The sequence below is a fragment of the Lissotriton vulgaris genome, chromosome 2_1, assembly GCF_964263255.1.
Source record: "Lissotriton vulgaris chromosome 2_1, aLisVul1.2, whole genome shotgun sequence".
Classification (NCBI taxonomy): Eukaryota; Metazoa; Chordata; class Amphibia; order Caudata; family Salamandridae; genus Lissotriton; species Lissotriton vulgaris.
In genome coordinates this window covers 525,002,097-525,873,684 of record NC_141687.1, presented here as the reverse complement: position 1 = coordinate 525,873,684, position 871,588 = coordinate 525,002,097, and the positions used below count along the sequence as shown (strand labels likewise).

General features: G+C 45.8%; 1 protein-coding gene and 1 pseudogene across 1 annotated transcript; one reads left to right on the top strand and one right to left on the bottom strand.

Annotated features, from left to right (window-relative positions):
- Positions 1-132,367: 132,367 nt before the first annotated feature.
- NCKAP1 (NCK associated protein 1) lies at positions 132,368-781,590 on the bottom strand. Its single transcript, XM_086955458.1, has 31 exons — positions 781,145-781,590; positions 698,415-698,525; positions 676,276-676,368; positions 671,867-671,923; positions 659,479-659,621; positions 641,902-641,992; positions 635,576-635,713; positions 631,213-631,261; positions 629,843-629,999; positions 626,442-626,498; positions 592,211-592,307; positions 564,446-564,552; positions 532,490-532,622; positions 521,450-521,531; positions 507,337-507,395; positions 468,610-468,755; positions 438,503-438,635; positions 402,185-402,304; positions 389,465-389,604; positions 382,111-382,242; positions 377,346-377,564; positions 376,994-377,124; positions 319,539-319,636; positions 299,772-299,865; positions 286,801-286,883; positions 270,615-270,695; positions 259,939-260,032; positions 197,209-197,325; positions 189,785-189,894; positions 177,626-177,715; positions 132,368-133,298 (listed from the first exon to the last, which is right to left on the bottom strand). The coding sequence occupies exons 1-31, from the start codon at positions 781,250-781,252 to the stop codon at positions 133,182-133,184; spliced, it is 3,387 nt and encodes a 1,128-aa protein (XP_086811584.1). The 5' UTR covers positions 781,253-781,590; the 3' UTR covers positions 132,368-133,181.
- A 44,199-nt stretch (positions 781,591-825,789) lies between these two features.
- Positions 825,790-829,272, top strand: LOC147730684 (protein YIPF3-like; annotated as a pseudogene).
- Positions 829,273-871,588: the final 42,316 nt, after the last annotated feature.

Sequence of the window (871,588 nt, the reverse complement as noted above, 5' to 3'; positions counted from 1 at the left end):
GGATGGATAAAAGGTTGCATGGATGAATGATGCATGGATGGATGTCTGAAAAGGTGGGGGGATGAATGGTGGATGGATGGATGAAAGGGTGGGTGGATGGATGTATGGATGAAAGGGTGGATGGATGAAGGATGTATGGATGGGAGGATGAAAGGGTGGATGGATGTATGGATGGATAAAAGGTTGCATGGATGAATGATGGATATGTGAAAAGGTGGGTGGATGAATTATGGGTGGATGATGGAAGGGTGGATGGGTAAAGGATGGATGTTTGGATGGAAAGATGAAAGGGTGGATGGATGAAGGATGGATGGATGGAAGGATGAAAGGATGGATGGATGTGTGAAAGTGTGGGTGGATGAATGATGGATGGATGTGATGAGGTCTAACAGGCGCATTTATGGTTGTCAAAAGATGATGATGAGGAGTACCAGTTTCTAGAAACGTTTGTCGGAAGGGGGTCCTTACCCCTAAAAGGGTTTTACAAGGGGGTCTCGGCATCAAAAAGTTTGAAGACCTCTGATCTAATAAGATGCATATCTCCTCCTAATATGGAACGTTGATCTAATAAAATTATAAAATTGAGCACCGCAAAACAAATTGCAGATGATCCCAGGTACTGCAAGAAAATTAACCCTTCCTTATTCTGTTTCACATTAGCCCTCTGCAATAGCGGCACCAAATAGCGGCGTCTTGGCTCTTGGTACAAATGACAGAACAAAAATAAATGGATGGTGTTTCGAGTCGAGATATTATCACACCCCCAAAACGGTGGATCGTGATTCCAGGACCTTGATAGGGGAGAGGCGACTTTAAAGTGCAAAGTGCACAATCTGAAAAGAGTAAACCAATGGAGATATGTAGGGTTTATGATCCACCCTTATAGGGCTCTTTGCTGTGAATTGTTGAAACATAGGCATACTGTATGATTGTTTGCTTAACCTGGGACAACTCTAAGCATTTATTCATGCACTGATCGAGATACAATTCTTTAACACGTAGTTTATGATTAAATCTGATTGTATGTGGAGACTTGTATATATCTAACAAGCTCAAGCTGTTAAAAGTGTCCTTTAAATACTTAACCATTTGATTTGCTCCACCCCATCTAAAGACAAGCAATCAGAAATACAAGTTCTGGTCAAACCTACCTCTGGGGATGGCCATAATTGTACCCACAATAATAGGGGGGCTAACCCAATCAAGTCTTCCAGATATAGCATCCCAAGTTCCTCGTGGCAAATAAAAGTAGCTATGCCTCCTGGAACTGACAGTAATCTGTGCATATAATGGTTTTCTACAAGTTGGTGGATTTCCCTTTATTGTACCCCTAGAGGCCAGCGCCATACATACCTGCTGAAATACACTTACTCTTAAAAATGTCGAGCATTTCTGGAATTGGTTTATTTTGTAGCTTGAGAGCAAATCTGAAAATGGCCTCAATATTCCTGCTAACAATATGACATCTAAGTGTTAAAAGCGGTTGCCAACTTAGTGACTGAATAAAAAGAATCCCAAGATAATTAAAAATGTTCACCTTTCATAAAATTGAATCCCCCATTTTAAAAGACTTTGACTTAGTGCTGGGGTGACCACGTCATAATATATGACTTCGAAAAATTTATTTTAATATCCAAGTCATCCTTATATGCTAAAAACAAATATAGGAGAGAATGAAGTCTATTACTATACGCACAGTCAAAACTGCGTTGTCGCATATAGTAATATGGGGATGGATTTTTATCCCATGCAAGGTACATCTTTACGATTGTCTATCAAATGGTGCTAATGCCATTTATATAAAGCAAGAAAAGAAAGAAAAGGAGCCAGGATGCTCCCCTGCCTGACACCCCTGGTCGACCTGATAGGAGGGGAACATTCGCCTAGGGGGCGGTAACAAACACTTACTGTAAGATCCTGGTGCAAACGCATGATAAGTGTCAGAAGATCAGGTTATACTCTCATCTTACCCATTTTTAAAAGGTCGAAGTCGCTTGATGAATCTATATTAGAGAGGTACAAAGAACCTTTTTTAGGTTTCACATACTTTCCCCAAATAAGATAACGATTTAGACATTGCTCCATCGTCCCTATACCCCCTGTCTAAATCCGAATTGAACTTCTGACAAGATGTTATTTGCAAGAGCCCAATCTTCAAGGCGGGCCAATAGTATTCAGCCTAGGATCTTGGCACTAGAGTCGATCAAAGAGATCGGTTGGTAACAGGTTGTTTGAGACCGCGCCGCCTATTTTTAAAAATAGTAACCACAATTGCAGTCTTCCAGGACTCTGGAATGGACCCCAATACTAAAGATCTAAACACATTGGTAAGTAGTGGGGCCCATAGAATTAAGTTTGATTTAAGAATATCTGCTGGTTCCCCATTTGGTCCTGGGGCTTTATCTGAACTGCACTTATTATAGCAGTACTAACCTCTTGAACTTCAAAAGAATGTTGTAAATCATGTGGGAAAACATGAAGTGACTTACTATCAGAGCCTCGTAGGGAAGACACATCTTCTGGAGCAAAGATTCTTGTAAAATGTGAGACCCTTGCCTCCATCGGTATAACTACATCAATACTGGGATTGTCATGCTCCTTAAAAAAGGATCTATTAATGACATCCAAAACGTTTAACTTTCTCTCAATTTGCCAGCCTCCTGGAAGTCATCACAGGCTTTGCTTCTGATCTCAGATTTTCTGTCTTCCAAAACTTGTTTCTAAAAGCCCCTACCTTCCTTAACCTCAGATGCTCCCCAAGGGTATTTTTTCAATGTAACCATCAGATTTCTATGTTCAGTTGAACAAACTTAGTTGAACCAGCGAGAAGGTAACTTCTCCCGGGCAGGGGTGGGGGATATGGGCTTCGTGGAAATTATTTTACAAATGTTAGCAAATTCAAGCTAAATCACAGCCAGACCCAGCTCGTCAGACAAACGTGCCACAATGGAAGCCCTTGCTTCTTCAATAATAAGATAATTAAAAGCAACTGGATCAATATTTGCCCATTTTAGTTTTAAACCTTTATTCCTATTTATCACCAAATTGTCCAATCGGTTCACTTTGGGGTTTTTAAAAAGGGGATCCACCTTAATGTAAAGAGGATTGTGATCGCTGTCACAATGACTGGCTGGCACAAACTCAGATAAATAAGGGTATAATTAATTTGACAAAAGAGTGTAATCTATAGTGCTGCCCATTTGGTGCCTGTAAACGTTGGAACACAAGTTAGTTTTTTAAAACCACAAACATCACTGGGAAAGACTAAGTACAATTTTAAAACCAGGTCATTTAACACCTCACCATAAACAGTATAAGAAAAGTGTGTAGGGTTAGCAGATTGGCCATCGCTAAGGTCAGAAACCCTGGCATCTGAGAACCTACTCAAGGTGATATTAAAATTGCAAACACAGATGATATAAACAGTACATTTAGCATTTTGGAAAAAATCCATCAAGAAATCATTTAGCTGATCAATAGTGTCTCTGGTTGACTCATTTAAAATGTTATAATAAAAATTAAAAATTAAATCACCCGAAAATAGGAAAACCCCCCAAGAAAATGAGGAAAAAAACAATATTTTATAATATTAATATCAGTGACTTTAGCATACAGAAAAATAGCCAGCCCCCCCTTGCTGTACCAGTCTTAGAAGGCAAAGTAGGTTGAAAAAGATCCTCATACCTGTTTATATTAAAATCTGTATGTAGCCAAGTCTCTTGGCAGCATGTAAAAAATTGATACTTGTATAGCGCACTACTCACCCGCAAGGGTCTCAAGGCGCTTCTACGAATACCGCTGTGGAACCCATCCTGGCTTTCCCTGTGAGGCGTCCACTCCTGGGCACCCCCAAGGTGGAGGCCCGGCATCCTTAGCGTTGTGGGGGCCGTTGTGGAGATTAAGCAAGCTATTGCCCAGAGTTGCAGAGTGGAACTCCATGATTGGAATAGGCACCGAGGCGAGAATTATCAGGTCCGTGGAATTTTGAGCCCAAGACCCGCCGAGGCGGGAAATTGAACCTTGGTCCCGGGCTAGACCTCTGCATCAGGGTCTGCCGCTCTAACCATTGAGCCACACTTGAGCATATACTATCAGTGTGCAAAAATGGAGGCAGTGGCCCAACTATCCAAGGGACAGGGTGCTAAATAGAAATTCCCTAAGAACCAGTACAACGCCAAATCACAATCAATCTTCAATAACAAACACTCCATACATACTTAGTACCAAAGAGGGGGAACCACATCGTTTTATGATTATATGTATATGTGAATAATTTTTATTGGAAATATTTTTTAATGTTTTGTTTTTAATCTCATATATTAATTGATAATACATTTATGCAATCTACAAACTGTTTGGGTCTATTGATGATGCTCATGTGCTTGTACTTATAACCTTGTGGTTCCCCCTCTTTGGTACTAAGTATGTATGGAGTGTTTGTTATTAAAGATTGATTGTGATTTGACGATGTACTGGTTCCAAGGGAATTTCTATTTTACGTTAACATATACTATCATGACTGTTCATAAAATGTATACAATCTGGTTTGTTGATTTTTGTGCAGGCTACAGCAATATTTCATGCGCCTATGCTAAAAACCTTCACAAATTAAAATCTTCCAGAAAAGTTTCTTCAGGCTGAGCAGGAACCAATTTCCCGGGGTCAGGAACAAGTTGATTCGGAGTACCAGTATTACTAAGTTGGTTCTGAGAGGTATAAACGAACAGAATTTTTTCTCAGCAGTACCCCTGCACATCGATAGGTGGCGTCGGTCAACTCCGCGTTCATCGTCAGTGTCGGTTGCCGGGGTGACGTCGTGGTATCTACTTAGACGCCGCCCCTGAGCTCTGACGTCAGTTCCTTTACATGACATTTCACGCCAAAAGCGCAGAGACATGCAAGACACTGACCACTGGTGCACAAAACTAGGGCCCTGAAAGGGAGTCCCTTACTCTAGAAGTCAGTTTTTCAGAACCGGGAGGATGGGTGGGGCGGTAAAGAACCTAAAACTAGTATATGTCTCTTACAGATATATTGTTACCGAAGGTAAGTAACTTATTCATCTGAAAGAGACTATTAGTTATAGATTCTTCACTTTAGAAAAGATACCCCAGTAAAACCAACCCCGGAGGCGGGACTGTGAAGTTCTCACCAGAAAGACCTGGAGAACTGAATGACCAAAGAAGCCATCTCTCTGAACTGGCAATAATGTTTAGTGAACGTGTGCAGCGTTGCCCAAGTGGCTGCCTGGCAGATGTCGCTGAGGGGAACTCCACGTCCCCAAGCAGTAGTAGCTGCAGTCGCCCTGGTGGATGGAGCACGCAGTCCTACCTGAGGCTCCTTTTTTTGCCAAGGAATAACAGATCTTAATGCAAAGGACGACCAATTGAGAGATGGTCCATTTTTGCATGGACCAACCTTTCTTGGCGCCCACATAGCCCACAAAGTGTTGATCGTCCACCGGGAATTGTTTTGTGCAATCCAGAAAAATAATAACACACGTTTTGGATCCGGACGGTGGAGTCTTTCCTCCTCCTCCTTAGAAAGATGCAGGGATGGGAAGAAGGTGGGCAAAGTGATGGTCTGTCCTATGTGGAAAGAGGTAACCACTTTGGGTAGAAAAGAAGGCCTAGTTCAAAGGACAACCTTGTTCGGATGGACAGCAAGGAAAGGAGGTTTACAAGATAGAGCCTGAAGGTCACTCACCCTGCGAGCAGAGGTCATGGCAACCAGAAAAGCAGTTTTTCAAGTCAAGAGTTTGAGAGGACATTTATGTAGTGGCTCAAAAGGAGCGCACATAAGATAAGTTAAGATCAGATTCAAACCCCACTGGGCCATTATGAAAGGAATAGGACAAAAGAGGTAAGTAATGCCCTTATGAAATCTTTTGAAAATAGGGGACTAGAAAAGAAAAGGCTGATCAGGAAGGCGAAGAAAGGCCGAAACGGCCAGAAGATATCCTTTAAGGGTGCCCAGAGCAGAGCCTTGCTGGGCCAAAGAAAGTATGAAGAGGAGAACCTCAGAAAGAGGGGCAGAAAGGGGATCCACATTACTCAATAACACACCTGATACACTGGAGAAAATTTGCTCCCGTTTTAAACTCATCCAACTGAAACAATTACACAGAGCCTACTACACTAGCTCAGTGCTTGTCAAAATGGGTGTACTGGGCTCCCCTACCTGTCCCAAAGGGTGTGGCACACTGGCACCTACCTCCACCAGTGGTGGAAGTGCCCAATCCTTCAGAAGTACTGGGGAAGGGTTACATCAGCGCTGTCTTTAAACTGTCATAAACCTATCAAAGTATCATCCCACCTTTGCCTTCTTAACATTTGGGAGGCTACCGACTTGTCCAGAACTGAGAGATTGTGGGATTCCCAGGGCTGTATGATTGCAAAGCGCAACATAGCTAGAACTTGGAAAGGAGTGATGTAGCTAAGGTTCAGGGAATGGGAATCTGACATGGATTGGTGCATGCAGGCAGAAAGAGTGATTTATGAAGGTAGAAGATGCCCACAAAAATGGACTCGAATCTGGGGCCATGACATTTAAGCAAAGGGATGATAAGTACTCCTTTCAATGATGCTTCCCTGTTGTCAGCTGACCACGATGTTGAGGAATGTCTCCAGATGATGTAATGCATATGATACACGATTGCATTATAGTTTTGTTGATTCCCTATGAAATATGTTGTACTACTGCATTGGGATTGTCGAAATTGATAAAGATGGCACTGCACTGCACTGCACTTTATTATTCTTTGCCTAAGCTGATTTTGTTTTGTTTATATAATAAAAAGATTTGGGGAAAAAAGGGGGATCCACAGCCTTTGCTGTGCACTATGCCATAAATTTGTTCCATCTACAGTCGTATACCGTTTTAGTGGAGGGACGCATGGTTGCAAAGATTACATTCAGACTTCAGGAGGAAGGTCGAAAGCTGTCAACTGTTGCCGCTCAAACTCCACGCAAATAGGTGAAAGCTGGACAGGTTTGGGTGGAGGACACAGAGTGGGTGTAAAGGCCAAAGAGACATGCAGTGTTCAACGACCGCAGTACTAAGCTGGGGGAAAAAACATCTTCCCAAGATGGTCCAGCTTCTTGGATTCTCTATCTGGGGTAGCAGTAGAGAAAGCGCCTTTGGATATTGAGGCTTGGACCAACAAGCTCTTGGGGGTAAGGTGTTGCGAAAGGAAAAGTTCATTGACGAGCTGTGGCATGGGGAAATCACCCTATCCACAGGAGCCCCTCTACTGGGATTGAACCAGGTTCCCAGAAGGATGTCCGTGTGGGCCTCATTAAAGGGCAGCAGGGGCTCCGAAGATGCCGCTGCCTGCTGAATCACCTCAGTCAGGTGGTTAGTCCTTATTGACACTGTAGGAAGCTCAAGGCCCAAGGCCTCAGCCGCCCTACGCAACACAACAGCGTAGGAGGGTCCATCACTACGGTAGGGAGAGAAAGCATACCAAGGTCTGAGGAAGTATCCAGACCACTGGCATCACCCAACTCCTCTCTTCTGTCCAGCTCTTCAAGCTGGTCTGCCAGAGGGCCAACAGACCCCTCCCAGTCCTCCTCACCCTCCTCAGGCTGCCACTCAGGGCGATAAGGAACGCCAGGGAAGAACAGTGGTACAAAAGTACCGGTTGGTGCCGGTACCGGCGTCTGTGGAGCTGGTCCGGCTCCGTGTCCAAGTTATGAAGAAGTCCGGGGTTGACACCACCCGGGGGCACAACCTGCATTAGAGGCGGCGGAGGTGTCGTCAGGATGATCGGCGCTGGGTAAGGTACCGTGAGGTCGACCGGCACCAATCCGGATCCAGGCCTGGATCCTTGAAGGCCCTGCGGAGCTGAGGCTGGAACCACCGGCATCCCAGTGGTCTCCGAGGGCGGAGCTGGGGAATGATAACCCTCCTTGTCCTGCGTCACATCTGCAGACGGACAGGGAGAAGGCAAAGAGCGGCGATGCTGCTTCACCTTCTTCTTGTGCTTCGACTTACCCAAAGATGAAGACTTCGATGATGAATGGTGGTGGTGGCTACTCGACCGGTCCTGCGACCTTCCCCTCCACCGTGACCTTGAAAGGCAGAGTCCGGCAGCTAGAGCACGATTTTGGGTCATGGTATCGCTCCAGGCACCAAAGGCACACGATGTGCACACGATGTGCGGATCGGAGACTAACCGACTTGACATCCCTCGTGAACCAGGAGTCAAAACAACTTAAAAAAAGAGGTAAACAAAGATGAAAAAGGTCAGTCAAAAAGTGACCAAGGGTACTGCTCTCTAGAACTGCGCTGGCTGGAGCGGAAAAAGAAATAATTGACGTCAGCGCTCAGGGGCGGCGTCTAAGTAGATACTGCGATGTCATCCAGATGATCATGACGATCGCAGAGTTGACAGACGCCACCTTGATAGGCAGGGGTACTGCTAAGAAAAAATGCTCCGTATCCAATCTGACACCTGGGGATAATTCCAAGGTAAGGAACATATAAATAATAGTCTTTTTCAGATGGCCCCTTTAGCTTGCTCATGATAAAATTCTGGCAGCAGAGACAAAACAGCAACCTTTTTTAATGGAGAGGATAAGGTCTTATACCGTCAGTTCATTTCCTCTAAAGAAGCCAAGGGTTCAAATGAATTTCCAGTAAGGATATTGTACTTTCAGCTGATTGATGTTGAACAATTTTTAACAACAGCTACATTTATTTTAGGATAAATAGATGGTCTGTAAAAATAACCTAAAGGTAACACCAGAATGTTGCTTAAAGGTTGGAGTTGGTTTCCCAGCATGGCTAAAAGAATCATTACCACCAACTGAGTTCTAAAGTTAACAATCACATAGTTCTCCGGTGACTCCTTTTTGCCTGGGCCTAACCAGGGAGTTCTTCGGGCCATCAGCATTTCAAAGGATAGATCCACTATCCAAACCGCTTATCTTTAAACTGCTAAATAATTTTATTCTTTAGTTCCAGAAAGTCCTCATGTGCTTGTGACGAAAGAGTAGGGACATTTTTTGACAGTTAAACATTGGAGCAATGATATCAAGGAGCATAAAGATCTCTAAAGTTCAATTGTAAAGTACAGTTAGAATTTTTCAATTCTTATAATTCCAAAAATATATGGGGATAGATGAATGGCAAGAGAACTGAAGCGCTGTTCTCAGCACATAAAAATGTTGTACGCTACGGGTATTCCCAGTGGTTATACTATAATTAAGAAGGATTGCTCCATTGATATTGAAACACCTAATATTCCAACTGGAGATTCTAGGCAATTATTCTAGGCAATAGGATGCTACGGCGGACTCCCAGCACTTATGATTGATACGCTCCATTAGGAGGTTCGCCCCATTGATATTGGAACTACTATAATCTCAACCCTGATAAAGTCCTTATCGGATGAAACGCATTGGCTGGGCTGATGCATGTATTCTTACATCTGACTGAAAATAAAACAAAATAACTGAATACAAAAACTTTCAAGACTCTCGTCTTCAAAGGTTTTTGAATTTAAAAGAATTGAAAGATTTTAACTGTACTTAATAATTGAACTTTAGAGATCTTTATGCTCCTTGATATCATCGCTTTTATTGGAAGAGGAACTAGTTTTCTCTTAAATGAGACTTCTTAGTAGTAGAGTCAAGTCAAGTTTGAGCATTTTTCAATATTCGATATCGTGAGGATACATTTACTGGTGCAGCCTATACTGCCTACACTACTGACCTATAATTTCACTAAAACATACGGAGCACATTCAGGTGGAAGTTGTGGAAAAATATAACTGACTCCTGTAGCTTTTAGGACTTCACTGACTAGGTGAACCAATTCTAACGGGGTTAACTAGACCCGGTTTCGATAAACACCCAGATGGCCAAACAGAGGATTTGATGTTAAAGAGGAAGGGCCAGAGCTCGTGGTTTGACTCCTGACGGTTTTTGGTATGGAAGGTCTCACCTACGAGCACGAAGAGGTCTGAGACGCCCCTGAGAGTCATAGAGAAGGGCCAGAAGGGATCAGTTAATTTACCTCAGATTCAATAGCTTCCAATCGTAAAGACAAGGAGTCAAATCTACGACAACTCTTATCCCAACAAAAATACATTGAGATCACTAACAAGACCCTCCAATGTCCCAGAAATTACATCTGAATCTGCCGTGACGTTATCAGGCACAGGGGGTGAAGTTGTAGTATGAGACTGTTTCCGTTTAGAGCCTGCTACCATTCTTTTCCTTTTACCTGCTTGACCCCCAGTTACGTCTCTTCCTACTCGTGTGGTTATATCTTCATCAGAAAGAACACCCACAACTATTCCCGGGCTTGGTAGCTCTGCTGAGGCAATAGATGTATTGTTTCCCAATTCCAACACCATTTTGAACAGGCGTAGTAGCCAGAGCTGGGTTTAAAGAGACTACCAGTGAAGAGAGTGACACGCACTCAATTTCTTTTGAGATCACAACTACTGCAGGTTGCAAGAAGCCATCCAAGGAGGTCCCAGTACTACCTGAAGGGGACGCTATAGCCTTGCGTTTCCCCATTTATTTAAGCAAGGTAAGTAACAAGGGAACAGAGGGATGCAGAGAAAAAGAGTGAAAAGAGGCAACGGAAGGCAAGGGAACACAGTTGAGCCGGGTTCATTTTATCAACCGCTTTGACAAATACAAATAGAAAACAACTGAAAAAGTAAATATGAAAAAATAAATGGGTTCTTACCCAGCTGACACAAGACACCTTGGTCTGCGTCAAATGGAGAGAGCAGGGATGTACCATATTTTAGTAAATATGGTACATTCCTGCTCTTTCTTTGTGTTTCTAACTAAATAGGGTTCGGCCCTAAATCAGTAAGGCTAGGCCGTAATATACTAAACATCAAAAAAAGTGCCAGTACTGATAAATATTCATCACACCACTTACATACCCAGATCACACACCTGAATTAATATGATCACTTGAGTTCAGCAGTCTAGAAGATATTCAAAATTGGATTAATCCACTGTGGATATTATATTGAGATAAATTAGGGTGTGGTTAGAATTGGACGAATGGAAGGTGTAAATGTGTTGATTAGCACTTTTTTTTGCTTACATGAGTATGTTTTTGTTGATTTTCAGCTCTTTCTTGTTCTGTGTCCAGAAAAGAACCCTTAAACAAACGTATCAAGGTTCGAAACGCGTCTACATCCTTTCTTTCAGCCGAATAAGTGTTCTGTACATGTATTAACACTGTTGCTCGTGTACAATTAATTTAGAATTTTTGAAAAAACTGTTTTAGAGCACAGTAGGGTCACAATTTGGCTACTGTTCCTGTTAAAAAAAGGATACATATCCTTGTGAAGGCAGTCTTAGGGGCGTTTTTGTAACATTGCACTTCTAGTCAGGGCCGGACTGACCATAGCGGGCACCGGGCAATCCCCCAGTGCGCTGCACGGGTGGGGCCGGTTTTGGACCCCTGGGGTCTGTTTTTGTTACAGGGCCGTTTTTGCAGCATATCTGCAAAATCTGCCCTGTACCAAAATCGCCGAAAACCGGCCCGGCAAACAGCTCAGTGGCATCCCCTCCGAGTGGGGAGGGGGCGGGGGGGGGGGGGAGGATGCCAAGCACTTTGCCAAGGCTGGTTGTGGTTCCCAGTGGTTCCCCTGCTTCTAGTAGTACATAACTAGAGCGCAAAAACAAGGTTTTGTACTATACTGTTATGTGTGTTATTCAATTTGTCTGTTTGATATACTTTATGTGGTGCATTTTTGTATTTGTGTGATTCCTGTGTATTACTATGTTTATGGTTTAAAAACAGTCCAAAAAACAAATCAAGTATTTTCACAAAATTGAAAAATTTTCATCAAAAAAACGTTTTTGGGAAAAATTATTTTTGAATCAATTCACGTGATCATATTAATTCAGGTATGTGATCTCGGTATGTAAGTGGTATGATGAATGTTTATCAGTAGTGGCACTTTTTTGATGTTTAGACTTCCCCTGTGCTGACACACTGAGTGCTATATAGCACCAACATAGGCATCCTTTCTCCATGGTGCAAGGTTGCCTGTGTTACAGGCAGGATTGTTTTTATGCAGGAAGATCACCTTCAAAAACACCCCTCAGAGGCATAGTCCTTTTACTATGTGTGCTGCAGAATGCAGAAAGATGAAATAATGAGGAAAAGAAATAAACATATTTCTCCTCATTACACCTCTGTTGGGATGGCGTACTATTTTGACACATTCGCAGGTTTATTACTCTCAGTAAATCCAGTAATGTGGAAAAATCCAGGGGGTAGGTGGGTGTGGGAACACCCAAATTCTACCCATGGAACGCTGTCTCAACGCAGAGTAACACAGGGCAGCGGCTTGTGCTGGCTTGCATTACTCTAGAGGCAAGATTTATCATAGTATTGTGTTGCCATTACATCACACATGGTGTTGCATAGGCAACGCAATACTAAAACTATATTTACTAAGCAAATCAAGGCCACCTTGCGTGACCCTGCGTTGCTGCTAAATCTTGTGTGATGCAAGGAAGCACAAGTTGGTGCTTTGCGTTACTCTGCTGTGTGTGTGTGTGTGTGTATATATGGATGTATGACATTACAACGCATGCTTTTTACCACGCATGCCTTTACAACGCGTTTTTTACAACGCATGGCTTTACAAAGCATAGTGCTTTGGGGCACTGGATAGTGAATAGTTTAATTTACTATTCCAACTCCAGTCCCCGTGGATAGTAGGGAAGGTGTTGGATAGTAAATTAAACCTATTCCCTATCCTAGAGCCCCCCTCAGCGCAATGTGTTGTAATGGTTTGCGTTGTAAAAGTTGCGTCGTAAAGGCACTCCGTGGTAAAAGTTGCGTTATAAAGGATGTTTCCCGTATATATGTATATATATATATATATATATATATATATCCAGCTCAAGTCCCTGCAAGTTTTCGTAGGCTGGTGGGAGGAGCAGGTACCCAGGTCGCTGGAGGTGGATGGTGAAAAGGGCTGTGTAATCAAGTGGTGTCGTTATATAGACGACTTGTTTATAATCTGGCAAGGATCGGAACACACCGCAAAGGCCTATATTGACGCCCTCAATATAAACGATATGAATCTGAAATTCAGTGGCTCCATAAGTAACACTTGCGTAGAATATTTGGATTTAAAAGTATTCATTGTAGATAACAGCATAGAGACAGCACTTTTCCGCAAAAGCACAGCGGGTAACTCAGTATTATACGCCACCAGCAATCATCCAACAGCGTTAATACAAAGTATACCCTATGGAGAGCTACTTAGGCTCAGGCGCAACAGCTCCAGAGATTCAGACTTTAAGATTGCAGCATCAGCATGCATCAGTAGATTTCTAAAAAGAGGATATGCAATGTCAACGTTACAGAGTGCGTTACAGAAGGTCAATGCATTACAGAGATCTAATCTACTGATCGATAAAGACCATTCTTCCGTGGATAAAAAGAATGAAAAAGGAAAATTTCGGCGGGTAACTCCTTATTCGGCGGAAGCAAATTATTTGAAACGCATGCTCAGAAAGAATTGGCATATTTTAAAAACTGACAGTTGTATCAAGGATGATATCCCAGAGTACCCCTTGGTAACTTTTAAGAAATCAAGATCTCTCAAAGACATGTTGGTTCAAAGTCACTTAAAGAAAATTGAAAGAAAATCTAACACATTGGCTAATCTGAAGGGCTTCCACCCATGCCATCGTTGCAAAGCCTGTGCGCACAGTAAAAGGGTCAAAACCTATGAGATACCGAACACTGGAATAGTGAAAACGATCAACAAATACCTCACATGCAATACTTCTTATGCAGTATACTGTCTTAAATGCCCGTGTGGACTAATGTATATGGGGAGCACGATTAAACCCTTGAAACTAAGGATTTTAGAACACTTAAGAGCAATTGACAAAAACGATCAGTCATATCCTGTTGCCCGACATTTCCAGCACAAACATTCAAGCAGTAGACATCAATTGCAATATTTCGGATTAGATCATATACCGGAAAACCCCAGGGGTGGTGACAGACTGCATAGTTTGAGGAGACTTGAGTCTCGATATATCATTGATTTAATGACCAAACATCCTAATGGTTTAAATGCAGGGGAGGAATTGGCTTCTCATATAGGTTACTAAATGATATAAGTCACTTGAAAATGTACAATCTACAATGACCCTGAGCTGCATTCTTGTATAAATGTCGTAGAATACCAAAGCAGATTAATTGTCATGTGATGTTTAAAGTGTACGAGGAACGAACATGATGAATATCAATCCAAGGCAGGCACCAGAAAGAAAGGATAAGTAGTGAGGATGTAAATAATTTGTGCAGTTACTGAGAGAAAATTTGAAGTCAACTCCAAAAGTTTATCTATTTTTTCGGTAAAAACTTTGTTATTTTGTAGTACTTCCAGAGTGTGTATTTTGAAATTATGAAATGAAAATGGTATTTATTGTTTAGAAATGGGACGGAACAAAAATGAGTCAAGGGTGACTTGCCGATCCACGGCGGTATTTCTTCTACTCGTCACTTGTTGTGTTACAGTGCAATGGTTTGTAATTTATTGACAAAATGATTTAATATGCATGAGTTGTGCCACTTTAACATGGCTGACAGATTGACAGGAAGGTTAGATCCTTACTCCGATACACGGCGAGATACCATGAAATGCGAGATAATTCTCGTGTAATTCATGATTTTGATTTATCTAAATCATTTTTGTCAGTAATATGTTCGAAATTATTGAGAGCATATATTGGGGCTGAATGAAGCAGGAAAGCCTTTTTTCATTGTGCATTGACTCAAAACGTGACGTATATTGTGAACAACTTCCAATATGGTGTACAGATTTCAGTCCCTTGTTTGTTTCGCCCTTTAATCACGAGTGTACGCTGTTAAAAACATGGCGCCCACCATCAATGTTTGTAACATTGAGGAAGGCGGAGCGCCGAAACGCGTCTGTTGCGACCCTGAAATAAAATAATCGAAAACGACCCCCGGAGTGCGTGGTTTCTTTGGCGAAAACTGGTGGAAACCGTGAGCTGTGTATATATGTGTATATATATATATATATATATATATATATATATATATATATATATATATATATATATTTATTTATTTATATATATATATACACACACACATATATATATATATATATATATATATATATATATATATATATATATATATATTGTTTTATGTACACATAAATATATATATTTAAAGGCTTTCTACTAACCTGCAAAATATTTACATTTTCCTGGTAAAGGTAATATCCGTTGTAAAATAAATTAGTGGTAAAAGCCATTTGTGGTAAAGGCATTTTCGTTGTAATGCCTTCGTTGTAAACGCATTGGTTGTTTATACGTCATTGTGAATCATATTTCCTAGGCGTGACTGTTAGTCCATTTCCCACATGCGATTCTCTCAGTTTTGCAGTGTGTTTGTTCTATGGTTAGTTTGAATGTAGTGGCCAATCACTTGTAGGAATTGGCTATACTACAGGAGATGAAATCTGATGGATTTTAAAATCAGAGGTTGATTTGAATGGTTTATCCTCTTGGGTTTTCCGGTCAACGTATTTCTACAGATCTTAGGCTTCTCAGATGAAGTGATCTGCTACAATATCGTGTAATTCTTGTGTGTTGTTATGTTATGTTAATGAGCTCTTATAGAGCGCTTGGCTCACCCGGGGGCATCTAAGCGCTACTAAGCTAGGAGACCAGATAAAGAGCAGGGCGTAAAATAGCTAACAAATTAAAATATAAATGCTTTGAGTTGTTTCCTAAAAATCAGATAGGAGGAACATTTACGTAGGGGCTCTGGTAGTGAGTTCCAATATTTAGGAGCAACATAAGAGAAGGCTCTGCCCCCAATCGGATACGTTGGATACGGGGGATCTTTAACAAAGCCATAGCATTTGATCTCAGATTGCGGCAAGATGACTGCATACTGAGTTTCTTTTGTAAGTAACCGGGACCAGCACCATTAATGGCTTTAAAAGTAAGGCAGCAGATATTAAAGAGTGCTCTCTTTTTTACTGGAAGCCAATGGAGCTCTTTGAGCAATGGAAGGGATGGAGTTCCTGGGGGATGGTTTAAGACCATCCTGGCCGCTGTAGTTTGGATAACCTGAAGTTTCGCTTCCAGAGTTTCTCCCACCTCTGCCAGTAAGGCATTGCCGTAGTCCAGACGGCTCACCACCATTGCCTGGACCACTGTCCTACGGTGATTCACTGGCAGGTATGGGATAATTCTGTGAAGGAGATGAAGGCTATAGTAACAGGAGCCAGTTATGTTTCTTACAATGTCCTTCATGGTTAGTTTATCGTCCAATTTTATTCCCAGACTCCTCACTGTAGGGGAGGGTGTGGGGGCCTTCGCCAGCAGTTCAGGCCACCAGTCGGCCATGTCGAGATTCTTTTTTATTCTACCCAGGATCATGACTTCCGTTTTTCCTGGGTTGAGCTGTAGACAGATTTCTGTCATCCAGCTTGATATTGCCAACATACCCGCCGAAAAACGTGCTCTTTCCTCGTTCAGGTTTGATCCGATAGGAAAGATCAACTGGGTGTCTTCGGCATATGTTATAATCTCGAATCCAAATGGTCGAACAATTTTGGCCAAAGGGGCAGTGAATACGTTAAAAAGAGTAGGGTTTAGACAGGAGCCCTGTGGTACACCCTTGTCTAACCGAGATTTTTTGGACCTATAATGGCCCATCATAACAGTTTGCCATCTATATGTCAAAAAGCTTTTTGGCCACTTCAGGGCAGTATTTTCCACACCGCTGTCCTGCAACCTCTCCAACAGCAGACGATGGGAGACCGTATCGAATGCTGCGGAAAGGTCCAGGAGGATGAGAATTGTGGATTTCCCTTCATCCAAAGTTTGTCTAATAGGCTCTGTGACAGCAGGCTCGGTGCTAAAGCCCGGCCTAAAGCCTGACTGCGATGGATCCAGGATGTTATTTATCTCCAGGTAATTACTCAGTTGTTTATTTATATTATTTATATGCGCCTTTAGCAGCTTCCCTAGTGAGGGTAGCAGGGATATAGGCCTATAATTGCTCAGGAGTTGTGGATCCGCTGTCAATTTTTTTTCGATTGGTTGGACATACCACATACGCTTCCTTCCAAGCTGTTGGAATACAGCCCTTTTCAATGGAAGAATTGAAAATTTCCCTGGATTGGCTGAGCACAGATGAGGGCGAGGAGAGCCATTGTGCTAGGAGGGCAGATGTCACTTGGAGATCCTGATTTAGATTTTTGAGGCCTTCTAATGAGATCGTGTGACTTTGGTGTGGTGATTTCTGGGCTCTGTAATTCGGTAATTATTTTGTGAAGTTTGATGCACACAGAGAGCTTCTAAGATGCAGCAGGCGTCCTTTTGCTTTTTTGGTAGCGCATTGATGAATTCTGCATGACACTGGAGTGCCAGTTGATCACTCGTATTGTACATTTACTTGCCGCCTCATACATGTGGTTTATTCATTAATGTTACCTTCAGCAGGACCAGAGACAAAGAGACTTTGAAGGCAGCTTGGAATGAATGGAGGGTGGAAGCCTGGAGAGCTGGAAGGGGGCGTCCCTGGGACTCCAGCACCTCGGGTAGTGACTTTTAAGCATTTGGAAGCAGTGGGCAGAAACATGGGGTGGAAGGAGTTAGTATGAGGGCTAACTGGAGGAGTGGCAGCTGGGGGAGGGAAGAGGGGGAGAGTAAATGGTTAAAGGTAGGAGGGAAAGGAGAGGATTGGTGTGTGTGCGGAAGCACAGGGGACGGGTGAGATCAAACAATGGATACAGCTGGGATGGAGTTGCAATTGCTTCAGCGTATATTCCATTCTCTGCGACACTAGGCTCCCTTCCAACTAATACAAATACTCGGCAAAAGCAAACACTATGATAAGTCTGTCTGCTCCTCACATGTAGAGGGAAGAGAGCTCCGTTTAAGTGGGCATTGTTATTCCACTGTAAAACTGCACAGCGTGATTCACAGGGCTCGGGCTGTGGTGAATTATTCTCAGACACTGATGGCGGACTTACTTCCTGTCAAACAAAAGGACAGCTTTGAGGTGACTGGAAGCACTGGGCGGTATGAATCATGGAAAACCACACGCCGCTTTGGGGTGTGCATACAAGCGAAAGAGGAATTAAAACAGCACCTTGCATGGAAAACAGCGATAGCAACAACAAACGGAACAATGGGCGAGAGGCATTTATTTATGACTGCTTAAACGAAGCTACCTTTAAGAACGCCATTCTCTGTTGAGGAGTCGATTGGTGACATTCATGAAGGTATGTAACTGTATCCTGCTACCAACAGAGTGCACAATAACTAAAAGTTTTTGAGCTCGCCCAACCAGTCGTAGCTTTCTCTCATTCCTGCAACGCATTTCTCATGCAGTTTGTATCAATTCTCCTTTAGTTATCATTGCCCAGTGAATAACGTTCAGTACCACATTTGCATGCAATGCAAACTGGTCCCACTACGATGGGCCACACTGGAGATATACAAGCATTCACCTCCCTCGTCAAATGGATAGACTGTTAGGTGTAAAGCACTCACTGTTTACTGACCCCGGTACAATGATCTTGCAGGTCATTCCCTAGTAATCCCCAGCTGAAACACTGAGTTTACTGGCACAATTGTTTCTAAACATCATCGTTGCTTGACATCTGTCCTTGTGAGGGTGGAGGAGATGTTATGACCTCTCTTGGTAAGTGTGTGGTCCATCATCCTTGAAGATTTATATGGTCTCACTTTTTCCTTTTTAGAATGTGCCACTTGGCGAGGTTTTAAAATATTTACATGAAGGAGAGTCACGCGCATAGCGACACAAGATGGCAGCCTAACGTCGGAGCTCGCATCGCGCCAGACTTCGCGGTTCCTTTTTGAGCAGTTCCAATGTTTCTCCTAACAATATGTGGGCATATTTTGGAATCGGAACGCTTGCCCTACAGGATGCTTCCTTCTACATCCCTCATTTTCATGGAGACATAACAGAAATTACAGGTGACTTCTTAGCTGCCTAGCGGCTGCCATTTTGTTTTTCTTCCTTCAGCTTTTTCTCTTCAAAATCTCCTCACATGGCGCTTTAGAAGGCAATTTTTCGATGTTTTGCTTAACCTTGTGCACATTTTCTTTGACTGACCATTTCTCAATATTGGAGGGGCAAATTCTACATCGGAATTGTTGTAATTTGTGAGGTAATTTTGCCCACTCTCATGTATGATGCCTATCTACATAGCCTCTTCATGATCTTTTCATACCACGTTTCATGGGTAGGAGCAAATACTTACTCCATAATACCAAAAGACAGAAGTCCATCGCTCCTGCAGCTTGTTGTACCAACTCTACTACTCCAAAGAATTCCTCACATCCACCTGAGATTTTGACGCAAGAGGTTCGTTCTAATAACCCAGCAGCTCTTACGACCATGGCATCTAAAACACAATTACCTTCAGCTACCATTAAGAGACTCAAACAGGGGAACACAGCCCCCTACCTCCTCACCGCTGGAGGACAGGCTCCTTGATGGCCACCTCCCTGAACATGCTACATCACTCACGTACAAAAAAATCATTAATCAGTCCCCTGACCTACTGCTCCCCCTCAAGGGTAAATGGGATGCTGATGGACTAGAGATAGATGAGGAAGAATGTAGAATTGCACTAGCCTCCCCTAAGGAGGTGGCTATTTCATCCAGACTTCGGCTCATTCAACTAAAAATCCTACATCGTGTCTACCTTTCAGGGACTAGACTGCAGCGAATGGGCCGAAGTGCAGCTGGACTTTGTAGACGGGGTTGTGGAGAGGTGGGGACCTTCTTCCACATACTTTGGGACTGCCCGCGGTTGAAACACTACTGGGCCCGAGTGACCCGCTGCATGCAGGAGGTGTGGGAGGTGGAGATCAGGCTTGAAGCCAAAAAATGCCTGCTAAACATCTGGGAACCTACGGACCTATCACTTAGTGGGAAATTGTGGGCCACTCTAGGATTTATGGTCGCTAAAAGGAACACTGCAAGGTTGTGGGGAGCGGTTCAACCTCCTAAGATTGGTCAATGGAAGTCCGATATGGACTGGTGCATGCTCCAGGAGAAGACGGTGTATGAGGCACGGGGATGCCCTCGGAAGTGGATACAGATATGGACCACCTGGAACGAATACAGCGGGAACATTTGTGAACCCCCCCAGACTGCTCTAAATGACGAGCCACTTGTACTGTGAACTCTGTTTGATGTACTTTTGTATGCCTTCATACTGTGATGACTGTTTATGTCCTGAGATTCCTTGCGCTTAAATGTAGCCAAATTAATGCCTTGAATGTGATGATTGCCACCTGTTTTTCCATTGTTAATAAAAATAATTTTAAAAAAAAGAGACTCAAACAGGATCCACCCTCCCCTCCTAAATCTATGTCTCCGGCTTCTTTGGATATTGTTTTGGAGGAAATCCGCATCCTCCGAGCCTTCATTGAGGAAACGAACTCTCGCATACAGACCTTGGATAACAAATGGTCATCTACGGAGTCCTGCTTCACTGTGGTGGAGCAGTATCTTAACGAGGTACAGGATTCATCTTCTAGAATTTTCCCTATGGAGAAAGAGGTCCTACAACTGAGAAGATCGACCGAAGTCCTGAAAAATAGAAATTATCGCAATAACTTATGCATTTATGGGCTTCCTGAAGGCTTTGAAGGGGATGACCCTGTTCCGTATCTTACTTCCTTTCTGCCACAGTTCTTGGGTCTCCCTTCTTCGACCAAATTGAATATAAAACGATCACATAGACTGGGTCCACATTTATCCTCCTTAGTCGCTCCATCTTAACCTCGTGGAATAATTATTTTATTTCTACAATTCACAGACCTTCTACAGATGCTGGGTGCCGTTAAATCCAAAAAGCAACTGACTTGGCATGGCACAAAAGTATTTATTTCTCAGGATGTTTCTTCGGCCTCTGCCAAGTGGCAAAAATAATTTCTTGATCTTCGTACCGCTCTTCGCTCCTTGGGTGCACAATATGGTTTATTTCACCCATGCCTGTTTAAGGTCACCTTCTTAAACACAACTTCCACTTTTGAAGATCCAGCTGATCTCGGAAGTTTTATTCAGTCTCATTCTGCTGCTTTGATGGAGATTGTTGCTCCTCCTTCTAGAACTAGACTTTATAGCTTCTTTTGTTGTGCTACTTCATTGATTCTGTTGTTATAGTTTTATGTTAGTTTGGTTCCAAGGTTCTTCTGGCTCTTACCTGCATAACTCTTTGTTTCCTTTTACAGGTACCTTGAATTTTTTTTACTGTGTTCATCTTCATGTTCCCGCTCCTATTCATGTTTAATTGATGTCCGTGTGTGGTGTGTGGCTCTTTGTTGGGTATGCTGTTTTCGTTGTCCGTTGCCGCCTCTCATCCTTCCCTTTGTTACCCGTAAGGTACGTACCACAGTCGTCATTTTTTACATGTACTGTCTTCTCTTCTTCTGTTTTTTTAAATTCTTTTTATTGAACAATCAAAGAAATGGTCATTACATACAAGAAATCATTACGAATATCTGTGTTACATTGTCGTCGTCAGGCAGAAGTGTCATACATTATAATAGAGGACAATACTAAGATGTTCACATTCTACTTACTGTGATATGTAGTAGGTCAGATGCACAGCAAGTTTTTGGAAAGCTTTCAGAAAGTTTGTTAGTCTTTTTAGGTGCTACACAAGTTACGTCAAGTGTCCCACGACGTTAATGTATAAACTTAGAAGTAGTGAGATCAGCGGACCACTGGTCTCATCCTTGTATGCACACAGTTATTCCTCTAATGCAACAGAGGTTTCAAACTTCTTTGACAATTGTTTGATGCGTTTTATTCAACAAAAATGGTTTCATAAATCAATTCCACATCATGTATGCAATATACGTTTGGCTCTTTTTTTTCAAAGCATGACACTGTCCTTTATATACATCCTCCAATGCATTTCGGGGCCATTATTTGCCCCTTCATCAGGGAAAGGATACTGTGATCAAAAGGGAAATAAACATACGGTAAGTAATGTACTGGTTACGGTGTAATAATCAAAATGCATGGGTGAAAAAAGGGGGAAGCTCTGTGCTAGGTTATGGGGTCACCTAAACAAGCCTGAGACCCGTGGGAAAACGAATTGGGTCGTATTCTTACGTGTGTTCATACTCTATGTTTGCATGGTTCTGTGAATAAAAAGTAAAGTACATGTGTTACCGCAATGAGGCGGTGAAAATGACGCGTGTAAAATGACAAACTTGTACCACATCGCTGATGCTAGTATGGTCGGTACACTAACCTGGTGGAAGGTAACTGACTTCGAAAAATGATCCGTTCGCCGACGCCTGTCAGGACGAAAGTGTCTACTGCCGCGTTTAGTCAACTTCAAAAAATCGCGATCACGTGATCATGAATAGTGAAAAAAGACTTGCAACCTTAGTTGCGGTACGGCGTAATAAGGTATTAGGTTCCACTAGGGTCTTAATATCAAGATAAATATATTCGTGCCAACTGAATGGAAAATAATGGTGATGAGAAATTATTGTGGTTGGAAAAAATTGTGGTTGAAAAAAATTAGGTGGTGTTAGTGGGGCGACACCGTCTAGGGAGGGGGTGAAGGGTATGAGCTATATGTTGTGGTATGTGGGAAGTGCAATATGATGTAAACCTCATATCGTGGAACTCCGGATAGTGAACAAAAAAGTAAACAAGAAAGTCACAGTGAATTCACACAGGAATTACTAGGTTGCTCCTAGTGCAATTATTATAAATAGCAAGAAAGTTCAATTCTGTCATTGAGACCGAGTGGCTTCTGTGTGGACAGTCTCTGAATCCAGGTTTTTTTCTCGTTGGAGTAAGACTTTGGTATTGTCTCTACCTTCGATTCTGGGGACAGTTTCCAGTATGATGAACTTAAGTTGAGAAATGTTATGTTTTTCATCTTGAAAGTGTACGGCTATTGAAGATTTGGTATTTTTTAGCCGGATATTGGACTTATGTTCTGTAAGTCTTATCTTGATTTTGCGTTCTGTCTTGCCAATTTACAGTTTGCCGCAGGGGCATTTTAGAGCGTAGATCACATTGTTAGAATCGCACGTGGCGTTGACCTTAAGTTTTATCGTGTGGCCTTTCATGGGATGATTGATTACGTTTCCTCTGATGATGCTATTGCAGTTCCCACAGTTCAAACATGGTTTAGTGCCTGTATATTTCAACGTAGTTGTAGGTTTGTGTTGAACCAGTTCTCCTAGGTTCTGTGCCCTGGTGAAAGCGAATAGTGGGGGTTCCATAAAAATTTGATTGAAATCCGGTTCCAAATTCAACAGTGACCAGTGTTGGTAGATGATCCGTTTGTATTTCGAACTAGCTGTGGAAAATTTACAGCCTGATTCATGTACATGCCGTTTTGCGTGTCCCTAATAGCGAATCATAGCGAATCGCTATTGAGGACACGCAAAACGGCATTCATGTAGGAATTGCTACTTAAATAGCGATTCCTACATGTTCTTTATTTGCGAGTAGCAATTTTCTACTCGCAAATACTCCCCAATCATTCCTATGGGCCAAGAGGCCCATTGGAATGAATGGGGATTTGCGAGTAGCAATTTGCTACTCGCAACTGAGATAGCGATTTTAAGGGTGCCAGGGCTCTCCAAAGGACGCCCTGTAGCACCCCTAAAATGCACTTTTGGACAGGTGTGGCGCACACACATGTCCAAAGGACATGTGTGTGTGCTACATGCAACTTTGAATGATGCTTTTAAAAGCATTTTTCTGAGTTTTTGCTATTTACCGACAGGTCTGACCTGTCGGTAAATAGCGGCCCCAAAAGTCCAAAATCGCAATTTTGTTGTGTGTCATGAATAGCATTTGAGGAATCTCTATTAGAGATTCCTTAAATGCCATTCCACGCAAATATGCGAATTCTTACATAGCGATTTTTGCATTTGGTATCATGAATACCAAATGCAAAAATCGCACTCGCTAAGGGCCAGATTCTGAGAATCTGGCCCTTTGCGAGTGCAATTTACCTACATGAATCAGGCTGTTAGAAACTACCACTATGCGGGTTTGTTGTTTTTTGAACTTGGTTGTAGCAGTTTTTGTCTGTTTGTGTTTGAAACTTTATGTTTGGATTCTTCAATAATGTTTTCTGGGTACCCTCTGTTGTGAAATTTAGTGGCAACTTCCTCTATTCGTTGTTTAGATTTTGTGGGATCTGATGTGATTCTTTTGACCCGTGCCATTTGGGAAAATGGTAAGTATTTTTTTAGGTTGGATTCATGGAAACTCGTGTAGTGAAGCATATTGTATTCTACTTACATCAGGGCGTTATTGGTTCGCCAAGGGAGGGTACAAGGGGGCTCACACACATTCCCACGATACTCATTCCATTTAGTCCAGAGAGCTATCCATTTTCGGGGACAGCCATGAGCTACATTCACTGTTTTCTCCTGTATCATACACCAATCCATGTTGTCTTTCCATGCAATGAATGTTGGTGGCATTGCCGCTCCCCAGGGGTGGGCGATGTTTCGCTTAGCTACCATCTGCCCCAGCGTTGCCCAGGTTTTGCCCTTTGCATTCAAGTCTGTGGGCTCCCAAATGTTCAGGAGGCATCTTTTAACCTCAAGTCGAATTTCCAGCCCCCATACTGTGCTCATACATCCATGGACTTTTGTCCAGTAATGGCTCTCCTGCCCATCAACACCAATCTGTGTCCAGAGAGGTACACCCGATGTAGAATCTTTAATTGGATCAGCCTTAGTTTCGCTGAAATGGCAACTTCCTTAGGGGGAGAGGGCTTCCTGCCATTCCTCGTCGTCTATTTCTAGACCGTCCCTCCCCCATTTGTCCCTCAGTGTCATTAGGGGATCAGGAGTGTGATGTCTAAGCTTTTAATATGTAAGGGATATGGATTTCTCTGGCAGGTATCCGTCTAGTAATCTATCTTCAAGGGGAGAGGACTCCGGAAGTACGGACCCTGCTGGTATGTTTGCCTGAAGGGAGTGCCGAACTTGTGCATATCGAAAGTACTCCGAATCAGCCATCTCATGTGTCTGCTGTAGTGAGGCAAATTTTGTTACGCTAAGGAGTTAGGGCCTGGGACGTGGAGTCAGCTGGACCCTAATACTATCTAAAAAAAATATACACAAATTGCCAACCCCACACTTCTCTCTTGTCTCCAAAACTAGGAGCAACAAACCAATACTAATCTTGTGTTTGTTGGGTATTTTTATTTCTACAAGTCAAATCGGAATCCCTGGGTACACACTCACTGTCCTTTCAAACCACTTTAGATTAACATTCAAACTTTATCAGGGAATACTGGTGCAGTACACTAAGTAAGCTAAATATTAATTTCCACAACAAAATTGGAACGTTCACAGTCTAATTTTAATAAGAAACATGTACATAAAAAAGTTTAGCGCTTTACAACACAGTTTAAAAAATTTTCAAAGAAGGTTTTCTTTGAAAAAAGTAAAATACAACATTTAATTATGACATTTCATTGCACATATTGTCAAAATCAAATTAAAAAACAAGGAGAGATACATAAATACCATTTCGTCAAATCAAAGATTACACATGAAAACAATTGTCAGAAAAAAACCTATTATTAAAAGAAACCCCTTCTATTAGCTGTGGCCTCTTGTTATCTTTGCCACTACTGGTAAATGGATCCAAAGGCCTATAGTTTTTGTACACATGTAACAACAGTAACAATAGTGCATGTATATCGGTTGTTCACTAGACCTAGTTGGATTCTCTGTGTTAAAGAATGCGTCGACGCGTTTCGGTGCAGAACAAAAGATGTTGTGGCACCTTCTTCCGGACTTCCGTTTTTGGGGTTATTCGCTTCAATGCGTGGTGACTTGCACCCTCTCCCTTATTGATATGGGAAAGTATCCGAATCGGTATGTTTGTAGTAATCGGGATACTTCTTCTGATTTCAATTCAGGAAAGTGGATGATCCTCTTTCACATGTCATGTGCCCCCAATATGGGGTGTCTTCTCTGTTTTTTAACTCCTTGTAGCACTTAGCTGCATATCTCTTTAAAATTTATAAAACTTTTCTTGGACGGGCATAGATCTATGTTTCTCCTTCCAGGAACTGGATGCGTTCTCGTTTTTTTCGGAGTCACGTCTCTGCCTCGTCTCGACACCTACATCAAATTTTTATTTCTACCCTTTAGTTTTCTACTTTTTGATTTTTGATTTTTCAATTTTCATGAATGAGAAAAACACTGCACATTTCACAGAAATGTGCACATATATACAAAACAATTTTACACAATACATATATACAGAATATATACAATCCACATGTATATTAAACCACTTTTTCACCACAAACAATTAATCTTTGCACGGTGTCTTTTAAGTAGTGGTAACTAAACATAAACACCAATGAAGGACAAAGTCATGCTCGAAGGAAGATTAAATGGAACTCAAGATAATGCTTTAGTCGAATTCACGATCAATGTTGTTATTTTATTCTTCCTCTATGCCGACGCGTTTCGAACCCGGTGTATACAATTGCCGGATTCTCATCAGGGCTCTGTCACTTTTGTTTGTATGTTGTCCAGCTTTTAGCAACTTCCACAGGTGCATTTTCTTTTGAATCAGCGCAAAATAATCCAATTCCGCTTTTTAATTCTCCTTTTAGTGTCTGAGCGTGTATGAAGGCTCTGTTTGTTGTCTGCAGTCTTTTAGTCTGCGCAATCTTCGGAAAATCACTCTTCTCGGTTATGGTGGGTGTTCTTTTATCGCCCGTTCTTTGTCGTCCCTTTCTAATCGGTATGCTTCGTCAGCGCGGCGTCATTCTGCCTCTGGCTCCCTGTGTTTTTCTCCCGCTCGGTGGATCAAAATTCAGTCCACAGACTGAATTTTGATCCACTTGCCGAATCCCTTAGTACAACCCAATGTACCCAGGCTCTCGGAATCCCAAAGTGGAGTCGCGAGTGTGAGTTTTTGGCCCACCAGAAGCTGAGGTTTACCGTGTGGCAAAGTTGGACCGAGTGTCTTGTAGGCCCTGTAAGGTGATATTTGTTTAGTTTGGAGTACAGCGCCCTCGTGAAATCACCGACCGGGAGAATCCACCTGTCCATGCAAAAGGCGGGATCATCACCACTGCGGTATGTACATTGGTTGATGGCTGAGAGGTGTGCCACCCAGTAGTATTTTTTTATGTCGGGAGGGCAATTCCCTCATCATACTAACCGAGTGTTAGTTTATGGAGCGATATACGTCTGAATTGTCTAAAACTACCCATAATGACTTTTATAGGGAGGTAAGATATAGGAGGATGTCGTCTGCGTATAAGGTGATCCGGTCTTCCCATCCTTCGGCCCATTTAAGTCCCCGGATAGAAGAATTCTTTCGTATCCAGGCCGCGATCAGCTCAAGGGATAGTGCTAAGAGCAGTGACGAGAGCGGACAGCCCTGCCTCGTCCCCCTACCGAGCGGGAGCACTTCTGAGGTTTTGTTGTTAACGACCACTTGGACCAATGGTTCCGTGTAGAGGAGTCGCACCCATCCAATAAAATTAGGGCCAAAGCCCTATTGTTAATCTCTTATTCCTATTCTTTCTCTCCTTCTATTCTTCCCTCTTTATTGTATCTTTCCCCTTTTCTTGTTGGTATTGCATCCTTTTTCGTATATGTTTCTTTCTTCATATGACTTTCTAACTTCTTTCTTCTCTACATTTTTTCATTTCTCCTTAACACCTCAACAGAGTTTATCTCTTCTTCTTTTTTCCTTTTTCTTTCGCTTACTTCATGATTTCATTGTTGCACGCATTGTCTTTAATTTATAATTGATGTTTTTACATTCAGACTTTTTTCATGGAATGTGAAAGTTTTATTAGTCCAATTAAAAGAAAGAGAATATTATCACATCTTGCATCTTATAACCCTGATTTAGTTTTCCTACATGAGACACCTTACAGAACCAGAGGTATTAAAATTGAAAAAAGGTTGGGTTGGCTCAGTTTTGGTCTCTCCTTCTCCTTCTAAAAAAATGGTGTTATAATTTTGAGTCACAAAAAATTGAATTGCAAAGTCATATCACAGGAGATGGATACAGAAGGACGATGGCTGTTAGCTAAATTGCTTATCAAAAATTATACTTTGACTGTATTTAATGTTTATGGCTTTACTCAACCAGACTGCTCTTCTTGGCCTCTGATTACACAAAAATGTATTCAATTTAGAGATGATCTCTTTATTCTAGGAGGTGATTGCAATCAAGTTGTTGACCCCTTTCTTGACCACAAATCTCAGGTACACTTCACTCCTCATAAATCACATAAACAATGTCTCAACTCTATTTCCCAATCACACCTGGTGGATGCTTGGAGGCTCCCTCACCCTGATACTATTGACTTTTCTTTTTTCTCTCCTCCTCACTACTCCCTCTCACGTTTAGACTATATCTTTCTTTCTCAATCTCTGTCTCAAAATCTTTTACCTTCCTCTATTGAATCCATTGTCATTTCAGACTATGCTCTGATTGTGGCTGGTTTTGATCTGCTCCCTCCACACCCCAGATCCTCCAGTTGGCGTTTTAATAATTCTCTTCTTCTAGACCCTCATTTTTCTTCTTCGTTCACCTCTTTTGCTAAATAATGTTTTGAACTGAACACTAATCATAATACTTTCCCCCACTTGTTATGGGACTCTTTTACGGATAGGGGCTTCATCATAGACTTCGTCTCACAAAAAAAGAAAGGTTTCCTCCAACAGCATAAAATTACTATAGCAAATATTAAGGCCCTAGAACAAAAATACTACACGTCAGACTCTATTTTACAGGATCTTGTTCATGCCAAATTGAACTTTAAGAAAGCTACAACTGATAATGTGTCTTCTATTCTTCTTCGTAGCAGTGCTTGATATTATGGAGGACGTAATAAAATTGGTAAACTTCTGGTGAATTATCTTAAATCTCGAAAAGACTGTACTCTAATTGACTCTATTTATTCCGAAGATGGTACTTTTATTCATAAGGATCAGGAGATTTTCAATGAATTTATGCTATTTTATAAAGATCTATACACCCCAGATTCTCCTCCTTCTAATCCCCTTATTCAGTCTTATCTTAATAATATTCAGAACCCTTCTAACAATCATCTTTGTCAGTCAGTCAGTAAAAAAACTTTATTCGGTTAATTAAAACCATAAAAGCAGTACATGATACAGAAAAAAAAATATATATATATATTTTTAAAAGACAATTAAATAAGTAGAGAGAAATGATTGCAATCCTACTTAAAACAAAGGAAAGGGGACGTTAATAAGAAGGGATTTGGTAGATACAGGGAACACCTAAGGATAACAGCATATAAATCTCACCAGAGTATATACTAACAATCAATTTTCATGAGTTAATAATGCGGCAGTTCTTACTTTTTTCTGTCTGGTGGCAGCTACTAAAAAACAGGCTACGCCATAAGCGACTGGCACTGAATTCAACATCTGTAAATATAGTAATGCTGGCCGTACCTGAACGAAATTTAAAGGTTTTAAAATGGGCACAAGAATTTTTTTTCGCGGGACCAGATAGTGCTCGCACAGCATAACCAAATGCAAAGTATCCTGTGTTGAGAAACAGTCGCATGTACAAGGGGGAAAATGTTCTGGGGTACCCCAATCTGTATGCGTACCAAGGATGAGATGGATCAAATTAAATCTAAACCTTATGAGCAGAAATCGATGGTAGGGCTTTGTGACATATTTTAAGTAGGGTTCCATCTCAGTAGTGGTGGAGAGTTGAAAAAGTAATCTGACTGTAGGTTTACTGATTTCAGCCGATTCTCTTTCGCATTCCAACAAAGATCGAAAATGTTGCTTCACCCACTTTGCATCCTCTTTTTTGAGATGTTGCGGAAGAGAGTACATTTCCGGACGCCCTAGCCTCGCACATGCCGCTCTAACATATGCCAGCCACGGGATAGTATGAGCTTTGTCAAGAGATATACAATCCTTCAGGATGCAGTGATTGAGGCTGATTTCTTCATTGGTCCAGGTTTTAATCCAGCAGAGTACTGGGGACATTTTTAGAAGATCAGTAACGTACCCCATACCTAGTTCATTATGCGTTGAATGTGTGGGGGATGATTTCGGGAGAGTCAACAGAGCCCGTATGAAGTTATTTTCGGCAATTTGTATGCCTGAGACTGGGACATAGCCCCAAATGTCTGCCCCATAGGAAGCAATTGCCAAGCATTTGGCTCTATAAATCCTGGTCATTGCTTCCATAGGTTTCGAGCCCAATTTTTTGGAGAAGCTCAGGAGTGCTGTTGTTGATCTAATTACTCCATTTTCCTTGAGTTTCATTTGTGGCTTCCAGGTTCCTCTCTCGTCAAAAGTGACACCCAGATAGCAAAAGGAGGGCACCCTTGAAATTGGTGAATTGTTGGAGCTGAATGATCTGATCTTCATATTTTTCTTTCGCGAGCCAACGACCATAACATGGGACTTGGCGGTATTAATTTTTAAATCAAGCGCTTCCATGAACTGGCCGAAATGGTCCAAAAGTTTTTGAAGCCCTATGCCAGTCCGCGCTATGAGAACAGCGTCATCCGCGTATAGGAGGACCGGAACAGGTAGGCCCCCCATACGCGGAATATCCAAGGTGGCTGAATTCAGAAATTTCCCCAAGGCGTTGATGTACAGTGTAAAGAGTAGAGGGGCGAGGATGCACCGTTGTCTGACCCCTCTGCCTGATCTAAACTTTGCTGTGCACCTACCGTCCCTTGATGCCCTAACCGTCGCAAACAAATTAGAGTGAAGGTCATGTAAAAAACTAACCAAAGTAGTGTCCAATCCTGAGTTGTGTAAGATGGTCCATAATTTTGCACGATTAACCAAATCAAACGCCGAGGATAGGTCCATAAATCCCAAATAAAGAAACCCCCCCTTCACCACAGTGTATTTACTAATGATTAAATGAAGGTTCAGGCATTGGTCAATTGTCCCTCTGTGTGCCCTGAACCCGTACTGCAGGTCTGAAAGGATCCCGCTCTCCTCCAGCCAATCCTCCATTCTGTGCAAAATGACTCTGCCTAAGATCTTAACGGCAGAGTCCAGCAAAGAGATTGGTCTGTAGCAGGCCGGGTCCGCCCTGTTCCCTTTCTTGAATATAGGCACAATTATGGAGGTAGACCAGGAGGATGGGAAGCCAGCTGTTGGGATAGCATTGAAAACGTTAGATAGAATTTTGGACCAGAATTGTGGGTACTGTATATAGAGGTCTGCTGGTACCCCATCAGGGCCCGGGGCCTTATGTTTGTTGGTCTCTCTAATCGCCCTTTCAACTTCCATAGTGTTAAAATCCATGACCAGATTGGTAAGGTCGTGGGTTTTGTCAATTGAGGCAGGGGCTGTAGACTCATAGATTTTGCCAAAATGGGCTAGCCATCTGTTATCTTCTATGACACAGTCTAAATCCGTTTGCCCGTTGTCGGAAAAAAAGGGCTGATTTACAATGGCCCAAAACTTTTTGCTGTCTCTCAGCACTTCCACAGATAGTAGGCTATTCCATGCTTCCTCCTTAATTTGACTTTTACGATTTTGGGTTATGGTTTTATATTCCCTCCTTAATTTGGCCACTAAGGACTTATCTCTGGGTTTTTGTTTGATGGCTTTCATCAGAGCACCATGAACCCTCGAACATTCCTTGTTGAACCATTTATGGGTCTTTATATTCCCTTGCCCAACCGACCTTCGTTCCAAGTTCTTACTAATCCTGGAGCAGATGTCTTCGAAGGCTATCAAGACCCTAGGGCCCTCTGCAGTTGAGTCCAAGCATACTGCCATGCTGTCCTCCGTCTCTTGGGCAATTGCATGAAAGAAATCCTCTGGGACGATCATCTCCCATTTCAGGCGCCTTCCCTGCTCTTTAGATTTCAAATCCTTTGTGGCTGCCATGCTTGGCGAACTGCCAATGCGAAAGCAATCTAAATCCAAGGACAGGAGAACAGGATGATGATCCGATGAGATAAGGTCAACTACGCTGTACTCATGTACCTTTGCCAAGACCCCATTTGAAACAAAAATATAATCTATAACTGTATTGGCATCTCTTCCAACAAAAGTTGGGGCTCTCGGCTCGCTAATGCCCTGATCGAATTCGAAGAGATTTAAGTTCGCTAGAAGGAACTCTAGGTACTCGCCCTCTGCAGTGTGTTCAAAATGGGGAATAGCTTCGGGTGATATCCCCCCGTATCTATCATTAAAACAACCTCCCTCACAAGGGTGTATGTTAAAATCCCCCAGAATAACCAATTCCGAGGGGGTGGTGCAATCACTCCTATAGGCTGACAAAAAATTTAACAAAGAAATTAAATGTTCATTTACAATGACGGACTCCTTTGAGTTATAAAAGTTAATCAACAGAACAATCTTAGAGTTAGGGAGAGTCCATTCTACCGCAAGGGCATTTGTTAAAGCGGTATCTATTTTTTTGAAAACCCCTACTAAATCCAGGGAGCACAAGATGAGTAGACCGCCCTTTGCTCTTCCTCTTGTGCCTGGGACTGCCGGAGTGGAAAAGCTGCAAAAACCATCCAGGGAAAAAGTTTGTGTTGTGTCCCACGTTTCTTGGAGCCCTATAATATGATGTTGTTCAATAAAACTTTGCCATATTGGGTCCAAAGCCTTCGCATTTAATCCTGCCACGTTCCAAGAAAGGACTTTACAAAGTGCTAAGTCTGTGTTAGGGGCATTCGGTGTACCCGCGCCCCGGCTCTCTCTCGTCGTCAGGCTAGTTCCGGGTATGGGGAATAAATTAGCTGTTATAGGTGCCACTATGGAGACATCCTTACAGGGACGTGTTAGATTTAGACAAGCACCATAATCCCCTGGCGAACCCTGAGTATGTCAATCCACCCAATCTGTGTTGGAAAGGCACTCAAAGCGGTTTGCGATAGGGAAGTACAGGGGATTGGAAGGGCCATTTTGAGGTTGTTGATAGAAAAAGGGGTGGATGAGTTGGGGGCCAAGCGGGGGACCACCTTGACGTGGTCTACCTCCCCTAGTCCCCACCAAATTCCACCCCCCATCCCAGCCCTCCTCCCTCACTGGGGGTTGAATATCCCAGGGGAAGTTAGGCCTTTGTCTTGAAATCCTATCGTGAGAGCCTTTGAACCAACTCCAGCGATTATCCGCTTGATTGTGGGGAAGATAAAAATACGAGAGAGGTCTGGCAGTAACCCTGCTCGCCTGATATCTTGGGGCCCTGCTGTTACAAATAAAATCTACTGCCTCTGGATTTTCAAAAGTTACCACCACACAGTCCCCCTGCAAATTTTTCTTATTTCGTCCTACCCAGGGAGCCCTCTCTATCATTAGAATATCAGCTGATATGTTTGTTGGGAGAGGATAATTGTTCGCTAGCCAGTGGCAGACTTTATTTTTAAGTGCCTGGTATGATTCTTCTTCTGGCGACCGGAGTTCTGTAACTCCGGTAAGGATAACCACATAAGGTGCGGCATCTGGGGGAAGGTGAATATTTCTACGATTCCTAACCTTACCCTTATCCTCTATATCGAGTTTAGGCGCCTGGGATAAACTGTCGCTGGGTGTGGACTGTGGGATGGTATTATTTTTAGATGAGATCAGATTAGTATCTGTTTTTTTAATCTGCTCTACAACAGGGGGTTTAGTTTTAGGTCCTACTTGGTTTGAAGCACTACTGGGTTTCTTAGTCGTCGTGTTATTGGTCTCCGGCGCTTTATTAGGAACCATTGTAGTCTTTGTGGGTTTAGGTAAATTAGTAGCCTGAATAGACTTTTTATTTAGGGTAAAGCTGGGAGCACTTATGTCCTTGTGTATATTTTTTAAAACCGTTTCCAGACAGCGTAGTCTTGCCTCTATAGGTTCTAGTAAAGCTTTTAACATATTCCAAATTATTGTATTATTTGAGGTAGAACCCGGCTCCTCCAATGGGGGTGTTATTATTGAATTACCTATGGGGCCGCTGAGTTGCAAAATTTCTTCCAGACTTTGGTCAATTACGGTATCATCTGGGAGACTCAGCAGTAGGCCAGGGTTATTAGGAGGTGGGCCTTCTGTGGGGATAGGTAGACTGTCTGAGGGTTTTTCAACAATACAAGGATTAGATAAAGTAATAGCCTTCTTCCCTTTCACAGCCGTTAAGTTGTTAGTTTTGCGTTTTTGTTTAGGGATTGCCCCTTCTACCCGCGCTCTTTCTATTAGATTGGCTGTAGGGTTACTAACATTTATTTCACTTCTTTGCGTTCCACTCTCAGTCAGTATGTCTAAGTTAGGTGAAGCCTCCAGATCCTGGGCGAGATTAAGGGCATCCAAGTCCTTATTAGGACCAGAATGATGTACTAACACCTGTGCTTCTCGCCGGGGATCCATTTTCGGTGTCTGAGCCACAGCAATGAGGCCAAGGGAAGAACGCTTGGCCATGGCCAGGTCTTGAGAAACTCTCCTGTCCATGAGAATTATCCCTTCGTCGATAAGTGCGTGTGTGCGGGTGATAAAATCATCCAGTGTCCCAGTGAGTTTTTTAGCTCCAGCGGCGGCCATGCTTCTTGTTTCACGGCAGGACATAACCCGGGAGTACCAAATGAAATGGCGGCAAGGAGTTCAGAACGCCTAGCCAAGATCTGTGGCCCAGCCCAGTCTCCTCGGGCCTCTGAGGGCCACAGAGGGCCCGCCCTTTGCCCGGGCTTAGCCCCGGGCGCTCCCGCGCAGCGTTGATCACAGCTTTATATGTGTTATTGTCAGGTGTTGGGTGGGCGGGGCGGTCAGGGAGAGCGGGCCAGGTGACTCGGCCTGAGGATTACCGGGACTCCTGGGAAAGCGAGTCCCGGTTCCTACGCTCGCAGCCCTGTCTCACGCTCACACACCCAGCAGCTACCTGTAGGTCCGGTGATGGCAGCGGCGAAGCGGGACCCGCGAAGCGGGTTCCGCGAGTGGTAGCGGTCCTTCCTTCCTCCTCGAACAGCAAACGGCAAAGTCAGGTGATTTGTGGCGTCCCCACACACTATGGGAGGCAGAGTCTTTTAAGGTGCTTCAGCTGGGCGGGGCGGTCAGGGAGAGCGGGCCAGGTGACTCGGCCTGAGGATTACCGGGACTCCTGGGAAAGCGAGTCCCGGTTCCTACGCTCGCAGCCCTGTCTCACGCTCACACACCCAGCAGCTACCTGTAGGTCCGGTGATGGCAGCGGCGAAGCGGGACCCGCGAAGCGGGTTCCGCGAGTGGTAGCGGTCCTTCCTTCCTCCTCGAACAGCAAACGGCAAAGTCAGGTGATTTGTGGCGTCCCCACACACTATGGGAGGCAGAGTCTTTTAAGGTGCTTCAGCTGGGCGGGGCGGTCAGGGAGAGCGGGCCAGGTGACTCGGCCTGAGGATTACCGGGACTCCTGGGAAAGCGAGTCCCGGTTCCTACGCTCGCAGCCCTGTCTCACGCTCACACACCCAGCAGCTACCTGTAGGTCCGGTGATGGCAGCGGCGAAGCGGGACCCGCGAAGCGGGTTCCGCGAGTGGTCGCGGTCCTTCCTTCCTCCTCGAACAGCAAACGGCAAAGTCAGGTGATTTGTGGCGTCCCCACACACTATGGGAGGCAGAGTCTTTTAAGGTGCTTCAGCTGGGCGGGGCGGTCAGGGAGAGCGGGCCAGGTGACTCGGCCTGAGGATTACCGGGACTCCTGGGAAAGCGAGTCCCGGTTCCTACGCTCGCAGCCCTGTCTCACGCTCACACACCCAGCAGCTACCTGTAGGTCCGGTGATGGCAGCGGCGAAGCGGGACCCGCGAAGCGGGTTCCGCGAGTGGTAGCGGTCCTTCCTTCCTCCTCGAACAGCAAACGGCAAAGTCAGGTGATTTGTGGCGTCCCCACACACTATGGGAGGCAGAGTCTTTTAAGGTGCTTCAGCTGGGCGGGGCGGTCAGGGAGAGCGGGCCAGGTGACTCGGCCTGAGGATTACCGGGACTCCTGGGAAAGCGAGTCCCGGTTCCTACGCTCGCAGCCCTGTCTCACGCTCACACACCCAGCAGCTACCTGTAGGTCCGGTGATGGCAGCGGCGAAGCGGGACCCGCGAAGCGGGTTCCGCGAGTGGTAGCGGTCCTTCCTTCCTCCTCGAACAGCAAACGGCAAAGTCAGGTGATTTGTGGCGTCCCCACACACTATGGGAGGCAGAGTCTTTTAAGGTGCTTCAGCTGGGCGGGGCGGTCAGGGAGAGCGGGCCAGGTGACTCGGCCTGAGGATTACCGGGAATCCTGGGAAAGCGAGTCCCGGTTCCTACGCTCGCAGCCCTGTCTCACGCTCACACACCCAGCAGCTACCTGTAGGTCCGGTGATGGCAGCGGCGAAGCGGGACCCGCGAAGCGGGTTCCGCGAGTGGTAGCGGTCCTTCCTTCCTCCTCGAACAGCAAACGGCAAAGTCAGGTGATTTGTGGCGTCCCCACACACTATGGGAGGCAGAGTCTTTTAAGGTGCTTCAGCTGGGCGGGGCGGTCAGGGAGAGCGGGCCAGGTGACTCGGCCTGAGGATTACCGGGACTCCTGGGAAAGCGAGTCCCGGTTCCTACGCTCGCAGCCCTGTCTCACGCTCACACACCCAGCAGCTACCTGTAGGTCCGGTGATGGCAGCGGCGAAGCGGGACCCGCAAAGCGGGTTCCGCGAGTGGTAGCGGTCCTTCCTTCCTCCTCGAACAGCAAACGGCAAAGTCAGGTGATTTGTGGCGTCCCCACACACTATGGGAGGCAGAGTCTTTTAAGGTGCTTCAGCTGGGCGGGGCGGTCAGGGAGAGCGGGCCAGGTGACTCGGCCTGAGGATTACCGGGACTCCTGGGAAAGCGAGTCCCGGTTCCTACGCTCGCAGCCCTGTCTCACGCTCACACACCCAGCAGCTACCTGTAGGTCCGGTGATGGCAGCGGCGAAGCGGGACCCGCGAAGCGGGTTCCGCGAGTGGTAGCGGTCTTTCCTTCCTCCTCGAACAGCAAACGGCAAAGTCAGGTGATTTGTGGCGTCCCCACACACTATGGGAGGCAGAGTCTTTTAAGGTGCTTCAGCTGGGCGGGGCGGTCAGGGAGAGCGGGCCAGGTGACTCGGCCTGAGGATTACCGGGACTCCTGGGAAAGCGAGTCCCGGTTCCTACGCTCGCAGCCCTGTCTCACGCTCACACACCCAGCAGCTACCTGTAGGTCCGGTGATGGCAGCGGCGAAGCGGGTTCCGCGAGTGGTAGCGGTCCTTCCTTCCTCCTCGAACAGCAAACGGCAAAGTCAGGTGATTTGTGGCGTTCTAAACTTGAAACAGACTTATCCCTTAACGAAATATCCAATGCTTTAATAGCTTTAAAGAAAGGGAAAACCGCAGGTCCGGATGGTTTTTGAGTGGAATTTTATTTACACTTTTCTAGTTTATTACTCCCTAAAATCTTAGAGCTTTTTCATTCATTTTTTCTCTCTGGCAAAACAGACAGCACTTATCAAGAAGCTACAATTTGTCTGATCCATAAAGAAGGTTGTGATCCCATGTTTTATAAAAATGAAGACATCCTACGCCACCTCAGGATGCAATTACTATTAGTGATCTACCAGGTGTCACTGGTTGAGGTGGTCAGGCCTGCTGTTTAAAGATACCATCAGGTGGTTCATGATCAGGGAGATGCCCTGACACTCCAGTCAATTCCAAGAGGGGTAGCTCCACTTACCATAGGATCCAGAACCCTGCTTGTTGCAATACCACAGTGAGCTGCTGCTTTTGATGAGAACCTGCACTAGGTTTCCAAGGAAGGAAGGAAGGAAGGAAGGAAGGAAGGAAGGAAGGAAGGAAGGAAGGAAGGAAGGAAGGAAGGAAGGAAGGAAGGAAGGAAGGAAGGAAGGAAGGAAGGAAGGAAGGCCATCGCCATTGTCGGCACGTGGATGGTATGCAACTCCAAAAGATGTATGTGTTATGTAATATGTGTCTATGTATAGTGAACAAATCACCTGGTAGTGTATCCTGGCACTGAAGAAGTAGCTGTACGGGCCAAGCCAGGGCTGGATGAAGGCACAGGTTTTCAGTTTCTTGATGAATTCAAGAACTGAGGAGTTGGCTCTGATGGGCAGGGACAGACAATTCCAGACTTTAGTTGTGAAGTAGGAGGAAGCACAACTGTCTGATCTGGTTCTGTATATGCAGAGACTGTGTTCTAGTAGGAGTCTGGCTCAGTGAACATGTCTGGTATGGTTGAGGAAGTTTATGCAGTTGTTGAGGTACAGTAGATCAATGCTGGGTAAGGTATTGTATATGTGTATGAGGAGTTTGAAAAGTGCTTGTTTGTGGATTGGGATCCAGTGATGATCTTTGAAATGCAGGGTGATGCGAGTATGGGGTGGGAGGTTGAGGTTAAGACTGGCTGCTGAGCTTTGTATGTTCTGAAGACTTCTGGTCAGTTTCGCATTGATTCCAGCATCAAATACATTGCCATAGTCCAGCTTGCTGGTAATGAGGGTCTGGGTGACAGTTCCGCGAGTGTTGGGGAGCCATTTGAAGATGTTCTTGAGCATCTTGAATATGTGGTTGTTGATAACTATTCTGAGGTTATTTGCATGGGTTGGGGGGATTCTGCCATAGACCAGAGTTCTGTGATCTACCCTTTTTCCAGATGACCTCTAAAGCCCAGTAGAAATGTATCCTTCACCACCATCAGCTTGGGAGGCGTCTGCCACTGGTCAGGCCGCAGTCTCGCTGCCATCATTACAGATCCTGTGGCATCTCCTCAAACATGGATGACATCCAACAGGTTTCCTTGGTGCTGGGCAATTGAGACTTCAGATCCCACTGCAAAGATCGTAATTGCCAACAGGCGCAGCGGCAAGCAGGCTGCATTAAGCCAGCAGGAAAAGAAGCCTCAGAGCTCCTCTCACTGAGATCCATGACCAAGGCTAAAACATCTGGATTATAGCCCAAATGTCCTGGACACACATAGTGAGGTGTGGTAAATTTAAATTACCTATACTTAATTTATGCGGTAAAGTTCAAAAAGAATAACTCAGTCAAAAATAAGAGGCAGAGTCCGTGGCATCTGAGTTTATATGGGTTTTATTCCTTAAAAAGGAATTGGTTCGAACCAGGTATCATGTTCCATCACCACGAGGGTTCAGGAGGGGAATAACAATGCTTTATTAACAGTACATCATATATATAGTCAATGCATTACAGTGGTGATAGATGCAGAAGGTGTAACAGCTGAGAGAAACGAGATAAGAACACACATGCGTAACAGAAGGCGTGCACGAGGGCGTACACGAAGGTGTGTGCTAGAAACGTGGGTGGATCCCTAGAAGAATCCTGCAGAGTCAGCAGAAATATGTGGCAGAGATGCGCGCGCAGCAGCATGACGTGTGATTGACGTGTAACTGGAGGGTGAAGGGGACTTGACATTTGCGCTATACAGGGAGACAGAAGTCTGGCGTGTCAGAACAACCTAATCCCAAATCATATCTGGTATCTGGTGTTTGGGGAACTATATTATCTAGAAGGAAAGGTCTCTCGGGCAGAGGCTATTCTATACTGACTGCGTGCGTGCATATGTGACTACGTGTCTACGTGTAAAACAAGGGGGCCATGGGCCTATCATGGTAACGGGAGCTATGAATTACTCGCATGGAGACAGAAAGGCCGGGCCCTTTGCTCTGCAGCTGGGAAGGATGTTTACCTAAACTACTAGACAGGAATGTATTTTCGAGGAGCGGAGCAGATAACTTGAAGGTAAAATACAGTCTTGGCAGGCAAGCAGGCCGAGCCAGGCACCACTAGCCGCGCAGGGAGTAAGTAAAAGGTCATGGATACAGATGCAGGTCCAAGCTGCAGCTTCCAGAGGCAGAAGGCAGAAAAAGCTCGATGGCAGGAATCAGGGCCTAACTCGCCAGAGCCAGAAAAACGTGAAAAGTACACCATGTAAAGACGGTGGCAAGGCATACTTAGGAACTGAATATTCGACCCATTCATGGTGGATCTGAAAGAGGACATGTTAACGTTGGACGCAAATGTATTTGCGTCTTCATAGCTGGTAGTGGAGGGAACTTACATGTACTTGAAGCACGTACATGGAGCCGTTGGGGTCTACGATAGGGGACACAATTGACCATAAAAATTCATATAACCTCATTCCCTCCTTGTCCCCTACGGACCCTTCATGATATATCAATCCTCATTAATCTATCAATTTGTTCATGTAACATCATTTGCTCTTCTTTCTTCCGACGTGATTTTGAATGTGGACTTGAATGAGGAATACATGATGTGGCGCACAGGCCGCAAATCGCTGGCCCACATTGCAGACATAGGCAACAACTGAATACTATAAGAAGGGCTATACCTAGGAAGGATAGGACTTTCCATCCCCAGGCTGACAACGTGGTCCAGAACCAACCGGACCAAGTCCAGGTGCCTGGATTCTGGTGTATCTGACTTGCAATTTTGTGAAGACGGGTAATGGCTCTATATACTGATGGCGCGTTTTCTGGAATGAAAACACAGCAGCTCGATCCGATGACTCTACAAGCTCCGCCCCTATTGGCCAGGATGACGTCAAGGACAAGACGATTTTGAAGAACGACAAGTCTCATAACAGACTGTTCCTCTGTTAAGTTGCCTAGGGCGGAAGTAGTTTCATTCACTACAGCTTCAAGGGTTCTAGTTAATTTACGTATCAACTTACTATTAAAGACAGCACCTAAGTAGGGAAAGAAACCTTTATTGAAGTCTGTGTATTGCTCCCATGCCGTTTCAGTGTAGTCGACAATCGGGAGATCTCTCTTGGATCTATTGTGTACCAGATGGGAATCCCTATGATAATCAGGAGGGGCTAGAAAAACAGGTGGCAGAAGGAATGCAATGTAACAGGTACCATCCCAGTCTAGAGGTAAACATAAATATGCGGTATGACCACAAATGAAATAGGAATGTCGGGAAGCCTTGAATGTAGACTTGCCTTTATCACTGAATTCGATCACAGTAGTACAGGTACTATGACCTAGGTGTACTGAACCATTCTTTCTGACACATAATTCACCTTTTACTGGTAATACTGACATAGCAGGCAGGACTGGTTCGGTTTCGGATTCAACATTCAGAATCATGAGGTTAAGTGTAAAGTTACCTAATCCATATACTTCATTTTCTAGATCAGTCCCTGTCCTTTGGGGAAGACCCTCCTTGTCAGGGAAACATACCTTGTGCAAAACAGTGTTCAGGTTTCCCCATACCCAGTTGCCCTGGTAAACTACAGAATCTCAATCTAAGGAATTAATCAAACTAAACCATGCACCACAGGAACCATTGTGTGTGAACGGGTACGGAAAGAGGGGCAGAACTCCCTTGTATTTCTGATAGGGAGGGAGTCGGCCACATATCCAACAATTAGTAGCATTGCTGGTCTGATGGGAATGGTGTAACATACTAATGAATGTATTGTTGCGCAGCGCAAGTCTGTAAGACAACTCATGCGGAGGTAATTCACTAAAAGTGTGTTCGACAGTGTCATTTGAAGAAGCATATGCACGTTTGAAAATAGGATAATATAAGTGTAACAGTATACTAGCAGCAATAATCAAAAGACTCAGAAAAAACATAATCAGTAAAGTCACAATACAGTGACTACGCAGGGATTTACAATATTCACGTTTCTTGAGCTGTTTCTGTCTATCTCTCTCTCTATTGGGGTCTAGGGGATACATGTCAGAAACTTGTCTAACCGATTCACCTAGGGGAGGACTTAAACAATTAAACTGTCTGACTTGCTAGACCTCAATTTCAGTTTATACTCTTGAGAAGAAGTTTTCTCTACCAGGGGGAGTTTTGAGTCAGTCTGTGGAGGAGGGCCGGGCTGGGAGTCTAAAACTGGCGGCAATCCATGGAATTTTTTGACATGACTCGAGTGAAGCCAGCCCTTGCGGCCCTCGACTTTAATAGCTGTCCTTGTTGTGAGTAGTACTAGCTTCGGCGCCTGCCAACGGGGCTCCAGCGGACTTCTTCTGTCAAAGTTCCTCACGAACACAAGATCCCCCGGAACGACCTCATGTGGCTTCACCTCGGTGTTGTCGGGAAAGGCTGCAGCAACCTGTGAACGACATGATTGTAGTGCAGACATCAAGGAGGCAAGGTAATCTGTCAGCATATTACAATCAACATCAGTTATTTTTCTCGGCAGAGGCGTCCCCCACATATTCGGTGGCCTACCAAAGACCACCTCGTACGGGGATAGCCCTGTTCTGGAGTGTGCGACCATTCTCATATAAAAGAGTGCAACTGGCAAAGCTACTATCCAGTCGACACCTTTCTCTCTACAGATCTTAGCAAGACGAATTTTCAGAGTCTGATTGTGTCTCTCTACGAGACCTGCTGCCTCTGGATGTCGGACACAGTGGAACTTCCACTGATAGCCTAGCAGGAGTGATACCTGCTTCATAAGCTCGGACGAGAATGGCTGACCGTTATCTGAGTATACGATACGGGGCAAACCATACCGTGGGAAGAATTCACGAACCAGCTGCTTGGCAGTGGTCGGAGCAGTGTAATCTGGGACTGGATATGCTTCTGTCCAACGGGAGAGTGCACATACAACTACGAGGACATATTTGAACCCTCAACAGCGTTCCATCTGGATGTAATCCATCTGGAGGACTTCAAAAGGGTGATCGGGAGGATGAAATCCACCTTGCTCTACGGGAATGCTTTTGCCTGGATTGAACTGGCAACAAATCATGCAAGTACGCACTTTCTGTTTGGCTGCTGCCCGTAAATGTTTATTGAACCAAAGATTTTGAATACTGTCTAACATGGCTTTTTCTCCTAAATGTGCTGGACTGTGTACTGTGTTAATGATAACTTGAACCATAGAGTCGGGGAGAAACCATGTAGATTTTCCCTTCGTCATCCATCCCTGTTCTGTCTGGATCCCTCCTAGTTCAGTCCATTTCTTTATTTCGTCTGGTGTAGCATGTGTCTGTATGTCAATTACATCTAGGGCGGGATCCTTAACTGTCATGCAATGTGTCGGTGTCGCGACTATTGTCTTTGTCAGGTCTGTGGTGTGAGTCCGATTCTGAGCTGTATGCTTGGCTGTTCGGTCTGCCAGGTCGTTACCCTGGGAAATGGTATCTGTGACTTTCGTATGTGCCTTGCACTTCATGATGGATATGGCTGTAGGCAAATGTATTGCTTCTAGCAGAGCTTGAATGAGGGGTCCGTGTTGGATCTTGGCACCGTGAGAAGTCAAAAAACCTCTCTCTCGCCAGAGTACTCCGAAGTCGTGTACAACTCCGAATGCATAGCGGGAATCTGTGTATATGTTAACTCTCTTGTTCTTGGCTTGAATACAGGCTTGTGTCAGAGCGATGAGCTCTGCTGCTTGAGCTGACAGGGTGTCAATACAATTCGTTTCTATGACTTCAGTTTCTGTCGTGACTGCATATGCGGCCACTAACTCTCCTGTACTTGTTCTCATGCATGAACCATCCACATAAAGTGTCAGGTCTGGATCTGGTAATGCGGTGTCTGTCAAGTCTTGTCTGGGTTTCGTTGTGATGGTAATGACTTCAATACAATCATGTGCCAAAGGGTTTGTCTCAATTAATGGCAAAAGTGTGGCAGGGTTCAATGTATTACAACGTCTAATTTCTATGTGTGGCTGAAACAATGTCAATTCATAACCTGTCAGTCGTGCTATAGTCAAGTGTTGAGTCTGTGTTCGGTTTAAAAGAACTTCCACGGAGTGTGGAACCTGTACTGTCAATTGATGTCCTAACACTATTGAATCACTTTGTCTGATTGCTAGAGCTGTTGCTGCAACTGATTTCAAGCACGCAGGCAAGGCCTGGGCTACTGGATCCAATGTCCTAGAAAAGTAAGCACACGGTTTGTGTGAACCTGCTTGATCCTGAGTGAGTACTGACAATGCAGTACCTTCACGTTCTGTGACAAAAAGTGTAAAAGGCTTGCTGTAACATGGTGTCGCTAAAACTGGTGCTTGACATAAGGCTTTCTTTAAGTCGTCAAAAGCTTGTGTATGTTCCTGAGTCCATGGGAGGGCAGTCGAAGACGCTGCCTCCTGTGTTGTCAACTGTATGAGTGGCTTTGCTAGAAATGCATACTGAGGGATCCATTGTCTACAGTAAGAAGTGAGGCCTATAAAAGCCTGTACTTCCTTTTGTGTCTTGGGTGGTGACATGTTTACAATTAACTGGATGCGTTCAGGTGTTAGCTGTCTCCCCCATTTGGACAGCAAGTGCCCAAGGTACACCACTTGCTGAACACAGAATTGCAGCTTCGAAGGGGACACCTTGTGCCCCTTGTCAGCCAGGAAATGCAAAACCGTCAGTGATGCTTGTTCACATTCAGGTTCACTTCGGGCGGTGATCAATAGATCATCGACATACTGAAGTAGGGCAGTGTTGTCAGGCATGTGAATACTGTCGAGTTGTCTTTTCAGAGCTTGGCTATAGATGCTGGGGCTTTCTGTGAATCCTTGAGGTGCGCGTGCAAATTTGAAGCTTCGTCCATTTAAACAGAATCCGAAGAGATATTGGCTTTCCGGATCAATTGGGACACTAAAGAAGGCGTTCTTCAGATCAATAACAGTAAAGAACGTTGCCTCAGAATCAATAGCTGTCAATAGAGATGAGATATCTGGGACCACAGGGTACTGCGGTACAATGCATTTATTCAATTCGCGCAAATCGATAACTAATCGATAAACTGGTGGTGCATTTGGATCAGTGCGTTTAAGAATTGGAATAATAGGAGAATTACATAAATTCGAGTCGGTTTCGACAACCACTCCTTGTGCAATGAGCTCGTCAATGATTTTCAGTAAAGCCACTACAGCATCTGGGGGTAACTTGTATTGTCGAATTCGTGGTAAAACAACTCCTGGTTTAAGTGTGACACGATATGGAGTAATGTGCATACAACCTACATCAGTGGGGCCTTGCGCCCATAAATGTGCAGGTACATTCTGTAATCTGGGATCGATATCTCTCAACACATAGTGACCCTTAAAGTCACGTAAAAACAGTCTTACTCCTTCCGGAGAACAGCAAATAACAGCTCCTAGAGCTTTCAATGTCTTGATACCCAACAAGTTTTCTGGACATGATTTCGTTAATAACAAATCTGTAGTGCGAGACAATGGACCAACTAAAAGAGGTACTGGTTTCGATACTTCATTTACAATAGGTTTGCCTGAAAATCCAAGGGAAACATTCTGGGAGCCTGAGAGGGGTGCCCCTGGAACCTCGTCGTGACTTATCGTTGTTCTGCTTGCCCCTGTGTCAATCAAAAACTTTCTATCTTTACCTAATACCTGACTATGTACGTAAGGACCCTCTTGATCTACAGGAACCTCAATAAGAGGCAAGCCAACTTCCCTCTCTAGGCTGTTTCATGTGTATCGCTGATAATCGGGATAATCAGTTTGGGCATACTGGTACATCTGTTGAGTTGCATGTTGTGTTGCGGCAATCGGTTGTGGCTGTGGTACCGCTACTGTCTGTACTGTCTGTTGTGAAGCCTGCATAGGCTGTGCATTCTGTGGTACTTGTTGTTGGACCTGATCTGGTCTAGGTTGACGCGGTCTCTCTTTAGTTTTACCTGTAGCTATATTGTGTTTCAAAACCGCACAATCGTTTATATAGTGACCTGGCTGTTTACAATAGTTGCATGTCCCTTTAACAGGAGCTGCTGAATTATTGGACTGTGTCATGCCCTTTTTCTGACCGTCAGCTGGAACTGACTGAGCAACTAACATTTTCATTTTCGTGTCTTTCATACGTCTTTGTTCGTGATCATGTTCTTCCCTAATTCTGTTCTGGTGGTACTGTAACATTTGTAACATTTGGGAAGGCGTGTTTGCTTGCCATGTGCTCTCAACTTTCAGTACACGATTCTTAACTTGGGGCAGGGAATTCTCGACTAACTTGGATACAAAAAGATGTGGATATGACTCGCTACTAGGTTTCAGGCCACTATTAATAACAAAACATTTTTCAAATCGGGAATAAAAATCACTAGTGTCTTCATCGGGTTTCTGTTTACAGGCTGAGATTGCATCCCAGTCCTCCTTTTTCGTTGCTAATAAACGTGGCAAAACTTGTACTAACAATCCTGGTAATGCTTTGGTTTTGTCCCCAAGCCCTAGGCCTGGGGTTCGAGTATTTTCTTCGTTCTCTAATGCAGCCCAATCAATCTTTTGCTCTCCCACCTCCCATTCTTTTTCTTTGAGTTTCTCGTAAATACCGGCAGGCAATAATACTTTCAATATTTTCATAATGTCGGGATAGGTATAATCACCCATGAGTAACATGTCTTTGATTTCACGGTGGAAACCTGCAGGGTCTTTATCGTGACTGGGCACTAATTTCTTCATTTCTAATAGTTCCATTTTAGTTATGGGCGTGTACACAAACACGCGTCTAAAGGTATTATCATCATTCTTGACTGGATGCACTTCTCGCAAGGGATTTTGTCCGTCCATGTAAAACATTTTTCTTTCTGGGGGTGGAGCTGGAACAAACAGTGGATTCAGGAAAGCACTATATCTGTGTCTATGTTCTAGAATAAGCTTAATTAAATCGGTACCCAGGCCCCTCCATCTATTCATGAGTAACTCTATTAATACATCAGGTAAGGGACCTGGATCAGAATGTTGGCTCTTATACAATATAAGGAGGTGTTGTATCATATACATACTAGCTAGTCGCTGTTCATCTGGTGAAAGATTCAAAAATGTTTGCGCTAATGCGTCATCACTATATTTATCTGAATTGTCAGCCCATTGTACTGCTGACCTGGCTAATTCTTGTTCATCCATGGAATCGAGTACATGGTACCCCATTCGTTCTTGAAGTATTTTATCGGTAGCCTGAAATAGATGTTCAGGGGTCTTTGGGTTTGACATAGCGGAGTGAAAAAGTCTCTTGCTTTCTGGACGTATCGGTTTATTAAAGGATCTACCCTTTCCTACATATGCTATCGTTCCTCTATCTCCTGGCTCTGTCTCTGGCTCATCCTCTGAGGAGTTATCCTCGTCTGATTTTCCTTCCCTTTCAGCTTTCTCTTTTTCTTTTGCATGGAATACTACTACTTCCTTACGAATTTTTCTGTACATGCTCTCTATACAATTTTGTTTATCATGTTTTCCGTCTGAAATATTCTGACCCCACGTAGTCAATACCTTCATCTCTTCTTCATTTACACCAGGCCGGTCTCGTTCTCTTATGAAACAATTTATGAGGAATCTCAATAGTAGGCTCTGAATGTCTACTTTCTGATGCGCCATGGCCTCGTGAACACATTCCGGACCCTCCCCCGTCTGAACAAAATGATATATCCTGTCTAGATTAGCTTTTATTCCTGGAAACAAGACTAAAAAGTCTGCAGCACGTCTTATACGTATTGAGGCTAATAACATGCAACCATCTTTGCCTGGTATGGGGTCATATCTACAGTATGTGATAAGTTCTTTCGCTTTTTCATTGGTAATCGGTTTGGGAGTACGTCGCATTGCTAGTTCTTTAGTATTTAATCGATGTACTGGTGGCGGGGTCTGGAAACCTTCTGATGCACCTCCTGAAGCGGAGGCTGGACCATGATCTGTCGGTAGGGCCGTATCAGGCCCAAAAGGATTAAGCGGATTGATAAGGTTAATGGGGGGTGCAGGAAGTGGTGGGGGAGTGACCTGTCGTTGGGGAAGTATAGGTGCAGCTGGAACATTGGTGTATGCGGGTGCTACATCGTCTAAATAAGAAGAGGAAAATCTCTGCTGCGGTCTTGTGACGTAATTTAGTCGGAACCAATGGAGGGGGCAGATCTTTCGGTACTTCCGGGGTCGCCTTGGGCAGGCCCTCGGCCAGGACTGGATACAATCCTGTCATAAGTGCACTTCTTTGTCTGTCGTGTTGTTCCATTTTGACTCGTTCTCCTTCCTCTAGTAGTTCATTTTCTCTAGCTTTTTCGGAATCCTCTCTACTCTTCTCTGCTTTTCTGAGTGCTATCTCTGTGCGTCTGTGCGATTCTTTCCGCCATAGTTCAATGGCATCTTTCTGTGACTGTCGGGCTTTCTTTTTCCACAACGCTTCTTCTACTCTCATGATGCACTCGGCATCCCATGTCCCTGTAGCGGGCCATCTTTGATTTTCTGCTAAATCTTTGGTGTAGTCCACCCACAAGTCGAGATATAATACGGCATCTAAGCCATGCTTGTGGTACATAAAGTGCCCTGGAGTGTCCCTAGGTGGAACAGGCACTGCCTCTTCTAGAATCCCTTTTCTAGTTCCTATCTGTCGTAACTTGGAGAATAGCGGCATTTTCAAAACTCAGTGCTTGATAACTCGACACTTACCTGAACACACGCAATACAATAAACACAGTAATGAAGATCAGACAATCACTCATACCACGACATAAAAACACATTTAAAACATTTCGAAGCGAACATTAACTAGATAACTTAATACTGGATGTACTGCTAAACAGTACAGATACACTGCTAAAACAGTGCAGACCGGGTCTGCGTACCCAAACCCGTCTTGACCGGACACAAATTAATGCACCCGTCTAGATGCGTCCCCAGCAACGGTACTCACCGGGAAGCACGGAATCAGAAGGCCTCGGAAACTCGACACTGGACTGGACCCTGGACTCGACTGAACTGGACTCGACTCAACTCGCGACGTAGGTACTTCGGAACTTCGGAACTGGTGGGCCTCTGAATACCTCGGACCTTGCTCTCTCGTCTGGGCTCTGGTCGGGATCCTCCGCACTCCTCACCGCCTCGTCTGGGTGTCGATCGCAGTCTCAGTCACCTCCGTTGGCCTGAGGGAGATACTGGAAATCCTGCAGGTACGCGTAGTTGTCCGTCAGCGCTGTGGCAGGGGAACGGGCCTGCAACGCACCGCCGGCGCGTAAGGTGGGGGAGGGGTCCCTGTTCGGGCGCCAATTATGTGGTCAATTTAAATTACCTATACTTAATTTATGCGGTAAAGTTCAATAAGAATAACTCAGTCAAAAATAAGAGGCAGAGTCCGTGGCATCTGAGTTTATATGGGTTTTATTCCTTAAAAAGGAATTGGTTGGAACCAGGTATCATGTTCCATCACCACGAGGGTTCAGGAAGGGAATTACAATGCTTTATTAACAGTACATCATATATATATAGTCAATGCATTACAGTGGTGATAGATGCAGAAGGCGTAACAGCTGAGAGAAACGAGATAAGAACACACATGCGTAACAGAAGGCGTGCACGAGGGCGTACACGAAGGTGTGTGCTAGAAACGTCACATAGAGGTGTCACAAGTGGGTGGATCCCTAGAAGAATCCTGCAGAGTCAGCAGAAATATGTGGCAGAGATGCGCGCGCAGCAGCATGACGTGTGATTGACGTGTAACTGGAGGGTGAAGGGGACTTGACATTTGAGCTATACAGGGAGACAGAAGTCTGGCGTGTCAGAACAACCTAATCCCAAATCATATCTGGTATCTGGTGTTTGGGGAACTATATTATCTAGAAGGAAATATCTCTCGGGCAGAGGCTATTCTATACTGACTGCGTGCGTGCATATGTGACTACGTGTCTACGTGTAAAACAAGGGGGCCATGGGCCTATCATGGTAACGGGAGCTATGAATTACTCGCATGGAGACAGAAAGGCCGGGCCCTTTGCTCTGCAGCTGGGAAGGATGTTTACCTAAACTACTAGACAGGAATGTATTTTCGAGGAGCGGAGCTGATAACTTGAAGGTAAAATACAGTCTTGGCAGGCAAGCAGGCCGAGCCAGGCACCGCTAGCCGCGCAGGGAGTAAGTAAAAGGTCATGGATACAGATGCAGGTCCAAGCTGCAGCTTCCAGAGGCAGAAGGCAGAAAAAGCTCGATGGCAGGAATCAGGGCCTAACTCGCCAGAGCCAGAAAAACGTGAAAAGTACACCATGTAAAGACGGTGGCAAGGCATACTTAGGAACTGAATATTCGACCCATTCATGGTGGATCTGAAAGGGGACATGTTAACGTTGGACGCAAATGTATTTGCGTCTTCATAGCTGGTAGTGGAGGGAACTTACATGTACTTGAAGCACGTACATGGAGCCGTTGGGGTCTACGATAGGGGACACAATTGACCATAAAAATTCATATTACCTCAGAGGGAGGGAAAGCCTGGAACTGCACAGTGTTTAGAAGACTTTTTTTTTCATTTTCTGGAGGTAGTCTACGATTTACTCGGCATGATTACCTTCAGCAGCCAGTCACTGAGGTTGTAAAAAAGTGGTATCCTAAACTCAAAAGATGGGCGGTGGCCACTGCCATCATTTTAGTGAACACCTGAGGGGGGCTGGCAAGGCTGAGGGGGTACGCAGCAAACAGAAAATACTCCTGGCTTTCCTTGAACCGCAAGTAACGTCTCTAGGACTGCAGAACGGACACATGGAAGCATGAGTCCTGCAGGTCTTAAGCAACCAACCAGTCGCCCGGATCGCAGGCAGACAGAACTTTAGCCAGTGTGAGCATTTTTAATTTGTCCATCCTAAGGTAGGGAGGATCTAAAATAAGACTAAGACATTCGTCCTTCTTCAGAACAAGGGAGTAACCACCCATGCCTATTTCTGAGGCTAGCACCCTCTGAATGACACATTTTTCCAATCGAGTCTCCACTTCTTGCAGCAAGATGGATAGGTGCCTCTCTGATAATATCTCTGATGTGGGAAATACTGTGGTGGGTTGGAAAGGAATGGAAGAGCATAGCAGTGTTTGACGATTTGGAGGCCCCATCATTCGGATGCTATGGCCTCCTACAATAGGATGGTTTTTTGCTGCTAGTGGTAAATTAGAAGGGCTTGGAGGCTGATGTCGCAGAGGTGGGGGCGGGGTGGAACAGTGTTCCTGGTGACCCGCATAATGTCTGCTAGATCCCCATCCCCGGCCATCAAAGGACTACGGTGACTGCAGCTGTGCTGGCAGGGGGTCTGGAGGCGTCTATACGCCAGCCCTCTGGATTAGCCACGGAAAAGGCAGATCAGCTGAGGAAACTGTTGTGCAAAAGTTGAAAGACTTGAGGATTGCGCTGTGGCTCCGCTTTCTTGTTTGAGGGCTAAACCAGCCTTGTCGCCAAATAGGCATGGCCCATTAAAAGACACATCTAATAGAGAGGCCTGCATGTCCACAGAAAAGCCAGCAGGTCACATCTATGCATGTCGGCGTAGCACCACACTAGTGCTCACTGTGCAGCCCAAGCAGGAAGTAGTATTCAGGCCAGCCTAATGAGCCATTTTACAATATCCTGCCCATATCGAATGGATTGAGGTAAAACGGACCAAAACTCCTCTGGACTGCTGACAAGATTCCCCTGTCCATAGTCCAAAAGGCATGTGTATAAAGTCCTTAAAGACATACCACACTGATCTCAATGCCAGGCTAGTGAAAGAGAGAATCCAGTTGCCGAACTCCTCAATCCAGGCAGTCCCAACAAATTCCTTTATAAATGACTGCCTGCTTTGTGGTCCTTTATAAATTAGTTGGGCGGCATCTCCACAGTGGGAACGGAAACAATGACTCCGTCCTCATGACCCACGTCCCATCCGCCTATATCTAAATCAAGCCCTCAGTTTCAAATCCATTGAAGTTGCCAAGGCCTGTTTGTGGTTGTTAAAAGTTTTGATAAATGTTTCTTTTAAAATCCATATCTCCGGAACAATATTTATTTGTTTATGTGTCCATAATTTCATAAAATACAGTTTATTTGAATAAGTTGGAGTCGGATTTGATGAGAGTCGTGCTTCTTTCTTCTTTAATTGTTTAAGTGCTATTTAAATGCTTTATGCTTATCCCTTTACGGAAGCCAGCCTGCTTTAAGTCACAGCTACCCAAGGTTGAGCTAAAGTTTGACAAATGAAGCCTGACTGGTCCTGAGGGTTGGAAGAGTATTACCAGGCGCAGCTGGTTCAGGTAAGAGAGGAGAGGCAAGGCGGGTTGTGACGACGAAATATGTAAAATAAAATTAAAAAAGAAATAAAAACATGTAGCTTGCACTTGCAGCATCGCCGAGGCGATGTGGCGAGTGCAAGGTAAGTGGTTTTACTTTTTTAAATTTGACCTATTCTGTTGTCTGTCAACTTCCCCCTCACCCCACCCACCACTCTTACCTAAACCAGCCGCCCCTGTGTATCACACAGTGAGATCTCACAACCACATCATATAATACACTTCAGTTCCTTACATTGGTGATTCGGAATCCAATCCAAAAAGGTGATGAAACCTGTCGTGAAGACCTCACAAAAGAGGCAGTGTTTTGTCTAAATCAGAGCGTACATGGACTGAGTGAGGTGAAGTCCGCACGACCTTGGTCAGGGTTAAGATGGATTCGGTTCAGTGTCATGCAAAAGGAGTCTGCAGGGGCTAGACCTCTAGCAGCAGCAAAAATTGGAACCACCATTGATGAAGAAGGAACCAGCGCAGATCTTGAGCTGGACTGGAAGTCATCACCGGAGTCAATGCCGAACCTAAGGCGGGTCTGAAGGACTCTGATGGCAGGCCTGTCGCCACTGACCTGACTGGAGGCCTATGCGGAGCCTTAGGGCCCAAAGGCCCCACCAGAGTGAGCCGGAAGAGTGCCAGAAATACACAGCATGACCTCCTTAAAAGCCTCAACCTTTTGCTGAGTTGCTGATGGCCCAAGAAGTTCTGAAAGCAGCAGGCCCTGTTGTGGGATCAGCCCCTTGAGCGGGGATTGATTGCCACCTTAACGCCCTCCTGACTTCTCTTTTGGGAGAGAGTGGCATGCTGGGGTCGAGTACTACTTCAACTTCTTATGATTTTTAGTAGATTTAGACTTACCAGATGACCTCAAGCACAAAGAGGACCAGTCACACCAGTGGCTTTGAGAATGGGAACAAGTCTATGTCATCAACTTGGAGTGGGAACAGGACTTACTCAAGATCCTCGCTTCACATTCTCGGATCACCTTCTGGTGCATGATGGCACATTCTTCGCATAAATTGGAGTTGATCCCTGAGCTCAGACATCAATAGAAGGATAAACAGCTGACAGGTCAATCAATTTGACTTTGGCACAGTGCCCATGAGTTTTCACCTCCTCTGAAAGCAGTTTGGATCCCACTCAACCCTGCTTGTTCAAATAAAGCTTGGTTGTAGTGTCCGTTAGGATTTTAATTTGGTTACCTCACGAGTTAAGAAAACTTTTAGGGTCAGTCTCATAGCTCCTAATTTCAGAAAGCGGATGCAACATTATCCTTATCGATGAGAGCAGAGGGCACTAAATGCAGATTCTCTACAGTGAGCTGTCCCGTCCTATAGGGATACATCCATCAGCTATGGCCAAGGTGGTCAGCAGAGCAAACCAGGCAGGAAGAAGGTCTTTGGAAATCCACAGTTGAAAAATACAGAATGTGGGCTGGCCTAGGATAGATCTGATTGTCCAGGAAGTAGTGCTTGGTGAAAATGTGCAGAGAAGCCCACGCCGCTGCCTGGCAGATGTCCTGGACTGAAACTACTTGTGCTAATGCAGCAGTCGCTGCCTTTGCTCTGGTGAAATGAGCACACAAACCCTCAAGAGGTTGCTTCTTGGCAAGTGCATAGCAGATTTTAATGCAGAGCACGATTCATCAGGAGATAGTCTGCTTCTGCACAGCCTTTTCCTTCTTCGCTCCGACATACCCCAATGAAGAGTTGGTTGGCCACCCGGAACTCTTTTTTTTCGTGGTCACGGTAGAGAGACAATGCTTTTTTGGGGTCCAGTTGGTGAAGTTGCTCCTCTACAGCAGAGTGTAAAATGTAGGCAGGGTGATGGACTGGCCTACATGAAAGGGAGTGACAACTTTTGTCAGCAAAGGAGCTCTAGTGCAAAGAAGCAGCTTGTCTAGGAAGATGTTTATGTATCTAGGCTTAGGTGACAGTCTGAAGTTCACGGACCCTCTGGGCAGATGTTATTTCCACTAGGAAAGTCGCTTTGATGAAAAGGAGCATGAGAGGACAGTTGTGCAGTGGGTCAATAGGAGAACACATCAGGAATGTCAGGATGAGATTAAGGTCCCACTGAGACATGATAAAGGGAAGAGGAGGAATCATATGTTTCAAACCTTTCAAGCACTTACGTACAATACAGAATTTGAAGAGGGATGGCCGGTCAGGCAATGGCAGAAAGGCTGAGATAGAAGAAAAATAACCCGTTATGGTGCCCAGACCATAGCCCTGCTGGGCAAGGGGAAGAATAAAAAGAAGAACCTGAGAAAGGGGGTCAATTTGCTTTTCTGCACACCATGTCACAAACTTTCCCCAACGGCAGAAGTATACAATTTGTGTGGAGGGACGCCCAGCTGCCAGAATAACATTGCAGACATCGGAAGGTCATTAGCTGTCAACTGTTGCCGCACAATCTTCACGCAAGTTGGCAGAATGTTAAAATAATAATAAAAAGCCTGGTATTTGTAAAGCATGAACTAATCACCTCTAAGAGTCTCAAGGTGCTGGGGACCATCTGGGAGATTAAGTGAGCTATTGCCTAGAGTCTCATGATGCTGGGCTGAGCTGCCTCCAGCACTGCAAATCAAACCGTGCACTTCTGAATCAGCCACCCTGGCCGCTGCACCGCACCTCTCCCTGAGTGTTGCCAGGTTTAGGTAGAGAACCCTCCCTGCTGCTGTGACAGAGATCATCCTAAAGAGGCCGCCTTATCGGACCCATCAACAGCTCGAATTACTGAACTATCTGCGCCCGGCCCGGAGTCACAAGGATGGCTTGGATCCAGTCATGTCTGATCTTCTTGAGAACTCTGGCCAGAAGTGGTATGGGCGGAAAGGCGTACTGGAGGCCTGAGCTCCACTCGAGATGAAAACATCTCGAAGTGAGAGCCACCTTAGAAACTCCAGCTTGCAGAACTGCTAGCATTGAGCGTCCTTGGTGGTGGTGAACCGATCTAACCAAGTCTCTTCCCACTGCTGATAGAGACCTTGCACCACCTACAGATGGAGACGCCACTTGTGATCCACTAGGCATCGTCAGCTGAGTTCGTCCGCCTGTGGTTATGAGAGCCCGCCAGGTGATGAACCTTCAGGAAAATGCCATCACTTTCCAGCCATGTCCAGCGAAGCAGGGCCTCTTGACAAAGGTTCCACAGCCCCACTCTGTACAGTTTATAGCAGTGCTATATGGCTGTGGTATTGCCTGTGAACACCTGCACTAGGCTTCACTTGATGGACGTTAGAAAGGTTTTTAATGCTAGCTGAATTGCCCAGACCTCCGGCAGGTTCATGTTGTGGCGAGTCCGGATTCCGCTGGAGACCAGAGGCCTCTGATCTCCACCTCTCCCAAATGGCCGCCCAATCCTAGGAGTGACTCATCTATCACCACTGTCAGATCTAGTTGGGGAAGGGAGAGGGGTCTGCCACCGACCCAATCACAGTTTAATAATCACCACTGCAGATCTTTTGCAGTTCCCTCCATGACCTAGACCATGTCGGAGAGACTCCCCTGAAGCTGTACCCGCTGGAACATTAGGTCCCACTGCAGTCTTCATATGCCATAGTCTGAAAATGGGAGATGACAGCCTGGGGTGAGGCCAGCTTCAACAGCAAGTTGTTGAGATAAGGGAAGACTGGCACCCCTAATCTCTGCAGATGAGCTGCACCTGAGGGATGCTGGTTAGGGAGCACAGAGAACTGATAGTGCCTGTGGCTCACACTGAACTACAGGTAACACCTGTGAGCAGGCAGGATCGATATGCAGAAATATGCCTCTTGCATGTCCTGCAGGCAGGACCAAATGTGGAAATGTGTGTCCTGCCAATCAAATGCCACTATACAGTCTCCTGGGTCAAGGGCAGACAAGACCTGACCGAGTGTGAGCATTTTGAACTTCTCCTTCTCGAGGAAGAAATTGAGAGAGCACAGGTCTCCGCCCTTCTTGGACATCAGAAAGTAGCGGGAATAGCAATCACTCCCTACTTCTGGCAGGTTTTGCGTCGTGGTCATGCATGAGGCACCAGAAGCAAACAAGATGTGGTCCAACACCCACATCTGTCGATGACAGGTGTCACAAGGCTTGAAATCGGCTTCCTTGCTGACATCCTGCACACTAGAAGATAATGTCTTAAAAACCTTCAACAAAAGGGTCGAAAAAAGATAAGCCGTGAAGTGACACAGAGTAACTCTCTCCGGATCTGCGCTGACTGGCGCAGAACAAAAAGAACTGATAGCGTGCTGAGGTAGTGCCTCTATAGGCACCACACATGTCACCCCCTCCGCGGCAGATGCCACGTGGAGTAGAACTATGCCATCTACTGGAACACACTGGTTCTGCTCATAAAAAAAGTTTGGATCCAGTCTGACACCTGGGGATAATTCTATGGTAATAAATATGCAGCTAGAAGTCGCAATCAGATAGGCTCTGACTTGGATCCGAGTCTTAAGAGCTTCCCAGGACAGAATTGTCTGGATCTTGGACTGGAGAGGTTATAAATGGTCTCCAGCTCACTCACATGCCTAGCAGAGGTGATGGCAACCAGGAAAGCAGTCTTCAGTTAATAAACGAAGAAGACAGTTATGAAGCTACTCAAAAGGAGTGCACATCAAAAAAGTAGGAACCAGATTCAAGTCCCACTGCGGCATCACAAACGGAATAGGAGCGAAAAGTTGAGTAATGCCTTTGAGAAATCTATTAACAGCAGGGGACTTGAAAAGAGAGGGCTGATCAGGAAGCCTGAGGAAGGCAGGGATTGCAGAAAGGTAGCCCTTGATAGTGCCCAGAGCAGAGCCCTTCCGGGCCAAAGAAAGAAGGAACAAAAGGACCTCTGAAAGAGGGACAGAAAGGGGATCCACAGCCTTTGCTGTGCACCATGCTACAAATTTGTTCCACCTGCAGGCGTATACCGATTTAGTGGAGGGACGCCTGGCTGCCAGAATGATATCACAGACTTCACAGACTTCAGGAGGCAAGTCAAATTGAATCAACTGTTGCCGCTCCATCTCCACCCATGTAGGTGGAGGCTGGACAGGTTGGGGTTGAGGACCATCCCTTGGTGCTGCGACAGAAGATCCTCCCGAAGAGGCAGTCAGATCGGGGGATCCATGCTCATACTGAGTAGCTCAGGATACCAAACTCTTCGAGCCCAGTCTGGTGTCACAAGAATGACTTGGGCCCGGTTGCGCCTGATCTTCTTCAGCACTCTGGTTAGAAGTGGTATAGGCGGGAAGGCGTACAATAGACCGCAGCTCCACTTGCGTCAAAAAGCGTCACTGAGCGAGCGCTGCCTAGAAATTCCAACATGCAGAACATCTGACATTGCGCGTTCTCTTCAGTGGCGAATAGATCTAACCAAGGCTCTCCCCATTGACAAAAGAGACCTTGCACCACCTCCGAGTGAAGACACCATTCGTGATTCATCAGGCACTGGCAGCTGAGTTTGTTCGCCCTGGCGTTCAAAGAACCTGCCAGGTGTTGAACAGTCAAAGAAATGCCTTGACGTTCCAGCCATGTCCAGAGGCAGAGAGCCTCCTGACATAGGGTCCACGACCCCACCCTGCCCTGTTTGTTGCAATACCACATGGCGGTGGTGTTGTCTGTGAACACCTGCACCACCTTCCCATTGACAGAGGGAAGGAATGCCTTCAGTGAGAGGATCACCCGAAGCTCCAGAAGGTTGATATGGAGCCGGGACTCTGCCATAGACCAGAGGCCTCTGATCTCTGCCTCTCTCATGTGGTCACCCCATCCCATGAGGGACGCATCCGACACCACTGTGTGCTCCAGTTGGGGAAGGGGGATGGGATCTGCCACTGACCCAATGTTGATTCATGAGCCACCACTGCAATTGTTGTGCAGTACCCTCGAGATCTAGATGTAGTCGGAGAGGTTCCTCTGATGCTGCGCCCACTGGAACATCAGGTCCCACTGCAGAGCCTGCATATGCCATCTGGCATGGTTGGTGAGCAGGATGCAGGAGGCCATGAGGCCCAGCAGCCTTAAGGTCATCCTGACCGAAACCCGGGACAAGAGCTGAAAGATAGGAATCATAGCCCGAATGTCTCAGACTCGCTGTTCAGGAGGATAGACCTGAAAATTTGCTGTGTCTAGAACCGCTCCAATGAAGAGGAACTACTGAGATCAGATCAGGTGTGACTTCGGCACGTTGATGGAGTACCTCAGCAAATGCATCAGGTCGGCTGTAGTCTGGAGGTGGGAGACGACTGCTTGGGGCGAGCCCATCTTCAACAGCCAGTCACCGAGATAGGAGAAGACTGAAACCCCTGATCTGCGCAGATGAGCTGTGACCACTGCCATCACTTTCGTGAACACCCGAGGGGTGCTTGTAAGGCCAAATGGGGGCATAGTGAACTGAAAATGCTCCTCGGCCGGCTGGACAGGGATATCAAAATAAACGTCCTGCATGTACAACGCTCCCAACCAGTCTTGCGGATCGAGGGCAGACAAGACCTGAGCAAGTGTGAGCATCTTGAACTTCTCTTTCCAGAGGAATCGATTGACATTCCGAAGGTGCAAGATAGGACGCAGGCCTTTGTCCGTCTTTGGAACCAAGAAATAGTGGGAGTAACAACCATGACCTACTTCTGACATCGGAACGCGCTCAATGGCCCCCTTGGCCAAGAGGGCCATAACTTCCTGCTGGAGAAGTGTCAAGTGATCCCCTGACATGCTGTGGTACTGTGGTGGCATGGCTGGAGGGGTAGTCTTCTCGAAAGGGAGGGAGTAGCCCCTACGGACCAGTTGCAGAACCCACCTGTCCGATGTGATGGTGCGCCAGTGGTGGAGGTGATGGTGAATCCTGCCACCCACTGGTGTCTGGTAGGCCTGAAAGAACAGACTAGGAAGGGTAGGAGGCAGTGGCTGCAGGGGGGTGGTGGACTGACCCGCACGCTGGGCCCGTGACCCACCTCTGCCAGCCCCACGTCAGAGGCTGAGCTGAGACTGTTGCTGCGCAGGCGTGTGGCTTTGAAACGAACGTGCTTGGGCTCCCCTTCCTTGGTCACGAAAGGAGCGAAAAGCAGAAGCGGAAGGAGTGCGTGTGACTGAAAGGCCTAAGGACTTAGCCATAGCCCGCAAGTCCTTAAAACGTTCCAATGCGCAGTCTGCTTTATCGCCGAACAGGCGAGTGCCATCAAAGGGCATGTCCATTAACATGTTCTGGACATCCCCAGAAAAGCCAGTCGTCCTCAACCAGGCATGACGGCGTAGCACCACTGTCGTTGAAATTGCCCTGCCCAGCGAGTCAGCAGTGTCAAGACCACAACAGATGGTGAACTTGGCTGCGCCTCTCCTCTCAGCAATCGCTTGGGAAAGAATTGTCCGATCCTCCACCGGTCATGGGGGCAGCACTTGTGCAACCGTATCACACACAGAATGGGAGTAACTGCCCAAGAGACATGCAGTGTTCACAGACCGCAGGCCTTAACTTGTGGAAGAGAAAATCTTCTTCCCAAATTGCTCCAGTTCCTTGGATTCCCTGTCTGGAGGTGCGGAAGGGAATGCGCTTGGGGACTTAGAGGCCTGGACAACCAAGCTCTCAGGGTGGGGTGTTGGGAGAGGAAAATGGGATTGCCCTGGGTCGGGCGATGGCGTCGGGTCACGTTCTTGTCCACAGGAGCCCCTGTGGTGGGCCTGGACCAGGTGCCCAAAAGAACGTCTGAGAGTGCGTCGTTAAAGGGCAGCAGCGGCTCCTTAGCAGCATAAGCCGGCCGAAGCGCCTCTGTCAGATTAGTCCTGACGGCCACAGTAGGGAGTTTGTAGGTGGAGCTCTTCGGCTGCCCTACGCAACACCATAGAATATGATCCACCCTCCTCCGTAGCCACGGTAGAAGGAGACAGTGCACCAGGTTCCAGAGCATAATCCTGGTCACCTGCATCCCCCGGATACTCTTCCCAGTCTGGGTCTAACTCGCATTGGGCTGCGAGAGGGTCCTCAGACCCCTCCCAGTCCTCCATAGCCTGTGGAACAGGTGGAACATACGGAGGTGGGGGGCCAAAATGAAAGAAATTCCCAAACAGCCGACACCCTTCCGGCACCTGTCCCACTCTGGAGAGGGAGGTGTCGGCTGGGTTTGCGGCCGGCGTCGGTGATGCCGGTGGAAGTCTCATAGGGCCAATCGGCATTGACAGGGATCCAGACCTGGATCCATGGGGGCCCCTCAGCGTCGATGCCGGAATAGTCGACGTCGTCAGGGCCGGAGCCAGCGGCATCGAACGAGTCGCAGGGGCGGCGCCACCTGCCCCCTTAGCCACGACCGGCTAGGGGAAGGCGAAGAGCGACAGTGCTTCTTCGACTTCTTATGATCCGCCTTACCTGATTCCGAGTGCGAAGACTTCGTGTGATGGTGATGGCTCTGTGCGCGGTCCCTCGACCTCCCTCTGGACCGGGGCCATCACGGCTTGGAACAGACTCCCGGGCCTCCAGCCACTTTCGGGACCGCTCCCGCAAAGCTTTCAGAGCCATGGCCCGGCAGTGGGGGCATGACTCGGAGTCATGGTTGATCCCCAGGCAGTAGAGACACTCACGGTGCAGGTCCGTCTACGACATCGTGCGGGGATAGGCCGCGCAAGACTTAAACCAGGGCATCCCTATGCACCTATAGATTGATATAAACTTTAAAACAGAGACAAAAGTCCCCAAAAACTCAGTCAAAAAATGACTGGGGGTACCGCTCTCTCCGGATCTGCTCTTGCAGGCACGAAAAAAGAAAGAACTGACAACAACGTGCGTGGGAGCGTCTAAGTCGCTTCAGCGACGTCATCTCGGCCACTACGACACCAGCAACGTATGCGGAGCCGTACAACGACGCCTACCGACTCGCAGGGGCACTGCTGACGAAAAAACTTTCCAGATCCAGTTTGACGCCTGGGGATATTCTAAGGTAAGGAATCTATCACTAACATGTCTCTTTCAGATGCTCATGACAACCCAGAACCCTCAGGGATCTTGGATCACCTGATGTGGGAGAGCGAAGGATCCCGTCTTGGTCTCGAGATGGACACCCCACAAGGGATGTCCGACAACTGCGTGCTGGAGTGCCTGAGTGCATGGACCACTAGAATGACAATAATCTAATTGGTAGAACCAGAGTTATGATTTTTAAAATGTTTTAGTGAATATTAGCGATCAAAGTATGGGGCATAACGGTCTCTGTCAAACAATGTGTTCTAAACATCTGGGAGAGGCAGGGTCGGCATGGCGCAGCGGAAATTGATGACATTGTGCCTGGAAATGACAAAGAGAAATGTTCCGTGGAGGCCCCGGGCTTTAGTACATAGAAGTGAGGCATAGACAGGTGCTTGTTACACGAAAAAGTGGTGTATGAGGATAGAGGATGCCCCCGGAAAGGGGGGGGGTGGATTTGAAATGGTTGGAACCCATTTAGGGGCCTAATCCAATGGGAATTGGCCCTCGCAGATGAGGATGCGGGTAAAATGAGGCAGAAACATAAAACTATCAAGGAAACAAAAGTGGGATCAGTGATGCTTGGACAATAAATTGAAATTACTCTGACAGTACTAATGTTATAGGTTGTTGTTATATGGCAAATTCTACTAAAAAGGTAAAAAAAAAATCAAAGCACCAACCACGGAAATCTAGTCTTGGAAGATTAGGGCAAAGTCAAAAGTTGTGGCCAACTGCAAAGGAGCCTGGTTCGGATACACTGAGTGGATTGGGCCCGGTCTTGGCTTACCATCGGAGTTTGAAGAAATTTAAGAAAGAGTTGCTGAGGAAGTAAAGGTCAGCAGGGCAAGGCAGCCTGCAGTGTCCAAGGAGGAGCCGTCCTAGTTGATGAGCCTCTAGACAAAGTCACAGAGATTTCTATGTTCGGACGTTGTCACTTTTTTGGAAGTCGAAAATCTCAAGCGGGACAAAGCTGCAGGCTGTAGCTGATGAGGTCTCCATGAGGCTGGAAACCCCTTCTGAGAAGAGTCGCTGAATACGATTTGCTGCTGCGGAGAAGAAAGTAGCAGAAGCTACTGTGAAGTCAGGCTGACTGGTTATTCAATTTGGGTGGATTGCTGAAGAGGTAGGTCCTGGTCTCCTGCCAGTTCTCAGGGCACATTTTGGTAGAATGTTTTTAAATGACAAGTTTAAGGTTTCGGCTGTTTGGGTACCTTTATTACCACCTCCAAAGGTTCAGGACTGGTTGGGTAACACCTGGAGGGCAACACTCACTTCAAGCAGGGTCCAGGTGCTGGTTCAAGGCTTTTGAAGCTTGTTGTGTTACTGTAGCTCAAAACAGTGTGAGCCAAGTAGCCCTTGGAGTTATTCCAATAGTCCTGGCTTCAACATCAGGGAAGTCCTCGGATAACATCAGGAGCGCCCTCTGGAATACAAGGCAGTCCTTCTGAGTGTCCTCCTCACGTCCAGGAGTGAACTGAAGAGCTGGTCTGGGGGTCCAATATCTATACCTGGTACCAGACCTTGAAGTGGTAGAAACTTCTAGGCCTTCCTACATTTGGTTCTGGAAATTTCCTCCCCTGCCCTCAACCCTTGCCCGAGCTCCTAGAGGTCTAGGTTGACAAAAGGATGGTGACAAGTTATTTGTGAGCAATCTGGAAGGAGGCTTTTGAAATGTAAGTGGTGTGGTGTAGGGAACTATAATGCCTCTCCCATCCTAGCAACTCCTAATCCCTCATTGTCTCCCTGTCTGGGAGAATTACACAAAGGCAAATTGCCAGTCTAATAACAGTTATGAGACCCAGGACACAGGCACCAAATAGTTAGGACAAGAAAAGGCGAACTTGAAAAAAAGTAAACATGCAGCAAGTGATAGAATGCAATCCAGTTCTTAAATTAAAGTTTCTTTTGACTCTCTCGTTATGGCGTGCGATCTGATGGTGGTCTGTCCCAAGACCACTTGTTATGAGATATAAAGAGAGATATAAAGAGAGTAATGAGGCCCTTAAACTCGTGCCACTCAGTCGCACTGCCTCGAAAATAATTTCCAAAGTTCATCCAAGTTCCTTATGTGAAACCAAATGTATTCAATCATGATTCCAAGCTTTTCTTTGAGTTCTTTTTCTAGGCAGTGCGACTGATTGGCACAAGTTTAAGTGCCTCATTACTCGCTTTATAACTTAAAAAAAGTGGCATTTTCAGAATTGTGACTTAAAATCAGATTTTACCATTTACAAGGATTTTAAATTACAATTAATTTGAATCCTACTGGTTCCTAATCAAAAGCACTTATTAAATGTATGCTAACTCAATGTCATACTATGCGAGAGGTAAGCTTTGCTGTAGTGAAAAATTAATTTAAGAGTGCTTTCAATACCAGGACCTGTAAACCTAAAAGTATACGTCCAACTTGTTAAATACACTGCACCCTGCCCTATGGGCTGTTTAGGACTTACCTTAATGGTGACTTTTATGTATTAAAAAGGAAGTTTTAGGCGTAGCAAAAGGTCTATTCAGATGAGTTGAATTGGCAGTTTAAAACTGCACACAGGAGGGGCGTGGCCAAGATGGCGGTGAGATAGGACATGCTTCCCTATCCCTCTGGCCCTGCATGCCATAAGCCATGTTATATCCTCCCTTCTGGTGCCCATCTGCGCTTATCATCGAGCATAGAAGTGCCCGCTGCTGCCCTAGCACCGGCAGTGAGCTTCTTTGTTGGTCTTTTGGTGGCTCTTGCGGTCTGCCCGGGCTGCCCGGCCCCGGCCTTGCTGTGGCACGGCGTGCCGGGCGGGGCTCTGCTGCCGCCATGGGGACTCAACTTCGCTGGACCTCGATCGCCTGGAGAGGCTTGTCTGGAGCCTGATCGGAGCAGCTGTGAGGCTGGACGAGAGGAGACACAGAACGCAGCGACTGCCGGCGAGAGACCGCCATTTTGTTGATCCGGAGGAGGCGGCCTGTCTGCGGCGGGCCGGGACCGTGGAGGCGGTGGGGTCCGGCGTTGAAGGCCCTGAGCGATCCTCTCTGCGGACGCAGCTGAGAGCGGACCTCCAGCGAGCACCTGCACCCTTCTATGCCTATGCTGCTTGGGGCCGAGGCGACTGGGGCCCAGGTGTACACAGGTGAGTAGAGGGGCGGCGGCCCAGCATCCGGCCTCTAGTTGTGTGGCTTGGTCCGCATATTGGCAGACGGCGCGGTCCTTTTTGCGGTCGCGGGAGGGTCCTGCTTCCTGCAGATGGTTGGCGATATTGGACTTTGCGGACCCCCCCTCCGCTGAATGAGGGGCCTTGTGCTCTGTGGTGTCAACCGACTGGCGCTTGAGCTGATGGGTTTGGCGGTGCCGGCGGTGAGGCCTGGGGTCTGAGGCGCAGCTTGTGACCTCGAGCTGGCTGGTGGGGGCTGGACCCGGCTGTAGGAGACGCATACCGCGATCTACCTGTGGTGGTAGTGCGTGTGAGGCGGCGACGGGCATGGGGAACCTCCCCCCCTGTGGGACCACTTCTAGGCCTTATCTTTAACTTGGAGGCCTCGTGGTCTTGCTTTGCTGTGCTTTGGAGAGCGGGAGGCCTGCCCTTGGCCCGTGGATCGGCGGGTGGCGTCCCCCGCGCCTGCCTTTGCAAACAATTTTGCGGCCCGGTGGGGCCACTGGCTCTTCGTAATCGACCTGGGGAGACCCTGATGCCCCGCTTTAGGCCTCACTGTGTGCTCTGCTGGAAGGTGAGCGTTGGCTATGTCGCTCACCCACATTGGCTATCTGTCTTCCCCTCCAGCACCCGGGAGGCGACAGTGAATAATATCAAAACAACAGCGATCAGGTCACAGACCCCTTAGTCTTGGTGTCTCCCCCCACAGTGGCCCACACCCCTAGTCCTGTGTTCTGGTCTTCAATTGCTGGGCGGACTGTTCGAGAGGGGCTGAAGACTTATAGACAACTGCCTGTGCTACGCAACTTTGACCTACCACACTAGGTCCTGAACCGCGCTGCCACACGGAATCTACCACCGCTCACCCTCTCTTGAGCTGCTGCCCGGCTTGCCCTGCGGGAGTTGGATTCTTAAGGCCCTTTGACAATATCTGCTGCTGTCACGCTCCGAGAGCGTACAACAGCTTACAGACCCCTGATTGCAGGGCCATGTTAACGGCCAGAGGTAGGAAGGACAAACCCCTGAAGGATCTCCTGCAAAAAAGATCGGGCCTATCTGCCTCCCAGTCTGAAACCAAGACGCCGCAAAGTGCACGATCACAATGCAAAGTAATTTCCACTGTGGCGGATATCAAAGGCAGGTTCTTAGCACTCCGAGTACAATGGGGGGACATACAAATGACAATAGGGTCCTTATATGCCCCGAATGAACGGCAAGAACTTTTCCTACGCCTAGCCCTCTCTGAAGTTCCTGTCTCTCCGTGTTAGACGGACCGGGAGGGTCGGCCGAGATTACGGGGAGAGGTCTCCGGGGAGAGCCGTCTCCAACGACTGTACAGACAAGTAACTTCCCCCCCACAGACGGACACCACACAAGATTGAAGGTTAACGAGACTTTATATGCAATTCTTAGGTTACGATGATATGATACAAGGAGGTCTGGACTCAGGGGTCCCCTCGGTTCTAGTCTCTGGCTGAGGAAAGGGGTAGCGGGACAGTCTTTGTTACCAATGAGTGGAAAATAGCTCTCAATCCTCGAGCTCGGCGTTCTAGATGATCGGGCCGCGGCGGAGCCAGGCAGGTCCCGAGATGGACGAAGGAAGGGCGACGGTCCGCGGCGGAGCCTGCAGGTCCCGGTGAAGATGACGGTTACAACGGTCCGCGGCCACGCCAGCAGGTCCCGACGACGATGATGGATTCGAAGGTTGCGAAGGTTGTGGCAGCGCCAACAGGCAGGACGATGGTGCACAGGACAGAGCTACGGCAGCGCCAGTAGTCCGTCAAGGATGAGTTCCTCTTTACGTCTCTCGACTCCAAGATACAACTGCCTTCCTGCTCTGGAGCTGCCCCAGTTATAGGGCTGGCGTGCTTTGATGTCCGGACCCTCGCACTTGGAGGTCGGGAGGTCCGGGATGAGGGAGTCCAGACACCCAGCAGGGGGGTGGAGCCAGCGCCCGGGGAGGCGATGGGCGAGCGGCACTTGGCGGGGGAGAGCCATCGGCACCTCTTTCTCCCATTGACTTGCCAAGTAGCCCGCTCACCTCCTGGGTGGAGGGTGGTGCCGGAATGTCTGAGGCCGGGCTAGGCCCAGGGTTGAGGTCGATCGGGGGCCAGGCGGCCTCGTGGTGAAGTGTCCAAGATGGCGGCCCAGGCTGGGCGCGTGGGCCGGCAGTGGATCGGACCCACGAGGTTAACGTGCTCGAGGGCAGGGGCCCTGAGAGGACGGAGGACGTGCAATGGTGGTGTGTGGTATTTGCGTGACGGGACTCAGGCCTGGTTGGGCCGGGGGAGAGCGGCCCTTCATGTGGCCTGTCCAACATGCGTCCCCCCCAGCTGAAGGCGGGGAGAGTTACCCATCCTCTTGGGGACTCTCCTCGTCGAGGCGGAAAAACCGGGACAGGCCATCCGCGTTGGCGTGGTCTGGCCCAGGCCGGTGTTCGACTGTGAAGTCCATACCTTGCAAGGAGATGGACCAGCGTAGCAACTTTGGGTTTTCCCCCCGCATATGCATCAGCCACTGCAGGGGTCGGTGGTCGGTCTGCACCCGAAAGTGGGTGCCAAAAAGGTAGGGCCGGAGCTTCTTGAGGGCCCATACCACAGCGAAGGCTTCCCTCTCTATGGTGCTCCAGCGTTGCTCCCGTGGTAGGAGTCTCCGGCTGATGAAGGCCACCGGTTGATCAAGGCCTTCAGTGTTCACTTGAGACAGGACCGCCCCAATGCCCTGGTCGGAGGCGTCCGTCTGGACGACGAACTCCCGGCTGTAGTCTGGGGCCTGGAGCACAGGAGCGGAACACATGGCGGCCTTCAATTGTTCGAATGCCGTTTGACACTCTGGGGTCCAGTTGACTTTCTTGGGCTGATTCTTGGACGTGAGTTCTGTGAGGGGCCCCACTATGGTACCATAGTCTTTCACGAACCTTCGGTAATAGCCCGTGAGGCCCAGGAAGGCTCGTACCTCGGTTTGGGTGATGGGGGGCTGCCAGTCTTGGATGGCGGCAATTTTCAGCTGTAGAGGGGCCACTAGGCCGCTTCCCACCTGGTGTCCGAGGTAGGTCACAGACCCTTGCCCAATTTGACACTTGCTGGCCTTGATCGTGAGGCCAGCTCGCTGAAGGGCCTGTAGCACTGCTCGGAGGTGGTGGAGGTGCTCTGTCCAATGGTGGCTGTATACAGCGATGTCGTCTAGGTAGGCGGCGCTGAATCCTTCGAGCCCCGCCAGGACCTGATTGACGAGCCGTTGGAATGTTGCTGGGGCATTCTTCATGCCGAAGGGCATGACCGTGAAATGGTAATGGCCATCGGGGGTAGAGAAGGCCGAACGTTCTTGCGCTCGGGGTGTGAGGCCGATCTGCCAATAGCCTGCTGTCAGGTCGAAGATGCTGAGGTAGCGGGCAGCTCCCATTCGGTCGACCAGTTCATCTGCCCGGGGGATGGGATGTGCGTCTGTTCTGGTGACCACATTCAAGCCCCGTAGTCGACGCAGAACCGGAGTTCTGGTGTGGTGCCGGGGGCAGCTGCTTTGGGGACCAGTACGACAGGGCTGGCCCAGGGACTGTCTGAGGGCTTGATGACCCCGAGCGTGAGCATCTTGGCTACTTCTGCCTGGATGCAGGCCCGTACCCGATCTGGCACGCGATAGGCCCGGTGGCGGATAGGGGGGCTGTCCCCGGTGTCCACATCGTGTACACACCAGGAAGTGACACCTGGGGTGAGGGAGAACAGGCTGGCGAACTGTGACAGGAGGGCTTGACACTCTTGGCGTTGTTCTCTGGTGAGGGTCTCCGAGAGTCGGACCCCATCCACGGAGCCGTCTTGCTCCTGAGTCCGTAGGAGGTCAGGGAGAGGCTCGGAGTCTTCTTCAACCCCATTGTCTGTGGCCATCAGGAGGCTGAGCTCTGTTCGTACAAAGTGGGGTTTTAGTCTGTTAGCGTGGAGGACCCGGAGTGGGTTCCGGGAGGATTCCATGTCGATGAGATAGGTGGCAGGACCCTTGCGCTCGATTACTTTGAAGGGCCCCGTCCATTTGTCTTGTAGGGCGCATGGCTCCGTGGGGGACATTACCCATACCTGTTGGCCAGGTTCGAATTCAATGGATGAGGCATTCTGGTCATACCATTTTTTCATGTCCTCTTGACTGGCCTCTAGGTTGGCTTTCGCTAGTTCTCTGAACCGCCGGGTCTGGTTGCGGAGGGTGAGGAGGTACCGGAAGACATCTGGAGGGTTCTTTAACGGAGGCATCTCCCAGCCCTCTTTGACTAGGCTGAGCGGCCCCCGCACTGGGTGTCCATATAGCAGTTCAAATGGGCTGAAGCCTAGGGATTTCTGAGGGACCTCTCGGTAGGCGAAGAGGAGGCACGGCAGTAGCACATCCCACTGGCGACGGAGGGGCTCTTCCAACCCCCCGATCATCCCCTTTAGCGTGCGGTTGAATCGCTCAACAAGTCCGTTCCCTTGGGGGTGATAGGGGGTCGTGAATCGGTAGGTGACCCCGCACTGCTGCCAGAGGGATTTCATGTATTTGGAGATAAAGTTCGTGCCTCTGTCGCTGACGACTTCTCGGGGGAAGCCCACACGGGAGAAGATCCCCATCAGAGCCCGGCCGACTACCGGGGCTGTCACAGTCCGCAGAGGAACAGCCTCAGGGTAGCGGGTGGCGTGGTCCACTAGTACCAAGATGAATCGATGGCCCTGTTTTGTGCGCGGGTCCAGGGGCCCCACAATGTCTATTCCGACCCTCTCAAATGGGGTAGCGACCACAGGGAAAGGTTGCAGGGGGGCCTTTAGTTTGCGGCCGCTCTTTCCACTGGCTTGGCACGTGGGGCAGGATCGGCAATGCTGGTGCACATCGTTCCTCATTTTGGGCCAGAAGAAGTGGGTCCCTAGGCGACTGTAAGTTTTATCTTGTCCCAGGTGCCCTGCCAGGGGGACATCGTGGGCCAGGTTTAGCAGAAAGTCTCTAAAGCGGAGGGGCACCACTAATACTCTGTTGGCCCCCAGCTCGGCGATTCTTTGCTCGCTGTACAGCAGATCATTGTCCCAGTAGACCCAATGAGTTCCGGAGGTATCCCCTGCGCTTTGGGCGAGCGCTTGCTGGCGGAGTCCCTCGAGGGAGGGACAGGTCTTCTGTTCTTGGCGAAATTGTTCTTGCGTGGGCCCCCCCTCTTGAGGCCACTGGTCGAGGTTAGCGAGGTCGGAGGGTTGAGCTGGTTCGGAGGGGATGTCCTGGTCGGTGGTTTCGGCTGGGGCGACCGGAGGCGGTGGTGCCGGCCATTCGGGCTCTTCTGGGCGGTGGTTGGCACGGGCGGCCATGGACCGGGTGGTGACGCACGCCCAGTCCGGGACGCCTAACATCCCCAGGTGTTCTTTTCGCTCCACGGCTGCCCACGGGGAGCTTTCCAGGTCATTTCCAAGGAGGCAGTCTACGGGGGCGTCGTCTCGGACTGTTACTTTCAACATGCCGGAGACCCCTCCCCATTCGAAAGGGACGCAGGCCATCCGACACAAACTTTCCGAGTTATCGGCTGATCGTACAGGGCAGAGAATGTTCGGTAAATACTGTTCTGGGGCCACCAGGTGACAGCGGACGGCTGTTACACTGGCCCCGGTGTCACGAAGGGCTTCGGCCCGGCGCCCATTGATGCTCACCCATTGGCTGTACTTCTGGGTGTTAGCGGGTAGGGGGACCCGCGGGACCATGTCTTTCCCCCCTAAGCATGCCAGAGCCATGGCGGCTGGCTCCCACTCTTGATGCTCTTGTTCGTATTCTTCCTGCTCCTCGGAGATCTGTTCTTCCCCTAGGGCCGCAGCGGCCACTTGGCGGGGTCTTGGGCTCTGGTACTGTGGGCAGTTTGGGTCGTTTGCGTAGTGGCCGACTCGTTGGCATCGGTGACACGTGACATTGGCTCTGTACCCCGGTCGCGCCGGGGTGCTACCCCGGTTGGCCGGGGGGGTGGTGCTGGTTGCGGGGGCGGCCGGAGCGTTGTCTCTTCCTCGTCCTTGGCCCCCTCCTCCTCCTCTGGGTCGGTGCTGACCATTGTTGTTCCGGTACTGTTCGTAGAACCCATTCCGGCCCACTCTGGTGATTTCCCACCGGTCAGCTTCCGCTGCGAGCTGCCGGGGATCTGTTAACTTGCTGTCGAGGAGGTGCTGGCGGAGTTCAATGAAACAATTGTTCGACAGATGCTCCCATACCATCAGATTGAACAGTTGTTCGTAGGTCGTGACACTGCTTCCTCTGATCCAGCCCTCGAAGGCTCGGCTAAAGTAGGTTACGTAGTCCACCCAAGTGGTACCCGGGATGCGGGTGCAGTCTCGGAACCTCTGACGGTACATCTCGGGTGTGAGGCCATAGCGGGTGAGGAGGGCCGCTTTCATATGGTCATAGGAGGTCATCTGGTGGTCCGGGAGTTGTAGCAGGGTATCGCGGCCCTCATTGAGGAATCTCCCCCATAGACCGGCTCCCCAATCGCTTCTATCGATCCGGTGTGCAGTCATCGCGATTTCATAGGCCTTAAACCATTGCTGGATGTCGTCTTCTCGGAAATATTCTCGGACAACATCCTTGGGGATGTGTACCTTTTTCTCGGTGGCCCCTGAGGTGTGGGGTCGCTCGGGCACCCCTGCTTCTTTATTTTGCTTGCGCAGGTTGATCTCGGCTAGGTTCCGTTCGTGTTCGTACGCCAGTTTCTTTTCCTCGAGCTCCCTTTGTCTCTGTTTCTCTTCTCTTTCTTCTCGGAGACGCAGGTGCTCTAAGTTGATTTTTTGTTCAGCCAGCTTGAGTTCAATGTCCATCTTGAGTCGGGCCATCTCCAGCTCGTGTAGTCGGGTTCTTTCTCTTTCCTGGATCTCGTCTTGCGAGAGACCCGTTCTTTGCCCTTCAGGGGCCGTGGTTGTTTTTTCTGCGGTGCTTTGATCGGGGGTTCCGGTAGCCCCGGTCTCTGCCCAAGATTCTAGGGCATGCTTGAAATCATCTTTGGTGCTTAGTCCGGTGGTAGCGATACCCAGTTCGATGCAGAATTGTTTTAGTTCACGATGGCTGTACTCCTCTAGTTTCTCCATTTGGAACTTCTCGGTTGATCCGCTTTCTTTAGTCGTCATTGCGATTTCGTCGTGGGGTGAGCTACTCTCTGTACGTTATGCGGTGATTCGAATCGCGCCGCTGGCCACCAATGTTAGACGGACCGGGAGGGTCGGCCGAGATTACGGGGAGAGGTCTCCGGGGAGAGCCGTCTCCAACGACTGTACAGACAAGTAACTTCCCCCCACAGACGGACACCACACAAGATTGAAGGTTAACGAGACTTTATATGCAATTCTTAGGTTACGATGATATGATACAAGGAGGTCTGGACTCAGGGGTCCCCTCGGTTCTAGTCTCTGGCTGAGGAAAGGGGTAGCGGGACAGTCTTTGTTACCAATGAGTGGAAAATAGCTCTCAATCCTCGAGCTCGGCGTTCTAGATGATCGGGCCGCGGCGGAGCCAGGCAGGTCCCGAGATGGACGAAGGAAGGGCGACGGTCCGCGGCGGAGCCTGCAGGTCCCGGTGAAGATGACGGTTACAACGGTCCGCGGCCACGCCAGCAGGTCCCGACGACGATGATGGATTCGAAGGTTGCGAAGGTTGTGGCAGCGCCAACAGGCAGGACGATGGTGCACAGGACAGAGCTACGGCAGCGCCAGTAGTCCGTCAAGGATGAGTTCCTCTTTACGTCTCTCGACTCCAAGATACAACTGCCTTCCTGCTCTGGAGCTGCCCCAGTTATAGGGCTGGCGTGCTTTGATGTCCGGACCCTCGCACTTGGAGGTCGGGAGGTCCGGGATGAGGGAGTCCAGACACCCAGCAGGGGGGTGGAGCCAGCGCCCGGGGAGGCGATGGGCGAGCGGCACTTGGCGGGGGAGAGCCATCGGCACCTCTTTCTCCCATTGACTTGCCAAGTAGCCCGCTCACCTCCTGGGTGGAGGGTGGTGCCGGAATGTCTGAGGCCGGGCTAGGCCCAGGGTTGAGGTCGATCGGGGGCCAGGCGGCCTCGTGGTGAAGTGTCCAAGATGGCGGCCCAGGCTGGGCGCGTGGGCCGGCAGTGGATCGGACCCACGAGGTTAACGTGCTCGAGGGCAGGGGCCCTGAGAGGACGGAGGACGTGCAATGGTGGTGTGTGGTATTTGCGTGACGGGACTCAGGCCTGGTTGGGCCGGGGGAGAGCGGCCCTTCATGTGGCCTGTCCAACACTCCGGATGCAGCACTTTTAGTGGGAGGAGACCTGAATGTGGTGATGGACCCAGGGATGGATAGATCGGAGCGAAGGTCTAACAGGGGCGCTGTCGCAAGGAGGGAAGCAATGGTTAGCTGACTGTGGACTGAGTGATGTGTGGCGTATCCAGCACCCTAATGAGTGCGACTACACTTACTACTCAGCAGCACACAGAACGTATGCACGTTTGGATCATCTTTTAGCCTACCCCTCTCTCCCCTCTAACTTGCACACAGTAGATATGAATGAATGAGGGACATTTGTAAAGCGCGTGGCTACCAAAGGCCTCCCAGCGCTACAAGATGCACCCAAACTAGAGATAATGACACAATCAAGAGAACAGAAAAGTTTTGAGAAATGTTCAGAAATGAAGATGGTTAGCCTCGAGACAGATAAAATCAGGTAGTTGATTCCACCTTTCAGCAGAAATGACAGAAAAGAGACGACCCCCACTCCTGGCTCGATTAAATCTCGGGACAATGGCAAGATATTTCGACTCGGAGCGAAGGGTTCTTCTAGGAGCATACAAAGAAACAATAGATTGGAGAATAGGAGGCAGATTAGCCGGTAGTGAGTTGTGGACGATGCACAGGGCCTTAAATTGAACTCTTTTATCCACTGGCAGCCAATGCATTGCTCTAATGTGCGGTTTGTCAATTTCTCTGTTGTGGGCAGGCCTCAAAAGTCGTGCCACACAATTTTTGACCGTTTGAAGTTTTTTATGGTCAAACAGGAGGAGCCCAGATAAAGCACGTAGGCGTAGTCAAGCTTTGATAAAATCCAGGCTTGAACCAGAAGTTTCCTGGCATTAAAAGGCAGGAGAGGCAAGATCCTCCTAATCATTTTAAGCATGCCATAGCATGAGCCAGCAACCCTGGACACCTGAGTCTTGAAACTCAGATTATGATCAAGCCAAACTCCCAAGCTTTTAACTTGGTCTTTGGGAGCAGGCAGATCTCCCATGCATTTCGGCCAGAGGGAGTCATTGTTCAAGCTGTTAGTCTTTCCCAAAAACATCAACTCAGTTTTAGCCGAATTTAGTTGAGTCCATCCAAGCCTAAACTTTCTCCAAACAATTAGACAGGGTAAACTTATTGTTTTCATCAGATTAAGGGACACAATAAGCCAAGTGTTATCAGCGTATGTGACAATCTTAACCTTAAACGGCTCAACAATCTCAGCTAAGGGGCGCATGTAGACATTAAAAAGTGTGGGGCTCAGTGAAGAACCCTGAGGAACGTCACACTGTAATGGCATCCAGTCGGAAGTGGCGTTGTTCTCGAAGACAAGAAATGAGCGATCCGCAAGGAAAGACTCAAGCCATTTATATAAAGTGCCCGTCACTCCAATCTCTCTAAGTCTTACCAGCAGGAGTTGATTATTGACCGTGTCGAAGGCCGCGCTGAGATCAAGTAAGATGATCGCAGCGGAGCCTCCGACATCAAGAATTTTCCTGGCCTCCTCAAAAACTGATAAAGTGGTTTCAGTACCCTGCTGGGGCCTAAAGCCTGTTTGAGAGGGGTGAAGGCAGTGATTCTCCTCCAGAAATGCCAAAAGCACAGAATTGACATGCCTTTCGCATATTTTGGCAATCCCCGGAAGTAACAATATTGGTCGGTAGTTCGAAAGGACTCTGGGGTCCAAAGAGGGCTTCTTCAGAAGGGCTTTGACCATAGCATGTTTCCAATGGGAGGGGACGATCCCAGAGGAGAAAGAACTGTTGACTAGATCTAAAATGACTGGGGCGACCAAATCAAATGCCTGATAGAGAATGCGGGGGGTGCTGCATCACTAGGGTAGCTAGATTATAGGCGCTCCAATTGTGATTTTAAAGTTTCCATGTCCATGCATGGGATGGAATCTATAGGAGGGTATGGAAGAGGGGAAATATCTCTGATCAAAGGGGACTGGTCCCATCTCCAGGAACAAGGAGTGGAGGAAAGACCAGGTATATATCCTGAATTTTCTTATGAAAAAAGAGCGCCAGATCCTTGCAATGGGCAACTGAGTTTTCAGGGGGTATGGAGGGCTCAGGAGATTGTGTGAGAGATTTAGTAATTTTAAACATTTCACAAGAAGAATTAGCTGCTAATAAAATTTTGTTAGTAAAAAGTCAGATTGGGCGGATCTGTCACTGCTTTGTAGGCCTTGACGGCATCTCTGTATTTGATTTTCTCCAGAGTTGAAAACTCCTTTCTCCAGGATCTTTCAAGGCGCTTACAACGCTGTTTCATCTCTCTGAGTTTCGGGGAGTACCAGGCAGGACCATGATCTGATTTTCTACTAAAAGACCACTCTTTGGGAATGTGGCTATCTAACAATGTCTCTAGCCATTGATTAATTTTAATATTATCTGACTCAGGGTCATTACTAAGCACAGGCCTCCCCCTGTCGAGAGAGGGCGTCCAAGCTTTAATGGAAAGTTTAGCCCAGTTCCGGTTCCAGGTTTTTCCCCTTTCCCTTAACTGTAGACCCTCCTGTGAGGACCAGGAAAAAGGGACCAGATAATGATCAGACCAGGCTAGAGGAATAGGTTTATCCACTTTGAGGTCATAAATGTTAGAGAAAAGAGGGTCCAAAAGATGACACTTCTGGTGGATAGACCCGAGCACTTTTTGCTTCATAGCTAGTGCATCCAGGATATCAGTTAACGCCTCAGATTCCAGATCGTGAGCCTGATCAAAGTGAATGCTAAGGTCCCCCTGAACTGAAAAATTGGAAGTAGAGCTAACTGATTTGGCTATGATGTCTGGAAGTTCCTTATTACAAGTGCCACTGAGGCCAGGAGGTCGGTAAATGAGCATACCCGAAAAAGTACAGGTGGGGGAGAAGCCAATCACTAAGAAACAACTATCACAATCAGGGATAAAACTGTCGGTGATTTGACAGTGAAAAATATCCCTATATAGGATAGCTACCCCCACCTCGTTTTACTGCTCGGTTTTGCCTCTGGATAAGGTAACCTGAGGGAAGAGTAGAAACTACAGCAGGATCTGAGGTACTGGTGAGCCAAGTTTCCATTGGGAACAATACATCAAATGTGTATTCCTCCAGGAGGAGCCTTAATTCGATAAAATGTTTGGGTAAGGAGCGGCAGTTCAACCTTGATATTTTAAAAGTCCTATTGGCTGGAGGGGCAATAACAGCACCAGGCACAGTAGAGGGCTGAAATCTAAAAGGACAGTACAAACATTTAGGCATCCTAGAATCAGGTGCCATAGAATGGCTGCATGTCCCAGAAACATTCTCCCTGAGCTGGAGTAGTTGAAGATGGGAGTACGCTTACCTCTAACCGGAGACCCAGGAGTCCTGGCCCCTGGGCCCGTTCGGGCGCGGCCTTTGGTGCGCCAGCTGCGCGCCCACTGCGCGGCCGCGTCTTTCGCCCCTTAACCCCTTCGATGCTCATGAGGAGCTCAGCTCGTCATGAGGCACGGTGTTCGTGTGGTCATGACGAGCTCAGCTCGTCATGACCACACCCAGTTCTATTACGGCCCAGCACAGGAGAAGAATATCTCAAGCATCGATGAGGTTAAGAGGAGTGGTGATTGCCGGTACCTGCCGCAGCTGGGAGGCAAACCTTGGTTGCTTTTCCCTTAAAGGTCCCCCCAGAGCATTGAACGCAGCTCCTTGTCCCAGAGTATAATCAAAACAGACTTTGTGCAATGGCGCGAATAAAGTGCAGGTAAGAGAATTACAAAAACAGTTATTACACAGCCTAAGAATGTTGTATTTAAAAAGTAAACAGAGAAAGACCGCGGTAGCAGCCTCTGTGCCTAATCTAGCCGCTAATGCAGGATTAGGTGAGTCCTGTGCTGCGCCGCTGCGTCATCCACCCCTTAAGAGGAGTGGTGCTCGCTAGTACCGTCGCAGCTGGGAGACAAACCTTGGTAGCATTTCCCTTAAAGGTCCCCCCCGGACCATTGAACGCAGCTCTTTGTCCCCGAGTACAATCAAAACAGACTTTGTGCAATGGCGGGAATTAAGTGCAAGTAAGAGAATTAAAACAAAGTTATTACACAGCCTTTCAGATTTGGCGATAACTTTGTCCGATGGGTCTGTTGCCTATACCCCTCCCCCAAGGCAGCAGTGCGGGTGAATGTTCACAAAATGTTTTGAAAACCTCTATACGGAAGAGACATCTATTACAAAAGAACAGATACAAAATGTTCTGGATAAAGTAACAACCCCCGGCACATCTCTTGAACAATGATTAGTCCTCAATCAGGAGATTTCAAGAGAAGAAGTCATAGAAGTCATAAAAAGCCTAAAAAAAGGAAAGGCGGCTTGTCCAGATGCTCTACCAAAGAAACTCTATGTAACCCTAAGAGAAGTACTGGCCACCCCATTGACGGAACTCTTGAATGATATCTTCTTGGGGAAAAAAGATCTCCCAGACTCCTGGAATGACGCAATAGTTAGCATTTTATTAAAACCAGGGAAGGATCCAGCCAAGTGTGAGTCTTACAGACCTATCTCACGTTTAAATACGCATTATAAAATATATACACAAATATTGGCCAAAAGAATAGGAAGAGTGGCAGGGTCCTTGATCCATCCAAACCAAAAAGGGTTCATTAAAGGTAGACAAATTTATGAATTAACACCTGAACTCATAAGTGCTATAGACATTGCCATTCACCAGCATGCACCGTTAGCAATTATAACGTTTGACGCTGCAAAAGCGTTCGACGGGATTAGCTGCCTTTTCTAAACGCAACCCTTGCCAAATTTAAACTTGGAACAATTTTCAAGGTGCAATAAATAAAAGATCTATAATAACCCCTCAGCCAAGGTCCTGGTAAATGATTGCCTTACAGATAAAATAAAGATAAAGAGAGGCACAAGACAAGGGTGCCCTCTTTTTCCATTATTTTTTAACTTTTATATAGAGCCCCTAGCGTGTCTTAAGAAAAGAAGAGGGAATACCACCATTTCAACACCAAAGCTGGGCAAAAAGTAGCATTATATGCGGATGATTTAATAGTATTTACTAGTGATTTAACTGTCTCTCACCCCAAAATAGAAGATATGATAGCTCAGTTTTGGAATGTTTCAGGATATCTGGTGAATCAATCCAAATCTGAAATCCTAGAGTGGAATATTAACTCTGGAAACCCATTGGTGAAAGAAAGAATAACATATCTAGGTATAGACCTTTTAAAGGATATAGAAGGAATAGCAGGATGAATTTTGATAAAGTTCATAAACAGGCAAGGAAGCTTCTTAAAGCTTGGGGAGGTCTACAGCTGTCTTTTTTGGGGAACTCAAACATAATTAAAATGATTATATTACCGAAGTTCATGTATTTGTTCAGCTCTATCCTGTTGGACTTCAAGACAGAGCAGATAAAAAAACTTCAAGGGGAGTTAACTAGTTTCATCTGGGCCGCTAAGGGGGTAAGAATTAGTTGAAAGAAACTAAGAAGGAATAAGGCACAGGGAGGAATTGAAACTCATGACATCCTTGAATATTGCAGAGCCTTCCAATTAAAAAATATTAGGAAGCTACTGGTTAGTTGGGAGTCACGGCCGGTATATATGAAAGCCTTAGTCGATTCAGCAGGAAATCACTTACTTTATAAATTTGGTATCCCAAATATTTCAAGAAAATTAAAGACTTTCACTGCAGTTGCAAAAACCTGGTATGGAGTAAGAACAATCTTAAAAATCCATAATTACCGCTAGTTTGCGCCAATCTGTGTCTCCCCAGGAACACCTGAATGTCTAAAGGACAAATTAGTGAGAGAAGGAAACATCAATAACTGGGGACAGCTAATAGAAAATAACAAGATCATAGACTGGGAGATCCTCAACGACCCAGGGTGCACTAGCAAGATTCAAATACTATCAACTCACTAGTTGGTTAGGGCACAAAAAGGAAGATCTAAATGGGGATGATAACATTGAGCAAAAGCTACTAAACATAAAGACTTTTAAAAAGGAAATATCATTCTGGTACTAGGCCCTTATACAAGCTGGTGAAATTGAATACAAAGCTCAGAGTTAGATCTGGGGAAGAGTCTTGCCAGAGCTAGATATTCTCCATCATTGGCAAATATCAATGGCAACTTGTTGGCGCGTAGTACAATCTGCACCCTTGAGGAAAAACCACTTGTTTACTGCACATAGATCATACTGGACTCCGAAAACCCTAAGATCAACAGTAATAAGGTAAAATGTGCCCCAAATGTGGGGAGGAAAGAGCAGATGAGCTGTACATGTTCCGGTAAAGCACACAGTTGGAGGAATTCTGGCGACAGAAGGGTAAGACTCTAACCAAGATGTTTGTACAACCTGTAGAGGTAAGCGTGGAAAGTTATCTTTGGGATTAATCAACACAACCCTAATTACCTTAAAATGAGTAAAGATCAGGAAAATATTCTCTTCATATTAATATTGCAAGCCAAAAGAGAGATATGTATCAAATGGGTGAAAGATGTACCACCAACACATAGTGAATGGTTGACTTCCATACAAAGGGTGTACAAGTTGGACAAAAAAGGGAAAAAGAGCAAAAGGTATAGATTCTAGGATATTTGGGAACGTTACAATCAAATGAACAACATCATGTCCAATGATTAAGGTCATGGCAATAAAGATTTCAAGCTGGGCCTTGAATAGAGTAGTCATAATGACTAGTTCCCCCACAAACCACAAATCTTGTGCATGGAAGCGGGCAAAAAGGGGCCCGACGGACAGGGCTAAGAACAATTCCAGGCATAAATGCAGGGATCCGCCTTATTAGGAACAGATGGGTTAAGGGGCCTGACTCCTCTAACTCCTAAAAACTTTGCTTGTTGAAGACAAAAAAACAATTATGATAACATCAATAGGACACCTACACCTTGCCCACTTTCAAAGTCACTCGAATTCGGACTTGACAAATTCATTACAGCATGTCCATATTTTGCTTTCCCGTACCCCACCTGGCAATATTGTGAGTATCGATATTCTGAAATATTTTTGTGCCACAATACGTAGTTCCCCAGGAAGGTGTGCCTGTTATTTTAAGATGGGAGTACGCTTACCTCTAACCGGAGACCCAGGAGTCCTGGCCCCTGGGCCCGTTCGGGTGCGGCCTTTGGTGCACCAGCTGCGCGCCCACTGCGCGGCCACGTCATCCGCCCCTTAACCCCTTCGATGCTCAGGACGAGCTCAGCTCGTCATGAGGCACGGTGCTCGTTTGCTCATGAGCTCGTCATGACCACACCCAGTTCTATTATGGCCCAGCACAGGAGAAGAATATCTCAAGCATCGATGAGGTTAAGAGGAGTGGTGATTGCCGGTACCTGCCGCAGCTGGGAGGCAAACCTTTGTTGCTTTTCCCTTAAAGGTCCCCCCAGAGCATTGAACGCAGCTCCTTGTCCCAGAGTATAATCAAAACAGACTTTGTGCAATGGCGCGAATAAAGTGCATGTAAGAGAATTAGAAAAACAGTTATTACACAGCCTAAGAATGTTGTATTTAAAAAGCAAACAGAGAAAGACAGCAGTAGCAGCCTCTGTGCCTAATTGAGCCGCTAATGCAGGATTAGGTGAGTCCTGTGCTGCACCGCTGCGTCATCCACCCCTTAAGAGGAGTAGTGCTCGCCAGTACCGCCGCAGCTGGGAGACAAACCTTGGTTGCATTTCCCTTAAAGGTCCCCCCCCCCGGACCATCGAACGCAGCTCTTTGTCCCCGAGTACAATCAAAACAGACTTTGTGCAATGGCTGGAATTAAGTGCAAGTAAGAGAATTAAAACAAAGTTATTACACAGCCTTTCAGATTTGGCGATAACTTTGTCCGATGGGTCCGTTGCCTATACCCCTCCCCCAAGGCAGCAGTGCGGGTGTAAATCGATCTCTTTCCCCATTGCCCAGGGAACGCATCAGGGTTGTCCCTTGTCCCCGCTGTTATTTGCGCTTTATACGGAGCCTTTTGCCCAACGCATTCGATCCAACCCTGACATTGTAGGTATCTAATTTGGCGCTCACACACACAAAATTAGTATGTATGCGGATGATGTCATCCTCTCACTCACACAACCCCAGTCCACACTACAGCATCTGTCGAGAGAGCTTTTTGCTTCTAGAGACGTCGCAGGGTTCAAAGTCAACTTTACGAAATCGAAAATTCTTAACATCTCTGTCACCGAAGTTGAGGTCCAGGACCTGCAACAGGATTTCGCCTTCCAATGGGTGCACACGGACATCACGTGTTTGGGCATTCGGCTGACCATGTCTATCGCTAAGACAACTGCCCTCAATTATAAATTATTGTTGGAACAAACGACCAAGGCGTTGTCTGCCTGGTCCCTTCTTGGCATGGTACGGGGGGTTAGCGGCAGTGAAAATGACAGTGCTCCCGCGCATCCTATACATCTTCCAAATGCTTGCTTTGAGTCCACCACCGGGCACCCTTCGGAAACTACAGGGGCTCTTCAACACGTTTTTGTTGGATAATAAGAAACTGCGGCTCGCATTACCACTAGTCACCTCTCCGAAAGGCTGTTGTGGGCTTGGCTTCCCGCACATGAGTGCTTACTACCAAGCATCTTGCCCCCGCTACATCACGGAACGGAACAGGCCCTTGTCCAATAAACACAGGAACTCTATGGACCAAACAGTGGCCGGATGTAATATCTGGTGCAAACTGAGGCTTCCGCTCAGACACAGAGCTTGGGGCCTATACTCCTCTCCGGTTACATCGCCAGCCTTTAAAGTGTGGGACTGGCTGGCGCGTCAGAAGGGATGGACCACGTTCCCCTCCCCTATGACCACTATTGTGGACAACCCCGATTTCCCGCCAGGCTGCGCGTCCCCAGTCTTCCACCGTTGGAGGGAGGAGGGTTGTAAAAGAGTAGCCTCTCTTTTTGATCTAGATGGCTTGATTCTCTTTCCCCAACTGCACAAGGATTATGATCTACCAGCGTCGGACGCTTTCCATTATTCGCAGCTCGCACATTTGGTGACACAGTCTCCAAACTTCGCTCTCATGTCCCGCTCCATGACAACTTTTGAAAAGTGGCTGGTCTGTAAAAAGGACAACCGTAAACTCATATCTGAACTTTACGCTATGACCATTGCATGCCCTAAGGAAAAACGCACAAAGGCACAGGTCCATTGGGAGACTGAATTGGGGAGGCCCTTAACGCAAAAAGAATGGGAACACATCTTTTATCGGGCACATCACCTTGCTTCCAACTCAGCGGGTGCGGAGTCACTTACTGGTATCATACACCAGAGTGCATCAAAAAGTGGGACAGAACTAAGTCAGACCTCTGCTGGTGGTGGTGTGGTCTTCCTGGCACTCTGGTACATTTACTGTGGCATTGTCCAAAACTGGGGCGTTATTGGACAGCAATCCTCGATAACATTGAAACTGCATTTCAGATTACATTACCACGAGAACCTGAGCACACATTACTGGGTCTTCCCATCCTGGGTCCCTCCCTTTGAAATCACTAAGGGGTAAGCAGATAGCTCTAGCACTGCTTGCGGCAAGACAGGTACTGCTAGTGCATTGGGGGTCCCCGTTAGTTCCAGACCCTCAAGATTGAGTTCAGAGGCTCTGGCACGTCTTAGCAGTGGTCGTTACAAAAAAAGGGTTGAACCCATGCAGTCGCGGGGACCTGGGCGTTGGATGGTACATATATAGGGGTGTCCCCGCAATGGAGGCGTATTGTAGAACTACATACACTTGAGAATTTATTTCAAGATTTACGAACAAATAACAAAGGTTATTTACGGTATTGTCATTTATTAATCAATACCAAAACAATATGCCAATTAACAATCACATAAAATTACCAGCCCCAAGGTGGGAAGGAAGGAAAGGGAGGGAGGGGGAGTGCTCGAGGGAGTGTAAGGTCAAGGAAAGTACACGAAGTTCCAAGTAAATACTAATTACAATGTTGCAAATAAAGTCGTAGCAATTATAATACAAACAGCCAAAATAAAGGTGTACATTGGAAATTAATAAACAATTGACATTCAACGGTCACATACAACATTCAGAATTATCGGGGGCATGTGCCGGAAGTCCAAAAGAAAGAAAACGACAGTCGACGTTTCGACCCCTATCTATAGGCTATGTTGAGTCCTTTGTCGGGGTCTTCATCAGGACATCTACAAGGGGAAGGGGGAGCAGTGGGGCAATTCTTTCTGAAACAATTAAAAGACAGGCATTGGCACTGTAGTTCATAATAGGGATTAAATTAATTGTTCTTAAATGGTAATATTAAATATCATTAATTACCATGGAGTAAAGGGCCAGCTAGGCTCTAAACCGGGAAACAGGGTCCGCCACGCAATTTGTCGTGGTCGATCTCAGGAGTACAAATTCATATCTACAGAGGAGACAACATAGAATCAGAACAAAGCAAAGGGGTGGGTTCACAGTGCTGTCAGACAGATGTACTGTTATTTATGACTGTCTACTTAGATAAAAACTTAAAGGGTTAAGACGAGTGGTAGGATATTAGTTAAACCACAGTCTCCCTTAATCAGGTCAGATTAAAGGCATGGGTTATAGGTGGGAAACATTTCTTGGATTCTCCAACGAAGAACATGTGAGATCCCCATTTACGGTCTCAGCATCAGGGACCTTGTTCTATTAAGGCAAACCTAAACCACTCACATGGTAAGGTGTAGAGGAACGACAACCATGAATTAAGTTGCGATCAGGTTGCGATATCCGTCACTGTGGAATATAATACAAGATTCAGTGTCGGTAGCGTACTATATCAGCACCATTTCAAAAGGGCACATTACAAACATACCTCCGTTAAAATAGTGGAATGTCACAGTTGTGGTGCAATGAGGATCACTGTGAAACATAATGTGAAAATCGGTTTCAATACAATTTGCTTTGTAATCAAACTAGTATAGTAACCACTATCCTAAGTCTAAAACATACCTCCGAGTTAGCTGCGGGAGGTTGAGAAAATTGTAGAAAGTTCGAATGTCGTAAGTGAAAGCTGTCCTAGGTCCGTAGCATAGAGCAGGCTCATACATAAGTTACATCAACCTTGATTGGTTTTGAAACCTGCAATCAACAGGAAGATAATCAGGTGAGAGCGGGACCGCTCTAAATTTATCGAAAAAATGACATGAATATCAGTTTACTTACGGATGCCCAGGCGGACGAGGCCGTCTACGCCAAGCTAGCAGAAACTCAATACGGAGTTTGGGGCGGAGTTAGCAGAAGTAGAGACAGCTGTCTTTGAGCCGTAGCTTAGGGCAGGTTTGCACAGTCGTTACGACAACCTAAATTAATTTTAATCCTGCAATAGACAGGAGAATAATCAATGGCGAGCGGGACCTCACGATGGTTTATCTAAATGATGAACAAAGCTGTGTGGTTACTTACAGATGCCTGAACGGACAAAGCCGTCTACGTCGATCAGGCAGAGACTCCGCAGGAACCGCTACGCGGAGTTGGGGGTGGAGTCGGTAGATGTTAAGGAAATGAAAAGTGAAGAGTTACTACTAGAAATTCACTAAATGGGAAGCACATTTCGGGAGAGTTGGGTGATATACGAGTGAAGTCCCCATTGATTGAATATGGTACATATTCAACTATGCCAGAGCGCAGTGAGATGGATGAATTTACAATAGATTGTAGTAAAGTCCCGCCAAATTGCTTATAAAGGTGGCCAATGGTAGACATATAGCAAGCGAAGAATTATTTAAGGTTACTGGTTTTAGCAACATATTGATAAATAAATAGCCAAATTACAGCAGCGGTCCAAAAAGAAATAGGTCACTACTGATGATAAATAGGGCACTTACGTTGGTTACATTCTGACATGTCATTTCAAGAAATACACTCGTGCAACTCACTCGCAGGAGGTTGTAAACGAGTGGTCAAAAAAAAAAAAAAAGAGAAATGTAGGCATGTACAATAGATGACGTTAGAGAAGTGAGGAAGTGTTTGAAACATATTATTTATGAAGACACTCGCGCAACTCTCCAGTTGTAGGCGAAAGACATGAAATGTACTTAAACAGTAGATAATTCTTGGAAAAAACAACCTCGTGCACTTCTCCAGCATGAGAGTGTAAACGGGTAGACATGTATCAAAATGAAAAGCATTCTTGGAAAGGTATAAAACAATTATGTTAGCCAAGTGATGCCAATTGTGCTAGACTGCTATCCTGCTCATTAAGACCATTCTTGATCGAGTCCAAAAGGGACATCCATTTGGATTCGCGTGTATTCAGTACTGTCGGGAGGTTACTCCCTCTTCTGCCCAGGGATACCTTTTCTATACTAGCCATCTCAAATCTGATACCACATGTCCTGCTGTCTGCCAATGTTCTACCAGTGGTGCGCCCGCTACCTTGCATCGTAATCTACTACAGTGGGAAGAAATTCGTGATTTAATTTTCTGTTGGGTGTGTCACGACTTTTTCGACACGCAGCAACGAAATCAAAAAAATTATCAATCAGAACTGGTCCCTGGTGGCAGATGTGATTAAGCAAACTGAACTCCCCCTTCACTCTTTCAAGAGAGCCAAAAATATACGGGACATGGTGGTTCATTCTTATTTGGAACCAGTGAGTCAACCGACTCATCAACCCTATGGAACCTGCCCCCTTTGGTAGGACATCACAGATGTGGTACATGCACCGCATGTGAGACCACTATTCAGACGAAAACTTTTGATTATGGTGGTCGAGTCTACACTCTAAAACACTATACGAACTGTAACTCGACTGGTGTGATCTATATCATCCAGTGTCCGTGTAGTCAGGTGTATGTGGGACAAACCCAACAGAAAATTAAATCACGAATTTCTTCCCACTGTAGTAGATTACGATGCAAGGTAGCGTTCAGACGTGCATACGTCTTTAGCAATGAACTAAAACCACAGATCCTAGACTATCTGAAAGTGTCTGAGTCAGGTATCAAAAAAGAACACTGGGAACACTTTGATGTCTCATACAGGGAAGCTTTCCTCAGTATACAGACTGGAATTTAATTCATCATTCCTCTGTGTTGCTATCGTATGCCAACGCGTTTCGAATCCGGGCATTAAGTACAGGGACTTACATCAGGGCTCTTGCATTTAGCAGCGGTGATATTTTTATGAAATTGATGTATAAAACAAAATTTACAATCTGTTGTTGTGGCTCCCTATCATTCTCATCCGCTTTTCACTTTAGTTATCTTATTAAATATACCTATGACAGGGGAACGGGCATGTGTTCAGGTCCTGTTGTACAGACTATATGCAAGGAATTAGTTACTTACCTGTACACTATAGTTCTCTAGTATTATCTTTCATAGATTCACATGCTTGTATCTTCCTCGTCGTCATGGTGGGAGTCTCACTGTAACAGAATGACCAAGCAGTATCATAGAGAAGAAAACTGCATAGAAAATCCCCATAGGGACTGTAGTATTTGGTAACCAGACCATCTCCTTGTTTGGTCCAAAAGTCAGCCAATCAGCATTGCTGCCCTGCCCTCACACTCCCCAGCAGAAGCTTCCTGCCTCAGATTTCCGTCCCCGAGTGAGAGACATGGATAAATACAGAGAAACAGGTTCTGCCTGAGAAACGGGGAGGCGGGCAGGCGCATGTGAATCTATGAAAGATAATACTGGAGAACTATAGTGTACAGGTAAGTAACTAATTCCTTCTCCAGTATTACATCTTTCATAGATTCACATGCTTGTATCAGAGTAGTAAGCAGTGCTCATAAAATTTGCAGCGTTTCCAGGACAGAACCCAGAAGGAAGCTCTGCAGCAAAGCAATGATAGAACAATACATATCAATATAATACCATATATATATATATATATATATATATATATATATATATATATATATATATATGTACAAACATAAATCAAAGTACTGCATAGAAAGATAATCAGACAATCAAATCATACCTTACTGAAAAAGGCGTTTCAGAACAGCTTGTCCCACTGCCGTGTCCTCTTTCCACGCAGTGTCTAGACAGTAGTGCCTTGTAAATGAATGCACGCTCTTCCACGTCGCTGCTCTGCAGATGTCGGGCAGCGACACTCCTGCGAACAAGGCCATTGAAGTCGCCATCTTCCTTGTGGAATGTGCATTCACTTTAGAACAGAGCGGCTTTCCCGCTTTCTCATGACATTTCAGGATAGCTGATGATATCCATCTGGCAATACTCAGTCTTGACAGAGGAAGGCCTCTCCTTTGGCCTTCAAATGCAATAAATAATTGTTTGGATTTGCGGAATGTCTTTGTCCGTTCAATGTAGAACTTCAAACATCTAGAGATGTCTAAAGAGTGCAATGCTCTTTCTGCTTCCGATGAGGGATTGCTGAAAAAGGTAGGCAAAACAATAGGCTCATTGAGGTGAAAAGACGTAGGAACTTTGGGTATAAAAGTTGGATTTATCCTTAATATAACCCTGTCCTGGCGAAATTGTAAAAAGGGCTCTTCCACTGAAAAGGCCTGAATTTCGCTAACCCTCCTTGCTGATGTTAGGGCAAGCAGTAGGGCTGTCTTCCATGATAGGAACTGTAAGTCTGTTTTGTGTATAGTCTCGAAAGGTGGCCTCATAAGTTGTGACAGGACTGTATTGAGGTGCCACAGCACTGGCGGGCGCCGAATGGGTGGAAAAACTCTACAAAGTCCTTTGATAAATTCCTGTATTATCCTGGAAGACCAGAGAGATGGCTCATTTGGCTTCCTCCTGAAGCGTGATATTGCTGCCAAGTGTACCTTCACCGAGGCATGCGACAGACCTGCCTTAGATAGCGACAGCAGGTAAGGTAGAATACCTTCAGGGTGTACTGTTAACGGATGTAAGTTTTGACTGTCGCACCAGTGGCAGAAACGAGTCCATTTTGCTGCATATGTCTTGTTTGTTGACATAGCTCTGGCTTGCGATAGAATATGCCTGCATTCCTGTGTAATGTTTAAGTCTTGGAATTCCCGCTCATGAGGTTCCATGCTGACAATTTTAGCGATTGTAGATCCGGATGCAAAATCTGACCGTCTTTCATGGAAATGAGGTTCTGGAATGTCGGAAGCTGGATCTTGCTGCCCTTCGACATCTGTAGTAGTTCTGAAAACCATGCCTGCCTCGGCCAGGCTGGTGCTATCAGTATGACATGACACGGTTCTAACCTCATTTTGCGAAGTACTCGCGGTATTAATGGAAACGGAGGGAACGCGTAGGCAAACCTTCCTGTCCAGTCCATGTGGAATGCATTTCCCTTGGATTCTTGCTGAGGGTACCTGGACGCAAACTGGACGCACTTTGAATTGTCTCTGGTTGCGAACAAGTCTAATGTGGGAGTGCCCCACCTTTGAAACAGGTTGTGAAGCTGAGTGTCGTGCAGTTCCCACTCGTGCGTCACGTTTGATGTGCGACTCAGGGCATCTGCCCGGATGTTGAGGATACCCTGTATATGTTGTACCTGAATTGAAATGCCCTGGTTTATCAGCCATTTCCAGATTCTTTGCACCAACGTCGACAGTTGTTTGGATCTTGTTCCACCCTGCTTCAGCAAGTAAAACATAGTTGTGGTGCTGTCCGTTTGAATAAGTACCGACGAGTGTCGTATCCTGGGGAGGAAGGCTTGAAGCCCCAGAAACACAGCTTTGAGCTCTAACATGTTTATGTGAAGCTGTGCTTCCCAGTCTGACCAGAGGCCCTGAATCTCCAGCTCTTGAAGATGCGCACCCCATCCTTTCAACGAGGCGTCCGTTGTCATCACGTAATCGTGATCTTGAGGAACAAAGTTCAAGCCCTGATCCAAGTTCTTCTGAACCTTCCACCATGACATGGCCACCTTCATACGGCTCATGATGGTAATTCGATCCTCGAAGGTTCCTTTGGACTGAACCCACTGCTCGTCCAGTTGTTCCTGCAAAGGTCTCATTCGAAGACGGCAATTTGGTACCAGTGGGATGCAGGATGATATCATCCCCAACATGGACTTGTACATTCTCACAGCAGTGGACCTTTTTGTCTGAAGTGTCGCCGCTAGACCCATTATCTTTCTCATTCGGTCTTCGGAAGGATAAGCTTTCACTGTCTTGGTGCATATCCATGCCCCTAAGAATTGGATGCCCTGGGCTGGAGTCAGCGAGGATTTCTCCAAGTTGGTCCTTAGTCCCAAGCGTTGAAATAGCCGAATGCAGCACTGAAGAGATCTTGTTGCTTCTCTGAATGATGGACCTGTCACCAGCCAGTCGTCCAGATATGGATAAATGTAATGCCCTTGCAATCTTAAATGGGCCGCCACCGGGGCCATGCATTTGGTGAACACTCTCGGGGCCGATTTGAGGCCGAATGGAAGGACCTTGAATTGAAAGTGGCGACTCTCCACGATGAATCTTAAATATTTCCTGTGCTTCAGATGAATGGGAATATGGAAGTACGCATCCATGAGATCCAAAGACGCCATGTAGTCTTTTTTCTTTAACATTTGTAGGATCTCTTGTAATGAGAGCATTCTGAAGGGAATCTTCTTTATGTATTGATTCAGATCCCTCAAATCCAATACCTGTCTCCATTTCAGGGTTTGTTTCTTTTTGATGAGGAAGAAATGCGAATAGAAGCCTTTCCCTCTGAGATGTTGCGGCACTTCTTCTATGGCTCCCTTTTGCAGAAGCGAGTGGACTTCCTTCTGCATTTCCTGACGATGTTGGTTGAGCCTGAGCACCGGGGGATGATCTGGTGGCATTTCTACAAATTCCAGGGTATGACCCCTGCTTATGACATCTAGAACCCATTTGTCCGATGTTATGGACATCCAGTTGTTGAAGTATTGAGACAGATAGTAGTCGTTTTCCGGGATCTGCTGTGTGGGGAGCGCCGGCCTGAAATCATTGACGTCTGTTAGACTGTTGATTCTTCCCTCTGGTGTTTGGTTTGCCCTTAGACTGCTGCTGGTAAGAGGAGTTGGAGGGCCTGTACTGGGTGTTAGCATTGTATTGTCGATATCCCTGTTGGTTATAAGGCTGATATCTGTTGGTCTGATAAGAGGATCTCTGATTGAATTGACCTCTTGCACCCCTTTTACGAAAGGACTGCAACCGTCCTTGTTGACGGGACCCCAGCGCTCTAGCAGTATCCGTGTCAGATTTGATGCCTTGTAGCGCTTCGTCTATATGTTTCCCAAATAAATTTTCGCCATCAAAAGGCATATCCACAATTTTTGCCTGCACCTCCGGACGAAACGATGTTGCTTTAAGCCAGCCTTGCCTGCGAAGCGAAACTGCCCCAGCCATCTGTATGAAGGCCATAGATGAAACATCCATGGCGATGTCAATTGATTCAGCAGCAGACTTTGCTCCGTCTTTGAGGATAGCCGCCGCTTCCTCCTTCCTATCTTCCGGTAGCGCAGACAGTATGGGTGCAAGATCTGACCACATTTGCCTGTTGAAACGGCTAATAAGAGCCATAGCATTGGCTGCCTTAATAGTAGAGGCTGCCATGACCGCAAACCTCTTACTGGCACCATCCATTCTCCGTCCTTCTTTGTCTGGTGGCACCAAGGAAGTAGCCACCAGGTTTTTTTAATTTCTCTGCGCCGCCTGCGTCACAACTGAGTCCGGTCTGGGGTGTCCTATAAGACAGGCTGCAGCAGACTCTGGCGCTCTATACTTCTTTTCAATCCTTGGAACAGAAACCGCTATGGAAGCCGGTGTCTTTAAAATTTTCAGGCCCTCTTCCCAGACGTGAGGGATAATTGGTATTGAACAAACCGATCTTTTGGCATCGTCCTTGAAATCATACAAGAAACATTCCGTTTCTTCAACTTCCATATCTAAATTGAACCTCTTAGCCGCCTTCTCCATGATGTCATGGAACCCTCCGATGTCTTGAGGAGGGGAGGTAGATGGTAGTGGGTTAGGTGACGGGGCCGATGGCAAGATGTATTCATTACATTCCTGCCCCGAAGCATCATGAACAAGTTCTCCTTCTTCAGGTTGTTCATCGACGATGTTGTCGTCGTCGACGGTCTCTTCGTCGACAGGGTAATCTTACTTGTCGACGTTGTTGTCGTCGACGTTGTCGACGTCGACGCAGCTTTAGATCCTATCGTCGACGAAGTCGTCGTCGACGGTGAAGTCGTCGACGGAGCTGAAGTCTTTACCACAGATTTTGAAGTAGTAGCTAGGGAACTGGTCGACGGAGCGGACCCTGACCCTTTTAGACTTGACAGCTTCTTCAGAGGAGTAATAGGAAGAGAGGACGCTGCTTTCTCTTTAGATTTACTCTTTTTAGGCTCCACTTTCTCTTCAGAAATAGAGGCCTTTCTCTTCTTCCCAGAATCTGAGTCTGATGTGGCCTTCTTCTTCTGAAGCCATAACAGCAAGCGAGCCTCTCTGTCTCTAAGAGTTTTGACAGAAAAGGTTCCACAGTATTTACAATCCTTTGCAACATGCTTAGGATGAAGACAGTATAGGCAGTCCTTGTGTGGATCTTCAGAGTAAAGCCTGGCTTTCCTACAGGATCTGCAAGGCCTGAACAGCCTCTTTTTAGAGCTTTCAGCCAAAATGAAGAAAATAGGTACACACAATACCTTAATCCAGTGGACAGGATATTAAGAAGCAAAAGGTCAATAGTTCACTCAGGAACAGTAAACTGAGCAGAGCTCAGGGAGACTCCTTTCTCACACTAAGGCGGTTGGAAATCTGAGGCAGGAAGCTTCTGCCGGGGAGTGTGAGGGCAGGGCAGCAATGCTGATTGGCTGACTTTTGGACCAAACAAGGAGATGGTCTGGTTACCAAATACTACAGTCCCTATGGGGATTTTCTATGCAGTTTTCTTCTCTATGATACTGCTTGGTCATTCTGTTACCGTGAGACTCCCACCATGACGACGGGGAAGATACAAGCATGTGAATCTATGAAAGATGTAATACTGGAGAAAGATACGTTTTATTCTAGACACTTGTATGAATATGTTTTCATTGTCGGTTTTGGTAATATGCGTGCAGATGTCAAAATTGCAGTATGAGAACAGGCCCAGCGTTCTGTGTCTATGACAATAGAATTTGAAATCATGACAATTCTTTTTGCAAATATTTCGGATTTACCTAATGCGAGGAATAGATACACTGATTTAGGAGAATTTTCATTAATTGAGAATTGAGTAAGTTAAAAGATTGGTACTTCAATTAGAGAGATATCTGACTCAAATAGCAGACCATTGACTGTTTTTCTCTCCACCCGTAGGAGCTATTTCAAGCCCATTACCTTCGACCACCCGGCGGAGCAGTCCCGCTATTTCATCGAGTAGGTATCTTACACCAGACAAACCAGTAGCATTTACATGATTCTTTATGTCCCTCCTCCCTCACACACCTTTTCAATTGTTCACAGGTGCTCTTCTAATTCAGTCCTGATGAAGACCCCACTGTGAGGACTCTAAAACAGCCTACATCAAAGGGGTCGAAACGTCGACAATATACAGACAACGAACAACATAAACTCTGGTGAAAAATTAAAAAAGCGGATGTTCACTAGAGTTATGTGCAAATCCAGGAACTTTTGACCTGTTCTAGGCCGGAAAGGTTCACATCATGTATAACTGATGTATATATGTCACAAGCACCTTTTCTCTGTCCTTTCACCCACACGTCACCACTTGACCCCATACCTTTTCCGTTTTCTACTTATATCAAGAGCACTGTATATAATATATTGCACTGTGATATAATTGAGCAACTGTGTTGCCACCATCTATTAATGCTTTGAGTGTAATCGCATTGGATGCTTTTGTTCCAATGTAACAAATTGGACTCATGCTTTATAAGAAAAACTGGTGAATGCTATTTTTTATTGTCAATCAAATGTGTTGCTACCGCGACCACCCTTCTATTTGTACTGCATTACTGACCCAGGTCGGGTAGTTTTTGGGGGTTGCCCCCTAATACTTAATAATAAGGGTGTTTGAGCACTGCATAGAAATGTTGGAGTGCCCCCCAGAACTGGTTTAGACCGGACCTAGGCCTGTGCCATGGGGAGAGAACAAAGACAAATATGGTATAAGTACTGTAGCTGTGAGCCCATGTATGGGTGCTTTTTGGGTGGTAACTTGTTTCTGCTTGGACTGATGGGCCCCAGGAGGAACCGCCACTAGGGATGGCTCCTCTGCTGGAGGGCCCTGTGAGCTGGCCTGCCTGGGCCCAGCTCTGCCCCTCTAGACCCAAGGGGGTGATCTGCAGCAAGCACATGGTGAGCACTTGGTCTTCCTTGTCTTGGGAGTTCTAGAAGTGGGCTGTTGCTTCCTGGCGCAGGGCAAGTGCTTCTGATCTAGTTTTGCCTGAGCCTCTTTTCCTTGGGGAGAACGCTGCACGGTCCTGGAGTCGTGGACTGGCAGGATACTGCTGGGGCCACCGGGGGCATTAGGAGCATCTCGTGGGCTTTGGCCCCTAAATTGCAGAGAATCCCAGCGGGGGATCCCCCTGTGGTGCCTGGAGGTGGAGCGACATTCGTGTGCACTGAAACGCCACCAACGCAACCTGGAAGTCAGGCGCCCGTTCCTGGTTGTTTGCGGGGCTAATGGGCACAGAAGTAGCCAACCACCAAGCAGAAAATGGAGGCCAACCGGCAGGAGAGACAGAGCCTTGTGTGTTCTAACTGCCTCCAGCGGAAGTCAGGCAGAGTTGTGGCCTGTTGGTGGGCAGAGCATCCCCGTGTGGAAGAGAAGCCCCGCATGCCTGCACTGAGGTAGACGGAGCCTTGTGACAGCTCCCCACATTTGTGTGCACTGCCGAAGAGGAGCCCCGAGAGGAGGGGCTCGACCGGAGCCTCGCAGGCTCCTAGCGCAGGTCGGCAGAGTTCTCCCTGCCATGAGAGAATTCCCGGTGAGTGGGGCTAAAGTTGAGCATTGTTGGTGCCTGAAAGTGGCACCTGAAGAGCCCCTGTGAGTAGAGCTCACAAGGCACTTTGGTGCCGGCCCTGATTCTTCACAGCTGCACCACCAGGGTGCAGGCAGCTGCTACAACTGGGGCATTTATTTGATGAAGAGGAAGGGGTGAGATGCATCACCCGCCCCCCAGTGCATCACATTGTCTTCGCTGCAGAGGCAGCTAGAGGAGCACTAGAGGTGCCTACGACTATTGGGTCACACAGCTGCACCGCCTGATTATGGGCAGCTGCAACATTGAGGGGGCATTATTTGGGGTCTCAAGAGAGACCAGGGTGAGTTACACCCTCGCGCCCCCATTTCTGACACCGGCCTGTTGGGCCTGCACCCTGCTGCAGTGGCAGTTTAGCGCCCTGAGTATTTTGGACATAGGGTATCTAAAGGGGGCGGGGGGTTACATCCATTGAGAGGGCCGATGGGACGTGAAATAGTTTTAGAGAATAAAAATACCTGGCCACCAGTTTTTCAAGGCTGCTATTTATTTCAGCAGGCTATGAAACAATGCTATTTGTTATTGTACCATGCTAAACATTTAGCAAAAGATTCACACATTCTTTTTGCACTTATTTAAATTTTCAATAAGGAATTCAAAGATACATAGCTCATTATAAATAAAATAACTGGTATATGAGAACTATACACATTAATGTGGAAAACACATGAAGGTTGTGGAACATAAATACAACACATTACAAACAATTACACCAGTGTGGAAATCGCAGATAATCTCTGTTAGCATATGCTGAAACCATCTTGTTTGTGGCATCCATTTTGTCAGCTATGAAATTCTTCTGTCCTCTGTTGCTCGTCTTTTCCCCTGCCAGTGCTGTCTATTTTAGTTAACTTCCTGACTCAGCTGAAAGCAATATGCATGCTATAGAAATTGTACCTGCCAGACCACCTGGTCTCAGACTCAACTGTCAATCTCTTAGGGCTGCCATACGCACTCCTGCTCCCCCTCCCACTTTGCTGATTAAGGATTTCCCATTGGCCCATGTTTGTCGGTAGTTATTCCTGTGTAGGTCTGTACCTTCTATTTGAGTCTACATGCTTACGCTGCAACAAACTCAGTATAAAAGCCCATGGTCTGTGTATTCAAGTCACTACCTCCTGGAAAACTTGAGGGTGTTGCATAGACGTGGTCTCACTCATGAGTGAATTTCAGCCTCAGTGTCGATTTCTATTTTGTTGGTCTGAACGACCTGTGGACAAAGATAAGGGTGAACCCTGCACTGATGTACATTTCCACAGTTTGGTGCCTGACTCGTGGGGCTCATCAGAGACGCAGCCGCCCGAAGGAGTGGTCTTGACTATTAAGTGTAATCTTGCTGGGTAGACATCCTGCATGAGGAGACACTTGTCTTTGCAGACCAAAGGGTTTTTCCGGTTTTCTTGATCTGACCCTACAGGTGGTAACTGCTCCCGACTTAGATTTACTTTGGCGCACGTTTTGAAGTGACCATTAGGTTGACCAAGAGATTGGCAGTTGGAAGATGGAGACTTTTGTTTGGTAAGGTCGCTGAAGCGGCACTCTTGATTTTGGATTTGATTGGTCAAGATTCTGGGTTTGTTTGTTTGTTTACCTATTGCAATAGTGAAAGGCAAGTAATGTGGAGATTTTTCTTTACTATGATATATCTGGGATAAGTAATATTTTACTATAATTTGGTAGCACACTTCGTAGGTTGTGTTGCTGTCTTGGAGGTACCAAAATGGATTTAGAAAGAAGTCAGCCAGCTCCACCAGAGGGGACACCTGATAGGTATATGTACATTAAATACGGTATTTCTTCCATAATGTATAGTACACTGATGAACAAATATACAAAAAAATCCCGATTTATGATGGCCTGTGAATGAGTCATTTGACTTTAAAAAGATTCAATATTTAGAGCAGTGTTTAGTTAAGAAGAAAACTCAGCAAGATATGTTTGATTGTGAACGAATGTAGGAGAAAGAAGTGCATGAAAGAGTGAGGAAAGAAGAGGCTATAGCAGAAAAAGAGCAGCATGAAACAATCTATCAAAAAGCATTGGAATTGATGTTTGAACTGGAAGCGGCTATTAAAGCATTACCAGCAGGAAAAGCTGCTGGACCTGACAAGCTTCCGCTTGAAATATATAAATCCTTTTTTCAAGTTCTTAAACAGGACATGTTAGCCACATTCCAAATGGCGCAGAAAGGGAAGCACCCTACTACATGGGGTGAAGCTAGTATAGCAGTGTTTAGAAAGAAGGAAAAACCGCCGGACCTACCAGGTTCATATCGGCCTATCTCATTACTAAATACAGATGGGAAAGTGTATTCAAAGATTTTAGCTACTAGACTTTCAGAAGTGATAACCTCTTTGGTTTCTATATATCAGCATGGGTTTATCCCAAAGTGCGGCACAACTGTTCACGTTAACCGGGTGATTACTTTATTTATTTATTTTATTTATTTTGAAAGTTTTATATAGCGCGAACAAGATCTTTGCAGATATCAGAGCGCTTTACAAGGGCACGGGGGTGATAGTCAAGGTACAGGTGCATAGTTACATAGTTGAGGTAGATAGGTACAAGGTGCATAGTTACATAGGTAGGTCAAAAAACAAACAGGAGGTAGGTCACAGGTGAGGTAGTGTCTGTACAAGGTGCATAGTATCTAATCTATTTAATCGATCATGCAAACGTGTCGGGGAATCCACTGAGTCTCATATTACTGGATGCAGAGAAGGCCTTCGACCAAGTGTCGTGGGCCTTCTTAGGGGACCTGATGAAACTCCAGGGATTTGGCCCAAACTTTATTAAATCAATTCAGGTGCTCTACCAACAACCTAGCGCACGGATTAAAGTAATGGGGCTCCAATCAGCAGTGGTGCCAATACAGCGAGGGACAAGGCAGGGATGCCCATGCTCCCCCCTGCTTTTTGCTTTGTACATAGATCCCTTTTTAAAAATGATAGAAAAGAGCAGTCGGGTGCCTCCAGTTAGGATACAATCTCAGCAGTACCGTGTATTGGCGTATGCTGACGACGTAGCCGTGCTTTCACCAAGGCCAACTATGGCTATGCCTGAAATTGAAAATCTAGCACGACTATATGGATCGGTATCGGGGTATAAATTAAACACTGCTAAGACTCAGATACTTTGTATGAGTATTAAGTCTTACGATGATCCACGAGTCTCAGCTGTGGTTACTTATTTGGGAGTGCAGATTAGCGCTGGAGCCTCGGCCACGGTAGAAGCTAACTGGCAGAAGCTGATACATGGGATCCATAAGCAGCTGGATCAGTTAGAATGTTTACATCTGACACTGGTAGGTAGATGCAACGTCTTGAAAATGATGGTATTACCTAAAGTGTTATATCTTTACCGATGTTTACATTAGAGATTTCCAGTGCACTCATTTCACAACTGCAAGCAATCTGTATGAGGTTCATGTGGTCTCAGGGGAAAGAGCGACGGGCTAAGAAATATATGGTGCTGCCCAGGGCAGTGGGTGGCTGGGCAGTCCCTGATTTCTTTTGTATTATTATGTATGTATGCTGCAGCGAATGAATATCTTATTAACTGGTCAGGGACCTGTGGAGCCAGCACTGCAACCTTCTATATATTCTTTACTTTTAGGGGCTGAAGCTAGGAATCGGCTCTTTATCGACATAGACTGGAATTATTACAAGCGCACAAGGTTTAAGGTGATTGCTGCTGCGTATAAGGCATGGAAGGCAATAAGGAAGCAATATAATATTGGAAGTGTGTCAATCTATACCCCATTAACTGCACCGATCCTGCACCCCAGTATTTGCTGGGATCGCATAGTGGTTAACTGGCGCTTAAGAGGCTTAATAACAGTTGGAGATTTCTATAATACAGATGGGTTAAAATCTTTCTCCCAATTGAAGGAACAATATCAGTTGTCTACTCCGCATTTTTTTAAGTATCTGCAGCTGCGTGAATATCTTACTAAATTGAACATAGTGAACGTGGCTAATCCTCTTATTGAGGCAAATAAAAAACGTGCACGCATCGGGGCATTGTATAAAATAATTATAGAGGCAATGCCCAATGATTTGGAATCACACCAAATAAAATGGGAAGAAAGATTAAGGAACCATGAAATACCGTTGGACCTTTCGATTGAACTGGCTGGCCGGTTATTTATGTCCGCCAACTTGAAGACACAACATTACAAGACTTTGTTTTATCTTTATCGTACGCCTGATAAAATTGCAAAGTGGGGGGGAGACCCAGATGGAAAGTGTTTTAGATGTAATACTTTACATGCTGATGTAGTGCATATCTTTGGTACTTGCATAAAATTATCAGAATTGTTTAGACACACAAACGCGTTTCTATCCGAGATTCTGGGTGTTCCTATACAACTTTCAACAAGTCAGATTTTGTTGGATATAGATACAGGTGGATTGCGTACAGATCACGGTAATGAAGTTCGTTATTTGATATTCATTGCATCAGCAGTGCTAAGGTTGTGCATTGCCTCAGCGTAGTTACAAACTAACACATTTGATGTGTGGAGAACTCGTTTTCTCTTTATGTATAATATGGAATACAATCTGTATATTTTGAAGGGGAGGCGGAAAAAGGCACTGGGGCAGGCAATATGGGGCGATGTTAGGGCATATATGGACATATAAGAGTGTGAGGTTAAGCTATCTAGTGTACCTACATGGTTTCTGTTCTTTTTTTTTGTTTTCTGTTTTTTGTTTTTCCTTTATTATCATCTAAGGACAATTTAATATAAACTGATCAGTCATATATCTGCTTGTGACTTGGTAGGATTTAATGTAGGTGACCTGATGCTGGTATTTTGACCTGATCTTGTCAATGCAAGCAATGAATGATATAAGGGAACGGTTTATTTTTCAGTAGCATAAGTTGTCCTCTAGTCTCAAACATCTTGTATATATCTGTAATCTCTATGATCCGATCCTGCATTGTATAACTCATTATAATCGAATGTATGGTTATTTTTGTACCTGTGGTCTCTATTTAATAAAGAAATTAAATTAAAATAAAAAAAGCATTGGAATTGAAAAATAAGGAAATAAAAGAAAAAGAAGATAGGAAACGCAGTTTAGAGGTAACTGGCCAGTACCCTATTAGGCGCCCTATTTATCCTATACTTAATAAACCTCAGATGATGCAAGGGGATATTTTATTTCTAATTGGGTCTATACCCCTTCGAGTAGAGCAGATGTTATGGCTCTTAAAGCTGCTTTTTCCTGATCCGGGGAAAAATCTGGTCGCTTTTTCTTAAGAAATGGATATTGCTATTAGCTCATTCACTATTACCCTGCCAGATATTGATATGTTTGTTTTTTGGGACTTATTTTGCCCCCTGATATGTGGGGAACAATTCGGAAGGTAGAGCAGATTGCAGCTTATGGTGATACCTGGGCGCATTTAGATGAAATAGATGTGGCTAGAGAGCCTGCCAAAAACCACAACAGGTGGCATTAGAACTTCCAAAGCTATTGGAGCTAGGGTAAACACTCTTATACCCCCTAAGAAAATAGATTGGACAATGTTAGCGTCTTGGAAACAGAAAGCGGAAAAGTTAGTTTATGATTTCTTTACCCGATTTGAACAGACATTCCATGACATGTTGCCAGAAATGGCTAGTCGCCTAAAGGCCAGCGAGAGTTCATGGACTACGTCTTCCACAGTCTCCCTTTTGTCAATTTTTCCGGTATTATGAGCGTCAGGAATTGGAAGCAAATTGCAGGGAGGATAAGAAGATTAAGGACAAAAGTTATATTGACTCAAGTAAATGGTCCACCAGTTAGAGGAGGTGGACGTGCAATGTATACACCTGGGGTAACCCCTCTCCTTGTGCAAATGTGTCCCCTGATCAGTGTGCTTATTGTGAAGAGACTGGGCATTGACGTTCTGAGGGCCCTCTTTTGCAAAGTCGGCAGTATCACCGGGGAAGGTGTAGTGTGAGAAGACGCCCAGAGAATTCTGGAGCTCGTACCAGATTTGAAGCAGTTGAACAAGGCCCAAATAATTGTAATACTTTTGATAGAGGGAGAAAATGGCGACCAGCTAAGAAGCTCGGTCGGGAGCTCCGAGCCCTACAACAAGAAGCAAGCAGTTTATACGCCGTAATTCATGCCAGATCGGTACGACGGAGGTGGTCTGGATTTGAAGCATAACAAAATAGAAGCATCGAAAAAAAGGGATAAGAAACATACATGGGTCTCGATTACTGGTCAATTGCTGGTAGGTGCCTGCCAAAGGATCCTCACTGAGTAACCGCGTGAACACCTGGAGGCTCGAACCAAGAGGGTAGAAAAAAGCGTGAAATTGAAAGGAGAAGGTGGAGCCCGAGGTAGCGTCACACCATCCGGCAGGAGTGTGGGCAGCAGTGTGGACAGAAGCACTCTAAGCGTGCCGCAGCAACAGGAGGGCCGCTGCAAGATTATCATTCCGGGGGAGAGCTACGGCAGCAACCACAACCGCAGAGAGAACGAGGAAGAGAGACACCGAAAGAAGTTCATGCTCGGAAGAAGCTGAGCGTGTTGTTCCAAGACAGCAAACGTCTCAAAGACAGTGCAAGCCGGTAAGTGACAGGGGCCTCGGGTCTTATAAAAGACAAGGGGCAGGGAGCTCTAGAAGCAGGGAAGATCAAGACTCTGGGAGGGACAGGATCAGGATCTGCTAGTAGTCAAGAGGCTGGGAATCTGGAAGGCGCCGCTGCTCCACACTCCAGCATCCAAGGTTTGGAGCAGGATATAAGTAAAGAAGGGGGTTACTGTCGTAGGAGCAGACACTTGTCGGCTAGAAAAATCCTAACTAATGTGAATCCCACCTCTAAGGAAGATAATTCGGATTCAGCTAAAACAACCCCCAATGTGGTAGAAGTGGTAAAAGGACTAAAAAAAATATATCTCAGGGCAACCACAAGCCCCGCTGTCCAGAGCAAGTCGGGCAAAGCTAAAAAAAAACCCCGGCATGAGCAATTTACAAAGAATTACTCCCTCCTTGAGATCTTATTTCAAAATACAGCATGACAGAACAAAGAAGGAGCAAACTAAAAAGCCTGGAGACAAACCTGAGTAATACAACTACAGGAGAGATTCGCCTGACGGCACATCAGACAGATACTACAACAGTAAAAGTCACAAGAATGAAATGTGGAATCAATGGAAAATAACAGGTTCCGGGCACTCTCGATACAGGAACCAGAACTTAGAGGGTCAACCCTAGAGAATGGGGCAAATACTGACTTAGACGTTTGACAAGACCAACCATTCCCCGTTAGTTCTAATACTGAGATATTCATGGAAGCGATGATGAATGAGATGAAAGCTAACTTTGCGACCTCAGAGAGAAATCAATCGAAGATACAGGAAGCCTGTGAGGCACATGACCCAAAAAATCAACTTGCTCATAGACAGAGTGACCCGGGTGGAGGGGGAAGTAGTGTCACTGAGCAAAAAGACAGAGGCTAATCAGGAGGAAATCAACAGGCTGAAAACTAAAGAAATTGAGGTTTGTGAATTAATGGAAACCCTGGAGAATCATGCCAGGAGGAATAATCTTAAAATCCTCAATGTACCTGAAGGTCTCGAAGGGGAGGATATAAAAAGATTAATAGTTCAACTGTTGGAGGAAATAATCCCCTAGTCCAAAACAATACCCTAGTCCAAAACAGTTAATCTTGCAGAGGACATCCAAAGAATATACTTAGACCCAAATGGGAAAGGAAAACCCAGGAAAAATCCCAGAAAGATTTTAATCAACTTTAAGACTTATATCTTGAAAGAAAGAATTTTAAGTGAAGGTCTCAAGGCGGGCTCATTCTCAAAGAATGACTGGTCATGCAGAATCCGGTCAGACATATCCAGAACAACCTAGGACAGACAATGGGAACTGGGTCAGCACATGCAGCAGCTAAGATCGCTCGGAGCAACAGTCCAAATGTGGTTCCCTGCCTCCCTGAAAATCATGTGGGATAACAAGATGCATAACATAAGAGATCCGAAAGAGGTTGAAGGCTTCATCGAACACATTAAAATACAACGGAAGGACCACTCCTAAGGTGTAAAAATGGGATACACGGATATAGACAGATATGAATTAAGTATGTTTTAAGGGTAAAGGAGCTCGAAATGGCAGAAATCTGCCCAGAAGAAAGAAGAAAAAGGAGGCTTCTCCAGGGAGTGGGGGGACTATTGTAATGAATCCACACTAGAAAACGTCAGATAAAAATCAAAAGAAAGCACAGGGTGGGAGCAAAATGGGGAACATTTTTTAAAAAAGTTCTAAAAGCAAAATTAGGAGGAGGAAGGACCCCTTGAAAGTTACCAAAGTGATCAAAGAATATTTTAAACACTGCTAAAAAAAAACAAAAGATGGCTCTTAATATTTTATCATGGAACACAAACAGGCTTAGGTTAAGAAAACGTCGACAAAAGATTCTGGAATATTTGAAAAATATTGACTGTGAAATAATAATATAACAGGAAACGCATTTACTAAAAGAAGAATAGGTTGCAATTCTTAAAAATCAGAAATGGGTGGACCACTGTATATGCAAAAACCAAGAATGCGGTGTAAAGGGTGTGGCAATTTTAGTTAAAAAATCGTGAAAGCAAGCATCGAAACAACAGAAGTGGATAGGTAAGGAAGATGGGTAATAGCAGAGGCAAGGATCTATAATAATCTGTACCCGATAGTGGGATATTATGGCCCTAAAGTGGACGACCCTGAGCCTCTCCAGAAAATATATTCTCATCTTCTAACAGCCCATGTCCACATAATAACGGGGGGGACTTTAATATAATGATAAATCCCAAAGAGGCTAGATACCCTATAATGAACTGCCCCAACCTGCCGAAAATGAGGGAATGGGTTGGTAGGTGCATTAAAGATTTGGGGATTGTGGACGTAAGGAAAGAAAAAGGAAACAAAAATCACAGATTCACCCTTCAAAATAAAAGGCTAGAACATTCTTCCAGGATTGATTAATAGATAGAAGCCTGGTTGATTGTACACGGAAGGTCGAACATATACCAGCACATAACTCTGATCATTAAGCAGTGCAATGAAGTCTAACTTTAAAAACCTCTCAATCCAGCCAGAGGTGGACAGTAGACAGTTATTTTCGCAGATACAACTCATATAGAAAAACTGGCGGAGAATACAGAACGTTTCTTCCAGTTAAACAAAGATGGAACAAAACAAATAGCCTGGGATGCATACAAGGCCTTTATCAGGGGGAAAATAATTAAAATCACAGGGTACAGAAACAAGGAGAAAAGGATCTATATCAAGCAAATAGAAAAAGATCTTGCAGCTCTGGATGTAGAGTCCACGATCGCAAATACTACGCTGGAAAATCTGGAAATAGAGGAATAGAGGAAAACAAAAAGGGAAGAACTGGCGGACTTTCTTGAAACAATAGTTAGGGACAGAAGGGAGGCTTGTAAACTAGCGCATTACGAGTATGGGGAAGGATGTGGGAGAATTTTGGCATAGGAGAAAAGAACAGAATCAACACGTAATAGGGTCACAAAAATACAAAAGGAATGGCAGCTTATCTGTTGTCTAGAAGGTACCGAAATCAGGCAAGAATTCACAAAATGTTTTGAAAACCTCTATTCGGAAGAGACATCTATTACAAAAGAACAGATACAAAATGTTCTGGATAAAGTAACAACCCCCGGCACATCTCTTGAACAATGATTAGTCCTCAATCAGGAGATTTCAAGAGAAGAAGTCATAGAAGTCATAAAAAGCCTAAAAAAAGGAAAGGCGGCTGGTCCAGATGCTCTACCAAACGAACTCTATGTAACCCTAAGAGAAGTACTGGCCACCCCATTGACGGAACTCCTGAATGATATCTTCTTGGGGAAAAAAAATCTCCCAGACTCCTGGAATGACGCAATAGTTAGCATTTTATTAAAACCAGGGAATGATCCAGCCAAGTGTGAGTCTTACAGACCTATCTCAGTTTTAAATACGGATTATAAAATATATACACAAATATTTGCCAAAAGATTAGGAGGAGTGGCAGGGTCCTTGATCCATCCAAACCAAAAAGGGTTCATTAAAGGTAGACAAATTTATGAATTAACACATGAACTCATAAGTGCTATAGACATTGCCATTCACCAGCCTGCACCTTTAGCAATTATAACGTTTGACGCCGCAAAAGCGTTCAACAGGATTAGCCGGCCTTTTCTTAACGCAACCCTTGCCAAATTTAAACTTGGGACAATTTTCAAGGTGCAATAAAAAAAGATCTATAATAACCCCTCAGCCAAGGTCCTGGTAAATGATTACCTTACAGATAAAATAAAGATAAAGAGAGGCACAAGACAAGGGTGCCCTCTTTTTCCATTACTTTTTAACTTTTATATAGAGCCTATAGCGTGTCTTTTAAGAAAAGAAGAGGGGATACCACCATTTCAACACCAAAGCTGGGAAAAAAAGTAGCATTATATGCGGATGATTTAATAGTATTTACTAGTGATTTAACTTTCACTCTCCCCAAAATAGAAGATATTATAGCTCAGTTGGGAATGTTTCAGGATATCTGGTGAATCAATCCAAATCTGAAATCCTAGAGTGGAATATTAACTCTGGAAACCCATTGATGAAAGAAAGAATAAAATATCTAGGTATAGACCTTATAAAGGATATAGAAGGAATAGCAGGATGAATTTTGATAAAGTTCATAAAGAGGCAAGGAAGCTTCTTAAAGCTTGGGGAGGTCTACAGCTGTCTTTTTTGGGGAACTCAAACATAATTAAAATGATTATATTACCGAAGTTCATGTATTTGTTCAGCTCTATCCCGTTGGACTTCAAGACAGAGCAGATAAAAAAACTTCAAGGGGAGTTAACTAGTTTCATCTGGGCCGCTAAGGGGGTAAGAATTGGTTGAAATAAACTAAGAAGGAATAAGGCACAGGGAGGAATTGCAACTCATGACATCCTTGAATATTGCAGAGCCTTCCAATTAAAAAATATTAGGAATCTACTGGTTATATGAAAGCCTTAGTCGATTCAGCAGGAAATCACTTACTTTATAAATTTGGTATCCCAAATATTTCAAGAAAATTAAAGACTTTGACGGCATCTTAAAAATCCATTATTACCGCTAATTTGCGCCAAACTGTGTCTCCCCAGGAACACCTGAATGTCAAAAGGACAAATTAGTGATCCCCTTGAGAGAAGGAAACATCAATAACTGGGGACAGCTAATAGAAAATAACAAGATCATAGACTGGGAGATCCTCAACGAAAAGACCCAGGGTGCACTAGCAAGATTCTAGTACTATCAACTCACTAGTTGGTTAGGGCACAAAAAGGAAGATCTAAATGGGGATGATAACATTGAGCAAAAGCTACTAAACATAAAGACTTTTAAAATGGAAATATCATTCTGGTACTAGGCCCTTATACAAGCTGGTGAAATTGAATACGAAGCTCAGAGTTAGATCTGGGGAAGAGTCTTGCCGGAGCTAGATATCCTCCATCATTGGCAAATATCAATGGCAACTTGTTGGCGCATAGTAAAGTCTGCACCCTTGAGGAAAAACCACTTGTTTACTGCACATAGATCATACTGGACTCCGAAAACCCTAAGATCAACAGTAATAAGGTAAAATGTGCCCCAAATGTGGGGAGGAAAGAGCAGATGACCTGCACATGTTCCAGTACTGCACACAGTTGGAGGAATTCTGGAGACAGAAGGGTAAGACTCTAACCAAGATGTTTGTACAACCTGTAGAGGTAAGCGTGGAAAGTTATCTTTGGGATTAATGAACACAACCCTAATTACCTTAAAATGAGTAAAGATCAGGAATATATTCTCTTCATATTAATATTGCAAGCCAAAAGAGAGATATGTATCAAATGGGTGAAAGATGTACCACCAACACATAGTGAATGGTTGACTTCCATTCAAAGGGTGTACAAGTTGGACAAAAAAGGGAAAAAGAGCAAAAGGTGTAGATGCTAGGATATTTGGGAACGTTACAATCAAATGAACAACATCATGTCCAATGATTAAGGTCATGGCAATAAAGATATCAAGCTGGGCCTTGAATAGAGTAGTTATAATGACTAGCTCCCCCAAACCACCAATCTTGTGCATGGAGGCGGACAAAAAGGGGCCAGACGGACAGGGCTAAGAACAAATCCAGGCATAAATGCAGGGATCCGCCTTATTAGGAACAGATGGGTTAAGGGGCCCGACTCCTCTAACTCCTAAAAACTTTGCTTGATGAGGACAAAAAAAAACATGATAACATCGATAGGACACCTACACCTTGCCCACTTTCAAGGTCACTTGAATTAGGACAAATTCATTACAGCATGTCCATATTTTGCTTTCCCGTACCCCACCTGACAATATTGTGAGTATTGATATTCTGAAATATTTTTGTGCCACAATACGTAGTTCCCCAGGAAGGTGTGCCTGTTATTTTAAATGATTCTGGTGTCCCTACCTAGTGTGAAAAAGGAACACAGTTATTGTTCCTATTTTCTTGTCTCCCATCATCACAAAGTCTCTAGAAAGAAATTAAAATTTTGTAGACAGCAGGTTACCTATTTAGGTCACCTCCTGTCTAAGGGGGGGAAGTGCACTCACACCAGGCCGCATTCAGATCATTTTATTTCAAAATGTTTTTATTAAAATTTTTCCTCAAAAAGAACAACAAAAGCATTACATGTGCAACAATTCTCAATATTACCCCCCGTTCAGGTACATAGTTTGTTCATAAAAGCTTCAGTTTTCCCTCTTGACCGAGCGGAAGAGTATTAAAATATACAACAGTTTCAACTTGACATGCAACATATCTAGCAATGTAAGCTAATAGCCTGCTACACTCTCTAGAGAGTAACATGAAAAGGAAACTTAATTAACCCTAAAAAAGAAAAGAAGATAAACCGAGATGTCATGGTGCAAATACAAAGTAAAGATAAATGGGCATGATTTTGAGGCCAACGCCCTGGTGGTCAGTGCAGTACCTATACCTCCTTACCATGTTGGGTAACTAGATTAAGAATAAGTGGAGGGCTTTAAGCCTTGGGTTGCAAGCTGTCCAAGGGAGCCCCTCTGAAAGGTAGCTGACCAGTGGTGACCAAATGTAAATCAAAACCCTTCCTGGAGTCCTCCACTATATTAGACAATCGTTCTAAAGCCAAAGCCTGCCACAATCTTGCGTGCCGTTGGGTTAGGGATGGTGCCTCCTGTTTCTTCCAGGCCGCAGCTACTGCCATTCAAGCTGCCCCCAAGCAAAGCCACAAAACGGATTTGTCACTCTGAGTCTATCTTTTCAGGAGTGGGTCCCGAACCCCCAGCAAAACCTGTTCCATAAAGGTGGGAATGGGGTAACCTAAGATCATTTTTATTTGGGAAAAAATCTCTTTCCAGAAAGGCTTGATTATAGGGCAGTCCCACCAAATATGCCGGAAATCACCTTGGAGTCGACATCCCTTCCAGCACCTATTAGAGGCTCCCGGAAAAATTGTGGTGGTTTCTGAGGGTACAGCTACCAGTCGTACATAATTTTGTAGTGTGCCTCCCTAAGATACATAGAACGGTTAAATTTCACTATATCCCTACTTAAATATTCCCATTTCTTATCATCTAATGGGGTCTCCAGCAGATTATTCCAAAAGTGTCTGTAGCGCGGCGTTACCCTGGGACTCAATGCTTGAATAAGAGCATATAGAAAAGAGATACTCCCCTTGGAAGAGGACCCTCACTGAGCGAACCTTTTCAAGAGGGAGCAATTCCCTGGTAGTGGCCTGCCGCACCAGAGGTTGCTGCACCCAATGTTTCAATTGCAAGTAATGGTATTCTTTTTTATTAGTTAATGCAAATTGTGTCTTGCAGTCCTTGAAGGAGAGAAATTCACCTCTATCAAAAAAGTGTGAGATCATGAGACAGCACTCCTCCTGCCAAGCATCAAAGGGTCCTTCCGTTAGGGCAGGGGGGAACTCAGCATTAAAGTGTATAGGCGTGTGTGGGGAGGGAAATGTCGTGAGCTGCAGACTGGCGGTGAGAGTGTCCCAAACCTTGAGGGTGGTGAAGGCATTGAGTGGTCTATCCAGTTTCGTTTTCCAAAGGAGATCCCAGATAGTGCGCCCAGTTATCTGTCTATCTATGTGGAGCCAATGCTTTTCAGAGACCCTCAATGACCACTCCGTGATCACTCGCATTTGCGCTGCTCTATAGTAAGACTGAAAGTCTGGTAGCGCTAGGCCGCACTCCTTACGTGGACTAAGGAGCAGTTTGTATGGAAGTCTTGCTCTCTTTCTCTGCCAAACAAATTTGGTCAAAATAATTTGCCGTTCCCTAAAAAGTTCTCTCTCCATTGGAATGGGAAGCCCTTGGAAAAGATAAAGTAAACGGGGAAGAACATTCATTTTAACTGCATTAATCCTGCCTAGCCATCTCACTTGCCCAAAATGCACTTTAGCTGCCGCAAGAAGGGCAAGAAGTTCGCCTGATATAGGTCCTGCAACCGAGGGGTAAGCTTGACTCCCAAATAGGTAATTTCTTTGGAGGTGCTTCGGAACGGTGACATCCCGTCGATCATCCGCATGTTTAAGGCGTGGGTTTGGCCAGGTAACCGCCAAATCCAAGGGAGCATGATCCGATAAACAGATTGGATGAAACTGAGTTTGTAGCACAGATGATATCAGTGATTGGCTCAGGAAGATGTAATCAATGCAATAGTACGTTCTATGGGAGAGCGAGAAGAACAAGTAGTCCCTCATCGTGAGATTGGCATCTCTACATAAATCTACCAACCTCAAGCGCTGAAGTTGTGAGCGCAACGCCTTACCAAATGCCCCCCCTGGAGCTCGGTGTGAGTGCGATGTGTCTTGGTCCAAATCCCAGAATAGGTTGAAATCCCCCAAGAGCAATATGCTCCCCTTGGCAAAATGTTCTAGAGGCAGAAGGAAGTAGAGGATGATGTCTTGTTGACCAGTGTCACGTGCATAGAGCGCTGTAAATGTACATGTACGTCCCAAAGCTCCCCCTGACCATGATGAACCTCCTGTTTTTGTCCGATTTGGTATCTCATGTCTGAAATGGAACCCCCACGTGGAACAACAATGCCACTCCATTTTGTTTCATGGAATGTGAGGACCTGAATATGTGAGGGTAAGCCTTATGTTGCAATCTCTGATCTTCGGATTTTTTGAGATGAGTTTCTTGAAGAGCTATTATTTGAACATTATGGTCAAGCATGTACTTCCAAAATCGTTTGTGCTTGCTGGGAGAATTCAACCTCCTAGCTTTCCAGGACACTACCCTAACCGCCATAAGTACGTAAGGAAGATTGCTGCACTAGCGATGACAGCCACCATCGACCCGACCTCCTAACGAGCCCCCCCTCCCCACCCAAAATTAGTAAAGATAAGAGCACCATGACATCTAACCAAAGGAAAAAAAAACGCAACAAGCAAGTAAAATGAGTGAGTGGAGTCCCTCTCCTGGAGGGGAGTTCTCAAACTAGAATACACTCTAGGAACATTATCAAATCCTGTCCCCCTGCCCTTGACACATTTGGAAAAAACAGTCATTCATTGCGTGCTGAAATCCGAGTATACATTAACGAAGATATGTAGAACCCTGCAGTGAGTAAGCTCAACAATGTCCCAGGAATAAACTTCAACTTTCAGTATCAAGCAGGTCCTGGACTACACAAATCAACCCCATGAGGCCTCACCTCTCCACGTGACAGTAAGGCACCCCCCAACCTGAGATCACAAAGACATATAGCTCACAAGTCTTCCAAGTCAGACACAGAAGTGAAGCCTCAAGTGACGTCGGGCAGCCAAATCACCCCCACGTGTGGAAGTTGCAAGTCCTCAGCTCCATCCTGATCCCCAAGGCTCCCATCTTGACCCTCTTGCGGGCTCAAGAGAGCGTTGATTGAGAAGTGCTATCACTTCGACCGCACCAGGTGCTGGAGATCTTGCTGCTCACTTAAGACCGAGGACTCATTCCGGAGCTCTGGTGGATTTCCTGCCCAATCTGAGCCAATGTCAGCGGTTGCGATGTTCCGGTTGGCTTTCTCCTTCCTGGTCCGATGAGGTTTTGGAAAGTTCCAAGCCCAGCAGGGCTGCTGCGTCCGAAAGCTATACACAGTGATTCTGCTTATTTTACCACAGAAAGGCAATCCCAAAAGGGGATGTCAAACGGTACCTGACGTTTCTCTCTCTTACAAATCCAGTGACTGGTTGGAACCGCTGTCAATGCATAAGAGTGGCTTGGGCTACGTCCTGGTACAGGGCACACGTGTTGTTTTGGAATGTAAGTGATTGGGAAGCCCTAGCTTTCTGTAGGACTAGTTCTTTTATTTTAAATGGACTAAATTTAGCCAAAACATCTCGTGGACAATGGTTCTCCTCTGGTAAGCGCGGGCCAACTCTATGCACTCTCTCCAGCCGAACCTCCAGGCCTTTTTCTTCGAAGGCAGAGGAAAAGAGGCCCACCATGAACACCTCCAGGTCTGGACCCTCGCAATCCTCCTCAAGGCCTCGGACTCTTACGTTGTCGCGACGCAAGCAATTTTCCAGATTTTGGCAATTGAGTAATGAATTGCGTAGTTGCTTGTGGAGGTCAGCGGGCTTTCTTTCAAAATGTTCACCGTACCCGCTGTCTCCTGCTGCTGAGCTTCCATATCAAGTGTACGTGTACCCACTGAGTCGACATCCGCCTGGATAGATACTAGTTTTTCGCGCACCTCCGCATGGAAGATTTCGAAGGAATCTTCCATGTCTGCCTTGATGTCCGCCCGAAGCTCGGTGCGTAGCTCTTGTTTGAATTCGCGCAGGGAGGACAAGAGATCCTCTCGGGTCAGTGCCATGGCCGCTCCCTCCTCCGTCATCAACCTCCCCGCCACAGTGAAGTAGTTAGAAACCCTGTTATTGAGGTTCTTCTTGGGTGGCATAGGGGGTCCTTCACTTGGTCAACACACGGCCTCCCCTCTTGCACGTGTAATCTATACCTTCCCGGTCACTGCCAACAGGGACTCCCAAGCTTGCTCTCCCAGTCCTGGAGTCACCTTACTCCATCTCTCCAAGCGCTGTGTCCAGACCACTTTCAGCCCATCCCTCACAGCCTTCAGGGGTCAGCCGGATCAAGGAACGGTATCTCCCAACTCTCGCCACAGCGCTCTATAGTAGCTCTCCCCACGGGCATTAAAGCTTGCTTTCAGATCCCTTGTAGTGCTCACATATTTGCCAAGAGAGTCCACGTGGCGGCCATGTTGGGGTAAACACACCTCTGGTAATCAGCCTAAGCTTGGGTCAAAGGGCCCCCTGTTATAGTTTTGGTGTCCCCCAGCAGCTCCACTGCAATTATACCCTTGTGGGAAGAGGGGCCCGCAACTCCTTTGCAAGCACCCCTGGGGTGCTGTCAGGACCCCAGGGGGATGCAAAAACGTCCTCGTCTGTTGGGGGAAGTTTCACCGGTTCCAGCACTAATTAGCAGTCCGTTAAGCTCACATTGAGGCCACGTGTAGATGGATCGGCTGCAGTTGGACCTGTGGTGAACGGGTGCAGTCCACTCAACGTCTGCCCGCCATCTTACAGCGCTCCGCAGCAGCTGGCCCAGAGCAGTCCCGCTCCGCGGGTAGTCACCGGGGGTTCCGGGACACCTGGATATGTGATTGTATACCCCCATGACCGCCCGCTGTAAGGGTTTCTGCGTGACAGTTCTATTGGGAGCCGCAGGGGCCCGCCAGCCCCGCGCCCTCACCTGCCGAACCCGGGAGTCTGCCATTGCTTCAGCGCCGCCGAGCCACTGTTGCTTCTCTGGGCTCAGCTAGGCACACCCCAGCTCCCCAGGGACAGCAAATCAACCCGCAATGGTCAGCGTTACTGCTCAGCCCGCAATAGTCAGCATTACTGCTGCATCGAAAATCCATGGTCGGCAGGCTAAAATGATGCCTTCTTGCGACTTAGATAGTAGGGGCTGGGACGGAGCCGCTTGGTCTCACGTCCAATCGGCCATGACGGTTGGCCATGCCCCGCCATGATGGCTGGCCACGCTCTTCAGATCATTTGACACTCCTGTACACCACACTCAGAAGGTTGTCCGTGCACTGATTGGCCTTACATTTTTTTTTTAGGCAGTGGATCCCTAGTTTTTCCCCATTATTAAACCTTTGTTGGCCTTTTTTGACTAAAGACACTCTGATGCCTTTCCCATAGACTGCTGAATGTCAGAATGCCTTCCAACAGTTATATCACACTCTTTGTTCTGCACCACTATTAGGAACTCCAGACTACACTCACTAACAAGAGCATTTGAGCTTAGTACAGACTTACTTGTCAATATTTGTACTGCCAGCCAGTACGCCTTCGGCGTGGATCATAACTTCAGGCAGCTATGGAAAGAAAGAGGCTTTCTCACTTCACATGGGACACAAAAAGGGCATGGGAAATTAGTACATAATCTCCTTACTGCCTTGACATATCCTAAGAAAGTGGCAGTTGTTAAGTGTAGTGCACACAAGAAAGTGACTGATTTGATTTATAATTTTATAGAGCGCGCGAATGCCCTATGGCGTCTTGGCGCTGGGTCAATTCAGGAGACTCTGGATCCAACCGGATTAGATCTAACTGGCCGTAAACAGCCATGTTTTCACTTCCTTCCTAAAGGAGAGCAGAGATTGACTGTTTTTGATGGAAATTGGGAGAAGGTTCCAGGCCTTGGCTGTTTGCAATATGAAGCTTCTTCCTCCCCATCTGGCCAATCTGTGTTTAGGCACCTGAAGCAGTTTGGCTTGACCAGATCTAAGAGTCCTGGGGGGCTCGTATAGTTTGAAATGGGTTCTCAAAAACTGCGAGCCAGATCCGTGAAGCGCCTTATAGGCCAGGCAGACCGATTTGAACTTCACTCTTTTGGTGATAGGAAGCCAGTGGAGGAACTTTAGTCTATGGGCGATTGGCTCATGCTTAGGGACGTCCAGCACCAGCCTTGCTGCTGCATTTTGCAGGCGTTGAAGTTTTGCTAGGATTTGGGCCTGGGCACCGGCATATAGAGCTTTCCCATAATCTAGCCTTGACAAGGCCAGAGCTGTTACCACAGTTTTCCGGGCTTCAAGCGGGATATAAGGCAAGAGCTTCCTTATCATTTTCAATATGTACCAGACTGCTGATGCCAGTTTGCTAGATTGAGCGTCAAAAGAAAGTTTGTTGTCCAGAGTCATACCCAGGTCTTTTACCTTGTTTACTGGGGATGGGCAGTTGCCCAGGCTGGCTGGCCACCACTCTGGTGACCAAATGTTTGAGTCTGACCCTAGCCACATTACTTCACTTTTGTCCCCATTCAATTTTAAGCAATTGCTCTGCATCCGATGCTTGACTTGTGTCATACAGAATCTGAATTTATCAGCTGTCTCTTTAGAATCATTGGCAATAGACACCACTAATTGGGTGTCGTCAGCATAGAAAACTGGAACAAAACCACTTTTCCTTATGATTGCCGCTAGCGGCGCTACGTACAAGTTAAAAAGAGTAGGGCTTAGAGAGGACCCCTGAGGCACACCACACGGTGAGCTAAAAGGTTTCGATCTTCTCTCTCCAAGCTCCACTGTAAACGTCCTGTTGCACAGATAGGATGCCAGTAGTGTACATGCTGAGCTCTGAACTTCAGCCAGACGAGTCAGGAGTGTCTCATGGTTGACCGTGTCGAAGGCCGCTGAAAGGTCCAAGAGAACCAAGGCGGTCTTCCCCCCGGCATCGAGAACACTCCTGAGTTCCTCCACTGCCATAAGCAATGCAGTTTCTGTTCCATGCCCCTCTCTGAAACCAAACTGTGAATGGTCTAAAGCGTTTCCATCCGAGAGGAATTGGGCTAGCTGCTTGTTCAGTAGTTTCTCCAATACCTTTGCAGCGAAGGGTATCCTTGCAATAGGTCTATAGTTGCCAGGTTCTTCGGGGTCTAGGTTAGATTTTTTTTAAAGTGGCATTACTGAGGTGGTTTGCCAGCCATCCGGAAAGATCCCAGACTTTAATATTTGTATGAACAGAAAAAGTTATGTAGGGGTTCTGCCCAAATAACCGTCCAAAACCTGGGCTAGATACATCACAGGGATGAAAAAGTAGAACAAAGGGGATGTAGAGGGATAAATTCAAAAACACTTTTTTTCTCTCACAAGATATATTTAATTATCTTGTGGTGTACAATTATTTGTCCAGCATATCATTTCACAAATTTACAAACACAAATATACGCATCACAGGACAAGGTGGCACACAACATAAGAAAAAATAAGAGATAAGCTATACATATTTATCTATATACATCATACAAGTGCATTATATACATTACATATAAACAAACCAGGTGTACCCTACTAAAAAGAAAAATAATATTAAATCAACTATATTCACAAAACCTACAAGTGATATAAAGCTGCAAAGGAAGTCCTCTCAGCGCCTAAGTTATGAATTCTTTGTACACAATAATATAAGAGCGAGAAGGCGCCAGAGATGAAACACAATAATCAATGTAAGCAGACTCCTTAGAATGGTGTCGACGCAGTCGCGGTCGCGTTTCTGCCAAATATTTCTTTAGGCTTCATCAGGACACGGGTACTGGAAAATATATTAGAAACCAACACAACAAACAATTAAACAACACCTACTATAAAACAGCCGTATCTACTCTCACCCGTTAGTGTCACTGCAGTGCCCAACACGCAAAGGAACAGGGACGAAGACCTTTACCAAAGTCACAAGAAAAGGCCACATGCCACAAAGCCATTTAAAATCAAAAAATGATAATAAATAATAAGGAAAGGATAGGCACAGACTCGATAAAAAAAAGAGGGAAACCAAACCACTTCCAAAGTCTGTTTATGGGTGCAGTCCCTGTGAACATAAAAGACTGAAGTTGTGCAAGCTCGAGGACACACATAGCCCCAAGTGTTACAGATAACCTAACCATATAGAAATATATGAACTACACAGAGGGAGAAAGGGCGGTCACCCCACGCTCACACATACATAACACTCTCTGCAATCTACCTTAACGGACCTGCCCACAGGACAGGAGATCCTAGATGGACTCGGCAACCTCCTAGATAGTTGTACACATCCTGTAAAAACACATAAATAGTGCTAAGATGTACCATACACGTGTACATGCAGGGCTCTATACTATACTATCTATGGCTTCCGGTGAAAACCAGTTCTCACACAGACTACACAGTGGTCACAAATCAATAACAAATGAGAGCGTCCACACACATACCAAAACAAATGAATGAGAATGTTCATATTTGTATGATCAGTTTTTCCAGTTGTTTACTTAGTAGTTTGGGAAAAAGCTGCATTGCCTTGGGTGGGGAAGGGTCCAACGGACAGCCTGATCTGGTGGTCTTAACCACCTGCAGAATCTGTTCCTCTGAGGGTGGCAGGAATTGAAACCATGGACCCTGCTGTATCAAAGGGGGTTCTTTCTTAGGTTCAGGGTTTAGCTGTGCGTGCATGGCTTTGTCAGTCTTTTTAAAGGAGTCATATACTGAGGATACTTTATTGACAAGAAAGTTCGCCCAGCGTATTGCAGAAATCGGAACTCATAGCTACCGAATCATTGCTGTCTATTTTTGTGAGTTTTTTTTACTGTGGCAAAGAGTTCCTTGCTGGAATGTTTTGCCTCGTTAATTTTGCGCGTGTAATAACTGCTTTTTTCTGTTACTATCAGTTTTTTGTACGCGGCAAAGGAGACTTTGTAGTCTTCCCTTGGCCCTAGGTCGTAGTTGATCCTACATCTTTTCTCAGCTTTCCTACCGTTTTGTTTTTGCGTCCTAAGGGCTTCGGAGAACCAAGGTTGAGATGGGGTTTTCTTTTTAAAAATAACTTTTCTTAGTGGGACTGCAACTCTAACTGAGTTTATCCAGTGGGGAATTTGCTCAGTGGCAGTGTTGCAGTCTGGGGTCAGTTCAGGGGTAAAAGACTGATGTGGTCCTAATAATATTCAGGTATTGGTCCTTGACCAGTCACGATATTGACGGTCTTAGGTTGTGGGTTGGGCCTGGTTACTACTTCTTTTACCTCCATGGAGAACATAATCACCTTGTGGTCTGACCACGGGACTTGTAAGGTTTCCACTATTTTTATGCCCCTACAGGAGGTAAAGATCCCATCGAGCGTCTGGCCTGCTCCGTGAGTGTCCTGCTTGACCATCTGTTCCATGGCAAGATTGGCCAGTGCATCCTTAAGTGTTGCTACCGCTGTGTCCAAACTTTTTTCTAAATGTAAATTGAAATCGCCCAAGATTGTAAAATCGGAGCCTTTCACACTAGATTCTAGAAATGGGCTGAGTAGATGGATGAGGGGTGTTTTGGTCTTGGGTGGTTTATAAATTAGGAGGCCATTAAAAGTGTAGTTGCTTGTAACCTTGATCTGAAAGGCTAGCGTCTCACAGTCCCGTTTGCTGCCCTTATCTGAGCTCTTAGCCTTAAGTTTGTTTCTAAATATGATGGCCACGCCACCCCCCGTTTCTCTTTTCTGTCCGCCCTGCATATAGAAAACCCCTCTGGTATAGCTGCGGCTAAGTCTATATCCCAGGTCTCGTCTGCCCAGGATTCTGTGATGAATAGGAGGTCGAGATTTTGAGTTTCAATTAGTTCCGCCATTTCAATGTTGTGCTTGACCAAGGACCTGGCGTTGATTAGACCAGCCTAGGTGATGTTTATTTTTGTCTCTGGCTTATTAAGATGTGTCTTGGGTATGTTCCACCCTTCGATCGGTGAGAAAATAAAAGCAAGGTGGCAGACAGGACATTGTTTGGTTTCCATGTGCATCTCAATTGTGGGACAGCAAGGGTTACATTTAAGTGAAAGTAGTGCATGACTGGAATAGCTGATCCTCACCGGGTCTGTTTCCTTTTGAGCAGGGGTTGTGGCCCTGGGCCCGGTCCAATCGCGGACGGGCGCAGAGTGGCTCGCCTTTGGCGGGCCTTCGACGCGCCCGCTGCGTGCGTCAGCTGCGCGTCCGGACCGGCATTGAGTTAAATAAGTTATGGGCGGCGGTCAACTAGAGCGCGGAGCGCCAGAAATCACCAGCCCTGAAGTGAGGAAACTGCTCTGTCCCCCTGGGCACCCTCCGTTCAATCGGCACTTTCCGTGACGGACCGGGGTGCCTGGGTCGAGCAAAGTGTGCAAATAAGCAGTAATGAGCACCTGAGCAATGTGCAAAAATTACAGTAATTGCCACAGTCCTTTTGTTAATAAAAGCTTTTTTGATTAAAATATCAGGTTAAAAACACAGCCTTCACCTGGCCGAGCCGAGTAGTCTCTATCGTAGGAGTAGGCAATACCTTTCCAGACTACACAGCTCGTGTGACTGCAATGCAATGAAGTACCACATCTATGTATGTCGTTAAATCACAGGCTGGACGTTGGCATGACGCCAGGTAAGAGTTCCTGGACATGCAACAGTCTGCCTCTATTGATGAATTAGACCTATGGTCCATGAAGGCTGTTGGAGGAATAAAGTGACAAAATGAAAGTTACCCGCAGCCTATTTACACCCTATGATTCACATGGCACATGGGCCGGCACATGTTGGAGCATCCTCAATAGTAAAGCAACTTATGCAAGTTTGGGATCATCCAGAGATGGTCGGTACAGCTAAGAAACTAGTCCAGTCCTGTCTGATTTGTCTCCAGTATAATCCTGGAAAGTGAACGCTAACAACAATAGGAGGGTATGCGACACTAACTGCAACTTTTGAGGTCCTGCAAGTGGACAACGGACCTCATTTCATTGGGCGGTTATAGAATATGTAATGAAAGGGTTGGGGATTAAGCAGAAATTTCAGGCCGCTTTATACCCACAGTCAGCAGGCCTGGTGGAGCGTTACAACTCCACCCGCTTCTCCTTTGCAACCTTGCGGTGCCCACGGGAGGAGGGAGGAGTGGGTCCCCCTGATATGCACTTGTACTATAAAGCCGCACAGCTGCGGGTGCTGGTGGAATGGTCGCAGCAAGAGTCTGAGAAACACTGGCTGCATATGGACAGGAGTGTGGCCGGGAGATCGATCTGGGATCTTGCCTGGAAACCCAAAGTGGACAGGCCTAAAAACGCCTACATCAGCACGCCCACTGGCACTGTTTTGAAGGTGTGGCACACGGTCGCGGGAGATGAGCGCTGGACATCGTTCCCTTCTCCCTTCACTCCTTTACATTTTAATCCGGCCTTTCCACCGGCGTTGCAGGAGGGACCATTCAGACTATGGAGAGAGGGAGGTTGTAGAGCCCTTACGCACTTATTCATTGGTACGGAACCCCTCTCATTTCATAATTGCATGCGTGACTATGGCCTTCCAACCTCGGAACACTTCCGATATGCTCAGCTGATCCACTGGGCAACCTCGACGGGACTGAGAGAGGCGGCTACTAGATCATTCTCGCTTTTCGAGGCCTTTCTTCTACGGACTTCCACGATGAAGGGGACGATTTCCTTTCTATATAAACTCTTGCTAACCACAGTAGTCTCTCCTCGTCCCCGCTACATGGACCACTGGGAGGTTCTCCTGGGTCGGGACATAGCCGAAGAGGAATGGAAGGGTCTCTGGCGCGATATTAGAACTCACAATCATTCGGTGGACCTGCGGGAAGCCCATCTTAAAACCATGCTAGATTGGTACCTCTACCCCTCAAAACTACATCGCATATTCCCGGCGTCTTCGGACCGATGTTGGAGGGGCTGTGGATTGTTGGGTGTCTTCCGCCACATTTGGTGGGACTGCCCGGTCATCCGGCCATTTTGGGCCGAAATTTTGTCTCATATCAAAGACATATTAGGATATCCAATCCCGGACTCCTTGTCCTTTGTCATCCTTGGCCTTCGGGACCCGTTGTTGGAACACCAAACGAAGGCGGATAAGCAGATTTAATGGCTATGCCTAGGAGCGGCTAAGCTTACGCTAGCCGCGGCCTGGAAGAAGTCGACGGCCCCAGCTATGTTATTATGGCACGCGAAACTGTGGAGGTTGATGAGCATGGAGAGAATGGCGGACATCTTCTTGGGCAACTTTAAGAATTTTATGTTTCGATGGGGACCATTGGTCCGATTTTTGTCACGAGGTTTGCCATCTGCGGTATGCCCATCTGCCCTAGGAGCCCTTCACCTTTTCCAGATTTAATCAGACTGTGTGATTGTGGGACTGAGATTGAGAACGTGTGTTGGCGTCACCACCTTGGGGGAGAGGGGGTAACGGGGGGGTTGGGTGGGGTAAGTTGGGGGGGTTGTTTATTACTTGTTGCGGCACCGCATAGCTGACGAAGGATATTGATTGCCCGGGGGCATTTGCGGCACCCTGATTATGCTGGACTGACTTTCCTTTGGAGAGGACTGCCTAGGCATCAGGAAGCGACTGGCTATGATTTCCTTGACTTTCGCTGGCATTCATTGCCTTCAGGACTGCCCAGATTGATGTAGGGTATCGCTGCAAGTGCCTCCGTCAGAGATTCTTACCAAAACCCTGCTTGAATAATGCTGCGGATCGGCCGCCTGTTTTTCTTCTGTCTTTATCTCTCTCTCCATTTCCTCCTTTTTGCTTGCTATACAATAAATAACAATTTTACAAAAAAAAATAATAATTCCCAAGCCCAAAAGTTGTTTGTAAAAGCCCATCACTGGTAATGCAAAATGTCTGGGTTACTGAATACTAAGGCTGCACCTCATGTCTATTTATTCAAAAACCATACAGTCCCTGAACTTTTGTCTCACACTTGCAGATACTCTCATTGCTGATCACATTGTCAATACTGTACTATCTTTCTGCACCTTGCATTATTCATTTTCTGCCTCGCTCTCCTTCTGGATCAAATGCTAACGAAGAAAAATAGGCTCAGGCCTCCCAAAATGAATGCTGGCGAACCCCATAAACAACCACATTAACAATTCAAAAACTAGATTAACTGAGAATTGCCACCATTCTCAGAGTAAACGTCTGACTGTTCATGTTTTGAGATAATAGTCTGGTCTGGATCTGGTGTTTTAATAAACATATTTGTAAAAGCCTCTGTATTATTTTCTCATGGTCTCTGTGTTTAGCGTAATTTATGAATACTACAGTGTAGTGTATTATTATTATTATACCTTACAGTTTTGAGCGTTTCATTGATGTTTTCTGTTCTGGGAAATGGGAATGAGTTTGAATGGAATGTTTATAGGCAGTTGAAAGGAGGCATTTTGGCACCCAGTTTGCTTTCGATAAATCACCTACTTAAAGCTATCTTGGTGCACATCTCGCTTAACCACAGACTTGGAGATGACTTGTTTTACAGAGACTTTGGAAATAGTAAGTAGTTCTATGCATGACAGTTTGGTTCAAAATGTTCCCTGTAAGGAAAATTAATATGTACTGAGAAAGGGAATGGTATTTGCCCCTATCAGCTATCGCAGTGTGCCCATCGGGTGCTGGAAGTTATTTTCCAGGAGCACGATCAACAGGCAGTGCAGCAATCAAACAGTTATTGATTTATTTATCTCAAGGTTATCTCAAATGTCTTCGGTGTGAATCATTTTAGGTTAGGCAGTTACAGATGGTGGCTCTTTTGCAATTACCATGCGCAGAAGCCTCCATGGTGGTGTGTGTCACTGCAGAATCAGTCAGTAGATCATAAATCAAGCAGCGCGTGCTGAAAGTATAGGCAAGGTCACTGAACATGAACAGATGTGGTGACCATGTTAAGTGTGGGTGTTATAAACAATGATGACAAAACACTGCAGTGCGATACAAAAGATGACCTGCCTGCAATACTAGTTATTCATATAAACAATAAAAGGCAGAATCACAATATGAAAGCAAAGAGGACGTGACAGGGCAGATTGGCTACTGAAGATTTTAATATATTTGCAAAGTAAAGTTACTTTGCAGCAAGCACGTTCTTTATTTATCTGTCAAGAAAAAAAAACGTTTCCAGGGTAACATAAAGAAGTATAGACTAAGGACTAGTCAATTGTTAATGGTGATGTTTGGAATGACAACTAATACATTCCCTTTAACATTTTTAAGCATGTGTGATCAAGACATCACAATTAATCCAAGGGAATTCCTGGTATCTGCAGCTCCGGTCATACCATGAAGTCTGAATAGACCTATGTCAGGGTAAGGAAAAATAGTGTATGAGTGCATCTGTTCCACTTACCACCATTCACGTTTGTTGTGTGCTATGTTTGAATGCTGTGACACCACATGATCACTATTTGTTGGGAATGCTTTCCATCACATAAGAGGAGAAATTACGCTCTTGTATGTAGACAGTAATTGTCACTGGTTCATTAATTTTCATTGTATTCCCTAGAATCTCAGCTTAATTCCATGGAGGGAGGAGATTTCACTTACCACTCTGAATGAGGATACTAGTGTTCTATTAGGGATCCTGTGCCAAGCCCTGACAAATGCTCTTGACCTGATCTCAGGCACTAGCAAGGGCAGAAACATGTTGGTTTATTAATAGATGAACAAAACATAGTACCCATGTTCATCCCACCCATTTTAAAAAAACTTATCTGGGGCACTAATGAATACAGGTATTTTCTGTAGGTTTACCCCATGGAATTCTTAGAAATCCAGATCATTGATGTATCCAGTTGAAAGCTTTATTGATAACTGCCTCATTCGCGAGTTAGAGTTCATCCTGGTAGCACTGTCTTACCATGGAGGGGTGAGATGGTCAATGATGAAGCATGCCACAAAGTGTGGGTGATGCCTCCTCATACTATAAGGTTGGATTGTTAGCCTACGGAATAAGAGAATTGACCAAAGTAGGTGTATCTGCTTGGTCCCAACAGCGTGCCTTACTATTTGTATATTTTGGAGTGGATGATGTGCGGTGGCTACAACTCATGCTTTTTATTTGTGTTAATATTGATCGAATTTGACCTGTTTGGGAACAATATACATTTTGAACAGGTTTTATAGATATTTTCTGCAAGAGGCCAAGTGTACTAGTAGCAGAAAGAGCTGACACCAACTCTGTTTCAGCCTTTTGTTGAAGTTTTTCAAAGTCAAATTTGCCGAGTGACAATGGTGGCCAGCTTACAGCCAGTAAAGCAAAGAAGTATATGAGAGATGTGGGCACTACACAAAATGAATGTTAACGAGACTTAACCTGTCTTTAAAGTGTGTCATTCACTGGCTGGCAAGTGTGGTTACCACCGGAAACAGGTGTTGAAAACAGCATGGACGTACAAAACTACCACCACAGAAGTCTCTAGTAATAGTCCCTTTGAGATAATGAAAGATAGACGTTCAAGATCCAAAAGTAGTCCAGGGTGTTTAGAAGAACCAAGAGTGGTTAACTAATTAGTGAAAGACTAAATACATTGGGCTCATAATAGGAAAACTATTTTTACCACAAGTTTGGTACAATGAGGTGCTGTGGTAAAAGCAGGACAATAGGTCAAATAAAAAAAACTCCAGGGAAAGCGTTCTACGATCAATGCGATGTGGCAGAAGTTACAAATAATTCTGTGTGTCTGAGTGACAGGAAATGTTCGTTAATAAGTTGGGTGGCGTCAAACTTGTAAGAGCACTCAGGTACATTTCTGATAATATTTGTTGATACAAAGTCAGCAAGAAGTATCTCCCGGGTGAAGTTAAGAAGTACCAGTGTGCTCTAAAAGAGTAATACAATCTCCAAAAGCTTTTCTGATTATATTTATGAATAGCAATGTGGATGGAGGTGAACAGCACAAGCCGATTTGTAATGGTTGGGAAGTTATTGATATTAGGGCTTGGATTCTATTCAATTAAGTGTTTCACTCAATTAGGTTTTAAATGTATATGCAGTTGTAATTTTTCTTTCACCTAATTATCTTTGAGGAAGTTGATCATTAAGTCTAAACCTTGTTTGGTCACATACCTTTGGTTATATGCGTTTGTTACATTAATATTTCATCTAAAGTTTGATTAACCATGGGAAGTTGTAGTGTATATTATGTTAAAGTATCAGACATACATTCTAGGGATTGAGATGCGTTGGTGTGGACAATGTTTATGGGCAGTTTGGGAAGGTTGTGGGGTAATTCGGGTGCGCGAGTCGATTTCAATAAACCGTTACTTACCTGATTTTAGTATACAACATCCCTTCACTACAAATATACCCCAACAGAAACATTCTGAAGTGAATTCTTCCTTGAATTTGCTTGTTTTGTTTAGGTTTCCTAAGTTTTGCTGACTTTTTTAACCGGCCAAGACATGAAAATCCAGGTCCGGCTAGTAAACTACTAGCTAGGCGGGAATCGTAAACATTCTGAAAGTACGAAAACAACCTGACAGCTCTCCCCAATTTATGTATCTTCCTTTATACATTTGTATCCAGCATATTTTCCCCAAAATTGAATGGATTTTTTAAACAAACCGTGAAAATGCAGTTCCGATAATCGTTATCACAAACGTAAACACTGAAAATGCAAGGGAAAGTACGCAGCATGGTCGATAAGCCTAACTCGTAGATCGGCTGCTTCTGTCTGTTTCGCCAGGGAACTTTACTTCAATAACAATCCACTGGATACGAAACGCTGCAAGGGACGGGGAGTGGCGAAACCCCCAACAGATGCTATCATGGAGGAAAATTACATAGATGAGGAATACAGCCTCGTATCGAACTGAGAAGCAACAAGGGGAAAGTGAAAGAGCAGGCGCGCGTTGTAGGAACGGCGTGAGCGTGCACATCGGCGTGGCCTGCGGCTCGTGACCAGTGGCAGAGCCTGAATAAGTGCTGCGCGGCTGGTGTGGCCCAGGGAGGGGGCTGCCAAAGCGCCTAGAGCAACAAAAAAAACCAACAAAAAACCAGGACGCGTACAACTCGGCAAAGCTGGCACTGCTCGAGTTCAGCAGGTGAGAGCGGGCCGAGTCGGAGAGTGTGGGCTGAAACGACGGAGGGAGGGAAAGCAAAAGCACGCCATGAACGCGTTGAGGGAGTCGAGTACGCGTGCACTGGCAGGGGGTGTCTGGTGCGTGTGTGTGTCTCTGTTGTTGAGGGAGACGAGTACGCGTGCACTGGCTGGGGGCGACTGGTGCATGTGTGTTTCTTGCCGCACTTACTGAATGCAGCTGGCTTGCGTGGACGGAAGGGGGGCAGGAGAAGTGCACAACATGTGTCTGTACGTGCGTGTTCACCAGCTCCAATCGCCCTTGCGCGTGCCCATCTCCTGTGCCACTTCCGAGGCAAGTCAGCAACAATAGATCTCACTGGCTGCGCAGGTGCGAGACCTAAAAATCAGATTGAGCTGGGGCACTGGTGTGCATTGATTTTGGGCTTCTTGGAATACTTCGCGTCTGGAAACAAACCAGAGAAAGGTACAACATTTTATCAGTTTCATTTAGTAAATCGGGTACGTTTGACTGTTCAATACTTAATGTGAGCATTCAATCATGTTTTCAGTAAACGTTTACTTGTTAAGAGGCTCCAACTACGGTCCGTGTATCACGGCAGACGTGCTGAGGCAGAACGCTGTAGGTGACAATTCAGTATTTTCTTTAGCAACACCGCGAACATATTTCCAGATTTTTCAGAGATTCGCGTCTGAAAATAAACCAGAGAAGGTTGCAACATTATATCACTTGTATTTCAAGTGTCGAGGGCGCGTTTGAGCTGTTCCACATTTGTTGCGCATTTGACTTACTTGCTTGTCTTCACAATATATGTTTATGTAATTCTGTTAATCCCGCTCAAGTTTGCCCAAAACTATTGTGACAAGCAATTGATCATCTTGTCTCTTTGGGTCAATACGATGTTCACTTTAGCCAGTGGCTCCCAAACTTGCTTTTCCTCTTCTTCGATCGCCTGCTGGTGCTGATGATGCGCTCTTCACTTTTAGATCTGCAATCACTTGTATTTTGAAAGTTTACAGACAGGAAGTGGCTCGTATCCGAAATCGGGTTTTGTCGGAAATGTAGTTTTGGCTGCTTTAAGCAAACTCGTTCTTGTTCATTTCTTTTTAAAAGAGGAAAAATTACGAGGTTTTTGCTAATTTCTTTTCGCAAAGGGTATTTTTAGGCTAAGTCGATGTGAGTATTAGTTGATAACTTGATTCAATTCTGACATTTCGTGAAGACCTTTCTGTAGGCAGTTAAATTTAAAAATCAAATACGCCTCTTTTTTCAGAACAAGATTCTCGACGTTGCCACAGCTCGGTGGTTGTTTAAGACCTACTAGCACTGTCCATTGAAACAATTTCTCAGAATGTTTTTTTTCAACGAAATGGGACACTATTGGTGCAGTCATCACTTGTTTTTTGATTCTTGACCGCTGTTGCACGATTCTCTGATTGATTAGCTGATTTGTTTTTCCAAGATGCATTTTGGGGAACGGGCATTGGATGGCATAGACTGTTTTCTTGGTTTTACAATTGGTAAATTCTTTGAGAGTCCACTTGATTGAGTCGTATGTGAATTCTTGGCCTTCAATAGTAGTACTGCAGGTTGAACAATTGCCATATTTATGGTGTCCTTCAATAGGCTGCAGATTCCATTGGGCCCTAAGGTGAGCCTTCTAAGTGGTGCTGGTCAAGTCGGCTCAGATGATTCTCTATTTTGGAAATAGGGCATGGCGGAGAAGTCCCAGATGGGTCCCCGAGGAAGGCCAGTGGGCCTGTGAGCACCTGAGGTGCTGATAGGGCGCAACGCCCTAATGTGATGAATAATGTGTTTATGCCTAATGTAATGATGGGGAGTACAGTATTTTACCATTATTTGCTGGTTGTTTTATATTTACTTCTTGTGCTTTCCAATGGTTCTGACAGTAGCCCGATTGGCCCCGTCATGTATATAAGTCCCCTGTAAAGTATTGCCCAGTGCAAGGTGGCACAGTATACATTTGTGATTATGTTCTAATGTGGTTATGATAACACAAAGGCTATTTTGTTTATATAACCTTGTTTGGAGTTTCTTTTGTGGTGTGACTAGTGTGTAGCTGTTGTACGAGTGTGATGCGCAAACGCTTTATACATTGCCTCTGGGATAAGCCTGACTGCTAGTGCCAAGCTACCATGGGGATTAGCAGGGGGTTATCTTCAGCGTGTAACTTCCTTGCCCTAACTAGAGTAGTGGTTTCTGCTTGCTTAGACGCATGCCCTAGCCAACCAGAAAATCCATTTCTAACAAGATGACATTGTCAGTTTTCATCCATTTTGGTCCAAGCCTTCGAGGTGAAAGGATGGAGTGATATCAATGGAGTAGCGCAATGCCAAAATATATAAATATTTAGGATCATACCGTCTTTCCCTATAACTAGGGACACTGGAATTATGCAGCATGGGAGCGCCAAATCAAGCGGCAGGGTTGACTAAATTATGTGGCAAGGAAAGGCAAATTATGTGACATAATGCAGCACATTTTATTTTACAGTATTACTTCATTAGTGACCAAGGTACTTACCTTCGGTAACAATATATCTGTAAGAAACATAGGTTAGTTATAGATTCCTTACCTTAGAATTACCCCCTGGCATCGGAATGGATTCGGAAAGTTTTTTTGTCAGCAGTACCCCTAAGCGTCGGAAGGTGGCGTTGGACAACTCCGAGTTCGTCGTCGGGATGACTTCGCTGTAGCTACATAGAAGACGCCTTCGCATTCTGACGTCAGTTCTGTACACAACTTATCACGCCAGAAGCGCAGAGCCATGCAAGACACTGACCACAGGTGCACAAAACGAGGGCCCTGAAAGGAAGTCCTTAACCCTAGAAGTCAGTTTGCAGAACAGGGAGGATGGGTGGGGTGGTAAGGAATCTATAACTAACCTATGTTTCTTACAGATATATAATTACCGAAGGTAAGTAACTTGTTCATCTGAAAGAAACCGTTATTTATCGATTCCTTATCTTAAAAAGGATACCCCAGCAATACCAACCCTGGAGGTGGGTCTGCAAACTAAGTTCACACCAGAAAGTCCTGGAGAACAGAACGGCCAAAGAAGTCATCTCTCCGGACTTGGCTGTGAAGGCAGTAGTTTTGGTAAACGTGTGCAGCGATGCCCATGTAGCTGCATGCCAGATGTCATTTAAAGCAGTGGTAGCTGCCGGCGCCCTGGTGGAATGGCTCGCAGTCGCACTGGAGGCTCCTTCTTTGCCAACGAATAGCAGGCTTTGATGCACATAACGATCCATCTGGAGCTGGTCCGTTTGTGAAAGGCCAGACCTTTCTTACCACTCACGTAACCAACAAAGAGCTGGTTGTCCACCCAGAATTGTTTGGTGTGATCCAAGTAGAAGGAAAGTGCAAGTTTTGGATCCAGACGGTGGAGCCTCTCTTCCACTTTCGAAGGATGCGGAGGCGGGAAGAAAGTGGGCAAAGTGATGTTTTGGCCAATGTGGAAAGAAGTAACCACCTTGGGAAGATAGGAAGGTCTAGTTCTAAGGACGACCTTGTCCGGATGGACAGCCAGAAAGGGAGGCTTTGAAGAAAGAGCATGTAGCTCACTCACCCTGCGTGCAGAGGTAATGGCCACCAGAAAGTCAGTTTTCAAAGTGAGAAGTCTGAGAGTACAGTTATGTAGCAGCTCAAAGGGAGCGCTCATAAGATATGTAAGAACCAAGTACAAGTCGAAGGAAACAGGAGGAAAAAGATGAGTAATGCCCTTAAGGAAAATTCCTTTGACAACAGGGTACTTGAAAAGAGAAGGCTGATCAGGAAGTCTAAGGATAGGCTGAAATGGCAGAGAGTGCCCTGCTGGGCCAAAGAAAGAAGGAACAAGAGCATCCCGGAAAGGGGGCGGAAAGGGGATCCACAGCCTTTGCTGTGAACCATGCCACAAATTTGTTCCATCTGCAGGCGTATAATGTCTTAGTAGAGGGACGCCTGGCTGCCAAGATAACACCACAGACTTGAAAAGGTGGTAGGTTAAAAGACGTCAACTGCCGCCGCTCAATCTCCACACAAGGAGGTTGAGGCTGGACAGTTTAGGGTGGAGGACTGTCCCCTGCTGCTGCGACAGAAGATCCTCCTGAAAAGGCAGTCAGATCGGAGGATCAATGGCCATGTTGAGAAGCTTGGGATACCAGACTCTACGTGCCCAAACCGGAGCCACAAAAATGACTTGGGCTCGGTCGTGCTTGATCTTCTTCAGCACTCTGGGCAGAAGTGGTATAGGTGGAAAGGCGTATAGAAGACTGCAACTCCACTTATGGCAAAAAGCGCTGCCTAGCTAGTGCCGCCTTGGTAATTCCAACGTGCAGAACTGCTGACATTGTGCATTCTCTTTGGTGGCGAATAGATCTAACCAAGGCTCTCCCCACTGCTGAAAGAGACCTTGCACCACCCCAGAGTGAAGATGCCATTCGTGATCCATCGTGATTCATCATGCACCTGCGGCTGAGTTAGTCCGCTCTGTGGTTCAGGGAACCTGCCAGGTGTTGAACCACCAGAAGCGGAGGGCCTCCTGACAGAGTCCACGACCCCACCCGCCTTGTTTGTTGCAGTACCACATGGTGGTGGTGTTGTCCGTGAACACCTCCACTACTCTTCCCCGGACAGAGGGAAGGAATGCTTTGAGTGCAAGACTAATCACTCAAAGCTCCAGAAGGTTGATATGCAGCCCGTACTGTGCCGGAGACCAGAGGCCTCTGATCTCTGCCTCCTCCATGTGACCACCCCATCCCAGAAGTGATGCATTGGTCACCACTGTGAACTCTGGCTGAGTAAGGGAGAGGGATCTGCCGTCACAATCCTGGTTCGTCAGTCACCACTGCAATTGATGTGCTGCGCCCTCGGAGATCTGGACGCAATCAGACAGGTTCCCCTAATGTTGGGCCCACTGGAACTTCAGGTCCCACTGCATAGCCCGCATATGCCATCTGGCATGGTCCACCAGCAGGATGCAGGAGGCCATCAGACCCAGTAGCCTGAGGGTCATCCTGACTGAAACCCGGGACAGAGGCTAAAGATCGTAATCTGTATCGTGTTCAGAACCGCTCTGATGCAGAGGAGCTTCTGAGAGGGAGTCAGGTGTGACTTCAGCATGTTGATGGTAAACCCCAGCAAATGCAGGAGATCGACCGTAATCTGGAGATGGGAGACGACAGCCTGGGGCGAGTCCGCCTTTAACAGCCAGTTGTCCAGATATGGGAAGACTGGAACCCGTGACCTGGGCAGATGAACTGCGACCACCGCCATCACTTTCGTGAACACCCAAGGGATGCTGGTAAGGCAACGGTAAACTGAAAATGCTTGTGGCCTACCATGAATCGCAGGTAATGCTGGTGGGCCGGCAGGACGGGGTTGTGAAAGTAAGCGTCCTGCAAGTCCAACGCTGCCATACAGTCTCCAGGGTCAAGGGCAGATAGGACCTGAGCAAGCATCAACAGTTTGAACTTCTCCTTACGGAGGAAGCTTCAGACGGTCCTGAGATACAAAATAGGACGCAGGTCTTTGCCCTTCTTGGGCACCAGAAATTAGTGGGAATAGCAACCACGACCTACTTCTGGGACAGCAACACGCTCGATGGCTCCCTTGGCCAAAAGTGTTGAATCTTCCTTTTGGAGAAGGGCCTGATGATCCTCCAACATGCGCTATTACTGAGGTGGTATGGATGGAGGGGTAGTCTCGAAGGGGAGGGAGTAGCCCCTTTGGACTATTTGCGAAACCCACCTGTTCGACGTGATGGTGCGCCAGTGGGGGAGGTGATGGCAAATCCTGCCGCCCACTGGCGTTTGGTGGCTCTGAAATCTCAGACTAGGAGGGTTTCGGAGGCTGCTGCAGAGAGGGCTGTGGTGGACTGGCCCGCTCGCTGGCCTCCAGAACCACAGGCACTGGTTCCCAGGTCCCCGGCAGCGTAGAGGCTGAACAGTTTGCGCCGGCCAGTGGCTCTGGGCGGGACGTGGCGGGGCACCCCTTCTGTAGCCACGAAAGGGGCAAAAGGCAGACTGCGCAGGGCAGGTGGTGGAGAGGCCCAAGGATCTGGCTGTTGCCAGAGTGATCTTAAAACACTCCAGCGCGTTGTCTGCCTTGTTGCCAAAAAGGCAACGGCCATCACAGAGCACGTCCATAAGAGTGGATTGGACATCCCCCGAAAAAATACAGTCAACCTCAACCAGGCGTAGCGTCGAAGGGCTACCGACGTGGAAATCGTCCTGCCTAGTGAGTCGGCGGTATCCAGCCCGCAGCGGATGGTAAACTTTGCTGCGTCTCTCCCTTCGGCAACTGCTGAGAGAGCATGGACTGGGCCTCATCCGGGCACTGAGGCAGCACTTGCGCAACTGTATCCAATACGGAGTGGGTATAACGGCCCATTAGACATGCGGTGTTTACCGACCGCAGTCCTAACCTGGAGGAAGAAAACATCTTCCCAAGCTAGTCCAGCCTTTTGGATTCCTTATCAGGTGGAGAGGTAGGGAATCCGCCCATGGAGGTGGAGGCTTGGACCACCAAGCTCTCAGGGGTGGGGTGTTGGGAGAGGAAAGTGGGGTTGCAAAGACTTGGGGGCTATGGTCTGGCAGTCGGAGCACCGTTTTGGGGTCATGGTCGCGCTCCAGGCAGTAGAGGCCTACGCGGTGCGGATCTGTCACCGACATCAGTCAGTTACAGGAACCGGAAGCCTTGAAGCCATACAGCCTTCGTGCACCAGGAGTCGATGGACTTAAAAAACGAAGTCGACAAAACTTGAGAAAAAGTTAGTCAAAAAGTGACTGGAGGTACCGCTCTCTCCAGATCTGCACTTGCTGGTGCGGAATAAAAAAAGAACAGACATCAGCTCGCAAGGGTGGCATCTACGCAGCTACCGCAACGTCATCTAAGCGACCACAACGCCGAACGCAGAGTCGGCTGAAACCACCTTCCGAAGCACAGGGGTACTGCTGACAAAAACATTTTCTGGATCCAGTCTGATGCCTGGGGGTAATTCTAAGGTAAGGAATCCGTAACTAACTGTTTCTTTCAGATTTGTCATTTTTACACATGCTAATATTGTCTGGGCAAAGCTTTCACTTCATTAGTACCAGTTTAATAAACAAATAAAGAAATAAGCAACTGAAAGATGAACAGTTAACCTTTGTAAAGGACCTTGCACTGCACACATTTACATTTGTCACGTTTTTAGTAACTTTTGATCCTTTTGAGCTACAAAAATTTTTTTTTGTTGCTACAATTAGCAAATTACACAACAGATATGGTAAATGCGGCAAATCCATAATTATGCGAAAAAGTTCCGGCAGCAGAATCGTGTGATTCCAGTGGCACTACCCATAACTGCCCATCAAAAGGATAGGTAGCCAGACGGGACAGTGAAGAATCTGCAGGTAGATAGGCAGAAAGGCACAACACAAGTAAATAACTTTTTCTTCTAGTGGATACTTCTACCTACAGACTTCTCGTCTGTAGAAAAGATTCTCTAGCCATATTCACCCAGGAGTAGGGTTGATGGATGGTCATACCAGGAATCCTGCAAGACTGTTCGTGAAAAATGGCCATCTCTTCACACCTCGGGATCTAGGCATTAAGGCTTGGCAAATATAAGCCTAGATGTCCACATGGCTGCCTTGCTTATCTGTACAATCTGAACTTGAAATTTCCGGATCCAGTCTGATGCCTGGGATGATTCTACAAGCTAAGAATCTGCAGGTAGAAGGACGTAACAGAAAACACTTTTTTTACAGAACTCCTGAGACCTGCCCAAGAAACAAGTGGCACTGTACCTAGAGTCTAACCAGTTGCTTCATGATTCTCAGTCCGGCTTCAGGTCCGGTTTTAGCACTGAGACCGCACTGCTTGAAGTCTCTGAAATCATCAGGGAATCAGTGGATAGGGGCGAGGAGGCCATGTTGGTCCTCCTCGACCTATCCGCAGCTTTCGATACTGTCTCCCATAAAATACTTACCACCCGTCTACAACAGCTAGGGGTTGGTGGGACAGTGCTGGCATGGATCACCTCTTTCTTGTCTAGTCGCTCTCAAAGGGTTATGATGCACCCTTTTGAATCCGAGGACAAACCTCTACTGTGCGGAGTCCCCCAGGGCTCTGCTTTGAGTCCACTACTGTTTAATGTTTATGTGGCTCCTTTGGCCAAAGTAGTGGAGTCCTGGGGGGTCAGGGTGGTCTCCTATGCTGATGATACTCAGCTTATTTTTTCATTTCGAGACCATTCTGACTCCCTCTTCTCCAATTTTAGAAACTGCCTTGGAAACATCTGTACCTGGATGTCAGCTAACCATCTTGCCCTGAACACCGATAAAACTGAGGTTCTTTTCTTTAGTAAGAAATCTCCCCCTCCTGCAATCCTTTGGTGGCCTCCAATCTTGAATCCCCCTCCCACTCCTGTGCAGGCAGCTCGCAATCTCGGCTTCAATTTTGACAATTCCTTGTCTGGAAGTGCTCAAGTCAACAAAGTAGTAGGGTCCTGTTTCTCCAAACTACGTATGCTCAGGAAAATCTTTCCCTTCCTCCCTCAATCTTCTCGTAAAACTGTGGTTCAGGCTCTTATCACTACCCATCTAGACTATGCCAACAGTCTATAAGCAGGTGCCCCCCTCTACCTTATTGATCGCCTGCAAATAGTCCAAAATGCGGCAGCCCGGCTTATCGGTAACATCCCTGCCCGTACTTCAGTCAGAGCCTATCGACAAGAGCTTCACTGGCTCCCCATCCTACGACGCATTGATTTCAAGATACTGATCCTGACATTTCGGGCTATACATGGAATTGGCCCGTTATACTTGAGAAAGCGTCTCAAAATTTCTGCCTCAGTCAGACATCTCAGATCCAACAATCTGCGTCTGCTGATAGTTCCTAGATTCAAGCTTTCTCGTACTGGCGGCAGATCCTTCACCGTCACTGCCGCCAAGCTCTGGAACGGTCTCCCCCTTGACCTCAGGTTTTGCGAATCTGAGCCTATCTTTCGTCGCAAACTCAAGACCTGGTTGTTCACTAAGCGGTAGGATCGGGCACGATCAATTTCCCTTTTCTTAGTCCCTCTGTATGATTTGATTCTGGTCTATCTTTATGGGGATAATCATGTAATCCTAGCGCCGGGACACCTCAGTCGGAGGTAGCTGTGCGCTCTATAAGCTTCAAATAAAAAAATAAAAACATACATCAGAGCTCTTTTGTATGAAAAACTGCTCTATGAAATGACTGAATACATCTTCGTATACTTGCCAAATAATATGTTCACATATATAGGAAAATAATTATATTTTCTTATGGAAAAGTTATTTGCAATAGATGGGAAACTCAGCATTAGTTTGGTACAGTCTGATGTTTATTGCAGATTATGAAAGGAATAATAGCATTTTAACTTTTTAAAACATCTAAAAAAGTTTTTAAGGATAACAATTTATCAACAACTTGTATATGTGTAAGAATGAATTCATACCATATAGGAGGATGCATCAGTAGTGTCTGTGCCAACCAAGGAATATGGAAGTTATTCTATAAAAGTATAATATGCTTTATACAAATAATTTCTTTAAGAATATTGAGAAGGGCCACAGTCCTTCCAATCAAGTCTATACAATCTTGCAACATTGTGAAATGTTACACAATCTTTTTAGTGTTTAGTTAGAAGAACCTTTTGGCATAAAGTAAAGTTAGAAATGGTGCAGGTACTCCCTAAAACACACACACCTTTCCAACTGAGATTTTCCCGTAAGAATATCAGGTATAGATTAAAACTCTGCCTACATGAAATAATTTACACACAGATGAAAGCTAGAACACGGTCTACAATAATTACTTTATACATTTCCTGTTGGAAATAAATGACTAGTACTTTTGCATGATTCATTATCAAAAAACAGAGCTGGAGTAATGTTTTTATCTTTCAAATGCAAATACAGCTGGGAAAAGAAAATATCTTTGTTAATGTGCAGTTCAAATCAACCATTATTTCATATAAAAGTAAAAAGAAACAGCTGATCAAATATACAATATTAGGAAGAAAATATTACTTTTCTTAATTCACAAAAAGAATTGTCAGGCCATAAAGTAAAATAGCTTTGTGTTTTTAGGGGAAGCTCAGCCACCATGAATTTCTGATGTCCGAGGTGTCTTGTGTGCTATGCAGAGGATGTGACACTTTGTTTGTAGACTGCATGATATGCATTCCTCAGTAAGACATAGGGGAAACATGACTCCAAAAGGTCCATCGTTAAGAAGGGAGACTCCTGAACAATCTACAAAAAACATAGAAAAATGTTTATAAGTTTCTACTAGCGTGAAGTCTCGTGCATGAATTGTACAAGTTCAAACTATTTGCAAAAATCTGCACCATTGTTGATGATAATTTACGTTTAAAAACTATTTTATTTTCATCTGCAATGAAAACCAAAGAGACCAACATCTTCACAGTTACGGAATGCAAGCTAAACAAAAAATAATTAAAGAGAGGCCTACAATGACATTTTATTTCATAGTTAAAATAAGTTCCCCACTGGAAGGACATTTATCTTTCTGCAGTAATAATGATAAAAATAACAATGCAGATGATAAATGATTTGCAAAAACAAACACATTTGTGATACTTCGGTAGAAATGCATTGCAAAATATTACATATAATGTATAACTAGAATCAGCAGTATCTGGTAGAATCGAATTCTATAGTGCACGTTAATGCTAACATACTCTTTATGAGAACCATTCATGTAATTTTTCAGCTACACACGGTTTGAATCTTCTTAAAGTATTGTTATTAAAGTATCTGCTTTGCTCGGATTCCTTTACGTTTGTTCCCAGATCTCAGCCAGATACGCATGCATTGATTTCCATTGAAAGACGTTAAAGCCATGTTTATTGTGAAAGTGTTAACAGATACTCAATGAAGATACCAGCACACTTTGCATTCTGGATGGGATTAAAACATTTTTTGCATTCAAAAATATGCAGTCCTATTTTGTGACAGATGGTTGACCGCAGTGCATTTTTCACCAATGTAAGTGCTTTTGTTCACACCTACAGAGGATGTTTTTCCATATGATTTCTAGAAAGGAAAATGTTACTTACTCTGTAGAACAAGTAACTTACCTTTAGAAACGCATTGTCTGATACAGACAATATCTAGCTGCATATTCCTTACCATAGAGTTTCCCAGGTGTCGGGCTGTATCCAGAAACTTTTGTGTGAGCAGTACCCCTTGCGCGCACCATCGGGTGGCTTCATTCAGTTCTGTGTGACGTTTACGTCAGTTATGAGGATGTGGTCACCTATGCAGGCACCACCCAAGCGTGCAGATGTCCATACTTTTCATTTTTACATGTCAGAAGTGCAGAGCCATGATTTGACTGACGTGTGTGGCAAAACTAGGGCCTTGAAAAAGGGAGTGGCCCTAACAAATAAGTCCGCAGAGTGGGGAGGTATGGGTGCTACTGTAAGGATTCTGTAGCAAGATATTGTCTCTACCAGATAATACGTTTCAGAGGGTAAGTAGCTTGTTCATCTGATAAAGACTTCTAACTGCAGATTCCTTACCTTTGAATAGATACCAAAGCCATACCCTCATGGCGGGGGGCTGCAGACCAATTTCCCACACTATAAAGTCTGGCAGGACCGTATGGGCAAAATGACAGTCCCTGCAGACTTTACTGTCCTGGCAGTAGTGCTTGGCAATTGTGTGCAAATAAGCTGCCTGGCAGATGTCCAGGTCTAGGACACCCTGAGGCAAGGCTGTGGTCACAGCCTTTCCACTAGTGGAATGGGCTCTTCATACCTCAGGGGACTGCTTCGTTGCTAAAGCGTAGCAGATATTTACACACAGAACGACCCATTGAGGAGAAATGGTCTTTTTCTTACCTGAAAGATCATTCCTAGCTCCCCCCTACCCACCAAAGAGTTGGCCATCCACTAGGACACTTTTGTGCAGTCAAGGTAGAACATTAACGCTATTTTTGTGTCCAGACGGTGGAGATACTCCTCTTCTTTAGAGGGATGCATAGGAGCAAAAAAGGTGGGCAACGTGATAGACTGACCCAGATGGAATGGGGTCACCAACTATGGAAGAAATGAAGCACAGGTGTGAAGCACCACTTTCTATACAAAAGTCATTATGTTGGGGAGCTTACATGATAACGCCAGCAACTCACTCACCCTCCGGGTAGATGTTATCGACACCGAAAGGCTGTCTTGATGTTTAACAGCCGGAGGGGACAGTTGTGCAAAGGTTTGAGTGGAGCACACATAAGAAAAGCGAGGACCAAATTAAGGTCCCATTGTGGCATGATAAAGGGTGTGGGTGGAAACAAGTGACACAGGCTTTTCAAGAATCTATTTACAATTGGAGATTTAAATTGAGAGGGTTGGTCTGGCAGGCATAAAAATGTGGACAGAGCAGAAACATAACCCTTCAGAGTTCCCAAAGCACAGCCCTGATGGGCAAGGGTAAGAATGAAAAGAACAGTAGAGAAAGAAGTAGGAAGGTCAATAGACCTTTCTGTACAAAATTATTACAAACGTTTGCCAATAGCGGGTGTATACCGTTTGAGTTGATGTGAGCAAGGAGGTGCACCAGGAGAACAAATCCAGTGCCGTATGTTGTATGAGGAGATTCTTTATTCCAAATGTATATCCAATAAATGCAATCCAGCCAACACGTTTTATTCCAAACAAACACTCATGGAACTTCGTCAGGGCTTTGTACTGGAGTAGGATAATAAGCCTTAAATATCCTTAATGATCCAGCAACAACCGTTAGTATAAATAGGCAATCCCAGGCCCGATATCTGCCACCATGATGAGCGTCCTTTCCCGTGTGGCTGCGGTTTGGTATGTGTACCGTCTTAGTGGAACGCCGCCTGGCCACCAAAATAACATTGCATACTTCGGGAGGAAGGTCAAAAGCTATCAACTGCCACTGCTCAATCTTCACACATAGAGGTGGAGAGTTCACAGGTTCGGGTGGAGAACCTTCCTCTGTTGCTGCGACAGAAGATCCTCCCGAAGGGTCAGCCCTATCAGAGGAATGATACTCATTTTCAGAAGCTCTGGATACCAGACTCCCCTTCAGCAGTCTGAAGCTAAAAAAGTGACTTCGGCCCTGTCGCTCCTGATCTTCACAACCCCTGGCAGAAGTGGTAGAGGCAAAAAGGTGTACTACAGGTCTGAGCTTCACTAGCGACGAAAAGCGTTGCCAATCGATAGCAGCCTTGGAATCTCAAGGCGCACTGATATTGCGTGATCTAACCACGGTTCTCCCCACTGCAGAACGAGACCTTGCGCCACCTGAAACTGGAGACGCAATTCGTGATCCAGAGGCTGAATTCCTCCGCCCTGGCGTTCAGAGAAACTACCAGGTGTTGAACCACAGGGTCATGCTCTGCTGTTGCAGCCATGTCCAGAGAGGCAAGGCTCTTGACAAAGGGTCCACGACCCACACCCCCCCCTGCTTCTTGCAGTACCACATGGCGGTGGTGTTGTCCGTGAACACATGCACTAACTTTCCATTGACAAAGGGAAGGAATGCTTTCATTGCCAACTGGATCGCTCGATGCTCCAAAAAATCCGCCGGAGACCAGGGTCCCCTGATCTCCACATCTCCCAGATGGCCTGCCACCCAGGAGTGATGCATCTGGATGCATCCATCACCACTGTATCATCTGGTTGGGAAAGGGAAAGGCAAAGGGACCAGCCGTTGACCCATTTGTGGTTCGTCAACCACCACGGCAGATCTCTTGCAGTTCATTCCGAGATCTGGACTATGTCAGTGAGATTTCCTCAATGCGGTGCCCACTGGAACTTCAGGGACCACTGCAGAGCCCGCATACTCCACCTGTTAGGAGGTCATAAGGCCTAACAGCATCGGAGTCAGTCTCACCGGAATCCAGGAAAAGGCTGAAACATTAGATTCATATATCCTGGACTCGCTGCTTGGGAGGATACGCCCAAAACTGCACTGTGTCCAGAACAGCTCTGATGAAGGGGAGCATCTGAGAAGGAGTCAGTTGTGACGTTGGCACGTTTATAGAGAACCCCAGCAAAAGCAGGAGGTTCACCGTAGTCTGAATGTAAGAGATGACAGCTGAGGCAAGAATGCCTTCAACAGTCATCGAGGTTGGGAGAAGACTGACAACTCTAACCTGCACAGATGAGTTGCAACCACCGCCATCACCTTGGTGAACACCCAAGGTGCACTGGTAAGGCCAAATGGAAGCAAGGTAAACTGAAAGTGTTCACGGCCTACCTTGAACAGCAGGTTCCGCCTGTGACCCGGCAGGATGGGGATGTGAAAATATGCATCCTGGAAGTCCAATACTAACACCAGTCTCCTTGGTCTAGGGCAGACAAGACCTGAGCTAAAGTATGCATCTTGCACTTCTTCTTGAGCAAGAGATTGCCGGTTGGAAGGTCTAAAATGGGCTGCAACCCTTTGTTATTCTTCGGAATCAGAAAGTAGGAGCAATAACAGCCTCTGCCTACTTCTGAAACCGGGACCCTCTCGGTAACCCCCATGGCCAAGAGAGCCTTAACTTCCGCTTGGATTAACTTTAAAAGATCCTCCACCAGCCGTTCTTGAAGTGGCAGAATAGGTAGAAGAAAAGAAAGGAAAGACACACAACAGACCTGATGAATGATCTGCAAGACCCACTTGTGCGATGTTATAGCCCTCCAGTTCGGGAGAGAATGATGGATTATCTCTCCCAATGGGGTAGCATGGTCTTGCAGAGTCAGACTAGGAGTGCTTGGAGGCTGAGGCTGCCAAGGGCAGGATGGCCGACTTCTTCAGGCTTCCATTGCTAGAATAGAATTAGCTGCGTCCATGCACAATTAAGGAAGTTTGTTCAGGATGGAGTCTGGAATAGGGCTGGAGTGTCTGAAACCCCCTTCTGTTGCCACAAGGGTTTGTTGAGAGGCCCAAGGACCTGGCCGTAGCACGAGATTCCTTGAACTGCCCAAGGGACGAGTCTGCCTTCTCCCCAAACAAACAGGATTCATCAAAGGGTGTGCCCACCAACTTAGCCTGGACATCACCCAAAAAGCCAGACATTCTGCCCAGCAAATCGATTGTGTAAAGTCCACACCGGATGGAGAATTTTGCTTAATCTGTCCCGTCCTTAAATGCCAGGGAGAGCACAACCCTGACCTCCTCTGAGACTTGTGGCAGCGCTTGCACAACTATCTCCCCGAGGGAATGGAAGAAATGGCCCAATAAGCATGAAGTATTCTCCGACTGCAATGCCAGGCTCAAAGGAGAAAATATCTTCTTCCCAAGTGCTTCCAAGCTATTGGATTCCCTGTCCAAGGGCAGATGGTAACACGACCTGTGAAGTCGAAGACTTGAATACCAAGCTTTCAGGGGTGCCTGTTGAACTTTGGGTTGCCTGGAGTCGGCAAACCACTGTCCTATTCACAGAAGCCTCCCTGTGCTAGACTTGGACCTTGTGCCTAGTAGGACATCCGTTGGTGCTTTTTTAAGGGGCAGAAGGGATTCAGAGGTGGAAACCCCAGGATGAAGTACTTCAGTAAGGAGATTAACCTGAGCTGCACTGAGGGCAACTCCTGCCCAGGGACCTCAGCTGCCTTCCTTACAACCATGGCATAAGATTCCCCCTCTTCCGTAGCCACAGTTGGTGGCGAAAGCATGCCAGTATCTGGGGAAGTTTCCAGTCTACTGGCTTCTCCATATTCCTCATACCAGTCCATTTGCTTTGCAGACACTTCCTGGTGTTCTAAAGAGTCCCTTGTCATACCTGAAATGTCATGGAAATGCACAGGCAGCAACATAGAACCCCTTGGCTCTACTAGCACAGGGGCTCCTTACTTCGCTCGTCGGACGACAGTCGAAGTGAAAATGAAACACACTTGGACTTCTTCGGGAGTGGTCTCGTGACCTCTTCTTCGATATGGACCAGAATCTCCATAGTATCTCGCTGACCGGTGTCGACTGCCAGGCCGCAAGGAGCTTCAAAGCTCGCGCCCATAAGGCTTTTGGAGTCATGGTCCAACAGTCCGAGCACGGCTGAGCCATGGCCACGCTTGAGACACCAAAGGCAGACGAGGTGGGAATCAGTAACCGATATGGCACAGTGACAAGAACCACAAAGTTTAAAGCCTGTCTTCCTTGAAGACCTCCCTTGGCACACGATAGAAACATTTACAAGGTGGACGAAAAGTCAAAAAAGGCCTGTCAAAAAGAGTCAGAAGGGTAGCCCTTTCCGGATCAGCAATTAACTGGCACGGAAAGAAAAGAACTGACGTCTGTGCGCCTGGGTGGTGCCTATATAGGTGACTGCGACATCATAACAAACGCCAACGAAGCAGACTATGTCCCGCAGAGCCGAATGGAGCCACCCAACAGTTTGCGCAGAGGGTACTACTCATGCAAAAGTTTCCGGATCCAGACTGATGCATGGAAAATTCTATGGTAAGGAATCTGCACCTAGAAGTCCCTATCTGATAGCATCTGTTTGTGGCCAGTGAGGCTGTAGATTCATATGCTGTGCATACCCATCTGCCATTTTGTGTTGAGCTTGGACATGTGTAACTTATGTTTCGTTGAATTAAATAATTTGAGTCATTGGATATAGTGGCTCTTCCTAACAGTGGGAATGCGAATGAGCATCTGCTCCACTGTTACAACTGTTTTCCCGCACAGTGAGTGAGGATGGTATGGGAACTTAGATGTGAAAGAAGACGGCCATGCACATAAATGTAGGAAAGAAAGGCAAAGTAAAGTAAAGCATCTGCAACAACCAAAGGCTTGAGGGCACAAGGGTGGGCGCAAGTGAATTTGCACCACTATACGTCACGGACAGAAGCTTACAGGCTAAGTAACATTTTGCTTGTGACATATGTAGCTGTAGATACACATGCAGTACACGAGACTGTAAAGCAGTTCTCCCATAAGCGGTGGTTACTAGAGGATGTTGCAGAGGAGAAAAAATGTGTTTGCAGTACAGCTTAGCCCTCTTGAGCTTGTTGGTGTGCTAGCACATTGTCATAGTAGTGTTTGGTGAACTTGTGTAGAGTGGACCAGGTAGCGGCCTTGCAGATGTCAGCTATTGGGAGGTTACCAAAAAGCATATGAAGGCTGTCCATTTGCTTGTAGAATGTGGTCTAGGTGGAGGCATGAGATGTCTTTCGGGCTTGTCATAGCAGGCCTGAACACACTTGACTAGCCAACGAGGTTTCCTCTAACGCCAATTGGGCACAACTGAGCTCATTCATAAACTAACATTGATAGGTACATTTCACCTAGTTTATTTTTTTGTAGAATACACTGACATTCTACATCCCATGTGAGTAAGGTGAGGATAACGTGCATATCCTTGTCCTGAAGAAGGAGTCGCTGTACTCCGAAACATGTTGACACTTTTAATGGTTGATATACCCTAATAATTATATTATCAACCTCACTTTTTAATAATACCAGCCGAGGACATAATAAATGATTTTTTCCTACGAGCCAGGTATTTTTTAATTAAACCTCACTTTTTTCACCTCACCTCACTAGCTCACATTTCTTCCCTAAACACACACCTTCACATAGTTCACTACCAAGTGCTCCTACGTAGCCGTAAGTGGCAGCACGCCGCATTCCGTAGAGGGGTGCCAAGGCCCCGATGATGAAGCATGACACCAAGGGGCCTGTTGGTGTGTGAGGGGCATTTAAACAACACTGTGTGCTCCCCATCACTTTAGGGATCACCACCACTTAGAGTGGATTCCATTTTGTTTAACCATATTGCCAAGGGAGACCGAATCCACTTGTCTCTCTCTCTCCCCCCTTTTTGTTGTATTTTAGCCAACGAGCTAGCCTGGTTTTTAAAATGGCACATCCTTTGCGTGGTTTAGAGAAGGCAACCAATAGTTGTTGCGTATTACGAAAGATTTTTGTCCTATCAACGTAGTACACAAGAACCCTTTTCATATCTAGTGAGTGAATGGCTCTCTCTCCTACGGAGACTGTGGGTAAAGGGAACACTGGGAGCTCAACTGTTTGGTTGAGATGGAAAGGGTTATTTGGGAAGAAATTTTGGGTTAATTCTAAGGAATACTCTGTCAGCGTGAACTTGGAAAAAGAGGTCTTCTAGCGTGAGAGCTTCCAGCTCATACACCGGAGGGGAGCGATAGCAACTAGAAATGCTACCTTCCAAGATAGGAATTGGAGAGGGCAAGAATGAAGGTAGAACAAGTGTGCCCCATGAGCCTAGTGAGGACTAAATTGAGATTCCAGGTAGGGGCTCTGGGTAACCAAGGAGGCATAACCCCCTTAAGACCTTCCTAAAGGCCTTGATGACAGGAACTTTGAAAGGTTAAAAGTGTTCCCTGTTCTGTAGGTATGCTGCAGCCACATGTAAGTGAATGGACGTATAAGCGAGCCTTGAGCGTTGCAAATGAACAGGTAGCAAACAATATCTTGCACTATGGGATTCAGTGAGTCAATCTGTTTGAGTAGGCAGTAGTGAACAAACCTTTTCCACTTTGCCGCATAGCAGGCTTGATTAGTGGGACGGCAAGTCTCTTAGAGGATCGACATACATTCAACAGGCAAACTGAGGTTATCACACTCTAGGACCCCGGAAGCCAAATCGCAAGGTTGAGCTGCTTGGGTGTGGGGCCGGGGGGTTCTCACTGTTCCCTGGTGTTGGTTAGAAGATTTGGCAGTTGGGGAGCTTCTCGTGAGGGACTACCGACAACTTGAGATGGGCTGTGAACCACAGGTTTCTGCCCCATGTGGAAGCTAACTAGGTGTTTGAGGGAGTTTGCCATAGCCCCAGGATCAGATACAGAAGTAGTGGGAGAGGCAGACAAGTGTAGGCTAATATTCCTGACCAGTTCATCCATAGTGCATTTCCTATGGACTGTAGGTGTAAAAATGTGGAATCAAACTATTGGTAATTTGGCGATTTCAGCTGTTGTAAATAGATCTACAATGGGTAACCCTCAATATTGGAAGTAAGGAAGCAGGACTTCTGGTGGATTTCCCACTAGTGGACTTGTTCCCGCATCCTGCTGAGCAGGTCTGAAAAGTTGTTGTACACTCCCGAAGGTACCCTGCTAAGAGATTAACTCTCTGGTGGATCGCCCAACAGCAAATGCTCTGCTTTAACACAGAGAGAAGGAGAGAATGCATGTCTCCCTGTTTCCGAAGGTAGTAAATGGCAGTCATGTTGTCGGTTTTGACCAGGACTGTTTTGTGATTATGTGGCAGAAATAAGCTTTGAGAGCTAACTGGACTGCCAGTAACTCTAGATAAATGATGTGGAAGCTCTCTTGAAGGGGTATCCAGAACAGTCAGGTCCTACAAATGCGCCCCAGCCCGTGAGCAAGGTGTCTCTGGTAATGTTCACTTGGGGAACTGGGTCTAAAAAATGCCTGTCCTGCAACAGGTTGCTGCTGTTCCACTACTGCAGAGAGCGATGGGTGCTAGCTCAAATCAACACTAGATCCTTCCAGACACCCTCTGCTTGTGTCACCAGGCACTCTAGAAGAGGATGCATATGTAAATCGAGCATGAGGATCCATGGAAATGCAGGAAGCCATCATGACTATGAGGCATAATACTGTTCTGTCTGTTAGGTGGCGATTTGTCTGAAAAATAGGTATTGAAAGCTGGAAGGCTTGACTCCGTGCAGGGCTGGGATAAACGTTCCTAATGACTGAATTGAGAATTACCCCTAAAAAAGGCTGAAGGGTTGGAGGTGGGACTTGCCCACATTGATAGTGAAACCGAGATTTTGTAAAAGATCTAAGAAGATTAGGGTGTTGGTCAAATGCTGCGGTCTACTCTCACTCTCTATCAGCAGAGGAATGAGAAGACGTGGGCCCAGCTCCTCGAGATGAGCGGCTATAACTGCATGGTATTTTGTAAATCTGGGGGCGGTGGTTACCTTAGGGCAGAACTTTGAAAGGGAACTGCTGCCCACGTACCACAAACCTGAGGTATTCACTGTCTGCAGGATGAATCAGGATGTGGAAATAGGCATTCTTTAGCTCGAGGGCACTCATGAAGTCGCCTTGCTGTAATGGACAAGTTACTTACCTTTGGTAATGCCTTATCCGGTAGAGACATTATCTAGCTGTAGATTCCTTACCTCTGAATTTTCCAGGAGTCAGACTGGATCTGGAAGATTTTTCTTTGAGCAAAACCTTTATGCACTGGTAGATGGCGTTGGTTGGCTCCATGTGATGTCATCCACGTTGTCTCCACCGTTGTGACGTCAGCATCACCTATATAGGCATTTTCTCAGCGCTCTGATATCAGATACCTTTCAAGACTTTCCACGCCAAGAGTGGGGAGCTATGAAGTGCACTGACATTGTAGAGTTTCTGAACAACTAGGACCCTGTGAGGGTACAGCCCTGACCCTAAGAACCTGTGCCAAGTGCGGGGAAGATGGATGGGTCGGTAAGGAATCTGCGGCTACATCATCTCTCTCTACCAAATAAGCGCTACCAAATGTAAGTAACTTGTGCATCTGATAGAGACATCGAGCTGCAGATTCCTTAACTTTAAATAGCAGCCATAGCTCTGGTAGAATTAGCCCTTAAGCCTTCAGGAGGCTGCTTTTGGACCAGAGCATAGCAGATTTTGATGCAAAGGACGACCTAGCGAAACATCGGCCTTTCTGTCACCACACAATTCTTCTTTGCTGCCACGTACCTCACGAAGAATTGGTCATCCACCCGGAATTCCTTTTGGGTCCAGACGGTGAAGTCGCCTCTCTTCCTTTGAGAGATGCAGAGGAGCATAGAAAGTGGCAGGCTAACAGATTGCCCAATATGGAATGGTGTAACCACTTTCAGTAAGAAAGAGGTCCTACTACTGCTAAGCCCCAATTTGTCAGGAAAGATGATCAGGTACGGAGGCTTGGATGACAGAGCCTGTAATTCAGTCACCCTCCTGGCAGTTGTTATTGCCACTAAAAAGGCTGTTTTGATAATAAGCAGCAGGAGGGGCAGGCAGTTGTGCAAGGTTTCGAACATAGCAAACATCATGAAGGTGATGACCAAATTAAGATCCCACTGAGGCATGATGAAAGTGGCAGGTGGAACCCTATGTACAAGCCCCTGAAAAATATTTTTACATAGAGAGGGTTGATCTAGAAGCCTCAAAAAAGGCAGAAGGGCCGAAAGGTACCCTGTGAGAGTGCCCAGAGCAGAGCTCTGCTGGGCAAGGGTCAGAATATAGAGAAAGCCCTGAGAGAGGGAAGCAAAAAGAGGATCAATAGATCTTGCTGTACAATACTTTACAAATTTGTTCAACCAGGAGACAGACACTATCTAGGTTGAGGGCCAGCTGACTGCGAAAATAACACTGCCAATTTCGGAGGGGGGGGGGGGGGGAAGAAGGTTGAATGCTCACAACTGCTGCTGGTCAATCTCCATGCAAGGAGGCGTAGAGTTGACAGATTTGGTTGGAGGACCCTCTCCTGTTCCAATGACAGAAGATCCTCTTGAAGAGGCAGCCTGATTGGAGGATCACTGCTCAATTGGAGAAGCTCGTTATACCAGACTCTCCCTGCCCAGTCCGGAGCCACAAGAATGACTTTGGCCCAGTCGCTCCTGATCTTCTTGAGAAATCTGGGCAGGAGTGGTACGGGCAAAAAGGAGGACGGAGCTCCACTTGAGATGAAGTGTCTTTGAGCGAGAGCCACCTTGGAAACTCCAATGCGTAAAACTGCGGACATCTCGACAGAGGCAAACAGATCTAATCAAAGCTCTCCCCACTGCTGAAAGAGACCATGCGTTACCTCCAGATAGAGATGCCATTCGTGATCCGCTAGCCATAGACGGCTGAGTTTGTCCGCCCTGGCATTCAAAGAACCTGACAAGGGTTGAACCACATGGTGGTAGTGTTGTCCATGAACACTTGAATCAGCTTTCCCCTTTTTATTAAAAGAATGAAAGGCTTTCAATGCCAAACAAATCGCTCGGAGCTCTAGCAAGTTGATGTGGAGTTTATTTCACCGGAGACCAGAGTCCTGTGATCTCCACCTCTCCCAGACGGCCGTCCCAGCACAGAAGTGATGCAGCTGTCACTACTGCATGATCTGGTTAGGGAAAGGAGAGGGGTCTGCTTCTGACCTAATTGTAGTTTTTTAATCAGCACTGCAGATCCTCTGCAGTTATCTGCGGGATCTGAACCATGTCAGAGAGACTCCCCATATGCTGTGCCCACAGGAACTTCAGGTCCAACTGGAGAGCCCGCATATGGCATGAGTCGCAAGCAGAATGCGGGAGGCCAGGAGGCCCAGCAGCCTTAGTCATTCTCACTGAAATCCAGGATACAGGCTGAAACATCGATATGATAGCCTGAATATCCTGGACTCGCCATTTGAGAGGATAATCCCCGAGACTGCACTGTGCCCAGAACAGCTTCGATGAAATGAGACATTTGAGAGGGAGTCAGGTGGGACTTTGCCTCGTTGATAGTGAACCCCAGCGAATGGAGGTGGTCCGCCGACGTCTGGAAGTGGGAGACGAAAGCCTAGGGCGAGCCCGATTACAACAGTTAGTCGTCGAGATAGGGAAAGACTGCCACCACTGCTATCCACTTGGTGAACACCCGAGGGGTGCTGGTAAGTCCAATGGGGAGCACAGGGCATTCGGGGCGTCGCGTCGGAGACGTAGGTCACATCGTGTTGTATTTTTCTGATTTCAGGATACTTTGGTCTACCATGACCAATTACGCCTGGGGATGAAATTGTAACCTATAATACAGTGTGCTTCGTTGCAACCAGATTTGAAGGATACCTGGTCCTTCTTGAACCTCTACTACAGATGACCATATTCTAGGTGTATTACGCTACATGTTAATACTTGCCTATAGAGATTGGTGCTTTTATGGGATACCAGAATTATAGGCTTAAAGGATAGTGTTGCTAATGCCCTGATGAATTCTGTGGCTAACCGCCTAACTGACGAAACACGTGTTGGCAACCTTGTGGCTTGGACAAATATACACTATGAAGACTGAATATTAAAGATACGTTGAACCTGGAATAAACAAGAAGAAGTCACGGAAACCTGTATTCTCATATATGCTTCTACTTTAGGCGTGTTTTGCTCAGGTTAACAATTGTTGAAGAGTACCTGTTGAATACATTAGGATTTTTTTTTTATATATGACAAAAGACACTATGACACACCACTGCACTGTACGATGTGCTACTCAATTGTATGCCACTCTACGACACTGTACTATACTAAACGCCACTCAGTGCAACTTACTCTGTCACTTTACTCCACTTTACTCTAAGACACACTACTTCACCCTACTCCACTCAAATGCGCTGTAGAACACGCTACTTAATGACACACCAATCCACTCTACAACATTGTACTGCACTCTATGCCCCTCCACTCTTCGCTAATCTACTCCATGACACTGCAAGACAGTGTATGACACGCCACTCGACGACAAGGCACTTCACTGGTAGACATGCAACTTGACTCTACGAAATGACACTAAGTACAACTCGCCCTCCCCTCCTTGACACTGTATGACACACCACTCTATGACACTCCACTCTACGAAACTGTACTTTAATCTACGCGACTACCTCTACGCCACTCCATGCCACTTTACTCTATTGTCATCAATGAAAGAGTACTCCACTCTACACCACTCCACTGTAACACACTACTCTAAGACATGTCACGGAAGACGCCACTTCACTCTACAACACTCTACCCCACGCTATGCCCCTTCAGTCTATGCCACTCCACTCCACGCAAACTCCAGGCCACTCCACGCAAACTCCAGGCCACTCCACGCAAACTCCAGGCCACTCCACGCAAACTCCAGGCCACTCCACCCAAACTCCAGGCCACTCCACCCAAACTCCAGGCCACTCCACCCAAACTCCAGGCCACTCCACCCAAACTCCAGGCCACTCCACCCAAACTCCAGGCCACTCCACCCAAACTCCAGGCCACTCCACCCAAACTCCAGGCCACTCCACCCAAACTCCAGGCCACTCCACCCAAACTCCAGGCCACTCCACCCAAACTCCAGGCCACTCCACCCAAACTCCAGGCCACTCCACCCAAACTCCAGGCCACTCCACCCAAACTCCAGGCCACTCCACCCAAACTCCAGGCCACTCCACCCAAACTCCAGGCCACTCCACCCAAACTCCAGGCCACTCCACCCAAACTCCAGGCCACTCCACCCAAACTCCAGGCCACTCCACCCAAACTCCAGGCCACTCCACGCAAACTCCAGGCCACTCCACGCAAACTCCAGGCCACTCCACGCAAACTCCAGGCCACTCCACGCAAACTCCAGGCCACTCCACGCAAACTCCAGGCCACTCCACGCAAACTCCAGGCCACTCCACGCAAACTCCAGGCCACTCCACGCAAACTCCAGGCCACTCCACGCAAACTCCAGGCCACTCCACGCAAACTCCAGGCCACTCCACGCAAACTCCAGGCCACTCCACGCAAACTCCAGGCCACTCCACGCAAACTCCAGGCCACTCCACGCAAACTCCAGGCCACTCCACGCAAACTCCAGGCCACTCCACGCAAACTCCAGGCCACTCCACGCAAACTCCAGGCCACTCCACGCAAACTCCAGGCCACTCCACGCAAACTCCAGGCCACTCCACGCAAACTCCAGGCCACTCCACGCAAACTCCAGGCCACTCCACGCAAACTCCAGGCCACTCCACGCAAACTCCAGGCCACTCCACGCAAACTCCAGGCCACTCCACGCAAACTCCAGGCCACGCCACTCCACAACAGGCCACGCCACTCCACAACAGGCCACGCCACTCCACAACAGGCCACGCCACTCCACAACAGGCCACGCCACTCCACAACACGCCATTCTACAACAGATCACTCCACGCTACGCCACTGACCTCTACAACACTATACTTTACGCCCATTCACAGTACAGAACTCCACTCTACGACAAGCCACCACACTGTACGCCACCCCTTGCCCCTCCACTGTAAGACAAGTCACTCTATGACACGCCACTCCACTCTACTCTATGACACACCACTACACCAATAAACTCGGCTCTATGCCACTCTAAAACAATGTACTCCATTCTAGACACTACGCAACTCTCTCTAGGCCACTTTACTCCACCGTATTGAATGACTCACTATTCCATCGACACCACTCTAACACACTGTACAACACGTGACTCCATGCCAATCTACTCCACTGTACGACACGCCACTCCACTCTATTCTATTCTACAACACTCCACGCCCCTATATTCAATAACACTGTATGACACACCACTTCACTCTATGACACAGCAGTCCACTCCATTACACGTCACTCCACTCTGCAACACACTACTATATTGCTTGCCACTACACTAAGCTCCGCTCTACATTACTCCACTGTAAGACACTAACCGACATGGCATTCCAGTCTATGCCACTCTAGTATAGAACACTCCAGTTGATGTCCATCCACTCTATGACATGCCATTCCACTTTACTCCAGGACATGCCACTCCCCAGTATGCTACTCCACTCTACTCTAAGCCATGCTACTATATAACAGGAGACTCCATTCTAAAACACTTAACGTAACGCCCTCTAAGTTACTCTACGTAACTCCCTCTACTTCATTCCACACAACTTTACTTTCTGGTACTCTATGAAACTCTACTCTAACACACTGTACAACATGCCACTCCACTCTACAAGACACCACTGCACTCTATGCTAACCTACTCCACTGTACGGTACGCCACTCCCCCCTATTCTATAACACACCACTCCACAACACTCTACAGCCCTACACAGTACTCATTTGGTAACACAGCATTGAGGAACTACCTGTAGGCAATGTATTCAACCTGGTTAGCGTGTGCGGGAAGAAGATGTCAGAGGGAGCTGGAAGAGGATGAAGCACCTTCAACAACTTCTTCTTTGTCAGCATCTGCTCCACCACCCACTGTATCTGTCCCTCTAGAAGCACATTCGCCGACTTATGCTACACCTGCCACTTCACCACCACACCCTGCATCTGTCATTCCTTCAGTGTTGCTCCTGGTACTACAGGGCCAACTGATCGGTTGAGGAAGAATAGAGAAATAATAGGGCAGTATGGCAGTGCTGCGACATACTGTCTCCTCTACTATAATGTCACTGTTGTCAGACAGAGGGATATGACCATATACCGGAAGCTGGTCATGGCTCACCAGTGTCCTCTCCAACAACCTTAGTTTTAGTTTATTTTTAAAAAAAATGTCTACTCCTGTGGAGTCTATTGCTTTGTTTGGTCATGTTGAGCTTCTGAAGAACAAAATAAAAACACTTCCAAAGTGTTAAAAAAAAGACGAAAAAAAAGAACTGTTGTGCCAGAGGGTCCTCAGACACCTCCCAGTCCTCCCCTTCATCCGTGTCCTAATAGACAGGCATAAAGGACGAAGCAGGGTCGTATGGGAAGGCCTAACCCGATGGCGCAGAGCGGCGCCGATCTGGCGTCGGACCCGGACCAGGGCTGAAACCAGGGTTGGTGTCGTCCGAGGACGACGCTGGGGGTGGCACCGTTGGGGTCGGTGCCAGTGGAGCAGTCATGAGGTCTTGGGGGGTCCTGCTGCTCCGGGACCGGAGTCGCCGCCGAAGCTTCAGACGCACTAGGAACCCCAGTCGGAGCCCGAAGGCGCAACGGCAGGCCTCGATGGCCAGAAGAGAGTCCTCATGGCTACGGGGAAATCTCGAATCTCGCCCGGAGTCGCATTAAGCCCAGGGACCGGAGGGTGTGGGGCCGAATGAGACTCCAGCGGAGCCGCGCGGGTGATGCCACCCGAATCCTCGGCTACATCGCGCGACCAGCGAGGGAAATCAGAAGAGCGACGTTGCTTCTTCGAGTGACTCGACTTACCGGAGGACTTGGAGCCCGACGAGTGGTGATGGCTCGATGAGTGGCGAGGGCTGCGGCTCCGCGACCGGTCCCTCGACTTCCTCCTTGACCGGGACCTCGAGCGGCACAGAGCCGACTGCCGGAGCTCGAGAAAGTTACGGGACCGCTCCCGCCTAGCTTTCGAAGTCAAGGCCCGGCAGTCGTGGCACGACTTGTCGTCGTGGTCGGCCCCTAGACAGTAGAGACACCGACAGGGGGGGGTCGGTCACCGACATACGGCGGTGACAGGCGTCGCACGTTTTAAAACCAGGCATCCATACCGGCACCAGGAGTCGAAATCAACCCTAAAAGATAGTCAAAATGGACCAAAAAGTTAGTCAAAAAGTGACTAAGGGTACTAGCTCTTCCAAGATCTGCGATTGCTGGCCGGAAAAAAGAAGAACTGACGTCAGCGCACGAGGACAGTGTCTAAGTACTCCGACGTCGTCATCCCGGCGATCACGACGCCGGACGCATACGACGCCTACTGACACGCAGGGGTACTGCAGACAAAAACTTTCCGGATCCAGTCTGAGGCCTGCGGATATTCTAAGTTAACGAATCTAACTAATGTGTTTTCAGATAGACCACTTACTTGTTAATGAGACATTGTTGTATTTCACCTCTTCTTAGCGCCCCTGCATCTCCACTCTGACTGTGGATGGAATCCCCCCGCCCCCAGAGAGCAGAGTGTCTCAGAGTCTGCACTGCTGCGGCAGTGTTCGCTGACACTCTTTAAAAAAAAGAAAAAACACAGGTACAATGTCTGAAAGGTCTGCGGGCCGCCAAGAAAGACTTGCTGGGCCACTGGCGGCCCGCGGACCGTACTATGAGTACCCGTGCTCTAGAGCATGCCAGTCCACTCTGAAACACACCACTGAACAACAATACATTGAACGACTCTCCTCCAATGAACAACACTTTTCCACTGCACTCTACGACACCGCACTTAATTCAAAGAAAAAAAAAAGCTAAGGATAAGTTAGTTAGGAAAACTGTGTTTGTATACACAACCAAATTTAACTAGACAAACCTTAGAAATGTTAAAGTTATTGTTATAACTTATAATTATAATTGTCGCCCTCTGTAAACATACTATATCTCACACAACCCTGTACACAGTATTGTCAACTCGCTAGCCACACTAACTACAACTCGCGCCTTCCCGATACACTGCTTATACGGTTTTATATTACGTTACTAACAGCATGGTAAATTATGCAATATATAACAACACTGATGCCATCTTAAGTGACAATTTTATAAGAAAAGTGTGCATGGTAGAGGGCTGAGATAGCTGTTTTTAGTAACGCAGCACTTTGAAGATAGGTCGAAGTTCATTATGATGGCAGCATCATCTCCTTGAGCATTTTTCATTCAATAACAATACTTTGATAGTACCAAAGTACCTCCGTAAAATTCAAAACTTATATTTACACCAGGGAATTCTTTTTTATTAAAAATATGGATTGAAGGGTTGATGGCTAGCTTTGTTTTTTCTTATTGGTAGACGTGTTAGTATTGCAAATATAGGTTGTGTTTGTGAACTATATAGGTTATGAGGTAGTATCAATACTACTGCAGTACTTTTGCTTTTGTAAAACAGCATTTAATTGGCTAAGATCTCTGTCAATTAAGGGAAACAGGAAGTGTATAACCCTTATCTCAGTCAATTTGATTTCTTCCAAAGGAAATGTTGTGGTGCTTGGAAGAGTGGATATCTATTCTTCAGATGCCACCTTGCAACTTTTCAACACCTACAGTAGCTGGAGATGACGATTCTGGGTTTTGCAGCAGGAAGAAGAAGTGGTGTAGTTACAATAATAATAAGAGGTTCAGCAGAGAAAAAAGCGGAAGGAGAGGATAGTGTAGGAATTTTCTCACTGTCTACTGCAGGACAAAATGTTAACTCCAAAATGGTAACATGCAACCTTTGGAAGAAAGTCATTGCCCGTGGGATTGTGAAACAGTACTTGTAGGAGGTTGGCTCTCTAAACAGTGCACCAAACTGAGGTACACTCTGCACAGAGTCCAGGCAACCCTTACTGGTTTAAAGAAGCACGCTAAACAAACCTAAATGTTCTATTTTTTCCAGGTCCAGGAGCTCTCAACAGGGGCCTTGGTATGTGAGGGCCATGTGAGCAAGGATGCAACATCGGTTCTTGGATACCAGAGCTGGGGCACTTTGCTACAGAGTGGTTTGGTCAGCTGGGCTTGTGTATTACGGTTGACAGTCTCGCTGATGGAGGGGACAAAAAACAGGACAGCTGGGACACACTTGAAGTGGGTCTCTCCAAAGCTGACGTCCCTCAATGGCTGCTCGGTCTTGGAGTCCGGGTGGGACTTCCGCAGGCTTTGGTTGCTGCAGAGGGCGGTACCCCGGGTATTGATGCTGTGTGGCTCCGGTTGGTTCTGGCATCTTCTCACTTGGTGGGGAGAAGGATCTGACTTTTTAGAGCAGAAAAGACCTATTCCTGGGTGGCTGCTGCATCAGTGGAACTTGGGGTTAGCTGTGTGCAGCAGAATGGTAGACTGGGCCTTGATGTTTGGTGCCTGTAGGCTGCAGGGGAGAAGCTCCTCTACTTCAAGGGAGATTGCTGGCAATTTGCAAAGGAATAGCATTCCACCAGGGTTCTTAACAGATACATAGCGACAGGACGAGTTGGTTTGTTGCGAATATCAGGACAGGTGCAGGAAGGCAGGGTTTGGCACCAAAAGGTCCTCAGCTGGTCCTTATTTCTTCGCTCTTCTTTTGTCTTCTCTTCTTGTGTCCATCAAATGCTCAATTTAGGGGCATTAATGAAAGTTTAAGTTAGTAGCCAATGGACTACTTATCTTTGGAGTGCCTACACCTCCTATATGACCACTTCCTATGGGAAGAGGGAATAGCTCTGACCCAGTGTATCTAATTTTACCAAAAACCAAGATGGTGGAATTCTACTTTTCAGTTCACTTCAGATAGCCCATCTTAGGAGTGTAACTAGCCTGAAGGTGAACACGCCTCCTGACTAGCGAATTTTCCCGCTTGTTCTGGTGCCAAATAAGCACGGGTGGCATTTCCCCTGTCTGGGGGAAGCAGGGGTTGCATATCAAAGGCGGCAGAGGCCTTCAAAGCGTCCTGCCCTAATATGCTGATTACTAGTTATCCTGCTAGGAGGAGGTGACAACCTAACGTGCCACCTGGGAGCATGTTTTATTAAATCTACTACTGGCATCAGTATGGATTTATTAAGACAAGGTGTTTGAGATCAAACATCATATGCTTCAGTGAACCCATCATGTAGCTAGGGAACTCGTAATGACTAGTGCCCAGTACATATACTCAAGATGGATTACCTGTTCACTTACCAGTATTCATCTGTTCTTGGCATGTTGAGCTGCAGAGTTACACACTGTTGCATAGATCGCCATCTAGTGTTGGGCCCGGATGTTTGCATTTGTTTTTGTCCTGAAAAATTCTTTGGAAGTCACGAGATAGGGGGCTCCTCCACTGGATCACATTGCGCATGGGCATAGGCTCCATCCTCAGATTGTTTTTTGCCAGTAGAGAAATGTTGGAGCTTTGTAAGAAAAAAGGAAGGATGTCCATGTAAGCTGTATCTAATTAAGATAATACTGGAACAGATAAAGGTAGCCGGGGAGGCGGTGGGCGTGTGTAACTCTGCAGGTCTACATGCCAAGAACAGATGCATACTGGCAAGTAGCATTTTCCGTTCGAGGCATATGAGCTGCAAATTAAACACTGTTGCATAGATTATATAGCAGTACCCTCCGTTAGCAGCGACCACCAGTATCTGCAGCAGTAGTTTGAAATAGTGTTTTGAGTACTGCCTCGCCCACAGTAGCTTGTTGTTTAGTTTGCACATATACACAATAGTGTTTTGTGAATGTGTGTGGTGTAGACCATGTAGCTGCTTTGCTGATGTTATCAAAGGGAAAGTTCCCTTAAAATGCCATTGAAGCCCCTATCTTTCTTGTCGAGTGGGCTTTAGGAGGAACAGATAACGTACGTTTAGCTTTGTGGTAGCAAATTTGTATACATTTGACAATCCACCTAGCTATCCCAGATTGCCTTTGTGTGGTGGTGAGAAAGACACAAAAAGTTGTTTGGTCTTACAAAAGGGTTGTGTTCTCTCAATGTAGTATAGCAATGCTCTTTTGACATCTAAGGTATGAAGAGCTTTTTCGGCGACTACGGGCATTTCCACAGATTGATTGAGGTGGAAGGGAGAAACGACTTTAGGAAGGAATTTAGGATTAGTTCAGAGAACAACCTTATAATGATGCACTTGCAGGAAAGGTTCCTGAATGGTTAGTGCTTGTAGTTCACTAACTCTTCGTAGAGAAGTAATAGCTACTAGGAAAGCAACTTTCCATGTTAAGAATTGTAGCTCACATTTATGTTAAGGATCAAAGTGAGGTCCCATTAGCCGTGTGAGAATGTTTAAATTGCACACAGGTGAAGGTGGTGCTTTGGGAGAAATTATTCTTTTAAGGTCTTCCATAAAGGCTTTTATGGCAGGTACTCTGAAAAGTGATAGATGCTGTCTTTTTTGTAGATATGCTGCAATGGCAGCAGGATGCAGTCTAATAGACGTGTAGGCTAAGTTACATCTTTGGAGGTGTAGTAAGTAGCCCATGATGTGTTGAATAGACACATCTAGGGGATTGATATTGTTGTTGTGACAATATATTACAAAGCGTTTCCACTTGGCTGCATAGCATTACCTACTGGTTGGACGTCTAGCTTCTTTAATGACGTTCATGCAGTCAGGAGGAAGGTTAAGGTAACTGAATTCTAGGACCTCAGGAGCCAGATCGCAGGTTGAGCTGAGCTGGGTCCGGATGTCTGATATCCCCATGGTTCTGGGTTGAGAGGCGTGGAGATAGGCATAGCTTTTGGTGCGGTACTACGGAAAGTTCCAGCAATGTGGTGTACCAAGATTGTCTGGCCCAAGATGGAGCAACTAGAATGAGGGTTAGGGAATATTGCTGTAGTTTGCACCCTACTAGTGGAATGAGTGGGAGGTGGAAAAGCGTACGCAAATCTGCCTGACCAGTTCATCCATATCGCATTGCCTTTGGACAGTGGGTGTGGATATCTGGCAGCGAAGCTTGGGCATTTGGCGTTTTCCTGGGTGGCAAAGAGGTCTATCTGAGGTTGTCCCCACATCTGAAAGAACGGTGGAAGAACTTGTTGAAGTTCCCACTTGTGGATCTGCTGTGTCTGACGGCTTAACAGATCTGCCATGGTGTTTTGTACCCCTGGAACATGTTGGGCTAAGAGAAAAATGTTCTGAGGTATCGCCCACCGCCATATGTTCTGTGCTAGCTGAGAGAGTTAAAGAGAGTGTGTCCCACCTTGTTTTTGTATGTAGTACATGGCTGTCGTGTTGTCCATGCGGACTAATACAGTCTTGCCTGATATTTTCTTTTGGAATGCTTTTAAGACCAGGAATATGGCTAGTAACTCCAGGTGGTTGATGTGGAGTAACTTTTGTTGTGGTGTCCACCTTCCCTGCTTGGTGTGTTGCAGTAGGTGAGTTCCCCAGTCGGAGAGCGATGCATCCGCTGTCAAGACTATCTGAGGAACTGGCTCTAGGAACAGTCGCCCTTTGGAAAGGTTTATGGTGTTCCACCAGTGCGGCGAGTACAACCGTCCATCAACACTAGATATGTTAATTGACCTCGAGCCTGGTTCCATTGGCGTGCTAGGCACTCTTGAAGGGGACTCATCTGGAGTCATGCATGAGGCACTATGTATATGCAAGAGCCCATCATCCCTATGAGTTGCATGAACACTCGAGCTGGAAGGGAGAGTTCTGGTTGAAATTTTGTGAGAAGAGCTTGCATGTTTGCTATTCTGACAGGAGAGGGATAAGCTAGTGCTTTTGAGATGTTTATTGTGGCACCGAGGTATTGTTGTATGTTGGACGGTTGCAGATGGGACTTGGTGTGGTTTACTGTGAACCCCAGGTCGTGAAGTAGTTTGATAGTGGCATGAGTGTGTTGTACACTCTGGCTATATGAGCTTTTCTTTATGAGCCAGTTGTTGAGATATGGAAAGACGTGAATGTGCTGTCTTCTTAAGTGTGCCGCCACTACTGCTATGCACTTGGTAAACACTTGTGGTGCTGTTGTGACTCTGAATGGGAGTACTTTGAATTGATAGTGCTGACCGTCTATTACAAACCTTAGATACTTCCTGTGAGCGGTGTGAATGGGAATGTGGAAGTAGGCATCCTTGAGATCTAGGGTAGCAAGAAAGTTGTTTTGTGAAAGAAGAGGAAGGACCTGTTGGAGTGTGACCATGTGGAAATGGTCTGACTGTATGTATAAGTTTAGGGGTCTGAGGTCTAGAATAGGCCTTAGAGAGCCATCCCTCTTTGGGACAAGAAGGTACATGGAGTAAACTCCCTTGTTTTGTTGGTGCAGGGGAACTGGTTCTATTGCATTTTTTTGTAAGAGGGATATTACCTCTTGCTTTAGCAGTAACATATGCTCTTGTGACATTGGATGCTGTTTGGGTGATATGTTTGGGGGGGTAGATGTTAGTTCTAGACAGTAACCTGATTGGATTATTTGTCGCACCCACCTGTCTGATGTGATGTTGGTCCAGACAGGAAGGAATTGTTGCAGTCTTCCCCCAACTGGAGTGGAGGGAAGTCATTGGGTAGGGGTGGAGGCAGAGCGAGAGTTGTTAGTTTTGCCTCTGCCTTTGTTATTGTTACCCCTGTAACCACCTCTTTGTTAGCCCCTAGTGAAGGTGGATTGGCTAGGGGTTTTCTTAGAAGTGGAGGGGCTATCTGAGGAGTAGCCTCTGGTGGTGCTTCTGTAGGATGAGCGACGAAGTGAGCGTCTGGGAGCTTGCGACTGCAAGGCTCCTGTAGATTTAGCTGTGTCGGTATCCTTTTTCATTTTCTCAAGGGATACGTCAACATTAGGGCCAAATAGGTGTTGCTCATCGAATGGTTGATTGAGGATGGAACTCTGAACTTCAAGGTTTAAAATCTGAAATACTTAGCCAGGCATGCCTATCCAAAAGGACACTGGTGTTAATTATCCAGAAGCAGTATCTGCCGCATCTAGGGCACAATGGATGGAGGTATTGGTGATAGTTTCACCTTCCTGTAGGAGTTCATTGGCCCTATTTTTATATTTGTCTGGGTGATGCTGCCTTATGGATTCCAGCTCATCATAATGTGCCTTGTCATACCTTGCTAACAGCGCTTGAGTATTGGCAATGCACCATAAAGTTTTCTACCTGTGATGCCGTTCGTTTTCCAGAGGCATCAAGGAGTTTAGACTCCTTATCTGGAGGGAGGGGGGGGGGGTTGTGGGGAGGAGAGGGGGGGTTCACCTGATGTTTGAGAATTGGCCCTTTTTCATGCATTGGAGACTACAAGGGGGTCTAGTGGTGCTGGGCATCTAATGTAGACTGGATCAGTAGGGGCAGCCTTATACTTTTTCTCGATCCGGGGATTGAGGACTCGAGCCCTGACTGGATCTTTAAATACTTCAGGTACATGCTTAATGACCCCCTTAAGCATGGGTAGAATTGAAGTGGACCTTTGTGTGCTATCATAAGTGTCCATGAGAACATCTTCCTCCACTGGGTCTGTGTGTAGGTCAACCCCATGGTATTGGGCAGCCCTATGGACAAGTTGGTTAAAGCCCATAGTGTCTTCGGGGGGGGAGAGGGCTGGAGGGGTATATATCATCCTGAGGAACATTAGGGATGTCTGGGGTGATATAATCATCCCAGGGGTTAGGGAAGTCAGGAGTACTAGGGTTCCCTGGTGGTTCATCAGCACCTCCCCCTGTATCATCAGAGGTGTTATCTACATCATCATCATCATCATCATCATCATCATCTACTGGAGTAGGGGATGGTGTAGGAGAGTGATGTGGTGGGGAGGAGGTGGAGGAGGAGGAGGAGGAGGGATCCTTAATGGAGAGGTTGCAATGTCTTTTTAGGATGAGGAGCCGCTGCAGGCGAATCTAGTGGTCGTTTTTTGGAGCTAAGAGCCAATTGACCAGTTGTCGGATCTTTCACAAGAGACTTTTGGGTAGGATCTGATCGAAATAGTTCTTCTGTATAAGTCAGATCCTTCGGTGTCTAGGTCTTTGGTACTGGAGGTTTTTTCAGGTTCTTTTGTCTTCGAACCGTGACCTTTTTCAGTGTCTTTGGCTGGCAGAACGTGTTTTTTCGTTTGAGGCCTTTTTCGGCTCCGATGTATGGGAGTCGGGACCCTTTGGTGGCAGTTTTTTGCTCAGCTACGAGTGTGTTTTCAGTGACGAGGAGACAGTGCCAGTCTTCAGCGCCGGGTGCTTGGATGTCAAAGCAGCGGTCGGCGTGGATGAGGAAGAGGATGGCTTCTTTTTCAGTGCTGGTAGGTGTGTGTCGGCACCTGGGGTAGGCTGACTCCAGCCCGAGTTGCCTGAAGGCTTAGTAGGCTTCTTTACCGAGCCCGAAGGTGGGGCATGGGAAGCAGTCTCTCGGTGGGCACCCGAGCCTGAAGTCGAAGGTGTGACCGAAGCCTTTTTCGAGGGTGTCGAGTACTTACGACCTGCTAAGCCGGAGTGATGTCCTCGACGTCCAAGTCCTCGGCTTCGGAGTCACTGACGCCTTATTCGGCCAGCTCCTATTCTGGCACTTTGACGCCCTCTTGAAAGAAGTCGTCGGGATCGAAGATGACGAGCGAGCCATGGTCCTTCCAGCTCGTCGGTCCCAAATTGTCTTTTTGGAGCAGAAGGAGGCGCAAGCTGAACAGTCCCTGGCCTCGTGCTCCGGTGACAGGCAAAGTTTGCACACCTCATGGAGATTGGAGTGGGGAAACTTTGACCAACATTGAGGACACTTCTTGAATGGCGCCCTTTCCATGAGCCAGAAGATAAGGCCTAGGTAGGCCCGAAGGCCTTCGTCGATACCCGGAATCGAAGACTTCGCTGTGTCGCTAGGGAAACGTGTTCGAGACAATACTATTGAAACGGTTGAAGGATTGCATGCCGAAAGTAGAATCGGTTCCAAAACCGGACTGCAGGAAACACATCCGAGCCCAATAGCGGAAAAAACAATCTGAGGATGGAGTCGATGCCTATGCGCAATGTGATCCAAGGGAGGAGTCACCTATCTTGTGACTTCCAAAGAACTTTTCAGGACAAAAACAAGTGCAAACATCCGGGCCTGACACTAGATGGCGATCTATACAACAGTGTGTAATCTGCAGCTCATATGCCTCGAACATATATTTCATGTAGTGTCTGGGGACATGGCACACAGGGTGTGCGCCACGTTGTGTTTTCCCTTTTGTATGTACCATTTCACCCAGCCTGCAATGGTAGTTTGCATGAGGTGGGTCCCTTAGGGTTTCACAATACAAGTGCAGCCCTTAGGGACCCTCTTTACTACCCATGCCCTAGGTACCAGGGATACCATTTACTAGGGACTTACAGGGGTGCTAAAGGTCTTGCTAATTGGGGAACAATTGAACAGTTATCTTGCTTTTGGGAACGAGCACCGTCACTGAGGACCTGGTTAAGAGGAACACAGTGCACAGTGCACTTTAGTCAAAGTTGTATCAAATACTAGACAAACTAAATGGGGTTGACCATATGAAAAAGGGGCATTTTCCCACAACCCCCTCACCCCCAATCAAAGACGATGAGACTAACTTCCCCAAGAGAGTTTTCATTGTCCAAGTGGAAAATCCTGGAAAAGGGCATCTGCATTCGCATGGTCAGTCCCAGGTATGTGCTGTACCTTTAAGTCCATTCCCTGTTGGGAGATGGACCACCTTAACAGTTTGGGGTTTTCGCCTTTCATTTGCATCAGGCATCTGAGAGGCTTGTGGTCAGTTTGTACAAGGAAATGAGTACCAAACAGGTATGGTCTCATCTTCTTCAGGGACCAAACCACAGCACAGGCTTCCCTTCCAATGGCACTCTAACACTTTTCCCTGGGGAGTAACCTCCTGCTAATGAAAGCAACAGGCTGGTCATGGCCATCATCACTGGTGTGGAATAGGACCACTCCTATCCCATGTTCAGAGACATCAGTCTGCACTATGAAATTCTTGGAGTAATGCACAAGTTACTATTTGTGTAACGATATATCTGTAAGAGACATTAGTTAGTGATAGATTACTTACTTTAGAATATTCCCAGGCGTCAGACTGGATCCGGAAAGTTTTGCTTAGCAGTACCCCTGGGCGTCAGTAGGTGGCGGCCTAAGGCTCCGCGGCTGTCGCTGGTGTCTTATGTGCCGAGATGACGTCACAGAGACTATTTAGACGCCACCCATGCACGTTGAAGTTAGTTCTGTGCATGACTTTGCCATGAAACTAGGGACCTTAACGGGATGTCCTTAACCCTACTAATCAGTTCGCAGAACGGGTAGGATGGGTGGGGCGGTAAGGAATCTATCACTAACTAATGCCTCTTACAGATATATCGTTACAAAAGTAGTAACTTGTACATCCGATAGAGACACGTTAGTGATAGATTCCTTACCTTAGAATAGATACCCCCGCACAATACCAACCCCGGTGGTGGGTCGGTGAACCAAAATCACACCAGAAAGTCACGGAGAACAGAATGGCCAAAGAAGCCATCTCTCAGGACTTGACTGTCATGGCAGTAATGCTTGGTAAACATGTGCAGCGAGGCCCACGTAGCTGCCTGGCAATTGTCCTGCAAGGGAACGCCGCGTCCCAAGGCAGTAGTGTCTGCCGTTGCTAATGTGGAATGGGCATGTAGCCCCACAGGAGGCTCCTTCTTAGCCAACAAGTAACATGCTTTGATGCATAAAATGACCCACCAAGAGATGGTACGTTTGAGCACGGCTCAACCATTTTTGGCACCCACGTAGCCAACAAAGAGCTGGTCATCCACCCAGAACTGCTGTGTGCGTTTCAGATAAAACAAGAGCACACGTTTTGGGACCAGACGGTGGAGCCTCTTTCGAAGGATGCGGCAGTGGGAAGAAGTTGGGCAAAGAGATGGTCTGCCCGATGTGGAAGTGCGTAACAACCTTTGGCAAGAAGGAAGGACGGGTCCTTAAAACTACCTTGTCCGGATGGCAGTGGGAATGGCCGCCTAACCGGGAGCTCCGCACTTCAGGAGAGCGACACCAATCCCTTTCTCGGCGATACCGCGACGCACTGCAGCGGTTATTCACGGACATTACTGCTAAAGCCATAGGGCACCTTCCGGTGTCTTGATCGGGAAGTACCGACCCTTATTTGCGACGAAAAGCTGGCTTTTTCACCCCGCCACGCGCCGACAGCGGTGTGAGCTAAAATGGCGCCTTGATGTCCGGACGGCGTCGCCTGACGGAAGGTAGTGTCTTCGCGCCCTACCATCGCAGACCAGAACCGAAGCACCTGAGGGGACATGAGCCGCTCCAAAGCCACACAGATCTCCTTTATTAAGGTGAGGATTGCCACCTATCCGCCCGCATCACCTATTTGATCAGCGCGCCTTGCCTGACCCTAAATTGGCGGCTCTTCAGTAACGCGAGCGCCTTAAACGAGTGACTAAGAGGCAAGCACCCGCAGGACACTGTATGATGTGAGCTCACCAGCGCTACCAACCACGCTTCTGCACAGCTAACTGCAGGGAGAGAGAACACCTCACTGGCCCTGATATCCCTTACAAGTCAGTAACGTCGTCCAACATAGCCCCCAGACCAACAATGTACTTTCACCAATGCAACATGAGGAATGAACGCTGAGGAGTGGCTATTACTACCACGTGGAGGCGGAAAACTGGGGAATGTGGGCTGGAGTGTCGCTATTGTTATTACTTCCACACGGAGGTGATCCTCTATAAGTGAGTCCCATTAGCTCTTCCTTATTTGATACCGCCCTTGGAACCGTCTGGCTTTAGGCTCCTGCCCACCATCTCTTGCCCACGCATTGGACACTGCCCACAAGACCAGCGAGGTTTAATAGTGCCAGCCGTCCCTAGCATAATGGCATTCAGAGAAGACAGGAACATCATAAAAAAAGTGAAACCAGAACCTTTGATTTCCGAATCACCCATCAAAAGCAAAGCAGACATGGCGACTACAATGGAGATGATATTGAAGAAACTGTCAGACCTTACGGATATCTCCAAATCAACCAAAGCTAACACAGACTCAATGCAACTCGAAATGACCGCAATTAGGGCCGACATGAGCTCTTTAACCTCAGGCCTGGGAGCCGCAGAACAACGGATTAGCGATGTGGAGGATCTGTCGCGACAATCAGCGTCCAGGATCCAACGCCTGGAAGACACCACCGACGCCCTCAGACGCCATAATGCGGATTTGGAGGACCGCAACAGACGGGGGAACGTTATAATTTTCGGCATACCAGAAAACGCAGAAAATGATGCTGACTCTTGCGTGGCCTTTCTAGAATCATGGATCCCCATGATTACCAAGATTGAGTTCCCACATGGCCTCGAACTGGACAGGGCACATAGGATCCCTACCTTCACGAGCAGGAATGCTAAAGGGCCCAGGCCAATGATTTGCAAACCACTCAGATATCAACACGCTGAACTGATTCTCCAATATGCGAGGAAAAATCACTCCATTACATGGGAAGGCCACAAGATCATCTTCACGCAGGACTTCTCCAAAGACACGGTGGATGTACGCAAGGGCTTCCTGGACCTCCGACCTAAACTTAGATCCAAGAACATCCCCTTCTCTTTCGCAGGACCAGCCAAGTTCAGAATTATGATAAATGGCCGTCCAAGATTCTTCACGGACCCGAAAGACCTGGCGCATCATCTCGAAGAATGCCCAACGCAAGAAATGGACCAATCAACCGGCCTCTCCAACAAAAGAAAGACCACGTGTCCGAATCAACAAGACGGGGCCAGTTAGTTCCATGTCACTCGTCATTCCTCCAGTGGTCCGGCAACGGTTGCCTCGATAGGATCCCCCACCGTAGAACTTTACTCGGCTTTTGACACGGGTTCCTAAGCTCTGCCTACCAGGCTCATCGATTCCTCAGTACCGTGAGTTTGTAAGCGTGGCCTCCTCTGGCCAGCACAGTGACTTCATGTAGCATGTGACTATTTACGATTCTGAATGCTTTTGCCTCACGCAGGTTGTTACATTTGGACCAATGGGTAGTATTGTACACTTTGCTCATCTCAAGGTAGCGCCTCCAAACTTGGTCTTAACACTCCACAAACTTAACACTTGATGGGGGTAGCGCATCCCAACTGGTATACCATGGTCGTATCTACTAGATACTCTCATAATCTTAAAACAGTTCTTTACCTATTTGCTTCATATTAGATCAAAACTTTTTATGACCTGCTATACGTATTTTTGCTAAAAATCTGTTCTATGTTGCTTTCTTGTTGGTTATACTAACCGTCTACATTCATCTGGGATTGATAATATGCACTCATTATTGTTATTGTTATTCCTGTTTTGCGTAGCATGGTACTGTCGTCGTACTCCCTACGTACGTATTTGGGGGGGGAGGGAGGGTGGGGGGAGAGGGAGGGGTCATCTAGAGGAAGGGGAAAAGAGAGAGGATGTAGGAGCAAACACTTGGCAGAGTCTCAGTAGGTTCCTCCTCATTTTGTATTACATCCTGTTTTTTATGCTAATGTTTATGTTTCACAGAGATACCACAACTCACCACACCAAGTCCACTTTACCCCTTATTGTTTCCACCGCCCAGGCTGCAGGCACGCATCTCAATACTCTTACTTATACGCCTTATCAATAAAGGTTGCATCGAAACTTATCCGATTTTGTCAGAATAGGGCGCTCGAACTGGTCACAACACCTCGTTTGTCGCACATCACACTGACAGCTTTCCACCGAGCGATAAAACATTTCACCGATGGTTAACTCCAACTCAATCAAAGACGATCTTAAAGTAATATCACTAAATGTCAAAGGACTTAACCACCCGGTGAAAAGGCGGAAAGTGTTCGACTATCTAGCAAAAACAAAAGGAGACATCGTTCTTCTGCAGGAAACCAAGCTTTCTGAGGAGGACTTACGATTCCTTAACATACATTGGTCGTCCCACGTCCTGTCCTCTCCAGCGCCAAAAAAGAAAGGTGGAGTAATCACATTGTTGTCTAAAAATGCCAACCTGACACTGCTATCACACACTCACGATACAGAAGGTAGGTTACTAGTGACTCACTTACGCAGAGAGGATGATCCCATTCACGTAGTGAATATATATGGCCCTAATTCCGATGATCCCACATTCTGGGACTCAGTCTCTCGATCCATCGAACATATCTCCCAAGATGAACTACTAATAGTGGGGGGCGATTTTAACCTACCCCTAGACCCCTTACTAGACAGACAATCCAAGTGCTCATTCCACCCCTCACGGTCACATGGGGCCCTATTCCGTCTCTGTGAGCGCTACTGTCTCAAAGATTCTTGGGGACTACAGAACCCCGATGGGAGAGACTACACCTTCTACTCTGCCCCACATAACTCCTATTCACGTATTGATTTCATCCTGTTATCCACCTCATTCGCACACCTGATTGAAGAAACTGGTATTGCCCACAAACTGGTGTCCGATCATGCATGTATTCACACCAAACTTGCAGGCTCCCGCTCGATTCGCCAACCTAGAAGATGGCGTTTTAATGACGAAATTCTTACCAACCCAGAGGACAAACTCAAGATAGCGGACGCCATCGAGGAATACTTACTCCTAAACAATACCGCTAATACCAAACCTAACACTCTATGGGACGCTCTTAAGGCCACAATCCGTGGAGTCATTATAAATATTCGAGCTAAAACCAATAAAAAATTAAACAAAGACCTGGAACAATTGGAACGAGATATCAGAACCCGAGAAGACCAGCACAAGGCCAACCCTCAAGACCACAAACCCCTCGACCTTCTCACTAAAAAGAAGTATGAATACAATGCCATAACTAGTAAAAGAGCGGGCGTTTGGATTAACCGTTTCAAAGCCCTAAAACTTTGCGAAGGAAATAAAGCAGGTAAACTGCTAGCTTCGTATCTCAAACATAAACAAAAGCTGTCAACCATTTCATCAATAAAAGACGCCACAAATACTACCCACACCAATCAAACTAAAATCCTGGATACATTTAAATCCTTCTATGAAGAGCTTTATAAGAACGACAAATCGCTGGACATAGCAGCTTGCACCGATTATCTTGATTCTCTCGATCTTCCTAAACTATCAGAAGATGACAAAACCCGATTAGGTTCCGCCATCAGTAAAACAGAGATCACAGAGGCCATCAAATCTTTAAAAAATAACAAAGCCCCCGGCCCAGATGGCTTCACTGCATCTTTTTATAAAGCCTTTGAAAACCAACTTAGCCCTACGCTCCATACTGTTCTCAACTCTACGGCATCCAGTGGATGTATCTCACCTTCTATGAGTGAAGCTAACATAGTCGTGATCCCTAAAGAGGGAAAAGACCCTCTCCACACCAAAAACTACCACCCCATCTCTTTGATAAATCTTGATTGCAAGATATATGCCAAAATCCTAGCAAACCGACTAAACGCTGTTCTTCCCAAATTAATAAGCCCGTCGCAAGTTGGCTTCCTGAAACACAGGATGTCAAATGACAACACCAGACTTCTGTGCCATATATTAGAGAAAGCTAACAACTCCCAATCCCCGATGGTCGCGATCACCCTGGACGCTGAAAAGGCCTTCGATAAGGTATCATGGCCTTTTCTTCAATACTGTATGCGTTCATTCAACCTCGGACAATCGTTCATCACAATGGTAATGGCCCTGTACGCCTCCCCTTCGGCTCGGATAGCAATTAATGGCACCCTCTCTAACCCGTTTCGCCTCTACCAAGGCACCAGACAGGGCTGCCCACTTTCACCGGCACTCTTCCTTTTGGCCCTTGAACCCCTTCTAACTGACATCAAAAGGAATGAAGACATTCAGGGAGTCTCCTTTGGAGATACTCAGATAAAATTAGCAGCATATGCTGACGATCTATTGATTGCGACAGAAAACCCGGCCAAATCGATCGAGGGTCTCATGACCTCAATCAGTAAGTACTCGTACCTATCGGGATACAAGCTAAACAAAGACAAGTCCGAGGTTAAACCACTAAACATCTTCACCACCAAAGAAGTTCTTGGTAACTCAGGTCTAGCTTGGCAAACAGGAGTTATAAAATATTTAGGAATAGAGTTTACAGACAAATTATTGAGCACCATCATACACAACGAAATGCTGACATTGACAAAAGTTAAAAGAATCCTTGACGGTTGGTCCCCACGATGTATTACTTGGTAGGGAAGGATTGAGGCTATAAAATGATGATATTGCCACTAATCAATTACCTGAGCACTATGCTACCCCTCACCTTCTCCATAGAATTCCTCTCCAAACTTGACAAATTAATTTTCTCTTTCCTTTGGCAAGGGAAAAAAGCCAGAATTAGCATGAAAAAACTAAGGCTTGATAAATCCCTAGGAGGCGTCAATCTAGCTGACTTTAAGCTCTATCAAACCGCATTCTTAGCCAGACAAGGGGCTTTTTGGCTCACTTCACACTCAGACTACACCCCGGTGTGGCTGTCGGTGGAAAAATCCATTCTGCGTGGCCTTCCCCCTTCCACCCTCCTCACTACCAAGCCACAACCCACTGTATCCTCAGGTACCATCCTCAGAAACACGAAGGCTGCCCTCCTTCATGTAAGCAAATTTTTACCGCACCAATTTTGTAAATCACGGTGGGAGTCGCTGTGGAACAATACAAAACTGCTATACAAAGGGAAACCAATGAATAATCCTACTTGGATAGAGAAGGGTATACACTTCCCTCATCAGCTGTTTGATGGTCCGTTGCCACTCACTTTCCACGAACTACAAAACAAGTTTCAACTCCAGAGCATAGACTTCTATTACTTCTTACACCTCAAAGTGGCCCTCTCCAAAACAGATTTATCCAACATCACCCCCTCCCTTCCTGGCTACATTCACACGCTTAATAGACAGGGTCATCAGGTGTCCAGAATGTACAAACTGATCCGCCCACAGAGCACCAAGCTGACAACATCCACACAGTCCTTCTGGGACTCATACTCTTCCACACCAACTTCGGAAGTGGAGTGGGCCAGAATATGGGAGTCTACCTCACGACACAAAATTAGCCCTACACTATCCCAAACTAAATTCTGGCTTCTCCACAAAGCTTTCTGGACTCCTAGGAGACTCTTCCTGCACAACATCAAAGAGGATGACTCCTGCTGGAACTGCATGGCAGAGGGTGGGGACCTTGAACATCTAATATTCAAATGCCCCTGTGTATCCGACTACTGGGATAGAATCTTCGAATTCATTACCAAAGTGCTGCATGTTCCGCTCCCGAGGGAATTTGCAACCTCAGTCATGGGTTTTACCAAAGCTGTTACCCTCAATGAAAATGACAAAACCCTACTTGACCTACTCTTGACAGCAGCGGTCAAAATCATGCTGAATAACTGGAAGGACACTGGCAAAGCTTCTTTCCCCCACTGGCTCAACTGGGTTTCGAACCTCAGAGGAGCCGACAATATTGCGCTGGCCGCTACACCTTGGCGCCCCCCCTATAGGAATCTATGGTCCTCGCTTGACGCTCACTTCGACCTATTCAAACCACCATGATTACCTGATGCACATATGCACCCTGTCCATAGATCGGATTGCCTACTTGGCCAAGCAACTGACCTCATTGAATTATATGGTGATCTTGCTCCACCTATGACTGTAACCTTGATAATGTACTGATGCAATGCCTGTGTTTTCTTTTTTCCTTACTATTTGTTTATTGATTTATCTTAATTTAATTTACCCCTCCTCTGTTCCCGTTATACATACTTACATACTTGCTTTTGTCGATACCGGAACCGTGCATGGTATATGCTCATGTCTGTAATGCTTGCTCATCCCTCTCAATAAAAAATTTTGTGAAATAAGAAAAAAAACTACCTTGTCCGGATGAACAGAAAGGAAAGGAGGTTTAGAAGAAAGAGCCTGGAACTCACTCACTCTTCTGGAACCAGGAAAGCAGTCTTGAGAGTGAGAAGACACAAAGGACAGTTATGAAGGGGCTCGAAGGGAGCACACGTCAGATATGTTAAGACAAGGTTTAAGTGCCATTGAGGCATAATGAACGGCACGAGAGGAAACGTGACGAATGCCTTTCAGGAAACGGTTAATAACCGGAGACTTAAAAAGAGAAGGCTGATCTGGAAGCCGTAGAAAGGCGGAGATGGCCGAAAGATAACCTTTGATAGTTCCCAGAGCAGAGCCCTGCTGCTGGGCCAAATAAATAAGGAACAAAAGGACTTCAGAAAGAGGGGCAGAAAAGGGATCCACAGACTTAGCTGTGCACCATGCCACTAACTTGTTCCACCTGCAGGCATATACAGTCTTTTTGGAGGGACGCCAATATGACATCACAGACCTCAGGAGGAAGATCGAAAGCGGTCAACTGTCGCCGCTCAATCTCCACGCATAGAGGTGGAGGCTGGGCAGGTTTGGGTGGAGGACCGTCCTCTGCGACAGAAGATCCTCCCGAAGAATGACTTGGGCCCGGGCCTGATCTTCAGCACTCTGGGCAGAAGTGGTATAGGCGGAAAGGTGTACAAAAGACCGCAACTCCACTCGCGATGAAAAGCGTCACAGAGCAAGTGCCGCCTTGGAAATTCCAACGTGCAGAATTGATGACATTGCGTGTTCTCTTCGGTGGCTAATACATCTAACCGAGGCTCTCCTTACTGCATAAAGAGACCTTGCGCCACGTCCGAGTTCACACGCCATTCGTGATCCATCAAGCACCGGCGGCTGAGTTTGTCCGCCCTGGCGTTCAGAGAACCGGCCAGGTGTTGAACCACCAAGGTAATGCCTTGATGTTCCAGCCAGGTCCAGAGGCACAAAGCCTCCTGACATAGGGTCCACAACCCCACCCTGCCCTGTTTGTTGCAATACCACATGGCGTGGTGTTGTCTGTGAACACCTGCACTACACTTCCCCGGACAGAGGGAAGGAATGCTTCAGTGCCAGTCGGATCGCCCGAAGCTCCAAGAGATTGATGTGGAGCCAGGACTCCGCCGGAGACCAGAGGCCTCTGATCTCCGCCTCTCACAAGTGACCTCCCCATCCCAGGACGGACGCATCCATCACTACTGTGAGCTCCAGTTGGGGAAGGGAGAGTGATCTGCCATTGACCCAATTGCGATTTGTGAGCCACCACTGCAAGTGTCATGCAGTGCCCTCCGAGATCCGAACAAGATCGGACAGGTTTCTCTGATGCTGTGCCCACTGGAACTTCAGGTCCCACTGCAGAGCACGCATATGCCACCTGGTATGTTGCACTAGCAGGATGCAGGAGGCCATCAGGCCCAGGATCCAGAGGGCCATCCTGACTGAAACCTGGGATAGAGGCCGAAAGATCGGAATCATAGCCTGAATATCCCGGACTCGCTGCTCGGGAGGATAAACCTGAAACCGCCTCGAATCCAGAACCGCTCCGATGAAAGGGAGCATCTGAGAGAGAGTCAGGTGTGACTTCGGCACGTTGATGGAGAACCCCAGCAAATGCAGGAGGTTGGCTGTAGTCTGAAGGTGGGTGACGACTGCCTGGGGTGAGCCCGCCTTCAACAACCAGTCGTCGAGGTAGGGGAAGACTGACACCTCTGTCCTGCGCAAATGAGCTGCGACCACCACCATCACTTTCGTGAACACCTGAGGGGCACTGATAAGGCCGAAGGGGAGCACAGCAAACTGAAAATGCTCCTGCCTACCGTGAACCGCAGGTAATGCCGGTTGGCCGGCAGGACGGGGATGTGAAAATATGAGTCCTGCAAGTCCAACGCTACCATCCAGTCTCCAGGGTAGAGGGCAGCCAGGACCTGAGCCAGAGTCAGCATTCTGAATTTCTCCTTCCTGAGGAAGCGATTGCCGTTCCGGAGGTCCAAGGTGGGGCCCAGGTCCCCCTTGTCCTTCTTGGGGACCAGAAAGTAGTGGGAATAACAACCACTCCCTACTTCCGGCCTGGGAAAGCACTTGATGGCCCCCTTGGCCAAGAGGACTGTGACTTACCACTGGAGAAGTACCAAGTGATCCCCCGACATGCGGTGGCATGACTGGAGGGGAGGACTGAAAGGGAAGGGAGTAAACCCTGCGGATGATCTGCAACTCCCACTTGTCCGACATGATAGCGCGTCAGTGGGGGAGGTGGTGGTGGATCCTGCCCCCACCGGCGTGGGGTGCTCTGCACAGCTCCGATTAGGAAGGTTTGGAGGTAGAAGCAGCGGGGGCGGACTGACCCCTGTGCTGATTCCCAGACACGCCGCTGAAGAAGCTGTGACCGCAGCCGCGCTGAGGCTGGTTCTGCACAGGCTTGTTGAAGGAACGAGCCTGGGTGCCTCTGCCTTGGCCACGAAAGGATCGAAAGCCAGGAGTGGCCGGGGTCTTTGCAAAAAGGCCTAAGTACTTGGCCGTCACCCTCGAGTCCTTAAAACGCTCCAGGGCACTGTTGGCCTTGTCACCAAACAGGCGAGTGCCATCAAATGGCATATCCAAGAGCGAGCTCTGGACATCGGGTGAGAACTTAGTAGAACGCAACCAGGCGTTGAGACGCAGCGCCATGGTTGTAGAAATCGTCCTGCCAAACGAGTCCGCGGTGTCCAAACTAAACGGAATGGTAAACGTAGCCGCATCCTTACCCTCAGCAATCGCCTGGGAGGGAACACCTGAGCCACGGTATCCCACACTGCATGGGAATAATGGCCCAATAAGCAGGCGGTTTTCACTGACCGCAGCCCTAGGCTGGCCGAAGAGAACAACCGCTTACCGAACTGTTCCAGCTTCTTAAGAGTCCTTATCCAGTGGAGCCGTGGGAAAGGCACTCTGCAACGTTGAGGCCTGGATGACCAGACTCAAGCATAGGATGAGTGGTCCGAAAGGCGGGATCACCAGGCGGTGACGCCTGGCAACATTCTTATCCACAGGGGCCCCCGTGGCCGGCCGCGACCAAGTGCCAAACAGGACTTCGGTGAGAGTGTCATTAAAGGGAAGCAGCGACTGCAACGAAGTGTATGCCGTTTGGAGCACCTCAGTGAGTAGGTTAGTTTTGAGGGCCACTGTAGGAAGATCGAGGTTGAGGACCTCAGCAGCCCGACAGAGCACCATTGTGTAGGAAGCGCACTCCATCGTAGGTGGAGGAGAAGCAAACCCCGGGTCAGAAGAGACATCGAGGTCACCTGCGTCCTCCAGATCGTCCACCAGTCCTGCTCTGAGTCACACTGGCGGGCAAGAGGGTCCTCGGACCCCTCCCAGTCATCCTCCACCTCCGCGGCAGGCAGAGCCGGTCGCGGAAGTAGAGCAGGAGAGGGGACAAATGGCATCGCAAACGGCGCCTTGAATGGTGCTGGCCGGGGCCTGACCAGCGCCGCGTCCCAATGCGGATCCCAGGCAGGAAGAAAATGGTCCTGGGGCAAGGGTGGAACGAACGGCACCCACTGCAGCGCCGGAGGTGGAGCCCAGGGCGGCGCTGAGGTCGGAGCCGACAGCGCTGGACCTCGTGGCGCCGGAGCCTACGGCGTAGGATCCTGTGGCGTGAAGCTGGATCCGCCGGCGGCGCCAACAGGACAACAGGACCGCGGGGCCCGAAGGCGCGCCGGCGGGAGCCCGAGACCTAAAAAGTAGGTCCATGGCAGCAAGAAACTCTTGCACCTGTTCGAGAGTTGCCAATGGACCCGGGTAGGGCGAGTCGGCCGCGGGACTCCCAGGGAGCCGCAGGGGCAGAACCCCTGTCCCCCTCGTCCGCATCCGAGGACCGATGGGGGAACGTCGGAGAGCGAACATGCTTCTTTGACTTCTTTTTATGTCGTCGCTTACAGGAATCAGAGGGCGAAGACTTGGAGCCCGAGGAGCGGTGACTACAGCCCCGCGAGCTGTTCCAGGAACGGTCCTTGGACCCGGAGCGGCGGTGGGACGAATGCCGGGCCTTCAACAGTTTCCGTCGCCGCTCCCTCAAGGACTCCGGGGCCACGGCTTGACAGTCCCGGCAGTCGTGATCGGTCTCCAGGCAGTAGAGGCAAACATCGTGGGCGTCCGGCACCGACATATTGCGACAGCAGGCCCCGCAGGACTTAAATCAAGGCATTTCTACATGCACCAGGAGAACAAGAGGGGGGGGGGGGGGGGGACGACGACAAAAAGTCTCAAAAGAGTAGTCAAAAAGTGACTAAGGTACGTGCTCTACCAGATCTGTGCTTGCTGGCGCGGAAAAAGAAAGAACTGACATCAGTGCGCATGGGCGGCGCCTAAGTAGTCTCTGTGACGTCATCTCGGCGCATACAACGCCAGCGATGGACGCGGAGCCGCAGGACGCCACCTACTGACGCGCAGGGGTACTGCTAAGCAAAACTTTACAAATCCAGTCTAACGCCTGGGGATATTCTAAGTTAAGGAAACTATCACTAAGGTGTATCTTTCAGATCTGGAGCTTTGAGAATGGGTGCGGAGCACATTGTCTCCTTCAGGGTGTCAAAAGCCTTTTGACAGCACACTGTCCAGTTTACCTTCTTTGGTTGCTTCTTGGAGGTTGGTTCTGCCACAATGGTACCATATCCCTTCACAAACCTACTGTAGTACCAGTCAAGCCAAAGAATGACCAAACTTGAATGAGTTGTTGGAGCTTCCTGGCCCAGGATGGTCTGGATCTTGGGCTGTAAAAGTTGAACTTGGCCTCCACCTACAAGGTGGTCCCTGCACTATCTGGCACTTACTTGGCTTGATAGTGAGGCCTTCAGTTTGCAGAGCCTCAAAGACCTTTCCAAGGTGGATCAGGTGATCCTGCAAAGTGGAACTAGACAGTAATATTGTCCAGATATGCTGCACTAAAATTCTCTAAACCAACAAGGACTTTATTCACCACCCTTTGGAAGGAGGCAGGGGCATTCTTTAACCCAAACAACATATCAGTGAACTAGAAATGTGAATCTGGGGTAGAGAATGCGGTCTTTCCTTTTGCTCCTGGTGCCATACCAATCAGCCAGTAACCTGATGACAAATCGTAGGTACTGAAACATTTGGTTACCCCCCCAATCAATCAACTCATCAGCTCTTGGTATAGGGTGTGCATCTGTCGTAGTGACAACACTGAGACCTCTATAGTACACATAACATTTCAGCTATGGTTTCCCACCCTTGGACTGAGGCTGGGGGACTAAGAACAATGGGCTAACAAAGGGACTATCAGAGGGCTGAATCACCCCTAAACTCCAGCATCTTGCGGCCTTTAGCCCTGAATTTTCCTTAAATTGGTCAGACTGTCTTCGGATTTTGTTTTTGACAGGAGTGCTGTCTCTAGTATCCATATCATGGCTACATCAGTGCATTTGACCAGGAGTTAGGCAAAAGAGCCGAGCAGATTGCTCCAGGACATGCCTCCAGACAGTTTGCTGTTGGGCAGTGAGGGTGTCTGAGAAGACAACTCCTTCCACTGACCCATCTTTTGGGCTGTAGGAGGGGAGGTCAGGGAGAGGTTCACTCTTTGCTTCCTGACAGTCATCAGTGACCATCGGCATGGCCACATCAGCCCGGTCATAGAAATGTTTCAGGCTGTTTACATGGATGACACTGCTAGGGCTCCTGCAAGTGCCTAGGTCAACCAAGTAGATAAAGTCACCTTTCCTTTCAAGGCTAGGATAAGGACCTCTCCCCATACCTTCTGCCCTGGTTGGAACTCCACCTGTACAGCCTTTTGGTCATACCAGATCTTCTAGAGCTCTTGGCTGGTTCAAGGGTTTTGGTTGCTTTACCCATGTACTCACCCATCTTTGATCATAGGCCCAGCACATAGTCCACAATGTCTTGCTTAGGCTCTTTTAGAGGTCTCTCCCCCCCACCATCCACCACTAAACGTAGTGGTACCCTCAATGGATGACCAAAAATAAGTTCAATGGGACTGAAGCCAATCTTTATCAATACCAAGAAAGGGATATTTTAGGAAAGAAGAAAACAGTCTGCAGAAATAGGGAGGGTCAATAAGGAACCTGCAGCTAGATCCTGTCTCTACCAGATAAGGTGTTACAGAAGGTAAGTAACTTGTTCACCTTATAGAGATTCCTTATCTTTTGAATTAAATACTAAAGCAAAACCAAGCTGGAGGAGGGTCTGCGATCTGATCTTACTAAAAATCCCTGAATTGGACTAGTCTGTCTATTATATGACAGGAGAGACCGGGGAATCTTAGGAATTGAGGGTAACAAGAGCATATGCTCCACTGTACGAACTGTGGTAAGGACCACAGGCAACTTAAGTCATAACATCATTGAAAAGCATGGAAGGAGCATTAGGTATGGCAGAGGAACCAAAAATGTATCTGAAGACAGTAGTTAAAATATACATAATACTAGTTCGCTCCTATGGGGGAACTAACCCATGTGCAACCGTTTGTTGGGGGAAAAAAGCAAACCGGCGATACCATTGAGCTAAAGCTACTTGCCTCAAAAAAACATTATTTAAGTGAAATGTGCTCCGCAGAGATGCAAAGAAAAGGAATCCAAGATTCCTTCCAAAATAGAAATAGCATTACGCAATGCTCTAACACAATATGTCAAGATAGGAAAACAACTATTGGTTGTCCGGAGCAATAAAAACTACCAGAGCTACCCAAGCAACGGACCATTCCGTTTACCATACAATAAAGCAGTGGGAGGGGTTGAAACAAGTCAAGGTGGATGTCTGCTGGAATAAAATACCATGTGCGGAGATACCAGATGGTGTGGCTCGCTGACACTTTTGGATGCAGAGGGAGTTTGTCTTTGAAGATATATATATATATACATTTATTAGATTTAAGTAATGTGGGGAAACGCACACACTCCCCCCTCAGCTCCGGGGACCACCACCTCCCCAGGGCAACTTCTAGCAAAGGAGGGTGTCCCCCTCCCCCTTCTGGAGCCACAATAGTCCTGTGGACCACCACTCCCCAAGCCGGCTTCTGCTATGTTCTAGGGTGCCCACTCCTGTGACACAGATGTTTGCAATGGCTTGGCGGGAGTAGTCAGAGCAAAATGTGCTCCGCTTTGAGCAAGTGAGAGCATTTTCCTCTCTTGGAAGCTGAGGAATCTTGGGGCCAAGAAGCCCTCCTATTAACACTAGTAAGTGTGAGCCCGAGGATACGTGAAAGCTGGTCAGAGGTTAAAATAACCAAAGAATTTCACTGAAAAAAACAAAGTTTACAGGAACGTTATAGTTAGGAAATAGTATTAATAAAAACCTTAGGAATTCACCCTTTCATTTGAGGCATTCTTGACACAGTGCGGCTCTGCACCAATGCTCCGGAGCAGCGAGCCCAGGATATTCAGGCTATAATTTTGACACCTCAGCCTTTATCCTGGATTTCGGTGGGACTAACTCTGAAGCTGCTGGATCTCATGGCCTCCTGCATCCTGCTGTTGAAGCATGCCCGATGGCACATGCAGGCTCTGCAGTGAGACCTGAAATCCCAGTGGGTGCAGCATCAGGGAAATCCCACCAACCTGATTCAGATTTTAGAGGGTACTTCACAAAATGTGCAGTAGCGGCTGACGAACTGCGATTGGCCTAGCAGCAGAGCCCTCTCCCTTCCCCACCCGGAGCGGAGAGTGGTGGCCGATATATCACTCCTGGGTGAAAAAGGAGTGTATGGGGGATCAGGTGTGACTTCGGCATGTTGATGTGCCATTTATGATCATCATTTTGCTTACCTATTTTACAAGAAAAAGTTTCAGAACTAGGCCCTGCTACCTTTTCAAGGAGACTAATCACCCTGGCATTTTTCCTTCTAAAGCAACCAGGAAATGCATATACTTGTGTAGAGCCTACAAATGTTACCTCAGTTCTGATAGCCTGGGTTCAGTGGTCACTAGACATGATTTATCTGACCCCTCTGCCCATGATTTTGAGTTAGTTTGTCCTGAAAATTCAAAGATTCAAGACAGGTGGTGTGATTATTGCATTTTTCAGAGCTGAAAATGTGTGTGCGCCACAATGCTTGAACTACAAGGTGCTGTCATTCTTGAGTATTTGCCACCCCATTCCCACACTTTCCAGGGACCTTCAGCTCCTCTGAATTCTATTCATGAGGCTGTGGCGGCTAGCAGGTGACCCACGGTTTACCCATTTCAGAGGGTACACCAGCAGTTGTCTATAATCATTATTACATCTAAAACTCTTTCTCTTCATATGATTATGCTGGGTCCATGTGCTGACGTTCCTGCTTTACCTCTTGATAATACGGATTTGGAACATTCGCTTTTATTCATCCCAGTTAAAATTACACTCCCAGAATGGAAATCTTTCATCTTTTATCATACCATACTTGGTGGGCTTGGGTGACATATCTTGTACAGCTCATACTCTTATTGAAAGAAAACATTATCCACCTCCAATCGCTAGCAATGTATGCCATTCTTTGGATAATTATATGGTTTTGTCTACTCAGGGCTTGGTAGCTCAACATCCTTTTGGGTCCCTCTCTTGATTTAACCATTATATGTGTGGCAAATGCCACATTGCACCCTCCTCCCCACTAATATCCTTTCCTCTTCCTCTCCTAATCTTTCTCTTTCCCTTCTCATTTCTTCCCCTTACTGATGTGTTCTATTTACCAAGCAATACACATTCTATCATGTATGACTTTCCTGTACCAAATGATGATCTTTCTTCTGTTACATCTTCCTTGGGATTATAATTACTACTTGAAATACCTGTTATCTGTCATGATATTTACATGATCATTTGTATGATAACTCTCTATCCTTTTCAACCTAGCTCAAATATTGCTTGTCATGTAATCCATTTTAACTCCTTACTTGTGTACATCACTTTCTGATTTGTATGTATCACTGACTTCGAAATACAATAAAATATTTGAATACGAGAAGGTACACCACAAGTTTTTGTGGGGGATGATTGAAATATGCCAAGTCTGTTTATGTAGTGGAACTTATTTTTCTCCGGAGATAGATTTATTGGGTGGTGAGTGATAAAAGCACCCACTACACCTTCGCAGTCTCTCACTATACTCCTGGTCTAAATCTAAGCAATACTGAGACAAAGCATTGACCACTTACTTACTTTCCTGGGACCTTCACTCATCTGGATGCTGTGCATGAGGGCGTAGCGGCTTGCGGATGACCCTCACATTCCCATTTCGAAAGGAAACACCACCAGTTTCTATAAAGGATGTCTGAGGTTTACTATGTCTTTGTGTGCGGAACCTTTTTCTTCCAAAGGTGGATCTTTTGGGGTTGGGCTCTCACTATACTTTCCTAGTCCCCAGAGCCTCACTCCTCCCCTGGTCCAAATCTATGCACTACTGAGACAAAGTCTATTGCTCCTAGAGTACCAGTGAAGGAGGCCGCAATGTGCAGTCCACCTATGTCTCTTAGTAAACACACTTTCATTGAGACAGGCCAATCACACATTGCTAGTGGGCAGATGTTTTTGCCAGGCCGCGCCCAAATCCCCTCCTATCAGGGATTACTATGAGGACACCCTCCTCAAACACCAACGGTCAAGAGGCCCAACTCGTTTGGAAACACATTTGTGTCAACAATGGATATAGGACTACAAATACAAACATAAGAAAGCGTAAAGAATAGCTGACAAGTTGATGCTTATTTCACAACACAGAAACAAACCTACCATGTCAAGAAGTAGATACACAGATTCTCGGTTCCTTGTAGTTGTTTTATCTGTTTCCTGGCCAATTTTCAGTAAACTTGAGGATGCAAGCTGGGAAAAAAACCATAAGTGTTTGTCCTCTCTATTTTCAAGTTGATCACCTGTAACTTTAAGCATGAATAATATTTATATTTAAATATTGCTTGACTGTAGCATTATTTTTAATAACTTCTATGGATCCCAATAGAAATATTAAAATGTGGTCTGATAGTGAAATTCGAGAGTCATCATCCAGATTTCTGCTTTCAGCGCAGATAGAATCTGAGCCAATGTGAACATTTTGAATTTGTCCTTCAGCAGAAAGTTTCAATGCCCTGAGTGGTAAGTCTTAGGCTATTCAAACTTCTAAGCAGAATGGAGTCCAGGAGTGTGGACTCCATGTTTATAACCTTTGTGTCATGTCATGTAGAAGATAACTTTGCATGATGTTTAAAAATGAAAAAAAACTCCTAATCCTTAGTGTCCTGCTCACTCTACTGAGAAGGTATGGTGAAGAGAAAACATTACTTACTTTTGGTAACGCCTTATGTGGTAGAGACTCTCTCTAGCCACAGATTCCTTACCTTAGAATATGCCCAGCCGCCAAAGTGGATCCGGAAAGATTTCTGAGCAGTACCACTACGTGCAGGTAGGTGGCGTTGTCCGGATCTGCATTGGCATAGTTTGCACCGGAAGTGACATGCGTGGTACCTATATAGGTACGACCCTGCACTCGGACGTATTTTCTTTCCTTTACGCGCCAGATAGCGCTGATCCCGTCGGTCATATTTGGACTGGATTTTTGAGACTTTCTATCAACTCTTTTTAAGAGTTTTTCTCTTGTGTGAAGGATGTCAGTCAAGAAACCCTGTGTAGCCTGTCACAAATCCCCACTTGTTTTTGGAGCATGAGTACAACTCCAAAACCTGTGAAGACTGCCCAGACATGAACCCAAAGGTGCTGAGCAGTGCTTACTTTGTGAAAAATTAAGTGTTGGGGCCTTTGTTAGGAAGCCACTGCATCTTGCACCACCCATTGCCACTGCCAGCGCTGCCAATGAGAGTACCAACACAGCTACTAAGCATCATACTTCTCCAAATGTGACACTTCAGATTATTCCTTGTGCCCAAAGCTCTAGGAATGGGGGTTTCCTCACTTAGGGTTTCCCGCCTGTCTTCCCGCCAGAGTGGGGGTCAGAACCGGTGGGGACCAGTTGCTGAGTACAGCAATTGGCCTGGAGAAGCTCACAAAAGGTGACATGCCTTTGAAGCTTCCCCTGCCCATTCTGGGGGAGAAGGCTTGGCACCGCGTCCCAGGATGTGCATTGTTTCAGGCCCCCGAGAGCGGTAGCTCTCGACCCAGGGGTCCAGAAACATGTCTGGTGGTGGCAGCCTCGGTAGCCACGCAGTCAGGACACTGGGAGTTGGTTAGGTTTCAGGGGGCATCTCTAAGATGCCCTCTGTAGTGCATTTTACATTAAATCCCACACTAGCATCAGTGTGAGTTTAATGTGCTGAGAAGTTTGATACCAGACTTCTCAGTCTTTAGTGTAGCCATCATGGTGCTGTGGAGTTCGTAATGATATACTCCCAGCACCATATACTTTTAATGGCATCACTGCATTTACAGTGCCCAGGAATGGCACTGGGAACTGTAGGGGCACAGGGCCCATGCACCTGAGCCCACACCGCTGGCATAGTGCACCCAGCTTCAGGGGTGACTGAGGTATGCCAGGGCAGTGTGTTTGTGGGCATGGCACACAGGGATGTGTGCCATGTCGACTCTCTGTTTAGTTCTGCACCAAGACACTCAGTCTGAAAAGGCAGTGTGTTTGTGTGTGTGTCAGGGTACAGGGCCCCTAAGGGTGGCACAATAAGTGCTGCAGTCTTTAGGGGTCTTCTCTGGCTACAGTGCCCTGGGTACCTAGGGTACCATTTACCAGGGACTGACATGTGGTCAGAGATGCCAATTGGGTTTAGGTTTCAACACAGTTTTAGGGAAGGAACACAGGCCTTGGGCACCTAATTGGCAGGAGCCCAGGGCACACTCAGTCAAAGTACATCAGCAATTCAGCAAAAAGTGAGGGCATACCATGCAAGAAATATGGCACTTTCTCACATTTGGACACAGTGCAGTTTTGAGTTTATCTTTCCGAGCAGCAAGTCCAGGATACTTAGGCTACGATACAGATGTTTCAGCCTCTATCCTGGATTTTAGTGAGAAACACTCTGAGGTTGTTGGGCCTCATGGCCTCCTGCATCCCACTTGCGACTCATGCCCGCTGGCATATGCAGTCTCTGCAGTGGGACCAGAAGTACTAGAGTGCACGGCATCAGGGCAATCTCTTCGACATGTTCCAGATTTCAGAGGGAACTGTAAAAGATATGCAGTGGTGGCTGACAAACCGCGATATGGTCAGTGGCAGACACCCGCTTCTATCTCTAACCGGGGCTGACTGTAGTGACATAACTAGATCTGACAGTGGTGACAGATGGGACACTCCTGGGCTCGGGCGCCCATCTGGGAGATGTGGAGATCAGAGGACTCTGGTCGACTCTGGGATCCACATTAATCTGCTGGAACTTTGTGCGTTTCGCTCAGCAGATTTTTGTTCCTTCGATCAAGGGAAGGATGGTACAGGTGCTCACGGACAGCACCATAGCCATATGGTAGTGTAACAAACAGGGCGGGGAGGGGTCATGGACCCTTTGTCAAGAGGCTCTACATCTCTGGATGAGACAGTAATGCCAAGGCATTTCCCTGATGATTCAATGCCTGGCCTGCTCTCTCTTTGCCAATGCGTACAAACTCAGGTGAAGATGCCTAGCGGATCATGAATGGAGTCTCCATACGCAGGTGGTACAAAGACTCTTTCAACAGTGGGTAAAGCCTTGTTTAGATCTTTTCGCCACTGCAGAGATTGCGAAATGTCAGCAGTTTTGCTCACAAGTTTCCAAGGCGACTCACGTTCAGAGCTGCTTTTCTCCTCGATTGGAGCCCCGGCCTCCTGTACTCCTTTCCTGCAATACCACTTCTACCTAGAGTTCTCAAGAAGATCAGGAATGACCAGTCCCAAGTTATTCTTGTGGCTACGGATTGGACACAGAGATCTGGTAACCCGAGCTGTTGAGCGTGACAAGCTGTCCTCTGATCAGGTTGCCCCTTCAAGAGGATCTTCTGTCGCAGCAGTAGGGCAGGGTTCTGCACTTTTGACCTTCCTCCCAAAGTCTGTGATGTTATTCTGGCAGCCAGGCATTCCTCAACCAACTCGGTATACACCTGCTGCTGGGATACGTTTGTGACATGGTGTGATTCCCAAAATATCGAGCCCCTTTTTGCACCTCTATCCCAGGTTCTTATATCTGCACTCTACTTAGCCCAGCAGGGCTCTACTCTGGGCACTTTTAAAGGTTATTGTTCAGCCATTTTGGCTTATTTTGCGGTTGACGGACCAACCTTCATTATTTAAGTCACCTGTTGTGGCTAGGTTTCTTAAACGCTTGCAGCATGTTTCCCCACAGGCGATTCATTATGCCCCAGTGGGATCTAAATCTGGTTCTCGCTTTCATGACGTGTACGTCTGAAACTCTACAAAATAGACATCCCAGGCTCTTGACCAAGAAAACGGTCTTTTTAGGGGGCATGGCTAGCAGCCAACGAAGATGGCCACAGACTTGGGGAGCTCCGTGCTCGACGAGTTTTCCGCCGCCAATCCTGTCATTCATCCGGCGGAAAAACTAACCCAGAACGAGAGCCGTAGCTCCGTAACGTCTGAGGCACAAATGCTGAAAGTTTGGACCCGGGGCAAGTGTCAGGTGTGTAGCCAGACCGTGGGGTGAAGCTGTTGCCCAGGAACAGATGCAAAACCGGGGCATTGCGCGAGTCAGGCGCCGACCGCAGCAGGGGCAGACATGGCCTGAACCCCCAGCGGCTGACGAAACACTCTGAGAGGTTCAGATATTCACTGTAGGGTACGCCTCCCAACACGAAAGTAGTAACGCCTGGGAACCGAGTGCAGAGGCCAGACCGAGGGTCGCAGACAGCGATTACGAGCTGCACTGGGACACGGGTCGGGAACACACGGCGCCCGCTGTACTGCTGAAAGAAGGGAGACGTAGGTGCAGACCGGGGAAGGCCTACACTACCTGTACACAGCCAGGGTGCTGCTAACGCGCCCTGTATCACCCGCAGCTCATATAACGACAAGACTCCTAAATATCTGGAGTGCTTGGTGGTGGCAGCGGAATGGGCCTGTGAAGAAGAGAGGCGGGCCTGTGAAGAAGAGAGGCATGCCTGTGCATGAGCAACAATGCACTGAACGGACGGGTTAGTTAATCCCCCGCAGAGACCCGGCCGCCCCATCTGTTAAAACTTTGCGCTGGGCCTTCTCTGGCGGTCCTAGGGTGTGACACAGTATACCCGGGCGTCAGGATGAGTGAACCTGCACCCAATCCCGGCTCCTGCTTGGAATAAAAGCAACCAACTGTGACTACACCAGAGGGAGAAACGTAGCGCCTCCATTCACCGGAGACAGGCCAAGGAGACAGTGCAAAAACGTGATTATTGATGCACTTCAAAGAAAAGTGCAGGTTCACCGGGACGTCCCAAATGGAACCGACGAAGCAATATATAACTACCATGGGCTTGCTACGAACCCTCAGGGACGAAGCCTGGCCTAAGGGAGGTATTCGCGGGAACAGGAAAACCGAAAGGCCGCACGTGGATGGTGTTCCCGCAACAGGCAGCAGCGACTACTGTTTCCCCCCTTCCTCCTCGGGGTGATCTACCGCGACACTAGCAACCCGGATAACATGGGAGGCCGGGGTCAGCGCACGGTGCCCAGCAACAAACTTTAAAAATATGCCTATCATAAGGACCAGATGGACGCACCAACTCAGACTGCAGCAAGCGGAGGTGACACACAGCCGGAAAAACCGAAGGAGGATACTTTTCAAGATGTAATGGCCGCCCTGCACCAGGTACAAACTTCAATAGGTACAATCTCTACAGGTATCGCACTGCTCCGTGCAGATGTCTCCAAAATGAGCACAACAACCACCACAGCGGCTCTTTCTACGGACACTGCGACAGGTGCAAGAACTGGAATGGGTGAAGAAACAAATGGAGGACAAACTCGATCAGGAAAGTTGATCGAGGCGGAACAATGTGCGCCTGGTCGGAGTGCCGGAGAGCGTGAAGGGACCGGCTCGGGATCTCTTCGTACAGGACATTATAAAAACTCAACTGCAGCCTAGTGGATTGTCCAGCTTCTTCTCGGTAGAGAGAGCACACAGAGTGCCCGGGGGAAGGCCCTGGCCAGCATCCCTACCCCCTCTCCCCCCACCCACAAGACTAATACTGGCACGCATATTCAACTTCAGAGATCGAGACACTATTCTGCAGGTGCAACAAAAGAACAATGTCCCAACAGGTAATAGTATTAAGTCAGTTAATTATGCATGCATACAGCATTACTGGCACGGAAATAAGGAGAACACTCTATGAATTGATTTGAGATTGTCAATCATCTTATATTGTAAAATACAAGTTCAAGGTCGGGTATATACAGTTTAAGGCAGCACTGCATAAAACAAATTTGTGACAACCATAATGTACTTGGTGCTCAAAAACGTGTCTGTGGTGAACTTGGCGACGCAAGTGAAGGTGTGAACAGCATGGACGGCGCACTGAGAAGATGGTGCAAGTAATGTACAGTGGGTGGCTCTTGTTCTCCTTATTTCCGTGCCAGTAATGCTGTATGCATGCATAATTAACTGACTTAATACTATTACCTGTTGGACCATTGTTCTTTTGTTGAACCTTCCTTACCCAGTCCAGATTTGGTATATGGGTCACACTCCTGTAATTTCCACTATTCTGCAGGTGGCACGCATAGCCCCCCCATAGAGGTAGACAACTGCACTGTGAACCTCTATCCGAACTACACAGTGGCGGTGACCTAGAAGCACTGTAACTTCCTGGAAGTTAAAAAAGAATTGGGGCAACCGTGAACTAAAATTGATAGTGGAGGCAGAAGGCAAAACCTGGTTCTTCGGGACACCTGAGGAAGCTCATGACTGGCTGGAGGGATGGCGCCCTGCCGGGGGACCCAGGAGGCAGGGACGAAGACAGAAACAACAACCCACGACAACACCGCCGCCAGACACGAGAGGACTCTAAGCATCGGGCGGTTCACAACAGAATACTGATGAACTCAGACTGTTGTTACAATTACTGAACCTATGAACAGACATGCCCTTCAATGAAGTCCCCACACGGTGTCAGTAGAGAAACTTGCTGATTGGGACGGGACGTTTTGAGGTGAAGTTTAACCTCTGTGGACTACAAGTTGATAGGGGAAACATACGGAGATCACTGAGCAACTCTCCCCCTTATGCAAGCACAAAGTTATGGGTAAAAAGCACTCTGCTAAGTTGGGGTGGCGGGTAGTTCTAAGTCCGCCGTGCAGGGAGGCAGGGAGGAGGATATAGTTTAATGGGTTATTGTTAGTTTTGGTATTGAAACATGGTGAAATATCTGATAACATCCATGGTGACAACACAATACGCATCTCACAGGCAGCTCCTCACTTCGCCATAGAGGTAATTGATGTTTCGGACACCCAAACACCAACCCCTCGAACTTCACATCTCCCTTTTACGGTGCCGTCATGGAATGTTAATGGTCTGGGTGACACATTAAACGCAAGGGTCCCGCTGTCAAGCTTATCCAGGAATCACACTTGGTGGGCTCAGCTAGTAAAGCCTTAGATAGATGGGGATTTAAAATGGTAGTGCACTCTAAGTTCACATCCGGCTCTCGGGGTGGGGATTCTGGTTAATAAACGTTTCCCCCGGATACTGACCGGGTCCTGGGCGGATGACCAATGACGATTTGCTGCGATAACATGACAATGGGAGGGACGCACCTATAACCTGGTGCCCATCTACATCCCACCAACACTACAGAAGACAACTTTAGGCAAATTCTTATTATCACTCCTGCAAGGCGAACTAATAATGGGGGGCAATTTCAACGCAACAATAGACGCATCCATAGATAGGAAACCCCCTAGAGATCCCAGTAGTGTAAACCTCAAATTTGTAAAATTTATTGGTGCTCTTGGTCTCATAGATGTCTGGCGGGCCAGATATCTGATGGAACGACAATACACGTTCCACTCGGGCATCCATAATAGTCTTTCAAGACTTGACTACATAGTCATATTGGCAACAGGGGCTGGAAGGGATTTTGGAGGTCTCCACTTACCCAGGGGCATATCAGACCACTCTACAGTACTTATTACATACACATTCTTCACCCCGAGATGACGCCGCCTAATTCCGCTTTACCCCAGATATCTTAAAAACCGTAAGATTGGTAAAGGTCTCCTCAAAGCAACAGAGCACTACTTGGCGGAAAACCAGCACTCGGTCCCATCTCCGACAACGCTGTGGGAGGCATATAAAAAGGTATTGCGTGGCCAGGCAATCTCCCTAGTTGCAGGTAATAACAGGTCAAACGGCAACCGATTGAATGTTTAGATCAAGGGGTGCCCCAGGCAGAGGCTGAAAATGTCACAGAGACTAGTGAGGATTCAGCACATAGGGTACAATTAGTACAACAGGAGTACAGCACCTATGCATGGGAAGAGGCAAAAACCAAACTCACCAGGACGCAACACACTATTTACGAACTAGGTGATAAAGCATGCAAGCTCTTAGCCTGACTAGACAAAAGGGAAAGGGCCAGTAGGTGGGTGGCACAGCTCCGGTTAGAGAATAGAACTATAACTACAGACCGCCAGGAAATAGTTGATGCATTAACAGCCCATTATGAAAATCTATACACACCCACGGCCCTAACCACAATAGTAGAAAATCTGGCCTTTCTCAGAGTTATAAAGATGCCCATACTGTCCCCTGCAGCAGCTAAAGCTCTGGAAGACGATTTGACTCCGGAAAAGCTTGCGCTAGCAATTGGTGCGTTACATACGGGGAAAGCTCTAGGACCCAATGGAATCCTGGAGGAATTCTACAAGAAAGCAGCAACTCAACTCATACCACACCTACTTAATATTTACACAGGTAGCCTAGGAAAGGGGGTCCTGCCCAGAGATCAGAGCCTTGCGACGATAGTTGCAATACACATGCCGGGCAAGCTGCCACGTGAATGCATTTCTTATACGCTGATTTCCCTTATAAACGTAGAAGCCAAAATACTTGCAAAGGGGCTGGCCATGAGGTTGCAGCCGTATCTCCCTAAATTGATCCACCCGGATCAATTTGGATTTATGTCGAACTGCAACACAGCACTTAACTTAACAAGGCTTCATAGTGCCACAGCGCGCAGGCCTTCTATAGAGGAGGACGCAGTCATGTTGTCTCTTGAGGCGCGTATGGCATTTGACCTCGTCAAATGGCCCTTTCTCTACGCGGTCCTCCGCCACCTGGGATTCGCTTACAAGTTCTGAGCGTGGGTGCAGTTACTGTACACAAAGCCACTGGCACAGGTTGTTTTGAACCGTCACATTTCGGCATACTTCCCAATCGGCAGACTTCCCAATCTGCAGATGGACAAGACCAGGCTGCCCCCTATCACTGCTCCTCTTTGCGCTGGTGTTGGAGCCACTGGCAGCATGGATACGTCAGGAGCCGGTTATCCGCGGGTTGAAATGGGCTATGGGATAGGAAGACCATATTTCGCTATGTGCGGATAATGTACTACTGTACTTGGCGTCCCCGGCACGTTCAATTAATTGCCTATTGGACATATGTGCATCATATGGGCGGGTCTCTTGATATACTATAAATTGGACAAAATCGCTCCTCTATGTACTTCACGGTCCCCCGCCATGGCTCCTACGAGACTGCGAAATCCAGATTACAGATAGAGGTTTTAAATACCTAGGGATATATATAACGCACAACAACAAACAGTTCATCGTTGAAAACCTCACGCAGCCCCTGGCACGAGTTTGCCGCAACATTAAACACTGGCGCTCACATTACTGGGAAGGGCAGCCCTCTTTAAAATGATGGCGCTCCCCAGATTCCTGTATGTCCTCCAGAACACACCAATCCCGGTTTCACCAACGTATTTTGCAGCAGTAAACGCCGAAGTGACCAATCAGCTGTGGGACGGAAAAACGGCCCATGTCGCCATGCATAAACTTATAAAGAGCTGGTACGACGGTGACATTTGCCCTCCGCAATATAAAGGTATATGACTGGGCATCACAGCTCATTGTAATAAATCAATGGCTTCACGCGCCTCAAGACGACCCAGAGTTCCGCATGGATAGACACCTCCTGGAGACCGAAGGGATTATGGGGCACTCTACAATAAGGTTAAAAGGACTGCTTTCACAGGTCCAATGGCACATACCATCCAAGTCTGGTTTGAGGCGCAGCGTGCACTGGGCTGGGAAGGGTAATAACAGGCCACGCCACTATGGGAAACAAAAGGTTTAGGTAAACTAAGCAATACCAAAGGCTTTCGACAGTGGGATTTGATAGGAATCTCATAGGTGGGAGATATGTGGAAGAAAGGCTAAATTATCACATTTGCCCAGCTACAGGTCACAAACGGACTGGCACAGATAGAATTGTTCCGTTATATGCAGATCAGACAAGCACTCATGGGAATAAATCCACCAGGAACACAATTCACAGAGGCATCACCGTTGGAAGATAGACTCCTGACGGATCACCTGAGCTAAAAAGCCATCTTCCAAACCAACTGGAAAATAATAAATAATCAGCCGGACCCCACAACAGCACTTAAGGCCAGATGGGAATCGGATGTGGGAGAATTAGATGACACAGATTGGCAGGAGGCACTCGCGTCCCCAAAGGAAGTTGCGATATCTTCTAAACTCAAGCGGATACAATTGAAACTTTTACACTGCACTTATTATACATGAAAACTTCTTTACAAAATAGGTAAGACGAACAAACCGATCTGCCTACGACAGTGTGGAGCATCAGGCAAAATTCTGCACACGCTATGGCAATGTCCAGTGACTGTACATTACTGGGGGGGCGGTTATGAGTACAATCTTGCAAGTTACTGACGTTACTGTTCCGCCGGAACCAAAGAGATGCCTTCTTAATATTTGGGAGCCCACAGATCTCAACCATGTGACTCAGGAATGGTTGACACTAATTATGACATTGGCAAAGCAGAATATAGCTCAAGACTGGGGATCGCAACAGACTCCTGCCCCTCACCAATGGTGTTGAGACATGAAAAATGCAATGATAGTGGAGAAATCAGTCTATGTCCACAGACAAGAAAATGGACGCAGGTGTGGGGCAAGTGGAATGCTTTCCGTGGGAATATATGTGAGCCCCCACACGAGGAATCATGGTCGAATTTCAGTGAATGACGATACTAAGACAGGGATAATATGCAGGATACCGTGAATCGTCGTTGCTTTTCAGTTAGAAAATGTGAAGAACATTTCCTGTTGAAGATGTCAGATGTACAACTCATGTATAATATTTTGGATCATTATGTGTGCACCATCAAATACTACTGTACTGTATCAATTTTTGTTACTTACAAAACGGCAATAAAAATGTTTTAAAAAAAATAACAAAAAACTGTCTTTCTAGTGGCCATAACATCAGCTAGGAAGGTCAGCGAATTACAGGCGCACTCTGCACAACCTTCATACACTATCTTCTATCTGGACAAGTTGGTTCTCCGGACATGTGCCTTCTTCCTTCCAAAGGTAGTGACTTCTTTCCATGCAGGTCAAAGCATCACCCTGCCTAACTTCTTTGCTCAGCCTTATCCCTCTAAAGAAGAGGAAAGACTCCACTGTCTAGATCCAAAAAAGAACATTATTGTTAAGACTTCTGTGTGGATGATCAACTCTTCATAGGGTACGTAGGCTGTGCAGAAACAGACCATTTCTAGATGGATAGTGCTTTGCCTAAAGATCGGCTACGCATGGCCAAGAAACAACCCCAAGAGGATTTGCATCCTCATTACACCAGAGCTAAGACTACAACCACTGTGTGAGCCCACAGAGTTCCTGTCTTGGATATCTGTCTGACAGTAATGTGGGCAATTCTTGCACACGTTTACCAAACACTACTGCCTGGACTTTCAAGTCTATCACGACTGGCACTAAGCCCATTCAGTCCTACACGACTTTTGCTTTTGAATTGGCTTTGCAGACCCACTGTGGGGAAGGCATTGCTTGGGCGTCTGTTCAAAGGTAAGGAACCTGCGGCTAGAAGTCTCTATCAGATGAACAAGTTACTTACCCTGGGTAATAACTTATCTGGTAGAGACTATGTAGCCGCAGATTCCTTACCAAGCCTCTTTCCATTGTAGTATCAGGGCCTTAGTTTTTTCCACACCATTGATCTGTTCCCATCGTGACTTTGTGCTCCTGCTGTGGAAAGTCGCCCAAGTAACTGACATCAGTATGCCGGTTGGCACCTGTATATGTACCGCGCACGCCACTTCCGGCATGGAAGACTCAAAAATCTTCCAGATCCAGGCTAACGCCCAGTGATAGTCAAAGGTAAGGAATCTGTGGCTGAAAGTTTCTATGAGATAGCTAACAACAATATCTTGACTGTGACCAAGAATATGTATTGACCCAGCATGCTGGGTCAGTGTGGGTCCATACACCTCTCTAGAACAGCTTAGACCTTGTTCATTCAGCCACATGGCCCTCGAAACCATTTTACCATCAGTCACCACAGTCCATTTTCAACCGGCGAGTCTCCAGCATGTTCCTGCACGACATACAGATATCAATGGGACCACAACCATGTAGCTTGGTTTACCGCGGACCCCATATAAATGCAAGTGCTACTTACCAAATAAGGCCCATTATTTAAACTCCAACTCTAATGAACCTTGATTGGTGTTGCCACAAAAAGACTATATTGAGGAAAATAGGAGAACTGGTATGATACACCGATCCAAGAACTATAAACAAATAAACTGTTAAGGCTGGCCTTTGAAATATCTTCAACCCACAATGCATTTACTTCTTTTTTTAGTCTACACACTGATCTTTCATGTCATAGCTTCAAGCTTTATCACAGAAGCACAGCATTTGTTCATTAGTTCAGGTTCAACTTCTAAAATAATGATACAAAAAATTATACACACAGCCAGGAATTCTTTAAGGCGGTCTTCAATGCTCCCTTTGTGAATAGTAAACAAGGCTGCAGCAATCTGGTTAATAGCTTTTGCCAGGCAATGTATGTTGTTGCAGTGTCCTAAATAAAAAAATAAAAAATCATATGCATTAGTAGGTGCCAGCTACAATTACTCGTGTAACAAAATCATTATTAACCAGACCCCAGACCGCCCTCCAACCCCTGCAGAGCCTGGAGCCAATGAATAATAACCCTATCGGGGCTGAACGAGGAAACATTGTGGCACACAACTGTACATTTAGGAGAAACTGTACGAAATTTTGAAAAGTTACACACCTTACAAAAGTTTAATAAAGTGGACTCACTGGGCATTCATAGTTGCTAACTTCTAAAGTGAGAGTTACTCCACCCAGATTAAGATACCGGCATGGATAATATTGTGATGTGTCTGCTCGATACTCCAAGGTTGACACTGATTTGATCCCTTTTGCTAATGAAAAGGCAGGTTTTAACAGTGTGCCCTTTTTAGTGGCATCTGTAATATTTTGGGGGAAAACACCTAATTTGGTATTTCCTTTTGTAGAGAAATATAGCCTGCTGTTTCTCTGCAGTAAAGAAACTGTGGATAAACGCTGTTACATGCAAAGGTCATGACATAAATGTAGTATGCTATTTATTTGCAACCAAAATGTAAGTAAATTGAAGAATCAAACATGGGGCCATGTTCTTTCGTTAAAAAAAAAGGCATAGATCAAAAATCTAAATACTTAAAAGTAGCTGCCAAGTTATAAAACTGTTGCAAGGGCTTGGGAGGGAAGTTAACAGTTAGCAGAAAGGAGACAGTGATAGCAGGGAACAGGTAAACACCAAGAGAAGACAGAATCAACAGTGGAACCTTCTTAAAGTTAGCACCTAATAAACAATAACCCCAAATGGTAATAAGTACCCCTGATATTTGTGTGAGGGTATGTGTGCACACTGGATAGCACCCACTGTAACAGTGCTTATTCCCTAGGGAACTTTGATTAACTAAACATAACAGCACAGGTGCACCACCACATTCAACATTGATGTTTTCAATGAGTCAAGCAGAATAGGGTTCTTCAGTTTAGTTCCTTTATTTTCAAAAAGATGAAGCACCGTACAGCCGACGCGTTTCGTCCAAAGCATGGGACTTCTTCAGGGCTTCTGCTATAGAAGAAAGATTTCAATCGAATTGTCTATATGAGGTATGGATGTGAGTCACCGCTGAGGATGGACACATTTATGTCCCATAGAATTTAAAATAAAGCTTGAGACAATTGTCTCAAATTTCCGCATTTTCACGAATTATTTATAGCTGTCACAATTGATCTTTGTATGGTTTATTAGTTTTCTTCTGCATTAGGAAATAGATTTTCCTTTTTCTTTTGTCCCTAAATTCTTTTGTATACTCTTGTGTTTCTATGTAGATATATGTTTTTTAAACAAAGATTGCATTGTGCTATAGACCACATGGTCTGAATACTATTGCCTAGCCTGGTTATTTAAATGTTATGTATTGTATGCACCATGCTCTATATGCTTTTTAACTATGAATACATTTGTACTTTTTTAGATTTGTTATCTTTTTTGTTTACATCCCTCGTGTCCACCTAATCTTATTTTTTAGGGGTGATTTGTGTATAAATGGTTTGACGAGTGTATATCAATACAAAGGGGTTTCTATTATGACTTTGGCCACCAGGGAAATGCCCCGATGTTTCAGCCATGTCCAGAGGTGCAGAGCTTCATGACATAGGGTCCACAACCCCATCCGCCCTGTTTGTTGCAGTACCACATGGCGGTGGTGTTGTCCATGAACACCTGCACAACTCTTCCCCGGACAGAGAGAAGGAATGCCTTCAGTGCAAGTCGGATCGCCCGAAGCTCCAGAAGGTTGATATGGAGCCGGGACTCCGCCGGATACCAGAGGCCTCTGATCTCCGCCTCACCCATGTAACCGCCCCACTGTGTGCTTTGTTTGGGGAAGGGAGAGGGATCTGCCATTGACCCAATTCCGGTTTGTGAGGCACCACTGTCTGGCAGTGCCCTCCGAGATCTGAACGGATTTGGACAGGTTCCCAAGGTGCTGCACCCACTGGAACTTCAGGTCCCACTGCATAGCCGGCATATGCCATCTGGCATGATCGACCAGCAGGATGCAGGAGTCCATGAGGCCCAGCAGCCTCAGGGTCAGCCTGACCGAAACCCAGGATAGAGGCCAAAAGATCTGAATCAGAGCCTGAATATCCTGGACTCGCCGTTTGGGAGGATAGACCCAAAAGAATGTCGTATCCAGAACCGCTCCGATGAAGAGGAGCTTCTGAGAGGGAATCAGGTGCTACTCCACATTGATGGAGAACCCCAGCAAATGCAGGAGGTCGGCCGTAGTCTGGAGGTGGGAGACTATTGCCTGGGGCGATCCTGCCTTCAACAGCCAGTCGTCGAGATAGGGTAAGACTGGAACCCCTGATCTGCGCAGATGAGCTGCGACCACCGCCATCAATTTTGTTAACACACGAGGGGTGCTGGTAAGGCCAAAGGGGAGCACGGTTAACTGAAAGTGCTTACGGCATACCGTAAACCGCAGCTAACGCCGGCGGGCCGGCAGGACTCGAAATGGAAATATACGTCCTGTAGATCGCTACCATCCAGTCTACAGGGTCGAGGGCAGACAAGGCCTGAGCCAGAGTTAACATCTTGAACTTCTCCTTCCGGAGGAAGAGATTTACGTCCTGGAGGTCTAAGATAGGGCGCAGACCCTTGCCCTTCTTGGGCACCAGAAAGTAGTGGGAATAACAACCACAACCTACTTCTGGCGCTGGAACGCGCTCGATGGCCCCCTTGGCCAAGAGGGACACAAAATCCTGTAGAAGAAGTGCCAAGTGATCCCGGACATGCAGTGGTACTGGGGTGGCATGGCTGGAGGGGTAGTCTTGAAGGGGAGGTAGTAGCCCCTTCGGACTATCTGTAAAAACCACCCGTCCATAGGGATGGTACGCCAGTGGGGAAGGTGATGGCGAATCCTGCCGCACACTGGCGTTTGATGGGCCTGAAAAAACGGACTAGGAAGGTTTGGAGGCAGTGGTGGCCGGGGTGGAGGTGGACTGACCCGCCCGCTGGCCCCTTGACCCGCCTCTGCGGGTCCCGCGCTGAGACTGTTACTACTGTGGCCTGTGGCTCTGAAGCGAACATGTTGGGGTGCCCCTTCCGTGGCCACAAAAGGAGTGAAAAGCAGGAGGACTTGGCCTTAGCCCGCGAGTCCTTAAAACGCTTCAACGCACTATCTGTCTTGTTGCCAAAAAGGCGAATGCCATCAAAGGGCATGTCTATCAGTGTGTTCTGAACATCCCCCGAGAAGCCAGTAGTCCTCAGCAAGGCGTGACAGCGGAGCGCCACTGTTGTGGAAATCGCCCTGCCCAGCCAGTCAGCGGTGTCAAGGCCACATCATATTGTGCACTTCGCCGCATCTCTCCTTCAGCTTTTGAGAGCATTGTCCGGGCCTCATCGGACACTGAGGCAGCACCTGTGCCACTGTATCCCACACAGAGTGGAAATAATGGCCCAAGAGGCATGCAGTGTTCACAGATCGCAGCCCTGAACTGGCATAAGAAAAAATTTCGGAGGCTGGTGGAAATAGGGTTAGAAAGGCCCCATCTGCGTCGGTATTGGCGTCTAACAACGCCGTTCCGGAGCCATGCCCACTTCAGGGCTGAAAACGGGGACGACGTCGTCCGGGGGCACAGGCAACGTCGGGAGTGGTGCCGGTGGGGTCGACTTCGGCGGAGGTGTCACAAGATTACCGGTGTCGACCGGGATCCAGGCTTGGATCCCTGGGGGCCCTGCGGCACCGGGGCTGAAGCAGTCATGGATGCTGGAGCCGGAGCGCAGTCAGTAAAGGGAGAGGACCCCCAGTTGGGCCCACGGGGCCCTAAGGCACGCCAACGGGGCCCGATGGTCCAAAGAGGAAGGCCATGGCTGCCAGAAATTCCTGCAGCTGGGCCGGAGTCGTCGACATACCCGGGATGGGGGCTAGGCTGACAGTGACACAGTAGGCTCCGCCGGAACTGTGGGGTAGGCACCACCCGCACTCTCAGCCATGATGGGAAGTCGGTGAGTGATGATGCTTCTTCAACTTCTTGTGATGCTTCGTCTTACCTTACCCAGAGTGTGAAGACTTCAATCCAGACGAATGATGATGATGGCTATGCGACAGGTCTCTCGACCTCCCGCAGGACCTTGAGCGGCGCTGCGCCGACTGCCAAACTTCAAGCAGCTTTCAGAATCACTCCCGCAAAGATTTCAGCGCCATGGCCCGGCAGTCGTGCACGACTTGGGGTTGTGGTTGAGCCCCACGCAGTAGAGACACATGCGGTGCGGGTCGGTCCCCAACATCATACAATGACAGTCCCCGCAAAACTTGAAACCGGGCATCCCTACGGCACCAGGAGTCGATCGACTCAAAAAGAAGAGACAAAACGGCCACGAATAACTCAGTCAAAAAGTGACTGGGGGTACCGCTCTCTCTGAATCTGCGCTTGCTGGTGCGGAACAAGAAAGAATTGACATCAGCGCGCGAGGTGGCGTCAAAGTAGCTGCCCCAACGTCATCTCAGCGATCACGACGTCAATGATGGATGCGGAGCCGCGTAACGCCACCTTCCGAAGCGCAGGGGTACTGTTGACGAAAACTTTCCGGATCCAGTCTGATGCCTGGGGGTAATTCTAGGGTAAGGAATCTATCACTACGTGTTTCTTTCAGATAATGGTTTTATTGAACATGTCATGAGTGATGTAATATGGGAGGCGATTAGCAGTGCATGGCTAGGGTGCAAGGTATAGTTACTTTAAGGCAGGAGTTATAGCTATTTGAAATGATTATAACTGGTGACTGTCAGTGATTTTGTTAGTTTAATACAGTATATTTTAACTGACATTTTCATCTAATTATAACTCCCTTTTTAACTTTGCTTTTTTTAAAACTAATTTCAGTTTTTTTTGCATAAAGTAAGATGTCTATCGCCATATGTGGCTTGGGGTAGGACAAAGGGCCTGACTTGTGGCCAAACCCCTCACCCAATGTCCCGCTGGTGCCCAACTCTCTCCTGTGCACAGCAGGGAGTTGGGGCCAGGACCAGGCCGAAGCTCTGCCCATGGCTTACCATGTGTAACAATATAAAGGGTGTCATTTTATGTTAGGGAGAATAAGAGAAAGTGCCACATTTGACATGGTTAGCTGCTCACTTTTTTTCTGGAAAATGATGTGATTTCGATTGACCAGGTCCCATGTACCAGTGCTTCTTCACTAAAACTGTTCCACAATTATCCATTCAGGCCCCTTGTAAGTCCCTAGTAAATGGTACATGGGTACCTAGGGCATTGGGACTGACGAGGGACTCCTCACATAGGCCAAGCAGACTGACACTGCAGAAGGACTGCCATGGTGTAGACAAAAGTGACAAAGTTGACATGGCACACTGCCTGTGCGCCATGTCAACCAGCACTGCCTAAGGTAGAGGTAAGTTACCCCTCTAGTAGGCCTTACAAGCCCTAAGGTAGGGTGCACTATATCCCAGGTGTGGGCCTATCTGTATGAGCGGATATTCCCCTACAATATTTAGGTCTATTTCTTTAATATTGTAACTGCAAGGGAAGCAATAGAGAGTACATGGGCTGGAAACTCGACAACTCGAGTTCCACAGCACCATGATAGCTACTGTGAACACAGGAGTGTTTGGTACCAAACCATTCCTCTCAATAAACCCACACTGATGCCAGTGTGGGATTTACTGAAACATGTACTTAGACGGTACCTCAGAGTTTCCCCCTGAAAACTACCAACCATGGTGTGGTTACAGACTGGATTTTATCACCCCGCCACCACCAGACATGTTTCTGGACCCCTGGACCGAGAGCCCCTGCACTCTGGTACCAGAAACAAAGCACATCCTGGGCGGAGGTGTCGGTCAGGTCGCAGGGCATTGCCTGTAGACCGAGCAGAGGCCTGTTTGCAGGCATTTTGGATGACTAGGGAGTTGGGCTGGACAATGGTTATTTATATCTTGAGGATTCTGTAACACTCATGAACCATATTCATCTAGGTACCGTTATGCCGAGGAGAGGGACGTGTTTAATGCTAGCTGCGAGTTATAAGGGATGTACCACACAAAGGTAGAACTCTGAAATGCACATGGCGGTAGCTATTTTGATTGAGACCATATATAAAAACTGGCCATTAGAGACTCATAGCTGCTAGGATACCTATTTCTGAAATCTCTCTTTGCCGGTTATGGTTGCCTTTTGGAAAGGTGAGAAAAGATCTTAGGTAAGGGGGGTAGGTGTTATTTAAATGTTACTAATTTCAAGAGTTTAAGAAATTTAGATCCGATTTCTTGTGTTATTTGCAGCAGTTTATAAGTCACTGTGAAAAATTATAAAGTTTGAGGCACTACTGTTAGAAAGTGTGGAACCTTAAAGACCCCATATGTAAGATATTCAAGATTTGGATTACAACAAGGATACTGAGAAGTTGGAGCATAATTTTTTTATCTAATAATTATTGGATTTAATGTAATTGATTATGAACCAGTCATGATCAGTTATTGATTTATATTATTAGATATTGTTATCTCATCAGTTTGAAGGTGCTAGAAGAACTCTTGCAACAGGGACTAGAATTGTGATAGATGTGAATATGTATTTACTGTATCAATATTTCTATAATATGGTTGGGTGTTTGCACACAAATATGGACTTATTGGAATGTTTTTGTTATACTTTAGTCAAAACTATTATAATATGGCTGCAAATGCATGCACTAACATGCACACATACAGTTATCTTTGAATGCCTTTTTTAAAGTATTACAAAATACATTTATGGAGGGACATCATTCTGTGTAGGCGTGTGCAACATTTTCATGATGTTAATTTAAATAGGAGTGCTGCCTGCAATGCCGGTATGGGATAAGGCACACTGTAAGTGCAATGAGGGCTCAAGGGCAGTGCCGAGAGAACTACTTGGCCATTGTGAAATATTTTTATTTTTTTATTTTTAAAGGACAAATCCGCCCATTGGTGCCTCGCTCTTAAGTGGACTATTTTCTTTGTGTATGACCACACTGAGGTTCGGAAGAATGCATTTGCTCATTTAAAAGGAAACAAATGGCTGAATGGAGAAAGCAAAATATGGATGACACTTCAAGTGATCAATGACTGAAAACCCCGGGGAAGAATGTATGTGCTTGCATTTTGATGTTTATTTAGGAAAAATGCCAGAGCTCGACAAAAAAGAAAAAAAAAAGGAGAAAACAACACAATAAATAATTACTAGAAATAAATGTTTCCATTCCGTTTTGCACATACAAGGCAAGTTATAAATCTCAACTGTAAGGAAAAGTTCAGGAACAAAATACCTTCAATAGCTGGACTGTATTGAGACATGACGTTGCTGGCTAATGTTGGCAAGGAAACTGCCACAAAGACCATAAGTAAACAGGCAATTTTATATTCTTCTTCTGGGCTGATGTTTTCTAAAAGTTAAGCAAACAAAATAACATTAATTCGCAACAACCTATTGTTTACAAAAATACAGTTGCTAGGTTTATGGCTGTTATGTCAAATCCATAGTAATTGTACTTCGTTATACAAATTGAGTGGAAAAAAAAGGTTGTAACACAGTGTTTTATGAGTTGATTCTCTTTACTCAGCTTCTTTATAGCTAATGACAAATGAAAGAACGCTGAATTCTCTTTAATCCTCATTTCGGTTAGCGATTCATATTCAGGCATGATTTTTTTCCACATTACTTCATCGACAGACATACCAGACACTGCTTTTCATTTTTTCATTTGGACATGTCTGAACAAGCATGGATTTGCTTTATTAAATTGTGCATGATTTCTCTATGATTAGAGGGTGAAGACAGATACCACATTCATGCTACAATGACGGACTTCAGTAAACACACAATAAAGACCCAGGCTGTCTGGCCAAAAGGATCTTTACTTATCCACTCCTTCGCTACAGTGATCAAAGTTTTCAGCATCATAGGATCACCTAATTCTTCATGCTTCCATATACCTCTCAACTGTAAAAGGTATCAGTGGAAAAGATCAACTTGTGTTTTTTGTCTTATTTATGGTATAAATTAGAATCCTGGCTAAAGCGCTTGGTTGGTTTATGAAATGCTTTCCTCTCTCATTTGGCTACAACCTTCCTGTAAGAAAACCTGCAATGTGTTTACATTCTTCCCACGTAGTAGACATAACGGATGTGAAGCACAATTTATGAGCATCTACACCATTAGTGAGGCAATAGTGTCAGATAGGGACTTGTACATATCTCAGTCCTCCGCCTTTACGTCCTCCCACCTATTAAGGGGTGTGCTTGGTCGGGCATGGTAGGGCTTCAAGACCACCCGAAAACACCTACCATAACACAATCAGCTACACAATTGAAACTCTGCAGACACACCTGAATAGAAGTGGGGCAGACTTCTACGTTGTTGCTAACTGGCCACATATGAGGGTAAATGAGTTGCACTCTGATCTTATAGCTAGAAATTGTGAAGCTGAAATCAGGCAAATTAAGACAATGGGTGGTAAAAAAGATTCCTACCATGAAGTTCAGTCGTGCAATGATGAATCGTGTTTCTAGGTGCAACATTTGTTTACTGTTTTTACGTAAAGTTTACACATCCTATTGGTGGTTTCAGAGGGCTTCACAAAAGAACGTTAACAGAAGATCTGGAAGTGAGATTGTCAGCTTAGACCATGATAAAGATGCAGTGGCCAGTCACACAAACAAGTCAGTCTATTATGCTAAAGCTCAAATGCCTGTTGGAAAAGGTGCAGTGTGAGGAAAACGTTACCATTGCTAAAAAGGGGTGAATGAATTGAAGCTCTGTAAACTTTGCACATGCAGTTTTCTATCTTCAAAATATTTTTATTTAACTGGGTGTATAGAAAGTATGTTTTGGTTGGTTAACCCTGGGCATTTTGTTAGAGGGTGTGGTATCCGATTGCGCTGGTAGGAGGGTGCTTGTCCATGAAGGGTTATGCATGAGATGAAGGAACAAGTTACTCACCTTTGGTAACACCTTTTCTGGCAGAGACTATAACAGATTCTTCACCTTGTGAATTTCCTGTATGCATTGGTAGGTGGTGTTGTGCAGCTCTGTGTCGAGACTATCCCACCTAGGATACGACATTGGTACCACTCTGCGTCATCTCTGCGTGCTGATGTCAGTTTCTTTCAGATCTATGTCTGTGCCAAAAGACGCATAGTTCGTAGAAGTCAGACTATGCCACTGTGCAAATCTCTAGATTCTAATCTATTAATTAGCCGTGTGAGTCCGTTCCACAGAAAAAGGAGGGTACTAAAGGAAAGTTCCTTGGTCCTTCTGACAGAGACTTCAAATCTCAGATTACTTTACCCTGTGAACGGATACCAAACCAGTATTTCCCCAGTGGACAGTGGAATGGCTCAAACTATGAAATCCTGCAGGACAGACTGGACAAAGTGCCCGTCCGGTTGCACCCGATTGTCTAGCCAGTAGTCCAGGATCGTACACCAGTGCGGTGGTAGTAGCCTTTGCTATGATGGAATCAGTGCACCAACCTTCCGGGGGCTGCTTTTTAGATAGCCCATAACATATCTCAATATAGAAAAACTTAATTTGGGGATAGTTCTTTTCTGCACCCCGTATCCCCACGGGAGTCCACAAAAGGCTGATTATCAAACTGATGCTCTCTGGTTTGATTTTAAAACTGATGGTCCCCTTAAGAGTCAAGATGGTGGAGCAGTTCCTCCTCCTTAGAGGAGAGAGTTGAAACTTAAAAAGCTGGCAAGGTGATGAGTTGCCCGATGCTGAAGGGTGCGACTACCTTCAGCAGGAATGCTGCCCTTATCAGGAGGACCAGCTTGCCCGGGAAATAGGATGTAGGGGAAAAAGGATGTATATGGTATTTACACAGACAAGGTCCGGAGTTTGCACTCTTGCCTGCCAGGTATTATGGCGATGAGAAACATTTCTTTTTAATGGTTAGCAGACGTAGAGTGTGCACATTAAGTAAAAACCAAATTAAAGGCCGGAGGGGCCACAATTTAACCCTTAAAAGTTGACACAGTAAGCCTATCATGGCTATTGGAAGACAAAACAAATGCACAACTATCTTGCATTAAGGGGTAGGTGGTTACAGGAGGAACACCAGACCAAACAATTCTCTCAGCGTCCTGCATATACAGTGTTGGGGGATGGACACCTGGCTGCCAAGAAGGCACCAACCACTTCGGGAGGGAGATCGAAAGCCATCAACTGTCGCTCTTCAATCTCCATGTATGAAGGTAGGTTATTCAGGTCTGGGTGCAAGACTCAGCCCTGCTGTTGCGCCTGGAGGACAAATGCCCAGGGCCAAAATATCTTTGGACCACTCTCACCTCGCTCAGTACAGAACCTCCAGGATGATTTGGGTTGGTCCTTTGTAATCTTTTTCAGAACTCTAGGTTGAAGATGTAAGGAAGGGAGGGCATACAGGAGTCTCTAGCACCAGTCTTGTCAAAAGGTATCTCAGAGGGAGACCTGCCTTGGGAACTCCAACACAAAAAAGCTTGGACACTACACATCCTCTGCAACGGCAAATAGATCGAACCCTGATGCAGAGCACAAGGAAATCCAAGTTATCAGTGTGCAGATGTCTACACTGGAATCTTTTCAGATATGAAAAAAAGGCGACTCCACAGATCATGAAGAAAGGAAGCGTTACTGAAGATAAATAACTTGTTCTTCTCATGTATACTTCTTATGACAGATTTCTTCAACTGTCAAATAACTACCAAAGCAGGACCTCCCCATGGAGCAGGGTCTGAGGAGTGGACTCAGACCAGAAAGTCCCGCAGGAGCATCTGGGCAAAACGCCCTTCTCGTCGGAACCTGGGTGCTAAGGCAGTAGTGCTTGGTGAACATATGCACTTATGCCCATGTCACGGCCAGAAAGAGATCAATTAAAAGCCACACAATACACCAACGTAGTGGCAGAAGCCTTGGCCCTGGTGGAAGGAGTCCTCAGACCTTTTGGAGGCTGCTTTTTGGCCAGTGCGTAGCAGGCCTTAATGCAGAGGCTTATCTACCATGACACAGTCCTTTTTTGCACTGATTTACCTTTCTTCGCCGCAAAGAACCAACAAAGAGCTGATCATTCACAAAACGGTCTTTTGCACAAGCAATGCAGGGCCGGATTACCATTAAGCAAAATAATCATGTGCTTAGGGCATCAAGGGAAAGGGGGCACCACAGAAAATTTCCATTCCTTGATTTACCATGGACCATACTGTTGTTTCCCTTCCAAACCATTACACCTGCAGTCATGAAATCCTTTCAAAACGGCATGAGAGCGGTGGCAGGTTGGATGGCCCAGAACTTCCTCCAATGCAATGTGACCAAAACAGAGGTCATGTTGTTTGGAGGGGCCACCATGCTCTGGTCACCAGATTGGTGGCCTCTTGAGCTAGGACCTGTCCCAGCGCCCAAACAGACTATTAAAAATCTGGGGGTGCGCCTAGACCAAACCCTGATTATGAAAGATCACGTCAGTCAGATTACGGGAACGTGTTTCCGTACAATTGGTCTTCTACGGCGTATATTCCCTTTCCTACCTAACATCTATAGGAAAACGCTGGTACAGGCACTAGTCCTTGGACGGGTAGACTATTGTAATAGTCTACTCATTTCCGCCAATCATGAACAACTTTGTAGACTGCAGGTGGTGCAGAATACTGCGGCAAGACTCATCCTGAATGCCCCTCCCCGCACCCACTCCCGTCCTCTCCTTTCCCACCTTCATTGGCTCCCAGTGCAACAGCGAATACATTTCAAACTCTGCTGTATTATGCATAAGTGCATCTATGGGTCTGGTCCCAAATATCTAAAAGAGATCTTTTTTCCCTACTCTCCTGGACGTGCTCTGCGTTCCAGCAACACTATGTTGCTGCATGTACCTAAAGTTACCAGAGCGAGACAGGGTGGCCGAGCACCCTCCCTTAAAGGCCCTTTGTTGTGGAACTCCCTTCCACCTCAGCTGAGACAAATCCCCAATCTCTTTTCATTTAGGAAGAAACTAAAAACTCACCTGTTCGCACAAGATTAACTTGGCCTTTTCTCTGTCACCCCCTCAATACAGTTTGTCCATCTCACACAGAAGCTACGCGCGGAGATACCCCTTTGGGGCTGATTCAGGCGCGATACAAGAATATAAATAAATAAATAAATATGGTGCGAAACTGCAAATGGTGCAGCTGAATAAATAATGAAAGTGGAAGTTTACAGAAATAAACATTAATTTCCATTTAGTGTATGTTTTGTTTCATTTAAAAATAATTTTATTTTACGGTTTATTATAATCTGTATTTTGAGATAAATATCTATGGGGACAAAAATATTTTAAGTGCAGAGGGCCGCTAAAGGTCTTAATCAGGCCTGGATTAATATAGCATGTTTTAGGGTCAAACCGCTCAAGTCTCTCCTCCTCTTTCGATAGATAAGGGGGGGCAAAGAATGTTGATGAATTGCCCGTGAAACAGCAGCACACCTTTCAGCAAAAAGGTCGCCCTTGCCCTCAACATCAGATTGTCTGAGAAAAATGTGGTGTATGGTGGCTGCACCAATAGAGCCTGGAGCTCACTCATGCGACGAGCTATCGCAATGAGAAGGAGTATGTTGCTTACCTTGTAAGCATCTATTAGTTGATTGTATTCCACAGATTCACATGCTATGCACACTAGTTGTTTGAAATAATGCACGTAAAACTGTTTGCCCTACCAGAGATTGTTGTCTGGCATGAACATTCATAAGAGTGTTTTGTAAATGTGTGCAGGTTTGTCCATGTAGCCACTTTGCAAATATCTATGAACGGATTGTTCCTTAAGAAAGCCATTGACGTACCTTGGTTCTTGTGGAATGAGCACTTAAAACTGCTGGTAGAACTCTTTTGGGCTTCATATTGAAAATGTGTATGTGCTTAACAATTCATCTTGCAATTCCTGCTTCTGAGATGGTATTACATTTTCTAGGGTTTGAGAAAGCTACAAATAGCTATTGTGTCTTTCTAAAATTCTTAGTTCTCTCTATGAAGAACACGAGTGTTCTTTTAATATCAAGAGAATGAAGAGTCCTTTCTGCCATGGTCTCTGTTGGAAAGTAGACTGGAAAATTCAGAGTTTGATTCAGGTGAAAGGGAGAGATGGTAGAAATTTAGGGTTTGTATGTAGCCGAACCTTATCCTGGAAAACTTGAAATAAGGCTCTTCAATGGTTAGTGCATTAATTTCACAAAGGAAGTTACGGCTACGAGAAAAGCTACCTTTCAAGTAAGGACCTGCAGAGGACATAAATGCAGTAATTCAAAAGGTGGACATTAGTCGTGTGAGCACATTTAAATTCCATGAGGGGACAGGAGGTGTATATGGTGGGATCATTCTCTTTAACTCTTCCATAAAACTTTGATAACTGGTATTCGAAACAGTAACTGAAATTTGCAATCTTGCAGATAAGCTGCAATTCCTCCAGGATGCAGTCTCATATAGCTCAATGTGACTTTTTTAGGTGTAGCCAGTAGCACTTCATAGTTATTGTATTGTAGGTGTGCAAGGGTTTATTATGTGAGTAATGCAATGGTGGACAAAATGTTTCCAATTAGCACCATAACATGCTCTTGTTGTTGGGCGCTTTGCCTAGCAACTCATCCTAGCAATTTGGCTTCTGAAATCGTAGAGTTTGGATAATTGCAATTTCGCTGTGGTATTCACATCACAATAATGGTAAGTCAAGTAAATCCCAGCTCAAAATCACACAAAAGCAGTAATCCCAGTTACGCCATGGTCACCAGCAGTAGTACTGCTTGACTTACCATTATTGTGGTGTGAATACCCGGCCAATATTATGACATAACATACGGACCTTATGTGAACACACTGCATTATTAATCAAGATTCCGAGCTGGGATTTACTGGACTTACCTTTAATGTGGTTTGAACACCCGGGCAATATTACAACATATCATAAGGACATCTTGTGAATATTCTACATTACTAATTAAGCCCCGATGAAGTTTCTTATGCACAAGGAAAGAAAAGCGTTGGCTGAGTGCCGTTTTTATCTAAAGTTTGAATAAAGAAGACTGATGAACTAAATTTGTTATCTTGACTGCTTTTTCTGGTGCATCTTCCATTTAAAAGTATCTTCTCGTCTCTGGATCACAGTGACGCTCAACGACGGCAAGTGCCTGAAGTAGATGCACAGGACTTTATTTCAAATACAACAGGGATTGAGGTGCTGAACCTTTGGTTAGCCATCGTGTGCCTTCGTGTATAATCATCTTCTGGTAGGATTAGACTTTGGCGCAATTTCTGCAAGATAAATATGGTAGCAAGATGGCAAACGGGTAGAACTCCTGTAATAAGGGTGCGCTTGCCACAATATACTTACATGTGCTGGAGCGCAGTTACACAGGTAAGAGTAACTATGGGGACTGTTATCAGGACTGGGACTATGTACCCGTCCACTGAATTTTGGCTTGCAGGGATGAATGCTGCGATTTTAAATGGTTCTGTATAGTGAATGAAAGGTAAATACAGATTGGGCAATTTCTGGATGGAAAATTGGCGAACAGATTACAGCTGTGACAACTGATTTGTATGGTACACTGCCCCGGTTAGAGGCATGAGCCTGTTTAAGCATTCCAGCACATATTATTTAAAGAGAAAATGGCTGGTATAACCTTTGCTTCATTAAGGTTTTGTTTCATTACAGCCCTGGAGGCTATGATGAAGGTATTTTAATATGTTACAGGATTTGGTGATTGGTACAACTATTTGATGATAGGCACAATTACCCTGCCCTAATTCCTAGAAATGTGCCTGGACCATTTAAGGTACTAATGCGTATTTTTGAGCAAGAGAGAGGCTTGCTCTGGGTTGTAGATTTATTATTGTACACTTTGGGGTGCTGTACAATATATTATATTTACTGTTAATTTCATTTGAATCCTTCTTTGATGAAGTGGCAATTCACAAAAGACACAGGTGCTGCATGTATACTACTGTGCCCATAATGTGGGATGTTGCTTATTACATATCCTATACCTTATACGCTTATATGATAAATGATGCATGGGTTTCCACCATGTGTAGAACTTAGGACCCTAAACAGGGCCTGGATATCTTTTGACACATGGTGACAATCTCCCAATATTAATTGTATATTTGGACTTATACTTTACACTATTTTTTTTTCCAGCCTTGAGGAAGTTGTGGGGTGAATTTCCAAGTGTCAAGCGGTCGTAGATCCAAGCTTGGTCTTAGCCCCTAATCTTTTCTAGGAATTAAAAAAGTATAGGGAGTACACCCCTCTGTTGGTGTTTGTGTGGTACAGACTTTCTTGCCCCGTTCTGAAGCTGAGATGTTACTTCTTCCTTCAGAAGGTACACATGCCGACGGCTTGTTTGCAAGGAGGAATGTTTGGTGGGTGGCTTTTTAGTTCTAGGCAATACCCCTCGTTGATAATGTCCAGCATCCACCAGTCTGAAGTTACTTCTGACCACAAATGGTGAAATTGTTGTAGCCATCACCCGACATGCGTTGTATATTGGAGGGAATGGAAGGAAACTCGGTGTTTAGAGCAGGTGTTCCCAACCTTTCTTGTAGTGAGAGCTACTTCTGATCAGTGAAAATCATTGTGCGAAACAGAAGGCTATGCAACTTGCGCACTGTTATCAGACAACCCCAAGTTCAGCTTCATTGACTAAGCCTAATGTCAACAGAGCCAAATACTATGGCTTGAACAAAACTATTTGGCTGGTGGCACTATGACAGGACTGCCATGTGTGTCCGTGAGATCACGGGAATTGTAGATGTATGAACATGTGTGCACATGAATGGAATATATATTACCTACTGGCAGTCACCAGTAGGTAGTAATAGTTAGGACCTCGTTTTATTCAAAAAACGTTTTTTCTTTTCCTAATAACTTTGGCGCCGGTTGACGAATCTTCGCAAAATTTTAAAAACTGGAGGGGCACTCCGGGGCTTACTGGAGATACCTGGTGGGCTGCTTGGCCCCCAGGGACCCTCAGGATTGAAGGGAAATTAATTCCCTAACTTAAAATGCGCACGTTTGCAGTGGTGCAGGGAGGGGGCTGGGCATTTTTATTTTTTGGGGGGGGGGTGGGGGGGGGGGGGGATGGGGCTGTGTGGCCCCCCTTCCCAGGGCCACTTTTGGCCCCGGGGACGGCTTTGCTGTTTAAAAAAATAATAATAATAATAATAAAGGGGAGGGGCGCCACTTTTAACCCCAGGGATCCCATCCCCTGGGGCCTGGCTGCTCCATTGGGGACCTTGGTGGGAGCCCAATGCCCCCACGGTCCCCCCGCCTCCTGCGGGAGCTGGCATTGCTTTTGAGCAAGGGGAGCTGCTGACATGCAGCTCCCCTTGCTTGTCCCGGGGATGGCCACCCCGGGACACTGCAGGAGTCGACCCCCCTCCCAATGTTTAAAGCCTCTGGGAGGTGGTTGTCCCTAGGGCCTGGGGGTCCGCAATGGACCCCGCATTTCATTACAAAGTGCCCTGGGGAGGTGGTGGTCCCCAGGGCAGCGTGGGAGGGGGGGGGGGCTGAAGCCCCCCCCCACCACACTAATTATTGATTTCAACCCCGGGCGGTGGTGGTCGCTGGAGCTTGGGGGCCTGTGAGGCCCCCCCTCCCTTATTTAATTTAGCCCAGTGGAGTTGGCGGTCTCCGGGGTAGCGGGGGGGGGGGGAAGGAGGGGGAAGATTGAACCCTCATGTCTATTTTAAATTTATTTATTTGTTTATTTATTTATTTATTATGAAGCTCATAGAGCGCGCAGCTACCTCCAGCGGGGGTGTCCCGGCACTAAGACTTCCTGTTTATCACAGAGAGGGTTGCCTAGTTCATGTCCATCTGCCAGAAGACCAGGGCTGCAGGGATCTTGCTAGTTAGTGCTTAGAAAACAGCCAAGTTTTCAGTTTGCGACGGAAGACTTGTTCAGATTCGGAGAACCTAAGGTCTACAGGTAGGCTATTCCAGAGCTTGGCGGCCGTAACGGTGAAAGTTCTGCCGCCAGTACGCGTGAGCCTGAATCTAGGGACGATCAGAAGGCGTAGACTGTTGGATCTCAGATACCTTACTGAAGAGGATATCTTAAGCCTTTTGCTCAAGTAGCCAGGGCCAGTGCCATTAATTGCCCTGTAGGCAAGGATCAGCACTTTGAAATCAATGCGACGGGCTATGGGGAGCCAATGTAGCTCATCTCGGTATGCTCTGACCGAGTTGCGGTGGGGGATGTTACCAATGAGCCTTGCTGCCGCGTTTTGGATAATTTGAAGTTGGTCAATGAGATATTGGGGGGCGCCGGCATAAAGGCTGTTGGCATAATCAAGGTGTGCCGTAATGAGTGCCTGGACCACCGTTTTACGGGAAGACTGGGGGAGATAGGGAAAGATCTTCCTGATCATACGCAGTTTATTAAAACAAGCCGCCGTAACTTTATTGACCTGGATTTTCCCGGACAAGGTGTTGTCAAATATGAAGCCAAGGTTGCGGGCAGATTGCACTGGTATGGGTGGTGGGTTGAGGACGGTGGGCCACAATAAAGTTGCAGGGGGAGTAGATTTCTGGCTGAAAAAGAGAACCTCTGTTTTATCAGTGTTGAGGGCAAGATGATTAGCAGCCATCCAGGTGCAAATGTTGCCAAGGCAGTTTCGAAAGTTGGAGAAGAGGGAGTCAGAATGGTCTCTAAATGAAAAAACAAGCTGGGTATCATCAGCGTAAGAGACCACCCTGACTCCCCAAGACTCAACTAGCTTGGCAAGAGGGGCCAGATAAACATTAAACAATAAAGGGCTCAAGGCTGAACCCTGAGGCACACCACACAAGAGGGGTTTGTCTTCGGATTGAAATGGGTGTAGCAATACCCTTTGGGTCCGTCCGGACAGAAAGGATTTGATCCATGCAAGGACTGTGCCATCAATCCCCAGCTGTTGTAGCCGAGCTGTAAGAATGACATGGGATACCGTGTCGAATGCAGCGGATAGGTCGAGGAGGACCAACATGGCCTCCTCACCCCTATCCACTGATTCCCTGATGGTCTCGGAAACTTCCAGCAGCGCAGTCTCGGTGCTGTAACCGGTTCGAAAACCGGATTGGGAGTCGTGAAGCAGTTTGTTTGTTTCCAAAAACTGGGCCAGTTGTTTCTGAACCACTTTCTTCAACACCTTGGCGGGTTTGGGCAGGAGCGAGATGGGTCGGTAGCTGCAGAATTGGGAGGGGTCAGCATTGGGTTTCTTCAGGATGGGAAGTAACCTGGCCTGTTTCCAAACTGAAGGAAATTGACCCTGGGTCAGGGAGGAATTCCAGATGGAAAGGAGGGGATTAATTAGGACAGGGGCAAGATTGCCCATCACTTTAGCAGGTACTGGGTCTAAAGGTGAGCCAGACTTGACTTTATGAAGTAGTGATAGGGCTGAGTCAAAGGTTAATTCACTAAAGGAATTAAAGGAGCAGTGTGTGGGGTGAGGAGCATCTGAAGGTGGGTTGGGAGAGACAGAGACAAAAGAGGAGGCGAGTTTAATGATTTTGTCCTGAAAAAAGTAAGAGAGTCCATTGCATAGGTCTTGGGTAGGAATGCATTGGGTTTTCATGGCCGTGGGGGTAACAAAATCCTTCACAATAGTGAAGAGGGTTTTGGAGGAGTTCTGCGCCTGTTGGATGAGGTTAGAGAAATAAGTTCTCATCGAGGAGCGTTTGAGTGTTTGAAATTTGTTTAGAGCAGATTTATATGCCAGTTTGGCCACTGGGTCATAATTCTGGCGCCATTTGCGTTCCATCCTTTTGCATTTACTCTTTTCCTCGCGTAGCAAAGGGGAGAACCAAGGGGCCGAAGGACGAGATCTGGCAGATGCCAGGGGAGTAAGAGGAGCAATGGAATCCAGAGCAGAGGTGAGGGCAGAATTGTATCTTGCCGTTTCCTTGTCCAGATCTTCCGACTGATTAAATTTGTACTGAAATCGGGAATCAATGGCCTCACAGGTAACCTTGGTCCATTTACGACCACTGTCTCTATTAAGGGAGGAGGGAGGGGGAAGGGGAGGCATGGTGATAAGAAAGGGGATGAGGAAATGGTCAGACCATGTTAGGGGAAGCGAAGGAAGGACAGAGATGCCAGGATGATTTGAAAAAATCAGATCAAGTGTGTGCCCTGCTTTGTGCGTGGGGCCTTTAACTAATTGGGACAAGGTAAGTCCTTGTAGGGTTTCCAGAAGTGAGGAGGCTTGAGCACAGGAAGAGTTGTCAATATGGAGGTTAAAATCTCCCAACACTGTAAAGTGAGAGTGTTTGAGAGAGAAGTCCGCAATGGAGTGCATCAGGGCATTGAGAGAGGATGCAGTAACAGGGGGGGGGGGTTATATACCAGGATGCCGGCAAAGATAGTACATGCGGAGTCCTTAATTGTGAGATACATGGCCTCGATAAGACCGAGGTTAGCAATTTTAGTAATACTCAGTGTAAGGTGGGACTTTGCAATTATCGCGAGACCACCACCAGGTTTGGTGTTATCTCGATTAATGCCTAGTAGTCGGAAACCAGGGGGGATGGCCAAATTAATGTCTGGCATGGACGAGTCTTTGAGCCAAGTTTCTGTGAGGAATAATATGTCCCACTTGTGCGTATCTAGCAACAGCCAAATGTCCGAGGCGTGTGCAGGAAGGGATCTGCAGTTAATTAAGGCTGCATGTAAGGTAGCCGGGAGAGAGCAATGATCGACAATGTTGGGGGGGCGGAAACCGTTTAATAAAAGCTGGAATGTGGAAGTTACAGCATAAGCACGAATAAGAGGTGGTTTCCAAACTATGGGGGTTACAACACTTTTGTGGATTGCAAGCACTATGGCGTAGGTGAACAAGTTGCTCAGAAGACCAGGTGATTGACGGGGTGCGAGAAGCAGGGGGACTGGCGCTGGGCGCGGGTCCGGCGCGGACGGGCGCAGACGGGCTTGCCTTAGGCGCGCCTTCGGCGCGCCCGCTGCGCCCGCCCGCTGCGCGGACGGGAGAGCCCCTTCCTTTTATCCATGTCCTGCTGGGGGTGGGAGGAGGGTGGGAGGCGTCCAGGAGCTGGAGCGCTACCCTGCCTCCCCCAAGATGGCGGTTCCGCGTTTCCCAGCCGGCGAGAGCGCTGTGCTCGGCTGCGCCAGTGGAGAGATGAAGATCCGGACCCCTGTGACGAAGGAATCTCGTCAGAACAGGCAGGCGGTCAGTGTCCGATTTTTAAAAAGCCACAATTAAAATATATACAGTTTTAAAAAGTGTCAGTCAGTGCGTCTGTACGCTAGTCTTAAATCACCACACATACAGTTTTCAAGTTTTCAATTCACACACACTCTCGTATATATTCCGCTTCAGAGATTAAAGATAAGGAAATGCCCCCGGCTTCCGCCTCAGGGGAGAAACAAGTAATCTGTTTTAGGTTTGGCCGAGACTCCTTAAGTAGTGAGGGAGGGCGGGAGGCGTCCAGGAGCTGGAGCGCTACCCTGCCTCCCCCCCAAGATGGCGGTTCCGCGTTTCCCAGCCGGCGAGAGCGCTGTGCTCGGCTACGCCGGTGGAGAGATGAAGATCGGGACCCCTGTGACGAAGGAATCTCGTCAGAACAGGCAGGCGGTCAGTGTCCGATTTTTAAAAAACCACAATTAAAATATATACAGTTTTAAAAAGTGTCAGTCAGTGCGTCTGTACGCTAGTCTTAAATCACCACACATACAGTTTTCAAGTTTTCAATTCACACACACTCTCGTATATATTCCGCTTCAGAGATTAAAGATAAGGAAATGCCCCCGGCTTCCGCCTCAGGGGAGAAACAAGTAATCCCAGGGAGGTGGTGGTCCCCAGGGCTGCGGGGGGCCGCGTACCCCCAGCATTTAATTACTATACCCTTTGGGAGGTGGTGGTCCCTGGAGCTGCGGGCCCCCCACAAATTTAAACCACATTGCCCCCGGGACCTGGCCCACCCGGGGGCCTCATTGAAATGAAGCACGAAAGCAAAAGCAACCCAGATGCGAATTCGCTGAAATATTTTTTTTTTAAATTGCTTTATTTAGCCCTAGGGGTCCTTGTGGGACCCCCTGAGCAGGTCTAGGGGGTCAGGGTGTTTCTACCCTGCCCCCTTTTCTTGTTTTTTATCTTGGTTTTACTGTTTTCTTGTGACTTGGTTCTACCGAGTCACAATATGGCTGCCAACACTTCCTGGTTTGGAGTGTTGACAGCCAATCAGAGTGAAGCTTGTGCCAGGGAGGGTTCGCGATATCGAAACTTATTCTTTTTCTAATTTCTAAGGAACTATTGAACAGATTTACACCCACTCCTACCCTTGAACATCCATTCCTCATCCATGGAATCAAATTTACTTCAAAGTAATATCACTCAGTTAAATTGTGTGTGTGCAAATAGCTTTATGATTGTAAATGTTGGTATTGTGAATACAAAACATGAATTTGCACTTGTAAATCAAGTAATTTGCACAAGATCAAAGAAGAGATCTTAACATATGTATAATAACCTGACTTAATGTAATACTATGTATATGTAATTTGCCTGCATTGATTTGTTGTACAATTATCTTGACTTAATGTAAAGCGCTCTGATACCAGCAAGGGTCTTGTTCGCGCTCTGTAAAACTCTCACAATAAATAATAAACAATAAATAATACATTTTAAAAAAAGGTCTCTTTCTGAACCAAGGGCTACCTTTTTGCCAAATTTGGTGTAATTCCGTTCAGCAGTTCGGGCTGTGGCTTTGTCTAAAGATTTCTATGGAAACGAACATGGGAAAAACATATTTTGGGACCCCCCCTTTTTTCTCAGTCCCCACTTGATGAAACACCCAGAAACTTTCAAGACAGGAGCTGACCGGAGCGCCCCACTAGTTTTGATTCGTCAACCGGCGCCAAAGTTATTGGGGAAAGAACAAAACGCTTTTTGAATAGATATGAGGTCGGAGGCCACGCCACTTTTTGCACCTCTCTGCAACACAACTCTGTGGTGATTACTGGAGGTACCTGGGAGTTGGTCCCCAAGGACCCTCAGGACTCAAGGGCAATTAATCCCCCAATTTACAACACACTAGGGGGTGTGTTTGCACAGTGGTGCAGGGCCTAAGAAAACAAGTGTGCAAAATGTGTCCCCTGGCGCATGGTAAATTGGGGGATTAAGTTGCCTCCAATCCTGAGGGTCCCTGAGGGTGAACTAGCCCACCAGGTACCTCCAGTAAGTGCCACAGAGCTGCGTTGCAGAGAGATGGTCCGAGGCCATGCCCCTTTTTACACCACTTTGCAAAAGCGTCTTCTGGTGCACTGCTGGTGGGTCGATGAGGTCCTCTTGTGTCCTGAGGACCTCAGGAAACAAGTGGACTTAATCCTCCGAGCATCAGTGCACCATTTGCAGCGTGGTGTAAAAAGGGGCAAGGCCTTGGAACACCTCTCTCCAATCCAGCTCTATGGCGCCTAGTGGAGGTACCTGGTGGGCTAGTTGGCCCCCAGGCACCCTCAGGATTCAAGGTGACTTAATCTCTCAACTTACAACGCACCAGTGGGCGCTTTCCCACTTGGTTGTGTAGGAAAAATCAAGTGCAGGCACCCAGTTTTTCGTTCAACCTTCTGCCCCGGGCTCATCCTCACTAGAATGATTATCACTGTGAAACATACCCAGTAGTTGGGCCTATTGCATTATAACCTCAGACGCCCCCTCATCCCTATGTGAAAGCTGCCTGTGTTGTACCTCTACCACCCCCCCATTCTAGGAGATCCCATAACCAATGTGTTAACATTGCGGCCCTCACTCCCATAAATTGAAGTCTTAACTTAATCATTGAGGTAACTTTTCATTTGAATTTTCTCCTAATTAAAAGCCTTTGGAAACACAATTTTGTTCTAATGCTTCAATATTGAGTTGACAAGGACTTTTATTTAAGAGTTAAATACCTCAATGTGTCAGTTCTTTACCTCTGTGCGCTAGCTAGGGTCATAAATCTGTCCGAGCAGTGCTTCCTATCAGGTCCTGCTATCTGCAGCCTGGTGATAATGTAAAATAAACACAGCCTTCCCTTAACTTTGAAAGGAAAATGTGACCCAGAGCTTATTTAAAAATAAACTCATGGCTTGGAGCTACTCTGAAGGTGTTTATGAGCTACTGGTAGCTCGTGATCGACTGGTTGGAGACACCTGGTTTTCAGGTTGAGGCTACCCTTGCTAGAGTTCTTCTGTCTTTCCCTCTTAGTTTAAACCGTCCCTTATAATAACTCTTGTCAGTTTGCTGATGGCATTGCTACTGCTGTTTTACGTAAGTTTGGGTGTCGGGATCTGTGTTTTTGGAAGCTCTTCTTCCCTGATACCTCAGAAAGTACTGTTGTCTTGGCGTAGCAGACTGCACAGCTTCACAGTCTTGGTGTCTTTCTTTATCGTCTCTAATTGGGAGTCTACCTCTGGTCCAAATAGGTGCACACCATTATATAGAATGTTAAGTAGATGCTGTTGCACATCTGGCTTAAAAACCAGAGATGCGTAACCATACATGCTTCAGTAGTAATTTATTCATCTTGTAGCCGTGTCAGCACTGTCTGGGTTTGTAACATGTGTTGCATTAGACACTTGTCTACCCTCCAACTAGGTCTTTGCCCCCTTTTCCTCTACTGTTCAGGAAGGAGTTGAATAAGATCTTTCATCTCATCCCATGTTGCACTGTTCTATCTGGATAGGAGTCCTACTAAATTTGATATACACCAGTGCTTGGGATAGCCAGTTGCTACCTCTTGCCTGTTTGCATGAATGTGCTTACTTTCCTTATCTGGAGTTGGCGCATCACCAATACTTTGGAAAGCTGCTCTTGGTGTTGTCCCTACCAAGTAATCAGCTGTTGGGTGTCCTCTAATTTAAAGAGGGAGACTGGGGGTAGGTTTGTAATTCCTCTCAATATGTGGCATAAGGACTCTGGTCTTGACTGGGTCAATAAATATCTCTGGGGAGACCTTGAGCATGGACCCTATCATTGGAAGATATTGAACGGCGCGCATTGTTTTACAGAGTGCCTCTATTAGGAAGAATGTTTCCTCCACAGAGCGCTGCACAAAGGAACGTACGTTGGCATGAGGTAAATGCATGAGTAAGGTACAAAAAGGAACAGAAGTACCTGAAAAATAACAGTAATCGGGTAGCACGGGAAAGACTAAATAATAAAGGTGAACCAAGGTATCGGCCCAACTAGTGGGAGCTGTAAATTTCCAGCAAAGCAGTACATCAACAGGGCAAGTCAAACAGGAGACAGAAGTAGATTGAAAATGGCTCGGGCTATTGCTGTTAATGGTCATTCAGGAGCAGCCAATTTACATGTTTTTTTAATGAGGAGGTCGATGGGTGGGATCTGATATCTGGAGGAAGAGCGTTCCAAATTCTTGGAGCAAGACCATAGAAGACACATTTGTATGTTCTTTTATTATTGAATTTAGGAGGTTTCAAGAATAGAATATTAGAGATTCTTTAATTCTGACTTGAGCCAGATAGCTCAAGTTTTTTTGCCCGGTAGATGGGGGTGTTGTAATGAATAGCTTTGTGCGTCATGCAGGCTTTTCTTGAAACAGATCCTTGCTTCAATGAATAGGCAGTTAAGTTGAATTAAGTCAGGTGTGATATGGTCAGGTTTTCTGGAGCCCGTGATGAATCTTGCAGAAGTGTTCAGAGTGGTTGGTCCACGTGGAGCCAATCTAGCTTTGGGTATGCCAGCTAGGGTCACCAAACCATTTTCCAATTGTGAGACAACTAGGGATTGGACTGCTGACTGGATGTCCTCGGGAGGTAAGAATGGCTTGATTTTCCTTAGAGTGTTGAGCTGATGATTGGCTCACCTAATAGTGGCACTGATGTGATCTTGCATATTTAGGTATTTGCACAGGGTAATACCTAAAGATCTAGCAGAGTCAACAACATGAGGGTTGTAGTGGAGTGCAGAAAGTTGTTTGATCCAGTTTAGAGTAGGTGCCCAGTGGTTACGGGGGGCAATAAGAAGGAATTCTGTTTTATGGGTATTTAACAATAGATGATTATGAGTTAGCCTTTGTTGAGTTTTTAGGCGCGCACCATTTAGATTTATGTCATCTGGAGAGGAGATCTTCAAATAGAGCTAAGTGTCATCAGCATACATACATATGGTATTGAATGCTAGAGCAGTTCAGAATATTGGGGAGAGGTTCCATGAAAAGGTTGAAGAGCGTGGGCGATTCATCGGTACTGTTATGTAAAAAAGAGGCAAATCAGCATAAGATAGGGCATAATAACCCCATCCTATATTGAAGAAGAGCAATCAAGTTATGATGGTGTCAAATGCTGAGGACAGGTAAGAAGGATCCGAAGAAAAGGAACATTTTGGTCAGGAGATCTCAAGACGTCATCAACAAAATGAGTTAGAGCGGTTTCTGTACTGTGCCCCGCTCTGAAACCTGACTGGTAGAGGTCAAGGAGCTGAAATTTCTCAATGTGGTTGCAGAGGTGGGTGTGAACACATTTCTCGAGCAATTTAGCAAAGGTCATAATGCTGGTGATCGGATGGAAAGTGTTGGGATCTCCTAGGTCAGCATTAGGCTTCTTGGGTATGGGAGTGCCTTGCCCTATCTTGAGGCAATTGGGAATACTCCCCTGCAAGAGAGATTCTTGAATGATCTGGGTCCAGAGTGGAAGAATGGCCGAATTGAGATCTTTGAAAATCTTAGCGGACAGAGTTTCCCTGAAGTGATTGGAGGGTTTTAGAGACGCCAAAGAATGCAGCAGCTCTGCATCATCTGGGAGCAGGAAGGAATTTCAAGAGGTGTTTTTTTAGGAGTAAAAACTGTGGGGTAGGAAGGTGCACTTGCTCCCGTAGGTACCGCAGATGCAAGGGAGCTCAGAGACCGCAAGTGAGGAGCGGCACGTTGTAGTTAAAGTTCAATTTTTCTAGACTTCTCTGAGAAGTGAGCTGAGAAGTCCTCCTCACTGGGGCAGGAGGTCCTGAGTGCTGAGATAAGATTAGTAGAGGGTTCGCTTGTGGTTTGATAATTTTCAAACAATTTCCCAGGTAGGTTTTTAGCACCGTCAAGCTGAGCCCTGAAATGATCTGTTTTGGCACTGTGAATATAGTAGTTGTAATCGCTTCTCATCCTCCTTAACTGATTGAGGCTTGTAATGGAGGGATAATTTCTCCATAGTCTCTGTGAAAGCCTAAGTTTGCGACGTTCCTCATTAAGGGAATAATTGAACCATGGTTTGGATTGTTTGATCAGAATCCTTTTGAGTTGCATCAGAGCAACAGAGTCGAAAATACTTGACAGAGTTAGTTGATGTACTGATCCGTACGGTCATCCAAGTTGGTCATGTTAGGGGGTAGCTCAAGAAGATTCTTGCTAATGGTAGTTGGATTACTGATATTGAGGTCGCTCAGATTGCGAACCAGCTGTTTTGTTTTACGCGGTTGTCCTTGTCAAAGCATGACCTTTTTTAAGATGTGAAAGGAGATTTGGTGATGATCTGACCAATCACAGGGTATACTGTCATCAAGTTGAATGGTGTGGTCTCTAGCTATGATAAGGTCCATTGCAGGCCTGGATGAAGTTGAGGTCAGAGAGGAAAGCCTTGAAGGAGCAAAGTAAGGGGTCATTTGGTCGTTCCAGTGAAGGTTAAAATCACTGAGGAAGATATTGTTAGGGTGATAGACCGAGCAGGAGGAAATAGACTCTATAATTTTTTCTATGAATAGCAGCTTATCACCAGGTGGATGATATATCATGTGGAGCACATAGACAATCTTGCCACTGTTGCATATTTCGGTGGTTAGGTGCTCACTGGAGGACATAAAAGCATTTTGAACCTGTTGCAACATGAGGCTTGAGCAATGAATGCAGGCAATGCCCCCGCCCCTCTTTTTAACAGGCCTGTCACATCTGATAATGTAAATCAGGAGAGATTAAGATGTTGAGCATTGGGGAGGAGTTGTCATTGAGCCAAATTTCAGTAAGGATCAGGAGGTCTTATTCTTGCGTGATGATGAGTTCAAAGATATCCGTTGCATGTTTCACTGCTGATCAGCAGTTGAGAGGTGTAGAAAAGAGGGGTCCCAGTAGAGCTCAATACATTTGGTTGAATTTATTGTAGAAAAATCAAATAAATATCAAACAATGTCACTTAATCACAATGAATGAACCATATCATTTGGTAAATAACAGTGCCCCAGAAAGGAATTGGGAGTGGAATAGCGTGATGCTGTGAAGGAAAAGGACAGTGAGGAAATAAAGTTGGTGACAAATTGTGTATTGCGAAATTAATTCAAATTACAATACAGTTTCATGGCTTCAGATCCCTGAGCCGAACAACAGGGGATCATAACATATCCCAAAGGTTAGAACAATTTCTGTTGACACAGAATTATTCGAATTAGTGCGGGAGTGTCAACTGAACAAGAGATGGAGGTAGCCGTCGACGTTTCGACCCCACGCTACACGTGTAGGCGTGTCTATTGCCTTGCGTCGGGGTCTTCATCAGGACAGGGTAAACAACAAAGGAGCACTACAGTATCTAGAAATATAAAAACAATACGGTATAAATTTGGGGGCCAACAATCAATGTAAAGTTACCGTAGTGAGCGGTAAACACGTTACTACTGATATTACCATGGCTATGTTGGGGCAAAAATTGTTTTGCGACTTGTTCGGAATAATACATTATATAAAATATAAAAAGGGACAAGATAAATCAAAAACTTGATACAATTGAACATTTCTAGTATTATATATGACCCGTAAATAGTATCTTGTTTAAACGTATATAGGTTGACGGACACAAACACCGGTGTCCTGACTAGGCCAGGGGAAACCAATTAGTCCAATGAGAGTATTTTATTTTGGTCCCTGAGGGTCAAGGGGCTTAACCTGTATGTGATGCTTGGCTCACGATGACAAAGAGGCATCAGTAGTATCGACTAGGATTGCATGAGATGGGTAAAACAATCTGAATTAGCTGTGGGAAAACTAGAGGGCTCCAATCACTGACAAAAGTAAAACAAAGAACGTACCTGCTCAAGTCGAGCAAGTGGCATGGCTATGTCCACATTAATCACGTTGGTTCCATACGTAGTATCTGTGGGCAGGGGGACGAGTATTAGTGGACCAACTACGATTACTAAGGTAAATGACCGATATCATGTGGGGATTAGGGCTTACCTTTAACAGCCCGTGAAGATAGGAAATATCTCATTGGTTGGTCATATATCTCCACATCGGCGGTGCGTCCAAACAGATCGCATCAAGTATGCCGCATGTGTAAAGTAGTAAAACAGGAGGGGGACGGGTGGTGAGATAAGGCCTCCTCGATAGTGTGTGGGGGGACGTCTAAGCAGAGGGGATAATCTCACCTTCTCTGTAAATTCACGGAGCTCAAAGTCGCAGCCTTCCCGCTGTTGCCGACTGCAAACTAATGGGCGTGGCCAATTGGATGGGTTATAAAGACAAAGAACGGACGCTGGGTCCGGAGTGTTGCTAGTAGCAACTTAATGCTTGAAAGGCTACTCCGGGATAGTCGTGAAGACAAAGAAAGGACACTGAGTCCAGAGCGTTGCTGGTAGCAACCGAATGCTCGGAGGGCTAAAAAGAGTAAACAACATCATTGGCCGCAATATGAGCATAAGAGTTACATATATGCCCGGGATAAAGTTCTGAGTACAGAATGACATAGGTGGACTGATGGCCAAAATATTAGAACTGATCACTGTGTGATACGCAAACATTCAGATATTCAGATACACCGGTATGGGCCACGATACAAGTTATACATATGGCCGAGACACGGCTCTGAGTACAGTCTGGGCACTGTATGATAAAAATTCAGATATCTATAAACTCAGTGCAAATTATGTGTTCGTAAAAAGATGCACCTCTCAGACATGAGGGTGAAGATCTCTTTTTACACATCTAGCACTGGAATACATTCTATGCAACAATGCCTGAGTTGTAAGATAGGGGTTATTAAGATATCGTCCATTTGTCAGGGGAGGTGGTCGACAGATGTATCTCTTTTGATATAGGTGAACTCATAGAAGTGGTCACTGTGTAATAAATAGACATTCAGATATCGATGAACTCAGTGCAAATTATATGTTCGTACAAAGATGCACCTCTCAGACACGAGGGTGAAGATCTCTTTTTCTACATATGGTACTGAAATACATTCTGTGCAACAATGTCTAAATTATAAGATGTTAAGAAATATCATATTTGCCAGTGAAGGTGGTCAACAGGTGTATCTCTCTGAGATATCAAGTACTACATTGAAAAACAATTATATAGTTTGGTGAAATTGTGCTCAGGACCTCTCACATAGGAGGGTCAAAAGCGAACAGTTATGGCAGTCTCCTGCAATATCATTTTGGGGGGTGACAGTCTCTATCTAAGGTCCAGATGTCGGACATATTACTAAATCAGCGACCAACTCTCTGACTCGTTTAGGCCATTTCGAATCGTATCCAAAATGGTCATCCATTTGGATTCTCTCAAAGTCAAAATTCGTGCCATGTCTCACGAATTTTGACTTTGAGAGAATCCAAATGGATGACCATTTTGGATACGATTCGAAATGGCCTAAACGAGTCAGAGAGTAGCCATGCCCAGTTAGCTAGTTTTGGTCGCTGATTTAGTAATATGTCCGACATCTGGACCTTAGATAGAGACTGTCACCCCCCAAAATGATATTGCAGGAGACTGCCATAACTGTTCGCTTTTGACCCTCCTATGTGAGAGGTCCTGAGCACAATTTCACCAAACTATGTAATTGTTTTTCAATGTAGTACTTGATATCTCAGAGAGATACACCTGTTGACCACCTTCACTGGCAAATATATGATATTTCTTAACATCTTATAATTTAGACATTGTTGCACAGAATGTATTTCAGTACCATATGTAGAAAAAGAGATCTTCACCCTCGTGTCTGAGAGGTGCATCTTTGTACGAACATATAATTTGCACTGAGTTCATCGATATCTGAATGTCTATTTATTACACAGTGACCACTTCTATGAGTTCACCTATATCAAAAGAGATACATCTGTCGACCACCTCCCATGACAAATGGACGATATCTTAATAACCCCTATCTTACAACTCAGACATTGTTGCATAGAATGTATTCCAGTGCTAGATGTGTAAAAAGAGATCTTCACCCTCATGTCTGAGAGGTGCATCTTTTTACGAACACATAATTTGCACTGAGTTTATAGATATCTGAATTTTTATCATACAGTGCCCAGACTGTACTCAGAGCCGTGTCTCAGCCATATGTATAACTTGTATTGTGGCCCATACCGGTGTATCTGAATATCTTAATGTTTGCGTATCACACAGTGATCAGTTCTAATATTTTGGCCGTCAGTCCACCTATGTCATTCTGTACTCAGAACTTTATCCCGGGCATATATATAACTCTTATGCTCATATTGCGGCCAATGATGTTGTTTACTCTTTTTAGCCCTCCGAGCATTCGGTTGCTACCAGCAACGCTCTGGACTCAGTGTCCTTTCTTTGTCTTCACGACTATCCCGGAGTAGCCTTTCAAGCATTAAGTTGCTACTAGCAACACTCCGGACCCAGCGTCCGTTCTTTGTCTTTATAACCCATCCAATTGGCCACGCCCACTAGTTTGCAGTCGGCAACAGCGGGAAGGCTGCGACTTTGAGCTCCGTGAATTTACAGAGAAGGTGAGATTATCCCCTCTGCTTAGACGTCCCCCCACACACTATCGAGGAGGCCTTATCTCACCACCCGTCCCCCTCCTGTTTTACTACTTTACAGATGCGGCATACTTGATGCGATCTGTTTGGACGCACCGCCGATGTGGAGATATATGACCAACCAATGAGATATTTCCTATCTTCACGGGCTGTTAAAGGTAAGCCCTAATCCCCACATGATATCGGTCATTTACCTTTGTAATCGTAGTTGGTCCACTAATACTCGTCCCCCTGCCCACAGATACTACGTATGGAACCAACGTGATTAATGTGGACATAGCCATGCCACTTGCTCGACTTGAGCAGGTACGTTCTTTTTGTTTTACTTTTGTCAGTGATTGGAGCCCTCTAGTTTTCCCACAGCTAATTCAGATTGTTTTACCCATCTCATGCAATCCTAGTCGATACTACTGATGCCTCTTTGTCATCGTGAGCCAAGCATGACATACAGGTTAAGCCCCTTGACCCTCAGGGACCAAAATAAAATACTCTCATTGGACTAATTGGTTTCCCCTGGCCTAGTCAGGACACCGGTGTTTGTGTCCGTCAACCTATATACGTTTAAACAAGATACCATTTACGGGTCATATATAATACTAGAAATGTTCAATTGTATCAAGTTTTTGATTTATCTTGTCCCTTTCTATATTTTATATAATGTATTATTCCGAACAAGTCGCAAAACAATTTTTGCCCCAACATAGCCATGGTAATATCAGTAGTAACGTGTTTACCGCTCACTACGGTAACTTTACATTGATTGTTGGCCCCCAAATTTATACCGTATTGTTTTTATATTTCTAGATACTGTAGTGCTCCTTTGTTGTTTACTCTGTCCTGATGAAGACCCCGACGTAAGGCAATAGACACGCCTACACGTGTAGCGTGGGGTCGAAACGTCGACGGCTACCTCCATCTCTTGTTCAGTTGACACTCCCGCACTAATTCGAATAATTCTGTGTCAACAGAAATTGTTCTAACCTTTGGGATATGTTATGATCCCCTGTTGTTCGGCTCAGGGATCTGAAGCCATGAAACTGTATTGTAATTTGAATTAATTTCGCAATACACAATTTGTCACCAACTTTATTTCCTCACTGTCCTTTTCCTTCAAAGCATCACGCTATTCCACTCCCAATTCCTTTCTGGGGCACTGTTATTTACCAAATGATATGGTTCATTCATTGTGATTAAGTGACATTGTTTGATATTTATTTGATTTTTCTACAATAAATTCAACCAAATGTATTGAGCTCTACTGGGACCCCTCTTTTCTACACCCTATAGCACCCAGGTCCCATGTGGATTGATTGGGTATAACCCCCCTTTTTAGATAACTGATCTGCAGTTGAGAAGCATCGATTTGATATGAGAGTTGACTGTGGCCGCTTCCACTGATGTGCACTGGGTCTCTGCCAATAAAGCCCCAGTGCTAGTACTCTTTCCCTAAAAAAAGGTAAGATGCTCTAATTGTGTTACAATTGGCCCACACATTAGCACCCCTCCTGTCATTCCCTAGTAAATGGTTCCTAGGGCACTGGTACTAAAGAGGGTTCCTAAGGGCTGTAACATGTATTATGCCACCCTAATGGAACCCCAAACAAATTGCATGCAGGTTTCCATTGCAGACTGAGTGACATGGTGCTAACCATATGTGAAAACATGACATGGAATACTTACTTTGTGTCATGCCAAAGTCAATGCATCAAATATATGCAACTCACTCCTACAGCAGGACTTATAGCCCTAGGCAGGCAGGGTGCATTATATTACATGTAAGGACATATCTGCATGGGCAGATATGCTGCAGTGCTGTCTAAGTTCAATCCCTAGATAGTACAATGGAACAGGGAAGCCATCTTAAGTACATGTACTGGGCACTGGTCATTGAGTTCCCAGCTACATGATGGCTTTACTGAAACCTATGGTATTTGGTATCAAACACCTTGTCTCAATAAATCTGTACTGTTGCCAGTACTAGATTTATTATGTGATGCACCCAGAGGGCACCTTAGAAGTGCCCCCTGAAAAACCTACCAGTGTCTAGTGTGCTGGCTGACTGATAATGAGACAGGTTTCTGACCCCCTGCAGGAGAGAGACCGCGCTCTCTGAGGTCAGAAACAATGCTAGCTCCGGCGGAAGGTGTACACACCTCCTCCAGCAGGATGGCTGGGGATTTAACACATCAAGGCCAGGGGCTTCAAAGGCTCTGCCGCCTTTGAGATGCAAGCCCGGCTTCCCCAGGACTTGGGAGATGCCACCTCCTGCTCCAAGGGCCAATTGGCACCAGAGACAGGTGGAAAATTTGCTATGCAAGAAGGCATGTTGCCCCAACAGGCTAGTCACCCCCTAAGGTGGGCTAACTGATGTACTCCATGAAAGTAGGGCTTCACCATCATGTTTTTGGTGGAATTAAGAACTATGGGACATAGTTGTGCCCACTCACCATTGGAAGATGTCATATAGGGCGTGCAGTGACCCCAGGGGTAAGCAGCCCAATGGCTACTCCCTTTCCTTCCCTTTAATGCCCAAACATTGAGAATTTAGTTGGCCTCCTGACACCAGAAACTCCGGTTTCATCTACCTAAAGAAGGAGGACAAAGGAGAGTCAAAGACATGAGACAATGGACCAGCATCTACTTAGGTGCAAACCCCTTCCCGACTGTTGCTCTCCTGACAATCAACGAACAACGCCTGGTCTAGAAGCAGAACAGCCTCCCCAAACTTTCGAAGGACTGCCCAGCACTTCCTCGACCCTAAAGCATCTCCCTTGGAGTGGCAGAGACACTTCCCTGCATCGGCAGGCACCGATTGCAGCTGCCCGGTACATCGTTCTGTCGACCCCCGCGCCCACAGGGAGAGAAGCATCCCAGGAAAAGGTTTTTGTGCTCCAGGAGGTCAGATCCATCTACCTGTCAAGCTTGGAGACACCGGGACCCCCCAGGAGCCGCCCTGCACCACCAGCTGCAAGCACCACAGCTTGTTTGCGTTTAGTCGGAACACCACCACAGCCAAAAAGTATCTGAACATCAAGGGTCTCCGAGAGAGGTCCTGCTATGTTTCTTTTCCTTCTTCTGCAGGAACACAGAGAAACGTGAGACCCTCTAACTCACTGACCCGCCGGTCAAAACACCTCTTCACCCGAACTTCGCAGCCCAAGTTCACAGAAACTGATGTCTCTGTGGTCCTGAGATCCTCAAGAGCGGAGCCCCTCTTGATCCCTGTGTCCCCTCTTGCAGCCTTTTCTTACAGGTACTTTTCCCCATTGCACCCGTACACCCCGGAGCCGGTAACCTGAACTCTGGGTGTTTTCTTTGATCTTGGCCCATACTTACTTTAAGTCCAGACGAACAGTCCTGAAAGTAGTCTATAAGTGTACCTATGCTGTGAATGTTTCTCCCAAAGGATAACATTACTGTGTTTGAGGCTCATGCCTCAAATCTGACAGCTGTCATTGTCTACCGTTTTTACTGGGAAATTGATCATTATTAAAGTACTTACCACATCACGATAATCTTGGTGTCTAAAATTATATATATTATTTTTCTAAATTAGTCTTGAGATTCTTCTCGAGTGTATGTCTCATTTATTATCTCTGTATATGTAAAACAAATGCTTAACACTACGCTCTGATAAGCCTAAACTGCTTGCCCACACAACCACAAAAGAGAGCATTTATGAAATGAAATAGAATGAAATGAAATGAAAAATGCAACTTATAAAGCGCACATACACCTACGGTGGGAGGGCTAGCCAGTACAGATCGAGTGGGCTAGTTGTAGGCTAATGAAAAAAGCCAGGTTTTCAAAGATTTTCTAAACTGAACATAGGATGGGAGGAGGCGGAGTGCAGGGGGAAGGGAGTTCCAAAATAGAGGAGCCCGAGAGGAAAATCGCAGACCACCGTGTTTTTTACGCTTGAAGAGACCGGGGGTGAGAAGATTGTGACAGGAAGAGCAAAGATCACGCTGGGGAACATAACGGTGCAAAAGGGAAGACATTAGAGAGGGACCCTGAGAGGAAAGAGCTTTGTGGATCAGGCAGCCGAGTTTGAAAAGGCTACGCTGGGCAACTGGGAGCCAATGAAGATTCTTTAAGAGTGGCTTGGTGTGGGTAGATTTTGGCAGACCAAAGACCAACCTGGCTGCCTGGTTCTGGATAAGCTGGAGGCGTTTAGATTGATATGCTAGTATGCCCACGTATAGGGCATTCGCATAATCAATACATGAAATCACGAGTCCCAGGATGGCCTGTAGAAGAGCCTCGTGAGAGAGGAGTCTGCTGATTTTGCGGATGCGACGTAAATGGTAAAAACAGGTGGATATAACTAAGTTAATTTGTGCCCTCATAGAGAGATCCTTACAGATGGTGATACCAAGGCTTTTAACAGAGTCAACAGGGGAAGGAAGGGAACCAAGTGAGGGTGGCCAAAAGGTAGAGTTCCAGGGGTTACCGTGGGGACCGGTGAGAACTAGCTCCGTTTTGTCAGTATTGAGTTTGAGATGATTCAAGTTCATCCAGGAGCTAATGAAGTTCATAACAAAAATGGATATTTTGTGCAGAGGAAGGGGAAGGGTCACTACTGAAAATAAGCTGAAGGTCGTCCGCGTAGTTAAAAATAGTGACAGATTTGTGTTTAAGCTCTGAAATGAGTGGGCGGATATAAAGATTTAAAAGGAGTGGTGAAAATGAGGAGCCCTGCGGGACTCCACAGGCGTGATGTTTTCCCGCAGAGGAAAAGGTAGGAAGAGACACTGCCTGAGTGCGATCCTGAAGAAAGGAGGTAATCCTCTTCAGTGGCAGCCCCCGGATGCCGGCGTTAGGATTGTTAATTTTACCCCTGTAAGCCAATAAGGTTCGTCTAGACTTTCTATATAGCGTACCTCATTTTGGCATACTACATGAGCTTCCTACATTGAATCCGATAAGGTGACGGTTGACACCGTGCATTTGTTCTGGTCCAATAGTTTTGTCAGTGCCGGAGTATTGTGAAGTGTAGGTGCCATCTTGTGTGCAAGAGTCAATGGCTTTTCGGCACTGAGTGCTGCTGTGTTTAGGCTTCATGCATGTCCCTATGAAAGTGGCCTGATCGGGATCGTGTATAGACTCATCCTGTCTCGGTCCTGGAAGGGAAATGGGTTTTGTGAAGTTGACCATAGAACTCTTGCGGTATCTGAAGAACTCGGATCCACTAGTCAACAATGAATCGTCAAAGTTGCGTTAAAAGAGTAGAAGCTGGTATGAGCAGTTAGGCGTCAACAAGGTGCGAAGGCGTCAAAGCTGCACGGTGCGCTGTCGCAATCTGTCCAACCCCAATGCAAGAACCTTTCTAACAAAGGAGCCATTGGCAATGCACATTCCCTTCAACAAGGTGGAAACTCACAGTCACACCAGCAGTAAAAAGACTTCCTTGAGAAAAACAACTTGTAGAGACCGAGCCCAAAACTAGATGGCAGGAGTGTGCATAGCAGACATATCTGTAGTCAAAACATCCTACGCATAGGCAGTTTTTTGAGTCAGAAGACTCAGCGAGCAGCTGTGCTTAGGCTTCAATGGAGTACACGAGGAAGGCGAGGACAAGAAATGGTTACTCTGTGGCATCATAAACTGTTTGGGAGGGAAAATGTGTGTTAGACCAATAATAAAATGCATCGCAATTGAAGATTTAAACAAGGACAGTCAGGTCCGGTAAACACAAATAGGCAGAAATGGCAGGCAGACACAATCTTTTCTAGGGACCTACGCGAAGCTTTGCTGGGCTACAAACAAAATGAAGTTATCGACTTGGGAACCGGACGTCCATGAATTCTTTCACTGCTCTGGGACGTACAGTTTCGTAACTATCCCGGATTGCCCTCAGGTGCATGAAGGAACATTCTTCACACATTCTAGAGCTGTGTACTGAGCTCAAGACCTAGGGGCAGACCTTGTGTGGGTCTGTCACTGACATCACCAGCATCTCCAACAATCATGCAATTGCTTAAACCCTGTAGTCTTAGCTGGGGACATTGTTCCCTTGCAAACTGGAAAATAATTCATCAACCGACTAACGGGAACTGAGTTACGGATTCATGAATGAAGGCGTGGAAAAAAGGAAACCGACATTGCTGCTTATATATACTCAGTCACCTATGGAATGGAACAAAGTCAATGAGTAGCCACACTGTGCCACCTATCAGGGCATGGGAGTACTGATGTGAAAATGTTTGGATCCAGTATGGTGCCTGGGGAATATTCTACAGGTGAGGAATCTGCTATTAATAGTATCCTTCAGAAATAAGTGCTTCAATTCAATACTCATTTGGTTGTGATCAAGGCAAGTGACATGTGGTGTGCACCTTTAAGCCTAGGACAAGGTAGAGTGTAAATGCTAGCAATAGAATGATCGTATGAGGCAGGATTCAATGAAGAACATGTAGGTAAAACACTTTAGTGACATTATTTGGCTGTGGCTACATATAGCATGTTTAAATCCAAAATAATTCACAAGCTTCTGAATTTCTCAAAGACAGACTGTCCTGGAACTATGGATGTGGGCCGGTCACACTGAACCTTACCAAGGCACTTTCCACAATCAGACTGTAATGATTGTTTTTGCCCTAATGGAAAGAGTATTTGGTCTTCTTGGTAGACACTTATTAGCCAACTGATAAAGGGTAATGCATGAAGATCTATTGTGGAAGAAATTCTGAGCACATAGGATGTTAATTGGCAAATAGTTACTCTGAATTTCTGAAGGCTTTGATCTATTCTAGATAAAACCATAGAACTCATCAGAAATGTAGAGTTCTACTGGACATAAAAAAAATAATCATCCCAGTTTTAAAAATATCCATATGCAGTATCACCTCCTCTCTATGAATGCCTAACAGAGTAGAGCCTGAGACTGAAAGAGTATGAAAATTCAGCTGAACGTCAGGCTACAGGTATGTAAGGCCCAGCTAAGATTATTGTCTAAGAGCAATGCAATAGCAGTACTGAGAAAGTACTGTAGAATATGTTAGATAACTGACCACCTGATTAGATAGCACCACAGGCATCGAAAAATCTACTTGCCCACTCGCAATTGCAAGACTAATTTTATAAGGTTGAGCTATTTTTAGCACCTACTGGTCTGTTCTGGCGAGTGAAAATAATCTGGAAAGCCATATGTGTTCTGTTCATCAAGAAAGAGAATATGCAATAAAGATACTTTAAATCTTGTTTTTATCTTGACACATTTGCTGTATTTTCGAGGAAAGAGGTCAAATGTCAATTTGTCTTTTTATTAATTGCTGCTTGGAAAATGGAGTTTATTTTTCTTTCGCTTACTCCAGTAAGGGTTTTTTTGTCAAGTGAGCTGTCTGACAATCATTGTGAAACAAAATGCTGTACAATGGCAGTTTTTTTTTCCAACACATTTAAATAGCAAGCAAACAAATAGTACAAATATTTCAAAAGATACCAAATTACAAAAGCACTTTTTTTTGTAATTGAGACGTGTAAGGCAAACAAAGATTTAAATAGGAGCAAAACAAATCAGAACACTTTACTTGGTGATGTGCAAATGAGAAATATTTACACAAACTTTATTTCCAAACATTATCCTTTGTACACTAAATAGTAAAAACACATGTCAATGGGAAATTTTGTGGCCATTTCAATGTAAAGTATGCTGATTGGAAATGATAGTGTGCTACCACTTCCTGCTTTAGTTATGAATTTATTACAATTGATAGGATTTATACATGATTTGAGAAACATGCCTGCTCGCGCCTGAATGACAATGCGGTTAATTAACTAAGAGGTATGTTGGGGTCAGTGTATCTTATGTGTGGCTAGATTTGTATTATATGAGAAGCAAATGTTTAGTCTCTTAAATCAAACGAAAGAGCTTTTTGTACAGCAGACATGATGAACTTGCATATTTGAAGGAGCTCTCATATGTGATAATGAAGAAAATTGCCTCTCAGTGAACTAAAATATTTGCCCAGGCTCACATTATTTGAAATCAGTTTATGGGTCAAGAGCATTACAACTAGGTTGCATGGATTCTTTGAGTCAATAGACCTGCAAGTCTAGTGAAATTTTTATGATTTTTCAAGGCCTGTACCACCTCAAAGAAGTCCTTCTTGCAGAACTTGGAAACACTATAAGCAAATTATTGTCTACTATGGGCATCAATCGTACCTCCGTAATAAAGTCTATTTAGTTGCCTGCTTTGAGGGCAGTGGTGGTTGTACCTTACATCATCTTTCTCACTGAATCAATTTTTTTAAATCTCAATATGCTGATATTTCTGTAGCTGATGCACGCCATGTTTGGGCAGCCAACACAACACAACATCTAGTGCTCATAATTAGGAACAGTGCTAAAAATTCTAAAGAACTTTGACTTTAGGAGGCTTAGGAGAGTGCTAGTTGTTTCACCCTCTTTATTATTTATGGATTTAAAATGGGTCTGTGTCTCCAAAGGCGAAGTGGAATAAGTCTAAAGTTTATGACTTAATAAATATCCAATGGTGCAGAGCCATGTTTACAAAGAAGAGGCCAGGGACAACTGACTCCTGAGGGACAGGTGGTAATGATGGTATGGAAAGGTAATTTGCAAGTTGTACATAATGAGACCCTTTACAGGAAATAGCTAAACCCCCTTTGACAATTCCTACAACACCACAGTAAGTTGCCAGCCAGTACAGAGTTATTCTGTGGTTGACAGTGTCACCATTGAGAAATCGAGAAAGATCAATGTGTATGCCTGACCCAAAGCAGTCAGCAAATACCCATGGGTGTTCATTAGCGATGCCCCATTCCTTTAGTGGGCGCGGAGGCAGACTAATACTCAAACAATTTGTAACTAGGACTAGTTAACAGAGACAGAGTAGACCAGGGGTCTCCAAACCAGTCCTGGAGGGCCGGATCCATGCCAGATTTTTTAAATTACTACATGTATCTCAATGGGGATATCCAAAAAATCTGGCATGGATCCGGCCCTCCAGGACCGGTTTGGAGACCCCTGGAGTAGACCATGTCTATTACGCTGCTACACTGGTCTTTTACTATACAAGAGGATGGTACAAACATTAGAGAAAAGATCTTGGAGCTGAATGCGACAATGAGTTCGTTGGAAAATGCTACGTACCAGTATACATCTGTTCTTGGCATGTAGAGCTGCAGAGTTACACACTGTGCATAGATCGCCACCTAGTGTTGGGCCCAGATGTTTGCAGTTTGTTGTTGTCCTGAAAAGTTCTTTGGAAGTCACGAGATAGGCGACTCCTCCTTTGGACCACATTGTGCATGGGCATCGGCTCCATCCTCAGATTGTTTTTCGCCATTAGGGAAATGATGGAGCTTTGCAAGAAAAGGAAGGATGTCCATGTAAGCTGTATCTAATTAAGATAATACTGGAACTGACAAGGGTAGCCGGGGAGGCGGGTGGGCGTGTGTAACTCTGTAGCTCTACATGCCAAGAACAGATGCATACCGGTAAGTAGCATTTTCCGTTCGAGGCATATGAGCTGCAGATTACACACTGTGCATAGATTGTATAGCAGTACCCACTTTTAGCGGGAACCACCCCTATCTGTTGCAGTAGTTTGAAATAATGTTTTGAGAACAGCCTGGCCCACATTAGCTTGTAGTTTGGTTTGCACATCTACACAATAGTGTTTTGTGAATGTTTGCGGTGTAGACCATGTAGCTGCTCTGCAGATGTCATCTAGGGGAATGTTCCTGTGGGGAGGAGGAGCGGCTGGAGCACTCCGAAGCAGACGAGGAGGAAAGAAACACTGCTTCCTGGTTGCCAAGAACACAGAACCAGGAAGTCAACAGCCGCGGTCTAGCAGTTGAACAGCGGAAGGGGGAGGAGTCTCGTCAGCCAGCGGAACCCGGAAGGATAAGAGGAAGAGGCGTGGAACGGACGGTGTGCGAGGTCGGAGAGGAGGCTGCGGAGCACCCGGAGGTAGAGGAGACCCGGAGAGCGTGAGAGCGGAGGCAGAGGAGACCCGAAGAGCGGAGAGTGTGAGAGCGGAGGCAGAGGAGACCCGAAGAGCGGAGAGCGGGAGAGCGGAGGCGGCTGAGGAACACCCGGAGAAGACTCGGAGAGGGGAGAGTGCACTGCGAGTGCTACTGAGCGACGTTCCCGACACTGCTTCCATACCCGGTGGGCTGAAGGGAGAAGACGCCACAGGTCCTGCTGCTGTGGTCCGAGATTCGGGCCACAGCCCAAGGCAAGTGCTGTTAAAAGGGGCATTCTGGTGGGGTGTTTGGGGAGGTGGGAGGTAACAAGGTCGGGGAGGCGGGAGGCCCCGCGGTGACCCTTGCACTAAACCACACCCCCTTTATTTTCTTAATTTGGTGAAGGTAGCACTACGCTTCAAACTGAGAGCAGATCAGTAAAACCCGTTTTGTTTTCTCTTTTCCCTGAGGCCACACGAACCGGGACATCGGACCAAACCCTGACGTTCCCTGCAACCAGAAACAACCCCAAGAAGGAAGGACTGTTACAAAACCCCTACTTAAGAGTAAAACTTAATAAAAAACTTTACTATAGACAACCAGTGCTCTGGTCTCATTCTCTGTCCACCACTAGCCCCTGACAAAATTGGTGTCAGAAGTGGGATAGACAGGTGACGCCATGACACAGCCCGTGCCTATAGCGGTGGAAAACATTATCACTCAGTTAGCGGAGGGACAGAGACACCTCCAACTGGTGTTCGAACAGCAGCTTCAAACTGCCAAGACAGAAAGGGATTCCCTGCAAGAGGCCTTAAAGGAACAAGCCACCCTTCTTACTACCAACCAACAGGTACAGGATACGGCTATCCTGCGCCTTACTGATGCTATAGCCACTGCCCGCATCCATCCCAATGTGCCCAGTTCTGTACTACAAAAATTCCAGGACGGGGAGGATCCGGACTATTTTTTTTACTAATTTTGAACATGTAGCAACGACTGCGTCTTGGCCAAAGGAGAGATGGAGCCAGTATGTAGCCCCTCTTCTTGCAGGCAAGTTACAGGCGGCGTACCAAGCAGCAAATCCAGCAGGCAGGACATCACATGAGGACGTGAAGAAAGCTATCCTCGAGAGACTTGGGTGCGACCAAGAGTACTATAGGGCCAAATTCAGGAAAGAAAGGTGGAACCCAGGAGATAATCCACGAGCCCTGTATAATAGGATTCAAGATTTAGGCATAAGGTGGCTGACTCCCCTTAACACAACCGTAGAAGATCTGATGGCAAAGGTCTTCCTAGAACAATTCCTGGATGCCTTACCCCCTTCCACTCGATCCTGGATTAGGCAACATCCCAACCTTACCCCAACTGTAGCGGTGGACTTAGCCTGTGCATATCACAGGTCGCCTGAATTCCGCACAAGCCCTAGTAAAGCACCCGTTCCCAGCCCTCGACCCCTGATTCCCAGACCCCAAAGCAGACCAGAACCCAGGGTTCCCCTCCTTCCCCGCGTTCCGTTTAGGCCGGCCAACCCCGGATCTAGGTCCAGTACACAGGGTCCCCAGTGTTATCACTTCTGAGTGGGGACATATAGCCCGAAACTGCCCCCATAGAGCCCAACAGGCCGAACCCATGGAGATAGGGTATTCCAGAGGGCGTGTGTACGTCATAGGCAAGGGACCTTGTCAGTATAAAAGAGAAGTATTCCTCAATGGGAAAAAACAACAAGCCCTGTTGAATACCGGTTGTCGTGTGTCTGTGGTTGACACCTCGCTGGTCCATCCCCAACAGCTACAAAAAGATGAGACTGTCTATGTGACCTGTGTTCATGGTAACACCAAAGGATATCCGGTGGCCGAGGTCTTGCTGGAGGTATCCAATGACCCCCAATTGCGCAGAGTGGGCGTTATACCCTCCCTGCCAGAGGCCTTTATAATAGGCACTGATCACCCCAAGTTCGATCAATATATTGAAGAAGCCAAGAAAGATTCCGTAAATTGGTGGAGGGAGGCCTTTTTTGGGAACAGCGATGTTGAAGGGATAGCAGGGAGAGACCGTAAGACTCGAAAGGAAAAAAGAAAAGATAAAGCCGAGTATTCCCAGTTGAAAGGGCGGTTATCTGTTTTTTCTATGACCCCTGCAGATATGGTGGGACCTGCTCATAGCTTCCGGTCAGCCCAGTTGGATGACAATACCTTGTTGCATGCCTGGGAACAAGTACAAGAACGGGACAACAACAAGGTAGGACCCTATTTTTATGTACAACGGGGTTTTTTGTATAGGGCCACCAGAAAGGGTGACACAGTAACAACCCAACTCCTTGTGCCGCTAGCATTCCGTAGACATGTGTTGGAGCTCGCCCACAATTATACTGGGGGAGGACATTACGGCAAAGAGCAAACTCTTTCATATCTTCTAACCAGATTCTATTGGCCTGGTGTTTATAGAGATGTGGCTAAACACTGTGCTGCATGCCCTCTGTGCCAGTTCTCCAATCCCGCTGCTATCAAAAAGGCTCCCTTACACCCTCTCCCCATTATTGAAGTACCATTCAAACGGGTGGGTTTGGATATTGTGGGACCCCTAACTCCCTCAGCAAGAGGCCATAAATATCTGCTGGTGATTGTTGATTATGCCAGTAGATACCCCAAAGCCTTTCCTTTGTCTTCAGTGTCTACTCCGGTAATATCCAGGGCTATGATCACTCTCTTCTACCGAGTGGGTTTCCCTGAGGAAATCCTCACGGACCAGGGGACCCCCTTCATGTCTCGCTTAATGACACACATATGCGAAATCCTGGGCATCAGGCAGAAACGGACTTCAGCCTACCATCCTCAGACAGATGGCCTTGTGGAGCGGTACAACAAGACCATAAAGAACATGCTCCGCAAGGTCATCTCAGACACAGGAAGGAATTGGGACCATCAATTGCCCCTTATACTGTTTGCCATAAGGACTCACGAACAAAAGTCTACGGGATTTTCCCCCTTTGAGGTTTTGTTCAGTCGGAGACCCCAAACCCTACTAGATATGGCCGCAGAACAGTGGGAGGAGGAAGAAGAGGAGGGCAAACCTCTACCCCAATATGCAGCTGACTTGAGAAGTTCTATTTCTCATATATGGGGGATGGTTCATGACCATTTGGAGGACGCCCAAGTGTCGCAGAAACGTCTATACGACCGCAATAGTCAGTTAAGGACCTTCCAACCAGGAGATAAAGTGTTACTACTCCTTCCCTCGTCCGACAATAAATTGTTGTCCAAATGGCAAGGACCCTTCACTATAGAGAAGCAGGTAACCCCTGTCACGTATAGCGTACTTCAACCCTTACATCCAGGTGGGAAGCAAATATACCATGTTAATCTGTTAAAAAGCTGGGTAGAACCCCCTGAAGAGGTAGCGACAGGACAGTCGTCTTTACTGGTAACCACACAGACACCCCTGGGCATTCCTATCATCCCCACAGCCATTTCCTCCCCGGAGAACGTCCCCATAGGAGAAGTTATAAGCCCAACCCAAAAGATCCAACTCGAGGCCACTCTCGCACAGTTCCCTGGTCTCTTTTCCTCCAAACCCGGATTAACTTCAATGGTACAACACGACATTGTCGTCCTTAACGACACCGTTGTTAAACAGAAGCCCTATAGAATACCCAAAGCTAGAAGGGAGGCCGTAGAAAAGGAAGTATCTGCCATGCTAGAGGCCAATATCATAGAACCCTCCACTAGGAACTGGTGCTCTCCCATCGTGATAGTACCGAAGCCCGATGGAAGTTTACGATTTTGTATCGACTTTAGGCAAGTGAATAGCGTCACCAAGTTCGATACATACCCGATGTCAAGGGTCGATGAGTTGCTAGAAAAACTAGAAGCTGCAACGTACATGACTACTCTTGATTTAACAAAGGGTTATTGGCAGATCCCTTTATCCCCACTAGCCAAAGAAAAAACTGCCTTTTCAACCCCCTCAGGACTCTACCATTTCCGTGTGTTGCCCTTCGGCCTCCATGGGGCCCCCGCTACATTTCAGAGGCTTATGGATCGCCTCCTCCAACCCCACCGAGAGTATGCGGCCGCATATCTCGATGACATTGTGATATTTAGCACATCCTGGGAGGAACACTTACGACATCTTTTTGAAGTATTCACAGCCATACAGAACGCCGGTCTGAAAATTAATCCAAAGAAATCCTTGTTGGCCACTGATTCTATCCATTACTTAAGATATACCATTCAAGGTGGCCATCTAAAACCCCAGATGAGTAAAGTGGAAGCCATTAAAGCGATACCTAGCCCCAAAACTAAAAAAGATGTCAGATCGTTCCTTGGGTTTATTGGCTATTACAGGCGGTTCATTCCACACTTTTCCACTCTCGCAGAACCCCTTACTGACCTGTTAGCCAACAATCGACCTACACACATCAGGACATGGGAACCAAAACACGAATCCAGCTTCCAGAAACTTAAATCTGTGATATGCTCTACGCCAATCCTCCGGTGTCCAAACTTTCAGAAACATTTTGTGTTGCAGACGGATGCCTCAGGAGTTGGCCTAGGGGCGGTTCTTCAACAACCCGATCAGACGGATGAACTGATACCGGTGTTGTTTATAAGCAGGAAGTTGTTCCCTAGAGAAGTACATTACTCCACTGTTGAAAAAGAGTGTCTGGCCATCAAATGGGCGTTGGAGGCCCTGCAGTATTATCTTTTGGGTCGTTCATTCACTTTGCTGACTGATCATGCTCCCCTCACTTGGCTTGCCCGGAATAAAGACACCAACCAACGTATACTCAGGTGGTTCCTGTCATTGCAACCCTTTTCGTTTCAGACCCTGCATGTTCCTGGATCCAAACAGATCTGTGCTGACTTTCTGTCCCGTCATCCGTACCCCGAATGGCCACCCCGTCCGTTCTTGAGGGGGAGGATGTGTGGGGAGGAGGAGCGGCTGGAGCACTCCGAAGCAGACGAGGAGGAAAGAAACACCGCTTCCTGGGTGCCAAGAACACAGAACCAGGAAGTCAACAGCCGCGGTCTAGCAGTTGAACAGCGGAAGGGGGAGGAGTCTCGTCAGCCGGCGGAACCCGGAAGGATAAGAGGAAGAGGCGTGGAACGGACGGTGTGCGAGGTCGGAGAGGAGGCTGCGGAGCACCCGGAGGTAGAGGAGACCCGAAGAGCGGAGAGCGTGAGAGCGGGGGCAGAGGAGACCCGGAGAGCGTGAGAGCGGAGGCAGAGGAGACCCGAAGAGCGGAGAGCGTGAGAGCGGAGGCAGAGGAGATCCGAAGAGTGGAGAGCGGGAGAGCGGAGGCGGCTGAGGAAGACTCGGAGAGGGGAGAGTGCACTGCGAGTGCTACTGAGCGACGTTCCCGACACTGCTTCCATACCCGGTGGGCTGAAGGGAGAAGACGCCACGGGTCCTGCTGCTGTGGTCCGAGATTCGGGCCACAGCCCAAGGCAAGTGCTGTTAAAAGGGGTATTCTGGTGGGGTGTTTGGGGAGGTGGGAGGTAACAAGGTCGGGGAGGCGGGAGGCCCCGCGGTGACCCTTGCACTAAACCACACCCCCTTTATTTTCTTAATTTGGTGAAGGTAGCACTACGCTTCAAACTGAGAGCAGATCAGTAAAACCCGTTTTGTTTTCTCTTTTCCCTGAGGCCACACGAACCGGGACATCGGACCAAACCCTGACGTTCCCTGCAACCAGAAACAACCCCAAGAAGGAAGGACTGTTACAAAACCCCTACTTAAGAGTAAAACTTAATAAAAAACTGAACTATAGACAACCAGTGCTCTGGTCTCATTCTCTGTCCACCACTAGCCCCTGACAGTTCCCTAAAAATGCCATTGAAGCCCCGATTGTCCTTGTAGAGTGGGCTTTAGGGGGAACAGATAACGTACGTTTAGCTTTGTTGTAACAAATCTGTATGCATTTGACAATTCATCTAGCTGTCCCAGATTTTGAAATGGGATTACCCTTAACTGGTGGTGAGAAAGACACAAAAAGTTACTTGGTCTTACGAAAGGGTTGTGTTCTCTCGATGTAGTATAGCAATGCTCTTTTGACATCTAGGGTATGAAGATCTCTTTCTGCTACTGTCTGTGGCTGCGAGAAGAAAACAGGCAGTTCCACAGATTGATTGAGGTGGAAGGGAGAAATGACCTTGGGCAGGAATTTTGGATTAGTTTGGAGAACAACCTTATTATGATGCATTTGCAAGAAGGGGTCTTGAATGGTTAGTGCTTGTAGTTCACTAACTCTCCGCAGAGAAGTAATAGCTACTAAGAACACAACCTTCCATGTTAAAAATTGTAGTTCACATGTATGTAAGGGTTCGAACGAAGGTCCCGTTAGCCGTGTGAGAACAATGTTTAAATTCCACACAAGTGAAGGTGGTACTCTGGGAGGAATTATTCTCTTAAGGCCTTCCATAAAGGCTTTAACCTCTTGGCTGCTATGGCTTTTCCCCTTCTGGCTGGCAATCTGTGAACTCTATTGTTCATGACGAGCTCAGCTCGTCATCAGCACAGCTCAACCTTGCCTCATGACGAGCTGAGCTCGTCATGAGCATGGAAAGGGTTAATAGCAGGCACTCTGAACAGAGATAGATGCTGTATGTTTTGCAAATTTGCTGCTATTGCAGCAAGATGCAGTCTAATAGACGTGTAGGCTAAGTTACATCTTTGGAGGTGCAGCAGGTATCCAATGATGTGTTGAATATACACATCTAGGGGATTAATATTGTTGGTGTTGCAATATATTACAAAGCGTTTCCACTTAGCTGCATAACATGCTCTAGTGGTTGGACGTCTAGCTTCTTTTATGACATTCATGCAGTCTGGAGGAAGGTTAAGATATCCAAATTCTAGGATTTCAGGAGCCAGATCGCAAGGTTGAGCTGAGCTGGGTCCGGGTGCCTGATCTCTCCCCGGTTCTGTGTTAAAAGGTGTGGAGACAGGTATCTTTTTTGGTGCGGTACTACAGACAGTTGTAGCAGTGTGGTGTACCACGGTTGTCTGGCCCACGTTGGTGCAACTAGGATGAGGATGCTGCTGTAGTTTGCGTACTAGTAGTGACTTGAGTGGTAGAGGTGGAAAAGCGTATGCAAATTTGTTTTACCAGTTCATCCATATTGCATTGCCTTTGGACAGTGGGTGTGGATATTTGGCGGCGAAGCTTGGGCATTTGGCGTTTTCGTGGGTGGCAAAGTGGTCTATATGAGGTTGTCCCCACATCTGAAAGAATGGTTGAAGAACATGCGGATGAAGTTCCCACACGTGGATCTGCTGTGTCTGCCGACTTAACAGATCTGCTATGGTGTTTTGTACCCCTGGGACATGCTGGGCTAAGAGGAATATGTTTTGAGGTATAGCCCACCGCCATATGTTTTGTGCTAGATGAGAGAGTTGCAGGTAGTGTGTTCCGCCCGGTTTCTGTATGTAATAAATGGCTGTCATGTTGTCCATGCAGACTAACACAGCTTTGTTTGATACTTGCTGTTGGAAAGCTTTCAGTGCTAGGAATATAGCTAGTAACTCCAGATGATTGATGTGGAGTAACTTTTGTTGCAGTGTCCACCTGCCATGGTGTGTTGCAGTAGGTGGGCCCCCTAGCCGGAGAGCGATGCATCCGTTGTCAAGATTATTTGAGGAACTGGCTCTAGGAATGGTCGCCATTTGGAAAGCTTTTTGGTGTTCCACTTCTGCATTAGCGATGAGTCCGACAGTCTACAAACACTAGGTCTGTTAATTGACCTTGAGCCTGGTTCCATTGACGTGATAGGCACTCTTATAGAGGACGCATTTGAAGTCTTGCATGGGGGACCATGAAAATGCAAGAGGCCATCATCCCTATGAGCTGCATGAACACTCGTGCTGGAAGGGAGTGTTGTGGCTGAAACTTTGTGAGAAGAGTTTGCATGCTGGCTATCCTTGCTGGAGTGGGATAAGCTAGCGCTGTTGAGGTGTTTATTGTGGCACCGAGGTACTGTTGTACTTTGGATGGTTGCAGATGAGACTGGGTGTGGTTTATTGTGAACCCCAAGTTGTGGAGCAGTTGGATCGTGGTTTGAGTGTGTTCCACACACTGGTTGTATGAGCTGGCTTTTATGAGCCATTCGTCGCGGTACGGAAAGACGTGGATGTGCTGTCTTCGTAAATATGCTGCCACTACTGCTAGGCACTTGGTGAATACTCTTGGTGCTGTTGTAACTCCGAATGGGAATACTTTGAATTGATAGTGCTGCCCGTCTATTACAAATCTAAGATACATCCTGTAGGCTTTGTGAATGGAATGTGGAAGTATGCGTCCTTGAGATCTAGAGTAGCAAGGAAGTCGTTTTGTAATAGGAGAGGAAGGACTTGTTGGGGTGTGACCATGTGAAAATGGCCTGACTGTATGCATATGCTTAGCGGTCTGAGGTCTAGAATAGGCCTTAGAGAGCCATCCTTCTTTGGGATAAGAAAGTATAGGGAGTAAACCCCCATGTTTTGTTGGTGCAGAGGAACTAGTTCTATTGCACTTTTTTCTAGCAAAGATATTACTTCTTGCTTTAACAGTGATGGATGTTCTTGTGACATTGGACACTGTTGGGTTGGTATGTTTGGGGGGGTAGATGTTAGTTCTAGACAGTAAACTGCCTGAATAATTTGTCGCACCCACCTGTCTGATGTGATGTTGGTCCAGGCAGAAAGGAATTGTTGTAGTCTTCCCCCCACAGGAGTGGAATGTTGGGGGGGGAAGGGGAGGAAAGTCTTTGGGTAGGGGTGGAGGCAGAGCGTGAGTTGTTGGTTTTGCCTCGGACTTTGTTTTTGTTACCCCTGTAGCCCCCTCTCTGGTAGCCCCTAGTGAATGTGAATTGGTTTTGGGGTCTTGTAGGAAGTGGAGGGGCTTTCGGAGGAGTAGCCTCTTGCGTTGCCTCTATATGATGAGCGACGAAAAGAACGTCTGGGAACTCTAGCTGCAGGGCTCCCATAGATTTTGCTGTGTCGGTGTCTTTTTTCATTTTCTCTTAAGATACATCGACATTAGGGCCAAAAAAATGAGTCATTAAATGGCTGATTGAGGATGGAATTTTGTACCTCAGGTTTAAAACCTGAAATACGTAGCCATGCAGGTCTACGCAAAAGGGTACTGCTATTGATTGCCCTTGAGGCAGCATCTGCAGCATCTAGGGCACAACAAATGAAAGTATTAGTAATATTTTTACCTTCTTGTATGAGTTCATTGGCCCTATTTTTATACTTTTCTGGTAGATGCTGCATTATGGACTCCAGTTCATCATAATGTGCCCGGTCATATCTTGCCAACAACACTTAAGTATTGGCAATGCGCCATATGTTAGCTGCCTGTGACGCCGTGCGCTTACCAGAAGCGTCAAGGAGTTTAGATTCCTTATCTGGTGGTGAGGCCTCACCTGATGTCTGTGAATTAGCACGTTTACGTGTATTGGATAATATTAAAGAATCTAATGGTGCTCTAATGTAAACTGGATCTGTAGGGGCAGCTTTGTATTTTTTCTCAATGCGAGGGTTGAGGACCCGAACCCTGACAGGATCTTTAAATACCTCTGTTGCGTGCTTAATGACACATTTAAGCATTGGCAAAATGGCAGTGGACGTTTGTGTATTATCAAAAGTGGCCAATAGGAAATCTTCCTCCACAGTATTGGTGTGCAAGTCAACCCCATGGTAGTGGGCAGCTCTCTGGACTAGTAGGTTAAAACCTATAGTGTCCTCTGGTGGGGAAGGCCTGGAAGGATATACATCGTCTTGGGGGATGTAAGGCACATCAGGGGTGTTATAATCATCCCATGGGTTAGGTGACTGAGGGGGACTATTGGTCCCTACTGGGTCATGTGCACCCCCACCTGTGTCATCAGAGTCTGTATCTACATCATCATCTGGATTAGTGGATGGTGTAGGAGAATGATGTTGTGGAGGAGGTGTAGGAGGAGGAACAGTATGGAGAGGTGGTGGAGAAGGGACCCTTAATGGAGAGGTTGCAATGTCTCTCTTCTTTGGAGGAGGAGGTGCAGGCGCCTCTAGTGGTCTCTTCTTGGAGCTAAGAGCTAGTTGGCAGGTCTTAGGATCCTTTACAAGAGTCTTTTGAGTAGGATCTGGTGTAAAAAGCTCTTCTGTGTAGGGCAGATCCTTCGGCGGCAAAGTTTTCGGCTCCGGAGGTTTTTTTCGGCACCAACTTGGTAGCTGGTCTAGTCTTTTGGCTTATAAGTATGACCTTTTGAAATGTCTTTTACCGGAACGTGTTTTTTCGGTTTCGGGTGTTTTTTCGACTCTGAAGCGTGTGAGTCGGGACCTTTAGGCGTTTTTTTTACTCGGCTCAGAGTGCGGTTGGCATCGATGAGCCGGTGCCAGTCTTTGGCGCCGAGTGCTTAGGTGTTGGAGCAGTGGTCGGGGTGGTTGAGGAAGATGGCTTCTTTTTCGGTGTCGGTATGGGATCGGCTCCGAGAATAGGCTGACTCGAGCCCGAGCCGCCTTAAGGCTTAATAGGCTTCTTTGCCAAGCCCGAAGGCAGGGTGTGGGAAGCAGTCTCTCAGTGTGCACCCGGGTTCGAAGGTGAGGGTGTGACCGAAGCCTTTTTTGAGGGTGTCGAGGAAGGGTTGGGGTCGACGGTCTTAGTTACGACCTGTTGAGCTGGAGTGATGTCCTCGATGTCTGAATCTTCGGCATCAGAGGAGCTGGCACTTTCTTTGGCCCGCTGGTGTTCTGGCATGTCGACACCTTCTTCAAAGATGTCGTCGGGAATCAACGCTGACGAGCGAGCCATTTTTCTTCGAGCTCGTCGTTCCCGAATCGTCTTTTTGGAGCGGAAAGAGGCACAAGCGGGACAATCATTGGCCTCGTGCTCCCGTGAGAGGCAAAGGTTGCCCACCTCATGTAGATCTGTGTGGGGAAACTTCGACCCACATTGAGGACACTTCTTGAATAGCGTCCTTTCCATGAGCCAGAAAGTAAGGCCTAGGTAGGACCGAAGGCCTTCGTCGACGACCGGAATCGAAGACTTCGAAGTGGTGAAGAACCGAGTCTATGTGGAGCGCGATCGAAACAACACCGTCGGACTGGGTGAGGATTGCGCGCCGAAGGAAATTCGGTTCCAAACCGGAGCGCAGGAAACCCATCCGAACCAGATGGCGGGAAAAAAACAATCTGTGGATGGAGCTGATGCCCATGCGCAATGTGGTCCAAAGGAGGAGTCACCTATCTAGTGGCTTCCAAAGAACTTTTCAGGACAACAACAAACTGCAAACATCCGGGCCCGACACTAGGTGGCGATCTATGCACAGTGTGTAATCTGCAGCTCATATACCTCGAACATTCATTTTCGTTGAAGATGTGAGGGATTTATTCAGCAGATGGTGGCAGCCTGCTTTACTGTTTAAATGACATTGAGGCATACCATTCTGGCGGTGAGAGCAGTAGCAGGAAGGGAGAAATAGCAGCTCTAATTCATAGCGGCAGTGAAGCAAAATAAATTACTGAAAACATTCCCAGGAGACAAAGTGGGTCATGGGTCTGTCTTACTTTAGCCTTGATGAGCAGGGATGATGCACTACACAGAAAGCAATTAATTGTTCAGCTGATAGGAGGGTAATGTGCTGAAAATGTCTTAGTGCACAGAGCTGATGGCCCACAAGTATGGTGAGAGGCTATGACATTGGCATTCAGAAGGTGAGTATGATTTGATGAGGCAAACGTATGTGTGTGGAGGGGGTTGTGTGTCCGGGAAAAGGCACTGTGCCAAACAGGGGCAACTGACAGAAGTTGGTAACTAAGATGTGGATGCAAACAGTATGAATAAGGGTCCCAAAGCAATCATATGCTATCCTTAATGAAGTACCACTGCTGTAAACATTTCTCAAAGACTCCTGCATAAAACGGTAGGGACTCTATCCTTCTCATGAAGGCTCCACAAAAGCCTAAAAACGAAGGGTCCAAGTAGCATCTCAATTCCATCAGCTTATGAAACCCAGAAGGTGCAATGAGACTTAGCCACTTCATATTAGGAGAATGTAGCACAAATTAATTAAATTTGGTGGACTTTCAACTACTCGCTTCCAAATGAGAAATTCAAAACGCCAAATGGACCTGCACCTGTCAGATGATTCATCCTACTTTAAAACCATCACAGGATGGAACGCAGACATTTTAAGACCACCATCGCTTGTGAGACTGTGGTGAAACCTACTGAGCCACTGCATAATGAACTTTTCATGCTTAGGGTTCCAGAAGGAACAAAGCAGTACAAATATTTTTTAATTCTTCCACGAGTAGGTCATGCCAAAATAGAGAGGCAATAAAACGCTCCTCTCGATCCTTTTTCTCACAAGGCTCTTCAAAACTCTCTTCTCCAATGAGTAGCTCGCAAGCTAATGGTAACTCTCTAGATACCCGTAAGGGGCTCTCCTATGTGCAAGCCCAGCCTACTAAACTAATTCGTTTTGCTTGGCAGAATTATTATACGTATACCAAATTTGAAAAGTATTTGCTAATAATAAATAATAATAATTCTGAGCTCATACAGCGCCTGGTTACACTAACCAGTGTGACCCCGCGCTATTCAGTGGCCTCAGCAACCCCCCAATACAGATCCCAACCTATTGCATCTAGCACCTTGGGAACAAGTATGTTTTAAATTCCCTGCGAAAGACAGCCTCCGTAGGCTCCGAACGCAGTCTAAGAGGGAGAGTGTTCCAACTACGGGCCGCCAGAAGGCGGAACGATTTGCCACCCATCCTGGCCCTACTGGTTTTTGGGATGCACATTAGGCCAGCACCCTGAGACCGCAGGAGCCGAGTGGGCTTGTACGGAGTGAGCAGGTTCCGCAGGAAGCTTGGACCATTCCCATGAGCGATCCGATGACTAATACAGAGGGTTTTAAACAGGATGCGCTCCCTGATCGGCAACCAGTGCAGCGTCTCCAAGGCCTTTTTGGAGGGAGATCTTCTAGGCAACATCAATACCAGGCGTGCAGCAGCATTTTGAATATGTTGCAGTCACAGGAGACATCTCGCTTTAGCTCCCATGTATAGGGCATTCCTGTAGTCCAGCCTGGAAGTAACCAGGGCATGGATCAGGGCCCTACTAGCTGACAACAGGAGCGGATCGAGCGTCTTCCTTAAACTGCAAAGAATGCCAAAGCAAGTTCCGGCCCTACGTCTAGTATGATACTCAAAAGATAATTTTGAGTCGATCCAAATGCCGAGGTTCTTGACCTGATCTTTCGGTGCAGGTAGAGGGCCCAAAGACTGAGGCCACCATGCAGATGTCCAAACAGACGGAGACTTGCCTACAATTAGCACCTCCGTCTTGTCCCCATTTAATCTGAGACAGTTATTCGACATCCAGCTGGCCAGGTCCTGAAGACAAGACGCAAACCGGCTGGCTGCCTGCTCAGCTGGCTGTGACAGAGCCACAACCAGCTGCGTGTTATCAGCGTATGTCACCACATCCACCCCATGTTTCTCGGTGATCCGTGCCACCGAAGCAACATAAAAGTTGAACAGGGTGGGGCTCAAACTAGAACCCTGCGGGACTCCCTGATTCAGGGCAATAGCCTTTGATCTATAAGGCCCCTGCTCAACACAAAAACTAAGTTTGTGGAGGAAGGATTCCAGCCATTGCCACGCCTTCCCAACGACTCCGCCCTTCCTCAGATAATGTAGTAGAGTGTGGTGTGCCACAGTGTCGAATGCGACACTGAGATCAAGAAGAATCAGTGCCGCTGTCCGACCCTCATCCACATGTTTCCGCAGCAACTCCATGGAGAAGAGTAACGCCGACTCCGCAGAATGGAGGGCACGGAAACCTGCCTGAGTAGGATGTAAAAGTCGGTGAGTTTCAATATGAGCCGAGAGTTGTAGATTAACCAATTTTTCCGCTATTTTAGAAAAATAGGGAAGGAGTGAGATAGGTCGTAGGTTGCTCAGTTGGGTTATGCTAATCTGAGGTTTCTTCTTAAGTGGAAGTACCACCGCTTGTTTCCAAACTGTCGGTATCCTACCGGAACCAAAAGACAGTGTGAGAAGGTGCTAGCGTATCCATGTTACCTCTTAACATTTTGTCTGAGGCTGGATCTCTAAGTGAGCCGGATATTACACCTCCAGCTACTTTGATCAGTTGGTCCTCATCCGGGACCATAAAAGCACACATACTGTCTATTTCCAGAGGTCCTTCCCCCAATGGCTCTTCACCACCAGAACGAGCCCTAGCCGCAGTGGGAAAAGTAGATCAAGACCAAATTGTATGTATTTTCTCATAAGCTGATGTTTTGAGAAAAATGGTTAAATTAAAAAATTATATTTAAAACTGATATTTGAGTGATCATCATGTGGTGCTAGGGAAACTTATTAGAAATATTACTACTTTTGAAGCAGTGGCTTTCAAGCGATGTCTTACCCATGTAAACAGAATAGACAGACAATATCCCAACTGGTATTACTGTAGAGACAATTAGACATGTATGCGAAAAGCATTACGTGGACAGAAACAAGGAGACTCGATACGTTTTGGAACATGCTCATGGCATCGTATAATTAGAGAAAAATAACGAACACAATTGTATCAGCACTGTACATAACTGAATAACAAAACAACCTGAATTGGACTTAGTGCTTGGTATGTGCAAGTGACACAAGGGTGGCGACGCAAGTGACAATTGTGATCAGCATGAAAGGTGCATGGTGTTAAAGTGTTTGAATATATACAGTGAATGAAGAAAGTTATTTGCTGCCAAATACCTTATTGCTGCCCAGAGGAGAACAAACACTTCTGGAAGCTGAGCCTTCGCCCGCCCGCCTCCCGCCGCCTGACCCTTGCTCTACCTGTGGGTCTGACCGCCGAGCGGAGCGCGGTGCTGGGGCCAGTTAAAAACTTCATTTCCCAGCATTCCCGGCGACGCAGTCCGCGTCAATCGAGCGCCAGGAGGCGCATAAATTTGCTGTCACCCCGATCGAGTGGGGGATCTGTCAGAAAGTTATATGCTGCCAAATACCTTATTGCTGCCCAGAGGAGAACAAACACTTCAGGAAGCTGAGCCTTCGCCCGCCCGCCTCCCGCCGCCTGACCCTTGCTCTACCTGTGGGTCTGACCGCCGAGCGGAGCGCGGTGCTGGGGCCAGTTAAAAACTTCATTTCCCAGCATTCCCGGCGACGCAGTCCGCGTCAATCGAGCGCCAGGAGGCGCATAAATTTGCTGTCACCCCGATCGAGTGGGGGATCTGTCAGAAAGTTATTTGCTGCCAAATACCTTATTGCTGCCCAGAGGAGAACAAACACTTCAGGAAGCTGAGCCTTCGCCCGCCCGCCTCCCGCCGCCTGACCCTTGCTCTACCTGTGGGTCTGACCGCCGAGCGGAGCGCGGTGCTGGGGCCAGTTAAAAACTTCATTTCCCAGCATTCCCGTCGACGCAGTCCGCGTCAATCGAGCGCCAGGAGGCGCATAAATTTGCTGTCACCCCCGTCTCGCGGGACGCCGGGCGAAGCCCGGGCCAAGGGCGGGCCCGTTTTAGCCCGTTCTAGACTGTGAAAGACTGGACTGGGCCACCCCTCTCTGCCCCAACATCCAAATCTACATGTGGTAAGGTGACATACTTCTACATTCCCTGCGGTCATTGTGTAATTGGTCTACTATTGCTATATTTACTACCAGGGCTCTGCTGCCCAGATTTGACGGATTGTTATGTCGAGGCAAAAAACACCTGTCACCCCGGCCAACACAATGGACAACTATTTGGTCCAGGTAGTGGCCAAAATCAATAATGATCGGAGGTCCTCTTTGGGACTCATGGACTCTCCACCTTGTGCCCAAATTAATCCATCAGGGGTATTCCATTCTGCCAGCGACGAAACAATCACCACCGACCCTATCGAGGACCCTAATGATTGCTCTACAACAAAGGAGTCCACGGCATCTATTGTCCAACAACCTGATTCTATTGCCGACTTACTCATTGCAGAAGAGTTAAATAAATCCGATACAATTGTAGAGCTAGACTCAGAGAGCATTTCCCCTCCTACGCCTGTCCCCGCACCAAGAGCTAAAAGAGGGATCACTAAGGCCCCGCCTAGAAGAGGTGGTCTACGTTCCTGTAAGAATAAACCTGCAACTCCACCTAGAAGAACAAATAAAAGGGCGGAAGAAGGGATAAGGGAGGAAGAGAACGAAAGTATAGCCTGGGAGGATATGCTCTCAAATAAGCTCATGGGTATACTGGAGTCCAAACTATCAGGGCTAATGAAACCCCTTATATCAAAAATAGACCAACTAGCGAATAAAGTCAACAAGTTAGAGACCCTCCTGAGAAAAACCAATGAGGGGGTGGGGGAAATACCAAATGTAATAATACACAAACTTGAAGACATAGAGGCTGCAGGGAAAACGCTTGGGGGGAACCCGAACGCAGGCCTACAAGTCCCACTTGACCAAACACAGCAAGCTAGCTCTAGACCCGGTGATATTCCTGACATTGCTCCAATCTTAGATCCAGTGCAAACAGTAGGCAACACTACCTCTGAGATTTTCAACCTAGAAACCGGCCCAGTTGAATTAATTGTTGAAGCTTCCCCCTTGATTCTAGTGCTTGCTAACACACCACCACTGAAAACAGGGCAGATTGAGTCTCCGGATTCTTTACGAAATAAGGCTCTGCAGTGGCTTAGTAACAACATGCATATATCTCCTTGGGGCAAGGAAAAGCTATCTGATGATCTGCTTACAGCAAGAAGGGTTAAGTGGATAGGCACTAAGACAAAGAAATTTCAAGGGGATTGTGTGGTTTTGAATTTCAAGGGCCCCGAAGTATTACCTGATGTCTTACGGAACATCTTTCCACCACAACATAGAACAGCAGAAATAATACCACTGACACTGGACTTCTTCTACAGTAGAAGAGGCCTAGTAGCTAAACCTAGCATACTGAGAACAAAGTGGACAGTTGTGGGAAATAGAAGGGCCAGGAATGGCCCATTAGGCGAGTGGGGGATAAATCTGGAAAACCACTACTCTGCGCTATCTGACTTAAACGAGTGTGACTGACTCGTGGGCTCTTCTCCTGCCCCTCCTAAAATCCAGTTGCACCAGGGGCGCGTTAGGACAGCTACCCCACATGAGCTCTTATCAAAAAAACTGACCTTGGTCCCCAAGGAATCCTACACTCCTGCCCCAGAGGAACTAAGCATAGTTTTAGAGGGACAAAATAGAGTACTAGAGGTGATTGAGAAGTTACCAACACTGAGTGGAGGTCCAACACCAAGCATAGAATCCGAAGAAGTAGCAAACACTCCTGATAATGACCAGATATATCATCAATTGGATATACTGCCATTATCTCTTGTCTCTTGGAATATAGCCAGCATTACAAACAAGCTAAACATTCCAGACTGGGTCGATTTTATCGACCACTATGATATTATTATGCTGCAAGAAACTTGGTCGCTCACCCCAATTTTCCGGCAAGGGTACCTGAACTTCTATGTTCCAGCTGTAAGAAATCGAGTAGGTCGACCCTCTGGGGGCCTGTTAATTTGGGTACGCCAAACATTGAACTGCACAGTTAAGCAAAGGTCTATACCTTCTAATGATATTCTAGCTCTTGATATTAGTTGGCAAAATGGCCAACAACTTGCCCTGTTCAATCTTTACTCCAGGGGAGTTGGTGGGGGTAAATTATCAGAGACCATAACGACTCTTGAGCATCACATTGAAATGCTATCAGTGCCACCTCATGTAATAATAGGCGGGGATTTCAACACCACCTTTGAACCTTTGGGTGAAGAGGATAGGATCCTGGCCGAAGAAGAGGATGCCAAGTTGAGAATTCCTCAATTAGACGTTCCAGTCATTAGAAAATGGAGCGCAGTAGCAATTCAACTAAAGAGTTTTTGTCTCTCAAGAGGGCTTAGAGCAGTCAATGGACGGGCACCCTCTGACTTAATGGGGAAAAATACATTTGACAATGGCCGAGCAGCCAGCAGAATAGATTACATACTACTGGATGTAAGGGCTTGGAACAAATTGGTAGATATGGAAGTGAAAGATAAAATAGAAAGTGACCACAATCCTTTATGCCTGACACTCCATCCCTACCAAGAAGTGTTCGAACATCCAAGAGGAAATGAAATGGTGACGCAAGATCTTGTGAGCTCAAATAACCTTCGCCACCTGAAGTGGAGTATGCTCCTAGAAGACGTTTCTAAATTAGAGACTCTCAAGGAATTAGTGGTGGACGAAGTCTCTAAGATTAAGTCCCATTATGGGTTGATTGACTTTATAGACTACATGATGGAGGCCCATGAGAAACTATTCTCTAAAATTCAAAGTTTCTTTGTCAAAACGGTAGTCTCAAACAAAAAGAAAAAGGTTCAAGAGAGTAAAGGGTGGTATGACAAGAGTTGCAGGATAGCACGGCAAAATCTTAGCATGGAACTGAGAATAGGAAATGCATCAACAGTTAGGCTGGCGAGAAACCAGTATAGACAGACCCAAAAACTGGCAAAGAAGCGTTGGGATGAGGATTGCTGGCGCGAACTCAAGGAGGCATGTGCCTCCAAGGATTCCAAGCGTTTCTGGGCCACAGTAAAATGGGAAAAGGGTGGCGTAGCCCTCCAGCCGATGAACCATGTCCCGAAAAGCAATTGGGTAGAATTCTTCCAACCACAGTATGCCCGTAACCCAACATTTACCCATGATTGTCCTCCTCCACATGTCTATTACAAATCTCCAATATTTGTTGAAAAGGATGTGAGTATTGTATTGGATTGTGTAGCAGGGGGCAAAGCTCCAGGTATGGACGGAATTCCGGCCGATATATTTTTATCGTATCGGAACTCCTGGTGTAGTTATTTTACAATGCTGGCTAATGCGGTGGCAATGGGAGGGAAAGTACCTGCCTCATGGAAGGGAGCCGAAATTATTCCCATATTCAAGAAAGGTGATAGAACTCTGGCTAAAAATTACAGACCCATTAGTCTGATCGATACAGCACAAAAACTAATGGGCCGCTTAGTCCAGAATAAACTGCAGCAATGGATTGATGAAAAGAATATTTTGTCATCTTACCAAGCTGGGTTTCGCCCTTTAACCAGTAGCGTTGATCAAGTCCTCCACTTTTTAACCATCTACTGGAGAAACGTTACTTTAAAGAAGGGGACATTGTACGCAGTCTTTGTGGACCTAAAAGCCGCTTTCGACTTGGTCCCCAGAGAAAAACTCTGGCAGACCCTGGCGACGTAGGCTTAAGCCAGGAATTGCTTACACTCCTTGTCCGTCTCCACGAAAATAATTTTGCAAGAATAAGATGGGGCAAGCAAGGAGAAGTAACTGATCCCTTTCCGGTAGAACGTGGGGTGAGACAAGGGTGTGTCCTAGCGCCGACTCTTCTCAATCTATATAAATGGCATTGTTGGACATCTAGAGAAGATTGCTAGTGACGCCCCAGTAATTGCAGGCTCTCGTGTCCCCGTCCTCATGTTCGCGGACGACACGCTCTTACTTTCCCGCACCCCCAGTGGTCTCCAAAAAGTGGTTGATGCCTTTGGTGAGTTTTGTGATGGTAGGGGCCTTGAACTGAATACCACCAAAACAAAATTCATGTGCCTTAACCAGCAGTCCACCTTTAAAGGTGTAATAAAATATAAAGGTACACCCCTAGAAAGGGTGGACTCTTTCTCTTACCTAGGCATCATCCTACAGGAAAACATGAGCTGGAAATCACATATAAATACAACTTTACTAAAGTTTAGGCAGTTAGCAGGTGCAATTACCCTAAAACATCGAACCTCGCTAACAAAGCCGATAAACTGTGCGTTGGAAATTTACTCTATGAAAGTCCTGGGGGCTTGTTTATATGGCTCTGAATTATGGGGGTTTTCTAATTTGAGAGAACTGGGCCGAGCAGAAAACAGATTTCTACGAGGGCTTGTGATGGTTCCCCAAAGCACACCCACAATCCCATTAAAATTGGATCTCGGAAGAAAAGGTATAGAGGACACAGCGAGGCTACGGCCCCTTCTATATTGGAGACGGATCATGGTGACTCCAGAACTAAGTCACTATGCGGCGGCCTTGATGGACGTCATTAAGTTCGACCGTTTCCATAGTATCCCATGGCTAAAGGAGCTCCGGGGACTCCTTATAAAACTGAAATTGGATTATCTATGGGACACCAAAGATGTGACCTGCTTCCCCACGAAAGCAAAGTTGAAAGAACTATATTGGGAAATGGTGTATTTTACAATGTACAGTGATGGTATAAGTTCAAGTCTAACATCTCGCTTCTTGGATATAAAAATGTACCCCTCATGCGAATCTTTTTGGGATGTCATTGAAAAACCTTATGATAGAAAACTTTATTTTCAATTTCGCATAGGTACACTCCCGGTGAATGCCTTCAAGAAGCATTGGTCCCCAGCTTGGGATGAACACTGTCACCATTGTAATGAACAAACTGAGCACATTTCCCATTTCTTGTTCTGTTGCCCACTGTACTCGACCCCCAGACGTAAATGGTTAAAACCAGTGTGCTTAAATATGGGAACCCGCAGTCAATCTGTAGCTCTTAGGATACTTGAAACAGATTGTTCCACTGTGCTCGTGGTTGGGGTAGCAAAATTTCTGGCTTGGGCATGGACAATTCGTACCCGATCACTAATGGCAATTACATCCCAATGAAATTATGTACATTATTAATTCTGCACTTTGCCATATGAATTATTGTATTTTAATTTTTAGAAAAATTTACTTTTTGAGAAGTGTGATAATTCAGTGTATTTTTATCATGTATTTATTCGACAATTCATGTTTAATATCTATTTTAGCAAGTATTTTATGTGTAGTATTTATTGTATTAGGGTTAGGTGAATGCTTTTATGACAAATGTCGAATAAAGCTTTATAAAAAAAAAAAAAAAGAAAACAATGTGGCTCAAAATAAATTACAATGCGAATGTTTGTCTGATTTGAAAGAATGATTCAGATGAGCCACACTGGGGGGTGCGCCATTTATTACGCTGAGCGGTCGACGATGTTTCGATCCTCGTTAGTTAGGATCATCTTCAGTACCGGGTTGCCTTTGGAAAGCGGTGCTGTACAGGGAATTAAGGAAGAAGGTAAGGCTTGGAAGGGGGGAAAAAAAGAGGGGGGAGGGGGAAGTACGAGCGCTGGCGCAAAGGGTCGGAGAACTGCTGGGGCAGACCAGTCGGTTAGGGCGCAGTAGGACCCCGGGGCAAAGGAGGGGGCAGGCAAGGCTGGCCTTGGGTGAGAGGGCGTGTGGGACAGGTACAAAGCAGTGGGGGTGGGAGGTGTATAGAGAGGGAAGGGTGTTAATAGAAGGAAACACATGAGGGATTATGTGATCCAGAGGGCGGAGTGGGGAGGTTGGGCTGGTTAGAATAAGTGAGAAAGAACCACGTGGTGGTTCTTTGCAAGAGAAAGAAAGATACTGAGGGTATCTGAATTGGAGTGATGAACAGGCGGGCAGAATTGTGAGGACGGGTGGGAGCAGCAAGAGGTGACAGTGTAGCGGGCGGGTGCCATGGGGAACGGGTCCATAGGCAGTGGCCTAGAAAGTGTAGTTGTGCACGCAAAAGTAGCCTGCAACGGTCACATGCGGTGAACGGAGAACGAACCGGAGAAAGTTGTGCTCCAAGAGTGGGCTGGTCCCGTGGGGAACAGGTTCATAGACAGTGGGCTCCAAAGTGTAGTCGTGCGCTCGAAAGTAGCCCTCGCCCCCCCCCCCCCTTTCTGAGCCTTACCTTCTTCCTTCCTTCCCCGTACATCACAGTTTTCCAAAGGGAACCCGGTCCTGAAGATGATCCTAACTAACGAGGATCTAAACGTCGTCGACCGCTCAGCGCAGTAAATGGCGCATTCCCCAGTGTGGCTTATCTGAATCATTCTTTCAAATCAGACAGATTTTTGCATTGTAATTTATTTTGAGCCACATTGTTTTCTTCATTCACTGTATATATTCAAACACTTTCACACCATGCGCCGTTCATGCTGATCACAATTGTCACTTGCGTCGCCACCCTTGTGTCACTTGCACATACCAAGCACCAAGTCCAATTCGGGTTGTGTTGTTATTCATTTATGTACAGTGCTGATACAACTGTGTTCCTTACTTTTCTCTAATTATACGATGCCATGAGCACGTTACAAAATGTATCGAGTCTCCTTGTTTCTGTCCACGTAATGCTTTTCGAATACATGTTTAATTGTCTCTACAGTCATACCAGCTGGGATATTGTCGGTCTATTCTGATTACCTACCCTGATCCCAGCGTGGTTTATGGGTCATACTCCGGTAGTATTTTACCCATGTAAAGGCATTCCAAATTGACAAACGCCTGCTTTTTTACAATACTGCTGGCAACCCTGCCTGATGCCCTGCGATACTCACTGCCGGTAAACTTGCATAGGGTGGCCATTGATTCAATCTTGTCTGACGTGGTCCCTGTTACAACAGAACAAGTTACTTACCTTCGATAACGCTTTATGTGGTAGAGACTATCGAGTTGCAAATTCCTTACCTCAGAATTTTCCCCAGGTGTAAAATTAGAACCGGAAATATTCAGTGAGCAGCGTCCCTGTGGCCAAAAGGTGGCGCCATTCAGTTCCACGTGGCGTCGTCAGTGCCAGAAGTGACGTGCCAGCGCCCATATAGGCTCCACCCCTGCACACTGATGTCAGCTTCTTTCCGCAACTTTCCACGCCAGGACGGCAGAGCCATGAAGAACACTGACCTCTAGTGTGGAAAACTTGTGCTTTGAAAAGGGAAAGCTCGGTCCCTGGGGTCGGTAGGTAAGGAATCCGCAGCTAGATAGGGTCTCTACCAGATAAGACATTACCAAAGGTTAGTAACTTGTTCTTCTGATGGACTTCTAGCTGCAGATTACTTACCATGCCCAAGTTCAGTCTGAAAAACCGTTTCACACTAAAAAGTCCTGCAGGACCGGACAACAGACCAGACTGTCCAGGCAGCAGTGCTTTGTGAACGTGTGTAGGGAAGCCCACGTTGCTGCCTGGCAGATGTCCAGGAATGGAACACCGCGTGCTAATGTTAGCAGCTGCAGCCTTTGCTCTGGTGGAATTAATATGCAAACCCCCCCATTGGGGTTGCATCTTGGCCAGTGCGCAGCAGATTTTAATGCAGCGAAAGATTCCTCTGCAGATGGTTTGTTTCTGCACAGCCTGCCCCTTCTTCGGTCCGACATACCCCACAAAGAGCTGGTTGTCCACCTGGAACTCTTTTGTGCGGTCAAGGTAGAACGAAAATGCTCTTTTTGGGTCCAGCTGGTGGTGCTGTTCCTCTTCCTTAGAAGGATGCAATTGAGCATAAAAAAGTAGGCAGAGTGATAGACTGGCCTACATGAAAGGGAGTGACAATTTCAGTAGGAAGGAAGTTTTAGTGCAAAGAATCAGCTTGTCTGGGAAGATGTTTAGGTACAGAGGTTTAGATGACAAAGCCTGGAGCTCACGGTCCCTTTTGCAGATGTTATTCCCACTAGAAAGGCAATGTTGATAGTAGCGAGCCTGTAAGAACAGTTGTGCAGGGGCTCAAAAGGAACGCACACTAGAAGTGCTAGATTGAGGTCCCACTGAGGCATGATGAAGGGTGAAGGTGGGAACAACATGTGTTGAAGACCTTTCCAAATCTATTTACAACAGGATTTGAACAGGGATGGCTGATCTGGCAACTGTAGGTGGCTGAGATGGCAGAAAGACAGCCCTTTACGGTGCCAAAAGCAGAGCCCTGCTGGGCAAGAGAAAGAATAAATAGAAGAACTTAAGAAAGTGGGGAAGGAAGCTTGAGCTCTATTAGAGACAAAAAGCACCTCCAAGCAAGACTACAGCATTAAAAACTGTGGACATTGCACATTCTTGGCAGTGCCGAATAGATCCAACCACGCTCTCCCCACTGCTGAAAGATACATTGCACCCCCTCTGCATGGAGAGGCATGATCTGCTGGGCATCTTCGAATGAGTGCGTCTGCCCTGATATTCCAGCCATGTCCAGAGGTGCAGGTTATCTTGACAACTGGTCCACAACCCCACGGCACCCTGTTTGTTGCAGTACCGCATGGCAGTGGTGTTGTCCGTGAACACCTGCACTAGCCTTCCCTCGAGGGCGAGTAGAAAGGCTTTCAATGTTAGCCAGATCATTTGGAGCTCCAGCAGGCTGATGTGGAGTCCAGTTTCCGATGGGAGACCAGTGGCCTCTGATCTCCACCTCTCCCAGACAACCGCCCCTGCTCAGGAGTGACGCCTCTGTCACTACTGTCAAATCTGGTTGGGGAAGGGAGAGGAGTCTGCTGCTGATCAAATCGTGGTTCGTTAACCACCACTCTAGATCGTTTACAGTTCCCTCCGAGATCTAGATCATGTCGGAAAGATTACCCTGATGCTGCACCCAATGGAACTTCAGGTCCCACTACATAGCCAAAACCTCAATGAGAGCACAGAGGGAAAATAGGACTGGGTCGCCCTGCACTCAAACTTAGACCAATCAACAAAAGACCCTGTCCACCGGACGACAACTTGTGTCAGTTACTCAAAGAATAGCACAGTCTATATGTACTGATACCTATTCTGGTACCCTACAATTATGAGGGGACACTTCACTGCACTGTGCCCAAATTCACATTAATAAAGGCCCATCTTACTTGACAGCTACACAGAACAACAAGTACAAGTTGTCTGACCCATCTAGGTCAATAACAAGGATCCACACCCTCAGCGTTGGACCAATCTTCTACTTAGAAAAAATGTGCGAAAAATAAGTGACACCTCACGGAAACACCACCAACGGGGTAACTGGTATGTAATTTCCAGACAAGCCCCTGTCTCATCATCGGTAGTCACTTGCTTCTCAAAGAAAGAAGAAGGAAAATGTCCAAAACAAACAACCAAAAAACGTGTAACAAACAGTGGAAAGCAGAAAACATCTGCTAGTGACAAACACACAACATAAAAAAGTGCATAAAACACAGCATCCAATTCCCTTAACCAACTTTATTCATAGGGAAATGAGTGTATGCTGTACATATAAAAAGGCTGGTAGCTATTCATGCATACCATTACCTATTGCCAATGCGGACATGTTTCACTGCCACATCAATTTAGGCAGTTTCATCAGGGCTGCACTATGGGCTGCCACTCCACTCTTGGACACTTGTTCTGTGTTAACTGCCAGGGAAACAGGTGCATAAAAACAATTAAAAGCATGTAAACCCATCTACGGAGACCGTATACATGGTGTCATATGTAAACGTTTTTTTACCCAGAGCAAGCCTGATTGTTCATACCGGCCGCCCAGGGGATTCAGGAGTACTCCCAACGTGAGTTCTCGCCTTCACGTAGCCTTTAGCATTCTGACGGTATAAACAAACAACATTTTCCAACTGTCAGAAACATTTTAAGCCTATCTCATTGTTAGGAGGCTGAAAGATCACTTTTTTGAGCCGTCACACGGGGACTCCCATACAAACTGAGGCTCACTGTTAAAAAGTTGTGCAACTGTAAATTCCTGCAACTGTAAATTCATGGTGTCAAAAAGTAACACGCATCCATACTAAGCATTCGGCACACACAGCCATGCTCACATATTAGCCTCTGATCGTCGCGTATTTATGCTCAAATGCGGGACGCTGATGTAAAACACCCTCTCGTATCAGGTAGTTAACCTTCACACACCATAATGCGATAGCCCACGTTCTGCCTCCTAACAATGAGATAGGCTTAAAATGTTTCTGACAGTTGGAAAATGTTGTTTGTTTATACCGTCAGAATGCTAAAGGCTACATGAGGGAGTACTCCTGAATCCCTTTCAATCCCTGGGCGGCCGGTATGAACAATCAGGCTAGCTCTGGGTAAAAAAACCTTTACATATGACACCATATATACGGCCTCCGTAGACAGGTTTACATGCTTTTAATTGTTTTTATGCACCTGTTTCCTTGGCAGTTAACACAGAACAAGTGTTCAAGAGTGGAGTGGCAGCCCATAGTGCAGCCCTGATGAAACTGTCTAAATTGATGTGGCAGTGAAACATGTCGGCATTGGCAATAGGTAATGGTATGCATGAATAGCTACCAGCCTTTTTATATGTACAGCATACACTCATTTCCCTATGAATAAAGTTGGTTAAGGGAATTGGATGCTGTGTTTTATGCACTTTTTTATGTTGTGTGTTTGTCACTAGCAGATGTTTTCTGCTTTCCACTGTTTGTTACATGTTTTTGGTTGTTTGTTTTGGACACTTTCCTTCTTCTTTCTTTGAGAAGCAAGTGACTACCGATGATGAGACAGGGGCTTGTCTGGAAATTACATACCAGTTACCCCGTTGGTGGTGTTTCCGTGAGGTGACACTTGTTTTTCGCACATTTTTTCTAAGTAGAAGATTGGTCCAACACTGAGGTTGTGGATCCTTGTTATTGACCTAGATGGGTCAGACAACTTGTACTTGTTGTTCTGTGTAGCTGTCCAGTAAGATGGGCCTTTTTTAACGTGAATTTGGGCGCAGTGAAGTGTCCCCTCATAATTGTAGGGTACCAGAATAGGTATCAGTACATATAGACTGTGCTATTCTTTGAGTAACTGACAAGTTGTCCACCGTTGGACAGGGTCTTTTGTTGATTGGCCCACTACATAGCCCACATAGGTCAGACGTGTCACTAGCAGGAAGCCCAACAGCCTCTGAGTCAGTCTCACTGAAACCGAGGTTAGAGGCTGAAACATCTGTATCATAGCCTAAATATCTTGGACTCGCCTGTCAGGACGATAAACCCGAAACTGCACACAGTCTAGAACAGCTCAGATAAAAGGTAGTGTCTGAGAGAGAGTCAGGTGTGATTTTGGCACATTGAAAGTGAACTCAGTGAGAGAAGGAGGTCCGCCATAGTCTGGAGATGGGAAAAAACTGCCTGGGGAGAGTCTGCCTTCAGCAGTCAGTCATCAATATAGGGGAAGACTGGTACCTCAGAACTCCACAGATGAGCTGCAACCGCGCCTTCATCTAGGGCACCCTTGGCCAAGAGAGCCGCCATTTCCTGGTTGAGTAAGGACAGACAGTCCTCCATCAGCCTGTCGTATGTGGATGGCATGAGTGGAGTAGGGGGTAGTCACAAGGACGATCTGGAGAACCTCAGGGTCTGATGTTATTGGCCTCCAGTGGTGTAGGTGATGGTGTATCCTGCCACCCACTGTGTGCTCGTGATGGTTGAAAGGCGGACTCAAGAGGTTTTGAGACTGCAACTACTGGGGGGAGGGAGTATTTGGTTACGGGGGTTGGTGGACTGAGCCTACCACCGGTGACCTGACCCGCGAGGTCTGTTGGTGCTGCCCCTCAGCTGCGCAGAGGCTGGGAGGGTAAGGGTGTAGCTGGAAGCCCCTTCTGTGGCCTCGAAAGGCAGACTGAGGTTGACCGGCGCCATTGAAAGACCCAAAGACCTGGTTGTAGCACTGCTGTCCTTGAAGTGCTCCACCGCAAAGTCTGCCTCAAATAGGAAGAAACAGGAGCCATCACAGGGCATTTCCATAAATGAAGCTTGGACATCCCCTCAAAATCCAGTCGTCCTCAGCCAGGCATGGCACTTAAGGCCACTGCTGAAGAAACCCCTCTGTCTAGCGAGTTGATTGTGTCCAATCCACATCAGATTGTGAACTTGGCTACATCTCTCCCATCCGCCACAGCTTGAGAGTGCATGGCCCAGGCCTTCTCTGGGACTATATGTAGCACCTGCGCAACCAATCCCACAGTGTATGGGAGTAATGGCCCAAAAGGCATGATGTGTTAACAAACCGCAATGCTAAGCTGACAGAGGAAAAAAAATTCTTGCCTAAGGTGTTCAGCCTCTCGGATTACCTAGCCGGTGGAGTGGTAGGGAATGTGCAAGGAATTACTCTGAAGTGGAGGTTTGGACCACCAAGCTCTCCAGGGTGGGGTGTTGGTTGAGGAAAGAGGAGTCGCCTTGGGAAGGGAAATGGCAACGGGCATTTGTCCTGTTCACAGGAGCCAGTGTGCAGGGCTTGGACCAGGCCCCCGAGCAGGACATACTTGAGAGAGCTTTGTTCGGTGGGAGAAGCGGTGCTAAAGGGGTGGCTCACAGCTGAAGCACCTAGTCAAGATGTTAGTCTTGACAGTCAGCAAGGGCTAGTGAAGGTCCAGGACCTCGGCTGCCTTCCTCACCACAATAGCAAATGTGGCACCCTCTTCAGTCGGCACTAGTAGGAGAGACCTAGCCAGTATCTGGAGAGCTGTCCAGTCCACTGGTAACCGCCAAGTCCTCACACCAGTCCATTTCAGGGTCTGGAGGCTGGTATTCTTCAAGGTTCAGTGGCCTCTCCCAATCTTCCCCAAGTCGTAGCCCATAGGAATACAGCTCAGGCTCTGGTATGGAGGGTATGGCTCCAGTCAGCACCAGAGTCTGCATCGGGCAATGACCATCCAGCCTAGTGTCATAGTCTGGGAGAAAGAATGGGGGGCTATGGTAAGCATCGATGCGCACATTATACAGCACTGTTAAACTGCGTTTTTAAGGAGGAACCATCTCATTTCCCTTCCCAGAGCCTACCACAGGACTGCGAAGATGGGGAAAGGAGGCACAACTAAGTGTGTGAAATGTGGGCTAGAGAAGGCAACTGACATCCACATGTTTGTGGAATGCCCTGGGACCCAGCAATTTAGAGAAAATGTGGGTAAGACGACCATGAGCATTTTGGGGCTAAACATTAAGGTAAGCCTGAGTTCAATCATCTTTGGGGCAGTTCAGAGGAGACAGGAATGAGTGGCGAGAAGAGCAAGTTGCTTTTTTTATATTGTTTTACTGGCCCGAAGGGAAATATGCTGGAGGTGGTCAGCTAATGTACCTCCGCTGTGTTCAGAGTGGCTTAATGCAGTCTTCTATATTTCCAAATTGCATACTGTAGGAGGAGATATCTGAGAGAAATACGTTCCTGCTACTTTTGATGTAGTTGGGTTGGAATGATGGGTCAAGCTGGCAGAAATGCAACGGGGTCCTAACTGTCCAATGACTGCACCTATTGCTGTTTTGTTTATGAAATGCGGCTCTTGGACTGGGGTAACGCGAAAGAAAATCATCTGCCTCCACTGCCATTCCCCACAAATACTGAATATTAAGGTTAGCCGCATGTGTGAACTGAAGTGTTTTTTTCTAAAATATTGCATCTATGTTTTTCTTTGAAGCGGGTACATCTAAAGTCAGGAACATATTTTTAAATAACAAAGGCTCACACCTTCAAATGCATACACACATTTTCAATCTCAATGACATAGGGTAAAAGGGCTTGGTGATAGAAAAGTCAGAAGTTCACACAATATTCTGCAAAAACTTACCTGACTTTTGAGAGGATAGTGCAACAACTAAGGCTGGATCAATCTCACATGGCAATCCAGCAGCAGATGACAGCTCATATACATTCATAGCTACCTAAAAGAAAGATGGAACAACTGACAATTTACAAAGCAATAGATTACCAGATAACCTTTCTTAAGTGGCACATTCTCAATATATTAAATAGGCACTGCAAGGTGGACTTAAGAATAGTTTTCAATACCATAGACTTAGTCCTTCCCCACTTCAGCAATGTACCAGAAGTGGGATGTTGTAGGCATAAGAGGTAAGTCTTGTGTATAAGAATCAAGAAGTACTTGATATCTTACCTTTCATTAAAGTGGCACAGAATATCGACAATAAATCTAGAAGACAAGAGAAGCTATCCCAGCTTTTCAGTGGCTACTACTGCCCAGCTGATTTGAAATTTTTTGAAAGATTCCTCTACATTCGCACTACAAATCTCTATGTCATTCACCAGAATATATGGCTGCTACACCAAACCAGGTTTTGCACCATCAATTGAGTTTTGACAATATTCCCAGGAAAACTGTGTAGACAAAGCTTCATTACAACCCTACAGATCTGCTGGATCAATACTCCTTGGGAAGTGTTATGGTGCTCACACACCCGTGCAAAGGTACCGGCACTGTCTAATTTATGTTTTGGCTTATTTACTTAACTGTAACACATGGAAAACATGGCATCATCCAATGTGACCGCATGTGAAGTTAGCCACTTCCTTTTCAATCGGCTTTAAGGTTCTTTTGCAGATTTCTTGGTGCTAGTCTCATTCAAGATCCCTGACTGCAGGCAAGTTAACGGTAAGGCTAATGAGGATTGTGTCGACATTTCTTAAGTCAACAGAGGTAAGCTCTAGGAAGCGAATGGAACTGCGGTGCTGTAAAAACACGTTATCAGCATGCAGCCACTTTTTGTTGGAGCCTTTCAAAACCTCATTCAGTTGCCCATCAAAAAACCATTATCAGTCAAATGGGCACTTTTCAAGCAGATTTGTTTCTAGAATATGCATTCATCCTTAATCAGCATGACAAGGAAGAGTTGGACCTGTCTAAAGAGGATTACCTATAGTTATATAGTTCCTATATCAAAAAGTAAAGATAAGACCGGATGATAAATTGAAAACCCAATAGAAATTTGTTTCAAGAACACGTTATCCACTTTCAGTAACAGCATTTTGGTGATATCCTCTATAACTGTAGATTCCTTACCTTTAGAATACCCCCAGACACCAGCCTGGGTCCGGCTGATTGCCATTAGGTGGTGTTGTGCTATTCTGCTCTGCCCTGGAAGTGACAACTGGAGCCGCATATATGTGCCACCCAAGCGCCCAGATATTGGTTTCTTTCTGAAAGTCCAATAGGCAGATGTGGACACGGTACTCCACTAGAGACCAGAGTCCGCGATCTACACCTCTCCTAGATGGCCTCTCTAACCTAAGAATGATGCATCTGTCACATACTTTAGCACTGGGTGTGGTAGAGAGAGGGATCTTCCACTCGTGGAACTGATGTCCAGCAACCACCACTACAGAACTTTTGCAGTCACCTCCAACACTTGGATGGAATCTGAAAAACTAGTTTGGAGAGGTGCTTCCTGAGTTGTCAGATTCCACTGCAGGGAACGCATCTGGCATTGTCCACTAGCACCGAAGCATCATGCTTGTACCAACTGACCTACTCAGACAGTAAATTGTGTATAGGACTGACCTAATTACATATTATGCTGACTTCGCCAACCTGAATGATTTGTTGAAGTTTGGCAAGAAGGTAATTTCGGACTATTTGCAAAATATCAGCCACCATGTCCCACAATGAATGTGAATAACACCCTAGATGGTAACTAGGTCACATACATCCCTTTGTTTTGACTTCATGCCAGGCGTAGGAGATTGGAACAAATTTGAGTTCATAAGACTGATTGAGGCCTGAACTACAAGACTCTCAGATGTTGGGTGCTGCAGGAGGAAAATGGGTCCCCATAGCTGGTCAGTGATTCCGGGCAACTTGGCAGGCAAGATCCTGGCTTCATCCAGGTGCCCATGAGAGTGTCCATAATTGACTCTTAGATGAGAAGGACTGGCTCTACCGATATCTGTCCTAGCTGCAAAACTTTGGTGAGGATGTTCACCTCTCCTGGGGTAGCTGTAAGTCAAGGACTTCTGCTTCCCTCCTGATAATTACGGCATACGAAGCAGATTCCTCTAGAGAAACCAGGAAGACAGTTGAGTCCAATATTAGGGGATGCCCAAAGGCCCCTAGTGTCCTGGAGGTCTAAAAATAGTTTATCGTCATTATAAAGTTGGAATTCTTCATCCCAGTCGTCGTAGGGATCAGGATCAGAAAAAAAGTTGTGGTAAATGAAGCGTTCTGTCTGAAACCAATTAAGGCTGGGGTGGCAGAGGGTGTAACTTCATCAGAGTTTGCTGTGTATTCGCTTCAGAGTCTGACAGAACTATTGGTTCTTCATCTTGTATTATCGATGCATGAGTAAGCATCTAAGGTCTCAGAGCTGTGTGATGAGTCAGAGCAGGCGTTTGCCCTGGAGTAGGATGGACCCTACAAGGTGTTCAGGAGGCACAGTCAGCTTCAGGAACAGAGCAGCGATTGCAAATCCACATGGAGGCCTCCAGAAGATCCATGGGGCCAAGAGGCGCACCATTGGGAACAGATAAGGTACTAAACATATTCATTGTTGTTTCTTTGGCAGACTGGATCTGCTGCAGCATAGCCGATTGACTCAGGAATTTGGGCTGCATCAGGACCAGCTCAGGAACTGGGTCCGGTGAGGGAAAGACAGACTGTGGAGCACCCTGCCGTTCGCCCAACTTCTTTTGATCACGTTACCACGTTGAGGAAGACCATCTTCAGAGTCAGAAGACATAGAACCACCTGTGCAACGGCTCAAAAGGAGTACACTTAAGGAATGTGAGGATGAAATTAAGGCCACGCTGTGGCAACATAAAAAGTTTAAAAGGAAATATGATAATCAATCTTTTGAGCAAATGCATCGCAACAGATGATTTGAACAAGGGCTGTGGGTCTGGTAAAAGAAAAAAAGCTTTACCTGTGCCCACTGGAAGTCCTTGCTAGGCCAAAAACAGAACAAATAGTAACAAACAAGACAGTTTATTTAGTAACAAGTCTATTTTACAAAGCACGCCAAGCCATACATTTTTCCCACTGCCCTGAGTAAAGATATTTAGTAGAAGGCCTCCTGGATGACATCCACTACTTTGAGAGGTAGATCGAACGCAGGCAACTGCTCAATCTCCATGCATTGAGGTGCAGATTATGCACATCCGGGTGGAACACCCTGCCGTGCTGCTGGGACAGAAGATCCTCCTGAAGTGGCGACCAGATCGGAGGACAGATGCTCGTGCCCAAACATTCTGGAGCCACACTCTCTAGGCCCAATCTGGGTACACTAGGATGACTTGAGACTGGTAGCTTTTGATCTTCTTTGGAACTCACGGCAGGAGAAGTGACGACAGGAAGGCATACAGGAGTCCCGTATTCCACTCTAAGTGGAATGCGTCTCAGAGAGAAAGCCTTCTTGGAAACTTCAACATGCAAAAGTATTGACATTGCACATTACCGGTGGTGGCTCAGAAGCGGTCGCTCCCCACGCTCCCAAGGCTTTTGGTACGCTTTCGAGCTGATTTTGATCATCGCTGCTGATAGTTGGTCTGCGCTCCGCTCGCTTTGCTGCCATTATCATTTGCGCTATTTCATTGTCATTGTTTGTGATTTCCTAGCACTATAGTGCCTCTGCATTGCTGCCATTGCCTGTATTGTCATATTGTCATTTGTACTGCCTGGTAGCGTGAACCTACATTATACTGCTCCCATTGCACTGCTCGCATTGATTTTTAAGTTATTTGTGCCCGATTGTGCCTCTGCCCATATCTAGGAGTCACCACAGATTGTGCCCCAGTCTTGCCCTGTTTCGCTTTCTTTTTTGCTGCCATTTTGTTGTTGTTGTGCCTCATAGCCCGTCTCTCCACCCCGCTCCCGCCTCCCAGCTGCTCCTCCCTCGCCCCACCCTCCTCCACTATCCACATATGACGAAGACATTTGCGCGCAGCGGTCGCGCCGAATGCGCGCCAAAGGTAAGCCCGTCTACGCCTGTCCGCGCCTGGACTGCGCCCAGCGCCAGACCCCCGCAAAATACACTCCACCCGCGTATCGTACGACGCCGCTACCCTCTCAGCACTTAACCCGGGCCGATTCCCAAAATGCTACCAAGCCGCCCCAGGACACACCCATGGATCCTTCACTTGCCACTCCTGCAAGCTCGACTGCCCCAGGACCCACACCAAATCCACGGACTCCAAACAGAGCTCCGACACTAACCACCTGAAGTGCATCCTACTCAACACCCGCTCGGTCTACAGACACGCCACTGAACTTTGGAACCTACTCGACACCACATCGCCGGACGTCGCCTTTCTTACAGAAACCTGGATGAATGCCTCATCAGCGCCCGACATCGTCATAGCCATCCTGGACGGCTACAAGATCATCCGACAGGACCGAACCAACCAAACAGGAGGAGGAATCGCCATTGTGCATAAGAACACCATCCGCATCACGACCAATTCCGATGACAACCTCACAACCGCCGAACACCTTCACTTCCAGATTCACACCGACCCTAAGACCACACTCAGAGGCACCCTCATCTATAGACCACCCGGACCCCGCACACAATTCACCAAAGACATCACTGACTTCATCAGCCCTCACGCCCTCCCCTCCGAGGAATACATTCTACTGGGAGACCTCAACTTCCACCTGGAAAAGAACAACAACAGCAACACCACCACCCTTCTGGACAACCTCGCCAATCTCGGACTCAAACAACTGGTTGACACCCCCACCCACTTTGCCGGGCACACGCTCGACCCAATCTTCACCTCCAGCAAGCACATCTCCTTTAATCACACCACAACTCTCCATTGGATGGACCACAGCTGCGTTCACTTCAACTACAAAAAGACTACGACCCACAACCACTCACAACCAATTCCCCGAAGAAACTGGAACAAAATTACCACAGACCAGCTCTTCACATCGCTTCACCAAAACCCTCCTGCCAAATCATCGGACCCAAACCAAGCAGCCACCAACCTCACACAATGGATCACCCACAGCACTGACGAATTAGCACCCTTGAAAAACCATCAAATCATGCAAGGCAGCAAAAAAGCCCCCTGGTTTAATGATGACCTTAAGAAATCCAAGAAGATCTGTCGCACCCTCGAGAAAGCCTGGCGAAAAAACCCAACCTCCGACAACCTGGCCACCTTAAAGAACGCAACCCACAAACACCACCAACTGATCCGATCCACCAAGAAATCAGCATTCAAGGATCGACTCGACAACAACGCCCACAACAGCAAAGAACTATTCGACATCGTCAAAGAGTTTACCAACCCCACCGCCGGCACCAATGACATCACTCCCTCCCAAGACCTCTGCGACTCTCTAGCCTCGTTCTTCCACAACAAAATCGCTGACATACATAACAGCTTTGGAGACCAGCCCACCCCACCTACCTCCGAACTAAAAGCCCCCTCCAACAACCTTTGTGCCTGGAACCCAATCACCACTGAAGACACCATCGCCCGATGAACACCATTCACTCATGATCGCCAACCGACCCATGTCCCCACCACATTTTCAACAAAGCAGACTCCATTATCGCACCCCATCTCCGCGACGTAATCAACTGCTCCCTCAACTCCGCCACCTTCCCGGAAACTTGGAAACATGCCGAACTCAGCGCCCTGAAGAAACCTACAGCAGACCCCACTGAACTTAAGAACTACCGCCCCATCTCGCTCCTCCCATTCCCTGCCAAAGTCATTGAGAAAGCCGTCAACAGTCAACTCGCCGCCTTCCTCGAATCCAACAAACCCCTTCACAGTCCGGATTCCGAGCCAAACATAGCACCGAGACTGCCCTCATCGCAGCAACAGACGACATTCGAACTCTACTGGACAACGGAGAAACTGCTGTCCTCATCCTACTTGACCTCTCCGCAGCCTTCGACACAGTCTGTCATAGCACCCTTATACAACGCCTCAGCAACGTCGGAATACAAGGAAAAGCCTTGGACTGGATAATCTCGTTCCTCCCCGGAAGAACCCAGAGAGTCCGCCTCCCCCCTTTTAGATCAGAGGCCACCGAAGTAATCTGCGGCGTACCCCAAGGATCTTCACTCAGTCCCACCCTCTTCAACGTAAGTGAGTCCCCTCGCATCCATTGCGCGCCAGCACACCTCAACATTATCTCATACGCAGACGACACACAGCTGATCCTATCCCTCACCAAAGACCCAAACACCGCCAAAACCAACCTACACAAAGGGATGAAAGAAGTAGCCGAGTGGATGAAGAACAGCCATTTAAAACTGAACTCGGACAAAACGGAAGTCCTCATCTTAGGATCATCCCCTCCGCCTGGGACGACTCATGGTGGCCACCGGCCCTGGGAACCGCACCCATACCAACGGACCACGCACGTAACCTGGGCTTCATCCTGGACTCCTCCCTCTCGATGACCAGACAAGTCAACGCCGTCTTATCATCATGCTTCAACATCCTACGTATGCTCAAAAAAATCTTCTGTTGGATCCCCACCGAAACAAGAAAGACTGTCACCCATGCACTGGTCACAAGCCGACTGGACTACGGAAACACCCTTTACGCCGGAACCACAGCCAAACTACAGAAGAAACTCCAACGCATCCAAAACGCCTCAGCCAGACTCATCCTAGACATCCCCCGCCAAGCTCACATTTCCGGTCACCTGAAAGACCTCCACTGGCTCCCCGTCAACAAGAGAATAACATTCCGCCTCCTCACCCACGCACACAAAGCCCTCTACGACCTAGGACCCGAATACCTCAACACGCGCCTGTCCTTTTACACCCCCACCCGCCAACTTCGATCGTCCAATCAAGCCCTCGCCGCAATTCCACGCATCCAAAGATCCACCATGGGAGGAAGATCCTTCTCCTACTTAGCGGCCAAGACCTGGAATTCTCTCCCACCCGCCTCCGCCTTACACAGAACCACCTCTCCTTCAGAAAACAACTAAAAACTTGGATATTTGATAAATAAAGCTCCCCCCCTCCCTCAAGCGCCTTGAGACCCTCTGGGTGAGTAGTGCGCTATACAAATTTAAACTTGACTTGCTCTCTCCAATGCTGGAAAAAGCCCTGAACCCCACCTTTGGGTGCAGCTGCCGTTCATGATCTGGTAGGCGTTTTGACAGCACTAGTGTTTAAAGATCCTGCCAGACGATGTATGACCAGGGAGATGCCTTGATAATTCAGCCAGGCCCTGAGGCACAGAGCCTCTTGGCACACAATCCCACCTTGCCCTACTTGTTGTAATACGAGAAGGTCCAGTCCTGTCCTTTATAAATTGCACGAAGGCTCTTAATGCCTAGCGAATGGACCACAACTTCATCATGTTCATATGGAGGTGGATCTCTGCTGGTGATCAGAGTTCTTTGACCTTCAAATCCTCCAAACAACATCCCCAGCCCAACAATCTTGGTCACCACTGTCAGCTCTGGGTTGAGCACGAAGAAGAATGGTTACTGGTCCAATTGTAGTTGAGCAGCCACTACTGCAGATCTTTTCCTGTCTCCTTCGAAACCTGGATGGAGTTCAATAGGTCACATTGCAGAGACAGCACATGGAACCTATCACGGTCGATGAGCTCAATACAGGTAGCCTGTAGGCCAAAACATGTCAGAGCCATCGTCATAAAGACCCAGACTGAAGCATTAGTATCATAGTCCAAATGTCCCAGACTCATCGTTTTGGGAGGAAGGACTGAAAGTGCACCATATCCAAGATGGCTCAGATAGAAGGGAACCTCTGCAAAAGAGTCAGGTGTGACATCAGTACGTTCATCATGAACCTTATTGATAAAAGGTGGTTTGCTGATGTTTGGAGGTTGTCCATAAGTGACTGTGGCGAGATTGCCTTCACCAGTCATCCTATATCCTTCACCAGTCGACTAGTATCACAAACCTCTGAAGGTACGCCACGTCCACCGCCATCACCTTTATGAACATCATAGGGGCACTGGTGAGGTCGAAAAGGAGCACTGCAATCTGAAAGTGCTTGTGGCCTATCTTGAACTGCATGCAGTGCCTGTGGATCTGTCGGATACAATCTGGAAATAGTCATTCTGCAGGTCCAGTGCCACCTTCCAGTCTTCTAGATCCAGGAGAAATAGAACCTTGGCCAGTGCAAACATCCTGACTTTGTCCTTTTGGAGACAACAATTAAGGGTTGAAGATCTAAAAAAGTGCAAAGGCCTTCAACCTTTTTCGACACTTGGAAATAAAAGAAAATACACTCAGTTCTCATCTCCAAGGCGGGGACCCTCTCTATGGTTCCTTTCTCCAAAAGATCCTGATCTTCCAACAGCAAAAGGAACAAGTGGCATGGCATAAGCCTGTTGTACAATCTGCAGGGCCCACATGTCAAATGTTATCGCTTGCCATCAGTGGGGAAAAGGAATGATCGTGTGTCACTAAAAAAACCTAAAAGGGCTTGGATGCTGCTGCCGGATATGCCCCTGCTGACCCCCCTACCCCGAAAGTACTAGAGTGCCTGTTGGGGGTGCCATGGGCCTTAACGCTGTCTTTAGGTCAAACACCTAGCGTGATGCCGCGAAAGGTGCACAAGTTTTGTGGATACTGCTTGCAGGTGTAGAGTAAAGCAAAATAAGCAAAATGACAGACTGAATGCTGAACAATGCAAACATACACCCCCCAGCCACAAAGATCTGGGTTTTATCCATCGTTTTTTTGTTTACCACCCCAGTTTGGACCCAGCGATATGCAAATCAGTGTTGACTCTGTTGCTCATCGGATCAATCCAGCCCGAACTGCGTAACCAGGCCCTCTCTATACATGAAACAAGCATCCTGATAGCGGTTTCGGGACATCACCCCCCCCTCAACCATGCTAGCTTGAATCTAGTGGCGCAGTGAGCACTATGCCTCTCCGTTAAATGAGCACAGTGAAAGAAGCAGACTTCTGTAGGGGAGGGGGGTGGGGGGGGGGGGGCTAGACCATTCTAGTGTTAGGGGAAGTGTTGAGCTCCCTGGCATCTTTTAGGTCCACTTAAAAAGTGTCATCATCATGTCACGGTGGAAATTTCTCTCCACCATCATCACCAAAAGCTGTCTGGCTCTGGTCAGAGTTTGATCGGAAAAGTTGTTAGAGCACTGGAAGGCAGCTCCTAGGCCAAGGCACTGTCTTATCGGAGTCCGAAAATATGGAGGCCAGCTGCATAAGGATTGAAATCAAGCGCAGTTTGCTGACATTGAGAGGCATTCAGTTTGGTGCAGGATAAAACTATGGGATTGAGTCTTTCTCTGGTGTTGGCAGCATCAAAAGAAGCATTGATACGACAAGAACTGTTACCGATCACGGTGCCAGACATGAAGTCTTCTCCAGAGGCGGAGCTGAATCCGAAGAGGACCCAGGATGCAGAGGAAGGACTCACCGGCAGTAAACTAAAGGAGGCCTCCATAGATCCATAGGGGTCCGAAGGAGAGCTAGAGAGAGCCGAAAAGGGAGCCAAAGATGCAGAGCGTGGCCTCCTTAAATTCTGCAATCTGTTGTGGCATTGAAGACGGACTCAAAAATTCGATCTGCAAAAGTGGCTCCTCAGTAGTGACCAAGAGCGAGACTGTGGGGCACCATGACACCCTTGCGTCTTCTCGGATGGAGAGTGGTGAGGCTGGGCACATCCTGTGCTACTTTTTGGATTTGGACTTACCCGAAAACTTGGGACTTCAAAAACTACCAGCCACAGGACTAGCCCCAAAAGAGGGAAAGAGTCTATGTCCTTGACTTCAAGCGACAGTGGTCCATACACAACTTTCTTTGATGCTCAGAATGTACAGCATGACCTCGCAGACACCGATCGCCTCTGGATGAATCAAGACACACAGCTTCCACAACTAAGACTCATGGCCTGAACCCAAACACCAGAGACACACATTGGGTGGATCAGACAGACGTTTATTTGCAACAGTCACAATAAGATTTAAACCCTGTTGGTTTCGGAGCGGACATATTCCCTTGCACACTGGAAACAAATGTTTAGCTAACTCTGAATCAGTGTACGAAGGCACAGAATGAAAGAAACTGATGTCAGAGCTTGGATGCTGCCTATATGAGGCTCCAGTAACTTTCAGGGTAGAGCAGAGTTGATGCAGAGTCACTACCTAATGGGATTTCTGCATCTAGTCTGGGACCTGGAGATAAAATATATTGAAGGAATTTGCAGTTAGAAGGCTCCATCAATAAACGGGATATGATAACTACCTAGCAAAACAAACAGGATTCCAAGACAGCCTTATTTTAAGCAAAGGTTTTAAAAATAACAAATAATCTCCAATCTCTGTTACCAAGTCTCAGAAAGAGAGAGAAATGGGGTACCATGTCTATCTCTGCTTCTCTCTATCGCCCATGTGTTAATAGTGAATACAATCAAACAGGGATATATACAAATGAAAATGGCAGATGCAACACCAAACCTTGTTTTATTACCAAACTCGGAGGGAAACAAAATCAGACTGAGCCTAACCACTTCCTGTACACAAATAACACATTACCTTCATATCAGTCTCTCTTGGAATGTGATCCTTGAAATCTTCAACTGAACTGACAAGGAAAGGAATGTGGCAGGATAAGACCTAGGAGGAAAATAAAAACAAAATCGTAAGTCCTAAAAAAAAAAAAAAAAAAAAATAAATAAAAAAAAAATTATATATATATATATATATATATATAAAATTTAAATTAATCAACTGTTTTACACGACAAGGGCCAAGTGTAGAAGCGGATAATCAGCTCACTGATGTGCAGACAAACACGGATCTGCACAATGTACAGCATGGGAGTAAAGTGTTCATAGAGAAAATACTGGTTCAGGAGCCTGAGGTCCAGGATGGTCCTGAGGGAGACGTACCTCGAGGACAAGTGAGTAAATCCCTTTGCTCTTATGATGAGGCCCACTGGTTACATGGCTACTTATTGAAGGAGTGTTTGAGATGTTCTCTACTCTATGGTTGTAGAATGGGATGTAGGGATGAGGTGTGAGAGGTCCTAGGCAGTAGCCCTGGTGACACACATTGCTAAAGCTCACTTGTCTGATGTGATCTCCTGCCAACGAGGAAGGAACTCTTGCAGCGTGATCATAGTAGTGGCGGAGGGTGGGTGGGGGGGGCGAGGGTTTACAAATGGAGACTTCTTTGCCAGAACGTCCCTTGCTCTCATTTTTGTTGCCCTTGTAGGGACTCCTGGGGTACCCTCTATGTGTCTGTTGGTGGTGGGACTGCTGCTGCCTCTGTTAGTAGTGGGTAGGGTTTTGAGAAGGTGGCATTAAAACCATATGTATACTGTGTCTCTTACAGGAGATACTTGGGAATTAGGTCTGAAGGGCACCCATGGCTTTTTCCGGTGTCAGTGCTCTTAAGCTTTTCTTGCATCTGGTCAATCTGTGGATTGAAGAGAGTTTCGCCATCGAAGAGCAGGTCTGATGAGGGTGCTGGTTTTGACTCTCGAGAAGCGGCATCCACAGCATCAAGGGCGCAACCGATAGGCACAGGAGATGGTCTTTGCTTTGGCCACTAACTCACCTGTCCTCTTGAATTCTGCAGGGAAATGCTTCACTAACTCTTGAATCTCTCCAATTTGCCCTGTAGTATCCGGAGAGGATGCCAACAGAGTTAGCGATCTTCCAGTGGGTGGTGGCTTCTACCGCTATCCTCTTCACAGCAGCATCCAGCTTTCCACTCTCCTTGTCGTGCAGGGGAGCATTGCCCGTGGCTGGAGCATTAGCGACCTTGCACGCAATATGTAACACAAATTAATCAGGAGGGTCCTAATCCCTGTGAAGACTGGGTCATTGGGGGAGGACTAATATTTTTTATCCACCTAGGGCGTTACCAACCTTGGCTTGATTGGCTCTTTAGATGGGTCTGTGTTGACTTCAACATACCCTTTCACATAGGGAGGAACTGTACTGTCCTCTCTGACCTGGACAATGTTACCACTAAACAACTGTCTACCTCAAGGGCAACATGAATATCCACTTTGTGGAAGGTGGCTGCACTTAGTATCACCTCTTAATACTCTGTGGCGGTTAGTGGATGATGCCCTTCCCAGATTGTGATTTAGGCCAGGATCTCCTGAGGGATCAAACTCACAGTTGTCCCATGGGTCATCAGTGGGCACCGGATCGAATGGTGCATCAAAGGGATCTTTGGGGTGGAAAGGCCTGCCTTCCAGTGAGAAGAGTTTGGGGAACGCTCTGATGAACATGGAGGAGGTGATGACGAAGATGGTGTTGGAGGAAGCAGTGGAAGAGGAGGGAGAGAGTTGTGGGATGGGCTTGTGCCCCTGTTCTTACATCTTTTATACTTGGAAGCTGTGGGAGGATCCAAAGCAAACTCTTCCTCAAAGTTTAGTTTCCTCTTGCACAGGCAAAGTTTCCATGAGCTTGGAAAGCAGTTTTGTGCAATGTTTCTCCACCTTGGGATCTATGAATAATAATTTCTGTCTTGCATCTAGTTTCTTCTGAAGCTGCTGAAGGGTGAGTTGCTCCAAGTCATAAGACCCAAAGGGGTTTTCAATACCTATGGCACCTTGACGTTGGGTCGGGTCTCAGTGCCAGCATGGAAAAGGCCTTCAATTTCGAAGGCCTGTGCAGTATTTTTTAACTCCTTGGGTGTGAGGGGTCAGCACCTGCGGATTGGTGCATTGCAGGCTCCAAGGCCTTTGGCCAATGCCATCCATAGACTCAAGGAGGCAGAGGTCCAGAAGGCTGTGTTTTAGTTCATGGCCCAATGCCCAACCACCTCAGGCAGTACTTTGTCCCCACTTGAGGCAAGGTATCTGCCATAATACATGCTATGAGCACAAGTTCAAGATTCTGACAATAGTCCCAACTAAAGGTGAAATATTTCCAGAACGTCAAAAATATTAATTGTACTGACTTATTGAAAATGTGACCCTCTACTATCAAAAATCAAGGCACACATATTATATGTTGAACTTATAAAAACATCCTGCAATACCATTGGTGGTTAATTCATACTATTCGTTCATCTCCTAATAAGAAATGTCCAGGCTATACTGCCACCTAAATAATAAAGGACGCTGGGGTCTATTTTAGAATTACAAATATTTAGAGCTGGGTTGACATCCATTAATATCAAAACGACAACTTCACATGATCGCATTTCTTCAAGCTTGATAATTGCTATGCATTGTTGTCCTTGAAGGCCTCTTCATATTCATCTTTCAGCTAGTGTTCATTCTTTGCAGTCAAATACTGGTTATTTTGTCAAGACACCTCATGGGTGCCAGTGTTTGTCTCTATAATTTCATGTCAGCAAGAATAAACTTGCTACTTGGTGTTAAAAGTACCAATCACACTGCTCAGTCCCTTGGTATTAACTTGTGTCCTTTCACAAGAATATACTCGTCTTTAACTGAGTTGCTCTGTTTGCCTCCCATTATTGCTTCCTACTTTACAAGCAAAGTGCACAAGAAGAGCTTTGCTTTAATTTTTAAATAGGTATGATAGAGAGCTACCCTGGCAAGTCTTTCTCATGGGAACTTGAATTCTATACTTGCTTCAATAGGAATTTATTTATGTTTGATATTCCCAGAAAAATTAGGCCTTTCACCACATTTCATTTTAGCTACAATAGATCAGTGTCTTCCACTATATGTCAAATCCTCACACCTGTGTTCCCAAATGTTATGGTCTCCCATTTGTCTGAGAATTAGCAGTTCCCTCCTCTAGGATTCATGTGGAGCTCCTGTATCTCCTTAGGATAGAAAGCTCACACTCTGCTTCTCCAGTATCAGCTGAATTGCCTAGCAACACTTTGCCTCTTGTCCGGATATCCATAGCCTCTTGTCCGAATATTCATACATCCTCCACATAGGCGCTGTACTTCTCACAAGCCTTATTGTAGAATTAAGCTAAGTTGGAAGGCATGCACAGTTATGTTTGAACACTACCGGGTTGCTCAAGAGCTGTGCCGCAATATGGGCACTAACCAAGGAGGATCCGGCAGCTGGAATGCCAATTCAGTATTGATCTCGTTATACCGCGGTGGCCGCCGACACCCAGGGATTGGGGCTGATCCTTGTGGTGCAGGGAGACCCAGGGAACCTGGTTGTTTCTTCGTGAGAACAGAGGATATACCCCGGCCGGCCCTGTAGCCTCTTGGTAGACGACTGTGAAGCATGGCCTCGGATGGCTGCAGCAAGGATGCCGATCGAGCAAGTGCCGCAAGGGTTGTCAGAAGCTAGAGGAGCGGAGATGCTGAAGGAGGTCTGTCATGCCTCCCCGAAGGTGACTGATCTGGCATGCTCGGAGGCCCATCTACCCCAGCACAAGGGGAGAAGTGAACCGAGTACCACGGTAATGGGAGCTGCAGTGGGCCTATGTGGTAGAGGTTGGGGACGAGGAACACTCTTCACCTGCGGGTGTGACTGTACTGTAGTAGCAGTGCAACTGAGCCGTATTGGGCCCTAGGGGAGCCACGGGAGCCCACAGGGGTAGTGGAGATGTGCCACCATAGTGGTCAAAGGCCCCCGTTGGTGCATTGAGGGGTCGGCGTCATTCGTGCTGCTGGTCTAGGCGGAGGCTACCCATAGCTACTTCTGCAGGGCTATATACCCGCAGTGAACAATACCTGCCAGACTGATCTTATAATGCTGGGAACTGTTGCATTACACCCCTAGGAATGATGACTGTGGCACTTCCCCAGCATTGACTATGTAATCCATCATCTGCACGTTACTTTATGCTTGAAGCTGATGGCCCTGGTCTCTTTGTGCCACCTGGATCTTCCAGGCTAGGTGGGACTAGCACCTGTGTGACCAGGCAGGAGGACCACTTGGAACTAAGCTGGTGGGTCACTTGAGCCTGCTGCCCAACATCTACTGTGCTCCCCACTTCCTCCCTGCCTGGAAGCCACACATTCTAGCCCATGTGCCTGGAGAGTCTTCGAGCCTTCTGCTCGACAGCACTGCCTTTTGGACTTCTATGCTTGGAAAAAACTGCATACTTTGTTCAGTAAGAGCGGGAGCCGTGGGAAAGCACAGTAGTAGTCAGACCAGACTCACCTTTGAGAAGTCTCTAGGCAGATGGATGCAGAGGTCAGAGGAGCTTACCTGGAAAAGGATCTCCCCAGGGCAGATCTAGACCCAGATATGAAAGCCTTGGTAGCTGAGGTGCGACAGACCACACACAATAGACACCCTCACTACTATATTAGATAGGATGAATGACAAGCTGGAAAAACATGAGAACCATCTAGATCAGCTGGAGCGGCATCTGTCTGATGCGGAGGATGCTGGTACAATACACAATGAACAAATGTTAAAGATGGGAGAGGACCCGGAGCTCATCAATGCAAAGAATAAGGATGTAGAGGCCTGCTCTCGAAAGAACAAAATAAAGGTCCTAGGATTACCTGAGTCCACTGCCATGGGAAAAACTGAACTCTACATTGAGGAGAGGCTTAAGTATCCATTTGGTGCACGATTGACTGACCACTTCTCAGTGGATTGCGCTCATCGCTCTTCAGGCCCGAGGCCCCCACTTGGGGCCCAGGCGCAACATTATTGCCGGTCTTTAGAATTACCGGGATAGAGATGCCATGCTATGTCTGTTGAGGAATTCCATGGAATTGCAGTATCAGGGGCATAGGATCTCCATCTACCGGACTTCACGCTGATTGTATAGAATGTTCACCAGGATTCCCTGACAGCTAAGAAACTTCTCCTAAAAGCAGGCTTGTCATGTGCCCTTCTGTATCTGGCCCAACTGAGGTTAACTACGCGAGGGAGGCCAACTTCTTCACCAACCTTAAAGCTGGCCCTAAAATTCAGCCGAAAGCAGGTAAAAAAAAAGCACAAACAGAGAGGAGTCCACGGCAGACAACCCTGGCAGATGGCTCAGCCACAATGACAGCTGGAATGCTGGCGCCATCCTCTAATGCCCTGTTCATCCAAATGTGACTGCAAAGAACCGCCTGCCCAATTAGCGCCCCAAGTCCCCCATCCTCTGAGACCCTGTGGGGCGCAGCCTTCCTGGGGATGGATCACTGTAACTGTGGATGATTCTATGACTGTGAAACTCGAGGCCAGGGCACGGCTGGCCCGCCGCGGGACGTGTATGGTTACACTGATGATTTGGACCAATGCCTGTATTCTTTGACTACCTTAGCCACACCCATCCCCCATTGAGACGGAAGACTGGGCTGGCCCTGAGAAGCCCACTGGGATGGATGCCGATAGTAACTTAAGATGTCCCTCTGGGGAATTACATTGTTTGATTGATTGATTTGCAGGGTGGGAGTGCTTCTTCAACGAAGTTGGGTTATTGAAGTGGGTGGGGGAGGGATGGGATGCTGCTGTGTTGTTGCTGTTTTTGTTCACTGCCTTACATGCTCACAGTTCAGGAGCTGCACCAGAGACATCTTAAAGATTTTGGGGACCCTGGGACAAATGGATTTTGGAAGCCCCATTTCTGAAGAGCCTTGAATCAGCTCTTTCATGCCCTCAGCCCTCAGTCACTGGCAGTGCACAGGCACACTGGTCCAAATTCTAAATTCATGTATATATTTATTTGCGGGTTTGTATCGTGCTTGAATTGACTCCTTCCGGAGTATCTCTGCGCCCAAAAAAACACCAAAAGCATGGTCAAGCAGTCAATGGATAGCGAATTAATTCTGAAACAGGAATGTTTTGAGCTTCTTCCTGAAACTCAAATGTTCAGGACATTGCCTCAAAGCAAGGGGAAGCTTGTTCCATAGAGTGGGACCGACTACCGATAAGGCCTTGCCACCCTGTCTGGCCTTTCTCACAGTTGGCACTCTCAGGAGAAGCTGGTTACTGGACCTAAGGAACCGAACCGGATTGTATGGAATGAATCTATTTCTCCAGTGCGATGGTCCTAATCCATTTAGGCTCTTGTGGATTAGACAACAGGTCTTGAATTTTACCCTGTTACGGACTGAGAGCCATTGCAATTTCTCCAAGAGTGGTTTAGACGGTGTCCTAGGGGGGGCATTTAGTACCAGCCTGGCAGCAGTATTTTGAATCATCTGGAGTTTGGCCAATACTCCATCATTGGCCGATAGCATGAGACCATTACAATAGTCAAAACGACTAAGTATAAGAGCTTGCACCAGGGTTTTCCTGGTGAAGTCAGGTAGCAAGGGAAAAACCTTGCACAGCAAGCCAATGACATGGAAACAGGAACCCACAGTGATGTTACAATGCTGTTTAATAGAGAGTTCCTGATCCAAGCGCACACCCAGATTTTTCACAACCATCTTAGGTTCTGGGACCGGGCCAAGATCTTGCGGCCACCAGTCCGGGGTCCACAGGATCTTTGCTTCCCCAAAGAGCATAACCTACTATTTGCCTACGTTACATTGGAGGCAATTAGATGTCATCCAATTTGCTACCGCCTTCATGCCATTTGAAAAAGATGTTTTCACCTAGTCGGTAAGAGTTTTAAAAGGAAACAGGAGCTGGGTATCATCTGCATAGGATACCGGGATGAAACCGAACTCTCTCAAGATTCTGGCCATTGGGCCACGTAGATGTTGAAAAGAGTTGGGCTCAAACAAGAGCCCTGTGGCACCGCCTTGGTAATCTCAGTCTCCACCGAACGAAATGTACCCATACTAAACGATTGAGTCCGGTTAGATAGGAAACTTCTTAACCAGGCCAGTGCTGTGCTCACAAGACTGATCTTAGCAAGCCGTTCGAGCAGAATATTATGGGATATAGTGTTGAACGCTGCCGACAAGTCTAACAGTACCAGGACTACCGACTGACCCCTGTCCTGGTACATATGTAGATCATCAGTCACTGACAGTAGCGCCGACTCAGTACTATCCTTCGGCCTAAAGCCAAATTGCGAGTGGTCTAGACTGCCGGTCTGTTCGATATAGCTCGAAAGGGGCCTGTTCACATGTCTTTCAGTGAGCTTTCCCATGAATGGAAGTAGGGATATCGGTCTGAGATTTGACAAATCCGTACAAGGGATTGTAGCATTCTTCCTAATAGGTCTTACCGATGCCTTTTTCCATGCCATGGGCACTCGGCCTTCGGTCAGTGATAGGTTCACAAGGCGCTGAATCCCTGTGCCCAGTGTCTTAGCCACCACCGGCATCATTCTAGCTGGAATAGAGTCCAAAGGACTGCCACTCTTGGTTTGACTCACCAGGCACTGCACCTCTTCTAAAGAGATAAGAGGGAATGCACTAAGAGTGGCCAAACATGTTTCTTCTTCAACCAGTGGCGATGGTAATCCTCCTATAAAAGACCGATTGGCATTGGTGATGGTATCGTAGATCTTATCTATCTTGCTTGTGAAGAATTGCGATATTTCATCGCATAACTGTTGTGAGGAAAGTTCAGCACTCTCACAGGCCACTGGTTTCACAAAGGATTGTAGAATTTTGGTACAGTGCCCTGGGAGCATTGCCTGCGGCAGAAAGAAGGGACGCAGTGTGATTCTTGCGTGTGATCGGGATGGCCTTGTGATAGAGTGTGAGAGCTAACCAGTAGTGGTTCCTGTCATCCTCTCTATGTGAATTTCTCCAGACCTTTTCCAGCTTTCTGGCAACCTGTTTTAAGGAGCGTATATGTTCCGAAAACCACACTTCCGGTTTGTGTGCAGGACGTGGATTGAACACTTTTATAGGGGAAATAATATCCACCGCTGTGCGAATAGCTTGATCATATTTGGCCAACACCGTTTCAACTCCCTCTGTATGACTAAAGGAGGGCTCAACAAACTTCTCCTGAAAAACTTCAGGGGTCACCTTATGCCATTGCCTCCGTCTATTTGGCAGTGCTACAAGTTGAGGGGGCGGTTTACCTAGATTCGATGTATTGAATTCCATGATAAAATGATCTGTCCATTTTACCTGAGTGGGAGGAAAGCACTTGATATTTGGAGTATTCGAAAGGATAAGGTCAAGGGTGTGCCCTGCCTGATGTGTGGGACCCATATTCCTCTGTGTAAGGTCAAATAACGCAAGATCGGTCAATAATGACTGTGCATCGCCACATTCCTTCAACTCGCTATGGACGTTAAAATCTCCAAGGAGTAGGAATTCACTTCCAGGATCGATATGTGCAGCCAATACCTCCAACAGTGAAATGGATAAGTTTGCGCAGGGGCCAGGGGGCGATAGACTAATGCCCCTTTATGACCAGCTTTATTAGGCATATTAATCTTAAAAATCATCAGTTCCAACTCAGAGGTACTACATTCTTCTAAAATTGAGATGGAAAGGTCGCTCCTATAGACAATGGCTATACCTCCCCCGGTTTTAACTGGGCGGTCTAATCTAAGTATCTTATAACCGTCCGGAATCCCTAGTGTAACTGCTGGGACTGAGTGGGGTTTTAACCAAGTTTCGGTTAGGAATCATAGGTCTGGCTTTCGCGAGGAGATTAGCTCCTAGACTTTGGGGTAATGTTTAGATAACGATTGAATGTTACATAGCAGGTTCTTACATCGTAGTCGCGTGTTTGGTCCCTGCCCTTTAGTGGGCACATACTGTGATTCCCCCGATTTCCTATCACATAATCTCTGGAAGTGGCATTTTCTACAAGAGAAGGGACCCTCCGGAGGAGTTTCTACCTCCCCAGAACATCCCGACTGAGAGGGCATCCGTAAGCCTAATAATTCTTGCGAAGTGTAGCTTACCCGAGTAGTAGCATAACAGCCAGGGACGACAGATGGAAATGCCATGGCCCCTAGCCCCTAGCCCCGTCCGGTCGCGGACGGGCGCAGACGGGCTTGTCTTAGGCGCGTCCTTAGGCGCACCCCTGCGCGCGAAAGCTGCGCGCTCAGAGCGACGAGAAGGCTGAGTAGCCCTTCCTTGGGGAAAACTAGACCGCTACCCGCTTCGTGCAAGCGGAAGTGGAGTGTGTGTGTCTGGCTCTTACCTGTCCGCCCTTCGCTCTACGGCGCTAATTGCCGAGTTGGACCGGGGCGGGCAGGCTGTACTATCGAGCACAGACATCCCTGTGTGCGAGTGGGTCTCTGTCACCCCCTGTGGCACCAAAGCAGCGTGAGGAATTTAAAAAAATCGCAAACAAATGTATGTATTAAAATTAAATCAAGTTGTGCAATTTTAAAAACATCAAAGGATTTCAGGCACCAAAATGCTTAGTCCAATTGTAACTGGGCTTGAGGTAGCTTGCTGGCGTCAAAGCGGGTCGGGAAGACTCTGCCACCGTCCTCCCTACCGCAGTCAGCCGGCAGCTCCTCGATGCTTAAGTAGCCCTTCCTTGGGGAAAACTAGACCGCTACCCGCTTCGTGCAAGCGGAAGTGGAGTGTGTGTGTCTGGCTCTTACCTGTCCGCCCTCCGCTCTACGGCGCTAATTGCCGAGTCGACCGGGGCAGGCAGGCTGTACTATCAAGCACAGACTGTGCGCGAGTGGGTCTCTGTCACCCCCTGTGGCACCAAAGCAGCGTGAGGAATTTAAAAAAACGGCGAACAAATGTATGTATTAAAATTAAATCAAGTTGTGCAATTTTAAAAACATCAAAGGATTTCAGGCACCAAAATGCTTAGTCCAATTGTAACTGGGCTTGATGTAGCTTGCTGGCGTCAAAGCGGGTCGGGGAGACTCTGCCACCGGCCTCCCTACCGCAGTCAGCCGGCAGCTCCTCGATGCTTAAGTAGCCCTTCCTTGGGGAAAACTAGACCGCTACCCGCTTCGTGCAAGCGGAAGTGGAGTGTGTGTGTCTGGCTCTTACCTGTTTGCCCTTCGCTCTACGGCGCTAATTGCCGAGTCGACCGGGGCAGGCAGGCTGTACTATCAAGCACAGACTGTGCGCGAGTGGGTCTCTGTCACCCCCTGTGGCACCAAAGCAGCGTGAGGAATTAAAAAAAACGGCGAACAAATGTATGTATTAAAATTAAATCAAGTTGTGCAATTTTAAAAACATCAAAGGATTTCAGGCACCAAAATGCTTAGTTCAATTGTAACTGGGCTTGATGTAGCTTGCTGGCGTCAAAGCGGGTCGGGGAGACTCTGCCACCGTCCTCCCTACCATGTTGGACATCTAATATTTTGGGATAGTGACCTTTGTTTTCAATATTGTAACACAGCAGCAGCTCACTAATAGTACTGCAAATAATCTCTGACATATGAATATGTGAGGTTCTGTTTTGGTCTAAAAAACGTTTTTATTGATGTTGCATGCAACATAAACACAACATTTATGTGGAAAATGTGTGATAGACTCAACATTAAAAATAAATGAAAGAAAAACGGTATTTGAAACAGTCTATTTATAAATTATAAAGGCGATGAGGCAAGACTCTCTGCAGAACAGAGCTGGCTCTATCAGGAGCCCCCTGAAATGGTGGGGCCCTTGGCTAAAGCCCACTTTGCCCATGCTTTAAAACGTCTCTGAACTGCACCTCTACTTGCTTATACTGATTCTGACAGCTATCTGGGGCGGTTTGTGGTTGGCATGCGGGCTTTGCTGTTTGGCCTGCAGCAACGAGAATTATGTACTACCCAAAGCTAACGCAACTTTGCTGTTGTGGAATATAAAAGGAATCGTCAGCCTTCGCAAGATTAGACAGCCATTTGCCTACCTTCGATGACATAAAATAGATATTGCTTCCCTGCAGGAGCTACATACCTGACTGACCAAGCCCACAATAGGCCATAGTGGGAATAGTGCTTTGAAATGGCGCAGAGGTGTGGGATGTTGAAGGCCATTATTTAATTTTGCATGGTATATTGGAAAGCAAGGCGGTCAGCCTGGTATGTGATTTTTGCCGAAATGTGGAGAGCCCAGTCTTCTTCTGGTCTTTGTGGCATCGGGTGCTGGGCTGCTCAATGACACTTTGGGCTAGCAATTTTAATATGATCCTCTGCCCCCACAGGGATATGTCCTGAGTTGGCCACCAACCCGACACACATGCGGATGTGTAGCTACACATAATAATCTCCGATCATAACCTGATCAATATATGGGGGGTGTGACACACTGAGTGGCCTGGACAGCAACTGCATCTCAACTTCACATAATTCTTAGTTGCAAACTGATTACGGTCTACTATCGAAAAATGTTGCGGGCCAAGCCCAGGGTGCGGTAAATGTGTCATGAACGCATTCTGAACACACGTCTATTGTGATATAGTTATATATGGCTGAGGATGGGGACCGGGCATTCTCATTGAGACTTCCCCCCAAATGCTCAGATCAGAGATGCAATTGTGGAATACTTCATGCACAATACTCACTCGAAGCAATCTCCAGGTGTGTTGTGGGAGGGATTTGAGGTCAATATCTGGGGGGATGAGGGATGCATCAGCATGACAAACAGATGGGGATGCTGCACGCCAGCAGAGCTTAACTAGCATGTCTCGATCATGAGATATGCATTCTAGAACATAGTTACTTTGCTACCAATGACCCACAACTCCTGGCACAGATACGTTCTAAACGTTCTGCCTACCAGAAGGAGGCTGAGAGAATAAGCCTGCTCCTTACATGAAGAAGCTGCAGCTCATAGATACAGAGATAGAAAACTCGAGCGTCTTTGCACCAGGCATGGCGTGGGACTCCCTATGTTTCGGATGCTGGTGGCGAACACTGCTATTCCACCTGAGAGTTGATGTGCATGGTCACAGAATACTATGCAAACTTCTATCCTAATGGCCTTAGAAGCTGTACGAGAATATCTTGGGGAGATAGAATTACTACGTCTTATTTGACACTTAGGTCATTATCGACATGCCCAGCGGTAAGACCCCGGGACTGGACAGCCTCAACTTTCAGTTCTTTAGAGTATACGCTGAGTTGCTAGCTCAGCATCTTCTGGCCCTGTATGGGGAAGTCAGAACAACTGGATCACTGCCCACCACGGTCCACTCCTAGTCACAATGAACAAGCCGGCCAAGGCCCCAAAATTGCGATTTATATCGACCGTTGTCTATGATCAACATCAACAACAAAATACTGGCCAAAATCCTTACCGACCACCTGCTACCGCTCCTTCCATATATTGTGTGCCCGGATAAGTCACGCTTTGTACCTAGTCGGTCTATCGGCCATTACCTGCGCATGCTGTTCGCGGTGCTGCACATGCTGAATCCCAATGTGCTTGCTGTGGCAGCCTTTACAGATGCAATAAAGGCTTTTGACTTGTTAGAGTGGCCTTACCTATTTTTCCTCTTACAGCACATCAGCATTAACCCAAGTTTCCTGCAGTGGGTCACTCAGCTCTACTCCTCTCCTCCAGCACAAGTTCAGGTAAATGGCATTATAGCACACGCTTTCGTGGTTGGCAGAGTCAAGCGCCAGGATTGCACTCTCTTTCCGGTGCTCTTCGCGATCCCCAAAGAGCCTCTGGCAGCTAGACTTTGACAACACCATGCAGGGTGTGAACTGACTTACATTTCGGAGGCTCATTGTCTCCATGTATACTGACAATGTCAAGGTTTATGTCCAAGACCCTGCCCACAACTTGACTGCAGTCTTGCATGGGTTTGTTTGTTTTGGTAGCCTAACTGGCATTACGGTCAAATAGGCCTAGTGTGTGATCTTTTCCTCGATTCCTGACACCCTCAGATTTGCTACGGATTTCCCATTGACAGTCTGGATCAGCAGAGATATCATGGAAATCATTCAATTCAGTAAGATACTCAAAAACACAATAAACAATGATAGTTATTTTTGTTAAAAAAAATTGGACAATTTATTCAATATAAAGCTAATGCATTCTATAACAGTTTTAGTGCCTTAAAATACAGTGTTAAAAAAATCACATGAAGAGCAGGTTAAAAAACTTTTTTTAAAAGTTGTTGACGCAGCGTTTCGGTTTTTATTATTGCACCTTCATCAGGACAAAGAGCTTTGTCCTCATGTGATTTTTTAACACTGTATTTTAAGGCACTAAAACTGTTATAGAATGTATTAGCTTTATATTGAATAAATTGTACCTTTTTTTTACAAGAATAACTATCATTGTTTATTGTGTTTTTGAGTATCTTACTGAATTGAATTTGTTTGATAATATTGTGGTTCAGATATTGGCAGGCTTGATTGTTCATTAAGGGTGGTATTATCACAATCATTTCCAAATTTATGGATAATAGGGACTCCCCCTCTTTGTTTTTCCTCAATTATGGTACAACATAAGCAAAACACGCTTTGACTGGAGCAGAAGGTAAAAAAGAGAAAATTGAGATCAGGCTTGCTACTCATGAAAGCCTAAAGACCTACCTAACAAAAGGCTGAGTACTAACAGCCTATGTGAAGGCATAGATAGAGTCAATAAATAAAAATCAGTCTATAATGTCAGGTGGGCCATTAATGTTAAGAGGGGGATAAGAGAGAGAGAGAGAGAGCTAGAGAAGGAGTAGGGTAGGAGTAAAAATGCTGAATTTGTTAATAGCAAATGTCAATTTTGATAACTAAAGGGGCCCAGTGTGGGTCAAAAATCTATATGTACACCTTCAGACTACATAAGCACCCCAAACCTATCAGTGGCTGTAATGGCAATCCTTCATGAAATGGATGGCAAATGGAAAATGGGAGGGTAGACCCTCTTTGAAAAATGATATATTTTGCTGAGGTGTTGATCTTTGGCGTTTGTTTGGAGACTCAGCATGTAAAGTTATTTTTTGCCATCTAACTATGCAGAGAGTGCCACATTAACAGGGAATGTTGAGGAATTCCAGACTGTTTGTTGAGAGAAAAAAATTGTGGTTTAGAAAGAGTTTGTTCAGTCAGGTGTGTCAGATTCTCATGAGAGTGTTCTGCTGCTTTTAGGAATTAAGCATCTACTAGGAAGGCACAGGCTTGCAAATGTTTTCAATTAATTTTAGGGGAATAACATTTGGTCTAGGATGACATCTTGACGGGATTGAATCTTTCAGTACAGTTCTTTCTCTTGTCCATTCACTTCTTTCTATTGGTTGTGTGCTCAGTTACAGATCCTTGAAAAAAGCATTGAAAATTGATTAAAAAAAGATAATTTGAGGGTGCAGTTACCAATAATCCAAGCTTGAACAACTTGAAAATAATCTCATGAAAAATATGCATAAAAGCAACTATTTCATAGAAAATGAATGTTGTGGTATACCATTTTACACATATAGAATTTTAGATGGGTACGGTGATTAAGGAGAATGTCAAATAGACAACGAAAGCAAAGCTTGAGTTGTATCAGATGTCACTTAGAACTCAGAGGTGAAAAGCATCTCCATGTTTCAGTGGGGGATTCACACCTAACACACACACACATATATATATATATATATATATATATATATATATATATATATATATATATATATATATATATATATATATATATATATATATATACACAGGGAATGCACACTAAGAAGGTTGGAAATATCTTATATCCTACGGTTTGATTCAAAACATCCGAATGGTCTTAATATTAGTGAAGACCTGCATACCTTCCTCTAATACATGTAAACATTTTAATACTCAGATTTTAATACTCAGAGGTTAACTGATGCAACACTATAATGAAATAAACTACTGAGAAGGGACCATTGATGAGGTATGTTTGACACGATTTTGGAGAAATGCAATCAGACATCTGTTCGTTTCATCAAATGAAAGCTTATGAATTTTAAAGTGGAAATGTATTTAAGGATAGTATAATTTTTGTAACCCATTTATTAGGATAAGTTTTTAGAATCATTATATAGAAAGTATATATATTTTTGATACTTCTGATATTTATAATTATTTTATCTATGGATTGCCCCTGGCAATTATATGCAAGATAGATTGACTGTCCTGAGTTCCCTTTGCACTTTATATTCCTGCAATTTTTGCACAAATGGTACGTCACTTTGCTGGCAAACTGAGTAATGAAATGACTATTTATTGCTTATTCACTGTATGGTATTGCACTATTATTATTATTTATTAGGCACTTGAATAAGTTCACTGTCAATTCATGGTGGTATACAATGGCACTAATAGCATTTATGCAATTAATTTTTCTTCTATTATGAATTCCATAATTGGAAGGTTCCATAAGGGATTGATGTAAAAAACTGATATTACATTTTTTATATTGTGTTTTTAAAAAAATGATAAAGCAATTGATGAGGAATTTAATTGGAAGATGTGCCCAAACAAAGTATTTCCACTATGTTCATTTAATGGCTGCACTTGCACTTTAAAAAGTGAATGGTGATGCCTTTGGGTTGTCATGTGATCATGGGAGGGATCTCCCGAAATGCGTTATGGCAGCGCTGGCTAAATAAAGAAATGCGCGAAATATATTGGGTCCACGCTCGTTTGTCCATGAGAGGATTTGGAGTGAAAGCGAGGTGAAAAGTGTATATATATATATATATATATATATATATATATATATATATATATATATATATATATATACATACACACAAAGTGATTCTGATTACCGACGCACACTGCCAGCGGGTGCTCTGCATATGGGCCTCCCAAAGCTGTACCAGCACTGTACTCAAGGAGCTCTGTGAAAGCACACTGGAATTTCTTTATAAGGTAACAATGGTGGGAGAGCAACTTTTGTTATCCACTGTTGCTACATGCTAGCATTTAATAACCAGGTTTAGGATCCGGTATTGACAATAATGGTGCTCACAGAGAGCCATCCATAACAAATATATTACATTCATATATTTATTCATACAAAATCACCAACAATCAAATTTCAAAATGAAAGCAAACATGTGTCTTACATCTCTAAGTGCTTCTTGTGCTAGTGAACGGAATGATAGTATAACGCCAATAATAGTCATTCTCTTCAACACACTGTCAACAGCTGAAAAAATGTCAACAAAAAACATTAGGGAACATTTTGGCAAAGAAAACAGTAATCATTTCCTGAAAAAAGCACACAACAAATGAGCGCGGTGAAGGCAATTTCTTTTAGAAAGTTACTCACTTACAACGCTAGATCTCCCATGGAATAGTTCTCACCACAAATTACCACCACCATATGAAAAATATCCTTAAGAGGGAGGATCTTGAAGCACTTTACAAAAAGATACAAATAAAAGTGGGTACTACGCTGGAAGAAAATGCTACTTACCTGTAACATTCAGGTTTTCTGTGCACACATCTGCCATCTAATGTTGGGCCATGGTGCACGTTGTTTTACTTTGACGAAGAGGTTTTGAGATGACTTGTGATACCTACCTTAAAACCAAATGCATCAGGTTACCTTAGATTGTATTTTTATCCCTGGGTATCAGTAGGTGCAGAGCTGGGAAGCTGTAAACTCTATGACCACTGGTGGATGAAGAATTTACTTAGCTTTGGTAGCGCTCAATTTTGGTGGATATGCTATTTAACTACAGATTTCTCTCTTAGAATACTACCCAGGTGCCAGACTGGAAGTAAAAACTATCTCATCAATGCTTCTGCATTGCTGCACTAGAAGGCGGCGTGCAGCTCCACACTGGCTCTATACAGCCCCAGAAGTGACATAGTGGAGCTGCATGTATGCACCAACCCTGCTAGCTAACATCAAATTCTTGTATGACTCTTTTGCTCTTTCAGACACGGACTGTGCAACAATTGTTGGTACCAGTGTGGTAAGTAATAACTAAGGACCTTTTCACATGTTAAAATAGGCCACTCCTCAGAACAGGGAAGTTGGAGGGCAGTGAGGAATCTGCTGTTAAACAGAATATCCACTAGAAAGAGTTACCAAAAGTAACCTGTTCTCCTGATGGATACTACTAACCCGCTGATTCCTTACCTTAGAATAGATGCATAAAACAGAACCAAGGGAACCAAATAATAACAATGTGCAATGGTCCTGCCCACTGTGGCTACGGATCTCGCACTTCTGCATGCATATCATCGAAAACTTGTTGACAGGGTGGACACAATGGAATACAATCTTGCTGGCCTGCAACCGCAAGTGCAAGTGCAACATACGCACTCTTTCATATAGGCCCTGTTTAAGCGTATTGATGTCTTGGAGTGGAGGGCTGAAGACACTGAGGGAAGATTGAGGATAAAACAATGTTCGGATTGTGGGTCTCCCTAAGGGGAAAGAGTGCTGAGGCGCTGTGCAATATCTGGAGCAGTGGCTGTGGAATACGCTTCCCCCACACACCTTCTCACAGTACTTCACTACTGAACGGCTGCAAAGAGTCCTGACAAGAAAGCCCCCGCCTGAATCCAATACTCCTCCAGGAGTACTCCGGTTACAGCATTTCTGTGACTCAATCCTGTGTGAAACCAGAAAACTTCAGAAGATAAAGCTGGCCAATGCACATGTAATGTTAAGAGCCCAATGCTGATGCAGCACCCATCTCGGGGTGAAACGCTGCTTCCACAAATTAGAGCTGAAATACTTGCTGCTGTTCCCGGCGCATCTCCCTGTGGTCCCGAGCAAAACCACACACTTTTTCATCTCGCCTGATGAGGCTTGTCACTCGCTGGAAACCTATGTCCCTCACAATGCTGGTGCAGAAGGTGCACACATTGGAGATTGCCACGGTCCATCTGGATGGCACCGATCTTCGGCCCCTAAGTTGGGGCCCGATTTGGAACAGATCATTAGAGAGTGGTGCACAGCGTTGCAACAGACTGCTGCTCTCACAGACAAAACAAGACAATAGGGCCCTGCAGAGGATCTGCCCTGGTCCTCCAGCGATAAGAGTTCTGTCAACTCCAGGCAAACTGCTTGCCCCCTACGGAGGTGACTCCACAAACAGCTGATGACATTTTTTGACCTGCTCTGTGCCTTGTCTATCATTCACCTATCTCACACACAGAGTGAAGAATGGTCACCTAGGACTCGCCTTAAAATCTTGCACCCCATGGACACATGGCGAGCTGAAACTCTATGCCCCTTTCTCTTCATGACTTACGTTAATCCTGATTATTTTCTTTCAACAGGAAATATTGACACAGTTGATCTACATCGAATTAGCCCATTACTCTGTATAGGCACTAACTGTTGATCACACAAAGGGTATTAACCGCCTCTTGTATCTGAGCTGCAGAGTTTTGATCAGTACCTAAATGTTTACTTCAGATTTGTTTGGGCGGGCGCTCATTTGGCATACTGCACATCTGATATTCATTAATTTTTGTAGTTTTTTTTTTTACCTTGTTATGCTTTCTTATTTCAGCTTTATGCTTGCTGCCTGGTCTCCCTGCTTTTGCCCTTCCTCCCGCTGAACATCACCGCTGCCCACTTACGATGGTTCATACCTATTGCTCGTCCTGTCCTTCCCCCACACACATCAACACATATGACATCCTCTAAAGTGCTAATTTGGAATGTACGCAGTATACATACCCCTGCACGTAGATATGCCATTTATTCATACCTCAAACGCCACTTTGTATATGCAGCTCTGCTGCAAAAGTTCCAGTTGATGAGCCCTGAAGTGGCTAGGTTACAGCGCCTTTGGAGTGGACAGATGTTCATCAATGATTTCACCTCCTACACCCACGGGCTTTTGATCTGGGTGCATCCGGGGAACGCATATAAGCAGGACAGGATGGCCATTCGCCCGGAGGGCAGATATGTCCTTGTGAATGGCAGAATAGATGGTTGTCATGTCTTGCTGGGCAGCATATACTCCCCCCAACACTGATTAGGTACAATTCCTGGATGTGCTTTCCGGAGTCCTGTCACGTTGGAGTGGAGTTCCATGGGTCGCGTTGGAGTGGAGTTCCATCGTTATTAGGTGTTGATTTTAATAGTGCACCAGATATCGCCCTAGACCATTTGTTCCCTCCATTGCCCTCTACGACTGCCTCCTCGAATGCCTAATCGCTGAAAAACTAGTTGCAGAATTGGGGACTAGTGGACATGTGGCACAGCTGCAACAAGACTACAAGGGTGCATTCCTTTTATGGTGCACCACGTTCTCTATACAAGAGGATTGATAGGCTGATTGGTACACTGAACCTGGCCCTCTCACGAAGTAGTGGGGAGGTGAGTTGGGATAGGTTGCTGCGGGTGGGTGACAGGGCTGCGTTTGGTGAGTTACAGATGGCATCAGATAGTGCGTGGTTGGAGAGAGGAGGTGAAATGTGCTGGCGGCCCAGTTGTGGCTTGTGGGCTTGTGGGTAGCAGTTTGGTGTTGAAGTGGTTTCGTTTTAAGTTGGTGTCCTGGATGCAGCAAGTTGGTGTTAACACTGGTACTTGGCAAAACAGTGTCAACAACTGTCATCAGCGCCTGTATAAACAGAGAGCTCAAGTCCGGGCCTTCCGGAGGCAGCCCAGCTAAGTCTGGGCATGGCTTGTGAGGTTGCCTGTGTGCTCCAACTAAGTCCTCCTTTCCCTTGTTGGCTTTCCAGGAGTCGGAGATTGAAAGTCAAATAGTGGCTATCTGCTAGGACTATTACAAGGCAAGTAATTGTTATTGCTAATTTACAGCAGTTATTGATAGCTCTGTTGAGCGATTAGTGCGTAGTTATTGGCAGACACAGTTGCGAGTGACTTTTTTACTCTGGTCTTGTCTTATATTAGTACAGCATATACTGCCACAAATAATTCATAGCTGATGCATGAAGACTAGGGCTGTTGGGAATTGCTCTCCCTCCTCCCCTAGTTTTAGTGTGGTGGTGTTCTCCATCTTCTCACCTGGCCTTGTTAAAATGATATTAAGGACGCCACACTCTGGTCGTTTGATTGCTGCAACGAATCCACCCAATAAATTCCTAATATATATATATTTTTTAAACTATTTGTCAGAAGAAGTCTCAGTTGTCTCACCTGAAGTCCCATCCTTCAATTTCAATCTTTTTTCTTCCGAGTAGGAGAGAGGAGGATAAAACAGAAGATGGCTGCAGGTATGGATCAAGTTGTTGATGTGCATTTGGACCCTTCACTCTCTAAATGTGCTCTTACATGTAAGGGAGGTCGAGTTGGCCAAAGTTCTCGCTCCTCATTAAAGATAAGTCTACTGCGTGGAATCCCTGACTTAGCAGAAGCAGGAGCTGTTGCCAGGGAACTCGACCCATGTAGTTATCCTGAGTTGAACTAGGTGGAGCTGGAGGCTTTTACATAGCTATACTAAATCGAACTCCGCAAGTGGCCCTCCTGGCAACCAGAGGTCCTGCTCAGGTAGATCCTATGGATTCGAACTTTGGACAAAATATCTTTGCAGCTTTAAAAAACAAACATCTCATAAGAAATTTATTTTGGCTCTCATAGTGAGGTGCTTGGCAAGCGGCTTGCTGGGTCGGAAAACTTCACTTTGCAAGACATAGGTGCTTTTAATCATCAGGATCGGCTTCGGGAGGCATGTTTGAAATCATCTGCAGCTTCGGGGGGGGGTGAGTTTGAGGGAGCAGTGGGGCGATTTTGGCAAGGCCTCGCAATGTTTGCTCAGCTGCCCATCTATGCATGCATTTTATAGTAGTACAACTTCACTAAGGGCCTGTTAGTCTTGCTGAATTTAATGAACTCAATGATTTGTGAATCATTTGTGCCCTCAAGAGCACAATGGAACGTGCAGACGTCCTACCTAGAAGGGGATGGTGAGGGAAATGCTTCATCCGAGTTATGTTTTGTATAGAGAAAGAAGTATCTTCTATTTTATCTTTGTTAGAAAAAGCGGTCTCCAATTCTGATCATATGTTAGATGTGCTGTCCCCAATTTTGTTGGGGTTCAACATCTTACTTCCTCTGGTTTAAGTCAAATGCAGGGGCAAAAAGTAAATGAGTTGAAATCACAGGTCACTCAAGTCAGTAATATGGTTAATGTTGGGTCAAAAGAAATTGGTATCAAAGTGGGTATGCCTTGAGGTAACTTAGGAGGACAATGTATATTCGTTGAAATATTTATTTCAGGGGTGTAACTGGGATGAACCAGAGGCACAGTTCACATAAAAAACCTTACCCATCTTTCCAATCTTCAATAAAGTGGTAAGTCGAAAGGGGGAGAGGCAAAAGAAACGTTCAATTATGAAATGTAAGTTAAAAAAAAGAAGGTCTGCAAGTATTTCTGTGGAGTCTATCTCCTGTCGAGTCTGAATCTCCTGATCCTTCTACAATGTAATGTAATGTAAAAGGCATTTCTATTGCACACTTTTACTCAGAGGAGTGTCCTGGCGCTCGGCACTACCAGTGAGGAGAAACTGAGAGAAGCAACATCCATCATGCAAAAAAAGCCATGTTTTAAACTTCTTCCGGAACTGGAGGGTAGATGAAATGCATCTTAAAACCAAAAGGAGTTTATTCCAAAAAGATAGTGCTAAAAATGAAAAGGACTTGCCTCCTGTTCTGGACCTACACATCATTGGGATTTTGGCCAGAAACAGGTTGGCTGAGCGCAGACACATGGAGGGAGCATACAAACACATTCTTGCTCTCAGGTACCCTGCTTCGGACTGATGAAGAGCTCTGTGGATCTATAGAAAGGTCTTGAAAAGAATCCTCTTCCTAATAGGAAGCCAATGCAGCTCTCTAAGATAGGGGGATACCGGAGCAAGCAAGAAGCGTTCAGGCTGCTGCATTTTGGATCAGCTGCAGCTTCCTGATTAAATATTCAGGTAGGCCCAGGTACATTACATTGCCATAGACAAGTCTAGATGTTATCAGAGCTTGTACTACCAGTTTCCTACCAGAGAGAGACAAAATGGAGGAACTTCCTGAGCACTTGTAGCAGACCAAAATAAGTCCATACTACTGCATTAACCTGAGGCCTCTTTATAGGCTACTTCTTATGCTCATTGTTCCAGCACTACTACTTGTCTGGTGATATTACATCCTCCTGGAATGGAAGCATCTCTGTACCCTTACATAATAAAGACCGACAACATCTTGCACCAGATATAGACAAATAGCCCTTCTAAGCAAATTATTTGCCAAAAGCATACTACTTCATCTTCAAGAATGTGCGTTTAGCAATACTCTCATACCTGCTTAGCAGACGGTTTTTCAGCAAAACTGTAGTACTTTTGTTTATGGCTCTGCAAACCTTAATAGAAAAGTATTCTCAGTCTAGGGGCATGCCCATGTATTCCACTTTTATTGATTTCTCCTCAGCATTAGACAGGGTTGACCAGGGAAGTTGTGAAGAAAACTGCCAGTGTTAGGGATTCCTGCTCACCTTTTAAAGCTAATAATTGCCATACATTCCTACACCTTGACTCAGGTTTTGATGGGAGGGAACTATGGTTTGTCAAGGAGAGTGGTGACGCATAATGGCTCAAACCAGAGGTTCGTGCTTGCGCCTCTTCTGTTCTCGTACACTCATGCTTTACCTCATCGAGTTGGTCTGGTAAAGAGGGACCTTCCTAAATTTGGTCTAATTAAGAAAATAAGTTACTTACCTGTAACTGTTGTTCTCCAGTATTGGACTCTTTCCTAGATTAACATGCTTGAATCATTCCCTGAGTCCCACGGTACCTTATAATAGCAATACTATGTTCAACATAGACTTAAAGGCCCTAGGCTCTTACATTTTTGTAACCTATCAGTCATTTTAAAAAAAAGACCAAACTTAGATTTCGACCAATCATATTTCTTTGCCCTCTACAGAACCCCTGTGAGAAGGTCCAGTATTTCAGATTTTCAAAGTGCAATTGTTGGAAATACACCCCAAAGAGAGACAGAGAAGGCAAGCTTTCTAGGGGAGGAGGGTGAGTCGCATGTGAATATATGAAAGATTGCAATACAGGAGAAATACCTTTCTTTTAAGACTCATGAGTGGTTTTTTTTAGGCTCATTAAGCTGCTCTAGAGAAGAGTGAAAATGAGATGATCTCTCCCTCGTCTGTGACTTGCTTAAGGAGGTTGGAGAGTCCACACTGTTGTCAGCAGCCACCCTTCACAATCCTACAGAGTTTTAGTACAATAGGTATGACATACCTTACATTATTTGGCCTAATGTGCTGGATAAAGGCAATATATGAAGTCCTGATGAGGGTCATCTGAATGAAGCCTTGTCTTTCCACAGGTATAACAGTCCTTGAAAAGACCCTTATTTTTTAAAATCGGAGATGAAGCCAGAATTGAAGTCAAGAAATACAGACAAGTTGATTTTGAGAATAATCTGTAGATCTCTGAGGAAAATCAGGAGGTTTGGAATTGTTTAGTATTGTTGAGAACAGGTTTAACCGAGCAGAGCTCAGTGGAGACCCCCCTATCAGGATATGCAGTAGAAAATCTGAGAGACAGGAGCTTCTCACAGGAGTGTTCAAGAGGGCAAGGCAATAGGATTAGATGAAACCAAAGTCTAGTCTCGTTTTTAAAAATTACTATGATGTGTAACAAAACTGAAGGGCCCAGGGCCTTTCTAGTTTATGTTTAACATTGTATTGCTATTACAAGGTACCGTGGGACTCGGGACTCCAATTTCGACAATGGGGAATGATTCAAGCAAGTGAATCTAAGAAAGTTCCAATACTGGAGTAATGTAGGTTGTCTTCGTTATGCAGACAATGGTATTTTGTTGGCTAACCCCCAATAGACCTTCAAAGACGTCTTTATACTTTGGAAAAATACGAGGAGGAACACATTTTAAAAATAAACATATCTAAGAGAAAAGTCATTATTTTTAGAACAAAGGGGGTGAACATTAGGCTAAACCTTAACTGGTTTCTGAGGAGTGCCAAGACGGAAGTAGTACAGTTTTATTCAAGCAACTGCCTAAATAAAGATCATATGAACCATTGTAAAAGTAAGGCATTGCCCCATGCCTCTACTATCCACAGATTATTTAAGTGTTGTGGGCAAAGGCATTTTGCACATGTTCTATTGGTTTACAAGACAATAATTTCACCCTCATTGAGTTAGTTCTGTTAAGTGATGGATGTTCATCAGCCAGGATAGCTTGAACCCATTGCAACAGTGAGCAAGGGACCCACGTCAGGGCATACCCAGCGCACTTAAAGCGAGAAAGTATGTGAGGGGTCAAACTCTGAAACCGGTCCTAGGATGCTTGTTTCCAGTCCAGGCAGGACCTGGCCTGGCAGTTCGGGCTCAACTGTTCCCATGGGGCGCAGGGTCAAGACTGATTTGCATATGGCTGGGATCAAACTAGAATGGCATGGGGATAAAAAAAAAACTATGGATTTAGGCCCAGATGTCTGGTGAATGTATGACATTGTTCTGCATTCTGTCCAATTGTTCTTTTTGCATAAGGTATAGGTAAGTCACCCCTTCAGCAGGCCTTACAAGCCCTAAGGCAGGTTAGACTACATCTCTGGTGTGGGCATATCTACATGAGCAGATATACCCTTACAAAATGTTAATCTATTCTTCATATTGTGAGTGAAAGGGAAGCCATAGAGAGTACACGGGCAGGAAGCTCAACAACTCGAGTTCCCCAGCACCATGGTGGCTTCACTGAACCCATGAGTGTTTGGTACCAAACAACTCCTCTTAATAAACCCACACTGATGTCTGTGTTGGATTTATTAGAACATGTACCCAGAGAGCACCTCAGAGGTGCCCCCTGAAAACCTGCCAACCCTGGTGTGGTCTCCGACTGGTTTTAGGCGGCCTGCCCCCACTAGACATGTTTCTGTACCCATTGGGTGGGAGCCTTTGCTCTTGGAGGCCAGAAACAAAGCCTGTCCTGGACGGAGGAGCCACAACTAGTCCTCCAGGAAGGCACAGTGTTCGAGAGAGAAGCTTCAATGGTATTGCTGCCTTTGTAATGAGACCCCAGCCTCTGCTGCTAGCAGCAGATGGCAGACCCGAGTTCAAACCTCCACTTTTGGCAGGGGGAGGGATAGGCGGGATAACTAGATGAGAATAGGAGGTGTGACTCCCTTCCCCAACTCCAACCCTCAGGTGCTTGAGGCGAAGTGAAGCACATTTTGGTCCCCACTGTCTTAAAGATCGTGGGGCTTATCCAAACAGGGCCAGGACTATGCCCCCCTCCCACACAAGGCTGGGATATTATAGGGTGAAGACACTCCAGGTAAGGGACCTATTGGTTCCTACCTGTCACTCCGCTGTAACGCCCCTAAATCTAGTATTTAGGTGGCACCCCCAGACCCTGTAAGGGAGATTTCTGATGACCTATGAAGGCAGGACACTGAAGAGCCGCAACAAAAAAGAAAGGAGAAGGGCCAGTGATTTAGTCGGCGTCAGCCCTGCCGGCCTGTCTGCTGCCTTTCGTCCCTGCTACAAAAGTTGACTCATCCTACAAGCCTAGCGACATCCAAAATCCTGGTAGAACGGTCTGCCTTCAATAAAGATCAAGAACTCCCATGGACAGCGGACCTGTCCAGAAGAAACCATCTTGAAAGAACAAGAGCTCTGCCCTGAGGAACCGCAAAACTGCCCACCATACCCACCTCTGCAGTGGACGCCCATGGCCAGAGTCCAAGTGGCCCACCAGTCCTGCTAAGATTCCCCAGCGATTCTGAATGAGAGTCCATCATTGACCCCTGCAAGACTCCATGTCGACGCCTGCAGCCTCTGTACAACAACCCCCCTAACTGTGACCAGCTCCGGTAAGCCTTTTCAGACGTCTACGAACACCCCTGCTCCCAAACCCCCTAGGAAGAGGGGAGCTTGACCAACGGTGTCGCTACTTCCCCAAACAACAGTACGTACCTGGGCAGCTGTTAAGTTTCCTTGGTCTTGCCTCCTGGCCAGAGACTGCAGCATGTTTCTGAAACTGATCCCTATTGGTTTGCATTGGGCACCTGACAGTGTGTTAGCATGCAAGTGCTTGCCTAAACACCAGGAAATTGAACCCCAACACCGCTTTTACCTACCAGTAACAGTACATCTCCAATCACCCCAACCTCCATTGGTTAACATTGTGTACCCAACTCTGATTTTCAGCTCTGCACCAGCCGTCTCTATGCCACTGGTAGTGCAGTCTTTGTGCTAACTTAAACCTTGCCATCTGTTGACCTGAAAACTGAAGACTGGATTTGTAAGTTGTGTACTTACCTATAAAACTGCATTCTTGTTTACCTCCCATAGGTTAATATTGCTGAACTGAAAATTGGTATGTGTGCACTTATTTATTTATTTAATATTTTTAATTTGGAGATAGCTCATCTATTCATAATACATAAGTAAGAGACAGAAAGAAATGTATTAATAACAAACTGCGTATTTACACAATTACAACTGATGGTTAAAAACCATACATGGTTCATGAACTTAAAAGGTCCATAATGTATGAAAATTCCCATAATTAATTATACAATATAATTTAACAATATTTTAAAAGCATATGCTTTTAAAAAGTGTCCACTTTTTAAAGTGAAAAGTATTTCTTATGAAAAACGTACTTACCTTTGAACACAGATCTATGTCTACAAATAAAGCAAGAAAGCAGCTTATTTTTCTAAAATTGGTGCGGATCTCCTTTTTGAGTCGTGTCTCATTTATTAATCACTGTGTGTACAACAAATGTGTTACAATCCTCTATGTTAGGCCTAAGGATACTTGACCACAATACCACACATATGCCAACGTCAAGGCGAAAATCGGTAAAGCAAAATTCATTCAGCTAAAAAAGATCTGGAGCTCCAAAGACCTAATGCGGCAAACCAAGATCAGGCTTCTTAACAGTGATGTAAAATTAGTCCCTCTATAAGGTGCAGAAACCTGGAGGACAATAGTGACCATGAGCAACAAAATCCAGATCATCAACGTCCGTTTGAGGAAAATTCTCCAAATCAGCTGGCAAAACACCATCAGCAGAAATGACCCATGGCAGCAGACTTCCCAGTTTCCTGGCCAAGAAGAAATCATGAAAGAGACTTGGGCTGGATAGGTCACACCCCCTCTGTATGCCCATATCAAACAACACCAGGCAAGCCCTGACTTGTAATCCTCAAGGGAAAAGGAAAAGAGGAAGGCCAAGAAACACTTGGCATCGAGGTCTAAAAGCTGACTGCAAAGAGAAAGGCTACGCCTGCAGTCAGGCTGAAAGAAAAGCCAAAGACCAAGACGGCTGAGCAGTCCTGGTTGATGGCCTATACCCCAGGAGGGGTAATAGGCATAAGTAAGTGAGTACTCCGTCTCTTACAGGTTGAAAGAGACAAACCTGGAGCGGCACTGCACCACCTAGAGGTGCATGGTACATTTCCGGATACAGACTGGCGCCTTCGGGGATATTCTAAACCCAAACAGGTTCTAAAGCATGAAGCAGTGGATCCACATCCCCTGTCTGGAAAATGTGTATAAAAGTGGGATCCAAACCACACAACTTTGCTACAATTCCAAGTTCTTCATGAGCAAGGATGTAAGTGCTCTTCACAGTACTCGATGGACTGCTGTTCAACCAGAGAGGATGTCTGCCTGAGAGCCAGTCTTCCAGAGATGACGGGACATCACCTTAAGTGTGCATCTTCTGCTGGATGAGTGGATATCCTGTTTGCCTACTGAGAAAGGGAAAAAGTCCACCTGGCCCTGCAGGAGGAGAGACTGTTGAGGGGATGTCCAGCATGTTTCTGGCATGAGGAACATCAAGGGAAAGTTGGCTACTAACGAAAGTGCAGTCAGGAGTGACTCATGCTGTGGGCGTGTTTCCTAATATTTCTCTGTGTGATTCCTGCAGATAACTGCAACCAAAAGATTGCACAAATCAAGCAGCCATCATGCCTGCCTGGGAGTGCTGCTGCCAATAGAGGAAGAAGCTGTCTCACTGTTGAAGTACAGACAGTCGAATGTGAATACTAACTACCACAGACACCTCTGTGCTCATCAATCAGCCCCAGGAGGGCCACAACTGCCTTGCCATAGGACCTGTCTGTATTCGGTCAGTGGACTGCCACAAATGGCAAAGATGCCGGGAGCATAACAGTACTAGTCTTGCTGCATTTGTCTACCAAATCCTGTTTTGAAGGGATGGTAGCTGTGCAGCTCCAAGACAGAGGCTGCATCTGACGCTCCCCTCACGAGTGCTGCTCAATCAACAAGCAGGTATTGCAGGTGTATGCCTGTAGTCAGGCCATAGCAATAGTATTACAAACCAAAGACTGGAGTACAAGGGCTAGAGACTTTTCTGTGCACCTTAATAATGGGGTAAAAATGAGTGAACCGATTCGCCATCTCAACCTGTGTGTGTTGTGGGGGGGTCCGCATAATGCAATCTGCATTATGCCCAATTCATACCTCTGCCCAAGAATACTGGGGACTACGTCTGAAAGGGTCACCTGAACAGGAGAAATTACGGAAGCGTGAAGTTAGAGCACCCGTTAAAGGTCATAACCAGGTATACCACCCAGTAATCGCTTATCAAATTACAATGTGTTGTATTTAGTTCTGATTAAAATATTTTATTTTCCATAAAGACCAGACTGGACATTCAGTTATTGTGTCGGTTGGTTCTCTGTTGAGTTTTGATCTCTTTTTTCCCATACTCTCTTCCGGAGAGGCTGGTGAATGCTCGCCCATGCTACCTTGATAGACAGGTGCACACAGGGCTGTATTTGGTCCCAGGTGCAGAGCCAAAGTAGAAAGGGCTCAAGGACACCATTGACACCAACCACAACCACCACAGTTAGGCGCAGTAGAACCTGTAAGCCAGACCCTGTAAGCCAGGTGGGTCCATGAATCGAGATGGACAGCAACACATACTTAATACTATAAAAGGGCAGTAGATTATACTAAAAGGTTGTGTCTATGATAAATCAGGTAACGATAAATGAGGAGAGTAACAAACATTTTAATCAGACATAAGGATTATGTTTGCTAACCTGAATTTAAAGAGCTAATGTCACTCATTCAAAATAAACACCAATATACTCACATGTTAATTTTTTAAAAAGTGCCACCATCTGCTCCGGTTTATCAAAGCTGGTCCTCATCTGCAAGAGCACCTCCACATTCTCCACCACAAGTTTCTAAAACAGAAGGACATTTCAAGTTAACAAGATTGTTGCACTTCTTCTAGCACTACAGGTTAACAAATGGACAAACAGCATATTTAGTGTATAATATTTTATGTAATGAAATGGAATATTGTTCATTAACAATACACCTAGACTCTGTTTGCACAAAATGACAGCAGGATCATGGACACAGCTAAGCTCCACAGCTGCTATACCAGGCCCATCAAAATATATACGCAGATTGAAGCTAAAAATTCTCTGCTCTAAAATCCAGATATTCAGCACCAATGTTGTTAGATTTTTTATTTTTTATATATTTTTTTTATTTCACCAAGCAGCATGTAAAGACAGACATTTTGCAGCAGTTATGTACATTATTTGTCACCCCACTTTCTCCTGTGTTCCTTTCACATCATGGTGGGCAGTACAGCACAGCACTAATACTTTGGATAAACAACAGCAGTTGACACAGTATCTACAGAAGGGTGGCGATTTACAATAATCTCTTAACATCGTAACAGGCATTGCTAAGCATACTCTGGTATGTCATTTATAAGTACGGTTATACAATAAAAACAACATTCAGGTATATTGTCTTTTCCTTTCTCTGCGCTTTCTCTCCCAGCTAGCAATCAAGAGTCGTCCTGTTGTTGTTGAAGATAGTCTAGTAGTGGCTGCCAGAAGTCTTTGGGTCTGGAGGCCTGTGGCAATTCCTCCTCATATGCACCTAGTGTTTCCTTGCAATACAGCATGTCAGTCAGCCAATCTTTGAATCTGGGTGGACGCCTGCTACCCCATTTAATGGCAATGCGTCTTTTCTCAAGCAAGAGCGCAACCACCAGTAGTTTGCGTCGTTTAGGCAGTTTACGTTTATAAATACCCAGTAGGCGCACTAATGGCGCGTTCGGTATATGCTCAGCTAATGTGGGTGAGGGCATCTGTCACCTCCTGCCAGTATGTGGGTTGGCCAGGGCATGACCACGCCATGTGTAGAAAGTCTGCCTGATTGGTGGAACATCGCTGGCATCTATCATCCGCTCTAAGGCCAAATCGGTGTAATTTGACTTGTGTATAATACATCTGATGGAGGAATTTAAAGTGTATAATTCGCAAATTACAATTTGATGTAAGTAAGTGCAGTTGCGCGCAACTGTATTGCCAATCTTCCTCTGAAATAGGCACCCCCGTCGATTCCTCCCACCGCCGCAATGATTTATCAGGCTCTGTATTCTGTTCGTTTTGGGATGTAGTGTATAATCTTGTGACTAATTTCGTACGCGTCGGCGCGGTTAATAATATCTGAAGGGCCTGCAGTGGTGCGGGTTCCGCCGGGAATGTGTCATATAGATCCTTAATTGCCGCCCTTTATCTAATGTACGCAAATCTTTTTAACAACGTTTGGTGTGCAGATAAAGATGGACTTTGGAAGAGTATTGTCGCAGGGATTCCGTTCCCATACAGAACTGTGCATAGAGACTTGGAACCTCAGTGAATTAGGGTGTGCCAAAACTCACCTTAGTACCCAAAATCCCCTACCTGACTAGCTACAGTGTCACATTGGATGTCACAAACTCCCAATGCTTAGACAAACCAGAACATGGACTTAGTACACCTCAGTTAACGTGGAACACATGAACACTCTTTCGTTATACAATCATTCCAATACAGAACAAGGAGTAAAAGAGGACACGTGCATATTTGAAATATTTATTCACTAATGCAGTGTTCTCAAACGCAGTATCCTAGCTAATACAAGCAAACATATTTTAAGAAACAAAGTAAGCAGCATAGTCACTAGTCCGTAGAACACAAAAGGTGAAAGCATGGTATTATGCTAAAACGAATAGGGTTCAGTAACACCTAATTCTCACCCTCCCTAGCTAGTATATTATACTATATCTAAGAAGGTCTCTTTGGTTTTTAGCAGGGTGGCCCCATACCTCAAGATCCTAGTGGTAAGGGATCACATCATCTTCCACCAGCTCTCTGCATGCGAAGCACCATCAAGTGTTTTTCTATGCTCTTGTGCAAAGCAATATAAAACGGGCCTAAAACCAGAACTTGGCCGCAGCTGCATGTATGTTATGTCTAGGAACGTGCGAAGATCAGACCTCACAACAACCACTGTGTTGAGATATCCTTGAAGGTTTCTGCACTCACTGTACAGACACAGCTCACCAAGCAAGGCTGATATCAGAGTAACAACATATTATTCTCGCATGAATCAAAACATTCTACCAGGCTCAAAGCTAAAGCAACAGCTATGTGTCGTGTGCAGAAGCAGCAGAAAGGTAAAAGGGCATTTAAACTCCTAATAAGCTCATGCTAACTTAACACAGCATATAGGCAATGTATATCTATATGACAGTATGAATTTGTTGTGTGGGAATACCATGCCCATTGTAGTAAGTCCCATTTCTCCCAACATTTTCCTCATATTTTGTTCCTGTGTGACCGATAATTTGGGATGGTCCGCCAGTGGAAGCGCCGGGGCGTAAATTGGTAGTTTACTTGCTCGACTAGTATGCCAGGCTTTTGAAGTGCATTTGACTGGGTGTATCGCATCATTGGGGTAGTAACTAATAGGGTCTGATATGTATTGTAGTAGTCGGTGTGGGTGAATACGGTCTGTCTCCACCGCTATATGTGGAATATGGTTGTGTACAATAATGTGCATGCTGAGCTTGTGCACAGTAGTAGTATAGCTGTAGGTCAGGGGCCGCAAACCCTCCCTGGTGATATGGTTTCGTGAGTACCTTCCAACTCACTCTGGGCTGCTTTCACGCCCACGTGAGTCGCTGTAGCGCCGTGCGCAACCTTGCAAAAAATGCTTGTGTAAGCCATATTGGGATATTCCAGAATAAATAGAGGAAACGGGGCAATACCACCATTTTCTGAAGGGCTATTCAATCCGCTATCGACAGGGGTAGCTTAATCCATTTCTCTTCTTGCTCTTCTAGTTTGGCCGTTGTCACTCCGTAATTTGCCTTAAGTACAGTCTCCGGATCACGATGTACCCAGATTCCCAGATATTTCACTGGTTCAGTTTCCCATTTTAGCGGGTAGTCTAAATTAGGTTGTGAGGTCACAGCTGTTAAGGGGATCACTACCGATTTATTCCAGTTTATACTGAGGCCTGAATATTGTTCAAATCTAATATATTCCCTAATCAGTGGATTTAGATTCTGATCCAGGTGCCTAGTGTACAGGACCATGTCGTCTGCATATAGGGAAATTCCTATCGGGCGAAGGCTAAATTGAAGTGCCGATTCTGGATGCTTTTGTCTAATTTTTCAGGCTAGCAGTTCCAGCGTGAGCGCAAACAGAATAGGGGATAGTGGGCATCCCTGCCTTGTTCCGCGGCTGATCTCAATTAGTTGCGAGGTATTTCCATTATTGCGTACTCTAGCCCTGGGTTCGTTATATAGTAGGGCAACCCATTTCAAGAAGGCGGGTGGGAATCCCATTCTAGATAGGACAGTAACCATAAAATCCCACTCTACAGAATCGAAGGCTTTTGCCGCGTCTAAAAGCGCAGCCGCTGCCGGCAAATCAGGATTCAAGCTATTATACATTGCAAATATAGTACGTATATTTTGTGTTGTGGACCTTGTAGGTATAAAACCCGCCTGGTCTGGCAAGACCAGGAGTCCTAGTAATGGTTGTATTCGGTTTGCTAATATCTTGGCCAGTATTTTTACGTCAATATTTATAAGGGAGAGAGGCCGGTACGACTCACATTGACTGGGGTCTTTGCCGGGTTTCGGAAGTGCGATCAGTAGCGCCTCGCGTAGTGTTAACGGAAGTGCCCCTTCCTCATACGCCTCTTTTAGCATCTGGGCCAAATATGGACTCAGCAGATCCTTAAATTCCTTATAGAATTCGCCTGGTAAGCCATCTAGGCCTGGGGCTTTATTATTAGGTAAGGAGTTGATCGCTTCTTTAAATTCATCTTCTGTTAAGTGGTGGCCTAGGTATTCCCTGTGTGTATCTGAAAGCCATGCTAGACCTACATCGTATAGGTATCGTGAATATCCTGCTGTGTGTGTGATAACTGTGTAGTATATATTTTAGAATAGTAGGCTCGGAAAGACTCCAGAATGGAAGGGGTGTCATAAATTGACTCATCTTGTTCAGTCACAATATGTGTGATAAGTGCGCTGCTCTGTGCTGGCTCAATCTTTTGTGATAGTGTCCTGCCTGGTCTGCGCCCCTTCCCATACGATCTGGCCTTATATTGCCTTGACATGTATTTTAGTTCTGTGTCCGCATATTCGTGGTATGTGTTCACCTTATTTCGTATATCTGCCAGTAGGGAGCCTTGTAACATATTTTCATAGTCGGCCTCTAGTTTCTTGATATCTTTTTCCACCATGGACAGTTGCTGCATGATGTCTCTAAGTATACCCGTATGTTTAATTATGGAGGGGCCTCCGATGGTGACTTTGAAAGCCTCCCATACCGTCCTATAGCGTTTTACCAAGCCCGTGTTGACCTGAAAGAAGTCCTCAATGGCCTGCCTTAATTCGCCACGGAAAACCTGATCCTTCAAAGCTTCCGGTCTAAGGCGCCATGTGAACTGTCACGGGGTGTGTGTGTGGGGACATCTAATACTAAACATACCGGGGAGTGGTCAGACAGTGTTTTAGGCAGGTGTTCTACTGTCGTTATCCAAGTACTGACCTCCTCTGTGGTCAACCAATAGTCTAATCTCGACCACGTGTTGTGAGTCAGTGAGGTGCATGTGCCTTCTCTTTGTCCCAGGTGCCTCAGCAGCCACACATCCACCATAGACCATTCATCCATACCATCCAAGACTGTTCTCGCCGCCTTTCTGCCATGTTTGTCAGTGCCGGATGATCTATCCAGTGTAGGATTTAAGCATGTGTTGAAGTCGCCCCCCCACACTATAGCTGTTGGTTGTATCTCTCTAAGCTTGGCCCAGATGGTTTCATAGAACTGTAGGTCATCCACATTTGGGCCATATGCCGTAACAATCGTGATATCTGTGCCCCCAAAATTCCCTCGTAGGATTATATACCTCCCCTGGTCGTCAGTGATCGTGGTAATGAGAGTAAAGGGGGTGTTATGTTTTATCAGTTTCAGTACCCCTCTAGCATAGTTTGAGAACGAGGACGCCACTCTGAGTTGTGCCCATCTATAACCCACTCTGCACTCTCGCTGGGGTGCGATATGTGTTTCTTGGATACATGCTACATCTACTTTGTGCTTGTCCATGTACGCTAGGACCTTTCTGATTTTTCGTGGATCTTGAAGACCCCTCACATTCCAAGACATGAGAGTCAGTGTCCGAACCTGTGTCATCTTAACTGCCATGGGTATCGCTGCAAAGACAGATCATTCTTACTATGCTGCATGAGTCTCTGAAAGGTACAGGTCGGTAAGTAGGTTGTGGTTCTATCTACAGCTGCCTAGTGGTTTTCTTGGCTGTCTCCCCCTTCCCTCCCCCTCCCACTTCGTTTTGAAACCATCCACGAAGACAATTTCCCAAACAATACCCCAGTCCTATCCCCTCCCTTTACATAGACTAAATTTAACACCCCCAAAAAAGAACAATTGTGATGTGCACAAGTGGGCGGGAGCCGCAGAGCTTTTTTCTCTCATCAGACCACACAAAGGGGTGCCACCCAGTAACATGCGAGTGTCCTGTAGGTATGTAACTCACAACTTCCCCCCATCCCTATGTAACAATGAATTCTAACAACAATATTGTCAACATGTCATACTCCATGGTGCTTGTCACAGCCAGTCAGTTTACATTTCGCTGTGTCTTAAGGGTGACTCATCTGATCAGCGGGCTCGCTTCTCATTCGCCGCAGGATGTTCGGTTCACTCTGCACCCAGGCTCGAGGTAGTTTCTGCAGCAGCATTGACTTATTTTCCAAGCGGTGGTGGTGCATACATCAGTGATCTCCACGGGACCTACCACCCCGGTCAGCGGAGCACCCCGTTAGAGCCCTAAGTTTCGTGCAGCTGAGATATATCATTCTACGTCCGACATGATCTCTTGTTCTGGGAGTCTATCCCGCGGCGATCTTCTACGCTCTCCTTTCCGTTTCGTGTCCTGCAAGTATTTCAGAATTTCATTAGGTTCATTGAAAATCTTTGTTGAGCCTTCGTCTGTGATTTTTAGCCTTGTAGGGTAGAGCATTGCATACTGAATTTGCAAGTCTCGAAGTTTTTTCTTCGCCTGCCCATACTTCTTTCTCGCTTCTTGCACAGATTGGGTAAAGTCCGGGTATAGAGCTATGTCCATGCCCTCGTGCCGTAGGGCGCCCATTTCTCTCGCCTTCTGCAATGCTGCATCCCTGTCGCGGTAGTTTAAGATTTTTGCTATAATGGGTCGTGGTCTTGTGCCCACCGGTGGTTTTGGAGCTAGGGATCTGTGGGCCCTTTCTATTAGAAACATGTTAGAGTAATTAGGAGTTGCTCCACGTATTTCTCCATTGGGCCTGTATTGGTAGTTTATGCAATTCCCAGGATGCGAATATTGCTTCTCTGAGACCTAGCTTCTAAATCTTCAGCCTTGGCAGTTAGCGTAGCTAGTATGGTCTTGCACTTTTTTGGCTTGTTCGAAATTTTTTTTTGACTGGTTCTTATCTGGTTTGCCCATGATGGCGCAGGAGTGGTTGTTTCCTGCACTTGGCTGTGGACCACGGGTTGCGTGTCACACGTTGTGGATGATGTGTGCAATGAGCTGGTCGTCGCTTGTGGTTGCAATCTATAATGTCCACTTGATAATCAGCCGCTACAGACCCCTCTAAGGCACCAGCTATGCCCAGCCGTGAGTTTACGTCTCCTTGCCTCAGCAGCTGATATTGGGGGTCCGCAATCCCTGCAGCAGCTATTTGGATCACGGAGTGCCACTCGCCCCTACACACCGGTCAGTATTAGTGTTCCGCATAGCCTGGCGCTGTATGTTAAATGTGTGGGTATCGTTCCGTAATTCCCCTGCCAAGACTGTGTGTTCCCCGATGATGGGCTACTTCCTGCGCACAATTCACGCGTGTGGGGGGAGCCCAGAACTAGCGAGGGGCAGCTCTCTACACCAGTGTGACAGTCTCGTGGTCTCAAAGGGGTAATGTGCATTGATGGAGTTGCGCGCACTCACCGCAGTGTGATTTGTCTTGGAGCACAGCACACTCTTCTGGAGCTCACCCAAGTGGGGGTCGTTTAGGACCCGCGGCATTCAGGTGATTTGCGCAGATTTGATTAGAGCCAGGGCCGATCCGGGCCTCGGTAATATCCCTCCGAGCCCAGTCTTCGCCTCGCCAGCCTCTTTGCTCTCAATTACAGTCTTACAGCGTTTTGGAGCAGGTGCCTCTCGTTAGAGCAGGCCTCCCGTTGTTGTCTCTGTACTACGTTTTTTAGTGCATATGCGGGGCCTAGTACGCTGTTCCGCAGTTATGCCGGCATTATTTGTGTTTTCTGGCGTAGCTTGTGACGGGCTCGGATGTTGCAGCCCCGTCCGGTCCCTGCATCCACTTCCCGCCGTGCTCGTTCGCTTCCGTCCAGTGCCACTGGTCCACGCCGATCCGGGCTGCATGCTGTGCGTCGCGGCCCGGCTAATCACTCGAGGTCGGTGCACCTCCTGCTTTGTCGCCGCGTAGGCCTCACCACTCTGCGTAGTCGCAAATCCGTTTCTGGTGACAGCAGCGCCACGAAACTTACACCGCTTGTAGTCGTCACATCAGTGTGTCGATGGTAACATGTTAGTGGGATGGGGCCCCTATTTTACAGGCAGGATGAGGATGAACTGGGTGGCCGCCTGGAGGAGCTCACTCAGTGTGCGGCCATTTCTTGCTTCGGCTAGCTCCCGTAATGTTGTTAGATGTTAAGTGTGTCTACAAAGAACAAGCTATTGAAAACACAACCGTGGCCATTATATATATATATATATATATATATATATATATATACATACATATACATACACACACACATATATATACACACACACACACACACACACACACACACACACACACACACACACACACACACACACACATATATATATATATATATACACACACACACACACACACACACACACACATATACATATATTAACACACGTACTCCCGACTCAACCGCCACCAGGACGACCAGGAATCAGGATACGGACCACACGGTAGGTAGGAATAAAGTGCTTCTTTATTATCTCAATACAGACATGACGCGTTTCGTCCGGTGCTCCCGGACTTGATCACGACATGTCATGACCCCATAGTGTTTAAATACTGTTCCACAACATAATACACTCCACCCCTGCTCATTCATGGGTATGGAAAACAGACTATATTAGAGACAATACATCAAATGAAAAAAATATATGGAAAAAACATATATATACTTTTTTATTAAAATATATATGCAAAACATCATATATGAGGACATAGGCCAGTGCCTATATATCCAAAATATATGTAAGAACCATAAAACATAGTAAACCAACGGGGGCCAGTGCCCCGTTTCTTCCAATTGTATTCTAATATCATTGAACAAGAAAGAATGTAATTGTCATGATTTCCCCTAGATTATATGTGTGGAACAGGTATAATGACATAATAGTGCAAAACCGCAGGAAAATAAATACTGATGCAAGAAATTCATACAATAATTCATCCGTCTATGAAGCCGATAATATACATTCATCCTGCCATTATCATACGCGCAAACCACAATACAGCTGACCCTCCACCCGCAGACACCAAATAAAAACCAGTAAAACTAAGAAGTAAAACTAGTTAAAATCCAGTAAAAACGGGTTGAAGAATCAACTGTCGCGGCGTCAACACGCATAAAAACAACAGGATAAAACATAAATACATATCAAATACCTCATAAAATCTCACGTGTGTAAAAATGAGAAAGTTCATAATACGACCACTGGTCCCAGTGGACGTTGCTGATCAAAATCAAATGTGTTGCAATTTAACAACAGGAACAACTCAGATGGCTATAAAAAGGTATATAAATCTTCCCCTGTATTCAGACCGTTAGGCATTTTGGTGTCAAACTGCATTATGTATCGACTTTCCAACGGTCGCAGCTTTTTGTCCCTGTTGCCACCCCTTATCTGTTTGGGCACCGCATCTAAAACAAAATAAGTTAGATCTTTAAGATTGTTATTATGTACAAGTTTAAAATGACGGGCCACAGGGTAGTTTGAGTCTGAATTGATGGCACGTAAATGTTGAAAAATACGTGTGGACACAGGTAACTTGGTGCTGCCAATATATTTTATTTTGCAGGTACATTCTAAAACGTAAACCGCAAATTCAGTTTTACAGTTGAAAAAACTGTTCAGTTGATATAAATCAGTTGAGAATGCATCCTGGACCTCCCTTGTATTAATGCCAAATTTACAAGCTCGACAAGAGCTACACTTCACAAATCCTTTTTTCTTTGTTAGCCAATCGCTTTTGGTTGTGGTTTTGGTTTCGGTCTCAGGCATGGCTCTATCCAGGGCATCCCTCATTGATGGAGCTCTTCTATAGGTTATACTAGGAGAGTCCTCTATTTCAGTTGTTAAAATAATGTCAGATTTCAAAATGGGCCAACGTATAGTTATGATTTGTCTAACATGTTTGTGTTGACAATTATATGTTGTTATTAACCTGACAGGAACCTTCCGTTGAAGGTCTGTCACATTGGGACCACTAGAGACATCTGACTGGACCTCATTAGTGTTTTCACCAAACTCAACGGTGTTGAGTTTGGATAGAGATTTCTTAAGGTCCTTTGTCTTATAGCCTCTGGCTGCAAATCTTTGCACAGATACATCTAAACATATTTTTAAGTCATTGCTGTTGCTACAGATACGTTTGATCCTTAAAAACTCCCCGTAGGGTATACTTTTGATTAGATGTCTAGGGTGGGTGCTGCTGGCATGGAGGATGGAACTTCCAGCCGGGGCTTTTCTATGGAGCTTAGTATTAATCGTGTTATCTTTAATGTATATCTCTACATCAAGAAATTCTACTTTCTCCCTATTAATGTTGGCCGTGAAACTGAGATTCATGTCATTGACATTGATCGTGTCCACAAATGCCTGTGCAGATTCAACAGAGCCCTGCCAAACTACACAAACATTGTCGATAAAACGCCACCAAGCAATAACCTTATCAGGAAAGAGCTCCAACAAGATGCGCCTCAGGACATGCTCCTCCCACCAGCCTACATGTAAGCAAGCAAAACTGGGGGAGAAGCATGCCACCATGGCCACACCTCGGAGTTGTTGATATACAGAAGTATTATACACATATATATATATATATATATATATATATATATATATATATATATATATATTCAATTGTGTCTTCTTTGTAGACACACATAACTTTTCACTGCATTGGAGATGAAAATCCGAATTTTAGAGATGTATAACATTCTATCCATCAGAGTGAAAAGATGTACTAAACCCCTCCCCAATTAAATTATCTGGATGAAGGGGCGTGGTGCAAGATAGTCGACACTATTCAGTAGAGCTCCTGCACCTGGGTGCCCAATATCTTTTAGCATCCTGTGTCCAGTGAGGTTTCAGTCCCTGAAAAAACACAGCGCTGAAGAGCAGGTGTTGCCTTGATTCTGGCAGAGCAGCCATCAGAGGAACAAGTGCTTGGAGGGGCAGAGGTCGCAGGTCAATTCTGAGTAGGACCAATTGCAAAAAGGGCTGCACCCTGGAGCTATACTTGGGCCTAAATGTGGCAGCTAAGGACTACTACTTCTGGGGAGTATACTGGCTTTCAGTGTGCATGAGGCAGACCAGACTGACTTTTGCAGAGGAAAGTGCAGCACTGGGGGAACCCACCACTTGCCATATATATTTTGAGTGGAGATGCAGCATGAGGCCTCCGACCGAGAAGATGGCTGGCAGCCCGGCACTAGGGTGTGAGCTGCAACAAGGGTTCGAGGTGGTTGTGTGACTATTTGGTGCAAGGAGAGGAATTCTCCCTCCCTTGTCTCTTGGTGCTTTGTGTTGCCTAGTGCATAAGCATGACCCCACCGGCCCAACTACAGCAAGGAGATGATTCATGCAAGGTTAGGAACTCTCCACGTCCCCTCCCAGGGATGCTGCAGACATCTGCGCCACCCACTTTTGTTTTTGTGTGGCCAGTTGGTTTGAGAAGTAGGAGCCTGGCTGTCATTGTTAGTGGGGGCTATTTACATCTGTACTTTGTGAAGGTCACACATGCAGATACGTTGGCCCTGCTTGGAACCACACCTTTCTCTCCTTTTTGAGGGCGGTTCAGAGCCACAGCAAGGAGACACTGAACCTGGAAGATGAGAGACTGCTTCTGCCGATCTCAAGTGCGAGACCGGGCAGGTTTGGTGAAAAGATTCTGCCTTCCACAGTTGCATCACCCCGCTGGGACATGGGATAACTCTACCCAAGCAGGGCAAGCTTGGCAGGTTCACCAAGCTCCTATAGTAAGGTGGAGGACCTCAACTGAATCAGGATCCATACCAGATGGGCGCTATGAGCCACTATGAGCTCTGAAGCAATACTGCAAGTGATCTATTGCGCCAGACATGCCCTAGCAACAACAATCAGGGGACTGATGTGTCACTTCTCCATCAGGACATTTGCAACAAGACCAGCCTTGCCAATGAGATCAATGAGGCAGAAAGCTGCATAATGACCCTGGAAAATATTCTTGCTATGCTTCAACAGATCGTTCTGAAGTTACGAAGTTCTGTGGGCCTAATTGCAGCCAGGATAGCAGACAGGGCAGATTGCACCAGAAAAACTGCAATTATTTGGGATTCTCAGAAGGTGTTAAGGTACCCCACTGGGAGAAGTTTCTGGAGTTCTAGATGCATGTTTTCCTCCTGTTGGAACAGACTTCTTGCTTCTTTCTGAATGAGCCAGCACACAGTGCACTCATGTAGGGCGGCCACCAGGGAGCTCCCCACTGATCCATCAGAGCTAGTTTTTTAAAATATTGAAGTAGAACGCTCATCTTGTGGACTGTGAGGGGACTGGTAGAAGTCAAGTATCAATCAATCAATCAATCAAGGGATTGTAAGCACGCTACTCACCCGTGAGGGACTCAAGGCGCAGGGGAGAGGGGGTAGGGGAGTGCAGTTTCTTTCAGCTGAAGAGCCAGGTCTTGAGCATCTTCCTGATGGTGTTCAGGGAGGGGGAAGAGTCTGATGTCTGCTGGTTGCTCGTTCCAGGTCTTGGCTTCAATGTGAGAGAACAATCTTCCACCTGCTCTGTGGATCCTGTGGGGGGGGGGGGGCAGTGTTCAGCCAGTGCGAGGTTGGATGATCGCAGGCTTCTTTTGGGTACGTGGAAGTTTATTCTGTCGTCGAGGTATTTGGGTCCGTTGTTGTGCAGGCATGAGTGAGGATTTTGAAGGAGACTCTTCTCCATGCAGAGCCAGTGGAGTCGCCACAGGTGTTGGCTGATGTGTTCGCGCCGTGGGATACCAAGGATGAGTCTGGCCGCGGTGTTCTGTATTGTTTGCAGAGTAGGGACTTGATGCCGGCATAGAGTGCGTTGCCATAGTCGAATTTGTTGGTGATGAGTGTGTGGATGGCTGTTTTCCTCAACTCGGGGAAATCCATTTGAATGTCTTTCGGAGGGTGTTGAAGCAGCTGGACGGGACTGCGTTGACCTGACGGTTCATGGTGAGTGAAGAATCGAGTATGATGTCTAGGTTCTTGGCGTGGTCTGCAGGGGTGGGGGGGGACCTCCGAGGGCGGTGGGCCACCAGGTGTTGTCCCATGCTGAAGGGGTTTTTCCAAGGAAGAGGATTTCAGTCTTCTGTTTTAGGAAGCTGTTGGTCATCCAGACTGCGACTTCTTGCATTCCTTTTTGGAAGTTGAGTTTTGCGGAGGTGGGGTCTTTGGTGAGGGAGGTTGAGCTTGGTGTCGTCGGCATAGGATACGATGTTAAGGCCGTATTGTCGGACGATGTCTGCGAGGGGGGCCAAGTAGATGTTTAAGAGGGTCGGGCTCAAAGATGACCCCTGTGGGACCCCACAGGTGATTTCCGTGGGGGCGGAGAGGAAGGGCAGTAGTCTGATCCTTTGGCTTCTTCCGGTGAGGAACGAGCGGATCCAGGCTAGGGCAGTTCCTTGTATGCGGCGTTGTATAGTCTAGCGGACAGTGTGCGGTGAGAGACGGCGTCGAAGGCTGCAGACAGGTAGAGGAGGATGAGGGCTGGGGAGTGGCCTTGGTCCAGGAGGATGCGGATGTCGAATGTGGTGGCAAATAGGGCGGCCTCGGTGCTGTGGTTGGCTCGGAATCTGGATTGGGACTGGTCGAGGACGGCGTGCTCTTCAATGAATCGTGTCAGTTCCCTGTTGACTATCTTCTCTGCCACTCTGGCTGCTAAGCGAGATGGGCCGGTAGCTTTTGAGGTCAGTGGGGTCGGCCGTGGGCTTCTTGAGCAGGGGCCTGACTTTGGGGCGCTTCCAGTCATCTGGGAAAATGCCTGTTTTGAAGGTGGTGTTGATGGTGTGTTGCAGTTGGGGCGCAATGGTGTCTGCGGTAGATGTGCGGGGGTCAGGGGCCCCCCCCACCCCCCGAGTCAATCCCTTTCATGGCTGTGGCTTTGTCCATGGTCGTGATAGGTGTCCAGTTGGAGATGGTGGGCTGGCTGGTGTCTTGAGGAGGCGGGGGGCTGGCTGAGGTGTCCTGTGGGTGGTCGATGAAGTTGTCATAGTGTGTTCTGATCTGGAGGTGGAAGTAGGTTCCGAGCTTGTCGCAGAGGTCTTGTGACGGGGTGATGTCTGTGGCTTTGCTGTGTGGGTTGGTGAATTCCTTAATGACATTGAAGAGTTCTTTGGAGTTGGTGAGTATTTTGCTGTTAAAGTTCCTTTTGGTTGTTCTGATTTGGTTGTGGTAGTCCGTCATGGCGTGCTTGTAGGTGGAGTAGTTGTCGGTTGACTTGGTGTTGCTCCAGTTCTTTTCCAGGCGTCTGCAGGCGTCTGCAGGTGCGCCTGGCTTCTTGGAGGTCGGCGGTGAACAAGGCAGCTTTTCTGGGGCGTTGTTTGCTGGGGTTGCGTAGAGGGGAGAGCGTGTCTGCGCAGTTGGAGATCCACATGTGTAGTTCTCTGGCTGCGGTATTCGCGTCGGATGCCCAGGTGTGGTTGTCTCGGGAGAGGGTGGAGTTCAGTTGCTAGTTGGTGACCTTGCTCCAGTTCCTTTGCGGCGGGCTGGTTTGGGTGCTTTGGATTTATCAACGGTGAAGTGGACGCAGTGGTGGTCGCTCCAGGGTGGCTGCGTTGTGTGGCGGAAGTGGACACGGTTTCTGCAGCGAAGATGTGAACGAGGGTGTGTCCTGCTCTGTGTGTCGGTGTGTTGACGAATTGGTTGAGTCCGATGCTGGCAAGGTTGTCACGGAGGCTGGTGGAGTTCGGCTCGCTGGCATTGTCGAGGTGGAAGTTGAGGTCTCCAATGAGTATGTAGTTCATTGATTCGATGGCTTGGGGTGTGATGAAGTTGGTGGTGGCGAAAGGTGTCCGGGGGGTCTGTAGATAAGTGTTCCATGGATGTGGTCTTAGAGGTGGTGTAGATGTGGAAATGCAGGTGTTCGCTGGAGGGGAAGGTTTCGCTGGAGGTGGTGAGCAGGAGGGTGCTTTTGTAGACTATGGCGAGGATTCCTCCCGGGTGGTTGGGGCGGTCCTTACTCCATCCAGGATGGCAGTGTTGATGTCGGGGGCGGAGGCGATGTTGGTCCAGGTCTCTGTGAAGAAGCCGATGTCGGGCGAGAGAGAGTCGAGTAGGTTCCAGGTTTTGATGGCGTGTTTGTGTACGGAGCGCATGTTGAGGAGGATGAAACGGAGGGCGTCGTCGGTGCTGGCGTTAGTGGTGTTGCGGGTCGGGGTGGTGGTGAAGGTCCCGTGGCAGCGGAGGCAGGAGAACTGGCCACGGGTCATGTGCGGTGGGGCCTGTTGGCAGATTATGGGTCTACCGGGGTTGAGAGAGAGGAGTGCGGTAGGGTTGTAGCGATGGACGGCAGTAGATCCAGGGTCCCTGGCGCTCGTAGTGGTCGGCTTGTGGACAAGCGCAGTTGGGCTTGCCTTAGGCGCGCCAGCGGCGCGACCACGCAGTGGCCACCATTAAGTAGGTAAGGGGGAGGGACAAGCAGCAGGGAGGCGGGAGCGGCTGAGTACAGGGGGTGGGGCCGCAGGGGCAGAAGCAGCAGGAGAAGGAAGCGGCGCAAATGGGCACAACAGTGGTATGCAAGTGAATAAAAGTCACAAAACGATACCAGAATTACAATTACAAGACAGTGGCAGAAATAAGACATGACAATACCAGGAATTACGAGAGAGCCCCAAGGGGGCGTGGGGGTGAGAGTCAGGCTGGCAGGGCACATGAAAGGAACACTGGCAGGCAAGGGGTCTCAAACGCTCCCAGGAGGGGGATCGAGGCTCAATGGCAGAGAAGAATGAGCGGAGCTGCTGGGGAGAAGTATGCCTTTGACCAAGGGTCAGAGGTTAAAATCGGGAATAAATCGAGAAAATCCTTATTTTTCTGGACTACATACGGTTAGCGCAGACCTGGAGGAAATCGTTTGAATAAATGAAGCAAAAGCTGAGGGCAATGCACCTTTACCCAGCCAAACTAAAAGTTCTACTTCAAGGGAAAGCCATAATTTGTAAACATCCTGCTCAAGCTTGGAAGTGGGTGAAGGATGCAACCCCCACTTGAGCGAGTAGGGAAGCCATGGGACTGACGCTGCGGGACAAACCAAAGAATACCAGTGATGGAACGTTCTTCCACATTTTGTGGGAATGCCAGATCATACGCAAATACTGGACAAGGGTGTTTGGGTGTATGGCGGAGGTGCTGGGCCACAAAAGTGATCTGGAGGGAAAACGGTGTTTACTTAATATATGGGGACCGATGGATCTCAACAGCAAGGAGAAACTGTGGGCGACATTGGGGCACATGATAGCTAAACATAATATTGCAAGATTGTGGGGAGCGAGAGAGGCCCCAACGCTGGCCTTGTGGAAGCAAGGTATCTACTGGTGTATGTTCTGAGAAAAAAACTGTTTATGTGTCCAGGGGGTGCTGAAATAAATGGTCACAAGTATGGGCGAAATGGAAAGCATATTGTGGTGCAATATGTACTCCCCCACTGCTCCCTAACTTCCCTGCCCTTGATGAAGAGATGCCACCTCATTAATGTACATTCCACAGTTGAGCGGCTCTACTGGCTTAATGTAACATTGCAATCTCCTGTCAGAGACCTGTAAGAACTATTTTTGTGACTAACATGCTATTGTATCTTTGAAATTCTGCCTTCAATAAAAAGAGTTATATATATATAAAAAAAAAAAAAAAGAAAAAGAATATCAGTTGATGAGTGGGGCCCCTGCACGACACCAGCGTTCCTTCTAATAGAGGAACTGAACCGGGTCCGGAGTGACATGGTGTCAATTCATCTAAGATTAATGAAGGGGCGATGGGGAAGCCCTCCAACTTCTCAAATCAGGAGCAGGTACTAACTCCACAGAAAGGACTGGAACCACAATGCTTATGTAACATGGTGCTTACGCAATTAGAGTTGTTTTATACTTCGTTTAATCAATGATTGGGAAGAAGGATGCTTCTGGGTGGGAAGAGTATATTTTGTCGGGTAGTTTGGGTCGAAGTAGTTTTCTATGTTTCATGTGTTCTTACAGCGCACAGCAACACTACGATTATTTTATTTTGAGAGTTTTATATAGCGCTGGCTAGACCCAGAAATATCATAGCGCTTTACATAAGGTTCCACAGAAATTACAAAATTACATCACTTACACGTTACATCAGTTACTAGAAAAACATTTCAATAGAGTAGAAGACAATATAAATAGAGCTTAGAAGGGTAAGAGTGCGGGGTAAAGGGGTAGGAGGCTGATAGGATGGAGAGATAAAGGAGAGTCTGCCCAAAGTCTGGCTGGGTAGATGATGGCCAAGGGGGAAGTCCACAGCCCATCTCCTCTTTAGCTATCGGGTAGCTTCACCAGGCATCAGCCAAACAGCTCGTCTCAACAGGAAAGCAAAGAGGAGGGATAAATGGAGCGTAAAGGAGAAAGGGGGTGGAGTAAAGGGGTAGGAGGGAGAATACAATGGAGAGACGAAGTAAGGGCTGTCCAAAGACCAGCTGGGTAGGTGATGGCTGAAGGGATTGTCCACAGCCCATCTCCTCTTCAGATATCAAGTAGCTTCACCACGCATCGGTCAAAAAGCTAGGTCTTCAGGGTCAGAGGTGGGTTCACAGATTCAGGAGACAGGAGTTAATACCGAACAAGAAAATCAAGACCCAAAAAAGACTAACCAGAGTTGGGAAACCACAGGAAGGATACAGCAGTGGAGAAACTGACAAAACATATGTCCAAAGTCCGGCTGGGTAGGTGACAGCCATAGTGGTCTCTCCTTTAGCTGTCGGAGCAGCTCCACCGGGAATCGGCCACGTGATTCGTGTTCAGCCGGCTTAGTGTGAAGATCAGGACGTGACCGACGCTCCTTGAGTCCAGAGACAGGCGAGTGTAGAAAACGAGGGTGGCAGGATAGGAAAGGGAATGAGGATAGGCTGCCATGTTATAGTCAGGCAAGTTGAGTCAGATTGATCTCATGGGGGCCAACATTGGGTCAGGCAAGAGATCCTGCCCCTGGTGTTCCATTCAGCCCGTCCACAGTCTCAGGTGGGCATCTGCATCTCCATGGCACTCATAGCTGCAATATTTTCGGTGTTTAATGTGTCAGGCATTAGGCCTCTGGCGGCCATCTTAGGATCAGGCAAGTTATAGTTTCAGGGGTTACCCCCCCCCCTGAGCTTGAGCTTAAGCCCCTCTTAGAGCAATTCCCGTCACATAGGGCCCACGTATCTACCTTGTGTAAAGGTGCCCATCCGATCGCTTGTGCAATGTTGTAAACACAACAAGATGAATCATGCAGAGACTTCTGTTGTAGAAGAGAAGGTTAATCACAGCACAGGAACAAACGTGCATCCCACCATCTGGCCAGGCTCCAACTGCCTCAGCTGGAATACTAGCCAGGTAACAAGCAAGAAAGAATATTCACAATATTCTAAAGAAGGAAACAACAAAAGACATGGAGAACAGACTAGACAATGCAAACAAAGTAAAATCATATTTACAACATGCAACCCTTTGTGGGTAAGAGCTTCACTTGGGTCGCCATTTTGAAGTCAGGTGTGCTGTGTCGAAGTTTGATTATAATCAAAAAGAGCCCCCCTAGTGATAAGGCAGTCAAGGAGCCCCCCGTGCCCCCTGGTCCCCGCTCACCGCACTTCACTCACCGGTTCAGGGCACGATCAGGAGCTTTCGGAGCCTCGAATGCAGGCCTACCGACTACGGCACTGAATGTGCCAGCCACCTCCATCAATCACCCACTGTGTCCCCCGGCACTCTCCTCTGCTGCATGAGGGCCAAACAGGAGTTTCCGTGGCTCACAAGTCTTCCACTATGCTCAGAGTCACTGCTGCCACTTGCGCGTAGTGTCACAGGGTGGAGGACCCTACCAGGCCCACCTTCAGCGCAGTCTTGGTTCCCCAGAGGGTCTCCAGTGCTCCACCGCACTCCAGATGCCGCAGCGGGTTCTCTGTGTCGCCCCCACAACGGGCCCTCCACCTAAGGCTTCACCGACGCCATCTTGATACCACAGTGGCCGCCGGTCAGTAGTCTGATCTACGGCAGTCCTCACCGCTGTGGCATATCAGCAGCGCCGACAGCTCTGCTGATTACCTCCATTGTTCCGGATCAAATCAAGTATTTTGGCGGTCCGTTTGGTAAGTCCTCAGGCACGTTTTGATGCTTTTAAGATGGTAGTCTAACAATGGTCAGTCGGAGTACAAGCTATAACGCAGTCCGCACTTCCTCAAAACGGACAACGCGGGGATGGTTGGCAAGGTACTGTGTTGCGACACACTGGGTCGTCAGCCAAGTCGGAGGATAGGAGCTTGAGCCCCGACATAAAGTCACGAAACGCCCAAACCACACGGAGCTCTACGGAGCTGCAGCCATTTTACGAGGCCACTCCCCCCCCCGAGAACAATAAATTACACAGATTACAGATTTTCAGATTACACACTTGCACCACACTCAATACAAGGCAGTCAACTATTAACACTCATACAAAAATGGAGTCACTAAATCTACGATACGAGCCTGAGGGAGAGATTATAAAAGGTAATTCAGTTGCTAAGGGAGGGAGTTCCTGGTGAGAAACCTCAGGAGCAGGGTGGCCAGGAATGGCCGGAGCTGTAAATATGCTGGATACCAATATAGGGTTCCAATCAGCCAGCAGTGGAAGCATGCGTGTGGTGGGTCTTAAGGTGGACTGCAAAATTTGTTCACTGGGCTCCAATCAGCTGAAAAATGGATATTCACAGGTAGAGCTGAATAGCAGCAGGACTCCATGGAGGAGGTAGCGCTGGCATGCAGTATGGACTGAAGGAGGGGGTCCCTGGTGACAAGCCTCAGGAGCAGGAGGCCAGTCAGTGCATCCAACGAATTTTATTTTATATATGCTGTAATAATCTTGTGTAATGTCTGGCATATCGTCTTACAAACTGAAAAAATTACTGAAATTAAGCAAAACTGAACAGGTTCAGGTACAAATCCTATTGCATGAGCATGGGAAGAACAAAGCACTCAACATCACAAAAACGGAAATTAATTTACCTTAAGTTCAGCCACCTGTGATGAAATATGCCACATCAGACTTTCACTGAGAAATTTCATACCGTATGGACCCAACAGTTCGGAAAGTGCCCTCATTTCTAGAAAAGTAAAAAAAATGTTCCACAATCTAAAATGTTGACTAAAAACAACATAATAAAGATACCTCAAATTTTATCTTGCTTGTACAGAGAGATTTCTAATTTTGAACGCTGAATAACCAAAATGCTTCCTGGCCCCAACTTTTCCTACTACGCATTTCATCCCTTCCAAAATTAACTCTCATAGCCAGTGCTTAATTGGAGCTGGTGGTTTCCAGGGCTCGGCACCAGCACTTCATTCCTAACACCAGCACTTATGATAGTCTGCCACATGGTGGCACTGGTTTGTTCTATTTAGAGATGAGCATAACAAAAGTTGTTAATTAATTCAATATATGTTCAAAATAACTAATACCTGCCACCCAAGTCATTCTTATAGCTTTGGGAGCCTCTAATAGTCTCAAGTGTCACACTTGTAGGTGTGTGATGGTTAGCAGGTGTTTTTGTACTGTGATCAGCAATACTGTTAGGGGCAGTGGGTGGTGCAAGCTGCAGTGGTCTCCTGAGGAGGGCCCTGGCATTTTTTCTTTTTACTTTCTTTTTATTGTTTTTTTAGGTTAAACACACAGCATCGGTGGCAACAGTACATATAATCTTCAGTGCATACTGTTTTCAACTGTTTCAGCAGGTTGATATAATTTATAGCATTACATGACAGTGATTACTTTCTCATTTCAAAGAGCAGGCAACTACCCGCAGCATATTTACTTATTATTATTATTATTTTTTTTTTATTAGGTTTCTGACATGTTGTGCCCCTTATTTTTGTTGAATAATTCTCCCATCCACCACATTCGCCGTTACCCTTTTTTTTGTTGTTACGCTTAAACGTTATACAACTGTGAGAACTCCCCAACCTCCAGCCCCCAACCTCGCCCCCCCCCCCCCCACACTCCCCCATCCCCCCCTGCTGCCGGGTCCATAAAAAGAGAAAAGAACAAAAATATAATGTCCGAGTCACGAATTCCCTATGTTGGGTTGCCGTGTGTCCCTTCGTCCTGAACTGGATCTCCCCCCGTCCTATGAGCTCAGACTCCGAACTGCCCTGTGTCGGTTGAGTGTCCTGTCCCACCAACTCTTGGAACATTGCCCCCCAAGCCAGCAAGACCTCAGGTAGTTTGCCATCCCTTTTCAGTTTTTTTTCAGTTTTCAGTTTTTTTCCAGTTTCGCATGTGCCCTTCCTCAGCCAATGCCCACTCCTGTAGGTCCGCCCTCCATTTCAGCAGCGTCGGCCCTGTGGGGACAACCAATGGATTGCATTACGACGCCGGGCTGTGACCAGGCCTAACATTAGGAACCGCCTGCTTACTTTCCGTTTGGGATCCTGGGGGATAAAGCCTAGGAGGCAAGCACTTGGGTCCATGTCCACTATCCACCCCGTCACCCTTGTCAGAACCTCCAAAACCCAGTAAGACTGGAGCACGGGGCACTCCCGAACCATGTGTATAAAATCCGCTTGTGCACTACGACATCTCGGGCAGTGGGAGTCTCTGGTACTATCAATGGCCTGAAGCCGTTTGGGCGAGAGGGAAGTCATGTGTATAATATTATACTGGATTTGCTTAAAGCGGTTGCTCACTGACACCTTCCTCACACCTTCATGTATTTTTTCCCACTCTCGGGGGGTAATTTCCTGCGGACACGCCTGCTGCCACTTATCCTCCACCGTCAGGGGTCGCAACTTTTTGTCCTCCCGTAATGCCCTGTATAAGTGAGTCACAAATTTATGGCCCCTGCCATCGCCAACATGATGACCAGAGTGCGGGTGTGCACCGGAGCCTCCGGAAACGATGGCCAGAGCTGCCGCTAGTTTAGCGTATTGTTGGAATTGCCCCGGTCCCAGCTCAAAGGAGGTCACTGCCTCCTGATAGGTAATAAATCTATCATCTGGATAGAGGTCAGCCAGCATCAGGCAGCCCCCCTCCTTCCACTTGCCCATGGACATGACCTGTTCAATCTGGGCAAAGGGTGGCATCAGCCAGAGATCCATGTCAGGGGCGAACGGTCTGACGCGGATCAGGCGCCGTACTACTCGGTCCTATATCGTGGTCACCAGCCGCGCTAGAGGGTGCCCTGGTCTCGTTCCCCCCCCTCCCCCCCTCTGCCAGAGCAGCACTCCCAAATGTCCACTCCCATAAGTACCAGCCATCAAGGACCTCCCCATCAAGGGTACGTATCCAGCCATGCAATAGCATGTTGTAATTGTGATGCAAAGAAATAAAGTTCCAGGTCCGGGACTTCTAAACCCCCAGCGCCCCATCTACGCTTCAGGACCTCTAGACTCACCCTAAATCGCTTCCTGTTCCACAATAGGAGGACTAATAAGAAATCCAGTTCTCAAAAGACCTGGTGTGGCAGCTCATAAAAGGACCCTTGCATTGTGTACAGACAGCGTGGGAGGAGCACCATTTTGATTAAGGTGATCTTCACCATCAAGGAGAGCTTAAGGGTATCTCAAAAGGTGATACCCCCCTTCAGACCCCGGATTATCCTACCCATATTGTGCTGGAAGAAGGTGGCCGAGTTCCGTCCGATCCAGATCCGCAGATAGCGAAGTGTATTGTCCACCCACGGGAGTCCTATCTCCGGGAATTGGACCCCCTCCCAGTCGGACCGTTCCCCAATCACGTAGAGCTGAAATTTTACTTTGTTCACCACAAGACCAGAAGCCACCGCAAACTGTGATGCGGTCATCAGGGTCGGCAACGACTGTGTCGGCTGATTTAGATATATCAGCGCGTCGTCTGCATATAGGGACACCAAGTGCTCCATATCCCCCACTCCCCACTCGAATGCCCTGACCCTCTAGTACCGTGCGGAGATGACATGCCAGCGGTTCGATTGCCAGAGCAAAGAGGAAGGGCGAGAGAGGGCACCCTTTGACGCGTCCCTCTCGTTATGGGGATTCCATTGGACACGTATCGCCCCGTGCGGACCCTGGCCACCGGTCGGGTGTAAAGCAGTTGTATCCACTTTACAAACCACCCCCCCAGTCCCAGTTTCAAAAGCACCTTCCAGAGGTATGTCCACTGGATCGAGTCGAACGCTTGTTCAATATCGAGAAATACAAGTGTGTTTTGCTTGGCCCGTCCCCCCAGGGCCTGCATGACATGGGCCAGGCGACTAATATTCCGCAACGTATTCCTGCCCGGAATAAACCCGATTGGTCCTCATGGACCAGTCGCCTAAGGTAGGGGAGGAGTCTGCTGGCCAGCACCTGACTGATAATTTTCAAGTCCACGTGCAGCATGGATATAGGCCTATACGATCCGGGAAGAAGAGGATCTTTGCCCAGCTTGGGGATCATGACTATCGTCGCTGCCCGCATAGAGTCTGGGAGCGAGCCTCAGTCAAGCCTCAGTCGCACTTTCAAGGAGCTTCGGGACCAAAACGCCCTCAAACTCTTTATATAGTTCAGCAGCTAAGCCGTCCATCCCTGGGGATTTCGCCGCCTGCAGGTGGTCTATTGTGGCTCGTAATTCCTCTTCCCGGAGGGCCCCCCCCAATTCCTCCTGTCTGCGTCCACACAGGGCAGCTGCACCCCTCAAGAAATGTTTCCACGCCCTCAGGGTCTGCTGAGGACTGAGACTCTAGGTAAATTTTACATAGATAGGACCGAAAGACATTATTTATCGCCTGTTCAGTATACACCAAATGGCCCATCTCATTCTTCAGTGCCAGAATTGGGTGAGGCTGGGTTTCCACCCGAATTAGACGTGCCAACAGCTTCCCAGCCTTATCGCCCTACGAATACCATCTCCGTTTACTGGCCGTTCTATTAAATTTGCTGAGCGAGGCCCATGTTTCCCCCAACTGTTGGCGTGTGGCCGTCCACTCCGGCTGACGTTCCTCGTCTGTGGGAAAGTCTTTTTTCCAGCACTGCCAGACGGTCCTCATATTTGCGGAGGTCCCGTTCTAGCACCCTTTTTACCCCTACTTCCGTAGACAAACAGATCCCCCGAAGAACCACTTTCATGGCATCCACTCATTCGCCCTGGTGCTAGCTGAGCCCCAATTCACCTCCAGATACCTCTCGAGCCCCTGCGAAATCGCTTCTTTATAGGTAGGGTCGCTCAAGGCTTCTGTGTGGAGTCTCCAGAGCGGGATCTTGGGCCGTGGTCTGCAGATCAAATACGTGAGCAGGAGCGGGATGTGGTCGGACAAGTAGCGACCCAAATATGGAATCTCCCCTATGTGATACATTGCCGTTCCCTGGAGGAAGAAGTAATCCAATCAACTATGGGTATTGGCAGCAGGCGTGTAACACGAATACACCCGTTGGGCCGGGTTGCGGTGCCTCCATACATCTAACAGGCCATAACTCTGGAGCATCTGGTTCATCACCTCCCTCATCTTAGGCTTGGCGTCTAATTTAGGGGGGAATCTATCTAGTTCTCCATCAAGGGCACCGTTAAAGTCCCCTGCGACAAGTAGCTCCGTGTCCAGATCCAACCTTGTCAGATCCAACCTTCCCAGCACCCGACCCAGAAACTCCCCGTCATAGATGTTCGGAGCATAAACATTCACCAAGCATACACTGCGACCATCTAACATCCCCACCACTATCGCAAACCTGCCCACCGTATCCAGTGTAGTGTGCAGAGCCTTAAAAGGGACTCCCGGTGCCCACCATATCAATGCACCCCTGGCGAACCCGGAGTAAGACGTGGTGAAAAATTGCCTCCGCCACCTACGCTGGACATACTTAAGACAGTCTCCCCAAAGGTGTGTCTCCTGTAGGAATGCAATGCTGACCCCATAGCGCCGGAGGTAGGTGGCCACCCTAATTCGCTTAATCATATTGAGCCCCCTAACATTCCATGTTACCAATTTGTACTTATCACCTGCCATGAGTCAGTAGTCCATGATATCGCAGTACCCAGCTCGCATACAGATGACCCCCCCACCACAGTGCAATGTGACCCTCCAAATAAAAATGGACAACCTATACATCCCCGAACAAGGTTACACTTAGGCCCGGCAGCATCCCCCCCACAACCAAAACATGGATCTCCAACACCCCCCACCCGCAGGCGGTTGTACTGCATCTCCTAATCCGATCCTGGTCAGAAGACTCTGAACCCCGCCCCAAAGCTCCACCCTCCCCTTTAAACCACCCCCCCTCAACTTGTACTCAATGAATAGAAAAAAGGAAAAACACAACAATGATATGTGTAGCTGTCCAGAAGGGTCTCCCTCCCCTTACTTGGATGTTCAGCCGACTGACTGGTGCCACGCAGCCCTGCCCGACCAATGGTCTAGCCGGCCGCCTCAGCACTCTACAGTCGGTCAGTTAATTCTATGCTCGGCACAATAGTGTAGCCACTGTAAAAGAAAACCCCCAGGTTTCCAGCACCCCTCCTCTTTTTGTCCCCCCAGTCCTCAGGAGAACAACCCCCTCCACAAGTCATTCGGGCCTGTACAGCTCCCCCCGGGTCGGAGAATAAAGGTACTCACATAGCCCAAGACCTCATGCATTTCGCTCTGGCCACCAGGTCCATCAGTCATTTGTCACTTGCAGGGTCAACAGCCGGGCTAGGGGCATACCCCGAATCCGACTTGTTTCTTGTACCAGACACAATGGGGAGAACTGGTTCTGGGTTGGGATCGTCTCAAGTTCCGTCCGGAGAGTACCATCCGGGCCCACTGGGATATGTCCGCTTTCTGCGATAGCACGTCCTCCCATGGGTTGACCTCCCCCTCCGCGCCGTTGTCCGCTTCGACGTCTCTGCTCCTGCCAGTCCTGTGTGAGGCCGTGGCCCGCCAGGCCCAGAGAGTCCATCCAGTCGTCCGCATCCGACCGAGGGTCGAAGAAATGCGTCTTGTCGCCGTGTTGCACTTGAAGCCTGGCCAGGAAGAGCAGGCTATATTTAATGTTCTGACTTTGCATCCGTCTCTTAACTCGTAGAAAGTCGTTCCGGAGATCCTGAACCTTCCTCGTATAATCGGGGAATAGATGGATGTCATGATTGTCAAATTTGGGCGGACCTGTTCTGCGAATGTGTTGAAGGATCAAGTCCCGGTCCCTGAAGTTAAAGAACCAGGCTATGATGGCCATAGGTGGGGAGCCCGGCTTCGGGACGGTCCAAGAGTTCTGTGAGCCCTCTCCACTGCAAACAATTTGGATAATTGCAGAGTCGGAAAAACCTTGCCAATCCAGTCCTCAAGAACAGGTCTGCCACCGGCCCTTCTGTCCGCTCTGGAAATCCTAGGAAACGAAGGTTGTTCCTCCGGGACCGCCCCTCTGCATCCTCCGCCCGATCCTCCAACCGGGCCGTATGATCCTGGAGAGCCACGACCGTCTCCCTCAGCTGACGGACCTCGGCTTGTAATACACTCAAGCACCCCTCCGTGGTGGTAACCCTGTCCGCCACCTTCCGGAGGTCTAGGCGCAGATGGTCAATGTCCATGGCCATCCCGTCCATTTTGGTTTCCAACGCCACCCTGGAGTCGCGAATTGCAGCTAAGATATAGGCTTTGTCCCGGGCTGCTGTATCCTGGTGGGCCTCCATCTCTCGGACTACTCTGGGGCGTTCCGCCGTCGTGGGGCCTGGGACCGTGTATTGCACAATCTTATTTGCCTGGGCTCCCCTTGTCTGCTGGTCCTTTCCCATAGTGGCGCGACTGCCCGAGGGCGTCTCAGAGGGCAGCTCGCGGGAGTCGCGAGTGTCCAGCGCAACCACAGCTGTGACCACCTCGCAAGTCTCGGCCAGACTCCGGAGGCAGCCACGCAGATTCCGTCGGTTTCGGCCACAAATCCGCATCCACGCCGTCCAGGCCTACTCTCACACCATCTCCAGGCCTCGTCGGCGGAAGTCGCATCGACACACGGCTGCAGCCCTATGGTATGATAGCGCTCGTCAGGAATATACTGTCCTCCATGGCGCTTCACTCCACACCCCGGCCCTGCGGATATCCCACTCCCAGGCTCCAAAGTCTCGCTCTCCTGGCAACCGTGGATACTCTCCCCGCTGGTCCATCCCGTCACTGAATCGGGGACCTCCGGGGCACCGAACTGCAAAGAGGGGCAGGGGGGTCTCTCCTCAATATGGGTAATCAAACTTGCAGGCTTCCACGTCTCCCTCAAGCAGCAGGAGCCGCGGCGTCGGCGGACCACACCTCACCAGCCGTGTGGGCCTATCTCTTCCAATCGCCCCCCTCCAAATGCCAGCAGTCCAGGATTATCTCACCCCTGAAGTTCCACTGGGTACAGCCGCCCCATAGGGGTCGAGGGGGGACAAACGACACCCAGGCAGTCCGGTCCCAGCGGGTACTGTTCTTACCGCGGGCCCTCCCGGCGTCCTCCAACAGGTGCAGCCAGGGCGCGAGTAGGCCGCTCCACACCAGCCTTACGTAGGTGCGGACGCCGAGGGACCGCGGAGATCCACCCGCCGGTCCCTCTTCGTCTCCGCCGGTCACCCACACTGCCCCGCCGGGGGCCAGCACTCTGCTCTGTCCTCTCACGCAGGGACTCCGCCAACCCTCAGGGCTTCAGCGATTGCTCAAGCCCCTCACTCGCTCCGCAACACGTCGGCCGCCATTTGCAGGCCGCAGGCTCTGGCGGTTCCGCCGCGGGCCACCTGGCGTAGCTCTATCAGGGGTGCGGATTACCACACTGCTGCGGCGCTGTGGAGGTCCAGGGGGGCTTCTCACCCCAGGAGCTGTGCTAAAAAGTTTTAAAGTGCCAGGATTTTGAAGGATTGTGGAAGCATTGGGCAGGAGCTGAACGAGAACACGTCTAGCCGGCCATTTTGCTAAGCCACGCCCCCGAGGGCCCTGGCATTTATGTTTTTTTTTTTAACAAATTAATCACTGAATAAACCATCCACTCACTCTCTCGCCCCCTCACTTCTTCACACGTGTTGCTGTATGTGAGAAAGTGGCTCTATATATACTGGACCAGAGTAAGGTACAGTGTGTATAGAGTCCACAAAACCCAGAGGTATAACAGAGGTTAAAGCCAGGTGTGACCTTACTCTCTAAAGTGGTAGCTTGGTCGAGCAGTAAGGCAGTACTAGAGGACAGTGTAAAGCATCTGTTGTACACACTCAGTCAGTAAAAGGATTCACACACTCAAAGACTGAACTCCAGGGCAATTGTTTTTTTATCAAAAGATATAGTTGTTTTATTTCTAGAACCAACAGGCATCAAAAATATGCTGCTCTCAATGAGAGGTCTCAGATGAGTACTTTGCAGAAAGTTAATAAACTTTGGAAAGACAATAGGTACAGGGGTTGCAGTAGGCAACACAATTGTACACACAATTTAGCATTGAGCTCAATGGATACCCCTATATAAACACATGGGATTACTTTGTAGATTACTTTGGTAATTCCAAAACTGCCTCCTAGGTTCAGTCCTGGGGTCTAAGCTGGAAATAGTTCAGCAAAAACGTTTTAGATATTGTGGTGATTTTTCAGGAATACAAAGCTATTTTAAAAGTTCACACTTGGAAACTTTTCAACAGAAATCTGGCAATGTTATCCAATGGGAGAAAATTCAGGTTGCAGGTAAAGTTTGATCTTGTTACTTTTGTAATCCAGTACTGGTCTACTGGGGCCAGCATTGGAGTCTCAACTCAAAACAGGCAAGTAATTACGTTTCAGTATTTCGTATGATTTTTAAAGAATATTTCTAGTTTTCAAAAGTAGACAGAAGAAATTTCATAGAAAAGCAGACAATGGATTCCGATGGAGAAAATACAAGTTACTAGTAAACCCGCTAGGGATTACTTTTGCGTTTCAGCACTGGGCTACAAGGTACAGTACTGGCTCATCTCCTGATTACAGGTGAGTATTTCAGAATTCGGATGATTTTATATGAATATTTCAAGTTTTCAAAAGTAGACACTTGGAAGATTTTTCGAGTCAAACCAGTCAATGTTATTCAATGGCAGGTAAGTGAGTTACCGGTTTCCTGGTGAGTACTCGACGGGTGAAGTTGTGGTTCTGGGCATAGACTCAGGGGTCCCCCAGGGTCAGGTAGGTACAGTTGGTTCACCCTCAGCGGTGCAGGGGCGGCTGGGTGCAGAGGTAGTTAGGCCCAATGTTATCCAATGGGGAACGAGGACTTGCAGGCCACGTGGCTGTGGGAGCTGGGCTCCTGGTCACTTGCTCAGGGCAAAGGGGGAAGCAGGATAGGACGAAGGTCGCATGGCCAGCGGTACTCGGGCGGCTGGGTGCAAGGTGCTTTTGAGCCGTCGGGGGCTTTATGTTATCCAATGGAAAAGGTCATAACGGAACAAAGGGGGCGGAGACTCTCCAGGGGCGACCAGCATGTCGAGAGATAAGTGGGATCTTGGAGCACAGGTAGGTACCCCAAAGGGAGGCACAGGGAGCTGTAGGGCGCCGGGGTGTCTTTGGGTGTCGGAAAAGCTTACCTTCAGCTGGTCTCGGTTGGGGGACCCCTGGTTCTGAGTTTGCAGGTGTCGTCTGGTTAGTTGAGGAGGGTCTTTGGGCACTGGACTTTGGGTCCCAGTCACCGGGGGGACGTCCTCGTGGTCTTGGATCACTCGGGCATGGGCCGGGCACGGCAGGTGCAGAGTGGGCTGGTCCGGAGCTTCCTGGCTGGCATCAGGGGGGTTGTTGCATCAGAGCCTCTGCTGATGGGAGTCCCAGTCTTTAAGAGGGTCAAGGCAGGCAGGTCCTCTGGGTGTCCCAAGGTTGCTGTCCGCAGGAGTTGCTGGGATTTAGGCAGGAGCAGGTTCCAGGATCGACAGGCCTATAGGGCTGGGGCTAAGTCAGTTGTTGTCGTCCTGTTAGCAGCTGCGCGGCGGTTCTTCTTCTTGATCTTCTTTCTTCTTTTGGTATCGGGATATGAGGAAGGAAGTTTCAGGGAGCCCGTAAATACTGAATTTAGGGGTGTTACAGGTAGGGCAAGGGCTGGGGTGGGTATACCCCCTAGCCTGCTACTCTCCTGTGGGAGGGGGACAGGAGCCTAGCTGGGATTGGGCAAGGTTCCCCATCTTCAAGATGGCCAGAGCCCAGGGTCGTGCTTCACCTCATCTCCCCCACCTGAGGGGTGAGGTTGGCACAGGTTGGCACACCCCCCTTCCTGATGTAGTGTTTCCCGCCGGTCTTTCCGCCAGAGTGGGGGCCAGTTGCTGGATACAGCAAATGGTCTGGAGAAGCTCGCAGAGGCTGCATGCCTTTGAAGCTTCCCCATGCCCATCCTGGGGGAGGAGACCTAACACCTCGACCAGGATGTGCATTGTCGCAGGCCCAGGAGAGCGGGGGGCTCTCCACCCAGGGGTCCAGCAACATGTCTGCTGTGTGGCAGCCTCTGCAGCCACTCAGCCCAGACGTGGATTGTAGGTTAGGTTTTCAGAGGCCATCCCTAAGATGCCCTCGGGTGCATTTTACATTATATCCCACACTGGCATCAGTGTGGGTTTAATGTGCTGAGAAGATTGGTACCAAACTTGTCAGTCTTCGGTGTAGCCATTATGGTGCTGTGGAGTTCTTAATGACAACCTCCCAGCACCATATACTCTTAATGGCATCACTGCACTTACAGTGCCCAGGGATGACCCTGGGTACTGTAGGGGCACAGGGCTCATGCACTTGTGCCCACACCTCTGGCATAGAGCAAGGGCACCCAGCTAGAGGGGTTACTGAAGTATGACAGGGCAGTGGGTTCTGTGGGCCTGGCACACAGGGTTGTGTGCCATGTCGACTCTTGGTTTAGCTCTGTACCTAGACACTCAGCCTGCAAAGGTAGTGTGTGGGTGTCAGGGTACAGGGTCCCTGAGGGTGGCACAATAAGTGCTGCAGTCCTCGGGGGTCTTCTCTGGTCACCATGTCCTGGGTACCTAGGGTACCATTTACTAGGGGCTGACAGGTGGCCAGAGATGCCAATTGGGTTTTAGTTTCAACATAGCTTTTAGGGAAGGAACACAGGCCCTGGGTACCTGGTTGGCAGGGACCCAGGGCACACTCAGTTAAAGCACATCAGCAGTTCAGAAAAAAGTGGGGGCATACCAGTGCAAGAAAGATGGTACTTTATGTTTCAAATGGACAGTCGCATGTGTTAAGGTATTTTGTGCAGGTGACCTACGAATGAGCCAGATGACATCACCAACCGTATTCAGCTATATCCTCTATTTTGACTGTAGTTTGTGCAGGGGTACTCCTCAAAGAAAAGTCTACCGGATCCAGTCTGACACCTAGGAAATTCAAAGGATTCATGTCTCTACCAGATAATCCATTACTGAAGGTGAATAACTTGTTCCTCTGAGTGTCAACTGCTGTAAGAGCAAATCTACTCAATATATCCAGGGCCACTGGAATTATGACAAACGGGAGGGTCAAATTATGTGGCAGTGTTGAATAAATGATGCAGCAAGTAAAGGCAAATTATGCAGCATTATGCAGCACATTTTGTGATAGTAGTACTTCATAATTTTGTCATTTTTAAACTCATATACACAGTCTGAGCATTAGTTGATCCTCATTAGTGCTAGTTAATAGAAAGCTAATGAAAGGTGACCAGTCAACCTTTGCAAAGGGTCTTCCACTGCGCGGCAACATGCGCCACTGCGCTCTTAGTAATTTTTTAACCATTTAAGCTAGAAGGAAAATGCTACTTACCAGTATGCATCTGTTCTTGGCATGTAGAGCTGCAGAGTCGTACACTTAGCATTAGATCGCCACCTGGTGTTGTGCTCGGATGATTGTAGGTTGTTGTCTTCTTGGAAGAAGTCTTTGTAGTCACGAGATAGGTGACTCCTCCCTTGGACAATACTGCGCATGGTCATCGACTCCATCCTCAGATTGTTTTTCGCCATGATGGGAAATGATGGAGTTAGTAGAAGTAAAGAGAAAGGATTTCCATGCGTGTGCATCTAAGTAAGATGAGAACTGGAATGGATACAAGTCCCGGGGAGGTGGGAGGGTGTGTACAACTCTGCAGCTCTACATGCCAAGAACAGATGCATACTGGTAAGTAGCATTTTCCGTTCGAGGCATATGAGCTGCAGAGTGTACACTTAGCATTGATTGCGCAGCAGTGTCTCCCCTAGCGGTGGTCGCTTGTATCCTTTGCAGTATTTTGAAACAGTGTTCTAAGAACAGCTTGGCCCACTGCAGCTTGCTGCTTGGCCTTCACATCAACACAATAGTGTTTAGTGAAGGTGTCTAGTGTGGACCATGTTGCTGGCTTGCATATGTCCTCTAGTGGTATATTTCCTAAGAAAGCCATAGAGGCTCCTAGTTTGCGAGTGGAGTGCGCTCTAGGAGGAACTGTCAGTGTACGTTTAGCTTTTTGATAGCATATTTGTATACACTTTACAATCCACCTGGCAATCCGCCCTTTAGAGATGGGTTGCCTTTGTGTGGGGGAGAGAAAGATACAAATAATTGTTTTGTCTTTCTAAAGGATTTAGTCCTATTTGTGTAGTATAACAGAGCTCTTCTAACATCTAAGGTGTATAAAGCCCTTTCTGCAACAGAGTCTGGGTTTTGGAAAAACACAGGTAGCTCTACCGATTGGTTAAGGTGAAAAGGAGTGATAACCTTTGGCAGAAATTTTGGATTAGGCCTAAGAACCACTTTATTAGGATGTATTTGAAAAAATGGTTCTTGTATTGTGAATGCTTGTATTTCACTAACTCTTCTGAGAGAGGTGATGGCAACAAGGAAAGCAGTTTTCCAGGTTAGGAATTGCAATTCACACTTGTGTAAAGGCTCGAAAGGGGGTCCCATGAGTCTTGTAAGGACAATGTTCAGGTTCCATACCAGGGCAGGTGGTAACCTAGGTGGGATTATTCGTTTTAATCCTTCCATGAATGCTTTGATTGAAGGTACTCTGAAGAGAGTTAAATGTTGCCTATTCTGTAAATAGGCTCCAATTGCTGCCAGATGCAGGCGTATGGAAGAATAAGCCAAATTGGACCTTTGTAGATGTGAAAGGTAACAAATAATATTTTGGATGGAAGCATCCAGTGGATCAATGTGATTATTGTTACAATATATTGCAAATCTTTTCCACTTAGCGGCATAACACACTCTGGTAGTGGGTTTCCTAGCTTCTTTAATTATTTTCATACAGTCTGGTGGCAGGTTTAAGTAACCAAACTAAGACTTCAGGAGCCAGATCGAAAAATTCAGTTGGCTTGGTTCTGGGTGTCTTATTTCTCCATGGTTCTATGTTAACAGGGAGGGTGTGAGCTATAACTTTTGATGTGGAACCAGTGAGAGATCTAGTAGTGTGTTGAACCACTGTTGACGTGCCCATGTGGGAGCTACAAGTATTAGTTTCGGAGACTGTTGTCTGAGTTTGCGCACTACTAGTGGAGTAAGTGGGAGAGGCGGAAAAGCGTACGCATATCTGCTGACCAGTTCATCCATATCGCATTCCCTTCCGACCGTGGGTGTGGAAACCTGGTGGCAAAGGTTGGGCATTTTGCATTTTCGTGGGTGGCAAAAAGATCTATCTGTGGATGCCCCCACATTTGGAAGAATGGTTGAAGAACTTGTGGATGTATTTCCCATTCGTGAAACTGTTGTGACTGTCGACTCAACAGATCTGCTATCTGATTATGAATTCCTGGAAGGTGTTCTACTGTCACGTATATGTTTTGAAGAATGGCCCATCTCCAAATGTTCTGCACGAGCTGGGACAGTTGTAGAGTGTCCCCCCCCCCTGTTTTTGTATATAGTACATGGCTGTCATATTGTCCGCCCGGATTAAGACAGCTTTGTTTTGTATTTGTAATTGAAACGTCTTGAGTGCTAGGAAAATTGCTAGCAGCTCTAGATGGTTGATATTGAACATTCTTTGTTGGTTGTTCCATTAGCCTTGTGTGGTATAGTGTAAGAGATGGGCTCCCCATCCTGTGAGGGATGCGTCCGTTGTGGAACAGGCTCTAGGAACGGCCGTCCTCTTGTCAAGTTTTTGGTGTTCCACCATTGCAGAGAGCGATATGTACGGCTGTCTACCAACACCAGGTCTGTGAGCTGACCTTGAGCCTGATTCCACTGTTGTGCTAGACATTCTTGTATTGGGCATATTTGCAGTCATGCATGTGGAACTATGATGATGCAAGATGCCATCATGCCTCTTAGTCTCATAAACACTCTGGCTTAGAGAGACTGCTGGTGTTGAAAAATTGAGACTAAGGCCTGAATGCTCTGTATCCTGGCTGGACTGGGATACGCTAGAGCTGTAGATGTGTTTATGGTAGGTCCTAGATACTGATTCACGTGCGAAGGCTCTAGGTGCGACTTTGTGTAGTTGATCGTAAACCCTAAGTCGTGCTACAGTTGAATTGTCTGCTGAGTGTGTTGTCCACATTGGTGGAATGATTTGGCTTTTATGAGCCAATCGTCGAGTTAAGGGAAGACATGTATCTGTTATCTTCTGAGATGTGCCGCTACTACTGCTAAGCACTTTGTGAACACTTGTGGTGCTGTTGTGACCCCGAATGGAAGGACTTTCAACTGATAGTGCTGTCCTTGTATGACAAACCTTAAATACTTCCTGTGAGCAGGATGTATAGGGATGTGAAAGTAGGCATCCTTTAGGTCTAGTGTTGAAAGAAAATCGCCTTGTTGTAGTAGTGGGAGTACTTGTTGTAGAGTGATCATGTGAAAATTATCTGATTGTATGTAATGGTTGAGGGGCCTGAGGTCGAGAATTGGCCGTAGTGTCCCGTCCTTCTTGGGGATTAGAAAGTACAGGGAGTAAGGAATATGCTACTTACCAGTATGCATCTGTTCTTGGCATGTAGGGCTGCTGACATTCATATCTTGTGCATAGATCGCCGCCTAGTGTTGGGTCCGGATGATTGCACTTGTTGTCTTGGAAGAGTCTTCGAAGTATCACGAGATAGGTGACTCCTTCCCTGGACTACAGTGCGCATGGGCATCCTCTCCATCCTCAGATTGTTTTTCGCCATTGTGGCAGAGATGGAGATAATAAAGTAAGAGATGGTAATGCCAGAGAGAATGCTGCAGCTCCTACAGGCACCGGGGAGGAGGGCTTGGCGATATGAATGTCAGCAGCCCTACATGCCAAGAACAGATGCATACTGGTAAGTAGCATATTCTGTTCGAGGCATGTGGGCTGCTGAATTCATATCTTGTGCATAGACTGTATAGCAGTATCTCCTCTAGCGGTGGCTAATTGTGCCAGCTGCAGCAGTTTGAAAGAGAGTTTTGAGGACAGCTTGGCCTACAGCAGCTTGCTGTTTTGTTTGCACATCTAAACAGTAGTGTTTTGTGAAAGTGTGTATGGCGGACCATGTGGCTGCCTTACAGATATCTTCAAGAGGAATATTACCTAGGAAAGCCATAGATGCCCCCATTTTCCTAGAGAAGTGTGCTCTTGGGGGGACGGTTACAACCTTAGGCATGAATCTAGGGTTTGTTCTAAGAACCACCTTGTTGGCATGCACCTGCATGAAAGGTTCTTGAATCGTAAGCGCTTGTAATTCACTCACTCTTCTGAGTGAGGTGATGGCCACCAAGAATGCAACTTTCCACGTTAGGAATTGCAGTTCGCATGAATGTAAGGGTTCGAAAGGAGGGCCCATGAGTCTGGTAAGCACTATATTGAGATTCCAGACTGGGGAAGGGGGGTGCCTAGGAGGAATCACCCTTTTTAAACCCTCCATGAAGGCTTTGATTGCTGGTATTCTAAACAGTGAAAGGTGTCGCCTGTTTTGAAAGTATGCTGCTATGGCAGCGAGGTGTAGCCGTATTGAAGAGTATGCTAAGTTACATCTTTGTAGGTGCAGCAGGTAACATATAATGTTTTGTATGGAAGCATCTAAGGGGTTGATTTGGTTATTGGTGCAGTAAATAACAAATCTTTTCCATTTAGCTGCATAGCACGCTCGTGTGGTTGGTTTTCTTGCCTCCTTAATGATATTCATGCAATCTGGGGGCAAGTTAAGGTATCCAAACTCTAAGACCTCAGGAGCCAGATCGCTAGGTTCATTTGATTGGGATCTGGGTGTTTGATTTCTCCATGGTTCTGAGTTAGAAGATGAGGCGCAAGGTGCAGTCTCTGATGGGGGAACTACTGAGAGTTCCAGAAACGTTGTGTACCATGGTTGTCTCTCCCATGTGGGAGCAACTAGGATTAGTCTGAGGGAGTGTTGCCGCAGTTTGCGTGCCACCAGCGGGATCAGTGGTGCTGGGGGAAAAGCGTACGCAAATCTGCCTGACCAGTTCATCCATATCGCATTGCCCTGTGACAATGGATGTGGGAACCTGGCGGCAAAGTATTGGCATTTTGAGTTTTCTTTTGTGGCGAACAGGTCTATTTCCTGGGTGACCCCACTGCTGGAAGAATGGCTGAAGGACCTGGGGGTGAATCTCCCATTTGTGTAATTGCTGGCTGTGCCTGCTGAGCAGGTCGGCAACTTGATTGTCCTTCCCTGGAAGGTGTTCTGCTAGGAGAAAAATGTTTTTGGGAATCGCCCACTTCCAGATGCTTTGTGCCAGATGGGACAGCTGTGGAGAGTGCGTTCCTCCCGGTTTCTGGATATAGTACATGGCGGTCATGTTGTCTGACCGGATCAACACCGTCTTGCTGTACAAGTATGTCTGAAATGCTTTTAGGGCTAGGAATATCACTAGCAACTCTAGCTGGTTGATATGCAGCCTTTTCTGTTTGTTTGTCCAGAGCCCCTGTACTGTGTATTGAAGGAGATTGGCTCCCCAGCCTGTTAGTGATGCGTTCGCTGTTATTACTAATTGTGGAACTGGCTCTTGGAACAGTCGCCCCTTGGAAAGGTTTTGTGGGTTCCACCACTGCAGAGAGTTGTGAGTGCGACTGTCTACCAACACTAGGTCTTTTAGTTGTCCTTGAGCCTGGTTCCATTGCCGTGAAAGGCATTCCGGCAATGGGCGCATCTGGATTCTGGCATGGGGGACAATGAATATGCAGGAGGCCATCATGCCTATGAGTTGCATGAAGATTTGAGCTGGCAAAAAGTGATTTGGCAGGAATTTGCAAATGAGTGTCTGCATACTGGCTATCCTTGCTGAGTTTGGATACGCCTATGCCACTGAGGTGTTTATAGTGGCTGCCAGGTACTGTTGCATGTGGGACGGTTGCTGATGTGATTTTGTGTAGTTGATTGAGAATCCTAAGCTGTGTAGCAGCTGGATCGTCTGAGACGTGTGTGCTGCACATTATTGGTACGATTTTGCCTGTATTAGCCAATCGTCCAGGTAAGGGTACGCATGGATGTGCTGCCTCCTTAGATGTGCTGCCACTGTCGCTAAGCATTTTGTAAACACTCTTGGAGCCTTGGTAACCCCGAAGGGCAAAACCTTGAATTGGTAGTGTTGCCCTTCTATTGTGAACCTGAGGTATTTTCTGTGGGCTGGATGGATGGGTATGTGGAAATACGCATCTTTGAGGTCCAGTGTTGCTAGGAAATCCCCCTGTTGTAGCAACAGGAGTACTTGTTGTAATGTTATCATATGAAAGTGCTCCGACAGTATATATTGATTTAGGGGTCTGAGGTCCAATATTGGTCTGAGAGAGCTGTCCTTCTTGGGAATAAGAAATATAGATACTCCTGTTCCTTGCTGTTGGAAAGGGACTTGCTCTATGGCCCCCTTTTGTAGCATGCAGTTCACCTCTTGTTGTAACAGGGTGATGTGTTCTCTGGACAATGGACGATGTCTGGGTGGTAGGTTTGGTGATGTAGAAGTCCGTTCTAGGCAGTAGCCAGACTGGATAATTTCTCTCACCCATCTGTCTGTGGTAATTGCGTTCCAGACAGGTAGGAACTGTTGTAGTCTGCCTCCGACCGGTGTTAAGTGGTCTAGAGGTAGTATGATAGAGTCACTGTTTTGAGGCAGTGGAGGCTCTGGTGTTATTGCCTCCACGTCCCCTTCCCTTGGTATTGTTACCTCTGTAGCCTCCTCTGGTCGTGTTTTTGGTAAAGGAACTTTGTGTGTTACCTTTATATGAGGTTGTTGTTTGTGAGGCATGTCCTCGTGTATTCGCCCTGTACGAGGAGCGACAAAAGGAGCCCCTATGTTGCTGAAATGGCAATGCCCCAATTGATTTTGCCGTCGGTGTCCTTTTTCATTTTATCTAAAATGGTGTCGACAGCAGGGCCAAATAGAAAATCCTGATTAACAGGTTGATTAAGGATAGTGGACTGCACCTCATTTTTAAAGCCAGAAATACGCAGCCATGCATGTCTGCGAAGTAGAACGCTAGTGTTGATTGACCTAGCCGCAGTGTCTGCTGCGTCAAGCGCGCATTTGATGGAGGCGTTGGTTATGAATTTCCCTTCCTGTATGAGATCTTGGGCTTGTGCTTTGAAAGGCTCAGGTAGGTGTTGCATTAGGGTCTCTAGCTGGTCATAATGCGCCCTGTCGTAACGAGCCACTAGGGCTTGTGTATTAGCGATCCTCCATGAGTTGGAGGCTTGTGTTGCTATTCTTTTCCCTGATGCCTCTAGTATTTTTGACTCTTTGTCTGGGGGAGGTGCCTCCCTAGTTGTTTGGGAGTTGGCTCTTTTACGTGCATTGGCCACTACCAGGGAATCAAGTGGTAACTGTCATTTGATGTAAGCAGGATCTGTAGGAGCTGCCCTATACTTTTTTTCTATTCTGGGGTTGATTACCCGTGCCCTGGCTGTATCCTTAAATATGTCAGGTGTATGTTTCAGGACTCCCTTTAACATGGGAAGTGTTTTGACACTTTTTTCTGATGTAGGGAAGGTGTCAAACAAGAAGACTTCCTCAACAGGGTCGTTATGCATATCCACGTTGTGGAACTGTGCAGCCCTATCTATGAGTTGATTAAAAACTACGGTGTCATCAGTAGGTGATGGCTTAGTAGGATAAGAGGATACATCAGGGATGGGATGGGTGTTGTAAGGGTCAGTTGGCTCTTCCCATGGTTCCTCTTGTGGGTCAGGGTCCTGTGGGAAGTCATTTTGGGGCTGTGGCTCATCCCCTGTGTTACCTTCGTCGTCCCCGTGATGAGAAGGAGAATAAGGAGTGTATGGATTAAAAGGAGTAGTAGGCATGATAGGTTGAAAAGGAATGAAGGGTCTAGAAGGAGAAGTCCCAAAGTCCTTTTTCTTCAGTGGAATAGGGGACTGAGGTTCAAAGTCCAAAGGCCTCTTTTTCCTATGCAGGATGGTAACTTTACCAGTCTCTGGGTCGATATAAATTTTTGCTTGGTCGTCAGAGGGATCTGGGTGGAAGAGTTCTTCCTCAACAGTCCTGGGTGGAGTCTTAGACTTTGGTTTGTCGACGACTTTTGGTTTAACAGCCGATTTTTTCGGGTTGGGGCCTTTTTTCGGGTCGACCGTGACTTTCGGGTCGACGCGTTTTTTGTGTTCCGTAGGCTTCTTCGGAGAAGTGTCCACTCCAGAGTCGACGTTCCTGTTTGGATCGACCGGAGTTGGCTTTTTTGGACGAGTGTCCTTTCCTGAGTCGATTGTCTTTTTTCGCATCGACTGGTGTCTTCGGAGCCAGTGTTTTCGGGCCGATAGGTCGTTCTGGCTTAGACGCGGGCTTAGGTACGGCGCCTTTTGCCGGGTCGACGGATTTTGGTGCCGAAGGCTTGTTTGTGTCGGCAACCTTCTTCTGTTCAGCGCCCTTTGGTTGTGTGGCCTTGTTCGGTTCGACCACCACTTTTGGCTCGACAAGTTTTGGCTGCACGGCCTTCTTGGGGTCGACAGTCTTTTTCGGCTCAACGCTCTTTGGCTGTGCGGCCGGTTTCGGATCGACGCCCTTCGGGTCGCCGACCTTCTTTGGCTCTGGAACCTTCTTTAGGACGATGTGACTGGGCCCTGGGGTTTCAGAAGATTTCGGTGCCGAGCCGGATGGCGGGGCAAGCAAAACTTTTTGATGATCTTGGCTAAGGCCCTTTGGCGATGCCTTGACCGGAGCCGTTGTTAATGGGGTAGATGTGTCGGGGGCAGGGTACTCATGATTTGCCCCAGCGGGATGTCGTCATCGCAGTCCGAGTAGTCCTCTACGGTGACGATCTCTAGGTCCGAGTCTGCTGCTTCTTGTAGATCTTGGTCATCATTGAAGATGTTGACCGGGTCTGGTGCCTGTCGCTACATTTCTTGCCTGGCGGCACGTCGGTTCCGAATAGTTTTCTTGGATCGAAACTGTGCGCAGACCGGACAGCTTTCCTCCTTATGGTCTGGGGAAAGGCACTTGTTGCATACTGAGTGTTTATCAGTATGTGGGAACTTGGAGTGGCATTGTGGGCACCTTTTAAACTGGCTTCTTTCCATCGACGGTCGGTTCACGTGGCGTCGAAAAGGCCCAACGGCCCGCCTCGACGACCGCTTGGAGATGGAAGGCTGGATCGAGTAGAGAGGTACCGAGCGTGAACAATACCGTCGAATCGAAGGCCTTTTGGCCTTTAGAAAAGTTTTGTTTTTGATTCCAAAGTTGGGGTATAGGAGTTTGCATCCGAACCCAATGGCGGAAAAAAACAATCTGAGGATGGAGAGGATGCCCATGCGCACTGTAGTCCAGGGGAGGAGTCACCTATCTCGTGATACTTCAAAGACTCTTCCAAGACAACAGGTGCAATCATCCGGACCCAACACTAGGCGGGGATCTATGCACAAGATATAAATTCAGCAGCCCACATGCCTCGAACACTCCTGTTCCCTGTTCTTCTAAAGGAACTAATTGAATAGCATCCTTTTGTAGAAGTGCTAGAACTTCCTGTTGAAGCAGAGTCAAATGGTCTGTAGACATTGGACGCTGCCTGGTTGGTATGTTGGGGGGGGGGTAGGGGGGTTGCTGTGAGTTCTAGGCAGTAGCCATGTTGGATAATCTGTCTAACCCACCTGTCTGTTGTGATGGAATTCCAGACAGGTAGGAACTGTGATAATCTGCCCCCCACAGGAGTGGAATGCTGTAGGCGAAGCAGAGGGACGTCACTGTTTGAGAGTGGAAGAGGAGCGGTTGTTGTTATTACCTCTACCTCTTCCCTTATTATTATTGCGTCTGTATCCTCCTCTAAAGTAGCCTTTGTTAGAGGAGGTCTGTGTGTGCGTTTTGAAAGATGATGTTGTATCTGCACCGGTTTGCTCGTAGCGACTCCTCTGTAAAAGGAGCGGCGAAAAGAACTTCTAGTCTGTGTGGATTGTAATGTGTAGTGTCTACTTCCGGCCCAAATAATTGGTTTTGATTAAAGGGCTGGTTCAGGATGGTAGTCTGCATTTCCGTCTTAAACCCTGAAATGCGTAACCACGCATGTCGTCTGAGTATAACACTAGTATTGACTGCTGCTTTGGATGCTGTGTCAGCTACATCTAGTGCACATTTAATTGAGGCATTACATATTAATTTGCCTTCTTGTATGAGCTCTGTTGCCTCATCTTTGTATTGATCTGGGAGGTGCTCTAACAGTTTTTCTAATTTATCGTAGTGAGCCCTGTCATAGCGTGAGAGCAGGGCTTGTGTATTTGCTATGCGCCATATATTTGTAGCCTGCGCAGCAATCCGTTTCCCTGACGCATCAATAACCTTGGATTCCTTGTCAGGAGGGGGCATGTCACCAGAAGTTTGGGAATTAGCTCTCTTCCATGCATTGGACACTACTAGTGAGAGTGAGTCTAGTGGCAGATGTCCCTTAATATAGACTGGATCAGACGGTGCTGGTCTAGATTTCTTTTCTATTCTTGGATTTAACACTCTACAAAGCACAGGGTCTTTAAATATTTCCGGAGCATGTTTAATGACTACTTTGATCATGGGTAGTATTTGTGTAAACCTTTGTGACTGCTCAAATGTGTCTAATAAAAAATCCTCCTCAATGGCATCAGAGTGCATTCTTACTACACATATCAGAGTGCATTTTAACCCCGTGGTAAAAGGCAGCTCTATTCAAGAGGTGATTAAACTCAATGCTATCTTCTGGAGTGGAAGGTTTCGTTGGGTAGAACTGAGGATCAGGAATGTCAGGCACATTATCTGCTGGGTACTCATATATATCTTCATCTGCAGGATATGTATCTGGGTTGATACCTTTGTCTACAGGGTATGTATGTATGTGAGTCTGGTGTATCACTCTCACCACCTATATCATACTCATCATCAGTGTGGTGTGATGATGCAGGAGATTGAACAGGAGAAACTCTTGGTGAAAAATAAGGAGGGATAGGTGAGGAAGAAGGTAAAGGAGAGGAAGGGTATACTGGCGAAGTTGCACAATCCTTCTTTTTGGCAGGAACCACAAGTAGAAGTGGTGTGTGTGCTGGTCTCTTTTTGTAAGGAATAGCTTCTACTTGTCCAGTTTTTGGGTTAATATGGACCTTCTTTTGTTTAGGATCTGGCCTAAACAGTTCTTCTTCCTCTACAACCTTCTTCGGCGTCGATTTTTTCAGTGCCGATAGGGGTTGTTTTGTGTTTTTTGCTGTAGGAGGCGTTAGAGTCCCGTGGCAAATTTTTCGGTGCTGAAGGTGGTTTTGGCTTGGCAGGCTTGTTAGAGGGTTTAGGTTTCTCTGAATCAGGCCTTGGAGTCTTTGGTACCGAGGTTGGAGTTTCTGGAATGGAAGCAGGTTTCGTAGGCTTTGAGGCATCATACGTTGGCTTTCCATCTTTATTTTTAGAACCGGAAGGTTTCGGAGACGGAGATTTTTGCAGATCCGGTACCGTTTTTGGCTTCGGCGCCGGTGCATCTTTAGGTTTCAGTGCCGAAGGATCTTTGTCTTTGGGCACCGAAGGGCGTTTTGGCTTCGGTGTTGGAGAATCCCTCGGTGTCGAAGGATGTGTGTGCTTCGGTGCCGATGGAAGAGGTGGAATTGGCACGTGTGGCTTGGTCGGTGCCGAGGCACTGGAAGGTGTCGTTTTCCTCGGAGCCGAGCCCAAAGGCGGGGCGTTTGAGGGGATATTTCGGTCCCGACTGGGCCCCATGGGCGGAGTGCTGACCATTGCCTTGGGCTGTGTCTGTTGTGCAGGGGCAAGAGTACTCACAGGTTGACGAGATGGAATCGAGTCATCTGAGTCCTCTGCCTCTCATATGATCTGGAGATCAGGCGAGTCTTCCTCGGCGATGAGTGGAGCCTCGTCCTCGGAGATGTCTTCGAGTGGATCCTCGCCTTCGGAGAGGTCTTCTTCGATGATCTCCTCCTCGAAGATGGCCTCCGGTGCTGGGGCTGATCTCCTCATCTCGTGTCGACGGGCCCTCCGATCCAGAATGGTCTTCTTCGATCAGCAGGATGCACAAGCTGTGCAGGTCGACTCGTCGTGGTCTGGCGATAGACAGAGGTTGCAGACCTCGTGGTGGTCTCTATGAGGGAATTTTGCTCGACATACCAGGCATCTCTTGAATGGAGTTCTGTCCATGAGTCGTAGGCCATACGGCGCCGATAGGCCCAACGGCCCGCGTCGACGCACCAAAATGTAGCTGATGATGTCGAAAGTAGTCTATTTGAGGTCGATATTGTTTGTATAAAGTTTTTACGCTTAGAAGTTGCTGGAAAAGTTTTTCTAGCCGGAGCGTAAAAGTTTCATCCGACCCAGTGGCGGAAAAAAACAATCTGAGGATGGAGTCGATGACCATGCGCAGTATTGTCCAAGGGAGGAGTCACCTATCTCGTGACTACAAAGACTTCTTCCAAGAAGACAACAACCTGCAATCATCCGAGCCCAACACCAGGTGGCGTTCTAATGCTAAGTGTACACTCATATGCCTCGAACAGGATGTTATTAACAACCTCGAACAACACAGTCAATTGGCATCGCTCAATCTCCAGAAATGGAGGTGGTAAGATGAGGAACTTTAGATGAAGGCCACTGCCCTGCTGCTGCAACAAAAGGTCCAGAACCAGTAGCTTGACTAGAAGACAGATTCTTATCCTCCGGAAGAGAGGAAGTAGTGGGAGGGCACATAAAAGTATCTAGTTGTATTTCATCTGAAATGCATCGCCTAATAAGTGTTCTTATGGAAACACCAATGTACAAAATGATTGACCCTGTGTGTTCTTGAAGGGAGGCCTTACCTTAGTGGCTGCCTGATTGGTGGACAGATACTCATACGGAGTTCTGAGTACCATACTGTCATCATCTTCAGAATTTGGGGCAGGAGAGAGCAGCAGAAAGGTGTACAAGATTTATTTTTTCCATTCAAGCCACAATACGTTTCCTAACAAGCATTCTTGAGGAAAGTCCTATTGAAGGGCATTGACACTGTGTGGTCTTGATGTTGGTGGTGAATAGATCTAGCCATGATTCGCCCACTGATCAAATACGCCCTGCCTTACTTCAGACACGGGAACCACTCACTCTGTCAGGAGACCTCTGCTGAATTAGTCTGCTCTGGCATTAAGGGACCCCGCCAGGTGGTTGGAGACTAGACAGGTGCCTGCTGCTCCAGCCACCTCCTGTGCCTAAAAGTCTTTTGTCACAGGCTCCTGGAGCCACACTACGCCCTGTTTGTTGCAGTATCACAGGGTGTTGCGGCTATCCATGAGACACTGCACCAGCCTCGGCTGGATGTACGCTGGAACCTTTTAAGGTCAAACAGATGTCTAACAATTCCAGAAGGTGCATATGGAACTGGCTCTCCGCTGGAGACCAGAGGCCTCTGATCATCACATTCTCCATATGACTCGATGCTCTCCCCCAACCCAGTAATGATGCACAAATTACCACTGCCCGCTATAGGTGGGGAATGGAAACTAGACTGCAGCAGGACAAATTGTGATTGGTCAGTAACTACTGGAGATCTTGGGTGGTCTTCCTCGAGATCTGGATGGAGCGGGAAAGGCGGCTCAGTTCACTGGAATTTCAGGTTCCACAGCAGGGCTTGCATAACTAACTAGGATATTGAAGGAAGCTAGCTCTTTATGTGATATATCAATAAGTTGATATACAGTGTAAAAAGTCTAGGGGTGCCCTTATGAATGGACAGGGGCTTGCTCTCCAATCTCAAAGTGCTCGATTGAGGGGTAGTGTGGTCAAGCATCCTTATGTTTAACATAGAAGAGTGCAAGACATTTGCAAATACACACAATGATTACTAAATTAGTTCATGACTCAAGAAGACCCACACCAATAAAAAAAAATAGCAGGTATCTTCATATATCTTTAGGCACCAGAGAAAAATTGTTTAGGTAAATATGAATTTTATGTCAAGACCCCGAGGCGAGGATTAGACTGTTCTTTCTTCATTTGTTTTGCATCAGCAGCCATTAAAACATATACCATACAAATAGAAAACGACATTTCCCATGGTTCAGAGGGAAATAACACAAACAGTTTGTCCAATCAGCAGGCAGCCTGTCCCTCAAGACCCCACGCCATCTCTATACCCTCCTCTTTCTTTGCTGCTCCAGCATCATGAGATAAGTGCCTCATAACGTGCTGATTTGTTGTCAGTTTCCTAGTTATTTAATTGACAAGGCTGCAGGAACGTTCTCTGCGCTCCTATGCGACCTCTCTCGCAGGCTTTGTAATATTGTGTGGCCTCTGGCCGCTAGAGATCCTGAGCTGTTGTCAATTTCATGCTCAGCATGCCTCTCACCCTCCACGATCGTGGGTCTATTTCACCGGTCACTGTAATTGCAGTGAAACGTGGCCGGTCGTGCTTGAGTAAGGGGGCTGTAGAAATTCATTTGGTTAATTACTGAGAGCCTTTTAGTCCATTCAAAGCTCGTGTGAGATTAAGAGCCACCGCCTGGAGGCTTGACACCCGCGAGGGTAAGGATAATTGGTTAGAACTTGTACCAGCAGAGATACAACCCCTTATTGAGAAAAGGAGTGTTGGAGTCCTTGAACCCCGTGTAGCTCGAAATAAAGAGTTCTCTGGAACTGGGTATTGTGTGGGCTGACCCACTTTTTAGACGGCCATCTTTAGTTGGCCTAGGTGCTGGTGGCTCTCAACAGGATGTATGACTCTGAGGTGTATTTAGAAGAGGAGGTTTCTTACCTCCAAATTTATGATAATTTCTGCCAAATGATGGATATTTCCATATTTAAAGCAGTGTCCCAGGTTATGGCACCCTTCGAGCAGAAAATCCTCCACATTGAAGCACTATGCCAAAAAACCATTAACCCAAGGAAAAACCCATCTGGGGCTCAAGGCCCCCTCTACCTCTAGGGCAGCCAATGGCTCAAGTAGCGGACACCAAACGCAAGACTGCGGACAACCAGGGGGGTCGATCACGACATGGTTAAAAAGCCCTTCATGGCGTCCCAGACTTCTTTGAGGGATGATGTCAACCCAGCACCTGTTACTTCATGGACCAATACTCAATCCCCCCTTATCCCAACACTTCGAGATGGAGATCATTCCCCACCTTCGTCGGACGGAAAACCACATCAATACAGCTCTTGGAAGTCTTCGGGTTCGCCTGGAGATGTGGTTGCGCTGCCCCACATCAAAACCCAGATTTAGATCTTCTAGATTCAGATGAATTGTTACATCCACTTTCAGCGGAATGGTTCTCGGCTCCAAAAGTGGCTTTTTATGTGACATCTCGTTTACGCAAGCCACTGGACAAGGAGGTGCGCAATCACATTCGGGCAGCATGTCCCGGACCTTCTCTTGCAGGCAAAGTTGGCCTTGCCCCAAAGATTGACTCAAAAATTAACATACTCTTAGCTAAATTTGTGAAGGATCTCAAGAAGGGGATAGCTAGATCCTGACGTTCATGTCAGGACAATTTGCTAAACGTGGTAGGCCCCTTGTCCAAAATATTCAACATGACTGAAGATGCAACGGCATCAGACACCCTGATCTTGCCTGAATTTCTTTCAGGTTGGGAACAATATGCGCTTATTTTCCTTGGAAATGCTAACTGTGCATTATCAACAGAGATAGACCCAAAGTTAGGGGAATTGGATAGTTCTGAAGCTGGGCCCATCGCAGAAGGGAATCTCTTCGGAAAGTACTTTAATGTGAGCCCTGGAAGTTTGGGAGTAACTTCAATTCGCTTGATAAGGCTCAATCATCAAAATTTCACCCCTTGTGATTTTGCCAGCACTGGTTGTGGTAGGGGGTGTTTGACCGGCCACCCGGCCCATTAAGCCTCCGGCGGGGGTACAGATGCCAGTCGCAGGAAATGGCAGGATTCCAGTCATTTCAGCTCCTACCTAACCAGGAGTTACCCCCGACTGCAGGTTGCCAGAGGAGCTTCCAGGTGTAACGGCTCCTACAACAAAAGGACAGGAGAGCGTAATGTTACCGGAGGGGGTCAAACTTGGAAGGAGGTTGTGCAGATTTTTTTCACGAGAGGGAGGCTCTCATGGCAGATGCGTGGGTTCTCCAAACCATGCGGGACTTCCCTATAGAGTTCCATGTTTCCCTCTCCCAACTCACCCAAGCCTGCACCCTAGGTTTTTTCCCACATGTCAAACAGTCTTAGTGAAGTGAAGATTGGCCACCTCTTGTCGAAAGGTGCAATTGTACCAACATCTTTACATCCCCAGCGGTTCCTCAGCAACGTTTTCTTAGTGGAGAAGGTAGATGGAGGGAAACGCCTATCATGAATCTTAAAGAATTCAACGAGTGGCTGGTTTACTGCCATTTCAAGATGGAGGGCATCCATCTTCTCAGGGTTATATTACAAACCAACAACTGGATGGTTTGTTTGGATCTGAAGGATGCCTGCCTCTTAAAAAATTTTTTTTTAAATATATGGAGGAGAATGCGGACCAATCAAATAACTTCCCTTCACCAGACTGCCCGCATAGTAAGGCTGCTGTCTTCATCAATGCAGGCCATTTTTCTGGGTCCTCTCTATTATCGGACGGTACAAAAACCTCAAGATTTCTTAGGTGAGGTCTCACCTATTTTTTTTTTTTTTTTTTTTTTTTTTTAAAACCTTTATTTACAAATGCACAATACACAGCGTCTGCCTACAACCCCGCAGGGCCGGCCGCTATGACAAAAACTGGCTGAGCAAAAAGTGCAATACGAGGCAGTACGTTGCTGAAGCAATCTTTCACATCAACATTATCGGCAAGAGCGTAATATCATACAAATAGGATAAGAAAGGTTTAATTTTATGTTTTTGTCGAAATGAACACAAACAAACAAACACATGGTATCATAGTGGCAAGGGTTGCTGGAGGTGGGAGGGGGGGAATGGATGTAGGAGAAAAAACGAGGGTGAGGGGGGGGTGGCGCGCATAAGAGAGCAAAGCATGTGGTAAGTAGAGGAGAGGAACGTAAATCACGGAGAGGAGGGGAGAGGGACTTCGTAGTCAAGTGGAGGAGAACAGATGTCTCCACGGTAAGTATTCCAGGGAGCCCAAACTCTGGACCACTTCCCTGGGCGCCCCCGGGCTTCATATACCGTCTTCTCTCGAAACATGGACCAGTCCATGTTCTCTTTCCAGGCACTGAGCACTGGCGGTCTCGGGGAGCCCCAGAGCTGTGCGATATCCCTCTTCGCAATCATATTGCCTAGGGTGACCCAAAGTGTCTGGGCAGCAGTGCAGTCAGTCGGTTCCCACACATTCAACAGACAATGACGCGCCTCAGGAAGCAATGGGACCCCCGTGACACGACTCATAACATCATGCACCCTCGACCAATACGCTACAATCACTGGACATTCCCACAAAACATGAAGAAAAGTACCATCCATCCCACACCCACGCTTACAGCGTCCGTCAGCAACCAGACCCATTCGCACCAGACGCGTTCCAGTAAGATACACGCGATGAAGGATTTTCAATTGGACAAAGCGAAGTCGTGCCGGAATAGCCACCTCCTTAGGGGAGGACACAGCGGACTGCCAGTCCTCGTCGTCCAATTCAAGTCCGTCAGCAGTCCAGGCAGCCCGGAGCTTCTCGAGCTGGTCAGCTTTGTTATGAATGAGCTTCTTATAAATTAAGGAGATGGTACTGTCTGGGACATGGCCATCTAGAACTCGATCCTCCAGAGGGGAGGACTGCGGAACGTCCGTACCGGAGGGGAAGACCGAAGACAAGGCATGTCTCACCTGCATATACCGGAAGTGCTCCCTATCATCGAGCCGGTATTCCAGCTTTAGTGATTCAAAGGACTTAACCGCGCCACGTGTCCAAAGGTCTCCCACAGTACTAATCCCGATCATGTCCCATTTCTCAAACCCTTTCGTCTTCCACAGGTTGCCCAGTCGCTCCGAGTCATACAGTGGCGTCATACGTGTCAGTCTACCACCCCAGCCCGTGGCCACCGTAGCATCTCGCCATGCCCGCACTGCACATTTCGTTGGGCCCGTAAGGAGTCGAAAGGGTGCCTTAGAGTATAGCGCCCTATTAAAGTTGCCGCCGGGCAACAACAGTTTATCTAAAGCAAAGGCAGGGGCTGGCTCCGGAGAATATGTCGCATGGTTGATGGCGCTCAGGTGCGAGGCCCAGTAGTACCGTCTAATATCCGGCAGCGCAATACCTCCGTCGTACCAGGAGAGCGTGAGCTTAGATAAGGCAATGCGGGCACGGCCATCCCAGATAAGTTGCCGCTGTAAACTTTCGACTTCATGGAAATAGCGGGCAGGAACGGGGTCAAAGAAATTTTGCAGGGCATAGAGGAAGCGGGGAAGCGACATCATCTTAAAGAGCGCCGCCCGGCCCAATGGAGATAAGGGCAGATCGCGCCATCGCCGAACATCCTGCTTCAGTCTGCGGAGCGGAGCATACAAGTTCCGCTCATAGCGGACCGAGGAGATCATGGATACATGGACCCCCAGATACTTAAAACTGTCAGTCGCTACCAGAATGGGAAATCTGCGGGGGAGAGGCGGCAGAGTACCAGCTATGGCGTAGACACAGGACTTGGTCCAGTTAATGACCAGTCCCGAGTTCTTACCGAAGGACGTGAGGACGTCGAAGAGGACATTGAGTGACTTCTGAGGGGAAGTAAGATAAAGGAGGATGTCATCCGCATACAAGGAGACACGATCCTCGAGGTCAGGGGACCATCGGATCCCTTTGATCGAGGGTTCCCACCGGAGCCACGCGGCAAGAGGTTCGAGTGCCAAAGCGAACAAAAGCGGAGAAAGGGGACATCCTTGTCGTGTGCCGCGGCCCAAAGGAAAGGGGTCTGAGCACCTCCCATTCACAGCAACCTGAGCTAGCGGCTGTTCATAAAGAAGCTTGACCCATGCGATGAAGTTGGGGCCAAAGCCAAATTTGGCGAGGGCTGCCCATAGGTAGGGCCATTCAATGGTGTCAAATGCCATCGTGGCGTCAAGGGAGGCGATCACTGCTGGCTCGGCGAGAATAGAAGCTCTCGCGAGGACACTGTGGAGCCTACGCAAATTAAGAGCAGTGTTCCTGTGAGGGATGAAACCGGATTGATCCGGATGGATCAAATCACAAATGACCGCAAGCATCCGATTGGCCAGCACCTTAGCAAGGATTTTGGGTTCCGCATTAAGGAGGGAGATGGGGCGGTACGAGGCACAACGGTCACAAGGTTTGCCATCCTTATAAATGACCACTATGGTAGCAAGGCGCTGCTCAAGGGGGAGGCATCCAGCCTCAACCGCCTCGAGAAACATGTGACGCAGGTGGGCGGCCATCTTGTCGGGACAAAGTTTGTAGAGTTCAATGGGGAGTCCGTTAGGGCCCATTGCCTTACCCGAGCAAAGGGAACGGATTGCGAGGGCAATCTCGTCGACAGTAAAGGGGGCTTCCAGAGCGAGGCAGTCCGCCTCAGACACAGTAGGCAGAGCAATGTCACGCAGGAGGAACCTGGAGTCGGCCTCATCTCGATCACTAACAGGCGTATAAACCATACGAAAGTGGTCAACAAAGCACTCAACAACCTCACCCGGATCCGAGACAGTCACACCAGAATCACGAACAATGGAGGGAACAACACGACTCGCACGCTCAGTCTTGTCCAGCCACGCAAGAAGCTTGCTAGCCTTGTCACCCACATCATACAGTCGACCAAGTTGATTTGACCGCATCAATTTAGCAGCATCCGTGACACAGGCCTTATAATCTGCTTGTTTCAATTCCAATTCATGCAACAGTGCAGGCGTGTCATTCCCACCCAACTCACTTTCAAGCGCAGTGATTTCAGTTTCAAGAGCCACAACAGCCTCCCTCTTGACCCTACGCTCAGTGGCAATGAGTGACAGGGCGGAACCCCGAATAACCGTCTTGAAGGCCTCCCAGAGAACAGTGGGGGAAGTGACAGAGCCTATATTCTCAGAAAAATAGCAATCTATTGCCTTAATCAGGTCTGAACGGAGCCGGGGGTTTTTAAGATGCCAGGGAGGAAGCGGGGGAACTCTGTTACCATGCAAACCACCCACAGAAATCGTGATCAGCAGGGGGGAGTGGTCCGAGATACCCCGGGGGAGATGTCGAATCTCACGAACAGTGGACAAAGTGGAGGCTAACATAAGAAAGTAATCAATACGGGAGAGGCTGCCGTGCGCGCCAGAGTGAAAAGTGTATTGTTGGAGCGCGGGATGTAGTGAGCGCCAGACATCTACTAAGCCAAAAGTGTCAGCCATTTCACTGAGCCACATCTGGGACTGTGGCAATACTCTAGGGGGTAGTCGGTCGCAGTCGCCGGACATGACAGAATTGAAGTCCCCGCCCAAGACCAACAAGCCGTCTGGCAGCCCAAGAAGAGTCCTGCCTAAATCAGCATAAGTGGTAGCCTGCAGTCCCGGGGGGATATAGACAACAACAAACACGACCTGTTTACCCTCCCACCTCCCCGAAACAGCAGCATACCGCCCACGCCCATCAAGGATAACATCATCAATAGCAAGAGCAAGGGAAGACTTTACCATAATACCCACACCCCGGGAACCCGAGGTGAAACCCGCATGTGCAACCAGTCGATAACCCCGGCGGTCTAGGGCCTTGCAAGCATTACCAATCAAGTGGGTCTCCTGAAGGAACACAACATCAGGGGCGTGGCGCCTCAAAAATTGCAGTACAATGCCCCGCTTAATCCTGTCACCCAAACCATTTACGTTCCAAGAAAGAATCCGCATTTCACCCCCCCCCATTACGGCAAAAACATTCCACACCCACCCCCCAGCAGAACCCACTATAAACAATCATTGCAAGATATGAAATACCATGAAACAAAGAACAGAACAAATTGAACGAGACACAAACCAGTCCCCAAACACCGACCCCAGAACCCAAACCCGTTACAACACCCCCCTCCCTGCACCCCTGCTGACTAAAAAGCCACCCCCAACTGCAGTGTGCCTGTCGCCCCATACTTCTACACAAAGAACCCCCCGAGGAGGAAGGGAGAAATCACCCGTTACCACACCGCCACGGGCAGAGTCATTAGGGAATAAGTCAATATGTACAGTACGTTGCATAGTCTCAATCGGAACCTCCAGGGCATCTGTTACTCCTGGGTCGCTGCACCACCTTCCGCACCACCAGGGCCTCCGCTCCCAAAGTCATCTGCCGGCAACGAGTCCAACCAGTCGGCTGCACGTTCAGGTTGATCAAAGAAATAGGCACGTTCCCGATATTCAATCCGGAGCCGGGCCGGAAACAGCATGGCATATTTCAGTCCCCGGTCCCTTAGGCGACGCTTCACTCCGAGGAAACCTGATCTTTGCCGCTGCACTTGAGGAGTGAAGTCGGGATATATGGAGACAGAGTTATTGTCATACTTCAGGGGACCATGTTTACGGGCGGCCTGGAGGATAGCATCCCTGTCCCGGTAATGAAAAAGCTTGGCGATGATAGGCCTCGGCGGGTTCCCCGGCTTCACTTGACCTCCGGGGAAACGATAGGCGCGCTCCACGGCAAAGAACTTACTAAGTCCTGCCGGAGCCAGTTGGGCGACTATTAGTTCCTCGACCAGAAGATCGGTCGCTACCGAACCATCGCCTTCCGGAACTCCGACAAGGCGTATGTTGTTCCGCCTGGCCCTGTTATCATAGTCCTCCATCCGCTTGAGCAGTAAGTCGTGCGATGCGCGCAGATTGCCAATTTCGGATTGCGCCTCAGCCATGTCGTTCACCAGGCTCGACGTTTTAAGATCCAGTGCCTTCACCCGCTCATTTGTTTTGGCCAGGTCGGCTCGAATCAGAGTTACATCCACCGCCACCGTGTCTATTTTGGTCACTACGGCCTCGAATTGTTGGCCCATGTCGGCCTTGAGTCCAGTGATGGCAGCCATTAGGTCTTGGAGCGACACTTCCGACGTAGACGATGTGTCCGTTTGAAGTCCTTCAGCACCCATGCATACGGCCCCGGGGGAGCCTCTCGGCTGGGTATAGCGTTCGATCATGTTCGTCTGGATCGATCCCCCCCGGGTCGCAGCCTTCCGGCGTCTTTCGGCCTCCACTTTCGTCGCCATCTCGCATTCAGAGTTGACCGGTTAGCCAGAGGAGGTGACGAGCAGGTAGAAAAGTCTCGAAACTCCGATGCGCCAGTGAGACAGAGGTGTAGCGGCCTCCTTGCCAGTCCAACGGAGGATCATGCAGATCGAGAGGGCAGCAGGCGAGGCAGAGTAGGAGGAGACAGGAACAAAGGGAAAGAAACCGAAAGTGAAAGCAATACACCTCCGGCGGGCCAGATGCCAGGCAGCCGTTGTTGTTCAATTACAGGTCGGCCACAGTGGGCAGCCAAGTCCCCGGTCGCGCCCGCGGGCAGGCCAGAAAGTTCCAAGTTGCAGAAAAATGGTCCCCAAGGTCCGATTTCGACCGGAAAAGGATCAGTAGCATCAGCGATGATAGCACTGCAAAAGCCCGTCAAAATGACCAGGATAGGTGAAGGATAGATAAAGGAGGACGGCGCGGGTCTCGGGAGCTCTCTGCTCACGCGACCATCTTGGATGCCCGCGTAGCTCCTCCGGTCTCACCTATTTTCAGTCTGTTCCCCTCTACGAAGATGTGAAAGAGGAGTTGCAATAGTTGATCGCACGCATGGAAGCGGGGAACAGTCAAGCTATATGTGGTTCTCAACCTGATCTCATAATAGAGTCAGATGTCAGCTCAGCAGGTTGGGGTGTGCGGTGCGGAGCTCCTCCACAGGAGGAAAATGGTCTCCCACAGAACAATCCCTCCATATCAATTGTTTGGAGTTACTGGCAGCTTCCTTTGCAGTGAAATGCTGGACAAAGGACAGGGTTCAGTGCTGCGTCCTTCTGAAAATGGATAATGTAGTAGCGGTCCGGTACATAAACTATTTAGGGGGAACAAGATGCAAAGCCCTCTCTGACATAGCAAGAACCATGTGGAACTACTGTATAGTGCAACAAAACTTGGTCTCAGCGGAACACCTTCCGGGTAAAGCCAGTTAAGTGGCAGATTAGCACTCGCTGCATTGAAAAGACGCCAGTCTCTGCAAGCTCAACCCCTGGGTGTTTCAAGCTCTTCAGGCTCGGTTGGGTTCTTTTATGATGGATCTCTGTGCTTCACGACTAGACCATCAAGTGGAGCGGTTATGCAGTCCCAAATGCAGTGGCGACTGACGCCTTTCTCCAGGATTGGAGCACGGAGAGCAGTTATGCATTTCTCCCATTCTTCATGATCATGAGACTGTCCTCCCAGATTCCGAGACAGCAGGTTGGACTTGTGGTGGTCTCTGCGATTTGGAGATCTCAAGTATGATTTCCAGTTCGGATGGAACTTTCTTGGGATATACCGATCCCTCTACCCCTTGTTTCGGATCAATGTCCACATTTTGAATTTCCTCGCCTCTTTAGCCTCTGAGGGTTTAGCTTACAGTTCCATTAATACCTGCAGATCATCTATTTCGGTGGGTCATGTGCCGATCGATGGCCGTTCAGTTGGTGAACATCCATTGGTATGTAAGTTCCTGTGGTTTATCTGGTTAGCCTTTCCTCCAGAGCCCTGGTATTTTACTTAAGGGACGTCAATAAGGTTTTACATCTGTTTAAATCATGGCCAGCAAACAAATATCTATTGCAGAACCAATTGTTAGTGAAACTGGCTACCTTACTCGGCTTGGCCTGGAAGTATTTATCCCAAATGGAGTGACTTTTTATGTTTTCAGGAGAAGAAATGTATTTCTAGTATTGTGTCATACCCTCTTTTTTCATAGGTTCCAAAGTTGTGTGTTTTGAATTGCAATTAAGGCGGACCTCCATCCACATGGGGAACAGCAATTGCGTATTGCTCTTACCAAGCTACATAAAGCGGTATCTTTTCCCACTATTGCCCGGGGGGTCTGATGGGCCATGTAGGAGGCTGCCACTGATGTTTCCAAGTTTGGAGCTCATTTGGCCTGAGGGGCCATGGCCTTCAAAGCATTTTCCCTTGAGTCACGTTTAAAAGATATCCTCAATGAAGCAGGTTGGTTCTCCGACTCTATGTTTAAGAGGCTTTACTTCAAACCTGTTCCAAATATGGTGGCCTGGGTGGTGGATAAGCTTCCAACTAGCCTAATCCTCACCTCAGGGTCCTTACATAGAATTAAATATTTCCTAGCTATCGTAACAGAAAGTTTCAATTCTTCCAAGGACACAGAGGTGAGGATTAGTACCATCCTACGTAGCATGCCAAGTTGACACACTACCCTCCCTTCACTAGGGCCAAGTTTCATTTCATATATTTTTCAAAAGTGTCAATGTTAGAGTATGCTCTGTGTTTTATGATAATAGTCCTGTTATTTTCGATTTTCGACCACGTTTTCTGACAAACCTTTTATGCTCATGTGGCATTCCTGTGTCTTAAGCATAGACTTGTGCTGTAACTTGTACTTCAGGGACAGATTAATAGAAGCAGGAGTATCTTTTGACTGATGGAGAGGTTTTCACAGGAAGAAAGAGGAGGTTATAGTGGTGCCTAGGGGTCTTGAGGGACAGGCTGCCTTCTGATTGGACAAACTGTTTGTGTTATTTTCCTCTGAACCGTGGAAAATGTAGTTTTATATTTGTATGGCATTTTTTAATGGCGGCTGATGCAAAATAAATGAAAGAACAGCCTCATTCTCGCCTCTGGGTCCGGACAAACAATTCATATTTAAAAAAGTACTTAACGGAACGATTTTTCTCTGGTGCCTAAACAAATATGAAGATAGCTGCTATTTTTATAAACTGGTGTGGATCTTCTTCTTGAGTTGTGAAGTAATTTAGTAATCACTGTGTATATTTGTATGATATATTATTTAATGGCAGCTGGTGCAAAATAAATGAAAAAGAACAGCCCAATCCTTGCCTCCTTGTTCTCAATAGAATTTAAAGTGTAACAATAGCTAGGAAACTCATCATTCTTTTTAGTTCAAAAAGTGGGCACTTAGTGCAATTTTTGAGTTTTGCAATGGTATCCAATGGAAGGAAGAACAATTTCTGCAAAGAGGTACAGTACATCAACCTACAGGACCAATCGCTAGTAGTTAAAGTGAGTGGTGGGCAAGGTTCAAGGCAGCACCAGTAATACACCCCCAATGTTATATGGGCAGCCAGGTGCAGAGTACAAATCAGCACTGGTAGCCCAATAGGTTTCAATGGGGATCAGTCACTGTAAAAGGAGGCTTCAGGCTCTGGCTAGGAAGCCAGTCGGGGTGAACCAACTGGGAGTTTCAAGGCTTGTGATGCTAGGGGACATAGATACACCTGGGGCCCTCTTTCCATGGTCTTTCCATGGTCTGGGAGGGAACGAATTCAGATGTATCTTTAGGATCGAGGGGTTGATGGGGGTGGGGGGGGGTACGACGACATACGAGCAGAGGCTGCAAGCGAAGTCGGGGAGTCCACGAGGGGTGAGGCGCTTGATGCTGAGAGTAAACTGCTTACAGGCTACTTATGAACACGCTGGTCCCCTGATGGGGTTCCTTTTCTTCTAAACACGCTACATCGAGCAATACTTACCTTACATTTCTCTCCTTTATTATCAGCATATTAGAATGTGACTTCAGGTCAAACCCCGACCGCCCCTTGATGAGTATAGTTTACCTGAGGCTACGGTAAGTTGCTGGTGTTTTTTGACAATATAACATGCACTCAGTGTTTTTTTATCTAAGTTTGGATGACACAGTGGAGAAGTGTGGCTCAATGGTTAGAGCGGCAGACCCTGATGCAGAGGTCTAGCCCGGGACCAGGGTTCAATTCCCCGCCTCGGCGGGTCTTGGGCTCAAAATTCCACAGATCTGATAATTCTCGCCTCGGTGCCTATTCCAATCATGGAGTCCCACTCTGCAACTCTGGGCAATAGCTTGCTTAATCTCCACAACGGCCCCCACAACGCTAAGGATGCCTGGCCTCCAACTTGGGGGTGCCCAGGAGTGGACGCCTCACAGGGAAAGCCAGGATGGGTGCCACAGCGGTATTCGTACAAGCGCCTTGAGACCCTTGCGGGTGAGTAGTGCGCTATACAACTATCAATTTACATTTTAATTTACATTTACAGTCATCTGGTCTTTTGTCAATTTGTTGGGTTTGACTTCACAGGAATTACTGTTTTTCACAATGATTTCACAGTACAACTAGCATTCCGGAGACCGAGATTAGTCTGAAATTCAGACATATGATAGCAGCACCGAATTGAGGTACTACTGTCACCAAATTAGCAACACACGCGCAGAACATTAAAAACTATGTTAATACAAAAAGAAGGCACCTGAAGTTTAGGAGCACAACAAATGCCTATGTGTGCAGGCTACAACAGCATTCAGATAAAAGGTTCTAAGGATGCCTACAAAGCCAATACACGCTATATGGATGTCTAAAAAAACCTGGTATTTCTTCTTTATTTTCAAAGGTATTTCCAAAACGGCAAGTACACCACTTTTTACCTGCATGCAAAAGCTTATTTGTAGATGCTATGTATTACCTGTAAAACCTTTACAGTGGTGCACCACTGGGGGAACCACATCACATTGTTCGCCCTCAGGAATGCCTAGGACCTATATTGTGTAGTGCTGAAACATGTTGGCGTTTTAACACTACGGTCATAGGACCACAACATCCTGTTTGGCCCGTTCATTTACAGTTTATTCTTCCCATCTCCCCAGCTAATAAAGGGATAACTTGGGGTGGATGAAGAACTTTATCTAATAGTATATAATACCCCAAAAAACAAAAAAATCTTCAAGGAGCTCCCTGGAATACAGTCGAGCCCACCCTGACCTTTATGAGTTGGGGTGAACCGGATGATGAAGCATGCCACGACTAGACTGAGTGAGGGTTGTATAAAAAAGGTTTTTATTTTTTCACCACCAGAGTGTGGTGGAGCAGAGGTGTAACTGTTTTTATTTCCTTTCGACCTTTAAGAGGAGGATACCACCCAGGTTATTAGATATCTAATAGGGAGTACCTTTGCCCTCCTTACCTTTCATATACAAAAGGAACTCTCTACCCTTCCGGGTCCAGGCATCCTACTCCTGCTCCATCTGTTTAAGGAACCTTGCTGGCACTAGTGGCCCACTTCAACTCTGGCCAGAGACGAAGGGCGCAGTGGTGGCTTTGGGTGTTGGGTTTTGGTGATACCGGAGGCCTCAGAGTCTTCTCTTTTGGAGTTTCTGCATTATGAAACAGGGAACAGGAAACAGTTCCGCTGTTCCGGGAGGTCTTGGACTTTATTGAAGGCAAGCAGCCCTCCCGGATTTATGGAGGCACTCTGCTGCAGGGCGGGCCAGGTCAGGTGCCTCTTTAGTTCGCTGCATTTGCGGCTCTTCATCTCCTCCTTCTCCGTAGGTTGTCAGGATCTGCTTCTCTGGTGCCAGGGACCCCCCTGAATACTGAATTTAGGGGAGTGTAGGGTAGTGCCCAATGGGCTACTGACTCTTGCGATCACTACGCCCAATATAGGACCACTTCCTGTAGGAAGTGTGCATAATGCTGTCCCAGAATTCGTGTTCAGCTCAAAGTAGGTCACCTTAGATGTGGTACTAGCCTGGTGGTGTCACACCTAGCTGATTTTTCTGCCTCTCCAGGTGCCAGGGGGGCTCTGCACAGGAAGGGTGGCTTCCTCCTCTTTGAGGTGGTGCCAGATTCGAATTCCAAAGGCAGCTAATTTTTTGAAGCTCAACGGCCCAAGGAGGCTAATCAGCAGGTCATCCTGTGGGAGGGGGTGTTACACCCTCTTCCCAGACAGGCTTTTGTTGTGGGTCACCTGAGAGCAAATATCTTTCACCCTAGGAGGTCAGAACTGTGCCTCAGGTGACAGATTGGCATAAAGCAGTCAGCAAAGACACCAGAGGCTGGTAGGTTTTCAGCAGGCACCTCTAAGGTGTCCCTGGGTGCATATATTGGTAACTCTAACACTGGCATCAGTGTGGGTTTACCAATACGAAATATTTTATATCAAACATCCCTATTTTCAGTTAAGCCATTGTGTAGCTAGGAACTCGTTTTCACCAGTGTCAAGTACATTTCCTAAAATAGCTTTCCATTTTACTTGCACTGGCAGTAATGGAACTGAACAACACTGGGGCATATCTGCTCATGCAGGTATGCCCACACATATAGTACTAATCACCCAGTCTTAGACCTGTCAAGCCTACTGCAGGGGTGACAGTATCACATGCAGTGGTAGGAGACCTGGCACACAGGGATGTGTGTCACGTAGTGTTTTCAATTTTGTCTGCACCAAAACACTCAGCCTGCAAAGGCAGCTTTGCATGTGCTTGGAGAGGGGTTCCTTAGGGTGGCACAATTTGGGTTGCTGTCCTTAGGGACCCTCTTTAATACACTTCAGTAAAAGTTGCATCAAAAACCAGGCAAAGGTGGGGTGGGGAGGGAGGGGGCGGGTGGGGTTAAGAGGGCGTGAGGGGGACCGCAACAAGACTTTTCCTACTGAGATGCATGATGCAGTTCAGCAAGTCTCAGAGCACCCTTGCCGGAATCCAGGAAGTAGCCTGAATATTTGGATCTTATCACAAATGTCCTGGACTCTCTAATGGATGAAAAGCTTGAACCACACATTATTAGGATTGGCTCAAAGAATGAAAGCCTCTGTAAGTTAACTGGGAGGGACTTGGACTCAATTATTGTGAAACCTAACAATGTTGAGAGTTTTGCTGTTACCTGGAGGTGGTCAATGACTAACTATAGTGAGTCCACTTTCAGGAGCTATTGACCAAGGTACAGGAATAGAGGACCTCAGAAGATGGGCAGCAACCACCACCATTACTCACGGGAATACTCACTGGGCAGAGGTCAAGCGAAAGGGAAGCATGGCAAACTGAAAATGTTCCTAGCCTACTTCGAATCGCAGGTAATGGTTGTGGGACTACAGAACGGGATATAAAAAGGAAAATGCTACTTACCAGTATGCATCTGTTCTTGGCACGTAGAGCTGCAGAGTTACACACTGTGCATAGGTCGCCACCTATGGTTGGGCCCGGATGTTTCACAGTTTGTTTTTGTCTTGAAAAGTTCTTTGGAAGTCACGAGATAGGTGACTCCTCCTTTGGACCACATTGTGCATGGGCATCGGCTCCATCCTCAGATTGTTTTTCGTCATTAGGGAAATGATGGAGCTTTGCAAGAAAAGGAAGGATGTCCATGTAAGCTGTATTTAATTAAGATAATACTGGAACAGACAAGGGTAGCTGGGGAGGTGGTTAGGCGTGTGTAACTCTGCAGCTCTACATGCCAAGAACAGATGCATACTGGTAAGTAGTATCTTCAGTTCGAGGCATATTCTACACAATAGTGTTTTGTGAATGTGTGCGGTGTAGACCATGTAGCTGCTCTGCATATGTCGTCTAGGGGAATGTTCCCTTAAAATGCCATTGAAGACACTATTTTCCTTGTAGAATGGGCTTTAGGAGGAACAGATAACGTACGTTTAGCTTTGTGGTAGCAAATCTGTATGCATTTGACAATCCATCTAGCTATACCAGATTTTGATATGGGATTACCCTTGTGTGGTGGTGAGAAAGACACAAAAAGTTGTTTGGTCTTACGAAAGGGTTGTGTTCTATCAATGTAGTATAGACATGCTCTTTTAACATCTAGGGTATGAAGAGCTCTTTCTGCTACTGTTTGTGGCTGAGAGAAGAAAACTGGCAGTTCCACAGATTGATTGAGGTGGAAGGGAGAAATGACCTGGATTAGTACGGAGAACTACCTTATTATGATGCATTTGCAAGAAAGGTTCTTGAATGGTTAGTGCTTGTAGTTCTCTAACTCTCCGTAGAGAAGTAATAGCTACTAGGAAAGCGACCTTCCATGTTAAAAATTGTAGTTCACATTTATGTAAAGGTTCGAAGGGAGGTCCCATTAGCCGTGTGAGAACAATGTTCAAATTCCACACTGGTGAAGGTGGCACTCAGGAAGGAATTATTCTCCTAAGGCCTTCCATAAAAGGCTTTAATAGCAGGCACTCTGAACAGAGATAGATGCTGTCTGTTTTGAAGATATGCTGCTATGGCCGCAAGATGTTGTCTAATAGACGTGTAGGCTAAGTTACATCTTTGGAGGTGTAGTAAGTATCCTATGATGTGTTGAATAGACACGTCTAGGGGATTGATATTGTTGTTGTGACAATATATTCCAAAGCGTTTCCACTTAGCTGCATAGCATGCTCTAGTTGTTGGACGTCTAGCTTCTTTTATGACATTCATGCAGTCTGGAGGAAGGTTAAGATATCCAAATTCAAGAATTTCAGGAGCCAGATCGCATGTTGAGCTGAGCTGGATCCGGGTGCCTGATCTCTCTTTACCGTTTCTGTGTTAAAAGGCGTGAATACGGGTATAGTTTTTGGTGCGGTACTACAGACAGTTGTAGCAGTGTGGTATACCACGGCTGTCTGGCCCACGTTGGAGCAACTAGGATGAGGGTCAGAGAATGCTGCTGTAGTTTGCGTACTACTAGTGGCATGAGTGGTAGAGGTGGAAAAGCGTACGCAAATTTGTTTGACCAGTTGGTCCATATCGCATTGCTTTTGGACAGTGGGTGTGGATATCTGGCGGCGAAGCTTGGGCATTTAGCATTTTCGTGGGTGGCAAAGAGGTCTATCTGAGGTTGTCCCCACATCTCAAAGCATGGTTGAAGAACTTGCGGATGAAGTTCACACTCGTGGATCTGTTGTGTTTGACGACTTAACAGATCTGCTATGATATTTTGTACTCCTGGGACATGCTGGGAATATGTTTTGAGGTATAGCCCACCACCATATGTTTTGTGCTAGCTGAGAGAGTTGCAGGGAGTGTGTTCCGACCTGTTTCTGTATGTAATACATGGCTGTCATGTTGTCCGTGCGGACTAACACAGCTTTGTTTGATACTTGCCCTTGGAAAGCTTTCAGTGCTAGGAATATAGCTAGTAACTCCAGGTGATTGATGTGGAGTAACTTTTGTTGCGGTATCCACCTGCCTTGCATGGTGTGTTGCAGTAGGTGGGCTCCCCAGCCGGAGAGCGATGCATCCGCTGTCAAGACTATTTGAGGAACTGGCTCTAGGAACGGTCGGCCTTTGGAAAGGTTTTTGGTGTTCCACCTCTGCAGAGAGCGATGAGTCCGACCGTCTACCAACACTAGCTCTGTTAATTGACCTTGAGCCTGGTTCCATTGACGTGATAAGCACTCTTGTAGAGGACGCATTTGAAGTCTTGCATGGGGCACTATGAAAATGCAAGAGAGGCCATCATCCTTATGAGCTGCATGAACACTCGTGCTGGAAGGGAGTGTTGTGGCTGAAACTTTGTGAGAAGAGTTTGCAAGCTGGCTATACTTACTGGAGTGGGATAAGCTAGCGCTGTTGAGGTGTTTATTATGGCACTGAGATACTGTTGTACTTTGGATGGTTGCAGATGAGACTTGGTGTGGTTTATTGTGAACCCCAAGTTGTGGAGCAGTTGGATCGTGGCATGAGAGTGTTCCACACACTGGTTGTATGAGCGGGCTTTTATGAGCCAGTCGTCAAGGTACGGGAAGACGTGGGTGTGCTGTCTCCATAAATGTGCTGCCACTACTGCTAGGCACTTGGTGAATACTCTTGGTGCTGTTGTGACTCCGAATGGGAGTACTTTGAATTGATAGTCCTGCCCGTCTATTACAAATCTGAGATACTTCCTGTGAGCTTTGTGAATGGGAATGTGAAAGTATGCGTCTTTGACATCTAGAGTAGCAAGGAAGTTGTTTTGTAATAGGAAAGGAAGGACTTGTTGGAGTGTGACCATGTGAAAATGGTCTGACTGTATGTATATGTTTAGCGGTCTGAGGTCTAAAATAGGCCTTAGAGAGCCGTCCTTCTTTGGGATAAGAAAGTATAGGGAGTAAACCCCCTTGTTTTGTTGGTGCAGAGGAACTGGTTCTATTGCACTTTTTTCCAGCAAAGATATTACTTCTTGCTTTCACAGTCATAGATATTCTTGTGACATTGGATGCTGTTTGGGTGGTATGTTTGGGGGGGGGGCGTAGATGTTCGTTCTAGACAGTAACCTGACTGAATCATTTGTCGCACCCACCTGTCTGATGTGATGTCGGTCCAGGCAAGAAGGAATTGTTGCAGTCTAACCCCCACATGAGTGGAATGTTGGGGGGGAAGGGGAGGAAAGTCTTTGGGTAGGGGTGGAGGCAGAGTGGGAGTTGTTGGTTTTGCCTCTGCCTTTGTTGTTGCTACCCCTATAACCCCCTCTTTGGTAGCCCCTAGTGAATGTAGATTGGCTAGGAGTCTTGTAGGAAGAGGAGGGGCTTTCGGAGGAGTAGCCTCCAGCGTTGCCTCTATATGATGAGCGACGAAAAGAACTTCTAAGAGCTGCAAGGCTCCCAAAGAGTTAGCTGTGTCGGTGTCTTTTTTCATTTTCTCTAAAGATACATCTACATTAAGGCCAAATAAGTGTTTCTCATCAAATGGCTGATTGAGGATGGAATTTTGTACCTCAGGTTTAAAACCTGAAATACGTAGCCAGGTATGCCTACGCAAAAGGACACTAGTATTGATTGCCCTTGAGGCAGTATCTGCAGCGTCTAGGGCACAACGGATTGAAGTATTAGTGATATTTTTACCTTCTTGTAGGAGTTCATTGGCCCTATTTTTATATTTGTCTGGTAGATGCTGCATTATGGACTCCAGTTCATCACAATGTGCCTGGTCATATCTTGCCAATAGCGCTTGGGTATTGGCAATGCGCCATATTTTAGCTGCCTGTGACGCTGTTCGTTTGCCGGAGGCATCAAGGAGTTTAGATTCCTTGTATGGTGGTGAGGCCTCACCTGATGTTTGTGAATTGGCACATTTACGTACATTAGAAACTACTAAGGAATCTAGGGGTGCTGGGCCTCTAATGTAAGCTGGATCTGTAGGGGCAGCTTTGTATTTTTTCTCAATGCGGGGGTTGAGGACTCGAGCCCTGACAGGATCTTTAAAGACCTCTGTTGCATGCTTAATGACCCCCTTTAAGCATTGGCAGAATGGCAGTGGACCTTTGTGTATTGTCAAACGTGTCTAATAAGAAATCTTCCTCCATAGTGTCTGTGTGTAAATCGACCCCATGGTATTGGGCAGCCCTCTGGACTAGTAGGTTAAAACCTATAGTGTCCTCTGGGGGGGAGGCCTGGAGGGATATACATCGTATTGAGGGACGTAAGGCACATCAGGGGTGTTATAATCATCCCATGGATTAGGTGACTGAGGGGGACTATTGTTCCCTACTGGTTCATAAGCACCCCCACCTGTGTCATCAGAGTCTGTTTCTACATCATCACCTGGGTTAGGGGATGGTGTAGGAGAATGAGAGGTTGCAATGTCTCTCTTCTTTGGAGAAGGAGGAGGTGCAGGCGCCTCTAGTGGTCTCTTCTTGGAGCTAAGAGACAGTTGTCCAATCTTAGGATTCTTTACAAGAGTCTTTTGAGTAGGATCTGGTAGAAAAGGCTCTTCTGTGGATGGCAAGTCTTTTGGTTCTGGAGGTTTTTTCTGCACCGATTCGGTAGGTGGTCTAGGGTCTTTGGGCTTAGAACTGTCACCTTTTGCAATGTCTTTAACTGGAACGTGTTTTTTCGGTTCCGTGGGGTTTTTCGGTTCTGTTTGGGGAAACTTCAACCGACATTGAGGAGACCTCTTGAATGGCGTCCTTTTCATGAGCCAGAGAGTAAGGCCTAGGTAGGCCCAAAAGCCTTCGTCGACGACCGGAATCGAAGACTTTGAAGTGGTGAAGAGTCGCTTCGATGGGGACCGCAATCGAAACAATACCGCTGAACTGGGTGAGGATTGCGCACCAACAGAAAATCAGTTCCAAACTGGAGCGATGGAAACACATCCGAGCCTGATGGCAGAAAAAATAATCTGAGGATGGAGCCGATGCACATGCGCGATATGGTCCAAAGGAGGAGTCACCTATCTTGTGACTTCCAAAGAAGGATTAGTTACTTACCTGTAATCCTAGTTCTCTTCCAGGGGTATCCTCATCAAAGTCATAAGCATTAGAATATTCCCGCCCATGCGCGGGACCCCGGAAACAATATATTATATGTGCCCCACATATACATATACATATATATATAAATATATATATATAAAATTAAGCAATTGCAGCCAAATAAAACAGTAGAGCTGGAATATGCTGTGAAGAATTTCCACCATACATGTGTATTAGCATTAGAAACATGAGAAACAACACCAATGCTTGTTTAGAAACTGTTTTAATGCTTAGAAAGCAGTAGAAATTCTTATAACACACTGTAAGCATATACAGCTCCCAGGCTGCATTGCAAATACTGAAAAGCTAACCTGTAGCTGCATGTACCAAAACTGACGCTGTGCCTTTAAGGCACCTCTGCCCCTAGCTTCCCATCATGCCTCAGGGGTTACAGTTAGGTTAGTTGTTCTTTTCGGAGACTGAAAACCAAACCATGGTAATAACAGGTTAAAACATCTCCTATTTAATAAACAAAGTCCTTTGCCCGGGGAGGCGGGAGGGTTGCTTATGACTTTGATGAGGATACCCCTGGAAGAGAACTAGGATTACAGGTAAGTAACTAATCCTTCTCTTCCAGGGGATCCTCATCAATAGTCATAAGCATTAGAATAGAGTAGCGAGCCTCACCTCATCCCTGCGGGCAAAGGAATCAACAGATAACATTCATAGTCGTAGGCCCAAAAGTAGGCCTTATTCTACCCAAATAGGTTTCTCAAGGAGGCTTGCCCTACTTGAGAATCCGCTCTGGAATCAGACTCTAGGCAATAATGCCTTGTAAAGGTATGGACTGATTTCCATGTCGCAGCCTTGCATATTTCTGACATAGGAATGTCATGTAAAAACGCTATTGTGGCTGCCTTCCCTCTAGTGGAATGAGCTTTGGGTGATTGTAACAAAGGTTTGCCAGCCAGCTGGTATGCTAGTTTGATACATGAGACAATCCATCTGGAGATGGACCTTTTGGCTGCTGCAAACCCGGTCCTCATTGAACCATAATTGACAAAGAGTTGGTCTGTCTTTCTGGTGCCCTTCGTTCTTTCTAGGTAAAACTTTAGCACCCGTTTAAGATCCAACGAGTGCAACGACCTCTCAGCTGGGGTCGATGGGTTAGGAAAGAACGAAGGAAGGGTAATCGTTTGGTTTATATGAAAATCCAATACCACTTTTGGAAGGAAAGATGGGTGAGCCCTCATTACCACTCTGTTGTGGTGAAACACAGTGTAAGGTTCCTTGGTGCAGAGTGCTTGTATCTCGCTAACCCTGCGCGCAGAGGTTATTGCCACCAAGAAGGCCGCCTTCCAAGTGAGATGCTGCAAGGAGGCCTTGTGTATAGGCTCAAACGGTGTAGACATCAGCCTGGAGAGAACCAGGTTCAACTCCCAGGGAGGAGAAGGATTTCTCACAGGGGGATAGACCTTCTTTAATCCCTGAAGGAAATCCTTAACCACTGGGACCTGAAAAAACGATGTTTGTGTAGGTGATTTTCTGTAAGCTACTATGGCAGATAGGTGAACCCTAATAGAAGCGTATTTCAACCCTGATGTCGCTAAGTAAAGGAGGTATGGAAGGACTACCTCTTCTTGTCCTTTGGTGGGATCAAAGCCATGGTCCTTACACCAAATGAAAAATCTTTTCCACTTGAACGCATAAGACGCCCTTGTGGAAGGTCTCTTTGCCTCTCTTAAAATATTCAAACATTCTGGAGGCAGATTTAAGTGTCCGTATTGCAAGACCTCAGGAGCCATGCAGTCAGGTTCAGCGATGGGAGGTTGGGATGCAGGATCTTCCCGTTCATTTTGCTCAACAGGTCTGGCCTGCACGGCAGGCGTCTGTGTGGACACAGCGACAGATGTAACAGGTCTGGATACCACCATTGTCGCGGCCAATCCGGAGCAATTAGGATCATGTCCATGCTCGATCTGATGAGCTTGGCCACCACCTTCGGAATCAGTGCCAGAGGAGGAAACGCATAGGCGAACATTCCTGTCCACTCCAGCAGGAGAGCGTTTCCTTGCGTCCCTGGCCAGTGGAACCTGGACGCGAAGGCGCGGCATTTGGCGTTTTCGTCGTCCGCGAATAAGTCTATGTCTGGACGACCCCAGCAACGGAAGAGTTCTTCGACTACTTCGTCGTTTAGCACCCAGTCTGGCTGATCTTCGAAGTGCCTGCTGAGTGCGTCCGCTTTTGTGTTTAGCTCGCCTGGAAGGTGTACTGCCACCACCGACAGTCCCCGAGCCAGAAGCCAGTGCCAGATTGTCTGGGCCTCCTGAGAGATCGAGTTCCTCCCTGCTTGTTCAGATTGAACATAGTTGTAGTGTTGTCCGTCTGAACCAGGATTTTGTCCGTTGTTATTGCTGGAAGGAACGCTTTGAGCGCCAGATGAACTGCTCGAAGTTCCAGCATGTTGATGTGGTATGTCTGAAGGTTGGTCGACCAGCGACCCTGAATCTGAAGATGACCCATGTGAGCACCCCAGCCTTCTAGAGATGCGTCCGTTACCACAGACAGCGAAGGAAGAGGTTGCTGAAAAGGGACTCCCTACAAGACATTCCGAGGGCGAGTCCACCACTGTATTGAGGTCAGTGCTGCTTGAGATAGGATGATTCGATCCTCCCAATCTCCAGTCGCTTGGTCCCACTGATCTTCCACAGACTCTTGTAGAGGTCGCATCCTCAACCTGGCGTTCGGTATTAGGAAGATGCAGGAGGCCATGGAGCCCAGTAGAGACGCTACTTCTCGCACCTTTGGACGAGGAAACTGAAGTAACTTTCTGCATTTCTGCCCCATGGAAGATAGTCTCTCCTGCGAAGGAAACGCTCTTCCTAAATTTGTGTCTAGAACTGCTCCCAGATAGTGGATAGTTTGCGTGGGATGCAGGACCGACTTTTCTGTGTTCACGTGGAGGCCAAGCCTGTGTAGTTGTTGAAGACACAGGTGACAGTCTTTGGTGGCTTGACGAGGGGACGGACTCTTCAGGAGCCAGTCGTCTAGATATGGGTACACAAAGAGACCTTTTTTGTGCAGACATGCCGCTACCACTGCCATGCACTTGGTGAATACCCTTGGTGCGGATTTTAGTCCGAAGGGAAGCACTTTGTACTGGTAATGCTTGTTCCCTACCAGAAATCAAGTACTTCCGATGACCTGGTGTTATAGGAATGTGGAAGTACGCGTCCTGTAAATCCACCGAACACATCCAATCTCCAATTTGTAGATGAGGACATATCTGATGAAGTGCCAGCATGCGAAACTTCTCTTTGACCACCACCTTGTTGAGGGTTCGAAGATCCAAAATCGGTCTGAACTTGTCCTCTTGGTCTCTTTCGGGGACTAGAAAATACCTTGAGTACACTCCTCTCCCCCTTTGGGATGGGGGTACCTCTTCGATTGCGTTTTTCTTTAAGAAGACGCTCACTTCCCTTTTGAGGAGGTTTAGATGGTACGAGCGAGTCTTTTTTGGAGGAATCGGTTGTGGTCTCTTCCGGAAACGTAGCGCATATCCATTGCGCAGTATATTCAGCACCCACTGATCTTTTGTGATGCTGACCCACTCTGCCAGGTGTTGCGAAGCACTTCCTCCCACTGGAGTGGGTAACGGCGCCAGAGGAAGCCACTGCTCAGGCCTTGCCTCCTCTAGGCGTGGTAGAGGACTGATGATGTCCGCCTCTGCCTCATTTTCCTCCTCTGTATTGCGCCTTCCCTTGTGGCTTGTTTTGAGACCATTGAGGGGTTTGAACCCTCTGTTGGCCTCCCCGGTTCTTGTTGGTCTTGAAGCGTCGCTTGAACGGCTCTTTCTTTTTCTCCAGACCAACCGCCTTCACTGTGTCCAATTCTGTTTTCATGCGGGTCATTTCCTGATCGGCATGTTCCCCGAAGAGTGAAGATCCTGAGAAGGGCAGATTGAGGATGCGTTGCTGGGCATCTGGTTTGAGACCAGTTAAACGCAACCAAGAAGATCTCCTCGCACATACCCCATGTGAGTAGGCATGTCCTGCTAGAAGGGCGTTATCTGCAGATAAACTAATCATTTGGTTCACCACCAAACAGCCCTCCGTCACTGTTTCCTCAAAGTCCTTCTGGTCCTCCTTGGGCAATTTCTCTTTGAATCGTTCCATGGAGTTCCATAGAGCTCTATCGTACCTGCCGAGCAGTGCTGATGCACTAGAGACTTTCAGGGATGAAGCTGCTGTGCTGCACACCCTGCGTCCCCAAGAATCTTGGGTCTTGCTGTCTTTGTCAGGAGGAACTGAAGAAGAAGGAGCGACTGTGTGATTCTTCTTAGCTGAGGCTACTATAACTGAGTCCGCCGCAGGCTCTCCTTTAACAAACATTGGATCTGAGTCGGCCGGCCTATACTTTTTCTGGATACGTGCCGGTACCGCCCTGATCGTTGCTGGCGTGAGGAAAACCTCTTTGATTGGGTCCATTATCCCTGGAACCAATGGGAGCAAAGGCCGTGAATATGATTTGTGACGAAGGGTCTCAAAAATCACAGTTGTAGAAACTTCTTGAACAGCCATTTCTATTTGAAGTTTGTGAGCCCCCCTTTGTAACACGTCCAGGTATGTGTTGACGTCGTCAAGCGGGGAAACTCTGGAGCGAGGGCTGTCCGCCAGCGTTGGGGAGTAATCCCCTTTAGAAGATCTCAAAGAAGATGAGGAGGAGGATGATGGCGTTCTCCTTCTCCTGTGGTGAGATTTCTCCTTCCTCGCTGGCGATCTTCTCGGTCGTTCTTCCCTTCGAGGAGAACGTGATTCTCTTTGATGCTCCCTTCGTGGAGACCTCGATCTCTCAGTCCGTACCTCCCTTCTCTGTGTTCGTGACCTGGGATGCTCCCTCCGTGGTGATCGGGAGACCCTGGGGGTATGCGACCTTTCCGCTCTCCTTTCCCGAGAGCGTGATCGGTGCCTGATTGGATTCTGTCTGTCTGCCTCTTCTATCAGTCTCTGAAGAGGTGACCTGTGGAGTGGGCTTACATATCTTCGCAGCCTCTCCGTCGCTCCAGAATCCTTCCACTTGCTCAACGGAGCATTCCATCTTGGCGAGAGTGTTGTCTTTCGCTGGGGCAACGGACTTCTACTCCTGGAAGAGGACCTCGATGAGCTAGAGGTACTTGAGGAGGAATGGTGAGAAGCCGATTCCGTCACCAGAATAGTTGAAGGCACTGAAGGAGACTTTCGTCTCACCGGTGTTGGAAGACGTCTCAAAAGTCTTTCCCTTGACGTTGAACGCCTCTGCGGCGTCGACGGAGTGATAACCTTCGACGTCGAACGCCTCGACGATGACCCGTGTTCTCTCGACGTCGACCGGCGATGTTGAGCCGATGACGGAGTCTTCTCCCTCGACGTCGAACGGCGTTGCCCTGCCTTCGACGGAGGTCTCGATGTCGAACGGCGTTGCCCTGCCGTCGACGGAGGTCTCGACGCCGAACGGCGTTGCCCTGCCGTCGACGGAGCTCTCGACGTCGACCGACGTTGGTCTGTCGGCGACGGAGATGGCAATCGACGGTGTCCTGTTGTCGACGATGCCCTTGATGTCGACCTGGCATGTGGCGACGGCGGAGGATCGGACATCCTCGACGTCGAGTGCCGACGCGCCTTCGACGATGATCCCTTCCTCGACGACGATCGTCCGAGGGGGCTCTTGTTCCTCGACGCCGAGCGCCTCCGTGGAGACGTCGGCGGAGGTGTCACACTCTTCGAAGCCTGTCGACATTGAGACGACGGCGAGTGTGTTCTGTCTCTCGACGCCGACCGTCGCCTGGTTGACGGCGGCGGAGTTGACTTACGTCGACGGCGATCTCGTGGCTTCTCTCGACGCCGATCGTCGCCTAGTTGACGACGGCGGAGCTTTCTTCGACGTCGGTGAACTTCTTTTCGACGACGATTTCCTCATCGACGCCGGTCCCGACGTCGATGGAGCTTTTTCTCTCGAACTGTCCATTAGATGTTGTTTTTTCAGCGCTGAGCCCGGTGCTGAGGTTGATGGACGTTCTGACTTGCCTTTGGAGGGAGTTCTGGGTCTCTTTGAACTCTTCCTCTCTGTAGATCTTCCCCTCATGGATCTCTGGGCCAGACCATAGAGCCTGTTCCTCTCTCTGTCTTTAAGAGTTGTCAGACAGATTTTTACAATGCGAACAGTCTTTAGGATCATGATCCTCTGGCAAGCATAAAATACAGACCTCATGAGAGTCCGTTTTTGCCTTCTTGTGGCCACAAGAAGGGTAATCATCAAATAATGAGGGCATCCTGACAGGAAAACCTCACAAAAAAATCGACTGCTAAGCAGTTATTTACTTGACCCTGATGTTAAAAGTCAAAGTAAATCAAAAAATTGTTCTTTTGAAGATTTTCTGACTGAAAAAGACAGAAAAATGTGGAGCTGTGTATCCAGGGTCCTTCCTGAAGGAGCCGGAAAAAACAACTAACCTAACTGTAACCCCTGAGGCACGATGGGAAGCTAGGGGCAGAGGTGCCTTAAAGGCACAGCGTCAGTTTTGGTACATGCAGCTACAGGTTAGCTTTTCAGTCTTTTTAGACTGGGTATTTGCAATGCAGCCTGGGAGCTGTATATGCTTACAGTGTGTTATAAGAATTTCTACTGCTTTCTAAGCATTAAAACAGTTTCTAAACAAGCATTGGTGTTGTTTCTCATGTTTCTAATGCTAATACACATGTATGGTGGGAATTCTTCACAGCATATTCCAGCTCTACTGTTTTATTTGGCTGCAATTGCTTAATTTTATATATATATATTTATATATATATATGTATATGTATATGTGGGGCACATATAATATATTGTTTCCGGGGTCCCGCGCATGGGCGGGAATATTCTAATGCTTATGACTATTGATGAGGATCCCCTGGAAGAGAACTTTTCAGGACAAAAACAAACTGCAAACATCCAGGACCAACACTAGGTGGCGATCTATGCAGTGTGTAATCTGCAGCTCATATGCCTAGAACATACACTTTCTACAAGTACAAAAATACCATCCACTCTCCCTGGTCCAGAGCAGATAAGATCAGAAAGGCATTGAGGGATTAAAGGTGCTGGATAAGCTTAAAGTCCCCTTCCTTTTTCCGGATGAGAAAGCAGCATGAACAAAAACCCTCGCTTTCGCTGGGACTGGAGCCCACTCAATAGCACCCTTGGTAGCTGAGTGGTGTATCTCCTGCAGGATAGGCAGATGCTACTCCAAAACGTTTTCTTGAGCAACAGAAAAGGGGTTGGGGGAGAAATGAAAGGCAGGGCATGGTCCCAGTGGACAATCATAAAGTCCCAGACATGATATGGCAGCAATTCAGTGCCAGTTGGGACAGGAGAATGCAAGCCAATTCATTGGAAAGAAGGATGTAAGCCACAGGACTGGAGGCCGTGAGAGTACAATGATGGACTCTCCCACATCTCTCCAACCTGCAACTTACTGGACTCTGACCAGCACAATCGGGCCCAGAGCAGGGACATGCTACAGTCCCTTCAAAATATAGTGTGTGGTAGGGGCGCATAGGGTCTCTGGCTAGGAGTCTGCAAGGGTCTGTGTGAGCAAGCGACCCAGCCTCCCCACTTCTATATGAATGTGTGCATCACCTACATATATTTAGGCTGACTGAGTGTGAGAGGGGGACGTGTATGCCTGCTGATATCCCTAGAGCAGAACAATGCTTGTGTCAATTGTAAATAAATAATTGTTGTGTCTTGTAAAGCGCACTGCTACCCGGAGGCCTCGTAGCGCTATAGACCGCTGGGGAACCCGTCCTGGCTTTCCCTGTGAGATAGTCCCTCCTGGGGGTCTCCAAGGTGAAACCAGGCATCCCCGGCGTTTGTGTGGGGCCGTTGTGGAGATGAGGCAAGCTAATGCCCAGAGTTGCCGAGTGTGCTCCCTGGTCAGAGTAGGCACCGATGCGAGAATTATCAGTCTGCTGATCCTGGTCCAAGACCCTGCCGCGTCGGGAATCGAACCCTGGTCCCGGGCCGTTCTCTGCACTCGGGTCTGCCGCCTCTAACCAGTGAGCCACACCTCTCCACTGCCAATGCACTGCCTACTGAGGTCAACACCATTGTGACTCTCACGGCAGACTGTGGAGGGCAAAATACACACACCACCAGTCCACCATATAACATAAGCATCAAGCAAGTGATTATGCTTCTCCCCTACCCAGTGCAGAAGCGAGCCTGTACCTCTGGCTTCCCCACCTCACAAGCTCACTGAAGTCTGGGCGGCATCCTGGAAGTCACTGGTGGAGGTGGTGGGTGGCTGGCTACTGTGGCTCTGCAGGCAAGGGCAAGGCAACACACAGCAAGGTCTGGATGATCTGCATGCAGAGCCAGAGGTTGGCATGAGCCTCCTCCTACTAGAGGCTCCAGCTGGCTTAGCTCTAAGGTCTCTGACTCTCTCTACTGACTCTTTGCTGGATCTGGAATCTGTCTGTCTGTCTGTCTGTCTGGGGCCAGGACAGGAACATCTGTCATTCTCTCTGTCGGTCAGAGGTTTTAGTCTGTCCAACTGGTGAAATGAGACAGATGAACATCACATTCAAAGTAAATCCAAGAGTGAGAAGGAGAGGAATTTTTAAAGCAGGGGAGTTGAGGAGGCAGGCCAATGCACTTCAAACAGGGCCATCATTGCTAGAGCTTCTCCTGCTAATAAAGAACGACTGCTTGCGAATGGTTACACCACTGGGTGGCAGGGGGTCAATGCTCAACAATGATAGAACATTAAAAGACAGAGGCACACATGAAAATGCCTCACATGTGAGTATGTGAGACACCTTGCTGCTGCCTGGTCTGTGGGAGGGGAGCACTTGAAGCACAGCACCGGGCCCCATCATCTAGATGTCTACTGTGCAACCGGCTGGTAAGTGCAGCGCAGCAGTGCCTGTTTTTGCTGGCTTGCAAATCCCAGTGGTAGGGCACAAGGGGGAGAGGGAAGGGACAATTCCATCTTGAGCAACTTCCCCACCTACTCTCCTAATGACACAGCTGGTGCTGATATGCCCATCCTTGAAGTGCGAAGTTCTTCATGGCTTGATCTGATGCCAGGATTGGCATAAGGGCTCACCCAGCAACAGGTTGTCCTCAGTGAAGGGTGGGGACACTTTCCTAACCCTTCTACCAGGAACTACTCCTCCCAGCAGCCTCCGCCACTGTGGGGAGAGCCCGAACTGGTTCTTCATGGTTTTGTTCCCGCCCCTTCAGTCTCATTACCGGACGCCGACTCCCGCATTGCGGGAGGCCCGAAGGCAATGCCCTAGTGAACATTGGTCAAGGGCCTGTCAGAGCCCGGAGGAGGCTGGGCCTCCCCTTTTGCTTGACCCCAGCTTAACCATTCCACCCACCCTGCTGCCCTCCCTGACCTGCTTGCAGCCGGTTTACCAGCCCCTCTCCCTGTGCTGCCGCTCCCCCTGCGCTTCTCCTCCCCACACCCACCCTAAAACATGAGTTTTACTGACAAACTTACCTTAGGCATCCAGGCATTTTAGTAGAAAAATACAGGTAAGGTCTCTGTGGGTTGGGCTAAGACCACTGCCGGAACTTTTGTTATGACTCTTGGGCCAACCATCAGTGTCTACTGTGTACTGGAACACTAAAGTAGGATGCAAGAGACCAACCATTTTTCTACAATCACAACCTGAAGATTCTTACACATGGTCACCTTATCAAACTAGATGAAGTTCCAAAACAGCATGCAGGTATACTCCTTTCATAAAGACTAGACAGTAAAGGCAGTAGCACATGTATATGTTCCATGGGAACAGTCTTCTTTTTCACTCCTTTCTAAAGCAGTTCCTGTACCTTTTGCAGCAAAATGCTCTCCGTTTGTAGGAGGCATCTTAAGTAGAATCATGATACCTTTGATAATAGTCGTTTTGATGCGATGCTTTTTCAGGCCACACATGAAAAATCTTATGAAAGTACATTTAGATGCAGACTTCCACTCTGAAGCCAGCTACCATGAAGCTGATCCAGCAGCTATTTCCAACATGAGATGTGACAGTACTGCCATATTATATAGCTATATATGTTGTCAGTGCCTTTTTGCCAGCAAGATGAACCTGTATTAATTACAGAGGATGGAGAAACATCAAACAGAATATGTGACAGCGGATAGGCTTTTTCGAGTGCACCTGCATGATAGCCTAACACCAGAAAGAAAACTGATGAATCTGCAAAAGGAATGGGGCATGATGTTAAAGATAAGAAACTGGTCTTTTTGCTGTACTGGTTCCTTCTACACATTCATCATCTTGTATAAGATGCCAAATGCACTGGCATTAAACTGGAGGTTATAAAAAGTGCTGGAGCAATGCATGTCCCAAGACGACTTCCAAAGAAGCACCAGTATGAGGCAGTAAGCACAATGTCCATGCAGCAGTCCAACCCATTTGCAAGCCTGATGCAGGTGCCTTGAAACCAGGTCTCAAACATGAGGGTGCCTTTTTAAAGCACATTTAAATAATTGAGTTTCTAACTAAATCATAAATAAGGAATCGAAGAAAGGGCATCTGAAGAATGCAGTCAAGGCAAAACGAGCACCCCTACCCCTCCCTCTTTCAACGACCTGACAAAGATCTGAATGTAGAGGATCAACATTTTGTGGATGCAGAGATAATTAGAGACATCATCTGACGGTATAGAGGTAAACTGATTAATAAGTATCCACACCACGGGGAATAAATTGGGTCATTATTGCAGACCTTGGAGGCCTCAAACTGAGAAATACAGTCAACTTGTGCAGCTGACAGGAAAAGTAAAAGAGTCTTCATTTTCCCCAACCTCAACCATATACCCTAAACTAAATATCTGCAACTACCTCTTAAGAAAAAAAATGTGTTGACTGTGCTGATTCTACAGCTTGGGAAGACCCATGTATTCTCTCAACTAGATGCCACCAGAACAACAAAAAAGCCAAAAGTGAGAGCAAAGCCACAGCAAATGGTGATACAGTTTTAATTTCCTTTCACCAGAAAGGGGACGTCGTCACTCACGGATTCTTGAACGTCGAATTCTTCGACCTCCGACTCGTCCCCTTCCGACCCCGACTGTTCTTCATGATCCTCTTCTTCTTCGAGGTTCTGGTCTTCGAACAGCTCCGGGATCGCCTCCGACTGCATTCTGGAAACCTTGTGTCTTCGAGCTCGACGGTTTCTAATAGTCGACTTGGAAGAAAATGCTGCGCAGGCTTCACAGTCCCTGGATTCGTGTTCAGGCGACAGGCAGAGGTTGCACTCCTCGTGTAGGTCCTTGTGTGGGAACTTAGCACCACACGTTGGACATTTCTTAAATGGAGTCCTTGACCACGTCGAGAAGGCCTCCTGTTCGTCGACGTAGATCAAAGTTTTTCTTTGATGTTGGAATCGAAACGCGTCGGTATGGAAATGAAATCGCGTTCGATAACAATACCGTCGAATTGGAAAGGGAATATGCGCCGAAAAGTCACTTCTTTCCGAAGTCGATCTGGAGCGCTTCAATCCTCATCCGAACCCGATGGCGGAAAAAAACAATCTAAGGATGGAGCCGATGCCCATGCGCACTAGCAACCAAAGGAGGAGTCACCAAGATACAAGACTCTCCAAGAGAAAAACAAGTGCAATCATCCGAGCCCAACACCAGATGGCGATCTATTCATAATGTACCATCTGCAGCCCATATGCCTTGAACAAAATATTTCGAACTATAGACATTCATGGCATTAGCAGTTGGGTTGCCTGACATAAATTAACATTTAGCTCTAGAAAATGTTTGCAGTATTAACTTCTGTGGCAAATTTGGAATGCTCCACAGAATATGCAAAAGAGTGTTATCTTTGAGAAATATGGAAGTTATGATGAAAGCAACGAAACGCCAATACTCTCAATCAGATTCATTGTATCTCCCATGTGTACTTAGTGTTAACCAAAGGTGTAATAATTATTAACGAAATGGCTGCATTTTGGGACAATTTATTAGATTCACCTGTAAATATATTAAGAGATTTAAATCTCTAATGGTCATGGTAGTGGCTGTGAAACAAATAACTACATGAATGCTACAATTGACATAATATTGATGTATTTCTAAATATCAGTTGCCCTCTACTGTAAAAGATCATAAATATGAGAGTGAAATAACACACTTGAAGTGTGTTGAAGTGCTTACCTGATATGTCAGAATACTCTTCTGCATTAAAAGTAAGTTCATTTTCTGTGGGCAAGTTAACAAACGCTTTCATTGCAGGAAAATATGCTATATGGCCATTGCTGACTTGCCTTAGCAACGTCTCTAGATACCTGAAAAAAAAAAATGTTTTTCGTGTAAAAATTTACTGGGAATGCCTTGCAGGCTGTTCTATTCATTATGATCCAAAGAATTTAGAATCACAATTATTCAGGTTTAAAAACATTTAACTATGCAATATAACCAAGATGTCATTATGGCACTTCATTTTAAGGTATAGCTTACCCTCAAAAACAGTATGCATGCACGTTTTCTGTAAAACTTGGGATCTTACCAATTAGTGTATAGACTGGTGATTGTTGGCTCCCCATGACTATCTAAATGTTGGGTTTGTTGCAGAAGAACATTATTAAACACCCTTGTGATGTCAATTTGAACATAATTTTCAATTGACTGGAGCACTGTCATGTACGCTCTTACACTTGTCAGTAACTCTGAAGGCTTCGCAATCTCTTGTGTGGTTTGGTTGTACATGGTCATGCCAACAATAGACCTGAAAAATAAGGTAAACAATACAACAAAAGTTAGGAAGGTAAACAACGATTTTTAAAGGCAGATATGCATAGAAATCAACTGCACTTCACTGCCAATAATATAGTGATAGTACAGATGCAAAAAGTCCAATAACTTAAACATGCCAACATTTTGTGGGGCTGGACTCTAGGAAAGGAAAATTCTCTTCCTAGTTTCTCAAAACAAGTTTCAATTTATCTGTCTACAAAAACATTTGATACACATAATATGATTAGAAAGTAAAATTTAAGCCATCACTCTTCAAACACCCACACTTTTTTGGCCCAGATACAAAGTTCTCATCAAATGCATTGAACAAAACAGTTGCTTCAAAAGTCGTACAAGGAATAACATTGATTAGCTATTGACATTGGTGATTGGTTTTTTTTTGTTAAATGTTTTTATTGGCACACACAGGTACGTACAACAAACACAGAAATTGTGCATAAGAATCTCGACCGCAACATAGATATCAATGAATGGTCACCAATCTCGGTGATGTGATGCAAGTGCATGAGGTTATTGGGGGTATTAGTAAATGTGTGCAGGTCCTGTCTCCCTCTGCTAACTATAAGGAATCGTCAGATGGTGGGGTGGCTGTCAGGGCAAGCCAAACCGCACACTGTGTCAACCATCTAGGGTGGAGCCATAAGCAGATAAAGCTCAGAGAGTTTCGAACTGGTGCCGTAAGAAACAACCTAAACATGAACTGAAAAGCCCGGACCTCGGGGAGAGTCAAGTAGGACTTCAACAGTGCAAGATACAAAAAAACAGAATAGGCGTGAGCGGAGGGGGGACAGAGGGGAGCCCACCAAAAGTGGGGTGGTAGGGAGGTGAGAACAGGCAAACAGCAGGGGAGGAGTAGCTTTGTCTATGTCGGTACCCAGTCACCCCGGTGTTTACGTAAGGAGTAGCGTTTACGTATGAGCGTCACATTTGTCCTGCAGTCTGAGCACATATGTGTTCCACAGCACAGAAGTGCCGCCACTGCACCCCCACCCTACAGTCTTGTGTCAAGGAATTAGTTTCAACAGGCGTCCAATGGAGCACAACCCAGAGCCAGCAGTCAATCGCTCGCGGCTGTCCCGCCATCCAGGACATGGCGATTAAGTGCTGTAGCTAGATCAGCAAACTTTAGCTGAGATTTAGTGAACGTGGTGATCCGTGGCAAACAAAACTTAGGATCTGGCAGAACAGGCATTTCCAGTATCTCTGAAATGTGCTCCATGAGCTGCACCCAACTCCGTTGGGGGGCAGTCCACACCATATGTAGGAAGGTTGCATCTTGGTGACCGCACCAGGGGCATGTCCCAGCCACTCCCTGCAACATCCTGTGTAAGCAATGTGGTGTAAGGTAGGTACAATGTAAATAACTAAATTGAGTAAACTTCAGTGTGTCATTACAGGAAACACGTTTGACCTGCTCCAATGCCATCCCCCATTGCTTGTCCGCAGAAAGTGAGACCACGTGTCCACCACTATACCCCCCCCTGGACCCTCCGCCTGCAGCAGAGCGGCCAGGAGCTCCATAGCTAGCACAAAACTACCTGAGGAGAGGGACAGCCCTGGTGTGTGCCCCTACCTATGTGGAATCGCTGAGATGTATGGCGGCCGGTCCATACTCTGGCCTGAGGTGCTGTGTACAAGAGTCCAACCCAGAATCTCAGGACCCATCCCAAAAGCATCCAAAACAGCCATCCGGTACGGCCAACCAAGGGTGTCAAAGGCCTTCTCGAAGTCCAGGGATACCATCACCAGAAACCCCTCAGACCGCCTCAACCCACCCCATGATCTGGCAGAGCCGCCGGATATTAAATGAAGTGGTCCTTTTGGGGATAAACCCACATTGGTCCAGATACACCATAGTCAGTAGCAGCGATAGCAGCCGGTTCGCAAGTGCCTGACTCAAGATTTAATAATCAAGGTTTAGCATCAATAATGGATGATAAGAACTCCTTCCAAGGGATCACGACTGGCTTTGGGCAGCACTGCTCTCAGAGCCTCCCACAGGGAGTTGGGTAGCCGGCCCTGCTGATGCACTTCCTGGTAAACAGCAAGCAATTTGGGGGAAACCTTCAGAAATCCTCCTAGCCCGCCGAACCGCGACACCTGTGAAAGTGAAGGATTGGTATATAAAAATACATGCTCAGCAAATCCAAGGGCACAATCTAGTCGCCGGGTCCAAAGAAGACAGGATCAGGGCCAATGTGAGCATTAACATTTTTCCATCCACAGGAAGGAGTTCAGAGGATGGAGGTTCAGTACAGACCTGAGGCCCTAGACCTTGTCAGGATGAAGAACTAGCAAGAGGAACAAACCCGCCTTCCTCAGAGTCTTGGTACCTCTCTATGGCCCCTGTGGAGAGGAACTGGAATACCGCCTAACGATACTGAAATATTCTGTGCATATGATCTGTGTATGTAATCAAGCCTCACATTCCTGCTGCGTCTCTAAAGAGGAAAAAAGCAAGCTTTCATCAGGGGAAATATTTCTCCATGGAATAGTTTAGTAAACTCGTGCATCACATGTCGGTTCTTTGAAGCACTTTTGTGTCAGAAGGCTCAGAGGACAGAAGTTAAAATATTAGTCGTAACTGCACGTTCTCTAATCACCGTCATCACATACTCTCGGGCACAGAGGGCAGGAGGAGAGGGCGTCGGTGTGGTGGAAAAGGATGGAGCGGGGGTGCTACGAAATTAATATGGACAGGGGCGCTTTATTGTAATCAATGCTCACGTTCCAGCTGCGTCTCCACGGGGGAAAACAAGCTATCCTTAATACAAAGGCACCTTACTGATTTCTGTGCATGTGGGATCCCAGGACCATGTTAATACACCTCGTCTGGGGTAACTGTAAGCACTATAAATGACATTTTCTCGCTGCAGTGTTTTTACCGAATGACTGCTATGGCATGAATTGATAAGTGTGAAGGGGGAAGAGACTAAGTAAAAGTACTACCAGCTTGGTCGAGTAATCGAGGGCTTCAAAGGGCTGCAGGGGCTGGGTGCAGTGCGCTCTGTCTCGGTGATTAAAGCTCGAATAGTAGGTTCAGCTCCCAAATATATCTACATTTGGCAATCAGGCTGCACGACAGACAACCATTTGCAATGCAATGGGTCTCGCATTTACTAAACTCTCAAAAATACGAAACCTATTGCATTGCAAATGGTTGTTTGCAAAAGCGCCCCATGCAGCGCTTTCTCTTTAATGGCGGCCGCGCCCCTTTTCTTAAACCCAGCTCATCTGAAGAAAGGGGTGTGGCCGCCATTAACGTGAAAGCACAGCTAGGGACGCTTTTACAATGAAAAGTTACAAAATATACGGAAAAAAACATACAGCCTCGTTCGGAGCCGAAGATAAACCAAAGGCGCGCAGCCACTGTGGCGTACTGTGCTATGGAAAAATAAATGAAGCCTTACAACAGAGCACATCCTGCCTGTTTCCAAGCAGGTGAAAAGCGTTTAACAAAATAGTGCTTGGAGGCTGTAATTAATGCCTACTGAGCAACAAAACATGGGGTTTCGCGATGGGAGGGTACAAATGAAGACAAGGCAGTACAAAGGAGGGCCTACCAAGCCTATTAACGAATCAGAAGCTAGCATTTACCAAGAACAATGACACAAGCCAATGAATAATATGGGCGGGGGAGTGGGCGGAGCTTCACTGCCATACTCCGAATACAACATGCCTTGCACAGCAGTGCATTTGCTGCAGAGGCTCAACCTAAAAAGCCAAATACCTGTATAGAGAGTGAGGTACATAAGCAAATTCTCAACTTAATTTTCCAGCTAATTCATTTGGCCACCTGCTAGATTAGGACGAATATATTACCTTACAAACATCACAGTAATATTTCACTCATTATTCCTGCTAAAGTAAATACCATAAGTGCAGACCTAATGCAGCTAGAGTAAAAAAAAAAAATTGTGCGCATAGATCATCTTGTCTGCAGGTCTTAGCATGAAATCAGAAACCACCAGGAATGCCAATTTATTATTGGCCAATATATTTTCTACGGAGGAATTGTAATCACTGTATTCTTAAATTTGTCATGCACAATATGTGCAAAATTATCACTCCTGCACACAGGAGAACAGGAGAAACAAAATTTCTCCTTGTCTAATTCGAAAGCTTCCTAAATATGCATCGCAAAACTTAAGAAATTTACCAATACTCCCCCCCCCCATCCCCAACGTAATCATAATCCATATATTTATATTTCATTATTGCAGGTCAGCCTCATTTCACTGTAACTCTAGCTTTATTATAATTTAAAGACAAACAATTTATAATCCTAAAACTTCTCAACATCTTTACAAATTAAGGAGTATTCACACATGAAGATATCACTGTAATGAACAAAAGTAACAACAGATCAGACAATAATGTAAAAGACTACCTAGAGCATAACATTTGTTTACTTTTACCAGTAAATACTATAGTATTTGTACTATTCCTTTTGCATGTGTATTAAAATATCCTGAAACACTTGCACTTACTAGGATAATATATTTATAAAATCTTACTTGGTAAATCGGATCTCGAGATGGGAAGTTAAATATTCCCTTGGCGTAAAAGTGTGCTCCCAAACCATCATATTTGGTACATAATTGATTGAAAAACAGAGCTCAGAAAGTGCTGTGTGCAGTTTGTCCAAGCTACAAACAAATGAAAAAACAACTGTTGAAGTGCTCAATCAACATGAGCAGAGCAATTCAATAACAGCCTACTGAAGCAAAATATTTGTTGAGTTTGCCTAATAAATCAGAATTTGCTAATTTGTAATCATTTGGAAACTATATATTCTGGAAAACAAATAACCAATTAGTTGTAGAGTAACAAATTCTTATAACATTGCTGTAAACTTTAACATAATAAAAATAGGGCTACAAGCTAATGTATCAGCCTGTAACTTGCACGGAATTGCTGACAGAGGAAGGGTCTTTTTCACACACACACTGTTCCTGCCTCAACCACAAGGAAAACCGGCAGGAGAAGCTGCAAGATAGCGTGAATTGGAATACATCTAGTGGAAGAAAGTATTCATACTTATCTCACATCGGACTTGTAGCTATTTACTAAAACTGATAGGAAGGCTCTAGTTATATGTGGCAAATTGATATTGCAAAATCCTTGTAATCCTGTCTAGAAGGAAGACTGTGAGAATTAGCTTTATAGAAGACTTGGATAATAGCCATGAATTAAGGGAGATTTTTTTTATTTGCTGGCACAACGGAGAGAAGGGACATCGATGCTGATATATACTTTTCAGAAGTCTTTCACTCCAACATCATGCAACATTTCTAAATTTGGGACAATACTGCTGCTCGTTTTAAAGGAAATTTAAAAAGAACTTTAAGCAATAGATATTAAATCACTTAAAAAGTAGTTCTTGTTTTGTTCCATTGGAAACCCCTTTGCACTGTCCACATCATTGGGGATTTACATATTTGAATCACTCGCTCACATTTCATATATTTATCACTGTATTACAGTTTTACATATGCCTACAATTTGTGACCCACCTTTATTAATCCAATTGAAATACCTCCACAGGGTTTATTGAATGCCTGAGAGGCTCTGGAAAATGAATAGCAGATCAGATCCAAAATGCATCAATTGCTTAGAAGTGACAGACACTTTTTCCACATGGTTTGGGAATGTCCAATTATTTAACAATTCTGGTCTCTGGTTGAATGCTTGTAAGAATGTGGCTCTATATATACTGGACCAAAGTAAGGTACAGTGTGTATAGAGTCCACAGTCTCCAGAGGTTTGGCAGAGGTTAAAGTTAAATATAACCTCACTCTCTAAAGTGGTAGCTTGGTCGAGCAGTAAGGCAGTATCAGAGGACAGTGTAAAGCATTTGATGTACACACTCAGTCAGCAAATGGTCTCACACACTAAAGAACTGAACTCTAGGCCAATTGTTTTATATCAAAAAGATATAGTTGTTTTATTTTCGAACCAACAGATATCAAAATATACTTTTCTCAATATGAGTGACTTTAGGTAATTACTTTGAAAAAAGGCAATAGACTTTGTAAACACAATAGCTACAGTGGTTGCAATAGGCAACACAATTTCAATCACAATTTAACATTGAGCTCAATGGGTTTTGCTAGATAAATGCAGTTGATTACTTTATGGATTACTTTTCTAACCCCAGGACTGGATCCTAGATTTAGTCCGGGACATGTACTGTTAACAGTTAGGCAAAAGCGTTTTGGTTACAGTAGTGATTTTTAAAGAATACAAACGTATTTTCAAAGTCGACACTTAAAAACTTTTCAGAGAAAACCAAGCAATGTTATCCTATGGGAGGCAATTCAAGTCACAGGTAAAAGTACGTTCTCGTTACTTTTGTAATTCAGTACTGGGCTCCCCAGTCCAGCAATGGGATCTCTACCTAAAACAGGTAAGTAATTTCGTTTTAGTAGTTGGTCCGATTTTTAAGGAATATTTGTAGTTTGCAAAAATCGGCACTTAGAAGAAATTTCACAGAAAAACAGTCAACGGTTTCCTATGGAAGAAAATTCAGGTTACTGGTAAGTACAGTTATAATTACTTTTGCGGTTCAGTACTGGGCTAAAAAGGTACAGTACTGGTTTCTCTCCTGATCACAGGTGAGTAATTCGGAATTCGTTAATTGCTGATTTTAGATGAATATTTCACATTTTCAAAACTCTACACTTAGAGGAAAGTTCAAGAGAAACTAGTCAATGTAAACCTATGGAAGGAAAATGAGTTATCTGCTCTTAGGTAAGTACTCGACTGGTGGAGTTAAGGTTCTGAGCATAGACTCAGGGGTCTCCCAGGGTCGGAAAGGTACAGCTGTTACACCCTCAGCGGCACAGGGGCAGCCGGGTGCAGAGAGAGTAGGCCCAATGCAATCCAATGGAGGGTAGGGGGCCTTTGGTTGGTGGCTGCAAGCAAGCAAGCAACGCGGCTGTGGGAGCTGAGCTCCTGGTCACTTACTCAGGGCAAGTGGGAAGTAAAGTAGAGTAGTAGTTGCACTTCCAGCGGCATTCGGGCAACTGGGTGCAGGGTGCTTTTGAGCCGTCGGGCGCTCAATGTTATCCAATGGGAAAGTTAAAAAGTGGACAAAGGCTGCAGACTCTGGGACGGAGATTCTTCAGGTGAGACCACCACTTCGAGAGGTAAGTTGGGATCTTGGAGAAGAGGTAGGTACCCCAGAGGAAGGCACAGGGAGCCGCAGGGCGCCAGGAGGTCTTTTGGTGTCAGGAAATATTTCACCCAGCTGGTCGCGGTTGGAGGGGTCCCTGGTTCTGAGGCTGCATGCGTCGTCTAGTTCGTCGAGGAGGGTCTTTGGGCACTGGAACTCGGGTCACAGTGTCCATGGGACATCCTCGTGGTCTTGGATCACTCAGGCACAGGCCGGGCTCGGCGGGTGCAGAGTGGGCTGGATTTGGGGTTCCTGGCTGGCACCAGGGGTATTGTTGTTTGAGCAGAACCACTGCTCGTGGGAGTCCCAGTCTTTTGGAAGATTCAAGGCAGGCTGGTCCTCCGGGGTTTTCGAGGTTGCTGTCCGCAGGAGACGCAGGAGTTTCGCAGGAGCAGGTTCAAGGATCAACAGGCCTGTAGGGTTCTGTGGCAAAGTCAGTGGGCTTTGTTCTTTTGTTAGCAGCTGCACGGCAGGTCTTCTTATTTCTTGTTCTTCTTGTTGCAATCGGGATCTGAGGAAGGAAGGTTCAGGGTGCCCCTAAATGCTAAATTTAGGGGCATTACAGGTAGGGTAAGGGCAGGGACCAATGGGCCCCTGTCCTGGGGTGGGTACACCCCCTTGCCTGCTCCTCTCCTCTGGGAGGGGGGCAGGAGCCTAGCTGTGATTGGGCAGGGCTCTCCATCTTCAAGATGGCTGGAGCCCGGAGATTTGCTTCACCTCGCCTCTCCCACCTGCGGGGTGGGGTTGGCACAGGCTGGCACACCCCCTTTCCTCATGTAGGGTTTCCCGCCGTTCTTCCTGCCAGAGTGGGGGTAAGAACCTGTGGGGGCCAGTTGCTGAGTACAGAAAGTGGCCTGGAGAAGCTCACAAAGTGGTCCAGAAACATGTCTGGTGGTGGCAGCCTCAGTAGCCACACAGTCTGGACACTGGGAGTTGGTTAGGTTTAAGGGAGCAACTCTAAGATGCCCTCTGTCGTGCATTTTACATTAAATCCTACACTGGCATCAGTACGGGTTTAATATGCTGAGAAGTTTGATATCAAACTTGACAGTCTTCAGTGAAGCCATCATGGTGCTGTAGAGTTCGTAATGACAACCTCCCAGCACAATATACTCTTAATGGCAGCACTGCACTTACAGTGCCCTGGGTACTGTAGGGGCACAGGGCTCATGCGCCTGTGCCCACACCACTGGCAAAAGAAACCCAGCTAGAGGGGTGACTGATGGATGCCAGGGCAGTGAGTTTGTGGGCATGGCACACAGTGTGCCATGTCAACTCTCTGTTTAGTTCTGTACTTAGACACTTAGCTTGCAAAGGCAGTGTGTGGGTGTCAGGGTACAGGGCCCCTAAGGGTGGCACAATAAGTGCTGCAGCCCTTAGGGGTCTTCTCTGGTCACCATGCCGTGGGTACCTAGGGTACCATTTACTAGGGGCTGACAGGTGGCCAGAGATGCCAATTGGGTTTTAGTTTCAACACAGTTTTAGGGAAGGAACACAGGCCCTGGGCACCTGGTTAGCAGGGGCCCAGGGCACACTCAGTCAAAGCACATCAGCAATTCAGTAACACGTGGGGGCATAGCATGCAAGAAAGATGGCACTTTCTCACAATGCTCCTTTGGTGACGGCTTTCCAGTTCACTCCCAGACTGGCCCCTCTGGGTTTGTTTGAAGAATGGGAGGAGGGGGTACTAGAAGCAGCTGGTACCTCCTCAGGATGGAAAGTGTGCTTGCTAAAAGAGACAACACACAGGTGGAGTTCTAGAGAGGCACAATTTGCTCAACAATAGAGGAGGGGGATGGATCACTGCGGATGGAAAGTAGACTGCATACTTAGAATCTTTGCACCAGGCAATGAGATATTTTTAAAAACACTATGGTGAACCCAAGGGGTCATTAACTGTGTGAGAGCATTCAAACTCTGTCCCATAATATAGCACTAACCATAGACTTAATGTTATTTGAAACCTTAGTATTCCAATGGCAAGCATCTGGTCTTGGAAAAAAAGAGGCATCTTCATGGTCATGTCATTGCCTATTATAACAGAAGTAAATCTCAGCAACCTAAAATGGATTCTCCGTTCCCGTTTTCAGGCTGGTGTGCTGATGCAACATCAGGAACTTCATCAGGATTGGCTTACAGATGCTGCAGTGTTACAATGGGCCTCTGAACTCTGCAATGTTCATTTGACAGGAGGCAGCGTGGGGTGGGCGGAAGCAGGCTCTCTCTCTCTCGTCCTGTCTTTTTCATGAGGCACACAACAAGTGTTGGTTGCAATTCTAAATCCTCCTGCGGAACGCATTTGACTGAACACCTGAGAGCTTCAGTTCAGTTTCCACTTTCCACAGGCAATTGTTATTAAATTAGCTGGTGACAAGTGAGTGTGACCTGCGTGGAAATTCTAGTTGCGTTAACACAGTCAGTAAACTTTTAATGTGCGAAGATCAGGAATGATCGAATGCTCCATTGACAAAGACTTCAGCTGTGTTAACTGCAGTGCTGGAGTGTATAATCATCTCTGAGGAGGCTGAGGCAAGCATGCACACTTTTTTGTGCTAATCTCTAGTAGTACCGCTGCGGTACCACATGCCTGGGCCTGGCTGCTGTGTTGACAGAGTGGCCGGAGCTGCCAAGACTTGTCTTCACAAACTGCAAATTGCAATGCATTGCAGACTGTGATTGCAGTATATTGGAGGAGACCGATGCTGGTAATATAACGTCACAGACTGGTATTGGGTATTCGCATCATAGCAGCATCAGGAACTTAGTTTTGTCAGCGGATATCACTGAGGGTGTGATTTTCATAGCAGTTTGCTTCATGCTTTTACTCTCCGTCAGAGGATTAAGTATCACTAAGTGTGTTTTTCCTCACAGCACGCCAGCGCCTCATGCTTTTACTCTCTGGTTAGGCCTCTCACTATTACTCTGCTCCTGATTCGCAACTTTCTCTTTCTCCATTTCTGAGAGGGCTTGAGTCAACTTTATGCTGACAATCGTCATGCCTAAAACGGTTTCCATTGGTCTCCCATGAGCCACACAATTTTAGCACGCTTCTCCAGGACCAGTCCTATCGGTAGCACTCTGCGTACGTTGTTAGCCATTGTATATCTCGTTCTGCCGGTGCACTCCACTCGGTTGTCAATCTGTCCCTCTCGCAGATAATCTTGAGGAGGCCAAGGCAGACATATGCCCAAAAAAGTCTGAGTAACCCCCGCGAGAGCCAAATACTGTTTGTCTTTCTACTCATTAGAAAAACAAAAACAGTATTTAATGCCCGGCGGAGGTTACTGACACTTTTTTTGTGCTACTCTCTAGTAGTACTGTGGCACCATGTGCCCTGGGGCTGGACCTTGCTGCTGTGTTGGCGTTTGCAAGACATCACATCGCACTTAATTGAATGCAGACTGAAACTGCAGTATGTTCAAGAAGGCCAAAGCTGGTGGTTTAATGTCATGGTATTTGTGACAAGGCAGCATCAGGCGCTTAGTTATGTCAGTGGATATAATATTACAGAGTGTTTTTCCTCACAGACGGCGCCTCAATCTTTTACTCTCTGGTCAGGCATCTGCTCCTGATTTTCATTGTGTCCAGTCCAGCAAATCCCAATAACTTGTATTTCCTCAGTATATTTAATTTGTAAAGGTATATTAATAAATAAGGAAATCTGTGAGGTACTCAGCATTGTTATCTCAAAGTCTGTTTTTAAGTTCTGTGGTTATACTGAATAAGCAGTTACCTACATCATTATCATATGAAATTTCCTTATTGATGTCATAACTACACTTACACTATTGCCTTATTAACCTTCTTGCTTTCTCAAATTTGCTTGAAAATGCACCATTTGCCCACTCTTTTTTCAAAAATGCTCTCCAGGGAGAACCTCCTCGAACTACCCTTATAACAGTCAGGCTGGTCCACTACGCTGACTCACCACAGGTCACTCATCCAGAACTTTTATGTCTCATCACTTTCAAAGATCACCAGCCGCCACTGATCAAGAGATGCTGCAGCAGCCACATCAAGTAGGAAAGAAGAGACTACAACTGGAGCTCAGAGAGAAGCAGCCATTGTGACTGACTATGCGACTTCTAGAAGTCTGTGTTGCTTGTCCAACACAAAATAAGCAAAACACAAACTGATCAGAGTGTCTCGGGTAAGTGATGGAGTCGGTTTGTCCAGTTGCTAAAATTTGAACGTTGCACTTGATTCATGAATTGAATCTGGCTGAAAATAACATGCAGCACTAAGGGAAACCTGTCGTGCCTTTTCATTTACTTCAGAGAAATATATACAGAAAAAGGAACTTTGTGCATGGAAAATGTCAACAATGACTAAATAATGAAAATGCAGAAATGATATCAATAATGAAAGCTTTTATTTCCACTGGAAGGACAAAATGTTACATGCTGGACGAATGGCAGGGTCAGAAGTGGAAACTCTGTGAACAGGGCCTAAGCTGCAGGGGTGGACGTGTAGAGTCACAAAACAGACCCCTTGAAAACAAATGGTACCTTTGCAAAAGCAGTTAGAGGGCCATGCACTGAGGAGCAGGGCTCCTACACAAGGTGGGGAGGCACGAAAAGTATGATGAAATACAGCACTGCAGTTCTTTATTTACTGATTTGTGTACAACTGTTTATTTTAAAAGAAAATCCACTAACAGACTTTTTTTTTTAATTTAAAACAAATGGTCTTACTTGGTCACAAGCAGTCTGTTTTTTCTCATACTTTCAACTCCTGGTTTCTCCCTTTCAGGTTCACCTTTCTTTCCTGTCTGTTTTTTGGACTTTTTATTCACTGCTTGGCTGATGGTCTTGGCACAATGTTTCGGCAACAACTGCAATAGGCAAAAAATATAAAGATCTCCAATTAGTCAATTATTATATAATTACATCAAATAAGCAATACAAACCAATGGAACTTATGGAGAAATTGTAATAAAGGTACAGATAAGTGTAGAATGGTTACAAAGTGTCTCACTATAGTGACATTTGTACTACTACCATGGCACATCCTTCTTCACACACATCGAAAGCACAAAGCACTTTTAAAAAACACTGCAAGAAAGAAAGCAATGTTGGGGGCAACCCCAAGGGCAAAACCCTGCTCTGACTTTGCTTTTACTATGGATTTCTGAGAACAGGGGTGGTTGATGGTTCACGTTCAACAACAAGTGGGGAGGGTCTAAGGGCAAGTTTACTGACCAACCAGATATAAGCCCCTTAACTCAATATATCACAACAAATAATACCTGGGGGTCAAAAGAAAAAGGAAAGTTTGACAGTAAGAGCCACTACACCCAATGCACACAGAACAGTGTCAGTGAGAAGTGATAGTTAGTAAATGGTCAAGTCGAGACTCAAGAGTACAAGGAGAAAAATATATTGTTCCCATCAGAAGCCACACTGTACCGCCCTTGTTGTCATCATATGGGATCTCCTTACCCAGGAGACAAGACGGCCGGTAAGCATTACCGTGACCGAAATGTAATAGGAGAGCAGAACAGCAGAATGTAGTGGTGGCTACTGAAAAAAGCAGTGTATGGTGTTTGGAGTGAAATGAATGTCTGCGGCAACTCAGTGATCGCAACTCCTACCTACCGCTGAGATCGGATCCTACTGAAGGTCTACAAACCAGAATCAATGCCTTAGTAGAAGAAGCCACGAGTGAGGGATGGATAACCTCTCAGGAAGGACAATACTTGGTCACAAAACACCCTACAATCCCATACTTTTACTGCTTGCCCAAAGTCCACAAGCCAACAAGGCCACCACCCGGCAGGCCTATCATTTCTGGCATTGGGTCAGTATTAGAACCCCTTTCAACTTTTGTGGACCACTTCCTTAACCCAATGGTCAAAGCAATGCCCACTTTTCTCCAAGACACCAAAGATGTCCTAAGACTCCTTCCCACGATACAATACAACACCGAAACTGACATCCTAGTATCGTTCGATGTTGAATCTCTATACACATCGATCCCACAAACTGAGACCCTAGAAGTAGTGGGGGCACTTTTGGAGCAGAGTAACCACCAATCGATCACACCAATACCTTCTTTTGACCCCCAGGTATTATTTGTTGTGTGGTTGATGGTTCACCCAGAAAAAGGGGTGGTTCTGGTAATATGTATATACAAATCAATACAATGACGAGTATGTTCATACTTCTACATCATAGATTCCTTTCATCAACCTTAATGCTCATGTATAGGATATTATTATAAGTAGGAAATTTTACAATACTTATCAATGAACATTAAGAGTACTGACCCCACTAACAGGAGCCAAGATCTTAATCTTACTGCAAAGGGAACATTTGAAACTGGGATCTTGAGTTAGAGTGAATTTTCTGTTCAGAATGGGAAATACATACCTGTGAACTCGTACCATTTACACCCTCCCCAAAATCCACTAGAGAATAGTGAATTTACCTGGAGACTTATCGTCTCCAGATGTGCCTCACTGCTGTAACCTTGTGTAAATACAAGGTTTATTTCATCCAGCCGTTTATCCTATGCACCCGGACCTTCATTAGGGACAGCATGAACCTAATGAACAGTATTGAGGATTTTGTATTTTACTCCTCCTTCCCCCCACCCCCTGAGTTCTTGGCAACGCTCAATATACACATCCCACAGAAGGAGGCGCTACCAGTTATCAGGCATCAAGAATCTAGATCAAGTCTCATCTAAGTCCCTACTGGATATTGCCTTTACAAACAATTATTTTAAATTTAGCATTGACTTTTATTTTCATGTTAAGAGGTAACCTATGTGGCAGATTTGCTCCAGACGGAGATAATCTATTTATGGACACTTTTGAACAACTGCACATTTGCAATAAGCACAAACCCTTTTTACCGAACATCACTTAATGGAAATGGTACAAAGACAATGTCTTCATGATTTGGATGGGTGATAGGAGTGCACATCATGCTCAATTACAAGTTCACTTATATTCAATTCACCATGTCACAAAGCTCCGCTGAGGTAGCCTCCTTGGACCTGATGATTAAAGCAGAGGATTATAAAATATACACCGCAATGTTCAGCAAAACTATGAAACTTAATACTCTACCAGTCATCACCCTCCTGGTTTTACGTCATACTCTACCCTTTGACCAATTCCTCAAAATTAGGAAGAAATGTACGATAAAGGTATATGTTTGGCACAAATGGATTTTCTATTGTTGTGTCTGAAGGAAAGAGGTTATGGATCAAGCCCTGATCTCTTGACTGGGTAAGAGTATTCTGCATCATTCAGAAACTCTGTCCATCACCACCCCCTTTTCCAAAATAGATTTTGTCCACACTATGTGTGGGAGGGTATACTCAGACATGAGTCCCTTGCTCATTGCACCATCAGGATTCAAGCAAGCCGGGCCGACGACGGCTGAAATGCCAGAAACCGGTCCCCGGAAGCTTGTTTCCTTCCCAGTATAAGAATTGGCTTGGTAGTTTGGTTTGCCCTGTTCCCATCATGCACTGGGACAGGAACAGACTAATTTGCATGTAGCCAGGTTCAGAGCTGGGATGGTGCAGTGAGCTAAAAAACGGTGATGGATCAAGCCCTGATCTCTTGACTGGGTAAGAGTATTCTGCATCATTCAGAAACTCTGTCCATCACCACCCCCTTTTCCAAAATCGATTTTGTCCACACTATGTGTGGGAGGGTATAATCAGACGTGAGTCCCTTGCTCATTGCACCATCAGGATTCAAGCAAGCCGGGCGGACGACGGCTGAAATGCCAGAAACTGGTCCCCGGAAGCTTGTTTCCTTCCCAGTATAAGAATTGGCTTGGTAGTTTGGTTTGCCCTGTTCCCATCATGCACTGGGACAGGAACAGACTAATTTGCATGTAGCCAGGTTCTGAGCTGGGATGGTGCAGTGAGCTAAAAAACGGTGATGGATCAAGCCCTGATCTCTTGACTGGGTAAGAGTATTCTGCATCATTCAGAAACTCTGTCCATCACCACCCCCTTTTCCAAAATCGATTTTGTCCACACTATGTGTGGGAGGGTATACTCAGACGTGAGTCCCTTGCTCATTGCACCATCAGGATTCAAGCAAGCCGGGCCGACGACGGCTGAAATGCCAGAAACCGTTCCCCGGAATCTTGTTTCCTTCCCAGTATAAGAATTGGCTTGGTAGTTTGGTTTGCCCTGTTCCCATCATGCACTGGGACAGGAACAGACTAATTTGCATGTAGCCAGGTTCTGAGCTGGGATGGTGCAGTGAGCTAAAAAACGGTGATGGATCAAGCCCTGATCTCTTGACTGGGTAAGAGTATTCTGCATCATTCAGAAACTCTGTCCATCACCACCCCCTTTTCCAAAATGGAAAGAGGTTATCCTACCAGATGTTTGAGACAAGCATGTAAGAGGAAGTACTGATTAGTGCCCAAAGTAAGGTAGGGGAACAATGAAGGCTTGGTCTTTGTGCGACCTTGTGTTGCACTCAAAGCAACCAAATCTGAAAAACTGAACATTTTACATCAACATGTAAGACCCTCATTGTAGAAATTTACCAACTGTAATTCTTGAAATGTGATTTATTCTACATAGGTCCCCTGTAAGTGTATATATGTGGGCCAAACATAAAGAGTCAAGATGTGCGTCCATCAATGAAGGATCAGTTGTGGTACAGCGGGAGCACCACTTGTTGAACATTAAAAGCCCCTTTGGGCTTAGAATTGGAGACATTTGATGTCAAGCTATTGAGCAAGTGGCACTGGATCAAAGTGAAGGAGATTTATGAAGCAGGTCAATGCAAATGGATGTACAGGGTTCAATCCACGGAGCACCTGTTGGTTTCATCAATACTGAACATAACAGAGTTTGCCCAACTGCTCACAATTTAAGGGGTAAAATGTATTGATCCTATATTTTTAGATTAATTTATATCAATTTAAATTTCAGGGTGGGATTTATTGATCCTCAAATTATCAAAGAATTTATAAACTAAATCATTAAGACTACTGCTTTTTTCTTACTATACAATCAGTAAGGTGTGGTTCACATGTCTACTTCACAAATCATATTCTGGAGAAGATGCTGTTGAATATCCTTACAATAATTGCATGCACACATACGCCACAAGCAAAAGGGTGCTCTCAAATGAGAAGTATTCAGGAACAAAGACAAACGACTCAGAGGTAATAAATCAGGGGGAGTCCTGTATGCCTGGGTCTAGTCCCATACAACACAAAAACCAGGTTTAGTTCTGAAAAATGGCTAAAGGGTACTGAGCAATTCCCATCTGTTCCCACAATAGAAAGTGTGGCAAATGTACTAATAAGAAGTGCAAAGGTAAAACGTTTTAAATGGTTGGGGGAAAAAGGGTGTAGGGAAATTGGAACTGCAGATTTCACATTAGCAAAAATGCATGTGTATGCTTGCTCAAGTAAAAGTAGAACTCAAAGAATTTGCCTGGAGTATGGTTTACAGGTCAACTTCTGTAAACTCGTCTGAAAAACTACCACTTTAGCAATCACATTTTCTTGGCCGAAAACCCCCCCAGAAACGCTACAACTATGCAACACTGCAATCATCCCTCCAGCCATCTCAGGCAAACTGTGAGGATCCATAAACCATTATAAGGCATAAGCTAGAAAAAAAAACAGATTCTTGATTTAAGAGTAGAGATTGGGGGAGTGGCATCGGAGGAAATGGAGTAGGATATGTTTCGCCTGCTCTCCAACTCCCTGTTGTCCATCGAACGCTATTGACTGACCTAGGGCAGCCAAATGGGTGCTCTATCGATGTAGGGGAACCTACTATCCTGCCCCACCGTGAAGAGGCTGCACCCCACCGATGACAACACTGGAAACTGAACGACAGGGGCTCCCAGCGGCAGCCGGGAGCACCCGCCACCACCTTGCCCGGCCTACCTTCACTTCATCGGGCCTACTGTGGATGAGGAGGCCTTATCCAGCGACCTGCCCCTGAACTATGCCATTAGCGGGGGTTGCACTGAGGCTGGTGGTGGTGAGACACTAGGAACCCACTGAAATCACAGCGCTGTGGCCTGGCAACAGAGGAGTGTGCAGCTGTGTTCACCCAGTGGGACTTATGTTCCTAGGCCCCTAGAACACCCGACAGTGCTTCCAGAGGAAGTGACATATCAGAGGGATCCCGAGCGCCGAGCCCTCTGGCCGGCAGTTGCTGTTATGCGGGTCAAGGGTTTCGGGTCCATGCTTGACTGTTTCGGCTTGGTGCCGGACTTTGGCCATCTCGGGCGAGGCGTCAGAAACATGTTCTCGGTACCGACTGTGGCCCGACGGCGGGGTGGAACCGAAGCCTTTTACTTGGTCTGAGTTGGATTTTGGAGCAAGGAGTGTTCGGTACTCACGGGACGCTGACCTTGCGGTATGTCGACTTCAATCTCCGAGTCCGATTCGGGAATGAAACAAGTTCTTCCTCGGCCCCTTGTGCATTTCAATCCTTCTTGCTTGGATCTATCATCGAAGATGTCCAGCGTGTATTCGATATTTTGGGTTTGCATTGAACGACATCGAGCCTGACAATCGCAGAGCGTTTTCTTCGATCTAAGTGATCTGTATGCGTTGCATTCCTGTTCGTTGTCCTCCGGAGATAAGCACATGTTGCACCCTTCGTGTGAGTCGGAGAGAGGATGCTTCGCAAGGCACAAAGGACAGAATTTGAATGGAGTCTGTTTCCCCAAAGGCCTTCCCGGAGTTTTGCAATCGTAATAGAGATTTTCCTCGACCGATACGATACGCGGAGAAGGGGATAAGAGTTTGAAAGAATACTGGTGCGGGTAGAGTGGACTGCGCACCGAGGGCAACCCCAAGAACGGTTTCTAAGAAGAGCACAGCAATACATGTCCGAACACGATAGCGGAAAATAAAAATCTAACAATGGAGTTGATGCCCATGCGCACTATCACCAAAAGGAGGTGTCACCTTACCTTGTGATTGAAAAGACTTATTTGAAGAAATACAACTTGCAAATATCTGGACCCCACACTAGATGGTAGGAGTATGCAGAGCATGCGATCTACAGCTCACATGCCTCAAAAATTAATGTTTCACTGGTTTCACACACAGGCCCGTCTCGCCACTATTCACCCAGGTACTTTCTCTCTTTGCTGGCGCTGTAAGGAGGGCACAGGTGGCTTCTGCTATTTCTGATGGTCCTGCAAAGTAATTACTACATATTGGAAAGAAACTGGGACAGATCAAAGACCTAGAGGGCTACCCACTCCCTGCCTCACATCTCACGATCATCTTGGGCCTTAACCGCGATGACGCATGCAGACTGGAATCTTATCAACTGCCTGCTCTAAGTGGTGCAGCAACTTATTGCACTCATGAGGAAACAGGCTGCTCCTCCCTCAATGGCACAATGGTTCGGTTGCGTTTGGTACATCTTAGCAATGGAACGGATATCACACAGACTACCTTCAACACGTGTGGGAGCCCCTAATTCACTATGTTATGAGTATCGAATTCACCTGCATCAGCCCCGTAAAACTCTGGATGCCCAGCTTTTTGACTAAAGCTAGCCTTTCCACTCCTTATCACTTTATCAGGCAATGCTAGATGGAGGAGAGTACCTTGCCCCTTTCTCTACAGAGGATGCAATTGATGGCAGGAGTTGTGTTGTGCTGGAGCCTGGGGATCAGCACCGCCTCAGGATGTTTAATTTTGGAATGAGAGGCTTCACTGATTCCTCTGAGTCATCACATTCCCAGGCCAATTAAAAAAAAAAAATAATAATGGGAGGGGGACCGCCACCTCCACAGGGCCGGCTCCTGCTATCTCCTGGGGTGCCCACTCCAGGTACATAGCTGTTTGCTGTGGCATGGCTGGAGCTTTACCGCTCCCGCCAAGTCACAACAAATGCTCCGGTTCCAGCAACTGAGAGCTCAGAAATGCTCCCACTTGCTGGAAGCGGAGCAGAATTGCTTTTCAGACACAGGGAGCTGCTTGTTTAGCAGCTGCCTGTGACTGAACGGGATGCCATTTGCATGTAACTGTGGTCAGTACCATTATACCACTATTTAAGCCTGGATACAGCATCAACCTATAGGCTTAAGAATTAGTAATGAATCCTTTACAGTCAATTCAAAATTCTGCAGCATAGTTGCTTGCTGGGCTAATAAAGTGGTCAATATGTCCAGCACTCTTGGGTCTTTACACTATTTACACGTGCATAAGAGTACGGTTAAGGTCCTTACTGTTGTACAAAAGACACTTTACCAACCAGTTAACAGCATTCAAGTTTAGCTAGCATTAACTGAGCAAAGACCATAGAAACCCAATATAGCCTTGGCCCAAATACTGATGCCCGGATCACTGTGAACAAGGCTATATCTGTCTCTGCAGCAACACTGTGTCTCTCCACCCGCACGTAGAACCTGAACAGCCTCAGTTCAGAAGTATCTTAAAACTTGGTGGTGTGTTGCATCCCAACTATTGGCTGTTTTAATCATAACTAGTGAAGGGCATTTTGTGTTTATTCTTTATTCTGCAGAACTATAAAAGCATGCATGGAAGTTGAACACTCTATAAATAATTACTTCCATCCAGACAGTGGAGGCTCTTCTCGAGATCCTAAGAAAAATTTGCTAAGAAGCCTGGAAGGAAGTATTTCCTGCATTGGGACAAAAGTCCAGAACCACAACTGCAGCTGATTTATATACTACCCTCGATCTTTCAATCTAGAGTTTTGCTTTTTGGAACAGCTAACAGGGCACTATCATGCCAAGGAAAACCTCAAACTACAGGCCTGGTGATAATCACAGACAACCTTCCAAATGCCAATTCACACTATTTTCTGCTATTTGAAAGTGATTATAATACATGCTGTTATGAAATGCTTTTATGTTTGCCGGTAAATTGCACATATAAATATTTTATCTAAAACCCACCCTTTGTCACATGTCTGTTGTGTGAAGAGGCTCAAGAAGTGACACATATGGATCGGTATGGTGCCAGTCACAATCACATGGTAACATGCTATATATAATGTTTTCTACTTCACTGTTCTGGACAGACTTTAAGGGCACCATTATAACCCTAATGAAAGCACAGGACTACTGTGGGCTCCTTTGAATGGATATGAAGTGTGTCTGTAACGGAACATTAATAGGGTGCACAAGCCTCCTGTTTAACTTTTTTATCAAATGTTAGTAAAGGAAGAATAATACCGTTGTCCACTTATAGCCAGATGTATTATCCTCTGCTTCCTAAATATGAATGAAATTGTGATCAGAAAGGGGACACTGGCTTAGAGATCCAATCATTAAAGAGGCAACTACAGACACAATATTGAAATCCATTCTCTCCTATTAAAAGCTTTGGGGCAGCCTAAGTAGACAGACGCTTCCTTCAGTACATGCCATGCAATGTGCACATACTCAGACACAATGTAAAACGGGCTTCTATAACATAAGGAAGTACTGGTTCATAATAATGAAGTCTGGAGGCTGCAGAATCATCTAAATGTGACAACACATCAAGGAATAACAAGATTGTGGAGATCTGTGTCTGCGTTTACATCAGCCATAACAAGCCGTGCCCAATATGTAAATGTTTAGCAGGACTGCAGTAAATAAAATCATCCAGCTAGACAAAAGTAAGGAAAACGAGAAATGTTCTGCGGGGTACGAGGATAAGAAAAGACACAGTGCTTTCTATTGCACGCCAACATGAGGATGTTCATACATTGTGGGATGTTCAAAATCAAAAGATAGGGCAGTATTCCAGTTGAAGGACTGACACAGAAACCAACTTTCAGGGCATTTGAAGCAGTGTCTTTTAAAAAAAAAAAATGTAGACATTCATTGGAGATTCTACATAGGTGTATGAGTACTGCTGTGTAGCCCAGGTGTTAATATTGAAGTTGTCTGAAAAAGGATTTCAGAATTGATCTACCAGCTACTGAGGGATGTGAAACAATAGCGCTCTTCTACCTTCCCAATTTCTAACCTCTCACATTTCTCTTGGAATTTATTAATGCTTCTTTGTTAATAAATGTTCATAAGGAGCTCAGTGTCATGCTTCCCGACTTGACTACTTAATGTACTGTATCAAACCACATTTACATATTAGAACTTGGTTACAGGTGGAATTATGTGCTATAGGTTTGTGTTAAAGTAATTGCTGATGCCATGCTGCCTGGCCATGTTAACTATAGTAGTACCAAGCTGTGCCACCTATGAAGTATTAAACCTTATTTTCATGTCTGGCAGCAATAAGCAAGGATTCTAAAATAGCTTGATCAGCGCCTAAATATTTTACATTTTGTATATTTTAAAAGGTATACTTGAGGCTTTCAGACAAGAACGCTGCACCCAGACTATGAATTAAGTGTCTCAGTTTTATTCATTTGTCTACTATTAGTTCATGTGTGTCTAAAAATCTATAAATTTCTCCTTATACTAGAGAGCAGCGGCGGGATTATTTGATGCTCAATCTGGTGGCTCACGGATTGTTTTATTTTTGCTTTTAATGAACGGGTGCTGACTTCTTGTATGAGTGAGAGGTGATATACTACAGTATAGGGAAAAATCCTTTTTAGATAAACAATTTTATTGATTTTTAGAAACGACAAAAAGAACAGAGTGTCACTGCGACGAATAAGACATTTAGGTACATTCACAGAACATTCCCCCCGTCACGCCCAGCGATGGAGAAGATCTATATATCCCCCTTGTCCGCCCAACCTTCAACCGAGGCAGATCAGTCCAGCAAGCCCAGCCATTTAGCTCATATACAACCGTGTTTGGCAAGACAGCCTCTTGTATCATACACAGTTTTTTCTTGGATGACACACCAGTCCACTCCCTCACGCCATTATGTAAAAGAGGGAGCTGCTGAGTCTTTCCACACCCGCAATGTCTCTTTTGGCCACCAGTATCGCCGCCCCCAGGAGCAACTTGTCAGTGTGGGAACAATCCAACCCACCCATCACCCCCAGGAGAAGAACAAGATTCCAGCCCAGTATGTCACTCAGTTCAGTTACAATCAACGCCCAATATTTGGAAAGAATGGCGCAGGACCAGACCATATGGTAAAAGTCAGCGGGTTCTGCCTACAACGTTGGCAGTTTGGGGACGGAAGGAAGCCCGCTTTGTGAAGCCTCACAGAAATAAGATATGCACAGTGAAGATAATAAATTTGAATGAGGCGGAGCCTGGCTCATATAGTTAGCCCCCTAGGGGCCATTAGTGTATCTCTCCAGTCTTCCTCCACTCAAGGACCAAACCATTGCTCCCAGCAGGTCCTAAAGGAGTCTACCGTGGACAGGATGTTGTTTATCATGGACCGGTAGATTTGGGACATTCCCCCTTTCCCCAGATTCCCCATGAGGAGCTTAGCTTCCATTGGACTAAACTCTGGGATTGCCGTGCGGTCAGGAATGTGAAGGGCCAGGGTATGCCGCAATTGGAGGTATTAGTAGAATTGAATGGAATGCAGGGAATATGTTGGCTGCAGCTCGTGGAAGGAGGACAAATGCTCACCCTTCCACACATCTCCCAGGTGGGTGATACCGATCAGGTTCCATTTCTGAAGCCCGCTAATGTACCAACCTCCCGCAGCCAAGTGCAGTGCCAGAGGGGTGTCTGTAGTGTAATTTTGGCATCCCATTGAGTGTGTATCGCAACGCGGACTGCCATGCGAGAAGGGCTGTTTGGGTGACTGCTGGTAAAGTGTGAGAAATTGGAGCCCCATATAACATGGCCTGGATCCGGGAGAATCTGAGGTTTTCTAGTTCTAGCTGGTAGGCCGGATCCAACCAACCGCCATTGAACCAGTCGTGGATCACCAATAGGTAGGTGGCCAGGTAGTACAGAAAGGGGTTTATCACCCCCTTACCTCCATCGCATGGGGGCCATTGGCAGTGCGTGAGGGCCAGCCGTGACCTCTAGCCATTCCAGAGGAAAGTCGTGGTCATCCCATCCAGCCCACGGAACCAACTGCGGGGAAGGTGAAGCAGGAGATTCTGAAGTACATATAGGAGAAGGGGTAGAACCATCATTTTGAACAGGGCGATCCTACCGAGGGGGTTGAGTGGAAGGGATTGCCAACGCAAAAGTTCGTCTTTTCTACTTTTGAACAGTGGGCTGACATTGAGGGATCAGGTTAGCTCCGGGAGAAGGGCCACCCAAATACTGAGGTACATGAAAGAAAGTCTCTGTAGGGGAACGGTTGTTTGCCAGACCACACGTTCTCACGAGGCATGAAGGGGCACTTGTTAGACGGACCGGGAGGGTCGGCCGAGGATAAGGGGAGAGGTCTCCGGGGAGAGCCGTCTCCAGCGATCGTACAGACAAGTAACTTCCCCCCCACAGACGGACACCACACCAGGTTAAGGTTTAACGATACTTTATAAGCAATTCTTTAAGTACGGTGAAATGATACAAGGAGGTCTGGACTCAGGGGTCCCCTCGATTCTGGTCTCTGGATTGGGAAAAGGGTAGCGGGACAGTCTTGTTACCAATAGATGGAATAGCTCTCAATCCTCGAGCTCGGCGTTCTAGATAGACGGGCCGCGGCGGAGCCAGCAGGTCCCGAGATGGATGAAGGAAGCGACGGTCCGCGGCGGAGCCAGCAGGTCCCGATGAAGATGGTGGTTACAAACGGTCCGCGGCCACGCCAGCAGGTCCCGACGACGATGAAGGTTTACGAAGGTTGCGGCAGCGCCAGCAGGCAGGGCGATAGTTCGCAAGGCAGAGCTACGGCAGTGCCAATAGCCCGTCAAGGATGAGTTCTTCTCTGCGTCTCTCGACTCCAGGATACAACTGCCTTCCTGCTCTGGAGCTGCCCCAGTTATAGGGCTGGTGCCCTTTGATGTCCGGACCCTCGCACTTGGAGGTCGGGGGGTCCGGGATGAAGGAGTCCAGACACCCAGCAGGGGGGTGGAGCCAGCGCCCGGGGAGGTTGTGGGCGAGCGGTACCTGGCGGGGGAGAGCCATCGACACCTCTTTCTCCCATTGACCTGCCAAGTAGTCCGCTCACCTCCTGGGTGGATGGTGGTGCCGGGATGTCTGAGGCCTGGCCAGGCCCAGGGTTGGGGTCGATCGGGGGCCACGCGGCCTCGTGGTGGAGGGTCCAAGATGGCGCCCAGGCTGGGTGCGCGTGTATTGGATTTAGTCTGGTTTAGACGTAGACACGATGCGTTCTCAAAGGATTGGAGGATCTGGAGGCATCTCGGTCATAGGCAATACATTTAAGGCAGGATTTTAGGCACATGAGGATAGCAAAAATCTACATAAATTGAATTATTTGCAAAACATGCTTTGTGATTTGAACAAGGTGACATTTTGGAAAACGATTGAGAGGTTTAATGCATTCAATACAGAGCGATATCAAAGTTCACAAACAAACTTAAAAATATCAAACCACCTATAGCAATAGTCTAGGTGGGGAATCTCTTAAAAAGCTTACCTGGTCACTCAGTGTGCACTGCTCTGTGCAAATATCGGTGATTAGATTTCTGGCTTGCTTTGCCATCTCATCTAGAAACATGTTGCATAGGGAAAGACTTCGATCACCAATGTGATGCCTCTGAAAGAGGGGAAAAAAGTCAGTGTAAAAGTGAAATGTTCTGGATCATATCTGATATCATGGCATCGACTTGAAAGACAGGACATGAATAGTGTATGAATGAGCAAATAAAGGCACATTATTATTGTGAGTTTTATATAGCGCCTGGTTACCAGCAGGCATCCCAGCGCTCACCAGAGAAAAAACGCTACCACACTGAAACAGGAGTTAAGCAGAGAACAAAAAAGTTTTTAAAAGTTTGCGGAACCGAAAAAGGCTGGCTTCCGAGCGTAAATGCAGAGGAAGAGAATTCCACAAGGTGGCCACATTTATAGAAAACCTTCTGCCACCAGTTCTTGCCTTCCTCACCCTCCCGACCTGCAACAGATGTTGATGATCGGAACGGAGAGAACGGGGGGCCTTATAGGGCTGAACCATATCCCCCAGAATGGGTGGACCTACCCCCTGCAGGACTTTATGGGCGATACAGAGTGACTTGAATTTCACCCTGTCCCTGACAGGGAGCCAATGCAGCGCCTTCAACGCAGGGCGAGCCGACTGACGCCTGGAAAGACCCGTCAGGAGCCTGGCGGCCGCGTTCTGCACTTTCTGCAGTTTATTCAGGGTAGATTCTGGTGCACCAAGGAACAACGCGTTGCTGAAGTCCAGCCGAGAGATGATAAGCCCCTGGACGAGAAGCCTCCTAGTAGCCGCTGGGAGCAGAGGTAGAATCTTCCGAGCTGATCGGAGCAGGCCAAAACACACGCCGGCTGTCTTTTTTGCATGAGTTTTAAACGAAAGGTCCTGCTCGAGCCACACCCCCAGGCTCTTGATCTCCTGCTTGGGGGTGGGTACTGGACCCAGGCAGTCGGGCCAGCTGCTGGGGGATAAAGATGGAGAAGAGTTCCCCAGCAGCATCAGTTCCGTCTTGGAGCCGTTGAGCTTTAGTGCTGAGCTGCACATCCACGTGTAGATCTTATCCAGACACGAGTGCAGCCGGTCGGGTTGGTGAGCCGACTGGGAAAGGCCTACCACCAGCTGAGTATCATCAGCATAGCTGATGATATTAATACCCAGCGGCAGTACCACACTCTCCAGGGGGGCCATATAAACGTTGAATAAAGTAGGGCTCAACGAAGAGCCCTGTGGCACACCACACTGGAGAGGGACTGAAGATGATTTTTCATGGCCTTCCCACACCTCAAATGTGCGGCCTTCCAAGAAGGAAGCGAACCACTTGAGGGCCAAACCGGTGACCCCCACCCCCGACAGCCGTTGGAGAAGCACCTGATGGTCCACGGTGTCAAAAGCAGCACTAAGGTCCAGGAGGATCACTGCCACTGATCCACCCGAATCCAGAATGCTCCTGGCATTCTCCACGACCGCCAGCAGGGCGGTGTCAGTCCCCTGACCAGGACGAAAACCCGTTTGGGAATCGCCCAGGAGGGAGTTAGCCTCCAAGAAGTCCGACAGGCGGCTGTTCACCAGCTTCTCAGCCACCTTACTGAGACCCGGCAGCAGGGAGATAGGCCTGAAGTTGGCAAGGTCGGCAGGGTCCAGGTTAGGCTTCTTCAAAAGAGCCTTAACGACCGCACCTTTCCAACTCGGGGGTACTACACCTTGAGTGAGGGATAGATTAATTAGGTCCGTCACTGGGCCACCAATGGTGGATGCCACCTGCTTTAGATATTTGATGGGTGCTGGGTCTTTCGGGGAGCCACTCTTCATGGTCCTCAAAACCGAAAGAACTTCCTCTACAGTAACAGGACCAAGAGAGACCAGCTCCGCTGATCGCATACTCAGCTGAGAGCTGGAATTGCTACCAGAGGAGGCTTCCTCACTTAGCCGGGGAAGGGATGCCAGAATTTTATCGATTTTCGTTTTAAAAAAGGAAGCCAAATCTGTGCATTTTTTGCGTGGGTCCTCGTGAATAACCTGAGGTTCGGGGGTTTTCAGTAGTTCCTTAATGACCCTGAATGACTCTTTCGAAGAATTGGCCGCAGAGCCTATTCTCTCTTCGAAGAATCCGGATTTTGCCACCCGAATAGCAAATTTGTAGCTACTCAGAGCCGCCCGATATTCTTTCCGGCTCGTTTCGCTCTAATCTTTCCTCCAGGACCGTTCTAGCCTCTTGCATCCCTTCCTCAAGGTTCTTAGCTCAGATGTATACCAGGGCGCCGAGCCCACTCTCTTTCCCCTCGAAAGTTGTTTCTTTTTGGGTAGGAGGGTATCCAACGAGTCCGTGAGCCAGGTGTGTAGATTCGCATCGGCGACTAACGGGTTAGATCCAGGGGGAGGCTGCGTTGTCTCCAGATGTACCGCCCAGGTGTCAACTGGGAGCCTCGACCAAGCTCTTTCCATGGTGTGAACCCTTGGGACCAACGCAGCTGGGCTGTCGAACTGCCACAATACGGACACCAAAAAGTGGTCTGTCCAGGGCAGGGCCAGCGCAGGAGATGAGTTAAAGTGGTCCAGATTTGAAAATATGGGGTCAAGCAGGTGGCCCTTCTCGTGAGTCCCACCCGAGTTAGCCAGATAGATCCCAAAAGCTTTGAGATCATCTAGCAGATCTACTCCCGGGGAATTAGAGGGGTCATCAAGATGAATGTTGAAGTCCCCAAGGGCAACAAAGTTGGCAGTTGAGGAGGCCAGAAGTGCGGTAGTTTCTAAGAAAGAGTTGGGGAAATTTCCCAGAGATCCGGGAGGACGATAAATCAGCAGGCCTGCCAGAGACACAGTAGATGTCAAACGAAGGGAGAACTGACAGCTCTCACAATCACTCACCCCTCCGTTCTGAACCTTGCAAGCAAGCGTATCTCTATAAAGGATGGCAATTCCTCCTCCCCTCCCCACAGGTCTGTCAAGATGGGATATGAGAAATCCTGGAGGGAGTGCTCTGACCATATCAGGGCCCGAGCTGGGGGAGAGCCAGGTCTCAGTGAGAAATAAGATATGACACATAAGAATGAGAAAAGGTCTAACTAATGAAAAACGCTTTAGGAACACAAAGGATACATCCTGAAGAAAGGTAGGGTCAACAGGGGGCAATGTGGATCTAAAATGAGTAGCTTCTTATAACCAAACAATAACAAATAGACTGCCTAGAGTTGATTTTACACTATTATGAAGACAGCTAGGAGACTAAACATTGGATACAGGTTTCTGAACATTTACGGTATTTATCTAAACAAACCTGCTAACTTTAGTCATGCTTAGTCCAAGAAAATAATTTAAGTACAAGCACTGACTGTAGGAAAGTGGCTATATATATACTGGACCAAAGTAAGGTACAGTGTGTATATAGAGTCCCCAGAGGTTCGGCAGAGGCTAAAGTTAGATATAACCTTACTCTCTAAAGTGGTAGCTTGGTCAAGCAGTAAGGCAGTATCAGAGAACAGTGTAAAGGATTTGTTGTACAGACTCAGTCAGCAAATGGTCTCACACACTTAGGAACTGAACCCTAGGCCAATTGTTTTGTATCAAAAGATATAGTTATTTTAGAACCAACAAGGTATCAAAATATATTTTCTCAGGATGAGTTACTTTGGTTAAATACTTTTCAAATAGGTAATAGACTTTTTGAATGCAATAGTTACAGTTTGTTGCAGTAGGCAACACAATTTCAAACAATGCAACATTGAGCTCAATGGGAATTTCTAGTTATATACAATTAGTTACTTTGTAGATTACTTTTCTAACCTCAAGACTGGGTCCTAGATTCGGTCTTGGGACATGTCCTGTAACCAGTTAAGTAAAAGTGCTTTGGTTACAGTAGTGATTTTTAAGGAATGTTATTGTACTTTAAAAGTGGACACTTAGAAACTTTTTCAGTTGAAATTACCAATGTTATCATATGGAAGGAAATTCAATGTGCAGGTAAAGTAGGTTCACGTTACTTTTGTAATCCAGCACTGGACTCCTAGGTTCAGCACTGGGATCTCTATCTAAAACAGGTGAGTAATTACGTTCTGGTAGTTGGTACGATTTTTAAAGAATATTTGTAGTTTGCAAAAATCGACACTTAGAAGAAATTTCACAGAAAAACAGCCAATGGTTTTCTATGGTAGAAATTTCAGGTTACTGGTAAATATGGTTAAAATTACTTTTCAGGGTTGGTGCTGGGCTAAAAGGTGCAGCACGGAGGTCTCTCCTGGTAACAGTTTGGCTGATTTTAGGTGAATATTTTAAAGTTTCAAAACTCCACACTTAAAAGAATTTCCAAGTGAAACCAGTCAATGTGGATTTCAATTTCCTCATCAAAAATTCTGTCCAGCTATGGGGCAACAATGTAAAGAATGTGGAAGATATAACATTTTTGCAAGTGTGTGTAAATTTAAGAAAGAAAAAATGGAAAACTGGACAGAAAAAGAAAGTAGAAATAAACAATTTAATTCAAATGAAAAAAAAGGAAATGAAAACGTGAAACATATAAGAGAAATGGAAGCAACTGAAAGAAGAAGAATCTGAAAAAGATTTTGAACATAGCGAAAGGTTATACATGATGCAAGAAAAAGATGAAGTTCAACAACTTAACATGATAAGAAAAGAAGACATTAAAAACACAACCTCAGTTGATTTATTGGAAGGTTCTTAAAAAGTACCTTTTATCCTGGATAGCGGAACAACTTGCAATATAATATGTGTGACTGAATATGTGAAAATGTTTGAACAACCTCCCCTCAAACCATGAAATGTAAGTGTTTTTCAATGGGGCGCAAAACATCCTGTTTCTTGTCTAAGAAAATTTGAGGAAATTCCAAAACATCAATAAATAAGCAGCAAAGAAAAAATAAATGTTTTAGAAAGAGTAGTTCCAGGACCATGTCTACTGAGTAATGTAACTGCTCAATTTATGGGACTACTAGCAGTCACCTGCACTTTAAAAACCAATCATCCTGTTCTTTGAAAATATCCCAAATTATTTGATGGTCTAGGAAAATTGAAAGACAAAACAATAACTACATATAAATGAAACAAAGCCTGTAGCTCAGTCCCACAGAAGAGTTCCTGTTCACACGTAAGCGAAAGTTGAAAAAGAAATCAAGGCATTATTAGAAGACATAATTGAAGAAGCAACCAACTAGCACAACGCTGTGGGTATTTCCCATTGTGATTGTTCTCAAGAAAGACACTGACGATATCAGCATTTGTGTGGGCATGAGGGTCCCAAACACTGCAATTGAACGAAAGAGATACCCATGTCCTCATTTAAACGATGTGATTAGTAGTATTAATGGTGCACTTGTTTTTTCGAAACTTGATTTATGTAAGGGATATCACCAGCTAGAAAATGATACTCAATCGAGATATATTACAACATTCCCAACACACCTGGGTCTTTTCAGATATATACGCTTGAATTTTGGTATATGCTCTGCTGCTGAAATTTTTCAAAAATTATAAAAAAAGATGCATAAGGCCTGTACAAAACAGCATGAACTATAGTGATGACATCGTGGTCTTTGGCAAAAGTCAAGAAGAACATGATCAAGTCTTAGATGGTGTATGTCAACAACTCCCCAAAGCTGGATTGACTCTAAATCTCAAAAAATGTGAATTGAATAAAACCGAACTAACGTTCTATGGCATATATTTTCACGTGATGGAATGAAGACCGATCCCAAGAAAATTACTGCGCTAAATGCAATACAAAGACCCCATGACAAACTTGAGATCATTTCTGGGAATGGCCAGTTATTGTGCGAGGTATGTTAATAATTTCGCAACTTAAGATCACCTCTTAGAGAATTAACAAAAAAGGGTCAAAGATTTGAATAGAATGAAAGTTGTGAGCAAGCATACAAAGAAATAAAATCACAAATAACTATGGCAGCAAACTTAAAATACTTTGATCCAAATTAATGTACGGACTTAGTAGTGGATGCCAGTCCTGTAGGGCTAGGTGCTATGCTCGTACAAGATAAGCCTGGAAGGAAAACTCCAAGATATGTAATATCTCATGCCAGCAAAAGTCTTTCAGAGATTGAACAAAAATACTCTCAGCCTGAAAAACAAAGTTTGGCGGTTGTATGGGCCTGCAAACATTTCCATGACTTTGTCTATGCAAAGCCTTTTGTAATAATAACAGATCAACAAGCTCTTATTTCCATTACAGTGAACCAGAAACCAAAGATGCCTCCAAGGACAGAAAGATGGAGGACGAGGTTAATGGACTATGATTATAGAATGATTCATAAGCCAAGAAAAGAATACAATCCAGCGGATTATTTATCTAGACATCCTTCTGATTCAAAGGCAAGACAACAATTGGAGGCAGAAGAGTACATCTGTTTTCTAATAAAGTCAGCAATACCTGAAATTACAAAAAGAAAGAATTGAAGAATTGAAGCCACATTTTTGGATGATACCATTCAAGAAGTAGTCAAAATCATAAATCATACATGAAAATAACTGGAAACTGTTAAATGCTGTAAGTCGTAAGTCAAATGTAAAAAAAAAAAATACATTTTGGCTTTTAAGAATATACAATCTGAATTATCTTTAGCCTCTTAAGGCACATAACTTAGAGGAAACAAAATAGTTGTCCCAGTTTGTTTACAAAGAAAAGTTATTGATCTGGCTCACGAAAGTCATAGAGGTATATCCGCCACTAAAAGTTTCTTGAGAGAAACTATGGTTTCCAAGATTGGATCAACAAGTGGAAGAAGTGGTTCAGTTACGTCAAACATCCCTGTCCACTTCATCCATAGGACATTGCCTTTGGAGAGCGAATGTGGGAATTGGCATTCTTGTCACTAAGGAACTTAAATTAAATGTTCACAGAGTTTGAGGGAGTTTCACTGTTTCCCCTTTTTCAGTATAATATTGTTCCCTTTGATCATATAAAAGATGATTATGAAAATGTAATGAATTACACATTATGGTCAGTGAAAGTGAAATGGTGTATTTTAATTAATAGTGGTTTATTGTGTTTTTGTTATCACTAGTCACTGTATGGTCCCATTCTGTGTAATGTCTAATGAGTATTTCTTACCATGTGAAGTCAGTTATTGATTGTTTGTTATGAATAATGTATGTAATTCTTTATTGATAAGATTACATGTCTTTCTCTTCATAAATTTCCAGTGAACAAATGAATATTTGAGAAAATAATATGGGTTAATAAATACCTAATTGAACAGAAGTTATGTTTGTTTTTCACTTCAGCGTTAAAAAATATGCTGGAAGTAATTTGTAGGTTCGGATACTTACCTATTTCTTGTTGAATTTACGGCTCTACCTGATCCTTGTCCCATTGGGCCTAACTCCTTCGTTGTTAGTCACTTCATCCATAGGGCATTGCCTTTGGAGAGGGGATGTGGGAATCTGGAGGCGAAGCATGGGCATTTTGCATTTTGAGCTGTGGCAAATAGGTCTATGTGAGAAACTCCCTATTCCTGAAAACAGGGGAGGTGAATTTGGGGATGAAGTTCACACTGGTGGATTTGCTGTGTCTGTCTGCCAAGAAGGTCTGCAATCTGACTGTTTACCCCTGGAAGATGTTCTGCCAGGAGATAAATCTTGGGGTGTATAGCTCATTTCCAAATGGCTTGTGCTAGGTGTGAGAGTTGTCGAGTGTCTCCCCCCCCACCCCCGTTTCTATATATAACATATAGCTTTCATGTTGTCTGTGTGGACTAGGATATCTTTGCTTTCAGAATGGTCATACAGTCTGGAAGCAAATTTAAATATCCAAACTCTATGCCTTCAGGAGCCAAATTACTACGTTGAGCTCCTTCTGATTTAGATGCTCCATTTCTCCATGCCTCTGAATGAGGAGACTGGAGGTGAGATGTAGCTTTTGATGTGGAACTACTGAGAGCTCTAACAGGGTGGTGTACCATGGTTGACGGGCCCATGTGGGAGTTATAAACAACAGAGAACTCACCCCAAATAAACTGAATCCTCACAGGAAAGACAATCAAAGGGTTTTCAATACTTCTCAATTCCCTTGAGTGTAATTCTTTATACTACTCTGATTTGTCACAGTGTATCACTAAATTATTTTCCATTAAAACAGCAACCACTACTATCCAGGCTAAATCCCACTTTCCATACATGAAAAAAATGTGAGAAAAGAGAGAGAGTACCTCACAGTAGAACCACAAAGGGGTTGCTGACTGATACTCACCAGTTTACCCACTTCTCATCATCGACTACTCTCTCTCTATGTTTGAAAGAAAGAGAAAACAGTGCTTGTTCTCCCTATAGAGAACCACAACTTAAATGTGGTGAAAAGAGTGCTAGTAAGACAGAATAACCGTGCTTACTATAAAGTGTAAGTGCCCTTTGAACCCCTGTGAGAATTAATGAACATCATTCTCACCGTTAAAAAACGGTAAGGCTTGCTAGCAAACCAAATTTTATACCAAGCTGCAAGCCTTCCCAATTAAAAATGGTTCCCATCAAACCATATTCAATTCAATATTCGCCAATATATTTTGTTGCTACACCATCTGGCAACTGTGAGGGATGTTTGCCTAAGTTTTCCGAACCACATACAGAATGAGTGGGAGAGGTGGAAAAGCATAGGCAAATATCCCTGACCAGTTCATCCAGGAGGCATTGGCCTTTGAGAGCAGGTGTGGGAACCTGGAGTCGAAGTTTGGGCATTTTGCGTTTGACTGTGGCGATCAGGTCTATTTGTAGAAAACACCATTGTTGAAAATAGGGAAGGAGAAATTGGATATGAAGTTCCCACTCGTGAATTTGCTGTCTCCTTCTGCTGAGGTGGTCGGCAATTTGATGGTTTACTCCTGGGAGATGTTCTGCCAGAAGTTAAATCTTGTGATGGGTTGCCCACTTCCAAATGAGTTGAGAAAGTGTTGACAGTTGCAGAATGTGTGTCCCCCTCCTGCTGTTTTACATAATACATTGCTGTACTGTTGTCTGTTTGGACTAGGAGGGTGTTTGTGATGAGGTAAGTTTGAAAAGCTTTGAGTGCCAGAAAAACTTCTAAAAGCTCTAGGTAATTGATGTGGAGATGTGAGAAAGTGGCTCTATATATACTGCACCAAAGTAAGGTACAGTGTGTATACAGACCACAAATCCCAGAGGTATAACAGAGGTTAAAGTTAGGGCTGACCTTACTCTCAAAAGTGGTAGCTTGGTCGAGCAGTAAGGCAGTACCAGAGGACAGTGTAAAGCATTTGTTGTACCCACTCAGTCAGCAAAAGGTTACACACACTGAAGGACTGAACTCCAGGCCAATCGTTTTTATATCCAAATATATATTTGTTTTATTTTAAGAACCAACAGGTATCAAAATATACTTTTCTCAATATGAACGATCTCAGGTAATTACTTTGCAGAAAGGTAAAAACTTTGTAAACACAATAGATACAGTGGTTGCAGTAGGCAACACAATTCTAAACACAATTTACCAGTGAGCTCAATGGGTTTATCTACATAAATGCAGTTGATTACTTTATAGATTACTTTTGTAATTCCAGGACTGGATCCTAGATTCAGTCCTGGGGTCTAAGCTGGAAACAGTTTAGTAAAATCGTTTTGGTTATTGTAATGATTTTTATAGAATATAAAGGTATTTTAAAAATTGACACTTGAAAACTTTTCAGTGAAAAACTAGCAATGTTATCCTATGGAAGGAAGTCAGGTCACAGGTAAAGTAGGTTCTCGTTACTTTTGTAATCCAGGACTGGACTCCTAGGTTCAGTACTGGGGTCTCTACCTAAGGCAAGTAAGTATTTACATTTCAGTAGTTGGTACGATTTTTAAGGAATATTTGTAATTTTCAAAAGTAGACCGAAGAAATTTCAGAGAAAAGAGTCAATGGTTTCCTATGGAAGAAAATTCAGGTTATGGGTAAGTATAGTTATAATCACTTTGGTGGATCAGTACTGGGCTGAAAGGTACAGTACTGGCTCCTCTCCTGATTCCAGGTGAGTAATATTTTAGGGTTTCAAAACTTCACACTTAGAAGATTTTTTGAGTCAAACCAGTCAATGTTATCCTATGGCAGGAAAGTGAGTTATCGGTTTCCAGGTGAGTACTCGACTGGTGGAGTTAAGGTTCTGGGCATAGACTAGGGAGTGTCCCAGGGTCAGGAAGGTACAGTAGTTACACCCTTAGCGGCACTGGGGCAGCCGGGTGCAGAGAGAGTAGGCCCAATACAATCCAATGGAGGGTAGGGTGCCTTCAGTTGGTGGCTTCAAGCAAGCAGGCCACGCGGCTCTGGGAGCGGAGCCCCTGTTCACTTACTCAGGGCAAGTGGGGAAGTAGAGTAGGGTAGTAGTTGCACTTCCAGCGGCACTCGGGCGGCTGGGTGCAGGGTGCTTTTGAGCCGTCGGACACTCAATGTTAGCCAATGGGAAAGTTACAAAATAAACAAAGGCTGCAGGCTCGGGGACGGAGATTCTTCAAGTGCGACCACCACTTCGAGAGGTATGTTGGGATCTTGGAGAAGAGGTAGGTAACCCACAGGAAGGCACAGGGGACCGTGGGGTGCCAGGGTGTCTTTTGGCTTCGGGAAAGCTTACCCTTAGCTTGTCGCGGTTGGAGGGGTCCCTGGTTCTGAGGCTGCAGGCGTCGTCTGGGTCGTCTAGGAGGGTCTTTGGGTCCCAGTCGCCGGGGGTCCGGCTTGGTGGATGCAGAGTGTGCTGGATTCGTGGTTCCTGGCTGTCACCAGGGGTATTGCTGTTGGAGCAGAGCCTCTGCTCAGGGGAGTCCCAGTCTTTTAGAGGGTCAAGGCAGGCAGGTCCTCCGGGTTGTCCAATGTTGCTGTCTGCAGGAGTCGCCGGGATTAAGCAGGAGCAGGTTCCAGGATCAACAGGCTGGTAGGGCTGGTGCAAAGTCAGTTGGTGTCTTCCTGTTGTAAGCAGCTGCACGGCGGGTCTTCTTCTTGATCTAATTTTCTTTTTTTTTTATTTCACAAAATTTTTATTGAGAGAGTTTGGTATTGATATGAACAGAACAAATAATAGTAGATAAAGTCCATGGTACAAGTACATAATAAATCGAGAAGCGGTGAAGTAACATAATATGGAGTAAACATAACATGCGGGGGGGGGGGGGGGAAAGTAAACAGGTAAATAAAGAAAATGACAATCAAGCATCAAGTCCGTACAACACGAAGGCATATGTCAGCAGGCAGATCGGTCATATAGCACAGCAGGGTGAATCACAACCATCAAATGACATATTGAGAAATTGCTTGCCACAACAGTGTTTTAGGTGTCTCACGGAGGTTTGAAGAGATCAAAGTGAGCGTCAAGTGAGACCCATATTTTCCTGTGTTGTGGGCGCCAGGAGTGAGAGGCAAGTGCAATGGTATCGGCACCCCTGAGGTTAGAAACCCAGTTGAGCCAATGGGGGAAGGAGGCTTTGGCTGTATTTTTCCAGTTGGACGTTATGACTTTAACCGCCGCCGTCAGTAAAAGATCAAGTAGGGCTTTGTCATTTTCATTTAAAGTGACAGCTTTGGAAGAACCCATAACTAGAGTAGCAAATTCTCTCGGGAGAGAAACGTGCAGGGCTTTGTTAACAAAGTCAAATATCCTGTCCCAGTATGTGGCAACCCGGGGGCATTTAAATATTAGATGTTCAAGGTCTCCTCCCGCTTCCAAACAGTTCCAGCAGGAGTCATTGTCTTTGATGTTGTGCAGAAAAAGTCTCCTGGGGGTCCAAAAGGCTTTGTGTAGGAGCCAGAATTTAGTTTGGGATAGAGTTGGGCTAATTTTGTGTCTTGTGGTCGATTCCCAAATTCTGGCCCACTCGTTATCAGATGTGGGAGTGGAGGAATATGATTCCCAATAGGATTGTAATGCAGAGACCAGGTTAGATGTCTGTGGTTTGATCATTTTGTACATTCTGGATACCTGGTGGCCAAGTCTATTAAGGGTGGATAAAAGGCCAGGGAGTGAGGGGGATGTGTTGCCCAAGTTTGCTTTGGTTAGGGCCACCTTAACTTGTAGAAAATAGTAGAAGTCAATGTTCTCGAGTTGAAATCTATCCTGTAATTCCTTGAATGTGAGTGGTGTTTGGCCCTCGTAGAGGTGGTGAGGGAAGTGTATTCCCTTCCTGATCCAAGAAGGATTATACAGCGGTTTACCTTTGTATGTTATAGTGTTATTCCGCCATAGAGATTCCCACTTTGAATTGCGAAATTGATGGGGTAGAGATTTACTTATATGGAGGAGGGAGTTCTTAGTGTTTTTAAATATGATATTAGAGTCGATATCGGGACGCACTTTGATGGTAAGGAGGGAGGAGGGGTCAAGGCCTTCCACTAGGGATTTTTCGATGTGTAACCACACAGGTGTGTAATCAGGCTGTGGTGTGAGCCAGATCGCACCTTGCCTGGCCAGGAAGGCGGTCTGGTAGAGTCTAAAGTCGGCCAGATTGACGCCACCCAAGGATTTATCTAGTCGTAGCTTTTTCATGCTGATCCTGGCTTTTTTCCCCTGCCAGAGGAAGGAGGTAATTACCTTATCCAGTTTTGAGTGGAAATCGTTAGAGAGCGTTAGGGGAAGCATCGAGCTCAGGTAATTGACCAATGGGGAGATCATCATTTTTATCGTCTCTATCCGACCCCACCATGTAATGAATCGCGGCGACCAACCATCCAAGATTCTTTTAATTTTCGCTAGTGTGGTCGATTCATTGTGCTTGAGTGTACTTAGTATGTTGTCGGTGAATTCTATTCCTAGGTACTTAATGACATCCGGTTGCCAGGCTAGACCTGAATTTCCAAGGACCTCTTTGGTAGTATGTACATTAAGGGGTTTAACTTCGGATTTGTCCTTGTTTAACTTATAGCCGGACAATGCCGAGTACTTACTGATGGAGGACATAAGCCCCTTAATTGATAGGGTTGGGTGTTCTGTGGCTATTAAGATGTCGTCGGCATATGCCGCTAGTTTTATCTGAGTGTTTCCGAATGTGACACCTGCGATGTCCTCATTTTTCTTGATGTCGGTGAGTAGTGGCTCAAGAGCCAGCAGAAATAGAGCCGGTGAAAGTGGGCAACCCTGTCTAGTTCCTTGGAATAGGCGGAACGGGTCAGAGAGTGTTCCATTAATAGATATACGGCCAGAGGGGGCGGAGTATAAGGCCATCACCATTTTAATGAAAGAGTTACCCAGATTGAATGCGCCCATACAATGCTGAAGAAATGGCCATGAGACTTTGTCGAATGCTTTCTCAGCATCTAGGGTTATTGCAACCATCGGCATTTTGCAGTTTTTCGCTTTTTCAAGTATGTGGCATAGGAGTCTGGTGTTGTCATTCGACATCCTGTGTTTCAAAAATCCTACTTGTGACGGACTTATCAATTTGGGCAGCACGGCGTTTAGTCTAGTTGCTAAGATCTTGGCATAGATCTTGCAGTCAATATTTATGAGTGAAATGGGGCGGTAGTTTTTTGTCTGGAGGGGATCTTTCCCTTCCTTGGGTATAACAATTATTGTGGCTTCACTCATCGAGGGAGAGATACTCCCACTGGTGGCGGTGGAGTTGAACACGGTTTGGAGTGTCGGGGAGAGTTGGCTGTCAAAGGCTTTGTAGAAAGAGGCAGAGAAGCCATCAGGGCCCGGGGCTTTGTTGCTTTTGAGTGTTTTTATGGCCGTCGAGATTTCTGTGATGCTGATGGGGGACCCTAGATTTAATTCGTCTATCTCTGAGAGTCTGGGGAGGTCTAGGGCCTTTAGGTAATCTATACATGACTGTGGGTCCAGGGGCTTATCATTCCTGTATAATTCTTCGTAAAATTGCTTAAAGGTATCAAGAATCTTGGACTGGTTGGTGTGCGTATTATTAGCGGGATCTTTTATAGAGGATATGGTTGTTAGTTTCTGCTTGTGTTTAAGGTAGGAGGCCAACAGCTTCCCGGCTCTGTTTCCCTCACACAGCTTCAAGGCTTTGAAGCGGTTGATCCACACGCCTGCTCTCTTGCTCACAATGGAATTATACTCGTATTTCTTTTTTATGAGTTGGTCAAGGGGTTTGGAGTCTTGAGGATTGGTTTTGTGTAAGGATTCTAGTGATCTGATCTCCTGCTCCAATTGCTCCAGTTCTTTGTTTATCGTTTTGTTGGCTCTTGCTCTTATATTAATAATAACTCCACGGATCGTGGCTTTGAGCGCGTCCCAGAGGATGTTTGGATCTGTGTCAGGGACATTATTTAAGAGTAAGTACTCTTCAATGGCTTTAGTAATCTGTAGTTTGTCGTCAGGGTTGGTTAACGTTTCATCGTTGAAACGCCATCTTCTGGGCGGTCTGATTGAGCGGGAGCCTGCAAGTTTGGTGTGGATACATGCATGATCGGAGATCAGTTTAGGGGCGATGTCGGTTTCCTCGATTAGGTGTGCAAATGTAGAAGATATTAGGATAAAGTCAATACGCGAGTAGGAGTTGTGGGGAGTGGAGTAAAAGGTGAAGTCTCTCCCATCAGGGTTTTGGAGACGCCATGAGTCTTTAAGGCAGTACCTTTCGCATAGCCGCAGGAGTGCCTCATGTGAGCGTGATGGGTGAAAAGATCTAATTTTCTTATCAGGATCTAAGGAAGGAAGGTTCAGGGTGCCCCTAAATACTAACTTTATGGTTTAAATCTTTTATTGAATTTTCCAAAGAAACAAAACAAGAAGGCATTGCGATGTCAGACATACGTGGCTTGCTTAGTGTCCATGCGTTATCAAAAAGCAAACCTAGTGCCAACAGGGCCGGTGTAATGACAAAGCTGTAGAAGTGCCTTGGAACTTAACACCCACTCCCCCCTCCCACCCCCCTCTGTCCACCAAAGAAAAAGTCAGCGTCATAACAATCTGTTTGAGGAGGCAAAAGAGCGTTTATTTGGGCCTGCGTGTACGTGTTTTCTTCGAGGGCTGTGGGTCCGGTATTGGTGTGTCTGCCAGTCGTAGGAGACGTGGTATCTGGGACAGCTCAACTCACGAAATTCACTTGTGAGCAATGTCAGGAAGGGGCGCCACAGCTCTGGAAATTCCTCCCCCCCTCCCGGCCAGTACCAGCGACAACTTTTCCATTCCAAGCACCATCCATAACCTGTGTAACCAACCTGTGTGCGGGGACTGTGTGGTGTTCTCCAGTGTGCCACAATGTTTTGGGTAGCTGCCCCTAGGGCAATGGCGATAAGACGGCCCCTGTGGGATCTCAGTGGATACATCAGGGCATTGGGCAGTCCCAGCAGGATGTAGGCGGGGAATCGGGGCAACTGAGTGTCTAGGTGGGAGTCCACTTCGTCTATGATTGTGTCCCAGTATTCCCGTATATGTTGACAGCTCCAGAGTAGGTGTTCCAATGTGCCTAATTCCCCACATCCCCTCCAACAGCGGTCGCTGATCTGGGGGTTCGCCTGGTGTAAGCGCACCGGAGTGTGGTACCAGTACGTTGCTATCTTGGTGTGGGTTTCGGTGAGACCAGAGTGGCATGCGGAGTGTCGTGCCCTGTGATAGATCCCGCTCCACTCGTTGTGTGTGAGGGCCCTACCTAGTTCCCGCTCCCACCGACATCTTCCTGCGTTGTATGTATGGGTTTTCGTAAGAAGGAGATGTGGATATAGATCAGAGATTAATTTCTTCTCAGAGGTTCAGGTAACTAGCCACTTCTCATATGGTGTGAGGTATCGGTGGGCTCCTGGTTTAATATCGGGTTGGAGGGCCCAATGTCTCAACTGCAGGTAGGCCAACCTATCTCCCTCTGTGATAGCGTAGGCTTCCTTCAGTTGTTGGAAAGAAAGGATGCCTTCCAGGTCGAAGAGATGCCCAGGTTCTTTGCAGGGGGTGCGTCGCCAGCTCACAAATTCTTTCGGGTCAAGACCGGGGGTGAAGTCGGGATTAGCGAATAGAGGTGTCAATGGGGAGTAAAAAGGTCGTCAGTTCATGTTTGGTAGCTACTCGGTACCACACCTCCATGACCGTGCTGGGGATCTGGGATGCGTAAAGGTTAGGCGGCCTGTGTCGCCGCGGAAGAAAGGGGATTCCTTGTAGTGGCATACCGGCCATCGCCTGGTCTTGAAACAGCCAGGGCTTGCTCGATTCTAGCTGGTACCATTCCACAAGACTCCGCAGTTGTGCTGCGTAGAAGTAGAGTTGGAGGTCTGGGATTCCTACCCCGCCATGTGCAGGCGGTAGGACCGCGATGTCATGTTTGAATCGCGGACGGCAGCCTTGCCAGATGTAGCGTGCCAGTTCGAATTGCATCTGCTAGATCCAACCTTGAGGTGGACGCAGGGGAAGGGTCTGGAATAGGTAGAAGATTTGCGGTAGTAGCGTCATTTTGGTGGCCGCTATCCTCCCAAGCCAAGAGAGCGGAAGGCGTTTCCACCTCCGCAGCTCCTCTCGCAGCTGTGTGCGGAGTTTAGTATAGTTTGCGTCTACTGTGGCAGGGATGGTGGGACCTAATAATAATCCTAGGTAGGGGACCGTGGTGTCTGACCACTGTACGTCATGTTCTTCCCGTACCGCAGCCACGGTTTCAGAGATGTTGAGGGTGATCGATTTCTCCTCATTTACTTTGAACCCCGAGGCGAGCGCAAAACTATGGAGTTCCACGAAGAGCGCACAAAGTGAGGGGACTGGATCGGTAATGGATAGCAAGATGTCATCGGCGTAGAGGCTGATCTTATGAGTGTCACCTCCGAATTTAATACCTTTAATGAGAGCATGCTGTCTAATTCTCTGTGTTAGTGGTTTCATATATAGGCCAAACCGGATTGGGGAAAGGGGACATCCTTGTCTAGTCCCTCTGCCAATCGGGAATCTGGGGGAGGTGTGACCATTAACGCGCACCGTGGCATTGGGTAGCCTATAGCAGTTAAGGATGCGGGCGCAGAGCGTGTCCCCGAGACCAAAAAGACTCAGAACTTGCTCTAGATAGGGCCAGTGCACCCTATTGAATGCTTTCTCCGTGTCGATGGTAGAAAGCATGCAGTCCGGCCTTGTTCGTGACCCGGCCTTAATGAGATGTAATACTCTCCTGGTGTTGTCGCTAGTTTGTCGCTGGGGTATGAACCCGGCCTGGTCGGATTCAACAAGCTGTAGCATGTACGGCACGAGCAGAGTTGCCAGGATGCCTGTATAGAGTTTAAAGTCAATATTCAAAAATGAGATCGGCCGATAGGAGCCGCATCTGGATTTGTATCCCTACCGGGTTTCGGTATGACCGAGATAGATGCCTCTAGGAGGTCTGCGGGGATTGCGCCTTGTTGGTCAAATGAATTAAAAAGATCCCGGAGGAGGGGGGCCACCTGATGGCAGAAGGTCCTGTAGAAGATCGCTGGGTACCCATCAGGTCCAGGTGATTTCCCGTGTTTTAGGCGGGAGATTGCGGACACTACCTCCTCCAGGGCTATTGGCCTATCCAGGTGGTCAGCTTGGGCTGTATTTAAGGACGGGAGCTGCGCTTCCTGCAAGTATGTCCGACCTGCTTGGATGTCGAGTTCATCACTCGCATAGAGGGACAGGTAAATTGCTCTAAAGGTCTCTGCTATGTCAGCGTCTTCCGTGACTAGTTCACCCCCTTCCGGTCGTAGGGCCTGCACTCCCTGTCTTATGCATTGTTCCCTCAGTTTGGTCGCCAACAACCGTCCACAACGGTCCCCTCCGGTGTAATATGCTTGCCGAAGACGAAGGGCAGCATATTCTGCCGCATCCTGGTCAAGGGCGGCCAGCATCTTCCTCTCGCTGCAGAGTTGGCGCCAGACCCTCATGGCTCCGGTGCGCTGGTGCATTTGCTCCAGTTCCGCCACTCGTTGCGTAAGCTCTGTATGCATCTTTTCCCTGTCTTTATTATTGGCTGTGGAAACGGAGATGAATTCACAGACCGCTTTAAGGGCTGACCATTGCGTCGCCCGTGTGGTGTCTGCGTTGTTGTGGCTCAGGAGTTGCGTGATGGTGCTTTTAATCCGCTCCACCGTCGCGGGGGTACGAAGAAGGGATTCCCGGAGGAGCCAGTGTCGCTGTGGGGCCGGTGTTGCCGGTAGGAAGAAGGTGGCTACCATTGGTGAGTGGTCCGATAGCGAGGCCGGTAGGATCTCTATGTCCTGGGTTCGCGCAACTAGGTGAGCCGCGCAAAGAAAGTAGTCTAGCCTCGCATAGGATCTATGAGCCCCTGAGTGATATGTATAGGCTGTGCTGCGTGGATGGAAATGCCACCAGAGGTCGGTGAGCCCGAGCTCCCGGAGGTGTGCGTGGCCCGATTCAGAGAGAGCTCCCACTTGCCCGGTTTGCTGGCATGAGCGGCCTGCTGTGTTGTGGAAGACTAGGTTGAGGTCCCCTCCTATCAGTTTGGTGTTGTTCTGTGTTAGCTGTAGCTGCGGCTAGCGCTGTTCGGAAGAATGTTTCCTGTTTCTCATTGGGCGAGTAGATGGAGCCTATCCAGAGTGTCATGCCGGCAATTAGGAAGCGGTACACCAATAATCGCCCCTTCAGTTCCGCTTCCCTCTGCAGTACCTTACCCTTAAATGCTTTGGATATCAAAATCGCCACCCCGGCTACCTTTTTAGAGGCAGATGAAAAGAGTTGTATAGGAAAGGCCCGGGATTTTAATCTATGGTGGTCTTTGGGCAGGAGGTGTGTCTCTTGGAGAAGGCAGATGTCAGCTGTGGAACGTTCCAGCTGTAACAGGACAGCTCGGCGCTTGATTCAATTATTAAGGCCCCGTACGTTAAGAGAGAGGATCTTGAGTCTAGTGTGTGTCAGCATTAATCAGGGCAGGGTCTAAAGCTCCAAGCAGTGCGCATAGTGACAAAAATGCAGGAAACAAGAGAGAAAAAAACCCTGGGTGGACAGAGGGATCCCTCCCAAAGAAAAGCTCCCCTCCCTGCCCCCAACTCCCACCCAGAACCCTCCCTAACCCCAACTGGAAACTCCCCAATGGTCATAAATGTCCTGGACCAGTCACGACCTTGTTCAGGCCCAAGGAAGAAGTCGGTAAAGGGAAATGTGGCACTGGCAACCCCAGTGGCCCCCTTCCCGGCCCCAGGCAGACCCGCTAGGAAGTAAGCTGTTATCAGAAACCCCCCCACCCTTTTTTTTTGTCACTCGGGGAAGAGTCTCATTCTGAAGTTGCAGTATCCTTGGAAACCTCTTGGATGGCTGCCGCCTGTTCTTGCGCTATCGTGGATGGGTCCGGCTTGTGGGCCGCCTTCGGCGATCGTCCGCGCCGTATGCGTTGCCAGCCCTCCCCTGTGGAGCGGGGGGGGGCCTCCTTTGTGAGGGCCCACTCATTTCAGTATCACTTACCGACTCATCGCCAAATCGATCCCCAACAGGGCACAAGTGTCCTTCAGTGAACGGAGCTGCTGCAGGACGCCGTTCCACTTGAAAACAAGGCAAAATGGATGACCCCCACGAGTACGGGATCCCTTTGTCCTGCAGGAAGGCAGTGGCAATTTTAAAATCCCTCCTTTTCTGTAAGGTGACCATGGAAAGATCCTGATACAACGCCACTGGATGTCCTTGATAGCGGAGCGGCTGTTTTTGACGTGCCTCCTTCATTATGCGCTCTTTTAGAGGGAAGTCGGGCAGGAATGCTAGGATGTCTGGTGGAGGGGCGGGGGCCTCGCGCGTGAGGCCCACCCTATGCACCCTATCGATTCGGATGATGAAGTTCTCGCTTTCCTCCAGTATTTCTCTGAAAAGGCCCTGTAGGTAGAGGGTAATATCGCCCCCTTCCGCTTTGGATGGCACTCCCAGGACCCTTATGTTGTTTCTTCGGGAGCGGTTCTCAAGGTCCTCTGCATGTGCCTGCAAGTCCAGCTACTGTTCCTGCAGGCGCAAGACTACCTGCTGTAGGTGTACCACCTCCTCACATCGTGACTGTTCCGCATCCTTGACAGCAGCCACTCGTTCCCCCAGACCTTCCACATCTCGCTGGAGCTCCCAAGGTTCGCCTGCCATGTCCTGCTTGAGGGTCTGGAAGTCCTCTCGCGGGGAGTTGAAGAGGGACTCCAGGAAGACTTTAGTGATCGGGGCTCCCTCATCTTCGCGGTCTGCCAGGTCCTTGGCCGCCCCTGACCCAGACGGGCTCTTCTCTCCCTTGACAGCCCCTTTCGACAGCAGTTACGGTATTGTGCGACCACCTCTACGTTGGTTTCCCGACATGGTTATGCACACAGCGGTGTCCCGGTGCCTCTAGCTGTGTACCAACGCCCCAGGAGGCCAATTAATCCGCGTCGACCGCCTCCGGCACTGGATTTGCTTACCCCGCTCCGCGCCACTCCGCGCCAGGGATCACCCCCTCTTGGTAGGCTGTGCCTCAGTTGGTCTAGGTCCCCTGGATGTCTGCAGTGCACAGGTCCCTTTACTTCTTGCTCCTCTACCCCCAAGGGGGCCGGCGTCCGCATCCTCCAGTACGTCGCTTCCGAACAGGGCGCCCCAGTCCGGTGCAGATACCCCCAGAAGTCAGCCGCAACCGATGTTGCCTCTGGCCCCTGCTGCCTGCTGAATCTCCGAGTAGAGGCCTCCTTGGGCGGATCCAGGGCCCCACCTGCGCAGCTGCACGATCCCTGAGTTGTGGCGGGTCTCCCAACCCCTTAACAGTGTAGGCCCCTAGGAATTGCCGCATTGTGGAGCTGACCCGGGGAGTCTCTCTAGATGGCTCTGGTGATCTCTAGGCAAGCGGGGCGACAACAGAGGAATAGGGCTGCATGTATTGGCCTCTGACTCCGGGCCTCGCATGGCGCCAAGCCTCCGTACGCTGGGACCGCCTCCTGCCTGCCGAGTGAGGGCTGCAGACCCGGGGCCTCGATTTTCGCGCCCTCTGTCAACCAACAGCGGGACTCTGTTTCCCAGCTCCGCAACTGCCGCCGTCCCCTACGACGTCCGCTAGTTTCCAGCCTGCGCTGCCCCTCGGCTCACCCCTCAGCCGGACTCAGCAGCTGTGTCCGTGCCGCTCCGCAGCACCCCGTCGGGGATAGGCCCCGAAGCCTGGGCCTCGATTTTCGCGCTCCCGGTATCCGCCGCAACTCTGATCGGGAGCGCACCCCGTTCATCTCATCTCCGCCAGCCGCGCTGTCAGTGCAGCCTCACCGCCTCCTCAGGTGCTCCGACTTCCATCTGACTGCACCTCTCGTACGGGAGGGCCACGAGTCCCGTGAGCCCGGGAGATCTCCTATAGGCGGCGCGGCGTGCAGCCGATGTCAGCGCCGCCGGGGGGAAGGTGCCGTTTTTGGGTAGCCCCCACTGTCTTTTCCGCACCGTCCGGCCAGCCGCTGCAGCCCCCGTGCCCAGGGCAGTGAAATCGATATCTGAGGGGGGAAATGTAGGCTATTAAGGGGTCGAAACTGGGGCCGGGACCCTCACTGACTTGCGTCCGCTGGGGTCGCCATCTTGGCCACGCCCCCATAAATACTAACTTTAGGGGCGTTACAGGTAGGGCAAGGGCAGGGACCAAAGTCCCTGTCCTGGGGTGGGTACACCCCCTAGCCTGCTCCTCTCCTGTGGGAGGGGGGCAGGAGCCTAGCTGTGATTTGGCAGGGCGCCCCATCTTCAAGATGGCCGGAGCCCGGGGCCTTGATTCACCTCGCCTCCTCCACCTCCTCCACCTGAGGGGTGGGTTTGGCCCAGGCTGGCACACCCCCCCCTTCCTGACGTAGAGTTTCCTGCCAGTCTTCCCGCCAGAGTGGGGGTCAGAACTGGTGGGGGCCAGTTGCTGAGTACAGCAAGTGGGCTGGGGAAGCTCACAAGGGAGGCAGGCCTTTGAAGCTTCCCCCTGCCCATCCTGGGGGAGGAGACCTAGCACCTCGCCCAGGATGTGCATTGTTGCAGGCCCAGGAAAGCGGGGGGCTTTCCACCCAGGGGTACAGCAACATGTCTGCTGTGTGGCACCCCAGGCAGCCACTCAGACCAGATGTAGATTGAAGGTTTGGATTCAAGGGGCATCTCTGAGATGCTCTCTGTGGTGCATTTTACATTAAAGCGAACTCTGCCATCAAAGTGGGTTTAATGTGGTGAGAAGTTTGATATCAAACTTGTCAGTCTTCAGTGGAGCCATTATGGTGCTTTGGAGTTCGTAATGACAACCTCCCAGCACCATATACTCTTAATGGCAACAGTGCCCGGGAATGGCCCTGGGTACTGTAGGGGCAAAGAGCTCATGCACCTGTGCCCACACCACCGGCATAGGGCACCTAGCTAGAAGGGTGACTGAGGTATGCCAGAGCAGTGGGTCTTGTGGGCATGGCACACAGACGTCTACCATGTCGACTCTTTGTTTAGTTCTGTACCTAGACACTCAGCCTTCAAAGGCAGTGTGTGGGTGTCAGGGTACAGGGCCCCTAAGGGTGGCACAATAAGTGATGGATTAACGGTGATGGATTAAACCCAGATCTTTTGACTGGGTGTGAGTGTTTGATTGATTCAGATGCTCCGTCCATCACCACCCCCTTTTGTACCGCTTTTGGCAGCCATAAGTGTGGCAGGGTATGCTCAGACGTGAGTCCCTTGCTCACTTTGCCACTGGATTCAAGCAAGCCGGGCTGAAGACGGCTGGAATGCCAGAAACCGGTCCTCGGAAGCTTGTGTCTGGTCCAGGGAAGACATGGCTTGGCAGTTCGGGCTGGACTGTTCCCATGAGGCACAGGGTCAGACTGATTTGCATATAGCCATGTCTGAACTGGGGTGGCAGAATGGGCTAAAGAACGGTGATGGATTAAACCCAGATCTTTTGACTGGGTGTGAGTGTTTAATGGATTCAGATGCTCCGTCCATCACCACCCCCTTTTGTACCGCTTTTGGCCGCCATAAGTGTGGCAGGGTATGCTCAGACGTGAGTCCCTTGATCACTTAGCCACTGGATTCAAGCAAGCCGGGCTGAAGACGGCTGGAATGCCAGAAACTGGTCCTCAGAAGCTTGTTTCCAGTCCTGGGAAGACATGGCTTGGCAGTTCGGGCTGGACTGGTCCCATGAGGCACAGGGTCAGACTGATTTGCATATAGCCATGTCTGAACTGGGGTGGTAGAGTGGGCTAAAGAACGGTGATGGATTAAACCCAGATCTTTTGACTGGGTGTGAGTGTTTGATTGATTCAGATGCTCCGTCCATCACCACCCCCTTTTGCACCACCCCCTTTTGTACCAAAATAAGTGCTGCAGCTTTTAGGGGCCTTCTCTGGTCACCATGCCCGGAGTACCTAGGGTACCATTTGCTAGAGGCTGATAGGTGGCCAGAGATGCCAATTGGGTTTTAGTTTCAACACAGTTTTAGGGAAGGAACACAGGCCATGGGCACCTGGTTGGCAGGAGCCCAGGGCACACTCAGTCAAAGAACATCAGCAATTTAGCAAAAAGTGGGGGCATATCAATGCAAGAAAGATGTCACTTTTTCACAGGATGGATTTAGGCACAGATCTCTGTACTGGGGAGAATGTATGACATTGTTTTGCATTCTGTCCACCAACTGTTGTTTTTTCATTTGTCGCCCCGAGTGGAACGGGTATGCTCAGACGTGAGTCCCGTGCTCTACACGCCACTGGAGTCAAGCTATCCTGGCTGAAGACGGCGAATAGCCAGAAACCGGTCCTATGATGCTTGATTCCGGTCCAGGGAAGACATGGCTCGGCAGTTCGTGCTGGACTGTTCCCATGAGGCACAGGATCAAGGCTGATTTGCATATGGCCATGTCTGAACTGGGGTGGTGTGGTGAGCAAAAAAACGATGGATTTAGGCCCAGATCTCTGTACTGGGGTGAATGTATGACATTGTTCTGCATTCTGTCCATCAACTGTTGTTTTTGTATTGCTCCACAGGCCTTGTATTGTGTAACCCTTGAGATGAGCGCCTCAACCAGTTAGAGGTGCGTCTGCCGTGAGCACGATTCGTGAAATAGGGTCGATGAAAGGCCGGCCTGCTGATAAGTTTTGTGGATTCCACCACTGCAGAGAGAGATGGGTACAGTCGTCTGCCAACACTAGATCAGTTAATTGACCATGTGACTGATTCCACTGACGTGCTAAGCACTCTCGTAGGGGGCGAATGTGAAGCCTTGCATGAGGTGCAATTGTGATGCAAGACGCTATCATTACCAGCAGTTACCTGAACACTCTGGCTGGTAAAGCTTGGTTGCGTTGAAACTGCAGAATCATAGCCTGAATATTGCGAATCCTGGCTACATTGGGAGAAGCTAGAGTTTTGACTGTCTAAAACAGGCTCCTAGGTAAGACTGCATCTGTTATGGATGCAGGTGACATTTTTGAGCATTGATTGTGAACCCCAGTTGAAGAAAGTAGATCTATTGTGATCCGTGTGTGTGATAGATAGTTCTGGTGAGAGCTGGCTTTGATAAGCCAGTCGTCTAGATAGGGGAAGACATGAATTTGTTGTCTTCTGAGGTGGGCAGCAACTACCACCAGACATTTGGTAAAAACTGTGAGAGCTGTAGTCACTCCGAAGGAAAGCACCTTGAATTGGTAATGCTTGCCCGCTGTTACAAATCTGAGGTATTTGCGATTAGCTGGATGAATTGGAATGTGAAAATACGCGTCCTTTAAATCCAGGTTAGACAAAGTCTGCTCTTTGTAAAAGTGGGAGTACCTGTTGAAGTGTCACCATGATGAAGTGCTCTGACAGTATATAACGGTTTAGCTCTTTAAGATCCAGAATAGGTCTCAGGGAACCGTCCTTTTTGTGGATGAGAAAGTACAGAGAGTAAACCCCTGAGCTCTGGTACTGTATTGGAACCGGTTCTATTGCCCCTTTCAGTAAGAGGGACTGGACCTCTTGTTTTAGCAAGTGTATGTGTTCTGAAGACAACTTGTGAGACCAAGGTGGAATGTTTGGGGGAGTGCTGGTAAGCTCCAGCCAATAACATTGTTGGATAATTCCAAGCACCCATTTTTCTAATGTTATAGACTGCCAAACGGGGAGAAATTGTTGAAGTCTTCTCCCGACATGTGTGGTGTAATCAGGGGGAATCGTGAGCAAGTCACTGTTTGTTGAGGGAAGGATGTGTTGCCCTTACGCCTACCTTTGAAGTTGTTGCCTCTATAACCGCCTCGAAAAAACCCTCTGGAGGGAGAGGACTGGTTGTTACCCTTTTAAGTGGAGGTATTTTGATATGGGGATGGTGTTTTTTACCCTCTTCTGTAAAAGGAGCGACGAAAGGAGCTTCTGCTGGAAGTAGTCTGGAGTGCTCCCATAGTTTTAACAACCTCGGTGTCCTTTATTTTCTCGAACGCCTGGTCGACGTTAGGGCCAAATAGGTGTTGCTTATCAAAGGGTGTGTTAAGGATTGATTGTTGGACTTCAGGTTTAAACCCTGAAATCCTTAACCAAGTGTGTCTCCTGATCAGAATGTTGGTGTTAACTTCTCTAGCTGCGTTGTCTGCAACATCTAGAGCGCAGCACAGAGGAATTAGAAATTAGCTTAACCTAATTTACTAAGTCATGTGCCTTAGCCTTATGCTCATCTAGGAGATATTGAAGTAGCTGCAACATTTTGTTCCAGTGTGTTCTGTCATACCTGGCTAAGAGGCACTGCATGTTTGCAATGAGCCATTGATTTGCAGCTTGAGCATATATATGCGCTTGCCAGAAGCATCAATTAATATGGACTGTACCTGGCGGAGGAGCATCTTCTGATGTTTGAGAATTTGCCCACTTACAAACATTAGATACTATTAGAGAATCTAACGGTAATTGTCCCTTTTTAAATATACGATCTGTAGGAGAGGCCTTATATTTTTTGTCGACCCTAGGAGACTAGATGCATGCTCTGACTGGGTCTTTAAAACTCTCATCAGCATGTCGCATCTTGCATTTGGGCATTGTAAGTGCCCGAGATGACCTGTGCGTAGAAGCTACAGTCTCAAACAAAAAATCTTCCTCTAGTTATTCTTTGTGCAGCTCAACCCCATGGTAATGTGCTGCCCTGACAATGAGTTCTTGGTGTGATGCATTGTAGTCTCGAAGAGATGGATTGGCTGGGTAAAGGTCTCGATCAGTATCACCAGGGGGATCAATTGTGTAATTTGTTCATGGATGTACTAGGATATTCAAGCCCCCCTCCCTCCCCCCATCACCTGCATCGCCATCGTCATGGTGCGATTGTGGGGAATCCTGAGGTGTAATATGCAAAGGATTCTGAGGTGGAGATGGAGGTGCTGGAAGAGGTGATGGAAGATGGAAAGGACTTGTAGCTACATATTTTTTCTTCAAGGGGAGCTTGTAAGAAATGTCCTCATCTTGAAGCTTGCGTTTTTGAGGTGGTTTTGTGTAAATATGACCAGTCTTGGGGTTAACGTGTAGCCTTTTCTGCTTTAGATCTGCTGTTAACTGAATAGCGTCCACTTTCGGATCCGAAGGGGGATGTTTGTGTTTCGGTGCCGAAGTGTTCGGTGCGGACGAAAGCTGGCCTTTCGGCGTGGAAGGTTTCGGTTGCAAAGGTTGCTTAGGTTTTGGCACCGAGGATTTTGGCTCCGAGTCTGGAAATACTTCTTCAAAGAACAACAACTTGCAAAGATCCGGACCCAACACTAGATGGCAGGAGTATGCAAAGCATGTATATCTACAGCACACATACCTCGAACAAAATGGTTCAGAACTGAAAGCCATTATGAGAAGTGAACACTCCTTTATGTGAAAGTTTTTGTGTGTGTGTGTGTTTTTTTAAAGAAAATAAATACATTCAATCAGCCAAATTAAGTTTGCTGTAGTGTGTTTGAATGAAACACCACTTTATTATGCTTTAAAAGAAAAAGAAAGTGGAAAACGTTCCTTTTTATCTACAGAAAAAATTGTGTAAAACTGATGTGTACCTTTAAGAACCTTAAAGACCATCCTATCCTGTCATGGAGAGCAGTGAGTCAGGCAGTTTATTGTTGAAGGGCAGACACAAGAAGGAATTAAATAGACCTGCATTCAGACTATTAACCAGCAGTGCTTTGAGATGGCTGCTAACTTCATCAATTCAAAAAGAACAGATATGATGGAGAACTAGATATCTAAGTAAGTACCTTTTTCTTCTCCATTATGGGATTCTCTCGGATATTTATAAACGGCAGAATGAGATAGCAAGCTAACTCAACCTGAAATACATGTACAAATGTGCCGTATAGACATTAAAATGACGAATTCTAAGCTCTACATAGAAAGGATTCTCCCTTCATTCGGAGAGATATTCTTAGAAAAACTATACATCAGTCTCCATGTAGTGGCCTTACAAATCTCTGGAATAGGAAAATTACTCATCCGAAGAGCCAAGGCTGCACTCCCTCTCATGAGTGTTGGCCTCAATACAAGAGACTATAATTCTAGAAATAGTCTACTCAGATTAAACTAATCCTGTAAGAACTGCTCCAGAGTTGTGAAAAAGCTGCTTGACCTTAGTATTCTCTAAATAATAGCGTAATAGCCTCTAGGTTGGGTTTTCTGGGAAAGGACTGTTGCCTGGTTATAAGAAGATTGTAAAACCCAATACTGTTGAATTTAAATGAACATAATAGGAGGTTAGGCCGCAATGCCATACTCACTGAAATGGGCTACTGAACCAACTACATACCCGGGTATCTGGCTAACCATCATCACTCGTCGGGCGTATAGCAATTGTGAAAATGGTTGCACTCCCGAAATTTCCATATCTATTCGTCAACAACCCGCTTCCCCTCAAAGGACTGTTCTTTAAGCAGCTGTCATCCAACATGATCACACTAGCGTGGGTGGGCTGACAGCCCAGGATATCATATAAACTCCTCACTTTGCCACTTGCATGCGGAGGACTGGGAGCACCAGACATGCAGCTAGATGCCCTCTGTGCCCAAGCTGCCTTATTACATTTCTGGCTCCACACCACCCTGTTTCAACCGTATTTAGCAGTGGAGCAGGTCCAGGCATCTACATGCCCGCTTGCGACAGCACTGTTCCAGCCATACAAAGCACCCAAGAATGAAAAACAGGGTGGAATGTGTGCGATGAGAATGGGATGCGTCTGCTGGTGCAATGGGCTTACAGAGCCCTACGCACCATCCGCTATGCTGGCGGACAAACCCATATGCCAGCAACTTCAAGTGGGGATGTTGAAGTACTGGCTGGCACACTTGGTATCAAAAAAAAAATTCGATTTATGCCTGGATGGCCAGTTTCTCCCCCCATTTACTGGCACTACTGAGCATGAGATCACTCCCATAGACACATTACTATATTACCAATTCAGAGCAACCTGTCGCACATAAAATTGCACATTCCCTCCCCCCACAATTCACTAATGCTGACTGCTTCCCTGTTGGATACCTCAAACGCCCAGGTGGCCTGGGAGAAGGATCTTTGTTTGGAAATTCCAGCAGAGCAATGGGACTACTGCTATAGTCAGACTACACGTCTATTCCCAAACAGGCTGAGAATAATAAATATCAAGTACTTACACAGAACATACCGCACACCCACGCAATTACACAAGATAGGATTGTTCGGCGACTCAAACTGCCTACGCTGCTTGGTCCTGGAGGCTGTAAGAAACTGCATCTATATATACTGCACCAAAGTGAGATACAGTGTGTATAGAGTCCAAGGGTTTCCAGAGGTTTGGCAGAGGCTAAAGTTAGATAGAACCTTACTCTCTAAAGTGGAAGCTTGGTCGAGCAGTAAGGCAGTATCAGAGAACAGTGTAAAGCATTTGATGTACACTCTACGCAAATAGTCTCACACACAAAACTGAACTCCAGGCCACCTGTTTTGTATAAAAAATATACTGTTGTTTTATTTCTAGAACCAAGCAAGCCTGGTGCACGTAAGCATAAAAATACTTTTCAGGAGTAAATTACTTGTATGAACACAGTTCAAAATAGCAGTGTCACTTGTACTGGTTTTGGTTACTGTTATAAGAAAGCAGTTTGCAACACATTGCAGGTATAGTACATTCAATTGAAAGGGCTTTTGAAGTAAAATGCAGTTAATTACTTTTCAGATTACTTTTGCTAATACAGGACTGGATCCTAGATTCAGCCCTGGGACATTTCCTGAAAACAGGTGAGTAAATGAGTTTTGGTTAAAAGGTACGATTTTTAAGGAATATTATTGCATTTCAAAATGTGACACTTCGAAACTTTTTCACATAGAATCACCAATGTTATCCTATGGGAGGAAATTCACTTAGCAGGTAAGTTAGGTTATCATTACTTTTTCTTACTCAGTGCTAGATCCTGGATTCAGCACTGGAACATTTCCTGAAAACAGTTGAGAAAATGTGTTTTGTTTATTCGGCCGATTTTTAAATAATTTTTTATAAAACTTTTTATTAAACAATCATAGACCTGACCAAAATATGACACATCACAATAAAGTAATTATTTTTCTTATTCAGGCACGTACAAAGTTAATATCATCATCACTTTACCTACACTGTGGGGTAATTCAGGGTGTGGGAATGTCATCCGGGTCTGCATGTGGTGGAGGGGTACAAATATTCCCTCTATCGATTCCACTGCCCCCATATCCGAGACCATTTTTTGGGACAACCCCAGGCCACATAGTCTTCTCACGGAACATGCACCAATCCATGTTAACCTTCCAGTCTTTAAGCACTGGAAGGGCCATCGCCCCCCAAGCCTGCGCAATGGTCCATTTGGCGATCATGAAGCCAAGAGTGGCCACTGAGTTTGGCATACATTGAAGTCAGTGGGTTCCTATATGTTAAGCAAACATCTGCGCACCTCTGGGAGCAAGGGGTTCCCCAAGACTTCTCCCACAACCTGATGAACTACACTCCAGTAGGTCTGGACGAGCGAACATTCCCAAATGATGTGTAGAAAGGTACCCAACTGACCATATCCCCTTCGGCATTCCCCGGTGTGTGCCCTCCCCATCAAACATATCTATTTCCCTAACCACAGTCTGCCAGGACCCCATCAATCACAACATGCTTCACCATTTCTCTGCTACTCCTAGTGCCGTGATCTCCCTACGGGATGAATATCGAGCTTTATAAATAAATACATTTTTTAAAAACACCAGTCTCGGTCACGTCATGTAAATTCCGTGTAGTACTTTTAGCTGCACCAGTCTCAATATGGCTGGGATAGACACCACCCTGAGGGAGGACATAGCCTCCTGCCAGTCCTAGCCATCCAGCTCAACACCCTCTGCCGTCCACTTCTGTTGAAGCTGTACGAGATGGTCCTACATGTTATTTATAAGCTTGCTATAAATGAGGGAAATGGATTTCTTGGGGAGATACTCGTCCAGTATCCTATCTTCCAGTGTTGAGGCCTCAGGGCGGGTAGAGCCTTTGGGGAAGATCGAAAGTGTTCTGAGCCTCCTAAATCGTGTTGGTCCTGTAGGGATGAAGATGTTTTTATGTCCCCTTTTTTATTCAAATGATTTTTAAGGAATATTTGTAGTTTTCAAAAGTTGACAAACTTTTTGGGAGAAAAAGTGTCAATGTTATCCGATGAGGAAAAATGAGTTATCGGTTTGAAGGTAAGTAATCGGTCTTTTGAGTTAGGGTTCTGGGGTTCTACTCATGTGTCTCCCGGGGTCAGTGATGCACTGTTGTTGCACCCTCAGCGGCACTCGGGCGGCCAGGTGCAGAGTGTTGAGGCTCAATGTTATCCTATGGGGATAGGAGGACTCCGGTTGGTGGCGGCTGACATGCAGGCCACAGCATTGTGGGAGCAAAGCTCCTAGGGTTAAGCTCAAGGCAAGTTGGGGACTAAGTTAGCACCAAAGGGGAACCTCAGCGGAGCTAGGGCTGGTTAGCCACTGCTGGGTTGGGCACACAAGGCCGTGGAGCGTCGGGTGAAGAGGTGCCTTTGGACGTTGGATTTTCTTACCCGCTCTGGTCGCGGTAGGGGGGCTGCAGGCGTCGTCTAGAGGCTTGAGGCAGGTCAGGGGTCACTGGATCTCAGGTCAAGATCGCCAAAGGGACCTCCTCATGGTGTTTGTTCACTCAAACATGGGCCGGGCTCGGCGGGTGCAGAGTGTGCTGTATTCTCGGTTTCTGGCTGGCACCAGAAGCTGCAGTTTAAACACGTTTGTTGTTCACGGGAGAAACAGCTTGGAAAGTGAATGCAGGCAGGTCCTCTGGGGTTTTTGAGGTTGCTGGCTGCTGGACACACCTGGGTTTCGCAGGAGCAGGTTTTTAGGGCCGGGGCCAAGTCATGCGGGCGTCGTCCTCTTTTTAGCTCTGCACGTCTTCTCGTCCATCTTCTTTTCTTGTTATTGCTGCTGGATCTAAGGAAGGAAGGTTCAGGGTGCCCCTAAATACTAAATGTAGGGGCGGTGCAGGTAGATAAAGGTCAGGGACTAATGGGTCCCTTCCCTGGGGTGGGTACACCCCCTATTCTGCCACTCTCCAGTGGGAGAGGGGCAGGAGCCTGTCCCTGGTTGGCTGGGTCCCCCATCCTCAAGATGGCGGGGACTTGAGGTTGTGCTTCACCTCGCCTCCCCCACCTTAGGGGTGAAGATGGCAGAGGTGGGCACAGAGGTGGGCACACCTCTCTTCCTCACTTTGTGTTTCCTGCTGAGTCTCCCGCCCATAGGGAGGACAGAACCAATGGGGATCAGTTGCTGAGTACAGCAAGTGTTCTGGAGAGGCTCACAAAGGTGTATGCCTTTGAAGCTTCTCCTTCGTGAACCCTGCCCATCCTGGGGGAGGAGGTTTGGCACCTCGTCCCAGGATGTGCATTGTTTCAGGCACCCGAGAGCAGCAAGCTCTCGACCCGGGGGTCCAGAAACATCTCTGGTGGTGGCAGCCTAGGCACATAAGAGGAGGTTGGAAATAACTTTCTATGTGCTAAGTGCATCCAGTGTTGCTTCATCTTTTCTCAGTCTGATATGGATTACACTACAGCTCACCACGGTACTGCAGAGTTCTACAGCCACATATTCCACTTCAACAAAGCAGGGAATCAAGAGTATCCCTAAGACATGTGACTACAATACTGTTACACTAGTTGCTTACTGGGATTCTATTAACTTGTCTCTCACTGTATCTTTGTAGATCTCCTTCCATCCCTGTTTTTCCTTATTCAATCCCTTTCAATACTAAAGCTTTGAAATACTTTCAAAAGTCAAAACGTATGCTTCATCAGGAATTTCCAGATGGTGTGATAAAAGGTAAATGGGACTGCCTTCCTTGCACAGTATGCTGGCTGAGCTGCAAACGAATACCATTGCATAAAGTCTTGACCAGCGTTAGTATATTTTGTGCAAATTCTGGAGCCTGAAGACCTTGAAACTGATCAGAATTGCTATTCAAGGGGCTGTGCTAGTGCTTAATCCCAGTCTTATTCCATGCTTCTGAGATCTCCAACCCATATGTCAGTCATTCCTTGAGTCTGCAGTAAATTATAGGTACAAAAAATGTTGAGTACATTTCCTTCCGTTATCTACACTTGATTTGATTCTGTACAGCTTGATTATCTTTTGGCATTCCTGATAATGTCTAACCGGTAGGTAGCAGAAATATTTAATCTAGGTTAGGTCAAATTCTGCCACCAATTCTGGAAGTCATCACTTTTACTTTCAAAATACTTATGAGGCAGCAATTCCTCAACCACTTTAACTTTGGTACACCAAAACCCCTCCTATCCATGGGACATCAATTTGCTGTTCCAACCAGTGATTTCACTGCAGCCACTGCTCAAGGTAGAAGTTTCCGTGGAATTCTACCATAAGAGTAGGCAGGTATGTACTTGTATCCATAGCCATCCTGGGCAGCCTCACCCAGAGCACATACCACTGTATGACCAATCATTTAGTACAATCTGATGAACTGACAAATAGTATTACTTCAGGTTTAGTAAAGCAATGTCCCCTTTGTACTTTGAGTGACATCATTTTGGCAGTGAAATGCAAGGTTTTTTTTTCAAACCCACAGTAAGATCCCTAGAGTGTGGTCTGGTTTGTGTTAGAATAACTAAGGAAATCAGAAATGTAAAGATTGCATGTTGTAAAAAAACAGGGATGCAGCACTGAGCAACGATGTAGGGAGTTACTCAAAGCACAGCAACAACTCTAAAGTCAGTAATAGCTTTGCCCAATGATTAGCACAATCTATCCTGATCTTGGTAATTTCAATAACAAGGTAACAAAAAGACTGACATTGTAGATTAATGTGCCGGTCACACAAGCTGCCTGGAGGGCACTACTGCCCAAGGAAATGGAAAGACTTTGCCCAAATAATGTAAAATAAAAGGTGGGCCTTTTTGAGCATTTTGGCGCTTCTGCAGAATCCTGTGCATCTGACAAAGCCGGAGCTGGAAGAAGATGTTAATAAAAAAAGGGACACTGGCGCAAACTGTAATGCATTCAACTCCATCATATTGATATTGCATTATTTCTGATTTGTTAAATAGACCATATGGGCTCGGAAGCCATTTTGAGACTATGTATAAGCCCACTTGTGGCTGACGAAAGGAAATTAGTTTTAATGGGTCCTTCTTTTGGAACCATCTTGTAAGTGACTGTAAAACCGGTCTTTTGGATTCAGTTTCACAATACCCAATCAGTGAGCCTTCAAGTATTGTTGATGATGTTGTAATCTGGCCTCTGATACCATGAAAATATGCAATGACCTAGAACCCAGGAGAGGAGTTTATAAGTCTATTGGGAGATACTTTTTTTGGAATTAAAGGTATTTCAGCTTAACTGTCAGAAACCTTTCTGGCGAATTAATTTTTTTTCATTCACTGTGTACCATTTGCTCATCATTGCTGTGAAAAGGCTGAGAAGCCAATTTGTCTAGGCATGTATAAACACACTGCCTCGTTTAGTTTTGTGTTGGCCAGTGACAAAAAGCCTAATCGACAGAGAAGCCTCCTACATTGGCCCATCTGCAGCTGGCCTTCCACCCATAAGAACAAGAGCAGCTAACTCCAGCATAGAAAACGGGAAGAGACAACCCTGAAAATTAGAGCCTGCATAATGTTTTTGGAGACCCTGCCCAAAGGGCGAGGAGAGCAAGGCCAGAGAACGAGAAAAGAGAATCCATACAATGAACACTGCCAACCAAAGAACAACTCTGAAGAATCTTATTTCATATGCACAGTGCACATGACAGACTGTGGGGAAGGTTGTGAAAGGCATTCTTAGCAAGGATATGGGGAAACGAGTCTATCTCTCATGCTCAGAAAAGGAGAAAGGGATCTAAATGGTTAAATTAAATGCATATCCACCCTAACCCATTATCAACTCTTCCCATTACTACACTGTGAAGAGCAGCTCTTTAGTGCTGCCACTGCACGGTCTCCTCAGCCTTAAAGACAGTGAACTCTGCCCTATAGCTTTCTATCACTGTAGCCAAGTTGCTTCCTTTCCCCTAAGCCTGCATCATTCTATCTCATCTGGACTACGGCTGTGTGGACTGCAAGAGGAAGACACATGAGGCTGGTTGCAACAAATGTAAATGCGGAGTTGACAGTTTAAGTGATAATGTGTGGAGTGTATGTGTGTCTCAGCTTCTTTGTTCATGTGCTACAATGCATCTGTGTGTCCTGACAGGTTAGGGAATATATGCATGTGTGTGTCTGAGCGTTTTGTGTCTGCGTGTGCAACACTGGATATGTGAATTAGTCTACACAGCAACCATTGCATATTAGTGGTATCCCTGACAAAATAATTATATGGCCAATTGTGCCATATTTTGGACACAATCAGATGTCGGCTTGATATTTGTGAACTAAATTTGCATTCGGTGCAAAAAATGTAAACTAGTTATTTGAGTCCAAAATGATGATTTTTTCTTTTTAATGACAAGTTACTCTTGAAGAACCTAAGTTTGCGTAATAGGGAATTCAGTGACAAAAAAGTAAATTTCCACAGAATAAGACACCGATGTCTGGTATCAAATACACACTGCTAATGCTGAAATTAGTTCAAGACTTGTTTTGAGTTTCAAGACATTATTTTTCTATATCATACGTGCGAACCAGTAAGATCAGGGTAACCTATCATGACTGCTGAATAATCCTGTAAAATCTTGATTCTTTAGATACAGTTCTATTTGAGCTAATTAGATATGTTTAAGGGAAGGGGCTGCTCTGCTGCAGAAGACTTGAGACACTGAGATCTATGTAATGTTATCCTTTCTAATAACCCTTCTAGCAGATTTATAATCATATATCACTGAGAGTATAACCGCAAGGGGCTAGGATGGGAAAATTTAAAAAGCAGTAAGTATACGTGAAAGAAGATACATTATAAATTTTAAGATGACCACCTCAAATTACGAACCCACATTATTTAAACTGATATACATTTCAAGTTCTACAGCCAACTTAGTAGGGAGGCTGTGCAAAAAGCAAATCACTAATTGGCTCTATGTTCTAGTGGGGAGTATAGAGCAACAACAATCTGTTGTGGAGTTTTGGTATCAGTCAGCATACCATGAAGTTTTACAATATTGTTTAAGAGTCCCTTTGAGAGCCTGTAACAAAATGTCGTGGAGAAAGTGACTGCTATATTGAGAGATACGATTCCAGATATACTAAGCACAATTCACACACTATTTTCACTGGGAGACATCCATCACAACGCGGTCTTTACACCGCAATGCGTTTACAACATGGTCATTACAACGCAAGCCGTTACAACGACATGCGCTGTATGGCGCTCCACACTAAGGAAAAGTATGATTTACTATTCCAGCACCTTACTAACTGTTGCACACACTGGAGTTGGAATAGTATATCATACTATTCCTTAGTCCAGCGCAAGTCATTGTAACGACTTACGTTGTAATGCCTGTGTTGTAAACGTATTGCAGTGTAAAGACCGCGTTGTAACGTCATACATTCTTGTTCCCTCCATGCTCTCATAGACAGAAGCTGATATGTAGCCTTACTCTACTTCCATCCATTGCTCCTAGAAGTGCACCCTTTGAGAATATATTCATGTAATGTATCTTTAGTTTATAAAAGGATCTTGCATATGTCCCTCTTCTATGATGAGATGAATTTCACTTCAACAATGGTTCATTTGTTTTCCTCAACTGTTGGTGTATAGATCTTTGAAATAAAGCTACCTATGGCCTTTTAGCCCAGGCTTTGAAAATTGTGGTGCAGAATTTATCATTTGGTTTCATTGTTTCTAAGTATTCTCTGAGGATTTAAGGGTGACGCAAAATCACAAATTTTTGTGGAAGGTGGTTGGGTAACATAGGGGTCACTAGCTTTATTTGCTCATTTTGTATATTTCTGGGCTGGGTTTATGCCCTACTCTTTCAAACTGAACTACCACCCTACAGGAACACACATATTTTTATATTGTTTTCTGAATTAAAATTTTAATTTCAGTGACTCATTGAAATATTTACCTCTTCAGGACACAGCTCATGTGTGCAGCTCATAAAGTGAGTACAGATCAGCGGAAAAGAGATTGAATACCTCGACTGAGATGGAAGCTCCAAACACTGTTGAAACATTTTCTCAAACGCACGACTATAAAAGCTAAAAGAAAAAAAAAAAAAGAAAACAACAACATTTTTAGGTATGTTGAAATTAACACATAAAACTAAAGAAATGTCTCCTTATGAACAACATTAAAGGTAGCCTTCTCCACCAAATATACACCATTGGGATTATTATTCAAATAAATGAAATAATTGCATTTTTATTTTCTGGGAGCAATGTGGTCCCTTACAAATCACTAACATGAGTGAGTACATATTTAAAACAGAGCAAAACCAATGTCCCAATGAAACTCCAACAAACAAACCAAATGTATTGTGCATTTGGAATAGTCGGCATGTTCTTTATCACTGTCAACAAAAGCCATGAAATTCCCCAAATGAACTCTAAAACTTGACCCGCTAGAGAACAAAATGTTCTCCCAAACTTACAAATTGCTCCAATGAGTATTACGTTTTCCATGTGATTTCTGGCATTGTCCCATTAGCCTGCAATTGTTTTATACATAATTTGAGTAAGAAATTGAATTTGAACCATTATACTGAAATTTCCTTTATTAGCACTGATACAGATCATCCAGCTAAAAGTCTTTAAAATTACAAAAAATTATTTCTCTGAGCTGTGCTGTGAATGTTTCCCTTTGTATGCCTTGATAGTCTCAATGATCCTTACAGTTGCCAAATTTGAACCAGTCAATTTGACATGTCAATTTTAATTGAAGGAGTAAATAAAAGTCTCCATGGGCCCAAAATCCACCATCCTCATTCTTACAATTCAAGCAATCACTCCGCTGCATGGTCGGCAACCCATAAGAATTTACAATTCCTCCACGAGCCTTGCATCTCTTGGCTCATGGACAATTATATGAAGTCAAGTAGACTAATTTTCACTACATGTGCCACAAATGTACTCTTGGGAGCAATTCAATTGTGGCTGAATTTTAAACTCAGAAGAGAGCCACATATATGATGTAACTGCCTGATGGCCACAAGCCTAAAATCATTCCATACACAACTCCAATCTGAATCCCATACATTCTGAAATGTATCTGCAGGAAGGTGGCTGATCTGTGTTGAAAGAAAAGAAAGCCTGGAGATCCCTTGAGAAAGGGCGAAAGCAAAGAAATCTGAAAAAGCTCTACCACGCATTACAATTACTCATTCCATCAGTTTTACATTTTATAACTTATATGCTGTTAATTTTCTTATGTTGAGCCAGATGCTAGGACTTTGTATAATTAATTATAATACTCCATATATGATCAACCATCTGCCAAGTCCCCCTCGTTGCCCCAGAAAGAGGACATGTGTTGTGTACTTTAAAGATGGAACTGAAACAAGTGAACTATGCTGACTGAGATATTTAGGGTTTTGGGCATCTTCCCCAACTGCTATGCCTGAGTGGGTTCATTAGTGCCTTTCTAAGTGGACTGGGTTTGTACTGTAAAATGTAATTTGTACTTGTAAAGCGCACTAATACCCCAACTGGCGCTGTATCGCATACTGCTGTGGAACCCTTCCTGGCTTTTCCCTGTGAAATGTCCACTCCTTGGCACCCCCAAGGTGAAGCCAGGCATCCGAGCGCTGTTGGGGCCGTTGTGGAGATTAAGCAAGCTATTGCCCAGAGTTGCAGAGTGGGATCCATGATTAGAATAGGCACCGAGGCAAGAATTATCAAGTCCGAGGAAGTTGAGCCCAAGACCTGCCGAGGCGGGAATTGAACCCTGATCCCGGGCCAGACCTCTGCATCAGGATCTGCCGCTCTAACCATTGAGCCACACTTCTCCACTGAGCCAAACTTCTCCACTTAGGTTTATGACATTGTATTGCAGCAAAGGGCACGTCATTTGTATTTCAAAGTAAAACTGATATGCTTGCACACAACACAGTCAGTGATATGTACAATGAATTTAAGGCACAGGGTCAGACTGATTTGCATATGGCCATGTCTGAACTGGGGTGGTGTGGAGTGCAAAAAAACGATGGATTTAGGCCCAGATCTCTGTACTGGGGTGAATGAATGACATTGTTCTGCATTCTGTCCATCAACTGTGGTTTTTGCACTTGTCACCCCGAGTGGGATGGGTATGCTCAGACGTGAGTCCCATGCACTCCAAACCACTGGATTCAAGCAAGCTGGGCTAAAGACGGCTGGAATGCCAGAAACCGGTCCTCGGAAGCTTGTTTCCGGTCCAGGGAAGGCATGGTTAGGCGGTTCGGGCTGGACTGTTCCCATGAGGCACAGGGTCAGACTGATTTGCGTATGGCCATGTCTGAACTGGGGTGGTGTGGAGTGCAAAAAAACAATGGATTTAGGCCCAGATCTCTGTACTGGGGTGAATGTATGACATTGTTCTGCATTCTGTCCATCAACTGTTGTTTTTGCCCATGCTTAGTTAAAACATATTACTTGGTATTCTGGATCGCATTATTATTTTTAGGTTAAGATGAAACCTCCACATAGGGTTTGACTGTGACAAAGAACCCTTGTTTATGTATATCTCCATAAACAGGATATATTAATGCAATAGTGAATGTTTAATAATATATATACACAGCTTTATGTATCTGAGACTGTATTACAAAATAACATTTGTAAATCACAAACTTGTTGAATAATAAGACTAAGATTTAAGCATTTTCCGTCATATCTCAAGTATTTTAGTCTGTCTAACCTTACTGCACAATTTTGGAGAGACCTGCTGTGAAGAACAGAAAAAAGAGCTTTGAAGTGTGCTACAGAGAGGACTATGCCTCCACTCTGTTGGTTCACCAAAGTACAGCTTTTGATGGCCCAAAAGCTGTCTGCTTCCACATAAAGCACACTTTGCTTCAAGCAGCTGTGACCATTTGTGTACCCAGCTTGGTGAGCATGCAGCAGTAAGGTTGGCTAGAGGAGGCTCATTAATGCTCAAAGTAGCACGTTAAGCTACCGTGTTACAATGGGATGGAGCTTGACCTTTAGGTTAAACATTCCACTGTGATGCTGTTTAACAATTATATAATTTGCTCTTCTCTGACAGTAGTACAGATAGAAGAAGGGCAGTCACAAGAAACCTATTGCTGTATTTTAGCTCCACCAACTTCCCTCTTCCCTTTCCCTTATTAACTTCAAAATGCAATTGCGTATATGATGTCTACCTAGGAGGCTTAGTGTTATGCTACGCTACACATGTTTTAACATAGTTTAACACAACATTACATGAGTGAATGTTTAGCTATTTAATTTTTGGAATGCCAACTTTTGTTTGCGGGTGCGAAATGTAACATGCTGCTTTGCCGGTAGCTGGAAGAGTAACATGCTCTCCTTTTTATTTATTTTTAATAAACATTATTTAGTTAGCTTGAATGTGGCAAAAAGAAACGTTTCTGTCTAGTATATTGGCTATGTTGCAGCAGACACAGGGCTCAACAAACTTCAGCAAACATTTTTGTGATTTGTCCACATGCCTAACCACCACAGCAATCCAACTACTACCATCTATTTACATTCATTACTGCTGCTTTACCATGACCGCGATAGCTACCTCAGCTACTCTAACAGCTCACGGCACCACCCCCACTACTACAGTTTCATTACTGCAATGCCCAATTTTTTTTATAATGCGCTACCTCCTCAGAAGACTACATGACCAGACCCACTACTGTAATAGTTACAGTTCTAGCACCACTAAACCTTTCCCTGGCAATGTACCTCAATTTCAACACCACAAAGCCACATACCAGCACTTCACTAATAGTTCCCAAAGACACACTACCACCACTTCAGTAAAATACCTTCAGGTGTCAGAAGCACACCACTGAGGCTCACCTTATCGACTTACCACCCTTACCACACTGCACAACTAAACTTCAACCCTGTTTAAACAACTCTGGCATCAGACCACCACTCCAGGACCAAACTATCATCCCACATCATGGCATTACAACCCTTACACTGAAAGACCACACCACGCTACCACTCCGCACTATTGCATTAGTAATCCTCGCCACACAGAAAACAATTTCAACCCGTCCATCCCTCCAGTCCATGTGCTACTGCCCAACAGGAAACATACCTCACAGTACAGTATCAATAAGATCAACTTTTTCTGTTGTTAACATCCCCACCTCTTGCTCCTTTGCACATCCATATCAATCCATCCATCCAACCATTCATCTGTTCAGTCACACATAAACCTTGCATTCATGTAAAAATCCATTCATTCACTTGCCCACATTAATCCACCTAGCTTTCTTCAATATACACATCTATTTCACTTTCTTCACATTCACCATTCATTCATCATCCCATCCACCCACCGATCAGCACATTTGCCTTTCATCAGCATATTTATTAAGCTTGTCAGTTATCCCTCCATCTATCAAAATATTGGTACAACCAATGTCTATCTATACCTCGCTTCACTAATCCATCTTCAATATATTTATCTACAACTGATATTTCATTGTTGCTCAGTGGGAGGAATGGGGTAAAGTACAGTAATAAGAAAGTAAACACCCTACACTGGTAAACATCAGCTGCCCTCCATTCAATCCAAATCTCACTCATCTTTCATGTTTCCGCACACCGCCAGAGATTTACAGAGCAGTACTGCAGAACTGCATTACCTCCGCCAATCTGTTTTATAAAAAACAAATAGAGAGATTTTCTGTCAAATAGTTTTTGTCATCTGCATGGCTTATAGCTGAGGCTAAAAGATTTCAATGTATGCATGTGCAGCCCCTGGGAGGTACTATACACATTTCTGTAACTGAAGGGCTTAGTATAAGGGAACAGTGGGACAGAGCGGATTCCGATCACCTGATGCCATCCAAGTGATTTTCCTGGTCGGACATTGTTTTTAACAGTTCTTGTTTTTATATATCATTTATGCACTGGCACTTCTTTTGAATATTGCTTTAGCGCAATCGCGCTTGTGTTCATTGTGTGTTACTGGCCACTCCACCATTATTTAGCTCAATTGTTTCTGTGTAGGGGTCTTAAACACTCTCACACCTCTCCTCCATCTGCGCACTGTCGCCGGTCCGCCGCGGCTTGTGCCCATTGTTGCGGAGGGACTTCGGCCATTCTTGGCTCCTCACTTCTGGTTTCACTGGCGTTCGTGAGACGGTCGGCGGTCTAGCTGCAATGCCCTCCCCTCAGCTACTTAAAGGAAACTAGGGGCGCAGACACGCAGCGGATTCCGCCCACCTGATGCCATCCATGTGATTTTCCTGGTCAGACATTGTTTTTAACAGTTCTTGCTTTTATACATCATCATTTATTCACTGGCACTTCTTTGGAATATTGCTTTAGCACGATCGCGCTTGTGTTCATTGTGTGTTACTGGCCACTCTGCCATTATTTCGCTCAACTGTTTATGTGTAGGGGTCTTAAACACTCTCTCACCTCGCCTCCATCTGCGTCCTGTCCCCGGTCCGCCGCAACTTGTGCTGGTTGTTTCGGAGGGACTTCAGGCATTCTTGGCTCCTCACTTCCGGTTTCACCGGCGCTCGTGAGACGGTCGGCGGTCTAGCTGCAACGCCCTCCCCTCCGCTACTTAAAGGAAGCTAGGGGCGTGCCGAAGGCAAGCCCGTCGCGCCAGACCGCCAGAACCCCTGCTTCTCGACTTTAAGGTAATAGTTGAGGAACATAAAGGCTAGTTTTTATTATGTCCCTCATACATTATTCCAGCACCGACTTAAGCTCTTTAAGCAAGCCCCCCCACATCTTGGAATCCATGAACCTACCATGCAATGAGGAGTCTCTTGTTTCTCCAGTGATGACATTACCTGTGGCATCTCCCTCCAGCCATAAAGGGAAAAGGGACCCATCCGTCACTCCACAATCAACTTCAGTCCATTTATCTTAATGCCCGGTCAATCCCTAAACAAGCTCTGGAACTATGGATCCTCTAAGATCAGGAGAAACCAGACGTTTGTTTCATAACCAAAACGTGGCTTAGGCATCCCCTGACATAGTGACTGCCTTTCCATCACCATATAAGCTTACTAGGTTGGATAGAGCAACCAGGAGAGGGGGGCGGGGGGACTAGCAGTGGCTACCAGCGGTAAATTAGAAGTTATTACTTTAGACTCCTGGAACTCAGATAAAGCAGAAATTTTAATCTTTAAAATCGCGACCCAGACATCCACAATATGGACAGGGGCCTTAGTGTACAGACCCCCAGGACACAAAGCCAATTTTGTAAATTTTTTAGTGGAACTTATTGCGCCCTATGTTATTGGCGCAATTAACTTCATTCTTGTTGGTGATTTTAACTATCATGTAGACCTATCACTGGACCCAGACACTGACCAACTGATAACATCTTTACAGACATTAGGGCTGGAGCAACTGGAAGAAGGTCCCACCCATCAGGCTGGTCACACGTTGGACCTTTTGTTTATAAATTCAACTAAGTTTGCAGTTGGACAACCTTTACAGCTTCTTTGGTCGGATCATTATTTGATACATTTTAAATTCCTCATGGATGATCCAATAGTCAGCCGAGATAAAAGTAGTGTTGTTATCAGACCCTGGCGTAAAGTCACCCTTGCATCCTTTTCTACTCAATTCAATATTGAAGCTCTATCTCATATGGATAATATAGATCAAGCTACTATGGCTTTTGAACAGGCTATAACATCTACCCTGAACATAGTAGCGCCTATATCAAGGGTTAAGACCAAATGAAAACCATCTCCTTGGTTTACAGCAGCACTAAAAGCAGAGAAACTGTCAAATAGAGCGGCTGAACGTCTCTGGATGAAAACTAAAACCGTTACTGATCGCACTAAATATAAAGAAAGTCATCGTTCATATTTAAATAATATTAAATAGGCCAAATGGCTGTATTTAACAGGGAGGATCAATAATGCTGCTAACTCCAGCAAAGAGCTATACAAAATGTTGAAAGAGTTTACAACTCCTGAAGCTAATCAACCTACTGTTGTCCCAACACAAGACTTGGTTAATAAAATATCACTCTTTTTTGATAAAGTGAAAGCTATTTATAGATCCTTCCCTCAAGAAAACAACATTGACATGTATCCAGTTATGAAGGGCCAAACATCGGTACCCTTGCAGACTAATTTTAATACTGTGAACTGTGAACAGGTAATAGAAGTCACTGTCAAGATCAAATCTGGTTCCCCAGCTGACACCCTTCCTCCCGGCAACTAGCATCTTGGCTGATAATGACATTAACACAGATCTTTAACATGTCTCTGGACCAAGCGGTGGTGCCAGAAAGCTGGAAGGCAGCGCAAGTTAGACCATTCTAAAGAAGCCTACTCTAGGTGCCAGTGAACAAGGCAATTACTGCCCTATTTCGCTGCTGCCATACTTTGGGAAAGCACTTGAAGCCCTGGTAAACAAACAACTTACCAGTCATCCAGAAAGCCATGGGCTCCTCGATACCTCTCAATCAGGGTTCCGAGCGGCGCACAACACCGAAAAGTCAGTAGTTGAAATGGTTGATAACATCAGGCTGGCGTTGGATAAAAGATAATTTAGCTATACTGGTTCTCGAAGACCTGTCAGCCGCTTTTGACACCATCTCCCATGATATTTTGTTACAGCGGCTCTGGGAGATGGAGGTCCGAGGGAAGGCCTTGGACTGGTTTAAAAACTATCTAAAGGACCGTTCCACCACTGTGCATCTAGGTTCTCTGGCAGCGTGCAGCAGACCAGTATGTATTGGAGTTCCCCAAGAGTCCATTCTGAGCCCTATGCTTTATAACCTTTATGCAACCCCATTAGCCAGGATAATCAGGTTTTATGGGTTCGAGGCAGTATCGTATGCAGACGATACCCAGCTGCTGATTACTAACTACAGCTAAATAACAGTAAAACCGAGATCATTCTGTTCGGCAAGGCAGAAGATCATTGGTCTAGCAGCTGGTGGCCTCCGGCACTGGGTCCATGCCAGTCTCCAAAACAAACAGGCTACAACCTTGGAATTACAATCGATAATAAACTTTCCATGAAAGCCCATGTCAATCGTATACTGGGTACCTGTTATGGCATCTTGAGGAATTTACGAAAAATCTTCAAGTGGCTAACAATTCAAATCCGGAAGCCACTGGTGCAGGGCATAATTGTAAGCCACATGGAATATGGAAATGCTTTATTGGTCTCCATAAATGAAGTCTTCCTCTCCAAACTGCAGATTCTGCAGAATACTGTGGCCAGACTGATTTTAGATCTACCTCCTAGGTCATCTTCATGCCCCAATCTAAAACTCCTTCATTGGCTTAGGAAAGGAGGACATTTCAAAATCTTGTGCCCAACACATAGAAGCATCTATGGCAATGGTCCTGGTTATTTAGAAAAAGAACTTAAAAGATATCAGCCCATCCGAATTTTGAGGTCCAGCTCTAAACTCCTCCTCATCCCTCTGCGAGTCCGCACGGTGAGAAATGGAGGTCACTCTTTTTCACATCTTGCTCCTCACCTTTGGAATAAGCTTCCGCTCTATCTTTCGTACATCTCAGATAACCTGCGCTTTCACAGAGAATTGAAGACATGGCTGTTCTAAATTAAATCTGGCCTAATCCCAGGTAGTGGAATCTTCCGCGAGGGCCATAAGACCGAACGGTGATTTGTGCGCTGTATAAGATTCTTTGACTTTGGCTCTTTGACTATGGCCTGTGACTTGGCTCAGTGAGTATGTTCTCAACAAAGATGTTGGTACTACTGAGACTTGTTGCTTACATTTCACTTTACTGTTGGTGTGAATGCTGTATGTGTGTGCGTCCAAGGAAAGAATGTTACAGACACAGCAGTTGTGAGTCACTTCTATGTCATCCCTGGAATGTTGGATGTTTGAACCTGACAGAAAAGATGTGAAGCGATTAGTGGTTGAGAATGGAAGAGCTGCAGATCAGTTTCTCCTTAAGAGATCAAACTTTAATTTACCTACCACTCAGACATTTCACTCTATTCTATTATTGGGGGTAAGATGTTTATGCACTGCTCTTGGTTATTACTGGTTTACCCACTTGCATGGCAATGCTTGAAGTTCTTTTAAATAAAGAAAATGTTAGTAAAGGGAAAAATAGATCTACACAAATATAGCCCCAGGGTAGGGTTTAAGTTAAAATAATCTATCTTGTTAGCAGGCCTTTGTCCTACCATTACGCTCTGTGCCAGTTATCATGGTTGGACAATGTCCGGATTGTGACTCTAGCGACCTATTACTTAGCTCTCTTTCTCCTTTTCTGTGCACTGTCTTGGATTCCCTTTTCTGACTCAATTTCTTACATTATGCTACTCTCTTTTCTACCTTGCACCCATTGAATCTCATGGTACATTTATTTTTTTCACCAAGCACAGTTTGGTGATTTAGAAGAGTATCGACTATTAGAGGTCTGGAAATGGATTAATATACATTTGTCTTTTATCTTAGCTGTAATATAGGGATTGTTTTTACTGTCATTAAGATGGACTAATACATTTTTCACCACAGAGTTGTTCATCTAATAACAATATGCTTAATGTCATATCTATTTGCATGAACACCGGATAATAACCTCTCTTACTGTCATGTGCTTGGTGGTCCCTCTCTTTTTTTGAACTTTTTTTAAATACCAATAAAGCATTTGGAGAAAAAAAATCCTACCAAGGATGTTTTGCATGTTAGATCATTGTAATCCTGGACTGGATCCAGATTTCAGCCACTTACTTCAGTGTGACGGACAGAGGGGTTTGTGTTTATCAAAGGATAGACAATATACCAATGGAAAGGTATAAGCGTTTCCATTTGAGGTCGCTTTCCTTGCAGACAGAACAGAATCACTGAAAGGTGTGAATGCTGTAGCGTGGCAGCATCTGATTGAAAACCTGTGAATCTCTTACTCCAGGGAAGGCATTTTCCAGAAGGGAGAATGACCGTTTGAGTACTAGTTTCCCCCAGAATACAGTGGTTCCACTGTAATTTGTCAAAGGGTTTAGGGATGCAAAAAAAACAGTGCTGACCCAGTAAAGCCAAGACCTAGAGTAGGAAGCTGGCTCTTTACACAATGTACCTATTTTAGTCCACTTTATACATACTACAGGAAAACCCCAAAGGATTTACAGAGGCACAAACACAAGAAATGCTCTCTTTTGTGGTAGTGTGAGCGAGCAATCTGCCATATCAGAGGGTAGTGTTAAGCATTTATTGCACACACAAAAGCAGTAAATGAGACACACTCAAAGAAATCCAATACCAATATAAGAAAATAGCACATACTTTTTTCATATACATTTTGATACCAAGATTATCGGAATCGGGTAAAAACTTTGAGTTATGAATTTTTACAGTTTTGGACACTTAGAGGATTTTCTGAACCGGCAATGTTATCCTATGGACGAAAAACATGTACTGCATTCAGTCACAGGTCAGCGACTTATGGGACTGTTCTTCTGGAGTTAAGGTGAGTATGGAGCAAGGTCCAAGGGCACATCTACTGATCACCTCGTAAAGCTTTGGGGTGTTCGAGTGCAGAGGTGAGTCACAGCGTCGGATATCCCATTCATTTCAATGGCAGAACAGTCCGGTTACAAAAAGGGTGCAAGCAGGGACTGAGGCACCAGTCCGACGGAACCCACAGGGGTGCTTACCCTTTGAGATCTTCGGGCACACACGACACCCTTGATCCACTACTCCTCGGGCTGAGGGGCTTGGGTGCAGTGGTGTCTTTTGGAGTTGTAGTGTAGTTCTTATTTCCCTTATAGGCTCTGCGCATTGGAATAATATACACTATAGTTTTTGCATAGGACTAAGGTTAGTATCCTCCTATCGAGTATATTAAACTTAATTACTTTGTGTGCCAGCTAACCCAGAGGTCACTAGAAACTTCTCGAATAAACAAGAAGGGATTAGTTTCTGACAACCGCATAAACATGACAATTTTGTTTCCCTTTCGAATCGGAACAGTTCTCAGAATTGTGGAAACAATAGATGGCAATTTCACTCAGTCAATCGTGCATGCTTAGTTTCTTCAGAGTTACACAGAAATAGATAGACGGGCGTTTTCAATAAAAGGATTTACTGAATAGTCTTTTTTCTCGTGCAAGAGATATGAGATGTTACGATCGCAAGACAGTATGCGAAATATATTAAGTACAGCATGAGCAGTAAGAAGAAATAATACTGCAATAGCATGGTCTTTTAGCTATGACATACATTCATATATACATACATAAAGAACACAGGCTAAAATGTGAATACTCATCTGATGCTTCTAAGTAGTTCTACCACAGTGTACCTCACCTAAGTGTAGTACAAGGTAAGAAGTAGGTGCTGTTTTCTATAGTATAGTTTAGCTATAGTTTGTATTTGCCAGAAGTCCCTCTAGGTTCTAGTCTGCTCCATACCTTAGAATGAGAGCGGTTGGAATCTCTTTCCTGGGTCTCAAACTCTAACACCCTGCAAAGGGAGTCAGAAACACTGGAGCTGGATTCTCTACGAGCAGGATGACAGAGTCTGGTCAGTGCGTCAGGCGGGGACTCGAATTCTTTCTGAACTTTGTCGTTGCGAGCCGTATCGAGCTGTGTAGCCGAGCTGTGGTTTGCCATGGTAAGCGAAGGTATGTTTATACCAGGAAGAAATAGTTATTCATGCATAATAAATGAGTTCTTGAGGAAATCAATAATCCAAGCAGGGAATGTCCCATGGCTTAAGGGTCTGGTTTCTAAGAACTCGTTGTGACGTGGGATGGACGGATGTAGGTGATCATGCCTGTATTTGGATAGCATAGCTGATGCCTAAATAACGAATGGGATTCTATGCCTAAATAAGGGCAATGTGAGTTGTGCCTATAAAAGGGCATGATTCGGAAAACCTATGTATGGGTATCTAAATCGAAACAACACCCTCTCCAGTTTCAAATGATCGACATTACTGCATGCGAAACATACTAAAATACAGCTTCACATGAGTTTCTAAAAACATGTCTAAAACATAATTTAAAATGCATTAAAACTGTTGTCATGCATGAAATGCAATGGTGCTCTGCATATTAAAGCACTGTTTCATTCTAAGCATATATTTACAGTGAATGCTAAATGAATGAACATTATATATAATATATATATATATATATATATATATATATATATGAACAGAACTCCTTCAGGTAAATGAAGAATAGAGGCCACAGCAGGGGAGAACAGTGGAGGCATCTTTATTCAGCAACAAAGCACCCCTTGCGAATGCATTTCGGCGTCTGTGTCGCCTTCTTCAGCGCCGGGGGTAAGTAACAAGATGTCCATCTGGGGATAAATGCCCTGCCCCATCCTGTTAAGTACTGCACAGGTCCGCCCCCTCGATAGGTAGTCCAAGCATGCACTTCCTGTTGGCAACCTATTGATCCGGTTACTACAAGTCCCAGAATGCTGTAGAAAGTGGGCCAGTGCTGCGGGGGGTGGATGTTGTGCTTGATGGTATTAGCCCCCAAAATGAGTGCAGTTGCCGAACATCACCGCCTCCTCAGCTCCCCTTCCCGCAGCCACCCCCTTGCCACGGGTCAAATTTCGGCGGGGGCAGGGTCAGAAGTCCGACTAGCCCAGCGTGTCCTCAATGAGCAACACAGCGCCTCTTCTCTTCCCAGGCACGGAGGCGGGCTTCAGTCATTCCGTTAACACGGATTACAACAAAGTTCCACCGAAGCAGAGACCAGCAGTTTGCTGAAGCCGACTTTGAGCTGCGGGGGCCTCCAAAGCGCGACTCTGGAACTCGCGCTGGAAAATGAACAGAACTCCTTCAGGTAAATGAAGAATAGAGGCCACAGCAGGGGAGAACAGTGGAGGCATCTTTATTCAGCAACAAAGCACCCCTTGCGAATGCATTTCGGCGTCTGTGTCGCCTTCTTCAGCGCCGGGGGTAAGTAACAAGATGTCCATCTGGGGATAAATGCCCTGCCCCATCCTGTTAAGTACTGCACAGGTCCGCCCCCTCGATAGGTAGTCCAAGCATGCACTTCCTGTTGGCAACCTATTGATCCGGTTACTACAAGTCCCAGAATGCTGTAGAAAGTGGGCCAGTGCTGCGGGGGGTGGATGTTGTGCTTGATGGTATTAGCCCCCAAAATGAGTGCAGTTGCCGAACATCACCGCCTCCTCAGCTCCCCTTCCCGCAGCCACCCCCTTGCCACGGGTCAAATTTCGGCGGGGGCAGGGTCAGAAGTCCGACTAGCCCAGCGTGTCCTCAATGAGCAACACAGCGCCTCTTCTCTTCCCAGGCACGGAGGCGGGCTTCAGTCATTCCGTTAACACGGATTACAACAAAGTTCCACCGAAGCAGAGACCAGCAGTTTGCTGAAGCCGACTTTGAGCTGCGGGGGCCTCCAAAGCGCGACTCTGGAACTCGCGCTGGAAAATGAATATGAATATATATATATACACACACACACCTGAGGAAATGGCTCGTGATTACAGAAGAAAAAGCTCGAAACCATTTCATGACAGGTTACATAAATGAAATTGTTCGACAAGGTGACAAATCGTCTCGGGAAGTGTTCAAAGAATTTTGTTCTCTATGAATAGCAGATTACTTTGCTAAAAAATAAAAAATACAAATTTGGAGAAAAAAATGTAATCATAGGAAAAAGTTCCAAGTTTAGTCTTTGTTTTGAAAAATGAAGGCCAAATTCAGAGTCTTCCCAGTACACTGTGTGCTCAATAAAAAGGCAGTGTATGGGAATGGAGAAAACATGAAATCCTCTATTCCAGTAAACAAAATATCGTCTACAGTTGTAGGTGATAGTTGGATTACTTCGTTTAGAAGATTAACCGCACATAGATGCGAAGCATCGCCTTCAGCATTGGAAGCATCAGCAATGTCTGTTTCCAATGTTACCTGCGTGCCTGTTGTTTCCTCTCGCACCTCAGCAGTAGCAATTTGTGTCAGGGAGATCTCAATGAATGCCGTCATCGGGATTGGTAGCCTCTGGGGACAACACAGAGCATGGGCTGGTGCTGGGTCCAGCACAGTATCAATATCAGTTGGCATGACTGATGGGAGTGTTAGACAAATGTCTAGCACGCATTCTTCACCGCAAAGCAGGCAGCGTAGAACAGGTAAAATACAATCTTGCCACATTGGTCTGAATGACAGAAACTATGTGGTATTTAATGCTCGTAGACAAGGTAAACCAAAAATCTGTACTATGCGCTCACGACACTTCCTTTCCAGGAGGGCATTCTCCACGATTCCGGGAGTGACGCCGGTGGATTGGCTTGCCATAGCGTAGCAGTAGGAATAAAAAAAGGATTCCTGCGACGAGCGCTAGAATTAGCGCCAGACCACCAAACAGTGCACAAAGTTTGGAATGATTTCGAGGACTGCTTGAAAAGGTGTTCAATAGTCCTGCACATAAGTTCTTAAATGCATGCACAATACCGCTCGTATCAGACATGTTTAAGATACGTCCCAACATTTCTTTGAAATGTGTACGGCAGTTTGTACTTAACAGAGCCTGTATCTCAGCTGAAGTCCTTGCAATTTGTAGATCATAGGTTTCTTTGGCCGAGGTCAAAGGCACTATCTGTTGCAAAAGAATGGCTTTCATTCTGCTCAAAGTATCAATTCGTATAGAAGAGATGTTCAGTGAAGGCCGTAAAGGCAACTCCCTGACTGTGTCTATTTGGGGGAACAAGGCTTGCATACAGCAAGTGACCCTGGAAGTAACTGCTACTAGATATAGGATTCCTGGCAACATGCCACAGCAGCTCAACATAATGTAACTTCCATTTGAAACTTGTCCAAAAATTGGATTACTCACTGCGGCTGGTGAACCTTGCAGGTGACAAGACAAATTTGCAGCGGAACCATTACAAGCCCGTGTAAATTAATACCCTGACATAGGAGAGAAGCGCTTAGTGCGTTTTCACAATATGTACCGCTAAGAAACACTTCACGCCCCCCACTCCAACATCTGTATGTGTAAGGTAACTTCTAGGATGTCTTAATGTGTTCTTTACCCAATCTTTCATATTTGCCTGATGGTATATTTTTGAGGCAATACTGAAAATGGAAAGTTGTAAATGGCCGAGTTATTTTGCCATGTATGAGCCATTCAGTAGCTGTTTTTTCTGTTAACGTAAATGGCAATTTTTCCAGTTTTTCAATGCTCAGCACTGTATACTTTGCTCCCCTTTGTGCCAGTTCGATCTGTTTATCAGTGAGATTACACCAAGGCACATAGCCTGCACACAAGTTTTGTAGCGTCTAGCCTAATAGCAAAATAGAACGTAAGTGAGACTGGCCTTGTCGAAGCATGACCAAATCTTGTTCCAGAATGTCTATGACAGAGGATACAATGTTGCCCAATGAATATATCCTGGATGACGGAGTCGTTAACCTATTGTCGACTACAGCAAGAGATTTCTCTAAATGAATATGATCAATTTCTCGTATTCTTTCTGCAGCGTCTGCTTGGGTAACCTTCCATATTTCATTATGAGCAGCATAGATACCGGCATATATGAAACGTTTTTGATGCAGTTTTCTTGGTCTTAGCAAGAAATCCCTATGGTCTACGCCTTCTTTAAGTAAAGATAAGTGTTGTTTCACATCCTCTAGTGTAGATTTCTGGAGCCAATCAAGGCACAATTTTCCTACACTGTATGTTGTTATTACCCCTGGATGCTGTCTTTGAACATAGCATGGGTCTGGCCTATTGAAAGTAAAACCGTGTATTTCATTCAGGAATCGTTTTTGACAGATGTTTGTGTCTGTGGGCCAGAGCAACCATTTTTCCCATTCAGGATCTGATCTGTTGCGATGTAACATAGTATGTACGTCGACCTCCCACTGTGTAGTGCTATTACTTGCAGGTGCAGGTATGGACGTGTTCATGTCTTTGATCATGGCTAACCCAAGGCAAGACGTTTGTTAGACAGTGTCATTCAAAAACATTATTTGCTGTGGGGTGATACAGGCTCTAAACAAAGCTTCTATTCCCTTCACTTTCCAATCTTTTGTACCCCAGACAGATTTTGTGTCAATTGCGTCTTTCCAAAAGTCAAAACCCTGTCTAGACAGTTGGGTAATGAAGGCTGCAGAATAAATCTGTTTTGTATTGGTTAACATACTTTTCATTCCTGTTTTGCTTACATTTTTAAAGTAAAACGTTTCTGGATTGGATATGTTGAACCCTGAAAAATATGGAAACTTCATTGCAAACGTTTTTGAGCTACCCTTTGATGGTGTAGGACAATGTTCCCATTGGTTATACATAAAAACATTTCTAGGTGATGCAGTTTTATGCAGGAAATGATGACCATAGTGGTTGTAACAATAAAGCTGTTCATAGTTTGATGAACCCTCTAAACATTCATGATTAGAGAATGCAGCTGATTTTTCTAGATCAGACATCATGTTATTAACAGTCTCTAACAGCTCCCCACCCAGATGCGTCTAATCCCTTCAGAAAACCTGTTTCGCAAGGCTCTCAAAACCTGGATTTTTAATGCATCTGACACCCACGTCCTAAAACTAATTTAACTTAACACAATTCAGTCAGCCCCCTCTCCCCCCTCCCCCTTCTAGTCGCCCGCACATTTCTTTTCTCCCCTCCTCTGTGACACTCTTACCACTAGCGCCAAGATGCTCCTTGGAGTGTAAGTCGCGCTCTATAAAAACCGTATCAAGTCCCAATCATCAGAAAAGGTACTGGAGGTAAAAAAAAAGTCACTTAATGAAATTTTAAATAAGTGTGGAATCTTCAAAAGTTCAGACGGGCCGAATATGTCATATTCAGTTTTGTCCCAAACGATACCATCTTGTAAAGGAATGGCTGTGATGTTCACTGATGACAAGTCTCTTGCTTCACGATGGGATGATTTGTGTTTTAAGAAGTAAGTTCACTCTTTTACTTGCTGTGTCCATTTGAATATATCTTCCATTTATCAGCATACTCATAGTCATTACTAAAGCTAGCCAAAGCAGAAAGAAAAATATTGCAGCAACAATTCATAGTTCAATCCACGGTGAAACCAGACACGTCTTTTTAAGGAGATGAAAAAGGTCTGTTGCTTGATCTTTGAAAGTTCTTTGTGCTGGCGTCGTTTCAGGTTCGCTGGGATCCTCAGAAAACGTATCAAAGTTAATGAAATAGTCAAGAGGCAGTTCTGTCAATGGTTGGAATTGCATCAGTATTCGTTAAAATCGCTGGAACCAGTTGATCACGTGTTACATTGGTGTATCAGGACGAACTGTTATTTGAGTTTGAAGAGGAATAAGTTCCATAGCATTGTTGCTTAGTGCTTCATTTCTCACTTCTGACTCCTCAAAGGTGATGAGTCTCTCAGTTTGAACCTCTTGGATAGTAGCTAGAGGAGTGTGTCTGCTACTTGGTCGGAGTCCACATGGCCTACTGCTTAGTATCGGCCACATAGTGTGGTTTGATGAGGTCGATGGGCACACATCTTTTCTTCTTTTTTCCAGCAAGGGGCGGCACTAGTACTGTTCTTGATCCGTGGATGGCTAACACAGGTACTAGTTGTCTGTAAGAAGGCCCAAGTTCCTTCTTGTCCGCGATCTTCTCTCTGACTAGATCCCCAAGCTTTGGGATCCAGACATGCCTTGCTGGGACGGCTGGATTTTCCCCAGTGGTGGTTGGCTTCAGGATGTTGCTTTGTTTGGATCTTAGTTCATTTAAGTCCTGTAAAACAGCCAAACGATATTTGATTTCAAAAGATTAATTTTCCACCTCTGTGCTTTTGTAATCAAGATCCGGTAGCAACATTCTTGACCCTAGCAGGACCTCATATGGAGTGAAACCACCTAGAGAACTTCTTGTCAAATTGTTTAATGAGCGTTGGACTCCATAAAGATGTTTGACCCACCCATCACCCGAACCTAATACTCTAGCTGTTCTAGACCGCTTTATGTCCCGGTTTTTCCTTTCCACAACCGAATTTCCCTCAGGATGGAACGCAGAGGAGTACCGCAATGCTACGCCCAAACTGGCCATGGCTTCTTTGTAAGATCGAGAGCTAAACGCAGGGCCCTAGTCAGAGTGTAGTGTGCCAATTGCGTATGTGCTGATAAAGACTCGCAAACCTTTTATAACAGTTCAAACGTCAGCAGAGCGCTGAGGTCACATCCAGAGGAACTTTGAATTAGTGTTTGTGGAACTGCATTTGTCCAAAAGGAAGCCTGCAGGTAGATAGAGTAATGCTGTCTAACAATGGTGTCTGTACTGGGCTGGCTACGTCGTAGTCAGGTGCCTGGTGGCGTTCTGTACTGCGATCTCTATTGCAGTCATTGATGAAGATGTGAATCAGTGTATTTATCCCTGGCCACCAGTACATCTCTTGTGAATGTGAATGTGTTTGTATTTATACAGCGCACTTCTACTCTGAGGTCTCGTAGCGCTGTATTCATACCGCTGTGGAACCCTTCCTGACTTTCCTGTGAAATGTCCACTCCTGGGCACCCCCAAGGTGAAGCCAGGTATCCAAACGCTGCTGGGGCCGTTGTGGAGATTAAGAAAGCTATTGCCCAGAGTCACAGAGTGGGACCCATGATTAGACTAGGCACGAGGCGAGAATTATCAGGTCCGGGGAGATTGAGTCCAAGAGCCGCCGAGGCGGGGATTGAACCCTGGTCCCGGGCCAGACCTCTGCATCAGGGTCTTCCACTCTAACCATTGAGGGAAAACAGAACAAGGTGGCTGGACAGGAAAATTAACAAAACATATTCCTGCCACGTAGTCAATATGTACCACTTGACCACAGGGTTTGAATCCCAAAGCAAATTTATTTTCTTTTTTGACTCAAGTTATCAAGGATTCAAAGACACAAGCACAAACAAAAAACTGTTACGGCAGTGGATTCATGGTTACAATATCTACAAATATACAAGTTTACAAATGTACAATACTTACAACAATGAATCAAGCAAAACGAGTAAGCATGACACACCAAAACAATACAAAATTCAGTGATCAACATAAATTGCGATTATGTACAGTGCAAAAATTAGTGCATGAAGCAAATGTGCGACCAGTCCATAGGACTATGAAACCAAGGGACAGGTGGAGGAGATGGAATAAAGTGCCTGCCTGTCAACCAAAGCCTGTGGTTAAATGTTTGTAGCGGGTTGCACAACTAGGATCCAAAGTAATCAGTTGAATTCTATCCTAGGGGCACCCTTAGAGATTGCCACAGGGTGGAAGTGTCGATGCGTTTCGAACCAAGGTGTTAAAGGTTCTCTTCAGGACAGGGACTGGGAACCGTGAGTCTGTAAAGAATATACAGAGTGGGTGTCAAAATTGTCTATCATAGTACTGTAACAATTAACTCTGGCTCCGGGAAAGGAGAAAAGAAATGATTACCTGCACAAGGGCATAGGAATTGCTGTGGTGTCGGTCAATCTCAACGGACAGTAATTTCTGAAACAACATATATAAGAATGGGCTTAGCGCGGTGGCAAACCGGGAAAATCTGGGATAATCAGAGCGGTAGTATGAGGCCATAGAAAATTGTGAATCCTACCTGTACTTCGCCCAGAGGTAAGCTGGAGATGTAATGCCCGCCAAGCGGTGCACAATCAAAGTTGGAAACAGCTCACATATTGCAGCGCATGTGTTAAAAGCTGGGGGAGACCATAAAAGAAGAATTCCCGGAGTTAGCAAAACTAAACAAGTGTGCGGGCCCACAAGTCACAACCACGGACCCGAGGGGGAGGAGTCCTACCTGGATTCACAACAGACAGTTTGAGGGAGCCTGATCCAAGAGCCAAATTCAAGCCGGCAGGCGATTTATTACTTTCACTGGGACCTGTTGCAAAGAGAGTGAAAGCTTTATTTAATAACGGACTCGGGCGCTAACTGCCGAACGCTAGCGGCACAGGAACACGCGCCCCGTGTGCGCGAGACACTTACTCGTGAGAGATGAGTCAATCCATCGTTTCGGGAGGCAGTTCAGTCTGTAGGTAAAGGGCGGCGCTCTATTGAGATACTAAAAAGCCGCCGGGTCAGGAGGCTAGTGGGTGTGTCTGGGGGAGGGCTCCTAGAGGATGCTGGTAGATGTAGTTGGAACAACCAGGCTCATAGTGGTACAAGAGGAGATAGTTGTGAAAGTTCGAAAGCATGTGGCATGTGGCAAAAATGCATAGAGATTAACACGACAGTGTTGGGAACAGCTCGACATCAATAAAACAGAACCGGAAATCTTCGGTCTCATTCATGATTACATGATCTGCACAAAGGCATTACTGTTATCATAGGTGGTTAGTCTAATAGACATTTGCAGGGCATATTAACAACATCAATCCTGGGCATTAAAAAGAAACCTATTCAAAGATTCTATAATCTTATCCCCGGTTGCCTCAACGCGCCAAAAAAGAAAGGTTGCGCAAACAAACAAAGATTTGAAATTTGGTGAAATAAAGAAAGGCAGTTCAGGATTGCAACACAGCCAAGCTCAGCCGGAAAGATCGAAATCAGTTCATAAGCTGGTAGTTTCAGACATTTCGTTCAAGCCGGAGTTGGATGTATCAAACTTCAATATGAGGTACGCCTCTTTTTGCGACAGGCGGACGTCGGGGTCACCATTGCCACCCCTGATGACCGCTAGCACCGTCCATCTCAAGTCGTGACTGGAGTGTTTTTGTTGTAAAAAATGAGAGACCAGGGGGGCTGTCATGTTTTTGTTGTTGATTCTTGAGCGGTGTTGAATAATTCTCTGACGGACCTCCTGTGTGGTTTTGCCGATGTATAGCAAGTTGCACGGACATTGTATGGCATACACTGTATATTTGGTCTTGCAGTTTGTATGTTCATTGTGACGCCAAAATTTATTCCCATCCGTGAAAAGAGAACTTTCTATTGTGAGGTCACATACGGAGCATGTCCCGCATTTGCGGTGCCCTGTGACTGGACTGGCTCCGAAGATTGTGCTATGAGAAACCTTTTTTGGAGGCGGTCTGGTAGATGTAATCATCTGGCCAATGCTCCTGTTCTTCTTAAGAGCAAAGAGGGGGGCACCTATATCTGGGAGGATTTCCTGCACCAAATGCCAACTTCTTTTGATGATTTTTTGGGGTTGGTGTGAGGGCCAAAGGTGGAAACACAAACCATCCTCTTAGTCGCCGGCCTGGATCTTTTTTCAAGGAGATGTTCCCTAGGTGTCCATCTCGCTCTCTTCATGGAGTGCTTCAAGAGTTTCTGGGGGTAACCACGTTCTTGTAGCTTCGAGGTGAGACCCTGACCATGCAACTCGAACTGCTCAATGGTAGTGCAGTTCCGTCTCACTCGGAGGTATTGGCCATAAGGGAGGTTGTCCCTTAGGCTCCGTGGATGGTAGCTCTTGTAATGAAGAGCATTGTTCTTGTCCGTCTTTTTCTGATACAAAGAGCACGACAGCACATTGTCTCTGACTGAGATTTCGACATCCAGAAATGGAAGAGATCTTTCATGATAGCTCAAACTGAACTTTATATCTGGACTCCTATTGTTCAGCCACACGTGGAATTCTTCCAGTTGTATAGATGTTCCGTTCCACACACACCACACGTCATCTATATATCGGAACCATTGTCCAATGCAACCTCTGTAGGGATTGTTATTCAGAACGTATTTTTTCTCGAATTGGCCCATGTACAAGAATGCCATTTCGGGGGCAAAAGGGCAACCCATTGCTGAGCCTTTGATTTGTAGAAACATTTCATCTTCGAAGGTAAAAAAGTTCTTTTTCAGAGCCACAGTTGCCAAGGAGATTATGAATTCGGTGGGAACTCTGTGGGGGCGTGGTCGACTATCCAGATAGAGTTCCATTACATCCAAACCGTCTTGCTGAGGTATTTGTGTGTATAAAGATGACACATCCATGGAAGCTAGTAGTTGACTGGAAGGATCGAACGGAAGGCCTTCGACTTTATTTATAAAGTCCATGGTATCCCTCAGAAAGGATGGCACCTGCACCACAAGGGGTTTCAAAAATACATCAACGAATTTAGAGATAGGCTCAAAAACAGAATCACACCCGGACACGATCGGGCGGCCGGGTGGTAATTTGGGGTCTTTATGCACTTTGGGGAGAAAGTACAAATGTGGGGTCCGTGGGTGTTGTTTGATGAGATATTACGATTCTTTTGGTCCAAGAATCCCTGCCTCCTTAGCGGCGTTGACAAGTCTTCTTACTTCATCCTGTATCTGGGCAGTTGGATCATGGGTGATCCTGCGGTACCACTCTTGATTGTACACATGATTCCGCCCCTCAGTACGGTATACATCTTTAGACCAAAGGACCATCGCGCCCCCTTTGTCAGCTTGCCTGATGACGGCCTCCTGCTGAGTCTTGAGTTCTTGGATGGCTTCTCTGTGTTTTTTCGTGATGTTTTTTGGGACAAAGGGACGTTTTTTCTCCAACGTATTCAGAGATGACATAACTGAACGCTCGAAAGCTAGGATGTTTTTAGAGACATTGTGGTTAGGTGGACAAAACGAGGATTTATTTCTCAATCCTGAGGCCTCGAAGGAGGCTTGTTCGGTCACATCCTTAAAAAATCATCTCAAACGAACCTTTCGGAGGAATTCCATAACTTCCATTTTGATTTTGGTAAAATCCATGGCGACCCCAGGTACAAAGGAAAGACCCATCTCCAGAACTTCTTGCTCAGCTCTTGACAAGATCTTCTCCGAAATGTTAATAATGGCAGATGGTTTCACGAGTTGTAGTGTTTCTTGCGTGTGGTCATCTCCCATTGGGGTTTGAATCTTGTCCGCTTGGGCTGTTGGCCCTGGCCTAAAAAAGGCCTCTTAGGGGTGTTCCTGTTCTGCTGATTTCTATTCGAGGTGCCCTCTCCTGCATCAGAGTCCTCCATGGATTCAGAAGAAGATGTTTCAGAGAATGTAGTAAATCTTCTCTTCGATCTCCCCTGATTGGAATTCAAGTACCTAATAGAATCAGATCTACTGTAGAATTCATCTTTTAGATAGGGATACACAGTGTCGATGTTAAAGTTTTTTTGGTCTTTTTCAAACTTAGACGTCTTGAAATTGATGGTGTTGTCTCGAAATGTGACCAGTTCCTTTTCGATCTTTTCCAGAAGGGCCTTTGCCTCAGATTCAGTGTGGTTATCTCTGATGGCTTGAAGTTGTTCTTCAATTTCCTCCTCTTCTTTTTTAAGGATACGCTGGGCAGTTTCCACTGTGTGTACCATCAAATCCCTACTGCATTTGGTACTAATGAAGCTGAACCCTTTACGGTAGACTGGGTCGTCGGTGAAGATGACAGGGACGTTCTTAATCTGGAGGCCCCAAGGGATTGTGCCAGCTCTAAGATTTGCAAGTAGAAAATGACCATGTAGCTCCGTTCGAACATGTTTTTTCCGGAGTCTAGTCAATTTTTCGGCATAATTGAGCTGTTTGGCTGTGCTACTGAGTTTAACAGAAGAGAAAAGAGTGGAGTCAGAGAGGAGTTTTTTAACATGATCCTCACTGAACGGTAACGTGTCTTGTTCGGCCATGCTAAATTTAGAGGAAGGAGAACCTTCCCTAACACAATTAATGTACAGGATCGACCACACTTTTTAAGTCGAAACAAAAAGGAGAAACCTTGCGAGCATGCGCTCGCTCAACCAGACTGTAGAACAGTAAAGGTTTTGGATCCAACGTCTGCCCAGCCCGGATCTCAACAACAGGGAAAACAGAACAAGGTGGCTGGACAGGAAAATTAACAAAACATATTCCTGCCACGTAGTCAATATGTACCACGTGACCACAGGGTTTGAATCCCAAAGCAAATTTATTTTCTTTTTTGACTCAAGTTATCAAGGATTCAAAGACACAAGCACAAACAAAAAACTGTTACGGCAGTGGATTCATGGTTACAATATCTACAAATATACAAGTTTACAAATGTACAATACTTACAACAATGAATAAAGCAAAACGAGTAAGCATGACACACCAAAACAATACAAAATTCAGTGATCAACATAAATTGCGATTATGTACAGTGCAAAAATTAGTGCATGAAGCAAATGTGCGACCAGTCCATAGGACTATGAAACCAAGGGACAGGTGGAGGAGATGGAATAAAGTGCCTGCCTGTCAACCAAAGCCTGTGGTTAAATGTTTGTAGCGGGTTGCACAACTAGGATCCAAAGTAATCAGTTGAATTCTATCCTAGGGGCACCCTTAGAGATTGCCACAGGGTGGAAGTGTCGATGCGTTTCGAACCAAGGTGTTAAAGGTTCTCTTCAGGACAGGGACTGGGAACCGTGAGTCTGTAAAGAATATACAGAGTGGGTGTCAAAATTGTCTATCATAGTACTGTAACAATTAACTCTGGCTCCGGGAAAGGAGAAAAGAAATGATTACCTGCACAAGGGCATAGGAATTGCTGTGGTGTCGGTCAATCTCAACGGACAGTAATTTCTGAAACAACATATATAAGAATGGGCTTAGCGCGGTGGCAAACCGGGAAAATCTGGGATAATCAGAGCGGTAGTATGAGGCCATAGAAAATTGTGAATCCTACCTGTACTTCGCCCAGAGGTAAGCTGGAGATGTAATGCCCGCCAAGCGGTGCACAATCAAAGTTGGAAACAGCTCACATATTGCAGCGCATGTGTTAAAAGCTGGGGGAGACCATAAAAGAAGAATTCCCGGAGTTAGCAAAACTAAACAAGTGTGCGGGCCCACAAGTCACAACCACGGACCCGAGGGGGAGGAGTCCTACCTGGATTCACAACAGACAGTTTGAGGGAGCCTGATCCAAGAGCCAAATTCAAGCCGGCAGGCGATTTATTACTTTCACTGGGACCTGTTGCAAAGAGAGTGAAAGCTTTATTTAATAACGGACTCGGGCGCTAACTGCCGAACGCTAGCGGCACAGGAACACGCGCCCCGTGTGCGCGAGACACTTACTCGTGAGAGATGAGTCAATCCATCGTTTCGGGAGGCAGTTCAGTCTGTAGGTAAAGCGCGGCGCTCTATTGAGATACTAAAAAGCCGCCGGGTCAGGAGGCTAGTGGGTGTGTCTGGGGGAGGGCTCCTAGAGGATGCTGGTAGATGTAGTTGGAACAACCAGGCTCATAGTGGTACAAGAGGAGATAGTTGTGAAAGTTCGAAAGCATGTGGCATGTGGCGAAAATGCATAGAGATTAACACGACAGTGTTGGGAACAGCTCGACATCAATAAAACAGAACCGGAAATCTTCGGTCTCATTCATGATTACATGATCTGCACAAAGGCATTACTGTTATCATAGGTGGTTCGTCTAATAGACATTTGCAGGGCATATTAACAACATCAATCCTGGGCATTAAAAAGAAACATATTCAAAGATTCTATAATCCCATCCCCGGTTGCCTCAACGCGCCAAAAAAGAAAGGTTGCGCAAACAAACAAAGATTTGAAATTTGGTGAAATAAAGAAAGGCAGTTCAGGATTGCAACACAGCCAAGCTCAGCCGGAAAGATCGAAATCAGTTCATAAGCTGGTAGTTTCAGACATTTCGTTCAAGCCGGGGTTGGATGTATCAAACTTCAATATGAGGTACGCCTCTTTTTGCGACAGGCGGACGTCAGGGGTCACCATTGCCACCCCTGATGACCGCTAGCACCGTCCATCTCAAGTCGTGACTGGAGTGTTTTTGTTGTAAAAAATGAGAGACCAGGGGGGCTGTCATGTTTTTGTTGTTGATTCTTGAGCGGTGTTGAATAATTCTCTGACTAACCATTGAGCCACGCTTCTCCACTTTTAATGTCAATATTGTTTTAGAGATCCCCTGATGTGTCAGACACAGATGTGCTTCATAAATCAAAGCTGCTCTACATTCCATGTTTGGAATTACCCTATCCCTCACTTCAGGGATTCGCGCCAATGGAACGTTGTTCGCATCAATTAAAAACAAGTGGAAACTTTTTAGGTAACCCTGCACCGCTGCCTTTGCCTGAAGCATTGACAGTCAATAATATTACACTGTCTATTTTCGTTTTTGAACGAGTGATCGCAGCTACAGAAGCAGTTTGCACAGCCCCCTTCGCTGCTTCGTCAGCCAATGAATTCCCTGCAACGTAAACGCCATCACGTTGATGACTCAGTGCGTGTATGACCTGAGTGTTTTGTACCTGTTCCCAAAGTGTTTTATGCTTGATTGTGCCACCTTTTGCATCTTTGAAACCATTTTGAAGCCAATTCTGTAAATATTCATTATATGATTGAACACAGTAAAAAGAATCGCGCACTAAGAGTGTGGGGAATTCGGGATCCGTATTTTCAAGTACCAATTTGAATGCTGGTAGTTCAGCTCGCTGAGCTGTACAATCTCCTAGAGATTGTGTTTTTGTGACTATTGGTCAGGAATTTGCCATCGCGCATACAACCTTCAACGATTACGCATGCTGCACTATAATCTTGTTTACTCCCCAAAGCAGGTTGTGTAGATCCGTCAGTATAAATTATACATTCGTACTGGTCAAGAGGGAGAATTTCAATAGGAAGAGGACATTCGTGTTCGTATTGCAAGAATGCTTGTGTTTTCAAATAAGGATCAAAAACATATTCAACATCTGTTGCAGCAAGAGAATTAACCCATTGTATCCATCTCAGATGTAAAGCTTTTGCATTTGGAATGCTCGCTTTTGTAACTGCCTCTAAGGCTGGTCCTGGAGTCATGACAAATATGCATTTCCCCTGAGCTAGAGCGCTTTCTTTTGCTGCAGCGGTTTGAACTGCTGTCAGAATTTTTTCTGTAGAAGCGAAGCACATTTCCGCTTGCGTATACAAATTTGATTTGTATGCAATTGGTACTTTTTCACCTTCATTAAAAGTTAAGTAGGTGAATCAGCATTAACCCGGAATGATTCGGATCACTAAATTGCGTACGTTTATGCATGTTTGTAAGTGATTTGTTGCTAACATGTCAGCTTGAAGTGAACGCAATATATCTATGCGTTCTTGTGTCCAATTTTTTATTTTAAAATCGGGTTTGATTAATTCATAGAGAGGTTTAACCCTTTCTGCGTAATTTAGAATGTAAGTTCTTCCAAAATTTAGGAAACCTAGAATCAACTAAGTTTTTCAGCCTTTTTGGAGGTTGAAACAGCGCACACTTTTCTAAAAAGTTGGCTGCCAGGCTTTTACCTTCACTAGAAAGCTCATATCCTAGGAAAAGGACATTGTGGTGGGCAAATCTTGATTTCTTGAAATTGAATTTGTAGCCCTCAGAGTACCATGTACTAGGGACTTACAGGGATGCTAAAGTCCCAACCTAATTGTACTAAATTAGACTTTAACTTGTTTTAGAGAAGGAGCACAGGCACTGAGGTCTGGTTAGCAGGCCGTAGTGCACTGTCAGAGTAAAAAATCAACATCTAGCAGCTAAAAAAGGGGCGAAAGTGTGTGTGTGTGTGTGTGTGTGTGTGTGTGTGTGTAATTGCAACAAAAACCCAGTTCCCTACAACTAGGTAAGGCATTATTGGATGATCCCAATTGAAAGATGACCATGAATACTGATGAAGTATATAGGAAGAAAGTGTTCTTATTATTTTTGAGTCCCTAATTTTGAATAACAGGTATGTTTTTCACCAACAGGTTTTGAGTGACATTAAATGAACGAAGAGAAAGACGCATGTGATATCTATAAGGTCACTCGGAAGGCAAAACACAGTTCTTGTCTTCATTACCAATCTACAATTTTATGTTGTATGTGGGTTTTAAAGTGTTCCACTATTGTGAGCAGGCTTTTAGAGTTGTAATATTCTAACCAAAGAAATAAAAATGGACTGAAAGAGGTAAACTCCGGCTCCAGAAGTATGAATATATGTAATAGCAATGGAAAATAAGGTTTGCATCTCACTGCAGTGACCATCAGCAAACTGAGGTTTTAAAAATGTTTACATCAATAATACCTGAGAACAGTGTGTTTCTTATTAAAGAAACATTTCTTTGGCAAAATTACTAGTCAAATAGGATTTGATGATTATCATCATAAATTCTCATCATTCCAATTACCCAAAAGAATATTATCTATTACTCAACAAATAATAGAAAAAGTGTACCAACACTATGGTTTCAGGGGTAGTGTTGAGTCATTGAAGTACTACAGGGGTGCTAATTCATAACTCAGACTTCCTTCTCAACCCGATAATAGTTCTACAGAGTGTGATTAGTGGTACCTTTAACCCACAAGTGAGCTATCAAGTAAGAGTTGGCTTCCTAAACAGGGATATATTGTGCTGCTCAATGTGCTGTGGAAAGGGTTTAGAAAAAGAAGTCCTCCTCTATAGACTCCTTATAGAGTGGTACCGGATACGTTACAGCCGTACCAATAAGCTCCTGATAAGAGGTGGTGTAATCACGAGGAGATGGCCTACTAGGGTATAAGTCGGGATCAGTGTCCCATGGAGGGTCAATGTTGTAGGCCAACCAAGGATCAGGGAGCAGTGGTGTGTGTTAAAGGTATCATCCCTTTCTCATGCCCACCCGGGAATGAATGCGGGGATCCCTGAGTAATATCTTATGGATCACCCTGAGAGTGAGAAGGAGGGCCAAAGGTGGAAGAATAAAGTGTTGGGAAGGTGGAGGAGAAAATGGTGTAGGAGGGTGCAATGGACTGGTGGAATTGTCAGTTTTCTTCTTCTTGGTTTGCACCAGCAGATCAATGGCCCCTCTGAAGGAGAGTTGGTGTTTGGCAAGGGGGTGCAGAAACCACAGTCCTGGCCAGAATGAGCCCAGTGTAGGGCTGCATTTGGATTTGCCTCTGGCGGGCACAGAGTTTGTCCTACATCTAGTGGAAAATCTGTTCCACTGGAGTAATAGGATCAGATCGCAGTGGCGGTCTTGAAATCTTCGGAGCCAGGATGGATTTGTGTTTCGGTGAAAAATTGGTTGTGCTGAAGATGGAGCTGGTCAGCTGAGCACCGTAGTGGTTGGCTTTGGCTGAAGTTTCGGTCCCGAGCCAGAAAGCGGGGCATCTTTCGGTGCAGACCACGGCCTGATAGCAGTGGTGGCCCAGAAGTCTTATGTTCAGCCGGAGCTGAATGTTTCTAGGTGGCAGGACGGCGACTTAAGTACTCACAGTACACTGACCCTGTGGGAGGTCAGGGCCTTCGATGGAAATAGCCTCATACTCGGCCGCAAAGGCCTTGTGGAGTTTCTCCTCTAAACCCTGGTGTCCAAAGATGTCGGGCATGTGGGTGACCTCTCTCCGTGGCACCTCCCTGTGACGTGCTCCCCAGTTTCGTAGAGTTTTCTTTTACCAAAATGATCTGCAGGCCTCACAGTCCTATTTCCTAGGGTCAGGGGCCAAACACAGGTTGTAGAGCTGGTGATGGTCAGCCCACGGGTACTAGGCATGGCACCTCTGACAGAAACTGAAAGGTATCCATTCCATTAGCATGCCTTAAAGCCGAAGGTGATAGACCGATATTCCCGGAAGGTCGAGGCCAGAAGGACTGCTGTTCAAGCAATAGGTTTTCTGATTTCGAAATGCAAAGGCGAGAACACGTTCATATACAATACCGGTAAGGATGAATCGCTAACTGAAAGGAGTCTGAAACAGTCTCACCATGGAGCGTAGGCACACACTTTCGAATCAGATGGCAAAAGAAAATAATCAAACTATGAATTCGATGCCCATGTGCATTATCGCCAAGAGAAGGAGTCACTTTAGGTCATGACTCAAAAGACTTCTTCTAACAAAAATAACTGACACCCATCCAGACCCAACAATAGATGGCAGGAGTATGCAAAGCATGTGTATCTACAGCCACACATGCCTCCAACACAAGGTTTCTCCACTGTCCCCTAGTTAGAAAGTAATGCATCATATAAGTGAAAGTTTTATTTACTCAAACACAAACAGAGGGTAATCCTAAGAAACAAAAAACCCAATCGCCCAAGCTTGCTAAATTTCCATCCCAGAGAATCAGGTCACATAACCTTTAGGTGCCATCAAAAAACACTAAATATGTGGCATTCATTTCAATATGTTGTTTACAGAGCAAATAAAAGTGGGTTCCGATAAGACAAAAACAAATGAAAAGCACAATGATCATTTTTTTAAAAATGTCTTACATACCAATATATAGAAAGATCGGATGTTTCAACTAACATCTCTACCAGAGAATCCACCATTTTAGTGTGAAATATTATGGTGTTCATCATCTTTCCAAGTTCTCGATGGTCAGCCAAACTGAGTGAAGCTTTTGACACGCTTGTGTAGGCCTGTAAAGACACACATTTCACAAAACGTGTTAAAGTATATAGATGCATACTCTTGTCCACCTCCATTTCAGTTGCCATTCCATGCACGATCTCTTAAACAGCGTTGTTCACTTGTTCCTACTTTCACAGTGCTATATGTCTGGGGCCATATTTTTTTCCAAACGGTTGGTCCTCCATTTCTCTGCCAAGTCATTAATATGACGAACACTGTCCATTCTTTGTGGTGCCTTCGCCTACCTACCTTGCACGTACTAATCATCTTTTTTCCAGTTTATTCCACACTGTCTAGTCAACAAAGATAGTAAAACTTCAGTACTACAGGCTTTCCCTTTCCCGTCGTACCAAACTAGGAAGGAAGTGACAGCACTGAAGGTCCAGCTCAGCAATTTCTCTACACACAATACACTATGGCAAATCAACCATATACACAAGATAGGAAACTATGACCATGTGCTTTAATATGGATATCATAAAACTGCACAAAGCCTTTAACCTTACAAATACTACAACTGATAGCATCTGACATGATCAACTTGAGCATTTCGTAGAATAAGCATTGTCAAAAACTAATGGTCTGGGTTCAATGTGCTAAAACCTGCAACATTAGAGCAAGACACACAATTGGTAGACGTCAGGGAGGGCTATGATTGTAAAGTAGTCACCCATACATTTCACTGCAAACACTCAAATGGAGACAGAAGAATACACCTAAACAGCCAATAAGTGTTGGATGAATGCTTCACCGGGATGAGCCAAATTATGATCGAAAATGCCTCAAACTAAGTGCTGAAAGAGGCAGGCTGAAGAAATACAATGCTTGAAAGGAAGTATCTAAAGTCCACTTTAAGTATATTGTTAGCAATAGGTCATTTTGACTGCTGTGCTGTCAAAATCTAGACCTAAAAAAAAGCACACCTAGATGTTATTTAGTGGGTTACTGTTTCAAAACTAGAGAAGAGTGAGTTATGGTATCAAATCTAAGGAAGATAAATTAGCGTAAATGCTAATGATTTAAAAGTATGCAGAAACAAAGCAGTCAAATGAATTACATGGGCCACAATAAGAATTGCAGTTACATTCTGAGTGAATCCCAATGTCACACAAGGCCCATTGTATTAGATCAAATAAAAGGAAAGGCTGGGATGGCACTGTCCTTTAAAGCTTCAGTGTGTTGCTATCCCTTCATTGCAAAGGTCTAGCAGACAAATATTTATACAAGGCTTTCATCTTGTCTAGATCTGCCAATTGTCTTTTCAAACCAGCCTTACTGTGTAAAGGTAGTCAATTCAGAATGGAAAGTGTAAGCATGGTTTTTCTCGCCCCAAGTTCAGCCAAAACTATTTTGGGGTCAGACAAAATTCTTAAGGTTTTCGTTTTTCTCATACTAGGGTTTTCGCACCAGCAGGATGATACTAATGGTTTAATATTATAAGAGTGCGACCTTCAGCAGAAAGTTACACAACATGTACTAACACGCCATGCCCACTGCTGCGCATCCGGCTACCAAAGATATAGGTGAAAATATGGCATTCCGATCCCATTTTATGGAAATTCATGCTTAATAATAAAAATCTACGCCCTCACTATTTTGTAGCATAAATTGACAAAAGGGCTGATTTATTATCCGAATCATTTTTAGCAACACAATAAAAATGTACAACTAAATTGTTTTTGAAAACAAATGATAAAATATACCCAAACTAACCTGAATTCTTACACCCCCTAAAACAATGTCAAATTCTAGATTATGTTGAAAACTTTTTTGAGAAATGTTGTGTTCCTTATTAGTTTTACTACCCAACGTATCAATGAAACAGCCTAAGCAAATGGTAGATCCTATCACGTAAATACCCGTTGGGGGTTATGATGTGAACATACTGGTTAATATGTCCAGACACTGTCGGAATTTAATGTACACAGCATTAGAAAGAATTTGTCACTGAACCACTGGCTTACCAGCACACAATGTATACAATTAATAAAAATGTGTGTTTAAAAAATAAATGTTGAAGTTTTTATATTTTTCTACCAGCAGTCAAGGAAAAAATAATTTACTTTTATGAAGTTATTTAATTCCAGCTCTCTCATGCCTCTCTCTCAAAACTCTTTTCTATTCTACTTCAGGCTTCCTATGCAAAGAGTCTTCAAACCTATTATCCATATGTGCACAACAGTGCATTGGTAAATCACGATTATGAGTGAAGAAATTGTGCTCCAGTGAGTCATGGCCCCCTACAATGAAGAGTGATGATGAACATACATTTACATTTGCTGCTGATGGACCGATTTAATGACTGTATCATCTGCCACCCTGCCAAGTAGTGTCTCACACAATATCTGTTTTTGTAATTTTTTTATTGAGCAGTGCAAATCACCATGATAAATGACTTGTATTAACAACATACATTACATCTGTCCTGTTTTCTGATTTTCAACCCTTGCCCTCCCCGATGCTCAGACCCGACCTAGATACAAGAGATCTACGATATATACAATACATTTCAGGTGAATATATAATCGGAGAGCAAAATATTAACATGGTCATTTAATAAATCAAAAACTCACAGCTTTTATATCCAAATATAGTTCTAGACCTAAATGTTCTGTATTTGTAACCACTGTAATATAGGATCCCATATTGCCATCCCCTTTTTGCGTTTACTAAAGCCTTTTCTTTTGTAGATGGCTACCTCCAAGCTGCAAGTGGCCAGCAATCTAGATCTCCATTGTTGAAAGGCTGGAGCATTTGCGTTGAGCCATGCTGACGCCACACATAATCTAAAAACCGCCATTGGAACAAATATCAGGCCACGCATACCTTGTGGTCGTGAGGGATTAGCTATTCCTAGCATAATCTCCTTCACGGAGATTATTACCCTTGTGTTAAGTAAATCTGACAAATAGTCTGAAATATCATCCACGACTTTCTTAAGAACCGGGCAAGAAGCAAACATATGTATACTATCTGCTTCAGTGGAAGCGCATCTCGGACATGTAGTTCCCTTCCCGGTCCCCCATTTAGCAATTTTATTTGGCGTATAATACAAAAGGAAAAAAGACTTAAAATATTAAGCCTGTAATTTGGTGGACATTAAACTAGATTTATATAAAGTAAAAGAATGGTTAACGGCTTCAGCCGGGACTCCAAGTTTAGTCCGCCATGTACTTATATAGTTATCCAGATCATCTGCGAGACAGCAAATCAGTTGTTCATATATCGTCCCAATTTTGATATTCTTCTTTGTAATAATGTTTTCCATTAACTCAACTGTTTGAAATATTTTCCATCCCCCTCCTTTCTTCAAAAGATAATCGTGGATTTGCAGGTATTTAAGAAAATCGTGTTGATCAAGATTATATTCCATTTGAATTTCCCCAAAAGATTTTATAGCCGTTTTGAAATAAAAACTGCCTAGTTGTGTTACCCCTTTGTGAATCCATTTCTTCATGCACAAATCGTTGAAGATCTCGGGGAGATTACTATTCTCATAAATTGGAGTGTAGCACGATAGTCGTCCTAAACGGGCTAATTTCCGTATATAGTTCCATGCCTTGTAGATGCCTAATAGTGACTTGAATCTAATTCTTTTGAAATAATTATCATTGATATGGAGCCATAACACGCCTCTCGATTCTTTACCTAAAATAAGCTCTTGTGGTGATGGGATCTCACGTACGTTATTTGCATCCCTATCAAGTAAGGTGGTACAGTATTTCAATATGGCTGCCCAATAATATATTTTAAGATTAGGTAATGCCAATCCACCCCTATCCTTAGGAAAGGTAATTGCTCGGAATGCTCTTCAGTGTTTCTTATATCCCCATAGAAAGCTAGAGAACATGTGGTCTATATCTTTGAACAGCTGCGATGGAAATTCTAAACAGATTGATCTGAAAAAATATAGTAATCTAGGTAGATAGAGCATTTTAATCAGATTAGACCTGCCCCAGATAGAAAGATGTAGATTATTAAGACGAGTCATATATTTTTTGGTTCGCTGCATTAAAGGGACAATATTATCAATGACAAGATTCTCTATTTTGGCGGTTATACTCACGCCGAGGTATATTGCTTTTTCTACCACCCGTGGATCTATCATCGATGTCTTGTTACTAAGAATGATCTGTGTTTTATTTTGATTTAATTTATACCCTGAGATCTGGCCAAACATATCGGCTTCTTCTTCAATCCGACCAATTGCATTCACTGGGTCACTGGTGACTAATGCAATATCATCAGCATATGCTAGCGTTTTTGTAGCCTGATTTCGGATTCAGATTGGTTGAATCTTTGAATTGTTTTCTAATCTTCGTATGTATATGTCGATATATATAGCAAATAAAAGGGGTGAACATGGACAGCCCTGTCTTGTCCCTCATTTAATTGGAAAAAAATCTGATATTAATCCATTCACCATAACAGCAGCTTAGGGATCCTGATATAGATTTTGAACTGCTCTAATAAATGGTGGCCCAATCCCTACTTTGGCCATTCCTGCCCAGACATAATTCCAGGAGACCCTATCAAAAGCCTTTTCGGCGTCTAACAGTATAAGGGCCATAGGGTCTCCTGAAACCTCTGTCCAGTCAAATAGTGCGATGACCCTCTGTATGTGATCAGTGGTGTCCCTTTCAGGGATAAACCTGTGCTGTCTAGTTGGTACTATTTTGTCAATATTAGGGGCTAATCGAATAGCTAATAGCTTAGAGTATATTTTTGAATCACATCTATTAAAGTTATCGGACGGTATGATCCCAGCTTGGTAGGGTCCTTATGTTTTTTAAGAAACACTATAATTTTAGCCTTAGCCCATGATCTAGGTGATCGACCCCATTGGAATATATGTATGAATAATGCTAGTAATATCTCTTACTTGGGTGGTGAATTTGATGTAGAATTCCGTTGGGATCCCGTCTAAACCTGCTGCTTTACCAGCTGCCAGGCTATTTAGTGCGAGAACAATTTCTTCCCAATTTGGGATAGCATCCATGAGATCTGCCTTGTCACTCTCTAATCTAGTGTAGTTATTTTGATTATTATACTCATTAATAGAGTCTTGGGAGATCTGAACAGCATCTGATAGTTTTTTTGGAATGATGTTTTGATTGCCTCTGAATCTGTTTTCAACCCTACTTCTGGATCCCGAATAGACTTTATACAGTTGGCGGTGCTATTCTCACGAGTCCGAACCGCCAGCTGATGTCCGACTTGTTCACTGAGTTCATTAACCTTTTCCTTATACGAAGTTGCCCTATCAATAGCTTTTTCTATTAGAATATGTATAATATAATTTTTTAGCAAGGTTATATTACTCAGGTCTTCTGCCGGTGCTCTACCTTCTGTGATAGATTTTATTAAACTTTCTTCTGCCTTGATTACATTGTTTTGAAGGACCTTAATCTCTTCTTTTGCTTTTTTACTAGCATTTAAAGGAAAACGCAGTGTCTGACCTCTAATACCTGCTTGTAGTGCGTCCCAAACTATCTCGATAGACGCGCTTCCTATGTTCTCTTCTAGGAATCTGGGAATCCATTGTCGCATGGAGTCACAATACTGCTCATTAGTTAATAGTGCCCTTTCAAATGTCCAAAATGTCATAATACCTGTGGAAGATTCGAGTTCAAGGGTTAACAGAAGAGGGTTATGGTCGGAGAGTACCCGGGGTAGTTTGTCAATACTACACTTAGCTTTTACCGTGTTGGATACCAAAAAGTAATCTTATCTTGCGTGACAGATATGTCTGTAATGCAAAGTCTCTCTGTCTCTATTTTTGTCATGCTCGGTTCTGTTTTTTTCCTTCACGGTCTCTCCTTTCTCCTGTGTCTAACTATACCTCATTCCTCTCAACTCTATCTCCTGTTTCACCATGTCGCTCTAGAGATATAGCCTTGTGTTTGCCCTCTCTATCAAGTACTGCCCTTCAGCCTTCCTCACCAATATTCTTCACCTATTCATCACTCTCCTGTTGGCCTCCCTGATCAATGCTGCACTGTATTGCCATTCTCACCTTTCCCCTCTCATTTTTCTAACACTAGTCTTCTCCTGCATGCTCACTTGCTCTCCTCTACCTCTCCAGCCACTCTCTTATATCAATACTACAACATATTCTCATCATTCCACTCAATTATGCAAACACACTACGACTAAATCTGCTTATTAACGCTCCCTCTCAAGCCATCTTTTTCACTCCAACTTTTCATCTCCTGGTCCAATAATTTACCTCCCTGTTTCCCTTTACATCTCTTGCTTGTCCATTCCTTTTTAGCGCAATCCTCTCTTCTAATTAGTAGGTACCCATCCCAAACACTCCAGTCTCACGCTTACCCTCTAATAGGGTGGTATATGCACTGTTAATTTCGAACCCTAATGAGTGATTCATAAAAGGGTGAGTTGTCATCACAGAGACATCATAAAGCTATCTAGACCTCTGGTCTGAGCAAGAAATACTCTAATGGAAAGTTCAAGTTAACATCTGAAATTTGGCAGAATGAAAGCTAATGCCCCTATTAACCCCACATTTTGCTACAGTATCTATGTTCTCGGCAAGGGCATTGCAATAGAAAAGCAAATATAACAATGTAGTAAATGTTTGGTTTGCACATGACTTTCTTTTATTATGTATTTGAATTGATTTCTCCTCAACTTATTGCCCAACCTAATTTAACTGCAATTTTAGAAGAATTTCTGGGCATGGGACGTTGATACAATACGGAACGCATTTCTGGCAACGTTTGGTGAGGATTAAACTGCAGAAATGTTCATAGCAAGCTTTAAATCATGCATATGTAAAACACCAGCAGGGTAATCCATTTTTGTTTTAGGTCTTGTCTGAGACAGCGCATGAGCGGTCGCTTGCAAATATCTTTTGTTACTTTATAAAAATATACGCGCTTTGTGCATGCCTAAGCCATACCATTGGTTGGCCTCACTGCCACACTTTTCTTATTCCCTTCCTTTCAATAGCAAGCGTGTGTGAGTGTGTATCGGGTTTCACTTTGTCTATGTGTGTTTGTTTTCTCCCTGGATCAAGGACTAAGTACTGATGGATTTCATGAATACGGTCCTTCCACCCTGCTTGCGCTCGGATTGTGCTCCTTTTTTTTTGTTTTGAATGCAAGACGTGATCATTTTGTTTTGTTTTGCTTGCAAGACAACTTGATTAGTGGTTGGTACCCTTACCTCCCTTTATCTACCACCCCCAACCCTAAATTTACCCATCCCTCCCTTTACCTCCCACTTGTGAGAAAGTGCCTCTTTTGATTGGCCCGCACTTTTTTGCCTGGTATTTGATGTGGTTTAGATTGGAGTGCATGGGGTACCTGCCAACCAACCAGTGCTGCTTCCTTAAAACTATTCCACAATTTGACCTACAATTACCCCCGTAAGTACCTAGGACACTGGGACTTAAGAGGGTCCCCTAGGGACCCATCACCTAGGCCATGCAGACTGCCACTGCAGCATGCATGGCCTGGTGAAGACAAAACGACAAAGTCGACTTGGCACACTGCATGTGTGCCATGCCAACTTGCACTGCATAAGGTGCAGGTAAGTCACCCCACAAGCTGGTCTTCCAGCCCTAGGGCAGGGTGCATTATCCCACAAGTATGGGCATATATGCAAGAGCAGATATACTCCTACAATATTTAAGTCCATTCTTAAAAGCTAAAGAGAGTACACAGGCTAGAAACCCTACAACTCAAGTTCTACAGTACCATGATGGCTTCTCTGAAACAAGGAGTGTTTAATACCAAGCTACTACTCTCAATAAACCCACACTTATGCCAGTGTGAGAACTGATGTACTCAGAGGTGCCCCTTGAAAACCTAACAACCCTGGTGTGGTCACAGACTAGCTAGGCAGCCTGTCAAAATCAGGCATGTTTCTGGACCCCTGGGTCAAGATCCTCTGCTCTCTGGGACCAGAAACAATGAACATCCTGGGCAGAGGTGTCCTCCCCCAGGATGGGCACAGTGCGCGAGAGGGAAGCTTTAAAGGATTGCCGCCTTTCTGATGTGACCCTCAGCCTCTGCTGCTAGCAGCAGATGGCAGCCACCGGTTTACAACCCCACTTGTGGTGGGAAAACCTAGGAGATTACCTTGTGCACACCTCTGCCAATCCACCCCTAAGGTGGGGGAGGGAAGGTGAAGCACATCTCTCAGTCCCCACAATCTTGAAGCTGGGGAGACTCCTCCAATCAGGGCTAGGACTACGCCCCCTCTCATAATAGGGTGGCCAGACTGAGGGTGTAGTCATCCCATGTAAGGTGCCCATTGGTCCTACCTGACACTTCCTAAAACATACCCCTAAAATTAGTATTTAGGTGGCTCCCTCCGGCCCTGAAACTAGTTCCTGCCGACCTAAGGAGGACGAAGAAAACGCTGTGCAGCGAAGCCTGAAGACAACTACCAGCCTGTCTCCAGCTTCAAAAACCCTGCAAAAGAAGACTACGCTTGCCCTGCAGCCAGTAACTTCTAGAACCCGAGGAAGACTGCCTGCCCTAAGACAAACACCAGAGACTCCAGAGGACAGCAGATCTGCCCCCTAGAAAATTACACAAAGGACTCTAGTCCCCTCTGGATCCGCAAGTCCTGCCCACTCTGCATCTGACGCCTCTGGCCCGCGTCCAGGTGCACTCTGATCTAGTACAGGTTCCACAGCGATCCAGACCCCAAGTCCAGCACTGGCTGACCCCTCCTGGACTCCAAGGCAAAGCCTGCAGACCGAATCCAGAGGCTACTCTGACCGCGATTGGACCTGGTACGAAGAATCCGACGTCAAATGACACCCCTGCATCCAAAGCCTCTGGGCCTTTGTGAGTTGAACTGACGTTGCCCCTACGATCTTCAACACCCCAACTTACCTCTGTTGTCGCTGGTCTTCCTCCTGCAGCCTCCGGTACAACGCCTGCAGCACATTTGTCCAACTGAATTTCTCCATTAAAAAGCATAGGGCGCCCTAACGCCGTATTTGTACCCTGCACCCAGCTGCCCCTGTGCCGCTGGTGGTGTATGTTTGGTGCTGCCTTGTAGCCCCCCTGTGCTTGTTCTAACCTCCACAGCTTGGCTCCTGCAACCAATCTACTTACCTGCCAGCAGTGTGGCTTCGAGCAGGCCCAGTCTCAATTGAAATGCCTAGGACCGATCTCCGAATTTTACCTCAGAACCCACCCACCCCTGTGCTGCTGGAGGTGCAGACTTTGTGCTTACCTGGCCCTTGCCCTCTTCTGATTTTAAAACCCCGAAGACTGGAACTGTAAGTCGGGTACTTACCCATGAAACCGTATTGTTGTTTTCCTCCATAGGATAACATTGAACAGCTTGAAAATTGTATAAAGTGTTGACTTTTGGAAGACCAAAGTATTTCCCCTGAAAAACATACTTACATGTTTGCCAAGATCTTGGTCTTAAAATAACACTTAAACAGCTTATTTTTATCAAATTGGTGTGGTTCTCCTTTTTAGTTGTGTGTCAGTTATTGGTCAGTGTGTGTGCAATAAATGTCTTACATTCCTCTGTGTTAGGCCTAAGGCTGCTCACCGACACTAACAGAACAATTTAGGTTTACATTGAGCACTGTACACTTCTGGGGAATGTCTGGACTCTGTGCACAGTATAATCACCTAGTGGTATACCATATACAGACCCAGCTTCCTACACCACTACTGAAAAATAAATCACCAGTACATCCCTTTACTTCTACCTTCCCCAAACCCTCAAATCGCCCTTACATCCTTTTACTGTTACCCACCCTTAAATCCTAAAATCACCCTTATCTCCTTTTCCTCTACCCACCACTGAACCCCAATATCACCATTACCTTCCTTTAACTTTACCCACCTCGGAACCCTAAAATTATCCTTATCTCCCTTAACCTCTAAACATCCCGAAACCCTGAAACCACTTTTTATAAATAGCACAAAAAGTAGGTTATTAAAAAAACACAATACCTGCATGGTAAAGGTACCAATACTTACCCACTTGGTAAAAGCAGTTTCCCTTCTGGCAGGACACACTGTGTGTTTTTTTATACCCTTCAGTGTGTTTGGGGGGTACCTTTGCTACAGCTTACCCCCCCTATCCCTCACCCACTCCTTATACTTTTAATTGGAGATAGTATATGCGCTGTCACTTGCAAGACATTTAGTTTACTTACAGGGGGCTTAAAACCTGCCCATTGCTTACTATCAGTTGGCGTCATTGTCATTCCTATTTCCTTGCTTCTCTTTGCTCAGCAAGTGAGGGCTTCACTTCCTCTTCATGTGTTTGTCCCTACACTAGAGCATGACCCCAAAGTACTGCTTCCCTTTCCCAGTGTTCTTAAACCGCTCGCTGCTTATAGAGACAGTTTTCTTTTTCCTTTTACTTCCACCTTCTGACCCACCTTCGGCCTCCTCCCACTTCTGCGTTATTGGGTGCCCGCCCCCCACCAGTCTTCTGTGTTTTTGGTTCTTCAGCCTGCACCTACCCTGTTGTTGCTTGCCACGTCCGCCCCACAGCCTTTCCTACCTCCCCCTTCATTGCTTGCCCCCTCCAGTCCAGCCAAAAATAAAAAGCACCTGAAAGGCACACCAACTGGCTTCAAAATGCTATGAAGAGTGGTGCACTCCCTGCTCTGTATGGCCTTTGTGGTGCAGTCTTCAAGGTAGGCCAACAAACAAAGCTCCTCCGGGTGGTGGGAGATAACTTAACAAGTGAGCTTTAAAGTATTTGTGAGTTTAAGAAATCATAGCAATGCCATGATCTTCACACTTTGAAAACATCAGACAGCTTTAAGTAGATTGTAGCCCAGGCCCGTTTATAGACGGCGGTAATCATTTAATTTTGTTATTAGTGCTCATTTGTCTTTTGCCCAGTGCATTCAGCCTGTGGCCCACATTTCTTGCTCTAATTTAAAAAAAAGATTGATGCGTAAATGTGTATTTTAATTTCTTGTTGGTTTACGTTTGCTTACAGATGTTGTCATTTGTTCCTGAATTTTTTTTTCTGGTGAAGACTGAAAAATCCCATAATGAGAAAATGGATCATTGCCCCTCGTGGTCAGTGCTGGCCACGTGATAGCACTATTGTTCCTTACCTTCAGCCATGCTCCAAGGCACTGACTTAGCAAATAGATCTCGCATGTGAAAGACCTTTTGACTCTGCTTGCCAATGCTTGTTACAATATCTGAATGCCCCCTTTCTCTATTAAACAACCATGTGTGTGCACGGACTGTCTCTCTACAAATAAATTATCCTGCATCTGAGGTAGACCATTTGGCCTAGGCGCGATCCCATTGTTATACAGTGTGTTTTGTATAGAGTTCAGAACTAACATCTGGACGTTAGAGTATTACTTATACAAGGCAATGGGATGACAAAAAGTTAAGGACCCTTCTAGTCTGTACTTCTGTTCTCTGCAACCCCACTAATCTTCATTTCCAGTTTATTTTGCACACTCTGATCACTAGGAGCAGTAACATTTCAGTATTACAGTCATTTCCTTAGCACCGAACTACGAAGGAAGTGACTGCACTGCATTTTCGGCCTATAACTATTATTGGAATGGAAAAGTAGGCTTTTAGGAGTTCCTATGACCTAAAGTAAAACCAGTTTCAAGTGTAGAACTCCAGAGTGTGGCGACTCAAAGTACAAGTACCTTCTCCTAAATGATTTCAGCTGACTGATGGCTAGTAAGAAATAAGAGGACAGCAAAGACATTTGCACTGTAGGCAAACAGGGTAGAGAATGAGGCCGCAGGCAGCATAGCAATCGGGATTTAGGTGAGCGAGATAAGAGTCAACAAGGTATAGTCAGTGAGCAAAGAATTAATACCTTAATGGACAGTCTCCATTTGTCTTTGCATCTCTACTGATGTACCCAGACATGGGTTCGGAATTAATTTCAGATTTCCTTGGACTTTTTCCCGTTATGCTGGTCTTCCCATAAATGACCAATGAAAGACTTCCACCAGTGTTGTATTCAACTTCTCAGCATTATTTTTAGAAAGAGATGTCTTAACTCCTTATTGGCATTAATACTTCTTGCTTCACATACACCACAATAGCATGCCAGCGGTGGACAAATCTTCAAGGCACCATTCCATCGGAAAAGGGGGCATGTTTTAGCAACTCGTGGAAACATGGAGCCTTCAGAGCAGGCACCACAAAACTGGATTCAGCAAGCATAGATAATACAGTAATAGCATGTAGATGGATGTATGGCTGTTTTAGAGACTAAGGAAAAGAATGGGCATGCTTAGTAACCACAAGGGCTTTTCTATGTGAATGATGAACAGAAAACTGCTAAACAGATGGTGAGCCCCAGCTATAAAGAGCAGGCAAGTGATCTGCTGCACTAAGTACGTTTCAAGAGGTTATGCACTGGGGGCATGGCTTTGAAGCTGATGGCCGCTTAGTGAGGAGACTCCGCGCTGATGCGGCTACTTGACTTTCAGGATACAGTTCCTAAGGACACTTTCTGTTGCCAAATGACACAGCAGCATTTCTGCACACCTGAGGAATGAAGCAAGGCCTTTTATCTTTCCGCTATGAGTTGCTTTTCGGTTATTGTTGCAATTCCGTACCCACTTCAGCTTTACCTAATCATGGCGGCGCCCAGTTTTCCTATCAAACTGCTCCTTCTCAGGACAACATGGAGCTACTTGGCAACCTCTGGCAAGGTATTTATACATCTTCTGAACTACACATGCAGACTACAAAGCCACAATTAATTGTTTTACCAATTTTCAAGACACTGCTTCTTTTTTTTAATACAGCATTTTTGTCAGCACCCAGAGTATTGATTAGACCTTTTGACCCACATAAACATGTCATTATCTTTCAATACTGACAATCTTGCTCTCACACTTATTAACTGTGCCTCTCATTCATTCTCTTCGGATTTCCTTTCTATGGATGCATGGGGAAAACAAGTAAATTTAAATTATTTTCTCAACCATCTAACAGTGTATGTTCTGTTGTCACTTTGAACGTTGATGGCTTACTGAAGGCCAATTTACCACTTCCATCTGATAATAGCTTTCTCCCAGAGTGGGCTGGTCCGGAGCTTCCAGGCTGGCACCAGGGGGGTTGTTGCAGTAGAACCTCTGTTGATGGGAGTCCAAGTCTTTAAGAGGGTCAAGGCAGGCAGGTCCTCTGGGTCTCCCAAGGTTGCTGTCTGCAGGAGTCGGCTGGATTTAGGCAGGCGCAGGTTCCAGGATCGACAGGCCGGTAGGGCTGGGTCCAAGTCAGTTGTTGTCGTCCTGTTGTTAGCAGCTGCGCAGCGGGTCTTTCTTCTTGATCTTCTTTCTTCTTTTAGTATCGGGATCTCGGGAAGGAAGGTTCAAGGAGCCCCTAAATACTGAATTTAGGGGCGTTACAGGTAGGGCAAGGGCAGGGACCAATAGGTCCCTGTCCTGGGGTGGGTACACCCCCTAGCCTGCTCCTCTCCTGTGGGAGGGGGGCAGGAGCCTAGATGGGTTTGGGCTCCCTATCTTCAAAATGGCCAGAGCCCGGGGTCGTGCTTCACCTCGTCTCCGCCACCGGAGGGGTGGGGTTGGCACAGGCTGGCAAACCCCCCCTTTCTGACGTAGTTTTTCCTGCCAGTCTTCTCGCCAGAGTAGGGGTCTGAACTGATGGGGGACAGCAAATGGTCTGGAGAAGCTCACAGAGGCGGCATATGCCTTTGAATCTTCCCCCTGCCCCTCCTGGGGGAGGAGACCTAGCACGTCGCCCAGGATGTGCATTGTTGCAGGCTCAGGAGAGCAGGGGGCTCTCCACCTAGGGGTCCAGCAACATGTCTGCTGTGTGGCAGCCTCTACAGCCACTCAGCCCACACGTGGATTGTAGGTTAGGTTTTCAGAGGGCATCCTTAAGATGCCCTTGGGTGCATTTTTCATTAAATCCCACACTGGCATCAGTGCGGGTTTAATGTGCTGAGAAGTTTGGTACCAAACTTGTCAGTCTTCAGTGTAGCCATTATGGTGCTGTGGAGTTCGTAATGACAACCTCCCAGCACCATATACTCTTAATGGCATCACTGTACTTACAGTGCACAGGAATGGCCCTGGGAACTGTAGGAGCACAGGGCTCATGCACCTGTGCCCACACCTCTGGCATAGGGCACCCAGCTAGAGGGGTGACTCTGAAGTATGCCAGGCAGGTGGTTCTGTGGGCCTGGCACACATAGTTGTGTGCCTTGTCGACTCTTGGTTTAGCTCTGTACCTAGACACTCAGCCTGCAAAGGCAGTGTGTGGGTGTCAGGGTACAGGGCCCCTGAGGGTGGCACAATAAGTGCTGCAGTCCTCAGGGGTCTTCTCTGGTCACCATGCCCTGGGTACCTAGGGTACCATTTACTAGGGGCTGACAGGTGGCCAGAGATGCCAATGGGGTTTTAGTTTCAACACAGCTTTTAGGGAAGGAACACAGGACCTGGGTACCTGGTTGGCAGGGACCCAGGGCACACTCAGTCAAAGCACATCAGCAGTTCAGAAAAAAAGTGGGGCCATACCAGTGCAAGAAAGATGGTACTTTCTCACACAAACCTTCTGGATATTCCACGTTTTCCAGGTCTTAACATCCAGAGTTCCCAGACTGGGGTGCAAATCTTGTTTGTGAGCATCCTCCTCTAAACCTAGAGGAGTTATTATATAATTCGTAGAATTTACTGATCTTTTAAAGGTCCTACAAGCTGTGAAATCAAAGAAACTTTATTTGGTCTAGTCCAAAAATCTTCTTCATGCAAGATGTTGCTAAATCTACAGCAGACAGACATAACTTTCTTGCACTTCAAGCATGTGAGGTAGTTTTGGTTTGCTGCACTCATGTTTCTACCCAAAAAATATTTCACTTCTAAAGACCCAATAGATCTTAGAAGTTCATTCAAGAACACTATAGCAGCTCCATGGACATTGCTGGACCCCTACTCATTAATTCTTTTATATCTTCTTGTATTTTATGTTACTATTTTTATCTTCTTGCTCTATCCTTCTTAAATGTATCATACTCTTTTATAACATGGTTGCCTCAATTTTTCTCTTATAGGATATAGTTCAAATGTCTTAGATGTCCAAATAGTTATGAATATGATTTATTATTTTTGTCTAACATATACCTTTCTCATGTCTGGTATCTCCTCTAGAAATCCACTAGAACTCGTGTTACTATCTCTCTTTTATTGTTCATGGTGGTTTAGCTAACCTGATCCTCCCAGATCTACCATCCTTGCGATCAGCATGTACTCTTTGTTGATCAGTATTTTTCTGTATTATATTCAGCTCTCATAATTCAGAGCTATTACATGGAATGTCAAAGGGCTAAATAATCCAATCAAACAACTGTAGGAAGCTGGCTCTTCATATATCAAGGTATATCATGAAAAGAGTCCAGATATTCCCTTACTTGTGGACATGGGCTCATTCTAGCAATCCCAAGGTGCTTTTCTTCAGGTAGTGTGGTCAGGCGGCCTTAGAATTATCAGAGAGGAGTGTTGGACATCTGCAAATACACACAATAGTCAATAAGTGATACCCATGACTCAAGAAGGAGAGTCACACCAATTTATAAAAATAACATGCATCTTTATATATGCTTAGGTACCAGAATGAATAGAATCACGTAAGTATGTTTTGTAAGAAAAATACTTTTAGCTGTAAAAAGTCGACCGTGCATATTTCAGACACTGCAATGTTATCCGACGGGAGGCGAAACAAGTACAGCAGTCGGGTAGAATACAGAAACTTACGAGACCAATCTCCTGGACTTAAGGTGACTATAGGGCAAGATCCAAGGCAGTACCAGCAGCTCACCTCTAGTGGCACTAGAGCGGTCATGTGCACTGGTGCAATACAGCGTCAGGTGCTCAATGTTAGCCAATTGTGATCGGTCTGTGGGAAAAGAGTCTGTAGGTTTGGACTTAGAGTCCAGTCAGGCTGAAACAACCAGAGGTTTCAAGTCCTGCGATGCTAGGGGACATCAGTGGTCCTCTTTTCCTCGGGTCGGGGTGGCCAGGTGTAGAACGTTTTTGACGTGTCGGGTTTCTTCGTCCGGGAGCACTCACTGTTGAGGAGGCCTGCAAACAGAGGCTGCAGGCGGGGAGTTCACAGGGGTAAAACCAAAGTTGACTGTCTCTTGAGGGCTTGGGGACCACGCGGACACAGTTGGCCCACTTTGACTCGTGATGGTGGTCTCAGTGCAGTGGTTCTTGACAGCATTGGGTTTTGGTGGTTCTACAGTCTTTGCAGTTCTTTTTTGGCTGCCTGCAGGATGCATGAGAACAGCTCCGCTACACCACAGGAGTCCCTGGGTCTTTGTTGAAGGCAGGTAGTCCAAAGCCTGGGTGGCATGACGGCTTGCAGGACAAAACAACTTTGGAGTAGTTCGACGGGGAACAGCACACAGGCCGGCAGGGCTGGTCCCCACTTAGCTACTCTTCTTCAGTCTTTACTTTTGCGGCTCTTCAGTGTCCTTTTTCTTCGTATGTCAGCAAATTAATTTTCTGGTTCCAGGGGGTTACCTAAAAATTGAATTTAGGGGTGTTGGGGGATAGTAGGGTCGTAGCCAATGGGCTACCTACCCCTGGGGTCACTGTGCTCCTTTATGACCACTTCTTACAGGAAGTGTACATAACTTTGTCCCAGAGTGCATAAGTTTGCCATCACCAAAATGGCTAATTTTGAAAAGCCTCCTCCACTTTCGATAGCCCACCTAAGGGATGGTACTAGCCTGAGGGTGGACAAGCCCATCCGCCTAGTTAGTTTTCCTGTCTGCCCAAGTGCCAAGGAGTTCTGGACAAAGGGAATCGGCATCCTCTCCTGTAAGAGAAGCTAGATTTGCATACCAATGGTGGTGGGCTCTTTGAAGCTCCCCTGTCTTTAAATGCTAAGCTGCAGGTCATCGCGTGGGAAGGGGTGTAAACACACTCTGCCTGAGCAAGCTTGGTTTCTGACCTCCTGAGAGCATAGGCCCTTACCCCTTGAGGGTCAAAAACTTGTCTCTGGTGGCAGGCTGGCGAAAACCAGTCAGCACACCTAAAGCCCTCTGGATACATGTGGTCCTCGCAACTGGAGGAATCGGACCGGTTGGTGGACATCGCCGTCTCATTTCGGATCACAACGTATCATGGTTGTGCTATCGGAAAGGCTTACAGTTTCCACGGACACATAGCGAACTTGCAGCTTCTCCTGGTTAATCATACCGAGATATTGAGACTCGGGCTATAGCGCACATTTCTCATACTTTAGAAACTACGCTGCAACTTTGTTTCAATCGCAAGTTACTATTTCCAACTTATGGCCGGCTGACAACCTTTTGGGGCTGGTTTCTTCATTATATTTTTAACGTGCGACGGTCTGTGTGACCTACAGCAGGCTCTCGTGGGGACTGGACTTGTGCCCTTTACCACCTACATCTAGGTGAGATTCCTTGTTGGGATCCCGTGAGGAATTCTTCAATTTGGTCCGGACGAGTTGACCAATCAGCGTCTGTTCTTCATCCAAGTTGATATTGGGATTCTCACCACCAGTACCTATGCCTTGAGAAAGTCTTAGTGCAAGACGAAACACGTGTTGGCAAATTACGTGCTGGGAGATTTTACACGAACACTTTTGAATATCAATAAAGAACTGATGAAATTACAAGAAGATTGACAGTGAATTTACTTTTGAATCGTCTGGATCTTCGCATCTGACTATTATGCATGTTACATTTTGTCCTATTGTCCATTAGAGGGTTTATTGATCCTGAACAAATCATTACCTAGCTAGAATTTGAAAGAGAAACTTATATGGTGTGCTTTGGGTAGCCTCAATTTTGTTTTTTGCGATTTGGTCTTCACTTCTGTGGGTACCGACTGCACTTTTGGGTAGTAGATCCCTGGGGCGGATTTAGCACCCAATTTTTATATATATGTTGTGCATTATACGAATTGTGTCACGCGTTACATGATGCAATTTGAAAAAAGGGTCAGCAGTGGGCAAGGGTGCTACTAGTACATATGTGCTACAAATATATCATAGATATCCAAGCAAAGACTATACTTCACACACATAATATACCAAAAATATATCTTTTTTATTTATTTTATTTTCTCACACAGATTACAATTGATATCAAAAATATATACTAAAATGACATACAAACATACAACAATAAAGTCACAAAAGATGAAAAATTCATTAATAAATCTCTTTTTCAAGTTGGGTATGACCACACAGGGAAATTTTGACAAGCACAACAGTATATTGGAGAATGCAAAAAGATGGTCAATACAGCAATAAGGCTAGATGTCAACATTCAATATTATATGGGAAACACTGGTTAAAGGACATGATTGTCACCAACGCGTTTCGGTGTTTAACCTTCCTCAGGGTGTTTCTACCAGTGGCATACAAAAATTTATATTAACTGCTTTCTGTTGGTAGATTGTCTATGATTCAATTCAACTGCGGTCTGATTGTCAATCTATTGACTTTCTGGGCATCTAATTATTATGTTAAATGAAGCTTTCAAACATCAGTGATTCTGGCACTTATGTTGTGTCCTTTTTGGCTCTTATCTAGGAGGTTCAACAATATAGTATCTCCTAGTTTTAAATATAATCATCCCACTATATTCTAAGATCTGGGGCAGTTCATGAGGAGCTGATGCTGAAAGGCGCTGACGCTTCTGATATAAGAAAATCAAGCCTCCTAACTGTGTCCAAAACAACGCAAATGATGCATGGCAAACTCTTTCACTGTGTCGTATGGTCACTGATGACTGGTTTACAACGAATGCCCCAGGACAGGGTGCTTTTATAATATAAATATAATCAAGACCACGGCACGATGGAGCCGGGTCTTTTGATCTGAGCGGAACGCGCCTGTCCCAGAGCACACTAAGGTGGCTACGCGTTACATGATGTACATAATACAATTGTAGTTGTTGAATTGTGCAGACGTTTCCTTGGGGAACACTACTACCTAAATCTTGCATTGCCCTCTGAATACATGTATTAATAAATCTAAGACTGGAAGTAGTGTGGGTTTATTAATACATGATGTTTGATACCAAATATCCTTATTTTCTGTGAAGCCATCATGTAGTTGGGGAACTCGTTTTCATCAGTGTACAGCACATGTACTTACAATGGCTTCACTGTTCACTTGTATTGACAGCAATGCAGCTGACCAGCACAGGGGCATATCTGCTCATGCAGCTATGTCCTTAGATGTAGTATAGTACATAGTATAATGTCCCTGTCATAGGGCAGTAAGGTCTGCTGTAGGGGTGACTTACCTATACTGCATGCAGTACCTGTGGTCATGGCACCGAGGCATGGGTGCCATGTCATGTTCTCACTTTTGTCCGCAACAAGACATGCAGCCTGCAATGACAGTCTGTATATGTTTAGCGAGGGGTCCTTTAGGGTTGCACAATCCTTCCTGCAGCCCTTAAGAAAACTCTTCAGTCAACTTGCCCTAGGTACCAGAGGTACCACTTACTAGGGACTTACAGGGAGTGTGAAAAGTATTTCCAAGTGAGGTATAATAGCACAGTTTTGGGGAAAGAGATCTTGCACTGAGGACCTGGTTAGCAGGAGCCCAGTGCACTTCCAGTCGAAATTACATCAAACACCAGTCAAAAAGTGGGGTTCACCATGTCTAAAAGGGGCATTTTCCACAGACAAAAAGATTCATTCACATCTGATATAAACCAAATTGAGTTTTACTTCAGGAGACTCACCTTACTGAGTTAGAAGTACACAAGCTTCAACATTCCTGGGTGGGTACATGACCCTACTTCAAACACGAAAGATGGTGCGGTTACATTAAGTTATAAAGATTTAGTTATATCTGATCATTCTCAGGATATGGATGGCGGAGGTCGATGGATTGTAGTCAAGTGTCTGGTCAATAACATTCCTCCTTTGATTGGCTTGACTAGAATGTCAAGCTTAAAGTCATACAATGGCATGGTTTTGGTCCCCTAATCATTTCCTTGATCTCTATTTCTATGACTTCCCGAAAGCTTCAGCGTCTGTGACTGGTAATATACTTTCACACTTCACATAGGTGTTTGACAAGGCACACACTAGTCGCCATTGTTATTTACACTGGAACCATTTCTCTCCAAAATCGGACAAAATATTTTAATTTCAAGTTTACAATTGCAACACACACACATGACATTCTTCTATTAATTTTTAAACCTGAACTTCTTTATCAACCCTCTCCCATGATATTTTTACTTTTTCAAATGTTTCCGGTAACAAAATTAATTTAGATCAGACTGAAATCTTACTGCTAAGTAAATACTGAAATAAGAACATATTTGCATCCTCCGGCTTCACTTGGAACCCTATGAAGATTAAATGTCTAGGAACCGGGTTCACTAGTCCAATTAATACCACTAACTTATCAATCTTAAAGATCTTATTTTTAAAGCTGAATCTTTGATTTCTAAATGGAAATCCTTTTTTTTATCCTGGTGAAATCATTTAGATTTATTCAAGACAATAATTTCCTCATTAATCTTTACACCTTATCCACCTAACCTGCTCACATTCCTCACACTGATTTTCAGAAAATTAGTTCACTTTTGTCTAAGTTTTTGGGGAAAGGAAATAAACCCTATGTCGTCCTGTTCAAACTCGAAAGACTTACAAGCCAACTTCACAGTTTCCACAATATAATAAGGCCTTTTGTCTCCAACAGGCTTCTTTTTTGGTTATAACAAAACTCTTCTCCATCTTTACTGCTCTGGTTCACTATAGAAAGAGCTCCTATTTCTTTTTGCTTTTTTTCCAATCCTCACATACTCCGCTACTTTCATCCGCTATTTTTAAACATGTTTGCATACTACCACCATGCTTTTCTACTTATTCTTTGTGTCGTACTTCTTTTCCTTGGATGCCCATTTGGTATAATTAACTTATGAAACTCAATAATAGGGCTCTCTTTGGGAAATCGTGAAGAAAAACGGGTATTGGTTATGTATTTGGGGATGAGTTTCCTATTTTCTTTCCCCATTTCCAACAGATAATTACTCCAAGTTTTTTCAATCTAATTTTTGCTATTTTGGACATCTTCCTTACTATACCAGACTTTTTACTGACACACTCATTAATATTCCTAGGCTTCAAATTTTAGCTTCCAATCCGAAGGCTTATATATATACATTTTTAAACTCTTCCGGACATCACAGAATTAACACTTCAATTCAATCTCTCTGGGAAGCCGACATGAGATGCTCCTGGTTGCTCTCTCTTAAGGATAAATTGTGGATAAAAAATCATCAAACATCCCTAACAGCCTCTCTTACTTAAGACTGCTCTCTTACTTAGACTTTATTATCTATTTACAACAGATTACACTACACTCCTCTCCCTCTTATCTATTCAGGACTAACGATACTCACTACTGGTCATGTGATAACATACACGGATCTTAACCCCATATGTTTTTGTGTCCCAATACTTTAAAATGTTGGTATTCGGTTTGAGGACAAATTTATCTTTTTTTCAAATAGCTACTCTCGTTTGTATTGCCTCTATCTTCTTAAGTAGTTTGGAGGAAAACTGGCATTCAACATTCTCCAATAATAGCTTAGTTGATCTCTTAATTCCCATGGTTTTCTAATAGAAGGTTACTAATTGGAAATGCTCTTCTAATGTTTCCTATCTATCCTGGTGGTATGTGGTATGCCATCCTCACAGGTTGGATAGTGCTTTCCCTAGCTCTGCCCTTCTAGCTATCAAAAGGGATTTATTATGGTTACATCTCACTACATTCATAACACATGCTAGTACCTCCTCTATGGGCTAACTACATTTTAAGAGCTGACACTTTTAAACCTCCCTGATGAGTCTGAATTTCTCTTCTATGTTTAAATATTTCTTTATTGCCATATTATTTTTTCAACATACTTATTTTCAGAAACTCATATATAAGTTGTATCCTAGTTTTTGCTGATCTCCAGTGCGTATTGTATTTAAAAATGCATTTATAACTCTTTCCCTCTTCCCATCCCCCAAACTTCCTTTGACAAATAGGCTTGTACTCGTTAGTCTTTCAAATGTAACATTTTGTATTCTGGTTCAATTCAGTATTATGACATTTGTTGTATTTACCAAACATTTAAATGTTTACCACTTTATGATGTTGGTTCTAGCTTTGTTGTTAACTTATCTATAAATTTTGCTTAAGGATGTTGGACTATATGGCGTTTCTTCCTTTATTTCAATAAAGCTTTCAACAGAGAAAAAGAGCTTATGCATTAGGTCCTTCATTTACTTTCACACCGAACCTTTCGGTATCAAAGCAAGGACTCTCCATGTTTTAGGTGATTTATAAGTAAGTGAATATTTACATATTAGCACCCCACCCACAAGCTAAAGGACATGTCATCACTTTCAGTTGTCCCTTCTATTCAAATAATCATACATGACAATAAACTAGACCTGATGATTCTGTGTACCTCTGTGGTATTCATTCCCCCTAGCTACATATAAGTACGCCACCACAAAACTGCCACTATTCACCTAAAGGAAGTTGAAAAGAGAACAGATCGTTATAACACCCTACACGACTATAATAAGTGCAATTGAAAGCTCACTCATATAGTTACATCATTATATACACTAATAAAACATTATCAATCTGTACATATTATAAGAGATTTATGATATACACAAGTCTTGTTCGTCACACATAAGCTGTTTGTTTTCAACATAATCTTTCAGGTGTACAGGTTTGTGCAATTCTTTTTTCAACTAAACTTTTCTTTTTTCCACCTACCTCCTTTGTCACTTTTCTAATTTGCAACATCTTCCCTTGGCACGACTTCATATGATTCTATGCCCTTCCGTCTTTCACCTTAGTAATGTCTCCTCTCTGAAAAATTCTACATCCAGCTTTATTCAGTTTCTACTGGGTTAAAAAACTTTGTTACCTTCACTATGACCTACAGTGAGATCTATCTTCCTATTTTTTGTGTGTGTTTACCTAACCCGGTCTGGCAAAAGTGTTGGTTTCCTAATCATTAATAATTAGAATGGTGATCTACTCATTGTGTGGGGTCTGCTTATGCACATTTGTCTTTTTCATTACTATAACTTACCATTTTCTGCCACTGCTGCTGACCAGTTGTATTTCTTCCTTTATTACTTTGTTAAATCGCTCAATTATGCCATTCGTGTCTGCATGATACAGCAAACATCTATTTTTGAGCAATCCCTCTTTCCCTCAGAAACATATTAATTTATCTGGAGAGCAACTATACTCCATTATCAGTAATACTGGCATTAGGGAACACCTCTCTGTTAAATGCTCCACTAAGAAGTTTAATGGCCATTGACAAAAGTAATCAAATGTTGTCCTTCCTTAACCCCCTGTGTGGGCACCACTCCATCAATGGACATTTCCTTCCACAGTTTATATGGTAATATTCTTTATTCCTCTTGCAAATTTGGCTACTAATGCTACATTCTATATACTCTCTCACTATCCTTTCAACATGGCATCTAACCCCCAACACCTGTAAACATGACACAGTCTCTCTTGTTTTACTAATTCCTAGGTGTCCTTCATAAGGTTTCTATTTAAATGCACATGAAGGTATTAGTCTTGGGCCTCAGCATATCATTCCTTTATTTTCTGGTAGATCTTTCTTTATACACCAACATTTCTTGCATTCATCACCAGACTTCTTGATCTCTTCCGACTTAACTAATATTTCTGTAACCTTTTGCAGCGCTGTATCAGCATCTATTCCTTTCTTCACTCCTCTTCTATTGTTCCTTTTCATCTTCTTTCATTTGTTCGGTACAAATTAACCTTGATACACAGTGTGCTAACTTATTCTTTGCGCCAGGATGTTTTTCATTTCAATTGCTCGTTTGCCGGTGTGGTTCAAAATGGAGTCTATCGCTTTCTTAGTGAACACTTCCTTCAACGGCTTGTGATCAGTTTTGATAAAGACAATTATTTCCCCAAAATATATTTTCATCTTTCTGACAGCATAAAAAAAACAATGCTTTTTTTATTGCTCACCATTTTGCCTCAGCTTGCCTCACCTAGAGATATAAGTAATAGTTTGTGATCCATCATGCACCGGCAACTGAGTTCGTCGGCCCTGGCGTTCAGGGAACCTGCCAGGTGTTGAACCACCAGGGTAACACCCTGGTGTTCCAGCCATATCCAGAGGTGCACAGCCTCCTGACAAAGGGTCCACGACCCCACCTGCCCTGTTTGTTGCAGTACCACTTGGCAGTGGTGATGTCCGCGAACACCTGCACTACACTTCCCCGGACAGAGGGAAGGAATGCCTTCAGTGCAAGCCGGATCGCCCGCAGCTCCAGAGGTTGATATGGAGTCGGGACTCCGCCGGAGACCAGAGGCCTCTGATCTCCGCCTCTCCCATGTGGCCCCTCCATCCCAGGAGGGACGCATCCATCACCACTTTGTGCTCTGGTTGGAAAAGGGAGAGGGATCTGCCGCTGACCCAATCGCGATCCGTGAGCCACCACTGCAACTGTCTTGCAGTGCCCTCCGAGATCAGGACGTGGTCGGACAGGTTGCCCTGATGCTGAGCCAACTGAAACTTCAGGTCCCACAGCAGAGCCCGCATCCGCCACCTGGCATGATGCACCAGTAGGATGCAGGAGGCCATCAGCCCCAGGAGCCGCAGCGTCAACCTCACCGAAACTCTGGATAAAGGCTGAAAGATTGGAATCAGAGCCTGAATATCCCGAACCCGCTGCTCGGGAGGATAAACCCGAAACTGCGCCGAGTCCAGAACCGCTCCGATGAAAAGGAGCTTCTGAGAGGGGCTTAGGTGTGACTTTGGCACATTGATGGAGAAACCCAGCGAGTGCAGGAGATCGGCCGTAGTCTGGAGGTGGGAGACGACTGTCTGGGGCGAGCCCGCCTTCAACAACCAGTCGTCGAGATAGGGGAAGACTGAAACCCCTTATCTGCGCAGATGAGCTGCGACTACCGCCATCACTTTCGTGAACACCCGAGGGGCACTGGTGAGGCCGAAGGGGAGCACGGTAAACTGAAAGTGCTCGTGGCCTACCATGAACTGCAGGTAGCTCCGGTGGGCCGGCAGGACGGGGATGTGGAAATATGCGTCCTGCAAGTCCAACGCTACCTTTTTTTTTTTAACTTATCTTTATTCAGATTTTAACAACAATTTATTTATAGCCCTTGGTTCCCACCCCCCAACCCCCCATGAGGACAGGTGATTCAATTCCTATTTACAAAGAAATTTACATTACATATATACAAATTCATAAACTGGGGATAAGGGAAAACAGAGAAAGGAAAAGAAACACATATTAAGGTCAATATTCAATGCATTCTTGGTCGAACACTTTTTTTTTTCTATACTGATTTAGTAAATCAACAATTGGTATTCTCAATAAGGTTGGGTTACATTGTTTGTAGGGTAACAAATTTTATCAATTAACCAAGGCATTTTCAGTTCATATCTTCAGTGCGCCTGTATCCAATCTAACAAAGGAGTCCAAATTTTCATTCCTCTCTGCCGAACATTACGTCCTTTTTGTTTATAAATGGCTATCTCGAGGCTACATGTCGCAAGTAATCTTGCTTTCCATTGGGGAAAAGATGGTGGAACGGGATCGAGCGAAGCGGATGCGACACATAGTCGAAAGATTGCCATTGCCACGAAGATCACCCCTTGCACCTGTCTAGGTCGTTCTTTATTAGTGATGCCCAGCATAATCTCTTCAGTTGATATGTTAATCCCCACCCCGGTAATCTCCGAGAGAAACCCAGACATTTCATTTATGTTTGACAGAGTATTACATGTGGCGAACATATGTACACTGTCCGCAGCAGTAAGTGCACATCGCGGGCAAGTAGTGCCCTTACCTGTCCCCCATTTAGAAATTTTATACGGTGTATAATATAACGAAAAATATGTTTTGTAGAATTGTGTCTGTAATTTTAGGGACATTAAGTAAGTTAAGGATAGATCATATGCCAAAAGTGGAATGTTAGGTGGAACTTCTAGCTTAATTTGCCATGCCGCCCCATGTTTGTCCATATCATCTGGGAGTAAGGTATTAAAGCTGTCATAAATCTCACCAATTCTTAGTGGCTTATTGTTACACATATTTTCTATGATTTGACAAGCTTGAAATTTAATAAGGCCACCCCCTTATTTTAGCAAAAAATATAAAATCCCTGTTGAGGATATTATAATCTTCTTTTAATTCATCGAATGATTTCATTCCCTGAGCAGAGAAAAAACAGCCAAGTTGCTCTATCCCTAGTGTACACCAGTTCCGTATATAGGAGTCATGAAATATTTCTGGGAGATCTGAGTTCTGAAGAACCGGTGTATAATGTGAAAATCGCCCTATACCCAGCAATTTTTTTACCTGTACCCACACTTTGACAACATTTTTGATGGTTTTAAATTTCACCTTTTTAAGGTGATCATCGTTAACATGACGCCAGAGACAGCCATTGCTCCCATTCCCTAGGATGAGTTCTTGTGGTGTAGGAATACTCAGATCATCTGGGTTAGATTTTAACAATCTTGTGCTATAATTCATAACTGAAGCCCAATAATAAAGCCTAAAATTAGGTAACGCCCACCCCCCACGCTCTCTAGGTAATGTGATCCATTTGAGTGCTCTCCGGGGTTTACTATAACCCCATAAAAATTGTGAAAACATTGAATCCATTTTCTTAAATACATGTGGTGGGAATTCCAAGCAGATTGCTCTAAAGAAATATAAGAACTTAGGGAAAAAAACCATCTTCACTACATTTGTTCTACCTCCGATAGATAAGTGCAGGTTATCTAAGCGTGACAATTCTCTCTTGGTGTGTAGCATTAATGGCTCTAGGTTGTTATTTACAATGTTCCCGACATTGGCACTAATACTAACACCCAAGTATGTTGCTTTATCAGCCACTCTTGGGTCTCTCATCCTAATCTTATTATTAAGCACGAGCTGTGTCTTACTGGAATTTAGCTTATAACCCGAAGCTCTACCGAAATTTTGTGCTTCATTTTCAATAAGCTTCATAGCAGTTATAGGATCCCCTGTTATAATTGCGATATCATCCGCATACGCTAAACATTTTGTTTCTAAACCACGCACATTTATAGGGGTGATTAGCGCGTTTTTTTCGAGCTTATGTATGAACACATCTATATAGATGGCAAAAAGTAGGGGCGAGCAAGGACACCCCTGTCGAGTCCCTCTATTAATTTTAAAATAATCCGTTAACTCCCCGTTGATCAATACCCTAGCACTGGGATCAACATATAGCTGTTGAATTGCTGAAATATATTTCTCACCAATGCCACAGTTTCGCATGGCGGCCCACAGGAACTTCCAGGAGACCCTATCAAACGCCTTCTCTGCATCAAGCAGTATAAGCGCCATAGGGTCTCCTGTCGTTCCCGTGTAGTAAAAGAGGGATATAGCTCTTTGCACATGGTCGGTTGTAGATCTGCCTGGTATAAACCCATGTTGTCTTTCAGAGACTATATTATGAATCCGGGGTGCAAGCCGCGATGCTAATAATTTTGAATACATTTTAGAATCCCCATTTATCAATGTAATTGGTCGATACGACCCCATTTCCTGGGGATCTTTATCTTTTTTGGGAAAAACTATTATGTTCGCATTTGACCAGGATTTTGGAGGATTCCCACCTTCAAAGATGTTTTGAAATATTTCAGTCATAATAGACTTGAGTTGAGGTATAAATTTTATATAAAACTCAGTAGGGATCCCGTCTAAGCCAGCGGCTTTTCCAGTTGCTAGAGAATTCATAGCCAATAGGATTTCCTCCCAGCATACTGCACTATCTAAGATTTCTTGATCTTCTACTCCAAAGCCCTCTGTAATAAATGGCACAATATAGCTCATGGGATCGTCGCATGTACTCTAATCCTCATAATACAGCTTCTGATAGAATATTTGAAAAGCTTTTCTAATATCTGCCGGATCGGTCTTCAAGCCAAGCGTAGGATCGTTAATTGCTTTAATTAGGTTTCCGGAAATCTCTTCCCGGGTTCTAACCGCTAAATAGTGACCCATTTTCTCCCCCAGTTCATAAATCGTCTCCCTACGGGTAGTTGATCTCACAGCTGCTTTCTCAATTTGAATTTCCGATATATAGTTTTTAGCTATTGCCACCTTATTCACTTCCCTGTCTGTCATCTCCCCCTCCTGTACTGCCTTGATCAAATTTTCTTCAGCAATCTGCAGGCTTTGTTCCAGGGCCAGTCCAACGCTACCACCCAGTCTCCAGGGTCTAGGGCAGCCAGGACCTGAGCTAAAGTCAGCATTTGAAGTTCTCCTTCCGGAGAAAGCCGTTGACGCTCCGGAGGTCCAAGATAGGGCGTAGGCTCCTTTGCCCTTCTTGGGTACCAGAAAGTAGTGGGAGTAGCAACCACGTCCTACTTCTGGCCCAGGAACGTACTCTATGGCCCCCTTGGCCAAAACTTCCTCCTGTAGAAGTTGCAAGGGTTCCTCCGACTTGCGGTGGTACTGCGGTGGCATGGCTTGAGGGGTCGCCTCGAAGGGGAAGGAGTAGCCCCTTCGGACGATTTGCAGCACCCACCTGTCCGAAGTGATGGTACGCCATTGGAGGAGGTGATGGCGGACCCTGCCCCCCACTGGCGTCGAATGGGCCTGAAAGCTCGGACTAGGAAGGCTTTGAGGCAGATGCTGCGGGAGTGGATGTGGACTGACCAGGCCTCTGTCCCCCTGCACTGCCACAGCGGTTTCCACGTCCGCGCTTAGGTTGGTTCCTTGGCAATGAAAAGGTGCGAAAAGCAGAAGTCTGCTGGCGCTGGCCCGACAGGCCCAAGGCCCAAGGTCAAGCGCACTGTCTGCTTGGTCGCCAAAAAGGCGACGGCCATCGAAGGTCATGTCCATGAGCGTGGACTGGACATCCCCCGAAAAATTGGCAGGCCTCGGGCCAGGCGTGGCGATGGATCGCCACCGTAGTGGAAATCGCTCTGCCCAGCGAGTCTGTGATATCAAGTCCATATCGGATTGAATAGCGTGCTGCATCCCGCCCCCCAGCAAGTGCCTGGGCGAGCCGTGCCTGGGCCTCCTCTGGACACTGGGGCAGCACAGCCGCAACCGTATCCCACAAGGAGTGGGTGTAACGGCCCAAAAGGCAAGCAGTGTTGATAGACCGCAACCCCAAACTCAGTGAGGAGAACCGATTCTTCCCAAACTGATCAAACCTTTTGGACTCCCGATTTGGAGGAGCAGTCGGGAACGCAGTCTAGGACGTGGAGGCCTGAATCACCAGGCTCTCAGGGGTGGGGTGAACAGACAGAAAGCAGGGGTCGCCCGGAGCTGGGCGGTGGCGACGGGCCACGTTTTGATCCACAGGGAGCACTGTGGAGGGCTTAGACCATGTGCCCATCAGAACGTCCGTGAGGGATTCATTGAACGGCAGCACACGCTCCGAAGAGCTTACTGGCAGTTGAAGCACCTCGGTGAGGAGATTAGTCCTAACGGCCGCAGCAGGGAGCTCAAGAGCCAAGGCCTTGGCTGCTCTGCGCAACACCACACCATAGGTAGCACCCTCCTCCGTAGCCACGGAGGGAGGAGAAATGAATCCAGTGTCAGGCGATGTATCCAGACCACTGGCCTCCCCCTGCTCATCTGCCCAGTCCTAAATTAACTGCCACTATCGTGCCAGAGGGTCTTCAGACCCCTCCCAGTACTCCCTTTCATCCCTGTCTTGGTAAACAGGCAGAAATGACAGAGCCGGGTCAGAGGTGAATTGCTCATCAACCGGAGACGGTTCAGAGCGGCGCCGCTCCGGCGCCGGACTGAAACCGGGGGCGGCGGTGTCCGAAGACTGCGCTGGAAGGACACCATTGGGGTCGGTGCCAGTGGAGTCGTCGTAAGGTCACTGGCATCGACCGGGATCCAGGCCTGGATCCCCGGGGCCCTGGAGCATCGGGACCGAAGTCGACAACGGCACCGGGGCCGAAGCCCCTGACGACGCTGGGGCCGAAGCCGCTGGCCCACTAGGGCCCAATGTCGGGACTGCGGGCCCGAAGGCGCGCCGGCAGGCCTCAACGGAGGGAAGTGAGTCCTCATGGCCACGAGGAAGTCACACTCCTACGGCGTCGCATGCAGTCCAGAGGGTATGGGACCTGATGAGACGCCCGCGTCCCGGGTGGTGTCACCCGAACCCTCAGCCGAGTCGCGTGACTGGCGAGGAGAGTCAGAAGAGCGATGACGTCTCTTCGACTTCTTCTTCCTCGACCTACAGGAGGACTTAGAGCCCGACGAGCAGTAGAGACACCGGCGGTGGGGGTCGGTCACCGACAGGCGTCGCACGGCTTAAACCCAGGCATCCCTAGCAGCACCAGGAGTCGATACAGACTCGAAAAGAATAGCCAAAATAGGCCAAAAAGTTAGTAAAATCGGATCTGCGCTTGCTGGGACGAAGAAAAAAAAACCTGACGTCAGCGCGCGAGGGTGGCATCTAAGTACTCCGACGACGTCATCCCGGCGATCATGACGGCCGGCGACGGATGCGGAGCCTCAGACGACGCCTACCGACGCGCAAGGGTACTGCTGACGAAGACTTTCTGGATCCAGTCTGACGCCTGGAGATATTCTAAGGTAAGGCATCTAACACTAACCTGTTTCTTTAAGATACCTGCAACAGTATTGCTCCCAATGCTTTGTTGCTGGAATCAGTGACCACTACGTAGCTTTCCTGTGAATCATAATTTTGCAGACTGGGAACTTCTTCTAATTTTACTGTTTTAAATCCCATTCATAGTTTGCATCCCAATCAATTCCACTCTTCCTTAATGGACCGCTTCTTCGCCATGCTGGTCTCAAGCGTAGAAATCCATTTTAACTAGAATTCCACAATACCCAGGAAATCTGCTAGTTGCTCTTTTGTCAGTGGTGCAGACAAGATTCTGATGGCTTAATCTAGCTCTCCTATGGGTTTTATTCTCTTTCGTCAATTTATGGCACAGTAAATGCTGCTGTAACTTCTTTAATACCCGTCTCATTCTATGTTCATTTTCTTGTTGATTACACCTGTAGGAAGCGGACTATTTATGTAGTGCACCTAAGGTGTACATTATGCAAATACCCAGACGACCTTTGATAGTTTACAGGGGCTTTCTTTAAAAATGCCAAATGCTCTATTTGTGGTAATGTGGTCGAGCAGTTTAGGCTTATCAAAGGATAGTGTTAGGCATTTTTTCAATCAATCAATCAGGTGTTTGTTAAGCGCGATTACTCACCCGTGAGGGTCTCATGTCGCTGGGGGAGTGTTATGTCCAAAGATCATGAAGAAGAGGAGTAAACTTATAATTTAGGTTTATTCTTGAATCACAAGTACAGCACTAGATCAGACAGAGTGTTCTTCCATCAAGCTTCAGTCTTCAACTGAAGATCAGAAGCTCAACATTCTATGATCTCCTAGCAACCCAAGCACTTGGATAAGGCAGTCTAATGGAGAACACACTACATACAAAATAACCATGAAAACATAGGATATAACACACCTCCCTTCCCACAAATACAAACAAAAGAAAATTAAAAACATTTCAAATAACATGCTCAACGTTTTAAAGTACATACTCCTAAGAATAGAACTTGTTAAGTAAAATATTCTTCTAAATATTTAGGTTTAGACATAATTCTATAACTGGATCTGGAACAAGAAACAGACATCAGATAATGACATATCACTTTTGTTAACTTCCATGTTTTCCACAGGAGGTTCAGAAATACTTAGACTACTACCATCCCCTTGTGAACTCTGCAAGTCACTCATGTATGGAGACAAACAGCCAATTCTCCCTCAACAAGATCCACATTTGGGTTTTTCACCTTGGCAACACTTCTTTTACTCCACCATTTTCCCCCCAAGTACCTTAACAGCATGTTGTCTGACTTGAACAACAGTTGTTTCAGGATAAAATTTTGACCCCTTTACTTTACAAGGTCTTCTAATTTTTACCTTGTCACCAACATCCAAACAAATTTCTTTCACATGTCTCTCTTGATCATATCTGATTTTAGACTTAATTTGAGCAGACTCCACATTCCTTTTAATTTGATCCAATCCAGATATACCCCCTTCGTGATAAGTCTTACTAACCACCCATCCAGGAGATAATTCATTAAAAGATTGCCTTTTTCTTAACAAATAGAACGGAGTCACTCCAGTGGTCGAATGCGGGGTGTTGTTGTATGACCATATTCTGTCGCTCACCACTTCTTGAACACTAACTCCAGAAGAAATAGCTAGCTGGACTGCATCCTTCAAGACACTGTTTACTCTTTCTACTAAGCCATTTCCCTGAGGGCTGTATAAAGCAGTGGTAAGGTGCTTAATGGCCAAATTATAAAAAAAAAAAAAATCATGTCATGCGACACAAACTGTACTCCATTATCGGACACCAGATAAGCTGGTATTCCCTCAGATTGGAAAAGCTGTTTAAGACATTTTATTACATTCTCTGTGTTAGGTTCCTTTAAAAACCTGAAGACAACCCAGTTAGAATGATAATCAACAATAGTAAGAATAAATCTATAACCTTGATTTAAACCTCCAATCGGTCCCAAAAAATCCATGCCCAATTTCTCCCATGGACTATCAGGAAAGGCAACAGGACACAATGGTTTATTCACTGTACGTAAATATTTCTCAGCATGTGAACATTCAACACAATCATTCAAAAAGGTGTCCACACAAACATCCATCCCTGGCCACCAATAATGAAGTCTCAATCTCTTCTTGGTACTTGTAATCCCTCCATGACCTTTGTGAGCAATGTTAATAATCTTACTTCTGATGGACACAGGAGGAATAAGAAAAGAACCTCTCAAAATAAAATCTCCCTCCATGCTTAACTCTTCTCTAATTTTGGAGAACGGAAGAAGATCCTTGTCAACCTGATTCTCTCTTGGCCAACCCTCAGCAATGTATTTTTTTAAAATACATAGAGAATTGTCTTGCAAAGACGCTTTAATCCAATCTGATTCAGAAACAGCATCCTTAGCTAATTCCAAACAATCCAATAAATTAACTACCACTTCTTTGTCATCAAGAATAAGTACAAAGTCGGAACAGCTTGATGGACATCTAGACAAAAAATCAGCTGTGAAGTTCTTTCTTCCTGGAATATGTCTCATCACAAAGATAAAATCATAAAGTTTAGAAAAAAGTCGAACTAATCTTGGACTTCCATTCCTCAAACCTTTGTCATTCCAGATGTAAATCAATGGCTTATGGTCTGAAACCAACACAAATTCAAGACCCCAAACATAAGTAGAAAAATGCCTAACTCCCCACACACAAGCTAAAGCTTCCTTTTCAATTGTACTGTAGTTTCTTTCTGACAGGGTAAGTTGGCGGGAAGCAAAAGCTATTATATTCTCATCACCTCCATTTACTTGACTCAGCACAGCTCCTAACCCAGAATTACTGGCATCCACAGTAATATAGGAAATAGAATTCTCATCAAAAGGTTTAAGAGCAGGAGCTCCAATTATAAAATCCTTTAAAGATTCAAATGCCAGTTTCTGTTCCTCACCCCACAAGAATGTGACTTTGTTCTTGGTGAGCATCCTCAATGGCTCACTTATATGTGCAAAGTTCTGGACAAATCTTGAGTAAAACTCACTTAACCCTAAAAATGACCTCAACTGGTCTTTATTACTGGTTTGAGCACAATCCCGAATTCCTTGCAACAGGTCGCATTTAGGAGTAATGCCCTTCTGAGAGATAGTATGACCAAGATACTCAACCTCATCTAATAGAAACTTACATTTTTGTTTTTTTACGGTCATACCATGATCATTTAAGATACCCAACACTTGATATAGTTTAATGAGATGTTCCTCAACAGTATTAGTAGATATCAGAATATCGTCTTGATATGCTAAAACATCAAGAACCTCGCCAAACAATTGAAACATCAATTTCTGAAAAACTGAGGCCGCCGAAGCTAGACCGAAAGGTAACCTCAAAAATCTGGATGATTCCAAGGTTGCGTGCGTGGTCCGTGGGGGTGGGTGGGCTTCCGAGGGCGGGGGGCCACCAGGTGTCATTCCCGGCGTTGGGGTTTGGGCCCAAAATTAGTACTTCTGTTTTGTCAGTGTTGAGTTGTAGGCAGCAGTTTTCCATCCATTTGGCGACAGTTTCCATGCCTTCTTGGAAGTTGTTTCTGCCGGTGTTGGGTTCGTTGGATAAGGAGAGGATGAGTTGGGTGTCGTCTGCGTACAACACAATGTTGAGTCCGTAGGTTCTGACAATGGGTGCAAGCGGAGCCATGTAGACGTTGAAGAGCGTGGGGCTTTGTTGCACACACTAAGTTAAAAAATGTGGCACACAATAAGGAAATCTGAGTCCAATCAAATAAAATAACTTCCATTTTTAGATTAATTCAGACACCAAGGTCTTGAAGATCAGGTAAGAACATTTTGAGTGAGCAATTTTCAGAAACACAGAAAATACAACTTTCAGATCTGAGGCAAGAGCCTCTTATGTGGTAATGTCATCCTATGAGAGAAACATACACTGCATAGGTATACTTGCAATACAGTTACAGGTGTTTCTTCTTGACTTAAGATAAGTAGGGGTCAAGGTCCGTAGAACAACAAGCAATTTTGGTTTACCTGCGTGGGTGCAGAGAGGCAGGTCGGAAGGGTAGCCTCGAACGCTACCGCTTAAATCAATGGGGAAGCATTTAACAAGAAAAGAGGCAGCAAGTAGTGATGGTGGGGGTGGAGCCAGAGAAAGGCTTTGCTCTTGAGCCTCTCTGGATCAGGGGGGACCGTCAGTAGGCTCAGAATCAGGCTGTGGGGCTTGGGTGCAGGTGTTTCGTCTGGCGTGTTGCTTGCGTTGGAGGCTCTCACTTTTTATGTTCAACTGGAGATGGGGCAGAACAGGACCACAGGACCACTCTAGACGATAGCCTCTCTAATGCCGACATCCCAAGTCGGTATGTCTGTCTTAGCGGTGGTGTTGTCCGGGCTGGACACAGAACAAGCCTTGCCTGCTGCAAGGTCTCCTATACCCCGGGTATGGTTCTAGAGGGCTTCTGGAGGGTCTAACATATTGAAACTCGCTGGAGAAACGGGGCTGACCACAGGGAGCTTATGGAACCTTCTCTTGGGCTGCTGCTGTGTCGGTGGACCCAGTGATCTGCAGATCGGTGAACCAACTTTGCAGTTACTGCCTGCAGAATCCAAGGAAGTAGCTCCACCACTTCTAGGGAGATGCTGGGTGGCTGGCAGCCCTTCAAGGCTCTTGGAGGATGCCCAGCTGTAAGATGAGTCGGTACTTTGAAACTGTAGGCAGAGGAGCAGGAAGGCCGGGTTTGGCACCAAAGTCCACAGCTAGTCCACTGTTTTCAAGTCTTAAGCTCTATTTTTGTCCTCCTTGTTCTTTCAAGCAGTCAAATCTGAGCTCCTGGTGCCACCTAATACGAAACGTAGAGGTGTTAAGGGGAGTGAAGGGCAGTAGCCAATGGGATATTGATCCCTAGGAGTCACTACACTCCTGATATGACCACTTCTTGTGGGGAGTGGGCATAGGCTTGTACCAGAGTTCCTAATTCCACCAAAAACAAGATGGTGGAGCCCTTCTTTTGTGGACCACATCAGATAGCCAACCTTGGGTTGTGACTAGCCTTGTGGAGCAACACGCCTACTTGCCTAGCTAATTTCCCACCTGTCCTGTTGCCAAATGGGTCTCAGGGCACAGGGTGGAATTTCCCATTTCTGGGGGAAGCCGGTGACACATATCAAAGGCAGTAGGGGCTATAACCCCTTCTGTGCGGCGCCGATTCCCCCCGGTGCTGAGCTCTAATAGAACCGGGCGTGGTCATGACGGAACGGTTCCGTCATAAGCACAGCTCGACCGATGCTCATGACGGAACCGTTCCGTCATGAGCATGGAAGGAGTTAAAGCCCATGCCCTTGATCTGGTAAATAACTGGCCATCCTGCTGGAGAAGGTGTGAACACTTTCCTCTGGAGCAGAGCTCAGAGAGCATGGGCTCTCACCTGCACGGGTTCAGAAACCCATCTGTGGTGGCAGGCTGGTTGATCCCAATCAGCCAGCACACTAGATAGTGGTAGGTTTTTCAGGGGGCACCCCTAAGGCAATCTCCGGGTGCATGTCTTAATAAATCAAGTACTGGCAGCAGTACAGATTTAAAAAGACAAGTTGTTTAATCACAAAATAGGTTTCAGTAAAGCCATCACGTAGCTGGGGAACTTGTAATGAACGCTGCTCAGACCATATACTTAAGATGGCTTCCCTGTTAATTTGTACTATCTAATAATTGAACTAGACAGCACAATGGCATATCTGCTCCTGCAGATATGCCTTCACATGTAATATAATGCACACTACTGCCTTAGGGCACAACGCCTGCTGTATATTACAATCAGTGACTTTGGCATAGCACACACTGACTGTGCAATGCCATGTAGAGACCGGGGGTGATAGGCGCTATACAAATAAGCAATAACATAACATAACATAACAGGTTTTCACTCCTGCTCTGCGCCATGACATGACATGCAGTCTGTAATGACAGCCTGCATGCAATTTGTAAGGAGTCCCTTAGGGTGTCATAATACATGCTGCAACCCTTATGGACCCTCTTTAGTACTCAAGCCCTAGGCACCAAGGGTACAATTTACTTGTAACTTACTGGGATGGTAAAGTGTGTGCCAATTGTATCACAATTAGACCATTTCAACTTGTCTTTAGGGTAGGAGCACTAGCAGGGACCATGTGCACATCAGTCGAAAACCATCAGAACCAGTGGCAAAAAAAGGGGGGGGGGGGGGGAAGAGACTGACAAAAATGTGCACCCACATACTAATGCCTTCTTCATATTGCTTTACATCTTGGAGGTCCTTATGCATATTCACCATTGTTCTTTGGGAAACAGATGTTGCCAAAATAAGACCAAATAGCATGTGTGTGAAAATGGCACGTACCATAAGTGATGATAAAAGTGGTTATGTTTTTAGTCCTTATGCAAGTTTATCTGGTGGTATGCACATGATAGGTCAAGCATCAAGAATAAATATGCTCCCGACCCATCATGGACATACATTCTTTTGCATTTGGAAGAGAGTCTCTGTCTACCACCACACTCTGAGTTCTCTCACTTCAATGCATAATCTAATGATGCTACCTGGCTTGCGTGCAACAACCACTAATGCGAATTGTTCAGTGGTCTTTATTTTTTCTATGACACCTGCCTTTATAAGTCCTTTTAGTTCTTTTGTCACAGATAGTGAAATGTATGCCCCCGATTCTGCACGTCCTTGGTTGAGATTGTTTCTTAAGCTTAAGTGTGTTAGAGTATTCTTTTAGACAACCAAATTGTTCTGCAAATACCTCTGGAAACTATCTGAAATGAGTTCCCCGTCTGTCACCTTATGTCAGTCAACCCTTTAATAATTATTGGCTTTTTGGTGTTTCAGTATTTTAAGCCAGTATCAATTTTAAATACCCCTAATAAAACCAACAAATGATACAATCCCTCCTAACTGATAGGTACACCTTCCTCACAATATACTCTCGTTTATACTCTATGTATCACATGAAATATCCATGCAATTTTATTAGTCGTTGGTGAAGCAGAAAGGTGACATATGTCTAAGGCCTGAACAGATAGCATGCATTGGTTTGTATCCCATCGTCATCACTAAAGTAGAAAAGAAAGGATTTCCAAAACTTTATAGTGAGTAACTGGATGTATTAGTTATTAGTATCCTATCCACTAAGCTACAGGACACGTCATCACTTACAGTTCTACCCTACATTTTTGAAACATAATAAACCCCAGATACTAAACACGATAAATCAGACTTGGAGATGTTCTTTATGGTTCTGTGGTAGTCTCTCTGCTTAGCTACATCTACATACATTACCACAATGTCCAGCTTCTATTGAAGCATACTCTGAAAGGAGCCAATCTCAACCTAAATGTTTTTAGTAGTAAATTGAAGGGAAGCATCATTAAATTACCAAACTATTTTAATGTTTTATTTAGAACAAAATACAATTTGTAGGAAAAACACTAGGGAAAAGAATTATAAGATGAACAAGCGAATGTGTAACAAGTTTCTGTCCACAAAATAAAAGCAACTGTATGGCACAGAAACGTGTGCAGGTACAACTGCAAACACAAAAAGGTCATGCATGCACATACTGACTGACTGCACACAAATATTGTCTAAACCAACAAAACTGTTACTGATCCTGCCACACGGTTGTTCTCCGTGCCTTAACAGAAACTATTGAAAATGAAGAGTGATCTCCGTATTAAAAACACACCTAATCATGGTAATCTGAAGCCTACATCAACAGGAATATTCAGCGAATGTTGAACGGAATACCTGCATATAACAAAATATATTACCCATTTTATAAACATCCTTCTTTTAAGTTCAAATGCACACAGCCACAAGACTTAAATGGAATGGCAACAAGCACTTTTTTAACTAAGGGTTGCAGTACTAAACTTGTTTAATGAAATTAAAACAATTTACATTTTAAACAGAGTGCGGCAGACATATAGAACTTTGTTTTACCTGTAATCGAAACCAGTCCAGCCTCATGCCTCTGAAATCAAACACTTCTCCATCTTCCACTGGAAAAGTAAAAACAATTATGGGAAAGTGTTTGAACAGATACTAACAAAACAAGTTAAGTACCACTGTGTCTCATTTGCTGCAACTAGTCCAATCTAGAAGTAAATCAATACAGAAATATTCTAGACCAATTTGATACAGAACACAAAGACACTTGTCCTTCAACCATCCACAAAACATGCCTCTTAATATTTTAATAATTCATTTTCTTGTTGTTATGCCTTGGCCTCATTATGAATATTTAAGCAGAGCACTGAGCGCCGGAAGGTGACCCGAAGGAAAGAGAGGAGAAATAATTTATACTTAGTCCAATGCCCCAACCCTCCTTTCCTCCACACTACGTTGAAGATGATAGGGCGTACAAAAATGAAAATAGTTCAGACAGCTAGCAACGGTACTCTAAAAGCGCAGCCCTTTCCCCCCTACGAATGGCATGGCCAAATTTGTCCTTTTATCTGGAGAAAAGCTTGCACGAACAATGAAAAGCCTCAAGCCCATTCCAACCCAAACCACAGATGCAACATTAACACAAATACTGGGAGCAGCGAGTGCCATGAACCAAAAGCTTTCCAGGATGCTAGAAACAGGCCATCGAGCATCAGACATCTTAGAATCCTGTTTGCCTGTAACTGTCGACTCCATTGTTAGATTGTTTTCCCGCAAGAAGGTGAGAATGGAGTAAGTAAGCATATTATAGAGATGTTCATGTGTATGTAATATGAATAATAAGAACTGCAACAACCACCGGTATCCAGGAAGGAGGGAGGGCGCATGTGAATCTACAGCTCTAAATGCAAAGAAGAGATGCTTACAGAGTAAGTGACAATCTGTTCGAAGCATGTGTGCGGCAGATATACATGCCTTGCATAGACTGTATAGCAGTATTCTCCTGAAGCGGTGGCTAACCAGTGGGTGTTGCAGTTGTTTGAAAACATGTTTTTAGCACTGCTTGTCCTAGATTAGCTTGTTGACGTGCTAATACATCCACGTAGTAATGTTTGGTGAATGTGTGTGGTGTAGACGATATAGCTGCAATACATATATCAGCTATGTTGCCTAAAAAGGCCATAGATGCTCCTATTTTGCGAACAGAATGTGCTCTAGGAGTTAAAGTAAAAGCTATTGTAGCTTTAACATAGCAAGTTTGAATACATTTAACAATCCATTTAGAAATAGTGGATGTTGAGATAGGATTCTCTTTATAAGGTGGAACAAAAGCAACAAAAAGTTGTTTTGTTTTCCAAAAATCTTTTCTTCTATCAATAGAATAGTGCTCTTTTGACATCAAGTGTATGTAGAGTCTTTCTGTTACTCAATCAGGTTGGGGGAAGAACAACTGTAACTCAAATGATTGGTTAATATGAAAAGCAAAAACCGCTTTTGGAAGGAATTTTGGGTTTGTACGAAGAACTACTCTAAAGTTGAAAGAAGGGTTCTTCTAAGGTTAATGCCTGCAGCTCACTAACACATCTTAGTGAAATGACAGCAATGAGAAATGCGACTCACATCAAAGAAAATGTAATGGACAGTTGTGTGCAGGTTCAAAAGTTGGACCCATAAGCCTTGTGATATCAATGTTAAGGTTCCAGATATGTGCAGGTGGTACACGAGCTGGTATTATTCTTTTAAGCCCTTCCATAAAGGCTTTAATTACTGGAACTTTGAATAGGGATAAATGTCTGTTTTAAAGATATGAAGCTACTGTTGCGAGGTATAATCAAAGGAATGTGTAGGCAAGGCCTGCCCACTGTAGAAGCAAAAGATACATAATATTCTGTATGGATGCATCTAGTGGATCAAATGTGTTATGACAATATATCACAAACTTCTTTCCACGTTGCTGCATAACACGCTCTAGTGGTGGATTTTCTTGCTTCTTCAAGAATTGTCATACAATCTGGTGGTAGATTTAAATATCCAAACTCTGACTTTAGGAGCCAAATTGCTAGGTTGAGCTCCGTGGGGTTTGTTGTCTGATTTCTCCATGTTTGTGTGAGAAAATTTGAAGTTATGTGAAGCTTCTGATGTGGAACTATTGAGATTGCTTATAGAATGGTGAACCATGGTCGACAAGCACATGTGGGACCCACCAGAATCAGTGTGAGAGAGGCCTGCCTGAGTTTCTGAACCAGAAATGGAAGGACAGGGAGAGGAGGAAAAGCTTGAGCAAATATCCCTGACCAATTGATCCACAGGGTTTTGCCTATGGATACAGGTGAGGGAAACTGGAGGCGAAGTATGGGCATTTTGAGTTCTCTGCCGAGGAAAAGAGGTTGATTTGTGGGAATCCCTATTATTGAAAAGAGAACTTGTGGGTGAAGCTCCCATTCATGTACTTGTTATTTTATTCTGCTGAGGAGATCAGCAAAGATGTTGTCTGTGTCTGGACGGTGTTTTGCCAGGAGCTGAATCTTGTGATGAATTGCCCAACGCCAAATGGCGCGACATCTGCAAAGTGTTTTTGTACATAGGACATCGTTGCAGTATGACCATATGGAAGTGTTCTGATAATATGTATAGGTTTAATGGCCTGAGAACTAAGATTAGCCTTAATGAACCATCCTTTTGGGGAATTAGGAAGTATGGTGAATAGACCCTTGATCCTTGTTGTAATGGGACGGGCTCTATAGCTTCTTTTGTTAGAAAAGCGTGTACCTCTTGTTTGAGCAGATGTTGGTATTCTAAAGACCGTTTGTGAATACGAGGTGGAATTTAAGGAGGGTTGCTTATGAGCTCCAGGCAATAATCATGTTGGATAATGTTTTTTAAACAACGTGGCATATTTCGCAATAGTTGAGGGTTTCTTTGAAAGTTCCGAAACAGAGTCAAAAGAGAATCTGGACTGGTCGGCCAAACGAGTCTGTAAATCAGGCATCGATAAATCAGCAGGATAGGTGTAGTTCAGCTCATCAATGTTAGTAACAGGAATAGTATTTAATAAAGGACTGGATATGGCAGGCATCTCGAGGGACACCTCCTGTTCTGCACCAGAAGTTATTGCTAGCACAGAGTACCTCACCATGGAAGGACAGGATACAGCCGGCGTCATGCTATGAAGAATCTTCCACCCTGTGTGTCTTGACATTGTCAATAGAAATAAATCTGTTTTCCTTACGACCTGGAAGTGGTGGTAAAATGACTGTTCTTGTGCCCTTCACTCCAAGAACTCGAACCGGTGCACGATATGAGGGACCAAACTCTTTCTTGTTATATATCTTCTCTCGAACCAGTTCTCCAACTTGGGGTAGCCAGCCAACTACCGGGATCTGCAACGCATCATCCGATGTGGAGGGCAAATGTTCCTTTGCTAGACTGTCTCTGGTCTTTTGTAGATCCTGTAAAACATTGCAATGTTCATCTACGTCAAAGGCCGTGGCCTGGGCCTTGCAGTCTAGCCCATCGAGGTCAGGGACATACATCTTGATACCAAAGAGCATTTCGTACGGGGTCCGCCCACCCAGAGACCTTCTAGGGAGATTATTAAGCGCACGCTGCACGCCATTGAGGTGGGCTAACCAGTTTCTGCCAGTGCCTATAACTCGGGCTGTCAAAGATTGTTTTAAGTCATGGTTCATTCGTTCCACTACACTGTTACCCTCGGGTCTGTACGGACTTGAAAACTTGACTTGGACCCCCAACGAAACCATAGCATCCTTATACGCCTTAGAGGCGAAAGCCGGAACCTGATCCGAATGGAAGGTACCACAGGTAAAAATCCCTATAAAGACTCGCAAATCCTTGATGACAGTCCGTGAATCAGCGCTCCGATGTGGCCATACCCACACAAAGCGTGTGCATGAATCAACTGCTACCAAGATGTACTTGTATGCAGTATCAGAAGAAAATGGACCGCAGTGATCCAAATAAACGCATCCAAGCGGTTTATTAGAGATGTACAACTGTGTCTGAGGCGGACGCGCAGCAGTTGAAGGTTTAATCTGCTGGCAAATGTCACATTGAAGGACATAATCGCGCGTCTGTTTGTACAGTCCCCGCCACCAGAACCTTTGTTGTAGCTGAGTTACAGTGGCTGAGACGCCCGCATGCGCAGACGCCACACCTTCATGAGCCGCTGTAATCAAAGCAGCCCTGCGATCCGAGTTGGGAACTAGACGTTCGCCAACATCAGGAATTTTCACATAAGGAACCTTATTGGGACTTAAGTGGTATGTGTATTTAGAAGGGAACCCCGCAGGATATTTACCTCCCTTCTCGGTGGCAGCAACAGCTGCCAAGATGTCATCATCTATTTTGCTTTTGGACCTTGTGACTGCTGCAACCAAGTATTTCGATACCGCTGACTTTGCTGCTTCATCAGCAAGCGAATTGCCAACAGCGTGGACCCCCACGCGCTGATGACCGAGAGTATGAATCACAAACACGAGTGGCAACTTTTCTTCAAGTTCTGCCACTCGGACCCAGATCATTTTATGTTTTATTGTGCTACCTTTGGAATCACGAAACTCATTCTGAATCCAAAAGAACAAGTTTTCATTGTAAGACTGGACACAGTAGTAAGAGTCACTTACTATCAAAGTCGTCACACTTGGATCCGCGTACTCCAATGCAAGCATCAGGGCACGAAGCTCTGCTAATTGTGCAGTGCAGTCTCCAAGCGTCTGCGTGTGCACGACACTGGACTTGAACTCATTGTTCACCATGGCACCGATCACAATGGCGCAAGCGGAAACGTAGGCATGTTTAGAGCCATGCGCAACCTGCGCCGAACCAGCAGTGTATATGATGCAATGGAAATCCTCCAACGGCCGCATTGCTAAAGGAGCAGGATGAACAAATTCATACTGTAAATACTCCTGCGACCGTAAAGTGGCGTCAAAAATAAACGTGACATCCTGGGATGTCAAGGATGCAGCCCACTGAATCCACCGAGGGTGCAAAGCTTTAGAATTAGGTACACTGGCTTTCGTAACTGCCTCCAAGGCAGGACACGGGGTAACAACCAGCATGCGTTTTTCCTGTGACAGGGCACGTTCTTTAAGAATCGCCATCTGCACAGCCGTTAAAACTTTCTCCACAGTGGAAAAACGCAATTCAGTCGAAGTGTACAAGTGTGACTTATAAGCAATAGGTACTGTATCTCCTTCATTAAAAGTCAGGTACGTGAAACCCACCGCCCCAGGGATAATTCTTATCACCAGGTTGGTTTGGTTATCACGAGTCTGTAAGTATTCAGAAGCGAGCAAATCAGCTTGCAATGACTGCAGAATAGCTGAATGCTCAGGCAGCCAGCACGATTTGGAAAAAGAAGGTTGTATCAAAGCATACAAAGGCTTGATACGCTGGGCATATTCCGGAATGTAAGTCCTCCCGAAATTCAAAAAACCCAGCAAAGATTGTAATTTTTTCAGTGTTGTCGGAGAGCGCAACTGTGCGCATTTCTCCAGGAAGTGAGGTGCCAAACCCTTTCCCTCGTTGTTTAGCTCGTAGCCGAGAAACAACACTGTGTACTCTGCAATGTGCGGCTTTGCAAAGTTAAACTTGTAACCAATGTCTGCAAAGTTACAAATTATGCTATTTACTCGACACAGATGCTCCCAAAGATCGTCGTCTGTCAGATAAATGTCATCCACATACGAACAAGCAACTGGGTCGATGCCCTCCAAAAGAGAGACAATGCGGGCGGAGAATACTCCAGGACTATTCTTATAGCCCATTGGGAGACGCCGAAACATTTTTTGCACACCGCCGCATGTAAAACTGGTCCACTGGGAACTTAGACCGTCTAATCTATGGGCATAAAAACCATTGGAAATGTCAAGCGTGGTTTTGAACCGTTTACGCTCAAGACTATTCACTAACGCAGAGCCATGAGTATTCTGTACTGCGCAGTTACGGCAATGCGAGTTCAAATGCCTATAATCCAAAACCAAACGATATGAGCCGTCCGGCTTGTTTACAGTAAAAAGGGGGTTATTCATCGGTGACACACACGTTTCAATTACACCTTGATATTCCAATTGTTCAAGGATAGCTGCGACTGAAGCTTTGGCTTCACGCCGTATGGGATATTGAGGTTGAGGCTGCGGCTGAGACCGTAAAGGAATCTCGTGGCTCGGAGACAATTTATCCCAGCCACACTGATTGCGGTACACAGCCGGCGCAAGCGCCAGAGCCCACTCTTCTGCAAAATGCAGCGCTTCCACTCTCGATACAGTGTGCGCAAAACTGGGGAGGATCACCTCCTCCCCTCGCGGAGCTGCGAGAACAAAAGGTGGGGGCCAGTCAGCCTCCGAAAGCAAAATGTCATACATAGACAAAAGATTTTCCCAAAATACCCCTTTTACAGTTCGCTGCATGTCACCTTCTATTAACAGGACAATTTAAAAAAGACGTTCAGGGGGAGCAACATGCGCATCAGCAGTTTCAATTACAACATAAGTGTCAGTCGCTGTCACCTTCAACAGTGGACGGAGGTCCTCTCTCACTATGGTAATCTCTGCCGCGCTGTCCAGCAAGGTCAGAGCCCACGTCAGATTCCGAAGCCGCGTTCTCACTATCTGGGGCATATCGATGCGCTGTCAGGGCGGCGACTTTCTTCGTGGCAAACTGTGGTCTCTTGGGCGTAGCGCCTTCCTGCTGCTCTCCACCGTTACGCGGGCGGGGCTGACCACGTCCTTGCTGGCCACCCCGGCCCCTGCCGCCCCCTCCACCACCGGTTGACGAAGCCGATGAGTCCTGAAAGGAACGAGGAGAGCGTTGGTCAGAAGCCTGAAACCTTTCAGGTGATTTAATCATCGCGCGATCGCGCAAATCATAAACTCGATCCGACTGCGCAGGCAACGGAGACGCAGGAGCAGAAACCTGTGTTTGTTGTTGTTGTTGCTTACCCTGATTCTGCTTTTTAGGCCAATTCTGTTTCTTGGACTTAGGTTGACCACTAGTATCCGAAGACTGACCCTGGGGCTGTTTTTTCTCTTTATCAGGAAAAGCCTTAAGCCCCTTCGCATTGCGGCCAACCGTTTTATAAGCAGCCACAATAATCCTTGCCAACCGACGGGGTCTCTCGGCCTCTGGAACTAACGCCAATGCGTTAGCAACCTGAAAGTTCACTGCATCCCCCTTGACATTCGCAAGGATCAGATCGCAAACTACATCAAAGGTGCCACACAGGCGCCTACCCAACTCAACCGCCGACTCCGGTCCGTGTTCATCTTGAACACGTTTAAGGACCGCACCCAGATTGGTCACAGACGGGGTGCCATAGCAACTCGAATAGACCGCTGCAAAACTCTTACCCCAGGTCTCACAGTCAACAAGTTCAGGTGCCAAATCTTTCGGTAAACTTAGTGTAAGAATCCTGTGCTTATCACCAGGACTCGTGTTGGGAAACATAGCTTCCAGCTGGCCGAATTTCTCAGCCAGCCAGAACGGAAAATCATCCTTGTCCTGGGGCTTTTTGCCCATCACGGAATTCACCATGACGGGATTGATTTTCAAACGAGCCTGTTCTGCACGAAGCTGCGCACCCCTAGGGGCCGCGTCCTGAACATTACGGCTAGTGTAATGAACAAGCGCTCTAATCACTGCCACTGCAACTTCATGAAGCCGCCGCAGATCAGCCACGTTACAAGTGGCGCGATTAGGGTGAGGAGTGAATCCAGCCAAAGCGGGCCAATTTTTGCCCGGAATGGACAAAGGACCTAACCTCGGAGCGGTTAAAGCGTGTGGTAGGGCGCCACCAAACCAAACTCCATGCTGCCAAGCATCAATAGGAACCTCCAGTGCCCTGTACGGAGCATACGCAACCGGTACAGCCGTAGCAGTGTATGAATGGAACACTCCAGAATTAGCGTCCACCGCCGGAAATGTCACCCACGAATAAAACAGTTCGTACGGGTAAGCATGTTCCGCACTCACCACCAGAACCACAGCCAAGCCTTCCACAGGGACATTATAAGCCCGCAAGTGGTCACGCACCGCAATGAGACTATGCTGCGGGATGTCCACGGCTTGTGCCATGTCAGCACAGGAAAGTGAAAAAACAAAGATTACTTTGTAGCACAACTGGGTAGTAATTCAAGGAAACCGTTTTTAGATAGATTCAAGCTTGAAAAGACCTATTTCAAAAATAGGTAGGTTTTTCCGACACCGCCGTTTACCGGAAACGGGAATGAAGGGGTTAAGGTCTGAATGATATACTACTCTCGAGTGTCATGATATAAGGCCAACAACGTATGGGCGCCATGTAGCAGGGTTTCCGTTCTCCCACAGAACTGTGCACAGAGATCTAGAACCTGGGTGAGTTAGGGTGACCCAAAACTCACCTTAGTTTCAGAAATCCCCTTACCAAGCTAGCTACAGTGTCTCATCGGTAGTAATAACTTCCCAATGACTTAGACAATCCAGAACATGAACTTAGGGTACCTCAGGTATCGTGGAACACATGAACACTCTTTCGTTATATAATCATTACAAACCGAAACTGGGAGGCAAAGAACACACGTGCAAGTTTGAAATGTTTATTTTTCAATGCAAAGTTCTCAAACTCAGTATCTTATATAATATCAACATACATATTATAAAAATCAGAGTTAGCAGCATAGTCACTAGTCCATAGTAAGCGAAGGGTGATAGCATATTATAATGCAAAATCTATAGAAATCTGTATCACCTATATTTCGCGCACCCTAATTAGCATATTATATTATATCTAAGAAGGTCTCATTTGGGTTTTTAGCTGGGCGGGCCCATACCTCTAATGGTCAGTAGGAGCAGATCACATCAACAGCTACCAGCTCTCTGCATGCGAAGCATCAAGTGTGTTGATTCATTCCCTGTAACTCTATCTTAAACCCGCGTAGAGCCCAATGTTGGCAGCAACATTATTTGTGTTATGTCTAATGTGGTGCGAGGATCAGGCCTTCAGCAACCTTGTGTTAGGTTATTCTTAGAGGGTGCAGTTCTCAGGGTGCAGACAGTTGTACCAAGTGTACGAAGCACGACTGATATCAGAGCAATAACATATTCTCAAATAAATCACATCTTTCGTCTAGGTTGAAAGCTACAATAACAATTAGGTGTCGTGTGCAAACTGAAGCCGAAGGAAAATGTGGTGTTTCAACATTTAATAAACTCATGCTAACTTAACACAATATATAGAAACGCAGTAACCATATGACAAGCCTTAATGAACCATCCTTTTTGGGAATTAGGAAGTATGGTGAATAGACCCTTGATCCTTGTTGTAATGGGACGGGCTCTATAGCTTCTTTTGTTAGAAAAGCGTGTACCTCTTGTTTGAGCAGATGTTGGTATTCTAAAGACAGTTTGTGAATACGAGGTGGAATTTAAGGAGGGTTGCTTATGAGCTCCAGGCAATAAATATGTTGGATAATGTTCAACACCCATTTGTCTGTTGTTTTTGAGTGCCAAAAGGGGAGAAACTGTTGTAATCTTCCCTTGACAAGTGATGAATGATAGGGGGAAGTTATATCAAGTCACTGTTTATTAGTGGATGGAGAGGTGAGTGTTGATATACCTCTACCTCTTCCTTTAAAGTTGTTACCTCTATATCCACCTTTATAGAATCCTCTAGAGGGGGAAGATTGTGTTTGTGTTTCATACAAAGATGCGCTGGCATCTGTGGTATTAGTCTTGGAGACCCCTCTGTAGAAATAGCAACAAAGGGAATCTCTATTAAGAGACCGAAGTGCTCACATTGATTTTGCCATTTATGTCCTTTTTCATTTTCTCCAACGATTGGTCTGAGGCCTAAAGAGGTGTTCCTTATCAAAGGGTTCATTACGAATAGTTTGTTGAACCTCTGGTTTGAAATCAGAAATTCTGTGCAATGCAGGTGTCCGAAGTAAAATGATGGTATTGCCTCCTCTAGCTGCAGTATCTGCAGCATCCAAAACACATCTGATAGATGACTAGGAGATCATCTTGCCTTCCTGCCCCTTATTCCTGTGTTCTTTTGGAATATTGTAATAGTTTGTCCATCTCATCCCAGTGTGCTCTATCATACCCAACTAAAAGACCTTATGTATTGGCTATGCACCAAAGATTGGCTGATTGAGCAGCTACTCTTTTCTCTGAGGCATCTATTCATTTTGAATCTTTATCAGGAGGTGGTGCCTACCCGGAGGTTTATGAATTTGCTCTTTTATGGGCATTGGAAACAACTAAAGAATCTAAAGGCAGTCTGCCCTGCTAATAAAAACGGGGTCACATTTAGGGGGTTTATATTTTTTGCACACCCTAACTGTTAGGATAGGTGCTCTTACTGGATCCTTAAAAATATTGTCAGCATGCCTCATCATACCTTTTAACATAGGTAAGGATTGTGATATTTTGTGTGTGTTTCTTAAGGTTTCAAATAGGAAATCCTCTTTTAGGACTTCTTTATTTAAAGTGGCCCCCATGGTAAATGGCTGCCCTAGCAATCAACTGCTGATATGCAGTATTATCATCAGGTGGGGAAGGGTTAGCTGGAAATAGAGCTGTGTCTGTGTATACAGGTGGGTCTATATTGTAGTCCTGCCACGGATCAGGTGGTGGCAGATTATAGGGGTCATCATCATCATCCACTATATCAGGATTTGTATTTGAAGAACCCGGTGGTGTGATGTGTAAAGGGTCTGAAGCTGGTATAATAGGTACTGGAGACGAAAACGGTGGTGTTAGAGGAATGTTAATAGGTCTAGTAGCCATGTCCTTTTTCTTCTTGAGGGAAATCTTATATTCAGTGTCTATTTTCCTCTTGGAAGATGGTACTGTTGGCTTAGCTTTAATGCTGCCAGTGTCAGGATTTAAATACATTTTCTTCTGCTTGGATGCAGCTTTTGTTTCAGTGTCTCTAAAATAGGCTTGGGTTGCTTTAAAGGAGCTTCTTTATGTTTTGGCGCCAACCTTTTCGGAGCCGAGCTTGGATACAGAATGTTTCAGAACCAAAGGCGTATCATCTCGACTCCAGCCAAAGCCAGAAGGCCTGACTTGCTGTTTCCGTGCCAAGCCGGGAGGCAGGCATTGGAATCAGAGCCTCAGTGCCTACCAAGGCCTATTGGCAGTGGTGGCCCAATAGCCTTTTGATCGGTTGGAGTGGGTTTGGTGGGCAAAGGGCCTTTGTTACTCATGGCACCAATATTTACTCATGCAGATATGTCCTCATATGTAATATACAGCACCCTGCTTCAGGGCTGTAAGTCCTGCTGTAAGGGTCACTCACAAATATTACATGCAAGTGTTAGGGAGCATTGCACACAGGAATGTGTGTCATGTTGTGCTTTCACTTTTCTCTGCACCAAAACACGCAGCGTGCAATGGCAGCCTTGCATGAGTTTGGTGAGGGTTCCCTTAGAGTGCCACAATTTATTCTGCAGCCCTTAGGGATCTTCTTTGGAACCTCAGGCCCTATGTACCAAGTGTATCATTCTCTAGAGACTTATAGAGAGCGGTAAAGGTATTGCCATTTGGGGGTACAATTGTACAGTTTTTGGTAAAGAGATCTGGCATTGGGGATCTGGTTAGCAGGAACACAGTGCACTACCAGTCGAAATCAAATCAATTACCAGGCAAAAAGTGGGGATGGCCATGTCAAAAAGGGGCTCTTTCCTACAGACACCAACCAACTCACTTACTCAAACACCCACTTCAACAGCCAGTCATTCACCCTTACACACCCACTCACTCATTCATATAGCCATTAAGACCCCAACCACACACCCAGTTACTCACACACCCACTCACTCACCCATGCAGCCAGTCGCTCGTCCATACAGCCACCGACACACCCACTCACTCACTCACTCTCTAATACACCCAGACGGCCACTCACACAACCATACAGTCACTCAGTGCCACTCACACACAGATACACGCAGCCACTCACATAATGTACGTTAGAAGTAGTATCACTCATTAGTAGTGTACCTAAAATATGAATTTAACTTTTGTAGTAGCTTAGCATATATGTTTAACAATCAAATACTGGATGATGTCATCAGTGATACCATTTGAGATGTCATGAGTGATGTAAAATGCGAGGTCATTAGCATTCAAGGAGTAGGTTTTAGTTAGCTCAAGTAACTATATCTGCTGATTTGAATTTCACTGGTGTTATAAGAGTGAAATCTGAGCCCAACTATAACGTCCCCGTAACCTTTTGGTTTTCCAGCGGGAGAGAGTGTGTGTGTGTGTGTATGTGAATATATATATATATATATATATATATATATATATATATATATATATATATATATATATATATATATATATATATTCCGCTCCGTGGGGTTGTCCAAGTAGCGGGTAGCACTCGAGCCTGCGTGCGCCTTCCCCAAGGCGTTAGTTGGTATGGGCAGTTGCGTGTTTGAAATAGGCCCGACGCGTTTCGGAAATTTATTTTCCTCATCAGGGGCCAGCAGTAAAGTGCACGACGTCTACCATCTCCCTGTATGAAAACACACATTGTGCTTATGGGAGATGTAGTCCATATATCCTGGATGGATGCACTTTCAAATTACTGCTCGTTCCAAAGGCTCTAACATGAGCCCCCAAACATCATTCCTGTCCTCATCCATCGCGCAGCTCCACATACGAGACTCCTTGGATAGAGGGTCTCGTGGCCCCCGTTTCTTCGGGGTGGTGCTACCCAGCAGCAGGACCGCCGCTAATATATTCCGCTCCGTGGGGTTGTCCAAGTAGCGGGTAGCACTCGAGCCTGCGTGCGCCTTCCCCAAGGCGTTAGTTGGTATGGGCAGTTGCGTGTTTGAAATAGGCCCGACGCGTTTCGGATATTTATTTTCCTCATCAGGGGCCAGCAGTAAAGTGCACGACGTCTACCATCTCCCTGTATGAAAACACACATTGTGCTTATGGGAGATGTAGTCCATATATCCTGGATGGATGCACTTTCAAATTACTGCTCGTTCCAAAGGCTCTAACATGAGCGCCCAAACATCACTCCTGTCCTCATCCATCGCGCAGCTCCACATACGAGACTCCTTGGATAGAGGGTCTCGTGGCCCCCGTTTCTTCGGGGTGGTGCTACCCAGCAGCAGGACCGCCGCTAATATATTCCGCTCCGTGGGGTTGTCCAAGTAGCGGGTAGCACTCGAGCCTGCGTGCGCCTTCCCCAAGGCGTTAGTTGGTATGGGCAGTTGCGTGTTTGAAATAGGCCCGACGCGTTTCGGATATTTATTTTCCTCATCAGGGGCCAGCAGTAAAGTGCACGACGTCTACCATCTCCCTGTATGAAAACACACATTGTGCTTATGGGAGATGTAGTCCATATATCCTGGATGGATGCACTTTCAAATTACTGCTCGTTCCAAAGGCTCTAACATGAGCCCCCAAACATCACTCCTGTCCTCATCCATCGCGCAGCTCCACATACGAGACTCCTTGGATAGAGGGTCTCGTGGCCCCCGTTTCTTCGGGGTGGTGCTACCCAGCAGCAGGACCGCCGCTAATATATTCCGCTCCGTGGGGTTGTCCAAGTAGCGGGTAGCACTCGAGCCTGCGTGCGCCTTCCCCAAGGCGTTAGTTGGTATGGGCAGTTGCGTGTTTGAAATAGGCCCGACGCGTTTCGGAAATTTATTTTCCTCATCAGGGGCCAGCAGTAAAGTGCACGACGTCTACCATCTCCCTGTATGAAAACACACATTGTGCTTATGGGAGATGTAAAAACAATACTAGACCATGACCATAGGATTACTAGGGTAAGGCTTAAACAAGAACCCACAAAGTATTTATCAGTTCTGCATTTCTCTCCTTTTACTCATGGTTCACACAGACGGCTCATGTACCAGCAGTCAAAAAGATCTACATGTAGACAGTTAATCAGATTATGGGGTTGCTTGATGTTTCATCCTATCTCATCGGTACAATTGCCAAGTTTTCAGTCTGTATTTTGAAATGTCCTGGCTTTCATTCTGATGGCATGTTATTGGAGAACAACAGGATCAGGGTTTAGAAACAATTTCTCATATTCACAAAACCCTAGCCACAGCGTAAAAAGAAATTTGGTATCCTGGACTAAAACAAATTGCCAAGCTATCTCATTTGAGGTATTTTCATAAATCTGGCTTACCTTGCTTTACACTTAAGGATGTCATTGTATTGACAAACGAGGACATAATGATAGATTCATCTTCAGGGCAAACTGATAGATTCTGAAAATATAAAAAGAAATGGTATTACTTTTTTTTTTTTAGCTACTCAGGTTTTTATGAAACTGCTAACAAGCAAAACCAAAGAAAATAGATAAACTTCAAAGTGGATGAATGGAGCAATTAAATAACACAGCTGAGTATGTGCAATGTCTGTACAGTAACAAATAAAGTTAAAGAGTATATACTTCACTAATCAATGTGAGACGACACCACTGCAGTGCTGATCTTGGAACTGTCCATTAAGCATAAGACACATTCAAATCCTTAGAATTTAAAGACCAAATTTTGATATGCCTTCATCAGCTTGTTTTTAAAGTCTGCACAATCTGTCATGGTATCATTTTTAAACAGGCAAGTTTGATTTGATTGGATATGGCAAATCACTGCACCTTGACAACCCGCCTCCACTAGGCCGGGATCCAAGGAAAGGCCCTGGAATGGATCACCTCCTTCCTCTCAGACAGAACCCAAAGAGTCCGTCTCCCGCCCTTCCTCGCAGAAGCCACCAAGATCATCTGCGGTGTACCTCAAGGCTCCTCGCTCAGCCCCAACCTCTTCAATGTCTACATGAGCCGCCTCGCAGCCATCGCACGCAAGCACAACCTCAACATCATCTCCTACGCCGACGACACCCAACTGATCCTCTCCCTCACCAATGACCCAGCCTCCGCCAAAGCCAACTTCCAGGACGGCATGAAAGACATCGCGGACTGGATGAAGCTCAGCCGCCTGAAGCTGAACTCGGACAAGACCGGATCGGATTGATCCTCGGCCCATCAATCTCCGCCTGGGACGACTCCTGGTGGCACTCTGCCCTGGGCCCTCCACCCAAGCCCACGGACCACGCACGCAACCTGGGCTTCATCCTGGACTCCTCCCTCACGATGGCCAGACAAGTCAACACTGTGACTTCCTCCTGCTTCAACACCCTCCGCATGCTCCGTAAGATCTTCCGCTGGATCCCCACTAGAACCAGGAAAACGGTCACCCAGGCCCTGGTCACCAGCCGTCTGGACTACGGGAACGCCCTCTACGCTGGGACCACTGCCAAACTACAGAAAAGACTCCAGCGCATCCAGAACGCATCAGCAGGACTCGTCCTGGACATCCCCCGACACAGCCACATCTCCACCCACCTGAGAGACCTGCACTGGCTCCCAGTCAGCAAGAGGATCACGTTCAGACTCCTCACCCACGGACACAAGGCTCTCCACGACTTAGGCCCCAAATACCTCAACAACTGCCTCTCGTTCTACACGCCAACCCGCCAGCTCCGCTCCGACAACCTCGTTTTTGCCACCGTCCCACGGACCCGCAGAGCCACCACCGGAGGAAGATCCTTCTGCTATCTGGCGGCAAAGACTCGGAACACCCTCTCCACCCACCTGCGACTCACCCAGGACCATCTGTCCTTCAGGAAGCACCTCAAGACCTGGCTTTTCGAGCAGTAGCGCCCCCCTGCCACCCTTCTCAGCGCCTTGAGACCCTGGCGGGTGAGTAGCGCGCTCTATAAATGTGATTGATTGATTGACTGATTCTCCCGAACCAATGTCCTATCCCCATGTTGTACTCTGGTATTTAGAGTCCGGCAAAATGCATGGGGGATATTGAATTAAGTCTCTCCAGCCTTCATGGCTCAAATATGTTAAAGTCCATCCATCCTCTTTATGGGCATGTTCCCCACATACATGATTCTTGCATCTTTTTGGTAAAAATGTACTGTCCTCTTTGTGCACAGCATATTTTGAAAGCCATACCCCATTTGCACCACGAGTCCCATCCACTCCTGAGACCCCTATTCCAACCATGGGACCTCCCTGCACTTGCCCCCATTTCCTGCATGTTTTTAGCTCCTCGACTCTTCGTTCATTTTTAGGTCTCGCCTAGCGAAAAGTGTTTCTTTTGTCAAAGTTAGTTAATCAATTTACCAACTTCAGAAGGAAGAAAGGCTCAGGTGGCCTTGTGGGGAATAAAACATGTGACCTTCATATCACTGCATGGTTCAGTGGCGATAGTTTAACTCACTACACTATCTGTAACCTGAAATAAATGCATAGTGCGAAGATGTAATGAGCCAAAAAATAACTAGCAGGAATTTTGCTTTCAAGAGACCCTGATGGTGCACATGTAGCATGCTCTTTCTAGCTGCAATTCATCCATTGCACGGAGCATTAAAAAAATACCACTCCGTTAAGTATGAATCATTTGACAAAGCCAATAGGTCCTCTCTATGTGAGAACTGTTGGCTTTGGCAAAGTTTCTTAGCCATGTTGCAACATGGCTAAAATTAAAGAAAACAAGCATTTGCAATGCAATAGGTCTCGTATTTGCTAGAGTTTGAGCTATTGGCATTATAAATGACAATGCCTTTTTTTGTGTTTTGAAAATCTGCAAATGGTGCGTAAGCACACACTTTCCACTTCTAGTCATTGCTTATGAGATGCAAGGCTGGCAGTAACCACTCCTCTTTTACTGCCAGGCTTGCTTCTCGCAAGCAAGGACTACAAGTACAAAATGCATGTTTACGCAACGCTTGCAGGTTTTCAAAATATAAATAAAAGGCATTGTCATTTATAATGACAATAGCCTAAACTCTTGTAAATGCGAGACCTATTGCATTGCAAATGCTTGTTTCTCTTACTTTTGGAAAGATGGCTCTGAGGAGGAAATTTCACTCTAGGAGATATGCTACGGTATGTCCATGAGTATTTTGCCCATAAAGAACAAGTTACTTACCTTCGGTAACGCTTTTTCTGGTAGATACAATATCTGCCTGTGGATTCCTCACCTTGTGAATATCCCCCTTGCGTCAGCAACGTTCGGAAAATTCTTCGTAGCACGCCGGCGTGGACGACGTCATAGGAGCACGGCTTCGCGCGCGACTCCGTCTGACGTCACCGACTCCACATAAGGCCCACGTCGGCGTGATGACGTCAGTTCCGCCCTTTTTTCCGTGCCTTCGAGGCACCCGGACGGACCAACAAGTACATATATATATATATATACACAATGTACACAGTACATGCAAAACAAATGCATTCAAAGTGCAAAACTATACAAAATCAGATAAAATCATAATTACATTTGCACATAACACCAGGTATAGCAGAGTGGACAACGGGGAGGCGGGTGGGTCAGTGAGGAATCCACAGGCAGATATTGTATCTACCAGAAAAAGCGTTACCGAAGGTAAGTAACTTGTTCTTCTGATAGATACATCTGCCGTGTGGATTCCTCACCTTGTGAATAGATTCCCACAGCAGTCCCCACTCCCGGAGGAGGGTGTCCACTCTGCTACACCAGGAAATCTTGGAGAACAGAGCGCGCGAAGTGGCCGTCCCTCCTCACCTCAGCATCCAAGCAGTAGTGCTTTGCAAAAGTGTGGAGGGAGGCCCAAGTCGCGGCCCTGCAAATGTCCTCAACAGGAACACCCCTAGACAATGCAGAAGTAGCAGACTTTGCTCTAGTTGAATGAGCTCTAATACCCTCAGGAGGGTCCTTACCCGCCAGAGAGTAGCAAATCTTGATGCACAGGATAATCCATCTGGAAAGTGTGCGCTTGTGCACCGCTCTGCCCTTCTTGCAGCCAGCAAAACCCACGAAGAGCTGATCGTCTATACGATAGTCTTTAGTCCTATCAAGATAGAAGCTAACCGCTCTCTTCGGGTCCAGGCGATGAAGCCTCTCCTCCTCCTTGGAAGGGTGTGGGGGAGGATAAAAGGTAGGAAGGGTAATGGATTGACCTAGGTGGAAGGGAGTAACCACCTTAGGCAGAAAAGCAGCCCTGGTCCTAAGAACCATTCTTTCAGCATGGATGGACAAAAACGGGGGCTTGGAACTAAGAGCCTGAAGCTCACTTACCCTCCTTGTCGAGGTAATTGCAACTAAGAAGACCGTCTTAAAAGAAAGAAGCCTCATTGGACACTTGTGTAAGGGTTCAAACGGCGAACCCATCAGATAGGTTAACACAAGATTCAAGTCCCAATGAGGAACAATAAAGGGAGAAGGAGGGAACTTATTAGTGAGCCCCTTCAAAAATCTTAAAACCACAGGTGATTTAAAAAGAGAGGGCTGATCCGGCAAGCAGAGGAATGCCGATAAAGCCGAAAGGTAACCCTTGACAGTGGCAACAGCAAACCCCTGCCGTGCCAGAGAAAGAGCAAACAACAAAATATCAGACAAATGAGCCTTTAACGGGTCAACATCCCTCTCCCTACACCAAGACACAAACTTATTCCACCTATACGAATAAATGGACTTGGTGGAGTCACGCCTGGCAGAAAGTATGACATCCACCACATCGTTAGGGAGAGAGAAAGAGTTCAGATTGCCCCGTTCAATCTCCATGCATGAAGGTGTAATGTCTGGAGGTGGGGGTGTAGAACCTGCCCCTCCATCTGAGAGAGGAGGTCTGCCCTGAGAGGGAGACGGAGCGGCGGGTGAGAGGAGAGGTGGAGAAGATCTGTGTACCACACCCTTCTTGGCCAATCCGGGGCGACCAAAATGACTTGGGCCCGGTCTTGGCGAATCTTCCTCAGAACCCGAGGAATCAAGGGTATGGGAGGAAACGCGTAAAGGAGCTGACCTCTCCAGCTCAACTGAAACGCGTCCCCCAATGCTCCTTGCATCGGATACTGGAGACTGCAGAATGACGGGCAGTGAGCATTCTCGCAAGTGGCAAACAGGTCCACCCGAGGAGTCCCCCACATCTGAAAGACGTAACGAACAACCTCCGGGTGAAGCCTCCACTCGTGGTCGGCAGAGAACTGACTGAGAATGTCTGCACGCACGTTCAGAACCCCGGCCAGATGATTTGCCATCAGACAAATCTGGTGGTCCTGAACCCAGGACCAGAGGCGCAGAGCCTCCCTGCAGAGACACTGCGACCCCACTCCTCCCTGCTTGTTGACATACATCGCGGTCGTGTTGTCCGTCAGGACTTGAACTGACCGACCGCGAAGGGAAGGGAGGAAGGCCTTGAGTGCCAGACGTATCGCCCGTAACTCTAGAAGGTTGATGTGAAGCAGCCTTTCCTCTGGAGACCAAAGACCCTTGACCTCCAGATCCCCCAGATGAGCACCCCACCCTAGAGTGGATGCATCCGTTATCACCGTGGCCACCGATGGTGGAAGCTGAAAAGGCTTTCCTTGAGACAGATTGCCTTCCACGCCCCACCAAGACAGATCCGCTGCAGTTTCTCTGGAGATCCTCACTGACTCCCCGAGATCTCCATTGTGTTGATACCACTGCCTGCGGAGGCACCACTGGAGTGCCCTCATGTGCCAGCGTGCATGGTTGACCAGGAGAATGCAAGAAGCCATCAGACCGAGCAGGCGAAGGACCTTCAGGACCGGAACAACCGCTCCATTGTGAAATAAAGGAATCATTTCCTGTATGTCGCGAATCCTTTGCGGAGGAGGGAATGCACGACATACAGTAGTGTCCAGTACCGCACCTATGAACAGGTTGCGCTGGGAGGGCACCAGGTGAGATTTGGGCACATTTATTGAAAAACCCAACCTGAACAACAGCTGCGATGTTTCTTGCAGGTGATGAAGCACCTTCTCGGGCGACTCCGCTTTGATCAGCCAGTCGTCCAGGTACGGGAATACAGGTATCCCCGACCTCCTGAGATGTGCAGCCACCACTGCCATCACCTTGGTGAAAACTCGAGGCGCAGTAGTAAGACCAAACGGAAGGACCGCAAACTGGTAGTGTTGCGATCCCACCGTAAAACGGAGATACTTCCTGTGCGACTTCAGGATCGGGATGTGAAAATACGCATCCTGCAAGTCGATCGACACCATCCAGTCTTCTTCCAACAGCGCTTGAAGAACCTGCGCAAGAGTGAGCATTTTGAATTTCTCCTGCTTGAGATAGAGATTCAAAATCCTGAGGTCCAGGATTGGACGTAACCTGCCATCCTTCTTGGGGATCAGGAAATACCGGGAGTAGCATCCCTGACCCTTTTCCTGCTCTGGAACCACCTCTATCGCACCTTTCTTGAACAAAGCCAGGACTTCTTCCTGCAAGCGAACAAGGTGGTCCTCCGAACAAAAACCCTGGCAAGGAGGGTAATTGGGAGGGAACTCCTGGAAAGGAAGTGCATACCCATTTTCTACGAGATTGAGAACCCAAAGATCCGATGTAACCGATTCCCAATCCCGAAGAAAATGAGTAAGCCGACTCCCCACAGGAGCCACATGATCCAGAATGGCAGATCTAGGGCTGCTTTGCTGCAGGGGGAGGGGGTTGGCTATTAGAGGAAGAGGAGGAGGAGGAGGAGACCTGGCGCCCACGACCACGGCCCCTTTGCTTTCCTCTGTAGGATTTATACAGAGGATTCTGGCGCTGCTGCTGCTGCTGCTGTCCTTGATTGTAGGGACGAAAATTGGATCTGCCAAAACCCCTATACTTTCTAGTCGCAGAGCCCCTCGTCTGAAGGCCCAAAGACTTCGCCGTAGCCCGACTGTCTTTGAATCTCTCCAGAGCTACGTCAGCCTTCTTGCCAAAGAGACCTGTCCCATCAAACGGTAAGTCCAACAGAGTAGACTGAACGTCAGTAGAAAAATCAGAGGACTTAAGCCATGCAGCCCTTCTTGTAGCCACAGTGGAGCCCATAATTCTGGCAACAGAGTCCGCCGTGTCCATACCACTCTGTATGACCATACGAGCTGCAGCCTGAGTATCAGCGACCACCTCGTTAAAGTTCTTCTTATCGTCCTCTGGAAGCTTAGCAGAAAGCTGTTTGACAGAGTCCATCAACGCGTGAACGTATCTCCCCAAGAGGCAAGTAGCATTGGTGGACTTCAAGGCCATGCTACCCGAGGAGAAAATCTTTTTAGCAGACTGGTCCAGTTTTTTTGAGTCCTTGTCTGCTGGCACCTGAGGGAAAGAACCCGCAGCCCTGCTGGAACAGGCGGCCTGCACTACCAGACTCTCCGGTGCAGGATGCGAGGAAAGAAATTCAGGGTCATCAGGAGCCACCCTGTAACGCCTTGCCACTGACCTGGAAACTGCAGGAGCAGATAAAGGCCTCTTCCAGACCTCCTTTATCGGTTCAGTCAGTGCATCCGTAAAAGGAAGCGTAGGCTCCACAATAGAAGAGGGCGAATGCAACACTTCCGTAAGGATGTTGGGCTTGTATTCAACTGTGGGCAAAGTCAAGCCTAGCAACTCTGCAGCCTTCTTTATGACAACATGATAGGGTGCCAAGTCCTTAGATGGTGTGTCAGAAACGGTTGGCAAACCCCATTCAGGAGAAAGTTCCAAGCCACTTGCATCCTGAAGGTCCTCAAAACAATCCCCCTCATGCAACTCTCCTTCCTCAACCTCGGAGTCCACAAACTCCTTCTCCTCCAAGAGGCGTTGTGCCCTGCGCCTCGACCACTCCATACGGACCGAAGTCGATGGATCCGGTAACGACTCCGACGGTGCCGGAGCCGACGTCGAGCGAGGAGCCGGAGGACGGGAAGTGCCACGATCCGAATCCACCCGAGGCCGATCCGGAGTCGGCGAAGCCGCATGCGAAGTCGACGACCTCGGCGGCGCCGTACCGAGCCAAGGAGTGCAAGGCGTCGGCATAAACGGCATAAATGGGGCCGGGGCATAAGCCTGGGGAACACCCAAATTGAAAGACAAAGGACCCATGGGACCCATAGGCGCACCAGCGGGGTACATCGCCCTCGAGTAAACACCAAACATGGCGTTTAAAAACTGCGAGGGATCCTGACCTGGACCTGGAAAGGGTGGGTACGAACCCAACGGCCGCTCCGAAGGAGGCTGATCCGGCAAAGGCGCACCCTGGCCCTCTTGTTCTTCAGGCTCCACAACCGGAGTCGGTGCTCGAGGAACCTCTTCTTCATGCACCGATGAATGGTGCGACTCCAGATCCGGTTCCGGCTCATGAACTGGGGAACCAACGTGAGATTGAGCTGGAGAAGGAGACACGAAGTCCTTATGATGTTTTCTCGACTTCTTCCTCGAATCCGAAGACTCCTTGCCAGAGTGGTGTCTGGAGTGATGTTTACTCCTCTTATGCTTCTTTCTCGAGGAGCCCGAAGCATGGCCCGAGGCCGACTTGGAACCGGACCTCGACCTCCCTCTGGACCTTGATCTCTCTCTCGACCTCGACTTGGCCTTCGAAGCCGACCTCGACTTCGCCCTCGAAGCCGACCTTGACTTCGACCGCGACCGTTGTCTCGACTTCGAGCGCCTGGACACTGACCTCGAAGACCTTCCGGCTTCCCTTTCCTTCACCTTAGCAAGCAGAAGCTTCGCCTCCCGCTCACGCAAGGCTTTGGGGTTCATCTTGTCACAGGAACGACAGTTCTTGACATCGTGTCCCGAACCAAGACACCACAGACAGACGGGATGCGGATCGGTGATCGACATCATCCGGGTGCAGGAACCACACTGTTTGAAGCCTGTCTTCCTCGACGACATCTCCGGCGATGAAGCGAAATCCGACAGTGAAACAATTACAGCTAAACAGCGAAAAGATACAAAAGTATCGCAGAAGATCCCAGAAACCGTTAGCGTCGACGACGCGGAAAAAAGGGAACTGACGTCATCACGCCGACGTGGGCCTTATGTGGAGTCGGTGACGTCAGACGGAGTCGCGCGCGAAGCCGTGCTCCTATGACGTCGTCCACGCCGGCGTGCTACGAAGAATTTTCCGAACGTTGCTGACGCAAGGGGGATATTCACAAGGTGAGGAATCCACACGGCAGATGTATCTATCAGAATAACTATCTACTGCTGCGGTTGAAGACAAAATACTACATGCTAATGTTGCGCGGATCCAACACACATCTATTTGCAGTACCTGTGAAATGGCTTTTGTAGGAGTCAGACATTTCACTGGTGAAGCACACTGAATACTCTAGACTGCGTCAATGTCAGAGTTGTGACCTTTTTCTTCAATCAATCAGAAAGTTTTAGAACGCGCTACTCACTTGCGAGGGTCTCGTGGGGGAGCTCGAGCAGCTCTGTGATCATCCGCACAGCCAGGTCTTGAGATCCTTTCTGAATAGCTATAGTGTCAGGCTTTGCCTGATATGGAGGGAGAGTTCACTCCAGGTCTTGGGGGTAATGTAGGAGAAGGATCTGCCACCCGCTCCTTGAAATTTAATGGCTGTGAAACAGTTTTATAAAGGTTGCACCAGCCAAGAAATAGTCTAAAAACTGCTTCCCCACTCAATCACAATGTGCCTACATAAGATCTTTAACATACTTTGTGGGCTGTCAGAGTACTATCATAACAGTGTGTAACCTTCTCTAGGCTATGGAGATAGTGATAACTGTGCACTGAAACAATACATCAATCCTCTACCAGGCAAGAATGCACCTGGTAGAGGAAATGCCCAACTGCGCTGTTAACTGGAACTGAATGAGCTGCAGTGGGTTCGACTTTCAAATAGTAGTAGATTTTAGCCAGCAACACATTGCTCCATTCGAGGACTTGCAGTTTCACTTTTTATGTCAGCTTTTTGGGCAATGTATGTCACAAATTTCAGGCTATGTAAAAATGATCCAAAACATTATTCTATTGCCAAGCTAAGGAAAAGTGTTTAGGGCTTACAGGGGGCAGCAGCAGATGCAGCACATTTTAATGAGATTTCGCTGTTGAGCTCCAAGGATCATTGATTATCCAAAATGGGACTGCCAACTACTGCTGCAAAATGCAGAGGACTTTAATTACAATAAATTCTGTGCAGCACACCTGTAGCTTGGACCAATTAGGGACTCGTCAGCAAAGACTGTCCCCATTCAGACACCTGAAAACCCGCAGCACGCATTCATCTCCAGACAGTGCACGTAGCACCCAAAGTTCCCATTAACTGGCCGACTGTCCCGTAGAAGCCTTGCCCTTTCCTTCCCAGAGCACTCAGCAGCAGGCTTTGGTCAACATATATGACAAACCTAAGCATCAGTCTTTAACGGTCATGCTGTCTTTGCAAAAGTCCCACATTGCTGCCAAAGGGAGAAAAGTCAGGTAAGTTCTGACGCTGAGCAACGTACACCATGCTGCCTGTCTCACTAGTGTGGCTGATGGATGGAGTCACTACAGGACTGTCGCAATGTGTGGGTCGCAGCAGAGTCTCTAGCTATAGTGTTGTAAGTGTCATGGTGTCTTGCCCAGCACAGATGATCAGACAAACACTGGCAGCACCATTGTTGGGTCTGTCTCTGGTCACAGTACTTGCTGAAGGTAGTTAAAACTCTGTGCAGACGACAGTCAGTACGGTTGGTTCCTGAATCCAAAGCCAGACATGAAGGTGAAGGAGTACCTAGTTTCAGGCTGGAGACAGGAAGGATGCAAACCTTGTAAGGCATGTGCTGTGCCTCAGAATGAAGACTACTGAAATGCCAGAAACCGGTCCTAGGAAGCTTGTTTCCCGTCCAGGGAAGGCATGTCTTGGCAGTTCGGGCTGGACTGTTCCCATGAGGCACAGGGTCAGACTGATTTGCATATGGCCATGTCTGAACTGGGGTGGCAGACTTGGCTAAAGAACGGTGATGGATTAAACCCAGATCTGTTGACTGGGTGTGAGTGGGTGTGAGTGTTTGATTGGCTCAGATGCTCCATCCATCACCACCCCCTTTTGTACCGCTCAGAATGAAGTTTTGACTGACCAACAGGAGGCAGTCATGGGAACTACAGCTTAGATTACGGTCCAGTCAGATATGGGGCATGCTGAACTCACGATCTTAGTATTAGTTTAAGGAGGGAAATAGAGGCATCCCGCAATGAAAAGTGAGAATACACCCATCTTTTAATTACTCAGCAAATTTGTCTATATGCACTCAGATGCTCCAATAAAGTGAGGAAAGTAACTAAATGTATTCTTGTTGATGTGTATATACAAATGAAAGCATACTGTCATAGTGCACCATTTATACTGCACAATTACTTTCGGGATTGTTCAACTTTCCAAACACAATAATATCTATACCTGCACAAGCTCATTTAGGACTACTGCATCGAAGCCAGACAGATACTGTACGTAATATCTTTGCATCACTGGTCCGTATTTTCGTACATGTGCTCGGAGTTCTTCCATATAGAAAATCAGTTCAGCTATGTGCCTAAGGAAGCAAAACCAGAAAGCTGTTACAATGTTAAAAAACATTTTTTTTAATGAAGCATTATTTTATTTATATTTTTTTTATGATCCAGCCGCTGTTACAGGAATCCACAACAATTGGTATAACACCTAGATAGGTGCCACAAACCACAAGCAGAAATAAATCACATATGATATAATGTGACCAATGCGTACATGTTTTCATTTAAATAATGGTCCGGTTTCATCCACTAGCATGTTACAAGTCAACAAATGTTTCCAACAATACAAGAACTGAGAAACAAAAAACTACATAAAAGAGCTTCTGTTAATTTTGTTTCAATGCCTGGACAGACACTTTCAATATTTTTATTGCAAAAAAACAGCATATGCCAGAACCGCTAGGCAAAAAAGGGAAAGATTCATATATAAATCATGGCACTGTGCATCTCAATATACATCCATGTCTGTTCAACGCAGCACAACCTATTGTAGAGGACAATTTTCTTTCAGTTATTGAATATGTTAATGTATTTTATTAATTTGGAGTCATGTATTATGTTTTGCTAAATCACAATATGTTCTTAACTCCTTGGATGCTCATGACGAGCTGAGCTCGTCATGAGCCACGTCGCTCCGGTGCTCATGACGAGCTCAGCTCGTCATGGCCCGTGGAACGCTCAGGTGCGGGGAGAATTCCCCCGCTGTGCTGAGCGTTCCACGGGAGGCAATACACCTGTGACGAGCTGAGCTCGTCATGAGCACAGGAGCGCCGTAACTCATGACGAGCTCAGCTCGTCATGAGCATGGGAGCGCTGTGCGCGCCCCCTCACCCCCAGCACAGGTGGGGATTAACCCCCGCAGCAAAGGGGTTAAAACCTGCTATGATGCCGAGGAGGAAAATAGATGAAATGTGACCAGGTAAAGTTCGGATATTTTGTTTTAGAAGACTTTCAGCGTTTTTACAACTGCAGGTGACAGACGCAGAACACTTGTTGGTATATTGTCGAGATTGGCAAGTCTCCAGTCTTGCCTTTAACTGAATACCTCCAGTACATAACTCCATGGATGGACTGGGTTGAGTCACGCAGTCCCGGCAACATTCAGTCATTACAGACAGGGTCCTGACATTGATGTAGACTATGACACAATATGCGCCAACATCAACACCATTACACTCCTTATGGTCACTCCATGGAGACTCACTCAGGCACTTCCTGTTACGTCCCCCCTCTGGTCTAATAACACATGCCTCCGCGAGGTATTGATCTAGAAGCAATTCGCGATCCTTTTAAGCATAATTGCCACTCCTAAGATGGCGCCCTCACTGAACCACCCGAGCATCTAGTTCCGCCCATCGGACCAGACCGGGTGCTGCGCATGCGCGTGACGCATTCTAGATGCGCCTTTACTTCCTTAAAACGGCGGACACCGGCAGAAACCTCCACCAGCTGCTCCGCACCCTGACCAGGTGCCGTGAGCGTGAAGGGTAGGTGTTCCGCCGTTCCAGTGTCTACGCCAAGGTAAGCTTGACTCGAGACCGTTAAAGCCCTAATGCCAGCATGGAGCATGGATGACGGACAATACCGGGCCGAGTTGTTCGATCACCGCTTGGGCCCGACGTAGATCACCTTGCTGATCGGAAGTCTTCCCGGAGGCCCCGCGATGCAGAATATAGTTTACTAAGCCTGACCACTCACCTGACCCGCCCCCAGCTCGCCGGGTCTCCCTTTATATAGAAACAGAGTACGCTATTGATTCACTTAAGCCTGGGGTCCCTCTGAGCGTTTCTCTTCTAAGCATAATATTTTAGAAGCATAAGATTATGGCCTATTTGCCCATGTACCCGCCCCCATCCCGCCTGATCTATTACTGAAGGGGCTGAGGGCTTGACTTCACCTACCTCCCTGTCCCCTATGATAATAGATAGGAGTGTTGTGATTGATACGTATCTAAAATCGCATGAATAATACTGTTACCCAGGGGGCCATAGTCTATGGGGATTACCCCGCTCAGCCTTTCTCCCTACCTAACCGGATTATTAACTGCTGCCGGGAGAGTGTCTTACGTGCCATCTGGGGCCGCTACCGCTAATACTAAGTGTACCACCATTCAGTTCTACCTAACCTGTCCAAGTTACCAGCCACCAATTTCTACATCCAATAGGTGTATCTAAACCGGATTACGCTGGCCTCACGGGAGCATGCTGCGGGGCCTAGTCTTAATCCCCTTAGGGTAAGAACCTGATTAATGCTGTATGCCTGCTGTTGTTGTCCTGAGGGACGGGTTGTTATCTTTTAGGCTTCGGGTATATACCAATGTTTTTAAACACACAATAGAAATTCCCAATTGTGACATTTGGGTGGTGTATGCCATAGAAGGGACGTTGCACCCGAATTCCTGGTTCAATTGGTTTTTCCCTTCTACACCACCCCCCCTCACCTCTCACAGTGTGGAGCCTGCGTCACAAGAGTCACGCTGCACGATTTGAGCATTGAGTCACTATGTTGCATTTGACTTGAACTGTTCTTTCTGTCTTTATACTTTGTTCCCCTACCTCTAGGTCGCCTAAATAGAGCAGGACCCCTTGGCCCTCTTGTCCTCCGACCCAGCGAGGTTGTATGTGCTTTCTTTATATAGATTTAGCATTGAGGCCACTTTTTTGTGTAGTACTTTAATTCTTTTGGTCCTGACGAATCGCCTTCCGGCGAGAAACATGTTGACCACACTAGGGGGTAGAGTTATTGTTCTGTACACCTTTACGGTCTCTAAACTCCCCTCCCACCCCTTTTAACTAAGGAATCAGCCACGTTATTAAAGTTGCAAGTGGACTGATTACCTTTTTTATCGCTTTCACTCACCACTGCACTGACTACACCTCTTCCATCCTCACCCACATCCACCTTCGGCAAGGAACTAAAAGAACCCCGTCAAAAGAGTACCTTTGGGGACTCCGTCGGACATTGCAGCGCCGGTCTGACGAGGGGCAGTGAGCCGATGATGACACCGGACACCCTCTAGTAAGGGTGTGTTCCACGCTTATTACTTTGGGTGTGTGAGGCTCTCTAAGTTCCGACTAGGGAACCCTTCCTTCGCAACCACAGTATTTATAATACCAACTCTTTGCTCCACACTGTTAAACGCCCCCTGGGGAACTTTGTACTTTGCTGTTAGCTCTATTTTTGGACATGTACACTGGACCCCATTAAATATCGTCCTCTCCTGTTCCCCCATTTGTTAAAAATCTTTGCGTGGGCCAACCCACGGAACTGTTTAGGCTACCTCCAGCGACAACTCGCTGTGAGGCCCATTGGTTACCTCGAATGACTTGTTGTATTTGAGTGTTTCCCACATACCTTTTGCCTTACCCTTCACTTCCACGACTCTTTCCCCCGGGTGCCCGTCCCACTATGGAGGACGTCCCGGGTCTCAGTTTCGATGAGGAAACTATAGCCGAAGCCCTGAGGGATACACCCTCACTCTTGGGATCATCAGAGGCTGCCGCCACTGGCTCCTCTACTGACGACTGGACAACACTCACCACCTTGAAAAAAGAGTGGTTACGTATTACCATGCATGGTCTTATGATGGCTGAATACCTGAGGGCCAACATCGCCCCCCAGGGACTCATAGTCAACCTTTTCCCCAGGATCTTCCTAGAAGACAACCAGTTCAAAGGGGACTGGTGCCAGGTCTCCTGGAAATGTACGAAAGATCTACTTTTCTTGATTGTCAAAACAGCCAAAAGATTGGCAGACGCTCTGCTGGACAAAATAACAGCTATAGAAACAGCGATGAAGACAGCTGTTAGTAAAAATGCTAAGACGGCCTTCTCAGCTAAACTCACAGAGATTAATCAGGAGATTGCCGATAATCAGGAATATCTCCTTAAACAGAAATTGTCCAAACTTGAAAAAGATGTAGCAAGGTTTGAGAAAGAAAAAGTTTACCCTTACCTTAAAGAAGGATACACCAATAAGAAAACTGGGTATTCCTCCGATGAGAATTCTGGCTTTGATAGTCGAAGAGGGTCCTCTAGCAGTGACTCTAGCACTGGTGCCACCCCTAATAACTACCGCCAGCAACGGCGCCCCAACTGGAACCGGGGCTTCCATCAAGGACCTATGTTCCATGGACCCCCACAAATGCTACCTCCATGGCAATACCCCTTTTACCCGCAAGGCCCCCCACAATTCTACCCCCAGAACCCTTTTCACGACAGAGGTTGGGGCAGAGGAAAAGGGCGCAAACGGAGCGGCACAAGAGGGGTACAGTGGCAAGACCAGCCATCGACATCAGCTCCGATGGAAACCAGGAGCACAGCGAGGGGGAGAAGAGCTTAGTGGTCAATCTCTCAAACAGAGTTCTCTCTCCTATAGAAACGACTACCCTTGAAAAGGGCTTAGGGTTTGTCCCCACGCCCATCCCGGACAGTTTCACAGAAATATGTGAGATTAAACAATTTTTCCGCAAAGTACGCCTTAGGGCCTACTTCCAGGACCAGCCTTCCAGTGAACAAACTGACACGGGCCTACATAACCCTTCCACTTTTACCCCAACGGACGGGATGGTCCCTCCTGAGGTATTGACCTTCGAGAAGGCTGTACTTAAATCCTTGGAGAATAAACCAAACTCCAATAGTTATAACAATCTAAGCAAAGCTGAAAGACAAGCAGTCTTATCCCTTGGCAATGACACCGCCATCGTGATAAAACAAGCTGACAAAGGGGGAGCAACTGTCATACAAGACGCCATCGATTATGACACAGAGTGTAAGCGCCAACTGGCCAACACTACCCACTACAGACCCCTCCCAACAGATCCAACTAACAGACTTAGTACAGACATCTCCAGTCTGATCATTGAAGGTGAAGCCAATAACTGGATCTCCAAAAAAGAGGCAGAGTTTCTCCTGACGAAGCACCCTGTGGTACCGTATTTCTATACTCTGCCCAAAATTCATAAAGGGACCAGTCCAGTCCCAGGGAGACCCATTGTCTCTGGGATTGGCTCATTATTGGAACCCTTATCTAAGTTTTGTGATGTGTTTCTTCAACCCATTGTAAAGGAAATACCCTCCTACCTCCAAGATACAAGAGATGTCTTACGTCTCATTGAGTCAATTGAAGGGCGAGAAGATGTAGACCTACTTCTCACGCTTGATGTAGAAGCGTTATATACGAACATTCCCCAAGCAGCCACACTAGAAGCCGTGGAATCCGCCCTGATGCAGCAGGAGTGGTCCTCGCCTACTCCTATATCTTTCATTATGGCATGTGCAAGTATTGCGTTAACGGAAAACTTCTTCCAATATGGTTCACAGCTGTACCACCAGATCAGAGGTACCTCGATGGGTTCGACCTTTGCCCCTAGCATTGCCTGCATTTACATGGCGGCTTTTGAGGACCAGATCATCTATCCCGACTCCAATCCCTTCCGACAACATCTCACACTATGGCGTCGGTACATCGACGACATTCTGATACTATGGAAGGGTGACCGAGAGAGCTGCAATCAATTCTGCACCTGGATTAACCTACAGAATCCCTACCTGAAATTCACTGGGACTATGTCAGAGACAGCTTTGCCCTTCCTTGACCTCACGATACGGCTGGGACCAGCCGGTCTGAGTACCACTCTGTTTCGTAAAGAGACGGACAGAAACAGCCTCCTTCTGTTTAACAGTCATCACCCCAGAGCACTACGCGAAAATCTGCCCTTTGGTCAATTCTTGAGGATACGTAGGAATTGCTCCTCAAGGGATGATTACAGACAGGAAGCTAATACCTTACAAAGTAAGCTGCTTGACAGAGGGTATCCCACCAAATTGATACGAGACTCTAGTAAGAGAGCCCTTAACAACCATAGAGAGGCCCTCCTGGAAGTACACCAAAAAGAACGCGACGATCTTATAACATGTGTCACTAGTTTCACCAGGAATTCAAATTTCATTAAGAAAACAGTGAATAAGCACTGGGGCATCCTCAATTCAGGGGGTACTGATCTACCCAAGCCTAGGTTTGCATTTAAACGGACAACGAACCTAAAAGACTCCCTGATACATACACGTCCCAAGAAATCACCTGTTGCTGGACAACGCACATTATGGGACCTCCCACCCGTGGTTGGACACTATCCCTGTGGGGGCTGTGCTGTCTGTCCCCAATCTAGACAGTGCAAAGAAATCACACTTACAGACTCTTTCACTTGGAAACTGAATAGACATACTAACTGTAATAGCTCCAAGTGTGTCTATCTCCTTATCTGCCCTTGTGGCAAATTCTACGTCGGGATGACCATGAGACAGGTCAAATTGAGAATAACGGAGCATAAAAGCAATATACGATGCTCCAAAACTCATACGAGACTGTATGAACATTACAAACAACACAATCACCCGGCCGACAGCATCCAATGGCTAGTGCTTGAGTCCCAACCCGCCATGACGAGACAAGCTTTGTTCAGGCTTGAACAGAGATGGGTGCATCGTCTCCAGCTAGACACAATGGGGCTGAATGACGCGATTCCCTGGGCGAGTGTCTCGAGGTAGATACCCTCTATTCAAATATCTATTTTACCCCTATTGCAATGGTATCTCATCCTAGACATTCCTCCCTTGCCATATACCCCTGACCAGCGGTGGGTTTTTTACCTTTAACTGAATACCTCCAGTACATAACTCCATGGATGGACTGGGTTGAGTCACGCAGTCCCGGCAACATTCAGTCATTACAGACAGGGTCCTGACATTGATGTAGACTATGACACAATATGCGCCAACATCAACACCATTACACTCCTTATGGTCACTCCATGGAGACTCACTCAGGCACTTCCTGTTACGTCCCCCCTCTGGTCTAATAACACATGCCTCCGCGAGGTATTGATCTAGAAGCAATTCGCGATCCTTTTAAGCATAATTGCCACTCCTAAGATGGCGCCCTCACTGAACCACCCGAGCATCTAGTTCCGCCCATCGGACCAGACCGGGTGCTGCGCATGCGCGTGACGCATTCTAGATGCGCCTTTACTTCCTTAAAACGGCGGACACCGGCAGAAACCTCCACCAGCTGCTCCGCACCCTGACCAGGTGCCGTGAGCGTGAAGGGTAGGTGTTCCGCCGTTCCAGTGTCTACGCCAAGGTAAGCTTGACTCGAGACCGTTAAAGCCCTAATGGCAGCATGGAGCATGGATGACGGACAATACCGGGCCGAGTTGTTCGATCACCGCTTGGGCCCGACGTAGATCACCTTGCTGATCGGAAGTCTTCCCGGAGGCCCCGCGATGCAGAATATAGTTTACTAAGCCTGACCACTCACCTGACCCGCCCCCAGCTCGCCGGGTCTCCCTTTATATAGAAACAGAGTACGCTATTGATTCACTTAAGCCTGGGGTCCCTCTGAGCGTTTCTCTTCTAAGCATAATATTTTAGAAGCATAAGATTATGGCCTATTTGCCCATGTACCCGCCCCCATCCCGCCTGATCTATTACTGAAGGGGCTGAGGGCTTGACTTCACCTACCTCCCTGTCCCCTATGATAATAGATAGGAGTGTTGTGATTGATACGTATCTAAAATCGCATGAATAATACTGTTACCCAGGGGGCCATAGTCTATGGGGATTACCCCGCTCAGCCTTTCTCCCTACCTAACCGGATTATTAACTGCTGCCGGGAGAGTGTCTTACGTGCCATCTGGGGCCGCTACCGCTAATACTAAGTGTACCACCATTCAGTTCTACCTAACCTGTCCAAGTTACCAGCCACCAATTTCTACATCCAATAGGTGTATCTAAACCTGATTACGCTGGCCTCACGGGAGCATGCTGCGGGGCCTAGTCTTAATCCCCTTAGGGTAAGAACCTGATTAATGCTGTATGCCTGCTGTTGTTGTCCTGAGGGACGGGTTGTTATCTTTTAGGCTTCGGGTATATACCAATGTTTTTAAACACACAATAGAAATTCCCAATTGTGACATTTGGGTGGTGTATGCCATAGAAGGGACGTTGCACCCGAATTCCTGGTTCAATTGGTTTTTCCCTTCTACACCACCCCCCCTCACCTCTCACAGTGTGGAGCCTGCGTCACAAGAGTCACGCTGCACGATTTGAGCATTGAGTCACTATGTTGCATTTGACTTGAACTGTTCTTTCTGTCTTTATATTTTGTTCCCCTACCTCTAGGTCGCCTAAATAGAGCAGGACCCCTTGGCCCTCTTGTCCTCCGACCCAGCGAGGTTGTATGTGCTTTCTTTATATAGATTTAGCATTGAGGCCACTTTTTTGTGTAGTACTTTAATTCTTTTGGTCCTGACGAATCGCCTTCCGGCGAGAAACATGTTGACCACACTAGGGGGTAGAGTTATTGTTCTGTACACCTTTACGGTCTCTAAACTCCCCTCCCACCCCTTTTAACTAAGGAATCAGCCACGTTATTAAAGTTGCAAGTGGACTGATTACCTTTTTTATCGCTTTCACTCACCACTGCACTGACTACACCTCTTCCATCCTCACCCACATCCACCTTCGGCAAGGAACTAAAAGAACCCCGTCAAAAGAGTACCTTTGGGGACTCCGTCGGACATTGCAGCGCCGGTCTGACGAGGGGCAGTGAGCCGATGATGACACCGGACACCCTCTAGTAAGGGTGTGTTCCACGCTTATTACTTTGGGTGTGTGAGGCTCTCTAAGTTCCGACTAGGGAACCCTTCCTTCGCAACCACAGTATTTATAATACCAACTCTTTGCTCCACACTGTTAAACGCCCCCTGGGGAACTTTGTACTTTGCTGTTAAGTCTCCAGTCTGAACACGGCATATTGTATTGTATTGTAATTGCATTTATATAGCGCTAACTACCCCTGACGAGGCGTCGAAGCGCTTTTTCGGCGAGTAGAACTCTACTCCGGGACCCATAGAGGATTAGCGTTGAATTAGTAAGGTGAAACATGCAAGTAGCTTTTAAGTGGTGGATAGGTTAGTCTGTTATTTGGATTTGGAATTATAGCAGAAGGATAGAAGAGGACAAAGGTTTGTATTTATATAGCGCTTGTTGACGCACGCTATTCAGGAAGCCTACAAAGGATTAGTGGTGAATTAATATGGTGAAATATGAAGTAATTTCAATGGTGAATATTAGTCAGTTACTTGGAGTGAGAAGGATAGCGGAGGGATAAAAGGGGAAGGAAGATTGCATTCATATAGCACTTGTTACCCCTGATGGGTGTTGAATCGCTTTTCTTGCGAGTAGCACGCCACTCCAGAACCCATAAAGGATTACTGTTGAAAATTAGTATAGTAAAAAAAAATATGAAGTAATTGGAGTAGTGGATATGTTATTTAGTTATTTGGGTAGTATAATAGTATCATTTAATATGGAATTTGAGAAGTGAACATGTTAGTCTGTTAATTTCGATTGAAAAGGACAATGGATGGATAAAAGAGTGAAAGTTTTTTATTTTTTTAAGTCTTAGCAATAGGAGGAGGCTTTTGGATAGGTAAAAAGGAGTTTTGGAGGGGAGGACTCAGAGGAAAGAGTTTAGAAAGTTTTGTTTTAGGGGATCGGTATAGTAAAAGAGGTGTCCGATGTTGCAAGGAGGGGTAGAGTAGGAGAGAGTCTAGAAAGTGTTATTTTGGCAATCATAGTAGTGGTATGGGGTTTGGGATAAATGAGAGAGTGGATGTAGAGGATATATTGATTGATGTATAGGATGAGAGATAGGGTAGTGCATTGGAAAGAGTAGTAGAAAAGTTTGAGATGAGTCATGAGGTTGGGCTAGAAGATGTATTGAGCAAAGTATAGGCTGAGAAATCGGGTAGTGCATTGGACATGCTAAATTTGAATAAAGTGATGAATATATAGATCAAAATATTGATAGAGGCACAGGATGAGAAATAGGGTAGTGGATTGGATATGCTTTTTCAGGAGAAAAGTAACAGACTCGCAGATCCAAGTACATGGAAGGTACATAGATGCACACTGGAAGTATTTACATGTAGACCAAAGATTTTTTTTTTTCTCTACATAATTATTTTAAATGTTTATACAAAGTAATACACAAATATAGGTACATATCTATAGTGAAAAAAAATGCTTGTATACAGAGGGATATGCTGTCAATTTCTGTTTCCGTATGGTGCTTATGTGGGGAAGAGTCAAATCTTGAGTAGTTTTCTGAAGATAAGGTGGTTGTCGGTGGACCCTTAAGTTGGGGGGGGGGGTAAAGAGTTCCATAGTTTGGCTGCTTGAACAGAGAAGGATGTGCCACCCATAGTTTTTTTCTTGTATGGTGGGATTTTGAGGCGAGATGCTCCTTTAGAGTGGAGATTTCCTTTGTTGAATGTGTTTGGTGATTTTATTCCTGATGAAGAGCGGTCCCATTCCATGCATTGCTTTGTGGGTGATACAAAGGAGTTTGAACGTGGATCTTCTGGCAACCTGTAACCAATGCAGGGCTTTCAAGGCAGGGGAGATGTGGTCTCGCGGTTTGATATGCAAGTGTAGTCTGGCAGCCGAATTCTGAATCTGTTGTAGTCTTTTCATGGTTGTTAAAGGTGATCTGTGGTAGAGGCTATTGGCATAATCGAGTTTGGACAGAACAAGGGAGATGGTAGCTTGGACCTTGTGTGGAAACTCGAATGAGGGAAAATTTGTCGCAGCGTCTTTATAGTAGCAAAGCTTGATCTTGCTAGTTTATCCACTTGGGCATTCATCGACAGCTTTCAGTCCATGGTCATTCCGAGGTTTCTTACTTCCTTCGATACTTTAGGCTGTGATCCCAGTTCATCAGGCCATGCGGCAAGCGGGTTGTAATGTTTCCAATCGCCACACGTGAGTATTTCAGTTTTTGAAGCATTCAATTTGAGATGGCTCTAGGTCAGTCAATGATCCACAGCTCTGAGACAGCTTAAAATTGGTGATTTTCCAATGTCTTTGGGGCATTCCAGTTGAAGGAGTATTTGCTTGTCATCTGCATAGTTTTAGCACGTGAGGTGAAATTTATTGATCAGTACTGGTAATGACTTCATGTAGATGTTGAAAAGCATGGGATAGATGATAGAACCTTGAGGGACCCCTGCTTTTGTGGAGTACAGTTTGGACGAGAAAGGTGGGGTATGGATGACATTAGTTCTGTTTCGAAGGTAGGACGCTATCAAGTCTAAAGCAGTTCCCTCTATACCGGCTTCATAGAGTCTTTCTTTCAGAGTGTCATGGTCAACTGTGTCAAAGGCAGCTGAGAGGTTCAAGAGGAGTAGCGCAGCAACCCCGTTTAGTCAACTGTATTCTTCAGGTCATCCCAGACGGCAAGGAGGGCAGATTCAGTGCCTCTTCCCGGACGGAATTCTGTTTGGAAGTCTGAAAGTATGTCATTCTCTACAATGAATTGTGACACCTGGGCGAACGCTGCTCTTTATCAGTTTGCCCAGGAACGGCCCATTTGTAATGGGTCTGTAGCTGTCAGGGTTCAGCAGGTCCAAGTTTGTTTTCTTCAGTAAAGGGTGTATGTATGACTTAATATTCATCCAGGGGGATACAGTAACATGCGGGGTCCATGTCAAATTCAGTTGCATAGTAAACATGACAGAAGAATTATCAAAATGAATAGTTGGTTCATGGCTGCGTGTGAAGTGCAGGTTAATCTTGTTAAAAACAAACGGCCAGATTCATCAAGGTAAGGAATTGCGAGTCCTTAATAGCGAATTTTAAGGATTCGCTATTAAGGACTCGCAAAACGGGATTCGTGTAGGAATCGCAATTGAATTTGCGATTCCCACTGATTCCTTATTTGCAATTAGCTAATTGCTAAATCGCAAATAAGGAATAACTCCCCATTCATTCCTATGGGCCTAGAGCGCCCATAGGAATGAATGGGGAGTCATTCCTTATTTGCGATTAGCAATTAGCTAATCGCAAATAAGGAAGCGATTTCTAGGGTGCCAGGGGTGTCCAAAGGACACCCTGTAGCACCCCTGAAATGTAATCTACATTGGGGTTGCGCACACACATGTCCAAAGAACATGTGTGTGTGTAACATGCAACTTAGAAAAATGCATTTAAATGCATTTTTCTCAGTTTTCGCTATTTACCACGAGGTTTGACCTTGCGGTAAATAGCGGCCCAAAATTGCGATTTCGCAATTTGAAAATGGTTCATGAATTGCATTTAAGGAATCTCAAATAGAGAGTCCTTAAATGCAATTCCTCGCAAATGTGCGAATTCTTTAATAGCAAATTTTTTATTTGGGATGATGAATCCCAAATGCAAAAATTGCACTCGCAAAGGTCCAGATTCTCAGAATCTGGCCCTTTGCGAGCGCAATTAAGCTTGATGAATCTGGCCGAAAGTGAGCAGACAGAAAACCGTATACAAAATTCTCTCTAAGGGTACCACCTTTATGTATTAGTTGAAAGTGCTTGCTGATCATACGTGTCCTACTAAAAGTAAGTTAGTCAAAAACCTCAAAAAATACCTGAAAATCTTAGTAAAACGTAACCCACTGGCTTGTATATCAAATAAAACTGTGAAATATGAAGTGACAACCAATGAAACACAACAGCAACCTCAAAAAAACAAGGGTTCAGTCAAAAGGCCACTCGTATGTACTCTCACCTGTATAATAAGAAATGCTGTTGTCAACATCACAGTCGACCAAAATAGCCTGCCTCCTGTAGCCACTCATATAGATTTTGAACAGAATTTATGCTTTCCAGATTTGTACTGGATGTTAGTTGCGTTTCCAAGTGTTCCAAATTGAGTTTGTTCCACGGCCGATAGGTGGATGGATGTAAGGTAGTTTTAGGTGAGTCGCCTAGCGTTGTTTTATGTTGGAAGGCAAGCAAGTGGTGATCTGACCATGTGACTGGAGTTATAGTTTGGGAGGTAACTAGTTCAGTATTAGCAAAAATAACATGTAGGATATGGCCAGCGATATGTGTCGGTTTGTGGACAATCTGATGCAGGTTCAAGACGTCTAAGCCGGTGATTATAGTTTTTGGCTGGGGCATATTGGGTTTATCAAACCAAATGTTAAGGTCACCCAGAACGCATAGGTTGGAGTGTATTGTTATCAGGTTTGAAACTGTGTCTAGAAGTGCGTCTGGGAATGTTGCCTTGCTAGGTGGAGGTCTGTAGAGGAGCAGGAAGTTACAGGAGGAAGACGGTGTAGGATTGCATCTTGTTAGAAGAGCCTCACAATTCTTTATGGAGATGTTGTCAATTTTAGTGATATGTATTGTTTGCATGAATACAACAGCTAGACCAATTCCTTTTTTGGCTATACGATTTTGGGTGATTATTTGATAGCCTAGAGGAATGGCTTCATGCAGTACTGGAGCCATATCTTCTCCCAACCATGATTCGGTTATGAATAGTATGTCTGGTTTTGCATCGTTAAGAAGGTCGTAGATGTGATGCTTGTTTTTAGAGAGGGATCGAGCATTTATTAGTAGACAGTTTAGTGAGTGGCCTTTGGTAATAGTGGGACTTTGTTTGGTAGAAGAGTGATCAGTATTGTGTGAGTTTGTAGCAGGTGTGTTTTTAGTGCTGGTATTAGCTGCATTAGGATAGCAATTGTGTAGCTGTTCTGTATCGTGTTCCTCATCCAGCATGCTAAGAAGGCATTTTGATGGGTCTTCATGTGCATGTGTTGGAGATGGTGTTTAAGAGTGAGTTGGAGTGCTGTGTTGTTTTTGTGGTGTAACATTGTTGTGAAGTAGACATGGGGAAAGAAAGTTGTGACGTGTGGCATGTTGCTTATATTTTTTGCGTGTGTTTAAGGCGGAAGGTATACGAGTCAGGGGAGGTGGTGCAGCATGTGGGTCATGTAGTAATGTTCTAAATTGTCCAATGTATGGGAGGCGGTTAGAAGAGAAGTGCTGTATTGCTTTATCTGTGTTAGGTGTGGTGAAAGAGTGATAGCTTGGCATTGGAGTTTGTTCCTTTGTGTGGTTTGAAAGGTGGGTATATGTTTGTATTTTGTGATGGTAAGTATTATGAGGTGTTGCACTTTGAAGATCTTGTTGTGCTGGTGTGTGTGATATGTTTTGCTTTTGAGGAATAGTGAAAAGGGTGCTGATGTATATGTTTCATGCAATGGATTTGGTTGTGTAGTATTGTTTGAGAAAGGAGGATGTGACGATCGCACTGGATCAAGTCCATCGCCATTTTACTGCCCCGACGCAGGCAGCTATGCCCTCTTCTTCCTCTTGATTCAGGTCAACTCACCCTATACCGTTATGATCTATGTGGAGCAATTTGGAATACACTCAATCGCGCCCTCAGTTAGTAAGTTTGACATGCCTCATTTTTCTCTGACTGGTGAACAGGCTTAACTTAACTTTTTTCTTCACCATTCGAGAAGACAAGACATTCATGTACGAATTCCAGTCAAGAAACAGGGACTTGCTTAGTCCCCTTTTTAGGTCTCTCCTGAGCTAGCGCATGCGCTGCTCGGAGAGACATTTAGTAGGGGCTTTAAAATTTGCAACCACGGCTTTCCTAGTGCTTGCGTTCACAAGCGTGTGCACGTGTGCCCAGGTTTCAGTGCCCGATTAGGCGCCATCTGTCTTTCCTCCTTGCTTTCTCAACGCTCCTCCGCCCCTCCCCTCCCCGGCCGCTTTGCACACTGCTTTCACTTTTGCTCACATCTTTGAAACTTGAGCGCAACGCTGCTTCACGGACAGCGCGCTCGGTTTATTTATATATTTCTTAACTTTAGCACTGAGGACTTCAGGACACCGCACTCAGTGCTGAAGTTAAGAAATATATAAAGAAACCGAGCGCGGTGCCCGTGAAACGGCCCCCTTTCAGTTTTAAACTTATGCATATGCTTGTTTTGTTCTGTCAGCTTGAACTGCAATTCCCCCTCAAGGGCTCATTTTTTCGTGGTTCTTCGAAATGCGCCTGCCCGATGACTGTAAAAGTACATTAACATTCTGTGAATCAACGCACTGTGTAAAATTTAACATTATGCAGATTTACTTCGCTTTACAAAAAGTGTTATTCATTTTCCACTGAAGTGAAAGCTCTGCCATACGAGACACTATTTCTTGGTAGCTACTGCTCGGGTTTCAAAGTGTTATTTTGAAACATGAAGGAGAACGGAATTGCGCTTTGCGTTATGCAGAAATATGTGGCTAATTCCCTTTAAGTGTCTGAACAGGCCGCATTAACGGGTACGAAGAGACACTTCTCAGCAGAAGACAAGCCACCTGAAAGCAATAGCTGCTGACATTTTTTATCCCTTTTCATACATTAACAGGCCCTTGGTGGGAAATTATGTTGTTCTCTGTTGGTATTTCAAGCCATAACACATTTAATATTTCTGTGCGCACTGCAGTAAGCCCAACGTAATTAGAAATGCATAAATGGAGGCTAGTTGAAGAAAGCGCTTTCTCCATGTTAATTGTGCTGTAACTGCTGCTTAGTAAAGAAGAACAGCTCAGGAGGGAGAAGATTTTATTTGCACAGCTGCAGGTGCAATTAGCATAATCCCCGGGGTGCCCTTAAAAGATGCTGTTTTATAGCAAGATATAAACTGAAGCATCAGGGGAAACAGTATGGAAAACCGATCCGAATGGCGGTTCGTGTTGATGTAATATATCGGAGCTAACATTCCTGGGCTTTTGCGCCAAATGTGTTTTACTTTCCTTAACATTTTAGCCTGTCCTGTTGAGCTGTTAGTAGTTGTAACATCTGTTTTGTGGGAAATACATGTTCGACGTTTGTAAGGGAGTTGTGTTAACTAAATCCCTGTTTTCTCTGCCTCCACTCCCAATGGTAGTCCAGCCTGTAAAGTTTGTTGTTTTTTTAGGTCTCGCCTAGGCAGCGGAGAGCAAAAAAACACAAGCATTGGCATAGCTAATAGGTCTTGCCTTTGGGACCTTATAAGTGTTTAGCCATGCAACAGTTGATGTTGTTGCACCAAGGATATTGTGCTGCATAATTAAATACTTATAAGATCCAAAAAGCAAGCCCTATTGGCTATGCCAATGCTTGTTGTTCTTGGTATGGCAGTTCTTTGGGGAAGCAAAGGACAAGTTACTTAGCTTTGCTAATGTTCTTTCTGAAGGAATTACTTCTTTCCACAAAGTCCTTATGTGACTGTCAACATACCAACCCAATTCAGTACCAGGTTATTCTGGATGAATACAATTGCAGGCTGAAAAACTCAAACATTGGTGGCATTACACATCCAATATATGGCGTACCGAGGCTAGTGATCTCAGATCTGCTTAAATATTTTTTTGTTCTACGTGGATATTAGCGGAAACTAAAAACAAAGAATATACAAAACCACTCCCCTTACTTACTCCAGGAGGGGAGGTGAAAAGTGCATAACAATTTCCAAAGTTGTTCTGATAATGGATAGGTGGCTTGCTTAGATAATCACTCAAACAGTTATCAAGGGAAGATGGGTTGATAGAAGACAACAAGAAACTTACACAAGAAAGCTATGAAGCACAGATATCAAACTGAACTCCATTCTCATGTGAGCATTTAAACAGTAATGACTTGTAAAGGACAGCAAAGACGAGTTAAGAGGTAACAGCTTCACATATTGCCTCAACTGAAACCCCTTTCTAAACGGCCTAAGTAATAGCCTTAAACTAGCTGACTGAGTTCTAAAACCCACTTGCGGATAACCTGCTTGTTCATAACAGATTTGAAGCACCATGAAAATCCACCTGCAACTGGTTTATTTTTTGACATTTTTTTTTGTCAAAGTTCTTTTTATTGAGAATCATAGATCAAAAATAATCACATTTGTACCGTAGAGTGTGCAGGACCCGGTGTTAAAAGCATACACCTAATCAAAGCTCAGACTCGTATGTCCCAGGGTTCATAAAAGGCCCCACATACAATGTAAAAGATGCCTGTTTTGAAATGACATGTTTCTAGAGGAAGTTCTCAAACAAGAATGTGAAAATATAACCCCCCTCCCAACTCCACCTTCCCCTTCCCTGGTGGTGGTGGTGTCGCATGGTGTAGTATTGGGCAGCATAGGTCTCTCTATAGAATTGGGTAGTAAGAGCGGGGTCACAACCCATCAGTGTGTGTGGAATATATCATCCAGTTTCACTGTAAAGCAGGTTAGGGTTGGAAAAGGTGCATAACCCTTATGGAAGGCGGACATATCGTGGAAGGTAGACCTCGGGAGAGATAGGTGACCACGGAGACCCATTTAAGTTCAAAAGTCTTGTAATCATCTCTGAAGAGGTCTGTGAGGCGTTCCAACAAGAGGATTCTTCACAAAAGGGCATGCCACAACTACGTCGCTGGTGTGTCTGACTTTTTCCAGGCGGCCGTAATCTTAAGTTTCGCCGCCCCCTCACAAGGCCATATAATAGCCTTATTGGCTTTCGTTTGGTGTTCCAAAGCCGGGTCCCTAATACCCAATAGTGCCCTCTCAATGGGGGTCGAAATGGGGTACCCAAACATATCTTTGATATGTGAAAGGATTTCCTCCCAGAAAGGCCGAATACCTGGACTGTCCCACCAGATGTGTCGGAAGTCTCCCCGCAACCCACACCACAGCCAGCAGAGATCTGAGCTGTCAGGGAAAATCCGCCTTAGCTAGGTGGGGTAAAGATACCAATCTAGCTGTGTCTTGTAGTGTGCCTCCCTGAAAGCCACAGACTTGTGTTTAGTGTAGTCGCCCCAAACGTGTTTTAACTCCTCCTCAGTGATATCACGCCAAAGAACCTGTTCCCGAAAGGAGATGTAGCGTGCCCGGGGTTTATGTGCTGTAGTCAATAACAGAGTATATAACGAGGAAATTGCACCTTACATCGAGCCTGCCTTATGAACTACCAGTCTTTCCATAGCCGTAACCTTTCTAGTAGCAGCCTCTCTTATGTGCGGCAAGGAAACCCAGTGTTTGAGCTCGAGGTAGCAATAGTACTTGGTGTGGGGGACCAAAAACTCTTTTACAGCTTTCAAAGGTCAGGACGTCAAAGTTATGGAACAGGTCGGAAAGTTTCAGGCAGCCTCACTCCTTCCAATAATCAAAGGGCCCTTCACGCTTCGCCGGTGGGAATGCCGGATTGAAATGGATCGGGTGTATGGGGAAGGAAATGTGGTCCAACCCTCCCTCCTCGTGATTTGATCCCAGACTGTCAAGGTGGCGCGTGTGGGGGTTCTTATATAGGCTTTCGCCATTCGATCTTTCTTTGGCTTCCACAGGACATCCCAAATGAATCGACCCACAATTGACCTGTCCATGTGGAGCCAGTGCTGGTCAGACCCCCTCGCTGACCATTCGGTCACCACCCGTGATTGTGCCGCTTAGTGGTATAGTGCGAAGTCTGGTAATCCCACTCCCCCCCCCCTCATTCCTAGGTCGCCTCAGCACGTGAAAATGGAAGTGAGCCCAACCCCCCTGCCATATGAATTTGGTAACCAGTGTACACAGGCACGGCAAGAGATTGCGGTCCAGTTCGATAGGTAAAGCTTGGAACAGACACAAGAGTTTGGGAAGAACTGTCATTTTAATAGCGTTGATCCATCGGAGCCATGAGATGTAAAGTGTCTTCCATCCCTTAAAGTCCTGCTGAGCTGAGCCACGAGCGGGGGGTAATTGGCCTTGTAAAGATCCCCAATCTTATGGAGTGAGGTGGACACCCAAGTATAAGGTGGAGTGTTTAGCCCATTGCAAGAACGTCTGGCCTTTCAAAATGGTCGCCTCGTCGGTGGGGAGAGTGAGGTTAAGTATGGAGGACTTGGATAGGTTGACCTTGAACGCTGCCACTAATTCAAAGCGCCTCAGTTCCTCCTGTACTGCCTGGAGTGAGGAGGCCTGTTACATGAGCACAAGCAGGATATCATCTGCGAAGAGGGACGCTTTATGGTCAGTGCAGCTAAAACGTATTCCCAGGATCACTTTGTTGTCCCGGAAACTTACTGCGAGGCGTTCCATGCTGAGAGCGATTAAGAGGGGGGAAAGTGGGCACCCCTTTAGTGTGCCTCTGCTAAGGACAAAGGGGGATGATGCACTGCCATTGAGCAATACTCGGGATTGCGGGCATTAGTAGTTGGCCCTGACCATGTTGAGGAATCCTTCTCCAAAGCCAAATTTCTGCATGACGAGGAAGAGGAGTGATCAGTCCATCCTGTCAAAGGCTTTTTCGGCATCTAAACCCACCAGTATAGTGGGGAGATTACATTTGGACACTTTCTCAATGAGGTGTATGGTGCGTCGGATGTGGTCATGTGAGTGCCATCCCTTTATGAAGCCTGATTGATCACAGTGGACTAGTGTGGGCATGAGTTCCTCCAGCCTGGTGGTTAAATCGTGGAATAAATATTCGCGTCAAGGTTAGGAAAGGCTATGGGCCTGTACGAGGCGCAGAGGTGGTGGTCTTTCCCCGGTTTGGGAATGACAGATATCACCGCCTCAGACATGGACGTAGAAACACTGCCATCTACTGTGATCGCCCGGAATAGCTCAGTGAGGTGGGGAATGAGTTCGGAGGCAAAGCATCTAAAAAACTGTGCTGTAAGGTCATCTGATCCAGAGGCTTTGTGAAGTTTGAGGCTCGAGATGAATTGTCTGACCTCCTCTGAGGTAATAGGCTCATCTAAGGATTCCGCAGTTGCTGGGGAAATGTGGGGGAGGTCCACTGAATCTAAATAGAGTTGTTGTATATCCTTGTCTGGAGGTGTACCATGGTAGTTGCCCATAGAAGTCGCCAAAGATGTGAGCCTTAATATCATCAGAGTGGGTGAGCTGGCCCTCCCTATCAAAGATACCTCCAAAGAATTTCGCATTCCCTCTTCGCTCTGAGTTGGCGCGCTAAGGGGGAGCCTACCTTGTCACCTTGGGCATATGATGTCTGGCGCAGCTTCAGCAGTGCCTACTCACCCTATTATTGTAAATGGTGCATAGTTTGCCCTTTACCGCTGTGAGTTGTCGCTGCAGTGCCCGAGTGGGTGTCTCCTTATGTGCCTTTTCAACGACTTAAGAGTTTTCTTTCGAGGGCGATGCGTTCCCTTGCCCTTTGGTGGTTTAGGATCGAATTAAGTTGGATACATTTGCACCTCATCACCGCTTTAAAAAAAGTATTAGACGATGGAGGCCCTCAGTTCCTCGCAAAAGGTTTTGTCTTGTGTAATCTCTGCCGGGAAGTACCATCTTGAGGCACCAGATTTAGGTCTAGGCCAGGTCAGACCAATCAATACAAGGTCTGAAACGGAAATTAGCAATATTTGCGCGGGCTGCAGGGGCCCCACTAGTGCCTGGCTAATGAAGATATAGTCAATCCTGGAGTAGGTCTGGTGAACATGCGAGAAGTATGTGCAGTCTTTGGTGGTGGGATGTACTTTCCGCCAGGCATCGCATAAGCCCAGGGTATGTATTTTCCTTTTTACCCATTTGTAGAAGCTGTTGGCAGTCGCTCTCTGGGAATGTGAACTGTCCAAGGAGTCATGCCAAGTCAGATTGAAGTCTCCTAGTAGAACCGCCGGCCCTTCTGCAAAGCCACTTATCAAGTCTAGTGCATTAGATAGGAATGTCGTCTGGCCCGCTGTCTCCCCCTGAACATTATAATTCTACCCTCCCGATCTGTCATGGTGGTTTCTGATTGAAACTTGGAGGAGCTATGAAAGAACAAGGCCACTCTGTTGTGTTTAGTACCAGCGGAGGACGTATAGATTAAGGGGTATGTTCTGTGGCGAAGCCTAGTGACCTTGGACTTTTTGAGGTGAGTGTCCTGGAGAGCTACCACCTCAAGTCCGCAAGATACTTCCAGATTCTCTGGCGTTTTTTAGGTGAATTCTTACCCTTGACGTTCCAGGACACTATGGAGACCATCGGAATACTGTACCTCCCTCCCTCCCCTTTTGCATCACAGTCTCCCTGTGGGTGTAGTAGCCGCTATGTCTGTCAAACAAGCCCAGTACCCCTCCCTGAAACCTGCGTGTCACACTGTTCCCCCACCTTTCATGTAGCATGTCACAGTAGAAGCTTAAAACCCGTGAAGGCCCAACACCACCACAGCAACCCTCCCCTCCCCCCCAAACAAAACCCCCAATAATTCCCCAAAAATGTGAGCCGTGCTGCCAACGGGCTTTCGGCTTGAGAGTCTTCTAAAAAAGATAGAAGAATTCTGGGTGATAGAGACAAGGCCCGTACCCCCCCCCCCCCCCCCCCGACTGCCATGCGTCGAGAAGCTAGAACGCAGTTCAAAAGGAAGAACAAAAACCTCAGTGTCACTGATAAGCGTATGCGGCGGCTTGTAACCCACTCAAAAGGGCATGCGCACCTCGACTCCCCAGGGTTCCAGTGGGTCACAGACCAATGGGCGGTCTCTTAGTCCCGAGACCGCTAGGGCCGAATTAAACATCAAGAGTGTCCAATCAAGTATGATAATCTGGTAGCGGCTTTGTAACCGTGCGCCAGGTCCTGGAGGCTCCCAGAGGCTGTTCTGGATCGGTTAGGGATCCTGTGGCGCCTTCATTTTCTGGACGTGGAAGGCCCAAGAGGCGGAGACCCTCAGTCAGATGGGACACATGGTGCGCCTTGTTTTTATAGTCAAAAGCAAGCCCAAAAGGGAATGTCCAACAATAGAGTATGTTTTCTTCTCGTAGCTGGTAACGGGTCTCAGAAGCTGTCGACGCGCCAAGGAGGTGGGTGCTAGATCTTGGAAAAGGGAGCACTTGTTGCATTGGAAGGATGCTACTTCTTTCTTCCTCGCTGCATTCAGGATGGCCTTCGTTTTAAAAGAGTGCAGCTTGACCAAGATGTCCCGTGTCCGTTTGCGATCTCCATATTGTGGGGTCCCCACCAGGTGGACTCGGTCCATTTTAATCTTAAGCTGGTGAGGGGCTTGGAGCTCCGCGAAGAGGCCCAACACGAACGCTTCCAGGTCCGGTCCCTCCGCACCTTCTTCCCGGGTCCGGATGCGAATGTTCTCCCTTCGGGATCTCTTCTCCAAGTCGTCTGCTTTGAGGATCGCCTGCTGCAGCTAGGCCTGGAGGTCTTGCTAGGATTCCTGTAGCTTGATGGAGCATGCCTCCAGTTCTTGCGTCTGCTCCTCCAACTCTAACAGTCTGGTGCCAACAGCGTCCACGTCTTGCCGAAGAGATGCCATTTTCTCAGTGAGGTCGACCTTAAGTTGTTCCATGGAGGTCCGCAGGTCTTGTTTTATTTCCAGGCACAGCTCAGCTTTAAAGTCTCTGAGGGTGGCCACCAGCTCCTCCCGGTTAAGTGCCATGCTTTTCGCTTGATCAGTTCCGTGGGTAGGGAGCCCTTTTCTGGTACAGTAAATAGCAGCAGACTTTGTTTGTGGTTTTCTTAGGTGGCATAGGGACAGCGCCAGGCGCAGCGCAGGGACAGGCACCGAGAACCAACCCCAGGGTGCGACCTGAGGAGAACATGTCTTGCACATGTGGGATTTTCTGCGTTGAGATCAGGCCTCTGAGCAGCAAGGACAGTAAGCCATCTTGAGGTCAGGCACCACTTGGCAAATGATAGTGAGCAGTTGGGATCCACTCCCAGGCAGGTCAGTTCATGTAAAGAGAGGGGGTTTCACTCACTGCCCTCCAGCCAGTGTTCACAGCTGTGGCAAGAGCGCTCCCCCCTTGTGGGCATCAGTGAGTCAGCACCGGCGCCATCTTGAAGTCAGGCAAGGCCTCCCAAGTTAGGCTCTCCCCAGCCCTTAGAGGTGCTGCAGACGCCAAAATGGAAGGAGGGGGGCGTGGCCAAGATGGCGGCGTGATCGGACGCGTTTGTCCGGAGCTCCAGCCGGCAGCACTACACAGCAAAGGCCCGGGGGCCCACTCTACAGCAGTCGTCGGCCGGCAGGATCGGTGGGTCGCGCTGCACACTCGCCAGTGGATCCCGCGGTGAGTGATCGTGACGTTTCGGCCGCCGCCAGCGGCTGGGAGCCTGGAGTGACGGCCCGCGGGGGGCAGCAGCGGTAGCACAGGGCGGCCCAATTTAACAAGGAGTGTGCCGGGGGGTGTTGCGGTTTCCGTGCGCAGATGCTCCTCACAGGACCGGAGACAGCGAGCAACGGCCCCAACAGCGAAAATACCCGGCGGGGACCTGCTGGACTGTGACTCTCGGTCGGAGCCGCCATCTCGTGGAGGTGCAGCAGCGGCGATTTCATCGGCGCTGGGCGGCCCGGCCTCAACGGGCGACAACGGGGCTGAGTGCAGCAGAGCCACGGCGCAGACAGGCGGCCCGCCTTTGAAGACACGGGCAGCCGTGGGCACTGCGGAAAACCGACAGGTGAGGAGGACACACACGAGAGACAGGGGACACACGCTGCCATTTTGATACCGGGCCTACAGGCATAGAGAGAGCCCGGGGAGCCTATTACATACTATCGGCAGAAGGGGCTATCTTACCGCGCCTCATCGGAGGAAGCGGTGAGTGGCAGGCATAGAGTGCAGACACTGTCTTTCCGGGCAAGTTGATGAGAGCCCGCAAACCCCTGACCCCTGATGGAGGAGGAGAGGTCCTGGGGGAACTGAAGGAGTGAGCGCACTGCTGACCCGGCACGGCCACCTTTGGGGGAGTGACTGGGGCGCCACCTTGGTGATAAGGGGATTCGGGCAGTGACCCGCGCAAGGCCCGAGACTGAAGGTCCTGGTTAGCACCCGTCGCAGCCTGAGCCGTTATGTCCTCGTTGAGAAACCGGAAGGTCAAGACGGTCAAGGAGCTCTTTGCGAAGGCACAAGCGAATCAACAGACCGCAGATATGGCGGCGAACACGACACGGACTGCTGGGGAGCAGACAGGGGGGTCGGAGCCTATCACCAAGGCTTTCCTAGAATCACTCTTTACCACTTTGCAGGATGACTTCCACACCCCGCAGAAAGACTTTGTGGAGGAGATGAAAGAGATGCGACGAGACGTGGATGGCATAGGGGAACGAGTGGCGGACCTCGAGACCAAGGGCGACAGTCGGGACACCGAGATGGAAGCGTTGCGACAAGAAGAAGTGCGAATCCATGACCAACAGGTCGACTTACAAGCACACGTGGAGGGCCTGGAGAACCGTTCACGCCGCCATAATGTTCGCATTCGAGGAGTCACATCCACGGAAGACACCAGGGACCTGCTCAGCTTCAACTGGGATTTCTTTAAACATATCTTAGGGGCGTCCGGCGGGTTCGGAGCTCAGAATCAATAGGGTGCACAGAGTGGGCACCCCGAGATCGGCTTCAGCTTCACCCCCGGACATCTTGGCCTGCGTGCAGGACTTTCATACGAAGGAAGACATCTTTAAAAGGCCAATCCCCAGTGCTTTATCAGGACCTGTCCACACTTACGCTAGAGAAGCGCAGGACCTTCTGACCAGTTACGACCCATCTTCAACAAAAAGGCATCCCTTACAGCTGGGGCCATCCATTTCGTCTAATATTCAAAAAGGATAATAAGCTATACCAACTTCGGTCACTGAAGGAAGCTGATCAACTACTGGGATTCGAGGTCCCGGCAGATAGCCCAGACGAGGACGTGCCCTCTGCTGAGACGGAGGATGGCGACAAACCAGGCGCCGAAGAATCCAGAAGCCCCCAGCGGACATGATTCGAGATGGGCAACGGGCCGCGGTGGAAGCAGTCTCCACGGGGCCTGAAGTATCTCTGCCCAGCTGAACTTGTGGCGATCCGGTGGGCCGTCTGGGCTCTGATGTAGGTTTTGATCCCTGCTGTCGGTGGGAGGGACGGCTTCTAAGCTGTGAGTTATCTTCCCCAATACTGTACTTCTCCAATCACCTTCGGATGATGGACATTAAGTATGTTTTGAATTGTTGGGTATTCTTCGTTTTTCTTTCAGGGGGTCTTGTTGGGGTGGGGGGGAGGGGGTTCGGGGTGGGACAGGTTCAGGTCCAGAGGCTCCTCTGGAGCCGAGTAAGGTTGTATCCTTATATGCAGGCAGGGAGCAGGGTCTGGAGTACTTACTGGAAGGGAGTCTCTTTCTTGGGAGGGGGTCTCGGCTAGCGCTGGACATTGCCCGGGGGGGGCGGAGTCCACTGCCCCGTACGGAGACTTATGCCCGCTACTGAGTTACGGGTCCTCACTCTAAATGTGCGGGGACTTAACAATCCAGTGGAACAGAAAGCTGTTCTTTCCCTTTTGAAGGCCTCTAAGGCAGACATCTGCCTCCTGCAGGAAACCCACCTATTACAGAAAGACTGCACAAGGATGCGATCCCATGTTGCTTCCCGCACCAATTTTTCTCTTCTGCACCCATGAAAACGGCAGGGGTAGCGATCTTGGTGGCCCAACGGTTCAGAGGGAAAGTTCTACAGAGGGGGGTAGAGGTGAAGGGGAAGGTTGTTATACCATAGATTCTCCCTGGGGGGGGGGGGGACGTTTTTTTCCATTTGCTCTGTATATGCCCCTAATGAAGGACAAGAGAAGTTCTTTCACTCAGCCCTCACAGAGGTTGCGACGTCGACTGACCGACATCTTCTGGTAGGAGGGGATCTGAACAAGGTAATGGACACTCTTCAGGACAGGTCGGGCCAACGCTCCTCTCAAGCCGGAGCTCTCTCTGCCGAGGGATTGGCGAGAATGGGGGACATGGGTATGGTGGATTTGTGGTGTAGTCTCCATCCAGGTGCGAGGGAATTCACATGCTACTCTAATGCCCACAAAACCTATGCACGCCTTGATTATTTCTTAGCCTCCTCCTCCATGCATGCACACACCACCGAAGTTGAAATAGGCGCTGCAGCCCTGTCTGACCATTCTCCCATGATGGCGGTATTCTCCCTCCCTCCAATGTCACAAGCAAAACGCTACTGGAAGCTGCGCGACACGCTACTACACCACGCTGACGTCGTGGAGAAGGTCCGGGGGGTTATTAAGGATTACGTAGCACACAACAGCCTTGAAGATACATCCCTGGCCACACACTGGGCGGCACTTAAAGCAGGACTGCGCGGCGAGTTTATCACGGTCTCAGCAGCCAAGAAACGCAGAACGCACATGTAAGCGAGAGGAACTCTCGCAAAAAACACGGGAACTTGAGCATATGCACAAACGAACTGGGACACCGAGGATATGGAGGCAACTGCGACAAGTGAGGCAGCAACTAGCGGCGCTTGACCAGGACCGGACTGAGTACGCTGGCGTTGAGGGTGCAACACTTATATTACACAGGGTGGGATCGCTGTGGGAGATTGCTGGGACGTGCGCTTCGTGAAGCGCGGCGAAAACAGATGGTGCAAGAGATTGTCACACAAGATGGAAGGGTGGTCACTGAAGACGCGAACATCGCGGGTCTTCGCTGGACCTGGCGGAGGGAGAAAGGTTCTTGTTGTTTATCCCCCTCCCGTCCTTGACCCCCGAACAGACGGACCGGTTAGACCGGCCTATTCGGCCAGAGGAGGTGATTGCGGCCATCTCGCTCCTCAAACTAGCAAAAGATCCAGGTCCCGACGGCTTCACAGCCATTTTTTATAAGACATTCTGCCCACAGGTGACACCACTTTTGACCTCCCTCTTTAATTCCTTCGCAGAACCCGGCATGATTCCAAGTGATCTCTAAGACGCCACCATCTCAGTCATTGTATTGTATTGTATTGTATATTGGATTTATATAGCGCTTATCACCCAGGGGTCTCTAAGCGCTTGCCTTGGGAACCCGTCCTGGCTTTTCACTGTGGGATAGCCCCTACAGGGCATCCCCAAGGTGAAAGCCAGGCATCCCGCCGCGGGGGGCCGTTGTGGAGATTAAGCAAGCTTAATGCCCAGAGTTGCAGAGTGTGAACCCATGATTAGGTCAGGCATCGAAGCGAGAATTATCGAGTCCATGGACATTTGAGCTCAAGACCCTGCAGCGTCGGGAATTGAACCCTGGTCCCGGGTCTGACCTCTGCTTCAGGGTCTGCCTGCTCTAACCAGTGAGCCACACTTCTCCACTCATCCCCAAACCAGGGAAGGACCACTCGCGCTGTGAGGCCTACCGCCCAATATCTCTACTTAATGTAGACCTCAAGCTTTACACTAGCATTCTGGCGGCACGGCTTGCACCGTTTATGTCCGGTCTGATCGACCCGTACCAGCCGGGATTTATCCCTGAGCGCCAGACGGTAGATTATACAAAGAGAGCATTACACCTCAGAGAAGGCCACGCGGACGACCGACGAGTACATGATGCTTGCAATTGATGCCGAGAAGGCATTTGACCGAGTCCACTGGCCTTATCTGGAGCAGGTGTTGGTGAACGCTGGACTGGGCAGTAAATTTCGCACTTGGGTACTCAACTGTTATTCCTACCCTACTGCTACGGTCAGGGTCAATGGCTGTGCTTCGCCCCGGTTTCCTATCGAGCGAGGCACGAGACAGGGGTGCCCACTGTCGCCCCTGCTTTTTGCCCTGTATATGGTGCCGCTAGCATAGTCAATGCGACTCAACCCGGAGGTACATGGAATTAAGTTTGGGGCCTATATACACACCATCATCCTTTTTGCTGATGATGTCCTCCTGTCTTTATCCTCCCCTAGCACCTCTTTGCCGGCCTCCGTCGCAGCTCTAGACGCCTTCTCCAGAGTGTCGGGGTTCAAGGTTAATATGACCAAATCGGAGGCCTTGGACCTCTCCTTGAATCCGATCCCACCTACAAGAACGTTTTCCATTTCGGTGGGCGCAGGAGACGGTCCCCTATCGGGGAATCCATTAGGCACCCACACTGCAGGACATGGTCCGGATCAACTATGCACGACTGCTCCATCTCATCCACAATGAGTTGAGTAGGTGGAGACATCTTCCGGGTAAGGTAGCAGCCATAAAAATGACAGTTTTGCCGCAAATTCTTTATTAATTCCGGGCCATTCCGCTTCGCCAGCCAGACGGTTGGATTTGCCAGACGCACGCTGAACTGGCTCAATTCATCTGGAATGGCAGGAAACCACGAATGAAGCTCAGACTGGCGACGTTGCCTCCTGAGAAAGGGGGGTTAGGATTACAAGATCTGCTATATTGGAGCAGGTGGGAGTCTGAAAAACAATGGCTCTTTCAAGACCAGGCCGTCGCGGGCCGTCCACTACAGGAGGTGCCCTTTCTTCGCAGGCAGCACCGACCTCCTAATCTTTATGCCTCTCACATCACGAGAGTGCCGCTGGAGGTGTGGGACGGCACCAACCTTAAGCATGAGCTACCACCATTTCGTCCCCGCTCACTCCTTTGCTTGAGAACCCAGATTTTACCCCTGGACAAGATGTGGTGGCATACGAGAAGTGGCGTCCTGTGGGATGCAGAGCTCTGTTTCATTTATACACTAAGGATAGGATCATCCCGTTCGAGACCTTTCGGCGAGAATACAACCTACCGGAAACAGAACGGATTCGGTACCTACAGGCTCGACACTGGGCACTCAATAGTCAGGTGCGAGAGGAAGCTGATAGACAACTGCGGCCATATGAGTATTGGCTGATTACAAGGACTGCAGATAAACGCCTCATTTCTGACCTATATCGCATGCTATTGGACCGATACTCCCAGGTTTACAATGCTGGTAGGGCTCGCTGGGAGAGAGATCTAGGGCGCACACTCAGAACTAAAGAATGGGACGGTATTTATTACCGCGCGCGACACTCCGCCTACCACATGGGCCTGACTGACACGCTCACCAAAATTGTATCATATTGGTATTACACCCCAGAGAGACTCCAAGAGATAGACCATAAAAAGGAGGCGACCTGTTGGCGTGGGTGTGGGGAGAAGGGGTCATTGGTCCATCTTCTCTGGGATTGTGTCCACCTCCAGGGGTACTGGAAATCAGTCTTGGATGAAGTTGATTCACATTTCGGCATCAAGATCCCTCGATTTCCTTCCTATGTCCTTCTGGGTCTGCCCAACCCCATCACATATCTATTGAGGTCACGCAGGGGCAGATTGATCGCCATTGCCATCGCCATTCGGTCCGCATTACAGAACATATTGTCTCACTGGCGCACCACGCACATTCCCACGTTCCAGGGGTGGCTCCACCGCCTGTGGGCGGTTCTTGGCATGGAAAAACTGTCTCTGATCAAAGCTGGGGAGAGTGCCAAATATGCTGAATTGTGGCAGCCATTTCTATCCCTCTTAGCGATGGAATTTAGAGAGGTCACGTGTCCCAAGTACTTGCGCTTACTGCGCCTATCCCAGCCTGAGGGTTAAAGCGCTACGAGAGAGTCTATTTTTTGATAAAAGGGGGGCTGGACCTGGACCTGGGGGGGGAGGGGTGCGGGAGGGGCGTTGGGTTTGGGGGTAGGGCGAGCGGGGGGCTTTCAATTTCAGTTTCTGGTATTTCAAGTTGTATGACGATGTGGCCTATACAGGGGCATTGCTTGTTCTCATGAATCTGGCCGGGAGAACGGTCAGGGCAGCACATGGGTCGCGTGCTCCCCGTTGGGGCTGGCGGCTCAGTCTAGTAACATGGAGACTAATAAGCTTGTGCAAGCCCCATTCTACGAGACACAGTTCCGCAATCTGAGATGTTGGGGGTTGGCTGTCGCATCTGATCCATTACCTCCCACGAGGACGAATAAGTTGCGCCCCAGGTGCACAATTTCCCCCCCCTTCTCTTTGTTTTAAGACGCGGCTGGCCCGATTGGGTTGCAGGTGGCTTGCTGTGTTTAATATTTGAAGTACTGCCATTTTCAATGAGTTTCTTGCGCAAATGTACACTCTCTAGCCGGCCCATCGGGTTGTAGGCGACTTTTGTTAATGATTATTGTTGCTGAATACTGTCAATAAACAGATTTAATACTAAAATGGAAGGAAATTGACCCGGCCAGGGAGATCCCACAGAGATGGTAGCGGACCGCGTGTCACTGCCGCTCATGTTGCCCTCAGGGCACCGTCCAGACCCACACCGCATCACAGCAGCATTCCCCGATTTGGCACAACAAAAGGCTCCAGCAGCTCCGGTCTGGTGTGGGATAAGTGCCGCCATTGTGCCCCCAAGTAGGTAGGATGTATTGGGCGCTGTTTATGGTCCGTGCCCGTCCCATCATAGGTTCGCAGGCCACTCCGTTGGTCCCTCGAGCCCGCACTGTAAGTGACCCTACGCCATTTTCAGAGGGTCCTCGGCACTCCAGAACGGCGGACCTGTGGTCCGTGAAAGCAGCTGTCAATAGTCTACAGAGCATGGTGTGAGGCTCCGGCACCACACAAGACGCCGATGAGTACGGGCATTCGATCTGCTGCTCTCTGCAAGCGGTATAAACAGCGTGAGGCAGTCGTAGGGGGTCTGGAGCATGAGGTAGCTCACATCTGCTCAGCCATCTTACTTGTCAACCACTTTTTAAAATGCTTGCTTCATTTTGGACTTTCAAATCTTACCAAAAAAGTATTCTCAAATCTTTTATTCTAAAGGTATGACTACATTGCAGCGGAACTTACGTTGTGTGTTTCTGCAGCCATATAATAAATTCAGGACATCACATCACAGTGTTGTCTGGGAGGAGTGTCAAGAGGTCTATGAGCGCAGAGCAAAATTACAGCTCCATTGTAACTAATGGGAAGCTTCCCTTATGGAATCAGTGGAAGGAGTATTGCTTGCAGGCAATTTATAAAATCAGAAGTATTTATTCACATGTTTTTCAATGCAACCCAATAATGTTCCCATTAATATTGCTCTCCACTAGTGCACAAATATCCTTTGGAGGACAGTATTTTCAGAGTCCTTTTCTAGGGTATGTTTAGGCAGAAACACCTACTTAATGCAATACACACAGTTTTCAATTGATGCTTTAATAGAAAAAGTTAGCAGAAAGAGAATAGGAGATTTACAGCGACGATCAGATTTTGTTTATCTCAAACACCGCTTAGTATTTCTCCTTAGACATTATGCAGAAACTCAGAAAAGTTCAGTTTGCTTGCCACCGTATTAAATTCCATCTGCAACAAGCAATTGTGCAGCCAACTGGATACTTTGGCTTTGACAATATTTGAGCAGTGTAAACAATGGTGAAGGCCATATTATCAGGTGACCGCTCTGGAATGCGGCAATTCTGTTGTTTACACTCTTAATAGAGTTATACTATTTCACTATGGCCACTATGCTACATCACAAGGCAACATGGTAGCCATCCTGGACCAGTAATTACAAATATAGAATTGCAAGATGGCTGTTTCTACTGATATTGGCTTTATAAAAGTCAATGCCTTTATATAGCCAATAACTGGCAGTCGCAACCAGTGGGTGGAAGAACAAGGTGACTGCCAGCAGGTGTATATGCTTATTGTGTCCAAGCTCCAAGAAGGATGCTGGACACAGAGGGGAAAATAATCTTCCCTCACGTCAGCAGTGAAAGAACACATCCAAATGTTCATTCAGGTCTGATAAACACAAGTACAAGCCATCAGGAATTACAATGAATAAGCAGAAAAGTGAGATAACAACAAAGCCATTCAATAACATTGAAGGGTACACCTAAAGACCGCTCGAAGTACATGTCAAGTAAGAATTACAATGCGGTCTGTGAAAGACACCGAAAGCAAGACCACTAGAATGGCTCTATTACTAGATCTAGACTTCTATTTTAAAACAGCTATAAAAAAACAAATAGGGTTAGAATTTAAAATAGCTGAAAAGGGACATTAAAAAGAGCTTGTCTTGTAGATGGATTCTTATCCTTGCATATAAACACCTTTTAAATATTAAGCCTGCAATTTGCCAGTTCATGCAAGTTTGTGAATTTTCTTCCGCATTATCCTGCACATCAAACCTTCAATATTATGTATATCAAACTTTGATTTTTAAAACTTAGTGTAAATTTCTCCTGAACACCACTTATGAGTTATTTGAAAATTCTGCTAAAGCCCTGTGAATAAAAATACCTTTAAAGATATCTAAACCAAACAAACTCATTTTGAAACATTTGTTCAACAGTCATACTTACTTATCCATAAAGTCATCAGCAACCTTTTTAGGTATATTATCAGCATGTCGAAGAAGCCATATTATTTCATCACGGGCAAAGGATAAAGCCATAAACACAAAAAGTGCCTGAAATAAAAATAAATTTGAAGTCTATAAATGCACTTGAAAGTTCTAATTTTCAGTATGCAGTGCAAGTGGAAACAAAATACTTTAGAATTAGATGAGGAATACTGAGTGAAGAATCAAGTACAAAACTTAGATTAAAATCAGAGACAGACAACGTCAACTGAACTGGTGGGAAAAATATTCAATAAGAAGGACTAATTAAATTTAAGGAAATGGGGAAAATACAGGCAGACATTCAAGTTGAAAGGAAATTAGACAAAATCGTTTTAAAGTCTGATTAAAATTCAAACTTGAATATAACAGCAGATAAGAAAACAGTATGCATGAAGAGAAAAGTAAAGATAAAGAACAGATTAGCGAGGAAAAGCAAAGTGGACAGAAGGAGGTGCAGGTAAAAACCCTATCTAGATACAAAAAAAGTGCGATCAGAAAAATAAATATTGTGTAGCACCAATGATTCTCAGTGGAAAAAAATGTCAGAAGAGTAACGTGAGCCACTGTGCCATGAGTTTTAATAGGTACAGTTCTCTAGTATGGCTACTAGTACCAGGGTGAACGACTGTGACAGTGCTAGCCACGGCGAGGGTGAAGGAATAGTGATTTACCTGTGAATTCTTGTTCAAGTAATCTTTACTATAGACATACACAGTGGATTGTCCCACCCACATGCAGATCCCAGAGCTCTTTAAAAAAAAATTTAAAAAAAAAAAAAATATATATATATATATATATATATATATATATATATATATATATATATATATATATATATATATGCTTTTCGCTTGAAAGTTTTTTTTAATTTTTTTAAATAAAGTAGTTTTATCTGCCTATGAAAGGGTATCTGGGACTATGTTAAACCTATTTGCTTGAGAAAAATAATGCAAAATGCAGACAATTGTTCTCTATAAATAACATAGCGACAAGAAAACAATTTCACTATCTTTTTTAAGGGAAGGGTAAGAAGAAATGGTGACAATGTAGCCTGGAAGGTTGGGAAAACGAATGCTGCTCCTTTAAGGAAGAGCATAGGACAAGTACCCCATAAAGTCTCATCAGTGGCTATTGAGCCAGTTCTTTTTCACTGGGATCAACGTTTGTGGTACAACCACGTTTAATTCCTCTGTCATTTCTCTAGGTAGCAGGGCAGTTTTCTTAGGACTATGATGAAGGATTCCCTGGCATTCTTGTTGATATTTAAAATAATAAAATAATCAGTCTCAAGCAATACAAAATGCTCAGAGCACGCGACATAACTGGCCTTTTCTTGCATCATAATTTAGTCAACAGTTCTGCATAATATAGTCCTTTCCTGCTGCATAATTCCAGTGGCCCTATTATTCCTTCCATCCAGGGGATCTTCATCATTAGTCAGAACTCTGAGTAGAATAGCAAGTCCATCATTAACAAATGCGGAGAAAGACAAAGAGAAATAGCCAACACTACACTAACCAAGCACACTTCAGCATCTGCACTGGAATCTTTAGCTAGAAAATAATGTTTTGTTAAAGTCTGTACATACCTACAGCTATCTGCTTTACACAATTCAGCAATAGATATATTTCTGTAAAATGCTGCATTAACAGCATTTCCTTTAAAATGGCACTGGTCCTACCAGACAAAGGTTTGCTAGCATGACTGTAGCAGAGCAAGAGACAATCCACCTAGCAATAGACTATTGCAAAGTGGCTAACATCATACATATGTAGAAATAATTTACAAAAAGGTGTTCTCTGAGTTGATCAAGGTAAAACTTTAGCACGCTCTTATTGTCCAGAGAATGTAAAGGCGGGTAGGACTGTGGGAGACCGCATTAGAAGAGAACTGGTTTGGTTGATGTGAAACTCTGATATACCTTTAGGGAAGAAACTAGGATGGGTCCTCATCACAACCTTATCTTTGTGGGAAAAGGTTTGTTTTTTTACTACCTAGGTCCTGAATTTCACTAACCTGTTTGTGTGAAAATTATGGACATTTGAAAAGCAGCATTTCAAGTAATAGGTTAAGTTAGTCTGTGGATAGGCTCATGTGGATGTTCATTTAGGACCATATAAACTCCCAACGTGAAAGAACTTTCTATAAGGAAGGGAAGAAACTAACTCCTTCTAAAAAGCCTTTTACAACTGGGATTTTGAAAAACATGGTCTGGAAAGGACTACTGCTATGGTAGGCAAGGAGTGCTGGCTGTCCCTTTACTGAAGATAACTACAGCCCAGTTTTAGCCCAATCAAGGTGCTATGAAGTACTCCTTTATCTTGCTTTCTGTATGGCTCAATGTTTTCTGAACACACCAGATACAGAAAAAGTATGATGATCAGACAGATTTAAGTCTTGCAGCTTTCAAAATGTTCAAGCAATCTTGCCGGAGATTTAAATTTCCATAATAAAAGAGTTCTGGTGTAGAGTTAGCAAGTTCAATATAGGTTGTGAAGCAAGATCTGGCACCTAACGTTGAATAGATCTGGTCTGAACTGCAGTTTCTTAAGTAGATGTTCCATTATTACAGCATACTTATCACCACTATCCTAGCCACTCCGGTAAGATAAGTATTTTCCTAGCTCTGTCGCTCCGATGATTAATGATTGAAGCAGAGTGATCGTAGGAAGTACAACAACTTTTTCAAACTGATCAAAAGTATATCCCAGAATGTCTGGTTGGTAATGCCTGGATGCTTAACTTGGGCATTGCTTATTTTCTGCATTTCCAAATCAAATTATTTGTGGAGATTTCCATACGTAAAATACATTGCATATCATTGCCTAATTTAATACCCATTTGTGATTCTCTTTAATTGCTCTGCTGAGTGAATTTACAACTGCATTTTGGGCAACAGGAACATGAACTACCATGGTGTACAAATTCCTCACAATCAACCATTTCAAGATACACTGCGCTTTTAGAGGCAGAGCTCCTTCTCTTGCACCTCGTTATTTGTTGCGGTAATGCATTGTAGTTGTGTTTGTTTCAGCAAGCAAGGATGTTGTCTGGAAATTAGGGAGGAAAAACTAGAAGGGCACATGCGACTGTCCTCTTCTCCAGCAGGTTAATGTTGCCACATACCCTAAATCCATGTGGCCACACAACCTAATAAGTATCCATCACGATAATTAAAGACAGCACATGCAGTTAAAAGGAACATCATTTAGGAGCTTGGTGGATTGGCACTATCAAGGAAAAGGCTTGATTGTAGCCTGGGAGAGTCAATTGGTCTTCCCAATTACCCCAGAGCTACCAATACTGGTCTTTAGGGCACTGTACAGTCCATATCTATACCAGGTGCATATTATTCATAAAGTGCATAAAATGAACAAAATATCCTGGACATGACTAAAAATCGTTCTCAGACCTGATAAACAAATTGTGTGTAATGTCCCAAACATTTTTATATTTATACACATTCATATACACCGAAAATACAACGGAGTAACTTTACAATTGTGAAATGATAAGTAAAAATGTAATCTTTTCAACTCTAAAAACCACTATATTTCTCCAGTTATAGTTATCGCAAGTGCCCTGCTCAAGCCTCACTAGGCCCCAAAGTATCCCATCTCCAGGGCTATTTTGTTTTATTGAAGAGGAGGGAGACTGCATGGCCCCCTCTCCACACAATATTAGGTCCTGGGTATCCCATTCCCTAGGGCCACTTCTTAAAGTAAAGGCGAATAGGGCCACCTCCTCGAGCCGTGGACCCCCATCCAATTTCTTTAAGGCAGGTGCAATGGTGCCCACCCAGGGCACCCACCATATACTCGTTTGTGGCCGCAGGGTAAGCCCCAAGGGATGGGAAACGTTTCAAAAGCCTGCACCCAGAATTTTCAAAGCTCCCGCCCACTGGGGGCAGACTGTGTGTTTGCTCCTGTGAGGCAACAGCTTTGAAAACGCTCCTGCCATGCGGCAGCAACCACAGGTTTTCCTGCCCACGCTGGTGAGGGCAGCGAAACCGCTACATCCCAGAGGTGGACTCCCTCGACATGGGTAGTGAGCCAGTCCCCAGGCCCCTTAATAGCAGTGGGAGAGGGGACACGCGGGTCCCCTCACTTTGGAAATACAGTGAGTCCCGGAGGATGGGGTCCCCATGTCCGAATACGCATCTCAGCTGTATCTCGGTGTAAGTCTGTATATTTCAATAGAAAATGTATGTTGGTGTTTACTGTTATAATTCATACACAGATCATTAGATAATACGGCAATAAAAGGCAAAAACAAAATATAAGCAAAGTTCCAACAATTTCAAAAGAGAAGCAGTCAATGTTCTCAGCATGTCAACTGAAGTAAATTCATCAACAAGTGGAAGGATTTAGATTAAACGTCCTCCCTGGCAACTGCCATGACCACCTAAACCTCTTATTGCTACAATTCTAAAGTATTGTTGGACTATGGCCTCATATTTGAGGCATCTACATGTGTTGAATACTTTTTTAATGTGCATTTTTGAGGTGTTATATGGACATAAGAGGACTAGGAGCATGGTAGAATTAGGTTGAAGGGAAAGAGATGAACCTGTGGTGTTTTATGACATTCTTTGTGACTGGCATGAATGTGTTGAAAGGGTGTTTGATTCAGGCACTGTAATTGTGTTTTTCAGATTGTAGTGTTAGTGAATCTGATATACGATGTTAAGTTAGAGCTAGAGTGGCTTGACTGTATTTTTCACAAAGGCTGAGGTACCAATTTAGAGTTTGGCGGGAACTTCATCACAAATTTGACAGATATCCAGCCTTCCTTATTACAAGTGCCACAGGGTAAGGGTGACCGGATTCTGAGAAGCAAAAACCAGGACAGGTCAGACATAAAAGTAGGACTAAGGCCTTTGGTGTTACTTTTGTCAGGCAAATCCAGTTTTTTACGTAGCCTTGTAAATATATAACTTCTGATATAACGGACAATGCCTTGCACAAGCACTAAGACACTTGTATATAGACTACATATCCTATAATGCCTCTTAAATGGCATGGATGGGAGAACTAATAAGAAAGAAAGTAATGATGGACTCACATACCGTGAGGAAGATCTATTGCAGGTTAAAACACGTTGGTGGTGGTCAATGGTGAACAACTGCATGAATAAAATTCTTGAAGAGCAGCTTTGTTGGAGTGCGGTGTTTTCCTTTTTCACGAAGGAACTTTGGTGATTGAGATATATATATATAACTTCTGATATAACTGACAATGCCTTGCACAAGCACTAAGACACTTTATAATGGAAACTGTGCACTGTAAAGATAATACAAGTATGAGGCATCATGGCGGTATGAAATTGGTTAAATCAGTAACATTGGCACTTTTTCGCACAGTGCACTTTTTCATTCACGTTACACTTTTTAGGGACAGTGCAATTGGCCACGCATAGTACTTTATTAGGTGCACATGGCACTTTATGAGGCATTAGTAAAAAGGATTAAGACAAATGTAGCAGCATGGAACTAGACCAAGGAATTGTTCATACGGATTCCGTAATTTTGATAAAAAGTGCATAAACCTCTGTTGGCATTTGATTTTTTCTGATCATACAGGTGGCTTAACGTACATTTTAGAACAATAGTATCTTGATTGTAATGAAATAGCTAACAGAGCCATGATTAATTTCTGCATCAGTATTACACTGATTTCGCAAATCATTGTGATCAGTTTTAATTAGAGGTTTTTAAAAAAAATGTCTTAATTTATTTAGCAATCAATTTTATGCAATATAATATATATTTTAAAAATTATTTATTAATCCATGAGTTTGCAATGTTTAATTTTAGAAAGTCTGGATAGGACTCCCAGCAGTGCCCAGACATAGGAGGGGTGAGTGCAGAGGACTCCCAGCAGTGCCCAGCCATAGGAGGGGTGGCTGGATAGGACTCCCAGCAGTGCCCAGACATAGGAGGGGGTGTGGATACGACTCCCAGCAGTTCCTTTTTCATTGAATGAATGTGCACAAGGTGTTTACAATTAAATAAAAAGGATAATGTGATGCAGGGCAGTCATCTGATCAAGACTGTGTTCGAACGGTCGAAATGCGTCATGGGCGGAAGACTGATGCCTTGAGATTTTTTCACTTTGAATGGAACTTGAAAAAAAGCACTTTTGAAATCACAAACGTGAAGTGGTCCGTTCTTATATGGGAGATAAGTATATATATATATTTAAAAAAAAAAAAAAACAACAACAAGAGTTATCGGTCTCTTCACGAGAGCAGTCAATCTATGCAACATTTGCACATAGGTTATTTGCACTACCATTGCGTAATTTTGCACTAATTGGCTTTACAAGCATTTAGGCTGATATTTGTTTTAACTCTGAATTTTTATACGTTTTGGAGTTTGCACTACCAATGCGTAATTTTGCACAAGTGGGTTTTAAAAGCATTTATGCGGACATTTGATTTTTAACTCTGAATTTTGATATCTTTTAGAGTTTTCTTTCAATAAGGTGGAGATGGTGCCTGTAAATTTTTAAGAAAAAGTGAAAGAATCTTTTTTTTTTTTTAACAGCCTAGTCTCTCAATTGAAAATGATGTGAAATAGATGAAATGTACTATTTGACACATATTTATTCGTTATTTATTGCGATATGTTGCACAGCGGTATCAATGCATTTATGCTGAAATAAGTGAGTACTGTAAGTAAACACGAGACCGATATCAATGAATGCCCAATGTACAGTTTAAAACAGCATACTCAAATGTCCAGACATTTTGCCTTTAGAAGTATGTTTTCACTGTCTAGCACCACGTGGTGAGCAATGTTTGAAAAAAACAAGTATTTAAATGTGGAAGTGTATCGCATTGTCGCTATGTGATCAAGGTTACCTGTTAACCGAAACGCGTCATGCCTAAGTGAACCTTATGAAGAGATAATAAATCTTCCTGGAATACTTACTTGCTGCTTGGTGGTCCGTTATTCTGTGGTCCAAATGCCGTTTACAGAAGCTGCGAGGATATAGATATATATATATATATATATATATATATATATATATATATATATATATAACAAACAAGTCCTTGTGAAGCAGCAAAGTAGGGCAAAATCTCCACCCAGCGCCTCAAATCAGGAATGGACCACAACAAAAGGTAGTTTCTTTTAAAGTGCTGTTTTATTCTCCACCAACATGACGCGTTTCGACCAGGTCACCCCGGCCTTGATCACATCACATCAAATATATATATAAATTAATTGTATGATACCATGTCTAATAACACTTGTGAAACTACATTGTACCTTTTGCAAAATGTGACATTTCATTGTATTTATAGCGTTTGTCAAAATTAGAATTATATACTACTTGTAAAATATAAAAATGAAATGTTAAATGGCAATGTGACATGTAGCACCACTCTCCTTAAGATAGGAGTAGTATGTCTTTCATGTTTATGTAATCTTAACAACACGTGACTGGGCGGGCTAATTGGGTGTGCACTGCATTATAAAATTAAAAAACTCAAACTGGCTCACTTGCATGTGAACAAGGGCTTTTCAAGCCCAAAACGCGTAGTGCCCTCTTGCCTACCGGCTTTTCTGCAATAAAGATCCTGTGAAGCGCATCTGGTGGTCCGTCTCCTATGTTTCCTCGCCGGTCTGACTCCCGTCTGACTCGGAAGTGGTGTTTGGAGTTTCCGCGTATGCAAATTACGGAAGCCGGCTTGCTTTCGTTCCGGACCCACTTTCCAGCTTGTGGCGCCACTGCCAAGCCATTCTGTTCAAAAGTTTTCCTGGAGGAGATTAATCGTGGCAGCCCCCTCACGCGACCTGAAACAAGATACTCTCAACCGGCTGTGCAACCCGGGCATTCATCGGCGGATTCGGAAGGCTCTGCCAGAGGAGTGACAGCGGTGTACGCGGTGAGTTCAAGCTTGCAAAAAGAAGAGGAGGTGGAAAGGTTTCCCCGTTTTCAGGGAATAGCGCATATTTAAAACACCATTCGAAACAGTTATCTCGGTGGTGTTAATTGCAACATTTTCAAGTCGGGTAAAGCAGAGGTGATGTCTGCGGAGGAGTTCCGTGCGAGGGAGGAGGAGGCGGAGGTACTATTCAGTCAAGTCATGGCGCCAAGTAACAGCACGAGTGCACCAGTGATAGGCGCAGAATCACAAGACAAGCCTAATGTGAAGACACTATACAAGGAATTGGAAAAACAAAAACGGCTTGAGATAACTAAATGGTGGGAACATTATTCCCTTTCCAAATATGCAGAAGTCAAGAGAGTGCCACGAGGGCTAAGAATTATGTTCGCACCACGCTTCGAAAATCCCAACCCATTAATGCTAAAAGAATGGGGTCAAAATAATCTTGCGGCTTCAATGAACTTAGTTCTTATTCTTATTAAATACGCCGCCATAGACAGAGATGCTATTTTGAAAATCATTGCTGAGTTGGAAGAACAAATAAATGTATTGGGTGAAGTGGAAGGGGCGAAGCAGTTGAAAGAAGGAATGAATGATCGCCTAAAAAAGCACGCTGAGAAAATTAAGCCGAGAAAAATCAGCAAATTCGCCCGAGACGCTTCAGACTATGCGAATGGACAAATATTCACCTTCGCAAGGAAATATAATGCAACAAAAAGACAACAGTTTAGAGGAGCATCAAATTCCACACCCAATGCTCAACTTACAACAGCCGAAAATGAAGCCTATGAAGAAGCCTCAGCTGGCGCCAGCAGTGACACATTGTCCAGCTACAGTGGATCAAGTGGTTCAAGCACAGATTTAAATGTCATTAACCAAACTTTGCCAGTTTTGAATATTGATGAAGAGCTGGGTTTTTTTAGTGGCAGAAAGACTACGTACATTAAGGCCACGCCAAAAAACGGCAATAGATCCCGCCGCAACCAAAAACGCCGGGAAAGGAGGAGAAAATGCAAACAAAGGGTCCAAGAAACAACAAAAAAACAATCAACAGTGGAAGAAAAAGAAACAATAATGGACAGATCCATCATTAATCTATCTGATGTGGTCCTTACCAAAGCGGAGCAATAACTTCTTGCTTTAGGCTTAAACTACTGCCCCAATCAAAATTTCAACTATGCTTCTACCAGAGTGGATGTTTATTGTTACATCCGAAAATTAAAGCTACGCAAATTCTTCGCTTTACAACGTCTTAAAACCCCTGCTGGCACCAACAATCCTGCCAATTTGAATATCACTGACACGGAACAACTTTTTTCAGTGTCAGATGCACCAGCGCTCCTTGCCATTCATGATTTAGTGAATGATGACAACTGTGAAACCAGCAATGAAAATGAAGTGGCAAGCACGCAGAATCGACTTGAAAGAATCAATATATCCAAATCAGGAGCAGGCATCACTCCTTTCAAGCGAAAATCTGACTTTGTACCAATTATGACCCGTGATGCAGTTGATGTTTTCCAGGATTGTGTCATCACAGAAATGAAAAAACTGCATAAAACTACCGACATCCACAAAAAAATAAAGAAATTTGATGTGAAACAGGCACGATATTCTGCATTAATGAAAAAACTAAAGAACAATCCAGACATCGTTGTCAAAACGGCGGATAAAGGTGGAAACATTGTTATTTGGCCCAAGGCAGCGTACATTCTAGAAGCCCAAAGACAGCTATCGGATCCAGCTTGTTACAAAAAATCTACAAACAAAGAATATACCAAGGCTAATGAAAATCTAAATAAACTTCTACAGAAACATCGCAGAGGGGGCCTAATCTCGGAGGAGGAGTATCAATTTATGCTCAATGAACATCCCACTTTGCCAACTATGTATTTAATTCCCAAAGTTCATAAAGGACAATCACCAGTGCCAGGCAGGCCGATCATCTCTGCGATAAACAGCTGTGGAGAAAAAGTAGGCCAATATGTGGACTTTTTTCTGCAGAAGTGGGTAAGCAGCCTGCCTAGTTTTGTACGTGACACTGGAGACTTTCTAGCCAAAATAGAGGATCTAGAATGGCAAAATGATATGCTGTTAATAACTTTGGATGTTGAACAGCTATACACTCGCATTTCACAAACAGATGGTATGAATGAAGTTTCTCATTTTTTGGGCCGTCGGCCAATTGACTTCTATGAACATAAAGTGATTCTGGGCCTAATAGAGTGGTGTTTGTACAACAACTATTTTTTATTTGGTAAAGAGATTTGGAAGCAACTGAGGGGCGTGGCTATGGGGGCCTGCTTCTCCCCCAGCTATGCGTGCTTGCACGTTGGCTGGTGGGAGGAGCGGGTCCTCAACGTCACACATCAAGTGTGGGTACGAGAAAAAATTGTCCGATACCTTCGCTATATTGATGATATTTTTTTAGTTTGGCATGGTGATGAAACAGAAGCTTGTGCTTTTATCAATGCTATTAATGACAATCCATATAATCTTAGATTTACTTCTAAAATGAGCACCAAACAAGCAGAATTTTGGGATGTCACTGTGTATATTGATGATCATAGCAGGGTGCAGACTACTCTCCATCGTAAAAGTACTGCAGGCAACACTACCCTCCATGCCTCTAGTTTACACCCCAGGCATACAATCCAAAGTATTCCCTATGGTGAAATACTTAGGCTGAAAAGAATATGTAGCAGTACTACTGACTTTGAGATGTGTGTCAATGACCTGCGTAGCCGTATGAAAGCCCGAGGATATACAGAAAAAATGTTCAACCAAGCGTTAGCAAAATTCCAAGGCAGAACACGGGCAAGTCTGTTAAGTCAAGCTTCTGAGATTACTGATTTACCTGATGTGACAATAGACACCATCAAACAGGAATGTCCCAGATTTATCACCAATTACAGCAGCCAACAAAATAGGATAAGACAAATTATCAACCATCATTGGCCTATCATACTAACTGACAATGTATTGGGCAATATGCTTCCTGATAAACCCATGGTTACTTTTCGTCGGGCACTAAGTATGGGTGCTGTGCTCGATCAGAGTAGTCCGGAGCTCAAATGCAAACAGAATTGGCTAATTAAGGAGGGATTCCGGAAATGCTCTACTTGTAGAGCATGTAAGTTCAGAATAAACAAGACACACTACAAAACCCCCTTTAGCGATACTGAGATTCCCATGAAAGGCCAGCATACTTGCCAAACAGAATATGCAGTATATGTTCTGACATGTAGATGTGACCTCAATTATGTAGGCAGTACCAAACAGCCCGTACATGTCAGAATTTTGCAGCATATCCGAGCCATTTTGCACTCAGACCCTGCATACCCGGTTGCACGTCACTTTTTGAGCTCACACAATAAGGATATCAATTGTTTGTCTTACTACGTATTAGCTTCATTCCCCGAATTGAGACGAGATGGCAATCGTGAGCTCAAACTCAGACAATTAGAATCACGAATGATCCTCGAATTTGACAGTAAATGGCCAAATGGGCTTAACATTACAGATTCCCTGTTATCTGGTGGGCCAAATACTCTTTTCCAGGTGATCAATAATGGTGCCTATGTAACCAGCTATTAGTTTGGCCAGTCAAGTTCCTTGTTGGCCATTCTACTATTGATAGAAGTAACTCCTTACCTTCTCTAAATTTTGTAAATATTGTCATGTAATATTTTGTATACACTTTTTATCAAATTTTGTATATTTATTAGCACTGTTTTTTACACTGGGTGTTTTTAGCTATAATGAATTTTACATATTGTAGTTTTATCTAGTATCAAATGTTTGTACAGTATTTTATGAGATATACAGAAGGACAGGGTCCTATCTCTTACTGTTTGCATTTATGCAATGAATACACAGGATACTTTGCAATATGTGGATTTAGCACTTTATTCCCATTCCCCTTATTTCCCTATGCACTTTAATACACTCCACTTGACGCAGGCTTGGAACCAGTCTAAATTGTATATATTGGCACTTTTAATAAGCCTTAATTCCCCCAGTCAATGTCAATACATTATGTAGATATCTTATGGTTTTTTCTAAAAGGATTTATCCTGAAATTAATTGTATGATACCATGTCTAATAACACTTGTGAAACTACATTGTACCTTTTGCAAAATGTGACATTTCATTGTATTTATAGCGTTCGTCAAAATTCGAATTATATACTACTTGTAAAATATAAAAATGAAATGTTAAATGGCAATGTGACATGTAGCACCACTCTCCTTAAGATAGGAGTAGTATGTCGTTCATGTTTATGTAATCTTAACAACACGTGACTGGGCGGGCTAATTGGGTGTGCACTGCATTATAAAATTTAAAAAACTCAAACTGGCTCACTTGCATGTGAACAAGGGCTTTTCAAGCCCGAAACGCGTAGTGCCCTCTTGCCTACCGGCTTTTCTGCAATAAAGATCCTGTGAAGCGCATCTGGTGGTCCGTCTCCTATGTTTCCTCGCCGGTCTGACTCGGAAGTGGTGTTTGGAGTATATATATATATATATATATATATATATATATATATATATATATAACCTACTGGCGGTCGTCAGTAGGTATATATAGTTAGGATTTTTTTGAATAGGGATTTCTGAAAATTCTATGTTGAATAACTTTGGCGTTGATGGACGGAATTGGCTGAAATTTTCAGGAAAATGTCACATTTTGTTTCTGAGCGTCCCCTGAAAGTGTGGGGGGGTTTCGTCAAGCGGGGGCCGAGAAAAAAGGGGGTCCTAAAACGTGTTTTTAACATTCAGTTTTCCATAGGGCGGTTGGACTCACTTTTAGCTCGAACAGCTGAATGGATTTCCACAAAACTTGGGAAAAATTGTAGGGACTGGTAGCCCGATATGCCTTTGCTATGTCTCAAGATATATGCTCCAGTGGTTTTTACAAAAATTAACTTTGAAAAATATATATTGGGCTACATATATGTTAGAGCCCAAATGTAGCCCAATGTAGCCCAAAGATGGCCACCAGAGACAAAAAAACAAAATGTAGCCCAAATATCAGCCAGATGTAGCCCAACTATAGCCCAATGACAGAATGTCCCAGAGTGTTCTAAAGAACAACTAGAGCGCTAACAGTCTTACTTATGACAAAAGTATGGCACACCTGAAGTCATCTTAATTGGAATAAAGTGTTAACACTTAAAACATTTAATTTGCAAAGGAACAAAATGAGGGGTTTCATTTTGCCAAAGAAATGTTATACATATATATATATATATATATATATATATATATATATATATATATATATATATATATTCACTGAAAAAACCATAGGTTTCACACCAGTTATAGTTAGCTGGAAATTTTACTGACATAAAACCATTGAAATTCCCACGTTATAGTTAGTTGGACTCACTATAACTGTCGCGTGCAATGCACTGCTGATGACGTCACATATTACATCACTCATGACATGGTCAGTGACATCACTCATGACATTGCGCACAGTATATATATATATATATATATATATATATATATATATATATATATATATATATATATATATATATATATATATATATATAAAGGAATCCCAGCCTGTCAGTGAATGACAGGCAGCAGCAGGGTGCAGACCTCGTAGTGCCACAGCAGACAGTCAAAAGAAAGGCTCATCAAGAATTCCAACTCTAGTGAGTAGCAGGTTTCAAAACATTTATTTAGAGGTAACGCGTTTCACTCCACAGGGGAGCTTGATCACACAAATGCACTCAAAGAAAATAAGGGTATATATACAACAAGTGGGAGGGGCTTGATTGGGGAAAAGAAAACGCCCAAAAAAAATAAAAAAACAGAATAAATAAAGCAACAGTGTCTACATTAATCCTGCATGTAAAGTTCACATGAGAAAACAGCATGTACCACATGACAATTGCATGTTAAAGGTAAAGCAGTGCAATGTGATAAAAAATAGGGTTTAAGTAGTGAATGTCAATTAAATTAGAGGCAGCGCTTATATATGAGAAATGGTTGCGGATGAGTAACATGTAAAGTAACATAAGAGTCACGACATAGTGCCATAAACAGAGTTACATGTAAACAACAAAAGAAATTTTTAGCAAACCTCAGTGTCAAAGACGCGCTGAAAGCAATTACGGCATAGTGCCCGAGAATACTGCATATATTAGTCATTTAGAACACAAAGGAAATCATCACAAAGCAGTAGATGGTCATACGAACAAGATAAACGTGGCGTAAAATAACATGCTGCTAGAGACATGTGAGCCAAGTTAAGGGCAAAGGAGGAGACTACAGAGTGCTAAAAAATAATAAGTGAAAAAAGTAAAAAGAGATATACGAGCCCAACCACAGATGTGAAAAATGAGAAGTGAGAGGAGAGGGAAGACAACGAAACAAATAAACAGTAAAAACAGAGGCGACATAAGTGAGATGAAAAGCATGGCATCAAATCCTAGTCAAAATAGTAACAAGAGTCATGATTATAAGGTTGCGCCATGCTGTACATTGGCAAATAGGCCAACAGACAAATAGTGACGCCTAAACTGAGCGAGAGAAAGGAAAAAGCTAAAGCGTGAGATTAAATACAGAGACCAGACCACAAAACTGTAGAGAAGAAAGAAGCATTACAGGAAGCTTTTCAAATCTTCAGTCAAGTTGAGACCATTAGGGGCTTTGGTATCGAGGGACAAAATTAATTGGGTTTCGCGCTGCCTGAGCATTTTTTCACGGTCACCTCCCCGGCTTGGTGGGGGCACTGAACAGAGAACCGTGTATTGGAGGTCTTTAAGTTTCTTATTATGGACCACCCCAAAGTGTTGAGCAACTGGATAGTTGCTGTCACTGTTGACAATGGCCCTTATGTGCTGCAGTATTCTTTGATGCACTGGCAACTTGGTACTGCCAATGTATTCTAAGTTGCATGTGCACTTCAGTTTATAGACCACGAACTCTGATCTGCAGGTGAGGTGTTCCTTGATGGGAATAGGAGTGTCACTGAAAGCAGTAACATAGTGAGTGGCATTAGTTGCAAAGTTGCAGGCACGGCAGGAGGTGCATTTAAAAAAGCCCATTTTGGTGGTTTTGTTAGGTTTAGGTGGATTTTCGGGTGCAATTCTATCGAGTGCATCACGCATGGATGGTGCACGTCGGAAAGTAATGGTAGGAGTTTCACTCAATAATGGACCTAAGACTGGGTCAGTCAAAATAATAGGCCATTCAGTGCCTATGATGCGTCTGATTTTACGCTCTTGCGAGCTGAAAGTGGTTATGAGCCTGACAGTACGTTGGGAGTCATCCTGGTTATCATTAGTGCCAGTGGTACAGTGCTCTCTGGGCTTAAGTAGTGAGGCTCTATCTAATGACGAAGCTTTAGCCAAAGCTTGATCTAGTATGGCTCTTGAGTAACCTCTTTGCAGGAAACGTTGTTTAGATTCCTCAAGGCAGATAGCAGAAGAATCAGGGTCACTGCAGACTCTGCGAATGCGAATAAATTCGCCAAACGGGATACTGCGGATGGTATGGGCAGGATGGGAGCTATGTGCGTGCAGGATGGAATTTCCCGCCGTACTTTTACGATGTAATTTGGACTTGAGGGTGTTATCCTTAATGAACAGTTGTACATCCAAAAATTCGGCTTCAGTACTGCTAAGGGTAGCAGTGAATTTCAGGTTCAGGGTGTTGTTATTGCAGTCTGATACAAATGAAAGGGCTTGATCTTGACTGCCCTTCCAGATGATGCAAATGTCGTCTATGTAACGCCAGTAGTGCGCGATACAAGGCGACCAGTGCGCATGTGTGGCTCTGAGCTCGTGCTCCTCCCACCAACCAACATGAAGACATGAATAGCTGGGGGAGAAACACGAGCCCATAGCCACACCGCGCAATTGCTGGTAGATGTTGTTCTTGAAGCGGAAATAGTTGGAGGTCAGGCACAGTTTAATCATAGCAATCAACATAGAATTGTGTTCTCTGAAACAAATGGCACGTGAATTGAGAAAATATTGACATGCATTTACACCATGCTGATGGTTGATAGAGGTGTAAAGCGATTCGATATCAAGAATCAAACAAATAGTCATTGCACCAAACAATATTACCAACCTTGGTCAGAAAGTCGGTGGTATCTTTTAGAAAGGAAGGAAGACTCGCCACATGGGGCTGGAGAAAGAAATCAACGTATTTGGAAATATTTTCCGTCATACTCCCACTCGCTGATATTATGGGTCGACCTGGTGTAGGGGTAACAAGTTTGTGCACTTTGGGTAGAAAGTACAAGTGCGGTGTTACAGGATGGTCCTTGGATAGGAAGTTACATTCCTCTTTGGTAAGGAGACTCAGTCTTTTCCATGAAGTCAGCTGTTTGCGTATCAGGTTTTGATTCTGGACCATCGCAAACTGTGATGAGAGGGTGTAGCAAGTAGTGTCTGACAAGTGTCTTTCTGCTTCCAAGATGTAGTCTGTGGTTTTCCAGAGAACCGTGTTGCCACCCTTATCTGCATTTTTTATGACGACATTGTTGTCAGATTGTAGCTTATTAATGAGTAGATTGTATTGTCGGTCATTGTACTTAAGTTGTTTCCGTTGCATCATGATAGACCTGTTAAGAGCCTTTAGTTCAATAATAACACGGTCGCTGAAGATGTCAACAGCATCACGAGGCATGAGGGGAAAGAAGGTTGACTTGGGTCTAAAGGGCGTAGTTGCAGATCTGTTGACATTGAACACTTGACTGACAGTGGGCGTAGTTTGAGACGTACCTTCAAATGCTAGGTCATACAGATCTTGTAAACCAGCATTGTCGTTAACTTGGAGGTTGGATTCCATATTGGAAGGAGTTGCTACTGCCCCACTTTGCTTGCGTTTGGCTTCCAATTTAAAATATTTGATGAGTTTGATTTTTCTAACAAACTTGTATAGGTCGATCCGGGTTTGATTATAGGAAAATTTGTTGGGCGGGCAATACGAGAGACCAAGAGACAAAAGCTGTTCTTCTGCCTTAGTGAGGATAGTGTCTGATAGGTTGATGACTGTATTGTCCACAGTGCCAATTATTTGCGCCAGTTCCTGTTTGTTTTTGCCTGCGAGGTATTTCTTTTTGTGGTGCTTCCGCCTTGAGCGCCTGCGCTGGCTGGCTGATTGCCGGCTTGGTTTGGAGGATTCCGGGAGCGCAGGGAGTAGCGCCGGTCCTCGTTTACAAAACCCAATTCCTCTACTACAGTGTAATTAATGTCTGGGTCTAAGGCTGCAGATGTGGAGGTACCTTCGTCTTCACTGTTTGAAGTTAAGGAGTTGATTGATATGGTGTCACTGTTATCGATTGGAATACCAGAGCTTTGGTTGGTTGTAGTTGCTTTGCTGCTCGATGTTTTGCTACTCTTAGATAGTGCTTTGCGCTTTAAATTGTCATATTTTCTTGAGAAGGTAAAAATCCTTCCAGTAGCGTAGTCGTTCTTGTCTCTCGCAAATTTGGTTACCTTGCGCTCTATTATGCTGTCTTCCAATTTTTTTGTGCGGATATCGATCTCCGCTTTGCTTTTGGCTATGAATTCTGTTTCTCCAGTAGCCTCCAACAGTGCCAGTGTTTTGTCTATTTCTACTAGTAGTTTGTCTCGGTCTGATTCAGCATATTTAATTAGAATATTCACCATATTCATAAAACTTTGCAGGCTGTTGTCTGCCCATTCCTGTAGCATCTGAGGGTCAGGGTTTTCATAAGTAGGAACTGTAAGGATTCTTAGGCCTCTGGGAACTCTGTTAGCATCCCGATATTTTTCCAGAGATTTCTTCTCCCACCACTTGGCGAGTTCACTTCTTAATAGCTTTTCCAGACTCTTCAGCAGAGTCTTAGCATCACTGTTGGCTGTAATTGGTGTTGCCTCATTGGTTTTGGGAATGCTAGTTGAGAGGCTTTCAAATCGTGCCTCAGCAGTGGCTTCCCTCGTTTTGAGTGCGTCACTCGATAACATAATAATTGGGTTAAATGCACAGTCACGTTTTGTTTGAGGAGCTGAAAATACAACTCGAACCTGCTTAAGGAAGTAGAGCAAAACTGTCTTTAGCGTAAGTGACAGATCCCACGCCCCGCATGTAATGGACAAGAGGTAACTGACAGAAAAGCGGCAACACGCCAGTGACGGTCCGCAGGAATCGGCGCCTCGTGGTCCAGCCGAGAAAATCAATCAGCCGAACGCACAAGCACCACGCCTGATCAGACACACTCACCTCGTAGAAGCCGGCGATGAACGCTGTCAGAGCCGTGCAGTCCAGCGGGGGGGCACAGCAAAGCTGATTCTTCGAATCCAAGAGGAGATGCGTTCCAAGCGAACGCAGGCAGCCGCGCCGGCGCTGTGCCTCAATCAGCGGGAGGGTCCACAAGCCAGAAGCAGCTAATTCCGGCAAACAGATGTAAAGGAATCCCAGCCTGTCAGTGAATGACAGGCAGCAGCAGGGTGCAGACCTCGTAGTGCCACAGTAGACAGTCAAAAGAAAGGCTCATCAAGAATTCCAACTCGAGTGAGTAGCAGGTTTCAAAACATTTATTTAGAGGTAACGCGTTTCACTCCACAGGGGAGCTTGATCACACAAATGCACTCAAAGAAAATAAGGGTATATATACAACAAGTGGGAGGGGCTTGATTGGGGAAAAGAAAACGCCCAAAAAAAATAAAAAAACAGAAAAATAAATAAAGCAACAGTGTCTACATTAATCCTGCATGTAAAGTTCACATGAGAAAACAGCATGTACCACATGACAATTGCATGTTAAAGGTAAAGCAGTGCAATGTGATAAAAAATAGGGTTTAAGTAGTGAATGTCAATTAAATTAGAGGCAGCGCTTATATATGAGAAATGGTTGCGGATGAGTAACATGTAAAGTAACATAAGAGTCACGACATAGTGCCATAAACAGAGTTACATGTAAACAACAAAAGAAATTTTTAGCAAACCTCAGTGTCAAAGACGCGCTGAAATTAACTTTGAAAAATATATATTGGGCTACATATATGTTAGAGCCCAAATGTAGCCCAATGTAGCCCAAAGATGGCCACCAGAGACAAAAAAACAAATGTAGCCCAAATATCAGCCAGATGTAGCCCAACTATAGCCCAATGACAGAATGTCCCAGAGTGTTCTAAAGAACAACTAGAGCGCTAACAGTCTTACTTATGACAAAAGTATGGCACACCTGAAGTCATCTTAATTGGAATAAAGTGTTAACACTTAAAACATTTAATTTGCAAAGGAACAAAATGAGGGGTTTCATTTTGCCAAAGAAATGTTATATATATATATATATATATATATATATATATATATATATTCACTGAAAAAACCATAGGTTTCACACCAGTTATAGTTAGCTGGAAATTTTACTGACATAAAACCATTGAAATTCCCACGTTATAGTTAGTTGGACTCACTATAACTGTCGCGTGCAATGCACTGCTGATGACGTCACATATTACATCACTCATGACATGGTCAGTGACATCACTCATGACATTGCGCACAGTATATATATATATATATATATATATATATATATATATATATATATATATATATATAAAATCACACGAAAGAACCCTTTTGAAGATGCCACACACAGGAAAGTTAACTCCATCTTTATTCAGGATCTCAGGTAAGAGTACGAAGCACCTCACTTTCACAAAAGCAGCCTGACTCGTTTCGAATGCAGTTCATTCTTGTTCACAGGCATTAACTGACTATGCCCAACAGCTGCGTTGCCCTTCATATCCTCATTGGTACTGAAAGTCCCGCCCAAAGGGCGTCAACAGCCAAGTGCTCTTGGTATTTGTAGTTCTGAAGACAACGATCCTTCTCCAGTGAGCGCCGTGGGTCTTAGGCAGTTAAAACAGTATTACCCCAGTGGGTTTGCAAAGGGGCGCAAACGAAATCCTCCTGCTTTACACAATCCTGCATAGCGGTGTCTCCCGTTCATAATGCGCAACCTGGGTTGGTCACACAAACTGATCCGCAGCAGCAGAAGGGCATCTTCGCGACTGGGCTGGCCACTGGGGTAATACTGTTTTAACGGCCTAAGAGATATTAGCCCATTTCTTCGTTATTATGTTTTTAGAAATATTAACTTAAGGATGTGTTCAGTTTTGATTGAATGTTTTTTGTTTATTAAGTTGGACCTCTCTTGAACATGAGATGAGGTGTAAATACGTGTACAATTCTAGTTGTTTTTATACAGGGAACCCTCCATCGAACTCTGGGACCTACTCGATACCACCTCCCCAGATGTCACCTTCTTGACAGAGACGTGGTTGAACCCCTACTCGGCACCAGACATCGCCATAGCCATCCCTGACGGCTACAAGATCACCCCCAGGTACAGCACCAACGGACAAGGAGGGGGAATCGCCATCGTCCACAGGAACACGATTCTCGACCAGCACCGACGACACCCTCAGCACTGCCGAACACCTACACTTCCAGATTCACACTGATCCCAACACCACCCTCAGAGGAACCCTCATCTACAGACCTCCTGGACCACAGCCACAGTTCAGCGATAGCATCGCCGACTTCGTCAGTACGCACGGCCTCGCCTCCACAGACTACATCCTCTCCGGGAACCTGAACTTCTACCTCGATAACAACACCACCACCACCAACACCAACTCCACCACCTTGATTGCCAACCTTGCCAACCTCGGACTCAGAAAGCTCGTCACAACACCCACCCACTCTGCCAGCCACAAACTTGACCCCATCTTCCCCGTTAGCTACCATGTCTCCGTCAGCTTTTCCACCGAAGTCCACTGGACCTACCATCGCTGCATCCAATTCACCTTCCGGAAACCCACCACGCACCACCGCACTCAACGGATCCCTCGCCGATGCAGGAGCAAAGTCACCGAAGACCAGCTTTACACCACCCTCACCCGAAGCCCACCCGTAGACCCCACCGACCCCAACACCACCGCCTGCAACCTTAGACAGTGGATAGATGACTGCGCCAACACCCTCGCCCTGCCCAAGAAACCCTCCAACAGACACACCAACAAGAAAGCCAGCTGGTTCACCACGTACCTCCAGGCATCCAAACAAACCTGCCGAAAACTAGAGAAGAAATGGCTCCGTGAACAGACACCAGACAGCTACGCAGCCCACAAGAACGCCATCCGCAGACACTACCACCTCATCAGATCCACCAAAAGGGCCTCCTTCAAAGACCACCTAGGCAACAACGCACACAACAGCAAAGAGCTCTTCAACATCGTGAAGGAGCTCTCCAACCCCACCCCCAACACCAACGACATCCCACCTTTGCAAGACCAGTGCGACACCCTCGCCACCTTCTTCCATCGCAAGATCGCGGAAATCCACGACAGCTTCAACACCCTGACCGCCCGACAAGCACCAAGACCTCCAACCTCACGGCCACCATCCTAACCGATCCCCTGCTCACCTGGACCAACATAAACGATAATGACATTATCAAAATCATGAACACCATCCACTCCGGCTCTCCGTCAGACCCATACCCACACAACATCTTCAACAAAGCCAGTTCCACCATCAGACCCCATCTACGCAAGGCCATCAACATCCCCTTCGAGACCACGACCTTTCCGGAAATCTGGAAGCACGCAGAGAACAACACCTTACTCAAAAAACACAAGGCGGATCCCAAGGACCTCAAGAACTTCCGACCCATCTCCCTGTTCCCGTTCCCAGCGAAGGTAATCGAGAAGACCGTCAACAGACAACTGACCCACTACTTCCAGGAGAACAGCATCCTGGACCCGTCCCAGTCCGTATTCCGCAGCAACCACAGCACCAAAACTGCCCTCATCACTGCCACTGATGACATCAGGATCCTACTGGAAAATGGCGAAACCACAGCCCTCATCCTCCTGGACCTGTCAGCCGCCTTCAACACTTTCTGCCACCGCACCCTAAGCACATGCCTCCAGAACGCTGGTATCCGAGACAAAGTACTGGACTGGACCACCTGCATCCTCTCCGGCCGAACCCAGAGCGTCAGCTTCCCCCCTTTCCGAGCCAAAGCCGCTGATCATCCCTCAGCCCGACATTGTTCAACATTTACAAGGCAGCACTCGCTGACGTCGCAAGACTGCACAACCTCAACATCATCTCCTACGCCGATGACACCCATCTGATCCTCTCCCACACCAAGGACCCCCTCACCGCCAAAACCAACCTTCACGAAGGAATGAAAGAAGTCGCCGAAAGGATGAAGATCAGCTGCCTGAAATAAGATGGAAGTTCTCATCCTTGGCTCCACTCCCTCAGCGTGGGACGACTCCTGGTAGCCAACTGCACTGGGAACAGCACAAACACCCACCGACCACGCACGCAACCTAGGGTTCATCCTCGACTCAACACTCTCCATGACCAAGCAAGTCAACGCCGTCTCGTCCTCCTGCTTCAACACCCTCTGCATGCTCCGCAAGATCTATAGGAGGATCCTCACCGAAACAAGAAGAAAGGTCACTCAGGCCCTCGTCAGCAGCAGGCTAGACTACGGTAACACCCTCTACGCAGGAGCCTCGGCCAAACTCCTGAATCGACTACAACGCATACAGAATGCCTCGGCACGCTTGATCCTCGACATCCCTCGCCGCAGCCACATCACACTCCACCTAAAAGACCTCCACTGGCTTCCCGTCAACAAGAGAATCACCTTCAAGCTCCTCACCCACGCACACAAAGCACTCCACAACACTGGATCAACATACCTCAGACTACTCACCTTCTACACCCTGAACCGCCAGCTCCGCTCCGCCGACCTCGCCATTGTCCCCCGCATCCAAGAGCGATCACCAGTGGCAGATCGTTCTCCCACCTCACTGCCAAAACCTGGAACACCCTCTCCATCCTCCTATGGCAGACCCAGGACCTACTTACCTTCAGAAGGCTACTCAAGACCTGGTTATTCGAGCAGGAGCAGGAGCAGGAGCAGGTTCCCCCCCCCCCCAGCGCCTTGAGATTCTCACAGGTGAGTAGAGCGCTTTACAAATGCGATTATTCATTCATTGATTGCTTGAGATATTTTCCTGGATGATCTTCAGATGACACCCGTCGGGTTTCAATTGTTGATGACTCACTCGTTTAGTCCTTTTTTGATTACGACTGAATGGATATGTATAAATCAATTGTGGAGAAGTAGGGAAGGTAGGTTGCTCCAAGGGGAACGTGCAAGAGAAGAGGTACACTAGTGTGGAGCGTCCATGTTCTGCACAAGTTGGCTGGAAACTGACTCAGTCAGTTTCCAGACAACTTGTGCGGCTCTGCTGTTTCAAGTTTTTGCATTCATTGCATTAAATTGAACCAACGACCTTCCTTTAGAGAAGAACACTTCCATTATGGACAAACATTAAGTGAGGAATCCACACCCGCAAGACTCTGCGGGTATGTGACAGGGCCTCATACCTACTTAGGTTGCCCCAGACAGTCCTGTGGAAGACCCGCAAGGCTGAGGTCCCGAATCCCCCTCGTAGCCCTAAGTCGGGTCAAAACATTGACGCCCCCACAAGTAGCCTGGACCACAAGCCTATCCCAACGTGCCACATAAGGATATATTTCTGTGTAAATTCAAAATGTACTAAAAGAAGGTTTGATTGCTTACACGTGGCCAGGCCAGAGAAGACTGTGATTTGTAACCAGTCTAGCATTTGAATGTCTCTAACTATCTTCTATCCCACGGTTTTGAAATTCTGTTTCACCCCCTCCACACCAGAGCACCTCTTCTCTAGCACTTTCCCCTTGGAGCAACCTACCTTCCCTACTTTGCCATAATTGATACAGTAAATGTATCTACTAATCACCATATGATATGAGAATATATTCTTGGTGAAGTATACCTTGGTTATTGCACATCTTTAGTATAAATTAATGTATGGATTACTATGAGTTAAAAAATCTTTGTTCATGCTCAAGAAATTGTTTTCAAACACGTTAGTATGAATTTGATTTATATCAATTTTTGAAATATAAATCTGGGACCATTGTTTTTTGCATCACATTGAACCCAGGTCGGTCACCAGTATTGGGTAACCCCATTTTTCTAATGGCCAAATAAGAAAAGCGGCACACCAAAGAACAACACATTAATTTATTGTGTCCACTAACGATGCGCTTCGGCGAAGCCATTTACAGGTAAATGACCTGTGCACAAATAGCGGATGCCGCTGCTGGCACCGGTGTCGAAAGGAAGGGCTTGGCTGAAAGCAGCATTTTCTTTGTCTTTATATATATACGCTTAGCTGTTTCAGCTGTGCCAGGGTCTCCACCCTGAGCTCTCCTCCCCACCACTTTCTCTTCCTCTGCACGCAACAGATCTTCTCCTGCGCTGCCTGAAAGAAATCGATAACTGAAATCACTTCTGGCTTTAAAGGCGCCTTTTAAAATGAAATAATAGTTTTAATTCTGCTTTGAAGAATAACTTGACCTTTGTCCCAAAAACCAGGACATGTATTGAAAATGAAGAAAAGTGTCAGGACACGGACACAGTCCTCTGAAAACCAGGGCTGTCTGGGGAAACCTGGGATGTCTGGTCACCCTACACAGGGTACAATGTGCAATTGTAATAAAAGGGGCAGGATATTCGTCATATTTAGGTCGAGCTGGTGTACGCAGTGTGAAGCACTGCGTCCAGCGACGCATCTTTTGTCAGCCACTTCCTGGGAATGTGAGACAGGGGATGGGCACGCGCAGGGGATTCTCCCATGTGAGCGCGCACGTTCACCCACACGCCGTGCACAACTCCTGTCCCACATTGCCAGGAAGCAGATAACACATGCTCGCAGACACACACGCGAGCGCACACACATACGCACGCACGCACACACACACACACACATACAGAAGCGCACACAGACACACTCGCGCGCACATACACGCACACACTCGCACACACACACAGACACATGCGCACACGGGCGCACCCCCCCCCCACCACACACACACACTCACCGGGCTCTTTCCGCGTGTCCCTCTCTCCCTCGGCAGCCAGCGGATCAGTCTCGGCAACAGGCGAGGCTCTCCAAGAGCACGGGAGCCCCGCTAGCTCACACGCAAATCTTCCGGCGGGCATCACGGGCACAGGAGCGCGGGTAGGCTCCCGTCTGCTTCCTGTTTGCGGCCCGCCCCTGCCCAACACAGGTTGCCTGGCTTCCTGTCCAAGCCGGGCTGCGGCGGTGAGTTTTTCAATACCCGACTTGTTGTGCTTTGCTCTTGTTACCAGCTTTTTTATGGACATACAGGGAAACTGGCATCTGTGCGGCGATATCTGAACGTGCTGCTCTACAATGTTAGTGCGTTTTGCCCTGATAATACTTCACTTATTTGATCGGGCCCCTGTACAGTGTTGCTGCGCCTTCTTTCCTGTTAGATCTCTTGGAGCTTTTTGAGTAGCTTTTCACACACAAGCATATGTTTTGGAGCATATTGTTTTTGTTTTTTTTTACATTGCTTTGGTGCCACTGTATGGTGTGCACAAGGACACTGGCATCTGTGCTGCGATATCTTAAGAGATTTCTTCTCCGGTGTGTGCGTAGCTTTCGGTGGTGCAGCGAAAATATTTCACTTTAGCACAAAGAAAGTTCAAGGGCACGGAAAACAACCCCTTTCCCCTATAGGCATTGCATTTTTTTAAGCTGCACCAGTTATTGCCCCATCCCCCCTGTACAGTGTTGATCTTTTCGCTGCGCTTTCTTTCCTGTTAGATCTCTTGGAGCTTTGTTCCCTGGTTAGTGCGTAGCTTTTCACACACAAGCATATGTTTTTGAGCATTTTTTTGTGTTTTTTTTACATTGCTTTGGTGCCACTGTATGGTGTGCACAAGGACACTGGCATCTGTGCTGCGATATCTTAAGAGATTTATTCTCCGGTGTGTGCGTAGCTTTCGGTGGTGCAGCGAAAATATTTCACTTTAGCACAAAGAAAGTTCAAGCGCACGGAAAACAACCACTTTTCCCTATAGGCATTGCATTTTTTAAGCTGCACCAGCTATTGCCCCATCCCCACACACCTTAATATAATAAACACACTTGCAAGAACAAGTTATAATGTAAAGATGTAAGGCGCAAGGCACAGGCTCATACATGTGCGCTTCAATTGGGTTGGTCCTCCTTCAAATGTTACTAAAATTATGGGGATTTCTGAAATACAGCAGTTTGTGCCACTCTTTCACTTCTCTTTCGTTCTGTCTTTCCTTACGCTACACATACAGTGTATCTTGATTTAATTATTGAGAATTCGCTTGTCACTTTCCCTCGACATATAGATCTGTCCTAGCTTTGTTTTGCGGTTAATGCGTATTCACTGGACACTGCTATGCTTTTTACGGCCCCTTCTTTTCAGCTTTACTTTGTTTTATGCGCATATGCAAGTGTCTCTTGATTTAATAACTATTGCAAGCACAAGTTGTAATGTAAACATGTAAGGTGCAAGGCACAGACTCATATACAAGCATGCCCACTGGGTTGTTCATCCTTCAAATGTTGGTAAAATGATGGGGATTTATAAAATACGGCAGCTTGTTTTTTTATGGCGCAGTTTTTCTACGTGCAGCATACCAACACCTCTCATGGATTAGTATCTGGCAATCCTTCTCTCTTACTTTCTACAAATTGCCCACATTGTTAATACTCCCAACTGCATAGCCACAATAAACTAAATTGTAATTGAGCTCCCACGAACAATGACTTCATCACTGGACCTGCGGTTCTAAACTATTTGACTGTTCTGGACCGCCACTGAATCTTTAATAGTATCCAGAGCCTTTACTGAAAACCGGAGACCCTGACTGTCTCAATTGTGATGATTTCAACCACAAAACAACGTGCACAAATAAAGAAACAAGCATTAATCAATCAAAAAACAAATGGTAAAATATTTAATTAAATTCCCATTTGGATTTATAAATTTAAAGTAGAGCTTTAGAGTACTCACTCTACCTGCAAATGCCTTGCATTAATGGCTGACTCACTCGCATTAACTATCACACTCTCACAGACTCCCTCTCTCAAACTCTCACTGCCATTCTCAGAGACTCTCACTCTCTCACTGACACTCTCACTCACACTGACTCTCCCTCACACTGATTCTCTCACTGACAGACTCTCCGACTCTCTCACTCACTCACTAACAGACTCTCACTAACCGACTCTCCCACTGAATCTCTCACTCACTGACTGACTAGCCCACTCATTCTCACTCACTGACTCACTCACAACACATATTACATTACAAATGCAATAGGTGTCACATTTGCGAAAGTTTAAGCTATTGACATTGTAAATGAAAATGCTATTAATGTATCTATTTTCAAAACCAACACAAATACAAAAATTGTAATTTACAATGCCAATAGCTCAAACTTTCCTAATGCGAGACCTATTGCATTGCAAATGCTTGTTGTAAAGGAGTAACCCATCTGCCAATCTCTAAAAAAGGCCCAGAAATCACTTACTGTTACAAATTATACTTTGCTTACAATATTTTGTGAGTTTTTGTAATCTTGTTTTGGTGGGTGTGTCTAAATCTCAAGAGGAGAGATCAAACCAACACAGGCTAATATATTGTTACAAAACATGTTATCATGGAAATATGGCAGTTGAGGTCTTGGATGTTAAAGACATCTGTGCAACTGAAAGTACAGCAGGCATGAAGACACTTCCATAGTCAAGTAAATATTTTTTTATAAAGAGACACCTGGGTGGAAATGCTTGCAGAATAATGTATAAAAGTCGAAGTAGGCCTTTGAAAAAAACAATAAAGAAAGCTAGAGCTTTTTGTTTATTAACATATTTATACATATATTTACCTTGGGACCCAGCAATCCAGGCTGGTCAGAAAGAACAGTTGCTAACTCTTTTAATGCAGATCGTAAAAACTTGCGTCTTTCGCGGTGGATGGCTCCTCTATAAGGGAAAACAAGAACTGTTATTGAAGGATAGCTAGTATTTACCAACTTCAGTTCAGTTTGTTAATGCCACAAAGTCAGATTAACACCAAATATAAACCCAAATGGTAACCCCCCCACAAGTAGCAGCTGCTAGATCATGCTATACTGTACAGTGCACCACTGGTTGGGTATTCTTCCAAAATACTAAACTACCTGTGGCATTTACCAGATGACACAGCACAAAATAAGAAGATAAATAAACACATATGGGGATTTAAAAAGCAGCATAGTAGTTTTCAAGTGCAACAGTGTTTAACATGGAGAGGATATATTGGGAGCTAGAAGTTTGTAGGAATGGCTAGAGTATAGGTGCCAATATTTTCCCAGAGGCCAAAATATTTGATCTGTGATGAGTCGAGGGCTGCATTGATGCCCGCAGGGTGGTGGTTGAGGGCAGGGCGGTGTCTGTGGTATCATTGGTAATTAAGAAAGCCCGCATGGGAGGCAGGTCGTTTAGACACCTGGCGGCAACCAACTGGAACAAATTGCCTACGAACCTGCGCCTGGAACCAGATGAGGCTAGATTCCGGGCGAAACTAAAAACTTATCTTTACAGTAAATAATGGCCCTGTAGCTTGGTTTTCACTGTCATCTGCCTACTTCCACTTTCAGCGCGTGGACACGCCGGTGTGTGTAATCGCAGCGCTTAACAAATGTCCCAATAATAATAATAATAATAATAATAATAATTGGTATAGGAGACGCGAAGCATAGATCTAGTAATGAACTGCAAAAAGGGAAACCAGAAAACCTGGGATTAATCCCAACTTTGCCAAACTGTGTAATAATAGGCAAACGGTTTACCTTTCCCTCCTTTATCTTCATTATCACATATAAGAAGACCTCCAAATATATGACAAAAGGATAAGCGCTTTACAAATTCCTTCCCTGTGTTTGATTTAATAAATTATAGTGTTATGTATGATAGGACCAAGGCCACCCGAGAGGACGCAAATAACTAGTGACGTAACGCTTAGTTTAATAATAGCATCGTTGTCAGGATGGGGGGGATAAATTAAGGTTTTTAAATTCATGTTTGAAAACTATCACTTTAAACAAAGAAATACTTCTCAATGCACTAATATAATCTGATGTAGTAAGGAGAAATGGTACTGCTTGTAAATGAAATTCGCTTTTTGAATTTTGAAGAAACATTATAAAATGTGTACACTTTTGTTGCAAGAAGTATTTAAAAATGAAAGCTTCCCTAAAGTTAAAAGATGCAAGACACCCTTGTTACTTCCTTCCTTTCTTTAACTTCACTTAATCTTTAAATAAATGCTTGGCCATTTAACATCTTATTGATGTTAGGGCTGAGTTGAGTAAACAGCAGCCCAGTGGTGCTATTGATCAAGGGGGCACACGTAAAGGTCAGGATGGACGAATGCGGCCCCCGGGCTGCATTTTGAGTATCAGTGGGCTAGAAGAACTATCTTTTACCTCTGAAAGAACAACATGTTAGAGGTATTATAAACATCTGTGCAGAGTGCTTCTTCAAGTAAAGTCTAAAGTTAGTATCAAACAAAAAACTGATTTGTCCGTTCTTCTTATTTTTCTGAAACCAGGACGGTCATCAGACTTGTGGTAATAGAGAGAAGGCATTGTGCGGGCATGTATAACAGAATTTGAATTAAGACATTTTGGTTCAGAGAGACACTGGTTTCCAGCATTAATTACATTGGGGAATTGTGAGGCTCCATCTTCGCAACATGAGGAATCCTTACGGAAACTCCTCTCTCTCCTTTTCAGTATTGACCCACAGTCAAATCGTGAGTTGTTGCATAAGTGTTTGAAAGTGGGGTGGGGCACATCTGCCTAGGTAACACTCACATGTTGTTCTCACTCAGTGTTAATAGGACATGGCAAGAACTAGTCTGAACTGGACAGATGAGCAGGGTTGTACATGCCTGGATGAGAAATACGTGTCCGACAGTGAATACCAACATCATCAAAAAATTTGATGAGAATCACAATTTTTTTATCGCAGGGGCACAGGTTCACACTGTGAAGAAGGATAAACAGGTATGTTTTGTTATTGGGTGTGGGCCAGGCGGATGACGCGCTCTAGCAGCGCTTTAAAAAGAACGGCCATGACTCCGTGCAGCGGAAGCGTACTGCGGACGCGCCGGACCTGCGCCGGAGTCGTGTCAGAGTCCTTCCCGTCTGCGCCCGTCCACGACAGGACGGGACCAGGGACCATGGACCCTACACCCACGCCTATTACTCCAGCAAAAGGCCCCTCATATCAGGTATTCGGCGCAAACTCTGTTAAACCTTAGACCAACCCCTTTCACAGAATGCTCCAGAGATTCCTGGCCAAGCCCTGAGGGCCCTTTCTCCTTTAAACATTGCAAATATCAAGCCTCTCACAAAAAACCTATTACTGAGATGTTAGATAAAAGGGAACACATTCCACCTAAAGGGACAAAGGGACAAAGGGGACAAAGTGCCTCCTCCTAAATGTTCGCTCCCTACCTAGACATCAACTAGAGGTATGGGACCGAATACATACTACACAACCCGACCTCTGCTTCCTAACGGAAACTTGTTTGAAACCCCATACGGTTCCCGCTATTGCTGTAGGGGTTCCTCTTGGCTATAAGTTTGTCCACTTCGACCGTCCAGAGAAAATAGGGGGTGGCTTAGCCATCGTGCATAAAGAACATCTGACGATCACGATACTAGAACAGAAACAAAGCCCTCTCTTCGAGATCATAATTTTTAAAATGCAATACGCCACAAACATATTTTGGAAAGGAACCTTAGTTTATCGCCCTCCGGGGCCCTCTACAGGCTTCTCCCTTGCACTATTGGAACTCTTGGCCCCACATTTCAAAGCAAAAGAAGATTTCCTACTTCTTGGCGATTTTAATGTCCGTGTTGATAATCACACACTTCCTGAAACAATTTCCCTGGTTTCAGAATTATGTTCCCTCGGTCTGACTTTGCAAAACCACGAGCCCACCCATACAGGTGGTCACCTTCTCGATTTGGTTTTCACCAACTTCCCCAAAATACAATGCCTCTCCCAGGCTCAAATACTTTGGTCTGACCACCTCATCGTGGAATTCTCAATATCTAAGGCGGACAAGCCTTCTAATAAAAACTCCCAACCTCCTGTTTGGCGTCAACAATGGCATAAAGTCACCGTAGAGGAATTGCAAAAGGTATGGAAGCAGCCCACTCCCACAGAGACAGACAGTATAGAGACCGTTTTAACCAAATTCAATAATTCCCTCAAAGAAGCAATTGACAAAATAGCACCTTTAAAATTACACAAACAATACCCTGCCACCCAACAGGAAACATGGTATATTGAAGAGCTTAGAACAGAAAAACAAAAATGTAGGAGGCTGGAAAAGAAGTGGAGAAAAACACGAACCGAAGAAAACAAGAAGACACATCATGAAGCCCAGACTAAATATTACAAAAACATCAAACTTGCTCGGAGGAATAGCCTCTCTCAACAACTTGCAGAAGCGGGAAATCGATATAAGGAATTATTTAAAATCCTTCAGGAATTTGTAAAACCTACCGCATGCAAAAGCCCTGATGACTTTTCCCAACAACTATGCGACGAAATCTCCTTGTTTTTCGAAAATAAAATTAACTTGATTTACGACAAAATTTTATTGGTCTCCAATCAAAATAGTAACAACTCTTTCCCCCTTTCCATCCTGCCCACATGGAGTAAAACCACACTCACGGCATTCCCAGCAGTCAATGACTCAGATCTCACCTCTCTTATGAGCCATATAAAATCCAGATCTCCAGATGATCTTTCATCAGCTAAAATAACAGCCTCCCTGCAAAATCTGCTCAGGCCCCATATTCAAACACTGATCAATCATTCTCTCAGGGAAGGATCAGTGCCTATGGAATGGAAAAAAGCAGTGGTGAACCCTATCCGAAAGAACGCAGCAATTCCTTGGACCGACCTCTCCAACCTCCGACCCATCTCCCTTCTACCCCTTCTCAGCAAGATGACCGAGAGACACGTTAACACTCACTTGTCCAAATTCATCGAGGCAGCGGAGGGCCTAGACCCCTCTCAATCTGGATTTAGGCCCAATCACAGCACAGAATCTGCCCTCCAGTCAGTGACTGATAACATCAAGATGTCACTGGATGGAGGAAACTCAATGATTCTAGTGCTGTTGGACTTATCCGCTGCCTTCGACACTGTGTCCCATGAGATACTTCTCGGTCGTCTGAGGGAGAGGGGAATAAAAGGGGTGGCTCTTTCTTGGCTGGATAGCTTTCTTTCGGATCGCCAACAAGAGGTAAGATTGGGCTCCCACCATTCTATCTCAAGGGAGCTCAACAAGGGAGTGCCACAGGGCTCTTGCCTAAGCCCCACACTCTTCAACGTGTATGTGGCCCCCTTGGCGGATATTGTAAGATCTTATGGGTTCACCCCTGTGTCGTATGCTGACGACACTCAGCTTTTGTTCCCCTTTAAAACCTTAACGCCTGCAATAAAAAAATCTTTTGCAGACGGAATGAGGGCAATATCTCACTGGATGGCTACTAATCGCCTCCAGTGCAATGTAGGCAAGACTAAAGTAATGCTGTTCGGGGAGGCCACACTTTTGTGGTCCCCAGATTGGTGGCCTTTGGATTTAGGACCAACTCCAAGCCCCAAACATATCGTCAAAAATCTCGGTGTGCGCTTGGACAAAACACTCCTGTTTAAAGAGCACACAAATCAAGTAGCAGGTTCCTGCTTCCACGTCATTGGTCTGCTACGACGAGTCTTCCCATTCCTATCAGATTTTTATAGAAAGACTCTCGTCCAGGCCTTGGTTATAAGCAGGCTGGACTACTGTAACAGCCTGCTGGTCTCGGCAAATGAGGAACAACTACAGAGACTACAGGTGGTCCAGAACACTGCTGCGAGACTAGTTCTCAACGCCCAGCCAAGGTCTGCCTCACTCCCCCTCTTCACTAAACTCCACTGGTTGCCAATTAGACAGCGTGTAAAATTTAAAATCTGCTGCATAATTCATAGATGTCTGCTTGGCAATGGACCTAAATATTTAAAAGAAATATTTATACCCTACAAACCCAGTCGAACCCTGCGCTCCAGCAGTCAGCAACAACTCCAGGTTCCCAGGATAAAAAGAGCTAGGCAGGGAGGGCGAGCCCTGTCCTACAAAGGCCCCATCCTCTGGAACTCATTGCCCCCTGCTCTCAAAAATACAACCAACTTTCAATTCTTTAAGAAGTCCCTGAAAACTTTTTTATTTGTTGCCTGTTAGGCTCTCCCCCTCCATCTTCACTTGTCTAGCTACAGGTATCTGGCTCTTTGGTTATGCGTAGGCGCGGAGATACCCTTTAGGGGGTTGACTTCCAGCGCTATACAAGAATATAAATAAATAAATAAATAAATATTCAATTCATTAATGTACTTTGCAGACAAAATGCTGTTAAAAAACAGTGAAGCTTGTACACCCCCCAGGTGGCAAACTGAACCCTTATTGGAGCCTAGCCTACGGCAAAATTACGTGTGCCATCTCTGGGCATTAGGGTAGGCATCAAATGCGGACTATAAATGGTTGGAAACCCATAGAGCCCAGTAAAGGAGTCACAGGAACTGGAACGAATATGCTACTTACCAGTATGCATCTGTTCTTGGCATGTAGGGCTGCTGACATTCATATCTATTCATAGATCGCCGCCTAGTGTTGAGTCCGGATGATTGCACATTGTTGTCCTGGAAGAGTCTTCAAAGTATCACGAGATAGGTGGCTCCTCCCCTGGACTACAGTGCGCATGGGCATCCTCTCCATCCTCAGATTGTTTTTCGCCATTGTGGCAGAGATTGAGTGTAATACAGTGAGTGATGTCCATGCTACATAGTAATTCTAAATGCTACAGCTGCTACAGGCGCCGGGGAGGAGGGTGGGCGATATGAATGTCAGCAGCCCTACATGCCAAGAACAGATGCATACTGGTAAGTAGCATACTCGGTTCGAGGCATGTGGGCTGCTGAATTCATATCTGTGCATAGATTACATAGCAGTCCCTCCTGTTAGCGGCGGCTGCCCGTGCCAGCTGCAGCAGTCTGAAAAAGAGTTTTGAGAACAGCCTGTCCTACAGCTGCCTGCTGTTTAGAATGCACGTCTACGCAGTAGTGTTTCGTAAATGTATGTGTGGTGGACCAAGTGGCTGCCTTACATATCTCTTCTAAAGGAATATTCCCCAGGAAAGCCATGGACGCTCCTAACTTACTTGTGGAGTGTGCTCGTGGTGGAATGGTTAGTGTGCGTTTAGCCTTAGCATAGCAAATCTGTATACACTTAACGATCAAACACAAAGGTGTCAATGGGTCTACACATAAAGTCTAACTGTGGTACATTAAACTAAAGAAGTCAGTGTTAACCCCTACATGTAAATAAGAAAAGCGAAAATTGGTACCTTGTGATCCCTAACAGGATACCCATCAGTCACCACTCGGAACCGCCCTTCATTATTTGGGATTCCTGTTAACCATATATAAGGTACACCACTGGTTTCAGATAGAAGGTAAGATGTAATCACCTCTTGTAAACCTAGTGGCGACCAGTATGGTTTCGAGTGTCACAGGCCACTCATCAGTGAAAAAAAGAAGAAGAGGGTGACTGATTTGCAGTGCAAGTGAAAGAAAAGTGCTCGGTGAGTATAAAATTGGGTGAGGGAGCAGGAAAGTATTTTATTCTATTATATGCTCGCTCCTCCAATATTAAAAAGTAGCAATGGTAAATTAAACAAATATTTACCAAGATGTAATGGTGGTCAACATGTTTCAGCAAATCTACGGACAGAGGAGTCCATTGCTTTCATCAGGACCTGTATATTCAATAGAGCTACTGCAAAAATAAGATGTGACGTGTATTTAAAAGAAGTGACTACATCTGAAACAATCTGCAACATAGAAAAAGATCACCTGGATTTTTGCAGTAGCTCTATTAAATATACAGGTCCTGATGAAAGCAATGGACTCCTCTGTCCGTAGATTTGCTGAAACCTTTCCTGCTCCCTCACCCAATTTTATACTCACCGAGCACTTTTCTTTCACTTGCACTGCAAATCAGTCACCCTCTTCTTCTTTTTTTCACTGATGAGTGGCCTGTGACACTCGAAACCATACTGGTCGCCACTAGGTTTACAAGAGGTGATTACATCTTACCTTCCATCTGAAACCAGTGGTGTACCTTATATATGGTTAACAGGAATCCTAAATGATGAAGGGCGGTTCCGAGTGGTGACTAATGGGTATCCTGTTCGGGATCACAAGGTACCCATTTTCGCTTTTCTTATTTATATGTATATTTACATGTAGGGGTTAACACTGACTTCTTTAGTTTAATGTACCACAGTTAGACTTTATGTGTAGACCCATTGACACCTTTGTGTTTTATACGTTATTTAGGGAATATGTCTTTGCACGGTCTTTAAACTCCCTTAGCGCCCCCCCCCCCCTTTGTTCTGTCTATATAGTACATTAGAGCCCTTTTGACATCTAACATGTGTAGGGATCTCTCCGTGACATTTTCTGGATTAGGAAAGAAAACTGGCAGTTCTATGGTCTGGTTCATGTGGAACTGCGAAATCACCTTAGGCATAAATGTAGGGTTGGTGCGTAGTACAACCCTATTTGCGTGGACCTGTATGAATGGCTCTTGAATGGTTAGTGCCTGGAGTTCACTAACTCTCCTCAGTGAGGTAATGGCTACTAGGAAAGCAACTTTCCAGGTCAGAAATGGAATCTCACTAGAGTGTAGAGGTTCAAAAGGTGGTCCTATCAATCTGGTGAGGGCCACATTCAGGTTCCAGACTGGTGACGGTGGGTGTCTGGGAGGGATAACTCTTAAGTCCTTCCAGAAAAGCTTTAATTGCAGGCACTCTGAATAATGAGAGGTGCTGCCTGTTCTGAAGATAGGCTGCAATGGCGGATAAATGTATACGAATGGAACTGTACGCTAGATTACATCTGTATAAATGCAACAAATAACAGATAATGTTTTGAATAGATGCATCCAGTGGGTTAATGTCATTGTTGGTACAATATATGACAAACCTTTTCCATTTAGCCCCATAGCATGCTCTGGCTGTGGGCCGTCTTGCCTCCTTGATGATATTCATACAATCTGGCGGCAAGTTGAGGTAGCCAAATTCTAGGACTTCAGGAGCCAGATCGCCAGGTTGAGCTGTTGCAGATCTGGATGCTGAATGTCGCCGTGGCTCTGCGTCAAAAGCCTGGGTGTGAGGCGTAGCCTTCGATGCGGTACCACGGATAGTTCTAGAAACGTGGTGTACCATGGTTGGCGTGCCCACATTGGAGCAACCAGGATGAGGGTCATCGAGTGTTGCCGTAGTTTGCGTGCCACCAGCGGTTTCAAAGGTGCTTGGGGAAAAGCGTACGCAAATTTGCCTGACCAGTTCATCCATATCGCATTGCCCTGCGACTGTGGATGTGGGAACCTGCTTGCGAAGCTTTGGCATTTTGCGTTTTCCCTTGTGGCGAACAGGTCTATCTGTGGATGAACCCACTGCTGGAAGTACGGTTATAGCACTGATGGATGTATCTCCCACTCGTGCATCTGGTGGCTGTGTCTGCTGAGCAGATCCGCCATCTGGTTGTCCTTGCCTGGGAGGTGTTCCGCCATGAGGAAGATGTTCCTTTGAATGGCCCACTTCCACATGCTCTGAGCCAGATTGAGACAACTGTGGAGAGTGTGTTCCTCCCTGCTTCTGTATGTAGTACATGGCAGTCATGTTGTCCGTCCGGATCAACACGACCTTGTTGCACAAGTGTACCATGAAAGCTTTCATCGCCATAAAGATTGCCATCAGTTCCAGAAGGTTGATGTGCATCTTCTTTTGCTGTGCTGTCCATAGTCCCTGCACTGTGTAGTGGAGTACATGAGCTCCCCATCCCTGGAGAGACGCGTCCGCCGTCAGTACAATTTGTGGCTTGATACTCCTTAGCACACGTTTTGTATACATAGATTGCAAATATATACATGTGTTTCCACCATACATTTCGCACACATAAATAATTTTCATTCCTTGTATTCAGGGTTGGTTGATGTTTATTTCTGGAGACTTCACAGCCGACACGTGTTTTGTCGTTTTAGGGAATGTAACCCCCGACTTTTTCAAGGCTATTCTCCGAAATGTCGTTCGTTATCTTTTGAGGTGATAATTCCAACCCTCAAAGGGGTTCTTGTGGGGATGTCGTACGTATAAGGAAATCTTCATCCATGTAATCACCAGAATATTGGTTGAATATGTGACAGCTTATCGCTGTTGTCTTCTCAGGAGAAATATTCGCCCCTTCTGCTTCTTCTATCTCGCAATCACCGTTAAAAGTTATAAAACTGGTTACCTTTAACAAGGAAAAGTGTACACTCCTCTGTGGCGCCAACACCTAGTAAAATTACCACTATCCTAGCAGTACAATTTGTGCCACAGGCTCTTGGAACGGTCGGCCCTTGCAAAGGTTTCGTGGGTTCCACCAATGCAGAGTTGAATGCCCGACTGCTCACCAACACTAGGTCTTTTAACTGTCCTTGAGCCTGATTCCACTGACGTGCTAAGCACTCCTGAAGCGGACGCATGTGTAGTCTCGCGTGCGGGACTATGAAAATGCAGGAGGCCATCATGCCTATCAACTGCATGAACACTTTCGCTGGAAGCGAGTGTTGAGGTCTGAATTTTTGTATCAGCAATTGAATGCTGTTTATTCTCGCAGAATTTGGCTGAGCTTTGGCTGCCAGAGTGTTTATTGTCGCGCCTAGGTACTGTCGCACGTGGGCGGGCTGAAGATGTGACTTTGAATAATTCAGTGAGAATCCCAGACTGTGAAGAAGATGTATGGTGTGGGACATGTGGCTGGCACACTGCCGGGCTGTCCTTGCTTGAATAAGCCAGTCGTCCAGATAAGGGTAGACATGTAAGTGCTGTCTCCTGAGGTGTGCTGCTACTGTCGCCAGGCACTTTGTGAACACCCTGGGTGCAGTCGTTACTTCGAAAGGGAGGACTTTGAACTGATAATGTTGATGTTGAATAGTGAACCTGAGATACTGTCTGTGTGATGGGTGTATGGGTATATGGAAATACGCATCTTTTAGATCGAGTGTTGCGAGGAAGTCTCCCTGACTGAGTAACGGCAGAACTTGCTGTAAGGTGAGCATATGAAAATGCCCTGACAGAATGTAACTGTTTAGAGGCCTGAGGTCCAGTATAGGTCTGAGAGACCTGTCCTTTTTGGGTATTAAAAAGTACAGAGTACACCCCTGACCCTTGGTCTTCTACAGGCACGAGCTCTATGGCCCCTTTTTACAGCATGCGGACGACCTCCTGCTGCAATAAGTGTAAGTGCTCTGCGGACATAGGACGGTGTCTTGGTGGGATGTTGGGTGAAGTGGATGTTAATTCCAGACAATACCCGTACTGTACAACGTCTCTCACCCACCTGTCTGTGGTGATGGACTTCCAGACTGGCAGGAACTGTTGTAGTCTCCCCCCGACAGGTGTTATATGGTCGGGTGGCAGTGACAGGGCGTCACTGTTTGGTATTGGCAGGGGATGTGGAACTGTTGTTTCCTCTGCCTCTGCCCTTGATGTTGTTTCCACGATATCCACCCTGGTTGTTCTTATTGTAGGTGGATTGTGTACCTCCCTTATTGTATTGTGTCTGTTGTGTTGACTGGCCTCTTGAGGGGCCCCTAATATTGGAGCGACGAAAGGAGCCACCCCGAAACTGCTGTGACTGCAGAGCTCCCATAGACTTTGCAGTCTCTGTGTCTTCTTTAATTTTTTCAATGGTGGTGTCAATCTCAGGTCCGAATAAGAAGTCTGGGTTAACTGGCTGATTGAGGATAGAAGTTTGTATTTCAGGTTTGAATCCTGAGATTCTCAACCAGGCGTGTCTCCTTAACATAACGCTAGTGTTGATGGCCCTGCTGCAGTGTCAGCTGCGTCTAGAGCGCACTTGATGGAAGCATTGGTTATCGGTTTCCCCTCCTGGATGAGTAGTTCTGCCCCCTCCTTGTACTGATCAGGTAGGTGTTGCAACAGTGTCTCAAGGGTATCATAATGGGAATCGAGCCTTGCGTCGAATCTTAAGAGTTTTCTTCGACCTGAACCGGGCACAGGCCATACAGTTGGCTTCGTTGTGGTCTGGGGACAGGCACTTGTTGCACACCGGGTGGACATCGATGTGCGGGTATTTTGCATTGAAAAGGGGACACCTCTTGAATGGACTTCTTTCCATTTGAGATCGAAGATCGGGTCGAGTGAGGAAAGAAAAACCTGTTGAGTCCTCGATGTCCTCTCGAAACAAAGGCACCAAAACCGAACGAAACTATACCGACGGTGTCGAAAGCCTTTTGGCTTTGTAGAAAGTTTTCCTAACTTGAGCTAAGATAGTAACATCCGAACCCAATGGCGGAAAAAAACAATCTGAGGATGGAGAGGATGCCCATGCGCACTGTAATCCAGGGGAGGAGCCACCTATCTCGTGATACTTCGAAGACTCTTCCAGGACAACAATGTGCAATCATCCGGACCCAACACTAGGCGGCGATCTATGCACAGATATGAATTCAGCAGCCCACATGTCTCGAACACAAGGGAACCATTGTCAATGGGTCAATATGCCAACATGGAAAAAAAACTACTAAAAGGACTGAAGCTCATGGACAGAGAAGGTAACACCATCTTGAAAGAGGGGTTTTGTGGTGGTTAGAGTATAGGCAAACAGAGGGAAAACAACTCATCAGTAAACAAAAGGGCATTGCTGTGCTGGGGAAAATGCATGGTAGCTGCTAAGGGTAGAAGAGGAATGTTATCAAGTTCTCCATGTGCTGTTCATTTAGATGAGGAGACACATGGTGATATCTCATCTATTATGTTATTATGATTTGAAATGCAAATCTTGCTACCCTCACAGGAGAGGAAGCTGACCCCATTAATTCAGAGGCGACTGGCACCTGGACAGGTCAGTAAGGGAGGCATGCCGACACCCTGCTAGTACCACCCCTAAGGTGGCTTAATTGAAGAGTTGAACATCTTTGGGATGGCAAACTTAGGAATTCTGGATCAGGGCTATGCCAACTTATCACAGAAAGTGGTCATATAGGGGACTCTTTGAAAGTGGGTTTCTGTTGCAGTAACCCCCCACTTTTTGCCTCTTGTCATGCAACTTTGACTGAAGTGTACTGAGACCCTGCTGTCCAGGCTCCCAGTACCAGTGTTCTTTTCCTAAAACTGTCCTACAATTGGCAACTTCAGCCCCTAGTCCCTAGTAAATGGTACCCTTGGTACCTAGGGTATTGGGACTGAAGAGGGTCCCCTCACCAAGGCCATGTTAACTGCCACTCCAACCTGCATGCCTTGGTGCACACAAAAAAGACAAAGTTGACATGGCACACTGCCTGTGCGCCAATTCAAAGGTATGGGTAAGTTACCCCTCTAGCAGACCTTACAAGCACTAAGGTAGGGTGCATTGTATCTTAGGTGTGAGCATGTCTACATGAACAGATATGCCCCTACAATATTTAAGTCTATTGTTAATATTGTAAGTGGCAGGGAAGCCCAAGAGAGAGCATGTGCTGGAAACTCAACAACTAGAGCTCTCCAGCACCCTGTTGGCTTCACTGAACCCTGGAAATTTTGAAACCAAACTCCTCCTCTTAATAAACCCACACTGAGGCCAGCGTTGGATTTATTAAAACATGTACTCAGGGGACACCTGAGAGGTGCCCCCTGAAAGCCTACCAGCCCTGCTGGGGTCTCTGACAGGCGTTAGCCACCCTGCCACACCAGACATGATTCTGGCCCTCTGGGTGGAGAGCCCCTGCTCTCTGAGACCAAAAACAAAGCCCATCCTGGGTGGCAGGGTCACACTACCTCCCCCAGGATGAGCACAGTGCTCAAGAGGGAAGCTTCAAAGGCCTTGCCGCCTTTGTAATACGACCCCGGCGTCTGCTTCTTCGTCTGGCCTCCTAGCCTGAGCCTGCAGTCTTTCTTCACCCTCGATCTCCCCCACTGAATTGCATTGGGTGCCCGAAGCTGTTTAAGCACCCTGAAGCCGGTGGCCCCTGTGCTGCTGGGGGTCTAAGTTTGGTGCTGCCTTGTGGCCCCCCCATGTACTCATCTTAACACCAGGATATCGACCCCTGACAATGCTTCACTCACCTGTGAGCATTGCATTTTCAAGGGCCTCCAGTCTTCTTTGGTTAACATTGGGCACCAACCCCAAATCTGACCTCTGCACCCGGCCACCCCTGTGCCGCTAGTGGTGCAGTTTTGGTGCCAAATTGAACCTTGCTTGTTGTTGACCTGAAACCCCAAAGACTAGAACTTCCTTGTTTTCCTCCATAGGTTAACACTGCAAATCTTGAAAAGTGCACCAAGTGTCCAGATATTTTATAAAGTATAATGTATTTTTCCTGAAAAACGTATTAACCATTTTGCAAGCATCTTGGTCTTAAAATAACTCTTGAAAGAAGCTTATTTTCTAAAATTGGCATTGAGCTCCTTCTTGAGTTGTGGGTCATTTATTGCTTGTCACTATGTGCATAATAAATGTCTTACAGTTGTCTATGCTAGGCCTAAGGCTGCTCACCCACACTACCACAAATGGAACACTTTGGGTTTACATTGAACCCTGTACACTTCTGGGCGAATCTGTGGACTATGTGCACAATATAACCACTTAGTGGTATACTATATACAGAGCCAGCTTCCTACATGATCGTAGGGACCCCAAGGTTTAGTAACCCATTGGCAACTACCCTACACTCCTCCAACGCCCGAAATTCAGTATTTAGGGGAGTCCCTGGAACTAAAGAAATGAATCCTGCCAACCTGAACGAAGAAGGACTTGAAGAATCGCAGAGCTAAAACTGAAGCTCCAGCAACTGATTTGGCGCCAACCCTGCCGGCCTGCTACTTTCGACGATTGAGCCAAAAGATGACTTTTCCTGCAACTGCAGAGTACCCAAAGCCCGAGAGACCTGCCAGCACTTCACCAGGGACCAAAGCACTCCTGAGAAGTAGCAGCCCCGCTTTCCTGCATTCTGCAGGTACCAAAGACTCTTGAGAGGACTTTATGGCCACAGAAGGCCGATGTTTGAAGACACCACTGCGCCCATTCTCCATGTCCGAGATGAGATGGGTCAACGGTGTCATCATGGTCACCAAGCCCTCCAGAGACTGATTCCACTGTGGCTCTGCCCCAGTCAGCTCTCCGACGTGGTGTGCAGCCTCTGCACACAGGCCCCTTCTACCACAACTTCTGCTGGTAATGAAATCCTGACGCCTAAAGACAGCTTTGCACCCATTGCCCCTGGGCTGTGAAGAAGAGGACCAAAGCTGTACCTATGTCCCCGAGCGTTGTTAGGCCTGAGCACCCCTGTTGGTTTAGGCAGACTGGCCTCCCAGTCAAAGCCTACAGCCTCTCTATACGAAGACAGTTTCCCATTGAGTACCATTGAGCACACAAAGCTGTGTTGCACCCCGGCGTCCGGCCACCCCAGTGCCGCTGGTTGTTTGCTGCTGGTGCTGCCTTGGACCTTGCCTGCCACTCACCTTAACTCCTGGAGACTTGTCCCGTAAGTCACTGTACTGTACCCGATTGCCACACTTGCTTACTACCCATAGGATAATATTGCAGCTTCTGAAAATTGCACTGTGCCGACTTTTTAAATACAAAAGTATTTCTTTTGAAAAACAGACTTACCTGAACTAATTGCTTCTGGTGCCTAAATATATACAAAGATACGTGTTATTGTTATAAGTTGGTATGGATCTCCTTATTCATTATGTGTCTCGCTTATTGACTCTTGCGTGTATTTGTGAATGCCTAACACTACCCTCTGATGAACCTGAGGCTGCTCAACAACACTAACTCCTAGAAGAGCACCTCGGGATTGCTAGAGTAAGCCCCTATCCACTTGTAAGGGAACTATTTTGATTTATAAAAGATACAGCTTACTACACTGGCACTCTTAGCAATGGATAACTTGACCATGCGAGCCAACACATCCTCAAGGAGAAAGGAGACGTGGTCCTCCACCAGTCAGTCATATGTTGGTGTCATGGGTGGAGGGGTGGTCACAAAGGGGATGGAGTAGCCCCTCTGGACAATTTGTAAAACCCAATGGTCTGATGATACTGACCTCCAGTGGGGCACGTGATGGTGCATCCTACCCTCCAATGGATGCCCCTGATGGTAAGAGGGCAAACTAAAGGAGTTTGGAGGCTGGAGCAGCCAGAGTGGTGGTTGACTGGCCCAACCTTTGGCTAACTGTCCAACGTGGTCTTTGGGAATCATGTCCTCAGCACTGAAAGAATAAAAAGCCTGTTGGCTGTGGTGGCTGAGAGGGTATGGACGTGGATGGAAAGTAACCCCTTCCGTTGCAGCTAAAGGGGCATACGGCGGATTGGGGATGGACCATGGAGAACCCCAAGTACCTACCTTAGTTGTGCTATCCTGAAACCATTACAGTGCTCAGTCATCCTTCTCTACAAAAAGACCAGAGGCATCAAAAGGCACGTCCATAAGCGAGACTTAGACATCCCCTGAAAAGACAGTGATTCTCAGCTAGACGTGGTGCCATCCATGTCCACTCCACATTGTATGGTGAGCTTTCTTGCATCTCTCCCGTTGGAAGTAGCTTGGGAGAATATGGCTCATGCCTCCTCCGAGACCATAAGCAGCACTTGTGTAACTGAATCCTAGATCAAAAGGGAGTATCGGCCAAAAAGACATGCAGTGCTCACCGACCGCAGTGCAGTGCTGGTAGAGAACATCCTCTTCCCAAAGGTATCCATTCTGTTAGATTCCCTATCAGATGGGAGTGGTAGGGAACTACTACTGACAGGCTCGCTATCCTTTCATGTGAAGGGTATGCCTTCTTTTCCTCACAGTGATCACGATCATAAATAACAGATTGATAGCTTGTGACAGTTGAAGGCTTAATTTTTTCTTATTCAAGGTAAGGTATGGTCTATGGAATCACTGTAAACAAGCTGGAGATACAATGGAACTGCCAAAGACTGATCAGTCAACAAGTGCAAGTAATACCTCATCACCTAGTGCCAAGGAGAAGCAACTACTGAAGCTAAACATTTTGTCAAGATATTTGTGGCTGATATTAGGCCAAATGGAAGCACATTGAATACACAATTGAGATTATCTACCTCAAATTATAATCATTTTCAATGTGTGAAATAAATGTGTATGTAAAAGCCGGCAATGTGGATATCAGGAGAGGCCATAAACCCACTTTCTATAAATAGCAGTGTCAGCATGCAGAAAGGTTTTCCATTATTCTGATCTTTCTTTCTCACTAGAAAGAAACTTCAAATAATAGCCTCCTTTCCATGGCTCTTGGGAACTGGTTCAATATTACCTTTGCAAAGCATGATAAGAACATCTGGTTTTTAAGATGTTTGTGCTTGAACTTGGGTAGTGGTGTTTGTAAAGGACATTGAGAAAGCACTATTGCATGGTGGAAAAGGTTTAGTTCCAAAACCCATTTGTCCAATGAGATTTGCATCCATTTCAACCAGAAAGCAGATATCCTTCACTCTGTTGGCTCTGAAACAGAGAAGGAGTAAAGATGGTAGCTGCTATCAAGTAGACTTCCGTGGCTAATAAAGTCCAGTATGTTGAGATTTTAGCTTCACCCTTGTAGCCCCCTTGTCCGGTCTGATGTCTGGGGTAAGCTGCTGCTGGAGGAATTCTGTAAATCTGTTGTTGAGATCAACAGTAACAGTCACCAGCCTCTGACTGGTGTGGCTAATATGGTTGATAGTAATATACAACACAATGCTTGGTCTCTTCTTCTAGCACCGGGAAAGTACTGGAAGTGGCAGTGTTGCAGAACTCCAAGGGAAAGAACTCTAGAAGTATTAATTTTTATTTTGAAGGGGATCATCGATTTGCATGCTGAATAATGAGTCGCCATAAAATGACATCTCCAGTATACGATTATGAACTTCTTATCAAAAGGAAAATCACTCCAAGAAGTCATCCTTACCTGTTCAGCACCTCCACTCCTTTGAGTTGATGAACTCCCAATGTTTGACTCCTCTATAGTAGATACTGTGCAGCTATAGAAGCTTTCTCTGCATTGCTATGGATCACAGTATCTTTTTGTTTTCTGGTAACAAGTCTACATAAAGCGCTATATCTTACTACATTTGACAATCACATCCGCCAAAGATAGCCGTAGCATTAGCTGCCCTTACAGATATGGCAGCCACAAGCTCATGCACCTAACAAATGCATCCATCCTCTGCCATTTCCTGACATTGGATGAAGCAGGGGTTCTTTTTTTCCTTGATCTCTGTTGATACCACCTGCATTGTGATGTCCTTTGAATGTAGAGGTGTGTTGTCTAGTGCTTTTTTAAATTTATTTTTGAGACTGGAAATCACAACAACTACTGTTACTGCAATTAGCATGTTTTTGAATCTTTCTTACAAGATTATTGATTAGTATAGCTTAGAATAATTTTCTGGACAGCTCCCTAAAATCGGATACAAAACAGTTTCTATCCTTGACTAAAATTGGAAGCTGAAATCTTTTAGAAGCTTGCTTTAAAAGTGTATAATTTGGCAATATCATCCAGAGGTAAATCTACTAGCAAACGGAAGAATATTTCTTTGATTGGAGGCATACAGTTATCATACAGTAGCTCCGTTTCGTTGACACCATCAGAATCTTGGTCTTCGTCTGATGTGTCCGTACCAGCCTTAGTGGGGACTCTGCTGGGAGAATACGCTGTTGAAGCAACATTACTGGAGTCAGTAACAGAAATAACCCTCCAGATAGCTGATGCATGGATTGTGGTTGTGGTAGTTTATGTTCTGGTTAAGAAATGTTCTAAGGAATTAGCAACGTTCAGGGTTGAGGCTGTGGGAAAGACCCATTAGTAAAAGTTATATAATAGCCTGCAATGTTTTACATCTCTAACGAGATCAAAACTAATACGTGCATCATTGGTGGCTTGTTGTATTCCTCTTGCACCTCATCACAAAGGTCAAAGTGGCAGTCATGAGCATGTTCATCTAGCCATTCCTCCTCTCAAAACGTTCTTTCTTACAATGCTGGCACTGGACCTTGAAATGACTTTAGCTTTAAATGAGACCAAAATCATCCTCTGGATCAAACTCCTTCACTGGCTCAATCTCTAGAAGTTTATGAGATGGTTATGGAGGTATAATGCTCTGGAACTATGTTCCAGCAATAGAGTTAATGGAATAAATTTATCAAAAATTAAGATATGTACCTCTCTTCCGGTGTCATACTTCATCATCAATAGGGCTGATATGCACTCTTTCCAAAACATAGACCAGGATTTAGGTAGTCCTGAATACCGTAAAGACGTTCAAGGTGCCTACATGGAGATAGCCAGAGCCATTTAAATATCGCTCTTCACAGCCTCCAAACTGATGGTCCCCTGACTGCTGGTGCACCAAGAGCCACAGAGTTAGCGAACTTGTCAGTTAGGGGTGCTGGATGAGATGGCTTTGTAGGTGATGCAGCTGATTTTAAAGTTATGGTATACAGACTTATATAGCACGAGTCTACCTGCAGGGGTCTGGGCGCTTGCTGCAAATAGCCATAACCATGTCTTCAGTTCCTTTCTGAAAGTAATGAGGATAGGTATGGCCCTAAGATGTGGTGGAATAGAGTTCCAAAGCCTGGATGTACTGTTAATGAAGCACCTTCCTCTCCAGTTCACTTTTCTGAATCTTGGGGTGGTAATCAGTCCAGCACTGGCCGACCGAAGATGTCTGTTTGGAGTATGCCAGTTAAAAAGCTACCAAAGAAATTCCAGACCTTCTCTATGCAAGGTCTTACAGGCAGCGCAAAGTGCTTTGAATTTAATTTGTTGTCGGACCGGGAGCCAATGTAGTTACCGGATGCCTGAAGACACCAAATGATATTTGGGAATATCCAGAATCAATCTGGCTGCTGCATTTTGCACCGCTTGGAGCTTTCTGAGAAGTTTTTCCTGAAGGTTCATATACAAGCAGTTACAATAGTCTAGTTTTAACAAGACTAGTGCAGATACTACAGTCTTCCTGGCATTTCTAGGAATGAAAAGGAAATATTTTCCGTTAGGTTTTGATAGAATAGAATTAAAAAGAAACTACTTTGGAAACCTGGGCCTCTTATCTGAGCTTATCGTCCATGATAAAGCCCAGGTTTTTCGCTTTGATCACCGGGAGCGGAGATGAACCCAGACTAACGGGCCACCAGGCAGAAGGCCATGCTGGAGAGAGATTACCAAATAGCATAACCTCAGTTTTACTTGAGTTCATCTTTAGGCAATGACTACTCATCCAACTGCTCAGAGCAATCATGCAGTCATGTAATCTTAAGGAGCATGAGACATCATTGTTCACAGCTGATACAACCAATTGTGGCGGGCTTAAAAGGAAGCTTTTGATTAAGGAGGCAAGTTCTGAGACATATATATTGAATACCATTGGGCATAACGAGGAGCCCTAGGAAACCCCATATGGTAGGTAAAGGGTGATGATTTTAACTGACCAAGATTAAAAGTTTGAGTTCTCTCCGATAAGAAGGATGTTAACAATGCAAGAGCTTTGTCTGACACCTACGGCGTTCAGACGGTGGACCAATAACCCATGGTCCAAGGTGTCAAACGCTGCGGATAGGTCAAATAAAATAAGAGCTGCTGATCCTCCCCTATCCAATTCCATTCTTATTTCCTCAGTGGTTTTTATCAATGCAGTATCCGTACTATGGTTCGCTCTAAAGCCAAATTGACTAGGGTCTTATTGCAGATTCCCAAGAATAAAGTTAGGTAACTCTGCATTGATTATTTTCTCCACAATTTTTGCTGGCAGGGAAAGTCTCGAGATGGGATGATAATTGGCAGGGTTGTTAGTATCAATAGTTGTTTTATTGATAAGAGGAAGAATGCATACTTATTTCCTTGTAGAAACATTTGATTGAACAGTGAAGAAAGATAAGAGGCAATAGGCTGACCCACAAGCTTGAAGATCTTCGGTGGACATGGGTCGTCTGGAGAGCCAGATTTAAAATCTGAAAGGAGAGAAGCTGATTGGTTAGAAGAGGTAGGGGTAAAGTCTGTTAGGGGAGAATAGGCAGTCGCTTCCCGATTGTTAAAGATATCTTTGAATTTATCGAATAGGTCAGAGATTTGGTCAACCTTTGTCTCTAAAAGTCCAGGCAAGGGTGTTGCAGAATCACTGACTGTGCGTTGTTGAGTTGTTTTGTAACAGAAGAGAGCTTCGCTATTACCTGGAACAGTTCTTTATTAAAGTTAGCAGCATTTTCGATCATTTGCAAGGGCTGCTTTATATAGCTGTTTTTAAGAGTTTTCATAATGTCTGAGCCAGATCTGTTCTTGCCTCCTGCAGGCTTTTTCTCAAGTCTCAGTGCCTCAGAGAACCATGGGGGCGAAGGTGCTCCTCTGTACTTATTGGCTGAGATGGGAGGCCACCAAAGTCATCTGTGGCGTACCACAAGGATCATCACTCAGCCCCACCCTCTTCAACGTCTACATGAAACCACTTGCAGCCATCGCACGCCAACACAACCTCAACATCATCTCCTACGCCGACGACACCCAGTTGATCCTCTCCCTCACCAGAGACCCCGACACCGCCAGAACCAGTCTACACGAAGGGATGAAGGACGTCGCCGAGCGGATGAAGAACAGCCGCCTGAAACTGATCTCTGACAAGACGGAAGTCCTCATCCTGGGACCATCCCCCTCCGCCTGGGACGACTCCTGGTGGCCTCCCGCCCTGGGCACCGCTCCTAAACCAACAGACCACGCACGCAACCTAGGCTTCATCCTGGACTCTTCCCTCTCGATGACCAGACTAGTCAACGCCGTCTCCTCATCGTGCTTTAACACCCTACGCATGCTCCGCAAGATCTTCCGATGGATCCCGACCGAAACCAGGAAGACGGTCACCCAGGCACTCATCACCAACCGGCTAGACTACGGAAATTCCCTCTACGCCGGAACCACAGCCAAGCTACAGAGGAGACTCCAACGCATCCAGAACGCCTCCGCCCGACTCATCCTGAACATCCACCCGACACAGCCACATCTCCGGCCACCTGAGGGACCTGCACTGGCTCCCCATCAACAAGAGGATCACGTTCAGGCTCCTCACCCACGCACACAAGGCTCTCCACGACCTGGACCCCAAGTAACTCAACGACTGACTGACCTTCTACACGCCCACCCGCCAGCTACGATCTACCAGCCTCGCCCTCGCCGCCGTACCATGCATCCGAAGAGCCACTGCCGGAGGCAGATCCATCTCCTACCTGGCGGCCAAGACATTGAACTCCCTCCCCACCCACCTTCGACTGACCCAGGACCATCTCGCCTTCAGGAGACAACTCAAGACCTGGCTGTTCGAGCAGTAGCGGACCCCCTCCCCCAAGCGCCTTGAGACCCTCCCGGGTGAGTAGCGCGCTATACAAGTGTTATGATTGATTGATCAATTTTTACCATTGTCTGCTGGAGACCTCATTAGCTGACTTTTTAACAGTCTAGTAAGGTAAGTTATAGTAAAAAATGATCCCTCAGTGATAAGGCTTGGTGATTGCAGGATTGTTTGAGAAAAGTCAATTAAGAGTGTGACCAGGTTGATGCATAGGGTTGTTACCCAATTGTTTAAGACCTATTTGAGATGTTATCTCTAGGAGGGCTAGGGTGTCTATCAGTAGGAGAATCTAATTGAAAGTTGACATCTCCAAGTAAAGTAAAGTTATCAAATTGGAGGTCTAATTCTAACAGCATTGACGATTTGCCAGAAATTTATTTTTGGGCCCAGCTGTTCATAAATTAGCATTCCAGTGAAAGTCTCTTGTTTAAGTATGGTTGACTTAAAAAGGAAGGCCTCACAGTCCGTAGCCGGGATACCCGAGCAGTTTTTATGCAACTAAAGCGAGGACTCCACCTCTTTTTAAGGATCTGTCCAGTCTAAAAAGTTCAAAGCCCAAAGGAACTGCTACTGCAAAGTCTGGATCGCTCGCCTCATCACCCCCAAGTTTCTGTTATAAAGAGTGCATTTAATTTAGCATCAGTAATAAGATCAGCTATTTCGGATTTATGTTTAACTAACGGCCTAAGGGAAAACTGTAGCTTAGTGTATTTTCTGGGAGACTCTTGGGAATCAGTTACACAAGGGCCTATTTTAGGTGGTGAATTTAAAATAATTTTATTACAGTATGAGCATAGCATCGCTCCCAAATGCACTGTTGAATAAAGACCTAATTGTGTATAAGCACGGCGGTAAGGGGGTGTAGGGCGCGTAAAGCCTCACCTTTGGAGAAGATCCAGGGTCCAGGCGCAGACTGGCTTGCCTTTGGTGACCTTCGGCAAGCATAGTTAAATACCTGTGAAGGGAAGGGGGCGTGTCTAGCTTTGGCACTAGAACATAGAAAGAAAACAAGATTGGCTAAAAGGACTGGCTTTCCAACTAGGGCCCAACAACCCCTGTAATACGCAGCGGATCCCCTGTGCCGTACTACTACTGGCAACCAAAGTCAAACTAAAAAAAAAGTGAGAAATAAAAATCAAAAAAGCAATCAAAAGCAATGTTGATGGTCCCAGCCTATGATGGCGACCACCCAAACGGGTACCAGGCACCTCCAGGAACACAGAATACAATGAAGGTAAAAGCAGACTATCTTCCGTGCTCAGGCATGCTCAGGAGGAGCAAGTGGGCAAACAAAGGCAACCAGTGGAGCTCCATCAGTAGGAGGCTGATATGGTTATAGTTCTTAAGGCCCTTGATGGAGTGTGTTGCAGATTTTAGAATGCCCTTAAGAGTGGCCAGTGTGTGGTGTGGAAGGCCCATAATCCGGAAGTCCAAGTATTTGGGCTTGAACAGCAGCTGTGAAGACACTTTCGTTGAGAAACGATTTGCTTAGTCAGAGAGAAACCATTGATATTCATGGTGCTATGATCCTTAATTGTGTGGTTGGGAACCAGAATATGTATATGTGACATGGCACTGGGTGATAGCTGGGTCAGATGTTGAGCAGGTTCTTTTAAGTTGAGCCACGTTTAGATCAAGCTTGTTCTTAGTTGTGAAAAACTGGAATTGTGTCTTCACTTCAACTTCCAGTGTTCAAATGCATTACTTTTGAAATGCAGTGGGTGGTCTACATTCACATTTTAATCTCAAACATTAATATATTATTATCCAGTAAATGTTGGTGGTGCCCAGATGTCAAAAGACAAAATGTCATTGACACTTGTTTTCTGCTCTAGCTGCTGAAGCCTGGAACACCACACTTTCCCTCAGCATACACAACTAATAAAGGACATCTAGCCTTCAGAAAAAACAGGAACAAATGTATAATTCTCATAGGACGATTAAAATTGCCATCATCAAATATCGAAAGTGTTTTTTTCGGATATAATAATGCACACGTTTCAAGATCACAAAATCCACAAAACACAATGCATGAATATTACAGGAATTAAAAACAAAAAATGTATCACACTTAATATAGTTTAAGAACAATAAATACCAACAATCACATGCAAAGTGCCAGTGCCACGATATTAAGAATTACACATAATATATAGGACACAATAGAGCACAGAGTACAAATATTGTCTATAGATAGGTGTCTATAGGTAGGAATAAAATACACCAAGAAAGAGGCGGCTAAAAAAGCATAGTACCACTAAAACATATCAACACTTCATTGCTTTTAGACTACGAATTCGGGTGAGCCAAGCAGCATGTAGAAATGTGGTCACTACAACAACAATCACCTCTCTGGTATTGGAGCGTAAAGTGGTTAGTGTAGGCACATGATGACGAAAAACGTAACGTTCAAACACAGGTTTTACCCATTGTGTACGTGGCCTAGCATAAGAGGGACAAAAGAAAGCAAAGTGATGAAGAGTTTCTTCAGTTACGTTACAAGAGGAGAACTATTCAGAGCTACAATACTTCACACCCCATTTCAAGCAAAAGCTATTCACCAGCAGGACCCCATAACTCCATTTTAAATAAAGTTGCAAAGGGGTAGATCCTGGGAGGATGTCAAAGAACAATTTATAAGCAGGGGTTATCTTTATATCTAAGAACAGGTCTGCCAGGCTCCCTGCTTAAACACATTTCAATTCCCTCCTTTAAACGATCTTTAATCAAGGAGTGAGGAAATAGCTTGGCTATGTCCAGAGTATCCCAGAGGGAAGGGAGGCCATTTCATACAATAAGGACTAGATATAGGCAAATCAGGCGATCTTCTCACAACCTGGAGATTTAAGAAGTGCCTTAATCGAGACTCTGTAGGTTTCCAGTTCATCTGTGGACCAAAGTCTATGCAAGTACATAATAGATCGAGTCATAATGAGATGGTTAATCGGGTGGATGCCCATATCTAAAAGTTGGACGAGACAGGGGTACTCTACAGGAGATAACGGTTCTGTATGTGTGGTTATGTGTGTGTGTGTGTGGTTGTGTGTGTGGGTTTGTGGGTGTGTGTGTGGTTGTGTGTGTTTGGTTGTGTGTGTGTTTGGCTGTGTGTGTTTGGTTGTGTGTGCGTGTAGTTGTGTGTGTGGTGTGTGTGGTTATGTGTAGGGTTGTGTGTGTTTATGTGTAGGGTTGTGTGTGTGGTTGCGTTTGTGTGTCTTCCCATTTGCTGCTTTAACAAAACTGTCTTCCTATTGGCTGCTCGGGTTACTAAACGGAGTGAGGAGAAATTCGAAGAGGTCGGGCTGGTCCCTTATGAAAGCAAGAGTCAATGGGATGACCTTTCACACAGTAGCAGTAGGAGACTGCCATTAGCTGAAAGGGGAGCCAATAGCCTATGGCAATGCTTCAGCACTGAACACAATACCATGGACCAGGTATTGTTAACATGCGGGAAGCCAGGGTCCATTCACGATAAATTAAAGTAATGGTTGGGAAAGAGAATACAAAAGAAAATCCTCCAACCATCATTCACGCAGGCCTTATTCTGCTGCCGCTACCAACAGCAAACATTAGCTGTCAATACTCATCTGCTGCCGCTACCAACAGCAAACATTAGCTGTCAATACTCAAGGGCCCCAATTTCATGAGTTACAATTTTATTTATTTAGTGTATTTTTTATAAAGCGCGGACATTACTAGAAGGTGTCAGAGCTATGTAAATCAGACATCAACGAGGCAAAAATGCACCTCTCCCCCATGAATTTATGTTCAAAATACTTTCTCAAAGTCTGCCTCTGGCCTGCTTTCACATAGTGCATGTGCGTTTTAGTGGTGTAAGAGACAGACCCTTCACTGTTGAGTCATCGCACTGCACCAAGCATCCCCCATCCCTAAGTGAGGTACTAGCCACTTGGGGAGGATTAACAATCCCATCCATGGCAGTGAAGTCTACAGCTGTGTGTGGGGGTGTAATACTGTATTACACCCCCACACACAGCTGTAGACTTCACTGCCATGCTAATACACAGGGTGTTTAATGGTGCCCATTGCATTCAATGGGCAAGTCCTGATGATTGTCACTGTAGTGAAAGGTCAGCCCAGATTACTCACAGGAAGTGCAGTAATTAGCACCCGGCATCAAAGTGAATGGAGTGGGAGCTCTGCCCCTGCCTGTCGGTGCATTGCGGGAATGGGGGGGGGGTGGTGGGGTTAATCTGTCAGGTCATTAGAGGAAGTACTTCAGGGTGTGATGGGGGATTGAGGGTGAAGCAATCACTCTGGCGTAAACGGATTGCCTTTCCGGGTGTCTCATGGTGAGTCAGTGTTAATGTTGTGAAGGGTTGGGGGTGCAGGCCGGTAGGCACGCTACTCAAGTCGGGACGGCGGTTCCTGCGTGAAAAGCGGTGTGACCCGATGGATTAGCCATGGACATGCGAGGCAGTGCAAGAGCCAAAGTGTCGGCTCCGGTGGCACTGCGCCTGCTACACTCTTGACGTGGGTCCCAGGCACTCCACACCACTGGAGTCAAGCTAGCCACATAAGTGCACTCTTGACAGCACCTTCTCCGGCTCATACCTCACTCGGTTTTTCAGGGCTGGGCGCATGCGCAGGGACTTACCTTACTCAAGTGTTTCAGGACGAGGTGGGCGCAGGATCAGGATTCCCTAAAGATGACCAGGGCGCACGCACACGAAGATCAGTCACTGGGGTGGGGTAGGATGAACAGACAGAGAGCGCAGAGAGGGCCCATCCTCACCCTTCCAGGCACTCTGCTCATGGCAACTCCCAACATGCCAACTCACATGTCATTCAAAAGAAAGAACAAGCGCGTTCCAAACAGCAAAATACAAATTGGGCAGCACACTATGCTAAGCACAGATTTTTGGCTTAGGTTTGTATGCCACGTCCTTAATTACATTGGCTACACCTCTTTGAGAGACCCCCTAGTTTTTTCATCCCACTTAAAGCCCTGCTAGGGAGACACTTGGAACCCAGCCTGCTTCAATTTCTAGCGTGTGCTCTGTGATGGTCTTAAACACTTTCATGTGTCCCATCTTTTTGCACACGGTTATTAAAAACCATTGCAATTATAGAACAAGTGTGTGCGTATTACCATGGCGACCAACTCCTGAGTCATACTGCGAGCTACGCACGGGCACTAGTGATGACTTTTAAGAACTAGTCCAATCTCCCCACCACCCGCCTGAAAGTGCTGTACCTCGGATGTAGGCGCACTCGCTCTCGTCCTGCTGGCTGCATGATGACCCGCCCATGGTACCTCGGGGACTGGGTGCTCCCGGGTGCCCGGGTTAGAGCGGTCAGTGGCAGGTGTTGGCTGTTCAGGGAGGGACTCCGCGCGGATGCTGCTTCCAGCTCCTCTGTGCGAGCTCCCATGCCCGTGTTCAGTAAAAATGGAAACTTTCTGCCAGAGGCCGTGATGTCGGGATGTGCAGCCGTGAGCGTGCACATCCCGAAACCAGAAGTTCGGGTGCGTAACGCCGGTCGTGGGGCGGGACTTCCATCTTCTATGGGAAGCCAGGGCCCACGAAATGGCTGGCGTAGAGAAGCAGTACTGACGCTGGGTTCCCTTGCCTGAGGCAGAGCCCCGCAGTGGCAGCAGAAGTCAGGAGAGGCGGCTGAGGCCGCCGATGCGGTGAGTGGGGTGGTGGGGGGGCAATGCGCGTGTGTGTGAATGTGTGCGCGTGTATGTGTGCGCGTGTATGTGTGCGCGTGTATGTGTGCACGTGTGTGTGTGCGTGCGTTCGTGTGTGTGTGTGCGTGTTTGTGTGTGTGTTCAAGGAAGGGGGGGCTGGCTGTGTGTGTGTGTGTGTGTGTGTGCACGCCGTTAGTGCATGCTAGCCAAGCGAAAGAAGGGGCTGTGTGCGTATATGGAAGTGCGTCTGCGCAAGCGCGACTTTAGAAGCGCGTCCACAGACATCAATCGGCGCGTGCCCCAGTCTGTACCACTTGGCAGACAAGACGACCACAATAGATCTCGCTGGCGACAGCGTTTCGCGCTGCATCACCAGCGAGACCTAAAAAGCAGCTGAAAATTGGACACCCAAATCAAGGGTTCTGTTTTAAACAGATCCCTGGGAATAGAATCAGGACCTAGCACTTTGTGTATAGGGATCGCCTTGATTGCCTCCACAAGAGCCTTATATTGGAAGATCAAAAGGGGACCTTCACCTGCAAGGGAAGAAATTACATTTTAAAGCTCTCTGCTCACTCAGTCAAACTTGGCTGCATACATTTTTTGAAATGATCCACCCAGGTCTTAAGTTGGTGATTGTAGTCCACACCCTGTGGCAGCATTAGGTTTACTTAGGCCCTTTATTCCCAAAACTAATTTGAGTTCCCAGCCCTGTCGGCTACAACCATATCATCCCACAACTCTCGCTCCCAATCAAGTTTGGCCTGCGAGAGTAGCTCTTTATGGGCCTTCCTAGCTCTAGAAATGCCTTGCATGCTGCCAGTTTTTAGCCTCTGTATTAGAGTATACCTTATCTTCCTACAGCAGCTATTGAACCATACACAGTGAGTGTCCTGGGCACCTTATGGACATCTCTACTTAACAAGACTTCAAGAGACCCACGGTTTTTCATGGGACTACTAGAGGTCAGTACCTGCAAAGTGTCAGCCACCTGGCCATACATCTGGGCCAGTAGTTCACAATACATGCATGGATAATTTTCAAAAAAAATTCATAATAAAAATTGAAGGCAGAGACAATACCAAATTTCTACTTCAGAGAGAAAATACCTGGATACAAAAACTTTCAACACAGAAGCCGTTTGGCTTAAATGACAGAATAGAACTCTCTTGCTACCTTTAAAACTGCTCAAGGGTCGATTTAGTAATTCCCGTGAGATTTCACATTAATGTACACTAATGTATGATTATCTTGTATTCTTTTTATTATGAATTTGTTTTGAAAATTATCCATGCATGTATTGTGAACTACTGTTAATCATAAGGGACTACCTCCATCAATTTCATCATTCATGACTTAGTAGCATACCCACATCAGATACTGGTTCACCATTCCAACCTCGTTGGGTTCATATCCCTAAACATTATCTTACTTTTGGGACTTCACAATTTCCCCCTTTCAATTATTTTTTCACGTCACTTGCATTTTCTCTGACTTTAGGCTGCACTAATATCATGTACTTTTTATACCTGCTAAATATTGGTAAAGATTGATATCACGTACATTTATCTTTACCATATATCGGGAATCACACCATGAGTCTATCTTCACTCTTTTTCAATCACGTGATCGGAACATAATGAAAACACGAAACGCGGTCAATGGCGTTTACCGTCCAAACCGGCGTACACGAACAGAAAACGATCGGGTTGAATTTGAGAAGAACTTTCAGGTTAGTCTACCGATAATTCTAACACCAATGCGGCAGTTATATGGTTTATAACTTGTACTTAATATGCGCCAGTATAGTTAAATTCTCTTTCAACTCTTTGACCCACAGAGCTGAAACACGCGAATTCGACATAAAATCAACACGTAAGAGACCTCGTACCATTTTCGACTTTCACACGGGTATGAAGGATTTTTTAAGGTGATAACCTAACCTTACACGTAGCAATAGCACGAATCCCCATGTATACAGTTGCACACACCCCGCTATGCACAAACCATTTATTACAGCTGGGTGACACAGTAGCCACTCGCTCGCCGCCATTACCGGCCGCGAGGAGGATAGGACACGCCCCCTTTGGGTGGCCACACCCACTCTGGGACAACACCTCTTTCGCCTATAAATAATGTGTCAGTTCAGGGAGCGCAGCGGACGGGCGCAGCGGGCGCGCCGTCAGCGCGCCAAAGGCGCGCCAAAGGCAAGCCCGTCTGGGCCCGTCCGGGCCCAGACGGTCCCAGGCCCAGTGACTCTGCCTGGTGGCCCTCAAGATCGAGTGATGTATACCGGAGATACATTACGCGCACTTCGACCTACGAAAATCCTTGCCTGCTATCACACGCATACTGAAGGTAATACCTTCTCGAATTGCTCGCGCTGCAACCCGACCCCCCTGAAATCCACAAAAGCCGTTGTGAAGATGGGACTTCTTAACTGCCGCTCCCTCCCTAAACATGCGATCGAGTTAAATCTTCTAATTCAAGATCAGGATCTCGACCTATTATTCTTAACGGAAACATGGCTATCAGAGAGCACCGATGCGGACATCGTCACGGCCCTCCCCACGGGGTATCTCTGCCAAGCTTTACACAGACCCAAAGGGAGAGGAGGGGGGGTAGCTATAATCTTCAGGGAACAATTCACTTGTAGAACGTCCAACGCCGGTATTGAGGATTGCGAGAGCTGCCAATTCTCCATCCAAACCTCCCCAGCTCACTCCCTGGCAGGGCTGTTAATCTACCGCCCCCCAGGTGCCCCCGGAAACTTCATCAATGCTGTCATCGAAACAGCATCACAGCTAGCTTCGTCCACCTCCAACTTTCTTATGCTAGGTGACATAAACTTCCACTTTATGGACCCCTCGGATCGGGTAGCCTCTGACCTTCGGCAAGATCTAACAGCACTAAATATCCAATTGGTGAACAATGAGCCTACCCACGTGAAGGGCCACCTATTGGATCCCATCCTCACCAATATACCAACTATTACCACCAATTCACCTGTGACTCTCCCATGGACGGACCATTTTCTGGTCCCTATTTCCTGGGAAATTCCCACGCTGAACCTCCCAACCTCTAAAATTCAGGTAACTGACCGACGTTGGCGCAAACTCTTACCTGCGGAATGGGCCGTCGCCCTTGCACACTCCATCCCCGAGCTCTCCTCCGACCCCACCATCGCTGATAAACAGTTTAGTGAGTGGATTACTTCATCTCTAGATACTCTGCTCCCAAAAACTGCAATCCTCAAACATCCCAAAAGACTTTCTCCGGCGCTGTGGTACACTCCAGACCTCAAAGCTCTGCGCCAGGAGTGCAAGAAAACAGAACGCTCTTGGAGACGAGACAAATCTGAAATTAACAAAAACATCTACTCTATTTCTCTTCTATCCTATAAAACCGCTATTCGAAAAGCCAAAAGCGTGTTTTTTCAGGAGAGAATAGAGAAAGCGGGATGCTCCAGCAATGAATCATATGTTATCCTGAAAGAGCTGTTAAAAACCCCAGAACAGGGATCGGGATTCCCCTCCGACCCTAAAGCCGATCAAGAGAAATGCCAACAACTGGCTAATTTCTTCAATGATAAAATCCGAACAATTCTGGATTCAATTCCTCCCTCGAGCCCGTGTGAAGAAATCGTTCTTCCATGCCCGTCATCTCCTACTTGTCTCTCCTCGTGGGGCCAAGTTACAATAGATGAAGTAGGAAACATGCTTAATTCCATGAAAAGCGGTTCCCCTAGGGACCCTGCTCCACTCCGGATCCTCAAAGAGGTAGCTTCCACCATCACCCCCCCCCTCACTCATCTGATCAACGCCTCACTCCAACAAGGAGTTGTACCCCTGAGTTGGAAGACGGCTGTCGTGAAAGCCCTATTGAAGAAACCATCTCTTGACCCTGAGAATCTGGCCAATTACAGGCCTATCTCCCTTCTCCCAGGAGTCAGCAAAATTGCAGAAAAATTAGTCAATAGGATACTCTTACAGTTTCTGGAGGTCAATAATAAACTAAAAAGCTCCCAGACGGGCTTCCGACCAGGGCAGGGCACTGACATCGCCCTCCTGGCAGCGGTAGAGGAGGCCAGAGCGCTATTGGATGGGGGAGGATCAGTGGCAGTGATCCTCCTCGACCTTAGTGCGGCGTTCGACACCGTTGACCACCAATTCCTTATTGAAAGACTTAAAAGAGTTGGCGTGGAAGGTACAGCCCTGTCCTGGCTTTCATCCTTTTTGGCCCAACGGGCCTACCAGATCTGGGAGAAGAACGCCCGCTCCTCCGAAATGCCCCTCCAATGTGGTGTGCCTCAGGGCTCCTCCCTGAGCCCCACATTATTTAATATCTATATGTCCACATTGGAGGAGGTTATCACCCCATTCGGAGTGAGCGTCGTCAGCTACGCTGACGACACGCAACTAGTGGTGTCTCTGTCCCACCCCAGACAACACACAGCTGACCTATTCAACTGCCTTACGCAGGTCCACCGCTGGATGAATAGATCAGCCCTTAAGCTAAATGGGACGAAAACCGAGGTCCTTCTGCTTGGTCCAAAAGGAATCTCACTTTCCCCGGACATCTGGCCAGCCTGTCTGGGCCCTCCCCCTGAACCAAAAACAGAGGTAAAAAGTCTGGGTGTTTGGATCGACTCTGATCTTTCGTTCAATATTCAAGCAAAGAAGGTAGCCGGGACCTGCGTTGGTCTCCTAAAAACTCTGAGGAAAGTCCTGCCCCTCCTACCCCCTAAGTCCCAAAAACTGTTAATCCAAGGCCTTATAATATCGAGGTTGGATTACAGTAATGTGATTTATCTGGGCGCTCCTGAAGCTACCCTCAGCAAGCTTCAGAGAATCCAGAACACCGCTGCCCGGATTATCACAAACACCCCGGCCAGAACCTCGGCTAAACCTGCTCTCAAACTCCTCCATTGGCTCCCGATAAGGGAGCGAGTTAAATTCAAGGCCTTGTGCCTTGTCCACAAATCACTGCACACTCAAGGCCCCCCAGTCCTTAGCAAATTCATCACCCCCTATAAATCTACAAGATCCCTCCGCTCAGACGCAGAAAACTTCATTAACGCCCCAAGATTCAAGAAAGCCCGATCAGGAGGAAGACGTTTTTCGGTCCAGGCTGCACGTCTCTGGAATTCGCTCCCTCGTGACCTGCGACTTGAACCACAATATCTGCGCTTCAGGAAGCAGCTAAAGACTCATCTCTTTCCCTAATCATATTTGTCTGCCCTCTCCTTATTCTGAATCTTTGTCCCCCCCCCCCCCCCCCCCACCTTTTTTTTTTCTTTTTTTTTTTCTTCTTGGTCCCTGGCCCACCGTACTTCAGAATTAGGGTCCCTAGCGCTGGGATACCTCTGGGTGACTACGCGCTTTATAAAAATAAAATAATAATAATAATAATAATACAGTTACTGACAGGTTATTTGTTTATGTTTTATGTTTATAGTGTCCTTTACCTGATGAAGGGCCAAAGAATGGGCCCGAAATGCATTGGATCTGTTTAAAGGATTGTGTTATATGTTGAAAATCGACAAAAAACCGACTATCAAATGTCCTATATGGAGTACTGTTGCAAATTTTCTTCAGAATAAAAATAGCAAATATTTGAACACATAAAGCGCTGTGTGAATCCTCTGTCTTTGGAGAGGAGAAATTGTGTGCCACATACGGATGGGACTAGTGTCTCACTAGTCTCACAGTTCTTATGTACTGTTATTATGGACATGGCTACTTTGGTCAACGTCAACATATTAAATAAATAATTTTAAAAAAAGGCAGCTGTTTCCAAACAAAACCATTAAAAGGAAAGCTTATGGCCAGCATGTGAATTTAAATTAACAATTTTTATGAGCACATACGGTCTAGGATACCTTTAATTGATCTATTACGAACGCTGTTTTTCTTCTAAGTTATGCTAAAACTCAAAAGTCCATCCTTAGCTATAATTGAAAATGTAGCTCACTCCCTGTCATCATATTTCTCCCCTAAACCTGTATGCCTAATTAATAGAATCCCTTGTCATCACCACAGTTCGATGTCTGCAACTAAATCTGGCTTGACTGAAGTCTGGAAAAATAAAGGGTACCCCAGCTATTCTCCATATTTTGCACCTTACATTCAACATTAAATCAATTGCAGTGCTCTAATAAACACTAGCTAGGTAGGATTTCAGATCTTATTTATTTATTTATATAGCGGACTACTCCCAAAGGGCATCTAGGCCCTTGCAGTTCCACACATATGCAATCAAGAGCAGTTAGCAAAGTTGTTATAGGGTACACAGCCAGGTTTGAAGTTCTTTCCTGAAGGAGAGTAGATCAGGGGAGTTTTTTTTATCTTTAGAGGCATCTCATTGCACCATCTGGATGTGATACATGTGAAGCTTTTACCGTCACATCTGAGAAGGCTTAACTTAGGTTCTTTCATGAGAGCCTATTAGCGCAGGCCATTAAGAAGAAGTTACAATAAATACTTGCGAGAACAGCCCCAGCAGAAAAATCTCATAAGTCCACCAGCACCAATCTCGGAGCAAGGTATTTTTAGAAGGAACTGGGAGTCTGAGAACATTTACAAAGTAGCATACACCACTTCCAACACTCCTCTAGGATCGCTTTCTACATTTACCAGAAAAACACACTAAATGAAAACCTCTTTTTTAGAAGAAATTTGGTGCCTATAATTGCAGATTCTAACAGTTTGTTTTCAGAAGTTCACAAATGTTCAATAGCTAGGATCTACAAATGTATTTCAGATGCCATTATGATTGAGGGGGAAGTTTTCAATGCAAAAATAATTATTTTGTATCATTTGAAATTAAATTACAGATTACACATACTATTGGTTGAGAGCTGTGGATTGATTCTTCCAATTAACTGCAGACAAGTTACACTAAAACACAGTGACTCAACATCCTCTGATCTCCTGAAGGCACATCTGCACTCTTCAGAATATAAATACTTACGAGTGAGATATTGCAGTTTCCTTGCATTCTCTGATGTCATTAATACGCTTGTTGTAACTGCAAATAGAATATTGAAACATAATTATGACTGCATTACAATTATTACAGAGAATCCTAAAAGAGATTGCAAGAACAGATAACAAACATGGGCTTTCTCAATGGAGGGACAATATCAGAAGTATCTCTTTTACAAATGAAGGATTGCATTGTACGTAGTAGAGTTCTATGCAAAAGGATTCCTGGTTATGAAAAAGTTGCCTGGTATGAAACCTGACCATGCCTACCTGGAACACGGGGAACTACCAAGAAGTGCTACTTCTTCTGATCATCAATTTGCATAGAGTGAGGAATACACTAAACTTGAGTGATAATTTTCAGCTTGATATCTATCATACAACTTATATGGTTTCAATATCATGCACTTAATTGCTTAGATCTCGAAAATAAATCCAGTACATACTTATAATCAAACCCTCTTACAATATACTACACCTTGTTCAGACAGGTCTGCTAACTTTAGAAAAACCTAATACACCTCTCAGGAACAAAAAACAGATAAGATGAGAAAGTACTACTACTGGTAAGTAACTTCATGCTTTTTTGTATGTACCATAGACAGCCATATACCTTGCATGGATTCAGAGGTCTGATTTGGTGGACCAGATCTTGAAACAATCCTCAATAGGTTGTGAAGCAGCAAATATCTCATTAGTGCATCCTGTCCAATATTGTGAAACAGACAGCATTGTCACATAGACTTGCGTACTTGGCTCAAACTGACTTCTATACAAATCACCTGCACAGAAACTTGAACTATGAAGTCGGGCTTGTGAGATTCTCTCTAGTTGGGTGCGTTTTAGGCATGCTATGCAACTACAGCTAAGCTATGTGATCACTTGCAGAAATTCATTCTTCAGTTCACCTTATTTTGAGAATAATATTGCAATTCACATTCTAACTCAAACAGTCTCCCACTCATTTTAAAATTCCATGTTCATATGCTAGCAAATGGGCGCGCCCTATCTTGAGTGGCAGAATGAGCAAAAAAAAGACTGCAATGTAGTGAGAGTGATTGCCAGTAGCTGAGAAGTTTGGAAGTTATACACATATTACCTTTTTATTCTTTGTCATTTAGGGCATCCCTTAAGGAATATTGCTAAACCTATACTAAGGTTAAATGAAATCTTGATAACGTGAGAGATCCCTTGTGGTAACGACATATTGTGCACTATAGAAATCTGATTAAAAAAATTGGAAACTATTTTAGATGTGGCCTTTGAATTCTAATAAGCTGGTTGTTATGAAGCGTAACGTGATAGATGCTTAAAGTTAAATTTATAAATCAAATCAAAAAGAAATCTCACCAACCCAGTGAAGGCTGGATTCAGCTCCAGTAAACTGCTACCTTTCGGCTTGGAGTGAACGCATACTGGTTTCTCTGGAAACATCCACATCCATACCCCTGCTTTCTTAAAGAGGGAAGTATTGCCTGAACCATTTCGGATACAACTTATGCAGCTGCATACACCCAAACTCGGATGTGTGCTCACCCACACCTGATAGTAAGCTATTGCTTGTACACATTATATAGAAAAACCTCTTCCTTTTACTATCATGGCATGGTCATTGTGTATAACTTCCTGCCTCTCCTTGAATATCTATGAATTCAACAGACACCGGAATGACTGAATTGTATAACCCTAGAAGCAATGTTGCCAAATTCTGTGTTTCCGTGGGAGGTGGGGGCTAAGGCAAAGCTATATTGTCTAATCCATAACTGGTGTTATGTCTGAAGATGTTTGTATGGAAACAATGTCTACCTCAAACACGCAGAAGAGATGAGATTCAGTGACATGAGGGACTCTCACATCTTGTAAAATATCTTTGGAAGCAGAAGTGTCATTTGCAAACAGAGAAATCTTTATTCAAATGGTATTAATGGCATTTCAAAAGCACATTCTTGAAAGACTCCTTTTGATAACATCTAAATATGAAATACTGAGAATCATTGAAAACACCGGTATCTATGGAACAATCCATCTTGAACATATCTTGAAACAATCCTCAATAGGTTTTGAAGCAGCAAATATCTCATTCTTGAGACTGGTTTGTAATGAGCTACTAGTTTACTTCCCACAGACGCAGGTCTTTTAGTACAGGCATTACAATGGGGGCACGCTATTTGACAGAAATTGTGTTTCATTTGACAGATCTTTAGAGTGTTTCCGTCCCTGCTTCACAGTGTATTAGTAATTTGACTCTCTCAGCCAATACCTGGGGTGTGAGGTGGCTCTGCCAGTTGACAAACTGTTTTTTAAGTTTTTTTCCCCTCAGGGTATGAGGAGGTAAGGGGAGGGGCTGGCAATCTGAGGGGGACTAGAGAACTTTCAAGAAATTCAAAATTAAGACCCCAGATACTGCACATTTTACACGTTGGTGCCAAACAAAACACACACCAAAGTACTGGAAAATGGACAGCGGCCATAAAAACCGGAAATATAAGTATTGAGCACCAAGCAAGCAGTTAGCCATACTGGATGTTCAGAAAAGTCTTGCCAAAGCTGTAGGCTGTGCTCAAAAGCTACTTGATGCAGACATACCAGGGCTATATGCCCAGTGTTCAGTGGACGCTGGAAGAGGGAGCTGGGAAAAGAGTGCTGCCAAAGAACACCCACCATGCTCAATGCCCAGTGGACACGTCTTCTGGCCACGTTCAGCAAATGCTAAGACAGGAGAAGAGATAAAGACTGTAGGCCACACCTAACAGATACTGACATGTGGGGATCCTGCATAGATTAATATTGGCAGATACTGTGGGCAAACAGGGGTTGGCCATAGGCAATCGCACTATGCCCTGTGCTTGCTGCAGTCTGCTGTGTGGAGTGTTGACTGGGGGAGTAAGAACTGGTGCATTCATATGGCAATGCAGAATGATGATACGATGTAATGGGTACTCTGCACAGAGTGCAGTCAATGGCTAAACTCTCAGCAGTACACTGCTGCAATATATATGCGGTGTGCAAGAGAGGCAAGTGTAGTGGAAAAATGGAATTGTCGAAGCAACCTTAAAAGGGCAGATTTCTGTGTTTTGGGGGTTTTGGTTCATTAATACAGTGTTTCCACCAAAATCTTTATAAGGGGATTTTTATTTTACAAATAAATCTAGCTGGTGATTTTCAACCAAAACTATAAAGTGCCTTTCAGGTTTTTGCACTATATATTATTACAAATATCTGTGCTAAGAATACTTGGAACCTGGAAACCACAAAGAATTAAAAGGAAAATCAAAAAAACAAAGTAGTATTCAATGATCGCAGAACATAAAAATACAGGACGAGGCAGTACTGTACAACATTTCTTACATTAACAAGTACATTACAAATTTGGATTTAATACTGTACCCTCGTATGTTTACAAAAAGATCTTCTACTGCTTTGTGTATGTGAAACACTTCATCTCTGAACAGAGACAGGCATGAACTGCTCTGAAGTGCAAGTTTCCAAAGGTTTAAAGCGGTAGCTTCCGTATTCAAAATTCCATGGCACAGGATAAATCCAACTTAAACAAGAGAGAGGATACAAACTTTTTTTCATAATATACACAATGGCAAATTAGTGTACGTAAAAGTAAGCAAGCACAACAAAATAAAAACAAGGAAATAACTATCTGGAGATAAAATGAATACTTGAGCTAATCTATCATCTATTATTTTCCTTTTGCGCACAGAAGTGCACTGCCGTTTTGACAGGTTCTTTAATTGTTAACATGCACAAGCTTGCAACAGATGGATTTTAAATACCAGCAAAGACTGCTTTAATTTCTAGAGTAGCAAAGTCGGAAACCTATGCACTGAGACAGCAAGCGATTCAGTGAATGGGTGAATAATCATAAATAAAAATAGCACTGGCCATATCAGTAGGTATGGCGTATAACTGACAGTGCCTCAACTCATGCAGTCACTCATTCATCCTTCCATGTATACACTTAATCAGTAATCCTGAAACTCATGCATATATTCATCTGCCAATTGACTTATTCTTTAAATCACCCACAATATCACACATACGAACTCACCAATCAATGAAGAAGTTTGATGCTAGACTGAGTGTGGGGGGGTGGGGGGGTGCTTTAGGTGGAGTGCTATTAGTATTGAGGGTGTTTCTTTCCCACTGTTAAGGATTTACCATTTCCTTTTGTGTGTAAATAACAAGGGCTGGCAGCACACCACACAGGCTGGGCCATTTGTTTACTGGAAAATGCACCCAACACAAGCCCACTTATGTTGCAGCTCCATTACCTTTGAACAGCAGATGCCTTGACAGTTGGGACTCCTACCACACTATTGCTTTTCACCCTGTATTAAGTCTATACAGAAGATATGCCCTAACATTTTAATTACAGGCCGGTAAATTATTGAATAATGCACAGAGTATACCTATTCCCCTTCCTCCAATTTCAAATTACAAAACATGTCAAAGTAATGATGGAAATTAACGCATTTCAGACTTATACTTGACGTAAAATATGCATTTTGATTTTGAGTTTTTTTTAGCAGGACTGTGCAACACTCTAGTGCATACCCAATAATGCTCCACTCCTCATTGTCAAGCTAACCAAAATGGTCTTCTCCATCAGCAAGCAGGAAATGTTAAGGGCTCAGGAATAGCAGGTAGGCATGGCCAGATACATAGATCGTAAAATATGAGCCTGGCTTTTACAAAATAATAAGATATGAAAATAAGGGTACAACTTTGGAACGGATGTTACTTACATATTATCCATTTTTCCATTGCATCCAAGGACAGATATTCACATGGCATCTGTTTCAAACGGGAGGGAAGAACATTCCTTACTAAAGAGTGTGTACTGTGACATAAAACAGTAATACTTCCTCAACTATTTTATATTTTGTCTTTATCAGACAAAATACAGCAACATGAGAATCAAACACAGTAACTCGACTTTCAAAAATGCACACATTGAGATAGAGGCCTCACCTTAGGATAATTCTTTTGGGTAACTGCCTTTGTAGTTTATCTGTATGGCTCAGTTTTGCACAATTATAAACTAGTACTCTTGTATGAACAATCTTTTGTTAATTATTTTATAAGCAGACACTGTAACTCTAACTGCGGTGACTCAAAATGTTTTGTTTCCTTGTGTGTCACACAAAAATCCCCCTCTTTTGGCACAACTGTGAAAGGTTGGGTAGTGACGGGTTGGGAGTTGGAGAAGTCTTTCCACATGGAGTATAGAATACACTCTCTCTGGGTAAATACTACTAACAAAGGTATTCTATTGCCCTGTCTATCGCCAGACTGAGCATTGGTTCCGTCAGGAATCATTTTTTATTTATTTTAAGAACCTCAACCACTATCAGTGGCATGCTTCAACATCTGGTCGTATCCTGGTCCCTATAGACCAGTACGGCTAAACAATATTCTAAGAAGCCCCTAAAGATATTACCTGATGGGGTTGTTATATAAAAATACCTTAGGAACACCAGGTATTCCTTTATTATTGGTGTCCTATGTATGGTTAAAAATGGTTACTTTTAGTTACCAGCTTTAGGGTACCTGATCCTCAATAGACCCTACTCTTTTTTGTCGAAATGTTTCAGTCCTTTAGCAATCAGTCTCTAAGGGTCCTGGGCTTTCATTAGAACAGGTCTTACCCTGTATGAAGTTAGTTATAAGGCAAATGCTGTCCTCTACAGGTCAGTCTGATGCATTGTAAATAGAAGAAAAACACATGCTGTGGAAAATTAATACAAGCTTGGTGAACATTATCGGCGCCATCTTGCCCCTTTTCGAGCCCATTCGTGCGCGTAAGCGGCAGCCATTTTGAGCACCATGGCCTCCCTGCCCCTCGCTGATAGCCAGCGCGTCTCTCTCTCTCCTAACCTCGCAAGCATCCCCCCGCACACTGACAACCCCCGCTCTCTCATGCCTTGGGTCATAAACCCCCCCTTCAGCTCAGCTTCACCACAGAATCCCATCCTGTTCCCAGCGCGACACCTCCCCTCATTCCTTCCATGGCCTCAGATCCTTTTGATGCAAACCCCTTTTTCCCTGTGTCCCCGTTTGTCTTCCATGTTCCCAGGCCGCCACCTGGCCCTGCGGATACTGTTTATTACCCCGTACAGTAGGAAGCTTCCCCTCCCCATCAAAAGACCCTCGAGCCGATCAAAGCCCCCACCCTATGAGATCCGATCAACCCCATGCATTCCGTGAATCGGCGGAATGCCCTGCTGTGCGACAACCATCACCTGTTGTGACCGGGGTGGGGAATCCAACTGTAAATGTATGTGGGAACGGGTCTGAAGGGGAGATTCCGAGGATGTTCTTTCAAATACCAAAGTGTTGCGAGAATGTGTTATGTGCAATAAAGGTCATAAACCCTAGTATAAGAGGCCAGGCCTCAGAGATGTGGTTAGAGCACCTCGTGACGATACTTGCTGTCTGAATTGATGTGTTCTCCTCCGGAGAGAATAAAATCCTCGTTTCCTGCCTTCCAGTCTCCAGCGCCTGCTTCTTCATTGATTAACATTGGTGGGTCATAGAGGCGATACCGCCGGGCAACATAAAAGGGTCTTTGGTTACTGGTTGTCTTTGAAACCCTTTTTAACAATGCAGCCCTACGTTCAGGGTGCTGCTACACAGGAAAGCACAGGAGGCCCTTCCCCAGTAGTCACACTTGCGTTAGGGTTACAATCACCATAATTCACCTAATGCTTTATTTAACCTGAGGCAATCGTGACCGCACCTGCTTTAGGTGAACTACTGGCAAAATACCCTTGACAAATAGGGTCTACATCATCACAAGGACACTCCTCGTCTCCATCCTTTTCTCATAGCTTTTAACTCTACATAGAACCTATCATGGATTATGATACCCAATTCTATCTAAAAATATATTCACTACATGGCATACTTCCAGTTTACCCTGTTGCACCAAGCAAGCTGGCTGCCATCAAGAATGGTGCCAAATGTAAAATTCTCACGAAGTGCTAAAAGCCGTACAGGGAACATTCCCCTTCATTGTGCACTCCTCCTCTTACTCATCCAACCTTGGATGTCAACTAACTTCCTGAAGCTGAACTCAGACTGAGTTCCTCTTTCTTGCCAAAAACGGTAAACAATCACAAGCGCAACTTAAATATACCAGCTGACAGCCCATGCAAAATCTCTGGGATTCACTCTTGACAAGCAACACACTACAAGGATGGCCAATTCAGCATAGTTCCAACTCTCTCTCGAACAAAGTGAAACTGTGTCTCCCAGAAGATTATTTTAGAACTACATAAGGCTTAATCTTCCCCAATCTGGAAGAAGATAATGACTTGCTTGATATAATTGAATCACATCACCCTACATACACAACCACAGAGATATGTACTTGCTCACCCTTTCACCCAGATCATCTTCAAAACGAGCTGCATCACTTATAAAGCACTCAAGAAGGAAAAATAAAAACAGGTTGCAGGCCGTCTCTGAGAATTGGGAGTCCTTCTACAAACAGGGCTTAACAATCTACAAAAGCAGCATATTAGAATGAGTGTCAGGTGGATCTTTACACTGGATTGGGAACCCAATGTCATGGATTATGAATAGTGAGAATCAGAGGGGGAATAGGTTTACAAGACTCAGGTGGATTCTTGGAGGAGAGTTCAACTTCATAAAGGATGAGGTGGTTTCAAACTGACAAAAGGAGACTATTTATAGGAAAGATTTTACTAATTTAAAGGACAAACCCTAAGAGGTGCAAAGTGCGTTGAGCAAATAAGAATATTTTGGTTGGCTGAGCAGTGAGTGAGAACCAGGATTGCATGAAAGAGGAGTAAATAATAGAGCGTAATGCTCACTGCATTGTTTATAACCACTTGGGTGGGAAGTTTACTTTGGACTCCATGCTTAATGGCAGTCAACTTACTTGGTGCCAACAGAGTGAAGTGGATGTATGTCTGGAGAAACTAAACAATACTTTTCTAGTAAAGTTCATTTTGTTTTCTAGACTGGAGATGTTTTGTAGGAGACAACTAGTAAACTGTTGCAGCTGAAAAGCACAATTAAGACTAAATTGTTTTTCAGTGACTTATGCTCTAAATGAGTACGCGAAGATGGGTCGGGAAATTTTTTTAATCATCTTATGTAAATGAGACCTTGTGACTTATGCAGTAAAAATTAAACAATTTATGTCTGGGAGTGGGATTGGACTTCATACCCCAGTACCTGTGTAAGTGGGACGTTTGTTATAATGTTCAGTATAAAAGACAGGAGGGAGCACATGGTATTACAGGAGAAGAAACAGGAATGCCCCCTACCTCTGTTTTAGATTTATGATCTAGCGATTCAAGGTCATATAGCAACAAGTTATTCCGATATTTTTGAGCATGGGAGCTGAAGAAGGAAATAACAGCCTATGTATGATTGGCATATAGGTGGTAGCCACTAAGAGGCCGGGTGCAATACAAATATGAGGTAGCCCAGTCAATGCAAACAGGCAGATGACGAATGCACGAGGAGCACCAAAAAAAAGAAATGAAACATATGGGGTCCAGCATGCAAATCACTCTATTCACATTCCTGAGATATCTAGGCAGTTGAAGGTCATAAGCATAATGTGGGAGTGGACTGAGATTGAGGAGCGTAATGTGGTTGCTGTCACCAAAAGTAAAAACAACTTTTGTGTGGATTGCCTCCACAGAAGAGTACGATACAAGTGGATTAAGCAAGTTGAGGGAAAATAGGTAAGCTTGTGAGCTGGTTAAACACCATGGTTTGGAGCATATAGGAGATTTTAAATAAAGGACAGCAGTCAGAAAGGAAGGAATTAAACAGTTTAAGAAAAAGGTAGGATGACCACCAACTTGAAACAGTCTAGCTAAAACCTTAATCAATCCAAAATACCAAATTCTCTTTTTAATCAGAGAAAAGTAAAAAGGAGACCCGTTCGTATGGCCAATACGCAAGGTTTATTTGTTCATGCCATGCTCCAAGACTAATTTAATGTTTCTTTAACTGCTTCATTTTTTGCCAAAGAAACTAAGATGCACAAGCATCAGCAGTGGAAAACACACACAACCAAAAATTATTTCCAACTATAGTGAAATATACATATATAAATAGCCATACTGTATCTGATTGTGCTGGGTTTAACATTGTGCTGGGGGCGCTGATGAGACTCAGTAATTGTGCATTTCTCCATTGGTCAGCTGAGAGATTCCTCCGTGGATAGACCATCTGAAGTGATATGAGCGCATCAGACAAAGACTGCAAAACAAAGGGAAATGGTTCACTCAATCAATCAATATGTTTTATACAAGCAAAGGTAGAACAGTTTTATTGATGGGTGTATGCAAGAACAATCTAAGGGCATGTGAAAACACCCATACACACAGCAAAACAGTACACAAAAATAGTTTCATGGGTTAAAAAGGACCCCCCTGCCAAGTCTTCCCAGAATGAATCCAAATAATCTATAAAATAATATCCATCCCGTCCTAATGTTCATATGACAAAAGTCTCTTGTTTGTAATCATTGGTCTCTATCATGGGTTTTTCATTTTCGAGAAGAATATTTCCAATAATGCAAGAGATTCCACACCCACTGTAAACTATAACCCTTCATTTGGTCTTGCATGCAAATATGTATATAATTTACTTTACCAAAAGAAAAACAAAGTTGAAAAACAAAGTTCAAATGGTGCCATGGATTGTGCTTTCAACAAAGAGAGAACACCCAATCCTACTCCTTAAAGAAATTTCGGAACCTGAACTGTTCTATAAGGCTTTACAGGGCCAGTTAATTTCAAGTGGCAGGGTGGACAAAAATCTGCTACCCAAAGCATTTTCTGTGTAATGATTCAAGTGAAAAGAAATATAGGAGGTTTACCAATTCAAATAAAATACCTATGATGGAGACCTCTGGTTAACAATTAATTTTTCCTACTCCATATTGGGATTTGCTTTGATACTGGTAAACAGACGAATAGAGCAGCAAGCCCATGTCAAGTAAAGAGTTGGGAAGGCCATTATCAACATTAAAAAACTACTATATTTAAGCAAAACATTTGTACTGAGATGTCTGTATTGCATCAACCCTAGTATCACTCAAAAGAATAATGATTGGCAAAGGTGGGTACAGCCCTCCAAATTTCTGCTTAGCCTGCTTCTCAAATGGGCACATGTTTCATGTATCAATGCATGCCCTATCCCAGGTAAAACGATCTTAAGGTTTTCCCAGGAGTGGTCTATTAGTCTTATGGCAGCATGTAATCATTACAGATACTGTCCACCGAAAGATGGATTGTTTAGATGACGCCGAATCAATTAAAAGAAATGTCAGTTTGCAAAGAGCTAACTAGATTTATGTACATTTAATGTATTTCTGTAATATCCAAGTTCTTTAAGATTCAAGGTATGTAGAGGTCTCTCAACTGTTGGGGTAGGGTTTGGAAAGAATACTGGAAAAATATTGCCTTATTACTACGGAAAGCATAACCAACCTTTGGCATGAAATATGGCTGAGCCATAACCAACAGTTTATTTCCAGAGAAAACTGTAGACTGTCCGTTAATGCAGAGCACCTGGATCTCACTCTCCTTTCTTGCTTAAGTGATTGCTAAAAGTTACATCCAGGACATGTGCTATAAATCTGCCTTACACGTAGGTTTCAACGGAAAGCCCCAATAGCTTAGAGAGATATTAATCTAAGCAACAAAGCCCTCATCACACCAGGCCATGAGGTGGTGCTTCACTGGTGCAGAGTTGCTGCTGAGATGGGGCAGCGCTGGTGCGGAGATGGGGCTGTGCTGGTGCAGAGATGGGGCTGCAGATGGGGCTGTGCTGGTGCAGAGATGGGGCTGCAGAAGGGGCTGTACTGGTGCAGAGGTGGGGCTGCAGATGGGGCTGTGCTGGTGCAGAGGTGGGGCTGCAGATGGGGCTGTGCTGGTGCAGAGGTGGGGCTGCAGATGGGGCTGTGCTGGTGCAGAGGTGGGGCTGCAGATGGGGCTGCGCTGGTGCAGAGGTGGGGGAGGTGGGGCTGCGCTGGTGCGGAGGTGGGGCTGCGCTGGTGCGGAGGTGGGGCTGCGCTGGTGCGGAGGTGGGGCTGCGCTGGTGCGGAGGTGGGGCTGCGCAGGTGCGGAGGTGGGGCTGCGCAGGTGCGGAGGTGGGGCTGCGCAGGTGCGGAGGTGGGGCTGCGCAGGTGCGGAGGTGGGGCTGCGCTGGTGCGGAGGTGGGGCTGCGCTGGTGCGGAGGTGGGGCTGCGCTGGTGCGGAGGTGGGGCTGCGCTGGTGCGGAGGTGGGGCTGCGCTGGTGCGGAGGTGGGGCTGCGCAGGTGCGGAGGTGGGGCTGCGCAGGTGCAGAGGTGGGGCTGCAGAAGGGGCTGCGCAGGTGCAGAGGTGGGGCTGCAGAAGGGGCTGCGCAGGTGCAGAGGTGGGGCTGCAGAAGGGGCTGCGCAGGTGCAGAGGTGGGGCTGCAGAAGGGGCTGCGCAGGTGCAGAGGTGGGGCTGCAGAAGGGGCTGCGCAGGTGCAGAGGTGGGGCTGCAGAAGGGGCTGCGCTGGTGCAGAGGTGGGGCTGCAGATGGGGCTGCGCTGGTGCAGAGGTGGGGCTGCAGATGGGGCTGCGCTGGTGCAGAGGTGGGGTGGGGGAGGTGGGGCTGCGCTGGTGCAGAGGTGGGGGAGGTGGGGCTGCGCTGGTGCGGTGGTGGGGCTGCGCTGGTGCGGTGGTGGGGCTGCGCTGGTGCGGCTGCGCTGGTGCGGTGGTGGGGCTGCGCTGGTGCGGTGGTGGGGCTGCGCTGGTGCGGTGGTGGGGCTGCGCTGGTGCGGTGGTGGGGCTGCGCTGGTGCGGAGGTGGGGCTGCGCTGGTGCAGAGGTGGGGCTGCGCTGGTGCAGAGGTGGGGCTGCGCTGGTGCAGAGGTGGGGCTGCGCTGGTGCAGAGGTGGGGCTGCGCAGGTGCAGAGGTGGGGCTGCGCAGGTGCAGAGGTGGGGCTGCGCTGGTGCAGAGGTGGGGCTGCGCTGGGGCAGAGGTGGGGCAGAGGTGGGGCAGAGGTGGGGCAGAGGCGGGCCTGCGCTGGTGCAGAGGCGGGCCTGCGCTGGTGCAGAGGCGGGCCTGCGCTGGTGCAGAGGCGGGCCTGCGCTGGTGCAGAGGCGGGCCTGCGCTGGTGCAGAGGCGGGCCTGCGCTGGTGCAGAGGCGGGCCTGCGCTGGGGCAGAGGCGGGGCTGCGCTGGGGCAGAGGCGGGGCTGCGCTGGGGCAGAGGCGGGGCTGCGCTGGGGCAGAGGCGGGGCTGCGCTGGGGCAGAGGCGGGGCTGCGCTGGGGCAGAGGTGGGGCTGCGCTGGGGCAGAGGTGGGGCTGCGCTGGGGCAGAGGTGGGGCTGCGCTGGCGCAGAGGTGGGCCTGCGCGGGCGCAGAGGTGGGCCTGCGCTGGCGCAGAGGTGGGCCTGCGCTGGCGCAGAGGTGGGCCTGCGCTGGCGCAGAGGTGGGCCTGCGCTGGCGCAGAGGTGGGCCTGCGCTGGCGCAGAGGTGGGGCTGCGCTGGTGCAGAGGTGGGGCTGCGCTGGTGCAGAGGTGGGGCTGCGCTGGTGCAGAGGTGGGGCTGCGCTGGCGCAGAGGTGGGGCTGCGCTAGCGCAGAGGTGGGGCTGCGCTGGTGCAGAGGTGGGGCTGCGCTGGTGCAGAGGTGGGGCTGCGCTGGTGCAGAGGTGGGGCTGCGCTGGTGCAGAGGTGGGGCTGCGCTGGTGCAGAGGTGGGGCTGCGCTGGTGGGGCTGCACGGTTGGTGGAGCACTGATGCCGATGTGATGCTGAGGTGATGCTGTGGTGGAGCTTAGTGATGCTGAGGAGATGCTGCGCTGGAGCTGGGCTGGTGCTCACTGATGCTGTGCTGGTTCTGAGTCATGCTGAGGTGGTGGTGCTGCGCTGGTGCTCAGGTGGTGCTGCTCTGGTCTGTGCTGAGGTGATACTGCACTGATGCTGAAATGGTGCTGCGTTTGTGGGGCTGCGCTGGTGCGGAATTGGTGCTGTGCTGGTGGTGGTGCTCCGATGAGTAGGTGGTGCTGTGCCGATGCTGAAGTGGTGCTCAGGTGGTGCTGTGTTGATGCTGAGGTGGTGCTGTGTTGATGCTGAGGTGGTGCTGAGTGATGCTGTGGTGGTGCTGAGTGATGCTGCTGCGGTGGTGGTGGTGCTGAGATGGTGCTCAGGTGGTGCTGAGTAATGCTCAAATGATGCTGTGCTTAGGTGATGCTGACAGGGATGTGGAATACCTATAGCCCGACACCCGGAAAAAATTGTTTGGGGCCAAGGACAAGTTTTCATGTGTATTTTGCCCTTGGGACAACCCCCTACAGCACAAACCCTTTGCTGCCAGTTTACAGTACCACATTATGAATCAAGAAACAAGGAATTGCCTGAAGTGAAGATAATATTTGTGTCCATGTGCTAATGCTGTTCAAATTTGTATTAATGATTCATTAATGCAAAGCCTTGATTATTAGGGTGAGCGCTTTAAGTAAATGTAAGTTCAGACTGCACTACTGACAGGGGTTCTAGTATAAAAATGTGTACACACGTTTTCAATGTTTAGGAATATGAGGCGATGTATGATGCTCCCAGAATGCTGTCTGATTAGGTGCAAATATTTGAAAAAGCTTGAAAGCAAGATTGATGATTCTTTGCTTTCAAAATAAAATGTTGACAAAAAAATGCAAAAACATTTTGCTTAACTACTGTAAAATTTTAGGTACCATTTCTATGCATCATCATTTAGTAAAATGTGTTGATGTATGCTAGTATTTCACAAAAATATTTATAATGGAAAATCAGGGTAACCAGTTTTAATAAGATTATGGGAAACTTAAAAATAAACAATCATTGATAAAGGCAATAGGTCTGAAATTGTTGGTCAGCCTTTTGGGTTTGTCAATGCAAGACTTGTTTAGACATGGTTTTTGTAAAACCTTATTGTTGTGGAAGCTGCTGGGTCCTCACCATTGAAACAAACATTGTCAAAAGCAAAAATAGTTTTTGGTCTTAAAAAGCACACATGACCCTAGAAGTTCCTGGCACTGAACATAACGACTGTATCGACAGAATGCTGCAACTCACAGTGAAGCTGGTCCATAGAGAGAGAGAATTTTAATAAACACATAAGGTAATGGTTATGTTTTTGCCATGCTTAAGTGACTGTACATATGCTGGAACCATATGTTTGACATGTTTGTTCGCAGAATAAAAAAAATAAAATGAAAAAAAGTTAATGGTTAACGCTAGACTTAATTAGGGGCTCAATTAATAAATAAAGTCTCAAAAGTGCACCCATGTCTTGCATTAAGCGCAGATATACAGCTTTCGTGAATGCACAAAACTTTACAGAAGTAGGCCAAGAAATAATACTCCAAGAAAATATTAGCATAAGCAAATATGAAGATGCAGATTTGCTCATGATCTGAGTGTTTTTAAGTTCACTTTCCCTCCAACCACTTTTTTCCCCAACCCTGGAAGAAGTTTTATGTCTGCCATTGTCTGGAGTAAATTGCCAACCTCTCTCAGTATGGGTAAAGATTGAGAAGAGTTGGTGAAAACCCTTAACACATGTAAGTTAGTAGGTTTGCACAGACCCAAAAGGGCATTCCAATCCTGGACCTATTGCTTACCATTACCTTCATCCCCAGTACGCAGATCTGCGTAAACGTGGCAATATAAGGGAATAGCTAGTATACAACCCCTACTATGGAAGGAGCCCTGGCATAATCAGAGAGGCTATTTCAGAGCTCTTATATAATGAGATTGCTGCCATATTTGTAGCCGCATCACGTCAAACCCCCATACCTGAATAGTGAGAGTGTGGGACTTCGTCATGGACTTGAGCTGGACACCCCGCAAGGGATCATCAGACCACTGTCAACTGGAGCGATAGCATGTCAGAGCAGCAGCGTCTCTGGTCAGTGTGTCAGCCTTGAAGTCTCAGTTTCCTCCTGCTTACTGATAGCAAGAAGTGCTGTATTTATATAGTCTATGTGCGTATGTTCCCCATTGTTTAGTATGCGGATGACGTTGGGGATTAAACCTTGTGTGTCGATGGGAGAGGTGAAGTGGACCTCCTGTAGAGTGTACTCATAAATTATTCATATGTGCTAAGGATGACGTCTTAGCAATATCGATAGGGAAAAACCCACCCTCTGCATGGAACTAGGTGAAAGGTTTAGTCCATAAAAGGCTACAGTCCTTATAAGGCGTTATGTCCATACAAGGCAGTCTGTCTTATTTGGAGTTGTCTTTATATGGCTCGTTCATATGAAATGACAGGGAGACGATGTAGGAAAAGTGTACAATGTTCCCTAGACCTATATCAGGGTACCAATATGAAATATAATACTAGAACATTATTGAACTTTGGTGAGAATAAAGCTTCACAAATGACAGTAATCAGTCAAGAAAACCAATAGATATCTAACGTTAATTCATACTTTATTGTGAGGTACAAACTCTTCCATCATTTTCTTTAGGGGGTTCTCATAGTCCACAATCATCTGTCCAAGCCGAGGATATTCACGATCACTAAAAATTGAAACATATACATTTGAGAGGAATAAAGATACATTTTCAGCTGACATGCTGACATGTTTATTAATGAGCAGTTTTACTTTACATTTTTATTTCGATACTTACAGGTATATATTTCTAATGCAGCATTACAGTTTGGATTTAAAACAGCTTTTTATATGGCACTCATTTCAAATTCACATCATGGAAAACATATCTTCATAAGTCATTTGTGTAAATCTATATCAAGATTTATACATTTAGAGCTTCATCAAAAATGATCAGATAATTTCAAAGGGTGCGGTAACTGGAAATTACCAACCCAGTTTGAATTTGAAGTTTTGGGGGAATACTGGTCTGAGGGGTTTCTCTCAGAGAAATCACCTACTTCACGCAGACAAAGTCTCAAGTTAAAATAACGGGGAACAATATGCAGGAAATGGCACAGGAAAACAGATTCCTGCTTGTTAATCTCAAAACGCTGTAATGCCCATGGTTTCTCCCCACCTGGAATAACTGGGACCCCGGATAATGGTAATTCCGGAGGCAGTGGTCCATTGTACTGCAACTGCCCGTCCTGTCTGTCCGGTATGGTCAGCTTGCTCAGTTCTGTATTGTTCACGTGCATGGGCCTGTCTCCTCCCTATTGCTTTCCATGGTTCGTTGTACTACACTGCCCTCCACCTTGCCCTGTATGATGTATTGTGCTCCTTCAACTCCTGGCACCTGTCCTGTAAGGTCAGTTTGGTGTTTATCCCCACCTCCCTCTACTGCCCTGAGTCCATGGTCCTACCCAATTCCTCGTGTCCTCCATGGTACAATATAACATACATGCCAACTTTTTAAAGTTGGTAAGAGGGAGATTTTGAAATACAAAATCTGGGCAATTGATTTTCCCCAATTACTTTCACTGAAAAAGAGGAGATTTTAGACATGAGACAGCTAAAATGAAGCCCTTTTGGGCTTAAAAACATTGAGAGTCCCCTGACTGAATCGGGCCTGTTGGCATATATAACTGTACCGCCACTGCCTCTCCCGTCTGCTCTCATTGGTCTGTTGTACTGCCACAGCAACTCTAGTCTGTCCTGCATGGTTGGTATGCCCCTGGCCCCCTTTCCACTGCCTATCTTTTTCCCCTGCCCTCCATGGTCAGTTGTGCTGGCCCTGCCCCTTCTGCCTGCCCAGCATGGTCAACTTGCTGCTCCGCCCTCTCCTCCCTGCCCTCAATTGTCCGAGTCTGTGCCCCTGACCTCTGCCACCCAAGTGTTCTAATGAACAACTGGTTTGCTATAATTCTTCATTTAGTACAAAAGTGTGACATACCTGAAGTAATATTATTGTAATCAAAACTGTAATACCTAAAGCATTTACTTTAGAAATTATACCAAGCATTGGCAAAGCCAATAGGCCTCGCCTATGCAAGAGCTATTGGATTTGACAATGCAGTTGTGTCATGTTGTACACCATTGCGGGCTAATGTTCAGCATGGCTAAAAGTTAGTGGCGTGGAGTGTCCTAGGGTGAAGGGAAGGGTCATAGACTGGATTTGTTGGAGTAGAGTGGAGTAGGCGGAGTGGAGTGTCGTAGAGTTAAGCAGAGGCGAGTAGAGTGAAGTGGCAGCGAGTGTCGTAGAGTGCAGTGTCAGAAAGGTGATTAGGATTGGAGTGGGGTGGACGGAATTGGGGGGGGGGATTGGTGGGGGGTGGATTGGACTGTTTGGGTGGACTGTATTGGCGGGGTGGAGTGGGGTGAGTTGGATTGTATTGGAGTGGGGCAGATTGTTTTGGACTAGAATGGATGTATAAGAGGGGCAGGTGGTTTTGGAGTGGGGCAAGCTATTTTGGATTGGAGTGGGGCAGATTGTTTTGGATTGGGGCAGATTGTTTTGGATTGTAGAGGGGCAGATTGATTTGGGTTGGAGTGGGATGGATTGGAATGGGACAGATTGTTTTGGACTGAAGTGGGGCATACTGGAGCGGGCAGATTGTTTAGGATTGAAGTGGGGCAGATGGTTTTGGATTGGAGTAGGGCAGACTGGAGTGGATTAGAGTCAGTCAGATTGGAGTGGATTAGAGTGGTGGAAATCCGCGTGGGCTACTCAGTCTTAGATTGAAGTGGGAAAGATTGGAGAGGGGCATATTGTTTAGGATTGGAGTGGGCCTGACTGTTTTGGATTAGAGTGAGCCAGATAGTTTTGGACTGAGGCCGATTGTTTTGGATTGGAGTGGGGCAGATTGTTTTGGATTCAGGTGGGTTGGGAAGACTGTAGTGCGGTGAATTGGAGTGAATTGGATTGGTCTGGGCCGGATTGGATTGGATTGGATTGGTGTGGGGTGGATTGGTGTGGGGCGGATTGGGGGTATACTGCACGATTACGTGTTAAAGTATCGTTTCAGAAATTACACATTAGAAAGAAACAATGTCGCTTTGCAATAACAAATTCCTCATCTTTTGAGATTAGCGCTCACGATCAAAAACAAAAGAAAATATGAGTGCAAAGTAAAAAAAAGAAGAATTGGCAAAATAAAAGAAAGTGAAGTATAGAAAATAAATCTTTGCATTTTTGTTTATCCTGCTGGGAATATTTTTGCCAGTCATATGCCTTCTGTTTACAGGGTGCTAAAAGTTAATAAGAACAAAATAATACCTAAATCACATAGGGAGCAGCGGACGGCGACTAATTAAGTTGAATCAATCAGTGCTCGGTCCGTGAACCATAGAGATGAACGGAAATTATGTTAGGCCTGCCTGCCTTCACGAATTACGAGGCTGTAAAGAGTGCCATGCAAGCCAACAAATGATAAATAATGGGTGGGCTCCAAGTCCTTTTGTGTTTACATGAGTGTCTCGCAAGCGAGACGCATGCACTAGGGCAAGCTCTCGCAGTTGCGACCATAAAAATGAGTGGGGTTTTTCCTCATAGAAATTATGGTTAGTGCTCAACAAAACTAAAATGAGGACACATTTTTTGAGTTCTCAAATAGCGCCAAGCACTTATAAATTATTTGCTATATCAATGTTTTTATCCAGTTGATCACTTGATTATTTGTTGGACTTCGGAGAGAGAGCGTCAGCTCAACATCCTGTGATTCTGGGCAAAACACTTAATCTCCCTATGCCTAAAAACAAAATGAATGTGTCCTTGTGTAATGTAACTGATGCTCATGTAAGGTACTTCAATACCTTTGGGTCAAGTCCAGGCTATATAAAACTGCAGTCTGAGGCTTAAGGGACATTGGCTAAGCGGAGAGATGCAGATGAAGTGGATTGCGCTTGGGGTCAGGGTGCTTCAGTATCTAAAGTTCGGGTGCCCTGAGACATATCGTCAACCGACAGCAGGTAGTCACGTGGGGGCTGACAGAAGTTCTTCAGGCTAGATGTGGGGCTGTAGTGAGGCATAGAATTTGCTGGTGGTTTCACAATACCCTACCAGGAAATCCGCCATAGAATTTCACAACACAAATCAAGAATAAAGAATAAAGTTGAAATTGCGCCACTGGTAGACCATTGGAATCGATGCAAATATCATATAAATGATCTAAAATGGACCGTTATATCCAGAGTCGAGAAGGACCCACGCGGCGGCGATTGGGATCTAAAATTATCTAAACGAGAGAGTCGCACCTTATTGTCAAGTTCGACACGGCTGTGACAGGACTTAACGAAATGTCAGAAATTTACAAACTGTAGGACTTCACGTATGACCGAATTCATCCCGTAGCTACTTTGCACCTGTAGAACTTCTGTCTTTATCGCCACACTGCTACCCCCATCTATTTCACTTGTGTGACTTACTGCACAGAAACCCTACCCCCGATATACACTCTATACAAATCGCCCCGTGGATTTATTACACTTTGCACTTCAGCTCCTTGCACCTCGAAGGAGTGTCTCTCCACTTCAGTCTTCCTCACACTTGAGGAACGCTATCTTCCCCATTCACCTGCATCACGCATGCGCTAGAGATCAGTGGTGCAGCTTTCCTTAACTAGAGGAATAGCATCCATCTGAAAGAAACAGGTTAGTATTAGATTCCTTACCTTAGAATATCCCCAGCCGTGAGTCTGGATCCGGAAACTTTTGCGTAGCAGTACCCCTGCGCGTCGGTAGGCGTCGTCTGCAGGCGTCCCCTGCGGCTCCGCGTCCATCGTTGGCGTCGTGCGCCGTGATGACGTCGCTGGAGTATATAGACGCCGCCTCCGCGCGCTGACGTCAGTTCGTCTTTTTTCCGCGCCAGTTAGCGCAGATCCGATAAGAGCAGTACTCCGGTCTTTGACCAAAGTTTTTCATCTTTTTGATAACTCTTACGGTGCCGGTAGGATGCCCGGTTTTAAGAACTGTGATGACTGAGACCGCACGATGTCGGTCACAGACCATCACCGACTCTGCCTCCGGTGCCTGGGCCCCGACCACGACGTGGACGCCTGTGTGGATTGCCGGGCCTTGACGAGTAAAGCTAGGCGGGAGCGGTCCCGCAAGCTACTCGAGCTGCGGGTATCGCGCCCGCGTCGAGAGAGGTCCCGGTCCGGCCGGAGTTCAAGGGAGTGGTCGAGGGAGCAGTCGCGCAGCCGTCACGAACGCTCCGGGAGTCGTCACCATTCCTCTGGTTCCTCAGGTAGGAAACACAAGAAGTCGGGGCGTCGTCATCGTACCTCCGACTCCCCCCGACGCTCACGCGATGCGGCCGGGGGTTCGGATGGCCCCACCCCTGCGGCTCCGCATGAGCCGCCGGCGCGGCCTGCTCCATACCCTACGGTCCCTGGGCAAGGAGCGACGCCTGAGGAGATAGAGGAGTTCCTCATGGCCATGAGGAATCTGTCTTCTCTGACGGGGCCTACGGCGCCTTCGGGCACTGTGCCCACGTCCGAGGGCCCTAGCGGGTCGGGTGCCCCTGCCTCGACACCGTCGGGTGCTCCGGCCCCGGCGCCGCCGACGGCTCCGGTCCCGGCGCCGCAGGGACCTTCAGGATAGACGCCGGTCGGCCAGCCAGCCGACCTCTCCGGCGCCGAATCCATCGGGGCTGCCCCCGACGCCGTCCCCGCGCGGCGCCGGCTCCGGGTGGCGTCGCCCCCATACCCTCTCCGACTCCGGTCACGGAGCCGGACGGGCGTCGCCCGACGCCGATGGGGCCTGTAAACCCCAAGGAACCGGTCTACTATGTTGATCCCGAATATGATGAGGAGGTAGAGTACGGAGAGGATTGGGAGGGGTCTGAGGACCCTCTGACACGTGAGTGTCAGTACAATGTGGACTGGGCAGGTGACTTGGGTGACGCCAGTGGTCTAGATGAATCCCCTAACCCTGGCTTTGTCTCGCCTCCCACCGTGGCTTTGGAGGAGGGGGCAGCTTATTCAGTGGTGTTGATGAGGGCTGCCAAGGCCTTAAACCTTGAGCTCCCCGTCGCGGCCGTGAGGACTAACATCCTCACTGAGGTCCTCAAACCGCAGTCATGCCCACAGGAGCCACTGCTGCCGTTCAACGAGGCCTTGTCTGACGTTCTTTTGGGCACGTGGTCCAGGCCCGCTTCAGGTTCGCCTGTTGATAGGAACGTGGCCAGACGCCACCGTCCGTGTACGGATGACCCCAAGTTCCTGTCCACCCATCCCACCCCTGAGAGTCTGGTGATCCATGCCTCTACTTCCCAGACCGCATTCCCGGTCGCCCCGCCCGACATGGAATCTAAGAGGTACGACCAGTATGGAAAAATAGGTCTTCTCGTCCCAGAGTCTGGGACTGCGGTCTTGCAACACCGCATGCCTCTTGGGCCGCTACACCCACTCTCTGTGGGATACGGTCGCGGATTTGCTGCCAGAATGCCCACCGGAGGTACGGGCAAAACTCGGCAAAGCTATGATTGAAGGCCGAGACGCAGCGAAATACTCCATCAGGTGTGGTCTTGATACGACCGACTCGCTGGGCAGAGCGATGTCCACGACGGTAGCGATTCGTCGCCACGCCTGGCTGAGATCCGCCAAATTTTCAGCAGATGTCCAGAATGCCTTGATGGACATGCCGTTTGATGGCAGTCGCCTGTTTGGCGACAAGGTGGACCACGCGCTGGAACGCTTCAAGGACTCCAGGGTCACAGCCAAGTCCTTAGGTCTCTCGACCCAGCGCCAGCAAACTGGTTCGTTTCGCTCCTTTCGTGGCCAGGGAAGGGGCGGTCCCACACGTGCTGCCAGCCACGCGCCGCAACAAACTTATCAGCGCGGTGGCGGCCGTGGAAACCGCCGTGGAGGCGGTCGGGGACAACGGCGAGGTCAGACCACACCTCCCCCCGCAGCATCCGCCTCAAAGTCCTCCTAGTCCGTGCTTTCAGGCCCATGTGACGCCGGTGGGTGGCAGGGTTCGCCATCACCACTCCCACTGGCGCACCATCACCTCGGACAGGTGGGTGCTGCAGATCGTCCGAAGGGGCTATTCCCTTCCCTTCGAGACCACTCCTCCAGCCATGCCACCGCAGAACTACCGTGTGTCGGGGGACCACTTGCAACTTCTACGGGAGGAAGTTACGTCCCTCTTGGCCAAGGGGGCCATCGAGCGCGTTCCTGGGCCACAAGTAGGGCGTGGTTGCTATTCCCACTACTTTCTGGTACCCAAGAAGGACAAAGGGGGCCTACGTCCTATCTTGGACCTGCGGAACGTCAACGGCTTCCTCCGGAAGGAGAAGTTCAAGATGTTGACTTTGGCTCAGGTCTTGGCTGCTCGAGACCCGCAAGACTGGATGGTAGCGTTGGACTTGCAGGATGCGTATTTTCACATCCCCGTCCTGCCGGCCCACCGGCGTTACCTGCGGTTCACGGTAGGCCACGAGCACTTTCAGTTTATCATGCTCCCCTTCGGCCTTACCAGCGCCCCACGGGTGTTCACAAAGTGATGGCGGTGGTCGCAGCCCATCTGCGCAGGTTAGGGGTTTCAGTCTTCCCCTACCTAGACGACTAGTTGTTGAAGGCGGGCTCGCCCCAGACAGTCGTCCACCACCTTCAGATGACGGCAGACCTCCTGCATGAGCTGGGGTTTTCCATCAATGTGCTGAAATCACACCTGTGTCCCTCTCAAAATCTCCTTTTCATCGGAGCGATTCTCGAGTCGGCGCAGTTTCGGGTTTATCCTCCGGAACTGCGAGTCCAGGATATACAGGCTTTGATTCCCATCTTCCAGCCGTTATCCCGGGTTTCGGTCAGGTTGACGCTGCGGCTTCTGGGGCTGATGGCCTCCTGCATCCTTCTGGTGCATCACGCCCGGTGGCGGATGCAGGCTCTGCAGTGGGACCTGAAGTTTCAGTGGGCCCAGAATCAGGGCAACTTGTCCGACCATGTCTTGATCTCAGAGGGCACTGCGAGACAACTGCAGTGGTGGCTTACGGGCCGCGATTGGGTCAGAGGCAGATCCCTCTCCCATCCCCAACCGGAGCACGTTGTTGTGACGGACGCGTCCCTCCAGGGCTGGGGAGGCCACTTGGGAGAGGCAGAGATCAGAGGCATCTGGTCTCCGGCGGAGTCCCGGCTCCATATCAATTTGTTGGAGCTACGGGCGATTCGTCTGGCACTGAAGGCATTCCTCCCCTTTGTCAGCGGGAGTGTAGTGCAGGTGTTCACGGACAACACCACCGCCATGTGGTACTGGAACAAACAGGGCGGGTGGGGTCGTGGACCCTTTGCCAGGAGGCTGTGCGCCTCTGGCAGTGGCTGGAACATCAGGATGTGACCCTGGTGGTTCAACACCTGGCAGGCTCTCTGAACGCCAGGGCGGACGAACTCAGCCGTCGGTGCTCGATGGATCACGAATGGCGTCTGAACTCTGACATGGTGCAAGGCCTCTTTCTGCAATGGGGAGAGCCTTGGTTAGATCTATTCGCCACAGAAGAGAACGCGCAATGTCATCAGTTCTGCGCGTTGGAGTTTCCAAGACGGCACTCGCACGGCGACGCCTTTCGGCGCGAGTGGAGTTGCGGTCAGTTATACGCCTTTCCGCCCTCACCACTTCTGCCCAGAGTGCTGAAGAAGATCAGGCGCGACCGGGCCCAAGTCATCCTTGTGGCTCTGGACTGGGCTCGAAGGTACTGGTATCCCGAGCTACTCAGCATGTCAGTCGGTCCCCTGATCCGCCTGCCCCTTCAGGAGGACCTTCTGTCGCAGCAGCAGGGGACGGTCCTCCACCCGAACCTGTCCAGCCTCCACCTCCATGCGTGGAGATTGAGCGGCGACAGTTGAGGCCATTTGACTTGCCTCCTGAAGTCTGATGTGATTCTGGCAGCCAGGCGTTCCTCCACAAAGTCGGTATACGCCTGCCGGTGGAACAGATTTGTGGCATGGTGCACAGCAAAGGCTGTGGATCCTCTTTCAGCCCCTCTTTCCGAGGTTCTCCTCTTTCGTCACTCTCTTGCCCAGCAGGGCTCTGCTCAGGGCACTATCAAGGGGTACCTTTCTGCCCTTTCAGCCTTTCTGAGGCTGCCTGATCAACCTTCTTTGTTCAAGTCCCCTATTGTAACAAGGTTCTTGAAGGGCATCACACATGTATCCACCTGTTCCGTTTGTGATGCCTCAGTGGGACTTGAACCTGGTTCTAACCTTCTTGATGTGTGCTCCCTTTGAGCCACTTCATTCCTGTCCTCTCCGTCTCCTGACTTTAAAGACAGCCTTCCTGGTTGCCATCACCTCTGCCAGGAGAGTGAGTGAGCTCCAGGCTCTTTCTGTCAAGCCTCCTTTCATGTCCATTCATCCAGACAAGGTGGTTTTGAGAACTAGACCTTCTTTCCTGCCCAAAGTAGTCTCTGCTTTTCACATCGGGCAGTCCATCACCTTACCCTCCTTCTTCCCGCCTCCGCATCCTTCAAAGGATGAAGAGCGGCTCCATCGTCTGGACCCGAAACATGCGCTTTCATTTTATATGGATCGCACACGCCAGTTCCAGGTGGATGACCAACTGTTTGTTGGCTACGTGGGTGCGAAGAAGGGACGGGCGGTGCATAAACGGACCATCTCTCGGTGGGTCGTTCTGTGCATCAAAGCGTGCTACTCTTTGGCTCGAAATGAGCCTCCTGTTGGGCTGAGGGCCCATTCCACTCGGGCCACAGCGGCTACTACTGCCCTGGGCCGGGGAGTCCCCTTGCAGGACATTTGCCAGGCGGCTACGTGGGCCTCGCTGCATACGTTTGCGAGGCACTACTGCCTGCACAGTCAAGTCCGGAGGGATGGCTTCTTTGGCCGTTCTGTCCTCCAGGACTTTCTGGTGTAAGATGGTATTGGTTCGCAGACCCACCACCGGGGTTGGTATTGCTGGGGTATCTATTCTAAGGTAAGGAATCTAATACTAACCTGTTTCTTTCAGATGAACAAGTTACTTACCTTCGGTAACGATATATCTGTAAGAAACAGTAGTTAGTATTAGATTCCTTACCGCCCCACCCATCCTCCCCGTTCTGCGAACTGATACCTAGGGTTAAGGACATCCCTTTCAGGGCCCTAGTTTCAAATGGCACCAGTGTTGGTTCTCACATGGCTCTGCGTGTTCTGGAGTGGAAAAGCTGTGTGCAAAGAACTGACGTCAGCGCGCGGAGGCGGCGTCTATATACTCCAGCGACGTCATCACGGCGCACAACGCCAACGACGGACGCGGAGCCGCAGGGGACGCCTGCAGACGACGCCTACCGACGCGCAGGGGTACTGCTACGCAAAAGTTTCCGGATCCAGACTGACGCCTGGGGATATTCTAAGGTAAGGAATCTAATACTAACTACTGTTTCTTACAGATATATCGTTACCGAAGGTAAGTAACTTGTTCTTCTAACACACATTCATCGCGCATGCGCGAGTAATCAGCGCTGGACCGAACGCCGAAGGACTTTGACGCGGCTAAACGCACTCCCCCACTTCGGTAAGCCTAATCACCCAGATACTTTTTACAAGCGCCAAAAACCTGGTTAACCTCTGGCTTACAAATCCGTTCATTTCTTTTTAGCAAGGCGATTTGATGATCACCCTGTTTTGCAATTCCGACTTCCAACGTGGCGATTCAAGCTCCTTTCGCAGCGCATAGTCCCGGGATCCCTTGGTAAGATGCTTTTACAGTCCGGCAATTGTTTGCCTTTCTATGAAATTGGGGACCTGTCACTCATTACACGTCTTATTCCACAGGTCCCCCAGCAGTTTCCATTTATTCCTCTCCCTCCCAGGGCACGTTACCATTTGTGACAAAGGTACCTTTACTGGTTATATCTCTTGAATAGAACCTGTGTCCCTCCTTAAATCACACCATTCTCATACACAATCTCTTCTATTTTTTTCTTTTTCTTTTTGATTTAGGACTACAGGATGCTTCCACTATGAATTTGTTTCGCTGGATACACTCTTATTGGTAAGCGGAGTGCCTTCAGGTGTTGTAGTGCTCGCTAGTGTTCTTTTTGTCTGAAACCTGCATACATAGGTTCCTTTTTTTCTTTTTCAGAGTGGTCTAGCCCTGAGGAGAATCCCCCTGACTACTAGGGATTCGAAACGCGTAGGCCCCTTTCCCCTTGGTCTGCTTTTGGTTGTCCTAGTGTTTAACTGTGTTACACTAGGATTGACAACTTTACACCCACTCTTGTAAAAAACTTTGAAAAAGTTGATTTAATCTAACTTTAAGGAGTGTATTGTCTTGATTTGATTTTCCTTCCAGTGTACAGCAGACTTATTACTTCCCCCACGGGTGTATTAATTCCCCAGTCTGTGAGGAGTATCTTAGTATGAATGTGTGAATGTTCGTGGTATGACTGTGATATGTCTGATTTATGACTGTATGGTTGATATTTTATCTTGTTCTGTGTCCTTTTTTCATTATTGTCACAAAATCTCTCTGACATTATGCACTAAGGTCAAATTCATTGTACCTTTCAATATATTTTGTAGAATAAACAGATATTAAATAGCACCTCCCAGTTTTGAATAGTAATCTTTATTTGGTTGATAAATTGTTATATCAATTACAGTATCAGTATTGGCATTTCTCCTCTGTTGTTCTGAGTCTCAAGGGAGGCATCGAACAGCAGATTAAAGTTGCTCGGATGATTATGTGGTGAAAGTCCACACACCCTATATGAGCGTAAAATTTTTGAAACAACGACGAAGATTCGAGATTGGGGGCGTAAATGTTACCATGCAACACCAGATGTCCCACTCGTGTCCCTGTCACCAGTGTGTACTTGCCTTCCTAATCCGATTTGATGGCAGTGGGGTGGAAATGGAGATTGTGGTTGATGAGAGTACAAAGTGCATATGTGCTATAGCATGAGTAGTAGCAGTGTGTGCACAATGTGGATGCAAATGTGTGGGACTTCTTGGGTGGAAATTGTGTCTCCTGTAAAAAAGAGATAGATACTGCAAATCCTGCTTGCCATTTCATGGGTTGTTTGGCCTTTGATATTCCAAGACAAGAACATAAATTTCACTGTCTGTGTCTTATGACACTGTGGTAGTACCATTGAGGTGTGTAGGAAGCTCTGTGCAGTAGTGTGTGCGCGCGTAGGGAATTACAATTAAAAAATGTAGAGAAACAACAAATAACAACTCAAACAGTTCCACGATTGACTCTCCCCCCCCCCACCCACAGCCGACATAAACTAGCCCAGTAAATCCCACTGCAAACATTCCCTTAAAGCAGAGAAACATATAAAGTCACCATGATAGTGTGTACAATAGGGGAGTGGAAATGCTGTGGTGGGTAAGCCCAGTCAGTGAACGGATCTTGTAGGATGGGGAGAGAAATGGGTCATTGTCCAGCAGGTGCAAGGTGAGTCCTGTGGACTGCCTTGTATTGCAGCAAAGGGACAGGAGACAAAGCACACATTGCCGTTGTGGGAAGGCACGGCTGGACCATCCAGCTGGGTCTTTCTGGGCAGAACAGGTCGGCACTAGCACTGCAATGTAAATGCAGAAGGGGGGATTGTTATGCAGCGGACCGCCACGAGGGGACCTGGTCCTGAGCCAAGTTGCTTTGCAGAATTCCTGGGTTGCAGATGGTGTGTCAAAAAAGTGAGCCTTCAACATCCACCCTGATGCGTGCTGGATAAAGTATGCCGTAGCCTAATCCCAGTTTCCGGAGGGCTGGCCTGGCGCCAGTAAAATTCCAGCGGGCCTCCTGGACCCCAATTGTGAAATCGGGGAATAAGGAGATTGAAGAGCCCTGACACTGCAAGTGAAGGGGGGAGGGAGGGGGTGTTCCCATACAAACCTCAGGGATACATCGCAGTACTGAAAATTTGACAGGAGATTTACCATAGTCTGGAGGTAGTAGACGATTGCCTGAGGCGAGATCGTCCTATAACACTTTAACAGCCAGTTGTCACCCATGGGCCTGCCAGGCGAGTACATAAAAATAAGCGACCTGCAGGTCCAATGCCACCACCAAGTCTACAGGGTCAAAGGCAGACCACAACTGGGCTAGGTTAAAAGTGATTTATTTCTTCCAGAGGAAAGCATGAGATGTTGCAGGTCTAAAATCAGGTTAAGGCCTCCCTCCTGCTCTGGCACCAGAAAGTAGCGGGAAGAACAACCACAATGCACTTCTGGTACGGGCACCCACCTCAATAGCCTTCATTGGCCAAAAGGTCTTGCACTGCCTGCTAGAAAATGGAAAGATGATCCTCCATCTGTCACTGAGTGGATGGAGAAAGGTGTGATGGTGCAGAAGCTAAAGGTAGGGCATAACCTTTCCACACATTTTTCAGTATCCACCAGTCTGATGTTACAACCTGCCACCCAGGTAAGATTAGTCAGATTCTGCCTATCGGGAGGCTGTGCTCCACTAAGAGAATTCTAAAGAGGCTAGACAGGAAAGACTGCTAGGCAGTAGACTGGAGGGCCAGTTGACCTTGACAGCAGGCATAATGGAAATCACAGTCGCAACAGCGACAATGCTGGTCTTCCAGCGTGAATGGTGTCAGCACCAATTGCAGTGAAACACCATGGGCTGTAGCACTGGAGATAGAGTGGAGCCGGAGGCAGGCCCGTCATGAGCTCAGAGGGTGCAGCTGTCTCCGAGAGCACACCCGCCAGCAGCAAACCAGGTGGAGATCATATCAGGGGCGTCAGAGTAAGTTGGTAAACATTCAAAAAGTCGACCCATGGCGTGTAGCGCTCTTGAATCTGCTTAGGAATGGGGGGTGACCCCAGAAAATCAGATTGTGAAGGCAGGCTCGGCTCTGAAGTCGAACGACTTTGGGAGCGAGATTAAGGCGTGTTGTGTCACCCCTGTGTCTTCTTAGGCAAGTGAGTGGCAGGAAGGGGCCAAGTCCTGCTAAGATTTCTAGCATTTTTTCTTTGACTTACCTGAGGATTTGAACACAGAGGAACTCGGACTCTCTGGAATGACTCCGATGGCTTCTGGATCTCGAACTGTATCAAGACCGAACTTTCAACTAGGACAGGTCTCATTGTGGAGTCTTCCAGTGCTCAACAAGGTAAAGTTTTGACTAGTGGTCTTCAGGTTCATTGGCACGCATTCACTGCAGGCCTTAGAGTCATGACTACACCATAGGCATTTTGGGAGGTGACATGTCCCTTGCATGTTGTAGAACAAATTTAGAGTCTCCAAGAAACAAGCAGCAGCTCCAGGTCTACTTCTGGTGGTATGGAAAGAAAGGAACGAAAATCAGTAAGCGGGAGTGGCACTTATATAGGCCCCCGCACATCACTTCTGGAGCACAAACGCGTCAGTGCGGAGCAAAACTGTGCGCAGAGGTAATGCTGAAAAGTTTTTGATCCAGTCTGACACTTGAGGAATAGTCAAAAGGTGAGGAATCTGTGGCTAGTAGTCTCTATCAGAATTCACATTTCTGTTAGGGTAATCACCTCCTAAGTCAACGCAGACAAAGTTTCCAGCTCTGGACATTTGCATGATAATCTAATACATTATGGGTGTTCGAGTCTGGTTTTACTTCACTAAACCACCTGAAATTAATGGTGGAAACAGTGTTCATGATCACCTGCCGTGAGGTGGCCACTGTAAATTTTACACTGCAGAGATGTGCTATTTGTTAGCTCAGGTCAGGCAGGTTGTGGGTGTTTGGCAGAAAGTACATATACAAATAACCGTCTGACGAGCTGTGGTACCACACATGGCATCTGGGTCCAGTTAAACCAGCAACAAGTTCTTCAGAGAAACCTCGATCCATAAATTTGAGGGTAATGTTACACTGAAACTGGAGTTCAACAAGACACTTATTTGCCTTATCCCAAAGACAGTCTAGGACCCCACCAGATATCACTCCTTAATGCAGATATGAAAATAATTGTGAAGATCCTGGCGACCCGCCTCAGGAGAGTGATCCCGAGCTTGACCCATGATTCCCAGATGGGTTTCCGGCCGGGCCATTCCTCGCGTAACCATATGTGCCTCTTAGTGAATATTATAAGCCATGTGCGTAACGACCTGGATGATTAGCTTCTGTTTTCAATGGGTGCGGAAAAGGGGTTTAATCAGAGGAGTGGGGGTATTTGTATGGCACCTGCGCAGGGAAGGCATAGGTACGATTTTTTTGCCAAAAGTGCAGTGGCTTTATACATCCTCCTTTGTCCACCTCCTATACAGTGGTGGCCATATGTTGAGAACCTTTCCTAGTCTCCGAGGGACGAGGCAAGGATGTCGACTATAGCCCTTGCTTTTTCTTTTGGCTCTGGAGCCTCTGGCAGCCACCACTCATCAGTACCCTCTTATTAGAGGCATAGATAACGCCTGTGGGCACCTGCAAAATTCTATCCTATGCAGACAATATACTGATGATGCAGAGGGACCCAGACTCCTCTATCTTGCATCCTTTATTGGTAATTTAGGCCTGGTTACTCTGGGTGCACAATAAATTGGACTAAAAGTGAAGTGCTACCGCTGACAGCCCAGGGTCAATGAACCACCCTGAGCACATTTGGCTATAAATGGTAGACCACTGGCTTAAAGTACCTTTGATTATTAACTAAGAGGGGCTTGATAAATATCATTGCTGTTAATATACAGCCTCTATTGAGTAGAACAGACCAAGACGTTGTGGGATGGTCAGCTCTGCAGGTTTTTTTTGGGGGCACAATCAAAATGATCAAAATGGTAATGGTCCACAGGTTTATGTCTTTAGCATGCTACCACTATTGATCCCGACTTCTATAAGTCATACTATTATTATGTATACCATGCTGTTTTTTTGAGGAGTGGCACTGTTGCAAACCTTCCAGGCTCATTGCAGACTCTAAAGCTGGAGGACTAATGGACTAATGCCCTTGGATATGCGCTTGTACCATCTAGCTCACCATCTTTCATAGCTTGCATATATGCTGGTACCCACGGACGACCAGTCACTTTGGGTATCCTGGGAGCATGTGTTGGCGCAGGCCTCTCTAGGATTAGGACCTTGTACAACACCCACACTTCAAAATCTACAACCTGTTCACTGACTCTTCGGGCAATGTGAGTGACCTCGAGAGACGCCCATTGACCCCTGGGCATCAATACAGCGACCACAAGGAGGCTCCTCTTTGGTCCAATCGGGGTATAGCAATAGGGCGGGAGCCAGAACGGTGTTTGACATGGGAAATCAGGGGGAATCACAACGATGGGAGATATCCTTATGGGGGATTCTCTTCATTCTTTTGAGATGCTTAAATCAGAGTAAGCATTTCCGCAGTCGCAGCTATGGAGATATTGGCAATTACAACACTGTTTGTGGGGTTGACTGGGGCGAGACACAATCAAACTTCCTGTGTCGCCTATTCTGGCCTATATTAAGCCATGGGTGCGCTCCAACTTCTACCAAATACTAATTGATGATATCTACTCATAATAACCAACCATAAACCTCACTTATTGGCAGGGCAGATCGGGGGTAGTGTACTCTGAGGCTGACTGGGAAGAGGTTCTGGAAAAGCATGACCGCTCTCTTCGAGAGGTGCATCTGAAATACTCTTACTTCAAGAGCTTGTGTAAGTGGTATTGGTCCCCGTTCAAGCTGTATAGGACCCATTTCACCCCAAACAACACCTGCTGGTGTTGACTAGCAAATGGATGTGATTTCTATCATCCTGTGGTCATGTCCAATCCTGGACTCCTATTCGCACTTCACATGGAAGACACTCCATTCCACTAGTTGTATCTCTTTTCAAGAATTCCTTAAATTGGCGATCCTTCATGACTTTACTAATGCAGATGACACGTCCTCCCATCGGGAGCGGTAGATGTCGACAGCCCTTATGGTCACGAAGAATTGTATTTTATTACACTTGGGCACCTCACAGATGCCCACACACCTGAAGTGGTTCATAGAGCTGTACCGACTGGCCACATATTAACAACTCGTTTACATGATCCAGGATCAAATGCATTCCTTCGATAATGTTTGGGGTCATTTTCTTAGCAACCAATACCTTTAGCCTCCTCCTTGCAAAAGCTCCTGCTTCTTTCTCATCAGCGGCTGGTGGACCAACTAATCGCCAGCAAGATTTGGATGCAGGCTGGACGATAGTGGGGCTCCCATCGAGAGGGGTGTGCGGGACACGTTTAGTCTACTCACAGTCCAGGCAGCTGCAAACCAAGTTCAGGTTTAGGGGAAGGGCACGGGGAATGTTCTGGACTGTTGTATATGTGTATGGACAGGTATTGTGAATGGTGCAATGGATATTATTATTGTGGAGCCGATAATACAGATCGTTGCAGTACGGATGTGGTAGTGTTATAATACGCTGCTGGATTTGATTCCTTCTTATTGTAAATGCTGGCTCCTTTTGTTATTCTGGTTGTGTTGATTATTTTCTTGTGTTTATTTGCTTCTGCATTAGTATTGTAAAGGGTACTGATGTGCGATTGTTCTGAAAATCTCAAAAAATGAATTTTTTTAAAAACGAATTCCAGGCCAAGTAGCAGTCAACAGAGAGGTACAGACAACAACCAATCAGGCACTCTTACAAATGCTAGAGCTGAGGGGGCATCATGTGATTTGAGGTGAACAAACAAAAGTGGAAGTTGCTCCATGGAAAAGAAAGAGTGACTAAACACTAAGTTCCAAATAAACTTTAAGAAAACCTTAAAGTCTTTTAAAAATATTTTATAAACCATATAACAAAAAAAGAAACATTAAAAGGGGTGTGGTCAGCAGAGAGGTTTTGGTCAAAGCTCTTTGGTGAAAAAAGAGGGGAAGAAGAGGTAAATTTGGTGACTCGTAGTGCAGAAGATGCAAGTTTATTGACCCAAGCTCAGTTTCACAGCTTTAAAACCAGGACAAATTTTCAAGGAAAGGACGGCAGCATGAGTTTCAGCCAACTGTAACTGAGGGAAGGACGGCAAGAGTACCACAAAGCTGACTTACAAAATGTTACGTTTCCTACGCTCCAGAGTATTTATTAAGGTAGACAAAAGCCATCAGACCATAACTTATGGTTCCGAAATGAGGTTTACCACTCAGGGTTAAAGGTTTGGTTAACAAAAAACAGCACGCCATCATTTACAAAATAACTCTCAAAGCTTGTATAGAAAGCGAATCAAGTTTACCTTGATCCATGCGTCATATCGTGGGCATAATTGTACAATCCGATTATGGCTTTTCTTTCTTCTATTCGAGACAACATTATCATGAGGGTTGTGTATGTTATCATCAAATCTAAATAGTTCCTTGTTAAATCAAAGTTGACAGTCTAGAAAGAAAAATAAAAGTGAAATATTATTTCTCAATAGAATTTAAATAATGGGTCATGAACATCGGAATGAAAAAAGAACTTAAGTTTCTATAAATATGTTTTATAGGCTCTTTTCATCTAGCAATGTATAAGTATTTTAAATCAAAATGTGCTTTTCATAAACATCACATAACCAGTTGCTTAATTTTTTTTATTTACCATCACACTGTTCTTTTCAGACACTTTATCCATTTCAAATGGTGATAAATATAACCTCACTTACTCGTTTGTGAATTTTTTTTCAAAAGATCGGTCACAGTAAGCTCAATACAGCCGTTGATAAAATGCAGTGTCCGCGAGTATAAAACAGTAGGAGTAGGAGCACAGAAATCTTCAAATTGGGCGGCACGAGGGAAGGTCCTCAAAACTCTGCTTGTGTCTGAACCAGCTGCAGAATTGGGCAATTTCGAGAGTGGGAGCGAGACAGTTGGCATGCCCATGCGATTCATCAGGGGAGTGGGAATGGCACGAAGGAGCAGAAATCCACGTTGACTTATTGTGTTTTTTTATGCTTACCAGAGGACTTGAAGTGCATCAAAAACAGGCCTCTAGAGAGGCTCTGCCAACTCTGGTAATGGGAGTGGGACTAGGTTCAAGCTTTAGAATTAGAGCAGGAATTGGAATGGCCCTGGTGCTGCGTCTTCTTGAGACTGGGGATAAACCTTTACCTCATGGTCCCAGATGGCATTTGGGTTCATTGACTCTCAGTCTCTGCAGGTATTGGAGTCATGGCCCAACCCCAGTCACTACAGTCATACCTGGTGAGGACCTGTCACAGACATTTGTTTGCAACAGCCCTTACAGGGTTTAAAACCTGCTGTACTAGGGGGTGACATCCTTTGTGGTGAGAAAAAATAATTGTACCAAGGGTCTCTGAGAGACGAGATAAGCTCTGGATTCATGTCTGGGGGAGCGGAAAGAAAAGAGTAGACCTCAGCGCACCAGATTGGCGCCTATATTGGCAAAGAAAGTCACTTCGGGAGTGTAATGGTGTTGATGTAGAGCCACACAGCGCCACCTTCTGGCACCCAGGGGTGCTATGGAAACGTTGCTGGATGCAGTCTGATGCCCAGGGAATATTCAAAAGGTGAGGAATCTGCAGCTCGAAGTCTCTATCAGAAAGTTATTTTAAGACTACATCTCTCCAGCATATAGAATCCTCCTCATGGATGACGCAATGATGTTTATGGCAAAACAAAAACAATATTTGGCTCTACCAATGCGGATGATGCATTTCACATGAAGGTTTAGCTAACAAACATTTAAGGAGAAATAATAATGCTTATTTTATTTCTGCAACATGTAAGCACTTCTATGATATCCTAAACAAATTTACCAAACATTTTCTCCTATTAAGTTCTTCTTTTAAATGCTTCCAATGAAAACAACATGCATAAGATATCTAATTAAAAAAGGTTTACATTTTCTCAAACTCCTCTACTTTATATATGGTTATTTGAATATACACACTCCGAAGTACTGCCCTTGGCCAGACTCCTAATGCTGTAAATATGTTATCTTGGAACACAGCCCATTTGTAATCACGTAAAGAAAATTATCATCAGTGCTGTTCCCTAGACAGTACCATATGTTTGCACTCCAAGGAATAAGGATGCGTGGCTGAACACTAATATTATACGGGGCTATCCTTTGCTTTTTTTTTTCATACCAACTAAAACCAGAAAGGCTAACTGAGAGGTAGTGTAATTATAGGAGTCTCTGATAACTGATCTCTCGAACCCCAAATTCTAAAGCGCACCAATAACATTTTAGCTGTCATCTTAAATGCGCTCACTAGTGTTTTACAACTAGCCAGAAGGCCCGAACTAGTTATAGCCAACATATTTCTACTCCATGCTATAGTTACTGTGAATCAGAAAGATGCGCTGGAAGGGTCAGGTTCTTTGTGAACATCCTGAAGTGTGTGCTTTTCTTACATGTTATTTTAATGCTAAGGATAACGAGTCACCTAACCCCAGATTCATCAATTGACTGCTATACAACAGCAGAGGATCAGATATGCTATGATGACACATAGCATATCTGATCCTCAGTTCACTGAACCAAAGGCCATTCTCTGAGAGAAGCCTCTGATGCAACCTCTCCTGAAAGCCAATTTCAGAATGCGAATGACCATTTGCCAGGCGACGCCCCTAGTCATTACAACAGGCAAAATTATGTCTTGCTTAGTTAATACATATGACAAAGGTGAGCATTTCATGATTATAACAATTTAAAACATTAGAAAGCGGACAGTGACTATGACAAGGGACAGACGCACCCAATTCTACTGTATGCCCCTTGATGTTAACAAGTGCTTCCAACACGCATGGGTGATGGAGTACGCCCAAGTTAAGCAGTTTAGATGTTACAATTTAGATTTAAGAGATCACTTGAAAGAGGTGCTTTTTATCTATCCCTCTTTTGAAAGCTAGTAATGTGACATATGTAATACACACTAGTCTGATATCTTTGATACAAGATGTATGGGACAGAAAGCATAGATTGTACTGCTCATTCATCATAAAGGCCAAGGAGAGCCTGTACAATTTGATTTGACAGTGATCTAAGATCCCAGCACACAATGATCATGGCTAAGCTGAGGGCAATTAAAAAAGGACTTCAGTCTTTCCCAATCATTTAACAGTGGGTTGTATATAGCTGAACATATCATGTAAATAACAAGAGAGAAAGGGTTAGAAAGCTACTCTTACACCCCTTAATTTACTAAATCCAAATCAACGGAAGAGCGACAACAAAGATGCAAATGCAGAAAGAGAAGCAGTAAAATAGTTCAGTTACTACCACCAAAGTTCCAAAAAAGGAAGAAAGACGGGAGAGGCCAGTGAGTTTTGCATGCACTGAATGGGGAAAAAAAAACACTTTGGAGAGGACGCACCAGGAAGTACCTGTGCATCGGTTACATCCAAGTTTGTAATCTGTCTTTTGTCCCGCCGTAGCTGGTTTTGGCGCCTTAGAGTGCACCAGCCACTAGGCGAGGACTAGTTTGGTCCTGATGAATGCAGAGCTGATTGGTAGCTCTTTATAGCAGAAACATGTCGACCTTTTGTTGTTTTTTTATGAATAGGACTTCTTGGTTCAAACTAACAACCATACGTATGTCCGCTTTCACCAATACTTTTAATGGAGTTAGAACTACCCCTTTATTAAAATAATTTCTCTGATTTTGGGAGTAGTCCACACTCCTTTTAATTCACTTCTCTATCACTGTTGGATATTATCATACTTTCTATAAGAACCCAATGAAGACAACTGGCAACAGACTTTTCAGTTGGTGCCTGAGGGGGGTTCTTCCTTTTTTTTTCCATTCAGTGCATGCAAAACTCACTGGCCTCTCCCGTCTTTCTTCCTTTTTTGGAACTTTGGAGGTAGTAACTGAACTATTTTACTGCCTCTCTTTCTGCATTTGCATCTTTGTTGTCGCTCTTCCGTTGATTTGGATGATGTATATAGCTGAAGCCAGAAATGTAAAACAAATGGTAACACAAATGATTTGCTACTAGAGAAGGCTGAAAACTTACAGAGAAAACTACTGCTAAAGGTGATAAAGAAATGGTAATATCGCTGATAAGGGAACTGCTACATCGAACAACCAACGTGACAATTTATATTGACCAGGCACAAGGGAAGCAAAATCACTTTGTCTGAACAGTGCAGGGTGCTCTGAACATGTAGGAGAGGCAAGGGCAGAATAGCAGCCCATACACCTTAGAAACCCAATTTTAAATCCACATCTGATCTCATCATTAAACCGATGGCATACAAATGATATATGAATTCAAATGGGTGCTGTTGCAATCAGAGGTGGTAATAACATATGAACTAAACAAGTTCAAGTATCTCGCAGACTGAAACAGAGCGGCAAAGATTGCACCATCCTCACTATATAGATTACTGCTCAACAGTATAGTGTACTGTGATTTTCCAATAGTAACCCTACCATACTATATTGGAAGTGTGTCTGACTTAACATTAACCGACAGTCCAACTGTGTCATACAAACTACAGTCTCCAGTTTTGTGTTGCTGTTTTTATGGCAAAGGCGGCCTACTGCAGAAATTAGACACTTTCGATCAACCAATCAAAGAGCAAGACAACCAATCAAAGAGCAAGAATATATGGTTGTTGGTAGAGAATCTCCTTTGAGAACCATTGGTCACCTCTCAAACAAAATCTGAAAAGAAAAAAAACGTATTTGATCCTAGTAAAGGGACCATTCCTCAGAGAAGAGCCATGTCTCAGGAAATCAATACCTCTCTGAGGACAGGATTTGGGTTTGACTAGGTGAATTGTTGCCTTGTACAGGCAATTATAAGGCTATACCATGATCAATACTAAAGAAACTAGCCTACTGGCATCAGAGTGGTCTACTTCCAATGTGAGAAATATGTCGCAGAAAGTGCGGAACTGTTTGCATTTGATGCAGTGCAAAGGGGGTTGCTTTATACATCTAAGATAGAAACAATGCCTAAAAGGTGAATATAAGAAAGCAGATGCTGCACCGGGACCGGGGGTCGAGGCAACGACAACGGACCCTTGCCCATCGGCAGCGGAGGGCACTGGCTGCAGCACCGGGACCTGCGCGGATAGTTGGGGGCATGGGAAGTCTCCCGCCCGCTACGCATCAGAGGCATAGAGGGCAGCCGGCATTGAAAACGAAGGCGAGACAAACACCGGACCCCTCCCCCACTCCCGATCAGCAACAGCTGCGGATACTATCCCGGGACTGAAGTCAACAACCACAACGGGCTGCGTGAACAGCCTAGGAGTTCTGGCGGACGTGACTCCCGGTTGCCCCAGCCCCCCCCCCCCCACCCCCCCTCATGCTGCTGCAAGGGCTCCAGGAGCAGTGCTACGGAGCAGACCGGCGGACCAACAGCCTTCTTGCGGTGCTGGCGGGGACCGAGGATCGGGCATGGGGACTAGCACGCAGCCTGCCAGTAATCCTACCTCACCTCCTGAATAGTCCCTGCAAAATGTGATATCGGCAATACTACATCCTAAGCTCTAAGGCGCCACTGAGCTGAAAATAATCATAAGGTACTTTATTTACTCCACTCATTTCACATTTTTAAACCGCCATTGTTCACAAGGGCAGGGGTCACTAACTGAAACCATAAATTTCTGCCGGTACCTCCAGAGGCCCACGAGGCTCCTCGGCATATCTCCTCCACACAGGTCCAAAGCAATAACAACAAACAGAGGACTATGATTCCCCTTCTTGGCGGCCATCTTAGACTGTTCTTTCGCAGTGGCGGCCATCATGGACTAGTTCAATCTCACTATTGGAGCAAGAGCTGAGACCAGACACATAGTCTAAGTTCTACTACCGCGCTCCTTACTTGCCTGTATCTTGTGATAGTGTCTGCCTTTTATTGCAGCCTTTCTACATCTACTTGTTTTTGCAACTGTCCTTACCTATAATGCACCGACTGCTACAACATATATTCTTGGATGCTTACAATGTACAACAATTTGTTTCTCTATGTACTGGCCCTATAACCTGTTATGAAATTGTTTCTTACCTGTAACGCACCGACTGCTTCCTCATATATTCCGGGGTGCCCACAGTTTACTCTATTTGGTCTTACGTAGTGGTCCTATATCCTGTTTTTACCTGTCATGACTTCAAACTAATTAGTTGTAAAGGGGCAGCTGAAATTCCAGGAGCCTAGTCCCAACAGCTCGACGACTTCGGATGGCTGGAAGTGGTCCCCCGCTACACGGCGGAGGAGGGCACTGGACATCGAATGCTGTCTTATGTGAAGCGCTTTGATAACCTAATAGGTTCAAGATCCTGAAATGTGCAACGTAACTGATTCTATGTAAACTGCTGTGATAACATGTAACGGAACTGGTGCTATGTAAAGCGCTCTGATAACCTAATCGGTTCAAGTTCGCGCTATAGAAAACTCTAAAAATAAATAAAATAAATAAATAAGAAGAAAACAAGTTACTTACCTGTAACTTTAGTTCCCCAGTATTGGTAACTTTCATAGATTCCCATGCTTTGTATCATTCCCAGTCGTCGGAATGGGAGTCTCGGTAACAAAAATACCATAGCTGTAGGTACAAAGACAATGGAAAAAGGCCTAGGCCTCATTTCCTTTTGTAGCATATCACCCTTTTTGTGTAAAAGAGACCAAACTTGGCCTCAGCCAATCAGAAGTGCCTCACCACTTAGAACCTTCCTGAAGGAACCTCAGAGCCTCAGATTTTCGTAGCCGTTGTGTACTTAGACACCATATCTGTAGTAGGCTGAGCTTTCCCCGGGGAGGTGGGTGGGCGCATGGGAATCTATGAAAGTTACCAATACTGGGGAACTAAAGTTACAGGTAAGTAACTTGTTTTCTTACCCCAGTATTGGAACTTTTATAGATTCCCATGCTTTGTATCAGAGTAGTAAGCAGTTGGCAAGATAATCACATTTTGCATTGTAAATAATAGCAGTAGACAACATGACATGAGATACAAAATGTGAAAAAGTGGAAGGTGGGAAGAAAGGAAAGCTCACCATTAGTGGAAGAGGTTCCTCAGGACAGCTTGTCCTACTGCTGCATCATCCTGTTGCAGAGATTCCAAGCAGTAGTGCTTGGTAAAGGTGTGGACGCTGCTCCAGGTTGCAGCTCTGCAGATATCCTTAATTTGCACCCCCGCGAAGAGTGCTGTGGAAGAAGCCACGGATCTTGTGGAATGCGCTCGTATCTTTCCAGTCAGAGGTTTACCAGCAGCCTTGTGACAATGTACTATAGCGCTTGTGATCCACCTTGAAACACCCTGTTTAGATAGTGGAAGGCCTTTACTCGGTCCCCCGAAGGCCACCAACAGTTGAGAAGATTTTCGAAAATCTTTAGTACGTTGCAAATAAAATTTTAAGCATTGCTGCACATCCAACGAATGCAACGCCTTTTCCGCTGGCGTGGAAGGCTGAGGGAAGAATGTTTTCAGAATGACCGGTTCATTCAAATGGAAATCCGAGGGAACCTTTGGCATGAACCTAGGGTTAGTCCTCATGATGACAGTGTTCCTCTTGAATTGAAGGAAAGGTTCTTGGATGGTCAAAGCCTGTAATTCTCCTACACGCCGAGCCGACGTGAGAGCAAGGAGAAGAGCCAATTTCCACGAAAGATATTTGATGTCAGAACGATGGACTGGTTCAAATGGGTCCTTCATGAGTTGAGAAAGGACCAGATTCAAATGCCATGTTGGAGGAGGCGGTCTCACCGGTGGATAGACCCTGAACAGGCCCTTAAGAAATTGCTTGATTATTCTGGAAACCATAAGGAAGGCCCAGAGTCTGTCCTTCTGAATCGGGACAAAGCAGCTAAATGGACCTTAATTGATGAATGGGCTAGACCAGATTTGGCCAAAGACAGCAAGTAAGGTAGGATCTGATGAGGCTTGGAATTGAATGGATCAATGTTTTGCTTTCAACACCAACAACAGAATCTTTTCCACTTAAGGCGGTAAGTTTTGTTAGTTGAAGGAGCCCTTGCTTGGGACAGAACTTCCCTAACCTCCCTTGACAATGGCAGGTTCATAAATTCTCGCTGTTCAGGAGCCATGCAGTCAGGTGTAACGACTGAGGGTCTGGATGCAAAATCTGTCCTTCGGACATCGTGAGAAGATCAGGCAGAATCCGTAGAGGCAATGGGGGAGCTATCGACAACAGATGGAGCTCCGTGAACCAGAACTGCCTCGGCCAAGCCGGGGCTATCAGGATCATCTTGCACGGTTCCACCTTGAGTTTCTTGATTAGTCGTGGTATCAGAGGAATGGGAGGAAAAGCGTAGACAAACGTCTTCGACCAGGCTATCGAAAGGGCATTTCCCAGTGAATCTTGATGGGGAAGCCTGCTTGCGTAAGACCGGCATTTCTTGTTGGTCGGAGTGGCAAAAAGGTCGATGTCCGGCCTTCCCCACCGGCTGAAGACTTGTTCCAAGACTTCCTGATTCAACTCCCATTCGTGGCTGACCGAGGATGACCTGCTCAGTCTGTCGGCGTTTTCGTTTAGGACGCCAGGCAGGTGTTCTGCCATCAGAGACATCTTGTGTTGGATCGCCCATTCCCAGACCTGCTGGGCTTCTCGTGACAATGGGCGCGATCTGGTCCCTCCTTCCTTGTTCACATAGTGCATGGCCGTGGTGTTGTCCGTCCTGATAAGCACTTGTGAACCTTCCAGGCGAGGAAGAAACGCTTGCAGAGCCAGTCGTATCGCCCTGAGTTCCAACAGGTTGATGTGGAGGCGTTTTTCCTGGGGTGACCAATGACCACTGACATGTAGGTCCTGCAGCACTGCTCCCCAACCCTCCAATGACGCGTCCGTCGTCATCACTTGTGGAGACGGGTCGCTTGCGAAGGATAGGCCTTGGGACAAGTTGTTTTGATCTGTCCACCATAAGGCCGCGTACTTCATCTCCGGAGTGATAGCCACTCTGTCGTCGAACGAACCGTGGACTTGCTTCCATTGATTGTCCAGTTGTTCCTGCAAGGGACGCATCCTCAGTCTGCAATGGGGGATTAGTGGAATACACGATGAAATTACTCCCAGCAGAGACTTGTAGCGGCGTACTGAAAGAGACTTTCTTGTTTGTAAGTCTTGGGCCATGGTTTGTAATTTCTGCCTCCTTTCCGGAGTAGGAAAGGCTCGTGAAAGCTTCGAGTCCAAGATGGCTCCCAGAAACCGAGCTCTTCTGGACGGGATCTGGCAAGATTTCTCGTCGTTTAGAGTGAGACCCAGGTTCTGAAATAAATTGGTACATGCTTGAATCGCCTGTAGCGCTGTTTTTCTGGACGGAGCTTTCAGTAACCAGTCGTCCAGATAGGGGAAGACCTGAAACTTGTGTTTTCGCAGGAAAGCTGCCACCGGCGCCAGCACCTTTGTGAATATTCTTAGGGCTGATCGGAGTCCAAAGGGTAAAACCCTGAATTGGTAATGGCTCTTGGCTACTGTGAATTGCAGAAACCTTCTGTGCGCTGGGTGAATCGGAACGTGGAAATAGGCATCCTCGAGATAGAGTGTGGCCATGTAATCCCCCGGGCTGATCAGCTTCAAGATGTCCTGGAGGGACACCATCCGGAAGGACAGAGAAATGAGATAGGTGTTTAGCCCCCTGAGGTCTAAAATGGGGCGCCACTTGTCGAGCGTCTTCTTCACCAGGAAGAACCTGGAATAAAATCCTTGGCCTCTTTGGTTCGATGGAACTGGCTCTATCGCCCCTTTTCGGAGCATCTGTTGAACTTCGAGCCGAAGGAGACGCTGGTGTTTTGAAGGAGTGGCTGCCGGGGGCTTGGGTGGCGGAACTTGTGTGAACTCTAAGGTATGCCCTTTCCGAATGATGTTGAGCACCCAACGGTCCGATGTTATCTTGGACCAGTTATGAAGGTATTTGTTGACCCTGCCTCCAACTGATGACTTCCTGAAGGAGGGTCCAGTAGGAAGAGCCAGGAGGCCGCTATTGGCGCTTGGACGAATCTCGTCCTCGTGCCCCTTGCTTTCCTTTACCGTAAGGCCTGGAGTAGTTGGAAGACTGGCCCTGCCGCTGCTGGTAAGGCTGACGGTGTTGCTGGGAACCGGATCCTGTGTTGGAATATCGTTGTTGTTGGAAGGATCCTCTGTAAGTACCACCCCTGCCTCTGGATCCCTTGAAAGGAGACTTTCTGTACTGAAGTGTTCCTAAAGACCTAGCGGTCTCTGTGTCCTTTTTTATATCTTGCAGGGTGTCGTCAATGAGTTTTCCGAACAACGCTTCCCCATCAAAGGGGAGATCCAATACTTTATTCTGGAACTCGGGACGGAACCAAGTAGCTTTAAGCCACCGTTGGCGACGGAGTACTGCCGCTCCAGCCAGTGAACGGAATGCAGTAGTTGCAATATCCATTGCACAATCGATGATTTCCATCGACATCGCCTCTCCCTCTTGTAAAATCTTCTTTGTCTCAGACGTAGATTCAGGAGGCAGCTGGTCAAGGTACGGGGCGACATCGCACCAGAGTTGACGGTCGTACCTAACCAGGATCGCTAAGGCATTAGCCGCTCGCACCAGCAAACTTGCCATCGATGAGAATCTTTTTCCCACGTTATCCAACCTCCGCCCTTCCTTGTCCGGAGGAGTTGTCAGTGGTGCCGAAGGGTTGCGCGATTTCCTCTGCGCTGCCTGCGAGATCACAGAGTCTGGTCTTGGATGACCTGTCAAGGCCGCAGGGGCATCATCGGTCGCCTTGTACTTCTTCTCGAGACGCGGTAGCACCGGACCACCTTCGCCAGGTGTGTCATTTATGCCCTCTTTCCATAGGTGATCCACGATAGGAATGGACCTGGCAGTCTTCCAAAAGGGTTCCTTAAAATCATATAAGAAACAATCTGTGGTAACATTAGGCATTGCCAATTTAAATCTTGCCGCAGCTCTCTCCATCAGCTGATGGAAGCCCCCAATATCCGCTGGCGGGGAGTCCGCCGGGTCCGGATTTGGCGATGCGGGATTGTCAATAACGTATTCATCATATTCCGTGTCGGGATTAGAGACATGATCCGACTGCTGGTCCTCATCCGAGGATTCATCAACATCATGAGTCCCTGGCAATCCAGAGGAATCCAGTTGGAAGGACGCTTGAGGCTGTGGAGAAGTTGGAGCCGAGAAAGTAGGTGGCACCAATGAAGCCCGAGTCCTTGAAGGCGTAGCAGGCGTTGATGTATTTGGCAGAGGTCTACTGGCCTTAGACTTATAGTCCTGTAGCATCCTATGTAGATCTTGCAGGAAAGACGTTGGCACTGAAACCATTTCCTGTTCAGGTTGCTGCTGCTGCTGCTGACTATGACCATGTTCCTCGTGGCCGTATTCGCCCTCTGAGTCAGTGTCCTGGCATTTGACAAATAGTTGGGAAGGACTATTAGCATAGCTATATGCATCTTGTTCATCCTCCTCTGATTCACCCTCTTGAAGGAGCATGGTAGGTAACAGAGGGGACACTGTCCTTGGAGAAGTCATCTCTGGCGTGATCCGCGTCACAGAAATGGTAATCCGCTTTTCTGTGGACAATATCGTCGGTTCCGTAGTCGACGGTTGTATGTACGCCGTCGAGATAGGTGTCGTGGACGTCGTCGACGATGAAACTGTCGACACGCCAGCCGTTGTCATAGTCACTGTAGTAGTCGTCGACGCCCTCGTCGACGAGACCGCAGTCGTCGACACCGTCGTCATCGTCGTCGACGGGGCTTTCGTCGTCGACGGGGCCTTCGACGTCGACGGGGCCTTCGACGTCGACGGGGCCTTCGTCGTCGACGGGGCCTTCGTCGTCGACGGGGCCTTCGTCGTCGACGGGGCCTTCGTCGTCGACGGGGCTTTCGTCGTCGACGACTCCTTAGTCGACACCCTTGAAGCTGGTACCTTCGTCGTCGGCGTCTTCAGTTTCTCTGTCGACGGCGAGGACTCCGCCGTCGACGGTCGCGACGGCGGAGGCTCTGAGGCTCCTTCAGGAAGGTTCTAAGTGGTGAGGCACTTCTGATTGGCTGAAGCCAAAGTTTGGTCTCTTTTACACAAAGAGGGTGATATGCTACAAAAGGAAATGAGGCCTAGGCCTTTTTCCATTGTCCTTTGTACCTACAGCTATGGTATTTTTGTTACAGAGACTCCCATTCCGACGACGGGGAATGATACAAAGCATGGGAATCTATGAAAATTCCAATACTGGGGTAATATAAGAGCTCTGACATCGATTTTAATCACTTGATGTTAAAGCTCTTGTAAGCTTCTCATATTGGTATGGCATACATTGGTAAGGCGATCTGGAACTGTAGGAGCAGCTGATGAACGGAGACAGTTTTTGCTATTTAGGCTGGGATAAATGCCTCTTAATTACCTACCACAAGTATAATCTTGCTGAGCAGGGACCAGCTATGCAGTTTATGTTCTGAGAAACTGGAATCTCTCACATATTGTGCAAGGTTTTGTTCGACTGTAGGTTGCTAGGACGGTCTCAACATCTCCAAAACAGAAACCTAGATGATAGCACAGTAATTCGGTTGAAGGGATTTTAGTTTACAAACAAGAAAATATGGTATTCTCTATTGTTGCTTCCTAATTTTGTGATGCAATCTGTGAATATAACTTGACATTGGCACATTTTATTTACATTAATGGTTTGATAGGTAAAGCAAAAACACTATTACTATATATACTTACAATATCGAAGAAGACTTGACAAACATCAATAGTGTTCAGAAGTTCACAAACATGGTCCTTGAGAAACAAAATAAATACCTTTTTAAAAAGATAAACATAATTACACTTGCCATTGTAAAATATTTGTTTTTGGAAACATCGGTTTGGTAAGTATTCACATATCTTTGCCAGATTTTCCAGCATACACAAAACTCATTAGTAGACCCATATAAAGCACCAGCCCTGGCTGCCGGTACACAGTATAGAACACTTACACTAGCAATCAAATTTTATAATATGCCTGCTTTTGTTTCTACTTTTTTCACAAATTGGCTAGTTTCATTTGTGTATGGACCTGCATGCCAGCCCATGGCCTTTGGGTATTGGCTGTACGTAGCCAAAGTATGTCTTCGGATAACCCCCCCTTTCTCAGTCCATTCATCCCAATGTAGTCTCTAAAGACCATTTACTGTGGCTGCGTTTATCTTGCACACGCTCAAGGATTACCACTCTGTATTGAGTCTTTATCTAAAATGGCTGCCTGCAACCAGTGAATAATGGTATTGGTGCTCTTCTACACTCTTGGGCAAGACCCATAAAGCATTTACCCTGAGATCATGTAATCAGCTGTGTATCCATGGAGTAGCCCACCTTCCCCCTCCTCAATGGACCCTACAGAGCTCTTTAACCCTGGCTACCTGTAGGAAGTGTATTGCATACACTGCTTCTGAGTTGCTCTTGGGTCACTATATACAGGCCTTTCCAACAAAGGTTAGCAATAAAAATAATGTAAAATAAATTCGCTCTATTCCTCGCTCCACTTCTCTCCATTACAGGCTTAGGCACAGCGACCCAAGTTCAGATAAGATCACTCCTCTACTTAATCTCTCACAACACAAATTTACTTTCCTTATAAGCCACAGTGAAATTGAATACTCTTTCAAGCAAGAACTCCAATGCAGTGTAGTGTGCTACTCTTCCACCAATGAGTTTCAGCACAGCAGCTGGGTATGAAGTACAATACAAATTCAGATGCAATACACAATACAATCACGGGTACCTACAGCACCAGAAAACCTGTGATTTAATGAAAATATATATTCATCTTAGTACAAAATAAAACGAAACACAGTTAAGCGATAATTTGGTACGTGCAAAAATAAATATTCAAATATATGTTTAACAGAAAAAGCCAAGAAAGACAGAAAAGAGACATTTTTACCAACGGTATCATGGGGCACAGGCCATACAATGATCATGGCTGTGTAAGAAGACGTTTCAATGGCATACAAACACTGTAGTTCACAACTAATTAGAACAAGCCTGCGGACAAATACCTCCCTTTTGCATCTTATTTTACTTCCGAGTAGAATTTCCTGTCAATGCCGACTGTTTGTTGCACAGACCACTACATAATCTCTATCTTTTCCGTACTAGAAAGCTTTTGGCATTTAATTTGAGCCGGCCCATTACAGGTCCCACAGTTTGAATTTTGGGAACCTTCTCTACCCGGAAGGAAGTGATGAGTCTGCCTGAAGATCTGCAGAGTGTGGCTCAGGGTGATGCACATGTGAGAGTGCGCATGGTTCCGAGACGAGTTTGGATCCTTGCGCATGTCTGCGGAGTTCATGACATATAAAAATTAAAGGGGCTGAGCTACAACTAAAGTCACTAAACACCCAACAGAGATGGCAAAACCCACACAGAGACTGCAAGTACTGCATTGCTGGTGGGCAGAGGGGGTAATGTGGCAGCCACAGACCTTTGGCAATGCTGAATACCGCCAGAGTGTGAAGTCACCAAATAAAACGAAGGCATTAGGACGTTTTTCAATTAAAGTCCTTCGAGCTTGTATTGAGACTACCTTCACGGACTGGAAAATGTCAGCAATCCTGAATAAGTGGGCTTCTATCATACATAGTGGGTTTGTTTACCTTCCCCTTAAGAGAATGTTGCTTATTTCCATTTCCCTTCCATTGTGTATAATTACCAGAGGTAAATTATAACCACAATACAGGCGGCCATAACAAATGGCTCTAGTGCTGCATAACATTACATGGATCCTCTCTCTTGAGCAACACATCTCTGAATGGTTTGCTTTGTTCGTAGTGTTTTCCTCACACTTTTAGCCCAGGTGGAGGTATTACAAACTCCTGTAGTGTTGGATCAATAAGAGTGGCTTTACAGATTTGTAAAAAATCACGTTTTATTAGGTTTATATTGGAAAGAATGACAAGCATTGGTAGAAGTAAATTAACAGTGAAAGCTATTAGCAAGCACCAGGTTGAAAAAGTAGGTGTACAAAAAAATTATATTAAGGCATCTAGTAAGACTTCTGTTAGTGTATATGTGTCTTCACTGAATCTAGGATTTTTAACTTGTCTATTTGTTCAGGGGTAACGTAGGATGCACTTCACTTAGCGAAATAAAGCCAAAGTGGCATCAGGGACACAGAAAGCGGACATCACAAGACCAGGTTAACAAACAGTATTAATACTACACTCTAGGATCAAACGGCAAAGGTTCTTATCCTATTCAGGGAGAAAGATCACACTTTTCCTGCTTTTTAGGCTTAGTCGGATGTTTGTTAGTCAGACTTATTGACACATCAGTGAAAATGGCAGGTGAGTTTGCCATAAGAGGTTAAACAAAAGTTTGATGTAAATGTTTAATTGTGCTCTCAATGAGACCTCAAGATTTTTCTAGAACAACATACATATTCATGTACAACTATGCAAAGACCTCAGGGGTGTGCCCGGAGCAGCCAAGATGACCTCCTCTGCCATAAGACAAACTAGGCCCGTATTTCTTGCCTGTGAGCTGCTCTCCTGCTCTTGGAAACCTTGCCCAGCTGCTAGGAGCTCGCTTCCACAAGATTGTGCAAGTTCTGAGGAACCAGGGCAGCACGAGACCCACACTGCTAAGATAGCGCCTCACAGCAGGCATCAACGCTGAGCAAGTCCTTCCTACCTCAGACTCTCCTGCCGGGTGGGGGTGCTGGGGCCCGTGCCTTCTGCTTAGAGACTGACCTCTGACTCTCAGAGACCCTGCCTCGCTGATGTGGGCTCGCCGCCCAGGGGTCGTGCTTGTTTGGCGGGAGTAACGCCAAGGTACAGCCGCACTCCTAAAATTGTGCCCGAGTGCAAGTGCTAGCGCGGAGCCCCCCTCCTACTACCGGGGACCCTCTTGCAAGGTAGGAGATACTGGAACTTTTGAGGCTTTGGTGGGTGAGTGGGCTTCCCCTCGGGTCCCACAACACCATTGATCTGCCCGGCACTACCAGGAGGCCTACTAGCACGACTGCTGCTCGTGTTCCAATTACAGTGGAGGGCTCTGCTCTCACTCCCATCCTTCCCCTGGGTGCGAGCTGTGCCTGTGAGGGACTTGGGGGCTGGGATTGGAGTCGGCTTAGCAACAACGCTCCTCTATACCCAGACTTCTTGCTCTTTGGGCCTGGCGGTAGCTCTTGGACGCCATGCCTGCGGCACCCTGCGCTATTCCAACATGCTCGGCAGACACCTGCCACCCACAGGTGGGTACCTCTTTTGCCAAGTCAGTGCACCAGCCTGCCAACATTAATGCTGCTTTGTACTTAGGGGCCCCAGTAACTGCTTGTGTTTCCTCCATGAGGACTAGGGACTGGGAGTCAAGCATGTAGGTTGATCACTCGTGCAGGCGTCTGAGCTATCCCTTTGAACTTGATGACGATGGTCGCGGTGGTAGGGGGGAGCTGGCCCATGAGGAGCCCTGTACTCAGCCCAGAGCCCTGCTGGAGACCCAACATTGCTGACGGGTGTGTGCCTTGACTGCTCGTTCTGCCCCCCTGACATCTGGGCAAGCAGGCAGAGTATCGAAACGTCTGCCTCTTCCATCAAGGAGCACAGATATAATGCCTCCACAGATTTGTGCCTGACCACCTACAGCTTCCAAGATACAAATTGTGTGCACCACCTCCTTCAATTTCCTTCTAGTGGCCCAACTCCCTCCCTTAACTGCAACAATGATGGGTAAGGATTGAGTCCCATTGGCAGGGGCACAATTCAAGATCGATAAATACAAGACAAATTGGTTGGACTCCCCCAAGCAACATGCTGCTATGGGACGGGTACTACACAGCCTCCCCCCCCCCCTCTCCCCCCCCCATGATTACATATATTGCCCAAAACCTACAGACCATTTACACCTCCTGTGAGACCCTCAAATTAAAGCTTTGCTGAATTGAGTCAGATGTAGTGCTTCTTTGTCAAAATCTCCAGGTTTGTGGGGTTCCCAAAAGGGGTTGAAACCTCTCACCCTGAAAACTCAGTGGAAAACTAGATCAAATCCTGTATTCCAAGGGTATTAAACACTAACAGATAAACAGAGTAACTATAATTGCAGTTTGAGAATTGAATACTCGTAAAATGAACAAAAGGATAGGAATAGGTTACCTTAAATTCCATAACATCAACAAAAGTGAAGTAATACAAGGCCAAATTCTTTAGAATTTCAGATTTTTCTTTCTGAAGTTGTGCAAGCTGTTGCTGTAAAACAAACAAGTAAAAGTAACCAGTCAACCTTTTGTATTGATGTACAAAATCACACAAGTTTACAGGATGCAAGAGTGATGGACCCAGATATGCACTATACAGAGTGGGACAAACTTACCATATAACACCTGAAAACAGTGATAACAATGTAATTTAAAATGTATCAGTTAAAACATATTTTAATCAATGCACCAACTCCACAATCTTTAAGTTTGCATTTTGTATCGTAGGTTTCTTATCAACAGTAATAACGGGCGGTAGTATGGGGGACATTTAAATTAATGTTAGACATTACACTCTGGCCCGAAGTCCTCGACTTTAGGGTAATAAACAGGTCAGATAGTGACCATAATGCCCTTTGTTTAAATATCCAGTGGCCCTTCCATATAGCGGGCAAAGTGGTAGAAAACCCAGGGGGAGACACGGGGGAATTGGTCCTTACAACCAACAGGCGCAGGGTTAAGTGGGGAAAGCTTGTGAGCTCAGAAGAGACCATTAGCAAGCTATACGAGTTGGCACTCCCAAGGTTTATGGAGGTGGACGCACTTCTAAACGCACCAAGAACCCCGGAATACAATGAGAAACTGGGTGACATCCACCAGGATCTTGTAAGAGACTTGGCTGAGGTATTCTACCCGGTGGTGCCCAATAGAAAGAAAAAGACCCATGTTCCCACCTGGTATACCTCCTCTTGTAGGGCAGCAAAGACTGAGCTCATTGCTGCAATAAAAGAGGGGACAAATAAGGCCAAGGTACGTGACCTTAGGAAATACTATAAAGCTGTGATGGGGACTGCCAGGACCGAGTGGGACTGGAATCACTGGCAAGATCTTCATGATGCCCTAAAAGTCAGGGACTCCCGTAAATTCTGGGCCCTTGTTAATAATGGCATAGGGGAACTCAAAAAAGCAGTGGAACCCAATATTGCCCCCGAGGTTTGGGAGGCCCATTTTGGGGAGCTCTATCAAGACACCAACCCCTGCCCTGACATAGCCCTGCTTGCGCCCTGTGGCGCACAGGACTGTGAAATGGAACTATCCCTGGGGGAAGTGGAGGCAGCCCTGAAGCACTTATCATCGGGGAAGGCGCCAGGTCTGGATAGGCTACCTGGGGATCTGTTTAGGCATCACACGGACATCTGGGGCCCATACCTTCTTATTCTTTTCAATGCCATCCTAGGAGGTATGTCAATCCCCGGGTCGTGGCTGGGGGCAGAGATTGTTCCGATCCACAAGAAGGGATCTACTCGGCTCCCCGCCAACTACAGGCCTATTAGCCTAATAGATGTACCCCAAAAGCTCTTTGCGCGCCTCATCCTTAATCACCTCCTGGACTGGGTGGAGGACAATGACATCATGAGCCCCCTTCAGGCTGGCTTCAGAAAGAACACGTCGACCATGGACCAGATCTTCCGCCTTCTCCTCCTATATTGGAAGACTGTAACTATAGAGGGAGGAAGACTGTACATGGTCTTCGTGGATCTGAGGTCAGCCTTTGACCTAGTTCCTAGAGGGAAACTTTGGGAGGTTCTGCAGAAGCTAGGAGTGCCCCCCCACCTCCTCAGCATTATCATCAGGCTGCACGAGAACAACTATGCACAAGTGAGGTGTGGGAGGAATGGTAAGCTCTCGGGCAAATTTCCGGTCCGCCGAGGAGTCAGACAGGGCTGTGTCTTGGCGCCGACCCTGTTCTGCCTTTTCATCAACAGTGTCATTCAACATCTTGACACTGTTGAGGACAATGATGCCCCGGTTTTGGCAGGCAGGAGGGTTCCGGCAATCATGTTTGCTGACGATACCCTCCTGCTTTAAGTTTGCATTTTGTATCGTAGGTTTCTTATCAACAGTAATAACGGGCGGTAGTATGGGGGACATTTAAATTAACCTGCGCATACATTTATCTTTTTTTCTCTCCTGTGCTGCGTGTCTCAGGTGAGGAAAGAACAACTTGCAGCGTCTAAACAACAACACTTTCTTGGCAACTGCACACACAAACACCTCTACTTGAGGCAGGCACGTAGCTTTATCGGGCCCTTTACTCCTCCAAAGTTCCTGCTACAGGGCCCTACTTTGGAATCTCTGCGTTTACAGGAAATGGAGCATTAAGGTCCCAATATGCATTCATTTACAGACCGGAAGAAATCCAAGTCCTGAAGTTTGGAAGTCCACACTCTGTTGTCCAAGAGTTCTACCTGTTTGAGAAATACCACAGAGGTTACTGGGCAATTCAGTTTTTTAAATGGTCCTGCAATGCAGATTCATGGTCTTAAAAGTTTGATTCTAACTACATTCTCTGCATTCCAGCAGGAAGAACTTCTTCAGTGTCTGACCTACTTGTTGTTATAATTACTGTAGGTTGTTCTCCATGGATAACATCCTGCAGTGAATGTGGTAAATGCAGTCAAACAACTATGCTTGAAAGCTTTGGTTCATACATCAACACAGCGGATTACTTTGACTTTCACCTCCTTCCTCACCGGCAAAACCCAGAAAGTCTGCCTCCCCCCTTCCAATCCGAAGCCTTCATGATCACGAGCGGCGTACCCCAAGGATCATCCCTCAGCCCGACCCTTTTTAACATCTACATGGCACCGCTCGCTGACATCGTCCGAGCGCACCACCTCAACATCATCTCATACGCCGATGACACCCAGCTGATCCTCTCCCTCACCAAGGACCCAGCCTACGCCAAATCCAACCTGCACGAGGGAATGAAGGCTGTCGCAGAGTGGATGAAGACCAGCCGTCTGAAACTGAACTTTGACAAAACGGAGGTCCTCATCCTCGGCTCCAACCCCTGCGCGTGGGACGACTCCTGGTGGCCGACCACGCTGGGAGCTGCCGCGACGCCCACCAACCACGCACGCAACCTGGGGTTCATCCTGGACTCAACGCTCTCTATGACCCAGCAAGTCAACGTTGTTTCCTCCTCCTCTGCAAAATCTACAGATGGATCCCCACCGAAACCAGAAAGACTGTCGTCCGTGCCCTCGTCAGTAGCAGACTGGACTACGGCAACGCCCTCTACGCGTCAAAACTTCGGAAACTACTCCAACGAATACAGAACGCCTCCGCACGCCTCATCGTCTGACCCCCTCGCCACAGCCACATCACTGCCCACCTGAGAGAACTGCACTGGCTGCCGGTCAACAAGAGGGTCACCTTCAAACTCCTCACCCATGCTCACAAGGCTCTCCACAACGCCGGACCAGCCTACCTCAACGAACGACTATCCTTCTACGCACCGAACCGCCAGCTTTGCTCCACTGACCTCGCCCTCGCCACCGTCCCACGCATCCGCAGAACAACCACCGGCAGCAGATCATTCTCCCACCTCACCGTCAAGACATGGAACACCCTTCGCATTCACCTGCGGCAGACCCAGGACCTACTGACCTTCAGGAGACTCCTCAAAATCTGGCTGTTTGATCAGTAGCTGCGTCTTTCCCTCTCCCTCCAGAGCCTTGAGACCCTCACGGGTGAGTAGCGTGCTTTACAAATGTCGTATTGATTGATTGACTGAACCATGTGGGATTCTCCTCAGCAAAAGATCTGTAACTGCAATGGTCTTCAGACTTCAGCAACTTTCACAGAATGCGCCAAACTACAGCATGTCCAAGCAACTCTCACAGTTGTGGCTCAATAGGGGGAAACTTCAAATCAAGACTAGTAGGCACCACAGGCCTGCAGCTAAAACCATGCCGTGCCCCGCTAAGAATGCTCGCATACCCATCTTACAGGCCACCACCTGACAACTGGGTGCCAGCTCTACCTCTGACATTCACAGGAGGCGAGATGTCAAAACATCCGGTATAAGATGCATTCTTGGTATCCAAACTCTGTGGATCCATACACCCCTCTCCAAGGCTCCAACATCAGCTGTCATTGCATGCCCCTCTCCCTATCAAAAGCAATACATCACTTACCTAATGCCACCAACTCCTGCCGACTGCATCAAAGCATCAAAGCAAGATCCAACCACAGCAAATAACTCTTCAACATAGTCACAAAGTTCTCATACTCCTCTGCCACTGGAAATATTATTACACCTTCCCAGGAACTCTGCGACACCTTGACAGATTTCTTTCATGACAAGATCTCCACCATCTACAGAAACTTCGAACACCAACCACCCACAGCCTCAGCTGTCTCAGCCTTCTCACCCCCACAAATGAAAAACATGACCACTTGCTCACCACCTGGGACCAGCTCATCACACAAGACACCACTGCCATCATGAACTCCATCCACTCAGGAGTGCCTATCGACCCCGTCTTTAATTTCGGGAGCAAGACAATCAGCAGCAAGTTAACCGCATCCATCACCACGGCCTCCTTCCTCGAAGAATGGAAACAAGCATAAGTCAAGCCACTACTCAAGAAACCATCCGCTGACCCAAATGAACTCAATAACTACTGCCCCATCTCCCCGCTGCCCTTTCCTGACAAAGACCTCGAGAAGGCCATCAACCACCAGTTCACATAACATCGGGAGAGGAACAATCTTTTGGAAACTTCTCAATCTGGAATCCGCACTAACCACAGCACCAAAATTACCCTGATTGCAGCCACAGACGTCAGAACACTCATTGACCAGGGAAAATTGGCAGCTCTGATCATCCTCGACCTCTCAGTAGTGTTCAACACAGTATCACACCAAACCCTGATCAAGGGCTTCACCGCGGCAGTCCAAGGAGACTCCATCAAAAGGATCGCGTCCGTCCTCACCGGAAGAACCTCACACCTCCTGAAGAGACGGCAGACCATACAGAATTCAGCGGCCAGACTCATCCTAGACCTCAAGAAGCTCCACTGGCTCTCCATTCAGAAGAGATGTCAGATTAAGATGCAGATCCGCACCGTCAAAGTCCTACAGAACCAAGGACCAGCATGCATCAACCGCCGCCTAAACTTCTACCTTTGCTCCAGGCACTCCACCTCCCTCTGCATCCGCAACAGTGGTGGGCGCTCCTTCTCCTACATCGAAGTAAAGTCCTGGAACGACCTCCCACTTCACCTCTGGACCTCATCCTCTCTGCTGGAATTCAGGAGAAGACTCAAGACCTTGCTGTTCAACTGAACCTTCCGCTGCAACAGTGCTCTCAGAGCCTGGATACCCTCACGAGTGATTAGCCACGCTCTACAAATCCGGCTTGGTTGATTGAAAAGCCAGAAGCAGGGCCCCATATCAGAGCAGTTTATCCAAAAGCTGAAATGCTAGAATTGCCGTACCCTCATGCTCCTTCTCCTCTTTCTATTTTCGGTTTTCTCTCATGTTATTTGTTTTGTTTTTGTTTAAGAGCAATATCAGAGTCTAGAAGACGCAGTCCTGAGAGTGAACTTTACTAGCATTTGCTCCTTGGGTTGAAATTGCTCTAGCCATTAATTTCCCATCTACTTGAGTGGGTGCATTCCATCTCTGTAATGAAGATCACCCAAGCATCACAGAGTAGTCATGGGTGTACGTTTTTGACGTAACCTTTGTGCATTTAATTCCACTTTTGAAACCATAAGGCTTTTTGCTCATGGTGAAAGGAAAACAATAAAATACAAAAACAATATAAATAAAATTTTGACTTGCAAGAACAACAGAACTTCCGAACATCACTCTTTACCATGTTCAAGAGTTCAAACACTAGGATATAGAAAGTTGTAGTGAAGAGGGTCAGACGAGGCAGCAAAAGTATTGTTCTTTATCTCATAATACCCTCTATCAGTGTTGTGCATTGCCAGTGCTCCATAGGTCATACGTGGTATGAGCTGGTCCCATGACAGACATGTTTTTGCCAGGTTCACTGTGCCTTGGATAGTTCAAAAACAAAAAGAGAATCTGCATCGCCATTAAAACATGCATTTTGCACATGTACTAATCAACAATATGAATGTTTACATGTGCAAAATAGAATGCATGATTGCTAATAGATCTGAGCGCATCCACCTGCCTGTACGCTATATTTGTGTTTCACGTATGGCAGACTCAGGGCTGTGGCCCTTCCTCATTTATAGAGGAATGCAAACAGTATTGCGGCACATTTCCTTACGCTATGCTAGCCCTGATTTGGTGCATGACTTATTCAAGGTAAGGTGCAATGCAGGCAAGGGATAAGCAGCTTTATTAACTGCATTGCTAGCTCCTGTACACCGACCCCCAGCGCATACCTTTGAATTTCTACCCCTTATTTGCAAAAGAAAAGGTTAATCTTCTAAATTTCCCAGCGAGGACCCTGTAGACCTATGCGAAGAATGTGCTATTTGTCTCTAAAGAGCGGAGGTGAGAGATGCCGGCCTGTTCTGAAGAGAGAAGGGCCAGGTCTCTGCGCCCACATGGCTCAATGGAGTTTGCACCTGCTTTTTAGTATTCATGGTGGCCTGCACAGCAAAGCTAGTCATCCATTGGCTGGAAGACTTCAGAACCTGTGTGCTGAAAAACACAGAAACGCAAGAAAAATCCAATGTGCTCCCTGCCTTGAAGTCTAAGACATTATTTCCACCGATTTAAACAGAACTGATTTTTTAAACTGAAGATAACAAATAAAAGATATTAGTTGCAACTTAAATGTTGTTAATGTTCCATGGATTATAACATGTCAAATGTAAAATATACTTATACAAAGTAGCTTTGAGCTACTCATTTGAAATACAACCAATTAACATACTACACTAAAAAATAACCATATGAAGTAGGAGAGTGTGCTCATCGTTCTGTTCCTCCTACAAACATATACCTATTTAAATTCACGACTTACCAAAGCACATCCAGGCAAAGCCACGTTATGCATGCAAAATAAATTTAAGATACAAACATAAAAACACTAAAACCTCAATATGTAAAATATCACAGAACAAAAGCGCTCACACAAGAACATAAAAGGCGGAAGAAAAACAAGAAAGCTTAGCAATGTTAGGACAATGTGAGAAAATGAACAGTAGATTTACATATTCAATTAGATTTCGGGATTTTTAATTATAAGATTCGGCAACAATTAGAATATTTCAACATTACAAAATCTGATCACAAAATACAATGACTGCTGAGACTGGGGCATAGACACAGCACTGCACGTCATATACTTAAATCACAGAATGGCTTATGATACTACACTGCACACATAGGACCTTAAACTGTCCCATATACATACAGTCTGTTCTGTCCGATATTTCAAGAATTGGGTCACAACAGAATTTAATTAAATCCACTCCATGCGGCTAATCCCGAACATGTGGCAGGAAGGGGGCAGTAGGGGGGTCAAGTGCAAGCATTTCAGATGGTTTGTGGCTCACATGTGTAATCCACGAGCATCTCTGCTGGATTCTGGGGTCTTTGGTGCATGGACACTAGCAACAAGGAGGGAGCTGACATGCTTGTGGAGGGTGGGAATGGATGTGCAGCACTCTACTCTATAGTTTTAAAGATCAGGAGCAGGAACGGGGAGTAAAGAATGAAAACTCCAATCCTCCTTAAATTTCCAATCATCTCCCTTGGTTGCTGGGCAGGCTGGAGTAGATTAATGGTCTGGGAAGCATCTTGTGCTTTTATATTAACTCGTTTCTACCTCTCCAGCAACAAAGGGGGAGAGGGGGGGCTGGGAGCTGGTACAATTAATTGGGAGGATATACTAATGCAGCTCACAAAAAGAATAGTCTTGAGGGAGAGGACTGAGGGACAAACCTTATAGGAAGAGGTAAAGGAGGACGACACTGAAGATCAGGGACAGAGTAGTGGCATAACCAGGGGAGGAGCAGGAAGCTGGCAAGGACTGTGGGACGAGCAATCCTTCAATATATTGCCGAACACTCTCAGACACGGGGGCTATTTCAGAGTTTGGCTGTGTGACGAGGAGGCATATCTGTATGTGACAATCAAATTAACCCTCTCCCAAACACCTACCCATTATCAGTTCAGTTTTAACGTCTTTATTTCGAAGTTTTCTTCATAAAAGACAACAAGTAAAATGTATACAAAAATACAACACAATAAGTGCAAATCTTTAAAAATACAATATAGACAAACACATTTCCGTTTAAAAAAGTCAATTCAATAACATAGAAAGACGTTTTTTCCAGTAGATAAAAATATAATAGTTCATTCAGTAAACCACAAGTATTAGTATATTTCCACTGTTGCAATTCTCTCATTTATCACCTAGTAGATACCTGGCTTTGATGGTCCAAGCCCATCCAAGATATTTTGCCATACCTATGGACAACCATTCTGATGTATTAAATCTTAAGATTAACAGCGCTTCTTCACACACACGTGTATTGACCCTTCTATAGATAGGTTTAAGCCATTTCCAGCGTGGTGCGCAATATGCTGGGCAAGCAAAAAGAAAATGGCCTAGAGATTCCCTTTGCTCACTACACCAGGGACAGTGCAAAAGCGGTTGGTTATGCCCCTTATTAGTAAATTCCCTTAGTGGCAACGTCCCAACTCGAAATTGACGATACAGTTTCCTGTCTGCACTTTTAATAATAGTGTCCCATAGGTCTCAATGTGCGGAACCACTTTGTGGACCAGGAAAGTACCTGTCAGGTTAGGGTTCTGTGAGAGCAAGACTAGATCTTCCTTTACTGTGGCCCAGAATAAAAGTTTAAATTCTTTTTTCGACGGGAAAGTATGATTTCCCAAATCTGACCACTGCATGTGAAGACCCATTCTAAAAAGTGTAGTCTTCATTGTTTTGAACCAGGATATATTCCCTGACCCTTGTATCGGTCCCACATCCAGAATCTCATTGGCAAGCATAGATAATTCCGGTGTTGACCAGATACGTCTCCACAAAACAACCACCCTATATTGGGCATGATATTTGATGGATTGGCAACCCATATCTAGCATAAGGGGAAGTGATGGTGTCCATGGCGGGAGACCTACCAAACTACGAAAAAACGTATTCTGGATTTGGTCTAGAACAGCAAGATCTACATTTCCCCATACATCCGAGCCATAAAGAATGGCTGAGCTAATTTTTGCATTATAAATTTTAAGTGCCGGCAAAACTCTTTTTGTCTAGGAGCAACGCTGTTCTTTGACAAGACATCCCGATAAATGGGCAAATTTTAAACTGAGTGCCTCAATCTGCTCCTTCCAGCGCAGCCTGTAGTCTATGACCACCCCTAGGTACGTCATCACCTCTACTTGTTCCAAAATGGTCCCATTCATGGTTACATGACCCCTTAATGGTTTGTTCTTGGTCAGAACCATAAATTTTGTTTTTGAAACGTTAATTTCGAGGTCATTTAAACTACAAAAGTCCACAAACTTATTTATTGCAGTCTGGAGACCCACCTGCTCAACCCAGATCTCGGCTGGAACATGATTAACTGGGGCTTGCAGTTCCCCTGTCCCACCCCACTTCACTACCTGCCAAAATTTGAGCTGGTTGGTAGAGAGACTAGCCTCATATAGATCTAACCAGCATTGGTCATCCCATGCTGTCCTTGCTTGTTTTAGCGTCTTCTGGTATTTTGCCCTCTCTATTTTGATATCCATTGTTACCCTAGTTTTTGATGGCAGCTATCAGGGAATTATGTGCCTTACGGCAGGACTTGTCATACCATTTGGCCTCTAAATGGTTCCTACCAGTTTTTGTAGAACTACCTAGTTTAATAAAGAAGGATTTAAGTTTGGCAAAAAGGGACTCATGGATTGCGCCGATTTGCTCCAGTGACCCCACATCATCCAGTAGTGTCTTCGCCTTCTTGGTCGCTGCCGCTACTTCTACTGATATATTATCGATGATACCAGGATCTTCCAGAAACCTAACCCAGCGTACCCAACGACAGTCATTGTAAGGACTGTCTCGGCTGTGGTATAGTTTGTTGCGTTATTTCTAAGTAGGCCACCGTCCACTTTAAAATTTATTGATAAGGGATTGTGGTCGCTTTCCGGTCTTACAATTATTTCCATGTCCTCTAGTATGCTCCAAAACTCCATTTTAATTAAAAAGTAATCTATGCGGTTGGTACTGTAACCATTATCAAAAGTAGCGTTTCCCGCCAAGTCGGACTTAGTCCATTAGCAGCTCTCAAATCCCACTCCAAGCATAAACCAAGCCATTGCATAACAGCCTCAGTAACCTTTTTAACTGGCGAAATGGCCAGGCTAGGAATATTCCATAGCTGATCTACCTCGCCATAACACCCGTCTTCCAGAGTAGGTAAGGGTTCGAACGTACAATTGATATCCCCGGCCATCATTACACACTTATCTCTACCAATATTATTCAGTAGGGGTTCTAGATCCTCAACAATTTTCAGTCTCTTCCCTCCTGGTCGCCCCCTTGCATATATATTGATTAGATAAAAATCCTGATTATTTACTCTGCTAAATTGTAGCCCCTGGATATCAATACTTGGGATAGACAGTTCATAAATCTTATAACATAAAGAATGTCTGGTCCATTATCTTCTCCTAGTATACGTGTATCAAAGGTAAAGAAAATAGATGGGTGCAGGGAGGGTGTATGTATGTTACAGATTCAGACTTTCTCCCTACATGAGCATAACCACATAGACACACACAATTCCAAACACCCCAACATAGAGAATGCATCTAACTACACACATTGGTATATTTACCATTCTAAAAATGAACATATACATGCCCGAGGTGTATGAAGAAAGACTTGCAATTCACTCTGCTCCATACCCAAAACGCTCACAATACAGATTCCCACACTAACATTAAAAAGCTCTCAAAGTGGTCCTTACTATTGCTGGAGGTGAAAGCATCAAAAAGGAGTAGCCGATGATGATTTGGTGAGAGCGTGCCTGGACTACACGAAATAAACGTATAGCAGGCATCTCTAGATTTTATACATATAATAGTAGTCCAGTAGCATTAAAAAGGGACCACTTTTTTACGACTTCCAGGCTGGCAAGTGTCCAAAGTGTTAAGTGGAGGATTCCGATGGCTTCCAAAGCAGGGAGAATCAACTATCATGCTACAAGAACATTGTTAAATTGACACACCCGGAACACAGTGAACTGCCGCTAGGAGCCCGAGCGCACACGATACCGATCTCCTTCTTGAACACGAACAAACTATTACCCAGAAGACACTCACTGCAAACAGAACGCTGGGATCACCGTCATTATGGTTGTTTTCTGATGACATAGTCCACCAATCCTGGACTGCCCTTACGCCAGCAGGGTTGGAATGATCACGGGCTAAAAGAGAGGGTAATATTTCGCCCAATTTGTCATTCCTACTTAGGCGTTTTTGACTAGCCGCTTTGGCTAGCCGAGTGGAATTATTACCGGCTGTTGAGAGACCTCCAAGACTCCTTCTCCACCATACAGCCCTGAGGAAGTCGCAGAATTACTTTCCACATGCGACGAAACACGTGTTGGCTGGTTCCTGTTTTGCTGCAATGAAAACTGAATAAAAGACAAAGCCACACTCTACAAGGACATGGACCATCGTTTCTAATTTATTAAGATTGTGTGAACACATACACACTGTATAATTACCTTCATGTGTGCCTAAGTTTTTGTTGAAATTTGTAACTGTGGGGGTTTTTCCAACACTAAATTGAGGGGTTATGGGGCTTATCCCCTTACCTAGCTGCACCATATACCTCTGTGCTTACTTACACTTGCATATACTAGCAGAGCGCCATTTGCCTGAGTTACTAAAACCCTTTATCCTAGAACTAATCATGCTAAAAGAATATTTTTAAATTGACATAAGACAATAGCTTCCGTTCTGTAAACACAACTTTCAATTACATATTAATTCAGTTAGAAAGATCAGGTGGCCTCCAACAGCTGTTTTGGCCATAAGAAGCAGTCAAAATCTCGATCGGTGTAGCCTGGCATTCCGGACAGAGAACCGACCAAAAGGGAAGGCCAGGAAAGGAAACCAAAGTGGTCTCCTGGTACGTCAGTTAGAGAGCAGAGCAAGTAACAGATTGGGTGACCGAGAGGACCGGTACAAAAGATTGGGGAAGAACCAGGGGCGAGCAACGTGGACTTGCCACTGCCGCTTACACATTGTTGATCAGCAGCTGTGAGAGATATGGGGTGCTAGCTTACAGAGAGGCCGATCCCAAAGCACGAGAATGCACAAGATCACAGTATGTTAAAGTAACAACTGTAGGACTCTAGCCGACTCCCTCTGTTGTGATGAATACTGCGGCCAGAGTTCTCCACCGTATTGCTTTGAGGCTGCCACACTGACTTGTTGTGTTATCCCATCTGCTCATTCCTACCAGCCATCGTAATAGGAAAAGTGGCACCTGCTTGTGTTTGCTCTTCTTGTTTGTTGCTCTGTACTTTGCAGGATATATAAACATTTTTTGTATTCTATATTATTAAAACTGCATGTACACAGTAGTAACGGTTCTATAGTGTTCTGAAATACCCTTTTGGGTCTTGTGCGCACTATATATAATCATAGAAATGAAGCCCTATCTTTTGTAGCGGTCATATGCATTCATATTGGTCAACTATAAGTAACGCAAGGTGTTTTAAAAGAAAACCGAAGTTAATGCTATTAAAGAAAATAACGTGGTTAAATAAGGCAAAACAGTACGCTGCTATTTTATTCGATATTGTTAACAAAGATGTATCAGTAAGTGGTGGAGGAACTGTATAAGTTGCAGATTGATAGTGCTTGCATAGAACATTAGGCACTACTGTTGACTTATCATGGAAGTGTGGGTTTGGAAAATGCAATAAAAATACTTTAAAACATTTTTTTAAACAAATCAGTAAGTGGTGGAAGTCATCTATGCAAGAGTGGTTGATGGATGTTCACAGAGTGGCCATACTTGGCAAACAATTGTAAAAATGTCAGGAGTTTAGGGAAACGTATGGCCACTGAGACATACATTCAGAATGACTGATGATAAACTACATGCGATTCAGAAAAGGGGGCTCATTGCACCATCAGGATTCAAGCAAGCCGGGCCGACGACGGCTGAAATGCCAGAAACCGGGCCCCGGTAGCTTGTTTCCTTCCCGGTATAAGAATTGGCTTGGTAGTTTGGTTTGCCCTGTTCCGATCATGCTCTGGGACAGGAACAGACTAATTTGCATGTAGCCAGGTTCTGAGCTGGGATGGTGCAGTGAGCTAAAAAATGGTGATGGATCAAGCCCTGATCTTTGGACTGGGCAAGATTGGTCTGCTTAATTCAGACACTCTGTTCATCACCACCCCCTTTTCTGAATAATTTTGTCCACCATAAGCGTGGAAGGGTATACTCAGATGTGAGTCCCTTGCTCATTGCACCATCAGGATTCAAGCAAGCCGGGCCGACGACGGCTGAAATGCCAGAAACCGGTCCCCGGTAGCTTGTTTCCTTCCCAGTATAAGAATTGGCTTGGTAGTTTGGTTTGCCCTGTTCCCATCATGCTCTGGGACAGGAACAGACTAATTTGCATGTAGCCAGGTTCTGAGCTGGGATGGTGCAGTGAGCTAAAAAATGGTGATGGGTCAAGCCCTGATCTTTGGACTGGGCAAGATTGGTCTGCTTAATTCAGACACTCTGTTCATCACCACCCCCCTTTTCTGAATCGATAAACTACATGCAGCAGCTGAGGCTCAGTTTGGTAGGCTCGTGTGCCTTCTGCAAATAAAATGTTTGATACTGGACAGAAAAAAAAGATGCCACCCCTAGTTTGTTTCAAAATTTGAAACGGCCAAAGACATAGAAAAACACACAAATCTATAATCTCACGTATCATCCATACCCAGAAACCTACACAGAACTTCCAACCTACTTATATATAAATATATATCTTTTTATCAATTGCATGAGTGCTTTCCATTGCCCTGGGTCAGGAGTGCACTTTTTAATTAACATTCCTCACAAATAATCCAGTCTGTACAAATGTAAATTAAAAAAATTGCATAATGTACAATGCTACATAAACACATCAAAAGTAAAGTTCAGAAGAAATAATTTTTCTTCCTAAAGTTAATCCGAGATAGATTAGAATTCAGCAGTAGTGACAATTATTATTTCAGGTCATGGGGCAAACTATAAGGAATTATATCTCCTTCCGAAAATTGCCCTTTTCTGGAGTTGGTGTCCGGCCACCTTTAAGATGGAATTACTGTGGTAGAATAAGGTTAGTCTTGCACCAGAATGTGGCCTATGTACATGTCAAGTATTCCTGAGAAAGTTAAGGACTCCACTGCTTTCTTGGAATCTTACTGTGTTTAACTTCTAACAGGATTATTGTTTCAAATGACTGAATATACAATATTTACATGCAGCCAAGTGTAATTGATATGGTGGAACCCACAAATGGAGTTAGGCATCATCCACATAGTGGTGCAGCAATTTTCGTCAAACCACAAACTGAATGACAGAAGTGAAAGCACAGAAATGGGGCATGGGATCTGGGTTGGACTCGTTCTCCCCGATCCTACTCTACTGAATAATAATATTTCACAATTCTGTCCGGAGTGTGGTGTCAATAGGTGAACCCATATGCGTCAATGGAATAAAATACTAGGACATCACAGACCCTTTAATTCTCCTTCAATTACCTGCTCTTAGCTTATTATCATCCAATTATCTGATGAGTGGACATTCGTAGGGCCAGAAGTGTAAACTGCAGAAAGAAATATCACTTTACGAGGCCTACTTACTTTCTGTTCTTGCAACTGCCCTCTTGAGTCCGGAGACTAAAGGCACGGGCAGGTACTACCCCTAACTGAAGTCCACCTGTAAATTCAAATTGGAATCGCAGACGATTTGACCAGTTTACCCACACTAGAAAGCACACCTTCATATTCCATTTCTGGTTAAGGCTAGATGAGCTATTGTGCCCAGTTCATGAGAGGGCAATTTACTAGAACTTTTGAAATATTTAATACAATTCAAAAACTTGTTCCTGCAACGAAATATCTGGTCTAGTCATAACCATCAACATGTACAATGTTATTACCTAGATAAAAAACATCAAATGACGCTTGAGAGTCACGGTCAACAAGATCTTCATTATAATTAGAAACTCTATTTGGTAGGCCAGAACTGTACAATAAATTTCATTAAAGTAGAGGTTTGCATTACGGTAATTGTGAAAACACAATTTTTGTTTACTGCCAATAACTAAGTTAAATAGGAAACTGTTGAATCGTACTATGCGTTTTAGATTCCTCTCTATTGTAATTTAAAAAATCATTTCAGGCAGGCTAGTAAAAGACATAAAAAAGTAATCTCTAATTTCCTAATGCTTTATAAAATATCTGCTCGCATCTTAAAGCTCTCTCAGAGATTAACTCAATCGGAAAAGCTCAAGAAGAGGAAGTGTGGCTCACCGATTGTGGAGAAGTGTGGCTCACCAATAAGAGCGGCAGACCCTGAGGCAGAGGTCTGGTCCGGACCAGGGTTCAATCCCTGTCGCGGCAGGGTCTTGGGCTCAATGTCCTCGGACCCGATAATTCTCGCCTCGGTGCCTACTCTAATCATGGGTTCCACTCTGCAACTCTGGGCAATAGCTTGCTTAATCTCCACACCGGCCCTAACAACGCTAGGATGGCTGGCTTCACCTTGGGGGTGCCCAGGAGTGGACACCTCACAGGAACAGGCCAGGAAGGGTTCCACAGCGGTATTCGTACAGCGCTTAGAGACCCCTTGGTGATGGCGCTATACAAATCCAAATTACATATACATACATACATACATATACAAACATCCACTGGCAAGGTGTACCAAGAAATAAACCAATACATAAAAAGCATACACATACCCATAATTCAAACCCAAACAAATCATGACTTAATATCACACCAGTTATTGTGTGCACCAGTTATTGTGATCCTTAAAAACCTGGCACATTTTTAACACTAAATACTGTAATCTAGGTCGCGATGCATTTCAACTATGTGAAGTTTAATGAGTTCTATTTTGTCGTGTGCAATGCAGCAGTTTAACAAAATTTACGTTTTCAGTTATTTTCACTTCAATTTGTAACAGCACACTTCCCAACAATAATGAAATTGTGCTTAATGTTTTCGCTCATGGCACACTATTTCTTGGCATTGGCACTGGCACCAAAGCGCTTGTCATGGAGCCCTGATCTGATTCATCCGTACAAATATGAAAAATGTTACTTACTATTAATCATAAATTGGCAGCTTGTTCTGCTGTTGATTAAAATGCTGTTTATAAATCCGACAAGCCGTGCTGGGCTCGGTAAAGTATGCCTTTCACATCCAGTTTTTCGATTGATACTGGCTTGCAGGCTGACTATAATGAGTCGCACTCTCGTTATGTGAATGTCACAATACAGTGGATCATACACTCCATCTTAAATCAATATAATCCCCATTCTGTGTGCTATGCTGCATTCTGGCCTAAGCGTCAACGGTCTTCATGTGCCTAGTGTAAAATCGCCCCTCCATGTCAGTTTAGGAGATTCTAGAAAGGCAGCAATTGTTTGTGGCTGTCCGCTGATCCTTCAATGAGGCGGCGAGACGTGGGATTAGCAAAATCAAGATGGAGCAACAGGAGTATTGTCAGTAGTCTGTCATCTCTTCCCGACTCTGCTTGGTAGATGCGACAGAGAAAGGGAGAACATACACAAATATTCCTGACCAACCTAGCTAAAGAACACACAACTGGAAATGAGACAATGGGTAGCTTGGTGTGTACTTGTGGCATTTCACATGTTCCCTGGTCACAATCCCATGATTGTGCCCACACCTAAAGGCACTTTTATAGGACCAAGGCTCAGTTGTGCATCTCCTGGTTACCCCTGCTTCAGCAGGTCTGCCACACAGTTGCCCAACCCATGCGTATGTTCTGCTGGGTACAATATGCACCTTTCTAATGCTCAAAGCCTTATTTCCTGTGTCAAACCACCAGGAGTTTGTCCCACTTTTTCTATAGGCAGTACATTGGTTTGTGGTCATGGATAAAGATCAAAATACTTTAAGGAAGAAGAGAGGAAAAGTACAACCACCAATGACGGCTGGCATCAAACTAAAGTAGCAGGAAGGTGTTCGCACAAAAAGAGACAGAATAAGTCTGGTACCTCCCCTCCAACTGCTGTGATAGAGCAATACCTATTGAGATGGGGTTTCAAAGAATGGTGAAACTTTACCCAACCAAATATTTACCTGGTTCAGCATATTATATACTTACAACTGGTCAGAGACACCAAGAAAGAAGTTCTGATGTGATTCAAAGTTACAGAGAAAGGGGATGTGTCGTGAAAAAAGCCCTTGAGCCATTCCAGGGCATTTTCATGCAGGCTTAATCATGACGACCTCCTATCGGTGTTAAAAAATTCCTTTGTATTTTTTGCTTCTTAACTCTACTTACTAGTGAAGAGAATAAAACATTTGTCAACTAGTAATTAGTTTTACTCCCCAGTTATTGCCTAGCCTGGTTTTTCTCTCACATAGTGATTCAACATTCTTGACTAAGTTGAGGATGGGCCGCATGATGAAGCAAGCCACCAAAGAGTGTGTGAGGGCCTTCCTTCCTAAATAAGTGGAATTTTGGGCTTTAGTGATATTCTACACCTTCCAAAGACATCAGGATACCTCTTGCTGGTTCATGGGTTAAGAGCACCTTGGCAATCAGGTATTCCTGATGTGCCCTATAGGCGTAATGCATCACTGAGTTAAGAGCATCACTTTGCGTTACATTATGAATATCAAGCCCCTGCTGAGAGGAGTCTTCAATACTTGTTATCTTAAAGAGTGGTTGGCTTAAAATTAAGTACTCTTAATTTTAAACTTAAAATTAAGTATCTGAAGAGGAGGTTTCAGTCTTTTAAGAATCGCCAATAGTCTATCTGATATTCGCCTTTCTTAATGGTAGATGACATAATTACGCAATAACCTGCAGCCTGAGGTGATCTCCCATTACTTGGGCAAACACCCCAGCCTTCTGACCAATGTTTAAGTCTTCGGAGGATTGTTGCCTTTTTATTGCTAGCTCAGGGTACCAGCACATTTCTTTGCGCCCCTCAAACAGGAACAGTTGCTGGCTCTGATGGTTCTTTGCTGAAAATATGAAGCCACCTTTGTTAAGTTCGCTGGCAGAGGTCAGATTTCACAGATCTGCGGTCATTTGCTTGTCATCTAGTTTAAGAAAAAAAGGTCTGTGTTGCATGAGGGTTCCCAGATGCTGCTAGCTATACCTTTCTTCAATGTTTTTTTTTTTAAGAACCCCTTCACCTCATAAACCTTTGGGGTAAATAAATACTACACAATGAATAGTAGAAAGCTTTTGCTTGGTGGAGAAGAGGAAAAAACTTCCCACTTCACTTACCAGGGCGTCCCTATCGATACTGATTTTAACTGGAATTTGTATTTAATGTTAGAGTTTTACAATTTCAAAGGGCATTTCATGCAGTTTTCAGATTTATAAAAAAGCTGGGACATAAACCCATAAGTGAGCTACTATGCATCTTTAAAAGTACATTTTTATTGGTTGCAAAATTAGGGGTAGGTGTCTGTGAATCCCTCCAGATTGTACTGAAGAAATTCATAAGACAACTTCTGGCTACCCCACACTCCACTCCAACATCATTTTGCCACAAGGAGGTAGGGCTAAACTATTTGGAAGAGTACATCAAATTACAACCCCTCTTATTGTTACAGCTTATTTGGAAAAATCCAGAAGCCCAATATGTAGAACAGTGCTGTTAGATTGCCTGAATCTGGACAAATGCTTAGACATTCTTTGGCTGAAATCTGTCAAAAAGGGCTTTGAAAGCCTGGGCATCCCAGCTTTTTATCACAACCCGGCTCTTTTATCCAACAATTCCTCAGGATACATAAAAATTCTTTTTATCAACATGTACAAAAGGCACAACATAGTGATAGCCAGGTAGAGTGCAGAATCAACTTTCACAACTACGCCCAGCATTTTATTTACAGTATATTGTAGATGAAAGACAGAAGTTCTTACTTACAATGTTTGGACTGCACACTATACACTTACTGGTGGCCTATTCCACCAAAGGTCTCAGGTTTTCATCTTTACCCCTTAGTCATTGTGAGATCCCAGCCAAACAAAGCACCATGCACTTTACTTTATTTCGTACATTTTACCTACATTAACGACAGCAGTTCCTGCACCCCACATTACGTTCTTTAGACTCTAGATCCACCAAGAGGCGTTTCCTTACTTGCAGTCCCTGGGAAATAAAACTGTTACTATTGCGGTTTTAAATTTCATCTTAAATTCCCTGAGACTATAATCTAAATACTGAAATTATTATGGTATTCTGCTGCTAGAATTCTATTTAATGGAGAATTTCGAAGTTTTTAAAGTTTATTTTATAATTGTTTTTTTACCGGACTTTTTAATTATGCATGAAACCCTTTGAACTGTGCATTGTATGATATGACTGAAGGCTAAGCTAGAGCCGAATAAAGAATTGTGATTGATTGAATAGTAGTCTCCTCTGTGGGGATATATGAAGGTCTGGAGCCAGCAATGATAGCACAACATAAGACCAGTCGTTATCTGCAAGCTGGCTATGTCTGCTTCATCATATGCTGTTTTAGTGTCAGCAATGGAGATGGCATTCAAATCTTAGACAATCTATTCCACCCTTATGCAATGCAAGAAATGCTGGATTAACTCCTTCAGCATCTTCCGACTGACACTGTCATAGCATCTAACTCTCTCATTAAAAGGTTCTGGGAACACCACACCCGGAATGTCAGATAAGGCAGAGTGTGGTAATTAGTGGGTGCAGCATTACCACACCATTATACAGTTTTCCCAGAGGAATTGACAATTCTCATGGTATTCCTTGTTTGTGCTCCAATTTCTGCATGTTTCTCCACATTCTGGGTATAAAATCTCATCCCCACCCAAATTAGGATTGCAGAGGGAGTCGTACATGTGCTGTACCAACTCATAGCTGTTCTCTTAGCCACTTTCGGGCATGTAGCTTCGAAGTGCTTGCTTTTCCTGTTTGGTGAGAAAACCAATAGCCAAGGGGCTAAAAGGCAGTGTCAACACATGGATGACAAAAGATTCTGCAGTTTTCTTAAGTAGAAGGGATCTTGGGGAGTATACTGATACGTTTCTATCTACATATTGGTTTACAATTCAGGTCTTTGTTTTCTTTAACTGGTTTCATAGGGTAAGAGAAAAAAAATAGTTTTTGTTGTCCTAGTTAGTGTCCCTGATATTTTCATAACACAATTCAGTCATTATGTGGAGAAACTGCCCAACAGGTTGTGATACTTTAATGAGATACCTTAGTGAGTCAGACAGTGTAGGCTGCTTGCACAATCGTAACATGGATTCATAATTCCTTGCACATTCAAAACCAAATGCACGCACACCACCCACCTCCGCCCGTTCCCATTGCAAGTGATCAAACACACAACAGCACGTATTAAAACATATTCCTTTTCCAGTTCAGATTTCTTAACAATGAAAGTCCCTTACAGTCCTAAATGGAATTTTCGCTAGCTCGTATAGCATTCGACCTCACCTCACCCAAGACAAGCTCCCCTCCATAACTCCAGGTTTTGTCTTCTACAGAGGTTCAAGGACACTTGTCGTCACCCAAAGTCAAGCTGCATCTTTTAATTTAGCTCACTTTTTTTTTTTTAAGTTTGCCTCTTGGGAGCGGCTGGCCACACTGCTTCTCCCTTAGATTATATTTTTACTGCTGATGCTGACATGGCAGTGACTAGCTACACAGAGTAGGGAGTGAGTTTATGCTGTGTGGGTGCAGCATTACTGCACGGTGAAGCAGCCAAAAGCCCCCCTTTCTTTAATTGTCTCCTTCTCCCCATCTTACCATACCTATAGTCCCAATTACTAGTATAATGCTTTAGCAGAAACATGCTAGCCATTACGTCTCTAAACAACTGCAAAATGCCTGACCAGATTGTACACCTCCTCCTGAACCCAATAGCAAATACAAAGGATTAGAAAATATTTCATACAAATGAAAGTTTTTTACAATGCAAACATAGCTACAACAAACTGGACTACAGACAAAAAATATATAAGAGTCTGAAAGTGCTACAGGACTACACAAATGTTAAACGTGTGTTACACAAATGCTGGTAGCATAACAGTAAGGGAAACCAACTGCAAATTTAGCTTCTGAGTATCACTTACAATGGGCAATACAAAAACTGTTGTTAAATTACTATTCAAATAAAATTCTTCTGAAACGATACTAAACATTTAACAAGGAGAATAGTCAACACTGTCTCCAACAACCATAAGTAAACTGCCTTCAAACATAAATACCCCATTGAGTTCGGCTGATTTTACACTACAAAAAAAGTGAGACACCGGACGGAGGGTAATGGTGTACGCTACCATCCTATTGGCAGGCCATGCCTTCACCATTGAGATAATTGTTACACAGACCATTAGCATAAGATAATAACAATTAATAGGATCAGAAATTATCATAAGCAGCTACAAAATGCAACAGTCAATAGGTCAGTACTAGATCCAGCTCATTCTACTATTCCCAAAAATCAAAGGCTGAGATGTAGCAAAAGGGAAACCACAGGAATACAAGCTTAAAATCATAAACAACAATTGCAACAGAATCGAAAATAACCAATTCGTCAATGTAATTGTGGTTTAATATAAAACATGCTTTCCAGATTTAAATACTACAGTTTAAATGTTTAACACCCAATGCATTGATTAGATGAGAAAGAAGGTCTGCATTTCCAATATTGATGAAGTTAACATTTGCCCTTTGCACACGTAGAGCTCATTACCTTAAGCTCACGTAGAGCAGTAAACTTTTCAACTGACAGATAAAAATCAAGCTCTGGCTTTCACATTAATGGAGTACAGTTACTGAAATCCATCATAATGGGTAACACGAACTTTAAACATTTACTGTTTTAAGTCTTTAAAGTTAAAACAACAGCCCAGACAGAGAGAAATGTATTATTTACGGAAAGTAAAATTCATATTTAGTGTTTTGAATTCTTCAAGACCAGGCTAAGCGCTAATCAATGAAAGGACTTTGACATGCATCTCAAAAGAGCGACTGTCACTACCTTCAATCTTGTGGCACATCAATCAATCCCAGCCAAGCACTGCTTAGGTGGGGGTCTACTTACATTGTTGTTTCGTGTTTCTACAGCTGGAAACTTTCTAACAATAAACTTGACTGCAGATTCCAGATTTTTATCAATGAGATAGGATGGCTTTGCTTTGGGATCACCACATGCCTATAAAAAAAAACAAAGGAAAGCAAACATTGAAAATATAATTGCCTTTAAAATTTCAATAATCTTTAGTAAAATTACTTTTTTATGTATGATATGACATAATGGGAATAAGTGAAGGGAAACATCACAGTTTAAGAATGCAAAGGCTGACAGCGTAGACAACCTTGAGTGAAAACATTTGTAACACCAGTATTAACAGTGCACAAAAGCAGAGAGGGGAAAGCTACATTCGCATCACCAAAGTCTCCCTGATCAAAATTCCATGCTTCAACATAAATTATAAATCCAGCCATATGCAGGGTGAGGCAGAAGCTAATAAACTGGAAAAACATTCAAAGCAACAACCACTGCACAAAGGAAAATGGGGCAAGGCAAATGTAACTACGCAGCTGATATTAAATAAACCATTTTCCAACTCTGTACTATTCATTGTAATTATTTTTGCTGCATTTTTGTACTGCAGCTGAAGCAATATCTCAAAATGAGTACGTACAATAGTTGACAAAGCACTTTTACTAAAAATGCTGGTTGCAAATGTTGACAATGTTTTCAATTCAGGATTTCTTGGAGCTAAAATGTATTTCGAGTGCTTCCTATGTAGTCATTATATGGAATGAGCGATTTATTTCCTTAGCTTTTAAAGGTTTATATAAGAACTATAAAGAACTTCTAAAAGCAGCCTGTGCTCCACACAAATGTACAAATCGCATACTGGGGGAATCCAATTAAGTGTATACTGAGGAACTACTGGGACTCTAAACGTGTACTTCGGTTCAGCATCAATTTCTATGCTGTGTTGTGGAATTTTGAGGTGGGAGTCATGGAGTATGAATGTGGAGTGAAAGCGGGCAAACGGGTAGAGAGAGAGAGAGAGGGAAGGCAAAATATTAGCAAACCTTCCAAACTTGTCCTTGCTGGGGAAGCATTTAAACAAAAAGAGAGAAAATTACACATAAACATAGATTTGCAAAATGACACGACACGTGAAAAGGACTGTTAAGGAACAACGTTGTCTTCATTGCCAACACAACAAATTTAAGCCTAGATCCAGCAACCAACATTTTACACACATTTATCACAGAGAATAACTATTTTAACAACACACAAGAATATGTATCATTTAACACCAGTTTTCACATTATAAAACAATTGTTAAATAATGGAAAACGGTTGATTAACAAAGGTTGCAAATTGTACATATTAAATGAGAAAAAAAAAAAGATTGGCATGCTAAAATACTGGTGTTGTCATGCAAATGTAACAGCGTCAGTGCAGGTACAATTTTTACTGAAATATAAACTAAGTGATTAACAATGAAACTAACAGGGAAAAGTAGCTAATGCTTACCCAATACTCAGACATTTGAAATAGATCTAATGGACTTCAAATTTAATATCAAATTTATCAGTAAACAGGAGTACAAACGTGAATATGCCCACACATCCATTTTGAAAACCTCAAAATTGGTAGGATGATTTTGAGAACAGACTAACTGAGGATTATTAGGAAATTAATGTAAGACTCCTTAAACAGACCCAATTTGCCAGATTTAACATGCATTTACCTAGATATATGAGATCTAAGTAATGTCGCAGGGTCCAACATCTAAAATGACCCCTAAATGAGGTCCTCTTTCTGAACATATTCAAAGAAAAATGTGCTATTGTTTTGTCTTTCCCTGCCTCAAAAAGTTAAATATTGGCGGGTCAGCAGTAGCCACTTCCTTCAATAAGGCCTCCCATACATGCCAGTAAGCAACTAATCAATGAAGGAAAAAAAAGATTGCAGATGGAAAATACAGAGGACTAATATTTAATGAGTGCAAAGGTCTTCTTAAAAATAAAAACAGGAAAGCATCTTTTTCAAAAGATTATAAATGTCTGCTCTGCCGATCCCACCATCCACTAACTTAAAGGTTAATACATACAAGTATTTTGTGAAAATGATTACAGAAGTCCAGCATTGCAAACAAGCAGATTAACAAAAGAGGAGCAACGTATATAAGTGAGAACTCCGAAAGGAGCTGAAACCCCACCTTTTCTAGGAGCTTCACATGTTCGTTCATAAACATCCTTTCGTATGCCTGGCCTACCCACTAGAATAATGACCTTCCCCAAACCTTCACTTTTCACATGATCTCCAAATGGTCCTCCCACCACCTGCCCATCCCCAACCAAAAACGCCTGAACAGCACTACACGGCTCCTTTAGGGGGATATCTGTAATTAACTCGACAGCCATCAACTTGTCCTTTACTTGTTTAATTCACCATTTTAACTTACATCATAGTCAAGGTAGTGTTAAAAGCTATGTTGGAGTAAAGATCAGTCTAAGGTTACATTAATATTCGCTATGCAGTATATGGAAGCGGACATCAACGGTTGATACCTGCTCCTCCGGGCTAAACAGGACGGCAGGGATATTGTCATTTTAAACTCATATGCACCAAACTGACGACCCGGCCTTCTTTAGGGCCTTACAAGATGTCTTGGCTCACGACCAGGGGACCCCGACACTTTGGTTCGGGGAATTCAACTGCATTCTGGATCCAGCCCTAGATAGATCTCTGCCCCGGGAGGGCACGAAACCCCGTATGACTGTGCAGCTCGGGGAGGTCATGAGAAACATAGGGACGATAGATGTTTGGTGCCAGCGGAATCCAACGCAGAAGGTATACACTTGCTTCTCCCCCACACACAACACCTACAGCCGCCTGGATAGAGTACTAGTGGCTAATGCTGAGCTTAACATGTTAGTGGAAGTTACTCACCAGGCTCGTTTTTTGTCGGGCCACTCTCCGGTAGCTTGCATGGTTCAGTGGGGGCCTTCGATTGCTTGTCCTTGTACTTGGAGACTATCAGTGGATATACTTAAGGATCAAATAGGAAAAACGCATGTGGGAACGGCCATTGGGGACTATGTGGACCTTAATTGGGGACAGGGGAGTTTATCCGTGGCCACTAGGTGGGAGGCCCTGAAGGCAGTGGTGAGGGGCACTTGTATGGGGATAACCTACAGAGTTCGGAAACAGCTCCTCCGAGATCTCCAGAAAGAAGAGGACACCCTCCTGCAGGCTCAGCTTGTAACAGACCCCAGTGCCCTACAGCAGCGAGAGGAACTGGACTCCCGCGCTACATGGCGTACTAGATAGACTTGATAAATATACAATGGGCCAATATAGGCAGCGCCTTCACAGGGAGGGTTGATGAGTCAGGGCGGCTCCTGGCATGGATATTGAGGAGAGAGCAGACTCCAGAGAGCATTGTAGCCTTACGGGACCTGACCGGACAAGTGGTGTATTCGAAGCAGGCCGTCCTTGGGGTCCTCCAATTCCAATTGCGGCAAGTCTACGCAGCAGACCCAGCCGTTTCGGAGATCTCTTATATCCCCTACTTGCAGGACCTGCATGTGTCGACCCTTTCAGATTCGGACAGGGAGGAGCTAGATGCAGCCCTGACGTTGACAGATGTCCGTATGGCTTTGGCCCGTTTACCGCGCGCAAAGTCGCCAGAGAGGGACGGATTCCCATCAGAGTTTTATCAAGAATAGCAGGATGTTCTGCCGCAATTGCATGGGAGCGCAACGTGCTGCCGGTGTGGGACAAAGTCCAATCGGACATCAAGACCTGGTCTCGCATGCCCCTTAATATCTATGGCAGATCTGCCATCTTTAAGATGGTCACCCTCCCACGGCTCCTATATCAATTGCAGAACCACCCGTATAGGATTGACCCACAGTGGTTCCGTCGCGTGAATTCAGTACTGGGCCGCTTTCTGTGGGCCGGGGGCGCCTCTAGGGTGGCGCTGCGGACTTGCTTCCTATCCACGAACTGTGGAGGTCTGGCTACCTCTGACCTTCTGTCCTACTACTAGGCCTCTCATCTATTGGTTCTGAATGAGTAGTGGTACGGCGATCACAGCGACCCGGCATACGCACTGGAACACTTTTTGATGGGCGATGCCACGCTACATACACTGTTGTACTCGGCCAGGCGGCGGAAGAAATTGCCGCGGGTCACCCAGGTAGTCTTTGTGATCTGGAGGCAGGCGTTGCGCCGCATGGGCTGGTGGGGTAGGCTGAAAGCCGAAACTCCACTGTGGAATAACGGACAGCTTCCCGCACTGGCCTCATTGTCGGGGTTTGGTGGCTGGGACGCCATCGGGATTTCCTCACTTGGCCATGTCCTCGCAGGGACTACCCTCAAATCCTTTCAGGACCTCAGCTCCGAATTCAGCATGTCCAAGACCCAATTTTTCAAATATCTACAATTCCGCCATGCACTTACACAGAGTCTGGTGGGGCTGGACCAACTTCCCGAATTTAGCCCTGTGGAGGCCAAGCTCTTCATGGGGGACCTGGAGGATAAGAAAGTCTCCAAAATATACCAAACGCTGATTACTCACTGCTCCTCTTCTCTCCTGTCGTTGAAGGCCTCCTGGGAGACAGATATTGGCCCGTTGGATGAGGATGACTGGAGGGAGGCCTTTGAGTCCCCCCGTGGGGCTGCCATTGATGTGCGACTAAGGTTCATACAGTTTAAATACCTACATAGGGCCTACTACACTAGGGAGAGACTGTGGAGGGCGGGCCTCATTGCTACCCCGGAATGGTTGCGCTGTGGGACAAAGAGGAACGCTGCTGCATACGGTGTGGTCTTGTGCGGGTCTAACCCGATTCTGGAATGGGGCGTGGAATTGTTTGTCGAAGTACTGGGGTGGGACCTTCCTCGTACACCCAGGCTGGGTCTCCATGTCCTAGAGAATGTAGGTGGAAACATTTACAAGCGTCATCTCCTGTTGCTGGGTCTGGTTGTGGCTAAACGAGATCTGGCGAGAGCCTGGAAGAGCGACCGTGCTCCCCCACTTAGCGCCTGGAAAGCAGGCTTGGATTTTCTTATGGGGCTTGAATTGCCTGTGTTTGAGGCCAGGGGATGCCCCCGGAAGCATTACAAGATCTGGAAGCGGTGGGCGGATTACAGGGGGTTGACCTTGGAACCCCCAGTTGATTTGTATGATGTACAACCTCCTGATTGGGACCTTGGGACCTAGGACGGTATCTGATGCCTACTATGCTTTACCTGTATATTTTGGCGGAACATGAACACGTGCACTGGGTTAGGGTGGAATAAGGGGTGGGTAGCGGGGGGGGGGGGTTGTTTTTTCGGGGTGGTTGGCGGGGTATGGGGGATTGGGAGGGGGGTGATTCAAAAGTTTAGGCCATATATTCATCCTGCAATGTGTTTGCTGTTGACAGTGTCCTCCTGATTGTGGAGAACTGTACCTATGCTATGCCTAAACTTTCAATAAATGCAGTTGTGAAAAAAAAAAAAGAATAGCAGGATGTCTTGGCTCCGCTCCTTCTCCAGGTCTTTCATGAGACGTTCGATAGTGGAGTGCTCCCGCAGAGCATGGCCCTAGGGGAAATATGCATGATCCTGAAACCAGGGGGGGACAAGCATGACTCCTCGTCTTATCGGCCGATAACTATGATAAATTCTGACATCAAAATTCTGACCAATCTATTTGCCTCACGGCTGGCACCCCACATGGAGCACTTGGTCCATCAGGATCAATGTGGTTTTATTCCCGGGCGGAACACGGCCATGAATTTAAGACGGTTGAATCATATCCAACATGAGGTGAGAGAAAGGGAAGAGCAGAAGGTCTTGGTCTCTATAGACCTGGCCAAGGCGTTTGTTACTGTTGGTTCGGGCTACTTGCAGGAGGTCTTTCGGGAAGATGGGCCTGGGGCCCAATTTCAGGCGTTGGATTCGTATCCTATATAGCTCTCCTCGGGCCAGGGTGCGTTTGGGAGCCACGAGAACGGAGGAGTGGCGGCTGGAGCGCGGCACGAGATAGGGGTGCTACTTTTTGCCCTCGCAATTGAGCCCTTTGCCATCATGCTACGGGCATTCAGGTGGGTGAGACATGCAACATACTGTCGCTGTATGCGGAGGACGCCTTGTTTTACCTGACATCCCCGAGGGAGGCTCTGCCGAGGTTACTACAACACCTGGACCGCTTTGTCGAGGAGTCGGGATTGCGTATCAACCGGAGTAAATCCCTAATTTTCCCGCTATCGGGATTTGAAGCGGTTCCCCAGGAGGAATTGCCAGAGCTGGGGCTGGGGCTCCGTTGGGAGCAAACCAGTTTCCGATATCTGGGTATTCATGTGGCCTCGTCAGTGGAGCAGTCCCTAGGCCGTAACATATATTGGGTAATTACATCTCTCCAGCGCTCCGTGTCCTTCTGGAACACTCTCCCGCTGTCACTAATGGGATGACTGGCCATATCCAAGATGGTGATGCTGCCTAGGACACTGTATGTCCTTCAGTACACTTTGTGCCCGCTTCCGCCTAGGATCTTTCGGACTCTCAACACGCTGCTTACATCCCAGCTCTGGGCGGCTGGGCGAAGCAGAGTAGCCCTCCGCACCCTTGTGCGCTCCTTTGAAGAGGTGGGACTGGAGGACCCGCGATTTGATCTTTATTATTACGCAGCACAGATTCTTCCGGCAGCCAGATGGTTCGCGGATGCGGATGTGTGGGAGACGCGGTTACTTGCAGGAAGGGCGACAGTGCAGGAGCTTCAGCTGGCACTGATGCGAGGGGCCGGAGCTGACGCCGAGCTACCTTATCTGGTCAGACACACAGCGGGCGTATGGCAACGTTTTATAGAAAGGGTTCTATGGTCGGCCCCCTTCCACAGAGATCTGCCGCTCTGGATACTGGCCCCTATAGTAGAGATAGATCACCAGATGTCCTTCCGAGAGTGGAGAAATGGGGGATGTGAGGTCCTGGCAGACCTATATCCCTTTGGAGAGCTTCGTGACCTATGAGCAGGTAGTGGAGTCGTTTGGCCTTAGTGGCGGACAATACTTACATTCCCAAGGGCTGCGTTCTATAGTGCGCTCGGTCTGGCCGCAGTGCCCGGAGATTTCTCCAATGACCCATACCATACATATCATACTGTCCTGCGTCAAGAGGACGTAGATTGATAACTTTGCTGTATGCAGCTATGAAACGGGACTCTGCTCCTCCGGTGCCACCGGCATGGGCAGCCTGGGAGGCAGATCTGGGAGTGCCTCTGGATCAGAGTCAGCGGACGCGTATAGGGGCCCTCACGCGGCGGGTCTCCTGTAATGCGCGCTTTAAACTTATTCACTTCAACTTCTTGCACCGCACCTACCTTACCCCGAAGTCTTTTTTTTTTTTCTTTTTTTTTTTCCAAGAAGTCTTTATTCGATTAATTCATCATAAAAGACATAAATACAAAATACACAATAACATATATAAAATCAGTATTAAATCATCGACATCGAGTTGACTTCATGCAGAAATATACAAAAATTTAAAAGGTGTCACAGATACCATATTACCACAGTATATACAAGATAAAAGCATTCTCTGCTAGTTTTGTTTAATAAACCTACATCTGATCACCCAAGCCCAACCAAGAAACTTGGCAACCCCCACAACAATAAGCGGATCCAGATTAGTTTTTAACAATCTCAAGGCCTCAGCAGACCAGCGAGTGCCTAGTTGTCTACAAACTGGTTTGAGCCACTTAGATCTGGGGGCAGAGTATAAGGGACACACAAACAAAAGGTGAGACAGACTTTCCCCAGAACCCTGACAGTTAGCACAAAACCCCAAACTAGCATTTCCCCACTTATTGGTGAAGTCCCCTATAGGGAGTGAACTGCATCTAAATTGAAAGAAGAGTTTGCGGTCCAGAGGTTTGGTGATGATTTCCCAGTACCTTTCTAACCTGGGTAGATCTTTGTGTACCATAAATAATCCTGAAAGACTACTTGGGCTCGTTTTTGAGAAAGTATTGTGCATCACCCAATCCCAATAACATTTTTTAAGCTCATTTTTAGATGGAAATGTGGCTGTCTCGGGCGATGACCACAACTCAGTAAGGCCCATAGATAGAAGAGTGGCCTTAAGCTCTCTAAACCATCCTATTTTTAGGGCTCCAGGAAATTTTTTTACCTCCAGACAAGCTTCTGCGTAGTGGTGTAGATCTGGCGTTGTCCACAGGCGTCGCCAGAAAGATAGCGGTCGGTATTTGGCGTAATCAACCACCGAGTGGCACCCCAGGTCGAATAGTAGGGGATTAAAGGAGTCGACTGTGGCAGACCAGTTACCATCCTTAGGAACTTGTTTTGGGCGTGTTTCAGGGATTCCAAGTTGCTTCCACCCCATAGCTCTGCGCCATATAACACCGCTGATAAAACCTTTCCACCATAGATCTTCATCAGCGGTGACATAGGCTTCGTAAATGAGCATTTATGTTCCTTGATCAAGACTCCGCCCAGCTGTTGGTGTTTCAGGGTCATGAGCTCGATCTGGTGGGTCCAACTTAATGTGTCACTGAAAGTAACTCCCAAATAGGTAAAATACTTGGTCTGCTCTAAGGGGGTATTCCCCATTGTAACCCTAGCCTTGACCTGTTTGTGCCCCCTCATAACCATAAATTTGGTCTTGGCAACGTTCACCTCCAGCTCATGCTCACTACAGAAACTCTCAAACCTCGACAGTGCTAGCTGTAATCCCTGTCTGGTTCTCGAGATCAGGAGAGTGTCGTCAGCGAACATGAGCAGAGGGATTTTCATGCCAGCCAAACTTGGAGCATCTGAGGGACAGCCTTCAAAGTACTTGATGACTATTTATGTATAGGGAAAACAGGGTTGGTGCCAAAACGCAACCCTGTCTGACACCTTTCGACACAGGGAAGTTCTTAGTCACCTCTCCAGTTTTGCCCCATCTTACAAAGGCGTAAGTCTCTGCGTGGAGGTTAACTATGATGCGGACCAAAGAGGGAGGCATACCCATTTCCAGAAGGCAGTTCCAGAGCCCAGCCCTCGGAACTAGGTCAAACGCAGACCGAAGGTCTACGAATGCCGCAAATAGGTTACCCTTGCCCAGAGTGACCGTCTTCCAGTGTAATAACATAAACCGGAAGGCCTGGTCCAGGGTACTTACATGTGGTCTAAACCCTGCTTGGAGAGGGGTAAGTATATTATATTCTTCAATCCAAGCCTGGACCCTGGAGAGGACAAGACGAGACACTATCTTTTGAACAGCATCAATAAGGCTGATCGGTCGGTAGTTGGAAGGAACCGACCGATCACCCTTCTTGAAGATGGGCAAAATCTCGGCACCAGCCCATGAATCAGGCACCTTTGCTCCCCTGGCCAACGTGTTTGCCAAGTGCAGTAGATATGGTACCCATAGGTCTTGATCCTGTTGAAAAATGTCTGCTGGAATGCAGTCCGGGCCGGGTGCTTTGCCCCTGGGGATGGTGTTCAGGACGTTTTCAACCTCTTTGGCCGAAAACACAAGGGTATCAAAGGACAGCGGCCAGCCAATGGGAGCTTCCCCCTCCCTGAGACACCTGAACTGTTCCTCAAAGTGGGACACCCATTTTTGTTGATCGACAGAAGCAGGGCTAGGACGATCATCCTGGGACTTACCCCATTTGAGGAGATGCCAACATTTCGTGAGGTTCCTAGAGCCGCAGGCCTCAACAAGAAGAGCCCAGCGCTCTTCATCCCAGGCGGCTTTAGCCCGTCGTTTGGCTACGTTGTAGGCCTTCCTGCAAGATTTAATTAGGGCTGGGTTCCTAGATTTTAATGCTTTGAACAGGTTTGAATGGGATGTACCACACTCATCATCAAACCAGTTCGCAGGCTTCCTCGGCTTTCCTGAGCCCTTTTTGACTACTACTTTAATAAATAAAGACTTTAGGGATACAAACAAGCTGGCATGAATGTCAGAAGTTTTGAGGGATATTTGGTTCGGGTCGTCACATTTCTCAAATACTCTTAGGGAGTCAGAAACCAGAGATCTTATTTTAGTACGTGCACTCACGTCCACGGCAACCTTTGGCCAACGAACCCTCCTCATATCATTTGTTAATACCAAGGCCTCTTGTACGACATTGGAGTGACGCACAGAGGACCCGGCAAAACGGAAATCCTTCAGTTCTGCTAGGAGAGGTTCATGATCACTTTCGGGCCGTGGTCTGATCATCATGTCCGAGACTAGGGGCCACATAGTTGCATCGACTAAAATATAATCGATACGACTACTATGCCTTCCATTAAAGAATGTTGGATTGCCCAGTCTGTCCGATCTAGTACGACCGTTTAGGGCACGCAGTCCCCAATTCAGACATAGGCCTTTGATGAAAGTGGCACTTTGGGACCACTTAGAAATCGGAGGTAGCTCTAGTTGTGGAATGCCCCATGTCATGTCCTCGACCTCAGTTAACATCCCATCCTCCCCGCTTAGAGGTTCGAAGCAAGTATTAAAATCTCCCATAACCACCACATGGCCCCCTAGTTGTGTAGAGCCAAGAAATTCATCTAAGAGTGTTAGGGTAGATGATACACGACCACCCGGTGTACCTCTGGCATAAACGTTAAACAACAAAATATCCAACCCACTATTGAATTTCAAGCTAACTATGAGGATATCAGGACAGTCGATATAGATTTCTTTTACAGAGACCCCTACTGTTTGACGCACCCAAACAGTGAGACCCCCCATGGCCCTCCCTCTTTGACCCCTAACTGCGGGTTTGTTAAAACTCAAAAAACCCGGGAAAAAAACCGGAAGGATTGACCATGTCTCCTGAAAGGACCAGACGTCACCTTGACTGATGAAGTCAGCCCAGTCAGGTATACATATGCAGGAATCTATACCCGCCACATTCCAACATCCCAGAGTGGTACCCTTAAGACAAGCTTGAACACCCGGGACACTTACATCTACGGGAGGGGATTCAACGGGATGAGGGGAACTTGCTTCAGATGGGGGTACCTCAACAAGCACCCCTTCCCTTGTCTTACTACATAACCCAACCTGAGTTGCCTGTGCTGAAAATGAGCCTGTGGGAGAAGCAGCATTAGAAAGCAGTGTGTCATGAAACGGTGGAGATATGACCCGCTCGCTTAGGTAAACTGGGTTTCCATCCTCACAACACTCGAGTGGAACTTTGAAACTTGCAGCATTACGTGGGAGGGTACACGGGACTGCACCCACACATGAATTAAAATGGGCGACGTTGCTTTTCTCTCTTGTTTGTCAATCAATAGACGACAGCCCAGAGAGAGGGTCATATAAGTTTCTCAGTGGGATGTTCCACAGATCTTTAGGATGGGAGGGCCTATTGGAATAAGAATATGCTGGAAATAAGCTGGGAGGCTGCTGTGACTGTGTAAAAACTGGTTTTGAGGGAATCAAGGGGTACGGGGGATTGTTTGAAAAAGGCATTCCCAGGGGTGTAGGAGGACCAGAGGGCTGGATGAATGGCTTAGCCCAGCCCGGCGTTTGTACAGGACAGTTGTAAGTGGATTGGATGTACGAGCGATAAAGCGCTTCAGGGTTAAAATGGGGAACATGGAAGCTTGATGTGAAGTTGGACCATTTGGGGGGGTTTTTAGATTTGTTAGTTCTACCAGGAAGACATTTGTTTGGATTAATCAAAGTTTCGGGGTAGAAATAACTTAGATTCCTTGTAGAAATCCCACCCTCGTTGTTCCCCACATACCAATCAGTGAGGTGGGATACAACCCTATGGTCTCTAAAATTGATGATCACAATGTCCCCCTCAATACCCTTAGGGCGCACCCCAACCCACTGACATCTTCTAACCGTGACGATATCCCCATTGAGGTTCGGAGGAAGGGGTCTATTTGTTTTTAGCCAGAAGATGACTTTGTTTTTTAAGCTATCGTCATTTTCCCTGTCCCCTTCCTGAACTGGTGGCACACCTGTCATAACAATAACAAAATTTAAAGAGTCGGGCGGCAAGTCTACGTTTCTTTTTGACGGTAAGAGTTTCTTCTTTTTACAGTTTACGTCAGCGGATTTACCCATCCCTTTCTTTGTCGATGATGCTGCCTTCTTAGCCAGTGATTTGCTAGTTACCACACTTGGGTTAGCTGTCACGGGGGGTTGTGTTAATGAGGATTTCGCAGACACTAACGGTGCATTTTTTGAAATGGTAACTGATTTGGTGGTATTGGAAGTGAGTGTTTTAGTGGTAGTGGAGGTAGGATGACTAGTGGCTTTGGATAATATGCCAGCAGCAAGGGATGAACTTGCCGGGTTAGAGGAGGGGCCTTTGTTCTTATCTAGGCCTGTGGTATGAGATGATTCAATGGACGCCACAAGGCGATCCAACTTTTCGCCCATAACCCTTACACGTTCTAGCAAGGGGAGCATGTAAGATTTGATAAGCTTCTCCAAAATGTCAAGAGTCACTTCACTTACCCCTAAGGTAACTAACTCAGGTGTTACTAGCTCAGGGGCTGCATGCTCACCAGCATCTGTGGGGAGAGGCTCTACTGTAAGAGGTGGCCCCAACACACTATTTGTGTTGGGTTTCGGAGGTGGTGGGGTCTGGCAACTACGCCCTTTCCTTTTTACCCCCCCCTTTCGCCTTTTCTTCCTTGGTGGGGAGTGAACAACCCTTAAAGCTGCGTTGGACGTGGGTCCTGGTTTTAGGCCACTCGCCTCTGGAGTGGTCTCTCCTGGGACAATACAAACCAGAGACAAGTTGGACAGCATAGGGGATGGATCTACTTCCCTGCTGTGTGACTCAGGGATGTTAGTTTCAATTATACTTGAATGATTGATAGGGGGACAGACCAACTGACCTCCGCAAGTAGCACTACTACAGGGCGGGGAGATAGCAGGGAACCTGAATATACTGGGGGTAAGATTAAGATCGATCATGTCAGCATCAATAACGCTCAAACCTTGGGCGGGGAGATCCTTAGAGATATTAAGGACTGGCAGTGGGATGTTCTTTAACTGCTCAATTGAGCGTCTACGCTCAGCTCTCCTTTCGGCAAGAAGTAGGTCCATATCAACCTCCTTTGCGGATTTCTTAAAAAATGTATCAAGGGGACCCAGAACAGAGACACTCACACCTGGTGGAGCGGAATGACTCATGTTAACAATGGACAAATCAGGATAGTGGGATTTGAGGTAATGGCAAGAAAACAGTGCTAGCAATCCCAATTATCAAAGAGCTTAGACAATGCTTACTGCAAGTAAAATGAAAATAACCTGGCCCAGCCCGGCCTCCAGCGGCCCGGACGGCCACAGACGGTCCCGCCCTTGTCCCGGGCTTCTCCCGCGCGCTCCCGCGCAGCAGGAAAGACTGCTCCTCTTAAAGATACAAGGGTGACCTAGGGTGCGGAGCCGGCAGGGAGAGGAGCCCAGCTGACAACGGGCGCGCGGGGACTCCTGGAACGTGGAGTCCACCCGCTCTACCCTCGCAGCCCTGCCGGTGTCCAGGTGAGGCCCCTTGCAATCAAATCACAGCCGCTGGAGTCCGCGAAGCGGGACCCGCGCAGCGGGTCCGGCGAGCTGCAGCGGCTCAGCAGGCTGGATTAGGAGATGATGAAATGATGAAATGCGTGGCGTGGCGTCGATTCCTGGTGAGGTTACCACCGCTGTGAGGGCTGGAAAGCGTCTTTAAAGTGCTGTGTTGGGGGCGGGGCCGGCAGGGAGAGGAGCCCAACTGACAACGGGCGCGCGGGGACTCCTGGAACGTGGAGTCCACCCGCTCTACCCTCGCAGCCCTGCCGGTGTCCAGGTGAGGCCCCTTGCAATCAAATCACAGCCGCTGGAGTCCGCGAAGCGGGACCCGAGCAGCGGGTCCGGCGAGCTGCAGCGGCTCAGCAGGCTGGATTAGGAGATGATGAAATGATGAAATGCGTGGCGTGGCGTCGATTCCTGGTGAGGTTACCACCGCTGTGAGGGCTGGAAAGCGTCTTTAAAGTGCTGGGTTGGGGGCGGGGCCGGCAGGGAGAGGAGCCCAGCTGACAACGGGCGCGCGGGGACTCCTGGAACGTGGAGTCCACCCGCTCTACCCTCGCAGCCCTGCCGGTGTCCAGGTGAGGCCCCTTGCAATCAAATCACAGCCGCTGGAGTCCGCGAAGCGGGACCCGCGCAGCGGGTCCGGCGTGCTGCAGCGGCTCAGCAGGCTGGATTAGGAGATGATGAAATGATGAAATGCGTGGCGTGGCGTCGATTCCTGGTGAGGTTACCACCGCTGTGAGGGCTGGAAAGCGTCTTTAAAGTGCTGTGTTGGAGGCGGGGCCGGCAGGGAGAGGAGCCCAGCTGACAACGGGCGCGCGGGGACTCCTGCAACGTGGAGTCCACCCGCTCTACCCTCGCAGCCCTGCCGGTGTCCAGGTGAGGCCCCTTGCAATCAAATCACAGCCGCTGGAGTCCGCGAAGCGGGACCCGCGCAGCGGGTCCGGCGAGCTGCAGCGGCTCAGCAGGCTGGATTAGGAGATGATGAAATGATGAAATGCGTGGCGTGGCGTCGATTCCTGGTGAGGTTACCACCGCTGTGAGGGCTGGAAAGCGTCTTTAAAGTGCTGTGTTGGGGGCTGGGCCGGCAGGGAGAGGAGCCCAGCTGACAACGGGCGCGCGGGGACTCCTGGAACGTGGAGTCCACCCGCTCTACCCTCGCAGCCCTGCCGGTGTCCAGGTGAGGCCCCTTGCAATCAAATCACAGCCGCTGGAGTCCGCGAAGCGGGACCCGCGCAGCGGGTCCGGCGAGCTGCAGCGGCTCAGCAGGCTGGATTAGGAGATGATGAAATGATGACATGCGTGGCGTGGCGTCGATTCCTGGTGAGGTTACCCCGAAGTCGATCAGCCGATTCTCGGAGAGCGGCAGAGACAATTGCCCCAGATGCAGCGCAGTGGAGGCGGGGTTTTTGCATCTGGCCTGGGAATGTCCGTTAGTGGGGAGTTTTTGGTCAGTGGTTGTGGCCCGGGTGAAGGCTACCACAGGCCTCCGAATCGAGCTCACACCCGTGCATTGCCTGTTGGCATTGGTCCCGAGGCCAAGGAAACGGAAGCTTTCTTACAAGTTACTGCAATTGATGCTAGTGCTGGCTAGGCGCAGGGTCGCCATTACATGGTCGGGACAGCGGGCCCCAGACGTAGATGCATGGCTCAGGGATGTGAGGGAATGGACACTCGCAGAAGAAACACACATGCAACAAACTAGGAGGGAGGATAAATTGCAGGAGGATTTGCTGGCGTGGCGAGCCATGTGCATGACAGGGCTGGCAACAGAGTGGTACTCGTCACCCAGTGACTTCGAAGGGACAAGTGGAGAGTTGTTCTCGGAGCACGACTCTGAGTGGGAAATGGGAGGGACCATCTGAGGGGTTCCTCGAACTGTGCATGGAGCTGAGCCTGGCCTGTTTTCCACACAACGTCACATGTAATCTGCTAGTTCCACCGCTTCACTGCATAGCCTTGTGTGCTTTCAGATGTTGTTATACTCCGAAATGTGCCATAAAGAGTCTGTCGATCTGTGTACAAATGTTTTAATGATGCCTTGAAGGGAGGTGTGGGGGGGGGGGGGGGGGGGGGGGTTATCTTGTACTTTCCAACAAAAATTGAAAAAAAAAGTAAAAAAAAAAAAGGTTACAATAATATGAATACATGGTTATTGCCACAGTAATACGCTACTGCAAGGAAACTACTGCCTGTAGATCCACAATTTCAGGAGTTTCCTAAATGATCCTGAGTCAGTCAAATTTCTGTTGGTATACTATTCCACAGTTTGGGTCCTTGAAATGAATAGACTCTGCCTTCGGCTCTTGCTTTCTTGTACCTAGGAGTCTCGAGATTAGGCACAAAGGCTGAGCAGAGTAATCTGCCAGGTTGGTATGGAGTAATCCTATATGCCAGGATGCAAGGGGTCTGCTGGTATCAATCTGAACAGAAGATCTAAGTGTCTGATCCTAGGCAAGCGGTATGGGAGGAGCAACTGAACATTCACAAAAGAAGGTTACAAGACAAATACAAAGACCAATACATGTTCCTTTCGGAGGCAAAGTCAGACTAACAAAAAAGAGTAAGGAACACAAAGGCATTCATTCAGAAAGTAGCAGCAAGAACTCTGTGGAGACCATTCTAGTTACAGAAATGTCCTTGGTGTCCAGAAAGTTCTAGAAAGTGTATTGTGTAATTGTGGGCAAGCATAATTTAGCCTATACCACGTTAGTTCTTTTAGAGCACAAGAGCCTCAAAAGATTCCTCCCTGATGCTTAGGCTTTATCCCTTAAAGAAAGAGTGGAACTCTAGCAAAATGATATAACCTTGGAGGGGTCGAGGAGTTATTTGATTACGCCACATACTTTTTAAAAAACCAGACCCAAATGAAGAGAGGGTGCTTCAATCAGTTATCAGGACAGGCTGGTTCCTGCGAGCCAAACAGCAGAATGAGAGCCCCATAATTTGGTCTGCACCACAAGTTAAATCCTAGAAGATGCTAAGAACACGGCCTGGCTATAGCGGATACAGAGAGCCTTTTGGGATCTTGAGTACGAGTATTATCAAAGTCGTTTTTCAAACCAAAGCATTATTTATTTACATGCTTACCGCATTAAAGAATCAGAAGGCTATTGGAGAGTGATGCAAGTGCATTTTGTAGCTTTTGATCTATATGATGAAGGTGCTCCTAGATTGACCCCAGTATGAGGACACAATCTAGCCAAATCTTCTGATCAGTGTATAATTAACTCAATATAGAGTCACAATATTCTGCAACTATAAAGAACTTCATGGGACAGGTTGCAAATTATCCAGAGTATTCATATATCCCATAGGAATGATCCGAGGGACGCGCAGGGGGCTATCTTTGCGCTTCTGTGAATCAGAGTTAAGTGAGTGACTCTAGGTTGTACCCTGTGCACGACCGAGACAAAGAATAATACCTTACAGTGGAAAAAGCCATTAAAATGGCCCACTCCCTTTCTTTTATTAGTCATTCAAGGATCAAACACCAACCCCGGCTTGAAGAAGGGGCACCTTTTAGCATCCTGCTGCTATGCCTTTACATGGCTGACAAGGGAAATCGATCTGCCAAACTAAAGTAGTTTTCCCCAATGAAGGGATCACTTCATTTTGCTGTACTTCAATAAGTAGATCCAAGAATCATATCTGAAAGGACAATAACAGTTTTATAAACATTATTTACATCAACAGAGGACTCTAATGAAGCTATCAAGCAAAATGTGAACATATTTAAAGCAAAAAAATATTTTTTTTGACGTAGGCAGAGGAAGCCAGATGGATGATGTTTTTAACAATAAGGTGGGGGCGCGGAACTCGTATAATTGTTTAGGGCGCTGGCTCGAAGAATAAACCAGTTAAATGCCAATTGTCATTAGGACTCTATTGGCAGCGCATCGGTCTGCAAGGCGTACTGGTATAAATTCTTTAAAATATACATAGAGCGGGCTCTGCCTTCATGCAGGAGCATTACTCTCTCACACCATGCTATTACCTATTTAGTGCTTCATTCTACTTTCCAGGACATGCTTCCTTTGGAATACATGCAGGAATCCGATATCCAAACAATACTCTCAAGCATCATGCGGTTTGTAAAATTCAATCATTTATCTCACAATATGCATTCAATGCCGAAAGCAATCCTTTTTTTGCTATTTTTTGTTCTTGCATGAATAATAAAAGAAATAAAACTTCGCTTAATGTGATAACTAGCATTTGTGCACGTAGCACATAAACAACATTTGTGACTGTCCAAGACTACATGTGTTTGCACAAGAAAGCCATACTGATGCCTTTTGTTTTTAAACCAATGCCACCTCTCAACATTAGCACACAGAAGACCTCACAGGAAATAGCAAAGCATTTTTGCTCCGATGCTGCCCATGATAAAAACATAATTGATGCCAGGCCAGCACTGGTCTGAGGGAACAAGGTCTTTCCTGCTTAATTTTCAAAGTGGCTGGATTATGCATAATACTACACTTAGAGTGCTTTTTAGGCTCACAGATTTCTTGGTTGAGGCTCAGATCCGTTTAGAGTTTATTTTACTAAAACAAGCTTTCCTAAGGAGTGGAATGGAGCTCAAAACATCATCTTGGACCTTTCGGGTCAATGTACGTAAATATGTCTCTGTGAACACGAATACCACTTCGAACTGGGATGATGGCCAATCAATCCTATGTGTCATTTAAGGATATTGACAGACAAAAACTGAGGCTAAGATAATATGGAAAGTGTGCGTTGACTACTGCCAAAAAATAAATCTGATTATTTTCTAGTCTATTATTTAGCGAGAAAATATGATTACCAGTGTAACTCAGTTTCCGACATTACTAAGCATACCATAGGTAAATAAATACGTTTGCATCTCCTGGAAGGCTTAAGAATCGCGGGGAGTTAAGTGAAGAGAGAAGCGTCACACAGCCAGCAGGTCAGAACTTTGTGAATCATGTTCTGTTTGAATACCCGCTGCCTTGCCTTTATTTTAAAATGAAATACAGAAATGCATAACCTGTCTGTACATTTGCGAACTTAATAAAATATGTGTTGGTTCCACAGGCTAACTAGTGGGGTGTCGGCTTTGTCACCTGGCTATAAACCCAATTAGGCTCACTGCTATAGAACCTCTCTTGTATCCTCTTCTCACCCCTTTCTTTCCTGTTTCTTTCATCCTTTGCCTAATTTCCCAGCAACTCAATGTAGAGGGGATTAGCTAAACATATATCTCAAAGTACCTGTAATTACTGCAATACAAACTAAATTTGTCTAACCTCGTAACAGAAATGATATTGTACTGGTTTATAAAATTGATCAAATACTTTGAAATAAAAAAAATGACATTTCAGTTGAATTCTAACAGGATTACGTAACGGGATAGCCATTTTGGGAACACAGCACTCTATTTAAATCAAGAACCATCAAAGTGCTGACGCCTTGTATCAAGGCTTCAGATCAGCTGGTTCCCGCTGAAAGAGCAGTATGGAATGAGAGCTGCAGGATGTGCTCTGCACTTAAAGATGGATCCTGGAGGAAGCCAAGGGCAAGGCCTGGAATCAATCGATAGCAATGGGCTGCTGGTTTTTTTCTGGCATGTGCATTTGGCAGGGTACTCTAGCGAGCCATAACATTTGATGGCGGAACACTGCATTTAATTGTATGCTTTCAGTATTAAGCACAATAAGGGTAGGTGGCAAATGTAAGCATTTTTTGTGACTTGTACTAGAAGATTGAGGATTTCAAGAACCCAGTAGCGTACACTAGAACTATACAATTAGAATGTAAAAACCCCTGTCAAGATACAGTGCTCACCGTGTACAACGCACCTACAAAGAACTCCGAGTGAGGGCTCATAGTACTCAGTGCCTGCATTAATAGCACCTGAATGCTGAAAAGAAATGGGGATGGCCAGAACTCGTTATCATGTCCGTTCCAATCGTCACAGTCACATTCATCAGGGATTTGAGAAGAGCATATTCCAGGCTGCAAGAGCAGCCAATCAGCAGAAGTGAAAGACATTAAATCGAGAGGAAAACAAATGCTTGAACTGAGCCCGTTAAAAGGCTCGCCATCCCCAGACCACTGACGGAGGTCCTGAAAGCAAATGGATAAGGTGAGCGCATCACCTAGCACTCACTAGCCGAGGATGGCCAAACAAATCAACATCTTCTGTTCCCAGAAAGAAGGTTCTCATGTGCAGCCATCAGAAGGACCTGCTTTGGGCTCAAATGAAGCCAATTCTCTGCTTTACAATGAAAAAGCTTTTACTTTACACCTCGCCTTTAACAACCAGTAGTGCAGTCAGTACAAGCATAATCATACCTAGTTGAAGAGGGACTTGTGAGCAAACTGGTAATAATGGATAGGAAAGAACCTGAAAGCGGACCCCTTCACACTACAGTCCACTACAAGGCTGTTCAGAGGATACTTGCCAAACCAGGCCAGTCCTGTGAAGCCTGGCAACAGCTGCGCAGAGACTGGATATGACCACACTGACCTGAAAAGAAAAAAAGCCAATAGGTCTCGGCAATGCCCAAACTATTAGCCTTGCCGGTGTGAATGTTTTTTAGGTCGGTTGTCTAGTAGCACATATGCTTTTGAGCATGACTGAAAGCCCAGAATTACATTACAGGATGTTGAACTGAGTCTCATCGTTTTCCATGACATTTATTGTCCTGCCACTCCTAACATAAAAAGTGCTATGACGTGGTCTACGCTGGAACCATGAAAGCACTTTCTTCAGTGACTTTCAGCCACGCTGAACAGAGAGACGCTCGACCGACTAGGATTATTTGATTATCCGCAATTTATTGGTGATTAATCTGCACCGCTTGACCGATGGTTGGACCACGGTCTCGAAGCAGCATCTATTCTGCTTTGAAAAATGTGTATGGATTCCATCCCCTATTCGGAGTGTCCATCACTCTCACCCACCTCTCTCGGAGCCTTTGACGCCCCATCGTCACTGACGAAACATTGTACCTATTAAGCCTCTCCTCTTTCCAGACACAGTGACTCTCTGCCCTGACCTTCACTTCTGTCCTGAGGAAGACCCTGTCAGTAAGGACCAGAACCAACATACATGATTTCAGGGGTTGAAACGTCAACACACCATTGATGCCAGATCACCAACAGCGCATTCTGCACTGTGATGTTCCATTTGTACATGGGCATGTAAATAATTGTAAACTATTCACTAAGAACTTTACTATGAATGTGTGGCACTCACTTTTCCCAGTCTATAGCTCTTTGTGTTTTTGAAAAATGCTTTATTTGTTTTGAACCTGATGATAATGCTTTCTGAATTGTAAGTTATTTTTGTTACTCTGGCAAGGTCTTATGAATTTGAAATTCTGATGATGATGAAAAATAAAAATGTTCAACAAAAAAAAATGAATGTGTGGTATTGAGTAATATACCCAACAATTTGATTGTGATGCTTTTGAAAATTGTATGTCACTTGCTTCACTACCTCACATGAGTCACCTTCCTCCCTTCCCTCCACTCAGTTGGGCACACCAACGGGTTTTTTATTCAAATGTTTTTCGTAAATTGTTTTCATTAACTAAATTGTTTCAGGTGCTTAGTGTGATTAAATAACACTCTAGCACGCACTAATTGTTCTGTATTGTTTTTTGATTTAATGTTGCACTACTATTTGATGCAATACTACTGGGACCACCCCATTCTATACTGAACAGCAGATGTGCTGCTAGACAAAATGGCTAAAAGACATTCACACTGAAAAGTCCAATAGCTCGAGCACTGCTGAGATCAATTGGCTTTGCAAATGCCTGTTCAGTGTTAAAGTCTTGCTGAACAAATGTGGAAGTGATAGTGAGAAACAGTGGATGATCTTTGAAGTGAAGCGAAGATGTGGTGTAACGGCTAGAGCTGCCAACTGGGGAACTGGGAATCGGGCTCGAATCTCGGGGTTGGTTGAACTGCTTGTGATTCTGGCCAAATCATTTACGCTTCCTTACCCCTGTGTATGACAATGAATAGGTCACTGGGTAATGTAACTGGTGAGCACTTCAAGCGCTCCAATACCATTGGCTCATGTCCGCACTATGATAAGACAGAGGACGGAGCAAGTTATGTTATGTTATGCATTGGGGGGACTTCTATAGCGCTCAGCTACTCCGAGGAGTGTCCTGGCACTTATGATCCTCACAGGCACAGAATGGGGGGCGAGAAAAAAGCACCTACTGAACAAAAAGCAGGGTTTTGAGATTTTTCCTAAAAGCCAGCAGATTACCGTTAGTTCTGAGGGTCAGAGGTAGAGTGTTCCACAGCTGCAGTGCAAGGCGTTTAAAAGAGCGCCCACCGCACCGAGCACGCCGAATCGCAGGAACAGCGGCCAGGGCCTGAGTGGAAGATCTAAGTGATCTGGAGGGTAGATAGAGCATCATCCGTTTCCGGAGATACCTGGCTCCCACGCCGTGCAATGCTTTAAAAGCCATTGTTAGCGTCTTGAACACAGTACACTTTCTGATTGGGAGCCAGTGAAGAGTTTTGAGCAGATCACTGGCACTGGCTCTCCTGTTGAGGCCGAAAATGGCACGTGCCGCAGAGTTCTGGACGACTTGCAGGCGTGCCAGGAGGAACTCGGGAAGGCCCAGATACAAAACATTAGAGTAGTTGAGGCGTGAGCCTATCGGGGCCTGAACCGTTACTCTTCTATGGTCCAGTGACAGTAGGGGCAGAAATTTCCTAATCATCTTTAGGATGGCAAAACATTTGCCAGCCAAGCCCAGAACCTGGGGCTTGAGAGAGAGGCTGTTGTCGATCTGTATTCCCAAATTTTTTGCGACCACAGAGTCGCTGGCGGGGGGGAAACATGGCTGCAGGCCACCAGTCTTTCCACCTGGGGTCCGAGGGGCATTCGAAAAAGAGCACTTCCGACTTGTCGGAGTTGCAATTGAGGCTGTTCTGTCCAAACCAGTTGAAAACAGCCTCAAGGCAACCCCTGATGTTCACACCATCAAAGTCAGAGTCTCTGTCGCACGTGAACAAGAGCTGGGTATCGTCAGCGTACGACACGATCTGAGCCCCGTGAGCCTCTGCCAGTGCCGCCAAAGTGGTCATATAGATGTTAAAGAGAGTTGGGCTCAGACTAGAGCCCTGAGGAACTCCCACCTCCAGCATTTTGGCAGAGAAAGGAGGAGCCCAGATCGTTTGTTGGCAATTAGCTAAAAAGGACTTGAACCAACTAAACACCGACCCCCTTAGGCCGATCTCCCAGAGTCTAAAAAGGAGACGGTCATGGGGGACGGTGTCGAAGGCCGCCGAGAGATCAAGCATTACCAACATAGCTTCACCTCCACAGTCCAGTGTTTCCTTGATGGCCTCAGTGACTTCAAGCAAAGCTGTTTCAGTGCTCAAGTTGGAACAAAACCCGGACTGCGACTGGTGAAGAATGTTGTGTGTCTCAAGAAAGTTAGCGAGAGTGAGATGGGCATGCTTTCTCCATGGCCTTCGCAAGTGCTGGAAGGAGGGAAATAGGTCTGTAATTTGCATGGACCTTGGGGTCTAAGTTGGGTTTTTTGAGGAGAGGCAAAATCAGGGCCTGTTTCCACGGCTGAGGGACCACCCCTGTGCAAAAAAAATGTAACAAGTGCTGTTCATGTTTTAATAACGTGTTAAGAAATGCATTTGCTTTTGTACACGCTCACGCATTTTAGTGATGTGTGTGTATATGGAAGACTATGGCAAGATGGAGGAGGGAAAGACCACTCCAATACTAGCAGATCGAGCAAAAAAATAAAATAAAAGCAGCAGCAAGGGAGGTAGTGTGGGGGACGGTCAAGCAGGAGGGGATGGGGAGATGGCCAAGCAACGACAGGAGAGGGTGTGAGGAAGCAACAATAGAGAGGTAAATAAAAATACCATAATTAAAGCAAGATCAACTAAATAATGAATGTCTCAATGGATAGTGTAACTGGTAAGCACTTAAAACGCTCCAATACTAACGGCTTGTGTTCGAGCTATGGCAAGGCAGGGGTTGGAGGAAGAGCTCTTATACCATCGGATCGTGCACAAAAACAAACAAATGCTGTTTGTGTTTTAACAACTTTTTAAGAAATGCGTTTGTTTATGTACACGCGCATGCATTTTAGAGGTATGTGTTTGTGTGTAATAGGGAGATGGCCTGAAAACACAAGTACTCCTATGGAGTGCTTGAAAACCAGAACAAAATAGCTCCGCAAACCAGGAGCAGTGTAAGGAGACATGTAGTTGGTCCATGCGTTTATGGGCGGCCCAAACACAAGAAGAAGGCATCACACCCGAATGCCATGATGAATGGCATGAAAGAAAATGAGAGCCACTGGGAATTTTACCAATGGTAGGAAATGGGCGACATGTAACCCAGAGATAGAACACCACATGTCCGTGAGAAAGTGCATGCACTGTGTAGCCAAGCAACACATGCACTGTCTAGCCAAGACCTAAAATTCACTAGATCCCTGCAACAGGTCATCTGCTGCCAACCAAAGCAGGCCAGACTCTGTAAGGACTAAAGTGACGCTAACCGCTACAACAGTCTATGAACAAGGGCTATCCTTGCCTACACTGAAAATCAAATTGGCACAATCAGTCACTAAGATACATTCACAGAACATGTCAGCCTTGCAACAAAGCAGGCCTGGGCGAGCGAAGTAAAAAACAAAGGAAACAGGCAGACTGTCATATCAGCAAACACCAGATGGTCAGAGCCATATTGAAGAATCATAGCTGTGAAGTTTTCCCTTATACTTTCTACCTTTCTTGTATGTCAGAGTGATGTTTGAATGCTTCATTAGACGCCAAACTGACAGTCAATTATAAGCAGAAAAGCAAAGGCACAGCTCTAAATCTCTTTTTTATGTTCATTTAGGACATTTATTTTTAGTCTCCATAATTTAAATATTAACACTAAGGGAACCAGAATGCAGTTAGCAATACGTAAATACTCACTTGATAAGTATCGAGTCAAGATCGAAAGTGAAATATTTGTTTCAAGGAAAGCCACATCCTGATATTTTTAACGCTAAACAAATGGAATGTAAATCTCAGTTTGTTTCATGCCGTGAGTGAGGTGCTCACCCTATTCATTTTTTTGGTAGGACATTTGATTTTTAACTGAAGTGGGTAACTACCTCTTGTAGTTTGTTGCATGGCTGTAGCTTCAAAAGGTCTGCCTCATGACCCTTAGAATCCACTTCTTTGTCCTGGGTATAAGAGGAAGCCAATCCAGTACTTCAGGGCTACTCAGGTCACAGTCCTTTTCTATTCTTCTTCAAGTCTAGCACTGCTCTGAAGTGGGTGCCTAGAGATGCAACATTTATGCCAAATTAAGGCGGGGGAGGGGAATCTGGCAACTGAGTATGCTGTTACCAATGCTGTAAAAGTTCCCAGGGGCAACCCTACCCACTTTGGGAATTTTCAAGATAGATACAATCTTCAGCCACCTTGGGTTCCAAGAGTTAATGGGGAGTCTAATCTGGTAATCTTAGGGTCCTCCCACATCCAACACTAAAATCCAGTAAAAGGCTCCAGCTGTAACCCGCAACAAACCCACAGGCAGAAGTCTATTAGGACAGAAGTGGCATTTAACTTACAGGCCCCGGGACACTTGGTACCATGCACTAGGGACGTATTGGCATGGTTAATATGGTTAATATGGTTAATATGTCAATTTGACCATGTTTAAAGGGGGAGCAGAAGCACTTTTCCACTGGTTAGCAAGTTAAGGTGCACAGAGTTCTAAAGTCTGTACAAATATAGGGTCCTGCAAAAGGCTCAAAATCTTAATAGAATAGGTTGATTTGTGAATTGTTTGCATTGTGAAGGCTTCCTTGTTCCAGGAAAATGAAATACAAGTACCAGAATTAAAAATATAAAATATTGCATCTAGTTCATTGCTCAAGTAGATAATAAAGGTCAAGTCTAGGAAAGCTTTATTCGATTATTATACCAATCATAAAAGCATATACATTAACACAGATATGTCATAATATACATACATAATATAAAAACTATCAGATAACACGATTTACATAGTAAGAATCAATAACATTTAAGACCAATACAGTTTAGAGAGGACTTGCCCATGCACTTACAGGACCTTAAATGACATGCATTTCCTCTGCTGAATAGACATTTTTAAAAACGTTGCCACCCTCCACGCAATATGTTCATCTACCAGTAGCTGTAGACAAATGAAAGCTGGGCGGCATGGTCTTATACTTTGACGTTTTAAAAGTGGAAGTATCCACACTTTCCTCAACTTTACATAAAAAGTTACAACAAAAAAAACAAATGAATCGTGGACTGCACAGAATAATTATCACAGGGGCAGAATATAAAATTTCGGGACCAATCGTTCATGTTTGGTATAGTCAATAATCTATGAACGTTACCCAATCTGAATCTTGTGAGGTGCATCCTATCAAAGGATTCTGGAACAAAGGATAAATAAGGCTTCAACCCCATGCAGCTAAACGTTAACTGGTGTTGCATAATGCTAGGTTTTGCCATTTCCTCAGCCACCCTTAGAGAGCCCAATAATTGGAGGCCCTCCAATTGTAAGGCCTTTCTCGACACTGACAACATGGTAGTGGGGTTAGAAAAATATTCCGGGTGACCTAGGTCCTTCATGAAACTGCATATAAACCTAACCAAAGGGATCTTTACGGCCCCATCCAATCTCAGACTATCTTGCAGGATCTCTCTGTTCAACTTAGTCTGCACCTTGGTCCATATACTATTCCGCAGGAGTACGGGTTCCAATTTAATAAGATCAGATATAAAAGCGAGACCCAGCTCCTCGTGGCACACAAAGGAGGAAGTACTAGAGGGGGCAGACAAAATGTATCGCAAGAAAGAATTCTCCACCAGCTGCAGTGGAAGGCTATTAACAAAACCCCATATGCCAGCCCCATAGATTGCGGAAGTGATACATTTTGCTTTGCTTATATGCAACAACTCCCCTGGCGGCTTCCTCCCCAGTCTCTTAGCAAAAGAGGCTAGGGCTGAGGTTTTTGTAGTGAAAGCAAGTTTTTTAGTATTTAACATCTGGGACCAGGTATTATTCTGATTAAATAAAATCCCAAAATTTGAATAATTCCTGGTTGTAGCTATCTTGGTTCAATCCAGAAACATTTCCCTGGCCCTCTGCCGTATCTCATGACAAACGTTTTAGAGTCATTAATACTTACACCTAGGACTTTCATAAAATAATTAAATAATCCGAAACCCTTTGCAAAACGTTCAGTGTGCGCGCCATAAGGACCGCATCATACGTGTAGAGAAGGGTTGGGTTGAGTCGCCCTCCAGCTTGGGAGGAGGGGGGGGGGGGCGGGGAGTCTTGTCCCTGTCTGAGCAGTGCATCGCCAAGACCATTTGTATACAAATTAAAAAGGAAAGCGGCCAGGACACATCCCTGCCTGGCCCCTCTCCTAATGGGGAATGATTTAGTACGCTCCTCACACAGATTGTAAACAACACTAGCATAGGCTCCACAGTAGAGAAGCTGCAAAAAGGCTATAATGTGTAGATCCATCCCCATGACTGCAAGGACCTCCCACAGTCTCCAATGCCTCACAGAATCGAAGACTGCGGTAAGGTCCACAAACTCCAGGTACAGGGAGTTTTTTTTTAGGCTCTGATGTATTTACCCATCAAAATAGATAAATTTAGGCTTTGTTCTATGGTACCTAGCCCTTCGCGGAATCCATGCTGTAGATCACACAGTACCTGGTTGTCTTTCACCCAATCCTGAAGACGTTCTAGGACAACTCGTCCTGCCACCTTTACCATTGAGTCAAGCAGGGAAATTGGCCTATAGCAGCCTGGGTCATGTCGGTCCCCCTTCTTGAAGATTGAAATGATGATTGATTCCACCCAGGTCTTAGGTAGTAATGTTCTGACACTGGCATTTATAATTTGGGTTATTACAGGACCCCAAAGAGACGTTGGATTTGAATAGATCAACTGTCACTCTGTCCAGTCCAGGGGCCTTTCCACCTAGATTACATAAAAGTGCCCTATTAACTTCATCCAGCCTAACTTGAAACTCTGCCTTATCGAGCTGAGCTGGAAGGGTAGAGGACATTTGTAAATCAAAATTACCCTGCCCATTATACACCTTGGAGAAGTGATTAACCCCCTGTACCCACTGATAATGCCATCTCAATTGAGGGGCAGTGCAGTCTGATAAGATGCGGGCCCTTACTGCTCTCCAGAAACGTGCAGTGTCTTTCTGTTGGGCCGCTGTGTGGAGGGTTTCCCAAACTTCCTGTCTCAACAAGCATTCCTATCCGCTATAGCCCGCTTGTACTTCGCTCTCATCTGTCTGACCCTGTTGGGGGATTTAGGTTGCCTGTGTATCTTAGGTTTCAAATTGGAGACGGCTTGTGTAAATTTTTTATCAAACCACCCGAATTCTTTGTGTTTGCTACAGTGCTTTACATAGGACTTCTCACCTCATTAGATATAGCTAAAAAAGAATGTACAATACTATCACTGGAGGATGACTCGCTCAGACATATATCAAAGGCCAGTTTGCAGTTTGTAATTAATTTTGTGGGCATTATATCAGGGTCCACTTTAGACCATCGTAAAGAGTAGCCATCAGTTCTGCTCAATTCTAGGTTACCTATAACTCGATGATTTGGTCTAGCCTTCCTAGTTCTTGGGGGAGGCAGTTTCACACCTCTAAGCAGAGCGGAAAGTGGTCGCTCACTGGATTGTCCCCGACCTTGAAAGAAGACACCCTGGGTGCAAATGAACATGACACCAGGATGAAGTCAATGGTTGACGCTAGTCCTCTTCCATTGAAAGTATGTGGCATAGATACAGGGGGGATTCAAAAATCATTCGCAAAACCCAAGTCATTAGAAAATAACTTGAACAAAATCACCCATCAGAGTATGACACCTCCTCAAATCCACATCTTATATCCGCAAGGTTACACATCGTGCAGTTAAAATTCCCCATCAAGATGATAACACAGGTCACTCGAACAGAAGGTTTGAAAACGGTTTAAACATTTTTCACGGCGATGATCAAAACTGTTACAATAATATGTCACATGTTTAGGTCAAGCAACCAAGTTAGAACCTCTATAGTAAGATCTGTGCCATTCATGGCTGGAATAAGTGAGCTAGGATATTTGCCAAGGCATCCAAAGTGTGTAAACCCATTTATATCAAGGTCAGTAGGTGGGAAAACATACCATTCAGTAACATACATTTCATTGTCAAGACAATTTCACCTGGGGCTTTCCTGTGGATTACAATTTAACTGTTGAGCAGGGGTCTCCTACCTTTTCTATAATAAGAGCTAGTTTTGTTCAGCGAGAATCATCCTGAGCAACTATTATTATTATTAGTGTGTTGATATTAACTATATCAGACACACTTACATTAGTGGCCAGCCGAGGCAAGATGGCCAGTAGTGATCACCTAGGTACCGGGTTGCCAGCATTATTGTAAAAAAAGGCTTTATCAATTTGTAATGCCTTTACATTGGACAATACATCCCAGTCATAATTGTAATGCCCCTGGCAGCAAGGTAATAATATGAGTACTAAGTTCCCCCGTTGTCACATGACTTCTCACTCCTGTCAGCTTTAAATTTATTTTGCAAATTCGGGCCTTTTTTATCCAAACATACCTTCTGAAAAAAGTATTGAAAATGCACAATTTTTCATCTCAAATACATGTTTTCAGTTTTGGTATAACAATATACTCACTGAAGGGCTCCTCTGTCAGATTCCCATGATCAGACAATAGATCCCTACTAATTGCTGCCATCCACCTTACCTCCTGATGGAAGTTGGTCCCACTTAAGGGGAGGTGACTTGAGACCTGCGGACAAACCCAGAAAACATGTCAAGGTGTCCACCCTGACCCCTCATCGCTTTAGCAATGCTGACGACTGGGTCCTGAGGCTTAGCAGGCATGACCCGGAATCCGGCGGCAAGTACTAGGGCCTATTGGGGCTCTAGTGGCGACTGTTGCTGCTTAGACAAAGGGATGGTGTGCGCCTGCCGCGACACTGATTGCCATCCATTTGCTGGCCAGGCTGCTGGGAGAGAGACAGCCTCATCCTTGATACTCATCCTTGCAGCCTTTGCCAGGGTATTGATTCGAGCCTTGCGGACTTGGAGTGCATGGACTTGAGCAACAAGGCATTGTGGGCAGGACAAAACCCATTTACCCTGGCTTGCTAGTGGTAGGGGCCCAGGCGCTCTGCACTGGTTACTTGCAGGGACCTAGAACGAACACCTGGGTCAGTGGGGATAACCATGCTCAAATAATTTTGGCATCATGATCTGAACTGCGAGGGCCCATACCCACCTGAGCCTTTGAGGGCATACACTGTTGTACTCTAATGCCATTTCATTGGTAGTCCTCGAGTGCTCGTGTTGCGGGGCATGTTCAGGACACCAAGCCCATGCAAGCAGGTCGGTCATCTCGCTCCAACGAGCCACCCTCTCTCTTCTTCATTCATACATGAGTCAAAGTGCCAAGATGCTCCTTGGAGCGATAGTGAGCTATATAAATATCACATCACATCACATACATCTGTGAGAAAGTGGCTCTATATACCCGGACAATAATGAAGTAAATGTGTATACAAACCCCAAAGGTATAACAGAGGTTAAAGTCAGGACTGACCTTACTCTCAAAAGTGGTAGCTTGGTCGAGCAGTAAGGCAGTACCAGAGGGCAGTGCAAAGCATTTGTTGTACACACTCAGTCAGCAAAGGATTTCACACACAAAGACTGAACTCCAGGCCAATGGTTTTTATATCCAAAGATACAATTGTTTTATTTTTAGAACCAACAGGCATAAAAATATACTTTGCTAGATATGAGTACACTCATGTAATTACTTTGCAATGGAGCAATAAAGTTTGTGAACACAATAGGTAGAGGAGTTGCTGAAGGCAACTCAAGTCTAGACACTTTAGCATTGAGCTCAATGGATTGTTACCATAAAAGTACAGTTGATTACAGTACAGATTACTTTATTAGTTCCAGGACTAGATCCTAGATTCAGCCCTGGGGTCTAAGCTGGAACCAGATTAGCAAACACATTTTAGTTACTGTAGTGAATTTTCATGAATATAAAGCGGTTTTAGAAGTTCACACTTAGAAACTTTTCAAGGGAAATCTGGCAATGTTATTTATGGGAGAAAATTCAGGTTGCAGGTAAAGTACGATTGCGTTACTTTTGTAATCCAGTACTGGGCTTTTAGGTCCAGCACTGGGGTCTGAACTTAAAACAGGTAGGTAATTGCGTTTCAGTATTTCAGATGAATTTTAAAGAATATTTCAAGGTTTCACAAGTAGACACTTAGAAGAAATTTCATAGAAAAGCAGGCAATGGGTTCCTATGGAGAAAATACAGATTACTAGTAAAACCGGTAAGGATTACTTTTACGGCTCAGTACTGGGCTACAAGGTACAGTATTGGCTTCTCCCCTGCTCCCCGGTGAGTACTTCGGAATTTTGAATATTTTATATGAATATTTGCAGTTTTCAAAACTTCACACTTCGAAAATTTTCGAGTCAAAATGGGTCCATGTTATCCAATGGCGGGTACGTGAATTAGCAGTTTCCAGGGGAGTACTTGGCTGGTGAAGTTCAGGTTCCGGGCATAGACTCAGGGGTCCCCCAGGGTCAGGTAAGTACAGTCGGTTCAGCCCCAGCAGCGCGGTGCTGGCCGGGTGCAGAGGTAAGTAGGCCCAATGATATCCAATGAGGGAAAGGGGGCCTTCGGTTGGTGGCTGCTGGCTAGCAGGCCACGAGGCTGTGGGAGCTTGGCTCCTGGTCGCTTGCTCAAGGCAAGGAGGGAAGTAGGATAGGACAAAGGTGGCACAGCCAGCGGCACTCGGGCGGCTGGGTGCAGGGTGCTCTTGAGCCGTCGGGCGCTCAATGTTATCCAACGGGAAAGGTCAAAAAGGAACAAAGGCTGCAGGCTCGGGGACGGAGACTCTCCAGGGGCGACCAGCACTTCGAGAGGTAAGTTGGGGCCTTGGAGCACAGGTAGGTACCGCAAAGGGAGGCACAGGGGGCGGTAGGGCGCCGGGTGCAGGGGTGTCTTTGGGGGTCAGAAAAGCTTACCCTCGGCTGGTCGCGGTTAGGGTGGCCCCTGGTTCTGAGTCTGCAGGCGTCGTCTGGTTTGTCGGAAAGGGTCTTTGGGCACTGGACTTCTGGTCCCAGTCGCCAAGGGGACCTCCTCGTGGTCTTGATTCGGTTGGGCCCGGCCCAGGCTCTGCGGGTGCAGAGTGGGCTGGTCCGGAGCCTCCAGATTGGCACCAGGTGGGTTGTTGCAGCAGAGCTTCTGCTGATGAGAGTCCCAGTCTTTAGGAGGGTCAAGGCAGGCAGGTCCTCTGGGTGTCCCAAGGTTGCTGTCCGCAGGAGTCGCCGGGGAGTTAGGCAGGAGCAGGTTTCAGGATCGACAGGCCGGTAGGGAGCCAAGTCAGTTGTTGTCATCCTGTTGTTAGCAGCCGCACGGCGGTCTTTTTCCTCTTGATCTTCTTTCTTCCTTTTTCTTGCAGGATGTAAGGAAGGTTCAGGGAGCCCCTAAGTACTACATTTAGGGGTGTTACAGGTAGGGCAAGGACAGGGACCAATAGGTCCCTGTCCTGGGGTGAGTACACCCCCCAGCCTGCTCCTCTCCTGTGGGAGGGGGGCAGGAGTCTAGCTGGGATTGGGCAGGGCTCCCCATCTACAAGATGGCCGGAGCCCGGGGTCGTGCTTCACCTAGTCTCCCCAACCTGAGGGGTGGGGTTGGCACAGGCTGGCATACCCCCCTTCCTGACGTAGTTTCTCCCGACAGCCTTCCCGCCAGAGTGGGGGTTAGAACTGGTGGGGGCCAGTTGCTGGGTACAGCAAATGGTCTGGAAAAGCTCAGAGGCGGCATGCCTTTGAAGCTTCCCCCGGGTCATCCTGGGAGAGGAGACCTAGCACCTCGCCCAGGATGTGCATTGTTGCAGGCGCAGGAGAGCGGGGGGCTCTCCACCCAGGGGTCTAGCAACATGTCTGCTGTGTGGCAGCCTCTGCAGCCACTCAGCCCAGACGTGGATTGTAGGTTAGGGTTTCAGAGGACATCTCTAAGATGCCCTCTGGCGCATTTTACATTAAATCTCACACTGGCATCAGTGCGGATTTAATGTGCTGAAAAGTTTGGTACCAAACTTGTCAGTCTTCAGTGCAGCCATTATGGTGCTGTGGAGTTCGTAATGACAACCTCCCCGCACCATATACTCTTAATGGCATCACTGCACTTACGGTGCCCAAGAATGGTCCTGGGTACTGTAGGGGCACAGGGCTCATGCACCTGTGCCCACACCTCTGGCATAGGGCACCCAGCTAGAGGGGTGTCTGAAGTATTGAGGAACTAGAAATTTTTAGGTAGCCAATGTGTCCCCCACTCGCACCCCATCCATGCACCCATGTTCCTTATACGTCATGTAACTTCCTTTCCGTACATGCTAGAGAGACGCATATGCATTTGCGTCCAACGTTAACATTTCAGTTATATAGTTCTCCAAGAAAATCACGTTAATTAGGCTTTTAGGTCTATGGTGCCAACGTCTTTACATGGTACACTTTTGGATCTCGCACACGTTTTCTCCATGTTTCCTGGCTCCGCTGAGCTAGGCCCTTAATTGAGGCTCCGAGTCTCTTCTGTCTCCGAAAGCTGTATGCATCCCTGACCTCTGCCTTACTTTCATGCCCAGCGAAGCGGTGCCCGGCTCAGCCTGGCCTGCCTGCCAAAACAGTATTTTGCCTACAAGTTATCTGCTCAGCCCCCTCGAAAACACATTCCAGTCTAGTGAAATAGGTAAACATATTCCCGGCTGCAGAGCAAAGGGCCCGGCCTTCCTGTCCTCCTTGCAAGTGATTTACAGAACCCGTTACCATGGTAGGCCCATGGCCCCGCGCATTACACCAAGACACGTATGCACGGACTAGCATTCAGTATTGAACGGCCTCTGTCCGAGAAACCTTTTACTTCAGACACCACATCCTCCAAACATGAGATACCAGATATGCTATAGGTACAGGTCGTCTGACATCCCAGACACCAGTCTCCTCTACTAGTGCTAAAGTCAAAGCCCCCAGTTCTCCCCAGTTACATGTCATGCTCAGTTGCGCGTGCATCTAGGCCAAAAGTTTCTGCTGATCCTGCAAACTTGCTCTATGCATCCACCCACTTGTGACGTTTCTTGTGACGTTTCTCTGACATGTCCAGTGCACGCCCACGTGTACGCCTTCTTACACGCCTCCTGTTACGCATATGTGTTCTTATCTCTCTCTTTTCACCTGTTACGCCTACTGCATTCATTTCAATAATACTGTTTTACTATATATAATGTGTGATGTTAATAAAATGTTGAATATCCCTTCCTGAACCTTAGTGGTGATGGAACATGATGTCCTGTTCCTCGAGGAGCATAATTAATGCCTGTATGACTCAGATACCACGGACTCTGCCTCTCATTTGATTGAGCTATCCTTATTGATATTTAATGTATGGAAAAATAGTTCGGTAATTTAATTTACCACATAATTCTGGCGCCCGAACAGGGACCCCCCCTTCCCCACTCGCCGGCGATGTTACGCAGGCCTTGACCCCTTCTACAGCCGTGAAGGAACCAGTGCACACCTGCGGGTTTTCCCGCTATCTCCCTCAGGCCCACGGAGGAGACGGAGACTGCGGTCCGGCATCCAGACAAGGCGGTAAAGAATGCGGAGGATCCCGACCAGAGCCCCAAGTCGAGAGAGCAAGGTCCGAGGTATCCGGAGGCCCACCTGTTCCGAAGCGCATGCGTGGTAGAGTAGCAGCCAGACGCCGTAGCAGTCCAGTCCAGTCCAGTTTCCGAGGCCTTCAGTTTCTGCTTCCCGGTGAGTACCGTTGTTGGGAACGCATCTAGACGGGTTCATTAATTCGTGCCCGGTCAAGACAGGTCTGGGTACACAGACCTGGTCCGGACGTGTTCACTTAGGTGAACGCGGTATGACGTGTCTCTTAATGGGACCGGTATTGTCTGTACTGTTTTAGCAGTGCATCTAGTAATCCAGTATTCTAGTATTGTTTCTCGAAATTTTCAGAATTTGTGTTTTCTCTATGTACCAGGTAATATCAGTCTGACATGTTTCAATGTGTTTTAATGTCGTGGTATGAATGATTGTTTGCTATTCATTACTGTGTTTACTGTGCTTACGTTCAAGTCAGTCCAAAAATGCCACTGTTCTCAAAATTACGTCAGATAGGAACTAGGAAAGGGATACTCGAAGAAGCAGTTCCCGTCCCGCCTAGGGACACTCCTGGACATTTTATGTACCATAAGCACGGCTTAGATGCCATACTGTACCTAGATTTGGGGTGGAATATACTAAAGATCTGAAAGAGAAGTATAGATGGCCTGTCTCAGGGACATGGGATGCTGATTGCATCAAGAGAGTAGAAGAAGCATTATGGAAGAAGAAAGCCAGACAATCCCAGAAAGATGCCATAGAATTGTGGCGTAAAGAAGCGCATAGAAGAACAGAGAAAGAAATCAGGAAAGCAGAGAAAAGTAGAGAAGATTCTGAAAAAGCCAGAGAAAGAGAGTTACTAGAAGAAGGTGAACGAGTCAGAATAGAACAATTAGACCGACAAAGAAATGCACTTATTACAGGCATGTATCCTGTTCTTGCCGAGGCCTGCCCAAGGCGACCCCGGAAGTACCCCGTAACTTGCCACCACCATTGGTCCCGACCAAACTCCGTCACAAACAGACCGCAGTGGACATTTTCCTTTCTTCCTATTTAGATGATGTAGCTCCAGCATATACCAACGTACGCGTACCACCTGCTAACAACATACAGCAGCCTACTCAGTCTGTTCAAGACGCGACACCACCACTACCTCAAGACTCGACTTCCCCATCCGTTGTCATTTCCCATCCTGTCACAACTGTCCCCGTCACAACTATTCCTGTCACTACTACTACTGTCCCTCCTACTGTCAGTCCTTACAATCCTTTCGCTACACCGACAACCCAGAGTCTGCCTACATTACCTGCACCTGCTTTTCAACTTATGACACCAGCAGCAACATCACAGCTAGTTGATGGTTACGCTTCCGCTTCAGGAGGCGCCGTAGGAGGTCTTCCTGTCACCCCGCCTCAAGTAAAACGAATGACGCTTAGAGAAGTAGCATTACAACGTACACCCAGAGCTGCGACATTCGCATCCCTTAGACAGTACATTACAGATTGTAGATATGATCCAGTACCAGGCGTAGACGAGATGATGATATATTCATTACGTTTACGACGTGTTACAAACTATTTGGTTCTTTTACCAGAAATGATTGACCATTTAGACAACATTTATCATTTTATTAGAACAGGGGAAAAACCAGAATGTATTCACGAGGCCATGGCACATCACAAGGTTGAGACACAAAAAATGATCTTACAGTTTTTGATAAATTGTTTGATAAGGGAACGAGATCGGCCAAGTACAAGCAAAGAAGAGATGAATACCCTGATAAATTGGAGTAACAATATAGCTGATGGTAGACATGATAAACAAAGTTGTATAGAAGCCATGTACAGAAAGATCCGTAAAGAAATTCTAGACATACACGAAAGGGACCAAGCAGCAAGAGAAGATGAGAAAGCAGATAGTGACGTCACTGAGGACGAAGATATAGACACAGGAACACAAGACGGAACACGAGGCAGAATAGCGTACGTAGGAAGAGCGAGACTTCCTAAACAGAATCCTTTTGACAGACCCATTCGTCTAGAAAACAAGAAACGTTTCCTTTCTCCCATACCAGAACAATGTTCTCTTGAACATGTATTCCAAGCCACCGATAAAATACTGAAAGAAAGAATAGGTTACAGTGAACTTAGTACAATGCATGATCAGGAATTAGCACGGTCAGCAGTACAATGGGCTGGAAATACCAGCATATATAAAGATGATTCAGTAGCGCAAACATTTTTGAGTCTTACCCCAGACGAGCAGCGATTAGCTGGTATGTACATGATCCAGCATCTCATTACACTATATGAAAGTCAGCATTCTGATCCAGGTCCCCTATATAATGTACTGGAAGAATTACTCCTGAAAAGATGGAGAGGCCTAGGTACCGATTTAATTAATATCATTCTGGAACAACGCCACAAATACAGAACTTTCCTGACTCCACATTTCGTTCCTGTTCCACCTCCAGTAAGACAACCATTTTACATAGACAGACAGAATCCCTTACGAGAAGTTCATCCCGTCCAGACCACAGGGGGTGCGCTCCAGCGAGTATTCGTATACACTCCCCTGACCAAAATGGAATTATTGGAAATGAAGAAATTAGTGTCCTGTCATGATAAAGATCCAGCAAGATTCCACCGTGAATTAAAAGACATGTTACTCATGGGGGATTATACGTTTCCCGACATTCTTAAAATGTTAAAGGTATTGTTGCCTGCCGGCATTTACGAAAAACTGAAAGAAAAAGAATGGGAGGTGGGAGATAAAAAGATTGTTTGGACTGAATTAGAAGACGAAGAAAATGGGCGAGTCCCAGGTATAGGTCTTGGGGACAAAGCCAAAGCATTACCAGGATTATTAGTACAAGTTTTGCCTAGGTTATTGACAATTAAAAAGGAAGACTGGGATGCAATCTCAGCCTGCAAACAGAAACAAGACGAAGACACTAGTGATTTTTATTCCAGATTCGAGAAATGTTTTATTATTAATAGCGGCCTGAAAACGAGTAGTGAATCATATCCACATCTTTTTGTGACCAAATTAGTCGAGAATTCTTTACCACAGGTTAAAAACAGAGCATTGAAAGTCGAGAGTACCTGGCAAGCTAATACCCCTTCCCAAATGTTACAAATGTTACAGTATCACCAGAACAGAATTAGAGAAGAACACGAACATGAACAGAGACGTATGAAAGATACAAAAATGAAAGTACTAGTTGCCCAGTCCGTCCCAGCAGATGGTCAGAAGAGGGGTACCACACAGACAAGTAACCCTGCAGCTCCTGTTAAAGGGAATTGCAACTACTGTAAACAGCCAGGTCACTACATAAATGAATGTGCCGTTCTAAGACACAATATTGCCACAGGAAAAACTAAAGAAAGACCGCGTCCACCTAGACCAGAACATGTTCCACTGAATATTCCACAGAACACGCAACCTCCACAGAATGCACAACAACAGACAGTAGCTGTACCCCAGCCCCAACCCATTGCTGCCACGCAACATGTCACACAGCAAATGTACCAGTATGCACAGTCAGATTACCCCGATTATCAGCAGTATACATGAAACAGCCTAGAGAGGGAGGTTGGCTTGCCCCTTATCGAGGTTCCTGTAGATCAAGAGGGTCCCTATGTACATAGTCAGGTATTAGGGAAAGACAGAAAATTTTTGATTGACACAGGGGCGAGCAGAACTACCATCAGTCGCGACGAGGTTCCAGGGGCCCCCTCTCAGGCTCACAGAATGTCTCCCTTGGATTTTCAGGAAAGCCTATTGTTAACGAAGTATCAAAGCCAGTTCCCCTTGCAGTTGGTCCATTGTCTCGTACTACAGATTTGTTACTTACGAAATCATGTCCTGAAAACTTGCTTGGTATTAAGACGTTGAAAGCACTAGGAGCAGTGATATGTTGTTCTCCGGAAGGAGTGAGATTGTTTTTACGTGACTTTAAAGGTCATTATGTGTTGAGAGATTTTGATCCAAGATTGCAAAATGTACCACAGCATTTATGGGCGCAAGGTCCAACTGATGTAGGTTGCATGCACATTACTCCCTATCGTGTCACACTTAAGCAAGGTGTTGTACTGCCCCGAATCCGACAATACAAATTGCCACCTGAGGCTGTAACAGCCTTACTGAAAATTATTGACAAGCTCATTGCCCAAGGAGTAGTTGTAGAAACTGACTCCAATGTGTGTAATTCTCCAATCATTCCGATTCTTAAACGAACTGACCCAAATGCGCCTCCAGTCTACAGACTGGAGATCGACCTTCGAGAACTTAATAAATGTATAATACCACAGTACCCAGTAGTCCCAGATATTTCTTCACTATTGACTGCCATTGATTCCGAAGCTGCGTTTTTCACTGTAATAGATCTAAAAAACGCCTTCTTTAGTGTCCCCATTCATCCGGAAAGCCAGTACCTTTTCGGTTTCTGTTTAAATGGCCGAAGCTTCAAATTTGCACGTGCACCTCAAGGGTTCACAGAAAGTCCTAGTATTTACAGCCAAGCACTGAAACGACAACTAGACAGTATTCACATGCCTACTGACACTGCACTGCTGCAATATGTTGATGACTTGTTAATTACAGCACGGACCGAACGTGATTGCGAACGCGCATCACTGACTGTCTTGTATTTTCTGGCCGAAAAGGGGCATAAAGTGTCCCCTTCGAAGCTACAATTCTGTGCCCAGCAAGTGGTATACCTTGGACACTTGCTGTCCAAGAGAGGTAGACAATTGACACCAGATCGTATCCAGTTAATTGCACATCTGCCACAACCCAAGACACAAAAGGAAGTACGGGCCTTTATTGGCCTCACTTCTTACTGCAGACAATGGATTCCCCAGTGTGCATATCTAGCCAAGCCACTCATACAGTTGACAACACAGGAGGCAGCGACTTCGACTGTCCTCCCTTGGACTCAGGAACATACACAAGCTTTTAATGAACTGAAGAAAGCTTTATGTCAAGCACCTGTTTTAGCGACACCATGTTACAGCAAACCTTTTACACTTTTTGTCACAGAACGCGATGGCACAGCATTATCTGTTCTCACACAAGATCAAGCAGGACACCACAAGCCTTGTGCTTATTTTTCTAGTACATTGGATCCAGTGGCCCAGGCTTTGCCTGCGTGCCTAAAATCAGTTGCAGCAACAGCTCTAGCAATCAGACAAAGCGATTTAATAGTGTTAGGACATCCCTTGACAGTACAAGTTCCACACTCCGTGGAAGTTCTCCTGAACCGAACGCAGACTCAACACTTGACTATAGCACGACTGACAGGTTATGAACTGACACTGTTTCAACCACACATACAAATCAGACGTTGTAACATACTCAACCCTGCCACATTGTTACCCTCCATTACAGCAGATCCGGCACCACATGACTGTGTAGAAGTCATTAATACAGTGACAAAGCCCCGACAAGACTTGACAGACATTGCATTGCCCGACCCAGACCTGACACTTTACGTGGATGGTTCATGTATGAGAACAAGCACAGGAGAGTTAGTAGCCGCATATGCAGTGACCACTGAAACTGAAGTCATAGAAACACATCGTATTGATACATTATCTGCCCAAGCAGCAGAGCTCATCGCTCTGACCCAAGCTTGTATACTAGCCAAGAACAAGAAAGTAAACATATACACAGATTCACAGTATGCATTCGGAGTCGTCCACGACTTCGGTGTTCTCTGGGAAGAAAGAGGTTTTTTAACTTCTCACGGTGCCAAGATACAACACGGTCCCCTCATTCAAGCCCTATTGGAAGCAATTCATTTGCCTACAGCCATAGCCATTATGAAGTGCAAAGCACATACTAAAGTCACTGACACTATTTCCCAGGGTAACGACCTGGCAGACCGAACAGCCAAACTTACAGCTCAGACCCAGACAGACATACCGACTGATCCGACAAAGACTGAAGTAACTTCACTGACACATTGCATGACAGTTAAGGATCCCACACTAGATGTACTCGACATACAGACAAATGCGACTCCAGATGAAATCAAGAAATGGACTGAACAAGGAGGGATCCAGACAGATCAGGGATGGATGACGAAGGGAAGAGCCACATGGTTCCTCCCCGACTCTATGGTTCAAGTTATCATTAACACAGCACATAGTCCAGCACACTTAGGAGAGAAAGCCATGTTAGACAGCATACAGAATCTTTGGTTCAACAAGCATTAACGTGCAGCAGCGAAACAGAAAGTGCGTACCTGCATGATCTGTTGTCAGTTCAATCCAGGCAAAGGTATCCCCGTGGAACAAGGTGGATTTCATCCTCCTGACCATCCTTTTGAAGTCCTCCAGATGGATTATATCCAGATGGACAGATGCCGAGGATTCAAGTATGTCCTCGTAGTTGTATGTGCCCTTTCCCGATGGACAGAAGCATATCCAGTTCCCGATTACACTGCTCTAACCACTGCCAAACAACTGGTCCGTGAATTTTCCCCGCGATACGGCTTGCCCCGTGTCCTGTACTCTGATAATGGTCAGCCATTCTCGTCCGAGCTCATGAAACAGGTATCACTCCTGTTAGGTTACCAGTGGAAATTCCACTGCGTACGACATCCCGAAGCCGCTGGTCTCGTTGAGAGACATAATCAAACCCTGAAAACTCGATTAGCGAAGGTCTGTGTAGAAAAAGGTGTAGATTGGATAGTAGCCCTGCCAGTTGCCCTCTTTTACATGCGAATGGTAGCCCATTCTAGAACTGGATTGTCCCCGTATGAGATAGTTTTTGGACGTCCCCCAAACTTGTGAGGTACGCCTATGCCCCGAAAAATAACCGATGTTGACAGTACTATGCTGACAGATTACCTAGCTTCCTTGATGTCTGCACTACTATCTTGTCGTTCACAGGTCGCGGCTGCCTTCCCGGACAATACCCAGGTGAAACCGCATGAAATCGTTCCAGGAGACCTGGTTTTGGTCTGAAACTTCGACCGATCGAGCCCTCTAGAGCCCAGGTGGAAGGAGCCCAAATTGGTGTTGTTGACGACGAGGACCGCAGTGAAGATAGAAGGCCGGAAGGGGTGGTTGCACTCCAGTCATATCAAGCGCTTTCATGGATTGTGTCCAGAGACTACAATAAAGGACTGCCCCCTTTCAGACACTGACTCTAAACTCCCCCCGTTAGAGAAAACTCCTCAACAGGAGTACCGAGCCAAGTTGAGGTCTAGTAAGTCAGACAGCGTTTAATTGTTTAAGTCCCCCTCGGGTAAAGCGGTTAGACAGGTTTCTGACATGTATAAGATAGACCCAAGTAGTCAGAGAGATAGGCGAATCGAAAAGAGAGAAAAATATTGCAAAAATCTGCACAGTCGTTGCGTTATCGCATTAATTTTCATGTTTCTTCTGAGTCTTACGATGATATGCATAAGTTTAATGCTACATGTTTTCTTTCCTCTTGATTCTCATGTACATACTTCCTTTAATGACACTGTAGAGCACACTTTCAGCGACCTGCCCCCCCACGAACTGTCCTATCGATTAGCAATGCGCAATAATACTTTCTTTCGTATGTTACACCATTCTCACCAGACCAGCAATGCCACGAATTGCTGGGTATGTGGCTGACTCCCTCCCTATCAGAAATACAAGAGAGCTCTGCCCCTCTTTCCTTATCCGTTTACACATAATGGTTCGTGTGGTGCATGGTTTACTTTAATGTCCTCCCTAGACAGTAAGTCCACAGTTTCCCAAGGCGATTGGATATGGGGGAACCTGAATACAGTTATGAATAAAATATGTTTCCCAGACAAGGAAGGTCTTCCCCAAAGGACAGGGACCGATCTAGAAAATGAAGTGTATGGATTAGGAAATTTTACACTTAACCTCATGATTCTGAATGTGCAGTCTGAGACTAATTCGGACTTGCCGTTTATTACAGTTTTGCCAGTGAAAGGCGAATTATGCGTCAGAAAGAATGGTTCAGTACATCTAGGACACAGTGATTGTAATACTGTGGTCGAATTCAGTGATAAAGGAAAGTCTACTTTCAAAGCCTCCCGCCATTCTTATTTTATATGTGGTCAGACAGCCTATGTACGTCTGCCATTAGATTGGGATGGGACGTGTTATATTGCGTTCCTATTGCCACCTGTTTTCCTAGCCCCACCTGATTATCATCGAAATTCGCATCTTGTACATGTGAGACATAAGAGAGACCTTCCTCCCGTTATTGATTATTCTGAGTCAGCATGGGATCAGTATAAGGATTATATCAAAGGGTACTTCTGGTTCATAGGTCCTGTCCAAAATAGTAAGATAATACGAAGATTGACCACCACTTTGGAAGCAGTAGTGAACGAAACTACTTTTGCTTTAGGTAATCTGACCGAGGAGCAGTCTGCTATGAGACTTGTTGTCCTTCAAAATCGCCTTGTCCTTGACGTCATCCTGGCCGATAGGGGCGGGGCTTGTAGAGTCATCGGATCCAGTTGTTGCGTGTTTATTCCTAATAACGCGCCATTCGTGTATAAGGCCATAACACGGCTTCATGAAATTGCTCACCTGATACACCAGAATCCAGGCACCTGGACTTGGTCCGGTTGGCTCTGGAGTGTGATATCTGCTTGGGGATGGAAATTGTTATCATTCCTAGGAATAATATTGGTCATAGTATTCAGTTGTTGTCTCTGTCTGCAATGTGGGCCAGCGATTTGCGGCTTGTGCGCCACAGCTTGTATTCCCCGTCCAAGTACGCGTTCCCGTTCCCGAATAAAGAAAGAAGAACAAATGATGCTATATGAACAGATAGATGGTCTCATGAACATAGATATATCCTAAAGGGTGTAGTAGGGGCCAAGGAGGGAATGAGGAAATAGAAATTTTTAGGTAGCCAATGTGTCCCCCACTCGCACCCCATCCATGCACCCATGTTCCTTATATGTCATGTAACTTCCTTTCCGTACATGCTAGAGAGACGCATATGCATTTGCGTCCAACGTTAACATGTCAGTTATATAGTTCTCCAAGAAAATCACGTTAATTAGGCTTTTAGGTCTATGGTGCCAACGTCTTTACATGGTACACTTTTGGATCTCGCACACGTTTTCTCCATGTTTCCTGGCTCCGCTGAGCTAGGCCCTTAATTGAGGCTCCGAGTCTCTTCTGTCTCCGAAAGCTGTATGCATCCCTGACCTCTGCCTTACTTCCTGCCTAGCGAAGCGGTGCCCGGCTCAGCCTGGCCTGCCTGCCAAAACAGTATTTTGCCTACAAGTTATCTGCTCAGCCCCCTCGAAAACACATTCCAGTCTAGTGAAATAGGTAAACATATTCCCGGCTGCAGAGCAAAGGGCCCGGCCTTCCTGTCCTCCTTGCAAGTGATTTACAGAACCCGTTACAATGGTAGGCCCATGGCCCCGCGCATTACACCAAGACACGTATGCACGGACTAGCATTCAGTATTGAACGGCCTCTGTCCGAGAAACCTTTTACTTCAGACACCACATCCTCCAAACATGAGATACCAGATATGCTATAGGTACAGGTCGTTCTGACATCCCAGACACCAGTCTCCTCTACTAGTGCTAAAGTCAAAGCCCCCAGTTCTCCCCAGTTACACGTCATGCTCAGTTGCGCGCGCATCTAGGCCAAAAGTTTCTGCTGATCCTGCAAACTTGCTCTATGCATCCACCCACTTGTGACGTTTCTTGTGACGTTTCTCTGACATGTCCAGTGCACGCACACGTGTACGCCTTCTTACACGCCTCCTGTTACGCACATGTGTTCTTATCTCTCTCTTTTCACCTGTTACGCCTACTGCATTCATTTCAATTATACTGTTTTACTATATATAATGTGTGATGTTAATAAAATGTTGAATATCCCTTCCTGAACCTTAGTGGTGATGGAACATGATGTCCTGTTCCTCGAGGAGCATAATTAAAGCCCGTATGACTCCGATACCACGGACTCTGCCTCTCATTTGATTGAGCTATCCTTATTGATATTTAATGTATGGAAAAAAAGTTCGGTAATTTAATTTACCACAGTATGACAGGGCAGTGGGTTCTGTGGGCATGGCAAACAGGGATGTGTGCCATGTAGATTCTTGGTTTAGTTCTGTACTTAGGCACAGAGCCTGCAAATGCAGTGTGTTGGTGCCAGGGTACAGGGCCCCTGAGGGTGGCACAATAAGTGCTGCAGCCCTCAGGGGTCTACTCTGGTCACCATGCCCTTGGTACCTAGGGTACCATTTACTAGGGGCTGACAGTTGGCCAGAGATGCCAATTGGGTTTTTAGTTTAAGCACAGTTTTAGGGAAGGAACACAGGCCCTGGGTACCTGGTTGACAGGAACCCAGGGCAAACTCAGTCAAAGCACATCAGCAGTTCAGAAAAAAGTGGGGGCATACCAGGGCAAGAAAGATGGCACTTTCTCACAACATCCAAATGCGGACATTTTCGCGCTGGCTCCCAGCAGACGGCAACACACGCCCAACGATAATTGACACTACCCATAAGAGTCGCTGGCTATGTGAAGCTCCCCATAGGAACAGCCACAGTGGAAGAAAAGCTAGACGTGGTGCCATTGGAAACCGAATGGTCTCAAGTGTACCTCGAAGACCAGTTTGACATAGTGGTCACAGAGCTCACCCTACTAAGAGATGGCCATCACAAGCTTACCGATAGGGTCCGCACCACGGAACAGACTGTGACCTAACTTCATCCTCAGATGCAGGAGGTGATGACACAGCTATAAGTCCTGCAGAGCCAGGGTTGCGCCCTTGCAGACTGGACAGAAAACACTGTAGTTGCTCTCCCACAGAAATAATATTAGAATAGTGGGACTACCAGAGGGTGCGTGGGGTCAGGACACTGCGACATATTTGGAGATGTGGTTCAGCAGTTTCATACCCACCTCCGCACTCACAGCTTTCTTTTCCTTGGAGCAAGCTCAGAGTGCTGATGCACCTCCCGCGTCCAACCCCCCCAAATGCTACCGGTAGGACATTGCCGGTCACCTGCTACAATACAGAGATCGAGATCTCATTCTACGGGAGGTCTGGAGGGAAGACACTCTTGAAATATGCAATGCAACTGTGATGATCTTCCTGGATTACACACTCACTGTTTAATACAAAGACACACGTTCCAGATTATCAAGAGTAAATTGTAAGAACTAGGCCTCAAATATTCACTCCCATTTCCAGCCCACCTCTGGCTTCACGATGATGAGCAGACTCATTTCTTCACCGATCCCAAGGATGAGTGGGTGGGGCGCGATGGCGGACCTGGACCACATTCCACGCAGGGTCAGTCCACCCATGCTCAAGCCCTGGGAAATGGCAGAAGACACTGTAGGGGACACTGAGCGCATGGCTCTCCTCAGTCACCCCGCTCTGCTGACATGAAACAACTGATACAGGAGCATATGAGTGAGCTGCAGGTGGCTGCGGCTTTCCGCTATCCAGTGTTTTCTACAGATATTGAGGAGGGAGATGCCAGGTCCAGCAGTGAGGAGGGCTCCACATCTCCTATCCTCATGATCCTGGGACACCACCAATAGTGACTCCACAAACTGCAGATGAAGTTATTCGATTATTTTACTGCTTCTCCTTTACATATCCCACCTGTATAGTACTATCGCGTACTATACAGGTGGGATATGTAAAGGAGAAGCAGTAAAATAATCGAATAACTTCATCTGCAGTTTGTGGAGTCACTATTGGTGGTGTCCCAGGATCATGAGGATAGGAGAGGTACCTGTCCCCTCCTCCTATATCATTCTACCTTTCAAGGTCCTGGATCGGCACTGTGGCTTGGTGGGTGTACACCCCCCCCTCCGGACTCTACATTTTAGAAAGGGGTAATGCAGGAATCTAGATGTAGATGAACATAAGAAATGGTGAATTTTGTAAAGGAGAAGTTTAAGTATATCAGGATTTATCCCTAACCTCTTTGTGAAATTGAAGCACAAAGCTGGCAATGACAAAACTGATAGAGGAGGATTAAGAACAGCTTTTTCTCCTTGAATTTCTACTTTCACGTGAACTCTAGGAAATGCCTTTGAGGAAAAAAAGCATGCGTGTAAATGGCACTGCGGGCCCCAGGACAGATAATCAAAAACTAGATTGCAAAAATACACGTAGAATTAGGAAACACTATCAAAGGGAGAAGAACACAGCACTGGATGGACCTAAACCATCTAAAACACAACCCGGGCAGACAGAACTAGTATTGCCCGGGAAGAGCGAGCTTAGCTGGGGCCGTCCAATATGGGCTCTCCTCCTACGGCATCCAACTCGGTTAAAAGCTTGGGTGTGGTTATCAGTGCTGACCTTTCACTCAAAGGACAGGTGGGAGCGGTGGTATCCTCCAGCTTCTTTCAACTAAGAAAAATTGCTCACCTACTGACCCACCCGGCACTTGTGCAAGTTGTAGTAGCTCTTGTACTCTCTCAACTGGACTTTTCGAATGCCCTCTATCTTGGTCTCCCAGTGGGACTTTTAAAACTACTCCAGATGGTCCAAATTCAGGCGGTCAGACTGATTTGGAAACAACCTAAATGGCAGTCAGCAAGGCCTGGTATGGAGAAATTACACTGGTTGCCGATGGCTCAAAGGATCGCCTTTAAGACAGGATGTACGGCTTTTAAAGCCCTACATGGCAATGGTCCTAAATTCATAAGAAATATGATAACCTACTATAAGACTACGCGCAGCTTACGGTCTGCTTATCTCAGCCTAGCCACCACCCCTCCGTTCAACAAAAAAAGGCAAGGAGGCAGCTGCTTCTATTACCTACCGGCTATCCTTTGGAATTCTTTCCCTTTGTCACTTAGGAATTGTGACAATCTTCTGGGTTTCAGAAAGCTTCTGAAAACATGGCTCTTTCAGCAGTCCTACGCATAAGAATTGTACTTCTGTCTCCTTGAAAACAGCGCCAAGAAACCTATGGGTGTACGTGAGCTCTAGAAATAGATATTAACATAACATTAACATAACAACAAGCGTCTGAAAAACAGGTATGATTCATTTCAGTTTTACAGCAGGGGTAATTTGCAGACTTGAGAGGATTTGACAGGATTGAGGCAATTGTATTGCCCAATGCCCAGGACATAATGATTCCTTCAGGGACAAGAAGCAGGAATGTCCCTTTAAGTCCATGAGGCAAGTAGATATTTTCATATGCCTCTTTGCAGCTAGTATCGCTGCATAGTCTGGTATTTCAGACAGTAAACTGAAATGTTTGGTCTTGCGCCTTTTGCATCTGTCATTACAGTAATCAACAGAGGGGTTTGCACTGCGGCATTCTGGTACTCACAGCCAATCAGGGATGTGTAACCAGAAAACATCAGTGGTGACAAATGTAAGGTGGTGATTCGCTGTGTCAACTGTTTACTGTGTTCATTGGCTGAAGGCTTAAGCCTGCACTTGGGGTGGAGGGGGATCTCGGTTTCCATAGGTGTTGGACCTGGAGATGGAAAATGATTGCCATGCGGTATTTATGTGAGATATGTGGCACTCAAAAGCAGGTACAAAGGCCCCTAGCCACACAAATGTTTCCCCTTGGATGCGGGGACTATGGAATTATCTACCCAGGCCTCCTATTTTTCATCTGATGATCTAACAGCTGTCACCCAAGTAGAGGATGTTTCAATATGCTCAAGAGTCATTTTGATGTCTCATGTGTGCCTCAAACTCGGTAGCACTCTAAGTGCAATCTGGTTCCTTCATTCCAGTATCCCAGCCTTCCTCTTTTACCAGTTTGCATGTGCTTCCTTTCAAGCTGGGACATATTTAATGTGATCCCCCTTTCAAGTTTCCTAGCCAATTGTCCTGTGCATGCACTTCAGGGCTCACCTCGGCCTACCTTACCTTGGATTCTCGATCCACTGCTGTGTCAGAGTATAGTCCGTCTTGAGCCCGTCATACTCTCAAAGCAGTCTTCCTATAGTCTCTACCTGAGCGCTGCTCTCACCCATACTAGCAGGCGTTAGTCTCCTCTTGCAGAAGGCACCAAGACAATTCTCCTCCTATCCATACTTCTAAGTAACCCAAAACGTTGAGAAATTATGAAACCAAAACGCCAGAATTCGAAACACAAAAATGGGATTTCTGCCTTATCACTAGAGAGCTTCTCTAGATAATTTAAGAAGCTTGTGCATAATGCAAAGCATGGCAATTCAGATTTTTTAAAGTCAGTCAAAAACGCTACCGCATTTAAAGCTTTTCATGATTGAGGTAACTGTACCACTTATTCGGCATTACCACATGTACCATTATTGTTCATGTGGCATTATGAAGGCACATTGGGGATCATAGACAAAATATTAAAGGAAAGTATAAGGAAAGTCAAAAATAAAATAATTTACAGTCAACATTTGCAGCCTCAATGTAACAGTTTAAGAAGTGCCAGATTTCTCAGCAGTTATACACTGTTCAAGATTGGCGGATGACAGGTCATGACCTTGATTTTGTGAAACATTTGACAAAAGTATTTAAATCTACTTTAAACACAATGTGACATCATCTAATATGTTTTATTTGAGCCACAGAACTTGAGACCAAAATAATTGATTCCTGCAGCTTTGGGCATTAATAGCCCAACCTCACTTTATACCAGCCTGCAAAGGTGAATTTGTACTAAATACATTGGCATTTAAGAGGGCTGAGGGAAAAATTTTAACCAGACTCTGCGTCATTCTTTGGCTACACCCTCTCTTCACCCTAGAAGATGCGAACAAGATGGTCAGCACACTAAGTGCGCTAGTGACATGCTGACCAGCGCATGATGGCAGAACCCCGGGTAACTCAGCGTTGCAAGTAAGCCACAACAGGAAATCATTCATGTTTAACTCATGAAAAGCGATTGATTAGAGGATTAAAATCAATGGATACAAAAAAGTATTTAGACCTCATATCAAGAGACAGACCTAAGCTAAATGCAAGACCTTTTGACTGAAAGGGCAAAGAACTTTCAAATATTGTGAGAATATGGACAGACTTTTCAAAGCACAGACCGGAAGTATGTGAATTTCCAAGGCACTAGGCCCAACCTGTGTAGCCCCTCTAAGCCATTCGTTAATAGCCCCTCTAAACAGTTAGTTTAGTGAGAAGTCCTTCAAAGATTGTCAAAAAATAGTGCTATCTCACCCAGAACTAGATCTTGATCCACACAGAGCTTTAGAAGTATGGATGAAAATAATTGAAACTAACATTTTAATATACATGAAGACGCATAAAATCATCTCTCTCTTGCTTCTAGTGAGTCGTCAATGGCAAGCTTGCATGCTAGCTGTATGTCTAATGCTTGAAAAAGCAACTATCAAAATGCAAATTAGTCCAAAAGGTGCAAAGCACATTAAAAGGACTATGGATACTCAAGAGACGCGTAGTAGTTTGACAGGTACTGTGGGGATGGAACAACTACAAGCTCTTAAAATAGGTCTATAATTCCTTTGAATTAGCCACAGGTTCCATAATTAGTCTATAAAATAGGCAACTATCAGTTGACTTATATTCACAAAGTGAATTAAGTTTCCAACTCACCTAGAAAATGCATATATGGGGAAATAAAATCATACTTCTGAAAACGCGAAGCATTATCTTTGCTATTTAAAACCACTACAGATGAATTACAATATCTGCCACTGAGAGAAAGAAAATCCAAGTGGACTTGCTTCAGAATCTGGCTAAATCTTTATGCGATACACAGAACAAATTGGACAACATTAAAGTTGTGTCTGCACTTACACATAGTCCAAAAGAGCATGTTTTTTGTGATTCAATAATTGAGAATCTATGCACATTGCCAGGAATACTGCAGGAAATGCTGGACGGATGGAATGAAAACCAATTACAATGTTTAAACACGTTAAAATCTAAAAATACCTTTATGAAGTCTTCAAAGTTCACATTATTTAGTATCAGCCCAACAGCCATTCTCAAAGGTTTATAATAGTACAAAGAAATTGTTTATTTCGAAATATAAATTAACAAAATTACAGACAATGAGGATATATTATGGTGAGCATACTGACAGTGTAAACTGTCTTGCATAAGACCTACTGCAGGCTTACCAAGGGCTTACTGGGGCTCACAGCCCGACTTTTGCTTTACTTTATTGTAACTTGAATGTGCTTGCTTCTTATTCAATGGATTTCTTGTCTTGTGTTTGTTGTCTCTCCACTTAAACAATCCTCTTTACCATTCTCTTGACTAACTGATTAGTGTCCTTACACTGCTTATTTTTAGGGAACTACTTTTTTCTTTATGGTTTAGCACTCTATAAGAGTCGAAGTGTCTTCCAGCTATCATTGTGTTTTCTCCCTCTCTCTCCCATCAAATATCCACCTAAGAGCCGCGGTGCGTCCAACGGGGCGTGGGGGCGTGGCCCACCCCACGCCCGCAGCTCCCTCGGCGTCTTTGGACTGGACTAAACTGAGAAGGTTACTCAAGTTCAAAGAGACCGAGGGAGAACTGACAATCATGTCAGTCAGCATGACGTCGGACAGCCCACCCCTTCAGACTCTGAACGGGTGGGCTGTGCGACGTCATGTTGACTGACATGATTGTCCCCAGGGGCAGCAGGCAGAAAGCACAAGTGTACATGAGTGGGGACGGAGGGCACATTTTTTACCCATGCCCACTCATGCGCACTTGTGTTTCACTTAATTGCGCATGCCCATTACGAGCCCCTCGGTCTCCTAATGCGCATGCTGCGGGTGAAGAGAAACCTGTGCCCCGCGCCAATCCTGCCGCTGCTGGGAGCACCAGGATTGGCTGCCAGATACTGCCAGTCCACTCCAGAGGGCCGTTATTGAAGGCGCCAAGCCAGGGGAGCAGAGAGGTGGCGCGGACCAGCTGCAAGGTAAGTTTTTTCCTTTTCATAATGAATTCCCACCACCACCCCCCCCCCCCGCAATCTCCTTCCCGCGATCTTCCCCCCCACCGAGCCGCTATTGTTCTTTTATTGCATTGGCCATTATTACGACAGCGAGCTGGAACGGTAAATTGTGCCAGACTGTGTTGTGTGGACGAGTGGGGGCTGGGGAGGTCACAGGGGACGGGGATACTACCCACCACGACCAATGATAGAGGCATTTCAAATTGGCGTGGCAAAAGTCGCTCACACTAGCCATGTAATGAAAAGAAAATGAAGCCCTTTAGACATTCACATTCACATTTAACTTAAAACCTTTCACTTTAAACACAAGTCTGTGGGTAACTTAATATGACGCTTTTCAAGTCCTTACAAAACTTTTCAAACTAAGCTGTTCAAAATATTGCCTTTTAAAGACCCTCCGGATTCCTTCCAGCGCCGAACTGCCAAGAGTGTAATTCGTAATTAATAGAACCCCCTCGGTGCTTGTTGTTTATGCCATGTACAAAGGGTTGAATCGCGCATGACTCAAAGCCCTGCAGATATCTATCAGGCCTCCCATGCCCGATTAGCATGCCTAAGGAAAACAAGCATTAGAAATGCAATAGGTCTCGCATTAGAAAAGTTGGAGCTATTGGTCTTGTAAATGACAAATATTTTATTTATTTGTTGGTTTTTAAAATAGCTAAATTGATAGCTTTGTCATTTACAATGCCAATAGTTATAACTTTCGCGAATGTGACACCTATAGCATTTGGAGTGCAACATGTTTTGTATTTACGTGACTTAGATGGCAGCTCTGGTTGTTAGGCCACATCTCTAGAGAGCAGGAGAGTGCAGCAGGGGAGAGAAGCACAGCAATGCAATAGGTCTCGCATTAGGAAAGTTTGAGCTATTGGTATTGTAAAGGACACATTTTTTATTTATGTGCTTGTTTTGAAAACAGAAAAATTAATAGGTTTGTTATTTACAATGCCAATAGTTTTATCTTTCGCAAATGTGACACCTATTGTAACACAATATGTGTTGTAGCGGTGAGGGGTGTGAGGGTGAGGGGGTGTGAGGGTGAGGGGGTGTGAGGGTGAGGGGGTGTGAGGGTGAGGGGGGGTGAGGGGATGTGTGAGGGTGTGAGGGTGAGAGTGAATGTGGGGGTGTGAGGGTGAGGGTGTGTGAGGGTGAGTGAGGTTGTGTGAGAGTGTGTGAGAGGGTGAGGGTTAGGGGGTGTGAGGGTGACTGAGGGTGTGTGAGGGTGAGGGGATGAGGGTAAGGGTGTGTGAGGGTTAGAGGGTGTGAGGGGGAGGGTGTGAGGGTGACTGAGGGTGTGTGAGGGTGAGGGGATGAGGGTAAGGTTGGTGAGGGGGGTGATGGTGAGAGGGTGCGAGGGTGAGGGTGGGTGAGGGTGTGTGAGGGTGAGGGTGTGAAGCTGAGTGAGGGTGAGAGGGTTGTGAGGGGGTGTGAGGCTGTGCAAGGGCGGGGTGCCCTGTCTCGGCAGCTGTGGAGCCGGAGTGGCAGCCGGGATCGCAGCGCAGGTGAGGGGTGAACGGGCGCCGTCAGCCACCACGGAGGTACCTATGTGGGTTAATATTTATGGGACGAGTGCACTTCATCTGAACTTGAAGTGTGTTTTTGTGCACAGTAAGCACCGATTAGGGGACCTCAACAAAGAGGTAGGGTTGGTGTTTATATACTGCGTTCTTGGTATGCGAAACATTGGTAAAACCCAGCTGTCTGCCTCTAATCCTACCGGCGAGTGACGAGCGGCTACTCGCTCGATTTGTATGTGGACACACGTATTGGACAGCAAGACCTTCCGTGTACATCGGGCATTAAGATGTTAGCCGTGGCCCGCGGGGCATACAAGGAACCTGCACACCGCCTGGAACACCCTTTGTAAAAAATATATTTATATATTTATTTATTTATTTTTTACATACACAGCTCAAGTTAGGATTTGACATGGGTGTACAGAGTACGCAGACTTATCCCTCTTCTCTTGCTCTCCCTTTCCACTTATCCTCGCCGGTAACCCCGCAATCTAGCATTGGGATTGTGGAAAACCTGTAACCGCAGCTGGCAGAGTTTAAGGGAGGGGGGGACGGGGAAGGTCATGTGCAGTCCGACCCCTCTAATTGGTGTGGACAGGCCTGGCACTGGCTGCTCAAGTCTGTGCTCGGATTCTTTCTATTTTGATTACATACTGCGTTGATCAATTTTTAAAATATTACACGTGGTTGCCTCTTCAGTATCTCCTAAAATATTGTATACTTTAATGATAGGGGAACACTGCATTTTGCGAAGTATGCGCGGTCACGGTCAATCTCGTGACTGCCGCTCAGAACTTGCAGACGTCTATTAAAGAATCCTACATTTATAACAGCGGCTGTCACTTTTGTGTCGGTAGTTTAAATTAATATGGTATGCCCTGTAGAACGATGGGCTGGGGTTTGTGCACATGCAATTACAATGAGAAACAAGACGGAGGGAAGGCAGAGAAGGGGGGGGGAGGAGAAATGCGATACAGCGGGCAGGGGAGGGGGGGGAGCGGGGAGAGGGTGTGAAGCAGCAGGGGCCTTTGAAGTGAAGGTTCACTTCAAAAGGTATGGGAGGAGTGCGGCTGAGGGAACAGACGGCGATTTGATGATATGCACGCGCATTTTAGGTCAATGCGCTTGCGCTTTGACCTAAACGCCACGGGCACAGCACCAAATCGCCCAGTTGGGCAAAGTCTGTTTAAGACGCTATAGTCTCGCTCTGCTCAATGCGCATGCGCATTGAGAGGCGAGACCTAAAAAAGGGAAAATGGCAGGTTCACGGTAGCCTGGCACACCGCTCTGTGCTGAACAGTATCATCTTGTTATTCTTGTGAGTAAATTGTGACGGTCTTCGCTATTTAACTTTACGTTGAATAGTGTTAGATGCAGGTTAGAGGGAACTTAAGGGACCTGTGTGGCACAGTCCACGCTGTGCAATGCGCCACACGGACAAAGAGTGGAGTGGCACTGGAGTGAGGGCACTACAGGAAGAGAGATGGCAAACCAAGGGCAGCTGCATTAATGAAAGTAAATGCCAACATTTTAACATTTACTTATAAATGTAAACCGTTATGTTCAGTGATTTAGTTCCTATTTACAATGAACGTATTAATCTTGCATAATTACATTTCCTAAACGTTTTAGCTATTTGAACAATGTTGCTTCTGTATTTTTTCATCTATAACATTGCTCTTGTACAGTGCATAATTTGTACTGAGTTGCACCACTTGAGAGCTCTGAGGCTGAGGTCACTGCGAGTTTCTCAAAATGCCTGTCAGTGAGTGAAAAAGGTGTTCAGAAATCTTGATGGCTATCCAGTCCTGCGCGCCTCTGCACAGCCCACAGGGCAGTGAGGATGTGCTCCAGTTTTAATTGTGGTTCTGTGCATATAGGTTAGATGGGGATAAAAACAAATTAAATAATGGCAAAAGTAAAATAAATACAGTGCTCTTGCACTACTTATAAATCATCCCTAACTTTTACGCCCCACTGCTTGCAAATGTCACCAGTCGCCCCTGCCACCTAACCAGTTGTTTGCTCTTTCCCCCAGTGCACTTCCCTCCAGCCCCTGCGAGCTAGGTGTTGCGGTCTTCCTCATGCGCTTCACCCCCACCCCATGTTGCGGTCGTCCTCGTAAGCTTCTTCACCCCCACCCCATGTTGCGGTCGTCGTCGTAAGCTTCTTCACCCCCACCCCATGTTGCGGTCGTCCTCGTAAGCTTCTTCACCCCCACCCCATGTTGCGGTCGTCCTCATAAGCTTCTTCTCCCCCACCCCATGTTGCGGTCGTCCTCGTAAGCTTCTTCTACCCCACCCCATGTTGCGGTCGTTCTCGTAAGCTTCTTCCCCCACCCCATGTTGCGGTCGTCCTCGTAAGCTTCTTCTCCCCCACCCCATGTTGTGGTCGTCGTCGTAAGCTTCTTCACCCCCACCCCATGTTGCGGTCGTCCTCATAAGCTTCTTCTCCCCCACCCCATGTTGGGGTCGTCCTCGTAAGCTTCTTCTACCCCACCCCATGTTGCGGTCATCCTCGTAAGCTTCTTCTCCCCCACCCCATGTTGCGGTCGTCCTCGTAAGCTTCTTCTACCCCACCTCATGTTGCGGTCGTCCTCGTAAGCTTCTTCCTCCACCCCATGTTGCGGTCGTCCTCGTAAGCTTCTTCTCCCACCCCATGTTGCGGTCGTCCTCGTAAGCTTCTTCTCCCACCCCATGTTGCGGTCGTCCTCGTAAGCTTCTTCTCCCACCCCATTTTGCGGTCGTCCTCGTAAGCTTCTTCTCCCACCCCATGTTGCTCTCTCTTCAAGTGTCCTCACTGTTCTCTTTTTAAATACATATAAATGTTTGCTAATACTAACCCGCATAAAGCATTCCTTTTAATGATCGCTTCACTAGGTGCATTTTTAATCTAACACTTACTATGACATATAACCCTCGGAGTGCACTATGGTTGTGGTAACCTGGAACTGTACCCCTGGGTGAGTACAGATCAGGATGCGACTAGCATAGGCTCAACAATGTGTTTAGTACAGCTGTCCCTTCCAGCGTTTCTGTAACATCAGATTCTCTACCTGTGTGAGATGTGTTTCTTGCAGAAAGACAAGGTGAGCCCCTCTCCTTTTAATATATGATTGCACCTTGTACCTTTTAGTAATGTTATCTAACCCTCTAACATTCCACGTGAAGAATTTAAGGTTTATTAATATAAACCTTGCTATAATGGATATGTTGTAAACCTGCATGTCAGGACACTATTTTTTGGAGATAAATCCAGTTGGACCAATGCCAACCCTTCACCCCATGGAGCCTTAGTTTGGCATGCAGCACGCATGAATACCCTCTTATCCATCGGAGACCCACTCGAACAGCAGAATACCGACAACCCCTCGCCAAGACTGAAAGGTTATGGACACCTTTCCAAAAACAAATCTAACACAAGTTATTAAAGCAGAGAAAGAATCTAGAGAGGTAGCCTTGTACTTCAAGTTTTCTCCCTTTAACACGCTGCCCACACTGTTGTGACATGGTTAAGTATTCCTATACTCTTCCTTTCAAGGGAGTTCCTTTAGATTGCATTTTAAGGGCTCTACCAATGCAAGGAAGTTATAGGGTCTCTGCCATCCTAGGAGACATAATCAGCAGCCAGGTCATTGTAAAAGGAACCTTTGGAGTCGAACTAAAAGCTGCTGCTAGTCAGTGTGGGAGCATGACTCTTTCTTGGTTTACATTGATCCTGACGGTTGCTTAATGGGCTTTTTCCAAAGCATACAACTGTGAGAGTACTGGGGTGCCATCTCCGATTTTAACAATTGTTCTAAGTAACTCATCATGTCACCGTCATTCCTCTTATTCTGGAAGACCCACCACTTGGGTGTTGTTGTGGTGGGATCTGCCTTTAGAGTATTCAGCCTATATTCCAAGAATTTAATAATCCAGAACTTGCTTCTGCAGGATACTGTCATTTGGTTGACGTTCTATCACATGGGTTTTCTGCTTAAATAACACGTTCAGGAAGCTTCCTCTGCTCTTCCCCAATCCCATATATACCCATATCAACCTGTTTTTGTTTACAATGCTTACCTGGTTGTGGTTATCATTTCCACAATTTTATCATACAAATCCGGCTGGGAGAGCTATTGGGTCATTTTCGACTCAATGAGAATAAGTGATGGAGAATCCGCAGACTGCGAACTGTCTTTGATGACCTTTGTTTTACCCCTTTGTGTAAGGGTTTACTGGACTTGATGCTTCATAAAATTAGATTGCAGTTTTTGAAGGAGAGGCTAAGGGGTTTAGTATTTCATTTTTTTGTAAGCATTTATTTTCCAATCATTTTTATTTTTTTTTATTTTTTTTTATTTCAAGTCGTTTTTATTGAAGTAGAAAACAAAAGGAAAAACAGTACAATAACTCTTCCATCACATAGATTACTTGATTCAGTTATTGATAGACAGTTACAAAAAAATGAAATGAAATATAAGGTAAATCAACTCTTGCTTGCATCATTGTAATACAGATACATACACAACACTCAGTGTGTGGAGGCAGCAGGGTAGGTCTCAACGGGCAACAACAAATGTACTTTCGGATAGCACAGGCTAATGTATCAGGAACACATACAGCACATCAGGGAGGTTCGTAGTGGAACGAGGATACGTCTAATGATTTCCACAGCTTTCTATTGGACGGGCACCATGTGGCTGCTTGTAGTGCAGGATTATTGGCACCTCTCAGAAATGTCAACCACTCCTGCCAAATTTTGAAATTCACCTCCTTAGCACTTTTCCACTTGCACAGAATCACTTTACATGCCAACGTTAGCATTAAGTCTAAAAGCATGCGGTCCTGGTCATTTGATAGCTGTGGATCGAGCGCCCCCAAGAGTACATATACGAAGTCCTGTACAGGCCTTATCTTAAATACATGGTGAATGCAATCAAATATTTTCCCCCAGTATACACTTAGAGAAGGACAGTTGAATAGCATGTGTGCTAGATCACCGGAACCTGATTGGCAGTTCCAACATGTAGGAGAATCTCGTAATTTACATTTAAAGAGCTTATCTGGAGTCCAAAATGCCCTGTTTATTAGCATGTACTTTGTTTGGAATAGGATGGGCGAGACTTTGTGGGCAAGGGCCGTTTTATGAATTACCTCCCAGTCGAAGTCTATGCCAGTTAAATTAGGCTCAGCCTCCCATTTAAATTCCACATTCCTGTGAGTTTTCTTGGGCAAGGGCAATAAAAGTTTATACACCTTTGAGACAAAGTGACCCGCATGCATAAGACGAGGAAGATGAGTTATTAACCATGGTGTGTAGGGAGAGAAATTACGTGCAGTCAGAATAGATTTAATTTTCAGGAAATCATAAAAATCCATCGGAGTAAGACCATGTTTCCGCTGCAAAGTAGAGAACGGGAGTGGCTCCTTTTCTACATATAGATCTCCTGCAAAGTTAATGCCCTTCTTGGACCACGAGTCCCAGAAGAGACTATTACCGTTGTGCTTGAGATAGGGATTTTTCCATAAGGACATAAAAGATGACTTAGCGAAAGTCAACTTGGTTCTGTGTGTTTGGTCAAGCCTAAGCAGTGCCCGCCTAGTATTAAGCATTATATATTTGGAGTGTGGTAAGTGTGACAGGTCCATAGTGAGTAGGGTTTCGAGTGGAGCATGGTTCACTAGTGATTCCTCAATATTAATCCATAATGGTGTGTAGATTGGTGATTTCGTTAACCATTGAGCACCCTGCTTGCAAAGAAAAGCTGCCTGATAGTTCCTGAACGAAGGCAGACCCAGGCCTCCTTTATCTTTGGCTAATTGCAGTTTCTTTAGCGACACCCTTGCTTTCTTACCCCGCCACAGGAAATTACCAAACAGCTGGTCTACCTTCGCAACAAAATTGTTCGAGAATGTCATAGGGAGCATGCTGGCCAGGTAATTGACCAACGGAGTGGACATCATTTTAAGCGTCTCAGCTCTACCCCACCAGGAGATGAATTTTGGAGACCACCCTTCAAGTAATGTGGATATCTTTTTAAGAGTCAATTCTTCGTTTATTCTCAGGGTGGTGATCAAATCTTTATCAAAGTCCAACCCCAAATATTTAAAGCACTTGGGCTGCCATGAAAGACCGGAGTCCCCAATGATTCCCTTATCACCAATGTTATTCAAGAGTTTGACCTCCGTTTTGTCTTTATTGAGTTTATACCCCGAAACCCTAGAAAATTCTTCAATATCAGTCATGAGCGCAGGTATGGCCTCGTCAGCTCTCTCAGATAGGACAAGCACATCGTCTGCATACGCCGTTAATTTAACCGTACAATCTCCAAATGGAATGCCTGCAATGTTAGGGTCCTGTCTAATATGATATAAGAACGGCTCAATTGCCAATAAGAACAATGAGGGAGACAGGGGGCAACCCTGTCTCGTGCCCTGCTTTAGACAAAAGGCGGAAGAGAAAGATCCACCAGCTCTAACTCTCGCCAGAGGACAACAGTACAGTGACATTACTAACCTTGTGAATGTGTCTCCTAGGTTAAATTTGCGAAGAACTGCTTCAAGGAAGGACCAGTCAACCTTGTCAAAGGCTTTTTCGGCGTCCAGTGTTATTGCCGCTGTGGGTGTACCTAACAATTTCGACTTTTCTAGAACATGCTAACTAACTCGCTAACTATTTTATTGTATTCGTATTTTTTATTCGCCAAGGCATATAGAGACATATCATCCCTGTCCTTCAGATGTTTATTCTCTAGGTGTACAATTTCACACTCCAAGGATTCCAGATTTACATTATAATTTTTGTTCATCGCAGATCTAATTTTGATGCATACCCCCCTTATGGTACTTTTTAAGGCCTCCCATCTAATGAGATCAGATGTGTCTCCCTCCTTGTTGACCTGCAGATAGGAAGAGATCGCAGCTTGTATCGTGGTCCAGTGGTGATCATTACATAGGATTTCATCATTCAGGCGCCAAGACGTCTGACGAGAGGAAGGTTTGACATGAGCTATGGATAAGGAGATGCAAGAGTGATCAGACATCACTCGGGGTTCTATGTTAGTCGAGTCTATTCTAGGGACACCGTTCTGCGATATGAGGATGTAATCGATTCGGGAGTACGAGTCGTGTGGTGCGGAGTAAAAAGTATAGTCTCTCCCTGTGGGGTTTTGTAGCCTCCACGTATCTACCAAGTGGAAGCGCTGGCATAAATTGAGAAAAGCTTTATGTGACTTATTTGCTTTAAAAGGACAGTGGGAATCCCTATCCAGTGTTGCATCCATCGGAAGATTGAAGTCCCCGGCCAAAATGTGAACAGCATTATCCGGGATACTCTCAATATGTTTACTCAAAACCTCCCAAAATTTAAGGTCGCTTGTGTTGGGAGCGTACACACTCGTAACGTAAAACTCTGTATTATCCCTACTTAGTTTGGCCGTGACCCACCTACCATCATCACTCGCTTCAGAAGACAAAAGTTCTACCTTAGACTTTTTTGCTATAAGTATCAAGACGCCATTCTTTTTGTTCACAGCATCCGCGCCCACTACCTCATTGTAAAACTTATTCCTCAGGTGATAGAATTGCTTACTCTCAAGTTTTGTTTCTTGTAGTACAACAATGTCACCTTTTAATCTCCTTATGTAGTCTAAAATCTTTTGTCTCTTGACAGGTTGGTTCAGACCTTTAACATTAAGAGATAATACCTTCAGTTTGTCCACATTACCCACCCCCAGAGGAGTATTAATTGTATTGTGTGACATCAGTAGGGCATACCTTCATCGTGATAACTATACAACTCACATGGTATGAACATTAGCATGACCGAGAGGTAACGACCTTCAAGATCCACAAGCCTCATATGTACAACACCGCCACAGTAGAGCCTACAGCCTCCCCCACCACCAAGCATTGAGACGATACAGATTATGCAAGCACAAAGAAGAAAAATAATGGAACATATAACACACAGCCCAACCCCAAATCCCCACGTCCCCCCACCCTCCCCACCCCACCTGTACGTAGTAGGCATGGTGACTGAAGAGAGATTGCAACGCATCCTCCCCGTGCTTATACACTTCAAAACATGAGCGGAACAATGAACTCACACCGCAGACCTGCGGTCGCTGTTAATTAACTAAGGCAACATAGGCAAAGTAGCGGTCTAGGGACCTGCATCTAGGGACCCCTTAGGACAAGAGTGTGAACGACTGAGTTACCTGCTGAACCTATTGCAAAGTCAATAAAACAACAGTATCGACTAACCAGAACTTTCAGAATACCCCATGGGGAGCCTCTCTGTTTGCATACAGGTGCACATTGCTCGATGATCATTAAACTAATATGCAACAACAGAACATTCTCATTACCAATGGATCAATAACCATTGCAAACAATGAAAAAACCATTTGATTGCTAGGAACTGAAGTAGAGTTTAGAACTATTAGCCTCCCTCCATAGTGAGGAAAAGGAACACGCATGAAAGCTTGCATTTCCAATCATTTTTAATGGCAGGTCCACATACAATTCAGCTGTCAATAAAACCTTAGTGTCAATAAGGAATTATTGAGCGAGAGATGTAACTATACTGGCTGCGGCCAACAGGCCTCTTTGCACACATTGAAACACAAAGTGTTTATTATAGACCAACACTCACCCCATCCCAACTTCTCCCTCCCCCCAGGTTTCCAAAGAAAAGACAAGAATATCGTACAAGGATATCTAATCAAGAAGGTCACAGTGCCAGTCCACAAAGTCAATCAAACAAATGTAATGAACTATCTTTAGACTAGCAATATAGCTCTAGGTTTCTGACTCTCTCTGCCATCACCCTCCATCTCAATCTTCTCCAATACCTTATCCTACTCTGGGGGTTCCAGTAATATCTGGCATAGCACACAAGCCCAGGAAGGTGTTTGTAGCCTTCTAGTCTCTACGTGTTTTTTTTCCACGTTAGGTTCTTCAGCACCAGCCCACACAATGAGGTCCCATTTCCAGACCTCAACCTTCGTGGATTGTTATGTGCCACTTTACCACAATGAGCCCCAGGATCATGCATCTCCTGCTCAATTCTTTTTTTAGGATTATCGTGGATTCGTCTTTGTAGGCATTTAAGAACCTGTTTGAGGACATCCCTGGCAGAAACATGTTTTATACAGGACAGAACATCCGACCAAAAAGATATAACAACAGTGCAGTGCCACAATATGGATGAAAGGTCTGCTGCCATCGTACAGCAGCAAGGAGAGCACTGTCCCCTACCTAGGTATAATCTTTTAAGGGACATATATACACCATCTGTACAACATTATACTACATCTGCTTGAACGTGGCACATATCAATACTTTACAGACCCAAGCATGAATTTGTTAACCACTCTTCAGGGGTTACTGGAGCGTCACTGACTTTCTGCTAGGCATCCACGGCACAAAGCCCCTGTAACCTCCAGTCAAAACAAAGCTCCCTATATATGTGTATGATGAGTCGGCAACTCCCCACCATATATATTTTAAAGTCACTAGTGTATGTGTAGAATCAGGAGCATTTGGGAAGGTCAGCCATAGCTTGCTCCCCATGGCTGCTATTTTGGAATATTGCAAGAGTTACCTCCTCTTATATCAAAAGATTTCACCTCCTCCTGCATGGTGATGAAGCGGTACTTCGGATAGAGGTCCGACAACATTATACATCACTGTACATACACCTGATCGCCATTTATAAACTGCCATATTGCCACCTATTTGGGCAAATGGGCAAAAAAAATCCAGATATCCAAATCATGGTGTACATTGTGCAGCGGAATATGCATTTTATGGTTCTGTACCAAAGCTTACGAATCAAGTGAGGGAAAAAAAAAAAAAAAAAAAAAAAAAAAAAAAAAAGAGTCTGGAATATTCCATCCATGCAGTAATAGCGCTCTAAGCTGATGACCATCGTGCGTGCCTTCTAGCAAGGGCCACCAATCAAGCACTAGGTCTGGGACCTCCATCTAATCTTTATACCATGCTCTTTCAAGTGTAACAAGGGATACTCTGCACTGCTTACCAGCACCATCATCAATGAGTCCAATTTCCGAAATACGTCTCTTAACGAATCTCATACTTGACCCCTTGGAATACATACAAACACCTAGGCAAAACTACCATCTTAAATCAGTGCAATTTTACCCATCAGGAGCAGATTTAAAGTGTTCCAGAATGAGATTGAGGGTTGGAGACTACGAAGCACATGGGTCAGTGTTCAGATTGAATTATTGTTTTTCCCCATGCATGCCTAGATATGCAACATGATCCACTTTCCATGGTAGTCCCACCGGAGGAAGCCAGTCTACAGGGACAGTTTGCAAGACACCCTACGGGAACAGGGTCAACTTAGCACTATTAACCTGCAATTCCCGAATACTCCCAGAATTCGCTCAATATATTGAACACTATTGGGCCGGATATGTCAGGTTATCGTAAGTATACCATGGCATCATCTGCATAGACTGACACTATATGTTCTCTTTTGCCAACCCATATACCATGCAGGGCTCGTCTGTGTCTACAGGCCAAGGGCTTCATTGCTAAAAACAACGGAGACAGGGGACACCCTTGACGGGTGCCCCTTTGTAAGCCCGTGATCTTGGAGACAAACTGGCCCGTTCTGACCCCGGCCTTGGGAGAACTATACAGCAACAGGATCCAATTGATATAGGTGTGGTCCAGTCCTATACTCTCCAGCACCTTCCAGACATAGTTCCATCCCACCAAGTCAATAGGTTGTTAAGTATCCAGAGAAGCAAGAGCGTAAGAATCGCCAGGTAACTCTGGGGCATGCACCACATGGGTCAGTCGGCGCAGATTACACAGTGTGTTCGAAGGCAGGATAAATTTCAACTGATCTGCATGGATCACATGCGTCCGGTGTGGGAGCAGTCTAGCCGCGAGCATTTGACTAAGGATTTTTCTGGTCCACATTTAACATAGATAGTGGTCTATAGGAAGTCACCTCCAGTGGGTCTCTACCATGTTTTGGCTACATTACAATTAATGCCTCCCTCAGACTCAAGAGTATACCTTTATCCAGGACCTCTGTATTAGAGGTATTAACTTATCAATCAGGGTGTCAGGGAAGTTTGCAAAACTCTGCCAGGAGTCCAGCTCCCCCTGGTGACTTAGCAGACTTACTGCATTCAGCAATTCTCGTTTCTCAAGTGGCGCATTCAACTGCTTACAGTCCTCGGGAGAAAGGCTCTGCAGGGACAACTCAAGAAGATAAGTGGATATCACTATTTGAATGTGTAGGTGGGGCCTCCTTGTTGACTGTTCACAAATGTTTTGCAAAGGCCGAATCAATAGAACACATGAGTGTGCACCAGTCGCCCTGCTGGTCCTGAATCGGCATTATGGGCTACGCCTCCGTCTCGTATCTGATCAGGCATGCCAGTAACCACCCCGCCTTATCCTCCTCCATATACCAGCTGCAGCAACCCGCATTACAGACATGCTTTTCTAACTGGTCCCATAATTTGCACACTCAATGACACGGTTTATCCCACTCTCCCATGGGTCACAAGAAGCATTCAGCATTTTCTCCTGTAATTGTAGCCCAGCCTCTTGTCGCATCAGGTCCTCCTCCTACGTCCAGTGGATACCAACCATGGTGGCCACACATATGCCATGCAACATTACTTTCAATTTGTCCCACTCCAACGCCCTACTGCTAGCACTATTCGTTTTGCTCAAAATATTGGCCCAGGATCTCCCCCACCATGACCCAAAGGTTTGATTAATTAATAACTCAGCATTGAGCTTCCAGGGTGAAAATGCTGCAATGAATACGCGGCCAGCAGTGGCGCATGATCAGAGATGTAGCGGAATAAATAACGTATATCCTGAATATTATGCATTGCGGGAGCGGAAATAAAAAAGTAATCAAGGTAGCTATGTGTATGTGATGCAGAGGAGTAGCAGAAATCTGTGCGTAACTGCGGATACGTCAGACTTCTGCCAAAGACAAACTATGCAAAGTGTGCCAAAATACAGAGGTCATAAGGGGTTTAGTGTCCGAGAATGGAGGGGCCCTCTCCACCTGGCCGTTAAGCACACAATTAAAATCGCCTGCTAATATCTCAGACATCACGGAGTCATGGGTATCTGCAACCACCCTAACATAAAAGGCCCGATCATCCATATTCCCGGCAGAAATATTGACTAAACAGAGGTCATGAGCATCTAGAGAACCCTCTAAAAGGACATACTGGCCCTCTCCATCAAAAAGCAGTCGTGTTTGATTAAACTGCACTCCCGGAGCCACGATATTAGTTAGCCCACCCGACCGAGCGTAGTCGGAATGAGGTGTTGCGTACATCTATCCCCTACAACGCCTATGGAGACTTTTAACATAGTACCCCCCCCAAACGTATGTCTCTTGTAAGAAGGCTATTGCTATAATATACTTTTGAAAATATGCATGCACTCTATTCCTCTTTTGTGGACTATTCAGACTACGCACATTCCAAGACAACATTTTATAGGTGAGTTCACCAGACATATTGTAAAGGTGATGAGACTAGCACCTCCGAAGGAGGATATGACTCAGAAACAAGCGGACCATTTCAACAATATGCAGAAGCTCTATCCCCCTGCATTCCCAACTATTGCAACATAGCAATAAACAACAATGTATTCACCCCTCCCAAAATCCCACCCTTGGGCAGTAGTCAAATCACCTTCCCCCACAAAAACCAGTAGGCTAGAGGTAGCAGATCCCGCCCCAAGCACCCACCCAAATCGGTCAACTAATAGAAAATAAGTATAACTGCAGAAACAGCATCTTCAGTACAGAGAACCCACACACACTGAGATCGCAAGCCCACAAGAAGCTCAGCAATCCGCCCAGGCCCAGCCCCTCCGGACCGCCACCCGCTAAAGGTAGTAAAACAACCAACCCAGCAATAGTATAAGCAGGACAAACATAAGAGCACATTCAGTTTCGTTGATACCAGTAGTTATAAGCCTAAAAAATGTTTTTAAAACTTAGGGTAGTCTGCAAAACTCCCCAGTTTGTTGGTTATTACAGACCCTATCAACACCTGAACCGGAACGTCTGTGTCCAACAAGTACCTAACCCTCACTCAACTAGTACCAACCACATCACTCTGGGTTTTAGTCACCAAGCACAATGGAAAGAAAGAATTCTGTGTGGCCAATGGGTCAAGGTCTGCCCACAGGGTTCCTTCCGTGCGAGCAAACCAAGATGCGGACACACCCCAACAATTTTGTAGCGCGTGGTCCACTGAGGGGCGTAAGGCGTCGCCGAACTGATCTACCTCCCCTGGCTGACTCTGTTCCCTGCAGTATAATGGTTGCTATTCCATGCCTATTCCCAAGGACTCTACCCAATCCTCTGCCTCTCTAGGGGATTCGTAGAGCTGCACTTTATTCTTGTCGTGGGCTCCAAGGTTTGCTGGAAGGAGCACACTGTATGAATTACCATGTTCACATAACTATCTCTTAACAGCCAAGAACGAAATCCAAAGATCTTGCATTTTCCTTGTATAATCAGGAAATATTAGGATGGCATTGTCTCCATACAGAAGGGAGCCATGTGTATGTACATGTTGAAGAATGGAGTCCCTGTCCCTATAATTAAGAAACCTTGCAATGAGAGCATAAGACGGCGCGCTAGGGCGAGGGACAAGTGCCAGGGCCCAGTGTGCTCATTAAATGGAGAAAAAGTTAGAGAGTCCTTTAGGTCTAAGCTCAGTGGTTATCGACCTTTCTAGAAAGAGATCCACTGTCTGGCCCTCCTCTTGCTTAGGGAAACCAAGGAAATGCAGTTTAGTGCGCCTTGAGTGCCCTTCGGTGTCTTCCAGACATTTCTCTACAAATGTTGCACTAAATTTTAGGCCCTCTACTGTTGCCTGGAGTTCTTTACCCCGCAAAGTAGTGACCTCTCTCTCTCAATAACCAATTCTCTACATGCTACTTTACGCAAATCTAAGCACAGCAGGTTAATGTCTAGGACCATAGACTGCATCTTAGCCTCAAGCGTCTCTCTGGAGTCACGTACGGCTGCCAATATATCAGCAGTGTCCTGCGCAGAGTCCCTCTGCTCATGATCAGGTCGGGCACCATGTCCCGCACCATTGTGGGGCTCAATGTGGGGCAGCACTTCGGTTGGTGAACAATTAGGTGGCAAAGGTCCATAACAGTGCACTTGTTTGAGGAAGAGGGCCACCCCTAAATACACAGTCCCAGGCAAATTAGGCAACATATGTAGGTAGCACACCTCCAATTACTCCAACCGAACATACGCACCTCTAGCATGGAATGCAGCAAAGGCACATAAACGCCAATCAAGCCGCCAAGGCCCGCCAAGGCCAAAAAGCAGGAGTTTAGAAAGCAGCACAACACCTCTACCACGTGGGGGCCGCAGGCAGTCCCTGAGATACATTCGGCGGCAGCAGTAGGATTCCCCCAGATGGGTGAGAAGGCCACGGGGCAGCCGCACTCAGGATTCCAGTCCGCCTCCATAGCCTCAGCGCAGCTCAAGGTCACCTCGCGCCAACCCTAAGACTCAGAAGCTGTGCAAGCTGCGGCAGCAACCTATGTGTCCCCCTCTCACCAGTGGCAGCACAGAGGGGAACAGAAGCTCTGTCCACCAGTGCCCGAAGGTCCTAAGTCTCAAGTCCCCCTCCTCTCACCTCTGATTCCACAGACAGGATCCTCTCTCGGGGCTGCCAAATTAATAGGCAGCAGTGCTGGCTTCATCTTCCACAGCCTCCCACAGCGGGGACTTTCGGGCAATACGCCTCTCCATCTAAGGCTGTCATGGTCTCCCCCCTGGCTCGCTGTATCGCCTCAGCAGTGCAGGCAGGCATCCTTCTCTTGATCACCGCCTCCGGCAGCAACGCACCGCAGACCTTCCACCACACTGGGCTACTCAAGGCCTCTTACTTTCAGCGTAGCATCAATGCCCAAAGCATTATTCAAACCCGCCTTTCAGGTGAAACAGCAGTTCCCCTTAACTCTCAACACTATTCACACTACAAGTATGGGAGAGATAGGCTCGGATGGCCCAGGATAAAGGCTGGGATGGCCCAGGATAAAGGCAGGATAATCTACTCCTCGGCGGGAGCTTTCTCAGGGCACGTCCAGTCTGCCATTTGCCTGGTCATCCCACATTAGTATTTGACCTTCAAGTAACAAACATAGATCCTAATGCTAATCCCCAAGCCTCCATACTCAGAGGGATTTGTGCCACGAGCTTGGATTGCTCCCAGAAGCCCACACTCCCTGATGAAGGGGTTTGCGGAGAAACTAATTCAGCGAGAGATATTTTAGTAGACTTCTTGTAGGTGGAATTGAGGCACCTCAGGTAAGTGAGCCTTTGTCAAATCAAAAGGCATCATCTCGCACACTTCACCAAAGGATACATAAGGCCTAAGTGGATGGCAGGTGAGAGGTGTTAGTAAGTGACATGCCTTACACCATTTAACAGCCAGGAATCCAGTCCAGGACTTACCAGGTCTCACCAGAGTTATGCCAGTAACAAGCCAGAACGTACAAAGTCCTTCAAACAACTTGCTAGAACCTGGAGCAGATTGTTTTCAGGTGTGGTATTGAGCAAGAAGGATGCCAAATGAAGGAGGAGTTACGTTTGTGTAGCAGCAGAGCAGAATCAAAAAGCTCAGTGCACGTCACACTACAGAACTGTAGGAGGGAAGGAGAAAACAAAGGCACATGAAAAGAAAGCAATTGTGGTCGAACTACAACCGACAACTATACAGCTAAGCAGTTAAGAGACAACTGGCCACTAGTACTGCGGTTCTTTCGTCTTAAATTCGCCTGTAAGTACCAGTTTGTTTCTTGTGATAAAATGACCTAGAAGTCTCACCTAATCCCTCTGTGGCCCAGCCGCCACGGGCCAGCCCACCAAATACTCCCTTTGTGTTTCTTCCTGCATTTTCTCTAACTGTTTTTTTACATAAAACTTAAGTCCCTGGGGATTTATCTAGGGTACTACCACCTTTGCTCATGACAAGGGGTGGAGGCCTAGGTGAAAACCATTTTTCTCGTCCGCGATGTCCTAACACAGAGTTATTTCAGGTTCAGGCATCTGCTTTGTGTATGTGGTCTATAGGCAGGACCCTTTCACCATGTGCTAGGTGGCCTTTGTTCCTTCCGTTCCCTGTTCTAGCAAGGGTCATGTACTTATTTGTTTTCCCACTTGACCCCGTGTCTTGCGTTTGGATACAGAGGCACTCCATTTAATGCCGCCTCCCTCCAATATAATATTATGGCCTTTAAGTACTTCGGCCCCCTCTGGGTAACCTGCGGCTCATCATCCTCCACTGGCCAGGTTAAGAGCTTCCTGATGTGCTTGCGCCGAGGGAAGGGAGGGGAAAGAAAGAGGAATGTGTAGGCGGGTAGGTGGGAGGGGGTGGGAAGAGCCATGCTCCTTCCCTCTGTTCACCACCAGGCCTCGTGGTTATCTGCAGTCACGTTCGTCCTTCTCCTCACTAGGCTGAATCTTTATCAGCCAAGTCCTTTTCCAACTTCTGCTGCCAGAGCCCAGCGCCTGTAGGCCCTCCTCTGAATGCCCTGTGAGCAGGACCACTGTATCCTTTTGCGGTGCTCTTCTGCAGTGCACTCATCCTCTGGGTCAGTGTTGTCAGTCTTGTACACTACTGCTGATCCTTCTTCTGTGGTCACTTGGACATGGTGACATCTCGCTTGCTTTTCGGGTGTCATCTTGCACCTCAGTAGTGAACAGTGCGGCACTACTGACTTAACTATTATCCCTGTACGAAATAAGAGTGGCGGGAGGCTCTCTCAGATCCCAGATCTGGTAACTTCTATCAGCTGTCCTGGATCAAGCAGGGCAGTGCAAAATGTATGGAAGATAATGGGTGATCGAGGGTGTTCAGGAAATTGCTGCCAGCCATGCTTCAGCTGATTACATACATAAAGATAATTTGGTAAAAATATTCTACCAGATCATTCTCAAATTCATGAACTAAATATTAATGAATGGAAAGGAGAACTCATTAATGTGTAGATCTCTCATGACAATACCAGAAAAGAACATACTCAGAAGATTTTCATAAATGAGATATACCTCCTTGAGCCAGATATAAATATTTTCATGACTGGCGATTTTAATGCTATTTTTTAACCTTTAATTTTAACAAATGTAACAGATTTTGTAGACCATATGAGAGATACTAGAAATGTTGGCATGATTCAAAAATAGGAACGAAGGCACTGATCTCCTGTGGGGGCTGAGCAGGACGGCTAAGTGCATTTTCGCTCAGAACATTTAACAGCAGAATAAATCTGATATTGCTGTACATCCCATACATCTCTGTCAGTGAAGGCAATTGTCTGGATTATCCATTAGTGAGCCGAAGGTTCTTTCAACTTCTTAGAGTTGCAAGCGTCCTTCCAGCCCATAAGATCTGTTTTAATGTGAGACAGATAAAACAGCCTTGAAACATACATTCATCTTCTTGGTAGGGTCGTTTTTATGAGATTAATCTGGTCACAGAACAGCAATAAATGCTATAGCAATGAAACAAATAATAGGATGTGGGACTATTGATACATCAGTCCTAAATTCCAGTTAAGGCACAGTCTTAATTCTAAGGAGCACAGGCCAGGCAACTTTGATTGAAAATATATCAACGCATAGGAGAGTTCATATTCTGACTAATGGCAGATGCAAACTTTTAAGACACAGACTGCGGACCTGAAAAAAGCTTTTAAAAAGTCACCTGATCGGCATATCTTAGGAGGAGCTCTGCAATTGCTTAAAAAGACAAGCATTTGCAATGCAATAGGTCTCGCCTTAGGAAAGTTTGAGCTATTGGTATTGTAAATTACACATTTTTTATTTATGTGTTGGTTTTGAAAATAGCGAAATAAATAGCTTTGTCATTTACAATGCCAATAGTTTTAACTTTCACAAATGTGACACCTATAGCATTTGTAATGCAATATGTGTTGTATTTACGAGGCTTAGATGTATTGATATTACAAATAACAATGGCTTTAAATTATTTTTTTAAATAATACTTAAATAAAAGTTATTGTAATTTATAATGGCAATAGCTTAAACATTTGTAAATAACTTTTGTGAAGATTATGTTCAGTGTATTTTTTTGTGACGAAAATCCAAGAACAGAAGTGAAATATTAACATCTTTTTGTGACATTTGTAATGAAGCTTCAAACATTGAGAGAACATATTTGAACCAGTTGTTGTTGAATGGTTGCCCAGATTGATGCTGTGGTGGCGCTGAGTGATGTAATGACATACAACGGGCTACAGAGGATATGTACAGCCGATTGCCTACGGGACCCCATATGCGCTTGTCATATACAATTGGATACAGAACTCCGTGGTGCTTCTGAGGCGGAACAGGCATAATGACAGACCACGCATGGCCCTGGTGGGGTAAATAAAACAGAGGGGTAGATACCAATGCAGATGTAAGATGGATCGTGCATTGAGGACGTGAGTGCAGTAGGTCCAGCCTGGGCCTCTCCTGGTGTGTGGAAAAGTAATCAAATCAGCGGCAGTCAAAGTTAAGGCTGGCAAGGGTGAAGAGGCCATCTTGATAAGTGCTGGTGAAGAGAGACCTGAAGAAAATGAGAGCCCTTAAATACAAGCTTGACGTGAAAGATGGAAGCCTAAGGTAAGCACCTCACTGCGATGCGTGCAGAGAGCTAGTGGGCAAACATGGCAGCTAAGGCGGTAAACCTTGGCACCATGTCGTCAGATATTGAAAAGTGAAACAATGGCGCAGGGGAGAAAGGAGCCTAGTCACCCATAAGCGGTGACGTGCACCTGCACTAGTGGCGTGTGGCAACCTTACATGGTAATAATACAAAGAAAGGGTGGTGGCCTGCGGGTGCCGTGTGCTGGCGACCTGTGTGGGGCACTCCGCCCGTGTGCTAGCGGGCCTACGGGCTAATGGAGACACGAGGGGCCAGAATGCATGCTGTTCGTTTATAACTCCAGTGCGGGCTGTAGAGAAAATACAATAAAAATGCCCAAGGTCTATGTCAGCGCGGCCGTTCAAAGGTCTTACCTAGAATCTCGGTCTCATGTATCGGCTATCCGTGCAGGGTGGCCTAGTGAGCCTGGGAAGCCGTATATAAGGGGGATGAAAAGAGCATGAAAACGTTAATTAGGCAGCATGCAGGAAGACCGACTGCAGTGTCCTCCAGCCGATAGGTGTCTGTTCGGTGCTGCTTAAGTTTATGCGTGTCTGTGACGGAAAAGAGACAGAGTCTCCCGTTAATGGTTGTTCGATAACCAGGATGCATGCATAGCACGGTGGTAAGAAAGCAAGACTGTCGGGCAAAAGGAAAAGAGGGCATAAATAAATATATATGTAATAAGAGGACTCCGCACTCTAGGTTTCGCCCGCTCGCGGCATATTTAAAGTAGGGAGGGAGCCCACCCCTCGTGTGCCTTTAATTCACCACCGCAGCCCAGGAGTTTGTTTAAGTCCCCGCCGGGCCGCCGCGCTGCTTGCGACGACCCGGAAGCCGTTGGGCAGCTGGCCAATCCCATCGCGGCCCCAACCGGAAGTACCCCCCCATCGAGGAGAGATCCACGAAGGCTCCTGATTCAGTCCCGGACCCGAGATGGGGAACCGGGTGAAGAGCGGCCGGGCGCATGGGGAAGGCGGGGCTCTCATGTGGTGAGAGAGCCCCGCAAAGCGCTACCGACGCCCGAGAGGCAGAACCGCCGACGAGCACCGCCAGAACAGGTGAGTGTGTTGAGGGAGAGGAGGGGTGAGTGGGGGTGGGGTGTACGCCCGTGTGTCTGTTTGAGTGTGTCTGTGCATGCGCCTGTCTGTCTGTGTGCGCGTGTGTCTGTTTAAGGGGGGGTGCGTGTGTGTATGTGCGCATGCGTGAGTGAGGCTTTCTTTGCGCATGGGAATACGTGCGCGCTCACGAGGTACAATCTCCGGCAGGAGAAGCTCGTGACAGTCTGCTGTCCACATTCCCCTTAAAGTAATTACATAAGTTGTCTCGCCTAGACAGCAAAAGCTTCGCTTTTGCTTTCGTCTAGGCGAGACCTAAAAAAGACACATGCGAAGGAGAGCTAAACTTTTACTGTAGGAGACTATGTTATTTTGGCCTGATGGTAGTTATGTCTTATTGCCGATTCCAGGAGTAATCCAGTACTACACCCACTGTTTAAAAAAGGCAACATAAATAATCCTTGTGACTAGTGTATTATCACTCTTTTAAACTGAAAAGCATAAAGTTATGCGAAGATTTCACTGAAGAAAATAGAAATTTGGGTGCAAAAACATTAACTTTCCATCTAGTCGGATGCACTAAGTACCTTGTTATTCCCCTTTATAAGTGAGTCTCCTAGGGATGTAAAAGCTTTATCAGATGTACAGCTCAAAATTGGAACGGTCTCCCCCGTTCTGTAAAGTCTGCCTCAACCTTCTTGACTTTAGAAAGTCCTTCAAAACCTAGCTGTACGGTAACTAACTAGGCCTCCTTTCTTCAATCACAGGCAGCGCATACGAGCGCTCTATAAAACTTTTCATCATCATCAAAAGACTATGGAACATTAGGCAATATTTCCTCTACTCCCAAGCAGACGATATTCGATCAGCGCTCTTAAATGTCACAACTGGGAGACACTGGTTCAGATCCAGCATGTCCCACTGTCATATCATCTTCTGGGGACTAGAGCCCCTGCCTGCCTTTGTACCCCCCTATTTTAGCACTTTTCTGAAAAACGAATGCACACCGTGCGTCTTAAAGGACATATGCAAAGACAGTTTGGCCCTTGCGGCTAGGAACGTTGCCCTACTAGCACTCTGCTATTCCTTGTGTTCTGCTTCAACTCTTTGTTCTTTTATCTAATCATATTTTATCATAAAATAATCTGGTTGCAAGTCAGTAAGAGTTTACACACATGATGCTGGATCATCATGATGCTATTCCTTTTAAGAATTTTAATGTTGTTCACAATGTCATTTCCCTTTGAGAAGCACTGCTGATAGCCTTAACGAGGTTTTAACATTTTTATATTTGTACTTAGGAAATGCTGTATTCATTGTTTTCACAAAATTATTTTAAGTAATCTATCATGAACAAACTCCCAACCTGTCAATCAAAAATGTTAAATGTAAGTAAAGAAATGGTGATCTCCAAGTACTTAAGCAATTCCTCTGTGACCGGTGTTAATTGAAAACAGTATATTATATAATAGGAGTGAAGGGTAAACAACATACTCTTCAACCCAAATTCTAATCTTAATTGCAAACCAGAGCAGGACATTGGTGGATTAAAAATACATTTTAGATAACCCCCTATGGCCAACTTGCCTCTAAACACCAAGGCCCCATAAATCAGAGATGGCACAAATGTGGCCTTACGCCTAGGTGAATTAGAGGATTACATTAGACTGTAGAGTTTAACCCCTTCCATGCTGGTGACGAACACCAGCCGTCACGCTCCACGGTGCTCGTGTGCTGATGACGGCTGTGGTTCGTCACAGCCCCGCCCTGTTCGTTCGGCGGCCGCAGACGGGGGGAATCGCGGCCGCACGGAAGGGGTTAAAAAAGTATTCTCAAATATCACAAAAATTGTTTGCAATGTAATAGGTCTTGCATTTGCTTATAGCTATTGCCGCGCTAAACCATGAAGCGCAGCTCCTATGCACATAAAAGTTATGCGCATCGCGGTCCGTGAAGTGGGCGTGATGGTGATAAAAAGAATAAACATGAAAGTCGGCACCATGCTAAAACATGACAACCACAAGGAGATGATGTATGGAGCGCTGAAACTTTTCAGACACTCACCCCCCAGTCACAGATTTGGGTTGAATCCATCATGGTTCTCTAGTTCACTTCGTCACCTCAGTTCTAATCCAGCCATATGCACATCAGTCTTGACCCCGAGTGTCTGAAAAGTTTCAGCGCTCTGTCCATCTCCTTGTGTTTGCTTTGTTCGCCCTAGGTTGGCAGGGTATGCCCAAACGTGGGTCCCTTGCTCACTTTGCCACTGGAATCAAGCTAGCCTGGCTGATGATGGGTGTTACCCCGAAACCGGCCCCATGATGCAGGGTTTCCGGTGAAGGGAAGACCTGGCTTGACAGTTCGGGCTGGACTATTCCCATGAGGAATAAGGTTAAAACTGATTTGCATATGACTGGGTCTGAACTGGGATGCCGAAGTGAGCTAAAGAACGATGATGGATTCAACACAGATCTGTGACTGGGGGTGAGTGTCTGAAAAGTTTCAGTGCTCCGTCCATCATCTCCTTGTGTTTCTGTGCTAAAACATGAAGCACGGCGCCTAGGTACTGTAAAGGTGTTCATTATGCAGCCTGTGAAGCAGGTGCTGTGGTGATAAAATATCACTAGCAGGAAATAAAAGTAGTCCCTAAATGAAACACAAACAACTACAGCATAAGTAAACTGTAGAACCAACCAATAAGGAGCCGGGAAAGAAGAGCTACACTGGAGTGAACCAATGGCAAGCAGCAGGCGAGATTACACTCCGTATACCGATTACAGCAGGTATTGCAAGCAGTGCATGCATGCTGCCTAGGCTCAACCCAAAAAGGATGCTTTAACTGAGGGGGCATTTTAAAGAACCTTAGAACATGCCCACCTTTCTTACCTCACACGTCCACATAGTTGTATATGTTCAACTGAATAATTTATACCCTACTAACTCCCAGAGAAATATAGATTTCTTGCACCTGTATGAATCTTGGTTTTCTTAACGTTCACTTTCAAATAATTTCAACTAGTGTATTGATGGTAATGTCCACTAATGGCAGTTGTATCCATCGTAACCATGTCAACAGCATTTTGTAGTGGAGTAACACATTATGCTCCCATCTTAGGTAGAAATGTATTGTCCCAATGGCACAAGATCCCATGTTTGAAGTAAAGAGGATAGTTTATAGCCCTGCTTGAAACCATAATTTATTGTGATGTTTTTGGTTATTGTAGTTTCACTGCTGATCTTGAGACACACTCATGTGTCCCAGCGCAGAAGCAGGATCGTCCTCAATAATGAGCCAGAATTCAATTTTTATTTACAGAATAGCTCTATTAACCCTGTCCAAAGGTAGCTAGTTCTTCAGAAAGCAGGCAAAGAACTTTTGTCTTAGACTTCCGACTGTTCTTTGGCAATAGATAGTAAAGTCCATAACATGGGATTCTCCTCAGGCTCCTCAGTCAATATCCATTTAAAAAACTAAAAAGAAAAAACCTCAAAATATTCGCACTTTTCAAAGTTTTGAGGGTCAGTGCCTTGATTAGGATGCATTAAATGATATAGACAAATACCTTGGATTACAGCCTGAATAGTATTTAACAGATGGCACAAAACAATTAAATAAGGCAAACTATTTGATTTCAGATATTTCTCACACTGATAGAGTTTCTACAAAAATGGTAAAGTGAAATACAATTTAAACTATTCTTGTTACTGGCCTTGCAGGGCAAAGGAAGAGACATCGTTACGTTTTCTGCATATTTGCCCAAAGCTGATAGCTAAAGACTTAAAATCATGGTTTAGAATTCTTGAGATTGGCAGAAAGGTTTAATTTTATGAAAAATAACTAGCATTTAATAGGGAGATGTGTTAAATTTCTTGAAACCTTTGTGGACACTTGGGAGCTCTGTAAGACGCACAATAGTCTGGCTTGAAATGGAACAAATAATAGAACAACTTTGGTTAATTAGTTCTGTTTAGACATACGTTTTGTTCACCCGAGAATCCATGAAATATACTTTCTAATTAGTTCTGTTTAGACATACGTTTTGTTCACCCGAGAATCCATGAAATATACTTTCTAAATAAGTAGATTTTGTTATAGGCCTACTTTTCTAAGTGTATATTGTTTTTTTATTTGTTCATGAAAGCATCAATTTTAAATAAGCAAAACTAACTTCATTTGACTAATTGATACCAGTGATCCAGTAAAAAAAAGGAACATGTGCAAGTATTTTTAATAAAACAACGTTCATTGCCAATATGATACTAATTGCTTGCTACAAGGTCCCCATGTGAATGTTCCATGGGATCTGAACACAATCAGGATATTTCAAGTCACCAAGGAGTTTTGTGATGTTAGAATGAGCAACTTAATTAGGTCACTGAAGGTGCAGACAATCTGCATATAATCATTATGTGCATATTTAGCGATACTTTTTCCCTGCACGTTATCCCATGTAACAATGTACAGGTGCTATGGCATGTACTTTATTTGGGGTTTGGGTGAGTTTTAAAAAGATTCCATTCAAAGTTTCATGGTGGGATCTGTGTGAATGGCGAAAGCCTACAGCATGGGAAGTGAGTAATACAAGAAAGTCCTTTCCATTCTTGTAAATGTAGCTCTACATTCAGATCTGGAAGAACAAAACTGGAAAACGCTCAGTTAGTTATATATGTCACATATACAGCCTATCCTCTATTGTAAATAATGTCTCCATATAAAACCTTCAAAATCACCGACCTGTATTACAAAACTTGAGTGCTCTGAACTTGTCACTTTTAACTGTAGCCATGTTAGCCCGTGAGAGGGTCTCCCACTTGCAAAACACCGACCAGAAATAATTTTGAAGTTTTTGTTTTACATTTTTATAGAGGCTATATATATATAGCACTCAATGGCCTCAAAGGACATTGGAGCACTTCACATAAACCCGGGGATATTCTTAGAAATGAAGTGTATGTGAAACCGTTTACAAAGCACCAGGGATACTCATAAAGGAGTCTTTATCCCCTCCGGCCGTGGTAAATTCTGTTTCCTCGAGTTGCGGGTGGACAGCAATGGTAGACAGAGAGACATGCGTAGTCTTCATGTTTTACTTTATTTTTTGTCAATTTACGCTCTTTTAAAGATTTATACTGCAGCAAAGATAAAGGCTTCGGGGGGAGGGGTGGAGGCAGAAGGTAAATGGTAATTTCTAGTTGCAAACAACTAGTACGACTTCAGTGTACAGGAACTCCCACTACAACAGGGTGTTTCGGTTTTGTCCCAGCCATTCCTTTCAAGTCAAGTTTAAGTCATAGCTATCACTATAATAATGCTTATTTTTAAACAAATCCATAAACCTTAACAGTGCGACACAAACAAAGTTGCAGGTGAAAAAAAATAAACCAACTGTGTGTCAAAAAATAGTGCTCATCTGCACAGTTCGCCTAAATGATATATAAAATCACAACACAGCAAATGATCTAAATGTGTTAAAAATAATCACGTTACAGCATTCACAGTTAAACATCCTAAAATGTAATGACCCATCACGATAATGGTAGGCAAATTTCGAATCAACGGTAGAACAGAATAACGTATACTGAAAGCAACAGTGCTATATAAACAAAATGACCGTGCAAAACAAACAAGATCACATTTTCCAGTGATCTGGGGTGATGTGTGCTTTTAATGTCTTAACCATATTTTTCCAAATTCTTAATACAGATGTAAACTTTTTCTCTGGGCACTAGCATGCTATAAAATGTAAGTAGTGCAACATGGTATTTTAGAATTCTCTACTTGGTTTCGAGTTATCATGCTACAATGCTTCACAACAACCTTGACCCCGACTGTAGACATAAATAAAAATGGATATTAAAAAAAACACATCTTCCACTAGATCAACACTGCACAAACATCAGTAAACTGTGGGCATTTTTTTCATGATATAACATTAAAATAACACAAAAAGATGGACGGAATACTGAATATTGTCAAACATTCACCCCAGTACAGAGATCTGGGTTAAATCCATCCTTTTTTATCACTACACCACCCCAGTTGAACCCAGCCATATGCAAATCAGTCTTACTGTGCTCCCCATGGGAAAAGTCCAGCCTGGACTTCCAGGCCATGTCCTCCCTGACAAGACAAGAAAAAGCATCATGCGACCAGTTTCGGGGTATCACCCCTCATCAGCCAAGCTAGCTTGAATCCAATGGCACAGTGAGCACAGGACCCATGTCTGGGCATACCCTTCCCACTTGGGGTACCTATAGCAACACAAAAGGATGGAGGAAATGCTTAACAATGTCAAACATTCACCCCCAGTACAGAGATCTGGGCCAAAATCCATTGTTTTTTGCTCATCGTGCCATTCCAGTTTGGACCCAGTCATCTGCAAATCAGTCTTGACCCAACTCTCCAAGGAAACAGTCCTGCCCGAACTGCCCCGAGACGGGTCCCAGGAGGTCCATCAACTGTGTGTGTTTTGCTTTCTCGCCCTAAGTGCTCCGGGTATGCCCAGACATGGGTCCCCGGCTCACTATGCCACTGGATTCAAGCTAGCCTGGCTGATGAGGGTTGATGCCCCAAAACCAGTCCCAGGATACTGGTTTCTGGTCCATGGAGGACCTGGCTTGGCAGTTCGGGCTGGCCTGTTCCCATGAGGCACAGGGTCAAGACTGATTTGCATATGGCTGGTTCCAAACTGGGATGGCATGGTGAGCAAAAGAATGATGGAATTAACCCAGATCCATTCACTGGGGGGGGAATGTAGGATTTGCTCTGCATTCCGTTCATCATCTGTGTGTATGCCCAGACGTGAGTCCCGGGCTCACTGTGCCACTGGATTCAAGCTGGCCTGGCTGATGAGGGGTGATGCTCCGAAACTGGTCCCAGGATGCTTGCTTCCGGTCCAGGGAGGACCAGGCTTGGCAGTTCCGGCTGGACTATTTCCATGAGGCACAGAGTCAAGACTGATTTGCATATGGCTGGTTCCAAACTGGGATGGTATGGTGAGCACAAATACGATGGATTTAACCCAGATATGTGACTAGGGGTGAGTGTTTGACACTGTTCGGCATTCTGTCCGTCATCATTTTGTGTAACATTAGAAAATCCTGGCGGCAAGACATGAATCCCAAACTTAATAAAAGATGGTGAAGAGAAGCCAAATTACGTAGATTTCCAAACCGACGTTGAATTGGATGTATTTTATAGCTAAAATACCATAGAGTAAGCAATTGCTACCACTGCAATGTTATATTATTTTTAATTCACTTAGTAAAACATGCGGTCACCATAGGTTTCATGGCGCTACATAGTTACCAGGAGCAAAGGCAGCTGAGTCACAGGGACTCTAGGATGCGGTCTATTAATTAAATGCCTGTGTAAAAAGCCACGTTTTTTAAGTACTTTCGCAGTCTGAGGAAGTTTGCTTCCATTCACAGGTTGTGGAAGTGAGTACTATTGCGTGGGAGTCAGAACCGAGAAACTTCATCCGCCCATTCTTTCTCTCCTATATTTTAGGACGGTTAGTTCAGTCCAACAGACCTCAGCTCGCAACCTGGCACGTTTCCTTATTTTCTTATTCAAGAAATATGAGACCCGATTGTTTAGCGCTTTAAATGTAATGCACCAGGACTTAAATTGAATTCTGTGTCTTTTGGGTAGCCAATTAAATTGTTTAGGGGGCAGTGTCGCATGTGACCTTCTTGGCAATTTAAAAATGAAAGGTGCCCTCTCGGTCTGAATAAATTGTAGCCTTTGAGTGGTCACAGCAGGTAACTCCAAATAGACAAGAGTTGGCGAAATCTAGTTCTGAAATGATAGTGGCCATGATCTCAGAGCTTCCAATGGCAAAAGGAGTGCCAATTTCCTGAATGATTTTTAAAGGAAGGCACATTTAGCAGTTACTGCTCCTGCCAGGGCTGCCATTTCAAGGTGTCCAACTACCACAATTCCCAAACTTTTTGCTCAGGGTTTTGTGAGTGTGGGTTGCCCAGTTTCGATAGCCAATTGGCACTTGACCAGAGATCAACATGATTATTTAAAATTACAATTTTTGACTTGCCAGCGTTGAGCTTTAATTGGTTGCTGCCCACCAAGTGCCAGATGAATGTCATTGTTTTCTAGATCTCTTTCTGGGAGGTTGCTGAATCATTTATATGGTAAAAGAGTTTAAAGTAATATGCATAATTATAGTCTACCACGTCATTTGGTGAAATGCACATTGAACAAGTGTGGTGATAAAGAGGTACACCGCACACAAACTGTGATATAGTGAATGTGAAAATACTGAGTTGAACAGCTTGGGTATGATTATTTTGAAACAAAGTCAGTCCAGCTACCCTCATGCAATCCTCAAGAATTGTACAGTTGTCTGTGTCTAAATCAGCTTATAACTCCAAAAGGACCAGTGCTGTAATCTAGCCCCATCACTGTCCAATCTCAAATCGTTAATAGCCAAGAGTATCAGGGATTCTGTGCTACAACCCAGATGGAAACCGGCAGGTAGCAGTTCTGAATAATTAATACAATCCAGCTTGTGTATAGATCCAATTTGTTGGTCAAGATACCACGGACCAGTGCATGAGGATATTTAAAAGTTTGTTCTTTATTTACATCTTGTTAAACATGATATGGATAAGACACAGCCAATGTGTTTCGTCCCATAAACATCAGGACTTCTTCAGGGCATAAAAGATTTTTTTTTAACATATCCCATTAGTAGTCCATTAACCTTCTTCAACCGATTGGTTGAATTATTAATTAATCAGAACTCTTGCACCGGATCGATTAATGTATCTTTCAAATTCTGTGTTATAAGTTTGAAAATATTTTCTTTGGACTGATTTGTACAGAGAGCTTCTCCCATATCTTTTTGCAGAATACTTAATTGGAGTATAGTTGGAATGGTTAGCCCTGAGAGCGTAGCATCTGCTCTTTGGGAACGACTGAGTGTGCTGTGATCTAGGTCACAACCATTCTTTAGCAGAGATTGTGTTCATTGCGTTATTTCTTGTGATGGCCACTGTCTATTTTCCTAACTCCAATGATACTCTTTTGTGCAATTGAAGTTTGTTCAGTTGTTTAAAGGTTAGTCTTTGTTTATTCCAAGCTTCATTTATACTGTTCATATAATATAGACATTTACTTTTAAGTAGTAACTTTCAATACTCCCATTCTCTACTCCACATCAGGCCCATACCAGACTAGGATCCATCCCATAATAGGATAGTTCCCTAACATTATGAAACCACTGTAAATAACGTTTTCCGTGTCACGATTAAGCTAATCTCTCAAAACTTCTAACTCTACTACCTAACGGAGAAACAAAACATGTTTAATAGACCAGCTTTTATCCTTTTTGAAACGCTTTTAAATTTTAGGTTACCTATGATTAAATATGGCTACCGTAGTTCTGTTGCCTTTAAGGTTGCATTCCAGTTCTGCTCCGTACTTCTTTTAGTTGAAGAGTTCAAGCAGCGGGTACTAAACCACACCTTTAAAAACACGTACAAGCCATACTCAAGTTAATGGATGGAATTGCTGTCAGCTTATAAATAAATGCCAATATTCGAAGCGGGACTGCTTAATCTTTTTGCCATCAGACGGGAATGTGTTCATGGGTGACCCAGGCATGCAGTCAAATGTCTGGACAGGAGGTCTACAGGTACGTCTCCATCGCTTGTTCATTTAACTCACGTTAACGCCGGGAAACTTTACAGGTCGAGATTCAGAAAGCTGGCCGAAACACCCTGTTACTCGAGTACTTAATATCCGAGCACAGAGGCGTGGCTTTGCATCGACTGCTTACTCACTGCCTCTCTCAATGAATAGTCTGTCTAACTAGCAGCAGCTGCTGGGTGTTAAATGGCTCAAGAGTAGTACGGCGTGTAGGGGCCTGTATTCGTGCGCCATACAGAGGACACCTCAGCAGAAGGGGCGGGTGTGCAGCGTGCACAGACCAAATCATAAACACTCTCGGGGCGTGGGCGAGGAGTGGCCAGGCGATGATGCTCGCTTTCACCACAAGTTCCCAGGTCGTTTCCCTGCGCTTGAAACGTGCAAAAAGCACAAAAACTAGTGTCATAAGTGCAGAATTCCTCAGGGAAAGGGACAAAAGGGACACGAAGTTAGGTCTCCTTGGCACCAAATCGCTGTAGTTGTAGTTTTTGAATGATGACTTTGATGACCCTTTGCCCTGATTTTCTTTTCGAAAGCTTTAGCGCGCAAGAGATAAAAACAACATTAGAAATTGACATTTGGACACCGAAACGCAGATTTGAGGGTGGACGTGACCTGGCAACGCCCACCACTGCCCCTTCCCCACTCCCGGGCAGCGGCTGTCAGAGTTCCCGGGACCCCGCCTCACCTTCTTGATGTTGTAGAGTCGGGTCAGCATCCCGCCGCCGCGGTCGTTGAGGATGGTGAGCTTCTCGGCCAGCTTCTGCTGACTCGGCTGCACGGCGGGGCGCGACATGTCGCCCCCGAGACCCGCCGCAACTGCAAGCTCCTAATGACAAGCCGAGGCCGATCCGCAACTCCGTGCGCCGGCCCGCGGCTCACCTCAGCTCCTGCGGCTCTGGAGCTCAGACTGCGAGGGGATCTGGAGCCGCCCCGAGGCAGTGCCCGCACCGGCAGCCGCCGCCCACAGCCCTCGAGCAGAGCGCAGGGGGGCCCGGGCCACCGCTGCCACTCTCGCCGTCTCCCGTCCTTCCTGCTGCGGGTCTCTCCCTCGGCCGGCCTCCTCCTCCCTCCCGGAGCTCCGCTCCCAATCCCAGTTCACTCCCATCCCAGGCCGACGGCGGAGAGCGGCGAGCATAGACACAGAGAGAGGACTGGCGGGCCGCGCTCCAGCCTACACCATTTTCTAACGGAACTCCTGGCATTTCTGCACCAGTATTCGTTTTTTTTTTAGAAAGTGTTATTCGTAAATATGTCTTTTAGCCAGACGTCTGTCTTGTGTATTAAAATTGGCGAGTGGTTGCTAGTGATGACAGCGCCTGCGTGCCCTGCTGGCGGGGATCCACGACCTGTCATCTAATGAGTTTTCCGGAACTTCCCCTGAGGCTCCCAATCTGGGCGAGTCAAGAATCCGTGCTCCCGTCAATAAGAGCCGCAGGACACAACATACATACTGGATGGGAGTCTGTGGGTCGTTTCGGCTGCCTTTGTTTCCAGTGATCCCACATTCTTACGTTTGAATATTTTATATAAAGCTATAAAGTATCATATGAGCACAGAGAGGCAACATGACAATTATTCAAAGCATAAATGCACAATATATCACTCCGATCCAGATTCTTCCTTGATTTCACAGTGATTAATCTTTAATCTTGTCTTTTCGTCACACAGAACGCCAAGTGAAGTTTCAAAAAACAGCCAATGCGTTTCGCCCCACAGGGGGCTTCCTCAGGGCTGTGAACACAATATATCAATTGATCATATTTGTGACCTTCACATATACTTGTACATGTATGTAAACCATATACAACACAATGGCATTTATTGACAGTGGAGAAATTCTCCCAACATTACTCTTAATACCAAATATACATGGCCTCTACATTTAACATAAATCAAAGAAAAAGAATGAAACGAGAAAGAGAAAAGAAAGCGAGGAAAAAAAACACAGAGAGTATACTTATAAAAAAACACCACATACCTGAGCCCTGGATGTTGTAGCCCCTCTCAAAAAAGCAACTGTACAGGAGAGGGCAGCTCCTGCCCCCTGGTATACGGACACCCTTAGGAAGGAGAAAACTATTTGTAGAGCTTTAGAGAGGAGATGGAGGAAGTCTAAGGATAACATAGATGAATCACAGTACTGCAAGGCCCACAAACTTTACCTCAATAGCTGCAAAGCAGCAAGAAGGCTACACTTGGGTATTCGCATCGCAGAAGCAAAAGACTCCTCCAGGGAACTATATAAGATCTTGAAGGAGTTTACGAACCCTAAAGCTGAGAATGTGTTACCCCCGCCACCCAGGCAGGTTGTGATGACATGGCTAGCTATTTTACTCAAAAGATTGATCTGATCTATCAAAATATCAACATGGAGGAAGCGGAACTAGTTGAGGGACAACTATCTAATGCTCTATGGCCGAATGAAGAGCCATCTTTTGGGATCAGCTCTTTTTCGTCTGTAACAAAGGAGCAAGTTGGCTCTCTACAGAGCCGGGTAAAATCGGGCTCCCCGTTAAACCCAGTGCCGCCAGCTGTCATGGCGACACTTAGCCCGGTGCTAGCAGGTGCGCTCTCCACAATATATAATATCTCTCTCTGGTGACGGCCATTTTTCTGAATAAGTGGAAAATGGCACATGTAAAGCCACTGCTAAAGAAACCATCAGCCGACCTGAATGAGCTGCAGAACTATAGACCTATCTCGCTCAGTTCCCTGTTGCTCAAAGATCTCGGAAACTCTAGTAAACCAACAACTATCCCTCTATCTGGAACAGAACAACCTCATGGATCCCTCGCAGTCCGGCTTCCGTGCCTCACATAGCACAGAGACCGCACTGTTGGAGGTGACGGACATTATTAGAATGACTCTGGATAGAGGGACTCCAGTGATCCTAGTCCTCCTTGATCTGTCAGCAGCTTTTGATACCATCTCGCACAAGCAGCTGCTGGACAGAGTAGGGGGGATAGGGGTGAGGAGCAGGGCCCTTAAGTGGATAGAAAACTTCCTGTCGGGCCGCACTCAGAGTATTCAGCTAAACACATTCATATCGCAAACCACTGAGTTGGACAGGGGAGTCCCGCAAGGGTCTGTTTTGAGTCCTACCCTGTTCAACGTATACATGACCCCTCTGGCTGACATCATCAGAGGCTATGGTTTTGCGACCATCTCTTACGCGGACGATACGCAACTCATCGTCCCCATTGAGGAGGACATTATGGCAACTCAACTAAAATTTAAGAGCTGCTTGTCTAGCATAACCAGCTGGATGAGGAAAAATTTCCTACAACTTAACACCTCCAAGACAGAGATTCTACTGTTTGGGAAGGCCAAAGCCATCTGGTCTTCTGAATGGTGGCCCTCTGAGTTGGGCGAAGGCCGTTCCCCAGGAGCTGGGCCAAGAACCTAGGGGTAAAGATAGACGATAAACTGTCTATGGAGGAGCAGGTCAAGACTGTGGCTGGGACCTGTTTCGGCACCATGAAGATGCTCAGGAAGGTTTTCCCCTGGGTCCCCTTGTCAGCGAGAAAAATCCTTATCCAGTCACTCCTGGTGAGTCGGCTGGATTATGGGAATTCGCTGCTGGTGGGGACGAGGGAGGATCTTCTATCAAGGCTCCAGGTGGTGCAGAACACTTAATAAGCCGGCATGTACGCCCTCTGCCCCCTTATTGAATCAATTACACTGGCTCCCGGTTAAGAAGCGTGCCATCTTTAAGATGCTTTGTGTAGTTTTCAGATCATTACAAGATAGTGGCCCAGCGCATTTCAAAAACAAAATCAGTTGGTACCAGCATGGGCGACAACTAAGATCTGGTAATGCAAACCTCATGTGTTCCCACAGAATACATAAGGTAAGGATGGGTGGTAGAGCCTTTTTCCATCTGGCAGCCAGCCACTGGAATAAACTACCACAGAACATCAGAGCCTGTAACAAGATCACTATGTTTAAACAAGCATTTGCAATGCAATAGGTCTCGCATTAGGAAAGTTTGAGCTATTGGTATTGTAAATGGCAAAGTTTTTATTTATGTTTCTTTTTTTTTAAATAGCTAAATTAATAGCTTCGTCATTTACAATGCCAATAGTTATAACTTTCGCAAATGTGATACCTATAGCATTTGTAATGCAATATGTTTTGTATTTACAAACCGCGAGAGGACAAAAAAAAGCTCCGGACCACTGCCTCCTCCCAGGCCTTCAAAAGGGACCTCAAAGTTCTCCTCCTCCAGAGACACCCCCAAAAGTAATTCACGTCCTCGCGCTATTTGTGAGTAAGACTTCCTTTACTACCTCATGTATTGTGGTTGCTCACAATTTTTCCTCTTGTGCACTTTTGACTACCTCATGTATTTTGGGTGCTCACAATTTTTACTCAAGTATTTTGTTTGCTCACGATTGTCACTATTACCTTTACTACCTCATGTATTGTGGTTGCTCACAATTTTTCCTCTTGTGCACTTTTGACTACCTCATGTATTTTTGTTGCTCACAATTTTTACTCAAGTATTTTGTTTGCTCACCATTGTCACTATTACCTTTACTACCTCATGTATTTTGGGTTGCTCATAGTTTTTACTACCTCATGTATTTTGTTTGCTCACAATTGTCACTATTACCTTATGTAAGTAACGTATGTTTTTGCAACCTGTTCTTTTGTAATGTTTCTCATTATGTTTCATTTCTGTTCCTAATGTGAAGCGCTCTGACGCCTTCGGGTAAAGTCCGCGCTACATAAAAATGCATAAATGCATGAATAAATAAATACCGCCTTCGGGTTAAGTCCGCGCTATATAAAAATGCATAAATACATAAATAAATAAATACCGCCTTCGGGTAAAGTCCGCGCTATATAAAAATGCATAAATAACTAAATAAATAAATACCGCAAATCACCGCCGTCACTCTGCCGGCCTGCGACCAGGAAGTCAGGCAGGCCGGCGCGACAACAGGAAACAGGAAGTAGGAGGGCGGGAGCCTACCCCGCCTCCCACGGAAGAGCCGCAATTGGACGGAGCCGTGTTTGGAGCACCGGAGCAGGCAGGAGCCTACCCTGCGCCCCGGTGTCGAAGGAGGGAAGAAGAGTCCTGCTGCTGGGCCCTGCAGCTGAGGAGAGCCGCCGCACGAAGGAAGCCGGTGAGTGGGTTGCTGAGCGGGGCGGGGGGGGGGGGAGCATGTGCGCGCGCGAGTGCGGGGAACCGGGCTGTGTATGTGTGTGTGCGTGCGTGCATGTGACTGTGGGGGAGGGGTGTGTGTGTGTGTGAGCGAGTGTCTGTGTGCCCAGTGCCTGTATGTGTGCCGTGTGCCTGTATGTGTGTGCCTGCGTGTGCATGCGCTCGCCTGTGTGTGCGTGCGTGCATGCAGAGGGGTGGGGGCTGCCTGCCTGCGTCTGTGTGAGCAAGGGCTGTGAGTTACTCTGCGCATGCGTGGGTACTCTGCGCAGGCGCGGGTCAGACGCGCGCTCCCGCGGTGAAAACTGCGAAGGAAACGCTCGTGTCAGATTGGTGTCCACATTCCCAATAACGGGCAACATTAGGTCTGAAAGCAGACTCTCTCAATGCTCGACCTAATAAAAAGAATTAACCAGGTGAGAGAGGGTGAGGGGCCTTGTAGGAGGCGTGACCTTGTCTGCTTAAAAACTGATAATGAAGGAAATCAGAGGCAACAACCATACTGCACACGTGCTTTGTGGTCATTGTTCTCTTTTGCAGAGCACCGTTAAATCAAAAAAAAAATCAGATCACGGCTTCTGCTGCCCGGCTGTAGGGTAACATGGGGAAGAAGAGCACAAGAATAAAACGCAGAGGCTCAAAGTAGCATATGTTAAAGGAAAATTTCCAATATATCTTTGAAATGGCCAGTGAGATTGGTTAGTGGGACTGCAGGTTAGACCGACCATAGGTGGATGGGGAGGCGGGGGCTGAAAAGTGAAGGAGTGTGGACAGGCCGCAAGCGACCTGTGCAGACCTTGGCATCTCCGTGCCACACCAGTTTCGAGGGGTGCACTATTTAGGCTGCCCATGACTTCAGCTGACATATTAACTAGGAAAAGAACATAATGTCGAATTTGTGTGTTATGTGCATATATCAGAAAATGCATGCACATCATTGGACTTAGGTAATTCTGACAGCGATCAGATGGAGTCTCTGACAATATTTGGGAAGCTGACTAATTTAATGTTTTATGTACCTATTGCATGAAAGCTGCATTTTGGTTCCACAATAATGTGATTGAAAAGTATAAACGTGTGAAATAATGTAAACAGACTCTTTCATGTGTTGCATGCCAGTGCTCATGGTTACAGCTCCCATGGTTTCAGACAAATGCTACGTTCTGCTTTGGCCTTGTTTCTTAGTGAAGTCAGTTCACTTCAAAAAATGAATGCACATCTCGTTCTCACACTAACCATTTCAGAATTTAAACATATCTCCCTGGAGTAGTTATAAGGCACTTTTATAGCTTTATATACGGTGAAATTATGCCTCCAGCTGCTGAAGGACTATGTCCTTGCTAATTAAATTAACAGACTTATATTCAGGGCCACTAGAATTATGAAATTGTGCATTCATTGCAGTTTTCGCATAATCATAGATTTGCCGCATTTGCCACATAATCCATAATTTGCAGATTTTAGCAAAAAAGATTTGGTTCTTGCTCAAACGGTTCAAAAGTTACTACAAATGCAGCAAAACACATTGCAGCACAGTGGAAGGCCATTTCCAAAGGTTAACTTACATTTTTGTTGCTTATTGCTATATGTGGGTGTTAAACTGGTACTAATGAGGTGCAATCAATGCCCAGACAATGTTAACAAGTTTGAAAATAACAAAATAATTAACACCATCACAAAATGTGCCGCATTATGCTGCATAATTTGCCTTTTCTTGCCACATAATTTACACAACACTGCCACAAAATGTGGCCCTCCCCTGATGCATAATTCCAGGGCCGCTGCTTATATTTCATGAATTGTGCTGCAGTGTTGCTCTGCATAATAACTGGTAATAGTTATCCCAGTTAAGCACTGTGTATTGTCCTTGTTATGTAGTGCAGTTTAATAAAGTGTTGCACAGAGAGTCACTATTGACCTCTGCCTGAGTTATAGGTGTCTAGTCAAAGTGGTAACAAGAATACTGAAGTCTTGCTATGGACAATGGAACCTGTTCTCTTTCTCTGCTGCATGTTATGAAAGTTGGCAGTGGTTACCAGAGGCAGCCCTGGCCATGTCCAAATGTGTCTGATGTCATGAGCTGTCAAAGATAATCTGGATTTTCACATACCATGCCACTAGACATGTGAGTCTCACTGGTAGAGATTTTTATCAAAGTGATACATTCAATTCAATTCAAAATGTAATGATTAAGATCTCAGCTAAGATCAACAATTTAAAACAATAAACTCTAACGTTTACATAATTCTATTGCTAAACATGCATAAAATATTTAAAACAATTGCAGGACTTAAAAAAGGTGAAAACATTCAAAGTCATCACTCCATGTAAATCTTGCAAAATTAAGAGCTGTTTTTCTCCACAGTACTGACTGCATCCTTAGCAGCTGTTTGAACCGGATTTGTGGTATTCTTTGTGTGTTAAAGGCTTTTAATGTATTCCTACTTCAGTGAAATGTTCTGGTAGTAATTTTCCACCATCCACTTACATGATGGCACTTGCTGTCATTTAGCTTTCCTAAAAGGACACACGATGCTGCTTGCAGTTATGTTTGGGCTTAAAGGGACAAATGATGTCACTTCCTGTTCTGTCATTCAGGGGTCAATGGGCACATGATGTCTGTTCCGCCACCCTTGGCATTTTGGTAAATCGACGTTCATGGGTAATGGCCCTCCTGACCGGCCGGGCCCTGCAGCTGAGGAGAGCCGCTGCACGAAGGAAGCCGGTGAGTGGGTTGCTGAGCGGCGGGCGGGGGGGGAAAGCATGTGCGGGCGCGAGTGCGGGGGGGGGGAAGCATGTGCGCGAGTGCGGGGGGGGCTTTGTATGTGTGTGTGTGTGCGTGCGTGTGTGTGACTGTGGGGGAGGTGGGTGTGTGTGTGTGAGCGAGTGTCTGTGTGCCTGTATGTGTGTGCCTGCGTGTGCATGCGCTCGCCTGTGTGTGCGTGCGTGTATGCAGAGGGGTGGGGGCTGCCTGCCTGCGTCTGTGTGAGCAAGGGCTGTGAGTTACTCTGCGCATGCGCGGGTACTCTGCGCATGCGCGGGTCAGACGCGCGCTCCCGCAGTGAAAACTGCGAAGGAAACGCTCGTGTCAGATTGGTGTCCACATTCCCAATAACGGGCAACATTAGGTCTGAAGCAGACACTCTCAATGCTCACGCATTGAGAGTAAGGTCTGCTCGACCTAAAAACTTCTAAAGACATGGCTCTATTAGTTATACTTGCCCAGTAGGACCTCCTTCTCGAAGCGCCGAGAGATCCCTTCGGGGATGATTCGCTGTGCTATACAAGTTCACAAGTAAAGTAAAGTAAAGAGAGCCCCGGTATTACAGAACCAACATATATCATATTACTGTGAAAAACACGTATGTGTAACATAGACAATGCTGCTGATAAACACTCAGCAGCAATATCTGTGGAAAAAACACGCAAACACCCCACATGTGACACCACCTGCAGAGAGAGATGGCTGTAATAAAAAAATCCTCACCAAATTTCACAACGCTCAAACGCAAAAAGTAATTCACTTGTCATCCAGTTAATGCAAGTGTCAAAGCTTATATGGGAAACAAATTAACGAATTGTCACAGAGAAGTCCAGTTTATCAAAACGACAGTGATCTACAAAATGCAACACTTAATGGCAATTGCCCATAAATACCTCGATCAATAGCGAAGCATCAATCCATGCTATAGTGTCAATTGCCAAGAAACGCTGCCACAACTTATTTATATTTGGATTCACATATGTTGTGATCTGAAATGTGAAAAAAACTTCAGTCACCTTAATATCGTTCACTACAGTTTTTATAAGTAAAACACCCGCAGCAGCAGGACAACACCAATTTTACCTTCAATTGCGACGCTAGTGATTCAGACTGTAAATAATTATTCCAATGTAGTAGGTCAATATGATAGTTGATTCTACTAGAAAAATTAAGAAATATTACTCAATAAAAATATCCCATTCCCTCTGCAGACCAAAATTTCCTTCTATATATCCGGGAGGCAAATATCTCAGTTTAATTGTTACTAAAATGCATTCTTCTTAAGGTGGACATAAGTTAAATTTAATCCAAGGGGACCACAGTAAACAACATATGTTCACTGAACTGCATTTCGAAAATCAACAACGGTGTTCTTTTTGAAGTAGTACTTTAAAAACCTCATGATTATACTGTGAATACTTGGTAATGAAGGAAAGATGTTCCTTGTTAAAGGGTTTCGTCCTTGACTTCACTTTCAAAGTGTCACTTCTCTTGACATGTATCTTCAGGTATGTGGAGCTTTTTATAAGTACACTCTCTGTGTTTTTCTTTTCTCTCTTTCTTTGCTCTTTCTCGTTTTTTCTTTTTCCTTGATATATGTTAAATGTAGAGGCCTATAAGTCCATGTATATTTGGTATTAAGAGTTTATGTTGGGAGAATTTCTGCAATGTCAATAAATGCCATTGTGTTTTATATAGGGTTACATACATGTAGAAGTATCTGTGAAGGTCACAAATATGATAAATTGATATATTGTGTTCACAGCCCTGAGGAAGCCCCCTGTGGGGCGAAACACGTTGGCTGTTTTTTTAAACTTCACTTGGCATTCTGTGTGACAAAAAGACAAGATTAAAGATTCATCACTGTGAAATCAAGGAAGAATCTGGATCTGATGGATATATTGTGCATTTATGCTTTGAATAATTGTCATGTTGTCTCTGTGTGCTCTCATGATTGTTTAATAACGTTTGAGTCCTATGGCAATGGACTTATGAGATGGGCAACATAAAATCTGTACATTTTTACGATAGGTTGTATAGCTAGGTGGTGCGGCTCCTTAGTATCCCTTACTGCCGTTTCCTTTTGTTTAGAAAAGCTATAAATTAGGCAAAGCACAACTGTACCTAAGTGTGGCTCTCACTCCACTAGCCCGAAGTAAAATATTCTACATGAGGCTAACAATACTACGAATTGCCAACTTCAACTCTGCATGGGCCCGTAAGGCGGAATCTACAAAGTGCAGACTATGCCCCTATCCAAGGGAATCCTGGCTGCATTTTCTATGTTGCTGCCCAAACCTGAAAAATGATCGTTGGCGACTCCTGCAACCAATCTGTCTCACAAATGGAATAAAGATTTGCAGAGGAGCGTCAGCCTTGTGCCTTTCCATTACCGGCACATCAATACTAGCAAGAATGGCAACATTCATTCACCAAATCAGGATAGCTCTAAAAGCAGGCAACTAAAGCCACAAAAATCTGGCGAAGGGTACTGCACACCCGGAAGAAGCTGGTTCAGTTGCCCTAAAACACCCCCAGCCCATCAGCCGACGACCGCGTCAACATCAGCGAGGGCCATAGGATTGTAAGAGGTGTTGTCCTTTACTCCTTACAGCTGTTCACCCAGTGAGGCTTAAAAAGGGGACTTCATGAAAACATGCAAGGGATCACGGCACTGACTATAACCCCCGGGGAGGAACAACTAAGCTGGCACAGGGGAGCTGTGCTCAATTTTATGTAAGATAAACAGTTGCTTTTTGTATTACGTTTTTTAGCGTTTATATGTCGACCATTTTCTTACTGTAATGATTTTAATTAATTGATCAGTTAATAAACAAATACAAAAATACAAATATATAAAGCTGCCCAAGTTCAAGAGAGCTCACCCTGTAATGGGTCTCAAGCTGTCTACTAGAGTACAACCAGGCCCACTGGAATTATGCGGCAGGAAAGTGCCAAATTATGCGGGAAGGTCGGGTAAATTATGCGGCAAGAAAACCCCACATTATGCGGCAAAATGTGGCCCATTTTGTGATTGTATTACTTCATTATTTCGTCATTTTTAAACTTGGTAACGCTCTCTCTCTGGGCATGGATTACACATTGTTAGTACAAGTTTAACTCCCAAATATAGCAGTACAACTTTACAAAGGGCCTTCCACTGCGCCGCAACACGTTGTCACATTTATAATAACTTTTGAACTGTTTCACTTGGACACAATTTTCTGGGGGCAAAATCTGCAGATGATGGATTATGCGGCAAATCTATAATTATGTGAAAACTGCCGCACAATAGCATAATTCCAGTGGACCCAAGTACAACTGTTAAGTTGTTTGTGTTTGTTCAATTGGAAGCTTATTTTATTACTTTTAATGTAAAGGATCCTTTCAATTATGTATACGTAGTTACATTTTTAGGTCAAAACATCCCTGACAACACACCTGTATGGATTGCAACGACATTTTGGGAACATCCGGAAAGGTTCCCTGGGAATGCATTCGGCCCATTGCGGATCATCGGGGCCACTCGAATTATGTGGCAGTGAAAGGCCAAATTATGCGGCAAGCTTGACTAAAGCATGACCAGGCAAATCATGCTGCATAGATCGACACATTTTGTGATCGTATTCCTTCTTTATTTTCTCATTTTTATACTTGGTAACACTGTCTAGGCATAGGTTGCTTCTCATTAGTACTCGTATAAAGCCCAAATATAGCAACAAGTAACCGAAAGGTGACCAATCAACCTTTGCAAATGGTGTTCCAATGCAATGTAACACAGGTTGCTGAGTTTTGAGTAGCTTTGTTACTGTTTGAGCTAGAAACAATGTTTTTTGCTTGTTAAAATCTGCAGATTATGTGGCAGATGATGGATTATGTGGCAAATCCATAATTATGTTAAAAAATGGCATGGCCGCACAAACACTTTATTCCAGTGGCCCAACTTACCATTAGCTTTGTGTTTTGTAACTTACAGTTGCTTGGTTTCTGTTAGCTGGTTTTATTCGTTTTAGAATGCCCAGTATGTCTTCGTCCCTCCTGTGGATTGCAGCCTGTTTATGTATTCTTCCACAAGTGCTCACTTTCTGTAAACAGGCTTTTAATGTTTGTTCTATCTTGTCATATTTGCTCTGCAATTCAAATGTCAAGCTCTGTTTGGTGTTTACTTTTCTCTCTATGGCTTTAAAGAGAGAGGATTTATGTGACAATCACGATGGGTACTGGGGGTGAGCTGAAGGAAGGCTGAACAGTTAATTTTTACTAGACCACAACAAAATGTTTAGGTCAAAGCCTACCAGACAGCACAGTTGTCTTGTTTGCAAAGACTTCTTGGGGGCATTTGGAAAGCTTCCCTGGAAATGCATTCTGCTCATTGCTTACTATTGGCTTTGTAAGTCACAGTTGTTGCTTTCTACTTGGTGGCTTTCTCTGTTTTAGATTGTCCAGTGTGTGTTTGTCGCCCCCCATGGACCAGGTCCTGTGTACTGTATCCTTCCACGAGTGCTTTTATGGCAAAACATGCAGAATAAGGACAACTTTCACCATGACCTTTCACGAGTGCTCACTTTCTGCAAACAGGTCTTTAAATGTTGTTCTTATCTTGTCACATTTGCTGTAAATTCAAAGACAGAAGTCAAGTGTCGGGCTCTGTCTTCCGAGGGAGCTTGGTCTTTACTTTTGTTTCTCCTACTTCAAAGTGAGAGGATTTATATGACTATCATGCTGGATACTGGGGTTGTGCTGGAGGAGGGCTGTACAATGTGTTTTTTTCTAGCACACATTTATTTGACAATGTAAAAGATACACATATGAAATAATGTCCCTAAAGTAAAGCAGTGAAATAAATATCTCCGACAAAAATGTTTCTGAAAGTAAGATCTGCAGCCGTTGCATTTACACTTAAAAAATAAGCATTCAGAAGCCAATTTCGACCAAAAAGAAATTTTATGAATTAGTTTCTATGAAGAGGTAAATGCCATACATTCAGAACATTTCCACTAAACAGTTAAGCTGTAATGGTTTCTCAGTAATGGTATTCTGTAAAATTGTTGTTTATGAAATCACATACAAACATGTGGGTCATTTTCCAGTTGTGAGTTTTACGTGTAAATATTTATATTTAGAGTGACCAGATTTTGAAAAATAAAAACCGGAACATTCCTTTAACGCATAAGTAGGGCTTCACATTTTTAATGACCTAGGGGCACATAACTACTTAATTTGCAGCCACACCATCATAGAAAAGCCAAACAAAAAGGTACTGAGTGGCATTACATACATCTTTTACACACAGTATCATATGTTTTTAGAAAATTGCTTTCGGCCTTGGTGCTTACGAATACTCCACTAGAGCATAAGAAATCTTGCCAATATTATTTGCCCTGTATATAAATCCTTTAATTTTGAAACTTTTAGAAAATCCGCTAATCACACCTATAGTGGTTAATCATTTTGAAACTTAAGTATTAGGTTATGCCGACAACATTGCGGTACTAACATCTAACCCCTCCTAGGCACTGTTTGAAATAGAGGCAGTAGCCCAAGCCTACGGCCGCTACTCGGGGTATTCATTAAATAAAGAAAAAACAATCATGCTGTGCACGGACAACGTCATCTGCAATGATCACAGGAAAGCCCTTAAAGCTACTTACCTCGGTGTAAGCAAAAGTCCTGATATCATACAAATCCCAAAACTCAATTATGATCCCTTAATAAACACTATTAAGAGAGACCTAGAACGAGTAAACAGTTTACATCTATCAATAATTGGCAGGTTAAATTTCTTAAAGATGAACATCCTCCCTAGGGTGCTCTATCTCTTTTGAGCTATCCCCTTGATTCCTGACGAGAAGGTTTTTAAAATAGTAGATACTATCATGTCTAAATTTATGTGGCAACAGGGTAAAATTAGAAGATCGCTGAAACTACTGTCACTCCCCCATTATAGAGGTGGCTTGGCAGTTTCCAATCTGGTGTTCTACTTCTGGGCTTCATTTCTCTAACAGATGGTCCCACTTCTATATTCTACCCCTGTTTCTGAAGATCTCGAGGCTCTACCACTCCCCTCCATTTATGAGTTGTCCCTAGGTCAGAAGGCTAAAGGTCTTTTTTTGAGGGAAGTGGAGGGAAGCTATTACAAAAAAACTAAATTCAAAATTATTTTTAGCGCCTAGAATGTTTGGTTAAAAACTACTAAGCATATGCACATTCCAAAATGTAATAGATCTACCCCCTTATGGTACTCTAACTTACTCCCCGAGCAAGGGAGCGATGCCATCTCAAGGAAATGGGAATCCTTAGGAATTACCTCAATAGGTGACCTTATGGGGGAAAACCATGCCACTACCTTTGAAGAATTACAACATAAATGTAACCTTCCAAATTGACACTATCTCAAATTTATTCAGATACTTTCAATACTTAAACTTAAGGTACCAAACATCAACTTGGGGAGAATCAAAATTATTGATACCATAGCTAGAAAGAACAGAAGAATAGGTATTATCCACAGCCTATTGCTGAACAAACTACAAGATGACATGAACATACAGAAAGTACCTGGGCAGACAAACTCGACAACCCCAAAGTAGATATCGATATGTGTTTACATTTATCATCGCAATTACTTATGTCTGCTAGTTTAAAGGCCCAGACCTATAAAACTATTTTCAACTTGTATTTCACCCCTGCTAAGCTACATGCTTGAGGAAAAAGGGAGAATGTTCACTGTCCCAGATGCCGTAAAGGCCCAGCAACATTAATACACATGTTCAGTGAGTGTGACCATTTAACATTAACCCTTTCGATGCTGATGACGAGCTGGGCTCGTCATGGTGCACGGTGGTCGTGTGCTGATGACGAGCCCAGCTCGTCATGAGCCCCACCCTCGGGGGAAGCGTTGGCGCTCCCCCCGAGGTTCTCTGATCTTCGTTGTTTTGCTCGGGGCGGCAGCGGAAGAGCTTCCGCTGCCGCCCCCGCCCCCCCCCCTGGGAATCCCTGATGACGTCAGCGCGCACAGCGCGCGCTGACATCATCAGGGATTCCCTGCGCTCGGGAAGCCATTTGCTTCCTGCGCGCCAAGGAGAAAGGTAAGTTTCTCGTGTCCGGCGGGGGTTTGGGGCCGCAAAGAGGCATCAGGGGAGAGGAAAGAGATTTTCCTTTCCCCTGAAGTCTCTTTGCAGGGCATTTCTGCCTCACGATCGCGCACAGCGTCGCGATCGTGCGGCGGAAATGCCCCCACTAGCACCAGGGATTGTAAATTTAGCGTTTCGGAAGCGACCCCTTGGGCAAGGGTCGCTTCCAGGTGGGCAGACATTTTCTCGACTATTTTCTGCCCCCCCTGGGGGCAAATCGGCCCGTTATTTCGGCCGTTTTGCCCCCAGGGGGGGCAGAAATAAACCACTGGCACCAGGGATTATTTGTTTTGGCAATGTTTGTTTTTGGAAGCGACCCCTTGGGTAAGGGTCGCTTCCTGGGGGCCATTATTTTGTCGTTTATTTTCTGTCCCCCCTGGGGGCAAATCGGCCCATTTTTTTTGCCGTTTTGCCCCCGGGGGGGTCCGAAAATGCCCACTAGCACCAGGGATCGTGAAATTAGCTTTTAGGAAGCGACCCCTTGGGCAAGGGTTGCTTCCAGGTGGGCAGCCATTTTATTTTCGATTTCCTGCTGACCCTGGGGGCAAATCGGGCCGTTATTTCGGCCGTTTTGCCCCCGGGGGGGGGGGCAGAAATAAACCACTGGCACCAGGGATTTTTTATTAGTACATGTTTGTTTTGGGAAGCGACCCCTTGGGTAAGGGTCGCCTCCAGGGGGCCTTGATTTTGTTGTTTATTTTCTGTCCCCCCCCCCCCCTTGGGGCAAATAGGGCCTTTTTTTGCCGTTTTGCCCCCGGGGGGGGGGGGCAGAAAATGCCCACTAGCACCAGGGATCTTGAAATTAGCTTTTAGGAAGCGACCCCTTGGGCAAGGGTCGCTTCCAGGTGGGCTGTGATAATATTTTTGTTTTTCTGCCCCCCGGGGGGCAAATCAGCCCATTTTTTTAGTTGCTTTGCCCCCAGGTGGGGGCAGAAATTCCCCACTGGCACCAGGGAACTGTTTTGAGGCAATGTATATGTTTTGGAGGCGACCCCTTGGGCAAGGGTCTCTTCCTGGTGGCAAGTAATTGTTTTTGAATTTCTGCCCCCCCTTGGGGCAAATCGGAGTGGTGTTTGCCTGGCGGTGTGTGTAGTGGTGCTTGGCTGGATGGTGTGCGTGGAGTGGTACTTGGCTGTATGTGCACGGAGTGCTGCTTGGCTGGCGGTGTGTGTGGAGTGGCGCATGGCTGGATGGTGTGCGTGGAGCGGTACTTGGCTGTCTGTGCACGGAGTGGTGCTTTGCTTGCGGTGTGCGTGGAGTGGCGCTTTGCTTGCGGTGTGCGTGGAGTGGTGCTTGGCTGGCGGTGTGCGTGGAGTGGCGCTTGCGGTGTGCGTGGAGTGGTGCTTGGCTGGTGGTGTGCGTGGAGTGGTACTTGGCTGTCTGTGCGTGGAGTGGTGCTTGGCTGGCGGTGTGTGTGGACTGGTGCTTGGCTGGCGGTGTGTGTGGAGTGGTGCTTGGCTTGCGGTGTGGTGCTTGGCTGGCGGTGTGTGTGGAGTGGCGCTTGGCTGGATGGTGTGCGTGGAGTGGCGCTTGGCTGGATGGTGTGCGTGGAGTGGTGCTTGGCTTGCGGTGTGCGTGGAGTGGTGCTTGGCTGGCGGTGTGCGTGGAGTGGTGCTTGGCTTGCGGTGTGGTGCTTGGCTGGCGGTGTGTGTGGAGTGGCGCTTGGCTGGATGGTGTGCGTGGAGTGGCGTTTGGCTGGATGGTGTGCGTGGAGTGGCGCTTGGCTGGATGGTGTGCGTGGAGTGGTGCTTGGCTGGATGGTGTGCGTGGAGTGGTGCTTGGCTTGCGGTGTGCGTGGAGTGGTGCTTGGCTTGCGGTGTGCGTGGAGTGGCGCTTGGCTTGCGGTGTGCATGGAGTGGCGCTTGGCTTGCGGTGTGCGTGGAGTGGCGCTTGGCTGGCGGTGTGGTGCTTGGCTGGCGGTGTGGTGCTTGGCTGGCGGTGTGTGTGGAGTGGCGCATGGCTGGATGGTGTGCGTGGAGTAGTACTTGGCTGTCTGTGCACGGAGTGGTGCTTGGCTGGTGGTGTGTGTGGAGTGGCGCTTGGCTGGATGGTGTGCGTGGAGTGGCGCTTGGCTGGATGGTGTGCGTGGAGTGGCGCTTGGCTGGATGGTGTGCGTGGAGTGGTGCTTGGCTTGCGGTGTGCGTGGAGTGGCGCTTGGCTTGCGGTGTGCGTGGAGTGGCGCTGTGCTTGCGGTGTGCGTGGAGTGGTGCTTGGCTTGCGGTGTGCGTGGAGTGGTGCTTGGCTTGCGGTGTGCATGGAGTGGCGCTTGGCTTGCGGTGTGCGTGGAGTGGCGCTTGGCTAGCGGTGTGGTGCTTGGCTGGCGGTGTGTGTGGAGTGGCGCATGGCTGGATGGTGTGCGTGGAGTAGTACTTGGCTGTCTGTGCACGGAGTGGTGCTTGGCTGGCAGTGTGTGTGGAGTGGCGCTTGGCTGGATGGTGTGCGTGGAGTGGTACTTGGCTGTCTGTGCATGGAGTGGTACTTGGCTGTCTGTGCATGGAGTGGTGTTTGGCTGGCGGTGTGTGTGGAGTGGCGCTTGGCTGGATGGTGTGCGTGGAGTGGTTCGTGGCTGTCTGTGCACGGAGTGCTGCTTGTCTGGCGGTGTGTGTGGAGTGGTGCTTGGCTGGCGGTGTGCGTGGAGTGGCGCTTGGCTTGCGGTGTGGTGCTTGGCTGGCGGTGTGTGTGGAGTGGCGCATGGCTGGATGGTGTGCGTGGAGTAGTACTTGGCTGTCTGTGCACGGAGTGGTGCTTGGCTGGTGGTGTGTGTGGAGTGGCGCTTGGCTGGATGGTGTGCGTGGAGTGGTGCTTGGCTTGCGGTGTGCGTGGAGTGGCGCTTGGCTTGCGGTGTGCGTGGAGTGGCGCTTGGCTTGCGGTGTGCGTGGAGTGGTGCTTGGCTTGCGGTGTGCATGGAGTGGCGCTTGGCTTGCGGTGTGGTGCTTGGCTGGCGGTGTGTGTGGAGTGGCGCATGGCTGGATGGTGTGCGTGGAGTAGTACTTGGCTGTCTGTGCACGGAGTGGTGCTTGGCTGGATGGTGTGCGTGGAGTGGCGCTTGGCTGGATGGTGTGCGTGGAGTGGCGCTTGGCTGGATGGTGTGCGTGGAGTGGCGCTTGGCTTGCGGTGTGCGTGGAGTGGCGCTTTGCTTGCGGTGTGCGTGGAGTGGTGCTTGGCTTGCGGTGTTCGTGGAGTGGTGTTTGGCTGGCAGTGTGCATGGTCTGTCGCTTGGATGGTGGTGTGGCTGGACTGGCGCTCGGCTGGCGGTGTGTGAGTACCTACTTTCTGTTGGTCACTACACACACTGCTAGTTGAGTGACACTCTACTCAGTCCATCATTTTGTGTAGTTGCTGTGGCAGATATTTGGGTGTGTGAAAGTGATGGGCCCTTGAATGGCGCTGTCTGCTGGTGTGAGTGTTGTAATGTGATGGGTCTGCGGCTGGTGGTGTGAATGTTTTGTATGTGTCACACGTACGAAAGGTGTATGAATGTCCTTACTGCCCCCGTGTGATGGGGGTACTGGTAGGAGCAGAAGACCGACTGGCACCAAAGGGGTTAGGCAGTAAAATAAATTCAAAAAATTAACCAGTGTCTTGATGTTAAACCTCATCTAATCCCAATTGGTCTTTGCCCTATTTGATGGCCCCTCTGTGCAAATGTAAATTTGGGGGGCAAATTTGTGTGTGGTTTTTTCAATTGTTATATTGTTTGTGAAATGTGGTAGTAATTTTTTTATCTTCTCCATTTTTGCCTTGTTCCAGGCTTTTGCTGTTTGGATTGTTGTAGGTTGCGGGTCCGTTACTGTTGGTTTTGCAGCTTGTGTAGTTGCTTGTGCTTGGTAAGTGAATGTATTTTGTACTACTTTCCCTTGTTTTTTGTCTTTTTGAAAAAGGTTGTACTTATATCACTTTGTGTGGCTCTGTTTCTTTTTTTCTTCAGCATTAGTGTTTTATGTGCACTTTGATTTCTAATTTGTTTTTTTTCTTTTCTTTCTAGTGGGATATCATTTCTTTTTGCTGTGTCTCAGCAGAGTAGGTGCTGGTGAGTGTAGCTGTATTTGGTAAGAGTGAAATTGTTTTGGATTGTATTGATCTTTGTGTGAAAGCCTTACCTTGTTTACTTCTTACTTTGCACAGTGTAGGTTGTTGTTCACTTGTGTGTGCTGTCTTTCTTTGTAAGGATAATGGCTAGTCGCAGGATTACTGCTCAGCAGGTTCTTAGTTTGCTTTTTGAGTCTTCCTCTGACCATGGTTCAGAGACTGACTCTGATTCGGATTTGGAGGTTGGTGGAGAAGATTCAGGCAGTGAGTTTTCTCTTTGCCTGCATTCATCATCATCGGATGAAGAATCTTCTTCTAGTGCTGATGAAGTGTCTATGGTAGCGGAGGACATTGTTGCGCCGGTAGTGGACCAAGAGGCAGCTGTGCTACTTCCTAGGGCTGCAAGGTATCCTTTCTTTTTACGTCGGCATGAGGCAGGTGGGCTACAGCCTGCGCCCAAAAGGCTTCACATTGCTGTGGTGCGCCAAGCGGCATCTGGTGCTGTTAGGCCTCCTATTGTTGTAGAGCGGCAAGGTGCATCAGGGTCTGATTTGTTTTCCGGTGGTGTAGTGCAGCAAGAAGCTTCTCAGGCTGCTGGGCTTCCCGTTGGTGAAGTGCTGCAAGAGGCATCTGGGGCTGGTAGGCTTCCCATTGTTGTAGAGCAGCAAGATGCATCTGGACCTGCTTTGTTTCCCGGTGGTGTAGTGCAGCAAGAGTCTTCTGGGGATGCTATGTTTTCTGTTGGTGATGTGCAGCCAGAAGTATCTGTGGATGTTAGGCTTCCCGTACGTGTACAGCAACAAGTGGCTTCTGGTCTGCAGGCTGAGGTGGCTGCTCCCCCCGTTCATGGGGATGACCTCTGGGTTCCCCCTGGCATGGTGCAGCCGGCATTGCCAGAGTTCACTGGTGTTCCTGGGTGTAGAGTGAATACTGAGAATTTTCAGCCAATAAATTTTTTTCAGTTGTTTATGGACGATGTGTTTTTGCAAAATATTGTTGACCAAACCAATTTGTATGCAGAACAGTTTTTGAGGGACAATAGTGCCAGGCTTAAGCCCCATTCTAGAGCTACTCTGTGGACTCCCACAAATGTTGAAGAGATGAAGAAGTTTTTGGGTTTAACTTTTTTGATGGGCTTGCTAAGGAAGCCATCAATGTCTTCATATTGGTCCACTAGTCCCTTGATGACAACAGCTATATATCCAGCAGTCATAAGTCGTGATCGGTTTTTGCTTCTTCTTCGGATGATGCATTTTGTTGATAATGGTTTAGCCTTGGCACGCGATCACCCTGATTGTGACCGTCTGTTTAAAATTCGGCCTGTCCTTGATCACTTTGTTGATCGTTTTTCTGAGATCTTTGCTCCTGGAAAAGAAATTGCAGTGGATGAGTCTTTGCTATTGTTCAAGGGCCGCTTGGTTTTTAGGCAGTACATTCCTAGTAAGAGGGCACGCTATGGAATCAAACTGTATATGTTGTGTGACAGTGAGACTGGATATGTCTACAATTTCAGGGTGTACACTGGTAAGGAGTCCAGCATTAACCCTCCTGGTTGTCCTTCCACTTTTGGAGTGACTGAGAAGATTGTATGGGAACTAGGTAGAGGATTATTTCACAAAGGCCACCATTTGTATGTAGATAACTTCTACACTGGTGTGCGGTTGTTCAAGGAGTTGGCCAAAGTGGGCACTGTTGCTTGTGGCACAATGCGCAGTAACCGGAAAGGTTTCCCAAAGGAACTTGTTTGCAAAAGGCTTGTGAGGGGACAGTCTACTGCATTGCGATGTGGGGAGCTTCTGGCTGTGAAGTTTTCAGACAAGAGAGATGTGTACATGCTGACTACTATCCATGACGAAAGTACTGTACCTCTGCCTGTTTGGGGTCAGGTTGCTGAAGTGCGCAAACCTGTGTGCATTCTAGATTACAATAAGTACATGGGTGGTGTTGACCGAGTAGATCAGAGGTTGGAACCTTATGATGCTATTCGAAAGGCTTACGTTTGGTACAAGAAATTGGCTATTCATCTTTTTTTTTCCATTTGGCATCCTTCAATGCTTTTGTTGTGTTCCAGAAGTCTTGTCCTGAGTCGAAGATGCCTTTTGTTAAGTTTCAGGTAACCTCTCTTTCAAAAGCTGGTGGTATTCAATGTCAATACCACCAGCTTTTGCAAGAGGGGTTACCTGGGTTTTTGGCCCGTGCGAGGCGGCCATGTAGGGAAACCTACCAAACCCACACATTTCTGACAAGTAGACACCCGGGGGCTTCCAAGGAGGTATGGCTTGCGTGGATCCTCCAACGTTCCTTTACCCAGAATCCCTTGCAAACCTCAATTTTTGCTGGAAAAATCATTTTTTACACACTTTTTTTGCGTGGGAAAGCGTGGCGTCACTGGGCTCACACAAATTTCCTCCCACCCTGCGTTCCCCCAGGTCTCCCAATAAAAATGGTACCTCACTTGCGTGGGTAGGCATAGTGGCGGCAACAGGAAAAGGTCCAAATCGTACGGTGGAGACATTACAATAACCAATAGCAAGATTACCTTCTTTTTTTAGGGGGGGGGGGACTGAGTTATTGGACCGGGGCTCGGCGGGCATCTTTGGTAACTACCAAACCCAAACATTTCTGAAAACTAGACACCCGGGGGAGTCTGGGGAGGTATGGCATGCGTGGGTCCCCCAATGTTTTCCTACCCAGAAATCCCTGCAAACCATGAATTTAGGTTAAAAAAACAGTTTTCCATACATTTTTGCGTGGGATCGCCGTGTCGGCACAAATGTCCTACCACCCTGCGTTCCCCTTGTTCTCCCGAGTAAAATGATACCTCACTTGTGTGGGTGGGCCAAAGGCCTGTGACTAAGGCAGGGGGGCTTAATTTGCAACACTGAAATACTACTTTTTTCAACATTCATTTTTGGCCTGTTCTGCTTTGGGGCACCCACACAAGTGAGGTATCCTTTTACTCGGGAGAACAGGGGGAGCGCTGGGTGGTAGGACATTTTTGCCGGCACGGTGATCCCACGCAAAAAAGTTTGGAAAAGTGATTATTTTACCTAATTTTAAGGTTTGCAAGGTGGTCTGAGTAGGAAAACGTTTGGGGACCCACGCATGCCATACCTCCCTGGACTCCCCCGGGGGTCTACTTTTCAGATCTGTTTGGGTTTGGTACTTTCCAAAGAATACCACCGAGCCCCGGGCCAAAAACTCAGGTGCCCCCCCCCCAAAAATGAAGGTTGTTTAGCAATTTGGTATTGTAAATTCACCACCATACAATTTGAACCATTTCCTTTCGCAGCCACTATGCCTACCCACGCAAGTGAGGTACCATTTTTCTCGGGAGACCTGGGGGAACGCTGGGTGGGAGGAAATTTGTTGATCCACGCAGATTCCGGAACTTTCCACCACAGAAATGTGAGGAAAATGTGTTTTTTTTTCCAATTTTCCAATTTCTTAGCTTTGCAAGGGATTCTGGGTAAGAGAACCTGGGGGTAGGCAGTCGAGTCACCCCATCCTGAATTCCCCTGGGTGTCTACTTTTCAAAAATATATAGGTTTGCTAGGTTTCCCTAGGTGCCGGCAGAGCTAGGGTTCAAAAACAAAAGGTAGTCTCTTTGCCCAAAAAGGCCACAATTTCACAGAAAAATTGTGTTGTGACCACGTTGCGTTTTGTGCTGTTTCCTGTCGCAGCCACTATGCCTACCCACGCAAGTGAGATACCATTTTTCTCGGGAGACCTGGGGAAACGCTGGGTGGGTGGAAATTTGTTGATCCACGCAGATTCCGGAACTTTCCACCACAGAAATGTGAGGAAAATGTGTTTTTTTTTCCGATTTCTTAGCTTTGCAAGGGATTCTGGGTAAGAGAACCTGGGGGTAGGCAGTCGAGTCACCCCATCCTGAATTCCCCTGGGTGTCTACTTTTCAAAAATATATAGGTTTGCTAGGTTTCCCTGGGTGCCGGCAGAGCTAGGGTTCAAAAACAAAAGGTAGTCTCTTTGCCCAAAAAGGCCACAATTTCACAGAAAAATTGAGTTGTGACCACGTTGCGTTTTGCGCTGTTTCCTGTCGCAGCCACTATGCCTACCCACGCAAGTGAGGTATCATTTTTCTCGGGAGACCTGGGGGAACGCTGGGTGGGTGGAAATTTGTTGATCCACGCAGATTCCGGAACTTTCCACCACAGAAATGTGAGGAAAATGCGTTTTTTTCCCAATTTCTTAGCTTTGCAAGGGATTCTGGGTAAGAGAACCTGGGGGTAGGCAGTCGAGTCACCCCATCCTGAATTACCCTGGGTGTCTACTTTTCAAAAATATATAGGTTTGCTAGGTTTCCCTGGGTGCCGGCAGAGCTAGGGTTCAAAAACAAAAGGTAGTCTCTTTGCCCAAAAAGGCCACAATTTCACAGAAAAATTGAGTTGTGACCACGTTGCGTTTTGCGCTGTTTCCTGTCGCAGCCACTATGCCTACCCACGCAAGTGAGATACCATTTTTCTCGGGAGACCTGGGGGAACGCTGGGTGGGTGGAAATTTGTTGATCCACGCAGATTCCGGAACTTTCCACCACAGAAATGTGAGGAAAATGCATTTTTTTCCCAATTTCTTAGCTGTGCAAGGGATTCTGGGTAAGAGAACCTGGGGGTAGGCAGTCGATTCACCCCATCCTGAATTCCCCTGGGTGTCTACTTTTCAAAAATATATAGGTTTGCTAGGTTTCCCTGGGTGCCGGCAGAGCTAGGGTTCAAAAACAAAAGGTAGTCTCTTTGCCCAAAAAGGCAACAATTTCACAGAAAAATTGAGTTGTGACCACGTTGCGTTTTGCGCTGTTTCCTGTCGCAGCCACTATGCCTACCCACGCAAGTGAGATACCATTTTTCTCGGGAGACCTGGGGGAACGCTGGGTGGGTGGAAATTTGTTGATCCATGCAGATTCCGGAACTTTCCACCACAGAAATGTGAGGAAAATGTGTTTTTTTTCCAATTTGGGATTCTGGGTAAGAGAACCTGGGGGTAGGCAGTCGAGTCACCCCATCCTGAATTCCCCTGGGTGTCTACTTTTCAAAAATATATAGGTTTGCTAGGTTTCCCTGGGTGCCGGCAGAGCTAGGGTTCAAAAACAAAAGGTAGTCTCTTTGCCCAAAAAGGCCACAATTTCACAGAAAAATTGAGTTGTGACCACGTTGCGTTTTGCGCTGTTTCCTGTCGCAGCCACTATGCCTACCCACGCAAGTGAGATACCATTTTTCTTGGGAGATCTGGGGGAACGCTGGGTGGGTGGAAATCTGGTGATCCACGCAGATTCCAGAACTTTCCACCACAGAAATGTGAGGAAAATGTGTTTTTTTTGTCATAATTTTAGCTTTGCAAGGGATTCTGGGTAAGAGAACCTGGGGGTAGGCAGTCGAGTCACCCCATCCTGAATTTCCCTGGGTGTCTAGTTTTCAAAAATGTATAGGTTTGCTAGGTTTCCCTATGTGCTGGCAGAGCTAGGACTCAAAAACAAAAGGTAGTCTCTTTGTCCAAATAGCACAAGATTTCACTGGGAAATTGAGGTGCAACCGCGTTGCGTTTTGCGCTGTTTCGTGTTGCAGCCACTATGCCTACCCACGCAAGTGAGGTATCATTTTTCTCAGGAGACCTGGGGGAACGCTGGGTGGGTGGAAATTTGTTAATCCACGCAGATTCCAGAACTTTCCACCACAGAAATGTGAGGAAAATGTGTTTTTTTTGTCATAATTTTAGCTTTGCAAGGGATTCTGGGTAACAAAACCTGGGGGTAGGCAGACGAGTCACCCCATCCTGAATTCCCCTGGGTGTCTAGTTTTTAAAAATGTATAGGTTTTCTAGGTTTCCCTATGTGCTGGCAGAGCTAGGACTCAAAAACAAAAGGTAGTCTCTTTGTCCAAATAGCACAAGATTTCACTGGGAAATTGAAGTGCAACCACGTTGCATTTTGAGCTGTTTCGTGTCGCAGCCACTATGCCTACCCACGCAAGTGAGGTACCATTTTTCTCGGGAGACCTGGGGGAACGCTGGGTGGGTGGAAGTTTGTTGATCCACGCAGATTCCAGAACTTTACACTACAGAAATGTGAGGAAAATGTGTTTTTTTTGTCAAATTCTAAACTTTGCAAGGGATTCTGGGTAACAAAGCCTGGTGGTAGGCAGTCGAGTCACCCCATCCTGAATTCCCCAGGGTGTCTACTTTCCAAAAATGTATAGGTTTGCTAGGTTTCCCTAGGTGCCGGCAGAGCTAGGGTGCAAAAACTACAGGTAGGCACTTTGCCATAAAAGGGTCAATTTGTAACTGCAAAATTGAGGTGTGACCACGTTGCATTTTGCGCCGTTTCCTATCGCAGGCACAAGGCCGACCCACACAATTGAGGTACCATTTTTATCGGGAGACTTCGGGTAATTCAGATTTGTAGATCAACTGTTATTACCAAATGAGCTTTCTAGCATTTCTCCCTTTCAATGACAGACATTGTGTAAAAAAAATGTTTTTGAAAAATGACCAATAATTCTCAAGCTAGTATGGGTATTCCCAATTTTTAAAATGTGCAATTATATACTGTTTCTGAACTCTATATTTTGTACCCAAATCAGAAATACATAGGTGTCTTTCATACAGATTTTTCCATGTATACATTTTCTAAGACAAATTGCTCTATACCCAGTAAAAGAAAAAAAACCATTGCAAGTTGCTGCTCAGTTTTTGGATCTGGGTTCGTTGCGTTCTTGGTGAAACTACAAGTCCTATATATCCCCACAACCAGGAAGGTCTAACGGATGTAACAGTATATTGCTTTCCAAGAGCTGTCAAGATTAGAAAAAGTTATAGGTGAAAACGTTGAGACAAAAGGCTGTTTTTTTCAACAAATTTTCTATTATTCCAAGATTTAACTGTTACTTTCGATAAAGAATCCTTCATGGATTTAGACAAATGACCCCTTTCTGAATTCAGAATTTTGTTTACTTTCCGAAAATGTACAGCTTTCTAGGATCCATTATTGCTTTCAAACTCTTTTCTACCATTAATTGGAAGGAGGTGGAAAGCTCTAAAAATAGCAAAAATAGGCTATGTCCCAGAAAAATGCCAAAACTGTGTGAAAAATGTTGGTTCCCTGACAAAAGACTGTCATTCCCTGAAAGCTGAGAAAATGGAGATTTCAGCCCCACAAACCCTTTTTTGATACCATTTTCAGGGAAAAACCCAGAGGCTTTCATTTGCAGCCCGTTTTTCCCATTTTTCTGAAAAAAACTAAAAAATCACTATATTTTGGTTAATTTCTGGGACCCCTCCAAGGGAATCCACAAACCCTGGGCGCCTTTGGAATCCACATGATGTTGGAAGAAAAGGACGCAAATTTGGCGTGGATAGCTTATGTGGTCAAAAAGTTACAGGGGCCTAAGCGCGCACTACCCCAAATAGCCAAAAAAGGGCTCAGCACAGGAGGGGAAAAGGCCCAGCAGCGAAGGGGTTAATTAAAAAAATGATTTTTGAATTCTGGGAAGAAGTCTTTGGTCATAAGATACCCGACTCCCCCACCTTGTTTTTGTTAGGCACTGATGCTACACTGAGCCTGAACCAAGATGAAGAGGCAATGCTCTTCATAGGCTCTGCAGTGCTCAGGGTAATACTAGCTGCACGGAGGAAAGACTCAGATCCACCGAGCTTTCAAATGTGGTTAGCCCGCCTCCTTGGTGTCTTCAATCAAGATAGTGCCATTTATGCAACTAAAGGGATAAAGTCTGCTAGACTCGGCAGGGCGATCTGGCAGCCAATCACTCACTGGAAGAGCGGGCTTAACTAAACGAAACAAAATGAAATACAACCTGCTTCCTTCTTGATCACACTATGTACTCTCATAAGTGAATTCCTCGTACGATTTCTTGCTTTTCTTTTGTCTATCTCCTTATCCCTCCAAATAATGTGAGAATATATCATATATGATTATGTTTCTGGTTTTTCTTTTTCTTTTTTTCTTTATTATTCAATGTGCGATATTAATGTATTTTGACTCTTGTCTGTACTAGTTCTGAATAAAAATTGTTTAAAAAAAAAGAAATCTTGCCTCCTCATGTGTTTGGTTGACCCACTTTAAAAATAGGGACATGTGCTGAATTTACTGGAATTTGATGGGGCAGATGGTGAAAGACCTAGATTTTTCTGGCAAATCTAAATTCCACAGTAACATCTTCATAGGATTTCAAACAATGAACCGCACATATTTTTTCATCTTATGGGATGCGTTGAAGATAATTTGTTTGGAAGGACATTTTGTCCTTCTGGAAAGAAGAAAGATAACTCCTGGAGTGAAGTACCTACCTACTAGATCCAATACTCGGATAGCTTAAACTTTTTTACAGGAGACTAGGCAAAACAAGACAGATAGTTTGACCGACAATTGTTTTCTAGAGAGATATTTATTACTTACTTACATACCTGGGGAATAGGCCATCTACCACGATTCTCCTACCACCTGTCTCGGTGTTTTCTTTCAATCTGACTCCATGAGTAGCCTATCTCCTTGCAGTCAGCCTTGAGGACTCGGCGCCATGTGTTTCTTGGCCTTCCTCTTTACCTTTTCTCTTGAGGATTCCAGTTCAGGTCTTGCCTGGTGGTGTTTGACTCAGGTTTGTGGAGAGTATGTTCTTTCCAGACCCAGCATCTTTTCATGCTTTCTTCATGAATAGGGATTTGGGAAGTCTGCTGCCATAGGTCGTTGTTGTAGACGGGGATTGGCCAGTGGATCTGAAGGATTATCTACAGACAGGTGTGGATGAAGGTTTGATCATTATTGGTTGTGGTCACTGTTGTCCTCCAAGTTTCTGCTCCATACAGAAGGACGATTCTACTTTGGAGTAAAAACCCTGATTTTGGGTTTGCTACGTTAGGTCCTTGGAGCTCTAGATTTTCTTTGGCTCATTACCTAGCTAAAATTAAAGGAATTTCAAAACAATAGAAACATCCCATAAACTTGAATATTTAGGCCAAAGAGGGAAAGAAAATCTAGCACCCCTAAAAAGATTTTGAAACTAGAGGATGTATTTTTATTCAAATGCTTGACACCCTTTGATTCAAAATTCTTACATTATTTGTGAATCAACACTCATGGATATAAGGCAAACATATCATCCCTTTTTAAGAATCTCACAAATTTATTTCACTTTATGCATAATCTTTATTACTCTAGATCGCCAACATGGCTCTTGCTTTTTCTGCCATTCAGGCCAGAGTTTTTTTTAAAGGCTTTCCAATAATCTCAAGTCTGATGGTGAAAACATAGGCTTTGTTAATGTTATTGTTAATTGTGATTTATAGAGCGCTTAACACCTGCAGGTCTCTAAGCGCTGCAGAAGATCAGCTATAGTTCCAGAGTGAGTGTAGTCTCTAGGTCGGTGCCGGCCCGCCAGACCATTCCTTGCGGCCCCCACAACAGTCACGGACTCAGCGCCATAACTGCTGTTGTGATGTCTCCTTGTGGGCCGCATTTGCCGAGCAGACAATTAGTGTCTCCATGCTCACCTGCAGCACCCCCTCCCCTGCCCTCGTGACGTCATAGACTTGCAGCAGGACCTACTTCGGACCAATGGAAGCAGTGTGTGCCCAGCTGAAACGAGCCAAGATTCACTGCAACCTGACACCAATTGACGCCTCCTCGCCTTTGAAAAGAGTAAGTGTGTGCCAATACTAGAATTGTTATTGCTGGGCCCCCATACTTTGTGGTTTTATTTTGCTAGATCTTGTTTATGCACCACACAAAAGTTAAAGATATCGTTTGGGGGTTTCCAGGGCGCTTAAAATCTTGGGCAGAAGAGTTATTTATGTATGTTTTTCTTTCCAATTATTACGAGTGGTTTTGCATAAGCATATTAATTTAAGTGCCTATGGCAGTAGATGGCGCTGTTCCCGTATTCTGTGACATATTGTGAGTTAATCATCGACTGAAATGTACTTTTTTTATGCGAGTTTGTTCTCCCCGAGTTAGCAGGCAGGGCTGCTGAGACTATTGGGCCTCCATTTTTGCCTTCAGGGGGAAAAACATGTATCAACTTGGCAGCAGCACTACTGCTCAAAAAGCCTTCATTTCAAATCCACTGTTTTCATTCTTTCAGTCTCATCATTTCAGACCTGAAGCATTCTCATTATTATATACAACAAAGCCATATTGTTTGCTTATTTATCTTAGGCAACTAACAACTACTGGGGTCTCCATTTTCGCCCTTAGATAAATATCAACTCAACAGCAACACAAAGCCTTTGATGCAATTCCAAAAAGGCCCGTTTTTAGTTCTTTTACAGTTTCATAATTTCAGAACTGAAGCATTTTCAATGTTAGATATGATATACAACAAAGCCATAGTTATTGATTATTTATCTTATGCTACTAACAACCATTGGTCTCCATTTTCGCCCTCAGGGTGAACCAACAATATCTCATCTCAATACCAGCTTCACTGCTCAAAGACTTTGATGTAATTCAAATAGATTTGTTTTAGTTCCTTCAAAGTCTCATCGTTTCAGAACTGAAGCATTTTCAATTTTATAATATATATATACAACAAAGCCATAGTTGTTGCTTAATTATCTTACGCAACTAACAAACATTGGCAAAGCCAATAGTCCGGACTTGTCGCAGGTATAATGTCAATGGTTGTATATGATATATCAGGATACAATGACAAACAGCAAAATACCAGTAGGGTGGCAATTTATGCTAAGCAAAGATTTTTTGTTTACATGAGAGAGAGACTGACTGACAGAGAGAGAGACTGACTGGCTGACAGAGAGAGAGGGAGAGACTGACAGAAAGAGAGGGAGAGACTGACAGAGAGAGAGGGAGAGACTGACTGACAGAGAGAGAGACTGACTGGCTGACAGAGAGAGAGGGAGAGACTGACAGAGAGAGAGAGAGACTGACAGAGACAGATTGACTGTCAGAGAGCGAGATGGACTGGGGGAGAGAGAGACTGATGGAATTGGGATTAAAATGTATAGGAAGCTATGGAATACCTCTTAATATTGCTATTGTCTGCTAATAAAAAAGTATTATCAAGATATGCTCTTTGTAGTTACATCTGCTTTTGAAATACAGCATTATCGCACTGTGTAATGTTTCGAAACGGGTTTGATTTTTTTACTCTAACCTCGCCCCCGCCCCCCACTGACTCCACTCCTACCGGTGCGGCCCTTGGCCACAAACCTCACTGTAATTTTGGCCCCTGACAGAAAGTTTGTGAGTACCCATGCTCTAGGTGATAGATGCTATTCCAAGGCGTCTTTGAAGAATAACATCTTCAGGTTCTTCCTGAATGAGAGAAGGGCACTTTCGGAGTGAAGATGGCCTGGCAGCCTATTCCAGAGTTGCAGGATGAGGACTGAGAAGGCTCGCCCACCTTTAGTGGTGTAATTAAACCGTAGACATTTTAGTAGGCCCTCCGTGGCAGACCTTAGGGTGCAGCCAGGGACGTATTTCACCAGGCGTTCTTTGATGTAAGTTGGTTCCTGACCATCCAGGCCTTGTGGGTGATGCAGAGATGTTCGAATCTAGCCCTCTATTTAATAGGAAGCCAATGCAATTGTTGAAGTAGGGGTGGGGCCCGGGTGCGTCTGGGAAGCTTAAAAATCTGCCTTGCTGCATCATTCATCACCACCTGGAGTTTGCCAAGCAACTTGTCTGGCATTCCACTGTAAAGTGAGTTCCCATGATCAATTTGTGACAGGATCAAGGCAGCCACCACTGTCTGCATGGTCGAGAAAGAGAGGATGGGAGTGGCTAAACTTAGATCTAACTTTCCTTCTCTTGGTGTTGAAACCCTTATAGGTTCCGTGATCAAACAAAGACTCCTTGAAGCCGTAAAGCTAGTGACTACCGCATTTTAGCAATCTCCAAGTCTTGCTATTATATTCTACCTTGGCGACAATATTCAGGTAGGTTTAAATATGCCTTGGCGATACTCTCGAGGTTGGTAGGATTTACTGTATCCTGCCTACCGGAATTCTATTTAAGGAGCCTCTTGTTTATGCTATATCTTCTTACTGGTGTTGCTTTTTCCTCTTTAATCCTTTTATAGGTTGCGCCCCCCCTTCCCCTGTGAAATCTACAGAAAATCTCGCAAGCGCTATACCATCCATTCTGAGGGTGTTTGAAAGGAGCCATGCCCTTGATTCTACCCCTCCCGTTTTTGAGGGTGGGTCGATAAAGCAGAAATTAAATCTAGTCCTGGTGAGTTATTCCTTTATTTAGCCCCATTTTCCTTTTCCATCCTGGAGTACTTGGGCTAACCTAACTCACTGGAATTATACCATCTGGCCCTAGGCTGTTCTCCCCTCATTCATAAATGCCTGTTCCTTAGATAGCACCCAAATTGAATTGTTGCGACCCTTTTTATTATATATACATTTTTTTTTCTTAGAGTGTGTGTGTATGGAGTAATAAATTAGTTGATTGATCATATGCCTCTGTGGTTTGATTCCCACATCCCAAATTGGTTCCTATTTTGGTTTTTCTCCAAAAAGACTAGTGCATTTATTAGAGCAACCCTTGATTTCAAAGCCAAACACACAATGTTAATGATGATGTATCTCACTATGAAGAGCCATGAACGTTACTATTTTTTATATGTATATATATTTTTCTTGTATTTTCAGCCTCTGTGTCTCCCCATGTCCACGGTACCTCATCGCCCTGACGAAGGTGTGGCCTGTGTGGGCCGTACACCGAAACGCACGTCAGCGTGGTTCTTGTTGGTGGCAGGATTTATTGTACATCCCTTGATCCTGTGTTCCATCTTTCACCTGTCCCACACCCCTCTTTGTTTATGAATTATTCATAAAATTCGGCCTTTCTACTAAGAGCAGCTTCTTTATGGATGGAGAGTTTGGCCCTGTACTCTATGAGTGCTTGCGGCTCATTGGCTTTGCGCCACTGTCTTTCGTGGTGACGAAGGGTTCGTTTCAGTCCCCTAAGCTCTTCCGTAAACCAGGCGGCCCCCTTCCCCTTGTTTTCCACTCTAATTTTCCTAGCTGGCGCCAGCTTGTTGATGGCTGTTACTAGCTGGCTGGAGTTGGATTCTCTCCACTCTTCAAGGTCCTCTGTCCCCAAACTCCTTGGTGTGTTCTCCTGTAGCGTGTCCGCGAAGCTTTTCCCCTCAATTTTGTTCCAGCATCGCACAATTTTCCAATTGGGCGGTGGACGTGTGTAGCGACTAGCTAGGGGGACTAGGAGGCTGATTAAGTAGTGGTCTGACCACTCACAAGGAGTCATGTCCACTAGATCAACCAGTGACTAAGTCAATCAGACAAGGTGTAAGGTGTGTCCTTTCTCATGGGTAGGGATCACCACAAGCTGCTGCATCCCTAAAGTGGCCAACGTTTTTTCTAGCTGATGAGCCTGTGCCTCTCTGAGTTGTTGATCCCAATGATAATTAAAGTCTCCTACCACCAGGAGTTGTTGGAATCATGAGCGAAGGTCAGTGACACATTTAGTCAGGAGGTCAATGAAACGTGGAGAGGTTATTGGGGGGCGGTACACCACCATAAGTGCTGGTGCGAGCCTTGGTCATCAATATGTCAGCTCCTTCCAGATTTTCTCCCGATAATTTCTCAATTGGCAGCTGCTTGTTGTACAGTACCTTAATCTTGGTTTGTGCAGGTATTGTGTTGTGTAAGGGCTCCAAGTTGTTAATATTAAAAATGCTGATTTAGGGATATTATACACCCTGCCATGATCAGAATAAGTGCCTGGATAAATTGCAGGAAATAGAATGTGGTCAGAATTCAGAGCGTGTTAGGAGAAACGGCTGGTGGCGGGGCTCCTGCCTCTGCCAGCCCAGTTGAAAAGGTTAGTCTGAATACTTTTGTAAGACCTGACTGGTCCTTATACGAAGATGTAAATGTTTTAGTGATTCTAGAAACCTCTTTAGCAAACAGGTTTCTGAAAAGTAAGCCACCAGCTTGGTTTCAATATATAGAAGAATGGATCTTCGACGTTCAGTCAATAGGGCACAATTGGAGTTGCCTAAAAGCCAAATGACCCTCTCAGCACAACGAGACGGAATATCAGGATCAATAGTGGTACCGTGATCCTTAGCTGTGAATCCAAGATCAAGGAGCTTGGACAGTGGACCTCTGAAATCTAGGATTTTATCTTGAGAGCCTTTCCAAGATCAATACCCTTATTTGAGTCTTCAATATACTTTATCAGTTATACTGATAACGTAGAGTCTGTGTCAAGAGCATGGGAACTTGCCCGGTAAAATTGGTCTTAGGCATCAAGCCCAAAGCCTCTTACGGACTTCCTTTGCAAAGGTTTTTTTAATCTGTTTTCAATGTATGCAGCAGCTCTTGGAGAAAGTGTCCACTTGGAAGAGCGGTATTGTATAATTTCTTCTAGATCAAAAGTGTCCAGAAGAGGGAGTTTGTGAAGTAGAAGATCCTTCTCTGGCATCATCATCTTCACTTCCTCCCTTTTTGTTGCAGGTATCCATGATCCTTTCTTTCTCTTCATCTGAGACATCTGACTCCACATTTTCACCCAAATTATCTCTGCAAATTACACTTCCCACTACGTCATTCTGTTCGTCTTGCTCAGAAATATCATGGAAGGCATAAATATGATCTTTTAAGGTTCACCAGAGCATCAGGTTTTGCAACAAAGTTTTTACTTTTTGGAATTGTTACCCAAGTTCAAAAAGGAAATATTGGGTTGAAGGATAATAAAGATTTTTGTTGTTGAGCTAGGAGACTCAAAGTATTAGTATGAGTTTTTTTTTCACAAAGGTGTGTATAATGTTGTCAAAGGCAGTTTTATCAGATAAAAATACAAAATCAGTAACATATTCTGGGATTAGATATTACGAATGATTGTTGGGATTATTTTTTGACATCACTAGTATATTAATATACTATGTATGGTGGTTTCATTTGAAGCCCTTTACATATTCTAACATAATGAGCTATCACAATGTTTGTATATTGGTTAACTCGCTACTGCCACAGTGTGATAAATGTTTAATTTCTATTATTCAGCAACTGTTATGTGGCCTAGGTCATAAAAAATACAGTCTCTACAGACGGTAATTGTAACCTTTAAGATTACCATACATCAATGCGTTGTTTTGTAAAGTGTAAACCAGTATTTAACTCGTTAAAATGTGGTTGGGTTGTAATTTTTGGGCGTGGGAGGAGATTTGGAGTGTTAATGAATGGGCCTGAGAAGGGGATTAAGATAGATGAAGGTTGGGCTGAGGTGGTTCAAAGGATGCATTTCGGAATGTGGGATAGATATGCTTCAGCACAGGCGAAAGGTGAGCAGAATCGTCTTTATCAAGGTCGGAGACAAGGCAAAACCAATTCGGAGAACTCGCTCGAACTTGATCAGGTCATCAGGATTAATGTTTAAGAAGGTCGAACCCTGGTTAACCTCGTGCCTGGGGGACATGTTTATATAAAATGGCATTGGCGCAGGTGATCATTGGTTCAAACAACCTGACCTAAGAAAAAGAGTCACATTTTAAAAGATTTTAATGTGGGATCGCTGACAAGGGTCCCCTTCACCCATTATATACTGCTAAGAAAAAGTACATATTAAAGCAAAGTAAACGCAGTTTATTATAAACAATACAATATCAATATAAACGGTTGTATAAAATAATACTTAACATGTCCGCCATGCACCAAAGAAAGCAGATCTCTATTGGACATTATGGGTTGTAGGGTCACCACACTGTTGATGGGTCATTCTATTTTGGACTATTTTTTGTGTTCATGGGTATTGTAATTTTTCCCATAAATACATTGTGTTTATGCGTTTTACATGGCTGCTGGGAATAAAAAGTAAAGAGGAGACTGCATAATCTGAAGCCTGTCATAGAATCCGCCTCGCTGGGGTGTGGCATTTAATGTTGTGTTAAAATGCACCTGTTCTGAAGTTTTGGGGAATAATGCGGATTTTGGGGCTTACTGAACCAAAATCTGCATGTCACAGTAAACACCATACGGTTTTCCCCTTTTAAATTCTGGCAGGTTGTACATGCTCAACTTTATTGAAGAGTGTATACTTTAGTTGCACCCTATAATTGTCCTTTGTGGTAAACTCCATACAACTCGGAATGTTGACCCCTGTGTAAGCAGGGGGTTGTAAAGGTGTCAAAAAATACTAGTCCACTTCTCATTAGGGCCATAGTTGAAATAGTGTGAAGCAGTAAATATACTTTGCCATTATTGCGAGGGTATCCGCTGGCACTGCTGGGAGATGCCTAGATACTAATGAGCATGTTCAGAGAGCTTACTGACTGACATCTTTTCGCTGCCGAGAAAGCTTGTGGAATTACTAGAAGAAACATGTTTCAGCCTGGTATTGCCTACATTTCCAGCCTGAAATCAAAATATGGAATAAAAGGCTGCTGGTAAGTGGTTCAACACATTTTTGTTAATATATACCAGCCAAGATCATAACCAGGGCTGTTGACTCTTTCAACATCATTGTTCCTCTGTATCCCACCAACATACATAACAATGCTGCTATTTCATTCTATTTTATTAATTTCTGTAGAATGGCCTAGAAATATTATTATACAATAGAGTTGCAGTGACAGGATATAATACAGTGTTGATGTTAACCAGGAAGATAAGAGTTGAGACTTGAGAGAGGAGCATTTTCATGTCCTTTCGGGAAACAGAGGTCAGGGTTTAGTGTAATGTGTTTGATGATGAAGGTACGTAGTCTTGGAGCACGACAAGAAAAGGCTTGCTTTCCTGACTTAAGGGATTTCAATAATTGGTCGGTTTCAGTTAATGGTATTTTGTTGTTCACCTATAATTATGAGTTTGGTTTTCTGCCTTAAGAGTTAAGCATGTAATGCAGAAAGTAATACTCGTATCAAGAGGGAGCCAAAGAAGAGGTTTAGAATCGATGGAATGTGGCCTGCTTTTTTTTTGTTCCTGTATATATTTTTTGTTTTATATTTTGTATATATTTAATATATTATAGGTATTTCTTATTTTATGTTTTAAATATGTTTCCTTAATTATGCATGAACAATGGGGGGTTTCCTAACTGGACTGTGGTAGGAACGTCCTGATTTCGGTAAAGATATAGAAGCACGTTTTTTTGCTTCTGCTCTTCATTATTGGTCAATAAGAGCGTATAGCTCACTGACAAGTCCTGGAATGTGAAGCTGACCTAATTGGTAATAATATAGTCTACTGCTCTATAATCCAAAGGTTAAGCACTGGAAGTTCCATATAGTTGGCTGTAACTCAGAGTTCATTTACATAGACAAGGATTTAATTCTCACAAGATAATTCTGCCAGTCTCCAGAAGTATGCCTTCTGGGATTATTCCCGTGACCTAAATCCAAGAAAATGGGTGATGGTTTTGTAGACCTGGCCTTCCTCTGGGCTAAAAGAAGAATAGCTCTCAGGTGGAAGGCAAAGATGAATCCTTTATTGTGGATTGGGAAAAAGATGTGGCCTGTTGGGCTAGAGCAGAGGAAAAGGCCTTGCTTAGGGAAGATAAGATTACGAAGAGGCGCAAACCCTTGGCGGAACCATAGGCGGATATATTAAGGGCATGGATCATGCGAAATGCACCTGATCAAGAGTCACAGACAAGTGCAGTTGAATCTGAGGGATTTGGGGGAGACACATGCCCTTCAAATGTCAGGTGTCCATCGCAGACCTTCTGTGAGATTCTGGGACATAGGGGAGAGGGTTGGATCTGCCTTATCATATCAGGCCACTACTTGGATGACCCCTTTGGTGGGTTGCTTATTGGTCCTTTGCCCTCGTCTGCCTAGGGCTCTCCTTGTTTTGTACTCGCCCCCCCTTTCCCCCCCTTCGGGGACACCGACCAGATGGAAGCACCAACCAAACAGATTCTGATGTATTTACTGACTGAATACCCCGGGTAGATTTAAGTTTTAGTTGTGCAGGTATTTTGTGGATCCACTGAGTTATATCTTTCTTTCTTTTTCCTATTTTCTGAGTTTCTGTATGGCAACTGTATATACATTTTCAATACATGCACGTACAAGACGGTTTCTGCAGATGGGAACTCAACCAGTCCCTGTCATACACTCTCTCATAGCGGGGGGTTTACTAATTAATACTGTTAAACTAGTAGACGATTGGAACCCTAGAGCAGATTTTTCCTGAGAAAAACGAAATGGGGCAACAATGTTTTGATTCAGTGGCATATAAACACTGTAACATGGATAACGATGTTCGATAATGCCTCACAGATTATTTTGCTGCTGTGAATAAGAACTGTATTGATTGTAATAATGTTCATTGTGCAAATGCCAATAAAACAGATGTTTTTAAAAAAAGATCATTCTGCCAGTAGTGGGTAGCATATGCAGTACAGTAACACTTGCAGACATAAATCAGCTAAATCTTGACTCTTCCACCATATCACAGTAGTAGGCAGGCCACCAGCCAAGAGCTCCTTGGCAATCAGAACATTTGAATGTGGAGATTTTCATTGAAGACAGTGGAGCAGCTCTGGGCTCATAATGGCTGGTATAGGCCCTCTGCTCAAAGATTCCAATGTTTGTTTTTTTGTTTCTACATTTTGAATTTAGAACATTCTACCCTTAGAGGGTGGAATGTTCTATTAGCCTTATGACACTTCTGCCTCACGATCTACCGGGTGTTAAATGCCTAACCCTTGTTATAGGCCCTCACTTGCGGCTCGGGCCTATAACTCTGGTTTAGGACCTTTAACAACCAGTATATCCCTCAGAAGCGGGCTATGATACAGATGTTAAGTTACTAATACCTGGCGGTGATGTATTTACTGGGTGCTCTTAATACCTCCTATTATGAGGGTGGGTACTGGGTATGAGATATGACATGAAGATGTAATATTTATTGCACAAAATCATCACGTTTTACATTTTTTCAGAGTATTTGCACCTGATACATGATTAAGGCTCCCAGTTGTCGGTTTTTACAGATTTATACAGATAAATACAGACAGAAAACATTCATTTTCCTGTATGTATTTATTTTTAAATGTGAATAAATACGGAAATTGAGTTGCTTTTTAGGTAATTCTAAATACTGTCTGCCATGACTGCCAGGCCAGTAGATGTATGGATTGATAGACAAGGGGGTTAATTAAAAAAGGAATTTTAATAAAGGGGCTTTTACAGCAGTAGATATGCACAAGGTTGATACTGAAATGTGCAAATCTTCATATCATATAAGTGCACTGATTTTTCTTCTGAGCGTGTTCAGAGCACGGAAACCTGGCAGACATTCACGCATGAATGCATATTTATGGGTTAAATAAATGTGGAAATATACAAATTTAAGCTTACATTTTCCAGAAAACCCAAAATAAATATGGATAAATACACATAAAATTAGCAAAAAATATATATAGATGAATAGAGACGGAAATGGCAAAAAGATAAATATCATAAAACCAGGAGCCCTATACATAAATCCCCTGGATTAAATTTGTCAGGGGGAACTGGAGGCAGTGGGGAGGAGAGAGAGAATTATCACAAGTTTTAGTTTTCATTTCAGCACTCAAGCTGAATGGCTCTAAAACGGAGGTCAAATACTTTCCGTCTTGAACATCCCTTATTCCTCTTGCTGACTCCTTCCACTCTGCCACTGACTCTGTGAAATTTACCTCCTTATCAACAAACCTTGTAATGTTTTTCTTCTGATCTATGATGATGATGATGATGAGTATTTGTAAGAAGCCAAACAGCTTCCCTAAATCGATGCCCTGAGACTCAGCTGAGTATTCAAATTGAGTTTAGCAAAATAATCACGTTTTCAAGCCCTTACACAATTTTAAGTAGTCCTTTTCTGAGCAAAGATGGAGAGGAAGAGAATTCCATAATTTAGGGGCCACATAAGAGAAAGTTCTCCCTCCTTATTGAGCTTGGGATATAGGGTGCGCTATTAGCATGGAGGCTACAGCTGAGCATCACCTTCTCCTAGAGGAGGAGCACTGGATACTAGATTAGATGAAGCCTGAGCCCCAATTCTATGTCAGGACTGGAGATGAGGATTATTCTTTCCTTTCTCCTTATATCTCACCAGCAGCACTTTTAAAACAATACAATAAACAAACTACATTTTCACATGGTACTCACGAAAGAAACACATTTCCATTATCAATTCTCTTCCTTCAATACCTTGAAAAGGATCCTTGACTCCTGTACCTCACATTTTCAATGCTCATCATTAAAATTGTTTATGTTGCATTATATTGTTGTTTATTTGCCTTATACTGTAGGAAGGAAGTCTGCAAAACACACTTTTATCTCTCTAACAGCACACCGTGGGACTGTTGCCCAGCGGCCCTTGTGCATTGTATTGTTTAATAGCGGGGCGACGTACATAAGTGGTGTAGCCTCTAGCCACTAGAGGACGCTGTATTCATGGGCTGTTGTGAACCTTATGGCTCTTTGCACTCTACTACTGTAATGATGCTATCTTAGCCCCCCACACAAAAGATCTGGAGCCAATGGTAAGGGCAGAACGTTTCTTTAATTATACTTTCCAAGTAGGAGAGCGCTGGGATGTCCGATGCCCTCAGGGGTTTTCTCCCGGTTCGCGCTGTGTAGCGCGATCGGGAAATGGACGCCTCGTACGCTACGTCATAACGTAGCATGCAACACTAGAGCGCGGCTCTACATATCTCCCCCTTTTTGTACCACAACATAAATCACAAAGTATCTACATATGTCGAGCTATTTTCCTTCCTCCAATTGATAGTCTCGAAATCTTGCAGGCCTCAGAACCGCTCTGCCCACGCGAGTGTGCCTTACCGGTGTGGAGATCACTTCTCTGGAACTGTTCTCAGCTGGGCTTACCACCTTCCCCTCCGATGCATTCGGCCATTCTCTCCGCGGGGTCTCTCTCTCTTCTCCTAGATGTTCTTCTGCTCCGGAGACCTCACCGTCCCCCCAGCTCTTCACTCTGTACTACTGCTTCCATGCTACCTTCTCCTTCCAGGCTGCCGGGTTCGTTTCCCAGTGGCCTCGGCTCCGTTGCTGTTCTCTCTCTTTGTGCGGGCGCCCATTCCAGAATCTTACTGCATCGAGACATGCGATCTTGGGACCACAAATTCCCGTCGTTGAGCAACGCCGCTCTGTCGTAGACTTCCTTCACTTGTAGCGGTTGACTGTATTTGCTGTCTCCTTTTTTTCTAGTTTAACTCTGACCCATTCCCTTCTTTCCAGGGTTGTTTCTTTCACGTTCCTTCTCTTGTTATAGTGTTCTGTATATATCCGCTGGGTCTTTTCTAGATTGTGCTGCACCACCGCCGGGCACCATTTACTTGTCACGGTCTTTTCCTTCGACGCTAGATTGTCCTTAGTGAACGGGTCTCTACCCCGTGCTCGTAGGAGTGATGCGGTAGGCCCATATCATGCTTTGTATTTTTTTCTCCCAGTCTTTTCCCATCGTGATGGCGGCTTGAATGGAACCCATTAGAACTCTGTTAAAACGCCCCACTTGTCCATTTCCAGCAGGGTGGTATATGGATGTGTGCTTGGTTTTGATGCCATTCCTCTCCATATACTTGTACTATTTCTCTGAGGTGAACTGTGGACCGTTGTCACTTAGGATGGATCTGGGTATGCCCTCTCTGAGGAAAATAGACTTGAGGAATCGAAGTACTGTGTCGGTGTCCATTTCTTCTTGCCCATATACTTCTGGCCATTTCGAGTATCTGTCTATGATAACACATAGGTATTTCGGGGTGCCCTGGGTATTTAATATGGGTCCCAGAATGTCTATTGATATCTCCTCCAAGGAGTTTGTCGGATTTGCAAACTTCCCTAAGGCAGGTCTCAGGGGTGTCATGGTCTTGTCTGCAGCTTGACACTGGTCACATTCCCTCATATGTCTCTCTATTTGGATGTCCATTCCTGGCCACCAGTACATCTGCTTTGTCCTCCTTTTGGTCTTTACGATTCCTAGATGTCCTTCATGTAGTATCGCCAACAGGTGCGGTACCAGGTTGGTCGGGGGAACAACTTTGTCCCCTCTGTACATGAATGTGCCCTTGTCATCCAGAGACAATTCCTCTCGTACTTCATAAAACTTCTTGAGCGGTGTCCTTAGGTGTTTCTTTTCAGGCCATCCTGGAAGGATACATCCCTTTACTTCTTGGATATCTTGGTCTTCTTCATATGCTTCCAACCACTCCTGGTTGCTAATTACCTTCTCCGGGTCTTCTGTCAAAGCTACCATCTCCTCGCTCTCTTCTACACCTTCAGGTGCTCTCTCCATTGCAGCAGCTCTACTGAGGTAATCCGCTACCCTGTTCCTGTTTCCCAGGATGTATTCCACATCGTATCTGTATTCTAGTCATTTTAGCGTCATCTTGTCTATTCAAGGGGTGGCGCTCGCATGCCCACTCGACGCGAGTACCTTGACGAGGGGTTTATGGTCGGTTCTGTGTTGGAACCTCGTGCCCCACAGGAACTGGCAGAATTTCCCCATGGCCCATACCACGGCCAGCATCTCTTTCTCGATGATGCTGAATTTTTGTTCTGTGGGTGAGAGGGCCCTGGACGCAAAGCTGAGAGTTTCCATAGTTCCATTTCTTCCTTCTTGCATGAGGACTGCTCCCAGTCCCTTATCGCTAGCTTCTGTCATCAGCACTGACTGTCCTTGGGGATCGTATCCCTGCAGGGGTATGGCTTGGCTGATGTTGTTCTTCAGGCCATTGAATTCTTTCGGTTTCTTCCGTCCATGTGAACACTGTCTTGTCCCTCATGAGTTGCCTTAGGTGGTGCATCTTCGTGGCAAAATCTTGTACGATTTTGCTGTAGTATTCAGCCATTCCTAAAAAGGATCTTACTTCTTCCTTGCTAGACGGTGGTGGCGCATCACAAATGGCTTTGACATTCGCTCTTTTCGGAGTGATGCCGTGTTCTCCTATCTCGTGTCCCAGATATGTGACTGAGGTCATTCCCAGCCGGCACTTCTCCCACTCCGCAGTTAAGCCCTTTTCTTCTAGGACTCACAGTACCAGGTCCAATTTCTTGTCATGATCTTTTAGGTCTTTTTCCATCACCAATATGTCGTCCTGGAAGTACTGCACTCCTTCAATGTCCTTGAAGAGGCGGTGCATTAGTTTCTGAAACACCGCCTCTGCCGATGCAAGTCCGTACGGCATTCTGCGGAATTGGTGACACCCAAAAGGTGTTATGAATGACGTTAATCTCCTGCTCTCCGGGTGCAAAGCTATTTGGTGATAGGCTGGCGTGAGATCTATGGTGGAAGACCATTTTACTCCTTTTGTCTTCGCCAACATTTCTTCGATGCGGGGTAGCGGCAATTTCTCTACGACAATGCACTTTTTTAGCTCTCTCAAGTCTACGCAGAGCCGTACCTTACCGTTGGGTTTCATCGCTACCACTAGGGGCGCCAACCACTCTGCGCAGTTTATAGGTTCGATGATTCCATTGTCCTCCAATCTGCGTAGCTCTTGTTGTACTGCCTCTCGTACCGCAATGGGAACATTCCGCACCTTGTGAGAAACCGGTTGGGATTCTTCTTTGAGTTCTATTCTAAGTGTGAATTTCACCAATTTGCCAACCTTTCCTCCAAACACCCTGGGGAAGTCTCTCTTCATTTTCTCGAAATCCGGCCAACGCTCAGGTGCTGTCATCAGTACTTGCGTGTCTCCTCCTGGATCCAGCTGTATGCCTAGGTCTCCTTGATCCATCTACCCTAAGACCAATGGCCCCTTCTCTGCCACATACAACTTGCACTCTGCACTCCGTCCATTGCAGTCAAAGGTTAGCGCTCTGTAGCCCACCATGGGGATCGGTTCTCCCGTATATGTGACTGGTCCTATGTCCGGTGGTTCTAACCGTGGGCCTAGACTGGGTCTGAACTTCTCATTCCACACTGCTCTTTGGACGATGGTATACGGGGACCCGGAGTCTGCTACAATTCTGATCTGTACTCCTCCGATCGTCAAGTCGCATTGCGGCTTGCGGGACCATTGGCTCTCTATGCCCAGTACTTGGCCATCCACGCACAGTACTGTGTCTCTTCCTCTTGCTCTTTACCTTCAGCTTCTTGTAGATCTTGCTCTACATATTTCACAGTGTTGTGACCAGCCTTCCGGCGACATACTTTCTCGTAGTGTCCTATTATGCCGCAGAACAAACACTTCGCCCGGAAAGCCGTGCATCTTTTGTGGTAGGCCTCGTGGGCCTGACTGCCGCATCGGTAGCACGCGTGCTTGCCTCCTCTGTTCTGCTTCCCTTGCTGCGCCGTTTACCTGGGCCATCTGTTGGGTCCTCTATTACTTGCCCTCTGGGTTTTGCTCCTTCCTGCTGGTTCTTCATCATCTACCTTGTTCACCATGGTTCTCGGACTGGTTCCCTCTTTGCTGCGTCAGCACACCTTTTTGTCAGTTAGGCCTTTTTCACCATGGCAATCACCTACTTTAGCGTGGTGTCTCCACTCGCCCACAATTTGTCTTGCACAGTTTTGTTGGTGATGTGCATGACTATATGGTCCTTTATGAACTCATCATGCAGCACGCCGAACTTGCATGTCGTCGCCAGTTTCTTCAACGCAGCTACATATTCGTCGATTGACTCGCCCGTTTTTTGCTTCCTCTGCTGGAAATTGTATTGGTCGATCGACGTGCACACCGCAGGTCGGTAGTGATTGTTCAGCTCTTCTATGGCATGTCCGAACACATCATTGTCTGCGGCTTGTCTGGGTATGGGTACTAGGTTCTTATTTATTTATTTATTTATTTATTTTATTCGATTTATATAGCGCATTATAACCCGGGGGTCTCTAAGAGCTTGTCAGGTAAGCATAGCAGAAATTCCTAGAGAAGGCCCTACCAGGGAATTATAGTCCAGCCCAAGCCTTCTGGAAAAGAACAGTTTTCAGCTTCTTCCGGAAAGACATCAAATTAGATTCCTTCCGCAGATCCGCCGATAGATTATTCCAGACTGCTGGGAGAGTATTAGAGATGGCACGGCCACCCACTGAAATACTCTAATCCCTTCGGGGCTCAAGTTGTGTAGGAGTATCCTGTTCTTTCTTTTACTTGGAAAAGCTTATCCATGCTCATCTTCAAAGGTTTCAATGTAGTTCATGATGTACTCTCTCCAGTCCTCCCGCTTCATCAGGGGCTCTCCAGGTTTGGGTAGGAATGGAATCTGCGTCAGTGATGATGCCTGAGCACTCATTTCGGCGCGTCTTGCTGGTTCTACCTCCTGGCCTCTCGGGCTGCCCGGCGCGCTCACTTCCTCACCCTGCGCTGGTTGCAATTGGGGACCCTCTGCGCCCCTTACTCTGTCTCTCACTGACTCCACCAGGGCCACTACCTGGGTCAGTGTCTTCCCGGTCTGGCCTCTTCCCTGGTGTTTCTACCAGATCTTCTTCCCCCGTTCGTGTTACTGGGGTCACTGTGAAGCCTGTTCCTCTCTCCCTTTTCCTGTGTCTCTGTGTCCCTTGTACCTGGTTAATTTGAGCTTATGCTGCTCATCTGTGTCCTCCTTTGCCTCTGCCACGCCCTCCTGCTGTACCTGTTTGCTTTTCCCTCATGGCTCTGCCCCTGCTTCCTATATGGGGTATGGGGCCTCGTAGTGCTGGGTTCTTTCTTCTTTCCTCGTTTTTTTTTTTTTGCTGCCAGCCTCGTCACCACAATAATGATGCTATCTTAGCCCCACACACAAAAGATCTGGAGCCAGTGGTAAGTGCATAACGTTTCTTTAATTATACTTTCCAAGCAGGAGAGCGCCAGGACGCCCGATGCGCTCAGGGGTTTTCTCCCGGTTCGCGCTGTGTAGCGCGATCGGGAAATGGCCGCCTCGCACGCTACGTCATCACGTAGCGTGCAACACTAGAGTGCGACTCTACAACTACCCCAGCAAAGGAGGAGCTCTGGGCCTGAGCTCTGGTCCTGAGCTCTGGGTCTCATCTAACACATAGGAAAGAGAGCCTTAAATAATATAAAGTTAAATAAATCGCTGCTATGCCTGGAGCATGACACCCATACTGAAGTCTGTCCAGTATGAACCAAGAGTGTCCCTGCATTTTTGGGACACAGCCTTGCCTCAGCCCGGTTAAACATTTAGACGTTGGTGTCCCAAGGTAGATATCCCCAGATTGGACGTTTTGGTCCCTATAATTTCCCCCAAAGGTTCCTTCCCTCATGTTAATTTTTGTTATTTGTCTGCTTTAGTCAGGGCTGTTTTAGTCCGCAGAGGTATAGCTCCACCTGCATGGAAGAGGAGGAGGTGGAATTCATCCTTTTGGATGACAGTCTCACAGAGGCTGTTGACTCCTCCATTAAAAAAGTTGTATCAGATGCCTTGGCGACTCTGAAGAAACAACTCATGCATCAGGCTGTCGGCCAAGGAACCCCTCATCTGTATGGAAGACCACTGAGGACCATCAGTGTCCGGAGAATCTCTGAGGTATCACCCCACATGGCACCCAGGAAAGGTAAAAGCAAAGCGACCAAGGAAGTAAAACCCAGATAGGATGCCCTTTGACAGGCTAAAAAGGACCTTCAGTGCTAGGTACACTTACCCCACATGGTGACAGATAGTAAAGGTATAGAAACACAAGCGAGCCGGCAGGTCCACAATTTCCCCCAGGTGATGGGCATCACAATTTAGGTTTTGACCCAACACATGGCAATGAGATTCTGAAGATAACCATGAGGTGACCAGACCCTTGCATTCCAAGATGGACACCAAGAGATTGGGGCACGCCCCACAGGAAGGGGCAGGAGATAAACTCCATTCTTCTTCATATACATTGGACCTAAAGAACATACACATCAGCAGCCGAACTTTCAGCAAATACTGGCAATTAAGGTAGCCTCTATGTATCTGTCAGCCTGGGAAAACCAATGGATAAGGAGCTGGCTCAGTGCAGAATGCCCCTGCACCACTTTTGAGGGGTATGTAGCAACGACCACAGAAAGAGATAGCAAAATGGCCACCTTTCGGCCCAAGTATGACCAGTATCGTAAGAAGGTCATTGAACAATCATGACAGTCATGCCAGGATAAGCTTTTTGTTTTTTTAAGAACCTGTCAAAAATCCTAGACGTGGAGGATGCAAAGAGGAGTCAGATTCTCTAAAATTGCCAGAAATCTTCTTGGGGTGGTCCAAAGGACCATCATATTCCTAGGAAATACCCATTGCGCATTATCCACCTTATGACACAGGTCCCTGCTCATTAAGGTGGACCCAACGTTGCACAATTTGGCTTCTTCAGAAACAGCCCCCATTGCATTAAGAGGTCTTTTTAGTGATCCTTTCATAAAAGACCTAGGGAATTTCCTTTCAACTTACACATCCCTAGACAAAGTCCGGACATCACTCAAAAGATCTTTGTCCTCAATGTTTTACTTGGGGCTGGATGAGGTAGGGGGCACTGAGCCAGACATTTTCCAGCCAAGCCCCAAAAAGAAGACACTATTTGAAGACAAGTCAGTGGCAAGACCAAAGTCAATTCTCAGATACTTTGTCTCCTTTTAGAATTCTTCCCCTCTAGACTAGAGGAACCGAATGAGGGAGAGGAGCAGACCAACATGGCAAATTAGTCTACTAAGTCCTTACCCTTCTTACCCTGCAAGATATGGGGTCAGGTTAGCAATATTTGATCAAGATTGGCGGATGATAACCTCGGATGTGTGGGTACTGCAAACCATCAAAGGATTGCATATCAAATTTAATGGGTCCGAAGACAATTTGGTCATCCTCTATCTTTATTTTTTTGTGAAGGTTAATTGCTACTGATCTATCGAAAAGTAGCGGACAAGGAAGCATAAACCGCCATCTCTTGAACTTTCCTGCACTCTTGTGGCTTCCTAAGAATCTTTTTTTTCTTAAAAAGAAGGATAAAGCCAATGCCCTGTAATAAACTCAAAAGATTCCAATAAGTGGCTGGTATTCAACCACTTTAATGTGGAGGGTATACACCTTCTCACTGATGTTTTACGCCATAGGGACTGGTATGTGTGATTGGAGTAGAAGAATACATACTTAACGATTCCCATTTTCTGGCTACATCATCGATGTCTGCGTTTCATTTGGAGTCCTCAGTTGTTCAAATTTAGGACTCTCCCTTTCAGACTTTATTCTGAACTGTGGTGTTTCATGAAGGTTCTACAGATGAGGCTAAAGTTGCTTAGGCAACAGGAGATACGCCTCATAGTATACCTGGGTGAATCCTCCTGATGGATCAAATCACAAGGAGGCTGCATTACCAGCTAGAAATAAATGTTTAATTGTTAGAAGGAATGGGTATTGTCATCAACAAGGAGAAATCTTTGCTGGCTCCCTTCCAAGACGTAACCTTTCCAGGCAAGCTTCCCAGGCCTTCAATCTCTATGGTAACATTGATATCCTCTGGCCCTACTTCGACGTGGATCCAATCTAGGTTCGAAACAGACCATGATTCCTGTTAGAGTGATCAATGTTCCTCAGAAAATTGCTGGTGGTGATTCGTCTTCATGACATGAGGCGCGCTAGACCGTAACGAGAAACCCACAAAAACAATGAACTCCTCTTCTTGAAACCCCTCTGACTGAACATTTGTTCTGTAACTTTGTCCATATGGCCCTGGAGTTGGTAAATTGCAGATTATTTGTTTTCTTTTTCTTTTCTTTGTTCTCGTATTTGCCCAAAATGTTTCTGCTCATAACTGTACATGCTGTGAAGCGCTCTGATACCCTCGGGTCCAGCCAGCGCTATACAAAACTGTAATAAATGAATAAATAAATAAAATACATCTGGGACAGTCATTAGAGAAGGGACACTAATGGGCACTGCCATTGGCACATGCTTTGGTTATTGGGTTGGCTTCTCCTCTTTCATTTATTTCCTGGCTTATTTGTGTAAGGCTTTGATCACCATGCTTCAGATGCTCTTTTTGTTGGGCTATGGGCTCTTCGGACACTGCGGTACAAAACGGTGATGGATTAAACCCAGATCTGTTGACTGGGTGTGAGTGTTTGATTGGTTCAGATGCTCCGTCCATCACCACCCCCTTTTGTACCGCTTTGTTCGCCATAAGTTGGCAGGGTATGCTCAGACATGAGTCCCTTGCTCACTTTGCCACCTGATTCAAGCAAGCCGGGCTGAAGACGGCTGAAATGCCAGAAACGAGTCCTAGGAAGCTTGTTTCCGGTCCAGGGAAGGCATGGCTTGGCAATTCGGGCTGGACTGTTCCCATGAGGCACAGGGTCAGACTGATTTGCATATGGCCATGTCTGAACTGGGGTGGCAGAGTGGGCTAAAGAACGGTGATGGATTAAACCCAGAACTGTTGACTGGGTTTGATGGTTTGATTGGTTCAGATGCTCCGTCCATCACCACCCCCTTTTGTACCGCTTCGGACACTGCATCATGCTTTTTATTTCCTACAACATCCGCTTCCACTCTCGGTTTTACCTCTACTGGCTAGCCATCGGAGGGCTGTCCCCGCTGCGCATGATTGCGATTTTATTTCCTGGACAGTTAGCCGCACCCAGCTGCTCATCCTCTGCGACACGCTGACTGCCCTACACATGCTATTTTCTTCTGTACCTTCAATTCGCCTACCACAAGGTTGTGGAAGGTATCCTCGATACTTTGGTAGTTCTGAATGTGTCTTCCTGCCAGCGAGTGGCCAGAGATATCCCCGTCATCTCCTCGCCTATACTGAATGCAACCATGAAAGGCGTGGTTACGACAGCACAAACTCACTGACTCGCAGCTGCGTACAGTGATGACAGAGACCATGAGGGCAGACCTAGCTTTAAACTATGTTTCCTTTGCAGGATCAGAAGATGGTCATACAATAAAACTGCTGGCCACTAGGTCAAACTTAATTGGAGTGATAATATTTGCGGCACAACTTCTTTTTCTGTTTTTTGGGCTAATTTTTTTTAGAATGTTTTTTTAGAGGTGGTAGTATGGAGGGAACATTCTATAGCACGCCTTTTTTCTCTCTTTCGTGCCTGACCCTGGCCTTCCACAGAACCTTTGCATAAGTAATGTTCAGAGATGATTGTGTGAACTTTCGCAGCATTTTACCAGCTGTGTTCTTCTTTCCACCACTCGGAGCTTGATATTGTAGTCCAGCCATGCATGAACTCCCACACTTCATTAAAAGCATGTTGATGTGAAAATAATAATTGTTCCATGGTATGACTGTACAAGGATGGAGCAGTACTATGCAGTGCATGTATTTTTAGTACATGTATTGGGTGTATGTATTCTTTGGAGGAATACATTGCATGAGAGATGCAGTACTGTGCTTTGCGCGCACTGGAAAAGCATGTGCTGGGTGCATGTGTGCTTGCGTGCACAAAGTGAGTGTGTGTGCTGGCAGTGTGTGTGTTTGTAAATAGCACACCCTGGTTAAGTATGTAAAAGCTACAGTGCACGCAGACAGGGTGTGTGTGTTTTGAATGCATGTGTACAAGTAAGGGTAAAATCCATGGAGGGACACTGTTGGAAAGAAAATGTGCTGTGGATGTACCTGCAATGTTACATTGTATGCAGGGCCCTGGGTTCCATTTTGGGAAGCCTAGGCCCGCTTGGAGAAGACATGAGGAAAAGCGGAATCCTCCCCCCCCCCCTCTCCCCCTCAGATTTGTGTATTTCTGCATTCCTGTTAGTACGATAGGGGATATGGTGGAGGAATAAGAAAGAGACTGCTTTTACACTTCGAGCTACTGCTTTTTGATTTAGTGATAGATCACAAGGAAGAAGGCTGAACACAGCTCAGGAAAAGAGATAGGGCTGATAAGGGAATTATAAAGAGTAGGGTTGAGGGTCTGGGGTTAACCATTTGATGCACCTATCACTGTGGCTGACATCAGGTGAGAGCTCTGGTCACTCCCATGAATTGTGTTGTGGACAATCAGCTTCGCAGGCATGTCTGCTATGATTGACATCTTTCATGTGCCCACTTCAAAAGAAGGAGAACCGCAGCATAAAACTATAAAGACTCAGACCCTAAATCACATTTGGTGTCTGAAAAAGGACTATAAGAAGGGGAGGTTGAGTACCCCAAAATTTCTATTATCACTCAGGGATTTGGAGGTGGCAGAAGGCGGGTTTTAACCTGGTGGTGTAGGTAGTAATACCCTTACCCCACCCCACACAAAACAGCAAGACTCTACTTCTGATTCCCCATGGAAATAGGATTGGGAAAGTTAAACGTTCCACATGTTGTGTTTACGGTGTGCACAGGGGGGCTTCCAAAGTGCTCCATACTTCCAAAGTGGTTAGCAGGAATGAAAATGCACTATGATTGCGTACAACTTAATGAAACACACTGTTGTACGAGTTTACTGTTGAAATAACAAAATGCAATAAATAAAAAAAAAATTTAAACAGTGTCCCTAAAAATGTGTTACCTACCAAGCATCTAGTCAGGCTGTGTGAGAAGGGGAAGCTTTGCAAGACTTGCGCCTGTGACCAGGCCTTCTAGTCTCGCTGCTGGGTGAGAAGCCATCACCCAGGTAAACCAAGATCACCTGCCCTGGAGCACCATTGCCTGCCTGCTTGCCAAGAACAGTGTGCCCTGAGAGTAAGAGGAGAACGTTGGAAAGCAAAGTCCAGTGGGGTGCCCTACCCTAAGTACTCCCTGTGCAAGGTGTGAGGATTCAGCTGCACATCTTCAGGCCATAGCCTGTATGCAGGATTGTTTTCGGCAATCCCGGTATGCCAGGAGAGGGCCGCTGTAGACTGAGCCATGTGTTGAGTGCTGTGCGGTTCTTGCTACGCCCCTACCACTGCACTACAGTGACTCCATATGCCAGAGGGGCCACCGGTAAAGTTACTACTTTGAGGAATGCCAAGACTTGTGATTGTTTGGGCTGGTACGCTTGTGATGGAATAGCCTACGCCCTTTCAACCACATACAGCAGCAACCCTGTATGCAGAAAGGGCTGCCAGTATCAATGTTGCCAAAGGATTCAGGCTGCCACCTGAAGGATAGACTGATGCTACAATAGGTGGAATGGACCTGCTAGGAGTGGGAAAGCCCCTAACCCACCACTGAGGACTGCCAAGGACGCTGTCGATTACGCTGTACCCTCGCTGGTTACAGTAGGGATGCTGGATCCCCAGCCCCTTTGATCAAAGTCAACTTACTGTGTCTTAGTGAACTAGGAGTTGGTCTGACAACTGAAAGATCTCTGGCAGCACTGCTCAGGAGAGAGAGCCTGTGCTACCAAGTGCTGCTGCATGTGCTGCGAGCAGTCCAACTTCTCCAAATTGAGCAGGACTCGCGGGTGCACGTTGAGGGCACCCACTGTATCACTGAACTATTCTGTGCTGTGAGAGCAAGTAGGATGTGAACTGGGCCATTTGGGCTCCGAGGAGACTTACTGCTAATGGTGCTGTGGCACCATAGACACTTTTGCCTAGCTGGCACATCCGTCAACAATGCAATTTGCGATTCCTTATTTGCGAAAAATAAGGGTTTGCTAATAAGGAATAGCAAAAGGCTATACATGTAGAAATTGCTTAAAAAATAGTGATTTTTAAACATTCCTTAATTGTGACTCGCAAATTGTGAGTCGCAATTAAGGAATACCTCCTCATTCATTCCTATGGGCCTAAAGGCCCATAGGAATGAATGGGAAGACATTCTCAATTTGCGATTCTCAACTAGAGAATCGCAAATTGAGAATGCAATTTCAAGGGTGACAGGGACACCCTGTTGCTCCTCTGAAATCTGCATATGTGTGTGTGTAAAATAGAACTTTGAAAAATGCACTTTAGTTTTTACAAATTACCATGAAGTTCAACTTCATTGTAATTTGCTACCTCTATTAGCAAAATCGCTAGTTTTTAGGTCGAGCAGACCTCACCCTCAATGCGTGAGCATTGAGGTGTCTGCTTCAGACCTATTGTGGCCCGTTAGTGAGAATGCTGAAAAACGGTACACCAATCTGTTACGCGCTCGCAGTTTTCACCGCGGGAGCGCGCGTCCACAGTCGCACGCACACAAAGCCCGCCCGCACTCGCGCGCGCACATGCTTTTCCCCGCCTCCCCCCTCCCCCGCTCAGCAACCCACACAGACACTCGCTCACACACACACACACACACCCCCCTCCCCCACAGTCACACGCACGCACACACAGCCCGCCCGCCCGCACTCGCGCGCGCACATGCTTTCCCCCGCCTCCCCCCTCCCCCGCTCAGCAACCCACTCACCGGCTTCCTTCGTGCAGCGGCTCTCCTCAGCTGCAGGGCCCGGCAGCAGGACTCTTCTTCCCTCCTTCGGCACCGGGGCGCAGGGTAGGCTCCTGCCTGCTCCGGTGTTCCAAACACGGCGGCTCCATGCAATCGCGGCTCTTCCGTGGCAGGCGGGGTAGGCTCCCGCCCTCCTACTTCCTGTTTCCTGTTGTCGCGCCGGCCTGCCTGACTTCCTGGTCGCAGGCCGGCAGAGTGACGGAAGGCGGTGACTTGCGGTATTGTTTACCTATGCCCTCTTCACCATCCTTTGTCTACCGTGTCTCCTCACTCCTTTTTGCTGCATTTTGTGATGTTACTTGTTTATACAGTCGAGGGCAGCCCTTATCTTCCACGGTTGATATAGAAAGAAGCGAGGAACATGGAGACGACGAGCCCAGGGTCACCACGGGCAGCCACCTTTCAGGGGATGCTAGGGTTAAAACTCTGACTTGCGGCTAAAGAAGGAGGGCGGGTCTTTTAGCTACCTCGTCTCAAACTCTGAAACACACTTACTATTCATTCATTTAAGATGAGACCGAATTTTCTCCGCTTTGAGAAACATCTGAAAACGTGTCTTTTCACCCAAACAGAGTAATACTTTCCACATGCCCTGACTGTGTGCTGTTAGCGCCGGGAAGCCCGTATATGGGTAGCTGTGCCCTCTATAAATATTTTTAGTTATACTGATTAGATCTGAAGCGCCCGCGTCTCCATACTCGATTGCCTGATAAGGAGAAAGCTTGCATTTTGTGCCAGCCAATCAGCTGTTTCTTTTCACCCGTGGTTGTTACCTGTGCTAGCTTTAAAAGTAAACAAGGACGTTGTGCCGCAAGGGGAGAGGCACCCGTTTGGGCATTCCACCTACAGTTTCCGACCTTGTGTGAGTCACACACACCCGGCGCACGGTGACTTGCTGATTCGAAAAGAAACTTCCGCGCATACTGGTTAGCTTTATGCAGCCCAGGGATGGCGTGCTACCGAGGCGGACCCGCCCCTTGCAGCACCTCCTGCGAGCCCCCAGCAACCAGCGCTGCAAGGCCAGGGCATGACATGGAAATCCAGAGGATGAAGCCCCCCTCCGTGGAGTGCTAAAGCCCTTACTGGCACGGATGGTAAGCTACACCATGTGGGAATGTGGCTGGGAGGGTGCGTTCCTTGTTTTGAGCGTTTGTGGGAAGTAGTTGTAGGTTGCGCAGGATGAGTACCAAAGTGCAGTTATCGAGTTATTAATGATCGTGTGCTTAACATTGTGATGGAATGGAATGTGAGAGTTAAAAGCACGCCTGTAGATGTGTGGTATGTACGCCGGCAGTTCTGGTTAGCTCTGTATTTCCCCGTATGATATATATGTTAGGCAGAGGTCTAAAGAAGGGAAACCAGTTGCATTTTATGATAAATAAGATAATAGATTTACAGAGGAGTACATATTGCATTACAAATGCTATAGGTATCACATTTGCGAAAGCTATAACTATTGGCATTGTAAATGACAAAGCTATTAATTTCGCTATTTTCAAAAACAACACATAAATAAAAACTTTGCCATTTACAATACCAATAGCTCAAACTTTCCTAATGCGAGACCTATTGCATTGCAAATGCTTGTTTTTACTTTAATGCATTGCATTTAAGGAATCTCAATTTGCGATTTCTTAAATGCAATGGCAATTTAAGTAATCACAATTTAGAGATTACTTAAATTGCCATTTTTGCATTTGGGATGATGCATCCGGTTTTTGCTTTGATGCATGTGGACCTAAATTCCTAAAGAGTCAATGGAAGAACTTTTGAGTACTGCCTAATAGTGTGCATTTCCTGGATGTGGCCACCAGTGAATGGGGATAGCACCGAATAAGTTATACGAAGGGGGGCAGGACAGGGAATTGTTTTACAACTAGTGGACTCCTGAGCTCAAGGTGGATTGTGTTGTGACTTCTGAATGTCATACCTTTTTGCATGTGTAGATTTAGAAATAAAATACTACTTTTCTTATACAAACAAGTATACAACTGGAAACTGATTTATTGTTGTACGGTTTACACTTTGAGTTATGAGTCCTGTTAACTAACTTGTATCCCCGTCCCTCAGCCACAGGGGGCAGAAGGGGTACTTGGCCCAGTTGATCAGAATCCATAGTAGGTCGGGCCCAGGGATATCAGGAGTGAAAGGCCTCAACCACCACGGTTGGTCTCAGTAACCCCTGCATGCCCCCTGGCCCTCTGAAAGAGGTTCTGACAGGTTCTATAAATAAGTTATGTATATCACTACATTTCATCAGAATTATTTAGTGATGGTCTTGTTTGTGTGTTTTCATGGGGTTCATCAAATGCGCATAAAACTCATCCAAACGTCAAAAGTGGAAAAGTTTGATGTTGTTGTTAACCGTGTATCAAAAGTACCACTATTTATCATCTCTCTTTATTTTTGTTAGAGGCACACACGCCCATGCCATATCGACCAGTGAGACGTGCCTGCATGCAGAAGAACCAGGCCGGTGGAGAATATTGTTTATTCTTCTTTACATCCCCCTTTCCCCTGAGTTCTGGCACTATCCAAGCTATCAGTCTGGATTCGGATGGAGTCAGTGGTTGGGTAGCTCAGGGAACTACTCTCTGGGATCATCTCTTATTCTCATTGGATTGCACTACCTGAAGAAGAAAACTATAAAAAAAAAAGGTTAGTGCCATTTATTTACAGAATGGCAGGCACATACATTCATCTTGTCCAAGCAAGATGTAGGGCCCGATGTAGGTGGCCAATACCGGTCGGAAACGGCCGAATTCGGCCGTTTCCGACCAGTATTTGGCCTTTTGAGATGTGGGGGACCTTTTTTTGTCCGATTCGGTATTTTACCAATTCGGTAAAATTACCGAATCGGAAAAATACCGAATCGGTAAGTTTACCGATTTTTAAAATTCGGGATGTAGGTGGGACTACTTTCAGTCCCACAGGCCCTTCAGATTCGGTATTTTAACACCCAATCCAATTGGGTGTTAAAATACCGAATCCAGGTGTGCATGCACATGTGTGCATGCACACCTATGCCATGTGACAGACAGACATGCCCTTAGGGCATGTCTGTATGCCATATGGCACACAAGCCAGTATTGGGGGTGCTAGAGCATGTCAAAGTGACACCCCCTGCACCCTTGCAGAAATCGGTAATTACCGAATCGGTAAATAGCGATTCGGTAATGCACATTGATTCCTATGGGCTTCAAGGCCCATAGGAATCAATGGGGGATACCGATTCGGTATTTACCGAATCGGTAAATACCGAATCTTACAGATTCGTTATTTACCGATTCTGAAATACCCACATCTCCCCCCCTCCAATTTACCACTTCTTAAATACCGAATCGGTATGATTCGGTATTTAAGAAGTGGTAAATTGGAGTTTACCTACAACGGGCCCGTAGTCCTTTGATAAGTCACTGGTTAACTTAGTCAACCTCTTGGTAGCTTAAAAATACGAAACTAAAGATTTACGCCAGACATTGCAACCATCTCAGGAACAAACACAACAATTAGCACAAAGGTTAGATGAGATGCGGAGAAATCTGAATAGTATCAGTCAGAGACATGCAAACTACAGTTGGAGGTATTTGGTCAAAATTGAAGCACAAACCACCTACTTTTATGCCATCCCGATCCACAAACCATACCCCTAAACATAGAGGGTGCTATTGGAGAAGCTAATCAGAACCATGAGGTAAAAGTAATTATCCCTCACACAGTATCCTCTTACACCACCCAGATGATTGTATAAGAAACATTCGAAATTTCCCACCTTTTTGAAACAGTACCAGTTACATTTCAGGTATAAATCATCTTATTTTTCTAACCAGTCTTGATTGTTTGAATCTGTTTATTGTAATTTTCGTTTTACATTTTCGTACAAAAACAGTAGCAAGAACAAAAACAATGTTATACAATAACATTATAGAGCGATACTTTGTAGTACCAAAAATATAGTAGAGTCATAGTGATGAGGTGCACTAGGAAGCCTGTGTGCTCTGGGAAACTCACAGTCAAGTTCCAGGAAAGGATAGGCGACCAATCTATATGTACCCACGTAAGTAAAGGGACTCTTGTGTGGCAACCCCTGCGGAAACAAATTGGAAAGCGGAGCGCCATCAGAGTGGTGCCTGACATTTTGAAACAGAGCAAAGAATTGTAATAAATTTGAAATAATAAAACCCAATTAAAACATCAGATCAGCCTCCCACAATGCAACAGCTTATCACCATCCTCCCCAGTCGCCATCTCCTGCATATATTATGTTACATGGCCACCACCAAGGTATCCTGCAAGAAAAAGAGGCTGGGGGAGTGCGTGTGAGGTTAGCCAATGCGAATGCAATGAGCGACATAAGTCTACAACCGCCAACTGCTCAACCAATGTTTCTTCTACTGTGCCAGGGGTCCTGCCTATCACGTAAGAGTGATTAGACTGCAAATCAGATAAAATTGTGTCCCTATAAGTAGCAAGGGATATTTTCACAGCCCAAGTGTGTCTTCCGTATGTAGTGCCATACTTTCAACTTGCGCCCAGTTGAGCATTGAATACTCCTAAGCTGTGACCCGTGGGGGCTCTAAGGCTTTCCATCTGCGAGTGATGAGACATTTAGCCATTATGAAGCCAAGATCTAGGAAGCGGGAGGTAACACTATGTCTCTACCTCCTACGAAACAGTCCTAAGAGACACACCTCCCAACCTCAGAGCGCGCAGTGCTGGCAGTCAATTTTGAGGTGATGGTGGCTCAATATGTATGTAAGCGGGGCAGGACCAAAGCATATGCAGTAGATCAGCATCTATCTGAGAAAAGCATGGGCAAGCAGCATCATCCCTGTGATCAAACTTGTTGATTTTGACAGGTGTGAGAGACACCCTATGGAGAACGTAGAGCTAAATAAACTTAAATCTGGCATTACGTTTCACGTATAGTGGGCTCTCCAATAAGGTGGCCCATTCCCTCTCACTTTAGTGGCGCACTAAATCTGCCTCCCAACGGTGGCGCAAAGGGAGAAGCTGGGGAGCAGTGTGAGAGGCGAGTGAACCAGTGTTTAAGGTGTCTGCCCTCGCCCAGTGTGTGTAGATATTGAAATGTAGGGATGCATGGGCAGTTGAGTGGTCACATCGCCTCGGTGGTGCCCAAGAGTGGCAAGCTGCGCTGTGCAGGAAGAGTTGTCTTGGAGGTAATCCATCCTCCTCCACTAGCACGTCAAATGCTGACCATGTACCAGTCTTGAAATCTAAAACTGTGGATGAAAGTGAGCCATTGCTAATTGGAGGGATTGGTGGCCCGCTTTCTAAAGAAGAGAGGCTGAGACGTAGAGATCAGAAACGTTGTCTCTATTGTGGAAAGGTAGGTCATTTCCAGAGTGTACTAGTAGACCCAAAGGTAAGCCTTGAGCAGTTTTTACTGTGCTCGAGGAAGAAACTTCTGAGTGAGCAGGATTTAAATATCTTAATAAATTGGGAGACTCCTCTATGGAAAATGCAATTGAACATTTTTATTTGCCTTTCTAATTGGAATGGATGCCTAATATCAGTGTCTATTGACATTATGATTGACTCAGAGACAACAGGAAACTTCATGGATTTATCTTTTGCTAAAGACTTGGGTATTACCCTTATAAAGAGTTACACGAGTCAAAGAATTCAGATGATAGATAGAAGGGAAATTTTGTCAGGGCCAATAAATCCCAACACAATTCAGTTAACCATGACGATTTGTAGTAGACATAAAGAACAGGTATAGCTCGAATTTCTGCACCTCAGCTTAAAGTAATTCTTTCAGCATTATGTAATCCAAGCATTGATTGGGCAGAAACAAGTTTAGAATTTAGTTCTTCTTATTGTCTTTAGTAATGTTTACAGAAAAGATAATTAAACAAAAGGGAGTTTTCAATGCACCTTGGGAGATGAAGAGTCAATGATCCCAGAAATCTATAGTGATTTCAAAGACATATAGGACAGAAAAAAGGTTAGTGTGTTACCACTTCATAGACCTTATGATTGCTGTATAGATTTCCAACCTAGGGCGCAACTTCGCTGTAGCAACATTTATGAGCAAACTAAGCGTGAGAATCTTCAACTTAGAAAAAATCTAGGACCCCCTCCCGACCCCTACTGGCGGAACTCCACTGGTTGCCAGTGCGGCAGCGCACTAAGTTTAAAATCTTGTGCACCATTCATAAATGCCTGATAGGCAAGGGCCCCAAATATCTTACAACTGCCTTTCAACCCTATGTCCCAGTTCGATCTCTACGGTCCAGTAATCTCCATCTACTACAGGTCCCTAAAATAAAAAGGTCCCGCCAGGGAGGGCGTGCCCTGGCACATACTGGACCCGCTCTCTGGAATTCACTCCCCCTTACATTAAAATGTATTTCAAACCATCTAGCTTTCCGCAAAACGCTTAAGACCTACCTATTCACCAGCGGCTAATTTTTCCTCTGCCTCGGTACTTCTGGAATGACCTGGATAATTTTATGTTCCTTTCAGCTAGCAAAAGCGCGGAGATACCCCTTCGGGGGTCTATTCAGGCGCTATACAAGCACATAAAATAAATAAATAAAAAATAAAATATCGCAACAAACTTTTGGAAATTGATTGTATTCATCCTTCAAGGTCTCCGGTCTCCTCACCTTATATTTTTTGTCCTAATGAAAAGGAAAGAGCTCAGGTCATGCATAGATTATTAAGCTTAAATCAGGTTACTATAAATAATAGGTATCCTCTACCATTGTTCCATCTTTATTAGACTGAGAAAACAAGGCAGCAGTCTATAGCAAATTAGACCTAAGTTGTGCATACTATCTTGTGTGCATCCTTTAGCGCGATCAGTGGGATACCACATTTTAAACTAAATTTGGTCTCTATGAGTATCTCATTATGCCCTTTGGATTGTGCAATGCTCCAGCCTCCTTCTAATACTTTATGAATGAGATATTGCACAAATTCATAGACATCTGTGATGTTGCCTATGCTGTCAAAATCCTGATTTACACAAATTCCCTATCATGAACATATTTTCCATGTAAAATCTATTTTACAGAAGCTACACAACAATCATCTTTTTACCAAATTAAAGAAATTCATAATTCATGTTACTGAGGTTGAATTCTTAGGAGTTTCCATTTCTCCTACAGGCATTCATATGGAAAGAAAGAACTTTAAGGCGATAAAGATCTGAAATCCCCTGAATCAGTTAGGGAGTTGCAAAGTTTTTTAGGCTTTGCCAATATCTACTGGCCCTTTATTAACCAGTTCTCAGCCATAGTTTCTCCCATAACCTGTTTGTTGATACAATAGCAATGGGGTTCAGAAGCAAAGAAGGCTTTTCTGATTCTGTAAAAACAATTTGACACTGTCCCAGTGCCTAGTCATCCAGATTTATTGCTTCCTTTTTTTGTGGCGGTTGATGCTTCACAAAGTGTGATTGGGGCAATATTGGCACACTGTGATCCAGCTAATAAACATGTATACCCAGTTGCATACTTTTTTTAATGAATTGAGCCCAGCAGAGTCAAATTACACTTTAAGAATGGCGGCAACACTCTACCACAATTCTGACAGATCAAGTTTTCAAAGTCATCCCAAGCTCTTTCATCTAGGCGGTTACAATGGACACAATATTTTAATGACTATGACTCTATTATTAATTTCCATCCACAAAAAAAGAATGGGAAGGCGGATACCTTTTCACGCTATGGGTACCCCTCCTATGAAATACCCGGTTGATCCTCCTTCCATAATATCCACCGAAACATTAATAGGATGTATAACAGTTAATTAGTTTGTGGCTCAAGAACCACAGGACCAAAATACTAAAGAAAGTAAAGATGCACTTACTCACATTCTTGTATTCAAAATAATGATTTGTACTATGTAAATGAAGCCCTTTTTCTTCCCACCAAAGTATTACATGAACAGGCCTTACAGTGGAGCGACTCTAGTCGTCTAGCCGAGGATCCATAGGAGAAAATGCTGGATGACAGTCTTAATGACCTACAAAAGTTACGGATAAAAAGAGATTTGTAGAGACTTGTGCAACATATGCCCAGAGTAAGGTTATTCATACAGCACCTGCTGGGCTACTATATTCTACTTTTCTCTTGATTTCATTTTAAAGTTGCCCGCACACCTGAGGGATTTAACACAATTCTAGTAACTGTCAACCAATTAACTAGAATGCCACATTTGCCTCCTCTTAATGGATTGCCATCTGCAAAAACATTAGCTGATATCTTTATGCAAGCTATAGCCTGTGTACATGGGATCCCTTCAGTACTAACGGACTCTCACAGTTTTTTCACACTTCTGTAGATCACTGTATGAATATATAGGTACAGAAGTTGGATTTCCTCCAGTCACCACCCACATACAGATGGTCAAGCTAAGATAATAAATCAAGGTCTAGAACAATATTTATAGTGTCAGACTTTGCAAGACTGTTCTGATTGGGGGTCTTCGTTATGTGATGCAGAATTTCCAAACAATAATTCTAGTGGTGAAACTTCAGGTTTCTCAAATGTTTTCTGTACTTATGGTTTTCACCCCAAAATGAATAATACAATCAGACACCCAACCTAGCAGCTGCAGCTCATGAGTTCTATGAATACCTAACTGACATTCACACCGCTGCTCAAAATAATTTAGAACAAGCCAAGAAAAATATAAGTAGTACAATTTTTTAGATCAACTGTAGCTATCTACCAGATATTCATACCTTAAAGGTTGAAATACTTTTCTGCCTACGTTTATAGAGCCTTTCTAAGATCCTAAAGGTGATTACTCCTATTGCTCTAAAACTAGACCTACCCACCACACAACCAGTACATGTAATAGTTCATGTTTCATTGATCAAACCTGTAAATGAAGGAACTTGTTTACCAAACACACCACCTCTAGTAGGACTAGGAGGTTATGCCGAATATGAGGTGAAGGCTCTATTGGATTCTAAGAGAGTTAGAGAATATCTATTCTATGTTATTAATTGGAAGAGATATTGTCCTGAAAGTAGGTCCTGGAAACCTATGGGTCACATACATGCTCCACGCCTGTGAAGAAGATTTCATTTACAACATTAGACCATGTCCATGCCTGTGGGGAGCACCTTGGGTGGTGGGGGGTTGGTGGAGCACTGTCAGGGTTTCCCCAAACGCACCTACGTAGCAATGGCCTGGAAAGCAGCTCTAGCGCAGGATGCATTCTAGCCTATTTTTAGTACATCTTGTGTGTTGCATGGCTATGCCTACCACGGAAGGCAGAAGACATGCGTTTCCTGCGTTTGTGTGCTGCTAAGATAACAGCTGTGCCCGGAGGCCATAAACTTTTCTGCTATTCCTAATACATATCTGTGTTACTTATCATGTTTTTGACTTCCTACTAAATTCTTTATCTTCTGAGCTGTCCAGCTTGCTGTCAGCTAGTCCTGATAGTTGGCCATTTGTTTGATGTCCTAATCTCCTGCCTCTCAGGGAGCCCTAAAGTTGGGTCATATCTTCCAGGTGATTTACTGCTTCAGGATGAGCTTGGAGACCTGTAAAAGAGAGAAGGAACTACTACAGTGTGGTAAGATGCATGAATAAATTTGATGTGGAAAAGTACTTCTCCACACCAAATTGGACATAATGGACATCTATGCTTGAGAATCATCTCTTGCAGAGTTGATTTGCTATTGGATGGGGCTTCAGGCCTCCCACGTCTGAGTGCATTGACTGCTCCCCCTGGAGCCTGTGCCACAACTGAAGGCTTACTTGTGGCCTGGAGGTGGGTCCACTTGAAAGACAGAGACCACTCGGGGGCCCTCGCACAGTTCTTTGGCGTGCAGGGACATACCCCAGGGGTTGTGGATTGCCAGGAGGACTGGCCTCATCTATGCTGTGGCTTGCACTGGCTCTGCAACCAGCCTGCAGAGCTCCCCCTTGCTTTTTCTGGCCATGCCTGTCGTTCACCCGAGGCCTAGAGATGCCACCATTGTACTGCTTGCTGCTGGGTCTCACCTTCCCCCACACGCCAAGGGAGGCATACTCATCCACCCCTCCTTTTGCCGCCAGACACTGAGGAATGCTCGCAGCATCAGGGGTGATCTTGCTATCGCACCCTGGGGACTAGAAGGGAGTCAGCAAGCAGACCCCTTGAGAGAGCAGTGGACACCTTGGAACACGCCAAGGACTTTGATCCTGCATGCCGTTGGTGTTGGCACCCAAGAGTGCGGGGCGGGTCGTCCTGGAGTGCTGTTGACATAGCGGGCGCAAGCAAGCAGGCCTCTGTAACAACAACCTCTTCCACACGCTGCTGCTGATTGCACCAGACTGAGGCCACACTGGACCATTCACACTGTGACACTCCATACCACTCCCAATACGCATGGAGATGGGTCATAATGGACTTAGCTGGGGTCAACACTTATTCACTCCCGGGTTGCTGGGGTTTCCGGGGACACTTTTCCCACAAGTGGCAGACCGGATCTGCAGTTCATGTGTAGGTATGGCGAGAGACTTTTGCAGGATCATCAACTGCTCTAAGCTCCCACAGCGTCGGAGACACACTGACTGGTCATGGATCACTCCGTTCTGGAATGCAACACCAAAGTAATCATCCAAAATGGAACAGTCAGCAAGCGATCAGGCCAAAACCAGCCAATCTGGCTCATAGGTGTCCCTGGGAGCTAAATTAGGTGTTGTCTTGCGGGTAGTACAGAATATTGGAACCACCATGGAACAGACCTGTTTATCACTGGAAAGTAGAATTGATAAGGTCACAACAGACCTCACCTTACTGCACGCAGATCAATGCAAATTTACGGCCTGAGTATGTGACATCAAACACAAGAAATCTGAGCTCCAGCTGACAACATGAGACTCAGCATCACATCTACAGAGCCTGCTAGACCGTGTTTATGCATTGGAAAGCAGAGTGGAGGACGTGGAAGGCAGATCCAGAGGCAAAAACATACGAGTTGCAGGACTAACAGAAGGCGCAAAGGGCCTTGATGCAGTGGCTTACACCAAGAACTGGCTCAGCACCTTGCTTCCATGTGCGGAGCTCCCTCCCTTTTTCACTGTCGAGCGAGCCCATTGTGTGCCACCCCATTGCCCGCCACCTGGGGCCAATCCTAGGCCTTTCTTATTTTGTCTACTCAACTACACGGACAGCAACTCCATCTTGTGTGCAGCATGTAAACTACATAACATAAGTGTGGACAATGCATCTATTATGACCATTCCTGATTACACCATGGTGGTTTAGCGCCAGAAAAGCTTCTTTCTTGCTGTTAAATAGTGCCTCCGAGAGTTAGACATACGCTATTCGTTTTTGTTCCCAGCACAACTGGGAATTATCTATGCATTTTTTTGACTCCGCTGAGGAGGTACGGGACTAGCTGGAGTTCACCAGCCTAGTAGCGATGCGTCACTCACCTCGTGTGAGGGATAGCCCTGGTGGTGCTGCGGGAGGACATTGCTGCATGCATCAACAAAAGGAGCAATCATTAGTGCAGCCTGGCTCTTCTCCAAACCTGAAACATATAACCCTAGAACGGCAACAGGCACTGCAGATGGAGTCCACTATACATGACCTTAAACAGAAGCCGGACCATGACGCAAACTCTGTGAAGCCCTTTAGCGACGATAGTTCCTCCACCATGTGGCCCTGTAGTACTGACTCGGTGGCCCCACCTGTGATCACCCCCTGATGCACACACAAGTCAACCTGCCTTGCTAATGCTTCTTTTATTTTACCATTGTATCACTTATGTATACAGTAACCTCTATTGCATTGCAGGTGCCAACAACATGGCCCCCTACAAGATGTACCCCCTTTTGTTTAGGATCTGAAAGGACACTGTATTGCGACACGCATTCACACAGTCATCTTCTACCTCATTAGATATTGTCTCCACATCCTGCGAGTTGGGAAACACTACAACTAGTTAGCCTTTAGGGCCACCATTTGTTTAGCCTTTTGGGTGGATATTAGTTGTCCTTCCACCCCAATGGTGTTACCTGTTTGGACTTTTCCTATGTCCCGATTTGGGACTGGTTGCCCGAGCCCCCCAATCGCCCTTGCCCACTGGCTTTATTGCACACTCTGAGGAACCATCCCTCTAGTGTCATTGCCACATGTGGGGGCCAACTGCACCTTCCTCATGACCCACACTAATTTCAGCACATGGAATGTGAGAGGCATGCACTCTCCCTCTCACCATTACGCAGTATACGTCTACCTAAACCACCGGTCCATGCGCATAGCACTCCTGCAGGAAACACACCTGCCACTGGTCGAGGCTCGCAAGCTCCAGCAGCGATGGCGAGGACAAGTGTTCATTACAGACTGCTCCTCATTTACGAGGGGGGTGTTTATCTGGAGGAAGCCGGGGGCCCCCTTCACAGCAGATGATATTATAGTAGATCCAAATGGCCAGTTTGTGCTACTGTATGGATGCTTAGATGGACGGCACCTTCTCTTGGGGACGATATACATGCCCCTAATACTGATCAGCCCTCGTTCCTACACACGCTATCTAATAGGTTGTCCAGTTGAAGTGGGATCCCATGGCTCCTAGGGGGCTACTTTAACTCTGTCCTTGACACAGCTATGGATCGATCCTTCCCCCCCATTGCGCAAGCTGGTCACATCTAATGCACAGGCCCTCACTGACTGGCTATTACACTGGCAGCTTGCCGACATATGGGAAGTTTGCAGCCCAAACCCACATGTATATTCCTCACCACACAACCTATATGTAAGCTCTCCTGTAGATTAGGCACGTCGTGGCTGCCTCAGCCCACACTCCGCCTGGTGAATTCGCGCTGCAGCGCGGCACCCCCTCCTCCTCCACTTTCGTCAGTTTCACCTCCCTGCGTCCGCGTCTGCGTTGCCTCCAGTTCCTGCCTCCAACATCGGCGCGGTATGGGTGGTTCTCAGCCTCCCGGCTCTCTGTAGTGCTCCGCTGCTTGTGCTTGCCTTCCTACAGCCTTGGCTCAGCAGGTATTTTGTTCTCGCTCTGCTCACTCCGTTTTGCCTAGATTTCGTTTCTTTAAGATTTCACTGAGTGCCCGAATCCTTTATATTTTGGAATCGTTCCTTTGCTATTCTTGGCACGATCATTTAAGCGTATTTTCCACAAAAGAGTTTGGAGCTCACAACGAGCTCTCTAGCCGGCCGCCGTTTTCTTGACCGCCAGTACCGCCACTCCCCTCTTAAAATCCATACCATAGCAGGTAGTGCTGAGTGAAAGGACTAAGGGCACAACAATTTGCGATTCAAGTATTACCAACTAATCAGCTGGGCCAAGAACTTGAAGGATAGTCAGGATGGAAATTGGAAAGTGAAAGAAATGCTCCAAGGAAATAAGATCAGCAAAAAAGAAATAGCATACTGGTACTGGGCACTGATACAGGAAGGGGAGGGAGAAGACAAAATTTCAGGCGAGATTTGGGGAAGAGTACTGCCGGAGCTGGATATCCAACATGAATGGCAAGTATCTTTGGCTACTTGTTGGAAAATTGTGAAATCTGCACCCTTAAGAAGGAACCACTTATTCACTATCCACAGAACGTACAAAGAGGCTATCAAAGATCAAAGGCCAAGGGGAGAGAAGCTGTCCCAGGTGTGAAGAGATGGGTGCAGACGACCTCCATATGTTTCGGAAGTGTCCCCAACTCAAGGAATTTTGGAAGGAGACGGAAAAGACCTTGTCTAAAGTGCTGGGACGACAGGTGGAGGTGAGTATAGACTTGGTTATTTTTGAGATAAGTCAAAACAATTAAATACCATCTAAGTTGAGTAAAGATCAGGAGAAAATTCTCTTTTTCTGATACTATTAGCAAGGAGAGAAATATGCATCAAATGGGTGAATAATATACCTCCAACACATAAAGAATGGTTAGCTTCAGTACAACGAATACATAAACTAGACAGGAGTGGGCACAGGGGAAAGAGAAATACATTTTGGAACATCTGGGAAAATTACAATCGTACAATATAAAATGGTGAAATGCATTGTATGGTCTAATGATTAAGCAATGCAATAAAGCCTTCAAGTGGAAACTTGAAACGGGTAGTCAAAATGACTAGCTCAATCCAGAAACGACTTGCGCTGGAAACGGACAAAAAGGGGCCCAAGAACAGAGGGGAACTAGAAACTCTCAACGCACATGTCGCGGTTACCCAGGAGAATCCCCGTAAGGTGGGAAAATAGGCCCCCGACACCTCCAATTCCAAAATATTGCTGTATGAGGGCTAAAAAAACAAATAAAAAAGACTTGACCACTTTGTAGGTTCCGCCAATCTGCTTCCTACTATTCAACACACAGATTATTTAGGCCGTACGCACTCAGACCACAATGCACAATGCCAGCAGCAGGCATGGAGAGATACACACTTTAGGCCCCACCCATCCGTGCATCCCTGGGTACAGCCATGGCAGATTATCTTGAGTTCAATAACAACACCACCACAAACACATTTATAGAATGGGATGCCTTTAAAGTGACTGTCAGGGGACACTACTTGGGGCTGTTCTGGATCACTCGTAAACAACTGGATGGTGACATCACGCACGTTGAGCGCAAAGTTCTGCAACTTGAAACAGGCCTAGGCATGCGGTGAACACACCTCACTTCTGGAGCAACTCAGCTGCCTGAACTACGCTGCACATACCTCACATTCTCATGCAACACCCAGCCAAACATTAATGCATCCAATGCCACAATTAGGCACACACTGACTCATACACTGATGCACCCAGGCATACACTGATGCATAGACTGACAAATCCAGGCATACAGCAATGCAGACACTGACACACTTTTTTTTTTTTTAAAACCTTTATTAGATTATCAAAACTTTACAAGCGCAGGCCTACAACCACAGGGGCCGGCCGCAAACTCAGGATATAGATTCAAGTGGCATGCAAATGTATACGACCGCGTAATATCAACGAGACAAGCATAGCTCATGATTTACGTGCCATTATGCAAAGGATATCAAAGGTTTCATTTTTTTGGGTTATGAAGAAGCAGTAGTGGCTGCACTATCGATGGCGTCACACCATAGAATGGAATTAAGGAGAGATGGGGGGGACGCACCCCGCGATGTAGTCAGAGCCAGGTGATGAACATTACAGCCTTAAACATACTACGCCTGCTAAGGCAAACAAGGAGCAAAAATCAGCATAATAGCAAGCGATTCAGCTAGAGCACCATCCTGAAAAACCCACCCTCCAGAGAAGTAAGGCATAGGCAAGTATAGACGCCAGATAGAGAAAGGAGTGAGATAGAGAGAGACAGCCAACCTACTGAAGAGGAAGGAAAGCCCCACCTAAGAGATAGGAAAAGAAAAAGAAAGAGACCATAGAACAAAACAAGCTAAAATAATAAACCCCTCCCAACACCCACCACCCTGCACCCCTGTAATGGCTACGGCCAACCCCACTAACAGCTTGCCTGTCGCCCCAGAACTGCCCTAAAGAAAGGAAGAAAGCAGAGGAGGAGACCAAAAGACACACTCCCGGTCCCCATTACACCCAACCAGCAGCAGCCTCCCCAAATTCCATGTCAACTATGAAAGCAAGTATCGAACACGTACATGGGAAGAATGTAAATGTAAATATGTAAATGTAGTTGAGCTTATATAGCGCACAGCTACCCACAAAGGGTTTCCCGGCGCTTGCTTAGGGAACCCGTCCTGGTATTCCCCTGTGAGATAACCCCGGCAGGGTATCCACAAGGTGAAAGCCAGGCATCCCGCCGCGAGGGGCCGTTGTGGAGATTAAGCAAGCTATTGCCCAGAGTCGCAGAGTGTGAACCCGTGAGTCGAGAAGGCACCGGAGCGAGAATTATCGAGTCCGTGGAATTTTTGAGCCCAAGACCCGCCGAGGCGGGGAATTGAACCCTGGTCCAGGGCCGATCTCAGCTTCCGGGTCTGCCGCCTCTAACCCCTGAGCCACACAGAACTCCGGTAAAACCCTCCCGTCTCCCAGTAGTATACACGGTGCATATCCGGCGTAAAACAGATAGAAGAGGTAACCCCGAATGTCAAACTCAACCTTGACCAGTTCGGTTCTTCACGAAAGCCCATGTCGTCCAAGCCACACCAATCGCGAAGAAGGCGAAGCGTCCAAGACAGTTCAAAACAATGGCGATGGATCGAGGAGAGGAGACAAAATGGCGGCATCTGAAAATTCGACACTTGAGGATGAAGAAGGAAGGCAAACCTCTCCCAAAGTCACTGAAGAACTGTCCTTGGCGGTAAAAACCTTTAGTAACAATGTTCCGTCGAACAGGAATGGAGCAGGGAAAACCAGCAACGATCACAGGTGCATCCTCCATAAGGCCAGAGTCATCAAAATAGGCTAAAATAGGCTTCCGTCCGGGGGCCTCTAAATGGTGCGGAGAATAATCCACGGGGTCTAAGGTATGCTGACAATTCGTCGGATTATCCGCTTCTGGTTCCAAGTGCTCGTTATCCAGCTTTACAGACATCTGTTGGCACAGGACGGCAAAGTGAGAGCGGAGCGCCCCAATGGCGGCCATTACGGACCTCAGTGTTGGTGTACCGTCAGTATCCCCCATCTCCTCCAGCATGAGACGAGGCAGGATTTGGATCCCTGAAACACCGTCCAGGAACCAGGCACACACGGGGCTTATGACAACAACGAGCGCTCACACAACAGGCAGGGTCGGTATTTCGCCACTCGCGGGGCCCAGCCTGACAACCCGGGCCCCCCAGGGGGTCACCGGGCATAGGACCCCCGACCGTGGTCACCGATATCACAAGCGTCCCTGTGCCGTGTCCTTGAATGAAGCCGATTACTCAATTAGAGGGTTTGGACCGAGGTCGGGAGACCGGAAGCAACCCTGGTCCCACAGCCGATGTTGATCACATCCAACCCGGATGGGTCAGAAATCGAGGTCCCGGTGGGAGCTCTGGAGTAGGCCGAGAGGTAAATTCGACGTAACTTTGTCACCCGGTAAGTTGGAGGGTCCGGGTTTGCACCGCAGGAGTCAGGAGCACTTCATACGTGTGGGAGTCCGGCGTGCTTGAAGGGTAAAGGACAGGATATACGAGCTGCCGGTGGAGGTCGGCGGAGCCGGGAGCATATGCGGCCATCTTGGATCGTAGCGTAGCTCCTCCCGACTCTGACACACTTAACCAAACTCTAATGCATCCAGTTACATACCCAGGCACACACTGACGCATACACTGAAACACCCAGGGACATACTAATGCATACACTGACACAGCCAGGCATACAGCAAAGGAGACACTGACACATCTAACCAAGTACTAATGCATACACTAACCCACGAAGACACACACTGGCACACACACTGACACACCCAGGCATAAACCAATGCATAAACCTATACAACAATGCAGACACTGACACACCCAGGCATACACCAAAGCAGACACCAACACACCCAGCCAAACACGAATGAATCCAATAACCCACCCAGGCATACAACAATGCACACACTGACACACCCACTCTCACACGAATACTGTCACTGACACATTAAAACCACAGAGTAAGCTCTTCGTTTGACCAGATGGCGGTTCTAAAAAGGACCATTTTTTTTCTAGAAGGGTTTTTAACAGTTTTTTTAAATGTTCTTTTTTTGGGAACAAAAACTGAACATGGTAGTAAAAGGGTAAGGATGGGAAAATGCAAAGAAGCAACTTGCTCCAGTCTTCAAAAAATGTTAAATGGTAACTGGAAGCCCACCCCCAAAAACAAAATAACAGCAATGCTTCTTCACTGTTTTCAAGCATTCAGCCACAGAGGATATTTTGCAGCAACAAGCATGTGGCACTTCGCACAATGAGTAACTATCTCACTCAATTCTTCGAAGTCAGATGGTATTGTAATCACTGCAGGTGATAATTGTCCTCCCAAGGGTGCTGTATAGATGGACTGTCCTGCTCACTTGCTTTCTCCCACATCATCCAGTTGTAGAACCTTTCACATATTGTTTTTAAGTCCTTGCACATGGAACTTTTCCCATGTGAATACTTCTTGGCAATGCCTCAGGATAACTGCTTGCCACAAATATTATACTGCACATATTTTGCTGTTACTTTCTTTTCCCCAGAAGGTATTGTAAAGTGCTTCCAGACAGCACTTTCTTTTCTTCAAAGTGGTGTATCTTCCTCCTCATCAGGCTGTGGATGTTTACCCTGCACAGAAGATGCAGCTTAAACCATTCTGTAAAAGCAGAGCACCACTGGTTCGCAATCCTCCTTCTAGGGACTTCCCTGGAAAACTAACTGTTTTGGGTGTGGCTTTATGTATAGTTGGGTGTGGTCCTTAAATATCCGATCAAAAGACAAGGTTTGGATGTGGTTTAGAGGGTACTTGTGACTCTGGTGTGTAGTTTCAAGGACTTGCGAAACTCATAAAAAGTGTAACTTTGTGAATACCAGATATAAAGTGGTTTATATATACTTGATAATATGTTCACACTGATATCATTAATGACAATGGAGGGGTGTACATATTTAATATATTTAATAAAATTTCCAGCAAATCTGCAGTTTCGAACTTGCTGGTTCATCCCGATCACGTGATCAGGATTAAAAACCATAGAGTATTAGTCCCGTCTATGTTTTTGGACCTCAGAGGTACTGCGGGACCAACCCCCAAAAATTTAAGAAAAAATAAAGTGTGTTTAATGACATTAATAAAAACGTTAATTATTTTACATTACATACATATGTGATTTTTATGTTTTAAAGGTATATAAAGTATATTTATTTTTAAAAAGTCTGCAGTTAAAAAAAACTACATTACAAATTAAAATAAATTGTAGTACACTTAGTATTAAAAAGAAACCCTTCAAACTAACTAAAACAACTAAAAATTACAGGAATATAATGCATTAGAAATTAAATTTGAAAAACCTTAGAAATTCACTGAAAAAACAAAGATAAAGGTACATTATAGTTAGGAAATAGAATTAGAAAAACCTTACAAATTCACTGAAAAAAAACAAAGGTTACAGGGCTGTTATAGTTAAGCTCAAATTTCACTTGTACAGTACCATTGAAATTCAGCAGTTATAGTTACCTGAGCTAACTATAACTTACCACATTGACCTGCTTATGACCTCACATATTACATGACCCATGACATGGTCAGTGACATCACTGATGACATCTCAAATGACATCACTGATGACATCATCCACAGAACCACTCACACCTCCATACAACCTCTAATACACCCACTCACACACCCAGACAACCACTGATATACAAATTCACAGACCCATACAGCCACTCACACACAAACTCACTCATCCATAGAGCCACTCACTCGCTCTTACAGGCAGTCACACAGTCATTCACTCACTGACACAGATACTCACACTAACACTAACACTCATTCACCCATACAGCAATTCACACACTGAGTCAATCCCCTATACAGCTACTCACACACCTACTCACTCACCAGTGCAGTCACTCCCCCATCCTTTTGTGTTCAAGGGCTGGCCTTGGGAAGTGGTGGTGCCTGTGGCCGTTTATGGTCTGGGAAGGGAGACATACGGTCCCCTCCCTGTTTTATATATTGCAGACCCCCGGGGAAGTCATGCAACTAGGAAGCCCGGGAGGGGGGTCCATGCAGCCCCCATCTCTTATAAAAAATAAAGCCAAGGGAGGTGGGCCCTGTGCGCCCCTTTCATTTTTTTAAGGGGGCATCCCTTGCGTGATGGGCTACCATTTGGTCAATTTCTACGCTTGCGTAGAACCTGCACCAGACGTGTTGATTATTACTAATAGGTTGCTGAAACGGTCGCTTAAGCGGGCATGGTACAATAACCGTGACTCACTTCTACAAGTTAAAGCCAAAACCACAGAACCTAAATTGGTATGTGTTACGACCTTTGGCACATCTAGCAATTCAATTAAAAAAGTGATTTCAAAGAATTGGTCCCTACTTTCTGATTTACCAGAGCTGGTTGACAAACCAATGTTCGCTTTTAAAAGAGGGAGAAACCTAAGAGACAGGCTAGTGCATGCCTATAAGAATAAAGATCTTGATCTGGTGGACAACATGAGACAACTAAGTCCGTTACTGGGACATTATAAATGTAACCACTGTGCAGCGTGTATTACCACGACTAATATCAAACAGTTCAACTTGAATAACAAAAGCTTTCGGCTAAAGAACTTTTCTAACTGTAACACAACAAACGTTGTATACTGCATAGAATGCCCGTGTGGACTTAAATATTTTGGCAAGACCACACAGCCAATCAAAAAAAGAATTCTGCAACATCAATCCAGAATTCGCTGTCACACAGAAAATGCCCCACTAGTTGACCACTATCTTGCCAAAAAACACAGTGAAAACGATCTTCACTGGTGGGTGGTCGAGGTTGTCAAGTCCACAATTAGACAACCTAATGTTGACCATTTATTGACCCTAAAAGAACAACGCTGGATCTGTTGGCAGATTCAGTAAAAATCGGTCTCAACTCTTGTACAGAATGGCATGCTCTGGCCTGCCTTAATTAGATTCAAGGGCAATATGTACATTTTTCCAAAGGCTAACAATAACCATATGTGTTGTTTGATGTTTTCTTAGAATGAAGGAATATGACTATGTTTACACTGTGATACAATTGCTGGTGGTTAATTTGTCACTTTGAATTCGGTATGAAGAAATTTAGCTTTAATCGTGAGAAAGTGTTCCCCACTTTTCGCTCTGTTGAACTAGTCAGATCATTTTTGCACTCTCATATAATGAGTATATGTTATCCAGTCATCCTCGTCCTGGACGATTCACCATGTCACCTAGTCCACTAACCGTTCGCTGGTTTTATCTGATGTGATATCATTATTCTGCAAGCTATGCCAACATTTTCTGTTCTTATAGAACTATTTACACACTATGAGTGACTCCCTCATCCAATATGGCAACCGCTGTTGTTGATTCTCGCGAGATAACACGGAATTATTTTACTTCCGGGTTACGGTAACAATGTTACTGCTATCGTAAGATTATTTCTTTTAAAATTGAATACATCGCCCTTCACAAAATACGCGATTTTTGAGTTAGGGTATTTTTTGTAGTGAAGGCGCTCATTCACACTTGTTTGCTATAAGTATTCTCGAGCCACTACGAAACCGAACACCGGATTACTTCCAGGTTGTCAGCTTTAAAGTCTCGAACTCTGGTTCAGCTGGTGTCACCAACGAACTAGCCAGGATACCTTTAATGCGGTACGAATTTCTGCTCTAAGTAAGTGTACACGGTTAACTGCTTTTTCAACCTAGCCGTAGGACTCCGTAATAACTATACTCTTCGAATGTTTTTTTCGACAATCAATCGTAGATTTGTTCCCCTTTTCGCATTGTATATATACCCGATCATCTTTGACGTCTCCGCATTCTTATTGCGAAGTTGCGGCATGATACCATCATCTAACTATTACGTCTTAAGCCGTTTTTCATGATGCAGGTTACGTTATTAGTTCCATCTGGAACTAATATGTCCATTTCTTAGTATCGTTATATGGCTAAGTAGTTCTCTACCACCAGCAATTTATTTCACGGCATTATACTGTTTATAGCATCAACGTGTTATGGTCCTTGCTTTAGTTATCTTAAACAATGCATCAATTCTTTACAAAGCGATCCGATTTTTTCCTTCAACTTGACTTAAAACAAAGTTGAAAATAGGCCAACGGATGTGGTCCGACTGTGTAATTTCTAAGGTAGGCACTTGGCTCTCTGTTTGAAGTAGTAACATGTCCATATATCTGCTCACCAAATTTAAATTAACAAGAGTTCCACACCACCTTCTTTTTAGATTTCCCTCGTGGTTAAAATTGTGCCCCACGTTGTCTTTCATCTTGGCATTTCATCAGTGATTCCAGGTGACAAATCGACTATACCAATTACTGTTCTATAAATTGTATGTTGAGCCAGTATGAATATGTAGTAATGTATTGAGATTACTGTTCTAATTTTGATCCATGAACTGAAGCTCTCTTGGAATGCGCTTCAAAGCGATTCATTTCTTGATGTCATGTCCATAAGTGGAATGTTTCTTCCCGTTTTTTTAAATAATTGTTTAGTTTAACACAAAGTATCATGCAATGGATATGTATTTCAATAGAATGACTCTGTACAGTGGATTTCATGATTAGAAATGTTTCTTTTAATAGATTTTTTCGCAAGGTATGATGAAAGTGTTATGTCACACCTATTGGAAAAACAATTGAGTCATAGTGACTAATTTCTTTTTAAAAATTATTTCCCAGGCATTACCAGGAAGGGGTAATTGCTTGTTAAGAAGTTCTGATATTAAATATTTGTAAGACACATAGAGCTTATATGTATATACGTAGTTTTAGTGATGGATTTTGTCTATAATATAAATTTTATTTATTCTACATAGGGAGTTCTCTCAGCATTGAATAAATATCGTCCTGATGATGGTCTATCTGACGACAGCACCCTAGACCGAAAAGTCGACACCCCATCATCTCCCTAAATTTTGTTTTGACACTACCTTACAACCATTCTTTATTAATTAAATTAGGTTGTCTGTTTTATCCACGAGGAGTTGATGTTTTTAGTTATGAACTATAGAGAAAACACTGTCTACCTTTGTTCATGACTTTTTTGCTCTAATTGATTTGCCTGTATCTATCTCCCCAAAAATGTGTTTGCAGCAAAAACATTTTGTTTGAAATATAATCTTTTGCTCTGTGCGTTCTCTTTTCCTTCCATCAATTGATTTACTATTGTGCTATGAGACTGTTATCCTTTGGATACTACTGAGTGTATTACTTTTGTACAACTCACTAATCAAACTGAGTATTCTCTAAATAAGTCCCTTGTAGCATACCCTGACTTCAATCTCTTCAAAAACAAACACAGGAGCCCACACTTGTTTTTGAAAAGTTTTTTTGCCAGAGTCGCAAATCTGTTGTGATTTTCAGCAAACATTCAACACATTTCTTTTGTCCTTGTGGTGTCCTTGTGGGATTCCAGAACGAAGGCTAAGGGGTTAGGGTATTCTAATCCTTCCCCCTTCTCTTCTTTTTCACTATTTGGGGGGATTTGGCTGACGCCTAGTCCCAAGATGGCTGCCAACACTCCCTGGTTATAATGTTGGCAGCTAATCAGAATTCAGCACAGGGACTGTCGGATCCTCGGAGGATCCACATCTTAGATATACAAATTTGAATTTCTTTTAATATCTTGAAAACGAATGAACAGATATGCACTAATTCACAAAAACGTCACATTCCAGACCATCAGCTAACTTCCTGTTAAATTTGGTGTAATTCCGTTCAGTGGTTCGGGCTGTAGTCGTGTCTGGGAAACACACATTTTTGGACCCCTCCTTTTTCTCAGCCCCCACTTGCTGGATCAACCCCAATCTTTCCATGCACAACAAACCCAACGTGACACTTTCATGGGAAAAGTTTGTGAAGATTTGTCAAACGCCATCAAAGATATAGGCAGGTCAAGATATACATATATATAAACATGATAAAAGTTATTTGTGGTGATGCAGCTTGCAATTTGAAGTAGAAAGATGAGGTCCAGTCCAAATGAAAGTATAAGGACCAAGAGAGCGAAGTGCTGTACATCTTAAAGGTGGCTGGTGTATGGTGTTGATTGTACTGAAGTGAACCTCAACTGGGAAGTCAAGTGGGAGGAGAGATGCAGGACTTTTACCAGTAAATATTAAAAGGCCAAATATGCTATACACATATTATATGCAATTTTTAGCCAGGTTGTTACACAACTGTGATCCTACTACAAGAAAGTGTTTCACAGAGCACATACGCGCAGAATGACAACACATACCAGCATTTCTGCAGAACTGGACTATAAACTATTTTTACCATCTAATGCATGCATTTAGCTGGTGCTCCATTGCATTTTCCTGTGGAGAAATGAACTCTGTCCAGTGGTGGCCTCATATTCTCTGTTGGTCCTCCACAGATTGATTGCACTCTGGTGTGCAATACCTAGTTTGGCACATCTATAATACTGGTAATGAGATGGTCAAAGAGCAATATTTCATCAATGTATTTATTTATTTATAAAGTTGTATATAGCGCGAACAGGATCCCGAAGGATATCGGAGCGCGTTACAATATGATGGGAGGAAGAGCATAAATACAATATCAACATCCGGTAGAGAGTGAGAAAAAAAAAGACTGGAATGGTCGCAGAATGCGGGACAATTGCGCCCAGGAGGGTAATACAATAAGCAGGTGTACACGGGTAACAAGTGGGAGGTCACAGTGTGACTTAAAGAAGAGCCGTTACAAATGAAGGTACCATGATAGTGGGAACAATGTCAACGAGCAAGTGAGCCTATCCCTCTTAGGATAAGAATTTGTTCATACGGAACCGTTTAGCTTCCAATTTGAAAGCCTTGGTTGAAGAGATTCTGAGTACTTCTGGTGGAAGAGAATTCAATATCTTTGGTGCATCGCCAGAGAAAGCTTGGTGACAAGTTGCTTTTTTGTTAAGGATGAGTGGTTTCAAGAGGAAGGGAATGGCGCTTCTTGAGGCTCTTAAACCACAGGAGAGTTCAAGTTTTTGACAAGGTACCTGGGAGTATTGAAGTGACGGGCTTTGTGCGCCAGAACGGCAATCATTAACTTCGTGCTTCGAAGGGCAGCCAATTGAGAGATTTTAGGACTGGGGATATATGTTCGTATCATTTGGTGCCTGTGACAAGTCTAGCTCCCGTGTTCAGTGATGACCTTAGTGGAGCCATAAAGTATTTGGGAAGGCGGCCACAGAGGGTAGCACTGCCATAGTCTAGCCTCGGCAAGACAAGCGCTTGGACCACGTGCTTGAAATCATTTAGTGGAAGGAAAGGTTTGATATTTCTGTGTGACCTCAACAAATGGCTTGCTCCCTTACATACATTGCTGATATGATTTGTCATATTTAGGTGCTTGTCCATGGTGACTCCGAGAGATTTGGCTGAGTCTATGATGAGAGGAGTGCAATTGGAAGCAGTGAGGTGACTCAGCCATAAATCTACCTTGGGGATGTTGTTCGGAGGGGAGATGAGCAGGAATTTCATTTTGGAAGTGTTAAGCAGGAGATGGTTCTCCGTTAACCAGTTTTGAGTAGACGTTAGGGTAGTGTTGAGGGAGATGATGTTTTCCAAGGGATGAGATTATCAAATAGAGTTGCGTTTCGTCCGCATACATGTAGAAGAGAATGTTCATGGAGTTTAATGAGTTAGCGAGAGGTTCCAGGAAAAGGTTGAAGAGTGTAGGAGATAGAGCGGACCCTTGGGGGACTCCCATGAGTACAGGAGAGGGCTGAGAGAGAGAGAGTGGTTTGCCTTGACTCTTTGTGATCTGTGATGTAGGAAAGACGAGAACCATTGTAGCACCTGATCAGCAAAACCCATTCTGTTTTGCAGGATGGATAGGAGGTTTTCATGATTAACCGTGTCGAATGCGGAGGAAAGGTCAAGGAGAATCAGGAGGCACGATTCGTTTTTGTCAAGCATTTTTAAAATGTCATCCATAACGTGAGTGAGAGCCTATTCGGTGCTGTGCCTCTTCCTAAAACCAGATTGATGCTGGTCTAGGAGTTGATAATTCTCTACGTGAGCACAAAGTTGAGATTGAACACATTTTTCTAGAAGTTTTCCTGGGGTGGGGATATTGGAAATGGGGCAGAAATTATTGAGATCAGATTTGTCAGCGTTAGTTTTTTTTAGAATAGGTGATACCTGAGCTGCTTTTAGGCAATTGGGGATTTTGCCTTGTGAAAGAGAAACATTTACTATCCTTGTCCAGGTGGGGATGAGTGCATTCTTGATTCCTTTGAAGATGGCCGTTGGCAACGGGTCACTGAAGTGGTTCGAAGGGTTGATATTCTAAAGAATCTTGTGGATGTCATTTTCACTAAATGGGGTAAAGGTGCCCCATAACGCATTGTTCTTGGAGTTCTTAGTGGTCAATTTGCCCTGTTCAAAGGAGTCAAGGGGGGAGGCGGCACTTGAGGAAGGCAATAGAGCCTTCTTAGAGGCGAGGTCAGCAGAGATGAGTCTTGATTTCTCCGAGAAGAAAGCGGCAAGTTCGTCGCAAAAGGATGGGCTGCCACCAGGTTCAGAGTGGTTTGGACCAACGACTGATTGCTGTTTGACCAATTCGAACAGTTTCTTGGGGTGGTTTGCCGCTTGATCGAGTTCGTGTCTGAAGTAGTCAGCCTTGGCACTCTTGATTTGTTTGTTGTAGAGGCTCCTGACATCTCTAAGGAGTTTTAGTAGTCTGAGGAGGGATTGGATCGCCAGGAACGTTCAACTGCCCTAAGGTTGCATAGTTTTGTGTTTAAGTTGCCATTATACCACGGTTTGGATATTTTTGTTGAGGCATTTTTATGTTGGAGTGGAGCAATGTCATCCATGATGTTGGTGATTGTCTAATTGTAGGCGTCGGTTAGTGATTGCACTTCGACCAATTCAGTTTTGGCGGAGAGGGCAGATTTACATTGGGCAGCTAGATCGTCAGAGTTTATTGATCTGATGTCTCTTTTCCATGTCTTTGATTTCATTAGTTGAGCCTTCCTCATCAACACCTCCCTGTTAATGTAAAGGAGGATACTACGGTGGTCGGACCAATCACAAGAGGTAATGGAATCTTGGGTGATGGTCTGCCCTTTAGAGATGATGAGGTCTAGAGTTTCTCCTTTAATATGAGTTGGTTGGTCGCAGTGCTGAGTCAGATCTTGATCATTTAAGAATGATTTAAGGCAAGATACAGCGGAATCATTGGGGATAGACCTGTGAATGTTGAAATCACCAAGGAATATTTGGGCATGTCTGAGTCGACATTGCTAATGATGATTTCCATTAGTTGCTCAATGAAGGGGAGATTGTCACTGGCAGGTGGTAAATGGTGTGAAGTTTACAAACCAGTAGGTTCTTACTTGAGATGCTGAAACAGGTATTCACTGGAGGACGGCGCTGAGGACTCCAGGTGAGAAATCGAGAGTGTGTTCCTGTGAATACAGGCTAGGCCACCACCCAACTTCAGAGCTCTGTCTAGCCTAAATATGTCATGAGTGGGAGGTACTAGGAGGTCTAAGATAGGAGTGGAAGCTGGATTTAACCAAGTTTCAGCGAGGATGATAATGTCTAAATCATTGTGTTGGATGAGGTCGAAGATATGGGAGGCGTGTTTACTGGCTAATCTTCAATTAAGTAGTAAACATTTAAGTCGTAGTGGATTGGGGGAAGGTGTCTGGGTGATGTTCACACTGGTGAGGTTGTCGGAATTGCTGCATATACACACAAAAACAACGTTTGTGTAATATTTTCTAGACAGAGGGTATTTTTTCAGGCACTGTACAAACCAGGGCCTCCATCTTATTCTGTAATAAGAGCTCTTTATGTTCATGGAAAATCCTACTGAGCTTCGAATAGTATTACAGGTGTAATAGTTACCACATCAGACAAGAGTGATCATTACATTACTTCAGGCATGTTTGCTAGCAGTAATGTGGAATGCCTCTACCTGGACAATACATAACAGCCATAGCTGCACTGCCCCTAACATCAAGTCAATAATATTCTTAATAAGTCTCTCCAAACCTGTTTTATCTTTATCACTCAAATATCACCTGTATATATATTTTAGAAATGCAATCATTTTTCTTCTAACATCAGTTTTCTGAAAATAAACACATACTTGTCTAGAATAGAAGCGTTTCAATTTTGGATTTAATTCAACCAAGCTAAAACTTCTAATTTAGTTAACTCTGTTGCACACGTAGGAGCTAGAGGGCTACCAGTAGCTCACGAGCTAGTCGTTGGAGAAGCCTGGTACAAACAATGCAAATGTTTGGTATTTTGGCTTTGGTGCGGCCGATCCTCTTACTTATATAAACTAATATATGATATTCGGTTAAATTGCTATTGCTCCTATGAGGGTTTATACTGTGTTACAAACAATGACAGTCAAGAAGTCCTCCATGGTGGAGTTTGTTGCTCATGTTAGTGGCATTTGACAACACAATTGATGAAAGAAAAATCACCAGTGCTACAGAAGAGGGCACAAATGTGGTCTACACAATGAATTTATTTGAAGCATCTAGGGGCGTGAGTAACTATGTGCCGCAGGTGCAGTGGCACTGGAGCCCAGTGATGAGAGGCGCCACCTGGATTCCAATTATGTGTAGCTTTTGCTATCAAACTCTGGGTGGAGAGGGAATTTTCCCTGCCTGCATTAGTGCCTATACCACTCTTACTGCTCTTGCTACATTATTGCAGTATAATATAGTATTACAGTTATACGTTTTAGTTGCCTGGTACCGCAATGATCCCAATATATTAATAGTGGTAATACCTAAAGGCCTAGCAGCTAACACGTTTTAATACTCAAAAAGAGATACACTGGACTTCAGGATATTTCATATAATGAAACTCCCCAAGGAGATACTCCTACCTGATTGTCATTGGTTTGTTTGCTGCACAAATACTGAAAACGTCAGATCGAACTACGAACCACTGAACTCAATAGGCGGCTTTTTAGGTAAACAATGTATTAGAAAAAACGGATAGGGAACACTTTTCTTCCAGGAGAATTAATTTTAAAAGAACAGAGTGTAAAACGATCTTGTAGTAAGAGGATGCCGACAGCTTAGCGTCTTTCTGAGCAGTTATAGCTTTTCCACCCTATTTTGTCCATTGCAAAGAAACACAATGGTATAAGTTGAAGTTTTTTCAATTTAACTGTTTTGATTACCATGATGTGTTGATCTATGGATGCATATTCACAGAAAATTTGCTCCTGGTTAGAACGCATAGCATTTCGATTTACACAACTGTTCCTGTGTTTTTTAAACAAAATGGATCAACTATATTTTGCTCCAGTCCCATCACAGAAAGATGTTTGTACTATGGCAATAACGGAAAAATGCATTGTGATTCCACGCACCATATGTATTCCTTGCTAATACATAATTATAAGAGAACCATTCTGGTTTTAGCAAAGAAACCACAATTCATGAATAACCTAATTCTATTAAAAAAACATAAACCTAACCAATAATTCACTATTCTGTTTCTTATGTGATAAAAATCGGGATTTCACATTTACAAAGTGGAAGAAATGTTTTTCTTCTGCATCTTATAATTTCAACAGCTTAACAGTGCTAAATCATTTTTCGGCATGTTTGCCCTTTTCCTGATATCTTTTGCTCCAGTGCATATTAAACAACCAGTAAAATGGTACAAATCGATTTCCATTGTTCTTTCTGACACCTATTCAAAGTTTCTGCTTTATGGCATTATGTATGTCTTACTTTGTAATTCTAGATTTTGGTATTAATAGCCTAGATATTGTGCACGAACATGAAAAATTAACGAATCACACTAGAGTTTCCTGTCATTGCTTAAATATTTTATAGCCAGATTCATTCCCACAAAGAAAGGGAAGCTGCAGTGCTGAAACAAATGACTCTGAAATGTGAGAGAGATTGTGCTTTCAGAATGTGGAAACCTCAACCAGTTTGGGAAGGCAATATTCAGGAGGCGCAAATGTTTGAGCTGTGTGGTCCACAGATCATCAGCCCTGTTTAAGATAATATAAAGAAAATATGTTAGGCCAGAGCATCTGAAAACGTTCAGTCCACAAGATTTCAATATTGCAGGAAGTGATCTCTGTGTTCTAAAATAATTGTCTGCTGACATCTGAATGTTTCATATTTGTGTTAGGCAAAAAACAAGTTTTAGGAGTTGTGCAGATCATCAATATGCATAGCTATATAAAACGTAATAAATAAATGCATCTTAACACTGGGGTTAATAGTAAGGCATTGTTGCATGTGATGGAGCGCGATGGTGCTCTTTCATTTGTAGGGGTGGATCATTATCATGAGTACTTCGGAACTGCATTCATTCCGTGGTCGTCTTAACATGAGACAGTAGAATGTGTACTGTAATAATGTGAAAGGTGATGTGCTAGGTATAGTTTCCGTGTAAACGTGAAGAAATAAATGTTGCAATACATTAATGCCTCGCTGAAAACATTAACCTGTAGAATTCGTGTATGACTTTTTTTATTGTCTTTTATGGTCATACATATCAAAGGTTACATGCATTCTTGTTAAAACGTAGAAATGAGGGGGCGTGGTTACGGCGCCGACGAAGATGGCCGCCTAGTGTGGGGTCTCCGCCGCACCGGGACGGATCTTTAGCATTCTGTCCGCTTCCTGCCGTTTTCTGTCGATTCGGGACGCTGAAACGGACTCCGGAATGTGAGCGGCTTCCACGGAGACCATTGTCGTGTTTCTCCCGCCTGTCAACGCTGTGCTGCGGCTGCGACCCATTCTCCTCACAGCGGAGCGGGCTGCCGCCATTTCGCGCACTCTCTCCTCAGCTCTTCAGCCTGCCTCACATCGCTCCTCATGAATGTCGGCGACGCTGGTGAGCATGCGCTTTTCATATACTGGCGATGCTTCTTATCCCGGCCGGCCACCTTTATGCACGCGCTGAAGTAATATTATTCCCTCATGGATTTCATTGTGTCTCCTGAATATATGTGCATTCTGCCCTCATTGACTGACTTTGCGTGCCTGCTACGTCACTGAATGCCTCTTTGGACACGTTTGCTACAGACACGCTTCGCAACTGCTTCATATACCGGCATTTTTGAATGCCCTCTTATGATTTCTTTGTTCTCAGTTTGGCGCGTTGAGCTCTGCATCTGGTTGTTTAGTTATGCTGCCTTCTTCTGCTATTTACCTCTTCAGCTGCTGATAACGATGGGCTCTTCATTCAAATCATACTATTCCTACCAGCCCTAATCTTTCTCATGAGGCCAGATGTTCTAGATGCCCTATCTCTGTTTGTTTGGTACTTTGGACTCTGATGTTCTGCAATGGAATATTCTGTGTCAACCTCTTCATTCACTCATATTTGAAGGCTGCTGAGCCCCTTTCACAGGTCGATGTTTCTGGAAGTGCTTCCCCCATACGTTTCCTTTATTACTATTAATTGGGACTCGCTTGTTCCATTGTTTTTTTTTCTGACCTTATATTCTTGCTTGAGCTCCAGATGTCTCCTCTACACGACCCTCAAGCAACATTTTGAACACACTTTATTCACATGGTCAAGCTGCGCAAACCAAAATTTATTTTTGCTCCCTCCACAAATCTTCAGGAGCCTTTCTATGTGGAGTTGTGTACGTCTAACTCAGTTACAAGAAGGGCTGCCTCAGCTCCTCATCGCTCCTCTGTTGCGCAGGATACTTCAAACAAGTCTTCACCTCCTGCGTCCTCTTCTAAATGCCTAAAGCAGGATCCTCCCTCCCCTGACAAAACATTGGCTCCGTCCTCCATGGATTTGATTCTGGAAGAGATACATGCATTGCGTCCATTTATTGAGGAAACAAATAAAGACATGCAACCATTAAAAGAAAGGTGGGTGGGTATTGACGCTCAGATCACTTCAGTTGAGCAACAAGTTCCTGAAATACAATCCAATTAACAGCTTATTTCCTCTCTTGAAAAGTCTGTTCTTTCCCTCCAGCAACATACAGAGGATTTGGAAAACAGAAACAGAAGGAACAACCTTCGTATTTATGGCCTGCCAGAATCCCTTGAAGGGGACGATCCGGTGACTATCTTCACCTCCTTCCTTCCAAAGCTCTTAGACATGCCACCATCCACTGCTATCAGTATTCAAAGAGCTCATAGACTCGGCCCGCACTAACTACCTCTACAAAGCCACCTGGAGTTATCATCCTTTTTCTGAAATTTACTGACCTCCTTTCAATCCTCTCAGCGGCTAGAGCCAAATGTCACGTTTCCTGGTTAGATCAGCGTGTATTCCTCACTCAAGATGTTTCTAATGCTACTGCTGCAAGAAGGAAAGAATTCATCTCTCTTCGCCCCTCTTTGCGCCCCCATGGAGCGCGTTATGGCTTATTCCACCCTTGCATTTTTAAAGTCACTCATCAAAATAAGACTTGGACTTTTCAGGATCCTGGTGAACTTAGAAATTTCATTCTTCTGCAAACCAGCGGTGGCATGGAGACTTCATCTTCTTCTTCTAGTGGCTGAACAATTTTTGGTTGTCTTTTTGATTCTTTGTATTTGCCTTCAAATTCTCTCTCTTTGTAGTCTTGTTGTTTCTCTCTTTTGTGTTCTTGACTTGTGCTTCATTCGCTCTCGTTTATCACTTTGCTTTTGTGATTTGTTGTTTCTTTTATATTGTATTTCGTTGTCCTAAGCTCGGTCCTAACCATCTTCCTTCCCTCCTACAGATTTGTAGCCTTTGTTCCATCCTCCTTGTGAGTTTCTTCCTGTGGTCCTATGATGTCCCGGTGCGGTTGTGTCCCTGCTCTTTGGTTGGTCCATCTTGTTAAGTGTCGCCACTTCCCCATCCTCCTTTCTGTACCTTCCCCTCAGGTATGTTTTTTGCAGTCATCCTTTTGGATTTGTGCTGTCTCTTCTCTCTATTTTTTCCCCATTTCTTTTCTACTTTTCTTCCTTTTTCTTTTCTCCTCTTGAACCTTGGCTTCCCTTTTTCCTACCTCCTTTCTTTCTTCATTTTTGATTGCTTCTTTCCTGACCTCCTTTTAGTCAATTTTGTATATTGCCTTTTCTTCTTCCGAGGCGTGTATTCTTCTCTTTTTCTTTTTCCTCTCGCTTCTTCATTTTGCAATTTCTTATTCGCATGTTTCTTGAGTCTTTTTACTGTATTTGCAATGTTCCTGTTTTTAGTGTTTTACTTACCACATTTACCCTGTTTCACAATTCAGAGTTATATCTTGGAATGTTAAAGGTTTTATTAATCCCATTAAACGACAGAGGATACTCTCCCACTTATCTTCCTATACCCCTGATATTGTTCTTTTACAGGAAACTCACCTTAATGATGTAGAATCCCTTAAATTGAAGAGGAGTTGGGTGGATAATGTTTTGTTCTCGCCAACAAATAACAAAAAGAATGGGGTTGTCATTTTGGTTCATAAAAAACTTAAATGTAAAGTTTTGCTTGAGGAGAAGGATTCGGAGGGTCGTTGGATTTTAGCTAAACTGTTGCTTAATTCTATTCCCTTGACTGTCTTCAAGGTTTATGGCCCTACCCAACCTGACTATGTATTTTGGCCGGTCATCACAAGCAAATGTACACAATACAAAGATGATTTTTTTCCTTTTAGGTGGTGATTGTAATCAAATTGTTGATCCCTTTCTAGATCATAAGTCCACTGTTCGTTTTGTTCCACATAAATCTCATAAGCAATTTCTGGACACTATTTCCCAAGCTAGTCTTTCAGACTCCTGGCGACTCACGCATCCAGATACCCTTGACTATTCTTTTTTCTCACACCCTCATGCGTCCTTTTCTAGGCTGGATTATCTCTTTCTTTCTCACCTTCTCACTCAGAATCTTCTATCTTCTTCTATTGAGCCTATTGTAATTTCAGATCATGCCCCCATTATTACGGATATTGACCTGCTCCCCCCTCGCCCCAAATCCTCTTGTTGGCGTTTTAATTCCTCTTTTCTTACTGACCCTGACTTTTCCTCCTCCTTCCGTACTTTCACCAACGACTTCTTCCTTACCAACTCTACTCCTGATATTTCCCCACATACTCTTTGGGACTCTTTCAAAGCGACGGCAAGAGGTTTTATTATTGATTTTGTTTCCCGGAAATAGAAAGAATTTCTTCAGAAACGGAAAGTCTTTCTCGCCCATATTAAAAAGTTGGAGCATCATTTCTATACCTCCTCTGCTAAATGTATGTCACCAGATCTTTTGCGTGCCAAAATTTCCTTTAATAAATTATCTATGGACAATGCCTCCTCTATACTTCTTCGGAATAGTCCTCGATATTACGGTGGTCGTAATAAGTCTGGCAAACCTTTGGCCAATTATCTTAAGTCCCGTAAGGAACGTACTTGTATTGAGTCTATTTTTTCACCTGATAATACTCTTCTTCATGAAACCGATAAAATTCTTGAGCAATTCCAACTTTTCTACAAGCACCTCTATACCCCAGAATCTCCTCCTTCTCCCTCTATGCTTCATTCTTAACCTAATGCTTAGGTAACCCAGGTAACAGGGCGCTCAGCAAAGTATAAGGGAAGTTCCAATATGCAAATATGTCTCTGGTGCTCCTAGCGGCGAAAGGTGTGGTTACCTAAAACACCCACCTCAACCCACAAAAGTAGGTTTAATACTATGAACAGATCTCCCCGAGCACTCAAATGTATATTCCTAACATGTATCCATAATCTGAAGCATAAAAAAATAAATTGACACAGTCACAGAAATCCGTAGTCCATATAATGATCCAATATCCAAGATCTTTTTCATCAAGGTTGATTTAATTCTCAGTATTTCTTGTCTTCAGAAATTAGTATCCAAAAACAGCAGCCATTCAAATACAGCAGCCAACACGTGTTTCGTCAAGCCTGGTAGCACACATTGACTTCATCAGGGCTGCAACCACAATTCTCTATGTATGTACACATATTCGGGTAATGTGTTAGTTCGGTTATTTATGGCTCCATTCTATTCTTCATCACGGGATTCTTTTGACTCTACTTTTTACTTTTCCATTTAGTTCATATATATAATGTGGTAATAGGGAATAGAACTTTACACATATGTATATTTATATTGTGGTTTTGGAAAAGGGGGTGGTGATGGACAGAGTTTCTGAATGATGCAGAATACTCTTACCCAGTCAAGAGATCAGGGCTTGATCCGTCACCGTTTTTTAGCTCACTGCACCATCCCAGCTCAGAACCTGGCTACATGCAAATTAGTCTGTTCCTGTCACAGTGCATGATGGGAACAGGGCAAACCAAACTACCAAGCCAATTCTTATACTGGGAAGGAAACAAGCTTCCGGGGACCGGTTTCTGGCATTTAAGCCGTCGTCGGCCCGGCTTGCTTGAATCCTGATGGTGCAATGAGCAAGGGACTCAAGTCTGAGTATACCCTCCCACACTTAGTGTGGACAAAATCAATTTTGGAAAAGGGGGTGGTGATGGACAGAGTTTCTGAATGATGCAGAATACTCTTACCCAGTCAAGAGATCAGGGCTTGATCCATCACCGTTTTTTAGCTCACTGCACCATCCCAGCTCAGAACCTGGCTACATGCAAATGAGTCTGTTCCTGTCCCAGTGCATGATGGGAACAGGGCAAACCAAACTACCAAGCCAATTCTTATACTGGGAAGGAAACAAGCTTCCGGGGACCGGTTTCTGGCATTTCAGCCGTCGTCGGCCCGGCTTGCTTGAATCCTGATGGTGCAATGAGCAAGGGACTCACGTCTGAGTAAACCCTTCCACACTTAGTGTGGACAAAATCGATTTATATTGCGGTTGCAGCCCTGATGAAGTCAATGTGTGCTACCAGACACGACGAAACACGTGTTGGCTGCTGTATTTGGATGGCTGCTGTTTTTGGATACTAATTTTCTGAAGACAAGAACTACTGAGAATTAAATCAACCTTGATGAAAAAGATCTGGGATATTGGATCATTATATGGACTACGGATTTCTGTGACTGTGTCAATTTACTTTTTTATGCTTTAGATTATGGATACATGATAGGAATATACATTTGAGTGCTCGGGGAGATCTGTTCATGCTTCATTCTTACTTTGAGAAACTCCCTAAGCCTTCTGCCCCTAATCTTAATTTTGCCTCCCTGGGCCTTGATCTTACTCTTCAGGAGCTTTCTGCTGCGCTTTCCTCCCTTACTAAAGGTAAAACTCCCGGTCCTGATGGGTTCCCATTGGAATTCTATTTACACTTCTCTGATCTCCTTCTCCCCAGACTATTAACACTTTTTCAGTCTTTTGCTTCTTCAGGTTCTGCTACGGGTACTTTTCAAGATGCTACCATCTGTTTGATTCCGAAGGAAGGTAGAGACCCAAAGTTTTGCAAATATTATCGCCCTATCTTGTTAGTTAATGTCGACTATAAACTCTTTGCCAAACTACTTGCTTTATGACTGGACTCTTTTATGCCGCATCTAATTGGCAAAGAGCAATGCAGGTTTATCAAGGGTAGGCTCACTTCGGATAATTCTCGTCTTTTTCTCAATGTCTTGAATAAAGCCCCCTCTCTGTCGTTCCCTTTGGCCGCCATCTCAGTCGATGCTGAAAAAGCTTTTGACCGGGTGGATTGGTCTTTCTTATTTGCTTCTCTTACTTGGCATGGTTTTGGTCCTAAGTTTATATCTCTTGTGTCTTTATTATAGTCTTCTCCCAAAGCTTCCGTTCTGGTTAATGGCCATCTCTCTTCCTCTTTCAACCTTCAAAGAGGTGTTCGGCAGGGCTGCCCTCTATCTCCGCTTCTTTTTGTTTTGGCGCTTGAACCCTTTTTATCCTCCATTCGCCAGAATACTTCCATCTCCCGCTTTCCCTATGGAGCTAACCAGTTAAAAGTTTCTGCTTACGCTGATGATATCCTTTTGTTTATTTCAGATCCGGAACCCTCCATCCCCCCGCTATTAGCTGAATTTGATAATTTTTCCATTGTTTCTGGTTACAAGATTAATTCTGACAAGACAGAAATTCTTCCCTTAACAAAGTTCTGTCTCCCTCATCTTTTCTCTTCTACTGGTTTCGCCTGGATTAGCACCAAGATCTAATATCTTGGGATTTGTTTCTCTAATTCTATTGCTTCTTCTGTCATGCTGAATATGTCTGCTGCCCTTTCTCGTATTGACCAACTGTTCCCCTCTTGGAATCCGCTCTTTCTTTCGTGGTGGGGTAGACTGGACTCTATTAAAATGATGATTGCTCCCATTCTTATTTACACGCTTTCTATGCTTCCCGTCCATATTCCCGCTCTATATGTTAAGCGTCTTGATTCTTCTATCTCGAAATTTCTTTGGAAAGGCAAAAAGTCTAGGATATCTCTCCTTTCACCTCGTAGACCCAAATCCAATGGCGGTGTTAATTTCCCTGATTTTCGTGTATATAATAAATACTTTTCCCTTCGTCAGGCTTCCCGTTGGCTTTCATGTGCAGTTTCCCCTTCCTCTCCTCTTTGGCCTTCTATTGAACATGCCTTTTTATCACCTTTTTCTTTTGACGAGTTAATCCATTTTTCATCCAAGTCCTCTTATGATTCTTTCCCGTTGTTTAAACACACTTCCTCCCTTTTGTGTCCTTTATTCTCCCAATCAACTATTTCATGTGAGTCCTTTTTACAACAGCCTATTTGGTACAATTTGCTCATTCTTCTCAATAATAGGCCCATCTGCTGGAACTCTTGAAGACGGAAGGGTATTATTTGGATTCATCAATTCTTTGACGGAACCACCCCTTGTCCATTTCCTCTTTTTCAGCTTCAGTTTTCTTGTCCTCGTTCCCTCTTGCATACATATGCTCTTCTTATGGGAGTGATTCTGGAATGTTATTACTCTCTCTCTCCTACCCTACCACTCGTTCCCCCTTCTTCTCTTCTGGCGTTACTTTCCACTCTTCCCAAGGCGTCTCTTGTATACAAGTTATTTTCTTCCCCTAACCCGGACGGTCCTAAATCCAAACTTGAACTCTCCTGGGAAACCGATCTAGGTTGTGTGTGGCCCACTTCCCTTTGGGATAGACTCTGGCTCAAATCCTTGAAAGTTTCTCGCTCTGCTTCTCTTACTCAATCTCTCTTTCTCGCTTTTCCTCGTCCTCTGATTCTGCCTGTTGGACTTGTCACTCACCTGCTGCTGACCTTCTACACATGTTCTTCTTCTGTCCTAGGGTTTCTGCTCTTTGGAAACAGGTTTGGCATTGCATCTCTCAAATATTTTCAATTTCCATTTCATACTCGCCCTCTATCCTTTTCCTAGGTAGTCTTTCAGATACACTTACTTTGCCGTCTCACTCATGTGGTCTCTTTGACCTTATGCTTGCCCTCGTCTTTCAACATATTTCCTCCAATTGGAAATCTCTTACAAATGTTTCCATGCAACATTGGTGGAACTCCATTTGTCACTTTCATAGGCTTGACGTTTCCTTTGCCTCCTCCTGTAAACCCCCTCGTAATGTTGAGCTTTTTTGGCTTCCCCTTACTGTTTATTTAGATCGTTTAGCCATAAAAAAGATACCTTTACTTACTGACTCTGAGAATTTTAAATCCCCTTAGATGGTTTTATCTTATGTTCTGCTTATATTTATATGCGTATATTTATATTTATATATTATTTAATTCTCTCAGGATTCCCTGATATGTTATACAGTTTTTGCAGATTACCTTTTTTACCCTTGCCTCTTTCATTACCTTTTTCACTTTTCCTTCCTTTTCATTCTGCTCTCCCCCCTTTTCCTTCTCTCTCCCCTTCCCCTTCTTCTTCCCTTTAAAATTGTATAAAATGCTTTACGTTACACTCTGATTTGACATTAGGATTGTTATGCTTTACTCTTCCATATATTTTGTACCTCCCTTCCTTTTGTCATTTGTTACGTTAAATATTGTTGTAATAAAGCTTTTCTAACACGAAAACGTAGAAATGAAAGACATCACATATTGCATCAACTTAGTTTGTCCCGTGAAGTACTATTGCAAATCATTAACACTTGTAATGCAAGTCGGCCCCACAATGACACTACACCAGAGTTCAAGCATCATAACTGATTGATAAAGATTTTATTCACAAGAACATTTGATCGTGGGTACCATGCAGTGGCCTCTACCACCTGCCCTAGGTCTGAAATTCCCATCAGGAGTTTTCTGCCTCAGATCTGTTACTGTGTATCTCATCTGGGATCTGATTAGCACTCGTATCCGGCCTGTCTGCATCAATCAGTAATGTTGGTGTGGCAATGTTGATAG

What these genes read in the sequence shown, in the direction of transcription:
- NCKAP1 (XM_086955458.1), bottom strand. Translation starts at nt 781,252, where the DNA reads ATGTCGCGCCCCGCCGTGCAGCCGAGTCAGCAGAAGCTGGCCGAGAAG. An exon ending in GAAACTGCAATATCTCACTC is followed by an intron (nt 592,308 to 626,441) that starts GTAAGTATTTAT and finishes TTTCCCTTATAG; the next exon opens with AGGAGCCATCCACCGCGAAA. An exon ending in CACAGGTGGCTGAACTTAAG is followed by an intron (nt 299,866 to 319,538) that starts GTAAATTAATTT and finishes CTTCTGTTTTAG; the next exon opens with AAACTTGTGGTGGAGAATGT.